The 1,057,104-nt window shown below is 32.5% G+C and overlaps 15 protein-coding genes, 1 long non-coding RNA gene and 1 pseudogene across 22 annotated transcripts; 8 read left to right on the top strand and 9 right to left on the bottom strand.

Annotated features, from left to right (window-relative positions):
• The first annotated feature begins 12,650 nt into the window (after positions 1 to 12,650).
• Positions 12,651 to 31,184, top strand: LOC147064119 (FAST kinase domain-containing protein 1, mitochondrial). The gene is made up of 8 exons (XM_085958553.1): positions 12,651 to 13,599; positions 15,432 to 15,592; positions 20,078 to 20,203; positions 20,442 to 21,514; positions 22,202 to 22,352; positions 23,835 to 23,958; positions 28,761 to 28,950; positions 30,683 to 31,184. Exons 1-8 carry the CDS (start codon positions 12,786 to 12,788, stop codon positions 30,927 to 30,929), a joined length of 2,886 nt encoding a protein of 961 aa, XP_085814679.1. The 5' UTR covers positions 12,651 to 12,785; the 3' UTR covers positions 30,930 to 31,184.
• A 2,489-nt stretch (positions 31,185 to 33,673) lies between these two features.
• NAT1 (N-acetyltransferase 1) lies at positions 33,674 to 86,632 on the top strand. Of its 4 annotated transcripts, none has more exons than XM_085958712.1 (11): positions 33,674 to 33,715; positions 76,113 to 76,385; positions 76,493 to 77,570; positions 77,785 to 77,943; positions 78,057 to 78,232; positions 79,364 to 79,562; positions 79,968 to 80,146; positions 81,302 to 81,436; positions 84,015 to 84,266; positions 85,279 to 85,465; positions 86,057 to 86,632. In XM_085958712.1, the coding sequence occupies exons 3-11, from the start codon at positions 76,643 to 76,645 to the stop codon at positions 86,239 to 86,241; spliced, it is 2,400 nt and encodes a 799-aa protein (XP_085814838.1). In that variant the 5' UTR covers positions 33,674 to 33,715; positions 76,113 to 76,385; positions 76,493 to 76,642; the 3' UTR covers positions 86,242 to 86,632. The 4 variants fall into 4 exon arrangements, with proteins under 4 accessions (XP_085814838.1, XP_085814840.1, XP_085814841.1 ...); XM_085958714.1 differs by having other exon boundaries at positions 33,674 to 33,791; XM_085958715.1 differs by lacking the exon at positions 33,674 to 33,715 and adding an exon at positions 38,971 to 39,094.
• Positions 86,633 to 97,843: 11,211 nt separating this feature from the next.
• On the top strand, positions 97,844 to 114,572 carry LOC147064117 (uncharacterized). The gene is made up of 8 exons (XM_085958716.1): positions 97,844 to 98,031; positions 98,290 to 98,413; positions 98,754 to 98,882; positions 99,884 to 100,107; positions 102,095 to 102,351; positions 108,978 to 109,226; positions 110,535 to 110,739; positions 112,673 to 114,572. Exons 1-8 carry the CDS (start codon positions 97,945 to 97,947, stop codon positions 112,859 to 112,861), a joined length of 1,464 nt encoding a protein of 487 aa, XP_085814842.1. The 5' UTR covers positions 97,844 to 97,944; the 3' UTR covers positions 112,862 to 114,572.
• On the bottom strand, positions 104,437 to 117,703 carry LOC147064116 (uncharacterized). Its single transcript, XM_085958719.1, has 2 exons — positions 115,858 to 117,703; positions 104,437 to 105,087 (listed from the first exon to the last, which is right to left on the bottom strand). The coding sequence occupies exons 1-2, from the start codon at positions 116,603 to 116,605 to the stop codon at positions 104,678 to 104,680; spliced, it is 1,158 nt and encodes a 385-aa protein (XP_085814845.1). The 5' UTR covers positions 116,606 to 117,703; the 3' UTR covers positions 104,437 to 104,677.
• Positions 117,704 to 118,341: 638 nt separating this feature from the next.
• On the top strand, positions 118,342 to 124,039 carry LOC147064115 (uncharacterized). Of its 2 annotated transcripts, XR_015071983.1 has the most exons (4): positions 118,342 to 118,817; positions 120,638 to 120,791; positions 121,598 to 122,262; positions 122,326 to 124,039. XR_015071983.1 is itself a non-coding variant. In XM_085958717.1 (3 exons), exons 1-3 carry the CDS (start codon positions 118,460 to 118,462, stop codon positions 121,908 to 121,910), a joined length of 825 nt encoding a protein of 274 aa, XP_085814843.1. In that variant the 5' UTR covers positions 118,342 to 118,459; the 3' UTR covers positions 121,911 to 124,039. The 2 variants fall into 2 exon arrangements, 1 of the variants encoding a protein (XP_085814843.1); XM_085958717.1 differs by having other exon boundaries at positions 121,598 to 124,039.
• A 2,002-nt stretch (positions 124,040 to 126,041) lies between these two features.
• Suv3 (Suv3 RNA helicase) lies at positions 126,042 to 136,075 on the bottom strand. Of its 2 annotated transcripts, XM_085958599.1 has the most exons (15): positions 135,557 to 136,075; positions 134,339 to 134,459; positions 133,121 to 133,303; positions 131,855 to 132,023; positions 131,612 to 131,756; positions 130,613 to 130,690; positions 130,123 to 130,214; positions 129,875 to 130,014; positions 129,107 to 129,241; positions 128,547 to 128,653; positions 127,969 to 128,162; positions 127,673 to 127,852; positions 127,450 to 127,598; positions 126,706 to 126,804; positions 126,045 to 126,459 (listed from the first exon to the last, which is right to left on the bottom strand). In XM_085958599.1, the coding sequence occupies exons 4-15, from the start codon at positions 132,002 to 132,004 to the stop codon at positions 126,159 to 126,161; spliced, it is 1,770 nt and encodes a 589-aa protein (XP_085814725.1). In that variant the 5' UTR covers positions 132,005 to 132,023; positions 133,121 to 133,303; positions 134,339 to 134,459; positions 135,557 to 136,075; the 3' UTR covers positions 126,045 to 126,158. The 2 variants fall into 2 exon arrangements, with proteins under 2 accessions (XP_085814724.1, XP_085814725.1); XM_085958598.1 differs by lacking the exon at positions 133,121 to 133,303 and having other exon boundaries at positions 126,042 to 126,459.
• A 10,025-nt stretch (positions 136,076 to 146,100) lies between these two features.
• On the bottom strand, positions 146,101 to 146,830 carry LOC147064113 (uncharacterized). Its single transcript, XM_085959145.1, has 2 exons — positions 146,206 to 146,830; positions 146,101 to 146,117 (listed from the first exon to the last, which is right to left on the bottom strand). Exons 1-2 carry the CDS (start codon positions 146,828 to 146,830, stop codon positions 146,101 to 146,103), a joined length of 642 nt encoding a protein of 213 aa, XP_085815271.1.
• Positions 146,831 to 158,650: 11,820 nt separating this feature from the next.
• LOC147064112 (uncharacterized) lies at positions 158,651 to 164,180 on the bottom strand. Its single transcript, XM_085959144.1, has 5 exons — positions 164,154 to 164,180; positions 163,537 to 163,792; positions 162,557 to 162,651; positions 161,952 to 162,116; positions 158,651 to 158,797 (listed from the first exon to the last, which is right to left on the bottom strand). Exons 1-5 carry the CDS (start codon positions 164,178 to 164,180, stop codon positions 158,651 to 158,653), a joined length of 690 nt encoding a protein of 229 aa, XP_085815270.1.
• A 6,294-nt stretch (positions 164,181 to 170,474) lies between these two features.
• On the top strand, positions 170,475 to 214,665 carry CCT2 (chaperonin containing TCP1 subunit 2). The gene is made up of 10 exons (XM_085958710.1): positions 170,475 to 170,549; positions 170,744 to 170,917; positions 171,581 to 171,716; positions 172,347 to 172,560; positions 173,088 to 173,226; positions 174,074 to 174,282; positions 174,464 to 174,638; positions 211,551 to 211,728; positions 212,436 to 212,639; positions 213,793 to 214,665. The coding sequence occupies exons 1-10, from the start codon at positions 170,547 to 170,549 to the stop codon at positions 213,963 to 213,965; spliced, it is 1,605 nt and encodes a 534-aa protein (XP_085814836.1). The 5' UTR covers positions 170,475 to 170,546; the 3' UTR covers positions 213,966 to 214,665.
• Positions 177,439 to 179,204, bottom strand: LOC147064111 (cytochrome P450 4g1-like pseudogene; annotated as a pseudogene). Its single transcript, XR_015072012.1, has 3 exons — positions 178,964 to 179,204; positions 178,540 to 178,770; positions 177,439 to 177,626 (listed from the first exon to the last, which is right to left on the bottom strand). The product of XR_015072012.1 is annotated as a cytochrome P450 4g1-like pseudogene (transcript).
• A 9,067-nt stretch (positions 214,666 to 223,732) lies between the features above and the next one.
• On the bottom strand, positions 223,733 to 877,957 carry LOC147064107 (semaphorin-2A-like). Its single transcript, XM_085958708.1, has 13 exons — positions 877,647 to 877,957; positions 341,780 to 341,867; positions 298,639 to 298,690; positions 268,481 to 268,651; positions 266,991 to 267,261; positions 236,799 to 237,029; positions 233,223 to 233,484; positions 232,901 to 233,055; positions 231,706 to 231,901; positions 229,340 to 229,609; positions 227,444 to 227,578; positions 227,145 to 227,253; positions 223,733 to 226,208 (listed from the first exon to the last, which is right to left on the bottom strand). The coding sequence occupies exons 1-13, from the start codon at positions 877,834 to 877,836 to the stop codon at positions 226,140 to 226,142; spliced, it is 2,199 nt and encodes a 732-aa protein (XP_085814834.1). The 5' UTR covers positions 877,837 to 877,957; the 3' UTR covers positions 223,733 to 226,139.
• Positions 255,057 to 256,797, bottom strand: LOC147064109 (uncharacterized). Its single transcript, XR_015071982.1, has 3 exons — positions 256,722 to 256,797; positions 256,168 to 256,373; positions 255,057 to 255,743 (listed from the first exon to the last, which is right to left on the bottom strand). It is a non-coding gene; the product is annotated as an uncharacterized LOC147064109 (long non-coding RNA).
• On the top strand, positions 634,656 to 644,246 carry LOC147064108 (uncharacterized). The gene is made up of 6 exons (XM_085959057.1): positions 634,656 to 634,799; positions 637,872 to 637,996; positions 639,300 to 639,466; positions 639,646 to 639,751; positions 643,003 to 643,110; positions 644,135 to 644,246. The coding sequence occupies exons 1-6, from the start codon at positions 634,656 to 634,658 to the stop codon at positions 644,244 to 644,246; spliced, it is 762 nt and encodes a 253-aa protein (XP_085815183.1).
• A 151,793-nt stretch (positions 877,958 to 1,029,750) lies between the features above and the next one.
• Positions 1,029,751 to 1,035,785, bottom strand: xit (ALG6/ALG8 family glucosyltransferase xit). Its single transcript, XM_085959302.1, has 8 exons — positions 1,035,586 to 1,035,785; positions 1,034,716 to 1,034,988; positions 1,034,006 to 1,034,159; positions 1,033,557 to 1,033,799; positions 1,033,365 to 1,033,470; positions 1,032,006 to 1,032,204; positions 1,031,839 to 1,031,925; positions 1,029,751 to 1,030,351 (listed from the first exon to the last, which is right to left on the bottom strand). Exons 1-8 carry the CDS (start codon positions 1,035,642 to 1,035,644, stop codon positions 1,029,919 to 1,029,921), a joined length of 1,554 nt encoding a protein of 517 aa, XP_085815428.1. The 5' UTR covers positions 1,035,645 to 1,035,785; the 3' UTR covers positions 1,029,751 to 1,029,918.
• A 168-nt stretch (positions 1,035,786 to 1,035,953) lies between these two features.
• On the top strand, positions 1,035,954 to 1,036,643 carry LOC147064105 (transmembrane protein 60). The gene has a single exon (XM_085959304.1). The coding sequence runs from the start codon at positions 1,036,104 to 1,036,106 to the stop codon at positions 1,036,506 to 1,036,508; it is 405 nt and encodes a 134-aa protein (XP_085815430.1). The 5' UTR covers positions 1,035,954 to 1,036,103; the 3' UTR covers positions 1,036,509 to 1,036,643.
• Positions 1,036,644 to 1,036,690: 47 nt separating this feature from the next.
• Positions 1,036,691 to 1,040,413, top strand: LOC147064104 (uncharacterized). The gene is made up of 3 exons (XM_085959303.1): positions 1,036,691 to 1,037,097; positions 1,037,897 to 1,038,170; positions 1,039,651 to 1,040,413. The coding sequence occupies exons 1-3, from the start codon at positions 1,036,882 to 1,036,884 to the stop codon at positions 1,039,851 to 1,039,853; spliced, it is 693 nt and encodes a 230-aa protein (XP_085815429.1). The 5' UTR covers positions 1,036,691 to 1,036,881; the 3' UTR covers positions 1,039,854 to 1,040,413.
• On the bottom strand, positions 1,040,402 to 1,045,995 carry APC4 (anaphase-promoting complex subunit 4). The gene is made up of 7 exons (XM_085959301.1): positions 1,045,883 to 1,045,995; positions 1,045,554 to 1,045,672; positions 1,044,739 to 1,044,842; positions 1,043,948 to 1,044,133; positions 1,043,097 to 1,043,631; positions 1,042,739 to 1,042,938; positions 1,040,402 to 1,041,746 (listed from the first exon to the last, which is right to left on the bottom strand). The coding sequence occupies exons 2-7, from the start codon at positions 1,045,660 to 1,045,662 to the stop codon at positions 1,040,433 to 1,040,435; spliced, it is 2,448 nt and encodes an 815-aa protein (XP_085815427.1). The 5' UTR covers positions 1,045,663 to 1,045,672; positions 1,045,883 to 1,045,995; the 3' UTR covers positions 1,040,402 to 1,040,432.
• Between the last annotated feature and the right edge of the window lie 11,109 nt (positions 1,045,996 to 1,057,104).

Below are 1,057,104 nucleotides of genomic sequence, written 5' to 3'. Positions count from 1 at the left end.
AATAACCGTTATAAAAAATAAAACAATAAGAAATCTTCCCGCTTCTTGTGGATGATGCAATAATCTTTATGTGGAGGGGGTCAAACCGAAACCACTATTTCCGCCCACGAAACATCAGACTCCAAGATAAGTATTGAAATGGGACGGATGTCTCCCGGTTAACTTTAAATAACAGTTCTACGCCATTTTGATGAATCCCTTTCGGACCAGGGACAAGTTAGCAAACCAGAGTTTCCAGCCAAGCTGAGAGTATGCAGAATTCAACCTAAATTAAAGTTTAGTACAATTTAAAACCAATTAGTCTATATTACACCGTGCCAACTAAATTCTCATCGTTGAATTAATTTTTATTTCTGTATCATTTCAAAATTTAAATGTTGTACCTTATTGTGTTATCACCAAATCTATGTAGTGTTTTTATTTCATTGTTCATTTCTATTTGTAAAATATACACTTTATAAAGGCGCCCATATATTATATTTTCATAATATTACAATCGAGGTTACAATGGGCATTTTAGTAAGGTTAATTACGAGATGAGGCATTCTTTGCGGAAAGTTCAAGTTAACCGAAAGCCGAGTCTATACGCTTTGAGATTAAAAAGTACTATTTATTTCATGTTCTATCGATAAACTAGCTGGAATTTCGTTTTAACTATATTACATTTCATGGCAATTATAACTTTATTTGATCATAACCTTTCATTTTCTCCATATAACATGATGTGAGAATTATTCAGTAAAATAAAAATCGTATTTTTTTTTTATTTATTTATTATCATAAAACCTAATACATTATAACGAATCGAACATAAGTTTTGTCTTCTCTTCATCTAATAAACAAATAATAATTAAAATTAAATCAAAAAAATATTAACATGGTTATTTAAGTTTAAAAGGTTTTTTAGGTAAGTGATAGTAGAAAAAGATAGGTACACAAAAGTAAAAAAAATAAAAAAGTTATTTACCATCTTCGCTCCTAACCAGAGCATATGAACCTACATAGAGTGAAGGTTATATTAACAGACCCTTTTTTTACCAGGAATGGTTGTTAGCCATTCGCCCAACCCATTGGGCCCTTGCACTGGGTGTTGACTGGACTTGACAGGTGCGATTTCAATAAAATATTGCACGTGTTTCAATATCTGGTAGATGTAGGTAAACAATACGAGTACACGTGGCGCACAGATGTCTTTTGTGTAGATGGATGTCCAGATAATCCGGATGACCAACAACGTTGAGGGCCGCCTGAGAGACTTTCGAGGAGTCTGGATGCCGGAAGGGTCCCCCCCAACGTTGTTGAAGATGATAGCCGGAGCCCACATAGGTACCCTTTGTACGGAAACCACCATTGGTAAGTCCTTTCTTACTTTTACGAAAACAGTTTCAAACGCGACAATCAGCAGATGTCACTCTTCAGATTCAGGAGTTGAAAAACTCAGGGGTTCTAGAGAAAGCGAACCCAACCCCCAGTTTTCTCTCAACCCTGTTCCTGATCAGGAAACAAGGCGGGTCCTATGTCTTCAACCTAAAGCGTTTGAATGCGTTCCTACAACCAAAGCCATTCAAACTATTTCACCATTACAAGGTTCCAGCCTTCTTGCAAAAAGAAGACTGGCTAGTAAAAATAGACCTAAGCCAGGCGTACCTCCATGTACCCATAGCTTCTCAACACCGTCGATTTCTTCGACTAGCCTACCAAGGGGAGCTCCTACAATTCGCGTGTCTCCCGTTCGGGCTGTCAGCCGCTCCGATTATGTTTGCGTCCCTGACCAATTGGGTCGCCGAACGCCTACGAAAGAATGGCTTGAGAATAGTCTCTTACCTAGACGACTTCTTAGTAGCCAACCAATCCCGAGAAACACTCTCGGTTCAGGTGAAATACATGATAACCTTCCTACAGTCATTAGGGTGGATAATAAGTATGAAAAAATCCTGTCTTATCCCAAGCCAACAACGAGAGTTCTTGGGTATCACGTGGGACACACACAACAATTGGAGATTCCTATCGCCGGAGAAGTGTATAGCACTCCGTCACCATCTGCTAACGCAGTTACAAAAAGGCAGTTGGTCCCTCAGACAGGCACGATCCCGTCTGGGGCGACTCAACTTTGCATCCTATGTTACACCACGAGGAAGGTTACATTTCCGACGGCTACAACGCTCTAGTCATCAATTGTCGAGGTCCCATCCTCGCCAATTGGCGACAATCCCACCACATGCCCAGCAGGACATCACGTGGTGGCTCCAGGCGGTAGGATCCTCAGAGCTGATACACAGACCGACATTCAATCACTTCCTGACGATAGACACACTCGACACAGGCTGGAGAGCCCAACTGGACGAACACCACCTATCAGGTATGTGGAAACAGGACCAGTTAGCATGGCATTCCAACAGGAAGGAAATGTTCGCAGTTCTCTCTGCAATTCAATCCCGGGTACAAGCAATCAAAGGATCAAATCTGCTTCTGCAGACGGACAACAAAACAGTGGTGGAATACATCAACAACGAGGGCGGCACAAAGTCTGTGCCTCTCCTAAACCTATGCCGAGAGATCCTAGTATTTACCAGTCAAGCCAACACCACGCTTACTGCACAATACCTCCCCGGAAAATACAACTGCGTGGCAGATCATCTCTCCCGCAGGAAACCCATTCCCGAATGGCACCTCATCAACACCGCAACCGTCCCCTTGTTTCAAAGATGGGGAGTTCCCGATGTGGATTTATTCCCATCCGAAACAGCGCATGTCCTTGCAACGTACGTCTCACGAGACGTTACAGATAGTCGCGCTCTGTTTCACGACGCCTTCAGCCGAATATGGGACTTCAGACTGGCGTGGATATTTCCCCCACCAAACTTACTTCAACGAGTCCTAGCACACCTGAACTCAGCAAGAGTGAGGTACCTATTAGTGGCATCGAGCTGGAAACAATGCTTTTGGGGAGCGGACATACGACGAAGGGCGATAGTACCACCTTACACAATACCTCACCTACAGACGACACTAGTAGATACGGTGACCAACCGTCCACCTCCAAGGACCCAGGATCTGTCCCTGATCCTTTCGGGTGGGCTGAAATAATGGCAGATTGGACGGTAGAAGAAAGGGCGCTCCTTACTTCCGGATGGCGGCCTTCGACCCTAAAAACATACAAACCAGCTTGGGACAAATGGAAGGCATGGTGTAACATGAACCTAATAGATCATAATAGCCCTCAACCAATGGAAGGAGCCAGATACCTAGGCTACTTACACAACAAGGAGGGTTTGTTGTACAACACCATCCTAGTACATTAAGTCGGCCATAGCCACATTTTGCAAACCAATGATCATTGGAGATATCAGCAGCAATGTGGTAGTACGGCACATGTTAAAGGCAATTTCGGTACATAAAACCAAGCCCGTAAAACCACCGGTTTGGGATCCAAGACGAATGGTAGATCATCTTAGGAAAACAACACCGGTGGAATACAGCCTATACGAAACGTCTCGCAGGACAGCTACCCTGCTGCTTCTCGCATCGGGACGAAGGGTTCATGACCTCACACTACTCAGTATAGTAGAAAGTTAGTGCATAAAGGTGACCACATAATTTTATGGCCAGTGTTTGGCGCAAAGACAGATACCGCCAAGCATCGTCAATCGGGATGGAAGTTAAGCACTTCCACATGTCAGAACATCGACCCAGTATTCTGGCTACGGAAACCCGTATGCGTGTCAAACCCAAGGAGAGAGGAAGGTGGGGATATTTTAGAATTATTTATATCTTCAAGAGGACCACCAAAACCAGCCACCAGGGCAGTTATAGGGAATTGGATAAGGGCAGTCCTGTTAGAAACAGGCTACAAGAACCACCAGGCAGTGTCCGATCAGCGGTGGCTTCCTTAAAATGGCTAGAAAATTACCCGATAGGTGACATCAGGAGAGGGGTAACTGGCGCAGTGAGTCGACATTTCAGGACTACTACCAGAGAACGATGGACATACCACCATTATAAGGGGGAAAGAACCATTAACTTCTCTATTCAACCCTATACCTTGAACGGCACGTTGGACTATAATACCTCGTCAATGAATCATGGTCACATACAGGAATTCGGCATACCCAACACCAGGTGATAACAGATTTTTCAAGGACTTCAAAGTCAAATTTGAATAATAAAAGGAGTTTTACCTACCAATAAAACTCTTATTATTCATGTTGCCTTTGAAGTCCAGGTAACTTCCACCTGGTTCCTTGAGCCATATCATAATGAAAGAAAGAAACCTCCCAAATCTATGTAAGGTTGTTACCGCCTAAGCTATGGCATCCTCAGAGGATCCAAGGCCATGAGGCCTGAATCATCATTGGGCGGATTCATGCAAACATGAGCGGATCGACTGCGAGACAAATTTCTAGCCCGTAAGCTTCGATGTAAGAAAATTTTATAGTCACCCTTTAGAAACTTGGCCAACAAAGTGAGATACCCGGGGTTCCAGCGGCTAGCTCAGGTGTCCATCGAACCCCGGATTCACAAAAAAAGATATTTTAAATTGAGGAGAAATTAAATGAAACCACGTTTGTCTCGTGCGTAACTTGGTATTATCTTATATTTTACATTTTTTCTTTACACGTTTACATATTTTGTTTTAACAATAAGTTTCGCAGCTACATGTTGGAAAAGGGACGCTCATTACTTTCTTTTTCTTTTTCAAATTTCGCGTACCCACGCCGTCCGACAAAAAGAACTCTCGTGATTGGCCAAATTTTATCGCGTGATGGTTTTTTGATTTGACGAATCACGAGGACCACCCCGCAGGCGCGTGGAAATTTGAACGTTGCCGGCAAGCGCGGCAAAATTTATTATATATGAATAAGTACTTATATTTAATCTTGAAATTATCTCTTTCATCCATCATCATATATACTTTAAAATCTATCTTAATTACACCTCCGCCCAGTAAGTGATTTTCACGCACCGGACTAAGGCCTTTACTCATGAATAAAAAAAATAAAATTACGTAGTTGAGCAAGGAATCAGATTAGATGTTTAATGAAGCCGTTTCTAGAGGTCAGGGTTACGTTTCGACTTATGACTACTAAATGATTATTTTACACCGGGAGAAGCCCGTCTGTAACAGGAATAAAGGAATAAGGAACTAAATAAGTATTAAGAATAAATACTTTCTCAGCATTAATAATTTTATCAGAAACCTTGCCATTAAATTCGTCCTAAGCATAAAAAATCATTGACCTAGCTTTATTAAAAAAAACATCTGTAAAAACATTTAGGTACCTACTTATATCAAAGTCATGCATGGTAATAAAATACCTGTACATTCATTCATTCCAAGCCATTCAATGTCTAATGTATTTAGTTTAAAATTATGTATATTAAGATTTTTATTTATAAGAATATGTCTGTGTTCATTTTGTAGGTAAGATATTTCAAAATATGTACCTAACAAGCAAAAAAATGCAGTAGGTAATAATAATTCCAAGAAATTCACACCCCTTTTCAAAACATTTACCTAGAAAAGGTCTGAAATATGAGCCAAATACAAGCCAGGTACATATTATGCCAGAGGCTGTTTTTGTCATTTTTCAGAGATAGAATCAAATTGTGAATTGTTTGTGGTGTATTATTACTAGCTACTCTACCTACCAGCCCCTAAAAGGGTCATTCGGTTTTTGGTCTCTGCGGACGTCGGCCACGGCCGCCGGCGTCACCCGCCAATTTTTTTTTTTTTTTTTGTTTTAATATTTTCTACGCTGTAAATTTACTGTAACTGTATTCCGAACAATAAAACGTCGTTTTCGCCAATAATTCCGTGTTGTCAATAAACATAAGCATGTCCCCGAAAGAAGAAACAGACGATATCACCGTGACATGACATTACATCATCAGGGGGGGTCCAGTGCATCATCCTACACCCCCCCACTCCCTCCTTTCGGAGGTGACATTTGGCGCCCAACGTGGGGCATACGCCTTCTGATCGTTATCGTCTACGATTAGGAGGTAGGCGGATATTTTTTCGCCCGAATCCAAGCCGTGAGAAGCGATTGATTGGGAACCGGAAGAGAGAGCAGCGAGTGGAATCGTGTGAAATAGTACAGCGTCCAGAGGCTCGACCTCTGGTGGCGATCAACTTGCAAGCGAACAGAATCATCAAGCCTTCAAGATGCCGCCTGTCATAGATCCGCCGCAGTTGGGAAACTATCGCCGGCCGACTCATCACGCATCATCAGTAATCACGCACGAGGATGCTGCCGAATAACAGCACGCCAGACCACTCACATAGCAAAATCAAGGACTCTCGATGTTTCCCCGACCAGCTGAATCCTCAGTCGACCCTGGCCCTTGGGTGGATACGTCGAGGAAGTTCCTGGATCCAACTGTCTGCGAGCCTTGGAATCAGCCCTGGCCCAGACACGCAACACCAAAGTGCGTAAACGACGCCACCGGCGCGTCATCTACCACACTTCGGGAGAGTCAAGTAGCGTTTTTCAGCAGAGAAAAGCAGCCTCCAGCAGCAAAGCGAGCAGCCTAGCAGCATCCTCAACCAGCCATAGAATAGTGTCATAGGTTAGGTAGTTTTAAATAGTGTTTTGTGTTTGAACGTGGTGTAAAGTCAGTTTAAATATACAACATTTTAGCGTCAGTTTGTACCTAGTAACTTAAGCCTGTGTAAAAAAAACTTTAGCTTGTGTCAATTACGTGTTAGCATAGTTTTTTTTTTAAATTGCCTGTCAGTGTGTGTAACTGGAGGCATGGCAAGTAAGCAATCAGATAGTGGTAGCGTGGTATGCATCTAGGTGAAGTGTCGTTCGATCTTCGGACCGGCGTTGTTAAGAGAGGCTGGGCGCGACGCCCTTCTCTCTCAGCATCCTTACGGTAGGTCCGGAAAACTGTGAAACCACTAACCGCAAGGCGTCAAAGTGCTGTATTCCCAGTTTGACCGGCCACCGACGGTTCGGAGGGGCTTCGATCCTTTAACGCAGGAGATGCAACCAGTGGCGCACCCAGGGGGGGGCAAGGGGCCTTGCCCCCCCAAAAACATTGAAATTGAAAGCCAATAGATTAGACAAATAAAAACACGGCAAAAAAATGATTTGAAATTCTCCAGCACCTCTTTAGAAAAATTTCTTAGATTTTAATTTCTAACACAAAAATTTCGAAACACTAATGTCGGGTTTTTTTAGAAACTCAATCTCTAATGGAAATGTCAAAAAATTCTCGGTGTCCACCCGAACTCCGGAGTGGTGTACACCAGTGGCGCACCCAGGGGGGGGGGCTTTTGGGGGGAATTTTGTAGGTAAGATATTTCAAAATATGTACCTAACAAGCAAAGAAATGCAGTAGGCAATAATAATTCCAATTCAAAACATGTACCTAGAAAATGTCTGAAATATGAGACCCGAGGTACCTACCTACAAGCCAGGTACATATGCCAGAGGCTGTTTTTGTCATTTTTCAGAGATAGAATAAAATTGTGAATTATTTGTGGTGTATTATTACCACCTACTCTGCCTACCAGCCCCTAAAAGGGTCATTCGGTTTTTGGTCTCTGCGGACGTCGGCCACGGCCGCCGGCGTCACCCGCCAATTTTTTTTTTTTTTAATATTTTCTACGCTGGAAATTTACTGTAACTGTATTCCGAACAATAAAACGCCGTTTTCGCCAATAATTCCGCGTTGTCAACCAACATAAACATGTCCCCGACAGAAGAAGCAGACAATATCACCGTGACATGACATTACATCATCAGGGAGGATCCAGCGCATCATCCTACACCCCCCCCCCCCCTCCTTTCGGAGGTGACAAGGTGAGTTAGGGTAAGTGCGTCTATGGGGGAAGAGCATCTAGGTGAAATAACGTTTTACTGCAATGAATGCAATTACTGCCATTGATAGGAATCTATTACAAATACATAAATGTATGCCAACACCCAAAGATGGCATCATAATAATGTTTGATGTGTCCAGTATGACAACTATTTAAGAGTTTGACGTTCGTTTGAAGTCAAAAATCAAGTTGGACATATTTTTTTCAATCGATCTTGTCTCAACAATCTTTCGTGCTAAGAAGCTGATATTTGGTGAGTACCTTTGTTTTAAATTGTGATTTGTGTTCCGACTGTAAGATTTATGATTATGTTTTATTGAACTAGATGCACTTACCCCGCCAAAAATATATCATAGGGTAAGATCAATATGTGGTAAGAGCGTCAGATGCTCTTACCCCCTATTTTTTTTGTATGGACAAGTTTTTGGCTAGTGATGTTCCTTGAAATAAAAAATGTATTGAATTTGTAATTTGTGGTACCTAAACATTTTTTAATACAATCTCTAGATTCATACAGTACATTATTTAAAATAAAAGGCCACAGTTTAAATACCTAACGTGCAGTGCATATTACATATCGACATGACCGATAATTTCATGGATTAACACACCAAATCTAAAATGTTAACTTTTCAGTAGAGGGATAAATCTTTTCTTTTCTGTCAGAAATAGGAGCATCATGGCCTGTATTATTGTTGTATGAGGTCATACGTCACACTTGGCTGTCAGCTTAATAGAAGAAGCAAGAAAAAATAATGTCACAATTTTAAAATTGCCTCCCGAAAGATGCTTGGGATAAATCATTGGTGAAATGGCAAAGACTACATACACGTAGGCTCAAAACTGCCTAAAAATGAATTTTCAAGAATAATCGCAGAAACCTACAAAAAACTTGACTACCAAATAATCAAAAACAGATGATAAAAAGAGAGGTTTCAGCCATTTAATCGAAATGTTATAGGCTAAGACAAGTTTGACCCTATGATTGACAATAAAAATATTACGGAAACTCTAATTGATTATGAGCATTGTATTGATCAGGGATCATTTGCAATGACACAATCTGCGGATGAATTAACACATCAAAAATCAACAGATTCTTCAATATTTGACGAGGAAAATAACATACTTATTCAAGCACCTTCTACTTCTAATGAATGAATGACACCAGTGAAATCTACTAAGCGAATACAAATTTTGGATTGTCAAATAATAAAACCGCCAGTAAGAACTATAACCTGTAAAATTTAAAAAATCAAGCAGCAGAAGTAATAATTACCTATGACGATGTTTTGAACAGTCTGAAAACATCCGTTAAGGGGGGACATGCTCAGCGTAGGTCAAAATGGAGCTTTTGTTCTATTTTCAAAGCATGATCCTGGACATACCTTAAACGTTGTAGATAATCTATTTATATAATTTTGAAGCCTTATTATCCTTTATATTTATTTTAAACATTTGATGACTGCATAAAGTATTTTTATTACATAAAATAGTATTCTTTTAAACCTCTCGCTCTAATGTTTTAGAATATAGTCATATTTCAGTACATAAATGTGCAGTGGTGTTAAGATTTTTTACATTTATTAATTTTTAAACGCATTTATAAAACCATCAGTATAATTGAAGATCTTGGCATAAAAACATCAAATGTCCACATTTTTCCATTTTCATTTTATTGCATTTCTATATTCCCTGTGTATGATTACATACAACTGTGCAAAGATATATTTTAAAAAAAAATCATAAATCCCTCAAATCTGCTCTCAAAAATATGCCACTTTTCTAAAAACCGCAATAGTCCAGGCATTTTTGTGTGAAAACAGCAAAGGTCCAGTAGTTCTACACTTTTATCACCAGGCGGCGTTAGTAATGTTAGTATACATTCCATACAATTTAGTGTCTGCACCGCGATTTCCTAACTCTCGTCTCGTGTGGCACCAGACGAGATGACGTAATTGTGACGTCACGCTCGAGGCATGCCGACCGCGCACAGAATAACCATAGAAAATTTTATTATGATACACCTATATGTGTATGGTGACAATGAATAGCGCCGCTGTCTGACCACTCGCTATTTTCTCGAATGCTATTATCACTCCGGTAGTACGTCATAATGATGTCATATGACGTCATCTCGACCGGGAAGCTTGCACTCGCAAGTTCTAACATAGAGCCCCTGAGCTATCAAATTATCCTTGATTCGTTTAATTATTGCTTTTTATAACGTTTTCTTATGACTGTTTTTATATTTTATCATGGATATTACTAGCATAGACATCTGAAAGGTCTCGAAAGAGAAAAATTAACAAAACCATGCAACGTTTTTACCAAATAACGGTGACTTTCATTATTGTTCAGTTGGATGCAATAAGGAAAATTCTGGGCCCTTCATTATAAAATCTAAAGAGACCGGAGAAAAAGGTTTTTTTTAATATGAAATATAGGTTAAAACTAAGGCATTTGTCCGTAAAAATTAGTAGGCTAGTTATAATGTACAAAATAGACCAGGCTAGTAAGGGAGAAGTGCTTTGCGAACATTTCAGTTTCTCTCTAGGCTGTGGTATAGATTCAATGTAGTGAATAAAAATCAAATGCAAGTCACAATTGCATTTAAAACAACATATGGTGGATTAGTTCCATTGAAAGGAGCTAAATAAAAAAATATTTTAAAATTAGCTTAATATTTACAAAACCCAATAAATGTATCGTTTAATTTGCTGATAGTGAAGGTGTCAGACGAGGCTTATCAGTTTTCTTTTTTCGTGTTAACTATCAATTCATGGTGGAAATCCATTGTGTTAATGATTTTATTTAATAAAACACATTTTTTTAGTACTTATTCCACTTTTAAAAAATAAATCTGGATAGGTTTCGTCCGCCTTAGAGGGACATTTTCAACTGTTGAAAACAGTTGGCAGAAAAACAGAGGCGGACGAAACCGGTCCAGATTTATTTATTAAAAGTGGAATAAGTAGATACTAAAAAATGTGTTTTATTAAATTAAATAAATAATAATAATATGAAGCTAATCAGTATTAACCCGCACATGATTAAAATATTTTTTCAAATATTTAATTCTTGATTTTTTAGAAACATTGAAGTCGTTTGTTAATAGGTAAATAATATGTCCAAACCTTATTAAAAGTTGAATTATGATTAAAAAATAACAGAAATATATATTCTATATTTTATTTATTAAAATTATAGTTTTAGTCATACTATTTACATTTCGATCTTTTCAATTTTGCAATAAAAACAACAAATGTCCAAAAATTGTGTAAAAACAGCAAATTAATGTCACACTCATTCTTTTTTAAATATCTATTTAACCGAAATAAATTTAATATTTTTTTTACATTTATATAGTGCATATACGGTTTTTCTATAATTTCTCATTGTCAAATTAATAAAAAAAAATTTGACAACCAAGATATTATGTTTTTACCCTCTCCTGAAAAAAAAGTGTTTTGTGACATTTGCTGTTTTTATGCCAAGATCTTCAATTTATATCGACATTATTATAGTGAAATATTTACGATAAAAAATTATATTAATAATCTCTGTCATCCCAAATTTGCCAAGAATTAGGCATTTTATTATTCAAAAAATGGGCAAAATTTACACATTTGAATATAATTCTAAAGATACTAATCATAAGCTATGTCTTTGACCATTCAAGTGTAATAAACATCCTACGGATAATGATTGCTTTATAATAATTATTGACCTAATAATAATGTAGTGTTTTTTTTGAAATACGCCATTTCTTTTGGCATTCCCCAATGGTTAAGCCACAACATACGGCCGTAGCCATAAATTGACAAACTATAATTGAAGTAGGGAGTAAAATGATGTTAACGCGCGTGTTTGAACATGTACCTAACCAATTTTTTTTAAACGGATCGCATGTGAGGCCCAATAATTTTTCATACCCTAAAGTAGAGGATATAAACGAAATTGGTCACGAGCATATAATTTCGGTACTACCGACACCTACTACAGGACGAAGGGGAGAAATTATATTTAAAATGCGTTTTGATGGTGGCAACCATGTGTAATTAGGTACAATAAAAATCGAAAAGAACATTTTTTATAACATATTATGTACTGTGAACATGTTGAATTTTACATTGTACATAATATCAAATTATTCAGCAAATAAAATATTTAAAAAAAATAACGAGTTACCTATTTTATTTTACCACAGTCACATCACTAGTGCTACATATGCCGCACTTACCCAACTTTTTTGATTTTATTTAAAATATTATATTATCCTGAGGTTGATATATTTTTTGACTGGTAATAATTATGAGAAATAATTTAACTAGATGCAGTTACCCCAAATGCGGGGTTAAGAGCGTCTACTCGCCTTGTTTTCATAAAACGTTTTTATTATAAATAATCATGCAACATCTACATCTTATGAATATGGTAGTCGAAAAAGAGATTATTGGTGAACAGTCAATAAAAATTTCGAAAAGATAATACAATCGTTTAAAGTTCAACATCAGCTTAAAATTCATCTAATCAATTTATATGCCGCACTTACCCTCACCGTATAAAAAGTTGTTTGAGGACGCGGGTTTGAGTATTGCAAGAAAGGGGAATGACCAACGACAAGAAATGGGATAAATTAGTAAAATAACTCCTCACGCGGAAAAGGAAGAGCAAACCCTATCTCAAGGACTTCAAAGTCAACATGAATAATAAGAGTTTTATTGGTAGGTAAAACTCCTTTCATTTCAGTATATTCATACAAATATAAATATATGAAATTCATAGACTAGAAAGGAATTAGTCTATGACTTTGGCCATACTTTAACCGTTTGACGTTTCAAATGTTATGTTAAACATTAAAGTTAGGTTATAATATTTTGCGGTTATGTTTACATAAATGCCGTGTATATTAATATTAATGTCGTCAACTCTCGATAAATAATCGTTTAAAATGACTAATGTTTACAAGTCTTTATTGTATACAACTAGAAATACCCGAACGTTTTTAAATATCGCAGTGAAAAATTTGTCGAGTGTATCAAAAACATCTCTTCCAATTTCAGGAAATTATAAACATCTATCGAAATGTTTCCACAAACCCATTAGAGAGGTTAATTATGCTGTGAAAAAGTTTCTCACTACTAGTTGTTCTCTTTTGCTTGATGATAGAGATGTTGATTTTGTCGAAAACGATTTGGGCCCTGTAGAATTTATTAAAACTGAACCAACGCAATTATATTCAAATTTAAACGACCCCATTATTGATAAATTGAATAAATGTTTTTCAATCCAAGAAGTATTCAACGTCTTGAGGGAATCATCTAACCATTTAGAGCATTACCACATTATTAAAACTGTATTGATTTTATGGGACATGCAAAAGATATTTAGTGAATCGTATGTAAATAATTTGGGAAAGTATGACGTGAAAATGAGCCCAGTAAACATGGTAATGGAATATGTAAACCGATTAAAATCGCATGACGAGTTTCATCATCTCTTAAAACTTATCGAAACTTACTGTCATGCATTTAATATTGAGGAACTGTCTCATTGTGTTTTATATTTGGGTAAAATGGGCTTCGGTACGGACAGCAAAGTGTTCAGCACCCTCATGAGCCTCTGCGATGACAAATTAAAGTATTCTCCGAGCGATTGGACATTATATGACTTGGCAAGGTATACTGCATCCATCGGCGTCAGAGACAATTTGAAATTTATTCTTTCTGTGAAAGAAACAATGCCACTCATTGAATCTTATTTAGGCAAGTACTGAAAATAATTAAGTATTTCTAAATTTTTAAAAAACTTCTCCTCAGTGGCCACAAATTTAACGAAAAACATAATAATATTAATAGCTGTCATGACCATTCCAACTTGATTGAGTTAGTATACTTCGATCCAATAATCGTTAATTGGAAATTTGAAATTTTCATACATTTTGATACACCATTATCACAAACTAAGATTATGTGAGGTAATATTAGGTTGGGGTAGGTTAGATTAGGTTATGTTAGGCTTGGTTTGGTGTAAAAAGAAAGTTGTAAAATCTCATGTCCACCTGTGCGGCACATTTACTGACAAAATTCCTTGAGGGCAATTTTATTAGTTTTAAAGTAATGAAATTTATAAAAAAAATGTGTAAGTACTATTCCTTCTCAAAATTTTTATTTAAAGCCGCGTTGCGCATTAAACAATTTGGAGCCATAATATTTTAAATTAAAATCTGTTTAAAAACACATTTTTATTAATAAAACAGGACAATGGTTTACTATCGCTTCGGTATTTTTATAAATTTTGACTATCGCGTAATAAAAACTAAAATATTTTTATAAAATCTCTAGTTGAATTGTCCTCATGGTGAATTGTGCGCGGTGAATCGGCTAAAGTGAATTATCTTTTCACCGAATAAAAATCAATTATAGCAGCGCTGTCCAACTTCTTTTAGGCCGCGGGCCATTTTTTCTTTAGCAAACATTTCGGGGCCAAAGAGGATAGAAATGAAAAGTCAGTTTATGTCAATTCAATAGTCATTTTTTTATACAAAAAAAAATCAAAAATAACACAACTAGAAATAATAAAAACAATAATATTATTTAATTTTGTTTTTGTAAAAAAAAATTATACATCATAAATTAATTACGTTTACAAAACAAAGATTATACTTATACGTACTTATAAGTTATTTAATGGGAGCATTGTGGCCTTAGTTGTTGAGCAACAATTTTTTTTATGTCAATTTCAACATTTTTGTTGTGGCAAGTCTATTTATATTTTCAAGCATGGAGTCCTTCAAGCTGTTTCTATATTTTGATTCTATGTATTTCATGTCAGAGAAGGCACGCTCGCAGATATATCTACTACTCGAACATAGAAATGATTTGAAGTCAAAAATCTCTTAATTTTGGGTATTTTTCTATATCCAAAATTTAATATTTAGTATTATAATGAAATGTTTTCATATTTTAATTTATGATGGGTAATTCTGAACACAATTTTATATTTTCTTTCACCGGACATTTCATGTCAAATATTAATTCTGACAAAGTTTTGCTCCCCAATGTTTGATGAAAAATTTGCTGTACAGCTTGCGGGTCGCAAAACAAGTTCGGCGGGCCGCCAGTTGGACAGCGCTGATCTATAGCAATAAGAAGAATAGTTTTTTAAAATTCCGCCCTAGTTCAAAAAATACACTAAATTAAAATATTAAAATTTGTTTTGGGGTGATTGATATTTTTGGTTTGATGTCACTAACATGGCTTTGGAGCAGACTCCCGAAATGGAACAGTTGAACAATGGGTTTTGTCTGGGCCTGGAGCAAAATTGGAGTGCAGAAAATTTTGACTGCTCCAGGTTTTCTACTATTTTCTCCTTTAAAATTAATATTAAATACACATAATTTTCGGTAACATTTCAGAAACATGCCAATTAAAAAAAAATACCGAATAGATTGCAATAAAAATATTTTTTATTCAATGAATGAAATGAACACCAAATAAAACACAACAAAAATTATTCTTTAAAATTATTGTTATCTGAAAAATTTACATAGTATTTTTTTTCTACTGAATATTTAATTCTTCTTTTATTTTTTTAGAAAATTGTAAGGCGGTGGAAGAATTGAGACTAATCACAGCATGTTTTGATAAAACTCATATTTTAATATCCGAATCTACAATGGATGCTTATAGAAGTAAAACGTGGGAATTCATAGAAACCAATATATTTACAGTAAATGACAAAGACACAATCCTAAAGGTTTGTGAAGTATCTAATATTGTACTTTTAATTCAGGTTTAAACCCAAAAGTGTATAATATGCTACACAACGATGTTGAAGGAAATCCTCTATTCAAATGGGCTTTCAAAATATACGAAAGTGAACCTGGAAAAAGGTCACAAAGTCATTTCGCATTGCAGATGCACATTTACTGCTCTTTGTTCATCAAGGCTGCACTTAGTACTCGTACAGCGTACGCGCGTTTGGTGGAGCGTTGAGCGGCGCGTAACTCAAACGTTAGGCCTTAGATAATAAATACATCTTGCATTAGTGTTACAATTCAAAAAGTTTTTTATGCAATTTACCATTAATTTGAACATTACGATGAATAATGACGTAAAATTGTAAATCAACCAAAATAAAAAATCAAAGCATGATTTAAAGCAGTGGTTTCCAAACTTTATGGTACTACACCTCCCTTTTAAAAAAATCTAATCTTGGTGCCTCCCCCCCTTTATTTCATTAAATAATACAAACACCTTTTTAAATAGTCAACAATGTATTAATATAAAAATGAAAAAAAAAATATATAAAAATAAACAAGGTTTTACTACTTTATATTCATTTTTAAATTAATTTGTTTTTCATGCGCATTACACACAACCAATTTCAATAGTAGTCAATCCAAATTCATCATCGTTCATTGACAAATGTATTCTATCATGGACCCACATCCTGAAGCAGGCCCCCAGGCCAGGATCTTTGGCGGCCCACCTACCTATCGCCGAGGTTAAGGGCAGTGTGGTGCTCTAATGTAGTGTTTCCTAAATTATACACGGGGGTTATCATTTAACTATAATATCAATCATCATATAGGTATCACATCAAATTGCAACGCACAACCACATATTTAAAATATTTAATACCCCTGAAACAAAGCAGCGCCTTTTTTTACTATTAATAAAATAATGTGAAAGGTGCATTAGCAAACTAACCAAGAACTCAGTAAATAGATTTTTGTTTGCTTCAAGATACCTGGCACAGAAATTATTTAGTGGAAACATGGCAAACTTATTTTTTTTGTAATTTTGATTTCCAAAGCTCCAATTTTTTATGAATACCTTCACTTTGTCTTTTTAAATCAGGGAATGCATTCGTGGTCCTTGCATTGATTTATTCACTCAATTTTTTTTAAATTTCAACGAAATAGACATGTTCAACAACAAAATTATCGTTCCTAAACAAATTTGCCTCAAATTTCAACATTATGAATTCACCCTTTTATTTCATTTTTTCACAATATAGCCGGTGCGCTTCACAATAGTATAGAAATGAGGTATTATAAAATTATTCTCCATATTTTCAAACAGGTTTGCAAACAACCTTTTATAGGACTGTTTTTTTTATGTAGTTTATAACTAGCGGCCGTTTTATAAAATATGCATTTGCAAACTGAAAACCTGTGGCTACATTAATTGTGTTAAACTTTCCGCGCCTCCCTTTGCAACACTCCACGCCTCCCAGTTTGGAAATCGCTGATTTAAAGGCAGAAAATAAGGGTTTAATTGAATTTTAAAAACTAACCAGCACCATCTGCAAATTCTTAGTTCAATGAAAACAAATAAGTATGCTGTCAAAGTTTAGTGTGCACTATTTATGTCGAATCTTACCAGTCTTCCTCCACCCCTCGCCACAGTACGGAAGTTATATTTAAAAAAAAGTTATTAGTCTAGTTATTAGTCATCCTCTTTGGGTCGTTGCAATCCCAAACCTCCAGGCCTACCAGCCTGGTGGACGGAACACATCTCTGATCTCCGAGCACTCAACAAAAAAGCTAGGCGGCGACTCCAATCTGCGCACCGCTCCAGACTACCACCGCATACCATTGAACTGCTGGCTTCAGCACACAGATGTACCAGACGTAAATACAAGGACGCCATTCTCCAAGCAAAAAAGGATCACTGGCGCGACTTTGTCACTACTGAGGGTGGCTCGGACCCCTGGGGTCCACCGTATCGCGCGATTAAGATTGGACTTCGCCCAACCAAGATCGTTAGTGGCATTGAGCGTCCTCTAGGTCGTGGATTCACCACTACGCAGCTTGAAACAGCCACGCTATTACTTGATGCCCTCATACCACAGGATGATCCTTCCACGGATGATACGATTCTTCAGCAAGCCCGTTTTGTAGCAGCGCTCCCATACCAAGTCACCTCTTTGCCATTGCCATCCGAGCATGAAATTGGTGGCATTTTTCAAAGCCTTCTCGCTGGGAAAGCACCTGGCCATGATTGTATTGACAATTTGATGGCCAAGCATGTTTGGGCTGTTGCAGCGCCAGAAATAACGTCTCTTTTTTCCGAATGCTTTTCCAGTGGTATTTTTCCAGATTGCTGGAAAACGGGAATACTTAGGATAATCCCTAAAGCCGGTAGCCGCCCTCCCTCTGACCCTAAGGCCTACCGCCCTCTGACACTCTTGCCTACATTCAGCAAGGTACTGGAGCGTCTTATGTGCACACGACTTGAGACTCACCTCACTCACTCTCCCCGAACCAATATGGTTTCAGGCCGGGTAAATCCACTGAGGACGCGATTCGAAAAGTTATCAACTACACTGAAACAGCAACAAGTAAATACGTACTAGGCATTCTTTTAGACATAGCGGGTGCCTTCGACAGTGCTTCCTGGCCATTAATATTGTGTAAACTTCGATTAAAACGTGTACCGGGAGACATATATGCACTAATCCAAAATTATTTCAGTGACAGATCTATATTATATGATACTGGCAATACAATAATATCTAGGAAATCCACAATAGGGATCAGTTCTTGTACCCCTTCTATGGAATATCCTTTTTGATGACCTCCTGTCGATCACGCTTCCAAACGATTGTAGTATTATTGCCTATGCGGATGACGCGCTTCTCCTTGTGAGTGCGAACAGCCGCAATGGTCTTGAGCTAGCTGCTAACGAGGCTTTGGAAACCATTATGACCTGGGGTTTTACTAACAAACTCACTTTTTCTCCGCATAAAACAGAATCCATCCTCAAGGGAGCAGCCAACCTCACTTCAAGGTCGCCCACCATCCGTATGGGTAGTACTTTAGTTAAAGTCAAAGATAAGGTTACATATCTAGGCATTTTATTGGATGACAAATTATCATTTATGCACCACGCCAAAACTTCGGTGGCTAAAGCCAAAGCAGCTTACCATCGGGTCTCCTGGCTTACTGGAAGTAATTGGGGTCTTAAGTTCAGATCTCTTAAAATAGCTTATGATGCAATCTTTATGAATATCGCTGGATATGCCGCCAGCATGTGGTATCATAGATGTAAGTTATTGTCCATCCGGAAAACTCTTCTCAGCGGTCAACGCTCAGCATTACTTGCCCTCACTAAGGCTTATAAGACGACTTCTACCGACGCGTTGCCTGTCCTTGCTGGAGTGCTTCCGTTAGACCTGCACATTCAGGTCCGTGGTGCCACGACCGCCTTGCTTGGGGGTCTGGGGGCGGAGGTTGGCGGTATCTTTATATCGCCGCCTTTAGGTCTTGGATCCATGAGCCGGTGCGCTCGAAAAGTTATTGTACGCGACCTGGCGTATGTGGCAGGGGCGATGGACCACTTCTTCCAAGGGCAGACAAACGCATTTGTTCTTTCCTAATATTAAGTGGCACATGGAGATAACCAGATTGACTCCAGACCATTGGACTTCTCAGTTCTTAACCGGACACGGTGGTTTTGCCTCCAAGCTCTGTCAGCTTGGCCTAATAGAATCTCCGACTTGCTTATGTGGCGAATTGCAGGATGCCGATCACATCCTCTGGGAGTGTCCCTAAATGTCGGTTGAAAGGGAAGAGCTTCTCAAGTCGGTCCGACCCTCAGTTGGACCGGTCGGCCATTGCGACTTGGTATCTACGAGGGAAAATTTCTCAGCTTTTAAAAAGTTTGCGGCATTATACGGCAAGCGAGAAGGTCTTTTCTCATCGAGAATTGACCGTAATACATTATATGGAATTAGGGATCACGCACACTCTAGTGCACGCCAACCAAGGTCTTGGGAAGTTGCTCCTGGGACACTTTCGGCACAAATTTGAACAGCGCCTATCGTTCGTTACGCCACAGTATACGCCTGCATAACGGGTGTGGAGACTTGGCGGGTGGTGGAGGGAAAAGCAAGTCATTTGACCAAATAATTGGTGGGTTCACACTGCATCAAAAAAATAAAATGTATATTGTGGTCACTGCAGCAATCTGATAAATATCCGAAAAATAAAACTATCCTCACAAAATTAAGTGAAAAATAAAATGTCGAACTGACAGATTTAATTAGCACCCTTCTAATTTACCCAAAAATATTTAAAATATATATATCGGAATTCATCTTAATCGTCGCTGAATGAAGGCCTCTCCAAGCTGATTATTTTTCTCTCTGTGCCATAAATTGGGCATTCACATTGCTGGTTGTAATTTTTGTTAAATTATGTGATATTTATTTTAATTTATTTAACTTTTACAGGTTGTGGCGTTTTTAAATCTACCATATTGGTTAAAAACTAACTCCAAGCTTAACATAGCCATCTGCAGTATTATTGAAAATAAAATTGAATCGATGAACGCAGCAGAAATAATTGTGTTACATAAGGTGAAGTTAAAACATCCATAATTCAATTGTATCGCTTTTTATACTGAAACTGTAGATAAAAATGAATGTAGTGCAATAGTTAATAATATTGTAATCCTAATGTAAAATGAAATTCTCCGATAAATGCTATCTCAATTAACACAGAAATTAATCTAAATGAATATGTAGCTGTCGGAATGATATCCAGTGTGTTGCCATTATCAATAAATTGTCAATTAATTGTATTTATTGTTTTTAGGCATTCCAATCTTATCTTGAGCCGGCAAACATGCTGAACATGATACGGAAACGAGCAAATCATCTATTGGAAGAAATTAAAAGTGACGATACAGCCTTAGCGTATACCCTCATGCCGGATTTACTATTTTGCCAAGCCACAACGTCTGTACCTCAAAACAGAAATATCTTTGAAAAAATGTGCCTTGATTTAATAGACATCTGTTTTCCTACCTCGCTCCCTGCCATTTACAAAGTTTTAAGGTTTTTAAAAACATCCAACCATCAGATATACGATAAGTTTTGGAAGAAATCTCTAGAAAACTTGTATTCAAAACCCATTGAAGATAATTTAATACTCCGGATATGTCACAAATACATGTTTTTCAACAATCACTCAAATAGAATATACAGGAATATCGATTTCGAAAAAACACTAATCACTCTTATGCTTCAATCGATTCGAGAGGGTGTACCCGGCACAGTGCCATGGAAATTTTCCCGCATGTCCGCTTTTATTTTCTCATATGGAATGTCCTGGAAGAATTCATTATCAGAAATCAATATGATCAATGAACTAATGAACAAGTTAGACACCATGTCCGACCAATTGGACATACTCGACTGCCTTGTTTTGTCTCGGTGTCTACAGATACTTACGAAATCAACTCGTAAGTTACACAAATTGTATCATGTTAATCACGTACCAGTCCGTCTCAACTGCTTACTAGACAAATGTGTTTCAAGGCATTTAAAGTGTGAACAAAACTCATTACTTGTTTTAAATACTATATGCAAAACCTTTATAAATAGAAAAGCAAGATATGATACTGAACAATTTCACATATTGCTTGATAACTATCTGCATATAACAGGTGGTTTTACATCCAGGTCGATCAGGGACTCTGTGTATAATTTTATTAATTGCAATTATATTATTCCTCCATTTATGGAAAGAGCAATTGGTTATACTGTGTCACAAGATGAAAATATCCTTGGTGAAACAGCTCATAAAATTTTGCATCTTTGTTATATTGCCGGATACACTCCTAAAAATATAGACTTCCTTGATACCACAGTAAGACTTATTGAAAGGTAATTATTTATTTAAATACTATATAAATCACTGGCGAAGGGTGGAGACTGTTAAGATTCAACATAAAAAGTGGACACTAAACTTTTCAAGTCATGCGTGTTTGTTTTCATTTAACTAAGTAGTTACTACAATGAGCAGACAATGTGGGTTAGTTTTTAAAATCCAATTAAACCCTGCGTAAACCAAGCCATAATAAATAACTGTCAAAAACTAGTGATATATTTATAAAATATCTAAAATTATGCCATTAAATCATACATCATTTTGGATATTTTATAGATATAAGAATATTTTTTATCTATTATAGTTTGGTTTATCCACGGCTAATAAATTTAAAAAATTAAACAACACATTTGTAATCGCTATTCTTAATTCAACGAAAATAAACAAGTATAACTGAAAAGGTGTGCACTATTTTTGTCAGATCGTCCATAGCATACCAAAACTATTATGGTTTGGCTTAGGCAAGGTTCAATTGATTTTTAATAACTAACCAACACTGCACATTGCAGTCTCAGTTCAATGAAATCAAATACATATTATGACTGAAAAAGTTTAGTGTGGACTATCTATGTCGGATTTTAACAGCCTACCTCCACCCTTCGCCACTGATATAAATAATATAGTCATATTCCTATATTTTTAATATTGAATTATAATTTTTTATGAAATATCCTTTTTTCCAGAGACAAAGACATTATGCCGGGGTTGTCTCTAATCCAAACGTGTCTAGCGCTTTGTTTCTTTGGCCATCTTCCTGAAACTCTGGTCAAGTATATATTTTCTATAGAATTCATGGAACGGCTTGATGATGAAATAGCTGAATGTTATTCCAAGGTAATATTACCAACAAACAATTACATACCTAGGTATGTTCTCATTTATCAAAATCGATATGTTTTTCATACCAATTTGTATGAGGAATGCATTACATATACAGTATAACCCCTATTCTACGTTTTTTAAGGGACTGAAAAAAAAAACCTAATTGGAGGGAAAATGTAAAAGGGGGGTATTGAAAAAAAGAACATTAAAATTTTATGTTTCTAAAAAAATAACGTTTTATTAAAAAACAACATTCAATTAAAATTTTTATTGAAAAAATCATGTACATGTGTATACTAGTTTGTTGCATTTTTGTCTTTTTGTTATGTAATTCTCTTTCTACTATATAAACATTTAAAAGTGTCATCTTGGATATCAGCAAAGTTTGTAAAGTAGGTTTTTAAACCCTCGGTGAACCTCATTGCTTCTTCTTTTGTTGGAATATCAACCTCGTCTTCATCAGACAGTTCTTCAGAAGCGCGCGTAACTCGCATATTTTTAATATTTCCGACGTAAATCGCGGGAAATAAAAACGTAAATGTGGGTATTAAATGTACTGAAATACATCGGGACCGAAAAAATTACACGCAATTGCCGGGAAAACGTGAATACCGGGCACGTAAAAACGAGGTTATACTGTAATATAATAATAATATATTTTACATTCTTAAATTACCATACAATCAAACTAAATTAAAAGTTTACATATGGTGAAAGAACCAGATATAGTATTGTCACAATGTTTTTTTATCGATAAAGTATTTTTATAAAATTACAAATCAAATTGTACAGAGCGAACAAGATAAGGTAAGGAAAACTGCAGCAGCACAATGCAGATCTTGATTTTGTGGTGCTGTGGTTTGTGTGAATTTCCAGCACCGTGTGTCTTGGCTGTAAGCGGAGCTTAACAGATTTTTACAAGAATTGGTCGTTAGCCATTCAAACAACCCATTGGCTCCTTGCACTGTATCAAACACACAAAAAAACAACATAAATTTATTAGGTTCGAACCTGCGACCCACGGGTTCATAGACGGCTACTCTACCAACTCGACTGCTGTGGTTGTACAATACAGGTGTACCACTAGTATAAATTCTTTACTATTTAATCCCTTTTCCCATCTGGCCTTTTGATGGTACGAATCAGACTGCCAGATGTGCACGCAATAATAGATTATTTTTTGTATCCACCAATTGATGGTGTATGTTAACCTTACTTACAGATAGTAACCATCAATAGATGAGCACACCCACCATTAGTTGCCACAGGTTGCAGCTACAGCGCAGATGTTCACCACAAGTATCAGAGTAATGAGTGTCCGGGACTACAGATCAAGCGAGAGCTGCATGTGTTCGACATAGCAAATGCAGCTTGTGCAAACATCCCTAATAAACACGATAAATGCATTCTCTGCATGTGGCAGCAACGAGTTGAGTCAGCAGTAAGCCTTAAGCATTATGTTAAAATAATACTGATAATTTTTCGTTTTTTCAGTTAACTTATCCTGCCAATGTAAGAAAAAAATTAATGGATTTGAATCGCTCGGTGTGTTTAGAATTTCCGCAATATCAAGTGCCATGGTTTCATGAGAAGTACATTGAAGAAGTCATTGCTTTAAGTAAGAAATATCACTTAATAGATTACATTAATAGAAAAGTGTTTCATCGAGCGGCTGACGCGTACTTGCCAGACCCAGGATTTGAACCTGGGACCCACGACATTACAAGCTGACGCTTAAGCCGCACGGCCTTCATGGGGCCATTAGGATAAGGATTTCATAACTATAATAAGTATTTGATTTTGTAGCAACCGTCAAATTCAAAATTCACGCTACATATTAGGTACTATATTAATTGTGACAATACTCTCTCATGAAGAATAGTAGAACAATTTAACCTTGAACATGTGCGTGGCGATTTCTTCTAGTGTGCCTCACAAGCACACAACAACAGGCTCTGCCTAATTAATATTAGCCTGTTATTGTTACGGTTACTATTCTCGACTATGCTTACATTAAGCCTATTGCATCGGTTTCTCTCGCTCGACGCCACTCCTACTAAGTCTAATTTTCTGTCAAAACCATCAAACTTTATACTAATGTTTCGACACCTCCTACGTAGAGTATTGTAACTTCAAAATCGCAACTTTACAGGAGAGCGGTTTAAAGATACAAAAGCTTGGTGTAAGTCGACCTTTTGAATGTTTTGCACCAAATTTGGGATGTCAATTGTAAATTATAAATAGATTTGTTTTGCATTAAAGGATATCTAATATTTTCTGTGGTTAATCATAAAATTCAGTTACAATATTATAGTGCGGAAAAGAATTTGATCCAAATATTGTATAAACCACATACAATAGTTTACGGCGGAACCTCTTACATGCATTTAGTTGTATGTGATACTTATCATAATTTACGTCGTCATGGTTTTGGTGAAATATATTGTATGTGTTAGATACAATCCTTCACTTAGGATTTTTTGCGTATTTAAAATCATAATTCGGTAATAACAATAATTAAAAGTTATGGTATGGGTCGTCAGATAGGTAGGTTGGAAAAAATACTCTATATAAAATTGCTTTTATTGTCATTTAATAAAACATTAAATAAATTTAAGACTTTCATGACATGATAAAAATTAAACATACAGAAAAAAACAGAGAAGAAATAATTTCAATCAAAAATCCAATTCAAGGAAGTATGTAAATATTGAAATAAAATTAAAAGCAAAAAAAAAATTACAATCACTTAAAACCAACGTTTTTGGTTAAATAATATATCAAATATCAAAGGAAAATCAGACAAGAGAATAACAATGGGTGATTAAGTGGAAGGATGCACTTCAGGTTAAAATATAAGTGAAACTGAAAAAGAAATCATTCTGCAACTATATTTTTAGTTTGGAATTAATTTTCAATTATATGATGCGAAAAAAGAAGCATGCACAATTTAAAACATACAACCGAAAAGAGATTTTTTACACTGACATATTAATTATTAAGCAGATTTTATTTTCATCCTACAAAAACACAATTTGCTATAGGTGTTCGTATTTACAAATAATAAAATCAATCTTCCTCAGAAACTGCTGGTGGAATTTCAGTGGTAGGTATTAACAGGTATAAAATTACTGAAAAACTCAAGATAACGCTCAGGAATGATTCCATTGCTGCACATATGCAGTAAATCATCTGTCTTAGCTTTTGGAATTGGCAATATTTGTGAATAAAGAACCTTTACCGAAAATGAAGTTTCTCGTTGCGTGTGCTATGTGTTACTTTTCACGACCATGGTCGAGTAGACAGTGCTGGACAAGTCGCACTTGTAATTAATCTTAAACGGATCATTGTGATTTACATTAATTTGTATTAGTCCATATATGATAATTTAATAGAGCTCTGAAATCAAACATACTACGTGATTGATCTCTACCACATCCTCAGTTTTTCCTTCTTGTTTTGTCCATCCAACTAAACAGTACCATTCTGGAGGTGCAAAAATTTGTTTGTTTGTTGAACATCTTTCAATCAGGGCTTGAACGCAGTCCTCTTCATTTTGCGTACGTCCCCTTTCCAAAAATGTGTGCTTTACATTAACATTGTATTTATGGACCAAATACAGTCATGTTAAAGTCATAAACAATGCGATTTCTGTTCTGGCCTATATTGTTAGAGCAAAACCTGAATTCTTTTGCTTATAGACCACAATAAGTAAGCAACTTGAGTCCTCATTTGCACCTCGTTTGCCTTCAGCTTCCTGCTATATGTATCATGTAGCTACCTTTTGTGTAAATTGAAAAACTGTGAAATTTCAAACTGATAATTTACGTTTATAATAAAATGTACTTACTCAAATTTCCGTGAAGGGCATTCAAAATTCGCAGATACAATTTTGCCGTGTAATGATTGAACATCATTTTTATTAAATAATCTTAACTGACGAGCAAGGTTCTTGCCATAAACTGGGAGTTGCTCCGTGGATGCTACTCAGACTTGTAAGTTTTTGAAAATGTGACATTGGTCACACTGGTCCTTTTTAGGGACATAGTGACACAAAACAATTTAAAATTTTTATTGATTATAAATAATGATTGATACTGCCTTTCTGTTTGAGCTTTATGTGTGTATATTATGGGCTCATACCATTCATTATATAGTTTAAATAAATGGGTAAAATCCAGGTCGCCATCTAAGTAAAGTTTGCTTGATCGCTGTCGAACATAATCTGATTCGACCGGTTGGATGGACTTAACATGGTCGGAAACACTGGTATTCATATCTTCAGTTAATACAACATTGCAATTTTTGTGTCGACTTCGTTGATCAGGTGTTAAAACGGCGGTTTCATTATCCACCTTGTCCAAAGCTGTGAATACGAATTGGTCACAAATAGAGAATGTTGCTAGAAACTTTTTTTGCAGACCTTAACCAGCTCCATGTTATTTTCATTTTGATATTTCGTCAGATGATATTTAATGGTAAAACTTCGTCGCGACTGAGTTTCAGTAAAAACTCTGCGTTGCTTTTCATTTATCGCTAATTTAGCAACATATTACCACTTTTATTTCGATCACCCGAAACCTTAACCATTATAATTGAGGTTTTAAAAAAAAAATGATTATAAAGCATTATAAATCTCATAGTTTATGATAACAGCACCTCTTGAGGTGATTTTTCACAAAAATAGCTCTATATTTTATAATATATCCAATTACTTTTACTGTTAATCTTTTCGAGAGAATGTAGTCTGTTTGTATCAGCAACGCTGGCACTAGTCTCATCATCGTCACAAATAATGTCTAAAAGTTCCATTATCATATTTTAATCAGCACCTGAAGGCAGTGATGACTCTGTAAAAAGCAAAACAACTAAATAAACATGAATTTATAAAAGTTATCACGCGTATAATGTTGCAACTAAAATTGTATGTCGCCGTATAATATGATAAGTACTACATACAATTTATTTTACTAAAATAAGCACGACGTAAATTATACGTGATAGATACAATATTTTTTTTCAGTTTTTTCCGACGTAATATATGGTAAATATTACATACAATAATAGTTACAAGTAATGAAATGACGTAGACAATGGTAAGTATAACTTACGATACTTTTTGTTGTCATACGAGAAAAAGATTAAAAATATTAACTTACCTTGAATCATAAAGTCACAGTTTCCCTGGGTAGAATTTATTTCGTCCATTGTTGTTTTACTATTATTATCCGTTTCTATAATATTATACGCTTTACTATTAATTGTCCCATCTGGCCTAATCACACATTTTTGTGCACACATAGATTTTCTATCAATTTTTGTATTCTTGACACTAAAGTCCTGTAGGGGCGGATATATTGCGCAATATTTATTGACATTGTCTAGATCTCTTCATTATGGTATTTAATATTTACCAAACCATACAAAAATACAATATAACCGAAAGTTCACAGTGGTAGCGGTGTGTCACCTCCCGTCCGAAGTGAAGTATCGTAATTAGCAGTAACAATACACCCGCGCGGCAAGATCTCCGCGCGTTTCCCGCGTATAGTATTGCTAAATACGTTACCATACTTCACGTCGGAAAAATTTCAAGAAATTTGAGATACAATAATATGCAATGCTTGAAAATCGCACATATAATACGAATTTTGAAATTCTGTAAATTGCATCATATGTAATACATACTATGGATACGAAAAATGAAAAAAAGTGAAAAACGTCATTTTGTTAGTTACACTAGTATACGTAGGAGGTGTCGGTTTGTTTATAACACAAAACCTTTATGAAAAATAACCTCAAAGGAAAACATACTTCTTTTTAGTCAATGTTCACTAATTAGAGCACGAAACGGTGCCTCTAAGAATCTCTGTCGCTCAATCATGCCAGCATCTCATAGCACCGCTGTATACACCCCGTGGATGGTGTCTAGTGTCCTTCCTGGACACCGCCAACTGATTAGTTTGAAAAACACTCGGTATTCACTTGAAGCTCAATACATGGTTGCTCTGGCCCTTCGTAAGCTGGTGCCATCACTCACTACCGAATGCATGCATCAAAATCGAACAGGCGGCATATACTTTTAACCGAATGCAGCCGTCAATATCAGGCATTCTTCATTGAGTTGAATGTTGATCCAGCCATTATCCTTCAGATAGTAAACTCTCTTTGCGAAGTACCATCTCCAGTGATGTACACCCCAGGGTATTTAAAGCTGTCAACTCTCAATGTTCTACTCGTCTGGGAGAAATCTGAATCAGTAAACAAATTATTATGTAGCCTATCGATTATCTGGTGAATGCACCCAATGAGTTGCGAATAAAACAGTACCATCGCCCTACTTCACACCACATTACTTCACCGCTGAAGGAGTTTACCTATTCAAACAATTATTATAATATTTTGTTATTTGTGTTTTAGCACCAACAAAACTATCTGCTTTCCATGACGATGTTCTTGAGACTCTGAAGAATTCACTAAACCTGGACAGCTGCCTAACTTACCCACACTACACATCTTATGGCTACCGAGTTGACTTCATGCTACAATTGGATGAAAGAGATGCTCCTATAACTTTATTAAATCCTCTCAAAATGGAAGCTAAGACCAAGTAATAAATTTACTGCATACTACCTTATTATTGTTATAATTGTTAGACATAAAATTTTATTTTTAACCTCATATTACAATATGATGCCAAAACTCCTAGTAGAAAAAAAGGTGATACTTCTTTTACCCAAAGATGTTTAAGAAAAACATGATATTTAGATTCGACTCTTATTTACAATGGAGCAGCTCAAAAAAATGTTACTAATGCTAATGATTAAATTGGCTTCAAACTATGGCATTTAACATTTTCCAAATGGTGTTCGAGGTAAAATTAATTGTATGTTTAGTGATTTTTTGTATTTATTAATACAACCACTTGAATTATGGTTGGTTGTCGGGTTAAGAATAATTATTAGTTGTCGAGTTTTGACACAATAATAAAAAATAGCATCCCACAATCGGATATTTTAAAATATTAATACCAGCGTAGTAAAATGCAGACGACTTTTTTTTACCATTAGAGCAAATTTGTAATTTGTGTTTATCTCACTTACCTGGTTGACCTGCCACGCTGCCGCCCCTCTTAAGCCTGTGGGCCATGCACCAAAATTACATTGGTTTATGTTTTTTTATAATATGATAAATAATTAAATATACATATCACATGAGGAAGAACTAAATGTACATATTTCCATGTATTTGTATTATCAATATAATAACTAATTGATGTGATACCTGAGCTTGTTTCAATGAACGTAAAAGTTTTTTTATATTTCGGCTTGATATTTGAAAGAGCAACCTGAAGTTCTTGGTCAAGACCCCTCAAGTACGACTGCTGATCATTTTTAATTATAACTTGAGTTGAAAAACTTTACTCACCTAGATATGTCGTAGAAAATGAAAGCTGAACTGCGATAGCCTTGTCGGATATCCGAGGATATTCTTTATTAACTGAAATCCAGAAAATAGTCAAACAGAATCTTTGGCGAAAATCAGTTTTAGCGTTCCGTCATTCCTCAATTCAACAAATTCCTCTCGAATTTATAGGGAAAGCGCTTCTATAGAATTTTCGGCATTGGTTGCAAAAGTGTTTCGAATCCAGTCGTATTGATTGTATGAAAATAATGATGAAATTTCTTTTGCAGCAAAGTTAAATGTTTTTAAGCCGGATCCAAAATTAATTGCTCGTTTTCAATGATGGTCTGGTAGGTCCTTTGGTACATTTTGTAGGGATCCTTGTTTTAACTCCTGCCAAAGTTCGTGTTTATTTTTGAATCCTTCCAATTTATCAGAGCATGACGTGGCACACCAGTTGCGGAGCACTGACATACAGCACCACAAACTTATCCGTATCTGCTTATCTAAGCGAAGAGGCCATCCATAGACTGAAAAAGTATGCAGTTTAGAACCGTGTGCCATACTATACTTATGATTTCTGTTCATGGAAATATATTTTCACAAAGTATGCTTCTGATCGTATACGTTTATGATACCATACACTTACAAACATAGTGAAAATATATTTTCATGAACAGAAATCATAAGTTTAGTATGGCACACGGTTCTAAACCGCATACGGTTTCAGTCTATTAATGGCCACTTAGATAGAGATAGAGGAGCCACATTCGGAATGACATTCAACATGGCATTGTTAAAATTTCTTAAGTGCGTAGATCTATTTCAGTCCATTCTAAAGATCAGTTTGTCCGACTGTACCATAGATAGATAGATAAAAAGAGAGCCTCAAGAAGAAGAAGCTTCAATAATAATATGCAACATTTGTTTTTTTCCAGGATTGCAATTCTTTTGATGGATGATAATAATTCCTTTTTTAAAATTTATAACGGAAAAAGAGATAATGGATCAGAACCACACATTGTTTTAGAAAACAGTGGCCCAACTCAATCATGTATTCGTCACTTGGAACAATTGGGTTACATAGTTGTGGAATTATCACCAGGTCTTTGGTTCTCAATGCATATGACTGAACCTGATGCTAAAGTAGATTATCTAACCAAAAAAGTATTGATGAAATGTTAATGTTGTCTATTGATAGTATTACAAAAAATGTGTGAAAAATGTCTCTTAATTGCCCATCATCATCCCCTTGTATTAAAGATTCTTCATTTCCGTTTTTCTCACCGTATAAGATCCCTACTTCTTAAAAATGTCCTGATATAGGTTATTTTATTTAAAAAACAGTACCTAATGCCGGGTCTGAGACGAATTGGCGCCGGGACAACTGTACCCTACACAATCCAAAGTAATTCGAAAATAAATTGACGTTCGAAAATTATAGGTACTTTTAATATGTATATTTACATATTATGTAATACTTATATATTATTATATTATTTAATACTTGGTGAGAATTTAAATATGCACACATAAATAATGATTTAATTATACATATTATGTTTAAGTTCCAACAACAAGAGAATTTTTTTATTTATATATGAAGCGTCGGGCATACTAATTCTCAATCCGCAATATAAAACATTATGTTAAGAGCAAAATGAATTAAAACTACTAATTAGTAGATAGAAACCTATTAAACTTCCTCGTCTACTTTCTGTATCAAATCGTAACGAACATCCATTTATTTCATTAATGAACGTTATTTCATCATTCGACAGTGAGGCGCCCACTTGTCCCGGTGCTCTAATGCCTATGTACATATTAAGCCGCACAGTGAAATCAACATGTACTCTTAAATATCAAGTTCCACCAACGATTACATAGGACCGGAAAACTGTGAGTGAAACGATGGTTTCACGGTTATATTTCATTATTTGAAATCTGTGGTTGCCAAATCGTGTGATCTTTGTGGCGAGAGCAGGTCACCATAATGTTAAATTCAACAGCCAGGGAATAACTCTTAAAATTTCTATTGTTTGCCTCTCAGTGTGTGCCGTATTGTCCATTCCTAGTTCTTCCATGTGGGATATCCAAAAAGTTTTCAATCATTCACCTGTAGTGTTCACCATTGATTTTTTCCGTGACATGATTTTGGTTCGTAAAGAAATATGGATCAAAGACCATTTTTTCTCAAATGCCAAACCATATAGTAATTTTGGCAAGATACAACTGTGTAATCTCATTAATTATTATTATTTGATTTTCAGTTCAGCAAAATTGGCTGGATTGCATATTGACATGTTCACTAAGATGAAGGTGATTTTTTCACTAAAATGGTGAATTTAACAGTGAGGTACAATAAGGTGTTACAGTACTCCAGGCGCTGAATGCAGTCTCTAGGCAGCAATTGTTGCACTGGCTGTATCGTCTGTTATCTGTACTTGAATGGAAAAAGATACAAACCATACTTCAAAAATCTCTGCAGATTGCACTCAGAAATGCCTAATTGTGCAGCATGTCTTGATATTTCCACATCTTTAGCTAGGTACACTTTTGGAAACTCTGTGGATATTCTCTTGAGAACAGATTGATCTTAGTCTGTCAGAATATCTTGAATCGGAAGTCATTCCATGCCATTTAAATCAAGCTGCCTAGCGTCTGTGCTGTTAGAATGGCATCATTACAACGCCGTCTGTGAAATTCTCGCTTTACTAAAGCGTCAATTACATTGAGCTTCTTTACGAGCTGTTTGTTGGCAAATTTAAAAGCAGGCGATTCAGCTACTGCGATTTGATGATTACACACAAAACTTTCCATTCGCTGAGAAGCCACAAGCCAGTGACTATTTTGACAGAACGTAGTTCGTTTTTTTACCGGGAGGTTGCTACTGCGCAGACGCAGTAGGCCCACACGCCGGCGTGTAGCGTGTAAAGTTGACCGGCGTTCAACTTTTCTCGGTAGAGTGTTTACAACCTGCTTGTTCGATGATTACACTGGGCGACTTTACAGGCAGATTGTAAATTCGCCAACAAACAGCTCGTAGAGAAGCTCTATGTAATTGACGCTTAACACAACAGATGAATTTGTTTGAATAATAATTATTGTAATAATCATTGCATGTTCTCATATTGTGGATGCGATGAATTTCGCACTGCTCAGTTTCACAACTGACTGTCTACTCAATAATTCAAGATGACATTGATGAAATTACAGTGGCTTCAAAATGATATGCCACCACATTGTAGTGCATCCTTGTGAAAAAGTTTGTCGACTTCTGCTCTACGCTATGATGTCATGTCGATTTGTTATGAAGGCTTTTTATATAGATTGGTATTGCTATTAGACCCCTTATGCTCTGTCGGCAACCACGAGGCAAAAAAAATGAAATCACTGCTTACGTACGTGGTTGCGGCAACCGGCCACACCTTCTGGTTGCCAGAAACCCGTCGACAGTGTGTATGTAAGAGGCTTAAACGGTCTAGATCGTCTGATTTGTTCGTTTGCATAACAATGATTTTCTTATCTACAGAGAAAAAAATCTATATTATTCAAAATAATATTTAAGTCTGGAATATTTTTATTCTAAAATATAGAAATTACAATATTAAGCGGATTGTTAAATTTTTACACATTCGTTATTTTATTACTAAACGATATTTTAAAAGCTTCACTAGTGAAGATTAAACTACAAAATTCGTTTTCTATATTGACAATAATAATATGTTAAACATATTTTTTTCAAATTACTCTTGGAATTGATAATTTATTGAAAAATACAATGTGATTCGATTTATTTTATTAATTACGATGATTAGGTATTTTATAGGTAGGTAATTTTATTACTGTATTTTTTGCTTTATATAGCAACTATTTTGATACTTGAACATGTTAAACATATGGCAGCCCTATTCCGATTTTAGCCGAGTAGTTGCGAAAAGCATCTCTAATCTAACAACGAGCATCGGCCCGTAAGTGTTTCTTTTTTACTCGCGTTTATAATTTATTGTGCTATATTTTGTAATTTACCTATTTAATTTGATTGGGGTAAGTAGAAATTTATTATGGCCACTTTCGCAGTCAGAAATCATAATTTTAACTCATCTAACCACCCATTTTGATATCTTCGTGCTCGTACATTCTGTCTAGTGGTGCGTCATGCCTGCGATCGCACGTCATTTTTCTTTTAATTCAGAGTATTCATTTTACAACTTTGTATGTCGATATTCGATTGAATATTGTAGTCTTTGAAGATTTAACTTACATCACAATATTACATTTCCATACTCTTAACAGGGAAAGTGTGGCATGTGAAGAAATTATAACATTTTGACAAACCACAGCAAATCATATGATAATTTCCAGGAATTAGCAACCTAGCATTAGTTAGTTCGATGCGATCTAAGGTTTTTTGTTCTTAACTGTTCTTTTATAAATTAACTTCGACGTCCACCGTGTCGATGTGAATACGAAATTCATTTATAGTTCACTTCCGACACTGAATAAATCCCGTTGTCTGTATTTTAGAATACCAAATCGTTTACCGTCCATCCCACATACGCCTTTCTTGATCCCACCATCTTCAGATTTTATACTAATATTTCATTATTAAATCATTGGTTGCATTGAAATTTTGTCCACCGCGTAATCGTGTAGGTGAAATTAAAATCAAATACTTTGTCATAATTCTTGCAAACTTTTTTAAACTTTTATTATAGGTACATGCATGACTACTTTGCTAATATTTGATGAGCTGACTGAGCTAAATCGCCACTTATTTTATGCAATCCTAATAAATTACAGATTTCCATTTGAATGATTATTTCGTAGTAGTGTGTACCTAAATATGACTTAATAATATAGGTACAATTTTATTTTAGTTCTATGCAAGTGACGTATACCTATGACGTTTCTAAAAATAGCTCTAAGAAACTGTCACATTCGATAATTTTTATGTTTGTATTTTATGAATGGTTTTCAAAGTTCATTAAATAGGGATTTCTTCTTTTTCACTATTGCTGTGAATTAGCTTGGAAATCAAATTACCGTTGGGTTCATTTTGACTTATTTTATATTTTCCACAGCTTTATTATAAGTGGTTTTATGTTTTTATTAAAATATAATTATTATTATTATCTATTAAACTCACCATCCAATGACTGTATTATTGTAAATAATATCCTATAATGTAACTGATTTCCAAGTGAATTCTGCAAAATGATCTTAAGTGAATATAATTTTCATTTTTTTCCATTTAACTATTAGAATGTTAATGTGTACGAATTTTATTCCACTGGACATTGAACGTATTTTTTGCTTTGTAATTATTTTCGATTGTTCAGTGATTGACCTATAAAATATTATACCTACATCAGCATGAATGAAAGTACTTTCATTGATAATGGATGATTTTATAAATCATTATCATTTGTAAAACAGATTCGATTGTGTTGATAACCCACCTAGTTTAATGCTTTGCAGCAAGATTTTCATAAAGTGAAGTGTATGAATAGGTAGGTAGGTACCATAATATTAGGTACCTATCTATGTATTATTTTAAATTGTAAAACAATTTCCATAGTGCTAATACGCAGATACATAGTTCCATGTTTATTTCGATAAATTACGTCTTCCACCTATGAAAGATTATAATGTTTTTATTTTATCTATTGAAAAAAAAATCATTGTTTATTGCTGAGATATTCCAGAGTGTGTACATACATGCTATTTGCAATTCTTCGCGTGCTCTACAGTACAAATCCACTGCAATCTCTCAAAATGTGTGCATTTGATTAGGTATTTGCCGCATCTTTCTTTACTATCAAAAACGTTAGCTTGTGTGGGTTGGGTGCCCTGTCTCCCTCCGCCCCTCTTTGTACTTGTACCTAACTTCAGTCCGCTGCGCTTTAGCAGGGCGGTGCAATCCGCCTCTACTGAGCGACTATGTGGGTCATTGCAAAAACTTGGCCTCATTCGCTCATTCGCTATTGACGTCGGTATCGCTCGCTCGGTCGCGCGCCCGACATTCACAACTCCCGCGGCTATCGCCGTCCCTTTCGCCCCGAATTGCTGTACATTTTTTCCCTCACTCTCGCTGGACGATGTGGACAGCATTCCATTATCTCGTGACTCAATCAGTAATCAATTCTTCTGATGTCGTCCGTGAAGGTCTTCCTTATCACTGGACGGTGGTCAACAGAAAATCTTACTTGTAAATTCTAGCGAAGACAATACCTGTAAAAGATTGACATAAAATGTCAAAATAATATATGTAGGTAGGTACCTAGTCGCTTAATTTATAACGTATCCATTGGAGCCGAGGTAGATACGGTTGGGCCCAGAGCCCAGATGCATTTTTTCGGCACCCAACTAGGACAATTATTAAAAATAAATTTACCTCAGAAAACAAATCGTGTCGCATACTGGTGTGAAATGACGACCAAAAAAAATATAATTGACGCTAGAAACACTTGTTGACTATTTTAACAAATATGATTTTATATTACTCGCAATTCGCTTCTTCGGCCCCTGTGAATATTTACCACCAATCGGGTTATAAGATGTATAAATATAAAAATGTACACTTTTACGTAGAACACCACCTGTTCCGTTATATTTGTGGCTATACTATCATGGGCCATGAAATTTGACGTCTACCCATGGAATTCCTTACCTGCCAATATAGTATTACCGTTACGCAGGTTATCGTACCTGCTGCTAAGCAAAAATTGCTTCGATCTTCAACCTGGCCGACCGGATACGGCCTCTCGTACCTGGCAGCGGTGGGCATGCTAACATTGCTAACAATATACCTACCTAACATTGTCTTTGGCTCACTTCAAACAGAAGAAGATTTTAATTACTTCAGTGATGTTCATGACATTGTTCATAAAACGACCGTAAACCACATAAATATCTAATGTAACTAACTCTGGCAGACGGGCGTGATTGTCAGTGGTTAATCATTATGTGAACGTTAATTTATTATTATGACCGAATCTGCGAGCAGCATGCAAAGTTTCTCTTCTCACTATCAATAATCATCTTTATGTTTATATGTAATACTACACAGAAGTTTGAATTAATTTATTATTTTACTATTATTGTGGGTGAAAATTATTGTACTATGTGTTCACTCGCGATACCTCACAAAATAATATCCGAACAGTGCTATTTTAAAATGTAATAGCTAACAACATTGGTTCTTCGATGGTCACAAAATGTACAATTATTTTGGAAAAATGTACCTACCGTTGCTTAAAACGCTGAAGAGAACCTCTAATTAATTCAATACATTCAAATGTTATTTCAATAATTATGCACAGTAAAAACATATTATGCCTAGTCCTAAAGCATATTTCAGTTTGCTTAGGTAATAAAATAAATATGTGAGTAGTTTGATAAGGTTAAAATTTAAAGACATCTAAACGATAGTTCATAAATAATCAAAACTTCAGACAAGAATTAGTACCTTTAACTAGTTATCTCAAAAGTTCTCTATTAGTCAGAATAAGTAAAATGGCCTTCTCCGTATAGGTACCTACCACAACAACACGTAAGTAGGCTAACGTTATTTTATTATTGGTCTCGTTTGATAAGTGATATCAAATTGAGAGGACCATCGACAATCGGAAACAATTATTGATAGCAAACCTTTAAACACACGTTACTTACACTTTATGATTTTTCTTATCTTCACAAGTCTGAAATTAGTCGTACTACCTATATTAGATCATGTTTATCGCGTAATTTGACATAAGACATACCACGATACTTACTACGTAGGTACCGAGTTACTTTATAATCAGCTGTTAATGCCATCTTTACCAAAGGTGAACTACTATCAATTAATAACAAAAAAATATTTCCTTGTCGTTTGTATAAAGTTTAACCAAAACCATTATGTCACCTGGAGTTGAATAATCTACCGCAGTCTATCAAATCAGTTTTTTTACCTACTCTTCTAAGTGAAAAGACTTGTACCTAGATTGATTTAGATATTTTGTCCTTCTTTTCAAATAACGTCAAGATATTTTCACACAAGTAGGATTACGATTTTGTCAAATTTTACGATGTCATATTAGATGCGCCACTTTCACAAATTATAAATGTTCCATTGATGTGAACGTTTTTAATTCACAGTTATTACGAATTACATTCCAGTTCATATTGAAGACGAGAAAGTGAAACGGGGAATTTTTTGATAATATTTATCACTGTCGTACCCATAGAGTAAATAAAATACTGTCGTCCCATTTCAATAGTATGTATCCGCCTAGATCAGAGATCCACAAAGGGGCTCTAGGGCCTAGGCCACTCAAAAATGTCAAATTATACAAATCCATACCTCAGGGTGCATACATACTTGTAATAAATGACTATTGAAGTCAGGAGACTTTCTGCAAATGAAACAACGAACATCACGTTTAAATAGGTTTTTACGAGTATTTGTCATTGTCTGTATTTTTAATTGGTGATACTGTCCGCCTACCTAGGTATATCAATAATGTACAAACAACATACGATTTTTTAACATTATCTGTAATTTTATGTATTTTTTAGAAATGCAACATTTTTAACGAGCAATTCTTCTGGGCGAGGTTTAAATATCGTTCGTGGATAAATATGGAATGAATTTAAACACAAGAGGAGTACATTAGACTTTGTCACGTAAACAAAAGTGCATTCAATATTGATCATATTTGAGGACACTCGGCGCGCTTTGTGTTTCTTGCGTGTTATGGCCTGATCGTCATAAACCGAACCCGACTTAAAAATATTAAATTTGTCTACGGCGACTGGTTTTCACATCTTATTAATCTCTCTGTGGGTTTCACCAATATGGGTATTTTTAAATAATATTTTTAGTAGGTACATAGATGTATCATTATTGACTGACTGATAAAAAGGGGCGGGGCGCTAGTTCTTAAATGTTTGAGAAACTCTGGTTTAAATGTTATATAATAACATCAACATACTTTCGTTGTCATCAAAATATTGATATTAATTATAATACCTATTTCGAAAATTTTGTTGAGCCACGTTTCCCAGAGCGAATTAGGAATCTGTTCCGCGAATAATGTCGTGCTTTATCTATGGCTATACCGCTGTATGAGTAATAATACCGCTTATAATAATATTATAACGCCTGAGAGTGTGGTCGTGACTTTCCACAAAACAGCTGTGAATAAACCAGATACTAGTGTTTTTCTTTCGCGAAATCCCTGAATCATTTAGTTTGTGTAAGTGCGTCAACCGTTCTACACGTATTTGGTTTACATGCGTCTCATTGCATTTTAAATAGTTCCATAAAAAGGTGTTTTAATATTTTATCTGTGAATTTCAAAAAGGTGTCTATATTTTATTGTTATTTATTCAAAATAATTCCCAGTGATAGTTTATATTATTATTATATTGGTTTTATTTCGTTATAGTTGGTATTTTAGGGAATACATTTTGAATTAGACGATAATAACGTGTTCATAAAACTTTATAAGAAAATTCAGTGTTGCTATAATCGGGATTTATTTTCCCATGTAAATATTTTTCCCACTAGGGACACTTTTATAATCATTGTTTGTTTGCAAATAAATATTTAATCGCCGGTGTGGTTAGAGCTACAAACATGACGTATAATTTACAACAGTATTTTTTTATGATTCTTTTCAATATTCAAGTAGTTTCTCTGTAAAGCTACACAAATAGTGGATATTAATCGATAATTCGTTGAATGTTAATTATTTAAAAACAAGATCCATTGCTTACAGTTATCCGCGGCTCGCTTTCACAGAATTGGCAAATTGTACTAAATTTTTGTGTGAAAATTATTGCTATCAAAAAGAATGTGGAAGTACACTCGCAAAGAATGACTTGCCAGTTTTCTAAATTTGTATAGCATGCGATCAAAACTTTGCAGTAGCCTAGTTAAATTGATTTAAGCTGACGTAAAAGAATATTGTTTTATCGCTTTGAATATAGGCGGAGTAATTATTATTATAAACATACAAAAAACAGAATGTAAGTTCTTCAGAACTGGCTTTTTTGTTGTCAAGAGAAACACAATATTATTGAATTAAAACTTTTTTGGTGAGTGAACGCAATAATTCTCGTCCGCATGGTATGCTTGTGAATAAATTGTTCTATAGTTCAATTAATAAAACGTGAGTACTATTTATTTCCGTCCAGCTTCGTGGCCTAGCAACTACTTATGAATCTCGTGTAATTTTAATTATCCACCTTGAAGAACCGTTTAAGATGCGGTTTCCGTATAAATAATAGTGCATACTATTTTATATTAAAAAAAATGCTCAAGTTAATATTCAGATTAAACAAATCAGTCTCACGCAGGGATCAGAAACTTGTGATTACTCGATTTGGATAAACAATATTTTAATTTTCAAAGATAACTGAACATAATATCCCAAGTATATTAAGGTGAAAGCTTTGACAATAACTAATGTAAACCGTTCACAAAGCAGTGGACTCGAATTGCAAATAATATGTAACGTACATAATATTATTATATTGTGTACTCCAAAAAAGTGGAAGATAACCTTGTTTATACATAATTTATAGAGACGGACCTAAAATATAATATGAAAGTGAAGTTGAAAGGATGTTTACTAAGGCTAAGAATTATTGAATTATCCACAAGACATTTCACATCGCATTTTTATTTGTAACACAGTACCGTTTTGAGTGGGGATTTATTTGCGAGAACTGAATTTAGATCAATAAACGCCCTGCAAAAGGGTTAAAAAAGATTTTTACACAGTGCGTCGATACATAATCATCGAAATAGGCCACCACTTTACAGAATAATCATATTCTTTAATTAACTATTTCTTTTATTCAACGATTAATTCGCAAGATTTAAGAATGTACCATTCAATTATTGAACATTCATAATTTTGAAAAACACTTCTGAGAAAATATATTATAACTAATAGAAAAAAGTAAGACACCCGGCAGGATCGAACCTGCATCTCTTGGGTTTATCTCAATAGTAGCTTGATTTGGAAGAGCGCTGATGAGCAGGTAGGTATTATAAAAGGTCAGTAGTTAAAATTTGTCGTAATTAGTATGTCACCTAGTCACCAAGAGATGCAGGTTCGATTCCTGCCGGGTGTCTTACTTTTTTCAAAAAGATTTTTTCTATTGTTATAATATTATTTTCTCAGAAGTGTTTTTCAAAATTATGTATGTTCAGTAATCATGTTAATTTTGGCCAAAATATATTCAAATATACAAAGCGTTTTTTGAATCATCAGGTGTGATAATACAAACAGTTCATACGAATCTCTCATTTAGTATAATCAATATTTTTAAAAGTATTATTATTTACTAGTTATTTCAATATAATATGCAACTTCTATCACTACTTTCCTAATATGCTCAATGTTCTTGTAAATATTATTTTTTGCATATTAATTTTCTCACGAAATATTCTTATTATGTTTTCATTTTGTCAATAAAATTCTTGATAAAATAAAGGTCAATGGAGACATTTTTTGTGTGCATTTCTGTGCAGGAAAAAACATTGCAAATCGCGTGGGATTGATTACTGACAGTTTTGTTTTTTTACTAAATTGAAAGCTTTCAGGAGAGATAACATAATTAAATTATTTAGTAGGTAGGTACCTACTCTACGTCAGTTGTAAATGATATATATTATATCTATCACCAATTTTATTTATTGTAAAGTTTACTATAAAACATTTTTTCGTTTTATCTATTTGAATATAATACAGCGAGTGTTATTTTCCCACCGACGTAAAACTGACTTTCTGTTTTTTGTAAGTACCTACCCAGTTATTTAAAAAAATAATCACACGGCAGATCATTCTCATTTGAAAACTGCAATGATTTTTAATTTTTACGTTATAATTTTCAGCTAAATTAACACGGAAAACAATGTCTTCTTATTTTATGTGCCTAATTAATGCTAATACTTGACTTTAACTAATATTTGTGGCTGAAATAATTAAAGAAGTATGTTATTGTTGATTACATTGGAATGTATTATTTCTGTTTACAAAATCGATATTATTTTAATGAGTTTAGAAAATACAACCCCACGCATATAACGCTAGCATTAACCCTTATAATATTAATATTTATGAACTAGATGTCAATCACACCATCTGCGTTATTTGAATGTATTCGATATTCGTACAATTACTGCAATAACTCACCCTACTGTTTCGCGATACAGGGTTAATTAAGTACATAGCCATAGGTGGATTATTTTTGTCCGCTGTCAAGAGTTATTTCAGGCTTTCAAGCCATTGTCAAAACCGTGCAAACATCTCTACCAACTCTCGAATTTTTCACTCACCACTAACAGATTAAATGACAACCGTCCCACGATAGTATAACAATTAAGTCAAGGTATAAATTAATATGTAGCATATTATGTCTCACAATTTGACTACGGTCCCGTTCACAGAACCGACAGACAATATTCCGTATCTTTTCTGCTACCTAGACCGCACTTCCACGGGCACACGACCGACTTCTAGGACATTAAACTTAATGTGAGTCCAAAAGAGATTATCACGTCGACGAATTTGCCTCCCGCGGATGGTGTTTTACCACAGATCCATTTCCTTACCACCTTACCAATCTTTTGAGGATCGATCCCTCTCTAACTCGAAACTTACAAGTTGACAAAATTGTAATGGTCGACCAAATGGTAAAATGTAAAAATCTTGCTGCTGTGTCTGAGCAAACTTAAGTGCGTTCACTCATGCTGTGTGGTTATTTGTTGTAGAAAAGGAATACGCCATAGACTGAATACGCCCTATTATTAAATACTCAATCCAATTATATTCAATCCAATTTTTTTAAACACTGGCAAAACTATACCAACCATTACAATGAAGTTCTATCGATTTTTATACGGGGATGTAGCATATAGAAAGATAAAATAATAGAGTGGATGTACGATGTCTTTATAATACAATAAATTAATGTAGGCGTGTTTTGAAAATAGGCGCAGATTGTTTACAAAATAAGTAGGTATTATATAAATCATTACAACATTGCACTTTATATTATAAGGAGGTACATTTTCCATATTGTATACGTCGGGAACAACTAATTACCCTGCTTACCACACTTTCATATTACTTTATTAGCCCTCCATAGGTGTTAGCCGGAAACATTCGCTTTGTTAAATTGATTTACGGTGTAAGTAAATTACCAGTTCAATGATTTACTAAATTGTAGGAAGAATTTATTGTGACTGCATTAAATATGAATTCAGCTCACACAAGCATTTGATTATGTTATTTTATTATTAAGGTCGTTGTGTTTATATTTATATATAATAAAATAATATAGGTACATCGCAGTAATATATCAAACAATGCAAACTTGTTATTATTATAGTCGACCTTGGTTTTGAAGGTGCACCCGTCGTTTGCGTCTCTTTGAATGAATTGGTAGTGCATTTTCTTTGTTCAGATATTGTGTGTCATTCGATGTTACCAATGATAAATAATCTTCCAAACACCATACGTGCACACACAATCACAACCAATAATTATATTATAACACAATCAAAAACAATGCCAAAATATAACAAAGTTCAGCGTAAGACAAAATTTAATAATATAGTGTAGATTTTCAATCGACCTTTAAAAGTATTACGTTGGCCGTAAAAGTGTAGTGTTAAAATATATATACCTAGTATCGAAGCATCGTACTCCTGCAGCAAAACTGCCACGTCTCAAATTTACAGCATTCACTTAGTTATTCCGCTACCTACTTATACTCCCCTTTTCAACGTTTTTCTTACTTCTCATCTACAATAACTGCATCCGCGTATTGTAGCGGTTATTATTATGAGGTTTAAATTCATTTCCATCCTACGAGTTTTTCGGCCAATTTGGCCAATTGGCCATTCGTCCAATACACAATTGAAATACGATCAAGACCGGGTTTGTTTTCTCTTACAGTATGTTACCCGTAACCTAAAATACGTCGTAATAAATACGTATTTATGACAACTATTTAAACCATTATCAATCAATAACCAAAGACTATTCGAAAAATATCATATTTTCAAAAACAGTACAGTTTAATTTTCGTAGTCTCAGAATTATCCATAATATGTGTTACATAATCTAAATTTTACATACTTAATAATATCAATAACATATTATAAATGAGACTATTTTGTATGCAATACCTATCTATATATAACTGAAAAAATATTGTTTAAATTGCTAATTGCAGGTATCGCAAAATTCTTGCCGAAACGAATATTTTATTTCTCGTTCACAATGAGGGCGTCTATAAATAATAAAATATTATAGGTGCTTTCAAATAACAAAAAGATTATTATATTAGTTCCTATTTTTACTTCCATAAATGTCATATCGAAACAATCTGTAGATGGAAAACGACAAGCCATGTTGTGGGTACTGCTTAGGTTATTTTTTTGATATAGCAATCCACTTGCTAAGGTGCGATCTACTCGAATTAATGCTTGAATTATACAGTAGTCCAATATCCGCGTGTTGAACGACCTTCATTGCTAGATATACAGGGTTTGAATCCATTCTTTATTTTTAGACAAAAAAAAAACTGTCCATCCAAACTTAGACGCCATCTTTGTGATTGTTCATATTCTGAAGAATGCTTGTTCGGTATATTTAATTGTACATCTATGTACAAACGCGGTCTGTTATATCACAGGCTATATTATCTACCTTCATAATACGAATCTTTGGGTTTTGGGGATCAACTATGTTTCTTGCTAGAAATTTTCGACGTACCTGTGTTAGTGTTGACAACCTTACCTACTTACTATAATTAAAGTGCAATACTGTAATTTTAAAGGATTCAAGACGAAAAATGTTTTTTTTACTATAGTTTTTTTTCCAGAAATAAGTACTATAATGTTTACACCTTCATATTATAATCACCTTAGTAAAAGTTGGCAACACTGATGTGTACCTACGTAGTAATAAATAAAACACCACTTATCCTAAATTAATTTTAAGTGTCAGGGTTTATCCTTCCAATATATCACATTTCATAATTTTGTGAATTTTATTGTTTGTATTATAAAACTATCTTGAAATGTGTGCGGTTTTAACAGATGCGGACGATAATAGAGTGAAGTTTACTTCAAACATTCTGTAATGCGAAATTACTTGCAGCTAATTTAACCATAATCTTTTTGTCAGCTTCACTTTCATATATTTAAACTTCATTGTCTTCAAAAACTAATTGTTTCAGCGTCACGTAACATCGCTTTACGTAGAAGTACATCATTTATTTTACATTTACAGTGACACCGTCGGTACTGCACAAGCGATTCTCAGTTGTAGTGGTATTTGCTAGCATTGAAATACGAGGGTGGGTCAATAAGTCCTTAGAAAAGCCGACAGGTGGCGCGACTAGTACTGTAAGCGGTTTGTTTTCATGCAGCGGCACTACCGATTCAGTATGCTGCGAAGTTTCAATCAGATTGGTCGGGTTGTTGTGTGTTTCTCGTACATTTAAAAAAAAATTGCTTGTGGAAAATGGAAAAATGGAAAATGGAGAAAATTGAGTTTAGAGCTGTTATTAAACATTTTAATATAAAAGGGTTAACAGCAAAGGAAATAAAAAATGAGTTGGATTTAGTTCACGGCATATCTGCTCCTTCACTTGCAACTATTTATAACTGGTTAAATGAATTTAAACGTGGTCGTACATCAACAAAGGATGAACCACGCTCAGGACGTCCTGTAGAGGTGACTACACCAGAAATGATCAATAAAATCCACGATATGGTGTTAAGTGACCGAAGATTAAAGTTGAGTGAGATAATTGAGGTTACAGGGATCTCAAAAGGTAGCGTCATTTCTATTTTACATGACAAATTGGGCATGAAAAATATTTCTGCAAGATGGGTGCCGCGTTTGCTCACAGTCGACAATAGACGCAATAGGGTGGTGGCCTCTAAAGCCCTGTTGTCGCTCATGCAACGCAATCCGGATGAATTTTTTCGTCGCTTTGTGACTGTAGATGAAACATGGATACACCACTATACTCCCGAGACGAAAGAACAGTCAAAGCAGTGGATTGCGAAGGCAAACCATGTCCAAAGAAGGCGAAAACCGTAAAATCAGCTGGCAAGGTTATGGCTACTGTATTTTGGGATGCACGTGAAATTATTTTCGTTGACTATTTGGAAAAAAGAAAAACAATAACAGGGGATTATTATGCATCTTTATTGGACCAGCTAAAAAACAAAATTGAAGAAAAACGGCCTCATTTAAACAGGAAAAAAATCCTCTTTCATCAGGACAATGCCCGTGTTCACACATGTTTACGATCAACGGCTAAAATTGAAGAATTGAAGTTTGAATTGGTCGACCACCCACCGTATTCGCCAGATTTAGCTCCCAGTGACTTTTTCCTTTTCCCAAACTTAAAAAAATGGCTAAGTGGACAACGTTTTTTTTTCAAATGAAGAAGTCATCGATCGGACAAATGCTTATTTTGAGGACCTTCCGAAAACCTTTTTTTCTGACGGTTTAAAAAAAATTGAGAAACGTCCAACCAAGTGTATTGAGCTCCAAGGAGATTATGTTGAGAAATAAAAAAAAATACAAAAATAAAAACTGTTTTAATGCTTTTTTCTAAGGAATTATTGACCCACCCTCGTACATACATAGCAAACAATGGCAATATATAATATTGCGAATAGCCTATAGTGCCCCACTGTAGGATGATTTACCTATATCAATGCGCAACATCTTTCATCTGTAATATTATAAATTATATTTCTTGATTTTTGGTTTTGATTGACCCCTTTGTAGAGTTCAACGTTTTTCGTAAATATGTACCTATAATAATACCTACAATTAAAACAGGGGATTTTTTGCCTAGTCCAAGCCACACAATAATATCAAGATACATCGGTTTGGGGAACATCGTATGAAATTGTTCTAAAGTTGTGTCAAAATAATATGTTCTGATGCACGCGACCTTGGGTTTTTGTGTCCCGGCGTGGATGGAAAACATTTAGACATTATTATACAGATGTTCTTGGTCTGGACTTAACTTTATCTGCCTTCGCTTCAAACATGCCATCTTTACTTAGCGATATAATTATAATGCATGAATGAAAAACTCGCGTTTTCCATTGTTACCGTGCAAACCACAAGTGAATGGTAACAATGAAAATGAAATTCTGTACTGAGTTTCTCTCTTTCGCTGTGACGTGTTGAAAAAAAACCGATTGTGTTTTATTATCGCGATTAAAAAAAATATCAATACGATTCTTCCTAGATGGGAAATGCATTAAAAATGCAACTATCACTTGGTTATGAATATGTAGTAAATAATATTCACTCGGTTTAATGCACGCGTTAACCTTGTCTTAACATCGGTTATATACCTACATGCAGTGGTAGTATTATAATAATTTTATATCAGCGAAGAAAAGATCTCGCCTGGCGTAAATCGCAAGTCATCATCGTATACTGCTTTGCCAGGATATGACGCCGATTCGAAGAGGCGCATTTATTCGTCTGCCAAGTTCAAAACTTTGTTGCTGTTTTAAAATTTTACTTATGACGAATTGGAAAATTTTAATCTGGAGTATTTTTTAAGTATGTTATACCTAGCTATTCTAACTACGGCTGTATTCGCTACCACAATAGATGATACATTGGAGTGAAGACAATACAAAATACTCTTCTATCAAATTTATAAAGTAAAACGTAAAAAAATATTCACTGTGACTCATCACTCAACTCACAAGTTTTTAGCCATACGATACGACGTTTTTACTACGCCCTTCATTATCCATAACTAGAAAATATCCCAGTTCATCATCACAGTTCTAACTAAACGGTAGGGTGCGATCTGTTAGGGGTGAATTATTCATTTAATTTCCAGATTGAATCCAAATACAAAAACATATGATTGTTGATTGAGTAGAAATTCTTGAAGTAAAGACTTTAACCGATGGTTCAAAATATAGTATCATTTTTATTTTATAGTTAACTATATTATATCATAATAATATTATAATTCCTCCCTTACGATCGCTGTTTCGTAGAATGGTGTCAGATTCTTTTGGCAGTGCAGGCGACTCATTTATGTGTTGGTATCGTTACTTTCAAATGATGCTAACACCGATCTAAAGTGAATTCGTCGTAGCCGCAATACCAGATGAATCTGTCCTTCCTCCACCTCACTTCAATTCTTTAAACGACTATCTAAAACACATGTGGAAGTTAAAACATTTTTATATGACGTGGTAAATATACAGTGGTTTTAGAATAATATAAATATTCACAGTAGGTACTAGGTACCAACCTACAAAAATTAATAATTATAGTAGGTAATATGTATATTATTCTCATCCATATCATATTTTATTTTTGTTAGGATCTTATATTTATTATACTCGTACCTTGTATGTCATTAAATATGGATCGTTTTAACTCTTTATCACTCTTCGAATTTATTCATACGTTTATTAATAGTATATATCACATCCAACATTAGCAATAGTTATAATTTTAATAATGTATTGTCATATATTATTTTGGCCCCCAATTTCATCAAAATTATACGGGACATACTGGAAATGTAACCGACAGTTCAAACGTGGAACCCGATAATATAATAATATACCTACCTAGGCAATATTGTCCAGGTTAACTAAAATTAGATCAAAGCGTCACGTGCGCACGTTTTCGAGATGAAGAACATACCATCTGACCCAATTTACGCCAGGGAATGCCTACCAAGAATTAAGTAACTACCTGTTACGCAGCTGGTACTGATACGCCCCTGCTCTTATCCAAAAAATACATGGGCAAGATTGCGCCGAGGAGTTTAATGAAAATATCGCTCAGGATTTCTCACAAATTAATTCAGCAGAATTTATCATATCACCTTCTCGGCAGACGTGGGTAGCATAATAAATTATCGATAGGGATGCTGAATTATTCATTACATTTTGCAATGTAATAATTGATTACCAGCAGCCATTAGCCGTATTACAGCGATTCGCATAATACTTGGTCTTCTGACAGGTGATTCTGTGACTCGGAGCGATGCCAATATTCATAATAATTATTATTACGAGTCGTCGAGTTTGACAGATACGTCGGTCGGTCGCTTACTGCCCAGCTGATTCGCAGAGAAACCGCGGCGTTTGGACCTTGCACGTTTTGCCAATATAATTAATTATTGTACGTACACACCTTTTCACTCGGTGATTCCTATCACGTGCATATTAATCATTGACCAATTAATATAGCTAACCATTTCAGAGTTAATAGTTTTATGATACGTCGAGCTGCTTACACCTAATTTATAACATCTAACTGCACGAATCCAAAATCTAAGTAATATTAAAAAAAAAAAAAACTGAGCGGAGCTAGAGGAAGCGAGGAATACTTGTTATCCATTCGCTCAAAGCTATTGGGCCCTTGAACTTGATCAAATGAGTACCTTGGTATCAAAGTGGGACATAAGCCATTTACAAAATTTTACAGGAGACTCACAAACATGTGTGAAAAGTGTCCGTTTTTCATATAACATACCATATTTAAACTCAAAAATCTCTATGAAAACTACCGTTTTTGATACTTTTGGTGGATTTTTTGAAAAGAGCATCACTTGCACTACCATAATCAATTAAAACATGAATTTAGTGGGAGGTGGCGTTTGTCCCACTTTGATACCAAGGTACTCAAATATCTACGCATTGAAAAAAACGTGCATTTGATGACCAACCACGGGCACCTGCGACCCACGGTCTTCGTCTTTATACATAGAGACGGCCGTCGCTCTATGCACTAAGGCCACCATGGATAAATAATATGGATATGATTGATATGAACATGACGTCCTACCTTAACTTTCACTAAGACTATGCTCTTGTCTTGATAATGGTTTTCTCACCAAAAATAGCTATCGACTAATTTTCAGATTTTAATTCTCCTAATATTATATTATCTCGCGGTGAAGACTCCATACTAGGCGATTATTTAATTAAAGCTTACTTTAATAAAAATAATTTTTAATTGCCCGTTTGCGTATTTAAATAATAATATCATTATTTTATATTCTTCAAAATAATATAATTTGTCAACGACATCTGTCTGTAAATTCGGACACAATTTTAAAAAAACCCATGCGCTTGCAACTAATTCGGTGAGTTTCACGCATACACATACAAACGATTATACACGTATTGTATAAAAATACACAAAATGTCAAAACCTGAAGATATATTATTGTATACATTATAGTGCTTGTTGCTTTCTTTCTTGAAATATCTATTATAAAAAGGTAAAACATAATATTGTTTGTTCAGTAATACACTGAAGATCAACAAAATTCAATCTCTGTTCCTGTAAATATAGCTGTCCTAGAACTTTTTACATACCGCAGCCTACTTACTTTCAACAGGCGCCCTTCGCCACCGTTATTACCTAATTAAAAAAATAAATATACTTGTTAATTAGGTACGTAAATAACCATTACTATAATTATTGGGGTCTTTATTTTGAATGGATAAACAATCAACATTGGAATCATTTTTCCGTTATTATGACTATGTGGTTTATGTTAGTTAACTCGAGATACTTGTAATTGGCATGTACTTAATTCTCCCATTAAGCCTCTGAACAATTAATACCTCATTGAGATACGGTTAACCGGAAGTATTCGATGGAACGGAGTCTACAACATCTTTGCTTACGTAAGCCCTGCCAAAATACCTACATTGAGCACGTTTCGATCGTTGAGTGCTCCGTCGACCGATGGTCAATGATGATGGAAATCAGGCTTCGTTTTATCATTCACGATGACGGCCCGTAGCGAGATGTAGATGTGAAGCAAGGACCTGTCAGTGCACGCCGCGGCATTCCCGCGAATCAAAAGCAGGGTCTGCGATACCGGTTTTCGTTGTTACGAAATACCGGTGTTTGCATACCAATATGCATGTTTTTTTGTCCATAATGTATGCTTTGCAAAATAACTTCAAATGATGCACTGCATATTTTAAAATAGTTAAAATAATATATTATATCTCATAGTATCTGTAAATGTTGGAACGATCAATTAATAAACATACCCCACATAAGCTGTTCTATTAAACCTAGACTTTGGTAATTTGCTATAATATTATGTAATGTTACCGCTTAACAGTAAAGGTGCGCAGATCACTTTTATCCGTGCTTATAGTAGGTTGTTGCATTTACTATAAATGTTTGCTACCTACAGAGTTTTGATCGCGCCTGTTTCACCGCCCGTCTCTTTTAGCGATCTTCCACCCTTTATTGTTAGCTGCTGAACTATTAGACCGTTCGTATAATATAGTAGAGCAGTGCTCCGCAACCTTTTCTCACCCACGACACACTAACGGTCTTCCTAGTATTCCGCGGCACACCATACGTAAAACAATTTTTACACCAAAACATGGACTCTACATACTCAGAAATAGCGTTTTTAAATGGTATTAGAGGAAAAATTAATGGTATTGATTGTATGTTTAGCGATTTTTTATATTTATTAATACATCCACTTGAATTATGGTTAGTTATCGGATTACGAATAATTATTTGTCGACTATTGACAAAATAATAATAAATAATTATATCCTAAAATCGCATGTTTTAAAATATTAATACCAGCGCAGTAACATAGCGATTTTGTTTTTACTATAAGAGCAAATTTGTAATTTGTGTTTATCTCACTTATCTGGTTGACCTGGCACGCCGCCCCCCTGAGCCTGGGTCGCCAGACTAGATCCCTGTCAGCCCCCCTCTTGTGGAGGCCATGCATCAAAATTACATTAATTTATGTTTGATAAAAAATAAATATACAAACAACATAACACACGACGAAGAACTAAATGTACGTCTTTCCATGTATTTTTATTATCAATATAATAACTAATTATTGTGATAACTGAGCTTGTTTCAATGAACGTACAAGTTTTATATATTTTGACTTGATATTTGAAAGAGCAGCACGTAAAGACCCTTTAAGCAAGACTGTTTATTATTTTTAATTATAACTTTAGTTGAAAAACTTTTCTCACCGTAGAAACGTTCTCGTCGTAGAAAATGGGAGCTGAACTGCGATAGCCTTGATAGCCTTGTCGCAAATCCGAGGATATTCTTTATTAACCGAAATCCAGACAATACCCAATGCAACATCGGCGAAGTTCAGTTAGCGTCCCGTCGTTTCTCAATTCAACTTGGATCTTATAGGGAAAGCGCTTCTATAGAATTTTCGGCATTGGTTGCAAAAGGGTTTCGAATCCAATCGTATTGATTGTATGAAAGCAGTGATGAAATTTCTTTTGCAGCAAAGCTAAATGTTTTTGAGACGGTTAATTGTTTGTTTTCAATGGTGGTCTGGTAGGTCCTTTGGACATTTGTAGAGATCCTTGTCCTAACTCCTTCTAATTTATCAGAACACGTCAATATATTTTCATTCTGACCTTGCATTGTTCTATTAAGTTTATGCAGGTGCTCAAATATATTACCAGCCATGTACGCAAATTTGGCTATTAAGTAAGTATTGTATAATATACAAAATTGTTTATGTTTTTTTTTTAGCAATGCTCCGCGGCACACCTAGCATCGTCTGACGGCACATGGTTGCGGAGCACTGTAGTAGAGTATACGTTTTATAACTTTGCACTTTTCACTACACTGATACGCCTATTTGCCTGATTATCTCGCATAAAATTAGATCAAATAATATTCACTTGTATTAATATGTCGCAATACTTAAATAAATAGTTAATAAAATATATGTAAACAAAATATTTTCATCCTATAGCCGGAGACCTATAGTGCATACTTTTCAACTATAGTCTATACATCATAGTTTATCCATGAACATGGTAGGTACTCTTGTCAATGGTGGCAGTTCAACTGTCGATTAAAAATTCATATTGTTGTAGTTTGTTTTTCTTTAATTTCATATTTTCTTAAACTGCTCCAGAAAATGTCGGTATTTTCTTTTTGCGTGCCAAATACCGTCACTGCCGTCCCTGTCGGAAAACCATCTGGACAATTTTTTGACAGCGGCGAATATCGCGGCTAGCGTCTGTCGCGGGGGCGGTGGCCCACCTGCGCAGCGGGACCTTGGCGCCCCCGCCCCCCACCGCCCGCCGCGGGCAGAGCGCGGGTCGATGACCGCCGCTGCTAGCCCCCTTTGTTCGACGCTATTGAACCCGCCCTCTGCAACACACACTCGTCCACACTCCGATCACATACACTCGTACAAATCACGCACGTGTGCAGGCTCTCAGTTGCAACGGCCTCCGTTGCTAGGCGAATCCGCCGACAGACGCTGCGATTATTTCGTGTACCTCTTCTGACCAATCTTGCGGCCAGTGGCGTAACTATGATGCTTCATACCGCGCCGCGGACCGCTCGTATCTAATTCTGATTCATATACAATACCCGTTCGGTGAGCGATTTAGGTTTTTTTATCGATTATCGATTATCGAAATCGTAGTCTTGCTAGAGAAAAATGAAAGGACCAAACCCAACATAATAACCGTCGTAGATACATGCATACTTTTCCCATCTGCCATAAGTAGGTACCTACCTAATAGTTAAAGTGCGATAGTTATTTTGATTTCTGTCCAACTTCCGTTTCTACTTATTCGCGCGTGACATAACGCGATACAAATAAGTAGCCGTATAATACAAGCATTGATATCGGTACTACAATCCAAAGTTTTTTCCACACGTCCAACCACCGCAGTATGGGTCTTCCTATTCTTCTTTTCTTTTCTGGTATGTTAAAGAGGAACCTCTTTGATGGTTGAATGTCTTCGATTCTTGAGGCATGGCCTGCCCAACGGAGTCACACCACTTCCACGTGTATTGACGACTCCCGAGTCTGACAAACTTATAATATGTTGAAAGATTTATAAAATCATTCCTTGGCTCTACAATGTGTGATATTGTGGATCTTGGTCGCCTCTCGGGGTGGTTTATTATAGTTATTTTTTTACGAGAAATTGTTGCTATTCCAGTTTCCATTCGCTGGATTCAAACCCGTAACCTACGGCTTCAGACGCTGACGCACTGACACTGTCGACTGTTCCTTTAACTTCACATGAAGTGCACGCATTGGTGTGATTCGGAGAGAGGTATTTAGCAAATCTTTTGCGGTTTCGCGGTATAAGTAACCCGACAAAATTGTCCCACATTTTAGAGAATATTAAGCATTATAGAGTGTGTAGGCGGAATGGTTTTCTTTTTTTTTTACTTTTACGTCGTTGTTAAATATCTGACCGCAAAAGCATCAGTCACATCACACGTGATAATAACTTGATGCGACGTTTCCCAAATCGTGAGGCAAGTCTGTTCCCGCCCAGAGGTCCCTAAACTATCACAAACATGGAGGTATTTTGTTTCGAAATTTACTTTCATTGCGGACGAAATGTGTCCTGGCAGTAATTTATTAACGTTGCCTTTGTACACACACTTAATACTTTAGCTATTTCTAGAATCGTACCAATTAATTCTAAAGAAATTTTTGCCACACCGGCATCTGCATTTGAAAACACTGCTATATCGTTAAAAACTACGGTAACGCAATGTGACCGTGTACATGGCGGAACGGAATGTATTAGCACAAGTAAGAGAAAGGTTAAATCTTGTGGATTAAATAATAGTTTTTTTTTCCATTTTCATTCATACAACAATATCTTGCCACTAAGAATAATTGATTGAGGGGTGATTGCGTAGATTGATTTTAATAAGATTTCAAACTTATGGATCTCGTACTGCTGACATTATATTTTGTTTTACAGTGGCAGCAGTGCTCCATTCTATTGTAATTTGCATTATCACCGATAACAAGATGTATGTATATTTGTTATTTTTAGGGGTGATACTATAGTTTGGTTGCTATGTAGTAGGTTTTATAGCGAAACTGATTTAGCGATATTTTTCAGAAATCAATCCCTCGTAGACAATCTATATTTAATATCGATATGACGTCCCAGCACTAGTTACTATAATGGTCTATCTATCTATACCGTTGTATATTAAAACCCTATTATATTCTACCAACTGTCGTTGCTTGTTCAATAATATAATTCGGTATTAAACAAGGATTCTTATTGTTATTATAGTCTATTGGACGAATAACAAACATACCGTGTACGCCAAAAGTTTCGTACACACACTGCATGGTAACTGCAAAGGAGTCAGTTATTGCGTTGGTTTTATCTTCATGGAAATACAAATTTTCATTTACAAACAATAGACACAATCTTTCAATGTCGTACATCGCTTTAGCCAATACGCGATGGCTTATATTTTAATCTTATTTTCGCAATGAACGAGCCGAGGCGAATCTAAATAATTATCACTGAAAACAGCTGTCTCGCCGTGAAAAGTCATTGCCTGGTGTTCATTAATACGAAAAAATCGCGTCTCATTGTCACACAATGTCATCAACTTTTACAAGAGCATTACTAGAAAAATAAATATAGTGATAATATTATTTCTCGTCGTATATGTATGAGGTTCGTGTGAGTTTTAAATACATGTAGGTACTTACTTACATTTTTTTGCGCGTTCTTCGTGGCAAGTGAGCCACCGTTTAGTTTCGAGAGAACCCATATAATATTCATTCTTATATTGTTTGATTCACAAATAAATATTTCGATCGTGAATGCTTCACTGTGTAAAATTCCCACGCGGCAATTATATTCAGTTCATCTCCCGTATCTTATTAAGCAAAGTCCGCACGTGACTATATTATACCTGGTATCACACGGTTGATACAATAATATCTCTAAATTATGAGGCATTTGATTACTTACTTAATAATTTTGCCAGCAGCTTATTTTGCATTTACATTTTTGACGAATTTCATGAAAGAATAATTTCATTATTTATGGCGTAGATATTGCGTCTGTATTATTCTTATGGATCCGTTCCTATGGGAAGTTGGACACCAGTGGCGCTTGATAGAGCTGCTATGAACCAGGATACAGAAAATGGGAACTGGATTGGGTTTGGTACAACAGATTACCGATCTCGAATGTGGAAAAATATGGGATAAACTTAAACATGTGTTTAAAAATATGTTGTTTTTCGTATGTGTTTACGTCTGTATCATAACAATATGCATAAAAATTTGTCAAGTAAATATTATCCGCGTTCAACCGGGGTGCTTTATTTTACTTTAGTTTATGACCTGACCGTCATAAAGTACCCTGCTTAAAACCCTTGGTCCATGGGTTATACATAGTTGCACTCTGACATATTTCATTCGTTAACTAAATCATTTCTTATGATGAGGAAACGAAATGAAAATATGCCCGGAGTGTAAATATGATCTTTTACTCTGTATAGTTTTGCTGATTTGCAGCAAACTAACAGCACAGCGACGTGATTCATCTGTATAATTTATAATATAATCATTTGCCAACGATTTATTTGATCGATACCATCAAATCAATAGTATCAATGTATTGTACGTGACGTTTATGGAATGTGGTAACCATGTATTTATATTTCACTACGTATATACCAACCACTATAGAGAAAACGCGTGCTTTTTCGTTGCTTTTTGGCCAGTTGTCAATATAATCCAAACGCTGTATACAAACACACGCTTTTCGTCCTAAAAAAATAAGATGTCTTCTTATTTTTATACACATCGCCTAGACACACTCAATTCGACTGCCAAAAATATTGTCCGATTAGTCCACATTATTCTTCGGTTTTTCCTACCTCTGATCTTCGTAAAAAGCTACTAGCTATATACATAATATACTATGTCAACTCATATTATATTGTATCAAAAATATCTACAATAATAGAAGACACGAAATTTGTTTGACCTATTTTAATCTTGCGGTCGGCATTTTATGTTGACGCTATCTTTCCGTTGCGATATTTATTATGGTCGCTTTTGCAAATCCGAACTTTGTTTTCTTCGAATGATTGAATTGAGAAGGCGCCGTGCCATGTCCTCTACGCCCAGAGTACTACTAGTCTACGCCGTAGCAGTGCTTTTCTCTGCACATTTTCTTCTCTACGATCTTTATAGTTTAGTGCTAATATTGTTTATATAATATGTTTATACTTTATTGTAGGTATTATAGTAGACTTTTTTATTTGACTGCGCACACACTGCTTAGTGTTCGTGCAACACAAAATAATATATTGGACCCAGTGGCTCCCAACCTTTTTTGGTTACATGTGTCCTGGTTGTATTATGTAAAATTTCATACTACTATATTCATCAGGAGTAGGGAATCCAATCCCGAGCCAAAATTCTGATAACGGGATTTCGGGATTACAATTTGACAATCCCGGGATTGGCATTTTTTTCCATTGTTAATATAAAATTTTTATATTTACAAATAACATTGATAAAATCGGTCAAAAATAAATCTAGTATAATTTAAGACATTTATTGTTAATAATGTATACGTTCAATCTTGGAAATACATAAGTTTAATGGAGTAAATAATATTGTAATATAAATAATAATGTGGATTTAATATGAGATTGCTGTTTCTGATAGTAAAGCCTTAATGAATGGGTTAGCGAGATTTAAAATACTAAAGCAAATCATGGTGGTGTACTTATGGCCTTTCCGCTTCATAAATCAAATTAGTCAGCCAAATATGAAACTGCCGTAAAACGTATGAGATCATGGTGGAATTACTCTGTTAATAGTGCTAAGCATTGTTTTTTTTCAATCTTTCTCTTTTTTATTAATTTATGTGAAAAAATAAAATGAATCGGCAACTTACACATTGGTATAAATCAAACTTTATTCAAACTCAGTTTATTTCTAATGTAGTTGTTTGTTAATAAAAGTATTTTTTCTGTTATATTTTCGTTTTTATTTTATTTTCCATAAAAATTGATAAAAAAATCAATCCCGAAAGCTTCGGAATTATGTTTATCAATCCCGGGATTCATAGGTATCGAAAATAGCTCGGGATCCCGGGATTGGAATCCCTAATCAGGAGTAATAAATATGTACACATTCGGTAATTCACATATTAGTTTGTAATGATTTTCAATGTTTTATAATACGTCATATTATTATGTACATTAAATTCTTGACTAATACTTTTCAGGCAATTATCTACCGAACTGAAGTTTCTAAATGCGTCCATTATTTTATTAATGTCACCTTGATTTTTTTCTCAATTACAAGAGAGATGGTAAGTCGTAGGTACTTTGTTCACAAACGTTTACAATTTTTAGCCGAACCCTGGTTCCTCATCACTGATTGATCCAACCTCTGAAAAATTCAATTAAGTCTAGAAGAAATACAAGTTGGTATGTGTAATTGGTGTATTTTTCACGTATAGGTTTTTTTACCGTGTCATTTCTATACTTGTAATGTTTGAAATATGTAGGTTGGCATTTATCTATACTATAATTTGAAGAATATATTTGGATGTATGTTTGTACCGTCCTACGGTTTTTCTTTATACAAATCCACACGCGCAGTCGGATTTCGACAAAATTTGGAAGCAGACGGAGGCCGACGAGCCGGAGTGCGTGGCCGGGGTCTCGAATTTCAGATTTAACCCGTTGTACCCCGGGGGTAGTTTTACGGTTTTTGCGGGAAAAAGCCGCCGCGTACAGGGCCTTGAAACGCGGAAGTTAATGCTGCAACCCCCATTTTTTATTGAAAATGTCGCTAGAATGTGTACATTTAAAAAATATTGGCGCTTATTTCAGCTCGATCGGAGGTCAAATGGCAAAGTTAGATGCAAATAATTGTGTTATTAGAATCGCTAATCGGCAGGTTGGCGCGGGCGATCCAGTGCTGCCACATTAGATCGGAATGCTTCACTCACGGACAACAATAAAATTGTATGTAGCGGCATCAGACCCGGAGTGCGTGGTCGGGGTCTCGAATTTCAGATTTAACCTATTGCACCCCGGGACAGTTTTACAATAATAAATTGAATATGTACTACTTTTTAAGATATTTAAATGCAATACATGTAAGTACAAAAATATACTATGTATATTATGTTAAAAATAAAAATTTCTAATATTATATTTCTTTACTTTTTTAAATTCAATCCTTTGCAATCTACGTATTACATTTAGAATTTTTATTTTCAAATATTAAACCATTCCACTCCCGGGCAGCGCCGGTTGATACTGCTAGTAATTCTAAAATTATTCGTAGGTCCTACTTCACATACAAATACCTATATGAATTATCTTTATTCTGTTTTTTCCCTGTGTGTCTAATGGAATAATAAATTTATTTTGTTGTCGAAATGTCGGTCGTTTAATTGATGTAGTGACGCATCCACGTGCCGCCAACGAAGGGGCAAAGAAATGCATTGTGGCTTGCGGCGCGCTGCACTTGCACTTTTATGAAGTCATTCCCTTCGTCGCTCGCGGCCGTTGCACTCGGCTGATGCGCTGGTCAGGCTTGTGCGGGCCATCTTTCTGAACGATAATTTTCCTCACTTTATAGATACTATTTACAACAAGAAAAACGTTTTCACTAGCGTACCATTCACTGTCGAATTGGAAATAAAACTCAATATTGTAAACATTCTGTACTCATGGATATCTAATAGTCGGCAAATAACTTGCAGTCACTTACGTCGTTTTGCGAAAGTATTTACGAGGGATCAAGGAAGGTATGTTTAATTATAATAATTATATCCCAGTTTTCTATCCATCCAAGAATAAGCGAAGGATTGTGCGTATAATTAGCAATCTTTGACAAGTAATTCTGTTTAATTTACTACCCATTGTGGTTTTTGTATTATAATTATATTGTAGACAATAAAGTTGTGTATAATATAAAAAAATCATTGGTTAAGAACATTCCTATCATTGTATCCAGACAATGAGATTATTTAAATTTACAAAATACCTACTTCGTTGGTGACCTTTTGTTCATTGGTATATGGATAAATTTGATTGCCGTCAGCTTCAGATGGTATTCTGCGATGTCTTGGCATGCGCTGTATAACGGTGGGAGGACAATGACGTCACGCTTATTACAGTTGTCGGTAGGATGTTTTAGTTTACCTGAAGCTACATGCAAATGGCTGCAGTCATATGATATTTAATTTACTCGCCGAGCTCACCTTTACAATATATTTCGTTTGCATCTTTCGTTACGAATACTTACCTAGATTTATTTATAAGTTTGCAAATGTCCAGAAGAGTCGGTCCTATGATTATAACGTTGTTAATAGTCGCTCCCTAATTGAATCGAATTTATAATACTACCAAAAATGTATAATTAATTAATATTGACAATTTAGAATATCACTTTCCATGCACTTCCTCCCACGGCTAACCGTGAGACGACCTTTTTCGCTGTTCTACGAAAAAACCTTTATGAAAAGGCATGACAGCTTTTTTGTCTCGATGATAAATATTTTCATCTTCTCACGATGGACAATTCTTTTTTTTACTTGCATTTTCCAGTTCGTGGTCATTTACTAAAATACAAACAGAAACTCGCTCTCTATGGTTTAACAATATACGAATTCTAATCTACTCCAACTAAAATAATAGACATAGGTATTATTCCTAATCGAGTGCTTGATCCTATCTCGAGTTTGTCAAACTATATTATCAGCTAAGTACCACTTTAATGTTTCTAAAAATCTAGAATTTTGAATCTAGAATAATAAATGAATATGTAGCTATATAATAAATTTAATATAATTAAGAAATATGTAGGTAGGTACCTATCTATTCGACTCGATTCAGTTGTACGTTGAACCCCCCACTCCCGTCCGTCTAGACTTGAGGCTAGACTTAGTATAATAGGTATATTACGTTTTGACTTTGAATGTTGTGGACGATTATTTTGTTACTCGGAATTTTCGGAGCATTTTCACTAGGTACACATTATATTCGACGGCTAGTAATGATTGATAAGATTCATTCATATTGATATTCGTAATTTTAATACGAACTTGCTTTCATTAATTTGTATTCTGAATTGAATATTATAGGGTTAATGAAATTATACGGAAGTGCGAAATATTTAAGGAAAGTTTTGTAGACACTCGCCGGTAAATATTATTTATCGTAAACGTGATAGTGAAATCTTGCAATGTTTACAATTCGATTTTGCATTGACCTCACTACTATGATGATATACCTACTTTGTCTTATTAAAGACTTATTATGTAAGTATATTATTGCTAACAATCAAAGTTGCATCTTATTTTTAGTTTAAATATTCTGTGATTTCTATTTGGTTTGAGTAGTAAAGTTTGTCTTTCACCTACAACGCCGTGTTTTTAATAATTTTCAAATGACATTTTCTTGATTAATTTAGTTGCTTGTGCGTCGTGAGAGGTGAGATGATACAATATAATACGACGACAAGACTTATTAACGTTGCTATTAGTGTTGTCAAATAAAATGGAATCCTTTTTTAGACAGGATATTTAAATGTTACTTTTGAATCAATATGAATACATAAACGATCCATTCATAATTACTGTTCTTATGGTAAATTATATAAAACACAAGATAAATTAGTGTAATGTTTGTTTTTGCCGTCTGATATCATTCTTATCTCGTGTTAGCTTTAGTCGGTATTTCCCACATTTCTTACGCGCGCTCTCATTCGTATACCTACTTAGATGTTTATTGAAATCTATACTTGGTTTCCTGTACCAAGATTTTCCATAAGTCTCCCTTTCGTTAAAGAACACTGCCCTATAAATAAATATGCGACATTTATAAAGCCACAATAGTTCCGAATGCAATAATAATAAAATTTATGCTAATACTGGTCGCGGCCATAATTTACAAAGCAACATCTGAACATTCTAAACTAAACGTCAGTTTTTACTCGAAAAACAGCTTACATTACACGAAAACTTCTCAGCGACCCCTCTGATGCTCGCCGAATTATCCATTCATATCAGAAACATTTTTAAATAACATTTAATGATTTTCGAATATAAGTTAGTCATGCGGGAAAAGTTTTTATAATAGCTTTGGTCTAAACTCACCCCATTTTGCGGTACATACTCATTTCGTTATGCATTGAAAAGTAGTTATTCGAGTATACGTTTTATAACTGCACTTGTTTGCACTTTGTACTACACTGATACGCCTCTTTGCCCTTTTACCTCGCATACAATTAGATCAAGTGATTTTCATGTGTATTAATATACTATAGTAATAAATGAATAAATACATAGATAATACATGTAAAAAAAATATTAGAATATATTACTGTAATACTTACATCATTTTCATCCTAGAGCCGGAGTGCAAAGTTATGACGCATTACTCGTCAATCAGCAATTAAATATTCAAATTAATATCGACATCAACGCTTCAAAGTGTCAGTACTTTTTGACGGTCCCGGCGGTCAGTCGCTGTGCGTGTTTTGAGCATAGTGATTGCGAATGATCGGTTATATAAAAAAAAACTATCCACCAACTTTTGTAATCCACCATCCCCCCTACGAACTTCGGTCATACAAGTTCATATTAGGTTATTTGAGTCTGCATAAACATCTAACCCTAAAAGTGCGGCCACACCGGCAACAAGTCGCGCGACAACTCGTTAAATTTTACGATAATTATCATAACTGCTTAAGAAATTTTACGATAATTATCATGCTTATCGTAAAATTTAACGAGTTGTCGCCCGACTTGTTTTCGGTGTGGACCCGGCATAACGCATCACACTATCAATAGGAATAAACTGTATCTATGCAACCAGCGTAAGTCAGGTAGGTTTTCTAATGATTCAAGAATCGAATTCCATATAGTATGTACTCCGAACACGAATATTGTTGTTATAAAGTACCCTTATATTCATTGATTCAACTTATATGTTAAAATTAATCTTTATTCGTATCCGAATACCTAATCTAGAAGTTTTGTTAAATGCCTAATTATTATTGATTTTTTGTATATTCTGGCCTTAATTGATATTCCGCTGGAAAACCGGAACACGGTTTCAAATTAAAGATCAACGGTAGATCGTCTGATAACATGCCGCCATATTATTTATTCACTACATAGATTTCATCATCGACTGACTGTTTATTGTAAAGGTCACACATTTTGACCTAGGTCAAATTCTATTTAAAATACAGATTTACATAATATTATATTACAAAATGATTACCATACAATAAATGTATCTGGCTACTTTCTTTACGTAACAAATAATTTCGAAATTTCTGTTGAGATGGATATTATAATACATATTACTAATAAAATTGTTATACATAATTCTAATTATCAGTGATTCCGTGCCCGTATTGTTTTCATGTACCTATCTACCATTTGCGCGGTTTGAGCTTTGAAGCTCTGTTTAAATATTGATTATCTCGGAGAAAATAGTACTTTATTTTTAGAATTGAAATGAATATTTGAAATAGGTATTCACCCGCATAAAATAATAAGTTGAAAGGAACTAAATAAAAAGATTGTATTGCATATTGTAGAAACTCCCTCACAGCTCGCAACACTGACAGATTTACTTTCACATTATAGTAGTAGTTATATGAAAAAGTGGTAAGTCTATAATCTGATGGTGTGGGTAAACTTTGCTTCCGGTAATTATTATTGTGACAAATTATCTATATTTTTATTGGGTAGTATTGCGTGTCGGTATTGAATATTCTTGGTCAGTAATTCATATAATATGTTCAGTAATTAACATAATATTCCGTATTTAAAAAAATATTTTAAAAATTGTTTAGTGTCCCAATTTTTCGTCAATATGTAATAATATAAGTAAGCCATTGCTCTGTGATACGGCATAATTACAATACATATCGAAATATCTTAAAACTTTTACATTGACAACTCAATAATAATAATTACCATAATATTTCATTTTAAATAGGTAAGTAAAAATTGCGTTGTTGCAGCTAAGCTAGTTCGACAGGGTCAGTCATCTATCTCTCTTTATCTATTATTTTCTCCTTAGTATTACAATCCGAAAATTATTCGAAACAGCGGGCAATAATGAATTAATAGTATAGATCAGTTCTTTCCAAACTCTATGTTACTAAGCCTCCCTTTAAAAAAATCTAATCTTGGCGCCTCCCCCCCCCTTTATTGCATTAAATAATACAGACACCTTTTTAAATAGTCAACAATGTACAAATACAAAAATGACAAAAATAATTATAAAAATTAACAAGGTTTTACTACTTACGTTATATTCATTTTTAAATTAATTTGTTTTTCATGCGGTGAATGTGCTTGTTTATTAGCACAATCAATTTTAGTCAATCCATTCCAGTTTCCTAAATTATACACGGGAGTCATATAAGTATATTAATCATCATATAGGTATCACATCAAATTGCAACGCACAACCATATATTCAATAGTCCTGAAACGAAGCAGCACCGCAGGCGACTTTTTTACTTTTATTAAAATAAGTGCATTAGCAAACTAACCAAGAACTCAGTAAATAGATTTTTGTTTGCTTCAATATATTTGGCGCAGAAATCTTTTAAAAGTGGAAATATGGCGAACATATTTTATTATATTTTTATAGACAAGTTTAACAACAAAATTATCGCTCCTAAGCAAATTTGACTCAAATTTCAACATTATGATTTGACCCTTTTATTTAATTTTTTCACGAGATGCCAGCGCGCTTCACAATAGTATAGAAGTGTGGTATTTTAAAATTAGTCTCCATATTTTCAGCCAGGTTTGCAAACAACCTTTTATAGGACTGTTTTTATGGAGTTTATGTTTATACGAGGGTGGGTCAATAATTCCTTAGAAAAAAGCATTAAAACAGTTTTTATTTTTGTATTTTTTTTTATTTCTCAACATAATCTCCTTGGAGCTCAATACACTTGGTTAGACGTTTCTCAATTTTTTTTAAACCGTCAGAAAAATAAGTTTTCGGAAGGTCCTCAAAATAAGCATTTGTCCGATCGATGACTTCTTCATTTGAAAAAAAACGTTGTCCACTTAGCCATTTTTTTAAGTTTGGGAAAAGGAAAAAGTCACTGGGGGCTAAATCTGGCGAATACGGTGGGTGGTCGACCAATTCGAACTTCAATTCTTCAATTTTAGCCATTGATCGTAAACATGTGTGAACACGGGCATTGTCCTGATGAAAGAGGATTTTTTTCCTGTTTAAATGAGGCCGTTTTTCTTCAATTTTGTTTTTTAGCTGGTCCAATAAAGATGCATAATAATCCCCTGTTATTGTTTTTCCTTTTTCCAAATAGTCAACGAAAATAATTTCACGTGCATCCCAAAATACAGTAGCCATAACCTTACCAGCTGATTTTACGGTTTTCGCCTTCTTTGGACATGGTTTGCCTTCGCAATCCACTGCTTTGACTGTTCTTTCGTCTCGGGAGTATAGTGGTGTATCCATGTTTCATCTACAGTCAGAAAGCGACGAAAAAATTCATCCGGATTGCGTTGCATGAGCGACAACAGGGCTTTAGAGGCCACCACCCTATTGCGTTTATTGTCGACTGTGAGCAAACGCGGCACCCATCTTGCAGAAATATTTTTCATGCCCAATTTGTCATGTAAAATAGAAATGACGCTACCTTTTGAGATCCATGTAACCTCAATTATCTCACTCAACTTTAATCTTCGGTCACTTAACACCATATCGTGGATTTTATTGATCATTTCTGGTGTAGTCACCTCTACAGGACGTCCTGAGCGTGGTTCATCCTTTGTTGATGTACGACCACGTTTAAATTCATTTAACCAGTTATAAATAGTTGCAAGTGAAGGAGCAGATATGCCGTGAACTAAATCCAACTCATTTTTTATTTCCTTTGCTGTTAACCCTTTTATATTAAAATGTTTAATAACAGCTCTAAACTCAATTTTCTCCATTTTCCATTTTTCCATTTTCCACAAGCAATTTTTTTTTTGAATGTACGATAAACACACAACAACCCGACCAATCTGATTGAAAATTCGCAGCATACTGAATCGGTAGTGCCGCTGCATGAAAACAAACCGCTTACAGTACTAGTCGCGCCACCTGTCGGCTTTTCTAAGGACTTATTGACCCACCCTCGTATAACTAGCGGCTGTTTTATAAACTATACATTTTCAAACTGCAAACCTGTGGCTACATTAATTAATTGTGTCAAACTTTCCGCGCCTCCCAGTTTGAAAATCGCTGGTATAGATAACAAGTGGCCATGTGACGCATTGTTTATTGCGTTTATTTTTCACGGAATACTTTCTGCTTATATTATCAGAATTGAAAGAGACGCGGCTGCTGCTTGTAGCCATTATGTACGTATAATTACGCCGCGTTTGTTTTGTTGTGTTCATCTGTGCTTTTCGTGGAATATTGGTTTATTGTGAAATTATCGCTCGAGCTTCGTTCATCACACTGCATTGTGATTGCCTGTTCATTGGATTGCCGACGGACAATCGTTGGAAACGTATTTAACATTGCTAACTAAAAAAGTCATAATAATTCTGCTTCAGGTAAGCTTTTTTAACAAAAAGTCTTCTGGTCGGCAAAGTGTGATTCCACCAGATTCACGTCTCAAAGTCTACCTACTCTTTTTATAATTCTGACTTTTTTACAAAACAGTATTCATGATAATTTTTGTAAATAATGCAATTGGCAAATATTGTTTAAATTGTGCTAAAATACCGTTATTATTGAGTAAATAAATAATTAAAATTATAATCGGAACGATTTTATTAATAGATATTTCCGCTGCTTTGTGTGCGCAGTAGGTATGTTGCAATGTTGCATTACATTACATACCTAGATATTTATTTCTTCATGAATAACAATAATTAGCTACATATTATGTATAATAGTTGCGTTATATAAACTTAAATCGTTATATATACACTTGCTACGCGTAGGAGATAACATGAAATGACTTCATTTGCATTATTTATTTCCACCAACAATAATATTATTGTATTCACCGCGTTTACCAATAATCAACATGTATTATATTTATATTGTCGATACCTCTCTCCTGATATGTATCTTAAAAAAAACAATTACAATTATTTACTTGACCAATTCCTTGTTAATTTCGTAAGATCAGTGATAAACAACCAGTTCGCGAGAATTTACAAAACTTTCGGATTGCTCCAGATACATATTATGGTAAAATTCCGCGCAGTGAATTTAAGTTATTATTATCTATCGGTATTCAGTTTTCTTGTTGCCCGTGTTTAAGTTCATTTGTTGAATGTACATCATCAATCTCGAGTTTTCAAGTCTATTCCAAGCAGAATGACAGTCTTGCAGAACTATTAATTTTAACCGAAACCGCCCACCCACTTATTGATAATATTGTCCTAACAAAGTTTTAGAATCGATTTTCTGTAAAGTTTGCTGACACAAAGTTTTCTGAAATTGCGGGCAATCAAACGACGAGACAAGGTCGTTCGGAATTATAATCTTTAATTACTTATCTTAATGCCTGTTCCTAAGGTCACTCAGCTCATTTTAATTTGAGGCATTGATGCTACCGGTAACTTCTCAAACTACGTACAATAATTATCATTAATCAAGCACCAAACTAGCAGCTTTATAAATAATTAATGTAACATGAGATACTGATTACTGATTAGTGATTATTGTTTATTGTTGTTTATAAAACAATGCGAAACATGTATGTGTGAGACTTGGGGTAGGTCCTACCACAATCTATGTTGCACGCTCTTGTGAGGATAATAAAATAAAATTAACTCACAGTGGTGTTTAATAATCAATTACTTTCAGTGTTGTTAAATCGTATTCGAATTGTTTTATAGTGGCTCTGCCGGTCATAATAATATAAAAGTTATGAAATTGAGAGGTATCAATTATTTACCTAATTTAATATAATAAGTTTTCAAAAATGTTACCATTAATGGCTTCATCGTGCAGTAATGCGAAGTAAAGATTATGTTGTCCTGTGCAAAGGGGGCTAAATAAATAAAAGTTTCTACGATACACGTATGTTATCCTTACAGAATCCATTTAATGAAGATTAACATTATATATTTTATGTACATATGAATGGAAACCCCATTATTATAAATGGGAGTTGTGACCGATTCCTATTTTTATGTACTTAATGCATTTTCATTGCAATCGGACCTCTTCTCGCAATTAGTATTAATCATTTTCCGCGCCATTTATATATTCTGACGCCATGATTTCCACGGTCAAATATATAATAACGATCATCTGTGTACGTGTACTTGACGGATGGTATGAGAATATTTAAAAATTCCAAATATCCGAGACAATGAATGGCTGCAGACTTATTCCTACAAATCGATAACATCCAAAGAGTTCGGACTGTATTATCTAGAAGGATTAATAGGCGAGTTTTGTATTAAAGCACTGGATATTTTAGAATGATTTTTGGCGTAGCTGAATTCGAAGCAATAGAAAAAACCATACTGGCATAAATAAAATATTAATTACTTCATTATATCTTCTAGAAATTTAGTAGGTTTGCATCATTTGGCGTCTCTTGTTATCTAGGCTTGATTAAAATGCGATAAATATTCAAACTAGAAATCCAGCACAATCTGGTCCGTGCCATTCACAACTAGGGGTCTTGTGCTGTTCTTCATAGGAAACTCCCGGCACAATTTTAAAGGGCTCCACGGTATACATGCCTGAGGAAAAAACATGTGCAAACACAATAATTGCAAGGCATTTTTTTAAGTATCAATGGCATCAGTGGCAAAATAAATAAATCAAACAGCATAAAAGTGTGTACTTGCTACACATTCGTTTGCATTGCGAAACGACAATTTGCCTTGGTAACCCTATTTTCAATTTTATTTTCATATATATATTTTAACCCAATCTTTACAGAAGAAGCCTTTCAAGAATATTTTTGGTAATGTCTCTTATTTCTACTGTTTTCATTATTTTTCAAATGAGAAGATAACAGTTCACAGTAATATTTTCATTAAATGTATGCGAGATTGAATATCGCTTTTCAGATCTCGAGCCCCCGTTGCGGCAGAGCCTTTCTATTGACGGCTTTTCTTGTCTGGGGTCGTCACCGCGCTCTCTAGTCGAGATAATATCGAACGGCGGGTCGCGCGACGTACCACTCGCCGCGTGCTTTTCCCAACAACCCCCTCCCTGCCTGCGACACGCGGCTCGCCCACCCCTGTTGTGTGAAATAAAATAAAAGGCGTGTTGTCTACGATCACGTTGCTACGATGAAATACGTTATCGATACTCAGAACGTAATACCCCTCAATAATTATGACATAATATTATTAAACTTAATAAAGTTTTACATTATAATATATCCCCTCTGCTGCTGTTAAAATATAGCGATTATTGCAACAATTAAAACCAACTTATTGTAATTGTTACAATAAGTGCTATTACTTTGATACAAACCTACCCTAAGTTTGGTAATATTTATCACTTTAGCGGTCGATAAGTATAGAATAGACTCAATGGATCTTTATTTCAAACCGGTCGCACTCAGCTTCACCCTCCTGAGTCTTGTTGTCCATCTCTTTCGGGTCCATTGCTTTACAGCATTATCGTAATACTCTGCTAACGTGTCCAAATTTTGTATGTGGGTGAAAAAGTCAACCTATATTGCAATGACAGTTTATATTGAAAATTGGCGTTTCTATTTGATTTATTCTATTAACGAGTTTGTATCTTTATTCAGAAATTAATTACCCCCTCTATAATAGTAGTTATATAATAATAGTCTTGTCATTATATTTTGGCTACGGAGTCACAACACCAATCTGGGAACTGCGGATCCTCCGCACTATGTAAATCTACGGCCTACGCCAGCAACCACCACCAAGTCGGTAACACTGCATACAATCGTAGCCAAGTTATGATGGTCCTAGGACTTACATAGTCAATATCTTGGGTTTAGCATCCCGTTTATATTTACCTGTAATATACCTCTTAAAGATACGTTTCTCGTACAGACGTCTTTAAGTCTTCGTCTCCTTGCAGAAGGTTGAAGATAATATTATTATTGTGCACTCGTGCTGCAACGACTTTGAAAATGCACGCAATATTATCACTCTCTTGATACCTTACATGAGCGCACTATTTGACAGAGAAGCTTGATTGATAAAATGCCTGACTGGCGTTGTGAATTTCACAATTTGGTACACACAGTGTTGTCAATTATTATGCAACGCAAGACTATTCGACCTAACACAACAGTGAACCTTGGTAATATTTTCAGTGAAACGCTGTACGTATCTAGTGAAATTGTTTTGTATTATGCGGGTAATGTGAATGAAATGAATGTGTCAAGCATTATATTTGTTATTGCTGGTTTTTTTAACGTTTGTCTTGACTCTTGACTATAATTAAAGTTTCTATAAAAAGATAATGCAATACAAAAATAAAGTAAACATAGGTAGGTACCTAAGGATAGTCAAATTTCTATAGCACTTTTTATAGTTGCTTGTCGAAACAAAATGTTATATCTCTCGTTTACGATGAGAGCATCTATAAATATTAAAATAATATAGGTGCTTTCAAAAAATATACGATCCTATTTTTTACGTCCATAAATGTTATGTCGGAATAATCCGTGGAGGGAAAGCGACAATGATATTCGTGTTGTTCACGAAGTGACTAGCTATGTTGTGGTTACTAGTATGTATTCATTTTTTTTTCTGAAGTGTTCTGGTTCTGGTTAACCCGAACAGATTGCCTAACTCTATCTACCCGCTGCCGCATTTACGTATATTTATTGTGAATTTATTATCACACCATCTCAATATGTATTATTTGTTATAATAGTTTACCTTCGTCTAACAGATAGCTTCCGTCATTTGACATTATAGTATACTACATAATTAGTACATCCTTGCACTGAACGTTGAATTGATTACGTATACGTATGAAAGAAGTAAGGCAAAACTGTCAACTCTTGTGGGTTTATAACCTTGCCCTGCCACAACGACACACTTTTTACACTGTACCGATAGACGTATAAATAGTCACTATCGTAAATAACGGCTACACATGAATTACCCACCATCTTTAGATTTTTTCCTATATTGACAACAATTTCGTAACGATGGTGAAATAGCCAGTGTGTTAGCTTCCAATATTATCGTTTTACAGGGGATATCTACGGATCAAAATTAATAATAAATTTTACAACGTTAATAAATCGTCAATAACAATATTACCTATCGATACACCATTATCACCGTGACCGCCTGAAACAGCTGAGTCAAATTATAATTATTACAAAAATACATAATTTAACTCTAATAACGTGTCTTGGGGGTCGTCCATATAATACCGGCATGCCCATCATCCTTTAGGCTTTAGGGGATGAGGACTTGTGACGGGTTAAGGGAGTTTTCAAATCGATCGCTTTAAAGAAATGGAAGCAATGAAAACCCTTCCACCGCATCGGCTGATTCCTGTAATGTCAGCTAAGATCTTTCTAATTATGAAATTCTAATGCGGTTTTTTCCGTGGCTAACACCCGGAATTTTTCTCATCCTCTTAATCTCTAATTCCCGGACTTGAAAATTCTGTCCGGGATTGCAACCCCAGTAACTAGTTAATATATATTTTGGACTGCCCATATCAATCATAAATATTTTCGGTAAAAGGTTTCAAGGTCAACTCACTGGAAATGTCAATGGTGTGAACACAATTCGTATCAACTGTGGTATATTTAAATAATATATTACCTACTTTATAGTTAAGAATTATAAATAATACCTATAGTTAAAAAATAGTCACTTTATCCTTATAAAACTGGGTAGTGTGTGATGTCACTGATGTCAGTGAATCAATGTTAAATATATTTACGTAATTCCTCTGTCAATTATTTACTCATTACCGTCGAAAGAAAATTTTAGTTATTCTACATTTCAAGTTTTCTTGCAATAATTTTATTGCTTTGATGAAATGTCTCTGTATAATCGTTTGTCAGCATTCTTTTTTGCACTATGATTAATAAAATGTAGGTCAAATAAGTATGTCAATCATTTTATTGTGTATTTATCAACCAATTAGATAAAATAATTATGACTGACGTGCATTTGTATTGTTCATTTATTCAATGCATAATCTTCTAGTATCAGCGTTAAACATTATAATAATTATGTAATCGTTTTGATTTAAATTGCGCAAGCGCGAATGTGTGCTCCATCGTTGGCAACCCTTTTGATTTTTTTCGTGAATTGGTTCATTCACAGCGGCAGTGGGGGCAATAAAAAGAATGTTCACATGTTTTGTTAGGGGCGTCAAAAACATTGTAAGATAATGCCTAATTAAAACGTTGGCTACACAGTGTACGAAACCAATTGAATAGTTGTTATTAAATTTAACTATACGAATAAAGCACCTGCGCAAGCATTGTTTTTAAATGGGGCTACCTACTAATTAATTATAGAGTTGTGAAAGTGAGTAAAGTTTTCCGTACATATGTTATTATTATTTAATATCATCACATGCTATGATTATTATGACATTCTCGGTGTTATAATCTTAATATATAGCTAACGATCTACTTTGTTGAACGTGTAGGTGCCTACCCTGGTGTGTATCGCTAAGGTATGTTATAAAATTCTGTCTGGAAAAAATACTATGCCGCAGTCTAATGAAATGGCTATAATGCTGTCTGTCGTAACGCGCAGGGGGCAAAGTTTTTATACACTCCTTGCAATGGGTCAAGTCTAGAAATGTTAGACAGCTGCGGGCAACCACCCCCGGGCCGCCAACCTCGGTTTTTTCACCCGTCAAAAAAATCTCGATCGGGGTGTCTGCGATCGCGCAGCGAGCGTCTTGCTCGGCTCGAGTACATGCTCGGTGAAAACTGAAAATTCAGTTTGCAATCGTCGCCCGGCGGGAAAACTCGGTACTCGCTTTTTCGGCTGATAGATGTAAGTGTTTACAGTTGCATCTTTTCAGTCTATAAATTTTGTTTATTTTAATTCAATAATAATTATAGACATGCCAATTATAATCGTGTCATCGGTTATTTTCGTAAATGAAATATAAACTGGAATAATAAATTGTTTCACTGCGTTAATTACTGTTATGGTGTATGTAAATATTTACTTACTTTATCCAGTCCATAATAATATGGGTAACCCATTATAATTTGTAGCATCGATATAGCAAAATCGGATACGTATGTTGTCAGTGATAAATAGGCTTAGGATTTTTAGGTGCTAAAAATGAATAATATGTACCTAAAATATGTTTATATAATTGTAAAATATGTTATTACGCGCCGCGTGCGTCTGCCGCGTCCAAAGTATTAATACTTTGGACGCGGCAGACGCACACGGCGCGTAATGACCAGGCGGCCGATCGATGTAATTAACGTGCATTTTAAAGGGGGCAATTAAAAAATCATTATCGTCTCAGCAGCGAATGAGTTAAAATTTCATAATTATGTGCTAAAAAACAAAAATAGATGCTAAATATTTAAGTACATATTACAATAAATCATAAATATATTTCAACAGTTTACTTTATTATTTATTCAACAGAAAACGCTTTATTACAATAAATAATAAAATACATAATGCTTCTAATTTTCGAAAGTGAATCTTTGACGATTTGATATTAGTAATTTTTTATACATGGTAAAACTTCTTTCCACTTCTACAGATGTTATTATTGCGTATGTATATGAAACTATTTCTGAAATTGAAAAAATTGAAACATCTGAGGCATCTGATGGATTTTCCAAAACAGCTTTAATATTCTGCAGCGTTTGAAGTCCGGTATTTTACAACGTTATTATTAGGTCGTATTTTTATTTGTCCGGTGGTTGTTTATCCGGTACAAATCTTGCAATCGATGTTTCACTAACTTCCCGATTAGCTAGACATTTGAAACTTTTAGAATATATCAGAACACGGTGCCAGTGCCTTCTTTTAATACTTTTAGCCATCTTTAAGTGGAATTGAATTCATTTTCAGTTAATTCTGTTTTGTATGAAAAGTAATTTCGGAAGAAACCCGTAATCCAATCCACTATTATTGGTTGCTAGGGGTCTGGTGTCCTAGCAACTAAATTATTAATATATACGTGCGTTACTATGGAAATCAATATGAAATGTCAAAATGACATTTCAGTATTATTTCTATCAAGTACAATTTTTTTGATCGTTTAAGCTAGTCAATTCAAGTTTATATGATTCAACAGAAAATTTAAAAACGTTGTATATAAAAAGTTCTTTTTATCTTGTAATTATTTATTTAAAACACTATTTAATTTTGTACTTATTTTTATTCCAATTGGTCCAGCGCATCTATTCTATACACAAGACTGTTTTCGGCGACTACAACAGCTATCTAGGGTAGGAGAGTAGCAAGTAAAGTTAGTTGTAATTGTTACAATAAGTGCTATGTTTTAACAGCACCTCCCTTGGCTATGCTAAATTTCAGAGCGAAATAGTCAGTTTTGACTGTTTAGTCGGCTAACTTAGTGTAATTGTTACAATAAGTGCTAATACCTCGATACTTTCCTACCCTAGATAGCTGCCGTAGCGGGCCGAAAGCAGTCTTTTGTACAGAATAGATGCTCAGGCACATTTCTTATTTTAGCAGCAGTATTGTTTAACATATTAATTTACTCCACTAGTGACTTTGTAGATGGTTCAAACATTTCAATTGTGTTTACCAGTTTTTATTCATTTTTAATGGAACGGTTTCCCATTATTTTTATGTTTATGTGAAAATATGTGCTTCAACCTAGAATATGTAAAATTATATATAGGTAGGTAATTATCCAAAAATATTTAAAAATAGGTGCTAACAAATAGGGCTTAAATGTTTCACACAATTTTCAAAAACATTTAAATACCTAATAATCCTAAGCCTAGTGATAAATTATAATACCATTGCTGACTTTCAATACATCTTATTTTTTGTCAAACAACGTTTTAAGAGATGTTGAGTGATATTATATTATTTTGATATTTCGTATTCAAACAAAATTGTAGTATTATTTTCGACAATTCAACAAAATATAAGTGTCATTCTAAAAATCTAAACATAAAAGATGACTGGTTACTTTCGTTTTTTCCTAAGATAACTGTACATGTAATAAGCAATCATCTTGCCTGTCACATGGTTTTTTAGTAATATTTTACCTATTGCGTGACCTGGACAGTAATTACTAATTACACAATTTAGGTATAACGTTTCGCCTAATATAGCTGTATCCGAGTGTATCCTCATTTGGCCTATCCGAATTTTCGCATTGTTTTAACGTATACGGAAAATGGTTCTGAACAGGTTCTGTTCAATCAGTTCGCGTATATTATATAGGTAGTTGATTTTGTATTTACTGAATACATTCATGTACAATTACTTTTTATCTATTTTAGTTCACTCATTGCAAAATCTCACTGTATTTTATAGAGCGTGAAATACGTGCCAGTCGAATGTATTCTTCAGTTTTTCAAAATGTGAACCACATTTTCTTCAATGGTGAACCATTCGATTACAGATTCACATCTACGTGGAATTGATATCAATCTACTAAATATGTGACTTAATTGTCATCAATGTTATTTAAAAAAAACTATCGTATTTGTCATTATTATCTCAAAGTTTGTGTAGCCTACACAGTGCATCATTATCTTTGCCAGATACTGGAAATGATCGCGCATTTTAAATTCGTATACTTCCACACTTCGTTAGAAATTGTTTACATTAGATCAGCGATACTCAACCTGCGGCCCGCGGGCCGCATGCGGCCTTTTAAGCTTTTATGTGCGGCCCGAAACACATTTATTATCAGTAATTTCGTATATCTTGAGATTCGTTTCGACTTTGACGCACAGATAGTGACACCCGAAGAAGATTGTCATTATGGTCCACATCAGATCTGGTATAAGAGTGTTGCTATTGCACACGATTAATTAAAAAAAACATGCATAATTTTTAAAATCTCAAAAATGTTTTGTAAAATGGGGGGTTTCATGATTTTTTTCGTCACATCAGTAGTGATGCGGCCCGCGTTACTTTACAAATATATGTATTTGGCCCGATGAAAAAAAAGGTTGAGTATCATTGCATTAGATTATTATTGGGACTATGAATTTCAGTTACCTACCATAGTGAGAAGAAATGTCGCACCCGAAACATGTTAATATAAAAACAATAACATCGATACAAATTAATGCCGGGCGCATCGCTTCTTTCGACGCTTCTCTCGATTATGGTTGTTGTTTTATGGGCTTTTCTTTTAAATATCGCAATCATTTCTTTTCTCATTCATTCAATCTATCATTTCATCATAATATAATAAGAATAAGTCATTATGCAATTACATAATACCCATACGTTATTATTTACTTAATCGTAATTTGGGGATAAATTATTTTATTGCTTAGTTAAATGTGTGCTGATGATGGGTGTATTTTTGTTTGCAGCCCGCGTGAGGCCTTTTGCTAGAAAACGAGCTCTGCACTCCGCTGAGAGCTCCCGTGAACCGTGTCAGGAGTAGAGTAGGGAGGTCGGAGAGAGGTTCAGTTGGTGTGTCTCACGCCAGCAAGACGGAGAGCCCCAGGCAAGCGGGGCCAGTTGTTCGTGTCTCGGGGAGGGCGCCGGTCCCCCCCGCCAAGCGACGCTGGGTCCCACCCTCAACGATCAGACACCAGGATGCCCACGCCTATGAAGCAACCACCGATCCTATCTTTCGCAAGGTGAGTCTCTTTTATCTCTCTCTCTCTCTCGCCAAAGGGAGTCCTTCGGATCACACCGGCAGCGACGGTCGGTTCGGACTCTAATGACTCTGTTTTTCAATTTTCAGGTCCGAGGCATCCTCAACAAACTCACGCCGGAAAAGTTTCAAAAGCTGAGCGATGACCTCCTGAACGTGGGGCTCACCACCGAAACTATTCTGAGAGGTGTGATCCTGCTAATCTTCGACAAAGCCTTGGACGAGCCCAAGTACTCGTCTATGTACGCACAGCTGTGCAAGCGGCTGTCGGAAGAGGTCCCCAACTTTGAGCCGCCCAACGGGCCGTGCACCTTTCGCATCCTCCTCCTCAACAAGTGCCGCACCGAGTTTGAGAATCGCGCCGCGGCCAGCGAGGAGTTTGAGCGCCACGGCGCCCCCCTCACCCCCGACGAGGAGGAGCGCCGCTACATCGCCAAGTGCAAGATGCTGGGCAACATCAAGTTCATCGGGGAGCTGGGCAAGCTGGAGATCCTGTCGGAGGCCATCGTGCACCGCTGCATCCGACAGCTGCTGCCACGGCGGGCGCCTGACCAGCAGGAGGATCTCGAATGCCTCGTTCAACTCATCAGGACCTGCGGTCGCGTGCTAGATTCGGAGAAGGGCCGCGCCCTCATGGATCAGTATTTCCTACGCATGGAGATGCTCTCGAAGTGTGGCGAGCTGATGCCGCGCATCCGATTCATGCTACGCGATGTCATCGACCTGCGAGGGGACAAGTGGGTGCCCCGCAAGGCCACCAGCACCGAGGGGCCCATGCCCATCCAGCAGATCAGAGGGGACGACGACCACGCCCGCGACGGCTACCGCCCCAGGGGTGGCGGGGGTGGAGGAGAGCGCCTGCGCCAACAGGGCCAGGACTCAGTCGGCGGCGATTCCCTCTTTCACTCGGGTCTCAAAACCCGGGGTGGCTTTGTTGACGACATGTTCCACTCCCTCAACAGTCTTGGCTCACCCTCCGCTAACCTCATTCACATGAACAATTCACACCACGACAAATACTCGTTCGGATCAAACGGCTACGGAAATAACAAGGGCGAAAGCAGAGACGGTTACAGAGGGCACCAGAGACAAGGCGGTTTCAACAGCTATAACCAGAGACAGGGAGGAGGATTCAACAAGCATCAGAATAATAACAACAACAACAATGGTGAGTTCTGCTTTCTTTGTGACCGGCTATCACTGTTGCGTTAATATCTTCTTTCGACCATGTCTGATCCTAATAGGATCATATGGGCCTCCACAGATTAGAGGTTTGAATTGACAGATTTTGTTTTTTACGAGAAATGGATGTCAGCCACTTGCTCAATCTATTAGGTCCATACCCCATACCATAGTGATTCAATAATAATTATTAATTTAAGGCAACGGCAAGGAATTGGCACCGCGTTTCAAGAAGAGTCTGGTGCTGGCGCCGCCAGGCTCCATGGAAGATCTGCAGATGAGGCCGGCCGCCAACTCATTACTTTACAAGGCGAACACTCTCAAACCGCAGTCATTCCCCTTGCATCCGCCCCAATCTGGTGAGTTTTCAACCCGAACTAGTTAAAATTTTATTTTATTTCTCCATCTTTAACATCACGCATAGGTTCTTCACATTTTCCATTGTTGTGAATTGTGTTGTCTTCATTTGTAGGCGGTCTACGACCAAATCCAGGAGAGAGGGTGGGCACCTTGAACGATTTCTTACCGAACCAGTCCAAGAACTCGTCGAGTGGGCAGCAGTCGGGCGGAGCCAGCGCCCTCCTCAAAGACTCTCCTATCACCATTAAACAGGCCCAGGACAAAGCTAGCAAAGCTAAAAAAGATAAGGTAACGGACAAAATTTATAAACCATTTGTTGTTTTCAAACACTGCGTCCCTGACTAACATTATTTTTACAAATTAATATTAATGATTGTGTAATGATTTAATCAGAGTATTCAATGCAGCTTAATTTCTACTCAGACGTAGAATCAATATCTGACCATTTTAATAGAGTAGACAGAAAATCCTTGCCAGTTACTTAATTATTACTGAAGAACGGGACAGTGAGATTCCACAGTATTCTTGAAATAAATTTTATTATTTGGAGATTATTAAAGGCCAATCTTTATATCGAAAGCAATGTATTATGTATATCATTTTGCATCGTGACTACTCAATAATTCTTTGGAATAAAGCTAACATCTCCACAAAATATAACATAAGAGTTTCTTTTTGACGATGAACACCCATCATGGTGGATATTTTCAAACTAACGTCAATTTTTTACACTGGAAAGTCATTTAAGATGCCTTCTGTAGAAGAGTGGCAGAATGTCCACCTCGGTGCTGTAGATCAGTGGTCCCCAACCCCTGGTCCGCGGATCAAATGGTACCGGGCCACCCAATTAACATTAAATTATTTCTATAGTTTTGGATATCAGTGGAAGATGAATATCCATCTTTAAGCTGTAAAGCTATAAATTTATTAATGTCATTTTCAACATTATAGTTGTATCCATCTGTCACAATATAAGATTAAAAAAATATTACGTAAAAAACCATTTTTATTTTGTGGTCTGCGAAAAAAATTTCCTTTTTTTACCAATCCGCAGGTGTAAAAAGGTTGGGGAACACTGCTTTAGATCATATGTTAATCATTTTAATGTAGGTATCATCTTCAAACATTGCCATTTTAAAAGTCTTTATTGTCTAATTTTATTAATGTATTGCATATAGGATTACATCCATAATATAACAAAGTAGAGAATGAAATGACTACATGCGTAGTTTCTTTATGAGACTTGTGGACACTGTTATTATTGTATTGAGGCATATTTATAGGGGTGTAGTAAATATTTGTAACCATCACACACCAGCTTCACAACCACACGCAATGATCGCCATTCTATCCTTTTGTTATTTTATGATTATATGAATGAGAAAAGGTTTTGTCTAACACAATATGTCTTTCTTCTAGGGCCCAAGTCGAGAAGAGATCTTGAAGCGAGTGACAGGAATACTGGACGATCTGACAGCGGAAGTCACTCCTCAGGACGATGAACCTAAAGATGACCTAATGGAAATGGCCCTGGCCGCCTATAGAGACTTAAAAGTACCCGATAAAATCATCAAGGATATCCCATTTGCAGTGCTTAACTATGCTTTGGAGAAACAAGGTGATTACAAACAAGTGCACATTGTGTAATTAATTTCTAAAAATCGGTGGACATATCCTAATCGCAATTAACTAATATGATTGACTCGTCTAAACATATTTTTTTTTAAAAGATTTTTTCTAGTGTTTATATATTATTTCTTTGAGGTCTTTCCAAATTATGTATGTACAAATACCTATATTTTTTTTTTGTATATTTTTCCATGTTCCCCTTATTTATTCCCAAAACTTACTGTTTTAAGGAATATTGTCCACAAGCTATCATTGGTAAAGTACCCATAGTAAAAAGGTTTAAAAAATGTTAGTTTTATGTTGGTTAAATACTTTTTAAGAAAACAAATTACATCTATCAAATTAGATTCTTCAAAATATAGAATATGTTGGTAATATTCAATTGTTATTGCAGATGAACAATCGGAAAAATGTGTGGGCCTGCTGGTTGCCCTAAAGAAGGAAACGCTGGTGACGAGTGCGGCATGCACGGAAGGCATCCGCTCCCTGGCATTAGTTATTGCACAGAGAGAGGCGTCCACACCTCGAATTGGAACTGCCGTTGCACAACTCCTTACCAATTCTATGCAACAAGTAAATAGATTATATTATTTTAACACTTATTTTTAGATTTCACCAAAGCTACCTAGTCTAGACCGAAACAACTGTCGTGTTTTATTGATGTTGTCACTAATGTAACAGTCTTCAGTTTTTGAATTCTCACCATTGTTCTACTTTTTTCTTCTTCTCTTGCGCTACAGCCTGGGGTGGACCACCACCTCAAGCAGACTCTTCCACTCTGTCCTGTACTCTGTTCTATTCTAAAGTTAATCACTCCTGTTGCTTGCAAGTCTTTCAATGATTCATCAAGCCACTAAAGTAATTTTCTTTCAACTTTTATTTCCATTCTTGATCACTAAGCGTAAGGAGCTGTCTCAGTGCCAGTTCATCTATATTATGTCACATTGCCGTTCCATTGCAGGCGTTTGGTTTTAAAAATCTGATAACGTCAGGCTTACCAATGAGCTGGTTATAGTGATGTCGCCAGATACCATCATCGTGGATGAGGCCAAAGATGTTTCACGTGAATAATCATGTAATCGAGGCGAGGACTTGCGCTCCTTCAATTCAATTTAAATTTATTTATTTGACAAATTACAAATTGTAAATGTGAACCTCAGCATTGTTATTAAATTTAAAAAGCATGTCATGTTTAATTGCAATGCTATGCTCTGCTTTTATTACTTCGGGTTTATCATTCGCATCATTTGACCATTGGGTCACGGTTAAACCCTGTGATGGGGTGCTATGTGGCTTATAGTTTATTCCAGTTTAAACACCAAGCCCCTAGGGGGGGGTCAAAGATATAATCTGAAGGCAACCGCAATTCCCCAACTTCATCTATTCGATTTTGTTGATATTCACAACAATGCGCTTAGAAGAATTGTCACTTCCAACTATAGATAGTTCCTGTAATTACCACCACCGGCCCCATAATGAATGACCAGGCATGCATGTTGCTTTCAGATGCATGACAATAATTTAGCGCCTGTTTACGCACTGGTGAAAGTATATGCCTTGAATACCATGGCAATACTGTGCATACGCAGCTGGTACTGCTAGCTTTTTAACAAGGCATGTATCCATTTGAATAAACATGCAAGGGAATTACCGATAGTTTCCTAAAAAATATTACATTAAAAATTCCATTTTTACATTATGCCGTAATATCATTGATTTTTTTTCCAGGGCTTGACCACTTTAGCAGAAATTGCGACACTGACTGAAAATGGCGCTCACTACCCACTGTTCTTGCTAGTACTGCAGCAAATGAACAAGACATTGGGTAAACAGCCTCTCACCGAGGTCTACAATAGCAGTAAGGTGTGTAATCTTTCATTCAGTTATATTTGAAATGGTGAAGATTCATATTAATACAACTGAGTTAGTCATATTTTTTGTATAACAGCGGTTCTCAAACTGGGGACCGCAAAAAACAAACGCATATTACACTATTGATATGTTTATAATTATAGCATGTAAGATTTTCTTGGGTTTTGTAAGCAATGCTTGGTTGCCGTTCTGGGTTTCAAACTTTGGTTAAGCAAAAATCCCCAAATATTATTGGTAGCTACACACTGTACCGCCAAGCCTTAATGGTGAAAACCATGCCTGACGAGTTGATGTTCTCAACCATGTGATTATAGCAGTAAACTTCAGTAAATCAAATGCACTTAACTCTCATTTGTTTTCTGAGTTATGCAAAGAAAGCGATTCCGAATTTCAAATACCCTTGTTGCACTCACACGTGAAGTGGCTTTTGGTGAGAGAGTTTTCATACTACATAAAGAAATTCAGCACTTTTTGAAAGATACCAAACCTGACACGCACACAAAATTCTCCCCCTGTCATTTTTAGTAGACATATTTGAATCTGTGAATTCTATCAACCTGGCGCTGCAATGAAAAGATATCACAGTGCTCCATTTACATGAAAAATTGACAGCTTTCAAAATGAAGCTCGAACTGTGGATTTTAAAATCAGAGAGGAAGAATTTTACCCCATTTCCACAGCTGAACACATATATTGATGAAAATGAGCTTGAAGTCGATGGCGATATCCTTGAGGTGATGAAACAGCATGTATTCATTCTTAGCAAAGAAATTACTTACTATTTTCCTGACCTACGAGAAATTGAAAAATACCATCGTTTTATCAATAACTCATTTGTACTCTCCATAGTGATCTGCCTTCGGAGGACAATTTAATTCAGGAACAGTTTATTGATTTGATAAATGATGAGGGTGTTTTCCGTGAAACGTGTTGTCGTGATTTTTGGATTGAAATGGCATAGTCCTATCCTGATGTTGCAAAGATGGCTCCAATCTATGGATGACTCTTAAGAGTGCCGATTCCATTTGCAACGACCTCGCGAGTGTGAGACGGCTTTTTTTACACTATATACGATCAAGACAAAATCTCGAAATAGATAATATGCGACGATTTTCTTTTTTTATTAAAGGGGTCCGCGAGCCATCGAACAATTTTTAAAGCGACCACCACACAGGAAATTTTAAAAAGTTTGCGAACCGCTGTTGTATAAGATGTACCTGCTTCTCTGGAGATGATTTTGGAGGGAACTACTAGAATTATATTTTCATTAAAACGAAATTACATAGAACAGTTTTGCCAACACACACCGACCGTTGTAAACATTCATCAATCTAAAACCACTATAACACACAATAATTCATACATCAGAACAGATTGTATCAACGCTTCTTGTCGTTGGCTCATAACTACATTATTAGTTAACATTAACCTTTTCCACTCGAAATTTTTTTTATAGGTACATACCACCCACTCCAGACTTTTTTCCGTAAAAATCACAATTTCAATATAAAACATTTAATTGGTGAAAAAAATGTAAAAAAATTTTTTTTTTTTTTATTATTTCTGTAAAATAGATTTATAATGAATATACTGTACTTATTTTTAGTTTATTTATAATTCTTCATTGTGTGGTATTTCACAAAGCAATCTCCAATATGTAATCCCGGCTTATCACAGAATCGTAATGAAATAGCGGTATGTAGAGATGTGGCTATAAAGTGTAAATCGTCCATTCATATAGTTATGACTGTAAATATGATCCAAATGAATTGCCTTCAAATACACTTGTAATATAAGCGGCCGTCTCGTAAATTTACTAAATTAGTTTCGGGCTCATAACAACTCATTCCCAGTGCGGTACACATTATCAAAAGATTTCTCAAAAAATAATAAATCGATACGTAATAATTTTCATTTGACTCATTAGAGTATTTCACATTATATTTGTAAGGATCCGAATCGGCATAATATACTAGTAAGTATTGTCATCAAAAACAGTCTATTCAAATATAAAACTGTAAACTATACGAGACGCCCCTGAGCAAGAGAGAACCAATAAAAAATATAAACACACTTCAAAATCATGCGTGACAAACACTTCAGTTCACTCTAGTCTGGGAACGTTCAATAAATAAAATTTATGTGACAAAACACATTGCTTGCAAGCGACGACCTACGAATAAAAAAAGAGAAGATTCCGATAAAAATACTATGTTGAAATTACACACGCAGTATTCTTTTGCCGACTTCTTTCTCAGATAAATGTAATAACCTATTATTATTCATTCTAACTTGATTGAAATCGCATTATAAAAATTTCTGAAAATATTACAAAAAATGACTTTATAGGCGTGACGCCGTTACGGCGGCACTCGAGTGTTGAGGGTTAATATGGCAGCCATGGGCCCCACATCTTGAAGCGGGCCCCCAGGCTAGGATCTTTGGCTTGCCTCAATAATATAAAAGCAATACTGAATGGCTTATTTTATTTTCATGGAACAAAGACACTTATGGCAGGGCCAGTGATTTAAATGATGCCATCTTTTCATGAACTGTTTATGACTTCCAGGTGAATCTCATGTCTCTATTGCCGGCCAGCGAGAGAACAAAAGAAAGATTGGCAGAGATCCTAGAAGAGCGCAGCCTCTCTTTCCTGTTCCCTCTCCTGCGGATCCAGGCCGAGCTTTCCAAGCAGCTGATCACGGATCCCAACCCCAACCAGTTCTACAAGTGGATCAAGGAAAACTTAGACGCCTCTTACCATACGGACCCCGGCTTTATCAATGCACTCGTAACAGTGCTTATCAAATACATTACACAGGTAAAACAAAATCTTATGAATATTTTAATGCCTAGCTCCTGCCATGAGCAGGCTGGGTGAACTGGTAGAACAGGTAGATTGTCATGATAAAACACCACTCTTTTGTTAAGGCCATGCATTAGTTGAGGCACGGTCTAAAAAGATCGTTGCTAGGCGATGCGCGGACTGCGGGTCGCGGGTGCAAATGACACCTGTCAAACGAAATATTATTTTTCATATAAATCCAACATACGTTCATTTTATGTTCTGTTTATTTGTTCTATTAGTAACAATAATAATATATTCATTGACATGTTTTCTTTTTAAAGTAAATGGGTAACGTTTTTAGTCATCTTTACACGATTTTAGAATTAATTGACCCGTCGCCATCACGCAGCAAAGTGACGTGCTTCCGGCTCGAGATTCTCTCAGTGAATGGCAGCGAGTCCAAAATTTCGTCGCGCCTACAGTTGGAAATTATTTGGCGTTTCACTGATGCGTCACCTTAATAACTACAGTTGCATATTTTCTTTATTTCAGCATTCTGATATATTGCGATAAATTAGCATAATATTATACACCGGTGATGGTTTTTCCTTTCCGAAGATTTTCAAAGAATATTATTTCCTGCGCACTTCAAAATATTGTGCTCTGTCATCTGACAAACGACACTGACATTTCCATCTTTCATTGTGTTGTTCTTTTGTTGGTCACAGTCAACAGTTTTGAATCAATCAGAGAATTTATTATTCAATTTGAAGCGCTGTAAACTCTCGGGTGAAACATCCTTTTATCTCTACTATTGAATACTTCTATCTCCTAAAAAATTATCAAATGCTGCACCAATCGTATGTAAAGCTTCATATTGAAATTATAATGCAAGATGCTGTGCTTCAGTTCATTTATAGTGGTCATCATCTCAACTAAACGTCCTGACTTTTAATTTTTGGTCAGCCAAACTGAATTTAGGCATCCACTGCAAACTCATTGCAAATTGACCCATTGAAATACATCTCGATGTTTTTCATTTCAGGAATCCACTCTTCCTCCTGGCGTTGCGGTGGTGAGTCCCCCTGATAAATCTCTGGCCGACAAGGAGAGATCTCTGCTGGACCGCTACGTGCCCGTCATCCGATCTTTCCTCCACCAGAATCTGCACCTACAGCTGATGGCTATTCATTCTCTGCAAGTTTTCTGCTATTCCCTCAACTTTCCAAAAGGTAACTCCATATTTCCAATCAAAATTACATGCAAGAATATCTGAAAACTGTTATTCATTGAGCAACCATTATCTATAATGATCTTTGATTTGTTATCCATAAACAATTTTTTTGTAGTGGGTAGTTTTAATTTTGGAGATATGCACAGATTTCCTAACAATCTATTTGAATGCGGTTCCATAGTATGGCACTGATAAGATTTTAGTTACAATCTTTGAAACCAAAGTGTGCATTTATTTAACGATGTTATGCCGACCCTTCTTTATATCTCTCATCATAGAATTTCATATTGACACTGTATTTTTTTTACATCAGGCTAGTTTCTCTAAGCATTGTGGGATATTACGTGTGCGATTTGTATTTTTGGTTTGAATTCTTTTCCTGCAAGTGTCAGCATAACTGAACCGAATCAAAATGTTGTGAAATGATTATATTTTTTAAGCTTGGACTACTTTTTACATCTTTAAAGTACACGACTAGTCATCCATATACTCCATGTTTTAGGTAATATTTTCCAAACTGGTTTGAACTGATTCATGCAGAAGAAACTTATCACAGCAGTGTTGACATAGAGCATTGTTTAAATTTCAGGAATGCTTCTGAGATGGTTCATCGCGCTGTACGACAAGGAGATCTGCGAAGAAGAGGCGTTCCTCATGTGGAAGGAGGACATCACAGATACGTATCCGGGCAAGGGGCTCGCCCTCTTCCAGGTCAACAACTGGCTCACCTGGCTGCAGGAGACAGAAAGTGATTCCGACGAGAGTGTTCATTAAGTGAACCCCCGAGAGACCTGCCCCAAAGGCTATTTTAAAAATGAATATCAATTACACCAGACTCGTTCATAATTAATCAATCATCTTACGAATACGGCATTGACACATTGTTTATTGTTTCTTCTTATTTTTGATAGAATATACAAGTTTTGTACGATATGATATTTGTGCTCCGTGTGCGATTTCAACGTCTCCTTGCATCACTATCTTCATCCACTATCCACTCAGTCCGTTATGAATACCCTCCGATCTGTGCGGGTCGTCGATTTGTGTCTTGTAAATTAAATTTAACCTCAAATGTGTCATTGTGAGTGTTCTCCGTAATATAATAACTAATACTGTAGCTTATCTCACTGCCAGATTAATCTTGGATAAAAATTATGATAGCTCACATGTTTTTTTATTATTTCATAATATTGTAATCCTTCGAGTTATTCGAGATGAAACTGTCTGTCCTCGTTTCCGAGATGTAATATTCGTCGCTCATTAAACACATTTTTATACCTACGGGTGACGTTGACCATCTCGAGGAACGGGCCGCGGCTTTTATTATAAAACTGTAGAAGTATTCTCGCGGCATGGTGTTTTCCAGTTTAAATAATAGATAATGTAATTAATTACACTGGAAGACTATAATTTGTAGCTCATTCACTTAGCCTTACCTTGAGCAATAAACTACTGCCATTAGAGAATATACAATTTAGTAATTTCTCATAAAAGGTGGATGACTTGCCAGGAGAGTGTGTCACGAGGCGAGGCGGGCGGTTACGGTTCGGTTACAGACGTGGCAATGGCCATAGGAGAATAGAATAATATTAACGGGAGTAAAATTAAATAGGTAATTTTAAATCACTTTGCAAGCTTAGCGATCGGCACTCCGGCCGATCCGATAGCGGACGGATTGTAATCTGAATATATTTTGCGTTTAGTAATTATTTCAATTATAAAATTGTAGGTATAGTCGCCAACTGACCTGATCACTCGAAGGTAACTTAAAGCGGGCGCGTTCCGGCGGAGAATTGCCGCTCCATTCGAATTCTCGGCGGGAACGCCGCTCGCCGGGTACCTTGCATCTTTGTACTTTTGTATGGTCTTAAAATTTCCAGCTAGAAATTGTTTCGATGTGTGGTGTGAACTTAAGTTGCCATTGACTGATCTAAGAAGTAAGGCAGATATGTGTCGTCTGAATGTTTGATATGAATATGAATATTAGGTCGCATGCGTGGCGTGGCGGGTGTCGCGAGTCACACATAGTTAGTTCAATACACATTTATCCGACATTCAACCGGAAGCCGGTGTTTTATTCGGCGTGGACATTTTATTAAACGACCGGCCTCGAAACCGGCTACGTTCGGTCTCTTGTACATCATAATAAGTGAATAGTGAAATAGTTAATTTTTATTGTCTACTGTCTAGGTAAGTTTCGAAATTTAAACGACTAGGTATGTTTTAACGTCTATTTCCCCGCACGTCCCTACTTTCCCCAAATCAATTGAAAATTAGCGCAATAGAGTGAAAAACTACCTTCTAGTTTTTATTTTGAAATTTACTCACCCTTTATAATATTATAAAACACTCATTTAGATAAATTTCATGAATTTTAAGATTTTAAATTTTTATCATAACCTATTCTGCCTCTTATCGTATTTTTTATAACTTAGCGATAACGCCCTTGTCGTCTGTCGGAGGTATACTTTTAGTATTTATAATAATTATTACTGTCTTACATTCACATTTAGAAATCTTTCATTTTTTTATTTTGATACTTTTCGTGGTAAACATTGCAATATATTTTGTATTTTAATTCTTGAGATTTATTATTTTTACGCAGGTCAATTTGTTATTCTTATTCTGCTGACATTTCAATTTCTGGTGCTATGAATTACATATTACATTATTGTCAACACCGGAAATGACTAATAATATAATTTTAAAAAGTTTTCTTCAAAAGCTAATCAAAAAAAAAAATATTATATAATTTTAAACAATCATTAATATTCATTTTATATAAATGCTTATTCTCTCACGTTCCATAATTTCTATGAAAATGCCAATTAATATTATATTCTAAAAAATACTTATAAAAGTCTTGTATCTTATATAGTATGTTGTGGCACGTCGTGGGTTATGTGATCAATTAATATCTACCGGGGATGGAAGGCTAGAAAAGAATGAATTCTCTAAATCATTACTTGTATTTGGAAATAAAATAAAAGCCTTGGTGTAATTTATTACAAAACTGAATCTTTTTTATTTCACCTCCTTTAGAATTAGCACTCCAATATTATGGACGAGCAGCTGTTATGTAAATGGTCAATGTACAGAGACATACAAAGTCAACGCAACCACAACTCACATTTTGACCCAGTTGACATCTACAAAACACGTGTTACTACATACATTGACATAGAATTACCACATATTGTTACATTAGGAAAAATTGTACTGCACTGCCAACAAAATTGACGGCTCCACAGTTGGGTTTACAGCTGGTAAAAATTATACTATTTACACGGCCTTTCAATTCCAAACATTATTTTAGCATCTATCTATTAGCAACATTCAAAGATGTTTCGGTAGAAAAAAACATGTATTTTTCATTCAATTTAACACTAATCATACATTATGATTCACACAACACTATTCAAAGAGATTGAACTATGTGCTTAATGCCTATAATATTACTTTTTGGTTTTATGTATAATAACTTCATACCGTTTCTAGAACATTTTTAGCATATTAAAAATGTCAACTATAGAAAAATCAATATTTTCTGTGTTTTGACAGCATTGAATGCTTTTTTTAAATAAAAAAAACGACTGGTCTGTGTCGACATCTTGCTTTGGTAATTTTAACTTATACCGTGTATAAGTCATCTACTTAAATATAATAAACTTTTTTATGTGTAACATTATGATTGAAGTTATGTCAATGTGCGCCTGACAAAAAAATCTCAGCCCAAGTGAAATGAATCCACAGTGCATAGGGACTGACAGCTAATTTAATCATTAGCCTTGGTCTGGCACTATCTTCATAGAAATGGATTTTCTTTAACATCTTTGGAGTGTACACATTACTATATTGTATTTGACATTTTGACAGATCAACGACTGGAATGTTGAATGTAAAGATTTTAATATGAGTTTGCATGTGCGAAGCTGCTTGATATACATGTATCATAAACCAATGTGGTTAGAAATTTTTCACTGTTCCAGACGTCTTTACATGCGAAAATCCACACACAGTCTGGGCTCACTTGTGCCTTAGCGATATAAAACCTGATTGTCTGCAAACTGTTCTATACCAATCTGTCGATACCTCATTTACAGCATACCGCCTAATAATAAATAGCCGTGATGTTTCACTAAATTTCTTGTACACTTTGACCTTATATGATAGTAGCTTAAAGCCAGATAGTAGTACACTAACTCATATTCTAATCACACTTGTCAGACCTGCCGACTCCTTCGATCATCAATTTAAAATAACAAGTATTATACTTTACGATTCTTTTACCAATTGGATCGTCTCATTGCTTATTATAATTGATTCATGTTGCTAGCAGAGCGTTGGAGCGGAGCACTGCAGCAATAGGATTTTAACCGGAGCCGGAGCACTTTGTAATGCTCCACTGCTTCGGATGTTTTTTTTTGTTATTAAAATTTTGTCCTAAAATCTAATGAAATAGTATATTTTGACACTTTGCAACACTAGAATTATTTGAAATATAGCAACACTGTCGAGTGATGAATAACCTCGCTTTTTTGACAGAAGAGGCAAATAATGAGAGACGATTTGCTGTCGTTATGAAAATCAAAAAAATTTAATCATATTGATTTTTTTTAAATTTAAATTACTTAATAATAGATGTAACTATCATTTTATGATGTTAGTTATATACAGTCCAATATATTTTTTAAGAAATATTTGATTTATAAAATCTATTTTTATTTAAATTTGTCAAAATAATGATCAGTTCGCTAGGTATGAGGTGTTTGAAACAGTAATAAACATAAAATGGCCCTACATCTTCTAAATATCTTAAAGAGTATTATATTTAGCTCCAGTTTTAGTATATCTTCCTTTTATTATTTACTTCTATGATGGACTTTTTATCTATGTCATTTTGTATTAAAAAAAGGCTAAAAAACCCAAAAAAAATCTATATTTGACATATTTTTTTCATTCCACTTATAAACAATGTTTACTTAAAATCTTAATACTCAATAGAAAAATTCAAAACCTATAAATATTTAAAGATTTATTTGAATTGAATGAATAATACATGAGTTATATCAATTTTAGTAGTCAGTGTGCCTTTTTAAGACGTGATCCTGAAAAATTAATTCCGTCTGCAATGGGTTAATAGAATTAATAATGAAAATGATGATTATTTTAAAACTATTTTTTTAAACATTTGTAAACATATAATACAGTATATATACAAGAACTTTTTGCCCGGAGCGGAGCAGACCCTGGAGCGGAGCCGGAGCAAGTATTAGGACCCAGAGCGGAGCAACTCAAAAAAGTGTCAGCTCCAACGCTCTGGTTGCTAGTATTAAAAGATATTTGGTCAGCTTGGTCGGTATACTAAACAGTCATTCCTCGTATTTTCTTAAATCAAAGGTCACCACAACATATTGGAGATGTGTTTGAACAACTAGGCGATTGTATTTACCAGTAGCGAAGGGTGGAGGTAGGCTGTTTAAATCCGCCATAAATAGTGCATATTAAACTTAGTCATACGTATTTGTTTTTATTGAACTAAGACTACAATTTACAGACAGTGTTTGTTAGTTTTTAAAAAGCAATTAAACCCTGCCTAAACCAAACCATAATAGTTTTGGTATATTTTGGGCGATACGACAAAATTATGCACACTTTTTCATTCATAATTATTTATTTTCGTTGAATTAAGAATACATATTACATGTTCGTTCATTTTTTTTAAATTCATTAAGCCTTGCCTAAACCAAACTATAATAGATAAAAAATAATATTATATCTATAAAAAATCTAAAGTTATGTATAATTTAATTGCATAATTTTAGATATTTTATAGATAGGTGAGTATTTTTTGACTATTATCTATTATGACATGGTTTTCGCAGGGTTTAATTGAATTTTAAGAACAAACCAACACCATCTGCAAATTGTAGTCTTATTTCAATGAAAACAAATACGTATAACTGACACTATTTATGTGGGAACTTAACAGCCTACCTCCACCCTTCACCACTGGTATTTACTATAAGCATATTTTTGGTCTGTTCAAATAATGAATCATATCCAGCGATGATTATTATATAGGCAACATCAAGATGATGCATGGCTGGAGGTGCAACTGAATAACCTCACATATTTCGGCCGTTTGTCAGTTTGGATCGGCCAATAATAGAACTACAGTCGAACTCGGTTATTACGATCACGGATATAGCGAGATCTCGTATGTAATGAGGAAACATTCGTTGGCATTTTAGTTTTTCTCCATACTTTTATAACATTATATTCTACATGCTTACTCTGGATAATGCATAATAAACATTAAGAGGTGGGGAATGTCAGGTCAATTCTAGAGCAGATCAGTTAAAAACTAACCCTCTAATATTAGAAATAGAAAACAATGAAACAAGAATCAATTTTAAATTCTACAAGAAAAGTGGATTGGCAGGAATAAGGCAGTTCCTATATACGATAAGTCCACTTTGATGAAATGTTGGCAAACTAAATATTTTCATTTAATACTACTTATTGAAAACTTATGATTGAATTTATTTTATGGTGGTTTGTTGTTTTTATACAAATATTCACAATAAAATTAATCATTATCGTAGTAGTAAAGGAGAAATTGAAAAAAGTGATGGACTTATCGGCATTTGAAACCAGCTGTCAAATTTATCGTATTTAGGAACCCAGTAGGTGTGACTTATCGGTCTTTGTTTCTCAACACTAACGATATGTGGTTGACAAGTATAGGGTAAATAAAAAACAATTATTATTTCAATAAATAAATTATTATAAAACTTAATACATTCGAACATAAGTTTTTTCTTCTCTTCTAATACACAGATAAATATTAAAATTAAATCAAAAAAATATTAACATGGTTATGTAACTTTAAAAGGTTTTTTAGGTAAGTGATAGTAGAAAAAGATACACAAATGTAAAAAAAAAAGTAGTTAATTACCGTCTTCACTCCTAAGCAGAGCATATGAACCTCCACAGAGTGAAGGTTATATTAACAGACCCTTTTTTACGAGGAATAGTTGTTAGCCATTCGCCCAACCCATTGGGCCCTCGCATTGGATCAAGCATACACTGAAGAAACAACATGAAATTTTACACAAATGTACATATGTATAATAATGACATTTATTTACGATCACTAATGTAATCACAATATTTTTTTTAAATGAACGTAGTCCGAGTAATTTTTAACAGAAAAAAACTCTTATTTGAAACGAGACATGTTTACAATCACACATATTTTATTTTGTTCAGGTAGAACAGTTACAAAAAAGTACGGAAATAACTAAAATAAAAACAATTGTTTAATTCGAGGGAAATTCTCAATCACCCAGTATTTGCCAACATTCAATGCACGTTCTTTTTCCATAATTCCTAACTGATGACTCGTTTCCTTGATGTATTTCCTTCCACTTTAGCAACATTCTGGGTAAGGTCAGACATTATTTCGTTGTATTTCTACTAAAAACTTGAGACACTTTTGATAACGCGAACTGCTACAATGGCCATGTTGATTTTTGCAAATGCTTGATGCTAATTAGCTGTCTACAAGGTCGCATGGACTCATCGCCCTTTGGAACAAACCTCACCGTGGAATTATCGCCGATAGGAACTCATAGTGATTTTGAAACTCTCTTTTCATATGAATTTATCACCGTTAAGAACGGAACAACATTATAGTGTGGAGCGCTACCGGTAGAAAAAAATGTTATCATTATCTCAATTTTGACTAAAAGTGGACTTATCGTATATAGGAACTATACGACTCATTTCTAGTATAGGCCAGATCAAGATGTTAAATTTTTTTCCAGATGGAGCCTTCTGTCATTTTCCTATCAATATGTAAAAATTAAATAAATAAGCATCTTACCAGGGTTTTTATAAAAAATAGTGATAGAGTATACGCTTTATAACTACACTTTACTACTACCAGTGGCGGCCGGTGGTTTCCAAAATTGCTTTCATTGGGGTGCACTAAAAATTTTCTTACCTTTTTTAAAAAGCATATCAATTCAGTGTTGTTTCTGTTTAGCAAACACCTCAATCACTTATCATTAAAATCTGGAACTGTTTGTAAAAGTTTTTTCTCAATGCTTAACACAGGTGGACAGTTAAGTCTGTCCTGATTCATGGTAAGTATTTCTTAAAGACGATTTAATTCTTTTAATGGTTGAAAAACACTTTTTACTTTCCACAGATGTCATCGGACCATCCTTTTTTTATTCTGACTCTTATTATTATTATTGATAAAGTCTACGTTTACCAAAATCATTTTAAAACACATAACCTTCACTGATTAAACGATAATTATATGTATTATTATAAATCTTTTATTCAAAATTTATCATTTTAAAACACATACACTTCACTGATTAAACAATAAGTATAATATACTATGTATTACATATTATGTATTATAAATCTTTTATTCAAAATTTATTTTTATGAACAAAATTATCGAAATAACGTGACAAAACACCTAAAAAAGACGACTATAGATCGCAACCACAGAACCATACTGAATTGTATATTTGAATAAAATATTTAAAAAAAAAAAAAAAAAAATGTATAACTGTCGATTGGAATAGGTATGTACGTATTTTTCGACTCTCAGTTACTTCATCTACAAAAAGCAATAAAAGTCCGCGCCGCATTGTTAAAAATATGACATGTGTTATAATAATTCACTCACTTTGAGAAAGAACATGGTAACTAAGATATTATTTTTTTATAAATTATATTCAAATATTTTCAAATATAGAACGATTTAAGGATCGTATCCATAATATTTATGCTGTTAATCAATTTGTGTTCAATATCAGCCTAATTTCAATGAATTTATATGAGATTTAAATAAAAAACAATCTATTTTTTTATCAATCCTGCTAAATCTCAGTTACTACATTTTTCCGCGTAACTGTTTTTTTTTCTGTGTCGAATTTTGTGCTGCGTTCCAAAAGGTCATAAAATTTTGTGTATTTATGAGTAGGTAGTTGTTTATGGGTTTAACGTCTCGGGTTGAACTGTTATTACACAGTGTTATATGAATGGCAAACCAAGATCGATATTAGGGCGCTCACTACAGCGCTCGTTTTCGATGACTGTTCAATGGATGCATGCTTTTCGTAATTGAAGATCTTGGCATAAAAACAGCAAATGTCACAAAACACTTTTTTTTCAGGAGAGGGTAAAAACATAATATCTTGGTTGTCAAAAAAAAATTTATTAATCTGACAATGAGAAATTATAGAGAAACCGTATATGCACTATATAAATGTAAAAAAAATATAAAATTTATTTCGGTTAAATAGATATTTAAAAAAGAATGAGTGTGACATTTGCTGTTTTTACACAATTTTTGGACATTTGTTGTTTTATTGCAAAATTGAAATGATCGAAATGTAAATAGTATGACTAAAACTATAATTTTATTAAATAAAATAAAAAATATATATTTCTGTTAATTTTTAATCATAATACAACTTTTAATAAGGCTTGGACATATTATTTACCAATTAACAAACGACTTCAATGTTTCTAAAAAATCAAGAATTAAATATTTGAAAAAATGTTTTAATCATGTGCGGGTTTATACTGATTAGCTTCATATTATTATTGTTGATTTAATTTAATAAAACACATTTTTTAGTATCTACTTATTCCACTTTTATTAAATAAATCTGGACCGGTTTCGTCCGCCTCTGTTTTTCTGCCAACTGTTTTCAACAGTTGAAAATGTCCCTCTAAGGCGGACGAAACATATTCAGATTTATTTATTAAAAGTATGCAATAAGTATATAATAGCATGGTTAATAATATATCGTAAAATCAAATCGGACCCAAAGATGACGCATGATGTTTATTACTTGAGGCGTCTGTTAAGATAGCCTGAAGCAAATACTTTTGACAGCTTTGATTGTTCACTGGAAAATCTTATTCACTTGATTGGTTTTATGATTATAAAAAATATATCATGGGGCATATAGTAATCATTTAGGAACGGTAATTCCCGTTGACTATTGAGATTATATTTTTATCACAGTGGAACCCAGATTTTACGTGCCAGGAATGCACGTTTTCCCGGTATTTGCGTGTATTTTCTGCAGTTTCGTCTCATTTTAGTGCACTCAGTTCCCTGTTTTACGTTTTTATTTCCCGCAATTAACGTCTGAAATATTCAAAATTCAATTAAATAAATGGTAGGTACCTACATAATCATTGACATGCATATTGAGGTGCAGACGCACGCATGCTTTTCGATTTATAAACTAGGTAAGTAGGTCAAATACATCAATTTATAATATTGACAGAGTTGAAATATACTTATATAAGTAAAAAATATGCGCCACACCGATTTCCATGCTTTTTATTAAAAAAAAAAATACAATATCCCCACTTTTCAAGAATAATTAGTTAAACCAGAGTTTCTCTATCTTTTTGTCTTCCATCCCCGTTTAATGTATATATCAGTGGTCCGCCCCATAAAATTAGCCTGAAAGGGCTACATTGAAAATTTAATTTTTATTAAAATAATAGATATTTAAAATGTAACCATCACCATCCAAAACTAATAAAATGTCAAATACCTGCTTTTGAAAAAAATATTTATGTAGTACTAAAATAATGTGTTTTTTTAAATTAAATCATTAACACAATGGATTTCCACCATGAATTGATAGTTAACACGAAAAAAGAAAACCGATTAGCCTCGTCTGACACCATCACTATCAGCAAGTTAAACGATACATTTATTGGGTTTTGTAAATATTTAACTACGAGTAATTTAAAAATATTTTTTTATTTAGCTCCTTTCAATGGAACTAATCCACTATATGTTGTTTTAAATGCAATCGTGACTTGCATTTGATTTTTATTCACTACATTGAATCTATCCCACAGCCTAGAGAGAAACTGAAATGTTCGCAAAGCACTTCTCCCTTACTAGCCTGGTCTAGTTTGTACATTATAACTAGCCTACAAATTTTTACCGAAAAATGCCAAAGTTTTAACCTATATTTCATATTAAAAAAATCTTTTTCTCCGGTCTCTAGATTTTATAATGAAGGGCCCAGAATTTTCCTTATTGCATCCAACTGAACAATAATGAAAGTCACCGTTATTTGGTAAAAACGTTGCATGGTTTTGTTATTTTTTCTCTTTCGAGACGTTTCAGATATCTATGCTAGTAATATCTATGATAAAATATAAAAACAATCATTAGAAAACGTTATAAAAAGCAATGATTAAACGAATCAAGGATTATTTGACAGCTCAGACACTAAATTGTATGGAATGTATACTAACATTACTAACGCCGCCTGGTGATAAAAGTGTAGAACTACTGGACCTTTGCTGTTTTTACACAAAAATGCCTGGACTATTGCGGTTTTTAGAAAAGTGGCATATTTTTGAGAGCAGATTTGAGGGACTTATGATTTTTTTTTTAAATATATCTTTGCACAGTTGTATGTAATCATACACAGGGAATATAGAAATGCAATAAAATGAAAATGGAAAAAAGTGGACATTTGATGTTTTTATGCCAAGATCTTCAATTTACATGGATTAAATTGCGATAAACGAGTGATGGCCTATGAATAGCATTGTAGCGCATTGAGAGATGTTTAGGAAAAAGGAGTGCAGCGCACATGCATGGTGTTAGAGAAGCCGCCGCTGACTACTACTACTTCTTTTCCTGATTACCTCGCATAAAATTAAATCAAATGATATTCACTTGTATTAATATATGTATGGGTGGTTGTGACTGGTCCTCCGCCGTTTTTAGCTGTCAGTCGCCATTTTGGAATTCAGCTATCTTTTTGTCATCGAATTATGGTACGCAGTCCAAGAAATGATAGTATTTCGGTAAAAATTATAGGACGTGTTGAAAATGTAAGTTTTTTGTTTGTCACATAAACATAATGGATAATTCGAGAAATTCCGATGCCCTGCTTTATTTAAACACCCTTACAATCGAAAAATGCTAATCGGCGAATTCAATTAATTCCATTTTTCAAAATTGTGGTATTTTTGATGTACTATACTTTTTAATAGTACGCGGACCAAAATGTACTATAATTATAGTTCGGTTGGCAACATTGTGCTCACTGACAGCTGATGGCAACGAGCGACGGCGGAGAACCAGTCAAAAAACCCTAGGAATTTTTCGGTTAATACATGTGCACAAACGAAAAAAAATCGTGCACAAACAAACGCACCCAAAAAAAGTTGGAGTTTTCACTTTGGGTGATCCAGGTAAATGGACCTCAGCATTGAAAAAGATGGCAACACACTCTCATAGCTAACCATAGACTAATATATGCACCAAATTTTAAAAAGTAGTTTGTACTTATCTATGTTTGTAGCTGTCAAACTGACAAACATACCTCGTACATGTGACAACTTGAACTTACATTTATTAGTCTATGCAACTTACAACTACCGTCGCTTTGAATCATGTATAATATTCGCCCAGATGGATTTTCTGACGATGATAGTGACTTATCTGATTATGAGGATGAATTTGGGTTCATCACTGGGAGTGTATGTTTACTTTTTTATTACTTTATTGCCCCCCTTCAGCTATTTTAAATTTATTTGCACCTAGTAGATGCCCACTGACATTGAAAGTTCTAAAAAATGTCAAAATAAACTCCCGAGAGTATCTACCTACTTATCTGCACTAGTACACTGTTGTTAAAAATATAGGTATTCAAACACGCTTCCAATTAAAACAATGTCTGCAAAAATGAGATTACTTGGATTTATATGTGTATCTCACAGGCTTTATTTAAATTTCAGAGTACCATACGAAAAAGAAAGAAGACCCCGCCGCCTAAAGATCCCATGATAATAGTGGAAGAAAATTTACAAAACGCAGCTTCAACCGGCGATTTGTTAGTTTTACAAAATATTTTCAATGGAGGTAAAATACTCAATACTAAATGATTATATTTTTAGCCAATTGTGCCGCAGAGGTGGCCTTGAGCTTTTATGATTTTTTTTTAGGAAAACAGTTTATTCCATTGAGACAATTATAATAAATACTTTTCGATCCAATAATCGTTGATTGAAAATTTGAAATTTTCGTACATTTTGATGCACCATTATCACAAACTAAGATATATCAGGTAATATTAGGTTTGGTCTAAAAAGAAAGTTGTAAAATCTCATGACCACCTCTGCGGCACATTAACCTTTTTTTATTAATCTGGCAATAGCATGTTTAGTGTACCGGTAAATAATAGTGTTTTGATGTTTTATAGATGTAAAAATAGATGTGGATTCCTTTCTACCCGGAGGATTGACAGCGCTAATGTGTGCGGCAGATGCATTACACGGTCCAATTGTGAAAGTCTTATTGGAGAAGGGCGCAAATCCAAATATTAAGAGTGGTGAGTTTTCCTTAACGTGCTCCGAGATTTATTTGCCTGAGCCTCACTGGCATAAAAACATTTTTTCACTAATGTTGAAAGCCCATAAAATGTTTTTTAGAAAATATAATAGAATCTACTATCCTTACCACACGCGATTTTAATCAGGTGAATCATGAGATGCAATAGGTAATTTCAAAAGGAGAAAAATTTAGACTGCTTAAAAAATTTTAATACCTACTCATTTTTCATCTTTAACCCCTTGGTACCACGGCAATTTGATAGATACTGTTAAAAAGTTCCACACTGTTTTATACCGTTTTTTTGTTAAAATAATATCTTTCTTAAAAATAATAATAATGTGACAATTCTTCTTGTATTTTATTCATAAAATGAATTCCCTCAATGAGTACTATAGAATAATTTTTATTTTGGAGAAAAAATACTCGGGTTATATTTTATTACTTACAGTTGACATGTTTTGCAATATAAATACTTATTATTTTATAAAATATGGTATCACTATTAAGTTAAAATTAAGTTAAAGAAAGCCGAATTATCGCCTTGTGCTATTTTTAGCAAAGTACACAAAGCTAATATATCCGATCTGTAATGATCTGTGCTGTTATAATTAAATATTGTCTGAGATCTGTAAGATAATCGCTTTGTTGACCGGATGTATGCCACAAGCGCGTATACGCGCTCTACAATTCCGTACACGCAAGGGTGGCCATAGAAAATGAGCGTGTATACTTGCTGTGCTTTACACTCACATACTAGCCCCGATTGATTGTTTTAAATAATTAAATATATCGTACACACATTGCCATCTCTTGGAATCATGGTGAAATACTTAACCGAAATACAAGACATCCTTTATGATTACCCACTTTTAATATATTTCCAACGAAAAGATAATATTATTATTGTAAGGTTTAATTCGCGGCCCACTAAGTGCCGCCATGCTAATACCTCCCAATACATAGAATACTTGGTAAAGGATTTCATTTTAATTTTTCCAGATGGCTTAACTGCGCTCATGTACGCATGCAATAGCAAAACGAAACAGTTCATTGCAAGTTATGAATGCGTACAAGAACTGCTGAAGAAAAACGCTTCTGTAAATATCATATCCAAGTATGGTGTCAGCGCTTTGATGATGGCCATACAGACCGGTAAAGAAGATGTTGCCAATATACTTATAAAGCAGTCAAACCTGGCCATCAAGGATGCCAAAGGATGGACAGTAAGTGAGATGAAATGAGTAAATATAATATATCTGACACCGGTGTATACAGGTTTGATACAGTCAATTGTTTCGTTTACCTTGATTGTATCGTCAATCAATATAATAATAACACAAAGGAAACTAAATGACCACAAGGACATCGTAATATCCGCTGGTTTGACGAACTCATAAACTTCAGCGTATGTACTTACTTGGCAGCGAAGAACGTGGGACCGAGAAGAATGGAGGGAGTTAAGGGATGTCTTCATCCAGCAGTGGATCGACTCCAGCTGAAATATCATATATAATGATAGATCTTGTTTTTCCTTTTTTTATCTATAGGACAATTTATGGACACCATGTAGCACTTCGCGGTTATTCAAGAAAATACAAAACTTGTTGCAACATTTCTTCTTCTTTGGCCTTCTTAGTTGGAACATATTGTCACCTCGAGGCGCCTCCAAGAATTCCTGTCGCTCGCCAGTTTTCTTGCATCGCTCCATGTCAAACCAGCATCCGGTAGCTCTGCCGTATATACTCTATAGCAGTGGCGAAGGGTGGAGGTAGGCTGTTAAGATCCGCCATAAATAGTGCACATTAAACTTTTTCAGACATACATATTTGTTTTCATTGAAATAAGACTACAATTTACAGATAATGTTGGTTAGATTTTAAAAAATCAATTAAACCCTGAAAAACCAAGCCATAATAGATAATAGTCAAAAAATACACGTCTATCAATAAAATATCTAAAATTATGCAATTAAATCATACATAACTTTGAGCATTTTATAGATAGAATAATATTTTTTATTTATTATAGTTTGATTTACGCAGGACTTAATGAATTAAAAAAATGAACCAACAATATGTGTAATATGTAGTTTTAATCCAACGAAAACAAATAACTATGAGTGAAAAATTGTGCACAATTTTGTCGTATTGCCCAAATTAGACCAAATCTATTATGGTTTCGTTTAGGCAGGGTTTAATTGATTTTTAAAAACTAACTAACACCATCTGTAAATTGTAGTCTTAATTCAATAAAAACAAATAAATATGACTAACATAGCTTAGTGTGCACTATTTATAGCGAATCTTAACAGCCTACCTCCACCCTTCGCCACTGCTCTATAGATAGTATTTAGCGGCCTTCCAGGACGCCGGAATCCGGTCGGCTTGAAGAACAGGCAAGCCAGGTTGAAATTCTCTTCTGGCATCCGCTACACGTGGCCAAGCCAGGTCCAACGTCGCGTCTTCACTCTCAGCGTGTTGAGAGGCTGCTTGGTTCGCTTTCTTATCTCCTCGTTGCTCCTAAAGTCATACCACTGCACACCCAGTATCCGCCGCAAACATCAGTTTTCGAAGCTCAGTATACGGTTACTCTGAGCCTTCGTAAGGTGCCATGATTCGCTACCGTAAAGCAGCACCGTCAGAATGCAAGCGCCGAAAAAGCGGCATTTGGTTTTGATCGAGTACTATCGTGAGTCCCAGACACTCCGCATTGTGTTGAATGTTGCTTCAGCCATTCCCATTCGGATAGCGAGCTCTGTCTGCAAAATGCCATCTCCCATGATGTGTACCCCCTGGTATTTGAAGCTGTTGACTCTCTGGATGCTATTTATTTTGTATTACATATACATATTAACATTTATGTATTACATATCGTCTCTGTTCTGGCAGAACACACTAACTGGAGAATACTAGTTTTGAGTAATTTGACTTTGAAGTTTTTAAAATGTTCAAAATGGTCTATCATGTGAGTTTATTAAGTAATCGTAAAAAGGATGACTTTAAAATAAAGACTGTTTATTTATTCACTTTTTTTATAATGTTTAAAAACCCAATTTGCAATACGTTTTTTAAGTATACAACGAAAAGCCAAGCTCCAATAATATTATTACTTATTTAAAAATGACCCCCTAAGTGTTCTACCTAGGGCCGCCAATGGGTACATCAATGATCTTGTTATTATTTCCATCAAACTGTTTTTGTTTTTTTTTAGGCAGTAACTTATGCTGTTCAATACAAGGAAGTGAATATACTCCGTCGACTGGCTGAAAAGGGGGCCAGCTTAGAGGAGAAGGACATTTACCATAAGACTATAAAAACAATGGCGAAAGAGATTGGCCACCAGGAAACGATTGATGTCCTCAAAGAACACTTTGTAGAGATGGAAGACGAATATGAGAACACTTGTATCTTTCATGAGATTGAAAGTTGGCATGACATGTTTCCAGCCGTCATGACAAACCGCGATAAGTAAGTCTTATCATTAAGGAGTATTGAGTTGCATTGTAATTGGGGATTGCAATACCGGTATTTCAAAACCGTTATCCCAGTATTTTTCGATACCCAAATACCGGTTTTAAAAATCAGATAATACCGATATATTCGGTATTGAAAGTGGATATAAAATGTATTAATTAATATAAACGGTTTAACAGGACTGTAATTTTTTTGTCGGGTTATGTGTGTCTGGTTTATTTCCGTTAGCCTTCGACTTTGGTGGCCAGTAGCTCGCGAGTTTTAAAAGTTGTCAGGTGTATTTTTAGATGTAGGTATCTGAAATCGCGGTAAAATACTATTCATTTATATAATCATTAGTACCTCAGTCCTAATGGCAAATATTTCATGATGTCTTTGCACAATGTTTATACAATAATGGAGAAATATAATTTCGGTTCACTTAAAGTGTTTGGTTTTACTTGTTATGCGATAAAAGTAAAGAAGTTGCTAAGTGTAAATGTGTAAAGGCTTAATTACACCGACAGACGCACAGATCCAACCGGATCCAAGGATCCACGCCGACCGTCGTGAGGAATCGGCATTGCACTATATGCAATTACACGCAAGGATTCGAAAGTGTTGACCCTTGCTTATGATTGGTTTACAATAAACATAGTGTTGCTATTATTAAAAATATAGGTTTACCAAAACCTATTTCTTTGTTAGATTTGTGACTACACTGACCAGTTTTCCCTCCCATATTTACGTCAAAACTCAGCTGTCAAAAGTATATTTCGAGTCGCGGCCATTTTACAATGGCTCTTGTCTTATAGAAAATATTTTAGTTTTGTATACGTATCATTCTTAATTTAAGTATATAATGGATAACTACATGGCGTGTTAGATTGATTGTAATGAGTATTGCTATATTATTACAACCTGCTCAGGAGTACAGGGCTCGCCGTAAACGAAAACACTGGGTCAAAAAGAGTCCTAAAATAACACAAGAAAATGAAGTCTACTTATAAAGCGTTATAGGTAAATCAATATTCAACTGCATTATGAACACAGTGTACAGATAGGTACCCACATACAAAAATGCCACTGGTAAATTTCTTGAATATACCACAATCAGAATAATAAAAAGGTAGGTACTTGATTTATCGTTGCCAATAACATCTGCGATGTCTTCAAATATCCTATCTTTTAAATTATTTTTAGAATATATAATATTCCACACCGTCTCTGGTGTGTATTAATTCAATGAGGAGTGTATTCTCGGCGCTACTCCATACTGTTCGATTTTTTGCCATCTTGACAGTTGTTAGTTGATAGTACAATGAGTGAAACCCCGATTCTACGGTTTTCAAGGGACACTAAAAAAAAATCCTATACCATTCATCCGATTGCAATGAAACTTTGGTCAATTGTGAGCACACCCGCAAAGATTTCTGATTTGGTACAACCATTATCTTCTTCTTTTTCTTCTTCTTTTTCTTCTTCTATTCTTATGCGTTCTTATGCCATTCATCCGATTGCGATGAAATTTTGATCAGTTGTGCGCACGACCGCAAAAGTTTCTGAATTAGTACAACCATCTTCATCTTTTTCTATTCTATCTTCTTCTATTTGTATGCGTTCCTATACCATTCATCCAATTGCATTGAAACTTTCGTCAGTTGTTGTGCGCACACCCACGATAGTTTCTGGATTAGTACAACCATCTTCTTCTTCTCCTATTTGTATGCGTTCCTATACCATTCATCCGATTGGGATGAAACTTTTGTCAGTTGTGCGCACACCCCCGAAGGTTTCTAAATTAGTACAACCATCTTCTATTTGTATGCATTCCTATACCATTCATCCGATTGCAATGTAACTTTGGTGAGTTGTTGTGCGCATGCCCGCAAAGGTATAAATATTTTAAAAAACATCGATTTTTATAAAAATATAAATGTGTATAGATCTACCATCATAAATTGGCGTTTCAGCGAGGGCGCTAGTATGACATTGAGAATGTTGCCATAACTAACAAAAAAATGGTTATTTATACATTTTTATTGGTAGTAGATTTATGTACAAAAATATTAAAATAAAAAATAAACACAATCAAAATAAAAACGCGTTACTTTCTTTATAACCATGAGGAAGAAATGCATAGTTGGAAAAATCATAAATTGTAAAATATAAAGTAGTATTGTGTATATTTTAGTCATGGAAAAAATATAATAAAAAAGGCGAAAATAAATTAAATTCACTCTAAAGACAGTAAAATAGTATCAAAATCAATGGAATTTTAAATAAAACACGATAACAAACTATAAATTACACAAACAATGTAGAAATTATATAACTACTATTATAATGGTTCAATTCCAGATAGACTATCATCCGATTCTGTGTCACTCTCAGGACCGTTTACGGTAAAAATAAAACCATCCATTTCTGTATCCATAATAGCATCTCTGGCGTAATATTGCTCTTCCAATTTTATGACATGCTTACACACATTTTGCCATTCTTCTGTGGTAATACTTTCAAAGGCTGTTTCCGTTAATCCACATATATTGCTATTCAATTGTCCTACATTTTTTTGAGCAACCCTCCGTTTCATTGTGGCCCAGATTAATTCTATCGGATTAAGGTCACAGTGATATGGTGGGAGTCTTACTACCGTGTGACCATGACTGGCAAGCAGTTCGTCAATGACGTATCTCTTTGGACCTTTGTGGGATAAAATTAATTCATAAAGTTGGCTTTTTCGCATTTCGTCAACTGGAATTCTACGTTCAAGAAGGAAGCCAATTCTTCATTTCACCTATGCGATTACCCATTGTTGGACATTTATCCTGCTGCACCGAATGGTAAGATGCATTATCCCCTACTACGATTGAGTTTTTGGGTAAATTGGGTAAAAGTCTTTCTATTACCCATTTTTTAAAATCGTCAGCATTCATGGAATCGTGGTAATCTCCTGTGGATACATGTCGATAATTCTGACGAGGCGTTATTATGGAATTCGAACTTGTAAATGTCAGTTTAATTAATATACTAAATTTTGTAACTCCGTTTACATTCACAAATAATAAGTAAGTATTTATTTATATTGCTATCCGACATTAATATTTTTTTATATCATAACTTTGAACAAAACTAAAAAAACAGAAGAAATTACTTGCGTTGTAATATAAATGCAACTTGGTAACACTGAAAATAAAACTCTGTCTGTCATGGCCGCTACCCGTTGTATCGCGTTATCAATAGGAATAATCAATCCCTTTTGTCTTTTCTCGTCATCGCAGAACTGCAATACTTTTAGAATGATGTCTCTGGCATTCCCACAAACTGTTTTAGAACTACTTGCCATTATGCACTATACTTATTTCTTCTGTATTTTCAATAATAAAATATATATCCCGAATTCTGCACGCTGACGTTTGACAATGTAAACATTTGACTCAGTCTGGAATAAATTTGTCATAACGTCCAATCAGTAAACGCTACTGAGTTATTTTTAGATTGCACTTCGTCTGCATTCATTTTTTCGTGGAGACATTATAATTGGTTGTTGATTATATTAAAATATAGCTTACTTTAAATACTTACAAATTAATTGGTGCTAAGTAGCTATCGAATAATGTCAAATATTATAAGGTCACATTCGTTTACTAATAATCTAAAATGCTCTTTTTATATTTACAAATGTACAAACAATAAAAATCTTGCGAGCAAGAAAATCAGCATACTTAAATTAGCAACAAACACACGTTTGATTATAAAATACTATATCAAATATAAAATTATGTATAAGGTACATTTCTTATTTAGAAGGATAAAGCTTTTTTTACTTGTTGATCTTTTTTTTATATTTTGTAAGTAAGTATATTTTATGTATCAACACTAAATATAATGTGTTTTTTTATATTTTGACGCCATGAGAGTTAGATAAACGCAAGCGCAATCCATAATTCGAGAAACATGTTGTAAAATTAAATGGCGTTTGTGACAAATTTATCCTCGATAGACAATTTTAGTTTCAAATTCGACCGGCCGCCAACTTACGATGGTAGATCTATATAACTTGAAATCATTTTTATTTATATTCTTTTTATGTTTTTTAAAATATATATAAAAAATATTAAAACTATGAATTAGTCAAAAATCTTTTATTTTAATACTATTGAAGAATATATTTGGATATTTGTATGTACCGTCCTGGTGTCAGTTTTTCTTTATACACATCCACACGCACATTCAGTTTTCGACAAAATTTGGATGGTAGACGGAGGCCAACGAGCCAGAGTGCATGGCCGGGGTCTCGATTTTCAGATTTAACCCGCTGCACCCTGAGTACAGTTTTACGGTTTTTATGGAAAAAGGCCGCTGCGTACAGGTCCTTAAAACGCGGAAGTTAATGCTGCAACCCCCTATTTTTTATTGAAAATGTCGCTAGAATGTGTACATTTAAAAAATATTGGCGTTTATTTCAGCTCGATCCGAAGTCAAATGGCAAAATTAGATGCAAATAATTGTGTTATTAGAATCGCTAATCGGTAGGGAGCCAACCGACGCGGGCGACGCAGTGCTGCCAAATTTTGTAATGAATCCAATTCAAAAAGGCTCAGCGAGACTCACCCTATGTGCAATTTTCAGCTCTGACAGATTGCATATAGATAATCTGATGATTTCGCGTAAACATTTCCATTGCGTTTCCATGTTTTTTAAATTCAATCCTTTGCACTCTACGTATTAAATTTAGAATTTTTAATTTTCAAATATTAAACCATTCCACTCCAGGGCAGCTTCGGGTGATACTGCTAGTACGTATATACATTACACATTCATTTTTTTAAAAAGTCCTTAATACTAAGTTGCTTCTTTGCAGTTTCGCACTGCAATTTTAATAAAGACCCCTCAAAGTCGCATAGTTTTCTAACAACAAATTCGTCTATATCTTTGGAATAGAAAACTGATTTTATTTTTTCGAAGGCCAATAACACTTCTGTGAATGTCAGAACAGGTTCATTATTGCGTTCTTCACAATCTCCTTTTTCACTGCTGTCATTAGTTGTATCACATAATGACTCGTATCATAAACAATTCTACGAAAGCGAAATGCAAAATATTCAACAAAAACGGTCAATCAGGATAATATTTGTGATTGGACCATAATATTTAGACGATAGATCGAGGAAAACGATAAACCGGGGAACGGTTAATGTGGGATTATTTAACATTATTCTTATCGTTCATGCGGGAAAATGATTTATGCGAGAACGATAGATCGGGGTTCCACTGTACATATTGGAAAGAGAGGTGATGTTGATCGCACGATTGGTGTATTCAGAATGGCGCGTTTAGCTACGCTACGCTAAGCAGGCGACAGCTTCAGATATTTTCGTACGTTCTCGGCAATCTTCGATAGTAGAATCGTGGCAAAAAAATAGGATTTTTTCCAAATTGCTCATGATTGTTCACGACTGCGGACGATTCAAAGTGACGTTTAACCATAGATGATATTATCTTTTCGCAATCGTGGCAGACGGTCGGGCCAGACGGAATCTGCCAATGTAATTTGAGCATTATAAAACAGGTGAAATTACCAGTGGAGCACATACACATCCAAGAACACTTCATAAAATATGTTTATTGAAAAATCATTCGAAAAAGAAAGTGCCAATAGTTCAACTACATACTATAATATAGGTATTTGTAAACATCAGCACTTCTACCATATTATATATGATAGAGCGAGAGGGTATATATATGTATCGACACCTCCTACGTAAAAAGCCATAACTGCGTTTTTGGCTATTTTGACTTGATTGCCTTTTATTAAATAATTTTAAAGATGATACAACAATGATAATCCAAAAAAAAAAAAAAAACAATCAATACATAATACCTATATATCAAACAACTAAAAAATTACAATTTCAGCATTAAAAATTAACGTTGTAGTGTAAATTAAAATTAATCGTACTACTGAAGAATACCATTTTGCAGTTCCGGCCTTATACGTAGGAGGTATCAATCCATACCCTCTTGCTCTATCACAACAACCCGAGATTGGAAACAGGTTATCCGAATCTTCAACTTTAGTTTTAGTCGACTGTTCCAAAGATGGGTTTATAGCCTGAAACAGCTGTCAATGTAAATGACTCAATTAAAGTAGAAATAACTTTGTTTCAAAACCATTATAATGGAGTTCAGTTGAATTAATTAATTGATTAATAATTTTATTAGAGAGAAGGATGCAATTGATTTTGGGAAAGAATAATTTCAAAATATGACTCTAAATTAGATAAATAAATACCTATCTCCTCATCTACTATCTGTAATCATTCATGATTTTTGTGTCGTCTGTGTCGATATGTCAATATTTTTTTAATGTCTGTTTCTCCATTCTTCTCGTTCACAAAATTCTCATGTTATAGTTGAATGAAAACGAAGTATTGTTTGTATTTATTTGAATCCGCATCCTCAGAGTCTGTAATGTCGCTCCTCCTCTCGCCTCTATTTTGTCGACCTTTATGAAGGATTTGAACCGATAAACAACAGTCAAACCTCAGAAAATACCTGTCATATTCTGGTTATTTAATATTAACTCTTCCCGAATTCTATGCATGTCTAAAATTTAATTTATTCATTTGTTTCAGACCTGCATACTACAATGATATTCCCATGCTACTCCATGGCATGCGCTGTGAGCGATTGCAATCGTATATTCAGAGCCAGTCAATGGACCTGGAGACGTTCCTCTGTGTCAGTAGTCAAGAGCTGATGAACCTGTTTGAGATTCTCCCATTTGAGCGAAAGAGAATAATCGCCGGACTGTACAGGTTCCACACCAGGAGATGGCGGCTTGAGACAGTTGCCGGCCTTAAAAGTGACAAAAAAAAAATCGAGTAAGTCCAGTTTTTTTGAAATTCATATTTTTATGTCTTATTTTACTATCAATTGAAATTTTATTTCAAAATAATATTTGGACCCGAGGGTGCAAGTGTCATGTGAAAAATGCAGCTTTTTCAATTGTGGCAATAAAATTAATGAATTCCAACCTTATTTTCATATCATACATTCTGTGTATATTTTCTAAACAATATTTATCATTATAGTGTGAAAATATTCACGATAAACATGTTGTGTCGGTAAGTTTTCACGAATATTTATCATTCTGTTCCTATTTCATCTTTTTTAAAGGATTTATTTTATTCCGAAAATAGTTGGCCTACAAGTGTCCACCTAGTAAAAATTGGCTGGCAGTGATAAGGTTAATTGACAATGACTATTGGTAATTAAGTATAAAGAGATGAAAATATCAAATAATCGAGAATGCATTTTAAATGAGATAATTTTTGCTCTTTGAAATAACAAAAAGTTACATTTTCCATTTACAAACCTTAGGCGCAAAGCCCACAGGAGACAGTGGAGCGACGATGCATGCGTAAATTATTCGAGCAGTGCTATCACTCAAACAAACCACAATGTGAGTCCACGGTTTACACTGCTAGATGCTTACTTAATCAGTGACATCTATTCTCCAACACCACTAGCAATGGTTGTTGTTAGTCCTATTGATCTGAAATTTTCGTTAATCTATGCTTCATGGTCGGTTTCCAAATACCAATGTAAAAATATATAATATGCGCCTTTGATCTACTTTTCGAGATAATGAAAGGTAAACATTTTACTACTTCACTAATACAGTGCGTTCGGTGGTACATATGTGCTTGTAAAACTTCAATGAATTTCACACCATGTCATGCTGCCTACAATAGGGTCCAGATATATAAACAAAACTATAACCATGATTTATGGTATTTTTGGCTGAAACAGAATAGTCCGATATTGACTAAGTCTCATAGCGCCCGTACACGTGTATGGATTTACTGCCAGCAATAGTGCGTATATCGCGGCCAAAACAAGAAAATCTACTGTAAGCATGCATTATCCTGCAGTTGGCAAGATTGCATGCATGAATCAAAAAAGTTCGGAAGCTTCTGAATTATTCACTGTCAGCAGTAAATCCATGCACATCTAAAGGGGGTTCATTTTTTTTAAACTAATGTTTTTTTTTTTAAATCAGTAATATTCCTAGAAAAACTTAATTTCCAATGAATGTTTATTGATATAATATGTACTAAACGAGTATGTTCTCAAAATTGTACTGTAAAATCTAGTTAATGATACTTTTTGAATTATTTTCTTTTCAGCCTCGTGGCATTCCTCACCGCCCTTGGATCTCATTTAAAACTAGTGACTGTTTTCAAATCGAGTGTCCAATACACATTGAACAATCTAAAATTCGATACTGCCCAATACACTCAACCAGAATATTATGATACAATTAAAGCTTTTTTAAAAGAAATTCAAATAATGAAAAATGAATTAAGGCTACTTAAAGTCTGCATTAAAAGGGTAATTTTCTTATGTTTGTTTATTGACCATAACACAAAAGGATTATACCTTTTTGATTATAACATATGATAGCGATTCCAGAATGTTTTATTATAAGTAGTTGAAATTGGAAACGATAGAAAAGTTAATATTATTATTCTCTCTATTGGCATAATTTTTTGTAAATATAAACGAAAATGTTACCCTGCTCTCTACATTTCACTTTGATTTACAATTTTACACATTTGTATTGTTTATATAAATATGATGGTTCATTGTATAAATAAAATCTTTAGGCCTTTTATCTCAGTGCAGCTCATGCACATAAATTTCAAGCTTGCTACAATTAATCTGGAATGTGTAATGACTTGCAACTCATTTAATCATCAGCTTTATAGTGAAACAATTTAATCTTGAACATGTACATAAATGCAATTTTTTGTAGTGCGTAAGCAATTAGATAGGGCAAATGTGATTATTGTTACGGTTGTTGTTGTGGAGTATATTTACATCAACAATATTGCATCGCTTTCTCTTGTATGGTGTCCATCCATCTATGTCTAGTTTTCTGGCAAAACTAGACTGCGGCAAGTTTTACGTGAAGCGCGGCCGTTTCGAGAACTACAATACTGACAATCCTTTCATAATATATCGCACCGCCACGACGGCGGCCATGACACTTCAACTTATAATTTTCGCACTCTATCAAATTTCATGTTAATGTAGTATGATTATATTATGTAGTACCTTTTTGCAGCTTCACTTTCATATATTTAGGTTCTATCTCCGTACAAGGTTTTATTCAACAACTTTGGTTGAGACATTTGAAATGATGTCAGATTAAATTAATTAGTACCCTCCTACTATTACCACCATGCTAATGCATCAATAAGATTTGTATTCTGATATATTATTATTATGGTTGGAATAATTATTGTTTGAACAAAATAGATGAATTTATTATGCCGCTATTATTAAAGTGCACAAAAAACAAAAATTTCAGTAGATATGAAGGTAGCACAAATCATAGGCAACAAACAAATTATTATTCCTTTCTCAACACAGGTTTTCTATATTTACCTATTCAACCATACTAAACAATATTCTGGAGTTCGTTATCAAGTGTTTTAAAATATACAAATAGTTTGTATTATTAGTAAGTTACATACAGTAAAACCTTGTTATATTAATTCCACGGGACCGAAGATCGAAAAAAAAATCGAATTACGAATTATGAAATGTATGGGGGAAAAATATTAAAATTAAAAAAAAAAAAATTGATTTTCATTAATTTTGTTTACGATCATAGATGTGCCCACCAAATTTCCGATACAATTCTTTCAAATTAAAATCTGTGCTAATACCATGTGTCATTTATCCATTAATTGAAGTTACCAAGTACCTAGCTAGAATTATAGAAAAATACGAAATATTTTTTATTTTTTCAATTTGTCAACACAATTGTTTGGCATTGGTTCTCTAGTAAAAGTATGTGAAAATCCAATAAACAATCAACAATTAAATACCTACAGCCCTGAAACATGTGAGTTATTGTTTTTCCTTTGAGTGGAGTGCAGTTGTGCCACTGATATGTTAATGGGTCATAAAATGTCAGGATTATTTTTATTTCCTTCATAAAATAAGTAATTTATGATGAATTTTCAATGACTGGCTCAGGAAATAGTGTACTTTATAACGATTTATTGAATATTTTTATATGCCAGGACTATGAAATCATTTCAAATTACGAAATTCGAATTAAAGGTATGGTTTTATATGAAAATAATGTTCAAGGGACTTTTTTTTCACGAAAATTTCGAATTACGGCGAATTTTGAATTACCTGTGTTCTTATTAACGAGGTTTTACTGTAGTATTTATTGTATGGTGTTGCCAAAGTATATTATTATACATATTAACTAAATTGTATGGCTAATAAATATTTCTTTTTTCAGATAAACAATCATAAACCAACACCTGCCGATTTGATAACGTCGTCTGACCTCTTGATAACAAAGCCAAATAAGATTCGAAATAAATTGTTGTGTTGCCTAGCTGCTACTGTCATATCTGTGACCGTCTTCAGCTGCCACCGAGGAAAATATTTCAGTTTTTCTTTTAAAGTACCTGCATTCCAATGCTAATAGTGGTTGTACACATAAGTTAGCAATGATATTGCTTTTCTTCAAATAATATGAAATCATGCTATTCAAGCAGTTGCGACCAATCCATTGATATGCTACTCGGCGGCAGCCATTGATTATTTATTACATTACTAGGCTGAGGCCGGAGAATGTGATATTTACTATCATATATTTAGGTCACAACCATATTAGAGTTTTGATGATGTGAAAATCTATAACTCTAATTTACAATAGCATGGATACACTATGTAGTGGTCCATCAAAATACTACATTATATATCCGTGTATGGCGAACATCAATTCTCAAGGCAGCTATTTTTAAGGTTCGTTTTCTGTGGTAAATCAAGAATGTTTTTAAATTTTAATTTTAAAAAATCTGATTTACCACAAAAAGCCAAACATACAAATAGCTGCCCTGAGAAGTGATGTTTTTAGACTTATCAACATAATATTCACACCATACACGGATATAACATGTGTCTTGAAATTTGAATCCATCTCAGTCTTGTGTAGAACTATATGATATTTCTATGGAAAACTTTACACCTAAATGTAGAATAATTTTTGTTTCCACGAACATGAACATGTGGTTTGTCAGACAGTTGGCCTTAACCTAGTTGTCTAGGTGCAACAAGCACGCTGATAGTATATAATTTAACGATAATTTAAGATAAACATATAATTTTTGTTTCATCCCTGATTGCCATATTAATTCTTCTGCCATATCATTGCTAACTTTACACTTCTTGTGCTAGCTATATAGCCACTTCCAAATACTAAAAAATATCATAATATTATTCTAATTTAATGATGCCATACAGGGATTAAATTTGTATTAAAACAAACTGTGGGTGAAGATCATGGCCCCCACAAAGGGGGGGGGGGCTGATAGGGCTCTAGCCTGGGGGCCCGGGCTTAGGTGAGGCGACCAGCTAAATGAGATGAACAGAAAGTAAAAAGAGACTTTATAAAATATTGACCTTTATTTTGTCATGCAATTAAAATTAATTATTTTATTAGGCACAACACAATTATTCCTTTCATCTCTTGTGATTTACAATCTTTATCGCAGTCTACACGCACTCTTGTTTGATTTTGACGAAATACAATACGATACATTAATAAGTAAATCAATTGCGTTTGATTTAAAGCTCAAATTGGAAAAACAATAAAAATACGCAGCTACAAAAAGCGATTACTTTCCGGGTAGTGTTTATGACATTAGGTTTCAGGTGTTTGTTTTGATAATTAACCGCATTTGAGATAATGCATGCCGAGCCGACAAAGAAAATTAACTGAACAAAAGGTGCATTATATAAATAATTTATTTATAACTTATATCCCTGTCCCTGTGGAAGTTTCTGACATGTCTGGCAGTGTAGGCAACTGTAGAATAATTATAGTATTTGTACTATAATTTTGGTGCGCGTACTATGTCCGATATAAAAATGGTATACTACGCCCAAAATACTATACATTTGAATATTGGATAAAAGTTTTTTTTATCATAATGGTTTCATTTCTAGAATAAAAAAAAATATACCAAAATTACAATATTTTCGTATCATAATTTGGTGCGAAGTACTATTATTTCGTAATAAAGGAAAATTTGTCCAACCGAGAGAAAAAATATTTGTGAGGTAAAAAACAGTCCTTGAAATGAATCAGAGTTTTTCAGATTCGCAGGTAAAAAATTTTGATAGGAGGAGGTAAAAAATATGACTAAAAATGAGAAAAATACTATAATTTTTGGGACCACATACTATAATTTGGTCACAAGATGACAGCAACACTGGTCTGTGCAATGTTGCCAACCGTATAATTATAGTAAGTGTACTATAATTTTGGTCTGCGTACTATACTACTGTACGACAACATTATTTAGGCGACAACAGGAAGTCGCCCGTGTCACTTATAGAATATTTCTCAATGTTGTCATTTTTTGAGAAAACAAATCCCGCGAAATTAAGTTTTTAATTTATAACAATTCTATTCTCAATAAGTAATTAATTTATAAATCTAATTATTGTTTGATAAGTATCAATAGAAAAATAATTTCACCTCATTACTATTATATTAGGTTAATTAATACAGCTTAATTATTGAATTTGGAAGGAAATCTATCATTGAACCCACATTAACTGATAATATTGCTGCAGGTATTTATGAATTAAATAATTAGGAGAACACAAATTATGACTAAATAAGTAGAAGTGAAAGATATAACATATTCAATATTATATTGATGACATAATCACATTTTTTTATAATTTACAAATGCCGTCTTTTATATCGTATTTTTAGTAAAATTGTTGTAGAAACACATACCTACTGTGAAAATAATTTTCTATAAATTAAATTATATCCACCTAACATTATAAACTTTAAAACAATATGTACCTACTTATCGGTTTAAAAATACAAGAGGACAACTAATTAACTAACCGTAAATACAAATAAGATTAAAATAATTGATAACATCATATGTAAGGTCATCAACACAACTTTTAAAAGTACATTTCCAAGGACACCATATTAAAAATTGATTAAATCAATCATCATGTGAGGTATTCTACACCAGACATATTGGTTTCATCATCACTCGATACTAATTTATTCACTTTCACTACTGCTATCAAAATTGACACTAAAAACTAAACTTTGGTCACTCATCGTCTCACAACATCTATCTTTTATCATATAATCCTTTTCCAAATGTATTGTGTGTTCACATTGTTTTTTCCAATCGTCCGGTGTTATCGTTCCAAAAGCATCTTCTGTTAGCCTTTGCATGTCAGCTGCTCGGCAATCAACATTATTACTTGCAATTCTTCTTTTCACAAATGACCACATAAATTCTATTGGGTTAAGATCACAGTGGTATGGTGGTAGACGAACTACTGTTGAGCCTTTTTCTTTGATCAGCTCGTCGAATAAATACTTTGGTGTTGGTTTATTTCTATCAATTATTTCTTTTAATTTAGTTTTAACCATATTTTCTTCGAATATAATATTATTTTCTTTCAGCCATTCTTTCATAACGCTTTTTTTATTGGCCATAGTTGGCAGTTTATTTATTTTAACGCTATGGTAAGGGGCATTATCGATAACTATTATAGAATTTGTGGGAATGTTTGGAACAAGGCGTGTTTCCACCCATTGTTTAAAATTAGTTGTATTCATATCGTCATGGTAGTCTCCAGATTTTGATTTAGATTTAAATATTACCAATCCATTATTAATAAACCCATTTTCACTCCCAGCATGTATTATGCATAATCGAGGACCAGCGGATTCCGGTTTCAAAACTCCTCTAATATCATCACTATGCCAACATTTATTCATAACATAGGATGCGTGCACGTATGTTTCATCTACATAGAACACAGGACGATTTTCACCAAGCCGATTATTTCGCATAGTGTTGAGATATCTACCTCTCCACGCAACTATGTCGTGTCTCTCTATGATAACATTTCTTTTAGAAAGGCTTTTTTTAAATTTAAACCCTAGCTTATGTGACCATCGCCGTAAAAATTCTTTGCTTCCTTGAAAGTCCATGCACTCTCTTAAAGAAATTAGTAAGGTTCGCAGCGTCGGAACTTGTTTGCGGACAGTATAAAACTCCTGCACTTTTTGACGTATGGTACATAAGTCCATACTGTCCAACGCAATCTTATTTTTTCCACGGCGTTTTTTTCCAGGCGTTACGATTTTTGAAGAGGAGGCACTCGCTGTAGTCATTTCTTTCTTATTTCTCGAAACTGTCCTTGGGGATATTCCTGTAAATTAATGATACACTTCCTGTAAGTATCTATATAATTTTAAGCATTTTTGTAAATTTTACATCTCTGTAATAATTATTTTAATTACAATAATGTTTATTCTTGAAAATATTCTTCTTGCCAATTTATTATTACACTGCCAGTGTACTTAAATGATCATTTATACTTAATTATTATACGTCTAAAAATATGAATAAAACATATTACGATACACACAACTATATAATAAACAAACATAATTTCCAGTAATTGGGGAAATATTTCTAGTATTACAACACTGAATTTTGACATACCAGACATGGCCGCCACCCGTGATATGGGCTTGTTTAAGTATTGTATAGGCTCGCCTTTTAAATGCGACTCTTTTTCTTCTTCACAATACATCAAAAGTTTACTAATAATATTTCGAACATCACTTCGTATAGTTTTGGACATCTTTTGAATATAATAAGCTTCAAATTACGTAAAAGATAGATGCGTCAAATACAAATGTCAAAAATGTAATGAATAATTTAGGGGCGTTCCTAATTTGAAACCGGAAGTTCGATTGTAGTTCACAGTTTTGCCACGTAGATAAGATCAAGTTGCCGGACAATATATACCTACACGCATCAAAAATTCGCTGTAATATTAAAAAAAGTCGCCTGCGGTGCAAGTTTATTTCGTAATTATTAAAAGTTTTAAATACATGGTTGTGCAATACAGTTTTTTATTATAGTTTATCGATATTAAATACTTTGAGTAGATGCAGGTAGGTACCAACTACCAACTCAACAATACGCTAAATACACATACTAATTTTTACCTCGCGAAACAACATTTGGGAAACGCTGCAGTGTAAAGCATCACACTGCCGTTAACCTTAGTTTTAGATAGGGGGCCCGCCAACAATCTTGGCGTGGGGGCCATGGTGAAGATATTATATAAACTGTCAGTATCTCTGTTCAGTTATTTGTTGATTAACTTTACTAAAAATGTATCCAAAAAATGGTTCTTATGAATATGTTAAACTTTGTGATCATCTTAGTAATAAAATAAGTGTATAAAAATACGACATTGCCAGTATTGCATTTTTATGTATCCGATTAGACCCCTACCTCAGGATATTATTTTGTAATATGTACATAGCTCTGCACACTTAAATTGAGGTGTGCAAGACCAGCTTATAGGTTCAAGCGCTTTGATGTTGTCACATACTCTGCTGTGGTGCAGTTGAATTTACCAGTGGTAAAAGTTGGTAAATCGATAACATATTATGACTATGTTTTCATACTTATCTTCGTATTCTGAGTAACTGATAGCCTCAAACAGCTGATAAGTTTTAATGTGTTGTCTCACTATATGAAAAATGCCTTTTTAATTGCGACAAAAGAAGGTTTGGAGCCAGTGTTAAAAAGGTTAACTTAAACATTCCCGCCACTTTTTTAAAGAGTTACCAGGTGTCTAAAAAGATATTTCGTCTTATTACAAAATTATTAATTCCAGAATCAATATAATAATTTTATTGATAAGTCGATTTAAAATAAAATGTAGGGTGTCGATCCCTCATACGATTCATAGAGGAAAATGTTCAATTCACAGCTTGGAAAGCTAAATATTTTTTTTATGGATACGTCGTCAAATAATAATCTACTCCAAGATTAATTAAAAAATATGGCAGCACTGGGCATTATGTAAATTAAATGTTGACAGCTCAGTGACTCATATTAACACATTTTGACAATTGAAATGTCAAAAGTGGTAGAATAAAATTCGTTGAGTTTTTAGATATAATATAATTGTAATATATGTAGGTAGCTTCTATTCATTCCCGATGCATTTTTACGACCTGCGCGGTTTCCTGTTCTTTGTTGTAATAATATTTCCGTTGAATTTTGCATTTTGCGGCGAACCCGTGTACCTTAACGATGTAGTCGAACGACAAGAACCGCGGAGTATAATAATACGCCGAAGCGAATCGATTTCCAGTTTTACTCCTCGATATGGATTATCCGTTGACCCAGCATCGAGATTCTTCCGCAAACGTGAAGTTCAAATTCCGTCAGATGAAGTCGTTCACACGTTAGCGGTCGGGGAAAACGTTGCGAAAGTGGAGCCGGTGCCGAATGTGGACATCGGGAACGATATTAAAAATAAAACTGTCAAGAAGCAGCTGAAGAAACAGGAAGACGGTTCGTATTAATCAGTTTTCATACTAGAATACTCGCAATCCAGATACAAGCAAAACCAGACCGCTTTTGGCAGACTTTTATTTTCATAGTATGCTTATGGCAAACATAGTTAGATTTTTCCAGTAGTGTTGACATAGTTTTGCGGCTCGTCTACCACTCATGCCACCATAGCTTTGTGTACCTATTCATTGATAGTAAACCTTCCGAATACCGCCTTGATACCGATATGACTAAAACCAATGTGGGTATTGTGTATGCGGTGACTTGGGGTCTTTTCACTGGTTCTCCGCCACCGCTCGCTGTCATCTGTCAGTGAACGAGTGTTGCCAACTGAACTATAATTATAGTACATTTTAGATCGCGTACTATTCGAAAAGTTACATTTTCATCCGCGTACTATTAAAAAAGTATAGTACATCAAAAATACCAGAATTTTGTTAATTGAATTCGCCGGTTTGGTTAGAGGTTCATATGTTGCGATGTTTAAAGTTCCGTAAAATGTTTGTACTTCAATCACACCAAATCGCAATAATGTGAAGCGAGGGACGTAGTAAGTATAATCTAGGTGTATAATATAAATAATATAAGATCACAGTGTGCGATATTAGTCTATGGATGTGGTTTTGCGTTGTATACCTACTCTAATAACACGACAGTTAATGACGGCGGCCGGTGCTAACATTTTTCGGTCGCAAGAGGTGTTATAATAAAGCAGGGCATCGGAATTTCTCGAATTCTCCGTTATGTTTACGTGACAAACAAAAAACTTTCATTTTCTACACGTCCTATAATTTTTGCCGAAATACTATAATGGCTAGGACAGCGTACTATAATTCGATGACAAAAAGATAACTAAAATCCAAAATGGCGACTGACAGATTACGATGACGGAGAACCAGTAAAAAGCACCGTGACTTGTGTGCAGGGAATGCGACCCCATCCTGTTAGAACCACATGTATTCCAGATTGAAATCTTCCAATTCCGGCCACAAAAAGTTAGTTATCATTTGCCTATAGCAGACGGCATTGACCGATCCATCGCTCTTTCATCAGTTTTGAAGAAATATGGCCCAATGACACCTCCAGCCCAAAAACCCCACCAAACAATAACTTCGCAGCATGTAACGGTCCCCCTTAAATCGCTTGAGGGGTTTCCTGGTCCCAAATATGGCAGTTTTGCTTATTAATGTACCGATTGAGGTGAAAATGTGCCTTAAAAAAGTTAAGAAAGTTATTTCCTTGGAAAATCATCATCAGTTTCCTGCTCTTCCAAGACTCAATCAGTGATGTTGCCTGTGGTAAGTTGGCTTTAGTTCTTGTGTGAACTGGATCTTATACGGGTGTAGGTGAAGGTCTTTATTCAAAATTCACCATAAAAAGCCGTATGAGAGTCAAATTGCCGCGATCATCTTAGAATCGACATTTCTGGCTCTAAGGCCATACCTTCGCGTACAGCACCTATGTTTTCGCGTGAACGTGCTAGACGAACACGTACAGGTGTCATGTGATCCAAAACACTATTTTTCTATCAGCTTACATACCTAGTAATTTATTGATTATTTATGGATATGCTCCACATCTACAGTGGTCCATAGATACGCACACCATCAAAAGAAATGAAAACAAACATATATTAATTTGAAGTAATTAACAGTCAAAACAAAAAAGTCGAAATCGGCCGATTAGTGACTAGATTAGGCAGAATCGAGACACACCAGTGGCAGCTGTCAAAATAATCAAATATATCGTCCGCAGAATTTAAACAGACATAATAAACTTGACCCTTTTGGATTATCTTAATTTTCACATTTACTTTTTAGGAACAGATATCACTCAAACCCCACAAGTGAAAAATTCAACTGTCAGCAATGAGAAGAAGACGGTGGGCGATCCTGGTGCCAAAACACGCGGCTTTATCGTCTTCGGATCTCTAGGATTGCTGTCTTTCGCATATTTGGCTTATAAAATATACAGGTAATTTTTTTATTCAACATGCTTTCATTCTCCCTAGTAACGTCCCAACGAGCAGCAATTGTGGGTTCAAAAGCCCCCTCCATCTAGGCTGAAAAATTCATATTCATTCGCATGCAATTGTAGAAAATCTTACACAGATGAGACTTTTAAAATAGTAACATCGCTTTCATATGATGAAATCAAGCTGATAAAAGGCTCAATTTAACTGTAGACTCAAGGCACCCACAGACCAACTGATAACCACATTGCCACTGTGAGTTTCTTACGTATTGGATTATGAACAAGATCAAACTTGGCGAAAGTCTGGCGTTGAAAGTGCGAATTTTCAGTTTTTCAAAGTTCAGTTTTCATTGCGAGGCCCGATCTCTTGATAATAGCCTGTGCAATGAGAAAAGAAACATGAAGAACACGTGAGGATAACCAAAAAATGCAATACAACCTCTTTTGACTATGGACCTACTTATTGTATGATTTTTTTTTTCTACCTTGTAAATGCACCAATGAAACTGATGCTACATGCGAAATTCACCGTGTAAAGTTTTCGTCAGCTCTAGCGGTGTGAATGTTTCGTATTGATTTATACGAGCCTTTATTACCAGATAGCACCTTACTATTCATGGATATTAACCGTCCATGAGATACATCCTCTTCCAAATCTTCTCTTTCCTCAACGATAACTTGTTTACTCTGTTATAGCGATTCAATCTCTCTTCATAAGACATAAAAAAAAGTGAATTGATTTCAAAATGTTTTCTTGACTTACGAATGGAAATTGATATTTTAAAATTGTATGTTTTGTTTAACAGCAAAAGAAAACGCGGTGATCTGCAGCAGTTCAAGTATGGTGTGCTGGCACCGGCCGATGCCGACGAGCGGCTCGAGTTAGCCGATCTGCCACTCGCCCTCCATTCGGAGGACGAGGAGACAGATATCTTCGATCTGGAGCGCCAGAGACACTCAGACGAGAAAGAGGAGGAAACAGGCAGCTCGAATGAAAGGGGGACAGGAGGGGGAGGCTTCCGGGAGGTTCCCCTCGCCGGAGACGATGACCTTCTGGACTTGCGTGAGGGGAGCGAGCCAGCTGCCGGCACAGGGCGTGGTTTTCTAGACGTTTTATAACCCATTTAAAAAGTTATTACGTTTCCGAAAATTCATATGTAATGTTATTCCCGGCTGAGTTCGAACAATCCGAACTCTCCGCGACACCCGTCCCTCTTTGATACAGATCATATTTTATCTTATGACAATGATATTGACACCATCTTTATGTGGGGTCTTATCTAGCATTGTTTCTCAACCTTTCTTGACCTGTGGCCCCATTTGAGTTTAATATTTTTCTGTGGTCACTCCACCCATGATTGTTCCTTTGGGAAGAAAGAAATTAAAAAGTAAACATAGATAATTCCACCATTTATTTTTAAATTACAAAATGGATTGTAAATAAAAATAATTACAGTAGAATCTCGATTATGCAGACTAATTGGGGATGAAAATAGTCTGAATAAAGAATTCGGCTATCTTCATCCCCAATTAGTCTGGATAATCGAAAAAATAATAAAACATCTATATATTTTACTTCCAGAATAAATATTCTCAATATTATGTATTTGAAATAATCATACGAAACTGGTCAAAAAGGAATCCAGATCATCATGGTTCGAATAACCGAGGTTCTACTGTATATTATATTTCTTATGAAGTACTTGTACATATATATTTGTTTTTGAAAACAAAATAATATGTAAATAATATACAAACTGATGCAAACTAGAAAACCTCTGATTGCAATATTGTCAGCAACAAATGAAGATTGTCTGCATTCACGACATCAAGATGGTTACGAGCTTTTGAAAGCAGATGAATAATCGACTAAATCCAGATTTAACAAGATAACATGTGGGAAATGATAGGATAGATATTATCTTTTTTTTGTCTACAACTAACTTGAACTTCCGTGAGACTTCCTTGTAATATAATTTCAACATCTACTACCATATTGTAATAAAATATGATATTTTTATGAATTAATAATTCTGTAATTCTGTGGGGGCTACTAGTATTTTATGGCTAACAGTTGGTTTTTGGCCTGTGGCTCCTTTAAATTATTTTGTGGCCACATGTCTGGTTGAGAAACATACCAAACACTGAGACTCTCGATCATCGTTCATCATCATGAAGACGATTTCGTTTTCGAAATTTCTTATCAATTTACGCCGATATGAAAAAATTGCATGTTTTGCATTTTTAATAAAAATACCAGTAAATATTTACAATTCACCTTCATTCGGAGAATTTCTTCAGAACATACTGAATATTTGCATATACCTCTATAGTCATAAAGGGTAAAAACAATGGTACAAGAAACTTGTAAGCCTCATTCCAAAAATGGTATGCATGTGGTGCAGAAGAGAAGTAGGGTGAGGTCTTTATGAGGCATATCAGTCAAAAACTGAGTCGTGACCAGTGAAGAAATTGGAAAGGTGTGATATATTGATCTGTCAGGAGGGTGGTTTGATAATAAATTTGTGATTTAATGTAGGCCAGTTGTAGTAGTTAAGGATCTGATAGTACTTTTAAGTTATTGTGCATTTTCTCGAATGGCGGATGCATCTAATATTATCATTCGTTTTTAAAACGGTGAATCGACATTCCTCTGTCGAAGTTATAAAAAAAAATGTGCTCTTCCAAATATGGGTTTTTTTTGTAAACTAAATTCTACCTTTTGACATCTTTGAGTTTAAAGACTGTAAGCAATATGTATGCAACTGTCATACTGTTATACCACTGGTATTCATTAAGTTTGAAGATGCCGAAAGTTTAAACCTGGAACACATCACCATGATATCAGAGTCTATAATGCTCTACCAAAGGTAATAGTTCTAAATAAATTAATGTGACTCGGAAAGGGTATCCGTGTACACTTGCAGGCGGAGAAGAAATAATGTTTGATAGACTAGGTTGCTAGATTACTTCAATTTGATTATATTGTATTATCGCTTAATATTAACAGCACACTGAAATGTGAAGCCAGAATTTTGTCTTGAGTATTTAATGTTTGGGTGGAGAGCGCCCTCTGCATCGCCAATACTTATTTTCATCAGCTGATGAACAATGCCAGAGCATAGCGGGGGGGGCATTCACTACTCGAGCGAAATCCTGGCTAGTGGGAGACTACTTCTGTAATATTTTATGTTTTCGGATTCTCTATTTTCATAAATGGTTAAATTAAATACATGATATTCTTTAAAGCTAACATTATTCCCCCCTCTTCTCCTATTCATTATTTTCTATTTCTTTTGTTTGCTGCATATTAATTGGTACTCGGCGTCATGCAATGTGAATAAAATCATTAAAAATTGCCACTGTTGTGTCGTTTTGCAATTTCATCAGTGATTCCCAAACGGGATCACCAAAATTTCCAAAGAAAATTATACAGTTCATAACCTTTCTGTAATCTAGTTTAAGACATTTTTAAGTTTTCACATGACCGGTCGATGATGATCAGTGACGTCCCTAGGCAAAATGCCGCCACATTTTTTATACTGTACTTTTTATCATCCTTTCATGACTTCAATATCTAAGTAATGTACCTATACATTACTAACAAGATATAGGTATACCACTAAATCTAATTTAAATGCCATCTCTGCTTCAATAGACAAGTATACGGTTTCAGATAGGTATTTTAAAAATACATCTGACAACTTCCAAAACTCGTGAGTGACTGTCAAACATATTTGGATAAATTTTAAATTACGTGTGCACGTGTCATTGCCGTTCACCAAGATCGTGACGTCCTAGGACAGCGGAAGTAAACTAGACATTGCGAAACCGACAAAAAATAAAGTCCTGTTAAAACTTATATAGTACCTAATTAATATATTTTGTTTCCAACCAGTGAGCTGATTTAGATAGATATTTCCGTTATTACTAAGTTCATGTAGCTTTCTATATCGAGTGCTTAAAGTCAGACAACGTTATCTACAAAAAAGTGTTTTTTTTTTTTTTTTTTTGAGATAACGTTATTTTACATTTACGGCTACATGATAGTCAATCAACGTTATGTCAATCTTTTCTAATTTCTTATTAAATCGTTAGTAAAGTTTAACGCTACCTACATAAGTTACCCTTGTTTTCATATTTTTTTAAAACTATCCCTATAAATTTTAACATCATCATAAGCAAGATAAATGTACAATACACAATAAATTATAAACTATTAACATTAGGTTTTAAATAAACATTTCCCTTGTTAAGTTGCAAGAATCTAAAATAACGAATTTTGGCTCTCCTGTAAAGTTGCACTTTTGTAGATAGTGTTGTTTGACACTAAGCCCTCGATATATACCTAACGAATCTTCTCGATTTGCCGCCCTTTGTGTAACTGCCGCCCCCAAGCGATGCTCAATCTGCCTACCCCCACGGGACGTCACTGATAATGATGTATTCATCATCAGTGTTTGTTTGTAATCAGTAAGCCATGTATAAAGTGAAAATGATTGTCATTTTTTTACCTCCATTGAACCAATGTCGACTGCCTAATCTGCAAACTGGCTAACTCCATTAGGGCAAATTGTTCAGGTAAGAGAAAAACATAATAATTTAACTATCGAGCGGAATTTAACAATTCTAAAAATACACTTAAAACTATTTTTTTTACAAATAAGCTGCACTATGATTTAATATGGTATTTTAGCTTCCCTTTTATATGTAAAGAGTGGAGATGTTCCATTTACGATATTGGAAATTTGGCACCTGCAGTTGGGTGTTTTGTGTGAAGAACGACAACGCATTTATTTACAGGTTTAGGAGTTTCAAATTTTTTGTGAGCATAGTAAACATGCTTTATAACAAAATTTCATCAAAATCTCATTGTTGGTCAAAAGTTCAGTTGGCTGGTTTGCAGATTAAGCTGTCGATGTGTCATTCGTATATTTACAGAACAAATTAATAAGAATTTAGAATTAGAAGAGAAGAAGCAAAAACCATTTACCATAGACCAAGACTTTAAAGCAAGCTTTGGTTTATGAGTTAATGCGATAAAACATAAGAGATACAAACCCCCCTGAGTGATCTCAAATATTACTATTGTTGACATAACTATTGAAAATAACATTATATTCTTTTAACGCGTCTTTAAGTTTATCTCATATTTCTCAAGAATTGTATTTTCTTGCAGCCACACCCAGAAGGGTCACTTCCCTTATTTGTGTGTTCCAAAGTATAATTATACTACACTAAAGATTTCTTGTTGTCAATGTGAGATTTGAAAAACATATTTTTAATAATCATACTCTAGTAACAATTTTATTTATCTATTGTAAAATACAGTCATATTATTAACGATGATGGAGGAGAAGAGCACGATCACTTCCTCTTTCTTCTGGGGGGTTTTCCTCTGGCAGGGGGGTCAGGGGCGAGTTCAGCCTTGAGCTGCTTAATCATGTTGGGGGTGAGGAGTCCCTGTGCCAGGAGGCGCTCGGCCAGGCGGCCCTTCCGAACGTCAACATTGGGCGCAGTCTCCCCGTCCTCGTCATCTGAGTGTTGCGGTGTGTCGCGACTTGTCGCTGAGATCTCTCTTCTATAATTATAGCGCTTCTGATTGCGCTCGAAAGAGTCCTCGTCTGGAGTGTTGGTGCTTACATTATTCTCTGAATTACGTAATAATCTGAGGAAGAGCAAAATAAAATTATTTGTATTGGTCAGTTTTGTTAACTGTGAAAAATATACATGAGAACGCACAACCGTCATCATATATTTTTATAAACTCCATATAAAAACAAGAGAAAGGGAAGTAAATTTTACGGAGCGGTTTAAATATATTTTTTCTAGAACTCCACTGATAATAGAATTATATCAAACACATCATTTTTGAAAAAGAAACACTAACCGCGTAAGATTGGTGAAGTTTTACCTGGTGATTTGGAATATTCCCTGTTGTATAATAAAATCTAGTTCTCCTTGCATATCCCTGACGATTCGTGAGTCAGGAAATAGATCTTGGAAGCGATAACTGAAACAAATATCAAACATTTCAATTTATAGAATAGTGAGATTTCGATATTTATGCTCTTGTTTCTGAATCAAAACATTAATTATTACAACACAAAATATTATAAAAAACATAACCTGTAGAAAGATAGTTTGCATGAATTATTGTACATAGACAGGTAATCAAATACACTAAACTGTTTATTTAGATAACTACAAAAGTCACTTATTATGTTATAATACGCATACACATTACTGCAACATAAACAACCAAAGATAAAGATGGCTATAAACAATGCCACCATGTTTCAAGGCTGCCCTCGTGATCCGAGTGTGGAAGGCACTGGGGGCTCCGGGTTTGATTTCTGGTGAGGTCGTAATATATTTATATAGTTTTCTCAAAACCTGAATGTTTATGTGATCGTTACGCTTCTACTGTTTTTCTACACTACTGTCATTGGGCTTCATGGTCTGCTGTATTATGAAAAAAAAACTTACAAAACATTCATTTTAAGTGGCTACCACACTATAAGAATCGAGAAATGCCATTGATTGGTGTAATACTAAAATTTCAAAAAACCCCTCAAGTTTATTTCGGGCTCTATGGCCACAATTTGGCATTCATTTTAATGAGAGCAGACAGTATAACGGAAACGCGGATACACACCTCAGCCACAGGTAGAGGTCAAGAACATCGAAGACGGCCTCCAGGTGGACTAGGTCTACAATGGTCTTAGGGGCCGAGAGTGGCCATCCCACTGCCGTGCATAGCCAACTCCATGTCAACGGCTCGCCACGGCTGTACTGCCTCACCATCTGCAACAAAGGGTGAACGCTATCACACAGGCCCAGCAATTTCCGACACCTCAGAGTAGGAAGGGGGGACTCACTTTAAGGAAGAGGGCGCAGACAAAAGGCACTTTCTGGTTGATGGGCGCACAGCAGAAGACATAGCGTGCCCGCAGGGATAGCGGGACGTGCTGAATCATCTCGGCCAGGAACTTGAATGCCTCCGTATTGCACATGAAGTAAAGTGAGTCGTCCACCGTGCACAGGTGAACAAAGATATCCTGAAAGGCAAAATATTTCAAAGATTTACAAAAACGACAAGATGGAAAAATTAATAATTTTGTCAGTCAAAATGGAAAGTTTGTCAGACAAACTGAGAAATAAAAGAAAGTGTCACCATAAGACCACTGAGAGTGGAGTGCGGTAGGTGGAAGGCGTAGAGTTCCATCTGTTCGGCGGTGGGGTGCAGGCCGGCCTGAGTAACAGGTGCTGGATTCTGGCTCAGCAATGTTCTCAGTGTGGGGAGGTCTTCGGCCTTGAGCGTAGTCACATAGCCGGTCTCCCATGCACTGCCGTATCTCCCTGCTCTGCCTGCATTTTAAAAAATGTCACACTTTATTCGACTGTATGACAAGTATCAGTATATTTCTTAATCATGTGCAACCTGCAATTTAATCAGTATAATGCTACAGGTGATGTAACACAATTTTCACAACAGATGCTGCATTATGCAATGTATTTCTAGTTGTAGATTATCGCAACTATTGTTTACACTACTGTGTGAATGCATGACAATATTCACAAGAAGAAGTGAACAAAAAATATGAATTAAATTCATATAAATACAAAATATGGGAGGAACTCCATTAATACTACTAATTAAATAAATAAATATCTTCTAATACTGTGAATATGAGGAGGGATGTGAATTATTGTAGTATTCAAGAAAAGGTTTTTACAAAAAAGTTCACTCACCGGCTATCTGCAGAGCCTGCGACACGGAAAGGGTGTCCATTTCCTTCTCGCCTTTCTCATTTATCATGGGCTTTATCAACGAGTTGAAGATTATCCTCCTTATGCTCCTGTATTCCAAACATTTTAAAAATTCAGTCTCCGCTCTGCTATTGTCATCGTTTGGAGGTAGGTACAGTTATCCACAACGATAGAACTGTTTTAATGTCTTTTTATGCTAAATCGTGTATTACAATGGGTGGAATATACACAATATACGTAATATTGTGTTTTAAAAATTTGTATGCGAAAGAGTTGTTGGCAGACAAAGGGAATCTCATAGCCCTGAAATAATTTTTGTCGGGTTTCGGCAATGCCTGCCATTGATAATTTTAAAGAATTTTTGTCTGACTGAGTGCTTATTGCTGAATTTATATCAATTAATTTTCGCATCATTGAATCATCCAAAAAGTGTGCCTTGCTGAGAGATCGTTGCAGTCGAGCGATATTATATATAAGCAAGTGAGTAGCCCTAAAGAACACAGAGGCGAACAGGAGGAATGGAAGAAAATGAGACATCTCACAGATTAATTCCTAGTCCAATTGCATCGGTGGCGACCATAACTTTGCAAGCGCTGTCAGGATCATTGAATTTGTTAGCCTGTGCCAGCTTGGTGCCCGGGGGCAGGCTGCCGTAGATCACTGCCACTTCCTTTCCCCTGCGACACACATAAATATTCATTAGATTAATTTTTAAAAATCTGCATCGTATTCATTGATTGAGAAAGTAATTCTATTTGAAACGTTCAAATTATTTGTTTGCTTAGATCTATTATGAAGTTTCATTTTATTTTTTATAGTACCAGTACTGAAAATAAAATATTTAACAACAAACACGTGTTGATTATTTTTTTCAATTGATAAATACACGAGTTGAGACGTATCGTTTACCAGTATACTATTGATAATTTGCTTTGTGTGTTTAATTATTTATTTATTTAAAAAACAAAAGCACCCACGATGGTCGCATGCCTTAAGCCTTGTTCCCAGGTTCGAATCCTGGGTCTGGCAAATACACATTTTGTATTTGAGTCAGGGTATGGACCTAATAGGTTGAGCAAGTGGCTGACATCTATTTCTCGTAAAAACAAAATCTGTTAATACAAACTTCCCATATGCCTCCCATATGATCGGACATGGTCAAAAAAAAAATGTAAAACTAAAATTCAATTGAAATTTTTTTGTCTTTATTTTCATAAATTTAAAATCTCAATCGAATACAAAAAAATTAAACCAGTTTTGAAATGCTTGACACTTGAGAGGTGTCAGTGAAAACAAAAAAAGGGGTTAACCTGTGTTCGATGGCCCGAGATACGCTGTAAATGTCATTTTTGCTAAAACAAACGATGCAATCACCATCCCTGATATTGTCTAATGATCCCAGGGCGCTGTTTTCCACGTGCAGTTCTGTCAGTCTCTTGTACTTCCTAACCTGGAAAGTGAGCGGATAGCGTTAATAACAGACGATTTTCGGACCCACAGTAAATGTGTAAAAGGAGTTGAAATATAACAAACTTGTTGAAATATAAATATAGCATACCTCCAAATCTTCTCCTGTAGTGTTGCAGATCTCCTCGATGAGAGGAATAGCGCCAGCCTCTCCGCACAGGTGTAGTTCCTCAGCTTGCAGACCTAATATTATTAAGAGAAAATCATTACCATGGAAACTCTATCCATAAAACTGTTCCGGACAGTATTTAGTGTCTTATCAGATGTTTACAGAGTTATACTGAATTTTTCAATAACCTTCCAAATTTTCTGACTCATTAACTATGTACATATGAAACTGAATGTAATATGTAACACTAAAGAAAAAATATTTATATCAATAACTACGATGAGTAGATAAAATTGAGTAATATTTCTTGTTATTTAAGAGGAACAATATGAAGAACTAAAATTATTGAGGTATAGTCGTATTATAAATAAGTAGGCACCCACTGGTTATACGTATATAAAAGTATGATTATAAATTATTTGAAAAATATAAAAAAAATATATATATATATATAATAGCTCTCCGTTCGAACCTAGGATAGCTCTTGTCCACGCCCACCCTCTTTGTCGGTCTCCCATAAGTTGAACTTCGTCCACAATGGCTACCTCATCTGGAAGAAAACACATTTTATTAGCAACAATAAACCGAGAGTCATTAATCAAATGTCATGTGATAAAGTTAACAAGAATTTATTTTAACTGTTCTACACAATAGGGCATATAGTAGGATTTATGATGTTTTACATTTCGGAACAAAGATATTGCCTGTAACCAGGGCCAGATTTACCATAGGGCTAAATAGCTCAGAGCCCCCAAATTGCTAGGGACCCTGAAGACAAAAATTTGAAAACTTGAAAAAAAATCTTGACAAAGCAACTGCCTCACGAATAAAGGATGTTACTATCAGTGAAATATACTTACTATGCACAAATTTGCACATTTTTTTTTTTTTTTTTTAGAATTATTAATAACCATGTCCTTGCTTTTTCGTACAAGGTGGTTGTTAGTAATTTTGAACAATCACAAACACCCAGGCTTTGAGAAAAACACATAAATGTTTTTATCATGACCGGGAATCGAACCCAGGAACTCTCGGGTGGAAGGCGAGCGCCTTACCCAATGCACCACGAGAGCCGAGAAGTCACCGTAGCATTCATAAGTTATAAAATGCAAAATCATTAATTTTGCATGCATCAGTCACAACATTCGTGGCTAGAAGAGGTGAAATATCATAGAAAAAAAGCAGGAATACTATCAAGAATATTCAACATTTTCTAAAATGCTGGTTAATTAAGTTGTTTTCCCGCTTCCAATATTTATTTTCCCATGGTAACTTTGAGCATGTAATGCTGCCAACCCTTTTTGCTACAAGTCTAAAATTTCTTAGATTGTCTTGCCTGTCTCTTGAATAAAAAATCCTAGGGTTTAGGGTCGAACCTTTATACTTGTTTGTTGCATTTAAAAAATATCGTATATGAAATTATTAGCATCTATATTTTATGAGTATGATCAATTGAAATGAGTAGACTCACAAGGCGTGTTAAGAGACGTCATTTCGACGGTGCAGGCAACGTGGTCGGAAGGCTGAAAGGCTAGTTCCGGTGTCTCCACGGTCTCTGCACCATATTGTTTGGCACTGCGCCTCTCCTCCCCCGTGATTAGGTCGCATGGTGTCCCCTAAAATACCGCAATCAACCACGGTAACAAATTGCAGTTCAACAAAATAAATGTAGGATTTGAACAAAATTAGAAAAAACTCCATTAGTCAAGCTCACCCTCAGGTTGGTCTTGTGAAATATTTCTGTAGCGAGAAGTTTGAGCGGACCACAGTAGACACCCGACTTGGCGGACAGATATCTCTCGAGGGCATGGTAAGTTTTTCCAGAATTGGTGGGCCCCGCGTGAAAGACCACTCTCCTGTTCATAGCACGAGCTGACGGATACCTGCAGTATTTGACAAACATTACTTTAACTGAAGCGCAAATCTACATATTAATACAAAATAATCTTGATTATCTGGATTAATTAGGATTAACAGATCACAATAAATCTGTGTAATCGAAAGAAAAACTGTTCTATTTATGGAATAAAGATTTCTACATACCATTTCTACATACCATTTCTACATACCATTTCTACATACCATTTCTACATACCATTTCTACATACCATTTCTACATACCATTCTTTTGCCGTTTTTTTCTATAAAATTTGTTGAACATGAACTACTACTGAGTTGAAATTAAAAACTGGTTTCGACCTAAAACCATCAGCTAATATCATTTTGAGTGAATCTTTATTGGCAAATTATGCTTGTATTATGAGGCAGTCGGTAGTCTAAAAGACGTTAAGTCAATAAATCAACGAATAATACTTTCTAAAGATGTTATCCATGAATTAATCCTTAAAGGCATCCATATCATTGTAATCAACTTCTGAATATCGTCACCGTTCAGGCAAAAGTCACCAACCCTAAAAACATAGTTTTGAGATATCGCAATTTGAAAGTTTGAAAATGCAGGAAAAATCAGATTTAAATGTTTTTAAGGTTTTATCTACATTACATTATTTTCTCATGTGTTCTTAATAATTTCTTTAAGGTACTTTTACATTTTGATGCTAATTAAAACATCTAGAAGGTTTTGAAGAAGGTAAGGTGGCTCAATTATGGTTTGGTGACTTTTGCTTGTTAATAATCTGACCAAAGCGATCTTATTATACCAAGCTAAGGTAAACTATTCTTGTTTGGTTATTTTTGCGTATTTCAGACAAGTGTTAGAAGTTTTCAAATGACAAATCAGTAAAACTCACCATCCATAGTATAGTGACTTTTGCTTGTATATTTATAACGAAGGATTTATTTTTTTAGAGTTAATAATGTCTATTCACCTATAATGACTTTTGCTTGTTAAGATTTTATCGAAAGTCATTTAGTGGAAAACAAATAATTCGGATTTAAGCAACATTTTACTAACTAATATACCGTGGTGACTTTTGCATCTTAAAGAACATAATTTTACGGTTCGTGTGACATACTCAACTCAAAACTGCCATTTTCAGGGTTGGTGACTTTTGCCTGAACGGTGACGATATGTTGGCTTCCAGCAAAGATGGCAATCTCTCAATTCAAGAAAATTTTAATAAACATTAAGAAGAGATTGCTGTAATACAATGTATCTTAAGCTTAATTAAAATCACAAGCCACCGTGCGATGTAGAATGCTCCTGAAATTTCGAGAGAAACATACTTAAAAGAATATAATGTGACTATTTTGAACTGAATGATTAATAGTGCCTACCACCATCCAGCACTTTAGATACACCAAACTGGTTTCTGAAAATAGGTCTGTTAATAACTAATACTGTCAATTGAGGGTACATGGTGAAATTTGGATTTGAATTTTAATTGATCTAAGTTGTGTACTAGTCTATTTGAGTCTATATTTCAAAACTATTATAATGGAGTTCTACCACATAACCGCCAGATCGATTAATAAACCAAATCGTGACACTTGGTATTTAGAAAATACTGATATAAGTACTGAATAATAAATACTAGTATGCATAATTTAACAGTAAACAGGTTCGAACCTGCTGGATGTCGCATTTTTGTAAAAAGATTTTTTCTATTGGTATTTCTTAGAAGTGTTCAAATTATGTATGTTCAATATAAGAATGTTATATTCTTAAATCTTGTGGATTATTCAAAATACTAGTATTTTTTTTCGACCATGTCCGATCCTGATAGGATCATATGGGCCTCCACAGAGTGGAGGTTTGTATTGACAGATTTTGTTTTTTACGAGAAATGGATGTCAGCCACTTGCTCAACCTATTAGGTCCATACCCTGACACACACAAATTGAAAAACAATTTTTGTACTTGCCAGACCCAGGATTCGAACCTGGGACCCACGGCGTTATAATCCAACGCTTAAGCCCCGCGGCCACCAATAAGAATTAATTATGTTCTATGTCAGTGTGCATTTACCATTGGTAGTGTTTGAAGATGCCAAAAGGCGAAACCCAGGTCACAATAAAATACTCAAATGGAATAGCTTGTACTTCAATTAATTAGAATATATGTCTGTTAAACGATACATGCATTATAATAAGACACATCAGTTTATTAACCTTCCAAAACTTTTCCTAGAATTGGAAAAAAATATTTTAATTATTTCTCTGATGTTCTTACAAAACTGTTGAGATCATAATGATTCAAGATTCTACTGTATAGTAGTCATGAAGGTTCAATGCTTACCAACTGGCCGGCGTACGTAAATCTGATATCTTTTTGAGATCATCCAAACAATCTAAATGAGGGAACGCCAGCCTCGCATGGCGCAGGAAGTATGGAAAGAGGTCGTCCACATGTCCCGCGCCTGGAATATAATTTTATAATGTATAGAAGTGTCATTCGGATGTGTACACACATCTATCTAAGGCAATTTATCTAATTTTTAGATTGATCCGGTGTAGAGACCTAATAGATTGGACAAATTTTCGTCGATCACACCACATCATTTATTATCATTATCACTTTGATAAAAGTTTATCCCAACTAAAGTATTATGAGAAATACCCTTTTCTGTCAGGGTGGATGCTTTTTTGTTTTAATATTTATTAAATTATTGTTCATGTAAATATTGATTGGTTATTTATGGATTAGGTCTGCATTTTTATAGTGGTCTACTGCTGATAAATGTGCCGCAGAGGTGGACATGAGATTCTACAACTTTCTTTTTAAACCAAACCAAACCTAACCTAATCTAACCTACCCCAACCTAATATTACCTCATATAATCTTAGTTTGTGATAAAGGTGTATCAAAATGTAGGAAAATTTCAAATTTTCAATTAACGATTATTGGATCGAAAAGCCGATGCACCGACAGAAAAAGGTATTTATTATAATTATCTACATGGAATAAACTGTTTTCATAAAAAAAAAAATTATAAAGCTCGTGTCCACCTCTGTGGCACAATTACCCTACTGCTGATATGGGTTACAAAATGTATATTTAAGATATATTTAAAAATCAATACCCGAGAAGCATTTCTGTGATAGAAAAGATATTTCACATAATACCATATTCGAAACAAACCTTTTAAGTAATGATAAAGTGTATTTTTATAATATGGCATATTTACCAAACTCTGTTAAGATAACCTCCAGTCAGTAGAAACATGTGTGCTTCGGTTTGAAGCGTACTTGGTAATTTACTAAGCAGGGGCATCTACTTAAGTACTTACTTCATTTATACAATTTCACTAGAAATCCTTTTATTACATAATATTTTTACAAGAAAAAATGTGGATTTACAGTAAAAAGAATTGTCATACATACGTCATACACTCACATTACTAATTAAATCGCATACATACATGGTCGATTGGTACTATATACCTAGGTATATATATTTGGGTAATGATTATTATTATCACATTTGCTATTAAATAATGGTAAAGAAAAAATAAACCTTGTAGAATGTCACTAATAATAATGTGTAAATCGGAAGGCAAATCATTTTCGAGGCAGTGTTTTCTGAAGGACACGAACGCTTGGTGTAGAAGGTGATCATCCAAGCCGCTCTCAGCGGATAGCAGCCTGATCTCTGGCTTTTGGTAAAATTTACTTAAAATCTTCAATAAATCTTGCTTTTTTAATCGACCACTGAGCTCTAAACCAATATTTATGTCATCTGGGTTTGTTTTGACCGGGACCGGTATAAATAGCGACGAAGTGTAGGGTTTATCATACTTTTTGTGACGTTTGGGAATATTTACGTTAGGTCTAGGAATTAAAAGAGTTTTGTTGAAACAGAGCTTTCTTATTGTGGTGGCTTTCGAAGATAACGGAGAACGGTTAACGCCTAGTATACTTATAGACTTAATCATTATTTAGTAATTTATTTTTCAACTTTGTTGAGGTTATGAATAAATACTACTGTCAATGTCAAAATCATGCCTACGAACCATAGATATAAATACCATAGACTAAAATATATTAGTCTATGCCATAGATATTCCAAACAAACCATGGACAAAATAATTGTAATAAAAATTGAAAGTTCTGTGCTACCTAGGTATCTACTCCAAAACAGGTTTTAAACAGAACAGCGATAAACATAATTATGATAATTCAGATCAGAGGAAATAACATTTACATACTTATTATTCGAATTTGACTTTGAAGTCCTTGAGATAGGGCTTGCTCTTTCTTCTTTGCGTGAGGTGTTATGAGAACCACACACCAAAGCGAATATTCGCCAATCAAGCTCGTATTTTCCTACGAGAAAAAGCACGCATGCGCGACCGCCTTACGTCTTGAGTGCGAATTTGCAGCGAATAATCACTACGATTTTCGGGAACGCTGTCGACAGCGAATTATTCACGACGCGCAGATTTCGGAAGGGAATTAAGTTATTATCCTACAAACTTCAATATGGAGCGCTGCGATTGTTTGACGTTTTGGTATCGAGCATTCAAATATATCAATAATTTTATAATATTCACTATTGACTCTGAAGTCCCTTGTCTCTTCTGTGCTGGCCCCTTTTTAACCCCTATTCTTCTCGATTCTTCTCGCCGCTGAAATTCGTACGTTCACCACGCTTTACCGTCACATTATTTATATCTATGCCGACGGACGACAGCGCCATATATTAGTCTATGAGCGCCATCATTATTTTACTGTCATTCAAAGTGTTCGGACATCTCACATCGATAACAACAATGGTAGATCTACGAGTGCATTCGAAAAGTTTCTTGGAAGATTTTATTAGTTGTTTTAAAGACAACCCGTCGTTGTGGAAGACGACAAGAATCGTGATGCCAAGTCCTTGGCGTATGCGGAACTTTTGGAAATATTAATCAAGGTGGAGCCGCAGGCAACGGTCAACGATGTCAAAAAGAAAATACAGACATTGAGGTCGGGTTACAGAAAGGAGAGAAATAAAGTAAGGACATCATATCGAAGCGGAGCCGGCACAGACGCAGTATATCTACCCAAACTGTGGTACTATAAAAATTTGGAGTTCTTGAACGACCAAATGGAAGGTACGTGGGAATGCTTTAAAGCTATTTATTATTCACGTGCAGATTATGAAATTGTCGTAGCTCTGAAAGTGACATCGCATTAGATTAGCTACTATTAAGCAATTAAAACATACAGCTATGAATCATTTCTAGTCACAATAAAATTACTTATTCTTTGCTGAGGTAGGTAATAAATAATAATAATATATAGGTACGAGGGAATGCTTTAAAGCTATTTATTATACACGTGCAGACTATGACATTGTCGTAGCTCTGAAAGTGACATCGCATTAGATTAGCAACTATTAAGCAATTAAAACATACAGCTATGAATCATTTCTAGTCACAATAAAATTACTTATTCTTTGCTGAGGTAGGTAAGAAATAATAATATATAGGTACGATCATGGCGGTGGAAGCGCGGCTTAAGCGTTGGCTTATTGAGTCGTGGTCGGGTCCCAGGTTCAAATCCTGGGTCTGACAAGTACACATTGAATTTCAATTTGTGTATGAGTCAGAGTATGGACCTAATATGTTGAGCAAGTGGCTGACATCCATTTCTCGTAAAAACAAAATCTGTCAATACAAACCTCCACTCCGTGGAGGTCCATATTATGATCGGACATGGTCGAAAGAAGAAGAAAATAAATGATCATGAAATCAAAAATCGCTCGAGTTAGGTTCCTTCAGAGACAATCAATAAATCGTCAATCATCAATCAAAATTAATGGTACAGTTTGGTTATGAGGAATACAGCGGAAAACACATTTTGAAAATACCTGATATACTGGATTACACCAATTATACCAATATAAATAATCATATCAATATTAACCGTATGAAGGAATGGGTACTTAGGGGAGAGATAATAAAAAACAAGTTTGAGTATTATGTTGTATTTTAACAATTTACATTTTGTTTTACAGAATCGAGCTCAATATCCAGCATGGCGGACGATTTGGAAAACATGTCTCCTGATGAGAGTTACTCCAACTCGTTAAACAACGAAGATTGTATTGAGGTAAAACATTTTAACTAAACTGTTACATTGGTTTAATTTATCTATTGCTTATCATACTTTCTTGCCATGTGACAGCCCCGGTAGTATTAAAATATTTTTCAAAATCTCCTCGCGCTTTCTTAGCATTGGCAGTCGAGTTCCGATTAGTCGTTGCTTCCAAAGACGCTAAGGTGTCCTGTAACCTCAGTCCGAGCTCTATTAAACCTGTCTCAGGATTTTCCCTATCAAGGTCATGAGAAGGAGTATAAGAATGTGTTGATTTGCGACGAAGAAAGTTGTGCAGCACACAGCAAGCTAATACAACTGTATTGATATTTTCAATTTTCATGTTTATTGGAGCTTGAAAAATGCGGAATCTAGCAGCTAAAATGCCAAAAACATTTTCTATAATTCGCCTGGCTCTGCATGTCCGATATTTATATATTATTTTACTGTGATTTAATTGCCTTTGTGAATACGGCTTTAAGAAATCGTTACGTAATGCAAAGGCTTCATCGCCAATGGCAGTGCATCAGAATTAGCAGTAGGTTTTTTTTGTGCAGGTATTTTTAATCTGCCTTCGTCTAAACGTTTGAAAAAAATAGATTTTCTCAGTACGCCTCCATCAGAAATACGTCCATTTGTTCCAACATCAACATAAATAAATTCATAATTAGCATTTGCAATCGCCATCAAAACAATGCTGTGGAAATGTTTGTAATTATAAAAGTGGGAGCCGGCGCCTGCAGGTGGCACATTACAATGTGTTTCCCATCAACTGCGCCCAGGCAATTTGGAAATTGCCATTTACTATTAAATTCTTCTGCAATCGTCTCCATTTCTTCGTGCGTATCAGGGAACTGCAACAAAAAATAATCAATATTTTATTTACAGATAGAATATTCGCCTTCAACATCAACGTTGTCGACTACTCCAAGGTCGAATCTTAATAGAGCACCAGAACCCCCATCGTTCAAACGAAAAAAATCGAATGATAGCGCCAACAAAGTGTAAGAATTAATCACCGACAAACTAAGCAAGACTGAAGATGAATTTGATGTTTTTGGCAAAATGATGGCCATGAAACTACGATCGATGTCACAGGGACAAAGATTGCTGGCCGAGAAGCTGATGCATGAAGTTGCCTTTATGGGACAAAGTGACAAAATAATGCCAGCAACTACTGTTCATACTCAACCAGTTTATCGTATATTAAGCAAAAATGTACAAAAGCCGGTATAATAAATTAATGTTTTTTGTGTGAATAAATATCTTGTAAAATATTTGTTTTTTTGTTTGTTTTTTATGCCTATAAACCTTAAAGCTTAAGCGATACAACAAATGGTAAGTATTTGAGTTATGTTAGCATACCTATATTATTATGTGGCCTCATTTAGAAATCAAATTCCATGCTTGCTTTTCGAAGAATATGACTAGTATTACAATACATTCAACAGGAATAATTAAGTAGCTTGCTTACAGCCTATATGGAGAGTCCTGGCTAGGTACAGAATTCTAACGGTCTATTGAATATTTAGCATGTCAACGATGGCCTTATTTGTGACTATATATATACCTATCTCAAATGCATCTTGTCTGTCATTTTTATGCTGTTGCCGTCTATGAGTTATATAGGTAAAACAATCCACTAAACGTTCACTTTATAAGACCAACCGACGTCTACTTGTTAATTATATATTTGTAAATTTGCCCAACTTTATTAGATGACGTATAATATAATACACACCTTGAAATATTCTCCTTTCAAAACGTCAATGATGACTTGGCAAGTTTCGGGAATTATCTTGCCCAGAGTTTGTCTTCCAATCGCAGTTCTATAATGCAAGTCAGTGAACGTTCCGCCGGCAGTCAAAAATCGCAGGGTTGCACATAATCTATCATGAGGAGAAATAGCTTCCCTCATAATAGTATTTTTTTTTAATAAATGGGGAGACCAAATTATACAGTTCTGTGTATACATCCTCCGACATTCGCAAATAATTGCGGAAATCGCTCGGTTGCAAACGCAATTCTCATATTAAATTTGTGTGGGATAATGTCGTTCGTTTCCTTAACCATTGTTTCACCCAGTATTTGTGTACCCTTTGCTTCGTTATTAGATTATCTGCCACCCAATAACCCAAAAAACACAAAACGTCGGTATCATTTAACGCCATCACGATTTAACTGTCAAATTTACGTATATTATCTATGCTGTCAAAGTCGACGGTTTTACTCGTCAAATTAATAATATACCTCGTTTCGTTGAACGTCTGTTAGCCAGTAGCAGAATGTAGAAAAATCTGAAGACTTATTGTCCTCGGACTTTTGGCTCGCCAATGGAGCGCTGGCATTAGCAGGCTGGCAGGACTGATGCTTTTGTTGGTGGCGTCCTTTGTCTCTGCTTATTCTTTTTATTAGTTGAGGAATTGTGAAATTGTGCATTAACATGAAGCGTAATGAAGACAGCAACGTCGCGGAAGGACTGGCGATGGAGACCGACTCGAATGAGTCGGAATTACTGATGGAGGATCCCGTGGGTGAGTTGAGGGCCTCAGTAATGTCACTGGAAAATAAGGTATCGCAGATTTTAGGGTCTGCCTGCAGTGGTACCTACTCCGCAGAGACCGACGGTTAACATCGACCCTCCGGTAAGTTTTTTACGGCCGCCCGCAAGTCCCGAAACAGCGGAAAAACCCAACAGGATTCCGTTGCCTGTATTTAGTGTCGTAGTACAGGAGCCTGCTTTTCCGTCACCAGACAAAACTTGGGTAGCGGAACTTACCAGAATCCAGCTTTTCGACACAGATAATTGGGCGGGGGTTCGCTATGCTGAAACCCAAAAACAATATTTGGCGGCCCAGTCCTTCGTTGAGTTGGGACTCAACGATGAGTTACGCCCCTACGATCGTTCATCGCAAACCATACATCGAATGGAGCGTACGATCGCCGGCCTCCAAAATGCGATGCTCGCTCAAAAGGAGTGCATTCGGAACGAGTTACAGCGAGTACCTACAATCACTTCCTCACCACAGACGCAGCCGATTCAGGCTGGGGTGCGCAGTTAGACGAGTACCACCTATCAGGTACATGGACACATGGCCAATCCACGTGGCACTCCAACAGAAAAGAGCTGTATGCAGTACTCTCAGCTATACAACTCCGGGAGCAAACGCTCAGGGAATCAGAATTACTCCTACAAACCGACAACAAAACAGTGGTGGCCTACATCAACAACGAAGGGGGCACAAATTCCACAACCCTACTAAGTCTTTGCTGACAGATTCTGGAAATCGCCAACCAGGGCAGTATATCATTAACTGCACAATACCTTCCAGGCAAATACAACTGCGTGACAAACCATCTCTCACGCAGCAAAATTATTCCAGAATGGCACCTAGTTATGACGGCTACAACTCCCCTATTTCAAAGATGGGGGCTCCTAGACGTAGACCTGTACGCGTCCAACACAGCCCATGTTGTCGCAACGTATGTCTCACGAAATCCGAACGATGCCCTTGCACTGTTCCACGATGCCTTCAGTCGACAGTGGGACTTCAAACTAGCCTGGATATTCCCACCACCGAATCTAATTCCACAAGTATTGGCACACCTGAACACGGCAAGGGGAAAATATTTACTAGTGGCCCCATGGTGGAAGAAGTGTTTTTGGAGCGCATACCTACAGCAGAGATCACTGGAACCCCCCTACTCGATCCCGCACTTAGAGTCATTTCTAGTGGACACGGTGACAAACCATCCACCTCCACAAGTCCGGGACCTATCACTCCAGTTATGGATAATTTCGGGTGGGCAGAGTTAGTTTATAGGTCTGTAGAGGACAGATCACTTCCGGCTGGCGACCATCCACTTTGAAGACCTATAAACCTGCATGGGACAAATGGAAGACATGGTGCGTGGCCAACACGATAAGCTATAATACCCTTGAGCCGATTGAAGTGGCTAGATAACTGGGTCACTTATACAATAAGGAAGGTCTTTCATATTCTTTTACATAAGTCAGCCACAGCTACGTTTTGCAAACCTATGATCAGTAAAGACATCAGCAGTAACATAGTAGTGCGTCATATGTTAAAAGCCATATCCACCCGCAAGACCAAACCTACAAAACCACCGATTTGGGATCCAAGAATAGTCGTAGACTACCTCAAGAAAACAACACCACTTGTATACAACCCATATAAAGTTTCACGCAGAACAGCTATATTATTATTACTCGCATCGGGACCACGGGTTTATGACCTTACCCTACTCCTTACGGATAATGGCGACCATATAATAATTCTATGACCAGTGCTTGGTTCCAAACCAGACACATCAAGGCACCGCCAATCTGGATGGAAATTAAACGTTTCCATTTGCCAAAACATCGATCCAGTATTTTAGCTACGAAAACTTATCTGCGTTTCCAATGAGAGAAGAGAAGAAAGTTGTATTATTCCGGCATTATTTATCTCGTCAAGAGGCCCCCCAAAACCTGCGACTCGAGCAGTTATCGGAAATTGGGTGAAGTCAGTACTCGCTGATGCAGGGGTACAGGAATCACCAGGCAGTACTCGATCAACAGTCGCCTCCCTAAATAGGTTAGAGAATTACCCCATAGATGACATCCTGCAGAGAGGTAATTGGCGCCAGGAAGCTACATTTAAAACATTTTACCAGAGACCGATAGACACACAGACTTCTACAGCGGGGGAACAAAATATATTGACCTCTCTGTTCAGCCCAGTGCATTGAGCCTAGAAGCAAGGAATATAATATTATACCTAATTCTCATGTTAGGTTCCGCATGGCTGGTGAAGGATGGGGCTTAAGAGTAAGGGCGCTCAAGATCGCCTACGGCGCCATTTTTATGGGAATCGCGGCTTACGGCGCCAGCGCTTGGTGCCCGCGCATTCCCAAGAGTGTCAAACTTAGAGCCTCTCTTTTAAGAGGACAGCGCAGCGTGCTCCTGTCCATTACCAAGGCCTACCGTACAACCTCAACTGACGCGCTCCCGGTCCTGGCCGGTATTCTCCCACTTGACCTGCACATTCAGGTCAGCGGCGCTTCAATGCTGCTCCTCAAAGGTGAGGAGGCTGACGTTGGTGATTTTCATCTCGTCCCCCCCCCTCGACAAGCCGGCGAGGGATTAGCACTATTGAAGCGCAAAATTAGACTCATGTCGCTTGACGCGGCCATTAAGACCTGGCAGCGAAAGTGGGACGAATCTACTAAGGGCCGGCTCACATACGCGTTTTTTCCAGACATACAGTGGCGAATGGAGATAACCAAGTATTTGACTCCAGACCATTACACCAGTCAATTTGTGACTGGCCATGGTGGTTTCGCTGGCAGGCTCTTTGAGCTTGGACTTGCAAGCCGTCCGACATGTCCATGCGGAGGGGAAATACAGGATGCCAATCACATCCTGTGGGAGTGTCTGAGTATGTGCTCCGAACGGGAGGAGATGCTCAGGTCGGTCCAACCAGTTGTTGGACCCATCGGCCCGTCCGACCTGGTTGCTACTAAGGCCAACTATCTTGCATTCAAAAAATTTGCGGCGTCTTACTACGGGCGTGAAGATCTCTTCACATAAATTTTGCTGCCTGTATGATTAGCTTCGTTCTTTGATATAATAAATAAGTAGCTTCATTTTCTTTTAAGTAATTTCTATGTGCTTTTTCTCTCCCTGGCACTTTGAATTAGAGTAAACTCAGTAAACTCAGTCAGAGCTCACTCTGAGCGTAGCAACCTAAGTCTTGGGCACCTTCTCCCAGGACACTCCCAGGCCAATTTTTAGATGCTTCACATCACCAATTGACGGGTCCCGTGATACTCTCGATTAAGACCGAGTGTGGTGCGGGGCGGGTTTGGTGGAGGGAATTTAACTTCAATGTTAGGTTTCATCCATCCTATCTTGCAGGATCTATCTTGCTTTACCAGGTGATAACAAACAGATATCTCAAGGGACTTCGGAGTCAATAGCGAATAATGAAAGAAGTTTTACCTACCATTAAAACTCTTATTATTCTTGTTGACTCTGAAGTCCAGAGAACGCCTACCTGGTTTCCTTGAGACATATCAAAATGAATAAGCAAAGACAAAGGACGCCACCAACAGAAGCGTCAGTCCTGCCAGCCTGCTAAACATGATGAGCAACAGAGAGATAAATAATCGAGAAGAAAAGGGGGTAAAAAGAGGCCAGCACAGAAAAACACAAGGCAAAAATACGATCAACATCTCAAGGGACTTCAGAGTTAACAAGAATAATAAGAGTTTTAATGGCAGGTAAAACTCCTTTCATTATCATTGATGCAATTTGTCTCCAACACTGCCATCCACTCGCATTTACCCCGTCAAAATATCCCGAAAAAAGCAGACGCATCGGTATGGAAGGTCCGATCAAAAGAGTCTCAAAAAATAACCAAATATATGACAAATTGATAGCTTTCATTGTATTTTTAGATCTCCTGCGTGCATAAATGCTTGGTATGCTCATTAATAACAAGTAGGTTTGGAGCTTTTTAGGGATATTTTGACGGGGTACTTAGTGAAAATACAAAAATTCGAATTTTTCACGTAATTTCAATGGAAAAACCATAAAAAATACATGACAAAATATGCAATAAAATTACTTAAATGTATGCATTTAAAAAATGTGGAAAAAATGTTTTGTGTTAAAACTTGACGGCCGCTTAGAATCAAATTTCTGATGTATTTAGTCTATGGCTCCAACCAATGCTACCACATGTAATACTTTACGCGAATTGGGTAAAAGTTGTAGCAATTCTGAAAGCGCTATAGTGTACGTATATTTTTCATATTCAATTCATAAAAATTATAGAGTATTTGGCGTAAAATATTAATATTATTTACAATTTTAAATCTGGCGCGGAAATAAAATTATTAAGTCTATGTGTGCGTCGCTGTCGCATTGGTCAATACCACACTAGTCCAGCCAAATTATACCGAAAAATACGTTATGGTTTTTTTTTCCCTTCTAGATGCCTTTATGGATACCTCGCATTTACTATCGAGGTTTCTTAAGGATTTTGGCACGCAAACTACTCTACTTGATGCTAGTCAAATGAAAATTGTGCCGGCTGAGAGAATTTGCCTTATTGAAAACTGTTCTTCTACCCGCATCGGGTATTGCTAATTTGAATTCGGCCAAGGCCTATGAAACCGCCTTGCAAAAACCCTGGAAAATTCTTAGTAGCGCAAGGTGGAGGTGATTCTGATGAATATTTTGTCGTATTCATTGGGAACTGAGGACTGCGATTTGTAGTCGAGTTTGTTCCCGTGGTAAAAGAAATGTCGCATAGGACTGATATTCTGAGTATATACTTATCCTATCTTATATGATTGCAGTCACTGGATCTGAAAGGCATGAATCATCTTTACATGTCACCATTTATTATTTTTATTCTTTTTATTACATCAATACAGAAATTAAAAAGTGCATCTCTTCCGGCCTCGTTTGCCATCGTCCTCGGAAGGTCTCGAATGTCCGCATCTGCCATCTGTAATAAAAAGTTCAGGTTGTACCGCTCCTTGCTAAAGATTTGACAATCTAGGAGTAAATGTAAGACGTCCTGGTCGCTTCCGTCGTCGCATGGACACTTTCCATCAGATGTTATTTTGAACCGGTGCAGGTATGCTCGCATGACTCCGTGACCTGTAAGAATCTGAGTCATCTCAAAACACAGCCCCTTATGCACCCTTACGTTTCGTGCTGCTAAATTGAAGGTAAAAACTTTCGGGTCAACTCCCCTGTCGATGAGTTTATGTATCGTGAGTTCCATTCATTTTTCACCATATCTGAAATTGTAATTTTCACGTAGCTCAGAGGAAATTCGTCATAAGCTATCGCGGTCTTGGGTTCAGAGGCACCATGCCGAGCCAATTTGTCAGCTCTTTCATTTCCTTCTATCCCGGTGTGTCCCCTTATCCACTTAAAGTGCACATCGGGGTGGCGCCGTCTCAGTAGAGCGGACTCGCTGTGAATAGAAAAGACAATCAGATTAGTAGACAAGGGATCTCAAATTGCTTGGATTGAGCTTTTGGGGTCCGAATAAATACAAATACTATGGTTTTCGGTGAGCTTTCGCTGGATTGGATCTGAGCCTGCCCACTCCAGAGCGCATTGGATGGCATAGAGTTCGGCCTGCATTACCGTACAATAGTTGGCAAGGCGGTACTTACGAGCCGCTATCTCACCGCCATTAATGTATGCCACAAACCCTGCACCAGTACCGCCATCAATTTTGCTCCCATCCGTGAAAATCGGCATGTTATTGCATTCGTTGCTTTCCAACGTTGCAGGATAAGAAACCACTTCAGAAAATAGTCTAGCCGGGTGTGGCAGCCTTCTATAGTCCACCGGTTTTTCGTAAAGCCTGTCGTCAGGCAGAAAACCTGCGAGGCCCTCCTCACCCTTCTTAGCTCTGTAAATGAGAGCGATTTGTTTTAAACGTAAATCTATAGGCATAAGTCCTGCTAGAGCTTGCGTTGAATTGAGCGAAGCCGTTCGGTAAGCTCTGCATATTCGTATCGCTAGTGCTCGCTGAACCGTATTGAGTTTTTTTGCTATGTTTTTCCGTTTGGCAGCTTCATGCCATATGCTGGCCGCATACGTGATCATAGGCTCAATAGCACAAGTGTAGATAATTCGAAGAGCTTCAGAAGATACACCCCATGTGGGTTTGGCCATTCTTGCTAGTTTGAGCGAAGTCACCGCTGCTCTTTTGCAGATGCTGTCCGCATGCTTTGACCAATTTAGTTTGTCATCGATTACAACCCCTAAAAGTTTAAAATCCCTAGAAAAAGATAGAGGTTGCCCATTCATCACCAGCGAAGGCGGAGAGACGCGCCTCCTAGTGAGAATAAGGTCTTCGTTTTCTCCGCGGAGAAAGACAGTTTGACCTTCCTTCCCCAGGCCTCGACGCTCTCCAGCACGCTGTTAGTCATGGTTTCTAGAGAACCAAGTTCTTTGGATTCCATAATCAGCAATACATCATCAGCAAAGGCCTGTGCGTGTATACCTTCAGGAAACGGCATAGAGAGAAGATCGTCGAGAACTATGTTCCACAGTACAGGGCCGCAAGACGAACCTTGTATGCATCCCTTTGATGTCTCTTTGGTAGCAGATGCTCCAGCATATTCGACGAAGACTTCTCGGTCGGATAGATAGTTTTTTATGAGCCTGAAAATGTTAGCGGGACAATTTTTAGATTTCAACTGTTGAAGAAGATATGGCCACCATGCGTTGTCAAACGCGCCTTTGATATCAAGAGATACCGCCACTACGAGCTGACCATCGCGGTTAGCCCCCCTGATTCTATCAATTGCTGCATGAAGCGCGTCTTCAGTACTCTTTTGAGGGGTGAAACCGTACTGGTATTCGCTGAGCAGATGTTTAGTCTGAAGTTTCCAGGAAACTCGATTAATAAATAATTTTTCGAGTACTTTACCGAGCACGGGCAGCAATCTGATGGGCCGATATGACGAGACGTTAGCGTAGTCGTTCTTTCCCGGTTTGGGAATGACCACCACTCTAGCTACCTTCCAGATTTTTGGAAAATGACCAATTCGTAAACATGCATTATAAAGAGCGACAACTATGCTAGGAACAGTTAAGAATGAATTGTGACAGATATCTGCCGTGAAACTGTCGTGTCCCGGAGCTTTAGCTGGATTGAACAGCCTCATTGTTCTTTCGACCTTCTCGAGAGTGAAGTTCTCGTCGTCATCTTCCTCTGAAGGAATCGAGGCCGCATTTCGGATCAATGTCTGTTGCTCCGTTTCGTTTGCAATACTGTCGTCTGAAAAAAAATACGCAAGAAGAGCCTCTGCAGATTCGAGAGCCGAAGAGGTCATGCGACTGTTGATTTTCAGAGTTTCAGGCGGTTTGAACGCCTTACTTTTGAGCAATCTATGAAGACTAGACCATAAATTCTCTTTTCCCTGAGCCGAGCAATGGCTCTTCCAGCTTTCTAATTTCACTTCCGCAATCGCAGTTTTATACTTATTCTTTGCGGCTTCAAAAATCTGTCGAGTGAACGGCCGTCGAACCACGTCTGAATTTCGAAATTTTGTCCTTGCTACTCTAAAAGCCGTCTTCAGTGTATCCAGTTTCGGACTCCACCATGGATTACTTTTTCTTTGAAATCCTTCGCCCGAAGAGCGCACCATCGTGCTCTCGCATGCTGACTCGTTCGCCAATGACTATTCTTTGACAATGTTTTCGAGCTCATGTGCGTCTGTGACGCTATCCAAACTATCTACAGTGATACCGCGATCCTGAATCTGGGAAATAAGTGCAAGCCCAAAATCTATCCAGTTAGCCTTGGACGTCTTAAACAAACCTGGTCGCTGTTGATTGACATTTGAAGTTTTGTTTGCAGCGTAGCTATCTGCGGCCTGTAATGAAAAGCAATCGCATTGTGGTCGGATCCCAACGCTGCATCACGACATACTCTTCAATTTTCAACTCTGGTGAGCAGAGTAATATCAATATAGCTTTCCAGCTTATGAGTTCCTCTGATCGTTTCAAACGTTGGGACAGAACCCTCATTTAATACGTTTAGGTCGTGCTGTGCTAAAAAAATCTGACACGGCTGTACATCTGCTATCAGTACGTCGACTGCCCCACCAGATGCTCTTTGTGTTTACGTCGCCTCCGAGTAACAGCCTGTGACCCTTTGAAGTGTTCATTAGCCTGCTCATGCCGGTCAGCGATTCATCGATGTGCACCGAAGGCGCGCAGTACAGTGATCCGACCAGTAGCGTTTCTCCTAAGTAGTCGAGTTCTACAACAGCGCAACTATATGAGCTAAACTCGGAAAGTAAAATGCAGTGGGTTAGAGATGACGTTCGACGTACAAGAATAGCTGCCTTCACTGGATACAGACTGCTCGGCTTCTGAAAAATGATACCTGAAAAAAACGACGAACGGATTTGACCCGTGTTCCCAGTGTACGGTTCCTGGATTAAAGCCAGGTCCACGTTATTAGATTCCATATACCTGATGAAAGAGACTGTGGTGACCTCGCACCGTGCAAGATTCGCTTGTGCAACTTTTAGGTGTATAGCCATTATTGATTTCCGAAGTCAGTTGCGGAAGTAGACTTGGCTTCTTGTTGGCGGTGCAATATGCATGCGCGCGATAGAGGGCTGTGACCCGTCGGAGCCGTCAGATGGAGCCGCCTATTTTTCCGGACGCAGTTGACGCATGTCTACTTTCCCTTTTTGGGACACTCCGCAATTTTGTGGTCCCCCCCACATCCCCGACACGCAAAGGCTTCCTTGCAAGTATGACCAGTATGCCCATACCCCAGGCATTTCGTGCAATGCACAACACTAGAGCATGGCTGCACTCGAACCCGCTGGAAACCAACGTTCAGGCCACCAACTTCCACCATCTGATGATACAAGGAGGACTCCACCTCCAGAATGTAATTGGATTTGCCCTGGATGCGACCTTTTGTTTTGAACACAACCCTGAAGGAATCGATCGGTGACGTTCTGATGAAGGTATTTTGATAACGTAGTGCAGTTATCAAATGTGCCCCATCAAAATTTTCCTCAATACCCTTTAGGACAACCCTCGGCCTTTTCATTGAGCTGACCGATGCGGTGAGAACCTCCGAGCCGCTGACAGCGTCCACCAGTCTCCGGGAGTCGTCCTCTGTCATGACTTTGACGATGCACTTGTTGTGAGTCGCCCTCGCCAATGACACGACAGCGATCCCTAGACCGGAGACGTCCACCGTTTCTCTGATACATTTTTCAACCTCCTCGCTCGTCTTATTATTGTCTTTGCTTGTTAAAATCACAGCATGACGTGAACGGACTTTCCCCGATGCAGCTGCAGTCGAAGCCGGGAACTCCAAGACAGGTGTAATCTCAGGCTTCCCAGAAGATCGTGTAGCCCCGGAAACTTCCGCAAAGGAACGCTTTGCCGGTACGGGTTTATTGGGAATGACAGTTTCGGATCTTGCGGAACTGGCTGAATGCGGCTGTGCTGGCCGCAGCGAAATGTTGCTAGCACTACGCGAATTTTTAGGGGTAAGGATTTGCGGTGACAGTTCACTCTCCATGTGTGCAGGTGCTTCGCTAAAGATTCTTGTGACAGGTCGGCGATCAGTTGAGAGCTGCGTTGTATGACGCTTTTCTTGATTGAGCAGATCTCTGGTCGCCTCAGCACGCGCCTTAGATTTGATGAGGGCGCTCTCAAGCTCGCGTTTTTCCAGCTCTGCAGCCTGACACGCGAACCTGATTACGCCCAGACTATTCGATATCGACTCCTTTGCTGACCGACTGACATTTTTGAGGGCTTCCAGTTCTGCGGAAACCTTCGTGACTTCTGTGATGATGGTCACCAAAAACGTAACGGCTGTCACAGTCACTGTCGTCAGAGACGTAGGCGTCTTTTGACAAGTGGAATTAATCGTTGAGCCCTCGGCAGATTTGGCAGGCGATTTTTTACCCATTTTAGAACAAAGACGTTACCTGCTTTAACAAATTTATTTCAAAATAAGCAATTGGATCAAATCAGTTTGGCAACGCTGCGATTTAGGGTAGGTAGACAGACGTTACTAAACGTTATTATAGCATACGTTGGTAGGTACTATTAATTACTACAAGTTACTAGTATTGCTAACTCAATTCCCTCAGAACATCACAATAGCAATAATCGTCACATACATTAATTACCACCAAACAGATATGTTTTGAAATGAAGAATATAAAACCAATTTGTTTCAGGATATTGTTATTAGGTAGGTAAAAAAAAAGGTTGATTTAAGGGCTGCAGTTCTGAGAATTTGTAACTTTGTGTTTGGAGCGAAGACTTTTGTGAATAGATTATTTTTTTGAAGGCTGCGAGGTTGTTAACTTGACGATTATTTTTGTAGGTAGGTATGTATGGAATAATTATTTATCGGGCGGTCGGATCGTGATTTCTAGAATTAAATTAATAAGTATATGGTTATATCTTCTAATATATAAAAATTAATATTTGTGTGTTTGTTTGTTCGTATTTAATGCGCAGCCATACCGTTCATCCGATTGCGATAAAACTTTGTAAACTTATTGCTTGCACTTGCGAGAAGAGTATAGGCTATACTAATATATAAAAATGTATGTCTGTCTGTCTGTATGTCTGTGTGTCTGTCCCGTATGCGTTCCTATACCATTCATCCGATTGCAATGAAATTTTGGTAAGTGGTTGTATGCATACCCATAAAGGTTTCTGAATTAGAAAAATCATCATCTTCTTCTTCTTCTTTATTATATTTTCTTTTATTCGTATGGTTCCTATACCATTCATCCGATTGCAATGAAATTTTGGTAAGTGGTTGTATGCACACCCATAAAGGTTTCTGAATTAGAAAAATTATAATTTTCTTCTTCTTCTTCATTCTATCTTCTTTTATTCGTATGGTTCCTATACCATTCATCCGATTGCAATGAAATTTTGGCAAGTGGTTGTATGCACACCTATGAAGGTTTCTAATCTAGAAAAATCATCATCTTCTCCTTCTTCTTCATTCTATCTTCTTTTATTCGTATGGTCCCTATACCATTTATCCGATTGCGATGAAACCTTCATCAGTTGTTGTGGTAACACCCGCAATGGTTTTTGAATTAGTACAACCATCTTCTTCTTCTTCTTCTTCTATTCTATATTCTTCTATTCGTATGCGTTCCTATTCCATTCATCCGATTGCAACAAAATTTTCGTCAGTAATTGTGCCAACACCCGCAAAGGTTTCTGAATTAGTACAACTATCTTCTTCTTCTTCTTCATTCTATCTTCTTTTATTCGTATGGTCCCTATACCATTCATCCGATTGCAATGAAACCTTCATCAGTTATTGTGGTAACACCCGCAATGGTTTTTTAATTAGTACAACCATCTTCTTCTTCTTCTATTCTATATTCTTCTATTCGTATGCGTTCCTATTCTATTCATCCGATTGCAATAAAATTTTCGTTAGTAATTGTGCCTACACCCGCGAAGGTTTCTGAATTAGTACAACCATCTTCTTCTTCTTCTTCTTCTTCATTCTATCTTCTTTTATTCGTATGGTCCCTATATCATTTATCCGATTGCGATGAAACCTTCGTCAGTTGTTGTGGTAACACCCGCAATGGTTTTTGAATTAGTACAACTATCTTCTTCTTCTTCTATTCTATATTCTTCTATTCGTATGCGTTTCTATTCCATTCATCCTATTGCAACAAATTTTTCGTCAGTAATTGTGCCAACACCCACGAAGGTTTCTGAATTGGTACAACCATCTTCTTCTTCTATTCTATCTTCTATTCGTATGCGTTCCTATACCATTCATCCGATTGCAATGAAATTTTGATCAACTGTTGTGCTCACGCCGCAAAGGTCTCTGAATTGTTACAACTATTTTCTTTTTCTTCTATTCTATCTTCTTCTATTTGTATGCGTTCTTATACCATTTATCCGATTGCGATGAAATTTTGACCAGTTGTTGTGAGCACGCCCGCAAAGAGTTCTGAATTAGTACAACTATCTTCTTCTTCTTCTATTCGTATGCGTTCCTATACCATTCATCCGATTGCAATGAAACTTTGGTGAGTTGTTGTGCCCTTGCCCGCAAAGGTTTCTGAATTACTACAATCATCTTTTTCTTTTTCTATTTGTATGCGTTCTTATGCCATTCATCCGATTGTGATGAAATTTTGACCAGTTGTTGTGCGCAAGCCCGCGAAGGTTTTTGAATTAGTACAACCATCTTCTTCTTCTTCTATTCGTATGCGTTCCTATACCATTAATCCGATTGCAATGAAACTTTGGTGAGTTGTCATGCGCATGCCCACGAAGGTTTCTGAATTATAAAATCATCTTCTTATACTATTCGTATGCGTTCCTATACCATTCATTCGATTGCGATGAAACTTTTGTCAGTTGTGTGCGGTTTCTAAATTATTATTATATAACATACAAAGTTTGTTGTTTGTTTGTTCCATCCAATTTTGTTTTTTTTTTTTACTACATATTTATAACATTAATAACGTTTTCATATTTTGGATTCGATATTAATTTAGTGTTCTTATGTTTGACCTTTACTCCTATTATAATTATTTTCATATTGCCATATTGTATTACACAGATATTTTAATATTAAATAAATAATTAGCTCTTATTATTTTTCAAATATCTAAGATAAATATAACCACGAAGCGACCCCGTGCGAAGCCGGGTACTTCAGCTAGTATTATATAAATAAAATAAAGACTGATGCTATGTTTGAAGGGGCTTTAAGTTACATATGTAGTGTTGGATATTTTGTGAGCTACCTACTGATAACCTGTGGTACAGGACTAGGTGTGTACTGAATTAATTTATTTTAAAATTTAATTTGAATTGAATTTTTATTTGAGATGGCTAGGCGAGCGCTGTTTAGTATAAAGTTTCTGATAACGAGTTATGGTTTTAGAAAATTATGCTGATGGAGCTCAATAATTTAAAGTACTATCACTTCCCTCCATTTTGGTACCTATGTGAATTTTTCTCAACTGTCACTTTGTGTTTTGTTTTCTTTTTTTATCGTCTGTATTTGGGATGAAGGTGGATAATTAAGGCACCGGAATTGTGATGGAAGCGGCGAGTTTATTTACGTTTATTATACTATATGGTTACATTTTTAATAATTTAATTCTACGGCGGGCGAAATGTACGCGTTCGCGATTTTGCTGCTCGTAGCGTTCTCAGCGCCATCTTGTGATTTTTTCCAACGAGAGCCGTTGGCGAAAAAAAGCGACGTTGCAAATCGTCAACGGTTATATTATGGCATTGTTGCCATTCAACATTATTATAATCTACTCTAAGGCATTGCCGGCTCGGCTCTGTTATTAATATTTAATTATTTTCACAATCAGCCATTATTATTTGTTGGCTTCGATACCGATTCGGGCCTCTTCAGATACACAAAGACATCCCCAAATGGGGACCATACGGGGGTGTCACAAGCGCACCTCTCCGGAAAGGCCCGAATGGGGATCGGGCCAACTAAGGGCTGATTACGATAGCGTGTGTAACTGGACAGTGCGGCGGCTTGATAAGGGGTGGTTGCGTCTCTAGACGTTGAAGGATCGAAGCCCTCCCGGTACGTCGGCGGCTGGAGAGACTCGGATGCAGCACTGTAGCATAGTGGTTCGCTGTTTCCAGGCCTACCGTAAAGCTGCTGAGAGAGGAGGGCGTCGCGCCCAGCCCTCTCAACACCCTCGGACCATCGGCAACCGGAGAGTTTCGGATGCAGCACTACGCCGCTTTGTGGGCGTAGTGGTTCGCGGCTCCCCATGTCTACCGTACGGGCGGATGCTGAGAGAGGACGTCGTACCCAGCCCTCCCAACAGCGACCGTCCGAAAATCAGTCGATCCCTCACGAAAATGCATACCGGCGCATTACTCGACCCCCCTTTTTTTTTTTTTTGCTCGCTTGCCCTGCCGCGGCTATCGAATTACACGCACTACACTGATATTATACTAATATAATATGCAGAAAACTTAATTTAATACTTAAATGGCTTTAAAGTTTATAAAAATAATTTTAAAAATATATAAGGGCCCGAAATGGACTGGAACGCCATTCTGCCTCATACAACCGCTCCGGGTTGTAAAATTTTCCACTTCGAGCACTGAAATAACTTATTATACATCGCTTCCAAACACAAAACACTTAAAGCTAACTAATCTACGAGGGTGGGTCAATAATTCCTTAGAAAAAAGCATTAAAACAGTTTTTATTTTTGTATTTTTTTTTATTTCTCAACATAATCTCCTTGGAGCTCAATACACTTGGTTAGACGTTTCTCAATTTTTTTTAAACCGTCAGAAAAATAAGTTTTCGGAAGGTCCTCAAAATAAGCATTTGTCCGATCGATGACTTCTTCATTTGAAAAAAAACGTTGTCCACTTAGCCATTTTTTTAAGTTTGGGAAAAAGAAAAAGTCACTGGGGGCTAAATCTGGTGAATACGGTGGGTGGTCGACCAATTCGAACTTCAATTCTTCAATTTTAGCCATTGATCGTAAACATGTGTGAACACGGGCATTGTCCTGATGAAAGAGGATTTTTTTCCTGTTTAAATGAGGCCGTTTTTCTTCAATTTCGTTTTTTAGCTGGTCCAATAAAGATGCATAATAATCCCCTGTTATTGTTTTTCCTTTTTCCAAATAGTCAACGAAAATAATTTCACGTGCATCCCAAAATACAGTAGCCATAACCTTACCAGCTGATTTTACGGTTTTCACCTTCTTTGGACATGGTTTGCCTTCGCAATCCACTGCTTTGACTGTTCTTTCGTCTCGGGAGTATAGTGGTGTATCCATGTTTCATCTACAGTCACAAAGCGACGAAAAAATTCATCCGGATTGCGTTGCATGAGCGACAACAGGGCTTTAGAGGCCACCACCTTATTGCGTTTATTGTCGACTGTGAGCAAACGCGGCACCCATCTTGCAGAAATATTTTTCATGCCCAATTTGTCATGTAAAATAGAAATGACGCTACCTTTTGAGATCCCTGTAACCTCAATTATCTCACTCAACTTTAATCTTCGGTCACTTAACACCATATCGTGGATTTTATTGATCATTTCTGGTGTAGTCACCTCTACAAGACGTCCTGAGCGTGGTTCATCCTTTGTTGATGTACGACCACGTTTAAATTCATTTAACCAGTTATAAATAGTTGCAAGTGAAGGAGCAGATATGCCGTGAACTAAATCCAACTCATTTATTATTTCCTTTGCTGTTAACCCTTTTATATTAAAATGTTTAATAACAGCTCTAAACTCAATTTTCTCCATTTTCCATTTTTCCATTTTCCACAAGCAAATTTTTTTTTTAAATGTACGAGAAACACACAACAACTCGACCAATCTGATTGAAACTTCGCAGCATACTGAATCGGTAGTGCCGCTGCATGAAAACAAACCGCTTACAGTACTAGTCGCGCCACCTTTCGGCTTTTCTAAGGACTTATTGACCCACCCTCGTATGATGCTAATGGCTGAGGATGCTGCTTGGCTGCTTTCCGCTGATGGAGGCTGCTTTGTTCAGCTGAAGAAGGCCGCTTTGTAGCTCTCTTCATCATGGTGCATCTGGGCCAGGGCTGATTGCAAGGCTTACAGACACGCTGCTGTTGACGAAGAGGGCTCAAGCGGCTGATGATGCAGGGCATTTGATGCCGTTTACCCTCGTTGGAGCCAGGGTCTTGCCCGATACACTCGTCCGTGGGCCAAGTTCGCTGGCGGATGCAGTTGGTCGGGAGTACATCGGGAGCCATGACTTCGCAATCCGGGTGTTTCTGCTCTTTTCTTCACTGGCTTGGCTTTAGCAGCATCCTCTTTCTACTGCTTATTATTATCTTTTTGTTGAGCGCCACCAGAGGCAAGCCTCTGGATGTTTCTTCCTCGCCGTTTCCTATTCCGGTGTTTGGATCTCAGGGTGTGTGTCCAGGTGAAAGAAATTTTACCTGCTTCTTGATTCCAGACGATCAAAATCAAGAAGCGTAGTCCCACGTTGACTGGGGCCACTTATCACTTCCCTCCATTTTGGTAAGAGAATTTCTCAACTGTCACTTTATTTTTTAGTTATGGTTTTTTTTCGTCTGGGTTTGGGATTTGGAGGTGGATAATTGACACACCGGAATTGTGATGGAAAACGGCGAGTTTATTTACGTTTATTATACTATATGGTTACATTTTTAATAATTTTATTCTACGGAGGGCGAAATATACGCGTTCGCGATTTTGCTGCTCGTAGCGTTCTAAGCGCCATCTTGTGATTTTTTCCAACGAGAGCCGTTGGCGAAAAAAAGCGACGTTGCAAATCGTCAACGGTTATATTATGGCATTGTTGCCATTCAACATATTATAATCTACTCTAAGGCATTGCCGGCTCGGCTCTGTTATTAATATTTAATTATTTTCGCAATCAGCCATTATTATTTGTTGGCTTCGATACCGATTCGGGCCTCTTCAGATACACAAAGACATCCCCAAATGGGGACCATACGAGGGTGTCACAGTACCTATACTGATTGCAATGGAATTATTTTATAATAGAATAGAGTAGAATTTACCGTTTGCGTACGAATAATATTCTTACTGTGATAGCTATGTGCGGGCGGTAGGTATGGTATTCTATCAAGGTAACGTATTGTATGCTATCGGTAGTGAGTTGGACTTGCTTCGTTTTTAATTAATTTTTGAAGTTAGGTCAATTAAGTGGTTTTACAGAGATAATTAGTATACTAATTGTAATGAAATGATTTTAGTGAGATAAATTGAGACTGTAATTTATGAACTTTATGTATTAAATAGTGATTGATTTAAGGTAATGGTTCTATGGTGCAATTTTAATGTTTGTTAGATTACTTAACTTTCGATCCCGAGTATCCTGGGAGGCGATCTCTGGAGACTCCGCGAGAACTGGGGCAATTTACACGGGCAAGCCGGAAATTATAGAATGCTCTGTCATATATTGTTTACACGATGAGCGCGTCTCCTTATTTCAGACTTATCCCGGAGCCGCTCCTGGGCTCGCAGCAATCTCGCGAGAACGTTCGTCAGGATGCACGGTATTCGCGGCAATAAATGAAGCGAAAGCCGAACACAAAACTCGAATATTTTAAAACAAACTTTTCAACTCAAAGCGAGGCGAGAGCAAATTCAGGTAGCAAAAGGTGGGGTAGAAGATTTTTTCCCCCTACTTGTATATTATGATAATGAGTAAGAAAAAACGAGTTTGCCAATTCGGATGACTTCGGCACAACTTTTGGCTGGCAAAAAACCGCAAAATTTTGGGTTTTTTTTTTTGATTTTTCGCTTATATCTCAAAAACGGTCGGTCATAGCAAAAAAATATTGTTAAATACAATTTTAAAGCTTATTAAATTTCCTAAGCTTTTACATTTTATGTTTTTTTTATATCTATGACCGTTTCTGAAAAATTTGCTGTTGAAAATAGTATATATGTATTCGAAAACACGCGTTTTAGGAAAAATCAAACTTTAATGAGAAGAAATACCATTTAAACTTAAGATCTTACAAATAAACAGTTTGGGGTTACAAACTAGAATTTATGGTCAATGGGCCTATTGTTCCAGATGGTGCGTGGGGCGGGGGGAGAGGTAGTGGGAGTGGTAGAAAGGGTCACATTCCAATATCCCCACCAGTACCGCTGATGCCATGACACGAATCAGTACCACTTTTGTTTTAGTTTAGTTTCCATCGCTTTGTCTTTGAAATAAAAAAAATATATTTTATTTTTCCCATTGTATTTAGATAGTTATTGATCGATTAAAATATGTTTAAAGCTTTGCTCTATAGTATGCCTCTACTATACTACCTATCTCTACTTAATGAAAATAAAACTGATCTAGATTTAAGATCTTACAAATAAAAGATGTTGATAGTTTTAGTAATGATAGCAAAACAAATGTTAATACCTACAGAATAATAATATTCACCAAACATCTTAATTTTTTAACCGTTTCTGCCACTTTGGTGGAGGTGGAGTAGGCAAAGGTTGTACGTCTTCAAAGTCTTGCAATGCAGCTCCCACGTATGTATTTCATCAGGGCTGGCGTCTGGATTGTTGAATACTGTGACCACTTCCTTCAAATGAATATTCTTCTCCAAAATACCACACAATTTAATCCTTATATGGCCAAATACGGAGGATGTTGTACCACACCCACTGAACGCGTGTGTGAAAAGAATTGTACGTGCGCCATATTTAAACGATTTTGTCGAGAACAACACATATGGTTTACTTCCCTTTCCAGGATTACGAAAGAATAAGTTGTTCAAGAATTGTCCTCTTGCCGACATCAGTACAAGAAGGTCAATATCTTCACCTATTATTACTACGCTTTTAAATTCATTTGCTTTTAAAATGCCAGTAGTTACAATTAAAACATCGGCATCCTCTTCTGCCTGGTTCACTTTTATGCCAACCTGTAAGAAAGGCGATTTTTTATTATTTTCGTTGCTCAACAAAAGTTTCTGGTCCAACTGATTGACAGTGTTTCCTTGAAACATAATTTCAGGGTGTGATTTTAAATTTATACGGCGTAATCTTTCTACAAACTTTGTCCCACTGGATGGAGCATTGGATGGATATCCGTCAAATACAACTTCAATTTGTGACTTATAGTGTTTTGTCAAATAATCCGAATACATTTTCGCAATGTCACCAAAGGATGAATTTCGGGACCAAACTACTTTATGTAGGTAGGAGATGTCCTCCATCAACCACAATAAACTGATTGTTAATGTTGGTGCCGTGAGTCTCAATGCTGATGAAAGCCTTGTAGAATAACGATTTTGTCCCTTGTCTCATACCCTGTTCTGAAAACAGGGACATAGGGTAGGGTGCTATATGTATATATGTTAAGAAATGTTGCAAATCTTCCTCCGTTTCTTTACATATACATATTCTTCCAAATAGGGTAAGTAGATCAGCTACAACAACTTTAGCGCTTCCTGCTTTCATACTACCGCCAACGGATGCAATAGTAACACTTTTGTCTTTTCTTTTGAATTTAACATTGTGAAAGTCGTTACCGACTATTCTATTAATCCCTTCTTACCCCTCTTCTTGGGAATTATAGCAGTTTACTGCTGTTCCTCCAACAATCCCACTACTCAACGACATTACCTCATCGGTTCTGAGAAATGGGTAGTGTATTGATAGCCATTCAAGAAGCTTACTTGAGTCAGCATTGTCTCTGTCAATTCGGGAACTTCTCATGTCAACATGCTGTTCCGATGATTCGGACTGAACATTACAGAATGACTCAATTTCATTGCATATTATGTTCTGCATACTGACCATTCCCAAAGTCCATCTGGTTAGAACACTCTCAGTTATGCCTCTGCCCTGTGTTAGACCTCCATAAATCTTCATTGTTTTCATTAATGTTTGTTGGATGGTCATATCCGACCAAATTCCACTCCAGTGTTTGTCAGAGCGACGTATCGTAAAATATCCTCTGCTAGTGAACTCCTCAAACTCAGCAGCGTCCATTTCTCTTTCAGTTGTTTGCATATCCTGAAGATACAAATAGGCACTTTTAGCGTAAAGAAAATGGCCTCCTGCACGAAAGAATGAAATCATTTTTTCAATACTTTTTAAATGAAGGTTCCAGTCACCAGTTCGTTCGGCCAGAATTAAGTGTTTGGTGAGCGTTGTCATTCAAAAATACTGTATCCATAGTTTTGCAGTGGGACCATTATTTTCTTGCAAACACAATACATGGTTTTTTCAAATTTATTTATAACCATTTTGAGGATAGTATCATTAGACTATGATAGAGATATTACTAGTAAGGTAATGGAGTGCACCTACTTCTTCTTCGGTAAGTTTAATTATTGTATCCCAACACAATACACATGTAAATAATAAACATAACTGCGCGCGCGATGGAGACTAAACTAAAGCAAAAGTGGTACTGATTCGTGTCGTGGTACCAGCGGTACTGGTGGTCTACTGCCAGCGCTCCATTGGCGAGCCAAAAGTCCGACGACAATAAGTCTTCAGATTTTTCTACGTTCTGCTACTGGCCAACAGACGTTCAACGAAACGAGTATATAATTAATTTGACGAGTAAACAGTCGACTTTGACAGCATAGATAATATACGTATATCTGACAGTTAAATCGTGATGGCGTTAAATGATACCGACGTTTTATGTTTTTTTGGGTTATTGGGTGGCAGATAATGTAATAACGAAGCAAAGGGTACACAAATACTGGGTGAAACATTGGATAAGGAAACGAACGACATTATCCCACACAAATTTAATACGAGAATTGCGTTTGCAACCGAGCGATTTCCGCAATTATTTGCGAATGTCGGAGGATGTATACACAGAACTGTATAATTTGGTCTCCCCATTTATTAAAAAAAAAAATACTATGATGAGGGAAGCTATTTCTCCTCATGATAGATTATGTGCAACCCTGCGATTTTTGGCTGCCGGCGGAACATTCACTGACTTGCATTATAGAACTGCGATTGGAAGACAAACTCTGGGCAAGATAATTCCTGAAACTTGCCAAGTCATCATTGACGTTTTGAAAGGAGAATATTTCAAGGTGTGTATTATATTATACGTCATCTAATAAAGTTGGGCAAATTTACAAATATATCATTAACAAGTAGACATTGGTTGGTCTTATAAGTGAACGTTTAGTGGATTGTTTTACCTATATAAATCATAGACGGCAACATCATAAGAATGGCAGACAAGATGCATTTGAGATAGGTATATATATAGTCACAAATAAGGCCATCGTTGACATGCTAAATATTCAATAGACCATTAGAATGCTGTACCTAGCCAGGACTCTCCATATAGGCTGTAAGCAAGCTGCTTAATTATTCCTGTTGAATGTATTGTAATACTAGTCATATTCTTCGAAAAGCAAGCATGGAATTTGATTTCTAAATGAGGCCACATAATAATATAGGTTTGCTAACATAGCTCAAATACTTACCATTTGTTGTATTGCTTAAGCTAAGGTTTATAGGCATAAAAACAAACAAAAAAACAAATATTTTTACAAGATATTTATTCATACAAAAAACATTAATTTATTATACCGGCTTTTGTACATTTTTGCTTAATATACGATAAACTGGTTGAGTATGAACAGTAGTTGCTGGCATTATTTTGTCACTTTGTCCCATAAAGGCAACTTCATGCATCAGCTTCTCGGCCAGCAATCTTTGTCCCTGTGACATCGATCGTAGTTTCATGGCCATCATTTTGCCAAAAACATCAAATTCATCTTCAGTCTTCCTTAGTTTGTCGGTGATTAATTCTAACACTTTGTTGGCGCTATCATTCGATTTTTTTCGTTTGAACGATGGGGGTTTTGGTGCTCTATTGAGATTCGACCTTGGAGTAGTCGACAACGTGGATGTTGAAGGCGAATATTCTATCTGTAAATAAAATGTTGATTATTTTTTGTTGCAGTTCCCTGATACGCACGAAGGAATGGAGACGATTGCAGAAGAATTTAATAGTAAATGGCAATTTCCAAATTGCCTGGGCGCAGTTGATGGGAAACACATTGCAATCGTGCCACCTGCAGGCGCCGGCTCCCACTTTTATAATTACAAACATTTCCACAGCATTGTTTTGATGGCGATTGCAAATGCTAATTATGAATTTATTTATGTTGATGTTGGAACAAATGGACGTATTTCTGATGGAGGCGTACTGAGAAAATCTGATTTTTTCAAACGTTTAGACGAAGGCAGATTAAAAATACCTGCACCAAAAAAATATTTTAATACTACCGGGGCTGTCACATGGCAAGAAAGTATGATAAGCAATAGATAAATTAAACCAATGTAACAATTTAGTTAAAATGTTTTACCTCAATACAATCTTCGTTGTTTAACGAGTTGGAGTAACTCTCATCAGGAGACATGTTTTCCAAATCGTCCACCATGCTGGATATTGAGCTCGATTCTGTAAAACAAAATGTAAATTGTTAAAATACAACATAATACTCAAACTTGTTTTTTATTATCTCTCCCCTAAGTACCCATTCCTTCATACGGTTAATATTGATATTGGTATAATTGGTGTAATCCAGTATATCGGGTATTTTCAAAATGTGTTTTCCGCTGTATTCCTCATAACCAAACTGTACCATTAATTTTGATTGATGATTGACGATTTATTGATTGTCTCTGAAGGAACCTAACTCGAGCGATTTTTGATTTTATGATCATTTCTTTTCTTCTTCTTTCGACCATGTCCGATCATAATATGGACCTCCACGGAGTGGAGGTTTGTATTGACAGATTTTGTTTTTACGAGAAATGGATGTCAGCCACTTGCTCAACATATTAGGTCCATACTCTGACTCATACACAAATTGAAATTCAATGTGTACTTGTCAGACCCAGGATTTGAACCTGGGACCCGACCACGACTCAATAAGCCGCGCTTCCACCGCCATGATCGTACCTATATATTATTATTTCTTACCTACCTCAGCAAAGAATAAATAATTTTATTGTGACTAGAAATGATTCATAGCTGTATGTTTTAATTGCTTAATAGTAGCTAATCTAATGCGATGTCACTTTCAGAGATACGACAATGTCATAGTCTGCACGTGTATAATAAATAGCTTTAAAGCATTCCCTCGTACCTATATATTATTATTATTTATTACCTACCTCGGCAAAGAATAAGAAATTTTATTGTGACTAGAAATGATTCATAGCTGTATGTTTTAATTGCTTAATAGTAGCTAATCTAATGCGATGTCACTTTCAGAGCTAGGTACGACAATTTCATAATCTGCACGTGTATAATAAATAGCTTTAAAGCATTCCTACGTACCTTCCATTTGGTCGTTCAAGAACTCCAAATTTTTATAGTACCACAGTTTGGGTAGATAAACTGCGTCTGTGCCGGCTCCGCTTCGATATGATGTCCTTACTTTATTTCTCTCCTTTCTGTAACCCGACCTCAATGTCTGTATTTTCTTTTTAACATCGTCGACCCTTGCCTGCGGCTCCACCTTGATTAAAATCTCCAAAAGTTCCGCATACGCCAAGGACTTGGCATCACGATTCTTGTATAGTGGGCTGGTCGTCTTCCACAACGATGGGTTGTCTTTAAAACAACTAATTAAATCTTCCAAGAAACTTTTCGAATGCACTCGTAGATCTACCATTGTTGTTATCGATGTGAGATGTCCGAACACTTTGAATGACAGTTGATGGCGCTGTCGTCCGTCGGCATAGATATAAATAATGTGACGGTAAAGCGTGGTGAACGTACGAATTTCAGCGGCTCGGCGAGTAAAATATCAAACATGTTTGAAATCCAACGAGCCTGGTCTGCGGATTAAAAAGTCCGCAGACCTGGGGTGCTCCACGCGAAAAAAAAGTCCGAAGACTGTAAATCGTCTGACTTGCGTGCCAATGGAGCGCCGGCATACCACTCCCACGCACCATCTGGACATTGGGCCCATTGACCATAAAGTCTAGTTTGTAATCCCAAACTGTATATTTGTAAGATCTTAGGTTTAAAATGGTATTTCTTCTAATTAAAATTTGATTTTTACCAAAACGCGTGTTTTCGTATACATATATACTGTTTTTAAAAGCAAATACCTCATAAACAGTCAGAGAGAGAAAAAAATGTATGAAAAAAAAAATTTAGGGAATTTAATAAGCTTTAAAATTTTATATAACAATATTTTTGCTACGACCGACCGTTTTTGAGATATATTCGAAAAACCAAAAAAAAATCCCAAAATTTTGCAATTTTTTGCCCGCCAAAAGTTGTGCCGATGTCGTCCGAATTGGCAAACTCGTTTTTTTCTTATGCCAGCGCTCCATTGGCGAGCCAAAAGTCCGAGGACAATAAGTCTTCAGATTTTTCTACATTCTGCTACTGGCTAACAGACGTTCAACGAAACGAGGTATATTATTAATTTGACGAGTAAAACCGTCGACTTTGACAGCATAGATAATATACGTAAATTTGACAGTTAAATCGTGATGGCGTTAAATGATACCGACGTTTTGTGTTTTTTGGGTTATTGGGTGGCAGATAATCTAATAACGAAGCAAAGGGTACACAAATACTGGGTGAAACAATGGTTAAGGAAACGAACGACATTATCCCACACAAATTTAATATGAGAATTGCGTTTGCAACCGAGCGATTTCCGCAATTATTTGCGAATGTCGGAGGATGTATACACAGAACTGTATAATTTGGTCTCCCCATTTATTAAAAAAAAATACTATTATGAGGGAAGCTATTTCTCCTCATGATAGATTATGTGCAACCCTGCGATTTTTGACTGCCGGCGGAACGTTCACTGACTTGCATTATAGAACTGCGATTGGAAGACAAACTCTGGGCAAGATAATTCCCGAAACTTGCCAAGTCATTATTGACGTTTTGAAAGGAGAATATTTCAAGGTGTGTATTATATTATATGTCATCTAATAAAGTTGGGCAAATTTACAAATATATAATTAACAAGTAGACGTCGGTTGGTCTTATAAAGTGAACGTTTAGTGGATTGTTTTACCTATATAACTCATAGACGGCAACAGCATAAGAATGACAGACAAGATGCATTTGAGATAGGTACCTATATATATAGTCACAAATAAGGCCATCGTTGACATGCTAAATATTCAATAGACCGTTAGAATTGTGTACCTAGCCAGGACTCTCCATATAGGCTGTAAGCAAGCTACTTAATTATTCCTGTTGAATGTATTGTAATACTAGTCATATTCTTCGAAAAGCAAGCATGGAATTTGATTTCTAAATGAGGCCACATAATAATATAGGTATGCCAACATAACTCAAATACTTACCATTTGTTGTATCGCTTAAGCCTTAAGGTTTATAGGCATAAAAAACAAACAAAAAAACAAATATTTTACAAGATATTTATTCACACAAAAAACATTAATTTATTATACCGGCTTTTGTACATTTTTGCTTAATATATGATAAACTGGTTGAGTATGAACAGTAGTTGCTGCCATTATTTTGTCACTTTGTCCCATAAAGGCAACTTCATGCATCAGCTTCTCGGCCAGCAATCTTTGTCCCTGTGACATCGATCGTAGTTTCATGGCCATCATTTTGCCAAAAACATCAAATTCATCTTCAGTCTTGCTTAGTTTGTCGGTGATTAATTCTAACACTTTGTTGGCGCTATCATTCGATTTTTTTCGTTTGAACGATGGGGTTCTGGTGCTCTATTGAGATTCGACCTTGGAGTAGTCGACAACGTTGATGTTGAAGGCGAATATTCTATCTGTAAATAAAATATTGATTATTTTTTGTTGCAGTTCCCTGATACGCACGAAGAAATGGAGACGATTGCAGAAGAATTTAATAGTAAATGGCAATTTCCAAATTGCCTGGGCGCAGTTGATGGTAAACACATTGCAATCGTGCCACCTGCAGGCGCCGGCTCCCACTTTTATAATTACAAACATTTCCACAGCATTGTTTTGATGGCGATTGCAAATGCTAATTATGAATTTATTTATGTTGATGTTGGAACAAATGGACGTATTTCTGATGGAGGCGTACTGAGAAATCTATTTTTTTCAAACGTTTAGACGAAGGCAGATTAAAAATACCTGCACAAAAAAAACCTACTGCTAATTCTGATGCACTGCCATTTGTTTATATTGGCGATGAAGCCTTTGCATTACGTAACGATTTCTTAAAGCCGTATTCACAAAGGCAATTAAATCACAGTAAAATAATATATAATTATCGGACATGCAGAGCCAGGCGAATTATAGAAAATGTTTTTGGCATTTTAGCTGCTAGAAGCTCCAATAAACATGAAAATTGAAAATATCAATACAGTTGAATTAGCTTGCTGTGTGCTGCACAACTTTCTTCGTCGCAAATCAACACATTCTTATACTCCTTCTCATGACCTTGATAGGGAAAATCCTGAGACAGGTTTAATAGAGCTCGGACTGAGGTTACAGGACACCTTAGCGCCTTTGGAAGCAACGACTAATCGGAACTCGACTGCCAATGCTAAGAAAGCGCGAGGAGATTTTGAAAAATATTTTAATACTACCGGGGCTGTCACATGGCAAGAAAGTATGATAAGCAATAGATAAATTAAACCAATGTAACAGTTTAGTTAAAATGTTTTACCTCAATACAATCTTCGTTGTTTAACGAGTTGGAGTAACTCTCATCAGGAGACATGTTTTCCAAATCGTCCGCCATGCTGGATATTGAGCTCGATTCTGTAAAACAAAATGTAAATTGTTAAAATACAACATAATACTCAAACTTGTTTTTTATTATCTCTCCCCTAAGTACCCATTCCTTCATACGGTTAATATTGATATGATTATTTATATTGGTATAATTGGTGTAATCCAGTATATCAGGTATTTTCAAAATGTGTTTTCCGCTGTATTCCTCATAACCAAACTGTACCATTAATTTTGATTGATGATTGACGATTTATTGATTGTCTCTGAAGGAACCTAACTCGAGCGATTTTTGATTTCATGATCATTTATTTTCTTCTTCTTTCGACCATGTCCGATCATAATATGGACCTCCACGGAGTGGAGGTTTGTATTGACAGATTTTGTTTTTACGAGAAATGGATGTCAGCCACTTGCTCAACATATTAGGTCCATACTCTGACTCATACACAAATTGAAATTCAATGTGTACTTGTCAGACCCAGGATTTGAACCTGGGACCCGACCACGACTCAATAAGCCAACGCTTAAGCCGCGCTTCCACCGCCATGATCGTACCTATATATTATTATTTCTTACCTACCTCAGCAAAGAATAAGTAATTTTATTGTGACTAGAAATGATTCATAGCTGTATGTTTTAATTGCTTAATAGTTGCTAATCTAATGCGATGTCACTTTCAGAGCTACGACAATGTCATAGTCTGCACGTGTATAATAAATAGCTTTAAAGCATTCCCTCGTACCTATATATTATTATTATTTATTACCTACCTCAGCAAAGAATAAGTAATTTTATTGTGACTAGAAATGATTCATAGCTGTATGTTTTAATTGCTTAATAGTAGCTAATCTAATGCGATGTCACTTTCAGAGCTACGACAATTTCATAATCTGCACGTGTATAATAAATAGCTTTAAAGCATTCCCACGTACCTTCCATTTGGTCGTTCAAGAACTCCAAATTTTTATAGTACCACAGTTTGGGTAGATATACTGCGTCTGTGCCGGCTCCGCTTCGATATGATGTCCTTACTTTATTTCTCTCCTTTCTGTAACCCGACCTCAATGTCTGTATTTTCTTTTTGACATCGTTGACCGTTGCCTGCGGGTCCACCTTGATTAATATTTCCAAAAGTTCCGCATACGCCAAGGACTTGGCATCACGATTCTTGTCGTCTTCCACAACGACGGGTTGTCTTTAAAACAACTAATAAAATCTTCCAAGAAACTTTTAGAATGCACCGTAGATCTACCATTGTTGTTTTCGATGTCCGAACACTTTGAATGACAGTAAAATAATGATGGCGCTCATAGACTAATATATGGCGCTGTCGTCCGTCGGCATAGATATAAATAATGTGACGGTAAAGCGTGGTGAACGTACGAATTTCAGCGGCTCGGCGAGTAAAATATCAAACATGTTTGAAATCCAACGAGCCTAGTCTGCGGATTAAAAAGTCCGCAGACCTGGGGTGCTCCACGCGAAAAAAAAGTCCGAAGACTGTAAATCGTCTGACTTGCGTGCCAATGGAGCGCCGGCATTACGCATTATCATATATATACAAGTAGGAAAAAAAGCTTCTACCCCACCTTTTGCAACCTAAAAGTACAGATTGACTGGACTAAACGTGAAATTCGCATCAAATGCAAGCGGTAGCGGCTGCGTAGCTAATTCGCTGCGAATATTCGCGTTGGTTTGTGCGAGCCTTAAAACAGGTATATATTATAAAGTACGCCCAAAATACTATAATTTTGAATATCGGAAAAAATATCTAAAAAGTATTATAATTTCGATATTTTCGTTCGATAAATTGGTGCAAAGTACTATAATTTCGCAATATAAGAAAATTTAGAGAAGTTGGGAAAAAAATTGCTCGAAAAACGAAAAAAAATCTCTTGACTTTGTTTTAAAATGAAATTGCTTGAATTATTCGCTAAGTATTTTTGGTCGGAAGAGGTACGTAAATATAAAGGGGTCTCGGAGTTTCATAAATTCTCCGTTTTTTTCTTAGAAACAAAATACTTATACATTTTCAATAGATGACATACGTACTATATTTTCCCCCAAATACTATAATTTTGGAGGCTCCATATTATTATTCCACTTTAAAAAGATGGCAGCACTGTTTTTGTCTATTATCAGTGTTGCCAACCGTACTATAATTATAGTATTTGTACTATAATTTTCTTTTGCGTACTATGTACGATATAAAACAGGTATAGTACGCCCAAAATACTATAATTTTGAGAAATCGGAAAAAAAGTTGCCAATAGAAGAAAAACAACACCAAAATAATCCGTGAGAAGCAAAAAAAAAATAGTCCCCGTGTCTAAAAAGGGTGACGTTAATTACTTAACACAGCAATTTACAAACTGGGAGTCGCGGAGTATTGCAAAGGGAGGCGCGAAAAGTTTAACACAATTAATGTAGCCACAGTTTTGCAGTTTGCAAATGCATAGTTTATAAAACGGCCGCTAGTTATAAACTACACAAAAAAACAGTCTTATAAAAGGTTGTTTGCAAACCTTTCTGCAAATATGGAGACTAATTTTATAATCCCTCACTTTTATACTATTGTGAAACGCAATGGCTATCTCGTAAAAAAATGAAATAAAAAGGTCAAATTAATCAAAATGTTGAAATTTGAGGCAAATTTGTTTAGGAACGATAATTTTGTTGTTAAACTTGTTTATTTGGTTAAAATTTGAAAAAAAAATGAGTGAATAAATCAATCCAAGGACCACTAATGCATTCACTGATTTAAAACGAAGGCATTCATAAAAAAATTGGAGCTTAGGAAATCAAAATGACAAAAAAGAGTTTGCCATGTCTTCACTTTTAAATGATTTCTACGCCAGATATATTGAAACAAACAAAAATCTATTTACTGAGTTCTTGGTTAGTTTGCTAATGCACTTTTCACATCATTAGGTATTTTATTAATAGCAAAAAAAGTCGCCTGCGGCGCTGCTTTGTTTTGACACTGTTAAATATTTTAAATATGGGGTAGAAAAATCCTCACCCGGGGGGATCCATGATAGAATCCATTTGTCAATGAACGAAGATGAATTTGGATTGACTACTATTGAAATTGATTGTGCTAATAAACAAGCACATTCGTCAAAAATTTATGTAATATAAGTAGAAAAACCTTGTTTATTTTTTTTTCATTTTTGTATTCAGAAGTAGGTACATTGTTTATTTAAAAAGGTGGTTTAATGAAATAAGGGGGGGAAGGCACCTAGATTAGTTTTTTTTAAAAGGGAGGCGTAGTAACATAAATTTTGGAAACCACTGACTTAACATTTTAATTTTGTCTAAAAAACCAGACGTTAATTACCCTTCATGGATATTTTGTCTAAAAAAACAAGACGTTAATTACTTACCCCACGTTTAATTTTTTTTAAATGCAGAAAATTATTGGTCACTCAACGCGTACTATATTTTTTGCCGAAATACTATAATTTTGAAGGCACTGTACTATAATTCTACTTTCAAAATATGGCAACACTGTCTATTATCATTATTTAATATTTATGGTCAATTATTGTAAAACGCTCGTGCTCAGCCGGTGTGAAGTTTATTAATATTTTACAAATTTTAAGAAACTGACTGAAAATGGTGAGGGTTTATGTATTTTCCTATACAAAGATAGTTAGAAATATATAAATTCCGATATTGTCGTGAAGTTATCTTGTAAAACGTAAAATAAATACATGTGGTCCATCGAAATAAAGGATGTGACATCCCACGTGCGGTTCTAGATGCTTCGAATGAATCACAAATATATATTTTTTATTAATTTATTCTTTTAGGTGTCACTAAACCCTGTCCGTGTTTTGAAAGATGATACCGAAGAAGAAAAGGGCGAGCTTGCTCGTATGTCATGTTTCATTGGAGCAATTGCAATCGGCGATTTGGTAAAGAGCACCTTAGGACCCAAAGGAATGGACAAAATTTTGGTGTCATACGGAAGGAATGCTGGATCGGTTAGTCATAAAAGTCGTAAAATATCAAAATTTTTGGTATTATAATTTGGTATTGGTACTTACTAGGTAATACCCATGTTTATATAAAAAAAATTGAAATATGAAGTCAGCATCTTATTCTGGTGTTTTTATTTTGGTGCCTACCACCATCTTAGGTCTTTTACGCGTTTTCGCCCAAATATTAGATTTCAGTCTCCACGGTTTAGGGTTTGAAAATAATATAACATTGTGTATTTTAACCTGAACCATGGTGAATAAGTAAGGCGGGGTGCAATGGGACAGTGTGTTCCAGAATTTTTTGGGGCTGTATTCGGGAAACGCACAAGCATAGAAATATATAAATATGTTTTTTTATTAATAGAAATATATTATAATGAACATTGTAGGAAAAAAGAATTACATATTAATTAATGCAATTTTTGACATTAGATTTTTGTTGGGAATGTACTTATGTGGATATTCCTATTTGTAAATCTCATTTAGTTTCACGCCAGAGAGTGGTGATCTGCATTGAAATGTTATTATACTCGTACACAAATGAGTCCTTAGGTGCATGCCAAAGTGCTCTAGGGCGCATCTGCACAGGTTTGGGAATCACTGGCGCTACACTATACCTACTGTTTATAATGTCTTATTAATTTTGAACATTTGTTATTATTGCAGGTTGAAGTGACAAATGATGGAGCCACTATTTTAAAATCTGTGGGAGTAGACAATCCAGCAGCTAAAATTCTCGTAGACATGTCCAAGGTTCAGGATGATGAAGTCGGTGATGGTACCACTTCAGTCACAGTTTTAGGTGAGGATTTATGATTTATTTATTAAGTGTAATATGAAAGTGATGAACTCGTGGACTAATGTCTCATTTGTCAAAAATCGTAAACAATTTTTAGTCACTCAATATCCAATTCTATTGTTAATTGTGTAGCGATTGTCAAGATAAACTTTGTTATTGCTTGATCAATTAATACATACATACATGACTATTTTGACACAAATTAGTCTGAAATTAAAACATTGATTAAATAATTATTAATCACTATAGTAGAAATATACCCAGTCGAAGAACAAACCATGTCATTTATTGTACATAGAAAGCTAACCAAATACACTGAATTACAATTACTTATTATATTTTTATTGAAAATTGTCACAAATAATATATTACCGTAATATTAAAATCAACTGCCAAAGATGGCGGCTATGTTGCCATGTTTTAATGGTCAATCTATTTTTTGTGACTTGTAACCTCAAACATTCCAGAAATGCATCAATTATTGCTGTAATATTATAAATTCATAAGGCCCTAAGTATTATGGTTTGAGGTCTACATATAAAAAAACATTTATTTTATTTTTGAATTAATGAATTTTTCTCCTGTCCGTTAAAAGTTAATAAACGTGATAAATTCAATATATGACATTTTCAGCTGCTGAGCTATTGAGAGAAGCGGAGAAGTTGGTAGAGCAAAAGATTCACCCACAGCTCATCATTGGCGGGTGGCGAAAGGCGACAGCCGTTGCCCGCGCCGCCCTCGAAAACTCTGCTTTGGATCACTCCAATGATGAAGTGGCTTTCAGACAGGATTTGATGAATATCGCCAGAACTACGCTCAGCTCCAAGATTCTCGCACAGCACAAAGAGTATGTACATTTTATGCTCTTACCAAATTAGATTATTTTGGCTATTGTTATTTATCAAAGACCAAGAAATATCGCCTTCTATGGAGATGGAGTGTTTATATATATGTAGTAACTAATGTTTAATTAGCTTCAGGTTAAGTTGTAGCAAAATCCTCCAAGATTGCACGGAGATGAAAACACCCTCCTTTAGTGCTCCAATCCTAAAATAAGTTTTCTTATTAAATATACCATTATGTATCACTGAACAATTGTATAAAATCTTAAATGTCAGCTGTCCGCCATGGAAAAAAGTCTTTTTTCTGAATCCAGGGGTCTTGGGTACGAATACCACGCCTGGAAAATTCACATGTTGTCTTTCAATCTGTATTTGAAAAAAAGCCAAAAGTTTAGAAATTTCCTTCGGAGGCGGCCAATATCAACCTTTGATTGATCGATTTTCTTTATTTGATTCACTTTTTCTATGCAGAAATATGGTTTCAGTTTGTCCAGTACCTGAAGAAAAAATTATCTATTGTCTATTTTAACAGGTATTTCTCAAAGTTGGCAGTAGACGCTGTCCTCAGATTGAAAGGCTCAGACAATTTGCAGTCAATTCAAGTGATCAAAATCAAAGGAGGTCTTTTGGAAGATTCTTTCCTCGATGATGGTTTTCTCCTTGAGAAAAAGGTTAGTACATATTTAAAATATTTGCTGAATCAATCTACTGGATGTCCATTACATGATTGCATACAAACAATAGAAATACAGTATAACCTCGTTTTTACGTGCCCGGAATTCACGTTTTCCCGGCAATTGCGTGTAATTTTTTCAGTCCCGATGTATTTCAGTACATTTAATACCCGCATTTACGTTTTTCTATCCCGCGATTTACGTCGGAAATATTCAAAATATGCGAGTTACGCGCGCTTATCCAGTGTGATGTTATAGAAGGCTGGGAAAGGATTTCAGACCAACCCCTGGAGGATTATGTAAACCTTGACTCCAATGTTATGACATCAGACTTGGTGGAAGTTGATGACAGTCATTTAACACCAGCAGACTTGTCTGCTGAAGAACTGTCTGATGAAGAGGTTGATATTCCAACGAAAGAAGAAGCAATGAGGTTCATCGAGAGTTTAAAAACCTACTTTACATGCTTTGCTGATATTCAAGATGACACTTTTAAATGTTTATATAGTCTTGAAAGAGAATTACATAACAAAAAAAACAAAAATGCAACAAACTAATATACATGATTTTTTTAATAAAAAATAAAAAAAATTTCGATAAAAATTTAAATTGAATGTTGTTGATAAAACGTTATTTTTTTAGAAACATATAATTTAAATGTTCTTTTTTTCAATATCCCCCTTTTACATTTTCCCTCCAATTAGGTTTTTTTTTAAGTCCTTTAAAAAATGTAAAATAGGAGTATGTACAATATTACTACTAAGATAATATGTCCTTAACTTATTATAGTTAGAACAAATTTAATATAATCTTCGGTGCTCAAATTACTTTTCTTACTTTACAGGTTGGAGTTCACCAGCCGAAACGTGTTGAGAATGCAAATATCTTGATCGCCAATACCCCCATGGATACGGACAAAATCAAAGTATTCGGTTCAACAATAAAAGTGGACTCCATGGCGAAGATTGCCGAATTGGAGGGGGCAGAGAAGGAGAAGATGAAGGACAAAGTCAATAAAATTCTTGCACACAAATGCAACGTCTTCATTAACAGGTATTAAAATATATCCCATATTATATTACAATAACATCTTAATGAAATCTGTTGATTTATTAATTTCTATGATAAGTATCTGGCAGAGACATTAAGGGTCTGGATCCTAAAAGCAGGCTCAATTTTGTGAGATATTGTCACTATTCCACCGTAATTATTTTAATGTTTCTTTTTCTTTCAGACAATTGATTTACAACTACCCCGAACAACTGTTTGCCGATGCTGGTGTGATGGCGATAGAGCATGCCGACTTTGCAGGCATTGAGAGGCTGGCCCTCGTCACCGGTGGAGAAATCGTCTCCACCTTCGACTCCCCCGGAAAAGTCAAGCTCGGAAAGTGTGAACTCGTCGAACAGGTCAGGGAACGTTTAATCATACTAGTTTAACCCATTTCACACAATATAATGAAAAATTTCCAAAGTTCCAAAAACATCCTCACCACAGATTTTTTTTCTGTCACCTCTGGCATAAATGATTACTTTGGGATAAATTTCCTTGGTTCAAAGTTTAATCTGGCTCCAACCATTATTTCAAATTGGTTAAACATGAATAGACAAGAAAATTATGTGCGTTATTAGCATTGACATTATTAATGGACAACGCACTCAGTACTGCAGCTAGCAAGTAAATTCGCGCATAGCGACATTCGCACATGTATAGGTAGACGTCACGTCACAAAATTTCGCAATTTCCATTATGTGATATCACGCATCGGGAATTTATAGCAATATCACCTTTATTGTAATGGCGTTAGAACAGTGTTTCTAGTGTCAATGTTCATTTGAGTGAGCGATATTGATATTAAAATATGAATTAAGACCCGACAAAAAGCATTGGGAATTTATAGCTATATCACCTTTATTGTAATAGCGTTAGAACAGATTATGCCATTCGGCAGACCCGACAAAAAAGTGAGTGTCATTTTTTTTTTCCAGATGCTTCGTCCATATTAATGTCATTGGTTATTAGCTGTTGGAAGTGTGTGTATACATATATCTTTTTTTAGGACTTGGGACATCGATTTGTATTATATGTAGCAAAGGGCATTCTTTCTCCAATATTATTATCCAACAGTAAAACCTTGATAAACTTTTGTATGATAATCAGTTTCATCGAAAAAATTTAAATAAATCTATAATTCTTCTGATGAACTTATTAATATCATTGTTTACAAATATCACTACATAAAACCTTGTTAATACGAATTCCATGGGACCGAAAATCGAAAAGAAATTGAATTACGAAATATGAAATGTATGGGAGAATTTTTTTTTTTGTTTTGATTTTCATTAATTTCGTTTCCGATCATAGATATGCCTACCAAATTTCCGATACAATTCTTTCAAATTAAAATCTGTGCAAATACCATGTGTCATTAATCCATAAATTGAAGTTACCAAGTAGCTAGAATTATAGAAAAATACGAAATATTTTTTATTTTTCTAATTAACACATTTTTCGTTTTATTGAATATTTTTGTATGCCAGGACTCTGAAATCATTTCAAATTACAAAATTCGAGTTAAAGGTATGGTTTTATATGAAAATAATGTTCAAGGGACTTTTTTTTCGCGAAAATTTTGAATTACGGCGATTTTCGAATTATCAGTGTTTTTACTAACGAGGTTTTACTGTATTTATCCATGTCAGTCATATCAAGCTTATGGTACCACATTGTAAATAAGGTTTTATAGTACATAACAGGAAAGAGTGGGAGGGGGGCCAAGCGAGACAAGCTGACGCGACAAAAGTGATATTAACACTGCTGGTGATAACGACCATAGACAATATTCATATTCACCCCACCTATTAGGGCATGGGAAGAGATGGTATCTTCCACGCGGAACCACCATATTTAAAAATTCAGATAATCAACGTTTTACTGTTGGTATTTTGTTAGGTATCTAATTTGAACAATTGAGGGAATAACGTAATATTGCTTTCATAGTACATATAATTAAATATATTATGTACATAGTTTTGGTAGAGGATTTAAAAATAATTACACACAAATTCAACATACAATGGAATGGTTTTTTATGGTTAATTTTTTATAATGATGAAATTATTTGCTAATACAGAAAATGTTTTGTTACTTGATAAATTTATCTCAGTTGTACATGGATCTGCATAATATAAAATTACAAAATGCTTCTATATAGTGGCCAACTTGTTAGCGCACTCTATGCAGGTGGGCATAGTTTTTTTTTTTCGACCATGTCCGATCCTGATAAGATCATATGGGCCTTCACAGAGTAGAGGTTTGTATTAACAGATTTTGTTTTTATGAGAAATGGATGTCAGCCACTTGCTCAACCTATTAGATTAGGATTCGAACCTGGGACCCACGGCGTTGTAGGCCGACGCTTAAGCCCCGCGGCCATCATGGGCATAGAGTGCACAGAAGTCTGTATGAGAGAGCGGGGGTTTTTTATAGCCGTGATGACGTGTGAGCCACTATATAGAAGTCAACCTATAATCATATGAAAGTTTTTCATTTCCCACATGGAAAATGAATTCTCATATAAAATACATGGCACGCCCTGCCACACCGTATCATTTTAAGTCTAGGTTTGTTTAAAGTCGGAAGATATCAAGTATTTAGGTAGATAACAGTTTATAAATGCTAATTATATTAACTTAGTTTTATTATTACTAATATAGACCAAATCAATATAAAGATGTCCTTATTAGTAGCTAAAATCAAACACATTAAATTTTTATTGATTTGAAGCTACACATATATAATATGCAAGATATCGGCTTACCATGGAAGGGTTTGGTTATATTCATGGGGAAACTTTAAAAAACAATATCTCAATAATTAGTACTTAGAAAATAATTATCAAACTGGTATGTGATTATATATAGTTTTTTTATTTTCATATACATACATGATATAAGAGAAAGAAAATATTTGAATAACTAATTTTGGTTCGATTTATATTTCAAGTCACAATCAACGGTTGATCTTTAGTGCTCAGTCGTAGTGGTTTGGCTGGTGCGGGACGGCAGCGTCTTGCGCAACTCAAATGTATAACCGTGTGTGAAATGTTCGTAGACAGAGTCTTTTTTGGGGCATAATACACACGGTTGCACGTTTGAGTTTCGCAAGACGCCGCGCCCGCCAAATCACTATGGCTTAACACTTATAGTTTTACTTTGATTTCCCATTTTTAATGAGGTGTGGTCGGTTTTTAATTTTCACCATGTAACCGTTGGTGGATCTCACGGAGACGTCTGTCTCTATCTGGATATTGTCCATGGTCCAATCGGAATGAAGGGTGTATCTTCTGATAATGTGACTTATGATGCTTTTCATTGCCATGAGAGCATACAATTGACCTGAAAAAAATGGGTATTAAAGGTATTAGAATATTGGATTATGTATTGCATTTGTAATGTGGTGCTGGGCAACTTTCTTTGGAAGGATGGAGGTTTCCATTCTGGAAGAAATAAAAGTTGGCTCTTCAATATGTGTTCATAATGAGGGAAAACATTGAGGATAGGTGGAGAAAAAGAGGTTGCAAACATGACAGACTTAACATGGTCTCACAGAGGGAGGGAAGGAGAGCTTTCCTTAAAAATCTTGCAATTGTTACCAAGAGCGACCAATGCTTTGAAATTATAATATTATTTTCAAGAACTTGTCGGCATGGCAACTACTGTGCGAAAACATTTTCTTGGCTACGCTTCTAGCCGCCGTTGTATACTAAATGGGAGGAGCTTGTTAGTTTATAATGGAAGTGCGGTTAAAAATGGGCGGAGCATGTTAGTTCACAGATTTAACACGTAGCCAAGAAGATGTTTTCTCACTATATGTATAGGTGTTTATGAAATACATATGAATAAAAGCGTGCCTTCGTAAACGATCTTCCTCCTAGCATCTGGGTCTGCTCACACAAATTTCTTTTTTACAAATACCTACACAGAAATCAGATGAATATTGTAAAAAAATTTACTTTTGCATTGCAATGAGGGTACATGTTCCAAATTTGTGTTAATATCTTTACAACATTTTTCTGCTGACATGTCTGCAGGTGTTTGCTTGTATATTTCCATATACAAATACAATGTATATTGTATGTACCTACTTGGTCAATTTCTATGTACATTGTTCATTCACATTTTTGACCTATTCTCTGTTAATGTGTCGATTTAAATATTAAGATTTTTATAAGATTTGTATAAAGTCAATGTCTTCAAAGTGAGGTTTTATGTGTGCACCTGACTTTTTCGGTGCTGGTGTTTTTCTTACCAATGCATCCGCGGAGTCCGCCACTGAATGGGATAAAAGCATATGGATGTCTTTTGGCTTTCTCTTCCGGGGTGAAGCGCATAGGGTCAAACTTGTCGGGTTCCGGCCAGTACTTGGGATCGCGGTGGGTGTAGTATCCGTATATCATGATGTTGGTGTCTTTCGGAATCGTCACCTCGCCTTTGAAAAACAATATTTTAATATTTATTATTTGTTCATGCCCAATGTCTTCTGCATACATAGTATGGTTACTAAATTGTAAAGCAATCGTAATAGAACTTTTAATGGGTCATTTCTTTTATTAGGAATTACCTCATAGTTTTGGCGGATTAACAGTTTCCATTTCTAATGTATGTACAAACTCAGTCAGTTGTTTTATTGGGAAAGCAATGGTGGTGTCGGTACCTACATCCCTATTACTTACCCAATTTAAAGTCCCCGATGACTTTCCTCGTCATGACAGGTGCGATGGGATACATTCTCAGCACTTCCAAAATTACCATGTGGAGGTAAGTCATGTCATTGAGGTGGTTGGCCTGCAAAGCGATCTCCGGGTCTGCGTTTTTGCCGTATATGCCTTCTTGCTCTTCATACACCTTCTGTTGGATGTCCGGATGCATGGCCAACATCAAAACCACGAAACTGGTGATGGTCATTGTCGTGTCCTCGGACTGATTGTAAAAAGTAAAATTATTTTTAGTTGTATGAATTATAAAGGTTTCTTTGCAACCGATCGGCTTCACGCATACTTTGTTACAAAGCATATCGCAATGTGTCAGTTGATTGCCAGTAATACATCGGTTAACTTGTTCCATAATCCCAATCTCACATAAATTGGCTAAGCTGGAAGAATGGGTTTGTAAAATTGTCTTACCAATCTATTTATTTTATTATGGAATATAAACTCAAATCGATTTTTAGTAGTCGATGGACAGAAGGGTAAAACAACGATATCTTACCGCTGTGAATAGTGTTGCCAACTCTTCTTTTATTTCAAGATCGGAGAATAATTTTTCGCCATTACTGTCCAGATATGTCAGCAAGAATTCCAATGAAGTTTGGTTGTCATTTTCATCTGGAAATTCAAACAATATATATTGATGTGTCCATATAGGGATTGCAGTATCGGTATTTCAAAACTGGTATTCAATTATTTATCGATACCGAAATAGCGGTATTTTCGGTATTAGAATACACGTTAAATGTTTTTCGAAAATTAATTTAATGTTATTTTTTCATTACTAAGTACTACTATATTGTATATTCAGTTTAGTGTATAAGAGTAATGCTGCCAAAACGCAAATATATTGACCGAAACTAACAAAATTTAAATAATATACTTATAGAATTGTCGCGATGAATTAATTTCGAAAAAGAAAACGTTCATGGCAAATATTTTTAATCAGACGCAGATTCATGAAATCAAATAAATACAAGTAATATAATATTTTGAACAACTCAATTCACATGATTATGCTGGAATCGATTTATGCATAATAATTATATGGTAGGTAGGTATACTATCACGATAACCATTTACTTTCATTTGTTTATATTGTAATGATTATTTATTCAATAACGTTTATTCGGCATTCGGATTATCCGGCCATAATGTAGTATTAATCGAAAAATAAAAGAAATAATATGAAAGTAAATGTAATAGCGAGTTCAAAATATATGGACCACTAGGGATATCTAGCGGCAAAATGTGAAAAATTGTCATTTATTTGACAGTTAAGTGCCCATAGACATCAAAAACTGACCATAGAGAAAAAATATTTTTCTGTTTTAATATAAGGAATACTTGTTTCAAATAGACGCGCATGTTCAAACACCGTTATTTGAATGGAGCATAATGGAACACGGCGGCACCCGTATATACAAATCCGCAGATAAGTGGGTGAACACTCGACAAGTTTTATTACGGCAATAAACGGTTTCGGCGTAAGGTGAGACCGTCATAAACCATTCGGTTCGGCTTATTTCCATGGATACCTTGTAAGTTACAGTGGGGTGACTGCTTAGGGTATAAATGTTACCCCGTGAGTTAGTCAATAAAATAAAAATATGAGAACGTATTCTCAATCAAAAAAATGTATAGATAATATCGTAACTGTTCTGGCAGAAGAACTAATTCGAAAAAATTACATATTGAGTTAGTTATACCAAAATGTTCCTTATTTCTAACTTTACCATCTGGAAACCTTCTTAATAAATAAACAATCTTTATTTTAAAGTCATCCTTTTTACGATTACTTAATAAACTCACATGATAGACCATTTCAAACATTTTAACAACTTCAAAGTCAAATTACTCAAAACTAGTATTCTCCAGTTAGTGTGTTCTGCCAGAACAGAGATGATATGCATTATAGCATTTATTCATCATGTTATCAAAATAGTACAGGGTAAACAACAAATAACTAGGAACATTTTTATACGAGACCAAAATTACAATACAAAATAACCAATAAAACTTAGAATCAAATAATGTAAACTTTTTTGATATCAGTGTGCTGATACACAACCGTATTTATATCATGGTTAATTATTTCAGGGTCGGGTAAAATTTTAATAATATCGTCTTTACAAATAATGGAAACATCATTTTCTACAGCAATAAATACATTCCTTCGACCTTTACTTCTATATCCCATAACTTTGACTAAATCGATTCTATTTAAAATTTCTTTGACGACGATATATTATATCGATACAAATTGTCACGTTTTGATATAAAATTTGCAAGAATGTAATCCCTTATTTTTAGTGTAGATGTAAATTTATTGAAATTGTAAATTATCAAAAAAATGTCTCAAATTGCAAGCTTCGTATTTTTCCGCTAGGTGCCTCTGGTAGGTTTAAGACATCGCCTTAAACCAAACATTGGCTGATCGATTCTTCATGGTCAGTTTCCAGATAAAAATTAAAAATATATTTCGTCGATATATTGCACTACTTACTACACGGGTAGTGTAGTGTACGTTAAGGCTATACCTCAGTTGAGGCATGGTCTAAAAAGGTCGTGCCTAGGCGATGCGCGGATTGTGCAAATGACGCGTGCCGAACGAATTATAATTTGTCATATAAATCCAACATGCGTCCATTTAATGTTCTGTTTATTGTTCTATTAGACAATAATAATATATTCATTGACATGTTTTCTTTTTCAAGTAAATGGGTAACGTTTTTTAGTCATCTTTACACGATTTAAGAATTAATACCCCCGTCGCCATCACGAAACAAATTGACATGTTCACAGCTCGACGTTCGCTCTGCGATGGCCGGCGAGTCCAGAATTTCGTCGCACCTATAGTTGAAAATTATTTGCCGTTTCATTGAAGTACCGTCTTAAGCAATGCCTAGTAAACTCCTCGTTCCACACCTTGCCACGACGCCACCTGTGGGGTTTCTCACTCAGGAAGCGTACATAAAATAAGCATAATGAGAAAAACTAGATTTAGTCAGACTATTCCTACCGTCAATGTCTGCTTTCGTTTTCTTGAGTACCAGATCACTCTTTTTCTTGGCAATGACTCCGTCCAGGAAGAAGTTGAACATGGACATGCCGTCCTGTTGGATTTTGTAGCCCTCGGTGAGCCCATAAATAAAGAATGGATGCAGCCACACTTTGTAGATTCGGTCTGCGATTGTCTTGTATACCCTGAAAATGTATTATAGTCCACATGTCATTCTGTACAATAAAATATTTTATAACGTAACTTTACGTGACGTGACTATTAATTAAGTCAGTTGTCTTTACCTGTGAATGTCTCTTTTTAAATTAACACATTCTGGACTGTTAGGGTGAATTTTCACGTCCATGATTATATCTGAAATATAATTAAACACATTCAATATTGCTTATGAGTGATATTAGAATAATATTGAGCTTCACATTCGCGCAAGAGTCAAATACAAAACTGTCGCTGTTTGAGGGAGTCATGGGGTTTTTTCGTACTTTGAAATACAACATACAATATTGTTAAATATTTTATAAAAACTAATTTATAATGTTTGTGTTCCTATCTATGTGATGAAATGACAGATTAGTAGTAAATATTGAAATGCGCAGTAGACAACTGTGTTATATTATTTAAAAATGAGAGATATAAATTTGGTTGATGGAATTATTTCAAAGTGGTGGTTTATAGTATTTTTTTTGGAGTTGTAGTCGCAAGTTTTCGGTAGCTATCGGCTAATTCTGACTCTTTAAAAAATGTCGGTAGGTAATCTATTGTGGTATTTATTAATGTATCTATTCGATGGATAGTCGACAGAAAAGATTTATCTAGAATGAAAAGACGAAAGATGGATAGGCAACCAAATCATGGTAAGAATGAAAGCATGAAAAATGATATGGGCCACTAATATTATGACAGATTTTTTTTAAAGTATGCATTTTTTATTTCAACAATTTACATTAATTGTATTGTGATAGTGAATTACAACAAATTAATTGCACGAATAGTGGAGAAAATGTGTTAACATTATTTAATTATTATACGTTGTACGCTGCATGTGGCTCTGGATTTTTGTTAAAGTTTGCTATTTTTTATTATTTTAGGAGTGCAAAGGTTGCGATGAAAATACATATAAATTGTTATTGTCCAAGAATAGTAGAGAAAATATTATGTTAACGTAATTTAATTATAATGTTTACTTGGACGCTGCGTGTAACTGGATTTTTTTTAAAGTTTGCTAATTTTTTATTAATTTAGGAGTGTAAAGGTTGCGATGAAAATACACGTAAATTGTTATTGTCCAAAGTAAAGTTGGTTGCAAAAAATGTTCATTTTACCGCAAACCATGTTCATGCATCCATCTTCGATGTTGTGGACGATGTTAAATGGCGCGCCCCCTGCGTGGGGGGCTATCGCCTCCGCGCACACCCTCGAATGCCAGTCGAACTTCTCCATTTGGTTGCTGAGTGTGCGAGACCTCAGCGGCAGGGCCATCACTTTGCGGTGGATCTTGTGCCGTTGTCCTACGTGTAATATAATATTGATGATTAATTTTGGTGCGTCCGCAGTGAAGAAGTGGGCCGAACACTTACATCTTATTCGAGATTCGTGATTCGAATTACACCGCTGAATCAAATGGACACGTGTGCTTTTTTTAAACTCTAAAGTCTAAACTAAACCATGGACTCTTGGTGGGTCGAGTCATTGGGTAAATGACTAACATCTATATATTGTAAAGAATCCCCTTATTATGATAACCGCTACTCTGTAGAGGTTCATATTATATCAACCTACTGAGTCTCGGCACGAAAATTATAAACATTATATTTTTATAATTTTCCAAAACGGTGTCGTGGATAGGATTGGTTATACGGTTATACGTTTGAGTTGCGTACGCTGCTCAACGAACGCGTCCACCCTTTCCGATTTCACGGTATTACACGATGTAAGCGTTTCACACGAGACATCCGTTTCAACCCACCGGTGTGTCGAGCGGCTGCATTTACACATAACTGAATGGACGCGTTCAGATGAGGACACATGAGTGTCGCGTTCATTTATATGTAAATGCGGAATCTCAACACACCGGTTGCTGGACACAGGTGTCCCGTGTGAAACGCCTACATCGTGTAATACTGTAAGGTAGGCACAGCTGGAAGAACTGTTCAGACGCGTTATATTTGCGTAGAACCCCAAAGCCAGGAAGATCCTCCAGCGGATTCACAGTTATGTATTATTATGCCTATACTATTATGTTATACCAATATTAAAAGGAAGTGACGGCTTTCTTTCCTATATGAATATGTCGGTATTCTAATTATGCAGGTCTGTTTATAAAAAAAATCTTAAGTTGTTTCCTTTCGATACAAGATTTGTCTTACCTGTGTCATCAATCATGGATTCACGATAATGTATAATATGTACCTACTTAATGAATAATTTTCAATTGAATCATAACCATTCTAAATATAATTTTAATTGACTTGTTTAATTATTGCTTGCTTAAATGAAAGGATAATGAATGAGTAGTGAATACACTCGTATTATTTTATTACATTTTATTTCGGATTGCAAATTGCAATAAATAAATTACAATATTAATTAATGTGTACGTGAGATTAACCATTAATAATTGATGTCTGAACGATTCGTTGATTAATTACGTCGTGATATCGTGAGATAAAATGCCACAGTTAAGGACCTATTGCGTTTTCAAGAGTCTTGAGCCTTCGATGCCCACTCACCCATAGCCTTATTATACGTGATACAATCGTTCCATTTCTAACAGTAATTGCACAGGGGTCAAGCCATGCAAACCAAACCCACGTGAAAACTATTACTCACAATCGAATTCTGTTTCTACTTGTCATGCCAGTTAATTATTTACGGAGTTGTATCTTAATTACATCGTAATGATGATGTATTTTATAGTAAATTAAGTTAATTACTAGAAGTAATCGCTGCAGTTGATTAATTATTATACCTAAAGCAATAAAATAAATGTTGCATTTTTAATTTGTGTGAAACTCGCGTTAAACAGTTTAATGAATAATAATTGCAGTAATAAAGTTAGAAGTTTTTCCTTGTTATGTAGACTCAAACTTGATAGAATCATTTGATGCATTATTTATGTTTTATAATAATCTATGTATCGTGTAAGAACATATTATTGTAATATAATTATGGTAATGTTACCGACATTTTGATGTATTAATTTCCACAATTTCCCACCGCCGTTGCCAATTTATGGTTTTATTGCCAGGTAGCACTTAAAAACGAATAAAATGGAATTCACTATCGAGCATACCTAACAATGACCTCCCGTACTTGTGATCGTGGCCTCTTTTCTGGTATGAACTCCTCACATACTATTTTTTTTAAGATACATAATCTTCGCAATCCAGCACACTAGCACATCTAAACATTGTATCTTTATCTGGTGCCTACTCCGTATATTGGGTTCATCTATTCAATCTCAAATATTATGATGCGACCGATGAAATTCGCTTATCTTTATAGTACTTTCAACATAATATAATATATTATGTACTATTTTAATATTTATATACGTCGGTATCTTACCGTTTGATTGAATAAGTCCGAATCCAATGCATTCTGCGATTATGTTGTAGACGTCGCCCTTGTTCGCTGCCATGGGACTCTCCAAAGCCGCCTTCGAATAAAATAAAACTATTACATGATATACATATTATAAACAAATATATATATATGCATAATAATATTTTCTATCTTTCGGATCATATTTTATTTTAGTCAAAGATGTTTATCGTAAAAACAAGTGTCCTAAACATTGCATTTTTGTGTTTTATTCGTGTATCCTCTTAAACTGATGCTTAATAAAAATATTACCTTTAATTATTTATCTTACAATTATTGCTATTTAACAAAAAGGTCTTAAGACATAATATGTTAACAAAATTGTACGTAATTCTTGTTAATTTATGTGGATTGGTAATTTAAGTTTTATAATATCTTTAAAGTTCGTGTCTTCAGTGTGAAATAAATCATAATAGTATAACATTAATGCGAATTAATCCCATTTTAGGATGAATAAATAAATGATAGATATTACCTACTACTCCATGAAAAGCGTTATTATCCCAAAAACATTTTTTAAATATGTAGCTTAGTCTGGAAATTGAATTGTTTTCGATGGTTATGTAAGTACCTGCATTATTCTTAAACGCATAGATATTTTTTCGGTGTAAATTAGAATTCTGCCATTCTCGGAAGTATTACGGGGCGTCTTACGTGGGTGAAGTCGGCGAAGCGTTGAAAGGCGCGCGCAACTCAAACGTATAACCGTGTGTAAAAATGTTAGTAGAAAAAGTCTTTTTTTGGTTATACGTTTGAGTTAAGTTTGAGCCGAACGCGCTTACCTAATGCGCCGGCCACACGGCAGCGACTTGCCTGTGCATAAAAACGGAACACTCTCGCGTAAAGTAAAACTGCGCAAACTTCATTACGTCAGAAGTCGCCGTCGTGAAAACATTGTTTTTCGGAATCGCAGCAATGTCGTCAAGTGACAATTTGTTTTTGTCACAAGTGTTTTTCTATTGTTTATTGGTTAAAAAAAGAGAAATAAATCCTACAGATGCAAGTGGACCAAACAATGGCGATTGAGAAGAAACATACACTCGCATATAAATTTACCAACGATTTACGAGACAATCCAGCTGACTGGCGGAATTATTTAAGAATGGTGATACCCAAATTACGAAGTAACATACATCTGCTAAGAAACTTGTCTCCGTACCACCACCGTAGACCATGTTTATAAATAAATCAGTATTTTTTGTTTAAATATAATATATACTTACTAGTGGCGAAGGCTGGAGGTAGGCAGTTAAGATCTGCCATAAATGGTGCACACTAAACTTTGTCAGTCATACGTATTTGTTTTCATTGACATAAGACTACAATTTATTTACAGATGGTGTTGGTTAGTTTTTTAAATTCAATTAAACCATGCGAAAACCAAACCATAATAGATAATAGTCAAAAAATACTAGTCTATAAAATATCTAAAATTATGCAATTAAATCATACATAAATATGAATATTTTATAGATAGGATAATATTTTTAATCTATTATAGTTTGGTTAGGCAGAGCTAAATGAACTTATAAAAATGAACAGTAGGTATTATAAGTGGACGTTGTTTTATAAATTCCTAAAATAAGGTCTACTAACACCTCATCCAGATGGCGCGTGTCCTCGTCCATATAGCGTGTTCCATTAATTGGCAGTGAACAAACTAGGTGATGTAATTCATTTTTGAATCGACATAAGAAACAAACGCGAGTGCAAGAAAAAAACCCGACAACTCCATTGTGATAATCGGGTTTCTATGAGATTTTATATTTCGCGATAACTTGCAATATGTCTTCTCAGCACTTCGTAGACGTAATTTATTTTGGAGTAGCCATAAAAACTCGCGCTCGGGCGCAAGGCGGTCGTAATTCATTTTGGGATCGTCGAAAGTCTCGTATTCTCTTGCGCTTGTCGTGCGACAGACGTCACGCCGTGAGTGCGTGTGGACGGCTCAATGAAGTCACATATACATGGAGAACGCGCGAGTCAAATCGCGCCATCTGGACGAGGCCTTAGCTCATTCGGTGTACTTCCATGTAAGTACCTAGTTTATAATTTTTGTATTTACTCTTCTAATACTGCTACTATTTCTTTGTTTCCCCCCCATATCATGCTGCGAACGTCTTGAATATGAAATTTGTTAGGTTCACTACAATATGTAAATACATAATTTTGAATTAAATGGGCTCACCTGAATGTCGTCAGGTTTATCAATGCACACGTGGAGTTGTGGTCCCAACCAATACCGCACAGGCGAATCGTACTGTGAATGGACTCGATAGAATTCACTGAGAAGCTCTGTAAGTAAGAATATGTAAAAATCGTTTATAAGTATGTGCAAATAATTTATAACGGGGCTTTAAATACGTGTTAGGGATTATACGATATCGTTTTTTCTTTAACCCATCGGTTGGCGATCATTTTTGTGAACTTTAATTGGTTTGTCATACTAACAATGGTTCACAAACACAAAAAGTCAGTTTCTACCTCAATATTCATATAAAATACTTGCGGCCCTAACATCAAAACTATATGCTTATGTGGTCTATAACTATATACGTCTGAATAGGATGCCAACACCTGCTTGAAACTATTGTCTAACAACGTAAATCATTATTTATCTTACCTGTTGGGAATAGTATGATAATTTCAAAATTTTATTGTAAATATTTTTTTGTTAAAGAGATGATTAGATAAGTATCTACTGATTTGACATAATATATAGGTAATATGTTCTACAGCAGCATGCAATCTCGGAATACAATACACCCTATGTAGATATTTACTTAATGATTGTTTATATTATGTTATTATTTTGAAATTTTTAGATTTTAGAATCATATTATAATATTCCATGGCCAATAGTTTTTAATAATATGAATTGTACGATGCAACATTTTCATTTAAATTTAGGCATCATTTGCTAGTTGTGCCCTTCATTTTAGAACAGCTGTACTGAAACTTTTATCTCGTACCTATATCGATATGCATAAAGAATATAATAGGTACATATCTAATATATAAATACGGCAATCATAGACAATTTTATTGACGTCTTGTCAAGTTCTGACATAATGGCCAAGCATTAAGCCATAACTAAACTACGTTCAATTATTTATTTTATGAACACATCTTTTTAGATTTAGAACAATGAATCTGTCGTGTCGCGTTTACTAGCCACGCGTGTAGTATGAATATAAATACAATTATTTTCATTAAAAAGTTTCCATTCAAAATTATCTACCACATAAGGTCGAATTATTAGTAATCCTGTATTCACTTGAGGCGTTATAATATATTTATCTTTAAACTGTGTTTTTCCCGAATACCAAAATACTGGACATTCGGTAGACAGGTGCTTATAACATCATCGACAAGACATTCTATAGAAATCCTGTGGTCGCCACGTGTTTCAAATATAGGGCCCCCTTGAAACTTCTTTTTTAAATCCTTAATTTCTGAATTTATCAAAAAAATTTACATCCTATTTCGTATTTACATCGTCTTACGCTTACATTATATCGTCTCTGCTCTGGCAGAACACACTAACTGGAGAATACTAGTTTTGAGTAATTTGACTTTGAAGTTGTTAAAATGTTTGAAATGGTCTATCATGTGAGTATATTAAGTAATCATAAAAAGGATTAAAATAAAGACTGTTTATTTATTAAGAAGGTTTCCAGACGGTAAAGTTTGAAATAAGGAACATTTTGGTATAACTAACTCAATATGTCATTTTTTCGAATTAGTGTCTTCTGCCAGAACAGTGACGATATTACATAGGTATATTTAGGCAAGCGCGAATGAAATGGGCAAAGGGACGGTGACGTATTTACAATGTGGTCATATTTGTTTTACTTTACATATAAAATATTTCTTAATAATAGTTATCCAACCTGTCGATTTAACCAAATATTTATTTACTGACTACTGATAATAGATACGTCCGTGTCCGGAAACTAGTACGTATGCAGTATCAGTAGAAATGTATCGGAAATAATGGCAATATATGAAAGACTGTCCAACCTCTTTGGGTAGTATAGTGCTTACATAAAATTCATGTCTAAATAAAACATGGTTCTTGTCGGTTTACACTTTACAGGAAGCCAGGATAAAACAAATTTTGAAAATCGCCGAATACTAGATTATTTGTTAGGTTAGGTTTTCATTCTTGAATTCATGAATTTTGCCAAAATCAGCTATGAAAATTGAATTAATGTTCATATGGAATCTAATAAAATTGGTTTCCGATAAGAAAGCTCACGGCGAACTGTGCCACGGTGAAATATTTTACGTACAATTTACATGTACCTAACCAGATAAGTCAATATTTGTGATTTTTATGGTTTAAAAACCAAAACTCCTTTATAATAAATATACGAATATAATATGCGTGCAGCAAGATATAATACGGGCCAGCCTATGAATTATGCATATTCACAATAATGGCACTTACCCTTTTGTGGCACAGCAAACATCAGCATATTCCCAATTATTGGCCAGGCTTTTGGCCCGGGAAGCTGCCTGGCAAGCGCCAGCATGTCCTTGTATTTTGTCCAGAGTTTCCGCGAAATCAACAGGATTAACACAACACACAACAGTACCACTATCATTTTGAATTTAATTGTCTTACTATATTTATTAGGTATTATAGAGCAACGTAGAACCTAGATTATTACTTTGCAGTGCACCGGGTGTTGGCCAGAATTGCGATAGCTCTGAAGTAGATCACATCGATAGCCCCTGTAATTAATTTTCTAAATTATTTCAGTAGGTATATTATAATATTGTCTCATGCTTCATTACACAAAAGTAATATGTAAGTAGATTTGAGATATTTCGGACGTCAATTTATTTTTCAAAATGGTTTTATTGAATAAGTGTTATTCACTTGTAGTCGACGAAAAGTTTTGGATGAATGAACCTATCATACAAATAATAAAAAACACAGTCTGGGAATAAATTCCCCGTTTTGGATTTTGGTATCGTGTTGAATTTTTAACTACCGAACTAAATCACTTGGCGATGAGCTAACTGATGTATTGTCACTTGACGAAGTATATTTTTTTGTAATGTTGCGTGTACTTTTTGTTAAACAGTTATTTTCCTGTGAACAATTAATAAATAAATAATTTGTTATTGTTTTATACTTATCTACTAACCAGCTGATACTTCGCCGTGTTTGCTCGCGAATTTTTCCGAGATTTACTGATGGACGTTACCACGACAGTGCGAATAACTATTGATTGACTGCGAAGTTAGCTTATGTTACTTGCTCAAATTACTTTTATTATTGTAGCATGTCTTCGTGTTGAATGCCTTGGTAAACTACCTGAGATAATTGTTTATTATCCCATTGAGATTAGCTGCAGGTAATTATTCTTTACATTGTTGGAAATGGTTCGCACACCAGGGGCAGTGTCTGCAATCTTTTTACCCCGATGTCTGCAATGCATGTTTAAAAGAGCAGACCGGCCATATAAGGTATTACAGGCAGCTGAATTGATGACGTTGTGAAGGGGTTAACTGGTTAACGTCAAAATAGTTCTTATACATAACTAAGTACATTAGGTACTTTGTTTTATTGGTCATGTTTAGCTCGGCACCCAAAAACATGTTTTTTTAGGTACACATATAGGTACCAATAATCAATGACATTTATATGGACGAATCATGTGGAAAATAAAATGACACTCACTTTGTGTCGGGTCTGCCGGATGGCGAAATTCATATTTTAATATCGGTATCCTTCGCTCAAATGAACATTCCGCTTGCAAGCGGTCTGGCGACACCGCTGGGTCTGCCCATACAAAATATCGATGCAATTCAATGACAGAACAATTTGACAGAAATGGCCGAACATTTTTACGCAGGCAGCGATGATTTCTCCGTTCCTATAAGGGCTCAACGCACAAATGGTGATTTATAAATTTGGTCCGTATTGTAATGACAGTAAGGTATATATTCCTTCAATTTTTCAAATATGGTCGTACTGTTTGCACCGTACTTCAGCTAATTGATTTGCATGAACGGACTGGTAATATTATTTTCAATTTATTATACGTAATTAAAAATATTTTTTGACATCGTTTGTTTAATTTAAAATACTTTTTGTCGCGAAATCGATAAATGTATTGTGAAGTATATATTTTTATAATTGAATCGCTACAAATTAAAAAGTGAAATAATGAAGAAGGGAGAATAGTAGTATTATGTCAATGGATTTAGCGGTTTTATTGTCATTATTATCTCTCATTAAATTTTAGAGTTCCTCGCAAAGCAGAAAGGCGATTACATTGGACATATATACTTAGAGTATTAAGATGCGATCCATGTTGGACACCATCGGATGAATGTGTAATATGTTCTGATCATTTTGATAGAAAACATTTCATCACGACAAGGAATGGACTTCGTCGATTAACAAAAGATAATAATCTCATATCATGTGCTCCATTTACTTTTTATGAATATTTCTATTTACTTTCTGTTGTTTTCTCTGTTTGCTTGCTCTCTGAATTATTAAAACATGCACCTATAATATAACGTTAATCGTGTATTTTTTATAACTTCATTCTTGATTTTATTGTCATTTCTTGTTGTGATTCTATAATATTTAAATAAATAGTAATAGAATTGTTATCATTTTCATGCTGAAATAATATTTTCTCCAATAAACTGATACTGGTTTTGTCATTAAAACATTTTCAACGGATCAATTTTCAGTTTCAAAATATTCTTATTAAACGCCGCTTCAAATTATACCAAATTATTATATTGCAATTCAATAACCATCATAATATGTTATTGTTTAATCTGGCGCCCCTAAGCAACGTTTGGTCTGCTTATCGTGTATTTTTTATAACTTGTTTCTTGATATTTTTTGTTTTCATTGTTTATGTCATAATAATTAAATTAACAATACCATTGTTATCATTACCAGTGGCGACCGGTGAGTTATTTTACTGGGAGTTCACTTTTTTCACCTTTTGACTGCCGTAAAAAGGCATTTGCCTTCATCAAAACTTCACCAAAAAATCAAAAAAAAAAACTATTGGTTTTTTTAATTTAGTACATTTAAAAGAAATAATAAATAACTCACTATTTATTATTTGTTGTACCTCTAAAAACAGTTTTTCTTGAAAAAAAAATGGATCTTAAACTTTAACACAAACTATTTTGTTTTGACCGAATTATTAGTAGTACCGAAATATCTCGTATCTGGCAGTGACCGGGATTTATTGTTCATTTGTATGAGAAATCCATTCTTCTGTTTTTCATCGACACAAATTTTTCAATTACGCGTTTGTTGAAGTCAGGAATCTCTTGTATCATTCTTTTTTCGATACTGAGCATACATAATGCGTTCAATCTTGATTGCGCGATGGTGTTTCTACTAAAACACTTGATCCGTTTGAGTGTGAAAAAACATCTTTCGCTTTCCACTGATGTCATCGGAATAGTAAAAATTAAATTTAATAGTAAAACCGTTTCCGTAAATGTGTCAATGAGATTTTTTTCGATTAAAATGTTTTATAATGCTGAGGCGCCATCAGCATTATAAAAATTATCCAAGCTGTAAATAACAGACAATTCATTTTTGAGTTTATTTTTATCTCAAGACGTATTACAGAGCTAGTTTGAAGAGATATCATAATTGATAAACATTGTGAATTTAGTTATCAAACTGAAAAAAAACTTGAAGTTTATTTTTAAATTGTACTTCGCCTAAATTTGAGAAATGTTGTCAACATGTGCAGAAATTTAAATGCGTACTGTGAAAAGAATTTATTTTTATAATAATATTGAATAAAAATTGTCATACAATAATTGTACGTGTGATACGGGCTGTATTGTTTTAAAACCGATGAATCTGCGTTCGGGCCGAGAGCGACTTGAACTGTCGCTCCCGAGCACGTAGAAAAAATATTTACGTATTGCTGTTCCACGCGCCAGACGACGCTCTTTCTCATTGCAAAGAAATCGAAATTAGATTACTGGGCGCTTTGGTCGAGCGATGGCGAATATCGCTCACATCAACATATAATATTATTATTTAAAATAGCCGGTTAAAAACACATATTAGAATTTGTTTTTGTATATGAATTAATGACTACGGTAATAGATCAGAACACTTTTAATTAATCAAATATAAATTAAATACTCATTTAAAAAAAGTCTTTTCGCATAAATTGAGTGGGTGGGTGTGCACCGCTCCAACGCTCTCAAGGGAGAATCGCCACTGATCATTACCATGATTTGATAATATACGGGTATCGTTGTTATAACATTTTCCACGGATCAACTTTCAGTTGAAAATGTCGTAATGATGAAACTGGTATCGCCTGTTTGAAAATAAATGTACGAAGATACATACGTCAAACATACAATAATAATATATTTTTATAACTTGTTTTTATCTCGAATAAATGGCGTTCAATAAAAATTTAATTGTGTTTGACTATTTTTTTTTGTTATATTTATCTACCTCCGTTCTCTTGTATTATTATCATAGGTACCTACTTTCTTCTGTATTCATACTTCGAAACTGTGTTATTAATTGATAAAAGGCATGTATTTATTATACACACAACAAAAAGAATAATAATAAAAATAACGAGTTACAAAAATATTTAAAGTTATTAATTAAGGGCAGAATTCCCAGTTTGCGTCTGGAATCGTTTCGCTGAATGCCTGGAAGCGTTTCGCTGAATCTCCGGAAGACGTAAGTAACCCGAGAATTCTAACGCGATGACATTAATACGCCGTTACAATAAAGGCTATATTACTCTAAATTCTCGAAGCTTGATATCGTATAATGGAAATGCAACGTCATATGATCACGTGATGTCTACCTATACATCTGTGAATAAGTTTCGTGCACAATTTCTCGTGCTCGCCGATATGAAATGAGTTGTCCATTTAATACGTCATTGCCAATAATCGATTTCCAAAATTTGATTGTAAATAATTCCGTTGCATACCTAACATTAAAAACCTTCTAATCTGGTTCATCAGATAAATCTTGAAATACATTTAAAAAAAATTCAAACTATGTATGTCCATTAAGTATATCGTTACGCTTAAAAACAAAGGTGTTGAAGAAACACTTCTGTAGGGTGTAATATTCTGTGGTTTCCCTATCACAAACTAGCAAGCAAGTTTCAGTTTGTGGTTATAGAATACGAGCAGGTGCAATTTCATTTCTTGAAAGCAGGAATTAGGTAGGGCTAATGTGAATATTGTTGCGGTTACTATTTCAACAGTACTTGCTTCAAGTCTGTATCGGCGCCCCTCCTCCGACTATGTTTTGTGTCCTGCCAAAACTGTTGAACGTCATGGTAATGCAGTATATCTATTTATAGTGCCATATTCTATGCAACAAAAACAGTTTACCAAACTACTGCATGGTTTGTGTGAAGAATTTATGAACCAGTGGTATTTTTTATTTGACTTTCAAATTTAGGTTCCATCTCAATAGAAGAAAGTTTTCTTAAATATCTATTTTTGTAGAAAAACAAAATTGAAAAACCTCAGTGACATACCTATTATTATATGAGTGTTTCACAAGCATAGTGAACTAAGTCCATTCTGGTTATTTTTGAGTAAGCTAGGTTCAAACATAATATTAAGAGTATTTCTATTTCCGTAAGGGTATGATTGCAATTCTGAAGTTTTTAAGTTATTATGTAAGCATGTAAGGGAAATCATACCCTTTTAGAATAAGAAATACTCAAATATTAAGTTTGAACGTAGCTTACTCAAAAAATAACCAGAATTGACTTTGTTCACTATGCTTGTGAACACTCATATCAGAAAAAAAAAAGTTAGATCGAGTGAGATTCGAACTCACGCCTTTCTATATATTTACGTTTAGAGTCCCATTGGGTCCATTGTTTCTAATACGTGTTTTTGAGGTTTTTCAATAATCAAGAATCTAGTATTCTTAAAACTTTATGTAGGTATATGTAAGTATATTATTCAGTATTAATATTTTTTTTTTGTACTACAAATCTATGAAAAGTCTGATAAAGTCAGTTCGTATATTTCCCGTTTACCTAGAGACTTGAAATTCGACACACATGTGGTAGTGCGGTGACAATTTATTAAGTAGATAGAACTAGAAAACACAATTAATAAAATAATAAAAATTGTCAGAAACAAGACTTTACCACTGAGGTCTGGTAATAGTGCGTCCTCCGCTTTATTAGTGCGATTGTTTCGCGGAACTCAGCGATCGGAATTTCCTCTTGGTTTTCTGCAGACGAGAAAATTCTACCAGTTTCTCGTATACAGCCTGTTTAGTGATTGATTTTATTGTATCAAACCTTAAGCCCACAGCTGTCATTTATGACATCTTACGATGATGCCAGATCACGTCCTCGACGTAAACAAGTCCACCTTAGCAGTAATTATTTTGAGCGATTATACTATAAATGTTTATTAGATATTATTTCTTTAATTATAATAATAAGTACTTTTTTTTAATTACTTAATTGAATTGCAAAGTATTTACCTTGCATAGAGATAATTACAAAATATGGTACCGGATCGATACTTAAATTTAACCTTTTCGTAAAGGTCTTGCCAATTATTTTTTCTCTCTTTCGGATTCTGTTGTATTGGATTTTTTCCTCATATAAATGACAATGTTTGCAAGTATCCTTTTCATCCCAGTACTTTTCTAATTTAAAAAATTCAGTAATACTAAATAATAATTATAATATTCTGGCGTTATATACATAATAATATACTTATTATCGTACATACTACGCGGATCAAAATTATTAAAGAGGTAGACAACGGTTGGATCGAAGCGCGCCCCCCTTTACCCGGACTTCACACCACCACTATGCCGCTGCTATTCGACCACTTTACCTAACGCGTTATTTTCGGCACGTTTTCTATTGTAACTTTGGATCCTTTTGACTTATTGAGGTAAGCTTAAACAATGCAGTCTGTGCAACTCAGCTTAACTGTGCAAGTTTCATCACACAGACAAAAACTATATTTTCGAATTAGCTTTCCTAAAAATAGCCAGGTCTCAGATCAATAGGCAAATATTTTGAAATCACAGACAAACACTTCAATTTTATTATTATTAAGTCATGCGAACCCAACTTGGCACGCCAAATAAATTAATTTCTTTTATGTTTTAATATTATTTTAAAACGTTTATTGTGGAAAAATATAATATCAAAGCGAAATCATGTTGGTGTATATGTATATTGTGGCAACACTGGACTGTTGATGTTAGACCCGTTTCACGCGGGACACCTTGTGTGGCGCCACCGGCGTCATCGTCTATCCAGACATTCAATATTGAAAAGTTCTTTTATTACCCTCTTGATTGGATGCAATTAGAAAATTTTGAAATGGAAATAATTGACTGATACTTTTATATCTGTTTAAAAACTTACAATGTCGTTGTTTACCATTTTTTCTTTCCTGTACTAATGTGTAAGTATTGTTTCTATATTAAATCATGTACATTCAATAGGTTGACAAAGGAAGATTCAGCACCATGTATTAATTTGCAATCAACGACATATCAGCCTGATATAAAAATTGTGTTAAAAAGTGTTTAAAAATATATTCAATTAACAATATGGTTACCAATGTACCTAATTGTTTTTTTATATTCAATAAATATTTAGATTATATCATGTGTACACCTAAAAAACACGCGCCACGAATTAAAAAAAATCGGTTTTTTTGGAACGCCGATCAAATCCTATTTGCCTCTAGTCTATTCTATACACAAGGCTGTTTTCGGTCCGCTACGGCAGCTAAATAGGGTAGGAAAGTATCTAATTATTAACACTTATTGTAACAATTACAATAATTTAGTTATAATTATTACAATAAGTACTATGTTTTAACAGCACCTCTCTTGGCTGTGGTAAATTTTAGACCGTGATAGACAGTTCAGACGGTTAACTTATTGTAATTGTTACAATAAGTGTTAATACTTCGATACTTTTCTACCCTATTTAGCTGCCGTAGCGGACCGAAAGCAGGCTTGTGTATAGAATAGACCCGCTGGTCATACTACTACCTATATATAATAGATGTAGGCAAAAATGTTGCAGAGTATTGATTAACTTATTACATAGAATTTATTATTTTATTGATCGTAAATAAACGCGTTTTATTATTTTCACTAAGAACTATGTACATAATTAGGCAAGTTTATTATAATAAGGCTATACAATGTTTCAAGTTATTCATTGAAACTATTAGGTACCTACTAAAAGAGAAAAATTGTACCACGTAAATACGGTTATGTTCGATTGCACCTGCTCATATATTCTTATACACAAGACTGCTTTCGGCCGCTATCTAGGGTAGGAAAGTATCCAAGTATTAGCACTTATTGTAACAATTACAATAAGTTAGTTGTAATTGTTACAATAAGTGCTATGTTTTAACAGCACCTCTCTTGGCTGTGATAAATTTTATAGTGAGATGGACAGGTTTGACAGTTCAGACGGCTAACTTTGTAATTGTTACAGTAAGTGTTAATATTTCGATACTTTCCTACCCTATTTAGCTGCCGTAAAAGCCGAAAGCAGTTTTGTGTATAGAATATATGCGCTGGAACGTTGTGGCGTGTCCATAATGTAACGCGTAGCTAATGCTTAAAAATAATTATTATTATGTACCTACGCATTACCTAATAATATTATGTAGGGGAACTGTACCGAATATGGGATACGTTCCTAATACTGGATACCAGACTTCCTGGAGAAGTAAGCAGTTTCATCTAGCGAAAAGTTTACATAAAGTTTGCTAATTGGTAAATAACACGACTTGCTGAGATATATCGAAGTATTTGTGAGAAATGGTGACACGAGGTGATTTACAGATTTTTGTCGTCAGCAGAGTTTTTAAAATAGTGGCCTTTTAGATACGATTTGACACAGGTAAGGTCTTAAATTAGTACTATTATGATTTTGTTGCTATAGTATACATATGTTACATGGATTTAGGGTATGTTATAAGTATGGAAACGTATTCATAAAAAAAACAATGACAGTTACATTTAGGCGTACTTGGTTCTCAATATTGGATACTAGGTGCGTCCTAATATTGGATATCCAGTATTGGGATACAGCATTATGGGGATTAATTTGGTCTACAAAGTTTATTTTTTTTGTTGTTGTTTGTTTCAGTTTAAGCATGTCTCCAAATCAAAGAAAAAAGTGGAATGCTGAGGCAATGGAAAACGATGATAATGCCATAAAAAAAAAGTAAATGGGCAATCTAAAAGCATCGAAGATGTTCGCTGTACCTCGCTCGACATTAAAAAAATATGTTAAAAAGAAAACAATTACTGTTAATCAATTGATAAACCCAAAGTTGGGACATAAACCAACGTTCAACGCAGAGCTAGAGACTTTGCACGTGGAACCGATATTTATTTCGGGATTCTGACTTCGCCGCGCAAGAGTTTCAAAACCGATATAATTTGAGCACGAGCAATCTTGATGTGGTCGATGCAATTGATGTTGGCTTAGGAGAAAAACAAATCGAAGGAGCAACAGTAGCACCACCTAAATTATTACCATCAGGACCTTTTTCGGCTTTCATTCATTACCCCTGCAAATATCAGTCCAGTGCCTCAACTCAAATCCCATACTGCAGCAGGCAGATCCAGACCGAGACCATCAACCTTGATCACTGGTTCACCATAAGAATACAAACTTGAAATACAAACAAAAAAAAACAAGCTCCGGTGAAGATAGACAAGAAAGCCTCTAAAAGGGAAAACTATTTAAAAAAATCTAAACGAAAACGTGCAGACTCGAGCTCATCAGAAAGTCAAGATGAAGAACTGATTTTTCTGGAAAGTGGCGACGAAGACACTAATGATGAAGACGTTAAATATATTTTTTGTAACAGTTCGTACTCAAATGACGTTGACAGAGAGAAATGGATACGATGCATTGCTTGTTTTAAATGGTTTCTCGAGTTATGTGCTGGAGTAGATTGTGATTGACTTCATTTGTTAAATATGCCTGATCCAGTAAGCATTTTCATTGTTTTGTCACCAAATCATTCTTATAAGACAACATATTATTTATTATTGTGTATGCGTAACATTCTCTCCGATAAATAAATAAATAAATATAGTAACATGTTTTCTTATTTTTGCGAAAAACTTGTTTCCTAATATTGGATATCCAGTATTAGGGAACACATGTCCCTAATACTGGATATCCAATATTGGGACACATTTTTTTCTGACAATTTTATTCTACAAATGCCTTAAATAAATAATAATAAATCTAAGCCTCTTATTAACACTTTGATTAATGTAACATGTGATTATAGGTTAAATTCCTAACATGTATGCAAAAATTCAATGCTTAATAATGTCTGCTACTATTTTTAATTATTTTTCAACAAAAAGTATCCAGTATTCGGTACAGTTCCCCTATTACACGTTACACGCATCCCTCGATAAAACCGCACGAATAAAACCGTGTTTAAATTTAACAGGGCTTCGAACCGTTATTTTTTTTCGTTGCGTTTCAAGTAAAAAAACATATATCGGTTCGGTTCCGGTTTTCGTTCCGAAAGAATAACGGTTTTTCGGTTTTCGATTCAGCTCCGAGTGATACATTTTTAAATGTTTTTAGTTGTATTAAAAAAATATTTTCTACCACAATTTAGACCATTTTTTTATGGTACGTGCCCGTAATAACCCGGCGCCACGCTCCGAAACCAATGGTTATGCTACACCACCCGGTCGTAGCTACGGAAATTTAAAAAAATAATATATTATATATTTTATTATGAAAATTATGTCGTCACATGATCATGAATGATTTCTTTGCGCCTCGAATTTGACACTGAACAACTGAGATGGTTATCAAGTACATTATTGGGGTCCTGTTTTCGAGTCAGTTCAGGTTCGAACCCCTAGTTTAAATACACAATATACTTATACATAATTAAAATTATGGAACACATTGAAAAAGTCCACGTAAAAATAATAGGTAGGTTCTTAGTAATAAATAAAAGATATTATTATAATAGTAAAAATATAAATGATCACTATCTACTAGAAATATTAAATTTCTGGATTCGCTTTTGTGGTTGTCACATTTTTATGATTTTTTCATATTACGTGAAAATAATGATATTCTTGAAACCGCGTTGAAACTTCAAATTTTCGTTCAATGTACATATAGAATTAATATATATCGATAGCTGTCATAGTGTAATACTGGTTCCTGAAAATATGAACAGTAAATGTTTTACACTCAGCGGGCCAAAATGCAAACCCGACCATAGCTATGAAGTAGGCATACTTAAATGAATAGCAGAAACTGAATAATTTTATAAACATACTAATAATTATTATTTAAAATACAGTTCTACTAATGAGAAGAATGGTATTGCTTTTTTTTTTAAAATACTCGTAACATTTCACGAAATTAGCGTTCAAAGTTAAAATTAGGTACCTACCTAGTACCTATAATCAAAATTAATTGTAAATGTTCATCTTTTATTGAGATTTTACGTACTTATTTCATCTTCGAAAATATCATCTCACGTAGAAAAGTAGGTGCTGCCAAATACATATTATATAAATGCTCGAGCATAATTCGAGTGCTTAAAGTCAGACAACGTTATCTACAAAAAAGTGTTTTTTTTTTTTTTTTGAGATAACGTTATTTTACATTTACGGCTACATGATAGTCAAACAACGTTATGTCAATCTTTTCTAATTTCTTATTAAATCGTCAGTAAAGTTTAACGCTAATTACATAAGTTACCCTTGTTTTCATATTTTTTTTAAACTATCCCTATAAATTTTAACATCATCATAAGCAAGATAAATGTACAAATACACAATAAATTATAAAATATTAACATAAGGTTTTAAATAAACATTTCCCTTGTAAAGTTACAAGAATCTAAAATAACGATTTTTGTCTCTCCTGTAAAGTTGCACTTTTGTAGATAGTGTTGTTTGACACTAAGCCCTCGAATTATTTGACGATAGTCACCACTTGGAAGACATTAAATTTCATAGTTTTTCATAGTCTAGTCTCAATTTCATAATTGAGTTTAACTCATCTTTTGAAATTTAGATAGGTACACTGCATATTACTAACTTTTAATTGAAGATCAAGTGGAAGCTCCACAAATGTATGATCAAATGTCTACAGTACTTCCATCAAGATCCTAAAAATGCTGCTGTTGTTTTGGTTATTGATATTGCTCTCAACGTCTTCAGCTCTTCAAGCAGATATTCTTGCCTAAAGGCTTGATTATATACCTACACCTACATGCAATGTACCTAAAATCCAATTAATTAAGCTTCCGGCAGTACAAAAAGTAGCGCTAGGCAGAATTTGTCCTGCGGGCCGTAGTTTGCCGACCCCAGTGAGTCTAAATCACAGATTTTATATAACATAGAACAGTGGTTCCCAAAGTTGACTGGGCTCCGACCCATCTAACAAAAATTTCCAATCTTGGGACCCACCTCTTAGCTGTCTTAGAGAAAAGAGGGTATAAATATTGGTAATGCTCAGATTCCCTAGTGGGGGTCTAGGACGATTTGGCACCGCGAACTGGCCTCCGCCGATTGGCCTCCGGTAATTGGCCGCCGGTACAATCGGACACCGGCCCAATTGGACACCGACCCAATTCGACGCCGACCCAATTGGCCTCCGGGAGGATTGGACGCCGCACAGTTGAATTAAATGCGCAAAGGAATAGACGTACGTTACGATTTGTTGGAGTAAATAAGCAAGTCAGTTTAATATGCTTCTATCTTCTCAGTAGTTGTACCTTATACATTTCGCGCTTGACACATTTTTAATATAGATTGAGAATAATTATTATGCCTTATGATGTTTATTAAAAGAAAATAATTCTTCCCTCGCTAAAACTTAAAAATGTGCATAATCAATTAATTTATTGTTTCCACAAAAAATGGGTTTTTGTCTCTCTTGCAAAAATTGCGCAATTATTGATGTTTGTATTTTTTTATTTTTCGGGATTTCGGCCATTCGGGATTTCAGAATTCGGGATTTCGGCCTTCGCGATTTCGTCCAGCACCCAGTACCTAAGTAATTTATCAATCAAACTACTGAAACATTTATACTTAGCAGATAACTTACTTAATATTTTGTTTGTAATTTCATACTATCTTAAAATACGCATTTCTGCATAATAATATACATGTTTAAGCTTTATTATTATATTAAGTCGATAAAACGCTGAAATATAATGTAATTTTCATTCTAACATTATTTTTAATATTTGTTGTAAATATAAATAAGTAGCCATGTATAGACAATAAATTAATTGATTATGCACATTTTTAAGTTTTAGCGAGGGAAGAATTATTTTCTTTTAATAAACATCATAAGGCATAATAATTATTCTCAATCTATATTAAAAATGTGTCAAGCGCGAAATGTATAAGGTACAACTACTGAGAAGATAGAAGCATATTAAACTGACTTGCTTATTTACTCCAACAAATCGTAACGTACGTCTATTCCTTTGCGCATTTAATTCAACTGTGCGGCGTCCAATCCTCCCGGAGGCCAATTGGGTCGGCGTCGAATTGGGTCGGTGTCCAATTGGGCCGGTGTCCGATTGTACCGGCGGCCAATTACCGGAGGCCAATCGGCGGAGGCCAGTTCGCGGTGCCAAATCGTCCCATTCTCCCCTAGTGGCGAGTCGTGGAACCACTTAATGCTGTCTTATTATTTGTTCTAATTGAAATTAAAAAAATATGTTGTGTTACCAATATGAATGAAAGACTGTTGAAATAAGAAACACAACTTAAATAAAAAAAAATATTACTCAAATACCTACACCTGCAAGGTTTTTTTACAAAGTTATTTCAATGGGAAGGATGTATTTGTTTCTTATTTTTCTTCATTACAGTTTTAGCATCAACTTCAACTTTAGTTACTTTTAATCGCAGTGAGTTTGATATATCCAATTAATTTCGGTATTTAGTTTTAATGTTGACCATGGCCGAAAATCCGACCTCACATAGATATGAGGTAGTAAAGAGGAGGAGGACTTTCATAGCTTCATCGAACAGGCAAGGATAATTATCAGCAACTGAGAGCCAGAATTTCGTTAACTGTTTACGATTGAAACTATTTTTCAGTGACGTATCTTCTGATAAATCAGTGAGTTCTTCACTTGGTTTTGTTGACATACTAGTTGGTAAGTCGTCTTAAAATGGGTTACAAATCCAACGCAATGAATCAAACTTTTTCATCTCTTCCCCAAAATAGTCGTCAAAGTTATTCTTCTATTTACTATTATTACTTCCTATTTTTTCAAATTCATGTATACAGTGGCGAGGGCCCACTCAATATTCGCTCGCGACCCACTGGTGGGTCGCGACCCATAGTTTGGGAAACCATGACATAGAAGATAATTAAATATAATTAAAGTGGAAGCGCGGAATGAAACACATACGTAAGAATGTATACTTAAAAATATTCACACACTATTTCGGAGGGATGATTTGAAATACGTATCAATACCATTTTGTTTTTCGATGAAATATGTACATAATAAAATTATTATGGTATCCTTTTTGAAATACTTATGAACTTGTGTAATTAGTATATTTTTTAATGTAATACAATAACTTTCGATAACAACAATGCTTGCGAAAACAATAATTATTTTATCTATAACTGGCTGACAATTAATCGACCTCAGACTCGTAGGCAGTGATAGTCAGTCACCATAAATGGCACGCGTGGAAATTCTAAAGCAGCACAAAATAATTTGTATATAAGTGTGGGATCGTCATCGAAAACATAGAAGCAAAATTTTCCGGAATTTTAGAGGGCTCCGACCCGAGCTCGGAACGATACGTAGCACCTGGAAAAAAACTGGATAATTTTGACAGAAGATATTGTTTTGGAATAAAAGTTATTTGTGGAGAAAAATAATTCAGAAGAGAGGCAAAAAAGGGTTATCTGGACGGGTTGTTTTTGATGGGAACCCTTCGTATAGCTCTCGACTTTGGAGATAGATAAATTAATTTTTTTTGAATAATTAATACTTTATAACTTTAATAAATTAATACTTCCTCTTGGCATGTCAACCATTTTTTTTAAAGTTTTTTTTAACTACGTCAGCGAAAAAAGGTTCGCAACCGCACAGGGACAGGGACCAGTGTAATAATCCGAAGGCCAAGGACCGAGTTAGCGACCCTTGCGTAAACTCATTGATAACATATTTTATAGAAGTTATAATTGTAATTAATAACATTAATACACATTTCACAAGAATAATAAAATTCATTGGTGCGACTAAACACTAAACGAACACATCTAACTATGTATCACATACGTTGTATCTGACATGGACATTAAATTGTACACATAATATAGAAAAAATATGTTCCGACTAATTAGCACACATTTCAATGTTTTCATAGTCGATTCGATTTACATAGTTACCTAACTACTAGGGCTGATGATAACTAATTGAGAATGTCTTTGCAATTAATCTCTGGAATTTACGAAATTTGCAAAAATGTATGTGGGTATGTTCCGGAATTATTTTAAAATGCCATTTTTCATGACCATCTACATTTTTTTTATAACAAAAGAATATATTATGTAGTATTTTGCATCGGAATGGTTTTCAAGAAAGGCATATTATTATGGCTGTCGTGTGTGGCCGCAGTACACTTCGCTTGAACGGGCACTAGGCTCACACATAATTATAGCCCCCCCCCATAAAATTTAATGAAACATTAAAATACTTATTTTAATAATATATAGGTACTTAACTTCTTTGTTAGCGAAATCTTTTCAAATCATAGCAAATTCTAATATATTTAACTCGGCTTAAGTTTGACGTTGGACTATGTTGACTCAATCGATTTTGGCCAATGGTATTTCGTAAATAATTTTTGATTCGCGACAATGTAGAAAATAACTACGCATTGGTTACAGATTTTTAATATACTCTATAATAGCATTTTTCTGTTTGTAGGTTACCGTGAATATAACACATAATAATAATAAAATGATTGCTACAAACATTTTTTTTAACCAAAGTTTATTACATACTATTGGTTTTCGGTTAACTCTCTTTATCATAAAATCGTGTTCTTTATACTTGTTTTTCGGTGGCAACCCCTTTAGCCTTATGGTAAATCCACCACTGGTAGTGCAGGATGCATAGTTTTAAAGTAGGCACTTTATGACATATCCAGAGCATACAAGGATGATCCAGATTTTTTTTTTAAATCGTATTCCATTTTCCAGGATTTTTAAATAATATTTTTTACCCATAAGAAATCGAAAACGAATTAGGCAATAAAATAAAATTTTTGATTTTCGGGTTCGGTTATTTTCGTAATATAACGAAGTTACTTGTGGATGCTTCAACTCCATTGTTCTGTCGATTTCAAACACATTAAAAAAAATATTATGTCTTATGTCGCTAGAAAATCATCATACAATCAAAAGGTCATTCATCTTGAGCTTTTATTGTATAGGTACTAGCATTATCCGTTAGTTAAAAAAAAATATTTGAGAAATAAATTAAATCCACGACATCCGAGAGTTATTTAAATAGGGTTCCGGAATAAGTTCTTTGTTTTATTTTAAATCGAAACAGGGTTACACACGGCTTTACGTACGTTTACACAATTCTTAACTGCGTTGTCCTGAATAATTTATCTTGTATCTACTACTTCATTAAAATATGACACCCTCTTTATAAAAACTGTAATTTGTGCATGTTTACCTTAGATGGTGTAACCTTTTGTTGAACACAGTGAGATGGTGATTTACTAGCGACGCGTTCCGTCACCAAAGCACTGACTGAATACTTTTATATAACTCACCTAAGTATATTGGAAATTAAATAATTAACTATTATAATACATATTATTCATTAATCATTACATTCCAGTGGTTACCAACATTTTGTAGACCAGTTTTTTTGTATTTCCTGCCAATAAATATAAATTTTCCGAAGGGATTTGATACCAATGATTGGTAATTACTTTTCAATATCAGATAGGATTTATAGTTGCAGCTTAGTGGAGTGGCGGATAATATGTTGTATCATTCTTAAAAGCCAAAGGATGTATTTTTTTTATAAATAATGATAATTAAAAAAAAAAATTGTAAGGATTCTTGTTTGTCACTGCCACTTTGAATCTAAATAATAGTAATGTTTTTTTATTATGCATCTATAAAATAATTTTAATTGGTCTACAATAAATAATTAGATAGCTATTAAAATACTTATAACGAATGCTTGCAAAAAGAATAATTGAATAGTGTCAATTATAAGGATTGTGGTATATTTTATTAAAAATATGGAGAATTATTTTATTTAAATCATTATCATGGACCTGTGACATATTTATTGCGTACTATTTCTATACCTGACAGCCATTGACATTAATATGACAGCCAACTATTTTATATTCATAATAATTACAAATGGGAAAATAAATTAGTTTGGTGTTTGGAAAAAAATATCGATATGTACTTTTGATGATGGGATGTTTATTTTGTCTTTTTTTGGTCAAAAATGTCTACATTTGGATTTGTGTCAGATTTAGAAATAAAAAATCGTGTTTTAGTTCGAAATTATAATGGTCATAATAGCGAAGATTTCTTTCGAAAATTTAATAATTCTACCTGCCATCAATTATTGTTGTTATAATATATAAACTGACATGTGAGTTTAAAATTTTGCACATGTTTAATTTATTATAGATTTATAAATACTTTGTAAAGATAAATACATTTAACAGAAGTGGCATTTGTGATTATTATAATTAATTATTGAATGACTTAGTGCCCCTCCCCTCCCAAGGTGCAGAACCAATCTGCCACTGGTAATGCCAATTGGGAGGGCGATAACTATGTTCAACCAAATTGCTTCGGGTGTTGATATATTCCACTTGCGTGAGGTGAGTTTATGTGGATGCTATTTTATAAATTCTTAAAATAGGTTCTTAGCAAACTCACGTGTACTTTGAACTTCTATAGATGTATAATAATTGTATTTTCATTGCTTTTGTAGGTTTATTTTATGTTCTCTTTTTATATATTTATTTTTATCGCTTTTATTACTTTTTTCCCTTTATAATAATGTTTCATGTCATGTTGTAGAACGTCTTAAACTTATAATTTGTAATGTCCACAATGTGTTCAAAAATAAATTGAATTACCTACATATTTATCTGATTAAACTTGAAATATTACTTGGATAGCCTTGTTCTTTCTGTAGGAAAACACCAAATTTTTTTTAAGTTGTGAGATGTTGCCATTCAACATAGAAAGATTTTTTCTTTATAATTCAATAAGAAAACAATCAATATGGACCATCTAGGTTCCAACTATAAATTTTCATTCTCTTCTTCGACCATGTCCGATCCTAATAGGATCATATGGGCCTCCACTGAGTAGAGGTTTGTATTAACAGATTTTAAATTTTCATTGGGCATAGCATAATGTCTAGATTTGGAACTAAATCAAAAAATATATGCTTTATGTGAAAGGAAAAATTATGGAAGACCTTTTTTGTGGTGTCCAAATTTTTCAACCGGCTGTCAATAATTTATCAATGCAATTATCTAAATTTGTGTAAGTTGTTAATCAAATATGTTTCACATGCAAATAATCAATTTTAAGTCTCTTCTAAATAGTTTTTAGATGTTTTTTTTGTATGATTTTTATTTTGACAATAATAATTATATAACAATGAAAACATATCCAAATGTCATAAATGGAAAATGTGCCTATAATTTTATATAGTAATTTTTTGTACTATTATTGACAGGGAATTCTTTCAACTAACTGTCTTATAAAGACGCACTCGCAATTGAAGATCTTGAAGGCATAAAAACAGCAAATGTCACAAAGGTCATTTTTTTCAGGAGAGGGTAAAAACATAATATCTTGGTTGTCAAACACATTTTTAATAATTTGACAATGAAGATTCATGGAGGAGCCTTATATGCACTGTATGTATGTAAATAAAATATCAAATTGATGTTTGTTAAATAGATATTTAAAAAGAAATGAATGTGACATTTGCTGTTTTTACACAATTTTTGGACCTTTGTCGTTTTTATAACAAAATTGAAAACATGGAAAAGCAAATAGTGTGAATAAAATTATAATTTTATTAAATAAAACAAAAAATATATATTTCTGTTATTTTTTAATCATAATACTACATTTAAGAAGGTTTTGACACATCATAACCAATTATTAAGCTACGTACTTACATGTTTTAAAAAAATCTTCAATTAAATATTTAAAATAAAATCAATCATGTGCATATTACTACTGATTAGTCTTGATCACTCACACCTTCACTGTCTTCTTCAACGTTATCATTTGTATCATTGTCACACGGCAAATTTTCATAAAATGATGCATTTATTGGATTTTGTAAATACTTAGTTAATTTTAAAATATCTTTTTTCTTTGCGCCTTTCAATGAAATTAAGCCATCATATGCTGGCTTAAATGCAATCGTGACTGGCATTTGATGTCTTTTCACTATATTGAATCTATCCCACAGTCTAGAGAAACTGAGATGTTTGCAAAGCACTTCTCCCTTACAATCCTTGTCTATTTTGTACATTCTAACTTGCCTAAGATGAAAATCTCTGCCGAAGGATGACTTAAAGTAAGGCTTTAACGTATCTTTAATATTTAAAAAATCTTTTTGCTCCGGTTTCTCCAGAATAAAGGGCCCAGGCCCAATACGACTTTATCCCAATCCTCTGGCACGTCTGCAAGGATTGTTTTCCTTGCACTGCTGAACAAATGAAAGTCAGCGTCATTTGGTAAAAATGTGTGCCCTCTGATAGGAAATATATGGATGACTCGTTCAATTTTTTTTAATACATGTACCACCATATACCAAAACCAAATCATAACAAAATTTTTGTTTTGTCCAGCACATCCGTCACTCAAAATATACAATGTTTTCGTGCCTGCTGGCAGATGGTGGTTTATGTAATGTAGTAACAAAGATGTTACATCATTTTGACCTCGTTTGGCGAATCCTTCATGATACGTGTACATATATACATCATTTCTGGCTAGGTCATGTATCCCAAAAATGTAATACCATAGCTGTCTGGAATAAAATACCGCATTTGTTACCATATTCGGTAAAGGCAAATTTTGCATAAAATCAAACGATATGACTGTGGTATCACTTGAACCACTTGCGAGTTCTTTTAATCTTCGCTTCGCTGTAGTAAACTGTTGTGCTTTAGCCAGGTGAAGTTGATAATCTATCTCAATCTTACGTTTTTCATCTTCAGAGAGATCGGGTAATTTCAGTTTGGTTGTAACTGAATCACAGTATGAACACGTATCGCTTCGAGGAGCTCCAAATGACAAATTATATCTAGTTGTAAATACTCTGTAGTATGTGTCATAGTTTAGTTGAAGCCTGTATTTACTTAAAAACATCTCGTGCATTTTCATAATAGTCAAATTTTCCGGAAGATACCTAACATTCTTATTTTTCGCGAAAGAATAATGACTTTGACGTGCCTTAAATGATTGTATATGAATGTGAATCAACTGAATCACTGATTCAGGCACTGCTCTTGGGCGATTTGGATGCTTTCCTCGTTTGTCCATAGGAGCCGAACCCGAAAATGTGATGTTGTCTTGAATACGTCGCAGCCGGGAATGCGTAATACCATGTATTGTCACAAATGCCTTCATACAGACTTCTTCGTTAATACCATCAGATGTAGATCGTATCTAAAGTAAATAAAGAGAAAAAATAATTAGTTTTTCAAACACATTATCATTAGGTTTAATAGGTGTAATGCCTAATTTGAATGTACATTTTTTATTAATTCAATGAATACTCACTTTATATTTATATGATGCTGAATGCTTGAATATACCATGATCATTGACATCATTTATTATTATCGGAGTATTTTTTCTCGGACGTCTTCTCTTGATCGGTACTACTTCTATAAATCCAGATATATAGCCATCTTGTTGATTTTTAGAATCCATTTCATAAAAATTCTCAAATATTTCTTTCCGTAAATCTTCATTTATTTTTGTAAAACAATGAAACCTCTTGCACCTGGAAACATAATAATCAATTAAGTACAATCCTACATAATATACTTTATTACAATCATACATACATTTACATAAAACAACATAGTAAATACAATTTTTTGCATTCGAAAGAAGTCATAACTTCAAAGTAATCACAGGCATTGTGAACTAAATTTAATCACACAAACTATTCAGCATGGTAAATATTTTAGTACGTATTAATAATGTATAAGTTTTTAATTGAATATATGTTATGAATACATAATTATTCCTACCTGCAATCTTCATCGATAACTTTTTTGAGAGTCGTTTCCCAACATGATTGACATGATCACTTCCCTTTATTTTGGCGGTTTTTATTAATGTTTGCTTGGTTTTATTAACTTTTCTCTTACGAGGCGTTTCGGATGTCTGTATCCTATTACATTCCATGATAAAATATACAAACAATCGTTAAGGAACTTCATAAAATGGCAATGCCAATGACTGAACGAATGAAAGATAATTTTGACAGGTCAGGCACTAACAAGTATGGAATGTATACTAACGCCTAACGCCGCCTGGTGATAAAAGTGTGGAACTACTGGACCTTTGTTGTTTTCAAACAAAATTCCTTGGACTATTGCTGTTTTTAGAAAAGTGGCATATTTTTGAGAGCGGATTTGAGGGACTTACGATTTTTTAAAAAAATATATCTTTGCACAGTTGTATGTCACCATACACAGGGAATATAGAAATGCAATAAAATGAAAATGGAAAAAAGTGGACATTTGATGTTTTTATGCCAAAATCTTCAATTGAAATTGGTGTCTGAAGAACCATTTTCTTTTTTCTTCAGGTAATGATCGGTGAGGAAACCTTGCTTCGATTTGGAGGCGTGTCGTTGGGTCAGGCGTGCACAGTGGTAGTTCGCGGTGCCACTCAGCAGATCATCGACGAGGCTGAGAGATCTCTACATGACGCGCTGTGTGTTCTTGCTGCCACCGTACGCAATTCACAAATTGTTCTCGGAGGAGGTATATGTTCCACCAACCTTTTTTTTATAATTAATAAATCTGTGAGTCTAGGCTGGCTCACACATATAAATGCGTCTTGTCTGCAACATGTCGTATACGTCATCGTTATTCACAAAACACACAGAGCTCCACACATTGATGGAATGCGACATTTCAGTTTGAAAAAAACGTCTAGTGTTGCAAGCAACAAGTTCACGCTGCTAGTGTTGCGGTCACGCATGCGCACAGGCCGTGAGTCGGTCATTTCTATACAGATGTCAAGCTTGCTGTTCACTAGTCAGTCTATTTTGACGTTTCGAGAGCTTGCGCGCGACTGACGCTAGGCACCTATGTGCGCGGTTCCATATGAAACATCGGTGCGACGTTCCTAGAATGTTTGATTTATGTCTATGCTGCAGACGATGTCGAGTTTGGATGTGTGAGCCGGCTTAATCACAACTTTGTACATTAACTTCTATGTTTCTGTGTGCAATTTATCAATTCAGCAGTGTTGATGCGGATTGTCCTTTTTCTCCTTTACAAGCATTATAGTTTCTGACCGATCTCTCTTCTCCTTGCACACAGAAATTACAGTGAGGTCCACTTTACCGGATCTCTGCTTAATTAGGTAATTGAGAAGGAAACTTCTCTACTATTAGGATTTCTTAGATGCTTTCTTTATAAAGTGCAGAACGGATTAACATAAATTTGAATGTGTTTATCTGCAGGATGCAGTGAAATGCTGATGTCGACAGCTGTAGATGCGGCGGCGGCTCGCATGCCAGGCAAAGAGGCGGTTGCGGCAGAAGGCTTTGCGCGAGCCCTCCGCCAGCTGCCAACCGCCATCGCTGATAATGCCGGCTATGATTCCAGTCTACTTGTCGCTCAACTCAGGGCACAGCATGTCCTTGGTCACAGCACATCTGGACTTGGTTAGTATAAACTATCGATGATATAGTGAAATTAGTTGTTATAGAGCAACGATTCCCAACCTTTTTTGTTTTGCTGCTGGCTTCCTGTGAACTGTAAACCGACAAGAACCGTGTTTTATTTAGACATTTATTTTATGTCAGTACTTATGACTAGGGCCCGGATTTATATGCTAGTGCATGTTTTGTTAGGGTGTATGCACAGCTATGAGAGTTGCACAGAAATCTGTTTTGAAAGACAGAGAATCCAAAAATAAAATTTTATTATGCATATTTGAGACGTTAGAGCATATTTGAGACATTAGTGCATATTTCATAAATAAATGCATATTTTAGAGCTTTTGAATTTATAATTTTAGTTTTTTAAAATTATTTTATCGAAATATAACTAAGTCAGGAAGGAAGATAGTTTAGATGCACTTGCATTTTTAATGCCATCTCCGAGCTGTGGATTTATCAGTGAAAAAGTGAAGTCAACTCGGGCACTATTATTTAAAGTTTGCCCAAGTGTACGTTGAGAGGTAGTTTTCCGCATACAAACAAAATACTGACAGATCCCTATGCGGAAAATTTTAATGCCGGAGCATAATATTGAAAAAAATAATGTAAGTATTTTTTTTTCGGGCAAAAAAACAGAAAATAGTATTTAGGAATAATTAAGTATGTCGTTTTTGTTTTTTAAGTTATGTTTGGTTTACATTGCATTTATTATTCAATTATTTGTAGGTACTTGTGAAAAAACTATTTCGAAAATTGTAATTGATTAACTTTATATTCTTTGTTTGTGTTTTTTGGTCTGATATCGTATTATGTTGAACAATTATTAATTAGTTATTAGATTTTTTGTCAGTAATATTGGGTAAAGTGGGTATTTACAATTTTTTCCCACAATAAATGTACATTTTTAACTGCATATTTCTTCGGTTTTAGTGCATATTTTATTGATTTTAAGTGCATACGTGCATGCATATAATCATGTTTTTTGTTACATACACATCCGGGCCCTACTTATGACCCACAGAGGTTGGACAGTCTTTAATTCCGATACAACATTTCACGGTGAAGTGTGATACGGCAAACTGCATATGTAAAAGTTTCCGGATACGAATAATTTTATTTGGGTTTACTGTCAATGCAAAATATTTGTCTGTTTCAGATATGGAAGAAGGTAAAGTGGGGTGTATGAGGGAGTTGGGCATCACGGAGTCGTTTGTGGTGAAGCGGCAGGTGCTGCTCTCCGCTGCTGAAGCCGCCACCATGATTCTACGGGTGGACAACATCATCAAGGCCGCGCCACGGAAGAGAGTCCCCGACAGGCGCGCATGTTAATGCATTACTTACTTCACACCGTGCAACCAAGTGGCAGTGTTTTATCAACATCGCAACGGGTTAATTTGTTATTTAACTTGTCCATTAAGTGACTAATTCCTGTTACTTTTATTCGTGCAGTAAGATACAATAATCTCACGCTTCATTTATAATGATCGCTTTTCGCCTCATCACTTTGCATAAGAACCATTTTGTAAATGTAAAGACCTCTTTGAGTACGAAGAACAATAATTTAAAAATTATGCATTGATAGTAGAATTTATTTCTTTCTATGTGGATAATGATCATGAAAAGATATAAATGTTATATTCAGTAAATTGGATACAAGTTGATTATTTCTACATCTCTAAATAGGTCCTTACACTGTGAACAATAACTATAGTTTATTTTTTGTATTATTTAACACTACTATTGAAATTAATTTGTTTTTCAAGAGGCACTATTATCCTAGTGTATTTTTAAAGTGAACAATGTATTCAATTACAACATAGAATTTATGTTTTAATTTTCCATGTTGATTTCAAGTATTATCTGTTTGCATAAAAGTTAGCAGAACATCCGATGATAATATATAATGCCCACAACATTTTATACATACTTGTGGTATGTTTTGTCATCTTCAAAGTATTTGAAATATTGTACTCTGAACACTATAATGTATAACTATTTCCTAATACAATTAAAATATTTTAATTAACTACATGAGAGTTTTTTTTGGATTGACTGATTTGAAATAATGTTTTATTATACGACTTCATGAAAAAGAAGGGATTGAATTATTGAGAAATTAAAATAAGTAATCGGGCCCGGAATAGTTGCGGTTTTAGATAATTGTACACAAATAGACCCATTCAAAAATCATATGATAAGTGCTGCACATCCACCCTAAAGGGGCCCGTAAACGAGCATTAAAAATTGCAGATTGCCGATACAATTGTCATCAGTGTCGGGCAAGTGAGGCTGGTGTATTTTGTGCGTTCACGTGACAATGGCCGGCTATGAAGTTTCTGCACCATATAAAAAATAATCACATACCTACAAATTAATCCAAAATGAAAGAAGGATTTGGATCGGGTCCTACTTTTAAACAAACGTGAAACAATAAGTAATATAAACCAGGAATTAGTTATTGATAATTATGTATATAAAAACTTTAAAAGAATGTCAAAATTTGACATTTAGTGAAATTTGACGTTTGTGCAGCTTTGTAGTTGGCCTTTTCATATTAGGATCATTATAGTTTGGATTCAATGTTCCATAGGGACGTAAATAAACCACATTAATAAGCTCCAATACCATGTCGTTTGTCCATTTATTTATTGTACGTAGTGTTGTAATTGACGATTAGTAATAACACCATAATAATATTAATAACGACATGGCGAAAAATTATAACAATGTATTATCAAATCGGCTGTCACAAATGTTTTTATTATTGCTAGGGATGAGGTCAAACAGAGACGCACATATGGAGCAGAGCGAGAATGAAATAGATTTAACTAGCAATTATTGCCATATTTTCGATTGAGTTCGATATATCGACCAACCATGCTGCCAGAAAGCAAAAGCAATATATGGAAAGTTTCGGCAGCGTAGACTACTATTTTTGTATTTTGGGAAACTTTTAACAGCAACACAATTGCCATATCAAATTGTCGTCGGCGAAATCGGAATATTATGAAAATAGGTTTCGTAATTAATTTATCGTTTTGAATAGATAATGAGCCAATTAGATATCCCCGCGCTGCATGCACTGTTAAAAGTAATTGACATATCTCTTTCTTGCTCCATCATACGGGCGATCGCGCACGGAGTTTTGATTTTTACCAGTTATTGGAAACAATCGGTTTTCCCACACGAGGGATAATACAAAGTAGTGGAATTAGGAAACTACCCGGCCGAAAAGAAAAAGTATGCATGGTGGTCTCGTTAAAAGATCGCGTACAATATGCATGATTTGTGAAATTGGTGTTCATGGTGTTTGTTTATTGGAACGTTTAAAATATTGCAAATGATTTTTATTTCATTTTTTTTATAAATGAAACTGTTTTTATATAGTACAAATCGACTTTATTTTTATAAATAAGGACTGGTTTCACCTTCTAAAGCCCCCGAAATCGACACTCCCCACAGAATCTACGGTCCCCCAGGGGGTCATGATCTATGTTGTTTCAAATGTCTTAAAGTAAATAAAACATTGTCCTCTTCCACCAAGAATTGGACAAACAAATTAAAATTGGTTTATATTGTAAACTGAAATTTGTATTTGGAATTAATGTTTTATTATAAAAATGCTGATGTGATGAAAAAAATAGAATAGTTATAATTTCTAAACTACCCAGTCAAAACATATACCTACTGATAGGTATGGGTTTACGGAGGGTGTTGATTTACACTTTTCCACTTATTAAAAACACCGATTCAGGGACATTAAGTATATTTCGCTTGGCAAATAACAATCAATTATTGACAAAATTTGTAAGCGCGCGCTTTGGCGCGAAAAAGGTAGCGAATCGTATTTAGAGGCGACGTAAGGGCTCAACAAGGGCGAGTAGCCGACTGGTTGTACTACCTACTCGACCCTTCCGTCCGCCGAGAAACAGACAACGGTCACTTTCTTTTTCTGTTTCGCTGTGCATTCTGGTCTAGTCTTGACTCATTTACCGTTACAATAATATTATCATTATACTCTCAACTCTGTCGATTGGAGGATTTTTGATGGGGGATTTAGGCATTATGATATTTGGTAACACTACTAATCGGGTTATATTACACATCAAAAAAACTAAATAGATAAAAAATGTTTCATACCACTGGTGCAGTAGTATGTTCCCAAATTAACTTAAGGCATCTTTTTTTTAGCAACATTTTGGCATCAAAAGCAAAATGACGATCATCGTTGTTAGCATTTCTGGGCATTATCAAAAACAACGATATGTAGGGATATTCCACTAGCTTATAGATTGTCGACTGAAATACATAGTAATGAAATTAATAATGTGACAAAGGAACATTTCCTTTATTATCAATTGTAAGTATTTAAAATATTGGTCATGTCATATTTCAACCCAATCACTCTGACGTGCCTTTAAGGGAAGGGTCATTCATATATAACATCACACCTGGGTTGGGTATTTCCCGAGAAAATCTCAAGTTTCGAAATTTCCCGAAATGATGGATTTTTGAATTCTTGAGATTCAGGATTTCCAGATAAGAATTCTCGAGATATCAGGATATTTAAAAAAACCTGTAAAATTCCTAAAATCAGTGTAAAAAGAGACAAAATCCAATTTTTTTTTTTTATTTATGTATGACACAAAATAGATGCAGGAAAACAAAAATAATTCAAAACATTACTTATTAAAATGTAATTTCAAAAAACACAGAGTGTCAATCGCGTACGCTTTTGAGACACAAAATTCCTTGATGTTGCAAAAATTGCGCCCATTCTGAGTCGACGTTGGCTTAATTGTGTTGAATGCTCCGATCAGTCTTTGATCGTGTTGTGTTTTCTGTCCAATTTTTTCATATAGAAAATGGTTTTTTCAATATTTGATAAAGAAATCCCGAATCCCGAGAAAAGATTCTCAAGTTCCGGGATTTCCCGAAATGTTAAAAATTTCAATTCTCGAGATTCGGGATGGAAAATCTCGAAAATTTCTCGAGAATTCCCGAAACCCAACTCTAATCCTAGGGGAAGAGAGAATCTGATATATTATAATTTAGATGGGGGGTTAGGGGGGAGGGTTTGTAGAATATCAACAAAACCAGGGAGACAAATTAATAGGAAGTGCATTACCTTCTAGGTGTGGTTGTAAAGAGGTATGAATCTATGAATATGAATAAGAGGTATGAGTGTGGAGTAATATGTGACAAACTTGAACACATTAAAGAACATGAGTAGCCTAGTATCAAAGATGGACATACGTTCGCTGACCGTTTTATGAAGATATTTGCGATTTTCTGAAGTTTTGGGAGGATAATATTGATTAAGACACCTTAATAAGGAAATAACTAATAGTCACAAGCGGACAGCTAACCCTGAAGAGTGGAAACGAGCGAAAGAAAAGAAGTCGAAGTAAGTCTGTTCACTTATAATGCTTATACAAAACTTTCATCTTTTCAATGAAGTTTTCTTAATTAAATATGATAATTGGAACCTTGACTCTCATGAAAAAAACACTAATAACCTATTTTGAAGAATATGCTTAAAAAATTAAAGTGTTGTCTAGTTGAAAATCGTATTATTGTTTGATTTTATAACCTTACATAAACCAACCAAATCTCCTCAAACTAGAATCTATATTTGGTTTTATTTGAATGCGTCTTAAAACTGATAGCTTTATTTATTATCTCTTAGGCTTCGGCAACATAAGCAGGTGCTTTGATAGTCCTGAGCTAGATGCTAAAACACTACTGCCACATTGCATGCTACGTAGTTAGGTAGGTACCAAGTCAACAACGATATGTCACTCGCAAAGCTAACCAGAAAGCTACTTCTCAGAGAATTTAAGTTTAAAAAATCGAAAGTCGCAAATTTGAACTTGTTGGGTGCATGATAATGTCAATTCATCCCATGCGTCATTATTCATAACCTTAAAATATACGGTGTTTGATGTTTGTCATAGGTACTGAAGAAACATCCATCATCTTGCAAAATCACTACTAGGTGACATAATAAAAATAACCAACACATTTGTCCGCCGGGAGACTCATAATCACGTAGCGAGGCGCGAAGCATGCAGTGTGGCCATTGCAATAGAATAGTGTGCGTTCGTTCGCTAGGATATGTCACCTAGCACGTAGCCACCAAGCAAGGCACCTGCCTATGTGGCCTTGGCCTTATGGTCCCTGACCCTGTGAAAACATTGTTTCAAAAATGGACACTTACACGTACATCGGTTTCAAAAACAGACAATTGCCTGTTTTCTTATCAAAAGTGGACATAAGCATTTTTAAATAATTAAATTATGTATAAGAATATCAATATATGAAAAATAATTTATGTTGCGTTATTCCCTACTCGCAAACATTATTCAGTAAAAAAAAATTTTTGAAATTACTTTTCTGTATATTCAAAACAAAAAATCAACTCCTGATAATTTTTGTAAATGACTTATGTCCTACTTTGATACTCGGCTACTCACATGTTATTTTTAAAATTGATGCCTGTATCGTAATATGCGTTAAAGTTTGTCATGTAAACGCAACATGCATTCCATATTATTAATATTTGAGGACATTCAAGGAGCTTTATATTTATTGTGGCTTGCTCCTCATTAGGTCATAAAACAAAACTGTCGACAAATTCTCAGTGTATGACGATTGGCTTTTGCATTTCTATCTTGTTAATCTATTCTGTGATGAAAACCGAGGTCACACATTTTTTTTTGCAAATAAAATATTCTATAAGGGCAGGGCATTGCACCAAAATCAATAATCTTAAACTAGCCGGCTTAAAAATAGTGAACCCTAAAGTCACTTCTTACATCAATTGGACGTATTTCTGCAAACAAGATCCAACCTTCACGTGTAACTTGTTGAGAAAATACAATATTTGAATTAGTATTGATTTAAAATGATGAATATTTTATTAAAGTATCCCATCAGATGTTTAAATTAAATAATCACAAATCATATTTTTTAAATCAATCATCCCTCAAATATTGAATTTTCTCAATATGTTACACATGAGGGTTGGATCTTGTTTGCAGAAATACGTCCAATTATTTGCTTTATTCGGATGAAAAGGATTCGTCAGTAACTTGTTCATTCTCTTCGAGCCCCAATAAGTGCTCTGTGTACGCCGACACGAACTCATACAATGGCAGACGAGATCCAGGATTACATTTTTTAAATATGACAAAAGAATTAAACAGCGCGCAAGTAAACAATCAGAAGAATATTTTTTTGGACCATTTCATTTTGGACCCACAACGTAAATTGGCAAATGACATGAAGGTTTTAGCTTTGGAATACTGTGCTCCCTTATTTTTGGTATAGTCGACAACTGATCGAGGTGTCATTATACGCCGGTAAGATTATAAAGTTAAACTGTCGAGGATAAATATAATTTAAAATTTAATAAATATTAAAATACGCTGATGAGCAAACAATATAATATTAACCAGAGGTTTCCAACCTTGGTCCAATATTCTGAAGGAGTTAATTTTATTCTGGATAAACATAGTTTCAAATTTAATAGATATTAAAATACACTGATGAGCAAACAACGTAATACTAGACCAGAGGTTCCCAACTGGGTCCTGTTCCTCACTTTATTAGTGAACGTAATATATACAATGTGTCTCTGTCACCTGTCTCACTGACAGAATAGTTTTAATTACTTCGAGTACAATAAGTTAGTAAATAAATATTACATATTAATTAAAATAAATTAATAAATACCAGAAGTAGGCAAATAATATTATGTTTAAAAATGTATATATTACCTGGATATAAACTAAAATGAGTTTATAAGATTAAACTGAATAAACATACTTTAGAAATTAAATTAAGTACTAAAACCAAACTTCTGTGTGTAATAACAATGTGAACTTCTGTGGGAAATATAAACAATATCTAAATTTCTGACGAGTTTCATTTCACTGCCCCTTGAAAGTAATTTGGACAGTTCCGACTAAAGATAAAATTATATAATAAAAATCTATTACTATCAGAGGTGTGAAACAATACCATCTGAGCTACCCAACACCCCTAGATATGTCAGTACCTGTGTGAAGAAATGTTGAATTTATATTAAATAGCTATCCAAATAAAATACTTGTAGGTAGATATACAACTGTGGTGCAGGTCGGAGATCTTAATCTCATAAATAGAATTATTATTATATACCTAAGTACTATGTTTAAATATATTCTGCGTTAATAATTTTTTGGATTTGCCACCCTTTGATGAATATGTCACCCTTCTGTAGTATGCAACAAATGTAGGCACTTCATAATAATATATTTTAACATTAGATAGTTTACGTAATTTATAACATATTATGTAATGTATTGTCTGTGTTTATTGCAGCCCCTGAAATTCTGCCGCCCGAGTTTTGTGCACCCCAACACCTCTGCTTGGTGCGTCCTCGTCTATTTCCTCTTTATAGACTCAAATATATCTATAAAATAAAATTATGTACATATAGCCAGGCTATGATGTTATAAATATAAATTTCACATTTTGTGAGTCTTACCTTATTTCATGGCCATCCTAGGTGCCTGAATTTACTTACATTCGGATTCTAAGAGAATGTAACATTTGATGTGTTGAACATCTCGGACGTGTGGCAGCGACAGTGTGAATGTGTAAAGAGATGAGGGAATACTCGTACCACGTCTGCCACATCCTAAATTGTGCTAAACATTGTAAAAGTATGGAAATATTTTAACCGATTCACTGCGGAGCATTTCATTAGTTTTTAATTACCACATTTAAATAAGATGCTAATTATATCTAATGGCCCCCTAATCAGGACACAACAGCTGCGGCGTTCGCGCTGTAAGGATTAACATCATGGAATGCTAATTTCATAAAATCAGAGGAAGGTAAGTTTGTGATAAAACTCTCTTGTTGCACTCTTTGATATTATGTGTGGGATATATCTTCCCGGGTTTTCCAAAAGGTGAATACAATTATTTTAGTAAGGAATTGTTGGTTTCAGGAAGCTAACTAACTTCCACAAGTATTTTATAAATTATGGTAGGTATTTACTTGATGGTTATGCACTCAAAAGGTACCTCATCCAAATGTAGTGCAAAGAATTTGGACTACAAATAGAAGGAGCCTTGTGCGTTATTTCTGTTATCACAATATTTGAAAGTATTTAGCAAATGCATGAAGCATGGTTAAGTTGATAAATTTCATAAATAGGTATTAACATCCCTCTCGGTTGCCATTTCTTACTCACACAATAGCTGCTATTTTTCATATTAACAGTCACTTAAGTACTGTTATAAATGGTTTTACACCACAAAATCAAACATTAGAATGACATTTTCAAAATGGCATCCTATGGTAGTTTGTTACAGATAAGTTTGTAGGTCTGTAACTAGCTTAATCAGTGGACTGGAGGTTTTTTTTCACACATTTATCTCTACAGAAGACAGTTTTTTCTTTTAAAATAACTTTGATATGTGACGTGCGGTGACTTTTGCATGTAGGGATTCTGTGAAAAAAATCATATAAATCTATTATTCGCTGCATATTGTTTTAGGATTGGAACTAATTGTATCTTAGCGATCAACTGATAAAATACGTAATAATAAATATGGTTTCTCATATATTGTGGAATGGTAAGTAACTATAACATTCTGAAAATATTTATGTAATATAGAACCTTTAGAAGAAGTATACAAATGCCTACATAGTACTTTGTTGATTATTTATGGAGATGCTCCTTATCTATAGCATTTATGGACTGGTGTGTATAGGCATCATCACAAGGTATAATCATTTGAGCATAGCAATTAGAGTCCAGTTTTTATGATAACATTTCGCGAGCCTAATACTACAAGGTTCTAAGTGTTCGTCCTTGAAAAAACAAACTCAACAATGAAGTAGTATTCTAAGCTGCCACATTGTTACTTTTGTTTCGTCAAGGACAAACACTTAGAACCTTGTAGTTCTCCACTCGCGAATTTACTGAATTTATTTCTATTTGTTTACTACTCAATTATGACATAATAATATACTACTTACATTATCATGATGTAGAAGTGAAGAAAATAGTATATTCGACAGTGGTTGATCACAATTAAAGAAATATTTTGAAAACATGTTTATTTATTGCTCTAAATTCATAGATACAAATTTTATTCATATTTACAACATTAAAAAATACTTCTGGATTTACTGTTTTGTAAATTAATGAAGCATAAAGATAGCAAAACAAAATATTAATTAGTTTTGGTGAACTTTTAGAATATAGTTTTTAAACTTTATAATCGTTATACATTTTAATAATAATTATAAATATTATCTGCTTGTGCAAGTGAGTGAATAATAGTTATTGGAGAAATTGTCATTCAACTAATATTTAACCGACTTGTTCTATTTCTATCATCATTTGCAAACATATTTTTTACTAATTCCGGATAATCTTAAATGTAATTTCTTAACAATCTATTAGCTTTGATACCTATCAAGACAAAGCGATTAAGTCTTCACGATTTTTCATTCTAGATTGCAAATAATACAATATCACTTAATTGGACATTCCCCAATATCTCCGTAGCATATTGCTCTTTTCATTATAAATAGTCATAGATATATCAATTTAGTTTTAAATATAAAATATAATACTTCAATATTTTTCTTATCATATACCTAACGCCATAACCCTTAACATAATGAAAACCAAACACTTTATATTATTAGAATTAGTATGTACATTTAGACTAAGCAGCTGTCTTTCTAGAGACGACAGAAGTGTTGGTTCATATTTAATGCGTTATGTTTAATATTACATCCTATGATTCTGGTATTTACATGGTTTTATAAAGTTTTTTTTAAATAATCGCACAAGCTTTCTGCGTCCAACGTATGTTCACACGACTTTTTCTTACGTCTGCACGAGTTTCAGCTGCAAAATTGTATTAGTATTAGTTGTATCTTATTGAGACAAAGGCATTTAAGCATATTACATAATTTAATAATGTGATTAATTTGTAATAAATTAATAATTGCCATAATTTTACGGAAAAAATATGAATGTTACTTTTTGAACATTTTTACAAAATACTATTAAAGTTGTTAAAAGTTTTGATACATAATTATGTTATTGAAATGAGTTTATTAATTATATAATTTCATAATGAAATATTTACAATGTTGGTATCAAAAAACTTTATTTTTATTAATACATTCCTTAGTTATTTATTGCCACTTTCTAAGAGTATAATATTATTCACTAAATTAAAATTACTTATGGTTATCTCATATAACATAAAAAATTCATCATGTAAATTATAACTTGTTCAAACGCAGAAAAATGTTGATTTGATAATCTTGTGACTTAAATTAATTTTCTATTACCACTGTTCCTATTAAAAGTAGCATATTTTTCTTAAATTGGATTGCATGATTTGAAATTTATCAGATATAGGTTGACTGCAGTTGACTATGTGTCATTTCCACGACTTTCATTCAGAAGAAATATTTTGAACCTGTAAATTGTAAAGAGATTTGATTTGAAGTATCTATGATTTTAACAGTTTATAATCTTCTCTATGAGTAACAACTCAAAAGCAAAATACTATTATTTTAAAATTTACAATGCTATCAATAATAATTATTCTAAAAGTACCTAGGTGGTAGTAGATAAAGGCAATCATGAGAAACTTTGAATGAGTCTTAGGTTTACAATTACAATATATTACTAGAATAAAAAACACAAAGAATTTTCAAATATTGTTATACAGCACAAAAATATCTATAGTTTTCTACGGTAAGTATGGAATTATGAATCGGAATTATGTTATATTATAATTTGTGGTACGCAAGTATTTTTTATTTAATGATCTTTTTAAAGTAAAATTTACACAATATGGAATCTAAATAAATTGAAGCGAAGTTTCTGTCAATGTGTTTACTTTACAATATTGTTTACAATTTTTTGAAGGACACAGCTTAAGTGGGTATCATGACCAAGTTAAATTAATTTTATATAATACCATTCTATTCATAAGAAGTAATTCATATTGTTAATAGTGTTTCCTTCTTATCCAAGTCTTGCATTCTGAAATTATTGGATACGATTCCATAGCCATTATATGTATACGGTAGATATATTCAATAAAATATATTTAATTAAGGTTCCATTTAAGTGATTTAAGCAATAGATAATCATAACAATTTACTGCACTAAGTAAAGTAAAGTTAAAATGTATTTTAAATTATGGGTTTATAATAAATTATTGTGAAATGCTAGAATTTAAATAAAATCATTATAAAATACAATTTATATTTAAATATATATGTTAGTAATATACAATAATCTAGGTATTTTTGTTAAACTCCGCTAAGCCTGAGCGTATGAGGTTGATACTGTACAACGTGTCATCGGATAATACTAAATCTTTCATGAGAATATTAATCTCATCAGTTATTAATTATTATTAGTGCAAAGTATACCAATTAATGTTTGTGACATTTCATTGTTTTATGCCTAATATTGTCGAAATAAGTTTGTTTACTAAGGCATTTACTTCACCTATATAAATAATCATTATTGATTGCGAAAAAATCCATATCGGTTTCTTCAAGGCAAGATAGTCATCTTCAAGATTTTAAATGCCTGTTCCCATATTTTATCTCGTATTCTTCTATGTTTTCAATGATTCATTATACCATTATAGTTTGATTTGTTAATAGTACATTTTTATATAACTAACAAAAACTGTACATTATTCAGAGATACGGTCCAGACCTATTTTTTTTCTCTAAAACGAATCAAATGAAATGTTAATGTTAGAAAAATTAATTTATTAGCGTTATTGTTCGAACTCTCTAAAAATACAGCTATTTTATTAGTCTCAACAATATGAAATCTCTCCAGTCTTATTCCCACAGTCACGATAACTGTTCTTTGGATTATTTGCTTCTGCATGCTAACTGGAGCAATAATAGATTATTTTTATTGTAGTTTTTTTTTATCTATCAGCTTACCGACACTTATAACGACTGCAAGAATATGGCTCCAGGAACTAATTTATATTATTTTGAAGTGTTAACTTATTATTATTTGGCAATAAATATTCCTTCAGATGACAATATACTATTATATTATGTTAATGCATTTTAAAATAATATACAGGTATGCGGTGGATTAAATCCTTGAATGAATAGACATAGTAAATAGTATAACATTAAATAGGTATCCAGAAATAAATAAAAACTTTTAATGTCATCGAAAAAGAATAAATAATTTAGGTGATAATCAGAATCTGAATCTGAATTAACACAATGTGGATATAATATTATGTAGACATTGAAAACAGGTAATAGTTTGTCTTTCAAGTGTAAGCATTAGTGCTTGAATGTAATATTAATGAACATTAATCATATATCACAGTAGGTTGTAATGTGTGATGGTACACAGCTGCTGCTGCTATGCGCAGTCTCCTTTATTATTGTTTTGTCTGAAGGCTGGTCTTCTTTCGTTTATCACCGTAGCCCCGGTTGAATTTCATTCGACAGCATGTTCTGGTGGCTTGTATTCTGCTTTGAACAATGCTGTAAATTCAACATGTGATGTATTCATTAAACAATATTATCAATTGGATAAAAATATGTAAGTATATGTATTTTCTAAATGTCCCACGAGGGAATAGTTGGTAAAACGCTTGTATATGAAACCATGAGGGTAGGTCCCATCCTATGTCTGGCAAAAATTGTAAATTGTTTTTCCAATGTTGGTTTGATCCAGAGGAAAAAGTTTAATAATATGGTAGGTCGAGTGAATGTCTAATCACCATTATCCATAAAAAGTCTGTCTGTATGGAAGCCCATATGTTTCGATTAGCAGGCAATTGGATTGGCTTTTACGCTTTCAAATCATTCTCCTGATATAAAATGATTGAAGATACAGATAAAATTATCGTTGTGGATGTATAATATTTTTATGGTTAAACTGTGTTTATAATGATTCCTTATTGATGTCTTATTAATTAATTATTGACATATATTATTGTCGACCTAAGTCTCCAATACCTTGATCGAAATACATATACATAATATATACAATAAGATGTGAATTTTATGCTGACAGAATTTGTGCCTAGACCTACATGCCATGTATAGATCATAAATACAACCTGCGGCTTCTATATCGAGATAAACACGTCATTGCGGTCGTTTCTGGAACTAAAACCATTGCAATACCTCCAGCATGCAAAAAGCGCATGGTGTAATACTGTAATCACATACAGCGCCATGACGTAGATGTCAATATATAGAAGACGCACAGTAACCTATGTATTATGATGAAGAAAATCTTGGTGAGTGAAAATGGTACAGTCTACGGCAGTGATGCCAACCGTACTATAATTATAGTTTGAAAAGTAATTGTATATTATCCACAAAGTGAATTCAATGCTTACAGAAAACAGCTAAACATATTAATAACAGTGATATTAAGTGTCAATTAAAACAAGTAATGATGAAATTTACCACTTGTTTTCTCTCCCATCCTTTCATAGCGTTTTTGTATTTCTCGAATTCATGACACCAGTCAGAATATACTTTTTTATATTCTTGTATTCTGCTGGGATGAGTACATCTGAAAAATAATAGAATGGTTTACAGTCGATGAAGGTCATTTATTTATACATTCAATATCATGTAAGTATTTTAATATTAGTAATCAAAACACACGTTTTTTTATAAAAATCTGCAGGAAGCAGTTACATAATTATTATGGTATTGGGTCATGTGCATCCTCTTATTACACAGTGTCGTTGGTTTATTACCTGTGGGTATCTATTTGAATATTGTAAATAGCGATGGCAATAGGCCCCATCAAGCACTCGTACTTCCCAGCATCACTTTCTGTCACCGACAGAATCACTAATCCATTTTCAATTGTCTCGATTAGTCGTCCTGACCTGCACAGAATAATCATAAAACGTAATGCATATTATATAAGAGGGTCAGTAGATAATTTTTGTATCAACTATTTTATTAATATTGCTTCTATGTACATAGTTGTTTTTTTAAACACTATTTCAATACTATTTCTTTGTTTGTCATCTCACATTGTGAATGTCTTGTATTTCTAATTTATAAAATACACTATGTGTAAATAAATAAAATCTAGTCATAAGATAGTCATATCTAAATAAATGAATTATAAAATATGACAACTGTTAGTAAAAACTCCAATATGGCTACGTCTCGACTTTCAAGGTGTGACTGTATCGGTGTACATCGACGATTTCATGGGTTCATATTACCAATGCGGAGGTTTTATGTCGAGTCAAAAGCTAAGAGAATTTATATCTACTACCAAGCGCAGAAAGACTGCATACTTTGGCCATATTTTCTGGAAGAGTATGTTTTAATCCAACTCATTATACAGAGAACGGTAGAGAGCACCAGAAGATTTTCTTAGCAACACAACCTCCGTAAGTGGCTCAATATCCAAGGAATTGGTGATCAGATACGACTGGTCCAGAGTAGGAAGATGTCCTGTAATTTGGTAGCCGTAATTCAATAGAAGACTCAAAAGAAGAAGTATGGAATTTCATGGTTGTTTATCAGAATAGATTTTTGGGTTTTCATCGCGTGTTCTTCCTCCTTCTTTCCTCGACGTTTCGGGCTCGTTATAGAGGTCATTCTCAAGAGGTAATGTATTGAAGTGTACTGTTGGTGTGTCGCTGTGTGCTGCTCAGAGTGTGTTGAAAAGCAGTCTGTTTAGCTGAGAGCAAAAAAGGGGGAATGTGATAGTGTACCGTATTATCTGCGGTGACCAGAGATACCAGATAGGATATTGGATTTTGTTGAATGTGCCGGAAACTATGATGTTTTTAAACGTAGCTCATCATCCCTATTAATGTTGTCAGGCTATCTGTCAATTTTGGTAGTTTCCTTTACTAGCGTGAAAAATATCCCTTATTCTTGCCCAATATATTGGTCTCAATTGTCAAATTTGTGGATAGGGAAGTACCTTATTATGATTAATTATGAAAAGACAAAACTTTAAAGCTTGTAAACACTGTCCATTTGACAGCAAAAATATCCATCACTAAATGCAGTGATGTCCCTAGACAAAATTCCACCCCTAGGCAGCGCCAAAATGCCGCCCCATTTTTTTATACAGTATTTTTTATCATCCTTTCATGACTTAAATATCTGAGAACTGTGTTGAATGGATACACTAACAAAATATATACCACTAGGTATTTATTTACAATATTGCGAGTCCACAGTCTCAGATACCTACATTTTAAAATGAGTAACTGGCAAAAATGTTTGGATAAATTAATTTGGTAGGTACATACTTACAATTCAAATATAATTCGCAAATCTGCACTTGTCATTGCTAGTCATCAAGGACGTCCAAGAACAACGGAAGTAAACTAGACATTGTGAAGCCGATATTAAAATTACAATCCTGTTAAACTTTTTATGAATCGATACATTCTGTTTCCAACCAGTCAGCTGATTTTTTTAATGGAAAGATATTTCAGTTATTACTGTTTAGGTACCTATTTTTATATATAACTAATGATTCTCCTCGATTTGCCGCCCTTCGAGTAACTGCAGCCCCCAAGCAACGCTCAATCTGCCTACCCCCACGGGACATCACTGACTAAATGTGTAATGTCATGTTTAGAACGTATTTGTGGTCCATGGTTGAGACTCACCCGAATTTGACTTCATATTTCCCTTTCTCTTTAGAGTGATGATACCACTTGACAACCTGCGACTTGAAGACATCGGGCATGTTCAGATAGCTAGTCAAGTGCAAGCTCTGCCCATATGACACCTGCAAAGATTTTGGCGACACAGCATTTTCACAGAGTCCCGTGGTGGAGTTGGTGACATCTTGAAGTAGTCCCGGCCGGTAGAGGCGGCAGGTATTTATGTCCCAACCGCAGTATGGATCTAGTGCACACCGTACACAACTGTCATACCTGTAAAGGAAAGGAAGTCGCATTAATTAAAGTAACATGATGTATAAAAGACATAACAGGAATTATAAATCAATGAAGAATAAAAGATGTCATAATACGATATTATTATGTATCAAAACTGACAAAAGAAGCAAGACAATCAGTGACAATACAACATACGAAAATACATAATTTGAAAACATCTCAGAAACATTCCCATTAGAAAAAAAATTAACAAAATTTTAGGTCAGACAGGACTCGAAACTGTATCTAATGGAATCCAGTTAATGTGCTTTACTATCTTAGTCACCTGTGTCATAACTAATTATGATGAAATCAACTAGAAGCACTTTTTTGTTTTTGTAAATTTTGTTAATATTGTATGAATACAGGTTTGAGTCCTGTCTGGCATCATAATTTCGTCAAGATTTTTTTTAATAGGTACGTCTGAGGTTTTTCAAATTATGTATGTTCAATAAAGGATGTTACATTACATTACATTACTACCACGAGAGGCACCAACGTACTAGAGTTGCATGACTACTAATAATTATTTTTTTCATGATTATCTAATTATGATTAATTGAGACACATGTTGCTCAATTGATAAAGTACTGAGATACCCGGGGTTCCAGCGGCTAGCTCAGGTGTCCATCGAACCCCGGATTCACAAAAAAAGATATTTTAAATTGAGGAGAAATTAAATGAAACCACGTCTGTCTCGTGCGTAACTTAGTATTATCTTATATTTTACATTTTTTTTATACGTTTACATATTTTCTTTTAACAATAAGTTTCGCAGGTCCATACACGTTGGAAAAAGGACACTCACTACTTTATTTTTTTTTTTCAAACTTCGCGTACCCACGCCGTCCAACAAAAAGGACTCTCGTGATTGGCCAAATTTTATCGCGTGATGTTTTTGATTTGACGAATCACGAGGACCACCCCGGCGCAGGCGCGTGGAAATTTGAACGTTGCCGGCAAGCGCGGCAAAGTTTATTATATTTGAATAAGTACTTATATTTAATCTTAAAATTATCTCTTTCATCCATCATCATTTATACTTTAAAATCTATCTTAATTACACCTCCGCTCAGTAAGTGATTTTCACGCACCGGACGAAGGCCTTTACTCATGAATAAATAAAAAAAATAAAATTACGTAGTTGAGCAAGGAATCAGATTAGATGTTTTATGAAGCCGTTTCTAGAGGTCAGGGTTACGTTTCGACTTATGACTACTAAATGATTATTTTACACCGGGAGAAGCCCGCCTGTAACAGGGGTTTATCAGTACATTGGAGGAATCCAATAGAAGACAGGATCAATTCCTTTCCGGCGTTTTTTTTCAAGATTTTTGAAGTTGTAAAATCTTGGGAAAAAGTATAAAAGTTGAGAAATCAGATCAGAGTGTATTTTTGACGTGTGGCATGTAGCACATAATTTATTTTTTCACAGTAAAAAAACGCACTCGATTGGATTCGAACCACCGATTATTCGGTTATCAGCCGAACGCACTACCTTTACGCTACAGTATGATACTGCAATCGTGACGATTATACAGTATAATATCATAGCTTAGAATTCTTCCGTTGTCTAGGCAGCGAATTTATTATACTTACAGTATAATATTATAGTTTAGAATTGTTCCGTTGCGTAGGCAGCGAATTTATTATTGTCGGCCATTTGCAATTCCTTACGTAAACAAACTATTAAATGTCAGACATTCGGTACTTTAAAATTAAAAACAACGAGAAACCATTATATAATTTAGTAATATAAGTTAAAGTGTATAGAAATAAGCCAACGGCGCTTCAATAAGCGGCCCGTTTTCTTACGTGTGTAATTTAACAATATAATTAAGAGCTAGTCGAAGAATCTAGGTTATCACAAGTTTTGTTTTGGTTTTGTTACACCAAAGAAGTATAACTTCTAACGCGCGTACATAAGTACACACACCGATTTTTTTTCTAATAGGTAGGTATGCTACATTTTCAGTTGTAATTTAAAGGAATATTGTATATAGAAAACAAGTGGTGTATGGGGGAGCAGAGGAATGTTCTGTACATTATGACATGTTAGTGGTTAGTTTGTGAGAAGTTCCAGTTTTACTGACCTCTTATGGCATTGATGAAGTGGAATTTGCCTGATACGCTGGTCGGTTGCAACATAGAGCGAGGCGTGCAATTTGGACAGCCGGAGGACTCTTATTGCTTCATCGTTTGCAATGCGCCATATATCCACCACATTCCATCTCGATTGACTGTCCTTTTCGGTTACCCAGTGCACTATTTTGTAAACGAGACCGTCATCTGTAATTCAATAAAAGTCCATCATTTAAGTAGGTAAATTGATTAATAGTGTACTTAATACTGTATAATTTTATATTTAGTTAAGTATCACATACAAATTAGAAAAAAATATCAATACACAACCAAGAAGTCATTCCACTACTGATCAGACACTAGTAAATTTACTCCAGCATGCATTTGAATCAGCGTGTAGCGTTATCCCCTTCCATGAATAGCCATATAGGTATAAGCCAGTTGCTGCAAAAGCTGTTAAAATTCAAATAGTTTGCAAGGCCCATATGGCACGTCTGAAGAGGGCACTGCCAGAATTGGATGATTTTTTATAGTGACTGTGATTTCACAAAATTATTGGATAGGTATATTCATTTTTCACAATAGTTATTATGGCGGAGTGATAAGGTTTGTAGTTATTGCTGGTGATCAGAGCTGATTTGCCAAAAAGAGACCCTAGACTCAAAATAAATAAAATTATGTTATACTTAACATTCGTCTCTGTTCTGGCAGAACACACTAACTGGAGAATACTAGTTTTGAGTAATTTGACTTTGAAGTTGTTAAAATGTTTGAAATGGTCTGTCACGTGAGTTTATTAAGTAGGTAATCGTAAAAAGGATTTCTTTAAAATAAAGACTGTTTATTTATTAAGAAGGTTTCCAGACGGTAAAGTTTGAAATAAGGAACATTTTGGTATAACTAACTCAATATGTCATTTTTCCGAATTAGTGTCTTCTGCCAGAACAGTGATGATATTATATTCTTGCCAAGATAATAGAAAAAAAGGATGATTTTCTTTTAATAATCCTCCTTTTGCTTTTATTGTTATTGTATTATTCAATCAAAATCTAATAAATTTTACATAGAATGTAACAGAAACTAAAGACGTAGGTCATCATATTATTTATATCTAAGAGGAAGTAAACGTAATCAATGGTGTCTAATGGTGTTTACGAAGTTTAGAAGAGTTCGTGACACAATAATTTTATGAAATCATGAACATACTTGTTCCCGCGTAAAATACAGTATAATGTCTATCTTTTCCAAGCATGTCAATGTGGAGTTTATCGACAACTAATTGGGTAAGGATCAGGTCTCTCTTGTAAAATATGGGCGCGTCAAAGTCTTGGCGAACTGCTTCATCCATCAGCGGATGCGATCTGAAAAGAAGCAATCAAAGTATTAGATTATTATAGTCTTTGGTAGTCAAGTACTGTGAAGTATCTGTGACCTGTGTGTGCACACTTCTACGAATAATCAATAATAATAACAAGGGAAGTACATAATGAAAATGTATATCATATAGAATGAATAAAATGAAAATTACCTGATAAAATTAAGCACCATATCAGGCAGGTCCTTGGTATTATTGACGCAGGTACCAGGCCGCGGTTCTGGCACTTTATTTCTGAGAACAGGAAGCCAGGCCGCGCTTGAGGTGACCTGCTCCTTGAACTTTCCAGAGAACGCTTCCTGGATGTTGCTCATGGAGTAACTGCAGATAGCTGAGCCGACCAGGCCATCACTGGATCCGGTTGTGAATGTGGCGTAGAATCGACTATTGTCTTCGGGCATCTGGTAGACGCTCTCTGACGGGAAAGAAGAATGACATCAAATTAAAAAAAGTAATTCGCACGAAAGTTCAATTTATCGACACTAAAACTATGCATGTGTAAAGGCACCATAATAATTAGTCGGATAAAAAGTGTATCGTAAGAGGAATATTTAAACAGAAGATATATTCGTTAACAGAGGTAAATGCCTAGGTGAGATATTATTTATTACCGTAATACATCGATCGATGATTATAAGAAACACGTATTTCCTGTTTTGATGTCTCTGAATTTGGGTGTGTCTTATAATCGATGGTGTTTTTCGTGAAAAACGTTATTTTATGAGAAAACGCAGAGATTAACGACCTTGAATTAAAATGTGAAGAAAAATCGGAAACCGAATCTTCGGAGTGAGCAGCAATTGGGGTTTGAAGTGTTAAATAAAATACTCGTTTTTACCATTGGATGTCTTTATAGTTTTGGAAATAAGTTTTATTTAGTGATTTTATGATGATTCATTTTAATTTCATTATTCATATTTAAAAATAGGGATGTCTAAGGGTGTCTTATAAAATATAAGCAATATAATACGGTACTTGAATATTTAAAAGATTGACCCATTAAGTTTGCAAAGAACGAATCTGTAATGTTAATCTTATATGATATAATGTTTAGTATTAGTAATTAGTCTTGACAGAAACAAAGTATTATATGTACCAGTGGCGAAAACTCCATACTAGGTGATTATTTAAAGCCTACCTTCTTAAGAAAAATATTTTTTAATTGCTTATTGACATATTTATATACTTAATCACTTCATTATTTTATGTTATATAAAAATAATTTATTTTGCCAACGAGAGATGTCGTATATGTAGGAATGTATTACAGTATTACACAGTTTACAAAACAACTGCAAAGGTGTTAAAAAAATATACCACAGCGCGCCGTAAATAAATAATAAACGCCGCGACGTCTCGACGTAAATAAATCTCCGATTATGTGTGAAATAATTCTGAATTTTTTTCGTATTCGTTTACGGACTTTACGTCTCGTAACCTCAGCAAGTCTGCTGATTTGTACGAAATAAGGTAAGCTCCTATCGCAGAGCCTAAAACATTCGCGCATAATAATGTTGTCACGACTGCGCACTTTGTCCAAAATCATTAATAATTAGATAATTAAAAAAATAGTTTCAACTGCGTTTAATCGAATATTAATAAATAAATAAGTATAGATTGTTTTTATAAATAAAAATAAATTTTATCTAATGATTTTTGATGGGTATACATGTTTTGAAAAATACGTAATTTAAACACATCGCTCATTTTTATGTCGTCAATGAGTTTTTTAAGTTCCATTGAATTAGTGTGTCGTTGTCATTTACTAGTGTGTACCTATTCATTAGTAGTAAATATTGTACTATTCTCGTTAGTATACATGACAAGTGTGCTCTTTTTATCAGATCTCCACAGCCTACCTCTTTCCAAAAGTCACCCTTGGCCACTGCTATGTACATATAAGTAGGCGCCTTTTTATTTTAATTAAGTAATCGAAATTTCCGATTTCAAGAAAAGGCAGAATAATGGTATGGTAACAATAAGCTGTCCACAAATACTAGATAGTGATATCTGGACCTTAACTCTTCGAAATGAATGAGCACTAAACATTTTTGAAAGAAAGCTCTATTGCACTAATTTCGTCTGTACTATTTAGATGCATTGACACTTGAGGAGACAATATACAATACTGGACTCTACGGTCTGTAAAACTCCAGAGCATTTCACTCAAATGGAATTTGAAGACTACGCTGTAAATCTCATGTGTATTATGAATGGGCAAGCGTAATTTTCAGGAGCCCAGTAAGGTGCAGGAATAGATAGATGCAAGCGAAAAAATCGCTAAATAACCCCTTTTCCTTTTCGAGGGACACCTTCATTAATATATTTTTACAAGGAGTTTTTGTAGGCTATCGGCTAAACATATTGGTAAAATGCTCTGTATTCGCACAATATTATACCATGTGAAGATAAAGATGTGAAGAATATTATTTTATGTAATTTAAATAATATTGTCAATCATATTATTCTATACAATACGGAAGTAAATGTACAATGCATGTGAAATGTAAGTTATTATTTTGAAACAATTCACAAATTCATAGGAATACACCGCTACGATCCCCAAGTTACACGTAAGAATCTTGTATTTATAGCCATGTGTGAATGGAAGTTGGAAAAATACAATTTCTCAACGCATCGCATCACAGCAAGGGCAAGGGAACATGTAGTGCGAGCCAGGAAATAGCGAGAAAAAAAACGTATCCAATTTTTATGGGCCGAAAGTATGGCGGGGTATAATGGCCATGGATATGGAATATATTGAGAAAAGGCTAACAGTAAACACATCAATGTGCCGAACATTTGGGGATTTATTGGCTTCCCCGAGTAACTAAATCCTCGAAAGGGTAAATTTTGGAAGCGCGTAAGTACCAGCCGAAAGTAAAAATATTGAGGTGGAGCCATCTTATCAAATATTAATTCCATTTTCCAGGCGAGCCATTAAGAGGAAAGTTAACTTTGGACAACAAATTTACGATCAGACATCTTATTATTATTCTGTTATTATTATGTGTTACCGTCTGTAGGTATTATAAATTTATTGTTGAATATTGGATTACAATAAAGGGTTCCCGCCGGATGGGTTCTTTGAAAGTATCGGAATTTTAAATTTAGAACAAAATTATTATTTTGTATTATCGACAACCATTTTGAAATAAAGTAAAAGCACCATTAACTATTCTATGGATATAGTAGACATGTCGGAAAATGTTCATTTATGAAAATTTTCGCAGAATATGAATAGGTACTGTTAGATGTATTATTCCAAGCGAAATTTTCAGTTAATTATCGATTATGATAACTGATAACTAAGCAATATGAATTAATTTTCTATTGATTTGAAAAATTAATATTATATTTTCGTGCATAGTAAAATTGATTGTTATTATTTATATTTATGTTTCCGCTATGACTGTATTTCTTCAAACCCACGCGACGTTGTAATCCACCTACAAACTTTCGATAAAATCTGTTATTCTCAAGCAATAAAACAATATTTTCTTTTAAAAAAAAATATGAAAATAAATCAACAGAAAGGTATTATTAAAATGCATATCTACTTACACCAATTAATTTATCTATCATTGTACTTTCATAGGTCTAAAAGAATACCTATCTATTATTTTTTATCACATAAAATATGACATGTAGGTAATAATCGCTCATAATAAAATGCAAAGGATTTATAATATATATATTAAATGTTGTAAAAGTAAGACATCTGACTTACGTATCTCATCGAAATAGAAGGGGAACTCTCCCGGTATGCTGCAGTTGAGCCTGGCTTTGAGGTAGGTGGCCCAGTTCTGGCTGAGGATGTGCTTGCCTCCGGTGTCCATCTTGCAGATCCTGGCAACTCTGGAGTAGACCGCCTTGCCGCAGTTCATGTACTCTACGGCCGTCTCGCGAAAGAACATGAACACGTAGTCGCCGTTGTCGAAAGAGCCCACGAAATTCGTTTCTGAAAGGCAAATAAAAAAGTTACACGAGAAATATATATATGAAATTATCCAAAAGAAAAAATATCGTGTTCAGAAATTGAAAATTTGAGATTTTGAAAATATCATCATCGCAAAATAACATTTTTTCAAATACAAGCATAAGTTATTATTATTTGAATTAATATTCCTATTGGATGCAGCTGTACACTAATGAAACTAATTAAAGTATGTTCAGCGAGAAATTAGTTTAATTTCAATTACGTAATATAATAGAACACATCGATTTACATTTTACAGCATAAAAGAGACTATGAATTTTGCACTTTTACCCAAAGGTAGAGCTAAATAATCAAAAGATAAAAAGAACTTTTTATATACCACGTTTTTAAATTTTCTCTTGAATCATATAAACTTGACAATGCTATGTATTAATAAATACTTTTTTTGAACTTGATAGAAATACTGAATAAATATAGAATACTGAAATGTCATTTTGACATTTCATATTGATTTCCATAGTAACGCACGTATATATTCATAATTTAGTTGCTAGGACCCCCTTAGCAACCAATAATAGTATTTTACATTTTACAGATTTTTTCCGAAATAACTTTTCATACAAAACAGAATTAACTGAAAATGAATTCAATTCTGCTTAAAGATGGCTAAAAGTATTAAAAGAATGCATTGTCATCGTGTTACGATATATTCTAAAAGTTAGCTAGTCTAGCTAGTCGGGAAGTTAGTTAAATAACAAGATTTGTATTGGACAAACAAGAAAAAAATTGTACTGGACAAACAAGAATACGAGCTAATAAAAACGTGGCAAACATATGGCATCAAGCGGTTTTAAAACTTGTTTTCGACAAATACCGATTTACGTAAGTATGAGAAATTGTCCATACAAAATAAACAACGGAGCTTTTAGAAGGTGTTTACATCAACTTGATTTTTTCTTTTATGGTGTTAGGTAACTGTCAATTCACGGAGAAAATCACAATATTTAGCACCTATTCCACTTTTTTAATAAAATTCTGGACCGGTTTCGTACGCTTCAAAATCTTGAAGTAATTAATAAAATAATATTATCCATTCATAACAAATTTAACAGACTAGTTTATATTCATAAATTGTATAGTACATAGAACCGACTAATCTAAAACTGTGTTGAAAGATGCGAGCGATCGCAATAAGAAATTTACTAAAAATGAATTTGCAGTGAGTAATAACTTAATCATTCGTTTTAGAGATATTTTTTTAGCTTCATTATAATGTATTTAGTGATTCCCAAAGTGAGGGCAATTAAATCCTGTGGGGTACTAGGAGACAGAAGGGTGGGCGCTGACAAGCAGGTGGCAATATGGTCATCAAGAGGGACAAATAATAGAAATCAATCCGTATAATCAATCGTATATCTGAAATTCTGATATACGATTTATTTATACGAAAGTCGTTTAAGGAATTGTAAAATTGAATTAAACTAATTTTATTTAAACATAATAAATAATTAATAATAAATATAACGTAATTTTGAAACATAAAAAACTAACTATACACCTAACTTTAAACAGGTAATTACACCTATTGCTAAATCAACTTTTCAAATAATTGTACAATTTTATAATGTGAAGGAAGATCATACCATTCGATATCTCTCACATTCAAGCTGTCAAGATTATCAGTTATGAATTATGAGACTTTACGCGTGTAAAATAATAAACATAGCATTTTATTGGGTTTTCACCAGTCTGTATGATATATTGTATATTTTAAGTGGTAAAGCTAGGTGGGTACGTGGGATGCTTTTTGGCAGAAGATTAATACATTATTACCACCATAACACTGCGACGGTTGTAAATCGATACATTGTTATAACTAGGTAACCTGACCAAAACGTGTCTTGTTTGATTTTGAATATTATTTTTCGTGAGAAATCATTGGGAAAAAAGTTTCTCTTACAATCGTAGATGGCAATATTGCTATTTGCTTGAAAAACCAAAATGGCAGGATCCGATCGCCACTAGAAGACTCTCTCGCTTGCCATCCTCTGACCAGGCCGGACCTATTTTTACCACGTTTTTATTAGCTCGTATTCTTGTTTGTCCGGTACAGATTTTTTCTTGTGTGTCCAGTGCACATTTTTTCTTATTTGTCCAAGATTTGTATTGGCCGATTGAAGATTTTTAACTAACTTCCCGACTAGCAAGATATTTGAAACTTTTAGAATATATCAGAACACGACGACAATGCATTCTTTTAATACTTTTAGCCATTTTTAAGCAGAATTGAATTCATTTTCAGCTAATTCTGTTTTGTATGGAAAGTTATTATTGTTGGTTGCTAAGGGGGTCGTAGCAACTAAATTATTAATATATACGTGCGTTACTATGGAAATCAATATGAAATGTCAAAATGACATTTCAATATTCTATATTTATTCAGTATTTCTATCAAGTACCTACAATAAAAAGTTTTTATTAATACATAGAATTGTCAAGTTAAAATTTAAAAACGTGGTACTTATATAAAAAGCTCTTTTTATCTTGTAATTATTAACATTAAAGACAGGAGTAACAACATCGACGTGATCATGTGAAAACACAGCCTTGTTTTTTCCGGGGGTTCGTAGGCTATAAGACCATGTTGTCCTTAGACCTTGGTTTTGTAGGTATACTAAATAATAAAAAAAATGTATGAAATTCGTAGTTGTAAGGTTTCTGTTTTAAATGTAAATTGATTATGTACTAAGATAAAACAACACAATGTATATCTATCGATGACATTGTGTTTATTGTATCTTGTTAAATACCTCTTAACATGAAAATCTCGTTTCTATCTAAGGGATAGTAAACATATCCTTAAGTATTATTACATGCCTTTTAATTGTTTTCTTTGTATAATTGCGTTTTATTATAATTTGATTTTCATTGTATCATTTTTACTGTATGTGTGTAGGGAGCGGGGCGCTAAGGCAATATATTGTCTAGATGGGGAAATACGCCGAAAAAGTTTTGCAAAATCTGGTCAAAAAGAAGGCTTTCTTCAACGTCTTTGACTCTAATAATGCTGATGCTGTAATTATAACTTTTGCAGATGTTTCTCTTTTTGTTTTGAACAAAAACAAATAGGACGTTTGGTACCTACTTGCAATAATAGCGAAATCTCATGACGAATCGTATTAAGCGGTGCGTGGAGCGTTATGACTTTTCCATCTTATTCCGTTTTACTTTTCATATCCGCATAGCGCAACGAAAAGCCACCGAACCCTAATTTTTACGACAGCCACCCGCCCAAGAGAGTTTACGCGAAAATTTTATAATCCACACAGACGTAAATAAAGTAAGTAAACAGCAGTAAATAGGCACTCATTTTCAACTTGCCAAGACGACGCAGTGGTACTTTTACCAATTATTAGTATAATACTGAACATTTATTTATTTTTGTTTGTTTATTATCTATTTAAGTGGGCATATAGGTAACGCTAAAAATTAATTAATTACCCAATATTGACCCGTTACTACAATATATGATTAGATATTTGAATTATAGCTATCGACGCCGTTCATTTAAGCCAAAATAAGGTGTAGATGGTGTTGCCATATTTTAAAAGTGGAATTATAGTTAAGGCTATACCTCAGCTGAGGCATAGTCTAAAAAGATCGTGACTAGGCGATGCGCGGATTGCGGGTCGCGGGTGCAAATGACGCAAGCCGAACGAAATATAATTTGTCATAAAAGTTTAACATGCGTCCTTTTATGTTATGTTTATTATTATATTCGTAATAATAATAGTATATTCATTGACATGTTTTCTTTTTCAAGTACATGCGGAACGTTTTTTAGTCATCTTTACATGATTTATGAATATTTTAATCCGACTCCATCACAAAAGAAATTGACATGCGAAAAGGTCGACTATCCTCTCCGAATGGCAACGCGCCGCAAAATTCACTCATGTACGCTCTTAAGTACCGAGACTCCAAAATTATACTATATCGGCAAAAAATATAGTACGCGTTGAATGACCAATACTTTTCTGCATTTTCAAAAAATTACGCGTGAAGTAATTTTATTACGTCTCGATTTTTTAGACAAAAATTCAAGTGTAAGGTAATTAGTTTTCCCGTACAGCTTCAGCGCTATTTTTTAACAACAGCCTACTTTTTTTCGAATTTTCAAAATATAGTATTTTCGGTCTTTTATATCGTACATAGTACGCGAGCCAAAATTATAGTACAAATACTATAATAATCATAGTACGGCTAGCAACGCTGTATGTAGAAAACGGCGAATTAATATAGGTAGGTATAAACACAAATAAAAAATCAAGATACCTAATATTAATTGGAATCATGTTGTTTGGTGTAAACTAGAGAGAGCTCTTATTCGATAATTTAGGAAATCGTTTGTTTCTACCTATATTGATTTATTTATTATACAATATCGATATTTTGAAGAATCGATCTTTTTATAAGAGTTAAAACATCCGTAGTGTACACCGCTATTTAATGATGGAAAGCCACTTTAAATATATAAAAAAAACAGTTTTCATTAAACATAAATCAGAAAATTAAATGTTTATTCTAAATAATATTTTTTCTCATTGAATCGAGTAAGGTGAAGACACATTTTAAATGTAAAACAATAATAAACACATCATAAATACGTATATTAGGTGTCTATTTTACTTAAAATTGATAACATGAATTACAAATAAATGTTATCAATTTAGATCATATAAACCAGGTTCCATCCTGGATCAGAGGGTTAATTGTAATGAAAAAATATAGAAACCTTAGGAAAACAATTCAAAAGAAAAAAAGTCAAGCAATAAGATAAGCAACAGAATATTCTGTATTTTTTATAATTTATAAAAAGTTTACCAACAACTGGAAGGGTTGTATTAATAAAGTTCCTATTTAAAGACGATAATATTTATTTTACAGTTAGTAGCCGTCCGCCAGAAATGTTTATTTCTGTAACAGCCTGCTCTTCCTTCCTCATCTCAACTGTCAACAGAGATTCTGATGAAACTGTCACAAATTAAAAAAGGATAATATTACGTTTTAATAATTAAAACAACTGTCAAAACAGTTTCATATAATTGTTCATGCAAAAGAAAATTTCATGACAGCTTCGAAATCTACGGAGCCGGATAACTCATATGGGCCGTGATTCAAAGGGCTTCGCACGAAATATAATAATATGCCGAACACGTATCCACCATACAAGTTCAACGTAGTAAAAATATTATAACACAATATTATAATAAATGAACTCGTGCTATGATGTAGTCATTAACAGTTTTGCACCGGCGCCCAATTTTAAAAGTTTCGTCAGCGAACATTCTTATTAAGTAGCAGGCATGCCGGTGGTTTGGACTAGTGGATGGGAGATGACTGAAAAAGATTATAAGTAATGCAATTTACGGTGCCAATAATATATGTAGTTATTGACTTTTTATTTTTTTCTAACCAATACCTGATCCAGGTTTCTCCAACCTGTTTATACTTGAGGACCGGAAAAATAGTATAAATATTTCACATAAGTATATACCTACTCATAAACAAAAACTAATGTTTGAATTGTATTTTTTTTATTTGTTTTTAAAATCATACATATCATAACATACAGAATAGTTTGATTGCAAATACAAAAAATGTAATATGAAAATTGAAAGAATCAGAAACCGATCAGTAAATTCTGGAATTTTAAGAAAACATTTAATAGTGCAAGATCTGCTGCTATACATTTGTTAGAATAGTTGATAACCGTGGCTTCAGTATTGTTTCGGATATACGAAATGCTGCATTGACATCCATTCGGTTGCTCTGTTTCGTTTTTATAACTAACATGGTCGACAAACTATTATCAGATGAACAGGTAATTGAAAATGCAAAAAATAAATTAATAGTTTTGTAAGTTATTCTTTTTTTTTATAATGGGCGATAGCTACTTTTTGAACCGTCAGTAAATATCTGCGGGCCGGCGGTTGGGAAACACTACTATAACCTGTGATCTACTTTTTGTTCATTAGGAAAACAAGCATGTGGCACATACAGAGAAAAATTAGATTTAATTTATTGGTACATTTATAAGAATATTTTATGACTGCAAACTCACTATAAATAATAGGAAAAACAAATCCAATATGGATTCGTAGCTGCTGAAGTTATTAACCCGCTTTTCTTAACAACAACATTAAGGAAATAACATAATTTCCTAAGAATCAACATAATATTAATATCAATGACAATGTGAGTAAAAAAAAATCGGTGTGTGTGTGTACCTACTTATGTACGCGCGTTAGAAGTTATACTTCTTTGGCGTAACAAAACAAAAATAAAACTTGTGATAGATTCTTTGACTAGCTCTTAATTATCTTGTTAAATTACACACTCAAGAAAAAAGACCGCTTATTGGAACGCCATTGGTTTATTTCTATACACTTTAACTTATATTATTAAATTAATTATATAATGGTTTCTCGTTGTTTTTATTTTTTAAGTACCAAATGTCACTCTGACGTATAATAGTTTGTTTACGTAAGGAATTGCAAATGGCCGACAATAATAAATTCGCTGCCTAGCCAACGGAACAATTCTAAACTATAATATTATACTGTATAATCTTCACGATTGCAGTGTCATACAATCGGTGGTTCGAATCCAATCGAGTGCGTTTTTTTCTGTGAAAAAATAAATTATGTGTAACATGTCACACGCCAAAAATACATTCGGATCTGATTTCCCAAACGCACCAAAAGAAGTAAAAGGGGGATGATTTTAGCGCCAAGGAATAGTATAAGGTCTTTTCTAAGAACACAAAACACATTGTTGAGACAAGTATTATAATACAGTTCAGAATCGTGGTCATTGATTATTATTGTTGCCGGAAGGAATGGGTATTTGAGCGTAGAATTTCTATCTACGAGGATTATGACTCCATCGCTATAATCATAACCTCTTTGATGAGCCTGACGTCGTCAGATGTATTAAAATCCAACGTCTGCGATAGGCCGCATGGTGACACGTTTGAATGGACAAACATCGATAAAGCGCATCATGTTTAATGCGTCAGAAGGAAAACAGACAAAGAGCGGAAGACCGAGCAAAGTGGAGTTGTCTTCGCCGAAGGATTATCCAGGACTGTAGTTCCAGAAAAGTGCATTTTTTGTTCAAGATTAAATATATATATAATAATATGTAAGTATTAGGTACATATTTCTCAAAGCATTCTAGCTATCGCAGATAACAAATTAATAATAATGCATAAAAGTGAGTTAAATTCATGATTTTATTTGAATCTTTTCCGTTCTTTATTTAGCCTAAAAAATCGTGAAAAACGGTAAATGTAAAAAAAGGTTAACAAAAAGATACAAATACGAGGGTGGGTCAATAAGTCCTTAGAAAAGCCAACAGGTGGCGCGACTAGTACTGTAAGCGGTTTGTTTTCATGCAGCGGCACTACCGATTCAGTATGCTGCAAAGTTTCAATCAGATTGGTCGGGTCGTTGTGTGTTTCTCGTACATTTAAAAAAAAAATTTGCTTGTGGAAAATGGAAAAATGGAAAATGGAGAAAATTGAGTTTAGAGCTGTTATTAAACATTTTAATATAAAAGGGTTAACAGCAAAGGAAATAAAAAATGAGTTGGATTTAGTTCACGGCATATCTGCTCCTTCACTTGCAACTATTTATAACTGGTTAATTGAATTTAAACGTGGTCGTACATCAACAAAGAATGAACCACGCTCAGGACGTCCTGTAGAGGTGACTACACCAGAAATAATCAATAAAATCCACGATATGGTGTTAAGTGACCGAAGATTAAAGTTGAGTGAGATAATTGAGGTTACAGGGATCTCAAAAGGTAGCGTCATTTCTATTTTACATGACAAATTGGGCATGAAAAATATTTCTGCAAGATGGGTGCCGCGTTTGCTCACAGTCGACAATAAACGCAATAGGTTGGTGGCCTCTAAAGCCCTGTTGTCGCTCATGCAACGCAATCCGGATGAATTTTTTCGTCGCTTTGTGACTGTAGATGAAACATGGATACACCACTATACTCCCGAGACGAAAGAACAGTCAAAGCAGTGGATTGCGAAGGCAAACCATGACCAAAGAAGGCGAAAACCGTAAAATCAGCTGGTAAGGTTATGGTTACTGTATTTTGGGATGCACGTGAAATTATTTTCGTTGACTATTTGGAAAAAGGAAAAACAATAACAGGGGATTATTATGCATCTTTATTGGACCAGCTAAAAAACAAAATTGAAGAAAAACGGCCTCATTTAAACAGGAAAAAAATCTTCTTTCATCAGGACAATGCCCGTGTGCACACATGTTTACGATCAATGGCTAAAATTGAAGAATTTAAGTTCGAATTGGTCGACCACCCACCGTATTCGCCAGATTTAGCCCCCAGTGACTTTTTCCTTTTCCCAAACTTAAAAAATGGCTAAGTGGACAAGGTTTTTTTTCAAATGAAGAAGTCATCGATCGGACAAATGCTTATTTTGAGGACCTTCCGAAAACTTATTTTTCTGACGGTTTAAAAAAAATTGAGAAACGTCTTACCAAGTGTATTGAGCTCCAAGAAGATTATGTTGAGAAATAAAAAAAAAATACAAAAATAAAAACTGTTTTAATGGTTTTCTCTAAGGAATTATTGACCCACCCTCGTAGCTTAGCGGTCCCTTCGTCGCTTGTTTCTTTCTAATCCAGCACTGATCCTCTAACAACATAAACCATTAATCTATTATACTTTCACCATCAAAATAATAATCCGCGACCATAATAATTAACCGCAAAGAGGGATAGAGAGAGAAAGGGCCACGTTCCCATTCGCCCGTCTTGCTCGATCAAAGTGTGAAGGCAAATTTTAAACCCTTTGAAAATTTTCACCCCGAGTGACCGAACAGGCGGAAAATCCTTTCAACTTGTTGTATAGGTAGGTTATAGGTATCTACTGCTGCGAGTGAGTACTTCATCTGCTTCATTGGACCGCAAATATCGGCCAGTGTATTTGTTTTATGTCAAGGATTTTTAGAGGAAAATATAATCGCAACCTGAGGAAAATTATTGAGAAATATGTTTATATAATTATTCGCGATGTAATGTAATTAATCATAATCGTTTTATACATCGATTGTTGCCTTTTCTAATTTCTTTAAACAGAAAAATGTCATTCTGTGTTTAAATAAACTTCATGCCGTACCCACACTTTTGCCGAGCCACTCAGTGAGTATCTGCTAATATTTGGCCCAAAAGAGGGGCCAAACACGTCTACCACACTTTTGCGTTCGGTATCACTTGGTTAGTCTCGGCGAGAGTGTAACACGGCATGGAAATTTATTAAAGTACAATCAATAATATACTCATAATATTACAATTCAATAAATAATTATAACACTCGCCTCATATCCGCTGTTCATCGCAGCAGTTTTGCCAACCGTACTATAATTATAGTACAATACTACAATTTTAGGTAAATATACCAAAAATACTATAATTTTTACCCTTTGGTTCAATCAACATAGAAAAAGATGGCAACACTGTCGCAGTACCTCGTCACCGCTCGTTGAAGTTAATCAAAGGGTACGAGAACGAGAGCGATGCGCACAAAGCACATTACTGTCCGACAAGAAGATTTAGGCAATAACCGGAAGTCGCTGGAGTCGAAGTGCGATTAACTAAATAGGAGGGGTTTGTTAGTTCATAGTTTTAACACGTGGACAACTCTTTGATAACCGGAAGTCGTTGCAGTCGAAGTGCGGTTAAAAACGGGAGGGGAAACAGTTTTAACACGTTGCCAAGAAGATCTTGTTCGACAGTAGATGTCTAGTGTCCAAACCGCCACACCTAAAGTTATAGTTGACGGTATCTAGCGCTATGTTCAACGTGTCATGGGTGATATAAGAGTGAAAAATAGCATTCGTACTCGGCACCATAAAATAGACTTATGTCAACAATGAAAATCAATAAAATCAGACGGTTATTATAGAAAATTTAATTTATCTCCGCCATTTTGGAATACAGGTACCTATTCATAGGTAATTTTTTAAAGCGGTTTATTATTTTAAAAATGACCACCAGACCAAAGTTTATACTATACAAAGAGGCATATTTTTTAGCCGTTCCATAATATGTGAACATTTCAAGATTATTGAACGAAATGGCGCACATATAGAATTATAAGTAAATCGTTTGTATAACTAAGTATCTACATTATACCTACACCGAAAATGGGATAAAATAAAAGTGTACTTGTCTTATAAATTAGGAAAGAATACTCATATAAAAGAAGGCCGCATTTTTAAAAAAAAAATTTTAAGTTGGAAATATAAGCATTTGTAGAATATATTACATATTATATAAGTATATATTTAAAAAAAACTCACTTGTACGAGAGCAAAATATTGGAATAATGTAGAATTATGTGGTCGAGTATTCAAAGTTCAAGGCTCAAGGCTAAATAATTATTTGAACTATTCATGTTTTAATATAAATTTCATATTTCAAGTAGGAATAATATTATAATTTGTAATAATATAACCATAACGCCTCTATTAGTTCTTTAGTAGGTAATTTATAAATTGTTAACATGAATTGAAGTTTTGTATTATTTAAAAAAAATTGACCATGCCGATCCCAATTAGATCATATGGGCCTCCACAGGTGGAGGTTTGTATCAACAGATTTTTGTATTTACGAGAAATTGATGTTAGCCACTTGTTCAACCTCTTAAGTCGATACTATGACACAAACACAAATTGAAAACAATATGTGCATTTACCAGACCCAAGGTTCGAACCTAGGACCCACGACATTATAAACCGATGCGTGAGCCGCTCAGCCATCGTGGGTGTATTGGTATTTATTACAGGGAGTAAAAGTTCGGCTCAGATAAATCCATTATGTTGAAACTGTGACTTTATTAACAGTTTAATTATTAACAAATTACTTAGATATCAATGTTAAATGGATTAATGGAATAATTAGAAATGGATCCACGCAGTTATTAACTCCATAATATTCCTCAAGTCCAAATTTCACGTTTGAAGTTAAATATTTTTTCTTTTGTTTTAGTTTTCACAATTTATTATGGAGCAGATGAATATTTTGTTGAAATAACATGTAAGTATTCTATTTTTTTTTTATTATGTCTAGATAAATATACAGAAACACTAAAATACAATAATATAATACTTATACAATTTTTTTCCCTCTTTGATGTTGGTACTATGTATGATTTGAATTGTTCAGTGGGAAAACGTGGCTTTATCCAACAGATTATCAAGGAGTTTTCGTTCAAACAATTCATGGGTTGGGAAAAAACGTAAAAATAAACAAGATTAGAAGATTGGAAGTGGATTCATGCTACATTATCGTAAAAAAAACTTTGATGTTAAAGAAATCCAGTGCTTTGTTGACCCTTTAAAAAGAAACAAATAATACGGACAAAGGGCCTGGATTTGCGCGTATAGACCAAGATATAAAAAAATAAATATACATCTCTAGAAGGTTTTATTTGGTATTTTAAGTGATGTGTAGTAAAGAAACTTATATGAGTGGCACACTATGTGGCAGAAAAGTATTAAAAAAATACTACATACGTACTAGTGTAAACATTTTATTTACAATGACCTACACTACATAATCTCTTTTCTTTTCATCACCCGCTACATCTTTACTGGGCATATACCATGGCTTAAAGAAGGGTAGGCGCTCTTCGTTGTTCTGAGAGTGTTCTATCAGAAACATCTCAAAACCTTGTTGGTGTTCACTAGAGCAGGGATGGCGAACCTATGACACGCGAGCCACCAGTGTCACGCGAATGTTTCATTTTGAAAAGTAAATAAATATAACTATATCTACCTACCTATATTTAAAAAATGTTTTTTTTTATATAAAAAACGTTTTAAAAATAAATATACACTTAAGTGCTTACTTACATATTAATGACAACATAGTCATGCGTATTTTCTTCGGTTTATCATATTATGTTAAGGAGTTTAGGTACCAATCGATGCGCAAACGGAAACGACGAAATTCATGCATAACATAATGACAAATCGCATTGTATAATTTTTTTTTGGTAAATCATTTTAAAGAATAATCATTACGTTTAATATAAATATACGATTGCATAGATCGGTCCTTAGGATCGGGGAGCTAAAAATAAAAATATACAATCAACAAACCTTATGAAATTAATAATTATCGGCAGTCATTCAAATACAATAACCGCTTGTTAATTTACCTGGAAATGGAAAACCATTCAATGATGGAGAATATAATATGAAAGAAGAGTGGTTTAAATGCTTTTACAATCTCTCAAAAACAAGGAAAAAATATTCAAAGAATAAAAGATATGCCTTCATCTAGAAATACGGTAAAAAATAGAATACCAGTAACTCAATTGTAATTTTTAAACCTTTTTAATAGAATTCTTAAGGGGGAAGGTGTTCCATGTCAGCTATTTTCTGGTATTTTCAGAGGTTAAGCCTGAATAGTACGTAAGATTTGTAGAAAAACTATTTATATCATTATGAAGCTTATTCATCGTCAAATATTTATGTAAAACATTTGATAACTACATAAAGTATTTTTATGACGTAAAATAATATTCTTTGAAACCGTGAAACGTGATAATTGAGAACGAAGCCATATTTTTGTGACATTAATAGGCTGTGATGATGACAAATTTTTCCCTTAATTATTATCTCAAACGATTTATTATAGATAGTTGTAATGTTATAAAACATAATGTAGTAAAATATATTCAGTATAATTATAATATTTGCAGTTTCTATTGGTTCTAAATCTAATGGAAGCGAGTGGACATTTTGTTATTTAAATATGCTACAATTATAGACATACGAAATAATATAAAGCTGCGTATCAGAAGGTTTATCATTAATCATTGAATAAATGATGAAATATCTTGTTAGTTATAAATTTGTAATACTAAATAGAGACCTTTTTAAAACAACTGTTTCCACGAAATATTCGACCATCTTGATATCCGCCAGACCCACCTGCGAATTGGTGTATGATGTATGGAATCTTTAGCTGGTATTATTTTAACTTTATATGACCAAAAAAATACGCCAACACACAAGTATTGTACAAAAATATGTTTATAAAAGTGAATGCTACAAATTGAACACAAAAATAGGCGAAACAAACACAAATTCGAACATATTATTCAAAAGGAAAACATATTTTGACATTTGAGGACAAAACAAAAAAAAATCTGAAGAAATTTGTATTTGCGTCAATTCTACGTTATGTCATACTAAATCATACATTATAATTTTTAACACTGTTGCAATCTATTTTGCCTAATATTGCAACATAGCAATCAGTTTTCTGTCCCTTTCTATAACTATCTCCCTCTACATTCAAAATAATTATGATTGTAGTAGGTATGTATTTTATAAATTGTGATAGATTTTATTTTATTTCAGTGACATATATCGGGTCGTCCAGTATTGCCATATCTACTAAAATATTATTGAATTGATATTTTAGTAAATAAGAGAATGAAGTTTTTCACCATTTGTATCTACTATTAGTTTTACTATTTTTATTTAATAAATAATACACATGAGGTTTTACGAATTTCACATTTGTTATTAAACATACTTACATAATTTAGAACACCCCAAACACATCGCGAAGTAAAAATATCTATATTTTTTACTTAGCCAAAATTATGAATCAACATAGGTTAGGTACCTACTGATGTTTATATTACAGAAAATTTAACTTTTACTAAATTATGAATTTGCGAGATTATAATAATACAGATGATTTTAAAGAATACTTTCATCAAATAACATAATAATGGATGCCTGTACTTACATAATATTTTCCAATGTAATTTTTTTTTTAAAAACTAACTTTAATTTCGAAAGTTTAGCCTGGCAATACTATGAACGTCATTTATTTCAGCGGGAATGCGAAATTTTCATCCTCGGTTTTTGACATAGGTACCTAACAATATTATCACAATTATTTATATCGATTGTACTTACAAAAAATGCCACGAACTCACTATCCGATGGCTGGAAGTTCCAAAAAAAGACGTAGGAGAAAAGATGGAAATATTAATACATTAAAAACACAAAGGTTTGAAATTATTATTTTATAATTTGACATAATTATACATAGTTGAAAAAACCACATTTCACAGAAAATTTTGGTTCACAATATTTATTTATCTTGCAAAAGGAAGTTTTGCGTATTACTTATTAATACACACAATTAAGTATAATGATCATTTGTACTTATATTATTTTTATATTATGTTTGTGCCATGTCTTATTCGAAATTAGTGTGTCTGTGACAAAAATTATAATCTGGTACAATAATTAATAGCAGCTATACATTTTGTTTTCTGTTAACTATCTACTAAACTAATATTTTTGAATGTATTATAGTATTGATATATTGCCGAAGACTATGCCTGAGCATGGAAATCCTCAAAGCATACTACCTGAACCAGAATTTCATCCCACATTTGAACACGAACACGAAGAATTTATTATAGAAAATGAAATTGAAGATTCAAGCCCTAAATTCCGTGTAGAAGGCCGTAGAATTATAGACTTTTCATATTTTTTCCAACAACTTCAATTAATTAGCCACCATGATTCTCCATTTAATTGTAATTTATCACATTTAGAAATTTTTGGGGAAAATCGGGATAACTTTAGTAGTACATTTTTTATTCAATGTAAACTTTGTGGTAAAAAATTAAAATTATATACCACTGAAATGAACAAAAACAAAATGAATCTGTGTGACGCATTTGTATCCAGTATAATCAGTATCGGCAGTGGATTTTCAAATCTGGAAGAAATGTGTTCAGCAATTGACGTACCATCGATTACAGCAAGAACATACAGAAAGAGTCAACAGAAGGTGTACGAGTGGTTTGAAGAAACCAAAAATAAGAGTATGGAAAACGCTGCGAAAGAAGAGCGACAACTTGCAATCGAAAATGGTGACGTCGATTCTTCTGGTATTCCCATGATATCAGTTGTTGCAGACGGCTGTTGGTCGAAACGTTCATACAGATGCAATTATTCCGCAGCATCTGGCGCTGCCACGATCATTGGTCAAAGAACCGGAAAGATTTTGTACATGTCAGTGAAAAATAAATATTGCGATTTGTGCGCCAAAGCTAAAAATAAAAATATCCCTGCTCAACAACATAAATGCTTTTTAAATTATACCGGTCCGTCAGGTGGAATGGAATCTACAGCAATATTAGAAGGCTTTAAAGAATCTATTAATACACATGGATTGATTTATTCAAAATTGATTGCTGATGGAGATTCCAGCACATACAAAAAAATTCTTGATTGTCACCCTTATCCGAATGTAACTGTCGAGAAAGTTGAATGTAAAAACCATTTAATTAGAAATTATTGTGGCAAAATAGAGGCATTAACCAAAGACACAAGATATCCCTTGAATGTAAGAAAAATCATTGCGTCAAGAAAAAGACGTCTGCGGAAAGCCGTCATAGGTGCAATCAAGTATAGAAAACTACAAGATAGTACTTTCGAAGAAAAGGTTATCGCTCTGAAAAAAGATTTATTTAATGGACCGCACCATGTTTTTGGAGACCATACTTCTTGTCTACCATATTTTTGTACAAATGAACCAAATACAGAGGACATGCTTGATGTAAATTATGTACCAGCATTAAAAGAATGCAGTCTATTTTCTCAATTAATGATATATAATTCTCGTTTGGTGCTAAATTCAAAAAGTTTAATTTATAATTTTTCTACTAATATTTCAGAATCTTTTAATAACATGATTGCAAAATTTGTAGGCGGCAAGAGAATTAACTACTCTCAAAGACAATCGTACATGGGACGATGTGCAGCGGCGGTAATCGCATTTAATACAAATAAGTTACATTGCACAATTCAAAAACAAGTTTATAAAAATAGCCCAAAAGCCTTCATAAATCGCTTAGAATCAAGAAGGTTGAAAATAAATAAAAAAAAAATAGGAAAATCTTGGCGAAAACCAATACATACTGTTCCTTTATCTAATCCAGATTATGGAGAGAGTTGCCAAAAACCTGATATGGACAAAAATCAATATCAATTGTTAAAAGAAACTTTTTTGAAAAAACTCAAACTGACAAACTATGAGAGGAGGGATATAGAAAGACGCACCGTATTACAATCTGAATGTGCAGAATGGCTAGAAAGGCGACGAAACCTTCTTACTGCCTCTGTTTTTGGTAAGGTGTGTAAGCGGCGAGAAAATACAAAATTTGGGCCTTTGGTAAAACGTTTATTATATAGCCAATCATTAGCCAACGTGAAAGCGGTAAAATATGGTAAAGAAAATGAATCAATAGCTTTACAACAGCTTAGTGTACAAGAACGGATTAAGATTGAGAGATGTGGATTGTTTATCGATGATGTGTATGATTTTATCGGTGCAACGCCAGATGGCATCAGCGATGATGATACAATTATTGAAATAAAATGTCCTTTCTCAGCTGCTGGAATAAGTGCAGATGAAGCTATTGTACAGAAAAAAATTAAATTTTGGAAAGTAGATAAAGACAGGAATATGGTAATAGATAAAAATCACGATTGGTACTTCCAGATTCAGGGGCAGCTTCATATTACTAAGAAAGATGTCTGTTTATTTGGAGTTTGGACGGGACATAATTTTCCTGTTAAAATAGAATTAATCAAAAAAGACGAGACATTTTGGATTGAAAAAAAGATATATCACTTTTATATGAATTGTCTACTGCCAGAAATAGTAGATCCCAGAACCAGTAGATCTATGAATATTAGAGAACCAGAAAGGCTGAATTTCTAAATTTTTATTTTAAATTTTATTATGCTTAATATATTTTCAACAAGTCTATATTACATCACTATTTTATAGTTCATCAAGATATATCTAATTTACTAATATAGTTTACTGTTACGAGACACCCAGAACGAGTGTAATTTTATGAAATTCAAAATAATATGTATACTTACATCTAAATAATGATACCTGATCTTGCTGGCGATTCCACTGCGCCATATTTTGTATAAGCATTCGTCTCTGCAGCCGTGAGTTTTGGTTCCGTGTAAAAAGTACATTTTGTTCTCAAGGTCAAAAACCAAATTGGTTGTGCCAATGGCTTATAACCATTCCTCATAAATGATTATAACTGATATCACCTCATGATCAGTGCCACGCACGAGTTAACTCGCGGGATCTTTTAAACGTCATAACTTCTGAATGAACTGTTTGTGTATATTTTCTTAACAATATTTATCATTTTAGTGTGAAAATATTCACGTTAAACATGTTGATTTGGTAAATTTTCACAAATATTTATCATTCTATTCTTATTTCATATTTTTTAAGGGATTCATTTTATTCCAAAAATAACTGACCTACAAGTACCCACCTGGTAAAAATTGAATTTGGATTGGATGGAATTTCCTAGTAGATGTTCCAACTAAACAACATGACGCTTTCTATATATTATTTACTGTTAGTTTTGAAATTATTGTATTTGAAATAAATAATGTATCAATAATACACATAGAAATCAATAGATATATAAAATAGATATCACAGTTTAAAAATCAGAAAGATCAATGCATATTACCATTGTTTATGTTACAATATAAAACAACATTTATCATTGAACGTAGGTACCAAGAAAAATAGACTTCATTAAAATGTGTCAATATAGTATATACCCGATATAATTATATAAATTATTATATTGTTAATTACTCTGTGGGGTCCATATATACTGCTTCAATTGTAATTTAATTTTACAGTATAATTATTTATGTTAAGTACTTGATTTACTTATTATATGTACAAATGTAATATACTTACCTACTTATTAGGATATATCTTGGTGAATTTTAAAATAAGAGGAAATTAAATGGAGGTCATCGTGTCTAACTAGATGTCTAACTAGACGTTGTTAAGTCTTATATAAATATTTATACATTATTAAATTGTTTTTCTGTTTTTTATTGATGTAAAGACATGGCATGTATTCAAAGTAATAACAAATTAGCTGTGTACTATTTATTTAACTTATATTAAAACCCCAAGATTGATTTCGTCTTACGACATATTTTATTCTTCTAAGTTTTACTATGACATTGTAATATGAACCATGGATATAGTATAGTACTTAAAAAAATCAAAACTGGTAATATATTATTTCAATATTTAATAGTCAATTTTCATTTGAAGTCAGCATTTAATTACTGGTATAACACATAATTATTAACTGATATCTACAACTTCAGATGGACAAATTAATTGATATATCATATTATCAGTTTTCATTTCCTTTCAACAATGTATTCATTCTAGCAGCTATTTTAAATATCTTACTAGTTTTTATGTCATGGCACCTTACAAAGGCTCCGAGCAACCGTATACTGAGCTTCGAGAACAGATGTTTACGACGGATACTGGGTGTGCGGTAATTTTAGAAGTAACGGGAGATAAAAGAACGCACCAAATAGCCTCGCATCACGTTGAGAGTGAATACGCAACTTTGTACCTGGCCCGGCCACGTGCTGCGAGTGCCTGAAGAGAATCCCAATCTGGTTTGCCTGTTCTTCAAGCCAACCGGATTCCGGCGTCCTGGATGGCCGCTAAATACTATCTATATAGCATATCTGGCGGAGTTACGGGCTGCTAGTATGACCTGGAACGATGCAAAAAAACTAGAGTGACAGAGATTCTTGGAGGCGCCGCATTGTATCCATATGCTGCAACTAAGATGCAGATATAGCCGAAGAGAAGAATTAATATACAGCATCTAGAAAACTTAAAGTCTTTGAAATGGTGTTAGAAAGACAATGTTTCTAATATCAAAGTGATATTGAGGATGAAAAAGAAAAGACTTGGAGAGTAAGCTCTACCAAATGACATACCTGATATGATACAAGTAACTGATATGCAAAATTATATTATATTTTAGAATATTATGAATCAATTTAGCAACTTTTATATCATTATCGATAATAAATTTAGTGCAAAAATGTAATTATAAAATTGTTTTATTTTTTAAATATGTATGCGAGATAGACATAGCTATAGGTTACAAACATTAGTCACTTTATATTTACCTTTTGTAATTGTACTATTAAATCTATAAAATGGGTATATATGCTTGATGGTCTACGTCATAAATAATATTATATGAATCACGCCATGTTCGGATCGTACGCCGAAAGTCGGATTTATTTCATTATTAATTAAAAGATTTATTTCATTCCATCTTATTCATATGAAACCGTCGACAAGCAAAGATCTCGGTAGACATTTTCTCCATCTGCAAAAAACATAACATATGAACTGTTAATAGTGTGATTTTTAATCTTTGATAGTGTGCGACTGTTTGAAGAATGGTAATTAAAACGGATTAGTGATAATACAAAGCATCAAAAAAGATTGATTAACTAAAATAAAGTAATCAGGTAGGTAACATGTTTAATAACAACTAGAACGCCTTAGATTATATCAAACAAATAAATATGAAATCACAGGCATTCTCGCAATAACCTCCAAACTAACCACGCAACTAATGTAGACTAAGAAAACAATAAATTAACACTTGAATAATATATGCAAAACACACAGAATACTACTACAGTAATAAATAACATAATATTGTACTTACAGATAGTGTTTCTTATTCCTGATATAAAACACAATTCCTTCGTTAGGTATCTTGCAATTTGCTATCAACATAATCTGACAGCAGAGAGTTTTTTCTATTAGTCTATGGCCAAAAATACGGATTTACTTGGCCGGCTAAAAAAAAGATTTTAATATAGCAAGAACATTTTGAATATGCGACAAATAAATAAAAGTATATATAATATAGTTGTTAAAAAAATCTGTGTACATTATAAAATATATTTAATATTATAAATACATATATTTTTTAAATTCATGTTATAATTTGTAAACGACGAAGCACGTCAGCTAATACGCATAGTAAATGTTTAAACTTTGGTAATCAAATTCGAATGTGACAGAAAGAGAAAGAAAAACTTTTTAATCATATTAGCATGCGTAAAAGAGATGTAACATAATATCACTTTCACTTTAAAAATCATACCTAGTATTCAATGTCATAGTTCAACTTTAAATGAAAAAACAGAAACTCTAGGTAAGCATGTGTGCCCATAAAAAAACTGCTTGGCACGTTGGATAGTTGAAAAATATTATTTGGGAAATTTTGGCACGCGTACGTAAAAAGGTTCGCCATCCCTGAACTAGAGTGTGCATGATTCTTATTTTGATTTAATCTATTATGGCCAATCCTCGACGAATCGTAAACATATCGAAAACTGATAAATTTTAATTTTTTGATGGGTATCAAGTTTCAAAATTGAGAAGTTCTTTCATTTCAAGCGACATTTATTATGCGGACACTCAGATAGGATGTGCCTCATATAATTCATCATCTATTAGGTATAAAGCAAGTAATACATGCTATTATAGGTCACGTTGAAAGAGCTTAGAGGCAAAATCAACGTGTCCGGTTAAGAAGTGAGAATTTTAATGGCTTGGGGTCAATCTGGTTATCCATATTTATACACCTCTTAATGTATTAACAAATGCGTTGTCTTACTTCAGAGTGCGTACAACAACTTACTCTTCGGCCTATAAATCATAGACCTGCAGATGGCGATACTGTGATATAGTCAAACTCCGCCTCAAGATCCCAGAACAGGGTGGTCGTGGTATTGCGGACTTGCAGGCTTATTCTAACATATCACTTAACATCAAAAAAGAGCAAATTATGATAAATATATCACATTTATCACTTTACGTATTTCTGGCGGTTAATTATGTAAAAAAGTTAACCGTGTGAACTGTCAAAAGGTGATATCTTTTAACAGCCCCTCTCATGTCCGTGCTAACTTTGAGAACGAGACAGAGTAGATAAGTCAATTTTACATACTGATAATTGAGATACAAGACTGACTGTTTTACTGCAATCGCAATGATTTGACTAATAACATTGTAGGCTATGTTGATATGTCTGACGTGTCAATACAAAATTCTTGTGTTCCAACTCATTACCGACTAGATAGCGCTGGTTCGGCTTTATACGCCTGTGTTCGGTCTTATCCACTTGGGTTCGGCAGCACGAACATATCCGAATTTGACCGACATGTCTACCAACCTAAATTTTCGCCGTATTCCGAATTAAAAATAGCCGCCGATAACTGTTTAGTGTATAGAATACCTTCCGTGTTAATTTGGAACGATAATATTAACGAAAACGTGCTAAACATATTGTACTATAGATGTAAGTACATACTATAGATTATATAATTCAACTGAAAAGTGTGTATAGTTGAGAGATTTATGTAGATGTTTGATATTACGTTATTCGCAATAACTAAATATATATATAAGTATATTTTAAAATTATGTATTTATGCGTTATGGATTAAATGATTATAAAATCTAAGGGGTCATATAGAGAAGATATTGGAAGACAGGGAACCAACGATCACGACCAAATAGAAACGAAATAGACACATAATAAATGAGAACGGACGAATCGATTGCATCCAAGATGGAAGAACAATGAAATGATCGGGAAACTAGAGATACGTAATAGCGACTGACAGAAGTAAGAAGAAAGCTGCTCTGATAGTACAAAAGTAAGAGAGGCCGAGAAGAACAAGAAATATAATGCATATGTTCATTTGTTATGAATTTTGTCAAAAGTATTGTATTACGTTGTGACAGATTAATTCTAAAACTTAATTACTTGTACAAAATAAAGTCTATGTATGTAAGCCAGAAAATATCCAACTAAGTACGCATTACCAATTTAAATATCACGCTAAATAATCTAAAAAAACAATTCTACCTATCGGTAATTTGGAATCATCAAAATAGTCAACGTACACGTTGAATTTCATATAAGGATTTCAGCTTTGGTTAAATACGTATGGAAAAAGTGAAATAAGGTGTTGTCGGTAATCGGCTTAAGAACGACTTACAGACACCGATTTAAATCCACGTTGGGACAGTTAGTAGATGTACTAGAGACTTATAAAATTTGTCGAATCGACAGCATTTCGCTACGAATCAAATGAATCCGTACGATTGTGATGTAATCATTATGTATTAGGACTTGGTGTTTGTTTTACATCAAGTAGGTGTGAATATTTATCGACGCATTCGAATTTGGGTATTAGGTGACTAAGACAAAGTAATTTTCAATGTTTCTACAAAATTTCAGTCTGCAATAGAAAAACTCGCAAACGAAAATTGACACCAAGGTATTTTGTCATACAATTACCCGGATATGAGCCTCTCTCGTATTTCAGTTTGAGACCTAATTTATTAAAATCTAATTCGATACTGTTCATCCATCTTATACGAGGTCAACAAGTTCGTTGTTTGCTTTTCGGCTTCCCGAATGCCAGTTTCTCTGCCATGCGTAACGTGGTCTAACCATATTATAAGGCGGTCAATTTTGATGGACTGTGCGATGCGCGGATTCCTGTTTAAACTTGTTATTGTATCTCCGTCTCTGACTTGGCTGTGATGGGTCTGAAAATACAAGATCTCAGCTCAAATGAGCCCAGCACTTTTTCCATAGTTTGGTCAAATACTAGGTTTCAGAATTATACACGCCAAGAATGATCTTGTTAGTGTATTGTATAAGATGCATTTCAAGTGTCTATTTAATGCTTTGAAGTGTAGTATTACATGTATACACGTACCTATTTGATATTTGAGATACGTACAAGAAATAGTATATTGTGAAATGTGAAGTATAAAATTCCATAAATCTTTTTTCATTGGTTCATTACTGATGATTGATTCATGAGCAATTCCTCCAAATTCTTGTTCAACTGTCCCTAGAATTGGTTGAGAAGATTGGCGACATCAATATACCTAGACCCTATCGCAGCATTCTTAATTTGAACGAATCAGTGTGCGAGTATTCTTCCTTTTCTTATTTTACCATTTAGCAATTAATTATTTTACCATGCTCAAATTATTATTAACTGTCCTTAGCTCTTCAAGGTTTTTTTGGAAGAAAGTTGTATGGGGACTCCATGTTTGAAACAATAAATCGAACTAATGCTACCTAACAACACTACACGCTGTATAAGTTTCATCAATATTGGTCCAGTAGTTTTTGAGTTATAATCGAATAACGAAAACAGAAATTGTGACACTTTTTGTAATGCAGCTGAATCAGATTTATCATTTTTATAACGCAAGAAATTTATATTAAAAAATAAAAAATAAAATATAAATAAAAATAAAAATAAATGTCAGTGTATTTTAATCATGCATGAAAAAGACAGCGAATAAAATAAGCGATACAATAAGTAGGTAATATAATAATATCTTATTTGAAAAGAACATATTTAGTCCTTGAACTAAGATTTAGGTAACACTAGCCCTAGGTTAACAACCAACCGGTAAATAGGGTACCTACCTAACACAGTATCGCTCACACTTCCGGCATGGCGCTGTGAAATGATAATAGCTATTCGAATTTCGAATGTGGAATTGGATGTTGTTATGCGTGATAAGGCTTATTTAGCCTCATCTTCGAGGAACAATTAGTTCGAAATAATAATTACGGTTAGTTAACCCGCTCGAGACTGGCGCCGAACGACGTTCATGTATCCCGCGTGCGTGCCGCAGCGCCTTGTCGTTCGTGAGAGTGTTAATTAGGGTGGCGTGGCGTGACACGCTAGGCATGCCACGTCACTACTTATGAGTCACGTGTCAAATGTCACTTCGGTAAGTTTGGTTGATCCAAAGGCCGTGTAATATTGTATATTTGGCGAAATTGCAGGCAAATTTTGAGTTTCATTATTTTGTATTGCAGGGTGTTTTATGCCGTATGAGATCTGGCGTTAATATTGATGTAAAACGGACCTTTTCCGTTGGATTTTTTTAATTAATTGATTGCTTTGGACATCCAGCATGGATTGGCTAACCGCTAACATACTTAATCAATTGAAAAAAGGGGTCAACCATTGCCAACAGAAGAGCAATCATTTTCTATCACGGTAACGCTAGACCTCATATGACAACCCTCCAAAAATTGAGACAGTTTAAATGGGACGTCTTGCTACATCCACCATATTCTACTGACCTGCCGCCATCAGATTCACAGATATTTTTTTTTGCAGCCTAAAAATTATATTAATAGGAAACGGTTTAGTTCAATAGATGATGTCCAAAACGAGCTTGATTTATTCTTCAGCGCGAAGCCGGAAGAGAATTCTGGAAAACGTATAGAGAACCAAAAAAAATATTTTTGGTATTATTTAAAAAAAAATTAAACACCGCAATATTTATAATATAAATTATATTATATTATTTTTAACATTTTTGAATAGGAAAAAATATACATTTGGATAACAATTTATTAAACTATATAATATCATTGCAAATATTAGATATCACAATATTTCCCACAATCTTACGAGTCGATTGCAAACTGCAATGTAAAATTTACCGAACATAATTACTAGATAACGTTCAGTATTAAGACGATACATCAGTGAAACGGCAAATCATTTTCAACTATAGGCGCGACGAAATTTTGGACTCGCTGGTATTCAGAGAGTGAACGTCGAGCTGTGAACACGTCATTTTGTTTCGTGATGGGGACGGGGGTATTAATTCTTAAATCGTGTAAAGATGACTAAAGACGTTACCCATTTACTTGAAAAAGTAAACATGTCAATGAATACAATATTATTGGTACTAATAGAACAATAAACTGAACATTAAATGGACGCATGTTGGATTTATATGACAAATTATATTTCGTTCGGCATGCGTCATTTGCACCCGCGACCCGCAATCCGCGCATCGCCTAGCCACGATCTTTTTAGACCATGCCTCAACTGAGGTATAGTTATAATATTAAATTAAAAAATATATATTGCACGTGTCCACAACAGAATAAGTAAAACTTCTTGAAGCAAGATTAAAAGTACTCGTAAGTCTAACTGAAAGACGTGAGGCTGCGTCAGTAGCAGGTTTTCCACTTCCATTTTCGTTAGTTACATTAGTGAAACTTGACAACATTGTTTGTATCAATTTAATATACCTAGTTTCATCTTAATGCTCCAAGCATGGAGTCTACATTCAAAGAGAATATATTAAATACCTAAAGATAAGTATCGGCAATATGCTCATGATTGCAGCATGAATGGTAAAATAGGAAAAGGAAGTACCTACACCTGCAAGCCGGACGTTTCAAATCAAGAATGTTAGATATAATTTCCATTGATGTCGTTAATCCCTTCAGCCGATTCTAGGGACAAATAGAGGAGAATCTTAAGAACATAGTAGGAATTTCTCACGAAGATCACGACTGTCATTAATATCACAGATCTCTTTACCAGTGACGTCCCGTGGAGGCAGATTGAACGTCGCTTGGGGGCGGCAGTTATACAAAGGGCGGAAAATCGAGGAGAATCATTAGGTATATATAGAAATAGCTACTTAAACTTAGTAATAACGGAAATATCTTTCCATTAAAAAAATCAGCTCACTGGTTGGAAAGAAAATGTATTAATTAAGTAGGTACCTACTATAACAGTTTTAACAGGACTTTCTTTTTTTGTCGGGCTCGCGATGCCTAGTTAACTTCCGTTGTCCTTGGACATCACGTTCTTGGTGAACAGCAATGACACGTGCATACCTAATCTAAAATTTATCCAAATATATTTGCCAGTCACTCGCGAGTTTTGGAAGTTGTCAGGTGTATTTTTAAATGTAAGTAGGTTACCTATCTGAAACCGTAGACTCGCAATATTGTCAGCAGAAACAGAGATGGCATTTAAATTAGATTTAGTGGTATATATCTTGTTAGTAATATATCCACATAAGACATTTGTTAGATATTAGAGTCATGAAAGGATGATAAAAAGTATCTACTGTATAACAAAAATGTGGCGCATTTTGGCACTGCCTAGGGGCGGCATTTTGTCTAGGGACGTCACTGCTCTTTACACAAATTTTACAAATGTTTCATACTAAAGATCCATAAAATTCTTGATTTTCGACTTTTTTACGGCACCCGGGGTGGTATAATACTTTAGCAATATTAGGACAAACGTTAGATTTAATGGATCCGAAAAAACGGCAAGTTGGCAACAGAGAGAGCATAGAAATTTATTATCTTTTTTTCGTTAAAAAATAGTAAATTAATATCTCTTATTTTCAATTCCTTGTTAATCTAAAATATGGAAAGTTAAGAGTTCAAACCCATCGCCAGAATATATAATCTAATACTGACTATATTATTACACTATACAAAATAATATACTATCTTAATGCTGATAATCTTTATGAGATTCTTGGAAAGTTACTGCCATGATAATAATATTATCAGATCGCTTTGGCACATTAGCAATGGGTACCTACCTAATGAAAGGTTTCACAACATTTGGGACCGGCAGGCGATTGCGATGTTAAATTTGCTATTCAGGTTTTAATGCCAATCATTTAAAATCGAGTTTATAACTGAGGTGAAACGCAAAACGATGTAACGTCGCGAATAGAACATTTAAAAAATAAATGGTGATCTGGAGAGTTTATGAACGGGAGTGCCAGAGCAAATTAATATAATGTTTTGTTTATTGAATGAATAGTTTACTAAGTACAACGTAAACGTCTGTATCAGTTGATGTATCATATATATACTATCATCGAACTTCTTTGTCTACAGTCTACACAGTGGTATAATTTTTGTTTTAATATGTTAATTTATTTAAAATAAGTGATTTTAACCAGAGTGTTGCAGCGGAGCTCGGATCAGGAGCACTGACCAGTGGAGCAATGGGGTTTTACCCGGAACAGGAGCGGAGCCGGTGCACCTAAAATTTGTAGTGCTCCATTGCTCCGGATGTTTTTTATTAATAAATTTTCGTCCTAGAATTCAATGAAAATGTAACATTTGATACTTTGCAACATTTGATGATAATAACCTCACCTTTTTTGACAATTTGGAGACACATGATGAAAATGATGAATAATAAACTTTATTTTAAAACTACTAATTTAAAAAAAGATTTGTATACATATAACACACTTTTTCCCGGAGCAAAGCAGACCCTGAAGCGGAGCTGAAGCAAATATTAAGTCCCAGAGCGGAGCAGCTCAAAAAAGAGTCCAGTCCAACCCTCTGATTATAACTCTTTTTGGACATCATTACCGAGTGTTTGGCGAGATATCATGTCTTATTAATAATAGTACGTACAAAACTTTCTTATATTTGTCACTTGGTTCGGTTTCAACTTAAGGGTTTGCATAACTGAATATATTATATAACAGGAAGTTATCGAATGTAGTAAAATCAAAAGTAATAATTAGAGCCTTTGTTATATTTTAACAAAAGATAAGTACATATATTTTAAAGCTGTTTTATTTACGGCCGATATTGTCTAAGTCCACAACAAGGTTATTTTGTGAAATATTCAAATTTGATTGAAACAGCTTGAAATTTGACTGGACTAAATATATTCGTTTACACATAGTTAATTAAAACAATATATATTTTTAACTTTTGCAACAGATTTAATTAATTTGGCATTTCAACTACGGCAGTATTACGAATTGTTATACCAAAAAGATTGGCTTCATTGAAATCATGCGTGAAATACGAATATATATTGTATTGAATAATGTATTATCACCCCAAATTTCGTCGAATTCTCATGCTCAATTATATTTTTCCGATACCTAAAATAAAGTTTATAAATCACCGATCGAAGCATTTTGTCGATTAAACTTTGAGAAGTGCGGCCGACACGCCGCAATTGCGGGAAACTTCACATAATAGATTATGAATATTATCGAAGGGGCAGGGGAGGGGGAATTGCGCGGGAAAATGCCTCGGCATTGAGATGACGCGCTAAGTTTTCGCGCCATTTTGAGGCAAACTTCAGTGCGTGAGAAAGTGGAACTATTTAAGTCATTGTCTGTTTATAGTTTAGTTAGAATGATTAACGTCAACAATTTATGCAAATTACATAAAGTTGTACCTAATATATTACGTGATAGTTATTTTATTATATTACTAATACTCAGATTTTATATTAATTTACATATTATCTTCCAAGCTGCTTCAATATAATACAAGTATACAGAAAATTGTTTATTACTCTACTCACGATGAATGGTTTTCTGTCTGTGTATCATACACTTTTCTGGTTATAAATAGGTATGTTATATTACATCAATACTTGTTTACACAGGCTTAGTACTAATCATTAGTATGCATTACTCGCACTTACAGTGCCACATGTAAACAGGCCGAATGTCGCTGCTTCAGTACAAGGGTACAACTATTTGACAAAAACCTGTTGGAGAAAATGGCTGTCAAAGTTGTTGAATAATATGAGAGTAATTAGATATTTTTATAAAGTATTTATATATTATTATTATTATGTAAATATTCAGTAAAAAATCACCAGTAGTACTATTGTATTATTTTCTTATTTCCCGCAAGTGTGTTCTTTTTTCCTAATCTACACAGCCTACTTCTTTCCAAAAGTTACCTTTCGTCACTGATATATTATCTGATATAAATGCTATAGTACTTTAATTTATAGATACTATGATGTGCATCTGAGTATTCGCAGTAGGTATCTCAGCATCTATGGGCTGCATGTCACTGATAATCGCCTACATACCGACTGATTAATATTAAAACATAAGACAAATAATAAAAATAAACCTACTAAAGGGTTAGTTGTCTTTCCCTGATACAGTGAGTAATCAAAATCAGTATTCACGTGTGCCCACGTGCTAGGTGAGGGAAGGCACCGACAGTGGATTACTCGTTAAGCACACAAGACAGACAAGAGATGGCGCTCCCTAACATGGCAATTTACACTGCGAGCTAACTAATCCAATCAATTATGTTGCCCTTTTGTTGTTTACTGTCGAATTCATTAATTGCCATACTATGTGCGCAAGATAAATAAATGCCTACATAAAATAGTTTTAAAACTTTCGCATACGGCGCGACGTGATTGGATTAGGTACTGATAAATGCATTATCATAGTCGTCACCAGCGAACGAAAATTATACCTAGTAAATCACAACCAAATCAGCAAATCGCATTAAGACTGTCTTAGATACGCAAAATGATCCGTAATTGATGACTCAAAGTCAATTGAGTTGACAGTCGTCATATGATGTGTCAAATAGTATCTTTAAAATACTAAATCCAAACCAGTCGTAATTTTTCTTTATATTTGTTAGCTGGAAAAAACATAGACTTTTTTAGTGAACACAAAGTTTTTTCAGCTGAGCTAAGTAATTTGACTATTTTGTTTTGATTAAACGAAGGAAAATGCAATGTGAAGATATATTGAAATAACGTTACCTTGAAATTATACAGATTGCGATTTCTACTAGTGCGTATGAATTACATAAGGGCTTGAACAGAGAGCGGTCAGGCGTTCTGCGTTCCGCGTTCAGCGTTCTTTGTAGTGCATGGATTTCATCAAAACTGTGCACACAGCAGGGAGTCAGACCGCGCCGGTCCGCACACTACGAAGAACGCAGAACGCCTGACCGCTTTCTGTATGTTCAAGCCCTTACGGAAATTTAATTATTGTTAACGTTATTATTTCCGACTGCTCTTACATGAAGCCAATTGTATCGTCTTCTTTCGCTCGGCGTCGCCTATCTACGTCATATTTTTTTTATCAAAACTATCGAACTTCACGTTTATGTAGTATGTTTATAACGACTGATTTCCAGTGATTATCAGAGTCGAATAAGTCATTTACTCCATGAATTCAAGGAAATGAAAAATATTGTTGATAGCTTGCAATAATAATAATCGTTTTTTTCTAATAATATTAATACGATATTAATTAAATATAGTTATAAATGTAAACAAAGCACTTTACTTACTGTCCAGCCATTTTGAGTCGTACTTCAGCGTCCGTTTGAAATGATACTTCTTCTGCTTCGTATGGGGATCGTAAAGATCTGATCTGAAGATGACAGGATCAGCTCTACTGAATTCTCCGTTGGTTCCTGCGTACAACGCAGCTACTCCTCCAGGATTTCCCTGAGATACCCATACGGCCGTTGAGTTGTCGGATGGATCGAAAGGACACTTTGCAGTGCCCACGCCATTTCCGGGAAAATGTTCCACTCGAGAGATATGCGTCAGATTGAGCTGATAACAAGAAAAAACATTCATTGTTAATTTTTCCTCGCCAATTGGAAAACAATAAATTAGCTTAGCAATTGATATGTGCTATTTCTATCATTCAATTAAATAGTATTGCTAGGTGTTGAATATTTTAATGTTTAAAATCGAAGGATTTTTTATAAATGTTTGGTGTCGTATTGTATCAAAAAAAGTGATAATACTTGCTAGAATATCATCGAAAAAATGGTGCACGAAACCTTACTAAAAGTAATGAATAATCAATTAATCAAAAATTAAAATCGATCAAGTTTCAAGCAAGATGGTAGCCAAATGCCCCGTCATCTAATTGGTTCTGCATATAAATGGATTAACGACATTCCCATTGTCCATTTCAACTGTTTATCAAAACCACTGTGTACTTCTAGTATTAAAAATTACCTGTGTTTTAACAATACACATTGTCGTATTAGCATTAATAATAGGATTTTCTTGGATTTGATAGTGGAATGAAATTGAACATTCAGAGTAATTAAAAATAAATGCCACCGAATGGTTCATTATTATAGAACCACAAAAATAACACATGATTTTAAATAATTACAACATAAAAAGAACTTTTTATATATTATGTTTTAAAATTTTCTGTTGAATCATATAAACTTGACTTGACTAGCTTAAACGATCAAAAAAAAAGAAATTGTACTTGTTAGAAATAATACTGAAATGTCATTTTGACATGTCCGTATATATTAATAATTTAGTTGCTAGGACCATCCGCTGAGCAACCAATAATGGTGTCGAAATAACTTTTCATACAAAACAGAATTAACTGAAAATGAATTCAATGCTACTTAAAGATGGCTAAAAAATGCATTGGCATCGTGTTCTGATATATTCTAAAAGTTTCAAATGTCTAGCTAGTCGGGAAGTTAGTTAAAAATCGATTGTAATATTTGTACCGGACAAAGAACCACCGGACAAATAAGAATACGAGCTAAGAAAAACGTTGTAAAATACGTTATTACAAATATGGCCTTTCTTTAGTATGTAAGCATTGTCATATTTTATCAATGAGACAAGTATTTAATACATTTGATGCTACTCTATCATGTATCTATAGATTAACACAGAATTTGTTGGGAATCATTCTTTAAACTTGATTTAATGGAAACTTATAAATCGCACTTACACAAACTTAGAACTGAGGTGACGATATGCAAGTAAAAAATAAATATAAACTTACATATACGACCCATTCCTTAGGGCTATGTGCATTAGTACCACATATGTAGAGGCGATGTCCATCCCCGATAGGTTGTATAACTCTGACGTGATTGTGACATTCGAAGTGTTCAGATTTTCCCTTCGACACGCATTGCGCCACGTTACTAGGATCCAGGACGAGTGAATCTTTCTGTAAACAAAAAAAAACATAGTGAGAATTTAAAATAGACCATCATCCATAAATATTGTAACTCTACCACTACTACTACTTCACCATGTTCGATCCTAAGAGGATCATGTGGGCCTCGGTGTGGAGGTTTTATTAATAGATTTTGTTTTTACGAGAAATATGAAATAATATTTATGTGAGCATGTCAGTGTTCTATTAACCAGAGCGTTGGAGCGGACTCTTTTTTGATTTGCTCCGCTCCTGGACCTAATACTTGCTCCAGCTCCACTCCAGAGTCTGCTCCGCTCCGGGTAAAAAGTTCAATAATTATTATATGTATACAAATATTAAAAAATTAAGTAGTTTTAAAATAATCGTCATTTTCATTATTAATTCTATTAAACAAAATCTCCGTCAGCAAATCATCTCTCATTATTTGCCTCTTCTGTCAAAAAAGTGAGCTTATTTATCACTCGGCAGTGTTGCCATATTTCAAATAATGCCAGTGTTGCAAAGTGTCAAAATAATATACTATTTTCATTGGATTTTAGGACGAAAATTTAATAATAAAAAATAAACATCCGGAGCAGTGGAGCACTACAAATTTTCGGTGCTCCGGGTAAAATCACATTGCTCCAGTGGTCCGTGCTCCTGCTCCGAGCTCCGCTCCAACGCTCTGCATTAACTACGCCCCAGCTAGGCGATATTTTTTGTGTAGTGTAGAGATTATAAGGTTTAATGAAAATATGACTGGCACAATTTAAATTTAATTAATTTTGTTCAAGGGCATATTCAAATATCTTCTTGGGTTATTAAGCGCCCTCGACTACTATCGGTTGGATACCACTGATCTAACCCATCCAGACCATACGGTATACAGTATTCAACGAAGGCTGGAATCTATTTTTATTTCCAAACTTTTTATGCTGTTGGAGATAACTAGACAGACTCCAAAACATTGAGCTTCTTAGTTTGCTACACACATGGGAATCCTCTAAGATCGGCCTCACATACTAGATTAAAGGAACGAGCTACTCAACTCAAATCTGTCAGACCGTCAGTTAGAACGAGTGGCTATTATAACCTGATATCCATGAAGGCTAATTACTTAACATTTAGTTTCCGCCACCATGCGGCGAGGTATAACACGAATATTTAAACTAGAAATCTTGGACACAGAGTATACCATTCATAACAAGGGTACACTCCCAGCACAAATTTGAAGGGCGCTTCTAATTCGCTACGCCACTGTATACCCCCTAAAGGTTGTTGTAGGGCTGGACGTAAAGAATGTATTAAGAATCTATAAAATTATACGAGAACATTTACAAGATTCTACAAGCCATTATTTAGATTCGGCAGTGTTCCTGGATACTGGCATGACAAAGATATTTAAATGCTGTGCGCGGTGCCAGTATGCTGCACATAAGGAGACCACGTGTATAAAGAAGAAAACAGATTATTTTTTAAAGAGATATTTCAACTCCATTCTGGTGATTTATATTTATATATAAGTTTTATAAATTTTGTGCGTACCTGTTATTTTGTACAATGCGGGGTGAAACAGTTTTAGTGTTAACAATGAAACTGGGTTAGTATAATAAGTGGGCTTTTAAAATAATATATTCAAGGTTTCAGTATTTACGTCTTGACAATTTTAGACAAGTATTATTAGTATAAAATATTTTCCATTTTTAACGTTGATATTTTTATGCCATAAAATAAAACAAAAATATGTATAGCATCTATGTATATTTTCTACTAGAAGTTATTTTATTTAAACGTTGTATATTCAAAAAAGTACTGTCAGTGTCGAATCTGAATGTTTTTTTAATACTACAAGCCACCACATTGGTATTGAATTGATAATTGAACATTCCATATGTTCTGAATGCCTTTCATTTTATTGTAAATCGGTTTGATAATTTCGGCTAATTTATGTAGGTACACTTGAATAAGCATTTACGTAAAAAATGTGAGTTATTCTTAATGTATTCGAAATGTCGTCAAATACTGGAAACATGAGGAGTGGATAGTTTTAAATGAGGACGTCCCCAAATGCACAGAAAACATATCGACTGTGTTTAGGAAAAAGGGCGTAACCCTCACAGAACAAATTTTACAGGAGGGGCAAAAAACGTTTTTTGAATGATTTTGATTCAATTTAAAAAAAAAATAGTAAGCACAGATATTGGATGCATGATGATTGATGATTTGGTGTAAAATCTTTTCGATATAATAATGATTAAAGAAGTTATTACAGAAAAATCAATAAAATTGTGGGTAAATGCTTTTTTCCTTAAATTAAAACTTAATTAAAGCTCAATTAAAACCTGAATTTAGATAATAATTCGGCATATGTGGCGTACTTCCTTTTTACAGAACTTGTATTTAGTTTTATACGTTGTTAATATCTAATAAATGCACTTTTAGAAAAATTGAGGGTTACGCTCTTTTTCCTAAACACAGTCGATATAACTACTGGGTTTTGGGAAGACGCGAAATATGAGGTGATAACTACAAAGTCTTACAGACAATTACTTACGATGCAGAAAATATAAGGAACAAAGTGCAAGGAGAAAATACACCTCTCGGCTGATGAAGCTAAGAAAGTTGTAGAGAAGAGAAACATTTCAAAAAATTCCAAATTAAATTACCAGTTCAGTACCTATATAACTAATAATAAACTTATAAATTAATAATATTAATCTAGTATCCATTTAAATAAATGCAACAGTTTTAAATCTAATCAAGGAACTTAAAGCTATTGTTGTAGATTATCTGAAAGATGCTTAATGGCTTAAGACAGATGAACCCCAACGTCTGTTTGTTTCCCTTGAATAAGTACTTTATAATTACTAGCACTCAGATGTTTTATAGGGGAATATTTACATCAACCATCATCTACGAGCACTTACTTACCGATGTGAAACTTTTAGAATGGGGTTGAATACATTTTAGTACCGATAATAGTCATCACTCGAGAAAATAAACTAGATTTATTCATTGAATTTATAGAAAAATAAATGGTACTTTTATTCGTATTTGGTTACAAAGTCATAATATGATATTATAGACTTCTGGTTAATAAACAAATAAATTATATAATATTATATTATGTTTATTCCGTAGCAGTCCTTTTTATTTAATATAATAATTCTGTGGTGTTCGATGTGTGGGTTATGGTGTTGAGGATGATGATGAAGAAATCGAAGATGTATGCAGGAACGAGTTTTATTTGCAGCGTAACGGTCGGTACGGTAGTATAAATACTATGACAGTACATACTACGTACTGAGATAGTTACGAGCCAGGTATTTAGATTCGATTGACATTTTGATAAATCGGTATTCGTAATTTATAAAGTCGAAAGTAATATCTAAACATTATATTCCAGTACATAATTATATTGAACGAGTCAGCGGTTTAAATACGAGTAGCTGTGAATTTAATTTATTATTACAGTCATAATATAATATGATACTATGGGAATGGATATTAGACTAATTTTCCATTGCGATACCGTATTTAATATCGCCAATCAATCTGCTGATACAGGTAAACAGTTGTTTACCGGTATATGAGTCCATGGGAATTTATTATTGCGGTCGAATAATTTGATACATTAAAAATAGATATTTGATCAATAATGTACTGACAGCTACAATTCTAATTGTCCGTAAAATAAAAATGTAGAAAATTATTTTTTATTTTGTTACGTGAGTTACTACAAAATTTTCACATAAACTGTTATATTCTATTGATTCTACTTATAAAACACCTGCAGTTACTGGGTATATATCATTGCGTAGAAATTTGTTATATTACGATGTTCAACTAATTTCGAAGCTTTTTGAATAAACGGAATATATTCAGTTTATTTTAACTGCTATCTTTGTATTGAAAATGATCTTTCATATTTTTTCGAAATGAAGTGATAATAACGTACCTATGTTTATATAAATATTACTTACGATTCCAGACTCAATAATTTGACAGTATTTAAAGGTACCACCGGAGAGTGTGACACTCCGTACCCTTTTGGCACAGGTTCCGCCGCCGTGGCCGACCGTCCCTCACTCTATAGCGGTACTACAAAAGCGATTTACGTGGTACAGGTCTCACATGGCGGGAGGCGCGAGTCGTGGCGATGGGCCGAAGGAAGTGGCTTTAATATTGAGGTGTAATAGGGTGAAGCAAGTTATTTATCGATGGTGATAGTTTATATATTATAATATGACGATTTATGACTTTAGGGGGAGGAGTTCGTAGAAAATTATGACTTCACAAAACAAACAAACTATGTACGATATTTATTCTTCGATCTACTTTCTACGAATATAATAAACTGGTGATGATATTATGGCCCACGACGGCCGAGTGGCTTAAGCGTCGGTTTATAATGTCGTGGGTCCCATGTTCGAATCCTGGGTCGGGATAATATACACATTGTTTTTGTAATACAATTTGTGAGGAGTCAGACTATGGACCTAATAGGTTTAGCAAGTGGCTAAAATCCATTTCTCAAATAAACAAAACATATGTTAATATAACATCCATTCTGTGGAGGCCCAAATTATGATCCACTAAGGATCTAACATGGTGAAGTAGTAGTAGATGATATTATACTGAAATCTATTACTTATTTAAAAAGTGGTTTAGACACGGGACTAAAATGAGAAACGTGTGTAGGTAAAAATACACTATGAACATTTAAGTAACTTCATTGATGAATGAAGCCTAATAAAAAATTAATGTGGATATTAATTTTTGTGTTTAAATTATTTTTACGATTCAAGGTAAACGTTATAAACAGTCTTTTAAATTGTTAAATAAAAAAAAAATAAAAAACATTAAACTGAATTTAATAATGTGATATAAAATAACTCTTCAGCAGTAAACCGATATGTAGTAAGTAACTGATAATAAACATGATCATTATTTCGAAAGATCATATAGTTAGGCAATCAGGGTTAAATAAACAACAAAACATTAGCCATACTTACTGTATATAGTCACGTAATTAACCCGACCAATACGCAGATAGTTGTTTGCCGAGTTTATCAAGAAAATTTATCATTTCCTCGGCAAACCTAATCAGTATGCATCCTCGGTCGGGGCAATCAGACAAATCCTATCCCCTCAAGATAGGCCGTTTTCAATTTATCGAGTGGGAGGACCAGCTCGTAAATATATATTGGAAGCGTTGCCGAAAGGACATGTGTTCCAGTGAATATTTAACACACATCAGCCTACATAATATGATCGCCGCGGGGACAGACAAAGGTCAACGGTACCAGAGCAGTGATGTACGGATTTGGGTTGCCAGTGTTGTCATTGAGTTTGAGGAATCGTTGGGCCCTTTGTATTTCAAGTGGAAGTTATTTTTGATATCGTAGTACGCGCTAGAGCCGATCAATTTTATTTTTTAATGGTTGTCCAGAAGGTTGTATGGGTCACCAATCTGAGGAGGTGTCTGTAGTGGAAAATACTGGAACTCCTGAACCAAGCACTTTTCAAGATGTTGTGCCGGCGATAGGTTACAGGACAGTGGGATAATTTTGCATTAACGTTAACTGAATCTATTATTATGAATTAATTACGTGAAACAATATGTAACAGTTAGGTAATTTAGATAATGTAGTATAACGTCATCACGGTTGGACCATATGTGCTTCCAGTGACTGATGGACAATGTAATAGTATGATAAAATTATTCTTTACCGGAGCTTTATTCTTTTGCTCACAAGTGTCGCAACAAGTTTGGAGCAATAGCGACTCTCGATGTGACCGCATAGCATTTTCTTGTTTGTTCGCTTTCGCTTTCCAGTCGTCATCACTAGAAGCAGTCAATATACTGAACTATTTGAATCCGTAGATTAAAATATTAAATAAGTTAAATTAGGTTAAAATATATTTGGCAGCTTTTGGTATAACCAAGCAGATAAAGGTAACACCTACAAATATTCTGATCTGGCGAGCTCAGCCGTTCATGGGCATTATGGCAGCCATATATAACTTAATTTAACTACCTAAACATCCATGTGGATTTTATATAGATATAATTATATGGAAACTATTCATGTTACAACACTGAATATTATTTTATCCCGGGATTGGGATCTGTAAAACTAACCCCAAAATATATCCGAGATTGCAATGTTTAGTTACTATTATGGTTTTATGGATTCGTAAGTATTATCGGTAATAAAATAGTATTGAACGAAGCTCACTATAATGATTCATTTAACTTTTTCGTTTGTTTCAATAGTATTTTCTTTAAATATATGCATAAGTAAATACAATAACATACACGAAGGCATACGAAATATGGACTTTTAATATCTAAGAGATGTACAAGAAAAGAAGAACGTGGAAAAGGCCACAAAATAAATCAATGGATACAAATTACGCGATTTCAAAAATGTCACCAAACAGGGACATCGGTCGGCGAATGGTTAATTCAATGGCTGTAGGGTCGCGGTTACCCTAAAATCCAGTGAATTAACGAGCTGATTAAATTCGGCTTAAATGCGATCGAATTTTGAGTTTTGAGTATCGATGTATCTCGCCGAAGCTTAGGGGTAGGTACATTGCTATGATCGCGTTACAAAACTAATTAACAAGGTAGCCCGAACATTTAGCGTTTCTTATTATAAAAACAAAAACTAATTCTAAAATATATAAATTATATCAACCAAGGACGCCTTTTTGAACAAGGTAACAAACGTAGCGAAAATGAGTGTTGCATTTTCAATAAGGTATCCTCCGAAGGAATAGAGGCCGGAGAAGAGGGTCTGAAGCCACGGCCGGAGTCCCGGTGGACCGTATGGGTCGCTAAGCCGCTTTTCACCCTCTGTTGGGTTAACACTTTAACCTACTAATGATGAGGAGGGTCGGATGGACCCCGAAGTAGATCTTAATTAAAGTTCATCGCAATAATGGATTACTTGTCGAATTATGCACTCGTGATGATTACATTGAATATTGTATTAAAGATCGCAGTTGGAGCTTTCAAGGTAAAATTTTGATAAGGCAATATTTACTCTTATTTGATGGAATTACAAATATTTATTTCATGGTTCATTTAGTAAATTTATTTTACCACAATTTGCATGTGACTATCATTATGAGGAACTACAAAAAACGGTATACGTGCTGAGGAAAATGCCATACTTCGTGGATTAAAACTCTCCATAATTAACACGAATGCAGCTTCACCAAAGTGTTCCAGGTAGTAGACGATTGAGTTCGCAATGACGTTGGCTGAGGATGGCATAATAAGAATAAGAAAAAGCAGAAGACATGTACATCACTGTTTCTGTATTTATATAATAATAACCATTCGAATATATTCGTATCTACTTATCGATTGTAGGATTTATCGGCAATGCAAAAAATACCAGTACACAAAAGCAACTGTGATTAATTCCTGGTTATAATAAATATCTGAAACTCAAATTACATGAAAAACAAAACTAATAATGTAGTCTCAGAGTTCAAACGGCATATATCTGGTCGTGAGTAATGTAATGCGGAATGTATAATATGAAAAATACACTGGAAAATGATATAATAACACGGGAAATGGCGGGAATCTATGCAGAAGCAAAGGAAAAGCGCGCCAAAGCAATGACTGGGAAAGTTTAGCGCGGGAACGCGGCAGGAGGGTCACGGAGGGGAAGGGGAAGGACATCGAGTGAAAACTTTGCGGGTTCGTTTGTAAGGGCACGCGGTTTGCCTTTTAAACTATTCAAGTCGACGCTTGTATTAACTTAGTCATTGGAAATAATTATTTGGAAGGTTAACAACATGACTAAGATTTAATTTACTGAATGACAAATTGGTTATGGTAATTTTTGAGAAAACGCTGAGGTAACTACCATACAGCTTTGGGGATACATACGATGTACATGTCTCCGGTTTATCTTAACACATTTTATTATATTGTATTATTGAACTACTTACCTTCATACATATATAATATATATATATATGTTACACCGAATGTGCGAAATTGGCTATTACATGAAATGGGCAAAATTTTGGCTAATTCATGTAATAGTCAAGCCTGTTGCCTTATTCATGAATTAGGTAAATTTTCTGCTCAGTACATGAATTCGCCAGGGTATGGAATTCTTGAACTGTCAACATGACAGAAGAAAAAGTAAATTTAATACGGATGGTTTTATTAGTTATAATTGGACATCATATAATATTATTATTATTAGGTTAGGTTAGGTTAAGTTAGGTTTTGTAATTCTGAATTAAATTATTCAACTGAATGTCCATTTTGAGGTTAGCTATCAAGTGTCAACAAACTATCACAAACATTCAATCGACCATTGCACGTTTGATACCCAAGCACGAATCAAATCGCGAAAATACTTTTCAATCAAATTCTTCCGTTATCATATTATAGTTCTAGATTTTTTTTGCGCATACTAAATGGATATGAACGTCATTGTAGTTATTGATTGGTATATTTTTATATTATAATCAATGATATTTGACACATTTGTTTAGTTTGATTAGTTGCAAAAAACACCACCGGAGCGCGATCATCTATTTTGACCATAGATAATATATGTACATTTTGACCAATGCATGAGCATTATTTAATACATTTAGTTTAGTTGCAAAAAATACCACCGTAGTGCTACTATCTAATTTGTCCAATACATGAACTAGGCAGAAAAATTACTGCCGAATTCACGCACTCTCCAGATATTTTGTCTAATTCATGAATAAGGCAACTGCCTTGCATTTTTCATGATTTAGGCAAAATTTTGCCCATTTCATGTAATATTCAATTTCGCACATTCGGCGTAACATATAACACATCTTAAAGAATATGTTATTTAAACCTCGTCATTGTAATATTAAAATAATACATAGGTAGATATTAATACATTAGGATTTATTATTAGTAAGGTATAATTTCCGCTTCAAGTAAGAGTAAATGACATCCAGACTGTGGAAGTTACTTAGAATTTTTTTTTACAACAGAATGGTATTAGCTATTTGCTGTATCATTGGGAACATGATATGTATGAAAGAAGGGTGCTAATATATATATTATATTATTTTTATTTTTCTCGTCTTCTGCTTCACTAATTAGGTCTTCTCAAGTGTATCGATACGTTATTAATGTTCTATTTCAGATCGAACATTTATGACATCATCAATTCTAGTAGGTAGTTAGTAATATTTGTAAAAGTGACGTTCATTGCATGTATTCCGCAGGACTCTCTGTCATACACCATCCTCATGAAAACGCGCTGGAGTGGATTGAGACTCCTTCGATCTCTCTGTAGTGCTATTGTTTTGAAAATGTGATTTTGTATTTGTGACTGGTTTTGTTTGAATATCTTACCTATACCATACGAGTGAATGAATAATATAATACATTCATAGCAATGTAACTAAATTGAAATAATATTACACATCATCATTAGTTTTATAACCCATGGTGGGTATCATTAAATCATCTATGGTACGGTCTAGCCCAGGGGCGGGCAAACTTTTTGGATGGAGGGCCAAATTCAAGAATTCAAAATAAGCGGCGGGCCGCAAGTAAAATACCATTTTTAGATATACACTATTTATTATCACGAAAAATAAACATTACAAAAAAATTAATGAGAAGAATGTAAGTGTTGTACATTTTTTCAAATTCACGTGTTAATTTTATGGTTGATATTTTCAAAACTGCTTGTAAAAGGGCATCGGAGATATTTGATCGTAAAGAATTTTTATTGAGGTTCATGATCGAAAATGTTTGTTCACATATATAGGTTGATCCAAAAACAACGAACATTTTTCTTGCATAATCTTTAAGTTGTTCGAATTTGTCTGAATTAAGGGCATTGTACAATTTGGATATATCTTCACGTCGATGCAATTCTCTTAAATCTTGCTAAACTTGTCACAATTTTTCGGAAGTCACCAAATCTTTGTAAAAAATCGTCATTCAGAGCTTTAATAATTTTACCATATTCTTCAAATTTATATTCTGGTATATTCAGCAACTTCAAAGTTGGAAAGTGGTCCACGTTCTTATTCGATATCTGTCGAAGGAACAACTTGAGTTTTAATTGAAATCCATTCAAACTCTTCACCATATCGTGGGCATATATTTTTTTTCCTTGCAACGCAGAGTTAAAAGTATTTAAATGTGTCACGATGTTCAACATAGAAAATAGTGGTTACATAGTGTGAGACGAGACGCAAGGAAGACGTACTGAGATAATACATTAACGAAACAACAAATTCTTCAAATTTTTATCTATTGTCAATATTTTTTAAAAAATATATAAAAAAAGTTATTCGTAATCAGAAGTACAATTAATGATGGCGGGCCGCAAAAAAATACCCGGCGGGCCACATGCGGCCCGCGGGCCGCAGTTTGCCCTCCCCTGGTCTAGCCATGTTCAGGTATTGCCAAATAGTAGTTGGTACCTATACAATATGTAGACTAGTGTTACTCATTTCATTATCGTGCAAGAATTAGGATCCTCTTCCAAGAATTTATTTTCTAGGACCGTTGGACTCTTAATATGATTAAAACTAATTATAGATGCAGTTATGGTCTAAGTGTAATACTAGATGACGTTGTAATTAACAGTTGATGAAATATATTTCCTAATAAGTTTACTTAAACAGCCGAATTCTTGTTGCGACGCTAAATGTTGAGACCTGTGGCGGGAAACAGTGAAAAAGGATAATTTGCGTTCTACAGAGAAAATAAATGCGTTTCCATGTTGCAATTCTGACCGACGAGAAAATTCTTACGGTTGATTATAGCGCGATGTTAGTAAAAAAATAATATGGATTGGATGTAACACAGTGAAATAGCGAGTAGGTAAGATTATGAATTAAAATACCACCTAAAGAATATCCCAAGTAAGAAATTGCATATTCAGCAATATATTGAATAATAATTTACAGTCATTTGCATTATTGTTAAATATTTGCGTTCGATTAGTACAGTACGCCCCACCGGGGGAGGGGGGGGGGGCAAATTCAATGTTTTGGGGGGAAATGTGCAAATCAATAATGTTTTCTACATTTTTTGTTGTTGTCAAAAAAATTATTTTCAAAAATATTATTTTTATATTGTAGCCATGACTTTCGAGAAAATTACTATTGCCATTCCCATCATAATATTTAGTTGAATGCGGCGTTTTAGCGTTGTAAATGATTTGTTAGGTACTGAAAAAAAAGAAATCGATAGACATCTGTGGAGATTTAAGATTAAAATTGATCAAATTAGTACCTCACATAAAAACTCTTGCAGCTCACATCAAGCACAAGGATCGGACTAATTTTCTTCCGAGTTGTACATCTAATATAATATAAGTACCTATGTACTTACTTACGAAAGTTAAATTAAAAATAGTATTGCCTATGTGCATTTTTTATTTGAAGCAATTCATTTTTTTCCAGAATTTGTTAGTTAACTATGAAATTTTGAAGTGGGGCATGGCACAACTAAGGTTGGGAAACACTGGATTAGTAGTAGATTATGCATTATTGTACCTTGTGAATAAATAAAATTAAAAACCACTGTACATAATATTTATCAACAGACGATCAGAACCTGTTATATTCAATTGGGCGGACATCGTCACCTGATGAAAGCGGGTCTAATCGACAATAAATTATATGGATTCAGGGGTTACCAAAGTATGCGCCGCGGTACCCTGGGCTACCGCAGAACATTCCTTTATTCTATTAATTATTTAATCCATCAATTTGATAGAGGTTACTTTAGTTACTCAGCAATTCATCGAAATTCGTGATATGAGGACAAGGAAGGGAATGTTGTTACTGACATTGACAAGGTTATGCAAACTTAAATATACCGTGAAGAGCTTTACACAAACATAGGTAATTCACAATAAAAAATCTAAATATCTCACAAGTAGAACATCAGGAGACATATTAAAACTTTTAGGGGACGAGGGCATAATAGTTATATTGCACAATGCCTGCAATCTTGTATGGAGAATTGGCTGCAGGATTGAATGGTATCAGAGTTCATTTCATTGCAAAAAAAGGATCCACAAGAAAACGTAACAATTATAGAACATTATCACTCATCTATCTTGTTAGTAAAATTCTCCTGCTACAAACGACAAACACCAACAAAGAACAACGCGTCAATTTCGGGTTAGGGTGCCGTGGGAACATTTTGATGCACCAAGACCACCGAGATCTGAAAAAGAGTTTAATCTCCAAATTAAGTACGTTACATTTACATATTATTATTCGATTAAATTAATATAATCTTAGTAACATAATAATATTTTATTCTATGTTGAATGTACACAAGATTTTAGAATTATTGATTTAATTTAATAAAACGCATTTTTAGTACTTTTTCCACTTTTAATAAATAAATCTGGACCGGTTTCGTTCGCCTCAGAGGGACATTTTCGGATTAAACCAGCCCAGATTTATTAATTAAAAGTGTTTTATTAAATTAAATCAATAATACAATGCACAATATTAAATTTTTATTAGTAAAAGTACACATTTTTTAATAATCGCAGAAACATGCTTATTAGGAAAAAAATCCTAGAAAAAACGTTGGACCCTTTACGCTTTCAATCTTGACTAGTCAGTCTCTATGAGCAGTCACATTCTTCTCTCTCTTCTGAAGAGTTAGTTTCGTCGAACGGTTGTATATATTATTATTATTATTCATAAGATTACTGTAAGTAGAGCAACCCTATGTTTATTTTTGTGTTTAATCTAATTAAATAATCGAGTGTAATTATATTTCAAAGAACTGCTCCATTATTACTAGCGGAGAGTTAAGAGATAATATGTACCGCCTAACACTAGGAATTTAAAACGAATTAACAACATTGTGGTAACACAAACACAGGTTGTTTAAAATATTCACGAGCACAATTTACGAACGCCCCCCTTCCAACCATAGTGGCGGACGAATTAAATGGTCAGTGGCGTAGACGGGCCAGGCTGCCACAAAGCGAGATGAGCTTTCGGGAGCGGGGGCTTTACGAGCTACAAAAGGGTTCCGAAAGTTAGGGACAGTGTAATCAGCGCCGGCGGATTGATGGGTTCTGGTTCGAATCGACGCACTATACGTAAAAAGTTACGGTGGATTGGTAGTATATTAGTTAACCTTACGCACACATATAAAATATACGACTGTTTAATTTAAGAAAGAATTCGAACGAACTTGCCCTGAATATATTAGGAATACGGAAAATAAAATGTAATTATAGTTAATCTTGTACTTTCCATATTATGAAATTCTATTGAGAGGATGTTGAAGAATCAGGAAAACATCGATTTGAATTATACGAATGTAGTCAGATGTAGTTTCGAGGAAGCTTCTCTGAAATTTAACGATAGCCTGTCTAATGAATAAAAACAAATGTGATTATTTTGAAAGATATATTAATTATATCGTGAATAGTGTAGATTAATATATTTAAAAGAGTCATGGCCAATTTCAAACGACGACTTGCGTTGAATTGATGTAGAAATAAAAGCGGTAATTATAAAATTTTTGAAATGTTTTTGTTCCATTGTCATAATATTAAGTAAAACATTTATATAACTAATTCGTTTTATGTTTTAACTTAGAAATTAGAGCGCCGATATTTTTTATCCATATGTATTTTGTCAGTTTCGTCAGTCATGCTATGTCTAGCTCAAAGGCAAAGCTATAACCTCGTGTCACATTTTCCATGAACGTAATAGATATAACAAAAATAACGACAATAAAATGGGACTAGCATAGATTTACTAATAAACGATACTATGATAATATGATAATATACGTTTTTACATGCAATCGGCGCTCAATTCACGATCAAGATTCAATATTTTTTCTGATTCTTTATTATTTAATTATAAGGCATTAGAAAATATTTTTGATAACCCACTTTTTTATATATATATATGTTGACCTCTAATTGCATGGATATGTCTCATTTATACTTAGTAGTATAGTCTTACACCAGCGATACTGTGGGTTCGGATTCGAGTCAACCAGCATATTATTTTCACATGTGTATGGATTGGTATCCAAAGAATGATTATTTGTGAGGTTCTGCTTTCAAAAGAGAGCGAGAGATTTATTAAATACATACTAATTGTTTTTTTTTAATTTCATTATTTATTATACTTATATATATATATGTGTTTTTCCGACCATGTCCGATCCTAATAGGATCATATGGGCCTCTACAGAGTAGAGGTTTGTATTAACAGATTTTTCTTTTTACGAGAAATGGGTGTCAGCCACTTGTTCAACCTATTAGGTCCATACCCTGACTCACACACAAATTGAAAAACAATATGTGTAGTTGCCAGACCCAGGATTCCCACCTGGGACTCACGGCGTTATAGTCAAACGTTTAAGCCGCGCGGCCACCGGGGGGGGGGGGGGGATACTTATATATACTTACTTAAATATTTATTTTTTCAGATGAAATGATTTCAATATGGGTTAGGTTAGGTTAATTGTGATTTTAGTTCTGATTATTTATAATATTTTGAAATGTTTTATTTATTTGTATGTTCTATAGAATTTACATTCTTTATGGTGAGACAGATTATAAATAAAATAACAATTTAATTTTATCAAATTGAAACAAAATTCAGAAATACAACATGACAATATTATTTATATCATGTTGTTTTTGGGACAACAAAAATGGCGTGAACAAACAATCCACACGCTAGTGAAGCTGCAGGTTTAAACGAGCCACGAATTGATGGGTTTTTCCAGTTGCGGTTCGGAACCCCGCAAACGAGTCCGGCGCACAGAGCGGAAAGTAAAACCCGAAAAGGGTTTTCATTTGTTTCGTTCGCTGATGGAGGTTTTTTAATATTTCCACACCGGCCATCGTTTGGGGGTTATCTGCTCGAGAGACCGCAGCGAAAGGGTCAGAAATTCGCGGGTTTAGGGCGAATTATTGCTCTGTTTGTAAATTATTTAACTCCGGCTTCCGTTTGATTGAACAGAAATAATTCGATTAGCAAAAAGTCTTTCTAACAATTACGTTATAAATTATTAATATATCACATATTAATAACACACAAATTCTTAATAAAATCTAGCAATCCCGAATTATTTAGATATTATGATAAAGTTCTGGTCATATACATATAATATTTATTGAGAGTAGCCATTTATAAAATCACTGATGCGTATATAATTTCTTCTAAAGTAAAATATTACAAGTATTCTACCATTTCCAGTTAATTCTTCCCAGCTAACTTTGAAGTTTTTTTAGATGCTGCTACATTAATAATAATATAAATTTAGAGTTTTAGACTATAACCTAAAAAATAATGTATTAAGGGTTGATTACATTTGTTAAATTATAACATTTTCAGTAGGTAACCATTTTAGTCTCTTTGAATTAAGAAAACTTCTCAAAAGAAATTAATTGATAAAAAACTGTGAGTATTATATTGTATTAATTATGAATATCAAATAACTTTAATAAATGAACGAATGTAAGACTAATTGTTTTTATCTTTTCATATACAATTGTTAACGTGTTTTTGGGTGTAATGATTTTGTCACACGTAAGAAAAATAAATCGATAAGTATTTTAATTAGTAGAAAAAGTTTAAATTGAAAAAATCGTTTTTATCTCAAACTAAAATGGCTTATTTAAAATATTGATATAACATATAAATAATACTGTAAAAGAAATTAAAAAAATACACCAATTTACTTCTGAGCAAGAGTATTTCGAAAACTGTGATTTATTTCTTTTCATTAAGTGATTAATGATTTGTGATGTATCTCTCTCTCGAGCACTTTTACCCTAACAATACAAAATTATTATGAACCATATTTGTTTGATAATCATCTATTAACAGCAAATGATACAAGTGCGTAACTACAAATTGTCACACGTTTTTAATCTAAAAATTACCCATTTGTTTAAACAGATGATGGAAGTAACAATGAAAAAGGTGTTATTTTAACAATCCCTGAGCGTAATAATGAGTATGGACCTAGTAGGTTGAGCAAGTGGCTGACATCCATTTCTCGTAAAAACAAAATCTGTTAATACAAACCTATACTCTGTGGAGGCCCATATGATCCTATTAGGATCGGACATGGTCGGAGAGAGAGAGAGCGTAATAATTCCGACCACTTTTGTAAAGAATTTAAAAAGAAAAAAATAAAAAGTGCACACAAAGCGTGTCAGTATTTATAATATTCTATTCATTCACATTCAGTCATCATTACTCGAAGAAACCGTAAATTGGTATTTTTGTGTGTACATAATTAATACACCAGTCAGTTCGTGAATCGTACCAAATCGAAACCAAATGGATAATGCTTTGGTTTCAAAATTTAAACTAGAATTATTATAATGAAACGTGTGGTTTGGTAATTTATAATCATAAATAATAATCTGTTACACGTTGCCAAATTAAATTCAGTCTCACTGTGTTAAATTGAACTGAAGGTATAACTATATATGACATTATGGTTACATAATGTGAATTTTAAAGCCTGTTACGTTTTAATAGGATACACATAATTCCATTTTATATTCTCCCCAGTGAATAAATGTTTCTAAATCAAACCGCATTCAATTACAACTGACCACTGGAACATCAATCCAACTTCGATACGGTAGCACCTGAAAACCGAACATAATACCTGTAACTGTACATAACCAAATAATATTGCCACAGTAATTGCATTTACACCATGCAGATGGATGAGCTAGCTGTATTAACAATTCGTTATTTTTATTTTCGACACATAGTACGTTAATTTCTTGTTTTTCGTTCAGTTATTTATTGAAAATCAAGTTCTTTTATTTCGGACAGTATAGTAACCTGATATGCATAGTAAGTCATATTTTTGTAACCACGTCCGACCTTAATAGGCTCATATAGCCTTCACAAAGTGGATGTTTGTATTAACAGACTTTTCTTTTTACGAGAAATGGATCTTAGCCACTTGCTCAAACTATAAGATCCATACACTGCCTCCAAACATAAATTGAAAAAATATACCTAACCGATTAATCTAGGCTATATATTATTTTCGTTATCTCATACATCATACAGTTTGCTATTTTTCCGATAGAAAATAAATGTAATACTCGTACCACCAGACAGATTTTTATCAAAGTAGTACTAGAAGAAATACAGAAAATGCCCCGGCTTTTGAAATTATGGTAATGTGGATATCAGGTAGCCAGAAGAGGTAATATCAATTAGGATAGACTAATTATATTGTCAGAATGAACAATTATTACCGAGGAGGTTAGACCAGGTGCAGGACGCGATAGATAGGCTCTCGATATCTTCAGCTATGAGGATGGTCAGACGCAAGTTATCTTTTAAATTTAAATAGTCATTTGTATTTACTTGTCATGTAACTAAAGCACTCTTTAATTTTTTTTTAAATTTACCTACATAACATATGGCATTTGTAAAATATAAGTGCTAATTATACTTATGCGATCATTGCATGCGATGATCGCATTCGGTTCTACATTAATTTTTGCATGTTATTATAGTTTTGGTTGAAATATCACTATGATCAATTTTACTTGCGAGATGATCGCATTCAGCCAAATAGAATGTGCAGGGATTTTGCTTTATGATGATCACGTAGCTGGTACACGAATAGTAATGAAACTGCTCATCGAACCTTTTTCATTTTTTTTTATTATTATTATATATTTACTTTAACTCAGCAGTCACATTATAACAAACAAAAACGGCAGTATAATGTTAGAAAATAAATAAAAATATCTTATTTATTTTATATAAATATATTTTTTTATGAAAAATACTATTATAATATGTTTTTATTATTATACAGAGGTAAATAATTGAATACTTGTACAATAAGAAGTTCCGTTTTTGTTTACATAGTCTTCAAATACTCTGCGATGATCACATAAGTAAAATCACCACCTTATAAATCAATAAAAAATAATAGAAAAAAGATTTCACAGTTGTAGAGTTTATTACCTCGCACTTAATTGAGTTTATAATTTTGTTCTAAAGTTCTTTTTATATGTCATATTTTATCGATACTTATAATAATTTTACAGCATAACGATTATTTTGTCAGTTTTAAATAATATGATTACTTCATCAGTCAGATCATTCGATGCTTACACAATAATGAAGAACGAGTATTTTTCCAACTTTATAATATTGACTTCCCTAAGGGTTCTTAAGGTGACGCATCAGTGAAACGCCAAATAATTTTCAACTGTACGCGCGACGAAATTTTGGACTCGCTGCCATTCACTGAGAGAATGTTGACCCGGGAACACTTCACTTTGCTGCGTGATGGCGACGGGTCAATTAATTCTAAAATCGTGTAAAGATGACTAAAAACGTTACCCATTTACTTTAAAAAGAAAACATGTCAATGAATATATTATTATTGTTACTAATAGAACAATAAACAGAACATAAAATGGACGTATGTTGGATTTATATGACAATTAATATTTCGTTTGACAGGCGTCATTTTCACCCGCCACCCGCAATCCGCGCATCGCCTAGCAACGATCTTTTTAGACCGTGCCTCAACTAATGCATGGCCTTAATCTATTTCTATTATGACCTTCGGTTACACTTCGACTGATTTTATAAAATAAATTCTGAATTGAGTAAAAATGCTACAACAACAACAACTTTAGTCTTAAAAAGTTTAGGTAGTTGTTAATAATATTATTATGAATACAATCGATGGAATACACGTAACATGTATGATTTTTTAAAAGGTCAAAAAAAATACAAGTGGCATAATCCCAGAATTAAATCAACGTTCTTTTTTATCAAAGCACATGCTATATTTTCTCTCTCTTTTTAGCGACGTTATTTCTCTTCGCAAACGATTGCTGGGGCGATTGACATTATTTGGTAATGAATTGCAGGATAATTATTATTTTTAACACCAAACATCGCCACCTGTTATCATGCATGAGAAACATGTGAATTACGATCGGAATTATCCATTGAAATTATATAGTAGTGACTATTCACTTGTACAAACGAATATACAACTTATTATGGTTACTAAATGTTCGTAATTAAATAGTTTCTTATTGAATAGTCCTCGTTACTGGTAGTTATCTAGTTTTTGTTATATGCATTCAATATAATATCATAGTCAGTATATCTTTCAAGGGAATGAAATAACTATTCAACCTGATAACGAGTCGTGGGTAAATAGTACATCCCGAAAAGCCAGAGCGAGTTTTGCGGTCGTCTCATTTCGTGGAACAATCATTCGGCCAAGCGCTGGCATTGTCAGTCTTTCGCTTTCATTGCAAATATCCAAACTATTTCGGCGGTAAAGCGAACAAAGCTTTTGCGCGGGAGAGTTCCTGCAACTTTGCGGATTAGATTTTCCCGCCAACCGCCTCACTTGCCGGTCATAATTCGGCGCATTGTCAATCTCGCGAACGAGAAAATTTTTAAAATGTGACGTATGGCTAGTCAAAGGTAAAAACATATAAAAATATAATAAACAGTATTGGTATACTATCGAACTTGCAAAAATGATAATCTACATTATATTAGTATATAGCTACAGTCGAACTTGGTTATGACGAGGAAGATGGGACCGACTGAATTTGCTCGTTATAACCGGTACTCTTTATATCAGAGAATAGGTATTTTTAAATGAGCGGTCACATAACAAAAAAAGTCGAAAAAAACGTCAAAAATAAAAAAATCCATAAATTCTCACTCACTTCTAGAGTCTGTCACGCAACGCAGTACTATCGTCCCGAGTCCGTCACTCGACATAGTCAACCATCATTCCACTGGAGTCCAGTCTCTCAGTTCATTAAAATCAATCTTTCGATCACATCGATCTCACCAATACATCCGTATTGTATTTATTTATTCGTGTAACGATAAGTAAACGCTCACCTCGAAACATCCAAGCAACGACGACCTTCTCTCCCCCCCATCCCCAAATATTCTACACGGAACATTTTTCGTTTTGAATTTTTAAAAATTAGATTATATTTGGCGTATATAGAATATAAATTAGTATTTTTAAAAAACAGCGGCATAAAAATTATAGTATGGTTAGCAACACAGCTGGTGAGACATAACTAGTACATTTAAAAGGGAGTCACACTCCTCAACAGTGGAGTATTAAGACAAATCACAATTTTCACCCAAATTAACCTCCACAGAGTATAGGGTTAGGAATGATTATTAGACATTCACTCAACCAGTAAAGTATGTGGTCTGGATTCTAACACATATTCAATGGACACAATGTGAATTTAATTTATTCGAAGCCGCAATCCACTGGTTTAGAGCATATCGTTTTGTATATTAAAGTAACTAGTAGAAAATAAAATGAACCTGAAATATGTAATCAATAGTAATAGAATATAACTAACAAATGAAATATCCAACATGTGTTTCGTTTGAATAAACATGTAATTACATATTTTCTTAATATGTAACTCACGAATCAGAACGTAATTTATAAATTTTCCTCGAAAAGGAGTGATAGTCTCATTAGTCTCATAGATTTCACGTACCGGAGCTGTGTTCCGGTCCATTCCGGTATATTTCGAGCACTGGAAATATGTCAACAATGTGGTCGTTTAATACAATCTTCATTGATTCGATAACGATTATATATCTATTAGAAATAATGTTACATTTATTTGAAGGTTGGGATGCACATTGATGTTAAGCCCTATGCACACAGTGGTAATCTTAAGTTGGCAAACTTATCACTTATAAACATAGTAGGTACTCTCCCCACGAATGTTCTGGGTTCAAGGGTTGTGGCAAATTGCATCAGCCAGCGGTCAACCCACCCTTTAAATACTATCAGCGACTAGTCAACCAACTAGGAACTTCTTCCCCAAAACTCTGTTTGAAGTTAAAAATTGGATAATAGCTAGAATTTGCACAGGTAATTTTCTGTATGCAAGCTCAATTCAGAGTAATAATAAAGGTGAATTAATATTAAAACTGTCTCATTAACGTCATGTTATACTACTATTTTTAATTTTTAGCAAAATGAGTTAATTGATGGCGAATATAACAACCTACTTGTATGTTGTATGTTAATAATCGTACGTGTTAATTGTTCGTAAGATAATAGATTTCAGCTAACCTATTAATAGAGCCCACATCCGATATTGGAAATGTATGTATTATACAGAATGATTAAGGTAAATACTGACACACTACCCGCATAAGCAGTCGATGCTCAATCACACTCAATATTAAATAACTAATCCCGTAAACATCCCAATACAAAGGCGGTTACCTGCTTTTGATTGAAATGCATGCGTATTTAATTGATAATATTTGTATCCATCTATATAATCGTGATATCGTTATGATGGAAACAATGACAATTCTGAATGGAAGACAAATAATTTATTTTATTGGATATTCTAACTACCCCCTCCAAGGTACATTATTTACTAAAGATTGGCTGGATAGGGCGATAAAATGATGCGTCTAATTATTATAAAAACCCATAAATCCACAATATTTGTTCAATATCAGTGTCAGTGACGTTTTTGTTTATACGATCATTTAAAGGCACTAAAAACATTAACGGCAATTAATATTTTTATAAAATCTTAGCAAATTAAAAAAAAACTTTAATTTCTTTCTTATAATATCGTCGAGTACATAATTTTGTTATATACTTTCGTACATATCTTTCCTATGAATAAAGTATTCTAAATTTTTTTATGCATGTTAATAAAAATAACATTAGTTTTTTTACAAAATATATAATAATGAAATTAGGTAATGTTTAATGACTATATTAGCAAGTCTCGTATTGAAACTGTCGTTTTTGTTTCCAAAGTTTTTTGTCTTGTTAATTTATTCAATGTATGAATTAAAATAAATGTATAATTATAAATATTATTTGTTGCAAAATCAAAATGATTCGACGAGCAGCTGCATTACAATGCATGTACCTGCTGTGTGATCATCACTGCTATTTGACACTCAAAATCACTGCCATTTGAATGCGATCATCGTATTCACCATCACTTATCGAATGCGATCAACGCATAAGTAAAATCGACTAATGCGATATTTCAACCAAAATTCATAGTAAAATGCACAAATTGTAGAATCAAGTGCGATGATAGCATTCGCAAGTAATTTGAATGTATGCATTTAATTCAGGAGGTTTATTCCATATACAAGACGGCTATTGACGGTAGTTTATCATATTTTTGTATTGAGGTATTATAACTGTTACTCTAAAAGTTAACACAGCCAAGATAGCGCCCGTTAAAACATATCGCTTTTTGATAGTTTAGACCAGGGATGGCAAACCTATGGCACGCGAGATGATTTTGCATGGCACGCGAATGTTTCATTTTGAAAGAAATTATTATTTTGTATATTATACCTATTTTAAAAATGTTTTTTTTTTATTAAAAAGTATTACAAATAAATATATACTTATTTAAGTACCTACTTACTTATATAAATTATTAAACAAATAATGACGACATAGCCATGCGCATTTTCTTCGGTTTTTCATATTAACTTTATCAATCGACCATATCAATCATGCATAAATGACAAATCGCATTGTATAAACAATAGTAGGCAAATCCTTTTCAAGATAATCATTACGTTTAATGTAAATATACAATTGCATAGGTCTGTCCTTATGATCGGGGAATTAATCAACAAACCTTATGAAATTAATGGTCGGCAGTCATTCAAATATAATAACTGCTTGTTATTTTGAAAATAATCTCTAAACATGGAAAACCGTTCAGTGATGGAGAATATAATATGAAAGGAAGAGTGGTCTAAATGCTTCCACGATCTCTTTGAGAATTTTGAAAACAAGACGAAAATATTCAAAGAATAAAAGATATGTATTCGGCTAGAAATACGGTGAAAGATAGAATATCAAGAACTCAATTGCATTTTTTAAACCTCTTTAATGGAATTCTTAAGAACTATTTTTTAAAAAAAAACTTGTTTTTTCGCCATGAAAAACTGCTTGGCACATCAGACAGTCGAAAAATATTATTTGGGAAATTTTGGCACGCGTACGTAAAAAGGTTCGCCACCCCTGGTTTAGACGGTTAACTTCTTGTAACAATTAACCGCCTCAATACATACATATGATAAACTACCGTCGATAGCTGCTTCGTGGATGGAATAGCTTCGCATGTGCATAATATAACATAATATTATGTACGAATTTTTGTTAGATTTTGAGAAGATGCGTGACTTAACGTTTTTCGTTATTAAACGCCTAATATATGAAAACTAATTTAGTCTGAATTCTAACCTTTAATATTAATGTAAAAACATTGTAAGTAGCTTTTCTCGGAAATATGATATTCATTTTTATGTATAAATAATTAGTACCTAGTATAGGTACTAAACGTGATAATTTGTATATACAATATTATGTGTTATGGGTATACACAGTTATTTTAATGTTACTAAATATATCACGATACAGGGTGTTTTCTTTTCAGTGTGGAGATGCAGATAGGTACATGTATATATACTAACGGATAACGGAAACGTTACGTCGGGGTGTTAATGCATTAATCAGACAAACAGAGGATGTGCTTTCGGGGTAGCTGGGGCACATGGTCGTACTCATTTCCAACCTGTGGTTAGGCTTTATTTATAGCCTACTTCTAAATAGTTGCAGTGCGGTATTTGTGTGTATCAATTCCCCCATTGTACTGTGACCATTCGTTGATATAAAATGCACCATTTTAATTGTATAAAATGTAGTATCTACCTATATAATGTATGTAGGTCAAATTATTCGCTTCATCATATTGAATTTATGGAAAATTCCTGAAATAAAATAAAGACATAATGCGAAGCCTTAAAATTAGAACAACCTTATGAATGAAAGGAAAATCCTCAGATACCATAAACGCAATATTGTAACAAGTACAAATTAAGACCAACAGTTCTATTCAGTGTATCAGACGCGAGTTCAAAATACCACGCAGCACCTTGATTACCTACTCAACTCAACTTGAATCCGCGACACAGTGATGTGTTATATAAAGCGCAAAATATATTATGGTGCATGTCGCGTACTATCACGTGACGTCACAGTACGGTGCCGCTACGGGAAAAAAGTGTTTAATGTCGTTTTTCTTGGTATCAGACTGATGCTCCTATCCCGTACCACATTTTGAACCTTTAAACGAACATTGCCAGTTAGCAAAATCTGCCGAAATCACCAAAACAACAATGAGGTCGCCTCACGTTGAGCTGCACTACATCGACACCTGCATGACTCAAGAAACGTTTTTATCATTTTCTACATGCCTACACATTTTTGAATCATGTAAAAATTGCGTGTTTTTTGTTTTTAGCGGTCGGCACTATGTATTTTCTATAAGAATATTTTCTATTACCTATGGTCTGCGGGTTGGTTTCTGTTCAAAATATTATTGAATTTACAGAGACTCGGTACTAGGTTACTCCATCAACTTTACAGATATCGTGTTCGTTCAAAATATTCTGCAAAATGACGAAACCATAGACTAAATTTGTCGCCGTGACAGCGTGATACGAGGGTGGGTCAATAATTCCTTAGAAAAAAGCATTAAAACAGTTTTTATTTTTGTATTTTTTTTTATTTCTCAACATAATCTCCTTGGAGCTCAATACACTTGGTTAGACGTTTCTCAATTTTTTTTAAACCGTCAGAAAAATAAGTTTTCGGAAGGTCCTCAAAATAAGCATTTGTCCGATCGATGACTGCTTCATTTGAAAAAAAACGTTGTCCACTTAGCCATTTTTTTAAGTTTGGGAAAAGGAAAAAGTCACTGGGGGCTAAATCTGGCGAATACGGTGGGTGGTCGACCAATTCGAACTTCAATTCTTCAATTTTAGCCATTGATCGTAAACATGTGTGAACACGGGCATTGTCCTGATGAAAGAGGATTTTTTTCCTGTTTAAATGAGGCCGTTTTTCTTCAATTTTGTTTTTTAGCTGGTCCAATAAAGATGCATAATAATCCCCTGTTATTGTTTTTCCTTTTTCCAAATAGTCAACAAAAATAATTTCACGTGCATCCCAAAATACAGTAGCCATAACCTTACCAGCTGATTTTACGGTTTTCGCCTTCTTTGGACATGGTTTGCCTTCGCAATCCACTGCTTTGACTGTTCTTTCGTCTCGGGAGTATAGTGGTGTATCCATGTTTCATCTACAGTCACAAAGCGACGAAAAAATTCATCCGGATTGCGTTGCATGAGCGACAACAGGGCTTTAGAGGCCACCACCCTATTGCGTTTATTGTCGACTGTGAGCAAACGCGGCACCCATCTTGCAGAAATATTTTTCATGCCCAATTTGTCATGTAAAATAGAAATGACGCTACCTTTTGAGATCCCTGTAACCTCAATTATCTCACTCAACTTTAATCTTCGGTCACTTAACACCATATCGTGGATTTTATTGATCATTTCTGGTGTAGTCACCTCTACAGGACGTCCTGAGCGTGGTTCATCCTTTGTTGATGTACGACCACGTTTAAATTCATTTAACCAGTTATAAATAGTTGCAAGTGAAGGAGCAGATATGCCGTGAACTAAATCCAACTCATTTTTTATTTCCTTTGCTGTTAACCCTTTTATATTAAAATGTTTAATAACAGCTCTAAACTCAATTTTCTCCATTTTCCATTTTTCCATTTTCCACAAGCGTTAAATGTACGAAAAACACACAACAACCCGACCAATCTGATTGAAACTTCGCAGCATACTGAATCGGTAGTGCCGCTGCATGAAAACAAACCGCTTACAGTACTAGTCGCGCCACTTGTCGGCTTTTCTAAGGACTTATTGACCCACCCTCGTAGTACGCGACGTGCATCTCAATATAATCACAACTTAAGTCGCGCAACGGGACATATTAGTTGTGCATGCGTATTATAATAAACTATTTAGTTTTTTTGGAATGAGCATGCGCACTAGATATTACGAGATGTCATTGTATAATTTCAGTAAAGTATGTACCTAACTATTTTCTTCAAATTATAAAATGACAATAATATGTTTGCAGATGAGGAATGATTTACTACTGTGATAATATTGTCTCTACACATTTCCCACATTATGATGTCAGTTAGAAGGAAATTTGTATTATTGAAACGGTAGGTACTAACTGTTATTGTATAAAATCAAAGAATTTGCCATAATTTTTTTTTATATTAGACATTATTAAATCATTGTACATTTTGAAACGAACAAAAAATACCTAAACTACGCAATTCTAAACGAAACCTTTATGAAACTAATTGTATGGAATCTTAAGTATCTTTTAAACATATCCACAGTGTTATTAATACGATTTCTATATACTGTTTGACGGTAAGACGTATACGAATTTAAGGATCTCGCACCCTGTGAAGACATCTGTACCTATAGCACATAGGATAAACGGAACCAGAAATTCACATATAGGTAGTGATCGTAATAATAAATAATAATTCCAATGCAACTTGTAATAGTGTTGTTATTAAATTAGTGTGTCGTCGCCCTGTTTAAATAGCAGTAGAATCCTAAGTTTTGAATTAATTTCAATACATAGTGTTAATTTGAGGCATGGGAGATTTCATGGGCAATATAAGAAATGGTAATGTAATGGTATTGCTCTTCAAAGCACCATAATAAAATGTTACAGTTAACTTTGATTATGCACCCATTGCGCCTGCCTCAATAGACACGTTGATTAACCCTCCTTATGAAACAGCCTTCCTCCAAATATACTGTTACTTGTAAATACTTGTAATCATTACTAATCCCATTGTCTCTAAGCAAGAGTGATTGTGGTAGGAATTTAAAATGTTTTCCGACCATGTCCGATCCTAATAGGATCATATAGCTTCCACAAAGTAGAGGTTTGTCTCAACAGATTTTGTTTTTTACGAGAAATGGATGTCAGCCACTTGCTCAACGTATTAGGTTCATACCCTGACTCACACACAAATTGACCTGGGCCTGGGACCCACGGCGTGATAGTCCAACGCTTAAGCCGCTCAGCCTCCGTGTAAATAGCCAACATGTTATCTGTACATACTATTTCAGTTGTTCCTTCATAGCTGAGGATTGTCACCTCTTACAAATCTTATTTTAAGGTTATACATAATTAGCTGTAAATGCTAAACCTCGCATGGTTATAATAATGACGATGACATCTATGTATTTGGACCCAGGACTCTCTAGCCCTCACGATTCTTTCAGGCCTGAGTGAAGGATACTCTCAATAAGATTTTTCACTTGGTCCATCCAGCGCACCGATGCTTTTCTTCCGCTTTGACTTCCCTGGAGGCTACTTAAAGCCGCCAACTTCGCCAGAATTTCCAGTCCACGATTAGAATGTGGATTGGGAATTAAGCTTACATAGTTGATGCAGCAACTTCAGCGCATCTGACTACGTCTCTGGAAGCGATATGTTTAAATGGTAGATAGTACCGGATAATAGTTGCAATAATTAATAAGCCAGTGATTTAATTTAAAATTAATTTATTAGACAAACTAGTTACATATACATAAATTCATATTAATACTACTTATATATTATAATGTAGTAGAAATTGAAAAAATAATTACAAGATAAAAAGAACTTTTTATATACAACGTTTTTACATTTTCTGTTGAATCATATAAACTTGACTTGACTAGCTTAAACGATCAAAAAAATTTGTACTTGATAGAAATAATACTGAAATGTCATTTTGACATTTCATATTGATTTCCATAGTAACGCACGTATACATTAATAATTTAGTTGCTAGGACTCCAGACCCCTTAGCAACCAATAACAGTGGATTGGATTACGGATTTCTTTCGAAATAACTTTTCATACAAAACAGAATTAACTGAAAATGAATTCAATTCTAATTAAAGATGGCTAGAAGTATTAGAAGAATGCATTGGCATCGTGTTCTGATATATTCTAAAAGTTTCAAATGTCTAGCTAGTCGGGAAGTAAGTTTAAAATCGATTGCATGATTTGTACTGGATAAACAACCACCGGACTAATAAGAATACGACCTAATAAAAACGTTGTAAAAAATAAATCATTCCCGCTGTTAATTATTCTGTATTTTGACACAAATATTAAATTTACCATGACTATTAAAAAGAGATGATTGAATGACTAAAAGAAAATGCGATAATTCTAAGTATTTACTTACTATTCACAGAAATATATATAATATCTTTCAAATGAATAATTGTAATATAGTATGTTTGTTATAAAAAAACTGTCTCGAAGCTTTCAATGAAGATTATAAAATTTAATGATAATGATAAAAGTAATGTACAAGGTTAAAGAACCTCTAAACACAGCAGTTAGTAGTGGCGTTAGTTTGCAGAAGGGAAAACTATTCCAATTACTAAAGTTGTACACGCGGGGTGTTTTCGGACAATTAGTTCGCTGACATAAATATGTATTACTGTCCACAAGTTTTATGTTCCTCCCTTTCACGAACTTAACTCATTTTGTTTTGCTTGACAAGAAACGATTTCGGGAAGCCCTGACAGACAACTACACGTAGGTACTTGTGGGTGTATTAACGCCACTTAAAGCTTGCTTCTCTAGCAACAATTCGTGATAAATATAGTGTCTAGAAAATAAAGTAAATGTATATTGTATATACATGGTTTAAATTTACACAAAATGGTCGCCAATATAAATGAAATTCGAGGTAACATCTCGGATGCACGGTTGTTAGTTAATTACGGTGAGATTCGGCGTGGTAGACATTGCGAAATTGTGTAAAGCGCTTAATGTAAGTATTTGATACATCCAGGTTCGAGTCCAAATATTTCTTGTAATATGTATGTTTCTGAGGTTATCAAAATTATTTTAAGTTTTAATGCACATTATACTAACATTTAAATTGAATTCTTATAGTGGCCGACCTTCGATAGGACAAAAAGACGTAGAATTCTGTTTACAAATAATATATTAAATAATCTCCTCTCAATGCTCGAAAATTCATACGTGTCGCGTCGTGTCCGAAAACTTGTACGTATGCAGTTCGCCGTATTACACTTCACCGTGAAATATTGTATTGCGCCGTGTATAAAGACCGTCTAACCTCTTTGGGTCGTATAGTACTGGTTCTTGTCTTTTAACACTTTACAGGAAGCCACCAGCAAACAAATTTTGAAAATAGCCGATATACTGGATTATAATATCTGTATACCAGAGGTAAACTATTGTAACTTCAAAAATGGTGAAATGGAGTTATTGTTATATTGTGACTTCATTACGTATCCTGCATACGCGGTAAACAACTGTAACTCATATTACTCTTATTATAAAAGTTAAAAATTAAAAATGTCATTGTAACTCCTTTGTAACTCTGTAACTCCTAATTATAACTATTAGAGGTAAACAACAGTAAGAAAAAATACAATTCTATTGATGAAACTTATAATCCGACTACAGCGGTAAACAATGGTAAGTCCACGTTACAATTGTTTAAACCTAGGAGCTTATTCGCACGAAGCGATATGTTAGGTTAGGTTAGGTTTTCATTCATTGAATTCATGAATTTCGCCAAAATCAGTTATGAAAATTGAATTAATGTTCATACCTATTGAATCTAATAAAATCTCTTTCCTACAGCGAACTTTGCCACGGTGAAATGTTTTACGTACAATTTATATGTATCCGTGTCGCGTGGCATCCTCATGGCTAGTGTTGGGTTTTGATAAATGTCGACGTATCCTTAGCACAATACTGGTAAATATATTTTAGAAATACACATTTTCATATTTTTTGATAATCGGGACAGATGAAATAATTGTAAACATGTTTACATATTAAATACAGATATTTCAGTATAGTTAATGTATATTGGAAATTTACATTTCTCATAGGTTGATGTAGGATTTCGTGATTTCATTGGTGACACGTGACACGTAATACAATCTACTATGGCCTTTATCACATATAATATATATAGAAAATAGATACTTACATCACAATGAGTCTTGCTGATGTCGCTCATGTTGAGTTTGTACAACCGGTCCCTGAAAAAAAACAGAAAATATACCAATTAACCATAATATTATTTTAGTGTGGAACAAAACACACCGTGAGTGTAAAATCAAGGCACCTGCAAAAGACATATTTTGAATATATTAGGGTTTGAAATCTTCGTTTTGTAAGGAGAAATAGAGTTTCTAAAAAAAAAACCATGATATTTGGTTTATATCTACAGTATATTGCATGTTCTTTCAGTTACTTCACTTCTACATTATCAAGTTCTCGACTTTTGCAGCTGTTTTGCATTTAATCTCGAAATTGAAAAATTTGCAGATGCTTTGGTTTTACACTCATGGTGCGAAAATATTTGACAGTTGATTTATATCATTGAGCAGTATTAAAGTTAATAGTTACGTATGATCAGACAATGACATTATTATAATGAGTGTATGCCATGATACACTCTTGTACAGAAAACGCAGAGACATTTCAATATTATTTTGTCTGAGATTTGATTGAAAATTAAACCTCGTCAAAGATGGCCGCGACGCTTTTGCACGCGGCGGCATTTTTCCCGCTCTTCTTTATTTATTTGTCTGTTTCATTGGATGAGATCGCAGAATAAATTTCGGAGAGTATTGCTTGGGACGGTACGGGACGTTCAAAAGCCAGATGCTGTCAAGCATCCGTAAACAATTTATTATATGTAACGTCATTGTAGATAATGGTATTTAATCTACTAGTTATAACTTCCACATATTCATCTTCTGTATTTGCGTTTTGAATACATTTTTATTTTGGGAAGGTTTTCGTATAAAACATTGCACACTAATATTTTTATACGTATATTTTTTTTAATACTTCATGATGCAGTCTATGATGCGTCTAATCTATTGATTAAGCATTTGTTTATATTACTCTATCTATAATATTAATGTTACATATTTATAGCCATTAGCATCAAAATAATACTCTGTAGGTTTACTGTGCATAATATATTTTTCTCTGTATAAATAAATACATTTTATATTATATTACTATATTTGATACAAGGAGATTAAAAATCTACCACTTTACTAATTTTTACTTTTCACATAACATAACCATTAGTTTTATTTATTGGGAGGCGCATATTAACTATCAAAATTCAAACCCACATGAGCTTCGACAAAAAAATGCGGCTAATACTGGGTGTGCCTTAAAAAGTAACTGGGAGATTATAAAACGGACCATGCAGCCTCTGTCTGGTGAAAATGCGACGTTGAAACTGATTGACTTACGGAAAAGTCTGAATATGGCCTATCTTTACTTCAACCAACCAGATTAAGGCAATACTTCAGTGAAACTGCAAATAATTTTCAACTATAGGCGCGACGAAATTTTGGACTCGCTGGCACTCGGAGAATACGTCAATTTGTTTCGTGATGGCGACGGGGGTATCAATTCTTAAATCGTGTAAAGATGACTAAAAACGTTACCCATTTACTTTTAAAAGAAAACATGTCAATGAATATATTATTATTGTTACTAATAGAACAATAAACAGAACATTAAATGGACGCATGTTGGATTTATATGACAAATTATATTTCGTTCGGCATGCGTCATTTGCACCCGCGACCCACAATCGGCGCATCGCCTAGCCACGATCTTTTTAGACCATGCCTCAACTGAGGTATAGCCTTAAAGCGTCTTCGATGACCGCTAAATACCATCCACATTCCAAAGGGTGTACCATGCAACGGAGCTACAAGATGCTGCCACTGAAAGGGACGACGCAAGAATACTTTCCAGAGACAGAAATAAAATCTCAAAATGTATATGTTTTATTTGATTATAGATGCAGGAAAAGTTTTTTTTTTATAGGAAACCAGACATTGGATACATATGATTTGTTTTTTTCCTGGGCAAAACACACGGCGTGATTTCGGGCCTACAATAGTGTCATAAACGCAGTTGAGTACCCCTAAATAATGTATGCGACGGAAGGTTTTATCTTTTGAATTTCCGGAAGCGCCTTTTTATCACTTAATTTATCTCCGCAGCCTGTTTTACGACGCGTAATTTTACGAATAACTTTATTATCCATTTTTTTCTTCATTCTAAGACGCATTTATTCGTATTGTTTTAGCGCAAGTGAAAAAACGGGAATCTGCTTTATCTCGCTCGCCCCAAACGCACCTTTAATGTATTCAATGAAAAATCTTGTTAGGTACTTTACACTTTCATGCGTGAAAAAGTTATATTCATTTTATGTTTTTTATGATTCCAAATATAAAAGGTTTTAAAGCTCTTGGCCATGTCAGCCTTTTATCAATCATTCGTATGAATTTTTACTTAAAATTTACTTTACTACCTTAAAAATACATATAATGCAACTGTAGAAAAAGGTAGTCGGGATTTTATTTATATCGACGTGTTTAGGAAAAAGGGCGTAACCCACACAAATCAATTTTTACAGGAGAGGTAAAAAACGTTTTTTTGAATGATTTTGGTTCAATATTAATAATAAAAAAAAATAGGCACAGACATTGGGTGCACGATGATTGATGATTTGGTGTAATATCTTTTCGGTCTACTAATAATTAAAGAAGTTATTACAGAAAAATCATTAAAATTGAGGGTAAATGCTTTTTTCCCTTAATTAAAACTTAATTAAAGCTCAATTAAAACCTGAATTTGGATATTAAATCGGCATTTGCGGCTTACTTCCTTTTTAAAGAACGTGTATTTAATTGTATACATTGTTAATATCTAATAAAAGCACTTTTAGAAAAATCGAGGGTTACGCCCTTTTTCCTAAGCACAGTCGATATTATTATGATAATATATATTTGTTATTGAAAATACATAAATGTGAACATTTCAGAATAATAGATAGGTAACCTACATATAAGAAAAAAATATAGGTAAAAAAAAGTTTAAATGAAATACGTTGTGTGCTTATTGCGGATTATTGCGAATTATTACTATTACTCTATCTGAGTTACTTCAAATTCAATCAGATGAGACCCTATAAACTTTGTTATTAATGTAGGTAAATAATATTTCTAACTTAATTGTAGATAGGTATATGGTTTCAGTATGTGGTAGCGATTAAACGTTCTTGTACTTGCGAGTAATTAAATTATTATTGCCATTAATCCAACATTTTTACGATAGCACTTTTGCGAACGCCTATGGACCAATTTGTGCATTAAAAAAAACAACAGATTAATACCAATTAATATTACAATTGATTTTTTGTGTTGGTTGATTGCATATGGGTATTAAATTTGTATGTAAAAATGTATGATTGAATAAGCAATCTGGTGGATCCAAAAAATATCTCGCCCTAAAATGTGGGGCAATAGTCTCCCTAAATCATGTTTTGGTTCAACTTGATTACGCGAATCATTATTTTCAACAATGAACTTAATAAAATCGAATTACACACTGATCGCGACTCATTGATACGGTGTTTAAGATTAGGAATATTCACATACATTCCTAACTATGAAAAATTGATTGAATAAATCCAATGCCAGAGATCCCACTTAGTAATTAAATTGCAATTCTTTTTTGTTATACTTATATATTTTTATTAAATTTTAGTAATATTGAAAACAAATATTTAAAACTTTAATAAGCCATACAAACTTATTGGCTAGGGGCCGTATGTATGAGATTCTCCAATTATTGATAAGCTATTTAACCGATGTTCCATCATATAACGTACAACACTGTTTGTGACGTAAGCAATCTGACGTCACGCGAAATTCGAAATGGCTGCTTCAATCTGTCACTTTCACGTCAAGCTTTACTGGCAAAACCTGTATGTATTGCCATATGGAAATGTTTACTGGTAATACTGTATCCTTTCGTACAGTAGAATTATAAAATAAATGTGACAAAATTACTGACACATTATTTAAAGTTCATAATAATTGGGGGGACATGCTCGTCGAAGGTCAAAATTGAGTTTTTATTGTATTTTCAAACCATGATCCTGGACACTCCTTAAACGTTGTAGATAATCTATTTATATAATTTTGAAGCCTAATTATCCTTTATAGTTATTTTAAACATTTGATGACTGCATATGGAAATTTTGTTACATAAAATAGTATTCTTTTAAACCTCTCGCTCTAATGTTTTAGAATATAGTCATATTTCGGTACATAACTGTGCAGTGGTGTTAAAATTTTTTACTTTTATTAATTTTTAAACGCATTTATTAAACCATTAGTATAATTTATTACGAGATAATTTTTGTAAAATATTCACGATAAAAAAATATTTTGATAATCTCTGTGATCCCAAATTTGACAAGAATTAGGCATTTTATTATACAAAAAATCGGCAAGATTAACACATTTGAAGATGATTCTAAAGATACTTATTATAAGCTATGTCTTTGACCATTCTAGTGTGATAAACATCTTATGAATAATGATTGCTTTATAATAATTATTGACCTAAGAATAAGGTAGTGTTTTATTGAAATACGCCATTTCTTTTGTCATTCCCTAGTGATTATGCTACAACATACGGCCGTAGCCATAAATTGACAAACTATAATTAAAGTAGGGAGTAAAATTATGTTAACGCGCGTGTTTGAACATGTACCTAACCGAATTTTTAATTTTTTTTTTAAACGGTACATGTTCAAACACGCGCGTCAATATCATTTTACTCCCTACTTCAATTATAGTTTGTCAATTTATGGCTACGGCCGTATGTTGTAGCTTAACCACTGGGGAATGACAAAAGGAATGGCGTATTTCAAAAAAACACTACCTTATTCTTAGGTCAATAATTATTATAAAGCAATCATTATTCATAAGATGTTTATCACACTTGAATGCTCAAAGACATAACTTATAATAAATATCTTTAAAACCATCTTCAAATGTGTTAATCTTGCCGATTTTTTGAATAATAAAATGCCTAATTCTTGTCAAATTTGGGATCACAGAGATTATCAAAATATTTTTTTATCGTGAATATTTTACAAAAATTATCTCGTAATAAATTATACTAATGGTTTAATAAATGCGTTTAAAAATTAATAAAAATAAAAAATCTTAACACCACTGCACAGTTATGTACCGAAATATGACTATATTCTAAAACATTAGAGCGAGAGGTTTAAAAGAATACTATTTTATGTAACAAAAATACTTTATGCAGTCATCAAATGTTTAAAATAACTATAAAGGATAATAAGGCTTCAAAATTATATAAATAGATTATCTACAACGTTTAAGGAGTGTCGAGGATCATGGTTTGAAAATACAATAAAAACTCAATTTTGACCTTCGACGAGCATGTCCCCCCTTAAGACACATTTACAATTTCAAAATTTTTAATTATTTATCGGGGAATGAAATTTTATAAGATTGCCATAATACGAACACCATGCCACATGAGATGTCACATTCGTGACGTCACTTAACAGCTAATTACGTTTGTACTCATGCATACAAACATGCAGTATATAGCCTATAAGGTTTTTGGGAATCCCATGCATACGGAATTGTTAAAAAATATAACGAATATTTATTTGTCAACTATATTTTAAGTATTTTCTGTCTAATTATGTAAGTTACGTTGTAAATGTGCTTTTGATGATAATAAGGTTGGGAACCCTTGCTACACATATTAGAAGAGGACAGGAGCCACCCCGGGCTCTTACGCCTCGAATGATGATAACGATGAGAATACGCAGCAGTAATATTAGGCAACATATTATTAAATTTCTACATGCCACAAAGAAACCATAATTTTCCGATCCAGTAGTGTAAAATAATATTAAGTTAATCCATAATCCTTTGATAGCGAGCAGTGGCCAGTGGCGCTCTGTCATCCGGAAAATCCCCTCAAAGTGACCAAAAATTATGATTTAATCTATAACCACACCTCGGGGTTCAAATCCTTTAAGAGCTGCGAAGGGGAATCTAGAACAGAGGAATTCGTGGGTATGTTTTGTATAATATGTTCTTATACGCGATATTATAATACTGTTAATGAAAAATGAAGTCATCGATAAATAGGTAAGTACCTCGAATTAAAACGGTACGTCATATTTATTTAATCAATATTATAGTAATCGGGGTTTTATGAATAAAATGCGGTTGTCTATTAAAACGTTGGAGATTCTAGTAGGTACCTACTCCTGATTTCCATGAATGAAAATTATATGTGAATCGCAGAGACAGTGTTTTAGTCGTACATACTGCCCACTAAACCAGTATTTTTTTGACTGGAAATGATGGCTTTGCTGGCAAGCTATAAGAGTTTGGACTTGTTACCCGATCAATATATACATATGCGGAGTAGTACAGGATGCAAACCACATCCTCTGGGAATGCTATAAATGTGTACCGAAAGGGGTGAACTGCTCAAGTCGTCCTAATCAGGTGTTAGGCCCACCAGGTCGTCATATCTAGTTAAAAAAATGTGGCATCGTACTGAAAACGTGAAGACGTCTTCACTTATATTATAGGTTTATGCTAGTGTTTGATTAATAATTTATTATTCATTTTAGTCTGTTCTCCATGCTCCCTTTTCCCATGGGGACTCTTAATTTAAAATTAAGTAAACTCAGTTAAGGCTCACTTGAGTGCTTCGTGACCTCAGTCTTGTGTAACTGCTCGTGAGACATTATGAGAAACGTGAGAAACAACCTTGTGCCTCGTGATATACCTGTTTAAGACAGGTTATGATGCGGGGCGGTTGGTTGAAAGAGGAATAATATGTTGAAGTAGACTAGTTATTATGTACATATTATATGGTTTTTGACAAATAAACATATTTTTATCAACGTATTTAACATCATTTAAGGCACTAAAATCTTTGGTAGGTCTTGGTCTCTTTAAAAACTTCTTCCATCCTGGAGGATTAGCGTCGTCACTCTCCAGTTACTTTAGTAGAGCTTTCTTAAATCTCCTGCGGCGCAATCCAGTCGTACGCGATTAGTATATAATATGTAAATGTAAGTATCTCTTTTTTTCTATCACAGTTTATTGAACTGATAACAATATGAATTCTATTATTTTGATGCTGCATACATAAAGTATAAAAAATGCCACATACCTATTCAAGAAATGTAAAGTTTTTGTATGGATTTTTTAGTAGGACTGAACTTAGATTCATATAAGGTAATTTGAATTTAAAAAATATTCTTTACTTATTTATGTTTAAATACAGGATACCGGGATTGAAGATTATGTCTGGAATTGTCACATAACAGATTAATAAATAGAATTCCGATAAGCTATAACCCAATACGCTATATTTTGACGCAGGGTTTTGAATGTGTGAGTGTCCTACAAAAATGAACCACGCATTATAGACACATGCAACTTCAAGTACACTAATATTGAATGAGCGTCAGTGCATAAAACGAGAGTTCAAACAGTTGTCAGAACGAAATACAAGCGTATTCTTAAGACGTGTTTGAGATTATCCTATATTCTTCCACACTCGATATCGGTTGCCTGTTTCTCCACACCCGTTAGGTATTTCAGTTCCCATTATTTTTGAGTTCTCTGGGGATTGCAATTCCGCATCATAAGATGCGACCCTACAATGGCTGAAAGGTTTTGGCGGGCAGTGGAGGTAGACAGTTTTATAATATTTATAACTTTGTCGGCGACGATTATTAGTACAGAAAATTAAATCGAGGACGATATCATAAATACTGCGAAGGGTTGCAATCGAACCGGCAGCGGTCATTACCGCGAAACTTCCTGCAACTTCCAAGAGGCAGCGTAAGATGTGTAATGCAATTAGCCCGGTTAGGAGACACCCCCTGAGAACGCGTCGCTGGAGGGTTGATTTGCAGTATATACCTACCTACCTAAGTGATAGAAGCAGGGGTGATTTTCAACAGTAACGAAAATGCTTAGTTTAAACGACGAAATATTACCGGTAAAAATTATGAATACTTAACCTATATCGACATTTTTGTAACGTTTAGTCCGGCGTCATAGGTCGGAAAATTCAACGAATTGTGCACTTTTGTATATGAACATGAACTTCGGTTTGATGAATAAGCATATCCTATGGGTAATTTATAAGATATTGACCCACTTTACCCAGGATCCTCTAAATTCCAAAACGGTAGAATTTTTTTTTGTTACCGTCTGATTTGATTGATTTTAAGATAGGGAATGTATTTTTAACACTAAATTCATCTGTCTGGCGCCCATTTGTCATATTGGCCAATCATGTTGGCACCCAGATGTCCCGGTGCCCAATGAGCAATACCGACTCGGCGGCGCCAAATCGTCCCATTCCCATATAAACGTGTGTCGGAACCGAATTCATTGTGGACATCCTGATATGCTCATATGATGGGGCATACAAGATTTGAGGATGCAGACTACGGAGCACATCATGTAGTCATGCAACATGATGTATGCATTCCTTGAAGAAGTTTCAACCATACACCAGGTTAAACCGGAGGCTGTAACATGGATTAATGCCTTCGCGGTCCCGTTGTGACTGTGACTTTTTCTTGTAATCACCGCCTTATAATATCGGAAAACAGGGTTAATTAAAATAAATAACTTTTCAGCCAAGGTAAAGAACTAAAATGTGTTATGTAATTTTAATTGAGATGCGTGTCATATTATAAGTATACACATGGTGGATAATAATAATTTTTTCGTCGACCGATTTTTTTTTCACACTTTTCAAATAAACATGCATATCTCTCGGGTACATATTACTTTAATAGGTTATGGACAAAGAGTACACTGAGGAATAATACTGTCTAGAAAATTATTAATTTATTTTGAACACCGAAACATAATATAATGCTCTGTTTGTCGTCAAATATCAAAATAATCGAAGTTATAAAGACGCTTTCTATTGTGCCAAATATTCATTTCCCATTCATTTGAAGAAGTCATCATTGATCACCATGTTAATCCAAAGGATTTTGTACTTACGTCTTTACAGTCACATATAAAAGGAAAACAACATTTAACAAATGTAACAGGAAAAAGAAATGTCACAGAGGGTTGAGTCTATGTAGGTTTTCTTGCTTCGGTGTCTATACCTCCATATCTTAGAAAATAGTTGAGAAGATGTAGCTGTGAATTTCAGCGTAATTTCAAGTCTAGGCTGAGATCTTTATTGCTTAGGAGGCGTTTTATTTTGATAAATGCAATGTTTTCTATCTCAATTTTTATAATAATATATTAAGACTGATCTTATAAATGATGTGTGATGATTATACGCAATGAAAAATAAAAAAGAGAAAAAATATGTAATATTGCACCTTGTAGACTAGACATAAGGGTTCGAGAAACAGTGAGGGCGATTCAATATGTTTCTGCTACGTCTACTAGAGCACTGGGATTTTTGGACATGGTATTTAGTTAATGATCGCTGTTCAATTTTTTCACCACAGATGAAAATAATGATTGATTAGGAGAAATCTGACGTTAGAGGGCGTTAGTTAATGGTGTGTTATGTGATACCTACGTTTAATATTATATGTATTGGGGATACAGTATACAGAGAAATTCATAATGTTAGTTGAATAAATGGACTTGACTGATGGGCCATGAGAATATACATAAGAAATTAAAAAATCAATGCAATAACCTACAGCAAAGATAATAAAAAATGAACCACACAATAAATTGTGATACAAATTAAATGTACCTAAATCATTAATTAAACAATAGTTCTAGACTAAGGTTGGATATTTGCTATTTTTATCAGTGCTGAGTTTTCTCAACATGCTTGGTAGCGTAATATTTTGATATTTATGTAATGAATATGGGCTAGTTAATGGTTTGCATTAAAATTATTTATAATACAATAATTATGTCAATGAAAATATTGTAGTAAAGTTGTTTTATCGCATAAAATTTAAACGTTTAACGTAATAATATCATAAATACATAAATCAGGATACTAACGAAATTTATTATTCTACCAAAGTTAATTCAGTTTCTAAAATAGCATTGCTTTTTTTCCGAATTGCTATTGGTTAACACAAATGTGGGTAGTTTTGGTCTTTATTCAGTAGGCATAGTCATATTTTGTCAATCTGCCTGTATTTGCTTCCCGAAATTCTGTTCTGCTGTATATACCAGCTTCACATATTATTTGGATTAAATATTCAAACCCAATTAGCTAAAAGATATTGCATTTACATTACTTGAACATAATGTGACGATTTGGTAATATTGATAACCTTACTACATGCAATTATTAATATTATTAGATAAATGGTATTAAGTACAAAACTTTTGAATAGTTCAATCAGTAATAAAATTCAATTCTAAAACTTTCACAGATTTCCTATGGTACTGATTTTTATTTAATATAATATGGACAGCAGAGTGAGAAGTATTGTACGAAAACTCTAATGATACGATATATTATTATAAAAGAAATATCAGAAAAAAAGTCATACCTTTTATTTTGTTGGCAAGCAAAAACTTGTTTATTGTATTAAAATATTATACTGTAAATATATTGAATCGATAAAAGTATATTTAAAATATTTACTAATGTAATGTTATGTTAAAAGCTATTGTTGGTGTCTCATTAGATAAGGTTACAGGTTCACATCTCGTGTTCTCCATCCTTGCAAAATGTTATTAGTTGTCAGGATACGTGAGAGGGCCCTCCTTCCTCGCAATTATTAAGCCTTTGACGTAGGATCGTGTCCCCTTATTATTACATTAGAACATTATATTATTCTCTATGTATGAGAGAAGAGCAAAGATCTCAACCGCAGTGAGAGGGTTGGGGTGTATGCCCTCCTTATTGGGAAATAACATTTTTTTAAGTATCATTATTAGGCTATTAGATTTCTCCACTACTAATTCCACTTTAAGGATTATTAAAATTAATAAAGTGATTGTTATAATTAAACATAACTCAGTTGTAGATATTGCTGTAATTAATTAACACAAAATGTGTCTGCAGGATTTCATGGTTTGATAATGATAATAAAATGAATTTCCCGACTCGTTTTCTTCTCGGTATGCTATCAATGCAATCCCTGTCCACCCGAAGAGTGATTGCTCTTTTAAAGCATTTCTTTTTACTTCTTCGTGGGTTCATTTAAAATCCGTATATACTGGCAAATATTAATTTTCATGTTCCCACCAATATCACTCGTAACTCTACGGTCTTCAAGATACCTCGTCACAGGAGAGATGTTATGTTTCATGATGCTGTATATCGTGCGATTAACTTATTTGATGGCACCACCATAAAGGTTGATTTATTTTTTATTAATAATAATCATGTTTGTGGGCGTGTTAAATAGGTTAAATTTATAATTGTATTTATCATTTTACTTTAATATCTACATAAGCACATACTTTCTTGTTATATTGGTTGTTATTTGTAATTAAGTCATTTTTATAATTTGTATTTATTATGTATTATGGCGCATTGGCCGATCGCTGTAATGCCGTAATTCTCTTTTTCTAATTAAGTAAATAAATAACTAATTTAAAGAGAACTAAATAAACTGTATCCAATTCAATGTGGAATATCTGGGCCATCTAAATCAAGTACTACCCGTTCACCGTTTGCATTCTGGCAGTACTACTTTAGGTGGCGAGTTATGGCACCTATCTTACGAAAACTCAGATTTGTCGTACACTGAAAAATCGACTTTTCCAGATACGAGGATATAAGAAAGCTTTTCGTAACATCTCTAAGATAAAGATATGATGTTGAATCTGGGTTGGCCACGTGCTGCGTGTGAATTAAGAGAGTCTCATCCTTGTATGCCTTTTCTTTAAGTCACTCGGATCTGGACACCCAGACCACTAAATACAATTGATAGGGTCTATACGAAGGATATGTAGGTATAACTTGGGAAACAGAAATCAACTGGTAAACTACATAGCTTCTTGGAGGCTGACGATCGAATATGGACCATAAAAGAGAAGAAGTATATTATTAATTAGAACAAGTAGATGATAATCAACTACAGAACAGTTGAATACATACCTCTAACACATTGTCTACAATGGAAAATGTGTGATTGTAAATAGCAATATTTAGAAGAAATTGCTTCAAAGTTCGAGATTAATGCAACTGGCACAAGACAAGAAGAAAATGCAACATTGCAAGATGAAGAACGATTAGTTAATAGCTCTTCAGGTATCACTATGTATTTTTATTAATTAAGTTCTTCGCCCAAGAATTCAAACTAAGGGTGAAATCGGTATGTGTAGATAAGTCATTATACAGTGGTATCATGGGTAACGTAAAAGCGGTTTGCAGTTGTATTGGTATTGTTTGTTAGCATTGCAGCAAACAATTCCAATACAGCGAATTGCCTATGGTGACACTGCAGAATAATTATCCTATACTTTAATGAACATTACAACCATTTTCAATATTTATTTAAACTAATTACAACTTTCATCAAGGTAGAATTTATTCCCTTAGTAAAAAGTGTCGTAATCATATTATAACGAAAATGTATTATCATTTCATGGAGATTTGATAGTTTATAGTGATTCGAATATTAAATGATGTTCATATTGTTTTTGAGGAAAAGTTTTAGGTAATTCGTTTACGTTTATACCAAACTCCTCGTAGAAGAATATTAATATAATCGGTTTATTTATACCAATCCATTGTGTACATACATTGGAAGAATAATAATATTAGAAGCGACATTATAATATGTAGGAGTACCTACTTACAATTTAATAAAATAAATCGCACACAGTTGACTCAGTTTACCGGGGTCATGTAAAGTTCGTGGCGGGTTAATCATGATGAAAACAGAGTAGGTAATGCAACTTTTATCATAATCAACAATTCCGCACTTTAAACGATTACATTCACAGTGGTGAGGAAAATACGTTTTATGCATTGAAAAGTGCCAAGTGATCCACAGTAATTATTGTGTTTTTGTTGGTGCGATTGTAATCTGTAATTATTCAATATGTGAAATACAATTAGGTAATCGAATATTAACGATAATAATATATTATACTACAGTTTTGAATATTTTCATAGTTGTTTTGGATTAATCGTGACACTGATTATCCGGTATAAAGATTTTCCCATCTTCCTCGATACATTGAGAGTCAACTATGTATATTTTGTTTCATTGTGCATGCAGTCTCACCGATCACTAGCATCAAGGTTAGTGCCAGATAAACCCCACTTCCACCACTTCTACCCTCAGTATAGTGCACTATTTCAAACCAATACTATTTAGTCAACTTATTTTATTTAATCCACGAAGATTAAAATATCTCTTTAGCATCTTATTATCAGTTTAATAGGTATCGTCAATCCATAATATCGTTTCTGTTCTGGCAGAACACACTAACTGGAGAATACTAGTTTTGAGTAATTTGACTTTGAAGTTGTTAAAATATTTGAAATGGTCTATCATGTGAGTTTATCAAGTAATCGTAAAAAGGATGACTTTAAAATAAAGACTGTTTATTTATTAAGAAGGTTTCCAGACGGTAAAGTTTGAAATAAGGAACATTTTGGTATAACTAGCTCAATATGTCATTTTTTCGAATTAGTGTCTTCTGCCAGAACAATGACGATATGACAATTTATTACACGTGATTTCACCACCATAAGGCGTGATAAACTGGATACTAGCCCTAAACAATTTGACTTTAAAATGTTCCAAATAAAAAATTATTAAAAAAATACTGCAAATATATCTATGAAACTATAATATAAAATTACAATAAGCAAATAAATATAAAATTCATAATTTAGTATTAGATAAACTTATTGCTACGCAATGAAAACCCTGAACTAGATGTTAGTAAGTGTATGGTTTTCGTACAAAGTTTTTTTGATAGAAATTCGTTTAATTCCTTGTTAGGGAAGTTAATGTCTAGAAAAAAAAACTGCAACTAAGATAGCAGCGCCAATGGCCAATAATCAAATCAAGTCACCACCAAAATACTACCTTAACTAAAAAAATGTCGATTGGACAGCATTATATTGTGGCGGAGAGCATGGCGCCCTCGGGAACCATTAATTACCTGAGCTCTCCGCGCGAAACGCTAAAAGCTGCTCCCCTTCAAATTAATTTATTAATTGACAATATAATTAATGATGATTTATCACGCGCCGCTATAGGGTAGCTCAGTGGAGTGCCGGGCAAGGAGCACTGTGATCAATCGACGGAATATTAGTTAGATAATCCATATAGATATTTTTTGTTAACTGAACTTATCTGTAAAACTGAGTTGATTAAAGTGTTTCACAATAATTGTTTAGAAATGTATTATAGAGAAATCTGTAAAGAATAAATTATTTTATGGTCATTCTATAATCCTCAAAATTTGTTTTTTTATGTAAAACGAGAACATCAATTTTGATTGTTTCCAAATATGTGAGAGAAAAATAGTTTTTTCTTTAGAAATTTTTGATTATTTACTTGACTTTTAGATGTATGTTGGATATTAGTTGTATCAATGCTGTAAATAAAAGTATACCTAATGAGTAGCCCAGATTAAAATACTTATTTAAAATTTATAAAAACAGTTTAAATCTTGTATAGCAAGTGTTTAACAACACTAGTAAAAATACACATTTTTATAGAAATGATTTTGTATTCCTCCGTAGATGGTAACTTATGCAGATGTATATAGGTAAACATTATAATTATGACATTATGATGTAAATTGTCTATCATGTAGACATGTATTGATTTATACAAATTTTTTGAAACACGACAAGCATAAAAAAAAGCATTTACAAGAATTTTTTTGGGACATATCTATTATGTTTACGAATCGATATATTATATTGGCCTGGATGGGGTATTAGTTACTCTTTTTATTGTTCACCAAACAACAAGGTAGAAATCCTAGATTGTTCTGTAAATTTTATATACAATTAAAGAACGCCGGAAATGCATTTTATATCTGAGTGGTACAATAGTAATAAACCATTTCTTCCAATTTTCAGATTAATAGTTTTCATATATTATTGATTGGCTTGTATTCAGTTCGTATAACGGCTTAATTTTAGTAGTATCTATTTTGAGAAAAAGAGTATTTATGTATTTTTTTTTTAAATGTTACTTAATAGGTATTATTTTTTTTACGACGATTTTATATGGAGACTTTATCTTAAATTATGATATAAAAGAAACTATTTTTGTATTATATTGTTAACAGCAACTAATTATTTGCAAAAAAACCTCAATTGATACAGCGCAAAATTATCAACGTTGTTTCGACCCATTGACCAAATTAATAGTCAAATCGAAATGTATCAGGAGATGCTATTGAAAAAAATATTGAAAATGTTGGTCGACTTTGAAACTAACATCCGATGCTAATACTATTTTAATAATAAAATGAGGTGGATTTGATGGTTATTGAACCAGCACATGGTGGCAAAGTACTTAACTTAGAGAATCTGAAACATGAATAATATAAAAAAAAAACGATGAAAAAAAAGTGAACTTTGATGCTAACATCCTCATAATATGTGCGCTGTCTCAAGGATAAATATAAAAATATTTTTGATTTGTCATTATTCAGATTATATATTTATTTTAGTATTTATAAACCCTAATAAATTAATATCAATATAATGGATTAAACCCAATAATAATCAAATTATACAAATTAGGGGTTAATTTTGAACAACAAAAGAAAATACAATAGGTATAGATTAAAGAAAACTTCTCATGAGATGATATAATATAAAATTTACTTTAATTTCAACCCTCCTGAAAGAAAACTACGTACGCCCCTGTCTTAGCACAGTGCCGCCGCGTGCTGCCACCTAAAGATGTTTTTCTTTGATGGGTTTATAATTATCAGTGTAGCTTACATATTGCTCGACGCGTGTGTAGAGTACACCGTACAATATGACGTACATGTACATCGTTCATTAAACTAATAATTAAGATTGGTTGAGAATAGTTGACGTAAGACTTGGGTCATAGCATAGATAGGTAATAAAATAAAGGAAAATGAGGTGGTATCAAAAATGAAGGGGTACAGACATTGATAAAAATCATTAATGAATTGATAGAAAACTTTTCAATTAAACACCTTTGGCGTCTTTCTACACTGTTCTTTTTCAAATAAAATAATATTATTACGTCATAATTAAAACAATTTGATTGTTTTGAATCGGTTTGCAATTCGAATAAAAAATAAAATAAAAAGCCCTCATAAAGTTTTGATCGTTCAGTATTTTAACTGTTTTAAGTGCTGTGATTAATTTGCGTTTCAATAAATTTAATCTTTACGGATTTTTTTAATGAGACGTTTTATTTTTTATAATTCTAAAATTCAAAAAGTCATGACGTCATGATTCATAAGCAATTATTTATTTAAGTGCTTCAAATGATTTATTACTTTCATTGGCAATAATAAAACTTTTATTATAGTATGTCGCAGAAAAACGTACCCATTAATCTGCATTTAAAATTTCTTCATTCTCAAGAAAAATTAAATTAGTGATTATTCGACAATTAAGTAATCGTGTATTTAATAAGATACGAAAACATAAGTGTCTTTCAAATAATATATAAATAATATAATTGGGGGTTGCTTAAATTGTAATGTTTATCATATTCCTTCGGGTAACTTGACCCATAGACATAAATTTGACTCTCAATGTATTTAAAATATATAACAATGTTCACTAAATATAATGAAATAATACTGATACAAAACAAACACTCATGGTTCTATAAAAAGAAAACAATATTGATATAAGTCAAATCTGTCAGTCACGTGTAACTAATGAATGTATCGTTATTAATTCAAAGTACAACTATCAGAAAAAAGAATTTATTTTTCTAGTTCTAGATACTTTTATGACTCCCGACCATGTCCGATCCTAATATGATCATATGGGCCTCCACAGAGTAGAGGTTTGTATTAACAGATTTTGTTTTTTACGAGAAATAAATGTCAGCCACTTGCTCAACCTATTAGGTCCATACTCTGACAGACACAAATTGAAAAACAATATATGTGTACTTGCCAGACCCAGGATTCGAACCTGGGACCCACGGCGTTATAGTTCAACGCTTAAGCCGCGCGGCCACCGTGGGTGTTTATGACTACTTACATTATTTTTAATATATACTATTTATTAACGAAGCCAGTAGAATTTTCGGGTGTTAATTGTTAACTAATGTTATTCGCCAAAATATAACTCTAATTGTATGGATATTTTGGGATTAATAAAAAAATAGCTGTGTAATTACCGTCATGTTTTTTTCAAATGTCAACAAAAAATAAGCGAAGAACTTTCCCGAATTCAAAAATTTGAGTTTCGCCCCGCCACCAACAGAGCGACACAATCGGTGCCAAGCGCGGGAAATGTTCCACTCCATTAATTGGTTAACAGCTGACGAATGCGTAGAAAATTGCCACATCATTCGCGTATCGCCGTTTTTCCGTAATGTGATTTACATGCACCGTTTCGTAATAATATCACCACAAAGGCCTTGATTAATTAACCCATCGGTAAAATAACTTTTCACGGTGTTTGAATATCGAAAGGGAGGTTGGTTCCTTCAACGAAGGACACAGAGGGAGTTACCGTAGTAAGTTTTACATTATGAAGAATGTAACAAAACAACTATTTTTTTGGAATAAATATAGAAAAATGAATTAGATTTGACTGTCGTAAGGAATACTTAGAATAAAGTCATACAAATAAAACTGTTGTTATCATAAGAACCCATTGAATAATTTATGGTAAAATAAAATATTAATATAATAAATATTTAGATAAAGTGAAAGTTACATTTATTATATGCAAATAAATCAGCTGCTACTACATTAAAATATTTTTATTCAAATAAATAATACGTAATATGTTTAAGATAGTAATATTTTTTACCGAATATACTTTTTGTAATGCACGAAATAACACAAAATAGAAAAAAAAATAAAAGTTATTTTGCACCGGATGCACAAAATATTCTTTGCCGAATATACTTTTTGTAATGCACGAAATAACACAAAATAGAAAAAAAATAAAAGTTATTTTGCACCGGATGGGACTTGAACCCGCAACCATAGTATTCGCGTCGCTGTGCTTTTAAGCTACCCATGCAATTTATTAATCACGTGAACATATCCAAGTAAATTTCATTAATATTGGCGACCATCTTTTGAATTATTTTAAGTCAAGATATTACGAATAGGTAACGTATCATTATCCCTGAAAGGAAACATGTGTTCACATTATTTCACACATTATTGTTTTTTATTGATTTATTTATTTATTTAGAAAAGAGTATTATGGCATTACAGCGATTGGCCAATGCGCCATAATACATAATACATACAAATTATAAAAATGACTTAATTACAAATAACAACCAATATAACAAGAAAGTATGTGCATATGTAGATATTAAAGTAAAATGATAAATACAATTATAAATTTAACCTATCTATTTAACACGTCCACAAATATGCTTATAGTTAATAAAAAAATAAATCAACCTTTATGGTGCCATCAAATAAGTTAATATATATTATACTATAAACTCCTATAATAATACCATACCAGTTAAACCGGTGAATGTGTTAAAACTTTGGTACAGATCTATATAAAGTCTAACAAGATTGCAACAATTAAAAAATTAAATGAAATAAAATAATCGGTACAATACAAATTTGCAAAGTAATAAGATAAGCGATTCACGAGTCATTAAAATTTGATATAAAGTGAGTACACAAAATTTGCTAGTTCAAAACTTATTTCATAAAAAGCCACAGCGCGTCATAAAAAAACTAATCATGACAAATGGCTGTTAAATAATTTCCTCCCTCTGAAAATGAGCGCCGCGACGCTCGACAGGTGGTGGGGGCATCACGCCGCCTAAATGGATGGGGCTGGCTAATTTGTTTCAAATATGCCCAATCATGTGCGAAAATTTCAAGGCTTTGCCGCTCCGAGTGGAGACAGGAGAAAATATTGCCGCTTGGGGTGTGCGAAATGGTAAATCGAAAGACTAAAGTAATTGAACCGTATCGTTTGATGGTTTTGGATTTATTATGTCGGAGTGCCGGATCGGTGATTTCTCCATATGATGTCACTGATATTTTACAAAATAAGCATGGATTTGTATCTGGCCATGCGTGGTGTCTTACAAAATTACTAGTAACAGACAGTATAATCGAACATTTTTTAATGCTGCTCACTCGTCACTATGTTTCAAATAATAATTTTTGGTGTACTCAACCTAAACACTTAATTTTTAATAGCCACTTTCATCCTAGGACGACTATTAGTTGAAATTCTTTATTTCCCGAATGCAGGGTTTTTTAGTAATGTTATTGAAATTTTATTGTAAAGCTTTCGATTAAACATACCTACAAAAAATGGCATAAAAAAACTTGTCACATTGGCAGACTTGCTGCAAGTGTATAATTATGAAAGTGCAGTATAAAATATAAAATTAAAAATATTATTTCGATACAGTGGATATAAATAAACACAGGTACGTTAACCATATATTCAACATTTCGACGCAAACTTTTGATATTTCGTTTGACATGGCTTTCTGAACATTTGATAACTAAACAAATTATAAAAAAGTTGGCTTCTATTCATGGAAATATATTTTCTTTAATTAACGTTTATTTTGATGTTTGATATGCGAAAAAAAAGTCTTAGAGACCCTAAGATTTTTAGCGTTTAACTAAAGTTTTCGTTTAAGCGTTATTGGTTCGGGCCTCCTCTTTACTTGATTAGTTTTGATACCTAGAAATATAAAAGTTTATAAATTTCAAGTGTCAGTTATCGAGTTGACGGGATAGAATTGATACAAAAAACACACGTAATTATATTAATATACAATTTGATGAGGAATACCACTTATAAAACTTACTTATAAAATCAGTATAAATTACTTTCAACCAGAGAAAATTTAATTCTTTATGCCAATACTTTATAACTTTTATTACTTTCCAGTTAATCGATATATGAATAAACATTCGTTCATAATAATATTATGGACTTATCGAACGAAATCTTTGTAACAAAGAAGCAAAAATGCAATTTTGATTTATTATATTAGAGCATTAACCTTATCTCGCCAAACTTTGAAGTTTCAGAAATATTTAATGTCAGTTTTGAAGAGTTAACTGGCAGGTTAAATATATAAAATAGCAATGCGTTCAAAATGTGATTTGTTTTTCAGAAGTATTATTAGAGAATTTTCATAGATTTTGTGATTATTCTTTTATTGTGTCTGCGAATGCTCAATCAAATGCAGACAAGTGCCTGCTTAGTTTTATTAAAAGGACAATGAACGTTGACTTTGAAAAATCCACCTCTTTATCTTTGGTTAATCAATTTTGTTTGATTAGGGATAAGAATTATTTTTATTTTAAGTCTTGGAAAATTCATCGATATATTTAGTTTGAATAAAAATGAGTAAATAGATTGCTTAAAAGAAATAAGAATCTCTTTGTTTCATTTTGTTTGATAATAAGTAAGTCTAAATAATGGAAAAAATATAAATATATTATTTATAAACTTTAAACAATAAAACAGTAATTATAGCTGCAGAAGAAAACTTATTAAATTATTTTATATAAACAGTATTATGATTAACAATAATACAATAATATTAGATAATGGATAAATTGATAAATATCCATATAATCTTCGAATTAAAAAAGGGAAGTGACTTTGTCAGGAAATATGCTCTATCATTTGTATAATAGTATTTGGTCGTTAATCGAGAGAAACAAACAAGATATGCATTCTTTACACTTACCAAATAATTATTGTTTAATTCTAGTTTTTTTTCACAAAATAGCAAGCAATAGATTTGATGAATTACAAAACATTTAATAGTTATACTTTCTAAGTAGCACAAATTTAATACGTGCAGAAAAATAAGTTTAACATGCGTGGTTTTATATTACTGTGATACTAGCGGTAGGTATTATAATATGATCGATAGATGTCACTAAATAGACAAGTCAAGTATGTCAAGTGTATTGAATTATTATATTAGATTATTATTTAAAAAAAAATCTTGTATTAATGTCAAAGAATACCACCGTACAATTATTATTAAAGCAATACGCTCATTATACTGAAAAGGTAAGAGACCAATCTGCATTTTAATAAGAGAAATAAAAAAACAGTAATTATTTTTACAAATTATGTAGTCACTTTTATTCCAATATATAATACACGAACAATATTACTATTTTACAACGTTTTTATTAGCTCGTATTCTTATTTGTCCGGTGGTTGTTTATCCAGTACAAATCTTACAATCGATTTTTAACTAACTTCCCGACTAGCTAGACATTTGAAATTTTTGGAATATATCTAAATTATTAATATATACGTGCGTTACTATGGAAATCAAAATGACATTTCAGTATTCTATATTTGTTTGTTTGTTTGTTTTTTATTTAGGTACTTCATATCATATATTATAAAGTACAAGTTTGAGCATATTGAGCATAATAATTCAACAGAAAATTTATATATAAAAAGTTCTTGTTATCTTGTAATTATTATTCATATAACTTTGATTATTATTTTATATTGATTATAATATAAATGTAAAATACTGATCTGCCACTGTTGTGAAGCACGAACTTAGTCATTTTGACATTTTGTCTCTCGTAAATTGATCAATTAATCAATAAACAAAAAATGGAAAACTCAAATTCATTAGTCAATTATGTATCGACAGAGTAGGTTTGAAGTTTCATTGATATCATAATATCATGTCGTCTTAATTTAATTAAATAATACGTATTTTTATGTGTGTCTATTATTTTCCCTTACCCATCGTTTAAATCCGTCCAACAGGCACTCTCCACCATTATTATACGTGATTACGACGGGAGAACAAATTGACAGTTCTCAATAGTAATATCAAATTTACTATTCACATGAAATTCAACGATTTCCTTATGGCGTATGTAAGTATGTAGGGGAAGTAAGTGAGTGGTTAGTTATATAAGTCTCCCGAGACAGACTTATGGGCAACATATTTCTTCGGTGCTAAGTCTTTATAAACCCATTATTCTCATTTGATACAGTTTCGATCGCAGGCCATAGATTATTTGTGTAGGCAACGAACGGGGATGCTAGAACATGTACCCTTCGTAGAGGAGAGTTGATAAATAGGCGAGGGTCCTTCCCAAATATGGGTTAAACATCCCATTGTAGAATTCGCGATGTGAGAATCATGGCAGTAATTTGAATGTGTTTTCTAAAGAACGTACACTTCTAATTTATTTAATAGTTTTAACTGTCAATTATTGGCGGAAAGATAATGTATAAATTAAAATAAAATACAATATGTTTTAATTAATAACGTATATTAATAAAATAACACCTAAAAATTACCAATAAATTGCATGCATAAAAATATGTACTTATATACAATTTAAAAAACAGACAAACTCTGATATAGTTTTAAGAAACCTTTCATAGCGACATCTGTCGTGTTCGTGGGAGAGATGTGCTTACACTTTTCCTAACTGCGCCTTGGCCAGCGTGATGGCCGCGTAGGATTTAAATATGTCAGTGTGAGTGCAGCTATTTGCAGACTTCGCATTGTTTGTAGTTTTGGTTATTTCAGTTCGTGTTAGATTTATCGATCTCTAAGCTGCCAAATCCTGCGTTGCTTCAGGTAGTACCACTGAGAAGGCTGTGTAGTCGCATCTACCGCACAACTTGGCTATTATTTCCGCTGCAGGCGGCTCCGAGATCTCATTGGCTGACATGGTAAGAGCCTGCAGGGCGCATGGTACGATACTTCACGTGACGCCCCTGCACAACGATCGGCTGATCAATCGTACCACTTACGCCAGCATAATGCGCCAAAAACCATAGTAACCAAAAAACCAGGAAATAAAATGTATAGTAAGTTAAAAGGTCTTTTTCTTATTAAATCAATTATTGATATAATTGTTACTATCACGATACTTAATTGGTAATTTAAAGAGGACCCTAGTTGGTATATCGTTTATTTTGTTGCGACTCTGCAAATATAATAAAATCAAAATACACACGTAAATTTCGCTACTAATGAATCTGTAATACAGCTAATTTCGTCATTTAACTCACTAGCCCATATTGTTTATATAATACGTGCATAGAAGAAGGTTTGTCTTCAAAATATTTGGTTATTCTAGCGGCAAAATCAATTTTAGTTTTCAGCACATTAAAACAAAAGAGGTTCATTGATTGAACGGGTAGCTTTATTAAACGATAGTCGTAAATTTACTGTCGGTATTATCGATACACATTTGAAACAACAAACAACACATATCTACTACTTTCTAAGAAAGATATAGATACGAGATTTTTCACCTGAACCTCCGGACGTTGGATTACAAACAAACTACGATGACATTCTATAAAAAATAATCCTCCTGTGACGTTATCGCTCAGCTGTTTTAATTTTTCTCGTACGGCAGTGTATGAAAGGCAGATTCCCGAGTTTTTCCAGTAGTGGGGAAATATATTTTTCTCTCTCTTCGTGCAGTACCAAATAATATAGTACGTAAGTGTTATCGACGGACGGTGGGAATTTTATCTATGCAAAAAATGTTTTTATTATATACTCATAAATCGTAATACACATTACCACAAAGAAATAAAAATATACCCGAAACTTTTATCGATATAACTAGAACATAAAGATGATCGATTTTGATTATTTTCGAAACATTTGTTTGATGTATCTAGTTAGAGTATTGTGAAAATAATATTATTGATTGGATTCAAAACGTTCAATCTAAATTATTTAAAATAGTTAGGCTAATGTCACATAGGCAGGCGCCTTGCTTGGTGGCTACGTGCTAGGTGACATATTGTCATAGAGAATGGACGCACACTATACTATCGCAATGGCCACAATGCACGCTTCGCTATGTGATTATTAGTCACCTTTTGAGCCTCCCGGCGAACAAATGTGTTGGTTATTTTTATTGTGTCACCTAGTGATTTTGCAAGATGGCGGATGTTTCTTCAGTATGACAAACGTCAAACACCGTATATTTTAAGGTTATGAATAATGACGCATGGGATGAATTGACATTATGCACCCTACAAATTCGAATTTGAGACTTTAGAAATTTTAAACTTATATTCTCTGCGCGAAGTAGCTTTCTGGTTAATTTTGAGAGTGACATCGTTGTTGACTTGAGCGCTCCCAAATGAATTGTACCTAAGCACGTAGTGTGCACTATGGCAGTAGTGTTTTTAGTAGACAACCATAGCACCCAACTCAGCACTAGCGAAGCACTTACCTATGTGGCCTTAGTCTTATAAATTAATTTGGGTATAGAACAAAATAATAACAAATAGGTAGGTACCGACTCTTGAAGGTTACTTCATAGAAGTCAAGTCTGAGACACCACGATGATTTACAACCTTCCATGCTATAACACTGTTATATATTATTATGTGTTACATCAGCTGCTGTATCAAATATTATGTAACAACACTGTAATATTGATATTATAGTGATAAATTAAGAATTTACATAAATATATGTTGAATATATGACTACGTTACACGAATAAGACTGCGTACTGAGAAAAAAGGCATAAGTGAAAAGATATTCAAATGACAGATGCTAATGATAATACCGAAGTAATAATATATCTGATCAGGGCTCCATTAAATGCCATGTGTACCAATTTACGATATCTCAGAATCGTCTTGGTAATAACATTCAGTTACACATTATTTCTTGAAAGCATATCTCTAACATGAGAATGTTTTTTTGTCCATCATAACATGAGCTGGGTAAACTGAGAATTTTTATCCACTTAACTCACCCCAAATATATTTTTTAAGGGAAAACGAACAGCGGTGACGCGTGGGTAGGTTCACCATTTTCAAATCATACGTCACGAGACGTCAAAGCGACAATAAGACATCGGGAGTTTTTTTTATATCAGTAGATTTATGCGTAACATATGAATTATTTACCTAGTAGATACAGAATGACGTTTCTAAAATTAATATTTATTTTTAAACATTTGTCGTGAAAAAACCTGTATAATTTAATTGCCGATAATGAATATTTATTTGACGAATTTAGATATTTTTAAATATTATTAAGCTTCTGTTAAGTATCGGCTGAGACTAACCCCCGAGGCATTTGTATTCGAATAAAGGGGCCTTTGTATTATGTTTATGAACGCCCAGAGCTAATGAGTCAACGCATAATTTCGCGATATAAATTAGAACATAAAACTGGCTGCGGTCATAAAAACATATGTATTGGCGGCTTGAGAATGTAGCGGCCGACGGAAAAGTGTACCGAACACGCTTTGACTCATTAGCTCGAGGCGTTCATAAACATAATACAAAGGCCCTTTTATTCGAATACAAAGTCCTCCTTATTATATACGAGCGCGACACCGGTGTCCCGTCTGAAACGGGCCTTAATGCATATTACTAGGTACCTACCTACTTAATATTAAATGTTAGCTTCAACCATGTGGTATTATAATTAATTTACTTTTTCAGGTTACTTTCTCCAGAATCATTTGAACACACTTTGATGATTGGCTGAGATATATCTCAATTTCAAGATTGAGTGGTAGTAATTGATAATTTTAACTTCTTGAATTTTCAAAGTGCCTTCGTTTTTGACCATCATAAAACGGATATTCTCTAACAACATGATTTATAAATTTAATTGTATTATTTATTATATATGACCGGGTTAGGGATAATCAACTCTGAAGCAATTAATTGTTCCAATTGTTTCCCTATCAAGCATTTTATTGATGTAAATTCATAAATATATTTCCTGTTATTTATTTACTCTGTAGAAAAAGAAAACAACAAACGAATATTTGACAAACATAGATTTTAAGAAGGTTATATGTGTAGCTTCGTATTAGAATTATGGTAATAAAAACAGTGTGATTTGATTTATCTTGTCCAAAGACCGAAATTATTGGTATTCACCCTACTTATACTTAATTAGTATCTATAGTAGCATCCAATATCATTCTCTAACGTTTCCTCTCCTTTGTAGTGGTTCGCCAGTTGGATTCTGCGAGTCTGAAGGTTCTAGTCTATCGTCAGACTTACTATCATTATTGCTACGTTTCCCGATCAGTGGAGTCTTTGGATCTTGGGCACATTTTTGTTGAGAGGGTGGAGGGAGGGGGTTTATTTTCAGTGCGAATAGTTTATTTGAAATTAAAATAAACACAATAAAATAATGCAAGTATCTATTAGTGATCCAATAACTAGTAGGGCAGTATTTTTTCATGTATCTATGTATGGTTTTTTATTAATCAATTTATTATAGTATGTAGGCACCAATTTATTTAATGTAACGTTTGTAGCAAAATACACAGCAATCAAATCTTTGCTTGACTCGTTTTATAAAACAAATATTGCAAAGCAAATTATTGTGAAAAATAAACCGAGAGAATAATTTCCAAGAATGCGGTCCTTTTATATCTTCAAAATAAACATACTTACTGAAAGAGCTCTAAGTACATAGTGGAGGTTTTCACGAAAAATCGAACGTACATAAATACAAGCGATAATTATTAGAGGTCTAACCGCTGCCGGCCTCTAGACCTCAATAACGTTCACTCCTCACGTGATTAGCTCGTAAAATATTTATATCGCGTTTAATAAATGCGAGGCCCGCGAATTAAATGCAGACATGTAAGAAAGTCGCTATTGTTATAGACAAGTATTATTAATCTTACATTAACTTAGCTTAGTAATAAATTAATAAATCTAAAAAATCTTAACACCACTGCACATGGATGTACTGAAATATGACTATATTCTAAAACATTAGATCGATAAGGTTTAAAAGAATACTATTTTATGTAATAAAAATACTTTATGCAGTCATCAAATGTTTAAAAAAATATTAAGGATAATAAGGCTTCAAAATTATATAAATAGATTATCTACAACGTTTAAGGAATGTCCAGGCTTATGCTCTGAAAATACCATAAAATCTCCATTTTAACCTACGTTGGGCATGTGGGCTGTTAATGCGGTGTGAATTAATGTGTGGCACAAATTATGTCGTTATTATTCGATTCCACCACACTGTTAAAACACAAAATTACCAAAATACTTTTATAATATTATTGACGTCAAAGTTTATGACGTAGGTATACATATACTTCAGTATCGAGATAATAATATAATAGGTTGTGACTAAGGCCTGAACGAAAACGAACCATAAGTGTGAGTGAGTTAGCATTCGGCACGCTTATATCTCCGCACAATGCGTTAGAGTAAAATAGAATATTTTTTGTAAACATCGCCGGTAAATATAGATTTGACTGATTTCATTCATTTAAAAACTGCGAGCACGAGTTGCTGAAATTTATCGTTTCTGTGTTAAATTTAAATATTTTTAGTTATTTTAGTTGCACATATGGTTGACTATGTTGTATTTAAATTTGGACTATAACGACGTGGGTCACAGGTTCGAATCCTGGGTCTGGCAAGTACACATATTGTTTTTCAATTTGTGTCTGTCAGGGTATGGACCTAATAGGTTGAGCAAGTGGCTGACATCCATTTCTCGTAAAAAAAAACAAAATCTGTTAATACAAACCTCTACTCTGTGGAGGCCCATATGATCCTATTAGGATCGGACATGGTCGAAAGAAAAAGACTGACAAGCAACACGATGGTATAACGTTTTATGTTACGTTGATAATGATACAATCGAGGTTCTACTGTGTGCTATACGTAAGAAATATTGCTTCATTTTGCCGAACAATAGGCGCTCTCTATATATTATCATTACTCTGAGATTATGGCACTTTTCTAGAACTGATCAATAACTTTCTTTTAGATGATTATAATTATTTAACACTTTGGACTATACAAGAGAGTAAAGTTAATTAGTTTTAGGTGATTTTAGGAACATCTGGTTACCAGTTTTTCTGGATATTTATAATGAATTAATGAGCAATAGTTTATCTATGGGAGTGGGAAAGACCATAAATAGATCAATGGTGTTAAATTAATTAAAATGGAAATAATAAACGAGTCAATTTTGTAAAACCTGAATTTAAATTCTTTTACGTGATACGCAGAACAAAATACGTTTAGCATACCTGATTTACGTTCTTTAATATTTTGGCCACATGCCAATACTGCTTCTTTGGGCAGTTACTTTACAAATGAGCGCTTACAATCTTTTCTTTAGGTTCATGTCGTTAAATTACAAAGTCTATGAGTCGTTTTACATAAGCAGGCCTAAACGGATATTGGTTATGTCCCACGTAACAACTTAATATAAGCAGCCAAATTACTAGGTTACTGGAATATGGAACAGGGTTACATTGAATAAATTAAGAAAATTACATTCATGATTTTAATACTATTTTCAATAACTGCATTTTCATCAGTATATTCATAAACACTACGTGAATATCCTTCGCATAAATATTGATTTACTATACTAAATAAAAAAAGATCTTGTAAATAATCCTTGATAAATATAAATGGATTTAATTGAAATCTTAACTCTATTTACACACATAATATCTGCGTCCATTGACAGCATTATTATTATATTCTGCTAATGCACCTACAATCCATTCTATATATACAATTAAAAAAATAACTGCAGTGTTTAGTGGTGCATTTGCACAAAATATATTTAAATAAATGACATTGGTGCAGATTTTGGTTTATGTGCTTTTTGCTAACGTACCTACCTATATGATTTAATATTGACATTTGTGTGTGGTGGAGATGGACGCTAAATATGAAAGCAGCTGAAATGGTGGACTGCTTTGAGAGAAAGATCCTGAGGCGGATATACGAACCCATGAATGATGGTGGAGAGTGGAGAGTGGAGAATTAGGTACAACACGGAAATATACCGCTTATACCAAGATTCAAAACTCTCCACCTTCATAAAACTCCAGAGGCTATACTGGGCAGGCCATGTCCAGCGCATGCCTAAGTCAGGGATATCGAAGAAGATCCTCGAAGGAAACCCGGGGGGGAAAGGCCAGTGGGAAAGCCACGCACACCATGGGGTGATAAAATTACAAAAGATGCCAACCAGCTGCTAAAAATCAGGAACTGGAAAAGACGTGCGGAGGACCGTTCCGGCTGGAGGACGGCGGTGCAGGAGGCCAGATCTCGACTTGAGCTGTAGCGCCATCGAAGAAGAAGAAGTGTGATGGAGTATCGTGGTAGCTTATCAATTATTGCACATGAAACATGCTGTACCTAAAAGACTTACGCATTTCCGGTTTTTCTACAGAGGACTAGTTATTATGTATATTTGCTAATAAAGTCTTATTTGCGGCGTAAGAAAATGTATGCAGTACGTGAGACGATTGCAGTCTACGATATATTTTTATTGGCTACGTGTGAATCTTGCAGCGTTGTCAGATAATTATTTTACCAAATCTACCTAAAATCTACAAACCTAATATTATGTATAACTGAAATATTCTTCGTAATATTATTATTACGTTTCCTAACGTAGATCGGCCACCATCCATGTAATCTTCACTCTATTGGTGCTTTTCGGAATAATTATTTAGAGCTGCACTGCTACCAATCACAGAGATTCTTAATCCACGAAATGCGGTGTCATGTTAGTTAGAAGCAGACTTCAGGTTTGGAGCACCAGAAAAAAAATGCAATAATAATTTAATCTATAAACTGTAAAAGAAAATTAATATTCAGTTATGGCCTAACAAACAGACACATTACCCTCATTTCACATGTAGCAAATATTATAGCGGGATCATCTTGCTGACGTGTATATAAAAAATTGTCCCGCAACTTTATATCGCGCGACAATATTCGCTTCGTGTGAAACGAGGGTTATGTAGTACAGTAGCGCACCCAGGGGGGGGGGCCAAGGGGCCTTGGCCCCCCCCAAAATATTAAAATCATCAGAATGATTTTACACATTGAAATCGAAAGCCAATAAACTATACCATACTTAGACAAATAACACGGCAAAAAAATGATTTGTAATTCTCCAGCATCCTTTTCAGTAAAATTTCTTAGATTTTAATTTCTAACACAAAAATTTCGAAACACTAATGTCGGGTTTTTTGAGAAACCCGTTCCCTAATGAACTGTATAGTGAACCGTACCTAATGAAATTCTCGGTGTCCACCTGAATTCCGGAGTGGTATAGGTCATGGCTGGGGAGGGCTGACAGGGCTCTAGCCTGGGGCCCGGGCTGTGGGGGGCCCGGCATGTCGGGTTGACCAGATAAGTGAGATAAACACACAACATAAATTAGCTTTAATAGTAAAAAAAGTCGCCTGCGGCGCTATTATCCTTCATGACTATGAACATTTTAAATTATATAATTGTCCAATATATTTTCTGATTATTATGTGTCGATACTATGTTTAACGAAATTGCTTCGGGTGTTGATATATTCCACCTACGTGAGAATGAGTTTAGGTGGACGTTTTTTTATAAATTTTTACAATAGGGTCTGCTTAACTCATCCGGTGTACTTCCTTGTTTATGTACTCGTAATACTGTTTTATATATTTTTGTTTCTAAATGTCATGTTGTGAACGTCTTAAACTTATAATTTGTAATGTCCATAATATTTATATAAAAAAAATTGAAATAAAAAAATACTCGACAGCTCCATTATCAAAGTAGATGTATTGAAAATCACCAATAATTCACTGTATAAGTATCCTCAATTTGAACTAAAACACAATTTGAAAAACGTTAATGTAGTGTTTCACACTGCCTTTAATCTAAGTGGTGGATAGGGGGCCTATCAAATACCCTAGCCCAGTGGTCGGCAAACTCATTAGTCAATAGAGCCAAATATCAACAGAGCCAAATTTCTTAAGGGGGTAAATGCTCAGCGTAGGTCCTAATAGAGCTTTTGTTCTATATTCAAAGCATGATCCTGGACATACCTTAAACGTTGTAGATAATCTATTTATATAATTTTGAAGCCTTATTACCCGTTATATTTATTTTAAACATTTTTGATGACTGCATAAAGTATTTCTATAACATAAAATAGTATTCTTTTAAACCTCTCGCTCTAATGTTGTAGAATATAGTCATATTTCAGTACATAAATGTGCAGTGGTGTTAAGATTTTTTACATTTATTAATTTTTAAACGCATTTATAAAACCTTCAGTATAATTTATATCGACATTATTATAGTGAAATATTTACGATAAAAAAATATATTGTAATCTCTGTGATCCCAAATTTGACAAGAATTAGGCATTTTATTATTCAAAAAATGGGCAAGATTTACACATTTGAAGATAATTCTAAAGATACTTATTATAAGCTATGTCTTTGACCATTCAAGGTGTGATAAACATCCTACGAATAATGATTGCTCTATAATAATTATTGACCTAAGAATAAAGTAGTGTTTTTTTGAAATACGCCATTTCTTTTGGCATTCCCCAGTGGTTAAGCTACAACATACGGCCGTAGCACATAAATTGACAAACTATAATTGAAGCAGGGAGTAAAATGATGTTAACGCGCGTGTTTGAACATGTACCTAGCCGATTTTTTTTTAAAACGGTAACGGGTTTTGACTCTTCTCCTCAGCTGCTTTCTTCCTTACATCATCGACAAAATATTTAGTGCAAAATTACGAGTTTTTAGTTGTAGTATCTCTCTAAATTTGAATGCGCCAATTTTTCCCGACACATAAATACAGGTCGGTGCCATTTAAGTTTTGAATAAACGCCAAGTCTCGGTCTATTCAACATTACATTTACGGTTATCCTCTTCCATTTTCTTTGCTTCTTCTTTGTAGCCATGTCAAATATGGGAGAGAGCATCTGTGGCAGAGCCGCACTCAAGGGGCCAAAGAGCCGCATGTGGCTCGCGAGCCGCGGTTTGCCGACCACTGCCCTAGCTTGAGGGCCCGTTTCAGGATATGAGGGCCATGGTGTAGGTACACCGAGCACAATAGACAAAAGACCGATAAACGAGATATTAGGCTGTGTTGTGTTGACTAGGTTGTGTATACGTTAAATGCAATAATACTTTTTTTGTCCATTTTTAATTAATATTTTGGAACCTCAATATTAAAAAACCAAAAATCTATGATTAACATTCGGCGAAAAGAACGACTACACCCACTACAGTCGTTGGTGGTGTAGATCAAAAAATCATTTTTTTCGGTGGAATTCGGCATAAATATTGTAGCTCTCTAGACCAGTGTTGCCAAAACTTTCGACATCTGTGTACCCCTTCTATAATTTTCGCAACACTGAGTACTTCTCGTCAAAGAAAAATGCATATAAGTACTTTAATAACAATCAAAATATATTTATATATTCCTTTTGTAGTACATTAACAAAATAATAATAAACGAAAAATAAAATTCATTCATAATAAAATATAAATAAAAGTTATATTATAAAAAATAACATTCATTATAAAAATGAGAAGGATGAAATTATTTATAATGAAACGACAGATCATCATAATTTGGTTCCCTGGTTATTAATTTTAATCTGAAATGCGGTTCCACTCCCAAAGGCTGTTCCTTTTTTTGACTTAATGTCTACAAATGCTGAAAAAGCAATTTCTTATGGATATGAAGTTGAAAATGGCAATGTATTTCAGGAATTTCTCTGTTAAAACTGGATACACATGTTGCATTTGCAACCTAAATGATGTTTAAGTACACTCCTTATATATATTTTGCAAGAATCAGTCTGAAGCTAATAATTCCAACAATTGCTCTTCTTCCGCTTGCGATAAGCCTTCTAGCATGGATGTTGTATTAATGCTTGTTGCACCAGGCGTAGCCATAGCCCGGTGCAGCGCGTACCCCCACCAAACTCTTCCCGTACCCCAGGGGGTACGCGTACCACACTTCGGGAAACACTGCTCTAGACCAAGCGGGTAGCACAGCCGATATTATTTTTAAGAAATGTTTTAGCAAACTAGGTGCACATGTCCAGCATGGTCGCTGTTAGTCACTTCCAATCCGCCAGTCGCTGATGACACGCTCAACGGTTACCGCCACTATGCCTCCACTTAGGCTAGGACTATGAGAAACTGTACAAATATATCGCCGTGTATTGTGAAAATATGTAAAAATAATTATATGAAGAAGAAAAGAGCCTATGGGACTAATTTACATTCTCCAACTTGGGCCCCCCCCAATATTAAATCCTGGGTGCGCCACTGATGTAGTATAGATTATTGATACAGAAAATTGCATCTTTTCTCTGTCTAGAAAACACAATATTATTATAATAAGTATATATATTAGCGATCGACCTTATAGGGACTACTGCTATGACCATAAATGTTATAATAAATATTGGTTGGGCCATTTATATTCCCATTTCCATCCTTAGTTCCCGACCCACCTCATTAATCTAGTAGTATTGTCACAAGAGCAATAACGGGTAAAAAACTACCCTAATTGCAAGAGACAAGCAGTTACGACCAACAGCCGACGCGAGCGGGCTTCTGACAGCTTACCGTGGCTAGTAATTGATTGAAAACTCAGGAGTAACTCAAAACATATCTGAAAGATATTCGTTCAATCATACATACAAATCATTATCATTAATCAAGATCATAATCATCCATAAACTGTGAAACAAGTGCGTCAACAGGGTGACACAAAACAACCAATGCGTGTGTGTATGACCTGGGACCAGTGCCAGTGTGCGCCAGCCCTCATCTCATCAAAAGGTCAGTGCCACGACCACAGAACAGATAATAAATAGAATACCGATAGGCTATATTCAATGCGCCGCATCTTGATGCACGGTTTTGAATGTGTGAGTGTCCTACGAAAATGAAGCACGCATTATGCACATGCAATAGTGTGTGTAATACACCAACATTAAATGAGCGTAAATGCATAAACCGAGAGCAGTTTTCAGTATTCGACGTAAAACGTATTCTTGACACGTGTGTAAGTATAACCCGGATTCTTCCTTACTCGAGTCGGTTACCTGCTATCACCTTACCCGTTATGTATTTCAGTTTCCATTATTTCTGAGTTCCCTGGCCACGTCTTCTTGCTCATCACCCCCTTCCCCTATATCCGGAATTCCCAGCATCATCACCCACCAATTAATACAGTCCACTGCGAAAAGCTCTACCAAATATAATTATAACTATATTGAAAATATATAAGACTTACATTGCCGGGCGGAAAAAATGGCAAATACTGTAATATTTTGGTATGCCAAAAAACGTTATTGCAAACTTACAGTATGATTTTCCAATAAATTGTTTTTCAATTCGCAAGGGGCACGTGTTAAGTTGTAAACCGGGGGCTATTTTTAAGTAAATCAATCACACTTTTTGTGGGCTCGGTTTAACAGTTTACATGGGAACTAAGCGCCGAACCTTTTTTGCACAGCCTTCGTGAAATTTGCGAATTTACCCTCCCGGACTTAATGGAGTATGTGATTTACCGATGAAATAAATACAGCCAGACAACTTAAAATAAGCCAGCACTAAAGACTTAATGGTTATTTAAACAGTAACAATACAAGTAGATTTTTTTATATTTTACAGTTGGCGGTTAACTTAATTAATTCCACTAACGCAAGTTAAATTTGTCGGACGTAGCGTCTTATATTTTTACCATTACGCCAAAAAGTATTATGAATTATAAAATAAGTTTATTTCTTGGTTTGTTTACGCCAATATAAATGGAAAACCTTATTTTAACTTTTTTCCTGAATTACCACCAAGTAAATACTGAATCTTTCGAAAAGGTTGATTTTGCGTTTTTTATTCTCAAAATATAGATAATTATTTATTTATTTATGTAAGAATACAAAACATTGTGGACATAACAAATCTAAATTCAAGACGTACACAACATGAGATTTACATTGTAAGTCAAATATTACCCTCATAAAAGAGAAGAGAATATAGAAAAAAATATTATAACAATAATAATAATAATAACAAAAAAAATGAAATAAAATCAAAACATACTTAAGTACAATTTAATACAGAAAAATATAATTTTTGAAAATAAAAAACATCCAATTTTATACAGAAAAATACAGTTTCAAAATCAAAATGCAAAGTACATCATTGAAAATATCTATGTCTTTAGGTAGCGCATTTACTAATCTTGCACCCCTCGCTAATGGTGCCGTATAGGCTTGACACGAGGAGACGGTTCCAATCCAGAATTACTTCGACACATGTTAATAATTTAACAAAATTATAGATGTCAAGCCGTTATATTTAACAATAGTATCGTTTTGTAAAATATATATAATAGTATGTATATTAATTAATACCGATTTCGTAACAAAAGAAACGGGTTCTAGTCAGTATTTAATTTTATGTATTAATTAGGTTTCGACTACGTAATATATATTTTTCAATATTTTAATTAGTTAATGAATATATTACAGTAATTATAGTTCACGTATAAGTAATAATAGTACATGATTTTGCTTAAAATATATTTAGTGTATACCTATATAATACCTATAAATAAATGAAAGGAAAAAGCTAGAAATAAAATTATTGACTAGTTATTATATCTACCCATTCTATTCACTAAAAGATTTTGTCACATACAATAGGCAAATTTCATTCAACAAGTCACCGAAATTAATTCGTCACTCGTCATACGGCATTACAATTATCATAATACGTTTTATAGATATTGAGTAGCATGTTATATTAATTTGGTGATTTACCATAATGGGTAATGAATTTATACTTCAACTAGCAGAGCCAGCTGTCTCGCTAGGTCTTGTTTATACTACAATTCTTGTGACAGTATGTTCAATCAAAGTTATGTTGCGTCACAGATAAAGTCTGCTAGAAATAATTTGTTCAATGTTCAAAACTACACCCAAACAAAGAGCAAATAATGTTATCACTTCAGCATTCATGACGATTCTACACTCTTTCGGGGGTATACTATAGCGCAGTAGCGAAGACTGCATATTGTGGTAATATAACATGGGAAACTCATAATAATAATACACACATAGATATTGTGCAAATTGTGATTACATACATCTAGCTAGAAGTAATGCGCATTTTTCTATACGGACGTCTGAACATTTCATATCCCTCCAAAGTGAAGCGCTTCTTATTTTCCTACAATTAATATTAGTTAGACTACAGACCAAAATTTTCATACTATGTAAAAGTGTCGCTAGTTTCTCACGTTGTAATTTTATTACTTAAAATAGAATAAAAAATCTATTCACATTGCTCGTAGCATTTCAATTATATTATGTTTAAAAAAATATTGTATTTTAAATCAATGCAAGTGCTAAATAATCATCTCAGTTTAAAGCGTGAGTATTTAAATCTTTTCTTTCTACCACTCCGGCGGCAGGCCGTGAGTGATGCACTACGACTCAAGTGATACAACGTCACGCGGGCATCATCGTGGATAATTATTGAAAACAACTTTCACGCAAGCTGGAAATAAAAATAGGAATGGTATTTCAAAATTTCAATTAAATTATATATCACGACTCAATTCTTATTGGCCTGGCGATGGTGCGATTAAGTGGGTGCGACCAAAATCCATCCTGATTGACGTGTTGGACATATCTGCTATAGAGCATCCAGGATATATATTTAGACATAATATTGTTATGTCGGTCCAGCCTATACGAGAACAGCTGACATCTGTAATTATAAAGAAGGCCAATCACAACATTATAATATGTTCTTATAACATTTTGTTTTCGCCAGTATAAGAGACAATATAATATACATACTGCTGTAAAGATAACATCACTATGGCCTACATCCTAAAGCGGGCCCCCAGGTTAGAGCCCTGTCAGCCCACCTCCCCTTATGGGGGCCATGGACATCACTATACTAGTATTTTAATTTTATCGCATAGTACCTAATTACATTCATATTACGTACCGTGATTGGGATGTAATTTATAGTCAAAATGATTCCTATACGTTCTTATCGTGTTAAATTAAAAATATACATAGTTTATAAAGCGACACCTCATTACTCACACTCCAAGATATTTGAAGAAGAGTGACAGGGCTGTAGTCAGGGGGCGGCAATATTAATATCGCATTATTATTTCTTGATATTATTCGTGCGGGAAGGGCGTTAATCAAACGCGCACCTCTGAGTAGATACGATCTGACAAGCTAGTAGGCCATATGTTGAGCCCTGTTAATTACGCTTCTATCACATGAATAATGGGCTAACTTCACAGCTGTGCTCGTAGACACCGGTGCATGTAGTGATTACAGTTTCACTACGAAGACTTATTCTAAATTAACTTAATATACTTGTGGGGATTAGTTGTCTGCTATTTTACCCAACCTCTTTAGTCCTGACTTGAATTAAAATACACATATTGAATTTAAGAAAAAATACAGGTTTACTCAGTTGTATTCATTTGGGATATTTGTCACTCCAGTATGATACGAGGGTGGGTCAATAATTCCTTAGAAAAAAGCATTAAAACAGTTTTTATTTTTGTATTTTTTTTTTATTTCTCAACATAATCTCCTTGGAGCTCAATACACTTGGTTAGACGTTTCTCAATTTTTTTTAAACCGTCAGAAAAATAAGTTTTCGGAAGGTCCTCAAAATAAGCATTTGTCCGATCGATGACTTCTTCATTTGAAAAAAAACGTTGTCCACTTAGCCATTTTTTTAAGTTTGGGAAAAGGAAAAAGTCACTGGGGGCTAAATCTGGCGAATACGGTGGGTGGTCGACCAATTCGAACTTCAATTCTTCAATTTTAGCCATTGATCGTAAACATGTGTGAACACAGGCATTGTCCTGATGAAAGAGGATTTTTTTCCTGTTTAAATGAGGCCGTTTTTCTTCAATTTTGTTTTTTAGCTGGTCCAATAAAGATGCATAATAATCCCCTGTTATTGTTTTTCCTTTTTCCAAATAGTCAACGAAAATAATTCCACGTGCATCCCAAAATACAGTAGCCATAACCTTACCAGCTGATTTTACGGTTTTCGCCTTCTTTGGACATGGTTCGCCTTTCGCAATCCACTGCTTTGACTGTTCTTTCGTCTCGGGAGTATAGTGGTGTATCCATGTTTCATCTACAGTCACAAAGCGACGAAAAAATTCATGCGGATTGCGTTGCATGAGCGACAACAGGGCTTTAGAGGCCACCACCCTATTGCGTTTATTGTCGACTGTGAGCAAACGCGGCACTCATCTTGCAGAAATTTTTTTCATGCCCAATTTGTCATGTAAAATAGAAATGACGCTACCTTTTGAGATCCCTGTAACCTCAATTATCTCACTCAACTTTAATCTTCGGTCACTTAACACCATATCGTGGATTTTATTGATCATTTCTGGTGTAGTCACCTCTACAGGACGTCCTGAGCGTGGTTCATCCTTTGTTGATGTACGACCACGTTTAAATTCATTTAACCAGTTATAAATAGTTGCAAGTGAAGGAGCAGATATGCCGTGAACTAAATCCAACTCATTTTTTATTTCCTTTGCTGTTAACCCTTTTATATTAAAATGTTTAATAACAGCTCTAAGCTCAATTTTCTCCATTTTCCATTTTTCCATTTTCCACAAGCAAATTTTTTTTTAAATGTACGAGAAACACACAACAACCCGACCAATCTGATTGAAACTTCGCAGCATACTGAATCGGTAGTGCCGCTGCATGAAAACAAACCGCTTACAGTACTAGTCGCGCCACCTGTCGGCTTTTCTAAGGACTTATTGACCCACCCTCGTATCATCGGTTTTGAGTGAATCCAAATTCGAATTCAAATGCATCACTAACGCTCTTACATATGGCAGAGTATTTTACGCCGATTAAACCAAGGTATGTGTAATTATAAAATTACCATAGTGTCTACAAAAACAACACATTGTAATAGAAAGACGATCCGTTTAGAACGTATCACAGCTCATAAATTAACTCATTCGCTGTTGACTAGATAATGTTTTTTTAATTACTACCTTTAGAATGCACGTTAATTACATTGATCGGCCGCCTGGTCATTACGCGCCAGGTGCGTCTTCAACGTCCAAAGTATTAATTATATTCGCAAAATATTTTTGATATCAAAGTAATTAATAATAAGCTGATTTTACAATTGTTTTTATTGTAGCAGCTATCGTTTATTTTTTTTGTTAGAACAGGTACTTGAATTGGTGATTTTAGAGTGAAGAATGTTTCCTGACTGTCACTTGAGTTTCCTATTTTAAAAGCCGTTATGATATAAATTATTCCTCTGTGATTTCCTTGGTACTGTCAAAAAATATTAGTCGAGGGTTACCAGGTTTTAGTCAAATATAAAATGATGCTGAATAACTTAAGAGCGTACTTCAGTGAAACGGCAAATAATTTTCAACAGTAGGTGCGACGAAATTTGGCACTCGTCGCCAATCGGAGACCGATAGTCGAGGTGTGCGCACGTCGATTTGTTTTGTCATGGCGTCGGATGAATATATTCTTAAATCGTGTAAAGATGACTAAAAAACTTTACGTATGTACTTAAAAAGAAAACATGTCAATGAATATACTATTATTATCAGTAATATAACAATAAACATAACATTAAATGGACGCATGCTGAATTTTTATGACAAATTTTATTTCGTTCGGCACTCGTCATTTGCAAAATCCGCGCATCGCCTAGCCACAATCTTTTTAGACCATGCCTCAACTGAAGCCTTAATTACGTCACCATTAATGTGTGAAATATTTAAAGCCATATATTATAATATGCCACCTCATATTATTATAATGTTTTGGTTTGCAACAATTTTAACATATGTACTTTCATATGAACGTTTGTAATATATAATATAATATAACGTAGATTCTCTGGATGGTCCAAGCCTTAGTATTCTTAGTTCAAAAAAATAGATAAGCATGAATGATAAAGTTTAGTGTGCACTATTTATGTTGAATCTCCACAGCCTACTTCTACCCTTCGTCGCTGCTATATTTACTGTTTGATTTAATTATGCTTTTTTTGTCTGCCTATTATTGGGACCATCATCTTTTATTTTATATCTCATACTACTCATATTGTATACTTCTATGATTGAACGTGTTGGTTGACCTACATACAAAATTAGCTAGTTTAATGTTTGAAATAATTAGGAAGACTTATTTTATTTATTAATAATATTTATTGGTTTAAATATTCTGCGGGATGGAATCAAATGTGTTGGCCGGCTGGAATCATCAGTTGAAATGGTCTGTACAAAGCGTATTTTGAATACGTACCTGCCAACGTCGGCGATTAAAAACGGATAACTCATTGGATGTGAGTTAGCTCACTTTGTAAATGAAATATCATAATGGAATAAACTCTGCTATACGTTTCATAATTATTGGATAAATTCTTTTGTGATTAAGCGTCCCAAATATAAATTTTTCATAGCTCTAAATATATTATTTTTATCTAATATAATAAATTTTGTATATATTAATAAAACAACTGTGTTCAACTTCTTGAAGCTTGCTTACAACTAGAGTTGGGTATTTCTCGAGAAAATCTCAATCTCGAGATTCGGGATTTCCCGAAATGATGAAATTTTGAATTCTCGAGATACGGGATTTCCAGAAAAGAATTCTCGAGAATTCTCGAGATATCGGGAAATTTAAAAAAAAACCTGTAAAAATCCTAACATCAGTGTAAAAACAGACGAATTCCAAAAAATATGATTTTTTTTATTAATGTAAGAAGACAAACGAAATATTAGTAGGCAAACACACTTAATTGAAAACATTATTTATTAAAATAGAATTTCAAAAAACACAGACTGTTAATCGCTGCGTCTGACAATCGCGTACGCCTTTGAGACATAAAATTCCCTGATGTTGTAAAAATTGCGCTCATTTTGAGTCGACGTTGGCTTAATTGTGTTAAATGCCCCGATCAGTCTTTGAACGTATTGTGTTTTATGTCCACTTTTTTCATATAGAAAATCGTTTTTCAATTAATATTTGGTAATAAAGAAATCTCGAATCCCGAGAAAAGATTCTCACGATCCGGATATCCCAAAATGTTAAAAATTTCAATTCTCGAGATTCGGGATGGGAAATTTTGAAAAATTCTCGAGAAATCCCATCGGGAAATTCCCGAAACCCAACTCTACTTACAACACGTTGTCCATTTCTCACTCAGCTCCGAAGACCCTTTTCATTATCTTTCTTGATAAGACCCAGAATTATGATCAATAGTTCAATATGAACCTGATGAGCGATTTGTATAGCTTTAGATTGGTTTTCCTTGATTGTTTCAGTCTTGATCTGAAATATATTTGTAAACCGTAGTAGGAGTTTTATTTTTTGCAGAGTAATTTTATTCCTCTACTAATATTCTTAGCTGATGCCATTTTGAGAGATAACGCGTAATCCCAAATGCATATAAATACATTCGTTCACTTTCGCAAATTTGTCGCTTTTAAGTGTGAGTGATAAAGCTTGGTGGAAACTTACATGCAAGCATGTATTTTTGATTTTAATTCATTTATCTGGATTCCCACTTATTTAGCAGCTCTTTCTAAGCTGCTCGCCACTATATCGATATCATCGGCATATCTGAGGAATTGAATCGTTATATTGTATGTAACCGCTATTGGTTAGGTATGAAATGATTTTTCAAGCCCTAGCAGACAGCAAGGGCATTACACTTATCGTGTGTGTGTTGCACAACAGAGAGTTCCGGTTATTTTTTCAAATATTCTTACATGCATTCTAATGTTTATTAGTTTATTAAGATTCTTCAGTTCTTTTTACAACGATAGTAAAATAAATAACCTAATTAACTTTTTACGCAAGTATTTTACATGTGTACTAAATTACAACTCTAATAATGGTGTAATATATTAATGTTTAGTATATTTATAAGTATAATAATTTTGATATATCCCGCATCCTGATTGATATATTTATAATTTAAATCCCATAATAGGTTATTATTATAACAGTAAATGGATTAAAATAAAACTGCAACTGTTGCTAGATGAAAGCCAAGAAGAAAGTAGGTCCAGATTATGTATCCGAATAAACCAATTTGATAGATTTTTTAGCTACTCTAATGAATAATTTTTAATAAGATTAAAATTAATTTGAATACCTATATTTGAGTTAAGAGCATACAGTGAAACGGCAAATAATTTTCAAGTATAGGTGCGACGAAATTTCGTACTGGCTGCCAATCGGAGAGCGAAAGTCGAGCTGTGAACACGTCAATTTGTTTTGTGATGGCGTCGGGGGAATTAATTCTTCAATCGTATAAAGATGATTAAAAAACGTTACCCATTTACTTGAAAAAGAGAATATGTCAATGAATATATTATTATTATTACTAATAGAACAATAAACATAACATTAAATGGACGCTTGTTGATTTTTTATGACAAATTATGTTTTGTTGTGCACGCGTCGTTTGCACAATCTTCGCGTCGCGTAGTCACGATCGTTTTAGACCATGCCCCAGCTGAAGTATAGCCTTAAACGTATGGACTGGATTTTTAGAATCAAACGCATATATTAAATTAAACACCGCGATAACTAAACTTGTAATAATACCCCGTTTACACTAACATAAATTTACTGCTGACAGTACGTATTATCGCGGCAATAACAAGAAAATGCACGTGTTAGCACGTATTGTCATGCAAGTTGCAAGACTGCATGCATGGATCAAAAAAGTTTGGAAGCTTCTGAATTTTTATGCGACAGTTGGGATTTTTTCGATCTGCGTCTGCGCAATAGAATGATAGTGGCGAACCTGCCGGTAAAAAACGAACTACACGCAAAGAGACTCATTTTGAGGTTCACCAATTTTTACGATCTCTCAAATAGTACCATAAAATGACAAAATCGCGTCTCGCTAAGTCTTGAAGAATGAGATTGGAGGAACAGTCAGCGCTTTTACGTGTAAACAGTTATTTTCACGTTAATTTAAAATTTACACTATTTCTGCCAGTAAATCCATGCACGTGTACTGGCGCTATAATAGTTAGTTATTATTGTCATGCGATCAAAACTAGCCACACGCTGCAGTCGCAGACTTTTCTAAGTGCTGTCATATAAAATTGACCACACTTATATACACCACATGGCAACTATAAACGATTTTTTCGGTCGACTCGGATGTCAAATTGTAGCTCCTGTGGGTTTGATCTTAGTATAAAACAAAAATATACAACATAATATGATTGCTTACATGGCTCCAACGTAGAGTGTGTGAGCATCCTCATCCATGAACATGGTTCGGTAAAAATAATGTCCGCACGAAAATTCACCATGATGTTCTGAAAAAATAAAATAGCAAGAATTAATACTTTGATTCATTCAATAAAAGAATGTTACATTTTTAAATCTTGTAAATTATTCGTCGAATAAAAAACAGTACTTATATTAATTATGATTGTATAATTCAACCCATTATAAACATTACAAATTATTACATCAATACGTTCACAATAAGAAAATAATACAGTAAAAAATACAGTCAAAACAATAACTCAGCCTGGCTCGTCGGAATTAATCGCAGAAAATGGGAAACCATTGATTGCAGAGCACCTCATTAAAACATTATTTCTTGCAAAATAAATTATGACAATTTTAAAGGTTTTTTGAGGTTGTCAACTTTTTAAGTATATACCCACAAGACTTTACGCTGTTTAAGGTGAAGTAGGTCTTACTCATGTTTACCTACATGCATCATGTATAAGAAACCATAGTGCATACGAGTAATTGAATGAACTGATATGGAAAAGTGTAATGAAATATTATTTAAACATTTCAAAATACGGACCACAATGTACTTTGATGTATTTTGATAAACCTCGGATTGACGTACCTACAAGTTTCTCAGTGCTGTATTAATAGTATTAGTGAAGTTTCAGAAAGAAACACAGAGCCGAATTCACAAAATATAATATAAATTAAGTAGATACTTAATATATCACGGTGAAGACGGATGTAAACGACCTTAACAAACAAAACGACAAACAGTACACAATTAGACAGTCATCAATATATTGGTATAACTATAGTGACGCCACGTAACGCGCGGCAATTTGTTCTCATTACCTTCGGCTTATTTAAAAATGTCAGAATAAATTCAACACGCGCAATTTAAATATTATTTGTTTTTATAATTTGACCTTTCTAAAATCTCTAAAAACATTCGATAATCTATATTATATATAATATAATTCTTTAAATATTACCGATTACAAAGCTATTAATTTCATAGTATTTAAAAATGTTGCTGGTTTCTCACATGGTAGTTTCATTTCTCACGGATAAAAAATCGTAAAATTTGCATTATATAGACTGTAGACTATAGAGAAATGGTTTTCTATGTATTATTATTTAAAAAAAATCTCGTATCCGTATTCTTTTTACAACTAAAGGTAGGTATATGTAAAATTTAATCGCTCAGTATTGAAAACTTCGCCAGTAATTTATATTACGAGTACATTGATATGATTTTATAAAAGATTTACATTATTCTTTATTGATTCCGAAAACATATAATTTTATATATTGAATAAAATATGCATGTCTTCAGAAATTAAGAAATTAAATTAGTCACGTGATGTATTGCTAATTTAAATCATTTTGTTTCCCTGGAAATTGGTGTCATTCCACGCTTTCAACATTATATTGTTGTAGTGCTATCTATTATGATGATATCAGAATGTGGGATATTTATATATTTAAAAATGAACAACTATTTCTGTGGTGTTTTGACTATGAGTGCGGCTCTGGCGAATTAACAATATCGCTATATTCATAAGACGTGGATCGGTGACTAGATTAATCGACCTAAAAGCTTCTAGGCTTATGACAATAATTAGTACAGACTAAATAACGTTTATTTTAAACTATCTTTTGTATTTATTCAAAATGTAAAGTGTGAATTAATCCAATATCAATAATTATTAACGATGTAATGCATCTTAAAAAAAACTGTAAACCGAGTGCTTAAAATAAAAGTGTGAAGGCAAGTTTAAATTTTTTCACTCTAATTACAATAATTGAAATAAAATAGATAATTAATCCACATAATAGAAAAAAAATAATCAGGACGGTTTTGTCTGCTAAGTTAGATTTTGCTAACTAATTTGAAGTTGCTAAACTGAAATTTTCTACCTGATAAAAATACCATCATCATAATTTCAATAAATTTTTCATGTGGTTTTAATTGTAATTACTAGAGTTATCCTGTGTAGGTATCTTTGATGTGTGAGACAGTCGTTTGGTAGCGAATGGAAACAACAATTAACATATAAATTAAAGAAACTTTTGAGAATGTCATAAAATAAACTCGCTGCTATATTTACATGTCGGGAGGGCGCGGAATGTGGTGATGGACCGAGTGAAGTGGCGCGATCTTATGCTTGACCTATTCTCCAATGGCTCGGTCTAACAGGGTGATCAATCGTATCAAAAATGTTTTTACAATATATTAGAGTAGCCGTCATATAACGTTGCCATTTGGAATAGATTTTTTTGAATTAAAACATGAGTAAACCAATCGAGTGCCTGGCTTTTACTAATGCAATTATACGGTTGCGTATACATACAAATCCTTGTCACTGTGTACAATGGCAAGGTTACGTGAAGGATACTGTACCATTCGTATAAAAGTATCATTGATATTTCGTTCCATTCCCTTTGGAATTTTTTTTTTAAAGGGTGCCTACCTAACAGTAATTACTCATGTACTTTAGAAAAAGAGTACAGTAATTTTGAGGGCGTCGATATAGCCGTCGCCTACCATTAATCCAACGGAGGGGGTTAATAAATGCACGCCCTCTGCAACCGAACCGAAGTCCTCCCTTTCTTTCACGACATGTTTGCATAACAAGTGCCCCGCAGGCCTGGTAATGATAGTGTTGCTGCCAACTGCTGAAGAAAAACTCGAGTGTGATGTATGATACGGTGCATCGATCCTGATTTAATATTTTGGTTATAAAAAACCTTCGCGGGGTGCCTAATGGGTATATTGTGTTAATATTTTATATTTAATTCTCTCGGGCGATCGCAACTGGGATGCTGCATCTCGTTGTGGAACATTATATGTGTCGCTGAGTTTCAAAACCTGCTATAACACACGAAATAATTAAGATATATATCGTTGTATTCGTTATTAAAATCTCTACATGAAAATTTTATTACCTTTTTCAAAAGCCGCTACGATTAACTGTCATTAATTTATGAAACAAAATTAATGTATCTATCAAATCCCGCTACAACACTACTGAAACATTCAAAAACCTTTTTAGTTCAAAAAGTTTTTATTGATTTTCTCAACATAATGAAAAAGTGTTATAGCGGGTTTTGAAACTCAGCGACACATATGTGGAATATTATAATTCAGCGAGTGTAAAAATGCTTTCTACGTGCCTAAACCCACCTTTCATTCAATTAAAACACATCCGACATTGTATTTATGAAACTTACAGGTTCCTTCTTAATTATTTTATATTTAAGTTAATATGCATGTTATTCATATAATCATTGATAAAACAAACACAAAACAAGGATGGTGTCTGTATTTTTGTTGCATTCTGCTTAAAAACTTACCAATCCAAATATAATAAATTATGCTTATTTTCAAGTAAATTAAGTCAACGTGAAACAATACTGAAATATTATTATTTTAGTGAATATATGTTTTCTGTTTTTGTTAGACTTTTTTAAACTAAACGGTATAAATTATTATTCGAAGTATAGTCATCAAATTTCGATTGCCACAAAAATGGTGCTTGTGCAAACATTAGTGTTCTCGATATTGCTATACGGAGTCGAGTCGTGGACCCTGAAGGCAAGAGAACGGAAGGCAATTGCTGCCTTTGAGATGTGGTATTGGCGCCGAATGCTTCGCATTTCTTGGACGGATCACAGGATGAACCAGTCAATCATCCAGAGACTGAAGATAAAGGAACGGCTCTCGAAGATATGTCTGAGAAGAATTCTGCAGTTTTTTGGACATATTGTCAGGCGCGGACCGGACAACCTGGAGAGACTGGTAGTTTTGGGTAACCTCCAGAGAAGGCGAAGCAGAGGAAGAGCGTCTGCGCGATGGAGCGACCGAGTGAAAGAGCTGACTGGGGGCACCATCCATTCTGCCCTGAGAGAAGCGGAAGATCGAGAAGGATGGAAAGTCTTGTTCGCTCAAAGGATGGCGAAATTTAAATGTGGTCACGATCCTCAGCCAAGAGTGCACGGCCAAGAAGAAGATAGTCATATATTCCACATTCAAAGATGTCTCTATGTCCGGATGCAATAATTTTTGTGAATCCGACAACTAGAAAACCGATAGAATCTATAAGAAAAACTTGCAGAAAATAGGGAAAACTGGAGTTTCAGTACCAATTCCGGACTGATGATGGTCTTCAATCATAGGGTTTACGACGAGGAAAGATAGAGATTTTTTGTGAGACAGAAAAATAAATATCATTCTTTTTGCATTTTGAAAACAGAAATAATCGTTTATAATAATAAATAAATAAATATTTTCAATAATTACTATCAACGTCGAATATCCATTATATTGTAAAATTGGATAACATAAAACATTTTTGCATTTTTAATATTATGATGTGTCATATCCGTTTCACACCTCCAACGTTGATACTGCGAAGGTTGTTAGTTATATACTTTGAAGGGTGGTTTATTAACAAAATTATCCAGTGTAATAAGTCCGGTGTATCTACCCTCAAGTGAGGAATTAAGGGCGGAAAGGGGTGGGTCTTGAGAAATCCTACCTACGATTAATTAATTTAATAATAACGAAGGTTGCCTGTGGTGGTTTCGTCAATGTATTTCATGGAAAGCTTTGAGGCTAACAGCTGCTGCGGTGATATATTGGATCATAATATTCAGGAAGGAAATATTTAGTAATAAAATTTATCGGCTGCTGAATACCTAATGACGTTTATTATCAGTACACGAAAGAATATATAGACTTATTAAAGGCACAACCATATAATTGACTGTTGCTAACTAGGGGCGGTAGGTTATATGAAAGTATGGTGAAGCAGGCTAGTATGGTGAAAAAGTATGGTGAGGCGGGCTGGTAATCAATTTATGGCGAAATTTGAACGTTAACATTATATTATATGGGTATGTTATAATGACCAAAGTAAATCCTCTGTGATGGCCTGAATTATTTTTATCGCGTCGCTATTTCTCTTAACACAATGCTTACAGGCCCTTTTAATTAATTTTGTAATTAACGTGTTAATTTGCATTTGAAAAGTAATTAGCAAAAACACAATTGTGTGCGGTCCGTAAGCTATGGGTTAAGTTGTCAGCTATTGTTGGCCTGCTTCATTCAGCTGTATGAGAAAGTCGATTCCTTGCCCCTCTTTTAATTTAATACCTCTATGGTTGCTAACTTGTCAGTAGAGCAAAAACGATGAATTCACATTGCAATTTAAAGTATAGATAAATCGTGTGCCGGTTTGTTTAAGATGTAGAAAAAAAACATACAATGAGACTATGCTATCCATATCACGACCATGATGGTCTTAGATGATATCTAACAAGGAATGTAATTTTTTATAACAAATCGAAAACATATATGTTTGAAAAAAATATATTTGTGTTGAGTGGACTTGAACCTATAACCACAATACTTGTTTTGTCCTTATACTTATGTTTTATCCTTATAACTATCGATTCAATCACTATTTAGGACTAATTTCACAGCATAAGATAAATAATAAAAAAAATAGGTATAGTTACTAATTCGATATTTTTAAGTTATATATGAAATTCATAACAAATATTTCTTGTTCTGCCATAGTAATAAATTACATATTTCATCTTGATACAAGTATATAACATCCTATAAGTAGGTATTAGCGAAGTAAACATTATCTCGATATGAAGAAGTGTAAATGAACAAATTGGTTTTCTAGCCATAAAAACTTGTAAAGTGTGATGGTGTAAACATTCCCTCATATTATATTTCCCTCGCTTAAAATGATCATCCCTTGAGATAAACTATAAAACTAAAGTAGACCAAGCTCTAACGGAGGATAGTGGAGACAAGACAGTGTACATAATTTACGAGATAATGATTTTAATAAAATTTTAAGTGAGTATAAAGGTGGATATTCGAAGCTAATTAAGAATATTTAATTCACTATAACAGATTAAACATGTTATAATCTAATCAGCGAATTAATATGTTTTAAAATATTTATATTTCAATAAAATAAAAAATCTATTGTGGACTTGTGGATATTTTTTTTTACAAATTAAAACATCTAATGTATTTACTAATACGTTTAAAAACCCTTTTTATAAAGACGCAAAGCATAAATAAATGCAAGCGAAATTGATTAAAATAGCTGCAAGTCATTTCCGATGCAGGTCCAAGTGTGAAAAACATAATACTTTTATTACACCCTGTTATTTTAACATTCTGTTTAGTTTTAGCTAAGACATTATTAAATTCTAATGGATTCAAGCTCTGTACTATTCCATTTAAGTCGTTTTTTGCGACCCGGGTTTCGCCATTCGGCATCTTCAGGCGTCGTGTACACTCACCAAAGGTAAACACACGCTGACAATGAACTCTCTTTATTCTAGCTTATATAATAAATCAATACAATAAAGTAGGTAAAAACTCCATTACTTACCTATCAAGTCAAAGGTTACAAAAAATACAATAAACAAATTATGAATAGTTGAAATGTCAGTAAAAAACCTAATTAGTAAAAACCCTATCTTATTAATAACAATACACTCGATAGCATATTATAATAAATCGTCAAAACATAATAATAGATCATTATTCTTTATGAACAATACTTAAATGGAATAGTACAGAGCTTGAATCCATTTGAATTCAAATTCAAATTCCATCAAGTACCTTCGGTCGATAGTATTAATATTAAGACATTATTAGTTTTTTAATCGTATTACAGTAATAACATTAAACACTTATTCGCTAATAAGGATAAGGAGACAATAATTGTAAAAATTAATCGCCGCAGAGCTGAATTTACAAAGAAATCTGCAATCTTGTGGCATCTTTAGCTCGCTTAGGTATAACAAATGATCCTAAGGCATAAAGCCCACCAAAGCGGCGCTCAGTGCGCTCTCTACGAAGTAGGCCCCCTCCCACCCGCGCATTACCCTTCACCAATGTAATAAGGGGCTCAAGGAGCACAAAATAATTATTATTATTAGCGTCTCTCATAACAAAGCAATAAAAATATTAATAAATTTCTCGGGGCTTGTAATTAATATTCACGATGACATTATTCTACCAGCGAAATATCGGACACGCAATAACGAAACAAAGAGTTCACTGTTATTAAATAATGCCTTCTCGCCCTTCTATCGAAGACGCTTCCAGGAGCGTGATTTTGTTTGCCGTGTTCGATGAATGGACTACGTTCTATTTTCGTTAATTCGTGCCGCTGAGAAGCCACACAACGATGACTCATGGGGCGGGCGGGCACAATGCGTCGTCAAATCCAGTGTGGCGTATTAGATTACGTTGTATTTTTGATGATTCACATAGAATATGCGCGAGCGCCCCGCAAGCCCGCTTTAGTGGACTTTATGCCTAAATGTCACTGCGAAAGCGACAAATGAAATATAAATCACGTTGTTTGGCAAAGTTTGCTTTATGTTGATCAGAAATGAAGGTTCCCTGAAAATTTAAGAAGTAAATATATCAATTACCACCTAGTCTCAAGATGTTTATAGCTCAGCCAAACATCAATGCGTTTTTGTGTATTTAATAATTATTTCTGAGGGAATACCACCTGAAAGTATCAGTTAAAATATTACACGGTGAAGATAACATGTAATATTATGTAGGTACCTAATGAATACTATGTTATTTTTGTTCTTACAATCATTAAACTCATATAAATGTAATAACAGTGTGTAACTGATACGTAGGTTCAGCTAACTAAACCACAATTGAGACCTAGCTGAATAGAAAAATAAGTTATTAGATTTATTTGTCTGAGCAGTACTAACTGAGGTAAACATGACTTGAATTCATGTACCAAGCATATTAATATAGAAAGTTTCTTTTTTATAATACGAACTATATTCATTTAGATAATTTACTTGTTAATTGAGAAGACATAGATATTACGTACAGTATATAGAATCAGAATCGTCAAAACGGGTCGCTATCTCGTTTATGTCACAATTAGGGATCCCGAGCTATTTTCGATACCTATGAATCCCGGGATTGATAAACATAATCCCGGGCTTTCGGGATTGATTTTTTATCAATTTTTATGGAGAATAAAATAAAAGCGAAAATAAAACAGAAAAAATACTTTTAATAAAATTAACTACATTAGAAATAAACTGAGTTTGAATGAAGTTTGATTTATACCCATGTGTAGGTTGCGGATTCATTTTATTTTTTCACATGAATTATTAAAAATGAAAAAGATTGGAAAAAAACAATGCTTCGCACTTTTAACAAAGTAATTCCACGATGATATCATACGTTTTACGGCAGTTTCATATTTGGCTGACTAATTAGATTTTGCAGGTTGAGCAAGTGGCTGACATCCATTTCTCGTAAAAAAAAAACAAAATCTGTTAATACAAACCTCTACTCTGTGGAGGCCCATATGATCCTATTAGGATCGGACATGGTCGAAAAATTAGATTTATGATGCGGAAAGGCCATAAGTACGCCATGATTATTTGCTTTACTATTTTAAATCTCGCTAATCCATTCATTATGTCTTTACTATCAGAAACAGCAATCTCATATTAAATTCACATTATTATTTATATTACAATATTATTTACTTCATTAAACTTGTGTATTTCCAAGATTGAACGTATACAATATTAACAATAAATGTCTTAAATAGTGTAAATTATACTAGATTTATTTTTGACCGATTTTATCAATGTTATTTGTAAATATAAACATTTTATATTAACAATGGAAAAAATGTCAATCCCGGGACCAGTCCCGGGATCCCGGGATTGTCAAATTGTAATCCCGGGATCAGAATTTTGGCTCGGGATTGGATTCCCTAGTCACAATGTATCGAAGCTACTTAGGTATGGAGTACAGTGACGTCCCTAGACAAAATGCCACCTCTAGGCAGCGCTCCATTGTTTTATATATATATATTTTTATCATCCTTTCATGATTTATATATCTAAGCCACTAAAACAAAATTAAATTTATAAATATTTTTCATTGGGAATTTTTTTGACGCTGGTAATATACTGACTTCTTAAATGTCATTTTTACGATACATTAATTTGCTCTGTATTGAGGAATTATGAGCGATCCGTGTCGCTTTCTTCTTCACAAAACTTGGCAACATATTTTGTAATGATATTTTTAGCCTGAGATCGCAAAGGTTTAGACATTATTAAACCGATCATCAATATAATGATAATGCGACGCTTCATTACAGACGTTACTGATGGAGTATTATTTAACTTAAAACTTAAGGGGGGACATGCTCAGCGTACGTCAAAATGGAGCTGTTATGCTATTTTCAAAGCATGTTCCTGGACATTCCTTAAACGTTGTAGATAATTTATTTACATAATTTTGAAGCCTTATTATCCTTTATATTTATTTTAAACATTTTATGACTGCATAAAGTATTTTTATTACGAGTACATAAAATAGTATTCTTTTAAACCTCTCGCTCTAATGTTTTAGAATAATATAGTCATATTTCAGTACGTCCATGTGAAGTGGTGTTAAGATTTTTATATTTATTAATGTTTAAAAGCATTTATAAAACTATTAGTAAAATTTATGTCGACATTATTATAGTGAAATATTTACGATAAAAAATTATATTGATAATCTCTGTGATCCCAAATTTGCAAGAATTAGGCATTTTTTTATTCAAAAAATGGGCACGATTTACACATTTAAAGATAATTTTAAAGATACTGATGATAAGTTATGTCTTTGAATAAATTCAAATGTGATAAACATTCTACGAGTAATGTTTGCTTTATAATAATTATTGACCTAAGAATAAGGCAGTATTTTTTTGAAATACGCCATTTCTATTGGCATTTCCCAGTGGCTAAGCTACAACATACGGCCGTAGCCATGAATTGACAAACGATAAATGAAGTAGGGAGTGAGATCATGTTAACGCGCGTTAAGCGTGGGCCCTTAAGTGTTGTAATAGAAAAACTTCTTATGAATCAGTATATTCTAAACTATTGGATGCTAGTGCAGTCGTGAACTTTTAACCGAACTCTGACGAATGCACCCGAAGAGACTTCATGTCCGAGCTACGTGTCTCGTCTATGAACCGCGTGTAAGTTTTCCGGTCGAACCAAACATGAAAATATAATATCTGTAATTGGAAACGAAATGAAAATAATGTAATAACAGAGGGGCTGAAAATTGCACGTAATGAAAACACAAGCCATTGCTGCCGGTTGTTTACTTCTATCACGAATAGAAAATAAGCTGATCGACTCCGGTCTGAATATAATTATTCTTTGGAATTGTAATGCGATTCTAAGAAGCGCTGGAACGTCATGTTAATGATGCCATTTTCAGCTCTTACGTTTTAAAAAAAAGAGAGGCGCATAACCTTTGTACACGATATAATGGGAGGTTGCGTGATGAGGTAAGTCGCAAATAAGTAACCCATTAGGTAGATACGTGTAATTTTTACAATTAAATATGACCATTTGACCTTTTAAGGGTAGCTTACTAAACTTGTGAATGACATATCTGCATATAAAAAATAATCAAACTATTAATTATTGAGATAGCTTTTATTTCGTTAAATTCCATTTTTAAATGACACAACTTAAATTTAATGATAAGTACATACAATAGTTAATTGTAAATAAAGTCTGATAGTGACGATTAGTTCATTGCATTAGGCAATTTTAATAAATTGAAATTACGCATACCATGTTATCAACATAGTGATATTACATTTTTTATAATATTATATTTCAGATGTTTCCAAAGTAAAACGGTGCATAATGTTTCCCACGGTTCGATTGTCAGAAAATACGCAGCGCACACTTTGTGAACCGCTGTTTTAAATAAGAAAAAATACAGAATAGAGAAGTACAAGATATTTTTTTTCATTAAAGTTGACATAATTTTACAGGAAAAAAGTGTAAAAAGTGTTTTGTTTCAGAAAAATCTATCAATTAAAAAAATAATTTTAACCTGATATTAATTAGTTGAACATACATAACGACGTCCGACATTTTTTCAAATGTGATTTTTTCTAGTATGTATATATATATATATCTGAGGTGTCTTCAAGTTATGTATGTTCCATATTATGTAGAATGTTACATTCTCAAATCTTGTTAATTATTCATTGGACAAAAGAAATAGTTTAGCAATATTAGTTGCCTTTTTCGCAAAAAATATATTAGTGTATAGTTTATTGGCTAGAATTATCTATAATATTAAATTTTATATTACGAAATTGGTCTGTCACATTTTATCACAGTTTTAACAAGTTTTATTTTGAGTCTATATAGCGTAATTAGGTTTTTATTGTAAGTGTTATTGAATAGGGGGAAAAACTATATACCTAATGCGAGACCTTAAACAAAAAAGTGATACTTATATTAGATAGATTATTGGATGCACAAAGCACATATTATCTATCATAGGGAATACTTTATTGTACTTTATTATATTGAATACCAAGTGTCATGTCAAATCATCATAAAAGTACGTAGTTTTTACTTTAGAAGTTTTGCATGTACTTAAAAGAATTAAAAAAATTAAATAATACCTAGTATTTGGACAACATTAAGTTGTTACACTGGCAAAAAATCTTAGACATTATTTAAAAATAAAGCCATTACCGTTGAAGAAAATAAAATGTCAATCGTATTTCAAAAGTTCGTATACCCTTCAGTAAGTTAATCTTTCACCTTGTTTGTTGAGGTACTTATTTGTTTGAAAGCCTTATATTTTGCAATCCGTAATGATATAGTTGACGAAATTGCGTGCGCCGCCAATGCTGCATGGAATCGAGCTTTGCCAGGCTAATTATCAGTTCGGTATATATGTAATTTCTTATTCGAGAGCTGAAAGAAATTAATTGCCCTGGGGATAGATTTGATAATTTGAAAACATTAAATTGATTAGGTTTTTTTTAAACGTATTAAGCTTTTTAGCATATTAAAATAATTGAATAGATATTAATAGCGAATAGAAACAACTTTGAGGGAAACATTGAAGGTTATTACAATGATAAATTACTAGGTATATAATCTAATACTATTATTATCTTCGAGCTTTTTCCATTTTGGTAAGGGATTGTGTGCCTTATATTTATTATGTCCGATAGGTCCAAAAAAAATTCGATCCTCAAACCGTTCTTTTTTCAAAGAAATATAATTATTATTCAATGGTGTAAAAAAATGTGGATAAATAATCTGGGTTGTCTTAAAATAATAGTAGTGTTGCGCGTCTATACTGGTTACAGTCTACGCCGTAGAAGCATATTAACTCGTGGTGAATCATTCAACTGCGTTTCTACCGCTGAATTGTGTGTTTTAATTCCTCGACTAGCAAATTTCATATAAAGTCTTTTTAATGTGTGTTTGATCCAAGGTTACATATCAGAAAACATATGTAATATAAGCTTACAGATAAAAATAAGTTTGAATACCTATCAAGATAATTGAAGAAACAAGAGGATCAGACTGGCGTGTATTATTCTAAGCTATTTAAATAATTGTTGGTGCATATTATGCAATGAACCTATTACATCCGAGAAAATTATATTTTTAGTAATTAAATTATCACGATCGATAAAATGTTGCGTGGCTTATCCGAAAAGTGTTATCTTTGATCAAATTAAGTAGCAGTTTTTAGACCACAAAGATTTCGATAAAAACAAATTTGTTTCTGAACGCAGAGCAGGGACGAATTGGAATAGCAAATAAAGAATTAACCAAAATGATTAAATATTATAGAAGTACACGAGAATAATACGAAATGAAATTATTGTCCCTTGTTTCATTCGTATACTAGTAAAACATTAAAAACAATAATTAATGCATCACACTAACATATTAATGTAAATAAAAGCGACAGGGAACGAGATTAATTATTATAGTTATAATGCTGCCATAATATAAATGACCACGTGTCTCTGTAAATAACTTAAATAACAGTTTTTTGTTATATTATAGTTAAACAATTTTATTGGAATATTAGTACAATATAACTAATACATAATTGGCTACTAGTAAGTTATGAGAAATTAATATAATATGTTACGAATAAAAAAAATATATAATTATTATAATTCAAATACTTATAAGCAAAGGTGTCCACAATGGCACTTTTGAAGCCATGGGTTTCAGTTTATATGCACATTTTTTTTTCAATGTAGGATCCAAACCATAAATCCATTAGATTGAGAGAATAATCATTCCTTCTAATAAAAATCTATGATGAAATGGTCACGGTTCATCATCGGATTTTAGAGCAAATGAAAAAAAATATAGTTCGATGTTATTATTTCGATATTGCAAATTGAAAGTCTACCAAGTAAATTATAAACTTAATAATAACATAGTATTCTATTATATAGCATAGATTATGAAATAAATTGATCAGCGATATTATGAATCGTTTTTTATCTATGCCAATTCAAAGTAAATACAATGATTAAAAAAACGTATTTTCTTGGTGACTTATTTTAATTTTATAGTAAAATATATATATATATTGGTGTGGGCCTTATCGGTTCTAAAGCAAGCTCTGTCTACGTAAACTCGAGTAGTTTTCTTAGTTGACTGTTTGCCCGCCGCAACATAGCGCCGCATGGTCACCCTGCCCGGTTGGCCGCAACACGGAACTGCTATCAGATTACAACAAGAAAAAAACATGCAACATGTCGTGCGTTAAAATATGGGGTGACCAATAATTATCGCTGAAATACTAAAAAGTTTTACAATCATGTTTTTTATTTGTGTAAACCACCTGATGTTTTGAGCTTAATTTTGTGATATTTTTGATCATTTTCATTAAACAGAAAGTGTTAATCTACAAAATAGATTAATGTTATTAATGAAGTAATTTTTTAAATACCCAAATACACACAAAAAACTATAAATAACTGAAAATAATATGGTATTTGAGTACTTAAACAAATAATTTTAACTGTATTATTTCACTGAGCACATTATATTTTAATCTTATAAAAATAAAATTTATATATCCGCCCAAACTTCAAAAATAAAAATATTACGAGTATTTGAGATTAAAGGTGTTACATGAGAAAGGCATTATGTACTTTAAAATAGGTATTTGATACAGTCGAACGTTTAAATAGAATAATAAGCAAAATATATGTTAATAATTAGATACTCAATTTATAGTCACAATAAAGATCATCTTAGATTTCGTCCACGTATAGAGACATTCATCAATATCACGATTTTCATATATTTGACATTGCAAAGTGTTTTGGAATACAAATATTTTAGAGGTAAAATTTTACACAATTCTTTCACTATAATCTAAAAGTACTGGAATTATTTTTGTAATTTTATAGAATCTTTATTATTCATCAGTAATCTACCACCTGAGTTATGACTATTATTTTTAGTAAGATATTCTATCATACTTTCACTGGTCTTGTCTAAATAATATAATCTATACCAATGATTAGCGTTGACTGTTTGGCTCTTTTCCTGCATATAATAATTTATCAAAAAAAACATGTCAAATTAGTTAAGTACATTTAATAGATTAATTATTAGGTACTGTATAATTTACAATAATAATTATTGAGAGTTGACATTATTGAATTTATTAACATATTATATACTTAATTGCGATGTATTATAAAATTAGAGGTAATCTAATTTATACTCGTTACATGACTGCTAATTTTAAACGTATAAGTATATATTTAAAAAAATGTGAATATACATAATATTTAGATGATAAATGTTTTGGTAGCATATATAGTAGATATATTATATATGCGAATTTGAATATACTTTCTAAATTTACTGCGAGACGGAACATCGTATATAATATATATTATAGTTATTGGACGATAATATGCAGCCAGCATGCAAAAACTCAATTTTTCATCACAGTAATTAAGAATACTTATAAAGCAATAAAGCCAAAAAATGAATTAACATTTTCACATAGTGAAAAATTTATCAAGAAAAGTTAAAAGGTGTCATTAAAGAGAATTAGAGTCAGTATAAAATTAGTTTCACAAATGATTGACTAAATCGGTATTGCCAACATTGGAAATAATTTGGTTCGATTTTAATCAAAAGTATGGTTTGTATTGTACGAGTATAACGTTGAAGTGAAGAAATCAATAATGCAGACATGTCAAATTTAATCCTTAATTTAAGAAATTCTACTATCTGATGTAAAAACTTGAACCCAATAAATGACAGCTGAATAAAAGAAACGTTTATTGCCTTGTTAATCAATCGACACCTCATTGCCTGCATACCGCCTAATTCTAATACCAATTTGCCGACAAGCAATGTATGCGAAATCAGCAAAAAGCCTATCCTATGTGATACATCTATCACAATTCTTTCAGAACAGAGTGTATGAACATAAATAATGGTCAAGTATACACTCATTTAACATAAAACTAATCACAGTTGAGTTGAGTCTGAATAGCGAAATTCGGGTAGCGAAAGTAATATATTTGAAAGTTTATAAACTACATATAATACATTAATTTAGTTTTGGTTTCATAAAACCAAACTTTGGATGAACTTAATTCACGAAATACTTATTTCATTTCTGGTTTTTCTAAAATTAGCACCGAAAGAAATTTATTTATTCGCTTATTTTGTAATAAATTTGTATAATATTATTACAAAAAGTATACCTATGTATTTCACGGCGTAACATTGAGAGCGGCATTGCATGCAAGCTACATTGTAATTCTATTGTGACTGGTTGATTCTAGGCCAAAAATAATAAAATGCAAATGGGCAAAATGGCGTAAAAGCAGGTTGTCGAAGAGACGACGGCGCGTAAAAAGCGAACTTTGAATTTGGAAAGTCGATACATCCGGTCGTAAATTCAAAGCACGGAACTGAATAAAAGTTTTTGCATGTATCTGATTAGACATACATGGTGACAGTTTGCGAGGAAACGCCGAATGACAAATTTAAACAACTTCGAATGTGAATCTTTCCGCCTCATACACTCACAGAAATTGGAGATTGTAAGAATATTCTTAAAGCGCCAATGATTACTATGAAATAAATTATTTCAAATAAAGAATGGATCATATTATGACTTTGAAACTAATTTTGTTATTTATTCAAAACTAATTAAGTAATGTAATTGTGGAATATAATAATTGATAGGTAAAACAATTAAAAATTATAATGACAATTCAATATCGGTTGCTCTTTAACTTTTGTTGTGTTAAATTTTTAGGTAGATACTTTGGTGTATTTAACAAGATTTTGATTGACTTAAACACTTAGTTTTACAATATAAAAAATCAAATCTAAAAAAATAGAAAGTTATAAGCTATTCGCTCGACTCATAATGTGAATGTTCTGGGTGCATATTAAAAATATCTACAACATGACCATACAAAAAATTTAACCAATTTTTTTCATTTTATTATTTTATTGTTGCACCTGGAACACTATAGTATGCACAATATTATTTACAAGACTATATTGTCTTGACTCAAAGCTAATATCGTCTCTGTTCTGGCAGGACACACTAACTGGAGAATACTAGTTTTGAGTAATTTGACTTTGAAGTTGTTAAAATGTTTGAAATGGTCTATCATGTGAGTTTATTAAGTAATCGTAAAAAGGATGACTTTAAAATAAAGACTGTCTATTTATTAAGAAGGTTTCCAGACGGTAAAGTTTGAAATAAGGACCATTTTAGTAAACTAACTCAATATGTCATTTTTTCGAATTAGTGTCTTCTGCCAGAACATGACGATATATAAAATTTACTACACATGTTATACACACGGACATTAATTATTATGTACGAAAGAAAAAAGGAACTCAGTTGTCCAGCAATCAATGTTCTTTTGGCTCTACGGAAAAGAATTGATTATATACATATCCTATTTTATATAAATCTCATATTTTTCCAATTGTAAACAATATTATATACTTTGTACGGTAATAATTTCTTTCTGAATTTATTCATGAAAAAAATAGAGAGTATTCTTTAAAACTAATAATACGATTTATATCGTTTAGATTATTATTAGAAACAGGGTTTAAAAAGACTTTTGAATCACATATGACTATATTGTTGGATATTAATATAAATCTTATAGAAGCCGAGAAATATTTCGGTTTGTGAAACAATACCGAATAAAAATATTTTCATTTCGATAATACAAAACATTCATTATTTTGAAGAAATTCCTCATTCGACAAAAAGTTGACAGTATTTATTTATGAAAAACAAACGTGTTAAAATCTGTAGGTACGTATAAGCTTCTTATTGTGGGAAATAAATATTATTACTTAAGTATAATATAATATCTATATTTATCGTAAAATATAATAGTGTTTTTATTTGTGTTTTTTTTTTAACTTAGATTTATTTCTCTAGTATAAGTTTTAATAAAACGGATATAAATAAATACATATCAGGTTTTACCGTAGCGAAACAAAAGCAATACATTTCTTTGTAAAACATAACCTAAGCATCTTATTGTACCTCCATCACTATTGGTCATAATTTATTTTGGGCTTTTTTAGCACTCCAGTGTTGCTGGCGCGAGAAATAAATAAAACCTCCGAGAGTCGAAGAGATTTGGGTGAAGCATTAAGGCAGTGACGGAGGAAGGAAGCGGATTCGCAAATTCGATTTTGACGCCGAAACAAACGTGCTCTATAAAACCCGTCTTTGCGTGTCTATTTTATCGGCGCCAATAAACGGACCAAGTTTTTCCAATGTTTGACGTGGAGTGGGCAGGATCGGAACTCCAGCACAATTCACTTCAGCAGTATTTGTACAAAAACTATAATCTACAACATAATACTACTCTTATGACAGATTTTTGAACTTCTCATCTAAAACACTGAGTTTTGAAAACTTATGTAGGTATTCGTCAAATCTAAAATAGTCACATAATCACGGAAAAAGGAATAAAAATTAAGTTGCTGCCATTTATTTCCTCAGAGTTATACTGAATTCACAACAGAAATGTCACCAACTTCACTCAACAATCTATTGAAATAGTTTATATTTTATGTGGAGCTTTTTTATCTATGCATACGCTCTTTAAAATTACACTTGTTTCTTCCTTCTGCTAAAGTTTATCGTAGCAAAACAAATACAACGCGTCAAATTCAGGCCACGGCACTGAATTGCAAATAACAATGGTAGTGCTAGTTATTGATTATCTTTGAATCCAATGCGGTAACCTGCTCGTAATAAATGAAGATTTTTGATTATTACCATTTATTTCAATATGCAACAATCATAATTTTCTACAAACAGTTTATCATATTGCATTTGAGGTATATTATATAATAACTAGCTTTACTATCGAAATTTACAGTTTTGTGTCACGGCCTGACTGTAGTAGGTCTTGAAACGCGTCTTTCAGGGTTATACTGAGTGTCCCAGAGCCTAGATTCTTTATGTATACGCTTACCGTAACACGCCACGTGTTTTACAGGAACACGCTTTCATAAGCAGAATTCGAAGAAGATGGTACAATATAGTGCTTACCTTATGCTACGAGACTATAATATAACTGACCATGGTGTCAGAAAAATAATTACATTAATGTAACATATCTATTACAAAAAATATTTATAAACATACCTTAATTTGAGATATAAAGTTATTTATAACGATGATGACATCACAAAATTAAATAAACTAATACACGTACTATCATGTTGATACTTAAACTATATTCCAGGGAACTCAGAAATAATGGGAACTGAAATATCTAACGGGTAAGGTGATAGCAGGTAACCGACTCGAGTAAGGAAGAATCCGGGTTAAACTTACACACGTGTCAAGAATGAGTTGTACGTCGAATACTGAAAACTGCTCTCGGTTTATGCATTTACGCTCATTTAATGTTGGTGTATTACACACACTATTGCATGTGCGTAATGCGAGCTTCATTTTCGTAGGACACTCACACATTCAAAACCCTGCATCAAGATGCGGCGTATTGAAAATAGTCTATCGGTATTCTATTTATTATCTGTTTTGTGCTATATTCTAACTGTAACAAGGTATGACTCTGCAAATAATTTTGTTCCGGTGTTGTTTCTTACTGTGTCCGAATTTTCGCACGTGAATAAAGGTGCAACCAGTTCAGCCCTGTCAATGGAAAAAGCACTTTTCCTTTAAAGTTAGCAGAGTAAAAAAAACACAACAGAAAGTGGAATATACACTCTTCAATTTATAGGCCGTTAAATTTTTGAAAAAGTTTGCATAAAATTATGCGACGTGATCCGCGCAAGGGGATGATGTGATATCGGCCAAATAAAATATGTTTTTATTTTGCGAAATGGCGGCAATTAAACTGGGCGCGTGTTCGAAACGCGAACTAAATTTAATTTGTATGTACGCTCAAGGATGGCACAAAAAAATAAATACTATTAGATATTAAAAGTTTGAAAAAATAGTTTTGCATTTTCGTCTTTATTCACGATTCGGTTTTCCTGTTCGCATCTCTGGGCATTATGTTCCTATAGCTATTAGTGAAAAATAAATACCAAAGAAATATTAATCGAAAACACCTCTAACTAAAATCTGCAAAACTATGAATCAACATTAATGCTCGAGTGGAACTGTTTTGTTCTCTTATAAATTTCAAATTAAGTTGCCCTAAATCATATCATAAAAATCATAAGTGGACGACGGTATTTTTGATTGTATAATATTTTCTTCTTGTATTGCCTGTCCTTTCTCTCTCTCTCTTTCTCTCTCTATATATATATGTATATTTAACGTTTTTTAGCATACTTATTTAATTTTTTTTTTTTTATATGGACAGTTTTTCTCTTTTTAATCAATTTTTAAGTCATTTAGCGGTGACACCGCGAATGGCGCGTTTGCGTTTGCGTTACCTGGCCATTAGATAATATTGTGGTAATTAAAATTAATTAACAGGTCAGCAGTGATTGTGTTAGTTCTCCCACAATATTTTTCATAACTGTATTAAATTTTTTGAAATGTGTAATGCGTGTGCCAACGTCATATTATAAAATTCTACATACAATCTATTTGTCGAGACTCGAGGCCCAGTAAACCTCGAAAGATCAATTGTGTTGGAAAGAATGCCCGATAAAAGAGGCAAAGTGCGAACTCCGATGAAGTAGAGTAACCAGATGAAAGAATTTACTCACTCATTTATTCAAGCATTCACTACAAAGCTTGGAAAGATGGAGAAAACTGATCCAAAATTTGATAGTATTATATAGTGATCATAAGATGTCAGAACCTAATGGACCAAGAACAATACTGTGATTTTTTATGACATCACATAGCATCATTTTAACCATAGCCACTAACGGTCGATAAAATATTTCTGTGCCTGAGAGCCAGATTACATTCTCTCAATAAATAACAGTATCAAAAAAATGCAATTCAAGATTTTTCATGCTCTTAATGTGACTGTATTTACGACTATATTGTTTTTATAATTTCGGGTTTCTGCTATGAATTGACTTGGAATGTGAATTGGGCCTGCCATATGATAGGTACTTTAGGGTACAAATCTGTACTTGTAAAAATTGGACATACGACAGTCTGGTTCTGATTTATATTGTATTATCGAGTAATATAAAATAAACATTATGTCAAAAATACAGTGAAGGACTAGATAACGTTTTATTTGTAAATAATAGGTGAATAGTTCTCATTAAATGCCCATAGACTGGGTGCAATAATAGTGGAATATAAATTTGGTGCAAAAATAAAAACTGCTAATCAACGTTATAACAAAAAACACATATATTTTTTTCAGTGAATAAGTTAAAACATTATATTATGATTCACTGTTTTTAACCACCTGGTACTTTTTACAGGGATGGAATATAACATTTTTATTGTGTTTTTAGATTGTTGTTTTTATTGGCTCACTTTTGTATTTTTATTTTGTTTCTTAATTTAAAAATAATTCAAACGTTGAAAGTGATAAATTGAAAACATTCAATGAAAAGTTCCATTGCTCCCATGGGTAAACAAGAATATGTTGCCAATGTGAATAAGTCATAAAAACGAATTATACTTAATCCATCTTACTTAAAAATATTTGGCAGAATGAAATTCATCATTCTGCGCAGTTCCAACTGAATCATTAATTTTGAATACAATGGCACACTAAAATAGCTATAATACGAGAAGCCAAATTACACTAAGATCAGTTGATATTTGGTATTTGATTAAATAATTAAATTATTTTAAGAATAAAGATTGATGAAGAGGGTTTTGATTTTCACATGTTTGTAATAACATTTTCTCCATTGTATGCCGTTCACCAGGAAACATTAAATTATTATCGTATACCGGTACCATTACATTGAATTTATAAATAGTAGATCTGTTCCATAAACAATTTATCAATAAGTATTACATAATTTTGACCAGAAAAAAGATAAGCGATTAGTCATTTAAATTTGAAAATCGAATGGCAATCAGGAAGCAAAAACAAATGAGCGCAGAGAATTAAAACAAAAGAGCACCTGGCGGAAAAGTTGGATTGAGTCTCAGCTAACAGACGTATATATTGGTTTTAAATGAGCGTTTAGCGTTTGAACATTGACATTATTATCTGATAGGCGTGCTCAAGTTATTTAAATATTACACGATAAAATTCTGAAGCATATTATCTGTATTTATTACCTATGGGTAATGCTGAGCCTCAAATCAATCATCAAAAAGAAAATGGACATTGTTGAAAGGAATACTGAGAAGGGTCTTCGGAGTCGTATTCGAGGAAGATACGATCACAAAATGTACGCATTGTATGATGATCCCCCCGCCGTATCACATGTGAAGGTGAAGTGAAGTCGTTGGAAAAGTTATGTGTCAAGGATAAAAAAAACCCCAACCAACAAAAAAAACTCCTCTTCGCCAGACTAGAACGGAAAAAGAGTGTTGGAAGTCCAGGGCTGAGACGCAGTATCCTTGAAGCTAAGGCGGTGGAGCTTGCGGTATACAGAAGGGATAGAGACGATTTATGGTGGCAGCCAAGATCCACATTGGGTTGTAATACCAAAGATGATGACGTAGCTAACAGGCTATAAACTCATTAAAAAAACCCCGTATTACGGTATTAAATAATCATAAATATTATATTGAAACCGGTAAATTCATTGTTATTATAATTATTTAAAGCCAATTGAAGGATTGTAGACAATTTATGAAGGGAAATATTGCCACGCCACTGGCAATCATCACGAAGTTAGCTTCACTCCAGACACTTTTTAGTTATTTGTTCTGACAAGTTGGTGTTAAGTTTGGCGGCGTGAACTTAGCCGGCGGAGTTGTGATGCAAGCGGATGCCGGAAAATCGCTTCCCACCTGGGAAAGGTACGTATATTTTGCCAGAGTCACGTCCGTCAAACGTCTGTGTTCAATACCAGTGATCCAATTTACTTCGCAGTTATAACTGTATGGTCTTAGGTCAGTGTTGGCAGTTGAATGTTTTCTATTACTTTTTCCCTATTGACAAGAAAAATAAAAAAATGCATTCATATTAAAGTAAAAGTATTCAGCTTTCAGGAAAATTTTATATGTTTTATTATAGTCATAAAAATTATCCATATTCATCTAAAGCGTCAATTACATTGAGCTAATTTACGAGCTGTTTGTTGGCGAATTTAGAGTCTGCCTGTAAAGTCGCCCAGTGTAATCATCGAACAAGCTAACAAGCAGATTTTAAGCACTCTACCGAGAAAAAGTTGAAAGCCGGTCAACTTTACACGCTACACGCCGGCGTGTGGGCCTACTGCGTCTGCGCAGTAGAGTGCAGTAGCAACCTCCCGGTAAAAAAACGAACTACGTTCTGTCAAAATAGTCGCTGGCTTGTGGTTGTGGCTTCTCAGCGAATGGAAAGTTTTGTGTGTCATCATCATAATCGCAGTAGCTGAATCACCCGCAATTAAATTCGCCAACGAACAGCTCGTAAAGTAGCTCAATGTAATTGACGCTTGAGTATATATTTCCAACAATTAAGAATTGCGGAGAAAGGTATAGAAAATTGCATATTAGATATAACGCGGATAAAAAAAACAAATAAATCAATCTATAATAAAGAACAGAAGTGTACGTGACATGAATATGAAGTGGACCATAGCCACATAATATAATATAAGCCAAATTTGCACCAAAACTCCATAGTCCTTTTTTGTAACAGTCAAAATCGAAATTTACCCAATTTTGTTTTTGACTGTTCATTGCTACTTCATAAATAATTACGGTGCAAATATAGTATTCTACGATATCTTGCAGTAAATAAATTGTTAGGTATAAATTTAAATATATTTTTCAAGAAATAAGCCGTATATTATTTATGTACCTACGTAATGGAGGGTTTGGATCTGTGTGGAAAAGCTACACTAGTTCGTTTTTAAGCAGGGAAAAAGTGGGCTCAGGTTATATCAATACATTGACGCTACTTCAGATGACTGCACGATAAAGCTAGGTGAATAAATTACACAATAAGTGGATACTTTTTGTATATTTATGGGATACATTATTTACACTCTTCGTATTATAATATCTAGGCGCATGTTACAAATACACTTTGTGACCATAAACTTATTTGAATGAAATATTTATGTATATATTAATATGTTGCTATTATTATATTCCACAGTGAACTCTATATTATATTGATAGATAATTAAAGGTAATATATTATTATGTATACGTTATCTGTTGCTTCAAGACATACTAGGTATATAGGCACTAATAAGATGTTTGCTTAGAACAGACAAAAATGGCATGTGAATTTAATCTAACCGAGTGATTTAAACCAGTAACCAAAAGATTTAAAAGCAGGTATTCTGTGCATTACTACATTTATTTAAATAAAACAATTAATAATATTATAATGTAAAAATAGATTATTTTTACATTATAATACTTGAAGATGTTTCTAGAATGTTTTGAAAGTAGTTTAATTGGTAGTAGATAGTGAATCTTAAAATTATTAATTAACGTTACCAGTTATACAAATACGTATGTTATTTTATCTTATTACAATTGTCTATTTTTGAAAATTATAATATTCAAAATAACTATTATTGAACATAATGTATACTTGCCGAGTTGTTAGAATTGATTTAATAGTCGATTCTCTACTTTCTCTAGGTACGGTATATACTAAAATTAAAACGAACGCTTGTTTTTATACTATTTTGGTACTAAAGATAAATATTTGATATTCCAAAGACAATACTTAAAGATTGTACATTACGGAAGTGTACTTCATGCGCTGTAGAAAGCGCACAGAAACAATGTTTATATGCGAGATAGCCATAGAAAACTGTAATGCATATAAAACTATCTTTAAAGAAGGTTACATCAATTCAGGTTAGACGATTAAATTTACATACCGCTACATATTTTTTTGTATCCCACAAACCAGATAACACTACGGGTAATGTGGAGTGTAGGAAAACTGTTGCTGCTTTCCATACAGATGTATTACTATAAAATATAAAATGCTTCTTTGCACGCTTTAGATATAATGTAATCCTCATTTTTGTGTGAATAAGCTAACTTAAACGGGACTATAGAGAATCGTAAATTACTCCAGGCTTCCTCTTTCTCAGGCCTATCGGCAATATATCTTTTTTCGATTCAGTGGAGCGCTACGTGTCAATGTTCAAGAACAATGAGCGTAGATGACAGTAATTTCCTTAATACAAATTTACACTTAAGAAAAAGGTTAATAATTATGATATCTCTCAAAAAATATAATTACTCACCGTTTAATATACTGTCTGAAGTGTAAATAGTGTTTTTAAACTTACGTTGTTTACATAATATATAATCAATTCAATTTTGATAACTTTACGGTCAATATATTATTTGCACGATGGACATTAAGCAAAACGATACACAATATAATTTGGAATATTTCATAAACATATTTATTAGAAACATATGTTTTGAAAAATATCGATGAATGGGGAGACTGGTCATGATTGGTATCGTAAACAGTAATGGAGGATTTATACAAATGAATTCAAGAATGTGACAGGATCTTCATCGGAGTTGGTAATATTATGCTCAGATGTATCCAGGGATAACTGAAAAATAATATAAACTGCACTGTGTACGTCATGAAAAATACTATCTTCAATGATGAGTAACAACTGATGCAATGTTTTTTACTTTATAAAAATTATACATAAATTACATATTTTATCTGCCCATTTAAAATAAGACTGAAATGATTCTGAAGTTTATTTATATTAGAGATGAAAATATATATTAAAAATAACCAACTAGTATAGTAATCAATATTTTTAAAAGTTGTTTTATACACAAGAAACAGAGAACAATTTGTTAAGGGCGGCCATAATCAGCGCAGGTCAAAATAAAGGTTTTATTACATTTTCAAAGCATGATCTTGGTCATTCCTTAAACGTTGTAGATAATTTATTTATATAATTTTGAAGCCTTATTATCCTTTATATTTATTTTAAACATTTGATGACTGCATAAAGTATTTTTATTACATAAAATAGTATTATTTTAAACCTCTCGCTCTAATGTTTTAGATTATAGTCATATTTCAGTACATGCACCTAACAGATACCTAACCTATTTTTTTAAACGGTACATATTCAAACACGCGCGTTAACACCATTTTACTCCCTACTTCAATTATAGTTTGTCAATTTATGGCTACGGCCGAGTGATATATTTCAAAAAAACACTATCTTATTCTTAGGTCAATAATTATTATAAAGCAATCATTATTCGTGGGATGTTTATCACACTTGAATGGTTAAAAACATAGTTTATAATAAGTATCTTTAGAATTATCTTAAAACGAGTTAATCTTGCCAATTTTTTGAATAATAAAATGCCTAATTCTTGTCAAATTTGGGATCACAGAGATTATCAATATAATTTTTTATCGTAAATATTTCACTATAATAATGTCAATATAAATTATACTAATGGTTTTATAAATGCATTTAAAAATTAATAAATGTTAAAAATCTTAACACCACTGCACATGAATGTACTGAAATATGACAATATCCTAAAACATTAGAGCGAGAAGTTTAAAAGAATACTATTTTATGTAATAAAAATACTTTATGCAGTCATCAAATGTTTAAAATAAATATAAAGGATAATAAGGCTTCAAAATTATATAAAAAGATTATCTACAACGTTTAAGGAATGTCCAGGGTCATGCTTTTAAAATGCAATAAAAGCTCCATTTTGACCTACGCTGAGCATGTTCCCCCTTAAGTCTTCATAATATTGGAAAACAACTGTGTTCATTACATAATTTATTAATTTAATATAATAATTATGATATACTTTGTTTTTTAAGAAATCAATTGCACATATTCCATATTGATATGTATGTGTGCAATTTTCGAGGAGTGTTATAATATGTTGATAAAATAGTAAAAATGAGTACGCTCCCAACAATTCAATAGTACGCCATTGTGAGTGTTGTTCCTTCACAGACCATCTCGTACGTGTTTTATTCATAAGAATAAATTTACAGAAAGCTTTTCTAGTACAGAGAAAAGTATTTTTTTGTAGACACTAACATTTACCTTTATCTACTTATTGTTGAACTAGGTTGTACTCAGGAAACATATCGTATGCACGCTTCGTAGTTTAGGTTCTAACAACATTAGATAATACAAGATGGCGTATTTTTTTATGCATCTATGCCAGTATTTAATAAACTCACGCCATGTTTTCTAATACTTTTTTGATGGCTGATCTCATTGCAATTTACAAAACAAGATATTAAACTTATTGTTATCGTCTATGTACACAGTGAAACGCATCGTAGCGGAGCTTTAGCCTTTGGTATGCCTCGATCTGTCGGCTGGAGTAGGACGAGTTGCAATAATCAAATATTAAATAAACTATTTATTTTATTCCACGAACAATTCAAAAGATTTAAGAATGTAACATTATTTTATTGAACATACATATATAATTTGAAAACACTTCTTAGAAATATATAACCAATAGAAAAAATCTACACCCAACAGTATAAATATTCGTTGAATAAAATATATATATATGTATTATTAAATTACATATTAATAAGTGTAATTACGTTATAACAAAAATTTGGAAAGGTCATGAAACCGGATGGTAATTAGGGTAATTCAATATGTACTTTGATTTAAATTACAAAAGCCGATTGCCAATAAGTAACGCAATTTAGAAAGCGCTTCAGAGTATTGTAAAAACATTTAGTCGTAATTAGAAAAAAACGCTAATAGCAAAAGTTAATCGAAATAATTACACATTTTCAATGCTGGTCATAGTAAATACGCCATCGTCATAGGTGAATTATTTTTACTCATAATATCATCAGTGGCGGTTTTAATTTATTCAATTAGTTTGTATAAAACGCACCGTACTATAAATGCATACAATAATTGAAATAATTAATACAAGGCTAAAATAAACAAGCCTTTTCTTATTAACTGAATACATACCACTAACATTTTGTAAATAAAATAATAAAATGCATTTTCATATGAACGAAATAAGCTACCCATGCATTTTGTGGACAATGTGTTGCGATCCGGGAAATTATTTTCGAGACCCGGTATGTACGAACACCACTACATAATATATAAACTACTATAAAGACGTTAAATAAGATTTTTTTTGATAAATATATTATGATGTCCAGATTCTAATATTAATATTTTTGATAATTTAAAATTGTCGCACACATGGAATTAAAATACTTTCATAATATTCATAATATAAGTAGAATCTACATTTAAATGCTTAAAAAATATTTTTATTATTATACACGTAAGTATGTCAAAAAGTGACTTGTCTAAATAAATTACATCTAGATTTGAAAGCTTTTGAAAAAAGAATGTCCAAAAGTTTCTGCGATTCATATGATATTGCAAAAATAAAATTATTTCGTTGACTTTTTTGCTGCGTGGATTTCCAACTAATTCAATTAATCTTTACTAATGTACGGATTTCATTCGAATTCAATTGTGTTGGTACAATAAAAGTGAGTATGTATTAGATAACTGCAATATGCCATTAGTCAATATGTCTGTATTGTTGGTTGTGAATTATTATTGACATGAAAAGTATCTTAGAGTATTCACGACAAAACAAAAAAGAATACCACCGAATGGAAAAAATACATATTAAAGGCATGTTAAGGAATTTTTATTTTCATTTTTAAAGAAACCTAACGTTAAGTGAGTCAATGAATCGGGTCTAGGACGATTTGGCACCGCGAACTGGCCTCCGCCGATTGGCCTCCGGTAATTGGCCGCCGGTACAATCGGACGCCGGCCCAATTCGACGCCGACCCAATTCGACGCCGACCCAACTGGCCTCCGGGAGATTGGACGCCGCACAGTTGAATTAAATGCACAAAGGAATAGACGTACGTTACGATTTGTTGGAGTAAATAAGCAAGTCAGTTTAATATGCTTCTATCTTCTCAGTAGTCGTACCTTATACATTTCGCGCTTGACACATTTTTAATATAGATTGAGAAAAATTATTATGCCGTATGATGTTTATTAAAAGAAAATAATTCTTCCCTCGCTAAAACTTAAAGATGTGCATAATCAATTAATTTATTGTCTATACATGGGTACTTATTTATATTTACAACAAATATTAAAAATAATGTTAGATGTTAGAATGAAAATTACATTATATTTCAGCGTTTTATCGACTTAATATTATAATAAAGCTTAAACATGTATATTATTATGCATAAATGCGTATTTTAAGATAGTATGAAATTACAAACAAAATATTAAGTAAGTTATCTGCTAAGTATAAATGTTTTAGTAGTTTGATAAACTACTTAGGTACTGGGTGCCGGATGAAATCTCGAAGGCCGAAATCCCGAAAGCCTAAATCCCAAAAGCCGAAAACCCGAATATCGAAATCCCGAACGCTGAAATCCCGAATGGCCGGAATACCGAAGGCCGAAATCCCGAAAAATAAAAAAAATACAAACATCAATAATTGCGCAATTTTTGCAAGAGACACAAAAACCCATTTTTGTGGAAATATAAAAAAAATGAAAAATACAAACATCAATAATTGCGCAATCGTGAATTGCGCAATTTTTGCGAGATACACAAAATCCGTTCGTTCTACAAAATGGTCTCTCCTGAAAAAAATTGCGCAATCAGAAAAACCCATTTTCCGAAAAAATGGAATTTGTCTCTCTTACAAAAATTGCGCTCACGATTGCGCAATTATTGATGTTTGTATTTTTTCATTTTTCAGGATTTCGGCCATTCGGGATTTCAGCATTCGGGATTTCGGCCTTCCGGATTTCGTCCGGCACCCAGTACCTAAGTAGTTTATCAATCAAACTACTGAAACATTTATACTTAGCAGATAACTTACTTAATATTTTGTTTGTAATTTCATACTATCTTAAAATACGCATTTATGCATAATAATATACATATTTAAGCTTTATTTATTAAGTCGATAAAACGCTGAAATATAATGTAATTTTCATTCTAACATCTAACATTATTTTTAATATTTGTTGTAAATATAAATAAGTACCCATGTATAGACAATAAATTAATTGATTATGCACATCTTTAAGTTTTAGCGAGGGAAGAATTATTTTCTTTTAATAAACATCATCAGGCATAATAATTTTTCTCAATCTATATTAAAAATGTGTCAAGCGCGAAATGTATAAGGTACACCACTGAGAAGATAGAAGCATATTAAACTGACTTGCTTATTTACTCCAACAAATCGTAACGTACGTCTATTCCTTTGCGCATTTAATTCAACTGTGCGGCGTCCAATCTCCCGGAGGCCAGTTGGGTCGGCGTCGAATTGGGTCGGCGTCCAATTGGGCCGGCGTCCGATTGTACCGGCGGCCAATTACCGGAGGCCAATCGGCGGAGGCCAGTTCGCGGTGCCAAATCGTCCCATTCCCCAATGAATCACATTAAATTTAAATGTAATTCGATAAAAATATCTTCATAAAATTATAATAATATTAAAAAATCAACTAGCACGTTTTTTCGATAATCAAACATACAATGCGTCTAAATATACGTACAATAAATCTTCGGAGCTTTTTTAATACATTTATAAAAAAAAAAAACATAAAATACTCGCAGTGTTTATGACTATCCTTTCGCTATTCTTTCACCATAGGTAAAACTTTTTAAAGCTATGTATAGTTTTATCACTTTAATGTATTTTGTAGTAGAATTTAAAGCATAGACTGCTTTTGTAAAATATGCTAAAGAAATTTATACTTGTTTTTTAAAAGAATTCAGCATTTTTCTTCTTCCCCATCGTAACTGAGGATTGTGGTCACTCCAAAATGTGTATTATGATATTTTCGATCAGCCTTCTTCAATTATCTCTATCCTCAGCAACCTTATGGTGGATATCGATTTTCTCATTAATTCCTTCACTTGAATACTATATTCTATTAGGATCACCATCTACTCACAAATACAATTTCGAGGCTTTCTGAGTCACGGCGAAGAGTATAATAAAAAAATACGATGCAGGCATACAGAGGACAGTCTTTCGCTGATGCGGAGGTCTTGCAGTATCAAGGCACTGGTTCTATGTTCTGTCCAGGACACTCTTAGTAGTTGTTGCCAGCCTCTTAATGTCTAGTATTCCACTCCACACAAAAAATGGAAAACGCCAATATTTCAGCATTATTTATTCAGTGTTTAACTGGTAGTAATTGAGGACATTTTTAAAAATATATTTTATCAATAGGAATTAGGGACCACGCTTGAAGTGATTTGATTTACAAACTGCCCCATTCCCACATTATACACTAGCCTTTCACTTCATCTCTTGACGTTAACAATAACATTATTATTAAATGAGAGAATTCATAGTACCTATTGATTTATCACATATAGAATAGGCTTTTGGCTAATTTCGCATAGAGTCGACACTTAAAAAGTATCACTGTCGTTCCATGTTGGTAATCAGGCAATAGAATGCCACTATTGATAATATTTTATTAGACACATATAGGTGAGTCTACGATTTTGCGCGTAAGGACGCCTCCACATTGCTCAAAAAATCAAAATCCACCGACTGCCTAATAATTAAAAAAAACGTTAAAAACTTTTTATAAATTCAATATGCATCTTTAGTATATGTACTTATGAAGAATGCGATTTTAAAGATTTTTTAATTAGTTAATTTAGCACTGTAACTGTCATTATGTATAAGTTCCATAGGTGATACAAAGGTACATTGAGTATGAAGATGCACGAGAAAACCCGGATCGCTAAAACGTTAAGTTAAAATTGAAATTAAATTTCTTTTTACATTTAAGTAGCCTACTTATTATTGTTAACATTATATAAAAATTTTCTATGAATATTATTGATTTTGTATAACGTATGTTTATTTTTCTCTGTATAGTGTAGTATGTAGTAGTAGCAGTGAAAAATTCACGGAAACAGCATGCTTCAATAAAATCACATGAATGTATTGTAAGATTTGTAGCCACACTGAAAATTGCACCAGTAGCCACTGCATTGGACTACGAGAGCCGTCAAATGAATGCATCATTGAAGAGACGTTCTGTATCATTATTATATTTCGTAAAAATAATAATTTTCTCTTATAAATAAAAGACTACTAACTTATTCTGTTGCTAATAAAATAATCTGAAAATCATTGCAGCTAATGGCAGTTTAATATTTAATATTTAAATTTGCCGGAATCACGGATCATTAATAATACACATATATTTATTGTTGTCCTCAAATGTCCGCATATGATAATAATATATGACCCCATCTTGTTATTTTAATTTCTTTATAAACAGAATGATACGACCGAGTGAATTAATGAAACATAAGGAAAGCGGTATTACCGATATTTTAGAGGGGATCGCGTGGCTTCGTGAAGTTTATTTATTCATATAAATCGGCATGAAACAGACCATATATTGCGGACTTGATATATTCAATCGCTTTATTGCATATCCTATGACGATTCGTCGTAAGAATTTATCTTCTCGTTTATCTGTGCTCCTAATATGTTTTATTCCACGTTGATGGTGTTTCAGCTCAGTTTGCGACTAAGCATACTTCACTGTTTTAGAATGGTCTTCTTCGCCTCTTTTGCAGTACACAGTATGTGGAAATACTGACATATTTTTAGATACTGTTCTACCAGAGGCAAGGGTGGATTCAAACAGCCCGTAAAATATATAATTATTTTAATAACAATTCATCGTGTTTATGATTCATAAATGACATGGCATTTATGTATTGTCGCATGATTATTACATACATGATTTGAAATACCTCAAAAACACCATATTGGAAAAAAATATGTTTGACAAAAATTTGTACTGGGACTTTCAATTTCAATTTCAATTTCAATTTAAATTTATTTTACATATTGTGGACATTACAAATTATAAGTTTAAGACGTTCACAACATGACATTTAGAAACAAATAAATATTATTAAAAAAGTATTATGTAATATTGTAATTATGCAATATTAAGTTATTCTATAGTATAAATGTGTAAATACAAAAAATATGAAGTATATAGGTAAAAGGAAGTACACCGGATGAGTTAAGCAGACCCTATTTTAAGAATTTATAAAATAACGTCCACCTATACTCATTCTCACGTAGATGGAATATATCAACATCTGAAGCAATTTGGTTGAACAGAGTTATTGCTCTACCAATTGGCATCACTAATGGCAGGTTAGTTCTGCTCCTCGGGAGAACAAACAACTGATGCTCCCGATTTCTATCTATCGCATTCCGAGCAAATGATTTACTAATATAAAAATCTATACAGTACTAATTATGTAATTTTTTTAACAACTATACATCCTATGTGTTTTTTAAGCTCCGTTATTATTGACGACCATCTTTTGTAATTTATTCAACTACCTAATTGTATTCAATGGATAATACAGATTTTTAAAGAATGTGACGTAGAATATTGAACATACATATTTTTTGTATATCTCATATACCTACACCTCATACGAAGAACACCAGATTTATTATTAATTTCTTAAATTAAATTACAAATTTAATGAAATTGTTGCTCTTGCGGTCATAAAAAGCGACGTTGCCATAACTATTGATTATTTTGCTGAACTGACATCAGAATCTAAGCATAATGTTTCATAATTGGGTAGTTTTACATAGCTTTGACATCTTTGCATTTGGACCTGAGGTGTTAAAATGTTCGTTTAATAGTTTATTATATTTGCCGTTGATGAATTGTCGGAGCTACATATTTTCTTGAACACTAATATCAATAATTAAGTTGTCGACATTTTGCAAAATGGCGGTTCAAGAAACAAATGGCGTCGTCAAATAATGGCGACCGGAAATATAGACTGACCGAATGTTGTTTGAATGGTAAATAAAACGAATGTGTATTCTCGTTTGATGGCGTGCACAGTTTTTCATTTGCGTTTGCATTTGTAAGTAATTGTTTCATTGACGAATATCAATGAACCTACAAATGTTTGTTTGGGTTATTTAATATAACATTTGTAAGTATTACCAGAGCTAAAATATTATAAACTAGAAGGAGAGCACATCAAATGGTGTAAGTACGAAAAAATATCTAAATTCTATGTATTGGCATCCTATAAATTTAAGAAGGTACCTCATATAAAATAACAGAAAAAGATTACATAAAGTCCCTTTATAATGGTTATGAGTTTAATTTCATCATCATTGTTTTCAAGTTTACAACTTTACTGCCAGGAGACTCTTGCGTTTTCACAATTAATAACTAATAAATGGCCATAGAGACTTGTAAAGCCTTTCAATATTTTTATTTTATCCTTTGCACAATGTTCCCAATATTTTAAGGAACCACTACAATATAATAGGTAAGCATATATAATGTAATTAATATTTATTTTGCGGTGCGTGATGCGAATGACATAAACGGTTTGTTTTGTACAATAATTATTGTCATAGACGTGATAATATTGTTAAAACACTGCGCAGAAGACCATGCATAATTCAGGTTTCATTTTTTTGGTAAATGTGAAGTTATATATTCAAGATATCAAATTAAAGGGAAAGTTGCAGATAGGTCCACACACGCACCTATTATTTTTTCATTCAATAAGTTTTTTGTTCCAACATATTTATATTTTTTCATTTGTAATGTGACCGAGGAAATGGATACCACTCATTTTTCGGTAGACTACTAATTACAAGGATAACATAGCAATTAGTAAGGGTATGTAATGCAGTAGAGTTTGCAAATAATTTGGGAGAAATGGGCATGCCACATAGTTCTAAAACTACACAAATCTAGTCATCCACTGGCATCCCAAGTGATACAATATCTTCAAAAAGTAGACCAAGATATGCAATATATAGAGATGAGAGGAAAGGTGGAAGAGATTTTTATAATATCTGAAAAAATCTCCATAAATCCAACGCACATAATATCGTCGCATTCAAAATAGAGATTGACTACACACCGAGAAGAATTTGATTTGTATACAATGTATCAATAAAAGCTGACAGTTTTATATTTTCCGCCTTTTTGCACTGGAGTAATTTCACATAATTTGATATATAATAGTCTAGAAATATGGAAAATTAGTCATATAAAATAAAATTCTATAGTCTAACAACGGGTGCATGAGTAAGTTAACTAAAAAAAGTAATAACTAATAAATGGAATTAAAATTTTTGTACCATTTTTCACAAAATTTCAATGTTGTGTTATAAACTTTTATGACTAGTATAATACTACTGGTTCACCAATAAAAATGTATGGCTTTATTTTCATATTTGTAGCTAAGCAGTAGGCACCCCAAATCTGAGTTTACAATCATATCGATTTGTGTGGTTTCTTCCAAAAGTTTTCTTGTATTATTTCTTTTACAAAAATCAATGTACAAGTGTTAAAAAAGGGATACATATAATATTTTGTGAATGCCATAAATACGATATAAGTAGTTGGGTTATTTCATATAAATATGTGCATGTGTGAATAATGTTTTCGAAACTTAGCCGATTTTTGGATTTTGGTAGATACTTAAAAAATAGCGTAGTTCCAGTGACTTGTCGACTGGATAGAATAAATATGCTCGGCCTAGTTGGTAAGATAGTACCTACTGTATAAAATTAGATAATATTGAAAGCGTTAAAACTATTGATATTAAAGTTACAATGGTACCGTAACGATAAAAGAACGATACAAATATTAATTATGTGACGTTTATCTGGTGGTATACAAAAGCAAAATGTGCACAATAAAGTAAAATATAAATTTAATCAAAATTTGGTGACTTTTTATATATCGTGACTTTATCGACGGATGCAACGAATATCTTTGAATACTTGAGTGATTGGTATCGAAATTTTTAAATTATCAGAAAAGCGCTGAATGCTAGTTGGTCACGTATGTAACAATTTGTGATAGTCCAAGCGCCATGACAATCATGACAAAGCGTCTCCGATATCGAAGACCAAAAATTCACGATTTACTGATCGCAGTAGGCTGCACTCGAGATAATGTATAAGTATAAAACATAAAAAAATATATTTTCATGCAAGGAACGGCCATTCGAATGTTATGGTTCTTTTGAACCGGAATAACAAGAATAGGGGTTGTATTAAAACTGTATTGGTTCGGTAAGTTAGTGAGAACATCGAAATACGTGTTAGTATCCTGTGTCGAGTAGATGACCAAGCTTAAATACTTGATGTCAGTCTTTTCAGGATTTGCATTCAGCCAACTTAAAGTCACGTAGAAATCAACACTGTATTTGGTGAGAACCAAATGCCGTTCGCTCAACGCGTGCTTGCTACCCGTAGTATTTGGAGTCTCGGAGTTTTATGAATCGATGTCTCCGCCGAATCATATAGGTAAGTTGATGCCACCGCGTTACAAAAACTCGAGGAACTATAGAGGAACAAGTTAACTATGAATACGCGCATTGTAATTAAGAAATTAAGCAAGACTAATATGGATATTTTTGTGATATTGGTGTTTGTATTTACATCTAGCTTATTGACTCACTTTCTTTTATTCGGCGCCCCTTCAACATGTCATGTTTCGTACACAAAACTGTAAAACCTCATCGTAATGTGTGTGTGATATTTATACTACGTCATAATATAAAAAATGACAATATTTCTGCCTGTGGTTAGCAAGTCTCTGGCATTGGTACATTTTATATTATTAGCTGGCTGAGTTAGAGTGAGAAATGCAAAATATCGTAAATATCCTTAAAAGGTGTGCGATTTCCGTTTATGAAGTAACATTCCCGCATCTTTGAGGGAAAAGTGCTCTCGTAAAAATGTATTATAGCCTTATTCATGACCGCTGCGAAACACCCCCATTAAATATCAAAACGTAACGATCAAAAACCGCTATCTAAATACGGATCCAATACGAAGATGGTCGCGTTTTATTCGACGAATTCGGTGTGTAGGTATAAAATCGACATTTGCAAACGCTATCTGATCGGATGCTGCCTTTTCAACGGCGCTTGCGATAAAACGGGACAGAATATGTATATTTTATTTAAATGTATGCCGATTTGAATTTGATTATAATTAGTTTCGTATAATGGAAACCATTTAACGAATTCAAGTAAACAATAATAAGGTAATAATAGCTGTAATAGGTCTGTTCTACTGAAGGTGAAACTGAGGTTAAATATTTTGCGAAACAATCAAAATAATGAGTATTTTTTTTCATATTAGAACGTTTTGTTTATTCAGATGCCAATCATAATTATAATACATGTTTCGTACCTTTATAATTATAACTTTAAGCGAACTTCAACTCTATATATTATTATGTATGTGGTATATCTTTTTTAACTGCTAACGAGGCTTTAAATTCTGTATATATTATATTAAAATTTAGCGCGGTCAGGTGCTCCATAATTTTGATCCCCAAAGTTCTTTAAAAAATTAACTTTGTTAATGATAAACTCATCATAAATTTATCATAAATGTAGATGGAGGATATTTTCAGACTCATCAGTGATAATTAAATAAAATAAGGTTAATGTAATCTTTGATAAATTAATAATTAAATATTAACAGCTAGGTACCTAATGTATTAAAATGTTATTTAACTTATTCTGATACCGTAATCACAATCACACTTATCGATTCAACTAGAAAAATATTTATTAGTAAGTAGATGGGGCATTATACGGCGAGCGAGAAGGTCTTTTCTCATCGAGAATTGAGAGAACTTTCTCACTGAGATTATATGGAGGCAGGGATCACGCACACTCCAGTGCACGCCAACCAAGGTCTTGGGAAGTTGCTCCTGGGACACTTTCGGCACACATTTGAACAGCGAACATCGTTCGTTACGCCACGGTATACGCCTGCATAACGGGCGTGGAGACGTGGCGGGTGGTGGATGAAAAACCAAGTAAGTAGATGACGGCATATTAAATGAGGAAATATTTTTTTTGAAACATATTTTTTAAAACGATTTCACTTTTTAATTGCGTAAAATGCGATTGTCAAATAATAACTTAAACTTGTGACAGTATTCATCGTTTGAATACAAGCTTAACATAAAATTAGAGGAACATTAATTACACCCCAGTTTGTACTTGTTACTTCATGAATATGCTCGTAAATTGCCGAAACAACAAAAGATGTCATAACATAACACTATAAACTCTTTGATTCGCAAAGTCACGTAAGTGCAATCCAGACAGTCATAACTTGATAAATAAATGACTGACACTGAACAGAAGTAAAATTATGAACCGAGACGTCAGGATTCCTCCGGGGTAGAAGTAGCGTATGTAACGTAACATTGTGAAGGCGTGATGTGCACTTGCTCTCTGTGCTAGGAATTATTTATAGAGTAAAGTGGCCGAGAAGGCGCTTGGGGTATTTTTCACCTCGTGCCGGAAACTGTTTACGTGTTTGGAAACGAATGCAGTTGTTCGGGAAAGCCGGGAAAGCTTTTACCGAAAATTCAGTAAACGAATATGAAAAGCCTGTAAGTGCACTATCATTGAAATAATGCATCGAAATTTCATGTATGACTCCTGCCGTATGAAATAATACGGTGTATGTGTTCTAAGTATCCCATATGATTGTTACATATTTAATTTAACCTGGCTGCCATTAATTATTCGGCAGATAAATTATATTTTTACACATACCTAATATAATATATTTTATTTGTGATTGCATCCACATTATTTTGATACATTTTGTGGAACGACATTGTGCAAGATTCTTAAATATAAATTTTATCTAACAATAAGCTGTAATAGGCAGCTTTCGTGGTGCAGTGCGTAAGTCGCTTGCCTTCCGCCCGAGAGTTCTGGGTTCGATTCCCGGTCAGGACAAAATATTTATGTGTTTTTCTCAAAGTTTGGGTGTTTGTGATTGTTCAAAATTACTATCAACCACCTTGTACGAAAAAACAAGGACATGATTATAAATAAATCTAAAAAAAAACTAGATGTAATACAAAATTGTATAAGAATGAACATTATATATAATCATCTGAAATTTTGGCATACATGGAAAGAGTAGGTATAATAATTTAAATGCTCAAGAGTTTAGCGCCGTAAAGATTTCATGTTTGATACTTGAAGTTTATGTGTATGTTATTTGTATGTAAAGGTACGATTTTCACATCGCTTCGTGTCCTTTATACGTAATGGGATTTGAGGAATTGCTTTCTACTTCAGATCTACGCAGGGACGCCACCGTAAAGCTTGCCATAGTGGCAAAATATAGTACTGGACAAAATATAATAATTAAGTATCGTTATATTTTACGACTGAACTAACACGTCATCATGTTTTGCATGGTTTGAAAATAGTGAGATTTTACAAGTAAGTATTTATATAAATAAATGATTCACATGTGGTGCCCCAAGGACTATTTGTCAATCTCGAGGTATTTTTGGTTACATTTTCCACATGTTTACATTTTTAAATTTTAATCCATTGGCAGTTACAAGTTTTATCAAAATTTGTTACCGTCCTTAAATAATATTATAATTGCCATTTTTAACATGCCAACATGCGAGACTTGATATAATTAGTCTGAACTTTTAAGACAACTGCGACAAGTCGCCCGCATCTTAATTTTTAAATTATCCAGACCAGGCATCGTATCAAATCAAATTAAATCAGCTACACCTATTTCATGATTTATGTAATAATGATATTTAAAAACGATTAGTTCACTTTATTTTAATTTGATAATAGATAAAATGTGAAATATTATTTGTTAAATATTTTTTTATACAAGACATTTTAAAAATCTGAGATTTTCTATATCAAAGATTAGTGAGAAATTTACCGCATTTTAGTAGGTTCCGGAGAATGCATCAAAAAGTAAGATGGCCATAAACGTTGGAAAATTGGCCAAACGTAATTCAAAGTTGGACCTTGCATCGCGGCAATGGCAATCGCTTCTCACCTGCGAGCGATAAAACGTTATTGTCATTAATGTTGTACGTTTCGATCGATTCTCAGATTGCCGCTCGCGAGAAATTGGGGACATTTTTACGATAAAATAAAACTTTTATTATATGTAAAGCCGATTTCTGAAATACTGTGCTGTAAGTGGCGCGCGGGAATAAAAAAGCACTTGATCCAGTTTTATTTTGTTAAGGTTCTGCAATAAAATCTGCAGATTTATTTGCGTTAATGCCGCCGAAGAGAATCGAAAGTTTTATGGTTACTTAAAAAAGTAAAAAAAGAGAACCGAAGGGTTTCCGCTTTTGCGACTAGTTTAAATCTTTCAGGGTAGTTCGGTAAGTGAATAAGTAAGGCTTAATAATAAAGTTGGCGGTGGCTGATTGCGAAGTTACGCCACCTACGCAATGTCAACTGGGCAAACATGGCCTGGGAATACATAAACATCTGGTTGAGCTGATGCCTTCTTTGCAAAAAAAATATAAATCTTTGGGAGATACTTGTGACAGATATATATGTCATTATAATGCCCTGTCTTTTTTGATTCTATGAGCCATATTAATATCATAAAAGAATAATATTATTGTAAACGTAATTATTTTGAATTGAGAATAAAGTCATAATTTCGTATATCAAAAATGTCCGTGATTAAAGCACTTTTTTTGTTAACGCGTGTATTTTTAGTCTGCAATTTACTTTTAATTTTGGGAAATTGAAACACTGCCTGGTATACCTATATATTTTGAAATTGCTAAATATATTTCCATCTCAAGCATTCTTTTCAATTCAATAAATATAGATTATATAGACATACTTCCAAAAAATACTACAGATTCTTCATTTTGAATCGTTATACGACACCTGGGGCATTGAGCATTGAAACTTATCTGTCAAGATTTTGATGTAATATAGAATATTTACCATTTGCCTTTCGTAAATTATAGAGTTATGCATTAAATACTGATAAATAATCTGAATTAATAAATCCAAGGTCGATAGAATATTGGAATTACCCATTCGAAATAGAAATGGCCGAGGTTTGGATTCGGATTCGAAAAACAATCATTTTCATCGGAGATGTGAGTTATTAGGGATGCAAATAAAACATATGAGCTTGACGTCGAAGAATGCGGCCCATTAGTATAACGGCATAAGCAAAGGGTGGAATCGTCAGTGGATAGAGCAATATTATTACTTATTTCACTTTTATTATTTTTTAGCTAGATTAAATTTAATCTAGTCGAGAAATTAACAAAAAATGTTAAGTTATTACTATCATAATATGGATCATCTTCTTCTTTGCCCATATCCGCCCCTTAACTGGAGCATGTGGACACCACGCGGCGCCTCCAAGAATCCCTGTCGCTCGCCAGTCTTCTTGCTTCGTTCCAGGTCAAACCAGCATCCCGTAGCTCCGCCGTATACACTCTGTAGATTGTATTTAGCGGCCTTCCAGGACGCCGGAATCCGGTCGGCTTGAAGAACAGGCAAGCCAGGTTAAAGTTCTCTTCTGGCATCCGCAGCACGTGGCCGAGCCAGGTCCAACGTCGCCTCTTCACTTTCAGCGTGATGAGAGGCTGCTTGGTACGTTCTCTTATCTCCTCGTTGCTCCTAAAGTCATACCACCGCACACCCAGTATTCGTCGCAAACATCTGTTTTCGAAGCTCAGTATACGGTTGCTCTGAGCCTTCGTAAGGTGCCATGATTCGCTACCGTAAAGCAGCACCGTCAGAATGCAAGCGTCGAATAGGCGGCATTTGGTTTTGACCGAGTACAATCGTGAGTCCCAGACATTTCGCATCGAGTTGAATGTTGCTCCAGCCATTCCCATTCGGATAGCGAGCTCTTTCTGCAAAATGCCATCTCCCGTGATGTGTACCCCCAGGTACTTGAAGCTGTCGACGCTCTCGATGCTCTGTCCATCGCTAATCAGAGGGAAATCTGGATCAGGACAGGTGCTATTGCACAAGACGTTGGTTTTCTTCGCGTTGATTTTCAAACCAACGCGAGAGGAGTTGTTATGCAACCTGTCGATTGTCTCTTGAATGCCCTCGATTGAGTTGTCGAATAGGACAGCATCATCGGCGTATTCCAGGTCGCATAGCTTCACCGTGGGGGTAACAGGTATGCCTCGGTCGGGTGGTATTGACTTCCGTAGTATGAAGTCAAAGAGAATGATAAAGAGAAACGGTGCAAGGACACAACCCTGTCTGACTCCGGTCGTGACCCCGAACCATTCCGTGACAGTGTCTCCAATTCTGACACAGCATTCGCTATTCTCGTGCAGGCTTTTGATTATGGCAATGATCTTGGGAGGGATCCCGTATGCTCCCAGTATCATCCAGAGGGAGGGGCGGTGCGGACTGTCGAAAGCCTTCTCATAATCCACAAAACAGCAGGCCATCGGACTGTTCAACTCATGGCTCTGCTGGAGAAGACATCGAAGGTTGTGGATTTGGTCTGCACATGCTCGACCAGGTAGAAACCCGGCTTGGTTTTTCCTGAGGACGTGCATTATTGGGTCCCTTATTCTCATCAAAATGATGTTTGCCAAAATCTTTCCCGGAACACTGAGTAGCGTAATGCCTCGGTAATTGTCGCAGCTTAGAGGGTCACCTTTTTTAAGAAGTGTGATGATTTCACCGTTCACCCAGTCCCTTGGGCAGCGCTCTTCTTCCCACACCTTTGTCATCAGATGAAACATAGGGTGCAGGATTGCGCTCAAGCTGTACTTGAGGAATTCAGGATGAATCCCGTCTCCCCCCGGTGCCTTTCCGTTCTTGAGCCTTTTCACAGCCGATTTTATCTCGGTGTGCGTGGGCGGGCAATCGGAAATGTCGGTCGCTCGGGGAATGTCCAAAAGTAAAGCTTCCGCAGATATGTCAAAGGGATCCAAGGGGGGTGGGCGGTTCAGCACTCCGCAGAAATGATTCTTCCAAATCTTCTTGACGCATTCTGCGTCAGACTCTATTGCTCCACTGGGACCACGAATGGCTCCGGGAGTCGGTGGTCGCCTGCCGCAGACTTCACGGGTGATTCGGAAGAGTTTCCTGGTGTCATTTCTGCTTGCTGCCTCCTCTGCCGCTTCAATTTGCCGGTTCATAAAATTGCGCTTGTCCAACCGCACGGATCGTTTGACTACCCTGTCTTGGGTCTGGTAGTCAGTCCGGCGGTCCTCGATTCGGTCGGGGTCTCTCTCCTCGTCTCTCAGGGCTTTCAGCCTGGCTCGTTCACCAATTTCAACCCACGTTTCGTCAGACATCCACTTTGGCTGCTCACTCCTTCTGGTACCAAGGACGGTACGAGCCGACGACACAATCGCACTCTTTATGAGGCTCCAGTCCGCCTCAATGAGGTCGGATTCAGATTTGTGCCGCTCGTAGATACGATCTACACTATCTCGTACAGCAGTTTCGAAGTCGGTCCGAATTCTTCGGCGTCGGAGCTTCTCAACGTCAATTCGTTCGCACTTTGGAGGCCTCGCCTGGCGACTGAGTTTTACTCGGATGTTTCCAATAAGTAACTCATGATCGCTATGGATATCGGCGCCTCTGTAAGTACGCACGTCGAGAAGTTCCTTTCGGTGCTTCAAGCTGTATAAGAAGTGGTCAATCTGCGTCCTCGTGCGTCCATCAGGAGACGTCCACGTATATTTGTGAATGTCTTTGTGGGGAAAAACAGTGCCTCCATGGATCATAAAGAACTAAAATTAGGTACCTAGCTACTTATTTATAAAATTAAATCGAAATATTTTATATTGTTTGGGCCATTTATATTCGAATTCCATCCTTACTTCCCACCTCCCTCAAATCCCAGTATTATTGTCACAAGACCAAGTGACCGGCAGTCACTGTGATGCAAATACCATTAAGTTACATTCACATAACGGACGCGAGCGGGCTTCTGATAGCTTACCGTCGCTAGTAATTCAATTGATAATGCAGACTGATTCAGAAGTAGTTCGTTCAGCTTGATATAGTGTGAACGTCAGATACTTTTAAATACCTGCCAAGTCGTGATACCGGCTCTCAGTATTCATATAATCAACCATCATCAGTCATTCATCCTCACATATCATCCATAAAACAATGTACCGTCAACTGTCGGGCACCGGGTAACCCCAAACAAACAATACCGCGCGAGTGACAGTGCAACTAGACCACGGACCCATTATCAACATCAAAAAGGTTAGTGTCTGGCATTATGTTAAATCGCCCCCACCCCTAGATCCGGAATCCACATCATCCTTAAAATTACAGTCCACTTGCGAAAAGCGCCACCATAAAAATGGTCTTTCGAGCCGGATTTAGACTGGCGATCTATGTATAAATTCTTCATGACCATATTATCACTCTCACCCCTTCACCCCACCACCATATATAAATATGCATAATATTGTATTATTTGTTTTTACTTGACTATGTTTTAGAGATTTTCTTTGAAACATATTATTAACTAGAATTTTAGACAGGTTAACCATTAAAACTATTAGTTAGAAAATAATAATAGCAAAAAGCAGACAATAAATGATTTTATACGTGACGCATAAAAACGATATGTTTTCAATCAACGTCGCGCAGTCAATATCCATTAGCGTAGAAAGGCAATTCTGCGAAGGGCAAACAGAATACTTTAATTTTATTAACAAAGCATAAAAGTTTTCATATAAATAACTGAACAAGTATGGAGAAGGGAGAAAAAAAGTCTTTGATAAAGAGACACAGTGATTGCAAACCTATTTCTACTTTATTCATTTCCGTTTTTCAATTTAAATTTTTAACAGCTTTTGTGAATCAATTATCAAAAAAAAAGTTAATTACTTACTGTGTTCGCTACAAACCGAAACACATATTATATTATGGGTCTCCACATACTAGAAGTTATAATACCAAGAGACCTTTTTGATAACCCGTTTGATTTTTGTATTGAATGAGACACATTAAAAATGGCATGCATCCATGCATGTTTTCGTGTAAGTCCTGGCTTTAGAGACGGTCACTCTATCATTCGATTAAACTAATTATGAAGGTGTATCACACTTAGTAGGAAAAGTCCATAAACAGCTTATATATAGTCATTGTATTAACAACTAGTAAACCTAGGATAAATATTAAAATTATGTTAAAAATAATGGTTGGCTTACAGAGGTCTTTGAAAAAGAGTCACTTAAAACAATAGTATATGGATTTATAAAATGTAAATCTATATACCGTGATTATTATTATGTGGCAATGAATAATGGTTTTACATAGTTTATTATATTATTATGTTTAGTTTATTATACTGTTAAGTATAGCAGAGGACGAGGCTGCAATTCGTGGCTTAAGAAGCTCCGTGATTGAAACGAGTGTAGTTCCACCGAACTGTTCCGGGTAGCAGATGATAAAACAAAGATAGTCCTGATGGAGTTCGACTTCCGTTAGAGCATGACACAATAAGAAGAAGAAATTATTATGCATTAACATTACAATGAATGAAATATAAAAAGAAAATAAAAAATTACACTTCAGAATCAAGTACCTACTTATTTCTTTATTCTTTGTTTTTTTTAATAAAATTAAATGATAAAAATTCTTTTATAGGTATTAAATGTTTACCACATTTGGTGAATATCAAATGATAGACATTTTTTATGATAAAAGTAAACATTATTATATTATAATATATTTTCGTCTTGAAAATGAAATTTAATGCCGATAAAAAAGGTTCAAGTTCTCTAACATACATTGCTTTACAAGATTTCCATTTTGGATGACGTTTTTCGGGATCATCATGTAAAAGTTTCACAAAACACTTACACAGGAAAAACGAATTTCCCCCTACTGCCAAAGGTAATAAGAATGAATGTCGTCCTGCCAATAACATCAAACTTATTACTCTTCTTCATGTTGTGTAGAAAAGTTTGTAGCACATACATTGATATATTATAATATATTACTCTGTAATAAGAATTGGTACACTTGGAGAGTTAAGTTAGTTGAGTAGATTGTTTAATTATAATTAACTCATCATTTATGACATGACAATCATTTCACTCATAATCCCTCATAATCATTTCACTCATAAGACCATTCGAATTATACTTATAATTAATTTATATTAATTAATATGAAGCAATTATTTATTATTTAACCACATACTCAAGGATTGAAGATGATTGACAATTCTGTTTATCTGCATTACAAACACCGAAAGTTGCAAAAAGGAAAGAAATCGCAGAATAGGCACAAAAAAATGAGTAATAACATGCTTGAATCCCTTTGAGGCGGACGAAACCGGTCCAAATTTATTAAATAATAAAAGTGGAATAAGTACTAAAAAATTTGCGTTTTATTAAATTAATCAATCATAAGAATTACCATGCCATAGTCGAACAAGGTTTACCTGATCTAGCCTCTGGTCCTTTTGTTGTTGAACCTTCGACCATGATGCCTTTAAAATTTCGTGTTGGAAACGCGTGCTAAGACTTCAATGGACAGCGAAGAGGACGAATGTTTCTCTCTCGAAAAAAATATATATGAATGATCGGATATATGAAAATATGTATCGTTAGTTATAGCTTATAGCCAGACGAGAAAACAATACTTTGGAAAGGTTCGTCGTTAGTAGAATTATCGAGGATCATCGTAGAAGAAGCACGTCAACTACTGGATCGTTAGGATAAATAGTGATTAACGCTACGAACGAGCCTCTCAATAAATATTACAGTGAAATTTAGAAATTGGTGGAGAAGTATAACTAGGTAATTAAAAAAAGGTTACGATCTCCAAAGGGAGACTTAAAAAATCAAATCAATCATAATTCGCACCGTGAGTGTAAAACCAAGTCATGTGCAAATTTTTCAATTTCGAGATTAAATGCAAAACAACTGCAAAAGTCGTAAACTTGATAATGCAAAAGTGAAGTAACTGAAAGAACATGCAATATAATGTAGATATAAACCAAATATTATAGTTTATTTTAGAAACTCTATTTGTCCTAACAAAACGAAGACTTCAAACCCTAATATCTCCAAAATATGTATTTTGCACAAATCTTGGTTTTACACTCAAGGTGCGAATAATCATATGTACTATATTAAATAAATAGTACGTATGTATGCAGATACCTTTTTCTAAATCTGTGTAAGCATTGAGGTAAACCATTTTTCTCTCAGAAAACAAATTATAGACAATACTGAATCTACTCATATGTAATATGTATGTTGAGAAATAGAATTTTCAATGCATTCGTAAAACGGATTTCTACTACTCGTATATTGGTTTCCTCACGCGGTATTAGATACCTATTGATATTGTGTGATTCACTATATTGAGATAGAATTTCGGGCAGTTCTACTCAAATATATAATATTATAATATTAAATATATAAAAAATTTCACAGCACAATAAAAAATGTATGAAAAATACTTGGATGAGGTTAAAAAAATATTAATGTAAAATAGGTTTAATACTATAATCTACATAACAAGTAATAACTATAAATAATAAAGTTTTTTAATAGATTTTATAATAGTTATTTGATTCGATTCGATTTGATGTTTTCGTAGTTCTCATATTATACATAATTACAAGATAAAAAGAACTTTTTATATACAACTTTTTAAACATAATATATAAACTTGACTTGACTAGCTTAAACGATCAAAAAATTTGTACTTTACATGTCATATTGATTTACATAGTAACGCACGTACCCCAGACCCCTAGCAACCAATAATGGTGTCGAAATAACTTTTCATATAAAACAGAATTAACTGAAAATGAATTCAATTCTACTTAAAGATGGCTAAAAGTATTAAAAAATGGATTGGCATCGAGCTCTGATATATTCTAAAAGTTTCAAATGTCTAGCTAGTCGGGAAGTTAGTTAAAAATCGATTGCAAGATTTGTACCGGACAAAGAACCACCGGACAAATAAGAATACGATCTAAGAAAAACGTTGTAATAAATCTACCTACTTATTTAATTATGGAATCATATATTTAATAAATAGGTAAAATACATATATAAATTTGCGGTAGTGTTAAATTTTATCTCAATTTCTATCTTAGAACAAACAAAATAAAAATGTTATGATGCCTGAGGAAGATAAAAATATGTTATTATACTTATTTAAATAAAGTGGTTAACTGAATTTATTATTTTCCGTCTTAGTAAAAACAAGTGAACATAATATTATTAACAACTTTATTAAAAATAAAACCCATATTCAGTATATTCCTTTATACAAAATATGACATAAGTACATCTGTTCTGTATTTTGACGACCCATTTTTTAAATATACATAAATTTGATAATAATTAATACTATCAATTAATGGTACTGGATGTAAATTGAATTAAAATTATAATTGTTTCGGTTTTGCACAATTTTATGTATCAGTTTTGACTACTCAGGGCTTGTCTTTCACTATCTACAAGCTCCATTTATATTAACCTACATGGCACATACCCATTATGATCTACATATTATATATAATTATGCCTGAAGATGCCGAAAAGTAAAACTGATTTAATATAATAGTATAAAACTTTCATCAAATCCAATATGATGATATGTTTATAATAAATTGTAATTATTGCTTTAAAGATTAATGTATTAATTGAGTCAACATTTACTTGTGAAGGAGAGAGATCAGCAGGGCCCCGATTTCCTAACTATCGACTCGTGTGGCACCAGACGACATGACGTAATTGTGACGTCAGCCAATACACGCTCGAGGCATGCCGCCCGTGCGCAGTGCTCACTGTAGATAATTATTACGATGAAACATCTATATGTGTATGGTGACAATGAATAGCGCCGCTGTCTGAGTAGCGTGATTTTCTTGAGTGCTATTATCACTCCGGTAGTACGTCACAATGATGTCATATGACGTCATGTCGACCGGGAAGCTTGCACTCGCAAGTTCTAACATAGGGCCCCAGCCCGTGCCATTCTTTGAGTTTTATATTTAAGCGTAGACAAGTCGTTTATTTTTGTAGTCTTGATAATGGTATCACAACCGAAATAGCTATCGACTTAAAAACAAATTGTAGAATTTAATATAATTTATATTATCTTATTAATGTACTTTTATGATATTCTAATTGAGTGGGTGTAATTTAATTCACGGCCATACCAAACATGTATTGCATGCATAATTGAAAATTCAATATATGGGTAATATTAATGTGACTATAAGTTGCAGTTTAAATAGATAGTCTGACGTATGTCGAAAGAGATGAACGCACTGCCAGTAAATACATAAGAAAAGCGTCGCGACGCCGGAAGTGATAACCGCGTCAGCATTTTTCTCTTTCCCCGCCCTTTTACGGCGCTGATTTTCCTCGTTTGATCGCGCAGGAAAACGGACTGGCTGCGTGCTGCTTGTCTTATAAACATGGCCATTACACGTTCCATATCCTCCCACATACAATCTTTGCACCAATTTCATTATAGTATAAAACCTTTTGACCATTGTCGCTGGTTTATGTAAGTATTAATAAGGCACAGAAGATACTGATCGAATACATTGTAAAGGACTAGGATTCAGGGAAATAATTACTTTGAAGTTATCCCACCTACCCTATTGATGCTATGCGTACCCTCACCGTCGCCTAACTGATAATCACTCGGGCATGTTTACATACTGCAGTTCAAAATGTAGAATACATCATTAATTGGCTACATACGTAGCATTGTGGTAAGTCGTGAAGAATTATTTGTTACGGATATCTCTCCTTTCATATAATTTAGTTTAGAATCTGAGTGATTTATAAACGTATGAATAATAAAAGCTGATGTAATAGAAAACTAAGTTTCAATTCAATACACTCCCTCAAAATTCCAAAATATTATTTAAATCTTTACCATTCTCATTAGTGTTTAACTCTGCATCCTGAATAACTATTTTTAATGAATTTACTGCATCACTAAAGTTGTTTGTTCTTTAAATGTATGAAATCAACTTCCCTACTATGTCTGATATCAATCGGGAAACAACATTTTTTTCGGATATCGATGCATTCCACGTTATTATAATACAATTCTTTAAATGATATGCTTATAAATAAAATAAATGTATTTGAATTTACTATTTTATGTATGTACCTATTCTAATTTAATATGTAATATTATTATGCTTTTCTTATTTAGTTTCACGACATATTCACAACAATCTAAGTATTACTTAAATTAGAATTACTTAAATTAGAATTATTAAATTAGAATTACTTAAATAATTGTGTGTGAGGTTCACATTATGTTAAAAACAAATAATATGTTCCTCTCTTCACTGTCGTCTCTCGCGGCTAAGGATCTTGACCATCCTGAGATGCAGCTATATTCTCTGTGACCAAGACTTCACGGTTAATAGCTATTAGTAGATTAAATATCATTACGTACGCACCTTAGCATATTCTACGAGTATTATTCATGCATAATATAATATGCTCTGGCTGACTTTTGGAAAAGTTAAAAAACTTAGGTTTTAAAAAGTAATAAAAAAAACGCTATGTTTACATTGATTGATTCAAGGCATAACAATCTATGATTTTGTCTTATATAATTATTTTGTTCGCACAGCATAAAGTAGATGGAATAAAAAGAATTATATAGAAAATACCATTTCAATACTTTGATACTTAACGGATTATTGAAATCCTTCATATAAAAACTTATATTGCCACAGAAAATTCACTCATAAATTTAAGAATAAGATAGTTTAATGATATTGGCATTCCTTGGATAATCTTAATACACATGTTTTGTAATATTATGCACGTAAAAAGAGATACGGCACAATATCAACTACAAAACGGAAAAACCGAAGCCACACAGACTGAAAATATCGTTTTTGCAGTGGTTATTTGTTTGGTATTTGCAAAACCCATTAGTGATTATATACATGTCTTAGGATCAAACACATGTCACATTGATTCGCATGGGGATTTGAGTGGCATCCGTCGCATTGTTGGCGGTATTTATTAAGTATAATTAAATTACTATTATTTAAGACCTTCTCCTCGAATCCTTTCAACACATCAAAATGCAACAATACGTTTTCAAGATTGCGTTAAGCGTTCCGGAATTAAATATGTTTCACTCAGTGTTGAGTCAATTATCTTCTTCACGATATTATGAATGACATGTTTTGTTATTTATTGTTACTGTATTGCATACAAATTTAATACTTAAATACTTCCGCGGATTTTATTACACGTATCTCGTATCTCGTGACACTATTAATACAAAATTAACTAATCGAATGAAACACTTAGCCTACTTCGCAACAAAGCTAAATTTTCTTCACGGAGCTGCTGAAGCAATTTGCGATTTGAATTGAATCAGAGCTGACGCGGAGTGTTAACTTATAATTGCATCAGAGAACGTCTGAGGAGTCACAAAGGAGCACAAAAGACATTAAAAATGGCGGAGTACCATGCCATCGTCTGAAGAAGCATGTTCGATAAGCTATTACTTATCCAGCCAACGTTATGCCCCCTATCAAGTTCAATCTACCGGATTGATTTCTATGGCCGCCGTACGAAAAAAGACGGTTTACTACTGCTTACTTTCTGCTCGATAGATGTTACCTATGTATGTATACTAACAACTTATGTACTTACATATTCGAAAATCAAAGCACTTCTGTCGTCTACAAAATGTATCTATTCATAATATGCTTTCGATAATTAATTCATGTATAGAGGTCAGTAACGCGTAAAATATGTAAAGAAAAAAGTTTAATTCAATACTTACATACCAACTTATTGCGATTAATTAACTTCTGTGTACTAATAATTTTAGTACGTAAAATATACGTTATTAAAGTCATATTCTATATAGGAAGTATCAATTATTATATTACCACCCACGGCACTGATAATTAATTGGTTATGTAGTATTCAGAATACCACATAGTGAGATAGATGAGCTATTGCATAATGGTGTGGGTATATTGCGTGATTTTCGTTGTTACTAGCAGAATTATTATGGATCAGGTTAAAAAAAATCAAGGTTATATCACGATAAGACTGGAGGATTTGCGTACGATAGCAGTTTCTTGTACTGCAAACTTTCGTTACCAATGAGGTTTAATGAGGAGAAAATACACACATATAACTTATCACCCCGTTTACACGTATATGAATTTACTGCTGCATGCGTATTATCGCGGCCATAACAAGGAAATGCACGTGTAAACACGCTTTTTTACGTGCAAGTTGCAAGATTGTATGGATGGATTAAAAAACGTTCAGCAGCTTCTGAATTTTCAGGCGACAGTTGGAACTTGTGAGATATACTGCGCATTTTTTTTTCTTTTATTTTGTTAACTGTCAATTCATGGTGGAACTGCATTGTATTGTTGTTTTAATTTAATAAAACGCAATTTTTTTGTAGTACTTATTTTACTTTTAATCAATAGATTAGGACCGGTTCAATAAATAAATTTAAATTTAAATTAATTAAAATAATTTAAAAAATAACCGTTTTATTAAATTAAAACAACAATATATCCTGCGCAGTAAAACGATACATATAATTTACTATTTAAGATAGAGGGCAACAGCGTTGTAAGCAGAATGAGTGATTCCTGGCTACATACTCTCTGTAAGTAGCTTAATGATTCAACTGGCCTAAAATAAACAGTGGATATTCAACGACTAATGATTATGGCGGAAATTATAATATTGTATAATTATACTCTCTTATAATGCATATCGGATAAGGCTATACCTCAGTTGAGGCATGGTCTAAAAAGATCGTGGCTAGGCGATGCGCGGATTGTGCAAATGACATATTGTCATATTGTAATATAAATCCAACATGCGTCCATTCAATGTTCTGTTTATTGTTATATTAGTAACAATAATAATATATTCATTAACATGTTTTCTTTTTCAAGTAAATGAATCTTTACACGATTTAAGAATTAATGCCCCCGTCGCCATCACGAAACAAATTGACGTGTTCACAGCTCGACGTTCGCTCTCCGATTGCCATCGAGTCCAAAATTTCGTCACACCTATAGTTGAAAATTATTTGCCGTTTCAATGAAGTACCGTCTTAAATAATAGTTTAGCTTTGGAAGACTTTGAGATCAATAATTTCAGAGGTATTGGATTTAAATATAAGTAGGTATTAGTTATACTGAATTAGATAATAGACAATAAAATGGATGGCACTACAATTTAATTTGAGGTTAGCCTACTCCGAAAACTTCTCCATTCCTCTCTGTCTGCCGAAATTTCCCTCCGGTTCCTTACCCTGTATAGTGTATAAGATGCTGCGTCTTTTTCAAAAGCGTCCAGTTACTCAGCCTAGGTCTCCCAATACCCCCTTTCCTTTAATTAGTTGCAAATCATCGCGCATTTTAGATTTATTTGTACAATAAATATTTCACACTACTAAATAAAATGTCTTTCCACCAAGAATTTGGAGTCAGCACCGTAAAAAATCATACTACGTATAATCTGCATTTATCAAAAGCCGCAACCATTTCAACACAATTTGACAGTTAATCAATGATTAAATTTGCAAATATTTCCAACGGAACTTGCATTGGATGGCATTGCTTTATTATAGGTAAACACACCATTTCGGCACAACTTATATTATACTGTAGGTACTCACCTGTTCAATTTTTACAGGATCAAAACAATGATCAGAAAAAACTAAATATTATAATACACATGTAGCGAATGAAGGCCGGATCAACTATTAAAAAAACTATCAACAAAAAACAACGAATTATAATTATTTTCAATACATAGATCTTCATACAGCAATATCCACCACTTATCGCGCAAAAATATGGCACCAAAAATGCTGAGATATTGTATCGTCAATTCGCCAATACGTATTTTTTATGGCTACCACATTTATAACACAATTAAACATGCTAGAAATATGGTACCTATCAAAATTTTATAAGGTTCCCTTTAAGGTAATATAAGCTCTACGATTTATAGATAGACTTTTTTCTTTTTAGTATTATAATATATACGATTTTTCACATTGGTATATAAGTAATTTTACATTATTATGTATTGATGAGTTACTGCATACTTTCCAAGGTTTCTAGTTTACAAGTAAAATTGTTATAAAGCGACCTGTACTTGCTCGTATATATAAAGCTAAAGAATTCTGTTATTTGTTCTTCAGGTAACGGCGTCTGACGGCGTCGTATGTAAACTGAGTACTCCAACCAAACGATAAAAGATGTCTCCGACGTCTAGAAAGCTGTTTTTCTTTAGCTGAAGTTGGATTTTGCAATTTTAAGTAAGAAGGTACTTTGACATTCTCAAAGACTACTAATGTATCATGGTATTGAGACTATTCAGTAGTTCTGTAAGTAATTAATAAAATAATTGTTTAATCACTGGATTTTGGTAATTCAGATTCGGATCGTAGATTAATTTGTGTTAATATATTCTAAAGAAATGCGATAAACTGTCAATAATTTGTTTATATATATTAATAATTAATGTTTGTTAACTTGATACCAGTGGTATAGGGTGGAGGTAGGCTGTTAAGATTCGACATAAATAGTGCACATTAAACTTTGTCAGTTATACTTATTTGTCTTCACAAAGAATTCGATTCTGCAAATAGTTCTTGTTAGTTTTTATTAAGTTCTATGAAACCCTTCCTAAGTCAAACCATAATAGTTTAGGTATGTTAAAACTAGTGAATACTTTTTCAGTCATACTTATTTATTTTCGTTGAATTGAAAATACATAATATTACAGATTGCGTTGGTTAGTTTTTTTTTAAAATCATTAAGCCCTGTCTATAAAAAAAAATTCTTCTATCTATTTTTATAGATATATCTATTATATTTATGTCATGGCATAATTTTATTAGATACATATTGTGAATTATTATCTAATAGAGTTTGGAATAGGCAGAGTTCAATTGAATTTTAAAAACTGACAAATACTATCTACGCATTGTAGTCTTAGTTCAATGAAAACAAATACGCTTGACTGACAAAGTTTAGTGTGCACTATTTATGTTGGATCTTAACAGCCTACGCTACTGTTTGATACCATTGTTATGTTATCTGTAAATATACTTATATATTGTATTATAGAAGTTAAGTTTTTAAGTAAATCTATAAAGTATTTTATTACAGATAAAACCTACGAGAAAAGTAGTTGTATTCAAGTTTAAAAGTTTAAAGATAAACTTTATACTACTAACACGGTATTCTTTAATTTACGTTGAGACAGAGTTGAGTGCAATTAATTCATGAAAATAGGTTATCACTTCTAAAATTAAGAACAGAATTTAATTTCTGTTTCTCTCATTTGGGTGACGGTCCGCTATAAAACTTTTAATTAGGTTTTCTATAAAGAATTTCTTTTCTAAAGTTTTCAGCCAAGAAATCTAGGTCAGATGATAAAGCGCAGACATGCGGTGAAACTATCTTGATGAGAAGTCTTATAAATATATTTTACAAAGGGGACTAAAAAATCTCATAGCTGATTCTTTCTCAAAAGTGAGTTCGGCGGAAAATGAAAAAAATCGCCTTTGCTCGTGTACTGTCCATTACTCAAGTACACAGAGTGAAAATAAAAACAAGATTGCAACTATTTTTAAAAGAGCTACACAAATAATACTCATTACAATGTATGATGCTGGAATAAACACGAATAGTAATTATTTGTTTAATATTGAAATAGACAATAAATATTTACGTACTAATACGTAAAGGAATTACAGATATTATACTCAATACAATACTAATTTATATTTAATTTTTAGACAAAAATATACCTCTGGGGTCGCGTATTAAATATCAGTCATTCGCGCAAAGCTTTTAAATAATGATTTGAATTCAAAACACTTGTTCTATTAATTTTTTTATTTTAATAAGACGCAGGATTCGAGTTCATTACTTACAAGAGCAATCAAGGCAGAGCTTAAGTAGGTATTAACTATTTAAATGTAAATTTATACGTCTTATTTTTTATGATATACTTAATTTTTTTAAAATTGTAGATAATATTAATTGTTTCACTAATTTATGTTTACGTATAATTGTATATATAACATCTAACCAATAAATAAATTTAATATTCAATGGATATAAGTATTGCATTACAGTATAAGAATACATATTAAAGTAAGTACTATACAATATTGAATTAGTTTCTAATAAAAAAATATGTTTTTTCTCTGTGTGGATCGATTAACATAACTCTCTTTTTTAAAGGAATTTTGGATAAAAAATACTTAATCCAATACCACAAAATGGCGACATATTTATTATATTTGAACATACATTAATCATTATTATAAAACCATTATACTTATATTTTTTCCATGAATGTATTTATGACTATATTAGGTGTCTGACTTTTATTACAAAACGTGTGATAAAGATAACTTAGGTATAACTTCACCACGGCCAAACCGAGTATGTTCCTCGACTAGTAAAATATATTGTAGATTTTATATTATATCATTAGTAAGTGCATACCGCTATTTTTTTTTTCATATTTGAGTCACAGCGTGAAAGTTTAGTGTTAGATTGTGAATAGTAAAGTCCGAGATTCCTATAAGTAAAAGAATAAAAAAGTTCGGAAAAGCATTTATCTGCAATAGACGATGAAAAAATATCAATGTTCAAAAGGCATTTCGGAGTATAAAAGAGTATTTTATGACAATTTAGAGAAAAAAAATATTAGGGTCACAGATTCCGTGAGTAAGTGTTATGTTCTGATACCGTAAAGTAAAGTAAACCGTATTACAATCGGTCGTTTTCACACTGCTCCGGGCGCTTTGAAAAGCGAGTAAGGTTTTTCTCATCCTTAACCTACAAACATACATCCTATACATCTTATACCTGCCTGGTAGAATCCAGTGTTTGCAGCAGGGGTAGTCATAGAATACAACGCAAAATTATATAGAGAATTTTAATTTACATGGGATATGCTGGGTTGCTATAGTCCTTAATTCTTCTTTTTTTATACATACAAATAAATATAAAGTCGATATCCGCATAAGTAAATTATTTTTACTCGTTAATTAAATATTTATGTAGGTGTCTAAGTAATATATTTTTTCAATAAAGTGATGCCAGATGAATATACTAGTATATTATCATCATGGCCAGTTTAATGAGTATTAAAGTTCATGTTCCGTCCACCATATATAGACACACTTCTGGGCATATACTATATGCAAAGGTGAACGTGGAGGAACGATCAAGAAACAAGTCATAAAGTGGTAGAAGGGTTGTCCCAAATCACAACATATCTATATGATAAAGTGATTAATTAATTTGTAATAAAAGTATTTTAAAGAAACTATTGTCCTATCTATCTTAAAGTTTCAGTTAAAAAAAATACTAAACGAAATGCGAAATCTAATATAATATTGTCTTTTGAGAGTATTTCTGTGGGTCAGAAGCAGATGGCGGTAAGTCAGCAAGTAAGTCAATTTTTAAATGAGACTTAATATCTACGAGAAGCAGATTGCAACAAGTCCAAAAATGTTGTACTTTTAAAGATAAATCATAAATCTGTGCAGTACGACCTCTACCCTGTAGAAGCAGAATATCGCATTACGCTTCTAAATCGTGACAATCATATCGATTACAATATATGAAAAATCTTCGACTTACTTCATTCTGCTATTAAAGTTTGGACTTACTTCATTGTGCTATTCAAGTTTTTCATTTGGCTGGCAACATTTTCAGTAGCAGAGTGAAGTAAGTCCACTTCTTATTTCGCATTTAATGCTATTTTATATTAAAAAAATACACTAATTTTGATACGTAGCATTTAAAAAAATTGAGAACATAATGCTTTTTATAGTGAAATAAAAAAAAACCTCATTGTCTGTCTCATTTGTTATATTTTACCATTCAAAGCAGTTTTAAATTTTAGAACTGCTCGCCTGAACAATTTCACTTTTGTGACTTACCGCCTTCTGCTTCTCAGCCCCAGATTTATGGACAATAATAAATGTATATTGGAATGAGAAAATGAGTGATCCAATACGAAGTACATATTAGATATTATAAGTATATTGATATTTTTGTTATGTTAAAGTAAGGATTTTTATTAATAGTTGTTCTAGAATCTAGATAATAAGGGATGGGATATTATATTGATTATGGAGTGTTCCATCTCCAAGTCTAACAACGAATAAATGTTGCCCAAATTTATTAAGAAAAGTTCGTGAATCTTTTGAACGAAATCATGTGCCATCTGAGGCCACAATTCGCAATCTAATTAAAACTTCAGCGGAACTGGTTCGGTTATTGATATACTGTAATCATTCACAGTAAACTCAACTGGCTTTCAAGGTCGCTCAACTGAAAATATTGCTATTTTGTAACTGTGAGAATAAATATAAGTATACACCTAAATTCGTCACCGTTCAAAACAATTGAACTCTTCATTCGGCGTCATGCGATGAATTTGAACGAAAGAGCAGATTAATACAATTACACGATTAAATGAATACAAGAGTTAATTAATACCAGCAGATTGTTCATTTGAGTTTAAGAGAACCGTTCACGTAGAAACGGCTCTTTGCTATTAACTCATTTTAAGCTGTGAAGCTCAATTTACCAGATAAGTTAATAAGGAAAAATGTCTCACGTGAGTTGCTGAAAATTCAACAATAACCGATTAATACAACGAGTCACTGTTTGTAGCAGGTTTTGGGAGGAATGACTGATTAAACTGTGATTTTTTTGAAAAGGTATCTGAAAATTTATCTGTGTATCTTATTAATGTATCTTATAATATGATTTTTTAACTTTAAGATTACGACAAAAATAATAGTAACATTTCTTATAAAATTGTTGATTGGAAATTCACCAAGCATTAATTGTTTAAGCAAGATATACCTACAATATAATCAGCGCATGAAATGAAATATTTTACTAACCAGAGCGCTGGATAATTTTCCGAAAGTATTTGTATGTTTTTGTAATTTTGTGTAATTTATTATTTTATAAAAATAACTGTGCTAGATTTTTGTTATCATATTATGACCAACCTAGCTCAAATGGTTAACTTAAATTTTCCACGAAACGGAGCGATAATCTTTGGGATTTCATCAACTGGAACTCCGCTGCGGCGCGCTCCGGTCATTTCGCGGCCTGACTATAATATATTGAATATATTATAAAGTAATGTATTATTATAACAGGTGTTTAATACTATTCCATTTGAGTATTTTTTTGCAATCCTGTCAGTATGTTCAGGCACTATGCATACTCACCACAGAGAAATGCATACAAAGTCGATGGTATTAATTTGTAATGCATCATAACGATATCGCATACCTTTCATGAGCTCTACAGTGTCTTTGGTGGATATCTTCAATTTTATAAATATCCAAAAACTCCGCTGGGTCTAGTAGGTACGTATATAAAATGAAAGATCGTCATCTAAGCGCATAATAACAATACAGTGTGAAAACGATGACGCACCTGAAAGACGATAACTTGGACGGCTGGATGGATTGGAAATGATCTTGGCGACCTTGGCGTAGGTATTCAACTAGCGATCTAATGCACAAAAGCCAACAATAATGATAATATATATTTAAAATATTTGCACACACGATGACCTGGTTTAAGTAGAGGCCCTCTCTGAAGGCGTGAGTCCCGGGTTCGATCCGGCAGCTAACCAAAAAATGCATGTTGTTTTATCAATGTGAGTTTGATTCAGTGAAATTACCCAATGGGTAGGGCGAATAGTTACTGGTAATATACTAGTCATAGTGTAAAAAAAATCATAATTTCTCTGATTTATTTGGTTCGCGGGCCGCACTGTGAAAATTTCTATTAAGGAAGCATTGAAAAGGTCATTATTCACGACACGGTTAAGGAGGTCGGCTTGCTCTTGTCTTTTTGCCTCCTGTGTCAATAAAGGTTGACGTTCTACATGCTCTATACTCTATAGTTTATAGCAGCTGAAAACAAACAGTGAACAAACTGGTCAGAGTGAAAATAGTATTGGTAATTGTTGTCTCTTCCCTAATTGCATCAATTTTATTTCAATATGATATTATAAGGTTGTGGTAGGTACCCACTTTAGATAAATTCAGAATTGAATATTCCTAAATACAGAAAGCTTCTATTATACTTTATCGGCAATTACCAAAGAATTGTTAAGATAGGTATAGGTACATTACTTTACTATTTATTTAAATTTCGAACGTACATCTTAAAGATCTTACTTTTATTCTGATAAATCGTACTGATGTATCAATGAGAAATGTATACCAGTAAGTATTTAACAACTTTTTCTATTTTATTATTACAACGTTTTTCTTAACTCGTATTCTTATTTGTCCGGTGGTTCTTTGTCCGGTACAAATCTTGCAATCAATTTTTAACTAACTTCCCGACTAGCTAGACAGTTGAAACTTTTGGAATATATCAGAACACGATGCCAATGCATTTTTTATTACTTTTAGCCATCTTTAAATAGAATTGATTTCATTTTCAGTTAATTCTGTTTTGTATAAAAAGTTATTTCAGAAGAAATCCGTAAAAAGTAAAACTATTATTGGTTGCTAAGTGGGTCCTAGCAACTAAATTATTAATATTAATATATACGTGCGTTACTATGGAAATCAATATGACATATTGTCAAAATGAAGTTTCAGTATTATTTCTATCAAGTACAAATTTTTTTGATCGTTTAAGCTAGTCAAGTCAAGTTTATATGATTCAACAGAAAATTTAAAAACGTTGTATATAACAAGTTCTTTTTATCTTGTAATTATTTAAATTTAAGTAGGGACGTACTTTTATAAATTTTGAAAATTACGTATTTTTATTTTTTTACCTTAATATCTCACATGTATGTGTTATCCCGCCCAAAATATACATTATAGTAGGTATAATAATATACTGTATGCACGTATATTATGAAGATATGAGTAGGTCTAAATAATCGTTTTAGAGGCTTTCACACTTATACAATTTAAAAAATCTATGGCCGCTGTTCGACTATCAAAGATCTTTGGCAAAGATTTTTTTATCAATTTATTTTAAGAGTATTATTTTATAAAATACGAGAGGGCGTATTATATTGCGTAAGATATTTTATATAGATTTATGATTCTAGTCTTATATTTATATTTTTGGTATCTGGATGGCGATTATTAAATGGAATTACATGTTTATTGTGTTCTACAATCAATAAAATTGTTTATTAATTTCTTGCCGTCTTCTATTTTGAAACGAGCTGTCACAATAGTGGCTGCCAGCAGTGTTGCCACGTTTACTGAAATTGCAATAGATGTACAGATATTTAAGATTAGATTTATAGCTATTTATAGGTTAATATGTATGCGAACATGTCTTAGGTGTATGTGAATATAATATCCATGATTCCACGCTATTTGACTAATATATATGTATTTTATACGTTTCCTTTCTTTAATAAATACACAAGATACCAAATAATAATTGAATGCACCCTATAGCAACATAAGCATTATATCGAAATTTTTAAGTAATTGTGATACTAGTGATAGACAAGTATTTAAGTCTTGTGTGTGTTTAAGATAGGTATTTTCTGGAGCAGATCTTGTAAAGATGGTAAGGAAATTGATTTCTAAACTCTATTTTTAAATAAACTGTACTAAGTTCATTATAATAAATGCATATTAACGTTAGTTGCTGCATATAATCTATTATAATATATAATGCTGCAATGAAACTATTCATAAACTTCTAGTTAATCTAGTTACGTCCTTGTTGCATTATATTAGTGTAATTTGTAATAATATTGACAAATTTAATATATTTCCTTTGAACGATTTCAATAATAATTAATGAATTGCTTCCATGTTGTTATAATATCAGCATTATAATTTTGTTCTAATTTATATGTTCATAAATTCTCCGTTTTCGACATACAGCACTAATTTCATGAAGCACGGGTATGTTCATAAATTCCAAACCGCGGCAAAATTTCGAACATACGGGCCTATGAAATATTTGCGGACCTTATTAGATACAGTGTAATCAAAATCACGATTGCAATGAACAGTAGTTTGTTTTGTTCTGCTTCATTATCAATTAGCCGCTGTCGATTTGGCACAATTTTGTACGGGTTAGTTTTGGCTACAGTGTGTTCGCAAACAGACGCTGCCCGCTCGTTAAATCTATCTCGCTGATACCCACGGATACGGTAAACAACACTGCGATATAATTCCAACCGTGCAAATAAAAATGGATAAACACGGAGAGCTGTTAATTAACGGGGCCGACAGGTATTCGGGGAGCGGGAAGGTGTTAACGACACGTTCTCAAACGTTTTCGTAGTGACAACGTCAACAGTCAGAATTTTACTTTGATTTTGTATACTCATTTATCGGAGAATATTCTATATAAAAATTACATATCTGAGAGAAAGGAAAGGTGTACATATTCAAAACTTAACATATAAATTTCAACTTAGAGATCTGTCATATTATGCTCTGCGATGGCTAGACATCTAAACTAAACAGAAAATATATTTCTCACGTATGTAAACGTATATTGGCAAGTATTATGAGAGAAAGTGACGTATATCATTATTGTAACAAAGTTGTCTGATGGGTGACGTTGTCCATAACGAGGAACTCTGTTAGCATCAGGAAAACATGTCCAAGACACGTGGTGAACTTTTTAATAATAACGTTTGTTGTTGATGAACGCGCGGTTGTGGCAATGTATTTTATGATTCAATGGGTGTATTGGTTGGTTTTAAAAATTCAAAAGTGGAGACTCCTATGCTTTGGTTTGGGCAAAGGTTGCATATAGATTTTGAATAACCAGCATTCAGTTAGTACTGAAGATAGCGGCGATTCTTAGTTGAGTGAAAACGGAAACCGCGCGGTGCCAATGCGGATATCTAGCATCATGGCCCCCACATCGTGAAGCGGGCCCCAAAGCTAGGGTCTTTGTCGCCCCCCCCCCCTACCTATTGCCAAGATTAAAGGTAGTGTGACGCTTTACAGTAGCGTTTCCCAAATGGTGTTCACTGTAAAATTAAGGGTATTTAGTGTGTTTTTAATACATAGATCCACTTGAATGTTGGAATTATCAAGTAATGACACAAATAAAAATTACATTGTACAACCACATATTTAAAAAATACGAGGGTGGGTCAATAATTTCTTAGAAAAAAGCATTAAAACAGTTTTTATTTTTGTATTTTTTTTATTTCTCAACATAATCTCCTTGGAGCTCAATACACTTGGTTAGACGTATCTCAATTTTTTTTAAACCGTCAGAAAAATAAGTTTTCGGAAGGTCCTCAAAATAAGCATTTGTCCGATCGATGACTTCTTCATTTGAAAAAAAACGTTGTCCACTTAGCCATTTTTTTAAGTTTGGGAAAAGGAAAAAGTCACTGGGGGCTAAATCTGGCGAATACGGTGGGTGGTCGACCAATTCGAACTTCAATTCTTCAATTTTAGCCATTGATCATAAACATGTGTGAACACGGGCATTGTCCTGATGAAAGAGGATTTTTTTCCTGTTTAAATGAGGCCGTTTTTCTTCAATTTTGTTTTTTAGCTGGTCCAATAAAGATGCATAATAATCCCCTGTTATTGTTTTTCCTTTTTCCAAATAGTCAACGAAAATAATTCCACGTGCATCCCAAAATACAGTAGCCATAACCTTACCAGCTGATTTTACGGTTTTCGCCTTCTTTGGACATGGTTCGCCTTTCGCAATCCAATGCTTTGACTGTTCTTTCGTCTCGGGAGTATAGTGGTGTATCCATGTTTCATCTACAGTCACAAAGCGACGAAAAAATTCATCCGGATTGCGTTGCATGAGCGACAACAGGGCTTTAGAGGCCACCACCCTATTGCGTTTATTGTCGACTGTGAGCAAACGCGGCACCCATCTTGCAGAAATTTTTTTCATGCCCAATTTGTCATGTAAAATAGAAATGACGCTACTTTTTGAGATCCCTGTAACCTCAATTATCTCACTCAACTTTAATCTTCGGTCACTTAACACCATATCGTGGATTTTATTGATCATTTCTGGTGTAGTCACCTCTACAGGACGTCCTGAGCGTGGTTCATCCTTTGTTGATGTACGACCACGTTTAAATTCATTTAACCAGTTATAAATAGTTGCAAGTGAAGGAGCAGATATGCCGTGAACTAAATTCAACTCATTTTTTATTTCCTTTGCTGTTAACCCTTTTATATTAAAATGTTTAATAACAGCTCTAAACTCAATTTTCTCCATTTTCCATTTTTCCATTTTCCACAAGCAAATTTTTTTTTAAATGTACGAGAAACACACAACAACCCGACCAATCTGATTGAAACTTCGCAGCATACTGAATCGGTAGTGCCGCTGCATGAAAACAAACCGCTTACAGTACTAGTCGCGCCACCTGTCGGCTTTTCTAATGACTTATTGACCCACCCTCGTATAACCACTAATAAAGGACTTTTTTACTTACTTACCGTGGGCGACTTTTTTACTATTAAAGCAAATTTGTGATGTGTGTTTATCTCACTTATTTGGTCGACTCGCCACGTCGGGCCCCTCATGAGCCCGGAGCCCCAGGCTAGAGCCCTATCAGCCCCCCCTTGTGGGGGCCATGTCTAGCTTACTAGAGGGGTGTAGGCATAATATATAATGTGCAAGTGCTGTATGTATACGACTGGTGCACTTGAATGTATCAATGCTAATTGTGAATCGTATTGTTGTTATCATGACTGGTGTATTTGGGAAATATTCATGCGAATGTCATAAAATTATTAAAGGTGATTCGTGTCAACATTAACTGACAACTAAGCTTTCAGAGGGTATGTTCCCAGCTCGCAGATTGACAATAGTAATAATTGGCAAATGCATCTCTCGCCTTTTGTTCGCCCGGTAGCGAAAACGCTTGTTAAGTTTTCATTACATAAAACGACCCCGGCAATGCAACTCGTAAGTTGTACGGCTATTTCTCTTTCTTTTACGAACTATTGTTAGTACTGTAAAATACTGCAATTGAACGGTGCACCGTAAACAATTGCATTCACGATGCGACATTTTGGTGCACGTTGCAATTGCAAAGTTATAGGTGCTTTAATAATTAAAACACAGAGAGTGCTAGCAGAACACTTGAAAATATTATTATCGCAATGCATGTTATAAAATATAAATATATTAGGTTTTAGTCAGTAGATATGTACATACAACCAGCAGTATACCTAGTGCACTATTATAATACTGGTGGAATGCTATACAATTTTTCAACATCAGTTCTTAAAATTTTACTGAATCATGTTTAACAACCCATTTATTATAAATTGTTTGAATTAAGTTAAGTAATACTAAACCAACATTCTTAAATATTCATCAGTGAATAAAACAATGTATTAATTAATATATTATTGAATGAATAAGGCAACAACAAATAACCCTTCTCACTGATAGACACAGCATGGAAAGCAGTTCCAGTTTATTGTACGAGTATTAGGCATGGTCCCAACGTCCTGAAGCAGGCTCTTACGCCAGGATGTTTGGTGGGGCCCCTACCTATCGCCAAGGTCAAGGGCAGTTTGATGTTCTATAATAGAGTTCCCCAAAATGGTATTCCGCGGAACTCGATGGTTATGCGAGGTATAATTACGGGGGTCACGAGTACTGAGTTATCGATTTTTTCTATTTTGCACTTAACATCATATAAAGCACAGGTCACGACCTTAAGCCAGTATCTAATAGTAAAATACCGCCGCGAAAATATCGAACGAATCAATGATTAATAATAGATCCAAATGAGATTGCAATGAATGAAATAAAATAAAAATTGACGGCCATGAGCATTGTAAAAAGTAACACACTGTAAGTACACCATACAAAGTGGGGCGCAAAAATATTGTTTGCCCAGGCGCCAAAGAGTCACGGGCCGGCACTGGCACCATGTCAATTTGTATCATTTTATATTTATGATTGTTGTAAGTTTTTGTTTATTAAAATGCCAAAGTCGGTGCACAACAAGAGTATCACGAGACAAGATCAACAAGTAGATTTGATTTTAAAAAAAATCATTAAAAACAACACATTATTTTGTTTTAGCTTGTGCTCACCACCAGGATGTATCGGAGGAAAAGGAGGAGGGAAGGTTGCCCAAAAATTAATCTAAGGAAGTACGAATGCCGTGACGTGCTCGTGTATGTAAAACTGTTAGTTGTATTTATTTACCTTAGCTATACATAGGAAATTCAGAAAGGTGGACCCCTGTGGGTCTATTTTATATTTATCGACCGCTAAAGTCATATTGCAAAAATTACAACCAACTTATTGTAATTCTTACAATAAGTGCTAATACTTTGATACAAACCTACTCTAAGTTTAATAATATTTATCACTTTACCACTTTAGCGGTCGATAAGTATAGAATAGACCCGCTGGTTGTTCAAACTGATTCCCATGGAATAGTACACAATTTTCCCTAATTATAATTATATCTAATGAACTCATAGTTACGTACATTTTCATTATACGGTCTTAGTAGTAACTATTAGAAATGCTATACCTAACAATTCAGTATTACGATACTATTCCGATCATTTTCCATGATTACTATTCTCCCTAAACTGTAGTTGATTGCCGTCAATCTAATGCCGTACGTGTGTACCTACCTTTATACATATAGAATGTCACAAAGCTGTACTATGTTGCGTTTACCGTATTTAGCACAGAAGCCTACACTATGATTATATGCCACACAATCAATTAACCGTATGCACCGTCATAATCCACAACATTTGATATAATATTATAATAATAATCAAGATTATAGCGCTAGGCATGGCACATGGGTTTATGAATTAAGCTTGTTAGAGAAATGGTCACTTAGCACGCAAAGTTATTAGTGTGTGTGTGTTTAGAAGCTTAAAGCTCCATAATTAAAAATTCAACGAGCTTTTCATATTAAGCAGTGTACATTCGTTTAAAATAACGGCTCGAGAAAGACTCGCTAAGTTGGTTAACCTTTTGAGTTTTGTACAAATATACAAAATGTGGGCGTGTTAAGGTTAGAAACACGCGTCCCACAAATTTAATACTGAGGGATGGAAGTAAAGTAAACCGCTGTATTTTTTAAATTTAAAACGTTTGTAGTTGTATGAAAATAGCTCATACAATACTAATTATTATTGCATGATTACGAAAAAACTATTTAACTTAAAGTACCAATTAATACGAGTAAAGAGCGGCGTTAAAATGACGTATCAATTTATTCGTAAAACATAATGATATTATTTTATTAATGTAGTTTATTTTTTACAAGACAAATTTTGTAGGAGAGTGTGATAAGTTTACAATCAATGTATCACGGTTTCCAATACAGCTAGTTAAAATTCAGGTAGTGTTATTTTTTCAATAAATCTGTGTATTCAGGATAAATGCATAATGACCAATTCTCCCAAATTATATTGTTCGAGCTTACAATCCTGACATGGATAGATTCACATATTCTAAAAAACTATTACTAACTATATTGAAAAAAAAAATAATAACATGCCAATACAAACAACAATTTTGTATTGACCAATCAATTTCGACACTATAATAATATATTGATTGAGAATAGGGAACAGAGCGTTTCTTTTAATTATACAAATGCATTTTTCTTTTTTTATCCTATTATACAAATTGAAAGAAAACATAGTTTAATTTTTAGATTAAGCACACAATAATTTATTTTACTTATTTTAAATTAAACGATAATTTCTTTCTACAATCATTTTTTTATGAAACCGTCATATCTGTTGTTACTGTAGCGGAAATCGTAATTGAACTTTGAATGAATTATCTTTGAATTTCGAATTTTTATTTCTATATCAGTTTTACGTTACATAATTCAAGATCATGCGGTAGGTATGTGAAGGTATCTATTACATATTATATTTAGAGATATTATTTACCTTTAATTGTTGGCCAGTTTATCACGAGGGTGGCAGTTTGCTATTACATAAGCAAGAAAGGTGATGTACATATGTAGTTATCCATAATCATGTTAGGATGAAAAGTAGATAATATTATGTTTCGACAAAGTACAAAACGCAATAAAATTTAATGATGTACTTTGGAGTAAAATTACTACAACGTTCAATAAAATCTAATGAAATTACACGAATTTATTGCTTTCAAATGGCATACTGACCCTATAATGTCATTAATTACATATACGTAAAGGTGTCTGAATTATTTGTATTTTATGACAAGATACGACGTAACACAGAGCTGGAAGGGTTAACGACTTGAGGCGAAAGGCTTTAATAAGTCACGCCATCGGAAACTGGTTAGTCGTTTTCATAATTATGAGTTTATTGCCGAGTCGTCCACGAAGGGTAGGTATAGAATAGAGTGTAATTTTAAAGAGAACTCCCCATTCTCCAAAATACTAATCAAATCAATACACTGAACATTAAATTTTAATAAAAAATATTTAAAATTAAAATGCAAAGTTTGTTCAAGGACATTTAAAACAGGACATGCAATTATTACTTTCACTGGAGGAAAAAATGTTTTTACTAAATAAAAATATGTTCTAACTAAATTCTAAATTAGTGCTGCGGGATACATTTTATTGAATATAAAGAGTAGCATGCTTACCCCATATCAAGCACATTCGCGAAGGCTGCTCTGGGTAAAATTGTTGTTAGTTTATTATATAATTATTATCAATAAAGAAGCTAAGGATTAAGGGATTCAAGTGTATATGTGATCAAATTGAGTAAATTGAATTCAAAGATAAATGCTAGGCATGCAATTTTTCTGAGAGTATAAACGTGTATGTGGACATTGCTTTTAAATTTATTTTTTTACTTACATTTGATTTATACCCCTTTAAACCCCAGCCCCTCAATTTTATTATTACTTGCTAAAGTAGCGCGCAATTTTTGTAATTATTCAATTCCTTATATAACAGTAATAAAATAAATACTAGGTTGAGATACCTAGCGTAATATGAATGAATTTACTATAGCTATCAGTTTATGCATTTATATAAGTATTCTGTTATGATAATATATGACAATTTACTGGACATCGAAAATAAACATTTATTTATTTATATATATTGAGAAAAGAATTATTATGACATTATAGCTATTATTAGCCAATGCGCTATAATATGTATATACTAAAATACAATACAAACTTATAAATAGTCATGAAATGGATAAAAAATACTTAATTACTGACATAAAACAACCAATATAAAACAAGACGAAGAACGTCGGTTTATCAGTCATCGTTATCGTCAGTCGTATTGGAAAGGCCGTTGAAATTGAAATATGGGTAGGTATATGAATAGAGTTGCACTAATTCTTGTGGGTCTATTCTATACACAAGGCAGCTATTGACGTACACTTTATCGTATTTATGAGGTATTATATTTTTTATAATAAGTTAGCTGTCTAAACTATCAAAACTGTCTATCTCGCTCTTAATGTTAACACAGCTAAGAGAGAGGCTGTTAAAACATAGCACTTTTTGACAATTTAGACGGTTAACTTGTTGTAACAATTAACCGTTTCAATAGGTACATAAATATAATAAACTACCGTCGATAGCCGCCGTGTGTGTAGAATACCTTCACTGATACCTAATAAAGTTTCATGTTAACAGTGAAACGAAGGTGTAGATTTAGTGAAACTGTGAGAGATGGGCGATGAGTACATGATTCATGTTTGCAATGTTAGGTATTCCATTGAAAAAAGCTCAAAAGAGTTTTTGAGTGTGGAATATTGTAGCATGGCTGGCAGGGTATGGTGGACAGAGCAACCGCGACATGGTACCCACCTCAAGATTCAATCCGGTTTAGTCGTTAAAGCCAACGTCGTAAATCCGGGTCATAAAATCTGTCCTGCAACGAACCCCCTTCCCCAGTGACCTTGGATTTTGCGGGGGAGGTTTTTGGGGTGGTACCAACGATTAGGGACGTATGCGAAAAAACATCAAGGGAGGGTTATTGCATACATTCTTTTTGCGTATAAAATACACGAAGTGGCCTTTAAAATTCATATTAATCTAAACATTTTCAATGATACGTTCATTATTAATGATTGGAATTTTACTATCAAGTTCATTATTATATACCTATTACTACTTCGCGAATTATATCTTTTAACGTATTGGTATACACTATAGTAAATATATACTAAGTAAATATATACTATAGTACTAAGTATAGTAAAAAAGGTACTGTTCAGTTATCAGCGGAAAACACATTTTGAAAATACCCGATATACTAGATTATTTGTTAGTTTGGGTTAGTTTAGGTTAGGTTAGGTTGGGTTAGGTTAGGTTAGGTTAGGTTAGGTTAGGTTAGGTTAGGTTAGGTTAGGTTAGGTTAGGTTAGGTTAACCTAACAAATAATCCAGTTTATCGGCTATTTTCAAAATGTGTTTTCCGCTGTATTCCTGATAACCGAACAGTACCGTAAAAAAATATTAAAATAATATAATATATCGTTTATAATACAGTGGAATCACGTGTAATAATATACAGCGTATATGAGGATATTGAGTGAAAACTCAGCTATCACGCTTTTTATTTGTTAGTACTTTTGTATGATGTATTGGGTTATTAACTATCGCATTCTGCTGGTAAAATCAGGCTTTTTGAGTTGCATGGAAATTCGATAGATACACAGTTAGTAGCCGTTTCTTGAAACCTCATATAGCAATTATTCGCAAGAATGACATGAACGTGTGATGCGTAGCTTATGGAGCCAACATTCGAAAAGTAAATTTGAATCTTTCACAGTCAAATTTTATTTCTAGGATTTTTCTATTTAGGGCATATTTCTGGGGTTTTTCAAAATTATGTATTTTCAATAAAGAAACAGTGGTAAAGTATATTACTCTATATTATATAATTACTGTATATTTTAAAATAATATTATAAAAAAATAAAAAAAGTTGGTTTTTAAGATGAAGTGATAATGAAATAATTTTGAAATAAATATAAAGAAAACCGCTTTCTTTAACCATCAAATGCATGATGTTCTACTCTTTAATGAAAAATATATACTCATATAGGTACAACGGATAGGTGTGATTACGGGAAAATAATTAAAAACATATTTAATAGTTTTTTTGTAGGTATATAGTTTGGAATCCACAAACACTTTGTACTATAAAAATGCTTTACCAATATTTTTTTATGTTGAAATTATTTTTAACAATTTTATTATCATACATAATCAATCAATCCACCTTATTTATTTATTACTTATTATATATCCAGTAATTTTCCCAATTCCCAATATTTTTATGGTTAAAACTGAATTTGAATATAACTGCCAAAATCCGGCTCATACATAATCATATTAGCTATCGGCTCGCGTCATTTGATTACAAATTAATTATATCCAACAACCACAACTTACAATGATATCAATCGGCAAAATTGAAATAATGATTCTTACTTTACCATTGGATATAACATGTATGGTAAAATCAATTTCTGTTTTGCTAAAAAACTGAAACTAATGTTTGTACTATAAGTAGTACAGTATGCATTATTTAAGGATTTTAAAGCTAAACAAGAATATATACGTACCTACTTGGGCTAACCTAATTGTACCTTTATTTAATATTTACTATTTATATACTTAATATTTTTTAGCAAATAGTATTTATGTTAAGGAGTATATTATATTAAATCTTTAGAAATATACCGTTTATAATAAATTTCATAATAATATATACTAACGTACTAAATTATCAATCAAGAAAGTGCTATTTTGTGTGAAAATTCATGCATGTTTTTTTACATAATATTATCCTTATAATAACGAAAACAGATTTTTTTTTTAGTAAATTTAATGGTTATAAAATTTTCCTTTATTGTACGTCACTGTTGGTGGTTTGGTGCCAAATTTCATCAATTATGTGTAAGCCTGTACAAACTGATGCAACTGTAAAGTTTTCTTCAAGTTTCCTTTGAAGTTGAACACCATCTTGTGGCGGGGCAATGAAAAAATCATTACACAATTTTATGGCAATTTTACGACAGGTTATATAAGAGTTTTCCTAAATTTTATGTTCTTAATAAGTTAAGGCCTTGAGTAAAAATCATACACTCATTTATTTCTGACAGGACGTAAAATTAATTTATTGTACCATAATATTTATCTCCGCCGAAGTAAATCACTCAAGACAGTTCTATAAAGATATGACGATTTGCAAGGAACTGTATATTGTTTAGAATTACTTTTTACTTTATGCAAAAGAGCTATTACGTAAAAAATAATGGAAAGATTTGAGGTGTCGTAAAAAATATCCAAGCAGCTAATATTATTATGTAAGTTGTACATAGGCTAATTGATCGAGAAATTTGTAAAACTACAATCAATATATTGTAATGGTGTCAATACGTTCCATTAAAATTATTTTTTTATTATTGTTGCTAACTGAATATCTTCAAAATATATCAATTAAAAAAAAAACCACCGAATCACTCACACTAGGAAAAAATCCGGACCGAGTGAAGTTCGAACTCACATCGCTCATTGATAGGGTGAGTGTTCTTTTCCTTTGAGCCATCGTTCCGCCTATTACTCTAGTAGCTACACTAACTAGCTACCTAACCGATTTTTTTTTAAAACAGTACATATTCAAACATGCGCGTTAACATCATTGTACTCCCTACTTCAATTATAGTTTGTCAATTTATGGCTACGGCCGTATGTTGTAGCTTAACCACTGGGTAATGCCAAAAGAAATGTCGTATTTCAAAAAAAAACACTACCTTATTCTTAGGTCAATAATTATTATAAAGCAATCATTATTCGTAGAAGGTTTATCACACTTGAATAGTCAAAAACATAGCTTATAATGAGTATCTTTAGAATTATCTTCACATGTGTTAATCTTGCCCATTTTTTGAATAATAAAATGCCTAATTCTTGTCAAATTTGGGATCACAGAAATTATCAATATATTTTTTTATCGTAAATATTTCACTATAATAATGTCGATATAAATTATACTGATGGTTTTATAAATGCGTTTAAAAATTAATAAATGTAAAAAATCTTAACACCACAGCACATTTATGTACTGAAATATGACTATATTCTAAAACATTAGAGCGAGATGTTTAAAAGAATACTATTTTATGTAATAAAAATACTTTATGCAGTCATTAAATCTTTAAAATAAATATAAAGGATAATAAGGCTTCAAAATTATATAAATAGATTATCTACAACGTTTAAGGTATGTCCAGGATTATGCTTTGAAAATAGAACAAATGCTCCATTTTGACCTATGCTGAGCATGTCCCCCCTTAAAAGATATTACATAATAAATTCATAGAAATTAAAAAAAAAACAAAACAATAATTGGTGACTATGCATATTATATTCCACTTTATAGCAATCATTCATATATTTTTTTAATAAATTGTGACCGGTTTTATGGCATGACATGTTCAATTAGATTCTACTAATTGACTATTATGTAAGTGATTTGGTTTATTACAACAATAAAACGTGGAAAAAACTATGAATTAAAAAAATACGACAATTATATTTTTTATTCAATGAAGAAAATACAAGATTTAAGATTTTTTTAGTAGCATATTTATACCGAATTAACCTACAACGAGGTGCAAGCCAAGCCGGTTGCAATTAATGTGAAGTATATCAAATTGTGTTTAATAATCATACCTTTAATATAAAACGGATTTTATTTATTTGAATAATTAATATGTGTAAGTACCTATATAATTAAAAATAATTATATAAGTATGTAATAGATGATTATTTCCAGTAAAGTTTTATTCGTTAATTTACATACTTACTTAATTAATTTAAAAAAAAAAAACAGAAATGTTGGAATGCTGGAATGCACTCAAACTTTTAACTTTGGAAATAGTTTGACAGTTTCTCAATATGGTTGAAAACAATTCATTCTATGGTAGTTAAACTTTTGCCAGAAGCCTTATTTTTTTCAAATTGATAACTTTGTAAGTTTTTTTAAGACAAAGAAAACCGTGATTTATGGGTTTACCAAGTTGGCGGTCTGTGGGGATAGAACGTTATTTGAACGAGAAAACAACATAATTTTTCAAAACGTCTCATTAGTGGGAGCATATTTTAATCGACGACAACCGGTATCTACCTACTGCCATCATCATACCTAAATAATTGCAACTCACGGTGAGCGACCTGTAGGGCTGTCATGATAGTATAACATAAGTGAATAACAGATACCGCGTTGCGATAATCCGGATCCAAATTCCGCAAAACGTTAATCTGTCAAATTAATTACCATTTTAGCTCCCAAACAAGGCATATTTTTAATGAACTACACATGGTGAAGATTATATTAACATATTTTTTTTATGAAAGATGTTTGTCGACCGCTGAGTTAACTGCAATTAACTGTTGATTACCACATTTAAATAGCATGCTAATTATATCGAATAACCACCTAATCGTTATGCGCTAGGCGCGTCTTTAGCGTCCAAATTGTCCTACTCATTGAAAAATATATTTATATATATTGAATATGATGTGATCGAGCCCGCGACCTATGACATCATAGACGGCTTTTCTATCTGCAGCTTGGCTATCGTATGTGTGTTGATGTATATATGTGAAATAACACATAGGTAAATATAATTAAGTTGACATTGAGCATAATTTAAATTAAGTGTGCAATTTACTAAAAAATAAAATTACAGTTTGGATACTGTGATATGTAGCTACCTATATATGAGTGGTCCACAAGCATACTGGACCAAATCCATTCTGCTTATTTTTGAGTAAGCTAGGTTCAAACATAATATTTGAGTATTTCTATTTCCATTACATAATAACTTAAATGTACTCAAAATAACACTTTAGCATTCTAATCATACCCTTACAGAATTAGAAATATTCAAATATTATGTTTAAACCTAGCTTACTCAAAAAAAAACCAGAATGGACTTAGTTCACTATGCTTTTGAAATACTCATATGTATGCGACCACAGAAGGCTCTGGATACCTAATTGATAAATTATTGACATAGGTACATACGTAGTTTTTCCCGAACAACATATATATGAATCTAATTAACGGATAGAATTAGCATTATATTTTAGACACCAATTTATTTATTTACACAAATTGGTGAGAAAAAATCTATTATAATGATATCTATGAAATCCCTTTAGAACGGTGTCATTTGAAAGTAACGAACCACCTGCACTGCCAGAATCTGGATACATAGCTGCGGGAGCTGAGGATTGCTCACCCGTTGGGGGGGGGGGGGGGGGGGGGGGGGGCGGTATTCCTGGATAAATTTCACAAATTGGAGATTCATGGGTAACGGGTAGGTATTTACCAACAGTCGTATTTATTGGGAGAAATGTCATAGTTGCAAGGAAAGAACAAATTATGCCAAGACAATAATATTACATTAAAGGTACTTATTTAGAAAAAAGTTGACTGTTGAGTCTATTCAGGGTGTGGAATAAGAGATTTTATCTTATTTATAAAATCTATAAAAAATAATAATATTGGTACTTATCGTAAAATAATTATTAAATGAAGTAATATATAGTTCAGCAAAATATAGAATTGTATAATTAATATTTTTACTTGAATAATAGTAGGTATGTAATCACATAAAAACACGGAAGTATATAAAAGCTTGCGGCAGCCCTGAGCTTAATACAGGCATTTAGCCACCCGTCTCAGTTGGGCACCCGCTAAGTCAAAAAAGTCAAAGTTCTTCACTCGTGTTTACTTTTTTCCCGACCTCTCTTTCCTTTTCTCATATAAAAATGACTAATGACTTAAGTTTTATGCGTATAAAACGGTTTTGCATAGTTGAGTTGCGCGCTGTAAGAGAACAAAATATCCCATCGAAATATCCTATTAAAAATAACCTATTGTCTAACATTTTATGAATTTTAATTCTGGAAAACATATTTTACACATTTATTAATACATTAGTGGTTGCAGTTTGATACAATATGAGAGCAATATAATATTTATTACGAGTCTCAGATAATTCTATGATAAAAATGAAAAACATATTTTTTTAAGTGGTTCAAGAACTGCCAGATAAAAACGTATGGTATTTATTAAAATATTTGAAGAAAAACCATATTCTATGAAGATAGAACTATGTAATGAAACTGAAAAAAACTGTACGATCTATGATTAAATTAAGTGAAAGTCATATCTCATTGCAGATTATATTTTATAGCAGAATTTACTTTTAGTGTGTGAGATATTTTTCTCCGTGGCTTCACTACGATTAACAAGTTTTGCATTAGTATTATAAAAGTAAACGATTTTTTTTAAACGAAAACGAGCAATGTTTATATGAAAAAAAAAAAAAAATCAGTTAACTAACTGTAATATAGACATTATCAGCTGCGATTATTTTTGACGCAAATGACGCAAACGATTCGCCAGAAGAACTAGTCATTCAATTATTGAATTGTACATATATCTTAAAAATATGCGTATTTTTCACAAATTAAGTAAGTATAAAATATAACTTAAAGCATATACATGAAACTAATATCAAATGGCCGTATAACATCAACTCAAAAAAATGCGTAGGTACTTACTAGTACCTGTGTACAAAAAATAAACTACTAATATTATTATGTGTGTCATTAGTGTTATTATTAATACATATTTTAGTTAGGTACATGATTTTGGTTTTAGGAAAGACATTTTATTAGGTACGTTGGTGGCTGGAATTTATGACTTTTATTTTAATTTTTCCTGTAGAGGATATTAAAAGATGATCACAAGACATCAAAAGCAGGACAAAATTCTCCTGCTGCCGGCACAGACAATAGTATTTTTCTATGTTAATCAATTCAATTATGGTAACTTTCGTTTGGGATCGCTGTCAAGTGTTGTAAAATGAATTATTCCTAAGTTACGCAGGGGTCTACGTAGTTTACGATTTATCTTAAACATATTTTAAATCTTATATTTCTCTCTTCTATGGTATACTTTTATAGTTAGAGTTTGGTCTTTCATCGCATTTCTCTAGGACGTGGTCCGGTGAATCCTGTCAAGTCATTTACACTGAATGTGTCATGACTTATGCAGGGTAAATAATTATTATCTTATAAAAATATTATATGTGACTACGAAAATACCAAGTACCTAATATTAATTAATTCGTTGCACAAGTAGCTAAAATTAATATGCATATAGTATTATAGTTATATATACCTACATGGTCAAGTCGGGTGGTAGAAGGTAATAAGTACTGAACTACCCAAATAAAGAACAACTATTTATTGCCGACAGATTAAGAAGCTCACATGTCGAGAATTCTCTTAATAATGTATGGCGGATACTTGTAATTTGTGGCGATCACGGTATTCCCCGCTGTTTTCGTGCGCCAACTTCACAACGGTTTCCGATAGTTTACTTAATTTTCATTGCTTTTTTTGTTTTAATAAATGTTCAGCCCCTGCTGCGATTTGGAAAGTTTGCGGTAAAAATGTGATTTATTGTAAGTTTTATTAACTTTTGATCAATTTTCTACCAACTAATTACGAAAATGCAAATTTTTCATATTTAACTATGTAGGCAGTTAGTGCAAGAAAGTAAAACTTTTCAATAACAAGCTTTATTATGCATCTCGATTTATTTTTTAATAACTTTAAAATACAACCTGCACATCAACAGATAAGAAAAATAATCATTGAAAAAACGGGCTAATAAATTGTCTATTTCAATTCTAATAATTATTAATTTCTAAAAAAAAGTTTTCACATTATACCTTGGTACCTACTCAAAATAAAAAAAGTAAATTATCATGTTCGATCCCATTCGATGGAGGTGGAGGAAAATACCAAAAAATAATTACCTATTTATGTCTGTATATTAGGCAAACAGATCAAATTTTACACGAGTAAGAGTTAAGTTAAGTTAGAGAAAAATTTTTTGAATGATTTTGGTTCAATAATAAAATAATATAAAATATTCACAGATATTGAGTATAAATACTATAACTCTTATATACCTACATACTCTTTCTATCTGACAATAATTTAAAAAGTTATTAACGAACAACCATTAAAATTGTGGGCTGATTCCTTTTCTCTATCCGAATCTTTCCAACTGTAATATAATTAACAGTATACAAAGGCATTAACCCACAGTAACAAACCAGTATATAAGAAATACTTAGTAAAATAAATTTTGGTAGTACTCTATAACTAAAATTTAATAAGATCTTATAGATAATGGTATGCAATATATATATATTGTTTTTCTTTATATTTCGGCATACATTGGTAGGTACCTAATTTACAATTATGGTTCTAATACTATGACATATTTAAATGAATGTTAATCATTTACAGTGAATTTCATGGCATAATATTCTGGACATAATCTTTTACGAAGATTAGTTATTTTACCATGTATAGTCTCAAACTGTATCCAAATACACATCACAACTCAGTTGTACAACATCAAGATTTGAATTATATTGTGTGGATTTGAACCCTCCACCCACCGATCAGTGTCACAATGTAAGGTAAGCTATAATATTAATGGAAGATTATCCATGTAGAATGCATATAATAATAGTAATATAACTCATAGAAAATAAAGCACTAACCATCACGTTAAAGACAATGATGAGTTAGTGAGTTTAACCTAATTTACATAAATTATAAATCATTGAAGATTAATATTGTAAAATTACGATGACAAATTAATGGCTGCAATACATCATAACGTCTCACTTGACTATTATTATGCCATAAAAAGAAGCCTGAGAATTGAGATGGATATGGTTATCCTTATTTTATAAGCCTTAGGACGTGCAATTAACTCGTCATCTTGCGATCGAACGTTGCTATATAACAATGAATTTGAAATTATAAAAAGCTCTACCGCCACAAGCAGTACCTTAGTAATAAAATATAAAAGCTCGTAAATCATTTACTATTTTATTTGTTATTTTTTATTACCTTCGTAATATAATTGACGTGGCTTTGTATGAGTATATTGATTGATTTTTATTATGCGGTAGTTATATTTTTTACGTATGTGTAGGTATACATAAAGTAGAATGCAGAAGTGAAGAATTGTTTATACCTATGGCAATCTAAGAAAGAGTTTTATAATTGGCTCTACAACTCGGTATGGATCTAAACCTGCTCCCAATGATGTTTCTTAACAGATTTGTTTAAGGTGAATCCTCTACCTACCAGAGGTACCTAGCGGAAAAATACGAAGCTTGCAATTTGAGACATTATTTTGATAATTTACAATTTAAACTGTATTATAAATCTGTATCTGAAAACATTAAAAAGAAAAATATTTTTTATTTGATGTCGAAGATAAATTTACTACAATTTAAAAAAAAATGTAAAATTGTTGAATGATCCCATCTTATTATTAGGTACATATTATTTTATGGTCATATTCATTATTAAAATTTAGTTTATTAACTTTTTTATAATGTCATAAGTATATACTTAATCAAATAAATTTTTGACTAATTCATATTTTTAATATTTCTTATTTATTTTAAAAAATATCGATTTTTATAAAAATATAAATGTGTATAACTTGAAATCTTTTTTATTTATAAATAAAATAAATTGTAAACTTTTAAAAAAATGTCTCAAAATGCAAGCTTCGTATTTTTGCGCTAGGTGCCGCTGGTAGGTAGAGACTTCGCCTTAATAAACCAGAAATGGCATTAACTTTGTTGATATATAGCCGTCTAATATAATAACATAACTAAATATTATAAGTAATAATATAAGAATATTATTAATACGTTTGACTATGGCACTGGCTGCACGCCAATGCTAAATATTATATAATACTAATTACAGATGTCCGGCGTGACAGCAGTGTGTACTCGAAGGTCTATTGTAACGGTCGCATAACAAAATGTAATCTATTACTCTGTATATTATTATTCATGAAGTTGATAATAATAAAGTTAATCATATATATAAAACTATGTTGATAATTTAACATCCTCTAAACGATCCATTATTCTCAACAAACTTAATGTATTAATCATTCGTTCCTGAGGTCCACGCTTTGCGTACACCTGAATTAGCTAAACATGAGATATAAATTCGCTACCCACAGTATAAGCAACCACAGTGCTACTGTGTGATGCAATAAATATTTTTATTAGGATTAATATCAGTTATTGATCTAAACTAAATAATAATATTATATTATGAATAACTACTAATGTTTTGTTGGTTATTTTAAAACATTATTATTATTTGTTAAACAGTAAGATAAATATGCGATTTTAAATATGACATAAAAATTGATTTGATAAAGCCGCGTATACACCTAAGCGCTGTGGCAGTAAGTGCAAGAACGTAGTGGTCGGCAGGCGCGGTGGCGTCTAGCGAACCTCAAACGTATAACCGTGTGTGAAATGTTTGTCTTTTTTGAGGCATATCACACACGGTTATACGTTTGAGTTTCACAAGATGTCGCCGCGCCGTTGCCCTACTGTCACTGTGGCCAAGCGCTAAGGCGAAATTACAAGACGTCGTGTGGGCGAAAAAGTGTTTTTCCGCCATAATGCGGTTTCAAAACCTTTATGCTAGTCGAAAAATGGACAATGGAGACTTTACCAAATAACTTATTTCATACTTATAAATGTTATCAAGAGTTTTTAAATATGTATGTTGATTTTCGGTACTGTGATGGGAGACGGTTATAACTGCAGTTTTTTTTTTAATTTTTGAGTTTTCTTCCATAATAAAATATTAAAAATTGTACAGTCTTTGATGTGGCTGAATATTAGAGCTGAAACTTTATTGGTCACAAAGTAATGTTAAAATATACCTGCATCTTATCAAACGTGAAAATAGTTGATATGGCAAAAAGATAATATATCTGCTTAAAATGTAAGATAACAATAAAACTTAAATCGTTGTAAAATAAATGATTAAAGGTTTGTGTTGGAATGCTAATTTCGCTTAATTTGATAAACAATACTTCAAAATATCTTATAAACTAACTTGTCAGACTGATTTCAAAAAAATATTTTTGCTCTCCTGTAAAATTGCGTAAACAGCAGTAGTTATAACCGTTTGTCACCAGAGTATCATTTTATTTTAATTTTAGATAAATAACATATTCCTTGTACAAATAAAACTGCAGTGTTAAATAGAACGATTCTAAAAAAACTTTTTTTGAAGTGCAGTGTAGTCTGTTCGGAGAAGCCCTGTACTAAATAAATTAGTATGAGATCATCCAACATTACTGTTGAAAAGTTGTATAGAAACTTCCAGCTCGCCGAAAACAATGCATGAGAAAGTAGAACGGATGCATTCAGTTTATTAATTAACTGCGCCATTATTCCTTTAAAGTGTATAAAATGTGTAGCTTCAATAAAAAGACCATAATAATTTTCAACTCAATTGGTGCATGTGCTTAATAATTTTATTTTTATAATTGGATAATATCTAAAACACTCCCGGAGATACTAACTAGATATTATTAAAAGTATCAGGATGACATATTATTTATTTGTGTGTACCAATGTGGTTAGGTAGTCAATCTACAGGACATTGCGGGCGGTCTTTGCGTGAGAGCGGGCCGGGGGCGTACAATACTGCAGTAGATACGAAACCGAATTTACGATAATAATATATATATATATATATATATGAGAAGACGACCATGCAATATTCTGTATCTCACATTTATATTGTAAGTCACGTCTCAGTCTGTTCAATATATCGATTTACTAAACTCAAAGTTTATCACACAAACAGTATTCATATCGATTTTGTAATTAAAACTATTATAAAATGCAAAACAGTTAAAAACAGATGAGTTGATAAAAATATGAATAATATTTTTATTGGTTATAAGATACGTGGTATTGTTATCTCTAAATCATATGTTGGATATTACTACCTTCCATCGATTTATGTGCGCCCGGTGTCTATCCTATAGTATTATTAATTATTTTAATACATATACGGGCGATATATAATTACGTTTTTATTACCTGGAAATGTTTAAAAATTACCTCTTAATGGAAAAGTTTTAGTAAAACGGTTTTATATTTGAGAATACTGCTTGCTATGCTAACCTATATTTTTATTTGTACGCATCTGTTGTTTCTCTTGTATGTAGATCTAACTGGTGTATGAATATTTCACATCACGTGGGGTAAGTTATCTAGTTTAATTTGAACATTTTATGGCGGGAACAATAAATTACTGCGAACCAAAATGAAAACCTAGAAGAAGCGATTTGATGGGGTCGATAAAGAACGTGAAATATAGCAATTTTCTCTAAAAATCACAAGTCAATAATTAAAAACTCCAATATAAAGTTTACTGTATATATTTTATTACATAATAAAGTTAATTAATAAAATATGCATGACTTGACAAAATAATGATTTGAACAAGTGATATAACCACGGACATCTGATCTAATAAAAATGGATTTATTCTCAAACGATGATGTTTACAATATTACTGTATTAAAATATTTGATATGAATTATCTGATTAGGGATCGCAATACCGAATGGAAATATCAATACCGTCATTAATACCAGTATTCGTTAAAACATATAGAAAAAAAACAAACGTATTTAGAAATATGTATTGACGTTAATATGATCGAATTACTGATTTTTACAAATACTTTGAATTTTATTTCGTACTTAGGATTAAATATTCCTGAAAGTACATAGAGGTATGTATGTTTGTTTTGAGATGAGCAAATATTGTAAGGCACCTGCAATAAGTCTGCATCTCTTGTATCCATATGTTATACAGTTAATTGATTAACGGTGTATTTTGATAGATCAACTCTTTAAATAAAAAGTGCAGAGTAGTGTCTTGGAAGCAAAAAGTTTCTACACTCACTTATATAGGCGATAATTAAGAAAGTAATGAAGAAAGAACATTGAATTCATTTCCGAAAAAGTAAACATGTCTGCTATCTTAATACCTAAATACCGGTATTTTCAATATTTAAAACCGTTATTTCGGTATCAATAAATAATACTGGAATCCCGGTTTTGAAATACCGGTATTGCAATCCCTACATCCAATATTGATTGCTAAGGTGATAAAAGGTAGGGTATCATAATGACATAAATATCTTCAAAGTATACAAATTAGTATTCTAAGAGTGAAAGCAACTTTTTAAAAAAGTTATACATGATCAACAAAAGTTTGGCTTATCATATTATCTCATTAAGGATAAAAGATATCAAGAATTAATATTCTAATATGGTAATTTTTGTTGTTGATTTTTTCATATAAAAAAGGTAAGTACAAAATTATCATAAGTAAAATATTGAAAAAAGAGTTGATTGATTATTATTATAATTTTCTAGAGCGGCTGCCATCTTGGATTCAAGACATCACATATGCCACCTGATTAGCTAAGATTGTAGGTAGAGATCATTAGAAATTTATTTCAGATATCTAACCATTTAATTTATTTATTCAAAATTCCACGAACCATTATTTAATTATACATGTAACCCAGGGCTAGTTTCTGCACACACTGAGAACGTAGTATATACAGTGGTAGGTAGGTACTATGCAAGCAAATTGGGGATATTGTCCCACTACAATCCACTAGTAATAATTTATATTATTGCAGTTATAGGGTGCGCCTGACAGTGACGTCCCGTGGGGGTAGGCATATTGAGCGTCGCTTGGGGGCGACAGTTACTCGAAAAGCGGAAAATCGAAGAGAATCAATAAATATATAATATAGGAATAGGTACCCAAACTTAGTAATAAGTAGGTACTGTATTTTTTCGTCGCGTTCGCGATGTCTTTTTGTGTTTGATTTTGTCTAGGGACGTCACTGGCGCCTGATTTGGCAATGTATAGATAGCAAACAGATAATATTATTAAGTTTCATATGTACATTGGGCGCTAAGGACGCGCCCAGCGCGTAACGATTAAGGTGGCCATTCGATATAATTAACATGCTATTTAAATGTGGTAATTAAAAAGTAATTATCTAGACAGCAATCAATGTAACACTAAAAATATAAAAATATGTGTATACCTACATCACCAATGATGGCCTTAGAGAAAGAGCCGCCCTTAGACAAAATGCCAATTTCAACCCTTCCGTTATTTTTTTTCTTAAATGACCTTTTTTAGTTTTACAATACAATCTCGATATTTTTCTTGGCTTTTCCAGAGCGGTAATGTATTGTTTTATTACCTGTCATTTACCGAAGTGGTATTTGCGTCTGAATAAAAAAAATGCACTCATTATTGATTTATGTCTAAATATCATATGCGTTATGGATACTGTTCGGTTATACGGAATACAGCGGAAAACGCATTTTGAAAATAGCCGATAAACTGGATTATTTGTTAGTTTGGGCTAGTTTAGGTTAGGTTAGGTTGGGTTAGGTTAGGTTAGGTTAGGTTAGGTTAGGTTAGGTTAGGTTTGGTTAGGTTAACCTAACAAATAATCCAGTTTATCGGCTATTTTCAAAATTCGTTTTCCGCTGTATTCCGTATAACCGAACAGTACCGCGTTATGTAAGGAATTGTGAATGTCTGTAAACATTTAGTTGACAACATATTATTTAACACCAGTAAACTGATTTTATAAATTGAAAATATTTTCGGCGATTCATTTTTTCTTACAACTCGTATTAATTTGCTACCCATTGAATAGTTTCCGCCCCTATTCGGTATATAGTCTGTCACTATGTAATTTCATTATATAGTTCAATTAAATGTAAAGTAATGGTACAAAAACATAACTTTAACAATTGCATTTTGTAGCCTGAAAGTATCCATATAACTTGAGTCAGTTTTTTTTAACCAGTGCAGATACTCCCTCTGATCAGTTTTTCAATCCCGAGCCGCCACTGTGGTGAAAATTTCTCGGTCAATTTTTATTTTTCCGCCTTTGCGCATCTATTGGCCAATTGTCCTACCCCAAAATATAAAAGGTCATGCACGATTCTTATTATTTTGTTCTAAATTTGCTAGCCTTTAGAGTTTTCTATAAAATGTTATGCGGCTATCTAGATCTAATACAAAAATGATGATAGTTCTCATATTATTTGAAAACGTAGCAGTAACTCAAAATATATAGTGTGAAACTCAGCAAAATATACTTTTATTGCAATATAATATCATACAACCCCTTAGTCATGAATTCTTTGTGACAAATAATATTCAATATGAAACGCTGTGAGAACGTGACTGTCATCTGTTTTATAAGAAGAAACCGATCTCCAAAAACATCTCAAATTTACAGCGAAATATCATAAACAGATTTGAAAAATGTGAGATAAAGTCATACTTAGCAGAGCTTTTTCAAATGTTTAATTTAAAATCATAAATACATTCTACAGAAATATCCACAGAGTCAATATTATTTAGCGTCTAAGTCAATAAATTATAGATGTTATACTCATTTACTACTAACTGTCAAATCTATTGTTTTATATGGTTGCATCAACTCAACTGAATAAAGATGTTTTATGTTAAATATGGCGAGCACGACAAAATCTCAATTAGTCGATATCAGTTATTTTGAACCAAGCATATATTCTAATTTTATTTACGAGTAATGTGCCAAAATTATCAAGATTTTAAGACGTGGGAGAAAGTAATTTTGATTTTAGTGTCCGGTATTATCTGCATACAGTTATTTCAAGATATAAGCTATAAGACCCAAGATGATGCCCAGAGGTACTGGTTCCTAACACAAATTGAAAGCTATACCCTGAGAGGATAGAAATGAGCATATGGAAATAAATGGTGCTTTTGATATAAATGTGAACACACCGGTTAAGACGACGGTTAACACGACGTTAAGCTGCACTTTTTAAGTATACATCCTCTTTTGTGACAATAGACAAATGACAATAGTTAATGTTGTTATTATGACAACGTTTTTATTAGCTCGTATTCTTATTTGTCCAGTGGTTATTTATCCAGTACAAATCTTGCGATCGATTTTTAACTAACTTTCCGACTAGCTAGACATTTATTTTGTAACTTTTAGAATATATCAGAACACGATGCCAATGCATTTTTTTTAAAAATACTTTTAGCCATCTTTAAGTAGAATTGAATTCATTTTCAGTTAATTCTGTTTTGCGTGAAAAGTTATTTCGGAAGAAATCCGTAATCCAATCCACTATTATTGGTTGCTAAGTGGGTGGTCCTAGCAACTAAATTATTAATATATACGTGCGTTACTATGGAAATCAAAATGACATTTCAGTATTCTATATTTTTGTTTGTTTGTTTTTTTATTTACTTCGTATCAAGTACAAGTTTGAGCATATTGAGCATAATAATTCAACAGAAAATTTAAAAACGTTGTACATAAAAAGTTATTTTTATCTTGTAATTATTTTTGCATTTAAATAAGATTTAATTTGATAATGTGATAGCAGATTTTTAGGAGACAGTAAAGTTATCTACTAAATATGAAAATTGAGTGCTTCTTAGTTTCAGAAGCACTTTCTCAAAGTACGAGTACTGTTGATACGTGGAATATTTGACAATATGGTTATCTTATACAAGATTTATAGGATAGAGGAGTTATTGCGATAGTCAGCACTACAAAAAAATATAGTTTCTGAGGAATGGTAATAAAAAAACTTAAAATAGCGTAAAACAGAAAGCTTATTTCAGTGACAATAAAGTTATAACTACTATATGTTCATAATATTATCACTATTTACACACTATCATTATCACTATATCACACTTACAGATTAAGCTGATTGGTTATGATGGTTTTAAAATAAGGACATAAATAAAGTTCTGTCGCTGCCTCTGTAGTGTCTGTAGTGTCTGATTTTGACTGCACGCTTTTGACATATTGGTTCGATTCTGTTGTTTTTGTGTGACAGTATTTACACTATGCCGCTAAACCATACCAAGAAAGTATCTTAACAGGAGTTTTTGTGTGGATTGATCGTTAGCCATTTCACCAATTGGGAGGATATCATGGATCCAAATGGACATGCTGGTAGAAAAAGCGCAACAGATGAATATTATTTGGCCGTAATACACGATCAGATCAATCAAACTAAAAGATTAGCGTGTTAACCTATGTTACTTTTTATAATAAAGCATTTAAAGCGGTGATGAATAATATTTTTAGATAGATTATATATACCTTTTTAATAATTCGGGCTTTATAGACTATCAGAGTCGTGGGTTATATTATTCTCTCCGATATCTTCGAACGTTATTTTCAATCAAAAAAATGTGAAAAACACTTTTTAAACTATCAATTCGACTAACATTCACGAAAAAGCTTTGGCTAGGCCAATATAAACATGCATTTCAGTGTATGTCAATGATATTATCTAGCAGTTCGAAGAGTAGATAAATATTGAAACAAGATAAGTTTTGATTTTTTTTGCATGTTAGCGTTTTTCCTAGCGCCACAAATGCCTCGAAAACACCAGCATTCGTTTGAGCCCCCAATAAAGGGGTCAAATTTTCGTCACATCTAAATGTATGGAGATAGCCGGTGTTTGTGGCGCTTCTAAAAACGCCAATGTGTAGTGAAAGTTGAAAAGTGAAAAAAGTACTAGGTTGCACCATGTGTTGATTCTCGAAATTGGCTAAAATTCCCATGTAAACGATTTTGTAGTATTTCTTTATAAAAATAATCGATTTGTTTATTTAACTTAATTTGAGGTATCAGCACAATAAATTCAAAACACTGACTATTTTCTGTTTCACTAGTCTAGTTAATTAATGAATATCCTACATTTTTTGCATATTTTATGTAGTCGGTAGTTTGTTTTTTAAATTACACGTAAATGACGTATTAAATTGAACCGAGAAACAATTGCGATGTGGATGCTCTCTCCAATTTTTTTTTTGGAACTGAATAGTAAATGGGTGGATAAAAACGGATCGATTTTGATATGGTTTTATTTGTAGATATGCCTTCACACAAAATAATTGTCGCCTATATATTGTGTACAATTGCATGCAATCAGATTGGTGGTCAATAAACGTCCACGTACAATCGAAACTGTGCGACGAAACGAGCCCCGTGACGTCATTCGAATGGTGCCGATTACTTGGAACGGCGTTCATTAAATGGGGTCGTTAATGTCAAATCGATAGCCGATATAGTGTTGCCACGTATACTAATTTGACATAGTGTTTTTGAAAATAATTTCCATCCTATATTATTAAATAAGATATATAATATTGAATATTAAGTTATTTTTTAGTTTTAGTTGAATTATAATGCCGTTATCGGTTATTTGGTCAATGATAACTATTCCAGTAAAAAATAATAAAACGTAAAATACGTACCTACTGATTTTGAACTTTATATTATAGTATGCTGATAACTAGTTTGAATGATGGAAATAGTTACAAAACGTCCAGAATATTTAACCACACAGAGAATAAAAATAAATGTATTATATTATTATAGGCATAATATTCAAATTTTATTTAATCCTCGCTAATCGGATAGGAAGACAAATTAAAAAGGAATAAAAAACATGTCTCTATTAAAATATCACATGAAAAAAACAATTCAACACTTCATAACTTTGCACTTTTTACTACACTGATATGAATACCTCTTTGCCTGATTAATTCGCATACAATTAGATAAAATGATTATCACTTGTATTAACATATGTAGTAATAAGATAATAAATAGATAATTTAATGTAAAAAATATATTTTTAGAATATATTACATAATTTTCATCCTAGAGCCGGATTGCAAAGTTATGAAGCAACAACCCATCTCAAATATATTATAATATATAGTGTATAAGGAAATCACTTGATTATAAGAAATCACACATGACCTTGAATTATCCAATATATATATGCTATTGTCAATGACATTAATATTATGGACAAAGCATCTGGAAAACTTTCTTGTCGGGTCTGCCGAATGGCATAATCTGTTCTAACGCCATTACAATAAAGGTGATATTGCTATAAATTCCCGATGCATTTTGTCGGGTCTGCCGAATGGTTCGGTTCGAACGGGTTCGCTCAAATGAACATTGATACTAGAAACACTGTTCTAACGCCATTACAATAAAAGTGACATTGCTATAAATTCCCGATGCGTGATATCGCATAATGGAAATTGCGTGACGTCTACCTATACATGTGCAAATGTCGCTATGCGCGAATTTACTTGCTGGCTACTGTATTGAGTGCGTTGTTTATTAATAATGTCATTGGTTGTTGTTAATAAAGAAGAATTCGCAAAAAAGTCGCAAAGTTTTCAGTTATCCTTACATGTGTTGGAAAGTGCATCACGATGAGTGAGACATCTTTTTCGTCTATCATGCGTATTCCAAAAAAACTTATTTGTCTGAATATATCTTAAATTTTGCATGTTTCCCGAGTTTGTTGATTTATTGTATTACTTTTAGGATTTTTCGGTGGCGTATGTGAGCGTCCTTTTTCCTAGGTTTCACAATATTGCATTATTTTTTACATAAGTCGGTATGATACTAATGAAAATATCAGCTGGCAACACTGAGCCGATCAGAATCTGAGGGGCGGTTCACTTGTACCTGTAATTGGATTCCCTGTAATGCGTTTTGTAATCTCGTTAGCTCACCTCCGCCGCAAGTGAGACGTAAACCGCGAGGCTCTATAATCCGACGCCGTTTGATTGACTGACGACGTCGGCTGCTACGTCATATTATAACAGATGTGCGATGACGCATACAAGGGTACGGTTACAAAATATATTACTTAAAAAATCAGTAAAAGCTCTAGATTCTCTTCAAAGTTATAAAAAAAATTGGAACAAGCTCAAAATTCTACCGAACATGACACGAACACACGATCTTTGCAGTCTGATTATTTTATCAATCTTATATGCAGCGATATTCTTTTTAATTCCATTAATATTGGCGACAACGTTTTTTTCAATTTCTAAAAACGGGTATTAACAACACTAACCTTTCTTTGAAAATGTAACATAAGTATAAATACATATATCATGTTCAGTGATGCCCCTAGACAAAATGCCGCCCCTAGGCAGTGCCAAAATGCCTCCACATTTTTTATACTTACAGTACTTTTTATCATCCTTTCATGACTCTAATATCTAAGAAATGTATTGTATGGATATTACTAACAATATCACTAATTAATTTAATTTAAATGCCATTTCTGCTTCAATAGACAATATTGCGAATCTACGATTTCAGATAGGTACATTTAAAAATACGCGTGACAACTTCTAAAACGAGTAACTGGCAAACATATTTGGAGAAATTTTAAATTAATGAAAGTATGTACCTACCTACAATTCAAATATTATTTGCAAATCTAAACATGTCATTGCTGTTCACTAAAGATGTGACTTCTAAGGACAACGGAAGTAAACAAGACATCGCAAACCCGACAAAAAAAAGCCCTTTTAAAATTTTTATAGTAATAATTAATACATTTTGTTTACAACCAGTGAGCTGATTTTTTAATGGAAATATATTTCCGTTAAGTATTACTAAGTTTGCGTAGCTATTTCTATATATATAAATAATTATTCTCCTCGATTTGCCACCCTTCGGGCAATTGCCGCCCCCAACCAACGCTCAATCTGCCTATCCCCACGGGACGTCACTGATCATATTTTTAACATTACATCAGGCCATGCGGCCCAATGAGAGTGTAAAGTGTAATAAAATGGCAGTGTAGGTATTAATATAAGTGAAACAACCACAAAGATCCAGACTTGAGAAAATTACATTAATATATTGTGACCTCACTGGTAATCAAACTCGGAGCCCCCGGATGAAAAGCCAGTGCCTTATTTACTGGCTTACGAGGGCCGTTTTTTGATTCATAGATGGTTCTAAGGATGTCCACATTTTAGTTTTAGCGTACTTCCAGTTGCTAACTTGATGGTATATAGATATAATTTCAAGAAAAATTAATGTTTTTTAAAATAAATAAAAACACCTACATTAAAGTATGAATTTTTAAAAAATATTTGGCTGCCCATGAAAAAATTAAAATGATAAACCTAAGTATGAACTAAGGTGGGATCCGCCTATATTTATAATTATAGTCACCTTGATGGAGTGAAGCCGGCCATAATAAATGGTGCTCGTATACCTCATCAGAAGCCATGCTTACCTGAAATAAAGAAGAAGATAATTATTAGTGATGAATATACGTTAAATAATGATAGTTGTCTTTTTCAATCTCTCATGATGGGCCTCTGAAAAACACCATTTGAATTTTGCCAGGCGACGGGCTGAGATAAGAGTATATTTTTTTTATTACCACGTTTTTTTAGCTCGTATTCTTGTTTGTCCGGTGGTTGTTTATCCAGTACAAATCTTGCAATAGATTTTTAACTAACTTCCCGACTAGCTAGACATTTGAAACTTTTAGAATATATCAGAACATCGATGCCAATGCATTTTTTAAATACTTTTTGCCATCTTTAAGTAGAATTGAATTCATTTTCAGTTAATTCTGTTTTGTATAAAAAGTTGTTTCGGAAGAAATCCGTACTCCAATCCACTATTATTGGTTGCTAAGGGGGTGATCCTAGCAACTAAATTATTAATATATACGTGAGTTACGATGGAAATCAAAATGACATTTCAGTATACTATATTTGTTTGTTTGTTGCAAAATAGCAAAAAATGATTTGATGACAATTGCCTTATTTTTCCTAAATTATTTATACATATAATTGTTAAGTTTATATGATTCAACAGAAAATTTAAAAACGTAATATATAAAAAGTTCTTTTCATCTTGTAATTATTTCGAATAAAGTTAAACCCTTAATTTGTAATTTTGTAAATCAAATTTGAATGTATTCTTAGGTACAAACTAAGTTTATAATAATAATATGACAGAGTTTAAATGAATTTATGAATAATCTATTTAAGAAAATAACATAAAAATATAGGTGTCCCCCATAAATAACGTCACACTATATGGAGAAAAGTGTCTGATACTTATTGTGATGAAAAAATGTATCGGTTATTTTGTAGTTGCTGAATTTGTAAAAAATGTGATGGCACTAAGTCAACAAAACATAAATTTTTAATCTTAAGATTAAAATATTCAGTAAAAACATGATAATAAAATTGATTACTTCTATAATGATATGGGACTAAAAATGTGTGGTGAATTATGAGGCTGTGGGGTCAAAAATTTCCCAATATCATGTCATTTATGAACGAATATTTAAAAAATATCAAATGTAGTATAATAATTATTATGGAAATAAGCTAATAAAGATTGCAAGAAAGATGTCATGAGCATTTTGAAAACAACACGTCAAAAGAAATAAAAGAATAAAACGCATTTACTTGTCAGCAATAAAATAACATGTTGTGTCATTTATTGCGGAACTCGCCCCTCGTTTATTTCTTTCCGTTTGAAGATTTGGATTTTCTCCGCTTCCAGGGTTAAACGTACTTACCCTTTTTTATTTTTTACTGCAATTGACAAAGACAATAAAATGAGCGTGTCATTTGAGAGAAAATGAAAATCAATACGAAATTTTCAATCCAATATTAACGGGGTAATAGGAATTGGAATCCTGGACATAATTTTAAATCCCGGAATTAGATAAACACAATATAGTTTGTAGTATCCGATACCGAGATACAATACATTTATTTAACCAGAAAAGTATACTGCAAAATTAATATTTTATTAATAGTACCACTCCGGTGATTGTCGATTTAGTTATTAGTGTATGCAAAGAATTTACCTTCGATCCCATAGTCTCGTAAAAGTTTTCATCGTATTTTTTTGAATTTGGAATATTTTTATTTATTTGTAAATTAATCGATATTTTTCTTTACACAGTTAAACTCCCATCAAGTAATACAATATGAACATGTTTGTTATATCAAAAATAATAAATGGTAAGAACTTCCTTTTGAATTTTTCACGAATTTGAATATGTAGGTATATCCCATACTTAAAATTCGAAGGACGAATAAATAAATTCTTGATATATAAAATCATTATACCGCCAATGCTAACTTAGGCCTTGTCCAGATGCCGCGATTTGCCTTGCGCGCATTCCAGGTACATGTGATCTCATTGAATCGTCCTTATGTATTCGGCGCGTGCCACCTCTCGCGCATGTCGAGATATAGGTGACATCATTGAGCTGTCCACATGCAGTCGCGGGGAGACACGCGTCATCTGGTCAAGGTCTTATGGTTGTTACGCGTGGTGCCTAACCCAACTTTGGTCAAAAGGAAATAAATAAGTACTCTTTGAAAGACAATTTATATGATGAACGTTTGGGCTAACGTAAGAAAATTGGGCATACAGAAGAAAAATGAAGCATGAACTAAACTTCATAAAGGAATCTAAAAATCTCAAAGTTATCAATCTCATAGATATTATAAATGTTGATTATTGTATATGCTGTAATCTGCACTCAAGCATGTATTATGGAAAATACAATTCACCGCTTATCTGCAAAAAATGTTGTTAATCAATATGTTACCGAAGAAAAAGCAGAGACGATAAATCAGCATCCACACACCATCAGCGGTGTTCTATCATCTAAGTAATACCACCGACCCCCATTCGGAGATGTCACTATATCATTTTGAATATTGATTTATAACCGTCCGCAAAATTAGACATATTCAAATATTGGAACGATGAAGCAGGTGAAGGAGTTCATCAGGATCCAAGTAACAACATATGAGTGAAGTTTTTCATTCGTCTAAGATTTTCATCAATACGTGTATTTTCCAACATTCTTGGAAGACAGGGACATGAGAAAAACAAATAACGTTGCATTTTAAATTATAAATGCTAAGTTTGTAGACTGCCAATAATAGACCGAATGCTTTTCTTTCAATGGGTGAGTTACATGTCTTCGTGTACATGTTAATGTGTGGTAGGTATTCCATGAACGCCAAAAAACGCGAAAATCTACTGTATGGAAAAAAATAAGAGTGAAGGTCCAGATTTGTAACATATATTTATTAGATAATCAGAAATGAAAATGTCAAGAATCTACGGAGAAGATGAATCTACTCGGTTCAGTCCAAAGAATGCTACGGTCGTGTCAGTGTCTTCAGTTATGCAAACGGTGAAGTGCAGGGGACGCTGGAGAGATATAACGAGGACATTTTAAAAGGAGTCACGATCCTCAATAGCGAAGGCAAATGAAATTTTACTTATACAACATAATATAATACTAAAAATAATTTTGTTTAGGCACTATAAAATAAAAGTTGTGCATTTAATAAATTACATTTATTCTACATTACATAAAGTTTCTGCCTGCAGAGCCTGCAGCAAAATCCATATCATGGGCTATATACAAACCATAAATAATATGTGTAGATATACATATACTACACTTATGATTTTTTTGCAGTGACAAAAATATGTGTCAAATAAAAAAGTTTCTTTAATGTCGGACAAAGAGTTTTTCCACCAAGATATGATCCATAAAATCAAATTCCACCAGTTTCAAAACTTTACGGTCAATAATTATTATAAATATTTTTCGATATGGTTCGATAGATCGAAAACAATGCATTATTATTATATTACATTAAAAGAATTTGGGTAGATTTATCACTACGAAAAACTATAAAAAGTAATTCTAATGGATTTAAGTTATGTAGTATTCCACTTGAGTCGAAACAAAACTTAAATCCATTAGAATTTAAATTCAAATTCCATCAAGTATCTTCGGTCGATAGTATTAATATTATAAAAAGCAATATATACACGTCAAAAATGTTTTTAAATGAATTAATGAATGAATGAATTAGAAAATGCGAGAATAATATTTTTTTCGCACATAAAATTCATTTAAAAATTTAGTTTTAGATTTAATTAAATTGAAATGCATACTTACATAGTTAACTATAAAATTTTAAAACATACATATTCGAAAGATTCTAAGTAAAAATGTTGGACATAGATTCGAACAAAGTAACTCCTTTTTCGCTATCCGGTTTATATATTATGTTAATTATTGATCATATTTTGGAATTCCGCCAGGAGATAACTACTGTCTTTTAATGTTTGTAACTCTATTGGGATTTATTGATCTTCTTGATACACAGGGAATAAACATCTTAAATTATCACGATTTCAGGATATGATAATAATAAATATTTAAAGAAAATGGTCAGTTGATACAGAAGAAATGTAATCTCGAAAAAATACAATATTTTACGCTCATGGGATTTGGACAGGTATGGAAAACTTACGCAAATCAGGTTTCTACAAAATCGTCAATCGAGAATGTTTTACTGTCTGCTACGATGATGTGACATTTCATGCCCTGGATTTAGGGATACAATTTTATTTGAATTGTATAAATTCGTTTTAAGTTATTAACAGAAAATAAACTTTTTTTGGTATATTTTCACTTTTTTGAGACGATGTCCAAAATTGTAAAAAAAATGCAAATACATTTATCGTATTTTTGTATCGTAATTGTACGCTAACCATTAATTACATTTGAATATCTTTAACAAACAATCTATAAATCACTTTAATGATTATCGCACCAAGTGGTCAGTGGGGATCTCGTCGGTTAGTGTTTAATACAGAGTAATAAGTTATCATCACCATCAGCCGGGGTCAATCCACTACTGGATGAAGGCCTCCACAAGCTTCTTCCAACTCTCTCGGTCCTGTGTCTTTCGCTACCACATATTTCCACCGAACTTTACCAGTTCGTCAATCCAGCGGCTTTTAAGGCGACTCTGTGGCCGTTTCGTGCCCTTGGGTACCACTGGATGGCGGCATTTGTCCAGCGGATGTCCTTTCGGCGAGCAATGTGCCCCGCCCATCTCCATTTCAGCTGTTGCAACGTCTATTACATCGCGTACTCATGTCTGCTTCCTAACCCATTCGTTTCTCTTACGATCCTTTCGCGTGATTCCCAATACACCTCTCCATGCCTCGCTGTGCGACCCTTAGCCTTTGGACATCTTTCGTGTTGAGGGTCCACGTCTCGCAGCCATACGTGAGCACACATTGTTTGAACACCCTAGGCCTAAGACATAAGATAAGTTATAAAATAGAGAAATATTACTGTCTCTATATTTGACGATCTTTCGAGTATTTTTTCTAGTGCGGGGTGGCCGTATATATATTTTTTTGTTATTTTTACGGCTCTTGTTTCTTTTTAGTGGCAATCGCCGTCGCGAACGGAGCATTTCGAGCATTCCGAATATTTCCACTGCCGGAGGGCTTAGCTTCTTGTGTTTTGAAGAGAACAGCTTTCGCATCAATCGTTTGTTATTGAGTAAGTATATAAAAGAAAAACATACGTTAGCGTAGACCGAACATATTATAGGGGTGTGAAACCAAATACCTAACATGCGAATTACAAGATTTATTAGCTTGCAGGATGACACGGCTAGTTCTAGTTAAAGTAAACAACTAGTACCTATACTAAATTCGAATTTAAAACATTATTTTTTTTTCCATATACACCTAAAAAGCTCACATTCATTTGAATTTAAACGTAATCTCCATGAAATAGTCAGTAATATAAATTCGACTAGACATTAATCTACCATTCTTTTCGTAGCTGCTGGTTTCACATGTCAGTTAAAATTAATGTTATTATTTCGTTTCTTTACCTAAACCATTGGGTTAAATTTGATGAATATAAGGAACTGTTTTAATCTACTGGGTGTGATAATATAACAGGCTATGGAAACATATGAGTTAAAATTAAACACGTGTTAAAGAATATGTTATTTTCAATAGTTAAGTCTGTATAATGATAATTCACTAATGTTTGTCACGTAAATTTAATGCACTTTCAGTATTTGATGAGAATCGGCGCGTTTTGTTTAACTTTTGTTTTATGGCCTGCCCGTCATAAAGTACCCTGCTTCAAAACCTTGGTCCATGGCGATGGATTTTATTTATTTTATTAATCTCTTCTGTGATTATAATACAGAATAAACAAACACAAGAATTGCAGCTAGAAAAGATTACAATACACCCTCCTCCACCCGCCGTGTCTGTACAGCCGTGGATTATGCACGGCCGCCGTCCACAGCGCTGTATTGCGACATAAGGAATGTGTAATTGTTCACATTTCGTACCGAATGGAGCCGCACGGGAGCGATTATTTGCAACCATGCATCTCGGTGCTTAAGACTGACTCTAGAAAGAAAGTGAGGTTCAGCTCTGCAGGCCGCCGGCGTGATGCGCCCTGTGTACCCGCCAACTGATGCTCAAGATTTTAATCTGATTCTACGGAGGAGTCGGGATTATTTCTTTATCCTATTACTCTCCTCTGGGATCGCCCGCTTATGGAATTCGAACGAGCGGAGCTGTTTGCCAGGGTCCGTCCTCACACGGGCCCAATTGGTCATGGAGATCTGGTAGCAACCGAGGCCAACTTTGCGGCATTTGAGAAATTTGCAGCGTCGTATGGGGAGCGGGATAGTCCCGACTCTTCTGTAGACTCATCCATTTCAATTCGTGACACTCAGTATGCGGGTACACAAAGCGCTTAACGTCAGCGGACAGCAGAGCCAGTCCAAAAACAAACATTTTCTTTCTTAACTTTCTTCTTTAAGCACTACGGTGCATGGTTGCATCAGTCCCGTGCGGCTCAGTCTCGGGACGGAATGAGCACTTAAAATCACTTCTTTCAGACGCGTTTAAAGCGTCATAGAAAGCGGCCGTGCATATCCACGGTTGTGCATATATGACGGGTGGTGGTGGGCACTTTAACGTACTCCCCATATGACGCTGCAAATTTTTCAAATGGCGCAACATTGGCCTCTGTTGTAATCAGGTCCGCGTGGCCAATTGGGCCCGTGTGAGGACGGACCCTGGCAAACAGCTCCGCTCGTTCGGATTCCATAAATGGGCAATCCCAGAGGACGTGTTCAGCGTTTTGTTGGTCATGCCCGCAGGTACAACCCGGCCCATCTTCGATTAAGCGAAACCAATGAAGCTTGGCGGGGAAGTTGCCTTGGCCGGTGAGGAACTGGCTAGTCCAGTGCGACGGTTGAAGTCTCCGCGTTTGGTGGCTGCAGGGAAAGACTAGCAAATATGTATTATCTAGCCATGACAAATATTAATTTTCATATTTCCATTAATATCATTCATAATACTGTGGTCTTCATGCCACGCTATCGTAAGATGGACGTAATATTTCATTATGGTGTTTATCGTGTGGTTATTGTGTTTAATACATTGACCATAATGATTGATATACTTTTATTAATGAATGAACTAGTTATTTATTTTTTGTGAACTTATTAAATAATATGTATTACATAATAATTAACCGTGCTATTACTTAAACATTCACTTTTTCTGTGGTGCAATTTTTTATTTTAAATATTTCTCGTTATTAATAATTATGTATTTTATCTCGACTGTATTATCTTTTCTTTACTATTTATAATTATTGCACACTATACTTTATACTTTTACTGTGTATTATAGGACATTGGCCAATCGTTGTTATGTTCAATGACTTTCGATATTAACATGAAAATTTTCTATAAAAGTGGAGTTTGAATATTGTGATCTGAAATGTTTATTCACATACTGGTATTAGGAAAATTCCCTTTTTCGTTTTGCATGTATCTCCAAAAGAAACTCGCATATTATTATGCTTAACAACTTAACGCACACTTCTGTATTTCCTGTGTTTATGTGATGACTTTACTGAAACACTTTCGGTTCATAATGTAAGCCATTGAAAAAAAAAGAATAATGCTTCGCTACAAAAAAACAAACTTTCAATGGGATCTCAAGAAAAGATGCGTAAATCATATTTTTATGGCTTTCCAATAATACTTTATTTCAAAGCTGATAAAAAATGTTATGGCGCAATTTAAAATGCTTATATGAAAGAGAGAGTTCTTACTTACTCTAAGTAATATAACATACATTATGCTCTAATGATTTTGAAATAAAAAATATTCGTACGACAGAATATGCCTGGAAAATGTTTGGTTATTATTTTGTTACCAGGTGGAGGAATACATTAAAATAATGATACATACACTTTATTTTTAATAAGAGCATTGAAATACTACTGATATACGTAGTATTTTTTCACCCCAGTTACCTAAATATACTTATATATTTGAATTTTAATAAATTTGTGATTGACATAAATTTTAATTTAACCTTATTATCAACTTAACTATTTCTTTTATTCAACGAATAATTCACAGGATTTAAGAATATATCATTCTGATTATTGAACATATATAATTTTGAAAAACACTTTCTGAGAGAGTATATTATAACCAATAGAAAAAATCTTTTTTTGAAAAAAATAAGTCACCCCGACGGGGAATTGAACCCCGTATCTCCCGGGTTGCGACGGATGTAAACCCGGGAGATACGGGGTTCGATTCCCCGTCGGGGTGACTTACTTTTTTAAAGTGTTTTTCATAATTATATATGTTTTTATCATCAACCTTTACGAGAGATTTAGCTTTTACTTGGTGGTAATTCAAAATAATTTAAAAAAAAATAGCTTATCACTTGGTATTCACTACATAAAAAAAATTGTTCTTCTGGGTTTTAGACTTATTTTGCACATTTGGTACAAATGCATGACGAGTAGCGGATTTCTCTCTTGGGCAGTCTTCTCAGTGCGGGCTGTTTATGCTAGTCTACGGGTTCCACATGTCGTATCAGGAATTTTGCGAGAATCCCAAATGATTGCAGGAAAAGTAGGAGATGCCGGGTAGAGTTATCACGAGGTTTAACAAAATGTTAAAAGCTTCCGCAAAATAAAATAAAAGAATCATTGATATATATTATTATTATACTAGCAGATGATACTATATGGTACACGATAATTTTTTCCCAACATATTGGTGTGTCTAATAAAATTTTATTTGTATAAGTATAAATATAAATACGGCCCGTTATGAAGAGAATGTGAGTAAAAACATACTCTATTCAATTATTAGGTAATCAATTTCATTATTTACACACTACGAGTATATATTATCACATTTATTATTACTTGCAAATTCATCAAACATCAAAAACATCAATATCAATTTAGCTTTCCTTCAGTATGGTACCTACATACATTTTTTTTTATCGAGAAACCATTCCGTATCAATTAACACGTAACATTAGGCGAGAACTCGACAAGAAATCTGCTTCGCTGATACTCGCATCGGTTTCTTGCTCGCCTCTTGGGGCGTTCCGCGAGCAAAAAATGTGCCTGGACTGTTCGGGTATTTACTGAATATTAACAAGGGTTGCTACACACTCGCTGTTAGGGGTGGTTTGATCTTTGGCGTGCAAGCACTGTCGTTTTCCGGTGAACTGGGAACTGATTCATGCCGTATCATGGATAAATAAATATCAAGTCAAAATAAGCTTGCTTAATACTCGGTTGCATAGATTTCATTCGCACAAACTTTTTGGATTAACGTAATAATGGATTAATTTCATACAATATTAAAAGTAAGTATGTAAGTTATAAAAAATGCAAAATTGCAATTTTTATATGAAAATATTGATTGATACATTTTAATGGGTCAACCTGTTTTTATAATAGTCATATAACTGGCGACACTTCGTAAGATTTGTATCGAAGACATTTTAAAAGGTTAGCAAACAATTTCATTGAATAAAAATTAACACGTAAGTATATTAATAATTATCACATTTTATTTAACTTTGTGTATAATTACATATGAATTGAGAATCATCACATTTTTATCGACATTTCTAGTTTCTGTTTGCTTAACGTTTACATTCTTTGTAGTGCGTTTACTTCTACATTTAAATAAGAAAATATTACTATCGCTTTTAATTATGATTGCGGTAATTGACTGCTTTTATTTCTAGATGTACAATTTTTGCATTATGTTTAATGTTATATTGAAACTATTTGTTCTCAATTTCTGTTCCGAGATAAATCGATTGTCAATTTCGCGAATGTCACATGAATAACAAGAAACAACCAAATTTTATCGAACGATTAAAAAAAAGTTTTAAATTCATTAATTTTGATATCAGACCACTTTTTCAGTTTTTCTTACGATTTATTTATTTGATTCGCGATAATAGAAGAGTATTTTATAAAAATCATAAATTTTATTCCAAAACAGTACAAGCAAACAAAACACAATTATTGCTGGTTGCAATAACTTTTCATTATTATATTTTAAATTTTTGTAATAAAAATGCAACTGTTCGTTTCCTTAATAAATAAAATAAAAAAATAATAAAATAAAAAACAGTATAATACTATATGCCTACATAGAGTGATTTTGAGAGATATAGTTGTCATCATTGCGGTCAATCCATTGGGTCATTAACTGAATCTAAGATATGAAAAACAGTATGTAAATTTGGTGAACATATTAACGGATTTGGAGGAGGAATTTATGCCAATACCATACTGCAGTCGCAAAGTCTTTTTTATAGCTGGTATATAATTATTTATCTTACAAAAGGAGAATCTATTTGTGAATAATGGCGTTTTCTAGCTTTGAAAGCTCTTTCTCGATATGTTTGTAGTAAAATATTAAAATTACTTATATGAACATATTATTATCTGAATTTAACCAATAATACCAACAAACCTTCTAAAACACATTATAAAACGAGGCATTACATACTGTAAAAAACATTTGTTGTTTTTGTTTGTTAAGAAAAAGCGTCGTTATACAATTTCTGCAAGCACGCCACTGGCTGTTGAGTATGCTGTGGGAAACAAGGAAATCTCAAAGAAGTTCAATTTACATATGGTACACATTCATCAATCATACGCCATCTATCTCACTCCTTACCACATGAACTCAGGGTTGAACTCCGTTCTTGGGCATTCTTTCATAAAATATATTCACCTACTTGCCTATTCCCAGATAAATATACTAAGTAATATTATAAAATCGTAGGTACAAAAAATAAAACTGAATGATATATCCTGTTTATATTTTTTGTGGTATTTTATGCATTATTCATTTAATCAGATATATTATTTTATTATTATCCCATGCATCTTACAACTTATACCATTTTAAAGGAACTGGTTTTTCCGATCCGCTATTTGGTATATTTATGTAGTATATATACAATAGGTTGAGCAAGAAACTAATTCTTTTTCGTATAAAAGATCTGTAAGAAAATACCTTTTCCTAAGGCGTCCAAGATAAACATAGGAGGATTGCTAGAAAGACAATAAAAAAAAACTTAAAACCGTAAAAAGATGCACATAATATCAGGGGTACCTTTAAAGAATATTTTAAAGCTGTATTATTAAAATAATATATCAATACAGAATTTTGATTACGTATATACATAATATCATTATTTACAAGTACAAAGAACGTTCATAATACAATTTGGCTAGCACCAGACGTCGGTAGTGGCGATCGCTTGTCGATTACAGGAATTTAAAGCACTCAGATAAACTGAGTTATAAATACTTTGTTTTAATCATAGGCATAAAGCCCACCAAAAAAGCGTTCGGTGCGCTCACTACTGAGTAGGCCCCCTCCCACCCGCGCATTACCCTTCACCTATGTAATAAGGAGCTCAAGGAGCACAAAATAATTATTATTATCAGCGTCTCTCATAACAAAGCAATAAAAAATATTATTAAATTTCTCGGGGCTTGTAATTAATATCGGACACGCAATAACTAAACAAAGAGTTCGCTGTTCTTAAATAATGGCTTCCTGCCCGTCTATCGTCGACGCTTCGAGGAGCGTGATTTTGCTTGCCGTGTTCAATGAATGGACTACGTTGTATTTTCGTTAATTCGTATCGTTGAGAAGCCAAAAACGGTGACTCATGGGGCAGGCGGGCACAAGGCGTCGTCAAATTTAGTGTGCGCTGGCGTATTTGATTACGTTGTATTTTCGATGATTCACATAGAAAATGCGCAAGCGCTCCGTAAGCCTGCTTTAGTGGACTTTATGCCATAGACGAATCGGACGAATCGGACGAATCATCGGATAGATTAGTTATCCGTGAGTACGAATCCTTTTCGATGCAATTTTTTCTAATACGCTTGTTTCTGAGGTTCTTCAAAAGTATGTATTTTCTAAATAATATATTTATTATCATAATGCGATATCAATATTTCATTTGAAACGAGCAGCCCTGCACACACAAAGTGAATTTACACATTAACAAAACCATAAAAACATTCCAGTAGCTAAGATCCATTAGGAGTAAAATACTTATTGTGTCGTGACGTATCCATGTTAATGAAACACACATACATTTTTCCAGATATTATTTACGCCAAAATTTCATATTGAAAAAGAAAACGAAATGATTAATTGCTATCCACAATACGCAGAAGTAAAAAATAAGCCAATAGTGACGATTGACTTTTTACATAGTACTAAATCGGAAAATTCTATTACATATAAAATTCATCAGGGTGATATTATTATATGTAAATAAAATTATTATGTAAAATTAGAATGAGATACTAAAATACTTTTGTAGAAATTAATATTAGTAAATAAAAACCTCTATTAAGCAAAGTGATAAACAACTTTTACCAACTGACACGAAAATGATCAACTGCCTGCATAGGAAGCAGTTTAAGTATCTGTATGTATTGAAGAACGAGTAAGGTCATCAGAGCCTTTTGACCCGGAGCCGAACTCGAACAAGGAAAGTCCTCGGGAAAAACTGCGAACTATGGGAGGGAAAATTTGAGACAAAACGGTGAAATAGGAGATCTCGGATGACGAAGCTTACTTGTGCGGCGAATGAAACACATGGACCACCTGTTTAAATGTGCAGCATACACACTAAAATGTAAATTTAATAAGATCCTACAGGTTGAAGAAAATTGAAGAAGATAAAAGAGGAAAAAGGATACGATAGAAACATATTTTAAGGCTCTAATTTAGAATTTGGTAGTCAAAATCTATAATCCAAGATTCGAGCCAAAGAAAAATAAGTATTAATTTGTACGTAATTATATAAATTCTGGTATTATATTGACTGCCTTAATACTGGATTTATATGCCAAAATATTATAATTACTGTGAAAATATTTTTAATTTATAATTCTAAAAACGACCTTTGTAATATTTTTCCCATCTTTTATGTATCTCGATGCTTTTATTTACTTATGATAACGCGTTTAAAAATTCTCAGGGGGATATGAAAACAACAGATAGGTACCTATTAATTTTCGCGCAAAAGCTATCTTAAAATATCGAACTATCCACGGTTCAATAAATTATTAAAATGCCAACGAGTCATATAAAAATATTTTTATTAATCAATTTATAGTACAGACACAAACTACAAAGCCTTTTGGCATTCTGAAGTCGAGTTCAAAAGAAAAACAAAAACAATGGAATGAAAATTCGCAGCAAAAGACTGGCCTAAGACTAAGAAAGAAAAAAAGAAAGAGTTTTTCATGACCCCGGAGAAGGCCAAAGGAAATGCAAAGTTTTGAATACAGCCCTTGCGATTATAGTGAGCATATTTTTTGTATTATCTTCAAGAATAGGGGTTATGTAATTTTATTATATTTACTATTTTAAACGCTTGTGTAAAATGATAGGAAAATTACAAAATATGACTGTAAAGCAGTAGGCAGTGATATACCGAGGCAACAATAGACTAAAAACGACATCTTTACTATTTTTAGATGATTTATTAGCCCCAAAGTAAAAGATGTATTACGGCCGTAGATGAAAATTTTGATGGGCTAGTTATTTAAATATTGTACCTACCCTTTGTCAAAATTATTGAGCGAGTTAATAAATACACACTTTATAGTTCATAAATAGTATAGCAATAAAACATTTCACTGAATCCATAACGTTATCGTGAAAATTTGAAACGCGTTGATAAAAATAAAATTAACAGTGTGTAGGTGGTGGAATTAATTACTGATATCTAAATTAGTCCATTTTAACTTTAAACTTTGAAATACTTCATTATTGTTTAAAAATGGGACACGATCAATCTTTATTACTCTATTAACCAAATTTGTTCTAAGTTTTAGTTTTTACAAATTCACACAGAGATCCAGACACGGCTTGCATTTGGGAATCACTGAATATAAATATATATATGCGTATTCATTAACAAACACAGGTAATCTGAATGAAACTATGAAATACGAAGAACGATTGGCTATAAACAATGCTCATATACCGATTGAAAAGAATATTCATTCAATTAGTAATGTTATTATTAATTATGTGGTAGCATCGCAATATATGGATAATTATGCACATGGAATGGATATAAGCAGTGAACAGAAAATAACAAATTGTAGCTGATTCAATGAATAGATATTCCTATTGCAATAATCAGCGAGTACCTATACCCTATTTCTATGAAATAATACATATTATTTATAGTGACGTCCCCAGTAAAACTGCTATTCTTGAACAGACTCAAAATGGACCCCTTAACGTTTTTTATTCATTCATTACCATACTCATACTTATGTGAGACGCATTTTGCAATATTTTTGACATATTGTCCGGCGCGGACCAGACAACCTGGAGAGACTAGTGGTTTTGGGTGGTCCTCAGGGAAGGCGAAGCAGAGGAAGAGCGTCTGCGCGTTGGAGCGACCAAGCGAAGGAGCTGACTAGGGGCACCATTCATTCTGCCTTGAGAGAAGCGGAATATCGAGAGGAATGGAAAGTCTTGGTCGCTCAAAGGATGGTAATATTCAAAGGTGGTCACGTTCCTCAGCCATGAGGGTACGACCAAGAAGAGAGCGTATTGATAATCATTTGAATACATTGATTCACTGATGTATGAAGGCTTTCCCAAGCTGATTAAATTATTCTCAGTCCATATATCTATCTTTCGGACGTTTTGGGTAACTAGCCATTAAATTTAATATACATTCATTTCCTACCTGCTTATGAATTGTCTTTATTTTATCTTGGCTATCTTACTATACTTATACTATTTTATATGAATATTATGTATTATTTAGAACTTGGGAATTTAGGTGGGTGAAAAATAGCTCATTTTGGTTAAAACTAGTTACTATATAATGTATTTTTTCCATTCGGTTCATAAATTTTTGAAATTTTCAAAGTGTGCCACCGGATCAAAAAATCGTGTAATAGCACACTCGTTTACTTAATTTTTGACTTTATTAAAATTATTTGTAATGTTATTTAACGCAATTGTTAGATTGTACACATTTGAACGCAATATTCTTAAAACTATAAGAAATAAGTGTTTATTATTTTACTGTGAAATCTATGGAGTCGGTATACATATCATATTATCATATATATTATGCAGACGTTCGCGCGCCCTACATTTCGGAGATCGAATACGAATAAAGAGATAGTGCACTCTCTTATATTTTATTTGAAACAACAACTCTTCAATTAAGATAATGTTGTGAGCCAGAGAAGTGAAGGCTGTAGCGTTTTGAACGTCTTAGAAGTGCATCCGCATCAGCTGCAAACTGCATCGAGTACTTATGCACATACTCTTTATAAGTAACAATAGTGCATGCTGCATTTTCTTTAATCAGCACAATATCATTTTTGCTGTTTTGTAAACATTCATAAGAATGAAAACGGTAATGAATACGTCTTCTAAATAAATATATAAAAAATACAAACATCCAACTTTCTTTCATAATGTGTTTTGAAATGTGACTAAATTTCAAAAGAATGTTTCTTTGTTTACTTATACTTATACATGAAATGAGAAATTATTCACATCGATCGTTTCGTGATATGAAGTCACACAATATTTTTTATTACTGAAGCTATCATTGGGTGATATTAAAATTATTATTATCCTTTATTACGGTAATATATTTGTAGTAATCATACCACTCAGAATTAAATGAGTGACACACTTTAATATCTATGTTTTGTTGTCAAAACAAAACAATAGAGCGATAATGATCGTAAGCAATTCCTCAATCATAATTATATCATTAGGGTCTATAATGATGTTTTAATTGCGACATCTCTTGTGATATATGGAATGCATTAATATAAATAAGAAAGACAATCCATGATCCCTCACTCACGCATCGAGTCCGTCACGTGGCGCACACATCGCGAGTTCTGTCATCCGACATTCGTCGCTCGAGCATAGATTCTCAAGCTCGTCATCCAATCGTCACCACTACCAGATCGCGGCTCAGTCGGAACATCTACCTCATCCTGATACTCTGTACCGATATTTAGAAGTACCAGATAATAATTTTTTATTGATTTAAATTTGATCGAAATTAATGTTGAAAAAAGAGGTCAAATATACAGATATCCCGGTTTACTTACAACAAGACTAGTGAATGATTATTATCGTATCTACAACATTTTAAACTTGATAACTTTCGTTTTTACTAAAACACATAATTTATTTTATTACACAACCATCTGAGTTTAAATAAATCATATTAATTATAAGGAGTTTACTTACACTGAAATTATATTATATTAAATAAAACATTGACAACTATAATAATTATTGTTATAAAATATTAATAGAAGACAAGAATCAAAAAGTAAATTTATGACTGACCGAATTCCCAGTTATTATTGTTAAATATTATAGCAAGGGATGTTTTGGTATAAATAAATAAGGAATACCTTTTAGATTAAGTAGTGATTATAGGCTAGATTCATCGTGTAATTTTAACGGCCCACATGCTCAGCGTACGTCAAAATGGAGCTTTTATGCTATTTTCAAAGCATGATCCTGGACATTCCTTAAACGTTGTAGATAATTTATTTACATAATTTTGAAGCCTTATTATTCTTTATATTTATTTTAAACATTTGTTGACTGCATAAAGTATTTTTATTACATAAAATAGTATTCTTTTAAACCTCTCGCTCTAATGTTTATAATAGAATATAGTCATATTTCAGTACGTCCATGTGAAGTGGTGTTAAGATTTTTTATATTTATTAATTTTTAAAAGCATTTATAAAACCATTAGTAAAATTTATGTCGACATTATTATAGTGAAATATTTACAATAAAAAATTATATTGATAATCTCTGTTATCCCAAATTTGACAAGAATTAGGCATTTTATTATTCAAAAATGGGCAAGATTTACACATTTAAAGATACTTTTAAAGATACTGATTATAAGCTATGTCTTTGACCATTCAAATGTGACTACGAATAATGTTTGCTTTATAATAATTATTGACCTAAGAATAAGGTAGTATTTTTTTGAAATACGCCACTTCTATTGGCATTTCCCAGTGGCTAAGCTACAAAATACGGCCGTAGCCATAAATTGACAAACGATAAATGAAGTAGGGAGTAAGATCATGTTAACGCGCGTGTTTGAACATGTAACGTTTTAAAAAAACTCGGTTAGATACATGTTCAAACACGTGTCCCCCCTTAAGAACTAGATATATTCCCACAATATTGTAGAGGGTTGTAATAATTGTTCACATAATTAAATCGATGGTTTATTATGTTTTTGTGGTCTGCTGTTTCCCTATACAGATTATTGTATCCCTAGATATTCTCCCCTTGATTGACTCTTGTCCGTGGAAACATATCGCAAATGCACGATAACTCTCTATCCAGTATTCGACCTATAAAATAAGTATCTAGTGAATGTAAAAATGGGACTCTTGTTTCAGAAGCCATACAGATAAATTATGTATGCTACATACCTGATTATACAATAAATTTGTCTAATAAATTGATTTAATAAAGTATTTTAATAAGATACAATCGTTGATTACTAATTTTGGGCTAATTAAAGAAGCCTGTTCGAACCGTGCTATAACATTATATTACTACGAAATTACTTGACAGAAGTTCTTTTCGTAATAATTACATAACTGTAACTGTACCGAAATTAACGTTTTGTACTTTGTCGAAAGCTATTTGTGTTATTGTATTATTTATTATCAAGAAAAGAGCTGCGTAGTTATGATAAAGATGTGACAACAGATTATATTGATAAAAATAATAACATTTATACTAATAGGTTTATGACATATAGGACCCGTTTGAATAAACATAAAGGACACGGATCCCAGCATTGAGGTAACAATCCGATTGGACGAAGTAAAGAAAAAATGTGGCGCATCTCCACGAAGATGAGCTTTTCGAATAATTTAAGCCCAATGTAGTTGAGATGAAATAAATGTTAATTGAAATTTGAATTGATTGTCGTAAAGGCGCGAATTCTCAGATGGGGCCGGTCATGTTGTTAGATGCGATTGATATTAGATCTATCCATAAGGGTTTTGAAAAAACCCAGTAAGCATTCAGAAGCCCTGGAGATGATGGGTGGACACCATCAAGATGGATGTAGATAGTCTGATTGTGAATGACTGGAGAGAGAGACAGAGATAACTTGGGATATAGATTTCTTGGGAGATGTTTGTGGAGTCAGGGATTGATTTTTTTTCAGGGAATTCTTTTGTTCAATAAATAATGGTAATTATTACGTCAACATAGGTGGTCTTTGTTACGTTAAGATAGTATTTCACGATGAAAAAAGAAATAAAACTTTTGAATTGATTATTCACAATATGAATAAAATCCACGATATGGATAAAACCTATTACTGCCAACAGCGAATATTCGCATGATGAATGTGTGAAAAGCTTAAAAAAGCTTTCAATGCGATAAAATCTCGCTTCCTATCAACACTTGCTCAGGAAACTGGAAACGGTCTAAACTTCCGGTTCCTGCGATATGCTTTCCTGATAAAATATTACCATACGATTCACAGCTTGGCTGTCTTACGCGGCTTTGAAAAAACTGCCACAGATTATGGAATAAATTCCGAAGACTTGCATAGATTATGGACGATATTTCAATATCCGATACTACAACCTCCATTGAAGGCATATAATTATGGTAATTATTAGTTGAAGCTATCATATGTACCTACAATATATGTATTTTGTAAAATCATATTGCGGATAGATACCTATCTGTATTTAGTCAAGGTAACGATCACTTTATAAAGAATTATAAAAGATTCAAGGTGAAGGTTATAAATATAGGTTTTACAGGTTGTACTAGTTTAATATCAATATATCTACAATATTAAGGTATTTTAATTGTAATAGTATCTCATTCTACGGCAAAGTTCCCGTTTCTGAAGCTGTGAGAATTGAAGCTAGCAGGGCTCATTGCGTTGAACCCTGTTTATTGTTATTAAGAACAAACATGGCAATTAACAATTTTTAATCTAAATTTTAGATTTAACATAGTTAAGTTTGTAAATGTTATTATTTAATTGCATTAAAATAAACACTAATCTATATAAATATATCAACGTGATATTGAACGGGATCTCTAACAAGGTGGTTTGCTCCATGTTTATTAGCGTCGATGAAATTTTCAGGGTCAATTACGAGAAGTTGAAGTTAGGCATATATCATCGATTAATAACTGCGTATGCACTATAACTGCACATTCAATTACTATAAGAAGCAGTGACGTTTGCTGCTAACGTTTGTGAGGCGGCCAAGATCCTTTCAAAATATGTACCTATTTGTGATTATTGTACGCTTTTTGGTCGGTTTTAAAACTTATTGTTAGTCAAAAAACAGTCATAAATCAATTAAGAGTCGAACGCTTTGGTGGAATTGAGCGTAGTTATGCACAAAGCAGCCAAGCCACAATTTTGAAAAAAATGAGTTATTGTGATTTCCATAATCACACACGTTTATTTTACGTTCTGCACAAATCAGCCAAGCTGCTCTCATACAAACATCTCATATAAATGCGTTTTAAAGATTTTGAACATCGCAGAATATGACGTTTTCGATTTGCATAAAGCAACCAAGCTGCTGTCATACAAAAATGTCATATAAATGCGTTCTAAAAATATGCAATATTCGTTCTGCAAAAAGCAGCCAAATGATAATATTATGTACTTACGTAAATTTTTAAAATCGTGACTGTAAGGTGTGTTTTTCTATATTCAATTAATAAACATTATTTTCTCAATTACATTATATGTTTTTCATTTTATTATATATAATATAATATACTTACAGATTTTTCATATAAAAAACAGTGCCAGTGATGTATAATTTACAAGTTTTTCGAATTATTTTCAGAATTTTGAAATTCCCATAATTATTTAGTAACTTAAAAGGCTATTTTTAAAGAAAATAATCAAAAATAAAGACTTTTCTTATAAAAATAAGAGATGGCTGCATTCTGCAGAATGCACATTCTAAAAAAATCATTTTACTCAAAACACCTGGACTGCTAAAACACTAAAATTTCATAGATTATATGCTTTTATCTCTTCAAAAGTTATACAAAATCATATATATATATATATAATATCTATCATTCAAAAAGTATACACAGTATACAGAGGCTTTGCTGATTTAAAGAAACACAATTTACTTAAAAGTGCTTCTATCTCTGTTTGAGGTTTGTGTGGCTCGGCTGCTTAGTGCATAACTACGCTCAATTGTAGAAATGCGCAAGATTTTAGAATTTCACTTTTGTATGATACATGACGTAATAAAAATAAGTGATTTTTTTATAAAATAATTTAAATATATCTAAAAATAATATGAGTAATATTTTCAATGGCAAGAATTTATATTTAAAGTGGAAATGGGTAGGTGTTGATACTAGACCCCAGACATCAACGTTCCGCTGCGCCGCGCCAGCGATTTTGAACAATATAATATGGGGAGTGTCATTCGACAGGCAATATTGAAATATTACAAATTGAATTTTCACTCAAAAACCGCGGGGACTGGCATATTTTATCACCCATCAACGTTAGTATCCGCCCATAAGACTCTCTCTTGGAAATCGCGGAGATGAAAGATCAGAGAGATAAAAAGTATAAGAGGATATTTTGGTATCAAGACTGTGATATCGAATGAACAAATTTGTAATTTTTTTCAACATATATATTATATTATTCTCAAATATATTTTAATAGGTTTAAATAATATGGATTATCATCACTGATGGTCCTGTTTATTAAAAATAGAGTAAGTATCAAACATGGCCATTTTTTGAAAACATTCAACAATTTTTTTTTTTTTGTGTCAATTCTTGGTAATATACGGTATTAATTAAAATAAAATAGGATTTAATATTATACTTCTTCCAGATAATTCAATAATGAACAGGACAAGTTTAGACGGGTTGAGAATGTTTCTGATGGTTATAATAATAATAATATTATGTGGATTAGATACTATATTGTATTTTATTTAAATTAATACAACGTTGTATTGATATGGCAGGTACGTGGGCATGGCCATGTCATAATCACTCGAAATAGTGTATGCTATCACGAAGAGGTGTTTTAAATGGCTGTGACATGTTCTTCTGCAGGGCGATTTCAACTACTGTATAAATATATTGACATCTACGTAATGGCGTTGTGTACGATTACAGTATTACGCCACGCGCTTTTTGCATGGTGGCAGTATTGCAACCAAGGCCTGAACAAAAACGATGCATGAGTGCGAGTGAGAAAGTATTCGGCACCCTTACAATCTCTGCGACACGCGCTAGAGTAAGATAAAAGGTCTACTAGCTACAAGCCAGTTTCCAAAAGTATCGCCATCAAATCGGGGCGAAACGCTTCACATAGCGTCGATAACTTGCGAGTTCGTGTTGCTAAAATTGATATTTTTTGTGTTAAACATAAAGTCAATGGTAAATATTTTTGGTTAATTAAGTAGAAAAGATGGTTCTGTGTGTTGTCTTAAAATGTGGTAGCCGTACTGATAAGCAAGAAGATGGTATTACGTTTCATAAGTAAGTTGATACATGTTTGTGATAATTTATTTGTATTTTATTATATATTTTAATATCAGTGACCTAGTGTTTCTTTAAAATAACTTAAAATTACGGATATCTTTATCTAATGGTTGCATTTTGACCGCTTAAAAATACTATATAACGTAAAAAAATAGAAAATTATATTTTAATTCTGAGCGTCTAGTGCGAGCACTTTGGGCGAGCACTAGCGAAATGGTCTATGGTCTCGAACATTTGTAGACGAATGCGTTCGCTCGCTCACAAACCAAACGCAAGGCTAGCGGCTTCATTTAGCAATGCAACGGGTGGCGTCTAGATGTATCTATAGTCTAAGATTGCAACGGTTTTAGTTCCTGAAACGACCGTGATGACGTGTAAGTCTCGATATAGAGCCGCAGTCTAGCTTTCTTGACCCAAAGTAAGTTTAGTCTACACTCTGTATAATACATATGGTAATGAAACTCTACCAAATACTAATAGCAACTTAAAGATCAATAAACAATCAGTATTATAACATAACTCAAAGTGTGTTAGATATCTATCAATAATTACATCGAATAGTTAGAGAGACAACAGACTACAATTCCGTATACAAGGCGGTTATCTATAATAATTGATAACATACGGCACTGCATCGATTCCAAATTCATCCGACATGAACTTTTTTAAAAGTTAATTGGAGATATTAATCAGATGTATTTGGAATCTAGTATGACGTGTTAAAAATATGTTGCAGTACTACTCAACGACATTTTTTAACAGTTCGCGATTAACGCGGTTATAAGCGGCCGTGTGAAGAGACATCACGCCTACAGTTAACGGATAATAATTTACTGCCTGAATACGACATATCATATTTACCACTTAATGATGATATGTGAGAATAGCCCTGCTAATATCACACACGAGTGTGATACTCAGCGTCTTTGTGGAATTGTTGAAGGTTATGTAGATGCTCCAGTCAATGTACGCCATATGCGGTCTTTCTTGCAAATTTTCAAATCGCCAGTGAGGTGTTCCATTATAGTGCGTATGTATATACTATGACATTAGTATAATAAAAGTGTAAAACCGGGCCGTACAGAACTAAGCGATGAGGGGAGGGTGCATAGTTTGCCAACCCCTGGTTTAGATTAGGTACACTCTCGTATAGTCATTCCATTTGAAAGAGCAGTATATATTTTGAAATTTCGTTCCAAAAAAATGCTTAGGAGATAAAAATCTATATGATCTCAATTATTATATAAAACTAGCTGACCCGGCAAACTTCGTACCGCCTCAGAATCAATAACCTTGTGTTAACTTATTAGCTGAATTAAATTCAGTTTTTTATTAAGTTAAAATGAATACTCAAAATGAATAAGTTCAATAAATGTGCAAAAACCAAATCAAAACATTATTTTAATTATATTGAACTGTACACACTCTATACCCACGATGACCGCGTGTATTAAGCGCCAGTGTATAGTGTCGAGGGTCCCAGGTTCGAATCCTGGGTCTGGCAAGTTCACATATTGTTTTTCAATTTGTGCATGTGTCAGAATATTGTCCTAATACGTTGAGCAAGTAGCTGACATCCATTTCTCGTAAAAATAAAATCTGTTAATACAAACCTCCACTCTGTGGAGGCCCATATGATCCTATTAGGATCGGACATGGTCAAAAGAAAGAAAAAGAATGAAATTCACGTGGCAGCAAGGCATTTGCTTTATTGAAGCGAATCGAAATAATTCGCGTAGCATTGTTGCACTACTTTCTGTTAAACTATTTGCTGGATGGGTTGCACTCGGGTAGATTCCCTTCATTGAAGTACCTTGTGATATACGACATTTTTATTTTGTTGTCAGGTGCGAAAACGAACAAAGCAGATAGTTTGCCGACGCATGAACATGCTACATACAATTGACCATGAGAGAAACATTCATTTTATAGATTCAGGCCATAAACACTCAAGGATTGGCCTTGTAATTTATTGATCGTCATTCCGAATGCAAGACGAATTGGAAATTGAATTTGTTTAATGGCATATCGGTTGGGATCATCGAAATTCTCGGAATGAGAACTTCCTCACCTTTGAACATTCCTTTGATTATCGTCACGTGAATCAAATTGCCCATGAGTTTTCTCACCACCAAACGCGTTCCGTTACATAGTTTTGGTTAGTTCATATTTCAAAGCATGGTGACTACCGAGCTAACCTTCAATTGTTAATTGTGCGGTGGCAAGCCAGGCAGATCCAATGAGTTTAAAAATTCAGTTGGATAGTTGGTTGCTTCGTCTTCGTTTGTTACACAGTCGATAGATTTTAAGGAATGCAGTGGACCAACGATTTCATTTTGAATTGTGAAGTTGTGATCCACATATTTGTTCTTTGCCGCAAGACTGCTAGTTCACTCAACCAATTGTAATTTTTGTGGTTAGCAATGATGTTCGGTAACACTTTGTTGATGAGTTCGTCCTTAGTTCAGACGAAATTGCAAAAATTCAGCGGAAACGAAATCAATCCGTTAGATTCATCAACAGGAATACGGCCGTTACCGATAGTCAGCAATTACTTGGAGAAATATTCGGCAGATGGATCGTTTAGCAATACAACTTGCATGTGTGTCGTCAGCTTAAGTTTCTTCACATAGCACCGCATAATCGATGATTCGAGGCAAGCATTTATTTCATCGGCAGCGGTCGATCTTGGAATGACTGGTAGTGTTTGGCGGAAATCGGCAGATAGTAGAATCACTGCGCCTCCAAAACTTCTTGAGTCATTGCGCAGATCTTTCATAGTTCGATTGAGTGCTTTCAATGCGTGTTTGTGCGCCATTGTGCATTCATCCCAGGTGATGATTTTACTTACTAACAAAACTTTGGCCATTACTGAGTGTTTCACAATGTTGCATGTCGGTTTTTCAGTCGTTGGCGGGTTTAAGGGCAATTTCAACTTTGAATGAGGCGTTCGGCATCCTTCTAGCAACGTGGCCGCTATCCCAGAAGAAGCAACTGCTACATCATTTTCGGATCTCGCACGCCAAAATCAATGACATGAGGAATGTCTTCCCAGTTCCACCGGGCGTGTCGAGGAAAAATAAGCCACCATTTCCATCATTAATTGCCTTCATTAATGTATCATACACTTCTTTCTGTTGGGGGTTCAACAGTGGTACATTCGTTCGAACTGATTGGTTCAATGCATCTCGATCATGTTCACGTTCCAATTCTCGATTGAAAGCGTTGTTCATTCCACGATGTGGCGTTGGCATTCCTAACTTGACTAACAAACTGCCGCACATAAGGTAACACATATTATATTCGATCAAAAGCAAAGCCTGGTTATGTATCTCCTCATTCACTTTGAGATCGGGATTCCCTGAACTGACACGAATTCGATGTAAAATGTCTTCTGACATGTCATCCTTGTACTTGTTTCACAGTTCAGGTGGATTCGATGGGAAGCATGTCGAAATAATGATAGCAAATAATGTGCGTATCTGATTTGGAAATGTAGAAACAATTGCTTCGGCGATTGTCATATCCCAATGAGTATCGTTTTCAAGCAAATTGAGCTGTTGACATGAAGCACGAAATGTTGGGCACACTACACGATTGACAGTTAGACATTTCGACTATCATTCTTTCTTTTGTTTGTTTGTTTATTGTTTCTGTCATGTATCAGAGATGGCGTTGTATATGGATTTAAATTTTTTGTGATTTTCTTTTATTTTCGAATGCGCGAGGTTCATTGTTTAAAATGTCAAAATGTATGAGAAAATTAATTTTCTTCATAATTTATTTTTTCCGTGATTTATCCGATATTTTAATAGTTATTCTGCTATTCCGGGCGGAGACAAATCCAACAAAACAAAGATTATAAAAATGTGTCCAGCCGTTCTTGAGTTATAAATGGTGTAACTAACCCGACTTTGTTTTATATATATAGATTAAAATAGTGTCATTTCTGTGGTAGGTAGTTACCTCGAATATAGGATGAACAATAATATTTTTAAATGGTTAATAAAAATCAAAATATTACACTAATGCGTGACTATGATTGTGTAGTCCAAATTCTATTTTATCAGTAATATTATTTGCTGTTGTTACTAACCAGAAAATATACGTGGATTCTCGCGATTTGTTGAATATTATCATAATTTCATTTCAATTAATCTAGTATTCAGAAGTTAACATTGTAGGTTATTTAAAATAAACATATTCTGAGACGCGTGTGTAAACTTGCTATCTAGGATACATACAGTGAACACAGAAGATCTCGTGAGATAAAAAAGGAAATAATATATTTCATGAATTTTACACATACATTTTGTCAAAATCTGTGAAAGACAAAGAAAATAGACTACATTTTATAAATCTACAAACTCCCGGCGCGTGTAGGAAAAAAATGCAATGTCATTTCTAACGAGATGATTTTTTGTTTTACAAAACAGTGACGTCGTTTCCGGAGAACTTCCATAAACGATTTCTTGTAAGGCTGTGCTCCAAGATTTCAGTAAGCGAAGCTTTTGGACCGGAAGGAGAATTACTTTGCCTCGGATAGGGGTGAGCTTTTTATGCAGCAACAATCGCCTTTTGAGGGTTTTTATTCTACAAGCTTACAATTAGAATGTTAAATAATTGCTACACAAAGTTGTGAATTAATATTTGAAGGAATAAGCTTTTAAAACAAAGTTTGGTTATTCATAATGATATTAAATTCCACTTTATTGCGTTTTTTAGTCATAAAAATAAAATTGGTGGAAAATAATACATATGGGTATTACAATATGATTTTTTTACTGAATACAAGTATTCATTATTAATAAACCTAGACAATTAAAACTTTCCTTCTCAGTTATTTTCAACGTAATATTTATCAGAAAAATAATAATATTGCCATCAAGGATTTGGAAGTTTTAAATACTCACAATATTGACATTGTAGTAGTGTATATATCACATAAAACAGATGATAGTATCCTGATGTGGGATTATATAACCGAGATTAACGAGAATATTCTTAAAACAATTATAAGGCCTAAGTGAAGTTTATATATTTGACTTTGTTTAAAAAAATTAAAGAAATTTGATAAATTATTACAGGAACGTTTTCAAACTTTTAAGGAATTTGATAATGATCTTCACATTAAATTAAAATTAGGTTGATTATAATTTTAGTATTTGCAAAACAAAAGTTTAAATTTAATAATTATATCTTTACGAGATCTCTATACAAAGTGTACCCTGGAACCTTGTATTCCCATTCCTCTCGTCCCTGATTTTTGGCGCTTAGGCGCGACAATGGGAGGAAGTGTTTCCGCGCCTGCCAGGAATCCCCCCAATCTCCACATTTGCATAATACAACGGTATATATTCATCTTTGCAAGCGACGTTCGGATACTCAAGTAATCTATTGTTTTCTATCGGAAAAAAAAGATAATATTTTCAAATACTTACTACAGGAGCACACACTAACGGCCGAAATCTTTAACTTTATCTAAACACTTATATATGAATACACACACACTTATGTATATACAAATTTTTTGTATATTTGCACATATTATTTAAAAAAAATATTTTAAAATTATCCAATAATAAAATTGTTCTTCTATATTTATTTTATAAAAAGAATATTAGTTAAGTTAATTAAGTTAGGTAGGTACTTACTGCGAAGAATTAAATTTCGTTTAACGAAGCCGATCCTGCAATGATGCCACAAGAAGAGACTACATGTCGCAGTGTTGATATTGAAAAATGTGCAACACGTGACACTAGGGTAGTGATTCCCAACATTTATGGGGGAACCATTTAAACATGTTGTAGATTTACGGGAAACTCATAAATTTTTGATACATATCCTTGAACATACTTATGCGTATAATAATCACACCATATATGTGTAAAATAGCGGACAGTAACATAAAAACAAAGTTCCGCACTTGAACAGATTCAAAATGCTTTCCCTAAATATTTTTGTTAGTGTTTACCTATGTAAATTAATAAGGAAGGTGTGGAAGATAATACATTTTATTGTTATTAAGAGATTGTCTAAAATGGATACATTGAAGTAAAATATAAAAAATACGTTGTTGTCATATTGGCGAAATCCACTCTAAAACGTTATAATATTATCGATATTTCTTCCTGGTGCTGCCACCCTCTTAAACAACGTTTGACCTACCTATCTGGATCGGATTTATTTCACTGTTGGTTGGTAACCCTACAAACATCAATTTTGAAAAAAAAAAATTTAAATTATAACACAAACTGCCTACATCCGGACAGTCATAGTCAGATAGGTACACGTGTAATCACAACACATTTCCAATTTGTAAAAATAAATGGGCCTCAATGTCTAAAACTTCACATACCTTTTTACTCTATTACAAAACATTTTTCAAGACTTTTTTAGTAATTTAATATGGCTGCCACGCGTTGGTATCGCGAAACCTAGTTGAGAATCACTGCATTGGAGCGATATGAATAGCATCAACCTATGCTTGCTCTTAATTCTGTGTTCCCTGCTTGCTCTATTCTACTTCAACAGGAGCCCATATGAATAGGATGTTCACTAATATGATAAAAAATAAACTTTGTGTCGTGTTTCAATGCAAAGTTGTACCTACTTAGTCGTAGTTTTTTTAATGCCATGACAATTTTATTATAACTATAGTTTTAAGAATTTCAAATAAATATTATTAAATAAAGTAGTATAGACAAATATATGCAGGAAAATTTGTAAATAATCTTGAAGATTTTTCCACGTGTACAACGAAATAATTTTGTTTCTACGCTTATTCTCAGTGACATTTATTACTTATTAATGCCAGTATAAAAATAATATATTTATGTTTTTTGTTGAATCACGAATGTATAAATAAAAAGACCACGAAAACTTTACGCGTATTAAACATATCGTGAAAACATGACTTGGTAAATATTTTCCGTGTATTTGAAAGAATCTCTCTTCGGAAATACTTTGTTGGAAATTTACTGAAAAGCTTTGGCTAGTAAAAAAGCTCCAGTCAAAAAAAACGTAAGCTCTTTATCTAGATTGAAATGTTAGTTTTCAATACGTTTTTATGTTTGTCGCCAGTTGCGTGTATGCTAGGAATTATTTAGGTACGTGTATTATACTTCAGGATTACAAAATGTATTTTAAAACAACAGTTAGAAAGTTTTTTTCACCAAGACAATCGGAAAATCTTAAAATATGAAATCGTTGAATAATAGTCATATCCGTTGAAAACGAAGGTCATATTTTTGCATAAATAATATAGGTACTACGTAAACAAAAACATTTATTTATATAAGTATTATGTTATTAAAATAATATGTTTACTTATTTATATATTATTAAATTAATATTTACATACTGATTTTGTGCATTTGTTCAATGATTTATACGGATTATATCAATTTCACAACCATGGCCCCCGCAAAGGGGAGGCTGACAGGGCTCTAGCCTGGGGGCCCGGGCTCAGGAAGGGGCCGGCGTGGGGAGTCGACCAGATAAGTGATATAAACACACATCACAGATTCCCTGTAACAGTAGAAAAAGTCGCCCGTGGCGCTATATATTTCTTCAATAATGATATTATTTAAAATTATGTAGTTGTACGATACAATTTTTAATTTTGGATCGAAATTCGACAACTCCATGACGTATTAAAATATACAAAAAAACACTAAATATACACATTAATTTTACAGGGTACACCATTTGGAACACGCTACTGTAGAGCATCACACTGCCTTTATCTTTAGCGATAGGTAGGGGGGCCCGCCAAAAATCCTAGCCCGCTTCAGGATGTGGAGGCCATGGTTACAATAATGATTTAACTAGCATAATAAATTGTATTTAAAACGTTAATAATATTATATTAGGTATATTTATAACTAAAGGTAAAATAGTTCTAAAAATATTTAGGAAATTAATTATTTTAAAAATATGTCCAAGTACTTTAGAGAGACGAGAAAAATATGGAAAAATATTTAAATATTATGTTTTAATGATTTATTTAGATTTAAAATACACACTCACTGTTTTAAAAACGTGATATCATGGGTTCCAATAATTTTCTATCACAAACAGAAGATGGATAGAGTATTGAAAGCCTATTTATTATTTAAAATATGTCTTCAGTTCAGTGCCATAGTACTAGTACAAGTAGCATACCTAACTTAAAATTAGATTTATGGTCATTTATGCATTCGGGTGTTTGGAATTTAACATTTCATACAGAAAATATACATTTTGACAAAAAGGTGTTTTGTGGCACACGTGTTGCAGATGGTACCACTTGAAAAATGAGTGTTTTTGAACATAGTATGCAATATATCTATCGTTTGGTGCTAATAATTATTGATAACGAATCTTAAAAAGTCTTACGTACATTAGGTATAACATTATACAATTATTATGCATTGGTTTCATGTCCAGTAAGCCCATTTTCTAAAATTTCGTCTATATACAAAATTCACATGCATTTTATGTATAGGTATTAATTAGTCTTGTATATGATATTATAAAATATAACCTGTAGAAAAGTAAATTAAGTATTTTAAATTGTCACGATTTCTTAATAAGAAGCTATAATTCTTGAATAGTCTCAGGGTGAGGGAAAGAGATCATACCGTCTCATTCTGGAAATTTTATACTTAAGCGTAGACGTTTATCTTTATAGTCTTGATAATGATGTTACAACTGAAATGTAAAAGTAAAATAAATATAAAGTAAATATTCCTTTTTATTATTATTTAATCGCTTATAACACTCATACCACACATATCGAGAGGCCCAATGACAGTAGTGTATTTAGTAATATAAGTGAAACAACATCCAGACTTTGAGAAAATCACTTGCATATTATATTGTTACCTCAGAGGGAATCGAACCCGGCACTTCCGAATGAAAGTCCAGCGCATTACGCACTGCACTACGAGAGCCGCTATCAACTTCAACACCTCTCAAAATCTCAACAAATATCTTTCAAGTTTATTTACTAACTATATTATTATTGTTCGTGATAAGTAGGTATATTGTATATTTTTCGCGTGTACTTATGTCTATATTAATATTTTTCCATGTTTGCAATGTTCGTGTTAAGTGATTTCTCTGCCTGTTACAATCATAATAAAAAGAATCTAGAGCATTTCTACTGAACCTTATAATATAATAGACCTCACGAAGCTTCAAGATGTAATTAAATGCGTAATAAAGCACTTAATGAAATCTTTACATAATGTATTTAGCTGAAACTCAAGAAAGTTTTGTCACGAGATTATAATAAAAGCCTTTTTGTATCCACAATAAAAAAAAATGTAATTCCAATATTTTTTCACACTTTTCACAAAAACAATATTGTGTTCAGTGTGCTTTAGATCTAAGTTTGTACAACTTAGGTAGTGTTGCCACTCCATAACTTTGTAACTCCGGCTTTAGGATGACAATGATGTAATATATTCTAAAAGATTTTTTTTTACATAAAAATTATTTATTTATTTATTTATTGATTACTATTATAATATATTACTCATACAAGTGAATATGATTTGATCTAATTTTATGCGAGGTAATTAGGCAAAGCGGCATATCTGTCTAGTCTTCTTCGTATTGTGCCATCCACTAGCGGATGTCGGCCACCATCAAAGCGATCATAAGGTGTAGTAAAAAGTGCAATAAAGTGCAAAGTTATATAGCGAATACTCTTCAACTAAATGACTAGATTTGCCTAGCGACTGTTTCTTTTATGAGATGTGTGTCTTGTCTTGTCCATTTTTACTGATTTTAAACAAAATCAATTTCATCGCGCATCCACATTCAATCATATATCAAATTATATTAACCAGCATCCACAGTTGTTGAATATTTTACGTTTTATGCACAATAGGATTATGATAATTATGTTTAAATAAAGCGGTGTATTTAATTTTACAAAAATAAGTGTACAAAGTTAACACATCTTGTTTAATCTGCCCACTATATAATAATATAATATAAAACACTTAAAAACGTAGACACAGTGAGTTTCAGGTGTATTGATATTATTTGCTACAACGCCTATTTCAATCCTAGCAAATAATATAACCATAAACAGTGAATGGGTTTTGCCGTACCCATGTTGCCACTGTATAATGATTCTAGTATATTTACACAATTATTATTAGTATAAAATCAGTATGAAAATGGTTGTGAAAAGCTAAATAAGTACGTGATACCTTCCACTACATTTAATTTATTATAATTTCTTCAATTAGATACACAGACTAGCAATTTATGTCTCTTATCTAGAAAATGCTTGTAGAATAGTTAAGGGTGGTTCGTGAAATAAACATTTTTTTTTATAAAGTATATTATCACTTGGTATTAATAATAATTTGAAACATAATTTTATTGTACACTTGTTTCGCACAAATGTGAACGAAACAAATAATAATTTGTAGCTATATGTATAGATGGAGCTGCCAGGGACTGCCGTATTCTGGGGGTACCAAATTGGAAAGCGGCTATACTGGATAGGGACAGGTGGAGGGAGCTGTTGGAGGAGGCCAGGACCCACACCGGTTTGTCGCGCCCCTGATGATGATGATGATGATATGTATAGATTATCAAGTAATAAATGCATGTTAGAAATTATCATGAATTATTAGGCTGAATCATTTGAAAAAAGAAACTCTTTTTAATCAATATTTTACCCACTGAATATAAAATATGTTTGCTTGTTTATTTAAACTATCGATCCGTCTATGATTCAAGCAAATTATTTCTGATAACTACGTTTATATGAAGTACCTACTTCAAATTCCGCCAATAGATGAATCATATACGGATCAATATGTATATAATATATAAAGTGAAAGATGTGAATTCTAGGCCCACTCGGTTTAACCTTTGTTCTAAGATTTTTTCTGATAGTTAGGCACGTTTCTGAGATATTTAAATGCTATTTTTAGTTCATAGTAAGCCTGAAAATTTGGTTTGAATTGACGTTTAGTAAGTACCGTAACAAGTTTTAGCGTTTTAATAGTACCTAATAAATATTTTAATTAATATTTAAAATATATCCTCAAACGATTCATAAAATTTGTATTATGGATTATTTACTGTGATGGACATAGAAGGAGGGAAAAATAAGTAAGCAGCATACATTTGTGTATCCATAATATACGTCATATTATATACTTATTTTTAAATGTTACAATTTAAATCTGTTTCACATGGTTGTGAAAGTAAATACTAGAGTAGGTATGCTTAAATATTCCAATAAATTCAATATATAAATTTTATTAACAAAAAAATAAGTAGGTAATATTATGTTTTATTCATACAGGTAGACAATATTATAATATATAAAACTAATACTTACTGCATATTATCCATTACATGTAACTGCCATATGCTTTCAGCAATAATATGCAACATGTATCTATATTTTACCTGTGAGTGCTGAAAGTCAACAATTATATAATAATTAAATAAAAGTTAGTGTTTTCACGTGTCGCCAGTGTCGGGCCGGCTAGCGTGACTGGCTGCTACTTCGGCACGCTACTGTCACTAACACGACATGTGCGATTGTTTTATCATAATTGTTCCAGAATTAACTGCGATGGATTGGAGAACATACTAGAAAGTTTTTTATGTTTTTTTTAAACAAGACTAATTCTGATGGTTCACACGTGCTATTTTAAATATTTTTTTATTTTCAATTATTTTTTATCATTCTCAAAGACATGCCGATTCCAAAAATACTAGAACATAATATCTTGGACTGAATAGAATCTGTCGAATCATTTTTGAATTCATGTTTGAATCCCATGTCAAAGTTTTTTTCTAAATATTTATTTCAGTGATAATATATTAATGACATTTGAAAGAACATCGATTCTTCAGATGTATTGATGTATTGTACCAGTGGCGCACCCAGGATTTATTATTGGGGGGGCCGAAGGAGGAGAATGGAAATTAGTCCCATAGGCTCTTTTTCTTCTTCATATAAATATTTTTACATAATTTCACAATACACGGCGATATATTTGTACAGTTTCTCCTAGTTTTTATTAAATTGGAGGCATAGTTGCGGGAACCGTTGAGCGTGTCATCAGCGATTGGCGGATTGGAAGTGAACAGCGACCATGCTGGACATGTGTACCTAGTATGCTTAAACATTACTTAAATAATATCGACTGTGCTACCTGCTTGGTCTAGAGCAGTGTTTCCCAAAGTGTGGTACGCATACCCCCTGGGGTACGGGAAGAGTTTGGTGGGGGTACGCGCTGCACCTGGTTATGGCTACGCCTGGTGCAACAAGCATTAATACAACATCCATGCTAGAAGGTTTATCGCATGCGAAAGAAGAGCAATTGTTGGAATTATTAGCTTCAGACGCATTCTTGCAAAATAAATATAAGGAGTGTACTTAAACATCATTTAGGTTGCAAATGCAACATGTGTATCCAGTTTTAACAGAGAAATTCCTGAAATACATTGCCTTTTTCAACTTCATATCTATGTGAAGTTGCTTTTTCAGCATTTGTAGATATTAAGTAAAAAAAAGGAACAGCCTTTGGGTGTGGAACCGCATCTCAGATTAAAATTAATAACCAGGGAACCAAATTATGATGATCTGTCGTTTCAACATAAATAATTTCATCCTTCTCATGGTTTATAATGAATGTTATTTTTTATAATATAACTTTTATTTATATTTTATTATGAATGAATTTTATTTTTCGTTTATTATTATTTTGTTTATGTTCTACAAAAGGAATATATTTTGATTGTTATTAAAGTACTTATATGCATTTTTCTTTGACGAGGAGTACTCAGTGTTACGAAAATTATAGAAGGGGTACACAGATGTCGAAAGTTTGGGGAACACTGGTCTAGAGAGCTACAATATTTATGCCGAATTCCACCGAAAAAAATATTCTTTTGATTTACACCACCACCGTAGTGGGTGTAGTCGTTCTTTTCGCCGAATGTTTATCGCAGATTTTTGGTTTTTTAATATTGAGGTTTCAACATATTAATTGAAAATGGACAAAAAAAGTATTATTGCTTTTAAATTATACACAACCTACTCAATACAACACAGCCTAATATCTCATTTATCGGTCTTTTGTCTATTGCACTCGGTGTACCTACACCATGGCTCCGACATCCTGAAACGGGCCCTCAGGCTAGAGCAGTGGTCGAAAAACTGCGGCTCTTTGGCCCCTTGAGTGCGGCTCTGCCACAGATGCTCTCTGCCATATTTGACATGGCTACAAAGAAGAAGCAAAGAAAATGGAAGAAGATAACCGTAAATGTAATGTTGAATAGACCGAGACTTCGCGTTTATTTAAAACTTAAATGGCTTACCGACCTTTATTTATGTGTCGGGAAAAATTAGCGCATTCAAATTTAGAGAGACACTACAACTAAAAACTCGTAATTTTGCGCTAAATATTCTGTCGATGATGCAAGGAAGAAAGCAGCTGAGGAGAAGCGTCAAGAAAAATAAAGTTCTGTATTTAATTAGGTCCTGAATAAAATCTTTCAACAATGTTAATATTGCAAATTTTGTGGTTAGTAAAAAGATCACCAAGAAAGTAAAATGAGAAATCGATTTATTGATGAGAACCTGGAATCGTGCTTAAAATTAAATCAACAACATACGAACCTGACTTACCCAAACTTTACAAGGAGATGCAAGGCCATTATTCACATTGAGTTTGTCAGTCATTGTCATGATTCAATTTTATGGATACCTGACTTACAATTTAATTTTTATTAATAAATAAGATCATTATTACGTATGATATTCAGTTTTATTCAGTGTACCTACCTATAATTTAATTAGGACTTAAAACTTTAACTGAAGTTTATTAAGTAAATTAGCAGTGTACCTACTTACTACCTACGTATATAATTTCAGTTTAAGAAATTTGACTCTCAAAAGAAATCTCAATCGTTGTACTGTTGATATTTGGCTCTATTGACTAATGAGTTTGCCGACCACTGGGCTAGGATATTTGACGGGTCCCATATCCACCGCTTAGATTAAAGACAGTGTAAAACACTACATTAACGTTTTTTAAATTGTGTTTTACTTCAAATTGAGGGTACTTATACAGTGAATTATTGGCGATTTTCAATACATCTACTTTAATAATGGAGCTGTCGAGTATCGACACATAATAATCTGAAAATATATTGGACAATTATATAATTTAAAATGTTCATAGCCTTGAAGTGTAATAGCGCCGCAGGCGACTTTTTTTACTTTTAAAGATAATTTATGATGTGTGTTTATCTCACTTATCTGGTCAACCCGACACGCTGGCCCCCTACAGCCCGGGCCCCCAGGCTAGAGCCCTATCAACCCTCCCCAGCCATCACCTATACCACTCCAGAATTCGGGTGGATACCGAGAATTTCATTAGGGAACGGGTTTCTAAAAAAACCTGACATCAGTGTTTCGAAATTTTTCTGTTAGAAAGTAAAATCTAAGAAATTTTGCTAAAAAGGGTGCTGGAGAATTACAAATCATTTTTTGCCGTGTTGTTTGTCTAAGCCCAAGGTATAGTTTATTGGCTTTCGATTTCAATGTGTAAAATCATTCTGATGATTTTCATATTTTGGGGGGGGGCAAGGCCCCCTGGCCCTCCCTGGGTGCGCTACTGTATTGTACTATATAATATATACTCTAAAAAGAGCCCCATTGCTTGGTGAATCACCTAATATTAGTATCTAATGTTATGAAGTTAACTTTTTATAAATAGCACTACTTTATACTACTTACTAAAATATGTAGGTACCAATTCATAAAACAACTTTAAAAATTCATTTGAATGACGGCATTGGATGTTAATATATATTAATTTGTAAATAACTCACACGTCAAATTGGTGTTATACTGTCAAGTTTGTTTACCTGTAATTAAAAAAATACATGTTTTTAATGAATGTATACATTTTGTAAATATTTTGATAACACAGTAATAACAACTCCATACTTTAATTAAAGATAAGAATTTTTAGATACTGTACTATGTCGATACCTACCTACACGAAGGTACCCATCATTGACCCATTGAGTATAATTCAATGTATGACGTAAAAAAATATTGATAGTTAGTAAGTGAGTAAAATGATCTTTGATAAATTACAATGCGTCGTTTTCTGTTTCATTTAATGTTAAATTTCAATTTAATATAATAATCTGTCAATAAAATTAAGAGACTTAATTAAAAGATCGTCCTGGTTGTTGTTTCACATGCCTGAAAAAAAAATATAATATATTATCAAGTGACATTTTTACCTGAGAATATAATATTTCAATTTTTCTTGTTATATTTAAACGTCAAGCAGTTTTAAGCTAAAAATATCTCGTCGTAACACCTGGAATGACACCGTAAATCAAAATATATTAAAAGTCATTTTAAAACATTAAATAAAAGCTATGGAACCTTTTATGAAAATTTTGAAAGACATTTTTATCCCTTGATTTTCAAATTAGGGAAATTTGGTAAGCATAGTACGTAACCAACATATTATATTTATTACTAAGTTAGTAGTGATATACCTACAGATAATTACCCTTACTTTTAATGCAATTGCAATGATTAATCAGATTAAATGAATTAATAGGATGAGTTGTATAATATATTATAATACAATATTCGTCTGACTGCCAAGAATTCGAAAATTTCTTGGAATGTAATGCATTCAATTATTTGTATGAATGTACGTAATATTATATTGTTCCTTAAATATCATTCAGTCCAGATAATAAACAGTTACTTTTAAGTGTAGAATTTGTGATCGAGGAATACAATTTTAGAGAAATAGTCAGAAAAGGCGAATCTCAAGAAATTCATTTTTCAAAATTTTGAAAATTCTTATTTCTCGAGAAATCGTCAACGAGGTTCTTGAGAAATTGAAAAATTTTCACTAGACTAAGCTGCCGAGCGCAAACGTGATTAAAAAAAACTGCATGGAATTTCTCAAGAAAATTTTATTTCTCGGTAAAGCGACTTTAGTTCCGATCGGAATTTCTTAAATTTTCTGGTAAAAAATATTGGCCGAATTTTTAAAATTTTTCAGTTAGCATTTAAAGATTAAATTTAAAATTTAAAAAAAATAAGAAAAAAATGGCAACAGGTAATTTCTCAATTATCTCGAAAAATCATAAAACCAATCTCGAATTCTCGAGAAAACAAAAGTTCTCGATTTTGATCGTTCTCGAATGTCGAGAAATGAAAAAAGTTGAGAAATCACAAGCTCTAGTTACTATTGCGTCGCTCAAGTTAAATCATGTTCTAAATAAATTTAGGAAAAAAAGTCAACCTGTCGGCTTGGAAACTTACTAGGTATAACTTAGTGTTTGTGCCAAATCTGTTTTCGGAAATTTTTAGCGTTTTTATAATATATTTTACCTGTTCTTGAATTTTGTATCATATTTTACTGTAGGTTGAAATCTTAACTGTCTGCTTTATAATCTTCTTCTCGGAACAAGGGTTGAATTTAGATTGAACCAGATGTGTAGATTCCGTAGTCAGATTTACCTTCTTTTTGCACTACATATAACATAATATATTTGAACTATAATTGCAAGCTGATATGACAACATAATATTACGGGAATATACACAAAATATTGGCTATTACATTTTATTTTGTAAATAGCAATGTGGTGGATTAATTCATGTTGTAATATTGTGCTAAACAATTTGTCTCCAGTATCACACCCACTAACTTGCAAACAAAATTAACACGCTCGATATGCCGCGTCATAGATTAGCGGCATTCGCATACAAGTTTTGCATTACGCCAAACTATCGATTTGTATTGTGTCAGTGTGGAGAAATTTACCGGTGCGAACGAAATGGCAAACACGCCACCACTGTGACAAGTAGCGCTGCGCTGAAATATGGATGTGTAACGTTTTATTTATGGACCAATGTTTGCTTTTTTAGTATGGAGTATGATTTGATTAATTTATTGTTAAACTAGGTACGTTCAGTCCAAAAAATTTACTAACAATTATATTGACCATACATAATTTGAAAACACTTCTGGGAAATATATAACCAATAGAAGTTATATTTTTGAAAAAAAATAGGACACCCAGCAGGCCTCGAATCTGCGTCTCTTGGGAATCACGCCCATGTGCCACTATGCTATAATGTATCTTATCTAATTGCGACGAATTTTAACTAATGGCTCTTACAATACTCTCTGCAGCGCTTTCTAAATTGCGTTACTAATGGGCAATGGCTTTTTGTATTTTAAATCAAAGTATTAAATTACCTTAATTACTAACCGATGTTGGGATTGCTCCAAGATTTTTGTTATACGTACATGCAATTGTTAATAGTTTAATTAACTATTTTTGATAAAGATATAAGAATATAACATTCTTTTATTGAACATACATAATTTGAAAACACTGGGTGTCGTATTTTTTTTCTAAATACCTAGTGGTTAATTGAATTATATTGAATATGTCGTGGTAAAATGAATTAAATCCACTGGTGTAAAGTTTCACAGTGGAGCTACAAATAATGTTAATACAATAATAGCTGATAAAATATTAAAATAAATTGGTTTTATTAAATTTCAATAAAGACCAGGTAAATAATAACTACTAGTTAACTTAATAAACTCGTACCTAAAATAAGAAGAATTATCTAAAATATTGAAAAATAAAACTTAAATGATTTTAAAATAAAATATCTTCATCATGATAAGCTACGCCAGATCCTAACATTCATCAATGATGGCTGTATTTCCCAGGTATCTGTACTGTCCACACTACCTTCTCTATTCTATAACCGAATGACTTTATTAGTTGTAGATTGCGAAACAATAAATCGTTTTTAATTCTATTAACATTAAAATAATATTCACAATTATGACCTACGTATTTAATAAAATTAGTTTACTTTTATTTTGATTAATTCTATCATCTTTCTACCTTGCTTATTTTTCAGATTTTTTGTCAGACGTTTGTCAACGAGGTAATTGTCATCACTGGTCTTTGTGAGAGTCCAACACTCCAACCCGTAAGTCTTGGTATCAGCGTTTTTACAGAAGGACATTTCATACGGCGGATGTAATTAAAAGATAATTTTAACATCACAACTGTATTAAATTCGGTACCCGTTTCTACTTCAGTTAAAAATTATTTCGGCATCAGACCTCTACCAATATTGTGATATCGTGGCACATTTAACGAGGATATGAACGCAGAAATAAACATGGCCAAAAATAATATTTAAAATTGCTTGGTATCACGAATATTACAGCGTTTATATTTTAATATATATGATTGGATGAATATCATTATAAATATTATATATATGTATATATATATATATATGCTTTGTTACCATTTTTACTAGTCAAGAAAGTTTCAAAGTACTCAACACTGATATTATGCAAGTAACTACTTTTTAATATTTAGGTTTAATCTTTATACTTTTCCATTGATGTATTAATAACTCATTCGAGCGTAAGAAGTTTCCTTCGCGTCATATAGCAACGCCTGATTTGAGCAATGCATCAAATATTTTCCTCACTGAAGTCACAATAGCCCTTTCATTTTTTTTCTTTCTTTCTTTCAGCTAGATACAGAATGATATCAGTATTAAACAAAGGGCCGCGGAAGATGGATTGCGAGAAAGAAGATGGATTGAAATAAATTTCCACTTCATTACTCTCCAAATAACCATATGTGGAAATAATTGTTGATAAGTAAGAAAGGCCGTAAAAAATATTTGCTTTCAGTTTTCGTTAGACAATCTATGGAAATTACTTATTAATAGATTGTTAAATAATATTACTTCAAAAGAAAAGTATTATTTTCAATATTTTTCATTACATAATTATCATTTGAGGACGAATTGGAACTATACAAACAATAGTGATCATTTTCATGACGTTGACTTTCGAAAACAAACATTTTCACATATAAAATAATAACAACATTTTATATACCCATGTATGTCTATGAAATCTAATCTTAAATTGTATATAATTTTTAGTACAAAGCAGTGCTGTGACGATTGATTCCTGTTTCAAGGATAAATGTGTGTATATTAATAGTAGTCTTGTCATTATTTTTTATGGAATCATACTGGTAACCAAGAAGACCTCTTAAATGGGGTATTTTAATTACAACATTTTATAAAATGAAATACGATGACGTATAATATACAAACAATAAATGGAAGATAGGAGAAAAGAAAATGCACTTATAATCATAATACTGTAAATGGTTCTTTAGAACGTATAAACAAATGACATTAAATATAGTACATAGTATGCAATGGGTATAGTAATGTTCCACTAAGTAGAAGTAGATGATACTATTAAATTCTTATTTTAATATGACTTAAAAATATGTAAATAGTATTGTAGGAAGCACCATTCTGTGTTCATAATAGGTAATACATATCATTATGTTCATCTTAGGAGATTTTTATAGATGTTTGATAATTGTATGTATATAGTATTCTAGTTATCAAAACTATAAAATAATATTATAATAAATTTAAAACAGTTAATCAATAAATAGTGAATTGGAAACTTCTTAAAAAGCAGTAAAAAAGTACTCTCTGTCTATTTAAAAGCAATAGGATTAGATTCGTGTATCGTAAAAGTGCCATAACATGACAGTCCTCATAAACCGATTAAAAAGAATATTGGAGGGAATAAAAGTTTTACGACAATATTTTGTAAGTTATGCTGTCAAAGATAAAAGCAAAGTCGTTTGTTGGCAATAAAATTGAACAAATCACAGGCAATATAATGTGTCAGGAGATCCTTTTGAATTTAAACATGTGTTTAAGTGCTAAACTCGATGCAGGGGGAAAATTTTATCGGATTTTATTGAATGAAATATTTAAATATTTCTCAATTCTTGGTTCAATGACTTAAACATTCGTCAAATACGTGTGTATGTAGGTACGTTCATGGAATTTTGATTTGTAATGTTCGATTACCAACATTTCGTTATGTTTAATAAATACTTCGTTACTTTAATTGTACATAATATACTCATTTGTTATCGTCTACCAGATCGCTGTATATCTAACAATCAATTTTATATTGGCTATCTGACTTCATAATATTGTAATACATATATCAAAATAATTATATAATATATTAGGGGTGAGGGAGCAGTTAATTTATCAATGATTTTATTATTACTTATTATTATTGTTTTGAATTGGTTCTACTAACTGCCGAGGGTCACAACCTGATTCCATTCCTTTTTACTGATTCCTCTGATCCATTCTGATTATATTTCCTCTTTAAAACACCAACGCCTCTAAATAATTCGTTATTAATATTTTCTGTACACAATATGTAAAAAAAATCCTTAACATTATTAGGTACATACGTATTTCAGAGCTGATATTATTATCGATGAAACAAAATATTTTAATAAATGCCAATAGTATAATTTTTCAAGAATTTCGGTATTGTTTGATGGAAAAAAACAATCCCCACAAGTGAGTAGATAATATATTCTATATTTAAAAGATGACATCAAATAAGAAAACATTCAATTATAGTTTGTACCTAACTACATTCTACATACGAGAAAAGACATGCTACTGTAGGAAGACTAATATATAGGTTGTGTAGTTAATGGTTACTCATTAATACCAAATAATATATATTGATATATAGGAAGAGACTCGATTACACAGGTGTTAAAAATCAACTCACATTATGCCTAAAGTGTTCGACTTAGGGAACACAAAATTTATGGTTACCGACTTGATCTATCGCCTATCGGGTGTGGTATTATAGCAGGGCGTGGAAAAATATGGGATAAACTTAAACATGTTTTAAAGCATAATATGTTATTTTAAATAGTTACGTCTGTCCTATAATATGCATCAAAGTTTGTTACGTAAACATAACGCCCATTCTATATTTTGTGACAGTCAGTTCGCTTTGTTTATCTTGGTTTTATGACCTAAAAAAATAAAGTAGACCGTGCTTCAACTGCTACCACGCCCCATAGGGTAAGCCAGTTTCCATCCATTTTCATTATACGCCGGTAGTTAGTTCTCCGTGCTGATCTTTCCTATGGGCACTTTTATTCGTCTCTGTAAACTCAGTCAAAGCATACCTACTTGAATGCGTGGCGATCTTAGTCCTAGGCATCTGCTCCAGAGACATTCCCAGGCGTAAACAGCTGCTGATGCTTCATATTTAAACGTAGGAACTCGTGATACGCTCGATTAGGAACGAGTGTGGTGCGGGACTTGTTGGCTTGGAGGGAACTATTAGGTAGTTTCCATTCATGATGTGTTCTCTGGTTCGACCAATCTCTGCTACCAGTGATAATGTATGTATGTAAAACTTGGATTATTTTGTAAGAGAAATCAAACTATTTACCCAGCGTAACGTGGCATGAAACATTGCATATTGCAAACAATTAACAAGAGTACGCAATGTGATAGAAGTAGGTACCATAATAACGATGGGCTAGACATGTCACTCGACGAGTGAATTACCGCAGTGATACCCAATGAGCACTAAATGCCCTAAAATCTGTTTGATTGTCGAACTCATCGAGTAAAGTTTCATATTTATCAGATCCAATTGACCCTTTGAGTCTATTCATAACAGACTCATGAAATTACGTTTACTTCAAGCGACTGAAAAATCAAACATATTGCATTATCCTGACAGTGTTTGGTTGATACTTTGTGTGTTACTTTGGTACAGATTTTTTTTCGACACCCACGGTGGCCGCGCGGCTTAAGCGTTGGACTATAACGCCGTGGGTCCCAGCTTCGAATCCTGGGTCTGGCAAGTATATATATTGTTTTTCAATTTGTGTGTGAGTCAGGGAATGGACCTAATAGGTTGAGCAAGTGGCTGACATCCATTTCTCGTAAAAAATAAAAATCTGTTAATCCAAACCTCTACTCTGTGGAGGCCCATATGATCCTATTAGGATCGGACATGGTCGGAATTGGTACAGATATTAACGGCCCACATGCTCAGCGTAGGTCAAAATTGAGATTTTTATTGTATTTTCAAACCATGATCCTGGACATTCCTTAAACGTTGTAGATAATCTATTTATATAATTTTGAAGCCTTATTATCCTTTATATGTATTTTAAACATTTGATGACTGCATAAAGTATTTTTGTTACATAAAATAGTATTCTTTTAAACCTCTCGCTCTAATGTTTTAGAATATGGTCATATTTCGGTACACGAAAGAGCAGTGGTGTTAAGATTTTTTACATTTATTAATTTTTAAACGCATTTATAAAACCATTAGTATAATTTATGACGAGATAATTTTAGTAAAATATTTACTATAAAAAAATATATTGACAATCTCTGTGATCCCAAATTTGACAAGAATCAGGCATTTTATTATTTAAAAAATCGGCAAGATTAACACTCATTTGAAGATGATTCTAAAGATACTAATTATAAGCGATGTCTTTGACCATTCAAGTGTGATAAACATCTTACGAATAATGATTGCTTTATAATAGTTATTGACCTAAGAATAAGGTAGTGTTTTTTTGAAATACGCCATTTCTTTTGGCATTCCCCAGTGGTTAAGCTACAACATACGGCCGTAGCCATAAATTGACAAACTATAATTGAAGTAGGGAGTAAAATGATATTGACGCGCGTGTTTGAACATGTACCTAACCGATTTTTTTAATAATAAAATGCCTAATTCTTGTCAAATTTGGGATCACAGAGATTATCAATATATTTTTTTATCGTGAATATTTTACTAAAATTATCTCTCATAAATTATACTAATGGTTTTATAAATGCGTTTAAAAATTAATAAATGTAAAAAATCTTAACACCACTGCTCTTTCGTGTACCGAAATATGACCATATTCTAAAACATTAGAGCGAGAGGTTTAAAAGAATACTATTTTATGTGACAAAAATACTTTATGCAGTCATCGAATATTTAAAATAAATATAAAGGATAATAAGGCTTCAAAATTATATAAATAGATTATCTACAACATTTAAAGAATGTCCAGGATCATGGTTTGAAAATGCAATAAAAGCTCCATTTTGACCTACGCCGAGCATGTCCCCCTTTAAGTTGCGTATTATTGAATAATCATCGATCAAAAATTGAGTGTCTCAATTGAACAAGGCGGCAATTGCTTATTCTTAATACAAAATGTGTAATCGACCGTACGTATGTATGTTATGTTTTTATGATTTCTTTTGTTCTACTCCCATGGTACCGCATGACGTAGTAGAAATTCGGATTTGATTGGGGCACGAGTGCGGCTGACAATTATTCGTGCGTGATCAAAATTCGCTCATACGTAAATTAAAAATTGGTTTGTAGCGTGTTTATACATCGGCGAAGGGTTCAACTTATTTAACGGTTCCACAATATGCCATGTTATTTTGTTTGTAACTACACGGATGGAAATACATTTACCATATTATTATGTAGTGTCTTGTGTAATAATGTTTATTATGTAAATAAAGTTAAGATTATTGAATAACAATTGTTAGAACTACGGAATTGTTCTAACTCTAACTGTTCCATTATGCCACATTATACATTGAGGTGTTTTTGTACACGTCCTCATTGAAAAGTCTGATTTTCGTGATTATTTGTATTACCAATATTATAAAGTGTGATTAAGTTATTTTTCTGCGTATTTAGAAGATATTATTGTGCGATGTAACAGTTATAATAATATGACCGTTTATAATGCGTCACATATATTGCTGATGGTTCTTTGTTATTCTTCCGTGATCTGGCATACTTGTCAAGGCATTGTTTGATATGACGTGATACCGTCCCATAGACACGCGTCGTCTTTCTTCGTGTTGAAACTCTTAATATAAGAGATCGTCCATATCGTAAGTAAGGGAGGTTTTCTGAAAATAAAATATTCCGCGATAAACTGATAACGATAATTTTCAATGAATTTGAAAAAAGGGGCGGAGGGGGGGGGGTTAAAATTTCATAAATCGTATAACATAATTTATGGATGATCTGAAATCCCCGTTTCACGCGCAGCGAATTATATCGCCGCGATTTGAATTGGCGTGATATTTTTTTGACAAGTGGTTGCAGTGGAGCTTTGAAACTGTAGAAAGCTTTCGCAGCGTACTAAAGCTGCATTTTTCTGATAAAATTAGCTGCGTGTGAAACGGCAGTAATATCTCATAATAAGATGCCTTGTTAGCATATTATGTCCAAGTTTAAACTTAGATTTGTGTGTCTTCAGAAGTTGCTGTATGTTGGGTATATCTTCTAAACGGAACACGCGGATATATTTAATTTTAGAAGTAGGAGTTATGCATAGTATTGCAATTCTATTTTGACAAAGCTGTGTGAGAACTTAAAATATACATATTATACTCATTACATTACTCGTGTTGTCATTAATATTGATTGTGTTTAATTGATTAATATGTTGGATGGTATTATAATATAATTATAGTATAGCAGAATCGAAATTAAGGTTTATATTAATCTAAAAAAACAAAGACGTGATTAAGACTATGCAGATTATAGGAACATAGATACTTTTATATAAAAAATACCTACTCCAATTCATAGTTAAAATTCCCTCTAAATTTCCAGCAACTAATAATACCCCAGTCAATTTTTTATTATATGTAAATAAACCTGACATTACAAATACATACCTACCCTGTTTTATGTGCCTGCTTATATTTTACTCTACTTTATATTGTTAATTAAGGCGAGGTTCGTGACCGGCGACAAATTACTGGTTCGAACTAATTTCAACTACATAATTTGAAATGGAATACGTTTCATAATGCTATCAGATAAAGATTATATTCTTGTAGAAAACGCAGCCCCGAAATAATAATATAAACATGTACTTTTTTACTAAATGTTTGACTGAAACGTCATTCAAGGTGGACAAATAATCATATCGTTGTCATTATATTAACCATTCTTGATAAAAATTATGGACGAAGGTCTCTCATTTTCTCTTCTCTCTTTTCGTCCGTTGTCTTTCGTTGATACTCGTACATACTTGAAATTTAGTCATATTAGCCTTTAGGTAATTAAATATATCTTGGAAACCACTGAATGATGAAATTTATCAAGAAAAACTGTTCTACATGTTGCCTGTCTACCTTCACCTAAAAGTCTTTGGTTTCTTAACCATTCGCTTATATTTTGATTCCAGCGATTAATTCCCAACATGCATTTCTCCATACAGCGTTGTGTAGATACTTCTTAGTTTTTAAACCACTTTTGAATTAAATATTTTCAGCGATTGTAGAATCAAGACGGAATCCACGTCGGCAATTCAGCCATGTATTAAAATAAAAGCCTTTCTCCGGCCAGAGAAAACTCGAGAGAAAAGTCATACGGAAAATTATATCACATCTCAAATCAACTGAGTGTAATGAATTTATAATTATCTTGTGTGATAAAAGAATGAAAGTACATACCATACGATAAGCGTGACCTGTGCATTTTTTTTTGTAAAAGCTGTAAAGGAAGTGGTGCGTTTAGTGACGTAGACGCAGAGGTCCGATGTGTTGACTGATTTGACTGATACAAACCAGTCAATTGAATTTTAATTTTTCAAATAAATACAAATGTAATTACACAATCACATAAACATACCTCTTTTTATATATCACAATACACGCCTACAGCAGTAGGTATGACTACAAAATTAGTATTTAACATAATTATTGCTTTGATACGTTTATATTAAACACGAATATAACGTTAGTATGTGTATTACAATAATAAAGGTATATTTAAACGAAATACTTACTATATATATATAAATATATATATCAAAAAATGTCACGTCCACAGAATATACTAGTAAAGGTGTAGATATATAATATTCGGCATTTATGCTATAATTTGCTACGATATCATTAATTTTAACATTGTGGAATGAATAATTGAGTGTGTATTCTGTGAAATCTAAATCAACATCAATATTTTTTTCAACGTTTCGATTGTAGTCTCCTTTAAAATTATCTAACGAATCAGTTGCGTCATTTGCGCCAAAGAAAATCATTTCTGCGTAAAGGTGAAGGGTGAAGAGCCGAGTTTGGAATCTATTCGTTTCTTAAGGGGACCGTGATCCACCTTGGACTGAGGAACCAAATATTACGATGATTATGATACATTTTAATGTCATCAATCAGAATTAGTTTTTTTTTACGTAGAACTAAGTCTTCGTATTTTAAAAATAGGTCCCCAACCGCTCGGTAACGATATCAAAGAGCTGTAATATTAGAATCATTTATTACTTTTGCATAAATAATAAACATTATACGAGTGTGTAGGTGTAGACAAAAGATTTCCCTGACGGTAAATATTTAATTAAAAGCGATCGAACCCTCAAATAGATATCGATATCCGCGTCCCGGCTGTCATTTTATGCGCATGTGATGTTTTGTGAATAAGTCATTCATTTATCTAATAAAAAAAAATAATTTAAAAATAAATCCCCAATTTCTTCCAGAATCGCCCTTACTAATAAATGTAGTTATACGTCTGAATCACAGTTATTTTAGGTTTGATTTTAAATATGGTTGAAATGTAGATTTAAATGTTGTTTAATATTATATTAATTCGATTGTAAATGTAAAATAAGTGGTAAACGAATAAGGGCGAAGGTACGTGATTTCATGTATAGGTAACAAAATATCCGTGCATTAAATCCAAAGAGAATGAACGAAACTCAAAACTCGACTCGCCTAAAAACCCCTGATTGTTTGTTGTTTTACCGTACTAACCAAACAGCCGAGCCGACTAATAAATGCAGAACGAAATTTTTCCTCTATTACCAATGATTTTAGCTCTAAACGAAGCTTGCTACTGTAATTTGTATATACATATTTAACGGATTGTTTACTAGTATAAGCTGATATAAATATATTTGTAAAATCAGATACAAAAGATTTAAAAAAAACTCATAAAACTTCTAAATCCAAGATAGTCAAACTTTATGATCTCAGTAACAAGTAAGGAGGTGTACACATATTTGAAATTTCATTCATTATCTCTTCAGGGTAAGGTAGAAAAGAAGAGTAAGAAGACTGCATTGGAAACTTTCATGCAACTACTCTTCTGCAACATCTTCTTGGCTACGCTTCTAGGCGCTGTTGTCTACTAAATGGGAGGAGCTTGTTAGTTTATAATGGAAATGCGGTTAAAAATGGGCGGAGCATGTTAGTTCACAGTTTTAACACGTAGCCAAGAAGATGTTGCTGATGAGTAGTGAAAATATACGATATTATTATATTTATTGATACCTACATAAACACAATTAATTCTTGGCCATTAGGTCAAACAATAGTAGTGGCAAAGACTGCATACTATTCCATAATCAATTGGCGATTATTTAGACAGAAATATCATGTACCTACGTGTAATATAAGCCTCCGTTATTAAAAACAAATATAACGTTTTTTTAATATCACATCAGTAACAGATTAACTGAGACATCTTAAACGTGTACTATAATGTGATAGTTGAATTCAAAGGCTTTTTGTGTAGGAATGAAATATATAAAAAAAAATGATTTACTGTGTAGTTAGATGTCAAAACACCATATGTCCATTTTTCTAAATTGATTAGGCGAGCAATTTAAAAAAATATTCAAACAATGAACAAATAATCACACATTGGCACATCTTATTTCTCCCAACCTATAAAACATATAGATGCCATAAAATATACATAACTGAATTTACCAAAAAACGGACATATTATGTTTTACCATCTTACTACAGAACTAACACCATCAGCTGTTTTATTATGTCTATTTTAAATGGTTTTATTGTTGTTATTTACCAGTGATATTATTATCATTATCTTCTCTCGCAATTTTCATAAGTATGATTGACAAGCACAGAACCCTGATGACAAGTAGGTATAGTGCGCATTTCCATTTTCCTTCTTCTTGCTCCATCATGGTGAGCAGCCAGATGAATATCATGAAAAGAAGAAAAAATCAATATAGCCATTCTACAAGTAAGTTTGTGCAATAGGTATCGCGTTAGAAATCTCAATGTCAAATGCCCTGGGTTGAAATGTTAATGCATCAACAAGTTCACATAAAAATCCTTAAAGTCTGTTATAAATGGATGATAATTTATCGCCGTAGAGCTGATCATCACAATCTTGTAGCATCCTTAGTTCGCTTAGTATAACACATGATAATAAATGTCAACGCAAAAGCAATGTCCGCTTTATGATGTTCAAAGACGAACGCTCATTGAAATTTTAAGAAGTTAAAATTATCATTTAAGTACCATTTAATCTTGAGATATTTATAGCCCAGCCAAACATCAAATATTTCTGAGAGAATATAGTCTGCAATAATATAAATAATAATTATAATACCACATGGGTGAAGCTAACATTACGTAATATTATATTCCTACTCTTTATGATTAATTTGTACTTTTTAAAATATAGTATACTAATCATTCATGTTATATAAATGGATGTAACAACATTGTATAATAATTAAGGAGAAATAAGGCAATTGTCAACAAATCATTTTTTCGCTAATTTGCAACAAACAAACAAATATAGAATACTGAAATTTCATTTTGATTTCCATAGTAACGCACGTATATATTAATAATTTAGTTGCTAGGACCACCCACTTAGCAACCAATAATAGTGGATTAGATTATGGATTTTTTTCCGAAATAACTTTTCATACAAAACAGAATTAACTGAAAATGAATTCAATTCTACTTAAAGATGGCTAAAAGTATTAAAAGAATGCATTGGCATCGTGTTCTGATATATTCTAAAAGTTTCAAATGTCTAACTAGTCGGGAAGTTAGTTAACAATCGATTGCAAGATTTGTACTGGATAAACAACCACCGGACAAACAAGAATACGAGCTAAGAAAAACGTGGTAAAAATGTACAACTAAATGTGCCTCAGCTGATACTTTATAGCTCAATACATAAAAATGGATGATGATATGTATTTTCTTTTAGGTAGGTAGGTAGGTACTAAATTTTGTAAGCATGTCAAAAATACGTTTGTATCGATGTTAATGTAATAAGGCGTGGTTAATTTTGTGCGATGTATAAAAGTATGCAGATTAGTACAGAAACATGTTATTCTGGTAAGCCTTGTCAAAGATGCGAAAGGTCGATATCAGAAAACAAGTAAAACTAATGTAAAAAATAAACATACATTTTTTTTGATCGAGTCACGATTTGGCAATTAATAAACGGTTCAGTTGACGAAAAATATTTAATTGTATGCTCTAATTGTTTGAAAAAACAAGTTAATCACATGTTTTATTATAGAATTTTCATGTAAGAACATGATTAGGTATATTATTTAACCATAAAATATAATAATATTTTATTATTTAAGATCGCATGTAGCTATATCTTTAATAATTTATAAATAAAACTAATGATTATATTGTAATCACAGTACCGTAATCTAACATAATCTTAGAGCTAGAGCGAGCTGATTAAAACCATTTAACTAAAATATTTACTTCAAAATAATAGCCTTGTCACTCATAGAGAGAGGTATTATTTTGATTGCTATTATATTGACGATTACGTAAAGTGATGTCGATGTACCACAAGAACAATGTATCGTAAATTTATATCTTAAACATGTACATTTTGTAACTATGGACATTGTTAAAGTCGTAACACTCTTAACTTTATGATACGTTTTGCATTTTTGCGGTTATAGCTACACAAACTTTCTTCAGTTCTGGAATTCTTTATATGCATCGGCGTAGTATAAAAATATTATGAATTAATTAATATAATGTTAATATTTTATACCTTGGATTAAGTAGTATTTTAATAACGCTTTTTATATTACATTGACAATTGTCTGCACATTGGCCCATAGGACCGTCCGATCAGGTCGCCACAAATGCCAATTTTGTTGCATATAGAAAATTTGCGGCGTCGTATTGCCAACGTGAAGATCTCTTCACTTACTTATATTACCATTCGGAACTTTTGTTACTTACTACAATTTTATATTTTGCCTCTACGTGCTCCACTCTCCTATGGGGATTTTTAACTTACACTTATGTAAATTCAGTCAAAGCACATTTGAGTATATGGTGACCTCAGTCTTGGGTAACTGCTCTTGAGACATTCTTAGTCATAAAGAATAGGGTCAAACAAACGTAGGGTCCCGTGATATGCACGATTAAGAGGTGTGGTTTGGTGGGGCCATTACCTTCATTGACAACGATAGTTATATTAGACATATATTATTTTATTACAACCGGCGTTCCCTCTAATTAGACAAATAAACTCGTCAAATTATTTTTCCGCGAAAAAAGGTACCTAAAAAGGAAGTTTATATTTAGTAAATTGCTCATTTAACAATTTGGTGCTTTGTCCCGTTTGATGGGCGTAAGAAACATAAATTGATGGTTATTTAGTTTATTTACCAAAACCAAAAATCTGGTAATGCGTACCTACTACTTTATACAAAATTTCTATATGCAGTGGTTGGAAAAAATAAATTGTTTAGAATTCTTATTTATAGTTTAATTATTGCATATATCTTTGGCTGAACATTAACCATACATTTCAATACCATTTTAGATTCACTCAAATTGCCACGAAACGAAACATGTTAGAATTGAATCGGAATCAAAGTTATATTATAATAGCTTGGTATAGCTTCATGTAGAAGGATATATCGTTAAAAATTATTAAGATAGATAAACAGATATGCACACACACGAAAGGTGCATGTTATGTATAATGCAGATATACAAAATAAACCAATATATAAGAAGACGTACAATAATTACATGATGTGTAAGCTCAGATCACTCAGCGAGCAGATAAACGCTGGACAAATGCAGTTATACAATAGTGTACGAGGGGCAATAAATGACCACACAGTCGCCCTAAAACCTTCTGGATCGATGAACTCATAGAGTTTAGGTTTAGAGCAATGATACTCAACCTTTTTTTTCTTCGGGCCAAATACATATATTTGTAAAGTAACGCGGGCCGCATCACTACTGATGTGACGAAAAAAATCATGAAACCCCACCACATTTTTGAGATTTTAAAAATTATGTGTGTTTTTTTAAATTAATCGTGTGCAATAGCAACACTCTTATACCAGATCTTATGTGGACCATAATGACAATCTTCTTCGGGTGTCACTATCTGTGCGTCAAAGTCGAAACGAATCTCAAGATATACAAAATTCCTGATAATAAATGTGTTTCGGGCCGCACATAAAAGCTTAAAGGGCCGCATGCGGCCCGCGGGCCGCAGGTTGAGTATCGCTGGTTTAGAGGATATAATATGTGGAAGCGAAAAACTATCGTCCGAGATCCCGACTGATGATGCGATACGGTAAAAACAGTTGAATAACTGTCGGAAAATCTATTTATTATATTTATATACGGTATTATAATCTGTTGTAGGTATATTTTATATGGGAAAAAATACACTTTACCTGATAATGTGTCGAATTTTTTGACTGACAACTCGCACTCCGTTCCCCTGCCAACACTCTCGAACTAGATTAAGTATGCCTCTACCACATTTCCAACATTTCACAGCGCGTCGGAACATTTTCAATATGTTCCGACGGCCACATTATACCACAGAGTTAAGAACAGTTTACACGTACCTAGGTACGCCTCGCTGAGTTGGGTCTTGAAATGAGGCTTTGTACAGCATTTAACTGGGACGTAGGTCACAAACGAAATGTATAGATTGTATAGCGTATTTCGATTTAATTTGAGAAGAAAAAAAAAACAGCCGTTTTTAGAAGTTTTTTTAGATGGTTAAAAAAGATGATACAAAAAAAACTTAAAAAATATTGGTGAAGGCACCTGTAATAGTTAAAAAACATTGCATAATTGTTTATACTGATTTGATTGATATTTTAAATGTTGTTAACACCTAATATTAAAATACTAGTCGGTATATTTACATATTGATCACTAATGGTAATATATTTTGAGCAAATATCTTCTAAAAATACTCACAGTAGAACGTACCAAGTTCAGTTTGACCATCTTCTATCCCAGCTACCCAAGTTCACTCACATTGACCAACGATTTACTGTAGTTGATATTAATTAGTAATTATATTAGTAACATCTTTATCAAACGTTTCAATTTCAAAAAATGTGAGAATCTATATTATATTATAATGATCTCAGATATTATGATCTATGATTGATTTATTTTTAATCCTTTATAGTTAGGCTATAAGACCGTATTATTTAAAATAATATTTTCTTAGTATCGTGATAATAATTCCGTTATACAAATCACAGTACGGGAAATCCCCGCTTAGGCTGAGAATTGTTAGTATACAGTACGGAAGGAAGAGATGCTACACTATCGCGGCTGTTATTTGTAATCAATCATCTGCTATCTGGCCTCCCACCCACCAACAGGCAACCAACCCCCGTACTCTCACCCCTTGGAAGCTCTCTCGATAACCCTCCATAACAATCCCTAAATGTGATTGCGCCTGAGAGGTGTGCCATCTACGCAGATAATGGTATAATTTCGTATTGTTTTTATAAGATAGGTATCGGAGATAATAGAATAGGTCTAGTTAATTGTTTCAATATGATTATATCAGTATCGGTAGATCTACTACTAGATAAAAGCTTCCATAAGCTCTTTCTACCCCTCTTAGTTTATCAGATATGTCCAAAAATCCACCAAAATTAATCAATTGCTACGGTGGAGTAGTGGATAAAACGGTTAGCACCAAATTGGTGAGTGTACTTAAAACGAATGATAATATATTATTTAAAAAATGTTTTAACAAAAAAATGATTTCAAAAACATTCGAAATACCTTTTTTAAGAAATTTTCGCAGGAGGCAGCACAGATCCGCACCAAATTCCAAAGACAATTCGTCGATTCAGTGGGTATTAGAGCAGTCTTAAGGGGGGACATGCTCGTCGAAGGTCAAAATTGAGTTTTTATTGTATATTCAAACCATGATCCTGGACACTCCTTAAACGTTGTAGATGATCTATTTATATAATTTTGAAGCCTTATTATCCTTTATAGTTATTTTAAACATTTGATAACTGCATGAAGTATTTTTGTTACATAAAATAGTATTCTTTTAAACCTCTCGCTCTAATGTTTTAGAATATAGTCATATTTCGGTACATAACTGTGCAGTGGTGTTAAGATTTTTTACATTTATTAATTTTTAAACGCATTTATAAAACCATTAGCATAATTTATTACGAGATAATTTTTGTAAAATATTCACGATAAAAAATTATATTGATAATCTCTGTGATCCCAAATTTGACAAGAATTAGGCATTTTATTATTCAAAAAATCGGCAAGATTAACACATATCAAGATGATTCTAAAGATATTTATTATAAGCTATGTCTTTGACCATTCAAGTGTGATAAACATCTTATGAATAATGATTGCTTTATAATAATTATTGACCTAAGAATAAGGTAGTGTTTTTTTGAAATACGCCATTTCTTTTGTCATTCCCTAGTGGTTAAGCTACAACATACGGCCGTAGCCATAAATTGACAAACTCTAATTGAAGTAGGGAGTAAAATGATATTGACGCGCGTGTTTGAACATGTACCGTTTAAAAAAAAAAAAAAAAAATTCGGTTAGGTACATGTTCAAACACGCGCGTTAACATAATTTTACTCCCTACTTTATTTATAGTTTGTCATTTTATGGCTACGGCCGTATGTTGTAGTTTAACCACTAGGGAATGACAAAAGAAATGGCGTATTTCAAAAAAACACCACCTTCTTCTTAGGTCAATAATTATTATAAAGCAATCATTATTCATAAGATTTTTATCACACTTAAATGGCCAAGGACATAGCTTATAATAAATATCTTTAGAATCATCTTCAAATGTGTTAATCTTGCCGATTTTTTGAATAATAAAATGCCTAATTCTTGTCAAATTTGGGATCACAGAGATTATCAATATAATTTTTTATCGTGAATATTTTACAAAAATTATCTCGTAATAAATTATACTAATGATTTTATAAATGCGTTTAAAAATTAATAAATGTAAAAAATCTTAACACCGCTGCACAGTTCTGTACCGAAATATGACTATATTCTAAAACATTAGAGCGAGAGGTTTAAAAGAATACTATTTTATGTAACAAAAATACTTCATGCAGTCATCAAATGTTTAAAATAACTATAAAGAATAATAAGGCTTCAAAATTATATAAATAGATTATCTACAACGTTTAAGGAGTGTCCAGGATCATGGTTTGAAAATACAATAAAAACTCAATTTTGACCTTCGACGAGCATGTCCCCCCTTAAAGTCTTTGATATTTCTTAGGTAAGATTAGGTGATTGCATTTGTGTACTTAGTCGCTGTCAATTCGCCGAGTGACTCATTAGTCAATTGCTACTTTATTAGTTTATACATAATAATAATTATAACTTATTTATAACACATCTTGTTAACACACCTTATACGTTGGTCTCCAATGTGACTTTTCTATTGTTTATGTTTCAAATTATAAATAAACCTATAAAAGACTTCGAAAGTCTGTTATTTTCCACATTGAAAATCTAGTACCTAGTTCATACTCAGTTATCATACTCGCATCGATGATTTGTGATAAATGAATAGTGGATAATAACTAATGAGAAGTGCAAAAAGAACCAAATACCATGATGGGAATCAATGCAAATTTTGATAATAAAAAAATAACAAATTATTTCTGATAATAATAATAATGAAAAATCTATACCAATATCTTTGACAAAGCTTATTAGTTTATTGAATTTATATTTAATCCAAAATAGTTGTTTATAGGTCTTTATAATTATATCCAAGAACGTAAAGTTTGACCTCTGCTTTTGACGTAACTCAAACATAATCGACGTTGAATATACGCCAATCCGTAGACAATAGATTTGGCAGAAACACTGCGCCATATTGCTAAGTCACCTTCTGATATATTATATCAACTGTAGGTTAGTAGGTAGTTACATTTATATGTCTAGATTATTGATAGCATTGAAGTTAACTATGGATAGCTGTAAAAGGATTTATGTATATATATATATCTGTAGATTTTAATATACTGTACTTTACTAATAACAATTTTTTTAAATTATATTTTGTAATAGTTAGAACGTAAAATGGGTTTAAATTTATTAGAATCTAGTTCAAAATCTTATTTAAGGATATTAATAGGTCGCAAAAACGATTCACATGGAATAGTACAAAACTTAAATTAATTAGAATTTTTATCCAAGGATGTTAATTAAAATTAACTGTATGTAAATATAAACAGATTACCTGAGGTCTCAATATTAAGTTGGTAGGTACCTAATTCCATCATCACTGCCATGGAAAATGTGTTGCGTATGTCCAAATGGCCAGAATGTCTTCTAAAACCTGCCAATAAATCTCTTTCATGCTTTGCAAAATGTTTACCATTATTCAAAGGAACCACCACAATAAAATGATAATATGCACATAATATAATTATTTATATACCCATAAATAATTATTTGTTTAGTGTGTAATGCGAAGACAGCATGACAGTGAAAATATCGTTTCATTTGTTTTTTTTCTTCATCTGTCATCGAATTCAAAATAATGTTTTTAAAATTGGAACTACCCCGAAGACACGTGAATACCTTAGGCTTTATTTTTCGGAAAATGTAAAATTATAATATATAAGATGGATGATTAGTGTATTTTTATTAAGTTCAGTGAAATTAATATTTACATACCAGAGAGAATTGATAAATTGAATGTTGTTGGTATCCATATTAAACATTTAATCGGTTGATTAAAATATGAAGAATATGTACTTTGCCGCAGCATTTAATATTGGCAAAAATATTTAATCTAAATTAATTACAATTTGTGGATAAGTAATTCGTAATTCACAGATACTATTACAAATTAATTAATATTTTTACACTAACATGTATTCAGATAATTTTGTGGCTAGCCACAATATTTGATTTTAGATCGAAATCAAGCCAATTTACTCGGAATGACGTCAGTGAGAACGGATATCGAAATAAACCTTTAGATATTCCGAATGAAAAGCTAACCCATGTAATAATATCAGAGAGAATATCGATTTGGTTCACATACAACGGGGTTAGCTCAGTCACCACTTATCCGATATGCATCTCCGAAACTAGACTTGCATCACGCTGGAGAGACGATTAACGTGAGGTCAGCTGATTTTCAGAAATATTCATTAGTTTTGTAATTACAAATTATAATATCTAGAGCGATATGTCAGATATCCTCCTACAAAATTGTAGCAACATATTAATTATTGGCTTATTTTTTTAGTGAATATATTACAAAAGTTTTAAGAGTGAAGCATTTTACAACGTTTTTCTTAGCTCGTATTCTTATTTGTTCGGTGGTTGTTTGTCCGGTACAAATCTTGCAATCGATTTTTAACTAACTTCTCGACTTGCTAGACATTTGAAACTTTTAGAATATATCAGAACACGATGCCAATGCATTCTTTTAATACTTTTAGCCATCTTTAAGTAGAATTGAATTCATTTTCAGTTAATTCTGTTTTGTATGAAAAGTTATTTCGAAACCGTTATTGGTTGCTAGGGGGTCCTAGAAACTAAATTATTAAATAATATATACGTGCGTTACTATGGAAATCAATATGAAATGACATTTCATTATTCAGTATTCTAACAAGTACAATTTTTTTTGATCGTTTAAGCTAGTCAAGTCAAGTTTATATGATTCAACAGAAAATTTAAAAACGTTGTATATAAAAAGTTCTTTTTATCTTGTAATTATTTACATTGAACTTAGACTATTTGGAACAACCTCATAAATATACATTAGTATTAGAGAAATACTAGAAAACAAGATAAAGACATATATCTAGACGTAAGTGAAAATACCACCATCTGGATTGCGATGGATGTCATTTTTCTAAAATTAAGTTATATTAAATTAAGTTTTTATAATATTGGCGAATTTATGAGGCCGGTTCAAATTATGTATATTAAATAAAATTACAATAATATAATGTATATTTATAATGTCATATCGAAGAAAAGATTTTTAATAAAATGGGTAGGTACTATGTAATTTTATACTATGTACTATGTATATTATGTAAAATAGTGATATATTTTAGATAAAATTTGAATAGTGTGTCGTGACGCGAAAACAGTTTGGAAGTAGTGCATTACGGAATATAATGTGTTAATATAATCCAGTGTTGGCAACTCATCGATTTTATTACCAGATATAGCACTTTTGCATTTAGATGCATAGCTTACAAAATACGTATTTGGCGTACGTCGTTAATTATAGCATTTTTCGACACTGTAAACAACTGAGAATTCCTCATAAAAAAGTTAGAATATTACATAAGAAAGATATGTTTGAAAATCAACATGCTGGAATTTCGTACTCTTGATAGCTTGATAATAAAATAAAAATATAACATTCGATATTAAATTTGAACATTACAAATTTCAGAGAAATTAAGAAATTCATCGTTAACCTTGTTATCGTGGAAACAATGTTCATTCATTACATTGTACTTAATTTATTTGAGCCTCTAAACGTCACCTTTCGTCGGCAGCCAAATATCACCGCTGACCTGCTAACACGGCGAGGGGGATTAGAACCTATTGCAGTGCATAAACAACGATTTGTCCATTGCACCACCAGTCCATTCCACTCCCTTACTCTTTGAAATCTCGATGATGTAACTGGTTCAGAAGGATTACAGATTGACACATTTTCATTGAGAATTAATATGCTTCTGATATTGGTTGGTTTCGTAAGATTATCGTAATATTAAATTGTATGGATGACGGAGTAGGTACTATTTCTGTTATTTTATTGAATAGTTAGTCATACTATCTATACGTCATGTTTAACTCAATGATAGGTGTTTTTTGTAAATAAATTTGTAATAAATCATTCGTAATTATAACAAAGTTTCAGTGGTTTACAAGTAGAATTACGTTTCTCAGAGAGAGCGGTTTTGAGCGAAATTAGCGATGGATTTCAAAAATATTTTGACTATTTAACGAATGAATCAAAAAGTAAAGATACGTTCAGATTGGTTGAGATAGTAACATATAGTGGCAGTGATATACTTTTTGTTCGCTATGTTTATTTCTACAAAAGTCAACTTTATTATCTGCGTAAAAAATGTGTTTGATACGTATGTATGATATTATGGCATTACGCCATGGATTGACAGTAAAAAGGAAAACTAAAGGTGACTGTAGTGCATCTGCGAGAAAATTTGAAAAGCGCAATTGAATACGCTTTATTAATATATATATATTAAATAATCAACTCATGTCTAAAAACAATACAACGATTTTTTTAAATGTTTTTTAAGCTACATACAATGTGTGTCTTTAGAAGTCATGTTTGTATTAGTAGGTACCTACATCGTATTTTATAAATGTGTTTATCAGTAAAATGTACCTTAATACGTTCTTTAGAAGGTGTCTAAATGATATTTGAAGCTTTCATAGTTTTAACGTACATTTTTTCTAAAAATATATATATATATAATAATTATAACTTGAAATCCTTCTTGATTATATCAATTCTACCTTTAGTAATATGACATATAAATAAATACAATTTTCTTGTACACATTTGAAACAGTTGAAAATTTACTTTCACTGATTTTAGTTTGTAGTTGCTATGATTTTTCTATTACCTATCTATTTTTATACAGTGAATCATAATTTAGATTAACGTATTACCTACATTGACATATATGTAATGTTTAAAAAATACCACAGTGATATGCAGTTTGTTAAGTTACTGATTAAATAAATATAAAATACTTTGGGCTACTGATGTTTAAGGTGGTTAGGTTCCATAAATGGGCATCATTTATTCATATTCTGAAAAACAATAAGCATATAAATAAAATAAGTGTCACGTTTATGAGTCATATGGTGGGTAATTGATATTAAATATGGCACCGATGCAGCCTGCAGTATAAGAGAATAAGGACAGAATATAAGAAATCTTCTCAATATAAATGTGTCACATGGGCCTTAGCAATTGGATGATTTAATGCACTGACCGCTGCATTTCAGCAAGCATACTTTACTGTCTTCATGATTTGGTCGCATATTGACAATTTGCAAGGCAATTCGGCGAATGACAATTTCAATTGCACTTTATGACGATGTGTGCTATTATTAGAAGTTGTCGTAATTGAAAATAATTGCATTCGAGGAGCAACTATTCAAATCGCATTTTTTCATATTAGCCCGTTTTTAAAAATAAAAGTGTGTATATTTCTATGATACCCGAAAGTATGTTAAACACGAATATAATGAAACAAAAAGGTGATATTATTTTGATTTTGAGAAATATTAGTTGAATAACTATGGCCAAAACTTCTTTTAATACAATCCACGTAAACAAAATACGTTTTGAAATGACTAAATATTTTTTTTTGTTTTATATTGGAGAAAATATATGTTGATGAGAAAATTTAAAAAAGGTATATTTACAACATGGTATTATAATAAAATATAAGAACAAAAAAATGCTACTACTACCATAAAATAAATTAAGAAAAAATAATAATAAGTAAGTATGCAATTGAATTTCATCAAGCACAGGTCAATGGAATTAATTCACTTTCACGTGGACAGATAACTTTGTACATTAATTTATACGGGCTAGAATACGATTTATCGCATATCAAATCAATAAGACCCGGATAAAATTATTAAAAACCCTTTTCAAGATCAATATTGTCCTGGGGTGGATAAAATACTATTTGATTAGTTGCTCTTCATTTGTTAATGTGTATTAACAATGCTGTAGACCAAGACCAGTATACTTATGTAGTAACGACAAATAATCGTTCGTTAGTTTCGCTTGTCTACTTAACAGTTACCAGAAAATTGTAATCCAGATTCCTGTGGAATGTAATCAAACGATTAAAATATGCATCTCACGTCATTCCTGAATTTTTATTTGTTTTAAAATTGAGACGTAAAATACTTGACTGCCAACTGGACTATCCTACTCCTGCAACACAAAACCTCAAAAATATTTCGTCACCTTCTTTATCTTACCTTAATTGTACATGTTCTGTTGCACTAGAGCTTAAATCGAAATCTGAAATTCTGAATTATTCTTTGAAACATAATATTATGTTTTGAGTGTTGTGTTTCTGAGAAGGGAAAATTATTTTGTATTTTTTTTTTGTCTTTCACCGCGGTATATAGTGGTTACGGAGCACTGGTGTAAACTGTAAAGGGCAAACCGATGGTCGGAGAAATATATTATATACCTATGCATAAAAGACTGGAAGGAGAGGGAAATTCTCCGAAGACCTCCGCACTGTAGATAAGGGTAGTTATATAATATGTGGAGAAAAGTTGTCGCTCTTCAGATTAGGCCAAATAACAATGAAAGTAACCAAACTTGTTACATCAGCTGGTAATTATATATTTAATCAAGCCGAGTATTGAATCCGGAACTATCTATAATGCTAGACCGTTGCTTTATAGTTCAATACTTCATCCAATGTTCTAACCAAACTAATAATTTGGCATGCAGTGTACCTAACTAGACCGCAGTCCCCACTAATAGTAATACTATGAAAACTGTAACAAAACATTGCTCGGCTAATTTCCCGCGGAAAATGTGCCTTATTGTTGTAGTTGGTAAGTGGAGCGTGGTGCGGCGCTGGCATCGGCCGCCGCCATTTTGGCTTGGCAGTGTTGCCAGTGGGTCAAACCTGGATCAGGAATGACAGCGATCGCAAATTTACCCACGGTGTGGCCATGCCGCAGTAAATGGGGATAATTCAGAAACTGGAGCTCTGTGCGCTGGGTAATGCTATAAATATAAAGGTTGAAGTTAACTTACATTCCAAGAATATATTTTATAGTGTACTAAGTGCATTATAACATATTATATTACATGATTGATTTAGAATTATTGAATCATTTTAAACCAATGTAAAAAAGTGATAGAAAATAAACACATTTTTTTTTAGTATATTATACCTACTGTAATATAGATTAAAAGCAAAATGGCTGCTCTGGATTTTTGAAATGCACAACAGTTAATCTTTGAAATATTCAAATTAGACCAAATAACTTTATTATTTGAAATTTAAACAACGGTAAAAACTGTTCAGTGTCACGATCATATAATGAAACCTAACGCAACCTAGCCTAAACCCCCTCAAAGTTATGTAATTATTTTTATGCGCATATGTCAACATGTTAGTGGAGGACAGAAGTCTTTTTCTTTTTAACCTGCGCATTTTTAGATACTTGATAGGATTTATATTTAAATGTCACATCTGGGTAGGTACCTACTATCATATAAACAATGTCAACAAAATAAACGTTATTTCGACTGGTTATTAGCTATTTGCTCGTTTTATCATATTGACTAGAGTAATACATACATACAGTAATGATAATGATAGATCGGGATCGATCCACCGCTGGATGAAACCCTGTCAGATCCTGCAACACCTCTTGGGCAATAGTTTTTTGGGTCTAATCGACTTAATAAGCTCGTCAATACAGCGATTTTTAGGTTGATACCATGGCTGTTTATTCCACGTGGTTATCCAGTCGCCGAGTAACATGCCGGCCCATTTCCATTTGTGTTAGACGTTCGCTTAACCCGTTAGGTCCGTGGTATGGAAATAAATATACAGATTGATTGATAATAATCAACACGTGTATTTAATTTACCGCACAGGATTCACACGAGGATTAAAATATATCAGAAGCTGAGGATATTAGATTATTCTCGACGGTAGGTGTTTATGTAACATTTGAACAATAGACATTTTATTCGTGAGCAACATTAGACTGGACTTTTTTTTTTTTTTTTTACTGAAATGTATATTTTTGGGGATTAATGTTAGTTTTGAATGCTTTGTTGACATGATTACTTATAGCGGTTAACATGTTATCTAAAATTTAATTATTTCTTGCATTTTAACAACTTCACTGAAAAGCGTGATATTGTAAAAGTGATCGAGTAAAACGTTTGAGCAATAAAAGCAAACAAATAATAACTGTATGATTAGCACGTTTTATAACGTTTACATTCACAATGAAATATAGTAAATAAGTATTCATGTCATTGTGCCGTTTTCATTTTCCACTTCCGCAAATTGCTGTTTAATTTTTTCAACCTGACGCTCATTAAGAGGGTGGCGCCAATGTCAGCCATCTTGTCGAATAGTAAACATACCTGTTAATAACTTATATAAAGATATAAATGATTTCTTTTTTGAAAAAATCAAAGCGTAATTATTTATAAGATTCACACAATTATAATAACGCATTTTTTAAAATGTCATTTGAGGTTTCACCATCTACTTTTAAAGTAAGTTAATAAAATAATTATTGTTGAACATAACTGTACTTAGTTGTTCACTGAAAAGTGTACCATTGATTAATATTATATTAATGTTAAAAATCCAAATGAGGCGTCTAATTCCAAAAAGCGATAAGTCCACATTTGGTCAAAATCGAAAAAAAAAATACGCACGTATTCTTTGTATAATTTTACACAACATGTATTGATCTATAAATTCCAAAACGCGACATAACCCTTCGAAAAAAAAATATGTTAAGTCTCGATTTATTACGAAAAGCGCCAAGTCCGTGTTTTATATTATTTAAAGCTTGGTTGATTTCACGTTGGATCGTTCAATATTGATAAGGGCGTCTCCTTTGCTGTAGCATCTGGTAAACTCATGACAGTGCCATGGAAATATGTGTCTTATGTGGAATAAATTAAAAAGTGAGTTACAAGTAGCGCTACGTCTTTTGCCTATATTTATTACATTTAAGAGTTTATCGGCTGAAACAAATTGCCATTTGGTTCTTATTTCGACATAAAATACAATGGAAAAAATAACCTCACGTTAAAACAAATAATTGAAGCTTGAAACATAAAAACGTTGTTTCCCGAAAATATTGAATTGTGGACTTGTCGCTTTTTGTAATTAGACGCCTCAAATATAAATTACTCCACATACAACTTCGCTTCATTTAATTGCATTTAAAAATACGCCGTACTTCTTCCCTAGTACGAGGGTGGGTCAATAAGTCCTTAGAAAAGCCGACAGGTGGCGCGACTATTACTGTAAGCGGTTTGTTTTCATGCAGCGGCACTACCGATTCAGTATGCTGCGAAGTTTCAATCAGATTGGTCGGGTTGTTGTGTTTCTCGTACATTTAAAAAAAAATGTGGAAAATGGAAAAATGGAAAATGGAGAAAATTGAGTTTAGAGCTGTTATTAAACATTTTAATATAAAAGAATTAACAGCAAAGGAAATAAAAAATGAGTTGGATTTAGTTCACGGCATATCTGCTCCTTCACTTGCAACTATTTATAACTGGTTAAATGAATTTAAACGTGGTCGTACATCAACAAAGGATGAACCACGCTCAGGACGTCCTGTAGAGGTGACTACACCAGAAATGATCAATAAAATCCACGATATGGTGTTAAGTGACCAAAGATTAAAGTTGAGTGAGATAATTGAGGTTACAGGGATCTCAAAAGGTAGCGTCATTTCTATTTTACATGACAAATTGGGCATGAAAAATATTTCTGCAAGATGGGTGCCGCGTTTGCTCACAGTCGACAATAAACGCAATAGGGTGGTGGCCTCTAAAGCCCTGTTGTCGCTCATGCAACGCAATCCGGATGAATTTTTTCGTCGCTTTGTGACTGTAGATGAAACATGGATACACCACTATACTCCCGAGACGAAAGAACAGTCAAAGCAGTGGATTGCGAAGGCAAACCATGTCCAAAGAAGGCGAAAACCGTAAAATCAGCTGGTAAGGTTATGGCTACTGTATTTTGGGATGCACGTGAAATTATTTTCGTTGACTATTTGGAAAAAGGAAAAACAATAACAGGGGATTATTATGCATCTTTATTGGACCAGCTAAAAAACAAAATTGAAGAAAAACGGCCTCATTTAAACAGGAAAAAAATCCTCTTTCATCAGGACAATGCCCGTGTTCACACATGTTTACGATCAATGGCTAAAATTGAAGAATTGAAGTTCGAATTGGTCGACCACCCACCGTATTCGCCAGATTTAGCCCCCAGTGACTTTTTCCTTTTCCCAAACTTAAAAAAATGGCTAAGTGGACAACGTTTTTTTTCAAATGAAGAAGTCATCGATCGGACAAATGCTTATTTTGAGGACCTTCCGAAAACTTATTTTTCTGATGGTTTAAAAAATATTGAGAAACGTCTAACCAAGTGTATTGAGCTCCAAGGAGATTATGTTGAGAAATAAAAAAAAAATACAAAAATAAAAACTGTTTTAATGCTTTTTTCTAAGGAATTATTGACCCACCCTCGTATCTATCTTATTTTTCTCTGTGATTACAACTCCAGATTTTGGTACTATTGCAATGTATATTTTCAATGGTAAATGATAAAGTAGATTCTTAAAATGTAGTTTCCCATATACCTACATAAAATCCATAATATACAAAGATAAATCTACAAACACAAACAATATTGAAAATACGGCGGGAAGGTACATAGAATATGAACTGAGAATAAATAAATATGACAAGCAATTTGTGATTTGCAAGTACATAACTACTTACTGTAGATTTAAGAAGAACTGTAATAATAATAATTTTATTTAGTCAATATTATAACTGTTATGACATTGTTGATTAAGGTTGGATTTATATATTATCATAAGCTATTTTGCTAATCTGAAACTGTATCAAGTTAGTTACCTGGGTCGATTGATCATTTGACATGGTGATAAACCAACCACTTTAGACAATGTTATTAACTATTGATATTACTTGTCACATATTTCTATAAATTTAATACCAAAGATATTTATTGTGTATGAAGTTGAAAATGTTGATAGGGGTGATATTAATAAATTAATTCATACCTAATAGTACACATTATTTGGAAAGGACTGGACCGTCCCACCGTTCAACGGGTCATTTGCCTATTGTTTGAGCCTGGCATGCGGAATTATTGTTAGTCGCATGATTTGTTACAATTTAAATAATGTTAAATGTAGCAGGGGACTAATTCAGCGATACGGAGCTCAGTGGTCCAATAATACCTGCTAACAGTTAAGATAACAAAACATTTATTGTTTCTACAAATTAAATGGAAATGCTCACGTAATTTCGTGTAATTGGCCTACAGAACGCACAGAAAGAAGTGGTTGGTTTTAATTGAAACATATATTATTTAAACACTCCTCAGAGACCGGACTTGACCTAGTGTACAATTGACAGTTATGTTAAATTATTAGTTTTCATTGTTTGTTATTATTAATTTTACTTACGTTTATTATTTATTTCATTTAATATATTATATATCATCATCATCCGGTCGATCCACTGCTAGATGAAAGCCTCCCTTATCTCTCTCCACTCTTTATCGGTTCCTAGTTCTTTGCTGCCACGTACATTCACCAAACTTTATGAGTTCGTCTATCCATCGAGTTTTATAGCATCTCTGTGGGTGTTAAGTACCTCTTGAGTATCACTATATGATGGCATATGTCCAGCAGTTGTCCACTCGCCGAACGACATGTCCAGCCTATTGCCTACTCTTTTATTACTTGCATATTTTCATAACACTCTACATGGATTGCGTGTGGTGGTACTAAAGCTAGTCGCTAAAGATCAAGATTTTGACAGCTTTGGTTTATAAATTAATGAGGGGTAAACCATTGAACACAGAAAATACAAAGTCTTCAAATATTATAATAGTATAAATACGTAGGTACCTATGATAATAATATATATATATTTTTTTTCGACCATGTCCGTTCCTAATAGGATCATATGGGCCTCCACAAAGTAGAGGTTTGTATTAACAGATTTTGTTTTTTTACGAGAAATGGATGTCAGCTAGTTGCTCAACCTATTAGGTCCATACCCTGACTCACACACAAATTGAAAAACAATATGTGTACTTGCCAGACCCAGGATTCGAACCTGAGACCCACGGCATGGTAGTTCAACGCTTAAGCCGTTCGGCCACCGTGGGTGTTTTACGTGATACGTGATATATAATACGTGACAAACTTTGATGCATATTATGATACAGACGGATATATTAAACATAACATATGCTTTAATACGTATTCAAGTTTATCACATACTTCTACACACTCGAGAATCGTACGTTATTACAACCACACTCAGAAGGTAATACACTTTTTATTACTTGTGTGTTTCTAGTATATAATAATATATACATAAGTACTACGATTGTGATAATTGCTGTGATAATGGCAATGATATTTAATATAATATTACCTACCCCACGATGGCCGAGTAGCTTATGCGTCGGCTTATAATGTCACGGGTCTCAGGTTCAAATCCTGGGTCTTGAAAATACACATACATATAATGTTTTTCAATGTGTGTTTAAAGTTAGAGTATGGAACTAATCGTTAAGCAAGAGGCTAACATCCGTTTCTCGTAAAAACAAAAAAAAAACCTGTTAATGCAAACCTCCAATCTGTGGAGGCCCATAATATGATCTTCTTAGGACCGGACATGCTTAAAAAATATGGATTGCAATAGTAGAAAAAAAATCAAAGCGTTCTCTGAAAACATAAGAATATTCTATATTCGATGGAATAGAATTTACTTGATGTTTGAATTATTTACTTTTAAATACACATTTTCAAATTCTTCGTTGGTGAACATCAAAAAAATAAAAATTTATAACTAGGTAAGTAAGTATTTATATTATATTGTATATGTAAGTAATAATATATTCTTTTATATCCTAAAATGATATTTTACCACAAAGAGTTTCTATTATTGAGTAATATCAAATTTCAAAAACAGGTAACACAATATTATTATTCAGGTAAATTCTCACAAATCGATGACTTGACATTATTATTAAACTGTATATGACAGAATCAAAATTGATAAAACGCAAGCGTAATTCATAAGCAGATGGAGACTTTTGATTCCACATATTTCACATTACAGTGTGTTTAGGGCAACACGCTATCACTAAAATTATAAAGTTTCAGTCTAAAGTTGAGCGCCCACAAAAATAACATTTTGGAAATAGTCGAAATGTATTTTTTAATAGGCACACTTAGCGTTTTTTTCCAAACATTCTGCAGACACCAAACTAGAAGACTCCAACCTTCGCACTTGATTAGCCAGTTCCTCACCGGCCATGGCAACTTCGCCGCCAGACTCCACGAGTTTGGCTTGATAGTAGATGGGCCGGCGTCGTATGGGGAGCGGGATAGTCATGACTCCTCTGTAGACTCATCCATTTCAATTCATGACACTCAGTATGCGGGTACACAGGGCGATTAACGTCAGCGGACAGCAGAGCCAGTCCAAAAACAACAAAAAATTCTTTCTTAGCTTTCTTCTTTAAGCACTACGGTGCATGGTTGCAGCATCAGTCCCATGCGGCTCCGTCTCGGGACGGAATGAGTACTTAAAATCACTTCTTTCAGACACGTTTAAAGCGTCATGGAAAGCGGCCGTGCATATCTACGGCTGTGCATATATGACGGGTGGTGGTGGGAACTTTAACGTAGTTCATATCAGTGCAGTGGAGAAGGATAACCGACATCTAAATCAACCGGATCGTGATACTCTACATGCGTTACGATGAATAATAAACACAATCCCTTAAATACGGAGAAAAAAATTAATTACAAATTAACTTAATTTATTTATGACTATAACCTTCTGTCAGGTATGTCTAGTCTTTCACGTTATAATCCTTGTGAAAAGTTGATTATACTACTTGCGGTTACTGTATGATGACTACTTATGGGTGCGACAGATCACAGCGTATGAGGAGTGAGTATCCCATCAGTGGCTGTAGCTGCAAGCTAGATGTAAGCGCGGATTGTCTAGGCATGACGAATGTACATGGGGAAAGTGTGGGATGCGACGGTCGCGGTGAATATGAGCGGTACTAGTTGTGGACTGTCTGGATGCAGTGAGTCGTATGCCTCACTCGGACGCTATGCGGCCTGTGCGGAAATCTTATAGATACGAATTATATGTTATCCGCAACTGTGGTAAGTGAGAGTCTGTGTGCAGTATAGGCACCAACACCACCCTATTATATTAAGCACGTCAACAATGATAATATTATTAATTTGATACTAAATAAATGATTCCCAATTCTGACCCCGCTAATTAATAATAATTATTGTATTGTTGTATCGCCCACGGTGGCCGCGCAGCTTAAGCGTTGGACTATCACGCCGTGGGTCCCAGGTTCGAATCCTGGGTCTGGCAAGTACACATATTGTTTTCAATTTGTGTGTGAGGTATGGATCTAATAGGTTGAGCAAGTGGCTGACATCAATTTCTCATAAAAAACAAAATCTGTTAATACAAACCTCTACAAAAATTGTATTGTTCACTATTACTTTTTACAGAAAGGAATTCTTCACGAACATTTTTAGGATTAAACTAATAAAAGTGCACTCGTTAAGAAATCGTGTAAATCGACTTCAAAGGAAAATAATGATACATAACTGTTGTCAACATTCTGTAAACGAAGTATCGGCCTCAAATGATCGTTCATTGCAATTATATGAAAAAACATTAGAACAACAGAAACAACAGAAAAAATCAGTGTGTGTCATTATGTGCGGGCGTTAGAAGTTATACTTCTTTGGCGTAACAATACAAAAACAAAACTTGTGATAACCTAGTTTCTTCGACTAGATCTTGATTATCTTTTAAATTCAAATCAAATTTATTTATTTTACATATAATGAACATAACAAATTACAAATTCAAAACGTTCACGACATGACATAAAATAAGTGTTAATACATAATTTTTAGCTAACCGGCAACCGTGGAGTTTCCACTCTCGACACCCATTCTTTTATGAATGAGTGAAGTGGCCAGTTATCCGCCCTCAAAACAGTGTCCGTGACATCAGAAGGGATACCTACCTTGAAGGATGCGTAGTCCCCCCTTGATTTAATTTTCACGACTGTGAAATCAGCGGTACATAACTTATTTAAATAGGTTAAAACATCAGCCGTTGTTGTATCTCTGTGAAGCGGGCAGATGTGATACTGCTTCACAACAGTTTTCGCTCGTCCAGCGAGGTTTCCCCGAACCGCGACACGCCGCTTCCGTGCAACGGTGGCCCATCCATCAACAATCCTAGGCGTAGGTAAATCTTCAGCTGGTTTCGGTTGTGAGGCCTCGTGTGACGATGAGGAGTCCTCTTCTCGGGCGACTGCTGGAATAACCCCGAGTGCAGGATAATTTTCTATTTTTGTTTTAATTTTCGATTGCGACCGTGTCGTCCTCGCATAAGTTGGTGGCGGTGTCGATCTCGGTGCCGGCACAGGAGGCGAGAGCGAGAAGCAAACAGTGTCGTTCGCTCGCTCGTTCGCTAGTGCACGCGCTGCCGGTGTAGGCGATGTCGCTGGCAACGGTACGTCTACTACAATTGCACTGGGCTTAATTGCACTTTTAAATGACACTGATTTATTTTTATAAATTTGGTGATCAGTTAGAATTTTTTCAATTGATTCTACCCTTTTTAACAAAATGGCAATCATTTCAGACTGCTGTCTTATAACACACAACAAATCCACATTTTCCATGGTATTACCGATGTTTTTAGACATTGTAATTCAGTTTTATAAGTAAATTATTGAATTTAAACTTAGAGCGCAGACTTGCACGTCTTGTCAGAATAGCGGCGTAATATCTTGCGTAATAATTATCTCGTAATATCTAACGTAATATCTTGCTAAATTACACACTCAAGAAATAGGATCGCTTATTGAAACGCCGTTGGTTTATTTCTATACACTTTAACTTATATTTCTAAATTATATAACTATTTATCGATGTTTTTATTTTTAAAGTAACAACCGCCACTATGACGTTTAGGTAATAGTTTGTTTACGTAAGGAATTGCAAATGGCCGACAATAATAAATTCGCTATCTAGGCAACGGAACAATTCTAAACTATAATATTTTACTGTATAATCGTCACGATTGGAGTATCATACTGTGGCGTAATGGTAATGCGTTCGGCTGATAACCGAACAATCGGTGGTTCGAATTCAATCGAGTGCGTTTATTTTTTTGTGAAAAAATAAATTATGTGTTACATGTTACACGCCAAAAATACACTCTGATCTGATTTTCCAAACGCGCCTAAAGAAGTATAACTTCAAAAACATCTTTAAATTAATAAGTAATTTTAATATTTGAAGAAGGACACGACAGGCTAACCTACTATATAAAATATGAATAACATTTAATACATCATTTCCATAGGATATACTCAGATGTAAAATAATTATAATGTCTTTTTATAAAAATCAGTTACATATTTCCATTCTGTTTCACGTGTAAGTGTGTATGTATTTTTTTTCTCAATTATTAATTATTATCTCATTTGTACTCGCTTAATCTCCACTATTTCAGTTAATATTGTTATTAATATAATTCTACGTACCCCACTCATTTAATTTTAAATATCGAAAACTTTTCACCAGGAAGTAGCTTTGGCGGCGTCATTTCCGTGAGACCTGAATCTCTATAAATATTTCAGTAATAACTATACAAACAATACGTAAGAACGCTCAACTCTACTATTCTCGTGAATTTTCACGTAGAGCCGGAACGCTAGTAAAGAGTTTCGTTATACTGAAAACCATACCTTTGTTTTGTACGTTGTACGGTGTTAAGTGGCATAAAAAAATGGTCGAAACCTTTACGTGTTTTCTTTCGTTTTTTTTCCTGGCCATGATTTATCGTTTCGCGAGTCGGAAATATATTATTTTAGGCCGTTTATTTAGCCATGATATGCCACTCGAAATGAAAGAAATGCTAACTCACTAATTTTGTAAATAGAATCAAAATGTTTACAGTAGTTTCAATGGCTGTTCGCTTTCCTAAATCAGAGATATTTGATCCATTGTTAACCAAATTCGGCGATGGTTTTTATAGCATGATAAAATAGACATGGTATTCTTTATTATAAGTGTGGAAAGGCTTTAATAAAAGAAGATTTCAAAATTCAGACAATGATTCGGCAGATTTTATATCATACCAAACCAGGCCGACGGTTTTAATTCATCATATTATGATGGATTAAAACTATATTTGGCAAACTTACTATCAAATTTTTAAATATTTTCAATTGATTGTAAAAATTAAGAGATAAAAAACTGATGTCAGATGTGTATTGAAGAGATTAATATAAATGGGTAATGGAATAATCAATTCACTGCGTCCAACGTAACTGGTGCGTTGCCCATCATGTGGCTATTAGATTTAATTAGCATGCTATTTAATTTTGGTAATTAAATATTAATTAAAAGGTCCGCAGCGAAATAAAACACATAAGAATTCATCAAATCGATGGAGTAATTATGTCAGTTTAGCGGTGGAAACTGGAAACAGAGCCAATACCAGAGCAGTGGATGTATCAGAGAGAAGCTTTCGACCAGCAGTGAATTGAGATATTTCTTTGTATATACATAATTTATTGTTAAAACAATCGTATGTATTGTTTGCAAAAAGTACCATTAATGTAAAGGGGTACTTACTGCTACTACTACTTACTACATTATAAGGACTGTATACAAATTAAATTATAAAGTAGAACTAGCTTTCAATTTGTGTATTGTGAGTTGTAACCATACATAAAGAAGCTCGAATTGATATAAATAAAAAGAATTTAAAGTTAAATACGCTATTTCCCAAAAATACGATGATTTTAAATTACGTAAGTAAATAAAAATACACTGAAAAACAAATTATTCAAAATCTCTTATATACAGCTTCAAAAGATTTGTAATAGAAATACTTGTAATACGAAACATTTTAATGATAAAGTTTGCAAACAACTTGTCTTGCGATACGAATTATTATTAAAACACTAAAACACTTTAAATGTAAATTGTATATTTGGTAATTTCGTCGCTATATGTTCCGAGTAGTAATCTTCCCCATAATAAATGCAGAATATTTTCAAAAGTAAACAAACTATGAATACATATTATATTACTTTAGATATTGATCTACAATAACCATTATGTTGTTTTTATAACGAGGGCAATACAATTGGCCAGGTCAAAATAACGTGATACAGAACAAAAAAAAACACACGAAGTTGAAAAAAAATGTTTTGATGGTCGTTTGTCAAACAATAAAACGCAAGCGACTTTTAAGTGAGCGATTTTAAGTGAAATGGATCGGATTTGTTTTCATTTCACTCAGCGCAGACTGATAAATATATTTATTTGTTTGATGGCAGTCAATTAGGGCGGTACCAATCGAGTAAGGGTTACTTACTATACGATTGGGGTAATCGATATCGATTGAGGATGGGCAGATGTATTCAAATAATGCGTATTTATAGCATATTTACCTGTCAGTATTTTTATTTTGCTTTGAAGCCTTTCCACACCTGAGGTGGATAACCATTATGCCTATTGATAATCTTGGAAGGATTCCCAGGAACAATTCGATTTGTGGTGCTGAGCCAATTCATTATATGATTTAGTTTACTACTGACAAGATCTGCTAACCTTTCCCGCAACCGATGGCACGCGGTATAGCATGGAAAATCATATCTACTGCTTTTTAACTTCGTAGACATAAGCGGATATTTACATAACCAAGGGTAATTTTATTTGGGTATATATGTTACGCCGAATGTGCGAAATTGAATATTACATGAAATGGGCAAAATTTTGCCTAAATCATGAAAAATGCAAGCCCGTTGCCTTATTCATGAATTAGACAAAATATCTGGAGAGTGCGTGAAATCGGCAGTAATTTTTCTGCCTACTTCATGTCTTGGACAAATTAGATAGTAGCGCTACGGTGGTATTTTTTGCAACTAAACTAAATGTATCAAATGCTCATGCATTGGTCAAAATGTTCATTTATATTATCTATGGTCAAAATAGATGATCGCGCTCCGTGGTGTTTTTTGCAACTAAACAAATGTGTCAAATGTCATTGATTATAATATAAAAATATACCAATCAATAACTACAATGACGTTCATATCCATTTACTATGCGCAAAAAAAATCTAGAACTATAATATGATAACGGAAGAATTTTATTGAAAAGTATTTTCGCGATTTGATTCGTGCTTGGGTATCAATTGTGCAATGGTCGATTGAATGTTTGTGATAGTTTGTTGACACTTGATAGCTAACCTCAAAATGGACATTCAGTTGAATAATTTAATTCAGAATTACAAAACCTAACCTAACCTAACCTAATAATAATAATATTATATTATGTTCAATTATAACTAATAAAACCATCCGTATTAAATTTACTTTTTCTTTTGTCATGTTGACAGTTCAAGAATTCCATACCGTGGCGAATTCATGTACTCAGCAGAAAAATTACCTAATTCATGAATAAGGCAAAGGCTTGACTATTACATGAATTAGCCAAAATTTTGCCCATTTTATGTAATAGTCAATTTCGCACATTCGGTGTAACATATACAACACATCAACCACGTTAGCATCGATGATAGAGCGGCATTTTGTATAAATATGAAGTTGTGCGGATTAGGATCCACGGCTGGTCAAAAAATGCGTGTTGTTTTTCAACGTGTGTTTTATTCAATGAAAAGACCCAATGGGTTGGTGAATGGTTAATAATTATAATAATAAAACCGTTAGTAAAACTTACATTCTGTGGAGGCTTATGCTCAGCTTAGGAACGAATATGGCAATTTATTTTAAACATGACATTACGTAAGTTTTACATTTGACTGACCTTAATCAACACACTATTTTAAAACAAGTATGTACCTACATAATATAGCAGAAGTTGGTCAAATATTCTTTGAAGTCTTTATGAGAACAATAAAATACTCGTAAATAAAAGAAAAGTTTATTAACAGCAATAAATAAGCTTTTTTATTCATAAACTCTATAAATATTTATTAAGATTGTGGAGGACAAAATACTAGATATTATTTAATAATTGTCTATAATTTAATTTAAAAAAAATATAATGCTGGGTGAACCAAAATAATTTTTGATTTTTTAGTTATTTCATGATCAATAGACAGCTTATAGATATTCCCTAGTTAAGTACAACTAGTGGAAATATTTTAATTCTTTATTTTTTGTTGTTGCTCTACAGTAAAAATAAAAGCTATTTTAAACGATATTTAATATTAAATGAATGTCTTCAACAATACATAATATTATTGTAGAGAAATAGAATTATGTTTGGTTTTAATTTTTGAAGCATCTGCCGTTAACAATGTGGCCTTTTAAATCTAGAATCTGATCACAAAGTCAGTGGGTGAAATTGATCTTTATGTAATCCTATTAGATATTATATGATATAATCCGCATTAGTCATATAATTTTGATGGGATAAAAGATGGAAAAGCATTATTCTAATGGAAATATTGTAATAAAATTAATTGCCGAGCATAATTTTCCAAAAATAATACGCGAATTTGTGGATTCGTGTTTGAAAACGATTATAATTTCCTAATTGGAAGTATTTGCCAGAATAATTGATCTACATTTACGTAAGTAGATATCCTCAAACGATGCCAATTTTTTCACTATTACACTGTTATATTTTTTAATTAAACTGTTTTTTTAATATTAATATAGATATTATTTCGATAAAAAAAAATAATTCTTTCGACCGGTGGTATTTGATCGAATTTGTATTTAATGAGTAAGTAGTAAAATTGTATTAGTTCTATTGCTGATGAGTAATGACAATTTAATGCAATTACTGAATGTATTAAGACGATACATCAGTGAAACGGCAAATAATTTTCAACTATAGGCACGACGAAATTTTGGACTCACTGGCATTCGGAGAGAGAACGTCGAGCTAGGAACACGTCAATTTGTTTCGTGATGGCGAAGGGGGTATTAATTCTTAAAACGTGTAAAGATGACGACTAAAAACGTTACCCATTTACTTGAAAAAGAAAACATGTAAATGAATGTATTATTATTGTTACTAATAGAACAATAAATAGAACGCATATTGGATTTATATGACAAATTATATTTCTTTCGGCATGCGTCATTTGCACCCGCGACCCGCAATTCGTGCATCGCCTAGTCTCGATCTTTTTAGACCCATGCCTCAACTGAGGTATACCCTTAATAGTAAGTATCAAATGTATCTACTACAGGTTTTTATTCAAAATTTGTTTTTAAACTGCTCTTTTATTTAGTAGGTAATACGGTTTTTACTCTCTTTTATTGTATTCATTTATTATATAAACGATTCATTATATAAACGAGGGTTGGCTGGATTCGTTGAAAGAATGCATCTGCCATTGGCAAGTGTGCATAGTGCCTGAAGATGACGAGATGCGAAACTAGGATGGCAAAAAACGACTCCAATGGAAAAGTACAAAACTTATCAATTAAATTATTATTAATAATGTAGAGAAAATTAAAATGTGTATCAGAAAATATTTAAATATAAAATGGCTGAAGTTTACGTTTAAAAAATAATCGAATGATATCCGTATTCCAGCAAATGAACAGATAGCGACAGGGCGCGTAAAAGAGCGTTCCAAATTTGAATTACAAAAAAGGTAACGGAATTATTCATTCGACGTTCAAATTAGCATCGGTAATAGAAGCAAATTCGATTTTCGAAACCGGAGTAAATGGATTAAAATGACGTTCGTACGAGTTGACATCGATATTCACGACTATTAACTTAAACCACTGTAAAAGTATACCTAAACCGAAATAAACACAAAATTCATTTATATTCAGATTATTGTTAATAACAAATATTGGAAAAAAATATGGACGCTCGTTAACTCTCGAATGATAAAAAAATATCGGCATTTTTGTGAACTGGCAAGCCTGTGATTTTAGCAATTAATTATTATTTAGTATTTAATTATTTGTTGGACAAAATATTGTAGATCTATGTAATATATGAGTAAAATGTTATACACTACTTACAAATGATTATATTATCAAAATTTTGATAAGAACCTATAATATAATGTGTTGAGAGATTTAACTTACCTTCTTCCAAATAACGAATGTATTTTGTATCCATTGAAAGTAATTGTTATTTTCTTACCTGCAAAAAAACAAAGACATAGTTAGTTTTAGCGAATAATTAAAAAATGTCACAAATAAACACATTGTGACTGCACTCAAATTGGGGTCGTGACAATAAATGATGTATTTTACGAAGATTTAAGAATGTTAAATTCTTAAACATTGTAAATTATTGGAAGAATAAAAAACAGTTTATTTAGCAAGTGTAAGTATGTTATAACAAAAAAATTGAGAGAAATTATTAATACTTTGATTTAAAAATACAAATTTGAAGAGCGCTTTAGTGAGAATTGTAAGTATCGCTAGTTATTTCATCACAATTATGTAGGACACACGTAGCTTAGCGGTCGGTCAGAGTAAATATGCGCAATCCTAGAGGGCGCGGGTTTGAATCCCGCTGGGTGTTTAGAAAGATTTTATCTAGTGGTTATATATTTCTCTCATGTATTCAAAAGATAATTTACCATCCCTAGAAAGGTGAAAATATTTCACAGACTTTCTGTGAATCGTTGTTATCTGATTGCCCATATTTTTGAGTCCAAGCTTTGGATCCATATGTCATATAAGTATTCTTCTTCTTATTGTGCCATCCCCTAGCGGAGGTCGGCCACCATCAAGGCGATCTTATCTTTGTCATCTGCTACCCGGAACAGTTCAGTGGAGCTGCACTCGTACCAATCACGGAGGTTCTTAAGCCACGAAATGCGGCGACTACATTGATTTTTAGTTAGTACTAGTACTGTAGTTTCCTGGTTTTGATACTACGTAGAGCTTCTCGGTCCTTCCCTATTCGATTGAGAACTTCAACATTTGTCACCCGGTCAGTCCAAGGAATTTTGAGGATGCGTCTATACAGCCACATCTCGAAAGCTTCAAGTCTCCTCAAGTCTCTCTCTCTTTAAGTCTCAAGTATATATAACAAAAAATAAATTTTATTCATATGTCTTTAATGTAACTACGGATTTCGAGGTACGCGTTCAGTATGGTTTATGTTTAGCTAACAAAATATTATTTGTATTTTTTTCTTATTTTATGTACTGTTACCAAATATCATAATGCCTAAATCCCCCATCAACAATCCTCCAATCGACAGAGTTGAGAATATAATGATAATATTATTGTAACTGTAAATGAGTCAAGGCTAAACGATGATGCACAGCGAAACAAACAAAAAGTACGTTACCGTTATCTGCTTCTAGGCAAACGAAGGATCGAGGGTAGGTACGGCCAGTCGGCTACCTACCCTTCAGCCCTTACGTCGCCTCCAAATACGATTTGCTACCTTTTTCGTGCCACAGCGCGCCTTTACAAATGTTATTAACAATTAATTGTTTATTGTCTAGCGAAATATACTTAATGTCCCTGAATCGGTGTTTTTAATAAGTGGAAAAGTGTAAATCAACACCCTCCGTAAACCCATACCTATCAGTACATAATATGTTTTCTGACATTAGTTTTAGTTGCATCGTATGCACTCAATCGAAAAACCCTACACAATCCAGAGTGAAAAGAGTTAAGTAACTAAGTACCCAAGTTTGTATTCCACATTTGAACGTAAAATAACACGTCTACAGCGCATACATGTATATTATGCATAGTTGTGTTAGTAAATTTTAAGTCAACTCAAACACGATTCGGAAAGTTATGTAAATCTTCGCGTTGCAGTCAAAATACTTTACGTGTCACCGTCGAAGCCTTCGTAGGCTGTGCAGGATAAAATGCAGGCAGGGGTTCAGCACAGACTGCCAAGCAAACTGATATTATGTTGCTAAACGGATCGTATGAATCTCCACAGTGCGGACTATGGACGTATTTTAATATGATTAGTTCTTGGTTATTTAAAACATGCTATTGTAATAAATATGGACTGGATTCAATAATAATTATTGATTGAAACAATAACATATTGTGAGAGTCACCTAGACACGAGATTCGAACCCGTGACCTGAGGAGAGTGAGGTGAAAATTGTATTTTCTACTCTACTACAGACGTCATAAATGTTTGATTACTGTAGGTACTTACTTATTAAAAGTAAAACTTGATCAATTTATTGATTATAATCATTGGTCGTTGAAATAAATTTGATTTTAAAGAAAATTTAAATTACAATATCAATTAGTAGGTAGGAACATTATGATGATGTGGTACATGCGTAATATTTTATTATTTTCATTTGAAATATTATTATATACAGTTACTTGGTGATGTACTGTTGTTTTTTTTTTATTAAGTAAGATATTCAATTCAATTTATCTATTTATTTTACATATTGTGAAAATTACAAATTATAAGTTTAAGACGTTCACAACATGACATGAAACAGTATTATAAAGAAGAAAGAAAAAGAAAACTAATAAAAGGGATAAAAATGAAAATATAAAAAGAGAACATAATATAAAATAAACATACAAACGCAGTGAAAATACAATTGTACATCTATGTAGTTCAAAGAAGTATACCGAGTTAGCTAAGGAGACCCTATTTCAAGAATTTATAAAATAGCGTCCACCTAAACTCACCCTCACGCAAGTGGAATATATCAATCATCGAAGCAACCTCGTGCGAAGCCGGGTACTACAGCTAGTTATTATTGTATTATCAATGAGATAATTGTTTTGTAAAATATCATTATGTCATAATAATTTAATATTATTATATTGAATGATTCTAAGCCTTAAGCTTAAACTAAAAGTATTTTTATATTGAATAATATTCCAATATGAGGTGATGTATGTTTATTTAATACTATTGTAGAAGAAACTTAAATATACCTCGTTTATATTATACCTATATAATATATCGTAGTGGCAACCCTAGATAGCGACGCCGAAAAGCGAATAAAGCTTTGGGCACCGAATAAACTGGCGTCGTCCGGAACAAAGTTATTCGGAGATCGCTGAATTTTAAGGCTTTGCTGGGACACGTAGCAAAAGTTTCAATGTAATACTCGTGCCTACCTGCTGCACCTATGCCACGTAAATATTATGTAGACTGAAAAATGCTCGTATGAGAACATTAGTTGCAAATTTACTTACCTACACTTTTTATACTTTTATGAAAACACAATATTAGTACTAATTTCACTTAGTTGGTATAACAATCTGTTTTATTGCATATTATTTACCAGTTTGACAATATTCATTTGAAGCGGACGAAACCGGTCCTGATTTATATTAAACAAAGTGGAATTAGTACTGCATTCTGTGTTTTATTTAATTAATATAATGTGTTTCCAACAAAAAATGAGAGTTAATACAATTTTAAAAGAAGAGATATCAAAGAGAACTTAATTCAATATACCAGAAGAAAAAGGAAGGTTTGCCAACTTAGATTTTAGTGTTTGGACTGTATAAAAAGCGATACAACATTCCTAATAATCCTAACACTACAGCGTTGGAGGAAGCCTGCAGCAGAGACAGGGGAGTGGAAACATTTCCTGGAGGCGACCATACCCATATTCCCGGTTTTAATGCCGATGATGATGATATTATTTGACTCCGGACATAGGCGTTTGTAATGTCGCATCTTTCTCCTTGTTTTATCCTCAGATTAAGGTTATTAGCTAACAATAAATTGCTAAATTGAATTCTGGATGTACAAACTTGTGTTATAGGTACAGCAGTGATATTGATTTTGATTTTTCTTGGGTGTAGCATTAAAAATTATGTTATTACTTATTAAGAAATGTATAGGTACTATAAACAGAGTCTCAATTGAATTCGCATTGTATTGCGTATTTAAAGTTACCCCAAAATTGAACAGTTTGAAGTCTTAGAATAGTTGTAAATTTTAAACAATTTCGCTGTTTATTTATTTTATAAACCACACAACGTCTAGAAAGTTTCTCATCTAAAATCGGATACAGTATGTTTATTTTGGGTACACAATTTTCTCAGCTAACCGACATCAATCACACGTGGTGAAACTTTTAGTCCCGGATTTATATTTCGTTTGGGTTGATCTATAATGTCAAAGTTCATTTCGACTGTGATATATATATGTTTTGTTAATAAAGTCGCTGACTGCTATTATTTGGCAGCACTTTGAAAAGAATTCAAATAATAAAATAACGTTAACTTAATTCTTTTTATATAATTCCAGTATAAATATAAATTCGTGTTACAAGAATAGATATTTTTGGCTTGGATATGTTACCAAGTATGTCATAGTACCTATTTGAAATATTAACTATTGATATGGCTGGGGACGTTGCTTTGAGCCAGCATCTGTTTATTATATAATACTATGTAAGGGGTCCAATAATCGAGAGTTGTAACGGTGAACGGTTTTTATTTTAAACTGTACCTACAGTACGACGAAATAAGCTTACACTATTCAAGCAGATTTAAACTAGGCAATCGAAAACAACTGATCTAGATTTGGCAATGACTGAATGACCGTATCGACAGTCGACACCTATTACTGATCCCACCGAGTAAGACCTACGATTTTAAGTTCAACTAATTATCGACATGTAAAAGGTGTATTAAAATCTTACTAGGTCAGGCCTTGACCACGTGGCGCGTATTTCGAAGTGATTCGCCGCGCGTGCTTGTGGACAACTCAATGATGTCACCTGTACATCGGCCGCGCACGACAGACATTACGACGTGAGTGCACGTGGACGGCTCAATGAGGTCGCATGTACCTGGAATGGGCGCGAGTCAAAACGCGTGAGATAAAACGCGTCATGTGGACAAGGCCTTAACAAAAAAAGCTTAATATTATTATTAGGTATTAAATTAAAAATACTCCTAGTTACGAGACTGTTATAAACCAGCGTCTACTTAATATCTGAAGGGGGATTAATTAAGTGGATATCACTATGTTCCTGTCAATATCTTAGTTTATGTGACATCTGCTGAAAACCATTATCTATATGTACAAAGGTATTGCATTTTAAAATCAGTATCGTAAGAAGTAGCAGTTGAAAAAATGATAGATCACCTTGAATATAATAAATTAGTAGGAATACGATATGATACTCGTACCACAAACTGCAAAAGTGACACTGTGAAAATCGCGAAACACGTGATAGTCTACTTAATGTTAACACCAATTAAAACCGACCCTACGTTTGATCAGCTGATGAGCAGCAGTGAGTTTTGATAATATGATACATTTACAGTTGTCAATGCCTAGGTATGTCTCAGGACTCAGGACTAGTTACGCACGACTGAGGTCACTACGCACCAAAGTTTGATTTGACTGAATTTACGTGATGGTCTGTCCGCTCGTTGCGTCCAGCTGTACGGACGATATATTGATAACTAATCCGACGTACGAAAGACGATATCATGGTTAATAATAATTATTTTTTAATTAAAAGTGGTTAGCCGTGATAGTCTACAATGACCTACAATTTTCAATGTTAGAATATGATGATTTTATGCAGTTCAAAATTAGGTTAAACTATTTAATAAAATAAAAAGTTTTAAGTGAGAACTTTCACAATTAGTCATCTAAGTTTGCTAACTGAAATTAAAAATGCACTCACGTTCAAAACGCTAAACCGACGCCCGAATAAACGTGGCATCGGACGACGTCGGGATGCACCGACGTCGATGACATCACGTATAGCGTCGATCCACGTATAACTGCGGCGGCCCACGTAGAAACGATCCTACGTTTCAAAGCAGTTTGGCTGAAGGATCGTTTTGACCGGAAGGCATTCCACTTATTCCGATTCAGATTGCCGCTATTCGTGCATTTTGCTTTTACTGTTGCACCGAAATGTATTTGCAAATAGAACCACTGTACGTTGTATCTACAAACGTAAACAGATAAGGTATTTGGTTTCTACAGTGAACGACGACGAATCTTATTTTTACCAGAAACTACTTGCATATTTTATTTATTTAGTCTAAATAATAATCTAGAATCATATTTACTCATATGAAATCATAGTAATATTTAAAAAAAAAATAGTATTCATATCATTATTTGGATCAGATTTTTATAGGAACAAATAGTAATTTACACTTATCTACTTTATTTTACTTAAACATTAGGACTTATTGTACTTTACGGTGAATTGTAAAAAACTCAACACGATTTCAATTCGAGTGGAGAGGTTGGTAATTGATAATATATACTTCATTATTACTCCGAACCAACCAAACACATTTATTGTGATTCTAATTATTTACATACCCAACAAAGCAAATTTTTATGATTTTAAAGCATTTTATTAGAATTTTTAGCTTATTGAAAGGTGTTCGAGATTATATTACACTCTTTTACCTCGAAGAGAAGACTGGGAAAGGTATCATTTCAATGGCTATCACGTCCAAACGACGACTGTCTTTTGATCAGGTATGAAAATGCGAAAGCGCTTATGCCGGTTGTAAACAAAAAACAAACCAGATCTGCTTTGATAATAAATCCCATTCACTGTGTCCAATGCAACTGTTGTATTGCCCATCAGATGGTCATTAGATATAATTAGCATGTTATTTAAATGTGTAAATTAAAAAATATTAATTAAAAAGTCTGCAGTGAATGGGATATTATTAATCACGATCACAATAATACATCGGTCCTTACATATTACGGTTGTATTATGACGATTGTAACAACACCAACTGTAGTAAGTCTTCCTAGAGTACCTCGTCTTGATTATGATGGGACAAAAGTATAGTATTCCTTAACTCGTTATTCAGAGAAAGATTAACCGTAAACGCAGTAGAGAACGACGCCATATTTTGTATATTACGAAACTCCTGAATCACAACAAGTGTATCTCCATCGAACTTTTATACAACCTCCCAAGTTTCAGAGTTTGTTATACCTATTAAACTTTGCAAGTTAATAAGGGTAATAAGTTAATAAACAATAGCTATGTAATATGATGCAATACCTACAGAATTATTCTAACTTGATAAACACGGGGCATCAGACGGTCATAACACTATGGACTAGAGGTGAGTTGGAAATACTGTCACCAGTTTGTGTACTCAAGTTTCGGATGAAACTACCCATCTCAGTATGTGTGGCCCAATAAACTTATTTCAAAAAACTTGTGATAATATCATCGCGAGTCGTTGTTCTCATCAGTTGGTAGACTTTCAACACTATTGACATTATATGCGCGCGAACGAGATAGCACTTGAATATAGGTATATTTTAATTTATTAGTCTATTGCGTTCGAATTTATGAATAATAGGTCATAAATTTTGTGTCGCAGCACAGTGGTGAGATGACGCACAGGCTTAGGCTTGTTATATGACCGCTCAAAACATGTTTAAATTAAAAAAAAAAAACACTGTTATTCATTTTTGTTAACAAGAATATTGTAAACTAACAGAAAAACAACTCTGAATTTAAAATGTGTTTAAAATTATACACAGTCTGTGTTCCCTGAGCCGATACGTATTTCAAATACTAATATGGAGTTGGTTTAGTTTCAGTTGAGTATGAAACTTTTGTCGCATACGCACGCCAAACGCTCTATACAGTATTCCAAATACTAGTAAATATTTTGGAACATGTTTCTATACTAAGTAATTTTTTATACGGGTAGTAGGTATACTTGGTCTTCAAAATCAACCAGTTTTCCCATCTCTACCATGGACCCACGCCGGATATCATACACATGACGTCAATAAACTAATTAAAATGATATCACCAAAAGGTATAAAAAGGGACACGTACCTCGCGTCATTGTCTATTATTTTTAATTATTTGTAACGCGTATATTATTATCTTGTCTGCTGTATAGGTATGTACCTATTTGCATTTCCGTTGAATAGACTTTAATGTTTTATCTTTTTTGAAAGCTAATTGTTTCCCGATCATCTTCTCGCCAACTAGTCTAAATACATCCTCGAAGGTAAATCACCTGACAATTACCTTCAAGACGACGGTCTTTAAACATAAAAGTTGTGAATACTACTCAGGAGTTACACATAAGTCCAGTCTAACACCATAACAACACATCAGGTTCCTATCAAACCAAGCCACATGATTCCTCCACCTCCTTCTCTGAGGGACATAACAGAACGGTGAAGGGTAACAGAAGATAAAACCAAAATTGCCCTGGTGGTAACCGACCTTTGATAGAGAATGACATTAGAAGAAAAACAAGTCATTTAAAAATTGATCAACTTTAATAACATTTAGCTGAAAACGACAAATACTACCGAGGTAGGTACTGAAATAAATACTAATCGATTTATGACATTTTTAAAACTGTATTCCGCCATAACAGTCTCAGGCTGCATAAAATAGTATAAGCATTCTTTTCTACCGTTGTGCTAGTGCATTCGAATGTAACAAATTAGCTTATTGACCTGCCACTTATTGGAACAATGCCAAATAAAAGTTTTGCTCAGGTAAGCCAAAATAATATATCGGTGTCTATAAAAAGACGGATTAGGCTTCAGATATATTTAAATGTATATATATATATATATATATGTAAATTATCATCGTATTTATGTATTGTGTATGAAAATATAATTTTGTATTGAATATTATAGTCATGTTTGGTATAAGTCTTCTTGGCGTATAAAATTAGCTGTCATTCATATTATGTAAGATGTAGATATTCTAAACCGGAAGATTAATTTATTAAACTGATCCATTATTATTGAATAATAATAAAATAACATCATTATTGAATACAAATTCATTCATCCTATACCACAATGATGTCGAAAAAATATATCAGGTGAGTCAAAAACAATTGGATTTATACTGATTTGGTTTATTGGGTGATAATAATAAGTTTTTCATTCGTAATTTGCATGTAAAACAGGTATTTATAATCTTATTATATCAAAGTTACCTACTAGATATCTACTAGAAAATTGCAGGTATAAAATCTATGAATTTGGATTTTATTATACAACACAATTAATTACCTACTACAGTATTTAAAAATATCATACAATATCCAATATGTTTTATAACAGAGAAAAATACTAATAAACTAACATATAAAAAATAATTGAATATTTGTAAAAACATATAAACATGAAAAAATCTACAATAGAATGAAGAGTAGGTATTAATAGAAGAAAGCTTTAAAGATAATAAGTTGTACAAAATATAGACTTTTCAAATGCTACAACAGAATGATTTTCAAATCTGAAATCGAATAAACTAGACCAAAAACAAAAGTTTACAAAATAAACAAGTGAATATCAAAGAAACAAAAACTTTCAAAGAATTTTCAACATTGATCATTTTTCCATAATCCAATACATTTTCCGCTCACATGAAAAATGCCAGCGGTTCTCAAAAGCCAATAATTCAAAACAAAAAGAGCAAATAAGTTGAGAAGAGTACGTACTGCTCAGAAAGAGTAAGTGAATGTGACACGGATTGAAACGTGGGTAGCAAAACAAAACAAAACAAAAGTCGGAGATTTTCGCAAAGTTTCGGTCCCGCCAAAAGAAAAGTTATCAGACGCGGGGAATTCTACATACCCGAAAGTTTTTAATATACAGATAAGCCCAAAAAATTTTCAGATTGACTCTTATTATTATTTTTAAATAATATGTGCATCAAGGAGTTTTGGTAGTATAAACGTTGTATTTTTCATGGCTTCTAAATAATGGTTTTTTTAACATTATACTTATTTTGCATTATTTACGTTGGCACACTTTTTGGGCTATCGTTATCATTGACTCTATCATTATAAAAATGGATTTATTGGTCAAAATAGCTGTCAACATTAATCAATAAAAAGTAATGTTCTATTTATGTTACGTAAAGTTCTATTGGTTAAATTTAATAGTATAGTGACATGACAGATGGGGATAGAATAACTCAAATCAGTACTTAAACCCATTCCAGATTATTTCATTGCATATATTATATTATGTATAATATAATATATACATTTTAGAATAATATGTAGTGTTTTTACAAAAGTATGACCGCGGGGCTTAAGCGTCAGCCTATAACGCCGTGCGTCCCAGGCTCGAATCCTGGGTCTGGTAAGTACGCATATTGTTTTTCAATTGATGTATGAGTTAGAGTATGGACTTAATAGGTTGAACAAATGGCTGCCATCCATTTGTCGTAAAAACAAAATCTGATAATACAAACCTCCACTCTGTGGAGGCCCATATGATCATATTAAGATCTGACATGGTCGAAAAAACAATGATAGAATTCACAGGAAAAGGTAATAAACATACACTTATACTTAGTACAGAATATTATTTTAATTTAAACAACTATATAATTATTGTAAAACCAATATTATTTAATTAAATTTAAATTATAGCAAGTAATTATACAATTAAATTAAATTTAGGTATTATTATAACAAAAATAGATTAAAGCACTCCGAAAGTATGTAGGTGTTTAAATAATATTAAAACTGATAAAATATAAAGTAACATGATTACAGTGATTGCAAATATTAATGATATAATAATAATTATTATTATCGTCATTAATGATAATAATATGATATATCTTTGGTATGTTACAGTAGTAAATATCACATTTAACCATTATGTAGTGCAGTAAATAGCCGGCGACTTATTTCCGGCGTCGCGGCGCTTCGGAAAATCCGACGTCCGTACTTTTTACGTGCCGCCCTTTTAATTGAGCCAATAAATCTATGGAGTCGCTTCTATTAACGTTTCGATCGCTTACTTCGGGCAACTTTCCTTCTCGTGCTCGAGTATTTTCCACTCTTTTTAACTGAATTCGAAATCTTTCATTGGCAGTGTTTATTTGCTAGTTTATCTGTAAATTATTTGACCCGATAGATTAAATAACGATATCACACTTTGATATTTAAACTGTTAGTAATAATATGATAAAATATAAAATGTAAGCACTATAAAATGAGCAAAAATATATAATATACTGTCACCAATATGTCGTCGGTTGGATATATAATTAATCTAGTATTTAAAATAAATATCATGGGTTGAATTTTGTAAAATTTAAATGTCCCGCTATTTGCATATAGTACGCGAAAATAAAGAAACATGCATCTTTTTGATTGGCCTTAAGACAACTCTTTGACTTACGACCAGCGTGGGGTACATAATCAACATTTTCGCAAGTCAGTCGACAGTCGAAGTGAGACAAAGCTTTGGAATATTCGACATTTCAAAAATATAACTAAGCCTTATTTTTCCAAAGATTTTGAGATCTAACCCCTCTGCCATGAAATTTTGTTTGATCCTCTCACATCCATTCTCAAGTGAACTAAAGTCTAAAGGTGAAAACACGGATAATTCGAATTATAGTAAATATTAAGGGGGTTTTTACGTGGCTTTACAGATGCCATCCTAAAGTGTTATGAGATATTCTGCGTTATTATAGTTCAAATCCATGGATTCCGTCATCATGACGCTCACCTCGTAGTGATGCTATAAGATGGCTTTTCGTGCTGCAGGATTGGCATAGTAAGAAGCATAAATATAGGTAAGGTTGGACAGAGAGAAATTCATTGTTGTGCTTGTTATTTGTTTCAAAGTGCATGGGGTAAATAAAGTAGGAAGTAAAGATTCTGCAAGGACAATAATTGCGACTGTATAATATTTTTCACAATAAATATATTAAGGGGTAAGTACTGTATTACTTGTATATTATTGACCGTTTTATTTTTATTTTCACGTATACATATATTATAGAAAATAAAGAAATTGTGCAGAATCTTGTGTTTTAAAATATTATAGACACATGGTATTAGGATGAAATTTTTTCTAAATACTATACGATATACATACATGAATGAACGGTACATATTTACTGTTATTTTACACATATGTACTCATAACTCTTTCAAACAACTTTCAAATAAATTAAATCTTCCAGGATTAAGTACTTTGAGGTTAATCACCATTTTATTTTCGAGCCTAAGTGGTGTAAAGTGGCTTCCACAAAAGGGCGGTTATATTGATAGACTGATAAAAATGATTGTTAGCAATAAAGGCATTGGCAAAAAGTAATAATATGTAATAATTTTGAGTGAGACATTTATAAAATATAAATAATACATCAGCGTCAAATCGTTTAACGTGGACAAAGTCGGAGAGACAACGACTCCGGTGGCTAGATGGAGTAGGGAAGGATCTCTAAATTCTGTGTCTAATTGGTGGTCCAGGTAGCGAGAGTAGATGTTGGAAAGCAATATTGGAGGCGGTCGGAGCCCATACTAGACTGTAAGCAGATACGGTTTCAGAGAAGAGCACTCTAGCATTATTTCCCTGATGGGAAACCGTGAATACTATACTGCCTAACAAATATAAATACATTTATAATAATAACATGTTGTTTGTACTTAAACTATGATAATGACTCAAAAAATGTCACGGTGATTATTTATTTTTCATTTTGTATTATTTTAATGAAAAACGATTAAAGTTTCCGGAACAATATCCAGAATAGCGCCAATTAGAAAAAAGAAAAACAAGAAGTTTCTGAGCAAAAGTATGCGCAAGTTTAACGATTGAAAACTTTCTCGATTTCTCTGCTATTTGGTTCGTGCCCTCTTTGTTCCACATTCCCACCCCTATACAAGAACACCATGATTATGAGTGCGTATTATTAATTATTACAACATTGTTTTTATTTATTGGATTAAATTTCAAATCACAATAGTGAATAGAAGAATGTGATCAGTCATAATAAAAATATGAGATATAAAGATGAATACAAAGAATTTGGACTCTAGATAGAGGAAATTTTATATGCAATTCAAATTAAAATTTTCGAAGGCAGTTCGATTTTCGAATTAAATAATTATATCTGTGGCTGTACTAAAAACAAAAAATGGTGAGTTGCATTCTGGTTTGAAGTCTTTTGCTTTCTTTACATAACCTAAGTACGAATTTATCGGTGTGTTACGTAATTATCCCTCTGAAAAATAATAGTAAATGTATTGATTTTGTCTGCCTACATAAAGTTTACGAGCAAATCTCATGAGAAAGGTGAAATATAAAATTGATGCCGAATTTAATTATACTGTGAATTTTATTATTTAATGATTCTTTTGGCAATATCTGCTCATATAATCATATAAGTACCAATTAAATAATTCGATGAATCTGAAATTGTAGTGGAATGTCAGAGTGGAAGTGTGAAGTTCTATTCAAATGAACGTACAATGCAAAGTCACTTGTGGCTAACTTAATCAATAAGTAAACCAGCGGCACCTTTTTGCATCAATTTCATACATTTTTGCTAAATATCTATTAAAGATTTTTTCAACATCTTTTTATGCATCCGATTTTTTTGTAATACAAGACAATGTAAGTCAAGAACCCCGATTAAATATAATTATATTATGTCAAAAAATTCTTTAAAACGTCAATCTGAGGCGAAAGATCTTGGGATAATTTTTGATTCTTCATTATCCTTTCACTCGCATATAACTTCCACGGCTCTACGTGCGAGTAAGCTTCTAGGATTCATCATGCGACAATCCAAGCCATTCAAGAATCCTAATATATTACATACACTCTACGTCTCATTAGTGCGTAGCATTCTTGAATATGGGTTGATTATCTGGTATCCTTATGAGGTTTCCTATAAGCTTATTTTAGAACGCGTCCAGAAGAAATTTCTTCGATGTCTTTATTTTAAAACATTTAACTATTTTCCTTTCGATAATTCATCAGATGATTATTTTCCGACTGCCTTTCTACAAGGCATGCTTACTGTTTACTCTCTTGAATCTCGTCGGTCTCTTCTGCTGTTGAAACACTTTTGCCTGTTATCGCGAGGAATGCTTTCTAATCCTGGTGTCCTAATGAAATTGAATTTCCATGCGCCTGTCAATTGCCTACGTGGTCGCAGCCATGATTTATTCTGGATTGGAACCGTTTCTTCGTGTCAAGCCTATCAGGCACCATTAGCGAGGGGTGCAAGACTAGTAAATGCGCTCCCTAAAGACATAGACATTTTCAATGATGTACTTTGCATTTTATTTTTGAAACTGTATTTTTCTGTATAAAATTGTATATTTTTCGTTCTCAAAAATTATATTTTTCTGTATTAAATTGTACTTAAGTATGTTTTGATTTTTTTTTTGTTATTATTATTGTTATTATATATATATTTCCTTTTCTATATTCTCTTCTCTCTTGTGAGGGTAATGTTTGACTTATAATGTAAATGTTGTGTACGTCTTGAATTTAGATTTGTTATATCCACAATGTTTTGTATTCTTAAATAAATAAATAAATAATATTGTTTTTATGTATTATTAAGAGATTAAATTAGTAACTATACTAACTATAATATATTAATACTTACTATTGACACAATTGATATAACAAGAATGTGATTCTATTATAAAAAAACTATTTTTTTATTCAAATCTTCAATATTTGGCGTTGGCATGTTTTATGGTTAAGTAGGTACATATTATGTGATAAATATTGATGACTCTTTGTGTAAAAGAGCGTATTAATTGCGTCTTCACATTTCTCATTACTGTTTTTAAGCTACCAACATCAATATCCATTCTGGCGGATAGAAAATAGTGATTATTAAACACCATGCAAATATAACTTACTATAATATATAAACTGAATCCGATGTGGATTTCCAATTTTATTGCGTATATATATTATAGATAATTCATACATACATCAAACACATCACTGTATCCTGTAACTAATATACTTTTCCCGAAAAAATTTTGGCCATTAACCGATCCAAACCAGAGGCTTGATAACGTGAGCTAGCGTAGCTTGAGGCGTGGGTTGATACCATATCCGCTGTGATTTGTTTTAAATGTTAATTTTAAAAAAAATCGCTATATATCTTAAAGTAGGATAGACGAATTCGTAAAGTTTGTTAGATGTACGTCGCAGCGAAAAACTAGGGATCGAGAAAAGTTGAGAGAGCTAGGGGAGGCCTTCAACCATCAGTAGATTGACCCCGGCTTATGATGATTCTCAAGGTCAATTCTTTTTAATTTACTAAATGAGTATGATAAAAACATTTAAGATTAATTGAACGAAACTTCTAAAACACATATCGTAGCCAGAAGTTATTTTTTGAAGTTATACTTCTTTTGGCGCGTTTGGGAAAACAGATCAGAGTGTATTTTTGGCGTGTGACGAAGTTGTGTGCGCCGATGTAACACGTTTGGCGTGTGACAGAAGTTACGCGCACCGATGCAACACAATTTATTATTATGAATATATTCATTTCAGTCTCAGGGGTACATACATGTGCATGCGCATAGTGTCATTTAGTTAGTCGTTCAATACAACTAAGTAAACAACACGTGTTGTAAACACAACCAATATTGTGTCATAATAAATATAGGTATATGTTTATAAACAAATTTATGGAGACTAACATTCTACACTGTTAATTTATATTCATAAAACTTTATTTATATTGGAGTGTATATTTATTTTTCATTATAAAGATTGTGTATCAAGATTTGAGGCTATATTTATTTAAGTATTATTTATGAGTAAAATTATATATCAATAAATAAATAAATTTTGTGAATATTGAGTTGGTAAATAATTCAAAAAATATATTAAAATATGATTTTTTATTAATTCATCATGGGCACTTCGGAATCGATTATAATCGCTGTGTGTCAACGATGAGTTTTGGTCCAATACAATAATTAAATTATTACAATTATCATGTGCTGTATGAGACACAGATGAATCGCGTACGTTTTCATCAACCTAATCCACAGTAATATTAATAGACTCTATAGGTATAATAACGGCTTATTTTGTTTTGTTATTTTTTATTGACGCTAGTTTTTTATGTTTAATACATAATATAAAAAATAATAATGTTAATGGAGCATGAAAAAACAAGTGATATTTATTATTAGTTTAGTGTCTAACAATTTTATTAAATACTGATCACCCTGCCATGTCTACGTTATTTGCCACTACAGGCGTAGCTTTAAGTCGAGTGGTATGAATCGAAGAACCAGTTAGGCATGATATTTATTGAAATTAGCATAAAAGACAGTCTGCATGGCCATAAATATACCCCATCCCCATCCCCCGATCCGCCATTACGTTTGACTCTACGCGCATCTAAATGAAAATTACAAAATAGGCCGGGATGGGGGAACAAGTTGGATTGAGTTGGAACTTTGTTGCATCGAATTGCCGGTAATTATATGCTCCCATTGTTCACGCTGTTATTATCAGACGTTCTAAATGTAGCGAATACTAAATATGATAATATGAGAATCCTGTTATTATACCCACTTCGTTTTATTGTATTACGTAGAGTCGTTTAATAAAATTGTTTGGTCAATACTTTTGGTATTTGGTGAACAGATACTTTTGAAATCTCATCCCCCTAAAAACTGTTTTTTGTATACATTTTATAATGTGTCAAGGATTTTTTTAGTTATTAATGTCCAAAGGGTTTTTACTATTTAAAAATCAAAATCATAATATGACAAATATCATCTCTAAATTTTAGGTGTAGAAGCATGCAGTTGGTTCCGATATTACATGTATTTTAGAACCTAGAGAGGAAGCCGGTTGAAAAGAAAACCTATCCTAACCTAACAGTTATCACTGTTTATCGTCAGTGCTCAAAATGGAATATTTTACGAACCGGAGCGCTCGATAACTTTACGAACATATTGAAATAGTTATATAGGAACATATATATAGTGTTACAAAAATAAGATTTTTTAAAATGCCATTTTTTCTCGCATAGACGGTCAAATTAATATGTCTACGAGACGGAGCGATAATGTTAGCGATTTTATAAAACGGAACTGCGCTCCGATGTGTTCCGGTCCATTTTGAGCCCTGTTTGTCGTGATTTAACGTTTGGCGGGTCTAATTGTAGAGGGACATGAACCACTTTAGGGGTGACAAAAGGCAAAAGTAAATAATACAGGAGTTGTGCTAGCGTTCCGAGGCTCGGTGGAAGTGATGCTCGAGTCCCATGCACGGTGAGGTGCTTCCGGGCGAGGCGTGTCGAGAGGGTGCGCTGGTCCAAGGCTCGATGAAAGTAAGTACTGTGCAATGTGATACTGAGCTAACCCGTCAACTATGGAGTGCTATTTATATACGTGAATATACGGTATATTGCGAGAGTCATTGTTGATGTAGTTTACAATTGGGGAATCTGCTGAACTCTGCATCGTTGCAACTTCGAGGCGTTTCGATGACAAAGCCCGAGGTAGTCGACCCAATCGAAGTATGTTTCGCCTGTAAAATTTGCTGATCCGCAGATGCGGTGATTGTGCGATAGTTGAATTTCTAGCCGATTCTTGAATTATCGTAATAACGCTGACAAGGCCCGAGGCTGTTGCCCGCTATAATCGTAACTCTGCTGTATCATAACTAAGTATATTTTGACATTCATATTAATGATTATTTTGGTTAGAATATTTGAATGTTTAAATGTCTCAAAAGTTCAATTTAATCAGTTGCTAGTTAAAGCTGTTCCAAAAGCGTTCAAAGCTTGCCAAAGAACAGTGCATTTTCGGACTCTAGGGAAAATGAAAACATTGCGGATAGCCAAAAGCACCTGTTCTAAGCTATGTATTTGTGGTTTGTATGGTGATTAGTTACTCTTGTGTTTAGAACCGCATACGTGTTCACAGCTGACTGCAATTTGTTAACTGGTCAACCGGTGTAATAATGTGGCCGAGAATTCACTGGAAATGCAATTCGCAGAGAATATTACAAGAACAGATTTTAGTCCAGTAGATTTTAGCTCTCGCGATAGATGAGTGTCAGAGTTTCCATACTTATCTGAAACTGTAAATCGCATATTCAAAAAAAAACGTGTTTGAATCCGGATCATGCAATAATATTATGGTTGAAAGAATGGGTAAAGACCGTTTCTATTAAATAAAATGTTAACACGCCTCTTTGGAAGACGGTCAAGATTCGTATCCTTGGAATATCAAAAAACACATTTAATCTTTCACTATACATATAAATTCCAACCTACCCCCTCAATTTAGTGATGTTACTAAAGTAATATGTATGTACTATTTTCGCTGATGGGTTGATTGACACCTTGTGCTTATCTAACTCTACATCGAACACAACTAAAATAATAATTTATCAAATATATACAAATAATATTTGCAACGAACATAACAAGTCCGATATATCCAAATAAATTGTCACGAGAAGGTCGCCGGTATATAATATATTTTAATTGATACAACTGCCGGGTACGTACTCTACGCGTACGTGTTACCTTTGCATACATGAGTTTGACATACAATTACCGAAAGGCTACCCTTCAATATATCTTCATATACAAATGTTTTGTTATGGTATTGGAACTAATTTTTGTCTATGTTGTTGCAAATATGATAACGTTCGATTTAGGTAGTTGTCAAACTTTATTTACTCTGCCGATATGACTGAAATTTCTATAGAAGTTGTTGAAAAAAATATATTATGCAGCAGTGATTTTCCTTCTTAGATTGTGGCGCCATTTTTATATATCCGTTAGAAAATTAACAAACATTTCAGACTGCAATAGTGTAATTAAAATAAGGTATAATTATTAAATTTAATATTTTTATAATTATATGAACATAAGTAATTTACGTGTAGGAATAAATAGAATCATTCCAGTTGAGTTAAACATAGCTTTCCTGACCTACTTTGTATGAAACGGGCGATAAATATTTGAGGTTTCATTAGTAGACTCGGTCTAACTTAAGGTTCAGAAATCTAATCTTACTAAGCACACAATCATTTGAGTCGCTTAGAATCATAACTCACATATTTCAAAAATCAAGTTTTGAGATAATCGCTAAAAACCAACAGAGCACTATTTTTTGTAATAAGAAGAACAGTATTGAACTCCCTAGAATATTAATGAGTGAGAGAGTCGGATAACTTTTTTTTAAAAAAATATAATATACCTAATACTCCTAACGTTGCAGACATACAGCATACTATGAGAAATAGAGCTCCCCGATTGGTTAGGAAGGCGTTGGTGACAAAACTCTATTCTTTGAAATATACGACATATTACACCAACAATGAACTTTGTCAACGATTTTCACATGGCTTAAATTGACTTTTAATACTCAACTATTTTTCGGTATATAGATTAATTCATTTAGAATCACTTGGCATATTTAACTAAAAAACGACAAAATTGCAATATGTGAGTTATGATTCTAAGCGACTCATTTGCACACAAGACATTTAAATAACGATGCATGTTATTATAATATATATATATATATATATATTAACTTACAATAATATATTATTATATTATATATAGTGATATGGCGATTCATTTCGTCACTTTTATTTTTGCAGGTCAATAATAAATAAACAGAAATCCAGCGAAGATAGTGTGATCGAAAATTAGAAATAAAACTAAATCATATTTAGGTACCTATAACGACTTTTTTTTTTTAAATATTTCCAATTAATAGGAATAGTAATATTATAAACCGAGGGTACTTGATGAAATTAGAATTTAAATTCTAATTGATTCAAATTTTGTAATATTTCTATTTGAGTCGTTTTTTGCGACCCGGGTTTCGCTTTTAGGCATATTCAGGCACTATATTATGCACTCACCAAAAGTTAAATATACATTCACAATGAATAGAGTTAACTCTAACTTATATAATAAATCAATACAATAAACTAGGTATAAACTTTATCATCCACCTATTAAGTCAAGGATCTCAATAAAAAAAATACCAGAAAAAAATATGATTAATACTATGATGAATATACTAATATAAATATACAAATATAGCCAAAAATATGATAGTTAAAAATCAAAAGAGCGATTATTTTGGCTACGTTGAATTTGGATTTTTCTGCTTGACCAAGTCGAAATGTAAAATATACGCCTGCTTCGTGATATGTAATTACATACTATATGGCTGTATGTTTTTCGGGGTTAATTAAAGAATTTGCAAACAATAAAAACAATTAATTATAGTAATAAGCTAAAATTAAAGTTAAACCTTTTCGTTATTTATTTCGACGGCTGGTGGCCACAATACCACAAAACATAACGACTACTCAATGGTGCATTTTAGTGCACTAATAATATAAGGAATCAAACAAAAAAATAAATAAATAATAGAAATAAATTAAAAAAAAACTATTTACTACAATATTAACCTTCTACCAGCAGCAAGGATACTCCAAAATCTAGAATCAGTGGACGAGTTTGTATATCTGGGATCAACTATTAGTGGAAAAAACGGATGTGAAGCAAAGATAAGAAGGTAGAACAGTTTGATAAAAATGCGATGACACGTCTAATCATGAAATGGAAGGATCGAGAAATTTAAATTGTCACAAAGATGATGCTTGCGCAAACATTAGTGTTCTCCAAATTTTTGAACGGTGTCAAGTCATGGACCCTAAAGGCAAGGGAGCGAAAAGCAATTGATGCCTTCAAAATATGGAGTTAGCGCCGAACGCTTTGTATTTCTTGGAGAGAGCACAGCAGCCCGATTTCCTAACTATCGTCTCGTGTAGCACCAGACGACATGACGTAATTGTGACGTCAGCCAATACACGCTCGAGCGGGCGGCATGTATTAGCTGACGTCACAATTACGTCATGTCGTCTGGTGTCACACGAGACGATAGTTAGGAAATCGGGCCCCTGGACGAACCAGTCAATCATCCAGAGACTGCAGACAATATTATGTATGCAATTTTTTGGATATATTTTTCGGCGCGGACCGGATAACCTGGAGAGACTGGTAATTTTGGGTAGCCTATGGGTAAGGCAAAGCAGAGGAAAAGAGTCGATGTGCTGGAGCGACCAAGTGAAGGAGCTGACTGGGGGAGCATTCACTCTGCCCTGAGAGAAGCAGGGGATCGAAAGGGGTGGAAAGTCTTGGTCTCTCAAAATATGTAAAGATGCTCACGATACTCAGCCATGAGGGAACGACCAAGAAAGAAAAGAAGAATGGTATAAACTAATTGACGTTATCTAATTGACATGTATTATTCACTATTACGGGTACAATGCAATATTACAGCGCAACAAAATATAACAGCGTGCCTTTAACAATACATTTCATTTTCCCATCTCATTGAAAGCATGTGAATATACAATATTCATTTAAGGTAATGTAAAAACTGTAATGAGAGTTGAAAAATCAAGTACGCAGCAAATGCTTTGCAAAATGATTGTATGATTATTTTTTCCATTAGGAAAACACAAGTAAAGCTTATTGTATTCAAAGCCAAGCCACGAAGTTCCTTCAATATCTATCCATTCTCATTTAAATGTTAATACGGCAAATTAACTTCAATTTTCTTTTTCCGGTTTTTCCTAAAAGGAAAAGTTTCTTCAGCGAGCTAGAGGTGATTTTGTTATCATGTTTCTTGAATCCTGAAAATGTTTCTAGTATATTTAAGAAATTCAGCACGTGTTCATGCATAAGGTACTTCCGTAAAAATATTTTTTGTAAATCTCGTCTTTAGCCCAAAAATTACGTAATTACTTACGTACATTTATTTTTACTAAACATCATTAGATTTTTTTACAACCAAAATAATATAACCAAATAATTGCAAAGGTTTAACAATAATAATTATTAAGTATTAGTGTCACAACGGAGTAGTGCTCGAGTTCCCGCCTAAGCCAATGGTTATGAATCCCTCGTCTGGAAAAAATAAATGTTGTCTTTTTAATGAGTATATTGAAGAGCAAGAACATGTTTGACATACTTGAGTGCGTGCGACCTCAGTCTTGGGCATCTGATCCTGAGACATTTCTAGGTGTAAACACGTCAAACGCAGGGCCTCGTAATACGCTTGATTAAGGTAGAGTGTGGTGCGGGGCGGTTTGGTTTGGAAGGAACTATTAGGTACTCATTTTGTAAGGTCATGACCGCCATCAAGAGAAACAAAAAGAATAATTTTGAGTAAATTCATAAAATATGTTAAATTTATTATTTGGTGAAGTACAATTATTTTGTGGGACATACATAGTATGTATGGTGAAAGTTTGAAACATAAAAAACTATTATGGTGACAACTGGAGATTGTGATTTATTGACTTTTTCATTTGTGATTCAACAATTATTCTTGAAATATCTTTTTTCTCTCGTTAATTCGAGATTGGTTTATGGATTTTTCGAGAATTGAAATTGAAAGAATTGTCGAGGAATATCTTAATTTTTATAAATTTAGCTCAAATTTGCTTTTCGCCGACATCGTTTGCCACGAAATTATTTGAATTAATCGAGACCTATTTTTTTTTTACTTTTCTTCCAAAAAAAATCCTCCGTAATTCTATTCCGGTTCAAAGTCGATAGTTTTTTTTAAACATTTCTTGCCCAATACTTTTTTAACGAACAATAAGATATTCCGGTCCAGTTCAAAAAGTACTTTTTTTTCTTCCAAAAAGAATTGAAGAGTTTTTATTTCAGATCAAAATTTTCCAAGTAGCAATTATTTCTCGAATTTTCGACATTCTCATCATCGTTTTTTTGAGCAATCTGAATTCTCTAAAAAAATGAAAAAAATATTTCACGTCATTCGAGATACACTTTAAAATGTATTCATCGTGTATTAAAAAGCTAGATGCCATTATTTATTTTATTTTTTAGTAGGACACCTTGAAATGACTATATATTATGTACTTAAACTTAAAGTTATCTTATCACATCCATTAATCTAAAATACCTTTTATAACGTCGAGATTTCTTAGCAAGTAAAAAAGCGTATAATCTAAAAATCGCTTGACTCCATCTCCATACAACACTTGGAGTCGGCGTACAAAGTTTCATGTTTTTCAATTTGCCTCTTTGAATTTTATTACACATAAACTCCAGTAAACGTATGAAGAAACGGAGACTAAATAAAAAAGTTTGGCGAATTAGACGAACGGGGGACGAGTCGTGATCTCTGAACCCCCACCCTTCTAAAGCCTTATCGAAGGCTTCGAGGGGGAGACACTTTCCTTTGAATGAATTTGTTTTTACGAAATCACCAAAACGCTTCTGCACGCGAGTCGCTCAACTTTGTAACTTATGAATTTTTCTGACAACGCATCTACAAATTAATCAATGTAAAGAAATACAAGTTAACCAAGATTTATTGTAGCATTGATTTAAAATTGACAACGACAATTTATTGAAATCAAGATTGCCATCAAATGACATAGTTTTGACACTACACGAGTTTGAACTAAAGTACTTTTTCTACAGATAGTAACGCGATTTTTGTATGTATTTTTATTTTATTGTTTTTAGTAGATAACATTTTCAATATTTCTAGATTCACTTTTAAAGTATTGCACATTATTTGGCAGACATATAAATTTACTTGCGTTGATTGCTTATTATAAGTGGTGGGACGGGTAGAATAGAGGATTCTGCCTGGGGCGGCTAAGGTCCATCCCAGGCTGTGGCGCCAAAGAAGATGAAGAGAGTATATAATACAGTTTGTTAACGTTAAAGTTAACCAACAATATATAACTTAGCTAAAAATATCTGCACAATATAGATAGTTTAAATATGCTGTAAAAAATATTAGATACATAATTTTTACTAAAATTTTCTAAAATATTTATTCTGGATAAGCGTGTACAATGCGTAGGAATTATGTTATCTTTGCTCTTTTATTGTCGTATAAAAATATCCAGTTTCATAGCGATTACACGGTCTTTTAAAAAATGGCTTCAAATTATTGGGTAAGTATATATATGCATTAACAGCAAGTATTTTAATAAAAAATCGAGCAAGTATTTTATTAAAAAGGTGGGAACTATTTAATATGAACAGCAAGTAAAAAATGATTATTGGTAAGTATTATAATATAACAATGGAAGTATTTAAATAATGATAGGGAATTATTTAAATAATTTCCGGGAATTATTTAAATAATTAATGGTAAGTATAAATATCAATTTGTCAGTATAAAATCTATTTTGGACAGATTTTTTCTTTTACAGAAATAACTTATTTAGTAGCTTCCTTATAATGTTAAATTTAGTAGGATAGTATTGTTCTTTCTATCTGGCTCTCCAGAACAGATTGTACTATTAGAATGGTATTTCTCTATTATTTCATCCCTTACGCCCATTTAGTGTAGCAGCATTTGTGTATCTATAAAATGGCTCAATGATGCAATGCGAGTCTCCTGAGCAAGCTTCTAGTGCCTTTAAGATACTATTTCATTTTAACTATCAGCTGTAGCTTAACTTAACTGCACCTTCCGAACCACCAGTTGTAGGTAGATGTTAGGCATACACTCTTGATCTAAGCGCACTTCAAAGATATATGTAACCTTACCTTATGAGATTCAAACCCTTAATCTCTACTTCATCGCGGAGTTAAATAAATTGTAGTGTCTATTATATACATTTTCAACTTTGCAATAACAACAAGACATACTTCAGACTTGTATAGTGCTTATTACATACTATTTTCAGTATCAGAATTAAATAATAAGACAGACTTCAGTTGTTTACAATAAATGTATTTCTTGTGTTCAAAAATTCACAATAATAATCAATTGTAACAAACATATATGACAGAATAAAACGTTTTCTTCAATGATATATCAACTACATACAACCTATTACTAAAGACGACCGATGACGATCAATGTGAATGATTGAAAATGATAATCTAGAATACACACCCAGTCAAACGATAACATAAAAATCTTTTCCTTCAATTACGTACAACCTATTACTAAAAACGTTTATAAAATTCATAAAAGAAAACATAAAATATGTGTTGTTTTTACTGTTATATTATTTTATGCAAGTCTACATATAAATAACATAACATTTTAGGATTATCGGAAAACATTCCAATAATCGCAACTTTTGACAGCTCGATTTTTTTATTCGTTCGTTGATCAGTATCAGAGCATAGACAAATCGGACGACTTATTAATTGTCCTCGGACTTTTGGCTCGCCAATGGCAATACGTTTCACGGTCTTGTTTACATTACATACTGTAATAAATTAACAATATTAAATTATTATCTGATTCGGCATTTACACTAATAGTAAAAATAATAATATACATATTATATAAATAATTAGGATACTTACTTAAATTAGTAATTTTAAAAGACGTTGAAAAAAACCTTTTTTGTAGTGATGAGTAAAAAACATGTAAAATATAAAAAATCCACGAACCCTAACTAATTAATTTAGCATACAATTTTAATTGAGATAAATTTAATATCATACTATTAATTATTGTTGTACCCAAACTGAGATTCATTTTTTTTTTATAAAATTGGACAATAATAGGTAATAACAATGTACTTAGTTTAAAAAAATGATTTCTGTAATATTTGTAGTACCTACCTAGAGAACCTATATTTTTGATCAATTATTAATTTAATCTTTGAGGTTATTCGCATTTATTCTGTGAAATGTCCATCTAGCTCTTTTTTCTGCACCTCTGCGACTTCTTATTTGATCTTCTTTTAATAATAATATAATCATAAATAGTTTGTTCTTACCGATATTCATGAATGCATAGACTAATATATTTTATATGCGATAATGGTAACCCTAAAATGCCGTGCGCCCCATTGAATGTTTTTTACTTTTCATACTATCAAAATAATAATGGATATTGATTTTATCTATTGGCCCATGTCATTTAAATAATGATTATTTATTTTTACTACTGATTTTTGAATATTATTTCTTGCTGTACCATTATTTTACATTCAACATTAAAACTGGCGGGCTTATACCGATACTTTGAAATAAATACTTACCATTCATTTAAAATTCTGACAGTTGTTATTTAAAAACTTTTCAAAATTGTCTATTAATACTAGCTTCAAAAATGCACGCCTTAAAAAAAGGTTGTTTCGTTTCCAACATTGTGGTTACCTACTTCCTAAATAAGAAATTTGCCAGGACTCGCTTTAAAGTAGAAAATGAATTTCTGAGAAGGTTACTTAAACAAAAGAGGTGAGTATTATTCATAGCCGTTTTATGAACGCTCTTAAGGCACTCATATAAAGAAAAAAATATTTTTAGTACTTTGGTACTTATACCAGAGGATGAAAAAACCAGTATTTCGTAAATAATATACTTTGTAGTTTTATATAAAAATAAAATTCGTTTCATAACATGGAGGTGTAGGTACTGACATTATGTTTGTATATATAGAACAATCCACTTTGTGCAGTCGGTATATATTTCATTATGTGCTAGTAGTAATAAGATATTTTTAAAACTAAATATGTAATTAAATACAAACCACATATAATTCCAGTGGCATAATGGATAAAAGTACTCACTATAATAGTGTAGAATGTCAGTTCAAATCCCATTCTGTCCAATTTTTTTTTTCTAGGACTTTTTGAAAATAAACTTAATATATTTTCAATAATAAGATCAATATTTTTAAGTTTTAAATAAAAAAAAACAATAATTCAATTTGTTACATATAAGTTATTATCTCCCAGTAAAATGAAAGTAAAATATATAGTTTTTTTTTTTAAATTCAACAAAAGGCAAATATTTTAGACTGTATTTATATAAGGAAGACGCACTAGCGTAGGCTTAATTTTAACGACTCTCTCTCTCTCTCTTTCAGAATGGGTAGAAATATTCAAAGTATTCTGTTAAGAAAACGACAGGTAAGCCAACCGTGTATGAAGCTTTTTGATGGCACTGGCATAAAAAAAGTTTTAAGTGATTTACCTAGAAAATCGAGGCATTAACATTTATACCGTAAAAGGCTATAAAAAGAACTTCTTTAATACAAAAAATACATAAAAATAAAATGTTATAAAAGCTCACTGCGAGCTTTAAGTTGTTTGCTTGCGAAGAATTTGATTGCATCGGAGCTTTTTAATGTTACAGTAGATTCGCGTTCTAGTGAACTTAAAAATATACTTGGGTAGATGCATTATAATATGATACCTATCTATATAGTGTGTATATCTCAAAGAGTATGAAAGTCCTTTATAGTTTATACCTTTATATCACCCAAACATTATACGCCCATTTACAAAGCCTTTGCAGCTTGGCATACTATTTAATTTATTTTTAATTATTGATATTCATTTTTTAAATACGTTCTATTTAAATAGACTAAAAATAATTTTCAGCACATAGGTATATATTAAATATATACAATAGTAAATACATAAACAATATAATGGATTGCACGGTAATCCATTAATCATTTTTTTTAATATTAAGTATTTATATAATAAATTCTTTTATTCAATGAATATTTCAAAAGATTTGAGAATCAAACATTCAATTATATTGAAGTTACGTGATTTGAAAATATCACGCATAATTAATAATACCCGCTAGAAAAAAATTACGACACCTGACGGGACTTGAACCTGTAACCGCTGGATTCCCGCCAATGTGCTTTTTCAATTAAGCTACGGGCATCCTACTTAATTCCGACGGTTTTAACTAGTACTTACATGAAATACTTTTCAAATTGCGTTACAATTATTTGTTGAATATAAAAAATAGTTTATTAAATTATTAGCAAGTCTGAGTACGTTATAAAAACTAAATAATGGAGTGATCCGTAACGTAGGTTAATAATTAAGGAATCAATTGCATTCAATCATTGCAACGCAATTTGATAAGAAGTAAGAACAGAATGTAAGAACGGCTAATAGTAATTAAGTAGGATGCTCGTAGCTTAGTTGGAAAAGCACACTGACGTGAATCCAGCAGTTGCAGGTTCAAGTCCCGTCGAGTGTCGTTTTTTTTTTTTTTTTTTTCTAAAAAAAGATTTTTCCTGATGGGTATATGCATGAGATGTTTTCAAAGTATGTATGTTTAATGTAAGCGAATGTAAAACTATGTCAATATAAAGTAACTGTATTTTATCATTTAAAATAGTTCAGCAGTATGAAATATAAAAGAATAGAAAATAAATATAAATGAGGTTTCATTTAAATAAATGAAGATACTGATCTTTGTAATTTATATCTGTAAACTCTTATAGATACTTAGTAAATATACCTACATTGAAATGCAATTTATAAAAAAATATAATTCCAGTTGATTAATGCATAAAGGTGAAGTAATATAACCCTATTTGTTTAACTTATATTTTATCTGCCAACAAAGCATCTGAAAAATATTTAAAAAATATAAACCATAGAACCTACTCCGGTGATCAATTTGAAAAAGCGATTATTGAGCACAGCGGGCGTAAGAAAGAGAGTAATCTGTTACATTTATGTATTTAATATAGGGGGCCATGCGTCTCGTATATTTAATTCCGAATCCGGCATGTTTATTGCTTTATTACCTTCACATTTCTTCTTTTCTCACGCCACTGCGATGTTTTATTCATGCCTTATCTACGACTGACTATTTCTCACATATCGCACTTTGAGATTAGGTACCTACACTACGCAAGACGTAGGCGTTATTTATACTATGGAAGTATACTCAGTAATACTATTATAGTATATACTATAATAGTATATATTATTATGTATAGATACAAACTTAAAACATTAGTTTTTATTTCATTATAACAAAAAAATAATTAATATGTTGCTTCAGAATCTACAGTGTCTGCCAAACTGTGTGCAGCTATGCCGCGGTATGTCGTGAAAGTAAAAGTCTTTAATATTGTGTAGACCAGGGGTGATGAACCTTTTCCTGTCGGAAGGTCGCATTGATTTATCTTAAATCAAATAAAGCTGCATTTAAGAAACATACATAAAAATGCATGTACAGTGATCCCTTAATTTACGCGGTAGATAGGTTCCAAAGGATTTTTTAAGAAAGAAAAAAAATATTTTATTAAATAAATAGTCATACATATTCGACTTATGTAAAAAAACGACAGCAGACATAATATTATCACTGGTAAAGTACGCTCTTTATTCTGATGCTTGCGCATTCACTCCTTTGATACTCTACGGGATTTTATTTTATTATATTATACAAAATTATATGTAAAACGCATTAAAATGATTTAAAAATAATCTAACATTTTTTTTATACCTAATAAATAAAAATAAATGGATTTATTTTTTAAAATTTGGATTCAGTCAAAAGGCCGCATTTGGGAATACTAAAAGGCAGCAGGTTTGTCACCCCTGGTGTAGACACTTTCTTAAAAAAATTAAATATTTGTCAGAAGTGCAAAATACAGCAATCTCATCTGAAAAATATTCCATCACTTGGTTATCATATATAAGTGTAGTTAAATTTAATATATTTAAAAGACGGGTCTGTGCACAAAGCCTCATTTTCAGAGTTGACAGTATTTTGGAGTTCGGTATGGAGTCCTCAATTACAATATAGCCATTAAATCTCTACTCTTATTTGTATCGTCGTATCTATGCAAATATTAGGTTTCTCAGCGTTTATGGAAATGAAATCAAAAAACGAAAACGATTATTAGTAGATGGGAGTTCCGTGTTTGCTTATCTAATTTAGCCGTGTTTTGACATACTTCTTTTTGAAAATTAATTTTATCAAATCTCACAATAATTATATACCTATATAGCATACCGATGTATATACACAAAACAATATTATTTAACTGTTATCAATACCAGGTTTTTTTATTAATATTAATAAATTATATTTATTTTTTGAGAGATTTTTATATGATGTGCCACAAAACATATTTCCTTCCCCAGTGTGGCGGCACACAAAGCTTGGCAATCTAATGTTTAGATTAATATTATAATACGTATATTATATTGTTGATTCATTAATAATGAGGTAATTATAAACTAAATAATGCTAATATTTTACAGATAAAAATGCTTATATTTCTAAAAATACATTAATTAACATGCTTTTAATAATGCATATAAAAGAAATATATAGTACCTATTCATATCATTTAATAATTACCCGAAATTTTTCCATATCAAACATTTTCAATAAAAAATAAAAAAGTTATAATAGGTACCTACTAGGTATAAATCAAAATATTACTTTTCATAGATATTTCGAAATTATTAATAAATAAACTATAAATTAGTTTTTGTTTTTTATGAGATAGATATTAATACAAATTTTTATGAATTTAAAGTATAACGAAGCGAGCGACAATATTTGCACATAAAATAACCACATTTTTACCAACAGCCGAGGTATTAAAATTGTTATTTTAAGTTTAAAACAACACCATTTCGCAGGCTATTATGCTCCAATAATGCGAATGGCAATAATTAATGTACTGCACCGCTTGTGATACGAGATTGTTGAAACAATCAAAATTGCAAATTTATTCGCCGTAGCTTACGTTTCGGATTTAGGCGTCGGCTTAATAGCGTGGATAAAATACTCAAAGCTCATACGACACGATCAGTTATTCCAGACAAAATGGCGTCACCGATAAATAATAAAATAATATGTTACTACTGTAATATTGGTATATTAAGTAGGTACTAATTATTTTTTTTTTCTAAATATTTATTACTAATTGTTCGTCTTGTTCGTTTTGGAGTTTCATCGGCTACAATGCGCCCTCCTCATGGTTCGAATTCAGTTGAAGAAATTTAGGTACAGTTCGGTTATGAGGAATACAGCGGAAAACACATTTTGAAAATACCCGATATACTGGGTTATTTGTTAGTTTGGGTTAGTTTAGGTTAGGTTAGGTTGGGTTATGTTAGGTTAGGTTTGGTAAGGCTAGGTTTGGTTAGGTTAACCTAACAAATAATCCAGTATATCGGCTATTTTCAAAACGTGTTTGCCGCTGTATTTCTCATAACCGAACTGTACCGAAATTTCATATTCGAATCTCGGTAATTTGTTGTTATTTTAATTTGAAATAAAAACAGAAGTGGACAAAATAATCAATGTCCTACATTATTCACTGTGATTAAAAAAAGCAAACGTAGATACAAAAAAAAACTTAACTATCATTAAATAGTGTGTTTATTTTACTGAATAAATCGTTGTGAGATTTAGATATCAATTTCCAAGTTTTGCGAATTTTTATATTTGAACCGTGACATGTTCCATTAATGAAATAGGGCGCCGTCAAATCGATCTTGTTGCTGATTCGGTGTCTCAAATTTGACTACAAATTAAATTATTTTACATTTTATCTATTTTATAATCTGAAAGTATTTCAATGATAACAATCATTTTAATAAAGTTAGACGTGTGGGTTACGAGTTAGAATTCCATGACTGGGCCAAATTCTTGTCATTTCAAATCGTGTGAGTTTTGGGTCCAATGGAGTTAACAATTTATCCACAAAAAAATATACATCTTTTACCAACAATTTAGTAATAATATATCATCAGTTGGATATATTATTATTTTCTTAACTATTTCATACCTGTCTACATTTATACTAATTACAATATAAAAAGATCTTTTTATATACCAGGTATTTAAATTTGCTGTTGAATCATATAAACTTGACTATCCTATGTATTAATAAATACTTTTTTTGTACTTGATAGAAATACTGAATAAATATAGAATACTGAAATGTCATTTTGACATTTCATATTGATTTCCATAGTAACTAACTTATTATTATTATTAAACTGGCGCTAGCGGCCGTTCAGGTCCATGGCCGACTGCACAACGTTTCTCCAGGAATCTCTGTCTAGCGCTCTCTCTTCCCAGTTGACTATCCTCAGCCTTTCCGCATCCCTTTGAATGTTGTCCGCCCATCTCCGTCGAGGGCGGCCAAGAGGTCGAGTGCCAGCTGGTGTGCCTTTTTAAATCCTATAGAGAGTTCTAGATCTTTCAGATCGTACAACGTGGCCCGCCCATCTGAGCCTTCTTGACCTCAGAATATTAGTGATTCTAGGTTGGTATCGGTCGAAGAGCTCAGCGTTTGTGCGGATGCGCCACCGGTGGTTCTCATTGACGGGTCCAAGTATTCTCCGGAGGATTCTGTTTTCAAACACTTGGAGCGCCTTTTCTTGTTTTTCTGTTAAACCCCACGTTTCACATCCATACATGACGATTGGTTTGATGACCACGTTATACACCCGGAATTTCGTTTTGATGGACAGCATTTTGGACCTGAACAGACGACTCAGCGCGAAGTACGCTGCATTTCCACTTCTCAGTCGGTCAGAGAGCTCTAGGGACATTTCATTTTTAGAGGTAATGTTGGAGCCCAAGTACTTGAAGAGAGAGGTTCTCTCGAACGAGGAGTTTCTTATTCCAGTATGATAGTAACTAACGCACGTATATATTAATAATTTAGTTGCAGGAACCCCAGCAACCAATAATAGTATTTTACTTTTTTATTTTTTATTTTTTCCGAAAGATACAACACTGAATTAACTGAAAATTAATAATTGAATTCTGCTTAAAGATGGCCAAAAGTATTAAAAGAATGCATTGTCGTCGTATTCTGATATATTTTAAAAGTTTCAAATGTCTAGCTAGTCGGGAAGTTAGTTAAAAATCTTTAATCGTCCAATACAAATTTTGGACAAACAAAGAAAAAATTGTACTGGACAAACAAGAATACGAGCTAATAAAAACGTGGTAAAAATACGGTGCGTTCAGGGTATCTAAATAAATATTTTTCAGTAAAAATTATAAAATAAAACTGATGTAATTTCGGACGTAAAATTTAGCTCTTGCATGATTGTATCGATATAATTACTATGGTTTTGTTATTGATTAATAGTGATTAGTGATTACAAATGATGTAGTATTAGTTACTAGTTAGTAATAATGTTGCTATTAATCGTATTAGTAAGAAAATAGATTGAGAGAATGTTCTCTTAAATTATGGCAACACCAGTGATGTGAGTTACACGGTGAATTATTGTTAGACAAATTAACCAAAGCATAAATCGTCTGCCAACTGAGATTCAAGGTTCCGGCTCCACAACGGATTGCACCAAGATATTTTAAAACATTATTATACTGCATGATAATATCTTAGTAGTCGAGCATAGTAATTTAGTATAAACATAATATTATTGATTTAAATCACCGTTTGTTCCACTCACTTACTGACTTGTTAATACAAATTATTTAAAAAAATTAAATTTTAATACTACTTGATGTTATTCACACAAGTTACAGCCTATGTCACGGAATAGTCACTAGAGAAATAAAATAAAACAAAATACATAGTAGAGTTGCTACTTCATAGCTTTGCACTCCGCCTCAAGGATGACATTACAATGATATAATAATAATATATTTTTAACATATTTTTTTAACATATTATATTATCTATTGTGTATATATTGTTGTTTTTATTTAATAAAACGCAATTTTTTTATGGTACTTATTCCACTTTAATTAATATATTAGGACCGGTTTCGTCCGCCTCAGTGGGACATTTTCAACCGATAATCCTAATATATTAATTAAAGTGGAATAAGTACTATAAAAAATTGCGTTTTATTAAATAAAAACAACAATACAATGCAGTTCCACCATGAATTGACAGTTAACAAAATAAAAGAAAATATTGTGTATATCATTTGATCTAATTTAATGCAAGGTAATCTGTCAAAGAGGGGCGTATCAGTGTAGTAAAAAGTGCAAAACAAAGTGCAAAGTTATAAAGCGTATACTCTACTAATTACAAAATCCATATATTTTAATAATAATCAGAATCTTTTTTCCATGTAGTGAAATGAATTTGAAGTGATACAAATACTACAAATTAATAGCTATATAATAAAATATCTATCTACATTTTATTTAATGAATACCTAATACACAATATTTGAGAATGTAAGATTCTTTATTGGGCATACATAATTTAGAACACCTCAGAATCATATGTATTTGAAATATATTTCGAAATAATAGTGGTGCTGGAGGAGAACTCAACTCTGCATCCATTGTCTAAAGTGATATAATGAATATTTAGCAAGATATAACTATATTCTTATGAATTGTATAGACTAATATAATATTATATCAATCATAAAATAAAACACAATATGCAGTACTAGTTCCATTTACTTTGATATTAGCTAGAACCGGTTTCATCAGCTTCAAAGGGATATTGTCAACTGGTGGATATTTTCTCTTTTACCATGGATCGTTGGTTATCTTAGTCAGGAGATACTTTTCCATTCATTCCAGCTACCAAAGTTGTGGTTCTCCGGCACGTTATTGTTCCTCTGGATTTATTTGCGTTGGACGTTTTGATGATGATGCATAGTTCATTATTTCAACATATTATCGACTGTAGACAGGCAAAAGAATTTAAACCTCAGTTTTTTCAAAATCGGTTTTATTAGATATTAACATTTTACATAACTAAATACATGTTGTGGGAAAGTGGAAGTGAAGTGGGAAAAAGGACTTAACCATTATTTAATTAGTTTTTCTTTAATTACTTCAATAATTGATTCAGATTGGGAAAATAAAACACCAAATTATTAATCTTCATGTACTTGTAAGTTTATGTCTATTTTATATTTTAACTTTGGATAAAAACCACAAAAAAATGTTTTTGTGCCATCTAAAAAAATTGGATCCAACAGTCGATATTACGCCGCTCGGCGTAGTCTTTGGATTGTTAAATTTAATGTTCATTACAGGCATTATACACGTGATTAACCGGCGCCACCATAATACACTATCAAGTTATTTTTTATTACTTTCATAGAATGTGTATTTAATTTAAAAAAAGCTTATATCATTATTTCTGTCGAATACGAAAATTAATATATTGCAAAAAACTGAAACTCTTGCATTCCCTATTACAATGTCTGGAGTAGTCAATGTCATTATATCGAATGAGCGTAGGCGGTTCAATTTATAATGATATTATTTTGGCAGACGAATCAATTGCAGAGAGATTACATCGTAATCGAAACGTTAATTCTTTCATAAATTCAAAATTTTGATTAATTTTAACAGCCTTTCGTTGTCTCCCAATTTCGCTGCTTCTCAAACACCTAGTCAACAATTATATTCACAGCATAAGAAATCAACATAATAATTCATTTGTGTGAATTTAGATGTTTAATAACTTAGTAGATTTTATACAAGCTTATAAAAATCGTCTTAAAATAAATTGTTACAGCCTCTGATGTGACCAAATTTAAATTTTGCAGGAGGTGCACAAAACTACTATATGTACCTATAAGCATAAATATGAAGCATGAAACACATACTTATTACATGTAGCTTGCTTTGTATAAATAGCAGATATTAAAGGGTTCGTCATTATCGATTATTTGTCATAACTCCGAAGTGATATATAAATTGTAGTTGTTACGGTTTTATTGAAATGAAACATGATAAATCGCAGGTTTGTATACCTTATTCATTATACTTTATACTTTAACCTTTATCATGTAATATATAACTATGCAGCGTAATATAAAGAAATTATATTTATTGTAAGTATACACTACCATTTTAAACAACTCGACAACAGTGTTTAAAACGGTAATTCAAATTAAGTGTCCAACTAAAGTAATAAATATTGTATATAAATTTAACAATAAATTATTTATTATAAAAGCATAATTAATAACAATAAATTACTACGATTATAACCAGCAATAGTCAAAGCTTATAAATAAAATATCAATCCTTGGAAATATTATTGATATACTAGGAACCTTCTTTTTCCAAGTTCATTCAATAAGTGAAGGATATGGACACCATTCGACGCATAAAAAATGGCTGCCACATATTGGTAGCGTCTTGTAACTCTGTCATAATAATAATATTATATATCATGTCTATCAGAGGTTTCAAACAACGAACTGAATACGTGGACGTGACTATTACAACATATTGATAAGCGAAACATTATCATGCAGAAATATTAAAATATACCATTGAAAATAGTCAGTAAAATTATGTTTAGATATTTTACTCGGTACCTATAGGCACGAAATTTTATCATCCATGTCTAGTATGTTCAAGTGCTCGAATTCAGTTTGTGGGATTATGTAGGAAGAAGTACTCAATAAGTGGAAATAAGGAATTTTGATCATAATAAGAAGACAATGAACACCCTTCTTTTATTAACCATTTCGTAAATATGAGCAGTTTTTTCTGACTAAAATTATAGTTATTTAATTACAAAAATATATCATTAATGTTGTCTGGATCAAAAACCAATTGTAAACTGTTTTAAATGATATTTCGTGGTCTTTGAGGATTCCGGAATATGGTTGATTTGGAGAAAAATAAATATAGGTTATATTAAAACTACTGAGATATCCGTAGTACTTACATTTTTTGATGACCTTAAGAACCTCTGTGGTAATTATTGTAAGGAGCCTGGGGTTACAAGAAAAGGCGAAGCATTTAAAGAACGGCGTGTTTATTTTTCAATAGTCAAGGTCGTACAACACAGTGTTTTACAATATATATTTATTCGATATAAAGACGGATGACTGAGTCAAATATTTATTATAAATTTATAAATCTAAATAATCGAAAATTCAAATCAGATGACCAGCCCTGGTAAGGGGCTCGATCCGACTGCAATTATTTTCTGTCACCGGCGTATGGTGTCGTACTCAAGCCTCGATTTACATACCTGTAATTGAATATATACAAATAATATATTCATTACATAACTTACTACAATGATTACATGAGAACTTGAGATAAATCTTGTATATTTAAAACCTGGTATAATAACCTTAATTTATATTAAACAAACGACAAAGTTATACATTAAAAATAGCATAAAACTATTGTTACAATTTACATAACTAGTTTTCAGTTAACTATGAGTAAATATATTGATATAAAACAAAACACTGGTTCAAGACAGCGTTTAAGTATCAATAGTCGTTATTAGAAATAATTGGGGTCTGTTTGATCTTTATTATATTCTTAGTCTAGACAAATTCACAGCACTACACTCTGAGCATCCACTACCAGTATTTATCATGAACCAAGTAATAGTATTTAAAAAAGTATTAAGTAATATAAACTTGGATCAAATATGGCGAAAAAATAAATATCGCTGAAAAATTTGGACCGTTCGTAAATAATATGACACGATTTGCAATATTATCTAACTAAATAAAGTTAAAGATTGAGTGTTGCCTATAATATTGAGCACCTAAAATGTGGCGCTGTTTTCATTCGATGAAGATTTATTTCCCGCCCAAAGCTTGTGATAAGTAAATTATGTAGGAGTAGGAATTAACGGAGATGGAGAGAGGGAGATCCCTGAGTCGCGTCTCTCGAAATTAAATACGAATCCTGCAAAAAGAGAAACGAGCCGAGCCGCGGTGGAACGAGTGATTGGTGGCTTACTGTTGGAGCTTGTCAAAGTTTTATTTGGATGCATTTTTGAATAAGTTCCTATTAAAATTTGTTGCATTAAATTACGTTATCTATTTTAAACGACACTATTAACAATATTTACTCTATAATAATGATCTCATAAAATAAAACAAATTGTATTCGTAAATATCTCAACAATTACGAAATTTCATTTATTATTATTTCATAATGACATTGCATATACCTGGGTAGAGCATTACATTTATTTTCAGTATTACATTCTTAAATAAGTAAGTATTTATAAAACAATATTTTACAATGTAATATTGAAAGAACGAGGCAACAATCTATATAATTTTACATAAAAAGTCTTCGTGTAATTTTTCTTCTGATTTTTAACTAATACTAAGTATTCTAATAATTAATAATAAGTATAATATTTTTTCTAATTTTAATTAAAGAAAAAAATTAGCAGAAGAATATATATAATATGAATTACCGATACCTAAAATGTCATCTTGGTTTGACAGAGTGTCAGAATTGGTCGATTGTCTTGCCGAGCGTCATCTTCAATCTATAGTCATTTTAGCAGTCTACCTATATCTATTACATACTTACCTTAATGGTAATTTTCTAATAAATTTAATACTTTTATTAATATATTTGATTAAGGTGAAGTACAGTGATACAATAATCGTAGCCATACTATTGCTACTTGCTAGTGACAGAATTACGAAACATACAATTAACTGAAAATGTTTATTTAAAGCTGTTTTAATTACGTGATCAATATATTTCTAAAACAATAATGAGCACCAATCCGTGTTTAATTTAAAAGTAAATTTACAATAAAACTCATTTCAATAGAAACAAACGAATTTCAAGTTTATTATACAAACTTTTATTTTCTTAAAAAATACAATAGTTTTTAGATTAAATAATGTATACCTACTTCGAATTATTCAAAACAATCAACTACGCTACCGAGAGACCTTATCAAACCACATTTCAATAGTAAAAATAATTATAAAAAAAATATTTAATACTACGGATTCATTGGTTTACTAATAAGTAAATACTTTAAATGTATTTATTTCAGTAAATTGTAATAAATTGGGAGGCAATTCCATCAATCATTACACTTCCCCTTAAGTAAACTTAAAATCTGCCTCGCCCCATAGTTTCAGGGCCATTCCGTTTATCATCCCAAAGGATGCGCAAGTGGATAGAAAGGTGAATTTTCCACTCACTCGTAGCACACAGAAAAAAGATTTATCTGATAGATTGTTTATATCAACGGAGAGTAAATTAGATTCTGGCGAACGACAAAAATGTAATCTATCCTAGAGGTAGATATTGTTTAGAATATTTACTTTGAATAATATTGATAGAGATGTAAAACCAAGTTATGAGCGGCACTAACCGTATGGTAATATTATTCGAGCCACTTTTACATTATTCAATAATCACATTAATTTTATAACTCTTTCCATAATTTAAATAAACTATTTGAAAGCATTATTTTGATATACATAGTAAAAACTATTATATTAATACCTAAGTAGTATTGAGTTAACAATGTACAGCTATTGGACTATGTTTGAATAAAGGAATATTTTATTAAAAGAAAAATATTTCATTCAAAACATTCTACAACGTCCAAAACAGATATTTTCACCAGTTTCACTGGATTAAATTACACAGATTTTTATTATTTTCAGTATACAATTGTTCCAGTTTTTACACTATTATCAAAACAAGTATTGTCTAGAACAGGGGTTCCCAACCATTTTGTACCCTACGGCACATTTTAAAATATCGGTAAGACGGCGGGCACTTCTTATTTTTTCAAAGCAAATTTATAAAAATAATGAAAAGTAAATTGAGACGAGCATAGATTTACAAAAAATACGTTTTAATGAGATGTGTTAGTTGGAGATAGATAAAAAATAATATAGAAAAAATATTTGTCTATATTCTGTAAAATGAATAATACACGTCATGGTTGCCTTATACACGCAAAGTAAACATTATAACCTCCACTCTGTGGAGGCCCATATGATTCTATTAGGATCGGACATGGTCAAAAGAAGAAGAAACATGTCTCTTTATGCAGACAAATGAGTTCAAATTACATATTTATTAAATAAGTATTTATGAAACTCGTCAAAATAAAATTGAAATTAAAATATCTGTTGCAGTTGAATAGTGACGGGCACGGGGTTGGGAACTCTAGAAGACAATGGAGTAAATGCCTGAATAAATTTAAATTTTAAAACAAATTCATATAATTGAATTCTGTGCAATAATAATTATTGTATTAATAACTTATAAAATATATTAATCGCTGACTCACACAATAGCATGTTTTTTTTAATAATGGATAAACTACATTACAAAAGTCTTGTATGTTTAATCGTATCTACTTAATTTCCACTTTATAGAATATTAACAATAACCAAACTGTTTTTTGTTTTTACAGTTATTTTATTTTAATGTTCAGTACTATTTCCACTTTTTAATATCTCTACAAAACCGGATTTATCTTAACGATATTTTTAATTCAATTTATGACATAGCCAATTGAGTATGACAAAGTCGGAAATCGGTCTTAAAGTGAAATTAAAAAAAAATGTAGTAGGTAGCTACTAACAATAAACAGACAAATAAAACTGTTACAAAAAATAAATATTTGCTAATGATTGAATACCATGAATTTTTCATAAAATAACAGTGAAAAAACTATTACTTACTACACAAACTGTTGTAAAAGTATTGCATTATGATATAATAGTCGAATCTTGATACACAACGATATATAGCAAATGAATATGATATATTAAATCATAATCGAACACATTGTTTTAAAAAGGTGTAAAAGTACTCTGCATGATGGAAAGTTTAACAAAAAAACTCTCTAAAACTAAGTTTTCCAACAGTCATGTATTTTGTTTCGAGTGGTAATGGTGATTTTGACGTTAGTAAACTAAGCTAAACCAATTTTCTTGTCAAGATTATCATATAAGACAATTTAAGAAATTACAAAAAGTTACATCTAGCAGCAGAAATATATATATATGGCCCATAATAATATGAGGCTTTTCCAAAAGGGCTGGCCGTTTGCAAGAAATGAGGCGTAAGTCCGAGAGGGGAGCCATAAAAAATAATTCCATATATCGGCCAATGATGCAAAAAGAGTCCAATTGAGTCTAATGCAGCGCCAGATTAACTTATCTCTCTTATTATTTATAGTTCTGTTTGTTTGTTTTGCCAAATGGCAACCCCGGATTCTATCCGCAAGAGATGCGGATGCTTGGGCGTAAAATCGTGACTAAGCCGAAACTTTTCTATATCATAAATTTGTTACGATGGCTTCCATAAGATAAGCAGGAAAAACGCTACGCCGAATTAACGAAAACAGTGACATCGCGCAGTGTCAAAAAAATTTCCGGAGCGCATAAATACACACATATAATATGTATATGTGAAAAAATAAACAATTTCCATAACAAAGAAATTGTAACTTTCTTATTGTCTATCTTAATACATGCATGCAACGAAAACTTTGCCGTAAGAAAGGAGAATAACTCGAAATAAGCTGTTATTTTTGAGTACCTACATAAGCCAATAATTAATCCTTTAAAAAGCCTTAGTGGTAATAATATTGAATTCATTAATAATTATATTATGTATACTATGATAGGACAAATATTTTTTTACAATCACAATCAAGAATCATTTTAGAGTCTTATCAGTTTAAGAAAAATGATATTTTCAAGTAATAAATAAGTTAAGTAAACACTACAGAAAAGTTAATCATTTTAGCTTGTTATTTATATTATATATGAAATGAAAGTTACTTTTCAGGAAACCCAAATGAAGATTTAATTTTGAACTATTTTACATATTGTAACTTCTATGTTTTTCTTTAAAAAATACTGGTTTAAAATCGCCGATACAACTAGTCCTTTTTTCTTTTATTATTAATTTAGCATACTTAACGCGTTTTCAACTTTGTATACGTAAATACGTGATATGATATTATATATTTTCAATTAATGCACAGTGCCATCTTAACATAAGGCTATAAAAACACTTCCCAATAATATTTTCTTTAAAACATGTCCAACTTCTAGTGATAATAATCAATACTCTGGGAGGTCAGTATGGGTTTGATAACAATTTTATAATGTCGTATTTGAATTTTTGGAAATGGAATGGAAATTGAATCCATCCTCGACTTGTTAGTTGACTAACTGGCTGCGGTTTTGTGGACTGTATGAAGAGGGGTTCAGGATTTGGATGTTAGTGAGGGACCTCGGAAGCAAGGGTGTGCCCAGGCACTGACCTTTGATGTTAAGCTTTTCCGCACGCTCATACTTCTTGCTGATTATTATGTATACCACTCTTACTTTCACATGAATCAACCGGAACTTTCTTTATATGAATGGTAACACTAAGTGGGTAATGCATGTATGGTGACGCGTGGCGTTCTTCATGCAATACGGTTGAACCGTTACTTGTAAGTCATGCTGTATGGAGTTCGTAATGAGACTCGCGAAGTGAATTACGTTTCACGACAGTCAAGCTGTAACGAAGTCTTGACGCGCTCATTATCTTGATATAACTAAATGTTTATAAATCACAGTCGACTCCATAATTGATGGTCACCTGGACGACAACAATAAATTGGATTAGAGGTAGGAGGGAAATATTGGGATTACTACTAACTTTATCACGCCGTTAGCAAAAAAACGACAGTCTTAAAATGTGTATGAATTGTAAATTATTTTTTAAAAAATATATACCTACCCTATTTAATTGGATCCGAATCTTTTATTTCGCGAGGTAAAACATGTCAAAGTTAAATGCACGAAACGAAATACATTTGGTAATTATGACTGTCTGTCGTTCGGATTTCCGAAGTAAATGTTATTATTTATGTCAGACATATCACGAATACTGTGGCTGAACAAGTGAACAGTAAAATAAGCACGTCTTTGCATTTCCAATAAGCCTTGTGACAAGAAAATTGTGTCATGTCACTTACATGCACACAGCCCTTATAATATTAAATTGATACAGGAAAGAAAAGCGACCACATTGTACCACATGGTATCGTGGAAAATTTATATAAATCAAAGATTTAGAACTTATTTGTAAAGATACTGAAATATTAATTCGTCATTTTCTTGGTAATCTTACAAACATTGTTTTCATTAAACGTAATCTGTTATAGAGCATTACGTAAAAATCTATTTTTTCGATGATCCTTTATACTAGCAAGTAATTATAAAATTTTCATGCTTAAATTGTAATTTTCCAGTATAAAAAATTCTCCAATGCAGATTATAATATTAATACGTTGGGCTCATTTTTGGCTATCTGCTTTTGTATTTTACATTAGGGCACCAATAATTAAATGCATTAATTATTAACCAACGTCCGGACCTTCTTGAGGTGTTTTCAAATTACATATGTTCAATATAAAGAATGTCACATTATCAAATCTTATGAATCATTCATTGAAAAAAGTAAAAAAGTTGATTTATTTCATATGTTTAATTGTCAATCTAGACTATTCATAAAATCGGTCTGTCTATCTGTCCCTTTCCGTTTATAAAACTTTTCGAAAAAAATGCACTTCAAAGTGGCCAGGTAGCTGCGATGGAGTGGTGAGGTTAGATCTGTATAGAGGAGCGCGTGTCTACATCCAAACGTTGTCAAATAACGTATATACTTGAAAAAATTATCACGTGTAAGTAAAGTAAATTAGTCAGATAGCTGCGCTGCGGTGGATTAGTAAGATAAAGTGTTGGTAGAGGCGTACATAGCTAAATTCAACCGTTGTCTGCCTCATTGATTTGTAAAAAAATCAAATTAAGGAATGAGTTTTTTCTTTCATTCTCTATTTATCTGCACTTATTTTACGCACATAATTCACAGGCTACTGCTAGTTGCAAAAACAATATTATTAAATATTGATAAAAAATAACCTTCTTTCACGTGACATTTTAGAACTGCTTCATAGAGTAGTATAGAATAACTAAATACAATAAAGTACTAACACTGTGTTATTATAATATTAATATATTTGAAGAAATCTCTTCTAATTGTTTTTCCGTTGGACGAGCTTTTAGGCTTCCTAAAATCTGTTAAAAAACTTCTTAGTGAGGCGGCCAAGATCCCACATCGAATTGTAAATCCAATTAAAAAAAACAATAATTAATAAGTAAAATGAAACAATATTGAATAATCATAACTACTACCTTGCGAACTGTTTGAGAACGTAAAACAAATTATTATTCCAATTATTTATGGTTTTGCCATCACGATATTAACCTACAATATATTTGAGTCATTAAAATAACAGGGTATTTAATATTGAAGGGCTTCAAAATACGGTATATGATTAAGGTGTATCGAATATGCAGCTGCGACTTGGCTGCACTCTGTCGGCAGGTGTCTGAACGAATTGATATTGCACTAACGAGAGCTTTTATTGTGATATAAAATTGAAAACCGTCTAACGAAATTGACTATAACGCCTTCGTGTACAAAACGCCGTCTGATGTCTGGCATAAAAGCAACTTGCCAAACGGTGATAGAACGCTAAACGATGGAAAAGACGGGTTTATAATCTCAAGGTAAGAGTGATTAGCACCTTCAAACGTAGGTAATTAATTGATATAGAAACGAGAATAAATCTAACTTAATTTACTTGTGAAAATTGAGTGGGATTAAATTAGAGAAAGCAAATAGAATATTATTTACTTCATTATTCTATATTTATAAGCAGTTACAAAAATCACTCTATCAATTTATAATCAATCTATTTATTAAATAAATACAATTAAAATATTATAATTTCAAATAAACAAAAAGACTCTGTGTGGCAAATACACGCGACAGAATTGAAACATCTTATTTTGCTTTGTGTCACACTGTCGTCCATTTTTAAAAGTATTCTTATTGTTAGGCGGTGAATTTGTCTGATTTATATCGTAATATTCTTTCGATCGTTGTGCGAGCGATTTAACCATTATTGCGTAGGCGACACTCAATAGTCAATACAAAACTTTATTTCTCGTGGCGAAATGTAGTTTTACTGGTGTATCTCAAAATTTACAAAGTTTATACTTATCATTACGTTAAAAAACTGCAGATAATACTTGAAGATCACAATTTTCAAACAAAAACTAATATGACATGCCTTCTAGTATAATATGTAGTTGTTATTGTCATATGTTATGTACTTAGTGAACAGAGAATGTTTTCAAATTGTATTTACTTACCTACTGTCTATATCTTTTTTAGTATAAATATCTTTTAAATTGTATTATTTTGTAATTGACGATGTCGTATTGATGTGGCCGAAACCGGTCATGATTATTATTAAAATAATTAGAATAAGTACTATACATTTTGTTTTATTTTGATTAAATAAGTAATAATTATTTTGAGCTACAAAAGGGATGAAATTTCTATCCGTTACCATTGTTAGTAAGTTGAATAGGGAGTCATAATACATAAGAGGTACATAATTGAATAAAATTATATGTATTGTACATGTATAATAACAACATTAATTAATCAATAATGTCATTAAAAGTCCAAAGACTTGATGATGAATTAGACGTCGGAATAAAATCGGAAACAATGCATTTTTTATAAATATAAACGATTGTTTTGATTTGAATTGCATGAAAATAGGTCCATTAAAATATTTTCGCTAAATAGTTCAAGGGCATACATTTTTAATTGCCTTCGGACTAGTTTATTTTTCCGTTTATTGTTCTATTAAATATGAATTATATCGGCTTAATTGAAGACAAAGGTTCAGAGGCAGACCTAAAACCGCAGTAATTAAAAAGCCGTTAACAGAAAATTGAAGAGAATGATATTCGAAATGGTGGAAATTTTTGCGAAAGAAAGGGATTTTGAGTTTGTAAAGCGGCAACAACTCGAAAAGAACTTTTCATATAATGACCAGCAAGGTCGATTTTTGCCGTGCTTAGACATAAAGGTATGTGAACACTGAATAGATACTAAATTTAGTTTACATAATTATTTTACTAAATACTTTTTTTTTGCAGAAAATTTGTATTACAATGAGATTTTCATATTTCAGTTTTTTTTTTTAATTATTAATAACCGTGTCCTTGCTTTTTCGTACAAGGTGGTTGTTAGTAATTTTTAACAATCACAAACACCTAGGCTTTGAGAAAAACACATAAATATTGTGTCCTCATCGGGAGTCGAACCCAGAACTCTCGGGCGGAAGACCAGCGCCTTACCCACTGCACCACGAAAGCCGCCCTATTTCAGTTTATTAATTACAGACATAAATTAGTAAACTCGTACTATTGACTTAGTTGTCAACCCATCTCAAAAGAAGTTTTATGTATCAATAGTTAATAACAATGTCACCATAATATATTTCCTACTTTTATAACATTTTGGTAATTTGTAAATTTTTTTTATCATTAAGGTAGATCTATGCGAAGTTTTAGACTTCGCATAGATCTAGTAGGCTTATTTTTCTATATATTTATTTTTTCTATTTTTCTTTATATTTCTATAAATTAACAAAAATACATATTATTCATAATAAGTTGATAGATAACATTATATGTTAGCTTTAACTATGTGAAACATTAATTTATACTTGTAGGCCACATTCTCTCAGAAACATTTCGATACTCAGAACGATTTGTTATTTGGCTGAGGTATAAACATCTTAAGTTGTTAATTATCTCTGATGTATTGCACCTTACAGCTACCTACCAATAATTTATGAGAGTTTTTGCTATTCATATACAATTCAGATATTATGGTAAAAATCAACCGTTTCAATCGTTTATTTATTTTTAAAAGCATACATAAGTGAAACGGAAAATAATTTTCAACAGTAGGTGGGACGAAATTTTTCACTCGTCACCAATCGGAGACGGATAGTCGAGGTGTGAGCATGTCAATTTGTTTTGTGATCGTGTCGGAGGAATATATTATTAAATCGTGTAAAGATGACTAAAAAACGTTACATATGTACTTGAGAAAGAAAACATGTCAATGAATATACTATTATTATTACTAATATAACAATATTATAACATTAAATGAACGCATGTTGAATTTTTATGACAAATTATACTTCGTTCGGCTCGCGTCATTTGCACAATCCTCGCATCGCCTAGTCACGATCTTTTTAGACCATGCCTCACCTGAAGTATAGGCTTAACGAGATTGATCGAAGCCATCAATTTTTATAAATATTGTACTATACTAATAAAGAACAGATTTATTCAAAACATATAAAGATATATAATATTATGTGTTGTTATAGATTAAAAAATAGTAAATTGTATGTTATATCGGTAATAGTGAATTGTAAGAAAATCATGCGTTCAATTTTGAGCTAGTTAATAACATTGTTTAATCCGTATTCATCCTTTTGCATTTAGGAGAATATACGTGTCAGCAAGTTCGTGTGAATATAAGATACGACAATTCATATTCATCTTATACATGCAGCCACTTTTTTAAATTTCCGTTCCCTTCAAGGTATTGACAAAAGTCCTAGGAAGAATTCCCAAGTCTGAGAATGTAATTGATTCATATTCCAATTTAATCTATTTTGGTCAAACCTTGGTGAGAAAAGACCTCCCTTGCCGTAAAAGCCGTATGTTTTTGAAAGGTGAAACATTTTTTCTCGTAGATACCAAATCGCAATGGCTGACCGGTTAAACTGAAAATTGGATTAACTCAAAAAGCTCTCGACTACCTATTATATTATTTTTTATGCATTGACATTGAAATTTAGCCATTATTCGCGTGTTAAAAATATCCTACCCATGGCCCCCATATCCTGAAGCGGGCCCCCAGGCTAGGATCTTTGAAGGGCCCCCTACCTATTGCTAAAGATAAATGCAGTGTGATGCTCTACAGTAGCGTTTTCCAAATGGTGTACGCGGTAAAATTAATGTGTACCTACATTTAGTGTTTTTTGTATATTTGAATTCATGTATTTGAATTATGGAGTTGTCGAGTATCTATGCACAATCAAATATTGTATCGTACAACCACATAATTTTAAATAATACTAATATTAAAGATAAAAAGCGACTTTTTTTACTATTCGAGAGAATTTTTGGTGTGTTTAAATCACTTATCTGGTCGATTCGCCACGCTGGGCTCTTCCGGGGATCGGGCCCCTAGGCTAGAGCCCTGTCAGCCCCCCCCTTTGTGGGGGCCATGATCCTACTCCCTCACAAAAGTCACAGAAGGCATCTTCAATATCTTGTCGATCAGTTGTAGTTTTATCTACATTGATGACCTCTTGCAAAAATTATGATTATGCGATGAATGTCTATTGAGTGTGGAAAATACTAATAGTTATGTTACATACAGGGATTATTTTTGTAGATTATTTATAACTATTAAATTATTATTATAATAAGCTAATAATGTGAAATGGTTAAGATAAGTTGTTAAGAATTAAATTTAATGATAATATTTCAGACTGCAACCGATTATAATGCGAGCTTTCACTAAACGACAACAAAAATAAGTTAAATAATATAAAGCTCGTGAACAAAACACGATAGCGATGAAATTATTTTAGCATTAATTCAGGAAAGCGTTCAGGGTTTCATATAATTTCGCTTAATCCCCTCAAAACACCGGAACGTGGAATAAAAACAACCCAATTTGCATAAATACTGTCAATTTTAATTATGCAATAAAAACATACGTGTTTGTAGTTATCTAAATTAAATAAAACGCTTACTATTTTTAAACGTGACAAATAATAAAAATTTCGCAATCTTTCTTTTAAATGGGGTACTGTATATCAAATAAATACCATTATCATCATCATCAGCTGAAGTCCATCCACTGTTGGATGAAACTCTCCCTTAGCTACCTCCACTAGTTCTTTGCTGCCAGATATATCCACCAAACATATTCTGTTTAAAATGTTTAAATCATTGTGTGTACTCACTAATCCCGATTAAGTATAATAAACAGTGGCACAGCATATAGTTAACCCTCGTTTATATAACAAATGAATACAAAATAATTACAAGATAAAAAGAACTTTTTATATACTTACAACGTTTTTAAATTTTCTGTTGAAAAATTTAAACTTAACTAGCTAGCTTAAAAGATCAAAAAAATTTGTAACGTCATTTTGATTTCCATAGTAACGCACGGATATATTAATAATTTAATTGCTAGGACCATCCGCTTAACAGCCAATAATGGTGTCGAAATAACTTTTCATACATAACAGAATTAACTGAAAATGAATTCAATTCTACTTAAGGGGGGACATGCTCGTCGAAGGTCAAAATTGAGTTTTTATTATATTTTCAAACCATGATCCTGGACACTCCTTAAACGTTGTAGATAATCTATTTATATAATTTTGAAGCCTTATTATCCTTTATAATTATTTTAAACATTTGATGACTGCATAAAGTATTTTTGTTACATAAAATAGTATTCTTTTAAACCTCTCGCTCTAATGTTTTAGAATATAATCATATTTCGGTACATAACTGTGCAGTGGTGTTAAGATTTTTTATATTTATTAATTTTTAGACGCATTTATAAAACCATTAGTATAATTTATTACGAGATAATTTTTGTAAAATATTCACGATAAAAAAATATATTGATAATCTCTGTGATCCCAAATTTGACAAGAATTAGGCATTTTATTATTCAAAAAATCGGCAAGATTAACACATTTGAAGATGATTCTAAAGATACTCATTATAAGCTATGTCTTTGACCATTCAAGTGTGATAAAGATCTTATGAATAATGATTGCTTTATAATAATTATTGACCTAAGAATAAGGTAGTGTTTTTTTGAAATACGCCATTTCTTTTGTCATTCCCCAGCGGTTAAGCTACAACATACGGCCGTAGCCATAAATTGACAAACTATAATTGAAATAGGGAGTAAAATGATATTGACGCGCGTGTTTGAACATGTACCGTTTAAAAAAAAATTAAAAAAAATTCGGTTAGGTACATGTTCAAACACGCGCGTTAACATAATTTTACTCCCTACTTTAATTATAGTTTGTCAATTTATGGCTACGGCCGTATGTTGTAGCTTAACCACTGGGGAATGATAAAAGAAATGGCGTATTTCAAAAAAACACTACCTTATTCTTAGGTCAATAATTATTATAAAGCAATCATTATTCATAAGATCTTTATCACACTTGAATGGTCAAAGACATAGCTTATAATAAGTATCTTTAGAATCATCTTCAAATGTGTTAATCTTGCCGATTTTTTGAATAATAAAATGCCTAATTCTTGTCAAATTTGGGATCACAGAGATTATCAATATGTTTTTTTATCGTGAATATTTTACAAAAATTATCTCGTAATAAATTATACTAATGGTTTTATAAATGCATCTAAAAATTAATAAATGTAAAAAATCTTAACACCACTGCACAGTTATGTACCGAAATATGACTATATTCTAAAACATTAGAGCGAGAGGTTTAAAAGAATACTATTTTATGTAACAAAAATACTTTATGCAGTCATCAAATGTTTAAAATAACTATAAAGGATAATAAGGCTTCAAAATTATATAAATAGATTATCTACAACGTTTAAGGAGTGTCCAGGATCATGGTTTGAAAATACAACAAAAACTCAATTTTGACCTTCGACGAGCATGTCCCCCCTTAACGATGGCTAAAAGTATTAAAAAAAATGCATTGGCTTCGTGTTCTGGTATATTCTAAAAGTTTCAAATGTCTAGCTAGTCGGGAAGTTAAAGTTAAAAATTGATTGTAAGATTTGTACCGAACAAAGAACCACCGGACAAATAAGAGTACGAACTAAGAAAAACGTTGTAAAATAACGTAAAAACCTTAATAATAAGTATAGAAGCAAGTATAGAGACTAGTGTTGGAAATTTGAAATGCTTAGAACTACCGTAAAGTACATTAGAAACAATGGAACTTTGTAAACTGTTGGGAACTTATTAAAATTAGGTAATGACAAATGTCACTAAATATATTAAATAAATAATGTTAGTCTTTTTATATGTACTTTTTAGAAACTATTATATTTTAAAACAAGAATATCATAATATTGGTTTCGGTATGTGGGTGATAATTATTATGTTTGTTGAATGGTTAAGATAGACAATTAACCGAATTCTACAATCGTTTAAATTTATCAGAAGACAGTATTAGATTTACATTATAAAAGAGGGGGGGGGGGGGAGTAATAAATCGACACCTCCTACGTATACTATTGTAACTAACAAAATGACGTTTTTCACTTTTTTTCATTTTTCGTATCCATAGTATGTATTACATATGATACCATTTACAGAATTTCAAAATTCGTATTATAAGTGCGATTTTCAAGCATTGCATATTATTGTATCTCAAATTTCTTGAATTTTTTCCGACGTAAAGTATGGTAATGTATTTAGCAACACTATACGCGGGAAACGCGCGGAGATCTTGCCGCGCGGGTGTATTGTTACTGCTAATTACGATACTTCACTTCGGACGGGAGGTGACACACCGCTATCACTGTGAACTTTCGGTTATATTGTATTTTTTGTATAGTTTGGTAAATATTAAATACCATAATGAAGAGATCTAGACAATGCCAATAAATATTGCGCAATATGCCCGCCCCTACACGACTTTAGTGTCAAGAATACAAAAATTGATAGAAAATCTATGCGTGCACAAAAATGTGTGATTAGGCCAGATGGGACAATTAATAGTACAGCGTATAATATTACAGAAACGGATAAAAATAGTAAAATAACAATTGACGAAATAAATTCTACCCAGGGAAACTGTGACTTTAGGATTCAAAGTAAGTTAATATTTTTAATCTTTTTCTCGTACGACAACAAAAAGTATCGTAAGTTATACTTACCATTGTCTACGTCGTTTTTTTGCTTGTAACTACTATTGTATGTAATATTTACCATATTTTACGTCGGAAAAAACTGAAAAAAAATATTGTATCTATCACTTATGGTAATTTACATCGTGCTTATTTTAGTAAAATAAATTGTATGTAGTACTTACCATATTCTACGGCGACATACAATTTTAGTTACAATATTATACGCATGATAACTTTTATAAATTCATGTTTATTTAGTTGTTTTGCTTTTTACAGAGTCACAACTGCTTCCAGGTGCTGATTAAAATATGATAATAGAACTTTTAGGCATTATTTGTGACTATGATGAGACTAGACGTGCCAGCGTTGCTGATACAAACAGACTACATTTTCTCGAAAATATTAACAGTAAAAGTAATTGGATATGTTATAAAATATAGAGCTATTTTTGTGAAAAATCACCTCAAGAGGTACTGTTACCATAAACTATGAGATTTATAATGCTTTATAATCGTGTTGTTTCAAAAAAACCTCAATTTTAATGGTTAAGGTTTCGGGTGATCGAAATAAAAGTGGTAATATTTTGCTAAATTAGCGATAAATGAAAAGCAACGCAGAGTTTTTACTGAAACTCAGTTGTGGCGAAGTTTTACCATTAAATATCATGTGACGAAATATAGAAATGAAAATAACATGGAGCTGGTTAAAGTCTGCAAAAAAAGTTTCTAGCTATATTCTCTATTTGTGACCAATTCGTATTCACTGCTTTGGGCAAGGTGGATAATGAAACTGGCGTTTTAACACCTGATCAACGAAGTCGACACAACAATTACAATGTTGTATTAACTGATGATATGAATACCAGTGTTTCCGACCATGTTAAGTCCATCCAACCGGTCGAATCAGATTATGTTCGACAGCGATCAAGCAAACTTTACTTAGATGGCGACCTGGATTTTACCCCTTTGTTTAAACTATAAATAATTAATGGTATGAACCCATAACATACACACATAAAGCTCAAACAGAAAGGCAGTCTCAATTATTCATAAACAATGAAAATTTTAAATTGTGTTGTGTCACTATGTCCCTAAAAAGGACTAGTGTGACCAATGTCATATTTTCAAAAACTTACAAGTACGAGTAGCATCCACGGAGTAACTCCCAGTTTATGGCAAGAACCTTGCTCATCAGTTAAAATTATTTGATAAACATGATGTTCAATCATCACACGGCAAAATTTTATCTGCGAATTTTGACTTCCAAAAAGTTTTGACTACCCTTAACGGAAATTTGAGTATATTTTATTATAAACGTAAATTATCAGTTTTCAATTTCACAGTTTTTCAATTTACATATAAGGTGGCTACATAATACATATGGCAGGAGGCTGAAGGCAAACGTGCAAATGAGGACTCGAGTTGTCATCGATGTCTCGATAGGCCAGAACAGAAATCGCATTGTTTATGACTTTAACATGACTTTATGTAGTCCATAAATACAATGTTAATATAAAGCACAAATTTTTGGAAAGGAAACATACGGAAAATGAAGAGGACTACGTTCAAGCCCTGATTGAAAGATGTTCCAAAAACAAACAAATATTTGCACCTCCAGAAGGGTACTGTCTAGTTGGGTGAGAAAAACAAGAGGGAAAACCAGAGGATGTGGTAGAGATCAATCACGTAGATATGTTTGATTTCAGAGCTCTATTAAAATATCATAGATGGACTAATACAAATTAATATAAATCACAATGATCCGTTTAAGATTAATTACAAGTGCGACTTGTCCAGCACTGTCTTCTCGACCATCGTGAAAAGTAACACCTAGCACACGCAACAGCACAGCAAACTTCATTTTCGGTAAAGGTTCTTTATTCACAAATATTGCCAATTCCAAAAGCTAAGACAGATGATTTACTGGATATGTGCAATAGTGGAATCATTCCTGAGCGTTATCTTGAGTTTTTCAGTAATTTTATACCTGTTAATACCTACCACTGAAATTCCACCAGCAGTTTCTGAGGAAGATTGATTTTATTATTTGTGAATACGAACATCTATAGCAAATTGTGTTTTTGTAGGATGAAAACAAAATCAGCTTAATAATCAATATGTCAGTGTAAAAAATTTCTTTGTGGTTGTATGTTTAAATTTTGCATGCTTCTTTTTTCGCATCATATAATTGAAAATTAGTTCCAAACTAAAAATATAGTTGCAAAATGATTTTCTTTCCAATTTCACGTATATTCTAACCTGAAGCCTTTCACCTTACCAGCCTTACACCCTTCCACCTAATCACCCATTGTTATTCCCATGTCTGATTTTACTTTGATATTTGATAAATTATTGTACCAATTATTCGTAAGAACGTTGGTTTGAAGTGATTGTAATTTTTCTTTTAAATTTATTTCAATATTTACATATTTCCTTGATATGGATTTTTGATTGAAATTGTTTCTTCTCTATTTTTTTCTGTATGTTTAAGTTTTATCACGTCATGAAAGTCTTAAATTTATTTTATGTTTTACAAAATAATAATAAAAGCAATTTTATATAGAGAATATTTTTTCCAACGTACCTGATGACCCATACCATAACTTTTAATTATTGTTATTACCGAATTATGATTTTAAATACGCAAAAAATCCTAAGTGAAGAATTGTATCTAGCATATACAATATATTTCACCAACACCATGGCGACGTAAATTATAATAAGTATCACATACAACTAAATGCATGTAAGAGGTTCCGCCGTAAACTATTGTATGTGCTTTATACAATATTTCGAACAAATTCTTTTCCGCAGTGTAGTGTTGTAACTGCATTTTCTGATAAACCACAAAAAATATTAGATATCCTTTAATGCAAAACAAATCTATTTATGATTGACAATAAACATCCCAAATTTGGTGCAAAACATTCAAAAGGTCGACTTACACCAAGCTTTTGTGTCTTTAAACCGCTCTCCTGTAAAGTTGCGATTTTGAAGTTACAATACTCTACGTAGGAGGTGTCGAAATCTTGATATAAATATTTTTTTTTCGACCATGTCCGATCCTAATAGGATCATAGATACGTTATAGTCCAACGCTTACGCCGCGCGGCCACCGTGGGTGTCATATGGATTTTTATGTATATTATAAAAGCATGATCTTAATATTTACAGCAGACCGACATACTCTGATCGTAGTTCTTCAAATATTTTATTGCCAATAATTATAGGCTAATCTTTTTGGAATCGGACATGGTCAAAAAAAATGTTATCTGATAGGTAGGTAGGTACTGATTGTGGTCCATTAGGCCAATAATTAATTATAACATTACATAACGTCTAATTTTGGTGATAAAATATGTACATGTTTGTAACAACCAAAATAATAATACATAAGTTTTATAGAATACAATATATATTATTCGACGCAATTTTCTCGTATATATATAATGCTGTGAACGTTTTAGATTTAGTAATAATTATTGCTGTTCATGTCATTCAACAAAATAATTGAAAAATTATTATATTATATGCCAATCAATTCATTATTTATTGAATTATACAGTCAATATTAATATATAACGTAACATTTTGTCACTAATATATTAGATATTACATCTTTAAATTAAGCTATCAACATTCTACTCTTCTGTAACATTAATATCCGAGGCTTTGGTTTTATCTTTCATTTCAATATAATAATTGAATAAACCTTGGATTCTGATTCCGACCGAGTAAGTAAAGTTGGTTAAAGTGACTTTTTTTTAATATGCAAGACTCGCCGGCGACCGCGGAGAAGAGAAAATGTGAAAACTAAAATGGAAAAACGTCCGGAAATTGGATTATATTGATTTCATTATTGACTCTTGTGAAACGTAACCATAGCCGAGGCATATTTTGCTGGTGACCTTATTATTACTAGCACTTACGGAATAACCTATCGGTTTGAATTTATTAGATGTTGAACAAACAAATAGAAAAATCAAGTATTTCAATTAACCTACAACTCATATTCGTACATTCAAACAAAAATTCATACAAAAAGTTTATAAAACCATTTTGACACTTTTTAAAAATAAAATAGAAGGTAAGTACTAATTTATTTACACTGTGTTAGCATTTACCAGTTAGAATTACAATATGAAAAGTTTCACTGTCAAATTCTAAAAAAATGGATGAAAGTATTATAGTTAATTGTAGTATTGAAAAGGAACTGCGTCAGTTTAATGCTTGTTATATCAATATGTTTTTATTTCTATTTTATTATTAAAGTACGTTTAAAATAGGTACTTACCACCAACCATAGATATGGTTTTCAACAAAATTATTGTTGCTTCTAATATGGACAATCCCTAATCGATACTATTGCTTCCAAAGAAACTAAGTAACTCTATCATGTTACTATTATTTTAATATTATTTTACAAATAGTTATATAATACTGCAATATGCAGTAGGATATTATTACTATATTAGAGAAATGCATAGATGTTCATGGTGATATGGACGGAAAATTAAATAAATGCATTAAATATTATATTGAATTGGAATTAAAAAAAAACTATTTACTGTTATAAATAATAATATTTTCGACTATTTTATAATATATTTCTTGTAAAAGTTTTTTGTTTTAACTAATTCGACACATAATAATCTCTTTAATTTTTCTGATGAGTTTAAGACAATAATAATTATAAGATAAAAAGAACTTTCTATATACAATGGTTTTAAATTTTCTGTTGAATCATATAAACTTGACTTGACTAGCTTAAACGATCAAAAAAATCTGTACTTCATAGAAATAATACTGAAATGTCATTTTGAAATTTCATACTGTTTTCCATAGTAAAGCAAGTATATATTAATAATTTAGTTGCTAGGACCCCAGACCCCTAGCAATCAATAATAGTGGATTGGATTACGGATTTTTTTTCCGAAATAACTTTTCATACAAAACAGAATTAACTGAAAATGAATTTAATTCTTCTTAAAGATGACTGAAAGTTAAAGTTAAAAGAATGCATTGGCATCGTGTTCTGATATATTCTAAAAGTTTCAAATGTCTAGCTAGTCAGGAAGTTATTTAAAAATCGATTGAAAGATTTGTACTGCATAAACAACCACCAGACAAATAAGAATACGACCTAATAAAAACGTTGTACAAAATAATAATATTAAATGACCAAGGCTTTGCCAATTTAAAAATCAATAATCTATAAAATTTTATTTTCCGCATATTGAAGTATTAGTTATCAGTAAGTAATCTTGTGAACTATCTAGTACGCTACAGCAATTAAATATTCAAATACGATATATTATAGCCAGCCAAGGAAAGCTTCACGAAGCAAAATATAATTTCTAGCGCGTAAAAAGCTGCGTTTAATATCAGGCTCTAGGTTGATTTCCGTTTTCCGGCATAGGGGCGTTGCAAGATTAAATTTATTTTCTCAACTTTCGTGATGTTTAAGCGTTTCGAGAGTTACAATTACCTACGCAGGGAAGATAAGACGTACGGATACGAACGGATGGACGGGGGAGGGAAAAAAATGAAAACTCAGTCGGAAAATGTGAAGGATTGTTTGAAATTGCGCAATCATCACTTAGCAGTTCGCCAAGTTAAAAAGTGAAACGATGACTGGTACTTATTAATAATTATAGTCAGTCATGCATTTTTGATAATATTTGAGAGAAAAATGTTGTTTAAAATTAATATTTCATTCCCAAATAGACTCCTAGATGGAGCATATGAATTACAAGTAATCACATTATAATACTTTATTTTGAACAGTGATGAGTAATTATAATTTTATTATATTTACCAGACGCGATCGGTGACTTTTACTTGCAGGAATACTGTTGATATGTTGGCATACCTATACCTCAAATTTGCTTGTAACTAACTGAAACTGGCAGGCAGTGTAAGAAGGCGTATATTATGCGATGTTATAGCCCTGTAGGTACGAAATATTTCAAAAAAAATTACGTAATAATAAAAACATAGAATCTTTACTCCTAAAGATGGCTAAAATTTACCATATTATTATTGCATAATAAATATTATATGCACACTATTATTACAAAGTACTATACCGATTTATTCTGGGGATGCAGTGCATTTAAAGTATCTATAGACTGCAGGACACTGCTATTTATCTATATTTTGGTATATCCTCTTTTTATTTTGACAATATTGAGGACATACCAATACGTTCAAGCTTTGTAATTCGTACATCTGATAATTAGTAGGTACATACTGAAAATATTGAAATAACAGCAGAGTGGTTTTTTAATAATATTTTTTTTTTTGAAAATGGTATAAAACATAATAATATATCAGTTAGTTACAGTGATTCTCAACTGGAACTTTACGAGCTGAGCTACGGGATTTGGTGTAAGTTATTTAGAATTTTGAAAGTTTAGCTCGGTTAGATATAGCGCCATAGAGGAATTTTTCATTTTTGTACCAGTAAGGGACGACATTTTTTTTTATTTATGATATGTGCAATACATATCATAAATAAAAAATAAAATAAAATATCTTCACGTCTAAGTTACATTTTTAATTATGAGGTGTATTTTATTTTCTTGACCATACGTTTTGGACAATGTGTTCATGTATTGAAAGCATTCATAGGCAACAAATACTATAAATATATATTTCAAAGTTAATCAAGTATCGTTTTATAACTTTACTAGTATTGCCAATCCGTGCAGTTCATGTATTGCGTAGAGGCGACAAATTAAGGAATCAATACCGATAAAACTGCTTTTAAAAATAAATTTCGTGAAGATGAACAATGTTTGGCCTGCGTCACTAATACGTTGTGAATGTGTATGGCATTTTAAAGATTTTATATGTATGATCTCCTCAATTGAATTGAATTGACATACAATTTCAGACTAAAACTAGCATTTCAGCTGTATTTTTAAATTTGCCTCTCTGCACCATAATGTGTCAACAAGGTAAAAATTCTACGAGATTTAAAAAAAAACATGTCAAGAGTTTCACCAAACAAAAAAAGATTGGCAATTGTTATTGAGACATATCAGATGGCTTAAAATATTATACATCTATAGGCCACCTCACCAAAAGGCTTCTTAATTATTTTTGTTTTAAAGAAAATGTTTGTTAGTAATTTAATTTGTTCATATTTGTAAAAGAAATATGTAAATTTACCAGATGAATGGTTCAAACCCATGACCCATGCTTTCTATTATGCCATTGTTAATTGAGAGCGCTTTCATGTGTCTTATAAACGCTAATATTTTAATGAAAGTTTTCCTGATCTGTAAAGAAATCATAATAAGCTTAGTTAGAAGCACAAGTATGAACTTTTTATTGTAATAAGAAATACCTCAAACAAGGAAAATAATAATCCTCGCTTAAACAAGGCGGGTTTAAGGTAGGCTAGCGTTTCTCTTTGACAGTTGTGGTAAACCAAAGAACCTACTATACAATGGTCGAATAAAACTAAAAATTAAGTAATCATCAGTTGACAATATATTTATGGAAAAAAATAGAAAAAAGAACGTTTAGTATTTAGTTTTGGTCACGCCAGCTTTCCAATGACTGCTATCCGTAATCACCTTTAGTTTGATTAATGCGATTCCAGTTTTACTATAATACGCAGTATGTTTGGTCCGGATGTCACTCCATTCTTCTAAATATAGCCGTTTGAGCCTGCTTACATAAACATACGATACCACATCTCGATGCAGTAGTGTCGCATGTCGCTGTTGTCTGTCTCTATCGCCGAGTTCGAATGAGTAGTTAACATAACACTACAGCGTCCTTCCCATTATGCTTTGAGCAATCGTACTACCTACCTATATTAGTATATTCGTAAAAAAATATATATATATATATATATATCACTATACCATCACGCCACCTAAGTAGTAGATAGGTAAATTACGTAAGGCATTAAATTTTCATACCGGAGGTTCTGGGTTCGAATACCAGCGAGGTTACAATACATCTTAATATGTAATTTTCTCAAGCATTAGAGATTCTTTCCCATTCAAATAAATAATTTTGACGCAGTTTAGTGTTCAATAAAAGTCACAAACTACGTCATTTCAATACGCTAACAATAGGCAAGTACCGCAATTTTTCATAGATATAAGATTGAGAAATTCATTCATTCATTCATTTACTCGTATGGCGGTAGGGTTCATTCTTACCCTAGAAAAATTATAATTAACATTACAACGAGCTGATAACTTTATCAAAAGGCATGTGACAAAAATGTTAATACTTTTTACTTAATACATAATTTGAATCAACAATCAAATAAATATAATATGATTGTTTCACATTTCAATAGATTTCTAAAACTAATTAACGACAGCAAAAATATTTTCATTTGTTTTATAAATCTGTCAACGATTTTTGACTTCGATTAAAAATTGTAATAATGCTTATAAGACATGTGCACATTTTTTGCTTCATCGCATTCATGTAAAAAATAAAATACTAATGAAAAACGTTGACCATTTCTATTCCATGACTCTAACAAGGCAAGGAAGTTAATTTTTCCCTCAGTATTTGAAGAGTAAAATTATTAGGGGTCTTCTTAATCTTATAAAATCAACTCAACTGCTACGAGAATGAATTACGAGTATTATTTTTTTTCCTTTTTAAAGGGCGATCGAGTCAAAGATTTTTATTTCTTTTTTTCTTCTCTCTGCGAGTATTCTGTGAATGGAAGAGCATAGTAATCTGATTACTAAATCACAATTGCCTGGGGATGTCCTGTTAAATTTCAATCAAAATCACATTAAAATATTATAAGTAATGCTATCTTCCAGACACAATATGGTATAATTTATTTCTATATAGGTCACACAGATTGAAAGGTTTTATACATGTGAACTACATGCTGTGTGGAAACATATTGATCGAAATATATATTTAATAGTTTGAATAATTTTATTAATTATGACTATCTTTTGTTCATTGTAATAAAAAGTTTACAAAATTATACATTTTGAGGCTGCTCAGTTTTTTTTAAATTTATTTATTATTTATTTTCATCTTAACTTTTAAGTACACGTGGAAGAGACATTTATTAAGATTTACGTTGACTCTGTGCCGAAGTCCGGTGCAGATTAGTCTATGTTATTACACGGGTTTTGTATGGAAATGTTTATTTTTGGAAAATTGGTTGCTAGTAATTCAAGTTATTCAAGTTATACTTCTTTAGGCGCGTTTGGAAAATCAGATCAGAGTGTATTTTTGGCGTGTGACATGTAACACATAATTTATTTTTTCGCACGAAAAAATTGCACTCGATTGGATACGAACCACTATTGTTCGGTTATCAGCCGAACGCGCTGCCTTTACGCCACAGTATGATAATGCAATCGTGACGATTATACAGTATAATATTATAGTTTAGAATTATTCCGTTACCTAGGCAGCGAATTTATTATTATATGTACGACGAATTGTTCCGTTGTCTAGGAAACGAATTTATGATGGCCAAAATAAAATAAAAACAACGAGAAATACTTAAAAAAGATATTTAGTGATATAAGTTAAAGTGTCTAGAAATAAACCAGCGGCACTTCAATAAGAGGCCCTCCTTTATTCATTTTTTTATTGATATGGGTCTATTAAAACGTAAATTCTATCTTATATCATACTTTATTATTTAACAGATCGGAAACATGACGTCTCGCGCAATGATGTGATCATAGCCGACCATAGTGACCATAGAATATGGAGCATGGATTATTTTGCTTGGTGAAAAATATTCTTTAGCGTTGTGAATTGTACCTACTCCTTTTTATATGTGATTACCTATTAAAACTAAGCTTGATATTTTTAAGTGTGATAGGTACGTGACTTTTGTTTGGTATTACATTTAGTTAGGTAATGTGAAAACTATTTTATAACTGTTTGAATATTTTTTGTTGATGTGAATTTTGACTAACGCGGTGTGGGATTATTTTATTTTGTTATGCCAAAGAAGTATAACTTCTAACGCGCGTACATATGTATACACACCGATTTTTTTAAAATTGATAATCATTATTCATAAGGAGGTGGGGGTTGTAAAATGCTGAGAAAATATTATAGATATAAATTCATCAATACTGAATAAATAAAAAACAATATTCTTATAGACTCAGCTTAAATTTGAACTCAAATCTTATCAATGCACACTTCTTCTGTTTGATATACAAATAGATATTAATTTCTAGATGTTTATACAAAAAAAAACTGACATTACTATACAATTATATAAATGATATGACTATATTAATTACTCGGAAAAGAGAAGGAATTTACCAAAGTTATAACAAATTAAACATATAACTTTACTATATTCAGGAATCAATGGGTCCGAAATCCCTTACTAAAAGTCATCAAGCTATAACACTTATTTTGAGTATTGCATAGGTAATTTGGTTTTTGAGTCAAGAGAAAATAGTTTGGTGTGGAGGTAAACCGCATGTAAAATAAAGTGAATGAGTTATAGTTAAAATTTAAAACTGGCACGATGTCATTTAAATACAGGAATCATTCTACAATAGCACCATGTGTGATATGCAGGTGTATTGATAAAATGGCTGTTTCAATGCTAGCAAACGGTACCAATACAATTTCCAACCACTTTTAGAGAATCCGTGCTACCATTATAGAATGATTCCAGTGCCTATACTATAACATGATATCATTAGAGTTGACACCATTTTTCAGATATCTAAATACTCAACCAGTTAGAAAAGCGTATGTTAGATCATCTTTATACGAAGCATAATATGCTATTACAAGTGTTTTTTTTTCTTTCAATAATTCAAATATTTTCAATTTAATTTAATTTCAACTACAGGCGATATTCACCACTGAAATTAAAATTTATTTGAAGTTATTTACCCATGCAGTTAAAAGCGTGATATATTCAGAAAACAGCTTCATCATAATTAATTGAACATACGGATAAAAAGATCAACCATCGGTACTTTAAAAAAAATGGGACAAAAGTTACGCCAGGGTTGCCATATCCTTGGTATGAATAGTTTTAAAAATAAATAACAAAATTCGTTTGAAATATTTTTACTTAGATAGATTTTCATGTATTATAGTTTTATTTTCATTCTCGTAAAATACCAAGCGAAGATACAATAAAACCAGGTACTCAAATTCTCGAATAACCGACAGGGGAGTATAAAGAAAACCGACAAGGCGCAGAATATTGGGGTGGGTCGGGTACTCTTTCTTAAGACGTCGAGAATAAGTTGCAAAAAGAATCATTACCCTTTCTCGGGCCATTGTAGAACTTAGATGGCAGTTGGGGTCCATTATAGTCAGTCACAATGGAAGGTTAATGCGACTTCTGGACGGTGAAGGGGTTTTCACGTGTTTTTTTAAGGTATACACTGTTGGAATATGTCTTTCAACACTATTAGGGAAAAAAGTGTAGTAAATTTATTTTATGACACTGTAATTTATAAGCATGATATGTAGGTATATTATAGTTTTTCAGCAAGTAACATCAGAGTGTACCAATTCACTGCTAGATGAAAGTAATATTTAGCTGAGTCCATTTCTCTAGATTCTGTAAGTTGCATTGGCATCTTGCATCATTGCACTTCTGCAGAAATTAACTATTTCATCTGTTTAGCGGCCTCTAGATAGACGAAATTCGGTGGCGGATTTGATCACCGATTGTCTTTTCTTCAACCCATATTATATCCTGCCCGTTTCCATTGTAGGTTTAAAGCAATTTATGTTACATTTGTGGTGTTTGTGTGGGTTATGGTGTTGAGGATGATGATGAAGAAGTCGAAGATGTATGCATGAGCGAGTTTTATTTGCAACGTAACGGTCGGTACGATAGTATAAATACAATGACAGTACATACTACGTACTGAGATAGTTACGAGCCAGGTACTTAGATTCGAGTGACATTTTGATAAATCAGTATTCGTAATTTATACAGTCAAAAGTAATATCTAAACATTATATTCCAGTACATAATTATATTGAACGAGTCAGCGGTTTAAATACGAGTAGCTGTGAATTTTGTTTATTATTATAGTCATAATATAATATGATACTATGGGAATAGATAGTAGACTAATTTTCCATTGCGATACTGTATTTATCGCCAATCAATCTGCTGACACAGGTTAACAGTTGTTTACCGGTATATGAGTCGCTGGGAATTTATTATTGCGGTCGAATAATTTGATACATTAAAAATAGATATAATGATCAATAATATACTGAAAGCTTCACATTAAATAGCATACGCTTGATTGTTCCCTTATCCACCTATTCCTTTTTTTTCTTAAGCGTTATGTAGTCTTCACCTCGTTATTCTACCCTGTGTTACTTTGCGTTTTTGGATTGCTCTTTTAGCGAAAGTTCGTGTTTTGCCACCCATGTGTGATTACGGGAAGTTAAGATTTGTTGCGTTTTAGGCATTATAAGTAGCATGTCACTTTTAAAAATATTATTCAGGCGAACAAAAGTACACCTGTCCAGCTTTGTTCTGCGAACAATTTCATCGATTGTACTCGTATATTCCATCTATAGACATTAATATTGTTGTCAGTTCAGTGCTCATCAAACGTATAGTAAAGATAAGTGATAAACTTGTACAATATATAAAATATGATTCAGAAGTTAAAAGGTTTTGGAACTTGGATGTATCGTCATCCAATAAAAAAAATATTTAAACTAAATGAATAATATTGGTAGACAATGATTAGATAATAAAGACAAACTTAAATGGTTCAATGTCCACGGCGTTGGTGATCTGATAAGACTGACCCAGGATGAGGGGATGTTCTGCGATTTGGTTGCTGACCTTTAATAAAAGTCGACACCAAAATAAGAAGACTTGAAAGTATATTTTAATAAAAGATAATCAAGGTTATAAAAACAGTATCATAATTTAATGGGGAATATATAAAAGCGTAGATAAATGATAACAATTATGAGGGATTGGTACACTAATACATTTTAGGAGCTGTTTGAAGTATTTATTCGGAAAATTGGATTTTTTTTTTGATTATCAGAATCCCCACCTCTAACTTTATAGATACCCGGTGCTTACTAAATGAAAATCGAATTCAGAATTCATATTTAAAAAAAACTGTAAATATTATCAAAACATCATAATATGTTAGTATACCTAATTAAAGTAAGTGTACAGATCTCAGGCAACAGTTGTCAATAAAAGAGGAATATATTTGAGTGTACGTATGATAATGCCATTTGAAACTAAACCTTAATTTCGTTGCACTTTTGATCCATCAGAATAATAAATATAAATAATGAGGCTTCAGATTATATGCAGGTTCAGTAAAGATTGAAAATATAGCTTTCTTTGTACTAAAAATATGATATATTGTTAACTGAATTACCTTGTACATTTACAAAACTGTATCAAGACTGTAAATCTAAATTAAATTAAATTAAATATCTCACTATTTATAATTTTATATGGTAAACAAGGCGATGCTATGAGTGGCAGACGATAAAAAATTGCCACTTAGGCCCAATTAGTGTTCGCCGAAGAGTCGAACGACTTTTTTGTATGCTTTGCGAGAGAAAGAGAAAAAAAGTGACTAGCTACTCTTTACACGTCTAATAGTCTACCGGGAATAGCGTAACATTTTTCGGAAAATATTTTCACGGGCGCAAAAAATCGTGTAAACAATTTTCGGGGCCGGAAAAAATCAGATAGTACAATATTTTCCGATATAAAATTTTACAATGATGTTCGCTGTTTAATAAAAAAAAACAGATATTCTCGAAGCAGATTCATTATAAAATGTTTTTTTAGCGTATATTTTATATTTTAAGATCTGGTAAAGAAAATACGATAACCATGACAACAATTTGTGTGAAAAAAAGTCAATTTCAAGTAGTGGAATGAACAATTCAAACAAAAGAAAGTTTTAAAAGTATACTTACAAATTAAAACCAAACGTCTCCATTTTCAAACAAGTGAATTGTTCTTACCTGCAAAAATATAAAAAAACACTATTAGTAAATATTGTAAAAAAATATATTAATTACACATATTTTTAAAACAAAAATATGCAAAAATAAAGACAGTTTTTATATTTTATTGTGATGATTACTTTTAACAACATAAAACATATTTTTTAAAGTATATGTACCATAAATGTATTATAAACTAATGTAAAGTGAAGAGAAAACATGAAAAAAATAAATTATTTATTTTCTGATATAATCAGTAAATAAATTTTTAATAAGTTTTGCCTGTCCCTTAAAAACTACACACGAAAGCTCGAATGTGGTTCAAGATCAATTCAATTACCACAATATTATAACCCTGAGGCAATATTTCAAATAAATAATCTAATTAGTTGAGTGCAATTGAAATGCCTCCAATTATCCACAAGCTCGCAAATCCCTTGAAAATTATCGTATTATCAAATAATAATTTGTTTAGTTCAAACTTTAGCCGGGTAAACCGAAATGGCACTTTGGTTAATTAATAAGGAATAATACGCTGTTATCTAACGCGTTTTAGATATAATAATTATAATTTGGAGTATGGGTGGCCTTATATGTAAATATAATATGATTCATTCTCAATAATAATTATAAATTTAATCTAGGTGAAAGACATTCAGAAATTTAATTAAATTCTATAATATTAATTTCCTTCGTTCACACAATACATCCAGAAAATGGTGACTGTTTTTTTAAACAAATTCTTGGAAAGATGATTATTTAAATATCTTTGCGTATCAAATGAAATGGATCATGAATACAGTCTTGCGATGAACGTATTTATTATTTTTAATATCATACCACTTAACTGAAATGACGAATTGAGAAATCCAGGAGTGCTTTTGCTCAACTGAGAAAAATACTATGTAGCCACGACCTACATCTGGGATTCGGAATGAGAATGGTTAGCTGATGCTATGTCTTTTGAGTCCTATTCTATGGAGTAAAGGTGTGAGAACTCACAGAAACAGCGCTCAGAAAACTCAAAGCTTTTGAAATGTAGGTGTACATACGCATATTCTGTATCAACCGAAAATTGAGGTTGAAAAACCAAAAAGAAATAAAAACAGGTATTGGCATACTTTGGCTACGTTAGCGGTATCCCGAGATATGTCATTTTCAGCATCTTAACATTGAAAAGAAGATCTCTGGTAAGCGAGGCTCTGGTAGAAGATGAACGTCCTTACTCAAGAACTTCAGAGACTGGTTTAAGCACAGTACTAAATTCTCATTCAGCGATGGACAGCGAGAAAATGGCTGAACTCAGCGCCGATGTTCGATAACGGAAATTGTACGAAAATAAGAAGAATAACATGAAAGTATTAAATTATTATCTCTGAAAAACTCTATCATATTTGTGGTAAAACTCTCTTAGATCAACAAGATAGATTCGAGTTATATGGCTAAAAAGTTACAATTTAGCAGTGTATCGAAACCAATTGATGATTTAATAAAAAAAAAACATTTAAGAATATGAGTGACACAGTAACATAGTCGAGGTTTGTATCTTAAATTTTATTGTTAGTAAAGGCGCGTATAATTTTACAGGCTTTTGGGCACCTCCTGCACCCAGGGGTGATGCCTAGTACACACGCTGAACACTTGCAGGGGTGGCGGCAGAGGGGTGGGATAAACAACTTGACATTTTAGTGTGTTATTAAACTTGTCATTAGCATTCTACGACATCAGTGTCGTGCACACAGTGTTAAATGTCAGTGTTTCTTAACATAATATTGATATTTAAATACGAAAAAAACTACTTTAGGTTATTTGAGATGTGACTATTGATATAATATCTACAGGATACACCATTCCATACAATATCTGAAAAGATATACGGATACTTTTCCAGAAATTAATATTATATACATTTGACAAAAATCTTTAGAGTTCTATTTTAAGTAGGTAAATACGTAAGAACGATATGTAGATTTACCCTTATTGTTATGAAAACGCAGGTAGAGTTTATTTCTCCGTCACTTTCATTTGTAGTAATCTGTTTATTACAAGTGAAAATATATATCGATTGATTTTGATAGACTAAACTTAAGGGCAAAATAAAATATTGTACATTCAAATTTGAAAAATAAACTGTTCACCGAGCAATCACTACGGGTAGGGTTAACAAAATAATAGACTCAAAAATGAGCCAGGAGCCAAAGAGCCCTATACATTATTGCTGTGTCCATTTTTTAACCAAAATATCAAATTTCTGATAATAAATATATATTTTACAACAACCGTAGTTGTGTCTTATAAAGTAATAAGATGTATATTACAAAATTTGTTTAAAAGACAATTGAAAATTAGTTGTAAATCTATATTCAAAATTTGATACATTATTCATGCGAGGGTAGGTACTCTAACATATTACTCTAACATATCATCCAAAAAGAGCCAAATGTGATAAATAAATCATATTTATCACTTTATTTATTCAGGCAGTTAAGTATTACAATAAGTTAACCGACTGTTAAAAAGAGCTATCTTTAAACAGCCCCTCTCTTGGCTGTGTTAACTTTTAGGGCGAGATAGAGTACGTCAATTACATATTGAGAATTGAAATGCAAGATGCAACTGTTTTAAAAAGTATTTACGTCACGGCCGCCGCCTTAATTTATAGATCCCCGCGAGCTGTGAAATATCGAGTGACTAGTAGTAACATACTACATGCTGTAATGAAATGACTAATACAATTGTAGGTTATGGTATGCTTGAGATTTCGATTAAAATTTCGAGCATTTTGAGGTTTGGGTGGAACCAACACAAATACGCCGACACGAATATACTCGAATTTGACCGAATAGAGACATATTTCAAACGCATCTCTACAAACTTAAATTTTCGCCGTATTACGAATTTACTAATTATTGTCAATAACCATCGACCGTGTTAATTTGGACCAATGAAAATAACGGAAACATGCTAAAGTGTTAAATGTTAAGAATAGCTGCGATGGTGTACACGTCTGACTGAAATAAGTGAAATTTAGATTCAATTTATACCTTTAGTGGAAAATATAATTTGTTACTTGTATACTTTTACAATGAATGAGGATGTATGACATCTTACATTGTTTTTCTGCAATTTGAGAGCCGTAGGAAAAGCTTAAAGTTTTCAGGGCAAAGCGTACAGTTCGCGAGAAAGCTCGTGTGCCAGTCTGGCCAACCTGCCAGCCTCGTTAGTTTTACGCCAGAGTCGTGTCCTTGTTTTATTATTCAAAATTCCGGATAAATTTTCATTCTGTCCAGAGTATGCTCCGATACTGAACGATGGCATTCGCATAGTTTGTAATTAAAACTCAAAAATACTCCTTGGATATAACAGTATAATTTGAAGTTTTAGGTTAATTTAAATGCATACTTACCTAATAAGTTCAACTACTAACCTATTAATAATTATACGACAATTTTCTTTTTAGACCATTTTTAATCATTGTACCGAACAAAGTGGTTAATAGAAGAAGAAAGTCTCACTAAAACCAAACAAATAAAATTCAATATTTTTATTTTTTCTATTCGAAACTTTGATCGAATCGAGTGTTTTTTTTACTTTGAAAAACCTCAAAAACGTAGGTATATACTAGAAATAAATATTAAATTGAATACTTACTTTCTCACAATATAATAGTGGCCATGCTCCAATTCCAAAGCCACATGGGTCACACGTAAAACTTTACTCGACGTAACTGCCTCAAATATCTGTGGTACCTTTCAAGGTGTATTTGATTCAAAGCAATAATACAAAGAGTTAAGAGAGTAGTTTTTAACCATTCTCGTATAAACTTAAGTCTGTTAATATATGAAGAGCTATTTAGCAGCATATCGACCTCTAATACAACTATCTTACTAAATACTTACAATATAGGTAAGTAGATAGTTTAAATAGGTTTGATGACGGATATTAAATAATATGGATGTGCAACTGAAAAATAGACCGCAGACGAATGTTTAAATTAATTGTATTATGCGTTTGATATCAATTTGTGGCAAACTTCACACAATTACCATGCATACTATGCATTGCAACCATTTCAACACAATTTTAGATGCAGTCAATTCCATACATCATTAGATGTACAATTGTTGCCAATATATTTTTTTTACTACCACTACACAATATATTGACCATTTCGAATAGGTATGTAACATCGTCGACTTGTACAGGAACTAAAGCATTGAGATTATAATAGGTACAAATCTCAATTTATCGAACCATTATTATTTTAAATAGTATTGCATATTTAATCATATAAAGTGGCGTATAGAATAAAGAAACATCGAAAGGCTGCCAATATATTAGCGGTTATAAAAAAGATTTTAAAGCCGCCATCTTGTAATATTGTGCCAACATACAAAATACTTTTTTGCTATGATTAATGATTATTTTTTATTATTATTAAGTACATTACAATACAATACAATACATTCAATACACAAGATTTAAGAAAGATCGCTTATTATTATCAAAAATACATGATTTAAAAAAACATCAAAAGCATACTGAAAGACATTCTATAACTTTTTATTGGAATTAAATCGCATGCGTCATATATGGATCGATAGCCTAAACTTAAAGGATGAGTTAGAATCCCACGCGGTAAATTTTTTATAGGATTTTTGTAAGGTATCTATGGTTCTGAGATTTTTCAAGATTATGTTGTTTTTAAATACTTAATAGAAATTGCATGAATTTTTTTTATAGAAAAAATCTTAATACTCCTTTTAGTCGTAGTAAAAATTCTTTGTTAAATACAGTTAGGTAATAGTTTTAGAATTGAATTTAAAATATTATATTGCTGACTCGAAAGAATTTTTGATAGCGAGAGTTTCAGGTTCTATCGGGGACTCTGTAGTATACATGTGAACTATTTTGACTAAAGCGATTTTATGTCAGGTTGTATTACCATTTAAATTATATGAATGTATTTTTATATACAATTTACATGGCTTATGTCAACGATATATTAATTATTGATAATCGCAAAAACGGATTAGATGAAACTGTAATCCGTTTTTTTTTTATTCGAAGCACGCGCGTATAACAATATAAGTACGTAAATAATTTCGGCAATATGACGTTGCACGTGCGTGGATTCAGCGTCGTTAGAACGCATGCACACATTTAGATACAAAGTCAGGAACATTTTAATATCGTAATTAAAACATAAACTCTTTGCCTTCTACACGGAATATAAGTAGAAACAATTCGCACCGCTGGGTGCAATTTGCTTATTGTTTCTCGTTTCGTTAAAATTGAGGTAATAATCAAGGAATGATGTTTTATATAGTGAGCAGCGAAAAAAAACTAAAAAATAATTTTACATTGTACAAAATTGGTAAAATATCGAATGTTACCATATTTTATCAATTATAAGACGCTATTGATTATAAATCGTACACATATTTTTAAATACCAACAATAAGAAAAACCATAAAGGCTTTGTTATAATCATACAATTACAGTGGAATAATTTACAATATATCTTTTTGTATTTTCTGCAGCAGTATCACAATAATAATTTGAAATTTCGGTACTGTTCGGTTATCAGGAATACAGCGGAAAACACATTTTAAAAATACCCGATATACTGGATTATTTGTTAGTTTGGGTTAGTTTAGGTTAGGTTGGGTTATGTTAGATTATGTTAGGTTAGGTTTGGTTAGGTAAACCTAACAAATAATCCAGTTTATCGGCTATTTTCAAAATGTGTTTTCCGCTGTATTCCTGATAACCGAACAGTACCGAAATTTCTTTGGATTCAGTGTCCGATTTATGCAATTCGTTGATTTTCATCCTGATATGGTTTTGACATCCTGAGATGGAGTAATGGCCAGTTGGTGCATTGGTTAATCGACTGGAACATTTTTTGACAGCGATTCTAAGATGCACTAAATTAAGAAACAACAAAATATAAAAAATATGGGTCTTTTAAACGATGAAATATGGTAAGTACCGAATTAGAGATGTTCGATTGAGCCCATTGTTAAATACTTAATATTAATAAATCAATAATTATTATTATTAAACTGGCGCTAGGGGCCGTTCAGGTCCATGGCCGACTGCACAACGTTTCTCCAGGAATCTCTGTCCAGCGCTCTCTCTTCCCAGTTGACTATCCCCAGCCTTTCCGCATCCCTTTGAATGTTGTCCGCCCATCTCCGTCGAGGGCGGCCAAGAGGTCGAGTGCCAACTGGTGTGCCTTTGTAAATCCTATAGAGAGTTCTAGATCTTTCAGATCGTACAACGTGGCCCGCCCATCTGAGCCTTCTTGACCTCAGAATATTAGTGATTCTAGGTTGGTATCGGTCGAAGAGCTCAGCGTTTGTGCGGATGCGCCACCGGTGGTTCTCATTGACGGGTCCAAGTATTCTCCGGAGGATTCGGTTTTCAAACACTTGGAGCGCCTTTTCTTGTTTTTCTGTTAAACCCCACGTTTCACATCCATACATGACGATTGGCTTGATGACCACGTTATACACCCGGAATTTCGTTTTGATGGACAGCATTTTGGACCTGAACAGACGACTCAGCGCGAAGTACGCTGCATTTCCACTTCTCAGTCGGTCAGAGAGCTCTAGGGACATTTCATTTTTAGAGGTAATGTTGGAGCCCAAGTACTTGAAGAGAGAGGTTCTCTCGAACGAGGAGTTTCTTATTCCAATGTTTCCAGAGGGTTCAATGCCTCTTGTCATTTTCAAATACTTGGTCTTTCCCACATTTACTCGTAGGTTCAACCTTTTCGCTGTGTCCTCCAGAGGAGTGAAAATATCTCTGACTTCTTCTTCAGATTCTCCGAGCACCACCAAATCATCTGCGTAGCCCAATATTTTATGGGACCCATTCAAGGTAACTCCACCTTCTGCTTTCAGAGCTTCTCTAACGGCTTTCTCTAAAGCTAAGTTGAACAGCATGGGTGATAAGGAGTCGCCTTGTTTTAGTCCTGCTGTCACCTCAAAAGATTCTGATATACTACCTTGCATATGAATTCTACTTCTGGATCCGTCCATGCATACTTTTATTATATTTATAAGTTTTGACGGTATTTCAAATTCTTTCAATATATTCCAGAGAGCTTCTCTATCAATAGAGTCATATGTGGTTTTAAAATCTACAAAGAGACAGTGTACATCTTGGGCGTATTCCCATTTCTTTTCAAAGATTTGGCGCAGTGTAAAGATTTGATCGGTAGTACTGCGGTTTCGTCTAAAGCCGCATTGGTAGTCACCAAGAATGTTTTCGGCATATGGTAGAATTCTTTCGAGAATAATGTTCGACAGAACTTTGTATGCAGTAGGAAGAAGAGAGATGCCACGGTAGTTTGCACAGTTGAGTTTGTCCCCTTTCTTGAAGATAGGACAGACCAGTGATTCTTTCCATTCTTCAGGGATCTTTTCTTCCTCCCATATTTGTTGCAGTAGCTCAAGCATGGCACTAAGAAAGGTTTCTCCTCCATGCTTGAGAAGCTCCGATGGAATATTATCGTTTCCTGCCGATTTGTTATTCTTTAAATAACTCAGTGCTCCCATCAACTCTGCCTTATTTGGTGGCGGTATAAGAGGTTCTGCTGTCGCGATTTCTGGCGATTCCAAAGGTTCATCTGGTACAGAGCGTTGAAGTAAGTTTTCAAAATGGGACTTCCATATGTTTAGCACTTGCTCTTTGTTTGCCACTATCTGACCCTGTTGATCTTTGATTTGTAGCGTGCTATGTTGAAAGCCTCTTTTTTCAAAACTCACTTTCGAGAAGAATGATCGAGTTTTATTTCGTTTTGCTTCTTCTTCCATCTGCTCAAAATTACTTTTGATGAAGCTTCGTTTGCACTTTCTCAGATGCTTTCGGACATTTTTGCACGTCTCGCTATATCGTTTTTGTGCTTCTTCGCTCTGCGTATTTTGCAGATAGAGCGCTCTTTCTGCTCTTCTCTCCTCCACCATTTGTCGGCAAGTGTCGTCGTACCAAGGGCACTTTACTTTCTTGGGTGCCAGTCCTATCGAGACTTCAGCAGCTTTTACCATTCCTTCTTTTAGTCTCTTCCACCTCTCATCGATACTCCAGGCTTCTCCTTCGGTGAGTTTTCCGATTTGGTTTTGTAACGCTTTTCTGTAGCTATCTCTTCCGTTTGGAGTTGTCAGCTTTTCTATATGGTACTTCACTCTCGTCTTCGCATTTGCGTGCGCTGTCTTTTTAAGTTTTTCCCTAAAGGTTGCTATCGATAAGTTGTGGTCCGTATCACAGTCAGCGCCTCTGTAGCTTCGAATGTTTTCAATAGCTTTTTGGTGTCGTCTATCAATTAGAAAATGGTCAATCTGGTTAAAGGTCTTCCTGTCCCTTGAATTCCAAGTCACTTTATGTATATTTTTACGAGGAAAAGTGGTACTTCGGGCGATTAAGTTTTTGGCGCTGCAGAAGAGAGCCACTTTTTTACCATTTTCGTTAGAATGATCATGTAGGCTCTCTTTTCCAATAAAGGGTCTGAATACAGCTTCCTTCCCTATTTTCGCATTGAAGTCTCCTAGCACACATTTAATATCATGTCCCGGTAGCCTGTCAAAAGTCGCTTCAAGGAGATCATAGAAATTATCCTTTTCGGCCTCTTTTGAAGTCTCTGTCGGGGCATGTACATTCACAAGTGATATATTAAACCATCTTCCTTTGATTCTGAGCACACATATGCGCTCGTTTACGGGTTCAAAAGAAAGTATAGCATCTGCTACTTCTCTGGCGACCACAAAACCTGTTCCGAAAACATGTTTCCCCTCTGTGTTTCCGCTATAGTAGATAACATGCTGTCCGACTATAAGTTCTCCGCTATCCGGCCAACGGGTTTCCTGGATGGCGGTAATTTGGACCTTATATTTTGACAGTTCTTCCACTAGGTTTTGAGCTGCGCCAGCTCGGTATAGGCTAAGTACGTTCCAAAATCCTATTCGTAGTCCATTTTTCGGTCCGGGTCGTCTATAAGCGGTTGCCATATGTCCGAGGCATTGTGTAGTATTAGTAACCTTTGGTGATTTCACGGGAGAGAGTGGTTAACCCTCTGCCCAACCCCCAACCTGGAGGGCCAGGTCTGTTGGTCCGCGGGAGATATTTTATTTTTCTCCTACCCTTGATTAGGGCATTCTCCTATCCGCCACCTGGAGACGCGCTCTCTAGGGGTTACAGACTCCCCCGAGAGAATAATAAATAATAAAAAATAATAATAATAAATCAATAATAAATAAAAAAAATATTTTACATTTTTTTTAATTTGTGATTTTTACTAAAAATAAAAATACCCACGTGATACTATATTTTCTCTGGCAAAATTGTCAAATTTAAGCTTGTAAAATTATGTTCCATCGTCAACCCCAATTTTATAATATAAATTTATATCTTATTTTACTCTTTTTTAAATAAGTTAAATATACATAAGATAAAAATATATTTAAAATAAATAAATTAAATTATCATGTTCAATCGTAAGTGGGTAATATATAGGCCTTCATGGAGTGGTTTGACCTCTACTTACCATTTCCAATCATGCCGATTACTTACGTATTGCAATATTGTCATATAATATCGCGAATTGTAAGAAATTAGTCGAAGAAATTCACTGTCAAAGGTCACTCTAATTTCATTGCAATATTTTATTTTCTGCCATTATTATTTTTAACGAGGTACCTACATATTTTTTTTTAAATAAATCGAATGTCAAATTATATATCGATTTTTATCTTCTTCTTGATAATAATAGAAAATAATAATAAATGTACAGTAACATTTTCAGGTTTAATCTATAGTTATCTTATTTTGATAATTAGTATGTAACTTAATTAAAAAGAAGCATTGTTACCCACGGAATATTGACCCCGCCACTTACTCTCTCGAATTAACCTGCGACCACAAAGCTGCTGAGAACCCCTGACCTAGACCATCTACTTGGATAATACTGATATTAATTTTTAGTATTTTTACAACGTTTTTATTAGGTCGTGTTTTTATTTATCCGGTGGTTGTTTGTCAGGTACAAATCTTGCAATCGATTTTTAACTAACTTCCCGACTAGCTAGACATTTAAAACTTTTAGAATATATCAAAACACGATGCCAATGCATTTTTTAAAAATACTTTTAGCCATTTTTAAGTTGAATTAAATTCATTTTCAGTTAATTCTGTTTTGCATGAAAAGTTATTTCGGAAGAAATCCGTAATCCAATCCACTATTATTGGTTGCTAGGTATAACAACTAAATTATTAATATATACGTGCGTTACTATGGAAATGAATATGAGTGTCAAAATGACATTTCAGTATTATTTCTATCAAATACATTTTTTTTGATCGCTTAAGCTAGTCAAGTCAAGTTTATATGATTCAACAGAAAATTTAAAAACGTATATAAAAACTTCTTTTTATCTTGTAATTATTTAAGCTGAACTTAGAACCAATCATAACTAAATCGGTTTTTATTATTTATATTTTATTATATTTGGTGAGATTTCTATTAATATTTTTATAATCATCAGAAGAATCCAATTTACTATTGAATTAAGACCTTTAAAGGACTAAGGTTACTTAAAGGTAAACCATACATGATTAGTCTTTTAGTATGTGACTCTTATTTTCCAGCTATCTATTAATTATAGTCACCAACATATAAAAATATATTTGGAAAATTTTTGTTTATGCTATAGAATATTGTTGTAGTCTTTCTATTTTAAATTCCTATGCCAGCGACTGAATCAGATATGTCTACATCGGAGTTATATCTGCGATGTTAAAAAAACGTATAAAAAACCTTAACAAGAAATGGGGGTGGTGGGGGTGCATGGCGCGCGGGGTAAAGTAGCTCGCGTTGTTTCGGGTTGCCCATAAAATGGCCATAAAGTATTCGCAGCCGAGCTGTCCTCTGGCGCGTGTAAAATAATAATTACTGCTTTCATATTATAAGTACGAGTATGTACACATTGCACTAATGGATGTCCCCCTCTCGTTCGCTTTGCCCCCAGTTTCTCTTTTCGCTGCGCGTGAGATTTTCCCGCTTTCCCAAACGGGGCTTTCCCGTTGGCGTTTTAAAGCAACTTTTACTTCACTACTAATTCGAGTATACCGGAAGAAATTTTAAACAATGGGAATTTCATTATTAATGTTTTAACAAAGCTCTCATTATTAAAAATACAATCCCGAATATTGAATATGAACGCATACAAGCAATCACATTTGTCCACCGCATCTAATGCCTACCTACTCTCGAGCAACTGCTCGAGAAACTTCTACAACACAAATATTTAAGTTTTATATATGTTACGCCGAATGTGCGATATTGACTATTACATGAAATGGACAACATTTTGCCTAAATCATGAAAAATGCAAGCCCGTTGCCTTATTCATGAATTAGACAAAATATATGCCGAGTGCGTGAATTCAGCAGTATTTTTTCTGCTTAGTTCATGCATTGGACAAATTAGATAGTAGCGCTACGGTGGTGTTTTTTGCAACTAAACTAAATGTGTCAAATGCTCATGCATTGGTCAAAATTCACGTATATTATCTATGGTCAAAATAGATGGTCGTGCTCCAGTGGTGTTTTTTGCAACTAATCAAACTAGCAAAATGTGTCAAATATCATTGATTATAATATAAAAATATACCAATCAATAACTACAATAACGTTCATATCCATTTACTATGCGCAAAAAAAATGCAGAATTATAATATGATTACGGAAGAATTTTATTAAAAGGTATTTTCGCGATTCGATTCGTGCTTGGGTATCAATCGTGTAATGGTCGATTGTATGTTTGTGATAGTTTGTTGACACTTGTTAGCTAACCTCAAAATGGACATTCAGCTGAATTCAGAATTACAAAACCTAACCTAACCTAATAATAATAATATTATATTATTTCCAATTATAACTAATAAAACCATTAGTATTAAATTTACTTTTTCTACTGTCATGTTGACAGTTTAAGAATTCCATGCCCTGGCGAATTCACGTACTCGACACATAATTTACTTAATTCATGAATAAGGCAATAGGCTTGACTATTACATGAATTAGCCAAAATTTAGCCCATTTCATGTAATAGTTAATTTCGCACATTCGGCGTAACATATATAAAAGCTAAATGTTTTTTTATGAATGTAAATACACTACATTAGTTTTATAATCGAAAGACATCACATAATCAATTGTCACCTTCACGATAATTGAACCTCCGCAGCACCAGTAGGATCTTGGTATCCTCCTCCAAATCGTGTCCATATGATCTTCCAATAGGCTCTTTATCACCTGGTTGGTATCAATCAAGTATTTATTTGGATTTTGTGAGTTTTTTATACGATAATATTCTTGAGTTTTACAACATTATTGATCATACGATTTTTACTTTGTAATTTGATATAAACAGAGCTTTATTAATTACACTATTATAATAATAAATTACATTATTTATAACGAGTTTTATTAAATATTTCTAGTGAAACAATCAAACGCGCTAGGGTGTCTTTAAATATATATTTTTGGTTACATTTATATTAAATATATTAAAATTTAATTTAACAATAATAATTATGACGATTTAAAAATGACAATAATCGATAATCATATCGTATTGTTATTATTCATAGTAGTATCCACAATCTGTTAGAAGCAAAAAAAAATGTGAATATCATTTTTATTATTCAATAATAGAAATACATTTAATTATAATACAATACTACAGACATTGTTAAATATTTTTGTGCACAGAACCCACAAAAAGTTTTTTATTCACCGAGCGTCCAAAATATTTATAGAAGTGTGTTTTTTACGGTCCCATTAAATTGTTGATATTTTTCGCTCGTGAGAATTTTACATGCATTACAAAAAAAAAAACGTATGAAATATTTTATAGGCATCTTCGAAAGCACTAGTCACCGATGCACGGGAGCTTTTTTATTACTTTCAAGGAAATTTACTTGTTGAATATTTTTCGCCTGATTAAGCAATTTAATATTGGATATAAAAATACGGCTTTGCTTACATTATTACAGAAATTGAGTGACTCAAAATTTCGCTCACTATTATATGCAGACTTTACGACGTAATTTCATTTATATGGAAATTCGACGTAAAAATTACTGCTTTCATTTTCGTAAAACACATTATGTTTGAGAATAATGAAGTATGTTCCATATAATTTTAGACGTCACGTTATTCTTTTAAGTGGTTATTGCGTCATATTTTTTGCAATTTATTCCTGTCAATTTAAAAAATAAAAACACTTTTTTTTATAACCTACTGTTTCAGAAGATTGTGTGAGTAAAAAAATATGATTTAAGAGTGAAAATTAAAAAAAATCTAAAAATATTTAACTCCATTAAATACATCGGTTGTCATCTACATGAAGACTTGTGCCTATACTGCCATATACCATGGAATCAGGCTTTAGCCTACGTATGAAAGAAACAGACCATTAAAAGAATATAGGCTTTCGAGATATGACTGTATCATAAAGAACTTCTAGGCTGATCACATTACAAATGAGGAGACTTTAATACGAGCCATTAAACAATGTAAACTTATAGCTAAGTGCAAAAAAAACTGCAAACTTTGCCAAATTTTTCGTAATGAGAAATATGATTTACTTCGGCTCATAATGCAGTGAAAGATAGAGGGTAACAGAGGCATAGGTAGAAAGAGTTCTAGCTGAAACGACAGGTCCAGATATTTGGTTGGCAAATTTTAAAAGAAGACAGCACAAAAAAGATTCTTTTCTTTTATGTTTTACATAAATATAGTACTTAACTGAAAATTAAAAAAATACACTGAAATTTTAATGTGTATTTTTAACGTGATGTCAAATTGAAATTTTCCAGTCAATTAAATCAGCAGCTGCTAGATTTGTATACCTGAAATTTTCAGCTGAAGTGGAAAATTACGATTTAAAAATAGAACATAATAAATTATATGAACAAGATTTCTTTATTGGTGCCGAGGCATATTGGAGAACAGTCTAATTTTAAATACACATTAAATTTGCGTGCAGCTGCAAAAACCTTCTACAGTTTTAATGGACATTTTTAACTACATAAGTATTTTGCAATTTGATTTCTGTACATATTAATAACTACGGGAAATCATTATGATTGGAATTATAACAGAAGCGTATTTTTATATAAGAATATAACTGAAAAATTGCGCATTTGTAATGAGCTAAAATATGATTTATAAATTACACATATTGTTTGTGGAGCTGTGTTACCAGTGGATTGAAAAAAAGTACAAAGGTTCGATACGTAGGATTAAGAAAGACAGATGACATGGAATTGCTATTTTTCATGTAGGTACTCGTAAATTCGCATTTCCACGAGGTCATGGTTTGATTAATGTGTAATTTATGAATAATTTAATAATAACTTGAATTACTAAAATGGTAACTTTGATACTGGACCTACTTTTTTTTTTTTTTTTTTTTTTAAATTTTTTGTATCTTCGAAAAAGAAAAATATTTATGAAATTTTGATATAGACTGCGCCTTCTATATCGAGACATACACGTCACCGCGGTCGTTTCTGGAACTAAAACCATTGCAAGACCGCCAGCATGCAAAAAAATGTGTATACGTGTGACAATATATAGAAGGCACATACACTTTTTCATTACAAAAAACCCGCAAAATTTCTTTGATTTTTTTTCTTTATAAATAAATTTCTCTACTAATAAACAACAAACAAAATGGGCCATAGTGCGATTAATTGTCAAATCACATTAATTGGTCAAACTCTACAAAAATATACAAAAAGTAGTATATCCGAAGGTCTCATGGACTGATTCAGATGGTCAGTAGATGGATCACGGAGTTAATGATAATAACGACCAATGATATTGTTAATAGCAAACACAATATAGGTAATATTAATTTGCAAGTATAAAACATAATATTATGGTATAATCTTCTTCTTCTTCCACGGCGCTTCATCCCGGGGTGGGATTTGGCCTCCTCCACAACCACTCTCCACTCACTCCGGTCTCTCGCCACACTTCTCCAATTACCGGGTCTTCCTATATGAAGCCAGTCCACTTCAACGGCGTCAGACCATCTCCTTTTTGGACGGCCTCTGGGTCTCTTCCGTTGGAGTAGCCACTTCGTCATGATCCATGGCGCTCTAACTTCAGGCATTCTCTCCACATGTCCCGCCCATCGTAGTCTTTGGGACTTACAGTATCTCATGATTGTTTGCTGTTCAATCAGCTCTTCCAACTCGTGGTTCATTTTTATTCTGTAGTTCCCATTTTCCAAAGAGTATTTTGCGCTCGAAAACAGTATAATAGTACTCTTAAAATATTCCTTATATAGGTTCAGGGGATAGTTAAATGTGATAAAATAGAAAATTAAATTTAAAAAAAACCAAATAATCAATAATTAGTTTTAAATCTCCTCAGTTTAAAAAAACGAAATGTAGGTTATGTGGTTTCAATGTTAGATCATCGATGTTTAGTCATGCACCTGGATTCTTTTAATTCTCAGTTAACAAGATTAATTTCCATACATTGCAACACTGCCTTAAGGTGTGCCGCGGTGTGAAATATTCACCGTACATTAAGAATTAATTAAAACGTTACATTGTTCCCGTAAAAGGCTTATTAACGCCAGTCCTAAGATATATTTCTTGCGGAGCGAGGCCATCGTAAAAACAGAAAGTAGCGCCCGTTAATTTCGGACGACTGCTGATTTAAAGCTCAATCCGCGACCCACTGACGTACTAAGCTACTTGGATAGAGGGTCAAATGTACACAGATTAATATTGCCAACTAAAAAAAAGATAAAAAATGTTTTAGTGCATGTCTTATAATATTATGATTAACGTTATACATAAACACAACACAATAAAAAAATATTAATACAACGTATTTTTTTATAAATTATAAAGTATATTTTTGTGTTTTATCATTTATTAGTAGGTAATATAATTTATTAACCCCATTCGTTCCTATAAATTGTTTAAATAAAACATAGAACACTTTGATACCTACCAATCAACAAATTTAGACTCTTATCCGGAAATTTGTACGTAAACAGTTCACCGCAGGACACTTATTCGTGCGCCGCAGTACGTGAAACATGAGTTCGTGTAACATTTCATCAAATGACGAATTCTTCGTTGAACATTTCACCGTGGAGTATATTTGTACGTATGCTACAACATGTGGAGATGTCTTTAGTAGGTTAGGTTACGTTAGGTGTTAATCTAATTGGAACAGTACTATTTGCTTGCAAACTATCGACGCGTTATGTAAGATACGTACAAATGTATTCCACGGTGAAATGTTCAACGAAGAACTGGTCATTTGATAAAATGTTATACGAACTCATGTTTCACGTACTGCGGCGCACGAATAAGTGTCCCACGATGAACTGCATACGTACAACTTACATGTAACTGTTTAGACTTGCATAATACTATGCTTAGAGGGAATCGTAATATGAACATTTTAAGTTTTTTTTTTACTAATAGTTAATTATGTGTAAATTGGCCGAACAATACATTGTATCTACCGTCAGAATAATCAGATTTAAATTGCAAACAAAAGTCGATTAAATTATAACTTAGAAAAGTCAACAAAATCGTCGTCTCGTAATATGTTAAATTATTCATTCAATGTCAACAAACTGACACCATTAACCAAAGTATCATCAGAATGATGTAGAAGTGATTATAGAAAATAAATGTGAGCAGAAACATTGGATGCATTCGTAACTAACTACAGGTTATATATTGTTGCAAAGGTATTTCTCAATATCCTGGACGAATGAATGTTATTTGATAGCAGCAAATGGCATAGATAGCTGGATAAATGGCAGAAATTCAAGCATAAGCGACAAACATACCGCGTTGCTAACAATAATGATTATTTAAGAGCTAACTTCAGTGAAACGGTGAATAATTTTCAACTATAGGTGCGATGAAATTTCGGACTCGCTGCCAATCGGAGAGCGATAGTCGAGTTGTGAACACGTCAGTTTGTTTTGCGATGGCGTCAGGGGAATTAATTCTTAAATTATTTACTTGAAAAAAAACTTGTCAATGAATATATTATTATTATTACTAATAGAACAATAAACATAACATTAAATGGACGCATGTTGAATTTTTATGACAAATTATGTTTTGTTCTGCACGCGTCATTTGCACAATCTTCGCGTCGCGTAGTCACGATCGCAATGGTAATGCCTTCGAAGGCTTAGGCCATACGAAAGTAAATTAAACATGTTAAATTAATACCGTTTCTAAGTAAGTAGGTGTTTATCTTACATAGGTTATTATTATGCTGTAACATATAGGAAATAGTCCCAGGGTGAGAAAGAAACATCATGGAGTTTAATTCTGTAAGATTTTTTACTCAAGTGTAGACAAGACATTTATATTTGTAGTCTTAATAATGGTGTTAGCTGTCGACTTAAAAATACAACGTAGAATTTAATATAATTTATATTATCATTTTATATATTTATGTATTGTAAAAGTAAACTGAATTTGGCGGGATGCAAAGTCGTTGAGATTGTATGTGTGAGTTTGCTATGGAGAAAATAAGCTGTTGGTAGCTTTTTATTATGTATATTATGCTGAATGCATTAAAATATACTGAAACGGCCCTGCACACCCTCCATTTTATGTTGGCCATCCGAGAAATTTAATGGATGGCGCCTAGGAGGGGAAATCATGAATTTCAACGCTTATTCGATTAAGCACATAATTCATAACTGTAAACCGTTTCGTCTTAGTTGCCTCGGAAGGCGCTATGAAGAATTTTTAATATGTAGTAGGAGTTATAATAAAATCGCGCCGGTTGAGTGGGTTATTAATGGAGCGGAAATGAATTTGAAAAAGCTTCAGATTGGTGCGTAAATAAGCAGACTTCTGCGAAATTAATTGGGTATGATTCTGGATTTAGTACACAATTTAAAGAGAAAAGAGTTAAATGAGATAATGGTTCTTATTCTCTGTTTATGATATCGAGTGATTTTGTATGCCGAATAATTAAGTTATGTACGACCATTGTAATAATTATTCGTAGATGACTATAGACGTATTTAAAAGATGATTTAAAATGTTCGCAAAGTACCTCACGATAAATCAAGTAACATTTATTCGAAAATTGTAATTAACGTAATAGTTATCAGTATTATCACATCTATTTTGAAAAGTTACATTAAATTCTTGGCCATATAAAAAAATAATGGATTAATAAATTAATAAATAAATTATAATAAAATAATGGATATAATAACACTGATAGCTATCATGCAACGTAATAAAATATCATAAGTAGATTGCACTTAGGGATTGCAATACCGAATGAATATATCAACATCGGTATTTCGGTATTTCTTATTGAATACCGGTATTAATAACGGTATTCGTTTAATAACGGTAGAAACAAAGATGTACCTATACAAACTATTAAATTCTATTTAAAACTCTATTTTATGGCATCCTGAAGAAATTACCTACATTTATTATGTTGACCTTTGGAAAAATGTATAGATCATAATATTTTAAAACTGCTTATTTTTACAAATACTATAAGTTCCGGATCTCTCTGAAATTCAACCTTTGTTTGATAAACTATCAACGTTGGATCTATAGTTATTGACTAATTGGAAATATTTGCTACGAATGTTTGCTTTTTCAAAATATGTTAATTCATCGCGACAATTCTACAAGTATATTTGAGATTTCAGTCAATATATTTGCGTTTTGGCAGCATAAAACTTATAAATACACTAAATCTAATATACAATATAGTGGTAAGTAATGAAAAAATAACATTAAATTCAATTTTGAAAAACATATTATGTAGTGCATGCTTTTTTAATACCGAAAATACCGGTATTTTGTATTTTGGAAACCGGAATTACGGTATCGATAAATAATTGATTAACGGTATTGCAATCCCTAATTGCACTATGTTGATTGAGATATAATATAATAAATTCAGGCTTTTATACCACTTTAGTTATATTAATTAATTAGGTACATATCGTAGAGGAGCTGTTAAAACTTCCTATGTTACAATTTTGTCAATATGTTATATAGTTTTTATTATTGAAACCTCTGATTAATATGTCTCATTATAATATTACCATAATACCTCAAATGTACGATGTCATCGTAATGGAATAAATACTCAATGATGACAAGCCCCTCACTATCTGTTATGCAGACTCACAAAAAAAATATTAAGAGTCCTAAGCTCATACTATTAAACTATTTAAATTTAGTAAAATCGGAGGTTTTAATACCTCAACGACTATTATACAGGTACAACATTAAGTTATAAAAAATGTTGTTTTTAAGAAATTGTACAAATTTATAAAGACAATAATACTTGCACTCATTTGAATATGCCTGGATTTAAATTAGGTATATAAAAAAAAATTGTTTGTACCACTTTTAATGGAGATACCTAGTAAGTATAAAGTAGAATAAGTTTAATAAATAATGTCAAAAATAGGACTTTATGTACGTCAATAATTAGAATTTAAAATATTTTTAGAAAAAAATTTGTATCTATTATAAAATATTATCAAATAAAATTTATTTATTTTACATATAATGAACATAACAAATTGTTAATTCAAAGCGTTCATGAGATGACATAAAATAAGTATTTTTAAAAATAAAAATACAGAGAAGTGTGAGTTAATAATGCAATAAGTAATAAAATATGAAATAAAAAAAGAAAATAAATAACAAAATAAAATTAGATGCAAGCACACAAAGTGAACTTTAATAGACCCTATCTTAAAAACTTATAAAACAACGTCCACATAGTTCACCCTCACGTAAGTGGAATATATCAATATCCGAAGCGATTTCATTAAACATGGTTACTGCATTATATAACCAAATATTACCAACCTCATATAACCAAAATCTCAGCATTTATACGTAATCAAAATAATATGATCACGATATTACCTACTGTATTGTTCACCGACAATAATTTTATTTTAATTTCATACAATTAACCTGTTTTTCAAATACTGAAAAGCTTTTATAAAATTAGGTTGATTACATTACAAAAGTACGCTTTTTTGTAGAGCAAAATAGAGTAAACTAATTTAATTTAATGAGCCGGAATATTTTATTTTAATACAAGTCTAAGTACAGCGTCTACTTACAATATTACAAGTCAAATAATAAAAGGCTCTCCAGAGTCAAGTGTAATGGGCAAAAACTAAAGAAATGTTTTAGTGTTTGTCTTACTAACCCCAGTAAATAAAACTACAGCTTTATATATAACTTTTAATATTATACAAAAAAACTACCTTACTTTCTCGAAATTAAATTTTATTTGCGTATCATGGAATAACTTATTCGATAAGTACGCAATAAGCTAAGTATAATGATTTTACTCATATACTTAAATACATAAATAATATTATATAATATGTATATTCTATAATCCACTTGGTAATAAGGTAGGTATTTTTGAAAATGGATGGATTGGCGACTTGACGATTCGAAAAAACATGTTTTGATGGTTTTTATATTATTTAATTACATAAACTGAATTAAATACATGACATAACTACGTAAGTTGCATACTGCACGGAAGGGCAGCACTTACCAAAGTATAAAAAGTTAAAACGAACTATCGAATTATAGAAATTGTACCTGTATTATAAAATAAGATATATTATTATCTCCGATATACGACTAACGTTTCACAGTTGTATACAAAAATACAGAAAAGCATTCTTTCAAAGTCTCAACTGGGTGATAAAAGTACAAAAGTTTGGTCGTTTCACGGATAGTAAAAAAATTGCATGCGGCGCAATTTTTAATGATAAATTGTGTTTTATTTCTTTATTTCCGTACTCCATCAATTTATATAGATCATTTTAAGTAAGTCGCTTTAAGTTATAACACATAATGTTATAGCTGATATAGTTAAGATAATATGTCAATTTTTATATTTTTGCGATAATAAAATAATAATTTTAACGATATTTTATTTTTGTGTGAGGAAGGGACGCAATTTTAGGCTTTTTCACCAAAGCTACAGCTACCCTTGGGACGACCCTGACAGCAATGAACAATAATAATATATATAATGATATGTATCCTCTTCTTCTTTTTATGTCATATCCATTGTCAAGCGTCGGAAATGACTTTGGTTCTTTCCTTGTTTGCTGCTGTTCCGAAAAGAGATGGACAACTAAGATTAAACTAGCCAGAATCAAACCGATTCTGGGATAGAATGTTTCTTTTGCGAAGATTCAGATTTTTAAAATCAGTTTTGATTATTGGCTAAGATGAATCAAATCAAATCAAATTCAAATCAAATTTATTTATTTTACAAAAAATGAACATAACGAATTACAAATTCAAAGCGTCCACATGACTTAAGGGCGGACGTGCTCAGCGTGGGTCAAAATGGAGTTTTTTTTCTATTTTCAAAGCATGATCCTGAACATTCCTTAAACGTTGTAGATAATCTATTTATATAATTTTGAAGCTTTATTATCCATTATATTTATTTTAAACATTTGATGAATGCATAAAGTATTTTTATTACATAAAATAGTATTCTTTTAAACCTCTCGCTCTAATGTTTTAGAATAGTCATATTTCAGTACATAAATGTGCAGTGGTGCTAAATTTTTTTACATTTTAAACGCATTTATAAAACCATCAGTATAATTTATATCGACATTATTATAGTGAAATATTTACGATAAAAAATTATATTGATAATCTCTGTGATCCCAAATTTGACAAGAATTAGGCATTTTATTATTGAAAAAATGGGCAAGATGAACACATTTGAAGATAATTCTAAAGATACTGATTATAAACAATGTCTTTGACCATTCAAGTGTGATAAACATCTTACGAATAATGATTGCTTTATAATAATTATTGACCTAAGAATAAGGTAGTGTTTTTTTGAAATACGCCATTTCTTTTGGCATTCCCCAGTAGTTAAGCTACAACATACGGCCGTAGCCATAAATTGACAAACTATAATTGAAGTAGGGAGTAAAATGATGTTAACGTGCGTGTTTGAACATGTACCTAACCGATTTTTTTTTTAAACGGTACATGTTCAAACACGCGCGTTAACATCATTTTACTAGTCATATGTTTTACGTCACAGCTGATTAAAAAAAAATAGTCATACCTATCGGAATTATTGAATTGGCCATTGAATAATAAGATGATGACGTTGATATTTACTAGGAGTCCCAGTATGCGACCAAAGTATGCAATCTTCGTAGTTTTAATTTATTTGGCCTACTCATTATCTGCATCATGTGTATAGCCTCAACTTTCTAGCTAATGCATCCTGCATTAGTCCGTATACCGAAATCTTATAAGCCCAAGTTTTTTTTTTTAAATTATATATGCGAGGGTCTACGGCCTACGCCTCTATAAATGATAATCAAAAGGGTTGATGGGTATCTTAAAAGAGTAGAAAGTATTTGCAGGGCCAGATTTGCCATAGCGTTTAAGGGGCTGCAGCATAGCCGAGGGCCTCCAGATTAGTGAAGACCCCGGGATCTGAAAAATAATTTTGAAAAGATTTATTCGTAAATGACAAGGTAATTAATGCACGGCATATCAGACGCAAACGAAGAAAGTACGCAGCTTAGAATTTGAGACAATTTATTTGTTGGTGATTTTAATTGCAAACTAAAAGCTACCTAACAATGTTTAGCACACATTTGCATATATTCTGAAACATTATGACAAGCAATAATCATCATTTTGTAAAAAGTTGTTTTATCGAGCTCCCAATATGTATTAACCCCAGGGCTTCTTCAAGCGAAAATTCGGCCCTGAGTAAATTTATAGTAGATATAAGTACTTTATATACCTATAGGGACATTTTGAGTGACGTCCTATGTATATTGTTTCAAAATTTTAGTTTTCTGTTTAAAATTAAGTTTTTTGTTTCCAAAAGTTTACGTTTTTTTTTGTTTTTATATTTTTTTCTTCTCTATTGTTAATATTTGTTATTACGTAAATCTCATGTTGTGAACGTCTTGAATTTAGATTTATTATGTCCACAATGTTTTATTTCCTTAAATAAATAAATATGCATACTAGTTTATAGTATCGTCCGTGTTTTCATTGACAGTACTGTACAACGATGTTATTATTATTACGAACACTGTAAGTGATTGCATTTTGCACATTGATTATAGACAAAGCTACTTATTAACAGGCCGTTATGGGATACCCGCCTTAATTGCTAAATTAATAGAACATAATATTCTTAGTTATGGCAAATTTCCACCATAATATTAAATTAACTACAATAGTTATAAAATAAAGGATTTATAATATGCAGCCAGGCCGTATTGCCCATATTAAGGGCAAAGTCGTTCGGAATATTTTACAGTTTCCTTCATTGTTAATCTGCTAATTAAATTATTTTATTGAACACCAAGCCCCAACACGTGTAGGATGATTGTTTAATGGCTAACCCTATTCGAATGAAACACATAACTGACATCACACAATACACGCAATGGCCTGCTATACAATGCATTTAGGTTATAAAGGCATATTATATCAGACTGTCGATTCTTACAAAATTACATACGTACTTAATAACAAATATAATATCTGTACACAATCTCCTAGATAATAAATTTAAAATATAGTGACTTTTGGATTCATTTATACTATAAGTCGTAACGGAAATTAATGATTATGAATCATCATAATTTATGATATTTCATTTATTCACAAAAATATTATTATAACATGAGAGTTATTGCCAAAACGTCAAAATTTATAGTAAAAGTACAAATTATGCAATTGTTATAAATATAAAAAAAATACTATATTAAAAAATTGTATTTTTGCTAATTACTTTTCAAATACAAATTAACACGTTCATTAAAAAAATAATTAAAAGGGCCCGTAAGCATTGTGTTAAATTCTTTTTCTTATTGTGCCATCCCCTAGCGGAGGCCGGGGACCATTCAAGGCGATCTTATCTTTACCGTCTGCTACCTGGAACAGGTCAGTGGAGCTGCACTCATACCAATCACGGAGGTTCTTAAGCCACGTAATTCGGCGCCGTCCTCTGCTACGCTTCCCATTGATCTTTCCTTGAATGACAAGTTGACGAATGCTGTATTTTTGTCCTCTCATAATGTGGCCGAGGTACTGTAATTTCCTGGTTTTGATACTACGTAGAACTTCTCGGTCCTTCCCCATTCGATTGAGAACTTCAACATTTGTTACCCGGTCAGTCCAAGGAATTTTGAGGATGCGTCTATACAGCCACATCTCGAAAACTTCAAGTCTCCGTGACATCTCTTGGTTTAGATTAAATTAATGTAGATAAAATAAACACGCCAGCAGTAGAAAAACTAATTTAAAACACCCACAACAAATATAATTTAGGAAAAATAAATCAATCATAATTTATTAAGATAACAGGTTAACCGCATGACGCAACATGGCGTTCATCCTGCCTTTGAGATTACGAGTATCATTAGTATTAAGATAATAATGGCAGTTAGTACCTAAGTGTAAAACTATTGTATATTGTCTGATGAAGTAGCAAAAAGATTTTAAAAAAAAACCACTTGTCAGGTGAATAAATATTAGATTGATAGCATAAGTGGAAGAAAATATGGGGAAAATTTCCTTCAATTTTATTATCATTAGGAAATATTGATTTTTATTTATATAATTACTACTTATACTAAATAAAATTAAGAGTAACTCTCAAGTGTTCTAAATACGTATCATATGATTTTTTTTATAAATTATGAATACTACTATTTTGTTCTGGTGGCTAAGTATTTTTTTTAAATTTATTGATTACATAACTTACGTGTCATCTTCTAATTATATAATATACCTAGTATTATAAATATCAACAAAGATATTTGTAAGTTTATTGAAATCTTTCATTGATTTTATTGAGATCTTTCTTATAATAATTAGTTCTTTTCACGATAGTTTAAAGTAAATTTGTAGGTTTTAATCACATCTGAGACGTGATAATATTATTTCTATATATAAAATGTTTTTTTTTTGTAATTATTGTGGTTTTTAAGAGAGATTTATTTATATCATCACAATGATAATGTTATGGTAGTCGTTATTCAGGCCTAACTTACACCTTTTTTTGAATTTACGATTCTTGTGTGTATGGCGAAATAATGGTGTTAAATGGGGAGAGAGTCATAAAATCTTTGAGTGCGAGGTTAACTACTTAATGTAAGTTACCTATGACCTGGGTCAGTCTGAAATTTATTAATTTGTACATTACACTTTTCTACATGTGTATCCGGTATCGTTGTTGAAAAAGAATGAATTTTACAAAAAATATGTATAAATAACCATATTTTAGAAACTGAAATTCAATAGTATACGTTTTATTACAAGGTTTTTATCATTCGTTAATCGTGCAAAGAAAAAATGACAGTACAGTTAGTAGTGTGGTGATATATCTTATTTATGGAATTTTAATTGAGACGTGTTACCATTGTCTGATAGTACTATATTATGGTTTAAAGATAACTATAATATAATTATTTTTGAGTAGAGAAGAAACTTTATAGTTAATATTATTATATTAATATAGAAAAACTTGTATTTATCTACAAAATATTATTACGTAGATCGTATTTTAATTCCAGTAAAAACCTATCATAATTTTTCATTTCGAAGAGATAGCAATTTATATCGTACCCACTATTGAAGAAAATTGCATAAAATAATAATTTATTTAATTCAGATTATTAGCATTCCAATTCAAGAGTAAGTAAATAGAAATGGAGGGTGAATTACGAGGGGTGAGACGCACTTTTTAAAATAAGCATTTAATACGTATTTTCAAAGCTTGTCCCACTAGTTTTCAGAGAAAATATTTATTATTTTTTTATTCGATACTAGAACAATATGATATTAAAAAAATAAATTTTCTTATACATTATCTACATACTCATTTAAGTATTTGAATAATTATTATATAAAATAAAACAGTACTTAGGTAGGTACCTAGGTAAATGTGATTTGGTAAACAAAAATATGACCAAAACAAGAAAATGTAATCAAAACATAAGCAAGGATATCGTGATCAGGGATTGCAAAGCCGGTATCGGAAAATTTTTGATACTAAAATACCGGTTTTAGAAATTAGACAATATCGATATATTCGGTATTAAAAGTGGATATAGGTAATTATTATAAACGGTTTAATAGGATTTTTTTTTCGGGTTATGTGTGTCTGGGGCTTATTTCCGTTACCCTTCGACCTTGGTGACCAGTAATGGCACGTGCAGATTCGCGAAATGCATTTACATTATAGGTAATTACTTACTTTACTAATTTTGAATTTATCCAAATATTTTCGCCAGTCACCCGCGGGTCTCAGAAGTTTTAAGGTCTATTTTTAGATGTATCTGAAATTGCGCTTAAATACCTACTGTTTGTTTGTATAATCATTAGTAACCTCAGCCCTAGTGGCGAATATTTATATTAAAATATAATAGAAATGATAATTCTACTATATTACCTATGCCGAATTATTTAATGTTTATCTACTCAACGATAGCTAATAGAATAATAGAGAAATATAATTTTTTTGAACAAAAAAGTGAGCAATATTGTGTTTGGATTTACTTCTTACGGGTTAAAAGTAAAAAGTGTAAAAAATGAAATAAAACATTAGGTGGAATTATCAGTGGGGCACATATACATCCAAGATCATCTATTCCATATCTTACCTTTACATTTTTTAAAGTTACATAGGTATCTATTAAAATATTAATATTTTAATTATATAATTAATATTACAATTATAAGAGATTTTTATAGAGAGATTATATTGGTTTCTTTTTTATATTTTTCACGAAAACCAGTATTGCTATTTTCATTCAATATTGCAATCCCTAATCGTGATATCGATGGCACGTACAATAAATTATTTAATAAACATTTTTTATGACATAAGTATACAGTTAATGAAACACTGCGCATTCTTGGTTTTTGGGGTTCAAGTATATTTAAATCTTTTCAATTATAAGTGAATTTATTTTGCGATAGGAGGGGCAATTAATGAATTTGTAGAAAGTTACTAAGAAATATGCCTTCTCCGTGCTTTATATTTTAAATTACTATATTACGGTATGCGAATAAGTTCCTACAGGTAATATTTTCAAGTGATTTATGCTCACTGTATTTACTTTTTTTGCAACCGAAAATTTAGACAATCTAAATTATATAATACCCAGTCTAATGAGTTTTCTAAGTAGTTCCTATTTAAAGAATTATATCATTTATAGTCAGGAGGAGGTTAAAAAAAATAACAGAAACATTATTCGCATCACAGTTTAGAAAAATACCTACGCATTATATTATTAGAAAACTCATTGTAGTATATCATCATCAGCCGGAGTCAATCCACTGCTGGATGAAGGCTTCCCCAAGCTTCTTCCAACTCTCTCGGTCCTGTGTCATTCGCTGTCACGTATTTCCGCCGAAATTTATCAGTTCGTCAATCCAGCGGCTTTTAGGGCGATCCTGTGGCCGTTTCGATACACCTTGGGTACCATTGGATGACGGCATTTGTCCAGCGGCCGTCCTTTCGGCGAGCAATGTATAGAGCATCCCATCTCTATTTCAGCCATTTGGCAACGTCTATTACATCGCGTACTCCTGTCTGCTTCTTAACCCATTCGTTTCTCTTACGGTCCTTTCGCGTGATGCCCAACATACACCTCTCCATGCCTCGCTGTGCGACTCTTAGCCTTTGGACATCTTTCGTGTTGAGGGTCCACGTCTCGTAGCCATACGTGAGCACGGGCAGCACACATTGGTTGAACACCCTATGCTTAAGACATAATGGTAGGTCATTCTTGAAGATACTATTCAGACGTCCGAAAGCACTCCATCCCAGCTTTGTTCCGAGCAATTTTATCGTGCATGCTTCCATCTATGTACACCTGCTGTCCGAGATAGACGTAACTGCTGACTTGCTCGAGTTGGGCGCCATTAATACACATACTCGCAGGGTCGGAAAGCAGTTCCTCATCACTTTTGTCTTTGAGACATTTGTAGTATATAAAAGGGTTAAATTTAAAAAGCACACCTGTTTGTTCCGGGTTATTGATATGTCTGAACCAAGCTGAAAATATTTTTTCAGATCGTAAACATTCTATCATATGAGCTTTAAAACTTTATAATTTTAATCAGTATTTAATCAGATAACTTTTGACTACCATAAAAGTCGAAATACAAAAAGCATTCATAGAAGAATTTTTCAATTTCGTATATAATACACGAAAATATTGTATGTTTACGTTTTATTGTTTTCAAACGGCGAAGAATGTCAACCGTCAAATATATATATAATATTTTTTTTACTAGGGTCACTATTTATTATGTCGTAATTTTCGGACGGTCAAATGACTTCGTTATATGTTTTGTGTTCTCGTAGGGTGCAAGGAATAGAATTTACACATGCTGCCCGGCGTTCGCTTTTTTGTCAGATGTGGTCAATCTTGAATACAAAATAACAAACAGCAAAGTTGACTATAATCACATAGATCGATTGATTTTTTTTACTTTGAATATTATATACAAGTCCATATCACTAATAATATATTAAGTAAAATTTTGTAAGATTTAAAAACTTACCTATAGTTACTTTATAAGAACACTAAAAAAATATATACGTAGGCATTAAATTAAACTGTATATTTATACTAGGATATATTTATATTTTTATAGAAACAGTCATCATAACTCAGTTGATATTTTTTGTTAATCTACGATTTGACACACTTTAGTGAAATATTGAGAATATTGTCATTAATTTCTGCTAAGCAAAATAAACTGGTTCTGATCATAATAATTAAATTATAAAAGTTACTATAATATGTTAATATATTATAAAACAATATTTTCCATCGGGAATTATTGTAACAAAATATCAACATGATTAGTAAAATTGCTCTTCGTTTCCAGGATTATTAAAGTCATAGAGATGCTACACATAATATTATAATGGTAATTGGAAATGTATCCACAAAAATTTAATAATTTTTCGTTGTATTTTATTGTATTTATAGCAAAATATTATATGTATCACTATTATATCAAATGCAAATAATTTAATATCTAGTTAACTGTATTCCAACTTTAAAAGTCCTGCTATGTGCAAACGCGTGTGTTCCACTCTTGCGGTGTTGTAATAAAATTTTACGATTAGAAGAAGACAATGGAATTTTTGCAATAGTCATATGTAGACATTTGCAGAAGAATTTTCTTTTTTATAGGAGGGTCTGAAACATAAATTAGGAGAGTAAAATAAAAACATATTTAATATTAATAATATCGCAATTAAATTACCCTTATACAACGATAAGAATAGGTTTTGATCAACTTCAAAAATATTACATCTTACAAAGATAACTTCTTCCTCTTTTTTCTCAAATACTTGTTGTAGACCCATTATGTCTATTTTTATTCGGACGTTTTTAAGTTGAGCGGCAGCGACCTCTTCATCTTTTGATATTTTTATTTCACTATCACTATCCCGTGCTGTAAAGATATTGAAGAACATTATTAATTTCTTCTTCTTCTCTGACACTATAAGCCGGAGTAGACCATGGCCGCCTCAAGCAAACTCATCTTCTTTGTTCAATCTTCTGCCCTCCCTACCTAGTTGATCACTTCTACTACCTAAGTGATCGCTGTATCCCATCAAGCCATCAAAATTGTGATATTCCCACATTCTGTTTTAGTTCAGGACCATTAGACATGAGGCGCTTTGTCGTTGATTTTTCATTCATACCTATAACGTGACTAATGCCCAGATGCTATCCTGCAGATTGAGTTAATGGTCTTTTGCAAGATTTTTAAACACCTGTAGCTTCTGGGAATCACTGAGAGTTAATGTCCACGTCTCTAAACCGTATTATAATACAGGTCTCAATAATAATCTATATTGGGGAACTTTTGTATTTCTTGATAGTTTAATAGAGTATTTAAGATGCCTATTGAGACCATAATAATAAAGATCCTGTTATCACTTTAATATTTACTATTTTTTTAATTGGTAATAAATACTGTGAAAGGTACCAACTTAGTATCTGTACGAATTACTAGCTTGTTAATTTAGTACATATTTATAATAAGTCAATTAGAATACAAAATCATACATGGGATTACATCCTAGATTTCTAGTTTATTTGTAACAATCCGACAAATTTAAATTCAAAATCATACAAAGCCATACAAAATTATGCAAATTTTTAACGAGCGTTGTAGCAGAGGGATGCTTTTTGTTCGGCAAAAATAATAGAATTTCGCGTCAATTTCATATTAAAATAACAATAATTGCATCAACCGTGTTCTATTTTAATGATTCTCTCTTTTATTTCGTACTGCAAATAATAGATTTTTCGTGACAATATAAACAGATCTGCATAATTATTTTACGTATTAAATATTGCGGAATGAAAGCTATCATTGTTAATTTTTCGTTTTCCAATTTTTATTTTCCATTATTTTGTGTCCATCACAGTTAACAGTTTCATGACGCTAATTAAAACCGGCAAAATGTGTAGTATGAAATGTAGTAAATGATTTTTTGATTGACATATTCCATCGTATCTCTGACTTCTATTTATGTAAGGTTTTTTTTTACTTTATATAATTATTCAGTAATAATCGTGCGGTACGTACCTCATTCGATTAATTGAAATTTAAAATGGGGAAAAACTCGGTTAAAACAACTCAAGGCTATGTAAACCCTATTCTTCTTTGACCATGTTAGCTCCATCGCATCGGCGTAGCATGTATATAGAAACGACGTCTTAACTAGTTTGTCGTCGATTCACAGTTTTCTTCAGGGCAAGGTAGCGTCCTCAACGAACACATTTTTAGATAGGTAAGCAAAGTTGTGACTGCTTTGAACCATTATAGGCCAGTTGCTTTACTGTTTTGTTCCGTACCGTATCAGATTCGTCTGCTATCCGGAACATTTCCATGAAGCTGCATCGTACCGAACGATCATAATATGTGTTCTTAATCTGAGGAATTCTGTGCTTTCGTTTTACTAAAGTTATCTTTACTTATGTTCTAAATTTATATGTAGGTATATAATATAGTTAAACTGTCAGTGGCGTAGGGTAGAGGTAGGCACACTTTGGAGATCCGATATAAATAATATATACTAAACTTTGTCAATCAAACTTATTTGTTTTCATTGAACTAAGATTACAAATTGCAGATAATGTTGGTTATTTTTTAAATATCAATTAAACCTTGCATAGACGAAACCATAATAGTATAAGTAGGATGTGGATATCTGACAAAAATAATGCGCACTTTATCATTCATACTTATTTGATTTAATTGAACTAGGAATATAAATTGCAGATTGTTTTTAAAAATCGATTAAATCCTGGCTAGACCAAATCATAATAGATTAAAAAATATTCTTCTATCTATAAAATCTCTAAAATTATCTATGATTTAATGGAAAATATAGGATAAGATAATATTGCTTATCTAATATCTATTATGGTTAGCTTCCGCCAGGGTTTTATTGAATTTAAAAAACTAACCAATGCCACCTGCAATTTGTATTCTTATTTCAATAAAAACAAATATAACAAATACATTTTAAATTAAGTATGCATGTGTCATTGCTGTTCACGAAGAACGTGACGTTCAAGAACAACTGAAGTAAACTAGACATCGCGAGCCCGACAAGAAAATCCTTTTAAAACTTTTACAATACCTAATTAATACACTTTGTTTCCAACCAGTTTTTTAATGGAAAGATATTTCCGTTATTACTAAGTCTAGGTAGCTATTTCTATATATACCTAGTGATTCTCCTCGATTTGCCGCCCTTTGGGTAAATGCCGCCCCCAAGCGACGCTCAATCTGCCTACCTCCACGGGACGTCACTGCGAATGTATCGGTATTGTCTGATTTTTAAAACCGTTAGGTATTTAGGTATCGAAAAGTACTGGTTTTGAAATACCGCTACTGGAATACCTAATGAAGACTAAAGAATCAGAAGGATAAGACTTTAAGAGATAAGACATATTTTTATTAATTAAATTGAAAGGTACGATTACAATCTCATATTGTTAAGACAAATCAAGATTAATAAACTTAACAATTCAAGAAAAATAAACAACACGTAAATACGCCGCGGTTATAGATTAAGATTTTTCATTACATGAGAATCTACTAAAATATTATGTAATTTCATTTGCATTTTTGAAAAGTGTTTATCAATGTTTTGCATAATATAAAAAATGCATCATAATCTTGATTTAACCTATTATGAAATGGTTATCGTTCCAATTGATTTGATGAGAAAACATTTCAATCAGTTGAGAAACTTTTAACTTTCTGATTTCTTGTTCCCATGTCGAGTCCGTGCGAGATATATCCTTAGTTTAGAAATCCATTCAAACTTTTTTACCATAATATCATGGGCACATATTTTTTCCCTTGCAACGCGGAGTTAAAGGTATTTAAATGTGTCACGATGTTCAACGCAGAAAATAGTGGTTACATAGTGTGAGACGAGACCTAAGGAAGACGTACTGAGATAATACATTTACGAAACAATAAATTCTTCAAATTTTATTCTATTATTAATATTTTTTAAAAAATGATATAAAAGTTATTCGAAATCAGAAGTACAATTAATGATGGCGGGCCGCAAAAAAATACCCGGTGGGCAACATGCGGCCCGCGGGCCGCAGTTTGCCCCCTTCTGCTGTATGCGATGACAGTAGTACGTCACGCGCTTTTTGCATGTTGGCGGTATTGCAACGGTTTTAGTTTCAGAAACGACCACGGTGACGTAATGTCTCGATATAGAAACCGCAGTCTAGTGACATTTTTTACCTTATAGTATATTATAATTTAAATGAAAAGCTTTATTTATGCATAAATCAATGTGTCTAATGTTAAAAAGTGACATTTAAAATTCATTTTACACAAATTGATATAATACAGTCCAACGAATATAGATATATTTTTTTGATTCATTTAGTAGTCGAATAAATAATTACTGACCAATTACATCCCAAACTAAATTATAAGTCTAAAAAAGGGAAAATAATTGACCATTCTAATTCAAGCCAATAGCCCACTTTGTGGCTCTCAATTAAGGGTTGTGAAGTACCCTTGCCATTCTCACCCTTAGTGTTTCTACCCTTGCCTCAAAGTGACGGTCTGTCGACGTATTCAATTAGGGATGAATTTGCATACGCCCGGACAGCCCAGAAGGCCAATCAAAAATAAGATTCGGTATTACTTGCAGAGGATGTTATCAATTTAAAAATACATATATTTAATAATGTATTTTTGTTTATGAAACTTTTATTGAGTTTTGAGGAAGAGAAATTGAATATAATATTTAAATTAAGTTCAGCCCTTTTTGATTTTTTTCTGATTTATCAGATAGTATAATAAAAATGGTAAAGTTCTGCGGAGGTACGTGGCAATGCAACGCACAGGACCGAGGGAAGTGGAAGCAGCTTGAAGAGGCTTTCATCCAGCAGTGGATAGATTCAGACTGATGATGATAATAAATAAAGGTAATAAAATGTCTTCACCTGGAAAAAAACATCAAAAAGGTTAAGGGGGGACTAAATTTGTAAGAATCTGTAAGAAATTATACATGGATTAGTAAACTTAATAGTTTAAGCCCTCGCCTTGTATACGAAAGACGTGTCAGTATCGCATTCAGTTTGATGGAATAAGTAACAACTATCTCCCGTAAGAAAATAAAGGATTAAGCTACCCGCTTACACATCGGCATATTTAAAAATTGAAAAACATATAATATATCACGTTACGCCCACGATAGCCAAGCTGCTTACACGTCGGCATATAATATCGTGGGTCTCAGATTCGAATCGTAGGTTTCACAAAACACACATATTGTTTTTCAATTTTTGTTTGGAGTCAGAGTATGGACGTACTTAATAGGTTGACCAAATGGCTAACATCCGTTGCTCGTAAAAAAAAAATCTGTCAATACATACCTCCACTCTGTGGAAGCCCATATGATCTTATTTGGATCGGAAATGGTCAAAAATAAATATTAATATTTAATTTGATTCACCATTATAATCATCAGGCCGGGGCACGATGCTGAAAGAAGGCCATAGCGGTTTCATCTTTGTTTTCGTTATATAGTTATTTGCTGAGTTGTACTCGTTCGGTCCGTCAATCCAGCGGGTTTTAGAGGGACCTTGTTTGGTACCACTATATGACTATATTTGTTAGTAGTTATTGACAGTAGCAACTTGTCTAGCCCATTGAATTTAATTACATCCAAGCTTGGCAACGTCCATCACGCAATATCAGCTTCCTTTAACTAATGATTATTTATGACCTATCCACATTATGTTCAGCATACAACTTTTTTATTGGTTTATATCAAAGATATTGAATGCACTTTTAAAACCAAGTTACTTTTCTATTTTATGTCCACACCATTTTGTATATTTAAACTAGCTTTATGAGTTTGGATTTTTTAGGTTAATCTCTATAGAAAAGAAATGATACACAGAGCAGTCAATCATAGGATAATATACAATACAACCAAGTTTTGTACGTGCAAACTCTTAACAATTTTTTGTTTTATTATACATATATTTTCGAGTCAAATTATTACCTACTACAGTGGTAGTTTCGTAAATTTAATCCAAGCCATCTAAACGGTATTGGTTTTTAAAAAAGACGCTTTAACCTATTCATTAAGACGGAGATGTGGTAAGTGGGAGAGAAAATTTTAAATGATATTAATGATATATAAACAATGTGCCTATGAAGTAACTTTAAAGATTCCACTAAAAATAATGTAGTTCTCTACATACCTAATCAAATTACAAAAAAATGACTCACAAGTTAAAATAATTGTGTTAGTTTTCTATTTTCACTGTTCTTCCCTATTTGTATTCTGCTCACTCCACTTTTGTTGTAGGTATACCCGATGTCCCCTCTTTCGGACATTCATATCTATTTATTTTCAATTTTGTCGCGTATCCGGCGGAAGGGAATGCGTCGGTAGAGGCGTCAACTGCAAGAAAAGGCTTTGAAACGCCTCAGGAGAGTATGCAAATTATCTTTATTTGGGGTGTCTGAATATTGTTTTTGAGTAATATGAAATACAACGCGTGTCAGTGGTTACATTAATTCGAAGATATTTTATTTTAAAAAATATGATAATGTAAAATATTCAAAGTACATACCTAAAAGTATATAAAAAAAAACAACTTCAACATACAATAATTTGGATAGCTTCATCTATATTCAACAGTTGTTGGTTGTTGCTATGTTGTCGACTGAAATATGAAATATATTTGCAGACTAAGAAAAAATTATAAGTTTTGTTTAGTTATTATTAAAACTATAAAAAATATCAGGTGGCAGTACCATCTGTCAACATTGGACAACAAGTACCCTTCTGAATCATTATTATAGATTTATAATTATTATTGACTGTGTCTATCGAAGAGCTTTCACAGTAACGTTGTATTGATTTTAAATATATAGTTTGTTAGTAATTTTTAAAATTAGATTTGTTAAAATTTTAATAAAACCATGCCATAATGAAAACAAATATGAGTTACTTATATAAATATAATACTAATGTGGTGTTAGAATTTTTGATTAGCATAATATGATAAGGGCGAATGTGCATCTGTTGTGTAGTGTAAAGGAAAATTTAATAGTCATTTTGGTGTTAGATAACTGGTAGACGACAGACTTGCCACGAAGGTTAAACTTGCGTTGAAACAATTGCTATCTAATCAATCCCAGCCTAAATAAACCCAATGTTCCACACGCGTTCCACACAATTAATCCTACGATTGAGTCCTTGTTTTTTTACTGCCTCAATAGACAACAGTACTATCTCTTTTATCAATGGCGTGCCAATTGCTATTACTAAGTTTTTGCTTGAAATGATAATATTTTTATGAGTTTCGCAGATAAGTTACCTTCATCATCACTGGCTATTAAAATAATATATTTCAGATTGACCCACTCAATAAAATATAATAATAACGGCATTTTCTAGAGCTAGGATTCAAATCTGCGACATGCAGTTTCAGAAGCGGATATTCTGACATTTACGGTTGCCGTTCCGTTATTCTTGTATTATTGTCTTTTGAATTGCTTTTTTTTATTCAACCTTTCATTTGATTTTTTTTTAATATTTTAAGAATACTACTTAGATGGCTAAATATAATTTAAAAAAATGCATACAATTTTAAAGTCTCCATATTCATTCTCAAACATTGATCAATCCAGCAAGAGGGTGTTCGTCCGTTTCATCTTTTACGTCTTATGATGAAAACTGAAAAGTTAATCTCAGAGAGATGGTTGAGAGCCTGACTTCTATTTTAAGCTTTTAAAGAGAGGTTTTTTAATCTATATTTCAGCTGCATAAAAAAATTAAACGATTTGTATGGAATGGATTTTAGAAAACGTTGATATATTTACTAGTATTTTTCTATTTATCTTTTATAGTCGCGATATTGCAATATATTTCAGTAATTATTGTGATCCGTTAGATAGACAAAATTGCGAACCACTCATGGTTTCGCTCAAGTATCATAATTTTGTTGGTCTTTATTATATAACTTTATTCTATTATTTATATAGCAGAATCAGAAGGCGATCTTCAAAAAACGCTGCACAGATTTCACCCCAGAGTATAATAGACCATTATGGATTTATCTATTTACAAAATAAACTGAACAACATTATCAAGAGAGAACGTTGCAAACTTATGATCGAAAAAGATAATGGTCACGTATTTTAGATATCTGATGATAGATTTGTTCGGTTATCAAGATTACACATACTACGTACCAAATATTAAATGAAATGTAAATAACTACAGCCATCTCAGAATGTCTAGAACAATATATTGTTTCAAAAATATACAATACCTATATGAGATCAAGAGCGTACTTCCCGGGTGTTTTCAAATGTTACTGTATTAAAAATTCTTTATAATTCCTTAGTGAGAAGCCGGCTTGAGAGTGGGCCGATTGTTTGGGCATCAGTTGAAATATGACCTTATGGTGGAACGAGTTCAAAAGAAATTTTTGAGACTCCTTTATTGGAGGTTATATGGTTACTATCCGTGGCTTTATCCAACTGACTTTCTCTTAGGTATGCTTACATACTGTAGTTTAAGTGCTAGAAGTTAGTTCTGCTTCTCCCGAGGAGCAGAACTAACCTGCCATTGGTGATGCCAATTGGGAGGGCAATAACTCTGTTCAACCAAATCGCTTCGGATGTTGATATATTCCATCTACGTGAGGATGAGTATAGGTGGACGTTATTTTATAAATTATTAAAATAGGGTCTGCTTAACTCATCCGGTGTACTTCCTTGTACCTATATTTTTTTTTGTATTTACACATTTATACTGTAGAATAACTTAATACTGATCTATCTCTTTTGTTATGTACCTAATATTGTTTTAATAATATTTCGTTGTTTCTAAATGTCATGTTGTGAACGTCTTAAACTTATAATTTGTAATGTCCACAATATGTAAAATGAATTGAATTGAATTGAAGACCATAGTAAAAACATTCAAAACCAAATGTATGCCAAAAGCAAAGCCACGAGAACACTAAAAAAGGAAATGGGTAGAAAACGTTTGTGATTTTGAAAATATGCTCAAATGAGGAAAATAAAGAGAAACACTCTACAATATACACGATTAAATTATGAGTGAAACTAGGATTCCATACATCGTAATACAGTGAAGATTAACCGGCAATTATCCTCGAGGTAGACTTCATAAAATTTGAATCGATAGGTGGGAGGGACTCAACTTCGAGAAAAAATGTGAATAATATTTGTGTGTAAGTCCATAATATATGAAAAGATAATTTGATTTAAGTGTTTTTTGTATAAGCCCAGTTACTTGTGACAAACGCCACTGCGTCTTCAACTCCCAATCAATTTCCAATCAATTCGCTTTGAAAGCCCACATGGGCCCAGGCACGTCGCACATTACGTCTGAATGTTTGCCTTTACACCGTTTGTTATTCTTAATTAGTAGTTTCTATGCTAATTATGCCTCCCCTGCTGAATAATTCCGACCATTCAAATGTATCGAAGAAAGGGCCTACCGAATCCTGTGGGACTTGTAACATTCAAAGTCAGGCAGGTTATGTTATTATATTGTAGGGATTTTGATAGCTGTTGTAAAGTTAATAGTTTTGTACTGTATACTATTAATTCTACAGTAATGCAATTAAAATTGATACAAAAGTAATTAATTTTATTTGTTATTTTTATACATACAAACCATTGAGAGACGGTCCTGCCATTAACCAAGTAGACTTACTAATATAATAATACAACTAGGTATACATTATCGATATACGTTGCTACAAGATTAATCTATGCCCTGCAGGAATAATGTGAAAAAAATGCGGAGAAGGTGGTTCCGAAAGAGAAATAATTACAAGATAAAAAGAACTTTTAAAATTTTCTATTGAATCATATAAACTTGACAATTCTATGCATTAATAATTTAGGACAAATAAGGCAATTGTCAACAAATCATTTTTTTGCTATTTTGCAACAAACAAACAAATATAGAATATTGAAATATCATTTTGATTTCCATAGGAACGCACGTGTATATTAATAATTTAGTTGCTAGGACCCCCCCTTAGCATCAATAATAGTGGATTGGATTACGGATTTCTTCCGAAATAACTTTTCATACAAAACAGAATTAACTGAAAATGAATTCAATTCTACTTAAGGATGGCTAAAAGTATTAAAAGAATGCATTGGCATCGTGTTCTGATATATTCTAAAAGTTTCAAATGCCTAGCTAGTCGTGAAGTTAGTTAAAAATCGATTGCAAGATTTGTACTGGATAAACAACCACCGGACAAACAAGAATACGAGCTAAGAAAAACGTGGTAAAATAACGTGATTTTTCTCGCTCTATACTCCGAGCCAGGATAGTTAAGTCCAGACATTAGTGACAAGAATTTTTAAAGCAAATCTATTGAGTATAATGAATTGAAGTACATACTTAATAAAAAAAATCGGCTCAATTTTATCGCAGGTATCTATCTACAAGCAACGTATATTATATTCTGGTATTTTGTCATTTATAGCCACGAATGTATGTTATTAAATTTTGAACTGTTTTTGCATCCTAACTTATTAATAATATAATCTTATATTTAATATAACGCGACAGTTTTATAAAATCTGAAGAACAACAAACACCCTTTGATGTGCGTGTGTAGATTAGGGATTGCAATACCGAATTAAAGTATCAATACCGGTATTTCGGTATTTATTACTAAACACCGGTATTAATACCGGTAATCGTCAAAACTTATGGGAGAAAAAAGTACCTATCAATAAATATGACTATTAAAATCTATTTAAAACACTTTTTTTTGCAATCTACCTACAATTATTATGTTGACCTTTATAAATATATATGGATCATAATATTTTAGAACTGCTAATTTATACAAATACTAGCCCTAATACAGGAAAATCTCACTCAACTCCAACGTTTGTAGGATGTTCTATCAACGTTGGATCAATAGTTATAGAATAATTGGTGATATTTGCCACGAATGTTTTCTTTTTCGAAATATGTTAATTCATCGCGAGAATTCTATAAGTATATTTGAGGGATTTTATTTTAATATTATGTAACTTTTGTTGATTTCAGTCAATGTATTTGCATTTTGGCAGAATAAAACGTATACACTATATTTAATATACAATATAGTGGTAAATAATGAAAAAATAACATTAAATTCATTTTCGAAAATATAAACGTGTATGCTTTTTTTAACACCGAAAATACCGGTATTTCGGATTTTTGAAACCGTTATTACGATATCGATAAATAATTGAATACCGGTATTGCAATCCCTAGTGTAGATGAAATAAAATAATGTTTATAAGTTCTCAGTAAATGCATATTCCCGTTGTTTAAAGTATGTTTAACTATATGTCGATTTATAAAGTTATGATAAGTGTGGCAATATTAATATGTAGCGAGTTGTACCTAAGTGTCACGCCTGCAAACGTTTGTGAAGTCGACTAATCCAGGAGCACTTCCTTTTATTTCCCAAACTTTCCAACGACTCTTGTTTCTTAGGCTAAGTTCAGACATGCAACAAAGCAAAACGCAAAGTGCATTCTTGCAGTTTGGAAACTTGCATCCTAAACGTCTTTGTGAGGTAATTATCGTTTGGCTCCATTCGAATATTAACATATAACTACTCTATTAAAAGTTTATTCGACTTAATTAATACATATATTCACTTACTATATCTGTCTCAAATAATAATTATAACACGTAGTAAATACTAAAATAAAAACTTGTTAAAACTAAGAGAAATTGGAAGAGTTGAGTCGATAGAGGTAGATGCAGGTTATGAGAGTATTAATAGACATAGGGGATGGTTTCTTGTGTTTGTACTTCAATGTCTAATAATTTAGGTTTAGTTTAGAGTTTCAGTATAATATATTATATAAGCAATATGGCGATAGTAAAATACATACGAAACTAGTCGATAGCTTCTGGTTTGGCCTGGTGTATGGCTGAAACTCCTCTGGGGCAGGCATAGATATTACATGACTACACGATCTACTCCGTAGTGTGAATCTCACCACACTCACAAAGTGGGGATTATTTCAGCACACCTGGAACGCCTACACCGGATTCTGTTCAGACACATGCTATATACCAGGAAGTTCTACCAGCGGATTCACAATTAGATGGGAGTTCCTCGCGCCCGATGCTAGCTAGTCACGTCTCAAAGTAGTCCTTCTCCTGTAATCCAGAAAGAAGTCCTCAAACGAAGACTTTTCGTTGGTGGAGGCGTTGTCAGTATAGAGCGGAAGTTTTGTGTTGTTTAAAACATTCTTATACTCGCTCAATGTGGACATGTTTCGTCTTATCTTTGGTTTAGTGTCCAGCAACTATGGAAACAGCGTACAGGATAGGGTGCCACTAATGATATGCACGGCTACGTTAAGTTATATTATGTGCATATATTTGAAATGAGCTACTTATTAAAAGAGAAAGGAAAGATGAAGAAAACTCAGCAAGCAAATAACTGTAGGTACGCCCTGAAAAAAATGTTTTTATTCAGTTAAGTTTTATTTAACTGAATAAAACCGGCACTGTAGACTTTTCTAAATGTTTGTATTTTTTTTTAAATATATTTTTCACACAATCCAGGTAAGTCTTATTTTCGGTTACATTGTTTTGAGGAGAAATTTTAGAAATAAAGTCGAATATTATTTTTATATCTACGTACCAACCTTACTGTTTTTCTCGTTAACCTACCTACCTATCTAAAGTAGGTAGGCAAACGATATGTGAGATTGTAAAATATTAAGGCTATACCTCAGTCGAGGCTGGTCTAAAAAGATCGTGGCTAGGCGATGCGCGGATTGTGCAAATGACGCGTGCCGAACAAAATATAATTTGTCATAAAAAGTCAACATGCGTCCATTTAATGTTATGTTTCTTGTTCTATTACTAATAATAATAATATATTCATTGACATGTTTTCTTTTTCAAGTAAATGGGTAACGTATTTTAGCCATCTTTACACGATTTAAGAATTAATTCTTCCGTCGCCATCACAAAACAAATTGACGTGTTCACAGCTCTACGTTCGCTCTCCGATTGCCAGCGAGTCCAAAATTTCGTCGCACCTATAGTTGAAAATTATTTGCCGTTTCACTGAAGTACCATCTTAAATAAACACACATTATACACGGACAGTTTAATTAATTATTTTAAATTCACAGATATTTCGTTCATGACATTAGTGTTAATTCATTATTTTCAAATTCATTTTAATTCGCATAGAAGTAAGTAAATAAAGATTAAATTGTATATAGATAATGTATCTGTTTTGAAACGATAACTCAATCTAGGAAACATTTTAATGGAGAAAAAGAAACAACATCAAATCGGTGATATCTCATTGGTTTCATTCAGTTTGTAAGTACGTTTTTTTTTTTGATTTATTGCTCCCAGATAAAGTTTCGAGTATTTTCGCAGCAGACCTCCGCAGGCTAAACTTTTAAACACTTATATCAAGACGTCTTAAACTCCCCCCTGAAAGTAAAGTTCGGCCAAGGAAAAGCCTCAATTTTGAAAGATTAAGAGTTGTTCAGACCCTTGGTATGTAGACAACTACGAAGGTTGTTCATATTTGACCTACTCATTCAAAAATATTAAAATCGTTAAAGTACTCCATTTACATTTTTTAATAACTCCATTTTGCGGAAAGTCGAAACAATACATATTTAAATGTTAATCCTTAAAATTAAGTACACGTAAGTAAGTACATTAAATTAACGGCCACTGAATCATATCATTAATGCATTACTATCATAAATGAGAATTATATCTCTATTCTTTGCATTGATATTGGTTTACTAAAAATACCGTAAGAGCTACAAGGTAAATCGTACTATTAACTCTAGTTCAGTGAGAATAGCAAAATTAATCACTTTTTAATATACCCTGCCTATTGAATATAATAATATACACTGATTTATACGTGGTTTCTCGACAAACAATATTTAAATACTAAATACACATTGTCGGCTGACTAGATAATTAGTTTTATAATTACCGATTTTAATAACATGCTAATTATATCGAATGGCCACCTTAATTGTTACGCGCTGGGCGCGTCTTTAGCGTCCAATGTATATTAAAATATGTATTGCAATATCTTATATTGTCAACATGATAATTTGAAAATGGAATTACATAATTAACTATAGTGACAATAATAATATCATTGATGGACCTTTATTAGTTATAGTACTTTAAACACCGGTCCGTGTCTATGTATATAGTTATGTACTTCTCTGATCATGTATTGTTTGAGTAAGTAGCTCCGTGGAAGCTTTTTTTTTAAAGTCTGTACACGGCTTATACATTCCATGTCACAATTTACTAAGTGTGTTTTTTTTTATATTTTACTTATTGCCCACGTGGTAGTTTTTGTTAGCAATTAATAAATTGAAAGAGTTGAAGTCGTCACCTGGTGACTTTTACAGCTATAGCGGAAGGTTGTCAGAGGTGGGGGGGGGGGGTTACACGGTATGTACCTAATTAATTCAAAATATATAATATAAATAATGCTAGTACGTGTACAAAATTTGAGCGTCCCGAAGCTTCGGTTATATAAGTTTTTCAAGTTGGTCAGGTTTAACACTAAGTGAAGTGGAAATTCAAAATCTAGCGCGTTCATTTCCAACTACTGTTTGGACTCCTGATTCAAATAATGAAAATTCCTCCCGCGTCGCCCTTTAGAGAAAATTTATTTCGGTTTATAGCAAAGTTGTCTAATAAATTTTATATACAAGTTTTTGTTGTAACTTTATCTAAGCACCGAATTATACTGCGGTAATAATAATTGTATCTTAGCAGACTTGATTAAAAACAAAGGAGAAAGTTTAATAAAATTAAGATTATATTAATTTATTATACTTACCTAAATCCTAATTTTATAATCCTATTTTTGTCATACGGTTGTTTTTTAATAGTATCATTGGCGTGTATGTGTTTTCTTCAAATTTTTTAATAACACTGGACATAACTACTCCGTGATATACCTATGCAAAAAATCACCTTTCTAAAAATACCATGCAGATTCAACAGAATCTACTCTTAAAAGTTTTATGACTCCACCTACAAGAAACGCATCAGATACCAAGGCTTATATGGTACAAAGGTATACAAGGCTTTACTACAGTTAATCTCATTTCTTTCAGGCCTTGAATCAATGTGAACTTATATTTATGAATGTATTGTTGAAATCAGTTGCTAATATGATATACTTAAGTGAATTTCAAAAACAAAGAAAGCTTCGAAGGTTATAAAGTGTAGCAATGCCATCTATCATTATGATTCTGCAACAACGCGTTGTATTAGGATTTTCTGAAATTATTATTTTTTAAGCAGCTTGTGACACCCATGGGTATTGGTCGTGACGCACACTTTGAATACTACTGAATTAAACTAGTCACTAATCATTATATTCCGTGTTGATGGTTATGGTTTCAAGTCGCATTTGATGCAAGATTCAAATATGCATATTATGCCAGGGTATTTAAAATTATGTATGAGTATTCAATAAACAATGGTAAATTTTGTCTATCATTAACTAAATAAAAAATAGTGAATCATAACAAATTAAAAATTACTTTAAAGAATATTTAAAACCTTATAAAAACAGTAAAGAAAATAAGTAAAGTGTTTTAAGTATGTAAAGTTAATTTGCGTCGTATTAATTCTTAATGAAATACTAACTACGTATAAATTTTAATAATGTCTCACCATGCTACCTTTCGTGTTTAATTATTATTAATAAGAAAAGCACTTGTTTTGCGGTAATACTAACAATTACCAGCTAATAATAAAATAAATTATATGGAAAAATGATTATGTTGTAAAAAAATTTCTTTGAAGTTTAACGGAAAAATATTATTATCAATAGACTAAAAAGTATTAAATTCAAAACATTAAAAAATGTATCGTTTAAAAACTTATTTTTTATCATTATGTGTTTAATAAATATATGCATAAATAGGTACTGTCACCGACATTATAATGCAGCTGTGAAATCTAAAATGCATTATCATGGTGAGGTTTTGTTTAATTAAATTTTGGTTTTTACATAACATACCCACTACGGTGTCGTTCTTCTCTAATAATAATTTGTGTCGGAGTGAGTCGCATCGCTAACTGCTCCGTAAAAATATGGCCTGTTAATTCACCTGCATTTTTTGTGGCGATCGCGAAATTTAATTAATCTTTTTTTTAAATTATTTTGTTATGTATCCATAACTCCCCTTTCCATGAAATTGTCTGTTGTTCAATTCATCACCATACGTAAGTAATTATGTAGGTACATATTCGATTGGTGTGATTTCGACTATTGCAATGTACTTACCTACTCAATATTGTATTATTAATCAACCCCAACTTATCCACCATATCTAGCTGTATTACTTCACACATAATATAAAATAAACCATGGTACATGAACTAAGCGTCACTAAATTACTTAATTACTTTATACATTATAAATGATTGCACTACCATTCAACAGTGCTTCTACGCCTGTAAGGGTCTACTGAGCTCGAAAATCCTAAGCAAGAATAGCAAACTGCTTATCTACAAAACAGTTATTCGACCAGTAGCTACCTATGGCTGTGAGACATGGTGCCTCATTCAAAGGGAAGAACATAAACTGGCCATATTCGAAAGAAAGATCCTCAGGAGAATTTTCGGGCCCACATTGGAAAATGGAAGTTACAGGATAAAAATGAACCACGAGTTAGAAGAGTTAATAAAACATGAAATGGTGGTGAAATTCTGTCGATCTCAAAGACTAAGGTGAGCTGGACACGTTGAGAGAATGCCTGAGCACAGGACGCCAAAAATCATGACCAAGTGGATCCCACAGTGGAAACGGTCTAGGGGCAGACCAAAGAAGAGGTGGGCTGACTGTATCGAAGAGGACTGGAGAAAGATGGGGAGGGCTGGAGACTGGAGAGGAGCAGCCAGGGAAAGGAGCGTGTGGAGGACAATTATTGTAGAGGAGGCCAAATCCCGCCCCGGGATGTAGTGCCGAGAAAGAGAGAACCGTTCAACTTATCCAAACTTAACTCAGCTGAACTCTCCGAGTTGTTTCCCTTTTATTTATATCATGTACCTACCTATAAATCGACACCTCCTACGTATAATATTGTAACTAACAAAATGACGTTTTTCGCTTTTTTTCATTTTTCGTATCCATAGTATGAATTACATATGATGCCATTTACAGAATTTCAAAATTCGTATTATAAGTGCGATTTGCAAGCATTGCATATTATTGTATCTCAAATTTCTTGAAATTTTTCCGACGTGAAGTATGGTAACGTATTTAGCAATACTATACGCGGGAAACGCGCGGAGATCTTGCCGCGCGGGTGTATTGTTACTGCTAATTACGATACTTCACTTCGGACGGGAGATGACACACCGCTACCACTGTGAACTTTCGGTTATATTGTATTTTTGTATGGTTTGGTAAATATTAAATACCATAATGAAGAGATCTAGACAATGTCAATAAATATAGCGCAATATGGATATATCCTACAGGACTTTAGTGTCAAGAATACAAAAATTGATAGAAAATCTATGCGTGCACAAAAATGTGTGATTAGGCCAGATGGGACAATTAATAGTACAGCGTATAATATTATAGAAACGGATAATAATAGTAAAACAACAATGGACGAAATTAATTCTACCCAGGGAAACTGTGACTTTAGGATTCAAGGTAAGTTAATATTTTTAATCTTTTTCTCGTACGACAACAAAAAGTATCGTAAGTTATACTTACCATTGTCTACGTCGTTTCTTTAGTTGTAACTATTATTGTATGTAATATTTACCATATTTTACGTCGGAAAAAACTGAAAAAAAATATTGTATCTATCACTTATAATAATTTACGTCGTGCTTATTTTAGTAAAATAAATTTTATGTAGTACTTATCATATTATACGGCGACATACAATTTTAGTTGCAACATTATACGCGTGATAACTTTTATAAATTCATGTTTATTTAGTTGTTTTGCTTTTTACGGAGTCATCACTGCCTTCAGGTGCTGATTAAAATATGATAATGGAACTTTTAGACATTATTTGTGACGATGATGAGACTAGTGCCAGCCTTGCTGATACAAACAGACTACATTCTGTCGAAAAGATTAACAGTAAAAGTAATTGGATATATTATAAAATATAGAGCTATTTTTGTGAAAAATCACCTCAAGAGGTACTGTTATCATAAACTATGAGATTTATAATGCTTTATAATCATTTTTTTTTTAAAAAAAACCTCAATTATAATGGTTAAGGTTTCGGTTGATCAAAATAAAAGTGGTAATATGTTGCTAAATTAGCGATAAATGAAAAACAACGCAGAGTTTTTACTGAAACTCAGTCGTGGCGAAGTTTTACCATTAAATATCATCTGACGAAATATCAAAATGAAAATAACATGGAGCTGGTTAAGGTCTGCAAAAAAAGTTTCTAGCTACATTCTCTATTTGTGACCAATTCGTATTCACAGCTTTGGACAAGGTGGATAATGAATCGGCCGTTTTAACACCTGATCAACGAAATCGACACAAAAATTGCAATGTTGTTTTAACTGATGATATGAATACCAGTGTTTCCGACCATGTTAAGTCCATCTAACCGGTCGAATCAGATTATGTTCGACAGCGATCAAGCAAACTTTACTTAGATGGCGACCTGGATTTTACCCATTTATTTAAACTATATAATGAATGGTATGAGCCTATAATATACACACATAAAGCTCAAACAGAAAGGCAGTATCAATTATTATTTATAATCAATGAAAATTTTAAATTGTGTTGTGTCACTATGTCCCTAAAAAGGACCAGTGTAACCAATGTCACATTTTCAAAAACTTACAAGTCCGAGTAGCATCCACGGAGCAACTCCCAGTTTATGGCAAGAACCTTGCTCGTCAGTTAAGATTATTTGATAAACACGATGTTCAATCATTACACGGCAAAATTGTATCTGTAAATTTTGTCTTCCAAAAAATTTTGAATGTCCTTCACGGAAATTTGAGTAAGTACATTTTATTATAAACGTAAATTATCAGTTTGAAATTGCACAGTTTTTCAATTTACACAAAAGGTAGCTTGATACATATAGCAGGAAGCTGAAGGCAAACGAGGTGCAAATGAGGACTCAAGTTGCTTACTTATTGTGGTCTATAAGCAAAAGAATTCAGGTTTTGCTCTAACAATATAGGCCAGAACAGAAATCGCATTGTTTATGACTTTAAAATGACTGTATTTGGTCCATAAATACAATGTTAAAATAAAGCACACATTTTTGGAAAGGGGACGTACGCAAAATGAAGAGGACTGCGTTCAAGCCCTTATTGAAAGATGTTCGACAAACAAACAAATTTTTGCACCTCCAGAATGGTACTGTTTAGTTGGATGGACAAAACAAGAAGGAAAACCTGAGGATGTGGTAGAGATCAATCACGTAGCATGTTTGATTTCAGAGCTCTATTAAATTATCATATATGGACTAATACAAATTAATATAAATCACAATGATCCGTTTAAGATTAATTACAAGTGCGACTTGTCCAGCACTGTCTACTCGACCATGGTCATGAAAAGTAACACATAGCACACGCAACAAGAAACTTCATTTTCGGTAAAGGTTCTTTATTCACAAATATCGCCAATTCTAAAAGCTAAGACAGATGATTTACTGCATATGTGCAACAATGGAATCATTCCTGAGCGTTATCTTGAGTTTTTCAGTAATTTTATACCTGTTAATACCTACCACTGAAATTCCACCAGCAGTTTCTGAGGAAAATTGATTTTATTTTTTGTAAATACGAACACCTATAGCAAATTGTGTTTTTGTAGGATGAAAATAAAATCAGTTTAATAATTAATATGTCAGTGTAAAAAATCTCTTTTCGGTTGTATGTTTTAAATTGTGCATGCTTCTTTTTTCGCTTCATATAATTGAAAATTTATTCCAAACTAAAAATATAGTTGCAGAATGATTTCTTTTTCAGTTTCACTTATATTTTAACCTGAAGTGCACCCTTCCACTTAATCACCCATTATTATTCTCTTGTCTGATTTTCCTTTGATAGTTATTATATTTGATAGATATTATTTAACCAAAAACGTTGGTTTGAAGTGATTGTAATTTTTCTTTTTTGCTTTTAATTTTATTTCAATATTTACATACTTCCTTGAATTGCATTTTTGATTGAAATTATTTCTTCTCTGTTTTTTTCTGTATGTTTAATTTTTATCATGTCATGAAAGTCTTAAATTTATTTAATGTTTTATTAAATGACAATAAAAGCAATTTTATATAGAGTATTTTTTCCAACCTACCTATCTGACGACCCATACCATAACTTTTAATTATTGTTATTACCGAATTATGATTTTAAATACGCAAAAAATCCTAGGTGAAGGATTGTATCTAACACATACAATGTATTTCACCAAAACCATGACGACGTATATTATGATAAGTATCACATACAACTAAATGCATGTAAGAGGTTCCGCCGTAAACTATTGTATGTGATTTATACAATATTTCGAACAAATTCTTTTCCGCACTATAATGTTGTAACTGCATTTTCTGATTAACCACATAAAATATTAGATATCCTTTAATGCAAAACAAATCTATTTATAATTTACAATTGACATCCCAAATTTGGTGCGAAACATTCAAAAGGTCGACTTACACCAAGCTTTTGTATCTTTAAACCGCTCTCCTGTAAAGTTGCGATTTTGAAGTTACAATACTCTACGTAGGAGGTGTCGAAATTGAGATTATTTTTTGGTGAATAAACAACACTAAAGATTAACATCCACCGAATCTTATTACTAACATACATACATACATACATACATACATACATACATACATACATACATACATACATACATACATACATACATACATACATACATACACCTTCAATAAGACCCACGTGAAGGATTGAAGGCTGTTGATAAGGATTTCCTTTGTCGAACTCATAACAATTGCATCGGTGTAAAAAACTTTTGAAAATTATGTTATCTGTACTTTCTAGTAATACCTATAACCTATTATATTGTATGTGCGTTTTCATTCTATAGAATATAGATAGACCGACTAAGTTATACTAACTATGTTCAAATCATTGCATGCGGCATTATACCCATGTGTAATGTAATAAGAGAAGAGGGGTTGCATTACCTCACATATTATTAAATTAGGTAAACTTTATTTAAAAGAAATCAAAGAAAAAGCAAATATAATTTTGTATATAAGACAAGTACTTTCATTAATGAACGTTATGATCTGGATTGCATCTACAAATAATTTAATAGCATATAAACAACAGCAATGAAATTTTCTATATTTATTATTTCAAACTATAAATAGATATCCATTCGGACATAAATTACGGCCAATACTTGTAAGTATTTTTGCTTTAGATATTATGTAGGTACTTGAGAGTAGTAAAAATTTGTTATACGACTTAACACAGAGCAGACGGAAGTTATACAACCGAAGACGTAACCCGTAAAACGTAAAGCTTTATTAGAAGAGAGGCAAATAGTTTCGCTAGGGCTGATTCAGTCATACAAATAATATAAATTAATGTACTACATTACGACATGCTGCATTATTAAAGTGATGCAAGTTGATATTGCAGAATAAAAGGTTCGATTAAACCTTATTTTTCTTTGCAATCGGAGATCGGTCACCATCAGGGGATCTTTATTTTGTTTTCATACTGGATGGAAAGTTCCAGATTTTTTTTAGTAAAACATTGCGTCATTTAGAATTAGTAGGCACATAACAATTTATTATTTATAACAAGTATACGGCATAAATAATAATATGGCCTGTTATAATATTTAGTTTAACTGTAGGACATACTACTTTCTGTGATTTTTTTGGGATTTTTCAACTATTCTCAATAATTAGCAAATAATCATGGTCGCATGTTTAAGCACGTAGCCAGGAAATACACAAATAAGTGAATTGGGTTACCTTATGGGTGAGGCTATAATAAGGTATAATTATTCTCGAGTGTGGAGAAATATGTGATATATCCAACAAGGCTATGCAAGGTAGGTATGTGCCAAAAATAAAAAAGGGACGAGACTCGGTACATGTGTAAAGAGTGTGATGTTCCTCTTCACAAAAGCATCTGCTGACAGATATATCACACTATTTGTAATTATTAAACAATTACTAAACTGTTTTTGATTGTTTCTGAAAGTTTTATTTAAATATTCCCACAAATAAGCCAATAAACCAAGATTATATCATTTACTAGAAAAAACCAATTTCACTCAAATTTGTCCGGGAATAGGGATAAATTTTATAAAAACATGCCGGGGCTGAAAGTGTTAAAAGGCTGGTGGACAAAAATATTTGTTATTTTCGATAGTTACGTCCGTATCAAAACATGCATTGAAGGTTTTGCGCGTTTGTATTTCTTGTGTTTTCTGAGCGTCATTAAGACAAAATACGAAAGTGGAAACCTTAGTCCGTGGCTATTGGCTTTCGAGTTTTTATTTATCTTATTACTCTGTTACTGTTCTATGCGGCGGCTCTCGTGGTGCAGCAAGGCGCTGGCCTTCCATCCGGGAGCTCTGAGTTTGACCCGGCGAGAACACAATATTATAATATGTATGTATTTTTCTCAAAGCCTGGGTGTCTGTGATTGTTCAAAATTACTACCAACCTTGTACGAAAAAACAATGACATAGTTATTAATAATTTATTTAAAATAAAACTGTTCTGTGCATGTAATATTAATGAAATTCATTTTTACTTAACCGAATGTAATAATAGCTTGACAAGGTTATTTATCCAGAAGTGGATTGACCTAGATTGATGAAAATGATGATAATGTATTGTTTTTAATCTAATAGAGGCATGTTATTATAAATAGCAATTGTGATTAGGAAACTTTTGAAAGCCCTGCATTAAGCTTTCTTAGAAGATACCCAAACAACTCCAAATTTTAGATGCTTATAAATAACGATTTCCTTTTTCTCATTCTCATTGCGACAGTAAAATAAATAAAGGACTTTTATTGGCTTTGCAATTTATAGAAGCGTCCTCTCGGAGGTCCGTTGGCAGTATAATAAAATTGCAAATTGCTATGTTGATTGGCCCGTACAAATTCACTTGCGGGTATAATTTGTAGAAAACGTAAGTACAAACAAATAATAATGAAGGATTTCGTAAGGACGAATTTGAATACAGCCCTTAAATAAAATTAAAAGGAAATATAGTCAGAAGAATAATAATAGACTACTTAATTATTTGTTATTCATATATGAGCATATTTTTGAACATGTTGCTCATTACTTTTCATTAATATATTATATATTATTAAAATAAATACGAATACCAAAATACTAGTACACTTTGTGCGATTACTTTAAATCTCATGCACTTTATGGTACGTCGTTATAAAATATAACTAAACCAATAAACTGCCTAGAATCATGCATATTCTTTTAGCCAATGGACAGTTTTAAATAGTATTTAAAGGCAAACGGTCTCTCATAATATTATGCAAACGAATTTAAGGCGCATTCGCAGTGCCATTATAATTCAAAGTTAAGTGAGGACTTGGACCCACTTGCGATACTGCCACAATGACTTTTCTTGTATACTGTCGTCCCATATAGACTAATCACGGAGGTACGACCATTTTCCGGCCTGGCACCATCAATTTTCGTGTATACTATGGTCTTAGCTAGACAAATCACAAAAGAAAGTCCGACCCCATAATTATGTTTACGGATTCGATGACAGACCTGGTCTACATAGAAATTTCTAATAAATATAATGCATTTCTTAGCAATAGCATATTTTATGAGAATGTATTTTCTTTACGTCCATTAAATACTAAAAGAAAGAACCTTGTAAAACTATTCTATACCCTAAAAAATATAAATCCATCAGTTTACCAGCAGTGATTTCCATCCAGGATTCCGCCAAATCTTAGGGCTATGCGGATAGTGCCAGGGGTTCCGTGAGAATTCGCAGAGAGTTTTTTGTAATAAATATTTTACATGACCACTTTTTAAACAATGAAGTATTTTTTTTAAATGTTACTCGTCTAGCATCAAACGCATCATTGAAGTACTTTACCTAGCGAGAGTTATAGTTAGGAGACGAAATTTTGTGGCTAAAAATATGAAGGAATAAAAATTGAGGAATTGGTTTGATTAATTAATGGTTAGTTATACTTTACGGAATACTATAGTAATAATATAGTGGGTCTATTCTATATACAAGGCGGCTATCGACGGTAGTTTATCATAGTTATGTATTAAGAATAAGGAGGTTAATGGTTACAATAAGTTAACCGTCTAAACTGTTAAAATTTGCTATGTTTTAACAGTCCCTCTCTTGGCTGTGTTAAGTTTTAGAGCGAGATAGACAGTTTTGACAGTTTAGACGGCTAACTTATTGTGACAATTAATAAGATAAACTGCCTTCGATAGCCGCCGATAGTTGCCTTGTGTATAGAATAAACCCACAGAGACGCCTAGTTTAGAGGCAGCTCATTACAAGGCGGTGGAAAAATAAACAAGGATTGTGAACGATGTAACTTTGGAAATCACGAAAAAATCATCATTCTAAATCAGATCGGATCTACATTATAATATTATTTTCTAAGTCTGCCTGTCGGTTGTTTGTTGGCTGCTGGATACGACCGGAACACTGGATGATTTTAGTTGTCAAATGATTACAGGCATGCAAATATATATATTCATTTACGTATAATGGTATTTATGTGTTTTTTTGCTCCAGTGTCGGAATTGGCAGGTACATTATACGTTAATGAATAAACAAAAACTCATTATATTATATATACAATTTAGTGATGATTGTCATGGTTGATATGAATCCGCTGAATTGCCTGTGATTCGTTTCACAGTTAACCATGCAAAAACGCAATTGCAATTCATTTACCCACTCTAGGTGTCATACCAAATAAAATAGAGCCAATTGTGCAGTGAAGTAGTTACACAATATCAAAACAAAAGTCGGTCGAGTGCATCCGAATTAACACTCGAATACTAAAATAATACATATTTTATAACGTGGGAGTGATGACGCATATAAGTAAATACGTGAAAAAACATATCAAACGTAGAAGGTTTTAATTTTGATGAAGGTACACTTAATATTTGATAATATTATTATATAGCTTGCTGAATGATGGATTGCCAAGAGGGAAGGGATACTTGGGAGCACCAAGACTGCGTCGCGGATTGTTGGCGTGCGACACCTCCATACGCCCTCCCCACGCTCTGTGTAATATAATAATATGTCCAAACCGTCTTTGAAATCCGGATCTAGACTGTTGTGACTATTCTAGACTGTTCCCTTCCTTTTACATTAAACGGTTTTGACCGTATGGAAAAAAATCCAACGGTAAAAATCCGAATCGGCAACAAGTTGACGCTCTTTTCTCACTATACGGTTTATGCACTGTTTTTTTCGGCACAAGCTCAGTTTGTGGTGATGTTTGATTACCTATGATGAATCGACTGACCGTACGATTTAAAACCGTCTAATATGAAAGCGTGTATTAGGTCACGTCATCGGTGACCGTCCGGCCGCCGTGCTTACAGTAACAATGGACGGCTACTATACGGCGCCGTTTCGGTTTTTAACCGTCGCCGTGTAACGTGAAGGGGGCTTTCTGCGTATCGTGTTGCAATTAGGCGTCGTAATGTAAACTCTTTTCAACTTAATCTAACTTTTAGTTACGCAGGTGGCATAAATTTAAAAAAAATCTCCTTTTCCTTCCAAATTAACAAAGAGTTTTAGATTTAATGCCGACTTTTCTATCGAAGTAATAAGACGCATTCTTCGACTTTATACACCTCGCCGCACACGCGTTGTGTAAAAGATTGTTACAATATTTAACTTTATAATTTCTGCGATCTCACAATAAATATTTTTTTTTTTCAAAATTAGTGTACATCCTGAAATAACCCCTTCTTCCACAAAATCATTCCTCCCCTTCTCTTCGCGACCCCCTCCCACGTGTATATCAAGACCCAGAGGGCGGTTTATTAGTACATATGTACAATATTTATGTATTCAAATAATTTTATTCGAGATTGTTAATTATGTGAGTACCTACTTACCAAAATACGTCATACAGACCTTCAAATAAATAGTGGGCAGTGAATTAACACCCACCCTAAATGCCCACGGTAGCCGCGCAGCTTAAGCGTTGGACTATAATGCCGTGGGTCCCAGGTTCGAATCCTGGGTCTGGCAAGTACACATACCGTTTTTCAATTTGTGTGTGTCAGGGTATGGACCTAATAGGTTGAGCAAGTGGCTGACATCCATTTCTCGTAAAAAACAAAATCTGTCAATACACACCTCTACTCTGTGGAGGCTCATATGCTCCTATTAGGATCGGACATGGCCGAAAGAAAGAAAAAATTAACACACTTATTACGTGGAATGATGGTTAACAGTTCGACCAACTCATTGGGTTTTTGAGCTTAATAAAACAATGAATACCTAAAACGTATAAGTAGGTATTTAGATATTTTTCTCGCATGTCTTTGGAAAGGCGTTCCAGTGTTGACAACTTTCTTGCCAGATCTATCATTTTTGAAAATACAAGAAGCTTGAAAAATACCCATCAGGCGAGGCGTATGGCATTAAATTTTGCGTTTTTCGACAAGGCAAAATAGAATAGCAAGCTAGAATATTAGCACAAATTCATACCTTATAATATCATACCAATAGATTATAAATATAACATACGATATTAAAATGATGACCAAGTTTTGTAGCTGATTATTATTTGGTTGTATAACTAATTCAGGAATATATTCGTTGTGGAACAATTAATTCTCCTTTAATATATTTTGTTCTCGCAAAAGAATGTTCAAAATTATATTATTGTTTTGAGTGTTATATTCTTGACATTTTTATAATTTTTGGAAAATCTAGCATTTTTGTCAGCCATGTGGATTATTTTTTTACCCTGTCTGACATGTTTTTGTGAATCATACATTATTTATTTCTGTTTCATGGAAGGTAAGCTTTTATGGAATATATACGTACAGTTAGTAACAAATACTAGCGTATTTAATTATTTATTTACGAGGCTTGAACGTGTTCGCAAATATTTACCAGCTCACATCTCGCGAATCGAATAATATGGCAAACAAAATTTTGAATGGCGGCGTTGTTGAAATGCGCTGAAATTACTTTTCGCCTCTTCAGTTGGCATTTTCGCGTTTCATTTAGGAACAGGCTACACTGTTATATCGGTACATACGTAATCTGGCTTATGACGTCATCGAAATAATCAAGCGTGTTCGTTTGTAATCGCTAAATGGGATTTCGGCAGAGCGAATTGTTTCATCCGTTTATCTGGTCGGCGAGCATTTATGAACCGACTGAGACACAATATACGAGAATGTTCGATTATTGCAAAATAAAACAATAACAAAAATAAACAAGATAAAAACTGCCAAAAACCATTATTAACAATAACACTTCTAATACATTGAAAACAATTATCCAAATCTAACGAATTCCAGTTATAATAATATAAAACAACAAATTACACTGGAAAATCTTGATTGGTAAAGAAAAACTTTTATCTATTTAAGATGTGAAGTATTTATTTAAATAAAAATTAAGATATGATTAAATTTGCTGCAAGCTTTGCATTACAGATTCATTTTCATTCACAAAATGAATTATCATTTTTAAGAAGAACTATCTTTAGGGGCGGAAAAACAATTGATGACGCCCTAAGTTAATATGTATTGGCAGGGGGGGGGGGGGCGTCTAAAAATCAAAATAATTCGACGTTTGGTATATACTATATAATATTAGATGAATTTTGATATTCACAAATGGCCGTTTTGGTATATTATTGTCGAAATACAATTAAACGAAGATACATCTGACATGATTATAACTAATTTGACATAATATGGCCTATAGTATAGGGTTATTACAAGAAGGGCAGGAAAGATTTCGTAAACATCAAAATAAGGACACGAAAAGGTTCCACTGCACCCAAATCACTAGAGACCATTTAAAAGAAGATTGAGGGCTACATCTTGTCACATTTCAGCTCCCTACATCGGAGGTGCAACACGCGTAATCTCTTGATTAGAATATAATAATATGTTTCCACGTGATATATTTTTTTTTATTACGTAGGTATCTAAATAATTTATGAAATCATTAAAATTAATTAGATTCTGTAAAGCATCCCACTGTCTTTAACCCTAGCGATGGGTAGGAGGCCTGTCAAAAATCCTGGCCTGGGGGCCCGCTTCAAGATTAGGGGGCCATGATGTAGGTAGGTACCAAGATTATTCACTGGTTAGAACAAAATAACAACATAGCCTTTTTATAACGGAAATTCTACGATATTAAAATGTCTATTCAAATTTTCTACAATCCGTCTATATCACTGAACTACGCTTGATTAAAATTAATAATTCATTTTTGTTAGGGACATATTAAGAAACATGTAGGGAGAAGAATAAGAACGTCAGAAACGGATTTAAGGTGATTTGATTTCTCTATTTAGAGCACTGACGGACAGGAAGAAAATTGCCGAGTTATGGTCCGATATCGGATATGGCACAAAAAGGAAAAGAATAGACAAAACAAAATATAACACATAATATATAACACATTTTTTTAAATTAAAAATTGACCCAGTATTTAAATACGGTCCTGAAAAAAATTTAAAAAGGTATTCCTTGTATGTCTAGTCATAAAAATAATTATGTTGCTGGCCACAATATGGTAACTGAATCAGATAACGACATACAATTTAATTTGTTTGTGACTATGTACTAATATTAATATTTTATTATAATAAATGATTTCCATAGATAAAATGCCGCCTTTGGGAATTTATCGCATATCGATATGTTTAAATCTAGATATAATTAAATTATGATTTGTGTGGCAGACGAAGCTACGAATGAAACTAAGATTAGTATCTTTATTCTTATCATATATTTTTGAATTACGCACTATTAATAATATAACCAGATTCAATATATATATTTTACCATATAGTGCATCGATGAGACATGTAAGTCAATGAAACATTATGAATGGGATAATTGTATATAAATAGGCCCAGATAGCAATTATTATAAGATTTGAATTTCCCGAGATTTCGGGGTTTCTAAAAATACCACATTCATTCTTAATCGCACAACAGTGCGTCGTCTGGCTGAAGTTCTTCACTTACCCATTCTCTTACAAAATGCTATTTGCAAGGCAAAAAATTAATACAAGAATCTCCTCATAAAATAGCCAACTTTCTATATACAATACTATAAAACAGACGTAAATATTGAAATATTCTTAAATAAGTTTTTGCTTTATCCCATATCTCTATACATTCGAGAATTATAACTTACTACAACCATACTCAGAAGGTATCGCATTCCCCATTATCTTTTTGTTCCCTGGTGTGTACACTTATTTTTTTAGTGCCGTATAATGAATTATAAAAACTTTCGGATATAATATATTATGAAAGCAACATTTTCTAATTTCAAGTTATTCTTAGTTAATTTTAATAGGTAACTACGAAAGGAGACACTGTTTACAATGCGTTGTGGATGTTTTTTTTGCTCACCGAGAATTTATATGTTTAGGCATAACATAATATATATATACCTACCTACATTTATTTATATATCAATGTACTTTTATGTTTATGTAGGCATGTACAGGAAACAATTATTGCGTTAGAAAGAAGTACGAAATTGTGACTTTTTATCAGAGGTAGGCAGTTTTATTTAAATATCTACTTTCAGAATTGTCGGATCTCTGAATGTGCTATCTTTGAAACGAGTGTTAGTACCATTATGTCTTATGACATTTGACAATACAGTTAGGAAGGAAATGTATAATAAACAATATAATGGTTTATTAGAGTAATCTTCAATACATGTTTCGATAAGCTGTACTATGATAGTGTACCTTGAATTCTCGTAACATTACAATAAAATTACGTTAATTCATTGTACCGCCGATGCGAGTTATGATTTACCACTCATTACCCTAAGCCGGCTCTCACATCTAAACTCGCCTCGTCTGCCGCACAGTCATAAATCAAATCTTCTAGGAACGTCACTCCGGTGTTGTATATGAAGATCGCGTACACTTAGCGACAGTCGCGCGTAATCCCTCGAAACGTGTATACATTTGGGTGCGGCGACCGGTGAGCCGGCTTAGGAATGACCAATTCGTAAATTTGCGTATGTGTTCTGGCGTCTTCGACCCGCAGCCCGAAGCGCATGGGATTTGTTGATAGCGGCACTAGATATATTTTTCAAACTAAAGAGTAGCATTCAACCAATCTGCGGATCTCCATTTGGCAACGTGTGCTTTGTGAATAACGATGACATCACATCGACGTATTCGACACATTGCAGACGAGACGAGTTTTGATGTGCGAGCCGGCATACTCATATATTATATAAGTAGAACATTTTTTTTATCCATGTAAGTATTATACTATTTTCTTTAAATTACGTGTTACATTAAAAGAATTATTATTTAAAAAATATTAGTAGATCTACTGAAATTTCAATAGACATTGCAATACTGCTTCCTCTAATTCAAGTTTTTTTTTTAATTTTCTTTTCGGGCCCCGAGCGCTCTACCAATTTGGGACCGTGAGTTGTAGTTTATTAAACCCCGTGGTAAATCCGGACCTGTATCACCATGCAACTATAATTCCATGAATTAGACTGATGATAAGGGCTTATCATTGATCGTGCATGATAGAAGACGACAGTGTTATCTGGTAGGTGCGCCGTTAATCTTAGAATCTTTAACTGATACGAGGTGGTAGGGAGCAGGTACCTATATTAACGAAGTAAGATTGAAGAACTATTAAATTCGACGTGTGGTCTATTGTGAACAGTATTGAAGGAGATACGGAGTGAGGATTGTCTAAAAATGGAGGCTCTAACATTCGAATTAAAAACCAAAAAACTCAGCCATGTGACAGATCGAGAACGACCAAAAATTGTGAACGATAATGACGTCATAATACAGATTATTTATTCGGGAGTGTGCGGAACTGACCTTCACATTTTTGCGGTAAGTCACCCTCCATTATTACAATTTGTTAATTTTTATTTCTGTTGATTATTAAGAGGACGTTCTACAGAAATGGCATTGAGAATTGAAAATATGATTTTTTAACATGTGGTCCATAATATCTGGTCTACTAGTTAATATAAAAAGGTCGTGTCAAAGTTGTTTGTGTTAATAAATTTGCTCTGTGACTGATCCAACTCATATTTCACATTTATTTCATCAGGGCTGTCAATAAATCATAATATATATTTATAATTTTAAATTTTTATTTATAATATATATTATTTAAGTTTTGTGCATCTAATGCCGGGTCCACACTGGCAACAAGTTAATTTGCTGGCAACCTCGTTAGATTTTACGATAATTATTGTAAAATTTCTTAAGCAATTATGGTAAGTATCGTAAAATTTAATGAGGTTGCCAGCAACTTGTTGCCAGTGTGGAAATGGCTTAATATCCACTGTGGTTCACGTAGTGGCATGGACCTGGGGTTAGCTAATTCAGGAAGTCAACACCCATGATAGAATTTTTTCCAGTTTTGGTTGCATTATATTCCAAAACTCTTCTGTAAAAATCGTTTCCGAGTTTATAAATAGAAATTTCTCGGTGTACATAGTAAACAAACCTACGAATAAAAAAAGACAAAAAGGAACATACTGATTCATCGCAGTAAAATCTGGTAATCAAATTCGCCATTTTGAAAAGCGACGATTTTGCGTAAACAAATATCACGTGGTCTGTACGTGTGCGGCAAACTTCGAATGTGTTTGTAATTTTGTGCAAAGTGCGAATGTAATGTTTTCAAATAATTGATATGGATTAATTATACCATCGTATTATTTTCTCGAAATCATAAACATACTATAATAGTATTTGAGTATCAACCTATGTTCAATTTGAATTGGGTTATAATAATAATATACCCGTATATATATCAATAGTATGTTTGCTACAAAATCCACCCAAGTTATCAGTACGTACTTGCACAGGTTTGATTAAAAACCATGATGAAATTAACATTTAAAAAATATGAATGCTTAATATTATTTTGACAGCCCTGTTTTCTGATCGGCTTCATGTCGCAGGTGTTCATAAAATAATAATAATTCTCCGCGCGGCAGAAATTATCAGTAATAATAATAATATTTCTTGAAATAAAATCTCCGATGATTAGTGATTTTTGCGAAAAGATCGATTTAAATTGACGTAGTTACGACGCCGAGGTCCTTTTTATACTAAATTATATTTGAACGGCGGGCTCTTCAGCGGGCCCTTAATTTAATTTAGTAAAATGCATTTTATTATTGTACATAATCTGGACCGGTTTCGTCCGCGTAATAAAAGTGGAATAAGTACGATAAAAATTACGTTTTATTAAATTAAATTAATAATACAATGCATTTCGACCATTGACAGTTAACACAATAGAAGAAATCTCTGTTAATTTTATTGTGATTGATATAATCATCTATTATTAAGTCCGTATGGTATTTTATGCATTGTCAAAATGTGTTATTGTCAAAAAAATATGTAGCTATAAATTATACTTTTAGGGAATAATTTAAACACGTAAAATATTAATAGTACATTTTTATCACTGTTATATAGTAAGTATTATAAAAAAATAATAATATGATAATACCATTTCCATTTATTTTATCCATTTAATTTTTTTTTCGATATGCAATCACAATTTTAAAATATACAACATACATAATATTTACTTATATTTAAACCAAGTACACACTTACTTACCTACATCTGCCCATAAAGAAATAAACAACCCTTTTTTTTAATTTTAAACGATTTTTTACAAATACACTTTTTTTTATTTTTCCGCGCAGGCGGAGTATTGTTTCGATTAAAACGTCCAATATAAAACTGTCAAACCACATTTAATTTGACAAAAATGTTTACACGTGTGGATAGTATGTACTAATTTTTACGAGCAAAAGATTAAAAATAATTATTGTGTAATTTATTTACGGGAAGATATTGTATTTATAATTAACTATTTCTTTTATTCAACGAATAATTCACAAGATTTAAGAATATATCATTCTGATTATTGAACATATATAATTTAGAAAAACACTTTCTGAGAGAGTATATTATAACCAATAGAAAAAATCTTTTTTGAAAAAAGTAAGCCACCCGGCCGGGAATCGAACCCTGCATCTTCACGGGTTTACATTCCGTCGCATTTAAAAATATTGGAGAAATTCCACGACGTCGGTTAGTAATCAAAGTAATAGTAAATGGTTACCTACTTTGATTTAAGAAACAGAAATCGATTGCCAAAGTAGCTTGATTTGGAAGAGCGCTGATGAGTAGGTATTAAAAAATTGACCAATAGTTAAAATTTGTCGCAATTAGTATGTCACGTCACAAATGCGACGGAATGGGGCGTAAACCAGTGGAGATGCTGGCTTACTTTTTTCAAAAAAGATTTTTTCTATTGGTTATAATATACTCTCTCAGAAAGTGTTTTTCTAAATTATATATGTTCAATATTGTATTTAACTGTGTAGTAGGCTTTAGAGCAGTGATTCACAACGTGGGGCGTACGCCCCACCGGGGGGCAATTTGAATGTTTTGGGGGGCAAAAAGGTCATCTTGAAAATCATTTAAAGACGAAGCATAGCACAAGGATCGCACTAATTTTCTTCCGAGTTGTACACGTAAAATATACCTACATATTTATTTAAAAATAGTATGCCTATGTACATTTTCTTATTTGAAACAATTCATTTTTTTTCAGAATTAGTTAGGTAACTATACAATTTTGATAAGCAGGGGGGGGGCATGGAGATTTTTGAAGCGTTGAAGTGGGGCTGGGCAGAAATAAGGTTGGGGAACACTGCTTTAGAGCTTGTGGATTAGCGATTTAATTTTTCATCATCTTTCTAGACTGCACTCTAGTACTATCTAAGACCTAGGTACTACTGCATAGTACCTACCTACAATATCTGCCTTTCCTTAAAAAACATCACTTAGGAATAATACATGCCTACTGGCCTTTCGGCGTATTAAAGATAGAAAATAACGGCACCTACTAATTTTATGTTGCAGGGGAGATTTCCGTGCAATGATAAAGTTCCATTTGTGATGGGGCATGAATTTGTCGGGGTGATAGTCGAAAGCGGACCCAGAGCACATTTCAACCCCGGTCAAAGAGTCGTTGTCGATCCACATAGGTGAGTAACTTCTCATTATCGGATCCAGTACTTGACAATTAGATCAGTGTTATCGGTTTGTCAACATGACATGTCGTCATTTGAACTCTAACAAACCAAAATGTAATATAGTGAGTGCTGATTCCTAGATTATTATACTCACTCAGGTGTCGCTAGATTTCAAAATCAGCCATGTCCATAATGGATGAATTTTAGAAAAAAACAATTTTTTTGTTTCCTCATGTACGCAATCACGAGGGTGAAAGTTTATATCATTTCGATTATAGAATATTTAAAATGAATAAGTTCCACATTGTTAGTTTTCATGTAATTTGCATAGACTCTTACTCTGGTTGTATTCTGGTCTGTATTTTTTTTACTTAGAGGGGATAAGTTAGGGCTAATCAATGATAGATATTGAGTATAACAGGTAACCCTTGAAATAATCGAAACCATAGATCGGATATTATCATATTATTAACACTACATAATCAGTGGCTTAGGGTGAATATGAAATGCGTTGAATATAATTCGTAAAATACACATATATTATATAACTCACATTTTGCAATTTTGTCATTTTTATGTTAAATAAACATGTGATTCTAAAGGCATTAATATATATAAAGAAAAATAGTTGGCTATCAAAAGTCTCTTTAAACCATGTGAAAATCGTTGACAAAGTTGACTGTTGGTGTCATAGCTCACAATATTTTTCAATGAATAACCTAACCTAACCTAATCTAACCAAACAGGGAGCTCTATTCCTCATAGTATGCTGTGTGTTTGCGCAGCCTTAGGAGTATTATATATCTATATATATTTTTTTAAATAATGTAAATCGACTCACTAGGGGAGGGGATTAAATACTTTTCATCTAATTACAAAAAAACAGTGCTCTGGTGGTTTTTTGCGATTATCTCAAAACTCGATTTTTGGAATACGTGAGTTATGACTCTAGGCTTCTCATATTTTTAATACAACAACAAGCCATGCGGCATCGTGACAGTAGTATAGTAATATAAGTGAAACAATCACATACATATCCAGGCTTTGAGGAAATCACATACAAGTATTGTGACCTCACCAGATTGAACCCGGAGCTCCTGGATGAAAGGCCAGTGCTTTACGCATTAAACACGAGGGCGTTTTTATATGAAGGGAATTAAACAAAATATATTTAACTATCGGTTGGAGAATAAATGGGCACACGATTTTTTTTTTTTTAATTTATCAGTTATTGTAAGTTTAAAATTTTTTTTTGGTTTTTGTTTTTGACGAGCTTCCGTACCGATGAATCAACTGTTTTTTTGTTGTTTTAAAGTGGATGCAATGTATGCAGTGCTTGCCACAATGGTAAATACCACTTATGCGAAGGAGGAGGACTCAACACCTCCACCGGGATACAGGTGGACGGAGGCTGGGCAACGTATTGCCGCGTTCTTGACGTACAAGTCTACTTACTGCTTGAAAGTATTACAAATGAACAAGGTGAGTGAAGACAAAATATTCGAGTATGTATATAATTGCCCATTGAATGTTAGCAAGTTATTTATAGCGGTAAGTAATATTGATTATGTTTCAACCTCAAGCAAATGGTAGTAATGATTGCAAATATATGTATATTTTTTTACTGCTCACTAAAATGTATTATGAAATGTTTATTTTAGCCACACTATGCGAACCACTATCGTGCTTGGCTCGAGGCTGGGACCGTGTCGGTAGAATAGATGTTGGAGAACACATACTTATAATGGGAGCAGGTATCATTGGTAAGTTTTACAATATTACTACTTCTTTTTCTTTCGACCATGTCCGATCCTAATAGGATCATATGGGCCTCCACAGAGTAGAGGTTTGTATTAACAGATTTTGTTTTTTACGAGAAATGGATGTCAGCTACTTGCTCAACCTATTAGGTCCCCATACCATGGCAGACACCAATTGAAAAACAATATGTGTACTTGCCAGACCCAGGATTCGAACCTGGGACCCATGGCGTGATAGTCTAACGCTTAAGCCGTGCGGCCACCGTGGGAATTACTTCTACAGTCATATAATTATTATTATATAACATTCAAAATAATCAATTAAAATCTTAGCAGGACAAATCGTGACGAGGAATCAATATTCTTCAAAAGTCAATGAAACAAATTAATGATTATTTATAAAAAAAGTGTTTATTTATACAACAAATGATGTATGCATGATTTCGTTTTACAGGTGTTATACTCAATTTATGAGTATTGTATTTGTTTGCGGAGTTTAATATTGATTTTATTTGATTGTTTTTTTATCTTACAATATGCCTAAACATTGCATCACTTTGAATTGTTTATCATATCGATTTGATAATATAGGTTTTGGAGCACGTAATATTAAAAAAAAACGAGAAATTCAAAATCGAATGACAATTATTATCGAATAATTACAAGATAAAAAGAACTTTTTATATACAACGTTTTAAATGCTGTTAAACCATATAAACTTGACTTGAATAGCTTAAACGATCAAAAAAATTTGTACTTGACATGCCATATTGATTTCCATAGTAACGTACGTTATATATTAACAATTTAGTTGCTAGGACCTTAGACCTTTATCAACCAATAATGGTGTCGAAATAACTTTTCATACTAAACAGAATTAACTGAAAATGAATTCACTTCTAGTTAAAGATGGCTAAAAGTATTTTAAAAAAATGCATTGGCATCGTGTTCTGATATATTCTTGATATTCTTGATCAGATATAAGCTTGACTTGACTAGCTTAAACGATCCAAAAAATTTGTACTTGATAGAAATACTGAATAATTAAATGTCATTTCATATTGATTTCAAACGTATCGAAAACGCTTAACATATCGAAATAACTTGTCATACAAAACAGAATTAACTGAAAATTAATTAAATTCTGATGGCTAAAAGTATTAAAAAAATGCATTGGCGTCGTTTTCTGATATATTCTAAAAGTTTCAAATGTCTGGCTAGTCTGGAAGCTAGTTAAAAATCGATTGCAAGATTTGTACCGGACAAAGAACCACCGGACAAATAAGAATAAGAGCTAAGAAAAACGTTGTAAAATAGAATAAAGTTTGAAAGTGGATATTACGTGTGGCGGCATTGGAGGGAGCTAGATTTTACCTAGTTAGAACATTTTTTTGAAGATCATTTCAAGAAATTGTCATTGTCATCGCCATTTGTTATGTCATGAATTTCTGTATACCGAAATCACACTGAATTAATTGTTTTGTTAATATTTTTCAGGTAATCTTTGGTCACAATTATGTCATCTTCAAGGACACAAACATGTCACAATTTCTGAACCAATCAAAGAACGATTGGCAACAGTCGGTAGAATGGGTAATAATTTTTATATTAATAATGACATAATTTAAATTAACAACATGCCAGTTCTAAGACTGAAATTACTATGCGTTTAGCGTATTAGATACCTAATAAGAATCGTTGCAATAATGATACTATTTTCTTTAAGGTCTTGGTTACAAATGTATGACTCCTGATGAAATTAAGGCTGCAAATGCTACATTTGACGTAATCATCGACTGTACTGGTTCAGCTATTGCTTTAGAGACTTCTCTGCCACTTCTTCGTTCATCCGGAAGATATGTTCTATTTGGTTGCACGAATCCAAATGCCTATGCCAAGTAAGCAAAAAATATAAATACCTAGTAGTATATGCAATCACTCGGTATATTAAAATACTCAGTGACGTCCCGTGGGGGTAGGCAGATTGAGCGTCGCTTGGGGGCGGTAGTTACTCGAAGGGCGGCAAATCGAGGAGAATCATTCGGTATCTATATATAGAAATAGTTACCTAAACATAGTAATAACGAAAATAACTTTCTATTACAAAATCGGATCACTGGTTGGAAATAAAATGTATTAATTAACATAAAAGGTTTAACAGAAATTATTTTTTTAATCGGGTTTGCGATGCCTAGTTTACTTCCCTTGCCCTTCGACGTCCTAGGTGAGTAGAAACGACACGCGCACGGATGATAAAAAATACTGTATAATAAATGGAGCGGCATTTTGGCGCTGTCCAGGGGCGGCATTTTGTCTAGGGACGTCACTAAAAATACTTGTGAACGATGAAGCACTATAATAATATATGACTGAAACTATTTTGTAGATTCGTGTCAAAGTAGAGAGTGTTCTTTATATGAAAATTTATTAATACTTGGTAAAAATCTACCTTTATAAGAACTATTACAGTGAAAAATGAGAGTAAACATTAACTTTAATAATAAAATAAATACTTTATATAAATTTATCAGCTTATCCTTAATTTTACAAATATTGTTACTAAAACCCTCTGATTAAAATTTTAAGATTAATTGGTACCTACCTAAATAATATCTTATCTACGCGATTTTATCTACTCTATAAAATTTATTTGAACAAGACTTTTATAATATTATTATTTGAGATGGACTCGTTGGTGTAAGTAATTTATTACTTCAACTGTATATTAAATAATATTATTTTATTATGATAAGATTATTATACAAACATTTTTATCGGAAATAATTTCCGTCTCATATTTATTTATCAGTGATACATAGATGTCTCTGAATTTAAAAATGCAATCAATTGCATTATTACTAAATGTTGGATATGGTCTCAGTTGAGGTACCCATTAGGAATCTAGTGTATAATATATAAAATAATAAAAGTCTTGAAATTTGGTACGCAGACGTTTCCTAGCGATAATACACTTTGTTGATCCGGTACTCCTATCATGGGGTATATATAAAATGTTTACTTTTTTCCCTCAATAAATGCTATCGCACTTAAATATTTTCTGATTCATCGTGAACGGTTTCCGGGAGGTTAAGTGGCGGTTAGTTAGTTAAGCTACGTCTTCAATAAAATACCAAAACCAAAATGGATAGAAAGCCAACAAAGTCTATCTCTACTCTCAAGAAAATTAACTTTAAAGATTTTACTTGTATAGTAGCAGATTGTATTGATTGCTTTATAATGTTTTCTTCTTCTTTTCAGTATCAATCCATATCAGTTGTTCGCCAAAGAAGCAACTTTACTGGCTGTTAAAACCAATCCATTTACATTTTCAAAGGCTATCGGGTTAATTGATTCAATGGGAGACAAGTAAGATGGTTTTATTAAATATTTTATTAAACCAGTTCTTAATTACCTATAGCTGCTTCTAAAAATAAATAAACCCACATTTTTGTCAAAACGGAGTTATACTTCCAAGTTAATTTTTTCTTATGGTTTTATAAATACCGTTTATGTGCGTAAAATGCTAAAAATATTAATATTAGACGATTGTTCTTGTCCTAACTCCTAGTTAATTAAGTATGTGCTGTAAGTATACAAGTTTTATTTTAATTTATAAAAAAATGATGTATGTATTTTCAGACATCATTCTCGGTATTTGTACTACCATTGTACATTGTTTCTTCTCCTTCATTCCTTGCTGTTTCAGATATGTCACAGAGGCCATTCTCAAGAGATCATAATAATAATATTGTTGTTTAATTTAATAAAACGAAATTTTTTTGAAGTACTTATTCCACTTTTAGTCAATAAGTTAGGACCGGTTTCGTCCGCCTAAGAGGGACATTTTCAACAACATAATAATTTTCAACAACATTTTGAGTTGAAAATGTCCCTCTTAGGCGGACGAAACCGGTCCTAATTTATTGCTTAAAAGTGAAATAAGTACTACAAAAAATTTGCGTTTTATTAAATTAAACAAAAATACAATGCAGTTCCACCATGAATTGATAGTTAACAAAATAAAAGAAAAAATAATAATAATATTTATATGTGATTGTTGTCAGATGGGGAAAATGTGTGCGTTAAAATGTTTTTTTTTCCTTTCCGTTTACGTTTATACGTTTCCCCTACCAAAAACTACTGTTGATGACATTATATCATGAGAATTTCCCCTGCAATATCTCCAAAAATCGAATAAGGTTGGAATATTATACAGTGAATACGAATACCGACAAATTTATAAATAATAACTGTAAAATTTTTGATATATTTGTAGTATGAGCATTTTAACAATGGTTTTCATATTATTTATTACCTACCTGTTTTACACTTTTATGTTCATAATGCTATTCATAGTGTTTATGTTAAAATGTTAATGTATTTATTACAGATATCTGGATTTCAAAATATTAGGCATTGAGGTATTCCCCCTGTCGCAGTACGAAATCGCATTCGACAAACTGAGAAAAGGATTAATTGCGAAAGCAATCTTCAAGCTGTAATATATATATATTTATTGGTACTAATTTATTATAATGTGACACTGTAATAGAAAAATTTCTACATATTTTATCCGAATATTTACTTAATAATAATAAAATTAATAAATAACTTCCTCATAATTTGTCGTTTTGTAATTATTAATTCGAGTGCTTAAAGTCAAACAACGTTATTTTACATTTCCGGCTACATGATAGTCAAACAACGTTATGTCAATCTTTTCTAATTTTTTCTTAAATCGTCAGTAAAGTTTAACGTTAACTACATAAGTTACCCTTGTTTTCATATTTTTTTAAAACTATTCCTATAAATTTTAACATCATCATAAGCAAGATAAATGTATAATACACAATAAATTATAAAATATGAACATTAGGTTTTAAATAAACATTTCCCTTGTTGAGTTACAAGAATCTAAAATAAAGATTTTTGGCTCTCCTGTAAAGTTGCACTTTTGTAGATAGTGTTGTTTCACATTAAAACTTCGAATAATTGTTCCACTACATCTGTGAAAGATAGATCAGTAGAATGTTTATGGAAAAAAACAAGCTAGATAAATTAAATTTATAATCAAGAAGAAATTTAATGAAAATGTTACTTCAGAGTCTTTTACATATAATAATTAAGAATACACACAATCAAGCTGTAAATATTGTTATCAATAATTTAATTTTTTTAGTGTTTTTCACTACAATCTACAATATTATTATAAAATAATAAATATATTATATAATATCACTAAATAATAATCCTTCTTTATAAATATTTTTTGTCCTGAAGTTTTTTTCTGAATCATTTATATTGTAATTATTTTTAGACATACATTATTAAAATGCTTATCACAAAACAATCGAAGCGGTAAAATTATGAATTCAGAATTTCACGTAACCTGTACAAATTTTCCAACAGGCCGCAATTTATGGTTGTGTGTGACAGTTTGTGTTTACCAACACCAACAGCCGAAGCAAGTCGTGTGTTTTGACTTCCTTTGTACTGCATCTGACAGGTGCTGCTAATATTTTGCGAATAGGGTTGCCAACGGACTATGTTTTGACAATAAGGGTAGCAAAGTTTGTTTTATTTCGGGAACTTAATTTTAATTTCACGAAAGCTCAAAAATAATTGAAATTATGGACACGGATGAGCATCGAGCCCCGTAATAAGGGTTGAAAGGAATGTTAAATTATTATTGTTTTAAATATTTTTTTATCAAGTTAGCCGACATAATATTGTTATATAGTTTAGTTTTATATTTTGTACAAAAATGCGTATGATATACATATTATGGAAACTAAGTAAATTTGGAATGGTGACTTTCAATAATTCCATCTTTCAATGAAAAATTCTCCATTCTTAAACACATCTTCTTCTTATTGTGCCATTCCCTAGAGGATGTCGGCCACCATCAAGGCGATCATATTTTTGTTGTCTGCTACCCGGAACAGTTCAGTGGAGCTGCACTCGTACCAATAACGGAGGTTCTTAAGCCACAAAATGCGGCCCCGTCCTCTGCTACGCTTCCCATTGATCTTTCCTTGAATGACAAGTTGGGGAATGCTGTATTTTTGTCCTCTCATAATGTAGCCGAGGTACTGTAGTTTCCTGGTTTTGATACTACGAAGAACTTCTCGTTCCTTCCCCATTCGATTGAGAACTTCAACATTTGTCACCCGGTCAGTCCAAGGAATTTTGAGGATGCGTCTATACAGCCACATCTCGAAAGCTTCAAGTCTCCGTGACATATCTTGGTTTAGCGTCCATACTTCCATACCATAGAAAATAATTGAGAGAACTTAACAACGTACCATACGCAGTCGCAGCACCGCGATTTCCTAACTATCGACTCGTGTGGCACCAGACGACATGACGTAATTGTGACGTCAGCCAATACACGCTCGAGGCATACCGCCCAGCGCACAGTGCTCACCATAGATATTATTATGATGAAACACATATATGTGTATGGTGACAATGAATAGCGCCACTGTCTGAGTAGCGTTATTTTCTCGAATGCTATTATCACTCCGGTAGTACGTCACAATGATGTCATATGACGTCATGTCGACCGGGCAGCTGGCACTCGCAAGTTCTAACATAGGGGGCCTGACCTAGGTTAAGATCTCGATTGCTAAGGAGGCGTCTCATTTTGAGAAAGGCGCTCCTTGCGATCTCAATTCTTGTTTTTATTTCCTGAGACTGTGAGACTGAGAATACATAATCGTATTTTAATAGTTAAAACATTCATAAAAAGATACATAAAAATCACTAGACATTTTTGTTGTTTTTATTGGACTATAGTTTCTTTGGCAAAAAGTAATTAATGTATGAAAAGCATTTTTTGAGCATTTTACATCGAGCTGGAAGATTTCGGGTCTTCAATCTTATGTAAAAGGTTATATTACACGCCAGCCATGATACTATTAGAAAATTGGTTCTGGGACAAATTTAAAGGATATATTGAAAGACACAAAGGATGACCAAGAGGTCACTGATTGATTGATTTTATGATGATTGAGACAATAAAGTTTATTATCAAGTACGTGGTAATGAAATACAGCGGGCGGAGGGAGACGGATATCGTCGCTGTAGGATTGGTTTCCCGAATAGACCAAATGTTCAGGAGACGAAAAACAAATTTCATTATCCTATATTTAAATACATGGAGATACTTAAATTGTTATTTTTACAGCATATGAATAATGTTTTCATTACTATTACAAAGTATTTTAAAGAAACGGATGATTCTAGTCCAATTAGATAGAAAAAACATTCTGCATTAAAAGATCGATTTCGACAAAAACGGATATTCGGGAAACCAATCCTATAGCGACGATATAGTAAAGAGAGGCTTGCATCCTGCAGTATACCCAGAATAGTAGTTAAAAAGATGTACCATATAAAAATTATAGTAGGCATTTGATCCAAGTATATATTATGTACCTATTGTTTAATTTAATTAATTTATTGTCTTCTATAAAATTATTGATAAGTGAAAATGAATTAGGCGCTTCGACAATCAGCTAAGTTAACTAAACCATGGCAGCAAACATATAACGATATCTAAATTATTTGAACAACACCAACCTTCCGACACCGCATAAATGTTTGTTCACATTTTCTAACAGCAAAACATAAAGGTGTGTTCTCACCTATCACCGAGGGAGTACTGCGAATGACAGTTAGCAAAAGGCAGCGATGAATGAGCAAGTTATTAATTCATTTTCATAAGCAGTTACTGCCAGAACTGATGGCAAGGGATTTAGAGGCAGTTTGTTTATTGCTTTGGCACTCTCTAAATAAAGTTATGGGCTCCAAGTTGAACGGGAGGATTGTCTGCCGCTTTAGTTTATTATGCATTTCAATCAAAAGTTGTGTGAAAACGATGACTGAACTTGCCATTTGCAGTGGCCTCTGGACAGTACATAACATAACCTACTCAACTGTGAATTTGCTACGCGCAGTGGTCAACCATGATATGTTTCACTTTAACTTTAATAACAAACTTGAGGAGCTTAATATTGAGGGTACTAGTTGCAAAATCAGTATTAATTAATTTTAACTTGAGATATTCACAAAACTGGCTGTCATACTAATTGTATTGCAAACTGAATATTTGTTTCGATAAACGTATTATCTACATAATATCCTACTTTTAATTATTAAATTGACTGCAATGTTTGTCTCTCTTCCGGTTTCCATTTATTCCTACAAGCCTTAAAAACTACTAGACCAATGTTGAATAAAGTTGCACAGGTTAGACTTGGAGGTTATAGGTCCCCAGACAACTAACTTTTTTGTCACTGATTCTTTCTATCAATATGGAACCTTCGCTGATGAAACTTAGTAGCCTAGTGGCCTGGACATTTTCAATGGTTCCGAAGTTACAAGGTTAAACTTCTCTAACATAATGCACATTATCAAATAATGGACTTGAAATAATCAACCACGAGGATGATAATCACGGGCTATTGCTAGTTATTAGATAATTAGAAATATCTATTGAGAATAGATTAACTATTTAATCAAAAGAAAATGTCGTTTTTCTATTGCTTTCTAGTTTGACAATCGGCTGGAGCTGAATTTGATATTTATTGTTAACACATGGTTGAACAACGCTACCATAAATGAATAACTAACGCAAAAATAAATTAAAAATGATCGTAACTAAGTTTGCAAGTAATACCATTAACTGAAACTACACCTAGAAAGCTATTATTAACGAAAAATATTTTTTACTGTATATTTTATTATGTTATGTATGAATTAACGAATGAATTAAAAAAAATATTTAATTAAAGCTTATTTATGCCAAGTTTTAACTATATTAACGATACTGGCATATATTTTAATTCAATAACACATTAATGCAAGTTGTGTTATTATAGTAGAGGATAGATCGCATGCCTTCAAATATGTGAATACCTACGTATCTCATAACTGTATAAAATTCACATATTGGGTTTGGATCAGACAAGTGAATTCGATAGGTTGAGCAAATGACTATACACTATAATATATTGCAATCTATATTATTATCCGAATTTGATTAATTAATTAGTAGTTAATTAAACCTTTTAATACGTATCCCACGTTTGTTTCGACCAATTCATATTTTACTCGGAGTCATTTATTGATGGTATGAACATACCTATCTTGTGAATGGTGTGAACCAGATGAAACTTCCATATTTAAAAAAATTGTTAAAAATAAAGTGTGTAAATATATAATTGTTTTAAATATTCAGTGAGACAATGCAATTTGAAGTAAAATAACTTAAAATGAAGACGTTGATTTTCATCCCCCCAGAATCTCGCCGACAATTTATCTTGCTGTATATTGTATATAAACGATGAAGTAATGAAATTAAATAAAGAAGTAGCGTTTACGTGTGGCAAAACTCCTTTATAATAATTATATTTGATTTTATCATTTTTGATGTATTGGTGTTGACAATCGCATGCAGAGTACAAGACCCATCTTCAGAACGATCTATCAACAACTAAGTTATAAAATACGTATAAAAATATACCATAATATACTCATATTAAGGTTATGTTATAGAAATATTCTAAAAAAATGGAAACTTTGTTTTCAGGTTCCCAGACGTTAGATATTATTTTGACGAATGCATCTCTATCCAACGCTATAATATGAAATAATTCATCGATTATTATAATACCAGTCTAGTTTCGGACGATCTTAGTTTAATTTCTATCAGGTTCTTCACGTAACTTTATTTTCCTCATACTCATGCAATAGACAAGATTATATGTTTTTGGCTCAGAAAATATTCCCGAGTTAACCTTACTTTAGTTTCCCCACTATATACATTAATTATTAGTTATGCATAGTAAAGAAACTATAATCAATATAAAATGTGATATGTTTATAGCTCAGCTAAACATCGAAGCAATTTCGTGTAAGTATCATAATGTTTCCTAGAGAATGTAACCTACAAGTATAAATTTTAATAGTTATTAGTTACCACATGGCTGAAGCTAATATTATTATGTAGTATTATAATATTAGTGAATAATAGAATATATACTTTTATTTTTGTTTTTATAATCCATAATATCATGTAAATGTAATGTGAAGTAAGTATAAAATAAATTTATATCTAAATAAGCCTCAGGTGAGACTGATATATAATTTAAAAAAGTGATTATTTTTGGTTATATTTTTTATCCTGTTCAAACATAATGTGTACCTACTGGTATCGTAAAATTTGATTTAAAATCACGTTTTATGCAATATTTGTAACTGTATTTTATTTTGTATACAGACTTAGGTATATTCAAAAAATGCCTATACTTACAAGAAAATCTCTCTAAGCGTAAGCTGAAAACCAGTAAAACTCAACTTTGAGGAATACTTGGAAAGATTTATGTTACAATAAAACAATTTTACAGTTCCTGAAACTGAAACGGAGACATTAAACTTAACGAGGTGAATAAGGATACTTTTTGAGAACCACAAGTTTAACTTTTCTCTAAAATAAACTGTACGTTACAAACGTGATTATATGGTATTAAAAGTGCACAGAAAAGCATAGTTGAAGTTATTAAAGTTAGAACTACGTATCTGAAAGTTACACGAGTAGATTCTTGACAGAAAAAAATGTATATAGGGGGTGGAAGGAACTAGCTCAGGCTCTCGTTGCGTACCTATTTGATTGACTATTTTTTATAGTGATAATATTATTATCATAAGATGTTTGTAGCATTTTATGATGTTTTTTTGATTGCATGTTTGGTATTTTTGACCACTTCGTATGATTTAATGAGTAATATTAAAGAAACTCAATTATTAAGAAAATTCGCAAGATAATGTTAAATTGTATGTATATTATAAAAAATACATACTTTTATATACTTATAATTAAACCTACAATAGAAAAAAGAAAAAGTTGAACCGGGCAAGATAAAAAGTTAAGTTCAACGCAGTTATTACAAACAATTCGTATGATTCTTATACGGGTCAATGGCTTAAAAGTTAGAGCACTCAGCCGGAAAGTAAAACATGTAACTTGTAATATTAATCGGTCAGACCTTTTTTATGATTATTTTTATTAGATTATCAATGTTTCTAAGGATTATAAAAATTAAGTTTATATTTTTTTAACTCTCTGATTCTTTCGCTTTAAATACCTACAGTAAATATTTTCGAACAAACAACAAAATTGTTGCCAAGCCATCATCCAAAATGTTGTTCCACACTACAGCCCTACAACTAAAATACAATCGCATAGTGGTATAATATATTTTAATTATTCATTTATGTAAGTACATGCACAAAAAATATGTATAATACAATATTACATCATACACCAAAATAATTAAATATTGCAAAAAAATAAAATACAATAGATATAATGCATCAACTGATCTGGAAATATCTCCAATCAATATGTTGATAAGACGTCACGCAGGGGTTGCAAATAGCATCTCACAAGCTTTACGCGAATAAATAGTAGGAAGTGAAAAAATACTACGATATCGATCACGCAGAAAATTATTTCGAGGTTAAATACTACCTATATATAATCACCTACGAACATTCCAGATTTCAGATGGACCCTAGTGCAATAAGGTTTATCATTGATTACGCAGTGAATAAGTAGAACCTACTCATATAGTATTTATTAAATTTTATTTGCGATGTGTTACGAATTATAAATTATACAGATATATGTACATTGAATAAAAACCAACTAATTAATTGGAATCGGACATGATAATTTACCTAGTAGTGTTAAGCTCTGGTTTATGTACATTGTGGACAGCTTTAATCTCCCTATGCTGGATGCAATTTGGCCACACGTGGTAACAACAAAGCGTCCTTTGACACTCTGGTTTGGGATCCACTCTCATCATAAAAGCTCTGGCAAGCTCTTAAACATTTTGTTTGTGAAATTAATAGTGCTTACACCGAAGAAACTTAAGTGCTGGAATGATAATAATATTATGCAAACAGTGCGTTATGAATTAAACATCTTTTGTTTATCAGATATACATAATACTGGTTAAACATCATTATTTGTATATTATTAGACATAATAAAGAAAATCGTATACTATACAGATGCAGTTTTTCATTAAAAAAGTGAAGGTTTATTAAGGTTTATAATAAAATAATCCGCAAAACAATTCGCATTGTAGATCTATTTGTAGCAAAGTTAAAACTCCTTAACTGAGCTTTATTTACCAAGACTTTACTTGAATAAAATGCCTTGCTTTAGTGTTACAACTGCAGTATATTTTATAGTAGTAAATTACAACAAATTGTAAATAGCAGTGGGTAGGGAATCCAATCCCGGGATCCCGAGTTATTTTCGATACCTATGAATCCCGGGATTGATAAACATAATCCCGGGATTTCGGGATTGATTTTTTTATCAATTTTTATGGAAAATATAACAGAAAAAATACTTTTAATACAAAATAACTACATTAGAAATAAACTGAGTTTGAATAAAGTTTGACGTGTAGGTTGCCGATTCATTTTATTTTTTCACATAGATTATTAAAAATGAGAAAGATTGGGAAAAACAATGCTTCGCACTTTTAACAAAGTAATTCCACCATGATATCATACGTTTTACGGCAGTTTCATATTTGGCTGACTAATTAGATTTATGAAGCGGAAAGGCCATAAGTACGCCATGATTATTTGCTTTACTATTTTAAATCTCGCTGATCTATTCATTATGTCTTTACTTTCAGAAATAGCAATCTCATATTAAATTCACATTATTATTTATATTACAATATTATTTACTCCATTAAACTTGTGTGTTTCCAAGATTTAACGTATACAATATTAACAATAAATGTCTTAAATAGTATAAATTATACTAGATTTATTTTTGACTGATTTTATCAATGTTATGTGTAAATATAAAAATTTTATATTAACAATGGAAAAAAATCCCAATCCCGGGACCAGTCCCGGGATCCCGGGATTGTCAAATTGTAATTCCGAAATCCCGGGATCAGAATTTTGGCTCGGGATTGGATTCCCTAGCAGTGGGTATGTTATACGTAGATATCTAAATTTTAACTTAGTTTTATTATTGCATAAAGTAGCCATTTTAAAGTGCCAAAGTGTAAAATATTATTATTCAAGAAACCGTTATTAGTTAGATCAGAGGTAGTCAACCTTTTTATACCTACCGCCCACTTTTGTGTCTATGTGAGTAGTAAAATTTTCTAACCGCCGACCAATTCCACAGTAATAGTGATTTATAAAGTAGGGAAGTAACTTTACTTTATAAAATTTATAAAGCTGAGTTACACCAAGTTATATAATAATAATTATTTACCAAATACTTTGTGTCAGACTTTCGCTAAGTTTGGAAGAATAAATCTTTATAAAACAACTTACTGCAGTTAAATATATCTTTTTATTTATACTGTGCATACATAGAAGCATGAAGTCTGATGAAATTACATGTAATTATTTAATTATTAATGAGTTCCCTGAGGCTGATGCTGCGAAACTAAATACTGGATATCTGGCTTAATTTTTGTGAGGAACAAACGACGGTCTCCTCTTTCGGAAAAAAAATAGACGGTTTCTTTCTTTGGTCATAATATGAATAACTACACTAAAGCCTGATAAAGGAAAACGTATCAATAAACTGAATATCATTTTCCACATATTTGGATATAATACAAGCATTCTTTTATAGAGCGATACAAATAGTATATTTTCTGAAATTTAAATTGCCACGGGGAATTTTATGAAAACATAATGGAATTTTTTTTAAAACCCCTACCACCCACCATAAAATCTGGAACGCCCACTAGTGGGCTGTAGGGACCAGGTTTACTACCACTAAGTTAGATAAATAATTATGTAAAATTGCAAATAATAATTCGTTATTAAATAACGTAGAATATACGTATAGAAGAACGCAGAATATACTAAATATTATTCTGTAGTTACCAATTCAATCAGTGGTCCTTTTTAACACCACTTCTGAATGGTTAGGCTACACCTCTATACAAGAAGGTTTTTTTTAAATATCTTTGGTTTTAATGCTAAAAGTTTATATTACATACCACTTTTATTAATTATTGAAGAATTTAAATATTTTAGTTATATTATACTTAATATAATTATTAATCATATCCATAATATCGAATATAATGTCATAATTAATGAAAGATTAGAAGATTGTTTAAAAAAACGGATAATCAACTCTGCGTTTCACCTACTTAATATTGACAATTTGACAGAATGTGATATTTTTATTCTTTTCCCGAATTTATCAAAAATGTTACTACCTCAACAATAATATTGTTATTTCGACACTAATACAATAAGAAAATAAACAATACTAATCTATGACGCCAAGTGTATATCGTCATCTGATTAGTACAATTAGATAACTCTGATTTGGTAATTGTTGGAAAAATGATATTTAAACTTTACTTGATTAACTTAAATCTATGCTAAAATTATTATTAAAAATAAAAATGGAAAATTGTGCTCATTAAATAATGTTCAATTGTAGATATATTATTATATTTATTTAATGCATTTATGGTTTTAAAGTTATCTAATATTTTCAAACACAAAATAATACAGTTCTCATTAACTTGACCTACCTAGTTTTATCATATTGTAGAGAAAGACATGTAGAATAATATTCAATAGCTAACTCACAAACAGTGAAAATAAAGTTATCTAGTTGTCGTATTGAGGTGACGATATACGAGGGTGGGTCAATAATTCCTTAGAAAAAAGCATTAAAACAGTTTTTATTTTTGTATTTTTTTTTATTTCTCAACATAATCTCCTTGGAGCTCAATACACTTGGTTAGACGTTTCTCAATTTTTTTTAAACCGTCAGAAAAATAAGTTTTCGGAAGGTCCTCAAAATATCCGATCGATGACTTCTTCATTTGAAAAAAACGTTGTCCACTTAGCCATTTTTTTAAGTTTGGGAAAAGGAAAAAGTCACTGGGGGCTAAATCTGGCGAATACGGTGGGTGGTCGACCAATTCGAACTTCAATTCTTCAATTTTAGCCATTGATCGTAAACATGTGTGAACACGGGCATTGTCCTGATGAAAGAGGATTTTTTTCCTGTTTAAATGAGGCCGTTTTTCTTCAATTTTGTTTTTTAGCTGGTCCAATAAAGATGCATAATAATCCCCTGTTATTGTTTTTCCTTTTTCCAAATAGTCAACGAAAATAATTTCACGTGCATCCCAAAATACAGTAGCCATAACCTTACCAGCTGATTTTACGGTTTTCGCCTTCTTTGGACATGGTTTGCCTTCGCAATCCACTGCTTTGACTGTTCTTTCGTCTTGGGAGTATAGTGGTGTATCCATGTTTCATCTACAGTCACAAAGCGACGAAAAAATTCATCCGGATTGCGTTGCATGAGCGACAACAGGGCTTTAGAGGCCACCACCCTATTGCGTTTATTGTCGACTGTGAGCAAACGCGGCACCCATCTTGCAGAAATTTTTTTCATGCCCAATTTGTCATGTAAAATAGAAATGACGCTACCTTTTGAGATCCCTGTAACCTCAATTATCTCACTCAACTTTAATCTTCGGTCAATTAACACCATATCGTGGATTTTATTGATCATTTCTGGTGTAGTCACCTCTACAGGACGTCCTGAGCGTGGTTCATCCTTTGTTGATGTAAGACCACGTTTAAATTCATTTAACCAGTTATAAATAGTTGCAAGTGAAGGAACAGATATGCCGTGAACTAAATCCAACTCATTTTTTATTTCCTTTGCTGTTAACCCTTTTATATTAAAATGTTTAATAACAGCTCTAAACTCAATTTTCTCCATTTTCCATTTTTCCATTTTCCACAAGCAATTTTTTTTTTAAATGTACGAGAAACACACAACAACCCGACCAATCTGATTGAAACTTCGCAGCATACTGAATCGGTAGTGCCGCTGCATGAAAACAAACCGCTTACAGTACTAGTCGCGCCACCTGTCGGCTTTTCTAAGGACTTATTGACCCACCCTCGTATATACAATACTAATCTATGACGCCAGTGTATATTATAAAAGTAACATTAGATAAATTATTTTCATATATGTGATGGAATGAGAGATTGAATTTAAAATACCTATGAAATTTTATTTTTATAATAGTGTGAGAATGTGTTTATACTTGGTGAGGTAATTTTAATGTTAGCACTTTAATAAAAGTTAAATTTATTTAATAAGTGCAACAAATTAACATTCCTGCATTTATTTCACAATTCCATAAAAAAATAAGTCAACACCGTAACCAATTATGCTGATCTAAGCCCGAGATACTTTGATTTATAAAAAAACTTAATAGCCATGTCTTAAAATTGGCGGGCTAAATTAATTGCAACCATAATATGGCCAAACTTGAAGACGAAGAATAATTACTAAATAAAGTTTACTCGTAATTAGTCGATTGAATTAACCTGAACTTGAGTTGGCTGAAAGTTTACTTCGCAATGATGTGAAATGCATTACCGGCGCAAAACTTTTTGGAGGTAGCAATTATTTGGCTAGCCAAAATGCAGCCTTCTATCAAAGTTGGTGTTTTTGATAGACACGTTTGAAAGTTTGCAGATTATTAACTGGGGTTTAATTACTTAAATAGGTAAATAATTTGATTGTTCTAGTTTAGAGTTATTTATTTCAAACCAATGCTAAAAGATGGTACACCCGTCATATCGTACTTACTAAAAATTATTCTCAAAAAGAACAGTTGGATTGGAAGCCTAATAGATACAGTTATTGCCAGATAACTAATAGATTTGAGCTAGAATCCCATTCGGGTACATTTTTTTTTTGGAATTTTTTTCTAGTAATTTTCTAATGTACGTATGTTTCTAAAGTAATTCAAAATTAAATATTTTTAATTGAATGCATAGTTTATTCATATTTATATATGTACAGAAACGTAAAATAATAATAATATTATGATTGTCTACAATCTACATGTACCTAAATACTGCATGAATGGAACAAGTTTTTTTGTTTCATAATTCATTGAATTTTATAATGAAAGATCAATGATCAAATGTCAAGTAGAAACAGAAATCGACGTATAGTCAATCACCGATTTCTTACGTAAGCCGTTTAAAATTAAAACACCTAAATACGTTTACATACACCAGTATTTAACATCATTGTGAATATAATATATTTACTAAATTGATCGTGAAGAAAATATTTGATGGTTTTCACTTTTATAATAATATAAATATACCTAGTGGTTTAAGAATACCCTTAATTATGCCAATTGATTCACTGTAGGAAAATTATTTGTATATAAGAATAGTAGATACATTTATTATTATTAAATATTTAAAAATACATTTTCCCTAAAATCATTAAGACTTAATTTCATTTTAACTGCACAATAAACCGCCGCATCCTTGTCTATTTGTAAGGGGTATTGTTCTAAGTGAAGTTTATTGTTGACAGCTGTTTATAATTATCTTGCGGCTCTCGTGGTGCAGTGCGTAAGGCGCTGGCTTTCCACCCGGGAGCTCTGGGTTCGATTCCAGGTAAGAACACAATATGCGATTTTCTCAAAGCCTGGGTGTTTGTGATTGTTCAAAATTACTAACAACCACCTTGTACAAAAAAGCAAGGACATGGTTATTAATATAACAATTTAAAAAAAACTTGCCTCCAGTAATATGTGAATGTGAATAATTATAACACTAACTACATAAGGGAGAGAAAGGTGAATAAGATGGATAAATATTACACTGAATCAGGATTATAGATAATATAATGCCGGAAGACTTACCAGCAATGCGGTCTATGTACACATTTAGTACATATAAACTATCTGCAAAAATAATTGGAAAGCGGAGGCATTGTATAATCAGATATGGAGAATGTTTCTAGAGGACGCCAAAACCCAACATAATATTATTAAGTTGTAAATGTAGGGCGTAGGTCCTCCTCCCACGGCACAACTGAAATCTGACGGAACTGGTTGGTGATGGAACTCATAAACTGACCAATGTGATGCTTCGCACACGATGCTACTGAAACCCACTTGATATAATAATCACATAACCACAAACTGTCAAACTGGACCATATTCAGCTGTTTTGTACAAAAACCGACAACACGCACGCTGCTGCGTTTACTCGAATACAATAAGGTTATTTAAATTGTTCTCATCTTGTACTTTTGACGTCTTGGGTTGTTATGGTTTTTATACCATGACACTTGTTAGGCAGTGCTATCAATTTTGGTAAGAGAATATGATTTTTCACCGAATCTACTGATAGTGGTGCCATTGTTTTACTTTTTTGTTGACTGGAAACTTGAAAGACAACTAGCACGTCGCGTCTCTTTGCGACCGTTTTGAAACTGACAGATTCCAGTCTCGCCGTCAGCGAACCGCCATTGAAAAACATTAGCTAGATACTGGTTGGAATTTTAGTTTCAGTTTCGTCGGATTTCAGTTGCTCCGTGGGAGGAGGGCCGTCGGAGTTAAGAAAACTAATGAGACTTTGGATATAAATAACTGATATATAAAAAACACCATTTTCTAGTACGCAGTAATTCTGCCCAGGCAAAAAATATATAAAAAACGCATTTTATCTCGTGAAAAAAATCGTGTAGTATATATTTTTCGGCGGTTGGTTCGCCAGACATGACGACTCGTAAATTTTCCTGTCGGTACTAAATTTTTCACCGCAAACCGCTCGACAATTAAGCGATCAATGTTTGATTGATATATTGTTTTCCGCGTATTGTGTTGTTTGAGCTATGATTACGGTTACTTTTAAATACAGGCTATGAGTAACCGGATCATAGACTACTTGAAACATTATTGCACTCAAATATAAATGTAATACATAAAAATACATGGATTTTATAATGGCGGGTTTCGAATACTTAAGTAGGTAATTTTTGTATTGATTGTTTAAAAAGTTATGACTATTATAGATTAAAAATATATAATAAAATAATACCTACCATAAATTAAGTTAAATAAACATTTATAATTAACTATTTCTTTTATTCAAACGAATAATTCACAAGATTTAAGAATATATCATTCTGATTATTGAACATTATATAATTTAGAAAAACACTTCCTGAGAGAGTATTTATTATAACATAACCAATAGAAAAAATCTTTTTTGAAAAAACTAAGCCACCCGGCCGGGTGGCTTAGTTATTGAACATTATATAATTTATAAAAACACTAACCTACTCATCGGCGCTCTTCGAAATCAAGCTACTTTGGCAATCTGGCAATTTGGCAAGTAGGTATTAAAATGACCAATAGCTAAAATTTGTCGCTATTAGTATGTCCCACCGTAGCATATTAGATAAATGCGACGATTGGGGCGTTTACCCGTGGAGATGCAGGGTTCGATTCTCGGCCGGGTGGCTTACTTTTTTTAAAAAAGATTTTTTCTATTGGTTATAATATACTCTCTCAGAAAGTGTTTTTCTAAATTATATAATGTTAAATAAACATTATTTAGGCAAAGTTATACCTTGAAACAGGAAATAACTCACCGCGTCAGATCTTTTACCTGGCTTCTGCCCTATCTCACTACTTACAAACATACATTCATAGAAAATGGACGCCCCCGTTCATATTATTAGTCACTCTTTGCTTCGAAATACGTAACAAAATTGTAAATTATTTAATAAGTACGTAATATTTTTATCTGAATTATTATACTATACAATCAATATTTTACTGTTTGGTATTTTATTTACTCCACACCAATGTAAAGCCGGGTACTCATTATCGAGCCATAACTGTAACCGTTCCAGATACAGAAATAATTATTTATTAGGCTTGCGAACTAATTATTTTGCATCCATGCTAGCTACTGTATCCACGACGGTTACAGTTACGGCTCGCTAATGAGTACCCGGCATAATGGATTAGTAAAATAAAGATAAATATTACTTGTCTTTCACTCCACCACATGCCATACCCGTTATGCAGGTGTATATCGTGGCATAACGAATGTTAGATGTCCTTAAAATTTGTACTGAGAATGTCTCAAGAGCAACTTCCCAAAACTTTGGTTGGCATATATATTACTAATAATAATTGATGTTACGATAATTATATGGTTATATTATTATACATAATTCATATTAATAAACTTCTGTAAAAATCAATAATGCTTTATATTTCATTGACTTTTAAGAAATTATTATTAAAATATGTATAAGTTTGACCCTGCTCTTCCTGTAGTTTTTGTTTGGTAGAACATTACAAAATTAGACCTCATTCATAAAGCAAACAATGCCTTCCATCAATACATGCCAATAATATAATTATTGACAATCAGTTATTATTATTTTATAACACAAATTCCGCAGAACCATTCATTATCCAATACGTGATGTTTTTACTAACATGATCTGTAGGTATTATTATTTCCTCATAAAATATACAATTTATCCGACGAATAAAATATTTCTGAATACCGAAATGCAGTTTAGTTTATGTAACTGATCACGTAGGTACGGAATAATCTATTAACTGTAGGTTACTAAATGGTGGAAACTTATTACAACGTTTCTCGTGTTCTTATTTGTCCGGTACAAATCTTACAATCAATTTTTAACTAACTTCCCGACTAGCTAGACATTTGAAACTTTTAGAATATATCAAAACACGCCAATGCATTTTTTAATACTTTTAGCCATCTTTAAGCAAAATTGAATTCATTTTCAGTTAATTCTGTTTTGTATGAAAAGTTATTTCGACACCATTATTGGTTGCTAGGGGTCTGGGGTCCTAGCAACTAAATTATTAATATATACGTGCGTTACCATGGAAATCAATATGACAGTATTGTTTCTATCAAGTACAGCATTTTTGATCGTTTAAGCTAGTCATGTCAAGTTTATATGATTCAACAGAAAATTTAAAAACGTTGTATGTAGTTCTTTTTATCTTGTAATTATTTTTTTTAACTCAACAAACATTATTATTATAGTATAATTAAGGTCCTGAGGATCGAACTACAAGTGAAGTGAAGTCAAAAATCAACACGAGTTAAATATACGATTGTAAATAATACTTATTAATAATTTTCAATAATCTTTAAAATAAGTGTTGTTCTGAAATGATCCATTATAGGAAAATAATTTTTATCTGTCTTCATGTTTTAGTCAGGCCAAATAACAAGGATTTCAAATGATACACTTATTAAATAAAATATAAAATACTCATACATAAAATATGAATAATTTCAAAATATTTTCGCCGTATTAGAAAATCTTAATAAACTAAATTATAATGATAAACATAACCAAAAAATAATAAGTAGATATGTAATAAAAAGATGGAATCCTTTAACGCACGGTTTCCCAAACTATGGGTCGCGACCCACCAGTGGGTCGCGAGCGAATATTGAGTGGGCCTTCGCCACTGTGTACATGAATTTAAAAAAATAGAAAGTGATAAATTTGGTATTTCATTCAGCTATTTATAATTCTTAAAAATTGAAATAAACTTAAGTTACGGAAAATATTGTGATAAAATAATAATAATTTGAATTGCCAATGCACTACAGATGGCTTGATTCGTTGCGTTGGATTTGTAGCCCATTTCAAGACGACTTACCAACTAGTATGTCAACAAAAGCAAGTGAAGAACTCATTGATTTATCAGAAGATACGTCACTGAAAAATAGTTTCAATCGTAAACAGTTAACGAAATTCTGGCTCTCAGTTGCTGATAATTATCCTTGCATGTTCGATGAAGCTATGAAAATATTCCTCCTCTTTACTATATCATCTTTTATTACTCATATCAATATGAGGTCGGATTTTTGGCTATGGTTAACATTAAAACTAAATACCGAAATAAATTGGATATACTCGTATCAAACTCACTGCGATTAAAAGTAACTAAAGTTGAAGTTGATGCTAAAACTGTAATGAAGAAAAATAAGAAACAAATACATCCTTCCCATTGAAATAACTTTGTAAAAATACCTTGCAGGTGTAGGTATTTAAGTAATATTTTTTTTTATTTAAGTTGTGTTTCTTATTTCAACAGTTTTTCATTCATATTGGTAACAGTTATAAAATATATTTTTTTTATTTCAATTAGAACAAAATAAGACAGCATTAAGTAGTTCCACGACTCGCCACTAGGGAATCTGAGCATTACCAATATTTATACCCTCTTTTCTCTAAGACAGCTAAGAGGTGGGTCCCAAGATTGGAAATTTTTGTTTGGGTCGGGGCCCAGTCAACTTTGGGAACCACTGCTTTAACGAATTCGCATTAAGTATATAACTTTTTTTAAATATTGTGAGTCTATGTTTGACTTTAAATAAAAAATATTTTTCTTTTTAATAATTTTAGATAAGTACATATTGATTTATGAAAATATTTATGTTAAAATATAAATAATCAATTAATTGTCTCAAACTACAAAATTTTGTATTTTTATCTGCCTCTATTAGGCGGAGCATTTACATTAAAAAACAAATATGGTCGCAAGCAACAAATAAAGTATCAGTGTGTATTCTTGATGAAAAGCATGGGTTTATTAATTATTACTATTATCAGTATCGAATTTTAATATAAAGTTAGTTTTTTTTTTTTTTAATTTTTATATTGGATTTTGATTGTTTCATTATGTTTAAATAAATATAATTTAGGTTTTATTAATAATATAAATTTTATAGATAGCTTGAAGTAGGTAGGTATATATTATTAATAATAATACATTTTTTCGATGTTAGAATTTTTTTTTTTTTTTTAAGTAATGTAAAGTTGACAATAATAACATACATTAAGTATTATCATTAAAATTTGTTTTTAAAAATTCTATAAATAACTATTATGTATTTCGTATCACATGTGGATTATGTATGATATATTTTATTTTATATATTTCAATCTTATTATACTAACCAAGGCAAGGTACATACCGACTTAATTTATCCGAATTCTAGGTATTGCCTACTTTTGTGAACGTGCATTTGTCTGATAATGGCTTAGACAGTTTAGGTAAAGTACGACATCAGAACGAATAACGTCATGATGGTAAGTATGAATCAATTGAAAAAGTTTTCAAATCACGATTGAAAATTTCCACGAGTGTCTCCTTTGTCTGTCGAAATTATTTGAAAAAAAAAATGTAGCATCTGCCACCGAAAAGGCCTGCCTGAAAGTGTTTGTGTCTTAATGATCTACTTGACTTTTAAACAGATTCAAAGATTTTCCAAATTTTACGCTCGCCAAAACTTGAAAGCTATAAAAATGACTCACACTGGGGAACTTTCAATGTGACAATATGAGAATTTAAGCTTTTTATATTAACATAGAAAAAGTTAATACCAATATCCATTACGAGACGTCATCACAGGACGCCCATATATGATTGTTTATTAAATTATTATCAAGAGCAGGTACATTATTACTAACTAAATACTTGGAGTGATCCATGACGACGGTTAGTTAATAAGGCATTTAATTGATAACTAACTACCTTGATTTAATATACAATTACCGATAGCCAACATTATTAACACAATTTGATACCAACCATTTGATGTAAGAACAACTAGTTTAAATCGTCATAATTGAGTAGGATGCCCGTAGCTTAATAATTGGAAAAGTACACTGGCATCTATCTAGTGGTTTCAGGTTCAAGTCCCGTCGGGTGTCGTATTTTTTTCTAGTGGGTAGGTATATATGTTTTCAAATTAAGTACTTATAACTGTTTATGGTTAACATATTTTTTTATAATATTGTCGTGATTAAAATAATAACTTCAACGTCGTAATACCATGTGAATATTGCAATATTGTATATTATGATAACAATAATAACGAAATATGCTAGACATAATAATATTATGTGCTAAGCCAGGTCGTTAGTGAGTATTTTTGCAACTTGAAAAGAGTGCAAAAATAGTCATATCTTTGTCACACGATAACTTTTGCTGACACATATTTGGGATGGTGGAGATGACGTTCTAAATAATCTAACCCTATACATAAATCATTCTCACCATAACATCCTGGACATCCTTTAAAGATTGAATTATAATTAAACTAAGAATACTTTTACTTTTTGTTATTTGTATTCAACACTATTGGATATTGTACACAAAAATATTACAAATCATTTTATTTAAATACATAACTTTGATAATATCCCCAGTTTTCGCCGATATTACAAAACCCCGTAAAAAATAGTACCTAGTTATTTCACTGACTTAATGGGTAAAATGTTTCTGAGGTTTTTCTAAGGATTATATATGAATTGTTCTATCAATGGTTAACTTACACAAAGTAAATACACGAATGATTATTTTAATCGAATTATTATCATTATTTTATTTCAATGCATAATACATATCGTTTTAATTAATGATTTACTTTTACAAACCATGAAATAGTGTAAAAAGGGACGGGAGTAATGAATGTCTTAAATTCGTTGTGATATAGTCAGTAAACGTTTATTAATCAGTTTTTGTTATTTGACTATGACGTTCGTTCGTTCGAAGATCGTTCTTATGCCTACAATTGAATAGAAATATTCAACTCAGATTTTTTAGTTCCATTGAAGATTGGTTTTTATTTTATTTATTTTTCTCATTTTTAACTATAAAAATGTACTTATAGATACATACTGTATCTACATGTATACAACTTAAGGTATTTACTCATATTAAATAATTATTAAAAATGTAGATTATTAGGCAACCAGCACTTTCTTTAAAACGTAAATACATTTTTAGCCTTCACGTTTGAGATTATTTCGTATTTTGTATTTTATATATTATGCAGTAGGTAAGGTAGGTAACTCTACTATGTCAAACTTTTTTCTAATTTTTATATCCTTATGTGGGGTATTAATTATATAAGTACATAGATTAGACATCCTAAGAGATACATATATAATATTTTTGAAAATATTCGGTCCTGTCCCTAATATGAATGTTTTTGATGTGTTTCTTAATAATTATGTATGCTCAATAAGGAATGGCATACAATTAAATCTTGTGAAAAAATTATAGATTTTAAATTAGTTACATAAATAAGGTTTATATATTTTGAAAACAATTTCTTATTAAATTATACAAGCAATAGCTTGATTTATTATAAAGAGTATTTTATTGTTTTTTTATTACTAAAAATATAATGAAAATGAAAAATTATAAATAGAAACGATAAAAAATCAATTAACTATGCTTCACGTATCATAAAAATATGCAAATATGATAACTTAATGCAAAAATAACATAAACCACTTAATAAAAAAAATATATTAAAATATTTGTATGTTACTATAGCAGGTATTTTAAAATTTTGACGTCAAATATATTATTATTTTGAATTAATTAATGCAGAATAAGTTAGTTTGAAAAGCCATTTACGTGCAAGTTTATTAAGATTGATTTTAAGCTTTTATCTAAGCTTTTTGAGGTTGTTAACTTTCACAATTTCAGAAGTCTGAATGGCTCACTAGAAATTATTATTTCAAAACCAATTGTGGTGAGAATAATACAGCTATTAATAGAATTATTATTGCAAAGTCTAGTACTATGAAAATATAACGTTCATTTTGATTTGTAGACGAATTTCAGTGCAATTTACTTTAAGTCAATCACCCAAGGCTTATTGTAGTATTATCTTTGATATTACAGATATAATTTTTATAGTATGAGTAGAAGCCATGCCACATGCTTAGAAATATCTTTCAAATAATAGAAATATTGATGCCAATCATTATTAATCAATCGGAGAATAATACAATTCAGATTAATGTTATTAACAAATTTTATAGGTAAGTGAATTTTATTTTTACCGGATAATCCAAAATCTACAGAATGAATCCCATGTTACACCATGTAATCCCAACACATGTTAGGCGTAAGCGTTAAAACAAGAAAAGGTACAATTAAAAATATTCTCTATATAATTATATATATATATACCTAGGTATACATTATATTGTTTGAAAATTAATTGTTTTAAAACACTGATCATTATAGTTATTTCTCAACCATTCATCCACTTAATAACTTACCTGCTTCCTTTAAACGCGTGATTTCCATCATATTGTACAATCGACTTCCATTGTAATTCAAATGGTTGTTTTCTTTATTTGTCATTCTCTTTTTCTCTTCTTTGTTTTTTTAAACACTAATATGTGTAAATTTCAATAATATAGCCAATGTACCTCTACTATAATACAAATAATGTTAACTTATCCGTTTATAAAAATATTTATTAATTTTTTAAAACTATTTTTATATGTTAAACCAATGTAACTAACTGTTTTATTTCAAAAAAATATATATGTAAAGTTACTGGATTTAGAATGATTCGAAAGCTCTATAGTTAGGTTATTAGGTAATTAAGCAATGTATAAAAGTAATTATTATAACGAGGTCGATTATAAAAAAATATTCAATGATGAAGTATGTCATGATGAAGTATGAAGTATGTAAGAAATATGTCTGCAGCCGTCGGTTCGGTTTAAAATCACATATTGTGTTGATTATTCAATGTATTCACCTAAAATTATTATCACCACAGTATTTTAGTAATTTCTTTAAAAAAACATATATATTGATAATTATCATAAAAAAACTGCGTTTATAATTTGAATTAACCAATATATTCCGAATTTTAAAAGTGCCTATCAAAATGCAATGAAAAAATAAAATGAACTGTATAGTAAGATCAAAATATCTTGAAGAATACCTACATTTTTGTTAAATGATTAGAATAGAGTAAATAAATATACAGGTTAAAAAATGATATGTGTAATTTTATGAATCGGTCAAACACATGACAAAGTAGGATGATTTTAGAGATCGTCTTTTGGTAGTTAATAAATATTGTTTAGTAAATTAATACGCTACTTTTATATTATTATTCCTGAAAAAAGTAAAAAACACTTCCCTTTCCGCTAAATTGTGTGGTAAGTACATTTTACGATACATATAAAAAAAGTTTGAACGCATAGCGCTATTAGGCAGTTATAAAATTGTAATAGTGAGTAAGCTACTTTTAACAACACTATCCGAGCTGTGTTTCAGGTCGTTTAAAAGTAAATACATATAAAAACAATAAAACAAAAGTTTTTATAGTTTGTACGTCTGCTAAAGTAAATATCTGATAATAGAATATTTTATCAAAATCCATTAGCACTATAAAGATGAGGCTATAATGTTTTAAAATGTATCCAATCCTTATTTTCTAATATAAGAGTATGTACGATATGTCTGAGAAGAATTCTGCAGTTTTTTGGACATATTGTCAGGCACGGACCGGACAACCTGGAGAGACTGGTAGTCTTGGGTAGCCTCCAGGGAAAGCGAAGCAGAGGAAGAGCGTCTGCGCGATGGAGCGACCAAGTGAAAGAGCTGACTGGGGGGGCATCATCCATTCTGCCCTGAGAAAAGCGAAAGATCGAGAAGGATGGAAAGTCTTGGTCGCTCAAAGGATGGCGAATTTTAAATGTGGTCACGATCCTCAGCCATGAGTGCACGACCAAGAAGAAGAAGAGTACATATATTATGATTTTTTCCCTTAACATTATTTATTATTATTATTAGACCATGTTAGATCCTAATACGATCATATTATGGGACTCCACAGAGTGGAGGTGTTGTATGAACAGATTTTTGTTTTTATGAGAAATAGATGTTAGCCACTTGCTCAACCTATTAGGTTCATACTCCTTAGCATACTATAACAATATTGAAAAATAAGTAAAAAGGAGGAAAAAGCAGATATAATTTAAAAAAAAATTATATTTAGAGGTACATTTTTTTTAATATGACAAATCAATTAAACATAATGTTACGGTTGTGGAGCTGATGGGAAAAACGTATTGCAGCAATTTATATCAAGCTGCACAATTTGTGTCTTATATTATAATATATAGTAAGACATGTGTGTGATATAAAAATATAAAACATTTCTCTTTGGAGTATCTATTTCAACAATAACATAAAACGTCAAGAACGAGATCTCACCTTCGCCGTGCAAACGCGTACAAAAGAAATTCCAGCAGACTAGCACGCACGTGTGCTGTCGAGTAGAGAATAAGCCTCATTGTATTTCCACTGTCACCGACGGGTTTCCCCTTTCATTTTTTTTTTGCTCGAATTATTTCCCCGCCATTACGCTCGTCCACAAATCACAATATCGCGGGTCGTCGCGGCGCTCCGCTAGGTGTCCCTGTCTTCCACCGACGCCGTCGGCGTCCGCTCGACCGCAAATTTTAACATCGGGAAAGCTCGAGAGCGACTTATCATGAGAAGTTTTTGATTTTTGGATCTTCTATTTCAGCAGTGCTTTAAGATGTGGATTTTCTCATTAAAAAGGTGTAAAAATATAGCAGCTCCTAAAATCCCGATATTCCTTTGTCTTAGTCAATCGCTTGTGTGCGATCAAGTCTATTTATTACCTAAAACTTCATTGCTAGAGAATAGTCATGGAGTGTAATTAAGTATCGGATATAAAGTAATTAGTGAACTTATCAACATGAGTGTAATTAACACAAATCTGTAATGACTAATGAGACATATATTACTGTCAGTAGATAATCTATATTAATCTTGTTATAGGTAGTAGGAAATTTAATGGGATAAAAAGTGGGAATAAATAAAGAATATAAATCTTTGGTCATACAAAATTTAAGAACAGATACGAACGTTAGCTACCTATGTGATGAAATCTTGAGTTACATAAACAAGGTTATTTATTTAGACGAATCAAAACATTGCTCACAAAACAACACAACATTCTAACGGACTACAGATTAATCAAATAATATAATATAATGCAATTGAATGCTTTTAACTTACTTGTTAGTGGTTAACCGATTACCTTTACAATATAAAAAAAACAATTGGATATTATATAGATAGGTATCTTATTGTGCCGATACCATTGATATGTTTCATTGATTGAGAAAACATTGCATTTTAAAAATATTCAGATTTAATTTTATATTATTAAGTATATTATACAGCATACTTGAAACTGTAAGAATTTCTGACGGTCATTTTTGGCAACGGAAAGACATTTAAATGGGACCATAATGAGCGTCTCTTAGCATCTTTGCCAAGTAAATGAATGTAGAAATAATAATAACGTCCAAGACTATGAAGGCGAGACATTCTGTTTTCTTGCAGTGACAATGTTGTGCTCGTTGAAAAGTTATCAATTTTGGGGTTTGGAGCTTCGCCGTTTCCGGTGCGGCGCCCGACGCCATCTTTGTCCTTTCCGTTTGCCGACTTCCGGCCAGAAATGGGAGGCCTTTTGTTTTTCTTTTTTACATAATAAATTATTAATATTATAGCATATGTCTACAAATCGTATTGTCGTTTCTATACATACAAACCAAACATATGTAAAAGTTTGTTCTTGAAAAACGATATAAGCAAAGAGCTTTCCAATCGGTGTGCCGCGAGCGATTGCGAAGTATGCCACAAGATACTGTTGCGTACAGTAAAATTTAAACATGTAATGTATTATTCGCTGGAGAAATTGCTAAGACTATGGTTAGGCGAAATGTAACAAATTTTATAATGACGGCATGGCTGTAAAGACTAAAAACTTAAATATTCAATTGCTAGGACATTGTTTTGTATGCACATAATTATGTATACAATGAAAAAGATTTTTCCACCAGATTATACCTACATATTAAATGATGTCGTAAAAATGATATCCGTCAACAAATTTTAAACATTAAAAGTACTTAGACCTTGCGTCTATTACGACGGCTATCCGCTGCAAAACGTCGCAACAGTTCATCGCTGTAGGATTGGTTTCCCGAATAGACCAAATGTTCAGAAGACGTAAAACAATAATCCTATATTTAAATGCATGGAGATATTTAAATTGTTATTTTTACAGCATATGAATGATGTATTCATTACCATTACAAAGTAATTTAAAGAAAGGGATGGTTCTCGTCCAATTAGATACAAAAAAAACATTCTGCATTAAGAGGTCGATTTCGACAAAAACGGTTATTTGGGAAACCAATCCTATAGCGACGAGTTGGTAGGTGGAATAACCACCAGAAGTTTTGAATGTAAACAGATTCTGTGTTACTTTATATAATCTTACCACACCTTATTAATTCCGCAGCGGTACACCTGCTTTATTCCTCTAATTATCTTTTAATATTCATACAGTACACATTCTATACGGACTGTGCACAAGCTCTTATATGAATAAATGGTCTCCGAAAATGATACTATTATTTTTTATTAAACGGGCTTGTCGACATACTTACATTTCACTTATATAATATAATAATCTTTATTATAAAGAAACGAATTTGGTTAATTTTTAAGGTTAAATAATATATTAAAATTAAAGGGTCTACGTGTAGGTACATACGTTAGAATTCTTCAGTTTGCCGCGAGTTTTTAAATTTTGAATAGTGTTCATAGCTCCGAAATGGATGGGAAGCACTGGAATATAGGATGAGTAGTAGAAAATATAATAAAAATGTATTTGATTTATATAATAGCTTCACCGAATTTTTACGCTATTAATAATACAATTTCGCAGAACGTTCATGATAGTTTTTCTTTATAGTAAAGATAAGATAAGAAATAAGATAAGATATAATTCCACAGTGTCTATTTTGGAAAATTTGATAATAATCTAAACGGTAAGTTGCTGATAGGTACGTCTAATAATGTAATCTGATTGATAGTTTTCGATTATGTGAGAAGCGTAACGTATAAAAAGAACATTAAAATTAAATGACAGTTTGTTAATAATATACATCGGATTAAATAATAATTAATTAATGGATTATTTATATAAATAATATAATTTGGTGGAATGTCACCACGAGTTGCCCTGAACCCGTGCATCTAATGGAGGTATTCAAAGTTAACCCGCGACCTTCTTCAATAGAATAAACTTTGTTTCTACTATTTTCTTTCTTTTATTCTTTCCATAGACGTAGGAAAGAAAGAAAGAGGACTCTCAATGTGGCGGATATCGGGCTTGCTTGCACTTAAGCCAATATAAGAGATTCTTTATGGAGAACATTTAGAAAGAGCAACTTTTCCAACATGTTCATCGGAATATTTTACATATTCTGGTCTTCTTCTTGTAAAATCTAAACAATATAATATTTTCTGCGTATTTGAAAAATAACCAGTTATTGATATAGCGGTATCTTGATATAATCAAATATTATGTTTAATAGTTTTATCTAATGATGAATATAAAGTCGTCGTTGAGCTACAAGTATTACAACTTCCAGTGTGATAAAATTTAAATTTTACAAAAGACACGAAAACCTGATCATTACAAATAAATAACTAACTTGTTTTTTTTTCTAAATATCCGGTAGTAAAGGGTTCGTCATCATAGAGCGGAATGCACAATCTAAGATTTCGTTCCTAAGGATAAGTCGCCGAAAAGCATGACTTAACTATAGACAATCCTGAGTATAGAGTTAAGGAATCCTTAACCATAGACTACTTTTGTTATGAACACGCCCCCTTCTGTATTACCATTTACCACTGACAGCTGCTGTCAAAATAAATTCGCATGTCTATAACACGGTCCATACACTCTAATTCATTTGACAATGTATCTCAACATGGATATTGATAGTGTTAATTCGTTTGGCATGTACTTGCAGAATATTATTTTATTTTTATACGCCAGCACGCAGAAATACAAAATACCAGATGAAGAATGACACTTGATGCTAGTGTTACCATGTTAAAAAAAAATCTTGTGGTGCCTGTGGAATCACGTATAATGAGTTATAACGGAAACATAAGAGTATTATAATTAAATATTAATATGTATTTATAGTTATTGCATTTATAAAATGCAGTTGTCATATTTTTGTCATCGTTTAACGATTATTAAATAATTTACCTAATTTACCTAACGAGAATTTTTAAATATGGTATTATTTTCAATAAAAATGATCTTGACTAAGGACAGTGTTTCTGCATAGTGTTTTCTGCTAAGGAAATTTTAGTTATGACAAATGTTTCTGCATTCCGCTCATAGAGTCTTTATAATATTATGTGCGATTGATAACTACGTAAATTATTATCGCCAATAGCGGAGAATACATAAGTAACCTATGCTTTGTAGACGACGTATTTGTCTTTGCGAAAGATCTAGATTCTAGAAGAACTTCGGAACAGGATGTAGTAAGTAGTTTGTAAATGAAAGCTGCATAGCAGATTTAAAGATAAATTTCTCAAAGACAAAGGAAATGAAATATTGGTTTGCTGAACGAAAATTATTCCTCATCAATGGCATTCAAATCGAACGGGTCAACAACTACGTCTATATTGGACTACAGATGTCAATTGACGGTGATATTATGTATGACGAGATTGCTATCAAAACTAAACTGTTGAGGAGTGTTAATTTGGGCGCCTAAATAGTATTTTCAAAAAACGTAAAGTATTCAACCAATGTAGGCTAGCAACGCTCTCATATGCTGGCGAAACATGAACTCTTAATATTAGAGAAATCTAAAAATTACGAGTAGTAGAAACCAATGGATAAGGAACCAGACAAGAGTGGAGGTCGCTAAGCAGATGACATGGCAACGGGCTGGCATGTCGCATGGAAAGTAAACAACCGCTGGAAAAAGCGCTCATACAATGTACCCAAGGGGCACTAAACGCCCATACAGATGCCGCAAAACACGCTGGATAGACAAACTCGTAAAGTTCGGTGGATGTACGTGGCAGCGACGAACTAGTGACAGAGAAGAGTAAATTAAGCTAGGGGCGGCTTCATTCAGCAGTGGATCGACTCCGACTGATGATAATGATGAGAGTTTTATTTAACGTTGTCACATCGTAGGTTTTAGCAGTGTTGCCATGTCTACTGAAATTTCAGTAGATCTACTGAAATTTTTGTCTGGAAAAGAAGAAATTATGATATTTGTGATGAATACAAGTCACTTTTTACATGATTTTTTAAAAGACACTTGTGAGATTATGACAATATGCACGCTTTCACCAAACATAATCGTTAAATTTCATACATTTTTGTCAATCTACTGATATTTTGAAGAAAAAATCAAAAAATCGACTGAATTTTGAAAATTTTAGTTGGAAACACTGGGTTTTAGTAACTCGACGATGCTATTTTATTTTAGAACCAGAACGTATATAAATTAATAAAGGATATCATAAAACAAGTTCAAGGCAATTACCAGCAACAATACCTTGATACGCCATCTAATGGAGGTAAAGGAGAAGAAGGAGAAAATACGTAAAAAAGAATCTTTTTTAATAAACTGTCACATCGGAGGTTTTAATAACTCGACAACAATGTATTGAGATTAAGATGATGTGTATGATTAAGATTATAAAGTATGATATACACACAACCTTCGTATTGTCTACTGAATAAGGACTGTAAATTTTATCCCCACTCATCTCCCTCATTTAATATTTTGACATAAATATTCCACAGCAACATTATTCGAAGGACGTGGTTTATAAAAATAGCATTGCATTAACTATGTATAAATCTAATTAAAAATTATACTCTGCATGAATGCGGTGAACATCTTTACAAAGAGACTGTGTTATTTTTCGCTTAATCTTAGGCATGTTAAATTTTCTCGAAGCCAAAGAAGAAGTTGAACGCAAAACGCTTTAGCGTTATCTCAACGTAATTAAATTAAACCTTATCTATGCATTGTTTTATATTGCCGGTAATTAAGTTAAAGACCTCTTAGGTTGGGAAGCCAGATTATTACGATAATAAAAACATTGCAGATCGCAGCATTTATTTAAACATTCCCATCCAATTACTTGAAAATTTTACTGTAATTTTACATAGCTATTTTAAATCAAATAAAAAAATTACAGAATATTAATATCATTACTTAATTTTATCTCATAAAAATGTTTGAAAAATGAATTGATACTTATCTGGCACTAAAACTACCGAAGTATATAAACAACTGCGCAACCATACTTCCGGTGTAACTATTTAGAGCCTTCGCTCTCCAACATATTGACCATGGTACATCATTTAATTGTCCACACTTGGGTGACCGACCTAGTTGTCGTACTGGATTTTCCTCATGGACCCTATGAAGAGGACTGGATTTCTCGCGGATCAATATGGCCTGGCCATCTGTAATCCGTCTGTATGTAAGCTGTATTATGGGCAGCATACAAAACTCGAGACGTTCAGCATTGGATTGGATGCGCCATGATTGGTTTTCTTTCACCACATTATGTATTTGTTGGAGCAATTTTTTTTTTGAATACCTTTTGTATTTTTTCGCAAGGCTCCATCTTAACCATCCATACAAAGGTTTTATAATTACGTTATATAAGCGAAGGTTATTTTTTATACTATACATTTTTATTGATTTAAAGTATTTAAACAGATTTTTCAACGCGTAGAAGGAAGTATTATAACTTTCCACTTTTCAGTCTATCAGCAAGATCAAGAGAGAAAAATCATTATTAGTTACTAATTAACTGTCTGTAACATATATTCAAAATAATTGTATTTCGGCCTATAATCAGTTATTTGAATACACTGTTTTGTGATTAACTGCTAATATGTGTACAGTCCGAAATAGTGATCAAATAATTTTCTCATTAACTATATACTTAGTAAACAAGTGTACTTTTATTAATAAGTTCTGTTATATAAACGCCAGTTTAGTCAATGTTTGTTGAATGTTTTTTAATCAATAAATAGTACCTAGGTAGTTTTTTTTTACCAAATGATTTATATATTATGCCTATAAATTTTAATTTCATTACTATAACGCAATTAAATGAGAAAAATTAAATACAATCTTATATCATGGCAGTGTAACACGTTATTATATAATATGACAAGAATAAATATATATACATTTGAAGATATTTATTATTGATTGGATTGAGTGTTTGCATTAATAAGAAACTTAAATGTTGTAAACTGATTATTATTATAAAGAAGAGTTGCAATAGATAAAGCAGATCATAGTAGGGTAAAGGTTACCATATTAAGTATATCCGGCATGCTATGTATCCTCCTGTGGCATCAGAAAAAATGCTGTTGTATCAAGACAATAAGAACAGAAAACAATCACTCACTGAAAACGACTATGAAGGCACGATAAAAACATAATAATTCTCACCAAAGATATAATATTATGTAAGTACTTTTAAAACCTGATTCATACAAATAAAAATTAAAAATATGAAAGTTGTCACAGAGTATTTATTGTATAATAATCTTAACAATGTATTATTATTTTCTTCCAAGAAATGCAGTAAATAAAATCTTTTATCTACTGGCCAAAGAATAAGAAAAATAAATAATATTTCAGTACAAAACAGTCGCAATGAAAAACACTTAACGGTCTATGCCAAATAATAGGGTGACCATCATACCAGCCTCTCCCCTCTCAGATATGACCAACTCTTTGAGTGCATTAAGCAGCCAAGTACTTCATGTTGCCTTTGTGTTACTGACTCTGCGGCACACAATCGGCCGATAGTACCACTTACTCTCAAGTAAGCCACAACTATTCTTGGGGAGGGATCCCAAACATTTTGTACTTCATTAAAACGTAATATAACAATCAAATATATCCGATGTATTTTTATTTTTTCTATGTAACTGGCCTGAGAAAGGTTGCCTACTAATATGCATTATTGTGTATTTAAATAGTTATTATCGCGCTGTAGTGGGAATGAATGAATATTACGTACGATGAGTAGGTATCGATAAATTATTGATTTTTTATAAGGTTATCTCATTATTTTCAAAACTAACCTTTTTATTGAATTAGTAAGTAGAAGTATGGTAATTATAATAGTACAATATATATAATATTATGTGATGTTGATAATTTAATCATTTATCCGCCTAAGCGTCCGAGATAGCCGAGCGCTAACATGTTGGCTTATAAAGTGATGGGTTTTGAGTTCGAATCTCAGCTCTGTCTAAATTACATGTTATTTTTTTAGTCTGTATTGATCATGAATCAAATAGGTTGAGCAGGTAACTTCTTACCTCTTACGTGGAATTGTAGAACCTTTTAAATAATGTCAAAAAATTCTTTAAAACGTCAATCTGAGGCGAAAGATCTTGGGATAATTTTTGATTCTTCATTATCCTTTCACTCGCATATAACTTCCACGGCTCTACGTGCGAGTAAGCTTCTAGGATTCATCATGCGACAATCCAAACCATTCAAGAATCCTAATGTATTACGTACACTCTACGTCTCATTAGTGCGTAGCATTCTTGAATATGGGTCGATTATCTGGTGTCCTTATGAGGTTTCCTATAAGCTTATTTTAGAACGCGTCCAGAAGAAATTTCTTCGATGTCTTTATTTTAAAACATTTAACTATTCTCCTTTCGATAATTCGTCAGATGATTATTTTCCGACTGCCTTTCTACAAGGCATGCTTACTTTTCACTCTCTTGAATCTCGTCGGTCTCTTCTGCTGTTGAAACACTTTTGCCTGTTATCGCGAGGGATGATTTCCAATCCTGGTGTCCTAATGAATTTGAATTTCCATGCGCCTGTCAATTACCTACGTGGTCGCAGCCATGATTTATTCTGAATTGGAACCGTTTCCTCGTGTCAAGCCTATCAGGCACCATTAGCTAGGGGTGCAAGACTAGTAAATGCGCTCCCCAAAGACATAGACATTTTCCGTGATGTACTTTGCATTTTGTTTTTGAAACTGTATTTTTCTGTATAAAATTGTATGTTTTTCGTTGTCAAAAATTATATTTTTCTATATTAAATTGTACTTAAGTATGTTTTGATTTATTTTTTTTGTTATTATTATTGTTATTATATATATATATATTTCTTTTTCTATATTCTCTTCTCTCTTGTGAGGGTAATGTTTGACTTATAATGTAAATCTCATGTTTTGTACGTCTTGAATTTAGATTTGTTATGTCCACAATGTTTTGTATTCTTAAATAAATAAATATTTAATTACCACATTTAAATAGCATGCTAATTATATAATGGCCGCCTGTTGGGCAACGCACCAGTTACGTCGTTGGACGCAGTGAATGGCATAGAGCGAAATAAAGCGAGAAAACTCAGGACTGGGAGCTTACCTGTATGGTTGTGTTTACTGTTTATACTACGAGTATTATATGCAATAAGTTTTAGATACTTCAATATAAAACTCACGAGAAATTTTCTCATGACCCTTTAAACACAATTACTGCGTACTTTTTAATTCATTTTTAATTACCACATTTAAATAACATGCTAATTGCATCTGATGGCCGTTTATCGGGGACATTGTAGCTGCGTCGTCCGCGCCGAACGAGTTTAAGCTCCAAAAAAAATCGTTGTCTTAACGGTCAAGAAACGCAACTCAGAGTAACGATAATAAACTGTCTTTTAATGTTGCATACATTAGACATTGGGTACCTACTCAATATTGTAAAATTTACATTTGTATAATATGCACATACAAAAACAGAGAGATTTACTAGCATTTGTGAGAAAATAATTCGATATAATATGAAGTATTCAGCATTTATTATAATATACTATTAAGTAGAATTTATGGTTATGTAGGTATAATAAAGCAGTAAGTATATTATCTACATGTTTCTATTCCCTGAAGTCGAAAACTGCAGAGACACTCTTGCATGTTTTTTTGGGACCCCCGCCAAAAGATATTGAATGGTCAGTCGCATACAGGGAAGGCTGCTTCGCGATACCTACAGTACCGAGTACTTTCCGTTCGGATTTATCTTTTTCGCTTCTGTATTTATTGATAATACTAACGGTCCATTTGCTGGAAACGAAATGCAGTGTAAATCTTTTATAAATAACCCAACACCTAGTAATTTATATTATGTAAGTGGTTCTAGATTATATTCCCTTTTAAACATGATCAAAATATTATTCATGAAAACAATCGATTTATTGTTTTTGATTTAATTGAATATTACATGAAAAAATATACGACTGCTAGTTCGATATTATTGAAATTATTTACGGAACATAAATCATAGCTTACTTATTATAGAGCATAAAATGCGCAAGGGTATGGCGAAGCAAGTAATCAGGTGGAGGTCAACATTGTATTATGTAAGGATCAAAATGCCGCCTATTAAACGTAAGTGTACTATCTGTCCATTTCTATAGTTGTGACTCGTGACCTAAAGGTCTTGACTCCGAGACTTAAGAATCGATGTCTTTGCCAAATCTAAGAGTTACCTACACTGATATGAACACGTTACAAACACTCAAGTGAGCTGATACGTCAGTCTTCGGTAAAAGATGAATATCCACAAAGAGGCTATTCGCACGGATGTCGCCATAATGCGACACTACGCGCCCTTATTCCACAGCCCTACGGATACTATCAGCAGTTGCATAGTAGGGGTACTTAATTTCATCATTAAGTAATTAAATATGTAATTCTATTTAAATTGTACGACTAGCCCTCTAGTGGGATCTGACCGAGCGGAGCTGTTTGCCAGGGTCCGTCCACACACAGTCCAAATTGGCCACGCCAACGTGATATCAACCAAGGTAAACTTTGAGGTATTTGAAAAGTTTGCTGCGTCATATGGAGGATGGAATAATTCCGATCCCTCCTTAGGATTCGTCACTTTCAAATCCTGGATCAGTTTCAATACATGGAAACAAAATACACTTTATGTCAATAAGGATTAAAATGACGACAGAGCATTCTTTTTTTTATTTTCTAAACTCTTTTTTTAAGCAATAATGTGCATGGTTGTTATATCAGTCCCATGCAGCTTCATTTCACGACAAGGAAGTGTGGCACTAAAATCTTTTCAATCCGACACGTGTATAGATAGCATCATGAAAGGCGGCCGTGTACAAATCGCAGCTGCATATACATGACGGGCGGAGATGGAGACTCAAAAAAACCCTTAACTAGACTACAAGAAATCGATTGCTGAAATGACAGTATTAATATAAAACTGCTTACTAGAAAATAGTATGTTGGAATCTCAATAAGAAAAAACTGCTCCTTAATACAGTGATAACATGCTGTCATCAAATTAGCACCTGTATGCCTATCTAATGTAAGTGTAAATAATTAATTCTTTAGTAATACACGAGCTAAGTGAGAAAATTGTTTGCAGACTATCGGAAGATATATAATAATTATAGAGCCAGTAATAAATACACCAAGTAGATGGAAAATGTAATCTTTTGGCAAGTTACTGACAAGTGTAAGCTCTTTAATTATTTTTATTCTTTTTTATATGGTATCTATTAGTTTCGCTGTATTGTTTTTTGTTCCCACACAGTTGGCTGCTGCGGTATTGTTATTTCATTTATTTGTTAAGAAGTTATCTCACTTTAATTGTTATTTTTCTTATAAGTTTGTACAGTGTATCTTAATGTGCTTACGGCTTGTTTTTGTGAAGTTAATATGCTTTGTATAGTATTTAATATGATCCAAACACAAAGAAAATATACGAGAATATTAATTTCTTTCGTTTTTACGATGTTCATAAATCACGTACCATGTTCAAGTAAGAAATAAAATAAGTTTTTAATAATTCAGTAGGTACATAAGGATTAATATTATTATCTCGTTTGTATCATTGTTATCAAAAGCACTATTTTATTAAATATAGTGGAAGTAGAACAAAGGAACAAACAATCTAGATATTAATGCTGATCAATAAAACTTTTTAAAAAATCCCATAAAAGTGTTTCATAATATATATTTTCTAAAACACAATAATAATGTTTCTAACCGAATAGTGCAATGTTTTATGAGTAATGTGATAAAAATTCCCAGTACATGTAAATGTTTTCTAGTCTTATTTGAGCGTAAGAATAGTGGATAGCACACGATTCTCATACTCAAAATAAATAATTACAAGATAAAAAGAACTTTTTATATACGACGTTTTTAAATTTTCTGTTGAATCATATAAAGTTGACAATTCTATGTATTAATAATTTAGGACAAATAAGGCAATTGTCAACAAACCATTTTTTTTGCTATTTTGCAACAAACAAACAAACAAATATAGAATACTGAAATGTCATTTTGATTTCCATAGTAACGCACGTATATATTATTAATTTTATTGCTAGGACCACCCCCTTAGCAACCAACAATAGTGGATTGGATTACGGATTTATTCCGAAAAAACTTTTCATACAAAACAGAATTAACTGAAAATGAATTCAATTCTACTTAAATATGGCTGTATTAAAAGAATGCATTGGCATCGTGTTCTGATATATTCTAAAAGTTTCAAATGTCTAGCTAGACGGGAAGTTAGTTAAAAATCGATTGCAAGATTTGTACTGGATAAACAACCACCGGACAAACAAGAATACGAGCTAAGAAAAACGTGGTAAAAATGGGGTTCTCCTAGAGAACGTGGTACCTGTCTATGTAAAAGTTTAAACATAATTTATGTATGCTTTATTAAACATTTTGTGTTTTCCACATTCATTATTATCCATGGTGTAGATTCGTGGACCCTACGTAAAATTTTCGAATTAGTTGAACAGATCATATAACTATAAATTGTGATTTCTCGATTTTCATTAATTCTCTACAATAGAGAAAGCTCGAATTCAAAAATATTTGATTATCGAGAGTTTAAGATTTGTTTATTGAATTCTTAAGATCTCACAAATCCTCAATAAATATCTTCTTATAGTGTCCATTTTACTTTGTGAATTTATTTTGTTCGTGGTAATAATATTTTCTCAAAGTGTCGGGAAAATATTTACTCTAGAAACAAGAATCCTCTTTTTTGATTATTTCTCGAAAATTCTCGAGACGACAAATCTTAATCACAACTCTACATAAAACGAATCAATCAGTCATCCGGGGACTCAACATTAAGGAAATGCAACGTTTATTGACTACATGGAAGATAAAGCCGAGGAAGAGCATCAATGCGTTGGAATGGCCAAGTGAAAAAACTTACTGGAACAGCTTTGCATGTGTCATTAAGAACATACTTCAGTGAAACGGCAAATAATTTTCAACTATAGGTGCAACAAAATTTCGGACTCGCTGGCAATCGGAGAGCGAAAGTCGAGCTGTGAACACGTTAATTTGTTTTGTGATGGTGACGGGGGTATTAATTCCTTAATCGTGAGAAGATGACTAAAAAACGTTACCCATTTACTTGAAAAAGAAATCATGTCAATGAATATATTATTATTATAATATAATAATAAACACAACATTAAATGGAAGCATGTCGATTTTTTATGACAAATTCTGTTTTGTTCTGCACGCGTCGTTTGCACAATCTTCGCGTCGCGTAGTCACGATCGTTTTAGACCGTGCTCCAGATGAAGTATAGCCTTAAGAAGCAAAGGGACATTGGTGGATAGTCTTAAAAACTGATTTAAATATTTTTTTAGAAATAGTTTTTAAAAAGGTTTAATTTGTCAAAAAAAAAAATCCAAAAGTATAAATTCAATAGCAATAAAAATAGTAGGTAGCTATAATTATTTATTATACTTACAGAATACCATTCCAATGTGCGCAGAAAAAAGAAAAAACATTTTCTTCTACCAACAGGAAATGAAGATAGATATCTACCATCGATAATGATAGTAATGAATACAGAAACAATCAAAGCTAAATGAAAAAGGATAGCATCCTCACGATTACTCACGTCCTTGGGTAGGTATCCATTTTCCGCTAGGCATATTTCTAAATAAATTCGCAAATAGAGTAAACAGCAGCCACTTCTTTCGGCAGGGGTGGCGAGGGTTGGGAGGGTAAGACGTCTGTATTTCTGTCCCCAGTGCGTCGGAAGGTATAAATCTTATGTTTATCATTTCAGTCTTGATTTATTTGTTTCTTTTCATCTTTCCTGGTACTGTTTGCGTTTCGTTTTGCGGTTAGAGATGCCGTAAAATGCTTCTTAAGCAGTGAGCAACGGCCTTTTCTGTGTATTTTAATTTAACACTATTCCATATCAAAAATTGAATAAATTCATTTACTATCTAGAATAATAAAAAAAAAATCACACTAACCTAATTTTTTTCCGACCACGTCCGATCATAATAAGATCATATAGGCATCCACAGGGTGGAGGTTTGTATCAACAGATTTTGTTTTTACGAGAAATGGATGTCAGCCACTTGCTCAACCTATTACGTCCATACTCTGACTCATACACAAATTGAAAAACAATAAGTAGTGTACTTGTCAGACCCAGGATTCGAGCCTGGGACCCACAACGCTATAGGCCGACGCTTAAGCTAACAATATAAAATCTAATGTGCATACCTATCCGTTACAATGGAATGTATAAAGTATTTACAGATTTCCCACCAGTACCAAACAATCAATTTTTGAAAGAAAAAACAAGTTAAAACAAAAATAATATGCCAAAACAATTAAATAAAATAGACCACCGTTTCAAAAAAAAAGATTGTATATTATCACGTAGGTTTAATGAATGTTAACATATTTGCGTTAATTTATGGCAATCGACTTTTGTGTTTTGAGAATATAACATTCCTATATTGAACATATGACATACATAGCAAAGCAATTTGTGAAGCGCTTCAAGATAAAAATAATTACTAGTTAATTTCATCGTAATTAGATAATATACACGTGGTTAAGCACATTGGCACGAATCCAGTGAATACGGATTCGAGTCCTGCTGGGCGTTGTATTTTATTTTATTTTTTTAGTATGTATGTATCGAAGGCAGTTTAAAATTATGTATGTTCTAAAATAAAAGTTTTTTTTGACTAAGGTTATATGGGCAGTGGTGGTTTTACGTAGGAGGATATTATAAGGAACTGGCAGGTTTGGAGGCCATCTCACGAAAATATTGTCCATGCAATATGCTCCTATCGAGTGTTAGCCATCTTTGGACTGATGTGGATGCCTTCGACGGATGACGACGGTGACAATAATCGGCGTCTCTATCTAGTGTGTAAATATTAATAGCTCAAGCATCATTAATTTCTCTATAAAGCAGCAGAGCAAAGAGAAGTCAAACCACAAAACTTACGCAGATAATCTCTAATACCCTCCTCCGTGGCTAGCAGAAACGTTTCGCTTGGAAAATATTTCGGAAACAAAATCTACGATTTGTTCTGATAGGATTGTGATACTTTTTCCAACTAGATTATATTATTATTTACGGGGAAAATTACTTTTAATAATATCCATTCCTACAACAACTGTAAATTTAGTCATTTTATTGCCAGGCATTGAGAGTTTTTCCAAAACAAATGTAAAGGAAAAGAATAATAAAAATACATACGTTTGAAGAAATCAGAAACATACTTTAGTTTTACCGAATGGAATTCGAACTTATTTCATATTTCACTGGAGTGAGTGCTCTTATTCCTCAAGTAACCGATCTATCTATTTAATTAATCCTAATAGTTAGTATGAAATTTGAGGTCCTTTAACTTTAAGCTATCAATTTATCTGGAATTCTTAAAGTAGTCCTTGCATAATACTATTATGTTAATAAAATAAGTTTGAAATTTATATTATTAATTGTGTATTTTAACAATATATTATTATACTTATATATTTACTGAAATGCATTAATAATAACACGTCAATAATGTATCAAATAGGAGTCCATATCAATTTCATGATAAATAAAGTTTATATTATCGTGAAATTGAATTATAAACAACGATGCAATAAAATTTGTCTTGATGTAATAATACATGGAAGATTTTTTCGATTTCAATTACACGTTCAGTTGCAAAGTTAGTTGACTCTTCATTAATTTTGTCATAAATAACATCAAATCTTATAAAGATAATTTACGTGACGTTTATCAAATACGATGGGCATACTTTCTAGCATAAAAAGACTGACATAAATCAAATACTAAACTGATAATTGACAAAGTAGACGTAATTGACGATTTATTGGTGCTGTAAACATGTGTTCATATTTTATTGTATAGGTACGTTTTAAATGTGAAGGTAATCATTTTCTATAATATTGTACATTTTACTTGATAAGTCATATATAATAACTAAAATATTTGGTGTATAATAAGAATAAGGCTTATAATTAACACATATATTATAATATCAATTAATGAAAGTATTATACAATTAAAAAAATAATACAAAATATAAAAATAATGTTTTACAATAATTATTATTGGCAAGCTTTCGGAAGCTTCTATAAATACTTCAATTTAAATTTTGGTAGTATATAGGAACATTGACGGTTTTATTTTTCAATTCGGTACCTACCTATAATATAAATTAACACTATTGTACTGTATTAAAACATTGAGAAAATTGTCACATCGGAGGTTTCAACAGCTCGCGACGATTTATGCTAGTTTAACATTAGTGTGTGATAAACTGATAAAACTGTTAAATTTGGAATTCGCTGATTATTGAATACTTAGTTACAATAACATGGAAAGTATGTAAGAAAACATAACAAAGTGACTCGTGTTAAAAATTAAGAAATAATTACTTGTGTTTTTAAACGAACTTAAATTTTTGTTATACTAAGTTTTAGAGAAAATGTTGGTGTATAAACATAATTTTCATCGTTTTGTTCTATTATATTTGATGTTATACAGCCTAAAGAGCCTTACCATCGTTTTAATGGTGTTTTATTGGATTCGAGTCGGAAATCCTAGATTCAATAGGCTGTAAATTAAATAGGTTGAAGGTATGCAGCGGCAGGCTTCAAGGCTTATAAATTAACGTCCAGTGCATCAAGTTGCAGGGGCAGGCTGTTCCCTAATAAACCAAAGCTGTCTCAATAAAGCTCCGCATCTCCTTGAAGCAGTAAATTTTGTATCGCAAACAGCATTAGGTACATTGCAGTGGCGTATTAAAATAACGCTTACGGAGGAAATGTATATCGATACAAATTAATCCTTTACAACAAAATAATGAATTTAAATAGTGTGCACTGTGTATCACAAATATTTACATTAATTATCCAAAAATATTTATAATAATTACAAGATTAAAAGAACTTCTTATATACAACGTTTTTAAATTTTCTGTTGAATCGTATAAACTTGACTTAACTAGCTTAAACGATCAAAAAAAATGTACTTGATAGAAATAGTGAATTATGAAATATCATTTCATATTGACTTCAATAGTAACGCACGTATATATCGTATATATTATTTAGTAATTTAGTTTCTAGGACCCCCTAGCAACCAATAATGGTATCGAAATAACTTTTCATACAAAACAGAATTAACTGAAAATGATTTCAATTCTACTTAAAGATGGCTAAAAGTATTTAAAAAAATTATTAGCATCGTGTTCTGATATTTTCTAAAAGTTTCAAATGTCTAGCTAGTCGGAAAGTTAGTGAAAAATCGATTGCAAGATTTGTACCGGACAAACAACCACCGGACAAATAAGAATACGACCTAAGATAAACGTTGTAAAAATACAGAATTTTTGGGAGTTTTCAAACTATTTATTGTGAAATTGTAGTTTAGAATACACATTTATAAATATTATAGCAAAAATACCACAAAATTTTGTATGTTTTCTTTATTAGGCCTTGTCCATATGGCGCGTTGTCTCGCCGCGTTTCGTCGTAATTGGATGTGGACACCTCAATGAGATCACCTCTACCTCGGCCGCGCGCGAGTGCGTGTGGATGGCTTATGAGGTCACATGTATCTGGAATACGCGCGAGTCAAAACTTGCTATGTGGAGAAGGCCTTAACTAGACCCGTTATGGTGCCAAAGTATCCGTTATCGCAATTTAATGCTGGCATGAAGCCTGCACCTGGAAAAGTATATGGTTTTATTTCTGATGTACCTATGTTTGATTTTATGTTATAAAACACACCAATGATTTAATCGAATTATCGTACAATATAGGTATAATATAATTATTCTAGTAATATATAATAATACATAAATAACTTGAAAGTAGTGTTTTTCAATTAGGTACTTAACATTTCGGTGTGTAAGTGGATAGCTTAATTTTTTTTTTAGGGGAAATAGTTATTAGTCATTCTATCAAACTAATAGGTTGGAAAAATAACACAAGTTCCTAAGCATAAATATAATTTTAGAACAAAACTTCTCACACGTCTTTCACTTACAGAGCAAGGGTTTTAACCAGTAAGTTACCTATCCATATATAATTTATTACAGATGTTTTCTTAAAACGTACAATTTTTTTTATTTTTTGTCAATAGATAGCTACTGTAATAATTGTATTACATTAAATTAATGATGATGTTTACAGAAGGCATTTTGATTGCTCCAAATTTGGTTGTTATTTAAATTTGATATATACGCAGAATTAAATCGGATGAGTCATGGATTTCGGTAGGGGAGTTTAGTCTACTACTCCACTGCGGGCGCTAACAGTTTAGCGATATAAATGATCTAATTCTATATGATATAACAATATGATAAATAAGTATGACAGTGATGATATTATGGCAAATAGTAATTCACGAGACCCTCTCAGCCGGTACTCTACTGGGTGGGATCTAAATTGATGAGTGTCGTCAAATGGATTACAAATGGCGAATGATTTACGATCTGGGGTTTATATTGATAATCTTCCTACACTTTGATTGCGTATATAAAGTTGGTGAGCATTTAATATCACGTCTGGGGATGTTATAAATGAAAGATATAAATTTTCTCAAGTAACATTTCGTATTAGAAAAGCAGTAATATGTAATAGAATATTTAGTACATAATTCTGAACTTTTGACAGACAATTAGATACATGTTTTTGAACTACACATTAATTTATTGGGTGAGTTGAAAGAATATAAAAATAAATTCTTTCTATGTTTATCACTACCATCTACTTACTGTCCATAAGTGTAAATTATTTCAACTAATTTTTATAATATAATTACCTAATCTAAGTATAATACAGACGGTGTTAAGCATTAATCATTTACCTAACAAAATGGCGTATTGTATTATTTGCGTTTAAAGTTTAAATGTGTAAATCGGCGTAGTCATATTTTATATTTTTAAGTATTAATAAATTATATGTAAAAAATAATGAATTGAAGATATAAAAAATATTAAACATACATAATTGCGGAATATCTCAGAAATATACATATTAGAAAAATATATTGCATATGAATAGAATTAAATAATTTATTTTTAAAGGATTTTAATAACACTAGATTGACGTAATAGTTGCAACGCAATGTTCTGGACCGACACGAGTTGAATAAGCTTGGAGACTCTTTTATCCATCAGTAGATGGATTCACGCTGGTGATGCTATATTTTAGGGTTACAACAGGTTTGAATTCTAATTTTAAAATAATAGTATGTCGTCATAATGATAATACAGGTTTTATATTAAATGTATTAGTTTTACTACAATAATGTCGCAAAGAAATTTTTGAGAAAAATACGAGTGGTTGGTTACTGTAAAAAAATGTAGGTATTATACTCGTATGTGTTTGTGACCGAAAATAATGTAATTATATTTGTGAGTGCATTTAAGAAGGGCCCATTGCAATTTCCTGGTGCATAGTAACTCTGTGGCAAGAAAGCTGTAGTGTAGTGCAATAACAATTAGGCACATAGACGACCAGAGGAGATGAAAAAGGCTACACTGGGAAATGAGGGTAGGAAAAAAGGAAAACGAAAAGATAAAACAGAATATGGCTTTGTTCTCATTAGGCTGCAAGCGAGCATCGTCGACGTGTTAGTTTGAGGATTAAATAACAAGTACGAGAGAAGCTTTTAACCCGCCGGGAAAAGCTACATTTGAATTTTATGTGCTTTTTGTGATGAAAGTTTGGCCAATACATTAGTAAGTTTAGGCCTCGAAAAAGCGCTGTTAGCAACTGGAAAAATACCAACAACGTTAGTATATAAAGTTAATTTTTGTTTTAAATGCATTGCAGAATAATATTTATTAAATTATTTCCAATTAAAATTATGTGTGCACTTAAGATTAGTATTAAAGTACATAATATTCTGTACCTAATACCTACGTCTACATTAAGGGCGTGAAAATCTAAACTTCTAACAATGTTCTGTTTAGACTTAATGTACATTCACTCTCAGGTATTTTTTTTCAAGATATGACCAATATCAATAATTAATGTGTACAAATTTTTGATGACTAGGCGAATTCTAAATAAATAATAAATGGCTCATTTATCTGGCTATATTTAAATAAATTTATCTGGGCTGCATTGTAATGTTAACAACGATAACGACAGCCAATACGAAATGTCAAATGAAATGCTAAATGCTACATCCTTCGGAATCCGTAATAATCTAAATTATAAAGCGATATATCGTATCACAAACATACAGAAGTCCAAAACACTGCTAACGCCAATCCTCACACATGAATCAGAAGTTTAGGTCGTCAGCAGCAAGTTTCAAAATGGTCTTTTGATTTACAAACGAAAGATCATAATTATAGCGATATTCATAATTTTCATTGGTCACAACCTACAAGGAATTTGGGAACCCAGTATAATATAATTCGAACCAGCAATATTTTCCGACTAAAATGAGCTAGCCATGTTCAACGAATGGAATTATGTCGACCAGCCCAGAATTACGGAGGATTGTTAGAAAACCCAAACTGCAATGGTCGGACTGTGGGGATCAGGATGGGAGTGATCTGAATTCCGGATTGGGGCGAATCGCGGAGGATAGAACGGACTCTGGAAAATGACTTGAGGAGGTCATCACCTACTACGGAATTTTTCGCGCGTGTGATGTGAAAAACTTCTCAGTTACTAATAAACAATTAAATAAAAAATGCTACATTATTGAATATAATGTGTATTATTCATTTGAATACAAGTATTTCAATCGAAAAGTTAATTTTATTAAAATATATTCAATAAGACCGATATTTTTCTAATGAATTAATAACATTACAATATATTTTCAATTAAGAGATATTTATTATTTATATCGGAAGGACTAAAAAAAATTGTAGGTACTTATTTATTTTTAAGTTTTACTGTTATATGGGTTAAAAGCAAAGTAACCACACTTTTAATCCTTTCATCGGATCTGGAGTGTTTGCTGCAATGCTGTTTAATTTTTTTTCTCATACGGTTTTCAGGATTAAAAGTACTCCTTCAAAGTAGGAATTATAATGTTGTATAAGGATTCATATGTAAGTTTTTTGCTCGCGACGCATAAATACGAGTTACTCATAACTATGATTATATGCGACAAAAATTACATAAAATATTATTCACAACCATTATTTAACCATTTGATTTATACCATCATCAATAGAGATCTACTCTTACCAGTTCCCATTTCTTTGCTGCCAATTAATTTCGCCGAACTTGATGTGTTTGTAGATTCAGCGAGTTGTCGTTGATACGGTGGTTATGTGGTTATTTAGAGTCCCATATGCACAATTACTATTGTATTTCTCAAGCAGTTATTAACTCACCGAGCAACATGACCTTCCGTTGACATTTTATCAACTTGGCGATCTCATCATTTATCAGCATAGCCTTATTACAAGAGAAATCAACAAAATAATAGTAGAACAATGTATTGGCTAAAATATTATATTTTACACAGTAACGTCCTGTCAGGGTACGCAGGTCATGCGTTGCATAGATGCGGAAAATTATAAATGGCGTGTGAATGAGGGAATGAATACAAATCGTAGTGGCGGTTTTTCATGAAGCAGAAGATGGTGTCGCATCATTAAAATTTTTCGAAATTCTCAGTTTAATAAATAATCAAAGCGTAAGACATCCTGATAATATAATAACTATTATTGTATTGTAACATTCGCTGTAATACATATTATTTAAATGTCGGTTTATCGCATAACCGAATCCTGGGTCAGAGTCAGAGTATGGACCTAATAGGTTGAGCAAGTGGCTGACATCCATTTCTCGTAAAAATAAAAATCTGTTAATACCCATATTATGATCTTATTAGGATCGGACATGGTAAGATTATCAAATTTCACAGTGGGTGCGTCAAAACCTGTCAGTGCCAAAAACGTTCACAAACCTAAAATGACCATTGTTTGAAAGTAAATTTTGTGGAAATGCTATAATTCTCAGTAGATGGTATGTGTGTAAATTTAAAGATTTTAGGTCTATTTGTTTATTTACGATAGGCAGGCAAAAATGAATAATGAAATAGGTAATTAGTAGGTACCTAACGAATTTTAAAACTAGAAATGGAAGAGGACGGCATTTTAAGCCGGCTTAAGGGCGATATTTTGCCTAGGGTCGTCACTGGTGTCACATCGTCGCTATAGGATTGGTTTCCCGAATATCCGTTTTTGTCGAAATCGCCCTTTTAATGCAGAATGTGTTTTTGTATCTAATTGGACTAGAACCATCCCTTTCTTTAAATTACTTTGTAATGGTAATGAATACATCATTCATATGCTGTAAAAATAACAATTTAAATATGTATGTATTTAAATATAGGATTATGAAATTTGTTTTTCGTCTCCTGAACATTTGGTCTATTCGAGAAACCAATTCTACAGCGACGACATGCATACATTAGCACTTATGCACGACATAACTTGAGGTCACTTTTTAATTTACATATAGTCGGGTCTCTTCAAATTGCCACTAACTTCAACAATTGAACAATATAGATAATGCATGGTATTCAAAACTGGGACTAATAATGGGTACTTTTATTTTTTAAATGATGTATTTGTATATTATATTTCTACATTCCAGTTTTCTGTAATTTCTCGAAATGAAAGAATGTATGAATTATGGTATATTATATTACATATCATAATATACCTTCTAAAAAATTTATGGGTTCAATAACATATACATATTGATTGTTATTAAAAATAAAAAATAATTTATCCCGTGATTTTTATTTAACAGTTAGTTTAGTCATAGTCTAACATAATTTATTCAGTCAGGTATGTCATTAAATATAGATTTTTTTTTAAATGACTAGATTTACGGGTGAAATTGTAAATTGTTATGGAAACAAGATGACAATATATTTTGAGCGACAGGATGTTACGTTTATAAATGTTTAGGAAAATACATAATTTTAAATCATTGGTCAATTTTATATCATCAGTGAGCTTTTGAAATTTCATTGATTTAGTGTGTCGTTGTCATTAGTATGTACATATTCATCAGTAGTAATATCGGATTATCTTCTCTTTTCCCAAAATTATACCTGACAAGCAATGACATATTAAATGGACGACTCACTTCATACCCGGCGCGCACGAGAAATTGTCCATGAAAGTCATTCACAGATGTATAGGTAGATGTCACGTGACCATTGACGTATCCGTTTCCATTATGCGATACAAGCTTCGAGAATTTATAGTAATATAACCTTTATTGTAATGGCGTATTAGTGTCATGACTCATTGCGTTAGAAACAGATTCTCGGTTACTTACGGAGATTAGACGCAAGCGAGACCAGCGAATCACAGGCGACTGACTGTCCAATGGTTCCTGTCATTCAATTGCATTGAATAAACATTCATCAATATCTTAAAATGGCATTTTATAAATAATAAATAATACTAACACATGCAAAGTGATATCCTATCTTTCTTGGAGTGTTTAGTAGATTTTTTTACAATTTTTAACTAGGCACACTGGCATTTTGTAACATAATAATAACGGTGGAGTCGAAACCTGACAGTCAGAAATTTTGTATGGGCAGACCCAGCGGTGTCGCCAGACCGCTTACAAGCAGAATGTTCATTTGAGCGTAGGATACCGATATTAAAATATGAATTTCGCCATCCGGCAGACCCGACACAAAGTGAGTGTCATTTTATTTTCTAGATGCTTCGTCCATATTAATGTCATTGCTGACAAGTGTGCTTTCTACTCAGCCTACCTCTTTCTAAAAGTCACTCTTCGCCACTGGTAAACAATCTACAGAATAACAGATACATTTTTTGGAAATATCTGAAATTTAAATGATTGTATTAACTAAAGATAATACATATTATTGAATTATTTTATCTATTAATGAAGTTAGTGTTACACACGTTCATTTTATTATTAAAATTTAATTAAGTTATAATTTATTTTTAGGTTTCTACAAAATACTACTATAATGCTTTCAGAATTTAATTATCTAGCGTCTAGTTTGAGAGTAGTAAAAAATGTACAATAATAATTAGTAGCCACGTGTATGATTTTGTTTAGCGTGTACCATAAACCGGGAGACATTAGCGAAATGACTTTAAGCTTTAACCACGGCGTAATAACTAACATGAGAGGAGTTTCAAACATTTCCCTATACCTACATAAATATATTATTTATATTAAAACTATCTGGTGTACTTGCCACTTTAGTTTAGTATATTGGCTTTTACACTATGCATAATTTATCATACATAATACAGCGTAGTATTATTCGAATACTATAATAATAAATTCAAAAATTCAAAGATAAAACGGTAAAAACCAAAAAACGTAAAACTTTGATAAAAATACAATATAAAATGCTAATCAATTAATTGTGTCCAGGGAAGTCGGTAGACAGGATCGTGTCCGGAAATTTGTACGTATGCAGTTCGCCATATCACACTGCAGCGTGAAATGTTGTATCGGAAATATAATTATGGTCGTGTATAAAAGACCGTCAAACCTCTTTGGGTCGTATATTACTGAGACAAAATTCATGTCTAAAAACACGGCTCTTGCCGGTTTACGGGAACCCAGGTTATAGCCGATATACTGGATTATTTTTTAGGTTAGGTGAGGTTAGATTTTCTGGTACTGTTCGGTTATCAGGAATACAGCAAAAAACACATTTTGAAAATACCCGATATACTGGATTATTTGTTAGTTTGGGTTAGTTTAGGTTAGGTTAGGTTGGGTTGGGTTAGGTTAGGTTAGGTTAACCTTATAAATAATCCAGTTTATCGGCTATTTTCAAAATGTGTTTTCCGCTGTATTCCTGATAACCGAACAGTACCTATTTTCTTTCTTGAAGGAGCATTATTGTCTGTTATGCTCCACGAACATACTTACATATTATTCCGATAAGAAAGCTCACTGCGCAACGATGAAATGTAATACGTACAATTTATATATAACCAGACAAGATATATTAAACGGATACTATATGAATATTATGATGATACTTCCTTATGTGTCCAAAACCGGAGCAACGAAGCCACGCGGGGAGACATCGATTCTGTTAACTGGACGAATTAGAAGAATAATATTCGTAAATATTCATACTATCGAACTGGCGATCAAGTGGTGTTGCCGATTTAGGCAGGGGTAGAGGATAGAGGCACCAATCAAGACTTCGGGGATACATAAGTATAATAATAACACAGCTAATACGTCACATTATTATTATTTTTTAACTACGAATAAAATTATAAAATTGGAAAAAGTAGCCCCTGCTATTTCTTGGTGATAACTGATAAGTTACCCGCTTATGAAGTTGTAGGTCACGGGTAAATATGTTTTTGAACTCAGATTAATGACTTACTAGGGTTGGAAAATAGCTAACATCTATTTCTCGTAAAAAATCTGTTGAGAAACACAAACACCACATCAGATTGTAAAGCCGATGAAAAAAAGTTGATTAAAGAAACTGGTTGGTACAAAATGTAACTTATAATGAATATAAATTATATGTAAGTATAATGGATTTCACATATATACATAAATAAAGAGTTATGACATTATAATTTTTATAATATAATATTACTTATCTAAATAAATAAATGAAAGAATCGTATACTTATACTATATGAATATATGGATGCTCGGCGAAAGCAATTGGAAAGCAGTGACATTTGATCATTCGGGATGGAAAAAAAAATCTTGACGATGCTAACACACGTCAAGATTCATGGTGCCAAAAATGATTATGATGATCATATCATAGAAATAGAAATGATAAATGAAATGTGTACTATCCATATAATTAATTTGTAAAATGACATGATATTAAATACTAGGTGTAAATCCCAGACAAGCATGTACGATAAATATCTAAATGATTGTTAATAAGTACGAATTTTATGCAAATTTAGGAAAGTGTCTTCCCAATAAATCTTTTACATGCTTTACAAACTAAACCCCATAATTTTAAGGAACCATATTATAATATATAATATGCATGAATAATTTAATTTATAACATTTTTTTCAGTGCGTAAAACGAATAACAGCAACGAAAATTTATTTGTTTTATTCATCTATCATCTACTTCAAAATAATGTAATATATAAAAATTATAACTGCACAGTAGTTGCATATACATTTCAGGCTTTATTTTCAACAAACACTTTAAAAGGTGTACCTAATTATATACATGTTTTAATTTATTGTATTTCACTTTATTATATTTTCTAATTTACATTTTTTATCAAAGAAAGGGTTAAACAATATGACCCGGCTGTGTCTTGAGTGTAATAGACATAATAGTGGCGTTTAGTGGAAAAAGCTCTGAAAAGCTTTCACAGCGCATTCAGCACCTCTGACTGGCAGAGCTTTATTCCTCTCACTCTCAGGTGCTCCAATAACGGCTCCGTTATTAAAGCCTCTAGCCTTCGCAGACATTAGCGGGCTGCGACACAATGAGGGAACGACGTAAAGGGTATGCACTCTGTACGGGATGTTCTGAAATTTTTCAGTAAATGTAATATTTTAAATTTCAAGAAGGTAGTAAAGTTTCAAATCTTGTAGGTGTGTGAATCCAAATTGAATATGTGATTATAATAATCAATATTGTTATATATATCAGAAAATATGTATTATTTTTTCCTAAAACTATGAGATTTTCTAAACTAGAAATTTACATTGAAAAATTACTATAGTTTTAAGTTTTAGTTGAACATTAAAAATAAAATGATAATTCAACAGAAATCATATAAGTATTTAAAATTTATCTTGTACATTACTTAAATCAATTAAACTTTCGAGGGTATACTGACAGAAAGCATTAACTCATTAAAACAAGTTCTGAGATAATCGCAAAAAGGACTTTTGGATTTTTTTTTCAAAGCGTTCTCCCACGTAATTTTTTTACTTTTACAAGACTAACCTTTATGGCAAACACAATATACGACATGTTATAAGTCCTGAATTTTGTATACGCAGAACGCATTAGGTCATTATCATGCTTTCTATCAGAATAAAAAATAACAATATGATTCAATAATGTTTCTATTATCTCACCATTATATCCTATGCCTTTGTGAAATTTTTCAAATTGTATACATTTTGGCATTTAAAACAGAAAAACGGCAAAAACTGAAATAATGCATTCTGTCAGTATACCTTCGCTTTACAACTTTCAAACTTTGAAAGATTAAAATCTAATAAACTATTTTTTTATTCAACGAATAATCTTTTATTGAACGTACCTACCTATCTTCAAGAATAAAATTTAAAAAATAAACCGCATAGTTTGGATAGGTTTTATAAATTATTTGAATGCGCAGTTTAAATATATCTCTACATAATATTTACTTATCTGTAATAAGTATCCACGGTAAAGGAATAGCAGGGCGTCCACTTTTCAAACCTTTTTCTGTCTAATGCCAAACCATGTAAATTCACATGTTTTTTCTATTTTGGCCGAAGGAGTGACCTAATTGTGTAATTGTGAAAAACTACAAAAACTATTTAAAATTCTGGTCACATTCTACATTATCTGGATGCATATTTACTCCGCTTAGGAACGAAAATTGTAATAATATACCTTTCTATATTCCTCTTTTATATTGAATATAAAATAATAAATTATGCTATGTAAATGTAATGGTACTCGTACTTTGATGTCTCGAAAAATACATGTAATTCAAAACACCCTGAAAGCAGTATGCCAAGGTTTAATATCGGACACGAAGTGGCTTTTTAAAAATTGTTTATGGAGACATAGTTTGCATACAGTTCAAGCAAACTACATACTCACTACCTATACACCGTGTATTTTTTTCGTTGTAGTGGGAAAAATTAAAGCTCAAATTATGTTTCAATTTAATCTCCGCCGAGCTTTTATGTAAAAATTGCGTCGCTTTTCTACGCTCAACAAGTGATGATGACATCAAAAAGGCAACTCTCCTTTGTGGTTTCTCATTTTGCATGACATACTATCTACTCCTTATTAAACAAGAAAAGAGCTTTACAGGCCTTCAAAAATAAAGATTGTCGTCACTAGTATGGTATGTGCCCATAGATATGCACAAGATCAAATTTTTCGTATAGCAACTTTTTAAATGAATGGTAAGTGACAAAATCACAGCATACCATCATCAGCTAGTAACCGAAAATCGAAACCGAATGAATGCATTTAATACCAAGTGATTGACATATTAGAACATCGCGAAGCACAATTGTCATAAACGAGACTTGTTTGTTTGCTTATTACATCGATGTCAACTTGGAAAAATAATATATATTATGCTTATAGTAAAAATAATACAAAACGTAGTAAGCTAGATCGCGTACGATTTATTGATATTTAATAAATATTAGAGCTTAGTGAATACAACTTAATATTGTTAAATAATATAATTAATATTTACAACTAAAATTGTTCCTATCTCTAATTAGTGTACTTGATAGAACTTGAATTCTAATTGATTTAAAATAGTTATACGCTCTCTAGGACAGTTTGCATTATTTATTTTTTTAAATATGAAACATATTAAGTACGTACCTAATTATTAATACAAAACATTCACAATATGACATTTAAAAGAAAAATGTAAATCAAATTATAAAAAAATCCATACATAATACATCTTAGAGAAAAAAGTTTAACAATAAGTAGGTAAAGGAAAATTCTTTAAATCAGACGCCATAGAATGAAAATATATATTTTTAAGATTTCTTGTTTTGCTGGATTAGTAAGTTTAATGAAATGGAACAAGTGTAGTTTGTTGTGTGGACCATGGAAGCTTATCTTAGCCGCTCGGCTAGATGCACTTATATGCATTTATATGTAAATATGCCAAGTTGTTTGTACAATAAAAGAGCTATGAATTAAAGAAATTCCTAGAATTTTTGTATAAGGTATTAAATTTTGTGTTACTGATTTCCTGTCGGTAATTTGTTTATGTTTATGATTAACAGAAATGGCACTTACATAAATTCAGCATTTCCGGCTTTTTGTTACTGGGAAAATAGTTTGTTTTTAAACCCATTTTTATGTAACCTACTTTGATTTAAAAAAAATATTACATTATTCAAATGTATATACATAGTTTCTATATACATGGCAATGAAGTATTATTATACGTTTATTAAATGAAAAAGTAAATTAAATCTAAATGAGTGATATTCACTCCCAATTATAGATGATTTAATATGAAAATATTACAAATATTCATTTGTAATACTTACTAGTGTTTGCATTAGGGCGTCTACCAATACATACTAATTTATATAGCCAGAGGCATGCAGTGTTCCGCAGTCATGACGAAAATAATAAAAATGGGAGATTCACGGAATTATTATACAAAGTTCGGCTAATCAGTTAATATGTAGGCTCTATATAATAAAAAAACACATTCAAATCATTTTATTAAACATTGATCCAAGGAGGAAAATCGTTATCGCCGTATAACCCATTGCTATATTGCCGTAAGTAGAAATGTTATCCCACTGTTGGCCTGCTTCATTCAGTTGTATGACAAAGCCGATTTCTTGCCCCTCTTTTTATTTAATACCATCACAGATGTGTGCAATTTATGTTTCTCTATAGTAGGACTCATTTGGATTAATTCTATCTAAATATTTGCCACCCTTAATTAGAATAATCGAACATGTTTGTATTCGAGCTTGAATCTTAAGGCATTTAAAAACTAATAAGCTTAATTTTAAGATTAGGATAACGAAATATAAAATGACTAATGGTATATAACACCCATACCAATAACCTAAAAATATTTTAAATCAGTTGAAAGTGTAACAATGCACGTAGGTCTTAGGCATTGTATTACGTCACGTGTAAAGCTGATACTCGGAGCTTTACACTTTAAATGTAGTTCTGACGTAAACATAAATATAAATACATTATATGAATAATATAGTTCATCTATTATGAATAGGTTTATGAAAATATGCAGTTGTATGCGAATGCACGTATGTGAATATCGTGGTTTGCAACAAGAAACCGCGAACGCTGGATTAGGTATACCTATAGTACAAAGAGATTCTCAAAACAATACCTTATTTTCAAATATTAGAAACATTAACACCAACTTTAAAAATTTTGATATCAAACATCTTGTCATTAATTATTTTTGAAAATTAAAGCAGATACAAAAACAAACTCATCAGTTAGTAGTTATCTACGTACGCATAGATAACATATTAATTTACTTCATAATTTCAATATGTAAGTCAGGAAAATAATAAAATTATTTTTAACACAACATATTAAGTATATTAGGTATTCCAACGATTTGGCGAACAATAAATGCTATTAGTATTGTATGATGTTTCCAACCAACTATTGGTAATTTAATTATATATAAATGGTTCATTACGATATTTATACGTTAAGATGTCAACTGAAATCGTAAAATTAACAAAGAGCATAAACGAGTTTGATTTACTTAAAAAATATTCATACTTATACTTGTAGGCATTATTAAAAAGATAGCATGTACATTAAAAACCAATACACAACTTACGTTTTTTTTAAACTAATTTTAAAATAACGCCGAAATATTGTGTGCTAATCTAGCACCATTTTAGCAAAAAACCCTTAGTAAAGACTGCGTCATTGCTATTCAACATGCAAAAACTCGCAAAGGTTTAAACGAAATATTCTTACCAGAATTTTCAGTATACACTTGGTATGTTGAGAGCCACCGGCATGCAGTAGACACTTTGAGGGTTTATGCAGGCAGAATGCAAAATGTAGAGGCGACCGCATCATTCTATTGTGGCCTTAACAATGGCTTACCTGCAAACAAGAAATATTATAATTAATACGTGTTTTACAATTATTAGGGTTTTAACATAAAATAAAACCAATGGTAAAACACAGATTTCACAGTGCCAATTATTTTTTTTAAATCTGTCATAGGTATCATAGAATCGATCACTCTTACATATTATTAATTGTTTTTATTTTCAGACCTTAATTTACGTTCAAGTACATTAACATAATATGTATTCCTTTCAAGATTTTAATAAAACATGACCTTTTAACTTTTAACATAATGCTGTAGGAGATACGAGTACAATGGCAAATATATTCATTGGTATTAAATTTATTTGATAAAGATAATTAGTACTAGGAAAACATTGTTTCTCAGGTCACATGTACTCTGAAAAGTAATATCATTATCCCTATCCTAGCGTAATTTTTGAAATCCGTGATTATATTATTTCAACCCAAACAACAACAAAATTACTATCCTATTATTGAATTTCGGTAGAATAATTTGGAACACAGTACGCAATAAAAGGTTTAGCGTGATCAAATTATAATTGTGATTTTATTGCCTTGGCTACAAACAATTTACAACTTAAATTAACATTAGTTTTAAGTAGTTAACTTTGTAGATAAATATGTATAGGTACTTAACTTATCATGTAAATATATCATGTATAATTGTATAATAATATAATATATACTTATTCGTCTATGCCAGGGGTCGGCAGTTTGTCAAGTGAGAAGAGCCAAATTGTCAAGGAAACAGGATTACAAAGGTACCAGAGAGCCGCATATATAATATGTAATATGCATATGTATAATCATGGATATGGATTTTTTGGGGAAAAAAGAACGGCGTCTATGCATCGCTTTTGGTAGCTTTACAATATCTGGCAAATAGCTACTTATTTTTAATTGAATACATGATTGTAAATTATCAACCATTATTAATTCTGCTTCTAAGTTTATTTTTTATTTTGTTGATTGATGACAATGTTTGTTATGTAGAGCCAAAGATTGTGAGGATACCAAAAGCTAGTTTTTTTTAACGCTTCATATGTTTCAGGCAAACTATTCCTTGTATCAAATATTATTGTTTCTATTTTAGGCAGTTGTTTTATATCGCTGATAAATCAAAGCTCATAAGTTATAAGGCTGCTTGAGATGAGGTGAAATTGGAGTTTATATCTGAAGAGCCGAAAACGTATACGCAAAAAGCCGCGCGAGCCGCATATGCCGACTCCTGGTCTATGCCTACGATGCATGATATCATATAAGTTATACTAATATTTTTTTTTACAATGAATAGGTACAAAACAGTGACGTGTTTTCTTATATCGATACTATTGAAAAAGTATTGTATTATATAAACGCTACAAACCTAGGTACTACTAAAAATATTATTTATATTAACGTTATATTATCACTGTTATATTATATTATTATTATATTGCATTATATATATATTATACTGTTACAGGAAATAAAGATAATTTTTATTTAATATACATACTATTATTACATAGTACTTTATATAATATTTCTGGGGATTCTCCTTATCAACACCACTAGTACATTAATCATACTTATTATTACGTATAAACTAATTTGGTGACTCGATGGTGAATCGAAGGCATTACAATTTTCAAAGATATACAGAATCAATATAGTTAGTGGGTTTTATTTGAGATATTTACTTAACATGTAGTCGACGACATATTGTTGTAATCCAATGAATGTAATAGTTGTCAAATCGTGCACCGAGCGGGCTCGGAGCAAGATCACGGAGCAGTGGAGTAATGTGATTTTATCCAGAGCACCGAAAATTTATAGTGCTCCACTACTCTAAATGTTTTTTTATTATTATAAAAATGTTCACCCTAAAATTAATTCTAATTGAGAAGAGGTAGGTAGATAATGCAAGACGATTTTCTGTCTACAATTTTGTTAAACAGAATTAATAACGAAAATGAATAAATAATACACCTTATTTTAAAACTACTTTTTTAAACATAAGTATACATAGGTATTATAATATTAAAACTGTTAACACGGAGCGTATCAGACCCTGAAGCGGAGCTGGGGCAAGTATAAGGTCCCGGAGCGGAGCTAGAGCGGAGCAACTCATAATAGGATCCGCTCTAACCCTCTGATTTAAACACAACATAGTTAACTATATTTTCTACTAAATGAACTAAAAATAATTACCACTAACTTTATATTTAACACAAAAACAATAAATTTCAGCAATACGTGCTCGCAGTTTTTAAATGACAATATATTTACTGGCGACGTGTACAAAAAATATTTAATTCGGCCGTAGAAATTCTACCTTACTCTAAAGCATATTGCGGAGATATATGCGTGCCGAATGCTTTCTCAATCATACTTACGGTTCGTTTTTGGTCAGGCCTTGTATCATAAAGTCATGTTATATACCTACTACACATGTGTAGAGTATTAGAGAGTTGATGAATATTAACCATTGCCACCATCATGGTGAGAATAGTGATGTTTCACACTATACATCACACAGACAGTATCTCCAGGGAAAGAAACAACTTTATTATGAATCATCATAGATTAGGCAGAGCAGTAATACAGCTTGTATGGCCTTAGTTGGAGATAAAAGTTAATAATAAATGAATGTCTGGATTTCTTTACTACAATCCAGCCGTCGTTGTCAGACTTACCTCGCTCATAATCAGCTTGGTAGATTTTTTGTCAAATTGTTTACAGTTGCGCAAAGTTTAAAAGTAGAGCAGTATTTACAGCACGTACTTTCAGCCTTAATTCTGTTACTTTTCTGCCGTGAGAGCTTCTATTCTCTCCAAGTACTCTACGTGACAAACGTGCCATAATATAGCTTTTTACATAGTTCAAGTTTGACGGATACTTCGTGTTTTTAATAATACAATCATAGTTTTTTTTATTCTAATGAATAGAAATTGTGATTTATAGAATATTTGCTACGTGCTTTGATACGTTTTTTTAAAAAAATATGCTTACATAATATTATTGTAATGACGAATTAATGTCGAAAACAATATTACTAATACCAGGCAGAATTATACTCATTTGGTAACAATGACAATAAATTAATTAATTACCTAATCGTGTTTGTGTAATATTATAAATTATAATAAACGTATCATACTATAAAATTTAATATACATATATTATATTAGTATTTTGAACATTGAAATTCACTGTTTCGTGTACACCCAATAGGCATCCTTATTATATTTTGATTCAATCTTTAAAAAAGTTTAAACATAGTGTCATGGGAAAACTTGGGTAATGATATTATTATATAAATTTGTGTCCTCACAGGTCAATTAAGAAATTTGGCATTTTAAAAACCAAATAATTGCTTTAAAAGGTTAAATCCACATATTGTAGTTGGAAAGAGTTTATAATAAATTTCTTTGATTTTTATACCGGATGCTTTCCTTATGATAATGACATTCGAAAAAAATCCGATTCGTTTTCTTCTTCCTTGTACACACGAAGAGTGATTGCTCTTTTAAGTCATTTCTTTTTACTTCTTCCTGGGTTGCTTTACAAGTCAACTATACCGGAAAGTATTCATTTTTACTTTCCCGCCAAAATATAGAGTTGCAGTTGCTGCTTTATAACTTTGCACTCGGCTCTAGGATGAAAATGATGTAATATAATATTCAATTTTTTTATATACTATATTATTATCTATTTATTTACATTTAATATTATAATAGTATACAAGCGAAAAAAAAAAAAAAAAATACAAGCGAATATCACTTGACTAATTTTATGCGAGGTAAGCAGTCAAAGAGGCGAATCAGTGTAGTAAAAAGTGCAAATTTATGAAACCACCATAAAGGTTGATTTTTTTAATACTATAGAATCTTTGAATACATAGATTACATTTATAAATGTTTTTTATTATTTTATTACAATGTTTTCATAAGAACTTACTCTCTAATCTTCTTTCGTGTTTCATTTTGGTTGTATTTAGTAATTAATTCTTTTTATTTATTTCATGACTGTTTGACATGCATTTTGTAGTGTATTTTATTGTGTATTATAGCGCACTGACTAATGGCAGTAACCAGTGACGTCCCTAGACAAAATGCCCCTCCGAGGCAGCACTAAAATGCGGCCCCATTTTTATATATAGTATTTTTTATCATCCTTTCATGACTCCAATATCTAAGTGATGTGTTATATGGATACATTACTAACAAACTATATACCACTAAAACTAAAATTAAATTTAGTTATAAAAAGCGATTAAATATAATATAGGTAATTAAGTTAGATACCCATAATATCACCAAGTCTGAGGTTCTATTTGGTTGATTTTTCTGACACATTTGGTTCGTACGATTTAGCAACACAGAGTTATTGTTTTCATACCATTTTTACTATGATACTCGTATTATTGTACAACATATAAACAAAATGATTTTAGCTATTTCTATAAGTATATCATATTTATATATATTCCAAATGATTCTCCTCGATTTGCCGCCCATCGAGTAATTGCCGCCCCCAAGCGACGCTCAATCTGCCTACACCCACGGGAAGTCGCTGGCTGTAACTGGCATTACCTTTTTTAAATAAATAAATACATATTATTTTCTCATAAAATATAATATTATAATGTTTAGTTTAGAAAACTCAACATATAATTTAACATTTTAATATTATATTAACGATTGTACAGTTTTTTTAACATGATTATCATAATTACTGTATTTATTATTTGTATAATTAATAATTAATTATAATTAATTTATAAGTAATGTGAACTACCCTCGTGAATTGTTTGAGTCTTCTTTACAGTGATTTTTAATGGAAAAAATATGAGACAGCTTCGACGCTCCCGACGAGAATAACGATAATTTTATTCGATGTGCGAGTAGATGGGTAAACAATTATTATTGGACACTTGTTGCAACTACTCATCCATAAACAACGACGAACCAATAAAACAAAAACCCTGGCGTAAATACCTACTACAATATATTATTAAATAATTAGAATCCATTTTGAGAATTGATGACAATCGTTTCAAAATCAGTTTTAGTTCAGTAAATATCAAATCCAGCTAAAACTGGGTTAAGTGAGTTGCAATGTCGCTAACATAAAAATATAAATAACAACAAAATATTAAACATTATATTATTTAGAAGAACACTAACTGAGAGAGTATATCACAACCAATAGAAAAAACTTTTTTTTGAAAAAAGTAAGCCAACCGGTCGGGAATCGAACCCGGCATCTCCAACGGGTAAACGCCCCAAACTAGTCGCATTCAGCCATTATGCTACGGAAGACATACTAATGACGACAAATATTTAAGCTATTGGCTATTAAATACCTACCACTCAGCGCTCTTCGAAATCATGTTACTTCGGCAATCGATTTTTGTTTATTAAATCAAAGTAGGTAGTTATTTTACTATTACAACGATTACTAACCGACGTCTAGGAATTTCTCCAATATTTTTTAAGCAACTTCTTGTACTTGCTAATAATTTTTAATTAACTATTTCTTTTATTCAAACGAATAATTCACAAGATTTAAGAATATATCATTCTGATTATTGAACATTATATTATTTAGAAGAACACTAACTGAGAGAGTATATCACAACCAATAGAAAAAACTTTTTTTTGAAAAAAGTAAGCCAACCGGTCGGGAATCGAAGTTTGGGGCGTTTACCCGTTGGAGATGCCGGGTTCGATTCCCGACCGGTTGGCTTACTTTTTTCAAAAAAAAGTTTTTTCTATTGGTTGTGATATACTCTCTCAGTTAGTGTTCTTCTAAATAATATAATGTTCAATAATCAGAATGATATATTCTTAAATCTTGTGAATTATTCGTTTGAATAAAAGAAATAGTTAATTAAAAATTATTAGCAAGTACAAGAAGTTGCTTAAAAAATATTGGAGAAATTCCTAGACGTCGGTTAGTAATCGTTGTAATAGTAAAATAACTACCTACTTTGATTTAATAAACAAAAATCGATTGCCGAAGTAACATGATTTCGAAGAGCGCTGAGTGGTAGGTATTTAATAGCCAATAGCTTAAATATTTGTCGTCATTAGTATGTCTTCCGTAGCATAATGGCTGAATGCGACTAGTTTGGGGCGTTTACCCGTTGGAGATGCCGGGTTCGATTCCCGACCGGTTGGCTTACTTTTTTCAAAAAAAAGTTTTTTCTATTGGTTGTGATATACTCTCTCAGTTAGTGTTCTTCTAAATAATATAATGTTCAATAATCAGAATGATATATTCTTAAATCTTGTGAATTATTCGTTTGAATAAAAGAAATAGTTAATTAAAAATTATTAGCAAGTACAAGAAGTTGCTTAAAAAATATTGGAGAAATTCCTAGACGTCGGTTAGTAATCGTTGTAATAGTAAAATAACTACCTACTTTGATTTAATAAACAAAAATCGATTGCCGAAGTAACATGATTTCGAAGAGCGCTGAGTGGTAGGTATTTAATAGCCAATAGCTTAAATATTTGTCGTCATTAGTATGTCTTCCGTAGCATAATGGCTGAATGCGACTAGTTTGGGGCGTTTACCCGTTGGAGATGCCGGGTTCGATTCCCGACCGGTTGGCTTACTTTTTTCAAAAAAAAGTTTTTTCTATTGGTTGTGATAATTATACTCTCTCAGTTAGTGTTCTTCTAAATAATATAATGTTCAATAATCAGAATGATATATTCTTAAATCTTGTGAATTATTCGTTTGAATAAAAGAAATAGTTAATTAAAAACAAAATATTATTTGCAATGTGTTTAAGATCATTTATATCATTACTCATTAAGCATTCGTATTATACTACGTTTTTCTTAGCTCGTATTATTGTTTGTCCGGTGGTTGTTTATCCAGTACAAATCTTGCAATCAATTTTTATCTAACTTCCCGACCAGCTAGACATTTGAAACTTTTAGAATATATCAGAACACGATGCCAATGCATTTTTTAAATACTTTTAGCCATCTTTAAGTAAAATTGAATTCATTTTCAGTTAATGCTGTTTTGTCCTCCTTCTCCTTTCTCAGCACTACATCCCGGGGCGGGATTTGGCCTCCTCTACAATTGTCCTCCACACGCTTCTTTCCCTGGCTGCTCCTCTCTAGTCTCCAGCCCTCCCCATCTTTCTCCAGTCCTCTTCGATACAGTCAGCCCACCTCTTCTTTGGTCTGCCCCTAGACCGTTTCCACTGTGGGATCCACTTGGTCATGATTTTTGGCGTCCTGTACTTAGGCATTCTCTCAACGTGTCCAGCCCACCTTAGTCTTTGGGATCGACAGAATTTCACCACCGTTTCATGTTTTGTATGAAAAGTTATTTCGGAAGAAATCCGTAAAAAGTAAAACACTATTATTGGTTGCTAGGGGTCTGGGGTGCTTGCAAGTAAATTATTAATATATACGTGCGTTACTATGGAAATCAATATGAAATGTAAAAATTACATTTCAGTATTCTATGATCGTTTAAGCTAGTCAAGTTTATATGATTCAACAGAAAATTTAAAAACGTTGTAAGTATATAAAAAGTTCTTTATATCTTGTAATTTTTAATATGATTTGTCAATCTAAATGGTATATTAATAATTGTTGACAGCCGGTTTTTTTCTGATTATCTCGGAATACAAGTTTATGGAGGTAATATTAATAGGCAAATTCCATATTTAGGCCACCAGTAATCAACCATATATCATTGTCGAAACGGTTAATATTGGAAAAATATTATTTAAAATACAATGGGTGGCTTCGGATTTCGGAATAGCGGTTACCAAATTGTGAACTGTGAACTCATATCATAATAAACGCCACTAAAAGCGGGACCGAGAGGAAGTTATTAATATCTCCCGATTTTAGCAGTGCAAATAGTAACACAAAATGTAATTTAATAAGCAAAGTGATAATGGGCATTTTCGCCAAAGTTTGTACATTGCGTTTTTGGCATGTCCCATGACTTTGATTGATTTTTTCATAGTTATTATATTATAAAATGTTGGAAAGTTATGTACTTTTAACATGCAAATTTATTAATTTACTCTATTCAATCAGTTAAATACAACTATCTGACCTGTATATATTTTTAATTGATTATTTAGATCGAAAGGTAGTGCGTTTTTACCATGTCCCACCCATAAATTCAAATAAACAAAGTCTGATTTCGTCATTAATTTTGAGTGTGTAAAATTAAATTCGTAGTGTTTTCAACAGCTTACATTATATATTTTTGGAAAATATATAGTTTTTTCGTAAATTTGTACCAATATTGAAAAAAAATCACGTTTAAAGTGTGTCCCAGGATATTTGAAAAAGTGGAACTCCACATTCCGTTACCACGATTTTAGCATGAAGGCGAAAAATTTTCACTATAAATATGTTTTTTTTTAATGTAGCAACATTTTTGTATAACACTGATCGCCATGTACACTTTAAATTGTTGGTGTGTGTCGGTATCGCTATCGGAACAGGTTGCTTTCTGGGTTGGTCATTTAAGAAGTTCCACTACTGTTACCACGATTTATAAGGTAAGAAAACACATATTTCTATTTCACATACTACACATATGGAGCTTATCTTTCATACTACAGATATAATAAAACATATCGCAGGTTTAACAATAAAACTAAGCTAAATTTTGGCTTCAAACACTTCTGAAACAGAATCCGTTACTTCCACTCCGAAACTATATTGGTGGTAACGTATATGTGGAATGTAAAAGTAACGAAATGGCATGCATAAAGTTGGGTTTACAGTGTGTGTTTAGTTCTTCATAGATTATAAAAAAAATTATTTTGTCTGTTCGTATGAAAAACAAAAATATTTTCATTAAAAAATATAAAAAATAACCTGACTATAATATAATAATATAATAAAGATTAAAAAAGTATGTGATATGTCTGAATACGCAAAAATAGCGCACATAAAAGTATGGAGATAAAAAAAAACAACAGAAGGAAAAGAAAAAACACCAGACTGAAATAATTGCGAGACAGGCACTGGCTCTGTCATACTCTTTCTGTTATACGCCACCAAAATTTTAAAACTTCTCCATACATTTTAGGCATAGAAATTTATAAAAATGTATGAAAAAGTATTTTTTTGTCACGTTTAACAGAAATGTGTACTCGATTAGATTTAATACCTAGAACTGTAGGTATTCACGAAATGTCAGAAAAGTACGTCTTGATTACAATCAACCTGTATAGCTACATTTTATGTTGATGAATACAATTAAATTTCAAGACAACATAAAGTCGAACTTGGTTATTACGAGGAAGATGGGACCGACTGAATTTGCTTGTTATAAGCGTTACTCGTTATATCAGAGAATAGGTATTTTTAAATGAGCATGTCAAATTACACAAAAAGCCGAAAATAAAAAATTTGGAAACCATCGTAAAAATCCCCGAAACGAGCATGGCATTCATAAACTACAAAAGAAGTTGTTTATTGTAATTAACGCTGGTAGGTACCTACGGACTTCACAAACCTTGGATTTTTCAACCATATGCGTGGATACTTTTTTATTATTGTCGGTGAAACACCAATAAGGTAGGTACTTAGACACTTTACTAGTGTCATAAACGTAATCCGACCCCGGCGGCATCCTGTCCAATCGGATTTTATTGCTTAGGGTCGAAATGTTTTAAAACGGTCGACACATTAACAGTATTTTAGCTCGGTATATCCGATAAGTTGCTCGTTATAACAGTGAAAGAATTAAATGTATGGCGAAAATCATAAACCAATTGTCAACAAATGTTTCGTTATTACATCCGAGATCTCGCTATGTCAGAGATCGTAATAACCGAGTTTGACTATAATTATTTTCGTAAAAGTTATATACTCCGTGCCGCGCTAGGAACTCGCGTCTGAATCCCTTGCTGATTTTTTTTTTCATATATTGTTAATTTGCTTAAAAATATTTTTTATCTGAGTTACAAATAATATAAATGCCAAATAAAGTTATGGTAATGTATAGTGTGTCAAAATTATTACCTACCTTATTTTACAAGTATTGTGAAATTTATTATAAAATATGTCTATTTTAGTGATTAAGTTTGATTTGTTTTGTTATTTTGACGCACGTTGAATATTTATCTGTCTATCAAAAAATTCAAATAAATTTCATAAAACAAAAATTTGTTTTTATGGTAACATGTAACTTAAGCTTTACAAATTACACTCCGTTACCATTTCGTTCCATTCCGAAAATGTCCCCAAAAAAGTTGAACGTTAACTATTTTTCATTTGATTATTAAATAACGAAACTTATTTATTTTTCCAATAAAATTTAGTAAAAGTGATTATTGTCTTTAAAAAAATAGCAGAACGAACATTGATTGGTTTTTTCAAATACTAAAGGAAAAATGCTCTGCCATTATAGACATAGGGTAACGGAGGGGAACGAAATGTGCCCAAGAATTAAAATTCAATAATATTTTTTGACTATTTGTAGTTTTATTTTGAAGTGTATGGTTTTTTTAATCTAATAGAGCTCTTTTAAGTGATAAAAAGTGTTTCATTCATGTTTTAAAAGCTAAGTTTCGTAGTCACGGAACGGAAACTTATTATGCCCAATTTCATAATAAAAATGATATAAATATTGTATTAATCAATATTTTGCTGAAAAATTGCTATCACCAATTCAGCAATAGAACAAGGAATCTGCTAGCTATATAAAAATGGTTAATTTGAGTGAAAAAATAATATTACCCAAATTTCAAACATGTACAAACTTTGGCGAAAATGCCCTAATACGAAGCTGTCACATCCGGTCTGCCTAATGTTAAGTTAATGTTTTGTATTATTTTAGAATAACGTTTACCTCTGTAAATTTTGTGAAAGCGTTTATGTCTCGTATACTAAGTGCCGAATGAAAAGATTTATATGTTATATAATATTGACTAACTATGTATCGTATGCATAGTTTACAGTTTAGAAAAACAATGATAATATAACGTTGCTTTTTTTTAAATTCCGGAATGTAGTTTAGAAAATATATCTATATATCTATATCTAAAATAGTTATGCGCTACGTGGTATATGTTATGTTTTGTGTGTCCTAAAATCGGCTATATACTGCATATATGTCCACTTATTTAAATAAGTATGACTATGCATGAAATCTTAAGCATTAGGCCAGTCATAGAATAAAGGCGGAGTAGATCTAACTGTTTGATGTGAGTATATTTTTGTATATAATATACGAATATTGATTCATAAGAATGATAAATAGTTAACTACATAATATTTCATATACAAAAGATATGATTTTTAATTTGACTAGTAAATTGCACAAATAAATTGATTAATAATCAAATTTATATCAAATATATGATACTACACTAATTCAATGTAATACAGCATTTGCATCTGATATAAATTCTTAAGAGCATACTTCAGTGAAACGGCAAACAATTTTCAACTATAGGTGCGACGAAATTTTGGACTCGCTGGCAATCGGAGAGCGAAAGTCGAGCTGTGAACATGTCAATTTGTTTCGTGATGGCGACGGGGGTATTAATTCTTAAATCGTGTAAAGATGACTAAAAAACGTTACCCATTTACTTAAAAAAGAAAACATGTCAATAAATATATTATTATTGTTACTAATAGAACAATAAACAGAACATTAAATGGACGCATGTTAAATTTTTATGACAAATTATATTTCGTTCGGCACGCGTCATTTACACAATCCGCGCATCGCCTAATCATGATCTTTTTAGACCGTGCCCCAGCTGAAACTGAACTTGCGAAAAAAATGCGATACCATCTAATTATAGTGTCATTGAAGGATTAAGTAAACAGAATTAAGTGTAAGTATTCTAATGTAATATCTTACTAAGGGTACAAGTATTGAAGCATATTGTGATATAGATCCAAAGACTGCTAATAACATTAATTTTATTTTTACTATGAAATAATATAAAATACGGATAATTGCAAATTGCCACCTGAAATAAAGGTGATAATAATCTACCCGCGTATCCCCAAAGATACCGAGTATTTACAAGCAGTAATTCATCCTCCTTTAATATCAATAATGTATTTATGATAATTCCGGCATATTATTGGAAGGGGAGAGCGGGGCAAATTGGTCTCCCGCTATTTCGAGAATTCTCTTTCAGGACGTTCGCAGTAAGAGTGGGGAGAGACGGGCTTACGGGGCAATATCGCTGTACAGGTTTATTATTGGAATGTATGAATTCTACTAAAATATTCGGGATAGTTATTTAGAAACGGCTGGCCTTACCACAGGATGATACGATGTAGGTAATATGAAGTTTTTGATTAACAATAATTAGTTTCATTTTGGTCACGGCGATGATGAAGTAGTTATCCATTTATTATTATGATTACATTATTATTGGTTATTTGGTTATAAAAGATTCCAGACTGTGTGATATTTTTTCATCAATGTCTTTTTTATGATGGAATAGGGAAACGGAGGGTAGCTGACTGGGGTGGTTTGACTTCCAAATGAATAACTCAGAATTTGGTGCCTGAATGAAATGAACCCTGGTTTTATTATCTCCTTCCAAATAAATATTGATTTAATTATTACATATAAGTTTACAGATTACAATTTGGATGAGTGAAATCACGAGTATGCGTTCTGATGAAATGCGAGTTGATCGGGCGAAGCGAACGATAACCTTACGGCTAAATCTTGGATGACTGAATGAATATGTTGCTTTCTTCTACTGAGTGTTTTATATTGATTCGATACAATAGAAAATGCTGCTATCAACTACTTGAATATTTCTGATATTCATGCTTATGAGGTTAATTGTGCAATCATGATTCGTTTCGTAAATTATAAACAATTGATTTTAATTTGAACAATTATGCAGTTTTAACAATCACGTAAGATTGATTTTCATACAAACAGCTTTAATGCATATCATGGTAAACTTATATACTCGTAGCATTATTTATTAATTTGCGATATTATTGATTAATAAAATTATTATATTATTTTTCTAAATTAGCTTTCTGTTGAAATTTGATTGACTCACATAAATTGCTTGTTTTGTAATTTTAACAATATTATGTTGCAAGACACATTGTAGTTATAAATTAATGGTTTCATGCCAAGGCATGCTGGATGGTAGGGTATCCACCCTACAAATCCACTGATTTAGTAATATAACAACGAACTAGTAGTTCCTATTACCAAATAAAAAATATCTACTACATTTTATGAATTGAAGGCTGTTCAATCATTTAAACATAATATTGCTATACTAGATTAGTATTCCATGTCGACATCTTTATTATACCATTTAAAATACAGACTACTTTACGTTAAACATAATCTTAATTATATGCCCAAAATACGAGAAAGTGAAAGTCAATTTAATATTGAAAAAATGTGGATATTGCTTAGTTTGAATAATTTATAGCGTTTTTGTGTCTAGTTTAATAGTTTAATAAGCTCATACACATTTAAATGGTTTCACATTATTATATTGGTATAAAATAATGTATATTCATAATTTCAAATATGTATTATAAAAATAAAAATAAGAAAAATACAAATTAGGCGTCTTTCAGTTACATTATTTTAAATTATATTTATCTACTGATCGATCGGTTATTTTCTAAAACTTAGAGTATAGTATTATTATATTAGATAATCATACAACTAATCCCCCTTTACATCGGGATATATTATATGCTATAAAGGAATTAGAAGATCTCTCTGATTATTGGGGAGATGGAATCTGATAATGGCTATGCATTATTGCATTGGTCATCTAGCTACTAGCGATAGACCGGTTACTGAAATTCTTTAACAATATCATTAAATATTACAATCGTATCATTACTTAAAACTATATATATAATTTTTAAACGTTACCTCAGTGCATAATCAAAATTATTAAAAAAAAAAACTAAGTTAAAATCGTGACTTTAACTAAAATAAGTTTCAAAGTAAATAAGTAGGTAAACTTAAATTGACATAATCCATATTATACATAAATAAAAAAAATTAAGGATTCTAACATGAAATAAATTATAGGATAAATACATAAATATTATTAAAAGTACCTACTATATAAGTATATAGCAATGAGTTTTGATATATTTTTTTTTAAATGTGGTAATACAAAAATCCCACTGAAATACACTAATATTTTTAGGTGCGTAAATGATTTGATAAGTCAGTTGAACCCTCTACATTGTATTACAGCAGTATAATAAGATATGGCAAAATAGATTTATAACAAATTATCTAAGGACGAAACTCCACTGAACGTAATTGAAGAATTCTATCCAACATATTCGCGAAGTCTAAAATTGAAGCTCAACTTGAATAATGCAATATTCGTAGGCGGTGAGAGCAACACGCATTTCCTTTTACGCGTGCATTACATTCTATGGTAAGACGGCTTCTGATTCTCTCGTCTCAAGGAAACTGCACCATCTCGCTTCGGCGCTCGTAAAGTCATTTAAAACTTTGACGCCTCCTGAATAAGCTCATTACAGGCTTCATGCATCATCTGTATCAAAAGTGGCGGCGTAGTTCAAGTTCACGCAGTTGGTAAACAATCATGTCTACTATTTATATACACAATGTACATTATTTTATTCTCTTCCCAGTGTATTGATTTGAAAATAATTATTATTTTTGTTATTTATTTATAAAAACACAAATATATAAAGTATTGTAACTAAGTCAAACATATTTTAAAACGTTTAGGTGTTATAATTTAAATGTTGTTAACTGTCGATTCTTAATAGAAAGACATTACACTAATTAAAATTAAACACAATATTTACTACTAATTTTACAATAATTAATAATGATCGGAACCAACTATGTCTGCTGTTGAAAATGTCCTATCGATGACGAAACCGGTCCTGATCATTAAATCATTATGCAACAATAATTACTAGGAACATATTATTATTATGTTTTATTGTAATTAATAAATACCTAATGTTTATTTATTTAAGAATGTATTTTACATTACATAAATATTTTAAGATAAAAGGATAATTAAGGTACCTTTTTTGCTCAAAGGCGGAACATAACATTGAACATTCTCTGTTATCCAAATGCTCAACCTATTTGATATAATATGTTCTGAAATTTAGTATATTCAAGTATATCCAATCTTCAGCAGGGTCGATCGGATATTTGCGACCTGGATTCTAATAATGAAAACTATATTGGTTTTAGTAAATTGGCGGTATAATGCGATGAATGATAGGTACGTCAGGATTTAGGCTCGACCAAACTAGTAACGAAGTCAAACTTGAAATATCTTGACTCGCTAATGCGCACCATTCACAAGTAGGATAGTGGAAAGTTGTTCTAGGATATAGCAGACACAATTACCATGGCGTTTGTACACGCCAGAAAATCTATTGAAACATAATAATATTGAGTACTGGAAGCAAAATATTAAAATAAAATAAATTTAAACCATCTTGGGGTTTTCGAATTTCGATTCGCGACTCTGGAGGCGAGCGTTCCATCGTCGTCTCCAATAATTATAATAAATGTATATTCGTAGGCATGTCAATGTATCAATTATTTATATACTCAATCAATATCAATATTTTAATGCATGTACCTACTAATTAAAATGATATTGTGAAATTGTCATAATGTATTATTCCCGTTGTTTAATTATTAGTATTACAGTACCTACCCATTTTGTACGCGCACGCTAACGCTAATCATCGAATAAACATGCCAATACTGGCTACCATAAAAAACGTACTTTTTTTCAATCTCAGCCGTCACGTGATCTTCCCTGATGATCCCCGCGACATTTCCCTTCACGCGAGTATAATGTTAAAGTGTCGCGGGACCCAGACAAACGTTATGCTAAAAGCTTTGTAATTCACTTAGCCGCGGTGTGGCGGGGTAGTTCGGAGTGGGTGGGGTAGGGCGGGAGGGGTATGCCGTCGTCGCTTCGGAAAAGCTCAAGCGACGCGCAGCCCGTTGGACGTCGCGACGCCGCGGGATAGCGACGACCAGTTGTGAGGAATCACCGGAACCATACCACTGTACTTGAAATATTTTAATTTACAGTCTCATATAAAATTATCAATCCATGATTATATTCTCATACCAACATATTATATAATGTAACAGTGATTGATGTTATCATGATATACCAGTAGCATTCAAACTATGTTCCGCGTAAATTTCAGGATTCCATGGAAAGTTTGAAGAAGACCAAAACTTCTTAAAAACTGAATAAAATATTTTAGTTAAAAAACCTTGCTATAAAATCTACATTTTTTTACTAGAGTGTTATAAGTTTGACGTATACTTCATTATATGACATAATTATTCGTGTTAATCAATAAAATTACGTCTACCTTGTATAAATAGTCAATATTTATTTAATGAGTTTAATGCCGGGTCCACACTGGCAACATGTCGCACGACAACCTCGTTAAATTTTACGATAAGTATGACAATTATCGTAAAATTTCTTAAGCAATTATGATAATTATCGTAAAATTGAACGAGGTTGTCGCGCGACATGTTGCCAGTGTAGACCCGGCATTACGCTTACTAAAATAAAAACACCGTTCCTTTAAGTAGTTTGAATTATTAGTTAGTAAGTAGGTAGTTTGTTAGAAAACTAGTTTTTGATTTTATAATAATAAGGCAATTTAACGCTTTCGCTGCTGAAGAGATTATGAGATTTTAATTGCCCCCTTTAAAATGCACGTTAATTACATCGATCGGCCGCCTGGTTATTACGCGCCATGTGCGTCTTCCACGTCCAAAGTATTAATATACACTTGAGTAATCAGTTTTATGAAAATGTTGGATATACTTTATTTAAGATGATTTATTACAAAATAATTCCATTAGCAATACCGATTCCTACGTTCAATATTCAATTTGTTTTTATATTACTCTATACCCCGGCAAATAACCTTTCATTTGGGAGCGTAATTATGAGTAATAATATAATTAATATAAGTATAATTCGCAATTTATTGACGAATTGATAGCTCAAAGAATAACAAGCACCCATACGGACATAAAGTATAACTCGGTTTAACTTTTTACTATATTTCTGTCCAATAGGTATGTTTCTAAGGGTTTTCCAAATAATATATTTTAAATAATAAAAAAGAATTGACATTATTTTTAAATCTTGAACTACTGAATAAATAATATAGTAATTTATTTAATTAGATATTTTGTACGTGTTTTTTTATAATAATATGAAATACATGCATTGTTTGGTTTTTAACATCTGATTTATCCACGAGTCCCCCTATTTTACCGCGGTGGAGGGCAAAGCAAAGCTGCATAAATGCTTTCGTAAATTATTAGTCGGCGCTCTCGCTAATTGATAGAAGGGAGAGCTTTGCGACTAAAGCTCTCGGAAAAATTGTGACACTTTGCAGTTTGCTGATGGAAATTGAAGATGCGCATTTTTCTTCATATAGCGAAATACAAACTGCGATTATATTTAATTTGTGCACTGGGAATAGCAAAGGTCTAATGATAGCATACCTAGATACTGGGTATAGAATTAATTATCGCAATGAAAGCTTTTACGTGTCTAGTCTCAAAGTAATTAAATATTTATCTCAAAGTTATTTTTAAAAAAGGAACAACTATAATAACACAAAAATCATTAAAAATATGCCATAAATACTATAAAATTAAATAAACCATTAATTTACATAGTATTGATTGCTTCTAAAACAATATTATATAATAATACTATCGACTTCTTACAATAATTATTAATGTTAAACATATTAATTTAATATTTTTATTGTTATCTATATGTACTAATAATAAAATGAATGTCTAGCCTGTCTATTTGTTCTCGATTATAACTATGATATCTTTTTATAGTGTTAATATTTATTTGTTTTTTAATACTATTTTAATAGTATTCCTTTTTTTCGCGAACGTCTTGAATTTGTAAAGTTAACTGTTACATATGTAAATGAATAAATTTTAATTATAAATGTAAAACTACTGGATAAATCTTGGTGATCTTCCACAGAGTATAGACTACTCACGTTGTTGACATCAACATTGACTTTCAACTTCATTTCAAATTTCTCAAAATTATCTAAACTAGGTAGGTACTCGAAAATAATGCATGGGTCAAGTTGCGCGCGTCTAGAAAAAAATACACATATACACATTGTGTCAATATTTTGCAGCAATATGAGGTGGGGCGCAATTAATAATACGAATCAGATAATATTTCTGCATTATGTATATTGTCTACTTTTTCTTTCCGTATTTCTCGCAGATGAAGTCGTAGGTAGGGAATCCAATCCCGAGCCAAAATTCTGATCCCGGGATTTCAGGATTACAATTTTACAATCCCGGGATTGGCATTTTTTCCATTGTTTATATAAAATTTTTATATTTACAAATAACATTGATAAAATCGGTCAAAAATAAATCTAATATAATTTATACTATTTAAGACATTTATTGTTAATATTGTATACGTTCAATCTTGGAAATACACAAGTTTAACGGAGTAAATAATATTGTAATATAAATAATAATGTGAATTTAATAGGAGATTGCTGTTTCTGATAGTAAAGACTTAATGAATGGATTAGCAAGATTTAAAATAGTATAGCAAATAATCATGGCGTACTTATGGCCTTTCCGCTTCATAAATCTAATTAGTCATCCAAATCTGAAACTGCCGTAAAACGTATGATATCATGGTGGAATAACTTTGTTGATAGTGCAAAGCATTGTTTTTTTTTCAATCTTTCAATTTTTAATAATTTATGTGAAAAAATAAAATGAATCGGCAACCTACACATGGGTATAAATCAAACTTCATTCAAACTCAGTTTATTTCTAATGTAGTTATTTTTTATTAAAAGTATTTTTTCTGTTATATTTTCGCTTTTATTTTATTTTCCATAAAAATGGATAAAAAAAATCAATCCCGAAATCCCGGGATTATGTTTATCAATCCCGGGATTCATAGGTATCGAAAATAGCTCGGGATTGGAATCCCTAGTCGTAACAAACGCTAGTTAAATTTGGTGATGTTTTTTTTCTTATTGCATATTATGTGTAATTTATATCATTTTTAATATAAACTACATCACAATAATATTGCAATCAATGTATGTAATAATTTGATTATTATTGATTAATTTTTTTTTGAAATTTTTTTTTAAATGAGAGATACAATAAATAACTATCTCAATATCATCGATAAATTTAGGTATGTTACTTGAGTAGTTTGGGTAAATTCGACTTGAGTTAAGCTGCTACAATTCTATTTCAGATAGTTCTTTGGCATGGAAATATGTCAAAAAATCTTATACCTCTAGTTAAATGAAAATATTATTTAATTTAATATTAATATAAGTATTACACAAACAGCCTACTAGCTGTATTTTATGTTACCGAATACATTTTGTAAACTTTTTCCAACTTCTTTCTGAGCACAGTTAAAGCCGCGATGTTAAATAACATATGCGTTCAGAGTGCAAAGTAACCCTTCCATCACTTTCAACGGAAGCCATAAGCAAAGAGAACGGAAATAGAGTTAAAGCATAGTTTCCGTTAAGTTGGCATAGTTTTCCACTTGAGCTTCCGGTGCATATCTACTGCGACGTCCGCAGCCACACGATTGCCACATTCCAAAAGCTACAGAGTATGAATGACTATACTGACAATTAGTTGCCATGATCTTTGGCCTATAGCACCATGTTCACAATCAAAACTTAGTATATGATTATTTTTTACACATAAACAGATAAATAGTACGAGAAATAAACAATAATCATTTTGTTAAATGGTGTGGTCAGTTAATTCTTGATGGAAAACCGATATATTTAAAAAATAAAGCAATCTTGATTATACTTAACACATACGAGTATAATTTAATAACGTTCACGACTGATTTTTCCGTTTAAAAACAGTACCTAATACAATAGATAAGGGGGGACTTTCATCTAGCTATGTTCGTCTAAGTCAGTTTTCAAACTGTTTCGTTCACGACGCTTCCCTTCAGAATCAAATTCGAAACTTTTTTTATTAGCTTTCGCGAACTTAAGCATGATAGATATTTTTTTAATTGACCATAGTGACATATTATTGGAATCTATAATAATAATCGTATATTCTAAGTCTATAATGATGAGTACCCACTGCTTAAAAAAAAATTCTAAATCTTCGAGTCATGGTTTTAAATTTTGCAGCCAAATCGAATTCATATTTTATTTTCAATATGTGTTTAGATCCAAAGCAAGATCCGAAACTATTTTTTTTCTCTTTTTCTCAAAAATTCTTTTGTTAAGAGTCATAACATGTGAGGAAATGAGCTGGTTAACCTCCAAAACTGAATGCACATCAAATAAAACAAATGATTTTACTCTGTCACTATTTGAAGGTTAACCCACTACTAGATACAGGTATCCCCCTACTTCCTTTCACACATTTTCATCAGTTTTTCTCTGGTAAATACTTAAAGAGTTTAATAACTTTGTCGAACTAGCGTTTTTAATGACTCTATAAGCGTCTGTTGCCTGTTGATGATCATTATATTATGTATATTCACCAAACAACACAACCAGCCTATTAAAATTTCATGTATTTGTTGCAGCGCGGCATAATACGAAAAGTTCACCCAATGATCTGAGATAGCTATCGAAAAAAGTTATATTTAAAAAAAAAAAAAAGTGTATTACATTATATACCACGTATAACACACGCTAAGTATACTAAATTATCTAACTCTAACTTTTCCATGTTGCTTTAAAACTGCCAGACTAGAACGTTCGGAACACACGACTCGTCCGTGTACGATTATACCCCATCTCCCCCGGCGGCGCTGACTTTGGTACGCCGCAGTTCGCAAACTTACCCTCCTACCCCCCAATTCCGAATTCTCAGTGGGTGATTTATCAAATAACAACAATGCTCTTTGCTAAACTATTGAGCTTACGCTATTGTCTAAGTTTTATTTGTGTACGCTGAAAGCTAAATATCAATAGGTAGTGCATTGTTTAAATGGGTGATACGTGAGAAATTTATTATCTATTTAGTGTATTTAGTTATTTAGACATTTTATTTTTGGTAATATAATGAAGCACCTATCTACACGATATGATTAATGTTAGAAGGAAATAAAAAAATATATTTATTGATAAATGCCAAGCTTCAGTTGATTGACATTGACTTCGTTACCTAGTTATGTTTCCAAGATTCTTGTAAACTTTTACAGAGAGTATATAAAATACGTATGTGTTTAAGATGAACTGTCGTCATCAAAATTCTCCAATGTAGAAAGAATGAATGAGGCTTTGATTTTCATTAAAAGTCACCGCCCATGACGACGGTTGGTCAGTGGAATTTCCACGTCACGGCCGGGAGGTGAGAATGCCCACACGTAGTGTATATCTATTGTGTACTGTCTGGGTATGGAGAGCAAGGCCCCCACAAGGGGGGCCTGACAGGGTTCTAACCCGAGGCCCGGGCTCAGGAGGGGCCCGGCGAGGCGAGACGACCAGATAAATGAGATAAACACACATCAAAAATTTGCTTGAATAGTAAAAAAGTCACTTATTTTTAGAGTCTTAACATTTTAAAATATCTAGTTATGTGATGCGATTTTTGATTACTGTGTATCGATATTCGACAACTCCATAATTCAAGTGGATTTATTCAACAATACAAAATATCGCTAAAAATACACCTAATACCCTTAATTTTACCTGAAACAGCATTTAGAAAACGATTCTGTAAAGCATCCCGCTGTCTTAAACCCTAGCGATGGGTAGGAGGCCCGCCAAAGATCCTGGCCTAGGGGCCCGCTTCAAGATGTAGGGGCCATGATATAGGTAGGTACCTAGATTGTTCACTGGTTAGAACAAAATAACAACATAGCCTAAAAGTCGCGTGCGGCGCTATTTTTCTTCAGAAGTATTATTATTCAAAGTTTGTGGTTGTACGATACAATTTTTAATTGTGTATCAATACTCGACATCTCCATAATTCAAATGGGTGTTATAAAATTTACAATAAAACACTAAACATACACATTAATTTTACCGCGTACACCATTTGGAAAACGCTACTGTAGAGCGACACATTTCCTTTATCCTTAGCGATAGGTAGGGGGGCCCGCTTCACGATGTGGGGCCCATGATGAAGAGATATGAAGCTGGTAAAGCGGGAGTACCGCTTCAGCAGTAATAGGCATGGTAATGTACGCATGGAGCGAACCAGAACATCTTGTGGTTAGCCGACCGACCGGTCGTTTATGAGCCATTGCGTAGCGTTGCACCGATTGGCAGTGGTGGCTCTAATGAATCGACAAGGAAATATACTCCAAGAAGAGACGATGACGTACCGGAAGACCGCGACACCAATGGCTGGGCAAAGTGGAAAAGGACGTCCAGACTCTCGGCATATCCAACTAACAATAAAAGCATTGAGGGATTATGGTGAAGAGCGGTGTTAAAAGTGGCCGAGGCCTGCCCTGGGCTTTAGTAACATTAATAATAATACAATTAATTAACCCGTTAGCATATTGTTTTATTTACAGTATAATAATATGTGTATTTTGATCCAAGGCAGTGTCTGCCAAACTTTTTTACTTCACGGCACACTGGTGCATGGGGTTTTTTCCGCAGCACACCAAATAAAAATGCCTTAAAAAAGGAAATGCACCTTATTAATATGAATAAAGGAAATCATATTGTAGGTAAAGATTTTTTAAAAATATTTTATCAACATACATGTACATGGTAATAATTTTATTGGTGAGAAGGATGCAATTATTTTTTAGAAAGAATTCTATCAAAACGCGGCTCTAAATTAGATAAACAAACTCGTAACTCGACTACCATTTGTAACCGCTCTCATTTTCTTGATTTCATTTCCACGAGCGCTGAAAAACTAAATTCACAAAGATACGACGATTCAAATAGCAACAAAGATTTAATTGCTGTTGTAGCCAATCGAGGATATTGATTCCAAAGTGATATCCAAAATGCTGACAACTCTATGAGGCTTTGTACACAGGGTCGTTTTTCAGATCTATTAAAATGTCCTCCTCTGTAAGTGTCAGATGTGTACCGTCGAATCTTGCGAATGGATTGATTACCCACTGGTAAATTTGATAATCAAGTGATGGAAAATACTTGTGATAAAAGTGATGCAGAAAGGAATTCTAATAAATCGTCGCTATAGGATTTGTTTCCCGAATAGACCAAATGTCAATTTTTCAGGAGACGAAAAACCAATTTCATTGTCGTATATTGAAATATCAGTAGATGTATCAATCATTCTTTCTACACTGTATGATTGCAACATTATCTAAGAATAGATTCCAAGAATAATATACTGGTATAAATCAGTCAATGCACAGAAAATGCGTTTTATTTACAAGTACTCGTTGTGGATATTCGGGAAATTTTTAACGCTCTCTCAGAATAATGGATATTCGGGACAAATCATGGATGTTCGGGACTTAAGACCGTAGCGTATTGCTGCACGGCCCACGGATTACTGAGTGGTTAAAAAGTACGCACCTCAAATGTTATATTTATTTACACGATAATTGGTAATGATTACTTTTACTATTTAAATACCTAATGATCGTAATAACCCAAGTTCGTAGGTAATAATAACATGCGGCATTCGCTTTTTTCGGTTTTTTTCGCAATAAGTAATAAAATAGTTTTTAATAATCTTTTTTTTTTATTCAACGAATAATTCACAAGATTTAAGAATGTACCATTCTAATTATTGAACATACATAATTTTGAAAATCACTTCTGAGAAAATATATTAAAACCAATAGAAAAAATCTTTTTGAAAAAAGTAAGACACCCGGCAGGAATCGTCCCTGCATCTCCTGGGTTTACGACCAAGTCCACGAATTATCCACTATGCTACGAGGTGACATACTTATGACGACAAACTTTAACTATTGGCCTGTTATTACCTGCTCATCAGTATTCTTCAAAATCAAGCAACTATTGGCGATCGGTTTTTGTTTATTAAATAAAAGTAGGTATCTACTACTTCAATTACTAACCGACGTCACGGATTTCTCCAATATTTTATGATGGTACTTACTCGTACTTGCTAACAATTTTATATTAATACTTTTTCAAAAAAAAAAAAAACTATGTATATATATCTGTATATTATTATACCTATATATTTCTATAATTAACAATTAAACTTATTACAAACCACCAAATAAATATTATATATTTACTATTGGAATGACAACACAAAATAATAGCATCTATAAATTAATTACCATTGGCTGCTAATATTAGGTAGGTACCAATATCCTAAGTATATAATATTCACTAAATAAATAGTTACTAACATACATATTAAATTAAATTAACTATCAGCGCATTCAAAAATAAATCATAGCATCGCCTTTATTTTCATAGAAATACCTAGATTAAAAGTAAAATAAAGACAAACAATGTTTGATGAATAATAATTTGAAATAATAATTATTTTTTACGTCATAGTAGTTGCCGGGTCATACTGTAAAATTCATACAACCGTTGGGATTTTGTGTCATTTATCAAAACAAAATGCAGTTATTTAGGTTAAAATACTCACTTCCATAACTTTACTATAAGTTCAGGGCAAACTGGTGATGTATCAGCTATAAACGATCTCTTCAAATTAGATGAATTCACTATTAAAACAATAGTAACTTTAAAAACAATATCAATAAGACGAAATTTGAAAGAGGATTCCAGACGGCCGAAAAATATGAAAGTGGGCGTGATTGTTTTAGAGCTAGACAGCGTGAATGTGGGAGCGAGATGCACGGCGTCAGCGCGGTTTGATTGGCTAAAAGTCATATTCGGGAAATAAAAACTCAGCCAGAGATTTATTTCGACCGAAATTAACTTGGATATTCAGGTACGAATAGTTGGACATTCGGGAGAACAACACGGAGTGATTGTAACTTAACATGGCGTTTTCGGGTTTTTCAAAAAAATATCTCTGTTCCTAGATAAAAAAAATATTTTTTTTATAAATGATTTCGGTAGAGTTCGATAAAAGAAATTGAACTGCATTAAAATGTCGATTTTGACAAAAATGGATATTCGGGAAACAAATCCTATAGCGACGAAATGTCTTCTGCACTTCAGGCAAAATTTTAAATTTGTTTGAGGATGCGTATACACCTGGGAAGCAATCAAGCTGAGAGTTTTTAACTTTTCTGGTCCACAGGTCTAACTTGGCAGCGAAAGATTTTAATTTTCCTGTAATTTTAATGATACTTTTGTTCGCTCCTTGAACCGTTTTGAGGCTTCTTCCTTCGCGGCACACCCTGAGACATCTTGCCGCGGCACACAGTTTGGCAGACACTGATCCAAGGCATAGGTCAAAATGGCTGACTGAATGAGTAAGTATACCAATTCTGGTGAAAATATGTTACATTCCACAAACATTGATATGCACATAAGAGCGTTTCGAACAAATACCATTTTTTGCTTGTGTGAACATCAATAACTTCCTTGTAAATGTTGTCCTACGAATTACGCTGACAGATGACAGTAATCTTTGTAATTTAAATCCTAATGTTGATATATATATACATGTCGTTAAGATGGGTCCCAAATTAATTTATAATATTCAAGTAATATTTTTGATGTAATATGCACTTTTCAGAATAAATTATGACAATCTCTATATATATAAAAATCTCGTGTCACGATGTTTGTGGTCGAACTCCTCCAATATGGCTCGACCGATTTTCATGATTTTTTTAAAATATATTATGTGTTAGGTATGAGAATAGGTCAACAAGTATATTTCATACCGCTAGGTGATTAGGGTACTCTATACAGAAAAATTTTCTTTTATTTTTTTGACAATTTTTTTTTTCTATTTTTTTAAATATTTGGCATAAAAAAATACCTATAACCCCAAATTTTCACCTTCCTACCCCCACCCTCCCATTTTTAAATCGCGATTTTATTATTTTGTATGAACAAATTTAATCGTCGTTCGTATTTCAAACAGAACGAAATTATTTATGTTGTTGAGTGACAGATGGCACTACGTCCGAGAAGAATTCAAGAGAAGCGTCGCGTCATTTTGACATTTCATTCGGCATATCACAACGCAGTGCGTGCAAAATTTTGTACGATTTATTTTAATTTATCTATTTTTATGTGCGTGTATTACAAACAAACAAACAAAAAGTGTAAAGCAACAAGCATGCAAAATAGTAGAGCAGAAAGAACAGACGAACAAATCCAACAAGATAACAAAAACGTGCGTGTAAGCATGTCGCAATTGCGTGCACCCCAATCACAAGAGGCACGAGCTGAACGAAATCAACAACGACAATTGGAACGGAGCCAAGCGCGCCGGTTCGTAGTTAACACACGCAGAGCAAATGACCGACAACGCCAACAAGTACATCGAATATTTACATCCGCTTCGTTCCTTCGTTTCGCATTCGAGTACGAGCCAGATATTGAATATTCCGCTCATCTGAAAGTGCTGATTGGTGCTATGGACAAAGAATTTCCCCATTGTCATGCGCTCAAATTCAAACATGAGTCAGCCGGGATGTGTTGCGCATCAGGAAAAGTGCAACTACCAGAAATTGAGATACCACCAGAACCATTGAACGGCTTGCTCATCGGCACGGTTCCAGATTCAAACCTGTTCCTGAAGTCCATTCGCACTTTTAATCCATGCTTCCAAATGACTTCGTTCGGAGCAACAGAAATAGTTCACAATATTACGGCAAAATGGTCAACAATTCCATTCTACGTTCAAAATCAAAGGCCAAGTATACCACAAAGTAGGCTCATTGCTGCCAATGCCAAACGAACCACATACATTTTTACAAATCTACTTCATGGGCGGTGAGGACATCAATCATGTGGATGCACGTTGTGGCTACAATAGCCTCAATTCGCCTAATGCCAGGCGCATCGTCGGCGAACTACACGCCCTGTTGAATGAGCACAATGAATTATTGAAATTCTTCAAAGCACACATGCACGAATTGCAAAGTGACAATCATGCTATTGTCATCAATCCTGATAAAACACCAGCTGGAAAGCACGTGCGTCGATTCAATGTGCCTGTTGTTGACGACATTGCTGGAATCATGGTTGGCGACCGCACATCGACGCGAGAAATCGTGATTCAAAGAAGAAACAATAATCTGGAGTTCATCGCTGACACACACCGATCATACGACGCTCTCCAATATCCGCTAATTTTCTGGAAGGGACAAGACGGATATTGCATAAACATTAAATAACGAGATCCTGTCACAGGTAATTCATTCATTATGAACATCATTACTCATTTTGAATTGAGAAAATGAATGGTTGATGTTTTTTTTGTTTTTATCGGCGGTCATCGTCTACAGCGCTCTATTCCTCTTTCTGTCATAGATCCCATCCCCACACACTTACGATACATTCGTTATTTTTTATTTAACAACCAAAATATTCACTAGAAATAATTTATGTGGCAGAACAACGTTTGCCGGGTCAGCTAGTATTCTATGAAATAAAAGTGTACCAACACCCAACAAGTCTTCATAGAAAATATCCATTATTTTACATACTATTTATGTGGTGGAGGATGTTTTATATTTTATAACTAGATTTTCATCGCTTATTGCATCTAAGTCTCAGCAAAGAGTGCATCTCGAAGGAAATGCAACGACCCGACGCGACCCCAAGCGGCGAGGAGTGCAACGAAGCAGCGCTGAAATGCAATTAATGTGCTGATCCTGTAAAAACATTGAGACAAATCGCAGATCGTGACTTTGTCTTCGGAAACATCTTTCAACAAACGGCTGTTTAAGAAAGACGATTAGCTTTTTATTTGAAGGTTAAACTTTAATGGACTTAAAACTTTGTGGTTAACACTGGTGTAAACTTGAGATTAACGAATTAATACTTTCGTGAATTTGATGATAGTGAATAAGTTTGATAACATTTTTTTGTTGCTTGATCGCAAGAATTCATTATTGAACTGTGATTGAGACCATTAAATGCAAAGTCTGTTTGTGTATTTACACGTGTATTTTTTGTTTATTCTGTAAATTTAATACTATTCGACCATATGTTCATTAAATAATATCAAATCGAGACCATTTATTTACTGTCAATAATGAGTTATAATTGACATCAGCCAACATTAGTATACTATTAAACAATAGTTTTTAAAATTTCTCATATAATTAGAATGTGTTTAAGGTCATTTTTATTTCGCCAATCGGATATCGTATTATAGAATAATAAATTGTAATTATATTTGCAGTTCATTAGACGCGTAGTTTTTTGTGATTTAACTGGAATAGAAGTATATGTAGATAATTTTGCAACTATTAGGTATTGCTTTAGAATATTAAACTTATCCACGAATGTGTTTGTATGAAAAAATATATGATGGCTAAATGACATGGTGTAGTGTAGAAGTAAGTACTTATATATTGTGACTTAGTAACTCAATTCTCAACCCATTGCTGTATAGTCTGGATTAAATCACACTGTTCGATCCTATAACCCTACCGATCAGAAGCTAACCTAATCTAGAAATTATTTTTGTGAGCCGCTACTTTATCTATATATCCATAATCACACAAACACAAACCTCTCATCCAGCCCCTCTCATTGAGCCCTTCTCCACCCCTCTGTGACCCCCACTAGCTTCAAAATGCCATTTAAAAAAAATCTCACACCCCATTCTCTACTATAAAATTGCACTGAAATCTAAAATAAATAAGTACCTACACTTAAAATTGGTGGGTTACATAAAACTATGAATTTTAAAATGACATCAGTAGGTAGATAATATATACCTACATGTATTAGGTATAAGAATACAATGACTTCGGCAGAACTTTATCTCAAAGTGCCGAAAAACAGTTGAGAAAATTTGTATAATGGAATATCAGAATTGTTGTCATGGGAATTAATTGAGTACCTACAGACAAGTGACTTAATACATATTTATATTTTTTAATGAAATAGGAGATATTTTCAAATCACCACATAAGATTGAAACATGTAACTAAAACAGCAAATAAAATAAATAATATAACAACTGTTGTCATTATCTGGTAATTAGGCATCATTGTCAAATGATCTTTCTTAGTATTATAAATAAAATTTAGAACTTTTAGTAGTATTCGCTCAACCCTCAAAACATCAATTGTTCCTAGAAATATCTTTAAAAACGTTCCGAAAAATATTTTCGTGGTACCTACCTACTGCATTTTAATAACACACAAAACTAGTATTATTTTTGATGCACTCACTTTCAATATAAATACTATATGACTTTATTTATGTACATACTAAAATGTTTCCTTCAACATTATTTATTAAATGAAAATCTTTTTGATGTTAGTAAATAAAGGATACGCCTAGGTACCTACTATCAAATCACTACAAGCTATTAAGTATTGCAGGTATAATAATTTAGTCAAGTATTGAATAATTCGAAAACTTTAAGTCATCAGCTTTCAGTTAGCATACAGTTCACAATCTACACCCATTGTGTATCTCGTGGAAACAGTTAACATTGCAATCCATGCAGATAAGTTGGAGAGACTAAGCGGCGAAATGCTTACAAGGCGCAGTACAAGGGCAGGTTTCATTCCGCATTCTGTTGTCATAGACACAATATAAACATGATAAACTGCTGTGAATTATTACATTGTTCGGTACAACATTGAATATATTGAGAGGATAAAAGCAATGAATTATATGATTGTTACTCCTGGAATGTTTTGCGCAGGTAAGTAAATGTTTGTTTATGAAAGTATTAAAATATGTTAAAATGGTAAAAACACACATTAGCTACAAGCTGCAGGTTTTAAATTAGGACACCTGTGATAGGAGGGTGGTAAAATGTCTTTTTTCCCTTTTTAGGGTGCCATGTGTCGAGAGTTCTAATTCTGCATGTGGAAAATTTACCTTATTTTTTTATTCAGTCTGTGCTTGGAACCATAACATGCATAATATATTAGGTTGAGAGAATGTTTAGCTCTATTCTAGAGCTTTAGAGTTCTACTGATAATGATGAATGGCGAATTAAAGCAGTGTGAAGCTTCAGGCAAAATAATGATTTTTAGTTCTCATAATCAAACACATCATTAGAGATGAATGATTGATAAATTTATGATAAATTGGGCTATTCGAATTTTCTTTTTTTCCGATAGACATTCCTAAATATGACTAAATAATTAAAATTAGCCGTGTCAATTACGTAGAACACATTTTTACAATTTATTTCAAAAGATGATCTTAATCTGCGGAAAACAAATTTTTATTTAAATTTTTCTATGAACTTTGAGGCAATCCAACGCTTATATTATAGTATTGCACCACAGACAATAAATAAAACATTTAATATATACAGATATTAATAACTAAACCAAAAACTTTGGGTACCTAATGATTAAAGTAAAAAACAATACATATTATTGGTCCATATTTTAAATTTCTTATATTTTAGAAGTTTAGAAAATTTTACGGGATTTTAGAGGGTTTCTAGCGCAAAAAAGCTTGGTATATAACTGCTTAATATCATTATTGATCTTAGTATTTCTTATTCCCTTTTTAACACTACAAGGGTCATATAGCTCAATGATAGTAGTGAAATGAAATAGTATTGCAGTAATAGAAACAAACCTCATCGGGGTTCAAACCCTGAGACCACCGATGAGAAACTAGTGCCTTACGCACTGACCTGTTGATGATAGATAATTTCTGTAAGCAAAATGTAAACTATGGTAAGTTCATATTGACAACTTTGCATGAGGAAAATTAGTATTTTTTTCCGATTTAAAAACAGGTATTTATTACACCTACATTTATTTTTAATATGGATTTTTTATTTTGTGTTCTTTGTCGTAATTTTTTTTTTGTCTTCAGGTTTATTAATAGCTAAAGCGGTATTTTTAGTATTTTTCTTTCTGAGTTTCTGCTATTAACCACGTTATAAAGCACTAAAAGTTAAATTTAAACGTAGTAATAACTCAATTTCACAGAATTTTGATTTCGTATCGTGGCTTACCTCTCGCATACAGTTTTAAAATCACCTATTTCATAATTGTGCAATTTTCTGATATACGTATTAAAATTTAATGGCCCCTACCATTACCGTTTTTGATCCACTAACTACCTAATCGTAAATAAATATGTTATGTACTAAAAGAACACACATACACATACAGTGGAACCCCGATGTACCGTTCTCGCATAAATCGTTTTCCCGCACGGATCGTTCATTTTTGAAAGTCCCGCCAAACACCCATAAGAACAATATTAAATAATCCCGTATTGACCGTTCCCCGATTTATCGTTTTTCTTGATCTATCGTCTAAATATTACGGTCCCGTCACAAATATTACCCCGATTGACCGTTTTGGTTGAATATTTTTTATTTCGCTTTTGTAGAATTGTTTATGATTACAGACAATTACAGACCGTCCAGTCGGTCGACGCTCAGGCTTGCCTAGGCATCTCGCATCACGATTTTGGTACAGTTCGGTTATGAGGAATACAGCAGAAAACACATTTTGAAAATACCCAATATTCTGGATTATTTGTTAGTTTGGGTTACTTTAGGTTAGGTTGGGTTAGGTTAGGTTAGGTTTGGTTAAGTTAAACTAACAAATAATCCATTATATCGGCTATTTTCAAAATGTGTTTGCCGCTGTATTCCTCATAACCGAACTGTACCACGATTTTTTTATAAGTCACAACTGAAATGCCCCCATGAAGAAAACTATAACTCTATCTACGTTAAAGTTCCCACCACCACCCGTCATATATGCACAGCCGTGGATATGCACGGCCGCTTTCCATGACGCTTTAAACGTGTCTGAAAGAAGTGATTTTAAGTGCTCATTCCGTCCCGAGACGGAGCCGCAAGGGACTGAAGAAAGTTAAGAAAGATTTTTTTGTTTTTTGAACTGGCTCTGCTGTCCGCTGACGTTAAGCGCCCTGTGTACCCGCATACTGAGTGTCACGAATTGAAATGGATGAGTCTATAGAGGAGTCGGGACTATCCCGCTCCCCATACGACGCTGCAAATTTCTCAAATGCCGCAATGTTGGCCTCGGTTGCTATCAGATCTCCATGACCAATTGGGCCCGTGTGAGGACGGACCCTGGCAAACAGCTCCGCTCGTTCGAGTTCCATAAGCGAAAGAAACTGAAAATAATTCAAGGCGTCAAAAAATTCAGGAGAAAAACGACTTTGTTTTTTCTTAAATTTTATATTGGTATCCCGCATTTATCGTTTTTTTCTAGGGTCCCTTGAAAATCGTAGAATCGTGGTTTCACTTTATACCCAATAGAAAGGAAAAGATATCTTGTCGTGTTCTGTTCAGCTAAAATGTAGAAGTTTCCGCAGAAACTACGAACATACATATAACACATTAACCTTCGTTAAACTTTCACTCTCTAGCAGGTGTAATTGGTTAAATGTGTCTAGGAATGCGAGCAAAATGAATTTTGTCTAGTGAATGCGGACTCGTCCTTTAGAAAGATCTCCCCGGACTCGTGTCTATGCAGTCTGCGTCCCTTGTCGCCTCATTGTTTTATATCGCTGAGTCGTGTCTGGACGAGCTTTCTGTAGTGATAATTAACCCTGCGCGTGGACGTAATTACGAAAAAAATCTGTCAAAAATATTATTGAAGTTATACTTCTTTAGGCGTGTTTAGAAAATCAGATCAGAGTGTATTTTTGGCGTGTGATATGTAACACATTATTTATTTTTTCACACATAAATAAACGCACTCGATTGGATTCGAACCACCGATTGTTCGATTGTCAGCCGAACGCACTGCCTTTACGCCACAGTATGATACTATACTGTGACTATCGTGACGATTATACAGTATAATATTATAGTTTAGAATTGTTCCGTTAATTAGGCAGCGAATTTATTATTATCGGCCATTTGCAATTCCTTACGTAAACAAACTATTAAACGTCAGAGTGACAGTTGTTACTTTAAAAATAAAAACAACGAGAAACCATTATATAATTGAGTAGGTAATATAAATTAAAGTTTATAGAAATAAACCAACGCCGTTCCAATAAGCGGTCCTTTTTCTTGAGTGTGTAATTTAACAAGATAATAAAGAGCTAGTCGAAGAATCTAGGTTATCACAAGTTTTGTTTTTGTTTTGTTACGCCAAAGAAGTATAAATTCTAACGCGCATACATAAGTACACACCGATTTTTTTATATTGACTACATAAGAGACGTTTTTCACATATTTTAATGTATATATATAGGTATATAATATAAATATAATCTTTTGTTTTGTTTACTGTATCTTAAATTGTATTTATTGTAGTATTTATCATTCATAAAATTATTAAATTAAATGATATTGCAAAAGTAAAATGTGCTTTCAACTATCCTAGTTTAAATAAAAATATTTTTGGGAAAAAATGAGCACGTTTCTTAAATAATTTCACATAACCTTTATCCGGCGAAGAGAAATATTGCACGATTTGAAATTACATAAGTATATGATAATTTAATTTGAATTATTAATCGATATTCGATATCCGTAAGGTTGCTACCAAAAGTTGGTAGGTCGATAATTTAGGTATTTAGAGTTAACAACGGATTATTTGTACCTATATATATACCTAATATATATTGTATCCATGACAAACTTCATATTTCAATTTTCCATAACATGGTTTTGAGACTTTTCCAACCAGACCAGAGACCAACTTTTGGCAGTAACCTCACGATTATTATTTGCTGCAATGTTCGTCAAATTGATTTAATGAGATTATTTTATTAACTTACTTTTTATTTCCCATTTACCATTCAATAAAAAAATATTTCGTATAAAACAACTATAAAGTTGAACGTAACTAAAATGTTTTAATACCAACATAAGTGTCCATTTTGCTTATGTAGACGATAATACATTAATATTAAAGCGAAATTTAATAATAAAATGCTGCACAGGAGAGTGTTGCAGAGCAACGTGTAGGTATGTATATAGACGGCACGAGGTGTTCGGAACGCAGGGCGCAATAGTGTGGGGGCGCCAATTAGATTGTCGCAGAGGGCGGACCACAACCACCACCACCGATTCCATAAAGTTACAACTATGGTTTACTACCCCTGCCTCGCTTAAGACTCCGATTATAGCTAAGTAATGTATTATATTGTGATAGCTTTTAAAATTTAGTGATAAATATTCATTAATGCGTTTTACGTTAAATGCTTTTGATTAAAAATAATTACAAGATAAAAAGAATTTTTTATATACAACGTTTTTAAATTTTCTGTTGAATCATATAAACTTGACTTGACTAGCTTAAACGATCAAAAAATTTGTACTTAATAGAAATATTGAATAAATATAGAATACTGAAATGTCATTTTGACATTTCATATTGATTTCCATAGTAACGCGCGAATATATTAATAATTTAGTTGCTAGGACTCCAGACCCCTAGCAACCAATAATACTGTTTTACTTTTAACGGATTTCTTTCGAAATAACTTTTCATACAAAACAGAATTAATTGAAAATGAATTCAATTCTGCTTAAAGATGGCTAAAAGTATTAAAAGAATGCATTAGCACCGTGTTCTGGTATATTCTAAAAGTTTCAAATGTCTAGTTAATCGGGAAGTTAGTTGAAAATCGATTGCAAGATTTGTACTGGATAAACAACCACCGGACAAACAGGAATACGACCTAATAAAAACGTGAAATAATAATAATAATAAAAAACGTTGTAATAATATTTTTTGAATGTTGTGTGTTTTTACTAACTTATTATATAATACTTTTAACGTTATAACTAATAAAATTGTGATTATTGAGTAAGTACATGACCACGTTCGATCCGAATCGGAGTGTATGGGTGTCTACAGAATGGATTTTGATGAATTTCTCTGTTTTTTACTAAAAATTGATGATAGCTACTTGCTCGAACCTTTGTTTACCAAGACAGTGAGTGATATTATAATCATAATCAGAAAAAAAATATGATAGACATAAAAATCCCTTTGATGTAACGGGATTTTCAATCTCTTTGGATACAATGTAGACAGGTGTACGACATAAACATGATTATTATTTATGCCGCCTAACCTAGCGTTCAAATCAGAGCGCTGTCTGTCATAGATTACACTTTCTCACGCATCTACTGCATTCTTTTTAATATTGTATATAGTTCATGTAAAAGGGGTGTAAAATACAACTCATATGAATAGTAAAAATTATAAAAGTTTAGAATTAAAATTAAGTTTTTTTTTATAATACAACGAATGTAATTCTTCAATTATTAAAATGTAAAAAATATTGACTATACGCTGTATGCGGTAGCTCATTAAATTACATGTAGCACCGTAAGTGTAAAACCAAGGCATCTGCAAATTTTTCAATTTCGAGATTAAATGCAAAACAACTGCAAAAGTCGTGAACTTGATAATGTCAAAGTGAAGTAACTGAAAGAACATGCAATATAAATGTAGATATAAACCAAATATTATGGTTCTTTTTAGAAACTCTATTTCTCCTAACAAAACGAAGACTTAATATATCCAAAATATGTCTTTTTCAGATGCCTTGGTTTTACACTCACGGTGCGATGTGTTTTATGAACGACAATAAAATCACATCGACAAATTCAACACGCTGCAGTCGGACGAGTTTCAATGTGCGACCAGGCATGGAATAGGTGCCACAATGTGCTTATCAATTATTATTGTTTCGGTGCTGGAACATAATAGGGTGAAGTAAATAAGAATTAGGTACTTTGATTTCAATACGACTTGCTTAATTTTGCACTCTAGAATACATACTAAAGTTATTGCTTGCAATAATAATAATTTACCATGAAAAGTTTATAATAGTGACTTTCAGTTCTGCATAAAATTTATAGGACACGCTGCATGAGCTTAGATATATACAAATATATCAACAATAATAACTGTATCGGAATTTTATTTCCTGTATTTTTTTTTCATCGTATTAGCACTATTTGAAATCGACAATGTACAATTCAAAGTATTGTTCACTGACAATATTTGACAGAAATAAAATCACGTTTTTTGTCAAATTTGAAACTAGCAAATGAAAAGCTCCTCGTGTTTATTTTGTGACGAATAACGCAATAATTTATTGGCAATGGTGAAACCGAGCACTTTACTCAATTACTTTTGTCTCTGTCGAACAGTGCTATATAGATATGAATAAATTTACGTGTATGCGTACTATAACACTGTAAATAAACCACTATAAATTTGACAATTTTAATTTTAGTTTTTATAAAAAAAATATGACACAATATCACAAACAGATAAATTATTCATTGTTATACATCAGAAACAGTACATATTTACGTAGGTATGTATTATTTAATCAAATTTAAAATTACATCAATATTGTATTTTTTTGGTAAGTTTATCTCATGTCATACTTAGTATGGTTTACCGCTAGATGGAAAGCTTCGTGCATAATATACTCTATATGTTTAGATGGGTGGCGGATAATCTTCTTTTTCATTCTAAGCTTTACAATCTTTCGCAAGTCTTGGTCTACTCCACAACTTCCTTCAACCTGTTGCAGTCCTGACTTATTTCATTCAAGCTATTTACGTTTTGCTAGACAGTGGTTCCAAGTTTGTGCTAGTTATTTTCTCTACTTATCTAAATCTCCGGACAATACATTAAGAATGATTTGTAGAGGAGAATAAATTGAAAATCTAAGGCGTCGACTGACTTTGACCAGGCCCAAAAACACCAATCAGTCATAAAAAGCAAACTTATTATTATTTTAATATTTGCGTATTCCATAAGACATTTTATCATTGAAAGACTAATAGGTACCACGTATGTCATACCAGCCACGTTCGCAAAAAACCAAACTAAAAGTGAATTAGAATAATTAGTCGCTATGGAAAAACAATCTCTTGAAGTATGTACTTCATAATTATCACATTGAATGCCATATATAAATCTAAATATATAAGTATAGGTAATATAAAATTCTGAATTAGATTAGTAGTGAACACTGTTTAGCTAAATAATTTCAGAATCATTTAATGTCTTGCTTGTGACAATGCTGCATGTTTGAAAATAATTAATGTAAATACATTATGATGTATTAGCTTAAATTCATTTTAGAAATTAAATCACAGCACAGTTTGCTTAAAACGGTAGCAAATTTAAGTTTGAGGTTAAATATTTCTAACCTTAAATATTGCCAGTGACAGCACGTTTTCCGAAATGATAATTATTTTTATTGTCTTACTTCGGGTCGGAAAACCTTTTTGTCATATTAAAAAACATATCTCACGTCCTTTTGTTGCCCTGTCACTGGTAGTCGAAAGGGACTTTCCCGACCGCCCCCTCCGTTATGTTAGTATTTTTACGGTTGTCCTCTATTTTTGCAATTTTTTTCGTGAGGGGCCTGCTTTTAAATTTTCAAGTATAGTTTAAATATTTAAGAGCCGCACTAAAAAGCCTTCGCAATAAAAGGGAATAAGTGTCCCCCAGAAGAGCCATAGAGGTAAGGTGGCTGTGTTATGGTGTTGAAAATATTGTAATGTGCCGACCATTGCATATCAAATAGGTAGGTACACAGTTACCTTGAAACGGTTACCTGTTTATTTATGGATACACGCCACTCCTAGAAACAATATTGCACTGTTAAATAAAATTGCTCTCCATAGTTTCATACTAAAGCAAGAATAGTTTCTATTTGAACAAGGATTTATTAAAGACAATACGGATCATCCACAACAGTCATTTTCATTCAGTTACTTGCCACTGCTTTACTGCTAAGCGATGGTGCCCACAGACGCGTCGGGCGCGCGAAGTCGGCGAATGCAGTGTTTATTCATATCCATAATCACACGTCTCTTCCCGCGCATTACCCTTCACCTATGTTATAAGCGGCCCAAGCAGCACAAAATAAATATTATTACAGCGCCTCTCATAACAAAGCAATAAAAATATTATATTATTTCGGGGCTTGTAATTAAAATTTACGATGACATTATTCAACCAGCGATAAACTGAACACGCAATAAAATAAAACAATGACTTCTCTGTAATTAAATAATTGCTTTCCGCCCGTCGATCGACGATGCCTCGCGCAGCATGTTTTTGCTCGCTGTGTTCAATGAATGGACTCATTGTATTTTCTTTCATTCGTATCGCCGAGAAGCGGTGATTCGCGAAAAAACGATGATTCATGCGGCGCGCGCGTATAATGCATCGCCATATCCAGTGGGCGCTGGCGTATTTGATTACGTTGTATTTTCAATGATTTGTGCGCCACTTGTAGAAATTTTGAGTGCAGCGCCCGACGCGTTCTGTGGGCACCATCGCTTAGACTTCTGAAATGTATACTTACTCAAATTTAACTCGATTCATAATGGTCTTACTTTACCACGTATGTTCGCATTAATTATTTCATAGATCCAGCAGACTTTAGGTTGGCTGCGATTATGATACGAGGGTGGGTCAATAAGTCCTTAGAAAAGCCGACAGGTGGCGCGACTAGTACTGTAAGCGGTTTGTTTTCATGCAGCGGCACTACCGATTCAGTATGCTGCGAAGTTTCAATCAGATTGGTCGGGTTGTTGTGTGTTTCTCGTACATTTAAAAAAAAAATTTGCTTGTGGAAAATGGAAAAATGGAAAATGGAGAAAATTGAGTTTAGAGCTGTTATTAAACATTTTAATATAAAAGGGTTAACAGCAAAGGAAATAAAAAATGAGTTGGATTTAGTTCACGGCATATCTGCTCCTTCACTTGCAACTATTTATAACTGGTTAAATGAATTTAAACGTGGTCGTACATCAACAAAGGATGAACCACGCTCAGGACGTCCTGTAGAGGTGACTACACCAGAAATGATCAATAAAATCTACGATATGGTGTTAAGTGACCGAAGATTAAAGTTGAGTGAGATAATTGAGGTTACAGGGATCTCAAAAGGTAGCGTCATTTCTATTTTACATGACAAATTGGGCATGAAAAATATTTCTGCAAGATGGGTGCCGCGTTTGCTCACAGTCGACAATAAACGCAATAGGGTGGTGGCCTCTAAAGCCCTGTTGTCGCTCATGCAACGCAATCCGGATGAATTTTTTCGTCGCTTTGTGACTGTAGATGAAACATGGATACACCACTATACTCCCGAGACGAAAGAACAGTCAAAGCAGTGGATTGCGAAGGCAAACCATGTCCAAAGAAGGCGAAAACCGTGAAATCAGCTGGTAAGGTTATGGCTACTGTATTTTGGGATGCACGTGAAATTATTTTCGTTGACTATTTAGAAAAAGGAAAAACAATAACAGGGGATTATTATGCATCTTTATTGGACCAGCTAAAAAACAAAATTGAAGAAAAACGGCCTCATTTAAACAGGAAAAAAATCCTCTTTCATCAGGACAATGCCCGTGTTCACACATGTTTACTATCAATGGCTATAATTGAAGAATTGAAGTTCGAATTGGTCGACCACCCACCGTATTCGCCAGATTTAGCCCCCAGTGACTTTTTCCTTTTCCCAAACTTAAAAAAATGGCTAAGTGGACAACGTTTTTTTTCAAATGAAGAAGTCATCGATCGGACAAATGCTTATTTTGAGGACCTTCCGAAAACTTATTTTTCTGACGGTTTAAAAAAAATTGAGAAACGTCTAACTAAGTGTATTGAGCTCCAAGGAGATTATGTTGAGAAATAAAAAAAAAATACAAAAATAAAAACTGTTTTAATGCTTTTTTCTAAGGAATTATTGACCCACCCTCGTATTAAGTCCGATAAATATTCATTATATCAGTGCTTACATTTAATACACATATGAATTACGGAACCTCAATATAAAGATGTTCAAAATCATAATAAATTAGCGGGGATAGAATGGTGCATGTTAGAAAATATGCACAAGCACAGGAAAATGAATAAATAAGTGAGGGTATATTGAAGATAATGACAATATTTTTCGACAATTACGTTATCGTTTATTTGTATATTATAATATTAATGTTTAATTTTCAATAATAACTCATGTATAATATGTAGGTATTGCCAGTATTATATTCTAGCTCAGGAAGTAATGAGATAATATGTTTCCATTATTTTTATGATACGCCGTTTGGCGAGTGGACAATAATGCTATTATATAGCGCTACCCAAAATTAACTAAATGGATAAAAGGAAACCCTCAAAATACTGAGTCAGCCTAAATGCCTAAATATCTAAATGTAGTGTAAAAGCCTAAATGTAGGGAGTTAGCCGAAAAAACTATATCTATACTTAATTTGATTTAAGTAGAAGTGTTATCAATGTGAAATCATCTGTATGTTTTGTTACAAACGTTTTATTTAAATGGTCTGCCGACTTTCCGAAAAATCATGCTCAGGTAGGAAGCCTGGTGTTTGTTGTCATACAGCACACCGGGAACGGCGAACAATCAGCAGTTAACCTTGCCCTATTTACCGGGGCGGATGACTTAATTGTAATTTAATCAAAAGCTTACTAACTTAGTACATAATATATCGTATTCCGCTGCAATTGTTTTCTTTTTAAATAAAAAAAACGTCATAAACAAATCTAATTATCGGACTACTTCCCAGCATTAATAATGAAGTTGAAAAGCTATGGACCGATAGGGGTGGAAAAAAATTAAATATATACTTAATACGATTTTGACATACTAACATAAAACGTTAATGATGGATTTAGTCTCGCTTTAAACTACACACAATGATTTCGCAAAAAGGCTTAGAATAAACAGAGGATAAGAATAAAAATATATACGTTATAGTAACATTAAATTCATAAGATGCTTGAATGACGAAGGTGATTTAATAAAAATTGTAGGTACGACACGAGTATTTTTTTTTATAAAACAGTTATCTCGAACAGTATCACAATATCCGCTCTTCACAACCAAAAGATTAATTCAACACATAAATTAATAAACCATGGTTTATTTATTATACACGTGTTCGAGCCAAAAATAGAATACGAATAAAGCGGAGTTTTCAAAACGGTGGTACGCGTACCGTTGGTGCGGTTACACTTTTTTAATACACTAGTTAGTGCATCAACGATTCGCGCAGTTTGCCAAGTTAGTAGAATATTGTAAATAATATAAGATAATAATAATAAATAATATAAAAGATAACTTTTAAAATAATAAAATGAAATGTCATTGAAATGTGAAAAAAATCTTTATTTTTTAATTTGAAATGAAAATATTCGATTGGCAGTTCAGGAATACATAAAAATAAAAATGGTTGTAAATCTGATTATGATTATTTTTGAATATGAAATGAAAATATTCTATTGGCAGCTCAGGAATACATACAAACAAACATTGTTTCAAATCTGATTATGAACGGAAAAAAATTGAATTCACTGAACAAAACTAATTAGGATACGCAAGTATATAGATCATGGCCCCCACATCCTGAAGCGAGGCCCTAGGCCAGGATCTTTGCCGGGCCCCCTTACCTATCGCTAAGGTTAAAAGTAACGGTCTACACTACAGAAACCATTACCATTTTTACCATTAGAGCAAATCTGTGATGTGTGTTTATCTCACTTATATAAGGTAGACGCGCCACGCGGGCCCTCCCCCAGAGCCCGGGCCCCCAGGCTAGAGCCCTGTCAGCCCCCCCGTTTTGGAGGCCATGATATAGATACCATTATAATTCGTCCGGTGTTCGAATTTAGAACAAAGCTCACCACGGTATAAAAAAAAATATTGAATGATAATATAATATGTCAAATGTCAGCATGTGGTACCCTCTCTCGGCGGGCAACTTATACTAGTGGATCATGTATGTCGCTAAAGGGATACCTACCAGATTGTTGTAAATTTGGAAAACTTAGGTATAAAAGATCAACTCCCTATAAACGAAAGTATCTCGCTTTCCGACACAATGTATTCATGAAACGATATTCAGACAAATTTATTGGCAAATCATTTAAAGTGAACGTTGATCTGTATACGAGATTGACGTAATAACTGATCGGCATACATTCTGTAAATGTAATTCAATCTATTCATTCCCCTGCGCGTATTTTGCGATATACTTACCTACGTATCAGTCTTGTGCATTTTTATCGAGTGGAAAAAAATGTTGCATTGGGAAATCAAGTTAGGTATAAGTGATATTTATCCTCAATTTGATTTGTCAGTTATTATTCACCCATACCTAGTCGGCAGTGGCTATGCATGGTAGATAACTGAAAACTAATTCCAACCCAACCATATTTACAGTAGGTACTCGAATTTGAATTTTGTTCATCTTCAATAATAAATTTTACTGAACAAAAATCGATGCGTGAACAAAACAAATTATTGGAGCGCCGCTGGTTTATTTTTACATTCTTACACACTTTAACTTATATCACTAAATAAATTATACAAAAGGTAACTATTATCACTGTGACGATCCTTTGTTGACGTTAAGTATTGCAAATGGCCGACTGTTATATTGGTATGTTGGTATACCTCGATCACGCGGCGGCTGACTTCATTTCTACTACATTCCAGTATAATTTCAATAAATTATATTATCTACTTAACTTTCAACATACACCCGATCCTCTTTTGGCACGACTTTTTTGCACGGTTTCGAAATAACACGGTTTAAAAAAGTATCGATTATTTTTTATTCACACTGATTTTTTTGCTTTAACACGGTTTAAAAAAAACCTAAAAATAATAAAAATACGTATGTATGTACATATTTATCAAAAAAATAGGTTGCAATGGACCGCACGCCACTGGTGCATACATATGTTGTCACCGGATACCACTCAGACATACATACGTACATACATGGCGCCACTAGTCAGTCACTTCGGGTGCGGTACGAGAGACGCGCTGCGTGCTTCGGCGTCAGCGTCATTAAATATTTTCAGCAATGAGAGTGACTTTTGCCAGCAAAAAACAGCAGTAAACGGGCAAGTAGCGACAAAACGGTATCTCAGAGACATGGTAAATGCCATTCGTTACCTGTGAATTTTCTATTGACATCTTATAGTGAACACAGTCAACAAGCGAATACCTCTCGGCTTCATTATAATCAACTACGCGTCATCGTTGAACTATTGCACTCATTATAATTTAACAAAAACTCTCGGTAGGGACATCGGCAGGTATCAAAGAACGATCAATAATAATTAATAGGTACCAAATGTCAATAAAAGCGCGCGAAATTTGTAATTTTATTTGGAAATAATATTTACCAACAGTTTAGCTACTGTCATTGTGTTTTCATTCATGCAAGTAAATTGGTGTTATTTAGTTCTGTGCATGCTCCTCTATGACATATACATAAAGTTTTAATAACATGTATTCTATTTCAAAACAAGGAACCTATAGGGATGAATGCAGGATAACATAAAATAAGTTCAAGGCGATTACAAGCAGCAACACCTTGGTATGTCATCTAATGGAGGTTATTTATTTTATCGCTAGTTTTTTGTATTATAAAGATGTCGTTAATCACGGACGCCGCTGTATCATTGCCACCGTATGCAGATATCCTGCGCACACTTTCCAGGACTATGTAAAATATGAATGCAATATGTGAAATACGTGGCGTCATATTTCTGTCTGCCGCGGCTGGGTCGGTGAAAGGGGAACTCAGATGGGTGAGGGGTAGGTATATGAGACCGAAAGTCAGGGCCGGTGTAGGACATTTTCTCATTAATGTCTTGTTCAGTTTTGCATATTCAAAACAGCATTATTACTCGAGCATCTGCGTGTTTGTTTAAGGCAAATATTTTTATTTGCATATGTATGATTTTTTAAAGACATTTTGATTAAAGTCGTACCTACAAGAGAAAGAACTTGAATTATTTTTATTGTGAAGTTATTTTACGTCTGGAATATCTGTTTATTTTATGCAAATATGTTAATAATTTCACATATTTCATGTGCTTCCATACATAACTAATAAGTACCTACCTAGTGTTTCATAATCTTCCAATCTTCTACAGACCCATACCAACCTTAAATAGAAATTTATCTGGTTGTGTAGGTATTGTTATGAAATATTATTATCAATTCTAATTAAGTAATATGTATATATATTTCCCATTTACCTCAAATCCAGACGACCAGCAGCTACGGGTTTGAGTCAACCGTGATTGGGAGTGACATTCAGTTACTTCGTAAAGCTACCACAAAGTGACTCATCCAAAATGCATCTGTTCGACCGTCGTTGCGCTAAATCTGATACGGTTTGAGCGAAAATCGCGTCTATCCACCCTGAAATTTTCATCATCATTTATCTCAAAACACAAGTGATACCGTGAAAGTGATATTCCGTTTATAGTTTACCGGTGCGTGAACACATAACCAGCTCCAGCGCGCCAGCCCTCTCAACATCAAAGGTCAGTGACTGGCATCCTGTTTAAACCCTCCTACCCCTAGATCCGTAATCCACAAGCATCTTCAAATTACAGTCCAGTGCAAAAAGCGCAACCATGTATAATTATATAATTAATAAAGGCTGCGCCAGACAATTTTATCAGTTATATTCCAACCAGTAAGGGTCTCATAAAAATGTAAGTAAAAATATAAATAATATATTGTGAGCCCTTTGTTCGGGACTTGAGTTCCGGGTAGCGAAGGCAGCATTATCGGAGTGCCCGAGATGATTGTCGATTTCCGTAATGCCGTATAATTGAATACATAATAATTAAACTACCGATTGTAAATGATTTTAAAATGACTCTCGATTAAATATTATAAAACAGTGGGATTGTGAGTTCATTATCATTAAGGAATCATTAAGGCTTCGCCGATGAAGCCGTTCCCAAATAGTATATTAATATCGACCAATACATACTATGCGATGGTATATATATATATATATATACTATAAAGCAAGCGTCGTATATAGTTTGGGTTTAAATCATTTTTTAAATTATTAATTTCATAATGCGTATTCTTCAAATAATATGTTTTTGTGACAAATGTCTGAGACCGTGTCTTCAAAATGTTAAGTATTATGAATCAGTAAAATAATATAAAATTTATTTGTCATTCGATGGATACTTCAGTTGTAAACATCTCTCGAAATAAACATTTTTATTAACCGATAATCTTCCGAACGAAGTGTGCGCTTTTTCGCTCCGACTTCGTTGCCTCGAAACATCTAACATGCATATTTGAAGTCGAAGTTTGTCAATGCAGCAGATGGAAAAATCTAATTTATACGAAATATACAGTAAAAAATTCTATTATTTTCATAATATTTTCCGCCTATAAGCAATGTCTGTTCCCACGGGGCGGTACTGCTATGTAATTATAATTAAAATATTATATTATTTTAGTTAATTTAGCAATACCATCCATAGGACCTAAAGATGTTGGAAAGCCAAAGCCAAGACGCCTATCCCAAATCTTATGCAAGAGTACAAAATTCTCATTAATCGGAATTTATATTATTAATTTTATTATAACAATGAATTATAGTGCCCGCGGCAACTAAGTGGTAACGTACCCATTTTGTCAAGTTGCGGATCTTGCATTAGAAACTCCCGTCTGGAATATTCACACGTTGTTTTTTCAATGTGTGTTTGTACCCAAAACATGGACTGAAAACGTTGAGCAAGTGGTAAATATCCATTTATCGTTAAAAAAAAATATATTATACGAAATACAGACAGGATCCACATCGGATTAAAGAGCCAATGAAAAAACAATATAAAAAGGAACCTGCATTTACATTACTAGGGTTAATAATAGCTAGGATAGCACGCGTTGATGGAACAGACTTATTTTTTTAAAACACCCATAAAAATCTCTTTGCTGAAGGTTGAAATCGAATAGAACTTGTAATCGACTAAAAAAATAAAACAAAACTTAATTATTGCTTGTAGATAGTACCTATGTGGATTTATGATATTTTAGCCTGATGTGTAATAAGATAACCGTGGTAACTATAAGTTTACTTGTCACAAGTTAATTTTCTGATGAAATCAGCTGGTAATCTGAATGAAAGACAGACTAAATGAGATTTTTTTTGAATGTGCATTCGAAATAAGAAGTGAGCAAGCTGCATGCATACATATAATGTTCGAATTGTAATAATATATTATGTACGATCTTATTATAAAGTCTTAATATAAATGTATATATTATGTGAAAAAAAGATTTTCCAAATCCGTTCCAGATAGACAACCTAATACGCGTTACATTGAGTTATAAATAATAAAGAGGTAGTCATAATTTTTAATCCCGTACGTGAACTCGGTACAATAAAGTTTTCCACATTCGCGGAAAATGTCCTTTTTAACTCCCACTCAATCCTGAATCCTCCAGCACAGCCTTGTAAAGCTCCCTATAAGCCTTCGTGATCGTAATCCGGAATGAAACACCTCACGTTGTACTTGTTCAATTATTATGGAGACAAGTGAAATATAACTTTTATTAATAATTGAAGTTAATTTTATAACGAGACACGATACATAGGTTTAACTGTTTTATAATAAAAATAATATAAACATTACAGCAGTGGTTTCCAAACTTTATGTTACTACGCCTCCCTTTAAAAAATCTAATTTTGGCCCCTCTATTGCCCCCTCTATTTAATTAAATAATACAGACACCTTTTTAGGTCAATGGCTCTTGGCAATTGGCTCAATAGTCAACAATGTACTAATACAAAAATGAAAAAAAATAAACAAGGTTTTACTACTTTATATTGATTTTTCAAGCGATGAATTTGCCTGTTTATTAGGACTAACAATTTCAATAGTAGTCAATTCAAATTCATCATCGTTCATTGACAAATGCAAAATGCAGTCTATCATGGGCCCCACATCCTGAAGCGGGCCCCCAGGCCAGGATCTTTGGCGGGCCCACTTACCTATCGCTGAGGTTAAGGGCAGTGTGGTGCTCTAATCTAATGTTTCCTAAATTATACACGGGGGTTATCATTTAAGTATATTATTCATCATATAGGTATCACATCAAATTGCAACGCATAACCACATACTTAACATATTTAACAGCCCCCAAATAAAGCAGCACCACAGGCGATTTTTTTATTATTAATAAAATAACGTAAAAAGTGCATTAGCAAACTAACCAAGAACTCAGTAAATAGATTTTTGTTTACTTCAATGTATCTGGCGCACAAATCATTTAAAAGTGGAAACATGGCGAACTTATTTTTTTTGTAATTTTGATTTCCAAAGCTGCAATATTTTATGAATGCCTTCACTTCATCTTTTTAAACCAGTAAATGCATTAGTGGTCCTTGCATTGATTTATTTACTCATTTTTTTTGTAATTCCCACCAAATAGACAAGTTTAACCAAATTATCGTTCCTTCACCCTTTTATTTCATTTTTTCACGAGATAGCCAGCGCGCTTCACAATATACCTACTATAGAAGTGGGGTATTATAAAAATAGTCTCCATATTTTCAGACAGGTTTGCAAACAACCTTATAATAGGACTGTTTTATGTAGTTTATATCTAGCGGCCGTTTTATAAAATAAGCATTTTTTTGCAAACTGCAAACCTGTGGCTACATTAATTGTGTGAAACTTTTCGCGCCTCCCTTCGCAACACTCCGCGCCTCCCAGTTTGAAAATAGCTGCATTACAGTTTAGTGATTACATTAATTATTAAGGGTACATTTATTATTGTACATTTGAAAAAAACGTACCTACTTCAGATACTATTAAAATGGATTATTTGAACATAATATTATGACGGTATCATTGTCAGCCGAGATCAAAAATCTGGATGAAGACCTTCTGAAGGTCATTCTACTGTTTTTGGTCCCTTGTTCTTTGCTGCCATACATTGCAATACATACAATGCAGTTGTCGATTAAGCAAGTGTTAGAAACATTAAATACCTCTTGGGTGCCACTGTATGAATGAATTCGTCCAATGGAGCACTGAGTTACATGTTAGGCCTCTTGCCATTTCATCAGATTGGCGGCATTATTAATTTAGTTGTTTATATGAGGTATTCATGCGTTATACCCAACATGCATTTTTCCATGTCACGTTGCGCATCTCGTAAATTTTCAATTTCTTTTACATTGATAGTCTATATTTCACACGCATATGTAACAATGTAACTAGTAGTACACATTTATTATATCGTATCAACAACATATTTTTGATTAGTTTTTTCGACTTTCTCACCATTCGATTATAATAGTACGATCACAGTAAGACCGACATCCATAAGAAAACGATCAATATTAAACTGTTATTTAGAATAAATGAAGAGCTATGGTTACGGTTGATAAACTGGGGTAAGTATTCTAAAAAACGGGAAATTTTAAATCAAGGCTATGAATTCATCTACTATTCACTTACTATTTAGTGATGAATAGTAGATACATATTTTTTGATAACATAATACAATAATTAATTTAAATTTAAATAGTATTTCCACAGATGTCATAATAAAATATTAATTAAAACATATAATTAAATTGACTTACTTAAGGCTATACTTCAGCTGGGGCACGGTCTAAAACGATCGTGACTACGCAATGCGCAGATTATGCAAATGACGTGCAGTGCAGAACAAAACATAGTTTGTCATAAAAAAGTCAATATGCGTCCATTTAATGTTATGTTTATTGTTCTATTACTAATAATAATACTACATTCATTGACATGTTTTCTTTTTCAAGTAAATGGGTAACGTTTTTTAGTCATTTTTACACGATTTCGAATTACGTCGCCATCACGAAACAAATTGACGTGTTCCAGTCCGGAATTTCGTCGCACCTATAGTTGAAAATTATTTGCCGTTTCACTGAAGTACCGTCTTTAATTGAATTATGAACTAACAGAAAATATTAATAACACCATTTAAGAATAATAATAATATATATTTAAAATATGAAAACTGAACATTTATCTATGGTTTCCTTAAATTATTGATTCCTACAAATAATATTACTGGTCCAACGTTTACCCTAAAATACCGATGGAGTTTGTATAGATGTTATCGGTTTTGAAGGTGATACCACAATGTTGGATATATAATAAGATAGTCTATCGTAAGGGGCATTAGGGCAAGAGAAGACCTTCTAACATTTTATCAAACCGTATTGTATTTATTATAACATAGCTATACCTACAGCAAAATAGTATTGGTGTCTTTGATATTTAACATTAAATAAAAGGAAAATTTATATAGAATTGATATAGCGTTTTGTAAGGTTTCTTATAGAGTAGGTACTGAGAAAGTATGGGAAATGATTCCAAATAAATGTTCATAATATATACTATATTTTAATATCTAGAAGCGTGTATTTTAAATATAGTTAAACTATTTAATAATTCAACGTAGCATGGGTAGCAAGATGCATGCTGAGTATATTGCGAAATAACTGCAGAATAATGTGATAGAGGTCACCAAGCTCATGAAATGGCAATTGACAGGAATGTCAGTCAATCAGTGAACTAAGCGACCGTAGGGCTGCCTTAATTAAGCTTAAAACTAAATGGCAGCAAAAAACTAATGACTAATAAACCAACAATTATGACAGGAGCTAGGTGAAAACTTCATTCCGCAGTAGATACCTATACCATAGCTAATTAATGTGATAATGTAAATCATTGAAAATTAATTTCGTTCAATAACACTAATCTACCAATAATAATTAGAATAATAATATATAACTATGTAAAATAACTACAAGATAAGAAGAACTTTTAATATACCACGTTTTTAAATTTTCTGTTGAATAATATAAGCTTAACAATTATGTGTATTAATAATTTAGGACAAATAAGGCAATTGTCAACAAATCATTTTTTTGCTATTTGCAACAAACAAATATAGAATACTGAAATGTCATTTTGATTTCCATAGTAACGCACGTATATATTAATAATTTAGTTGCTAGGACCACCCCCTTAGCAACCTATAATAGTGGATTGGATTACGGATTTCTTCCGAAACAACTTTTCATACAAAACAGAATTAACTGAAAATGAATTCAATACTACTTAAAGATGGCTAAAACTATTAAAAGAATGCATTGGCATCGTGTTCTGATATATTCTGAAAGTTTCAAATGTCTAGCTAGTCGGCAAGTTAGTTAAAAATCGATTCCAAGATTTGTACTGGATAAACAACCACCGGACAAACAAGAATACGAGCTAAAAAAAACGTGGTAAAAAATTGAAGGCTATTCATAAAAATATTTAAATTCTTACTAATAATTATTAGGAACTTTTTTCTGACATATTATACCTAGCTATAATGTAAGAATTAAAAAACGATTGATTGATTCATTTCTTTACTACTTCCAAGAAAAATGTCGTATATATGTATTATTTTTACAGTTAATAATTAATGAAATCATCCAAATGGCTAGAATTTATTATAAAAATCTTCCAATAAATCTGTTTAATGCTTTACAAAATGCTCTCTGTTGTCTGAAATTACCACAATAATAAATAATAATAATATGTACGTATAATTTAATAATTGATAACTATTATTTAGCGATTTAAATTAATTTGGTCATCTGTCATCGACTTCAAAATAATGTTTTTAAAATCGGTAGACCCGTTGCGCATTTCACGATAAAAAATTTAGAAAATGTAAATATGATATCTCTAATAATTTTTAATATTCCTGTTCCAGACAAGGTATACCATCCCTGCACTAGACAATCGTAGTAAGAATCTATCTATCTAAAACCACTACAAGACATACCGGGTTTGTTGACATTATGGTAGGAGATTGAAGAAAGGACTAACGAACGACTCGTCGATACGGTCGGTAAGTCCTGAGTCAGCGACTTGACCTGAACGGTCAAAGGAAGTCATTAGAGTTTGCATACAACGATGTACGACGTCTTGTTATCTACACAAGGTATTCATGAACTTTTAATAGACATTTTATTACGGTACAGTTCGCTTATGAGGAATACAGCGGAAAACACATTTGAAAATACCCGACATACTGGATTATTTGTTAGTTTGGGTTAGATTAGGTTAGGTTTGGTTAGGTTAACCTAACAAATAATCCAGTATATCGGCTATTTTCAAAATGCGTTTGCCGCTGTATTCCTCATAACCGAACTGTACCTGTTTATTACTTTCCGTATCGGAACTAAGTACCAGTTGTAATTCCATCTGTATCACAAATTTTAAGTATTTTTAAACTAGTTATTTCTGTTTTTAACACTTTTTATTATTATATTTTATTAATGTAGACTTCTACTAGTGACGTTTTATTTCACTATCTCAATGGAGATGCTAATATACAATACAATCGTACATTGGTCACTGTCAGTTTAACTGCACAATTTTTTTTTGGAACTAATGCCTTAAGAGCATACTTCAGTGAAACGGCAAATAAATTTCAACTATAAGTGCGACGAAATTTTAGACTCGCTGGCAATCGGAGAGCGAAATTCGAGCTGTGAACACGTCAATTTGTTTCGTGATGGCGACGGGGGTATTAATTCTTAAATCGTGTAAAGATGACTAAACAACGTTAACCATTTAATTGAAAAAGAAAACATGTTAATGAATATATTATTATTGTTACTAATAGAACAATAAACAGAACATTACATGGACGCATGTTTAATTTTTATGACAAATTATATTACGTTCGGCACGTGTCATTTACATAATCCGCGTATCGCCTAGTCACGATCTTTTTAGACCGTGCCCCAGCTGAAGTATTAAGCCTTAAGGCTATACTTCATGGTCTAAAACTCAAAAAGATCATGACTACGCGACGCGGAGATTGTGCAAACGACGCGTGGCGAACAAAACATAATTTGTCTTTAAAAAAATAAAAAGTCAACATGCGTCCATTTAATGTTATGTTTATTGTTGTATTAGTAATAATAATAATATATTCATCGACATGTTTTGTTTTTCGAGTACTTAAATACGTAACAATTTTTAGTCATTTTTACACGATTTGAAAATATATTCCTCCGACGCCATAACAAAACAAATTTACGTGCCCACGGGTCGACTATCGCTCTCCGATTGGCAACGCGTGCGAAATTACGTCCCACCTTATAGTTGAAAATTATTTGCCGTTTCACTGAAGTATGCTCTTAAGTGGATTATGGCTGCCTTAAGCGGACTATGGCTGCCTTAAGCAGACTCCGTCAGTCGATCATTCCTAACGCTGGCAAGCTTCGAGTTGTCTTTAGGTTTTGATCAATTTGATTCATCAAAGACCTTGGCTCATACTCACACTATGTTGATGTCGCCAAATTACAACCTTACATATTGAATCAAGGATCTTTCCCAAGATTTTGCGCTCGAACACAAATACCTTTTAGGAATCACGTTAATGGCCACAATTAGTAGCATAATGTCTACTGGTAACGTTAGTTTTTTTTTTTTTTTTTTTCATTAAAAGCCATGAAGCCTCAATGGAGGCTTATTCAGCTGTTACATTATATACATGTTTATAACAGATTTTTTCAATAGATTACAGTAAGATAAATAATAACAATAATAATATTTAAACATCAATAGAACATTTGGTAAGGAACAATTTTATAATAAAAAAGACCTCAATATTGGGCTCGGTCAAAAACAACTCGATATCCAGAGGCAACTGATACCCCTTCTTTATCAACCTTGGAACTAGCTCTTTTCTTTGTATGTCATAGAGTGGACATTGCCAAATAACGTGATTGAGGTCTTCATTGGCATTTCCACTTAGACATTTTGGACTGTTAACTATCCCTATGCGATAAAGGGATGATGCAAGACTGTAGTGATCCGCTCTGCAGCAATTCACGGTAACAATGATTTCTCGATCAAGCCCTTTATTGGCATACCAAGGTTTTGCTTTACCACTGTAATATTCGGTAAAATACTTTTTACCTTTTGTTTGGCCTTGTTCTTTTACTAATATTTCTGTTTTGGTTTTAGCTATATTTTTGAAAGAATAAACAAAGTCTGTATATGGTATACGGAGCTTTTCTATAGTCAACTCTTTCGTTGCCATTTTGGCTAAACTGTCTGCATTCTCATTTCCCTGAACTCCAATATGTGAAGGAATCCAGTAGAATGTGATTGTACTGTTATTTAAGGTTAACTGTATAAATTTATTGTATTTTCTTTTTATTTCAAAGATATAAAAGTTAGTTTTTACGTCAAATTTTGGAAATTGTAAGCATTGCAAGGCGCTAAGGCAGTCTGTAAAAATAAGGAATGTTTTGTTAGTGTGATCCAGAGCCAGGTCCAATGCATCGTTTAAAGCAATGCATTCCGCAGTGAATACAGATGCATTTTGATCAATGCTTCTCTTTATTTGAAAGTTCAATTTCGGGCAAATACATGCGGTTCCAACTGATGGGGAACCTTTAACTTTACTGCCATCTGTATAAACTGCGTAGCAATTCTCCGGGGAAACAGTATCATCCACCTCGAACTTCGGGTTACTAGAGCCTTGAAGAGTATGGCCCAACTCAGTATTAGCATTAATTGGAGTAAATGTTGTTTTATAATCATAACATAATGGAGTGTAGTTGTTTTGTGAAATAAACTGATCTTTAATAGCCATTATGTCTTCAATACAGCAACGTAAGATCCTCTTTCTTTTTCGCTTGTGCTTACTCATATTAAATATTTTGTACATTTTTTTTATTTTGACATAAGTTTGTGAGCTTTTATTAGACAACATTTTACTTAAGTAACAATTGCATAGAAATTTCGTGCGCTCCAGAAGCGTAGTGAGTTTGGCCTCAGCTAGCAAAATATTTTTAGGTGTACTTATACGGTATCCTAGGGCAGCTCTCACTGCTGTATATTGAATTCCTTCAATTTTGTTCATTAGATTCTTACGAGAATGAAAATATATAAAACTAGCTTAGTCGATTACGGAGCGGACGAAACTTTTGTACAATATGATCGAAAACATTAGTATTTTATACGTGTAAATGCAAAGTTTTTTACACCAGCGGACCGATAAAAATAGAAGAAAACATTTAGAGAATGTTACCGTATATTATAATAGACTGATTACGAATATAAAAAAAAATATAATAAAAATTGTTAATTGAAATAATCAAACCAATCAGTAATTAAATTAGAATATTTTTGATAACCATAAATTTAGTGTTATTTCGGAAAAACGAGGTGCTGCATTGACATCCATTCGGTTTCTCTGTTTCGTTTTTTTTTATTGACAGCTGTAAAAGACTTCTCACATAAATAGGAATATATGTGTGAGGTGGCCCTATATTAAATGTCGTATTTTTTGCATATTCAATTTTACTCATATTCTACCTGCGGTTTTGTAGTGCGATAAATATCTTTATTATCATCTGCATGACGTAGACTTGGTGAAAATGATTTACTTACTGGAAAGTTCAAATATTGAACTCGTAAATGTGTGCAAAATTAGTTAAAAGCGTTAGGTACACTATTATTACTTGCATTAGGTTTATTATAAATAGTTATCTAGTCATGGTTTAGTTTAGGTTAATAAATAAAAACATCAATTTTATTAGTAATTCAACGATATGATGTATAATGTCTCATACATAAAAACAATCTGACTGTTATCTGAATATACTGGTATATATTTTTTTATCGAATTAAGGTTGCGGGATGCCAATCATGGGATTAAATTAAAATCACAACTTCAATATACCTAATTAATTAAGTTATGATAGAAAACATAATATTTCATTGTGGTTAACCATATCGGCCCTTTAGTTGGAGTATTATGGAGACCACACGGCGCCTCCAAGTATTCCTGTAGCTCGCCAGTCTTATTACGTCCTTCCAGTTCATGCCAGCATCCCGTAGCTCCGTCGTATACACTCGTGTTTTGTTTTAGATAATATATAATATTACTATACTATAAGTGTTCAGAAAAATAATATACGAGGGTGGGTCAATAAGTCCTTAGAAAAGCCGACAGGTGGCGCGACTAGTACTGTAAGCGGTTTGTTTTCATGCAGCGGCACTACCGATTCAGTATGCTGCGAAGTTTCAATCAGATTGGTCGGGTTGTTGTGTGTTTCTCGTACATTTAAAAAAAAAATTACTTGTGGAAAATGGAAAAATGGAAAATGGAGAAAATTGAGGTTAGAGCTGTTATTAAACATTTTAATATAAAAGGGTTAACAGCAAAGGAAATAAAAAATGAGTTGGATTTAGTTTACGGCATATCTGCTCCTTCACTTGCAACTATGTATAACTGGTTAAATGAATTTAAACGTGGTCGTACATCAACAAAGGATGAACCACGCTCAGGACGTCCTGTAGAGGTGACTACACCAGAAATGATCAATAAAATCCACGATATGGTGTTAAGTGACCGAAGATTAAAGTTGAGTGAGACAATTGAGGTTACAGGGATCTCAAAAGGTAGCGTCATTTCTATTTTACATGACAAATTGGGCATGAAAAATATTTCTGCAAGATGGGTGCCGCGTTTGCTCACAGTCGACAATAAACGTAATAGGGTGGTGGCCTCTAAAGCCCTGTTGTCGCTCATGCAACGCAATCCGGATGAATTTTTTCATCGCTTTGTGACTGTAGATGAAACATGGATACACCACTATACTCCCGAGACGAAAGAACAGTCGAAGCAGTGGATTGTGAAGGCAAACCATGTCCAAAGAAGGCGAAAACCATAAAATCAGCTGGTAAGGTTATGGCTACTGTATTTTGGGATGCACGTGAAATTATTTTCGTTGACTATTTGGAAAAAGGAAAAAAAATAACAGGGGATTATTATGCATCTTTATTGGACCAGCTAAAAAACAAAATTGAAGAAAAACGGCCTCATTTAAACAAGAAAAAAATCCTCTTTCATCAGGACAATGCCCGTGTTCACACATGTTTACGATCAATGGCTAAAATTGAAGAATTGAAGTTCGAATTGGTCGACCACCCACCGTATTCGCCAGATTTAGCCCCCCCAGTGACTTTTTCCTTTTCCCAAACTTAAAAAAATGGCTAAGTGGACAACGTTTTTTTTCAAATGAAGAAGTCATCGATCGGACAAATGCTTATTTTGAGGACCTTCCGAAAACCTATTTTTCTGACGGTTTAAAAAATATTGAGAAACGTCTAACCAAGTGTATTGAGCTCCAAGGAGATTATGTTGAGAAATAAAAAAAAAATACAAAAATAAAAACTGTTTTAATGCTTTTTTCTAAGGAATTATTGACCCACCCTCGTATAATTAGCTTGCTACAACTAACCATAATTATTGATCGATATGGTAGATTTTGATGAGAAAAAATATATACGGACTAAATAATTTTGATTGGTCAATTATATTATCATCTGACTTGATAAGAGAGACCTACTTGATTTAAAATTATAATACGAGTATGGAACGATCTTTTGGTTAATTTTATTCCTTGTACAGATCAAATCAAAGATTTACATTGAGCAATATTTTGAATGCAGCAAACTGGTAGTTACCCTGTATGTTTATCTAAGCGGGAAACTATAAAGGTTTGCATTTACATAAGACAAAAGGTCGGAATAACTTTTACGTAAATACGGCTTAAATTCTAGTTCCGTTAATCGTCTTGTCGTTATGGATATATGAAAAGTTACCGTTGCAGAAGAGATAACTGTCATTTTCATATATTCATCAAAAATATTCTATCATATTATATATGTATATTTATTTTATTCATCAATCTAATGGGAGCATAATAGTATTGATAAATGCTGAAAGCCCAGTTTAAATTTCAATTATAACATTATAACAACAGAATTATATATCAATAATAAGATACTCAATGATTTGTTTTACCAAGTTTTGGTAAAATAATAATAATGAAATTTAATGTTTGTGATATAATTATAATACAGTACTACAACCTTTGGAGGGTATTTGTCTCTCCATCCCGGACAACACAAACATACACCGCTACAAAACAAACCGCCCCGCTCCCGCACCACACTCAGTTTTAATCGTGCGTATCACGAGGCCTTACATTTGGTTGTGAAGCATCAGCAGTTATTTACGTCTGGGAATGCGAACAATAAATGACTCAAATAATATATTTTATTTTACATAGCCAAAACAATAGTTACAGACAACACTATAATATGGAGTATAACGTTTGTAGTAAGAGGCTGCAAATTTTTAAAAAGCAATTTAGATGTCTGGCGACCAAGTGGGACAGGCTGATGGGCCCAACAGCTAGTTGGACCAATTTGAGCATCTCTGTCCTTTCCGTACACATTTCTGGAGATTATCAGAGCATGAGATTTATATGCTATAGTTTTCCACTACATGGAAATGTTGTTCGGGTGAAAGACTAAACTTATAGGTACTTGGCAGCAAATCTACCTACAATTGACTATTATATTAATTCGTTTTAATTTTCATCATGAGAGTTTCATTTACGTACATCATAAAAGCATAACAGTCTATATTGTGCTGGAAAGTTCATTTAAAATACCGAACATATTATTATCCAAAAATGTCCTACAATAATCTCATTATATTTACAGTTTACATGTACCAATTAACATTTTAAGCCATTTGATGGATTCAAATAACTGTATAGCTGATGATATTGTTATACCAAAATATTTAGAATTATGTAGGTTACAAAATTGTATAAATAGTAAGTTCTTAATACATGACTGCCAACAAATTAATCAACAGATTGTATAATTTACAGTTTATCAGAACTTGCATTTAATATACATACAGGCATGACGGCCAAGTGCTTCCACCACTTAGCCACTAAATCAAATCACATTTAAGTCAAACTATTTGAGTGTTTTTGCGTCCATCTAGTCTAAAGGCTGCCTTAAGACGAACCCTTAAAGTTGCCTCTCTAATTCCCGCGCGGGGTCGCCACAGAAATGTTGGACTTTCAGATTGGCGAGCTTTGAGCTCCCGAGACGGGACGAAAGGGCGGGCTGGGGGGATTTCACCAAGAAACTTTCTGAAGGTTAACTACTTGTTTTAAAAGCAGTCACTGAGGTAAAGGATTTTTAACCTTCTAGGTATTCTGAGTTTTTTGTTATATTTTTTTAAGTTGTTGTTGTCAACTTTTATTTTATATAATATACCTACCTTTGAGGACAATATATTTTTTATAAATAATTTACTCAAACAATGATGGTATTAATTATTTATCAATATTTCAATTTCAATAAATAAAGTATTATATTATCATAGCATAATATAGGTACTTAATTACGATAGCAAAAGAACATAATATTATAAAAACTAAATATTATCCATTCGATATTAAGATGTAATGAATATTGTCACATCTAGTTTTAAAAAATATATGGTTGATAACGTCTCTATACAAAATTATATTATGTTGAATGTCTATCAAATACGTACGAGTACATACATCTTCACATTTAACTATAATAATTAGTTACCCGTCCATATAAACTTTTAATGACTTATCTATCTTTGCAGGTCATTATTTCCACAGAGTTTATACACAAGACCTGTCAGCGAAAATTGGTTGCAAATAATAACATAATACCAAGTGTTGACTAAGCCAAAGTATAAATACAATTTCGGCCAAATCTCGGATTATTCTTAAGTCAATACAACTTGTTCTGTTAAAGCTGTTTACCAAGTAACCAAGGGGATATCTGACTAAGTACCCTGTCTTAAGACTTAAGCCTTCGAATGCCGTGCAAAATTGTGATGAAATCTATATAGAAGAAAAGTGCCAAATAAAACAGTTACTAATTTATTAAAAAAAAAAATAACATCGTGAATAGATATAATAATATGAGATGTCTAATTTATTTTGGGCAAATAGATACCAAATACCTACTAGAATCATGAAAATAATATTTTAATGAAACTATTAATTTCAAATCTGCAACAATTTCCAGCTCTGCTAGTTCCGGAGGTTGATTTTAAATTTGTTTTATTTTACCATTTTTTTATATTTCACGACCGGATTTTTTCCATTTTTTATTAATAATATATTAATTTTAATGTCGTTAAGGACAATTTAGTTCACGATTGTTTTTACGTTTTTTACCAACATATTTTCAAAGAATTCTAATGGTCAGTATTATATGTATCTTAAATAAATATTCTTTTAAGCATTACCTGTTATTTTGGCTATCCAATTTTTTATTGCATTATCTTATAAATAATTGGGCACGATGTTTTTTTACCTCTTATTCCAATAGAAGACATTTTTTATTTCATTTAAATTCATTAAATTTATTTCAATTAAACCTATAAGTAGTATTTATTATATGGCGATAAATAATATGAAAAAATACGGATTTTTTTATTTTGTCTAGTGTCGTTTTTTTTATTTATAGTGTACCTACTCATAAAAAGTAAAATTTTAATATTGTATTATAATGACAAACTATGGATACAATTTAATATAAATACGTACAAAATCAACTAAAACATAAAATCCATTGAAATTGATAATTATTAAATGTTCATTGAAATAATTAATTGTGTACACCTATGAATATTTATATTTTTTTAGGTTTTCAAGTACCTAGCTAATAATAATAATTAATTATTTAAAAATAAGGTGCAATTGTATGTAATTTATCATTAAATTTATAAATTGGTGGGTTGTTTTCAAGTTTGATTGGACTGAAAGTGTTAGAAGTCTAACTAAAATCACCCCAGTCAAATAGTTTTCTCTGCTGCATGTAAATGTTAGACCTTAAAATAACTACATAAGTGCCGCAGACCAAGAAAGATAAATAGATTAAAATAAGGGGTCGAACATAAATAATAATTTAAAACACACTAACCAACTTGGGAAGCCAAAACGGTGTTCAAGTTTAGAGTCGCTGATAAAAATAACATACCTACGTCATAATTATATTTAAATCATTGAGATGATTTTTTTCATCAAAAGGATTCTACAGAATTATAATAAAAGTACAAAAACCGAAACATCATATTATACATTATAAATTAAAATCAAACGGCAGTTTATATCCCAATGATCAGAAATTGTTTTTATTTTTTGAATATAATATTATATTAAGTATAAGGTTGAAGAATGTTGGTTTATTATTATTATTGTAGGCAACAAAGATTCAAAAATCACTGAAACATGCTTATTTGAAAAATCGTAGAAAAATAAATGAACCGAGTAGTTGCGGCAAGTTTAACGTGAAGCGTGGCCGATTAAACTGTTTAGAGAACTACAATATTGACAATCCTTTTATAATATATCGCAGCGCCACGATGGCGACCATGACACTTCGACTTATAATTTTCGCACTCTAGGATTCGAACTCACACCCTCCACTGTCTGAGTGAGTGCTGTTATCATTTAAGCTATCGATCTTTGTATTATTAGTGAGAATTAATTCTAATATCTATCTATTCCGCTGAACGTAAATAGGTGTTCCGCAAATTCATCAGAATTGTACCCCTTTGTGTCAAAGCAAGCTAGTATTGTTTTACTTTCATTTACTACAACATATTTATGCAAAATTTCTTATTGTGCTGCAACGAAGTCAAAGTCCAGGAACAGGGTCGACGCCACACCAGATATAAGAATTCAACTTTTTAATATATTGCCTGATACCAAGAAGATTGGCAATTTAAGGAATTTTCGAAGAAATTAAAAACTTTTTTCACTTATATATTATGTGTATGTGTTTTGGTAGAAAAAATACTAAATAAATAATTATTGGTTTATTTTCATTATTTGTAAAAGTTATTGATAATGTAGATATTATTTGCCCATCCTACAAAATAAACAATGTGTTCCGTTACAATTTCAGGATATTCAAAGTGTTCCATCGCAGGAAAAGAGGTTTTTCAAAGTTATATATTTAATGTGAATTTGATAAGTATGTTAATACTCGTATGAAAATTTTTGAGAGAGTGGTCATAAACAGGTACTTCAGGCTATAATATCAATTCATTATTAGTCTGTCAGAGATTGTTCTATTCAATTATTCTAATATCAAAAATGAAAATCAAAAAATTGTACTAAATAAAAATGTACGTAGCACTCGGACGTTTTCAAATGATTTTGAAACCCTCATTACAAAACCAAGCATTTTGCTAGATCTAGTACTGATGTCAAGAATATGTTGATTGAAAGTGAACTTTGCATCATACAATACACCCAAATCTTTTATCTCCGTTACCCTACTTCAATATTATTCCGGACAATGTGTATGGGAACAATAAGGTGTGCCTTGAACGACTGAATGAAATAATATTACATTTAGAGGTAGCGATGTAGGTGGTAACTAGTTAGTTTATTGATAATATTAAATGTAGTCATAAGGGTTATTTCTTCTTAGTCATTCCCTTATGACTGAGGACCGTGACCATCTTGAGATTCAGCCATCTTCTGCGTGACCAAGAATCTGCAGCCCTCTCGGTCCTCTGCTAATGGATAGATCGACAATATTATCAGTGATTTTAATAAATATAAGGATCTGGTAAACATGATTCAGTAAATTTCATGTAAATATTTGACTAGAAAATCTGAATTCTGAATATGCATTTTTGTAAAAGATATTTAACTAAAATTTTCGGAAAAAATCAGAGGAGCTGTAGGCAGGGATAGGATTACGTTTTGAGTAAGCCTTCTCAAGAGAAAATAATTCTACTTGATTTATTCGGATGAATAAATCATACCATACGATAACTTAGGATATTATTGATAACATTACAGCGAGAGAAAAACTGTATAGGTACTTACATACTTTATGCTTTTATTTATTTTTCGTCTTCCGGTATAATATTTTTCACAACTGTAAAAAACATAAATAACATCATACTTATATAAAATATGCGATCCATTAAATCTATTTTTAACACAATATATTTTATATGTATAGCGAGCAGAAATTTTGTGTGCTTAACTAGCTGGTTTAAAAAACCTATATATTACGAGGGTGGGTCAATAAGTCCTTAGAAAAGCCGACAGGTGGCGCGACTAGTACTGTGAGCGGTTTGTTTTCATGCAGCGGCACTACCGATTCAGTATGCTGCGAAGTTTCAATCAGATTGGTCGGGTTGTTGTGTGTTTCTCGTACATTTAAAAAAAAAATGCTTGTGGAAAATGGAAAAATGGAAAATTGAGTTTAGAGCTGTTATTAAAAATTTTAATATAAAAGGGTTAACAGCAAAGGAAATAAAAAATGAGTTGGATTTAGTTCACGGCATATCCGCTCCTTCACTTGCAACTATTTATAACTGGTTAAATGAATTTAAACGTGGTCGTACATCAACAAAGGATGAACCACGCTCAGGACGTCCTGTAGAGGTGACTACACCAGAAATGATCAATAAAATCCACGATATGGTGTTAAGTGACCGAAGATTAAAGTTGAGTGAGATAATTGAGGTTACAGGGATCTCAAAAGTTAGCGTCATTTCTATTTTACATGACAAATTGGGCATGAAAAAAATTTCTGCAAGATGGGTGCCGCGTTTGCTCACAGTCGACAATAAACGCAATAGGGTGGTGGCCTCTAAAGCCCTGTTGTCGCTCATGCAACGCAATCCGGATGAATTTTTTCGTCGCTTTGTGACTGTAGATGAAACATGGATACACCACTATACTCCCGAGACGAAAGAACAGTCAAAGCAGTGGATTGCGAAAGGCGAACCATGTCCAAAGAAGGCGAAAACCGTAAAATCAGCTGGTAAGGTTATGGCTACTGTATTTTGGGATGCACGTGGAATTATTTTCGTTGACTATTTGGAAAAAGGAAAAACAATAACAGGGGATTATTATGCATCTTTATTGGACCAGCTAAAAAACAAAATTGAAGAAAAACGGCCTCATTTAAGCAGGAAAAAAATCCTCTTTCATCAGGACAATGCCCGTGTTCACACATGTTTACGATCAATGGCTAAAATTGAAGAATTGAAGTTCGAATTGGTCGACCACCCACCGTATTCGCCAGATTTAGCCCCCAGTGACTTTTTCCTTTTCCCAAACTTAAAAAAATGGCTAAGTGGACAACGTTTTTTTTTCAAATGAAGAAGTCATCGATCGGACAAATGCTTATTTTGAGGACCTTCCGAAAACTTATTTTTCTGACGGTTTAAAAAAAAATTCAGAAACGTCTAACCAAGTGTATTGAGCTCCAAGGAGATTATGTTGAGAAATAAAAAAAAAATACAAAAATAAAAACTGTTTTAATGCTTTTTTCTAAGGAATTATTGACCCACCCTCGTATCATAAAATATTATTATTAACAGTTTTGTAACGACAATTAAAATCCAAGTGGATTTTAATTACGTATATTAAAATTAGAGGTCTATCACCAATACTATAATAATAACATTAATAACAAATGTACATGAATTACTTACTGTAATTTAGATACATGTCATTGGGTTATAATTATTATGATTTAAACAAAAAAGGCGGCTCTCGTGGTGCAGTGGGTAAGGCGTTCGCCTTCCGCCCGAGAGTTCTGGGTTCGATTCTCGGTGAGAACACTATATTTATGTGTTTTCCTCAAAACCTGGGTGCTTGTGATTGTTCAAAATTACTTAAAACCACCTTGTACGAAAAAGCAAGGACATGGTTATTAATAATTCTAAAAAAAAACATCTAAGAAATATAAACAAACAATATATTTAGATGTATTATCAAGAGTTTTTGAAGTTATACTTCTTCAGAAGCGTTTGGAAAATCAGATAAGAGTGTATTTTTGGCGTGTGACATGTAACACATCATTTATTTTTTCACACGAAAAAAAAACGCACTCGATTGGATTCGAACCACGATTTTTCGATCATCCGAACGCACTGCTTTTACGTCACAGTATGATAATGCAATCGTGACGATTATACAGTATAATATTATAGTTTTGAATTGTTCCGTTACATAGGCAGCGAATTTATTATTATATGTACGAAAAATTGTTCCGTTGCCTAGGAAACGAATTTATTATTGTTGGCCAAAATAAAATAAAAACAACGAGAAATAATTAAAAAAAATATTTTTAGTGATATAAGTTAAAGTGTCTAAAAATAAACCAGTGGCACTCCAATAAGCGGCCCTCCTTTATTCTAGTTTTTATTGATATGGGGCTTATATCTTATATCATACTTTATTATTTGACAGTTCTGAAACATGACGTCTCACGCAATGATGTGATCACAGCCGGCCATAGTGACCATAGAATAAGGAGTATGGATTATTTGCTTGGTGAAAAATGTTCTTTTGCGTTGTGAATTGTACCTACTCCTTTTTATATTTGATTAACTGTCAAAACTAAGCTTAATATTTTGAGTGTGATAGGTACGTTGCTTTTGTTTGGTATTACATATTTAGTTTATGTGAAAACTATTTTGTAACTGTTTGAATATTTTTGGTTGATGTGAATGTTTTGTTACGCCAAAGAAGTATAACTTCTAACGCGCGTACATAAGTACACACACTGGTTTTTTTTTTGTTAAAAGGGACAATAATTATTTGCAATGCTACAAGACGGTAAAATTAAATAATATTATTATCTTGCATTGGTTTTGTGTAATATCATATATTATTTATATCTTTCACTAACGCCCAATCAAAAATAAATCAACAATGTCATGGAATAACTTTTGCTGACGGGACTTTTAAAACACTAAAAATTAATTACAAAACAATTTACCCTCCAAGTAACTCATTTTTGCGAAAACGTTTCTTTTAGCTCAATAACGTCGATTATGATCATTGAATCATACATTTTGAGAATGGAAAAATATTATATTTATTTTATTTATTTAAATTTTTATGATTTTTTTTCTATAACAAATAAATAAACCGTAGTCATTTTGTACATAATAATATATATTATGTAGATTTATTTTTTAAAGTACACATACCTACATACGTACATGATAGCATTCGCTAATAAAAGTAGTATATCTAGCAGAAAAAAGAATTTAGGTAAATGTTAAAAAATAAAGTGTTTTTATCGAATCGAATAATTCTTTTCGCGTGAATTTTCTCAGTGGTTCTCAAAATAAGAAATGTAGGTATAACAATTTAAGTGAATCTACCTAAGCGTATAAGTAGTCAGATTTTTAAAATTCTTTTAAATGTATCATAAATGAAATTGTTAGATATTATCTGATGTAGATAAGTCTTTATTTTTAAAAATATGAAAGTTAAAACAGGGCAGTGATAACTTGGCATATGTACTTAATTTGCTATCTTTAGAATATCTTAATATTTTTTAGAAAGTTTTCAAATACGTTACCTGTGTTCAGATGCTTACGACATTTCAATAAGCTTGTTTTTTAATACTACTACAGACCATGCGGCCCAATAACGTTAGCGTAGTGATACGCTAGAGTAGATAGTTAGTAATAGAAGCGAAACAATCACAAACACCCATAATTTGAAAAAATCTCTTAAAGATGGAGACCTCGCTGGGAACGAACACATAGCCCCCAGATGAAAGGCCAGAGCTTTACAAAAATCTATTAGCAGTGATTGTCTATGTTAATATACAATTATTACTATAACAATGGCTCCCATATCCTGAAGCGGGCCCCTAGGCTAGAATTATTGGCGGGGCCCCCTACCTATCGCTTAGAATAAAGGCAGTGTGACACTCTACAGTAGCGTTTTTCAAATGATGTACGCGGTAAAATTAATGTGTATATTTTGTTTTTTTTAAATATTGTAATACATCCATTTGAATTAGGAAGTTGTCGAGTATCGATAAACAAATAAAAATTGTATCGTACAACCACATATTTTTAAATAATAACATTATTGACGGAAAATAGCTTAAAGCAATTACTATTAAAATAAATTTGTGATGTGTTTTTATCTCACTTGTCTGGTCGAATTGCCTCGCCGGGCCCCTCTTGAGCCCCCCCTTGTGGGGGCCATGACTATAACACTTCAGATCTTCTTCTTACTTATTTACAGGTAGTAACAATGTTTTCTCGATTTTTGAATGTATTAATTTGGTATGTAAATATTATTTTTTCCCCGACCATGTCTGATCCTAATAACATCATGTGGGCCTCCACAGAGTGTAGGTTTGTATTAACAGATTTATGTTTTTACGAGAAATGGATGTCAGCCACTTGCTTAACCATTAGGTACATACTCTGACTCATACATAAATTGATAAACAATGTGTGTACTTGTCAGACCCAGGATTCGAACCTAAACATTAATAAACAGCTGTATTCTGGGTCAGTTATGCATTTTATTTCGGCGAGTTGTTACGCATAATGACTGACGATACTGGAAGGCTAAATTATTAGGGTCGCAAAAAATACTTAAATAGAACAGTACAAAACTTAAATCAATTCGAATATCAGTATGCTTTATCCATTAATCTAGCGATCTCAATTGTCATATAGGAATTTTGTCAGCTGTCCCTTTATCATATTGTGTGACTCCTTTATTGCCACCCTTTCTAAGCATTGTTCATAATAATGTTACATAAAATTATGCATATTTTTTTGTACGTATACTTTAGTTTACTGTCTAAGCGGAATGTTTGTCTAAAATATTTTTATAAGCGAAAAATAAATTAATTTTTAAATAATATATCATAGGCATTTAGATAAATCAATCGTACACGTTTCTTAACCGTTTCATAGTAGTGTATTGAGATCAATTTATGATAAATGGACTATTTCCTGAAAAAATAATTATTATGAATCACACATATGAAAGCGGTTCTTCGCACCTTTGGCATCACGACCCACCCCGCGCGCTGTGAGGGCGTCGCACGAACAAAGCCGTTATCGCACTCTCTCGGATGAACGGCCTTTACATGAAATGGATCCTGCAACAAACGTACACCCTCTGGCATTCTAAGCCAGTTATGGATAACTAGGTATGATCAGCAAAAAATATATGTATGGAAAAACTATGAGCTTCGTGATTTCATGACACTTTTTTAAAAAATAAAAGCCACATCTGTGTCATGGTACGTAAAACTCGTAAACAAATCGTAAAACAAATTATTATAATATAAAAACGGTTATTTTTAAATTAGCGGATATTAATAAATTATTACTTGTATATTATTTTCTCTATCCTAAATTATTTTTCTCTTGAACTGACTGCAAATATAAATATAATGAATTTCATGATTATCATAATATGAACATATTAGAAGCATGATACTGCAACTCAAAAGGTAATTATATCAACATACTATTCTGTAAAAATGATAAATAAATAGTTAGTACATAATTATTGAGTTTTCTCTGAATTTAACTAGCGTTTACGTAGTATTAATTTATTAAAATTGTATAGTTCTGGGAATAGGCACCCATAATCGCCGTCAGAATTAATAACTCGAGAAGATTAAAATTAACAAAAACTTTGTATTCAAAAGATTTATTAATTTTCTTAACTAATAATTTTATTATTATTGTGTTGGGATAATTTATCCCGTTTATTCGATGTATGTGCTTTTTAATAGATCCTCAAAACAAAACCAGATAGAAGTGGTTGAAACTAAGAAAAAACATAATCCAAAAGCAGTTTACTTCTGGCTTAATGATGACGATCTGAAGTTCTTATTTTTATTATATTATCATATTAATTCTTTTTTGTAGGGTGTAATAGTGGTAAAACAGAGGAGAGAGATATGTGAATAAAAGAGAGAAATTTGAGAAATTGAAAGTTAAAAGTAGAGCATGATTAAGATGTAAGAGTAAAATATGATAATTATATAGTTCAGGGCATGTGATCGCGCTGACAAATGCATGTGACTATCAGTGAACTTATATCTATGGAATATACTAAAAAAAGAATTTAATTAGAGTGTGTGATAAAAATTGATTAATGATTAGGGCGCCAAATGCTTTCTATGTTTGTACATAACGAAATACCATATAAATAAAGAAAATACTATATTTAGAGATAACAATAATTGTTTATTATAGGCTAGAAAACATTGAATTTATTTAGACAAGTGATAATATGGAGACATGGAATTAAAGAGACTCGTGATCTTTGCTAAGTGAAAATATACAATTTTACAAGAACATTATAATACAAATAATATGGGTACTCATCTGCTGGTTCCCTTGAAGTTGTAGACACTGATTTTACAAATTAATGTTAATGAAAGTTCAAATGAAGCGAAAGTAATACTGATATTTAATGTGACCGGCGTCCGTACCGGCCGTCAACAAAATAATTTGAGTGGAGAGCACCTTCCAGTTTAAACGTCAGGGTAAAAGTGATAGAAATCGATAGAGGTCCAACCCTCATGCTCGCCAATGATTCCGCCAAGATTTAAAAAAAAACTTTCCTACAACATGAAAAAAGAAATATTTTGTGTTCTAGATAACAGTTGTAATAATTGTATCAACTAGTTATATATAGAAATAACAAATACAGTATAATTAACTATATCAACACCAGTTTTAGTATAAGGATGAAACCGTTCTTGTTCTAATATAATTATTGTAGAAATAAGTAAGAAAAAGAAAAATGTAACTTACATAATTAAGTATTTATTATTTCTAATACTGTGAAAAAATTATATATTTCTTTGTCGTAAATTTTTGATTATCACAACAATTATAATGTGTTAAAAGCCATGACTATTGCAACGCTACTAGAACTGACGTAGAAGAATTTCCTTTAGAAAATATATCATAATTTTACTTTACTGTAATATATGAAGCTCACGATTTTCAAAATGATCATTCAAATGGCATGAATGTTTTTTTAACAATAAGTACAACAGCTTTCCTTAAAGTTTCCTCGTCACTTTCAAATATACGCCGTAAACGTGTACTAGAAGAAAATTTACAGCCACACTTGCTTTTTAGGTCTCAAAGTAAACACTTAATACCACTTAAAGACAACATTAATAGATATTACCTATGTCGAATGTAAAACTTTAAATAGTATATTGAGTACATATCCTTTTAAATTGAATCTAGTAGTGCTTTCTAACGTAAATGTATTGTAGATTAAATAAAGAAATGTGCGCTAAGACAATCCAAATTTTAATAAATGTATATATTTTATAAAAAAAATGAATTCTGATGTTGAATATTTGTATACAATGATATTGAAGATGTGGTAGCTTTTATTAGTACATATTATACTACATAGTAATCAACTATTAAACCATCTATTTTATTTTTATTTGTTTGATTTTGGTTATAATCGTAACAAAGATCATAACAAAGTGCCTATAAAATACTTATTATAGGCATTTAAATGCAATCTCAATAATTTTATATATACTACAATTATCGCAAAAATATTATGGTATATAATATCTGTACCTTTTAGAGGCAGTGTGTCTTAATTCATATTTGCCAAAAATTAGTTAAGTGCTGACAGATTTTGTACCTAAATTATATAATATAACTGAGCCGATTCATGACAGAAACTTAAAATTCCCAAAACTATAAAGCCGTAAATCGATTACAATTAACGGCCTGAAATATCCATAGTTTCGTTTTTCCGAAATTCGTTTTTTTTATTAATAATTATACAGTGGCTTTGGAGATACAAGACACTGGCTCGCAGGTACAAATAATAATAATATATTACACGTAAAATGAACGTAATTATGCAGAATGTAGCCAGTCCACAATAACGTCGAGCTGAGATAATGGCACTTTAGTAACAACATGATTATTAAAAATGTATGTAAAAATGTCAAATGTCAAATTGTAAAAAGTATTTTATTTCAAGAATATTTTTTTTGCGGCTTGGCTATTTTCATCAGAATGTAGAGAAAACCTTCTTACATCTGATCTATATCAAATCTCATTTTTTTTTATTTTTTGTGGACTGGCTACGTATAACTATGTCAAAATTATGTTTAATCCTCGATTTGCTTTTTTGTGCCAAATTAATTTATTAATATTAAGGCTATACCTCAATTAAGTTGAGGCATGGTCTAAAAATATCGTGGCTAGGCGATGCGCGGATTGCCGGTCGCGGGTGCAAATGACGCATGCCGCACGAAATATAATTTGTTATATAAATCCAACATGCGTCCATTTAATGTTGTGTTTATTGTTCTATTAGTAACAATAATAATGTATTCATTGACATGTTTTCTTTTTCAAGTAAATGGGTAACGTTTTTAGTCAGATTTACACAATTTAAGAATTAAAACCCCCGTCGCAATCACGAAACATATTGACATATTCACGCCTCGACGTTCACTCTCCGAATGCCAGTGAGTCCAAAACTTCGTCGCGCCTATAGTTGAAAATTATTTGCCGTTTCATTGATGTATCATCTTAACTAGATACACACTGGATGAAATATAAAAATAAAAATATTGCAAATAATCAACGAAACAAATGGTTGACTAAATTAGTTGTTTCAATTACTTACTTAAACACCACTAAAGGCGGAATCCTGCGATTAATCTACTTAATAAATGTACAAATAACAGTAGGTACATTCATACAAGAGCACAAGTGAATAATTGCTCTCACGACTGGTATATTTATCAAATATTCATGTATAAGTCATAAAATTATTTACCAACCTTTGACTCGTACCGACAATGAGCGTGAAAAGAGCAGAAGATGTCGCCAAAAGTTCTATCAAGATATAGTGCAGGATCCCATAGACTTGTCGTATACATAATATGCGGAACGCATTCTGACAATTGGAATAGGTTTTAGGGGTCGCCCAGATATATAATGTCGATGTTGCCAGGCGATATTAGTGGTCAATTTTTTTTATTGAGGTTTTAATTTTTTTTTCTTATAACCCACCAAAAATTGTTCTGAGTTCTTCAATAAAACCAAGACGGAATCAGGGATTGATTGAAAACGCAATAATTGTACCATGCCATCGGCATGGTCGTAGAACGGTTCTTCCCGTTTGAAAAAATAAAAATAGCGGATAGTGCAATGTGTTCAAAATTATCGATTCTTAGGATCCTCCTTGGCTTAAATTATTTTATATAGTAGCATTTTTGTACAGAATCACCCAGATTGGTTTTTTTACTATATATATGTATATGACATTAGTTTTAGTATTATGGTTAATCCAGAAACAAGCATAATATATAGGTAGGTGAATAAATTAAATAACGATAACCACTAACCACACTAAGTACACATTTATTAAAAAAAAAAGAAACAACAAGTCAAGTGTTCAAACTCCTTTAAGTATCATGATCACATTTTTTTTCACAAGTTTATTTATATTGATTTCCTACAACAGAAAATAATTTGTATCCAAGACAAATGACGAATGAACCTCTGCCAAATTATTTAGTTAAACCATGCAAATGTAATTCTGACTGCCGTACATTATCAGGTAGTTATAAGAAATCGGCTTTGACACGAATATAATTGTGCAAATGTGTAAGTATTGTTTGTAAAAACTGTGATCGTGATACCTAAAGCAATTTGAACTCTTGACTTGTTTCTTTATTTTAATAAATGTGTAGGTACTTAGTGTGGTTAGTGGTTATCGATATTTCATTTATTCACCTACCTATATATGCAACCTACACTGTTTCTGGATTAACCATAATACTAAAACTAATGTCATATGCATAAATATAGTAAAGAAACCATTTTAGGTGATTATATACAAAAATGCTACTAAATAAAATAATTTAAGCCAAGAAGGGTCCCAAGAATCGATAATTTTGAACACATTGCACTACCCGCTATTTTAATTTTTTGAAACGGGACGGATCGTTCTACGACCATGCCGATGGCATGGTACAATTATTGCATTTTCAATCAATCCTTGATTCGGTCATGGTTTTATTGAAGAATTCAGAACAATTTTTGGTGGTTATAAGAAAAAAAATTAAAACCTCAATAAAAAAAAATTGACCACTAATATCGCCCGGCAACATCGACTTTATATATCTTGGTGACCCCCAAAACCTATTCCAATTGTCAGAATGCGTTCCGCATATTATGTATACGAAAAGTCTATGGGATCCTGCACTAACAGTATCTACACCCATTCCCTTGGCAATAATGACGAATATATATTTGTTAATATTATTTTGTTTACACTTTATTTCAAAATTAAAATATTTATAATTGCTAAATAATTGATATGAATATCATCTGACTTTGTAATTAAAAATATGAATGCTAATTGAAATTATCAATATATGTAATAAAAACACTTTTAATTATATTTTTATTATTACACAATATTATAATATTTCTAATAGTAATAGCTCTACTTGTGCAATACATTTTATACAAGAACCACGTAGTATGATTCCAAATAAAGTCGACCGCAACTAAACGTAAAATCGTAAAATACTGCGAATTGTTTTTTAACGTGTTCGTGTGAGAAGATAGTGTTTTCAATTTTGTTTATATTTCCCCGTCTAGTTTTAAATTTGCATTATATAAACGCTACGTTATATAATATTATGAATACAAAATCTTTCACATTGAAATATATTTAATAATTTCAATAATGACATTCTTCTAACTTTTTATTCGAATTTAATAGAAATCATACCCATTATGAGAAATAATTTGCACAAAATTTAACAATACTACAAATAAAACTGTATAAAATTCATCCAACTTTTAAATAAACTAAAACTTTCTAGTTCTCTCTGTATCACATAAAAAATATTTATACTAAATGTCATTAATGATATTTTAAATAAATAATTAATATATTATTATGTTTTCATATTTCTAAATTAAATAATAAATAAAACTGAATTTGTTGGCCTTGGAAAGCTTCGATTGAAACTTTGTATACATTAAAAATTAAATTAATCGTGTCCTTTGACAACGTAGAGATTTCAAAGAAATTGTTTGAACGGTAAGCAAAATAACTATAATACAATTGCTATTGAAATATATGTAGGTACATATAATATATTATTTTATACAAGTTTCGTATTGGTTTCAGATATATATTTTTTCAATTTACTTATTTCAGGGATGCTGAGAGAAAGCTTCCTAATATAGAATTTGAGAGCTTTAGACAAATTGATTGTTCCTATCGAAAACATACGGAGTGAAAGTCGATATTCTTGTAAGTAAAGCTCTTCGAAGGCTCTTGTTTAAATCTAACAAAGGTTGTATGTTCTATTGAAGTTATTTAAAAAAAAAACTATCTATTTTTTTAATATACGTAAGTACATATATATTAGACATATTTTTTATAATAAATTTAAACAAAAAAAATGTTAATAATTTTTTTGGTTGATTTTAGGTTCTATTTAAATCCTGCCGCCATCCATGTATTATGTATAAACGTATACATCATATAAGTAGTGATAATAAAATAAAATATAATTATTAAGTTTTAAATTAAAATCTCTGTAAAATTAACATGATTAATATGCTAGGTAAAATATAGTCTACCTAAATATCATAAATTCTAAAATTGATAAAAATGCTAGTGTATTTTATATAGTAGTTATTCTATCATAGTAAGTAATTTCATTTTTTTATTAGAAAAAATCAGTTTGAATGAAATACGAATAAAATACATGGTCTCGTTGTTCTTTCTGAAATACATAGGTACTGTGCTAGACCATCTTTTAGCTGTTTAGTGTAATGTTACAGCCGTTTATGCATTTTTAACGCATTTATAATATCCGCTATGTTTTTCAAATCCATAAAAATAAAATTGAATTTTCCATCAATGTAAGCACGATTATAATATTGTTATATTTTCACTCTTTTAATTGTTTTTTTTTCAATTCTATTAAAAGTATCGACTTTTATAGTCAGCCAAGATAAACAAAATGTATTTATTAAATTTGAGAATTATCATCTCTCGAGAAATCATCAACAAAAATTTTGAAAATTTGAAAAATTGTTACTAATAATTCAAAATTATTATCAAATTGGTTATTAGATATGTTTTGATAAATATCTAATACTTTTATATATAAATATATACTTAAGTAGGTACGAATATTTATTTGTAATAAAAAAATAAATGATATATAATAAAAACGGAATTTATTTTAACTATGTGTAAATAATTCCGCAATCAGTTTAAATCAACCTAGACCAGCTTTGTTGACAAGTTGATTAATTGATATTAATTGACACGAATTATTATATAACTGTACCTATCATGTACTAATCAGAATGACTTGAAATTAAATGCAATTCAGTTTGCATAAAGCCATTAAATACTGCATATGCATAGAATAATAATTATAGTACAGTCAAATTTATGTAAAAGGACTGATATTTCTTTTAAAAAATACTAAAATGTTGATTTCATAATATTTCACCGATATGTTTATAATTCATACACACAATATGTTATATATCCAGTTTTTTTATATATTATGTAAGTAATGTGAAAAAAAAAATAATATTTCAAAAGTTTCAATCAAAGATTAAATGGACATGCTACATACATATTTGAATTAGACTAAATCTTATTAAATACGTAGGTACCCTATTTGGACTTTACATCACAAAGGTTTGATAGACGTTTTATTGAATAATAGCTTAATTTCAATATATTATACTGAATACATTTTTAGACTATTCCAGCAATAAGATTACAAGAATAAAAATCTGTATTAAAGACCCTCTAACGTGAATATTAAACGAATTTGAAAACTAGTAAAAAAATGTTTGATTTTTGATTGATCAGTCTTAAAAAGTAATTTAATTGCAACAATAAGACACAGATATCTAACGTTATGCGAGGAATCCAAGAAAGAAGAAAAAATATGTTATATTATGATTGAATGGAATAAATGCCCTTTAAATAATAATCAGTCGTAGTCGTTCAGCATTCGTTAGTCATGCTATAATTATATTGATATTCAGGTATTTACTTGCTTATCCTGAAATTGTCTTCTCGAAGTACCGTTGATTGTTTGTTAACTAATAATTAATGATTAAATTGCTTATATTGGAAATGTTTAGAATAAAATACATACCAACGAACAATTAAAATTATATTTATATAAATTTAATTTTACTGGTTTAGTTCCAATGTAGTCGATAAAAAGAATAATGACTTGTTTATTCAATCGCTTTTAATAAAGAATATATATAATTTACAATAATTAATAAACTTACTCGTAGCTGTTGTGAAGAACTTAATAAAAATATTTTTATACATTTTAAAGATTGTCATATTCTCAATATGAAGGATTAAATATGTGTTAGAAGTTCAATCATTCTCTGGGTAGTAGGGATTCCAATCCCGGGATGCCGAATTATTTTCGATATCGATACCTATGAATCCCGGGATTGGTAAACATAATCCCGAAACTTTCTGGATTGATTTTTTTTATCAATTTTTATGGTAAATCAAATAAAAGCGTAAATATAACAGAAAAAATACTTTTAATAATATTTAACTACATTCTAAATAAACTGAGTTTGAAGGAAGTTTGATTTATTAGCCATGTGTCGCCAATTAATTTTATTTCTTCACATAAAGAAAAAACAATGCTTCGCACTTTTGACAAAGTGATTCCACCATGATCTCTTACGTTTTACGGCAGTTTCATATTTGGGTGACATATTAGATTTATGAAGCGGAAGCATTAAACCTATGTATTTCCAAGATTGAACGTACACAATACTAACAATACATAGTATTAATTATACAAGATTTATTTTTGACCGATTTTATCAACGTTACTTGTATAAATAAAAATTTTATATTAACTATTGAAAAAATGCCAATCCCGGGATCGTCAAATTGTAATCCCGAAATCCCGGGGTCAAGATTTTGGCTCGGGATTGGATTCTCTACTGGGTGGGTATATATATAAATAATATAGTATTTTTACAGCAGATGTATCAAACTAAATAGTTACCAAATGTGCAGGGGGGACATGCTCGTCGAAGGTCAAAATTGAGTTTTTATTGTATTTTCAAACCATGATCTTGGATACTCCTTAAACGTTGTAGATAATCTATTTATATAATTTTGAAACCTTATTATCCTTTATAGTTATTTTAAACATTTGATGACTGCATAAAGTATTTTTGTTACATAAAATAGTATTCTTTTAAACGTCTCGCTCTAATGTTTTAGAATATAGTCATATTTCGGTACATGACTGTGCAGTGGTGTTAAGATTTTTTACATTTATTAATTTTTAAACGCATTTATAAAACCATTAGTATAATTTATTACGAGATAATTTTTGTAAAATATTCACGATAAAAAATTATATTGATAATCTCTGTGATCACAAATTTGACAAGAATTAGGCATTGTATTATTCAAAAAATCGGCAAGATTAACACATTTGAAGATGATTCTAAAGATACTTATTATAAGCTATATCTTTGACCATTCAAGTGTGATAAACACCTTATGAATAATGATTGCTTTATAATAATTATTGACCTAAGAATAAGGTAGTGTTTTTTTGAAATACGCCATTTTTTTTTGTCATTCCCCAGTGGTTAAGCTACAACATGCGGCCGTAGCCATAAATTGACAAACTATAATTAAAGTACGGAGTAAAATGATATTGACGCGCGTGTTTGAACATGTACCGTTTAAAAAAAATTAAAAAAAAATCGGTTAGGTACATGTTCAAACACGCGCGTTAACATAATTTTACTCCCTACTTTAATTACAGTTTGTCAATTTATGGCTATGGGAAATTTGGGATCATAGAGATTACCAATATAATTTTTTATCGTGAATATTTTACAAAAATTATCTCGTAATAAATTATACTAATAATTTTATAAATGCGTTTAAAAGTTAATAAATGTAAAAAATCTTAACACCACTGCACAGTTATGTACCGAAATATGACTATATTCTAAAACATTAGAGCGAGAGGTTTAAAAGAATACTATTTTATGTAACAAAAATACTTTATGCAGTCATCAAATGTTTAAAATAACTATAAAGGATAATAAGGCTTCAAAATAATATAAATAGATTATCTACAACGTTTAAGGAGTGTCTAGGATCATGGTTTGAAAATACGATAAAAACTCAATTTTGACCTACGACGAGCACGTGGGCCGTTAAGGGCTCTAAATCTGATAAATTAAAAATGTACCCGTATAATTTTACTGTAAATCATTTAATATATTAAATTATAATTTATATCAACATAAATTTAATAAAATATTGATTGCGTTTACATTTTATATAGCATGTGACTTCGTTTGTACTTTGAATGAATGTACTATTCGTAGCGTGGCTATTTATAGGCTATAGTACTATAGTGTAATGTTACGGCGTACAAATAATGAATAAAATCATAATGTACATACTTATATAAAAATATTTTGAATATAATAAATTATCTATGATATTAAAATAATAACGAAACTTAAGCAACAAACAGTAAATTTAGCAGACCCGCCGTTAACAGAGATCGGTTAAATTTGCATGTCGACTAAGGTGTACCAACAGGACCGCAATTATCTTACCGCAATATCTGCGGAAAGCACTTCTGCGGGCCTAATCTGCATACCTGGAGTGCGGACTATGATACATCAAGACATATAGGTATATGCAATGATTGTCAATTAACAAACCACAGTCCACCGTCTGAACTCTGGAGGAATCCCATTGCATATTAACGATTTGATTTAGTATTAAAACAAAGTGGAAGTGTTATATATTATATATAATATATTATAGTGTATCTATATACATCTCATTGAGTTCATAGGAGAAAGTGTCAGCTCGATTAACAATTTCATAATATTATGTTTAATTCAGGCTACACATAATATATTTTTATTTGAGACAGGAGGGTCTTCAATGTTTTTCTCCTTTATCGTCTCACTTTATCATCTAAAATAGGGGCCGAGTAACCATATTCACCCAATTCATTAAGTATATAACCAATATTGAAAACATAGATAAAATATGTCATCAAACTATTACGTTTTAAACAGGTTCACTTATCAAAACTATGTTTTAATATAATCGCCACATTAAAATAATATACCGGGGTATAACCCTAAGAATCCACAAACATTAATTTGAAGAAAAAAATATGTGTAGGTATTTCGTATTCGTACACATTTTATGATTCGGTATTCAGGGATGCTGTGTCTCTTTTTACACAGCCCAATCACGTCAATGTCTCTCAATAATCTATCTTTCTCCCGGGGTATTTGACAGGGGTTGGGTGTGTTCCATTTTTGAAACATGGCTTGTCAAACAAAGTCGCCGTTTTTTATCTTTACTAAGTTTTATGGTTTAAAAAAACTAATATCAGTCCAGTTAATAACGCTTAAAAACCAATCTGTATTATTTTCTATACTCGTTTATGTATTATCATTGTCATTGCAAGTTTCTATATATTATGCATATACTCGTACCTTAAATTATGGATGACATTTTGTTATTTATTAGTATGTGATACAAAAAAGTATGTTCTCAATAATATATGTCGCAGAAAGCTTTATTAAATCAAAAAGTATGGTTAATAATAATCGTAGCTAGGCGGCTCTCGTGGTGTAGTGGGTAAGGCGCTGGCCATCCACCCGACAGTTCTGGGTTCGATTCCCGGTTATGACAAAAATATTTATGTGTTTTTCTCAAAGCCTGGCTGTTTGTGAGTTCCAAAATTACTAACAATCACCTTGTACAAAAAAACAAGGACATGGTTATTAATAATTCTAAAAAAAATCGTAGCTATACCGTAAAGGGAGAAATTAAAAACGAATAAAAAAAACTTTTGATATAGGTAAGTAAGAAAATGACAAAGAATAAAAAATAAATTACATGAAATTTACGGAAAAAATATAATTAAGTAACTTATTTTATTATTGCTAAACTTATTTTGAGTCAAAAGAACAAACACGTTAATTAACTATTTAATATTAACGATACCTCCTTTAGATGATAATTATACAAACTACTCATCAAGTCTGTTTGATTAGATACTCACTTGTGTATATTAAATTTGATAATCACAGTCGGTACTAAATTTCAATCCTTTCAAATTATGCATCCATCTCTAAATCCAACACAAGACATCACATCCACGTAATGTCTCCAAAGACGAAAATGTTCATCGAGAGAACAGTTTCACTTCCAAAGTGAACCACACTGAAGTCAATCAGCTGTAACGATGAGCTTCAAACCATCGCTTGAAAGCTCCCAACTTCAAAGCTCTTAATTGAGGATAAAAGCTCGGAGTTGTCCTTCGCTCGATCTAGCGCAAGGCTTCACTAGTTCGGAATGCACAGCCAAGAACAAGTGGGCACGCTTCTGAAACAGGTGAATGCAGTTTGAATTGTAGCTTTGACAGAATTTCAGCGGCGTAGGTCAATTTGAACGGACTTCTACTCAAAAGAATGATTGTATAAAGTCATATCGATGCAATCTTTTCATAATCCCGTCCTGAATTTTATAATAATTGTTAATACCTAGTACATATTGTTATTATCATAATAATCAACATTCCGTTATAAAAGACTATTCCATCATTGACAGATTAATAATAATTTCCAAGCTAGCGATTTTATGTTTACTTGTATGGACTTAATGAGTGAAGCTGATTCATAATATTATGTCCATTATGCATTGTGAAAAATAGTACTATCGCTTGTGTATAACTGCATTTTTATGTATGTACCTAAGTATTATAATTGAAACCAATAAAGGATATTGATATGAAAAATATGCCAGATATTAGAGAATAATCGAAATTAAACATAACGCACAAGTAATTTAAAGTCAATTTACATTTAGTCAACACATTTTATGATTTATTTTGGTACATATTACATAAATAACCATGCTCGATCCTAACCGGAGCGTATTATGAGTTTTCACAAAGTGGAGGTTGCATTAACAGGTGTTTTACAAAGAAGTTGTTAAGCAGGTTAAGAAGGTGTTAGCAATAATTTTCCAAACCCATTGGGTTGTCCGTACAGGATCAAATGTATATTGAAAAAACAACATGCATTTTCAGATTAACCGCGGGTTTGTATTTATAAAAAGATGGCACTCAGCCAATGCGAGTGCATAAAATCACTCAATATCAATCGCTTGATAGTTTTCACTAAATTATTTCGATTGTTAATATCATTTATACAGAAAAATTATATTAAATTATTTTGTTGTAAACAATTGGCGTGTTCAATTCGTACGTCACTGTGACATTTGAGTAGGTGGCATAAACTGTCATTACTGTTTGATATAAACTTATCCAGTTACAGTATATTGTATTGTAGATGTATCTACCTGCATCAATAATTGGCTAAGATACGAGTAATTTCATTTCATAAAAAGCTTAGGAAGGCAAAAAGCTTAGGAAGGCGCTGCGCTGCTATCACATCAGTTAATAGACATAAAAGATATAATAAATTACAAAGACAAAATGCCAATAATAATTTACCGTACCTATCATAAAAATATCCGAACATAAAGAACATTTTTTTAAATATACTGAAGTACTTAAACCAATAACAAATTGAAGAATTATGCAAATCTTTAAGCTGACACAGCAGGCGCGGATAATACTGTTTAGACTCGTACGTACCTATTACATTCCAGATGCTACTGTTGGGAATAAGTGATTTATTTTAAGAGATTATTAAAAATAAAGCATATAATAGATACTTATATCGTGACATTTTTATGTTACATGTACACTTTATTGTGTAAATCATTGATACACAAACTGAGAGAAATTTATTATTAATTCAATCACGAGTGATTCGTCACAAATTGATTAACATATTATAATTACTTCTACTGTCAAAATATTATAGCGCCTGTACACATGCATGGATTTACTTGCAGCAATAGTGTGTATTTTAAACTATCGTGATAATAACTGTTTACAGGTAAAAATACTGACTGTCTCGTCAATCTCATTCTTTACGAGTAAGCGAGACGCGATGTTGTCATTTAATTGTATTATTTGACACGTTGTGAAGCTCGGTTAACGTCAAAATTAGTCTCCACAATGTAGTTCGTTTTTTTACCGTCAGGTTCGCCACTATCGTTCTACTGCGCAGGCGCATTTATCAAACAACCCCAAATGTCGCGTGAAAATACAGAAGCTTCCGAATTTTTTTTATTCATGCATGTAATCTTACAACTTGTATGATAATACTTACATGTTTACACGTGCATTTTCTTGTTATGGCTGCAATAATTCGTACTGTTAGCAGTAAATCTATGCATGTGTATATGGGCTATTACTCCAAAACTTATACATTATTCAATATCAAACGCATTAATTTATTTTTACGCAAAAAATGTTTACGGATGACATCTTAGAGTGTTAAACTGATTGCATTTGGAAATTTGTTTAAACGCTCATCTTTATGGTAATTGTTGAAATAATGGTTGAAATAATGGTTGAAATCTTTATTCATAATTATTGACATTTTTAGTCCAATAAAGACACCGTTTATTTAATAAAATAGTTAATTTTCTATATGATGCAACCTCCAAATATTATTATTTGTATATAAAAACAATACGTACTTCCATAATTATTGATAGCATTATACATACTTAGTATCTACTTAATCAAAGTAAGTATTAGTCAACTTAAAAAAAAAAACACTGCACAGAGATCATTGTCAAACTATTCCACTACTATGAAAACACCACTACACAACGGTTAGAATAAACTACGTCTCAGTTTAAAGCACAGGGATTTACATCTCATATTTCTCTTACTCCTGCAGCACCCGTGAGTGATGCGACGAGATCACGTGGGCTTTTAAAATGACTTTCACGTAAGATGCTTAAGGAAATAAAAATATGAATGCTTAATGCCTCCCATTTAAAATCTTAATGAAATTATATTCTATTGTTACAAACGAATGGACACGCTCTTTATATTTTTACTACTTACTAAATTCGTATGGGTCTAGTCACTCCGGTCCTAGAGTGATTGGCAAAAATCCATCCCGTGATCAACGCGTTGGACATGCCTGGTTTATAGAAAATAGATCACAGTCTATTGTCTTCCTTCATACCGTATTTCTTAAGATATTATTGAAAATTTAAAAAAAAAAAACATTTTTTTCTATTTTTAAATAACATATTGAAGTACTGAATGTGTCTAATGCCAGGGTATAGTTTATTTTTAGTTAGAATTAATAATAAGTGTCAATCGCTTTTATACATAGTATGCAACTGAAAACATGAGTCTGCAAACTCGGTTGATAGCGACCATACACAATGATATAATATGGTTGTGTATATGCCATGTGTCTCTGATAAATCATAAACCGCGCTACATTAAAACCAGTTAACTAAATAATTTATATATCTATTTAATATACAGTGACATCTCTAAAAATATTATTATAGCGAAGAGGCGCCGCTTACACGGGCGCCTATAATGTTATTATCTTCAAATATATGTACATAATAATATATTTACATTATATGTTATAAAGAAAGCACAGTTTGCGCCTTTTATTTCCGATTCAATGTCCCATATTTGTATATGTAGATACGGCAAGCAGAATGTAATGCTGAATGCTATAGTATATATAGGTCCGGCGAGTGTCCGCCTACAGGCCACAAATCATTTCCACAACAAAACCTCCAAAGCTGTGGTTCGTAAAATACAAAATAATATGTTTGTAATGTAATCCGTGTAGCTATTCGACCAGAAAGTCAATGATAAAAAAAACAAAAGATGAATAATTTTTAAATCGCTAAAAAATTACATTCGCGTTTATTTTTATTGATATTCTACATTAATGGTTTGTATTTTAACATATACACATCGATGTTATAATATATAGTATTATAACATATATTTTAATTCAGTTTTTTAAGTTCTTCTGGGTTAAGTCTAACTCTAGGTGTCTGCTCGTGTTCTTGGCAGGCACCAGTTAGTAGTTACGCCGAATACCAGTGTCGAAGGGTGACTTTTGGAAACAGATAGGCTGTGGAGATCTGACAACGATACACTGATTTAATGAATCTTCAAAAACTCACTGACGACATAAAATTAAGCGATCAGTTTAAATTAAGAACGTATATCTTCAAAACATTTATACACATCAAAAATCATTAGATAAAAGTTATTTTTATTTTTAAAAACAGTCAAGCACCATAGAATTTTTTTTAAATTATCTAATTATTTAGTTTTAGGTTCTGCGATCGGAGCTTACCTTAGTTCATACAATTCGATAGACTGGGCGGGGCTACGCGGCGTATAGTCCATATGAAAAAAATTGAGAATTATTTGAAACATAATCCGACCTTTATTTACGTCAAGACAGATGGCGCGCTGTGGTATATTTTTTAAAACCTTTGCAGATTGCTTTGTTATTATATGTGTAATACATTCCTACACATACGACATCTCTCATCTCATAAATTATTGTATAGAATATAATCAAGTGATTGTATTAATAAGTCAATACGCAATTAAAAAATATTTTTCTTAAGAAGGTAGGCTTCAAATAATCGCCTAGTATGGAGTCTTCGCCACTGCTGAATACATAATGTATTTAGCTACTTACCAGGATGCTAAAATTCGGTTAGTGCAAAGGAAAGCCAGCCTAGTTTGATACCAGATTCATTATCGCATCTTCACTAAGAGTTTGTTGAGATGACGCATGTCTCGCCGCGATACGCCGCGAGTGCACGTGGACAGCTCAACGAGGTCACCTGTACCTCGAATGCGAGCGAGAAGTGACTTGCGGCGATTACATGTGAAGGCTCAATGAGGTCACATGTACCTGGAATGCAAGCGAGTCAAATCGCGCCATCTGGAGACACTTTTTGGATGACCACAGTCATTTAAAAACTGCGAGCTAGTGTTTCTGAAATTTGTTTGTTTTTGTGTTAAATATAAAATCAGTGGTAATTATTTTTAGTTAATTTAGTAGGAAATATGATTACTTAACTATATTGTGTTTATAGATGGTAGCCGTACTGAGAACCAAGATGATGGTATAACATTTCATAGTTAAGTTAATAATAATAAAAATGAGGTTCTACTGTGCGTTATACGCAAGAAACACGGCTTCATTTTGCCGAAAAATACCCACTCTCTTTATATTATTAGTTATTACTCTGAGTGGACAAACTATTTTATTTTCATCTTCATTTACCACCAAGTACGCTGGAACACGTATTCCGGATGCCGCCAAAGAGTGCGGCACTTCGTACCCTTGTAGCACAGCCTCAAGGGTTCCGTCGCCGTGGCCGGCCCTCCCTCACCCTGCAGCGATGCTACAAGAGCGACCTACGTGATGCAGGTCTGACAAGGCGGGAGGTGCATGAGTTGGCGACGGACCGAGGGAAGTGGCGCAAACTTGTGCCCTATGCCCCAATGTTGGGACGTGACAGGGTGGAAGAAGAACAAGAAACACTGAATATCTTGCAAAGATTCTACGAATAAGTATATATCGTCTCTGTTCTGGCAGAACACACTAACTGGAGAATACTAGTTTTGAGAAATTTGACTTTGAAGTTGTTAAAATGTTTGAAATGGTCTATCATGTGAGTTTATTAAGTAATCGTAAAAAGGATGACTTTAAAATAACGACTGTTTATTTATTAAGAAGGTTTCCAGACGGTAAAGTTTGAAAACATTTTGGTGTAACTAACTCAATATGTCATTTTTCGAATTAGTGTCTTCTACCAGAACAGTGACGATATATTTTATGATAAAGTTGATACAATGTTAAATATTATGTAATGTTTTAGCGATTTAATTATATTATTATTTTTATTATCTTTTCACATCTTACAACTTTTTACTAATACCTATGATTTATTTGAAAACTGTTGAGAAGGTATGTGAATACTGTTCCATGGTAGGTACACAAGAGGTGTTCGGCCAGTGCAAGAATAAAATAAGAGTCCTCCAAAAACAAAAAGCTATATATCGTTTTGCAGTTCTAAAACTGATTTATGTACGACTTTATTGTGCCCATAAATCTATTATTTAACTAAGATTCAATTTCGCTAAAGGTGAAACGGGATACTACATGTTGTTATTTGTTTCGTATTTTCGAGAGGAAATGAAAGAGTTTTGACGAATGTTTGTGTGTTTTCGGAGGAAATCGAAGAAGATTTAATGTCAGTTGATAGCGAGAATGAATAATGAACAACTTAGTCGGGCATGAATTTCACTTTAACATATCGACTAAATGTAATTTTGTCCCGTTGTCAATAATTGTCATTTTTTATCATTGATCATTATTATAATTAAAAAAAATACATCTACCATAGAAAATCACCAAATATGAACCACTACCAAATGAAAAATATTTTTTTAGAAATATTTTTGCCGAGAATTACAAACATAAGTTGTTTATATGTAGTTAATTAGATACTCTATTTATATGGGGAAAAAACTCAAAATTTCAAGGTGTTTAGTTAATAATGCCATTCAATGTAGAAAAGTATTTTCTTTAAGTATAATTGAATAAAAATAATTACAAGATAAAAAGAACTTGTTATATACAACGTTTTTAAATTTTCTGTTGAATTATAATATAGACTTGCTAGCTCAAACGATCAAAAAATGTTGTACTTGATAGAAATAATACTGAAATGTCATTTTGATTTCCATAGTAACGCACGTATAATATATTAATAATTTAGTTGCTAGGACCCCAGAACCCTAGCAACCAATAATAGTGGATTGGATTACGGATTTTTTCCGAAATAACTTTTCATACAAAACAGAATTAACTGAAAATGAAATAAATTCTACTTAAAGATGGCTAAAAGTATTAAAAAACGCATTGGCATCGTGTTCTGATGTAATATAAAAGTTTAAAATGTCTAGCTAGTCGAGAAGTTAGTTAAACATCGATTGCAAGATTTGTACCGGAGCTAATGAAAACGTTAAAAAATAATCAAAATGTATTTAACGGGATTATTTGTTAAACTGTAAAATTCTATTGTGCATTGCTAAGTTCGTTTGAACTAATTAAAAAATAAACACATTTACGTAGGTACCTACTTCAAAGGCTTCAAGGCCTTTTAACATTGATATGAGAATTTGTGCAAAATTTTCAAACATCATTATCTTAGAACATGGTTTTTTGAGTTGTTTCACTATAGAACTAAGGTATTTATATGCTAAATATATTTAAAATATTGATGCTACATAACTTAGAAGCGATGGTATGCTACGGGAACAGAAAATAGTGATTTATTTAAAATTGAACTAATACTAATTCACTGCAAGATTATACTACTATATATTTTATGAAAAAACCATATGTATATAATTATTATTATCACCAACATTCGCCGCGTATAAACCACACTATTACATTATACAATATTATACAACTATTATGAATTACATACCTACTACTGAGTGAAGAAACACTCAATTTACTGAATCTCTTAAAAAACACATTTGTGAGTGACGAGTGTCTGTGTTGGTAATTCACTATAAATTGTATTTTTGAAGTCATTATAAATAATTCAGTACCAAATACATATTAAATTTGTTAAAAATAAATTTCACTAGCTTAAATATGCCACTTACGCCAATGTTAGATGATAAAAATGTAATCATTAGATACATATGATTATACTATTGCAATAGATGTTTCTACTGACTAATTTCAACGATAAAACTCAGGGTCAAATATAATTATATTTGTAAGCACTTCCGATTCATATAATCTATGTATGGCGTATGTATAATTATTTATAAGGTCATATAAATGACTTTTTTTTGCATCTTTTTGGTGTCTGTAAATATTAATTTTTCAGCAAATTTAATGTTCTTTGTATGTACTATAAGTACCTATCATTTCGATTAAAGGTTAACAACCATTGGACATTGATACGAAATAATTTCTAGGTAAAAATATTGATTGGATTACTATGGCAATGGATTTTTGTTGCTATTCGCAATACAATTTCACCACCTTAATATACAAGAACAAGTCAAAGGCACACCGTATAGCTTAAATGCAATCCTAATTTATCAGAGCCAGCGGTAATCTTCGGTGTACGAAAATTGGTTGGATAAGAGTTAATTATTTTAGTATAAATATATTTGACTAAATATTTGAAATTGCTTAAGGGGCTACAGGTCAGTTCTTCATCGTTTTACTAAAAGTTCGGAGTATCTGGGTATGGGGAATATAAGCGATGAGAAGCTATATGTAGTAGGAGGAATAAATGCGGAAGTCAGTAGTACCTGCAAGATTTTGTGAACCACGCCCCTTACCTCATTAAAAATCAATAATAACTTATTAAGGATATTTTTTTCTAAATGGACCCCCTATAACAATTTTCTGTGTGCGCGCCTGTATGGTACTAGGTACATATTATTGATTTTATTCCTGCGCAATATTTTTGTCGTAGAAAGTCTCTCATTCATATCAGTAATATCTTTGCGTTAATTTCAATTTGTCATTTTCAGTCACAGCAATGTCATGCCAGCTAAAAAGGTTAAGTAATTCCACACATGTGTTCAATTGTTACTAATATGTAGTGCTTGAAGAATAATTAGTAATTACTTAACATTCGCCTTCTACCAGTTCATTGACAGCAGAAATGTAATATATCTGATAGCTGACTTTATAGTAGTTTAAACTAACTATTACAAACCACAAAAAATGTTCGTATAGAAAAAATAAGTTAGCAAAATTATTTAATTACGTTTATTAATAAGCCAGAATTAATATTTAGTTACCGATATTCGTAAAATAGACTCAGTTAAGTATCATATAATTTAATTCAGTAATGTTTAATGACTATGAATCGATAACCAAAAAAATATAATAAGGGGGGACATGCTCGTCGAAGGTCAAAATTGAGTTTTTATTGTATTTTCAAACCATGATCCTGGACACTCCTTACACGTTGTAGATAATCTATTTATATAATTTTGAAGCCTTATTATCCTTTATAGTTATTTTAAACATTTAATGACTGCATAAAGTATTTTTATTACATAAAATAGTATTCTTTTAAACCTCTCGCTCTAATGTTTCAGAATATAGTCATATTTTGGTACATAACTGTGCAGTGGTGTTAAGATTTTTTACATTTATTAATTTTTAAACGCATTTATAAAACCATTAGTATAATTAATTACGAGATAATTTTTGTAAAATATTCACGATAAAAAATTATATTGATAATCTCTGTGATCCCAAATTTGACAAGAATTAGGCATTTTATTATTCAAAAAATCGGCAAGATTAACACATTTGAAGATAATTCTAAAGATACTTATTATAAGCTATATCTTTGACCATTCAAGTGTGATAAACATCTTATGAATAATGATTGCTTTATAATAATTATTGACCTAAGAATAAGGTAGTGTTTTTTTGAAATACGCCATTTCTTTTGTCATTCCCCAGTAGTTAAGCTACAACATACGGCCGTAGCCATAAATTGACAAACTATAATTGAAGTAGGAAGTAAAATGACATTAACGCGCGTGTTTGAACATGTACCGTTTCAAAAAAAAAATAAAAAAATCGGTTAGGTACATGTTCAAACACGCGCGTTAACATAATTTTATTCCCTATTTCAATTATAGTTTGCCAATTTATGGCTACGGCCGTATGTTGTAGCTTAACCACTGGGGAATGACAAAAGAAATGGCTTATTTCAAAAAAACACTACCTTATTCTTAGGTCAATAATTATTATAAAGCAATCATTATTCATAAGATGTTTATCACACTTGAATGGTCAAAAACATAGCTTATAATAAGTATCTTTAGAATCATCTTCAAATGTGTTAATCTTGCCGATTTTTTGAATAATACAATGCCTAATTCTTGTCAAATTTGGGTTCACAGAGATTATCAATATATTTTTTTATCGTGAATATTTTACAAAAATTGTCTCGTAATAAATTATACTAATGGTTTTATAAATGCGTTTAAAAATTAATAAATGTAAAAAATCTTAACACCACTGCACAGTTATGTACCGAAATATGACTATATTCTGAAACATTAGAGCGAGAGGTTTAAAAGAATACTATTTTATGTAACAAAAATACTTTATGCAGTCATCAAATGTTTAAAATAACTATAAAGGATAATAAGGCTTCAAAATTATATAAATAGATTATCTACAACGTTTAAGAAGTGTCCAAGATCATGGTTTTAAAATACAATAAAAACTCAATTTTGACCTTCGACGAGCATGTCCCCCCTTTTAAGTTAAATGAAGATAAATTATTGTACAGAACGGTCGAACTGATATAAGCACCATAATATTATATTTATATAGATTCAATTCCAGTTAATTTGTTTTTATGAATCGATCAATTTATTGATTTTTTTTAGATACTTAGCAGTATATTTTTTTCCTCTAATGTCATAAAATGACAGTGTGATTTTATAAGGTTTGAAGAATAAAATAAAAACGTTTGCATAATAGGTACTAGGTACTTGAAATCAACCTAGACATCGATCAGACATGCATAAAACAAATGCATACGTCAGTGAGGTAGGGTGGAGCCTACCTGTGGAGATCCGACATAAATAGTGCACACGAAACTATGTCAGTCATACTTTTTTGTTCATTGTTAGTTTAAATAAAATGCAATTTTATCGTACTAATTCCATTGTTGTTTTTATTTAATAAAACGCAATTTTTTTATAGTACTTATTTCACTTTAATTAATATATTAGGACCGGTTTCGTCCGCCTCAGTGGGACATTTTCAACTGAATACATTTTTTTAAAACAATATTTATCAAACAAAATTCAAAGCGATAGAAATAATATAACAATAGTTACATAATAATTATCCGTCCAATAATACCTTCCCAATAACAGACTAATTTAAAACTAATGAGGTTGGACAATAATATTTCATACTACGTCAGGGGCATTAAACAAATTATTTAAAATATTAAGGTGACGCATCAGTGAAACGCCAAATAATTTTCAACTGTACGCGCGACGAAATTTTGTACTCGCTTCGCATTCATTGTGAGAACGGCGAGTCCGACACACGTCACTTTGCTGCGTGATGGCGACGGGCCAATTAATTCTAAAATCGTGTAAAGATGACTAAAAACGTTACCCATTTACTTTAAAAAGAAAACATGTCAATGAATATATTATTATTGTTACTAATAGAATAATAAACAGAACATAAAATGGACGTATGTTGGATTTATATGAGAAATAATATTTCGTTTGACAGGCGTCTTTTGCACCCGCGACCCGCAATCCGCACATCGCCTAGCAACGATCTTTTTAGACCGTGCCTCAACTAATGCATGGCCTTAACAAACCACAAAATATGAAACAATCTACACTTACAATAACATTAATATCAACAAATAATTATGATTAGTCAAAATTTACAATAAATTTTTTATAAAAAATAAAATAAAACAATATTATCAATTGAAGTGAGATCGAATAAAAAACAAATACAACCAAAATATGAGTCAAAATTAAATAAAAATTAAAATAATAAATAATGTACAATATTCGAGGGTATACTGACAGAAAGCATTAACTCATTAAAACAAGTTCTGATATAATCGCAAAAAGGACTTTCATTTTTTTTTCAAAGCGTTCTCCCACATAGATTTTTTTATGAGTTAAAAACATTTTTTCTACATTATAATACAATATATCTCGACCGGTTTTGTTCCCCTGAGAGGGACATTTTCAACTAGTAAAGAATACACAACAAACCGACAGTTATACTAATCAATTTAAACAGATTATTAACATTTTGTTCATAGGAATCTAAAACCGAAATTCCCTAGTAATTAAACATAAAGCAAAAAATAGTTTACCTTACCTCCACGATCTACTTCTACTGTGGTTTGGTTTAGGCAGGGTTTAATTCAAGTCATTCGTAGTTCAATGTAAACAAATAAGTATCTATGACTAACAAAATTTTGTGTGTACTATTTATGTCGAATCTTAACAGCCTATCTCCACTATTCACTACTGGAATACGTTACATTCATCCGAGGGCCCCGGGTTCTATTCTCGGCGAGGTCACAATATATATTTGTGATTTTCACAAAGTCTATGTGTGTGTGAGTGTTTCTCTTCTATTACTAAATACATCACTGTTGTACTCACGTATAACTTTGAAATGATATAAGTGCGTTTAAACAGTGTAAACTAGACTAAACTACAGTGTATACTAGCAGTGGATACAAATAACCACGAAACTACAGAAAAGACCAATTCAAACAATTGGGCTGACCACTTGCAGCCTGACAGACCACTTGACAGGCCAGAGGACGTCCCCTTAATAATTACAGGGCTTAGCTCCTTGTTAGGAAGGATAATCCTGCGTGGACGACGCGGGGTTTAAACGATCAACAGTTAATAAAAGGGACGCGGTTCCTTGGACCATATTAACAAAACGTTTCGCCCAAGTTAATAATGTTAATTTGTAGCTTTCACTGCTGTAGTTACGACTATTTTTTACTATGCACTTGTATATGCAATAGTTTATGCTCGTTTGCTAAAAAATATTTTCTATGAACAGTTTATATTTAATTGTGACTATGTGGTAAATTATAATATTATGTAGTATAATATATTATAAATTTGTGCTCTATTAATTATAAGTAATTCGAATTAAAGTTATGTGAATAATGTTTTAAGGATATTATTACAGTGGACGAAAATGTTGAATGTAATATTATTTTTTAAACTTCTAAAAATGCACTCTATAATCATTCAAAATTGGCTCATATGAGATAAATATAGAGATACTGATTAGTTTTATTATCTAATTTCATTAAATAATATCATAACGCATATAAGTTGAAAACGTATTTATAATGAGATTTCAAAGGAGTTATCATGGAGAAGGTAACAATATAATATGGAGTTTTACGCTATGATAATATGGTATATTACAATAATAAGAAAATAAAAAGCTGCTACTACTTTGCGCAGTTTTATGCAAGAAAGTATTTTACGATCACATTATTAATGTCATCAGAACTCTGCATATTATCTTTAATGAATAAAGTTTCTGACAGTTGCCGAGAAAACCTATACTTCTCCGCCAAAATATTTGAATCCCCGCATTTGACTAAGTTACAACTTGGCGTAATTGAATCGCTTATCGGCGTCGCGGCGCGTGCCGACGCTTCCCGACGACGCCCGAACTTTTCCGACGCCCGTCACAGAGTTTAACTCGCAGAACTCGCTTTGGTTGTATTCAATTAGCGATCAATTTGCATTTCACCCCGCTAGCTGCATGTCTCTAATAATAATGGCGTGAACCCTTCTTTGGTGTCCCAACATCTCCTTTATAACGGGTTCTATGGTGACCATATTGTGAATGTTATATTACCTACACTGAAGTCACCACATAAGAGAAATTAATAATGCTATACTTACTTGTTGAATTAAATTAATTGTTAATTAAATAAATTGCATTTACAAATGTTGCATTATCGAATACACATATTTTTTTATTCTATATTATTTTGATTCAACATTATTAAAAAGATACTCGGATAAATTAAAAACAATCGAAGCAAATTTAAAATTATTCAACACAGAATTTCAGTTCAATATTTTTAGGTTGTAGAGCTCAAAGTTATGCCATATAGGCGTATACGCCATCCTTCTTCTTCTTCTTCTTCTAGTATATGCCCATATTGTATCCTACGCAGCACCTTCCTGTCAAATATATCGAACGCACGTTAATTATTGGCCTTGGTGAGAGTCCAACACAGGCCAGTTTGATTAGATGAGCGTCCTATACATCAAAAATTGTGTAGGTCGGCAGAGCATGCGACATTTTATTTGATTTTGTAGATCTTCTCCATAATATTTTTAATTAAAAATTAAATTGCTGTAATAATTATAGTTTTAATTAAATAAATACTGTTATTAAAATTAGGTTTTAAATGTGATTCAGTCAAATAAATTCTACCATATTTCATTTGTTTTACGTTGATAATGATGATATTCTGAATCAAGAGTTATGAATAATAAAAAGATAAATTCGCAAGTTAATTTATAAAATTACTATACAATTTATACTTTTTTTAATTAAGTAGTCTGTGTAAAAGCGATGTCACCCTTTTAAGGCCCCACTCTCATCTTCCGGTGTGTACGGGTGAATGAAGTTTCAGGAAGTGACGCTAAGCGAACGCTTAAGGTGACATCACTTGCGAGTAGGTGTGATCTCATGATATTGGAGATGTATGGATAAGAGGTTTCTTGACATATTTATTTAATCTTCTCATATTTTCTCACGATATTATAAGAATATGTTTGTGTGAAACGGAGTATCCGTTATGTTTGCATCAGTATAATATACAATATTTGAATAGTTTCCTAACATACATAAATTTATAAGTATATATTATTTGCGTTGAAAACTATCAACAGAAAGATTTATTGATAAACTATTATGCGCACGACTAACCGTAAGATACTATTTAACTGTCGGTGTTAACTATTAACCGAATTTCAAATATACAGTACCTACATTAAATATAGCCCAATATTACCGACCACTAAAAAGTAGTTAATTTCTTAGTTAACAGGTTCTTCTCAACAGTTTTTTTTTTTTTACAAAACATGTTCGTCACGTGCTCAACTTATTAGGCCCATAATCTGCGTCTAAACAGACATTGGAAAACATACCAGTCCTTAAATTGAATCTGAAAACATAACATTACAACAAAGTACCTAGGTTAACGTTTTTTTTAATTGGCAGGTATATAAAAAATATTAACTTTGAAAAAAATCTGCATTCTACAAAATGAAATACCCACCTACGCGTACATAATATTTATATTATATGTATGCAAAAGAATGAGGTAGGTAGTTTCAATATAATATCGTTTTAATTATAGTAGGTATAGACGACATGAATTAATTAATTAAGTACGTTATGTTCTTATGTTATGTACATAACATACACAATAACATACTATTTTAAACATAAAAACTTTCTAACAATGTAAAGATTAAATCAAGATCTTTAAAGCGTCAAGTAAGCGAGATCAGATCCAAGAAACAAAGAAGATTGAATGAACATACTATAATACTACATAACACGATAAGCTCAACTGCATCTCCTACATGAAGTCTGTTGAAAGTTTTTAGTTTATAAGAAGCAAAACAAAGACACCGTCAACTCATTAACATATCATTATAAAATTGAAAGCTCGCAAAAGTTGCTGACTAATTCAGACAGCTGCGAGGGAGTAAAGTTTACAACAAGGAACTTTTGATTTTAGTGACACGAACGATACCTGATATTATGTTTTATTCAGATGTTAAATTAAAATATATTATGGATTAAATTATCTGGTGGTAGCGTAGTAGATATAGAATTTCACGATTACGTGAAAGATTTTTTAAACGACTTTTACTATGAGATCGATTTAGTATTTATTAATTATTAATTTGGATAAATTCAATAAACCTAGAACTATATAATAAGGTAAATAACGTTTGATTAATAGCAGAATATAAATTACGTTCATGGAAGGTTGTTTTGGTATATTTGCGTTTTATTGTAAAATACGTGGATGCACTATGTGCTGCGTCATAACTATGCACATATTATTAGTATATTATAAAATGGTATTTTTCCAAATAAATACATTTCAAATTAACTTGATTTATTCAACATGTACGATGAATGAATTATATTATTATTCTTATTTTATTTCAGAGTTAAAATAATTATTACTCTCTATTCCCTAATGATTTTTAATGTTTATATTTGTCAATTTTATCGGCTAAATAAAGTACTTTTTCATGGGCTCTACAATCCGATGTGGATGACTTGCGAAAATGTTTCTTTTTTGTTTACGAGATATAGATAGTAGGAACTTGCTCAACCTACTATTATAATAATTATTTGGGTCTTGGCATACGTATAAACACATGTTAAATTTCCAGACACGTGGTTCAAACCCAATGGTCACAACACATTTATCTTGGTCATTTTACTTACCCCCAATGTAAAATGTGCTCTAGCTCATTTATTGTGATGCTTGATGATTATTGTGTGACAAATATCTACATAAAATAGAACTTAACGATCTTACGCGATAATTAAGTACCTACTCCTCATAATATGGACTTATCATATTAATTGCACTTATCATATTACATTAGTCAATATCAAACCTTTAAATCGAGCAGTTCTGATGTGTGTCCGAGAAAGGCGTAAAAGTATTAAATACTTACTAAATTTATATAGATGACTAAATTAATATTAACTAAATATATACATCCTCAAAATGCAATAGTGTACAAGTGTATATACAATAAAACCACCATTAAAATAGTTCTGTGTTTAATAATCAAATATGTACATATCTATATAAAATTAAACTTATTAGTTGGATATCATACCAAATTAAAATACCAAACAATTACTAATAAATAAAAAGTGATCCATACGGAAAGTCATAAACAACTAACTACTCAAATAAAATATTACTAATTAAAATATTTATCTGTTATACTCAGTTAATTAGTATGATTTATTTTTGTTGTAGTTTTAAGCCTCTTATTGCAATATCGTGGCGAAAGGTAGTCAATATTGATATATTACAAGTATTTATTAAAATTACACTAATGATGCATATTATACGTGTCGTTAAATTTTGAATACAAATATCTCGATGGGCATTTCAGATTTAAATTAATCAAAATAAAGTGATTACCGATTCAAAATTCGTTCAAAACTTGTATCCATATTAAATTTAAAATTTAAATTGGTGTGCTGAAATAAAAATAAATGCAATTCGCACAGTTTCATTTCAAAAAGCACTCGAAATGACGAACTTGTTAAATATTTATACAGTTTCCGCTTGATCTCCAAATTTTTACAACTAGTATCCTTTTTCGAAAAAAGTTTTTGTCCCAACCTACTTAATAAAGTTTTTTTTCATAATTTTGTAAACTTCAAAACTTACAACTTGTATTGTATTATTGTGTTACAATCTACCAACCAATTTCTTTTCGCCTCTTTTAATATTAAAAGCATCTGTACAATTATTTTTAGATAATACTGTTCGTTGTTTATAGTTTATAGCACACTGTTCTTGTTATCTGGTCTTGTTGTTTGTCAAATTAGTAGACAAAACAATGTATCACACTCTCTACGATTTTATTTCACGGTTTAATAAACACATCACTGACATCACATTCAGATTACATCGGGAATTCCCTGTTTTTGCTATACATATGTACTTAAAAATGAGCAATAGTCAATTATGTGATTTTTAATTTTAAAAATAAATACCTACATATGATTATTTCACACCAGAAAGAATCAGAAATCATAAAATACTTTCTGTAAATATTTCATTTTCTATAAGCAAGTCTTTACGATCTGTTGTGCATTTTCACTTTCATTTCTTTTACAAGTTATTTATTTTTATCCAAATTGTGTCCAAACAAAATGTAAATTTGCCGGACGTGGAATACAAACCCGCAATCTAATGCTTCAGAACCTTAGTTAGAACCAAGTCACATACAAAATATTACATCGCTTAAAAAGGTTCAAAGCAAAACCATAAAGAATTGAATAAAAACAAATAATTGAACAAACATAATAAATAAAATTAATAATATGATATATTTAATTAATGAAAAGGATATCACCCTAAATTTCCAAAAGAACAAACAGCAATTTAATTTTTGATCCAACAGTGGGATTCTTACAGCGATCCCCAGATTTAGATGTGGGTGCTCTATCCACTACTCCAACTACAGACGTATTTAATTATAATGCAAGGAGAATTTGCGAAACAAACTGAATATACAAATGCGGCAAGGGATTTACTGGGTTGATATTTAAAGTAACAGAAAAATAATCAACCTGGGTTAATTTGATGAAAAATTTCAAATAACAGTATGTCAAATACACTCTATAATAATTAAACCAACGCAATAAGTCACCATGTTGTTTACTGTTGCAATTTTCAATTCTCTATTATACGGAATATTACCCTTTCTATGGCTATCGAAACAACAATATAAAACGTCTATAATATGAATCTCTCTTACCCTTCTCCTTTCAGTGTGAGGGTAATTTTATTTTTTAAATTTTCTTGTAAAAATTTGATTGAATACATATTATTATTCATCCACGGAACCCAGTTTGTAAATCAGCGACGTACGTATGTAAAAACTAGCGCATGGCTTATACTAGAAACTTGTATCAGGCATTTATACCAAATAAAGTATTCATTTTTAGTGACAGTCTCCGACACGAAAATACTTTTACTATTTTGCCTTTTCCTTTGCACATATCAAAGTTAACGATAAAACCGTTAATAATTCATATTTGCTTTTCCTAAAACAACTAAGTACACAATTCATAAAAAGTCCTCTACCGTATTGTACTTAATATTCGATAAAAATATTTAAGGCTATATATATTTCAGCTGGGGCACGGTCTAAAAAGATCGTGACTACGCGACGCGAAGATTGTGCAAACGACGCGTGCATAACAAAACATAATTTGTCATAAAAAATCAATAATATATTCATTGACACGTTTTCCTTTTCAAGTAAATGGGTAACGTTTTTTAGTCATCTTTACACGATTTAAGAATTAATTCCCCCGTCGCCATCACAAAATAAATTGACGTGTTCACAGCTCGACTTTCGCTTTCCGATTGCCAGCGAGTCCGAAATTTCGTCGCAGCTATAGTTGAAAATTATTTACCGTTTCACTGAAGTATGCTCTTAAGTAACTATAGAGTAAAATAGAAGAAGTTATTTCATCCAGCGGTGAATCTAAAGACTTAAAGAACTTACTAATTCCACAAACACATAGGTGCTGTTCAAAATTATTCAAACCGTAGTACCAAACTAAGAAAGTAGCTCTCCTTAAACAAAAAAATATTTTGTACCAACAATAACCAATTGCCCATTTTTCCTTATATTCCCATTTTCCACGAAACGTTTTCCCTTCCTATATTTAACAGAGATATTGACTTGGTGAATATTTAACTTGTTTTCTATGCTTGTTCTATTTAGAAACACTTTGTCCGGCTAGTACAATATCGACCGAGTTAGAAACTAAATAATACCTAACTTTCTGGGTATATACCTATACTCTGAGTTGAATTGTCCAACTTGCGCAGGCCAAAGTTAGTTTTCAGCTCTAAACTATGGTAGGGTGATTGTTTATAGCCTGTACCATTACTCTAAAGGCGGTGTCTAACAACCTGAGCGTAGGTAATTACCTGGTATCTCCAGAAATATACGTTTTTTTAGCACAATTAAAACAATTACCAAGGTACATACTAACATAATTCACCGACTACGATGTTTTCTCGTTGATAATGGGAAAGAAAAAAAATGGGTTTATTTTACGTAAGCTCTTAATCAAGTCACACTAAACCAGTCCTGAAAAAACTTTTAACCTAGATAATTAAAATTAATATAAAAGCTGGTATATCTTCCATAATGTAATTCGTTTTTCTCTTATAACTTAACTATTACTTGGTAATAAAAACTACATGCTATTGTTTGGTTATGACATGAATCAACAACATGATCATACCATTCTTAAAATAATATAAGAATATAACATTTTCAATGTTTTCTTTTAATTAATTAATTAATCAGCTATTACTTACATAACTTGCATCTTTCAGTCTATTGATGTTGTAGGATATTCAGTGGGTTATGGATTGGCTTACCTGAAACAAAGAAAAATATAATTTATTAGTCAATATTATAAATGAAATGTATTTTTTTCTAATAAAGTGAACATAGTAATTTAAAAAATATATTATTAACCTAATCGTTCATACAGAAGTGAACTTTTGGTACTGTTCGGTTATACCGGAGCCAGCGGAAAACGCATTTTGAAAATAGTCGATAAACTGGATTATTTGTTAGTTTGGGTTAGTTTAGGTTCGGTTAGGTTGGGTTAGGTTAGGTTAGGTTAGGTTAGGTTAGGTTTGGTTAGGTTAACCTAACAAATAATCCAGTTTATCGGCTATTTTCAAAATGCGTTTTCCGCTGGCTCCGGTATAACCGAACAGTACCGAACTTTTTTATATTGGTAAACATGTTAGTCTATTTATTATTAATCATTGTGTATTTTGTTTAATAAAAACACACACTTCATGCATGAATATATTATAAAGAGAATTAATTATAAATCGTCGATGAGATGCAATGTTTCTCAAAAATCCATATTATTTCTCTCATTGAAAGTTATATTATATATTTTTATTTTTTCCTCTCTGACAACTTTATCGCTTGCTATAAATATTGCATGCATTTACCAACCTGGTTTCTTCCAATAAACCAGGTATAAAAATCAATAACCCAAAAATATTCCCATACACTTCATGTTTTATGGATAAATTAACTTCACATGCCAAACGGCCCAATTAGAGTTTGAACCTTTCATAGTATAAGGCAGTAAACGTGGCATGTACATAATATTAAAATTTAAGGCTTCGAAGGAAATATTGTTGAGTTTTATTAGACTTCAACTTTAAAAGCAATCTTAATTGTATTTTTATTACTTCGACACATTCCAAAAATAAAGCCTGTCGTTCATTGAGTAATTATTTTCCTTAGCTATTTCAATAAGGCAATAATTTTTGATTAGATCAAGTTATTTGACTGTAACAGCAGGCATGAAATTAATACAAAACATCATAGAATATACATAATATAAAATTATAATTATTAAGAAATAAATATATGATACAAATTAAATTTTAATGAAAAAGTATCGTATATATACATAAAGATGAATAAAAAAAGTGCTGCTGGCCGATCGATACTAATAATTAGCTTCTTCCAGAAAATATAATTGTCAGTAAATCTCTAATTTTTTAAACCTTTTAATTTATATTCTAATGGATTTAAGTTTTGTACTATTCCATTTGAGTTGGAAAGGACTCAAATGAAATAGTACAAAACTTAAATCTATTAGAATTCAAATTCCATCACGTACCTTCGGTCGATAGTATTAATTTTTTAATTTTTGCCTAGGAAACTTTTCATGAAGACCTAACAAATTTGTAAGTATAAGACGAGATTTCGCTAATGTTCGAAGATATTTGTACATTTTCAAAATCTTTCTAGGCTCAATAAAAAAATTAAAATAAAATACTAAAACACTAAAAATTTAAAAAAAATTTACATTCGTTGCCGAAAAATCACTCGACTTGTCGTCCTGTATTAACTAAATGGAATTATAAAAAATGAAATATTTGTATAATAACTGCATGGTATCAGTGTTTTGTGATATAGGTATTTATTATTTTTCACACAAAAAATGCATTTTGAGTTTTACCAAAAACCGAGAAAATATCGCAAAGATAAAAATTCTCCTAAAATTATCTTCGTAGTAATTTTTCCAGTAGAGTTCACACAACTTGAGTCTGCAAATAAAAGGAGCAGTAAACAAATTTTATTTTCAATTATTGTCGCGCGTCAAATTCATCTATTTGTTTTACACCATGTAGTTTGGCAAGCGCTCGCCCGGAAAAAGCGACCATATTTTCCGGGAAACAGGAACAGCTATAGTGGCGTGCGAACATATCTAAAAATATCACGGATATTAATGAACAGTGAAATAATAATAATTCATAAAAAATATATTTGTAACTTATATTTTTAACGAATGTGTATCTACTTCAGTGTTGCCATCTTTTTCTATGCTGATTATAGTACAAAAGCGTAAAAATTATAGTATTTCTGATAAAAAATATAGTACAGGTACATTTTTCGTTTTGAATCCCTTAAAATTGTAGTATTTTGGCATATTTGGCGTAAAATTATAGTATTTTACATTTTTCGCCGAATCAAAATTACAGTATTGTACTATAATTATAGTTCGGTTGGCAACACTGATCTACTTGTAAAACAAATATTACATATTTTTTTGATTCAATCAAACAACATACTTGTTTTTTTTAATCATTGAAATACAAGTAAGTATAGTTATACTGCGTGAATGACAATTATATCAATTAACTAATATACAAACTTAAAGTAAAACAAGATATCGAGATTAGTAAACTATTGAAAAGTAAGTGACAATTTGGAAATTTACTGAAGAGCAATTTTAAATAAGTATTTAATGGGTTTCATTTAACCTACCTAAGAAAAAATATTTTTATCTTCATCAAGGAATAAATTTGGTGACGCTGAAGATGACTAGACAGTGTAACTTCATAAAAAAACTCACTTTCGCCAAAATGTTTCTAACATAATTTTCGATTAGCAACCTCGATACAATGCTGACCATATTTGTATGATTCCATCCATATTTTATGAATAATTGACACATAGCATATATTTAGTAGTAATAAATTATTCAATATTGAGATGGTGTAAAAATTATATCACATTACAATATTTTTGATCACGGTTTCTTATCATTTTGAGCTGCAACACAGATTAAGGTAATAGTTTTGGTTTCGCGACAAGAACATAAAATTATGCGTCGTGTATTTTTTTTTGTCTTTCGAAAAAAAAATCCAAAGGTTTTTAATATGATTTTTCTATATCTTGTATAAAGGTAGGTATCATTTATGCAGTTCATTGCTCAAAATATTCAATGACTCACAAGCCATGTGGTCAATTGACAGTTATATAAAAAATGTATTGCAGTGATATAAGTGAAACAATCACATAAACACCCAGGCCTTGAAAAATCACATAAATGTATTATGACCTCGCCGTGAATTGAACCCGTGTAACCGGTCCAAGACTACACGAAATAAAATTGACACCAAGTGCCGTAAATGAGACTTAGTTCCTCATTTTAGATATAGAGCGTGGCTCTTAATCCTTAAGTAAAGTTAAGAAATTAGTGTTGCAACGTAGTGCTTTTCTAATACTTATATCGTTGTTCAAACGTGTTTTTCTAACAATGTTTAATATATATATATTGTATTTTTTTTATTTTAATGACGTTAAGATTGTATGCTAAGTCTCTTAAGAGGCTAATAAGACAGTGCGTTTATGAAAAAAAAATATTCATTAAAATACATATATCTTAGATTCAGCGTTTTGGTACACAGTGCCTATTTTACGAGTATTTCGTTTATTTAGAATATTTAGATAAACCATATTATTTTAATATTTAGTTATCAATACGTAGAAGATTTAACCATAGTTTTAATAAAAAAAATAATGAAATGTATTTAAGTAAAAACAAAAATAATCTTTGAGACTAAAATAACTATAAATATTTATATCCCCAAGTAAGCTTTAGGTAATAAAAATATCGGAATTTTTAAAAGTTGTTACATTAAAATGCTTATATACAAGAAATATAAATACATAATATAAGTACATAAGTCATCATGCTATGTTTATTTAATTCAAAATTGCATTATAAATAGACATTACCGATAGTATATTGAAGAATTATCGTAATAATTAAAAACGCATTTATCCCATACGCCAACAATCGTGGAGACTGCACTGCCCAAGGGTCCTGAATGTCACGACGACAGTTGACTTGTGCGAGACCGCTCATTCGGAAAAGTGTGTTTTGGCTGGGAACCTAACCGCCCCTCTCTACACTAGTAAAACAGTCGTTAAGTTCCTTGCCGTCTCCGCTATGCTGAAAACGCTTCACATATTTTATTTTAACGCGTTTGAGAGGTGGAGGGTCGTGAAATCAGAGGACTTAGTGAGTCAACTTTGCACTTCTGCATTATTAATTTATTATCACCAAAACTGATTCTAGATATTGCTATGCACACTCGAAAAAATAATTTAGTATTATAATCGTACGGGTAATATACACATTCATACTTCTGTTAGAAGGGATACTTATTATTATTCCTAAACTAGAAGGACCTACCTGACGTATTTATGGTAATTTTATGTAACAGTATTCATAACTGTGTCATCAGATTATTATCCTATGATTATGTAGTAAGCCCCCGACCATCCTGAAGCGGACCCCCAGGTCAGAATCTTTGGCGGGCCAACCTACCTATCGCTAGGGTTAAGGGAAGTGTGAAGCCCTTTCTAAATAGTGTTCCAGGTAAAATTGAGGATATTCAGTGCATTTTTAGCAATATTTTGTATAAATCCACTTGAATTTCGTTGTTTTTTGAATATCGACAAACAATAAGCAAATATTGCATCACACAACCAAATTTTTTAAAATGTTAATATTTTAAAAGTAAAATAGCGCCGCTGGCAATCTTGTTACATTTATAGCGAATTTTATCTCACTTGTTAGGTCGACCCGCCTCGCCGGGCCTCCAGGCTAGAGCCCTGTCAGTCCTCCACTTGTGGGGGCCACGGTTGTAATAATAATATTTACTTACATAAGTTGATACAGTTATTTACTCGTGTTATAGGCATAACAAATTATTGATAATTTAAACATTCAAAACATAACATATAGATTTAAAAAAAAAAGTAAAACATATTTCTAGAATGTATAAAGTGAGCAAACCATACTAATATTTATTTGTTCCAGTCTTTCCGCTAAGAATTTACAACCATAGACATAAAACTGGCTGCTGTAATAAAAACAAGTGTATCGGCAGTTTGACAATGTAGCGGCCGACGGAAAAGTGTACCGGACACGCGTTGACTCATTAGCTATGGGGCGTTCATAAACATAATACAAATGCCTCCTATATTATATCGAACACGACACCGGTGTCCCGTCTGAAACGGGCCTTAAAATTAGCATAAGTAAAATTAACTCAAACCTTTGTCGACACATAATTTAATGAAATAAGTAGTTACATAAATTGTTTGTGTCAGCTTTTTAATGATACAAGTTAATTAGTAAAGATAAATAATCGGCTCACCACTGAGAGAAACGGACATAATTTTGAAACGCTCACATCGCATCAATATGACGGTGTGTAGAAAGGATTTGACGAGTTTTCAAATATATGTACATATTTCCAGTTTTACTTAATTAATTCAGCCAATAATGGAACGAACGTACATTCTGGTTTCGGCAAGTAATATTAACGATGAACCATTTTTATAACATCAAATTTAAAATGAAAATAATAAACCAAATCAAGATAGGTACATTGTGCATGTACATATTGGTGTCAATAGTCGGTATGTATATATTGTATTCTGAATCTAGCCGCCATGCAAAAAAAAGAACATTGGCAAAGATTAGATACTAATTTTGAGTAATAATGTGACCTAATACATTGCTTGTTTATTAATCAATTTATAAATTACACTAGAATTACAATGATGTAAATACCTGCCGACTTAATTAAATTATTTTTATTAAATATCATTAAAAATCTAAGTACAGATAGAAATCCTCGTAGTCGCATTCCGACATAAATTATTCTCAATTAAAATGTGTTACTTCTTAATACGTGACAATGTCTATGGACAAACCAGTTACTTTGAAATGTATAATACATATTGGCAAAGATACTATGACACCTATTTTATGCTGATTGCATTTTAATACAAGATAAAATTGAGAAAAGTTGAAATGAAGTAGGACTTTAAAAAATAAGTTCAGAGGCGGGCGTTCAATTAAAAACTCAAGAAACGGGTTTTACGAAAGCTCAAGCGAGCAACTTACAACATTAAAGCTTATTTATTTTGACGTTGATCATAAACTCAAAGCTTCTTTCTGTCTTATGCAGTGGTTGCTACATTTGTGTCACTAGAGTTTTTTTTGAACATTTTCACAGTCATTTAAAATTTTAATTATTTGTTTTTGAATAGAAGATATTATTTTATAAATTACAGCTTAACGGAATAAGTATCACAATTCTATTTCATTCCATTCGCCAATATTTTTTCTTAAATAAAATTTGAATAAATAATACAAGCATTATTTTTTTTATCAAAACGTTGACGAACATTTGCTTCAACATACGAGTAATGACATTTTGAAACAACAATTTAATTTATGAATCGTTAAAAAAAATATATTTTTGTAAATAATATACTATATAAAGTGTTATATTTTATAAATCTGTTCAATTATATAAAATGTCAAATATAAAGAAATATCTAAATACATTATGAGAATTCGGTACATACATAGAATAAAAATAGATATCTTGATCAACTGATATCACATTTCACATTGAAGCCTTTCGATAATTTTGTCGTTATTAATACGACATCAAATTGCGTGGGTTTTGATTTCACTACGTTACCATGTAGGAATTCGACATTGGCACGATTTATTCTCATTGCGTGGGGTTTTTAGTGTTGCACTAGTTTATAAGATCGAAACGGTTAATTAAAAAGTTAACCAGACATTTAAAACTAATATTCAGTAAGTAAATAATATTATTATGGAGAACATTTTTTTCTAGACATTTTTATCGAGAAAAAATCCTATTTGTTGGTACGTATATCACCATCAGCAACCGGGTCGATCCGATGCTGGATTAAGGCTTCTCCTGGCCTGGAAATAACCTTAATTTATTATATACATTATATTGTTATTAATTTAGTAAACATACAAATAACTGGTTTTCAGTTTACAAATATATTTTATACTCGTATTGAGTTATTTGAGGGCCTACAACATAATATATCCTCGGAATCTTGTTTTTATAATAACATGTACGTATATATTTTTTAGCTATCTCCATCATTACTCTACTCACATCGAAGTAATTAAAATTATGATGTTGAAGTAAGTTACAAATATTTATGTATATCTTCAGGTATTTATATAACAATACAAACATAAATCCACACAAAACAAACCACCCCGCACCACACTTGATCTTAATTGAGCGTATTAATCACAAGGCCCTACGTTTGGATGTAAAACATCAGCAGTTTTTTACACCTGGAAATGTCTCAGGAGCAGATACTCAAGAGTCAAGACTAAGGTCGCCACGCAATTAATTGTGCTGTGATTGAGTTTACAGACACTTTCCAATAAAAGTTTCCATAGGAGAGAGGAGCGTAGTGATCTAATGAAAACAAATAATTCTAATTAATAAATATATTATGAACATACATAATTTTTGAAAAACACTTCTGAGAAAATATATTATAACCAATAAAAAAAAATGTTTTTGAAAAAAGTAAGCCGCCCGGCTGGAATCGAACAACATCTCTTGGGTTTGTTCAATAATTAGAATGGTACATTCTTAAATCTTGTGAATTATTCGTTGAATAAAAGAAATAGTTAATTAATAAATATATAGTACAAAAACAATACGGCCATACAAAACTATGTGAAGATATTCATATAACAGTATAATATTAAATATATTAAATATACCTACATATAGATAGGTAACGTGTATATTTTAATTATATAAAATACAATACTATCTACTTATATTGATAAGTTTCAATAATAGATATTTATTGATAATATGTATCGTGTACGTATGCTTTTATTAAATCGTTATTATTTATTTGGACAAAATTACCTTTTTACAACATGATTCATGATAACAGGGTTAATAGATTAATTCCCTAATTTCGGTAAAGGATTATCTTAATTTCAAACATCCTTAACAGAAACATTCATTATTTTCTAAGAAAATATTAAATTACTTAATATTATACAGTTTGCATTCTGTGACCTTCTATTCTGCGGAGTAGTGATTCCGGTTGCTTTTTACCGCGTAAGAGAGACCTTATAATGAAAATGCGAAAGCGTTTGCCAAAATTCAACTGTCAACAAGACATTCCGCCGGCGAGAAACGCTGGCCCGAGTGATATACGATATGGACTGGAAGTGGGAAAGTGGGAAGTGAGAAGTACGTATACAGTTCGTGATGGTGGCGCGAGGGGGTTGGTGAGGCCGGTCGGTTTTTTGTGGCATGGGACGGTAGCTTGAAAAAACGCGATGAATTAACCCCGCGCTTTGTGGGTTACTTATATTTCGTAACTTGTCTTTCATATTTTAAATACTTGAGCATATTATTACATTATCTCAATGTAAAAAAAAAGTACAAATAGCAAACGTGGCATAAAAAAGTACGTCTGCATAACGCTGAAAGGCCACTTACGAAACCAATCTATACGAAGGAATATACGAGTACGCGATGTGATAAAGGTGGCCAAGCTGATGAAATTATCAATAGGTCGAACACTTGGCTAGACAAATACAGTCATTTAAAGGGAACTAAATGTGATGGTAGCGAAGATCTAGAGACCGAGAAGATTAGAAGGAGTTGGGGGAAGCTTTTATCCAAGAATAAATTGACGCCTGCTGATAATAACATAGAAAAACTTCAATCCGAATGTCTTCTTCTTCTTCTTTGTAATGTAGAGTTTTCAATGGCGCAAAAAGATAGTAAATACAATACTTTTTTTATATTATTACGTTAAAACTGTATTTTTATAGGTATTCCTTAATCCTTAATCCTTAATCCTCCGAATTTTACTTCATTATTTCGGATTCGTCTTACCATGGTTTTTATTTTATTGGGAGCTTTCTATGTCTGGTACTCGAAACTGCTTCTATGTTTAAATGCTCTGCTGATCTTTCTTATTCTTGGATACTTATAAAATATTTATGCAGCATTGAAATATTCAAACAAATTTCTTAATAATAAATGTAAAGACGTTATATATTATTCTCATCATAATTATTGCTAGACAAAGAGATCCCCAAGCCGATTTCATGTATAGTTGTAATACTATGTTATATTCATAACTAAACTTCTATAAAACAATCCTTTACATTTTGGTAAACATTGCGATGTGTCCAAATGCTTACACAAAAAAAGTTTTTTTTTACCAAAACAACAACACGGATATGTTAAAGTCGCATATTTTTAAATTCCATGTTTAACATTGGATAGGCTGTCTTTTGTTTTCCCGCGTCAGAGGTGTCACAACTTTCCCCGGCCGGCGCCCATATTTCACAATTTATATTTTTAAACAACATTTTCCCGCTGTAATTAAAAGTTATTATTACCTGCGGAGACGCGCGACATAATGACGTTTCAATTTGTTTCCTACGCTGGAATTATTACATTTGTTTTTGTTTTCAACACCATTTCGGTACTCCGCACTAGCTGCCATGTCAAAAATATGTTTAGACACAATAGAAAAAATCTAAAAAAATTCTGAATTTTATTAAATTTGGACGTCAAAAATAATAAATACCAAATTTAATGTAAGTAAATAGCTAATAATTATTGTCAGTGATTCTCAATAAAATATAAACATTACTTTTATAATCAAACTAACTTTGGTGCACTGTGTATTTATTTATCCTTGCGTGTATATATATCGATATAATATGAGAGCGAAAAATCTAGATAGATACTTGAAAATCAAGAGGTTCAAAGCAACGAATAACACTACGTAGTATGGAGAGATGCATGTTGGGCTTATCGCACATGGATCGAAAAATAAATAAATGGATAAAAAAAAATGTTCGACATAATAAATAGCGTATAGACCTTGAAGAGGAGGCAGGCCGCATCGGTGATTAAATCTTATCATTCATCGCATCTAATACGCAAGACTGCTTTCGGCCGCTATCTCGAGTAGGAAAGTATCCAAATATGAGCACTTATTATAACAATTACAATAAGTTAGTTGTAATTATTGTTACAATAAGTGCTATATTTTAACAGCACCTCTCTTAGCTGTGATAAATTTTAGAGTGAGATAGACAGTTTTGACCGTTCAGACGGCTAAGTTATTGTAATTGTTACCATAAGTAATAATATTTCGATACTTTCTTACCCTATTTAGTTTCCGTAAAGGCCAGTCTTGTGTATAGAATAGCTGCGCAGTGGTACATAAGAGATATTAAAAAACCAATACTCAGCTGAATCAATATCGATAATCAAATTTACATGTCAAAGAAAGAGAAAGTATGGTGAAAGGTGGAGACAGCAAGTAGAGACCTTCATTCAGCAATGGTTTGAGAGTGGCTGAGATGACACTATATAAATTTATAGTTATCTACCTAACTATATTATAAAACTCACTGTGGAGTGCAGGAGGGGTAGGGGAGAGTTTTTACTAGGATAAATCTTGATCTTACATTTAGATAGCATTAATAAAATTCAAAGTTATATACTTATTAAATTAGAGTAAATTACAGATGTAAAAAAATATCGATTTAAACTTTTTATATTTGACAATCTACATTGTAAATGTATTGTATAGTTTTAGACTATCCAATAGACACAATAAATAACAAGTCAAAAACAATATATTTAACCATAATAGTTAACATAATAATATTGCTATACATCGGTAAGCTTATAATAAAGCTGAATGCATCCTTTACGACTGTTTGATAAAAATAAACAGGACTTACAATGCTTCATACATTTTATTGGTTTGAGATATCGCATGAAACTTATCCATTTAAACCGCTAATGCACTAACATCTGTTTCATATTAAACTCCCTAGATGCATTAAAAGTCTATTTATGTATTACACATTGTTTAATATATTTTACTACTCAGATAATAATATGTAGATATTATGTACCTATAATATTTTAAGAAATAGATTTTCTTATATAATAATTATTATACATTTATCTCACTTAACAAAACAATAATAATAATACATATTTAATAAATAACTGTATCTACTCATATAATATGTCAAAAAGAAAACTTAAAATCGAATCCAAAATATGCAAACTTTGTATTAATCTGTGTTAAAAATTCAGAATAGAAAGGAACAAACAACTTTATATTATTATATAGGTCTGTTACCAAAGGTTGAGGTGATCACAGATACGAAATATTGTGGGTATTGGTGTATTTTTGAATACAGTATTCTTTTAAATTTTAAAGACTGTTCCTTTTTTGATTTGTTCGATTTTTTTTTCCCAAATCAAAACAAAGAATCTCATTTTTTTAAAAGTCGATTTAAAATTTTTAAACACCTGTTTGTAAACAATGCGTCTGTGTAAGTATTCTGGTCGCCTCAACTCTGGTTGTGCTACCTATACTTCATATTTTTATAATTATAAACATATTTAAGTACCTATAAAAATCATTATATTGTAAATAGTCAAAATATGTATATGTATAAATAATATCACTCCAAATGTTGGTAACCTCATTATATGTTTTAAAAGAAGAAATATGTCGGGGACACTCAGTGACTAATAGATTGGTGTACTACATTTATTATAGCGTGGCCTAAAATACATTGCACCATGAGAGTATACGACGATACGTCAAGAAAAATCAGATGAACTTGAAATAAAATTAATAATAGACAACAATAATAACATTTCGTAGATATTCTCAGTAGATAACACATTACTGAGACTTCATGAAAAGTTCTGCCCATGATTATCCACCAGTTTTCACTTGACTCCGATGAAAAAGAATCCGATTAGCTTAGCTGAGACCAAACGTTGAGAGCAATTACCATTGAAATACATCAGAGAAACCCTGAAAATAGTAATAAGGATCATGGGCTACGGTTAAAAACGTTATGGCTTCCGGCACTATCCGAGAAACCTAATATTCGATCCGGTATCTCTGGTCATCACGACTGTTACAGCACATAACTCTGACCAGCATTTTGCTCTCAGCTAATCGGATTCCTTTTGATATTCTTAAAGTGGCGTTCGTATTCATACATCTACATTACACTTCATCATAACATATCTATTGAGAATGGCCTCTGTAACGAGCCCGAAGCGTCGGGGGAAGAAGTACACACGGCGAAAACCCAGAAATCTATAAATACGACAATCATAGAATTTTGTATTTGTAAAAAATAAATAAGTACCACTTATTTATATTTTTGATAGATTAATGACAATCTATGGTTTATGTTTATAGGTACTGTATCATAAGCAGATACAATAGCTTTTTATTAATTTTATATTTAGTTATTCATATTTGATTTTTTGTGTAATATCATCTGTGAAAAAATTACATTGTTATCATAAAATATTATTATCATTATAAAATATTAATATCATCGCGCACGTGATTGGTTTGGGTAACCGCAAACAGTTTTCAAGTGCATCAAAATTCAAACATAGCTCTGGTTAGTGTAATAGTCATTTCCAATCCTGGCAAAGCGGAATTCTCTGAAATCTATTTGCAAGTTTACTCCAAGAGAGATCAAGTTTCCCATTCGTGCGGTATGATGCTTGCAGCTTTCAACTTTGAGATAAGTATGTAAATATTATACACGCTAAAACAACTTTAGATAGGATGGGACAGGCGTTAGATAAACTTAGCCTTGGTTAGGAGATTAATAGATACCCCCTACTCGGTTGAAATTCTTGGTTATAGGTACCTTATACCTATTTCGCTAAATATGTATTTGAACAAAAAACACTTATATGCGAAGTTTGAAGAAACTTGACAATTCTTTATAGTAATACAAGATGAAGCTTTTAAACGTAACCCAAAATGTGTATTGGCATAACATAAATAAGTGAAAACACCATCCATGGGATGTACGAAAAAATATGTCATGTAACTTCAAAGCAATAGTGGAATAACCCATTGTTAAATGAATCCTAACATTATCATAATATATCAATAAATCGCAGAATAAACAAATATACAATATATACTTAGTTAACTATTTCATTTACATGAGTCAAATATTAAAGTTCAATTGTCTCGAAACTTGACTTACTCCACTGTTGCTTTCAGTAAGCGGAGTACCTACCATTATAGAGCCTGTACACGTGCATGGATTTACTGGCGGCAATACTGCGTATTTTGAACTATCGCTACAATAACTGTTTACACGTAAAAGTGCTGACTGTCTCTCCAATCTCAATCTGTAAGAGTAAGCGAGACGCGATGTTATTATGTTATGGTACTATTTGACAGGTAGTGAATATCGGTTAACCTCAAAATGAGTATAGTTCATTTTTTTGCTATAATAATAATCTATTACGAGCTTTGTGCTGGCATCTATAATTTATTTACAAACATATCCCATGTAAATAACAGAAAAATGTTGCCGAATGTCTCCTTATAAAGTTGGTAACTAATCATTTTTTTCACCACTACCAAGGAGAATGTAAGTATGTAAAAGCATCATACAATCGATAGTTAATTAATGAAACCATTCAAATTCTCAGAATATCTTCTAAAATGTTCCGATAAATCTTTTCCATGTTTTGCAAAGTATGTTCGATTGTTTTAAGGAACCACCAAAATATTAAATATACGTATAATTTAATTAAAACCTAGTTTAATGCGTAACGAGAATAACAGTTATTTTCATTTATTTTGTTTATCTGTCATCGACTTCAAAATATTGTTTTTAAAATTAGAATACGCAGGAATACTCATTCGTATTTCAGACTTACAGTTTTGGAAAATTAAGATATACGAGAGTAACTAACAAAAAAATCTCTGCTATGGGGCAATATTATAATCAACATACTCGTAATAATATATGGAGTAAACTACTTTCTGGTAAATTACAAATACAATAATATTTTTATATTACAGGTTACTTAGTCAAAGAAACATTAAGACGTATGCCCATTTTTCTTACCATCTCTCCGGCTTATTATTATGTTAATTAACTGTTATATTTTCACTGAATTACTATAAAATAAAACTCCTACAATACTTTCGAAGAAACCGTAAAATAACATTCTGGTACATATACACTATTAACGTTATTTTTTATTAACGAATTAAAATATATCTTTTTAGCCACAAATGATTAGTTATGACCCCGCTACCTGGCTTTCTAGATTTTTAAGTGGGCAGCTGAAGGGTTAATTAAAATTAAAAAATACGTTGTGAATGCTAACTTTTTCACCCTTGGCTGCAGATGGTCTGCTCACAAAAAACGGTGTACGATTTTAATTACTGCCCAATTTTCTGCTTTTGAGTGACCGTAATAATATAATTGTTTTTCAGTGCTTACCAACATTTTTTTAATATTAATAAATGTGTCACAGTTAATTACCATACATATTATTTAACATAAACTTTTATAACATTAGAGGCTTTGCGAGATATAATAATATGACACACAATAGCCATGATGTCGAATGATTCCACTTTCAAAACCATTTTGACAATATGTTTATTTTTCAAAACATACTTTTATGAATTCTATATTTTTTCTTATGAAAAATTATAGATTTTTACATTTGTTTGCAATATAATACATAGCCTGTGGGATAAAACTAAAGCTCAAATTACATTGGCAGATTCTCGCACCGATCGTTTGCTCTGACCACCTCACACGATCACCACCATGGCCCTCACAAGGAGGGGGTGACAGGGTTCTAGCCTGGGGGCCCGTGCTCAGGAGGGGCCTGGCGAGGTGAGTCAACCAGATAAGTGAGATAAACACACATCACAAATTTGCATTTTCCTTCCAATAATATTATTATTTAAAATTATGTGGTTGTACGGTACAACTCCATAATTCGGATGGATACATTAAAATATACAAAAAAAAACACTAAATATGGGTACACATTCATTTCACCGCGTACCTACACGATTTGAAAAACGCTACTGTAGAGCGCCACACTGCCTTTATCCATAGCGATGGGTCGGGAGGGGGGGTGCCAAAGATATTAGCCTGGGGGCCCACGTCAGGATGTGGGGGCCGTGATCATCACCGATCGTGAAATGTTACTTTCAACCGTTCTTTAGAGACTTGGCCAGAATAGAATAATTGTTGTTTTTAGTGCCCAACACATTCTCCGATCGATGACAGTTGGGTGGAAGATTACCGATAATTTACGAAAATATCAGAATAAACATTGAGCTTCTGAGTATTGCCAGCACGTGGCTAGCCTTGTTTTGGTTTTGATATACTTAGCGCAAATTTGATGTTTGAATAATGAAAATTGCCTGAGTTTACTTATTATTTTAACGATATGGAAAACTGTCCACTGAAAATTAAAGAAATATCATATAAGGGAAGATTCTTTAGTATTTCCACCAAGGCGACCAATACATATTATGTTTTTGTTTACTTTGGTAATGAACCAATAAAATCGACCAACAATACGATCGAGTTGGTAACTGAAATTTTTCGTGTTATTATATTATAAAGTCGACAATTGCTCACGAGCGACGACGATCGGCTTGAATCGTTGAATCTGGTTGGGTCTGCAAGTAATCTACTAAAAAGCTTTATCTCAAGGAGTATGTACCTTTATAATATCGTATTAAAATTTCAAGTGGAATACTATCTATACACATTTACATTTATTTTAAATAAGATTGAGGTAAATTAACACCGCATTTGTACTGATAAAAATGTCGAAAATGGCAACATGATTTGTTTTATTTCGATTTATTAAAAATTTACCATCGCTGTATTTTTTAAACTTTATAGTATTGAACATGTCCCAAAGCTTTTGCGTATCATAAAAAAGCAATATTTTTAAGTATCGACGGTGAGCTTTGATCTGATATGCCCCGCGCAGACGTTTCTGGCCAATAAAAAAGCTCGCCTACCTTTTTTTATGAGGGGCAATTAATCCCTTTAACAAAAAGCAGTTAATAAAAAAAATGCTTCAATGGAAATGAAAAAAGGTATACGCTACATATCTGATATGAGCGATAATTATAGAGCGTGTGCAACTAATTTATCCTTTGAAGCTTTCTATGTGTATAATATTGAGAGGCATTTGGTTTAAAACTACTTACCAAATTAATTGCACCAGATATTACTTTGTATACGTGACTTATCGAATATTACTCTTTATTATCGTTATGGTGTGAATATTAGTGAGTGAAATGCGATCACATATGTCATCATAATAGATTGTTTTACTTACATAATATTAATTACAATGTAATTAATATGTACAACATAATTACAATTACATACTAATCCTGTTGCTACGTTGCAAAATATATCGGTATTCAATAAAATTGCTGAGAGTACCCAGTCAAGTATTTTCAGATGTACACAAGGCGGTCATCGCTGCAATGTTTTGGTTAAAAAGGATCTGTTCCCGGACTCGTTACGTAAGATCAATATCTTACATGAAGAATATTTTATAAAATATATTATAGCGTACCCCCTCCTATCCTGGCCTGTCTACAATGGCCGCTTTAGCATCCTTATTGACACCGTCCAACCACCGAAGCTTGGGCCTGCAATCCAGGATGCCCTTAGGCGGTTGGGCACTACCCGTTCTTGCTACCTACATGGCCCGACTGCCGGTGTTTAACGTTTAATGAATAAAAATACACTCGTCTTGGAAGATGTTGTAGAGTTCAATATCTATTATAATATGTAACATTATTTTTCTCTAATATTTTACCAAAATATTATGTCATAATTATGTTAATCGATCTATTGTCCCAACTACTGCTGTTCTACTGCATGCATTGACGCCGACGATACTATTCTATGTATTTCCGGTCTGCCTGTTGTATCTTTACAGTGCATTTTGAATCTTCGTGGGTATGGCGGATTCTGCATTCAGCCATCTTAGAGTATCATAGAGTTCAACACTGTGCACTTTAAGGACCAAATGTTCGTGCTACCAGTGCTCCTGTATGGCTATAGGATATGGCATATTAGCATGATCCAAAGGCTTTGACGTTGAGCTTTGAGAATCGATGTCTCCGTCAAATGTTAGTGGTACATTGGTACCACCGTATTACAAACAGTCGGGTTCGTTAGAGAACACATCAACCCTCGCTCATTGAAGTATATAGTCACGAAGAGACGCTTTACGTGGCTTGAACATGACGTGTTGCTTGCCATCGCCGTAGCCAACCAAGAGCAAGACGTGATGATATACCGAAATGAGTGGCGTAACATGGTAAAGAAAGTACATATTATTATGTTGTCATGTTCAAGTATAAATAGTTTTAGTATGAACAATAATATGGATCTCTACAACGCGAAGGTATGCATCAGGACACTTAGATGTGTGTGAGAGTTGGTTGTTAGAGTAGAGAGTAATGAATAGTCATATTAAAGATAGAAGTTTTACTTACGATACCGAAACCGACGACCTAGTGAGAGTGAAAAAAAACTTACATACATATTTATTAAGTTTATTACAACTCCAGTGGAATTGAACTTGGGATGGATTGTTTATCTTTTCTAATTCCACTTCTAAGTACGGTCCTGCATTATGAGTGTTTGCTCAACCTATTTTGACTACTTAGTTAATTAATTGAAATAAAAACAATAATAACAATGTAGATTTAAATACAACTTCAGTTTAGTTAGAGCAATATTCGAGAAAACATAATAATTATCAAAAAAAGATATAAAAAGTTAAGTATTTAAGGGCGTTCATAATATTTTATGTAGGTACATATTACTTCTATATTAGGTACATAACCTAATAATTTAGGTCAGTATGTTATTCATGTTGATAATTTATTATAAATATGTTGTTTCTCGCGCAATACCACAGAATTTTAATTAAAATATTAAAATATAAATACATATTCAAATGAATCACTTCCTATTGATTTTACCGACTATATGAATAAAATTAATTAAAGTTTTAAATAAAATCTGTAAACTTTACTTATATAAGTTTGGTTTTATTTGAATTTCGAATATGATACTATCGGTGTACATTTATTATTAATTCATAAATAAGTAGGTACACGATGAGGCGTTGAAACCATAATATTTTACGAGATTATCGTGCAGTAGAGTCGAAATTGGTAAAAGCGTATGAAAATACCGTACAAATTAGTGAAATAAATCTTCATTAAGTGTGCAGTCGAATTAGCTCCCAGGCGTTGGAGGAATCGTTATTGTAGAGATAAAATCAAATTTCTAAACTGAATGTTTTATGAGAATGAAGTGTTTCTTAAACTTTCGGCGATAATTAAAAATTCATAACGCTTCTCAAAAAGTTCTCTAGATACGCAAATTCTTTTTTTTAATCGTACTTAATTATATTTTTCAGTGTCAATTTAATTTTAAAGTTTATAATCTGATAATGGAAAAACTGATTTTTTTAATTTAAGAATACTTTTTGAGGAAATTATGCATAATTAATAATACGTTCATACGACGTATAATAAATAAAGTAGATCTTAACACTTTTAGCGATTTCGCTTATAAAAACTCGACAAAACACAACATGTAACATAATGCACTGACGTAGACCGATTTGGTTAAGAAAAAAAATGTTTGAGTTGGCAACTAAATAGGTAAGTACCAATTCGATACGATATACGTCAACCATAAGCAAATTGGCCTTTCTGATAAAGAGGCAGTGCACATAATACTTCAAGACCGACTATAATATTCAGACCGTTGCACGAAGCTGTGAATTGCGATCGCAATAGTAATTGTTGCTTCTTCTTCGAATGAAAAATAGTTTGTAGAAAATGATAATTGTTGTAAAATGGTAATACATTAATTAGATTGAATGAAATATTCAATCGAAAATCTTCATTTATTTCAAACAGGTAACGAAGATAATCAATAACTAACACTACGATCGTAAGGCGTAATTCAGCGCCCCGGCCTGATTATAATCGACCATGAGCAGGTCGGCTATCTATTACTTTTCGAATCGGCGTTAAATGGTTCTGAGCATCTATTCTAGACTCAAGACTACTATCGGCCGCTATCGGCGGCTATCGAGGGTAGTTTTTCATATTATTGTATTGAGGTATTTTAATTGTTATAATTAGTTAGCCGTCTAAATAGTCAAAACTGTCTATATCGCTCTAAAAGTTAGCACAGCCAAGAGAAGTGCTGTTAAAACATAGCACTTATTGTAACAATTAATTACAACTAACTTATTGTGCCGATAACGGTCTTGTGTATAGAATAGATGCGCTGATCGATATTACATTTTCGGTATTGGGTATTTACTATTTATATTTGATTTATTGTTATGATTTATTGAATTTTAATTATCATGTTATAGATTTATAAAACCTGATAGGTGTTTTCTTTTTTAGATTTAAGAAAGCATACATTTATATAAATAATATGCAGTGGTAATTTAAAAGTATGAATAATTTTATGAAAGAAATTTTATCAAAATTTATTAAGGATAAGAATGTAGATAAATCACTGGTGCATGCTGATGACAGGGGTAACAAGTGAAAAAGCCGCAGTCCAACCCCCGCGTTGAGGCCGTTTTATTTTATTATTTTTCAGCTTTCGGAATTGAATTATGATAAATACGAAAATTTACAACTGAGATTATTTGCTATTGACAGCGTACTGTAATTTGAAAACCAGCCGACTCTCATAAATAATCTTCGTGCCGAGGCGTTTAAAATGCCTTTTGAATATATTTTAACTAATTTGAAAATATGGAATATGAAATGAATCATTTGGCCAAAATAGCGGTGAGAATGTTACGCTGAAGGCTTCTACTCACATTATTCAAGTAATTATACAAGGGTGACTATGCTTTTATTAGGTCTAGGACGATTCGGCGCCGGGACAACTGGGTGCTACTATCGAATGAAATTCAATAATAAATAGACGTTCGTGAATTATTATAGGTACTTTCAAAACATATTTAATACTTATTTATATATTATTAAGTAGATATTATATTATGTAATACTTAATAAGAATTTAAATAGGCACACGTAAATAATAATTTAATTGTATATATATTTAAGTTCCATCGAGAAGAGAGTTCTTTTATTTTTATATAAAGCGTCAGGCATAATAATTTTCAATCCGCAATTAAATACATTATATTAGTAGTAGATGTAAACTTATTAAACTTGATCGTCTACTTTCTGTATCAAATAGTAACAAACGACTATTTATTTCATTAATGAATGTTAATTCATTCGACAGTGCGACGCCCATTTGTCCTGGCATCCAGTTGTCCCGGTGCCCTTTTATTAGATACTATATGAATTTTTTGATTTTAAAATCGGTTACCTTCATGTTTTATATACATATCTATTTTATATAGTTTTCTAAGAACGTTTCTATCGTAAACTATTACATCCAGCTCCGTTTGGTTTTAAAATAGTATTGAACCGGTTATATTGATCAGCCGCCATTTTTTATGACAATCAACCAATATTAAACATGTTTTTTTAATAATTTGAACGGTGTTTATGTTATTTTATTTTACCATACTTACATCCACTTTTCATAATTATTTAATAATATTTTTGCAAAAAAGAACATTGAAACCAATAACCATATTTATGTAGAAAATATTATTTTTCTTAAATGAACAACACTTAAATAGCTTAAGGCAGGAGTGTCATATAAATTTATTTTATTGTGTTAACTATCAATTCATGGTAGAAATGCATTATAGTATTATTTTATTTAATAAAATGCAATTTTTTTTATCGTACTTATTCCACTTTTATTTAATGGCTTCGTCCGCTAAAGAGGGGCATTTTCAACTCAGTTGAGAGAGAGAGAAAAATTGGGTTTTATTAAATTAAAAAAATTATCATAATATTATAAAGGTCCAAAATAAATGAATTGGGGTATATTATGAATCTAAACTTAAATAACTGCTAAATTAGATCGTACAGTAACTTAAAATAATACTATTTTATTTAGTGAAGTAACTAACATTAGGATCAATTTAATTTTTAGTAATTTGATAATATTTATTCCATAAAATGACAAATTAAAAAAAAATAGTTCTGTACTTTTACATTTTGTTATAATTGTTTAAAAGTGCACCGTCAACAGTGACATAATAAATAATATTATATTATGCAAAATTGCACGCGAAGTATAAGCTGTAGTACCACATGAGGTTGGCTCTGAGTAAGGCAAGGCGGTGGCTTATTACCAGAATAACTGGGTAAAAGTATAATATCGTATTACTCGCTATGGTTTGATTGATTAGTTTTTTTTTTTAGATAAATTGCTTTATTCATTAGTAGTTAGTAAATACTTATTCATATTTATCAGTATATTGCGTAGTTTTGGATATTTGAGCTTAGTCAGAATTGACAATGTTTTCTCAGAACATGCTTAAGTCTGGATAAATGTATGCATAATATTGTTTTTTTTTTATATTCTATATTAGATTTCTAGTGAACTATGTGGTTGGCATCGATAAGAATATTTTTTTGTTTATTGGCAAATAAAATAAATTTAATACTAGCAACGTATGACATAATATTATAAATTTTGTTTAATTTTAAGCTACCTATGTACTTGACGTATCATCTTAATGTGTAATGAATAATATATAATATAAAGTGACAACATATGCTATTCGTGAATTATGTATCTAGGTAATTGTTTCTTTTATACATTATTTTCAATAGTTCCAAATAAAATCATTATTATCTGAGTTACATATTATGACTTATTTCCTACAGTTTAATAGCGCCTGTAAAGTGCATGGATTTACTTGCACCAATAGTGTGTATTTTAAACCATTGTGATAATAACTATTTATACGTAAAAGTGCTGATTGTCTCGCCAATCTCATTCTTCAAGAGTAAACGAAACGCGATGTTGTCATTTTATGGTACTATTTTTTGACATGTCCTCAAAATTGGTTAACCTCAAAATGAGTCTGCGCGGTGTAGTTCGTTTTTTTACCGCCAGGTTCGCTACTATTGTTCTACTGCGCAGGCGCAGATATCGCACGTTTTTGAACTTTTTTGATTCATGCATGCAATCTTACAACTAACACGATAATATGATGTGCTTACACGTGATTTTTTTTGTTATGGCCGCGATGATACGTACTGTCAGCAGTAAATCCATGCACGTGTAAATAGGGTATATCTTTCGATATAAAAATGCAGTGTCCAATAATATATGTTTACTAAGTTTTCAGTATGACATAATTAGCTTAAGAGAGTGGATCATGCATAGTGCAAAATCTCCCCTCAGTTATTCTAACTAAAATCCGTTCAAAATCAAAATATAGACTCCCCGCCAAAATATACACTTTGCTTTTCCTCTAAATTTTATTGGCGGTCCTTTTTTATATTTTTGTTTAAAAACGGTTTGTATACCTACTATAAAATAGAAACTTCATTAATAATATCGGACTGATGTTTGAAGCTCTTTGTCCGACTGGATCTCAATGCATCGTATACACTTGCAGTGAGGTAGCCATTTCACTGAACACGCACCATCTCATCAAATCAAAGGTGAAGTTTTGACGTTTGACCTGCGTCAAAAATGTGTTATATATACATTCAGAAGATTTCAATATGGCCTTCCATTTTTTCAAGCCAATAAGATATCTTAAACGTGGTGTATGTATATTCGGTGCTACATGTTGCTTGAATGACCAGGGTAGAGACAAGAAGAGTAGCTAGTGACTATGTTTTTGGATGCGTAACTTGATATTCCACAAAAGGAGTAAGAGCATACTTAAATAAAACGGCAAATAATTTTCAGCAGTAGGTGGAACGAAATTTCGCAGTCGTCACCAGTCGGAGACTGACGGTCGAGGTGTGAGCATGTCAATTTGTTTTGTGATGGCGTCGGAGGAATATATTCTTAAAACGTGTAAAGGTGACTAAAAAACGTTACGCCTGTAATTGAAAAAGAAATATACCATTATTATTACGAATATAATAATAAACATAACATTAAAAGGATGCATGTTGAATTTTTATGACAAATTATATTTCGTTCGGCTCGCGTCATTTGCACAATCCGCGCATCGCCTAGTCACGATCTTTTTAGACCATGCCTCAGTTGAAGAGCCTTAACAAAGACGACAAAGATTTACAAATTTTAGAGTATAAAATAATATTTGTTATTGATAAGTGTATGGTTACCCTTCGCATACAATCACACTCGCATAGTAGAATAGTAATTGTGTGAAAGAAAAACACATTTAGAAGAAAAGAAGTAAAGTTAGAGGTTGTTTAGAATTATGGCAATGTCTAAAGCCTCCATACCCCATGTAGATGCGTGCTTAAAGGTAATATTGATTGCTATTTAGCACCTATTCAAATCTAAATTCTCATAATAATAATATTATGATGTACGCGTGATTTATTACGCCTGTGAAAATCGTTATGGGCCATTTCGAGCGAAAGAGTCTTTTCGAAATATTTTTCGTTGTTGTTTTTATGCGTGTCCAGATATTTTTAGATAGTCATATCATATATCTCTCACAAAGTTATCAGTTTACTAAATACCATGTCAGTAAGTTAATGAAGATTGTAAAACTATTTAACTATGTATTTAATTTAAATTTTCTGATTTAAGCAGTGTTTCGCATTTATCATCATCATCATCATCAGCCTGAATCTATCCACTGCTGGATGAAGGCCTCTTCAAGCTGCTTCCAATTCTCTCGGTCCTGTGCATTGCGTTGCCACGTACTTCCGCAGAACTTTATCATTTCATCGATCCAGCGGCCTCTAGGTATACCTTGCGGACGTTTTTTACTTCTTGGATACCACTGGATGACTAGATTTGTCCAACGATTGTCTCTTCTTCGAGCTATATGTCCAGCCCATCTCCATTTAAGGCTTTTAATAAACTTTATTACATCGCAAACCCTTGTCTGCTTCCATATCCACTCATTCCTTTTTTTTGTCCTTTTGCGTTATGCCCAGCATGCACCTCTCCATACCATGTTTCTGGATCTCTCTTTTACTTAGGGTTATTTATCATATATATCCACAATTATTTAAAATATATAAAAGGAGAATTAAAAAAATAAAAGGAAACAATTGTTTTAATTAATTAATTATACTGACATTTTTTTATTTAAAAGTAAACTAATATTGTATCTAGGTGAATTGATGAAAACCACCGTTTTAATCAGATTGTTCTGCATTATCCTACTATCATGACTATAAAAATATATTTTCACAAAATGATAACTTTGCTATTAAAAATTAATTTACCTATAATATACATAGGTATAAAAGTATTTCGATTGACCCGAAAAATATTCTATTTTTTCTTATACTTACTTAGGTATAATTTCTGGAAAAAATATTCCAAAATAATATACCTAGCTGCGCTAGTTCTAAAGTAATATCTGTTTTATTATATTATACAATATTTAAGAATATGCATAATTATATCAACTCAATATAATATAATTGAAATTGGTTTTGCTTTATTAAAAAATGAATCACAATAACAATATTATGCTCTCTGCAAACTGTTACTATTGTATAGTAATTCTAATTAGGTACGTGAAAAAATAATTTGAAAGTCATTTGGAACCTTTTTTTGCTTTATCGTAAAAGATTTTTTATTTTTAAGTGATACGAATTAGGAAATAATATTTATAATAAGTAATAATTGAATACGTGTATTAATTAAGGCTCTAAGTACCAAAAAGTAGTATTGCCTGTAGATATAAAATACCGAGTCATTGCAGTAAAATTTCATGAAGCAGACCTTTTGAAAAATGTGGTTTTACAGTGTGAAGCAATCACGGCAGCTTCTATAATTTTAGGTATTAGGAAGTCGCAAGTGTCAACACATCATCGTCAGCCATTTTATATTGAATGAAGTTGACCACTGTAGTGCTATTTACACCATTATAAATAAAACAGGCCAATGGACTTACAACGTCAACAGGTTTAAATATTTTGCTGTATTTTTTTGACTTGCTTGAGGCACTTAGACCATAGCTGAAGTTATTGGCGTTAGTATGTAGAACACTTTTCTATCAAAATGTCAGTTTTTTTGTTTTTGGTACATAGAGCCTTAATTAATACACGTATTCAATATTATAAATATAACTAACATATTATATTATTTCTGTCGCTTTGGAGTTTGTTTGCTAAATATTGTTTTAAAAAAAATGTATTTAGTTGAAAATGTCCCTCTGAGGCGGACGAAACCGGTCCTAATTTGTTGATTAAAAGTATTTTCTTATAAAAATGGATTTTCTGATAACAAAGACATTTTGTCAGTTCGAGCGTTCTGTGATTTTAATATAAAATCACTGAACCTCAATTTATTTCAGTTTGACATAAGAATAATAATTGTTTTATGTTAAAGAGATAATAGCAATGGTATCTTATATGGGCGTGTATGAAAATTAGTGACACTGATGGTTTTTTCAATTACTTTCATATGTCTCTATGTAACAAGGTTTTATTCAATATTTTTGACCAAAAAACTATTTAAATTCTAATTGATTAAACGCTCATCAATGACAAATGCACAACTGATAACTGACGATGGTGAATGGCAAATCTCGGATCGTAAGACTTAACTCAAATAGAAAACTAGGTACCTAAAAAACTAAAATCAATTGAAATTTTAATTCAAACTTTATTTAAACCAAGAGTATGGCGTCAGCGTATTGACATTTTAGATGTTTCATTACAATATAAACATATTTTTAAACGATACAAAATATTTAAACACAGATAATAAATTAGGTACCATAATAATATTAGTCTATAATAATATATTGGTTCAAACTGATTATGCAGGTAAAAACTAATTTTCCATCGTATGTCCAAATAAATATTAATATACTACATAACCGAACATGGCAATGTCCATTTCTGGTTTATCAATACCTAACATGACAGGCACCGAAGCCCAATATATGTGCATGTTAGTACATAGTTTCTATGAAACAGTTTCGGCCATATTCAAAGCGGAGCCATCACTTACATAATGAATATTTTACGAGTCGGGCGAAACTTTTAACAGGCAACGGAATGAAACCAGAGGCCGGATTGGTATCATTTTACCATGCGGAACGCTCTAAATTTTATTAAAAATCTACGCACAATCTGATCAAGCATCCATATCTATCAAACTAATACATTTTGGGTTCATACTAATTATCGAACTACATAATATTAAAATCTTGCAAATTAAAATTGACTATTATCAATCTTCCTTTTTTATGATTGCTGTTCACCTACCTACTAGTGAATTTTTATGAATTTAGGAAATGATGTTTAGGTAAGTGATGTAATTTGAAATCTTGGCTGTATTAAATTATGCATTGAAAAAAAATAAAACAAGATAGACCGGGTGCTGAGTTGACTTGAGTATATTAATTATATAATAATTAGATGGACGCAGTGATTATTTTTAACGTGAAGTGGTCGTGGCACCTATTTCTCACCACTTTAGGTTAGCATTTCAAGGCCATCGTATGCTCGCCTTACTGATAAGTAGTTATTTTGTAATTGGTCTATCTGAGATGGTCAAATTATGGTGTTAGCCCCAGAAGTAGTCGTGGATAGCTGCACTCCTTACTTTATTGGTAGATATATAAACGGTACCACGTGCGCATCAGTTTCGTATACATAATATGAGAGACACAGTTTGATTTCCAATATGTGTTTTATATTATTCTAGCATATTAGCATCGTCGCTCAGATTATTTGGCCGTTTGGCAGCAGCCTTGTGTACGACTTGGACCCATCTCTCTTGGCATTCAGCGGTACGCAGAACCTGTATCAGTGGATAATCCATGGTATTTATGATTTGGGCAGTCTATCTGGAGTGAGTTTTTCCTCGTCCTCTTCAAGATTCGTGCTGATCAAAATTAATATTTTATATGTGTTGTCATCCTTCCTTCACGGTATGCAACACAAAAAAACTGGAGAAAAAGGCAAATCAGTCAGACGACTTCAAGAATATGCATACATATACGAATACTACACGTTAAATAATCATTTACTGGCAATCGGGCCACTGGAAGATAGATGTATTATTGATGATCTAACATTCATACCTCGTATCTGATCAAGTTGAATAAAAACAAAAGTACACTTAGTGCAAAAATAATTTAGTTTATTTTTAAAGGCAACTGAATTTTTGTTTTTCTGTAATTTGGTTAGCGATTTTTTGTAACATTTTAATTCTCCCTATAGAAAATATTGACTGTCAGATACGAGGTATCAATGTTAGTTAGGTCAACGCTATGAATATTTTGATGAACGTGAACGATCAAAATATAATGGAGTTTACTTACCGGAAAGTAGTACCAAAGTACTGGCTAACAAACTCATAAAACCAATTTAAGCCCTGAACGAGATATACCCAGAAAACTTTTTCGGTTGACGGTCGTAGGCGGAGATCTTCAAATGTATGAATTTATAATGAAAGATAGTTCTTTTGTGACCGATGTCATGTATAGGCAATAAAATATGGCATTAAAATTACACGAACCGAAAAATTATATAATAAATTGGAAATTGATAAGGCTGTTTGAACGCCATTTAAAGCAGAATGATTTTATTTTGTCTTTTTAGTTTTCCACCAAATTTATAAAGAATAAATTATTGTATTAACGATATTTAACATTATTTTTGTGTTCTACCCAGACCGGCGTACAGGATGGAAGAACTGATTTCCAATTAGTATATTGGATTGGCGGAAATAACAGAAATCAGATGAAACAAATGATTGTCAGCCACATAATGCTGTGTGCGAAAGGAAGAAAGCGTCAAGTCTAAAATCACTACATTTCAGGAGAGCCAAAAGAAGATTGATTTTTGAACTCTTTCAGATTACCCTAATAAAATAACTTCCCTTATAGATTAAACTCATAGCAGAGGGCTATCCAGAACCTCTGCGGTTCAAATCTTGATGAACAAATTAGGATTGGACAATTCTGGCATTTATATTTACATTTATATACATAGGTATATTATGTGAAGCCATTATCAATTCACTTCCCTCGCTGCTGTCACACTTTTAATTCGTATTAGTAAATTAATTACCTACTGTTTTTTGAATTGCTGACTAAGTACCAAGTTACTTAATTAATATGTCTTTCTGACAACAAAAAATAGTACGCTTCATTTAAATTGTAATCTGATTTCGTTTTCTGTTGTAACAAAAAAAATAATGTGAAGACATGACAATAAAAGGATTTCCGCGGATTTATTTGAACACTAAATATGTCTACTAAGTGTCCAAGTGATTTAAATGAATACAAGTTTATAAATACTTTGTCATCGCCCACTAAAAAAACATTTTTTTATAAACATCTTTTCAGTTGTTTAATCCGAAAACCAAGAGCGATATTTGGGTAGTGGTGGAGCACACATAATATTATTTATAATGTATTAAAATAGTTAAGGAATTTTAGTGATAATAATATTAAGGCAGATATGCAATTGGGTATGATTAGGCGGCTCTCGTGGTGCAGTTCGTAAGGCGCTGGCCTTCCACCCGAGAGTTGTGGGTTCGATTCCTGGCGAAGACACAATATTTATGTGTTTTTCTCAAAGCCTGGGTGTTTGTGATTGTTCAAAATTATTAACAACTACCTTGTACGAAAAAGCAAGGACATGGTTATAAATAATTTAAAAAAAATTGGTAGGTATGCTTGTTTCAAAAAAATACTACATTTCAATTTAAAAAATAGCCATAAAATAATAAGAAGAATTTATTCAACGAGCGCATAATAGTTAATAAAAGTTTTTGAAGTACATACATATGTATTCTATTTATCCATTAAGTATTATTATACCTAATCTCATGAATATATTATTATTATGTACACCTCAAAAAAAAAATACTTCGTGGAACGGCTCAGAAAGGAAACGCTACAGAGGAAGACCCCATGCGAGATGGCAAGACGACATCACAAAGACAGCGGGCCCAAATTGGCTACAAATAGCCAAAAACAGAGCCCAGTGGGACCCTTTGGAGGAGGCCTTCACCCGAGGAGGGGTTCTTGCAAACCAAACTAACTAGTATCTTAACATTAAAAATATTATTTAACTTACAAATACATAAAATATGCTAATATAAACGTTACATATAACTGTTTAATATATAAACATTATTTAAAAATAATACATACAAAATAAAAATTCTAATATAATATTATGTATTATACAAAAATAATAATAATTAATATTATATAAACAGATGGAAAATGAAAGAAAAGGAAGAAAATACAATCATAGATAGATATATATACAGAATAGATATATTCATAGGTTATATTATATACATTAGATTTAGTCAATTCACTGTTTACTTTTTTGTTTGTAAGAAATAAAAAGCTTTTTTGTACACCTCAATGAATTAATATTGATAATAAATTTAGTTAGATACGTTTAAATTAAAACTAGATAACATTTCTAATGAATAGATAGTGTTTTCGGAAATATTTCAAGAAACCATTTTCAACTTTAATGGTGTTAACTGACAATTGTTTTTGGTGGTAAGATAATGTATTACACACCTGGAGACAGTACTGTATATAATTGAGTTTTATTTTATTCAATAATTAATGAACTTTTTATTTTTCTTTATTTCCTAAACTTATAGAAAACTTCCTGTATCCAACTTTCATAGCAGGCAATAATATCGATCACACCGTATAATTTAAGCTTTATGAATTAATTAAATTCACCAAGTGAATGCAACTACGATAGAAAGAACAAAAAAAAAAAAGAATTATGTGGGTATATCGCATTACTTCTCTTGCTAAATGTGCTCAGATATTTCACAACGCATTTATTCAGTGACGTCCGTAGATTGATAAATAAATTTAAATATTTAATAGTAATTAACTATCGATGCACGCATAATATTTATATTTTATTATAAACTGCTTCCGAAATCTCAGACAGATATAGCATAACTAACTAAATGCCGCGTCCATTAAGATACGTAAAATTGAACACATTCTAAACATTGACGCATGTTTTTAGTATTTTTATCTCCGTTTTGTATGAAACGGACGCAACGGAAAACATTTTTAAAATTCTTCTAATCTTATCTGAATTCTACTAAATGACTCTGGGTTACTCATTTGAATATCGAATGCAGTGAGCGTACTGTTTGTCCGATCATGTCTTCATACACTGCTATTTTCTTCCAATAGATATGCTTAATATGTTAATTAAAAATATATCAATACTTTTAATTGACTTTTAATAATGCATAGGTATATGAAACATAATAAAAAGATACATTATATAATAATATACAAACATATTAAACATGGACCCTAAGTAAAAGAGAGATCCATAAACTTAGAGTAGCACAACGTGGTATGGAGAGGTGCATGCTGGGCATAACATGAAAGGACAAATAGAGGAATGAGTGGATAAGGAAGCAGACAAGGGTTTGCGATGTAAGAGAGTTTATTAAAAGCCTTAAATGGAGATGGGCTAGACACATAGCTCGAAGAAGAGACAATCGTTGGACAAATCTAGTCATCCAGTGACGTAAATCATAATTTTCAACTTTGCAGGGGAGCAATCTCTGTCTCTATTTAATAAAATAGATTTTGTTTGTCAATTAGTTTCTATTTGTTTAGATATAACTTAAAAACTAATGGACCTATTGGAATAGTCGAGCTTCATATTAATCTTCTTCTTCTTTTTTTATTAAGTTACGAAGTCTCAATTGAGGTGTACTTACCTGTATATTTACACACTGTTGTTACATTCAATTTATACAAGAATAATGATTATAATATATTTAAAAAAAAAATACATATTATTTATAATTGTATATAATATTAGGTACATGTTAACTTCATACATGTGGTATTATAATGTATACATGTAGATTATATTCTCTCAGAAACAGTTGGATACCCCAAAAACGCGTTGATTTTTGGCTGAGCTATAAACATCTCAAGATTAAGTGGTAATTTATCATTTGTGATTCTTAAATTTTTATCTTCTTCTGCTACATAACTACTATAAACATGAGAATCTTCTCAATGATGCTATCAAAATGAAACCTTCGTCAAAATATTCGACACGGTCGGTTTCCAGATATAACTGCAAAAAATAACGTATGCATCGGAGTTGGTTTTTATTTTTGATGACATAAAGAATGAAAATGAGAAATGCTCTTACACGTAAAACATTTTTTTTGCGAGCAAGCTAAAGAAAAGCTTTCAACTTCACTTCCGATTAGAAATACCAGCAGTACTAGTTTTTGTTTTTTGAAGGAAGAGCTAAAACAAGATCGGGCCCTCAATTTTGGAGGGAATTTAAAAAAAAGCCCCTCGACCTCCACAAATATGTATATAAAAATAATTACAATCATAATTGATTAGGTAGATAGTTTTTGTGTTTCTTTTACCAACTTTAACCGTGAATATAAAGGCGGCTCTCGTAGTGCAGTGCGTAAGGCGCTTGCCTTCCACCCGAAAGTTCTGGATTCGATCCCGGTGAGCACACAACATTGATGTGTTTTTCTCAAAGTCTGGGTGTATGTGATTGTTGAAAATTACTAACATCCAACTTGTACGAAAAATCAGGGACATGGTTATTAATAATTTAAAAAATATCGTGAATATAAAGCGTTAAAACATACATTTAAACTTGGCTCATTTTATTTTGTAAAGTGCGCGCGGTTGCTTAGAATGCATTTCGATCTGTTCACTTCGTTTCGATTACTTCGATTCGGGCAGCTTGTTCGTTTGAAAAAGAATGCAGCGTTATGAATCCGATCATTAGTTAAAACAGTACGGACGTTTCGTTAAATGAATTTTCGTGAGCATCCATCATTGCGACTTGAATAGCATTAATAATGTTCTTCTTTTGACTTTCTAAACTTTATGAATAACGGCTGTTTTAACATTTTGAAATAGGAATTAATAGTATGCATTCGGGTTCCGCGGCGTCACATTAGTTTTGTGCCAACACTACAAGCTGACAAATCTAAGCAATTTGTTTCTTTATTAAAACATTAATAACATTACACAAATAATATATTTCTATACCCATCTATTCAACATATTGTCTGTCATCTATTCCAGCTGATTGCTATATAAAAAAAAACATTATTTTTCGATCGAAAAAATCAATTATTACAATGGTTCTTATGTTTCCAATAAGTTATCAAATAGCGCAAGGTTTTGCAATTTCCTGATTCTTCCAGTAAACCCAAACGATGATTAAATGTATGTGAGAAACGATAAATAATTTGAAAATGCATTTGAGGAATTCCTTCAATATACTTACGTATCACGTTTATTACTTTTTATCACAGTTTGTACCTATTTACATTTGACTTTTGTCATTTCTCGAGAATTTAAGAGATGTTTTTTGATTTCTCGATAATTCTCGAGATTCTTGAGGAATTTAACAAAATCTATTCACAATGAAAGTCGAAACCATTTTTATAACGAAAAAAATAGGGAAATTTGACAAATTCCGTTCACAATCAAATTCAAGAGCATTTTTTAATTCTTTTGGCCAATATAACCGAGATTATATTTATAATATTAAAGAGAGTATTGGGCAGCTAGCCTAATTATAATTTCTCGAGAATTCTCGAGACGAAATTTCTCGATCACAACCTGTAGTTGTATTATCTTCAGTGATTAGTACTAAGTAAAACAGTGACGGGACGACTGGTCTGTAAACATTAATAATATGTTCCAATAATTATTCGATGGTTAACTAAATTTTTGTAACAAAATGAGAAAATCATCACGTTTCTACTATGAACTTGGACTCACCAATCGTTGTTCTCGCTTTTTTTAAATATAAGTATACAGCTTATCGGTTATTTTAAGTTTGTCAAAAAAACTACTTCATTATAGGCGTGTATACGAAAAGATTAGGGTATAAGAAAAAAAATTAACGCAGTTCGTCCTGAAAAAAGTCCCGGATATATGTATATAATTATATTAATTACATTGCACCTATTTATGTAATAAGTACTACATACTTAGTTTTTCAATGTATTTTTATGTCATGCTGTGAAGGTAGCTATAATTTATAATATTAATCTAGTTCGATGCATATTGTATATTCAGTCACTGACCAGTCTAACAATTAACATTTTAGATTAGTTTCCTACAAGTGTTAAAACTAGTGTCTAAGTTTATCTTATCACAAAAAATGTAGGATCCTCATAGAACGGAAGTATTCTGATTCTAGTACATAACGCGTACAGACTGTCCGTTTAAATAATATTTATCACTATTCAAACATAATGAACATCCTGTTATGTTTGAAGTGATTGTGAAAAATATGTAAAACTTAATGTTTGTTTGTTCATTCATTAATCATTACCTACACAACATCCAACACGTTTCACAATGCATGATTTTACTCTATGACAAAAGTAGGGCATATAGGAAATAATTATCATTTATTTATACCAGAAATATGTATAGTATTTTGGGTTGATAATGAAATTTCCACTAATTTAATTAGGTCTGATTGTAATGAAATGTAAAGGCCGATAAGTTTTCGCATAAACATTAAATTTATGGAAGACTTGTACCCAAATATAAATATTTTGAAAATCAGCCACCATTTACGAAATTAGAATAAGAATAGGTTATTTTTATTGTGTCACCTAGTGATTTTGCAAGATGGCGGATGTTTCTTCAGTATGACAAACGTCAAACATCGTATATTTTGAGGTTATGAATAAAATGACGCATGGGATGAATTGACATTACGCACCCAACAAGTTCGAATTTGAGACTTTCGAAATTTTAAATTTAAATTCTCTGTGAGAAACTGAGAAGTAGCTTTCTGGTTAGTTTTGAGAGTGACATATCGTTGTTGACTTTGAGCGCTACCAAATTAATGTCAAATGAATTTGTACCTAAGCACGTAGCGTGCAATTTGGTAGTAGTGTTTTTAGTAGACAAGCATAGCACCTAGCTCAGCACTAGCGAAGCACCTGCATATTATGTAGCCGAAGCCTTACGTTTGGTGCCTACGTACATTAATTATTTGTTCACAGTGCTCTACGACTACTTCGGCGAGAGAGAGTGATACTTCGTTTGAAAGGTAAATAATATGTTTATGACATCAACAGTTTAACATTTATGTCATACGGTAACAAATTGTTATTTATCCATAACTGTCATCTCTATGATATTTCCCCAATGACAATAAATTGATTTTTTTTTTATTCAACAACACCCTAAATAAAAAATTAAGTACTTACCTACCTATTGCTAAGAATATTCGATTGGTGTGATTTCGACTATTGCATTGTACGAGTACCTACTCAATATTGTATTATTGATCAACCCCAATTTATTCACCAAATCTAGCTGTGTTACTACACACATATAAACCTTTGTACATGAACTAAGCGTCACTAATATTGCTTACTTACTTTTTTTAAATTTATATCACCGTAAATGATTCTAAGGCATAAAGTCCACTAAAGCACCAATCATCGAAAATACAACGTAATCAAATACGCCAGCGCACACTGGATTTGACGACGCCTTGTGCCCGCCTGCCCCATGAGTCACCGTTTTTCGCTTCTCAACGATACAAATTAACGAAAATACAACGTAGTCCATTCATTGAACACGGCAAGCAAAATCACGCTCCTCGAAGCGTCGTCGATCGACGGGCGAGAAGCCATTATTTAAGAACAGTGAGCTCTTTGTTTAGTTATTGCGTGTCCGATATTAATTACAAGCCCCGAGAAATTTAATAATATTTTTATTGCTTTGTTATGAGAGACGCTGATAATAATAATTATTTTGTGCTCCTTGAGCCCCTTATTACATAGGTGAAGGGGTAATGCGTGGGTGGGAGGGGGCCTACTCAGTAGTGAGCGCACCGAACGCTTTTTTGGTGGGCTTTATGCCTAATACCATTTAACTATTACTCTCCTAGTTGTTTCACTGCAGATTGAGCTTATTCGAGTTATTTCCCTTTTATTTACATCATGTAACTATACTTTGAGATTAATTTACGAATAAACATTACTGAAGATATACACCTAGTCTAATTACCGACACATACTTTCCACTGGACCACGTGAAGGATTCCCGTTGAACAAAAACGCTATAGAAAAGTCTAAATATGTCTAACAAAATATACAATCCCGCGATGCCGAGACTAACTGCCATACAAAAGTAAGAAAATATTGAATTCTGAAGAAGGAGGCAGCTGTTCAGAGACCGAAAAAATAAAAAATATTCTAAAGATCTTGGCTAGATGACGCACGATTACATGTGGACGGCTCAATGAGGTCACTTGTACCTAGACCACGCGCGAGAAGTGATACGCGGCGATTACATGTGGACGGCTCAAAGAGGTCACACGTACCTGGAATACGCGTGAGTCAAATCACGACACGGCCCAAGACAACTTTGCTTATCTAGACGTCGCGACGTTTTAGGTAAAATTTGCGGTTTAATCTAATAGGATGGTAGCTGTTTTAGAAAATTATTTGCGCGAATAATAAATACTTGATCGATTGTTATTAACTATGTATACATAGTATAGCATAATGTGAAGACACAAGAATAGTACCTAATGTTAAAGTAATAATATTTTGCCGATAATGCAACAGTACAGTACGGTCATTAAAATCACATCCCATCAATGCTTAGTTATTCTGGTACGTAGGTACCTACTGCAGGTTCGACGACCGGTAAGCAGTTCGATTCTCAATAACTTGCCGACACAAGCTGCATTTATTAATTATTTTGTCGTTTCCGGTACTATATTTACGCTTTGTTCTAATAATGTGTATAACATGATAGACAAAGCTAATTATGTTATAAAATATTTTTTATTCAACGAAAAATTCACAAGGTAACTTTATTATTATTGAACATGCATAATTTGAAAACATGTCTGAAAAATATTATTATTGTTTTTCAAAAATAGTTTTTTCAGCATTTTGTTTGTTCAATAAAAGAATGGGTTCTAGTCGGTTAAGTGGAATACAGCGGCAAATAATTGGGTTAGTTTAGGTTAGGTTAGGTTTGGTTTGGTTAGGTTAATGGTTAACCTAACAAATAATCCAGTATATCGGCTATTTTTAAAATGTGTTTGCCGCTGTATTCCACATAACCGACTTGAACCAAAGAATGTTAATGTAAATTATTCTTTGAATTAAATAAAGTTTGATAGGTTATTAGTGTTATTACCAAGTGCAAGTACGTTATAATTAAAATTTGGTGAGATTTAATAGTTAGAGAGTTAATATTATTATTAATTAATACAAACGCCGATTGCCAAAGAGTAACGTAAATTAGAGAGTATTATAAAAATAATAGTTAACTTCATTGAAATTAGATATGACACGTATGGCTTAGTGGTCAGTGCATATGTGCGTGAAGTGGAGTAGGTTTGTTCAAAAAAAAATCTATTATAGTGGTTATATTTCTCAGAAGTGTTTTCAAATTATGTTATTGTTATAGTTGAAAAGAGCAATAGTTTTTCTTAGTTATCAGTTATCATGTTTATAAAATATATAAAAAAAATACTTGGTGGATATAATAATGTATATCTACAATATCTTTTATGGTGTTAATGAGAATTGATCAACTTTTGCACAACTTTTCGACGAGTACATTAATTAAAATTATAGTATATCATAGCAACTAAAAATGCACTGTACCTCGACCATAATAAGGAAAGACAATCCCCGGTTCATTATTATACGGATATTGTACAAGGAAAGATCAATGGTATACGGGCTTAAGAAGACGCCGCATTTCGAGTGCAGCTTCATCTAACTGTTCTGGGAAGCAGCCTATAGAATTCCTATATGGCATGGCGGAAGAAGAATAATGTCAGTACTAAACACAAATGTAAAATATATGAGTGAGTAGGTACTCAGTATACTATTGTGTAGATAATATATAAAATAACTATTTTCTAGACAAATGAAACGGTATTTATGGATCGATCGACGGTTTTGCAAAAGTGAAATAAGTATTTAGGAAACTGATATAATGTGTGTAAATAATATGTTATTAATCAGCATAATGGAATTAAATTAATAACTCCATCAAAGTAACGGCAGAAAAAATCTATAAAAACTAACGTATTGTAATATTTGTAAAGAATAATTACTTACGTACTAATTTTATTAAAATTTTTGAAAAAAATACAATATTATTCACCCTGCGTGACCGTTTGATGTCTCCAGGAAATGTCTCTATCATACTCTGTCTGTCACTATCTTTCTCCATGTTCTATGTATATTTTTATATAAGTAGTCTAGTCCTCAGAGCAATAATATTAAAGAGACAGGATAATATCCGGCTATATGAAACCGTTTTTTGTATGTATGACGCACAGTATAACCTCAATTTTAGTATTTTTAACATACCTATGAAACGTTATACCATCATCTTGCTTGTTAGTATAACTACCACCTTTCTACCAAATTAATAATAATAGTATTGAACAATAATTTTACATTTCGCACAAAAAATCTATATACTTCAGCAACACGTACTCCCAGTTTTGCCCTCAACACATCAGTTAAAATAATATTTACCGGCTTCATAGTCAATTTATTCATATGTGTTCTATCTTACTCTAACAAATATTGCGGAGATTATATGCATGGGTAATACTTTCTCACTCGCACTTATGGTTATTTTTGTTCAAGCCTTGGTCCAGCTCAACCCATTATATGTAAGTCTCGCAACCCTTTTCCATTCTGGTCTGTTCAAGAGGAGCTTTTTGGATGTTTGGGTACATTAGGTCATTGAAATATCGACCTATACCATTTTGCGGATAGACGGAGATCACTTCAAGTACAGAGTGATATATACAGTGTTCTTGGCCATACGTTCCTTGTCAATAATCATCTTTATATATTATTAAGTTCCAATTATTGTTTTCAACATTTAAAATGACGTAATCCATTCATCTTTGATCTCACTTATAAAATCTGACAAATCAATTTAAATTTTAAACAGTCGATGAAAAAAATGTACTAACGTAAAAATATAGCACGGTCCGGTAGCCCGAAGACACCGTTTATTTTATACAATGTTACGACTAGAGTGATAAAATATTGCTCCTATAAAACATTTTATGGCTTAACAGGGATCATTTGGGCGTGGTTTAAAAGTGAATTACTACCCATGTCATATTATACGAATTTATTATAAATTATTGCAGCAAATACACGAAATTATATCGTGTACAAATGTCATAATTTTAATAATTATTATATCACTGATTTTACAGGGAAATACTAACGTAATTAGAGGGTGCCTAAGTTTAGTATTCGTTTATATTTTAATACGATACAAAATATAATATAATAACTATGAACCACAGAACAGATTGATGAGATAAACATGCAAAACCTATTAGCCATACACAGAACGCTGAATGCAGTTTTATTTATGAGTAAACAAGAAATACAAAGCCTCCAGAATGTCATCAAATATATTAACATTATTGATTGCCCGTTTCATTTACATGACAAACTTTGATGTGTATCATGACACATAGATACGTACATAAATATTGAAAATAACATATTCTTTAATACGTTTTTAAGTTTATCCCATAATTCTGCACACTCGAGAATCGTAGTTTCCTATAACCACACCCAGAAGATAAACTTTGTGTTCCCTGGTATCAACTAAATTAGTACTTACGTCTCAAGGCATTCAATTACATAACATAAATTTTCGCAGGAATTTACCACATAATTAATTGTTTACGACACGTATTTAAATTTAGAACCACCGCCCATGATAACAACCGGTCGGTGCAACACGACGCAATGACCCATAAACGGCTAGTCGGTCGGCTAACTACCAGACGTTCTTGACGCACGGTGATCCCACCTCTCCTTCGAAATTTACTCTGCTTCATCTCTCTCCATATCCATACAGTATTGAGTACACAATCTACACGGACTGCGCGTGGTAAATCATCTGCCGACCGTCACCTCGAGGTCTACCGACCGACCGTCGGCTTGGTGACAGATCAGTACCGCGATTTCCTAACTATCGACTCGTGTGTCACCCGACGACATGACGTAATTGTGACGTCAGCCAATACACGCTCGAGGCATGCCGCCCAACATACAGTGCTCACCATAGATATTATTATGATGAAACACCTATTTGTGTATGGTGACAATGAATAACGCCACTATCTGACTAGCGTTAATTTCTCGAATGCTATTATCACTCCGGTAGTACGTCACAATGATGTCATATGACGACATGTCGACCGGGCGGCTTGGACTCGCAAGTTCTAACATAGGGCCCCAGGACACACGGAATTAATGGGAACCTAACGGGTATGGAGTAACAGGCAACCAATCTCGAGTGTGGAACAATATGAGATAAACTTAAACACGTGTCAAGAATACGTCATTTCAAGCTTGTCCTTCGTTCTGACAACTGCTCTCGGTTTATGTTTGTATTAATATTTTTAACAATTATTAACAATATTTGTGTATTTGAAGGTTGCAATACACACTATTGCACGTATATAATGTGTGTTTTATTTTCGTAGGACACTCACACATTCAAAGACCTGCTTCAAAATGTAGTGTATTGGGGTATAGCCTATCTGAATTCTATTTAATAATCTGTTCTGTGTAACAAATATTGATTACATAAACTACATAGTAGGTATATAGATAATAATTACCTATGTGTGCAGTAAAAATAAATTATAAGTATGTTAAAAATGTATTAAATTAGTCGAGAATTACTACATAACTATATTAACTGGAATTACTGTTTCGTGAAACTGCAACATAACACTTTAAGTACCTAATTTAATTTTTACCTTGATATAGCGTTTATTAATCGTAATACAAAGTATCTTAATTTATATTTCCTTACAGTGCAGGTTTAAAATATTTCGTACTAACTAATGAACGCATTAAAAAGATTTGTGCACGTAAAATCTCATTACGGCCACGTAGTAAAATGTCTTTTCCGTGTGAATTTATTAACACTAGTATAACGCATATTGCACACCGGGTTAATTGGATACAGTAACATTTTTATAAATTTTCAATTAAACAAAATAATTCTTATTTAATATTTCGTCTCTGTTCTGGCAGAACACACTAACTGGAGAATACTAGTTTTGAGTAATTTGACTTTGAAGTTGTTAAAATGTTTGAAATAATGGTCTATCATGAGGGATTATTAAGTAATCGTAAAAAGGATGACTTTAAAATAAAGACTGTTTATTTATTAAGAAAGTTTCCAGACGGTAAAGTTTGAAATAAGGAACATTTTGGTACTTACTCAATATTTCATTTTTTCGAATTAGTGTCTTCTGCCAGAACAGTGACGATTTATTTTACATTTTTACATAACATTGACCAGGCACGCAAAATTGTATGAATAACAATTAGGTAAAAATGTTCTAAGTAGATTTACGTTAAAATATAATATGTCAGTGGGTAGATATTCTCATTAAAATACAATGTAACATAGACGGCAATCTATTCATTTTTCCATGCAAATAAATCAGAAAAAAAACATTTTCCAATAATGTATACTGCACCCCTTGTATATTATAGTTTTAACCAAAGCTAGTGGGAAAAAATGTAATCTATAGGGAGTGTAAGACATGAAAAAGTTTGAGAACCTCTGGTGTAAGTCAAATAGAAATATAAAAAGATTATAGATGCCTGGAATTCGGTGATTTCGTCGATTATAATAATAATTGCCTGTTTGATTTTAAATAAATATAAAAAAGATAAAAAAGATAAAAAAAACTATATAAAAAACAGAATGTATAAAAAAAACCATTTTGGTACAGTTATTGTGACATCGGAGGTTTTAACAGCTCGACTACGATATAGTTACGACTGTTACGAGGAGAAAGTATCAAAAGAAAGAAAACACACATTTTGTCTAATTTCCTTGTAGGAAGCGTACTACACTAGTGTGTTGATTAAATTTGATGTTAGGAGATATCATAATATTACAATACCGATTGCCGATATTAAATATTATGTCACATCACATAATATGTCAATTAAAAAAACACTGGGTACTATCAGAGAATAATATGTCAAATAGGTTACGTAATGTACCTAATTCATTATCTATTTATAAACATATAAAAAAGAAATGGTTTTATTTTCTTTTTATCATAACATTCATGACAGATGCGGTTGTAATCTCAAAACTTTGCGGTCAATAATGTGGGAAGTGATGCATTTTGGTATAGGTATGTAGTATGTACTAATAATAAATAGCACGTTAGTCGTGAAATTCCATCGGGATTTTTAACAGTTATTTCTAAAAAACCGCAACTTATATGTAATTATTTATCTTTAAATACCTAAGTACCGACGCTATCAGCTTCAAGGATTCCGTCGCCGTGGTAGACCTTGCAGCATTACTATAATATCGATCTACGTGCTGTATCTCTCACATGGCAGAGGAACGAGACATGGTGATGGACCGAGTGACATTGTCCAACCTTATGCTTCGTTCCTGCTGTGAATGATAATTTGTTTTTTTACATAACTCTTCCCATAAAATCTTAATAACTGAATAAAAGTCCGCAGTTTCAACAGATACCCTAGATCCGTTATTTGTGACCATAATTACAGTGATATTGAAAGGTTAGAAAGAATTTTTCTTACGTATTGCTGAAGGCGTCGATATTCTATTGCATTTTTCCATATATCAATGAATTTCTCTTGATTAACTATTATTTTATTTAATGAATAATTCACAAAATTTAAGAATGTAAGATTCTTTTTATTGCACATATTTAGTTTACTTACTCAATTGAAAAAATACGACACCCAGCAGGATTCGAACATGCGTCTCTCTGGATTTGCGCCCACGTGCGTTGACCACATGCTATTAGAATCTTATCTAATTGCGACGAAGTTTAGCTAATGGTTCTTATAATACTCTTTGAAGCGCTTTTTAAATTGAGTTACTATTGCTAATCGCCTTTTGTATTTTTAAATCAAAGTAGGTATTAAATTGCCTTAATTACTAATCCACGTTACAAATCACTCCAAGACTTGAACTTGCTAATAATTTAATTAACTATTTTTTCATATTGTTATATATTTCTCAGAAGTGTGTTAAAATTATCTATGTTCGAATCTCTCTTAATCGTCAATTACATTGAGCTACTTTACGAGCTGTTTGTTGGCGAATTTACAATCTGCCTGTAAAGTCGCCCAGTGTAATCATCGAACAAGCAGATTGTAAACACTCTACCGAGAAAAGTTGATAGCCTACTTTACACGCTACACGCCGGCGTGTGGTACTGCGTCACTGCAGTAGAGCGCAGTAGCAACCTCTCGGTAAAAAAACGAACTACGTTCTGTCAAAATAGTGGCTGGTTGTGGCTTCTCAGCGAATGGAAAGTTTTGTGGGTCATCATCATAATCGCAGTAGCTGAATCGCCCGCTATTAAATTCGCCAACAAACAGCTCGTAAAGTAGCTCAATGTAATTGACGCTTTAGCTTATTATCTTTTGATATCTCAATCAATTCCACAAAGAGTTCTTTGGTAGCCTTGGATATAATATAAAGTAGAGGTTCAAATACTACTTTGCGTATCATTTTATAAAAAAATGGATTTATGTATTCAAAACGCCGCTGGTTCGTAACACCTGGATTAAGGAATAGTTTTATATGAACTATTTTTGGAAACTGCGTATATTAACAAAGATAGCCGCTTAAACAAATGATTAATTCTACAACCTGGTTGAATTGACGTAATAATTCACTACATTATGATCGATATAACAACATTGCCGAACAGTAAACAAGGAATTGTATTTACTGACACGAATAGGTCAAGCCTTCATTGTTTTAAAAGGGTATACATCAATTAGCCTAGATAAGACAATAATAGATTCATTACACTATTTGAATACCTACATATCCACTTTGACGGCTATTCTAGTCTGGTAGTCAGTCACCAAATTAAAAATTCTGAGCTGCACACATGTGGCGTGACCATACACATTTCAACTAGGATATCATACAGAATGTTGGAAAGTATTTTTATCATTGAATTGGCAGTTCGACCTGTCAACATTCTTGGCTACGCACTCAATAATACAATTTAGCTAACAATAAGTAATACTAATAGGTAGGTACTATTTTTTTTATATTATCACAAGCAAAGCAACATCGGGTAAGAATATTCATAGGTAAAGACAGCGTCGATTTGAATACCAATGTGTATAAGCGTATATGCATATATGCGAAAAGCGAAATGCACATATTATTATGTGATTAAGCGATTAATTGCAGCGCGCATGCAAGGGTTGTAACGTGGTGTTCTATTTTTGAAATCGCGCGACAAAGATTCGTGCGTGCATCAGAAAGAGACAGCTTACCACTTAATCAATTATTACTATTTTAGTTGACATTGTACACTGTACAGTATATAGTATTATTAAGAGCATACTTCAGTGAAACGGCAAATAATTTTCAACTATAGGTGTGACGAAATTTCGGACTGGCTGCCAATCGGAGAATGAAAGTCGAGCTGTGAACACGTCAATTTGTTTTGTGATGGCATCGGGGGAATTAATTCTTAAATTGTGCAAAGATGAATAAAAAACGTTACCCATTTACTTGAAAAATAAAACATGTCAATGAATATATTATTATTATTACAAATAGAACAATAAACATAACACTAAATGGACGTATGTTGAATTTTTATGACAAATTATGTTTTGTTCTACACGCGTCGTTTGCACAATCTTCGCGTAGCGCAGTCACGATCATTTTAGACCGTGCCCCAGCTGGAGTATAGCCTTAATTATTATTTATAATACTACAACAATGTTGTAATCAACTTGTACCTATATTATAAGTATAACAAAAACCGTATTATTGTATTCTAAAGACGCCGTACAGTCACTTTACTGTGTCTATTGTTTTTCAATATCCCTATAAGTATCTGTATACTGTACTTCATGAAATTAAAGAATTAAAAATAAATTAATGAAATATAATTTATTATAATATCATAAAGTAGTCAAATACTGATTTCCTGGTCAGTGTTTATCGCCAACGCCGTGCGATCTGCCACACACAGAGATGTCCCCCAGGAAAATGCCGCTCTTACATACTCAAAATTCCGATCATGCTTTTTGGTCTCAAAATTTGAGTAAATTCATTACATATCATATTTTATTATTTTTTCTTGAACAACATAAAAATATCTTTGATATTATAAAAATAATAATATAATAAACACACCAGCCTAACGTCTTCTAGACTGTAGCTAGAGAGTGCTAGACATAGAGCATATATGAGCATCTTGATGCCACGAAGAGTTTTTTAACAAATATGTAGTGGCCTAATACTATGAAGAAGGAAGTAGGTAGTCGGTTGTTGAATAATTGTTGAGTCGAGTCAAACACGCGTCATCTGCGTACTCCAAATCGCAAAGCCTTTTTTCGCATACTTCAGCGTGTAATAGCTTCATGTGGCTGGAACATGACGTGTTCCGGATGCCGCCAGAGAGTACGACATTCCATACCCTCGTCATGGACGGCCCTCACTCATTCTACAGTGGTGCTACAAAAGCGATCTACGCGCTGCATGTCTGGCATGGCGGGTGCGCGAGAGTTGGCGATGGATAGTTTTTACATACTTAATTAAAAATAATTTTTGATATCCAAGTATATTTTAAGATTGATACATTTAGAATCACTTAAAAATTAAATTTAAAAAAGTGAGTTATGACTCTAAGCAGCTCATACGTAAAAAACGTTATATATTCCTGATCTAGAACATAATATATTATATTGTATACTTTAGCATCGTAAACGACAAAAATTTCACCTCTGCGAAACTACTCTAAAAAGTATTAATATTCTTGTTCATATCTTCATTTGCCGCCCCTTAAAATTTGCCGCACTCTGAGCAGCGTTTTACCTGTCTACCAACAACCACGGGGCGTTTCTGGCAACACACACTGTTCTAAATTAAATGCGTTAGCAATATTTGTTTATAAAACGCGCATCCGCCGTAGTTTTATTTTAATGCAGTCCAAAATTGTGTGTAAATATTTAGAAAATCCTGTTTAATTAACCTGGAATTCACGTCCTTCCGGTAGCGATTGATACCATAACAAAATAACTTGTATATATTATGTCCTAAGTTTGAATTGAATGAATATTCATGAGTTTTATTTTTGTTAATTAAAAGTCAACTCGGATGCCCACATTAAAATTTGTTTATGTTGTTTTAAGTGACCGCGCTGCATTTCGTGTATCAATAAAATAAAAAATCTATTTGAAGCATCTATAATCCCACAAGTTCAAGATTGTGTGTGGGTGTATTTTTATATGATCAGTCGTTATCTACATATCATTGTATAGTCACAAAATATACTATAAAAGTATAATATGTTTATTTAACTGCAATTGTATGTAGTATATTTGTGTGATTAATATCAAGCTCTGGTTCCTCCAGTCAGCGCGCGACTGCTTAAGGCTAGTGCACTTTTGACTACTTTTGACACTATGCTCACACAAAATTTCAAACTCCTAAACCTATAAATAAATGCGTTATCGTTCTTCACACGAAACAGGCAAATGCAGGTGCTAAATTTCCAATATAGTAAATAGAAAAACTCAACTCTTTATATAAATTGTCTTTATATATAAAAGGGAAGCTAAAATAGTGTATTAATTCATAGTACAGCTTATTTGTAAAAAAAAAAAATTGCAAGAGTATTTTTGCTCGCTAGTTAAATTTGGTTTTTTCTTCTTCCTGAAAAATTTTCCCAAATGGAGATAGCCGGTTTGCAGATTAAACAGTCGCGCGGTCCCTTAACCAGTCCTTAAATATTATGCAAAATCGTAAAAATCTTGCTTGACACTGTTCTTCCAACAGGTCCGTAGTTTCCTTTTCCTGGGTTCCCAACAAGGACTACTTTCGGTAGGTATACGCAGATGTACACGTGTCTCTCGCATACGTTGGACATAATCTACTCAGGTTTATACCTAGTTAGTTTCTATTCAGAGTTTAGAATCCCGGAAAAGACTGGTTATATATACTTGATTAAGTATCTATATTATATCTTTATTTACCTCTGGCAGATATCAATCAGACCACTCAGTCCAGCTATATAAACAGTTTATTAGTCCATACAAACGACGTATTGGGAGAATTTTTTCATTCACCAATCCTTATTTATTAATGAATGAAGAAATATGGACTTACTAGTAATTATTATTGTAATATTTAATTTTTAATTAGATACTCAGTTGTATTTTTGACATTATTAAATAACTGATCAAGAAAATTAAATTTAATCCTTTTTCTTAATAAACTTTTCAGGAAAGTTATATTTTCCAAATAGATAATAATACTAATTGCTGACTGTAATCAATATTTACTAAGTGATTTTTTTCATGATACCGTACGTATAATACAACCTACAATTAAGTCTACATTAGAATTTTAAGAAATATATAAAAATCATAGTAGGTATTTTGAGTTTTTTAGCTTATAAAATAAAATTTATATCACTACCTGTTAACCAAAACACTCTAAAATGTCCAATATGTACAGCTATGTACAGTCATAATTCATAATAATATGATAAGTTGATAAGTTTTATGAATGAAGCAAGGTTGATAGCAATAACTTTGACACTGGATAACTGCTCGAACGACAGGAAACAGCTGACGTCAAGAGTCGTCCACCAGTCACAATAAAATAAAATTATATGCATATAGGAAATAATATCAACACAACTGCAATAAAATCCATGCATAGGCATATATTACGCACTCGTATCAAATGAAGCGGTCTGTTTGAAAAGTAAAAATAATGAAATAATCCCAATATTAATCATTATTTAAAATGTAAAGTAAGGGTCAGGGTAGTGGTACACGCAGTTGACACTTTTGAATTAAAAGTCAGTTAAGCCTATTACGCATTGAAAAGTAGTGAAAATTATTCTAACTAATAGTTAGTGTCAAGTAACTCAAAATTGTTGTCTATGGATAAAATGCGAGTCATTGTCATTCCGCAATGTGTCCGCATCTACGATCTAATTTATTATATATTTCTTAATGAGGTAAGTCGAACTATCTTATTAATATCAAGCATTCAAGATGCGTTTGAATACTTTTTTCTACTCTTCATGTACATATTGTAAGATATGTGAACGATTTTCATCAATATAATAATATATAACATCTTTGGTCAGTAGGTACCCACTCTGAATCTAAAATTATATACATAAAATGGTTTTCAGACTTTTCCTCGAGCGGCGCCCCTCGTATCCAAATATCCTCTAACGGCGCCATACAAATTAGTGGCATGGGTGAGTTTGCTCTATTCAGTCTATTCCACGCTGTTTCTCGAATATTGGTATCAAACTTTACGTAGCTACCCAATAACATACAAAGCCAAAGTGACACCATGAAGTAACGTGTAATATTATTTTTAGTCGCTGACTATACACATGCAAAGATCGTTTACACCACTGGCGAAAAATGTGTCGACTCCACGGAATCTACTCTTAAAATTATATAATTCACATTCCTCTCTTAATTTCTCCAAGCAATGCATGACACCATAGCCACATAGGATTTTATTGCAGCTAACTTCATTTCTCTCAGATCTTGCATACACGTGAACTTCTTGATACTATTATTGAAACCAATTACAAAGGTGTGATAAGTGCTTTTCAACAACAATTTAAAGAGAAGAAAGCATTGTAAGTCACAAACTTCTACAACAATGACATATTATTATATAACTGTGATTGTGCATCAGTGTGTTTTATTATGATTGTTTGGAATTGTTAGATTTTAAAAACAGTTTTCCCCAAGGCGTGTTGGGTAAGTGAACTGTTTGAATACCACTAACTTATATATAAATATCATTCTTATATGACTTTCCAGCACGGATTCAGAGTAAATAATACATCATTTCTCAGTTTTATTCGTTGCTAAAGACTAGTTTAGAAATAAGAGCCCCCCACTGTAATGCATCTTGAAAACATAGGCAGTGTGAAACTGAAAACATGTCGGCAAAATAATTCACTCCGTTACCAACTTTATTAATGTCGCATTCGATAAATCATTTTCAATTACACGCTTTGTGACTTGTGACTCAGACGTAATAAATAATTCATTATTCAAAGTCAGCTGTTATTATTGAAAGTATATTTCAATATGGCTACAGAACATTTTGAACCATAACTGACATTTATGACAAGGCGCAAGATTGCAATGCCATAACAATAAATTTGTATATTTCACATGGTGCAACAATTATTGTTTCGATTGGCCTGAATACATCGATATAATATTTAGTGAAGCTATTTTTGTTGTTAGATTAATTTTAGTAATACATACGTTTGTTATAGCCCCGCAGTTTTGCAGCTATCTTTGTATTCTTTTCAACTATTAATAAGCAGCATAATAGATGTCTGGTAATGCATTTGATAAGTTATATTTTATCACCCATTGGTTCAAGTCTTCTTTTTTATAATACGTCTTATATATACTTTTCCTATAAAACTAAACGTGGAATGTTATGCTTAATAATGATAAAATTTGTTTTATATAGAATCATACTACCTACCTATCTTTTAAAATCAGTATCAACTCAGCCTTAAAAAAGGAAGTATTGACTGCATTCAATCACTGTATCAAATCAAACTGTTGATAATTAATAGTTATTGTCCATAACATAGTCTATTACATATATTACATTCTAATAAACGCAGTTTAAATATAAATAATTGTTTATATGAAGTTGATCCCCCCGTTCCACAACACCTTGTTCATGTTTGTATATCAGATAAGTACATAACACGATCAATAGGTATGTTTTCCTTATTCATCTATAATTTATACTGTCTAAATACCATACTCGCTGGATAGACGAGCTCATAAAATTCGGTGGATGTACATGACAGCAAAGAACTATGGACCGAGAAGAGAGAGATAGTGGAGGCCTTCATCCAGCAGTGGATCAACCTCTGTGAATGACGATGAATTACATATATATACTGGTATTCGAACATAATATAGAAGAGTGCAAGATTCCAAGACAACTAAAGTGTCAGTGCGTCTCTCTTGTATCGTTGTACCCTTATTTTTTTTTAATTAATTGATTATAGGTGTATTGTGATCAAACTTCTGTACTAGAAATAATTGCGTCTTTACGACACAAAACTTCTGCATCAAATTAGAAAGTTAAGAAGAATAAATTAATTTTCGGAAGAGTAAACGTGTCTGATCTATTAATACCAAAAATACATTTAGTTATTTTGGATATTTAAAACCGGTATTGATAAATGCCGGAATCCCAGTTTTGAAATACCGGTATTGCAATCCCTAACCATACATATAATAATAATCTTTTTTTTGTAGATATCTTATAAGTATTTTTAGAAACCATATGAATATTAACAGCGGACTAAACCGATTTTGATTAATATTAAAATAAGTGGAACTAGTACTACACATTATCGTGTTTTAATTTATTAATATGTAAAATGTATTTCCCCCAGGTATTGGCATAAAAGAAAAGAAATATAATTATATTTTAATGGTTGTATCATGTTAAGTTTTTGTTCAATAACGCAAAATAAAGGTTAATCGACACCAATGTGGTTAAATAAAAGAAAAATACGTGACTAACCACACGCGGAATGGATAATAATGAAGAATTATATAGATAATGAATTAGTGGAAATCCAAAACAAAGTGCATTCATTCAAACTAATGTTCGAATCCCAGAGCAACAAAAATAAAGAAATTTGAAGTAGCTACTGCATTTTAGTTAAATTCAATATTAAAACAATACACGTTAGAATAAAAGAACAAAAAAACTAAGAAATCGATAATTGGTTACCTAACTCAAAGTTATTATTGTTTGAATTGTTCTCTAGGCCAAAAAGCAAATAGTCTTGAATAAAATATGTATATCACTATTTTACTAGGTATGAATTATCAGAAAGATACCGCTAAAATCCTTGAACCAAACGATAATATTATAAGGTATCATTAAAGTTTTCTAAACCGTAGATTGAAGGATTTTTTTATCTTCCATGATCCACAGCTTACAGACAGTTGATTTAAGCTTAAATTGGCGGTGTTTCTGGTATCGTATTCGCTTTATAAAAACAATCCGGATTAGTTGCTAACTAATTCAAAGATCAATTAAAAGATTAGCAACTGTTTCGTCGGATCTGAGCCGAGTGTATTATTGCGCATTTTTATTTGGTGTATTCGCACAATCTTGCATTTAGATTAATTTAAAGCGGACTGATTGTGACTCCATTTTAAACCAATTATAAAAGAATGTTCTCAGCACAACTGAAGAATCGCATGTCATTTATTTGAGATAAAACAAAGGAAAACTTTCAACCCTTTCAATCCAATATATTATATTCAGTGGAATGATATAGATTATTTACATTAATTTACGAATTTACGGACGTTACCTATATCCAACCCAACCCTTCAATTAAATTAAAGGAACCGGAATAATACAACACATCGTTAATCATTTTCATAATCTCTTGTAAATTAGCAAGTTATTATTGTTTATTGCTTAATATAAATTTTGATTGATAATACCATTATGTCTGTTACATAAAACTCAAAAAATTACAGTGACCTATCTGTACCTACTATCACCAAATGAAGACACGGGTACCGTCGACTGTTTCAGTCAGTTTAAATGGGTACCTAATGAAATTATGCAATGTGCACAAATATGCCAGCAGTAACGTGTTACCCAAAAAGATACAGATACCCGATGCCATGTTTTCTCTCTACATCGTTATCCTTCCAGCTTCCAACGGCCTGCGTTTGGTCAATGTTAAAGAGACTAAATTTATTTTTCAATGCAGTCAGAGATTCCTTATCCACAGTTCTCTTCGGACACATAGGTACGTCCCGCGGGGATACATAATTTATCGTAATCTGTGTAACTTAATAATCTTTATTAAGTACGTCAAGTGACACAATAAACTAAGACGACGCCGCCAAATATATTGTTTTCATTCTATAATAACCCACGTTTTCAAAATGTTCGCAAACCACCTTGGCAATGAGGTACCACTATTCCGTCCTCTACCGCCCTGTTTAGAAGTGCCAGGGAGGAGAGATATCACCTACCTTAATATATTTTATAAATATACAAAATTTAGTTCTATTAAAATTATTCATGTATTTAGGATCGGACATGGCAGGAAAAAAAATCTAGCACCCGTGTTTACTGGTACCTGGTATTTTTTTATATTACGTGTAAAATTAAAATTTCTTGGATAAGTAAGCTGAGTTAGTGATTTTTCTGTTAATAGATTTGTAGGTACGTACTTGCTAACATTGAAAATTGCGTAAAATATTGTGATATATGAAAAGTTCTTGAATTTTGAAACTCATATTATTGCATGTTTTTCGATTGTTTCAGACTTTTACGTGTATTCCATTTCCATGAATTCACAATCACGAGAGCTTTTAATGTACAATAGTCAAAGATAACAAATTTTAAATCAATTTCTGCGTGTGATTAAATACTTTCCCATCTGCCAAAATTCTTTTTTTTTTTTTTTACATACCGTGAACATTACAAATTACAAATTTAAGACGTTAACAACATGACATTTAAAAACAAAGAAGAAATAAATATATGCGGTATCACAAAAACAGTATGAAAAGTAAAGTAAAAGGTATAAAAAATATATGAATTATAAAGCATGGAAGTACACAGAATGAGCTAAGTGGACCCTTTTTTATGAATTTATAAAACAACGTCCACCTGTGGATGTCCCTGAGGATGTGCTCATGGTATATTTATTATCTAAATCGTTTATAACGTTTTAATTCTTAATATTTCAAATCAATTCTCTCTCTTCTTCCACGGCGCTACATCCCGGGGTGGGATTTGGCCTCCACCACAACCGCTCTCCACTCACTCCGGTCTCTCGCCACACTTCTCCAGTTACCGGGTCTTCTTATATGAAGCCAGTCCACTTCTACGGCGTCAGCCCATCTCCTTCTTGGACGGCCTCTGGGTCTCTTCCGTTGGGGTAGCCACTTTGTCATGATCCTTGGCGCTCTAACTTCAGGCATTCTCTCCACATCTCCCGCCCATCGTAGTCTTTGGGACAGTATCTTATGATTGTTTGCTGTTCAATCAGCTCTTCCAACTCGTGGTTCATTTTTATTCTGTAGTTTCCATTTTCCAACGTGGGTCCAAAGATTTTGCGGAGAATTTTGCGCTCGAAGACAGCTAATTTGTTTTCCTCGTTTTGAGTTAAGCACCAAGTCTCACAGCCATAAGTGACCACTGGCCTTATAATTGTTTTATAAATTAGAAGTTTACTTCTTCGGCCTAGAATTTTCGACCCCACCAGTCGCTTGCAGGCAATTGGACACCAAAATATTAATATACCAAGCAATGTTGGTAAGACAATAATTAATATCTTGTAAACTATCTTATAAAACAAACTTACTAGTTAGTAGTTAATATGGTTATCAAATAACATATTATGAATAAATATCTTTAGGTCTTAAAGTGTTAAGACATAAATTGAGACGTCAATTTACGACACAACAAAGGAAGGGCGAGTTAATTATATATTTTTAACTCAAATTTAAAACGCCGACAATTATAGTATTATACACACTAAAGCCATCACTATTGTTAGACGATCATCATTAAAATAACTCGGGGAGCCGAAACTTTATAGTTGGGGAATATTTGAAAATAACTGTTTCAAGAATTTCCTAGTTCTCTCAACATAGTCCCCTAAGATCAGAGTTTCCTAGATTGTGGTACGCGAAAGATTACTACGTCTATGGTTTTCAACATTCTAGGGTTGGCGGACCACATGCAGCATTTTGGATAGTCTCGAGAAACCTCTACCTGTATGACACTTATTAATGTATGGTAAATTACAAAAAGGCATGTAAAACAGTAAGCAGTGACATACATAAGTAAAGTGATTCCACCCCTGGCCCTACCTCAATAATAATACACGGCTATTCTTCATTTTTGCAATGATACTATAATTTGGATAAGTACCTAGAGTACTTTTTTACTTACTATTTCTTGACATTCATTAGAAAATGATACAGGAGAAAATATCATTTATCATAAGCTTGCCAACTAGGCATTTTTGAGATATTCCTGTGGCAAAACCATGGGCCCCACATCCTGAAGCGGGCCCCCTACCTATCGCTAAGAATAAAGGCAGTGTGACGCTCTACAGTAGTGTTTTTCTAATGGTGTACGCGGTAAAATTAATGTGTACCTATCTATATTCAGTGTTTTTTCTATATTTAATACATCCATTTGAATTATGGAGTTGTCGAGCATTGATACACAAATAAAATTGCATCGTACAACCACATAGCTTTAAATAATAACATTTTCGAAGGAAAATAGCGCCGCATGCAACTTTTTTTGCTATTAAAGCAAATTTGTGGTGAGTGTTTATCTCACTTATCTGGTCGACTGGCCACGCCGGGCCCCCAGGCTAGAGCGCTGTCAGCCCCCCTTGTGGGGGCCATGGCCAGAACCATATACCTCCCCCCCCCGAATGAGTTATATTAAAAAACGTTACACGATGAATAGTTGTTAACCATTTGACCGAACCATTAGATTTTCACTCAATCGAAAAACAAAATGAATATTTGTTATCGTAACAATAATATAAATGTCCGAAAAATAAAACTATCCTGAGAAAAGTTTTTTCATTATTATATTAAAACCCACCTCGTTGTGGTAAGGACGCCAATCCGAATCTATTGTCTGTCGAAGACAGCTGGCTCCTCCGCTGGATATTTTTATTGGCCTATAAAGATTTCTGATTCAAATTATTGTAGTATATTTTACATAGTATTAATGTAGTAATTAATTGATATTAGTACCTACTGGCTACTACATGGATTTATTTCAAATAAAGGAAGAATAATTCTTGTAGAAGTCGTCAAGACAATACCTTCTTTGGATCATTTTCAAAATTCAATATACGATATTATGCCATCCAAGAATCGCTTTAATAATTTAATATATTTATCAAGACAGACATATCAGATCAAAAGCTTTATTTGGAATTCAAATAGACGTTTCCATTCTGCAGTTAATATTATTATTATTTGCACCAGTGGCGTCCGCAAAGATAAAATAGGGTAAACTTTGTATTTCTTTTACAAATCCGATTAATAATTTGAGTCATTGAAATATTCGTAATTTCACCAAGCGTACGTGGTACAGATAGTAATAGGAAAGTTTAAAGTTTTAAATTAGTAAAGAGTATATAATTATTATGCTTTGCAAAAGAAATGTACGATAATAATTAATTAGTTATATTTTAATTAATTGCACCTTTCCTACGTCACTAATTAACAGCACATTTTTTCTGTAAAATCCTGTACCTTATATAAAATATGCATACGATTGTACCAGCAAATCTAGTTATATTTGAATATGTGTTTATATCGAATGACTTTAGATAACTTGAATTTATAACGTGCTCATTTGGACACATTAAAATATTAAAGTCTAAAACTCTAAAGTGTACATTAAAACTAAACTTTGGAGCAATCCTGACGACATTTTGGAATCAAAATTAATACAAATTTTGGGTTAGTTTTGTACAGGTTCCTAAAACTGGGCGGATGTGGGTTCGAGCCCCGCTCGGTAAGTATAAGCATTTTTCAAAAATACGTATTTGATATTGAATGAATTATATTTTGTTATGCTAATGTATTTTTATATCATAAAATAAATTTAATTTATATTGTTTTCAAGGAGAATCGGTGAGTAATTAAAAGTTTTAACACATTTTTTCAATAATGACATTTCTAATAAAACTTTAGCATCTCGTTGTGGTACGCCATTGTAGTTAATATCTGTTGTTGTTAAGAAATGAAGATATATAGAAAATTGTTGTTGACAGTCGTCAGACGATACTGTGCCTCAATAACAAAAACAATGCTAATAATATGATCTACTTTGCGAAAGTGTATTTCAACTAGTGGACCGTAGCATTTTCACGGTCTGTTAGTTTTAAAAAAAGGATAATACTATTACAAATATATTATTGAATTTAGTCAGAATCATTACAGGCTATAAAAATAAATTCATCTTTATTGCGATTGAATTGATTTCTTAAAACTTGGTAAGTATGTAATTTTGAGAGTTTTCAATACTTACTTAATTATTTTTTTATATTTTAAATAATTAAATTATTTATTTTATTTCATTTTAAATGAAAGTATATTACTAATACTAATTAATTGTAAATTATGAAATTTTAATATTAAGTACATAGTTATAAAAGTTACTTAATTATGTAGTTATGTATCACCTTCATCATCAGCCTGTATCTATCCCATGGCCCCCACGGGGCTGACAGGGTTCTAGCCTAGGGTCCCGTGATCAGGAGGGGCCCGGCGTGGCGACCGGATAAGTGAGATAAACACACGTCACGAATTTGCTCTAATAGTAAAAAAAGTCACTTGAATAATATTAATACTTTAAAATATATTTTGATTGTGCGATGCAATTTTTAAATTTTATGTTGATACTCGACAACTCCATAATTCCAATAAACGTATTGAAAAATCGCTAAAAATACACCTCAATTTTACCGCATTCACCATTTGGAGCATCACACTGCCTTTACATTTAGATAATAAAGGGGCCCGCCAAAGATCCTAGCCTGGGGCCCCGCTTCAGGATGTGGAGGCCATGATCTATCCACTGCTATATGAAAGCCTCTCCAAGCTGATTCCACTTCTGTCGGTCCTGTGCGTTGCATTGCCACGTACTTCCGCAGAAATTTATCATTTCATCGATCCATCAGCCTCTGGTCTACCTTGCGGACGTTTTGTACCTCTTGAGTACCACTGGATGACTAGATTTGTCCAACGATTGTCTCTTCTTTGAACTATGACTTGTTCAGCCCATTTCCATTTGAGCCCTGATATGTTATGTTAAATTACACACATTAGCAACTTACTAACTTGCTATTATTTTTTTGCTATCTGACTGAAAGCTATTTATTAAAAACACTCAAATCAACAAGTAATTGTTTACATTTAATATATGGGTTTTAATTATTTTTTCCTTAAGATTGAATGTCTTGAATTATTCGTAACGCATGAGAGAAAAAATATGAAAATGTGTAAGAGAGAACGAGACAGGGTGAAGACGTATTAAACATACACGTCTATGCGTCTATACGCAAATTTAAAATTTGAAAAATCGGAAGAATCATTTATCTAATCATCTAATAATTAATTTAATGATACTCCCATGCGAGTTTTATATATGCTTGCAGTGCGGTGATAGTATATCGAGTGATTAGAGTATTGAGAAATTATTATTTAAGCGATTTAGGAGTAATGATAATAGAGATGGGGTATTCTACCCTACTGTAATCTTAGGTAACATACACAATTGATCAAAAAATATTATGAATGAGGATATAGGTACAATCAGCTAAGCATCGCCGTTTGACAAATAACTGAGTTGCGCGATAGCGTAGGTACTCGGCAAAGTCAGCCAACTCTACATCCCTACAGAAACTCTGCCAGGCTGATGTAGAAGCTCAGAGTCAATAATTGACTTTGGAATACCAGAATAGAGACGAAAGACAGAACACACACGTGGATGTATGAGAGAGAGAGTGACAGGCAGAAGATGTATGAGAATGTTAACAGGTGGTATTGCCACCTGGGGCCTTATGTTAGAACTTGAGAGTTGTAGTCGCCCGGTCGACATGACGTCATATGACATCATCGTGACGTACTACCGGAGTGATAATAGCATTCGAGAAAATAACGCTACTAAATAGTGGCGTTATCCATTGTCCTCATACACAAATAGGTGTTTCAGCATAATAATATCTATGGTGAGCCGTGCGCGTTGGACGGCTTGCTTCGAGCGTGTATTGGCTGACGTCACAATTACGTCATGTCGTCGGGTGACTTTATATCACCAGTTATAACATAGGCCTGCTGGTAATATTTGCTAGTATAATAATAATTATTGTCCAAATGGTATAACAGTCCAATTAAAAATTGCAATGTATTCGAAACATTTCAATATATTCTAAATCATAAATTGACACCATTAAAATTTTAAATCTTACTCATAAAAAGCCTACTGTGAAAACGATAATTTGTATATAGCTGAAATTTAACTGACAGACATTTTTTTAATAACATGTTCATAAAAGTTTTGCGACACTGTCAAAATCTCCGAAAATGCACATCGAATCCATTTAGTACTTCTGTCTGTCGAGTAAAACGACACTCAACAACATTGCCATTTCCGAAAGGCGTCGCTATTTTTAGTTTGGGCGCCGCGACGCTCCTACCAACGACGTCCGACGCCGACGTCGCAGCTTCGACGCTTATCAGGGTCTCTAAATATTGAAACGGGGTTGGCTACAACATGTCTCTTTGAATTCATCCATTGTCGTCTACTTACACAGAGTGCTGGGAAATGGGCCAGACTCTAAATAGTTTTATTTTATGGGCCATTCTCTAAAATTGGACAATTTTCATATTAGAATAGAATTACCCATCTCAAAATATTTACTTCCCCAATTACAACATAGAGGATATTATGTATACCCTTTATTATATTCTTATTTATATGTTTACATAGACTAATAGTAGGAATATTGTATAAACATAAGTCATTTTTATTCGAACCCTTAATACCTCCAGGTGTCGACCCTCTTTTGAGTGAAAGCTTCTCATAGTATCTTCTACTCGTCTCGATTCTGTTTTTGTTTCCTTTCTGTTTAACGTCCAGAACTCATTTTCCATGTCACGTATAGCTACTCTTGGTTTTTTAAATGTATTTACATTGAGAGAAGGTTATAACATTATAATGCATTCTAAATTCTGTGAAAAAAACTTTATTTACAATATTGAATATAGCTAAAAAAAATATGAATTACTATATAATCTATTTGGTATTATTAGCTTCTAAATTATATTTTCGTTCAAATCCTGGGTCTGGCAAGTACACATATTGTTTGAGTCAGGGTATGGACCTAATAGGTTGAGGAAGTGGCTGACATCCATTTCTCGTAAAAAACAAAATCAAAACCTCTTCTGACTACTCTTTGGAGGCCCATATGATCCTTTTAGGATCGGACATGGTCGGGAAAATATATATATATATTTATTGAAATTTATTACAAAAATTATAAACCATATAGCTTTTATTTTGTTAACTGTCAATTCATGGTGAACTGCATTGTATTGTTGTTTAATTTAATAAAACGCATTTTTTGTAGTACTTATTCCACTTTTAATTAATCAATAAATTAGGACCGGTTTCGTCCGCCTCAGAGGGACATTTTCAATTTCATTTTTGTTGAAAATGTCCCTCTGATGGGGACGAAACCGGTCCTAATTTATTGATTAATTAAAAGTGGAATAAGACGTACAAAAAAATGCGTTTCATTAAATTAAACAATAAAACCATATAGCTGTTAGAAATTTGATAATAGGTTTATGTGTCAGTTATTTGGTATTCGATAGTTTTTCTTCTCATTCTTCTTCCTTGTCGGCACCCTCATGACTGTGGATTAAGATTATTATAGAATAGGTACCTACTGTGGAAATATGTATCAGCTGTTTTAACTTTCCGTATCTTCTACACACCTCCAATACATTTATTCGTTTGGTCACTCCACCCGATCGGTGCTCGCCATTTGTCATGCACATGCCACAACTTTCTGTGCCACAACGAACAGTGTGTCTGAAGATTCATACATAACGATGCGGAAACACAAAGGACAGTCTCTAACAGATTCGCAGCTCGTGCAGTATAGATCCATTGGCTCTGTGTTCCGTCTAGGTTCAAGACATTCTCAGATTAGATAGTTGGGTTCATGGTCCCCACAAAGGGGAGGCTGACAGGGCTCTAGCCTGGGGGCCCAGGCTCAGGAAGGACCTGGCGTGGGGAGTCGACCAGATAAGTGATATAAACACACGTCACAGATTCTCTCTAATAGTAAAAAAAGTCGCCCGTGGAAACATATTTCTTCAATAATGATATTATTTAAAATTATGTAGTTGTACGATACAATTTTTAATTTTGGATCGAAATTCGACAACTCCATGATTCAAATGGACGTATTAAAATATACAAAAAAACACTAAATATACACATTAATTTCACAGGGTACACCATTTGGAACACGCTACTGTAAAGCGTCACACTGCCTTTATCTTTAGCGATAGGTAGGGGGGCCCGCCAAAAATCCTAGCCTGGGGGCCCGCTTCAGGGTATGGGGGCCATGGTTGGGTTAGTTAGATAGACAGATGAAATATAATTTTTGTTATAAATATATTTTTGAGAAGTATTCTAAAAGTCAATAGATTATTAATTATTTCTGATAGGTACTTAATGTAAAAGAACAATTATTATATTACCTAGTTATCAATATTGGAATGATGATTTTTTTCGTTTGAGTGGAAGCATTTTCCATTATATTATATATACCATTTTTGTTGGATGTTTTCAGAATAAGTTAGTAACACTTTCAGTATAGATAAATAATATCTACAGCCTGATAGATTGGAAAGCGTATTTTATAGGTATCGAAAAAAGTCATTCCGGCGCCGCATTTTGCAACGTTAACGTTAAGAACAGGAAATGAAGCAAGGTGTTCACGGTGATTGTCTCCTGCACAAGTAACACAAGCCAGCTACATGAAACTGAGGTAGTGCTAGGGTAACCATACCAAAACTAAGCGAATACGTATTTTAGATGCCGTTGTGATTATTTTAATATAGACGGGAAGGTGCAACTGAAAACTGCAAAGATTATTTTATCGTGCCTTATATATTACATTTATTCATATCGATTCAATAATTGCGCATTTAGATTTGGTTTCTTCAGATAAAATACTCAAAACTTCAAAATGTTTACCTCCAATTTCCTTATATCTATAATCCGTAATGGTGCTCCACACAGTCAGTCTGCTAGATAATATCATTACTTATTACTTAAATATTGTAACCTATCAATTCGTGGTGGAAAGTCATTGTATTAGATAATAATATTTAGCATTTATTCCACAGTTTAATATTTATCAGAGCTGGGTTTAACTGCTTCAATGGGACCTCAGTTACCATCAGTCATCAGTTGATAATGACCCATTGAAGCGGACGAATCTGGTCCTAATAAATATTAAACTATGCGGAATAAGTACACTCTAAATTTCATATTTTATTTTAATTACACATCTGTTTTTAGTAGTAAGGTGATTAAACCAGATCGTGTGAATGTTACCATAAACTTTGCGGGTTTCGAAATATCAGGAGGTAAACATGTTTAGCCTTGATATATAGTGGACTCTAATTTGATTTTAGTGTTAAGTTATATTCTGCAAGAATATATGAGATACGTCATGCTGAAACTAATGAAGAAGAAAAGAGGACTTGACAATTTTAAAAAGTTGTCAGGAAGAAGAATAATTAGAAGACCACATTTAGGGATTCATCTGTGATGGAACAGTCTTAGTTAAAATAAAGAAAACCACAATTAATAGTATTCGACTGCCTACAAGGAAAGAAACATTGTAGATAAGACTACTGCGTTTCAATAAATATAAGCTGCATAGTTTTAACTGCCGAAAATATTTTTTTTATTTAATACTTATTATGCCAATTTTAGATTCATAGTAATGTACTGAAATGTGTTTCATTTTTGGACACAAGTTATTTTAAATCTCAAACTACCTTGGATATTATCTCGCCGGGGTCTAAGCGATTTTTTTACTATGTTTTAAAGAACATAAATATAGATAACCCTTGTTTACAAATGTAGTATATATTGAAAAATGCAGTAATTCACATTCCTTATGATTATTTTATTAGTGTGACTAAAGGTATTAAAGGTAAAGGTACACAAATGGAAATTTTAAGTCATGGTTACTCTAAGTAAGATAGAGTAAAGTATCTCGGGTGGTGTGAAGGAAATTGATAGCACCAATAACGTCGCTAGTTTATTTCCACTGTCGCACTTACGCGACGCAGCCACGCTGCAATTTGTTTCGTTACTTTTTTTTCATTTTACGTTCCGCAATTTTATGAAACGCTGTGCAGTTTCCCGCGCGAAATATGCGTACCACCCTGAAAACAAAGCTTTATTACAAAGTTACAATTTTTGATACGTGAATTATAATGATATTCAATATTTACTTACATTTACTTAGTAGGTACATATCAATGAAATTAAGATATGATATGATCAATATGTAATCTAAAAATTATATAAAATCATTAACTTTCCTGGATGCAGAATGTAGAATAATGAAAACTGCCTTCGTAAGCAACGGCTAAAGTGATAAATATTATAATTGTGTCATATTTATGTATTGAGGCGGTTAATTGTTACAACAAGTTAACCGTCTAAACTGTCTATATCGCTCTAAAAATTTACACAGCCAAGAGAGGGGCTGTTAAAACATAGCACTTTTTGACAGTTTAGAGTCTACTTTAGACGGTTAACTTATTGTAACAATTAACCGCCTCAATACATACAATATATTACAATAAACTATCGTCGATAACCGCCTTGTGTATATAATAGTTTCGCAGCTGTAACACTGGTCGTATCCCGTTGTAATCTTTATAATGGGGTTACAACTTAAATAGCTAGAACTAAACATAAGTTTAGACTGTTTAGAGGAATTAAGTAAAACGGTAAATTTTTAATTACAGATTTTTTTAATTACTGTATATTTTATTTTAACGTAAATTGTTAATAATGTATATACTTATATATTCAATTCATATCACGCAATTAGGTAATAAAAAATATTTAATATTAACCATTTCATTCTTACGGTCGGTTACCTGTGAGAAAACAGGTAATAGGTAACCGACAGGATAGATTCTATACTTTTCTGCCATACCCATTCTTACGGACAATATGGACTTATTATGCTCCCCTTCACAATAGCCCAAGCATAGCAAATGTAAGCAGCCGCTACTGAGAAGAAAGTGACATTCGTCTTGCATGGCCCATTCTAAAGTAATAGAGAGCATATTGATTATAGATTGTTGTTAACCATTCATGTTATATCTTATTCAACGTGACAATATGGAAGAGGGCGTGGGTAGAGTTGGGTATTTCCCGAGAAAATCTCAATCTCGAGATTGGGGATTTCCCGAAATGATGAAATTTTGAATTCTCGAGATTCGGGATTTCCAGAAATCTCGAGATATCGGGAAATTTTAAAAAAAACTGTAAAAATCCTAAAATCAGTGTAAAAACAGACAAATTCCAAAAAAATATGATTTTTTTTATTAATGTAAGAAGACAAACAAAATAGAAGTAGGAAAACAAAAATAAATCAAAAAATTACTTATTAAAATGGAATTTCAAAAAACAGACTGTCAATCCCTTCGTATGACAATCGCGTACGCTTTTGAGACACAACATTCCCTGATGTTGCAAAAATTGCTCTCATTTTGAGTAGACGTTGGCTTAATTGTGTTAAATGCCCCGATCACTGTTTGAACGTTTTGTATTTTCTGTTCACTTTTTCCATATAGAAAATCGTTTTTTCAATTGATATTTGATATCCCGATGCAAATAAGATCCTGAAGAAATCCCGAATCCCGAGAAAAGATTCTCGAGATCCGGAATTTCCCGAAATGTTAAAATTTTCAATTCTCGAGATTCGGAATTGAAAATCTCAAAATTTCTCGAGAATTCCCGTCGGGAAATTCCCGAAACCTAACTCTAGGCGTGGGGAGTATAAGTACCTATAATTTGAGTTGAAATTTCCAAATCTTTTCATTAGGAAAAAAACAATTTTCATCACTGATGATTGCTTGTAAATTGCTTGTAAAAAATATATTTTTTTAGTTTGCATAAATATTATATTATCTGAGAGTAAAGAGAAATATTGAAACTTTGAAATAAAAATAATCTGCCAAGTAAAATATTTTGGAAAACATTGGAGAAGTGTAATAATTTATGAAGGCTAGCGTGAATAAATATAATATGAATCCCAGAAACTTCCCCTTTCATATGACATTATATAAAAAAGAATATCTGAGAATCAACGCTGATTCGTATTTACAAGTCACGTTCATACAGAACCCTCGCTGATTAAAGGATAATTTCAGGATATGACATCGGAGACACGTCTGACGTCACGAATGTCCCTTTCCTTTCAGGCTTTCCTTTTTATTATTTTTCACACTCGTGAATTTCTTGCGGAAAAATCAGTATTTTTTTCTCATTTTCAATGAGAGATAAAAATACACATTATGCGATAAAGAATGAATCTAAATTTGGGCCACTCTTTTTGTTTGTCAATAAATTATTTTTTCCTGGATCATAGATATATAAAACGTATAATTTCACTCGATAAGTATATCAATAAATTATCTATAAATTAGATTGTCTCTAAAACTAACTTCCATCAAACATTTGAAGTTTAAATTCCGCCATCTAAGTAAAATACCGATTAAGTTTTTTCATCCAATATGTGTGACTGTATCTAGAACATATTATCAGTAGGTAATATGTTATCTTTCATTTCATAATTTTAATTAGCAAAATGTTAAAAAACGGTTCACAATAATTAATCCTCATATAAAATGTATCACTTGCCAGACTTGCAACATCGTATAATTGAGTGTACTCCGTCTGAATAGTAAAAAAAAAATAGTTTGTATATTGTATGTTTTTGCATTAGTACTTTAATGTTGTAGCGAATAGTATGTATTTTATAAATTCATTCAAAATAGAATATTAATTTGATATGTTAAAGCGAAGTCTTCACTGAGCCTTTTTTAAAGAGGCACCTAGCGGAAAAATACGAAGCTTGCAATTTGAGATTTTTTTTTGATAATTTATAATTTCAACTATATTAATGAATAAATATGTATCTGAAAACATTAAAAAGAAAAATATTTTTTATTTTAAGTCAAAGATAAACTTACAATTGTAAAAAATGTAATAAAATGTGAATTTGTTAAATCGGACCGCACCCTATTATTACATATATTTTATGGTCATATTTATTATTAAAAATTAGTTTATTAAGTTTTCTAAGCATCACCTAAGCGATTTTTGACTAATTCATAGTTTTAATATTTTTTATATCTATTTTAAAAAACATCGATTTTTATAAAAAATATAAATGTGTATAACTTGAAATCCTTTTTATTTATATTTATATAAATATTTTATTTATATTTATGTAATGTTTTCAGATACATATTTATTCATTAATATAGTTGAAATTGTAAATTATCAAAAAAATGTCTCAAATTTCAAGCTTCCTATTTTTCCGCTAGGTGAATCTTTAAAAAAGGTTCAGTGAAGACTTCGCCTTAATAAATTTTATTTGGTGGATCAATGAAACGCCAATGCATTTTGTAGAATAGTAGGTATGTTTATTAGCACCTACATTAATACCTACATTTGTAAAATGTAATAATGTTGAAAAAAAATCTTTCATCTGCAAACCCTTTTATAAATACCCAATAAAAATATTGAACACCCTCTTCTGACAAACCAGACAACCCTTTTAAAGAGTCATCTTTTTAAAGTCTCATTAGATCTTCCCCTATGTAAAAATGAGTTGTAAATTATTTAATTCTAAATTTAAAATTAATAATGGCAACCCTTGCATTTTTCAGCCACCCCAAAAGTGATAATAATTGCATGCAAGTGTTGCAATCAAAATGCTTTTAAACGCATTTTAGTTTAATCTTGGACAATAATTTGCCAAAGTTATGATTAACTTTTTTGCAGATTTCCAGATTAGGGTAAAATTTCGTAAAAAAACATAAGGGACAACACATTTTAAATTTAATAAATCGTCATTTAAAGAGTACCTACACTTATATTTGATACATTTTATCTTAATTAGACAGTGTTTAAATATACTTTAAAATACATTTCAACTATAATAAAGTAGGTACTACAAACGAGACTCCACGATGGCCGAGCGGTCGGTTCGAATCCTTGGTCTGGCAAAAATACACATCGTTTTTCAATTTGTGTTTGAGTCAGAGTATGGACTTGATTAATAAGTTGAACAAGTGGCTAACATCCATTTCTCGTAAAACCAATAATCTGTTAATACCAATCTCGACCATGTGGAGGTCCTTATGATCTTATTAGGATCGGACATGATTAAAAAAACACACGATGTAAATTTTATATCGAGTATAAATGCATTAAATTACTGGCTGCGAAAAAAATACGATTTTCATAAAACTATTGTTATTCTTATCTTAAGCTCAAACAGTTTTTTCTTGGCAGATATTTCGATAATGTTTACATTAAGAACAATAAAAAGCTTTTATTCCCGTAATAACGCAACATTGGCAACATTGGACATCATTCGAATTTATTTTGAAACTTTTCTGAGTTTCCTTTGGATTAGTTCTGTAATTAAATAATTTGGCAATTGCAAGCTACTCGTAGCAGAAAGTAGAGTGGTTTTGGTAATATTTTATACATATGTGCGTGCTACCTGTGCTCCTGTATGGCTATGAGAGATGGCATCTTACTAAGCTTCAAGAGTCTCGGCATTTGAGCTTTCAGAATCGATGTTTCCGCCGAATCTTAGGGGTACATTGGTACGACCGCGTTACAAACACCCGAGTTCGTGAGCATACACAGCAGCCCTCGGTGATTGAGGTTATCACGAAGAGACGCTTTACGTATCTGTGACACGTATTCCGGATGCGGCCAACGAGTGCGACACTTCGTACCCTTGTGGCACAGCCTCAGGGTTTCTGTCGCCGTGGCTGGCCCTCCCTCACCCTGCAGCGGTGCTACAGGAGCGACCTACGTGCTGCAGGTCTGACATGGCAGGAGGCGTAAGAGTTGGCGATGGACCAAGGGAAGTGGCGCGAACTTTTGCTTGCCCTATGCCATAATGTTGGGATGTGACAGGGTGGAAGAATACCTAATTCTAGTACATAATATATAAATGCCACCTTAAAATGGTTATATGCCTACGCGTATTTATTGGGAACGAATTTCTGTAGGTGTACATTATGTTAGTTACATTACAACGTATGTTGATCGTCTTTCGTACGAAAATAATAAATATTGAAGTCGATAGCGAAATGTTTCCGTTAATCGCTGGGAATGTCCGGGTTAAGTTTGTTACAGCTTTTGAATCTGTATACGAATAATTCGTCATCCGAAATTATTTATTTATAATATTATGTATGTATGTATATCGTTCTCGTTTTAGCTTACAGATTGAATAGCATTTAAAACGAATAACTTTATAAATATATTTACGTATTAAATAAATGAATACTACTAAGTATGTATTAATTTAAAGAAAATTTACAATATTACTGTGATTATATTAAATAAATACAGAGAGTCATTATATTCATTATACACATTATTTCTGATAAATAATTAAGTACATATGTGTATAATATGTAGGTAATATTTCATATTCTCGTGTTACTGTATTATTGTAAATACTAGATAACATGAATATTTTATTAAATTATTTATGATATCTATCTCTATACTTATTATATAAAATGCATGTTTATAAGCAAATAAAATCACCAGTAATTTAGTAATTATATTGATTAGGCTAACTATTCCTAATAAAAGAGAAGATTTTTTTTACTTTCATTAGGAAATTATGTCAATTAAAACATCGTATAATAATGGGCTTATCTAATCTTCGAGATAATAAATACCATGTTATGGATCCATGTTCCATGCAAGACTGTTTTAAAGTGGGTTCTTTGAGGTCGAATCGCTCTTAATCATTAAAGTCAACAATTAATGTATACATAATATGTTTACACATAGGTACCTACATAGTTAAATTAAAAGATCTTTTCGGATAATTAGTTGTTTGTCATTAGACCCATCCATTAGATTAAAACTAAAAATAAAAAATGTATAATTTTTACTACAATAATCTAAATGTCCAAAAAAATAAAACTATCCTCGCAAAAGTGACAAATCAACAAAAACTTCACGTCAAACTGGCGTTAGAGCAAAAACCCATCCTAAAGCGAAAACCATGTTGTCATTTTAAATAAGTACCTACACAGTAAGTAATCGAGCACCTCAAGTCAAATGTTGTTATAATTAATTATCATAATATTAAAATTCACCACTATTTGGTCAGGATGTCAAGCCGGATTTGATGTCTAGTGAGACACGTGGCTATCGCCAGTTGGCTCCGCTAGTAATACATAATTATATTGATCTGTTTCATTTGACTTCGGCTACGAACGGTTAGCGAATATTCCCAAATAAATGTGCTCCACGTACAGGGTCGGCAATTAAAGTAAAGTGCACGGCGGCCGATGCGGACCGTAAATAGGTTGTGGTTGAGCGCTTCTGCACCGCGAGAGGTTACTCCCATCCAAAACGAGCCATACATACATACGTAAATGCAATGCCTTTAGTATCACGACACGGTCCTTTCCTACTGTTTTAATGGAATTGGGGAACATTTCGAGAGGTGATAACTAAAAAAACAATTGAATGTAAGGGTACTGACTATACAAGGTAATTTGAATTGACAATGATAACGTTTTGTACGAATTGTATTAGGTATTAAAAATTGAAAATATACTCGGTCAAATTAACATCGGAAGCGACTCTTTTGTGAAAAATACGTAGCGAAATAAAGATCTTTTCTAACTTAACTACGGTATGTAAGCATGCCCAAGAGAATTTTGAGTTCTATAAAACCACGGATAATATCTTTCATATATGTGAAGAAAAGGTTTGAAACCTGTCTATTATACGTCCGTATGTAATTCAACTCATAAGTGACCCGAACAAAGTGCTGTTGAATTGCAATGAATTATAAACAAATTTAAACACCAACCGTAACTTCCGAACAGAATCGAGAAATTCGAAAGACAAAGCGCAAAATATCTAGTATCTATACAAAATGGTAACTATATCTAAACCCACATCCTGAAATGCCTACAGGCCACGATGTTTGAACAGCCCCCCAACCTATCGATAATGTTAAGGGCAGTGTAATATTCTACAGTAATTTTCCCAAATGGTTTTCCGCGGAACTCTAGGATTCCGAGTAAAATAAAGGCTATTTTTACATAAATCCCGTTGAATTGTCGGCTCTCGGCATCATATTATGAAGCACTGATCGCGACCCCGTTTTGTGATAGCCAAGTAACATGTGACCATTCGCCTTTTTTTTAGTCAAGAAACAATCTAAAAAGAATTATAAAATAAAATGCTAGTCGTAAAATAGCACCGCAGGCAACTTATTTTCGATGGAGCAAATTTTGTGGTGTGTGTTTATCTAACTTAACTGGTCGACCCGCCACGCCACGACCCCCCTTGTGGGGGACATGATATTGCCTCCATTATGCTAAATACGTTAAAATCAATGAACTCAAACGTGCAGTAGGTGGATACAATAACTTAGTTATTCAAAACAATAATATTTTAATGTTTAATGTTCATCGAATGTGAACAAATCGCTCTCCATAATAGTAACGAATAAAAATGTGTTATAATTATAAAGCGATGTACGCTAAGTATTCCACAACACGATAATGTACTAAAATACCTTCGGATAAGTTCGATGTAAGAATGAATTTCGAGTATCATGCATCGTGTATCGATGTACTCGGATGCGTAGGTAGCTATATGGTGCACGGAATTTGACCATGGAGTACCTACTTACTGCTAAGTCATACAAGGACTGATTAAACCGGGGGAGGGCAAACTGCGGCCCGCGGGCCGCATGTGGCCCGCCGGGTATTTTTTTGAGGCCCGCCATCATTAATTGTACTTCTGATTACGAATAACTTTTTTTATATATTTTTTAAAAAATATTGACAATAGATTAAAATTTGAATAATTTGTTGTTTCGTTAATGTATTATCTCAGTATGTCTTCCTTGCGTCTCGTCTCACACTATGTAACCACTATTTTCTATGTTGAACATCGTGACACATTTAAATACTTTTAACTCTGCGTTGCAAGGAAAAAAATATATGCCCACGATATGGTGAAGAGTTTGAATGGATTTCAATTAAAACTCAAGTTGTTCCTTCGACAAATATCGAATAAGAACGTGGACCACTTTCCAACTTTGAAGTTGCTGAATATACCAGAATATAAATTTGAAGAATATGGTAAAATTATTAAAGCTCTGAATGACGATTTTTTACAAAGATTTGGTGACTTCCGAAAAATTGAGACAAGTTTAGCAACAGTACGCGATCCATTTTCAATATATATTGATAGTGTACTGACAGAGCTACTACAACTTGAGATTATTGGTCTGCAGTGTGACACTGATTTAAGAGAATTGCATCGTCGTGAAGATATATCCAAATTTTACAATGCCCTTAATTCAGACAAATTCGAACAACTTAAAGATTATGCAAGAAAAATGTTCTTTCTTTTTGGATCAACCTATATATGTGAACAAACATTTTCGATCATGAACCTCAATAAAAATTCTTTACGATCAAATATCTCCGATGCCCATTTACAAGCAGTTTTGAAAATATCAACCACAAAATCAACACCTGAATTTGAAAAAATTTACAACACTTTCATTCTTCTCATTAATTTTTTTGTAATGTTTATTTTTCGTGATAATAAATAGTGTATATCTAAAAATGGTATTTTACTTGCGGCCCGCCGCTCATTTTGAATTCTTGAATTTGGCCCTCCATCCAAAAAGTTTGCCCGCCCCTGGATTAAACTAAATATATTATCCACAATGAAATATGTATTATAAAAATATTTACTTCAGCATTGATTGTCTTAGCTAGGAGACATTTTTTAAGATTTAACAGCAGACGGCATCGCAAGAATATATAATATTAATATAATAATATAATGTATACGCATAAATTAATATTCTTTTTAACATTACAACTGGCCAGGAGGCCCAATTACAGTAGAGTAGTGACACAGTAGTTTAGTTAGTAATATAAGTGAAACAATTACGAACACCCAGATCAGACTACAGCACTCGAAAATTACATAACTACTCATCAGCAATATATACCTATTCGTTAAAACTGTGAACTAACATGCTCCGCTCATTTTCAACCGCACTTCCATTATAAACTAACAAGATCATGCCATTTAGTAGACAACAGCGCCTAGAAGCGTAGCCAAGAAGATGTTGCGGAAGTAGTACATAATATATTGTGACCTAACGGGAACCGAACCCTCGGATGAAAGACCTACGCCTTACGCATTGGACTACCTGTCGGACTGGCTGCCGAAAGAATAATTAGGTAGATACATAAGATTAAAAAATTAAGATTAAACATAAGATTAAAATTTTCACTCGGTATTATAATAATAAAATCTTATACTTATATAATTTAAATATTAGAATTTTCTAAACATAATACATCCTTACAAGACAATTTAATTGAATTTATTATTTATTATTTAAATCATTTTAAATCAACCTATTTGTAAAAAAATAGAAATATAAAACAAAATGTTATTGCTTAAACTTGTATCACATAATATCTATTAAATCTCGCTCCTAAGCAGTGCATTTGGATATCCACAGATTGATATATTTTTATGATAATAATTAATAAATAATAATATACCTATACCATCGTATCATGTGAAACGAAGTTTGTTTAATATTATCACATCTGGCATGAATGACAGCCTGCAGGTCATTACCTATTACATGCTATTTATAATACTAATCAATGTTTTAGTAACAACTTTATTTAAAAAAAAAAAATTTTAGAAATTAACTCGTAGCTTTTATAATAAATATGCACTGCATATTGCAAACCTCCATCACAGAGCACATTGTATCTTACATATTGGACGTAAAAATATTATATTCATGATAAAAATAAAATAACCGACAGATGGTTTCTGAATCGGAAACAAAAAACAGTTGATGAGATAGAAATCATACATATACTTAAATAAAAAAGAATTATTAATTTGCTATAAATAAATATTATTATCTCATTTGTAAACCATGTGGTAATTTCATGAATTACTTATTTATGCAGTGATACTTTGACGAGGCCACGATGCCTCAATATGTCACGAATTCCTTACCTGTATGGCGGTTAATAGTAGGTACTTCACCATACCAAGCCCTCCAATAGGCAGATACTGCAGGTAAGTAGATACTAAAAATAAACATTACAGAATAATATTGAATATATTTGTGATACTTTTTTGTCATCTGGATCAAACTGATTTAATGAAATGATCGCACGTAAAAGGCGGAGAATATCTTAGAAGGTTCTAGTTATTATATACATCATACTCTTTGAATTAAATATATATTAGGTACTCTGAACTGAGATTGTAAGAATCAATCATAAATTAAACCACATTTTTAATTTCTTGAGATACTTATTACATATTGCAATTCCGTTAATTTTCTTCATACATATATGAAAATCGGATTTTTATCTCAACCGCACTAAGTGCGAAACGCACAGTATAAACTTATTGATTTATCCAGGAAAATAAGTATTATGGGTGGTGATATCCTGACGTACAAAATTACATTATGTATTACTTATTATTTTAAAGCTATGTGTTGTATATCGATAATATACATACAAGCAAAAGGTTGAGCGTGAAATATTAATATAACACTTAATAGTTATGTAACTATTGCGAAAAATCATTTAACATGCGTTGTTTTATACTTATATTCAAAGAAAAACACATAAAATTAGAACTACTGATAGCAACTCAGTAGATGTAACTATTTATATAATATAATATGTATCTATATATATTATTATATATGTTACGCCGATTGTGCGAAATTGAATATTACATGAAATGGGCAAAATTTTGCCTAAATCATGAAAAATGCAAGCCCGTTACCTTATTCATGAATTAGACAAAATATCTGGAGAGTGCGTGAATTCGGCAGTAATTTTTCTGTCTAATTCATGTCTTGGACAAATTAGATAGTAGCGCTACGGTGGTATTTTTTGCAACTAAACTAAATGTATCAAAATGCTCGTGCATTGGTCAAAATGTACATATATTATCTATGGTCAAAATAGATGATCGCGCTCCGGTGGTATTTTTTGCAACTAATCAAACTAAACAAATGTCATTGATTATAATATAAAAATATACCAATCAATATGTAACTGCAATGACTTTCATATCTATTTACTATGCGCAAAGAAATCTAGAACTATAATATGATAACGGAAGAATTTTATTGAAAAGTATTTTCGTGATTTGATTCGTGCTTGGTCGATTGAATGTTTGTGATAGTTTGTTGACACTTGATAGCTAACCTCAAAATGAACATTCAGTTGAATACTTTAATTCAGAATTACAAAACCAAACCTAACCTAACCTAACCTAACCTAGCCTAACCTAACCTAACCTAACCTAACCTAACCTAACCTAACCTAATAATAATAATATTATATTATGTCCAATTATAACTAATAAAACCATCCGTATTAAATTTACTTTTTCTTCTGTCATGTTGACAGTTCAAGAATTCCATACCCTGGCGAATTCATGTACCCAGCAGAAAATTTACCTAATTCATGAATAAGGCAACAGGCTTGACTGTTACATGAATTAGCCAAAATTTTGGCCATTTCATGTAATAGTCAATTTCGCACATTCGGTGTAACATATATACTCATAACAAATCATCTACTTAAATACGAAAATTTGGCCAACTGAAAACACTTCAGACATCTTATAAAATGGTTTAATTAGATAAAAAAATCTATAGAATTGCAATGCAAATCATTTTTACCATACGTATTATATTTTTGTTTGAACACTGCACGAGTTATAAAACAGATTTATTATTTTATTAAATGGAAAAGCGCTAAGTAAATAACAACAGCGTGATATTCAAAAGGGAAAAAATCTAAAGGACACCTCCCTAAAATGAAGGACTGTCCTCTATTCTCACCACAATTATGACATCATATTATTGATTGGACAACGCTTCACAATTACCAGTAAAGCTAGGAGTGAAAATAAAAAAATACACAATAATATTGTAGGTAAATAGAAAAACAATGTTAAACATTATTATAATGGAGTCACAGAGAGAAAAAATGCCTATGCAACAAATAGCATAAATCAATAACAATAAATTATTATAAGTAGATTTAATAAATTCCATGAAATTAAAAATTAAAACTCCAATTTCAATAACATTGCAAATAAGTAAACTTGGTTCAATCAATTTATCGGTTAGAATCTTCTAATACTATTTATAGCTGTTTAAACATTATTTGTAATATATTATAAATAACTTATGACATAATTTATTCTTCTTCTTCTTTTGCCATATCCGCCCCTTAACTGGAGCATATGGACACCACGCGGCGCCTCCAAGAATCCCTGTCGCTCGCCAGTCTTCTTGATTCGTTCCAGGTCAAACTAGCATCCCGTAGCTCCGCCGTATACACTCTGTAGATTGTATTTAGCGGCCTTCCAGGATGCCGGAATCCGGTCGGCTTGAAGAACAGGCAAGCCAGGTTGAAGTTCTCTTCTGGCATCCGCAGCACGTGGCCGAGCCAGGTCCAACGTCGCCTCTTCGCTTTCAGTAATTTCACTAATTTATTCAATCAAGTAAAATAATTGTTTTTCCAACCACATGCACAAACCCTTATCAAATCATTTTTGTTAATATTTAGGTAGGTACCGAAAATTTACTTATTCGTTAATCATTTTCATTACTATATTACTATGGATATACTACATAGGTATATAGTTTGATTATCACTGTTTCAATTATTTCTTCTTATTAAATTATAATTAATGTATAATTAATGAAATTCCAGTACAGTAAAAGAAGTTTGATTAACTTTTAAAAACTAGACTATCTTCAATCATTCATTATTGAACAACAAAAAATCAGTGGCCTCTTTGGATAACATTGTTCGTTTATTTTCTCATCAAATTGAGTATTGTATCGGAGCGGAACCCGATATTGGCAATAACTGTAATGCCATGGAATTCAAAATAAAGGTGTAACTGGATACACAGTCATCATCATCATGAACATTCTATCTCATTGTAACCACAGCTGTAATTTTGTCATAAATGTAATAGCCGTATTATTAGAGCTTGGCTGACCATGAACTCGCTGTCCAGTGACGTTCCCATATGAGTCAACTATCCGATACAGGTAATGAACTCAAGATGTAAATATTATTAATTTATTATCAATCCAAATACAACAGTCTACAGTCTACACTCTACATATAGGTGTTTAATTTAAAAACAATTGTAATTTTACAAGTAAATAGTTAGATCAACTATTATCTATTTATTCACAAAGGAACCTATTCAATAGTAAAATGATATTTTTGTTTTAAATCGAATTTTATATGAAATACCCGATTTCAATAATTTAGCTAATAACTTACAAAACAGTTTTGACTCAATTGTCATTTTATGCTGATAACGGTCATCTAACTAAATGGACGAAAGTGGCTCTGATCTTTGGTGTACCTAACCAGTAGCCACTATAAATAATATTATCTATTTAATGGTTTTCCACCGAAAGTTGACAGCAGCTGTCATTTTTAGTAATAATTACCTGTATCTACTTATATACTCACGATTTAAAAAGATGTACTTACCTATTATTGAAAATGAAATTAGAGTCGATATAAAATAAAATAATTTCAAGCTACACACATTGATTTTTTTTTAGAAAAATCCATGTTTTTTTAACAGAACATTTAAATCATGAATAATTAATTATTCAAAGATATGCTGTGTTATTTTATATGCTATGTTATTGCAAAATCATTGGATCGATGGTAATTATGTCGATAAATAAAACATTAAAAAAATTGCACACGTAATAAAAAAAAATCATACAATCCTCGCCGATAAAGAAATAATACAAATACATTCACGATTCTGTTAAACATTTATTATACCATCTCAGCTATACTTCTTGTACAAAAAATCACAATATTGTATTGAATTTAAAAAGATTAAATGCGTAGGCTGTCTTATAATTGAATAAAAAACAACATCATAATATAAAAATATTACATTGCATATTATTTTATTAAATCCTATCAAGGATTATTAATAAAAAAAAATGATATAAACAGGCGATTATAGAATGACATACACTTTCATTCTCGTATTGATATGACCTTGGATGAGATTAATGCCTTATTCTTAATAACACATAACGTCCTACGAATAGCTGGATATTGGACTCCAATGGCGAGATGTCATCGGCCGATTGGTTGCAGAGGATCGTGGACAATACACGAAGAATAGATAAAATGATCGATAGATATCAGATCTGATTGTATTATGTGTCAATCACTGCTGCTTGGAACGCGTATGTCTTTTTTAAAGAGTTGTATTTTTTAAAGTATTTAGTAAACAAAACATTTTGATCATAGACAGTGCTGCCAACCACCAACATTCACCAAAATATGCCAGTGATGATCAGTTATACTTTCTTATGGCCCCCAGAACTGTGAAATGCATTGATATCGCATGATTGTCGGCGGTGACTGAGCTGTTTAAGGCAAAATAGGCCGCGACCCCCAACAGTGAGGACAAACAACTTCTAAGAATAGAAAGTTATTTTTGTATATTCTAAAGTAATTTTCTATTATAAAGTAACAAAACTTACGGTCAGATATCCGTCTTCTAGTATTATATCAACAATTTTAAAGCGTCCCCCGAAAAGGGGTCCATATGCAAAAACAAAATTGTTCAGGAGAGGAAAAAAACGTTTTATTCGATCATACGGACTTTTGGAGTGTATCTGTGATAATAATTATGTTCATGAAAGCATTGTTTATCATTAACAATTTTTTTTTGGATAATAAAATAAATCTTCTACGGTAAGCATTTTAGTATTGCTAATATGTCAAAAACTGTGGCAGATAAACTAATAAAACTTTCCAATAAAGTGAGCAATGCTGTATAGACCCGTTTTAGTCAATAAAATCACTCTTTGACATGATGTATTTATTATATACACCCCTTTTTGGGGGACGCCTTCAATTATCTCAGTATATCATTTATATACCTACGAACAATTATCATTAGCATTTTTTTCTCTCTGAATTTTAAAACAATATGGATACTACTTATTTACGTTAAAAACGTTTTTTGCTTCAAATAAATTACCTATCCATGTTTTTCCTCATAAATTATTAAAATAAGTAGGTCTCATATACACATACAGTATACATTAAAATAAATGAACAGATTTAATGTGAATATTTTACTCCAAAGAAGTTTATGGACATAAACATGACATATAGGTAATATTGCAGCAATAGGTGGAATACCGATGTTTCCACATTTAGCTAAAAGCAGGTATACTGATGATAAGTGATAACATGTACTAATATTAGCACATTGTAAGCATTCAGTGTTATCTTTTTTATTCTGGTTATGTGAATACTTATTATCCACGTAATAATGTTTAAAATTAAGTTGAAAAAATCACATTTTTACATTTTTATTCTTAGAAATACTGAATCAGTTATCCAAAAATAAAATATATTTCCTATTTATTTAGACTAAACTATTTTCAACAGTTTGGCTAGGAAGAAAATGGATTCATTTTAATGTTTTTTTGTTATTTTTAATATTAATTACGCGTTATACGTCTGGAATCCATCGTTCCGTGGACAGGTAATTATAAACATATTAAAATACCCTTTGAATATTCAGATTGTAAGTTAGAAATACATGCTTGGCTGCATACCTATTATGTATAGAAAAAATACCAGTATTCATATATATAACAAGATATAGGTATTCTTATCTTTTTTACTACACAAAGATTATTATCTCTGTGCAGACAAGTAAACTATGAGTGTTGAATCCTAGCATTAATTGAATTCTCCAGCTTTAAAAATATTGTGCCATTCGGCATTATAAAATTACACAATACCTATATCATAATCTTAAACCATTAGTACCTATACCGTAACGTTCATACATCCACAACCACAATACGAGTATAAACAGTTATTGAAAATGGTTGTAAGTACCTATCATATATTTGAAATAATTTCTTTCTGTATCCATCTATTATCGGAACTAATACATTATGATATATAATATGCACTTTATTATACATACTTACGTGTTATATAATAATATGTATCTGTAAATACGTAGTCCTACAATAATTATTCAAAATATTTTATCAATTAAAAGACTTATTTTTTTTTATGGTTATACCTCAGTTGAGGCACGATCTAAAAAGATCATGTCTAGGCGATGCGCGGATTGCGGGTCGCGGGTGTGAATGACGCATGTCAAACGAAATATAATTTGTCATATAAATCCAACATGTGTCCATTTAATGTTCTATCAGTAACAATAATCATATATTCATTGACATGTTTTTTTTTTGTAAGTAAATGGGTAGCGTTTTTAGTCATCTTTACACGATTTAAGAATTAAAACGCCCGTCGCCATCACGAAACAAATTGACGTGTTTCCAGCTCGACGTTTTCTCTCCGAATGGCAGCCAGCGAGTCCAAAATTTCGTCGCGCCTATAGTTGAAAATTATTTGCCGTTTCACTAATGTATCACCTTAAGTACTTGGATAGCTAGGTGTTTTACTCATTTTCTTTGGTGATGTAAGTCCTATTATTTTTGAAATTCCACATTAGCTATGATTAAATAATTAAAAATAAAATGTTATTTCTTTTATTGCAATCATCCCAAAACTTATTATTAACAAATTAACCAATACTGTTTTCGACGTTATGACATTTTCAACCGGTCTAAAAATGTTGTAAGAATGAACATTATAAATAAATTATGAAAAAAGATAAAAAAAAAATAAACAAAATATAGAGACAGCGTGTTGTTATTGTATTTTGAATGTAATGGCAAACCTATTTTATATTATATGATATAGTATTGTTATAAATAACATAACAATATAACTGTTGGTGCATTATACTAAAACAACAATATTTTATCATATAAAATATATCTGGTTACTGGCAACCATCATCTATCTATCATCAATAATCATCTAGCTTCCCATCCATGAATACTTGTCAAAACGAAGCGGATTCTGCGTACCCAACTAGTTTTATTTTATTATTATTATTTGGCGGTAAATATCTTTTTCCGCAACATAGATTTTTTTATTATTAACTCGAATTCAATATAAAGGTGCGACTGCGCACTATTTTATTAATATATTTAAAAATAATCACTACGGTGACAAAGCATTGCAGTTAAAAAAACATTTCATTGAACTGTCAATGTGCTGCAACGTGCGTAACATTTCTCACACTATTTATCATCAATTCGTAGCGATCTTTTTGTCAGACATGTCTCTCGCCTCGTCTGTATACATAGTCCATTTAAAAATAACTAGTAACACACATTCGCCAAATTATTAATAATTCTTTCGCTCAAATATTTGCGGTTCCAATTATATACCGGGTCATCAGACTTACTAAATTCGGCGTGTCGATTTGACAAATTCTAGATGAGAAAATAGTCCCACTATTTTTATAATGAATATTTGTATACCTATACAAAAAAGTACAGTAGTTAATCTACATAGTGTTCGAGGAATCATACTAGCTGAAATAAAGAAATATCGCCCTTTTTTATCTATAAAATGATGATTGTAGATAGGTAGGTACTCACATTTATAAGGATGTATGACAACGGTTATAATGCTATATAAATTTATTATATTATAGGTAGGTATTTAAGTACATTCATTTACAAAAATATATGTCGTAACTCATAACTAGGGCCCGGATTTATATGCTAGTGCATGTTTTGTTAGGGTGTATGCATAGATATGAGAGTTGCACAGAAATCGATTTTGAAACACACAGAATCCAAAAATAAAATTTTATTGTGCATATAAATGCATATTTGAGCCGTTAGAGCATATTTCGGAGATAAGTGCATATTTCATAAATAAATGCATATTTTAGGGCTTTTGCATTTATATTTTTAGTTTCTTTAAATTATTATTATCGAAATATAACTTAACTAGGTAGGTAGGTAGTTTAGATGCACTTGCATTTTTTTTAAATGGCATCCCCGAGTTTGTTCATTGTCTATGCCATACACAATTCGAGCCCAATTTCCAGATGTGAACACTTTAATTGGAAGTGTTAAGAAAGTGTTCATTAAGGCACCACTTCGAGTCCAAGTTTATAAAGAAGATCAGCCTAATCTACCACTCCCCCCGGAACCTGTGCTGACTAAGTGGGGAATGTGGCTGAACGCAGCTCATTTTTATTCAAAAAATTTTGAAGCAATAAAAAACATAGTTAAAAAAATTAACAAAAAAGATTCAGTGTCCATAGAAATATGCCAACACATAGTAGATTGCCCGACGATAGAAAGGGACTTGGCTGTGATCGAGACTGATTTCTCTTTCTTACTTGAAGCAATCACAAAACTGGAGACATGAGGATTTCGTTTAACAGTCACTGGAAATGGTGGAAGATGTTAAAAGACGATTGTTTTCTATCCCAAAAAAATTCAGAAAAATCCTGATTTACAGAATGTATACAAAATTGATGCTTATATTAATGGAAAAGGCCTGGATTTACCAGAAAACGTCAAGTCAACACACGCACCTTTATTTAAATTTTGCCCAATCACCTCTGTGGATGTTGAGAGGTCATTTTCTGCATATAAACAAATACTGACAGATATGCGGAAAAGTTTTACACCAGAACACATTGAAAAAATTATTATAACTTATTGTTTTGGACAAAAACAGCAATAAATAGTATTTAAGAATTAGTTAAGTGTGTCGTTTCTGTTTTTTTTAATTGTATTTAGTTTATATTGCATTTCTTATTCAATTGTAGGGTACTTATAAAAAAAACTTTTTGGAAATAGAATTGTATGTAACTTTATATTGATTATTTGAGTTTTTTTTTGTTATTGTATATTATTTATAAAATTATTAATTTATTATTCGATTTTTATCAGTAATATTGGGTATAGAGGGTATCTTGATTTTTTTCCATAAAAAACTGACAATTTTTAAGTGCATATTTTTTAGTTTTTAGTGCATATTTTAATGATTTTAAGCGCATAGGTGCATGCATATATTCATGTTTTTTGGTGCATACAAATCCGGGCCCTACTCATAACCATTATCATTTTTACCAAGACGATAATATTATACACTTTAACAATTAATATACAGTCGGTATGTATACAGAACAAGAGAGTAAAATTTTACATTAATACAATATAAATATTTAAAAAAAATTAATTAAAATTTAAACAATAATTAATATATATATAATCACCTGAAAATTCCTATGTAGCCCTATTTATTGTAGTGCTTTTTAATTTTCCAATATTATTTTAAATTTAAATCAATACATCAACAATTAAACAACGAATAATTAAACAAAAAACTAATTAGGTTACTGAGTAGATACTTAAATGATTCGACGATGTGGACACCCTATTTTGGATGAAAAATATTTCATTGAGATAATATTATTAATATCTATACCACCATCAGCCGGGGTCAATCCACTGTTGAATGAAAGCGTCCCTTAGCTCCTTCCACTCTTTTCGGTTCCTAGTTTTTTTGCCACGTACATCCACTGAACTTAATGTGTTTGTCTATCTAGCGGAATTGTGCTTATTAAGTGTCCGTGGTTACCTTGGGTACAACTGTATGGTGGCATTTGTATATCGTAAATATAATATTTAAAATAACATGGGCAGTTTTTTAAACACAATGTAGGCAACTACCTTCTACTATATCTATACCATTATTGGTTAACCCTGCTAGATATATATTAGTCTATATTAAAATATTATCAGAAGTATTTTTTCTACCTTTATGATGCCGTATCTTCGTTGATATCGCTGGTGGAGTACCACAGCAGGGTTTCTCTGTGTATGCAACGACGGTGTCACCTGCCACTGCACTTTTGAAGGCCATGGTGAAGACCACCAGTCCAGCTAGGATACGAGCCATGGTCTGGGTGGCACTGAACACTGGTCCACAAAAATCACTGTGTAACATCAGAGAGCCATAGCCAAAAAACACGTTGATCGTCTGATAAAAAAATATCAGATCGTGAGAAAAATCGGAATGTTTTGTAGATAATATTTGATGGTTTTTTTTTTTTATAATTTCCGATTAATATTATATTGGCTTATCTAAATATATAAGTAGTGGGTAAAACTCTATGATAAGGCTTATTGATTTCAGTAAGTAGGTAGAGTAAAATACATTACCTACATTTATATATTGTGTCAGTTATGTCATCAATGATAATAGTAACAACATGCTACATTTTATTTGGGGTATTAATAAAAACTAAATATATTCTTAAGTAGATATCTACCCAGCTAAATAAGTTCTATTATAATTATATCCAATTATATATAACTACCCATACATTATAAGAATCTATAATGTAGAAAGGTACGCGTAAATTTTAATTAATAATCACATATCTAATATTATTTTCTTCCAGAGAGTTAGTGATAGCATAATTTAAAAAAAAAATGTTTTCTATTGGTTATATATGTTCTCAGAAGTTTTTTCAAATTATTTATGTTCAATAAAAAGAATGTTACATTCGTAAATCTTGTGAATTATTTGATGAATAAAAAAATAGTTAATATTTATGAGGTATGGTTCTCAGCCATTCGCCCAGTCCATTTGGGTTCTTTCTATAAATTAAACATAGGTACATAGAGAAAAACACGTAATTTTTGTCAAACACGGGATACGAATCCGCATCCACAATTATTTATTTATCTCTCCAGCGTTAGCGTGGGAGTCGTCGCGGTTTGACTTTTTGCATCTCTCTGAAGGAAATTAACCTACTAAATATCTTTTTCTGATAATAATACATTTATGATGTCTTTTTACAGTATTTTCTTAACAAATCTACTGTTATGTATTATACGGATTTAAATTAAACTAAAGATAGTGAAACCATGTAATATTAAAAAAACTTTTATTGTAGAAAATTATCATATTCAAACAATAAAATGACAAATTTGATACATTATTTTTTATAGCACCTATTCAAAATATTATGTTTACACGTGTAAAGGTAAGTCGGCTTTGATGTAAAGCCAGGTTTTCGAAACAACGCAAGAAATTTTAGTAACCTTATCTATTACCAGGTTATCGTAAAGTTAAAATGATTTCTAACAAAGACTCATGTGTGATTGAATGATGATGTTGTATAAATGTATAGTCACATTTACTGATTAAAATACCTATGCATTGACAATCGATATTGAGATATATATATTTTTCATCTTATTTAAAAACAACGTTATTATTCAATGCCTAGATTGCGCTTTAAAATGTATTTTAAAACTTTCCGCACTTTTTTTTTATTTTGTAATTGAGACTATGAGTAATATAATATAATAGTATTAATATATGTGTGTAAGTAGTTAATATATTATTTTTACTGATTGGGTTAGTATTTTTTTATTACTAAAGGTGTTAAGCGCAGTTTAAAACAAATCGATAATTTTAATTACCTACTTGTGTTAAATACCTATATAAAAACTAATTTTATTAAAAGTCAAATTTAAAACAAATCATTATATTTAAAATTCATAAAAATAACGATAAAACGAAATTGAAACAAATTTTCATGTTACTGCTACTAGTGTGTTTTTTTTTTTAAATCATTTTCTTCAAGTTGAGGTCTCACTGTTTGTTATCGGTCATAAAATTGTACGATTCGTTTCGAATTAAGATAAGAAAATATAACTTGTTATGTACATTAGAAAATGCAGTACATATAAGTAGATAAATGGAAATTAATTACAATCTACATAATATTTAAAATAAGATATTATTTATAATATTTTGAACTCATTAATGACATTCGACTGAGACAATACTGATTGTATTTTTTTTAATAAAAACCAACACTCACGCAGTTATGCTAGGAGATTATATGTTATCAATACATTAACGATATCTCATTAACTAGCAACAGATAAGACCAAAACAAACACAGAAAATAAACAAAAAGTTTTTCCGGTGCATTAACTCAAATGTAAACAAAAAAATAACAAATAAAAGCTCAGGCAATCGATCACGTTTTTAGAAATACATTAATTTTAATGCACAGAACATCTTCCGAACGAGTAATTTGATCTCGTGCTTTTAAAAATCATTATCATCCATAGTCAGTAAGTTAGAAGATATTTCGATTTGACAGGAGAAAATATTTTTACGAAAACTCTAGTTCTCAAACGCGGCTGAAACGGCGATAGCATCCGCAACACACGAGCTTCGAGAGCAGACTGAGTCAAATTTTGTTTCTATTTGAATTCAGGTATATTTTCTGCAGTTTGGTATATAAACAGTATGCATGAGTGAGACGGCGTGATGTATTGTTCTCCTCTGCGCGATATGGTTGCGCATTTAAGTTTTTGAATTGTTTTTCCGCGGAAACTTTTTTAAGTTATAGCATGCAATATGAAAATGATGAACGGAAATGCAAGAAAACGCGCAAAGCTTTCGGAGAACATGCCATTGAATTCTCCTGTCTTTTTTCTGTAAGTATTTATGCAAATTTACTTACGAAACTATTTTAGCATAATATTATTTTTAATAATGAACTTTTCACATTGTTCGATTTCTAGCAGGTTTCATGCAATCGTATGTACCAATTTAATATTTATATTAATATAATAAAATTAATCTAAAATTTTTGAGCAATATATAATATAATCATGGCCCCCACATCCTGAAGCGGGCCCCCAGGCTAGGATCTTTGGTGGGCCCCCCTACCTATCACTAAGGATTAAGGCAGTGTGAGACTCTTCAGTAACGTTTTCGAAATGGTGTGCGCGGTAAAATTATTGTGTATATTTAGTGTTTTTTTAATTTATTTTAATACATAGGTACATTTGAATTATGGGGTTGTAGAGTATCGATACACAATTAAAAATTATATCGTACAACCACATAATTTTAAATAATAACATCATTAAAGGAAAATAGCGCGCAGGCGACTTTTTTTAACTGTTAAAGTACATTTTTGTGATGTGTGTTTATCTCACTTATCTGATAGACTCGCCTCGCCGGGCTCCTCCTGAGCCCGGGCCCCCAGGCTAGAGCCCGGTCACCCCCCCCCCCCTTTGTGGGGGCCATGAATATAATATGTCAATGGCGAAGGGTGCATGTAGGCTGTGGAGATCAAACATAAATAGTGCACTGTCAGTCTTAATTATTTGTTTTAATTGACCTAAGAATGGAAATTGCAGGTGGTATTGGTTAGGTTTTAAAAATTAATTTGCTTCAAAATATTATTTTCTAATAATTTTAATAATGCACTTCGATAAAGATGACTCTTCTAATAATCGTATCCACACATATGTTTTAACACACGGTTTGTTTGAAGATTGGATTATTTTTTCAAGATATTTATCCTGAGTGCGTTCCTACTATGTATATTATTGATATAAAAGGCCTAACACTACAATAATTCCGCGGGTATAATTTGATTATTCAATTTTGATTTATCATTATCTTGATACTGCGTGGACAGTGATTTTCAATTAGAGTTCCGCTGGAATGTGCGACAGCTTTAAAAAAATTACCTGTCGTAGGTATATGGGTGAACAAAAAGCAAATTAATACTGTTGACTGGGAGTCACTTCTTCTTGACGGAAATTAGATTTCAATTCTAATTGATGAGCGTTTTGAAAAATTACTTAGGAATCAGTTTTAGCGACAGTCTTGATTAAGTTATATTATATAAAGTCTTGTCAATTATAATAAATTAAAACAAGACAGAATGTTTAACTAGATCATTAGGCTCGTACTGACTGAGCGAGCAGCCTCGGACATTTGCTTCATGAAAATCGCTGCGCGGGCCAGCTCGCAACGAAATTAACGTCACGTGAGGCAGCCGCGCGCAGCACCTTTGAGCATCGATAAACCGGCAACGATTGGATCATGGCAACGCTCGGGCGAGGCGGCATGTGTGTTTGGCTCGGGCGAGTTGCGTACTGACTAACTGAGCATTTTGCCTCGCGAGGCTTTTACGTATAATATTATCTATGGCGAAGCTGCCTCGCGAATCAGTACCTACGCGCCTATTGACGTATCAAATGAACAAAATATGTGAATAATAAAATGATAATATGATGCACAATATTTTAGTCTGTCTGAGATCTCTCATACTAATTGTATTATTTTGTATTGAACAGATAAATAATACCTACTGGTAAAAATTACCTCTATGTGGATTGTGATAAGGGTCAATTTTCAAACAGAGGTCATTTGAAAACATTAGGTACTTATGTTTTTGTCTCCCCGTCGCAGCTGCAGGTATAACTTCAGATGTTTTTTATACATATATGTGATAATAATATGTAAGTTAAAATGAGCTCCACCTTCATTGCAATAAGGACGATTCTTATAGTTTTTTTCAGATATCTTGAAAATGCCCACTATAATATTGTCTTCAAATAGTTTATGGAATATTTTATATTAATTAGTGTATATAATGGCAAAGGGTGGAGGTAGGTTGTTAAGGTCCGACATAAATAGACCACACTAAAGTTTGTCAGTCAAACGTATTTGTTTTTATTAAACTAAGTCTACAATATGTAGATAGTGTTTGTCAGTTTTTAAAATTCAATTAAACCCTGCCCAATCCCTGTCATAGTAGATAATAGTAAAAAAATATTCGTTTATCTATAAAATATCTAAAATTTTACCAATAAACCATACATAATAATTTTAGATATTTTATAGATAGAAGAATAACTTTTATTGAGTAGGTACGGTTTGGTATAGGTATGGCTTAATAATTTTTTTAAAGCCAACCCACACCACCTGTAATATGGATTTTAAATTCAACGAAAACAAATAAGTATGACTGAAAAATAGTGCACTATTTTTGTCGGATCGCCGATAACATACCTAAACTATTATGGTTCGGTTTAGGCAGGATTTAATTGAATTAAAAAAAACTAACCAGCATCATCTGCAAATTGTATTCTTAGTTCAATGAAAACAAATAAGTTTAGTGTGCACTATTTATGTCGAATTTTAACAGCCTACCTCCACCCTTCGACACTGAGTGTATGTATGTCAATGATCTTGGTTATGCATTTGCGTAATTTTCATTTTTAAGAAATCTATAAAAAAAAAACAATATATATTATCTATATGAATAATAAATATATAAATTATACCTACACCGCGTTTGTTTGTAACCATTGAACCAGAATTAAATTGAAAAGATTAGTTATTGCACCAAATAGGTATCGCAGATCAATGTATGGTTTCCATAATTTTTCAACGGTTCCTTAAAAAAATGTTGTGAATCACTGGCAAGAGTGTGGACGTAGACAATAGAATAAATTACCTGTGAATAGAAAACGAATCTATAGAACAAAAACCCTGTGGGCGTATTCAGTTACAATTCAATTGGATAAAATAATAGGCAGGTCATTATGCTACAATTCCTTACAAATCAATACAAATACAGACATAAACAAACAACTTCAATTCAGTTGATACGATTAGATCAGAAACGTCAGTTATATGTAATGTCGGTAATGACACCTACGATGGACGAGCGGTTACCGCGTCGCCTTATAATACCGCGGGTCCCGTGGTGGAATCCCGAGTTTGGCAAATTCACATGTTGTTATTAAATGTATTTTTGAACCAGAGTATGTACCTAATAGATTTAGCAAGTGGCTAACATCTATTTTTTGTGAAAATAAAATCTGTTGATATTTTCCAAATTGTGGTCATGTTATATAATAAACTATTTTTTTTATTCAACGAATAAGATACAAGATTTGATAATGTAACATTATATGATATTGAATATACATAATTCGAAAACATCTCATGCATATACACACTAGAAAAAATCATTTTGTAGAAAAAAATGCGACACCAAATGGTACTTGAACCTGTATCTCTTTAATTCACGCCAATATGCTTTTCAAAAAGCTATGGGCACCTTATTAAATTACGACGATTTTAACTAGTAGCAGATACAGGTTCAAGTCCCATCGGGTGTCGTATTTTTTTATACAAAATGATTTTTTAAAGTGTGTATATATGCATGAGATACTTTCAAATTATGTGGTCATATATGTTTATTTCAGCAAGTGTTGGATGCATGGGTAAGGGGTAGCTCCGGTGTAAATTCTGTTCTTGTAAAGGGTAAGGCAAACGCTCGCCAGACTTTATCAGAATAGTTGGAAGCAATCAGGATACCAATTCCCGAATGAAGCACTATTACCGGTTGCGCAACGGAAGCGCAAGCCTACTTCAACGAAGTATATTAAAACTCAACCGGTAGTGTCGCTGCAGTATGGAATTGAAGTACACATGCTTTGGCGGTAGAGGCGCTAGCAACTCTCCGTTTGACATATTATTATTAAACGTCAGAAATTCGTACGTAGTATGTTAATCTATTTTTTCTATCTTTTTATATAACTATTATCGCTGAAAGTATTATTTTGTGTTTAAATTCTCATTTAAATATTTATTGTTATTTTGTAATACAGAAACACACATGTTTGTTTGCAGAATACAACGGAAATTCCGTGTTATAATATTGTTACAGTGGAGAGTTAACTAGCTTGTTTAAAGATTAATTTGCTACGTACTTCAACAATGAATGGTTTAATAATGCAACGTTAACGGTAAGTACTGATTAAATATGAAGTCATTACCAAAATGGATAAAAATGTTATTTAATTTCCATGAAATTGACAAGAGTTCCGTCATGACATGTTTACTTTCTATCTTACTCTAACGCATGGACATGAGGTATAAGCATGCTGAATGCTTTCCCACTCGCACTTATATTTCGCGTATCCATTCCATTCGAAGCTACACACAATATCTCCTGAAAAACTAAAAATTGTACGTGCTTCAGTTGAAGCGGTTCGGTGACGTGTTTTGCAGTGCTTCATTCGGGGATTGGCCTCCAGGTAGGATCAGTTCATACACAGTTACACCCGCCAACGTTACAGTGATGAGTGATGATATATTAATATTATAACATATAACTGAAGTAGTTAGTATCAACGGTGAAGTATTATTGATACATTATTAAGGATTCTTATTATTATGTATGACTCAGCAATTATTATCCAAATTGTTTTGAATTTTCGCATGCGTACAAAAATGTTAAAATAAATAAAAATTGTTTATAATTTAGATATGTACCGAAAAAAGCTATAGAATTCCGTCAAGCAGGGAAGCGTGAATTTATTAATAACAAAAAATTCTAAATATTCGTAAATCACTCTACAGTGGCACCATCAATGAGGAAAATGTAATTTGCAGTTGTATTAGTAAACCTTCTAGCATTGAAGCAAGCATTGCAGTAAATTATATCAGTACACGTGCGAATCGCTAATGTCGCCACAGTAGAATGTTTTACGTAGGTATATCTGTGATATTATATAGGTAACATGAAAAATACTACTAACCACAGAAAATTTGAGCGGTACGATTTACAAAAGAAGAAAACTAAGGGCATGGCTAGTGTTTTTATATTGAATTTAAGTACTGAAGTGGCGATACTTGATATCCTAGGCATGGCCCCCACAAGGGGGGGGGGGCTGACAGGGCTCTACCCTGGGGGGCCGGGCTCAGGAAGGGCCCGGCGTGACGAGTCCCCCAGATAAGTGAGATAAACATAGATCACAATTTGCTCTAATAGTAAAAAAAGTCGCCTGCGGCGCTATTTACTGTAATGCTATTAATATTTAAAAATATTTGGTTGTACGATGCAATTTTAACTGTATATTAATGGATGTACATATTAAAAATACAGAAAATCGCTAAAAATACACCTTAATTTGGAAAACGTTACTTCAGCGCGTCACACTGCCTTTTCCCTTAGCGATAGGTAGGGAGGCCCACCAAACAGCTTAGCCTGGGGGCTCGCTTCAGGATGTGGGGGCCATGATCCTCGGCATAGGCCATTGGCCATGAGTGCAAATTATTATTTTATATATTCGTCATTAGACTGGTAAATCTTTTAAATATACATTGTTTTATTAATTGAACAGGCGTTTGAAGCAACGTTTAAAAAACTTCAGTTTACTTACATCCATATTATTTAGCTTCATTCGCGGTATGTTATTATTTATTATTATCATCATTTATTGACATATTAGTTATACTGATAGTGATATTGATAACAGGTCGAATAATCGAAGGTTCATAGCGGCACAAAAATATTAGTATTCATGTTCAACATACGTATCGGTATTCTATATAAGATTGACCTAATATGTAATTTTAACGATTATTGGTTGTTAACAGTACCTGCGCTTAGAATATTGACTGTATAATTAGTGCAAAATGTGCAGATTTTGGATTGAAACAATATAGATATCCATTTTATTCAACGAAATCTATAAGTATCTAGAAATATTCAAAAAGTACAAAAGAAAAACATACGGATTTCTCTCGGTGAAATTTAATATATTTCATACAAATGGGTTTCAATTCCGATTCTTAACGCAACAAGTTGTTCTTTATTTCAAACATGTTTCTCAATTCCATTATGTAAGCACAATAACGTTCGAAACATATTGTGTTTGATTCAATACAATACAGACTCAATCAATTTTACTTATTATCAATTTATGAAGACAATGAAAATCTTAAATCGTTAAAGGCATTACAATTTCAATTAATTATCTACGTAGTAATAAAGTGTTCTAAATAAACTTTTCCAATAAATTGTCAGTATATATAACAATGAATGTAATTTTAGAGTAGTGTATTAATTGTATTATACATTTTTTTGATAAACATAATGTTAAACTGCTCGCCTGAGCCGAAAGCGAGCGATAATATAACATGACTTTAAACCGAAGTTCGCCGAAGCATGCACGCAACTAGCATGGAGCATATTCTAATGAATCTAATGCCATATAGTTGGTATATATGAGGGGTATAGAAGCAAAGGCAGTAATCTTGGAAAAATTGGCAAAATAACCTACGCATGCAGAAATATTGAGCTGCTCATTATGCACATGGTAAAACAGTATTTGAGGCGCAAACCTTGCATTCCTTTATACAAAAATGAGTTTTAAAATTCACATCAGATGCAAAAGCTGCATTCTTTACTTGAAATATTATTCCCATACAAAAAAGTCACGTGACAAGATGGCGTTCGGTATATTTAACGTGTTCGCTGTGTTATTTTGGCTACCGTTTGAAATCTTAATCAATAAAACACATGTTTTTGGTTACAATTACAAATACATACAAATACAAGTGTAACGAAATTACTGATTTTACAACGTTTTTATTAGCTCGTATTCTTGTTTGTCCGGTGGTTGTTTGTCCAGTACAAATAGATTTTTAACTAACTTCCCGACTAGCTAGACATTTGAAACTTTTAGAATATATCAGACACGATGCCAATGCATTCTTTTAATACTTTAAGCCATCTTTAAGAAGAAATGAATTCATTTTTAGTTAATTCTGTTTTGTATGGAAAGTTATTTCTGAAAAATCCGTAAAAAGTAAAAGACTATTATTGGTTGTTAAAGAGGTGGTCCTAGCAACTAAATTATTAATATATACGTGCGTTACTATGGAAATCAAAATGAAATGTCAAAATGACATTTCAGTATTCTATATTTCATTGTTTGTTATTTTATTTACTTCATATCAAGTACACGTTTGATCATATTGAGCATAATAATTCAACAGAAAATTTAAAAAACGTTGTATATAAAAAGTTCTTTTTATCTTGTAATTATTTATTAATTATACAGATTATGTTTTTAACCTTATTTCTAAATTTAAAAAAAATAAAAAGCTCTGCATTAAACTTATCTGTCATAAATTAGTTTTTTAGCTTTTTCTACTTGAGCGTGCTTACCAGTGGCTACCACAGGTCGCAGTTGCAGCCAATGTGCCGGCGCTAGGTGGTAGGTATATTACGTATGCGAGGGGATATCGGAGTTCAATCGCATGGACAAGCTGCAGGCTTACCTCTATCCTTTGCCACTTAAAAAACTTAAATTTTCAAATTGTTAATTTTTTTATGTATTAATGTTATTATTATTTTTGTCGGACTAATTGAAATTATTATATTATACCGAAGACTCTTGGGTTTATTATTTCTAATTATAACTTTTTAAAAAATAGGAATCATTTATCAAAATCAAATAAAGCGCCAAGAGACATGAATAAATAATATGTTTACAACACTGCTGATATTCAATACATATTAGATATTTAGTTCAGTGAACATTTTTACATAAATAAATTGGATATTGTGCGATCACGTTCGAGGTCCAAATGCACCTTACGATAACAGTTGTCAAAGTACACAGGGCAATGTTGCATCTTGTTCAGTGAGTGTTGCATCAATCGTTTGAATGGAAAAACGTGAGTGAAGAAGTTCACGATAGAATGAGTGGGCAGATTAGAATATGTATGCTGCTTTGTAACATTATCGATATGAAGTGATACAAATATTACGTGTGAAACGAGGAGAATTTTGAATATATTCAAAATACCTCGTCACTATTAAATAGATATGTAAATTTAATACAAATAAAATTAATAAAATAATAATACAACCGTTTTTTCACATTATACACATGACGGCGCTTTTCAGTGTACTGCAATATGACGGAATGATTCATTTGGATGCTGCGAGGGTTTTACCAAAGATTCCAGTCACTGACCTTTAATGATGACGTGGAGAGCACTACTACTCTGCCGCGTTACTGTTGATAGTCAAAATCAGTGCACGTCAATGACGTCTTAATGTTTTACAGGTTATATGTGTTAATAAGCACATGGTTACAGAATGACCGCCTGTTAATAGTAGGCGTGGTAAGGATAATAATAGCAGGTGGGTAAGACATTTATATTGTATTAGGGCCGCCATAATTAGCCCAACCAACATATAATAAAATATAATCATTTGCCAATATGATATATATCTATTATTTTTATTTTGCAGCATACTTTAAAAGACTAAACATAAAAGAGTTGGCAACATTATAATAAAATCAAAAAAATAAATAAACGAAGTTGTTGACCCAACAACCGATTAAAATACCTTATGGTAAAATTAATTATAACAATATAAGTACACAATATAGGTTGTCAACTTTTCGTGTGTGTATGGTTTGATGGCAATTTAGAAATGATTTACGTACTGCTGGGTTGTACTAGACTGAGATAAATGGAGTTACAACTATGATGATCCGACACATCATTTAATCAGTATTTTAATTTTATTAAATTAATTTTATTTATTAATATTAATTAGTTACTACATAATAAAAGTTTTGATGACGTGTACCATCTTGCTAAAGTTTTCTGACCACAACGATAGCGTGCTTTAATTTTGTTCATGGTATGCCTTTACGTATATTTTTCATTTTATTCCAATTCCTCTCATCATTATCACCGCAACCTTTCAGTGGCAGCTTGCCAAAAAAAAATCCGTGCGATAAACAACCATTGAGCGTTAAAATACACCTATAATTAAGTATGTTGCCAGGATTTTAAAAGTGTTTGATTGAATTTTTACACTCTTGTGACCAATACGCATATTTATTAGATTGCGTTATGACGTGTCCACATTGGCAACAAATTGCTGGCAACCTGTTGCTAATGTGAACACGGCTTTAGAGTAGCTACAAATAATAGTCCTACAGGGTTAACATAATACACCCTTCGTCCCCTTCATATCCTATGGCCCGGCCTGTGTGTAATTGTAGAAGAGTACCGAACATTTCCGATGATTCAGGACCATCTGTAATTGCCACTGCCCCAACGTAAGCATTGCTATCAACAGTAACGGACATAGCAGTAATGCATTACAACTGGGTCGTTTTTTAATGTTATCTAGTCAGGAAATCCTTGTTTTGCTCAAAATTTCCTACAAAAATATAAATTATTGGTATATAAAATGCAATGTTTCATGATCGAGGTTTTTTAACACCTAACTTTGTAACGTAGTAATGTAATCTAGGTCACTTCTTATATAATTTTAATTCCTTAGCACCTATATACTACATTGGACAAGGTCAAAAGAAGTTTTTTCATTCCTTCTACATACCTACAATGAAAAATGTAAATAATGGTTTTTAACTTTTTGTCAGAAAAAAAACAATGCCACTTTTTAACAACGACCATTCAATAACTCGTTTTTATAACCTTTTCTGGTATATTAGTCTAATAACATTGATAATGATGATAAATGGATGAAGTACGTGAAAAATAAAATAACACCAAGCTGATCAAGCCGCATACCTATTAGCCTACCAGAATCGTCTCATGCAAAATGTTATTCCTCAGTAAATGAACAAATAAATGAAAATGAACTCGAGAAGGCAACTGCAAACTGCGTTAATTTGTTACATACGTCATTATTGTTTATTTATCTTCGCATGACGTTTGTGGCCATCGCCAGGTTCTTATCTAAAAAATTCTTATTGTATGTACCTACTTAAAATTTAACTCTACCCACATTACAATTAGATTGATTCTTACAGATTTTTTCAAATGTCTATAACCTTTTCTGGAAAAATAAAGCACTTTTCTAGTTAGATATACTATGGAATGGTGTATCCTGTAACTATATGGATGGCAATACGAGTTTGCTGTCTGAGACTTTTTTTTTAATAATTTACAAATTAAATTGTATTAATTAATAAATAAGTAGGTATCTGAAAACATTAAAAAGAAAAATATTTTTTTATTTTAAGGCAAAGATAAACAATTTTAAAATAATATTATAAAATGTGAATTTTTCAAAAAATCCCATCTTATATTATAATATAGGTACATCTTATTACATAAATTATTCTATAGTCATATTTATTATTAAAACTTAGTTTATTAAGTTTTCTATATTGTAATGAGGATATATTTGACTAATTTATGGTTTTAAATTTTTTAAATTTATTTTAAAAAACACCGATTTTTATTAAAATATAAATGTGTATAACTTGAAATCCTTTTTATTTATTTATATCAACGTTATATTAATAATTAAAATAAATGTTAGTTGCTAATATTTTCTAAAACTACATTTTAATACTATTTCTTTGTTTGTTTGTTATAATTTGTAAAGTTGATCATTATTAAAATATGTGGTTTAAATATTAGATACTCTGGAAATACACTTTTATTTATTTTGGTTGTAATATTTCTATGAAGTATTGTTTCCTAAGATTAACAGTTCAAGAAAACAATTCCCGTAAGTTTTATATATTTTTCTTATTCTCGGAAAGGGTCAAATTTATAAGCATGTAGTGGGTGTTTACTTTATCTCCTTTAGATAAAAAGACACGCCGTGCGGAGAGGAACACCTTCTACAAGTCAGAAAAATGTTAAACAGAATAATTCTTTTGACTTTGATACTCTCTGTCGCATAATGTCAAACGCCACAGTGATATGTGGACAATAAAAAACCCATTCCATGCCTTAAAAAACAATTCGAATACGTTATTTATACATTTGTTTTATATCTTTTTAGTGTTTATTCGAATACAATAGTTTTTATCTCATTGAATAAAAGAAATTTAAATGCAATACAAAACATAGTTAATAAAACTACACATGCATTTTATGATTTATTGTTTTTTTTTTTTAAATATTAGTCAACCATACAAATATTTTTTTAGTTTCAACTGAATTAATGGCCTTATGTAATGTTATACATATAATTTATCTACTAAATCATATTACACAATCTAAAAAAATAACTAATATTACAGAACAGGCAGAATATTATATACCTAATCTTTTTGTCTTGATGATTCAATTGGTAACCACAAAAAACATTTATTATTCTATATTAATCTCTCTTCATATTTTTTTGCCTCATTACTAAGGATGGTGATCACTAAAATCACATACGTTTCTAACAATCTCCTTCCACCTAGAACTCTGATATTGTAGCTTCAGGCGTAGCCCTCGTCAGTGGCGCACCCAGGATTTAATATTGGGGGGGGGCCCAAGGAGGAGAATGTAAATTAGTCCCATAGGATCTTTTTCTACTTCACAGCCTAATTTCTCGTTTATCGGTCTTTTGTCTATTGCACTCGGTGTACTACACCATGGTCCCCACATCCTGAAGCGGGCCCTCAGGCTAGGATATTTGGCTACCTACCGCTAAGATTAAAGGCAGTGTGAAACACTACATTAACGTTCTTCAAATTGTGTTTCAGTTCAAATTAAGGGTACTTATACAGCGAATTATTGGCGATTTTTAATACATCTACTTTAATAATGGAGCTGTCGAGTATCTACACATAATAATCAAAACATATATTGCACAATTATATAAGTGAATGAAAATGTTCATGGCTATGAAGTATAATAGCGCCGCGATTTTTTTTTACTATTAAATCTAATTTATGATGTGTGTTTATCTCACTTTTCTGGTCAACCCGACACGCCGGGCCCCCCACAGCCTGGGCCCTCAGGCTAGAGCTCTGTCAGCCCTCCCCAGCCATGACCTACACCACTCCGGAATTCGGGTGGACACCGAGAATTTTTTGACAGTTCCATTAGGGAATGTGTTTCTAAAAAAACCTGACATTAGTGTTTCGAAATTTTTGTGTTAGAAATTAAAATCTAAGAAATTTTTCTAAAAAGGGTACTGGAGAATTATCACAAATCATTTGTTTGCCGTGTTTTTATTTGTCTAAGCCCAAGGTATAGTTTATTGGCTTTCAATTTCAATGTTTAAAATCATTCTGATAATTTTCATTTTTGGGAGGTTTCAGGGCCCCTTGCCCCCCCCCCCCTGGGTGCGCCACTGGCCCTCGTAACCTCCCCTCTTCGAGACCACCAGAGATCAATCTATAAATATGTAGTCAGAATTAAATATAGCGGCGTAATATTGCCATCTTGATTTGGCTACTTAGGTAGATACTGTTTCCTACGACCATGCGTGAATAAATTGTGATAAGTATATACTTATGTTATATATAAAACTTATTTTAGATATGTGAACGTAAGGCAATTGTCTTTTATTATCTCAGTGCAGCCCGGAAAACAAATCTCATACAAGATTTGTGAATGATGATTATTATTAGCCTTAGTACCCTTTTTCATCATCGATCATCATAATTGTTCAAAATTATATTAATTTCTACAGGTTGGATAAATTAGTCGATAGCTACTTCGATTGTCACATCATTATTAAGACTAGTCAAAACAATGTCGTCTTAATAATGGTGTAATAACCGAAATACCTATCGACTAATAAGCCAACCTGTTGAATTTAATCGTGGGGTTGCTGTCAAAAGTTGGTAAGTCGATAATTTAGGTATTTAGAGTTAACAACGGATTATGTGTCTATATATAATAGAAAAAAATACAAGGTCTTCTGTTAAGAACATGTTCCTACATCATAAAGCACAAAGAAATTAGCAGTACCTATACCTGATTTTAGAGGGAATGTCAATTTTTTTATAAATTGTGTATAATGAAATTCTACCAACTAATTGCGAAGTTTGAGCGCCCACGATCGCCAAGCGGTTAACGTATCGACCTGTAATATCCTGGGTCCAGGGTTCGAATTCCAGATCTGGCAAAAAAATACATGTTGTTTTTTAATGTGTGTGTTAAGCCTAATGTGAACCTAATAGGTTGAACAATTAGTGGCTAACATACATTTCTCGTAAAAACATAAAACTGTAAACTTAATAGGTACTTATGTTATTTTGCTTTTTGTCATACTTTCGCTATGATGTACTTTATTAGAAAACCTCAATGGTTATAATAATTTTCTTTAAGTAAGTATGTCTATTTTTATATACTTATATGTATTTTTAATACTGTAATTTTATTATTTCTTTTCATCAATAAAAAATAAACAAAAATGTGTAAGCAAATAAAATATTGAATCTACATAGAAAATGTTTTTTTTAACATATTTGATCTTATCGAACAAATATATTTTCTCATGAATGTAGCGTAATCAATATGCATAGGTACGTAAATTAATATTATTGTATAATATTGCCGAATACCAAAAACGAATCTTGGCGTGCTAAACTTCTGAGTGATGGAACACGGCATTAAATTCCGTTGGGAATGTTAAAAAAATAAACTTTTTTTTTCAATCAATATGATGTGTATCAAGGACACGAGCAAATGATTGACATCGTAAACTCATAAAAATTCCTCCTCAGTGCCTCTACACTGTGGAGTTTACGCTCCGTGTGTTTTAGGTGTAGATTTAAAGTTGGTGATTGTTCAATAATAGGTAGGTATATACAAATTATGTCATGTTGATACCAAAATTACCAAAGATGTTGAAGAAAACTTTCCCCTTCAAATACCAAATTCTTTAAACCAAAACATTTTGTAAGTAAGTTATGTTATAGACCCGTAGCTTTATGCATTTGTCTTTGTATTAATCTGTCTACTATTTATTATCATATTATCAAGTATTAATAAGCAAACATGCATAATTAATGTCTGGAGATACATTTGATAAAGATTTTCTTTATTGCACCATTGTTCTTATCAAACTAAATATCTGGAATGCAATAAATCTTGATTGCTCATTGTTTCAAACCTTCTTTCTAACGGATATTATGTTATATATGTATATACTTTTCTTATCAAACTAAACGTCTGAGAATGTTATACGTATTAATAATAAAGTTTTGATTATATATAATCAATAATCATAGTACCTTTTCAAATCAGTATTAATTCAACCTTAAAAAAGGAAGCATCGACTGCATTCAATCACTGTATCAAATCAGACTATTAACACGTTATTGTCCATAACATAATTTAATTATAATAATTATATTACATTCTGATAAAGCCAAATTAAATTTAATAATTACAAGATAAAAAGAACTTTTTATATACAACGTTTTAAAATTTTCTGTTGAATCATATAAACTTGAGTTGACTAGCTCAAACGATCAAAAAATGTGTACATGATAGAAATAATACTGAAATGTCATTTTGACATGTCATATTGATTTACATAGTAACGCAGGTATATATTAATAATTTAGTTGCTAGGACCCCAGACCCCTAGCAACCAATAATGGTGTCGAAATAACTTTTCATACAAAACGGAATTAACTGAAAATGAATTCAATTCTACTTAAAGATGGCTAAAAGTATTTAAAAAATGCATTGGCATCGTGTTCTGATATATTCTAAAAGCTTAAAATGTCTAGCTAGTCGGGAAGTTAGTTAAAAATCGATTGCAAGATTTGTACCGGACAAATAAGAATACGAGCTAAGAAAAACGTTGTAAAAAGTGTATAATATATGAAGTTGATCCCGCCGTCCCATAATAGTTATTTATAAATAAACACAATTATAATTAATTATACGAAAGAATGAATTGTGATGCTATTATTTTTTTAATATTTAATGTAGTAATAATAAACAATTATTGCAGATATTGATAAAAAATTATATAAATATTATCATTGTATGAGGTCGGTTAATATTTAAGCGTTTCTTAGTATTTTTTCAATAATAAAACCGAGACCTTTCTCAGTTGAAAAATGATTACGTATTATTTATTTGTTTAGAAAAGGTTTAACTATCTAGTCAAAAATTCCAAATATATCCATTTATATTTTAACCGTCTGATCAAATATTTTGTTTGGCTAGACAACTTTTCTTAAACACGATTTTGAAGAAAAAAGCAATTAAAATGTTTCTTTTTTCGAGACAGAAGCTAACATCCACACGCCAATCAATGTCAGTTAATATTGTTTAGATGTAAGTTGTTCATACAAAGAACAAAGTACCTAAAATATGTTAGTGTTGTTTGAACACATATCTAGCAGTTTCGTAGCATAACAGTAATATTGCGTGATTGGTAACATTATTTGTTGTATCTTGGACTTAGAGCACATTTACAACAATGCTAAATGCATCCTAAAAATATGTTTTATTCTACTTTATATGTGTGCGATATTTGACAAATCAAATCATCAAGTCGGTAGGTATATGAGTTACAAAGTGATCTAGCGATGCAAATGTACGGGCTGTAGAAGCACACGATAATATACTATATTATCATTTCTTCTTTCTCGACTAAATATATTGTTGTCTATTACAATTTTTGTGTTGGGATAAATAAATATTCATTGGGGTATATATTTTCCAAAGGCGAGAATTAAGTTTAAAATAATATAAATATGGCTCTGATGTTGTCTTACATTGGTTACTTATATTGCATTTGCGTAATCGTTCTTCTAAATAGTTACACATATATTAATACTTTTATACGATTGTAAAACTAATAATTCAAATACCGTCACCAAAATAAATATACTACTCTATATAACTCTAAAGTCTACAACAAATCGAAGTTTTTCTTTACCGATTTTTCATTTCAGATGTGCTAGATTTGTCAACTCTTTTTGAAAACCATATTATGGTAACCCTAAATACAAGTCATATTTATAATGCCTGTAACTTAACATATGCACATTACAATCGATAGTGCATCAATTCCTAATAGATGTGCAAGTCTTTGGTAGAAACTAATGTCATCACCATGGTTGAAATTATAAAGTGGTAGTGATTTTATTTACAGATTTTTTAACACGATCGTAAATTTGTATGCAATTATTTGCAACACGGTATTTGTATTGATAACTTATTTAGGTGAGAGCACTAATTCAGAAAGTGAAAGATGTTTGTTAAAATTACATTCAGTACATTTTTATAGGATTTTTGTAATCATGTTTCAAAGGGTTTTTTTAGTTAGCAAATCCACATAAACATTATAGGAAGTGGAAAGTGTGTTTCTACCTACTTTTGAAAATAAAATTCAAAGACTCTACCTCACGTAGTGTAACGTACCTTTGCAGCTACTAACTTGCCAAATCTAATGCCGACAACACTTGAAAAAAATTGTTTTCAAGTCTACGCTAGGGTTCTGAACCCTCCGCAAAATTTCACCACAAGGTTCAATTGAATAATATTCTGCCCAAAGTTGTTAGAAGAAGTTTATCATCTCTATCTTCCAACATGGGCGTGCAAAATCTACCATTTCAATAAAACTGCACTCTGAGAAGAGCACCGAACTTGCTAAATATCATGGCCAAGGGGACTCACCTGAAATCTATCCCCCCCAACAACATAGTGGCAATCTACATATCTCGAAATGAAAAATATGCATAAAACATTATTGGAAATCCATAGGACGAGGTATCCAACATGGTGATTGTCAATGTAAATAACTCAATTAAAGTAGAATTAACTAAAGAAGCTTTGTTTCAAAACCATTATAAAAGAGTTCTATCACGAAGACTAGTTCAGTTAATAATTATAAGTTTTTTTTTTCTTTTGAGATTGTTTACGAAAGTATTTAATCTTTTTTATAAAATTTGCGTTGTATGAATCTAATGCCTATAATTATGATAATTATCGTAAAATTTAATGAGGTTGCCAGCAACTTGTTGCCAGTGTGGACTCGGCATAAAAAAGAGTTGGCCACTGGAGACAGGGTATAGGAATTGAAATGGCGCCTATTTTTTAAATAAACGCAACATTTTTTTTGAAAGGACTGTTTCAATTTATTAAATGGCATTTTTATACATAATTTCAAAAATAAAATGTAAAATAGTTGTTGATATTAAATACAGTATCCAATAGAGAAAAAGCCAAGTTCTTCCATACCATTTTATCTGATTCCTGAAGGATATTTTTTCGTATGTACACTTAAATCATCACACATCCATCATTTATAACCATTTTTTGTATTATATACCGCTATATTTTTTATATACATAATGACTGAATTGCTATAAAAAATAATGTGACATAATATGGTAAAAAATAACTATGAAAACAAAAGATTTTTTTTTATAAAATTTTATTAAAGTTATTTTATTATATATAGTATTTTATTAAAATTTTATCAAATATTTTTATTAAACATAATGTAGGTGTTATGATATTTTTTAAAGATACGGTTATTATGGTCTTTCAGCTTCATTAAAATTAGTAGTATTAATATTAAAAATTCAGATACCTAGTTGCAAATACGTACAATGCATGTAGATACTTGGTAATGAATGATACTTTTTGAAATGCAGTAGGCACCTACGTGTTTACGCATCCTGAATTAACTGATTTCTGTCAAGAATTTTAAATTCGTAATCGATTTGCGAAAAGCTCCATTCAACGACGTACATATTGCACGTCACTGTACTAACAAGGGGGTGATAGATCTTTTGAAGATTCCCTCGTTCCTTGGGGCGAGCACCTAGTCAAAGATCGCAATGGGACAGGTTAAAAAGTTATCATTATTTACATAACTAGTGGGGAAGGGCTGTTTAGATTAGGGTGGAGGCGATTACGCTTTGAAAATTTACCTTAGTCAATCTACAAAATAAATGTTAGAAGTACATTCAACTACATAAAAATATATCGTTTCTAAACGCAAATTAAAGTCCGTTTCAACATCGTAGAGGTAGGCTGTTAAGATTCGACATAAATAGTGCACACTAAACTCTGTCAGTCATACTTATTTGTTTTCATTGAACTAAGAATACAATTTGCAAATGGGGTTGGTTAATTTAAAAAAATCAATTAAGCCCTGCTATGGGCGATCCGACAAAAATAGTGCTCACTTTTTCAGTAATACTTATTTGTTTTCGTTGAATTAAGAATATAATTGCCTAGCAAAATCATAAGCGATAAAAAATATTCTTCTATCTACAAAATATCTAAAATTATGTACGGTTTAATGGCACAATTTTAGATAGTTTATAGTTAAACAAATATTTTCTGACTATTATCTACTAACTATGGTTTGGATTATGCGGCGTTTAATTGATTTTTAAAAACCAACAAATCCTATCTACGCATTGTCTTAGTTCAATAAAAATAAATACTTTTGACTGACAAAATTTAGTGTGAACTATTTATGTTGGATCTTAACAGAATACCTCCACCCTTCGCCACTGATATTTATATTGGTTTGTACTCAATTCTCCATAAATTAACCATTGCAGTATGCAATCTTTCTATATTATATGTATATTAATCTAAATAATCTAACAATACCAATGTGATGGAAGCATAGTATAAATATATTTGTTATGTAATTATCAAACATACTTAAATTATACAATCGTTTTTTTATTTAATTTTTATTACATATAATAAATAATCAAATGAATGCAGATTTCACCCTTTTTAGTCCATTGGTATTGCTAAATAATGCTAATATTTAAGCGCCATTATGCATATTATAATATACGTAAAGTGTCATCTTTCAGACATAATGGAGTGAAACAACGAACAGAGTCAAAGGTTTTAAAATCTGGCCGCCGAGACGGTAATTATTATGTATGTCAAAATTGGTATCCGGACATAACAGTGACAAAACAGAAAAGCCAGGGGAAAAATGAAACATTAATTTTTGTGGAATCTATTAAGGTTAGGTCGTTATTTCGTTGTACCTAGTCACCCAATTATTTTGAACATATTATATTGAATAAGATGAGATATCCTAAACTTGCCGGCAACACCAAGTTATGTCCCGTTTATTTGAGGCTTTCTAGCGATTAGGAATGCAGAAATTGGGCTTATAATTTTATTTATTATGGCGTATAGAAAATCTATGCTATTAAAAATCTATCAACATAATAGAGATAGGACAATAATTTCAATAATAAATTTATATTTTTCCTGAAAGGTCATAGTTATATTTATCGTTGTTTTGTTTTGTCACTGTACTGTTTTGTCATGTTCTGTTTTGTCATGTTCTGTTTTGTCACTGTTCTGTTTTTTGTCATGGAACCGTCAAAATCATAACATTATTGAAAGGTTAATTAATTTAAATAAAATATATTAATCAACATACAACGGGTAATCCGGATTTGCGGCTACTAAATCAGCCATCAACTGAATTCAAAATAAATACCGCTAAATCGAAGATTTTAATATCTACTGGTTCCAGCAGTGCAAACAGTAGGTAACTCAAAGTGTAATTTAACAATAATATAAAAGTAACTATATGAGATTGTCACATCAGGGTTGATCAGTGTGACTATGTGATGCTGTGTGACATGGTATTTCTGTTTCGCGTATCAATAATTTTATCGTCCCATTTCTAACATGTAATATTTTTTTAATTGTTTTCAATTATTACATAGAATGTGTGAAATACCGAAGGAGGACAGTAATACCAAAAAAATATTTTATTAATACGAAAAATAAATTGAATAATTTTTTAAAATATTAATAACCAATATTATGTGTTTTGATTCACGTAGTTATTTAGTATAATAAACGTTTAGAAAATCCTGATGTTTAACATACTGTGTGTAATCAGAGTTACAGTTATCCTAATTTAATACGCATAGTATTTTATGGATTTTGACTGATATCTATTCATAGCTTTATGGATGACTTATTTAATATTCCTCCATACTATTATCTGTACATAAATTTTAAAATCGAGGGATTATAAAAAGCAGGACCGCGATGAAATAACAGTCGTTATTTATATTTTTAGGATCGAACATTATAATCATATATTTACCCACCTTTTACAAATCGATGGTTATATTATAAACACTACTTATTGTTATCTCTCTCTTATTATTTGCTGCTAAGTATTTTGGATATAACGGGTCACCTTCGAACAGCAAATATAAGAAATTTACGCGAATGTTATTATTGGATGGGTCACCCCTAAAGATTTCTTCGTATCTACCGTTAGTTCTGGGGGAGAATAGGAGCTCCTGCGTTTGAACTATATGAACTAAGTACTTTGCGGTAGGTATTTTCAGGTGAAATTTTCAAAACTTACTTAATAAAAAATAGATTAGTGGCCTTCAAAGCATACTATTGTTATAATCACATCTCATCTAAAAAAAGAATGAGAATGTGACCTTTAATACAATATAATATATTCGTATTGTTATCAGTACATCCACTGACATTTTAGTAAACATGACAACACTGGGTCATTGGGGCACTGTTATTTTGACAGTCCATTACAAATTGGAAGATGGCAAGAAATTAATCAAGAAAGTTATTGATTCCATAAAATGAAAAATATGAACTGCTATATTATAATAATCGATAACTAGATTGAAAAATACCAAAATTATACACTGTAAACATAAACGTACACTTTTAAAAAATATGTTACGAAGCGTAATATGCCCTCGTATGTTTTAAAAAATAATATTAAATAAATGCTATAAAAATTTGATAAAATATTTTTGTCACATATTATTTTTGATCGGAATTAGATCGGACTTGCTGGGTTCCATATCCATATAGTTAGTTATCCATAGAGTTAAAATATTTATATATTGTTTGGGGCAGAAATTGTTGGATTATCACTTGCTATTCATCAATAATGTAGAATATATTGTTTCTACGACACGTATTTCGCTCACTTGTTGAACTTTTTAAACCTACTTGAATAGTAATTTATTTGAAAAAGCCGAACACGTATCATAAAAGCAGAACCTGTCGAAATGTAGTGAATCCCAAATAATAACCTATTTTTAAGTTATCATAAATTACTCACAAATAAACGCTGAAACTCTTTAAATGAGAAGAATTTTCTTTGAATAAATTCGGTTTTTGAACATTAAATAATAATTACGAAATGTCAGTCTCAGAAACTGTATTGTCAATATTAGATATATATTAACAGAAAGCACCCATGCTATAAATCTAATAAATAATTTATAAATTCTACTAATCTAAGTTATGCTGACATACCACCTGTATTTATTCAAATGTATTTTACGGATATGACAATGACAATGGAATAATATCTTGGGTGTACATTTATCAATAATTTTATTCAAAAACAAACCGTGGGCGCATTTTTGATGTATTTTTACGTCTTAAAGCACTTCCAAATCAAACAAATTTTAGTACGGAGAATAGCTTTTGATTTTTTAAGTTCATCGAAAACAGAAACCAACCAAGTGTTCTTAACGCTTGAGTATCTACTATCAATATTTGTATAAATACAAAAATAAATACATATCATGTTTGCATAGACTTCTTTTGGAGTGTGATTTTTTCAGCTTGCTAGAGTATTTCAAATTACCTATTGTAAGAGAAATAAGCTAGGAGAAATCTTTAGTAAACATTAATGATTGATTTTCGATATATTTGACGTTAATAAGTTTTAAAATGTATAAATATTAAATTATTTATAGTCGTCTTCGTTGATTAATATATGTAGGTACGAATATGTACAACTAGTTTATATTTCGGTGGTAAAGGGATTGGCCAGCGGTTCTTCAGCTATTTTCAGTTGGACTTCTAGAGTATCCATCAATATTATACGCGTTACGTTGGCCGGGTATTAGTATAGCTCCTTTTGGTATGCAGAGAGAAGTAGCAGCTAACGTTGAGCGAAAGAAGCAGAAAAATTTTCCCAAACACCCTCTTCATGAAAATGATTCACTTCTCTGGCGAACAAATTCATGTTTCTTATCAAAAGAGACTTTTGAAAATTGGTTCATTAAGTTAATATTATCCAAATAATAACAATATTTATTCATTTCAAAATGTCTAAAACTAAAAGTATGATTCGCGCACCTCTTGTGGTAAACAAATTTATTCTTAGGGTTACGCAATAATTGTACTTTTCAACATTTGAAAGTCAATTTCAGTTTCTGTACCGCAATTTATTATTCTGTTTGGTCTTGCGGCCTGTCAAATCAACTCATCAAAAAATAGCTACCCACGTTTCCATGCTTTGTATGACTAAATCAGTATATACCGCATGATTTCAAATTTAGAATGCATTTGGAAGTAATTGCTTTTGCTTTACTGAAAAGCTAAAAATAATCATAGTGTTGGTATGTCTTTCAACCGACGACCTGTTTTACACATTTTTAACTATATCTAAGAATAGTATTAAAATATAATTATGAACATGTTGTTAATGTACGTCTTTTTTCAATTATTTTAAGACATAATATAGTTACTTCAGTTCAAGCTAAGTTTCAAAATAAGTATGTTATACGTTTGAGAAACACTCAAAGATAATAAATAATAGTTTTTAATTTTATAAACCAACAATAATGGAACGTTACCTAACATTGTACCAATGTTTGGTACTGTTCGGATATATGTATGTAGAAAAAGAAATAACAATACAATGAAAAATGAGAGCTTTTAATCAGTGTTATCAATCGAAAAAAAATAAAATTCTGATTTCTTTGGTTGAAATGACTCAATGTCTACCGTTCATTTATTTATCCGCTCCGTAAATAAATTTATTCAAGCCCGCACGTGTTTTGTTTATCTCTCCACTTACGGCCTACAAGTCAAATCAATTATCATATGGGAGATAGAAACCCGAACCCTTTCAATTTACTTACCTGTAGATGCACTGTCACGTGGGACGAAGAACGGACAGGTGCGTCACGTGTAGATTTGTGGTCATTTTCCCTTCTCTATGGATAAAATACTAAATATATATTTTCATAATATAACTTTGTTACAATGTATTTCATAATATAACTTTTTACTAAATTAATCGGCTTGGTTGTACCACGATTCAAAAATATAAAATAATGGGTCGATTTATGGAATGCATTTTTTTTAACAAATTAACTATGAATAAAATATTAATATAATCATATAATCAAAGTGGCCTCTAACATAATAACTTTACATATATGTACTTGTACACAAACATATTATTAACTATTAATATTATTATGTGTCATCACTAGACACCGGACATCTGGAGTCCTTTTTTTTTTGGGACGGACTCGAATATTACAACATTTTTTAATTAAAAAATGCGTTAATAATTTATGGAACCTATGTTTTTCAGAAAAATAAGTTGTACGATGTAGTAGGTACAATGAAATATGAAATAAATGATATTGATAATATGTGCAAGAGACTTTATCGATACTTAATTATATAGAAACGCTGCTATTAGTAGATATACTATACTATTTAGAAAAATTAATGAAGCGCTTACGTAAAGAGTGGAAGAATTAGTTGTTAATAGTAATATCTATAATATTTAATAATATTCCACTTTTTATATACCTATTATTGAAATCAAAGTTTAAAATTTCTACTAAACTACTTTTATTTTCACTATCAAATAACAAATCACACTTGCTCCCATAATGAGAAGGACCTGACAGCTAGTGTATTATTAAAATCGTACCAAATCTGAATGATTTCGTATATTATGTTCATACTACGAAAATATATAATATGAAAACATATTATTATATTATATGGATTTATGGATAGGTAAAATGGGGAATATCGGACCTACGTGGTTAATGAAACCCTTTAGAAAAAGTTTCGTACGAAAGATACTTCAAATCGTACTTTTGTGTTTCAAGCAAGTGGTTGGACATATTGAGATATTCAATTTTAATATATAGGTAGGTACTGATGTTGTAATGTTTTTTTTGACATTTTTACAGGCCATTTTCAAACACTTTATATTCATCATGCAAAATATGTAAGGACATGCGTTTTCTGTTAATTGCTACTCCCTAATACTATAAATTATATATCATAGTATTATTTCAATGAAATATATAAACCCGATATAATTATTTATTTCGGAAGTTATCAAAATGATACAATCATAATTAGTCGACATTGATACATTGTGTATATATATTACCTAATACCATTGATAATAAATTATTTTATCAAGAAAATATTAGATATAAATAGGTATAACACAGTTGCAGTGCATACCATTTGCCTTAACAAGTTGACCTTGGTTCTAATAGTTCATTGCTTTATCCAATCTGGGAGTTCACACATGAAACTATAATTTGATGTTATAGTAATATGGTAGCAAAAACAAAAAAAACTTAACCTGCGCGTTTGTTAACTGATCTACGTATTTTCTTAAAATCCGAGATCACTTCAGTTTTGACGATTATGGATTATAGCTTAAAATTGTTTATTTGTTTTTAATTAGTGAGTAGGTATATTTCGTGATATTTCACATTAGCTGGTTCCATTGTTTACGGGAAATGACGTTTTAACGGGCTTACCTATTGAATGTATTAATAGTATGTAATATATTCATTACGGGTTTTCACAAACACTTCAGATAATCAAAATTTGTTTTTTACTTGATCCTTTACTAATAGGTAAGAAGGTTTTAACAATCTTTTATTGTGTCAATGTGCATTTACGATCGGTGAGTGCGCATAGTGCACGAAGAAGCCAGAAGGCATAACCCGGTCGTAAATAATGACTAATAGAATACCTAGTACGAAACATAAATCAATTGGAATTTATTGATTAATATTTTTGCCACTCGTACCCGTTAGATATAGGGACCATTATACCACTTTCCTCTAGAAGGTATATAAGGTACTTTTAAACACTTTGTACATTTTGCATTTTTGTTTATTGTTATTAAATCTTAGTTGATATTATTCTTTTGACTTATTAACTTAAAAATAACAACAATGGATGAAATATAATATTCCTAAATATTATAATATGTCACATATATAATATTGTGTAAGTATATAATATATAATTATCAAGCCTCGATAGCGAAGGCTGCGTGACTAGCAAATGCACTTACGACCTATGTAAACCTGCCGTTCATATTGTTTTAAAAGCACTATAGATGGTTGCACTATTATATCTAAAATGTAAACATAAATTTATATACAATATTGGTATGTACTACAGCTGATGATGATACATACTATCGTATGGAAAATAATTCATTTTTAAGTTGTGGACTTCTTGTACGTATCATGCGACAAAAGCAATAAAATCGTCTTCAAGTTTTTGTCATTGGTCGGGAACCTTTTTTGATACATACACCTACGGTAGGTGAATTTTAAACACAGCAAATTTTTCACAGTTTTGAAGTTACGCTATTTCTTAATGTATATAAATCAGTCATTTAATAAATAAGGACAAATATCACCAACAAGTTAGTTCAAGTAAACAATCGACTCCCACGTCCTCTATACTTAATTGACTTTTTATGCAATAATATGTACCTACCTATATTTTGTACTGTTATTCAATTGAAAATTTCCATTAGGATAAAATCGGTTGAATATCAACATTATGGAATAAATGTGGAAAAAGTACGAAAGTACATATTATAAAGTGTTTTAATGAAATATGTATCTAGGTACCAGTCGTTTTATGTGATGAATAGTTCTTTACACTTTATAATATGTAAGTATTTAAATCAAATACATAATATAATCATATATCAGATAATTACTTTTTAATAACAACATTTAAATATAATGCTAATTATGTCGAATGGCCACCTAATCGGCGCGCCTTTAGCGTACAATGTATTAAATGGGACGGCGGGACTTTTTTTTAACGTTACACACCTACAAACTTACCTGTAGAATGGCCAAAAATGGAACTACGAACTACCATAGGACGCCATTTTGAAAATTTCATTCGAATGTCAGATTTTGTCCAGTTACTAGTCTTGATTGGGTAGTTTTCGACAATGGCTCCATTTTTTTTGTAGTACTTATTCCACTTTTAATCAATAAATTAGGACCGGTTTCGTCCGCCTCAGAGGGACATTTTCAACTGAATCTTCCCTTGTTCGGTTGAAAATGTCCCTCTGATGCGAACGAAACCGGTCCTAATTTATTGATTAAAAGTGGAATAAGTACTACAAAAAAATGCGTTTTTTAAATTAAACAACAATAAATATTAACGTAATACAATCACTAAGTGAAAATCTGAAGTATTAAATGGGACGGCGGGACTTTTTTTTAACGTTACACACCTACAAACTTACCTGTAGAATGGCCAAAAATGGAACTACGAACTACCATAGGACGCCATTTTGAAAATTTCATTCGAATGTCAGATTTTGTCCAGTTACGAGTCTTGATTGGGTAGTTTTCGACAATGGCTCCATTTTTTTTGTAGTACTTATTCCACTTTTAATCAATAAATTAGGACCGGTTTCGTCCGCCTCAGAGGGACATTTTCAACTGAATCTTCCCTTGTTCAGTTGAAAATGTCCCTCTGATGCGAACGAAACCGGTCCTAATTTATTGATTAAAAGTGGAATAAGTACTACAAAAAAATGCGTTTTATTAAATTAAACAACAATAAATATTAACGTAATACAATGACTAAGTGAAAATCTGAAGCAATATTATATTGCAAAACCTTTAGAAGAATGCAATTACGGCTTACGCAATACATAATATTATAATAGTAGGTTCAAACGAATATTTTCAAGGATGTCTCGCATCTACAGATGTACGCCACTGGTATTTTGAAGATGAAATTTCTTACGATCGATTTGATGAAATTCTTCAATGTCAATAGTTTATAATCAAATAGACCAGTTTGGGCAGAGCATCCTCAAAATACTTAAATATCTAAAGAAATAAACAAGTAGGTATGTGACTTTTTTATCGATATGTAGGTACGGTATTGTTGCTTGATAATACTAATAGGTATCAATATGATACATTTAGAACATAAAACGGGTCAGCGGACAAAATCTTCCAATATTTGTATTTATATTAGTGGTAGGGTACGCAAAAGCTATTCGATATTTAATTATGAAAAAACATATTCTACACGCATTTTATAAAAATGGTTTACCATTACTTACCTGCAATAAAACAAACCATCAATTTTGTAATGCGACCTTTTTAATAGCATTTTGCGAATTTGAATTCGTTTGTCGTTGCCGCAAGTCGCGTTATAATATTGGCAAGACGATTATCTTAATTACATTAATTACCATCGCACCTGAGCTGCCAGAAAAAACAACTGACAAATTGTAGAAATCCATACTAAGAATCATTTGGGCAAAAGTCTCCTTAGGTTATTGGATTCGTCCACCAATTTAATGTGTTTTTTTATGGGTTGACGGTTAAAAACTTCAACAGGCCGGCCTTTAGTCATCACTGTAATCTTCAACAGTCATTATTTTTATATAAAGCTTATGTATGGTTTTTATTTATTATTATGGTGGGGGGCTTAAATTCAGCTGGTATGTCGGGCCTCCACATCCCCAAACCGACCACTGACAGTATTGATCCTTATTAATCCTTTGCCACAAAATTATATAATTTTCGTACCTATTTCAGTAAAATAGATATGTTCATCAAATTCAATAATTTCTATAATTAAATAAATTATTAAATCCGTGTAGGTGTATCTTACAATAAAAAAATCAAAATTCATGTTTATTTTTCCATAAAAATGAGATAAAACTTTCGACAAATCGTTGTACTCCCGGTCAGTCAAATGAACGCTAAGCTTTATAATAGAACGGAGAAAAAGCTTTCAAGCCACGCCTACCTCATCATTCAAATATTTATATTTTGTTTATTTATATTTACAAGAGCTTTAACTCACGAATATCAATATTAAGAAGTTAAACTTCTTGAGACTTTTAATTATTAAAGCCTGGCAATGTTATCCCATACTATAATTAAATATAGGTACCTACCGACATATTATAAATTCTCATCACAAACACAAAAAGGATACTTACATAATTTTTCCTTGCTATTTTTCACATTCCAAAAATTCAATTTTTATGCCAGACAAAACTATGAAGATAATATATTCTTTACACTTCATATTAGCATACTAATATTATACTGTTGTGTAATGGAATTCAACCAAGTAAATGCTTTATCATTTAATACTTACTATACCCTGTCACTCTATGTGCACCACATCGTCAAACCTGTAGCGCATAATATAATGTACATCGTTCTAGTAGCAATGCTACGGGGTGAAGCAAAGTGGAATCCGCGCAACTAGATGTGAAGTAACACACTCACATATGGTTTACTTTACGTACTACCTACATGTCAGAACCACGTGAAGAATACCTCCATGATCACACCCATCATTGACGAATTCGAGTGTTTGTGATACGGTCGTACTAATGAGACCTGGTACTAGGAGCACATAATATGACATTCTTAGATAATACAGTGGCGATTTGAACGCAGATCCCACCATGTCCATGAGGATGTCAAATTTACTCGAATGGCTACCAACGTGTCATAACCAAATACTTCAACTAACATTATCAATATAAATGTTGAAGCTTTGAGCTTTAGTATTTGACGACCCGTTATACGGAAACCGTAGGTACCTATCTATTTAATTAAACACCATAAATATTCTTTAGTTAAAATAAATACATAGGTAAGCTATGTAGTTACAATAAATTGATAAACATCTAACTTAATGTATTTCAATCCATTCTAAATCATTCGATCACCAAACGGTTTTTTTAAAAGGATTCATTCATTTATAGTCTGTTTACAAACAGTTGTCCCGCGCATTATTGAAAATAAATTAGGTGGGTAGACAGATTGAATAACATAACTGTAAAGTAGGTATTCTATTTTTGGAATACGAGTATTTTAAAAATATATTTTTTAGTTTATAATATGTAGTAAATAGTAGTGTAAATGATAGACATAATATATACAACACTAACGTATTTTTAAATCGCATCGAGCTTGTCTTCGACCCTTGTAGCCTAATGTGTAAATCGCTAACTTTTCATTTGAAGTTTCCAGATTCGATTATCTTTTCTCGGTGCAGTTGTTTTATATTAGGAGGTACCAACATTGTGCTAGGACGAAGAAAATAATGAAATCTTATATTTGCAATATCCTTGTAGGCTAGAATGTGATGTACAAGTAAATATTATTTTTTTTTCTAACAATAATACTTATTTGATTTTACGATAATAAATGTGTTATCTGTCTGAATACAATATAAATGTATGAAACACGTCATGCGCAAGCTTGTAGACTGTAGAGTAAGTGTTAGATTAGATAAATTATAGCTAATACTTTTAAAATTAATAAATATTCCACTAACGGTTTGATGCATGGCCCCCACAAGGGGGGGGACTGACAGGGCTCTAGCCTGGGGGCCCGGGCTTAAGGGGGGCCTGGCTAAGACCAGCCAAATGAGATAAACACACATCACAAAATTGCAGTAAAAGTAAAAAAATGTCGCCTACGGCTTCAAGCGAATTAACATTTAATAATAAGTGATGGTGTAATGCAATTTTTGATTATTATTTGTCGATATTCGACATTTCGTTCATTCTTATTCAAAATACAAAAAAACGCTAAAAAATATACTGAATACCTTTAATTTTATCTCAATTTTATAACACCATTTGGAATGGGCAAATGTAAATCGTTACACTGTCTTTAATTAATCTTTGCGATAGGTAGGGGGGCCCGCTACAAGATGTGGGGGCCATGATCAGGACACACGGAATTAATGGGAACTGAAATACCTAACGGGTATGGAGTAACAGGCAACCAATCTCGAGTGTGGAAATATATGAGATAAACTTAAACACGTGTCAAGAATACGTCATTTTAAGCTTGTCCTTCGTTCTGACAACTACTCTCGGTTTATGCACTGACGGTTTGATGTATAGATAACTTATTTATACATACCCTACTCTACGGTATTTTATTATGATAATGATATACTTAAAACAATTATTTATTGAATTGCCTATATCAGAGAATATCAGATTTTAAATATATCAGTCAGTGGTGATGCGGTCGAAGTGCATCGAGTTGACGACCCAGGACTTCTTTTTCAAAACAAAGGGCGCTCGAAGATGTTTTTAAACAATTCTAATATAGAATTATTTTGCTACTGTTAATCGTTAGTCAGATCGGACCTTGTTTGTGATAAATTAAAATAGATAAAAAAAATATACTATCGTCATGATAGGTAGTGTTTTGAATTCTCTCTTCATTCACAAATATTGAAATATTGAAGTAATAAATTAAATAATGTTTTATATTAGACAATACCGAGAGAGATTGCAATATATTTTTCAGCCAACATAAAATTGAAAAATCTTCTTTCAAACACTTTTTATAATATTCACATCACTAAAAATTGAATTAAATTATTTTTGGACGACTTGTTAGCTTCCCACTATTAATCCACGTATCGCTTAGTGGTGGTCGAATCTTAAATGCATCTAATGAGGTTCGACTCCGAGATGAGTGGGTAGATAGTAAAATTACCATCTCTTTTACGTTGTGAACACCATCATGGGTGGAATGTGTATCAATTGTGTAATAAATAATCATATACGCTATGTAAAACAGCAATTGATTTGTAATGTTCAAAAGTTACGAGGCATTCATTGAGACGACTGTACTCAAACCTTTAATAATATACTATTTAAACCTCGTAAACCAAAGAGATAACGTTGGTTTTATTTGTAATATTAAGATTTCACATTGTAAATATAGGTACCTAATCCAAAACTAGGTATAGGGGTGATTTAAAGGATAAAGACAAGATTCATCTTCTCTTTCGCATCTAATGGAATGTTCGCTGCAGAAGAAAGGCTTTTGATTCCTCTATTTACTCATGGACGAATCTCTTTGCTAATCAGTTTACCTTGACGGATGCCAATTGGACGGCATCCAATTAGATTCATTTTAATATGTATCCTTAATATTTGTATAAATTACCTGTCGCTGCAAACAAAGATCACAAGTTTCAATTGTTAGATAATACAATGTCTCTTCTTTTTTTATTTATTTTAATTAGATTATTATGTGTTTTATCGTTTAATAAATCATTGTTAACTATCTTGATTACACTTAGAACCCTAATTACTGATATTATATATACTTACTTACAATATTTTTTTTATTTCTACTGCTATCCATTTCATAATATATATATATATAGGTAAATGTTGCACTGTTAGTTTTGTTTTAACTTTTGAGTATGTACTCTTTATTATTTAACAACACCATCCTTTTTTTTTATTTTAACAGCTATTAAAGCATATTGCTTATATTATGGATCAATCCTGGTATAATTGCTATTTAAACTATTATGTTTATTTTTTTTTTAAATAACTAAGATAACATTTACGAGGTAAAACTATAATGTTATCAAATGCCTACCACTAAAATATATGGAAGTCTATGGTGGGTTCTCAACTCATCAATCACGATGTGATTTCTAGCATTTCTTTACTATTATTTAGGTCTGCCAACAGGATCAATCACGGAGAATGAGTATAATTATAATATTGAATAAAATAATATGTGATGGTCCCAATAACAGTCGGATACAAAAAAGCATAATAAAATAATAGTAAAAAAAACAGAAAAGCAAAAGAAAGTATATATCTAGAGAAGATATGCAATATAAAAAAAAAGAAAAATACAATTTTTGAGAAACAAACTACTCTTAAAATGTGGTAAAAATTAACACACCCATACTCTTTTCATGCGAATTTATTTCATGGACAGTAAAAAAGTTGCTTGCAATGCTTTTTCATTTCATATTAGTTACCATTTAGAAAAATTAAAGCCATATGTCGGTTTAGTTAACTACGTTTAGTCTGATTTTGTATGCTAAATAAAACTTGTAATAATTGTATACTACCATCCACGAAGGTTTATGTCTCTGTGTATATGAAATGATATGCATAGTATGTGACAAAACTACTAGAAAAGGGGATCGCAATACTATAAGGTTGGGAACCAGTTATATGGATGTTTATTTAACACAATCATTATGTGCGATTAACCACCAAATCCGTGATTCAAATACCATGGTTGAAAATGTGTTTGGATCTTGGGGTATAGGTATATAAATTGACGAATGATAAACTTATTGGAAGCATCCTATAATATGAAGATCTTCAAAAGATGTATGATGAATGGTGTGTTCTAGAGTGTATTCATAATTTCACTGATATTATTTAGACCTTCATCTAGAGAAGACCTTTTTCCTGAACGTATACCTTCAATTGAAGTATGGATACAATGTTAATACCCATTCTTAATCAAAATTATCTATACTCTGTAGATGTAGATATAGCAGCAGAAAAGGTAATTGACAATTACATGAGGTTCATTTTGTGCCGACCATCAATTGATACAGTTTCAGAGTATTCGTTCTACGTCTCTATTAATCGCACTATGTGTAGTATGCTTTAATAAATAAATAACAAGATAAGTAATGCCTACGTACCCACGTAATATAATAATAATTTCATAGAGTTTATGCATGATTTTCAACTCCACATTATTATGCCTGCAATGTTCAAATAATGGAGTTATCTTCGAATAAAACAGTAATAATAAAGTTACTTATAAATTATTGTGTTGGCCCTTTTTATACCTGAATTCATGTCTGTATGTTATCTATCTATCGTTTCATGCATACGTCTGCTGTATCGCCGTGGGCCGCTTCGTTAGAGAATCTCTTCCTCAATCTGCATACATTGCTAACACTACGGAAAGTGCAATCTTGTACACCCCATCAGCGTGCTTATAAACGGTTGGTTTCTTTGTGCATTTAGACAATATTACCTACAAGAATAATATCGTTACTATACAGCCGAATTACCGTAAGCAAAGTTAAATACATATATTTATTATAGCATTTGATTACGTACATAAATAATAATAACCATTGTTAAAAATCGTGTTAATTTGTTAGATACTTTCATTCATTATTATATATTATGTATTTCTTACTATAAAATTCATTGTAGACTAAATAAGAAAAAAATCTTACTACATATAACAATCTTATTACATTTAATATTGTGTGATATGCTATGTTAAATAATAAATACCCGACGTAGCAGAGGGATAGTGGTGTTGCGCTTATGGTATGCAAATTCGAGTTCAAATCCCGTTCTCTGAGAGAAGTTAAATTTCGTTTATTCCAGTCAACGTGACATATTTTTGGATCCAGAGCATGCATTTCGATTGTCTTCCCATTTCTTTCTTCGCATTCACACATTCATAAAATTATTTGTCAGTGAAACGGCAAATAATTTTCAACTATAGGCGCGACGAAATTTTGGACTCGCTGCCATTCGGAGAGAGAACGTCGAGCTGGAAACACGTCAATTTGTTTCGTGATGGCGACGGGCGTATTAATTCTTAAATCGTGTAAAGATGACTAAAGCGTTACCCATTTACTTGAAAAAGAAAACATGTCACTGAATATATTATTATTGTTACTAACAGAACAATAAACAGAACATTAAATGGACGCATGTTGGATTTATATGACAAATTATATTTCGTTCGGCATGCGTCACTTGCAACCGCGACCCGCAATCCGCGCATCGCCTACACGATCTTTTTAGACCATGCCTCAACTGAGGTATAGCCTTAATCGAATAACTAACAGCGAATACTAACTACTACAAAAATAAGATATTTTAATACTGTCCTCTAATAATTGAAATATTTAGTGATTCATTATAGAACTTTTTAATAATATACATAACTGATTAAACCCAAATTATCGTATGATTTTAAAATTAATAACAGTTAGTTTCGCCACTTATATATACATTATTTACCTATTCCATGAAATTAATTGCAGTTGAATACTATAGTTTTCGACATCTACCTACAGATTTCGAAATAAATCGCCAATGACAGCGACGACCAAGCTCTGATTCTGTTTTGGGCATGACCCCCACATCTTGAAACGGGCCCCCAGGCCAGGATCTCTGGCTGACCCCCTACCCATCGCTAGGGTTAAAGGCAGTGGGATGCTTTACAGAATCGTTTTCTAAATACTCGTTCAGGTAAAATTAAGGGTATTAGGTGTATTTTTAGTGATTTTTTGTATTGTTGAATAAATCCATTTGAATTATGGAGTTGTCGAATATCGATACACAGTAATCAAAAATCGCATCACATAACTAGATATTTTCTTCCTATTTCCATAAATGTGTAGATTAACCTTTCTCCACTGTGCTAATAAACTCTGCTCTGATCTGTACAATCACACTGTGTTACCGTACTAGTTTTATAATAATAGAGATTTTTAAAATGGAAAAGTCGATTCTGGCAACGCACACAAATAAATATTATATAAAATATAAGTATGTAAATAATATTATGTCTTAATTATTATTTACTATTTGATTTGTATGCATGTTTGTATACGTATGTATGTATGATGGCTGGGACACGAATTCCGGATGCCGCCAAAGAGTGCGAAACTTCCGTCGCCATGGCCGGCCCTCCCTCATCCTTCAGCGCTGCTACAAGAGCAACCTACGTGCTGCAGGTCTCACATGGCGGGAGGCGCAAGAGTTGGCGATGGACCGAGGGAAGTGGAGCCAACTTGTGCTTGCCCTATGCCCCAATGTTGGTACGTGACAGGGTGGAAGAAGAAGAAGAAGAATTTGATTTGCCGATGTTTCTAAAAATAGCCTAAGTATGATGTGCATATTAATTGACATAGGCTTTCAATAATATATAACAAACTATGTGACGTGAATATACCTACATCATTGAACAGTAAAGGTTAATAAAACACATGCAATTATCTTAGTGTGAAAAATATTGGTAGATATTGTGTACATATACAGTATAAGAAGTAAAGAAAAAAATAATGATTGAAACATAAATAGTAAAAATTGAGATTTAAAAGATTTAAAATTTATCCTAGCCGGATGTTTGTTAAGTTGATAGTCATAAAGACGCTCTTCTTTTTGAAGAATATTATTATTTTATCTTGTGGATAAAACTAAATCTGTTTTTAATTTTTGTAATTTTTATTTTTAAGTTGACTGGAAACACGCTATCTCAGCGATGAGTTAACATGTTAACACATTAAAACGGTGACAAGATAAGTTTTGTATTTTTTTATAACTTAAAAAAAGTTTCAACTACGATGAGCGGGATTTTTGCAACGGATGAGTGAGTCGCAAATCCCAAAAAAAGTGCTTGATGTATGCCCAGGGCGGAAATTTGGACGATTAAGATTTCTCTGGAGAGATATCAATGACCTACTGCTGGTAATAAACTGAAGGGGATAAACGGAAGACCGAAGATCATGGAAGCCAAAGTTTGATTCCGGCTGTGGCTCCATCGAAGAATTAATACCAGAAATATAGAAATGTTAGTAATATACATACTAAATTGCTTTAATGTAAAATAAACAGGTATATTTTTTAATTATTTGATTCCAACTGTCTCATATAAAATATAATACATCTAAACTTAATTACTATTGTGAATATTATACAGATAATTACTTGATACTGTATCGTTATCATAACCTGGCATTATGAATTAGATTAGGTACTTACATGGAACTCGGAAATTATGGGAACTGAAATACCTAACGGGTGTGGTGTAACAGGCAACCGATCTCGAGTGTGGAAAAATATGTGATAAACTTAAACACGTGCTATATACTTATGCACTGATGCTCATTCAATATTGGTGTATTTGAAAGTTGCAACACACACTATTGCACGTCTATACCTAATATGTGGTTCATTTCCGTACGACACTCACACATTTAAAACTCTGCGTCAAAATGTAGTGTATTGGGGTATAGCCTATAGGAATTATATTTATTAATCTATTCTAAGGGTACCTACCATAGAAAAATAATTATTTCGCTTGTTTCCATAATACTATAATTATTATGACTATAATGATTAATACTATAATGATTAATTATTAACTTCTAGAAAATCACACGAATAAGTAAGTATAGTTAAAAAATAATATTATAGACATGGCTAATTACCATGCATGTGTATTGAGGAGATACCGTATAAAAATACAATAAATAAGCGTATAACTTTTCACGGAATGTGTAAATAATAGGCAACCCTAATGAGTTAATGCACATATTTAAATTTGATTTAAATGTTTCGATCACGTAGCTATAATTTATAGAAAATAACCAGACTAAGTTAACGCGTTTGAGCCTTAAATTAGATGTTAACATCCAATTTATGAATGACTCAACTGCAAATCAAACGTCATTTGTTTTATTTTTTATGTTTCTCAAGTTTGTTCCATGTCTCGTTTTTTCGGTGACGAATGTATTTGCAGGATATTCAGAATTTATTAAAATATATTATGTTAATTAATATACAATGGGCAAACAAGTATCTCACATACATTTATTTTATAACGGTGATATTTTACTATAGGTCAGTCATTGGTGTAGGTATATTTTACATGGAGGTACATGTGCCAATTTTGATTAAATTTATTTTGCGAGAGTAATTATTTGAATCTAAATATTAATTCAATGACATAATATTACCTATATTTCTCCTAGGTTTTTTCTTGAATGTAATAATTTTATCTTATGATCTAAAATTCAAAAGTAGGATTATTTAAATAAAACAAAAACGAACATTCCACAAAATACGTTTGAATGATTAAAAATGCGTACCATTCAGTAATCTTCGCCCTCTGGCCACCTTCCGCCACGCTCCAACCCCTCTTCTCTATAAGCGCAAAAATGCAATGTATAAGTTATCTCAAAAGGTAAATAGACAACACCAAAATATATTTATTTTCACCTTTATATATCTGGAAACCGGCCACGATTAAAGAGTCTGAAGGTTTCAGATCGATAGGATTTAACAAAAGGGTTTCTTTAAAAAAATGTATGAAGTGAAAAATGTTTACGAAACCACCCCCAAATTTTAGTAGAATGTATTGTCATGGCATTATTACAATATGTAGGTACACCAAATTTTAAGAAGTTGGGTATGTGAAAAATATCTACCTATGCGAAAGGAATAAATGTTGCCAAATTTAGAGTAGGTATCTTGTTAAATTATAGTGTAAATTTAAATTTAAATCAAAGTTGTTGAAGAAAACCTATTATATAGACTGAACTTATATAATATAATATATTATGAAAGTGAATTAATAAATTATCTGCAAGTTGGTTCAATTTTCTCATTTAATTATGGAAAAGCTCACACTGTTATAATATTGCCTGCGTTTGACAAAATCCTCAAGCATATTTTTAGAACCCAAGTTTATTTATTAAAATATTTTTTTTTCAATGATTATTTTTTTATGAATATAGCATTCGTCCCGCTCTATACCAATACCTTATCAAAAAATATTTTTTTAGTGTGTATGTTTTTGAGGTGTTCCAAATTATGTCAATTAAATTTATAGATATTGCCAAGAAACACATTGAATCTTGAATTTGCTATGAATATATGGAAATGTTTTATGAATTACTTAAATGACTATATACATTGATACTTTTGAACATATTCAATTTGAATGTTTTAGAAACACTAATGTGTTCTCAAAGATTAAGATCTCAAGAAGAATAAAACAAAATTAGAATTGGACACGAGCAAGCGACAAACAAAGTATGTCTTGCACATGTAAATGCATATACTTATTTTTATAGTGACCGTGTTTGGAAAAGAAAGATACAGGCCATTTACCAAATATTTAATGTTGAAAACATTTAATTAAAGCGGTATGTATAGGTAGCTTGAACAATTTTATTAATGATAAATTGATAAATAGCTAAAACTAAAAATAATTAATATTTTTGTCCCCAGAACTTTTTTATCTTTTAATTGTATTCCTTGAAAATATTAAAATATGTAATATTAATTATTAAATAACCAAACATCTGTTAAAATATGTTTAGTTTTAAATTTATTCGCATTTATTCAACAATTTTTAAAATACACCCACGACCAGTTTCGTCCAAACGGACGTTCTCCATTTTTCCAAAAAAAAAAAAAAAATGGTTCTTTTAATATTATTTAATATCATGTCGTTCCATTAAGAATTAACATTAATAATAATGTCTTCATTATTTATTTTTTAATTAGTACAGACACTTTGAATATTTATTTTATTATCAGGCATGTTACCGGATAGCTAGCCAACGCCTAATGTGATTCCAAGATTTGAGAAAATGCGAGATGAATAATTTGTATCGCTAACTGGCATATTTTTTATAATTATTATGAAAAATATCCTCACTTTTTCGTACAAGATAGTCCTGCTGTACTTTATTTCATATAGGTATATAAAATCTGGCGGCACTTTTAGTGGACTATAATTTGGGATGATTGTGTATGTGGATGCTGGGGAGGGCGATTTAAACGGAAGTCGATCCAGGCACTAACCTTAATGTTGTTCGGCTGTCTGGCTGAAGCAGGTCCCAGGTTCATGTACTCACGCCCTAATAGGTAGATGGTTCTGAGTATCACTTTCACTGTTACACCTATACATATGAATGATGATGATAAGTGTGTATGAATGATGAGACGCAACGTTCGCTCAAACCATATCAGATTTATCGGTTCGCTATGTATGAGACACCCTGTGCCGGTAGCACGACTTGATAGTTGATCTAATTTACTGAGTTCGTAAGGAGACTTGAATTGAATTATATTTTGAACAACGGTCACATTGTAGCAAGTTGACAAGGCCGTGGTCTACAAATAATAACTTTATCAATCACGGTCGATGGATAACCCATGATTAGGTTGGGCGCCTGGACTTGCAATAATAGTTTGGAATAGAGGTAGGAGAGAAATATTGAGATGAGGGTGACCATAATTGTCCCAAACAAGATCAATTATTACATATTTTGCATTTTTGAGAGATTATTTCATTAATTAGTTATTATAACATTATGTTTGCTTGAATGGAAAATATTATATATTGCTAGATATATAATATTATTTACAGTACTTTTGTTCGTACATTTATATATTTATTTTTTATGGCCAATGTTAGATATTTTTGTAGTATTTTTTAGTTCTTTTGTTTTTTAGTATTGTGTAAGGTTTTTGGCTTTGTATTTGGGCGCCATGGAAAACAAATTATACACGGTGTCGTGAAACGAAATCATTTCAAAACTACTGCTATAATAAAAAAATGGAATTATTATCACATTACTTAAATATTTTACTTTCTGCTTACTATCTGTGTATGGTTTAATATAATTTCCGTTAAATCATCATAACTTGATAAAATCTATTATTTAGTAAAAAAAAAAAAAAATGCACAATTTGACGGCATTGACATATTATTTTGTATACCTATTTATAGTCCATAATATAATCCAAATTAACCCAGTTCGATAAGCATTTCATGTAAAAACTACTAGTTAAAATGATGACCGTAATGAAGTAGGATACCCGTAGCTTAATTGGAACATTCGTTGTGAAGACCATATTTTAATTAATTATAAAAGACATCGAACCTCTCAAACTACTCTTCTTCAATAGACCAGAATGGAAGAAGAAGTTTGGACTACTTAGAACGAGATACAGCATCATTGAGGCTCAGGCAGTATTGAAACCACGTGGGAAACAGAGCTTACGACGATCTGTAGTATCGATAGACGATGATGACATATTTACACGCATTTTTTTCACTAGCATAACAAACATCGGAATTTTTTTGTTTAAATTAGTTTCTTTACTTAGAAAAATGTTGGTCACCGTCGTATCCATGTCAGACGATCCGAATGCCCGAAAGCGCATATATTTCCACGGCGTCGAATTGTTGAGATATTTTGAATAACAAAGTGTCTACTGTCGAGGACAGCGCAGCGCCGCGGCCAAGTGAAATATTGCTGGCAACTGGCCGACCCTTGACTCGTACCAGTCACTGGCCATTGTACGCAAATGAATAATAATATACCAACTGATATAGTATTACCTATATGGCAGTACTCGTTTTAAATATACAAAGAATGAATTATCCACAGCCATGTCGTATTGGTTAAATATACACATACATTTTAATTAGTAGATACTGATACCTCACACTATCCGGTAGGCTCGCAGAGAAGTGATACGAGAGCACATGAGGGAGACAAAACGAAGATACTTATTATTTATTATTGAATTGAAAACATATACGAGTATTATGAATAATATAAAGTGACTACCTAGCTGATGCATTTATTAAGACATTAGATATTAAGATAGTTTTATAAATGCGTTTAAAAATTAATAAATGTATAAAAATTTAACACCACTGCACATTTATGTACTGAAATATTGTTGTTTTTATTTAATAAAACGCATTTTTTATAGTACTTATTCCACTTTAATTAATATATTAGGACCGGTTTCGTCCGCCTCAGTGGGACATTTTCAACTGAATGAAAAGTGGGACATTTTCAGTTGAAAATGTCCCACTGAGGCGGACGAAACCGGTCCTAATATATTAATTAAAGTGGAATAAGTACTATAAAACAATTGCGTTTTATTAAATAAAAACAACAATACAATGCAGTTCCACCATGAATTGACAGTTAACAAAATAAAAGAAAAAAAAGTACTGAAATATGACTATATTCTAAAACATTAGAGCGAGAGGTTTAAAAGAATACTATGTTATGTAATAAAAATACTTTATTCAGTCATCAAATGTTTAAAATAAATATAAACGACAATAAGGCTTCAAAATAATATAAATAGATTATCTACAACGTTTAAGGAATGTCCAGGATCATGCTTTGAAAATAGAATATAAGCTCCATTTTGACCCACCCTGAGCACGTCCGCCCTTAAAGAAACTCAGAAAAATAACTACAACCTAAACACCTAATGGACGTTAGTTCTTCGAAGAGACAATGATGGAATATTATGGTAAAAAGAGAAAGCACGACCAGACTTTGGGTTTTACGTATATTTTACCCACACCAATGCACGATAACATATTATGTTTTTAGTTACTTTGAAATTGGATAAAACTCAATTTGTACAGAGGTAGCAAACTGTTATCTTCGTTTGATAAATGCTGATACGTATAATAGGTTTATATCGGAGTGTTACACTTCAATTAAAACCACGAATTCTGGGAAATTCTATATTACGTGTATTTCGCTTTTCATATTAGATATATATCATGAGTATAAATTGAAGAAACAAAACTTTGGGGCGAAAAAAAGGCGGAGAGTTAGGTTAGGTTTGGTTAGGTGGTTTCAAGGGTGCTTCCTGACTGCCTTCTCTCTATCCTTCAGCCTCGCCGAGTCAAAACAATGGTATTTTTTCACTATTTTATTTTACTTTCTCACTTATTTCCATTTCATTTGATTTATTTAAAAATTACTAATATAATAGCACACGAGTTATATATAATATTTTTTCTTCCTCACTCTGTAGATTACAGAATTATTGATGGAGGACTTAGGCATTTATTGTGTTGTTTGGTATCAGTACATACTGAGTTATACCCACAAATAAAAAAGTAACTGACTACTTCCTATTAGGTGAAGTTATTATCCATAATATGGACTCTCATAATGTGGAAATATTTTAGAATATCTTGGAACCATTCACGCCACTCCTATCCGTGTGATAGCGCGTGTCAAAAATTACATGTCTCTTTTACATTTTGGTCTGGAAACCGTGCATGAGGAATATATTAGTGAAGTTTCCAGATTGGTTTCGCCATTTATAAAAAGAATATTGTAAGTTTCATACCTCAAAATGTTAATAGAATGTACTTACGCCGCATTAGTACCTGTGTACCAAATTTAAAGACTCCGGTTATACGGAAAATAAATACAAATTAGTGTTTTAGTTTATATTTTTTGTTTTATATATAGTAGAAGTACCTAGATGTAGAATTAAGAAAACAATATTATAATTTATTTACCGTAGGTAGTTATTGTCTTTTACAGTTGCCAATTCCAAGCTTCTCGGAACGCAGAGCTAAAGTAGTAAAAGAAGAAAACAAGTTTCTCATTTTTTTTAAATTCTATTTTTACTATACTCATTAAGGCTTCTCAAATGTTTTATTACGGCAGAATTCATTGGTTTAAAGAGACAATGCCGTTCTCCTCCAACGTTTCGGTCTCGTTTTGTTTTTATGTTTGAAAAGCATCGCTCTCCTTTTTGTTTCGCTAATGTTCGTCTATAAAAGGACACTGATTTTTAACTCAAGCTTAATGTTGATATAAAACCCTCAACATTTTTCCGTTATACCTATTTTATTTTTAACCCGTTTATTACCATAACAAAGGAATATATCAAAAGTGCCTATGTACAATTTCCGAATACCCGATGAATATATTTATTATTTGAGGGCAGCCAGCCAAAATTGAATAAGTACTCGTGTTGGATATCCAGTGATTCATTGCTCTTTTTTTTTCTTTCAAAAATTCAATTCACGATTTTGGCTATTATTTAAATATACTATGCGCGATTGAATTGTATATTTTCATTAGTTATAAGTATGTTCAAAGAATCGATGTAGATGATTCAGGATATTGATATTTTAAATTTAAAAGTTATCAAACAATTAACCGAAATAGATGTGATAAAATTGATACATTTGAAAAGGATATAGGTACCTATAGTTTTTTTTTTAATGTATATTAACTTTCGGTTAGTCAATCGAATCCATTGAACACAATGTATGATAGTTTTGTTAGTTAGTAATATAATAAAGAAATTAAATGTACAAAAATTTCTAACGATAAGGTATAGGTACCTATAGTTTTTTTTTTAATGTATATTAACTTTCGGTTAGTCAATCGAATCCATTGAACACAATGTATGATAGTTTTGTTAGTTAGTAATATAATAAAGAAATTAAATGTACAAAAATTTCTAACGATAAACATCAGTTTTGTACTGAGAGTAAAGAGCATAGATGGGTGACTTTTGGAAAGAGGTAGGCTGTGGAGATCTGATAAAAAGAACACACTTGTCAGGTATAGATACTTATGAGAAATAAGAAGATAATACGATATTACTACTAATGCATATGTACACACTAATGACAACGACACACTACTTTAATGAAACTTCAAAAACTCACTGACGAGATACAATTAAGCGATCAGTTTAAACTACGTATTTTTTCAAAACATTTATACACATCAAAAATCATTATTAGATAAAATTTCATTTTATTTTTTAAAACAGTCTATATTTATTAATATTCGATTAAACTCCATTGAAATTATTTTTGTAAATTATCTAATTATTAATTATTTAGTTTTAGGCTCTGCGATCGGAGCTTACATTAGTTCATACAATTCGATAGACTGGGCGGGGCTACGTGACGTAAAGTCCATATGAAAAAGATTGAGAATTATTTGAAACATAATTCGACCTTTATTTACGTCAAGACAGATGGCGTGCTTTGGTATATTTTTTAAAACCTTTGCAGATTATTTTGAAATTACTGCGTTATACATTCCTACAAAAACGGCACCTGTCGTTGGCAAAATAAATTATTTTATAGAATATTTATAATCAAGTGATTATATAAATAAGTCAATATGCAATTAAAAAATATTTTTTTTAAGATGGTAGGCTTCAAATAATCGCCTAATATGGAGTCTTCGCCACTGATTCATATATATTGTCTATTATTACTTTTACTATATATATATATATTATATTATATATTGGTTATTATTTAAAACTCAAGAAGCGTCTGAAATAATTGAAACAAATTGCAAATAAATAATTAATAATAAATATGCTGATCGCTTTTCAAAAATATAATAAATGTTAGTTACCTACTGCAAATACAAACAATGCATTCGTAATAATACCATACTTAAACCAATACAAAGGATAACATTATTAGAAAATGGTGAACCTAAATTTAATTTTAAACATCATCATTTATTGTTGTGTATATAATTAATATAATATACTTAGTGGATTAGTCCAAAATTTATCACGGACACGTTTACACCACAATAATGTGTGTAAATTGTCATATTTTTCTATTTAAACAAATTCATAATTATGTTGCGCATCGAAAAAAAATAATCATATTTTTCAAAGCCCGCGTTCATCTTAGTGTGATATATCAATAAGTAATCGGGGGACTGAAAATCCAAGAAAGATTCATGAGACATAATTATCCAGGGAACTCAGAAATAATGGGAAGGGTATGGAGAAGCAGGCAACCAATATTGAGTGTGGAAGAATACGGGATAAACTTAAACACGTGTCAAGAATACGTCATACGTCGAGTATTGACAACTGCTCTCGGTTTTTGCACTGACGCTCATTTAATATTGGTCTATTGAAGATTGCAACACTGACACACACTATTGCACGTCTATAATGCGTGGCTCATTTTCGTAGGATAGGGACTAACACATTCAAAAGCATGCGCCAAAATCTACTGTATTGGGATATAGCTTATCGGAATTCTATTTATTAATCTGTTCTGTGATTACATTCCATAAAAGTCATTTTTTGGTACTTGCACGTGCACCTTCAAGTATTTTTATTCAATTACACATTTAGCTTTGTAACATGGAGATTGATGCACATTTTAGTTCTAAATCTTAATACTTAATTCAAATAATTAATAACATAGCATACAGTAAAATAAGATAATGTAAAAAGCCCTTCGGATGCGCGGAGTTTAATTTTGTAGGTGATCTTTGTCGCAGTCTTTCGCTTGTCTTCTTATTGGGCTGCCTTGTAAAAAAGCTCTTGGGGAAAAACAAAACAATTTAGCCAAGTTTCAAACCGCAACGCGACTATGAAAGCCTTTGCGGTGATTTTCTCTGCTCGCCTACGTCACACGGTTCACTTCACATTTTTGATGGATACAACCAGACGTTTACAGATGGCGTTATTCTACACGGAGAACAGGAAGATGATTACGTATTTTTTGACAAAAGTATCAATTTAATGTTCAATATGCAGTGACTAAAAACATCGAAAATTTGTACACTAGTAATTATATAATATTACAATACTATTATCAAATTATCTTAAAATGCGAAACTGCAAGGAAAATACCAACCAAACGCCTAAAATCTAAAAAAAATCTATACTTTGATACATCCATGAAAAAAGCAAGTATTACCATTCAACTCTCTTTATTGAGCCATTTCTCAATACAGATTTCAGCCATTAATTGTAGTATTTAAAATAAAGAGAAACGATACAATTATTTCTTATAAAAAAAGTAAATTATCGTGTACCAAAACATAATATTATAATATAATGATACGGTTTTAATCTACGGAAATACAGTTTATATATCATTATTTTTTCTTTTCTTTATAACACTACAATAGGCCAAGAGGCCCAATGACAGTAGTGTAGTGAACAGTAGTGTATTTAGTGATTGAAGTGAATCAAACATAAACACTCAGGCTTCGAGAAATATCATATATATTGTGACCTCACCGGGTCGAACCCGGAGCTCCCGGATAAAAGGCCAGCGCATTACGCGCTGCACGACGATAGCCGGTAAGATTAATAATTCTTGTATTCTTTTTTTAGGACAAACTCACATATTATATTATTTTTTGTTTAAATTAATCTCATACATTTACAATGATACTATAAATGATTATGTATTTTGGGATATTTAGCTGTGGTGGTCATACATAAAAACCTACACATTAACTATCCAACGTGATTTATTTCGTTACAGGTGTGCTATATCAGTAAACTGCAACCACGTTATTTTTAAAGTATTCATAATTAGTTAACTACAGAGACATTAACGGAAAAAATACAGAAAACGCAAACTATAATAATTGAGATTATCGGAAGCAAATGCAACAAAGTCCCATGTAGTTATAAGGGACTTTGTAACCTGTGCTTCTAAAAACTTTAATTACCAAATTACTTAGATTAATAAATCATTCATAAAAATAAATTAATAAATACACCGACCTGACCAGTACACACTTACGGGTTACCAAAAACGACGACCGTACCCCGATGTATTCGAGATAAATGTCGTCAGAGGATTATATCAACCAATACTAGAATGGCGTATACGACACAACATCTAGCTCTACAATATCTTTCAATTAAATTTAATATATGTTAACATTCGATAAAGTTTGAAGACTCCGATGGGCACCCCATCAAGCATGGGATATAATGCAACCGCCGAGGTGTATCCTGAATAGTAGATTATCGTAGGTTGACTGGCAGAGCGAGGCTAGAATTCGCCTTGGGTTGTCATCATAGAGGTATTAAATAAAAAGTGGGGAAAGGAATCGGCTTTCTCATACAACTGAATGAAGCAGGCCAACAATAGCCGACAACTTACGAGAAATAGCGACGCGATAAAAAAAAATTCAGGGAATCACATGCATTTCCTTTGATCATTATAACGTACCCATATAATAAAATGTTAACGTGGAAATTTTGCCGCAGATGGATTACCAGCCTGCTTCGCCATACTTTCATATAACCTGCCGCCCCTAGGTTGTCATACCATCAATTATTATTATTATAGTATACAATATATTAATCATTAGGTATAACCGTCACCGTTCAGTTGCATTATATTACTTATAAATGAATAATATACAGTAGGTATACAGTCATACAATCCGTTAACGTTTATTCAACAATAATATATGCATAAGCAGTTTATCTTTCACTGTCATTTTGCTATCATTAAAATTTTATATGTGTAATTTATAACCGCAACTTTTGTGTCACACGGTGGAGATAAAAGGTGTTCGGAACACGGGAAAGCTGTTAAATCAATAGGGAGGCAGTCCTTCGCAATCTGAGTGGTTTGTAAATGTAGTAAGTATTTTAGATTTGCGCTTCTTATGTACAGCAGCAGCCGTACAATTTTATCGACGCAGTATCGGAAATGACTAATGGCTCGCTTTAGAGCTTAATCATGTAGAAATTGTTGATTTGCTCCTTGCCGCTGAGCAGTTATTATTGTACTTTCCCGCGTGAGTCAGTTTTGAAAATTGCGTAGGTGGCGACCTCTCTGGAATCAATTAATAATTATTATAAACCATAATAAATACTGGACAGTGATTAAATCCACGGAGTTTTACAATTTCTTAGTGGAAAAAAATCGGAGACCAATCTAGCTTTAAAAAACTATATTTATTGTCATATTATATTATGCTGAATTTTATGATAAGTAGTATTAAATTCTAAAACTTATAGCCACTGTATAATTAAATAAACAAATAGATCAGTAAAAAAAATTATCTACTTCCTCGAATCCAATGAAGGAGTGCACTCTCTAGCAGTCTCGTAAGTGTATAAAAAGCGTATGTATTACTATTTTTGTACAAGGCGAATGGATTATTCAGTTCATCTAGAACAGTGATGCACAAACTGTGGCTCGCGGGCCGTATGTCCCCCAAAATGACAAATACATACTTCATCACCAATATGAAACTTTTAAATTAAAAATAATAAAATGCATGTCTCGTCTAGTTACATCAATATTTTTCAACACTTTTACCCACTACGGCCCGTGAAAAATTAGAAAATGGATAAAATGGCCCTTCTATAAAATAGTTTGTCTACCACTGTTCCAGAATATATCTAATTATTTAACTCTACTTTATGTCAAAAAATAGCACACTAGTCACATTTCATGGCAAAACACATATTTTCTTGTAAATTACTATTACCGTTTCAAGATAACCCATGTGCATTTTCATAGTCAATCTCTATATATATAAAAATCTCGTGTCACGATGTTTGTGGTCGAACTCCTCCGAAATGGCTCGACCGATTTTTATGCATTTTTTTATGTATATTTGTTAGGTATGAGAATAGGTCAACAATTAAATTTCATACCGCTAGGTGATTAGGGTATCTCTATCCAGAAAAATTTTCTTTTATTTTTTTGACAATTTTTTTGTATATTTTTTATTATTTGGCATAAAAAAATACCTATAACCTCAAATTTTCACCCTCCTACCCCCACCCTCCCATTTTTTAATCGCGATTTTATTATTTTTGTATGAACAAATTTAACCGTCGTTCGTATTTCAAACAGAACGAAATTATTTATGTTGTTGAATGACAGATGGCGCTACGTCCGAGAAGAATTCATGAGAAGCGTCGCGTCATTTTGACATTTCATTCGGCATATCACAACGCAGTGCGTGCAAAATTTTGTACGATTTATTTTAATTTATCTATTTTTATGTGCGTGTATTACAGTGCACAATGCCAGCAAGACGGAAGGGGGGGGCATTTAGGCCGTCGAACGAATAAAGCAACACACATGCAAAATAGTAGAGCAGAAAGAACACGAACAAATCCAACAAGATAACAAAAACGTGCGTGTAAGCATGTCGCAATTGCGTGCATCTCAATCACAAGAGGCACGAGCTGAACGAAATCAACAACGACAATTGGAACGGAGCCAAGCGCGCCGGTTCGTAGTTAACACACGCAGAGCAAATGACCGACAACGCCAACAAGTACATCGAACATTTACATCCGCTTCGTTCCTTTGTCTGGCATTCGAGTACGAGCCAGATATTGAATATTCCGCTCATCCGAAAGTGCTGATTGGTGCTATGGACAAAGAATGTCCCCATTGTCATGCGCTCAAATTCAAACATGAGTCAGCCGGGATGTGTTGCGCATCAGGAAAAGTGCAACTACCAGAAATTGAGATACCACCAGAACCATTGAACGGCTTGCTCATCGGCACGGTTCCAGATTCAAACCTGTTCCTGAAGTCCATTCGCACATTCAATTCATGCTTCCAAATGACTTCGTTCGGAGCAACAGAAATAGTTCACAATACTGTGGCAAATGGTCCACAATTCCATTCTACGTTCAAAATCAAAGCCAAGTATACCACAAAGTAGGCTCATTGCTGCGAATGCCAAACGAACAACATACATTTTTACAAATCTACTTCATGAGGTGAGGACATCAATCATGTGGATGCACGTTGCGGCTACAATAGCCTCAATTCGCCTAATGCCAGGCGCATCGTCGGCGAACTGGACGCCCTGTTGAATGAGCACAATGAATTATTGAAATTCTTCAAAGCACACATGCACGAATTGCAAAGTGACAATCACGCTATTGTCATCAATCCTGATAAAACACCAGCTGGAGAGCACGTGCGTCGATTCAATGCGCCTGTTGTTGACGACATTGCTGGAATCATGGTTGGCGACCGCACATCGACGCGAGAAATCGTGATTCGAAGAAGAAACAATAATCTGGAGTTCATCGCTGACACACACCGTTCATACGACGCTCTCCAATATCCACTAATTTTCTGGAAGGGACAAGACGGATATTGCATAAACATTAAACAACGAGATCCTGTCACAGGTAATTCATTCATTATGAACATCATTACTCATTTTGAATTGAGAAAATGAATGGTTGATTTTTTTTTGTTTTTATCGGCGGTCATCGTCTACAGCGCTCTATTCCTCTTTCTGTCATAGATCCCATCCCCACACACTTACGATACATTCGTTATTTTTTATTTAACAACCAAAATATTCACTAGAAATAATTTATATGGCAGGGTCAGCTAGTAATATCATATTTTTTTTTTTTTATTATTATAAATTTCATTTTTCATATCGTCATTGTGATGTAAACCCACCGATAGGTATAAAGAAAATTAAATTTGATAAAAGAGAGAAAAAATCAAAAACAAAAAAATGGCAGTTGACTTTTGGAGGTTTCTAAATAACTCGATTTATCTAAATAACAGTTCTGTTGTTTGATGAAAATACGACATGTAGCATCGGAGGTTTCTGTTGGTAATTATATTTTATTTGTCATGGTATAGGTACGAAGTGTGTTTTACTTAACGGTGCGGTATCGGGTATAATATCGATGAACAATATAAATAGGATTAAATATAGGTACACGTGTATTTTATCAAATTTGTCACATCGGTGGTTTTAACAAGACAACAACAATAATTTGAGGCATCTAATTACAAAAACTGATAAGTTTCACATAATATGGTAAAAATCTAACAAAAATACCTACATATCTAATATATAAAAATTAATATTTGTTTGTTTGTGTGTTTGTTTGTTTGTTTGTTTGTTTGTTCGTATTGTATGCGCTGCCATACCATTCATCCGATTGCGATAAAAATGTGTTAACTTATTGCTTGCACTTCCGCGAAGAGTATAGGCGATATCTTATATATGAAAATGAATGTCTGTCTGTCTGTCTTTCTATCTGTCCCGTATGCGTTCCTATACATTCATCCGATTGCGATGCAATTTAGTAAGTGGTTTTATGCACATTCGCAAAAGTTTCTGAATTAGAAAAATCATCATCTTCTTCTTCTTCATCATTATATTTTCTTTTATTCGTAAGGTTCCTATACCATTCATCTGATTGCGACGAAACTTTCGTCAGTTATTGTACGCACACCCGCAAAGGTTTTTAAATTAGAAAAACCATCTTCTTCTACTTCTTCTTCATTATATCTTCTTTTATTCGTATGGTTCCTATACCATTCATCCGATTGCGATGAAACCTTCGTTAGTTGTTGTAGTAATACCCGCAAAGGTTTCTGAATTAGTACAACCATCTTCTATTCTATATTCTTCTATTCGTATGCGTTCCTATTCCATTCATCCGATTGCAATAAAACTTTCATCAGTAATTGTGCCAACACCCGCGAAGGTTTCTAAAGTAGTATTATATAAAATACAAAGTTTGTTTGTTCCATCCAATTTTGATTGTTTTTACTAGGTACATATTAATTACGTTAATAACGTTTGCATATTTTGGATTCGATTTTAATTTAGTGTTCTTTTGTTTGGCCTTTACTCCTATTAGAATTATTGTCATATTGCCATATTGTGTTACACAGATATTTTAATATTAAAAAAAATAATTACCTCTTATTATCTTTTAAATATCTAAGATAAATATAACCACAAAGCGACCCTGTGCGAAGCCGGATACTTCAGTTAGTTCTATATACATTTTCACATAATATATTGTAATGATCTACCTATATCCTCTTAAACGACTCAAAATCATACAAAAACAATATTTAAAAACCTGACCTGATTGTGTCAAATTTTATTTTTCTTCCATTTATTTCAAATAAGAGTTTATCAGCTGATAGAAATAACCATATTGTTTTATTTTAAAAATAAAATAGGATGCAAAAAAAATATCGTTATAATCAACCAGTTATGCTCAAAGCATAAAAACGTCATTTAACACTAATATTGAATAATTAACTTATCGGTTTTTTAAATAAGATGTCTCATATTATGTTAAATAATGCTTCTAATTATGTTAGTTGTCAATAATAATTATTGGTAATTACGGGAAGATTAAAGATTATTTTATAAATAATGGACTGACTAATTATATTGACAGTGTTGCATAGGGATAAACATTGTTCATCCTTGTGTTATATTATTTCTAGACCACCAAGAAGTAACCATTAAACATATTATATTGTCCATAGACTCCAAAGTAGTATGTATAATTTCAATGTAAACGTATACTTATGTCTGAACAAACAAGTACATTTGCTTCATTACAAAGCCGGGGCTGTAAAATTTAACTACGGCTGTTGTTTTCTGCAGGTGATAAAAACACTAGCCAAGACCAATTGCACGATAAACATGGTAAAATACAATGTAAGATAGGTACTCCAACTATAATTAGACTTGTTTATAGGTAATCCTAATCTACGTACAGCGTGGAAACATTGTACTGAAGGAGAGACGTTGCTTGGGTAGATATATAATTTTCCCTTCAAAGCTGAATTTATTAATCAAATCATGCAGCTTTATAGCAATTATACTTTTATTTACATTTCTTATCAAGCTGAAACTGAATGATTAAGTAATTGCATTTCACGATATTTTTATATTTCATTCATCGTCATCTACAAATTATGGTTCTTGGCTGCCTCCAGTAAATGTCTTCACTCCCCTCTGTCTCCCGCAATCCACATTTCTGTACAGTCTAGCTGTCTAGCACATACCGTTGTCTCAATCCATCAATTCTACTTTTCCCTTCAGCGAAGCTACTTTATACACAAGGCGGCTATCGAAGGTAGTTTATCATATTTATCTATTGAGGTGATTAATTGTTACAATAAGTTAACCGTCTAAACTGTCAAAAAGTGCTATGATTTAACAGCCCTTATCCCGAGTGTGTTAACTTTCAGAGCGAGATAGACAGTTTAGACCAGCGATACTCAACCTGCGGCCCGAAACACATTTATAATCAGGAATTTCGTATATCTTGAGATTCGTTTCGACTTTCACGCACAGATAGTGACACCCGAAGAGGATTGTCATTATGGTCCACATCAGATCTGGTGTAAGAGTGTTGCTATTGCACACGTATAATTTAAAAAACACGCATAATTTGTAAAATCTCAAAAATGTTTTGTAAAAAATGGGGGGTTTCACAATATTTTTCGTCACACCAGTAGTGATGCGGCCGGCGTTACTTTACAAAATATGTATTTGGCCCGAAGAAAAAAAGGTTGAGTATCATTGCTTTAGACGGTTAACTTATTGTAAAATTAACCGCTGCAATTTTTTCGATAAGTACGCGAAAGGAAATGTATTGACTTCGTTCTTGGTAGTATAAGTAAATTTACTTTTTTCGCAAAATCTAGCATTTTTTCTTGCCAAATAGCTTGTTTTCGTACCCTGTCTGGCATGTCTTTGTCAACGACACAGTTAGCAACACTGGTCAGTAGTGAACTCAATAGGGCGTTATTTTATTTTTGCTTCATTCACCTGTTGTCTGATTTCCTTTGCGGTTTTCTTTTTAATCAACATTTTACTAGAAATATATAGGTACTCAAGACCAACACGAGTGACAGCCACTTCAGTGAAAATATAGTAATACCTAATACATAATGCTTATTTATATTTGAGATTGGATTCATCAATACACTAAAGTAATGTCAAATAGGTGAACCCAATGATTTGGATCAAGGTATTGATTGTAAAACACATAATTATATTGAACTTTATTTAGTTCAAGTAACTCCAAAATCTAGATAAATCACAGAAACATAATATGCATACCCATTACCTATTGACCAAGTAGGATTTGAACACACAATTTCCCCTTACCTGGTGAATGTTCTAATCCAGTAATATAAAACTGTGCACCAAAGCACCCTGCTCTGGCTCTACGAAAAAATAAAAAGCCAGGCAATCTCAATTCAACGATAACAATAATAATTTATTATACCAATATGCAATGGAGACTGTTTACTTCACGCGATAACAAAATGTTAATAGTTATATTCAGATTAGCAGTGTTGAGTGTATCATTATAACCTATTTTTATTTGAAAAATATACATTTCTTAAATTAAAAAAGAAACGTTACTGGGTGTCCAAAATACTGTGCATAAATCGGCATTATTGATAGATATAGATTGACAGAAACTATGTCCGATTGTGATAGTGAAACATTTGATTGGTAGCTCGGAAAAGCTAAAATAAGATCTTAAATCTGATTTAAATTTATTTTTTTTAAATTTTCAAACGGCAGTTTATAAAAGCTAAACAAGGAATATACATTTTTAGGGCACCGTGAAAGGTAGATACACCGAGGGTGCAGCGAAACGTCAAAGTTTAAAAACCACTGCTAATCATTGAGATACCGACATGAGTGTTCTTCTTGTGAATGTTTCCTAATCAGCGTTGTCAACTTAGTGTTTTTCTTGCCAGATCTAGCGTTTTTGAATAGGCATCTAGCGTTTTCACAATAAATCTATAAATTTGCTTGAAAATCAATATATTGGTCATATAATATGTAGCTTAATAATTACCTATATCTTATAAATAAACTAAATTTTAAAAACTGATGACTGAACTCTAATTTTATGACTTTGTTCTTGTAAAAACAGTATTAATAATTAATTAAATGCTAGTTTCTAAACACTTTTTCAATAGTTTTAAAAATATAGAATCTTTTTCTAACATCTAGCTTATTTTCTTATTCTGTCTGGCATATTTTTTCGAATGACATTTGGCAACACTGCTCCTAATCCTCATACTTATATCATATGACCACTGATGATGTTTTCAAATATAGACAACATATTCCGAACATACTTATATTGTAAGACCTACTAAATTTAATTCATGGATGGTTATGAGGGAAGTTTCTCAAAAAATTTCTACACCGTTCTTATTACTTATTTACTTATTATTCAAGACTTGATTAGTTTACTGCTTTGTCATGTTTTTAAATCTCGCTCAGTCCAAGTTTTTTTTTTTTTTTTTTAATATTTTCTTAGTCCATGTATTTCTGAGATTTCTCCATGTTTTGTATTTGAATGGAAATGCTTTGTGTTCTAAAAACTTGTGTGTATACAGTATTGAATTATAATAATAAAATTACAAAGTAAGTGAGTACCTAAAAGCAAAGAGAAACAATATTACGAAGTTTTCAACGGCTCAATGCAATCACGGCAAGTTTTCAGTAAAACTGAAGTGTTCCAAGAATTACTCGCGACATGAGGGCAATAAATGAACCCATTGCATTTCAAAAGTAACTAAAATGTATAAAATTGATTCCACCTAACGATCTCGATTGTAATATAAATCAAATTATATTTCGACATCTACACGTGTCAAGACACCGTGCACATTTAAAAAATATAAGTACCTACATACCAAAATTTCATCATATAAAATAAATCAATTTATTGAAAATTGTTTGTGAAAAGATCGCACCGCATAGATCGCTCTTACAGAATCGCCATTAAGTCATTAGAGGGCATACTATTCGGGTCTAGGACCATTTGGCACCGGGACAACTGGACGCCACGGAATTCGAAAATAAATAGACGTTAGGTACTTATAGGTACTATTTTAAAGTATTTAATATTATAATTTATATTTAAATGATTATATTAAGATTTAATAGTTGGTGAGAATGTAAATATGCAACGAAAAAAGAATTTTTTATTTTAATTTTATATAAAGCCTTAGGCAAGATAATTCTCAATCCGCAATAAAGAATACATTATGTTAAGAGTAAAATGAATTAAAACTACTAAGTAGTAGATAGAAACTGATTAAAATACCTCGTCTACGATCTGTATACGTGTCTACGACAGTGCGGCGTCCAATTGTACGGAGTCCAGTCGTCCCATTCCCTACTATTCGGCTCTATATATTGAAATTTACGTCATAGTTTTGTTTGCGATTTATGTATTACGCCACGCTCTTTTTGCATGTGGCGGGTATGGCAACGGTTCTAGTTCCAGAAACTGCCGCAGTGACGTGTATGTCTCAATATAGAAGTCGAATTCTAGTGGCGGTAGATACCTATACCACGAGATTAGAACTTTTTATACTAACTGGAATGTTATTGATGTGGTCGTATTAATATACCCTTACGATTCGGCCGAGACATCGGGTCCGATATCAGAATCTTTTTTAGAAAAAAAAATAATTCATTAAAATCTCGAAATTATCTGGATTTTCCACATACCCTATTTGCGATTAATACGGCAATACCTACGCCGATAGTAATAAACCAAAAAGACGTAAGTGAACATTGACTACATTACGCGAGGGCAAAATTAAATAATCATACTTTTATTTATGTCGCATATTGATTCTCCTTCTTCTTCGGCCATATCCACCTCTTAGCTGGATCATGGTGACACCATACGGCGCCTCCAAGAATCTCTGTCGCTAGTCTGTTTACTTGTGTCATACCAGGTCATACCAGCATTCTGTGGTTCCGTCGTATACACTCTATATTTAGTATTTAGCGGCCTTCCTGAACGCAACAGAACATACAGAATCCGGTTGGCTTGAAGACCAGGCAAGCCAGATTGAAGTTCTATTCTGACAATCGAAGCACGTGACCGAGCCAGGTCCAACGTCGCTGCTTCACTCTCTTACAGGCTGTTTGATGCATTCTCTTATCTTCTGGTTGCTCCTAAAGTCATACCGCACATCCAGTATCAGTCGCAAATATCTGTCCTCGAAGCTCAATATTTAGTTGCTCTGAGCCTTCGTAAGGTACCATAATTTGCTACCGTAAAGCAGCACTGTTAGAATGCAAGTATCGAATAGGCGGCATTTGGTTTTGACTGAGTACAGTTATGAGTCTCAGATACTCCACATTGAGTTGAATGTCGCTCCAGCCATTCCCATTCGGATAGCATGCTACCTTTGCAAAATAACATCTCTCTTTATGTGTACCATTAGTCACTACATTCTAAAGTATTTGTAACTTCATCACAGAATAACACTTGCTTGTAATGCTGAAAAATTATAAACAAACAACAAACCAAATAAGTAATTATTCGTTTACGCCAAAATTTTCCTTGCATCTCTCGTTTTAATAGCTGCTCTATAATATTATATGTTTGTGCTTATAAACGCTAAAATTGAATGACATAACGACATAACTAAAAGCGAATACAATAACGTGTACAAGTTTCTATTATTAATAATTATCATAATATTAATTATTTATAGGTAAATATTTCAAATAAATAATTCAATAAATTACGAAAAGCACCAATAAAATGCATTTGAATCGTGTCCGTGGGCTGTCTCTATTGTGAATGTGAAATACTAATTGGAAAATTAGCCGAACGGCGAAATTAATTGTCAGCCAAACTGCTCATTACGAATTGAAAACTTAATGTCGCTAATATCAGATTTCATAATCACGCCATGTGTATAATTTTAGCGTATTGTGATATTAGCTGCGTTATCGTTAACCTACTACTTACTTTATGAATTCACGGAATGATTAATACTTCAAATATATCGAATGATTAAACATTAAACACACAATAGTTTATCCAATCAAATAGCATTGTAAATATTATTCATACTTACAGAGATAATAATGTTACAGTATGGAAACATTGTCACATGAAAAAAGGATATTAAAAATAAATAAAAATATTTTTTTAATTATTAAAAGGATAATAAAGGGGGGACATGCTCGTCGAAGGTCAAAATTGAGTTTTTATTATATTTTAAAACCATGATCCTGGGCACTCCTTAAACGTTGTAAATAATCTATTTATATAATTTTGAAGCCTTATTATCCGTTATATTTATTTTAAACATTTGATGACTGCATAAAGTATTTTTGTTACATAAAATAGTATTCTTTTAAACCTCTCGCTCTAATGTTTTAGAATAGTCATATTTCGGTAGATAACTGTGCAGTGGTGTTAAGATTTTTTACGTTTATTAATTTTTAAACGCATTTATAAAACCATTAGTATAATTTATTACGAGATAATTTTTGTAAAATATTCACGATAAAAAATTATATTGATAATCTCTGTGATCCCAAATTTGACAAGAATTAGGCATTTTATTATTCAAAAAATCGGCAAGATTAACACATTTGAAGATGATTCTAAAGATACTTATTATAAGCTATGTTTTTGACCATTTATGTGTGATAAACATCTTATGAATAATGATTGCTTTATAATAATTATTGACCTAAGAATAAGGTAGGGTTTTTTTTAAATACGCCATTTCTTTTGTCATTCCCTAGTGGTTAAGCTTCAACATACGGCCGTAGCCATAAATTAACAAACTATAATTAAAGTAGGGAGTAAAATTATGTTAACGCGCGTGTTTGAATATGTACCTAACCGATTTTTTTTTATTTTTTTTAACGGTACATGTTCAAACACGCGCGTCAATATCATTTTACTTCCTACTTCAATTATCGTTTGTCAATTTATGGCTACGGCCGTATGCTGTAGCTTTACCACTGGGGAATGACAAAAGAAATGGCTTATTTCAAAAAAACACTACCTTATTCTTAGGTCAATAATTATTATAAAGCGATCATTATTCATAAGATGTTTATCACAGTTGAATGGTCAAAGACATAGCTTATAATAATTATCTTTAGAATCATCTTCAAATGTGTTAATCTTGCCGATTTTTTGAATAATAAAATGCCTAATTCTTGTCAAATTTGGGATCACAGAGATTATCAATATAATTTTTTATCGTGAATATTTCACAAAAATTATCTCGTAATAAATTATACTAATGGTTTTATAAATGCGTTTAAAAATTAATAAATGTAAAAAATCTTAACACCACTGCACAGTTATCTACCGAAATATGACTATATTCTAAAACATTAGAGCGAGAGGTTTAAAAGAATACTATTTTATGTAACAAAAATACTTTATGCAGTCATCAAATGTTTAAAATAACTATAAAGGATAATAAGGCTTCAAAATTATATAAATAGATTATCTACAACGTTTAAGAAGTGTCCAGGATCATGGTTTGAAAATACAATAAAAACTCAATTTTGACCTACGACGAGCACGTGGGCCGTTAAAAGGAGGCCATCCAACGAATTATTACGTAAAGTTTAAGCTTTCGGTAAGTTTGTAGTGTAAGTAGGTATATACATATCCTCAAAATTCCTCGATATAACTGATGGTGTTTAAGACGGTACTTCAGTGAAATGTCAAATAATTTTCAACTATAGGTGCGACGAAATTTCGGACTGGCTGGCAATTGGAGAGCGAAACGAGCTGTGAACACGTCAATTTGTTTTGTGATGGCGACGGGGGAATTAATTCTTAAATCGTGTAAAGATGACTAAAAACGTCACCCATTTACTAGAAAAAGAAAACATGTCAATGAATATATTATTATTATTAGTAATATAACAATAAACATAACATTAAGTGGACGCATGTTGACTTTTTATGATAAATTATGTTTTGTTCTGCACGCGTCATTTGCACAATCTTTGCGTCGCATAGTCACGATCGTTTTAGACCGTACCCCAGCTGAAGTATTGCCTTAATGCTTACGTCTTCAAATGAATGGGAAAGAAAAGAAAAATTATGTCTATCATCAAAACCATAAACCTACATTACCTCGTTGGATGATAAAAGTACAGTATGCTCCAGGTCATTATACAAGAAATGATCAATGCTATACTTACGTAGCAGAAAGAAGATGATATTCCAAACTATTCCAACGCATCTATTCTATACATAAGACTGTTATCGGCGGCTATCGAGGTTAGTTTAGCATATTTATGTATTGAAGTATTATATTTGTAGTGCGAAAATAGCGATTGTGATAAAAACTTTTTTTTTGAGATTTTTTCACTACAGTTAACCCGCAGTTCGGTAAACACAATCCTTGTCAAACTAGGATGAACTTACATGATTTTAAAAGGTTACTATCTTTCTCAAAAAGCTTAATTTTTCTATGATTATTATTATATAGAATATTAGACAGCAGTTCCACAAAGTGTGCGCATGTCCACCACTGACCGGTCGTCACGTGACTCATGTATCATATCGTCATACAAGTAACACCCCTGTATGACACGATCTGTATAAAGCCATCAGATGTTCCCCACTGTCTGCGTACAATGGGCCGCTACGAAAACTCACTCAAGCGGCCTATCTCTCTTATTTTCGCACAATGCTATCTCGATTCAGCGTTTCTATCTGCTAATGTTCAACTTCCAAATCACCTAAAAATGATATTTGAAGGCATTTTTTATTACTTTTCAATTAATATATTTTTTCACAGAGTGAACGTATCTTGTTTGTTAGCTTTTTGTGACCGACATATTTACTTACATTTCATAAGGAATAACAATAACGCAAACACACCTCTTTTTATAATATAACATCTTCGTTTGCGGAAACTGTGTATAACGTATTAAAAATGCTGCAAAAGTATTTATTGTCCAATCAGTCTACGAGTAGGTATGTAAATTTATAGATTAGAACATACGTGGCCAAATGCGGCTCTTCATTGGGTTAATTGCGGCTCCCAATATCTCTTGATAAAAATATAAGTATTTTCTTTCCCCATTATACTTTTATTTTCGCGAGTTTTCCTTTAAATTAATTAAATTTGAATTTTTGTATTTAACACTATGTGAGAACTATGGTGTGGCTTTATATATATATATAATATATATATATATATGAAAATCTAGAATGTGGCTTTCGTTGACCTTATGTACGTATTCCCATCCTACTAGAAGGATGATAAAATATCTAGTGGCACCTAGCGGTAAAAATGAAACTTGAAATTTAATTCAATTTATCGATAATATTTCTAAAAAAAATAGTATAGTGTGCCTTGGTTAAGGGGTCACATCTAATTATTACTTATTGACTTATGGATATGTATAATATTAATTAAATGTAGGTATTAATTAAGGTAATAAAGTATATTAATAAGCTTTTTCTGAGCTTTCATAAAGATATTTTAATAATTCATGGAATTACTGTATTTTATATTTAATTTAAAAAAACATCGACTTTACTACACAATTCAAATGTACTTATATTATAATTTCAAATCCTTTTTATTTAATAACACACCCCTTTCCCACACGTCATGCACGTACATCAAAACGATGTTACAATTTTGTAACTCGTGAGTCAAATTGTAGTATTTTTGGTCAATTTATGATAAAGTTAAAAATTAGTAATATAATATGTATTACGTCAACAAAATGATTGTGAGGATTACTGTTTCGCAATCGTTTATACATTTAGTATTATTAAGATTTTCTTTCCAGTATAATGTTATTCGTAAGCAACAAGGAAATAGTGAATTCAATAAAAAAAACTAAATCTAGTTACCTACGTACATTGTGTCCACAACGATTTACATAAGACGTTAGATACACATTAAGCAATCCATTTGATTAAAAAAACATGGATTTAGGACACTTTTTTGTTTCCAGTACGGGTCGTTTTTTGGTGAAAGGCCAGGGGTGAGTTTATCGGCAGCAGCGCGTGTTATTTACGATAAGTCCGTCTACTCTATGGTACCACACAGCGACATTTTGATGTTTAAATTGGCCGACATTTTGTGACATACTCACTTTTAGCGTTAAATCTCGCAAAGAACAATGGGCAGACATGTTGGCAGTACTTACCAACATTGTACACTAATGTTATTATAAGTAGGGCTTACAATACCGCTATTTCAAAAAACCGGTATTCCGTTTTAAAAATCCAAAATACCGGAATTTTCGATATTAAAAAAGCACAGTCGTTTACGTTTTTGAAAATTAATTACAAGTTATGTGCTGCTAAATGCAAATATATTGAGTGAATCCAACAGAGGTGAAAAAATAATAAAACAAATTTCATCAAATATATTTTACAAATTATCATTATATTATTTTGAAATAGAAAACATCCGTGATAAAAATGTTCAATTATTCTATAATTATTGATGACTGTACAAGTGTTGAATATAAGAATCTTTTACTGCAGCCGGACTTATTTGCATTTCTTGATGAACTTTTGAGGGCTTTAGTTAAAATTATCAATATATTCAAATTATTTGTAAAAAATCACTAGTTCTACAATAATTATGATCAATACATATTTTTAAATGTCAACATAATAAATGTAGCTATGTAGGTTTTTGCTATAAAATAACATTTATAAAAAGATTTTAATTGCTTTTATTTATTGATAAGCACCTACTTCTGTTTTTTTTAATGTTTAAGAAATACCGGTATTAATACCGGTTAGTTTACAATTACAAAAGGGAGCTAGCTACAAAGTTATGGTTTTAGATACCTTCTCAAAGTATCACCAAAACGATTGGTTATCATTGTTTTATATTACATTTTGAATATGTGTATATGTATTTTTAAAAAAATTACATTTCTGTATTATCCGCTAGGTTGTCACATCCTTTCGAAGAAAACTGTGAAGTTTTCAATGCTTTATTATTATAACATTTCAAATAATATGATACATAACAAGGCACAATAAAACAGCAATCCATAAAACATACAAAAAGTCTTCAACAAAAGATATAAACTTTGTCGAAAAAGAAATCATCTACAAAGTCTAATTACGTTATCGGTAAGAGGGTACTCTATCTTTTCTCTATACAAACTGCATAATATGAGTCTATAAGTCTAGAAGTTTACTATTCGATATACTTACATGAATCGTAATCCGTTTAACTGGCAAACTTGGGCTCATAAATATAAGGGCAGATACATAATATCTTCTCAGCCGCCATTTGAACCTACGTATTAGAAAGCTCCGGAGTAAGAAGAAATATAGTTTCAATATCTATTTTCACTCATTTTACTATGGTTGCTTTAAAATATTTTAATAAATTAAAAATTTTCACGAATATAACATAGTAATACAATTTAGCGGTGTTCACAGCAATCGTTTGACTACGTACATAGCTATCGCAATATATTATTCAGTTAAGGCTATACCTCAGTTGAGGCATGGTCTAAAAAGATCGTGACTAGGCGATGCGCGGAGTGTGCAAATGACGCGAGCCAAACGAAATATAATTTTTCATAAAAATTCAACATGCGTCCATTTAATGTTCTGTTTATTGTTATATTTGTAACAATAATAACATATTCATTGACATGTTTTCTTTTTCAAGTAAATGGGTAACGTTTTTTAGTCATCTTAAGACGATTTAGGAATTAATACCCCCGACGAAACGGCCATCACGAAACAAATTGACGTGTTCACAGCTCGACTTTCGCTCTCCAATTGCCAGCGAGTCCAAAATTTCGTCGCACCTATAGTTATTTAATATATAAAATTATTTGCCGTTTTACTGAAGTATGCTCTTAAGTCATATTTAGAATTTAAAAGGAAAATATTATTTTAATGTTCAAAAAAAACAAAGAATAAAGTAGACGTAGGCTTACTTGCTGTAGTTAACTGTAGCGTTATTTCCAGTTACTTATTGAATATTGGTAGTTTGATATTTAAAAAATATAACATTACAAAAACTGATGCGACATGAAACTCGTAGGAGCCAAACTCTACTTTTTACGAAGAGCATATAAAACCAAATGTCATAGACGAGTGTAGATAATGCGGAGAGTAAATAAGGAGACATGTTTCACAATATAATATATTTTACAATCAACAGTTATATTTTATTAGAATATAAACTTATGAATACAGATCATCATAAAACAAAACAATATATTGAAGGCTTAGTTCAGTGCCCGTGCTTGTAAAGTCATTTATGTAAACCAATAAATATGCAATTTTGCTTATAGTTACAAGCAATATTATTTTACTAAATGCCGATCCGGCCCTGCAGGATCATACGAGTCGTCGAGTACAGTCTCTCGGATGGAGTGTAGGTGAATCTGAAGCAGACGGAATTAATCCTTTGCCAGTAATGCAAGCCTAATCCGGCTCTTGCTACCGACACTCGCCAAATTACTGTCCCATAAACCGTGGCACTCAACGCAAACCATTGGCTCAGATTAAAAACCATAATAATATAACAATATTGCTTGAAGTTTATATCCTTTTGTTATATTTATAGTGCAAAGTCTATTCACAAGGGTATTTTTAGTGTATTTTTATCAACACGTGATCACTCAAATAACCAAATAATTTTCTTATTTTTAATGTTTATGTTTGCATATTATATTAAACTCGACGATCTTATTTTATTTGCGCTGATGTGAACATCTAAAATAAGTTCACAATACGCAGTATCCATATGACTTGGACTTAGATAATGCTACAATAAATAAATTAAACATATTATATTTGAACGCATAAAATTGAAAGAGAAAATTTTATTATATTAAGTTTAGTGCTCAGTGCTTTGGATTTATAAAAAAATATCTCTTGATATTATTTTGCAAAGCCGACATACACGGAATCATTGTACCTACCAGCTAATATTTAAGGCGAAGTCTTTACCTACCAGAGGCACCTACCGGAAAAATACGAAGCTTGCAATTTGAGACATTTTTTTGATAATTTAAAATTTCAACTGTATTAATTAATAAATATGTATCTGAAAACATTAAAAAGAAAAATATTTTTTATTTTAAGTCAAAGATAAACTTACAATTAATTTTGTTTTATAAAATGTGAATTTGTTAAAGGTTCCCATTTTATTATTAAATATGTATTATTATTAAAATTTAGTTTATTAAGATTTCTATATTTTAATGAAGATATTTTCATAGTTTTAATATGTTTTATATTTATTTAAAAAAAAAAAACATCGATTTTTATAAAAATATAAATGTGTATAACTTGAAATCCTTTTTATTTATATCAAATCGAGCTTCAATATTGGGACCATACCTAATTAAGATTTATTATAAATAAAAAGGATTTCATGCATTCTGATCCACTTCGGTCTATATCTACCCCTAGATCGTATCAACGCCATGCTAAAAGCTTCCGCATTTTCAATTTTATTGTTACATGCTCCGGACTTGACCATATACGTAACTCTCTGGGTTTGAGTTTCTGGTTGCTATTAAATATTAAGTTTGAAGTTCCTACAAACATTTTGTTAATAAAATGTTATAATTTTTACAACCAATGCGCAGGTATAATGTGATCTTACATCTTATCTTTATACCATTCAATAAAATGTTCACCACCAATACTAATCGTGTACACAACCCCAAAAGGGACTATAAGACCCGCTGCACGCGTTAAATTATTTCTATATAACGACATCTGTGAGCGAATGCATGATACTTGCATCTGAAACATCGACGCCATGCACTGAGATAGACCATACATGACTATAATACTGCCGTGCAAAGCTCACGTATCATATTTATAAGTTTTCTTAATTTCTTATGAAAACTCGATTATATCTTGAAATACAAGTCGATATGAACACTCGCATAAAAGTTTATCTTAAGATTAACTTTTAGCGGTTGTAAAGCTCTCTGTTTTATAGCGGAGCTTTTTGATATGGTATACCATTTTTAATAGTATCTATTGCTCTGTAAATATACCAATAAGAATTTTATTACTAACAATGACTTTGTAAGACTGGCTTTGATAATTATGATTACTTCAATATCAAAAGTACCTACATGCTTATCGCTAGGGAATCCAATCCCGAGCCAAAATTCTGATCCCGGGATTTCGGGATTACAATTTGACAATCCCGGGATTGGCATTTTTTTCCGTTGTTTATAATTTTTTTTGTATTTTTACAATATAAAATGAATCGACAACTTACACATGGGTATAAATCAAACTTCATTCAAACTCAGTTTATTTCTAATGTAGTTATTTGTTATTAAAAGTATTTTTTCTGTTATATTTTCGTTTTTATTTTATTTTCCATAAAAAATGATAAAGAAATCAATCCCGAAAGTTTCGGGATTATGTTTATCAATCCCGGGATTCATAGGTATCGAAAATAGCTCAGGATCCCGGGATTGGAAACCCTAAGTTATCGCATTATTTTATTTTTATTTAAATCAGTAGTAGATAGTATTGAGAGACATTCCAGGATGATATAATCTTATTAGTTTGAAGAAAGGACCTACCAAATGTAAACTCTCTTAAGACACATATAGCACGTGATAGTCATAATTACAATATGTACCGCATTTAATAATAAATAGTACCAATATAAAATTATAGTGCATAATATACCTAACGACGAAAAAGAAAATATTAAATTAATAAATTAATAAATTTATTAAAACACCCCCATTACTAAACAAAATAAAACATGTATAAAATATCGTGAGTGGAAAAAATAAGACGCTATATAACTTGCATTAGAGCAAATTTTCTTGAAGTTACAATAAAATATAATGAGATATACACACACACACACACTTTAAATTAAAGTTTAATGTAGTGTTATAAATGGTTAACACCGCTAATTAGCGGTAGAAACCTCTTACTATGTAAGTGCAACAACTTACTGGATTAGCTTGGATACTTTAATTGTGCTATTAGCAGGGGTACATTTTATTGTAACTTTACTTACAACCGATAAAATTTTTAAATGATATCAAGAAAATATTTTATTTTTATAGATCTTCAGCTTATTTAGTGTGTGGTTTTCTGTCTAGTTTTTGGGTTTAATATCATTCTTCGTCCACAATTTACTTAATTTAATAATTTATAATTTATAAATACCATTATTTTTAGTAAGTCTTGGCCTATTCCAGATGTTTCTCCATCACGGACTATTCGGTTATTAAGTACCTCACTGAGTTAACATATTTGATGAAAATTGACTTTAAATAATTGAGACATTATATTATTATGAGAGGTGCACTTATCTATAAAAATCAGTTTTCATCTTTCAGCAACTGTTGGTTCTTCATGATCAAACATACCTACATAAAAACTGTGAAACTCCAAAAAGTGAAACACGAATCTTTGAATCAATGTTTACAGAAAAATACACGAATGTTTTAGATTATTTTTTTAGAAATCCAACAACCTACATTTGCGAAAAGCTATTCGCATACGTCGCAATTATTCATGAAGCTAGGAGATACTGGTTGGCCCAATTATGGTCATCCTCATCCCTTTATTTCCTTCATGCCTCAGATCCTCAGTTATTGTCGCAAGTCTAGACGACCAGTAGTTATGGGTCATCAGTCGACCGTGATTGATTAACATTCAGTTACCTCAAGATAACGGGCGCGTCTAGACTTGTTACAGCTAGATCGTCGCGAGTAATTCAAATCGCATACAGATTGATTCAAAGCTTATTCCTAGACCACGGTCGGGTCAACTTGATATAGTGTGACCGACGTCCAAGCGATAATTCTGAACACCTGGCAAGTCAATCATGATAACGGCACTTGTTATTCATAAACCGTACACTTATAACATAAACCATTTATGACCGTCAAGTTCCGCGCACCGAGTGACCCAAAACAGTACAGTGCGACCAGACTACGGAACCAGTCTCAACAGCATAAAAGGTCAGTTCCTGGCATCCTACACATAACCACCGCCCCGCCCCCAGCATCCATCCACCTTCATAATCATTCCATCGAAATCAATTAAAGTTCACTATAAAAAGCGCAACTAGATACTTTTCCCTGGCAGTGAAAAAAAAATATGAAAATTAATCATATACATAATAATATATATTATACAAGATATTGGTTATAAGTTTACCCGCTATAAATCAAAAAATATTGTATAGGTATGTAAATATGTAGAGCTAATTTTACAATGGAAATCATGGAAGTAATATTCGCTCTACACTATTTCAATACTATTTTCTGTAGTCGTATCATCACTCCATTTCCTCCAGTTTTTCTCCGTCACCTTTTCAATATCCGCAAGTGGAAAAGGGTGCCTCGTCCGAACGTCAAGTTTCACAACAAAACAGGAAATAGGTGCCTCTACCAAACATTTTCCACGCTTCAAGGGAAATCTCACTACGCGAATTTACGCGTTCGAAAAATAAAACCATCATTCATTTGATGTATTTTATGTTTTCTGGCGCCATAAACACCAATAACAACTACACATATTTATAATGAAAATAAACTGTTTTTGTAACATAACGATATTGATTTCGGTACCTATGTTATCGGATACTTTATCATTCGGTATGACATTATTGATGTCGTGCAAAAAGTATTAATACTTTATTCGTATCCTTGTCGATACCTAAAAGTTATTAGAAGTAGTGATTATTCGTACTACGTTGTATTAACTACGCTTGGTATATATGTATATTTAAATGTAAATATACTAATTTCCTGGCCAAAAAGCGGCTCACATCAATGAAATTAAAATCGAGCAGATCAACAACTTCCTCTATCTCAATGTCAGGAGCCTCCATTTCTACGTTTTTGCTATTTTTCTTCATTCTGATGCTGTAAGTACTTTTTTGCTACGTCTGTCAGTTAAATATAATTAAACTGCGCGACATCAGCTGCTATTTTTTTTAAATATATTTTACAACTAACTTTAAACATGATTTTTTGTTAATTTTAATAATACACGTGCATGTATGACAGTATGTAAACACGTATTATCGTGCAAATTGCAAGATTGCATGCATGGATCAAAAAAGTTCAGAAGCTTCCGAATTTCATGCGACTATTGGACTGTATGATATTTCCGCCTGCACCTTAGGACGATAGTGGCGAACCTGTCGGTAAAAAACGAACTACACCACGCAAACTCATTTTTAGGTTATCCAATTTTTACGACATGTCAAATAGTACCGTACAATGACAACTTCGCGTCTCGCTTACTCTTAAATAATGAGTTTGACGAGACAATCATTATTTTTACGTGTGAACAGTTATTATTGATATAGTTTAAAATATATGCTAAGGACATCTTATTTCGCTATTTGCTTTATCTAATTGTTTACTAATGTGTTTCCTAAACGAAAATATTCTATTTACAATCTTAAAATGTGCTTGACGGTTTTTGTGAATTTGCATCAATTTACCTTAATATTTATTCAAAATATTCTGTGATAAATTCAATTGTTAATAAATTAAAATGTAAATCGCAATGGTTACTCTTAGAAAAATATCTTTCCCTTTTGGTTCCTTTATAAAGTTACTATTTTAAAAAAATATTTAAATACATTCTTATACAGCACCAACCTAATGTGAATATTTTTTTATATATATAATCTTGAAAACCCGTTAAATTCAAGTTCAGCCTGAGCCCGAGCCCACTTTTCCGATCTGCGTAGTTTCTATATCCCAAAACATGATATCGGTTGTCAAAAGAATTCTATTAGATTTGTTTGTGCGTGAAGCAGCTTTCCCCGGAAGCTTTCTTTGTTCTTCCTGTCTGCGTCTCGTCAGACTCATATTGAAATCCTTGCATGAAAATTCCTGCGTTATTGAAACACCTGGGATGTCCTTTTTACCCGCAACCTCCGTTCGGGAGGAAGCGATACAGCCAAGCACGTATGGCGACGTTATTTTTTATAGAGCGAGCTTTTTGAATAAAATATCATTCATGTTCGTATTTATTATTTTGGGCTATAGTTTTAATAACGTAGAATTTAAAATTAAGCATTGTTTTTAAAAGCACTATAATTTTGTCGTTTATATTTCAATTTCTAATTAAAATTTATTTATTTTTCACCTAACAAACTTACTACAATTATACATGTCATAGCATTAGCAATATTCAAACATAAAACATCAAAAATATAAAATGTACATGGAAGTAGATACACCGAATGTGCTATTACCGATTTTAGAAATTCATATAAAAATGTCAACCCAAATTCATCCTCACGCAAGCGGAGTATGTCAAATATACCGTTATTGCTAACCCAATTTTATTGATATTACCAATTTCGGACTAGTTCTGAAAATTGTGTGAAAAACTTTAAATAACATCGGGAGAGAGATAGAGAAATGCAAAACTAAAAAAAACTAAATTTGTATGTAGGTAGGTACCTACCAAGTTCTTAAAGTATTTCGGTAGGTACATTTATAGTAAAAAATGTAATTGTATTAGTAAAAGTTCTTCTATCAAAAAAATCGTCAGTACAATCAACCTTTTCACCCGTTATTAAAAGTTTCTCTCAAAATCCTTTATTTCATGAAAGATTACAATTTTTAAAATAAAGGACAAAATTGAATTTTTGTTTTTGTAAAAATGCTTATCGTTGCCGTTTTTATGTATAGTAATTCATTTAGTCCATTTTTACTAATTAATTATTATGAAGGGCAATTCGTTTTAATGACATAACATACCTAGTTGATTTTTAAATCCATAGATATGTAAACACCATAAATCCATAAATATTTTTAATTAATTCCAAACTAAGCATGTAAATTCATTCCACCATGTTTCCGGAACCAGAAAACGGTAGCCACTCATTAGCTTTAACTTGGCATGTTTTATAATAATTAATGTTGTGCTTTAAATACTTATTTATTTAATTACTTAAATAAATACTTATAGTAAAATTGTAAATCTAAGTTTAGTTGTAATTAATTACACCCAACCTCTAATTGAAATCCAACATGGAAACTTTCCGTCTAATGTAAGATAACTTAAGACTTTATTATATTTTGCATAAGATTTAAATATTTTTTCCATTTAAAATATTATGTGTTAATTATTATTTACATAATAAATATAATAATTATTGCCCACATATTTTTACAAACCAAATAATTTATTTCTATACGCAAGACTTTCACCACTTTCCTAGATACAAATTCTTTTCAAAAATATGACGAAAAAAATCTTTCCGTATTTTGACATCACATTGTGTATACATTTTTAAGAAGAAAATATTCAAATGCCATCTGATGTAATGAAAAAATCGCTCAAATTTTTGATAGACGTTTTCAAATTTATTTTTTAGAATTACTAAAAGGTTTGATCTGATTGATTTTTTTAGTTTAATGTCTTTTGTGAGAAAGATTATATTTCGTAGTTTTTATTTTGATTATAGGTATAATCAAATTCTTACCTTAATCGTAAAATATTTTAATTACAATCAACTACATAGTTTAACATTTTATTAAGGATTTTGGTAGCTTTAATTTAGTGATAAAACATCATCCACCAATCAGGAGTTATTTAATTTAAAAATAAAATACTTTATTTATCAAATCAAAAATAATATATTATCTACCTTATTCGGTTTAATGAATTATATACTACGAGACAAAAATAAAAATTATTGTAACAGTCAAGTTTATAATACACTTATAATCCCTAGTAATATATTATGATACCGTATATTCCACATGTTATATTACGAGAAATTTTCTCATAGCTATGTAATGTGAAGTAATATGAGAGATATGTAAACATTAGGTAAATCTTATATAATAGAATATATTACTATTCTACTACGAAGCTAGCGGCGGAAGTTATCATACTAAGTAGTAATACATAGAACAATAGATGACCGTATATAAATACCCAGAGATTTCCAAGCAGTTTTGATAAGCAAAAGCCTTGAAACTATTAATAAAATTTCAGAGACTGACGTGTGAACATAAAGCAAAAAATTCCACACCTTCAAAGATGTTAAAGAAACCCTTGTATTATATATTGTTACTGTTCTGGCGGAAGACACTATTTCGAAAAAAATGACATATTGAGTTAGTTATACCAAAATGTTCCTTATTTCAAACTTTACCGTCTGGAAACCTTCTTAATAAATAAACAGTCTTTATTTTAAAGTCATCCTTTTTACGATTACTTAATAAACTCACATGATAGACCATTTCAAAGATTTTAACAACTTCAAAGTCAAATTACTCAAAACTAGTATTCTCCAGTTAGTGTGTTCTGCCAGAACAGAGACGATATATAGTTATAGGCTTATAGAGTCTAAACAAAAGGATGTATGGCAAAAAAGAACCATTAACTTTCAAACAAACTCTATATTATTACGCACCTACTTACTTATGATAAACTGGAACTTGCTTCTGATATTTTTATACACTTCTGATTCTGATCAGAAGACCATCTAGAAGATTCAACATCTTTGAACCACTTGCTATTTTCAATCTTCAATTTGTAAGTAAAATCATCGCCTACTACATTTTACTATTTCAACGTGGCTATATTACGTACATAATTACGTACCTACATACAAAGAAAATCATCAAATTATTGTACATATATATACATCCATAAGTTATTGTAAAATGTAAGAGCCGTATGAGAAACAATTATCAGATCCAGGGGATATACTATCAAAATTTTCGCATTCTTTTATTAATTTGAATTCCTTCATTTCTCGACGTTACAAAAATTTCCTATTCTGGTAAAACTACTGCTTATTCAATAATAACTATAATTCAGTATTTAAGAAAGGTATCAATATGCTCCATTATTTACAAATAGTAGGTGAAATACTTTTCTTATGAAAAATACACTTTTTTTGCCAAGGCCTTGCGAATTCTAATCAACCCCTGGTTGGAAATCACTGCAATAATCCAAGGTTGTTATTTTTGTTTGACAATTTTTATGTCTAAATATACCCTAAAATGATTTAAAAATAACGTATTATTTTAACACTGTATTTCGGTAAGTACATTATTTATATAAACGTATCATAATATAATGGAAAAAAAAACTTTCATTTACAAATTTTAAATACGTAATTATTCTCAGCTTATTTTACTCTGTGATGGAGGTCTAGAAAATTTAAAATGCATGTAGCAGGAAACGAAAAGATTAAGGTTTTAACTACATGAGAATCACGAGATGTATGAGCAAAATCGTGATTTTAGAGCGGAAATTGTTATGTGGCCCGCGGGAGGGATTGCGCTACTTAAGACAAAGAACCATTTTTACTAAAAAGAAACCAGGTTATACGTAGAACTGAAAATGTTTTTAAAAAAAAAACAAGATAAAGATAGAGGACAGTTTGTTCGGTAGCTTTATTACACGATTGTCCCCGCGTGTATGATTTCGTGTAACTATGTATTACATTATTACGAATAATTTATATTATATAAATATTGTAGATCATTCTAGTCTGACTATAAAAGTCTTTAAAAACTAGGGTTTTTCAGGAACACTACATGGCGGCGCCGATAACCGCTACACGCCTGAGGCTTACTATAATAAGTGCATACATTATTTAGATGACACGCATTCATACTTGATGCTTGAGTAAAAAAGTGGCGATACCATTCCGGGCTCACAGTATGCCAGTGTTTTCGACTTATATTTACAATGGATTTCTAACAAGATATTTTAAGTGAATAACAATATTAACTCATTAAATAATGCTGACAACGCGACTGGTGCATTTGCATTACCTGGTCATTATATATAATTAACATGATATTTAAATGTGGTAATTAAATATTAATAGGTAAGCAGAGATTGTGTTAATAAATTGATGTAATTAAGTATAATAACACTTTAAAGTGCACTTAAAAAAACATTTCCATTACCTAATTAAATACTTCCATATGAGTATTGCAGATTGTAACCCTAGAATGACATATAGTAGATGTCATCTACAATATCTAAAACAGACTTTTTCGTTAGTTCGGTGTAATAATAATTTCACGAAATTCTCTTCAAAATTAAGTCTCCCGTAAAAGTTCGGCGTAACTTTTCTGGGGACCAACTTTTAAATTACTATCTTTATCTGTTTGCGCTGGGATGAATGAGACATCGCACTTGTCGAAACGCCGACTGTAAATTGAAAAAGTTCTACAACGTATCAGAAAAACTAAAAAAACTAAAAACTTGAATAACGCCCCGCTGTTTGACTGAATTTAAAGGAAATCGCCTCATCCGTAAAAAACTTAAGTTAGGAGAACAGTAATGTCAAAATAGTTTACAGTTATTCAGGTATAAACCAAACTAACCTAAATTTGAAGAAAAAAATATTTATTTTTTTATTTAAAAAAACAGTATTACAGCGATTAGCCAATGCGCCATAATACATAATAAATACAAATTACAAAAATTACTTAATTACAAATAACAACCAATATAACAAAAAAAAAGTATCTGCTTATGTAGATATTAAAGTAAAATGATAAATACAATTGAAAACACAAGTGGATGAAGGAGTTATGTTACAAAATCAAAATTTTGAGTAAATTGAGGTCAAAGTTTTTTTGGTGTATTTTTGTCAGTTGAGGATAATTTAACTAGTGATGTATTCAAGTGGTAACTAAGGATTACACAATTTTACTAACGAAAGAAATAGTTTGTTAAAATCTTCAAATGTGTAATTTATTTATTAAAACGTGTAAGTACATGACACCTACGTCCACTAGAGAAAATAACAAAATAAAACTAAAACTAAAGAAAATTAAGTAACATAGTCCCTTCATCCCTTGCCGTAATGCCAGACCAATGATTATTTTAAGATGTTTGATTCATCCACATGAAAGATGGGTACATAACACCTTCATCCACGCAATAAAAAGACTTTGTCATAAAATGTAACATAACACCTCCATCCACTTGTGTCTTCAATTATAAATTTAACCTATTTAACACGTCCACAAACATGATAATTATAGTTAACATAAAATAAATCAAGCTTTATGGTGCCATCTAATAAGTTAATCGCACGATACACAGCAAAATTAAATATAGAGTTACAAGTGATATTGGTGGGAACATGAAAATTAATATTTGCCAGTATATACGGATTGTAAATAATTGTAGACGAAAATGATTGGAAATTATACACATAGTAAAACGTATCGTTTTTTAGTGTACCTGTAGCGATCATGTTACTCTGCATTAAATTAGTGACACACTTTAATATGTAGGTTTTGTTATAAAAAAAGTTTGTCTTTGTTTTGATTGAGAATTACGACAATATCTATGGTAATATAATATGTAGTGCATTAATATCAATAAGAAAAACAACCCATGAACTAAACACTCTATTCATCGAGTCCGTCACGAGACGTAGGTGCTTCTATTGTCGCGGATTCTTCACTCGACATAGTACATCCGTTATTCCATTTGAATCAAGTCTCTCAGTGCATTATTATAATTAATCTCTTCATCATATCGATCTAACCGATACATCATTACCTCACGATTAATATCTACACGTTCACATCTTTATTAAAGTATTATATTATCAGCATACTTCCAAATACCTATTTTTTACTTTTTCTTTTACACGCTCATGGTTGACGATAAATAAAAATAATTAGCTTATGTTCAATTTCTAATAACGTATCATTCTATCAAAAATTAAGAATAATAAATAATATGAAACATATAAAAACATTGTATATTTCCATAAAAATAGGTTTAGTGATCTAAGTTTTGCCATTTGGCTTCATAAGAATGATGCTGAATAGCAAAAGTGGGAGTCTGATCTGATTTTTCTTCAAGCTGACTATATTATGGCATTCTGAAGGGCCATTAAATAGGTGCTATCCACAGAGTATAATATTATGGTAGAGCTGCGGGATGCTGGCATGACCTGATAAGTTGCAAGACGATTCATTCAAGTTTTCGTGGTGGTAAGTCTTTGAATAACAGTGAAAGCCTACATATTTTGTAATATTCATAAACATAACTTTTTAAAGAGAAGCTAAGGAGAAAGATATAAGGAAACGGAAATATTATTATATATTAGACTTATAATTTTGCCATTCAGTAAAGATTTTTCTTTATTATCATAACTATAGCGAATATAATAATAATTATGAAAGTGACAGTGATACCCAAGAATCACTACACAACCACAGGTAAACGATGAACATGTTGTTTTGAGCGGTATAATTATGCGTATTTAACACATGTAAATGGCTTTATACATGTGTGACTTGATGACTTGTCAAATAATGACCATAGGTTAATTAATATTGATAACACTCACACTCTACATCATTCAGAGGTCATCATTTCCACCACAGCACGATAGCCAACAAAATATAATCTCTTTGGCAAAAAAAATAATAGAGAAATCACACCAGGACCGCAGCAGCATTATATTCAGACAAATAAAACACAAAAAGAGAAAACGTATCACGTATAAATAAAGAGCGGCGGATAATATGCGAATTTTCCTTTCACGGTGTTTTGATACCAATTCAGGAATGGGAGTGGAACAGTGACGTAGATTTTTTTATATATAAATATATTTGATATTTTTAATACGTCTATGTATGCATTATCGCAAAAAATCGTAACGCCTCCATATCTAATTTTTGTTACGATATATAAAATATTTGTATTGATATAACTTAAAACGTTTTCTACATCATGAAAATTATATGCGTTTTTTTTACTATTTCCCGCAACAGAGAAAAGATTATTTTAAAAAACCCCAAAGTAACCTTATCAACCCTAAGAAATTTCAAAAATAAGAAAATAAACATCTTTCCATGCATCCGTAAATGTTTATCTTTTCATTTCCGTATCTTAGAACCGAGAGTTTTGTAGTTACCACATATTATATTTCCAGTAACAAGGAATGATTGCTAGCCATTCGCTCATCTTATTCTGCCCGTGCTCTGCATCTAAGCATACTGGTCGATTGAAAAATAAATACCAGGAAGTAACATATTGGTATAACTATAGGGATAGAGTTGGACACATCCCGGTTTATGTGAGTATTAGATTTTATATAAAATAGAAATTTGTAAAATCCATTATGGGTGTAATAACGTTGGAAAGAAGAAAAAATTGAAAAATTTTGCTTCATTTAATAAATATGTTAATACTAACGTATTTAACATTAAGGTAACCTATAAGGTATCTATTTTGTTATTTCTTTATTGTAGGTAAGATATATAAGCTTTTATAATATTAAACATTATACAAGTTAGCAGCAGCGATTTTCTTTGACGCAGGTGATGCAATCGATTCGTCAGAAAAAGGAATCTCAAATTATACTAAAATCTAAAATATTATTCATTTTAATGTGTCAGATCTCTGCGCCATCAAACGTGCCACTGCAAGTAGGGATTGCAATACCGCTATTTCAATATTTATCAATACCGAAATACCGCTTTTTAAAATCCAAAATACCGGAATTTTTGGTATTAAGAAAATACACTCGTTTACGTTTTTGAATATGAATTTGTAAGTTATGTTCTGCTAAAATGCAAATATATTGAGTTAATCCAACAGAAGTGAAAAAATAATAAAACCAATTTAATCAAATATTTTTATATAAGTAATTGTCGCGATGAATTATCAAAATATTATTTCGTAAATAGAAAACATCCATGACAAAAATGTTCAATTATTCCATAATTATTGATGACTGTACAAGCGTTGAATTTATGAAGCTTTTCCTGCAGCCAGACTTATTTGCACTTGATGAACTTTTGAGGGCTTTAGTTAAAATTATCAATATATTCAAATTATTTGTACAAAATCACTAGTTCTACAATTATGATCAATACATATTTTTAAATGTCTACATAATAAATGGTAGATGTCTAGGTTTTTGCTATAAAATAATATTTAAAAAAAAATAATAGCTGTATTTATTGATAAGCACCTACTTCTGTTTTTTTAATGTTTAAGAAATACCGGTATTCAATAAGAAACACCGAAAAACCAGTATTGACATTTTCATTCGGTATTTCAATCCCTAACTGCAAGGTAGGGTAATAGCTAATAATGTTTTTCGGACTAATAAAACGAAATTTATTTTTATCTTAAAATCAAATTATAAATGATTTTGATATACAGTATCACATATTTGTTGTATTAATTTAATATAATCTATCTATCTTAAAATATTCACAATTATTATTATAAAATAATAATAATTGCTAATAAAGATTCAAATTAATTAGTATGCAGTTTGCGTGTTGGAAGTAGGTATTATGATAGTATGCATTTATCTCTTTCAAAATAGCACGTCAATGGCGATAGTACTTATACAGCGGGTTCCATAAAAAGGCTGCTGTCCTTTCATTGAGACAGCTTCACAATGGATGTTAGCCTGATATTCCCGAAACATGGCCCTCCGAAACGTGAACCGACCCAGAGGTTATCAAGCCGACAAATTATAGGTATCTAGTATTATTGAATTGTTTAGTAATACTTTTGACTATGACCTTATAATTTAAAAAAAAATCAATAGAATCTTGAGTAATACGTTGAAACAGCAAAATGCAGTACGTATTCTATATTACACCAAAAATATCTTTGTATGGAATCATAAAAAATTATAAGCACCTTTTAGACCTAATAAGATTAAAAAAAATCATACCTATGGGTATATAATATATATTTATTATTTAAATACCCTTATAAAATATCATTTGCTCTGCATTTTAATTACACAAAATTAATTGAAACCACGTAAAAATTAAATCAAGGAAATTAACTAAGTACATATTTAAATACCTACCTATATATTATATAACTGATGAAAATTATATGAATGAATGAATTTAAAAATGAAATAAAGTATATTATTACATATGTATTTAAATACTTACCTATATATAAACAAGGAAATCGTACAAACTTGGTATTTTTATTCTAATTTAATTTATGAACGTTTTGTACGATTTCATAGGAATTGGTTTTCGTGACCCGTGTTCTACCTTGGGAAAATTCATTCTCTACCTAAATTATGTATACAACGAAATTCTATTCGATTATAGTAATACGTATTATGTAGGTATAGTTTGAGGTACAAAAGCCAAACGGTCTTTTATTCTTGTCATATTTAAAACTCAATAAATCATTGGAAAGCCTTAACGAAACGACCTAGCTATTAATTAAATTAAAACAAATCACTTATCCTCAGTCTCTAAACCAGCTTTTTATGTATAAGTTCAAAACTCTCGTCATATCGAATTTAAACTCAATTTTCACCAACAATCATCCTTCAGTTGATAGAATTTTTTTCTAATTTAGTTATATCAATAATGATCCATCAAATCTTTACATCCGAAATCCAAAATGTATTAGTTTTAATTATATCTAATAGGAATTAACTTATATTTTTTTTCAATTTAAGATTGATACGTATATTATACTTCTCTGTAATGATTTTCATATTGAGTTATCATTTAAAATTGTTTATTTATTTTTTCATTATAAACCATTTTATATCCAGTTGTTCAATATTATTAAATTTTTATCACAGCTGTCTGCATAAATTGTCCATTATTTATTAATGCCAATTGATTAATTTATAAAAAAAAATTATGTTCAAAGTAAAACTTGACAATCCCTAATTTATATACCTGAACAAAAGAATCATCCAGCTTTATTTCGCTTTGGGGCAAACGTGTAAAGCTCATTTGACGTTTTATGTTCTGGCGTACTGATAGCTCCCTTTCAGTTGCGTGAATTATTTATTACTCACATTCAAATCTATGATAAGATCAGAGATTTTGAATATAAAACAACAAACATAAAGGATTTTTTTAATAAATCTTTTGTCTTGGTTAATTTTATCCGAGTTTTTAATGCTGGCTTCTGAAAAATATTGATTACGATTAATTATAATATATTTTTTCACAGTTAACTTCAATACTTATAATGTATAATGTTGAATCTCAAAAGAGTAATTTTAAGTCACCCAGTGTTTATACTACATTTAAATATTTATTTCTATCAAAAGTAGGTGCTTTCAGTCAAAAATATATGATGCAATAATAGATATCAGAACAATGTAAAATTTCAATACCACATATTGGAAAATTTATGGCATAAAAATCAACGAGAAAATTTCTTGAAAATTATTACAAATATATTTTATGACGTCATAGATAATTTGATAGACTTATTAAGGCTATACTTCAGCTGAGGCATGGTCTAAAAAGATCGTGACTAGGCGATGCGCAGATTGTGCAAATAACGCGAGCCAAACGAAATATAATTTGTCATAAAAATTCAACATGCGTCCTTTTAATGTTATGTTTATTATTATATTCGTAATAATAATAGTATACTCATTGACATGTTTTCTTTTTCAAGTACATGCAGAACGTTTTTTAGTCATCTTTACACGATTTAAGTGTATATTCCTCCGACGCAATCACAAAACAAATTGATGTGCTCACACTTCAACTGTCAGTCTCCTATTGGCGACAACAGTGAAATTTCGTTCCACATACTGTTGAAAATTATTTGCGTTTAACTTATGTACGCTCTTAAACAATATGCCGTTGAAATATTTGCTAAGAATAGTGTAATAAAAATTAAATGAATATTTACCGTTGATAATATCATAATATGTCTTCCTTATAACGATGTTACAAGAGCAATTTAACTACTGCAGTGTTAGCATTGCAAGTGGCGTGGAATATGGTGCTAGACCAGGGAAAAAGCGCGACTTCATGCTTATTCTATATTCTGAAGCTGGAGTATGATAAGGTTGATAAGATAACTAATTGCAGATATCTTTTAGGAACAGATTCAATGTCGACTTTATAATGTAATTATTTCTAATATTACCTAGTATTTTTTTACGCTTTGTTCGCTAACTTCATCAAACTATTAATACTGCATTAGGTATTAGTTTCATTTGATTTTATATGTTAGGCTATTCGACTTATATAAGAATATTAACTTGTTAATTGGTATTTTAAAATATCAAACCGTCTCGAGTTTTGCGTCCTGGCATGACGCCGTTCAAGTCTACGCTATGTCTCGTTTACATTATAATAAAAGGGCGACTCGTGTCAACGGCTAACATTCATCCTTATTTTACAGTGGTTGCTCGTAATGGGTATACCCAGAAAATATTTTAGTAAATTGCAGAAATATTTTATTAATTATTACTGCAAGCATGGAATGATTTAAAGAATAATATTTCAAATACGAACTACTCTGGACTAAGTGAAATAAGGAAGTAGGTAGTTTGATATTATATATTATCATACACCATACGATGTCTGCCAATAGACACATCTTTAAATAATTGTATGATTTTTAAAAAATCATAACATTATTTAAATGACGTAATTCCTTTGAAAATCAGTCCATGACATAAGATGTTTGATAGTAGATAGTATAATAAACGTTGAAACTGACCAGATATGTTAAAACGTGTATTTTACTTTCGTTATGTAGGTTAATGTCTAATACATTTCGTTGTTTCTACAATTCGATGTGGATCTTGGCTGCATCATTTTAATGTTTTACAACACATAAATGCCAGTTGCGTGTTCAACTTATTAGGCCCATGCGTTCGGTCCAAATGGGTACACTTTGAAAGAACATGTGAATTTTCCAGACCTTAGATTCAACCGGAAATCTACGAAATCATAAGCAGACGCGTTACAAATCATCCATAATATGACTTATTTATACAATGATCTTTTTTTATTGTAGAAAAAAAAATCATCTTTCAATATTACAAAAATATCTTTATACCTATTACAAAAAATGTTTATTATTAGAAAAATATCTACTCATTTAGATGATCCAAATGGCACCGTTTATCTCTATACAGTGGCAAGATTCTTCTTCTTCCAATAATATACTTGTTTGTCATTTCTACGACCAGGTATGGAATGCTGGAGTCAAAAGGTTTTTAACCTAGGGTTTTCTTATTATGCCAATATTTTCTTCCCAAAATTCTTCAATTGAATGATAATTATGTAGAACTTGACACTTCGCATACCATATCGCATCATGCGGGCAAGGTTGTATCGTTATTTAATGAAGCAGATGAGACGAGTTCGTCTGAAAGTACCAGAGTCTAATCAGACAAAACAACACGTATTTAACACCGTATGGTAGCATTCTAATATTTGATTATGCTTATTTTGATATCGATACGATCCTCGTGATTTTAAAATATGCTAGCTAGTTTGTTTTAATATGATGTTAATTAAATTAATTTATTATATTATTACATTTATTTCAGTACGCCTTTGCACCGCATTTACACACCATCGTATTGTAATCGGTAGACGGGACGTCCCGCCGTTTCCGCAACAACTTTTCTTGCTTTTTGACTGAAACCGGTACTGCAAGAATACGCAGCGAAGGAAAATACTAGACCAATTTAATCATACATATAATTTTAATATATATATATATATATATGTCTTAAAGATTGTGTATATTAAATATCATGAAGAAAATATTCACAACCATTTCTGCCGGACTTTGTTGATAACGAGAAGAGAATACAAAAAGTTTTCCAACAATTTTAACTACCGGTTTACACTTATATGAACTCTCTATGAAGAAATCGATGATCATTGAAATTTATGGTGAGGAACTCTCATCTGGTGATATAACTAATGATTTCTTGATAATCCGTTTTTGTGTTTGGTGACTGTGGTTTTGACTCCTTGAAAATATATATTTCGGGATGATGAGGTTATAATCGCGGGTTATGAATGATATACAGGTGAGGTCGATGTGATCAACTGATTGATTATATTAATGAACTGAAAGACTTGATTCGAGTGGAATGACTGTTGACTATGTCGAGTGAAGGACTTGTCATATTAGTAGTGCATCGCGTGATGGACTCGATGAGTGAGTCAAGATTCATGGAGTGTCCTTCCAATTTATACAAATGCAGTACATAATATATTACAAGAGTTTATTTTATTATTATTACAAATTGTCATGATAGTTTAAAATACACATTATTGGTGCAATAAAATCCATACACGTGTACAGGCGCTATTATACTGTTTTTCTAATACTGCGTCGCTTATAAACTGTTTTAATACTATTTCTTTGTTTTCAAATGTCATGTTGTGAATGTCTTGAATTTGTAATTTGTTAAGTGCACTATTTGTAAGTAAATAAATATATTTGAACAAAGTATAGGTGCATGCAAAGCAATTTTGTAATATATTAATACTATGTCTAGAGGTGGAAGAATACCAAAATAATTTTGAAAATTATTATCCTCATATATAATTAGGTACGTACTCTTATAAAATCAAAATGTGAAGGAAATTTCTTTGTAATAAGTATTTCTCTTTTGTTTGACTATTATTTGTCACGTATTTCGTGTTATGTTGCCAACAACTGCATGTTGTATACCGGTACACACAATATTATACGAACACGAAACCTACTTTAGGAAATATTATCATGTTTCTCGGACGGCTTTTTAGCCATTCTGAACCCCGTTTGCGTTTTTACGGGAACAAGCAAAACGTCTTGACGGGGACATGTTTATTCATGTCCCCGCAAGAATGTTCGACGCATGCTTTTGTCCCCTTGCAACTAAAACGCTTTTGTTTGCAATGCTATGTTAGCAGACTTTACATCCAATTTTATTTTTGCGTATCAATTTTCAGATTCTTGCCTGCGTTTCTGATTAAGGGATAAGTTTATAACAATCTAGATTTTGTATACTAGGAAAAAGTGTAAAGGTGGTTCATTTACAATGTTAATATATATAATTATAAGATAAAAAGAACTTTTTATATTAACGTTTTTAAATTTTCTGTTGAATCGTATAGACTTGACTTGACTAGCTTAAACGATCAAAAAAAAATATACTTGATTGAAATAATACTGAAATGTCATATTGATTTCCATAGTAACGCACATATATTAATAATTTAGTTGCTAGGACCCACTTAGCAACCAATAATAGTTTTACTTTTTACTGAAAATGAAATTAATTCTACTTAAAGATGGATAATGCATTGGCATCGTGTTTTGATATATTCTAAAAGTTTCAAATGTCTAGCTAGTCGGGAAGTTAGTTAAAAATCGATTGCAAGATTTGTACCGGACAAACAACCACCGGACAAATAAGAATACGAGCTAAGAAAAACGTTGTAAAAAAGTAGAATATTTTTACTACAAATAAACGTTCTGATCTATAACTATTAATTGTTAATATATATTTACATTTAAAATACATCTAAACAGGTAGCTATAAATTGATTGTTAATATTCTGATGATGTAATCGTACGTACTTATATATTTTTTAAATTCTAAATTTCATATTTTGGACGTTTTGAATACATAATTAGATACTTATGTATTTTATATATTTTACGCTTTAAAATTTATTGAAAAAATATCATATAATATTTCAGATGCCACGTTCAACCCTTTAACCACGCGGCATTTTATAGTTTTCCAAGTGACCCAATTTTCTATATTGTATATACTTATATAAATTCTTTCTCGGAAAAATAACAGTCATGGAACTGTAAGGTATGTAAGTATGTAAATTTCGTGAGCGAAAATTTTCCTTGACTGATTGCTTTTCCGTGCAATTTTCCAGATGAAACGACATTTTACATTGTCACATCAGAGTCACTTTCCATAATGCTTTGAGGTACCAAATACCTTGCCTGCAACACAGGAAGTATGCAATTTGTTCCACTTTTCCTATCAAAGGTTATATTATTCATAGAAGGATCTATGCAACGTATTGTAGTAGGTATCATATTCACATTTTTTTTTATTTATTTCAGGAAACGTATTGTCAATAAACAAAAATATCTGAAACTTGTGAAAGGCCTGTTTTTACTAAGCATATTTGGAATCAGTATTAGGACCGGTCTCATCAACTTACAATACATTATACTGACGTTCATTTCAAGCTAACCTTTATACAATTGTGGTCTTTGGTCAATCCATGAAGGGTAGCAATGTTAATTTAGGTATGAAGTTTTACTAAGATTTGTGAGCTTTTTTTTAGTCAATCCAAAATATTGAAAAACTGATATACTTTGATGGTTAGTTTTATAAAATTTATGACTGGGTAGATTGTAATAAAAATATTTCATATAGTTATCTAATTATAGTATTGCTGAAGTAATTATAAGTACATAGTTAAAATGTTACGTATCTACTACATTTTTTCCATGTCATGTTTTGAATGTTTCAAACTTATAATGTGTAATTCTTGTTTAATATATCTAAATAAATAAATTTTAATAATTTGTTAGGCATAAAAACTTCTCTACCTGTCTCCCCAATAAGATTATTAATGATTTATTAAAGCTTTATTTAGTGTTCAAATATTTTGTGCACAGTTTTTACTTCAGTGTTATTGTTATTATAGGTACACTAAGCGTTTTCCTGAATCATACCTGGAACAATTTTGTACATCCAAAAAGAATTTATTCTAATTATCATCATTAGCTGGAGTCATTGCGTGCCATAGCTTCTTCCACTCTTCTCAGTCCCTAGTTATTATTTGTTGCTACATACATAACAACATGTCGATTTCATCTTCGATCTCTGCCTAATCTTTCATAAGTATAAGATTTTCTCAAAACATACTACATCTGTGCAGTAACCCATCAAATGATTAATTAATACTAGATAATAACAGTCTTTACAGCTACGCTGAAATAAAAACTAAACGTCCCAATAATATTCTTTTTGGGTCTATCCATTTAACTTGTCGTGTTTAGTTTATTTTGTACACGGCAATCCTTTTTGTGGGTATTATAGTATTGTATTACCGAAATAAATACGTAAGTACTTACGACGCCGGTTTCTCTATTCGTTCCGCTCTTCTTCCTTTGGTATTCAGATTTCCGATGTCATTCAATCTCTACGATGCGAGAAGTTTGCGGTGACAGGAGAAACGAAAAAAATGGCAGGACTCTTCACTACGTCTACGTATTATAAAATGTATATTATTATTCCTCTATTTACCTATAACTTATACAAATACCAACGTCAAACATACAACAGATAATATAATTAAACTATTTAATTTTTGTTCAATGCATAATACTCAAGATTTAAGAATGTGATATTCCTTCTTGAACATACGTAATTCGGGTGGATGGATATGGGTGTCCAGCACCGATTTTCTTTTAAATAATTTTCTAATAGGTATGTATTATATGTGTGAGGTGTTCTGAATAATATCTGTTATTTGTATGTTCAATATCCTAAAATCATATTATTTATTTCAAAACAAATATTTCAATTCAATTATTACCGTGTGCAAATACGTTAATACTAAAATTTGGAAAATTCTGAATTTCTGACGCTGTCTATGTTGATTAGGGCAAATAGTTATATATTCAAAATATTATCGCAATTGTTAAATAAATGTAATAAAATCTCTGACGGTTAGTTATTGCTTAATTTTGGCGTGATTAGATATGGTTAATTGGTAACGCACCGGTGAATTCGATTTTTCTATATGTTTTCCGTATTATGTACCTATGTTCAATAGTTATTTATTTATATAAGAAAACAAAACATTGTGGACATAAATCTAAATTCAAGACGTACACAACATGAGATTTACATTATAACGAATATTACCCACACAAGAGAGAAGAAGATAATAATATAACATAATAATAATAAAATAGAAACATATCTACTTAAGTACAATTTTATACAGAAAAATAAAATTTCGAATACAAAATACATAGCACGTCACCTAAAATGTCTACGTCTTTGGGGAGCGCATTGACTAGTCTTGCACCCCTTATAAATTTATATGTAGGTACAACGTTTTTTGAATCTTAATAACTATGATCAACTCTTTTTTTCAAATTCGCGTTGTTTTTTATACAATAATAAGGTATGTTGGTTCAAAATATTATTGAATGATACGAATATTTAATGGTATGTATGTTTAAAGCCAATGAGATAACCATCACGGTGGCTACGGCATGGTCGGGAAAAGTTTAGTCATATTATGTCTTGCACGTACTTGACAAAAAAATAAATTGTCGATACAATTCTATCTTCTTCTCTTGGTATCGCTTTCTATTGAGGTTGGTGACTGAGTACCAGTACATATCTGTGCCATGAGTTAGTCGTATCATATATTATTTAAACATACGCCTTTTCCCATTACCTACCATACGCCATCCATAGCCTTTCACGGAGCTACCGTAGCCAATAATATTTTTTGCCTACGCTGCCCGTGTCTTCTACATTCCTCTGCATTATCAGTAATAGCAGTGGTTTCAAAAATTATTTTATGGTATACAACAGCTTCTCCATGTAGGTAGTTTGAAATAAAGGACATATGTGTAGGTATTGGTTTTTGAAAGAAAAATAAATCTAAAGGACACACCACTAAAATACAAAAAAAAAAACTGTATGTATTCTAAAACAAATGGCAAATGGTCCTCTATTTATATAATAAGTACAGTTTAGGTTCTGTTATATTTTTCTTCTTTCTATGTCATATACGTTATAGGACGTCTTCGAGTATTTCCATTTGTCCTTGTTCTGGTCAAACAAAACACTCAAATTCTTGATTCACGACGTTCTTCTTCTAAAATGGCTTTACTGGATATCTTCCTAGATAAAATGCAGACTGTCTGAAGAAGGCACATTATATGGCTAAAATATGCTGCAAGTAACTGAAATACCGGTATTCTTTTCATGTTATTCTAATTTACTTAGTAATAATTATTATTGATGATAATTATTGCATACAATTAATATTTACCTTATATTAAAACTAATTGTTACATTTGTTTGGCACATAATAATAGTATGCTTTATTTGAATTGTAAAAAAATCTATAATATATACAACATGTCATAAGATCCAATAGTGATAGTAATGTAGTAATTGAAATGAAACAATCATACACTTAGGTTTTGAGAAAATCAAAAGAGAGAAAGGATGAAAAGCCAATGCCTTACGTACTAGACTACGAGGCCCATAAGTCATAAGTACAGAAATGGCATGTTTAAGTTTGTAATTTATCAATTTATGAGTTAAGGGTGGAGAAAAAGTAACACATCGTGAAAAAAATCATCTGATTCATTTCTAAATAACAATTAAGAAAACGGAGTGGGAATGATTAATAGAGAAAAGAGGGGGAGAAATGGAAAAGGGGTTTGGCGATTGGATATAAACAGAAAGAAATTCTTAAGTTAGGTATATGGAGTGACCTTGTGAAAGACAGAGGGTAGTGGAGACATTTTCTGGAAGAGTCCATTGACTTGTAGCATCGATAATAATGAGATTAGACAAAAAAACATTTTTACTGTACGTATATAATCTAATATTAGATGTTCCACAATGGTACGAATCAGTTAACTATTCATACATTAATATTAATACTATCGACCGAAGGTACTTGATGGCATTAGAATTTATTCGTACATTGTTATAGTTTCATGCGAATGTTCATTTCTTTGTTTCGCATTATTTGCGCGCTCCTATTTGTGAGGGATTCCCGATTCTATCCCATTTGGGAGAGGATAAAGCGGAAGAAGCGCTGTCAGATCTTGTTTTAAATAAAATCCCATACACAAATAAGAAAACTTTAAATCCGCTACCTCTATAAGAGTTTGAATACTTTACAAAGACCTTTTCACATCTTTGACCATTTTATTTCGGATTCAAGGGGATGCCCTTGCTTTCTCTTTTCAACCAGGGGTTTTCTTTGCGCATTGCTTGAATGGTGATTTAACACACCTAATATCAGTTTGTGGCATTTTTATTGAATTCAGAATTCATAAAAAATTATAACCTTATTTATATTATTAAATCCATACTTATGCAATGCGCAAAAGAATAGCACTCATTTATGACGATGACATATTACCTATTTACGAAAGTTTTATATTTAAAATGTCTGTTAATCTTTATTCAACGTATGCTAGTATCATAATCGCACCTGTTGATTTTATGAACAATATTACATTTTACTCTTAGTTTTTTTAATGTTGTGCCTTTTTAAGGTCATTTTATGTTTTTCTTTTTTATAAAAAAATCAGCAATTAAATAAAACTAAAAAAATTAATTGTACTGTTGTTGCGAATTTGCATAAAAATAGCCATATTATTTTACAGCGATTGAAAAAATACAACCCACTAGTATTATGCTCTACGTCGTATTTTTCTAGGGTTATGACAGCAGCATTGATGTAGGTACATAAATATAAATAATTTATATATTAGAACTAAAGATACATACGTATGATACATACATACATACGAAATGGGATGATACTCAATTTAGGCTGATGTTAACTACATTACTTGTAAATTCATTTATTAATTTACAACGTTTTTAAATTTTCTGTTGAATTATTATGATCAATATGCTCAAACTTGTACTTGATATGAGGTAAATAAAAAAACAAACAAACAAATATAGAAGACTGAAATGTCATTTTGACATTTCATTTTGATTTTCATAGTAACGCACTATATATTAATAATTTAGTTGCGAGGACCACCCTCTTAGCAACCAATAATAATCTTTTACTTTTACGAATTTTTCTGAAATAACTTTCCATACAAAACAGAATTAACTGAATCAATTCTGCTTAAAGATGGCTAAAAGTATTAAAAGAATGCATTGTCATCGTGTTCTGATATATTCTAAAAGTTTCAAATGTCTAGCTAGTCGGGAAGTTAGTTCAAAATCGATTGCAAGATTTGTACTGGACAAACAACCACCGGACAAACAAGAATACGAGCTAATAAAAACGTTGTAAAAATGGGTAACGTCATATCGATTGTAAATTGTTAAGTACCATCGTAAACTAATCAATGGTTATGAATATTCTTTAAAATATTATTATTTACATATCGACACATTTATCCTTGAATAACTAAATATGATAAAATGACAGACTATCTACCATATATTTAAGAATAAGTCTTCAGTTCTGTATAATATAACAAGGTATACTTCAATGAAATTCACTGAAACATAAATCGAAGTAGGTATTTGCAAAACGTTCCCACAAATTCCTCAACAATCGTGACACAAATCGTCAGTGTTCACTAATGCTTGTTGCTTTGATGTCATCTCATCGACGTTGTTGCACAAATTGACTTGTATTCGAATTGAATTTATTTATCTGCGGTTTGGGCTTGGCATGTTATGCGAGTGACTTCAACTAGTAATAATTGAAATGCACATCAATTATCAATCGTTGAATAGATAAACTTACCTAATGAATTTGTCAATCTATCAAACACTGACGTTCTTAAATCTATTCTCAGTAAACAAATGATTACTTTTCCATAAATTAATCACACATTTTTTAATAACCCTCGATTCCTTATTAAATGCAAATATTGATATAATATTAATACTATCGACTGAAGGTATTGGATGGAATTTGAATTTAAATTCTAATGAATTTAAGCTTTGTACTATTCCATTTAAGTCGTTTTTTGCGACCCGGGTTTCGCCTTTCTAATAAGACTAATATCTCATTATTTAACTCCATTTATTGTTTTCCAATATATGACTATTTTTCTTAGAATTGACGATTTACACCTATTGAGTGTAGTATTTTTATTGTTTATAAAATATAATGATCTATTATTAGATTTTGACGATTTATTATTTATATGCTATCGAGTGTACTGTTATTAATAAGATAGGGTTTTTACTAATTATGTTTTTTACTGACACTTCAAGTATTCATAATTTGTTTGTTGTATTTTTGTGACCTTTGACTTGATAGGTAGGTAATGGAGTTTTTACCTACTTCATTGTATTGATTTATTATATAAGCTAGAGTTACAAGTGTTCGTTGTCAGTGTGTGTTTACCTTTGGTGAGTGTACACGGCGCCTGAAGATGCCGGAAGGCGAAACCCGGGTCGCAAAAAAACGACTTAAATGGAATAGTACAACGCTTAAATCCATTAGAATTTAAATATTGATATATTGTATACCAGTCGGCTTACATTGTAACAAAATACTAATGACACGGGTATCGATATATTAAGTTCACTAACGCCCTTTAACAACAAAAAATGACACGGAATATCTTTTAATGAATAAACTTTTGCGACGCTGAAAATGAAATTCTAAACAATATTTTAACCCCACAAGTAACTTTCGGCAAAATGTCCCTTGCGTTATTTGGTTTAGTATCTCGATACTGTCATTATAATTCCCTTAGCTTTATAGCGCCTGTACACATGCATGGAATTACTGTCGACAATTGTGCTTATTTTAAACTGTCGTGACAATACTGTTAACACGTAAAAGTACTGACTGTCTCTCCAATCTCATTCTTCAAGAGTAAGCGAGACGCCAGGTTGTCATTTTATACTACTATCTGACAGGTCATATTGAAAATCGGATCTCAAAATGAGTAGTTCGTTTTTTTACCGACATGTTCTCTATCGCTATCTCGCTCTACTGCGCAGACGCAGATCGACAATAATCTTACTTGCGCGCAATAATCATCACAATTTTTAATCTTCCAATCTTGTTTGATTTATGCACGCAATCTTGCCAACTGCAGGATAATACATATTTCCCCATACATTTTCTTACTGTGCATAGTACATCCATGCACGTGTAAACGGGGTATTAGGTTAATTATTACACAGCTCATGCTAATATCCTATAGTTTAAAAAAATATTTCTCGCTTTTGCAATGGATTTGAATCACCTAAATACCAGTTCAACCAATCTATAATTTGTATATACCTACTCTAAGACAATGTTTTTTTATTATTATTACCACATTTTTCTTAGCTCCTATTCTTGTTTCTCCTGTGGTTGTTCACCTAGTACAAATCTTCCAATCGATTGTTAACTAACTTCCCGACTCGCTAGATATTTGAAAATTTTAGAATATATCAGAACACGATGCCAATGCATTCTTTTAATACTTTTAGCCATCTTTAAGTAGAATTGAATTCATTTTCAGTTATTTCTGTTTTGTATGAAAAGTTATTTCGGAAGAAATCCGTAATACAATCCACTATTATTGATTGCTAAAGGGGTGGTCCTAGCAACTAAATTATTAATATATACGTGCGTTACTATGGAAATCAAAATGACATTTCAGTATTCTATATTTGTTTGTTTGTTGCAAAATAGCAAAAAAATGATTTGTTGACAATTGCCTTATTTGTCCTAAATTATTAATACATAGAATTGTCAAGTTTATATGATTCAACAGAAAATTTAAAAACGTGGTATATAAAAAGTGCTTTTTATCTTGTAATTATTATTTACTACAATAAACAATATAGGTACCTACACAATTTTCCATAAATAAATGTAATGTGTTATCAAATTGATAATTTAGTCTGAAAATGCGTTAAATAATACGAAACTTAATCAAATAATATTGATAATGTAATTACAAAGTATAAAAGAAAAAATGGTTAAAAACAAGGGAAAACATGGTTTATATATTTTAAATGTCAACATATTTAGTAGTATCAAACTATCTATTATTATGTACGTACATATGCAAATACTAACCCAAAATAGTTTTTGACCCAAATATTTCCCACAAAGGTAAACAGATTTGGGACTTAGATCCTTTAAAACGTGTTGTGTCCCGCCATTTACGGACATTGGAAACTGGAGTGTGTCATGCGTTAAAGTAAAAACATATTTTCGGCATAGATTTTGTGAGTAGCCTCGATGCTCGCCAAGTGTCACTAATGCGGGCATCATCTTTTGGCCATACTGTCAATTTAACGTCCAGTTTCCTATTAAATATTACACGCCAGAAATCTTACTGTACTTCGAGCGACAGAAATTATATCGTTTGACACTTTTTATTTAGCAATAAAAACTAACACCTTTGCTCATAGATGCACATAGTATATACCTAGACCTACTAGTGTGATTAATGAACAGAGAAGATTTTATCAAAATCGTTTGTTAACCCCGTTTAAATAATTTATTATGTCCATAAACAAAATATAAATATTGTATAAAAACGGTTTCAGATCGTTGTAAATGTTTTTTTTATTCCGTCGTGGATGGACAACATGTGAAAATGTACTGACGAACATCGAGTGTGGTAATATTTAGGAGTTATTTTAATTCTTTAAATCGGAAGTAGCGACGCGTGGTATTGTGAAATGCTGATTTGATTTGCGCACAAATGTATACGATATTGATTGTACACGGTCCGAACATTTTATTTAACATACATAATTTTGAAAAAACTCATGAGAAAAAATAGCCGATAGAAAAAATCTTTTTTGAAAAAGTAAGACACCCGGCAGGAATCGAACCTGCGTCTCTTGGGCATCGCGCCCTGTATATTACCACTATGCTACGACTGCCATGATTAATTGCGACAAATTTTAACTATTGGCCTTTTTAATACTTGCTCATAAGCGCTCTCCAAATTAAGTTACGATTTTTTTCTATTAGCTATATTTTCTCATGAGTGTTTTCAAAACTATGTATATTCGATAATTAGAATGGTACATTCTTAAAATCTTGTGAATTATTCGTTGAATAAAAGAAATAGTGAATTAAAATTTAATTTAATAGCAATGTTTGTAGGTATGGACGTGCGTTGAGATTCAATCAAATAATTATTAATGTGCACATATTATGCGTTTGCTTTCGCGTACCGGAAAATGTTTAATACCTATTAAATAACTTGTTTCAGGTAATACATTATATTATGTTGATTTGGACTAAGCCTTAACAATTCGGATGACAAATAAATCAAATCTCATTATATTTGTTGTGTCACCATTATCCAGCGTCCTTATCGCTGAAAAAAGCTTTTCCAGACGTCTTTTAATTAGTATCCAATTTTTGTTGTCAATTATTTCAGTGGAACTTAATTAATTATACGATCCAGCGTCATGCAGGGTGGGCCTGTTGCCGTTTAGTACCACTTTAGTAATCCCTATCGGATTTATGATCTATAGGTTACTTAGTGGTTTGTTTTTATTATACCTAGCATACTCCTTTCCATGCTAAGTTTTGCAACTTGTAATAAGTACATTTCCTATTAATTCACTTATATAAAAGCAGAGTTAAGAGATAGCATGGGTATAGGAATACACACAGAAAGAAAACTATAGGCACCAATACAAAATCACATTGCTAAAATAAATAGTTCTCACTGTAGGGCCCCATCAAAGCCATAATCCATGTTTGCACATTTTCATCAGCAAGAAGGTAGAAAATATTAAAGTATATATGTAGGTAACCACAATATGCTCAATGGTTAGGATTTCTCAACATTCACACAAAGTGCATGGGGTTAATCTCCATCATATTATAAGCACATCCGGTATATCCGGTATCTATGGGACTAGACACGGTATTTATTATTGGGTCTATGACCAGATGATATCTTCCAATCCCAATGCCATAATAATAATATACCCAATGTATAAATATTGAGATAACCTGATGTTTTCACTGTATTTTGTCACTATTATAGTGTGGACAGTGGGCTATGTTCACACCGTTTATGTTCATTCCAATCCACTGACCTCGTGTTCTCAAAATATATCCACCATGTCCGCTCAAGCGATTACGAACCCTTTTGTGATATAAATAGCGTCACATTTGTATTGATATTTTGTTGCATATTATTATATCCACTATGAATCATAATAGAAAGGTTACGTGAGGTTAGTTGTCGTTTTTACAATAGCCAATTATACCAATAACCAATAATATTGCGAAATCAAATGTAATAAAAATAACACATACCTCATTGTCATAATATACTTTAAATTTAATTTAAAGTAATTTTTTTGATTAGCAATGGAACATTGTAAATATTTTGTCAACATAATATTATAATAATGAACAAGATTTACACGAAACCAGGTTTTGTACCATGTCAATCGTAGTCATTCTAATTTTACACGAAACTCCTGTATTCTGCAGTCTTATTTAAATTATCATATTAATTTCTCCACCGTTGATCCATTCAATAATTCACCTTCTTCATTTAAACGCGCCATCTCCAAAATTTTATATTATAGACATTAATCTAATTTTAAATGTATGTATTATATCATTCCTTATTATTGTCTTTTTCTGTTCTATCGACTACTCGTGTATATAAATTTCAATAAATCTTAACACACATCATAATATAATATTATAAAAAAAATATATTTTTGTCTTCAATTATTCAATTTTTTTCTATGTAATTTCTTTCTATTTTAATTATATTTTTCTTATTTCATATCTTGTTAAGCTTTTTATATTATTATTTACATAAGGAAACTTTGCTGGATGCTATTTTTATATATATATTTGTAATCTATGTATCTGTTTGTTTTCCTTAATTAATAAATAAAAAATACCAAAAGGTTTCATGCAAAGATAATAGAATTCCCACCCCGCTTCTGGTGAGAATAAACACATGATTGAATAGGTATAATAACTGACCCGAAATGAATGCAACCAGTGATGCCAACGTCATTCAAAAAACATGCCAGATAGGATAAGAAAATAAGCTAGATGGCAGAAAAAATGCTAGATTTCTCAAAACTCAAAAAGTGTCTAGAAACTATCATTTCAAACAATATCTCGTAATTATTAACCTTTTTTTACATGAACAAAGATTGAAGAAGAATTTCGGATTTATCAACTAATAGAAAATTATAAAAAATAATTCAGGTAAGAAATTACACATTTTTAAGTCACATTCATAAGATATAACTCAGGTACAAAATACCAGCATGTTAGTCTTTATACAAATCTGGTATATTTTATCTTTATTATGAGAATTTTTAAAATTGTTTGAGTTATCTAAAAACGTTAGATTTAACGTCAAACGCCAGATGCAATATTTGTAAGCTAGATGGATATTCAAAAATGCTAGATCTGGCAAGAGTTGGTTGGAAACGCTGCATGCAACTCATTATACTATTTACGATTTCTTTTGCAATCGCTTGCTTGCTTTTTTTTAACTCGTATTGGAGTAATACACAAAAAATAATTAAATCTTTCTTGTATTCAACGAATAATTCACAAGATTTAAGAATGTACCTTTTTATATTGGGTATTATCACTCCCTCCATTTTTTGGTAGCATGGTTTTTCGTCTGGATTTTAGGACTTGAAGGTGGACAATTAACACACCGGAATTATGATAGAAACGACGAGTTTATTTGATGTTAATATATACTAGATTACTACATTTTATATAAGTAATTTATTTTATACGTAGCGCGAGCGAATAGTGTTTTCTGCCTGGTAGCCGGCCACGTTCTACCGCGCCAAAACAAAAACAAAAAAACGGCCGCTTGCGAACCAACATAATGCGGAGTTCCCCAATATGAAATTTTGCCGGCAACCATGTACAACGTTGCCGGTTTATTAATATTTATTTTCGTAATCAACCCACTATTTGTTGGTTTGATATCGATTTGGGCCTCTCCAGATTCACAGAGACATCCCCAAATGGGGGACCATTTGGGAATGTAACAGTATATTGTCTCATGAGTGTTTTCAAAATTATGTATGTTCAGAAAAACATTCAATTAATCTATTATAATATAATATTATCAATATCACTATTTTTTTTCATTTAAAAATACAAGGGTTAAGTATGATAGAAATCATGATAAAATCAATAAATAAATATTAGTAATAATAAAATCATTGTCACCATTTTAATGAAGCATTGTATAACTCTACTGTTGATTCTATGATACAGAAAGGAATTCTTGTTTGTGGCTATGGCTACTTATTTCAAAGGACTTAGTAAATTTCAAAACCATATAATAAGCGACGATTATCCATAATATTATGAAATATTAATTAAGTGATCCTTATACAATAATTATTATTGTGAATGTACCAAGAGTAATTAGTAATAAACAAAATCCGTGGGTATAGTAGTTTAATTTTAGGTGTTATTAATAATACAATGTAACTAATTTATTATTGTCCTGCGCCCACGGTTGACAACCTCTGGTTAGAGTCTCAGTCAGACTGTTCATCGGAGTGAATGAACATCGCCCACAAATTGTATCCAGCTTTGTACTGATTAAGATAAGGGGAGATTTTTTGCGGGGCCGCATGATGGCCGGACCAAAATGGCGGACGTGATTTATTGCGACAGTCATTATCAACATTTTTTTACATTATAATTACCGACTACTTTTGTAAACGTGCTTTATCTTTGTAAGCAATATTTTGAATTAAGCTGACTAATAAAACTGTAAGTGTACTTTTTTCATTTCCCCCTCCCATTAAATGCGTAATTTCCTAATCTATTAAGTCCATAATATGTTTATATTAGTAATTTTACTTACATCATTTTTTTATTACTGTAGCTACGTGCGAGTGGTTTCTTAGTATGCGTGAATTTTAATATATATGTGTTACATTTCCACTGTCTTCTCTCTTCCCAAGCCGCCTGGATAAGCGTTGAATGAATGGTTATCATCCAATTTATTATTATGATAAAATAGTTTGTTAATAAACTTACTCTATGGGGATAACAATAGATACTTCATTTCGAGTGGAAACAAACAACGTATGATATTTCCCTACCTGGAAATTAATACCAGTACCTACTGAACCAAAATTCACACTGTTATGTTACGCAATGTTACACTCATCACTAACTTAGCTAAAACTATAATCGAAGATTGTGTCGTGGGTATATTATTATTAATAATATTATCTTTAACCTCATCTATGACTTATTTCCGATGAGTTTGAATTAAAAACCTCTATTATTTTTTTCAACATAATAATATTCTGCGATCTGAATCGCACTTATTGATTCAGTGTGCAATGGTTATTTTACCACGTTTTTCTTAGCTCGTATTCTTGTTTGTCCGGTGATTTTTTATCCAGTACAAATCTTGCAATCGATTTTTAACTAACTTCTCGACTAGGTAGATATTTGAAACTTTTAGAATATATCAGAACACGATGCCAATGCATTTTTTTAATACTTTTAGCTATCTTTAAGTAGATTTGATTTCATTTTCAATTAATTCTGTTTTGTATGAAAAGTTATTTCGGAAGAAATCCGTAATCTAATCCACTATTATTGGTTGCTAAGTGGGTGGTCCTAGCAACTAAATTATTGATATATACGTGCGTTACTATGGAAATCAAAATGACATTTCAGTATTCTATATTTTGTTTCTTTGTTGCAAACTAGCAAAAAATGATTTGCTGACAATTGTTTTCTTTGTCCTAAATTATTAATACATAGATTTGTCAAGTTTATATGATTCAACAGAAAATTTAAAAACGTCGTATATGAAAAGTTCTTTTATCTTGTAATTATTTAAGTTAAAAATCTTCGTATTCCGTTTTTTTCTGAATTGTTAAATCGTTGATTCAAATTAATATGGTCATACATATTGATCGAACCAAACGTTGCAATCACGCAGCGATGAATAAATATTAAAATAACACCATGCAATTTGTCTTGACTGTATAAAAAAAACCACGATTTTATTGTTGCGAGTCTTCATACAAAGTTAACCAATCTTAAAGCATTGAAATTTAATAAATACATGATATCAGTATACCTACTAGTTCGTCCCATTGCCTGATGTTTTGATCCCTTAAAAAACCATTTTATCACCAAACACTAATTATTAATTCTGCATGAATTTGAACGCCCTGCATCGTAGCTTTTTCATTATCGTGACTAATGTTTGACTAAGTCATAAATCCTTTTTTTCTGAATTAATAGATTATAACTGACATATACGTCGCAATTAGGGAATCCAATCCCGAGCCAAAATTCTGATCCCGGGATTTCGGGATTACAATTCAACAATCCCGGGACTGGTCCCGGGATTGCCATTTTTTCCAATGTTAATAAAAAAAATTTATATTTACAAATAACATTGCTAAAATCGGTCAAAAATAAATCTAGGATAATTTATACTATTTAAGACATTTATTGTTAATATTGTATATCTAGGTTCAATCTTGGAAATACAAAAATTTAATGGAGTAAATAATATTGTAATATAAATAATAATGTGAATTTAATATGAGATTGCTGTTTCTGATAGTAAAGACTTAATGAATGGATTAGCGAGATTTAAAATAGTAAAGCAAATAATCATGGTGTACTTATGGCGTTTCCGCTTCATAAATCTAATTAGTCAGCCAAATATGAAACTGCCGTAAAACGTATGAGATCATGGTGGAATTACTTTGTTAAAAGTGCAAAGCATTGTTTTTTTCCAATCTTTCTCATTTTTTTTAAATTGATGTCAAAAAATAAAATGAATCGGCAACTTACACATAGGTATAAATCAAACTTCATTCAAACTCAGTTTATTTCTAATGTAGTTATTTATTATTAGAAGTATTTTTTCTGTTATATTTTCGTTTTTATTTTATGTTCCATAAAAATTGATTAAAAAGTCAATCCCGAAAGTTTCGGGATTATGTTTATCAATCCCGGGATTCATAGGTATTGAAAATAGCTCGGGATCCCGGGATTGGAATCCCTAGTCACAATGGTATCACTATGAGAACATAGGTATTATGTCTGGCTTTCATAAAAATTAAATATTGAAAAAAGATTATTCGATCATAAGAGTTCTTCAAATTTCAGGAAAATTCCTAATTATTTCAGTTGTTAATCGACCTTACAATATAATTAATTAATCACTTAGAACTATAGGTCTACTAATTTGTTCATCAATATTTTTATATCATTATTAATGGGTAATTAATTGCCTGTGTCAATTTCACTTGCTAAAGTAAAATATTTCAAAATAAATAACAGAATTTGTCATTCAATGAAAAATGTCTCACTAATCTAATAAAGTAAGTATATTATATAAATTAATTATATCAGAAGTATTACTTTCAAAAATGTAATTATTACCTACCTTGATTGAAATTAAAAACATGTTAGTCAGCCGGTTACAGAATTTTAAACACACTCACATCATACGTGTTAAACTAAATCCGAAAAGAAAGTATGTTGATTGATAGGTCAGTACTGGTAGTCGTCCGATATACGCGACAGATGTATTTTCTAATTAGTGCATGGTATTTTTTATAACAGGTATGTTTCAGACGCTTTTTCAAGTCATGTATTAAAAGAAGTACAATTTGAAATAGATCATCTCTATGGCATACCTGCATATCCCTGTATTTAAAAAAAAAAAAAAAATATATTATGATTTTAGAAAGTAGGGTCAGGGTCAGTAAAGGATTATTTCTGCTCCAAGATACAGATTATATGAACAGTATGGAGTTTATATTAACAGTATGTACTTTTAATCGTATTTCAATAGTAAAAACCAAACTCTGGTACGCCAATAAAATGATTAATAGGGAAACTATAAAATTGTACCAATTAATCGCTGCAGAACAGATCACTAGAATTATGCAACATCCCTAGCTCGCTTACGTAACAAATAATGATCCTAAATGTCAATGCGGACATACATGACAATGAAGATATATATCACGTTGCTTGACAACGCTTTATGATGGTCAAAGATGAAGGCTCCTTGAAAATGTAATAATATGTCAAAATTATCAATTACCACCTTGATATTGTGTTTATAGCTCAGCCAAATATCAAAGCATTTTTTGGTAAGTAAGTAAGAGTTATTAAATTTACTATTCGATATAACCTGATGACAAAAAATATTTAAAGATTACTTTTTAAGAACACCAATATTATCCGAATATGCAGAGGCGGTACATAATAATATTTTTCTATATTTATATACAGAAAGATTTTTCATAACCTAGTTTATATTTTATTATTACAACGTTTTTCTTAGCTCGTATTCTTATTTGTCCGGTGGTTGTTTGTCCGGTACAAATCATTCAATCGATTTTTAACTAACTTCCCGACTAGCTAGACTTTTGAAACATTTAGAATATAGCAGAACACGATGCCAATGCATTTTTTAATACTTTTAGCCATCTTTAAGTAGAATTGATTTCATTTTTAGTTAATTCTGTAAGAAATCCGTAAAAAGTAAAACTATTATTGGCTGCTAAGTGGGTCCTAGCAACTAAATTATTAATATTAATATATACGTGCGTTACTATGGAAATCAATATGACATTTCAATATTATTTCTATCAAGTACAATTTTTTTGATCGTTTAAGCTAGTTAAGTCAAGTTTATATGATTCAACAGAAAATTTAAATACGTTGTATATAAAAAGTTCTTTTTATCTTGTAATTATTTTGTAAGTAAGTAAGAGTTACATTGACAGAAATAAATAAAAAAATATTTAAAGATTACTTTTTAAGTACACCAATATTATCCTAAAATGCAGAGGAGGTACCTACATAATAATATTTTACTATATTTATTCACAGAAAGATTTTTCTTAACCCAGTTTATATTTATATCAGATAATAACACAGTAGCCCCTTCGTATCGTGTTTATTACTTTTAGTTCATTTTTTCATAGAAGTCGTTATTAATACTTTGCAGCTGAGAATTATTATTGCATAAAAGAAATTTTCCTCAGAGAGTACGGAGAATGGAAGTGAAAAGAAATTTTCCAATGCTTTAACCCGACTTCAGTCTGTTTCGTTTGAGAACGACGCCGTAGCTAAGTCGCTACTGACATCTGTATCTTGTACGTGAAATGTGAAGAAAATAAAATGCGTATGTTTATGTTTGGCAGTAAAGATACAATGACTGACTATATAATATTGATCCGGCAGGCTGGCTTCTTGTTCATCTTCATCAAGTAATACTAGTTAGTAGTTATATATAATAGTATATCTAATATTTAGTTTATAAAGACCTCGTCCCACAAGGTTCGCTTCTTCGATAGCATTCTCTGTACAATTATATTTTTACGTACTTTTATCTCCTTTTAAAAATATACTATGACCTGCACCTCAGGCTCGGTGCGTTATATGTAATATTTTGTAGAAAATGGGTTGCGTAGTGATTTTTCATCAAAAGTATGACATCGTTTAGCATGGGTGGCCAACCTTTTCAGCAGCCGGGCCGGATTCTAAAAATGAGATTACCTACCGGGCCACACAACCGATTTTTTTTATTATACAAAACAAAAAAGAAATATAATATATTATTATATATTAATAAAATAAAACAAAAATGAGAATCAAACATATTTATTAGATTAGAATTTTCTTAAATAATAAAAAATAAACAAAATAATATAAAAATAATAAATTTTAGTGAGAAGTTTGATTTTGTGTGGCAGAACTAAGTGCATCAATATCGCTATCAAGTGAGGTTGTTCCTACACGCAAACAGTTTTCCAAATGCACATCAGTGATTCGTGTTCTCACTCGCGATTTGATATGCTTCTCAGGATATTCCTCCTTGTCCAAATATGTTTTGTAAAACTCTTCCAAACCAACCTGATGGAATTTCTCCTTTAACCGTTCATCGCAACATATTTCACAATGTTCCATTTGTAAATTTCCCGGTAATAAATTCACGTTTACGGAGAATGGCGTTGTAAATGCAGTAAAAAGCACACGGTGCTTTTTAAAATCTTGAGCCAATATTGAATCTCAATTTGCGAAATTAGCACATCTAGCGGCAGCATTTAATACTATTTTTATTTTCTCACTGCTCCACGGGCCACAAGTTGACACCCAGCGGGCGGCATGCGGCCCGTGAGCCTCGGGTTGGCCACCCATGGTTTAGAGCCAATTCGCAGGATCCTGGCATTTCTAGACAAGTTTATAGAGGTGGCCCTAGATTTTGTCTACCTCATGGTAGGACTCTCAAATCAACTTTCATAAAATTTGTAACATTTTAAATAGCAATATGGTTTATATATAAATATATTATAATAAGCATTAAGTTATAAATTATTTTCTATCTGTGATTTTAAGCGTTTTGGAGAGATTCTGTTAAATTCTTAAAATATTTATTATGAGAAACTAAATTCAGACAGTTTTTCTTCAATGGTTTTCCGAAGGCCAACAACCTCATTAATGTTCAAAATATCTGGCTCAAGTATTTTACGAGCTCGTGAACTTTATCACTATTTTAATTTTTTTTATCACAATACATCAATCAGCAAGTTTTGACGAAGAAAGTTTCTATTAATTTAAGTGACGGCAGCTTGTCAATTTTCTATAAACTGAGACTTAACTAAACAGAAACTCATAAAAAATCGTACAGGAATTTTTGGCAGTGTAATAAAATTAATAGTTACGCTAATTACTTTTTATCTAATTGGTCCACTTTTTGAGCACATTCTACGGATCCAATTACGCTATACTTATATTAAACATGTATTTATAAAAAAAAACATGATAATTTTTCATGGCCCGTTCATCAGTGGCACACGGCGTACACCTCTGTTTCATTACGAGAGGCAAATACGCACGGATAGTTTTGTTATACTCAGATGGGTCTCTACCAATAATAATTATTATACGCAAATATAATTAATCACATGCTAAATCTGACAAGATATCGTGAATACCGCTAGAAACCTTACATATTCGATCCGTTTCAAAACCCGTAGACATTGGCACGAGATCGTAGCTAGACTATAACCATAGTAGCTGCCATCTGACGCGAGCGCGATATCTTTGAAATATCAGATTTGCGGCTGGATACAAAACTAGTACATTCATACACTTCTCAATACCATGTATTATACAATTGACAGGGGCGTTACAAATTTAGTATTATTCTAAGAAGGTGACATTAAATTTGAAAACATTCCGTTTTTGAAACTCCATCGACCCATAGATTATAATATTATTAATAATTACATATTCCAATACGATCTGTTTGCTTCAACGATTAGAAAAACATTTCCGGTGTAGGTACATCGTGTTAGTGTAATATACTATCCATAAGGTGACCATTTAAAAAAAATTAAAACCTTAACATTTAAAATTACTTTGATGAATATATATTTCGATTTTTACTCATCAAGACTTATGTTCGTCGTTTTGGCGCACATGGGTGTCCAAAAATAAACAAGTACCTATTATAAACTGTATTGCAACGAAATGAAAGCGTGAACCGATACCCGCCAAAGTAGGTACTAGCGTTCCGAGCGATTGGCAATATACCCAGTCAGTACTTCTTTTTACACCCTACCTGCCGTGCTTTCGACTACTGAGCCGATTGAGAATGTAGGATGAAGAAAAATCTTAGTTTTTCTCAAGTAATTCATGACAATTCTATAAAATTTATTTGTCATTTGGTATTCACTACATACAGTACAGTGATCATAGGGCCGCTCTATAATCTATTATATCGATGAGCTATCAAATTTGGCGGAAGTACATAGCACCTAAGAACTATGGACCGAAAATAGTGGAAGAAATCAGGAGAGGCTTTCATCTAGCAGTCGATAGACCTCTAGTCTGCCAATGTGATGTTGATATTTTATTAGAATATAAAATTATCACCATCGTGAGACTTTAAATTATAGTACAGGTTCTAATGCATGACAATGAATAGAATCAAAATTCGGGAGCGGTTAGGTGCTCCAAAATAAATTGGAGTCCATATTATAAAGTTGTTTTAAAAAAATACGTATGTACTTATTTCAAAAGTGATGCAATGCGCAAAGAAAATCTCGCTTCTAAGATGAATACACATTGATCATAAGTTTATCTATTTATATTTAAAACGTATCTTTGTCGTAATTTAATTTATTATATTTATAATAGCACCTGAATCAATTCAGGATCGCGCGAAAGGTGGTTCTCCCAGGTGATAACTTTATGACATCTATTTTCTGCTGCCATTTTCCATACTACATTTTTGCAGAAACGTTTTATGCCTCAATAATTATTCTTCGACACTAAAACATTTCTATTGAGACTTTGATAGAATGTTTTTCTGTATTTGCATATATCCGTGTGTCACTGGTCATTATTTGTATAGTTTGCATTCATTATATGATTTGCCGTTCTTAGGTAGGCACTTCATATATTTCACTATAAGATTCAGTTTATGCAACTATTTTTTTTAATAATAGTACTTACTCTTAATTCAGTTTGTTGTGTGAGGTTTCAGTCCCTTGTTAAAGTCAGTGCTTCAAAAAAAAAAATATTTTTTAATAATTTTCTTTCTACGCGTCCTAGCGTTGGTTCCCAATTTAGTGTTGCCACTGTCCGTCGGCCAGATGTAAGAGCGGCGGATGTGGATGTTCAGATAGGTACAGTGAAATTGATTTCACGGATGGAAAGTTATTATCAAAGTGAGGCGAGAGGAACAGCCGATTATGTCGCACGCTTTGATGATGATCAGCCAACAAGAGAGCTTCGCTTCGCGGTGTTTTGCACGCCGATTACTATCTATGGATATTTATATTAGTCGCCTTTGTATTTACCCACGTAGGTAAATTTGATGTCTATGGTATGGATCAGAGTAAACAATGGCGATGGTTCTTTTTTTAAATTGGGCCTTTTACTGTGTTCATTTTTTGATACACGGTAAAGAATTATTTAGATCTAAGGGCCCGGCTACACTGCACCGAATTGCAGACGTGGAATAATCATTGCGTTTACACGTTGTTCTAAGCCTCTAAGTAGTTACTATGGACCTTTTACGTTTTTGACGTTTCGTGATTCCGCAAAACCAAACATATTAATATATCTGTCAATCTGCGGAGGTGTGCCAAATTCTAAGGCTTAAGTTTACATAGTTACGTAAAGAACATGGTAATGTAACAAAGCAGTGAACATAACAAGCACCATACTCTATTCAATATATTTAAACCTTTGTCTAAATTTAGATACTAATTTCGATTACCTACTTCACTAGTTATCGATATATGACTTTTTCTTTTACCTATTTAAATACAGTCTGAAATATAATCTAAGCTTTTATCTAGGATTAACATTAAAAACTACTAAGTAACTTTATATGATGTAGCTTGTGTTTTGTGTTGTTAAATAATAAAAATTGATTGTTTTTCAACAATTATGTCTGTCTAGAGTGCTAGACACAACATTTTATATTATTAATTGAATTATTATCGTAGAAGCTTTACTATTCTGTATACACGTATTTATTTTACTTTTAAGATTTTTCCACCAACAAACTAAAACACGTATGAATTAGATCTGGTGTATGGTTTATCGGGGCGGTTAGATCTATTAAATTGGGCCGCCTTAGATGGCTAAGCAATGTACATAAGATGGACTAGTCACACATGACGAAAAAACTGACATTTTGGAAGACGATAGGCAAACGAAGACATGGAATATGGAGGGATAGTGTCAAGTTGGATTTAAAAACCTTGTGCATCCTATACTGGAAGAAGCTGCTTCGCATAGACTTAGACTTAGATGGAGACATGTGCTGGAAGAAACCATAACGCATATAGAGTTGTAGCACCAAAAAGAAGAAAAAGTTGTTGAGTAAGCACGTCGTCTTGTACCATTGAGATTAGTAAAATATTCTATAAAATAGTGTGGTTTTAAAATTGTGATATGTTAAGGTTTTAATAATGTTTCCATATCTATAAAACCTAATATATAAATGCATATACGTTTCCGTATCCAAGTATTTTGACATTTGTATTGTTTGATAGCATGAGAAAATTATAAAATATAGTTTAACGTATGAAAAAATATTAATAGTTTCATTTTCTTTGACCCGATGAAAGAAGCAGCACATTTCCCTGACATTTCTTTACATTTCAAAACACAAGTTTTCTAACAAAGCTTTGTTTAAAATTCTCTTACGTGAGCGGAACGTTACCCTGAGTTCCTTTATGCCGCTCACATTTAACATTTTCAACAGAACTCATGTTTTTAAAGCAAAAAAAAACCTTAGAATATAATACAAATAGTAGAAAAGTACAATAATGAAGTATCCATTGTTAGAATACAAGTTTTAGAAATTTATTATTTGGGCAAAAATTTCATTTCAATAAAATTGTAATGTTAAAACATTTTAAAATATCAGGTTTAGTGTAGGAAGATAAATATTGAAAAAAAAATCTTTTGCCACGAATAATCATAATACAATAATAGTATGAATTTACTTATGTTTTAATATTAATTTATTGTCTAATATTATAATATATACTAATCATTTTGAGCCCTCTTTTTAATCTCCACTTTCACATATTATTACTTATATGTTATAGATATGTACTTACATATTTTTGAAAACAAAGTTGGTACATTTTCTTCACTAAGTGAGGAAAAAAATATTGCATGATATTATGTAGTTACAACAATCGGCGAAAATAATAAATGAAAGCTCGAGCAGTAATGCAGTTTACTGCATTTTCATTTGTTTTTTTAAAAAAAAATGAGTCATGCTTTAACTTTTTATTATTTTTGAAACAAAATGAGTTACTTTTTCACTTGTTTTTCTTTTTCACATTCAACATTTATAATTAAACATACAGGCCTACAAACTTATCTGAAGAATGGGATGGGGGAGCCACTGTCGAAAACTACCCAATCAAGACTCGTAACTGGACAAAATCTGACATTCGAATGAAATTTTCAAAATGGCGTCATATGGTAGTTCGTTGTTCCATTTTTGGCCATTTTACAGATAAGTTTGTAGATCTGTAGTTCTGTGTTTTTATTATTTGCGAATATTCTTCAACACAATAAAAGTTTTAATAAGTAATAACCCAAAAACACTATAGATATCAATATATATTTTCATATATCATAAAGAGATTTTACATTCAAATCGTTAAACATCATCTTCTGTTAATCTGAGTTTTTAGTGCCTAGTTATGTAGATTCACAATAAAAGATAAACGTTATAAAATAAATCACATCACCATACCACTATCTCATAGACACCCTCATGGGCCTCATGTTTATAATTATAAAACGCAATATCTCAAATATATGGTAGTAACACATACCTTATAAAGCTATTTGACAACTCTACTACAGGAATAACTAGATGTGTTAATAAATTATCATGTTATAGTGGTACTAATTTTTCATGAATTTTATATTCGCCGAAACGAATTGGGGTCGCAATATTAAAGCATGCTCTCTAAAACAACGTCTCATATTGTAGTAAGGCGGAAATGAATTAAATATATATTAAGAGAGTTCACAGTAGCCAATGAAGTGGAAATGCTTAGTTGTATAAGTGTCGAACTAATCAAAAAATATGTGTCCCAATGGATGTGCTTTCCACAAGTGCAGAGGTAGAGTAGATGACGTATTTGGCTCGAAGACTAGATACGCATGGTGAAGATGATATTATTTGAAAATAAATATTTTTAGAGCGGCAATTTGCTTTGATCCAGATGACGCATCGAAACAGTTGACACCATTCATACAATTATTATATTGTACCAAAATCTTAAAAATTATACAATATTACCCAAAGATCCCAAAGCATACTGCAATTAACATCAAAGGGGTTACATCATAGCCATCCAAACATAGAGTATTTGTACATAAAAAATAAACTACTGGTATTATTATGTAACATCGTTATATACATATAGGAACGTATATTGTTATTTTTACTAGGTACGTTGATACGTTAAAGTTCCCACCACCACCCGTCATATATGCACAGCCGTGGATATGCACGGCCGCTTTCCATGACGCTTTAAGCGTGTCTGAAAGAAGTGATTTTAAGTGCTCATTCTATCCCGAGACGGAGCCGCACGGGACTGATGTTTTTTGGACTGATTCTGCTGTCCGCTGACGTTAAGCGCCCTGTGTACCCGCATACTGAGTGTCACGAATTGAAATGGATGAGTCTACAGAGGAGTCGGGACTATCCCGCTCCCCATACGACGCTGCAAATTTCTCGAATGCCGCAAAGTTGGCCTGTTGGAAGTTATGGTTTGTATTTTTTGTTTATCGCGGGGAGCCTCAAAATCAATCAATGCCTCGGGACTTCAAATCCCTATACCCGCCACTGTGTTTATATAATATGAATATGTAATACTAGGGATCGTTTTCGAACGATCACATATGAATGAATTCACTATATTTTGGACTAATATTCTCAGCACGCTAAATTGTATTATGTTCAGCTATTATTTATATGTATTGTACATATATATACCCACTTGTTTTTATCGGTATTGATGTGTTTTGTGTTATTCTGAAAATTTATCTCGATTTTTAATTTATACACACGTACATTATATGTTTTCTTTCTCGACGCTACATCCCAGCTTGGCATTTGGCTTCGTCCACTAACCCCTATTCCTCGCCAGCCCTCTTTAGTTTCCAAACCTCCCCATCCTGCCACAGTCCTCTTCCACACCATCAAACAACCTCACTATTGGTCAAACTTTATGTCGTTTTCACTGGGATACCCAAATGGTCAACATTTTTGGTGCCTTGCCTGGAATTCTCTTAACGTGAACCACCCATTGCAGTTTCTGTGCCTAAAAATGTTACTTCTTCTCCTGTAGCCCGTATTATCTAAAGTTGATCCAAAGATTCTTCGCATCTTTTTTTATATCAAATACTGATATTATATTATTTTGTACGCAAAAAACTAGTTAGAAAAGGATTTATTTTGTCAGAGAAATTCTTGTATCTTATTTTTTATGGTGTAGTGAAATTTTATTTAAGTTGTTTTTATTTTTAAATGGGGGGTTATTGACGGAGTTTTATGTTCGGTGGACTTTTTTCCCTAGAACAATTAATTTTCACAACGGAAAATGTCTTAATATAATTACAATATAAGAATATTATAAGGAACAATATTTACTGACCAAAATCACATTTCTGGTTTAAATGTATCATTTTTTTTTTTTTATGAATAATTTTCCAAACTTCAGGTTAAATTTATGACTTATGACTCTGATCCCCGTCATATTGGCCTTAAGTTGTTGGTACACTAGCGCATTCTCATTTTCCAATTCATTAATAATGCAACGCTAAGGGGTGAGACTCTTTTTTTTTAATACGAAACAAAATATATTTTGTCATATTTTGTGTTGATTTTTATAAAAAGGGATTATGCGATTAATGTGTATGTATATAGAAATCGTATATAAGTAAAAAAATCGTTGTATTTAGATAGACACAATTTAAAACAGGATGTGTTTAATGATGAGAAGCGTACAGTAAAAAACGAATAAAAAATCTACAAAATTAATTCTAGTTGTGGATAAAAACGTTATTTATCTATTAAATTAAAAATCTACTTAATCATCAAACACGTCATATTAATAATATAGAGACAATACTGTATTTCTTAAAATAATAAGAGTATTTTATTGTATTATCTGAAAACTTCCCAGTAATTCATGAGAACCGGTTGTTTATAATTTACCCAACTCTTTAGGTCTTTCGATTTAACTAAACATACTATGTACACATTCTTGTTGTAGATTAAAAAGCAAAAAATAATATTTTATGCTCGTTTTTGGTGAGTGGTTAGTAGAATCGAATCCTAGGCCTATATTAAATCTTTACCATAGGAGCCATCAGAACAAAATTGAACACTACTAATACATATGGATCATAAAGGAAGACCCGGTAACTGGAGAAGTATGGCGAGAGACCGGAGTGAGTGGAGAGCGGTTGTGGAGGAGGCCAAATCCCACCCCGGGATGTAGCGCCGTGGAAGAAGAAGAATACATATGGAGTGTTAGTAGTATACGTAGCCTTCATAATAATATTATGCATTATGGTTTCAAAAGGTACGTAATTTAATATATATATATATATATTTTAAATCATATCTAGCATTTAATGAATTGCGAATGTCTTTTGATAATTTACATTTTGATTTGGGATCATCCGCAATAGAATAGGGTGTCAAAACATGTCTTAAAATCGATTTGTGCATGCCGTAATTAAAAAAAATACTATAAACATAATTATTTTATTAACGTTTCTCATTGGAAACATAGAAATGGCTGGATAATAATATTACATTCGATAGGTGAACGAGAAAAAGATATACCTAATGGGAATGCCATAATATATATGTCAATACTCAGTTATGAGATTTTATTCTGGATAAATATTTACCCATATAATGGCAACCCTAATACACCATAGTCACCTTATAAGGAAATCCCCTAGCATTCGATTATAATTTTAGATTTCGCACGACAGGCAAGGTACGCAAATTATTGTGACGTTATTGTAAGCGGGTCAGTGCGTAGGGTGCCGGGTTCGAGGCCGCGCTTTCCACGCAGACACCGACTTAAATATCTAATAACTCGCTCTGACTTCATACATTTTATACGAGTTTTTAGGATTATGCGCGTTACATTATCATTATTTCATATTTACAGGCGCCGCCGCTGGATCATAAACCCGAGGAAACTTTAAAACGTCATAAAATTTGCTTCTAGCTGAGAATGTGATGCGTAATACGAGTACCTAAGACGCCCACACTAGGTTTATAATGGGAGTTTAATATTATATTATATGTTACAGAATAATTTACTGTAGAAAATCTACTCCGTATCCATTTTTCATTTTTTTTTTAAATGAAGATAAACCAGTTTTTCCTATCGTTTGTTATAATAATTCGTTTTCAAATCCTTGGCAAATTCACACGGGTCCTGGATTTAAAAAAAATTGATCCTCCAAAACTTATTAAAACGTATCCGTTTAATATTAAAAAAAAAACATTAAGAATTATTTTTACATTTTTGTCCAAAAATCATCTAGATTTCAGACTCTAATCTCATTATTAAAGAAAATAAACTCAATCGATGAATAATTGAAGGCACACAGAAAAATATTGTCAACGCAATTCGAACACTCGGTATGGTGCTTAGAGTCTCCCATCTCCTAAAAGTTCGCACATTCTCAATTTTTCACTGTTCAAAATCTCTTCAATTAACTCATTAAATTGTACAATCTCATCCACTAACTCACGTACTTCGTCAATTTATTTTTTAGTTCCCGCAACCCTTATCAATTTGAGGGTCCTAGGCAATGTTCCCTGTAAGGTGTGCGCGTGTGGGCGCGCACACCTACCAGGATGTGTGCGCACACATGTTTTCATCCCCACACAGTCCTCACACAAAAATATTGTAAAAGAAAGTTTCCTTTGCCAGATTCTAGTTTTGCTTGAATGCACGAAACCATCACATGCACAATTCTTAGACTCATTTCTCGGAATGCGAAGGTCTAGTGCGACTAACGCGAGCACGCAAGAGAAATTTTAAGTCTAGCAGGATCACTATATCCGTCCCGTTCTATCGCGTGCCAGTATATGAAAAGAAGATACGTATTTTAGTGTTTATCAATGACCACCTATGTGTTGGTGATATATTTGTTTATCTGCAGCAAATATGCAAAGAAACTTCACGTCTGGAAAGAAGCGGATTGAATAAAAATAGTATGTGTGTGTTTGTGGGGGGGGGTGTACCACACCGGGTGACGGCGATCCGCACACACAATAGAAAAATTAGAGGGAACGTTGGTCCTAGGGTTTAACCACTTTACACCTATGCTAAATCCGGTCCGATTAAAATACATTTTGCATACCTTTAGTATGTGGGTACATGAATATTTTTATATTTTTTCTCATCATAATTATATTAATACAGCAGATACTGATATAAGTCAGAAATAAGGTGACGAGAGAAGACATATTATAAATTTTGAAATCATCATAATTAATGTTGTATGTATATACCAGCTGAGATATTTACCATTCTAATATAGTACCTAGGTATCAGTGGCGAAGGGTGGAGGTAGGGTATTAAGATCCGACATAAATGTACACTAAGCTTTCTCAGTCAAACGTATGTGTTTTTATTGAATTAAAACTGCAATTTAGAGTTTGTATTGGTAAGTTGTTAAAACCCTGCGAAAATCAAGCCATAATACATTATATTTTCAAAAAATATTCGTATATATAAAAAATATCTAAAATTATGCCATTAAATCATAGATAATTCTTGATATTTTATAGATAGAAGAATATTTTTATCGATTATGGTTTAATATAAGCAAGGCTTAATGAATTTAGAAAAACTAATCAACGCCATCTGTAGTATGCATTCTTAATTCAACGAAAACAAATAAGTATGACTGAAAAAGTGAGCAACAGTTTGTCAGATCGCCCATAACATACCAAAACTATTATGGTTTGGTTTAGGCAGGGTTTAATTGATTTTTAAAAACTTACAAACACCATCTGTAAATAATTGTAGTTTTGGTTCAATAAAAAGAAATAAATAAAACTAACATAGTTTTATGTGCATTATTTATGTCGGATCTTTGCAGCCTACTCCACCTTTCGCAATTACTAGGTATGTGCTCCTGATCTAGCCAATAAATCTGAAAAAACTACTGATTTTTCTTCCAATACGTAAAACTTACAATATACAAATATTTTTCTTTTACCGTGAACGTTTATTTGTTTATATATAATATTTAATATGGTCGGTTGAGCTGTTTTTAAAAATATGTTATTTTGAATGCCACGTTGTGAACGTTTTAAATAATTTTTTTATACACTTCATAGTAAAATAAAATACTCAAACTTAAGAGACAATCGAAAGACTGCACATTAATTATTCGTCTTTCTGATATAATGAGCTTAGACAACAGGCCGTATAGCCTCTCATATCTTCCGTAGGTACTACTGATGTGTCAAGAAAGTCTCAACGTGAACTGGTTTTTCTTCAAACAAATCTGATATCGTCGACTTAGAAAGCTACTAAATACCATCACTACTATAAATAGCTACGGGATTCTGACCTAGGACGACGCACGAAGACTGATGACCGCCAGGATTTTTTGATTGCGTTTCTAGATGTATAGGTATATGTGAAAATAGATTTTGTTTACCCTGTTACTAAATAATAAATGCATAGAAAATAATATCATCTCTGTTCTGGCAGAACACACTAACTGGAGAATACTAGTTTTGAATAATTTGACTTTGAAGTTGTTAAAATGTTCGAAATGGTCTATCATGTGAGTTTATTAAGTAATAGTAAAAAGGATGACTTTAAAATAAAGACTGTTTATTTATTAAGAAGGTTTCCAGACTGTAAAGTTTGAAATAAGGAACATTTTGGTATAACTAACTCAATATGTCATTTTTTTTGAATTAGTGTCTTCTGCCAGAACAGTGACGATATATTATCCATCTAAAATTATAAAATTAGATTATTTTAAGAAGTTTTCAAGATCTGATTTTTTATTAAAATATTAGTCTGTCGCAATTTTAAATATTAAGAATTCTAAAATTACTTTTCGAATTTAAAAAATAGCCATAATGTTATCCATTTTTCTTCAACCATTTTTTTTTTCAAAAAAAGGGCAATCAATTAAGAGGTAACACGTCCGTGGCTGAAGTTCCAATGCTAAATTAAACATCGTAAATTATACAAGCCACAAAAACAGATTTTTTTCAATTGTACACGGAACAAAATAAATATTAAAGGCGGATGGAAATAAATCAATTGAGGGAGGGTGTTCGCGATTTAGGCAACCAATTGTTTAAAACAGTGGCTTAAATTCGTTTATTGTTTTCATCAAATCCTTTAAAATTTGTTTCACGTAAAAGCCTTTTCATCGTTGTTTTTACCATATATTGGCATATATACTAAATTTTTTCAGGGTAGGTACTTACTTGCTTATTAATTACCATAATTATAAATAATCTTATCGGGGATATATGTTTTTTACCACGTTTTTATTAGCTCGTATTCTTGTTTGTCCGCTACAGATTTTTTCTTGTGTCCAGTAAAAAAATTTCTTGTTTGTCCAAGATTTGTATCGGACGATTGAAGATTCTTAACTAACTTCCCGACTAGCTAGACATTTGAAACTTTTAGAATATATCAGAACACGACGACAATGCATTGTTTTAATACTTTTAGCCATCTTTAAGCAGAATTGAATTCATTTTCAGTTAATTCTGTTTTGTATGGAAAGTTATTATTGTTGGTTGCTAAGGGGGTCCTAGCAACTAAATTATTAATATATACGTGCGTTACTATGGAAATCAAAATGAAATGTCAAAATGACATTTCTGTATTCTATAATATTTATTCAGTATTTCTGTCAAGTACAATAAAAAGTTTTATTAATACATAGAATTGTCAAGTTTATACGATTCAACAAAAAATTTAAAAACGTTGTATATTAAAAGTTTTTTTCATCTTGTAATTGTGTTTTCTTTCTGTCATGTTGACTTTACAGTACGATGCAGGTATTGACCAACTTCCAAGGTTAAGAGAAATGATTATCAGTTTTTTCTCAACCTAGATCTAAAGCCTAAATGAATTTCCAAAGCTCAAACCAGCGATCTACAGCAGAAACGTACGTTCTGCCACTATTTCTACAAATTAAATTGGTTTGTTCAATATATCTGTTCTATATATTATATTGTTCTATATGTTTTATCAATTATTTTTTTTAATTTAATATTCCCAACTAAGTCAATTATTATGTCATAGATGTCAGCAAAAAATTGACAAAATCATATCATCTGTTCAACGTATTGAAATAAAGAGCAATTATTATTATATCGATATATACAGCTTCCTTTTAACGTAACTCGGAATCAGAAATACTAGATATCTACTTCTATTGACAAAAGCCTTCCATCGGATTAGTCTCTTTCTATGTTACCTTACAAGTGAAATATCTGAAACTACTTAAGTTTAGCCAATCTGAGTTCACGTCTTCTTACCTGAAAAGTGGTAGTATTTCATATACCTATAATATATATGTAATTGATTATACTAATGCTCTTTACTTTAGCATATAGGTAAATTAGCCTAAAAGGGGTGAACGTAAGAACTTAAGGAGTTATGAGGCATTGTGGGCTTATTAAAAATATACAATAATCGTAAAACTTTAAAAATTGCGAATTTAGAAGTGACAAAAATGCTAATGCATTTTGTAACAGCCTACATTTCTGTAGAAAAATGGCGAAACATAATATGTCCATTTTTAAAATTGAGTTATGTACCTATACCTTCAAACTCATCTTAGTGAGATCTACAAGATACAAAATATGGTATGTCTAGGTCTTATAAATTGGGAGAAATAAGCAGTGTAAATATGTGATATGTACATTGTTTGAATATCTTGGCTTAAAATTTCAATTTAGAAAATCGGACATATCGTGTTTTGACATAATATTAACTACAGATTTTATGAACACGGATTTTCTAAACACGCCAACTTAAAAATAATGTACCTACAGAAATCTCTTAAGCGGTGTCCACATTCTTAACAAGTTGCTGGCAACCTCATTAAATTTCGATTAAAATAATTTATGGTCATCACATGGATCACACAAACTCTGAAATAGCTTTCAAAAATAAGACAATACCACAGATTCTACAATACATTTTATTAATTCTGAATGTGTGTTTTTCTTATTACACCTACGGCTTTTTAAAACTTTTATTATTTATTGACTTTGAGAGAATCTTTTTTCTTTTTTTAAAGATCAATTTTATTGTTTTGTGTATTTGAAAATGTAGGGGGTCATATCAATAATTTACATACTTAACTAGATTTTTGGGCAATACCCAGAATTTACATTACCTCTGCTCTGATAGAACAGTGTTTATGCCATGGATCAATCACAATATTACATTAAACGTTTTAAGTGTGTGTTCAAATATCAATTCAGGTAAAAATCACATGTAAATTTTTGGTCGGTGTGTATTTGGTCGGTGTGTAGTCGGTGGTAATTAAAATTACTATTTAATTACTGCATTTAAATAACATGATAATTATATCGAAATGCCAATTAATGAGGGTACAAACGGGTGTGCCATCCGCGTGGAAAGGATTAAATTCGTGATTCATGATTCTAATTGATTCTAATTATTGATTTAATGACCAATGATGGTTAGTTTAGTTATGTTAGTCTTTTTATAAGGTTGGTGTTTTAATAACATATAGATATTTATTTAATTTGTACTATAAATGCTTCTGGATAAAAGCTTTTCCATGACCCTATGTAATCATCTTAAAGCTTGCATATTACGAGTATGAGCAACGACTGGTTGGTAGGTATCTACATGAAATGCGTTCTAATTATTTGATAGGATTGAAGCCCCAAGCAGTAAAGCAATAACTTCGATATGATATTTCGCAATAGCAATCTTTTTCCAATCCAAAATAAAATTTTAGTACCGCGCTCGAGATGCCACTATCTGAGAGATTACCAGCCAGCAACGATGCTAATACACGAGTGATTTATCGGCAACTCATAATATTTTATTTTATTTTATTTGCAGAGTCTGAGAGCATCTCCACCCCGACGCACCTTTTTATTTCCTTCGCGATATGTTAATGTAATTCTCGCTAACTTACTATCGGGCTTTTAGCGTTTCTTTATGAAATATAAACGAAGTTACTCGTTACATTTGGGTGAAAGTTATGATTATCTTTTTGATACTACTTTTAGATTAAAGCGTAAAATTTGATTGATATCACTCAAGTTACACTAACACAAATATTCTGCAAAGCGATCAAATCTAATATTACATTTAGATTTTTTACCAAGATTTATTATATTTTTGCCATTATTTATACGGTTTCACATTCTCGTAAATAAGATTATTTTAGACTTATATCATATTCATTTTTGGCCGACATCTAAGCGCATCTTTTACACAGACATGACAGAACCAAAAGTATAATCATACTTTAACATACATATCGTATATATGCTAATTAATAGAATATAAACATGTCTATAACGTCTAATGACACACCCTAAGTACAAAGATATTTAAATTCTAATGGAGTCTACTTTTCTCTTGCAACTTAATTGAACTTGGTAATAATTTTTAATTAACCATTTCTTTTATTCAACAAATTATAATTCACAAGATTTAAGAATGTACTATTCTAATTATTGAACATACATAATTCTGAAAACACTAAAAAATATTGGAGAAATCCTTGACGTCGGTTAGTAATTAGTAAGTAATTAAAGTAATAAGTACTTTAATTTAGAATACAAAAATCGATTGCCTACCGTAACTCAATTTAGAGATCGCTTATGAGCAGGCATTAATAATGACAATAGTTAAAATTTGTCGCAATTAAGCATGGCAGTCGTAGCATAGTGGTAAGGCACAGGACGCGAAACCCAAGTGACGTAGGTTCGATTCTTGCCGGGTGTCTTACTTTTTTTTAAAAGATTTTTTCTATTGGCTATATTTTCTCATGAGTGTTTTCAGAATTATGAATGTAAAATATTTATATACTTACTGAACATAAAAGATTTGTTCTCAGAAATTGCAACTTGTAGTTTAGAACGATTTTCGATATAACTTCATTCTAACTATTTGAGGTCCAGGTGCAAAAACTATACAGATTGTGTATATTTTAATTTGCAATGTTCTCATAAAACGAAATTGTTTTCTTTAATTGGGCAAGCGTCGGACTTTTTGACATGTGCAAATGTAATAATTTTACGACAATAATTGGCAACTTATCGGTTTAAAATATTATTACCAATAGAAATTTCAAATAGGACGTATATTATATGGAGAGATATTGACTTTCACGTTGCATGGATACCTTATTAGACATTTTTTAGAAGAGATTGTGTTCTATTCCGTCAAACCCTTCGAAACTATGCACGGAATCTAATACATACAAATATATTATAGAAAAAATAACATGTGGATTGATACCCAATCAACCGGATTCGAATTCAAAGCCCACCGCTCAAACGCAGAACGCGATTAAACCACTGACAATTAAATAACACCGTAATCAGTACACTTGCCAACCGAATTAAAATATACTTTTTTACGGAAGCAAGTACGCAGGTACTCAACATGCATAAGTCCAAAATAGGTATAGGGATGATCTGAAGTCTAAACGATAAAGACAAGGTAATTATATTAATTTTCTTTTTCGCACAAAGTGCAACGCTGACGGAAGAATAAAGGTTTTCGATTTCCTTACTCGATCACTTTAACCTTGACTTATTCTGTTTGCTAATCAATTTTACTTTGATGGTTGCAGTAGAATGGCTTTTATATTCAGTAATTCAGTTTAATATGTGGCTTTATTTGAAATTTTGAATAAAATCAGTTTATATAAAAGAAAGAAGGAGGTTCAGATAAGTAACTATGTAGGTACTGTTCGGTTATCAGGAATACAGCCGAAAACACATTTTGAAAATACCCGATATACTGGATTATTTGTTAGTTTGGGTAAGGAACGGTAAGGGAGTTAGTTCGGGTTAGTTTGAAACACGCGCGTTAACATGATCTTACTCCCTACTTCATTTATCGTTTGTCAATTTATGGCTACGGCCGTATGTTGTAGCTTAGCCACTGGGAAATGCCAATAGAAATGGCGTATTTCAAAAAAATACTACCTTATTCTTAGGTCAATAATTATTGTAAAGCAAACATTATTCGTAAAATGTTTATCAGATTTGAATGGTCAAAGACATAACTTATAATAAATATCTTTAAAATTATCTTTAAATGTGTAAATCTTGTCCATTTTATAAATAATAAAATGCCTAATTCTTGTCAAATTTGGGATCACAGAGATTATCAATATATTTTTTTATTGTAAATATTTCACTATAATAATGTCGACATAAATTTTACTAATGGTTTTATAAATGCTTTTAAAAATTAATAAATATAAAAAATTATAACACCACTTCACATGGACGTACTGAAATATGACTATATTCTAAAACATTAGAGCGAGAGGTTTAAAAGAATACTATTTTATGTAATAAAAATACTTTATTTTTTTTTCAAATTTTTTTTCAAATAATATCTATTGCAATTTGCAACCCTCTTATTTCTACACCTTTGACTTTGTTAATTTTAATGACATCATTCTATATTTTTTCTACTTTTTCTCATACAATAAGTGAATTAATCGATACTCAACTATGACATTTCAATCATTGCTTGCTATAAAATTTCCTCAGTGTGTACTAATAATATTATATTGTTTGTGACATGCTGTTTGTTTATTTCATAAAACAAATACTTACATGGGTTTTATTTAATACATTAGAGTTAGTAAATTACATTCAACAAACTTAAAATGTCTAGGTAAAAAAATAAATTCACGTTGCATAAATCATTTCACTTCTTGAAATGTGGCTCGCTTTTATACATTTGGGAAGTTCTTCAATAATAATAATAATAATAATGTATTATAACATCCCGCAAAGTATTATACCAACTAACTTGTACACAATTTGTAAATGTTTCTTTCAGATGCTGTCAAACATTACCTGCATGTTATATGATTTGTTTTTATAGACTTTTATTATATGTAAGTACTTGATTTGGAGTATATTTATTTACTTTATAATATTATGTAAAGTTGTTCACTGACAATGTTTCTTCTGTAACTTGATTTAAATTAACAAACCAAAACACTTATCAAATGAGATATAACTGCATTATATATTTACATACAATTTTCCATTTTGAGCATATCGGAAAACGACTGCCTTGAAATAATCCGAAATAAATGGCAATTGTTCTTAATTTTTTTTACAAATCGCTGCTTGAATCGATGAAAATATCATTTTTAATGCTCGTTTACCATCTGTAATGTTTTTGTACAATTTACCGGATACAAAATTAATAGCTAAACCCGAGACACATCGTTTCTTTCTATCGTATATCTAAAAATAATATTATCGGAAAAGTACAATTAAACATTTTTCATCCGCTTGATGTCTATTTAACAATTTCAGGTTTCTGTTATGAATTGACTTTATACGTGAATTGGCTCTTCTGTTACTCTAGGTATATAACCTTTACTTAAATCATTTTCTGTAAAATCGTACATACAAAACATTCTGAGATACAGATGTAACATATTATGTTCTTTACTCCATTATTATACACTATTTATAAAAATTACTATTTTGCAAGTATTGTTGTGATATAAATTTGTTTTTAATTATTACATTTGAAAAATATTTTGCGACCCGGATTTCACTATGCATACTCATCAATGACAAATTCACACTGATACGGAATATAATTATTTTTTACTTAAATACAAAATAAATACATTAAAACATTATTATTAAATTATTAAAGAAACGAGTATCAAACCTGAAGTGTTCGAAATTTTGAAGTAGTTGGAATTTACATAGATATCTAATATATCTATATTTGTTGTTTGATTTAATAAAACCCATTTTTTTGTAGTACTTCAGTGTTTTCAACTGTTCAGTTTCAGTTGAAACTGTCCCTCTGAGGCGGACACAAAACCGGTCCAAATTTAATTATTAAAGTGAAATAAGTACTTACTACAAAAAATGTGTTTTATTAAGTCAAATAATACAATGCAGTTCCACCGTGAATTGACAGTTAACAAAATAAAAGAAAAATACCTATGTTTAACAAGCATAATTATTATAATGCCATTTATCATAATCGAAGTGATAATAAGTGATACTATCTAATATAAAAAATTAATATTTGTTTGTTTGTTCGTATTTAATGCGCAGCCATACCGTTCATCCGATTGCGACAAAACTTTGTCAACTTATTGTTTGCACTTGCGCGAAGAGTATATACTAATATTGTGAAAATAAAATGAATGTCTGTCTGTCTGTCCCGTATGCGTTCCTATACCATTCATCCGATTGCGATGAAATTTTGGTAAGTGGTTATATGCACACCCATGAAGGTTTCTAAATTAGAAAAATTATCATATTCTTCTTCTTCTTCATTCTATTTTCTTTTATTCGTATGGTTTCTATACCATTCATCCGATTGCGATGAAACTTTCATCAGTTGTTGTGGTAACACCCGTAAAGGTTTCTTAATTAGTACAACCATCTTCTTCTTCTTCTTCATTCTATCTTCTTTTATTCGTATGGTCCCTATATCATTCATCCGATTGCGATGAAACTTTCGTCAGTGGTTGTGCCAACACCCGGGAAGGTTTCTGAATTTGTACAACCATTTTCTTCTTCTTCTTCATTATATCTTCTTTTATTCATATGGTTCCTATACCATTCATCCGATTACGATGAAACCTTCGTTTGACCTTGAAACCTTGAAATTTTGATCAAGTATTATGCTCACGCCCGCAAAGGTTTCTGAATTGATACAACCATTTCTTCTTCTTTTTCATCTATTCTATCTTCTTCTATTCGTATGCGTTCCTATACCATTCATCTGATTGCAATGAAATTTTGATCAAGTGTTATGCTCACGCCCGCAAAGGTTTATGAATTGATACAACTATTTTCTTCTTCTTTTTCTTCTATTCTATCTTCTTCTATTCGTATGCGTTCTTATACTATTCATCCGATTGCGATGACATTTTGACCAGTTGTTGTGCGCACGCCCGCGAAGGTTTCTGAATTAGTACAACCGTCTTCTTCTTCTTCTTCTATTCGTATGCGTTCCTATACCATTCATCCGATTGCAATGAAATTTTGATCAAGTATTATGCTCACGCCCGCAAAGGTTTCTGAATTGATACAACCATGTCTTCTTCTTTTTCATATATTCTATCTTCTTCTATTCGTATGCGTTCTTATACTATTCATCTGATTGCAATGAAATTTTGATCAAGTATTATGCTCACGCCCGCAAAGGTTTCTGAATTGATACAACCATGTCTTCTTCTTTTTCATATATTCTATCTTCTTCTATTCGTATGCGTTCTTATACTATTCATCTGATTGCGATGAAATTTTGACAAGTTGTTGTGCGCACGCCCGCAAAGGTTTCTGAATTAGTAAGACCATCTTCTTCTTCTTCTATTCGTATGCGTTCCTATACCGTTCATCCGTTTACAATGAAACTTTGGTGAGTTGTCGTGCGCATGCCAACGAAGATTTCTGAATTAGAAAATCATCATCTTCTTCTATTCGTATGCGTTCCTATACCATTCTTCTGATTGCGATGAAACTTTTGTCAGAAGTTGTGCGCACACCTGCAAAGGTTTCTAAATTAGTATTTTATAAAATACAAAGTTTGTTATTTGTTTGTTCCATCCAATTTTGGTTTTTTTACTGCATATTAATAACGTTAATAACGTTTGCATATTTTGGATTCGATTTTCATTTAGTGTTATTTTGTTTGACCTTTACTCCTAATAGAATTATTTTCGTATTGCCATATTGTATTACACAGATATTTTAATATTAAAAAAATACTTACCTCTTATTATTTTTTAAATATCTAAGATAAATATAACCATGAAGCGACCCTGTGCGAAGCCGGGTACTTCAGCTAGTATGAAATATGAAACAAATGAACTCCATCGAGTATCTTCGAATATTTATTAATTAGTGCTATATTTTAGACATTATGAAGAAACTACGAACTAACCTTTTTAGTATGTAATATTTTATAAACAAATAAAATAGTATACTACATTCGTATATTGAGATCTTCATTTTTTTCAATGTTAATTTTATCAAAAGATCATTAAAATGAAATCATTAAAAAATCTTCATTTACGTATTTCATATATTTTATTATTATTATTAAGCTACGAATTATCAGCTGAGGTTTATTTAACTTACTTGTATACATTATTTATATAACATTAATAATTATAAAAACAAAAAAGCACATATTATTCATAATGGGCAGGTAGATAATAATTATTTCAAGTTAGCTTCAATGCAGTATTATAATTTATACTTGCACGTTATATTCTCTCAGAAAAATTGAAAGCACAAAAACGTTTTGATGTCTGGCTGAGCTATAAACATCTCACGATTAAGGACCTTTCATCTTAGATTATCATAAAGCGGACATAGCCAAATAACATAATCTTCATTATTACTTCCGCATTGACATTTAGGATCATTTATTATACCTAAGTGATGCTGCAAGATTGTAGTGATATAAAATCTCTAACAATATCTACTATCACTGTTGCGATCATCATTTTAAATTGAGTAAATTCAAATTTTTTAAAACATAAACAATGAATGTACGTACATAATAATTACAAGTAAAAAAGAACTTTTTATATACCACGTTTTTAAATTTTCTGTTGAATCATATAAACTTGACAATTATATGTATTAATAAATACTTACTTTTGTACTTGATAGAAATAACAATGAATGTACGTACATAAAAATACGATGATCGCGGAAATTGTATCATAACTATCATCTATTCCGAAAGCTTTAATGGCTGTATGAAAAGCTTAGGCAAAATATGAGACAACTTTTTCAATTCAATACGGCTTTGACCAGCCTCGCGATATTATTATGCACCCCTGGTGGAAACGATCGACAACAGGTGAACTTTTAAACATTTCTGTTTACTATAATTTAAGTTACATGCCAAATCAACAATAATATAAATTATTTGAATTTTATAGTATAGTTCATTCAGTAAATATTTTGTAGGGTATTTTTATAATAAGGAAAGAAAATAGTTAGGTACGTATGTAATTCAAATTATTTTAATAATAATAATATGTTAAGCACATTTTTTTTATAATACAGTGGTTACGCTTTTGTGGACTATAATTTGGGATGATTGTGGATGTGGATGCTGAGGGAGGGCAGTTTAAACGGTAGTTGATCCACTAACCTTGATATTGTTCGGCTTTATGGCTGAGCAAGTCTCGGGTTATGCACTCACGCACGAGTAGGCAAATAGTTCTGGTTATCACTCGCACGGTATACATTTATAAATATTAATGATGATGACAAGTTTGTATGAGAGAACCTGTGCCGTCAAGTCAGGAAGGTCGCGGTATACGAATAACTAACTTTATCAATCACGGTCGACTGATTTTCCGTGATTGCGTTGAGCGCCTGGATTTGCGACAATAATTTGGATTATAGATAGGAGGGAAATATTGGAATGAGGGCAACCATAATTGGCCCAACCAACAAGATCACCTACAAACAAGGATAAACCACTTAATTAGATGATAGAAAGATAGATATACTTTATAGGTTTGACAACTCTTGCATACCCATACCATAAATACACGAATGGAAACATAATAATATTTCGATTATTTATGTTAACCAACCTATCACCATCAAATAAAAAGGTTAGGTAGGTAATCAGATATAGATACTTAATCAACATCGTTTAATAACGACCATGGCACAACCTATCACCATCAAATAAAAAGGTTAGGTAGGTAATCAGATATAGATACTTAATCAACATCGTTTAATAACGACCATGGCACAACCTATCACCATCAAATAAAAAGGTTAGGTAGGTAATCAGATATAGATACTTAATCAACATCGTTTAATAACGACCATGGCTTTTTGACTGCTTGGAAGGACATTATTAACAATGATTGATAATTTTATTTTAAACCAAATACCTATAGTGGTTCTAGTTGATACAGCGGTCTTATCTGTAACCTTGTTTAAAATGAGTTGGGCTAATGGCTCACGATTATTCCTTGCAAATCTGTATACATATAACCTCCACTCTAGCAAATATGGTAATTTATTTTTCTTTTTTTAAGAATCTACCATTTATTATGCGAAGATACATGAAAACTTTCTGAATATTGAAATTATAATAATTTTAAATACAAAAAAATAATGTATTTTAATGTAAAACTATGCATAAGATCTTATTTTTAAGATAACATATATACATGACGTCTTCGTCGAAGTGTGTATTATAAAAATCTTTATTAAATATAATATTATAGAATGTTACATTCTCAAATCTTGTGAATTATTCGTTGAATAAAAGAAATAGTTTATTAACCAACCAGCTGTGATATTAGTTATGTTTGATTCTACACATGAATACATATTAGTTCTTGATAAAGTAAATAAGTGATTTTCAAATATTTATAAATAATTACTTGGTAATAAAATATAATACCAGCCGCTCAAGTCGCGTTAGTTTTTCTATTGGGAAAGCTGTATGTAGGAACATGAAAAGTATGTACCTGCCCGATGAGGGGTAGAAGTTTTAAAAGTTTACCTGCTCAAAGTACATGCAACACGTCGCACATTGCGATAGTGAGAATTTTATTCGGCTAAAATAATAATTACTTATATATATTTATTTTACATTCATGGATTCTAGTCATTATTTTGAAATAGCCATTTCCATGAAAAATAATATACTACTTATGTAAGTACTTAAGTTTCACAAAACCAATAGCAACTTTTTTCAATATTCAAAATTCTTTGCTCCGTGCTTTTAATTTTATTATTCTTGTGGGCCTGACCCCCACATCTTGAAGTGGGCCTCCAGGCCAGGGTCTTCGGCGGGCCCCCTACCCATCACTAGGGTTAACGGTAGTTAGTTTAGATTTCTTAAAGAATCGTTTTCTAAATGTTGGATCAAATAAAATTGAGGGTATTAGGTGTATTTTTAGCAATTTTTTGTATTGTTGAATAAATCCACTTGAATTAAGGAGTTACGTTAAAGTGCCCACCACCACCCGTCATATATGCACAACCGTGGATATGCACGGCCGCTTTCTATGACGCTTTAAACGTGTCTGAAAGAAGTGATTTTAAGTGCTCATTCCGTCCCGAGACGGAGCCGCACGGGACTGATGCTGCAACCATGCACCGTAGTGCTGAAAGAAGAAAGTTAAGAAAGAAAATGTTTGTTTTTGGACTGGCTCTGCTGTCCGCTGACGTTAAGCGCTTTGTGTACCCGCATACTGAGTGTCACGAATTGAAATGGATGAGTCTACAGAAGAGTCGGGACTATCCCGCTCCCCATACGACGCTGCAAATTTCTCAAATGCCGCAAAGTTGGCCTCGGTTGCTACCAGATCTCCATGACCAATTGGGCCCGTGTGAGGACGGACCCTGGCAAACAGCTCCGCTCGTTCGAATTCCATAAGCGGGCAATCCCAGGTCGAATATTGCCACACAGTAATCAAAAATTGCATCACACAACTAGATATTTTTTAAATGTTAAGACTCTATAAATAAAATAGCGCATGATGACTGAGAACATTATACTGAAATCGATCATTTTCAACAAATTTTTCAACAAAATACCGAAAATCGTGTGCATGCTATAAAAACAACCTGGCAGACCTTGGAGATGAAACCACCGTGACCAATGAAGAATTAAGAATTCCAACGGTTTTTAATTCTGTGTCTTTGTCTGTGAATTTTACCTACAACACTCAATACCATATAATTAAATACTATAATTATCATAGACATGCATCCAGATTTCTGTACCATAGAGTTCAAATTTGTATCAATGTGCGTTGGAACTTGCGCATCAGTGTGAGTAAAACAGAATACCAGTGCATGCATGAAATGAAAACTTTCGATGAATTTCATTTTGCTGAAACGCTCGTAAATTTTACAAGTCGTAACACTGAATTTTTTCTCGCTAAGTAACTTCGTGATAAGAGGTGGCCGCTCGAAAACCGATGTTTTTGGTTTATAGTCGTATCAAAGATTTATGTAATAATATAAATATATCACGACGTAAACGCATTTAAAATATTCATAATATACCGGTTGTATATTTTGTTGGTAACATTATGTTATGTATTTTTACGTATCGTATATTCTGACAACGAATCAATGTTGCACATATTGACTGAATTGTATTCATTCTACAAGAATTAGAGCATCATGCGCCAAGTTTCGATTGGATTATTTCAGTAGGTAGTGCATGGATTATGGCGAGCATTCCAACCAGGTTTTTACGAAAGGCCTATAAAGCAAAGAGAAATCTGATGTCCGATGCTTGGAAGGACTGTTCGTGTCAGTGCCGTTGATAGGTACGCATAACAGTCAAGCATAACATTTAATAATATAATATGAAGACGCTGGGTCCCGCTGCAGTTTGTGGAGTCAAAAATTATGTTGACCAATTTATCATAATCAAGTAGTACATCTCAATGTGCGGCTTCATTACTTTGTGTAATGTCTTCACTCACCATCACTGCTTTAACATCTGGCTGCTGAGGACCGATACTTCAGAACGGTATCAACACAGTCCAACCACCGCAGTAACACGTAGGTTTACCGAACCTCTGTTTTCCTTCCGATCTACTGAGGAGTGTCTTGGGTGGTTGAGTATCGCCCATCCTTGAGGCATGGTTTGCTCAACCAGTCGCTCAACATCGTGCAACGCGGAACATTTTGCAATGTATAAATTTTGTTAAAAAATGCGTATGTCCTAATTTATATTATAATATTTAGTGTACTATTACTTGTTATTTACCATCTACCAGATTTTCATGCTGAATACTATTAAATAAACAATTTTAATACTATAAAGTTCAAAAACTATATAACTTATGTGATTGATTAAATTACTAGCCGCTGACGTCGTACATTTCCATATTTAAAGGATCAAATTGCATAAGATCTAAAGTCGAATATTAAAACTATGAAATTATATCATGGAGATTTTTTAATAATTGAAATCATGAATAATAAAAAATAATTTTCAACTAATATAATTTTATACCTATACATAATTCACTGACCAAATAATCTAATTAAAAAGTTTACAATCAATCCTCGTAAAAAGGTATACTGAGATACCTTCGTAATGTGGAAGTTTATTCCTATTATTCATTATTCAGTAGGTATAATCAACCTAACAAAAAACGTCTTTCTCGTTATAGACCATAAAATTTGGTCTGTTTGGCTTGTTGATATTTCATGCATCACGGTGTACGGGACCTAGTTTCGACCATAATTTTTAGGTGTGCATTCCAATATTATCTGTTTTATATCCCTCCATCTGACCAAAACGTCAACTTCGAAAATTCCTCGGATCTGTTCATGCCTTGTATCATATCTGAGTGCATTGGCTTCGAGCCATCTGAGTATCCTCATTCTAGTCTACGCAATATACATTTAGTTTTGGTTGTATCTAATGTGGCCACATGTCTGAACTGGTCTGACAGGTGAATAAAAAAATATTAAAATAAACTTTAAAAAGACTATGATATTATATTAGTCTTTGTTATGTACTTAGATAATACGGTAGACGTCCGTTAATTCAATTACCACCACATTAATTTGATAGGCAAGTTGTATAATTTAAAATATTCATCAAAATGCATTTTCATTTGTGTGTGGCCATCGCGGCGCGCATAATAAAACTAAAATAATCTCCATTTTAATTTTCGTTTCGGCGCCAAAAGTACAAACGTCACTGCGCTTGTTCATTCGCCGGCCGCTAGAGCGCAGCGGGAATTTGAATAGAAATCGAACGCCTAAAGCGGTGAGAATATTTTTGCATTTTGATAAGTGAAAAGGGAAAACCCACCCCTTTATATCTGAGCACTGGGCTTCCCAGGTTGTTATTTACGGCTGGGGTGACTTCAGACGTGGATTACGTTTAGTAAGGTAGTGTGCAACACGTATTATACCTACAATTTGCTCTGGGGAATCACTTTCATAATATGGAAATTTATCTAATTGGTGAAATTTGAAAATTATTTTGCAGCCTTTCACTGAAAGTGATTGTGGAATCATTCTTAAGACTTATTTACGCGTTAACTTAAAAATCGTGCTAACAAAATTAATCCAGAGGAATTTCCAAATGGGTTAAGCGAATGGCTAGCAACTATGCCGTTAATAAAGTATATGAATATAACTCTCACTCTGTGAAATCACATGCGCTTGGGAGCAAAAATGGCGATGAAATTTTCGGCCAATATGTACGCAAAAGCATACAGTAAATAATTGATGAAAATGTAAAGTAATACAATCATGTTATAACCTTAATCTTTTTGAACATTCATGCACAACTTTGATACTTTGTATTACTATAAAATAATACAACCACATGACAGACATGATTATGCAACACCAAGTCTGCTGTGCGATGTATTATTTGAGTGAAAGTTCATTGAATTACTACTTGACTTTAATGAGAACATGACAATTTATTAATACTTGCAATAGCAAGGTGAATGAATACCTAAATTCATAACATAGAAGGAATAAGAAAAATCTCTAATAAGCAAGGATTGTATTTGTTAAAGATCTAGAAGAAAACTTGTTGAGAATGTAGATGCGCTCATGACGATTTGCTGTGGATCAAAATCATTGTGTGGACTAGTACGTGTAGTGTGTTATAGTACAATTAATAGTCGTTTTCAGATAATTTCTAAGAATCAAATAAAATTGCCTACTAACAAGTGATTAGTAATTATTTGTTGTAAGATGTATACACTTTTTTAATTTAGATATTATATTATTAATTAGTAGTTTTACAAAATGAATATGAAAATCTTGAAAACATGTGATCAAAATAGAAATAATATAGTACTCGTAGTTGATATTGAACGAATATTCAATTGTATTAGTTACAATAGGATATTATTTAAAGTTCATCCCTGGCTTCCCCATGTAGTGTTTTATCTGTTTGATGTTTATTGAATACGACATTCACTTTTCACTCTATTTAACTTATCATATTCATTGATTGTCGCATAACCTGGTTTGTAGGTATTTTAACTTCACCTGTGTATGTATGGCTTAGTTGTAGATACAGGTAACCATAATAATAACATAAATATTTATAAAATGAAGGACTTATAACACAACATGAATAAAGTCTACGGACGGTTGTTTTTTTTTTGTTTAGATAATTACAGTTTTGGTTAAGAATGTTTTTAGTAAATATAAAAATGTAGGTTTTATTTTATATTGTTTCAAAGGGACTTAATCCGTAATCGCCACGTTATCATTTCGGTTCATACCACTAAGTAACAGCTTTTGTCCTCTCGCCAATAATTATTAAAGTTTTTGAATTTACTGTATTGAGATTTGAATAAAATAGTATGTAGCTATCTAATCTATACTATTATAAGAATTTATAAAAATTGACTTATTATTGTTCTCTTTTTAAACCCTCAATGTTGTTTATATAAATTATGTATTTACGTTAGATGAAATAAAATTGTCGTTGAAACTTACTATGGTATAGATCTACCATCATAAATTGGCATTTCAGCGAGGGCGCTAGTATGACATTGAGAATATTACCATAACTAACAAAAAAATGGTAATTTATAATTGTTTATTGGTAGTAGATTTCTGTACAAATATTATGCAATCCATAATTCGAGAAACATGTTGTAAAATTAAATGGCATTATTTGTAACAAATTTATCCTCGATAGACAATTTTAGTTTCAAATTCGACCGGCTGCCAACTTACGATGGTAGATCTTTAGTGGTATTTGAAATATTATAATCTCATTAATTTCTATCATTATATCTTATCTACATAAAAGTAAAATTCGTTAAATATATTTTAGGGGACATTTTCTGTAACTTCCTTGATTACGAGAAAACATTTCAATTTTAAAAAAAAACTCAGAAAACACTCAATATTTTAAGTATTTTTTTATCTTCTCTTTCCAAAAACAAGATTAGTGTTTTATATAAATTATTCATCAGTAATAAAATATTTTCAAACGCGAGATCAAAGTTTTTCGATTACTTAATATGCGAAAACCTTTTAAGCACTTCATTGATTTTTAAATTGACTGAATTCATAAAACTTCGATGGCATATTTTTGAAATTGCTTTCGAAATTATATTACTTTAACTTGATAGACTATTTTCAGGTCAGAAAATGAATTAATTCGAATATTTTTAACGGCTCTCTAGAATTTTATTGTCTTGTTGACTGTTGTACACATTACAGATTAAATTAGTTATGTGGGTGCGTTGAATTATTAAATTATTTGCAATGTCACCCTTAAGAAAAGCTCAGGGCGTACACCTTAACATTGGAGCGTTCAGTTGGCTATTTATCAACACACTCATACATTGCCTTTGTTGGTAATTTGAATTGAAACGAAATTTTAATCAGAATTTAACGTCATTATTCATGAATACACAATATGTGAAAACATTGTTATCTGTTATTAGTATTAAGAAGTAATTTTGATTGTTACATGTTCTTATATTTTCAATATTAATAACATACATTAGACTCCATATATAAATATATTCAGTAATAATAATTGTATTGAAAAATATCTGAAGAGGAAAACGGATTCAGATAATGATGTTCAGATTTCAGATTATAATATTCCATAGCAGTCACTTCCATTTATAATTTTTACTTAAAATGTAATAGTGTTGCTTTTGCATTCAAACAAATAACAAACTGTTTATATGTGGCATTTTAATGATAAAGAAGCATGAACATGAATAACAATTTCCATGTCATTCAACTATTTTTATTTCTTCTTCTTCTTCTTTGTGACTATGTCCACTCCTTACTTAGAGCATATGTAGACCACGCGACGCCTCCAAGAATCCCTGTCGCTCGCCAGTCTTTTTTCGTCTTCTTGGGCAATGCCAGCAACCCGTACCACCGTCATGTCACCATATACAAATGGTATTTAGCGATCTTCCAGGATGTCTTTTGGCTATCCATTTCTATCGGATGGTTATTAACGTTATTATTTAAATAATCATTAGAGCACAAAGACAACGCCGCTACAAAATGTGATTGTTTCTCTTCTATTACTAAATACACTACTGTCATTGGGCCTCGTGGCCTGTTCTAGTGTTAAAATGAAGAAAAAATATTTTTTTTGTAAACATTTTATATAATTTAGAAAACCTCGGAAATATACTATTTATATGAAAGATATATTTTTTAATTACTGGTATATTTTTTTTTCTAACGCGTATGTTTTATGACGTGCTCCTAATTATATATTATGTTAAAACTCATGTTAATATGGTCAACTGTCATTAACTTCAAAAGAATAATATTCGCTATAGTACTGTATTCAACCCGTCATTAAATTTGATAACAATTCCCTTCAACGCGCATCTCCGGAATATTTCAAAATCATGGAATGCTTTAATTTGATTTGGATGTGATTGCTTAGTAGCCTCAAAATATGCAATTAAGCAAATAAGGAATTCATACATTATAGATGTGTATCATGCTTATAAATACATAATAAACAATTCGTCCGCTAGTGTATATATATTCGAGACCTTAGTCTCGGACCCAAGAGTTTAAATAACTCAAATGGAAGGTCATGAGAAAATTTTAAGATCCGTCAAAAATGCCGATGGCTCATGCACGACCGGAATGGCTCATGGGGTGGAAAACCTGCTGAAGAATAAAAATAATAGCGTTTGGTAAATCACAAATAGTAGAGGACTGAAGGGGTGGAGTATCTTGTTGACTGAATTTCAGGGTGGTAACGATCTTCGGCCATAAAGTAAAGTATAAGATGAATGACAGTAATTTTGAACCAGGCTAAAACCTGTTAAATGACTTCGCTGGGCCATACACAAGTTGTCTTCTTTAGCTCTTCCATCCATTTTTTCCGTCCAATATATAAACCAAGAATTTTTTTCTTAACTCTAACTTAAAAAAACTATCATTATTGTAAGGAATCTAGTGTCATGAAAAGGAATTTACCTCTTGAAACCCATAGTGCGTGAACCATCGAAAATTGAATATTGAGTATATATTTGTGGAGGTATGATGAAGTGATGGTGGATTGAAGAGTCGTTGTTGCTTGGTTGTTAAGATGTGAGTTTATATGTTGATACAATAATACGGACGATGACGTGAGATTATAATCGCGAGGTAATGATGTATTGATGATATCTATATGATCAAGAGATTAATTATAAGAATGCACTGATAGACTTGATTTGAGTAGAATAACGGATGTAATATGTCGAGTGAAGAACTCGTGACAATAACAGTACGTCCGTCTCGTAATGGACTCGATGAGTGGAGTGTTAGTTCATAGATTGTCCCGCTTATATTAATGCAGTACATGTATTACCATAGATATTGTCGAATTTCTCAATCAAAACAAACAATATAGCGCATTAATTCTATTCTATACACAAGACTGCTTTCGGCCTCTACAGCAGCTATCTAGGGTAAGAAAGTATCGCAAAATTAACACTTATTATAACAATTACAATAAGTTAGCCGTCTGAACTTTTAAAACTGTCAATCTCGCTCAAAAATTTATCACAGCCAAAAGAGGTGCTGTTAAAACATAGCACTTAATAAGTTAATTGTAATTGTTACAATAAGTGCTAATACTTGGTTCCTCTCCTACCTTAGATAGCGACCGAAAGCAGTCTTGTGTATTATAGAATAGATGCGCTGGTCTAGTTATGATCGAGGAAACGCTGACAATTATTATTGCTAATGTTTTGTTTTAATAACAAAACCTACATATTAAAGTGCGTCACTAATTTAATGCAGAGTAGCGTGATCGCTATATATTTGAAAATTTGATTTTACATCATTCGTATCTCAAAAAATAAATAAATTCACAGTGTAGTTCAGAATCACTGCCGTAGTTATATAAAGCTACGTCAAAAATAAATCGTCACATCTCGTCGTAGGCCGTAGCGCCTCGTAGTAGTATCCGAATGTCTAATATCCTTTATAAGTCCCCGTAGCGAGCGACAGGCGTAATCAAAGAAGCGCATTTAATGGTCCGCAAAATTGGATTGAATTATTTATTGAATATTATTTTTTGCTCTCCGCCTTTTTGAGACTCTTTTCTGAATAAATTATGCACGTGCATTAATCCCTGCGGTATGATTACTGGCATTATAGCATAGGAGACGAAGAAGCCGTCTGCAAGGCGCTGTCATGAAATTGTTACAAAAAATGGGGTCGTATTTTAAACAGGTGAAGGAAAAATGTATAAACCTACAGTTAAATTCGTCAAAAAGAAGTCTGATGTAGCCAACATGTATCATTTTTGTATTTAAAATAAGATTTATTCCTTATATCATTCACATTCATATTCATCCAAGAGATCAGATGAATGCTACATACTCATCAATTAATTAAGTGTGTAACTTCGTATTATATTCCCAAAAAATCGGAAACTGTTCGTGTAATTAATTAATACATTAATGACTAAATAATGTTCTAGTGTCTAGAATACTATATATCACAATATAATGTACCAATTTATGTATACTTCATTTTATGTTTGTTTACTTTTCTAAATCGACCTATAATAATTACTGTTAGAAGATCTTAGACTAACAAATAATTTCACGCATAAAATATAATTATTATAATGCATGACAGTAATATTGATTTATTACCATGATCATCATTTTATATCACAATAATTGAACGTTTAGATAATAATATGTATGGCACATAGTTTTATTTTAGTAAAATATTTTTAAAAAATACATACGATTTTTTTTTAAACTAACTTTATAAAATGAAGATTTACGACATTAGCATTATTATTATTTAGCATTAATTACCATGTGGTGAAGCATGGTAATTTATAAAAAAATATTATTAGTATTCGCCATATATAAATTAATTTTACTGTATGTGGTGAAATAAAACATAATAGGTGCTTTTTATTTAGAGAATATACCTCATTCGCTGCTGACTAGATAATGATTTTTTTAATTACCACCTTTAACATGCACGTTAATTGCATCGATCGGCCGCCCGATCATTACGCGCCAGGTGCGTCCTCAGCGTCCAAAGTATTTTGAGTTGATAGATCTCAGAATTAATTAAATCAAGGATAACATACATTCGAAATGTGAAATAATGAAACAGAAATCATAAATATGCCGTGCCATGCCGTGGTCATGGAAGTAAACTTGTTTACACATTACTTACTTGTTCACAATTATTAAATTCTCTGAGCTATGGTCAATTCTGAATTTATTACAAATTTTAAAACATTATATTATCATATTAGTGGAGCTCTTAACCCCTGGCCGCTTTCGGGGACCACCCATAAAGAAACAACCCGTGCCAAATCGAGCCAAGTTTATGTTATATTATGTCGAAAAATAGATCGATGACACCAATATATTTTTGAAATTTCTAACTGGAAAGTGGAAACCATCCATTTGGAATATATTAGTGAATGGTTCAGATCGATAGCAAAAAGAAATTTTTGTTTTAGATTTTAAAAAATGTGCCATAATCTGATGCCTTGGCTCTTGTGTAGGGATTCGGTTATTGTTGTTTAGGTGTGTTTGATCCAGAACATAGGCAAAAAAATAATCTGTTTTAATAAAATGTTACTCTCTTGGATCCTATATGCTGCGAAAATGACAATTTATATAATATAAAAAGTATATAACTATAATAAGAATTTTCTAATTGTTTTACATAATATTATACTAAAATCCGATTGTACAAATATAATAGTACCTATATAAATATTAAATGACGGAACAGTCCTAAAAATTAAATGTATAAATGGTAAAAATAAACAAAACGACAGAGCAGCGAAAAGGGGTGTCACAGACTGACAAACCCTCTCGATAAAACTGACATAAATAAAAAGCAAACAGTGTGTACTTTGGCACCCCTCGAGAGGGAGTCGGACGTCACTGACAGCTTCCCAGAGAGTAGTGCCGAACCGTGTTCATAGGCCCATGTAATTGGGTACAATACTTTACCTGAGCATTTTAATTATTCTGTAAAACAGATATCGTAAACCTTTTACGTATAAATCATAATTAAATGTAAGTATGAATAATATGATAGTAGTCACAAGATCACCATCATTATAGACAACACAAATAATATGATTTTTTATCAATTATTTTTTTTACTCAAAGAATAATTCACAAGATTTTACCAATATTTATTTAACATACCTACCTAAATAATTCAGAGACGTCTCAGAACCATACATATTAGAAAAAACCTATGGTACCGAGCGGGATTCGAATTCATATCCATCGGATTCCGGCCAATGCGGTTTACCAATTCTGATTCAATGGCAATGACAAACCACAAAACCCGTTTGTCAATATTAACGAAATTTGAGAAACGCTTCAATCGCATGACTATTAGTTAATTTCGTCGTAATTTTATAGGTTTAAGGTGGCTAATTGGTAATTGGGCATACGCCTACGATGTCCGAGCGGTTTAAGCATCGGCCTGTAACGTCGTGCGTCCCAGATTCGAATCCTGGGTCTGACAAGTAGACATATTGTTTTCCAATTTGTGTTTGAGTCAGAGTATGGACCTAATAGGTTGAGCAAGTGGCTAACATCCATTTCTCGTAAAAAGAAACATCTGTTAATACAAACTTCCTCCTAGGACCATTATAAGCCTAAAATGAAATGAAAATGAAATTGTTAAAAATGGTATAAATGGTTTACTTGAATAATTAAAACTTTATAATGAAACTAAAAAACTATTGAATATAATATTTAAAAAATACCAGTGAATCTCTCACTAAGTCTATGTTTATAGTACAGTAATTTATAAACTTTTTCGTTTCACGGCGTCTTTGGTGTTAAAAAAATATATTATTGATTAACTTAATAAAACTCAAATTATTAAATATTTTTTTTGTTCTTATTCCACTTTTTTATTTAATAAATTTGGACCGGTTTCGTCCGTCTCAAAGGGACATTTTCAACTTTGAAATGACCTTTTGAGACGGAAGTATAAAAAAAATGCGTTTTATTAAATTCTAAAAAAATGTAAATTTAATGTAAATTGACAGTAATTATAACAGTGTAATTCGACAGTTGAAAACAAGGCGATACGTTTGTGTGTTTCCAAAAAAATCCATAAACACAAAAATGTATGAGCTGATACGTTTTTGTGTTAATTTCTTTCGATTAAATTATGAGATACGTTTTAGATTATTTCCACACTCATAGTATATACAGAGTACGTCTTTGTGTTACAGATAGAACCGATTATAGTGAACAATTATGCATACTCAACTAAAAAACGCATTTTTTGTAGATAGGTTTTTTTTTTATGCAATACAGAAAAAGCAGTAAGTATGGCGCGTTGAGATACTATCGCCTGACGGAAACAGTCATGTAGGTATACGGATCTATCGTAGACCGTGTATCAAGACGAAGAATTAATATTAATTGGAATAATTAATTGTATACCACCATTAATAATTAGCAGATCAATAATGCACCAATGACATTATTAATGGAAAACGCACTCAATACAGTAGCTAGCAAGTAAATTGGCGTATAGCGACATTCGCACATGTATATTATGTAGCGTCACGCAATTTCCATTATGCGATAGCACGCATCGGGAATTTATAGCAATATGACCTTTATTGTAATGGCGTTAGAACTGTGTTTATAGTGCCAATGTTCATTTGAGCGAAGCCGTTCGAACCGAACCATTCGACAGACCGAGAAAAAGCATCGGGAATTTATAGCAATATCACCTTTATTGTAATGGCGTTAGAACAGATTATGAAATTCGGCAGACCCGACAAAAAAGTAAGTGTCATTTTTCATTCCAGATGCTGCGTCCATATTAATGTCATTGTAATGCACCATCAGCATAGGTTAAGGTTATTGATATGCCATCGAACCAGAAATTCGGTAGTAGTAATTTCCATTCAATTACAATTTTGAAATGGAAAACAAATAATATTATTACATGATCCTGTTACTAAAGAGGTCTAACTGACAATGGATGACCACGTATGTGGCTGCAAGAACCTATTTGGATAAGACAACCCCCGATTGCGGCTGATGTATTCAAAACATTGTATTGTTTTACTAGTAGCAGTACGCATACCATAGTTTACTAACCCCTAATATTACCATGAGTCGTGGTACATACCTTGTATGGCTACGGGCGACGTAGAGCCTCTACGAGTCGCTGCGAAATCGTACAAGTGCAGGCATGTAGCACAGATTTATTTCCCGTAAGCATAGGCTATTGCTCAAAATTAATTATATATTAAAAATACTATAGTATGTACTATCTTTTATTTAGAATTAAAATAGAATATTCAAAAATGAATACATATGCGATACATTTATAATAATATGCAATATCCCATATTGCACAATATAACGCTTACGTCTCCGACTTATTTTGCTAATACACTTTAATATTGATTGTATATTATATTAAAGAGTACCCTTGTATATCAATGGTTTTAACCACTCTATAAATATTTGAATTAGGCAGTTAAGTTGACTATACGGTTTAAAAATATGTATACTGATAGGATAGGTAAAATAAACTTTGTATACATGTTACAAACAATAAACACAATTTAACAGGATTGATGATGATTCACTTGAAACAAAAGGAACCTGTTACTTTATCCGTTACCTGAAATTACATATTTATGATAATATGACAACTTTCAAAAATTATAACTAGAAGTTGAAGAATAAGAAGACGATAATAAAATGTCGTAATACAATCTTTATGTTAGTCTTCGTAGCATAACATTTTTTTAACAAGGCAGTTATATATTGTTATCCACCAGGTAAACTCCTAATCAGAGAGTTTATTTACTACGTAGACAGAGAGCTCTGCGCACTGCCCGAATCTATTACTGGCCCCCAGGGCACCCCCGCTGATTACGCTCTGGAGCGGGGAATTCCGTTTTCGCATTAGAGCGCGCCGGGGCTGAATTATAGCGGCAATTACTATGATACCGGTTGGTGACACTGCCCGGCGCACAAAAGCGCGCGAAAACATTAAAAGCCTTTATTTTACACATGCAAAAGAGCCGCGTCGCTGTTGTTTCCCACCAATATTTTCCAGTTTCTTCTCCCCGCCGCGTAGCTGAGCAGTGGCGTCACGTTATAAGAAAAAACGTCAAATCATCATCAGCCTGAATCTATCCACTGCTGGATGAAGGCCTCTTCAAACTGCTTCTACTTCTCTCGGTCCTGTGAGTTACGCTGCCACGTACTTCCGCAGATATCATTTCATCGATCCAGCGGCCTCTAGGTCTACCTTGCAGACGTTTTGTACCTCTGGGATACCAATGGATGACTAGATTTGTCCAACGATTGTCTTTTCTTCGAGCTATGTATCCAGCCCATCTCAATTTGAGGCTTTTAATGAAGAAAAAATGTCAAATACCTACGTTTAAAGTCCAAATAACATAACATATTACCTATGCTTAATATTACGATAGTCAATCAATAATTCAGTTGAGTACCTATCGCTTGTAGTATATACATTGACTATTTAGAATTTAAGAGAAGAAGTTTTTCACAGATTCTTTCAATAATTACTGTTTGCAGAAAAGGTTTTATTATCATTGTATTGAATGGTGTAGGTGTCTTTGTATGAAAATAATATTTCAAAAGCAAACATCTATAAATTAACCATAAAAAATGGAGTTCGGTTTTGTTTTAAAAGCATAAATATTTAATATAATATATTATGTACATATTTTTTAAAGTATTTTTATAAATAACATCCAGTTTTTTTTATTTCTTTGATAAATATTAAATAGGTACGTATTTATTGTTTTTTAAAGTATCAAAAAGATATTAGTATCTTTTAAATAGATATTTTCGATACACAATCAAGTAGCATCATGAAAAAAAATAACAGACTAACTGAAAAACATTGGGCATTGTGACCCTCGTTGAAAGTACCTAATGGGTCCAATATTTTCCAGAAATGTCATCGAAACTCTTTTCTAATTAGATATATTTATGTTTACGTATTGGATTTATTGTTTTAACCCTTTGAAATAGAAATAATAATAATACAAAAGTGTCGATTTGTCAGAAAACAACCGATTTCTAATTGTCGGAAAAGTCCTGATATCGACGCTACTGTTTTTGCACAACAGGGGAATGGTTGTAAAATTTGTAATCCCAGTATATGTGTTTATAATGTAATATTATTAAATCAATGGGAATTTACATGACAACACTGGATTACAGAAAAAAATCGTCACCACAAATGTGAATATTTTAAACATAAATGATGAAAGAGTGCCTTATTTACTAGATTAATTACCGACAGTACCTACTTACAAGTGGGATAATCCGGGTAACTGGACGATTTATACTAATACATTGAATCCAATAGTGGTAGAAATCATTTCTTCTTTAGATAAATAATGTCGACTAATCATCAGATGCTAATTTGTTCTCGGTGTGAAGATGCTTCTCGAAAGTTCTTGGTTATTCGTTTTATTGCTTGAAGAACAAATGCCATAAAGTCGATTGATCTGAATTTTAATTAATAGCGTTTTGGTTTTAGTTATTCGCATACCGACAATAAAAAAATAATGTCATAATTGAGGTGCTGAGGATTAAATGAGTTCTTTTTTCAACGTTTTTCTTAGCTCGTATTCTTATTCGTCCGGTGGTTGTTTGTCAGGTACAAATCTTGCAATCGATTTTTAACTAACTTTCCGACTAGCTAGACATTTAAAACTTTTATAATATATCAGAACACGATGCCAATGCATTTTTTTAAATACTTTTAGCCATCTTTAAGTAGAATTGAATTCATTTTCAGTTAATTCTGTTTTGTACGAAAAGTTATTTCGACATCATTATTGGTTGCTAGGGGTCTGGGGTCCTAGCAACTAAATTATTAATATATACGTGCGTTACTATGGAAATCAATTTGACATGTCAAAATGACATTTCAGTATTATTTCTATCAAGCACAATTTTTTTAAGTCAAGTCAAGTTTATATGATTCAACAGAAAATTTTAAAACGTTGTATATAAATGTGTATATAAGTTCTTTTTATCTTGTAAATATTTATCATGTCAGGTATCCAATGACTACATAAAGTCGCTCAAGATATTAGCAATAATAATAAATTATTGTATTTATTATTCTCAACTTGTATGATCTCGTTGAAATTGCATTTTAGCAGGCATGTTTCTTGAATTACATGTATTAAAATACTTAGTTCATACGAATAAAAAATAAACATTTTTACATCACCACATCATTAAACAATAGGATATAGGATAGGCGCGAAACAAGATTAAAATATATTATAACTGATTTGTATGAAAAGTTATAAGCATTTTGTTCGTCATAATTGGGTTATATTGGGTACCTACACACTACATAGACGTATGATGTGTATGAAATGTTGTCATTATCTTCATAGCAATATAATATTATCATATATTATAGTAACTTGTCTTCCGCCAAGCACTACCTATCAACATTAATAAAATTAAGGAAATGTCAATATTTTTTTCTTCACATAAGTAATAATAATGAATCATTTGAGACGAATTCCCCATTTTACAGAATATTGAAAACAGTTGTATAATTTACAATGGCATAGACATTTAGCTGTGTCGCGTGAGAGCAGCCGGAACATCCTCTGACCTCTAAGAAATCACGTCAGGAGTCAAGCAAGGATATGTACTTGCGCCCTTTCTTTTTATCATCATGATGGATTTCATAATGCGTAAGACGGACAGTGAGATACGCCTACATCATGATGACACAACCAATCTATGCGAAGAAAGACTGTGCGACTAGAAGTATGCAGATAACGCAGTCGTGTTTGACTCGACGATCGAACGATTGGAGGTAACCGTGAACAGGCTCGCCGCGAACTCGAAACGTGTTGGTCTTCATCTGAATGCGGCTAAGACCAAATCCATGTGCAGTGCTGTATGCATCGACGCCGACACTCCTCTGCGGGTTTCCGGTCTGCCCGTCGAGCTGGTATCCAGGTTCAAATACTTGGGTGCCACGGTTGCTGATGATAGTGGTATTTCTAGTGAGCTTGGAATCCGCATGGATGTGGCGGGCTCTGCGTTCAACCAACTTGGAGTCGCATGGAGGTCAAGGCTGTATTCTGTGAGGACCAAATGTCGTTTGTTTAACGCGTGCGTGCTACCTGTGCTCCCGTATGGCTGTGAGACATGGCATCTTACCAAGCTTCAAGAGTCTCGGCTTTTGAGCTTTGAGAATCGATGTCTCCGCCGAATCTTAGGGGTACATTGGTACGACCGCGTTACAAACTCCCGAGTTCGTGAGCAGACACAACAGCCTTCGGCGATTGAAGTTACGTGGCTGGGACACGTATTCCGGATGCCGCCAAAGATTGCGGCACTTCGTACCCTTGTGGCACAGCCTCAAGGGTTCCGTCGCCGTGGCCGGCCCTCCCTCACCCTGCAGCGGTGCTACAACAGCGACTTACGTGCTGCAGGTCTGACATGGCGGGAGGCGCAAGAGTTGGCGATGGACCGAGGGAAGTCGCGCCAACTTGTGTTTGCCCTATGCCCCAATGTTGAGATTTGACAGGGTGGAAGAAAAAGAAGAAGACATTTAGCTTCGACATCGCTCAACTCGGTCACTGGTCATTTGTATTATTTCAATCCTACGCTCCTCAATTGGGAGGTGATACCGCGTATTTCTACTAGATCGTAATATTAACCAATTGCCTAGGTTTTCTTGTGTGGTACGCACTGCCTCGTTCCAGAGAAATCTTTTTCGGGGAACAGTAGCTAACGTGTAGTTTTCTAAAATGTAGGTATAATAATGTTACACAAAAGCTGATGTAATTAGTGAACACGAAAGGAAACAATTCCCTATGAAGCCTGGTTATTCGATTTGTTAAGAATATTAAATTAGCATTGAATTGCCAAGACATTGATTCATTCTTAAATCAAGCATGCAAATCCTTTGTTTCTACTTGTGTTACCAAGTCGACCTTTTCTAAAAAGCTACGCCTTGTGTATATGCATATTGTATACCTATCGGGATTCAGTTGATTAGCACCGGTTTGCAAGATCCGGTTCATTAAATGTCATAATAATATGTTCGTCAAATCGGTCCTTTCAAAACTTCTTTGAAATGTATTAATTACGGTATCAATGATTTCTGTGACTATTTTAAAATCTTCTGACAAATTAACACAATGATGTGATTCCAAGAACTGTTCCAACGGCTAAAAATAGGCAAACTCTTAAGTTTAGACCCAGTACAGTCAAAGAGTAATTTGGAAGGAATTGAATATAGTAAAATAAAATAAACAATACTTAAACACATTTTTTGTGCTAAATTATCAATCCCACCACTAGATATAGTAATAACGTTAGTTTTTATAATCATGGAAATTGCATGTGCTGAATCTCCATGGTGATTCCTATGCTCCAAATAAACAAAGTGAAATTAATACTATTAGAAAAATAATAGGAACTGGAAATTCGAATTTCAACAGATAAAAAAAAAGAAATTAAATTATTGAATTTTGGACGATATGAAATTTAATATTTGGATAGATAATTTACGAGAATTGGTTGTAAACCATTTTTTTATCCCCTATTTACAGCCACGAGATTAAGTGGTCGGATAGAGAGAATATTACTAACACAATAATATTATTATACTCTCGACAAAAAATGAGAATTTTTGAACCGTGAACCCAATAAATCTCTCTGCCCTTCGTTGATAATCTGTTTAATTAAAAATTGAACACAAACATCCAAAAATATAAATAAGTAATTAATGGAGAATAATATTACGTACTAAATGTTTTATAGAACGCAGTAATTTATCAAGATAAAACTTTCCTTAAAATATTTTTATTGCATTTTTGTAACCACGATTCTCTGCATGAAAAAATGTTGAAAGTATAACTTTGACACTTTAAATGTTTTACTAGCCATCAAAAATTTCTTGTACCTGAAGCGGCACTAACTTTCTTTTTTATCGACCATCAAAATTTTGAAGTATTACCTGCTTATGTACCTAAGTATATCAAGCATTCTCGAGTTTTCTCGAAACATTTTGCTACCATTTCGCTTTGTGTGCAGGAAATTTTCCATAGAAAGTACCGACCACTCTTACACAACATTGTGTTACGTGCATAACAATGAAATTCAAAAAAAAGAGTCACATACGATTCCTTATCGTATTGTTCTTCTCATACCAACAGACAAAAATATACACTTACCAGTCACGTGAAAAACGGGGCTTTAATATTTAAAAAGCTTCCAGGGGCGCCAAATAAGGGCCGGGGTATATTCCCGACACCCCAGGGCCCCGAGGGAGGACCCCGCCGGGACCTCAGAGGGCCGGTAGACTGGGGCCTCATCCCATGAAGGGATATAAAATTTATAACGCCAAATTTCTTCGGCAAAACTCATTCGAGAAGTTTTTACGCGCGCAAGTATAACTTTTCCGACGCGAATTTAAATTCTGTATTATTTGGGATGCAAAGTCGAGTGTCTGTGTAGTGCGTAGGATTACTTGAGTGCTCTTTAACGGATATATGTAAATCTTCCATCTTATATAATCTGAAAAATATAATAATAAAATGTATACTCACTATGGCATTGATTCCAAACCCAAGTCCCGCGGAATTCGGGGGTTTTGCGAAAATTCTCAAAAGCTTACAAAAAAACTAAACCTACCTAATAAAATGGTATTACTCAGTAAAGGAAAATTCAAGCAGTGAGTAATGAACCATTAAAAGTAGAAGAATTCAGTTTTCAGTTAAAAACGTCTCAGCCTACTATATAATATACACTATTAATTTTGTTTCTGTAAAAGCGTTTGAGACGTATGTACGTACTAACATTACAGTCACAGTCTTTGTATATTGTTATATTATTATTTAATGTTAAGTTTACATGCCCATTATATTTAGATAATGTGGAAATACATATTATTAAGGGCGGACGTGCTCAGCGTGGGTCAAAATTGAGCTTTTTTCTATTTTCAAAGCATGATCCTGGACATACCTTAAACGTTGTAGATAATCTATTTATATAATTTTGAAGCCTTATTATCCTTTATATTTATTTTAAACACTTGATGACTGCATAAAGTATTTTTATTACATAAAATAGTATTCTTTTAACGGCCCACGTGCTCGTCGTAGGTCAAAATTGATTTATTATTGTATTTTCAAACCATGATCCTGGACACTCCTTAAACGTTGTAGATAATCTATTTATATAATTTAGAAGCCTTATTATCCTTTATAGTTATTTTAAACATTTGATGACTGCATAAAGTATTTTTGTTACATAAAATAGTATTCTTTTAAACCTCTCGCTCTAATGTTTTAGAATATAGTCATATTTCGGTACATAACTGTGAAGTGGTGTTAAATTTTTTTATGTTTATTAATTTTTAAACGCATTTATGAAACCATTAGTATAATTTATTACGAGATAATTTTTGTAAAATATTCACGATAAAAAATTATATTGATAATCTCTGTGATCCCAAATTTGACAAGAATTGAGCATTTTATTATTCAAAAAATCGGCAAGATTAACACATTTGAAGATGATTCTAAAGATATTTATTATAAGCTATGTCTTTGACCATTCAAGTGTGATAAACATCTTATGAATAATGATTGTTTTATAATAATTATTGACCTAAGAATAAGGTAGTGTTTTTTTGAAATACGCCATTTCTTTTGTCATTCCCTAGTGGTTAAGCTACAACATACGGCCGTAGCCATAAATTGACAAACTATAATTAAAGTAGGGAGTAAAATTATGTTAACGCGCGTGTTTGAACATGTACCTAACCGAATTTTTTTTTATTTTTTTTTAAATGGCCAGAATATCGTTTACAAAGATAGGTCCAGAGATGAAATCGGCGTAGTCAATTGGTCTACTCGTCCATCATACATTTCAAACAATTCAATATAACATGGTCAGTATCCTGCATCCAGCACTCGGCCTTCTCCATTGATCCACTTCACGTAAATATGAGCAAAGTTTCCATAGCCGGTGAGAAATTGCATGATCTAGAATAGTGGGCGCAAGAGATGATTGGGAAAAACTTATAAGACCTATATTTGCTATTATTTGAAGTGGTCTCCCATCTGCCTTACCAGACTTTAAGCTACCACATCGTGGCGATTTCTATGGGTTATGGAGGTTCAAAGCTGTTCCCTATATGTGAACTTTGTAGCCCCAAAGACCCTCAAAAATAATAGGTATAGTCATATAATATCTATATAAGCTAGACTACGTCTCATATATAAACGTAATCACATTAATAGCTAATATTATATCTTGACTAGAGATTGTATCTCTAGTGATAGCACCCCTAACTTTCGAGATCCGCCGAACTTTTGGTGACGGACCGAGCATGCAATTACAAAACTTGTGGGGACAATTTCACGACCCCCAAGGGACGGAGGAGATTTACAAAGAACAAGGGGACGCGCTCCACCGGTGCAGAGCCACTGCATGCATCTAACTTTGCTGCAATCGAAAATGGATGGGTTGCATTTTGTTTTGAATTTGTAAATTGCGAAAACAAACTCCAGTTATATTCTTTTACTTAAGGGGACGTTCTACAGAATTGGCCTTGAGAATTGAAAATATGATTTAACATGTGGTCCATAATATCTGGTCTACTAGTTAATATAAAAAGGTCGTGTCAAAGTTGTTTGTGTCAATAAATTTGCTCTATGACTCGATCCGGCTCATATTTCATCAGGGTTGTCGAAGACATAAATCATAAATAATTATAATTTTAAATTTTTATTTATAATATATATTATTTAAGTTTTGTGCATCTAACGCCGGCAACAAGTTAAGTTGCTGGCAACCTCGTTAGATTTTACGATAATTATGATGATTATCGTAAAATTTAATGAGGTTGCCAGCAACTTGTTGCCAGTGTGGAAATGGCTTAATATCCACTGTGGTTCACGTAGTGGCATGGATCTGGGGTTGACTAATTCAGGAAGTCAACACCCATGATAGAATTTTTTCCCGTTTTGGTTGCATTATATTCCAAAACTCTTCTGTAAAAATCGTTTCCGATTTTATAAATGGAAATTTCTCGGTGTACATAGTAAACAAACCTACGAATAAAAAAAGACAAGAAGGAACATACTGATTCATCGCAGTAAAATCTGGCAATCAAATTCGCCATTTTGAAAAGCGACGATTTTTCGTAAGCAAATATCACGTGGTCTGTACGTGTGCGGCCGTGATTTGTACACATCTTCCTTCCTGTCTTTTTTTATTCGTAGAAACAAACAGTATTTTTTTATTTGTTATATGAAGTTGGCCTTGAATCTGTAATAAAATAATACACAATTAAAAGATTTTGAAATAGAAAAAAACACATTTCCAAGCTTTCAGCCGTGCTCACTCATGAATGTCATTCGTCATTTATACACATTTTGATGTTATTTTGCAAAGTGCGAATGTAATGTTTTCCAATAATTGATATGGATTAATTATACCATCGTATTATTTTCTCGAAATCATAAACATACTATAATAGTATTTGAGTATCAACCTATGTTCAATTTGAATTGGGTTATAATAATAATATACCCGTATATATATCAATAGTATGTTTGCTACAAAATCCACCCAAGTTATCAGTACGTACTTGCACAGGTTTGATTAAAAACTATGATGAAATTAACATTTAAAAAATATTAATTCATATTATTTTGACAGTCCTGTTTTCTGATCGGCGTACATCTTGCAGGTGTTTATAAAATAATAATAATGTTCAGCGGCAGACAATATCAATGATAATAATAATGTTTCTTGAAATAAAATCTCCGATGATTAGTGATTTTTGCGAAAAGATCGATTTAAATTGACGTACTTACGACGCCGAGGTCCTTTTTATACTAAATTATATTTGAATGTCGAGCTCTTCAGGCTTTCTGGTCACATTAATAATAATTAATTTTTATCTTCACCGTCTAGGTCAGGGGGGGGCAAACTTTTTGGATGAAGGGCCAAATTCAAGAATTCAAAATGAGCGGCGGGCCGCAAGTAAAATACTATTTTTAGATATACACTATTTATTATCACGAAAAATAAACACTTAAAACTGCTTCTAAATGGGCATCGGAGATATTTGAGGTTTTTTTTTATTGAGGTTCATGATCGAAAATGTTTGTTCACATATATAGGTTGATCCAAAAATAACGAACATTTTTCTTGCATAATCTTTAAGTTGGTCGAATTAGTCTGAATTAAGGGCATTGTAAAATTTTGAGATTTCTTCACGACGATGCAATTCTCTTAAATCAGTGTCACACTGCAGATCAATAATCTCAAGTTGTAGCTCTGTCGGTACACTATCAATATCTATTGAAAATGGACCGCGTAGTATTGCTAAACAAATTTTAATCTATTGTCAATATTTTTTTAAAACTTATAAAAAAGTTATTCGTAATCAGAAGTACAATTAATGATGGCGGGCCGCAAAAAATACCCGGCGGGCCGCAGTTTGCCCCCCCCTGGTCTAGGTCATGGGTAGCAAACCTAGGTACCTACCAAAAATCTAAAAAAATATTTGTAATAAGTGTAGGTACCTATGTACTTACTAACTTACTATATGATTTTTTTTAACCCATTGCAGACAGAATTAATTTTTCAGGATCACTTAAAAAGGCACACTGATTACTAAAATTGATATAACTATGTATTATTCATGCAATTCAAATAAATCTTTTAAATATTTATAGGTTTCGAATTTTTCTATTAAGTATTTACATTTTAAGTAAACTTTATAAGTGGAATGAAAAAAACATGTCAAATATAGTTTTTTGGGTTTTTTTTTAGCCTTTTTTTATACAAAATGATATAGATAAAAAGTCCATGATAGAAGTAAATAATAAACGGAAGATATACTAAAACTGGAGCTAAATATAATACTCTTTAAGATATTTAGAAGATTGAGGGCCATTTTATTTATTATTATTGTCTCAAACACCTCATACCTAGCAAACTAATCATTGTTTTGACAAATTTAAATAATAATAGATTTTATAAATCAATTATCTCTTAAAAAATATATTGGACTGTATATAACTATCATAAAATGATAGCTACATATATTATTAAGTAATTTCAACTTTTAAAAAAATCAAAATATGATTAAAATTTTTTGATTTTCATCATGTCCTGCATCCTGTAACACCGGCGCCAAATTGGCGCAATGGGTTTAGGTAGAGCTTTTTTAATTTCGACTGAGCACTTTCCTTTTTTTTAGATTCTTCCATATTTTTACCCTCGAAGTAGTTTTCCAAAGAGTAAAAAAAATCTAGAATCGAGAGCTTTGTATTTAGATAGCAAGATGGCTATAGCAATTTGTAACAACAGTAGAACCTCGATTCTCTTCTCTTGGTATAATCGTCAGTAACTATAACTCCTTATCCTGGGTCAGTCCTATCACCGATGCCTTGGACATTGAACCTCAATTATCCGGACTAATTGGGGATGAAGGTAGTCTTAACAATGATAAATTCAGATATTTTAAAAAAATCTTTCTTTAATGTATAATCGATAAACGGTTTCTAATGTAGTTTTAAAACTACTAATAGGAAAGCTATTCTGGTTTAATGCGCTGCAAATTCATATATGTAGAAGCTTTGCACATGATGTAAATAGAAGTATTGTCGACAATACTCATTGTCGCAACAAAAATATAGAATACCCCGTTTACACGTGCATGGATTTACCGTTGACAGTAAGAAAATGTATGGGTAAACATGTATTATCCTGTAGTTGGCAAGATTGCATGCATGAATCAAACAAGTTTGGAAGCTTCTGAATTTTCATGTGACAGTAAGATTCTTTCGATCTGCGCCTGCGCAGTAGAATGATAGTGGCATACCTGGCGGCAATAAAATGAATTTTCAGATTGACCGATTTTCACTAGCTGTCAAATAGTATGAAATAGTACCATAAAATGACAACATCGCGTCTCGCTCACTCTTAAAGAATGAATTGGAGAGACAGTCAGCACTTTTCGTGTAAACAGTTATTGTCATGATAGTTTAAAATAAGCACTATTGCCGCCAGTAAATCCATGCACATGTACAGGCGCTATAACTATGTAAATACTTACAATAATTGCAACAATATTTTCACAAGCATGCATAAAATTTTATTTAAACGAAATCCACTTTTACTTAAAGATCATCAAACTAATGAAAAAACGCCTGATGCTTTTCAGTGTGATGTTGAAAACGAACAGTTACCTATGTTTAAAAATCCAAATTGTTTCCAGAGCCTACAAATGAGAATCGAAAACACCGCTGCATAAATAAAATCAACACTGAATAGTTTCAAACCGGTATATTATGATTTGTAGAGGGAACAAATTTTTTAAAAATAATTTTAAAATAAACTATACATAGACTTGTAAATAAATTTTATTAAAACTATGACTTTTCAATAATAATAATAATAATAATAGTTGATTCCGATAAAATTACATTAATTTGTACTTCACTTGACTTTCTTGGGACGCGAATCATTATCGAACACCCCCATAGACAAGAAATTGCCATACATCCTCAGCCAGCAATAGAGAACACCGATGGAGCAGTAGACCGAAGTCATCATCAGCGGCAAGAATTGATATGTCTTGTGATAACTGAACAGGCGGTGGAACACATTGTCGTACAAGCACAGCGGTATAAGACCAAATATATAAAGAGTCTCCAAGCAGTTGAGCATTGGAAGTCCTTTAAGGGCCGGTTTCTTGCACGCATACAGGCTTGGAAGTTGGCAAAATGCAATTCCAGAGTGGATGATAAGCATGCAGACTTTTATCGGGAATAGATTTGTGGGATAGAGAAGTGGGAAGAGTGAATAGTGACCAACGGTTGATAAAATCAGAAATACCCGACAATCATATGGATCCAATGCAGCGAGGAGGCTAAAACATAAGACCACACCATAAGATTAGTAAAAACTTCCAAATGATGCGTTGGTTAGTATAATAAAATCAAATACAGCCATTTAAGTCAAGGCGTGAGGTTGAAATTACAAACATATAGCTGAGTGTAAAAGGAAAAGGGAGATAATTATGAAAATTTAAAAAAGTTTTATTCAGATATAAAATGGGGGAAATAAAAACATAAAATCGGGAATTAAGTGTACTAAAATAAAATGGGGCTGCAGAAATTAGACGCAAATAACGGGAAAATGTGAATTCCGGGCATGTAAAATCAAATTCCACTGTATATTAAGACCTGAATCATTATGGTAAACCATGGGTATTGCTCTCCTTATTATGTCCTATTGCAGATTAACACTACAACAAGAATAACAGATTTCTCATACATGTTACATTATATGTATCATTAGGGATTGCAATACCGAATGAATATATCAATACCAGTATTTCGGTATTTATTATTGAATACCGGTATTCATCAAAACATACTATAGAAAAAAAGAAGTACTACCTATCAATAATTATAGCTATTAAAATCGATTTGAAACACTATTTTATAGCAGCCTAAAGTACCTACCTACATTTTATAATGTAGATCATTATTAGGTATGTATAGATCATAATATTTTAGAACTGCTAATTTTTACAAATACTATAAGTCCGGGTACAGGAAAATCTTTCTCAAATTTAACATTTGATGGATGTACCTACCTATTATCGACGTTGGATCAATAGTTATAGAATATATTTTCTTTTTCAAACTATTTTAATTCTTTAAGTATATTTGCCCACCCACGGTGGCCACGCGGCTTAAGCGTTGGACTATCACGCCGTGGGTCTCAGGTTCGAATCCTGGGTCTGGCAAGTACACATATTGTTTTTCAATTTGTGTGTGAGTCAGGGTATGGACCTAATAGGTTGAGCAAGTGGCTGACATCCATTTCTCGTAAAAAACAAAATCTGTTAATACAAACCTCTACTCTGTGGAGGCCCATATGATCCTATTAGGATCGGATATGGTCAAAAAAAAAAAAAAGTAAATTTGAGGGATTTTGTTTTATTTTTATTAAACCAACAAAAGGTTTCAGTCAATATATTTGTGTTTTGGCAGGATTAATCTTATACCAATATTTTGGATTTTTGAAACCGGTATTTTAGTATCGATAAATAATTAAAAACCGGTTTTGAAATACGGGTATTGCAAACCCTATGTAACATGTATGCCTTCCCTGGAGGAGTTTCAGCCATACACAAGGAGAAACCAGAAACTACTGCGTGGATTGATGCTTTGCTGGTTCCACTGTGATTGTTTTTGTGAATTTGTTTCTTAATGACTTTTCTTTTTGAACCAAATGTTTTTTTTACTATCGCCATAATTACGATTATATATTATATTATATTCAAAACCGTCTAATAAAAAACTACCTGTTTCATGTGTTATCTGAAAAGTAATATTTGGTACAAACCTCAATGGAATTATGATGAGGAGTATAGCCTTCTCATGGACGTGCCAACCAAACATAAATGAACAAGCGGCACAGACAGCAATGCATCTGCAAATGAAAAATATCGGATCAAATGAATATGACATCATAACTAATTTCATAACTTTGAGAAAAAGATTTTATCGAACCGTATAAAATGGAAAGGTCTCCGCTTTCTGTCCGCTCCCAATCTCCAAAGCTTCAGCAGAGCAGGCATCATGGCCAGGAATGTTAGTAAGAATGTTATGAAAGGAGTGATTGACGGCAAAATGGAATGATTGTACTCCTGCACTAGACCTCCGGTCATAGACCCAGCTGTAGTATGAATACGATAGCCGAATTTAGATACTGAAAACAAAAATTGTGTCTCTTAAACATCCATAGGTGTGTTCTAGCTGGTATACTTGAGTCAAAGTGGATTGATAAGCGTATTATTTATTATCTATAGGTATATAATTTGAAAACACTTCAGAATATAATTAAATAGGTACAGTAGGCGCTCGGTAATCCGGCAGCCATATTTTTTCACCTATGCCGGTTTGTCGGTAATGCCGGATTATTGGATTTCTATAGGAAATAATTCTATCACAGTTTTGCACAGTAAAATTCAGGCACCAAACTGCCGAGCGAACGGCTCTCCGCTTTGTAATACGACAGTTTAATGAGAAACTTGCCAGATTATAGAGCAGGAGAGCTGAGAGTTGCAAAATGACGGACTATTGGACGTGCCAGATTGGTGAACACCGGATTACCGAGCGCCTACTGTATGTATATCTTTTTTTGAAAAAATATTTTTTCAAGTATATTTCTCTGAAGTGTTTCAAATTATGTATGTTTTAATAAAGAATGTTATATTCTTAAATCTTATGAATTATTCGTTGAATAAAAAAAAGTGTTTGTTATCATTATTATCCATTATTACTACATTGTGGTATTACAAGATTGTGGTTTTGTCTGACTGGCCTCTGATAAGTCTTTTATTAATAATAATACAGGGATAAAATATTGTCATTGAGCTATTTAAAACCTCTGATGTGACGAAATTTAAGTTTTATAGGAGATAAAAACTACAAGAGTTTTTTTGAAAATCTCTCAATACAAGTTGATTTATCCGGGTAGTGGAGGGCTCATTCTCAAGTGTTTGAAATAGTTCCAATGTAATGACTACATACATTGGAGGTATTATGATCTTCAAATAAGACGTCATGTTGCATCAGAAGTTTCTATAATAATTTTGGTGGAATATAGAACATTCAAGTGTACTAAACTATGTGGTAGTGTAATATAAACAAATTGGAGATTTTAACTCAACGATGAACATTCATGGTAATTCATTTTGTAAATATTTGTGATTATGGTATTAGACCAGAGAATTCTTTTAGAATGCAATATGTGGGAAGAAGCCTCAATTTGCAATCAGAGTTATGTGGTGGCTATGAACGAATCATGGTTTTCAGTAACTCTGAGTATAAAATTAAAGGAAAATAAGTTATCATAAATACACTTACACACTATGGAAGCCGCCTTATCACCGATGTTATAAATAGCCCAAAAATTTGGAGCCCAGTATGCGTGTGTCAACCCTCGTTTGAATGGAAACAATCGTTCAATGATCTGTAGAAACACGGAGAGAAAATTTAATATTTCAAACCTTACTCAAAATCAAAAAGATAATTCTGAATAAATAGATATGTAACTACCTGTGGTATGTCTTTATAGAATGGTCCGAATGATGCAAAATAAACACTTATTACAGTGAATCCGAGCTTCGTGAGGTTTTTTATTGAAAACGAGTACCATGCCACGTTAATAGAGTCTCTTGAAGACACGGTGAAGCAGTAAGAGCGGAGAAGGTAAACAAAATAAGCTGGTGCTATGTATAAAAATATATGCTTCATATTCAGGAGTACTGCAAACCAGAAAGCTGAGCGCAAGAAGTTATTCTGAAATAGAAAATAAAATTAGACACAGAAATTATTGGGCCACACGTCACATGGAATAATTATTTCATTGGCTGTTTTGTACAACATAGCAACTGCTATGATAATTGACTATTATATCAATTTGAATATTAGCACTAACATTGTAATTACCTACAAAAATTTTAACCTTTCTAAAATGATTACGAAAGGATTTCATCAACACTTACTTTCATAGCTTCTCCGATGGACAAAAGCATAATTCCAAACATAATCCCGTTGTATTGAAAGTGTACATGGTCCACCATAAGTAGTCCTACATTTCCAAATAAAAGAACAAACAAAAGCACCTTCGTCTTTACTTCAGAGAAAGAGTCGCAACATCTATGGAAGCCAAAAATAATATATTCTTAGTAATTTTCATTGCTGTCAATTAAAACATTCTTTTAATTTAATCTGTGTTAATAATTAATAATATTAATTAATGTTGAATTCACCAGTTTCTACAATTGATCAAATTCTACAAAAGAACCAAATCAATTTAATAACAAAAAGATATATGTATTTTATACTTATCATAGACAAACAAAATGAGTTTATTTATCCATAATAGATAAAAAGGGGAAGATTCTGATTATTCTGATACAATTATGAAGAATTTACAAGTACACATTTTGTAAATCAGTGCGCACATGAGTGGCATAATGTTCACTTCGAAGCAGTGAATCATGGGTTTAATTCCAAAGTATAATAATTAATAAACTCACATCTTGTATGCAACGGTAAACTAACTCGCAAATGACTGTCGACTATTTCTCATTAAGAAACCTCCTCATAAAGCGGTTCAGATTTTCAATGTATTATAGAGCCAGGAAAAAAATGTAGTTTGTACTTAACATTTTTCTTATTAGCAACAATAGTAAAAATAAACAGATTTCACCTTTTAACTCCAATAGCGAACACCAAATCGGTAACAATAACCGACAATCTTTGAAAAAGAATTGTCTTCTCCGATGCATAGTTCAGGTTTGAGATGACGAGCATCTGCGGGTCAAAGAATTTTGCAACATGGGACAGTGCAAACTCAAACCAAGCAAAAAACGGTGGATAATCGAGAGTCCATTCTGACGTTTCTTCATAATACCATTGGCCAATGGGCTTTGAGTGAGTTATCGCAAGCCAATTTCTATGAACTTCAAAATCTGTTGAATGGCTGTAATATAATATAAAAGGAAATGTAAGATAAACATATAACTTAGACTGTTTCTTTTTTCCGCTTGTTAATATCTTTTACACCTTCTCACTGGTTCTTCGCTGCTTAAGCTTAAGTAAGATCCAAATGTTGTTTCGATTTTCCAATGAAATGTGGTCTCCCCACGGATTGTCATATTGTAATGGAAGGTAGGTATATTGAATACTGCACCTATATATACGTTTAATCTGTACGAGATAACCTCTTGAAATAAAAATAAAAAAAACTACTAGTCAAGGAATATCAGATTTGTGAACAATCATTGGATTTTCAATAATTATTGTCATTATTAAATGTGATGCTGCTGTACAAATTAATGTAGGTATGATGACAAAAAAGCATATTGTTGAAATCATGAATTAGAGAATATATTTTTGATGAACTCCAGCTGTTTTACTGTGATCTTTTATCCTACGGTGCTGTTATTGAAACTCATAAAATAATATCTTAAAATCATTCGATACGTCTTAATGGATTTTCAGAAACAAAATTAGTGGATGTTGATGAAAGGTGTGCTGTATTTAACTTAATATGTTGAAATACAATACATATACTTACTAGCATTTTATCAGAAGAATTTTTATGCATGTAACTACAAAAATAATTGCTAAGTACATTTTTACGGACGGTTAAAGCCTGCCGGCCACATCACCATGTCATGAAAAGCATCCATAGGCCGCCAGGCGCCAATCTGACATCTGTCAACTCAGCTGTTCCGGTGTTCCGCTGTTCAATTGTTAACCATGCAAGTCAGTATCATAGATAATGACAGTATTGTGATTAGTCTATGGTATTGTGTATCTGTCAAAATAATGATAATGTAATGGAGAACATAACCTAAACTTGCAAAATATAGTAATCCAGATATGAGATTATTTCATTCGGAAATCATCAAATTTAGCATTTTATAGCATCTATCGGCTGTAGTTATGAATTAATTGTGAATTCTTACCAATAGAGACTTTTTGTTACATGAAACTCGGCGAATCTTACAGCTGAAAATCTCAAATCTTCGTGAAATTTGTGTATCTTATTTTTTTGAAAATTCACGTTGAAGAAGTGTTTAATTATTAACTATGGCGATTTTTCACCGAGCGCTTTTTACCTGGTTCATTCTGCTCGTGTTCCTGATCCTGCTATGCCTGCGGCTCGAATCGAGAACACATTGGAACTGGTTCATAGTATTCATTCCAATGTGGATATACGATGGAATCCTGCTCATATATGTCCTCTTTCACATGATATCCCACTGCAAGAATGGCATGGAGAGATTTCGCGGGACATTAAATAAAAACATCTGGTACATAGCAGCCATCGGTTTGAAAATGGCCTCGCAGATAATAATCTGCATCAAACTGGAGTATGCCAAAGCGAATCTTCCAATCCACGTCGTGATGAGCCCTATCTGGCTGCTTTTAGTAGCAATATCCGGCGATGTGTTTGTGAAATTGATTAGAAATAATCCTAATACGAGATACTAGCGTTTGCCAGTTAATGTGACTTCTTAGGTGAAACATGAAAACAATTCGAACTTTAACATTTTGTAATGGAACCTTCTAATGAAGTCGTGTGAATCGTGTTTGACCTATTTTTCGTTCCACATAATATTTGCAAGCAAACAATAATATTTGATCATGTGACAGTTCTAAATTTAAATTTTGGCACAAGTATTCATTATGGCATAACTTCATCTCGTAAACTCTGTATCATAATACCATCATAATAATAAAACGTATTTATTTATCGACTTCTGTAAATATAATTTTTATTCTATAATTAATTGTAAGCTCTGTTGATTACAATATTAAATTAGTTCAGTGATAAGTAAAGCAATTTGTGGTGTAAATAGAAGTTATGGTGTCAAGGTACTACTTGCCTGCCCCTGAATTGGGAACGCAGGTCACCGAAGTTCCGGCTGGAGCAACAGCTGTACTGAACTGCAACAGCAATGACGACTCTCACAACTTCTTGTTCTGGCAACTCGGCCAGGACAAAATCATCGGCCCAGGGAATAGTTACGATGAGAGCAAATACAAGTACGAAATCCTATCAGGAAAACTTCTCATCAAGGTGGGTATTTTCAATATCATCATTGACTGCAATTTATTCACTGCTGGACAAAGGTTTCTCCTATTTCTTTCCATTCCTCTTGGGCCACCTATTTCTACCAAACTTAAATCAGTCAATCAATTCAATTCAGTAGATTTTAGGGTGGCACTGCTGGTGATTAGTGCATCTTGGGTATAACTATATTTCTGGCAGTCATCATCCGATTGCCGAGTGCATGCTAAACCATTCCATTAGTTTGGCAAAAAAAAGTTTTCAAGGTCTTCGGTATCATTGAATATATTTCTATGTTTTGTTGCATGTTTCTCCTTTAAATAATATTTGAGATTATGTATACATTGTGTCTTTCTCGATAATAGAAAAATCGTTTCATAATTCGACAATAACTGATTTGAGATGATAAAAATTCCACAACCATTATTAAATGACAATTTTCAAAATATTGTAAGAACATTATTTTCATGCTTTTCAAGCATTGTTGCCGAGGATTTGATATATTTTTTTATGTTATGAATTGGGGGTCCCTTGTCAGGGCATGCATATGTGAGTACAGGTTGCAAGCATTGATTGAATACTTTACGCTTTAGGAACAATAGGAAGTCGCTTTTAAAAATAAAATTATACAATTAAACATGATTATTATAATAGTAATTATAATGAAATTTGAATGGTATTATACTTCTACTTTGAAATGTGAAAGATTTCATTAGAAAACTATTTATCTATTAACCTAGACTTGTACATCTTTATCATGTCAATTTTTATTATATTCTGTTATATCTCTGTCAACCTAATATTTCAGAGTGTGTCCCCATCGGAAACCGGCTATTACCGATGTGTATCCAAACACATCGACAGAGGAAATCTGAACATCGGAGCTGTGGAAATGATTGTGAAAAATAATATGGCCGCAAAGTACCAAAGTCCTCAAACCGAAATTGTAGATACATCCGATATGGAAGCTGTTAAGATAATATTTATTATTATATCACTTCTTGTGCTGATTGGATGCGCTGTGATGTTTTACCGACTCAAAAAGGCAGAAAAACGACGTAATGCTCGGCTGGTCATGCTAAGTAAGCAGTTATCTTTCAAATTTATCAACGTGTTCGGACATTTTTTCTAGATATTAATAATTTAATTGATGTCTCTCGATACGTGAAAAAATCGCCTGATCAATGATATAATAATTATCTATTACTTTTGATTTTTAAAATGATCATTTAATTACTATTTTTACGCCACTATTTTTTTATGATGGGCAAACATTATTTTATTATTGAGTATTTCTGTACATGAAGACAATAATTAAGTCCTTCCCCAGTAAAAGATTGTTATCGGAAAAATGCTACTTTTTGATAATCACCATACATTTGTATACAAACAAGTCAAAAATCATTGTTTAACCCTTAGCTGCCATGGTGGTTTACAAATTCCCAGTGAAAAATGCTACCATTTATAACTATTGTGAGCAAGTGGCTGACATCCATTTCTCGTAAAAAACAAAATCTGTTAATATAAACCTCTACTCTGTGGAGGCCCATATGATCCTATTAGGATCAGACATGGTCGGGGGGGGATTATATTTTATAATCACTATACTCTTTTTACCACGTTAGCCGCGCGGCTTATAGTGTCGTGGGTCCCAGGTTCGCATCCTGGGTCTGACGAGTACACGTCATATTGTTTTTCAATTTGTGTATGACTCAGAGTATGGACCTAATAGGTTGAACAAGTGGCTGACATCCATTTCTCGTAAAAACAAAATCTGTTAATACAAACCTCTACTCTGTGGAGGCCCAAATGATCCTATTAGGATCGGACATGGTCGAAGAATACCCTTTTATTGACTGTGTGAAATTGGATAATTAATTTAACACATTTATATAACTTTATTATTTATATAAATTTACATAATAACACTATTAATAAAAAATAAAACCCATTTCAGAGTATTTCAGCCCAAAGTTTTTCATCCGTTTACAAATCATCACAATTACTATCAGTCGGAAAACAATTGACACAGCAACATGGACAATTTCTAGAATAGCATTTATAACACTAAAATATTGCTTCAAAATCGAGTTACAACTTGCGGTACTTTAAAAACTATCCAATACCGTCTTATTTGTATTCTTAGTTCAATGGAAACAAAATAATCACGACTGACAAAATTTAGCGTGCACATGTTGGATCTCAACGGTCTACCTCCACTCTTCGCCGCTGCAACAAACACTACTAGATATTAGAGTGATGACATGCAGCACATACCACATGATTTAAACGCTATTATCTCAAAACAAACATTTCAGGATAATGTCACTTTTCCGGAAGGGCTCAATTTCTATTGAAGTTATATAATTTGTAGACAACATGCACCGGTCATGCATTTAACAACTTGCTAGTATGTGTCAACGCAATGCAATATCTTTTTTACCTCAACAGTAATTTTATGTAACAGTCTGTTCACGCATATTTTATAATCGAGAAACAAAATTTTACACCTACAGCAAAATGGGCTGTGAACGTGTTAAGTAAATATTTTTTTATTTTCAGATGAAGAGGATGATGATGAAGGAAGTGGAGACGAGATCTACAACAGAACGACAACGATAGTAAATGATACAGTGCCAACTCCCGGACCTAGCATAGCTCCTACCGAACATATAACGGGAATCGACAACAGAGGTCTTGACGCTGACTTCAATTCAGTGTTTGAGCAAATATCAATCAACGCGTCGAATAGAAACTTTATTTGAAAATATTTTATGGCTGTGAGAATAGATATAATAAAATCAAGTAGACATAGAATTTACAAGGATATTATTACTTTTTCTTGTGTTACAAGTGGCTTACACTAAAACATTCAAGATATCTTGAAAATAAGAAATAATATGTACCATGCTATTTTTCAATGTGCTTCTATGATTAGTACTTACATAATATGTAGTGGTTACAATACCGTAAATTGAATTTGCATAATTTGGTTATTTAGATGAGAGCAAATAATTACCCGATACACACATAAATAATTAAATTGTCATTATAATACACAAGACTGGTCACAGACCGACAACAAGCAGACCACAGATTACTTGATTAATATCAGAGTTTGAGAGCTCTCTGAGTCTGTCGGTACCGTTCTTATAAATAATTCCTAAAACTCTGAAACATTCAAATACATAAAATTTCTTAATCCAATGTACAAAAGTCAATATACATTAGTGCTGCGAATTTATACGGATAATTCTAATTTATATATCTAATAATATACCTAGGTACAGGTCAATGTATTAATAAAAACACATTCTTTACAGTTTTTTGAATTTATTTAGATATTACATTATATCAGATGTATCCAAATCCAATGATGCAGAAATTTGATTTCCTTCCATGGGATGTAAGGAAGAATTATTTATCAAGGCACTCTCGTTGAGTGAAATATGCTGACTTGTATCGCTGTGTTGTGTCGTCGAATGCGATTGAGGAGTCGTATCGAGAGTTTCATCATCATCATCCTCTCCGTCCACTTCCATTTCAAATAGTCGAACTTTCCGACAAGTCTTTGATAAAACAACGGCAACTTTACGGCCACCCGACACAGCAATCTTACAAACGGATATTTTGTCAAGAATTTTACATGCACCGGGTTCCAGCATTCCAAAAGCATTAAGTCTGGTTATATCTCGAACGGAATCAACTCCTTGATTTTTTTCACTCACTTGTATCTGTTTACTGTTGTCTCGCGCGGTTTTGACAGGAAATTGTACAAACGCTGATATTTCTTCATCATTTGGTTGCTCTAGTAAAACTGATAACGTGTCTATAGAATAAAACTGAACGTCGACAGTTTTCAGTCGATTTCCATCTAGCGGTTCTAATTTACTGTCATTGAGATTGCCACAAGCATGAAAATAGAAATAGCTGGACTTTGTTGATAAAATGTCATTTTTGTAAGAAATCTCTACGAAATAAAAACCTCTATCCGATGATGATGTATCTGTGAAGGCTAATAGCACACAACACTCTTCTGGAACGTTAATCTGCGTTACTCTTAGACTGGTTGATACGAAACTGTCATTAAAATGACATGGTACACAATCAATTATGTTTAAAAGTGTAAATTGTGTAGCCAATGACTTCTCGGAGCAGTTAAAAACTTTTTGAATAGAATTTTTTAAATATTCTTGTTGCTGGACAAGAGAAAACTTCTTAAAACTTTTCATAATACCAGAGTATTCACTCAGGCAAGAGTTGTCTTTCAAGAATTTCATCCAAGGATTTTCGTCATCTTCAGTGGTAATAGTCAAGTCTTTATTTACCAAGTACTGACCGAGCCTTTCAAGATTAAATTTTCCAGTTTTTTTCTCTTCAGTACCGTCTTTTGGAAATTCCGAACTCTCCACACCCACCTTATCAAAATTCTGCAGGAATTCAGCTATGTATGTCAAATCTTGTTGTGTTATTTTAACAATTTCTGATGGCACATGCTCATCCATTAATCTGATGATTACAACATAAAGCCATCTAAAAAAAGCTTTATAATTTTTCATAGAATGATCGATCACTTGCTGCAACTCTAAGCACTTATTTATAAAAGCACTGCTAGCCGAAAGTGCTTGCGTAACAGCGTCTTCTTCCAAACCAAGAATCTGAAAATATCACAACAATAAAATGATCATATATAATTAAATTGTTGTTTGCACACATTGTTAGATTATGTGTATGAATTACACCCACAATGGCCGCGCGGCTTAAGCATCTGCCTATAGCGTCGTGGGTCCCAGGTTCGAATCCTAGGCAAGTACACATATTGTTTTTCAATTTGCAATTGTATGAGTCAGAGTATGGAACTAATAGGTTAGGCAAGTGGCTGACATCCATTTCTCGTAAAAACAAAATCTGTTAATGCAAACCTCCACTCTGGATGCCCATATAATCTTATTAAGATTAGACATGGACGGATAAAAAAAAAAATTACACAAAACATTGAAACAATCTTGTTCAACTGGCATATCACCAGTGTTGATGCAATAAGTACCGCAAAAGAGCTGGAATTTTTAAAATGAGTTTACTGCTCTCTGTTGTTATACATCGTGATACATTGGTAGGTGTATTAAACTTTCAGAATGGACCAATAGTTTTCTTTTTATCGACTTAAATGAATTACATTGTATGAACCAAGCATACTACTTGCTGTTAGCAAAATTGTGTATATATGTTAGTATTCCATAATGCCGATGAACCATAATCAAATTATTTGAAAACAAGACATTGGCTGTGTGAACCTATTACACGCACGTGTGGGGCAATTCTGTAGGTACCATTAGTACACAGAACATCTCAGTCAATGAAATAAAAAATCTCATTTGGATTTTGATTGGAAATTTCATTTGTGGGGTAAAAGGCATTTTTTGATGGAAATGTAAATATTCTTAAATAATTGAAGGAAAGAAAAATATTCTTGCTTGGTAAAAAATATGAAAATACAACTGACGGGCAAGAAATACTGATAACAGAGACAGTAATATTTCCATTGTCTGTGGTAGTGGGTTATAATAATATGAATAATACTTATAGATAGATACATATTATTATGTACACATTATTCCATTAATAAAAATCATTTTTGTTAATTAAGTACCTGATATCTGTGAGTAATTCGGGCAAGACCTCTCAGTTCAGCCAAATGGTAAGTGAGACTGTATCCAACAGTGTTAAGATGTTTCAGTACTAGCCTTTGTATCGTTGAATAGCTTAGCTCTATGGAGGATCCAAATTTCTTCAGACCCTTTGCTGTCAGATCCTGAAGGAGGAACAGTTCCAGCTCATCAGAAGGAACTCCTACAAAATGATTTTAAAGAAAATTAAATGTACCTACCTAACAAATAACATTTATGTTTTATTCACATAAAACTTTCAAACATCACGTTGATGTTATAAATAATGGTAACATCTTTTGATGATATAGTATTTAATTAAGTAGGTAGTAAAATAAATACCGAGCATCAAAAGGTCCAAAAAATCTGCAGACACTCCACCTTCAGGTACATGTGATGCATACTTTTCTAATTTAGAATCCATTTCAAGAAGTATTTGCTCCCAAGCTTCTGTAATAGATGTCATCGTTTGATCGACATAAGTTATTAGATTTACAACATAGCCATGCTTAGTCGCAAGAGCGTGCAATTCATCCGAGTATGCTGCTAAAACCTCCGTATCAAAGATCATCAATTTCAAGCGACCATCTTTGCTGTTTTCGGCAAATATTTGAAGAGTCGTAAAGTCATCAGATAATTGAGCATCAATCAGTTTGATGCTTTCTGTTTGCGAATTAAAGTACTTTTTCATGTCAATAATGCCACATGGGTAGAATCCAAAAACACTCATGTGGAATTCGCCGTCCTCGTAACCGACCATTAATATATTAAGGTGAGTTTGTTCTTTACATTCCTTGAAATCACTTAAATTTTCTTCTGTTTTATTATAATTTGAATTGAACCCTCTTGGGTGCGGTAAAAAAGTACTAGAGTCATCCTGCAACACAAATTGACAAATAATATTAATCATTTTATCACTTTTAATAAATTGATCCTTGTAAAGAATTTCTATCATGGTTCCCCTAGATGTGGATGTGCTTTATATTGTTTAGTTACATTGTGGTCTATTAAAAATGATAAGATAATTTATTTAATTATATGATAAATTTATTCACTGTGGCGTGGCGTAGACATCATTTCATCTCCCAACATATAGAACTAAAGCAATAGAAAACAAAACTTACAGGTATTCTAATCTAAAAATCCTGGTGATTAATTAATAAAAGTTGAATTCCAAAAAATAGTTTCCTTACATATATCCTGTAACCGGATTGTGAATTTTGACTGGTGGATCTTTGGCCCCATGACAAGCAAGTCACGCTTCCGTGGCCCTCACTGCTAGATGCATCAGAAGGGCCAATTTTACTTGCAAAGAGAATTTCTTTATCTTCAACGTCAACCAATGAGATCCTTCCACAGCTGTAGCCAACTGCCAATACCTGTATTTATTAATAAACTAATCACTTTGAATACTTCAAAAAAAGATATTTTCTCACCTTGAGGATTTGACTTGGGAAAAATAAGAAGCAAATTGTTACTGTGATTCGTTTCCAAGTTAGTGGACGACAGGGACTAACCTTCAAATAAAAATGACCCTAGTTAACCGGCGAATGATTCCCCTTATCTTGCGCCGCCCTGCCATTTTCTTTTGGTGCGGTGCACGCGGAAAGTACAATCGCCCGCCAAATCGTACAGTTATTTGTAGTGTTTCAAGTATTTTATTTTTAATATTTTATCATTTTCAATTGAAGTGTTGGTTACGTGAACTATTTGAGGGCTTTGTTAGTTCTCGTACATGAGCTCATGACAGTACCAGTAAGCTTAAAACAGAGATAATTTATTTTGAAAGCTTTGAATCAATAGAAAATTGGGGTTCTCAAGATTCAGAATCAAAGGTTTCAGTTCCAAAATAATTATGGGGTTCCTGAGTTCTGGTTCCAATAACACCACTGGAGATACAGTATCTGTGCACTAACCTATCAATATTTTTATTCACTTAACCTGCCTATCTTCATAGAATATTATGAGTAAGGTGGTTGGTTACCTTTCCATCAGGCCGCCATGCCATTCCTCTGACAAGACTATTTTCCATTGGAGGTGGAAGTAGCCATACTCTTTGCCAATTCAAGCGATGCAAATGAACTTCACCTAAAAGTTAAATATATAATATAATAATGTAGAAGTTTATTGAGGGAATAAACAATTCTATTGAATGTTATATTATTAATATTAAAAAGAGAATGTACAACAGCTTACCAGTCAGTTACGTCTCTCTAAGGAAGTATTTTTTAAATACCTATATTAAATTTACCATGCCAAATTTATACTTTGACTAGTACTACGTTTTTCACGAGAGGAAGTGTGCAAGAACTACAGCACCTATTTGCCCTATCTGCAATAGAACCACAACCTGGGTGCGATATGGGACTGTACACACGTGACAGTGCCCAACGCACAAGGGCTTTATAATATCCCGTAAAATTAATTAAAGTACAGTTCTACACTGATATAATATATCAAAATGACGAATTTTATTCATTGTAAATGATTATTATATTTTGCCGTAAGTAGTTGTCTGTGGTCAAAAGTGGAGATTTATAATTTTTATTGGGCAAGTGACTGGTAAGGTCTCGTATATTAGAGCCGTAAAAAGATATGCTGTATCATGAGAACTATCCATAGTGTAGTTATTAGTATAATTATAATATGACAATAAAAACATTGCATACTCAAATGCAATGATGTTCATCTTTCAAGAAAGAAAAATACATGATTTATTGGGTCTAGACCTAACCTCGTTTATATTAGTCTGGTAGTTTACCGGACTGGCCAGGTATAATAGCTGATAATAATACATACCTTTGGAATTACTAAGTGCTAGTAAATCCATTCGATTACACCAGACCATCATCTCCACACAACTGGCGACATGCCTCTCTTCGATTTGTTTCATTCCACTGGCTGACATGTCTTACGTGCTGAAAAGATGTAATGAGAGAGCTTTCAAATGTACTATAATAAACTGATTATTATTGGGCGTTCAATTACTTCGAATATACTACAAAAGTAAGATAGCATAAATAACTGATAAGCCATTTTCTTGGTTGGACACTCAAACAATAAAAAATCAAGATCATCTTCAAGAGTTCATCTCAAACTACTAAACTATGTGAAACAACTTAGCTCACCTTTAATTTGATAACTAAGCAAAATGCAGTTGAAATCGTCTCAACTGTTCGTGAAAAGACATTTATTAAAACGTTTACCCGCTCATCGACATGTTTGAATTGAAATTACGAGTGACATTTGACAGATAGTTGCCTAAGCAAAAAATAAAACCATAATGTAATGTGGAAAGTCGCTCGACGCTACAGGCGCTGAAAACAATAATAACAACTATTTATTTCGTAGGGATTGTAGTATTACCTACAATAATTACTCTTTTTTTTTAAATTTAGTTCTATAATCTTTAGACTATTTTTTTTAAATTTACTGACTGGATACTTTAACCATTAAAATGGCTTTAATTAATTTATTTTTGTTAAATGATACGGTTATGACGTAAGGTATCCAATGTCATAGAAGGTGGGTACCTACCTTTATTTATTTGAACTTTTTACATGATTTTTTTTTATTTCTGCCCTTATATTAAGGTTCAAATAGACTATATGACGATCGGGCACATATATGCTAAGGGCGTTTTATTGTCTATTATCAAATCTATGCCATTCCGACATATTATACATACATATTGTATGACAGCTATGACATCCTATTTACACTGTAATGCTTCAAATACACTCTATGACGATCGGTCATATATATATCGAAAAACCCGTTTCTTATGTTGTCGTCCTGTGTCACACGGTGTCACACGGTGTCACAGAGTGTAAATAAGATGTCATAAAGGCCGGCCACACGCTTATGCTTCACTACAGTATTGCCTGCGCAAACCGGTTTGCGCAGGCAAACCCGTGCGTGTGGACGGCAAAACTGTATACCGCGCAAACCAAAAAGTGCGGCCTGCGTAAAATTCAACTTGTTTGAAATTTTAACTGCGCAAACCGAGTTTAACAAGCCGCGCTCAGTTCATCGACGGTTACGGTCTTTTTTCATTCATACTTATTTGTTTTCATTGGATTTAGAATACCTAATATTACACATATTATTGTTGGTAGGTACGTTCTTTAAATTCATTAAACTCTGCCTAAACAAAATCACAATAGAAAAAAATATATTAAGATATCTATAAAATATTCATATTTATGTATGATTTAATTGCAAAATTTTAGATATTTAATAGATAGACTAGTATTTTTTGACTATTATCTATTATGGCTTGGTTTTCGCAGGGTTTAATTGAATTTTAAAAACTAACCAACAACATTTGTAAATTGTAGTCTTATGTCAATGAAAACAAATACGTATGACTGACAAAGTTTAGTGTCACGCTCATGCTTCACCATGGTGTTGCCTGCGCAAACCGGTTTGCGCAGGCAAAACCGTGCGTATGGACGGCAAAACTGTACACCGCGCAAACCAAGAAGTGCGGCCTGCGTAAAATTCAACTTGCTTGAAATTTTAACTCCGCAAACTCAAAACTGAAGGAGGTAAGTTGTTACTAGTTATACTACTACTTATTACTTGGTATGTACGTACGTCATGGCACCCACATCCTGAAGCGAGGCCCCAGGCCAAGATCATTGGCGGGCCCCCCTACCTATAGCGTTCCCCAAATGTTGTTCCGCGAAGTAACAGTTAGTATTTATTGTTTTGTTGAGAACCTCCTACCTACGAAGTATTTAATATCGACAAACTATAATCAATAATTTTTAGGTATTCCACAACCATAGTATTTCAAACTTTTAACAATCTCAAAGTAAACAGGCGACTTTTTTTACTATTAGAGCAAATTTTTGATGCGTGTATATAGTATGGTACGCGGACCAAAATTATAGTAGGTACCTGGTCCCAAAAATTATAGTATTTTGTCCAAAAATAAAATAGTAGTTAGCTACCTCGGTTGAAAATGTATAGGTTTTTTGTCTGTCACAAAAAAGTAGGAAACGGGGAATTCCCTCTATTACAAAATTATAGTACTTCGCACCAAATTATGATATGAAAATATCGTAATTTTGGTATTTTTGGTGTATTTTTTATTGTAGAAATGAAATCTAAAAGTATAGTATTTTGGCGATATGAAACAGGACTTATTTATAGTACGCCCATAATATTATAATTTTGAATATTGGAAAAAATACACAAAAATTACTAAAATTTCGATATTTCCGTACTATAAATTAGTGCATACTAAAATTTGGAGAACCTGGAAAAAAAATACTCGAAAACGTAAAAAAAAACCCTTGACTTGGTTTAAACTTTAATTGAAAATGAAACTTCTTGAATTCGTCGGTAAGCGTTTTTGGTCGGAAGAGGTACCTAGCTAAATAAAAGGGGGTCCCGGAATTTCTCATATTCTTCGTTTTTTTTTTGGTGACAAGCAAAAACCTTATACATTTTCAACATAGAGATGCAAATGGTTTGTATCTTTATGCATTCGTTTTATAATCAAATATATTTAGATGCAATTCCACTTGCATCCTTCCGCTTCTCAGATAGGTAAGTAGGTATGACATTTTGCATCATTATGACGTTATGTATATTATCTTTCTTATTATATTATGACCTAGGACTTGCATCTCTTTGCAACTAATGCCACTAATAAATAATAGCCTGCCCGTACACGTGCGTGGATTTACTGCCAGCAATAAAGCTTGTGCGTATATCGAGGCCTGCATGCATGAATCAAAAAAGTTCGGAAGCTTCTGAATTTCTGTCAGCAGTAAATCAATGCACGTGTAAAGGGGGTATAAAGCTTTTAGCATGACGATTCTTATAAAAACTCATTTCCCCCAAAAATGGAGTTGCGTCCTTTTGCCTCAAACAGAAAGGATATTTTGACGGCGCACCTATAAAAATACATACAGGTGCTTTCCAAATTGAAGCACGAATATGTTGATTATCATAGATTGGTGCACATATTAAAAACAGTTAAGTACTAGATAGCATTACAGCTATGTGGGGTGTTTTATGAGATTCTTTTGACCGGACCTTCAGTGCTGATGCGGTTGCTTTTTTCAGAGATATTTTGACGGGGTACCTACTGAAACAAAAAACGAGAATTTTTCGCGTATTGTAGAGGGAAAAACAATTTAAAAAATACATGAAAAAATGTGAAAAGGTTATGATAAAATTACTCAAAGGTTTGCCATTCAAAATGGAAAAAAAATGTTTTGTGTTAAAACTTGGCGGCCGCTCAAAATCAAAACTTCTAGCTTCTAACTTTAAAAATAAAAAATAAGTCATTTAAAAGGTTTAAATAAACATTTAAGAAAAATATAAAAGAATTATTGAAGTACTTACTTACTTATCTCAATCACTAAATTTAAAAAATAAATATCTCTCTAAACCTAAACTGTTAAACAAAAAAGCACGTTTTTGTGCAAGTGATTTAAATACGAGGGTGGGTCAATAAGTCCTTAGAAAAGCTGACAGGTGGCGCGACTAGTACTGCAAGCGGTTTGTTTTCATGCAGCGGCACTACCGATTCAGTATGCTGCGAAGTTTCAATCAGATTGGTCGGGTTGTTGTGTGTTTCTCGTACATTTAAAAAAAAAATTTGCTTGTGGAAAATGGAAAAATGGAAAATGGAGAAAATTGAGTTTAGAGTTGTTATTAAACATTTTAATATAAAAGGGTTAACATCAAAGGAAATAAAAAATGAGTTGGATTTAGTTCACGGCATATCTGCTCCTTCACTTGCAACTATTTATAACTGGTTAAATGAATTTAAACGTGGTCGTACATCAACAAAGGATAAACCACGCTCAGGACGTCCTGTAGAGGTGACTACACCAGAAATGATCAATAAAATCCACGATATGGTATTAAGTGACCGAAGATTAAAGTTAGGTGAGATAATTGAGGTTACAGGGATCTCAAAAGGTAGCGTCATTTCTATTTTACATGACAAATTGGGCATGAAAAATATTTCTGCAAGATGGGTGCCGCGTTTGCTCACAGTCGACAATAAACGCAATAGGGTGGTGGCCTCTAAAGCCCTGTTGTCGCTCATGCAACGCAATCCGGATGAATTTTTTCATCGCTTTGTAACTGTAGATGAAACATGGATACACCACTATACTCCCGAGACGAAAGAACAGTCAAAGCAGTGGATTGCGAAGGCAAGCCATGTCCAAAGAAGGCGAAAACCGTAAAATCAGCTGGTAAGGTTATGGCTACTGTATTTTGGGATGCACGTGAAATTATTTTCGTTGACTATTTGGAAAAAGGAAAAACAATAACAGGGGATTATTATGCATCTTTATTGGACCAGCTAAAAAACAAAATTGAAGAAAAACGGCCTCATTTAAACAGGAAAAAAATCCTCTTTCATCAGGACAATGCCCGTGTTCACACATGTTTACGATCAATGGCTAAAATTGAAGAATTAAAGTTCGAATCGGTCGACCACCCACCGTATTCGCCAGATTTAGCCCCCAGTGACTTTTTCCTTTTCCCAAACTTAAAAAAATGGCTAAGTGGACAACGTTTTTTTTCAAATGAAGAAGTCATCGATCGGACAAATGCTTATTTTGAGGACCTTCCGAAAACTTATTTTTCTGACGGTTTAAAAAAAATTGAGAAACGTCTTACCAAGTGTATTGAGCTCCAAGGAAATTATGTTGAGAAATAAAAAAAAAATACAAAAATAAAACCTGTTTTAATGCTTTTTTCTAAGGAATTATTGACCCACCCTCGTATAAGCCAATAATGGACAAAATAAATGTATAAAAAGTTATAAAAGTTTGTTGAATAGTTCTACTTAATGGTTATCAAATATTTCATGTAGAAAAAAAAACAAACCAACGCAGTCAGGTTTTGCATACAATTTTGAAAATCAAATAATTATTAAGAAGACAAAAAAGTGCACTAACGTTCACTGCCGATCCACAAGTGTTTGCAATTTAAAATTTTCGAAAAATTAAATTTTAGTGTTTCAATCCAGTATCCAGCAATTTAGCTGGATACCCCAAATTAATAACGCACTCAAAAAAGTTGAAATTCCAAAGATAAATGTTCCGGGTATGTGGACATAATATGGTAGATTATAAATAACCATCTGTGATATTAAACATTGTTTAAATCATAATTATTCAATTATTATTAAAATTTAAGAGCAAATTTATGTAAAAAGTTAATAATAATAATAAAAATAGATTAGCACTTGAACGACATACACTTACATTAAACGTAAACAAATAGAATTTTGTATAAAAATTGTTAACAAACAAAATATAGGTAGGTAAGTAGATATAGGTACTATACTAACAAACAAGCAAGACGTGTGCCCGTTATGCAGGAATAAAATATTTTTATTTTAATTGGAAGTAGTTGCGGGTGATCCAGTGGAATGTAGTTTAGATAAAAGCTCGCAATTTTGTACGATACTTTTAATTAGAAAGCAAGGTTCAAGTTTTAAGCATAAAACCTTTAATTAATTAATACCTATATTTGAACACAATACGTTGGATGCTTTGAGAGAAGAATATTGCTAACAGCAGTAACAGCTATATTTTATATCATTATCTGCGGTGGCGAACCTATGGCACTTGTGCCACGTTTCCACATCAGGGAAAATTTATTTGCATGCGAAAGAATTTATTGTAGAATCATGTAAAACTTCAATCACTGACACGCAGAACGTCCCAGTCGATGTAGCACCTAGGAAAAGTGGCAAGTCAGAAAAGAAGATATAAACTAAAGCTTTCGGTGATATTTTCATTGTCAGCGAAAAATGCGATTGGATTGGAAAGGCGAAATAAGTCTAATTAAAAATTCTAGGCACCTATTATCACAAAATATGTTATATTTGTTTAATTGTTGGCACATAAGTATTAAAACGCTAAACTCGATTAAAATCAAATATTATAATTAGTATATATTTATAGTACCTATGTATTTTTGTTTAAGTAGGTAGTCTTGTAAAACCATCAACTTCTCAACCTCATTTTTGCTTTGGCAAAAATGTGAGTTAATAATTATTTATTATACTTACATAATATAATATCACAGCCGTAGGCAAGCCATTCTAAATTGGTAGGTATATCGGTACCTACCTCAGTTTGCAAGAAAACATCCACTAAAACTAGGTACGCAATTTACAAATGAACAACGTTCAAATTTCAAGACCTATTAGGATCGGAGCGATCGTGCTATCGATTTCTTACGAGATTTTTTTTTACCCTTCTTGCAGAAAAGGATAAATAATCGTAGAATATCACGAACCATCATGCCGGAGATACAAATAAAAGGCGCGTTACCTACGTACTTGAGATATTTTTGATTGAAGTGGAACTTGAAATGTGGACTTTTGTTTTATAAAAGCTTTAAGGGGGGACATGCTCGTCGAAGGTCAAAATTGAGTTTTTATTGTATTTTCAAACCATGATCCTGGACACTCCTTAAACGTTGTAGATGATCTATTTATATATATTTGAAGCCTTATTATCCTTTATAGTTATTTTAAACATTTGATGACTGCATGAAGTATTTTTGTTACATAAAATAGTATTCTTTTAAACCTCTCGCTCTAATGTTTTAGAATATAGTCATATTTCGGTACATAACTGTGCAGTGGTGTTAAGATTTTTTACATTTATTAATTTTTAAACGCATTTATAAAACCATTAGTATAATTTATTACGAGATAATTTTTGTAAAATATTCACGATAAAAAATTATTTTGATAATCTCTGTGATCCCAAATTTGACAAGAATTAGGCATTTTATTAGTCAAAAAATCGGCAAGATTAACACATTTGAAGATGATTCTAAGGATATTTATTATAAGCTATGTCTTTGACCATTCAAGTGTGATAAAAATCTTATGAATAATGATTGCTTTATAATAGTTATTGACCTAAGAATAAGGTAGTGTTTTTTTGAAATACGCCATTTCTTTTGTCATTCCCTAGTAGTTAAGCTACAACATACGGCCGTAGCCATAAAATGACAAACTATAATTAAAGTAGGGAGTAAAATTATGTTAACGCGCGTGTTTGAACATGTACCTAACCGATTTATTTTTTATTTTTTTTTAAACGGTACATGTTCAAACACGCGCGTCAATATCATTTTACTCCCTATTTCAATTATAGTTTGTCAATTTATGGCTACGGCCGTATGTTGTAGCTTAACTACTGGGGAATGACAAAAGAAATGGCGTATTTCAAAAAAACACTACCTTATTCTTAGGTCAATAACTATTATAAAGCAATCATTATTCATAAGATTTTTATCACACTTGAATGGTCAAAGACATAGCTTATAATAAATATCCTTAGAATCATCTTCAAATGTGTTAATCTTGCCGATTTTTTGACTAATAAAATGCCTAATTCTTGTCAAATTTGGGATCACAGAGATTATCAAAATATTTTTTTATCGTGAATATTTTACAAAAATTATCTCGTAATAAATTATACTAATGGTTTTATAAATGCGTTTAAAAATTAATAAATGTAAAAAATTTTAACACCACTGCACAGTTATGTACCGAAATATGACTATATTCTAAAACATTAGAGCGAGAGGTTTAAAAGAATACTATTTTATGTAACAAAAATACTTCATGCAGTCATCAAATGTTTAAAATAACTATAAAGGATAATAAGGCTTCAAAATTATATAAATAGATCATCTACAACGTTTAAGGAGTGTCCAGGATCATGGTTTGAAAATACAATAAAAATTCAATTTTGACCTTCGACGAGCATGTCCCCCCTTAACTAATCGGTATAGTGTATTTATACTGTACCTATACTTCATAAAATCTATGATGAAAACTTTTTTTACACACGGATGAACAAGTTACGCGTAAATCAGTTGTCTAGTCAAACGGATAATTTTGTAAATTTCTTATTTACCACTTTTCTTGTTCAATGATTCTTGATGCACAACAATCAATCTAGGTTGAAAACTATTGCATGATGTTTTTTTAATCAAACATAAGCAAGAGTAAGCTTCAACATTTTTTTCAAAAAACTAACATACATAAATTGAGATATCTAGTATCATATAATAAATAGGTCAGCAAACCTGTGACACTAGACCGAGTGTACCATTTAGATTTCATTGTTTCATTTACCGTATCGGATCAATAACTCTCTAGTCTCACATCAAAATTTATTATTTTATTTTTCAGCCACCTACCTGGAGTTAGCATATATTATTTTTATTTGTTTATCTATCGAGACAAATAAATTAATCTTAAGTATATTATTACCTATTCTACCTTCATAAATCTACGATAATGTTTTAATTCAAGGTACCTATTTTATTGCCAGTGGGTTCAAGGTACTTTATTATAAAGAATAGAATTAGTTCAGTATTATTTTTGTTTATTTTCCAACATTTTTTAAATTCCATAGATTTTTACAAAATGTTAACAAACGTTTTATGAATTCAGTACCTAACTAATTATTGGATATTTTTAAACCAATGTTTAGGAAAACATGACAATATTATTATTTCTACAATACAAAGATGCTCAGTGGGGGTGGGAGGGGGGCTAGACTGATGGCTTAAGGGGTAGCAAATTAAGTAAAAATGCAGATATTAGGTAGGTACTTACTCCGGGTTATCCAACTTGTAGTATCAATTCAGCGTTCGAAATGGAAAAAAATTACGAACCGGAGCGCTCGACAGTTTTCTGAAGATTTTTACATAGTAAAGTTATCAAAGTTTATGTGTTTTTTTTTCATAAAAATAAGTGTGTTAGATTTTCTATTATATGGCCTATCCAGCTCAGACGGTCAAATTATTTATTCCACGAGACGGATCGATAATTTTACCGATTTCACGAACAGGAACGGCGCTCCGGTGCGTTCCGGTCCATTTCGAGCACTGTAAGTATCTACGAATGTCACAGTCTTGTCATTTTCTATCTGTCACATATTTTTGACAGATTCGCCGATTGGGTCTTGAAAGAGCAGGCAACCGGTGATGATTTTTCAAGGAAAATCATCTTCAGTGATGAGGCACATTTTGACCTCAACGGGTACGTTAATAAGCAAAAGTGTCATATTATTTGGGCGAGGAAAAGCCTCAAGTGATTCAAGGGAGGCCGTTACATGACGTGAAAGTAAAGTACCTAGTTCGGTACAGTTTGGGGTGGAGGCGTCACCGGGCCGTACTTCTTCGAAAACTATGAACTTATGGCATCCGCTATAGGTAAATGATAACTGACTTTTAGTGACTGGACTTGGAATATTTCGATTTGGAAAACATACACTTCATGAATCACAGGTTTTATTACGTGTAAAAAACAAATTCGTGCCAGAACGTGAATAACTGTCTTTCCGTAGAGATATGCTTTTTATAGCCTGTCTAGGATAATCAATAAGTAAAATAATATAGTATGCAATGTGATAAATGCCCATGATGATCAAGCGGCTTACGCGCCGGCTTATAATGAATGCCGCGGGCCCCAGGTTCAAATCCTGGGTCTGGGAAACAGACATATTGTTTTCAATGTGTGTTTGGAGTCAGAGTATGGACCTAATAGGTTGAGCAAGTGACGAACATCAATTTCACAAACATCAAACACACCTCCACCCCGTGGAAGCCCATAATAAGATCATAATATTTGTTATGATCTACTTAGGATCGGACATGGACAAAAAAAAAATTTTTCAATAAAATTTGACACAACAATTTGTTGTAATGTCGCATTTTAGGACTGCGAAGGGCACTTCGCCTAAGGACGTCACTGCAACATATAATTGCCTGATTTTTTCATACTTAATTATTTCTTAGTTAGAGGTTTTTGTTAAATTGGACAGACATAATAATATTTTTCTGCTCGTCATCACAACTCATAAGATAGGTAACTAGATAATATTATTATTATGTATACCCTAGACATTCATGTACTATGCAAGAAAGCAAACGATAGGTTCAAAATAAATTATTAATCTTCACGATAGATATAAAACATTATAATTAATTAAATATTATGTACCTAAATATAAATTGGTAATTTGTGAATTTCCAAAATTTTCCAATCGAGTAAAACTAATAAATTCATTTTTTCCCCCCCATATAGTGAACATTACAAATTATTAATCTACGACGTTCACAACATGACATTTAGAAACAAATAAATATTATTAAAACAGTATTAAGTGTATAAATAAAAGAAAGAGTAGAAAAGTGTAAATACAAAAAAAAAAAATAGGTAAAAGGAAGTGCACTGAATGAACTAGGCAGACCCTATTTTAAGAATTTATAAAACAATGCCCACCTATTATACTCATCTTCACGCAGGTGGAATATGTCAATATACGAAGTGATGTGGTTGAGCAGAGTTATGGCCCTCCCAATTGGCTTTACCAATGGCAGGTTAGTTCTGCACCTTGGGAAAACAAATAACTGATGCTCCCGATTTCCAAGATAGTTATCAGGGACACACAGGTCAATACTACCAAGAATGGCAGAATTCTCATTTCCACCGCGTGTAAGTCGGAAAAAAATACGTAGCCAATTATAAATATCGTCTAGTGTGCTACGATATAACTAACTCCATTTGTTTTTAATAAGTTTTCGAAAAATAAATTGACATGGTCCCTTCTTATGTTATTTTGGTACATTAAAATCATTCTAATAAATTAATTATTATTTCCCCCGTGTGTCAGAAAGATTTTTTGTGTCAATTATATTTTAAATGTATCATACAGAAACGGGAGCAACGAATCGGGTAAATTATTAGCTGAGAAATAAAATTGTGACAAAGATATTATATTCTATGATCATCATAATTCCTTATAATGGAATCTGATACTAGAACAAGGAGATTACTAGAACCATCTACATATTCAATGTCTTTGTTTATATCAAAATTTACTGTCGTTAATTTGAGTCTATATTCAATCGGAATATGTATAGCAAGGCAAAGAAAAAGAAAAAGAACACTAAAACAAGACGATGAACTATAGTGCATACAACCCCAAATAAACCAGAGGCTATAGATAAATTTGTTAAAAAATGTTTTTGAAAAACAAAAACCAAAAGTATCAAAAAGGTTAGTGAACGATTCGGAAACCGAATGCATGTGTTTATTAATTATTGTGATTAGACAGCTGTACATGACGTCTAAACCTGGAGACACACGGCTGCAAAGGATGATATATGGAAAATGGGCTCACGCTGATTATGCTGACAAACCAAAATACATTATTTTGAAATTTATTATTTTATTTGAAGCTCTTCCCTCGTATATCATTTTATCACACGGTGAGGTATGCTATTGTATTAAATTTGTTTAATTTTATATATTACTAGCTGAAGT

This window comes from Rhyacophila brunnea, unplaced genomic scaffold (genome assembly GCF_057557595.1).
Source record: "Rhyacophila brunnea isolate RB1 unplaced genomic scaffold, BYU_Rbru_1.0 scaffold_8, whole genome shotgun sequence".
NCBI lineage: Eukaryota > Metazoa > Arthropoda > Insecta > Trichoptera > Rhyacophilidae > Rhyacophila > Rhyacophila brunnea.
The sequence above is the reverse complement of the archived record's forward strand: the minus strand, read 5'-3'. Positions and strand labels throughout refer to the sequence as shown.

Bases quoted from the DNA above. Each gene is read 5' to 3' on its own strand.
- LOC147064119 (XM_085958553.1), top strand. From the start codon at position 12,786: ATGACTAATGTTTACAAGTCTTTATTGTATACAACTAGAAATACCCGA. The intron at 13,600-15,431 runs GCAAGTACTGAA...TTATTTTTTTAG, and splicing joins ACTCATTGAATCTTATTTAG to AAAATTGTAAGGCGGTGGAA. The intron at 28,951-30,682 runs GTAATAAATTTA...GTTTTTTTCCAG, and splicing joins AAAATGGAAGCTAAGACCAA to GATTGCAATTCTTTTGATGG.
- NAT1 (XM_085958712.1), top strand. From the start codon at position 76,643: ATGTACGCACAGCTGTGCAAGCGGCTGTCGGAAGAGGTCCCCAACTTT. The intron at 77,944-78,056 runs GTGAGTTTTCAA...CTTCATTTGTAG, and splicing joins CTTGCATCCGCCCCAATCTG to GCGGTCTACGACCAAATCCA. The intron at 79,563-79,967 runs GTGATTACAAAC...TTGTTATTGCAG, and splicing joins CTATGCTTTGGAGAAACAAG to ATGAACAATCGGAAAAATGT.
- LOC147064117 (XM_085958716.1), top strand. From the start codon at position 97,945: ATGTATAATATTCGCCCAGATGGATTTTCTGACGATGATAGTGACTTA. The intron at 98,883-99,883 runs GTGAGTTTTCCT...TAATTTTTCCAG, and splicing joins AAATCCAAATATTAAGAGTG to ATGGCTTAACTGCGCTCATG. The intron at 102,352-108,977 runs GTAAGTCTTATC...CATTTGTTTCAG, and splicing joins GTCATGACAAACCGCGATAA to ACCTGCATACTACAATGATA.
- LOC147064116 (XM_085958719.1), bottom strand. From the start codon at position 116,605: ATGACTACAGCGAGTGCCTCCTCTTCAAAAATCGTAACGCCTGGAAAA. The intron at 105,088-115,857 runs ATATGGTTAAAA...TTCCAGTTGACG, and splicing joins TAATATTATATTCGAAGAAA to AAATGCGAAAAAGCCAACTT.
- LOC147064115 (XM_085958717.1), top strand. From the start codon at position 118,460: ATGCATTTTTACGACCTGCGCGGTTTCCTGTTCTTTGTTGTAATAATA. The intron at 118,818-120,637 runs GTTCGTATTAAT...TTTACTTTTTAG, and splicing joins GCTGAAGAAACAGGAAGACG to GAACAGATATCACTCAAACC. The intron at 120,792-121,597 runs GTAATTTTTTTA...TTTGTTTAACAG, and splicing joins TTGGCTTATAAAATATACAG to CAAAAGAAAACGCGGTGATC.
- Suv3 (XM_085958598.1), bottom strand. From the start codon at position 135,974: ATGATTAAGTCTATAAGTATACTAGGCGTTAACCGTTCTCCGTTATCT. The intron at 130,015-130,122 runs GTATGCTATATT...CTCACTTTCCAG, and splicing joins CTACAGGAGAAGATTTGGAG to GTTAGGAAGTACAAGAGACT. The intron at 126,805-127,449 runs GTGTGTATCCGC...TATTTGTTTCAG, and splicing joins GACCTCTACCTGTGGCTGAG to TTATCGCTTCCAAGATCTAT.
- LOC147064113 (XM_085959145.1), bottom strand. From the start codon at position 146,830: ATGGCCAAACCCACATGGGGTGTATCTTCTGAAGCTCTTCGAATTATC.
- LOC147064112 (XM_085959144.1), bottom strand. From the start codon at position 164,180: ATGGTCAATGGGCCCAATGTCCAGATG. The intron at 163,793-164,153 runs GTGCGTGGGAGT...TCGTTGTGGAAG, and splicing joins ATGGGCCCAATGTCCAGATG to ACGACCAGCCCACTATACAA. The intron at 162,117-162,556 runs GTAAAACATTTT...TTTTATTTACAG, and splicing joins ACAACGAAGATTGTATTGAG to ATAGAATATTCGCCTTCAAC.
- CCT2 (XM_085958710.1), top strand. The intron at 171,717-172,346 runs GTGAGGATTTAT...TGACATTTTCAG, and splicing joins CACTTCAGTCACAGTTTTAG to CTGCTGAGCTATTGAGAGAA. The intron at 173,227-174,073 runs GTTAGTACATAT...CTTACTTTACAG, and splicing joins GTTTTCTCCTTGAGAAAAAG to GTTGGAGTTCACCAGCCGAA.
- LOC147064108 (XM_085959057.1), top strand. From the start codon at position 634,656: ATGGAGGCTCTAACATTCGAATTAAAAACCAAAAAACTCAGCCATGTG. The intron at 639,752-643,002 runs GTTTTACAATAT...TCTTCTTTTCAG, and splicing joins GGAGCAGGTATCATTGGTAA to TATCAATCCATATCAGTTGT. The intron at 643,111-644,134 runs GTAAGATGGTTT...TATTTATTACAG, and splicing joins ATTGATTCAATGGGAGACAA to ATATCTGGATTTCAAAATAT.
- LOC147064107 (XM_085958708.1), bottom strand. From the start codon at position 877,836: ATGTTACACAGTGATTTTTGTGGACCAGTGTTCAGTGCCACCCAGACC. The intron at 268,652-298,638 runs GTAAGTATCTAT...TTTTGTTTACAG, and splicing joins TCAGCAAGACTCATTGTGAT to AAAGATTCACTCGTCCTGGA. The intron at 233,056-233,222 runs GTAATTTTCATT...GCTTCTTTTCAG, and splicing joins ATGGTGCTTAATTTTATCAG to ATCGCATCCGCTGATGGATG.
- xit (XM_085959302.1), bottom strand. From the start codon at position 1,035,644: ATGTACTTAGCAATTATTTTTGTAGTTACATGCATAAAAATTCTTCTG. The intron at 1,034,989-1,035,585 runs GTAAGTATATGT...ATTATATTACAG, and splicing joins ATTCTTCTGATAAAATGCTA to CCATTCAACAGATTTTGAAG. The intron at 1,030,352-1,031,838 runs GTTTGTACCAAA...CTTATGTTTTAG, and splicing joins CTCATCATAATTCCATTGAG to CCTCCTCGCTGCATTGGATC.
- LOC147064105 (XM_085959304.1), top strand. From the start codon at position 1,036,104: ATGGCGATTTTTCACCGAGCGCTTTTTACCTGGTTCATTCTGCTCGTG.
- LOC147064104 (XM_085959303.1), top strand. From the start codon at position 1,036,882: ATGGTGTCAAGGTACTACTTGCCTGCCCCTGAATTGGGAACGCAGGTC. The intron at 1,037,098-1,037,896 runs GTGGGTATTTTC...CTAATATTTCAG, and splicing joins CAGGAAAACTTCTCATCAAG to AGTGTGTCCCCATCGGAAAC. The intron at 1,038,171-1,039,650 runs GTAAGCAGTTAT...TTTTATTTTCAG, and splicing joins TGCTCGGCTGGTCATGCTAA to ATGAAGAGGATGATGATGAA.
- APC4 (XM_085959301.1), bottom strand. From the start codon at position 1,045,662: ATGTCAGCCAGTGGAATGAAACAAATCGAAGAGAGGCATGTCGCCAGT. The intron at 1,044,843-1,045,553 runs GTATGTATTATT...TTTAACTTTTAG, and splicing joins AGCACTTAGTAATTCCAAAG to GTGAAGTTCATTTGCATCGC. The intron at 1,043,632-1,043,947 runs GTAAGGAAACTA...TTTGTGTTGCAG, and splicing joins AATCCGGTTACAGGATATAT to GATGACTCTAGTACTTTTTT.